General features: G+C 40.1%; 15 protein-coding genes, 7 long non-coding RNA genes and 2 other non-coding genes across 116 annotated transcripts in view; 9 read left to right on the forward strand and 15 right to left on the reverse strand.

Annotated features, from left to right (window-relative positions):
- Positions 1–41,343: 41,343 nt before the first annotated feature.
- Positions 41,344–52,127, reverse strand: LOC137862861 (uncharacterized). Its single transcript, XR_011100559.1, has 2 exons — positions 51,142–52,127; positions 41,344–41,968 (listed from the first exon to the last, which is right to left on the reverse strand). It is a non-coding gene; the product is annotated as an uncharacterized lncRNA (long non-coding RNA).
- Positions 52,128–52,445: 318 nt separating this feature from the next.
- On the forward strand, positions 52,446–60,367 carry LOC137862857 (uncharacterized). The gene is made up of 5 exons (XR_011100558.1): positions 52,446–52,628; positions 53,875–53,942; positions 57,338–57,425; positions 58,515–58,588; positions 59,735–60,367. It is a non-coding gene; the product is annotated as an uncharacterized lncRNA (long non-coding RNA).
- An 18,505-nt stretch (positions 60,368–78,872) lies between these two features.
- On the forward strand, positions 78,873–227,123 carry ABI3BP (ABI family member 3 binding protein). Of its 50 annotated transcripts, none has more exons than XM_068695319.1 (60): positions 78,874–79,069; positions 102,879–103,058; positions 113,742–113,810; positions 116,672–116,804; positions 126,359–126,540; positions 129,449–129,510; positions 134,278–134,329; positions 135,461–135,523; positions 136,006–136,101; positions 139,943–140,020; positions 144,711–144,788; positions 146,158–146,232; positions 148,740–148,805; positions 149,298–149,372; positions 150,598–150,663; positions 151,512–151,586; positions 152,240–152,314; positions 153,206–153,268; positions 153,846–153,911; positions 154,310–154,375; positions 154,778–154,852; positions 159,014–159,079; positions 159,475–159,561; positions 163,259–163,324; positions 163,784–163,846; positions 164,422–164,487; positions 164,863–164,928; positions 166,536–166,610; positions 167,491–167,565; positions 168,130–168,201; positions 169,422–169,487; positions 170,701–170,781; positions 174,640–174,708; positions 177,048–177,095; positions 177,586–177,660; positions 178,522–178,569; positions 179,172–179,246; positions 179,521–179,568; positions 180,428–180,502; positions 181,317–181,391; positions 182,535–182,609; positions 183,266–183,340; positions 185,218–185,292; positions 185,923–185,997; positions 186,476–186,550; positions 188,120–188,194; positions 188,667–188,741; positions 189,759–189,824; positions 190,104–190,178; positions 194,628–194,723; positions 198,279–198,389; positions 200,593–200,676; positions 201,924–201,992; positions 202,371–202,583; positions 205,915–206,026; positions 217,349–217,428; positions 218,995–219,024; positions 220,053–220,214; positions 224,025–224,138; positions 225,722–227,123. In XM_068695319.1, the coding sequence occupies exons 1-60, from the start codon at positions 78,991–78,993 to the stop codon at positions 225,835–225,837; spliced, it is 4,923 nt and encodes a 1,640-aa protein (XP_068551420.1). In that variant the 5' UTR covers positions 78,874–78,990; the 3' UTR covers positions 225,838–227,123. The 50 variants fall into 50 exon arrangements, with proteins under 50 accessions (XP_068551583.1, XP_068551420.1, XP_068551426.1 ...); XM_068695325.1 differs by having other exon boundaries at positions 174,643–174,708; XM_068695328.1 differs by having other exon boundaries at positions 159,487–159,561.
- Positions 227,124–227,978: 855 nt separating this feature from the next.
- TFG (trafficking from ER to golgi regulator) lies at positions 227,979–248,068 on the reverse strand. 3 transcript variants are annotated; one of them, XM_068695775.1, is made up of 9 exons: positions 247,922–248,058; positions 245,896–246,000; positions 242,283–242,491; positions 239,309–239,392; positions 238,248–238,394; positions 237,007–237,174; positions 234,661–234,801; positions 231,174–231,269; positions 227,979–228,784 (listed from the first exon to the last, which is right to left on the reverse strand). In XM_068695775.1, the coding sequence occupies exons 3-9, from the start codon at positions 242,464–242,466 to the stop codon at positions 228,411–228,413; spliced, it is 1,194 nt and encodes a 397-aa protein (XP_068551876.1). In that variant the 5' UTR covers positions 242,467–242,491; positions 245,896–246,000; positions 247,922–248,058; the 3' UTR covers positions 227,979–228,410. The 3 variants fall into 3 exon arrangements, with proteins under 3 accessions (XP_068551876.1, XP_068551868.1, XP_068551872.1); XM_068695767.1 differs by lacking the exon at positions 245,896–246,000 and having other exon boundaries at positions 247,922–248,067; XM_068695771.1 differs by lacking the exons at positions 231,174–231,269; positions 245,896–246,000 and having other exon boundaries at positions 247,922–248,068.
- A 1,229-nt stretch (positions 248,069–249,297) lies between these two features.
- Positions 249,298–277,621, reverse strand: ADGRG7 (adhesion G protein-coupled receptor G7). The gene is made up of 18 exons (XM_068695766.1): positions 277,605–277,621; positions 277,215–277,382; positions 275,751–275,884; positions 272,033–272,140; positions 270,328–270,459; positions 269,350–269,459; positions 264,731–264,886; positions 264,166–264,254; positions 263,289–263,407; positions 263,091–263,204; positions 261,114–261,274; positions 258,934–259,083; positions 257,509–257,621; positions 255,399–255,763; positions 254,144–254,225; positions 252,995–253,156; positions 251,982–252,138; positions 249,298–250,796 (listed from the first exon to the last, which is right to left on the reverse strand). The coding sequence occupies exons 3-18, from the start codon at positions 275,857–275,859 to the stop codon at positions 250,578–250,580; spliced, it is 2,346 nt and encodes a 781-aa protein (XP_068551867.1). The 5' UTR covers positions 275,860–275,884; positions 277,215–277,382; positions 277,605–277,621; the 3' UTR covers positions 249,298–250,577.
- Positions 277,622–279,119: 1,498 nt separating this feature from the next.
- On the reverse strand, positions 279,120–299,395 carry TMEM45A (transmembrane protein 45A). Of its 3 annotated transcripts, none has more exons than XM_068695788.1 (7): positions 299,136–299,395; positions 289,594–289,803; positions 287,021–287,233; positions 286,087–286,271; positions 283,692–283,837; positions 282,152–282,244; positions 279,120–279,334 (listed from the first exon to the last, which is right to left on the reverse strand). In XM_068695788.1, the coding sequence occupies exons 2-7, from the start codon at positions 289,781–289,783 to the stop codon at positions 279,289–279,291; spliced, it is 873 nt and encodes a 290-aa protein (XP_068551889.1). In that variant the 5' UTR covers positions 289,784–289,803; positions 299,136–299,395; the 3' UTR covers positions 279,120–279,288. The 3 variants fall into 3 exon arrangements, with proteins under 3 accessions (XP_068551889.1, XP_068551900.1, XP_068551910.1); XM_068695799.1 differs by lacking the exon at positions 299,136–299,395 and adding an exon at positions 298,890–299,047; XM_068695809.1 differs by having other exon boundaries at positions 279,120–282,244; positions 299,136–299,393.
- A 13,702-nt stretch (positions 299,396–313,097) lies between these two features.
- Positions 313,098–321,708, reverse strand: LNP1 (leukemia NUP98 fusion partner 1). The gene is given in 3 exon segments (XM_068686788.1): positions 313,098–313,301; positions 315,305–315,550; positions 321,473–321,708. Coding segments are annotated over 3 exon segments (600 nt in total). The 5' UTR covers positions 321,623–321,708.
- Positions 321,709–324,894: 3,186 nt separating this feature from the next.
- TOMM70 (translocase of outer mitochondrial membrane 70) lies at positions 324,895–611,501 on the forward strand. 3 transcript variants are annotated; one of them, XM_068695916.1, is made up of 18 exons: positions 324,895–325,216; positions 334,162–334,335; positions 335,625–335,751; positions 338,402–338,511; positions 340,256–340,404; positions 341,349–341,556; positions 342,182–342,316; positions 343,495–343,602; positions 344,292–344,408; positions 346,034–346,131; positions 346,470–346,592; positions 347,067–351,153; positions 353,368–353,575; positions 361,065–361,129; positions 378,075–378,162; positions 512,385–512,434; positions 606,610–606,707; positions 611,427–611,501. In XM_068695916.1, the coding sequence occupies exons 1-12, from the start codon at positions 324,941–324,943 to the stop codon at positions 347,218–347,220; spliced, it is 1,779 nt and encodes a 592-aa protein (XP_068552017.1). In that variant the 5' UTR covers positions 324,895–324,940; the 3' UTR covers positions 347,221–351,153; positions 353,368–353,575; positions 361,065–361,129; positions 378,075–378,162; positions 512,385–512,434; positions 606,610–606,707; positions 611,427–611,501. The 3 variants fall into 3 exon arrangements, with proteins under 3 accessions (XP_068552017.1, XP_068552026.1, XP_068552013.1); XM_068695925.1 differs by lacking the exon at positions 512,385–512,434 and adding an exon at positions 479,434–479,538 and having other exon boundaries at positions 347,067–353,575; XM_068695912.1 differs by having other exon boundaries at positions 347,067–353,575.
- Positions 351,678–360,755, reverse strand: NIT2 (nitrilase family member 2). Of its 3 annotated transcripts, none has more exons than XM_068696007.1 (10): positions 360,627–360,755; positions 359,279–359,397; positions 357,804–357,924; positions 357,593–357,681; positions 356,233–356,326; positions 355,189–355,263; positions 354,645–354,723; positions 353,913–354,011; positions 352,862–352,917; positions 351,678–352,490 (listed from the first exon to the last, which is right to left on the reverse strand). In XM_068696007.1, exons 1-10 carry the CDS (start codon positions 360,652–360,654, stop codon positions 352,402–352,404), a joined length of 849 nt encoding a protein of 282 aa, XP_068552108.1. In that variant the 5' UTR covers positions 360,655–360,755; the 3' UTR covers positions 351,678–352,401. The 3 variants fall into 3 exon arrangements, with proteins under 3 accessions (XP_068552108.1, XP_068552118.1, XP_068552098.1); XM_068696017.1 differs by lacking the exon at positions 360,627–360,755 and adding an exon at positions 360,114–360,578; XM_068695997.1 differs by lacking the exon at positions 360,627–360,755 and adding an exon at positions 359,499–360,043.
- Positions 362,834–394,171, reverse strand: TBC1D23 (TBC1 domain family member 23). 3 transcript variants are annotated; one of them, XM_068695883.1, is made up of 19 exons: positions 394,040–394,171; positions 387,380–387,491; positions 387,043–387,148; positions 384,469–384,673; positions 382,493–382,616; positions 379,996–380,120; positions 379,839–379,882; positions 378,493–378,596; positions 377,819–377,941; positions 376,734–376,826; positions 374,750–374,920; positions 374,485–374,527; positions 373,738–373,847; positions 372,931–373,073; positions 371,696–371,740; positions 368,504–368,592; positions 366,892–367,027; positions 365,547–365,741; positions 362,834–364,583 (listed from the first exon to the last, which is right to left on the reverse strand). In XM_068695883.1, the coding sequence occupies exons 1-19, from the start codon at positions 394,075–394,077 to the stop codon at positions 364,502–364,504; spliced, it is 2,088 nt and encodes a 695-aa protein (XP_068551984.1). In that variant the 5' UTR covers positions 394,078–394,171; the 3' UTR covers positions 362,834–364,501. The 3 variants fall into 3 exon arrangements, with proteins under 3 accessions (XP_068551984.1, XP_068551992.1, XP_068551999.1); XM_068695891.1 differs by lacking the exon at positions 371,696–371,740; XM_068695898.1 differs by lacking the exons at positions 362,834–364,583; positions 366,892–367,027 and having other exon boundaries at positions 365,598–365,741.
- CMSS1 (cms1 ribosomal small subunit homolog) lies at positions 394,076–625,330 on the forward strand. Of its 7 annotated transcripts, XM_068695930.1 has the most exons (11): positions 394,076–394,350; positions 529,981–530,147; positions 606,610–606,707; positions 611,427–611,501; positions 614,116–614,245; positions 617,195–617,254; positions 618,018–618,120; positions 619,541–619,601; positions 620,565–620,652; positions 622,257–622,345; positions 625,059–625,330. In XM_068695930.1, the coding sequence occupies exons 1-11, from the start codon at positions 394,076–394,078 to the stop codon at positions 625,140–625,142; spliced, it is 1,230 nt and encodes a 409-aa protein (XP_068552031.1). In that variant the 3' UTR covers positions 625,143–625,330. The 7 variants fall into 7 exon arrangements, with proteins under 7 accessions (XP_068552031.1, XP_068552058.1, XP_068552049.1 ...); XM_068695957.1 differs by lacking the exon at positions 529,981–530,147 and having other exon boundaries at positions 394,155–394,350; XM_068695948.1 differs by lacking the exons at positions 394,076–394,350; positions 529,981–530,147 and adding an exon at positions 496,145–496,217.
- FILIP1L (filamin A interacting protein 1 like) lies at positions 395,897–477,310 on the reverse strand. Of its 4 annotated transcripts, none has more exons than XM_068695830.1 (6): positions 477,029–477,310; positions 473,705–473,878; positions 466,294–466,472; positions 411,321–414,075; positions 399,525–399,709; positions 395,897–398,030 (listed from the first exon to the last, which is right to left on the reverse strand). In XM_068695830.1, exons 1-6 carry the CDS (start codon positions 477,293–477,295, stop codon positions 398,027–398,029), a joined length of 3,564 nt encoding a protein of 1,187 aa, XP_068551931.1. In that variant the 5' UTR covers positions 477,296–477,310; the 3' UTR covers positions 395,897–398,026. The 4 variants fall into 4 exon arrangements, with proteins under 4 accessions (XP_068551931.1, XP_068551923.1, XP_068551949.1 ...); XM_068695822.1 differs by having other exon boundaries at positions 395,897–398,246; XM_068695840.1 differs by lacking the exons at positions 395,897–398,030; positions 399,525–399,709 and adding an exon at positions 399,843–410,736.
- A 148-nt stretch (positions 625,331–625,478) lies between the features above and the next one.
- On the forward strand, positions 625,479–636,491 carry LOC137863100 (cell cycle control protein 50C-like). The gene is made up of 7 exons (XM_068695982.1): positions 625,479–626,696; positions 627,524–627,634; positions 628,886–628,987; positions 630,386–630,476; positions 632,587–632,724; positions 633,710–633,919; positions 635,083–636,491. Exons 1-7 carry the CDS (start codon positions 626,484–626,486, stop codon positions 635,268–635,270), a joined length of 1,053 nt encoding a protein of 350 aa, XP_068552083.1. The 5' UTR covers positions 625,479–626,483; the 3' UTR covers positions 635,271–636,491.
- A 15,209-nt stretch (positions 636,492–651,700) lies between these two features.
- Positions 651,701–654,600, forward strand: LOC137863117 (uncharacterized). Its single transcript, XR_011100697.1, has 2 exons — positions 651,701–652,287; positions 654,307–654,600. It is a non-coding gene; the product is annotated as an uncharacterized lncRNA (long non-coding RNA).
- On the reverse strand, positions 652,505–695,854 carry DCBLD2 (discoidin, CUB and LCCL domain containing 2). 2 transcript variants are annotated; one of them, XM_068695870.1, is made up of 16 exons: positions 695,419–695,854; positions 678,684–678,911; positions 674,612–674,749; positions 673,293–673,344; positions 671,888–671,960; positions 668,353–668,486; positions 666,747–666,787; positions 665,382–665,597; positions 663,866–663,990; positions 659,919–660,066; positions 659,395–659,568; positions 658,401–658,494; positions 657,995–658,044; positions 656,687–656,824; positions 655,205–655,659; positions 652,505–654,421 (listed from the first exon to the last, which is right to left on the reverse strand). In XM_068695870.1, exons 1-15 carry the CDS (start codon positions 695,537–695,539, stop codon positions 655,217–655,219), a joined length of 2,175 nt encoding a protein of 724 aa, XP_068551971.1. In that variant the 5' UTR covers positions 695,540–695,854; the 3' UTR covers positions 652,505–654,421; positions 655,205–655,216. The 2 variants fall into 2 exon arrangements, with proteins under 2 accessions (XP_068551971.1, XP_068551962.1); XM_068695861.1 differs by having other exon boundaries at positions 652,505–655,659; positions 695,419–695,851.
- Positions 695,855–701,963: 6,109 nt separating this feature from the next.
- On the reverse strand, positions 701,964–706,727 carry LOC137863119 (uncharacterized). Its single transcript, XR_011100698.1, has 2 exons — positions 706,672–706,727; positions 701,964–702,374 (listed from the first exon to the last, which is right to left on the reverse strand). It is a non-coding gene; the product is annotated as an uncharacterized lncRNA (long non-coding RNA).
- A 4,520-nt stretch (positions 706,728–711,247) lies between these two features.
- Positions 711,248–927,661, reverse strand: LOC137863215 (uncharacterized). Of its 10 annotated transcripts, XR_011100758.1 has the most exons (15): positions 927,427–927,574; positions 927,159–927,233; positions 908,870–908,974; positions 895,729–895,841; positions 816,773–816,892; positions 807,075–807,171; positions 792,366–792,433; positions 764,329–764,464; positions 756,974–757,096; positions 743,203–743,256; positions 735,404–735,602; positions 722,651–722,746; positions 722,529–722,568; positions 713,072–713,234; positions 711,248–711,339 (listed from the first exon to the last, which is right to left on the reverse strand). It is a non-coding gene; the product is annotated as an uncharacterized lncRNA (long non-coding RNA). The 10 variants fall into 10 exon arrangements; XR_011100752.1 differs by lacking the exon at positions 735,404–735,602; XR_011100756.1 differs by having other exon boundaries at positions 722,529–722,746.
- On the forward strand, positions 853,877–859,603 carry LOC137863242 (uncharacterized). Of its 3 annotated transcripts, none has more exons than XR_011100767.1 (4): positions 853,877–854,009; positions 854,125–854,354; positions 854,624–854,731; positions 859,344–859,603. It is a non-coding gene; the product is annotated as an uncharacterized lncRNA (long non-coding RNA). The 3 variants fall into 3 exon arrangements; XR_011100769.1 differs by having other exon boundaries at positions 854,125–854,333; XR_011100768.1 differs by having other exon boundaries at positions 854,125–854,313.
- On the forward strand, positions 890,246–977,348 carry COL8A1 (collagen type VIII alpha 1 chain). Of its 2 annotated transcripts, XM_068696052.1 has the most exons (5): positions 890,246–890,373; positions 905,998–906,127; positions 947,395–947,511; positions 972,276–972,591; positions 974,052–977,348. In XM_068696052.1, the coding sequence occupies exons 4-5, from the start codon at positions 972,279–972,281 to the stop codon at positions 975,956–975,958; spliced, it is 2,220 nt and encodes a 739-aa protein (XP_068552153.1). In that variant the 5' UTR covers positions 890,246–890,373; positions 905,998–906,127; positions 947,395–947,511; positions 972,276–972,278; the 3' UTR covers positions 975,959–977,348. The 2 variants fall into 2 exon arrangements, with proteins under 2 accessions (XP_068552153.1, XP_068552155.1); XM_068696054.1 differs by lacking the exon at positions 947,395–947,511.
- Positions 977,349–978,918: 1,570 nt separating this feature from the next.
- ST3GAL6 (ST3 beta-galactoside alpha-2,3-sialyltransferase 6) lies at positions 978,919–1,030,803 on the reverse strand. 11 transcript variants are annotated; one of them, XM_068696146.1, is made up of 12 exons: positions 1,030,569–1,030,803; positions 1,022,565–1,022,731; positions 1,004,716–1,004,815; positions 1,003,965–1,004,030; positions 1,002,665–1,002,742; positions 999,649–999,752; positions 998,277–998,340; positions 991,964–992,059; positions 989,933–990,119; positions 988,649–988,786; positions 984,843–984,995; positions 978,919–983,191 (listed from the first exon to the last, which is right to left on the reverse strand). In XM_068696146.1, the coding sequence occupies exons 3-12, from the start codon at positions 1,004,802–1,004,804 to the stop codon at positions 983,111–983,113; spliced, it is 1,056 nt and encodes a 351-aa protein (XP_068552247.1). In that variant the 5' UTR covers positions 1,004,805–1,004,815; positions 1,022,565–1,022,731; positions 1,030,569–1,030,803; the 3' UTR covers positions 978,919–983,110. The 11 variants fall into 11 exon arrangements, with proteins under 11 accessions (XP_068552247.1, XP_068552238.1, XP_068552213.1 ...); XM_068696137.1 differs by lacking the exon at positions 1,030,569–1,030,803 and having other exon boundaries at positions 1,022,565–1,022,998; XM_068696112.1 differs by lacking the exons at positions 1,022,565–1,022,731; positions 1,030,569–1,030,803 and adding an exon at positions 1,022,321–1,022,519.
- A 24,520-nt stretch (positions 1,030,804–1,055,323) lies between these two features.
- CPOX (coproporphyrinogen oxidase) lies at positions 1,055,324–1,064,042 on the forward strand. Its single transcript, XM_068696098.1, has 7 exons — positions 1,055,324–1,055,792; positions 1,055,915–1,056,061; positions 1,056,457–1,056,567; positions 1,057,459–1,057,600; positions 1,059,564–1,059,782; positions 1,061,554–1,061,658; positions 1,063,494–1,064,042. Exons 1-7 carry the CDS (start codon positions 1,055,339–1,055,341, stop codon positions 1,063,579–1,063,581), a joined length of 1,266 nt encoding a protein of 421 aa, XP_068552199.1. The 5' UTR covers positions 1,055,324–1,055,338; the 3' UTR covers positions 1,063,582–1,064,042.
- LOC137863239 (uncharacterized) overlaps positions 1,062,311–1,065,000 on the reverse strand; it is a 7,111-nt gene continuing 4,421 nt past the window's right edge. For both annotated transcript variants that reach the window (XR_011100766.1, XR_011100765.1), the window contains exon 3: positions 1,062,311–1,062,917. This is a non-coding gene — a long non-coding RNA (uncharacterized lncRNA). The remainder of the gene's footprint in view (positions 1,062,918–1,065,000) is intronic.
- On the reverse strand, positions 1,064,447–1,064,518 carry TRNAD-GUC (transfer RNA aspartic acid (anticodon GUC)). The gene has a single exon. It is a non-coding gene; the product is annotated as a tRNA-Asp (tRNA).
- On the reverse strand, positions 1,064,750–1,064,823 carry TRNAI-AAU (transfer RNA isoleucine (anticodon AAU)). The gene has a single exon. It is a non-coding gene; the product is annotated as a tRNA-Ile (tRNA).

Here is a 1,065,000-nt window from a genome sequence, read left to right on the forward strand (position 1 = left end):
TTTCGCTGAAGGCAATACCTTGACTATGAAAGTAAGCGATGAGCAGAATGACAGCACATTCTACACAGAAATGAGAGCAGCAGTGGATGAAACACCTCAGTTCTTACGCATATTTCTGCAGACCATCCATGAGAAGCTAACAGAGTAATGGGGTGAGACTTCAGTATTGTCAAGGACACAGACCTCTGGACTAAAGGTAATTCATGACTTGCCATGTGAAGGGGAAGCTAAATTTGCACTTGAAAAATGAGACCAGTCGGAGAAAAAAAAATCTCTTTTGGGAAGAGTGATTAGAAAAGGAGAAACTCAGGCAGCATAATTATATAAATCAAGAGAATGAACGTGACATTTCAAGAACACTATACTGACGGTATCAAAGGCAAAAGATAGCACAAGACTGAAACTGCTTTTTGAAGGTTGACTTGGAAACTTTTTGAGGGTTGTTTCAGTAGTATGAAGGTAAGACAGATTGGAATGCGTAGTCAAAACCCATAGCACGGGGTACGTAAGAAAACTGAGGACACATTCCAGCAAAGCAAGTTGAAACTCTTAAATAGTTAATTCATAGAAGGAGGTTACATACTCAGTTTCCTATCCAAATAGACTTCCTGCACATGAAATACAAGCCAGTATTTCTATTTCAGTAAAAAGGCATTTGCTATCTTAAAGAACATTCATCAACTCCGCATATTCTCTAGAAGGCAAACTTTTGATAACCAGACACTGGCAGACCTCAAAAGAACTCAAATTGTTTTCAAGAGAACAAAAAAGAAAAACAAAGAGCTAATTCTTGCTAAAGGAGTGAGGGGAGAGCAGCAGGAAATATTCTGCATGAGCCAGAAGCCAAGAAAGCTGGTGGCCAACATCAGAATCTCAAAACATGGACGGCTATCAAAAATAAGAGTTGTAGATAATGTCCATGAAGAAGAGGGAGTACCGGAACAAAAAATATCCAGGTGTCAAACCTGGTGATGAATACTGGTTTCAGTGATTCAAGTGATTCCATGGTACCTTGTTTGGGTATAAAATGCTACGTATAAAGCTAGCAGAGATCAGACATGAAGTCATTGGGAACTGGATACTCAAGACCGCAAATAATCTTGTCAGTCTGTTCATCACCTTCTTTGACATATACAAGGAAAAAAAAATAAAAGCAGCAACCTTCCCCACAAGTCTGCCTCAAAATGAACTGAATTCTTGGCCAGCTTTTCTGTTCTGAAGGAAATAAGGGCATGGGATATCTTGAGTGTAAATCTCGGAAAGCAGACAGCCATTTTACACTACACAGTCTATTGTTAAAAGACTAATACCAGTGGATCAGACGTTTTCAAAACAAGTTTTATTTTTTTTTTTCTTCTGAGAGGTTTTGAGTTTGACAAAAACAAAATAATAATCACTCTGTCCAACATTTTTTCATCTGGGAAACCCAATTTTCCATCAAAAGTGGTTTAAGATTTTTCTAAAGAAAAAAAAAAAAGGAACAACTCAGCAGCAATAGGAATTTAAGACAATTTTTGCTTTGGTAAAAAACAGAAGACATGCTTCAGTCCAAATGTAATGCTAACTTGACCTTTCTTTCTTTCTTTCTTTCTTTTTTTTTTAATTCAACATCTCACATGAACAATACTGTTTCAGAACAGACATTTAAACCAAAAGTATTAAGAAACACCTACAAAAACAGATGGTAACAGGAACAAATATGCACGGAACACAAGAAATTTGCTTATCCCTATAAAACAATTCACAAAAAAAAGTAATGTGGTAAATGGAGACGTGAAAATCAAGAACAAACCCCACAAGTACTCCAGAAACAGCTGGATTAGGCCTTTAACACATTAAAAAAAAAAAAAAGACTTCATTATCATTATCCTAAACTGAAATTTAGAGGACTAAAACATTATGTAACACAAGCTGCTTATCAAGGCAATAATCTTAAATTTGAAGAAAAGATAAAAAACAAGCCAAGGTTACCATCACCACACACACACACACACAAAAGAACAAAACCAAAAAAACAAGCCAAGGTTGTTTTTACCAAAAGGCAGTAATTGCTTTGTTCTAAAGAGGACCTGACACTCCTCAAGGAGATACAAATACCTCCTTGGGAAGGGATGCTGAAATGAACTACTCAGTCCTAAATAGAAACTCTTAAATTGGGTAAAGTGAATATATATAAAAAAAATAATAAATCTGAAGAAGTATAAGGCTTAACCAATTGATGTTTCTACAACCCCTTTACTCTTCAAAATCAGGATACAGGATAAATATCTTTCACAAATGTTCACAGATTCAATTACATTAAGCCTTGATGGCCTTCCATACATTGTTTAATGCTTCATACTACATGCCAAAGTGTTACACACTGTATTTGTAGAGATTAACTGTGATTTGTCTGGGACAGCACCTAGTTATTCAAGACAGATGGGGAAAAGCAGGAAAAATATAACATATACATCTCACACCAGGCTAGCACCCTACAGAAAGAATGGATTAACAGAAAAAAGTAGTGCCTGTTCTTTTGTTATGCATAAAGTCATTGGGAAGAACATAGTACTGGTCTGTACTGCTGCTGGTTCTGTGATCTCCATACAGGTTTAGTAGCAAGTGCCAGATGCATACTGAAAAGTGTATGTATGTTGATTTAAATTACTTTGCAGTCTTTGAGGTAATGAGTGAGCACCCACTAGACTGGAAAGTAAAATTAAGCGGCAGAGGAAAGGCGACCAAATTGTTATCAACTCACTGTACCACCAACTAACCTCACCACAGAAATAGTTCAGGGGAACTGCCTCCAGGACTAACGTCTTGAATTCCCTCGTGCAAGCTAAGGTTTTTAAGAAGCCTTCAGGATCTCATCTTTGTCTTGCACGGTTATCCAGCGCCTACTGGAGAAATCTGTCACCAAAGCTCGTAACCACAGGGATAAGTCAGTTAAGAAGATTCTGGTGTTTCAATCCACCAGAGGAGTTGCATGCTTGCCTTCCAGTCGTACCACTGCTAATACTCAGAAGCAGCTTTGTTTTTCTTCAGGATCTCTCTGTGTCAGAAATAAAACAAATCTCAGGCTGTAATTAGCCCTCCGTCTGCAAGGCCTTTCGCAGCCCTTACAAACCTAGGGAGATGCTGCCTTCGTGTAACAGCCGTAGTCATTCTGGAGAGAGGTCGTGGCTGTCTCCTGAACTGCTTGCAAGCCCCCTGCCAACAGCAGTTGCCACTGGCTTACTGCAAATCCTTAGATGCACACCACCTTTTAAACAGTTTGTCACCAGCATGCTAAAGAGAAAGGTAAAACAAGCACTCAGCTGGGAGGAAGGTGCCAGCCCTGTCTTAGACTGTGCTGCCATCAGACTTAATCTACCAGTGCTGTATCTGACCGATCGTCAGCTGCCGAAATGGAGCTCCACTGCTGAGTGCACAGGGGCTGCAAAAAGAAGTGACCTCCATCCTGACACACAGTCAGTTCCTCACTACAATCCTATTTCCATTTCTCAGAGTTTCCATTCGCTTGTTTCATGACCTCCAAAACATATGAATACATAATTCAATGGCTACAGTTACAGATAAAACAATTAATTGTTTGTGAGGACAATTGGGTGCTTTATGGAGATAATAAGGACTGATATTAGTCAGAGCTGGCACCACACGGGACTGTTTGGCAACCCATCTGCAACCCATCTGCTATTTCTCACTTCTTCCTCACCAAGTAAAACATTGAGGGGGTTTTGCTGAGATAGTTGGAGCAATGTCCTGGAATACATTACTCTTCCCAGCTTAATAGCTTTTTTACTAGATCAGTTTACAAGTGGATATATATTTTTAAAACTGTCAGCCCTAAAATTACAGCACAGGACCTTGACAGTCAGGCTAGGATGTTTCTAGTTTCTTAAAATCACAAAAGGAAATCTCCAACTGGAACCTATCTAACAAAAGTAAAAGTGGGACCACCTGCCTACTACCTCCAGTAAGAAATGACTAAGAGAAACATGTTCGTCAGCAAACCTCTGAGGCCAAGCAGCCAGACTTTTAAAAATGCACAACCTGGAGCACATCAAGTCTTTGTATGTACAATATGGAAGACAGCTGTCATTCACCTAGCTGTGTATGCATGCTACTACTCAGTCAACATACCTGATATTACAGCTTTCTGGTCAGGAAATGCACCTCTGTTTCATACATAAAAACGGGAGCCTGTTGGACCCAACTATCATTTTTTGAATAAAACCGCAGCAGATCTAATGACTAGTTGTAGAGCACTTTGAAGTAGTCTACAATGCACCAAATGCTGTTTCTTAGAGTAAAAAGCTCTACTTGCTCTCTCTGAAACACACCTGTGATTAAAGGGTTGCTCAGTTATTTTTAACTCTGCACACCTTCAGTTCAGTTCTTTTTATACACAGGTGCCTCTAATTGTTACTGACACAAGACACAGCTCAAACACAGAGCCTGTCAAAAGACTTGGGTCTGATCTGGAACTACACCCTTTGTAAAGCACTCTGTAATTCCTGAGGACGTGAATAATGCCTCCCTTTAAAGCAACCAAAGAGAATATCACAATTCCCATAGACAATAATGATTGAGAAGCCAGTTCCATTGAGCTCCCAAGTTAATTAGGGCTCCATTAAGTCCTTTCCACAGTTATTCTGGAGAATGGGTGCAGAATGCTAAGATGTAAACATCACAGACAAAAGTCACTTGAAGAAGTAAATACTAAGATTTCGTATAGGGTGCTTGCAATAGAGGTTATGTAATCCCTCTCCAACAGCCAGACATCAAGTTAACCCAGCTTTCTTCTATTGGACAAGGAAGGAAATGACTGTGCCTTCTGATTTTGGATAAAGCCATGCTGAACTCGTCTCAAAATTCCCCCGGTGTCTGTAGATTCCAGCATTCTTTCTTTTGGCCTAATCAGCATCATTCCTGTACTCAGCCGTATGTTCACCTATCCAATACCCCTGCAAGGAACTGGAACCAAGGGGTTCATTGGCTCCAGTCCATTCCTGGCCAAATGGAGATATTTCAGATGCTTAAGCATCCTCTTGAGGACATTTTGGTTTGCAAACAGCTTTTCCATCCTTACATTTTTGCTAAGAAAGTAAACAGATGGCCTTTGCAAAGGCTTCCAATAACACAACTCTAATATTAAGTTTTTGTTTCACTCAGCCAGAATCAAGATTTTTCAGCACGGGGACTTGAGTAAAATGCCATCACAGTCAACAGGTCTCAACAGCCAGCTTAGAGAACTGGGGCATTACTCTCCTTATTTAGAGAGTATGCAATGCACTCCGTACTAGGGTACAGAACTGTACGCTCAGTCTTCTGTGCAATTCCAGGTCTGGATGTAATCTTTGAACCTTGTCTGTAATGAAATGAGCATACATTTGACTGACGCAGCTCAATAATTTGTACAGATCCTGGCTCTAGCATCCAGGGGGGATGTGTGTGTGTGCATGTTTTAAGTAAATATTTTGTGTGCATTTATTATTGTTTATTTTTATTTTTTTATTTTTTATTTTTTTTAGCAAGTACCTAGGTGCCAGGACTGCAGAGTAGAACAGCAAATCACAATGGAGATGTGGGTTAAATTATGCTACAGCCTGGGCTAACCACTAAGTGACCTAGTGTGGGCAACAAAGGTCATTTAAAAGAAACATGTGCATCACTGCAACAAGTTCATACTACAACTGCTCTATTTAAAAACAGAGTAGAAAATTTTCTAAAAATGGCTCAGAAATAAAGACACAGCACCTGCTAAACACCAAAAAATTCTCCCAAGATAGAAAACAGCTGAAGCCATTCAATGGCTGGCAGAAAAAGCAATTTCTCAAGAATCACACTAAGATGTTGAAATAAGGTGGCAACAGATTCATAGGATGGCTTGGGTTGGAAGGGACCCCAAAAATCATCTAGTTTCAACCATCTGCCATAGGCAGGGATGCCACCCACGAGATGAAGCTGTTCAGAGCCCCACCCAGCCTGGTGTTGAACACCTCCAGGGATGGGGCATCCACAATCTCTCTGGATAACCTGTTCCAGTGCCTCACCACCCTCTGAGTGAAGAATTTCCTCCTAACATCTAATCTAAACCTCCCCTCTTTTAGTTTAACACCATTCCCCCTTGTTCTGTCATTATCTGATTGAGCAAAGAGTCAATCTCTATCTTTTGTTCAATAAGTCCCCTTTAAATACTGAAGAGCCACAATGCAGACATATTATTTTGAGTTAACGTTAGGTTTTAGTTTAGTAAATTCCTACCTGTTATTATGCAAAATGGAAACCTGGTAACCTGAACAGATATGGCCACATCGCTCAATGAATTTGAAACAAAACTGCAGCATTTACACTCATATCTATTTTTCAGGTATTCTACAGAGACTACTCGCTTGTTCTATCTGCATGTCCTCTGTCTAATAAAAAGCTGAAGCAGCACAAACTCTCAAGTGCAAGTACCCAACGTAAGCATTCCAGCTGTTTTATCATTAGTTACAGTTTCTGACTAGTTTCAGTCTCTTTCCCTTTCTGCTTTTTTTTCAGCCTTTTCTCTTTTTTCCTACCTTCACCAACCCAAAGCATTTGGTCCTCTTCCCTGAAACAGCCACCTAACTATACACAGAATTGAGCCTAGCAAAAAGCAGTTTAAAAAACAAACAACCCCCAGAATCATGTATTCACCAGACTAACAGAGTGTATTTACCTGACTTCAGGCTTGAAATAGTTCTAAAAGCAAGCCTGAAGAGAACTACATCACAGTATTACTCATATACATAAGTATTTCTCAAAGGAAATTTCAAATTAATTTCCTATGTGGCTGTTAGGTTGATTAGTAGAAACATTTTTATTGAAACCATGTTGCCGAGCCCACACTCAACAACATTTTTTTTCTGCTGCTAGAGATAAAAGTCTGATAACTGCTAATATAAATGCTGAAACGAATTTGCTTTTGAGTGTGTCAGCTGGCTTTCTGCACCAAGTTCCAGGCAGGCGATGCTTTTGTAAGAATTGCTTTTTCTGTCAATAGTTATTTCCATATGATTCACTTTAATAAGCAAGAAAACAAACAAACAAACAAAAAATCCCTCTGAGTTAGGCTGACCTAGTTAATACGTTTTGAATGGTTTGGTCTTAGTTCTGTTTAGGCAGAAACATTGTTTTCATTCACGGTCAGCCCTGCATAGTTCATCTAACAACTTGCAACATTCTTGTGCCAAAATCCTACAATTTTTCTGGGAAGACATTGATCCTGGAAGCAGACTTTTCACAAACTTTCTGAGCTTATGTACTATCATAAACTGCCATAAAGTCATTAAGCAGACTTTATGAAGAGACAAAATAATTAACATCAATTTATGTGCATGTACTCTCAAATCCAAACTAGAAATTCTGCTTCAAATAGTTGTCCCAGTCACCAATCAAGGAAAGCAGACAGCCTCTGATCATCTCAATAAAAATACATGCATATTTTCAGCCTGACTGGAGCCATAAAAGATTAAAGACAGCCTGATTATCACAGTTATAGTGAGGCGCTGAAGGAATTACTGTTATTTGAAATGCTGAACCAAACAGCTTCCTCACAGTGTTAACAATGACATCTGAGTTTTCAAACCTCACCACCAATCCTCACAATCCTAGGCCCAAAGTCTGGGTTTGGCAACCTGTTTGAGCTCTTATTTAACAAAATCTTGATCTTAATTAGCCCTACCAGTTGCTTTTCTGGTACAGACATGGTATTAAGACAACATATTAGCTGTCCTTCAGTGAGAATCATACTGTTAGAGTTACCCAGTGCTAAGCTAAGAGTAAAGTATTAGCAAACTCCCCCGTAGGTAGACTAGTAACCGCTGATATCTAAAATAAAAGGTTACATCCTTACCCACAACTGCAGATCTGAATGTTGCATCCTTGGGTTTTTATATTTACTCTTTAAATTCCTGGCCATGCATATCAAAGAAACAACAGAATCAAATCTCAGAAGATAAAACAGATTTAAGGAAGACATAGGTAGATGATTTTGCCTTACATCTACAAAACAAATACACTGCTGAGAGAGAAATTTGAAGTATATAAGGAAGAGAGGTCACGAAGACAACTATTCAACACGATGCTATGCATTTCTTGGTAAGGATTTAATTGCCCTTTGACAGTTCTACAAGGTACATCTGCAATAGGTTTTGCATCTTTCACTGTATTTGAAAGATACAATTGGATGTTAGTCTTGTATCAAGAACTGCTCCCAGCTTCACCCACGGCACACGTATTACGTACCTACAGTTTGAAAATCACTTACCAATCATCACCAACCTAGTGAGCAAAGCAAGACAGGTTTATGCAGAGTTGCCCACAGTCACTTTTGCAACATACGTGTGGCACAGTGGTGGGGATTAGTCCCCGGATAGCCCAAGTCCTGTTACTTGGAAGGAGCACTTAGTTGGCATAATGGTTGACCGAACCAACCTTTACTCCTAGCTATTAGCGTAAAATAAAATACATATACCAAATTACAAGGAGTTGGAATAATATTTGACCAAAAACCAGAAGGCAAAGCTAACCCTTCTACCTCTCAAATACGTTGCACGCACATCTTTCTGTTGGCTTAGATGCAGTGAGAGTTACGGTCCCCAGCTCCTCGTTACCAGACTCCCACTGTTTCCCCATCCTCTCAAATCTGCTGAATGAATGACTTGTCAGATGTCTCCAACTCATTACGGACAAATCAAACTCTCCAGCCAACATAGAAGCAAATGGATTAGCGTATCTGTCCACAGCCTGAAATCCCAAATAGACTCACAGCAGCAGAACAAAATAAAATGTCTGAGGCTGCATTACCCTTGGGCTTCAGGCTCACATGCTAATGGAAGGTCACAAATCCGCTCCTTAACAGCCACAGCTTTCAGCCTAATGCATGAAATCAACTATTCGCATCTGGCAGTGACTGTTAGAACAAACAAAAAAAAAAGAATAATTAAAACATCTTTTAGCTATCTGACTTCAACATGCCTAACGACCTATCAGATCCCTAACCATGTTTATGATGATAGTGCCATTGTTAAAGTCAGCCTTCTTCCACGAGGTAGCTAAAACACAAGTAGAACAGGCTCTCAGAGGAAGTGGCTACTGGTCTTTGAAATTACACTTAAACTTGATAATATGTTCACTCTGGGTCCATAAGTTTCACTGCCTTAAAACAATGATTTACATGCCCAAATTATGATGGCCTCCCAGGCAGTGGGAAAAGCTTAAAGCACTATTAAGACAAATACTTAGTCTTGCAAACATACGATCATCATCATAATGACTTCTAATGCAAGTACTTCCTACCAGCTCTGCTCATTTGGTCACACACAGCCATCTTTCTGTGAGCAACTTGTCATGGTAAATGAACACAAAAGGCTGTGGTAGAGGATAATGAAGGTGAAAGGACAGCACAAGCACAGCAAACAAATTCCCAGTGGGTTCAATAAATCCTGCAGATGTTGGAATCTCCATTACTTCTTCCAAAATTCCTGCCAGCACTGCATTTGTTTGCTTCCTTTCCTTTTGTGCCTGCCATTGAGCACAAAAGTACAGCTGCTCAGAAAAGACAGGGCTTACTTTTCTTTATAGCAGATGGGATGCTCATTTACTTTGTCCAAAACAGTAAGGTTTAGCACAAGACAGTTTTCCAGATACATACATGGCTAAGTTTTCTCTTCCTTCCTCCATTCTTCTGTTGTAACTAAGCTCAATTTTACGTAAACTGTAGGTTGTTAAACCATTTTGGAATAGAGTTCTGCTAGGTCAACTAATTCAAGTTCTGCTTTTAGTTTCTTTATAAACTAGCAAAGTATCGCTACAGAGAAATCCATAGTATTTATATATTTTTTAATACCAATGTTTAGCCCTTAGAGCTATGCTAAATACTTATTTAAAGAGTGTCTAATAGGGTCAGAAAACATAAATACATTGCTCAAAATGTTTCCCCTCAAAAATCTGCAATATCTTTGGCTTGTATATCCAACAAGACCTCCAATTTATTCATTTGAGGTTTGAGTAGAGAGAATCAGATACATCTTCTCTAAATGATCTTCCCATAAACAAACATCAATCCTGTCAGTTGCATTTTGCAACTCACTGTGGAAAGAAGAACCAAAGTGCTTCCGCAAGCAGCCTAGAAATATTTATTAGTTATTAGGCCCAGGATTTACAGCCTCCTATGGGACAGCTAACCATAAACATGTGAGTACTCTTGACTGACTCTTGGAGAGGGCAGTGCTGCATATAAGCACACTGATACAGGACAGGGGTGAGTTAGAGAGACATTGTTAGAAAACAAGTAAGTTACTGCAACGAACGCGTACAATGGGACATTTCAATTATGGTGAATTAGATAGTTAAGTAGATCCTCTCTTGAACAAAATGACTGAATTAATTCATCATTCCTCTACTGGCTTCCAGTTACATAGACTGCAAAGTAACTAAGATATAGGTTACAGACTTATATTGGACAACCACTCCTTACTAATATCTACAAAAAAAAAAAAAATTAATGAAAATCCTAGATAAAGCCACTTTTAAATCCCAGAACCAGTCATGAAATGGAAATACACAGAATAACATTTCTCAGCTGTTTGACAGCTCACTATTACCTGTTGGACCATAAGAAGATAAACAGCACCGTGCCCATCAAGAGTGCTTGCCAAGCTCCCATCATGAATTTACCTCATGCTACTGTTAAGACCGATGAAAGCTTTCATGCACCTGGACCAGAACAGAGAAGCCATCTGAAACCTCCCTCATGGGCTGAGGCAGGCAGAAGTTGGACAGACGCAGGACAGATTGTGCTACAAAAAGCACAAGAGTCAATAGATTCAAAAGATTTAAAAGCTGAGTGTCATTCCTCATTGTGCCTCTTCCTTGCTCGCTGTAAATCAATACAAACTGAAACATGTAAGTATTAGCTGCTCAGGGGTTGCATCATTACCACTATCACATTTGGTGACACCTCCAGAAGCATACCAGCAGCCTGTGTGTTGGAGCACACTGCCTCAGGTATCTACTGCCCCTCTCCAATACTCACATAGCTTGCTAAACTCCACTAAGGGTAATGCAACTGAATCTGAAAACTGATGGTTAAGTACTTATACTTCAGTAATTCTTGAGATTTCATTATTTGCATAAAAACTGGGTAGTTTTCCATTACAACCTCTATTAACTCCCCACTCATACAATGACTGCCATTTTCCTTCTTAGTTCTTCCCTTTCCATTCTTCTTTCCTTTCAGCAGCATGTGTCCTCTGTAACTTTGCAACCCTTTATGGTCCGTCAATAGAGAAGATATTTTCAAGCATATTGTCAAGGGCAGGGGGAAGAGTTTGTGACAGATTGAAACCATCTTTGCAGAATGCAGGGAAAAAAAAAATCATGTTAAATGGACATTGAGAAGCAGTTACTACATTTAATATAAACAGTAGTATTGCTTTCATGCACTTTTTTTTTTTTTTCTTCCAAATACATTAGCTCATATACTGGAATTGACTGAGTTGTTTTATAAGCTCTGTGCTTTTAAGCAATAGGAGTGGGGCCTCGCTGAGTTACTGAAGCTGTCTGGTGTTGTTCTGACAAATAGGGCACATGTCTTTAATTTGCATGCCTTGCTGTTCAGCTGTGCTATAAGTATATAGAAATTTGGTTGCAGAAAGTAGTTTGTGTTCCAGATATTCAGAGCGTCAATTTTTTATTTTCAAAAAAGTGTTGTTTTTCTTCTGCACCCTGCCTTTGCATTTTGCCTCAGTATTCTTGAGGTCAAACAGTGCTGTTCAACTATAAACATTATTGCTTTTTTTCTACTCCATTTTTCTTGTTCTTTCCTGTCATGAGTTTCTTTCTCAACTCACTTAGTTCCAGGTTCAGTGATTCCTCGTTCTTTGCATCCTCCCTTATATCTCACCACTGTTTCCATTTCTCTGCAGCAGCTGTTTGTTCCTCTGATAAAGATGTCTCCTCAGATCCTGTGTCACAGAACCGTGATGCAGAGGCAGCCTCCAAAAGCTCTCTAGGTGGCTGAAATATCTGAAAATCTTTTTTTGTTTGTTGAAGCAAATGCGGATAAAGTTTTTGGAGAGGAACACGAGTTCTTCTGTTTTCACATACAATTTTTAGACCCCAGTTTTGGAGGTCTAAGAATTTTGAGTAGGACTTCAAACGTATATATGATCGTAATATTTTTTATAGAGGTCTGACCAGCGTTCTAAAGCCAACTCGTACTGTATTCCTGATATTTTCAGAAAGCCTTAAAAAGCAAGTACCCCTGCCTGCTTCCTCAAACTCCCGATCACTACAATCACACTTGGAGTAGAAGAGTCTACCGCAGTGCTATTGAAAAGATTTATTTCAAAACAGTATTTTAGTTTGAGCCTTTGTGGTAAGTACATCTTTCCATGGGGGTTGATTCTGAATTTTAGTTTTTGTACTGTCAAACCAAATAGTGCTTTCCAATCAGTTTATTTACAGTTATCATTTTCTCTGTTGTAACAACCTAAGTGTGCTTTGACACATATTAGCTTGGAATCTTATGAGATACACTCAGTTACTTAAAACTGAAAATTGGCTTTGAATGCTGCATATTTTAGTTTTTGGAAAGCTCTTACTTTCTCCTTATTCCCCAAAGGAGATAGCTATTTTATAACAGTACTGTTTGAGATAGGGGTATAAATTCTCTTCTAATTCCTTCTCTCAAAGTAAACTAAGTGACCATGTGGAAAAGCTATTTATGAAATAATTGCATGGCAACTAAAATGTGAGAGAAACTTGTGTGAACTGCCTTACAATACAGTATAAGGATTCAAAGCAAATTTGTATGTATGGATGGATAAAATATTTCAACAGTTTCTAGATCAATACAGTTTAGTTAGTTTCTATCTGACTGCAGTTTCTTTGTGGTTGTAACATTTTGCTTGCATATTTACAAGGATGTTAAAAGATTGAGAAAAAAAGTTTATTTAACCATTAAGTGTTTCTGCAAAGAACAAATTCCATGGTATATCAAACAGTTCTCTGAAGCAAAATCAATCGAGTGTTTTCCTGTCTTTAAGCGAGAGTGTTAAGAGGATCCCAAAAGAAACAAAATTGCAAGTGGGTAATACCAGATGGTATTTCCCATCTTTGCTTAAAATTGCAGGCTAGCTAATTCCAAACTTGAAAAGAATTAAAACAGTTATATTTCATTACCAAAACAAAAACAAAACAAAAAAAGCCACTTTATTAAAGAAAGTGCATACAGTAAAGGCATACTTAATATACAGGCAACACTGAAGCTGGAAGAAAAAAAAAACACACAAACTGATTTCATCATGTTTGTTATTCTCTCTCCTAACCAGAATATTAATATCAAGTATGCGAAGACTAAAAATACCTGAGATAATATTTAGATTTATGTCATTTATATTTAGCTGAGATATTACGTAGCTTCAGCTAAAGAAAACTGGCATAGTCCTAGATAAACTTTCAACTGGATGGTAAACAAAGGATTCTACTGCCTTGGGTGAGTTCGTCTTGGAAGTTTACAGGAAAGCTGAAAATTAAAAAAAATCATGAAAAGCTCAAAACTATTTCTTTCCTAATTATATTTGAAATTTAAATGGTGTCCTGGTGCTAATAGGGTGGTTCACAAAGAAGCAGAAGTTGTCTCCACTAAAGATTTCAAACAATTCTAAACTGATTTAGTATTAACTTGTCTAAATTCTGAGACATATCTGTTAGACTAAACTGGTGATACACATCACTCTGTGTTAGAGTACTAACTTGGAAATTAAAAAAAGATTTGTAAACTTGAAGTCTAGTTACTTGTAACAAAGTCAGCTATCAAGAATACACGGATCAGTGGAAAACAGGAACATAAATAAATACAAAAAGGATCAAGCTGGAGTATATCTTCCAACATCCCTAATAGAACAATGGTAGATGCTAGGAGAGTAAAAGGGAAAGGACCACAAAAATGTGTTGAGGCTTGCACACTCTCCCATAAAGCATCTCCTTTTGCTACTGTCCTTACTCTGGAAGTACTGCTTTGCTCCATTTAGAAGTGCTTCCAAGAAGGCAGATATATATTAGGTAGAGAAGACAAACAGCTGCTGGATCTACTAATGAACAAAGCTGAATTCTTTGTTCTACTCTTGTCATTCTACTAACATCTAAGCAAGTTACCTGCTCTAGAGAAAAGTCATTAAGCCCACAATATAAGCCTAATATAAAAATCATCTCTCTAGGGATAACATCTGTGAAGTAAAGCAGAAGCTGAAGAGATTTTCATTGGATTCTGCCTATTAGGAAAAAGCAATCCTTATGTAAAACAAGGCAATGTTGATTAGATGTATCAAAAAATAGGAAAAATGCTAACAGCAAAAGAGTTGCCAAAAACTGAAAGCCCCAAACCTAAATGTTTCGGTAGCTGTTGTTGTTTTTTAAGTAAATTTGTACAGCATAAGTAGATTTCCAAAGAAAATCATTAACCATAATACACCCTAAATCATAGCTGATACGTTTGTACTTGTATGTCTTCAAAGACTACTGCCCCCACTGATACCAAATATGCTTGTATATTTCATGTGGACTGAGTTTTTAAGTATTTCCATTAACATAGTACAGGAATATTGTACTAACATGTTTGAATCTGGACAAAATAACACTGTAACACCTCTCCTTTACCATATTACCCCAGGTTTCAAGGCCAAGATTGCTTATCCCATTTCAACTAAGAAGAATAAAAGGGAAGAAGCCTGCAAAAAGTTCACGTTCCTCTCTCTAACATCAAGTTGCTAAGTAACTACTAGTATAAGACCTCACTCCTGAAGAACACCTCCTAATTTTTGCCTTTCAGATTTTCATGCAGCATAAAGGGTGAGCACGTATCTGAAGTATAACATCAGCATGCCACAACTGTGGGAAGAACAAAGAACGTATAATTGTTCAGATTTCTTTAGTCATACTTGCCATGACCCCATGAATATTACTTTGGAAACCACAAGAATTTCTCTGTGCTACTGACTGCTTTGCCACCGAGATCCTCTCACTGCTAGTGACAATTTGCCTTTCTCAAGGAAATGTCCTCAGTGGCCTCTACAGGGGGATCAAAGTTCATTAAGCAAGGATCTTACTTCCTAACACTTCTAAGTAAATGTTATTACTCTACTTTCTTAAAGTGACTTTTTTTTTTTTTTGTCTTTGTAGTTACATAGCTTTCCATAAAATACAAATTAGTTTTGTCCTAAGCCACCACAATAGCCTGTTTCCTTTGAGGAAAGATCTAAATAGGTAACAGGAAACAGAGCAGCAGAGCAATCTTCTCACACTGCCCTTTTTGACCTGATGTTCACTCTAGGGCAAGAATGCTCTGTGGGTCAAGCTATTATTTAATCATTCATTTAAAGACTGCTGGATATAGCTGGGGGTAGCTCAGGCCCATGGATTCCTCACTTCTAAAAAACAGATTGACTCTTTAGAAGTTAGGCTTTTTTCAAAAATATATGTATTTTTTTCAAGTGTGATTTCTCAAGTCATGCTTCGGTCTACTCTGAAAATCAGAACGTAACTTGAGAGTGATGAAATGTTTGTTCCCATAAAGTAAATGTTATATGCGTTCTTCTACATAAAGAACATAATAGGACACTTCAGAACATAAACGAAGCACGTATATATATACATACATACACACACACAAACTTTCCTACGTTTGAGGTCTTGAGGTCTTGACTTGTTTCAAATAGTTTACAGTAAGAGTTAACAGAGTTAGATTTATTCTAAGACACGTTTAAGGGAATCTTTGTTGGTGCCACAACATAGAAAGGCAATGATTATAACACTTATTTCCTTGTCTTATCAAATCATTGTCAGTAAAATATAATTCAGCAGTAAAACAACTGAAAAAACAGAAGAGTGAAAACATAAGCATACACGTCAACAGCAACAATACATAGTCTGCATTGTACTAGATCAGCTAAGGTTGATCCCCTGACAGAAATGTCAAATAAAACTACTCCATGTAACAAAGTGGTTGAAAACCAGGATGCAAATAAGAAGGCTTACATGCCATAGAAAATAATACAAGAAAAATGATTCAGTAGCAAGTTACACAGCATTGCCAGAGCACTTTTACAACTGTGACAGTTTCCTCATATTACAAGGTAAAGAACTACAGAACAGCTGGTTTAGTGACATGATGAAAGTCACAGCGAAGTGAGATTGGACCCAACTCTCCCTGCAACCCAGATTTTTATCATCAAATTGGACAAGTAATAATCAAACTTTGCAGTCAAGCATCTGAATAGATCTCAGACACATTGTGGGATAGATATATTCAAGCTACGTATGCCATTTGTCTAGTATTTATCTGTGTGCATCTCTCAAAATTGCTCAGCCTTACAGTTTTCTCAGAATTCTAGTTAAATGTATTTGAGCTATTGCTGAAGAAGTAAAACTTCTTCAACAGAAGTAAAATAAGTTAGAAGTTAATAAGTTAGGTTGTTGAAGAAGTTTTACTTCTTGACTGTTGAAGAAGTAAAACTTCTTCAACAACCTAACTTATTAACAATTTTTAATCTTTTTTTTTTTTGATGGTCTGCAGACATTTAAGGATTCTTTTTACTTTGTCCAAGAGCAGGCATTGTGACAGTACAAAATCAATTCCTTGACTCCATACACAATCAGCATTTATAGACATCTGCAAGCTCCCCATGTTATTTGTGCGCAGTTTCAATTCACAGCTGAGAAACATAACAATCAAACAAAATTAAATAGTACACTCATAACAAAGTCAAAATGTAAATTTCATTAGCTGTTATACTGAAAAATGTATTTAATTCACCACAAATCATCTTTAATTTTCAAATTCATACGTTGCTTGCTCCTACTAGACTAACCATTAACATTTGGGCAATCTAGAAGCAATTTCAAGACCTCCAGTCAAGCTTGTTTTTTGCAGTATTAACACCAAATCTAATTTAAAATTTGCAGTGACACCATGGTATTGTAATAAATTCTTTCTTTAGAAAAAATATATGCATGTGCCAAATTCTCATACTTGGCAGGCAAAGCACAATTATGCAGTATTCTTTCTATTCTGAAGACAGCAAATGACATCCAGTTCTTCACAGTGGAAGAAAGTTACACTAAAGAAAGTTACATTAAGCACAAAGAGACTAACCATAGCTGCTGTGCTATAGTCAGAAGCGTTATTAAGTTTGCATTATAAGAGCATGGGATTTCAAAAAACTGCATAATCAGAGAGTTTCAAACAATACATGCAAAATCAAGGAGTGGTTCTGCTCTTCCGCTGAACCAGACCCCAAACACTCATTGGTTTGCCAGTCAGGAATGTACATAGTAGAAAAAGATACAGAAAAGAAAAAACATGTTCAAGAGTGTAAGTGTTCTTCTACAGCTCAGGTAAAACAGCAATATTAAAAAGCAAAGCAGAAGAGTTTTAATTTTTAAAAGCACAAACATGCTATTGGAAAATGTGGCTGACTCAAAAATTCTGGCTGGAGTTTTCCCTGACTGAAGTGCTAATCTCAGCATGGCAACTTGCATGTGCATTCCTTTTTGTGGGTCAGAATGTAGCATCTTTATTACAATGAGGTAGTGACATAAATTCAGGAAATTCATGACTGTGTACTGGGCATGTCAATATTTTTTGAATAAAATACTGGTACACTAATCCAACTGCATGGAAATACCAAGCTGTTCTTTGAAAATAATTATTGATTTGTGCCTTAAATTCTTTTGGCAGAGACCATACCACATGGGATGCTGAACAGAGTTTCCTGTAGTTTACAGCCTCACAGTGGTAATTATATGAAACTGTCTTTAGACACTGCCAGTGGAGCTTTTAAATGGAATAGGAAGAATTCCTGTAGAACACCAGAAGTCTTTCATCATACCTCTACATTATCCAAATAAAATCACGATTACTTCCATATGATCTTAATTCTCATTACAAAAGTATATTTTAATTGACTTTATGTAGAGTTATAAAAAAGCTGAAAAGACCATTTACCCTCCATAGAAGCTGCTAGAAGAAAACCTGACTTTCATGTAGAATTTAAATATATCTAATGTGAAAATATTTGTGGCATACTAGCATTCATTCGTTGTTTTTAGAATACCTATGATATTCTAAATTTGAATAGAATTAAAATATATCATGTTAATAAATAAAGAATAATATGTTCTTTACTCACCAGATTTTGTGAAGTATATGCTACTGATTTATAAAATTCCAATTAATCTTAACACTGTATAGGTCTAGAGTAAAGAAATATTTAAATATAGCTCAGGCATGTTCAGGACCTGCATGAGACTGAAGTCAGACTCTCTAAACATGGACTACAGCAATGCATTTAACTTCTTAAAGCACATTGTGTCTAGGCATTCACGCAAACAACTTCCCTTCCAGTTAAGATTAGTAGCCTGTATCATACAGTAACAATTTACTTCCAAAGTCCTGTAAAAGATTCTATTGAATCTGTATTCTACAAAATGGATAAATATTTCACAGGCATTCAGTTGGAAAATACAAAAAGTGTACATACAGTGGGAGCGTTCCTTTAAATTGAAACATACATGCATTCAAATTTAAAATATAACCTGAAACACCTAAATAAAAAAATTTTAAAAAGAGGCTTCTTGACTAGGCAATGAGAAAGCAACTCCCCTGTCAGGGGACACATCAACCAGTTTCTCTCTTCCTGATGCTTAGTCACCTCTCCTGGCCGTATTTTATATTCTCCTTCCTCAAACTGTACTCTAACATAACAGTACAGTCATTCTTCCTCTACTCCTATCTCTGTTCTTATTCTCTTTTTATTTTCCTTTCCCCCATGACCTCTCATACAGTGAGCGTGGGTTTTCCAAATCCCCCAGGCTCCACTCCAACCCAAGCTGGAATAATTAAGCAGGAGCTCAGATCCCAAACTAGACCTGGCTTTCATCTGCAAGAAACATCATTTTTACAAAGAACGAAGAAAGCAGCAACTACCTGGATTATGATCAGTTTGGTCATTCAAATAAAGAACAACATTTCAAAGTATGGAAAATTCTAGAAATTGAATATAGCTTTACAGAACAAACGAGATCAAAATTGCCCAAGCACGTTTTAAGTACCCGCGGATACAATTCTTGAAAATATATATATGTTTTCCTCTCAGAATCATAACATCAACAAGGAAACAGTATCTGTAGTTATATTTCATTTATGACAACAAACGAGGCACAGCCTGCCACCTGTTCCCCACACTGTCTGCTGCATTTTTTCTCCCCTTCTTCTGCAAAGGGAAGAGGAGACTAGAAAACACTTCAGTAGTTCTTAAGACAAACAAACAAAAAACACAATCAAAAAAAGTAAAATTACTCACCAAAACACTAAAAATCAACACCATCCCTCCCACAGCCGTGAGGGTTCTCACAACTGCCTCCGTCACAATGTGCATCAACTGCCGCCATTTTGTGGCACCCGTGAGGCGCAGCTTCCCTCTGTCTCGTGCGTACCTGGCCTCTCGTGTTTTTCCATTTACTTATAGTGCCTAAGTAATACCAGAGATGATAGTTGTATTTTTCAAAAGCATCAGGGAAAACCAAAAAAGCCAGGGGCTTGCTTGCACAAAGCAGAATTGGGTATGAGCTTTAGGGCGCACAGTGCTGAAAAATTTTACCCTTCAGCCGGGACCGAGCGGGCAGGGGAAGAGGCGCTCCCTGCGGGTGTGAGGCTGAGGGGAAAACTGCTTGAGAAAAAGGATCGCGAAAACGATGGCAGAGAGAAGAAAACACGTTTCTAAGTCGCTCTTGATCCGCCAGCTCCGTGTTTTTGGAAGCCTAGGAGCCCCGCCTGGCACTCCTGCTCCCCTTGGCAACGTACACAAACGCCCTTCGGCGATCGCTGCTGCTCGGCTGTGAAATGGCGGCCTCTGCTGCCTCCCCGCCTCGAGGCGCTGCTCCCGCCCCAAGTGCGAAGGAAACTGTAAGTTTTGAGTGATTTTTTCTCTTTCTACCGGTAGAGTGTTTGTTTTTTAAAGAAATAGAAGGCAAGCTGTTGCTGTAATTGAAATAATAAAGAAGCACGAAGGTACCTGAAGCCTACCCTTGTGGATGACTTCGTGTATTCTTTAGTTTTTCTGAAAAAAGCAGAGGCAGTATACCTGTTTTGTGCTAAAAATACTATTTAAAATAAGTATAGGTGGCAACTATTGTGTTTTTGGCCAAGGGAAAAACAGTGAAGGAAGAGCAACAGTTTACATTTGCATCAATCTGAGGCTAAAAAAAACTCTCAAAAGCCATGAAATGTTTCAGTTCAAATTTTTAAAGTTCAAAATATGAAGACTGAAGGCTTTTATCCATAGATAGTGCCACTTATAGAATTATCCGGTCTTGTAGCAGTGCTGGAGTGTGGAGATAAAGTAGGAGGACAAATAAATCTGCTTTGTGAATACAAGAAAATAGTTTTCATAAATAATCCAAGAGCTGATGTAGGAGTAGAGTTGTATACCTTAAAATAGAGGTGCCTGGGCTGCCTTTGATTGAAATGATCTTCTCCAACTCAGGAGTGAAAGTTGAGTTATTGTTTACGGCAACTTGCTTTCCCCTGACCCGGATCAGGCCTGCTGAAAATGATGGGAAACAGTTACTGAGGTGTTTGTTAATGTGGATAAAATAATTTGCATGCTATCTAAAGCCTCTCCACATTAGGGATTGAGGTTAGGGGAGAAGAGATGGGAAGATCAATGTTTTGTAATACCATGGAGTTTTGTGGCTTTTTAAATTTGTGATCTTGCAATAAGGATTCCTAATCCTTAACAGAGAAGGCATGGATTTTGTGGAGAGAAGACGGTAAGTTACAGAGCACAGTAAAATGTATTTTTTTTTCTTTAATGGAAATATCAGAAACTGGCAGAAGGCTTAACTCAGAAATGTAGGCTGACTTTCTATAGTTAATTATAAAGAGAATTTGCAGAGAGAAATCGCTTCCTTTTAGTAAATTGCATGGGTTTATACATCGTGCTGTTACCCAAACTTCATAGAATGGTGTTAGGCAACAGCTCTAAAAAGAAGCTAATGTTTGTGCATTTATAGCACAGCTATGGTGGCTTTTCAATGCTACAATTTAGCATGACTTAGTGCATAAGATAAAGAAGATCCCCCAAAGTAACACTGCTGTTAGCGAACTGGATTTGAATCAACTCCGAATGGGAAGTGCCAACTAAAGGTGGTTTCAGGACATGGCTTAATCTGTGGTGTGCTTTCGGAAAGCATTAGGTCCTGAAGTTGACTTTTGTCTTGTAGCCATACTCACTGATTTTGAGAAGAATAATATTTATATATGAAAAAAATTGATTATTTTTCCAGTGTGATGTTGAAACAGCCTTGGTGAGAGTTATTTAAACTTTTTTTTCCTCTTTTCCCAGAATATGTTATGTCACAGCTTTGTGTCACACTTATCAGCAATGGAATAACTGAAGAATAGTTATATGATTTCTGATTGTTAAGTGTTGGTATCAGTGTATTTCAGAATATGTTTTATGAAGGTTGCTTCTTAGATGTGTTCCAGCAAGGAAACTCGTCTGTTTTTTATTTTCCAAACTGTGTTTTCTATGTACTTCAGAATGTATTTTAAGTTGAAAGTCTGAAAAATTACTTTGTTGCTCCAGGGACACAGATCCAGTGTTTCCTGCATTAGTCATAGACAAAGCAATTTCAAAATTGTGGGGGAAGGCATTTATGACTTGTCTGGGGAGCTCCATTTTTGTGCCTGTGTGAGATTTTACTGGATTTACAGAAACTTCATTCAGAGAAATTGGAAGAAAACAGCAGTGGAGGGCTGGCACATGATCCCCAATTGCAGTGGTCTGTAGTTGTCTTGTTAGTAATGTGATGGTTACTGGAAAGTGCTGGACTTTGCCTCTTGAAACTGCACAGCCAGTTAATTAGAGGGAGTGACCAGAGCAGCAGCGGTATGGAACTGCGTGCTCTGAAGAGGCTGCTGTAACACAGATTAATCTGGCTAAAAAATTTATCAGCTGTCACTATATAAGGAACAGTAGAAACTATCTTATTAAATGAGTCGAAAATGGTTTAGATATTCAAGATAGATTTTCTATGGCTGTTTAACTGTGAGCCTTGCTATTCTATGTTTTCTTTGTGTTTTTGATAGAAACTTTTACAAAAGCCTAATTTTCATAGATCCAGCCTTCCTCATGCCAGTTCATGTAACCTGGCTATTGTTTCTGTATTACAAACTAGCTGCTTCAAAGGCACTAATCATAGTAGAGTGCTTTATTTATGCATGTTCCCATACACTTTTTTCTTCATAAGCATAGTGGATACAATACTATTAATATGCAGATTTTTATTTTTTTTATTTTTTTTGCAAGAAGAGTGATTTGTGTGTATGTGTTTTGGGAGTCCTAGCATAGATCATAGTGTATCTTTTGGGTTTTGATTTAACGGGTCACAGAATCACAAAATCTTTCAGGTTGGAAGAGACCTCCGAGACCATCGAGTCCAACTTCTGACCTAATGCTAAGAAGTCCTCCACTAAACCATATCCCCAAGCTCTACATGTAAACGTCTTTTAAAGACCTCCAGGGATGGTGACTCAACCACTTCCCTGGGCAGCCTGTTCCAATGCCTAACAACCCTTTCGGTAAAGAAGTTCTTCCTAATATCCAACTTAAACCTCCCCTGGTGCAACTTTAGCCCATTCCCCCTCGTCCTGTCACCAGGCACGTGGGAGAATAGACAACGTCTAACGTTCCCATTCTGTCTAATGAGAGTGAAATTTATTAATGGTTGCATGTGAGAATGGCAGTATCGGTTTTAGGATGTTATTTCAGGATAGAAGTTTATATTTGGCCTCAAAAATTGGTTGTCTGGGAAAAACTAAAACTAAACAGTAAATACAAAATTTGATCTTGTTATTCTGTCAGGATCGAAGACAGGTGTTTCCTGGGGTAGGAGATGAAAGGAGGATCATAGAAAAGAACAGCAAAAGTATAAAATGGATGTATGACAGAGCTTAAAAGAATTCAAAGGCTTTGGTGTGAAAGGTGAGAGAGAGATGTTGGGTCTAAGAGAGTGCTTTTGCTGTTCTGGCTGGGGAAGGAAATTGAATAAGAGGAATGTACTGTTATTTTGTATATGCCTACAGTTTTTTAAGAAGAACCAAGAGTTTGTATGTTTGCTTTCTGAGGTGGGGGAAATACCAGGGAAACTTGATAAAAATGCTGAGTTTAACATCATGTGCGCTCTTGTCTGTTAGGGTATGCCAACAGTTTATTCAGCTAATCTTATTAATGGGTGGTCTTTGATATACAACATCCCCAAGCTGTTTTGTATCTCCTTCCTTACTGGGTATCCGAGTTGTTATTGCTGAAGCTGAGCATCTCATAATTTTTATTTATTTATTTATTTATTTAGGACTGTATTTCATTTTTCATTTACTCTTGCTTGAAATAAATTTCTTTGTTTTTCCTATGTTTATATGGGATTTTTTTTTGTTTATATGGGATATCTAGGAGTAGCATCTTGCAGATTAGTTTTTGTTGAGCCATTGTAAACCATCGTCTAGGATTGTGTGTTTTTGATAGTTTCCCATGATTTTTATTCTGGTGCAGCATGAATAGCTGAAGGGGTCACTGCCCTGCCTTTTTCTACGAAGTGCTGTTTATGCAGAAAGGTTGACTAAGTGGGGTATGTGCCATGCCTGAACTTCTGCAGTTTAGCTCTAGGTGTATGAAAGTTTTCATTCCTGGCTGCTTATTGGTTTAGGCATTGCTGTATATTCTACTCATCTGTTCATTCATGTCTACATTTGACTCAGTTTCATAAGGGATCTTGTTCTTTTCCAGTGTGCTGTTGACCCCAACAACTGGGTAGGGAATGAAAATGATCCATGTAATTTTCACTTCAGATTATGTATTTGTTTTTAGAATTACACATAGCATATTTGCTAATATTTTTTCCCCCTTTTGGTTCCTCTTTATCCTTTCTGCGACATTCTTGGGAGGTCATTTTTTCATGTGAAAAACATGGAGTTCTTGAGTCAGAGGTGAACTCACTGTTTAACAGCCTCGTGTACCTAATAAAGTTGACAACCCTGATGAAAGTTGTGTGGTACGTACTGTAATTCTGTAAATCAGCTCTTATGTATCTAATACTTAAGTATTTTACATACTTCCTCAAAAGTTAATTAATATGCAAACCTGGACTCATGCAATTAAATCCAGGTTGCTCTTTACTTCCATTAGTTATGTGCATTAGTTTCTGGACAACATTAGTGCAAACGTATTGAGTACAAAGTATGGGATTGAATGTGAGGAAACACACTTCCTTAAAAAAATAAAAAAGGTTTTTTTATACTAAATTTCTCATGAGCACAGACATAGATTATGAACTACTGAAGAAATCATGCTGGATACAGATGTTAATTTGTTTATAGCTTGGTAATCTCTGTAAACAGGCTAAACTCTTAAGCCTCTGCCTTAAAATGTTTTGTGAGAATGTTTAAAACAAACACAATAAATGTATTTTTCTTTGGTATTTTGGGCAGTTGATATATTAAACACATTGATGAAAAAAATGGGTTTTGACAAATTGCTACTGATCAGATCTTTAAAATATTGTGTACTTAATTCTGAGGTCTGTCTGCCATTTCCGTACCAGACTGGTAGAAGTGCTGGTTCAAGTGTTGTGTATGGGTAGCTCTTAGTGTCATAGAGTCCAACTGTTATTAGCATCACTAATTGTAGATAAAAGACTGGGGGGTGTCCAAGCCATTTGCTAAATTCCACCCTACTGCCAGTAAATAGTGATAACTTCATTTTTGTTTCAAAGTGTATTTAATCCGTTTATCAGAAAAAAGATGCAGTGTACTCAGATGCCTTTCCCGTTCCAGAAAGATGACAGTCCAAATACTTCGTTATAGTTAGCACCCGCAAAACCAGGTCAAAAATACAGTATAAACTTGCAGAGGTTTGTTTTCCTACTTATTGGCAAAATGTAACCTAGACCAGCTTTATCATCTATGAGAAATATACTCTTCTGCCAGTGGCTTCCAAGTGACAAATGATAGTTTGGACATGGCTTTATTTGAACAGCTGATTTTGTGTTAATAACACTTACTGCTATAATTTATGCTCTGACATGGTACCACTGCTGCTCCTCAACTCTCTCGCATCTCATTGCAGAATCCTACTAAGTTAGGCTAGAAGTGGCCGTGGTGAAGCTATCTGATTCCATCTTCCGCTCAAAACATTTTTTTCAGCTAGTTCAAGGAACAGTTATTTCTCTGAAGTTAGTTTGTTCAGGATTGTATCTAGTGGCATGATGTGAAAGGTTGTCTGATAGCTGTCTCTACAAAAACACTGAAAAGTTGCTGGGGACAGTTAAGTAATGTTCCAGAAATTGCATTTGTGGAATGGAGCTTGTAAGAACAGAAGACAGACCTTCTAGAAGCCTCCTCAAACCCTACATTGTTCTGTCCTATAGACTAATTTTCTATACAGAGACAAGAATTCAAACTGGGAAGCCCGATGTCCCAGGCCTCTGCCTGTTATCAGCCTTCCCTTACTTCTGACGTTTTAATGGAGCTCAGTAGCTGTACAGTGCCTAATGAGGCAAGAGCAAACAGTTGATGCGAGAGAAAGGAGAAAAGTGGAACAGACATATTACAGTGAGTTTAGTATTTATAAAGAAAAGCTTGAAAAATAATTTTTCTTTCTGAATCTGTGGTTTCTCTCTGCACTGCTTACAAACTCAAACTAATATTTCATCATTTTCACTGTCCTCGAAAGAAACTTCTGTTTGAGGCAGGGGGAGAATGACAGGCATACTTGGGAGAAAAGCGTGGGGCTTTCTTTTGTTTGGGGTAGGAAGAAGTGCGATGTTACTGTCTTTGCAATGAAAATAATGGGAGATGGGTTCTCTTCTGGGCTGTTCCCGTGCTAGACCAAGGAAGAAAATAAGAGTGTCTTCTGTGAGAGATCTCCTGACTTCCAGGTTGTCTGGTTTGCTAGAGAAATGATGGTTCTGATTCTTTTAAATTGATTGAAGGAACTTAGGGCTAATGCCATTGCTCCCAAGCTTCGACTTTCATCTCTTATATCTTATTTATTTATTTTTTATTGATTTATTTTTTCTCTCTCTTTTCCCGCTTCTATAATTTGCTATGAATAGCATCTTGCTTGTAGGACAGGAATAGAGCCGTGAAGTAAAAGTAACCACTCATGGGTCTAGAAGCCCCTGTGCAGAGTGAGTGGATAATTAAAGAAATAGCCATCCTTTTATATGGCTGTTCTGCTTACAGGTTAGTGAAATCTCTGTACTTAAATCTGGCAGTGCATTCACGCTGGCAGTAAGTGAATTGTTTTAATTGTCTCTGGTATGAATTACATGTGAGATGTGTTTAGGGTCTGTGTTGTTTCTAGGGAAGCGAGGTCAGACAGCAGTCACGGTTCAGCTGCATTCTGGGCTGTTTTCACAGTGGACTGTGGGATGTATCTACGATGTCACAGGAGTTTATGATTTAGAAAGAAAAACACAGTATAATTCGTCCTGGGTATGTTATAACTTACATAGATATGCCAGCAGCAATTCAGGAGTGGCACAATTGGTGAGAAATGGGTGTGAAAGCCATTCGGAGAAGCTGGCTGCTGCAGAATAGAGTTCTGTATGTTATTTATAATTTTTCTTTGAGGTGAAAGGTATCTTGCCACAGTTAGTTTTTAGGTGGCAAGTAAAAAAGATAAACTAATTGAAAGTAAGGATATAATTATAACCTTGAAATGTTAATGCACAGTATTAGTATATACAGTGGTAGAATATTCAGCGTTTACATTGGTAGCCTGGTTCTATGTTTGATGAATATGTTCATTACATGAAAATTTCTCAGTTTTAATAAAAAGCCATTGTAAACCTTCATTTTCCTTCTCTCCCTTTATTTCAGGCAACTGTGATGTTCATTAGATACTAATATCTTGATCCATCTTCACATGTGCAATCTTTCTCACTCAGCTTCACTAAGGAAAAAAAGTAACAGTGAATAAAATCCCTACAGCACGGGTTATAATACAAGTGGGTGAAATATGGAAGCTAAAAATAGGAAATATTACTGGAATAGTTTTAATATACATCCTAAATCATAAGTAGTAATGTTGCTGCAAGAGGGAAAATTTCTTGAATTTATGTACTGTGGTTTGAAATAAGAGTATTGATGTTTCAAATACTACTAGACAGAATTAAACCTAAGCTCCGAAAAAAAACAGATTTACATCCAAGATCAATGATATTTCCCATTGTAATTTCTTAAACAGAAATATGGCATGAGCTGTCATTGCCAAGGAGTTGAATATATTTTAAGAAGTTAAGCTGAAATCAATACTGTACTGTAAAAGCAAGATTCCTTTGCAGGTAAAGGAAGCCGAGCACTGGGCCTTCATAAGTAAGGATTACTTTAAGGTTACAGGTCTGCTTCTAAACGTACAGGGTTTACTGATTCTTGTAATTTCTGCAGTTAATTTTTCAGCAAATTTTTCTATATGAAAAATGGTGAAGTCCCTGATACACTGTTTTCCCACTGGGGAGGATGCGAAAGCTGTTTCTATGGATCTTTGTTCTTGGGATTGAGGAACACAGAAGGCTCTAAGGTGATTAAAACTAAATGAAATTTCTGTTTATAGTACAGGTCTCCTGACCCAATGGGAATCTTCTTAAACTGAGTGTTTTGTGCATGTGTACTTGGCTTGAAGCCAAGCAAAACTCATCAAGCCTGATGTGTTCTCCTGACTTCCTCAGGTCCCTGCAAATTACTGTGAAGTGCTTGTCAGTGACAACGTAATAAGCCCGGGGATGTAAATGGTAGAAAGAAATCTTACTATTTGTAAAATGATACGGTTACACGGCATTTAGCATCTCTAACCTTTAAAGAGCTTTTCTGAACATGTGCTTCCTGCTCCAAGGAACTTTATGAAGCAAAATAATTCTCATCACGTTTCAGGCAAATTCATTTTTATTGGTGCAATAGCTCAAGTCATGCTGCACTGTTTCCTTTTTTATTATGGGGTTATGGATAGGGCTGGCCTTTGTGTTTTCATGTTAACAAGAGACACTAGAGACTTAATGCTGTTTGTTAATAGTCAGGTTTGATCTCCTATGAAAGGAGGCTTCTTCTTAGTTGACAGTTTTCACAATTGATTTTGTAGTTGCTATTTACTAGTCATTTTTTGTCTTTGCCGTGTCCATGCTAGTGGCAGTTCACTGCCTTTTGTGTGTGTGCATCACTAACATAACTTGTTTTACACTTTGTTCTTGCTCTCCAACTAACAATTTTTACTTCCTTTACTAGTGAATTAGTAAATTGTCCTCTCTTGTGTAATGCTTGACTATATGCCCTTAAAAATAAAAGATTTGCATTTTATTTTCAAAGATTAGTATTACTTATTCCTATATGGCAGGTTAACCTCAGTATCACAGAAGGAATAAAAGGGAAGTTACCCTAGTTAAATGTATGCAGCCTTTCCTTACCCACTATTTACCAAGGAAGCTTTCTTGAGAAGTGCAGTGGTTAGCAGTGCAGTGGGTAGGGAAGCATCATTGCCCATCAAAGTTTTTGTAATAGATAGAGATGCCTACAGAGAGTTGTACACACAACTGAAGTACCCAGGGACTGAATAGGTAGTGCAGGGCGCTGAGAGGCAGGAGCAGCAGCATCTGGATAGTTAACTGGAGAGCATGCTGGCTTTTCATAGTGGCTCACTGCTCAGCTGCTTCATCTGCGGGATCAAATATATGGCCGTTACCCTGTTTTTCTCCATCCTTAGTTTGCTGGATTGGTTTTGATTCATCTGGGGCAGATAATGTCAATAATGAAGGTACAGTTTCTGAAGGAGGCAGCATGAATGGTGACATGGGAACATTTACATTATAGTTTCTATGTTAACTTTGTTTTGAAACATTGAGTAACTATGTCCCAAAGAGCAGAGTCAATTGCTTTAAGGGATACTTAGTTGTGAGATTAGTTTACGTAACTGGGGTTGACTCAGTGGGCTAGAGTAGACAGATTTTAGGCTTGCAAAAGTCCCTTCTTTTAACCTGTAATATAAATTTTGATATTATCTTAATTAGCATGGGGGAGAACTGAAAAACACCACCAACAACTGAGAAACAACCCCTAGCTATGTTGAATGGTGAAAATAATGAACTTTTCTATTTTTCTATTTCTATATTCTTGCCTTTTCCAATTGCCTTTGTTATGGCTGGTAGTGGTTGCTAATGCTCTCCTGTGTTGATTTTAATCCTTCCCCCTTTTGTAATACATAACGCCTGATGAACTAATTTAGTATTTTTCAGGTAAAGAGTAAGTGCAGACTTTGCCATGTGTAATTTTGGGCATTCTAATGAAATTATTCCTTTATCATCAGCATGAATTCATACCAAATTTTTAATGTCTATCTGTAAACTGTTCTGTTGCCACGCTGTTCTGAATTTTAGCTGAAGCTGTAGGAACTAGCAGTATGGATTTATGTTTGTATACAAAGTTTTATGAAGAGGTGGAATGGTTGGCGTGCCTCTTTGAAGTTAAGCAGCGTAAATCAAAAATTTTTGGTTTCTGTTGTTTATGAATAATGGCTTTATTCTGATTATTTCTGACGAGACATTTTAAGAGATTTTCTTATCCCTGAGGAAATGTGCCTGACATGCAGTTGAAGAGGTTTTTATGGATACAGAGCTTTTATGGTAAGATAAAGTGTTATTTAATCACAGCCACATGGCCTCTTCCATATATACTCTCTTTAAAGGAGAGTGTGTACTCAGGTTGCTGGATGTTGCCATAGTGTAGGATATTACCATCAAGCACATAAAAGAGTGGTGAAGTTATGAGTGCAAAGGGAACTAGACTTTTCATTAAAATATTTTAAATGAATGGCCTTCTAACTCTTACATTCACGTTGTCTGAGAAGATCTACAAACACTTGGACAGAACTACTGGTTGGATCTCAGTTGCTAGTCCTAGCTGCATACGTGTATGTGTATAACCAAGGAAAATCTTGGTTTGTGTAGTATGTGTGCTCCACTCGGAGTGTTGCACTGAAACCTTCCTTCACTTTGGTGATCTGAATCAGCTGACTGCAGGTAATATTATCAATTTGATTGTGGACCAGTTTTAAAAGTTCTAAGAATGACGGAGCACCCACAGCAAACCAGGCTGTGGAACACAGGGTACAGCCTGAATTGCTGGCTTTTCTGTCCGGGGGGGGGATGTTGCTGTGCTTTTTTTTTTCCACATCCCAAGTTAGAATTTGAGCATAGTTATTTCTTGAACAGTCTCACAGCTGCATCTAAACCATACGGAATAAAAAAGGAATTGCCAGTCAAATTTTAGAGTAAAAATTTCCCAATTTACCACCCCAGCTCTCACGGTATATCTTGAAAATTAATTTGGGGATGCTTCTCCAAGAAGGATCAGAATTTGAAGCAAACTCTGAGTTTAGAGGCCTTTTTGAAACTTCAAAAAAACTACAAAGCTTTTGCTTTGAGGGCAGTTAAGCTTTAGCTCTTAACTGCCCTCAGAAGTAGTACCATGCAGTTTTGAAACCAAGCATGCTTGTGTTGTAGAGTGGCACACGGGAGAAGAAGGTGTGGCTTTCAATGCAATACACTTTCAGGCAGCTGCTTGTAATGTTACAGCATGAAATCACAACACAATGTGTTAAATTACTGTGCTTATTCTACAATTATGAGAATTTTATGACTTTTTTTCTTGTCCCCTCTGTAATGGATATAAAGTTATATATTGAACCACTCTATGACACATCCCTGCCTTTATTTACTGCAGTTTCTCTAGCTGCCTTGATCAACAAATAAGGCATCAAAAATGCTAGCAAGGAGCTGCAGGAGAGACCTCACTCTTAGCCTCTGTATTTAGGCACAAACACCTCGGTATGTGAGACTGGCATAGGGTTATTTCACTGGCATAGTTGCCTGCCCCCTTATTCATCAGGAGGAAATTGGAGAGTGCTAGATGTCACTGCAGAGTACGTTTGCTGAAAACTTATCAGTGATGTTTCAGCTTGATGTGTGGTGCGCTTTACTGGATGAAATTTGAGAGATAATCACTTCTGTTTATTAGCAGCAACGTGATAAGGTCAGTGAAGGCAGTAACAAGGGCTTGAAAACAATCACGGTATTGCCAGAATGCCTTTGTCAAGTATCACACGGGACAGTGTTATAATAGATTCCTCTGGAGAGCCGAAGGTGGTTTATAATAGTTCTAAAATGGCTCTAAAATCCGTGAGTGGATCTAGCGGGCCTTGCAGGGAGGTTTTGTAAGGGCAGCGTTACAATATTTTCAGTGCTGTCTAGGACACTTTCTGCATTTGGCATTCTGCTTTGAGGCAGAGCCAGCAGCACTGATTCAACTGATGGAAATCTTTGAAAACTTGAGCCTGGTTTTACTTCTTCTGTCATCTTGCTTCATTAACTGAAGTAATGCAGAAACGACTGTGCACACGCAGCTGTTGCTACACTTAAGATGATGTAACATGCTTTCTTCAGGAGTATTATACAGTGGCAGGGCACAGCAAGATCCCTCTGACCACCTTGAATAGGTTTTCAGTGCCAACAGCACGCTCCCAGGATCCTTAAATAATAAGCAGTGCCTGTAAGGACTTCCAGCAGAGGTGCAAAATACTGCCCTACCTGAATTTTTGCTGTAGTGACATGCTGCTGCACAGTGACAGGGAGGTCAGTTTCTGTTGTTCTGCTGACTGGGTCAAATTTTGAATTAGATTTGCTTTTGTAAAGGTTTTTTTGAAGACTTCTGTCTGTAAAGGTGATAAAGCTACCTTTGTCAGCTACTGGGAGAACTAACCTTGCCCAGTTAACTTGGTAAGGATCATTTTTCCTTTGAAAATATGAAAGAGTAAGAAAAAACTGTAAGGATTAATAACAGGAGAGGTGAGAAACGCCTAAGGGCCATGCTTGCTTCTCTGCTGTTCTAACAACTCTTTCAGCTTAGCCATCGACAAATAATGTGGCTAATTCAGATGAGCAGGATTGTGCCAAAACAGAGAACATCTGTTCTCTGGGCAGTCATTTTTGTACAAATATAGTACAGATGATTAATCTAATGTCTTTGGCGTGTCCCAGTTGTTGATGGGGAAGATAGTAAAAGAGCCAAGCCAGCTGAAGATTCTCCTTCGTGCTTTTGCTGAGCTTTGTCTTCTTTCTGAATTCCTGCACGTTGGCACCCACGTGGTTTCAATGCCCTCTAGCTGAATTTAGCAGCTGCTGGCTCATGTAAGAAGGCATTTGGGCATCAAAAACTTGACAGCATTGGCACCTTTCACCTAAAGATGGTGTGTGATGCTTGGGACAAAATAGAAACCGCAATAAGAAGGTACATAGTTTTTTTGTGTTCCTTCATTGTTTAATAATTGGTAGTTAAGTTTTCTATAAGTGTAAGCTATACCCACATTCGGATTCCCTTTTAACCAAACAAAACAGAGGAAAATCTCTAAAGCAGATTTGAGCAGTGCATTACTGGCATCTGAACAAGATGCTGACAAAGCTGCAACTAAAGAAAGTTCCTTTTGTTAATGACTTGTGTCCGGGGTTTAAAAGTACAAAAGAAAAAAGGAGGAAGAAAAAGGATATGGTGGAAACAGAAATAGCTTTTTCCTCGTTCTGCTAAGAGCTGGTGCCATTGGCTGGATTTAAATGGTAAAGTGGAACTCCCAGAAAAGTTACGCTTCTATGGAGGCCGTGTTATTTTTGTTTGTGATTTTGGGGGTGGTATTTGGAATGCTTCACTCCACCTCAGGAGGCCCTTAACCACTGAGCCATGGCTGTCCTGTAATACCTTTTGCCATAAGATATGAGTAATAGAATTGGGGCACCACTGAGGCAACGAAAATGACAAATATTGACACTGGAAAAAAACCCACGTGGGCATCGTAACATATCCTACGCTTTATAAATTGGAGTTTTTGATGTGCTACTCGCAGTGGAGTGTATGGCACCTCTTTCTATTTTCTAAATTATTTTAAACTATCTTCAAAACCTTTATGCTCAGTTTTAGATAATAACTTAATTCTTCAGTGAAATTACGGTGAGGCAATATACAGTGATTTGGAAATGCTGTAATGCTGTGGGTTAGAGAAAATTTGGTGGCAGAGGGATATGCGTGTAGGGTTGTCTTCTGATGGTTTTGGACACCACCTTTATCTCTGTAGCCACTTTGTTTGAGAGCTGATGGAACAAATGAAGAGGTTATTCCTTTTGTGTTTGGTTTTGCTCGTTTAATTGTAAGGTATGTCTTTGAGTTTTATGTTTAAAACCACATAATCGCTTGATTATAAAAGCAATCCTAAAATAACATAGAGGCCTTATTTCTTTTGGGAGGGACTCAAAGTTCCAAGGCTTGATGGCTGTTTCTTGCTGCTCTAAACTTTGTTCTCTTGACATGCTGAACTGATAGGAAAAAAAAGTCCTGAAGGAATAACTTGCAGCCTTCAAGAAAGATGAGAGATTGGCCCAAAGTGGAATGTCTGGCTTGTGAGCCTTGTAGGCTCTCCAGCTCATGGCAAGCTTCCTTTCCCTCGGCACCTCATGACTTGTTCACTTCTCAGCTGTCTCTGCAGTGGCTAGTTTAATCCACGGATGGGGCTGTCCTGGTTAAGTCCTCTGATATAGCCCAATATGGTGTCAGCAACAGCCAAAACACCTGGATTCCTTAAGAGCTCAATGACTTGCAGTTTTCTACAGTTTATCCTGGGCAATAACAGTTGTTTTTTATGTATTGTGCTTGTGTGCTAGTTTAGTGACAATGATAAAATAGTTTAATCAATAGCTAAGCCATATGCTGAGATTTCTTTCTATTTTAATGAGAGTGAAGGAGATGTGATTAATAAATAAGGGGAGAACATTAACTGGAGAATGTGGAGATTTGTATATAATTAAAAGTTCTAAATTAAAGAGTGGACTAACCTAACCTCAGGTACTGTATTATATCTGGTGAACTTCCATAAACCATAGTGTTTGCTTTACTGTCCCTTGGAGCGTTGAAATCCCATTCAGACTTGCAGTAGCTCTTACCGCATACGTAGCCTTGTGCAAATACCCGTTTATGCCTAAAAGTGCCTACTGAGGGTTTAGTAGTCTTTGTAATGTCTGTTTGCATTAGTTCTGCTCATGATGGGCAGCTTTCCAAAACGGGCAGATAACCACTGTTATTGGTGCCGATATCTTTGTTGGCAGCTTTTGCTAAGAAGTCAAAAGCTGAATTTTTGGGGGCATTGAACTTGGCTCGCCTGGAGAGCAGGAACTGCTGTGAGGAGACGTTCTGGAGGAGCTTGTACTAACGCTGTGTTTGTCCTTCCTGTGTAAGCTTCTCTGCCGTGTTTTCTCATCTGTAGCCTTATGCACATGTATTTTCTCACAGATGTCATATTCAGCAAAACATATTACTGGAAAAAGAAGCAAATCCATGTACTTTCATGGATTCCACCAGGAATCTGAGAGTCCTTCGTAACACAAATTCAACAGACCTTTTAAATGAAGTACATTGCCAAGGATTGAAACAAGGTTTTCTTGATACATCTGTAGTTTAGCTAGTTATTCCACTGTTTATTGTTTTTTTATCTGCTATCAGGTGGATAAAAACCTGCAATTTCTGTGTTCTTATGATAACTTTCAATCTGAATTGGGACAGATGTATACATCGTGATTTATTTGATTTTGGGTGGGAAATTGTGCAAAAAGATTGTTTTGGAAAACCTAGAAGCTCAGTTTTGGCACAGTTTTTTGGTTGTTTTTAAACTGTATCTGTCTGGACTGCTGTCCAAAAGAAAAAAAGAGTTAAAATGCTTCACTGGATCTTCCTGCAGCGTGATGTGACTCAAAAGAGGTATTTCACCTCTCTGATGAGATAGGTGAAACCTTTAATCAAGTAAGTGTAAGGTGTATTGACTTTGTCTATAGACTTAGTTAATTACATGCAGAACATTATATAGGTAGCGGGTATGTTCCTGTGGAGAAAGTGAAATAATCGGTCTGTGTAATAAATGGGTTTAAATTTAGAAGTGAACTGAGTTACCAACATTGGCAGAACATCATGACAAGTGATAGGGGCCATGTTTTTTTTTTTCCTCTTCGATAGGTAATCTGTGTGGCTTTGTGCTGATCAGGGTAGCATCCAGTGCTGCTGAGTAGATGAATCGCAGTTGTGAAACGAGAAGACGTGAGCATTGTTCTCCCCCTGCACCACCCCAGAGCTGGAGGAGGGTGTCACGAGCTGTTCTGGAGTTTGTCAGGCAGACCGATTGGTTTTAGTCATTAGACTAAAACAGCAAGTCATCTTAGCAAGACTAATCATGCCCATTAATAAACATGACTGAGGAGTACATTCATTTTGTAAAGAATTATGAAAGAGAATACATTTAAATGGCTGTGTTAGATTTGGATTGGTTGCAGTCTCTCATTTTGTATCTTGAAAGCTACAGAAGACTATTTGTACCAACCCATCATTTGGAATTCCTGAAAGCATCTTTTTAGATAAAAACGAAATATATATATATATATATTGTTTTTATTTTATTTTTTAACCCATACAGACGTGTGTTACAAGGATGGTGGAAAGAAAGAATGTAGTCTGCGTAAATGTTTGGTTCTGTGAAATTAAGAGTAATACGTTTGAGCATAGCAAATAGGTGAAAACCCTGTTTTTCTTGTTCTTTTTGCTGTCATTTGTTTTTCAGATTTAGTGTCGAATTCTGGAGAAATCTTTAAGGGATACTTTAAGAATGCAACAATCCCTATTAATCTGTGGTACAATTCAGTTCCAAGAAAGAAACCACAACTTCTTTGCTAATGTATTTTTAGAATTAGTGCCAGAGTTTTTGTTGCTAGATCATTTTGTTTGATTAAAGTTCTCTGTTAGAAACGGGGAAGGTTGTTGGCACTAGAGAAACGAGTAGTTGGCATTAGATGTTTGGGAGATTATATGTAAATTTGCAGTTGTATTCAGAGTTTCAGTCTAAAATGAGGATTTTTTTTTTCTCCATAATTTCAAGGCTGGGATGCTGTTATCATAACATATAAAGAAGCTTTTCATCACAAAGATTCAGCTTAGAATCCATTTCCTGTGTGAAAGGTACAGACTCTGTTGCTGTTAGACCAGTGGCAGTAGGAGATAAGGTGCTTCGTTTATAAAACTGATTTCTTTGTGTTGTTGGGCAAATACCTGTTACATGTACTTGTGGTCAAGTGCTCCATGTTTTTGTTGTTGTTTTCTTTGTTCTTGAAGAATACATTTAAATTTGGGAACAAACGATTTTAATATTTATAGGACTCAGGTATATATTTAAAAAAAATCACACTATATTGCAGTGAGTTGAGAGTACAGTATTCAACTATTCCCCTTCCCACACCCCCCCCAAAAAAAAGGATACTGCAGGGTAGAGTAATAATAATCCCCCTTTTTTTTTTTTAATATAAATCAAGAGACCCTGAATTAAAATTCTGTTTTTGAGGAAATCCAAATATTTTAGCGTGAACAGTCACATTTTCTAAGCAGCATTATTCCTTCTTACAGGTCACATCATGCAAAAAGCATGTAATAATAATAATAATAATGGTGATGTCTGTAGTTCTAGACTATGTTAAACTGTTTATTGTTGGTATCTAGTTGTCCCATTCATTGCAACCATTCGTGCATGACAGACTGATGGAAAAGAAAAGTTTGATCACATTTTTCTCAGGGAATTCCCATTGTGTTGATCTTCTCTTTGACTAAGTAAAGTTTTTCTCTTAATATTTTTAAAGAGAAGTGGATGGATGTGTTCTCCTTATGTGATTCAAACAGTACATGCTAATTATTTTGGCATGATGTTGAATTTCACATTTGTATTGTTTATCAGTCAAACTTTTTGGATCATCGTTTTTATTATTGTCTGTTTTTCTTGAGAATTTTTTTTTGTTGTTGGTGGTGTTTTTTTTGTCTTCTCTGAGTCAAGCTTTTCTCCGTCTTCTGTTTTCCTATAGTTACATATTTCAGTTTTAGATTTTCCCTTTTGGACAGTGCTTTCCACCGTGTTAAGGCCATTAGGCATGTTTATAAACATTGTTTGCTACAAAAAAACAATATTATTTAGAAGTTTTAGGGCTTAGATGCTCTGAAATAAGAGTTGGTATTGATTAATGTGCTTAGGTTGAATATATATTGGTACCTCTGATGAGGAAAAAATGCAGTGGATGTTTTTAGCATTTTTTTATGTTTTAGGATGTTTTTAAATATTCTTTTCAGTTAGACTGCTTTGAGGCTAATGACCAAAAGCTCCAGGGCTTTTGCAGTAGTTAAGTATATATATTTCTTTTTTATGGCCTAGGTCTTCAAAAATTCATCTCCTTTTAAAATGTCGTGGCCATAAACCACAGCTAGTTGGACTCTGCCTGACATAGCTTACTCTGTTCTACAGCTTTGGGGTCCTCCGAGAACTCGTCTTTTAGGTCTTTGCTCCTGCTGTCAGCTTGAAAAAGTCTCCAGACTACTCAGTAATGAATGTTTTATTAAAATAGATTTTTTTCACAGTATTTCACTGGTTTCTTGTTTGCATTCATCTCTGAGCTTAGCATCTGGCTGCCAGATGCTCAGAAAGAAATGGGGAGGTGCAGGTTACAGTTTGTTCTGGGTATCAACCACCTTCTACATTAGAAGCAATGTGGTCACTAGGTTGTTAGGATTATTTATATGAGTGTATAAAAACATCACTTTTAGGTGCAAAATTCATCCACAAAGTCACGTACTCAGTTGATCCCTGAGGGTACTTACAAGTGTGTATTGCAAGGATCCACCATGCAGCTTGACCTCTGTTGTAAGAGGGCTCTGAATGTACTGTTACATACTGTCTACATCGCAGGTTTTTTCAGGTGCAAAATTGGTTTAATGATTAGTTCCTAAAAATAATTTTGACATTATTATTTTGCTAAATATTACAGGTGGGGAGAGGTAAAGTATGTTTTTCTTTTTCCTCTTTTTTTTTTTTTATTTTTTTTTTAACTATTTAAAGCAATCCTGTTTAAATAAAAGTAAGCAGAGGTGATTTTCCATTTAAAATCTGTTTACAGTCATACACTGTTGTCATTTCCTGTTCTCCCTTTTTTATTAGATCGCTGTGAGGTCTCCCTCTCTAGTTTGTGAATGGCCCCAGGGTTCTGTAATGTGTTCACTTTTTTTTTTTTTTTTGGAGGGGGGAGTTTTTTTCTTCCGTTGACTCTGCTGTCAGTCTTTTTTTTCTGAGAATGGGTTTCTAATCCATGGTTTTAGAGAGAGTGATCTGGAGTAGTTTCCAGGATCTAAGCAATGGTGTGTTTTGAGGAGGTTTTGAGGAAGCAGAAAGGAGAAAAGCCTTTGAAGTCATTTGAGTATTTCAACTAGCCCTGAGCGTATGCATATATTTTGGGGAGACTTTGGAGGTTGGCAAATGACAAACGAAGGCAGAGTAGTTGCTAGCAGATCCTTGTTTCTGGTTTATTAGCATCTGTTGTTTGAGGCTTACCTGCTCTCTGGCCCTTTGTGTGATCATGTTGGCTAGAAAGGGTTCCCTGGCCTTTCACACTTTCCTAGTTAATGTGCGTACATGTATATTCTGCTTTGGAGTCATCATTTTTCCATAGCCAAAATCTCCCTGCTGTGACCTTTCCCTTATACACCTGAGCACTCTCCCTTTTCAGATGTTACTCCGTTATCTTTTTTGATTGCTTTTTCCTGCCTGCTTGAGATTTAATTTATTTATTTATTTCCCTTAATTTTCAGTTTTGCATCATTAGAGGTCAACCTGCCTGGAGTTGTTTTCCACCTTAGGCAGAATGATTAGCATGATCTTTCTGAGATGGAACATGCCCATAAGGTCGACAGTGTTCTGTGGGATCTTCCAGATATGTAACAAATGCACAGGGTTCCACAGTAAGTAATACCCAATGCCACTACCGTAGTCCTCAGCTGTACTAATTTGGCCTAGAGCACATGTAAAAATCCATGGGCCGTGACTTACATAGCTATGCTATACTACTGTGTGTCTGCCTGCTTTTAAAGCAAACTAATACTGATTAAATCCTGTTGAGCATATTTCCATTTTTAGGGTTGTAATAGGCCTCTGCTTTGGCTACGCAAATGTATTTCCATTTTGTATGTCAGAGGATATGTTGCCAGTTTTATGTTGGCTTTATGGTTTTGTTCTGGCATCAACAGAAACAGATATTCATGATGTGGCAGAAGGCCAGCCACTACAAAATTAACCTGTTAAAGTGCTTTGATCCTGTTTTGGAATTGACAGATGCTTTGTGTAATAAAACAATTTAGTAACCCCAAAGCTGCACTTCCTGTAACACTGAAACACAAGCTGGTAGATGTCAGTAACCTTGCCGTTTTTGTTGCTCAGTAAGAGCAAAAGTTCGTAAGATTGAGCTGTATAGGGAACCTCCATGTATGGTGGGAAAAAATTGGTTAAAAACAGTTTTGGAGGCAATGATCCATGTGTGAGTTTCTTGTAAGAATAGTTATGTCTTGAAATAGGCTATGAAAATGTAAGGTATGAATAGTAAACAATATTTAGCAGTCTTTTTGATACAGAAGTGATTTATCATAGGCAGTTTGATCAATCTGAAGTTATGCAAGTGAAATCTGTTAGTTAATAATTCTGTAACGGTTGCCTATGTGTTTCTCTCTAGAATCACATTCTGTCCGACAGGACATACTGTGTGAGATAGTGGTAGGCAGCTTTGGAGTTTTTGTTCTACTCTTATTTAGATCTCACTGCTCCATAGATGAGCAGCCTTCAACTGCTAACTTCATGAGTGATGAATGAGTTAAAATCCAATTGTAAGGGGAGATATTTTTGCTGAGCTCATAATCTGTCTACTTCAAAATTACTTCCATTTGTGATCCTCTTTAGGCGAGTATTCTTGTCACTAGTCCCAAATAAGGTCTTGCTAATGAATGTAAGAAAGAAATTTTGATGTGTCTTCTGAAATTCTCTTCCACTTCTAACAAGCATGTTGCATTCATAAGCAACAAAGGAGTAATACCGTGCTCCTCTGGTATTGGGACAGTTTATTTTCCTTTTTATGCAATGGTTTGCTTTCCCATTTTGTGATCAAACAATTTACCCTGCTGTGTTTGTGCTCAGCTTCTCTGAAGACCTTCATATGCAAGTATCAACGGGCTCTGTATTCTATTTAAGCCACCATCACTGCTTTCCTGTGAATTTCCCGTAGAAAGTACTGCTTTTATTAAAGCTGCCTTTTACTGCCCCTTCTTTGATATGTAATGCTCTAACCTTTTCTCCAGGCTTTCTCAGGAATATTTGAAATTTTCCCTTTCTATTAAAACTGTGCATTTGTTAAATCTGAAACCTTTTAGGAAAGAATGCCATAGCTGAATTTAACTTCAAAAAGCATGGAAGAATTCAAAATGATGCGTGTGTATATTACACTGAAATATTTAATATTTTTAAGTGCTCTAATGAAAATGACACTGATACCATCAGTATGTCTGCTGCCTGAAATGATAATTTTGTGGTTTTCTAGTTCAGATAAATGATACACACTCAGACTTTCTTTCCAGCTTTCTTTGGATTAGATTACCCCCTCCCCCACCCAAAAGGCAAAAATAAAAATCTGCCTTGTGTAGTTCTACAAGTTAGAAAAAAGCCCCCCTCTTTTGCTTATATTCTCAAGCTTGCATTTTTGTGTCTCACAGTCATACTTCCTTTCTATATGCTGGCTGTGTTTCTTTTCCAATTTTTATTGCAGGCATTTATTTAGGATCTGTTAAAACTGTGACTATATGTACTCTTACCTACTCTTTTTTTTTTCTCTTTTTTTGTTGTTGTTGTTTCGGTTTAACGTGAAAAAAATATAATGATAATAATAATAATACATTTTCAAGAAATGCTAAAGGACAGAGGGAACTCCAAGGTCAAAAAGCAAGGGGGAGGAGGTGGTCTGCTGTGGAGCAGATGTTCCTTGCAGCCGATAGAGGACTCCTGCTGGAGCAGGTGAATCTACCTGAAGAAACTGTTGCCTGTGGAGAGGCTCATCCTGGAGCACTTCTCTTTTCAAGACCCATAGACCGTGGAGACCTCACACTGGAGCAGAGGACAAGTGTGAGAAGGCAGGAGTAGGAGTGAGAAAAAGCTGTGTACAGCCTATGTCTTAAAGTTCCACAAGTTTTTTAAAGAAATGCATTAGGAGAAAAAGGAAACAATTGGTTTGTTCTGTTTCTGCCCTTGGTAGTTTAATTTAACACTTCCTGGCTCTGTGTTTGGACAGACAACAAGTAATTGCTTCCTATTTGTCTTTTCAATTCCATGAGTGATTTATATATCTTTAGCGTATTAATTTTCAGCATCTGTTTTCTCGGCTGAGAAGTCTTGCTTTTTTTAATCATCCCTTCTGTAGAATTTGCTTTGTACCTTAGTCACTGTTGCTTTTTCTTTACCTTTTCAGTTCTGCCATCTCCTTTTTGAGTTGGGGATGTGGAATTGTTATAAATGGCTCAGTCTTCAAAATAGGACTATAATCAAAGTTTACAATTTATTAAAGGAATAGAGATAAGCAAAGAGCGCTGGGTGTGCTGGGAGTCTCTGCTCCACCAAGACGCACACCAGTTACATCAAGCAGCTGATTTTTATGCTCCTAGGCTAATACATATTCATTACTACTTCTAAAACAACCAGGGTTATTATAATTAGTTTCCGGAATCCAAACCCTCCTACTGGAGCATGCGTATCAGTCTCTGGTGGTCCCTCCGGGGGTCTCTCCTGCTGAAGGCTCATAGTCTTCCTCCCTCTTGTCCTTCTCCTTTGTCCAACTTGGCTGTATGTCGGAGACTTGTGCAGCGTCCCCTGCAAGCTTTGTCTTTTAGTTGTTCTTCAGCTTTCCCCATCTCCTTAATCTCCTGGCCAGATATCAGAGACTTGCGTAGTGTCCTATACAATAGTCATAATAGTTAGCAGTTATTCTGAACCCCCCAGATATCAGAGACTTCAAAGAAAAGCCTACAACTGCATTTCCCTTCAAGTTCTCTATTGACAGGAATTGCTAAAACATTCCTTTGCAAGATACAAGAGCTATATACGTTAACCACTCTGTTTTTCTTCGACTTGTGGTTATACAAGGGTCTGTAGGACAGAAGGTCACATTCATCATACTGTGCGGCCCTAACATTGTTCCATATTGACAAGAATCATATGAACACATTGTACACTACCGTCACTGTTGAAGACAGAGAAAAACATCTGAGCTCTCCCATAGGATTGTCTGAGGGCTCCTCAGAGAAGGTAGCGTTCCCGATCCCCTGGCCAGTATCTTCTTCTTGCATCCCCCCAGGGGTAACTGTACCTACTGCTTACCTAAAGTGCCTGTAAAGCAATGCACGGAGCATGGGAAACGAACAGGATGAGCTCGAGATCTGTGTTTGGTTGCAGGGCCATGATCTCATTGCGATCACAGAGATGTGGTGGGACAGCTCGCATGACTGGAATGCAGTCATGGAGGGCTCTGTCCTCTTTAGGAGAGACAGGATATTGAATCGAGGGGGTGGGGTTGTGTTGTCGACGGAAGGAAGACACAGACGCTCAATATGAGTGATCAGTGAACTTTGATTTATTGGATAGCTCAGCCGTTTTTTATATGATTCAATATAATTAGCTCATACATATTGCAAAAGCTAAGCTCACTATTGGTTAGTGCAACTTTCCCTATCTTATCAGCTAGCTCCTCATTCCCTCAACCGTTATCCTGTCTTAGGCATTTTCCCATCCACACACTGACACAATGCCTTTGTCCCTTGACTGGCTTCCCGCCATCTCCCAGACTCATATGAGCTGCGTTCGATACTTTTTTAGCTCGCGACCTCCAAGTAGCTCAACATTCACATGACCTACTTCACTTAACCATTCCTCCACAATTCCCCCGTTTTTATTTTGGGCTACAAACACCTTCTCTGTGAGTTGCTCAAGCTTCTTAGTTAAGCAGCTAAAAATGACCCGTGCAGCAATTAGAATCAATATAATTATGAGCAAAAGGTGAAGTCCCTCTTTGATTAGGTTAAAAACCCATCCTCCCATATTTCCAAAGATAGATTGAAGCCAATCAAACCAATTACTCTGTATTGTGATTTTTTGTGTATGATCCCTTAGCCATTTCAATTGGTCATGAATTGACTGACCATGATCGGAGAGATTAAAGCAACACATTCCTTCTACATCTTCACACCCATGTCCTTGAGCTAGTAGCAAGAAATCAATAGTAGCAAGAAATCCATCTATTTTGTAACACAGCATGGCTTAGACTCTCAATATCTTGTGACATTTCAGAAAGAATTTGTGTTGTTACATTTGATTGTTTAACAGCCCAGTAAGCAAGCTTTGTAATGCTAGTCAAAGTGTGTGTAGTTCCCACACTAGGCGCCAAAGAAGCAAAGAATCTTTTTGCTGGACCCCACAATTCTACATTATCGTTACAGTCAGAACCCAAAGTTTTTAATTCTCGTTTAATTCTTCTGTTCCTTGTCGAGTTTTGCCACGAGTGCAAATCTGGAGCGAAAAGTGTGAGTCGTCCTAGGTAACACGGTCCTCCAAAAGCATTGGCAGGTACAATGGATTTGTGAATTGACTCATTATGATCAAAACATTTTAAACAGTACATTCCCTTAAATTTCTCCAAGTGGCTACTTCAAACAATGACTCCGTACTTGTGAAACATGATTTTCCTTGACCGATTGCAACTCGTCCTGCTAGTTGCTTTCAATCGACTCCCCATTTTCCTAAAAAGCAATGTAATAAATCTAGGGCTACTTCGTCCTTCATTTTCCTATGATTTTTTGCTGGCACTGATTTCCTATGATTTCAGCCTGCACTATGGCAATAAGCGTGCTCTCACTAACACAGTACACAGCACAACCGCACACCCAGAGCACAACCGCACACCCAGAGGCCTCTGGCACATCTCAATCATATCACAATCTCATTCACAAGAATATAATTTAGAATGATAAGCAAACAAATAAGTATTGTCTTTCTTTGTGTTCCTCGTGAAGTGACGTGCAACACTTTGTTTTAAAACCTTACCCTTACACAAATACTTCCAACACAAAATAGCTAGACATTTAAGAATAACATATACAATTATTAACACTCCAGTTAGTATCCCTTTTGCATTGCAAGGTAAACCTTTTATAAAAAGAATGCCAGAGAGAAGCAGCACAGCTGCCGCTGCCTCCATGGTTCCGTCACACAGGCTGCAGGGTCCTAATGTCTGTCCCTCTGTTCTGTGCCGACTCGCCACACGCTGAGGGTCGGCTGCCGTTGTCCACTGAGGCCTCTGGTCTCCCATAGCAACTTGATCTTGGATGTCCCACATTGCACCGTGATTACTTCAATTTTCCGCGTCTCTCCGCAATTCCTTTTTCCGCATCCCTCGCGATTCTGTTTGTTCAAAGATTGTGCCCGGATTGATAAAACAACCCTTTGCTACCCCATATGCTAATAATCCTGGTAACTCCTTTTGCAGTCTATACCCTGCGTGCTCCGCTTTTCTAAAAAGCATTTGAGCAAATCATACGCCGCTTGTCTTTCCATACCTTTAGTTACATCGGTACCGTTGCAGCCTCTGCAAAGACCTCGGCGGCGCTTTCCGGCAGGACCCTCTATAGGTGCTCCCAGGTGCGAGGATTCATCAATTTCTCGTCCTTTTCACCTCCTGAGCTGCATTGCAGGATCGGTTCCCATATTCTGTCCAACCGTGGCTCGCAGGTTCAGACCCAGCCTGTCCCTGTTCGGGCGCCATTTGTTGTCGACGGAAGGAAGACACAGACGCTCAATATGAGTGATCAGTGAACTTCGATTTATTGGATAGCTCAGCCGTTTTTTATATGATTCAATATAATTAACTCATACATATTGCAAAAGCAAAGCTCACTATTGGTTAGTGCAACTTTCCCTATCTTATCAGCTAGCTCCTCATTCCCTCAACCGTTATCCTGTCTTAAGTACGTTCCCATCCACACAATGACACAGTGCCTTTGTCCCTTGACTGGCTTCCCGCCATCTCCCAGACTCATATGAGCTGCGTTCGATACTTTTTTAGCTCGCGACCTCCAAGTAGCTCAACATTCACATGACCTAATTCACTTGACCATTCCTCCACAGGGTTGCCCTTTATGTGAGGGAGCAATCACAATGTACCCAGTTCCAGCTGGGGGAGGGTGATTGACAGGCGGAGAGCTTGCAAGTAACAATTAAGGGGTGGGCTGGTAGGGGAGACACTGTGGTGGGGGTCTACTACAGGTCTCCAGCTGACAGATGTGATCACTGAACCTCTCTCTTTCATCTTTGAAAGGTCCTGGAGAACGGGTGAGGTGCCTGAAGACTGGAGGAAAGCCAGCGTCATGCTGGTCTTCAAAAAAGGTAGGAAGGAGGATCTGGGAAGTGACAGGTAAGTGTTTGGGGCGGGGCGGACCCCCCTCTCGTCCGACGCCGCGGACCCCCCTCTCGTCCGACGCCGCGGACCCCCCTCTCGTCCGACGCCGCGGACCCCCCTCTCGTCCGACGCCGCGGACCCCCCTCTCGTCCGACGCCGCGGACCCCCCTCTCGTCCGACGCCGCGGACCCCCCTCTCGTCCGACGCCGCGGACCCCCCTCTCGTCCGACGCCGCGGACCCCCCTCTCGTCCGACGCCGCGGACCCCCCTCTCGTCCGACGCCGCGGACCCCCCTCTCGTCCGACGCCGCGGACCCCCCTCTCGTCCGACGCCGCGGACCCCCCTCTCGTCCGACGCCGCGGACCCCCCTCTCGTCCGACGCCGCGGACCCCCCTCTCGTCCGACGCCGCGGACCCCCCTCTCGTCCGACGCCGCGGACCCCCCTCTCGTCCGACGCCGCGGACCCCCCTCTCGTCCGACGCCGCGGACCCCCCTCTCGTCCGACGCCGCGGACCCCCCTCTCGTCCGACGCCGCGGACCCCCCTCTCGTCCGACGCCGCGGACCCCCCTCTCGTCCGACGCCGCGGACCCCCCTCTCGTCCGACGCCGCGGACCCCCCTCTCGTCCGACGCCGCGGACCCCCCTCTCGTCCGACGCCGCGGACCCCCCTCTCGTCCGACGCCGCGGACCCCCCTCTCGTCCGACGCCGCGGACCCCCCTCTCGTCCGACGCCGCGGACCCCCCTCTCGTCCGACGCCGCGGACCCCCCTCTCGTCCGACGCCGCGGACCCCCCTCTCGTCCGACGCCGCGGACCCCCCTCTCGTCCGACGCCGCGGACCCCCCTCTCGTCCGACGCCGCGGACCCCCCTCTCGTCCGACGCCGCGGACCCCCCTCTCGTCCGACGCCGCGGACCCCCCTCTCGTCCGACGCCGCGGACCCCCCTCTCGTCCGACGCCGCGGACCCCCCTCTCGTCCGACGCCGCGGACCCCCCTCTCGTCCGACGCCGCGGACCCCCCTCTCGTCCGACGCCGCGGACCCCCCTCTCGTCCGACGCCGCGGACCCCCCTCTCGTCCGACGCCGCGGACCCCCCTCTCGTCCGACGCCGCGGACCCCCCTCTCGTCCGACGCCGCGGACCCCCCTCTCGTCCGACGCCGCGGACCCCCCTCTCGTCCGACGCCGCGGACCCCCCTCTCGTCCGACGCCGCGGACCCCCCTCTCGTCCGACGCCGCGGACCCCCCTCTCGTCCGACGCCGCGGACCCCCCTCTCGTCCGACGCCGCGGACCCCCCTCTCGTCCGACGCCGCGGACCCCCCTCTCGTCCGACGCCGCGGACCCCCCTCTCGTCCGACGCCGCGGACCCCCCTCTCGTCCGACGCCGCGGACCCCCCTCTCGTCCGACGCCGCGCGGACCCCCCTCTCGTCCGACGCCGCGGACCCCCCTCTCGTCCGACGCCGCGGACCCCCCTCTCGTCCGACGCCGCGGACCCCCCTCTCGTCCGACGCCGCGGACCCCCCTCTCGTCCGACGCCGCGGACCCCCCTCTCGTCCGACGCCGCGGACCCCCCTCTCGTCCGACGCCGCGGACCCCCCTCTCGTCCGACGCCGCGGACCCCCCTCTCGTCCGACGCCGCGGACCCCCCTCTCGTCCGACGCCGCGGACCCCCCTCTCGTCCGACGCCGCGGACCCCCTCTCGTCCGACGCCGCGGACCCCCCTCTCGTCCGACGCCGCGGACCCCCCTCTCGTCCGACGCCGCGGACCCCCCTCTCGTCCGACGCCGCGGACCCCCCTCTCGTCCGACGCCGCGGACCCCCCTCTCGTCCGACGCCGCGGACCCCCCTCTCGTCCGACGCCGCGGACCCCCCTCTCGTCCGACGCCGCGGACCCCCCTCTCGTCCGACGCCGCGGACCCCCCTCTCGTCCGACGCCGCGGACCCCCCTCTCGTCCGACGCCGCGGACCCCCCTCTCGTCCGACGCCGCGGACCCCCCTCTCGTCCGACGCCGCGGACCCCCCCTCTCGTCCGACGCCGCGGACCCCCCTCTCGTCCGACGCCGCGGACCCCCCTCTCGTCCGACGCCGCGGACCCCCCTCTCGTCCGACGCCGCGGACCCCCCTCTCGTCCGACGCCGCGGACCCCCCTCTCGTCCGACGCCGCGGACCCCCCTCTCGTCCGACGCCGCGGACCCCCCTCTCGTCCGACGCCGCGGACCCCCCTCTCGTCCGACGCCGCGGACCCCCCTCTCGTCCGACGCCGCGGACCCCCCTCTCGTCCGACGCCGCGGACCCCCCTCTCGTCCGACGCCGCGGACCCCCCTCTCGTCCGACGCCGCGGACCCCCCCTCTCGTCCGACGCCGCGGACCCCCCTCTCGTCCGACGCCGCGGACCCCCCTCTCGTCCGACGCCGCGGACCCCCCTCTCGTCCGACGCCGCGGACCCCCCTCTCGTCCGACGCCGCGGACCCCCCTCTCGTCCGACGCCGCGGACCCCCCTCTCGTCCGACGCCGCGGACCCCCCTCTCGTCCGACGCCGCGGACCCCCCTCTCGTCCGACGCCGCGGACCCCCCTCTCGTCCGACGCCGCGGACCCCCCTCTCGTCCGACGCCGCGGACCCCCCTCTCGTCCGACGCCGCGGACCCCCCTCTCGTCCGACGCCGCGGACCCCCCTCTCGTCCGACGCCGCGGACCCCCCTCTCGTCCGACGCCGCGGACCCCCCTCTCGTCCGACGCCGCGGACCCCCCTCTCGTCCGACGCCGCGGACCCCCCTCTCGTCCGACGCCGCGGACCCCCCTCTCGTCCGACGCCGCGGACCCCCCTCTCGTCCGACGCCGCGGACCCCCCTCTCGTCCGACGCCGCGGACCCCCCTCTCGTCCGACGCCGCGGACCCCCCTCTCGTCCGACGCCGCGGACCCCCCTCTCGTCCGACGCCGCGGACCCCCCTCTCGTCCGACGCCGCGACCCCCTCTCGTCCGACGCCGCGGACCCCCCTCTCGTCCGACGCCGCGGACCCCCCTCTCGTCCGACGCCGCGGACCCCCCTCTCGTCCGACGCCGCGGACCCCCCTCTCGTCCGACGCCGCGGACCCCCCTCTCGTCCGACGCCGCGGACCCCCCTCTCGTCCGACGCCGCGGACCCCCCTCTCGTCCGACGCCGCGGACCCCCCCTCTCGTCCGACGCCGCGGACCCCCCTCTCGTCCGACGCCGCGGACCCCCCTCTCGTCCGACGCCGCGGACCCCCCTCTCGTCCGACGCCGCGGACCCCCCTCTCGTCCGACGCCGCGGACCCCCCTCTCGTCCGACGCCGCGGACCCCCCTCTCGTCCGACGCCGCGGACCCCCCTCTCGTCCGACGCCGCGGACCCCCCTCTCGTCCGACGCCGCGGACCCCCCTCTCGTCCGACGCCGCGGACCCCCCTCTCGTCCGACGCCGCGGACCCCCCTCTCGTCCGACGCCGCGGACCCCCCTCTCGTCCGACGCCGCGGACCCCCCTCTCGTCCGACGCCGCGGACCCCCCTCTCGTCCGACGCCGCGGACCCCCCCTCTCGTCCGACGCCGCGGACCCCCCTCTCGTCCGACGCCGCGGACCCCCCTCTCGTCCGACGCCGCGGACCCCCCTCTCGTCCGACGCCGCGGACCCCCCTCTCGTCCGACGCCGCGGACCCCCCTCTCGTCCGACGCCGCGGACCCCCCTCTCGTCCGACGCCGCGGACCCCCCTCTCGTCCGACGCCGCGGACCCCCCTCTCGTCCGACGCCGCGGACCCCCCTCTCGTCCGACGCCGCGGACCCCCCTCTCGTCCGACGCCGCGGACCCCCCTCTCGTCCGACGCCGCGGACCCCCCCTCTCGTCCGACGCCGCGGACCCCCCTCTCGTCCGACGCCGCGGACCCCCCTCTCGTCCGACGCCGCGGACCCCCCTCTCGTCCGACGCCGCGGACCCCCCTCTCGTCCGACGCCGCGGACCCCCCTCTCGTCCGACGCCGCGGACCCCCCTCTCGTCCGACGCCGCGGACCCCCCTCTCGTCCGACGCCGCGGACCCCCCTCTCGTCCGACGCCGCGGACCCCCCTCTCGTCCGACGCCGCGGACCCCCCTCTCGTCCGACGCCGCGGACCCCCTCTCGTCCGACGCCGCGGACCCCCCTCTCGTCCGACGCCGCGGACCCCCCTCTCGTCCGACGCCGCGGACCCCCCTCTCGTCCGACGCCGCGGACCCCCCTCTCGTCCGACGCCGCGGACCCCCCTCTCGTCCGACGCCGCGGACCCCCCTCTCGTCCGACGCCGCGGACCCCCCCTCTCGTCCGACGCCGCGGACCCCCCTCTCGTCCGACGCCGCGGACCCCCCTCTCGTCCGACGCCGCGGACCCCCCTCTCGTCCGACGCCGCGGACCCCCCTCTCGTCCGACGCCGCGGACCCCCCTCTCGTCCGACGCCGCGGACCCCCCTCTCGTCCGACGCCGCGGACCCCCCTCTCGTCCGACGCCGCGGACCCCCCTCTCGTCCGACGCATCACAAGGTAAAGTAAGTGCTCAAGCTCCCAAACACAAAGCCACTGTAGGACCCATTAATGCTTACCTGCTCGTTTCCAAATTTGAGTCGCTGCCTAATGTCTTCATGGGCAGTAGCATCATCAGGGTTTTCCTTTTTTGAGTAGTCACCCCTGATGTTACCTGTTCATAGAGTTTCCAAAGCTATATCGTAGAAGTCATCAAAACACTTGCTACAATGCTTTTTGTCTCTTTTTTCAAAACTCTGCCGACGCCGCGGACTCTCTGCCGACGCCGCGGACTCTCTCGCCGACGCCGCGGACTCTCTGCCGACGCCGCGGACTCTCTGCCGACGCCGCGGACTCTCTGCCGACGCCGCGGACCTCTCTGCCGACGCCGCGGACTCTCTGCCGACGCCGCGGACTCTCTGCCGACGCCGCGGACTCTCTGCCGACGCCGCGGACCTCTCTGCCGACGCCGCGGACTCTCTGCCGACGCCGCGGACTCCTCTGCCGACGCCGCGGACTCTCTGCGACGCCGCGACTCTCTGCCGACGCCGCGGACTCTCTGCCGACGCCGCGGACTCTCTGCCGACGCATCACAAGGTAAAGCAAGTGCTCTAGCTCCCAAACACCAAGCCACTGTAGGACCTATTAATGCTTACCTGCTCGTTTCCAAATTTGAGTCGCTGCCTAATGTCTTCATGGGGCAGTAGCATCATCAGGGTTTTCCTTTTCTGAGTAGTCACCCCTGATGTTACCTGTTCATAGAGTTTCCAAAGCTATATCGTAGAAGTCATCAAAACACTTGCTACAATGCTTTTTGTCTCTTTTTTCAAAACTCTGCCGACACCGCGGACTCTCTGCCGACACCGCGGACTCTCTGCCGACACCGCGGACTCTCTGCCGACACCGCGGACTCTCTGCCGACACCGCGGACTCTCTGCCGACACCGCGGACTCTCTGCCGACACCGCGGACTCTCTGCCGACACCGCGGACTCTCTGCCGACACCGCGGACTCTCTGCCGACACCGCGGACTCTCTGCCGACACCGCGGACTCTCTGCCGACGCCGCGGACTCTCTGCCGACACCTCACAAGGTAAAGTAAGTGCTCAAGCTCCCAAACACAAAGCCACTGTAGGACCCATGAATGCTTACCTGCTCGTTTCCAAATTTGAGTCGCTGCCGAACCTCTTCATGGGGCAGTAGCATCATCAGGGTTTTCCTTTTCTGAGTAGTCACCCCCGATGTTACCTGTTCATAGAGTCTCCAAAGCTATATCGTAGAAATGGTAGAAAACATGAAGAAAAAGCAGTCTACTCTGAAATACTGAGTCTCTTTCAGCAGAACAGTAGAAAAGCACCTTAAGTAGTCTAAACCTCAAACTCTCCTGGAGTGGCAGTTCTTCCCATCATTCCTCATGCTTATTATATAGCAAAGGTCAAATGATCTCCAGCTGGCAGATTTCACTTCACATGTGTGGAGTCATGAGACCTTGTGGAATAGGCTCATCAACCTGGCTTCTATGTTTTAGGTTCAATTGCTCCTTATCGCTAATAGAAATAAGCTGACTAGCTGCTTAGTGGTTAGAGTTGACCTAATTAATTAATTACGAAAGGCATATAAGGGTCGTATTTCTGCTAGTCATTCTGTGAGGAAAATTAGTACAGAGTCTGTTAAAATAAGATAAATCAATGTAAATAAAAGAAATAAAGAAAAAGAAATGACCTTAAAGGCAAAATTGCTGTCATAGATTTTCATCTGTCTAGTCACGACAGATAAAGAATACAGCAATCAGAAAGACTTTACTTGACATTAATGTTATTTAAATTTGCTTTTCTGAGATCTCTTCTTTATGCCAGACTTTTCGAAATCTAGCGCCATGACCTCCGACTGCAGTATTTACTTAGGCTGCATATAAACTATCACCTATAAATGCCAGGATCTGGATCCTCACTCCCTATTCAGGTCAAGGACCAAGCTGAAAGTTTAGGCTTTAATTTGGTTACATGACTACATTGCTGTAGTCGTGGTTTCCCCCGGCCGGCAGCTAAGCACCACACAGCCGTTCACTCGCCCTCCCCCCTCCTTCTCTGGGATTGTTCAGCCTGGAAAAGAGAAGGCTCAGGGGCAACCTTATCGCTCTCTACAGGTACCTTAAAGGAGGCTGTAGCGAGGTGATGGTTGGTCTGTTTTCCCATGTACCTGGTGACAGGACGAGGAGAAATGGCCTGAAGTTGTGCCAGGGGAGGTTTAGGTTGGATATTAGGAAGAACTTCTTTACCGAAAGGTCTGTTAGGCATTGGAGTGGGCTGCCCAGGGAAGTGGTTGAGCCTCCATCCCTGTGTGTCTTTAAAAGACATTCAGATGTAGAGCTCAGTGATATGGTTTAGTGGGGAACTGGTTAGTGTTAGGTCAGAGGTTGGACTCGATGATCTTGGAGGTCTCTTCCAACCTAGATAATTCTGTTTTTCTGTTGCAGTCTCCCAGCTCAGAGCCAACCACCTGTTAGTCTGGCGCAACGGATTTGTGCATTCCTTGCACTAGCTGTTCCTTCACCTCCTCTTCACGTACAAGGACACGTGTCTCTTTCACGCTCCTTCAGAAGTAAACAAGCCAGGAGAGATTAAAGCCTCTTTCTCCAGGTCAGTAAGATCCCTGCCTTTGGTTTCGTTGAGAATTCAGGCCCTAACAACTCAAGTGTCTTCTGGACGGTCTTTCTTCTGGGTAGGATAATTTCATTTCCCTTTTGAAGACTTACAGGGATGTAGTAACAAAAGCAAAGGCATAAAACGGTACCTGAGGCACAGGCTACTTTTCAGCCTGCAGCAGACTATATGATATCATCTATCATGATATCATATCAGGAAACGTAGAAAACTGCCTGTTGCTTCTCAGGTTTAAAGTTTTCCCTTAAAAGGTGTATGCAAAGGTGTAATCAGCTGTTTGAGTACAATTCTCACATATACATGAACATTTTCCTCTCCCCTTCCCAACTTGGAGTGCAACGGTTTTCACCATACTGGTATAAATTCTGAGTCAACTTAGCTTTATGAGATTTATTTATGGGGTTAATAAAAGGCAAGTAAAGAGTGCTGGGTGCACGGGGAGTCTTCATGCTGAAGGCTCATAGTCTTCCTCCCTCTTGTCCTTTTCCTTTGTCCAACTTGGCTGTATGTCGGAGACTTGTGCAGCGTCCCCTGCAAGCTTTGTCTTTTAGTTGTTCTTCAGCTTTCCCCATCTCCTTAATCTCCTGGCCAGATATCAGAGACTTGCGTAGTGTCCTATACAATAGTCATAATAGTTAGCAGTTATTCTGAACCCCCCAGATATCAGAGACTTCAAGGAAAAGCCTACAACTGCATTTCCCTTCAAGTTCTCTATTGACAGGAATTGCTAAAACATTCCTTTGCAAGATACAAGAACTATATACGGTAACCACTCTGTTTTTCTTCGACTTGTGGTTATACAAGGGTCTGTAGGACAGAAGGTCACATTCATCATACCGTGCAGCCCTAGCATTATTCCATATTGACACGAATCATATGAACACATTTCACAGAATAAGGATGTGAACTGAGAAGAGTTGTGTTGTTATGCGCTGAATTATACGTGATATATTTATGTTATTCTTTCTTTTGTTGTCTGTTTCTTTCCTAATTATTTTGATTACTCAATCAACCATCATTTTTGCTGATTAGCATAGTGAAGTCATCAGAACACTTGCTACAATGCTTTTTGTCTCTTTTTTCAAAACTAATTAGTGTATTTTGAGCTTCAAGCTGAAACACAGGTAGATTCATATGGTAAATTAATGACTTCCTTCCACTGTAAAAATCGCATTGATATTATTTGTTGCCTTATTTATTTATTTATTTATTTTATTTGCAGAAAGATGCTTCTAGTTTCCTTAGTCTCCTTGGAGAGACAGGTATCTGGATATTTAACTTGGAAGAAAGGTGGGCAGACTTTTACAAATAACAGTCCTCTAAATAGCTGAAAGTAGGTTTTGAAGTATTGAATATTTTGGTTTGATATTAATGGTATTCAGTTTCACTTTATGCATTTAAATCTAATCCAGTTAGTATAATTGTCTTAGGTCTTGCATCTTGCATTCTGGTTTAATTCAGCTTTTTTTTTTTTTTCCAGTCATTTAGAAATAGGCAAGACAAAGGTTTAGTAGTAAATATGCTCTTTTGAAAAAAGTTTAAAAGTTCATGTGGGTGGTGGCTTTTTGGGATTGTTATTTTGGCATGCATTGAGGGGGAAGTGGTGTTTGAAGAAGCTGTGAGCCTTTGAACACAGTGTACTATGTCAGTAAGGGTGTGACCTGAGCCACACATTGCACGTGCCCCTGGGAATTGGAGATTTTCCATTTGTAGTAGCAGCCTTGTGCTAGACTGCGTTGTACTGACTGCGAACCAAGGCAAGGCAGGCTGTTGAGTACTGACTGCAGAGTTAGTACAGGTCGTGGCCAGAGGAGATGAGATGATGGGGATGTTGTTCTCAGCTGGGTTTGTGTGATTAAATTCAAGGAAAAACGTGAATGGTGTTTCTCACAATACATTCAAGTTAATTTTGGAAGGGCTGGTGCTTGGTGTTCCTGTGGTTTGGGGAAGAAACGAAGCCCAAAAGTTTGTGCCAAGAGTTTGGTTAGTGTGTGTCAAGCTCAGTGTTTTGTTAGGTTATGTGCCCTCTCCTTGGCTGTCTAGGTAGGTGAGATGCAGGCCACACTTCTGAATTCTTTGAGATGCTTTTCCAGTAACGATGTGGAGACTGACCAGTAACTGCGTTTATTATTTCATGTTGTCAGTGAATGATTCAAGCCACAGCTTGAATAAAGAAATTGCTCAGAATTGGTAATTTCTCCATCACCGCCACCCTGTTCTTTATAACAGAAGGCCAGGACAAGGGTTTATAAAACATTTTTGACCAGGACAGTGTTTAAGAATATAAATTCTGCATTGTCATTAATTGGGTTTCAGCTGTGCCACCAATTCATCACCACTAATTTCTGTCATTGAGCAGGTTAACCCTTTGTCTGTTCTGGCAACTTTGAAGTGGCTTATCTTAAGATAGTTTCAGCTGCTTTGTGAGCAGCAGAGCTTTTATTTCCATAACCTATTACTATATTGCTCCATAAACTGCTTTACAGTTTCAGTTTATTCCTTTGGTTATTAGAATTTTAGTTGTTTTTTGGAGTAGCTTGCATATACTAGGTGCTGAAGGATGGCAATTTCATATTTGGCATGTATACTTTTAGTACCATAACTAGATCTAGTGGGTGGCATTCCTGCCTATGGCAGAGGTGTTGGAGTTAGAGGATCTGTAAGGTTCCTTCCAACCCAAGCCATTCTGTGATTCTGTGATTAATTAATGCAAGTGAACGATCAGAATGTAATATTGTTTATGATTTTTCATTCTCTCAAGACCGACAATTTTATTTTATTGCTCTATGGCTAGAAGGTTTCACTGAAGTTCACAGAAGACTTAAAGAGGCTTTGTCTATCCAAAATTAAGTGCTGGCACAGCTGTCAATTGTTTTTCCTTGTTGTAAGCAGTTTAAACATGTTACTAGCTTTTGTGCATATGAAGGTGTACACATGTACAGAATGCTCTCTAAGTGGGAGTTTGTAGTTGCTTCAAGTCCTGTCTACATGAGAGAAGAACAACAACACGAATGCTGCTCATCCTCACCATCTTTTCTCCTTCTCTGTAGAAAGAAATACCCTTAAATGAAAGTCCTTTTCTTTTTTTTTTTTTTTTTTTTTTAATGTATTGGTTAAAGTCCTAGACAGTATGAAGTCAGACAAAAATGCAAGCTATTTGTATGCATTCTGCTTGCTTTCAGCACTCACTGCCATTTAGCCTGCAGGCGAAAGTCTATTGACAGTTTTTCACCTGTGTTTTTCCTTGAAAAATATACTGGGCAAGATTGGGAGGGAGTCATCTTGTTTCTTTTGGAATTTGGGAACTCTCAGCCACTTCAAATATTTAGGAAGTTTCTGTGTGAAAAGGCTTATGATGTGGAAATACTTACATTATGTGAGGAAATCATTACTGTATTCCCCCAAATAAAATAATTCCAACACAAAGCTTGAAACCAGAAATGGAGATATAGGGATGTTGTGTTAAATGAGGACACCCTCTGTCCTGCCATCTCTTGAAGGAAGTGACTTTAAATGGTGTAAATTTTACCCTGGATCTGGGCCTGACTTCAGGCTTGTTTTCTGTTGCTGAAGGTCTTATTTATTTTAAGGACAGTTGGGTTAGGAAAATTGTTGGACTGCTGAAACCTTGTAGCAATGGAAAAAGTATAAATCATTGAAAAACTGCTCAGCCTAATTCAGCAAAATGTGACATTAACTAGTATTTGTTTGCCAGTAAAACTACGTCCACATTGGGATTTTTTTGAAGTACAACTATGCCAAATATTGTGTGTCTGAGTCTCTGCCACAGTAGAAAAAAAAAAAAAAGATTTTTGTATTTTCTCCTCTAATCGACCTCCTGGAGGAAGACAGAGATTCAGTGAGTATAAAATCCTCAAAGAATCAACTGCAGAAATAGGCAGTGGTGCTTTATGTAGAAAATAAACTATCACTATGGTATCACAAGTGGATCTGGATGAGCTTTGAAGCACCCCCTGCTTACCTCAGGCTGAGTAAACCACCAGGCAGTTGTCCAAGCATAGCAGGCTTGGTAACTCTGCGTAGAATTGAAAGGGGAGAAGTAAATGATGAAATTTTTACTCTGGAAAGTACGCTGTCTGTGCCAAAAGTTTCTTTCCTTCCCCATGTGGAAGTTGTATAGCAATGGAATTATGCTGTCAGTGTTTCAGCCTCTGAACTGTGGGATTACTCTAGCTATTGACTCTTCTTAGTTCAGGGCCGAACCACGCTGTGGGCATTGAAAGGAAATATTAATGGAGATTTGGCTCTCTGCTAACAGCACTGGCATGAAAACCTCTTGGGCACATGGCACTGTGATTTGTAGGTAAATGAGGAAAAACAGCTCAGATCCCATGAAGTGTGTGCAAAGAGAGAATAGCCACACACGGTTGGATATGATTAGCACTAATAATTCCAATGAAATAAACAGAAGAGTTTGAGCAATAATCCTCATAATCAAATTGTTGTTATATATGTGTAGTTTATTACACACAGTTATTGCAGATAAAACTGCTGAGTCCAGCTCTCTCTAGGATACAAATGTCATTACAGCATGAAAACAATACTGATTTGTGCAACTGGTCATACCTCCGTGACTGGCAGAACAAATAAAGTTTTGTTTTGAATTAATGATGAGTTGTGGACTTCTAATGCATTTTTTCTAATATCATGCCATTTTTATTTAGATGAGCAACACTAGCAAGCTTCCCAAAGCAAAATTTCCATTTCCCCCATACGAGGATGTAAAAAGATGGGAATAATTGTGCATTTATTGTAAGTTCTTTCACTTCTGCCATATATCTTGAAAGGGTTGTTAGGCATTGGGATAGGCTGCCCAGGGAAGTGTTTGAGTCATCGTCCCTGGAGGTCTTTAAAAGATGCTTAGATGTAGAGCTGAGTGATATGGTTTAGTGGAGGACTGGTTAGTGTTAGGTCAGAGGTTGGACTCGATGATCTTGGAGGTCTCTTCCAACCTAGATGATTCTGTGATTCTGTAATTATGAAAGATGTGGAATTGCTGTCTTTTTGCAACTTGCAAATCATCATAAATTATAAATCAGCAGATCCCTAACCTAAATTTTGCTGAATTTCTAAGATTCGGAAGAACCAATCCGCTTTTCTATCTGCACTTACCCAAAAGGTAAGTGCAGATTTCTATCTGCACTTACCCAAAAGTTCCCAAGACAGAAACATTTGGCTTAGTGATCACCATTATTTAAGGTCATTATCTTCATCTTTGTTATTTTGCCACTATGTTACTGTTCTCTGGGCAAATCTTTGCGCTGGCTAAAGTCCTGTAGCACATCAAAATTACAGTCTTCCAAAATGCCAGTGAAAATGTGGGCCCTTGTCAAAGATTAATTAATTTTCAGCATTTTCTTGATCAGTTTCTATAAAGAGTGCAGCTCTTTGTAGGCTTGACCAAGAATAAAATTTCTGTTAATATATGTGAAGCTATTTGAACATTATTCAGATTTTTTGAGGTGTTTGTTTCTTCTCCACTGCAACATACATTTTTTCTCTAAGCTTTATGCCTGAGAGTGGATACTATTTTTAGATTACATCTGGGTCTACTGCTTGAGTACCAGGTCTTAATCAACGGGAAGAAGATAAACTTGATGCTAGACTAAACAAGATTTTGGTGACAGGCCAGTCAGATAATAAAGCAATAATGTCAGCAGACAAAAGGAATTTTTTTTTTATCCTCTGCTCTCCTGTCGAGTTTCAGCAGAATTTCAGTTTCTTTAATGAATATCATCGTGATGTTTGAGCTTGGAAGTGTATCGGTGAAGGGTCTGCACTTTTCAAGCAAATCAGGGTGGCCAGGCTTTCCAACTATGTTCTTTTTGTTGCTTCCTTTAGGAAGGCTGTCCCATGTTTTTCCACTGGTTTTCATCTGGTTTGGTTCACCTGCAGAAAGGGAAGAAGCACCAGAGGTATCTGCTTGGTGGTGGTGGCGGCTGGGGGGAAAGGCAGAATCTGTCTCAGTCACAGTGCAGAGGCTTTTTCAACTCAACTTTTAGTTTTTTTTTTTGTCAGAAGAGTTGCTATTCGTTCATTTGAGACAACAACATGAACAAACGCCTTTTTTCCTTGAAATTTAATGAATTTCATTTCTGCTGCCCCTTGCTTAAGTTTGGCAACTGTCTTCTTGCTGCTTTCTGAAGGTGGTGATTCTAAATCTTTTGTATTATGTGGAATTGTGCATGCGTAGGGCACAGGTTAAAGGATTGTGCAAGCATCTTAAAGCCTGATGGTTAGCTGTAAACATGTTCATGAAAAATAGAATTATCAGGAAAACTTCTAGTAAGCTAAAATTCCCTAGCTTTTGCTGTTACAGTGCCAAGTGACTTTAGCCTAAGGCAATAAAAAAATACTTGCAGCTTAATCATCTATGATCAAAACTGAGGCAATGGCATTTATTAGCAGTCTGACAAAATAATTCTCGTTTTGGCCTGGTGAAATTTTCTAATGTAAAACATACCAGAACATCTATTATTGACTTCTTAAACAATTGTTAATACTACGCCTCAAAGAAATGGCATCACACTAGTGTGTCTAGCACAGCGTTTTCCGGGACAGGTTCTCCCTCTGACAACTGGACAAGCAGCAAAACTTCTGATGGCTCTGTAGAGATTTTAGTAAAAATATTTAGGAAACTGCTACATGTCCTATAATGTCTTGAAAGTTGTTAGCATGCATTATTTTTCTTTTCAGCTTGTTTGTAATATATTTATATTGTATATTTATATTTATATTTATAAATATAAAGTATATTTATATAAATATATTTATATTTCAGCTTGTTTGTATATATATATATATATATTTTTTTTTTTTTACTTTAATCAGGGGAAGGTACAGCCTAGCTGTTCATTTTGACATATCTCTACTTATTTAGACAAAGATAGGGTAAGCATCAATATCAAAATCATATTAATTTCATTTTGCATTAATAATTGATGGTTTTAAGATGATGATTGAACTTGTTCTAACAGCCTAGACACAATTATTTTCTTACACTAAATGAGAAAAGGATGTAAGGATATGTAGCTGAAAAATGTCTTTCTGTCTGTCCGCAGCTTATCTCCATTTTCAAGAGAAGGCAACTGTTTCTGGGACCAAACTGTCAGGCTACAGCATACGGATGTATCAAACAAAGCTTCACGTCATCTTTCAAATCCACCCTTTTATTCAAATATTTCTTGAAAATTAACATTAAAAGTAGATAGTGCTTATACCATCATATCAAAAGTGTTTTTTTTTCCAAGCTCTTTTCCAGAGTTTCCTAATTCTCCTGTCATATATAATTTACCGTGTCTTGGAATTTTCAGGATTCCTTGCCACGTGTTGCATTTTCTCACCACAAGTTATTCAACTACGCTATTCAGAGAGCACAAACCATCCTGTATAGTGAATGAGACAGGTTTCTTGGGGGAATTTGGCTTAGTAGTATTTTATCACGATGGATTAAGGGTGCGTGCGACCCTTGCTGTTACTAACGTCTGATTTCTTGACTTTGCAAGCTAATACTAGTTAATTTAGCTTTTTGTGGGATAAAATCCTTGCCTAGTTACCTGTTTGTCTGAGAAACGTATATTCTCTTAGAATCTCCATGATTTCGCTGCTTGCTGGGCTATGTTGGATGTTGTATAAAGACATGATGTAGCTATTATTGGAATCTGGTAAAATATATGGTGTCAACCTAGACGTGAGTCAAGTGCTCATTGCTTGGCTGATTTATTTGATTTGATTTTTCTATTCCCTCCCATTTTTCCCCTGAGAATTATTTCAGGAAAGTACTGGGTGTGTGGGTTTATCACACAAGCCTGCTGACTAAGGTTAGGAAAGCTTGAAAAGCTGAGTTGAGCCTCTCCCTTGGGGATGTGTAAACGTTTTGCCTCACTCATTTTTGATATTGCTAGTCACAAGAATAACATCTTCAAAAGAGGAAGTTCACGGATGATGAACATCAGAATGTTTTGTCTGAAGAGGTAACCATAACATAGGATCTGATATTTCACAATAGACTAGAAAAGATTGAAGGGGGAAGCATAGATTGCTTGGAGCTTCATGTGTCAAATTTTTGTATTTATGTAAAAAAAAAAAATCAAAATTGTGGATTTTTCTGCTTAAATATATGTTCATTTCCTATATTTTTTATGTCTTATGTCAGATGTAATCATGATACTGTGTCTGCTAGTGCAGACACAGTATCTTTTTTTTTTTTTTGTCAAATTGAATCCATGGATATTGTACTGTTTGAGATTTTTTTAACCTCTGTTACCAAGTGTTTAAGATCGATAAAGTACTCCTATTCCCAATGTGGATTTATTCCTGGTTTAAAAGTGAGCCATGTACTTTAAGGAAAAACTAGCATTGTACTTTAAGGAAAAACTAGCATTGAACGGTGAATTTAGTTTACTTGAGGTTTGTTCAAAAGGTAATTTGGCTATTTACTTGTCATGTATGCCATTTTCCACTTGCAGTTTACTAATAAAGTTGTTTCTTGGTCTGCCAATAGGTAAATTTTGTGAAAATAAGCAGATACCAAGGTGAGAAAAGATTATAAATTAATGTCTTTGCAAAACTAAAGCTAAAAACTATGTAAAAATATATTTATACATAGAAATGGTGATGTAATGACATAGAAAGTTTTTTTAACAAATCAGTTATTGTGAAATCTCAGAAGGGGGTGTAGCTGGAAAGTCATGTTAATGACACTTAGTGAGAATTTGGAACTTTTCAGTTAAACATCAGTTTGATATACTTTTAATTCTCAGCCAAATTTATGATTCTATGAATGAGTAAAGTTTGATTTGTTATAGTGGTATGCTTGATAGAGATAGTTGCCTCATTTTACTAGTAGTATGTCTTTCATTACTCTTCTTTTTTTTTTTTTTTTAAGCTTTGTAAACTCATCAGACTTGTATGTATGCTAAGTAGATTAATTTCCACTTGGGCGCAAAGAATGCGAAGAGCATAATCTGTACTAGGTTGGACCAGGGATCCCAACCAGTTTCTTGTCCCTGGTAGTGACTGTGAGAAGCACACTTAATTCAGACTTGTGATATTTTTTTTCTCAGAGGGACTTCCAGACGAAGATGTTGTTTTGTCAAGCACCCTCATCAGTAATCTTTTTTCTTCCTTGAAAATATTCTTTTCTGAAGAAGAGAAGGTAGGATTTTGGAAAAAAGATGGTAAAAGTCAGTCCCTGTTGTCATTTTTCAATCCAACTGTTTGGAAAGAAATGTCAAGAATGCTTACAAGTAGAAGATTTTAGTTAGTCATTTAATCTCACGAATGAAGAAGCAGAGATATTTCAAAGTGATGATCTGTTCTTAAAAGTCGGCATCTCTTCCAGTTGCTGATTCCTATTCTCATGCTTCTTCTGTTTTCCATTCTATATATATGGTTCCAGTGTATTTAAAACATGTGCATTTCTTTTTTCCCATGTGTATCAGTTGTCCACTATGTTAATTCTTACGGGGAAAAATTGCGTCACTGTCTTTTGAATTCAAGTATTGCCTCTGACACTGAACCCTTGACTGTTACCCAGTTTCTCTGTCCTTGCCTGTGCTTTCAAACTTGTTTGGTTTAGAGTCATCTGGAAAAGATACAACTGTTCAGAAAGAGGATTACAAATGCATCTCTTTGATTCTTTTCTCTTAATTATCTCTTCAGGGACCTGTTGTCTTTCACCATGTTTTTTGAGGTTCCTTAACAGATTTAATGGAGGATTTGGTGAAAGACTTCTCAAAATAAACATAAATTAACCACGTTGTTATCTACAAGTCAGCTTCTTCAAAACCTTCCAGAGATCATAGTAATGCCTTGTCTGCTTTCTTACACTTCCTCTTGATTTTTCTATTACAGAATCCAAGCTTTCAGGCCTGTAGTTCCCTGCAGCTTTCCTGAATGCACGTGTTTTTTGTTGGTTATATTTTTATTTATTTAACAGATGTCACATTTTTTATTCAGGTTATCAGATACCAAGCCAATTTTAGCTACAGACAATGATTAATAGTTTAGCCTTTTCATCCTTAAGTCATTTCAGAACTCTTGGGTGAAAATAGTTTGGTTTTGCTGATGTGTTACAGTTCATTTTGTCACCTTTTTTTTTTTTTTTTTAACGAGCATTTAAGAGAAGGACTCCTGTTGGAGAGGCCTCAGTGAAAACTAGTACCAAGAAGTCATTTAGCTTTGCTGCAGATGGATGTATCTTCTTTAAGTGTTCCTTTTTCTGAGTTATCAGTCGGCCCTACATAATCTCTGGCAGGCTTCCTTCTCCTGATGGATTTGAAGAAAGATTTATTATGAGTTCTGCTTCCATGTGTCAGCTGCGTTTCAAACTCTGTCCTACCGTGGTTTTGTTGTTGTTGTTTTTTACAGTTAAATCTTAGATTTTTGTATTTTTTTTAATACTGACATTGATCATTTGGGCACAATGTTAGTGTTACGTAACATTTTCCCTTATTTTCAATAATTTCACTTACTGTGTTGTTTGCAGATGAAGCTTTCTTTTGCCAGGCAGTATGTATGAACCCTGTGCTTTTCAGTATTGTATGCTTAAGTAATTTTCACTTTACATGCAGGTAAGTACTTTTCAGCCTTCAGAAAAGCTGTGGGAGTGTTTAATATAGTATGTTATGGTTGCTGTTACAAGGAAACTGCTCACAAGTAAATTTTAAAATCTGAACCTCCATGCAACCCACATCCAAGAGTCTCATTGCCTTCTCTTGTGGCTTCCCTAACAGTCGTTCCATGAAACAGTCATAGGTATGGTCTAAAAACATAGCTACTGTGTTACATACATTTAGGATATTTGTCCAAACAGAAATAGCTGAAGCCTGATTACTGTTATATTTTCTTCTTAGACAAAGACTAGTTAGGTACTGGTATTTGTGCCAATGTTTTCCCTTGATATTGTTCTTTCTGTAAGTCAAGCAGATGATAGAAATGGCTTTCAATTTCCTGTTCTCCATTGCTTTGAGGATACAGAACTTCTGCATCTTCATCTATAATAGCATTGACGCTTTGTGCCATCTTCTGCATCTGCTGGATTTCTTTCATTCTTTGATGTATAATCTTGTTTGTGACCTTTTTGATTTGAATATGCCACCAGCCCGATTCTTTTAAGGTTCAGGTGAAACCTGCCTCTTATACAAGATTGTTTCATTCCAGAACTGTTCTCAGATTATGTTCCTGGTATTATTATCTCAGACAGATGCTAAAACTCTTCATTTATCTTCATTTTACCAGTCTTGGAAGATCTCTCAAATCACACTGCTGTACATCTGTGTTTTCATATTATGGTGGAGGAGTTAGTTGACATGACACTGAGGAGCTTGCTAAGCTGGGACAGTTCTTTGTGCAATATTAGCAGAGCAGGACTAGTGCAATTTAATATCAGCCTTTGGTACTATTTAGTTGTAGGTAGGGATTTGCTTATACCAACAAAAATGACCAACCATAACTGGTCATATTCACGTATTTAATTTACACCAGCTGTGTAGCAGAACATAACTAAAAGCCTCAAATATTGAAGAATTTCCACAAGAACACTTTCTTCTACTTGCTTTTGGCTTGATACATTCATTATAAATTAAAATCTCAGGTGTTAATGCTTATGATGTGGTTTGTTGTCACTGAGAATGAAAGTAATTCTGAAATGTCATGTGTAGTGGAATTAGAGTACATACATCAATCAATACATATTAAGTAGGTCTTTGAAACAGATTATCTGGCATAATTCATTGTTGACAATTATGAAGCTTGTTTTAACCAAAAAAGGCAGTGGAATCTGCATGTCCTGTACGGGTTATCAAATTGTTTTTGCTGCTAATATAAAACAAATAATCTGAGATCTTGAGAAACTGAAGTTTTGAGTTTTGGTCATAAGTGTTGCTTCTTTTAGTAGCATGTTGCTAGATAAGGAATAATGAGGTTGTGATAGACTTAGTATTTCTGGAATAGTTTAACACAGAAACAGAAGGCTTTATTCTGGTTTCAGAACTTTTAGAATTCTTCAGAGACCTTCAACTCCCAATCTGAATTTGCTGAGGTGTTTGCTGTTCATATCTTTTTCTTTCTTAGAACAGCTGCTAGTCTTTCTGTGCAGTTCCAAGTTTCTGACTGCAAAAGGAGGTGTTGATATTGGAATAGTTGAGTTATTTGGCCTTATAAACTTATGGATTGTTGAGTCTCTCCATAAACTACCCAAGATAGCTACTTCTTTTACAAGCCCTAATGACTTACTATTTCATACTGATTCTTCTAGGTGTGGATTTGAGAGCTACCAAATACCAATTCTAAAATTGAGAAAACCTTGTAAACTTGGAATCATCTCAGTCAATGACAAAACGAGTGTTTTCAAGTGGTTTTCTTAATAGTGACCTTCAGCATAACAGTAGGTACAGTGGGTGTGTGAAAATAAATTGCTCGTTTTCTGTCAAATATTATCCCCTTCTGGCCTGCTTTGCTGTCAGAGTTCGTCAAGATGGTTACAGCTTTTTAATTTATTTATTTTTAATTCTCCTTTCATTTTGATTTCTGTGAGGAGTCTACATAATCATCACGTCTCAATTTTCAATGAAAATTGAAAATTTCCAGTTTTCAGTAAAAAAAAAAAAAAGAAGCAGAAAAAGGCAATTGTTTAGCTCGTATGTGACTTCTTGTCTGGACACCAGCATTGCACTATGTTGTAATGAATGTTTATTATTTTTTTTTAATTGCTTTAACAAAAGCACTTTACAGGGGTCCTGTCCAGTTACTATTTGAATGCCAAATGGTCTTCTGTCTTACTTCTCTTTACACTAAGGAGCAGAATATACCTACAGGTTGATCTAGAAGCTGATGAGGACCCCAGTGCTTCCAGTCTCTTACGTGGTATGCTTGTTCAAGGCATTTGATCCACAAGTGTGACTGTAGCCTGGATCAGAGCAGGCTCAGTGGGGAGTCTTGACAGTGTGTATAACTACTTGATGGGAGGGAATGAAAAAAATGGAGCCAGACTCTTTTCATTAGAGCCTATTGACACAACAAGAGGCAATGGGCACACATTAAAACATGTGAAGTTCCATCTGTACACTAGAACAAACTCTAGTACTGTGAGGGTGATCAAACACCGTAACTGGTTTCCTAGGGAGGTTGTGGAGTCTTCGTCTTTGGAGGTATTCAAAAGCTGTCTGGACACAGTCTTGGGCAAGCTGCTTTAGCTCTTTGAATTTAAGAGTTGGAGAAGATGATCTCAAGAGCTCCCCACCAGCCTCAATGATACCATGACACATGTTTGTAAAAAGAAAACTTGTGTTCTGAAAGTGGGAAGCCTCAAATATTCTGTTTAGTTTTTGCCTTGCATGAAACTGTATAGCTAGCTTGTAAGATGTAATTGCAGTATGCTGTTGTGATGAGCATCTTTCAATTTTGAAGTGATTGTTTAGCAGTGTCCAGATATTTTAATGAAACTCCCAGGAAAGACAAAAGAGCCTATCTTTTGGGACTGTACATTTTTTAGAACTGATATATGGAATATAAAACAGTGAACACCATTGACCTTAAAGTTCAAAATATGTATTGAATTTTGTGGTAAAGCAAGAGCCTTAAAAGCCAAATGCATTGCCAGTGTTCAGAGTCATAGCTGAAACTTGCTTTGGGCTTGCAAATCAATGCCTGAGGCAGGCTGCTGCTGATATATTTTTATTAACTGGTTTTGAATGTCTTAACAAATATTTTTGCATTACGTGTATACCCAATGTTTTATGAGAGTCAGGTATGAAGCTGAGTTGGGAAGGAAGAAAAGAGTTATTTTTACAAAAGCCTTAGTCATTTCAGAGCAAGAACTGTGAGTATCTTGATAGCTGGATGAAGGCAAAGGGAATGAAACATTATGTTCTGAAACAGGGAAATCTTTATTGCAGTTTGTTTGGATCATTTTGACCTTTGGCAACGTGCAAGGTTGATGCTTCAAGATGTTTAGTATGATTATTTTAAGCATTATTTTACAGGAATCTAGCTCTTATACTAAATTTCTTCATCAAAGTGTTAAAAGAGGAATGCAACAAAAATGTCATAACTGGCCAACACTGCTTTTGCCATCATGTCAGTAAGACAGCAAGCATGAAGTAAGTGATGTAAATAGAGCAAGTAGGGGGAATGCTGGTTATCTTACTGTTTTTTTAGATAAGGAAGGAAAAGAGAAGACAAATGAGAAAGAAAGATGAACTTTGCTCACTTAACTAGATGGATAAGAAAATTCCTTTTGTGTTTATTATTTATGAACTGCTCATCATTGTTGATATACTGGTTGGATTTTTGGAGGGGGTTGGTGTGTCATTGTTTGTTTTCTATTTTTAATAGCAAATGTAACAGAAGAAGCTCCTCCCTCAAAATCTACAAGCTGCTCAACAAATACATCCTTAGCTGTGAAAGGTCTTGCTTCCTTTTTGTGGTCCTCCAGCAGAATTGGAGGAGACTGTGGATTGAGGCTTTTAACCAGGTAAACTCTTCACAGGAGAGTTTACTCAATTACGTCAATGTACGTCAATTACTCTGTGTCTACAGTATAATGAGACTCAAAGTAATTAAAAACCTTAAGTCCTGTGTGTGTTTACAATTATCATTTTTAAATGTAACAATTACAGTTGTGCCTTTTGGGGTTTGAGATGTACTCTGAATTCTGACCTGAGGCGACTAAGTTTGTGAACAAAAGCAGGATCAGGTGGTGGCAAATAATGTTGGCACTAAATGCCACTAAATGATAGTGCATTCTTCTCATGGTTTTCCATAGATAGCCCATCTCATAATCGTGAGATTTGCTGAGGAACATGTGAAGATTTATTTTCATCTCCTCTCGACTTTGTAGGCTTTTTAAATGAGATTTTTGATGTAGGTTGTTAGAATCAGGAGCTGCAAGAAACACTGTTCTTCTTATGGGGTTTTAATACTCAGAACTTGTTCTCTGCTCTTGGTTTTCATCCTCAGGATTCTCTGAGATTCTTTCTGATTTCTCTGAATTCAGAAGTAAATTTGACAGTAAGTTTGTAACTGATGGGACCAAAAATAAACATCTGAAGTGTTAATAATGAGTCATCAATCTCCATTAAATGCATTTATTGAGGAACATCTTCCACCATTATTAGTTTTTAAGGCCCACCATGATAGTGCTGATATGAATGATAGATGCTATAATTCAGCCAGGTATTGTATTTATCTTGTCTAATTACTAGAAGGTTAAAATAAAAGCACTTCACCTCCCTTGCATTTATAATCTTTATTGTGGAAGATTGTGATACCAAGATCTCATGGCACTTTTTTCCTGCAATTTTGTGTGTACAGCTTTTAATCCAGCTATACAGTACCCTGCAGAAGAAAACCCTGGGATACATGTCTGGAGTTTTCACTTGTAACTTCACCATAATTGCACCGTATCGGTTAAAGTTGTAAAAGATCAGTGCTGTCTGTCTCCATCTCTGTCTCTTCTCTTTCACACACACACACACCCCTCCCTTACTTGATGATGCGTTGAGTAACAGTTGGCAGCTTTGTTAGTTGTTTTGAAAGCTAGAAAAACCCTTTTTGTACCTTAGAGACTGAATGCTGTTTGGGAAATAAGTGTGCTATGTCATGTTACTGGCTGCTTCCTCACATGCTCTTTTGGAAAATCCCTATAGTCCTCATTCATTTCTTCCCACCAGTCCCTTCCCCCAGCTTCATGTTGCAGAAGATACCTCCAGTTTTCTATTGTCATGCTGCTTGAAGAACTTGTGGCTTTTCACATCCAAAGGTTGTTCCCAAAGGGCCATCTAGAAATTGTTCACCCTGACTCATGTGAAAATGAACTAAAGCTCTTCTGATCAAAAGAGTTTATAACTGTTTTTCTGAGAAAATAGCGTCTGACACTGTAATTTCCACTTGAAAACAGCTAACATCTGTGGAAAGTACATAACCAATGCCTGAGGAATTTCAGCGAACTTAAGTCCATGTCATGTTTGACTTTTCTCAGCTCTTCTATAGAGGAAAGAGGGGGGGGGGGAAACCCACACAAACATCGGACCCAAAACCTGGCTAGTTTTGGTTTCTGCACACAGTGACCATGTCAGAGAGGTTGCCTTCCTCCTATTCTGCTGTTTTTTCACTTTTTTGTGAACACTCGGCACTTGCAGCACATGTTCCCTTGTCACTGATTCACTGTGGTTGAGCCAACATCTTGAATGAAGTGACTGAGTGAAGAATTGACTCAGTAGGTTAACTCCGTGTTTGTACTGGTCCCGATCATTTAGCGATGCCTCTGGCATTTTAGGTTCTCTTCTTAACGTCGTTAACTCTCTTTTTGATAACCTGAAGGCAAATCCTTAGGGCAGGTGACAGATGACCAAACAGTTCACCGTGAGAGGAAAGGCTTGTTACGAGAGCTATGCTTGTGTACAGGTGCAGGAGATCACAACGTTCGTTTCCATCTTGTAAATGATCCCCGTAGTCAAGACCAGGTGGTACATCGCGACAACAGCAAAACTAGTTTGATAACATTAGTCTGCAACTTGTATGTTCCATTCTCGGAGTTCTCTTTGGGGGCTTTTGAGAGCTTTTGATGCCCTTTTATGTTCCATATTTTCCAAACCAAATCTCCTGGTATTACCAGAGTTATTATATAGGTGAATATAAGCTGTTTAGCTGTTCTTATGATGCATCTAAGAGCCAGACACCTCCCACTAGGAATTTGAAGCTATGAGTACTTTCCTGAATGGGCTAGGGAACTCTAAATCCACAGGAAAGCACGAGCACTGCTTTACTTATAAGTGATTTCAATACTTAAGAGTAATGGGGTCCATTCTGTTTGGACAAACCATGATTGCTGTGAATAGTAATTATTTTGCACATGTATGTTTTGTCTTTTTCATCAAAATAAGCTCAGAAAAGAGTATTGTAATTGCTTTCTGCCTTTACAGCCTTACCCAGTGATAGTTGTTTCTTCATAAGTTTTGACAGCTCAGCTTATGTCAGACTCAAAGTAGGAAATGCCTTGTTAAGAATAATAATAATAAACAAAACTCATATGTTTTTTATGTTAACCAGTTCAGCTTTATTCAATATTACATTTCCCATTTGGAGTGGAATGTAATTGGGCATCTACGAAGTCTTCCAAATTTCTCATTTTCTTGCTAGGGGATAACAGTATATGCAGTTGCCCTGTGGCTTTTTACATCTTGGCAAGGAAGATTTGGTTTTCAAGCTATAGGGGTCCTATCCAGAAGACTTGATTTTCCAGTGTTTTTATGTTTTTTAATTTGAGAGCAGCTCAGGGTCCTCTGCAAACATGTCTGTGTTGACAGGTGACAACACAACAAACCATACATGTGCTCAGAGTTCTTGACCTGGTCTGCAGTGGCACCATGAATGGTTTGGAAGCAGTCTCTTTTTCTCTTGAAAAATATCCCTTTGCTTTCTGGCTAACGCCAACTGGCAAAATACTATAACTGAACCAGTAATGTGTTTGTCTTGTGGCTAAACAGGGGAATTTATAGTTGAGGGTCATCTGGCAGTTTGCGCTCAGTTCAGGAATGCTCTTGATCTATATCCCGTCGACCTCTCTCAACCAAAAATAGAAAAACATTGGTTTTGAGAGAAGAAGTTTTGAAATGAGCCTTAGGTTTGGGTGCATGTTTCTATATGTTTACTTCTGTTTAGCATAAAAGAAACACAGATGCTGATTCTCTTTGAAAAATAGTAGTATCAGTTCTTTAAAGAAGCTGGATGCAAAAAGAGATTTTTCAAAATGTGCTGTTGCACCTGGTTGTAATCCAGGTGATGTCCATGTCTCTATAGCAGTTCCCAACTTCTATAGACTGAGAGCTCTTGAAAACTTTCACTTCAGATACCTTATCAATGTTCCTTGATAGTTTTTCAAGATGTTGAGACACAAGCAGGTTCAAGACATCCCTTGTACTGTCTCTTCAGATTTATATGGAAAAGGTATTATGGGCTTTTAAACAAGCAAACAGTTTGGAATGCAGATTCTGTGCAAAGATAGTTCCCAAACACTTGGTCTCCCAAACACTAAGGCTTCTTTTAAGGGAAATTGAGGTAAATTCAGTGTGTTGTTATTCAAAGTGGATGAAGAAAGTGTGATGTTTTATCTTGGTGACTTCACTGATTCTATGAATTGAATTTGGTGCCATTCTTCTTCCTAATGTAGCTTTTCATATTCCATCTGACAATGGCAGCTGTTTTGATGAAGGCACCGAATAACAAAGTGGTAAGTAGTGTTAGACGCTGAATGAATATATGTCACCTTTTCATGTGGAGGAAGGGAGAATTCTGAATTTCCTTATCTGTTCATAGTACTTTAAATTCAGAACTCATGGAAAAGTTCTCCAGAGCAATATTTATTTTTACGCTAGACAGGGCTTGTTTTTTTTTCTTTTTTTTTTTTTTTTCTCCATGTGCATATGCGTTCATACATCATTTGATCGTCCTCAGTGACACTTTGTAGATGTCATACTGATATCATGGGTAACACAGACTGGACTATTTCAGATGCAACTGAACTGGCAGAAGACTCCCCCATCTGCACGTAACCCACCATAGCCAATAGAGCCTGGTTAGTCAAGGGGACCAGGTTAGGACTGGTAATTTCCCTTCTCTTTACATTTTGCAAGGATGTTGAGCTTCATGCACTGGTAGCCAAACTATTTCTTTGGGGCTGCATTGTTTTCTAAAGCTAAGGATAGTACGTGGTATTAAAGGAATCTTCCGACAGAGCTTTGGGAGGTACCTGCTGGAAATGTGCCGTTGCTGCTCATTTTGGAAGTGAAACACAACCCCTTTCCTCTGCAGGTAATGTACTTGGTCATTATGCAGACTATCATGATTTAGAGTTGATGAGACATACAGTTGTAAAATACTCTAAGATTGGTATATAAATCTTTTTTAAGACAGAACACCATCACTTGCAGTTTCTTATTTAATCACAGGTTAAATTTACTTCTAATAAATTGTACGTGCTCTGCTGCTATAGGTTGCATATTTTTCTTCTTTTGTCCCTAGGTAAAAAGGATAATGATGACTACTAAAGGTATGAATATACACATTACAAGTGGTTGTTAGTACTTTTGCTGTATACTTCAGAATAATGTAGTTTGGTTGGTCATTAACTGCTATTTCAGCTTAAAATGAAGCGTACAGTTCAGAGTTTTCTGCATGTTTAAATTCTGCACATAGTAGTGACTAGCAACCACATTTGAAAGTTATTCACAATATTCTGAAATAGATAAACCCGGTGATGTTCATTGTAACCTAATATAGCCAAATTCAGCCAAAAAGTTTCTGGAAGATGTTTTTAGGCCAGAGTGACTCATAAGGAGAGGGAACAATCATGAATTATTTCCCTCCTGTCTTTGCATACATTCATCATCTCTCTCTGCATCCTAGCCAAAGAAATAATTTCCTTATGCCAAGAAAATAAGTGTCCTTCAATAAAACTAAACCTCTTGTTGTCTTTCTCCATCTCACTGTGAGACTTCTTCGCTGTTCTTCATAACCGTTAACAATGTTTTGCTTTTATTACTTGCTCTAGTTATTTCCAGGGTTTTCCCTGGCTTTCTGTCAGGGTGTTGGAATGATTGATGTAGGGAAAGGAAGGGAGAGGGCTGTGTGCTGTGTAAGGCTGCACCTGCTCTCCCTGCAGCAGGCCAGGCTTTGTTCTGAGTTACATTTCTTTTAGCTCCCAAACTGTAGCAAGGCAAAATGTATGTCCACTTTGAGTTGTAGTCTGATGTTTTCTTGCGTGCTGTCATGATGTGAAGTGACAGCCATGGGGAGACTTGGGTTTTCTATTTTAAGTCAACAAACACAGGCAGCAGCCTTGTACACTTCCTTGTATTGCCTTGTTTCAGATACGAGGGATGGCATCTGTTAAAGGAAGAGCAGTTTAGTCTCCATCCCCATTCTGTCCTTAGAGCCTGTGCTGGAAGACATCATGAAACACTGATGGACAATGGAAAAAGGAACCCAACCCGCTAACAGCACAGTCTGTGGGTAGGCAGGAGGAGCTATTGGGTTAGTAGCACCATGCCCAAGCTAGTTAGCCTTTCTGAAAGGCATGGATTATTTTGTGTAGGGCAGCACCATACAAATCAAGCTGCCCAGCTCTCAAAACCCTTGCTTACTTGGGTGCTAACTCTGAAGCTCTGCAGCAGGCTCTGTGAAAGTTTGCTGGCTAAAAACTTAGTGTAAAAAGCTGGCAGGTAGGTATTAGTCCTCCCAAAGTTTTGAACCACAGCCATGTTGACCTTGAAATAAAATGCTGTGTTCCGGTACCGGCTACATCACTCACCTGCTGCTTGCCTTTCTCAACAGATTTTAAGAGCTCCGCGTTGATTAAAGGCTCAACAAGCCTTGGAAGGCTCCCCGCTGGCTAAAAGTTGTCTCGAGGCTGCTCTCTAGCGTCCAAAGGTGGCATCGCTGGTGGAGGAGATGGGAGCACTTCGGGTGAGGGTGGGAATTGGAAAATTCTCTTACGAGCAGCTAAAGAGCAATCCAGTTACAGGCCTAAGGCACAGAAAATGTGTAGATGGGTGGAGCAAGAAGGAAGCATGTTGTGTCTCTTTGAGGTGGTTTAGAGGAGGAAGTTGGAAGGTCTTGACGAGGATGTGACTGAGCGGTGAGGAATGGATACCATTCTTTATGGCAGCATAGTTTGTTGTGTGACAATAATTTGCAATTTGCAATCTGCATCAGAGAGATGTGATATGACACATGGTATTCATACTCCTTTACGAACCCCCTATAGTATAACTTGGCAAACAGCAGAGCAGTCAGTCATTAGTGTTTCATTACTATTTTCAGAGTTGGGTGCTCCTGCTGATCTGTGCTAAAAACAGATATCTCTTCATCACAACAAAATTGCCATTGGCATCAACATTCATGTTCTAAATGTAAAAACAGGCTTTTTTTTTTTTTATCCTATCCTACCCTGCAGTAATAGACTCCAGACTTCACATCTGAATTCACTAATCGAGACTGTGATCTTACGTTATCTTCACGAGTCAGAACATACTCTGTGGAGAGAGATTGAAGGAGACCAGGAGAGGCTGAACTCTGCAGTGGAAGATAGTAATGAAATATTGAGAGGCAGACTCCCTATAGCATGGATGATGAAGCACATCTTCCAAAGCAACCTACCTAAGATAGAGCTGGTGCTTAAAATCTTTGCGCTGATTTTAAGCACGTTAAAAGTCATCTGTTATCCACAGGAATTTAAGCTATCCTAAATTAAGTCTAATCCCAGAAAATTTATGTATGTACATTTTTTGATTCATGCAATTACTGTGTTGAAGGAGCTCATTACTGTCACATTCCTTTCAGTGTTTTGCTCTTTGCTGTTGCCCGTATTTCAGCATAGACAGAGGCGCTTTTTTTCAGACAATGAGAAATATTTAGAGTATGTAAAGGCCTGATGGCAGGAGAGACATAGACAGGACGTGTTTGGAAGGGACACTGCGGAGTAGTGGAGAGGCTGCATTTGTGTTAACTCTCTCAAGTGGCACAGCTGTGTTGGTGGTAGAAGAAATGAAGGGAGCTTTCTTCAGACAGCAGTGTCCGCAGTACTCAACTACACAGTGCTCCAAAGGGCAGGTTAGGTCCTTATAGCTTTTGATATGAGTCTTGTATAAGGTTAGGCAGATTATTTCGGCTAAGATATAATAATGACTGGGAAGCCTTTGGAGGAGGAACCCTTCGTATAAATATTTAAATGTGTTGAGTACTTGTTCAAAGAAGCCAGTTTCTTGGTAGTGTTTTTAAAATATATATTAAATTATGGCACACACAGTGTATTTTGCAGAGTATACATCTGTTTGTTTTAAGTGGTTCATACGGAGTGTGATCAGGTAGTTGGGTAAGTGAGAGGTTGGATGTTTGGCCTCAGAGAGTAGTAGGTAATGGATTTTACTCTACCTGGATGCTGGTAATGAGTACCACAGAGACTTATCTTAGGACCTGCACTTTTGACTTTTTTGTCAGGGACCTGGTTAGGTGAGAGAGTGGATGCTTGGCAAGGTTTAAGGGACACAAAATTGGGGCAACCAGTTAATGGTGTCAAGAGAAGGCCAGAGGAAGCTAGGCAGGCTGGGTGACCAAGGTGGTCGGGGGCTGGAGCAATTGCCCTGGGAAGACAGACCCGGTATTGCTGAACAGCAAGGCTTACTGGGTGGTATTTTAAAAAGTGGCAACACAGTCTGTAACATGAAAGACAACGCAGAAAATTGCAGGTCACTACAGAACTTTGGAATGTTAAGAAATAATTATAAAAGGCAAAACACAGCACAAGGAAAAAACAATGCAGGAATACTGAGATCAGGGTGAAGTTACAAATTTGGGATTATGTTGTTTCTCCATCCTTATACGGTTAGTAATGATAATGAAGTAGCAACTGCAGCAAGTGTACTGTGTTATTCAAGTAATGAAGGGTGCAATAAGATAAGTTAATCAATTAATAGAGAAGTTAAAGAAATGCTTTTGTCACCTCACGCCATGTCATGCAGAGCTGTAGTGAAATGCACAGCCTGCTAGTAAAGATGAGTCACTGGCTGAGATTACAAGTGTCAAATGAGTGAGTGCTGGAACATTTGATAAACTGTATAACAAAGTGTCACAAGAGCCAGCTGTTCTGTCCATCCCTTTTGGGTGATTTTATTCCTTGCAATTTTGTCTCTGATTTTTTTTTTTTTTTTTTTTTGAGATCTGGAGCTCAGTTCGGGATCAGGATACTAAAATGCACTGACACTGTCATTTGTATGATGTTAAATGGGATACATCTTACTTTTGACCAATAGATTAACAAGCTAGCCTGTGTTTTATGGCAGGAGAGTTCAAATATTTGCTCTTCAAAGTAAGAGTTGGGAGGGTGGGAAAGAAGTAATTGCAGCCTCTCAGAAGACGAAAGATTTTCTTATTTTCTTCATCTTCTTTTTTAAGCAACACATCTGAAAGAATGTTCTCTGGCGTCTTTCTTTTCCTGAAGGCCTTTAGAGCAGATCCCGTGACATTTACAAGAAAAGGAGTCCAATAATTGAGTCACATGTAAGAGAATGATAACTTTAATTAGCATCTATATAGCATACTGTATGACCAAAGCATTTCTCAGATAATTGACAGAACTGGTGAAGGTTACAGTCCAAAACAGCATTACTGTGGAAGAAGGCAGATCAAGTGTACCGCCAGCCTTCACTCCTAGAGAACTTAGGATGGTATTATTGTGCTTTACAGAGGGAAGAGAGAATTTTGTTTTTTAAGGTTGTTTTACACACTCTTCCTGTTTTAGATTAGAAAAGTGGAGAGTTGAGTCACCATGGCTTTGGCTTGTCAAAATAATCAGGACCGATAGGTGAAACGGAACTGAGCCCAAATCTCAACAAAAGAATATTTGTATTTGGAAACAAAATGTAAAATCCCAACCCCCCTGCCCCCCTCCTCTTTCTTTTCCTTTCCCTATTTTGTTTTTACTGTACTTGCTGGTCTGGGAGCTATTAAAATAGAACTAGAAAAGCTCTGTTCTGCTCCCAGACTAGCTGTGATACCATCCTGTTGGAATCTGTGTTTCTGAGATCTACCCCAGAGAGACTCAGTGAAAGTTGAGGTAAGCAAGTGAACTTCTCAGTACTTGACTTGCTACTTAAGCATTAATTTGGCACTGAAGAGGGGGAGTCATTAGGGGACCTATGCATTTGCCTTTTCCATTACTTTTCCTGAACAAATTCGATCTGTTTGAGACTTCTCGTAACTGCCCTTACTTCATTTTTCTTGCATTTTATGCTAGGGTATAATAACACAAAACTGTCACCGACTGAACCTTCTGTTTAATCCCCTCCTTTTGATGTGACTGTAGGAGTCAAACAATGGGTAATACAATTCCAGGTTTACATAGATGAGACAAACCTGAGGAACTTCTGGGTTAGATAATTTCTGATGTGAAGCATGACAAATTTTAATTTCTGTGAACTGAAACCAGATGCTGCCTCTGTTTAAATGGAGGTTATGGAGCAGCCCTCCAACAAGAGGAGAAATTGGATATCTGAACAGAACTATGAAAGCATCCAGTGGTGCAGGGTAGTGCTTCAAGTCCCAGGAACTTCTTCACTTCCTATGGTTGTTCTTTGACTGTGGTAGTCAGCATTCAGTGAACTGCAGAGAGATTTAAGAGGAAAGCACGAGTAGGTATGTTTTTTTCCAGTTTTGTGCAACAGAGGTTTCCTAGGAAAGGTCAGTCCTGTACGAAAGAAGTGGACAAAACCCCTGATCCCATGGATGATGCAGATGCAGGGAGCACAATGGGAAAGTGTAAGAGAAATTGTATTACTCATTTTGGACTCTCAGGATAAAATTAAATGGCATTAATTTTACCATTGCATCAGCTTATCAACCTATAACTGCATCTGATGAAATGCATGCTTTGAAGTTTGGGCTGGCCAGAGCTGTTATCTACAGGACTGGTCAGAGGGAAAGGGACCTGGAGTCTGCCAGGCTTTCAAGGGGAAGTTTAAATGTCTGTATGGCACACAAAACAAAGAAGAACTGTTTGGATAACGCATAGAAGGAAGAGGAAAGGTGGAACTGGCAACAGAGAAGCGAGAGGTTATGAAAGCAGGAGTAGGACTATATTTATTTCTGTGAGAGGGAATACAATTTACTTGTTAGGTAGCCAAATAACTGGTATATTTCACTGAGACTTTCCTGAATAGGAAATGACCTTTGTATACTTTGTTGAAAGGTGTTCTGTGAACTGGAAAAGGAGAATGAGTTGCCCGTAAGGCGGTCCACTAGAATCCACATTACAGTGATACAAAGACAGCAGTGTGTGACCAAGAATTAATTTTCCCATTACTTCTCTTAAGAGACTATTCCATCAAATGATTCATTTCTTATTTTTAATTTTGAAGAGGGAAAAACAGCATGTGTTTCATGGAGTATTTTTCAAAATAGTATTTCGTCCAAAAAAAAAAGAAAAGGAAAAAACTGGCATATTTGTTTTGTGTATCCAGCTTTCTGTCATTTGCAACTGCTTGACCATCAGGTGTGGTCAGTGTTTTGGGACATTCCTATCCATCTTCATGGCCTTTTCAGCATCTTTCCATCATCCAAATTGTAGCTGTTGTGTTTATCTGTTCTTAGTGTTCCTGTAGAACAACCCGCTTTCAGGGTCCGAATCTTCCCAAAGATCCTCAAGTTAATTGAGTCTGGAGGTTTTGGTAGGGGTCTGGCTGTTTGCTTACATCTCACTATTCCCACATTGGAATTAGTAAATCAGGAAAAGGTTTTCTTCTGGCGTTGGTGGGGAGGGCAAATGACAGGGGACCAGAGAGGGAGATTGCCATTTATTTTAATAGGTATCATCTCTTTAGTGATATTTTCCCATATTTAGAGACGAAATTCTTCCTTATCCAATTGTAACCTTTTTCTTTTGCTCCACCCTTTCCTTTCCACCCTTTCAATTGTGAGCAGGACACATTTTGTGCTTAGTTGGCTCATTGTGGAGTGAAGCAGATTTTAGTGCAATTAACTAATGGAATTTCTTTTTCATTTACAATTAGGCAGTTGGTGAGAGGGTGGAGCCCCTGGAAAGAGATACGTTGCCTTTTTGTTTTCATTGAGCATTGTGCCCATTGGTTCACCAGACATGTACAAAGAGGAAAATCTAAAACTCTGAACTTGACAAAACCGAATGTAAAAAAATAGCATTTAGGTTTGAAAACACAAATCTTTTACTGCATAAATACGTATTTTGCCTATTTATAATGTTGTTTTAAATGCAACTAGGACTTATTTTATGTGAAAGGAAACCACATCTAGCCCAAATAAATCTTGAGCAAAATCTAAAATCTTGAGATTTCAGAACTGTTGAGTTCAGCATAGCAAGCAGTCTTCTGAGTGCTGGGAATTTTAATTTTGTATGTGAAGTCCAGCTTTCTTGGATAAAACAGTGAAAATACCTCTTGGATCTGTTTGCAGTTAATAGAGGTTTTGATATGCCTGGTTTTACTTGCATGAAATTGAAGTGATCAGACATGAATCTGCTACCCTGTGAGGTGGAAGGACGTTGGAACAAAACCCAGAAGCTTATTGTGGGGGGAGCCTGATAATCTTTTTATTTTTTTAATGCTAATTCTCCTTTTCCAGTGGGAGTGAATGATGTCATCCTGTCTCCTCCCACTGTGTAAACTACGCTTGTGTCAAAGTGTTGCTGCCTCTTGTCACAGAGAGAACAGTTCCCTTAAATGCAGCTGCAGCACTTTTGTGTGATACCTGTCAGAGCCATTCACAGGGCGAGCTTGGGTTTCTAACCATGATGGCAAGATTGGTCTTTCTCCTTTTCTGTGGATATATTGCAGTAAACCTGGGAAATGCTCAGAAATTGCCAAGAGGCAAGTAGCTATGACAACTTTCTGGGGTTTTGTTTGTTTTTCTTCTGTTGTGGGTTTTTTTCTTGGTTTGTTTTTCATGCTTGTTTTTTGCCATGGAAATTTGCTTTCAACATGATAGGCAAGATAAAGATGATCGAAAAGATAAAAGAAGATCAGCCAACAGGGCAAGGTCCAGGTACCAGAGAATAACTTTAAAGCTCTTGAATTAAAGAATCACAAATGTTTCCACTGTGTCTTGTGACTCCAGTGAGAAGTACTGTGAAACAACATAACTCTATGTAATGATTTTATCATGATTTGGACAGTGCTGTGCAGGTCTGCGGTGCAGGATCTTGAAGAAAATGTGACTTAAAAAAGCACTCTCTGTTGCTGGCAGATGATTTCAGTTCTGTCTTGAAATAACTTCTATGCTTTCCATTTATATCCATCATTAGCATTTGAATAGGAATTGTCTTTTATAGGTCAGGTTGCATGCATTTTGAGGGAGAAAAGTATGGTTTATTAAAAGCAATTACTTTTTAAACTGTTCTTTCCACAAGAAGAAGAGAATCCCCTCAGACCTGTGTGAATATTGAACTATTCGTTTCTCCTGGAGTTTGGAAATAGTTCTTTAGCATTGATAGGGATCTTTTATCTTCCTTGTTAACATGCCATTGGCATTTTAGGAGTATTTTATTGCTGCAGGAAGAACACTCCTAGCATGAAATGAAAATAATATTTCTGTATCTAGATTGTAAACCACTTTGCAGTACCTTGGCATTAAAACAGCACTTTCACAACTGTTTCTGTACTGCACGTATTGCTCTTGCTTTGTAGAAGTGCTTGCCTGAGTCCAGTGTGCTTTGTAATGGATTTCACATCTGCAATCTGCTAAAACCAGTAACGCTTAGAAAGGAAGCTGTGATGTAGTTTCTTGTGACAATGTGTATAAAGAAATCAGGACTTTGAGGGCTTCCTATGAGTTTCATAGGTGGGGAACCTAAAAATATTTTGGGGAGGAGAGGTGATTTTCATGCTCCACCTCTTTGCTCCCCCACCCCCACCCTGAAGCTTCTTTAATAGATTTTTTTTTTTTCCTGATGTTCTTTTGAAAGTGTCTTCCTATTTATTTATTTTAAGCTCATCTTCTGAAGTCAATGTGGAATTTTCTGCATGCTGCTAATGTAGTTTGTGAGCAATTGCTGCACATTTGTTGTTCAAGTTGAATAGACCACAAGACAGTTTTATCAAAAAAGCCATCTATAAGTAAACTATTCTAGCAGTTTTCATAGCAGAGGATTATACTGAACAGAGAAAAACCTTGTGTGCGTGGCCTTTTTTAAAGGAAAAATCTTCTCTAGTACTGCTCTTTTTAAATGATTTATCTCAACTTTCTGCTCACTACCAGAGAGTGATGGCTGTACCTTTATTGTGAGTGTGAAGTTCAAAGCTACTGATCTACTGTAGTCAGTGGGAGATGAACTCTGGGATGCTTTTTCTCCTGTCCTAAAATCTCATTGCAGAAGTGAAGTTGCCAAAAGCATAAAGCTGCAGGGGGAAACTTAATTTCTTGTCAGTTAAATTATATTTTTAAGATTCTCCCATTGCACTGTTGAAACATCAGTCTGATTCAATTCTTTGCAGCTGCCTCTCAGGTTGTTATTTACATTGGACTGCACTAAAAGAAAAAAGCTATATTAGTACCTACCTGTTGTCTGTCTGGAAACATTCAAAGAACAGTCTTTTAGTACAGCATTCTCCTGTTTGACAGGGAGCACAGAATGTTCTTCTAAACAAATAATATATTTTGACCTTTATGTGCTTTTAAAATGAGTGATAGTATTCTGTTAAGAGGACTAGTCTGCCCTGCTAAGCAAGCTTAAATTACACTGAGCTCTTCTACTCTCTTCAAGTCACAAACTGCTGAGCTAAGGCTCCAGATTCCCTGCTGCTCTATCTATAGAGACCAGTGGAATCAATTTCATAACTTGAGGGAGAATGATCTAGCCAAATTTGCTTTCTAGTGATGAATGTGTTCATGTGAACAGGTTCTCAATGTAAACCTTTTCTCCTTATTACTTTGGAATCTTTGTGCTCAGGTCTTCCCTACAGGAGCTGAAACACACTGATCTCTGGTCTCATGGACTGAGATTCCCTTGCAGTGATACAGGGTAGAAGGGACGTCTTGCTTCATGCAGCTGCAAAGGAACAGGGCCAGTACACCATTCAGATACCAGTGACTTCCGGATCTACTGGACAGATTGTGTGCAAATACGCTCTTCAGGAGGCTGGAACACACATGGCTCGCTTTACCAGTATATATTTTTTTTTGCTTTCCCCTCCACAAGTGTGTGACTAGAATGGCAGAGAAAGTGTAGTTGTTCTCAAATGTTCTTTATCAATGAATTTTTTCGTTAACTATTTTGACTTCAAAAAAAAGTTCAGGCAGTGTTGTAGGCATAGTATGGGAACACTACATACCTTAGTCAGAATCAGGGAAGTATCAGTTTCATTTTCTCATGGAAACTTTATGCCGTTCCTATGTATATCCTTCATTGCAATAGGTTTGCTAATATAGAAGAAAAGCCTCTACTTATATCTGGTCCTATTACAGTGCCTGTGTACAGGTGAACACCATTTTTTACATTTCACAGATGTAAGTGAAGTCAATTTAATTGCAAAGGGAAGTTTAGTGGTTATTTCATTTTGCTGTGAAGGGGTCTTCTTTTATCAAGTATTGGAGCCACTGTCCCTTCAGCTATGTCCAGCTTCTAGAGTTTTGTGTTTCATCAGAAAGAAGAGGGACTCAGGCATTTTGACTTGATGTTCTGTCTTCCATTGTGCCAGTATGCCATGCCATCCAACATATAAAGCTTCAGTTCAACACTGTCATACATGAAATATTTTAATGATGGAAATGCTTCATAGGAGGAAACAGTGGTGGTGCATAGGTGTAGGAGTTACAATTTGTCATACTTCCTCTAATCTTTATGATTCCATTGAACAGAAATGTTCCATCCTTGATGAAGGTAGCATGGTCTTTCTAGACAGGAATTGAGTACAGAGAAAAAGTCTTGTCTTTAGAGGATGAATTAGTAAGCAGAGCATCCTGAATCTGAGAGGAAGATGAAAAAGCAAAGTCACAGAATCACAAAGGAACAAGTTACAGTACATAATTCACAAGACTGTACTGCTTTGTAAACTGTTTCACTGGCATCTTTCCAGCTGGACCTGATACAGATGCTGTTGAAGGCAACAGTTGTGGACCAAGTTCTCAGTGTTTGGTAAAACAACATTTCATCATTTTGATTTTGCCAGTTGACTTTCCAGTTACAACATAGATGTGCATAGAAATGCACTTTTTCACAATAATCTCTCTTTCAGATAGGTTTTGTATATCTTCATGTGCTGTTTTCCTTTGTTAAAGCTGAAAAGAATTTGAGGCCATTTCCTTATTATAAACTTCCAACTTTATACATTTTCAAAAAAGAAGAGTGATTTTTTTGTTTTGTTTTGTTTTGCATTTATTTTATTGCCATGTTTCTGGCCTCTGTGGTTTACCAACTGTTTGCATTAGTCACTAGGTAGACTGGAATTCAGGCCATCCTTGTTGGACTTTCCAGGAGTCAGGTCTGTCCTGTTCTGCTTTCCAGGAAACACTCAGGAAACCTGAATTCACCTTCCTCTTTGTTGCTGCCTTCTCAGGAGAAAAAGAATACAGACTTGATGTTCCTTGTGGGACTGTGAAAAGACCTGACTTACAGACTGATATAGGGAAAACCAGATCCAAAACTGTCTTGTTTCTGCAGTTGTCAGCTGTGGGGATAAGTGAGGAAAAATAATAGTTTCACTCTATCTAACTTTTTTGTTTGGTAAGTATACAGGAATGTTAGCTGGTGGTTATCTGCAATATTTTCAAAGGTTTGCTTTTATGGTAATTATAACTGACATCCGCTTGAGAGTGAACACTGTATTTACAGTGTCCTTCTGAACTTACCATTGACATTTGTGAAAGGAATGGGGAAATTTTATTCATTGCTAAATTTGTTGGCTGTGCTACGTTATGTAATACTTCTTCCTAACCAGAGGTTAAACGAGGCATGTGTTTTCACTTACTGGTGTCAAGCAGTTAAAACAATGTTGAGTTATTAAAATGTATCCTAGTCACTATACTGAAACAGCCAAGTTAATCATTACGCTTTTTTGTCCCCTGGTCCCCAGCTTAACAGCACCCCTCTGGTAGCTGTAGGCTAGAAAAACAGAGATTGTAACACAGAAAAACATCTCCTGAAATTTGCTTGTTTGAGCAGATAATGAAGCTGTTGTATCAACATATCTCAAAAGGAGTGAAATGACATGTGGTTTGTGTGTTTCTTTGTCCATAGTTTACAAAACATCTTTTTGGGGACTATTTTTCAAAATGCACAGTCCTTTAACCTTTAAAAAACATATTTATTAAGGAGAGCCAGAACTATGGAACTTTTTTTTTTTTTTTAATGTCTGTAAAGATAAATCCAAAATATTGTGATCTTTAGGTGCTTTTAAAATGAGTGGTAGTATTCTGTTAAGAGCTCTAGTCTTCCCTGCTCAGCAAGCTTAAATTGCACTGAGCTCTTTTGCTTTCTTCGAGTCACAAACTGCTGAGCTGAGGCTCCAGAGTCCCTGCTGCTCTATCTATAGAGACCAGTGGAATCAATTTCATACCCTGCAGGGGAATGATCTAGGCAGATTCGCTTTCTAGTGATGAACGTGCTCATGTGAGCAGGTTTGTGTGAAATACTTCTCTTACATTGAATGGCTCATCGTGACAGTGAAGTCCTATTGAGAAGTCCCAAAGGGATTCTTTATGTGGTATAACCGAGCGGTTAGGGATTTCAGTCAGTAAATATATCATGGCAAATTTGGCTCCTCCTTTGCTGAAAATGAAAACAACCCATAGGAATCCTGGCATTTTAGCAAACCATTTAATCAGTTACCTTATCAGACAGACCAGTTGTGTCCCGGGATTGCATGACAATATATCAAAACCTTGTACTGAGTGGCAGGCGTCCAAGTTCAAAGATAATCTGTAATTCCAGATTTCCATTTCTATGCTGGAGCAAGCAGTGGTGTGACAGTGATGCATGCGGGTGGATTCTGCCAGGATTAAATTCCAGAACATGTGAATGTCTCTAAAATGATCTCAGGGCTGGGTAATCTGTCTAATCCTCCACCTCTTCACTTGAATTATCGCATTCCCAAGTATCTCTTTCTAAATATTAATTTTCAGTGTATTTTTCACATACTAATTGGTATCATGTAGCCATTCCAGCAAGTCAAGCTACCTAACTCACTTGAGGGAGGGCTGTAAGTGAAATCCTACTGCCGCTGTTTGGCCAGAGCTCCTGTCTGTGAAGGCAGCAGAGGTGTTTATCGGGCTGCATGCCCAGTGAGCAGTGGTGCTGTGAGTGGTCAGTGGGTCTGCTGCTTCTCTGGAGGGTCTGGGCTTCCCAGGTGTGTGCTGCACATTGCATGTGCAAACAGAAGGCTGGCTGCTCCAGGGGCAGAAAACAGCTAGCAGTAACCTGCTGAAGTCGGAACTGTTCATGCAGCTCCTAGTGGATTTCTTTTCCTTGGGGAGATTCAAGTGCAGACTTGACTGGTGTTGAGCTGAACATGTCTGTGGGTGCGGAATGCTCTCAGCAGCTGCCTTCTGCAGGAGGTGGCTGGGGACTCGCTCGCTGGCAAGGGCTGTGCAGCTGTGTCACGTTAAGATGCATGTGCAGAGGGACAGGTATGGATGTTGTGGAAAGGCAGCAGCCTGAAGTGGGTTGCCATTAGGAAAAGAGTCCAGTCTGTAGTGAAAGGCCTTCGTTCAAATGCTCTTGGTTTGAACCTAGGTTTTCTGCAATATAGGCCCACATGTACGTTATGTGACATTGCTTTATGAAATTGTTATTTGTCTTACTTTGTTTTGAGGATCATGTTCTTAAAAATTACTACTGGCATGAATCACACCTTTGTGTAGGAAGGGATTGGGCCAACTTGCCTGGCACTGCTCTCCCTCAAAAGGTACTGACTGTTTGTCTTCACAGCTTGGCCAAATCAACCCTTGGCCTCCCCACTCAAGCAAGCCAGCATGAGATGTGTCAAGGTGAAGAAAAAGCAGGCCAAGTTTTGAACCATCAAGTGAATTTCAGCCATTGATGAAGTAGTAATTGCATTTTGGCCACCAGAAGTAAAGGTTTTTGCACTCATTGCCTAACCAAAGGCATGTAATCAAAACTTGCTTAGAATAATGAATAAAACATGGATAATACTTGGGCAGTAGCTATTGCAGATGCTAGCTATGCTAAAGGCAGGGAGGTAAGGCATGCATTTTTATTGGAGCGAGTTAGTCTGCCAACCCAGAGGGGAGCATTGGCTGCAGGGGGCTGCTGCACAGAGCTTGGCAGAGAAAATTTAACCTCTGTTTTGTAAATTGCTTCAGAGTTGCTGCTGAAATGCTTCACTGTAATGATTGAATGTTATCCAGATCATTTTCTGGAAGAAAAATAAATGGGGCAAGTGAATCAATTGTTTTTTCTTGACCTTGAACAAATGTGTCAAGGCAGCAGGGTACCACATGACGAAATCTACTTGAATGAAACCCAACATAAAGAATATCTACATGTACAGGTGGGATTTATTTGTGTTGTGCTAACACAATAATTTTCCTGACCGTACCTAATAAGGGATTGTAATTCAGTGCTATCATTCAAGCTGGGGAGTCAATGGCAAAATGGATTCTCAAAGTGGGAAGGAAATTGTAGAGTTATTTCTGCATTTTTGTTTTGCAGAAAGGTTTTGCATTATTCTTCAGACCTGCTTAGGAAAAGCATAACTCAGTAAAGCAGTAAGAGTTTGCGATATTTTTTTTCCTATCAGCAGCAGTTGTGACATTGGTTTATGAATCTATAAATGGCTGCAGAGTGCTTGATATGAGTTTACATAATTAATACTTTGGAAACCCAGCCAATTTTAGAGGACTGGCAGCGTGTGTGGGATAACATCAGTTCTGAACTTACATAGGGAAAATCTTTTTTCCTTTTGTCAGCTCCTTGCCTCTGCTTTTTATTTATTATTCACGTTAATTTTTCTTTCTATGATGTAAAAGTCTGGAAACGTTTTAGAACACACAAAGTTGTGCTTGGTTCAAAAACACAAATACGTAAAACTGAAATGTCCCAGGAGGTTGTTTTCTGACTTTGAAACGATTCCCTCATTACCACACTTCAAGCCTATACATGAGCAAGAAAAACGCAGCCAAAAAAATGCAAGACTTCAGGCCTTATCACTTATCAGTTCTCTTTTTCAATCTCACTGTGTCTGCACAACATGCACAAGCATACGCTGAAAATAAAGGATTGGGTGCAATGGTCTGAAAGACAGTAGGAATTTGAGCTGTGGGATGCCAGTGACAGGAAGAAAATCATATTGTCTGACCTGGATGTTTTGGCCAGGTTCCATTACCGCTGGCTCACACGAACACTGAGGTGGGTGGATTAAGTGGCACTGCACAGTTCTTTATTTATAGCACAGTGTATGCTTGTGCGTGTTGTGGGGTTAGAGAAATGGCTTCATGCAGGTTTGGGAACCAGCAATTCCTTTAGGCTGTCTTCGGTAAATAGGAGGATATTGCATGTTCTGCTGGAATCAGTAGGTCTCCTTCCTTGGTCATAAAGCTTATTAACAGGCACTTGCTGTTGTGAACTTGGCCATGAAATAGCTCCTCACTGGTAGCATTCTGTATTGTTAGCTTCAACAAAGTTACAAACACAAATTTTGCTTCTCTTCAGCATTTCTTCCTGCTTGTTCTTTGAATTCTGGGGAAGGTAAAATCTGGCAACTCTATTAAAAATGTCTTCCTGCTTACATCAGTTACTCAATTCTCCTTAGTACGTGCAGTAGGTGATGAATTTACTGTGATTCATTTGGTAGTGGTAGTAACAATACAGCTTTTAATGTCTCTACATCAACTCTTTACATTAAACATCATAAATGAGGTTACTTTTTTTTCGGATTGAAATGTCAATTATGCAAACTTTTTCACACTAAATAACTTGTTTTAAATTTTGGACAGGTTTTGTGATTTTTTTTTTCTCCAGTGGAAGATTCTTACTTACAACACACCTGCACACAAATAAGCAAGATGCGAAGTTGTGAGGGTAATTTCACGCAAACTATCACACACACAGCGGTGTGCATGCATATGCACGTGTACGTACACATCCCCACACAATTGTGAGAGCTAGTTCACTTTTGGTAAATATATGGCATTAAAAATTGTTTTAATCTTCCAGGCTTTTCCCAATCCTCCTTTACTCCCTAGTTCTAGTTGCATGGTCAAATAGTTGGTAAAAGCATTAGGATATTGTTAATGTACAATCATGAGTTCTTAGAAAGCAAAGTTTCTAAATAACGTATTGGATGTTTATTGTGCTCCCTTTCCAGAAATTTGCAAGGAATGTCAAATGCTACTACTATAGTTACTTGAAGGGGATATAATGTCACTCATAGTATTACAGCTGTGGAAGAATTATAGATTCTCAAGCAACCTACTTCAAAGGAAGTAGATAGATCTGTTAGTTGTACCCTACTTCAGTGTAGAAATCTCAGGCACTGTGAATGTTTTGTTTTTTTTTTTTTTCCCTTTGATCTGGCTTTTCTGCATTTGTTGTTGTCATTTTTAATTATTCTTTGTATTTTTTGAATTTGCTTTTGTAGTGTGTAAAAAAATTGTGAGCTGTCAAACAGAAGTGGCCTGGGAAAGATCATCTCATACTTTAAACTCACATGCTGTGAAGTCATGAAGCAATATGTATGTACTTCATATACTCTTAAATCAGAGAACATTCCTCAGGAATTAATGTAATGTACTGCACACTGGGTTACAAGACCAGTGATGAAAGAAACGTAAATTCCTACATACCATAAATTTGCCACAAACAATTGGATACATTTCTGAGTGAAGTACAAGCAAAAATGCACAGTCAGTCATGCACTAATTGCCTAGCTGATGGTTCTGGGCATATGCATGCATGCCCTTATCCTGCCCCAAAATTAGCATAAACCTTCCTTTTGTGCAGCTCTTAGTGTTTTCTTCAATGCCATTTTTTATACTTTCAATAAAACATCAGGTGGAGAATTAATTAAAAAAAAAAGTGAAAAAATAAGTAAATATGGACATATAAAGATGGGTTAGTAGTAGGGAGTATTCCTCGCTGCTGTCATTGCTCTCTTACATGAAAGGCAGCGTGGTGACAAAGGAGCTGGTGATGAAAGAGGTTTAGGATTTGGAAATACAGTCAAAGAAGGTCAATTCCATATTGTCTAACATATCCTCTGTAGGAAGGAAAATTGGTGAGAGAATAGGTGAAACAGTTTCTTAGTAGCAAAAATAAGGAAAAAAAAATACAGTGTTTTGGATTGGTCATTGTATTTCACCCTTAGTCATGCACATAGTTGGGTTTGGTTTTATTTTTTTTGGTCATAAACTTATTATAAATGTATTTGTTTCCATTTTTCCCTCTAATCCATGGATGTAGAACTACTTAACATTAGTTCATATTTTGGTTTTCTTAAGCCTAGTTAACAATGCCTTTGCTTCACAAGGTGTTCACAGTGCTAAATAAGGTATTTCTGCCAAGTTTTGGAATTTGATATCGCTTCCTAAGATAGTTAAATATTTCTCTCAATAGCGATTTCTATCTCCAGACACAAGGACTTAGTGGAAATCTGTTTCTTCTTTCTGTTGGCATTTACTTGAATTCTTTAAAAGCTTTCCTGTGATATCTGCAAGCTCAGACTGCGTGTCAATATATGTCAAAAGGGGTCACCTGTGATTTTTCTTAATATGTTGCCTGATTTTAAAGTAAGAAGGCAGGTCATCGGTCCTAAGATTCATTTCATCCAGTGGTGCAAGATGAGATACATTTTCCAGCTGGAAAAAACTGTATGAAGTTGGAATCGGTCCTTATAGGACTCAGCTGTATCCAGCTAGTGTCTATGACATGTGTGAGAATGTTCAGTTTGGAGACCAAGAGCAGACGTGAAACCACTTCATTATGACTGCTCTGCTGGAAATACTGAGCAAATTTATTTTATTTTATTGCGTGTTTGTTTGTGTCTATAACTTTCTAAATTGAAAGGGAATAAACAGGTAAAAGCTTTGCTGATAGACTGGAAAGCATGGACAAGACCAAATTACAGCTCTTACAGTATAATAGCATTTCATATTTGGTTACTGGTTTTGGTAACTGATAAAATTTGAGTCTTTTTTCTGAGTTTAGCATGTGACGTACAGCAACACCGGAAATCTTGATGTGTGCTTCGTATATTTAATTGCTTTATCAGCTGCCTGCCTCTGAAAAGTAGGGAACTTGCTCCAAAGTTAAAACACAGAGTAGTGCAAATGTCATTGCCAAGTGCATATCCAAAGCTGCTAATACTTGTACTATTTGAAGTCCTGTGTATCTTGGATGTTGGAGAAGATTTTGAGCAGAGAATTCAGATACTTTGATCATGTGATGGTTGCAATATTGGAAGTAAAAAGCCATCATGACTTCAGAGAACATAGGATACCTTTTTCCATTTTCATCATTTGCTACATATTATTTTAGAGAGGTTTATTTCAGCTATACACAGCATAATGAGGGATTTACAACTTGGAATGAAATCCCATTGGACAGTAGTAAAGTCCGATGCATATTTTGATAAGATTGCATACATTCAAGAATTGTTAAATGTCTCCTGCTGCCATGGATCTAGTCCCTAGATATGCAATTTCAATGTGACAGGTAGATTGCATTTCTCTGCTTCTAGATGTTTCTACTACAAATAGGTTATTACATTTCTTTCTAATGAGGTATTTGCTTCTGTTCAAATAAATCTTATTTTGGATCATTTTTATTCATTCTCCTATGAACCTATGACAAAGACTAGAGACTGGACTGTGTTTTTTGAGAGTTGGGCAAAGGTACGTTTACTGAAATATCAAACCTGGGCAGGGAACAAAATGTTGGAGCTCACAGACGCATCAGGCATGCAGCAGTGTCTGACCAGTTGCACTGCTGTCCTCTAAAGCTGATTGAGGAATGTAACTTGATGGGCACCAGTTTCTGAATGGGTGTCTCAAACTAATTTATCTCCCTTAAGGGAAGTCAATTTGGAAACAGATGGTTATGTGCAACTCATCTTTTATTTGCCAACCCAAGTTCTTTGCCAAGTGTACACAAATCGCAAAACATTCTCCTCCACTGGAATGAATTTAGGAACTGCTGTGGATATCTCTTGAGAACCAGAAAGGCTGTTGACGGGGGGACTTTTGACTTTTAACCACTGGCTGCTATTCTTTGAGCCCAGTTTTCCATCTACCTTATCCTCTGCCCGTCTAGCCTTCATTTCTCCCCTTTGGCTGGAAGGATTCTTGTGGAGATTGTGTCAAAAGCTTTGCCAAGTCAAAGTAAATGACATCCCCTACTTTCCCCTGGTACACAAAGCCAGTAATAGCATAACAGGAGGCGGCAGGATTGGTCAGACAGTCTGGGCATGGTAAATTTGAGCTGGCTGTTTTGAATCTCCTCGTGTTCTTTGTGTGCTGAGGTGTGACCATTTGTTCCATATCCTCCTGGCAATTGAGGTTAGGCTGAACAGTTCATTTCTTCTTGGATGCTCTTTTCTGCCATTCCTCAAGCAATTGCAGTGTAACATTTTTCTCTTCCTGGCAGTTCTTCTCTTATGCTTGTCTATTTATTCAAAATATTGTGTTTTATTGGATTTTCAATATCCACATGTGAGAGAGAGGAAGTAAGATACTGAAATTCAAGCATAGCACTGGGGAGGGCAGCACTTCTTGAGGGTTTATGAAATATACTTAGGGGTACAGGAGAAAAAAGCATAGCCTTTAAGTGGAAAATTACTAGTTCATACAAAGAAATGTGTCTGAAAAGGCCTTCATGAAATCTCTTTGTCCCCCCTGTGCTTATTCCTGAGATTGTTCTAGAGCTTCACAGTGTTTGTTTCTCAACTTTCTTCCTTGCTACAGTTTATGCCAATTACTTCTGTTTTTTACAGGTATGGACCAGAAACTTTTCATACTGCTTTCCCCTGGCTTTTTGTTTGTTTCTTTACATGCTTGTATGTATGCATCATCATTCTATCTACATTCTTTTCCTGTAAGTGAGACAACTCCTATTTGCTCAGGCTTTTTTTTCCTGGGTCACATACTCTAGACTTCTAGTCATTGAATTTGCTTTTTTTCTCTAGATCTTGTCATGTTGATTTGGATTAGAGTGCCCTGTGCAAAAGAAATGGTTCATTTGCACTGGCTAATCAGTGATAAGAGATTGGTTTAGAAGTGAGGATGAGTGCATAAAAGGACTGGATATCAAGTCTTCAGATGGAAAAGGCAACAGTCTTGAAACACACCTAGATTTGTTGATTCTGATACTCATAGGTGAGTTTATGTCTTGAGAGTTGTCAATACATACTGATGTCAAATTCCCTCTTTGTGTATTTTGCAAACATTGCTAGCTGCCTAAACACTAGTTTTGCCTTTAGAAAAATAACTATCTGATGAATGAGAGGAGGTAAAATGAATCTATGAGAAAAAGCTTTGAAACTATCTTTTAAGCTGGTGTGACAGAAAAGTGAGCCAAAGACTTGCTGTTTAAACTGTTTGGAGTGTGCCATGTAAGATAATATTTAACATAGAAGGAGAATTTTGGTATAGGACTACCTATTTTTTTTCTACAAATACGGAAAACATGCAAATATTCATTTAAGACTTCTTTTTTTCTGTATTAAATCCAAGTTGCTGTATTCTAACACAGAGGAAAGGATAATTTCTAACCATCAGTTGTTTCATAGTCCTTTTTAAAATCTGACTCCTGAGCTCCCCAAGTGTTTTAAGAGATCCCCAAATGAGTAGACACACAGCAAATCAACCCAAAAGGTATGTACTGAAAAAAAAAAAAATAATAATAAAAATATGTATTCTGATATAATACAGAGTGATCACACATAAGGAACAGACTTCAAAATGACTGCCGCAGTGTGGGAACCTGCAATCTGAGTACACATCAGTCCATGCAGCAGGTTAGCAGTGTGTTCAGTAATGCACGATGGGTTGCAAAGTATCATCGATCTTCACTCTCCTCTCAGAAGCAAGTGCACTTACAGTCCAGATACTGTTTTCACTAACCCTTTGGATTTTGATTCTTCAAAAATGCATTGACAAGTGTTAAGGGATTGGTAATGGTAAACATTGCCTGCCACTGAATAAGTAATGCCAGCGGCAATGCCAAGCACTGCCCGCTGATGAACAGGTTCTTAAGAAATGTGTTGCACTAAGGTTAACAGTATGAATGACTGTGGACTTCAGTCTGCTTCTAATTTGTGGGCCGGGCGAGACCAACAACATCCGAGTTCCTCACTCTGTAAACTCTTAATGTCTTGTTGAGCAATCCCTCTGGAGTACCTGTTAGACAAAATCCATGTTTTTATTCAGCTGACTGGCTCTAAAATATGACTGCCTCATATGCAGCCATGTCTGAAGACTGCATCTATCTTTTGGTATTTGCATTAGCTCTTGAAGGCTTAAAAAGGAGTTAGACCTAGAACACTTGTGAGGCTTTTCTTCCTCCCAGCAGTCTTCTGCGTTCCTCTGTTGAATATCTTTATGCTGATTCTGTCAGGTTCTTTGGCCAATATGGAGTTTTCTTCGTGGCCCAGCCTGGGTGGAGGTGCCTTGGACATATTTCCATGGACAGGAGGGGAGCCAGGATTGGAGGGACCAGCTCTTTTGGGCAAGATGCAGGCACTGTCTCGTCAGCTCTGTCTAGGTGGAGTTGCATCAGCCCAGAAACAGACATGCCAGGCCAGTCTGGAAAAAAACAACAATAAACATCTAGTTCTGAGAGTAAAGCCAGGGGAACAGAGCTTTGGAGATGATAATTTTATCAGGTCCAAATCAAGCTCTCTCAGCACAAATACATGATCCATAATCCAAATTGAAATAAGGGTTTGAGATTGTTTCATTAAGAAGGAGTTCTTGGTGGTGGTTTTTCATGGACAAATAATGCCCTTTTAAGTTTTGTGTTTTGTATGCAGTTGTTTCAAAAAGTAATGCCTGTTGAAAATAGTTCAACTTGAAGGACTTTCAGGGGGCATTGTCTGCTGAAAATGATAGATAGGTTTTGTTCTGTACTTAACCTTTAGAAATGTTGAATCATCCAATGTTGAATTTTATTGAAGCTAAATGTTTAGCACATGCATGTTTGTTTACCTTTAGACACAAGTTTACAGATTGAGAAATTAAATGAGTGGAATTTCCTAAGAATGAAAAGAAAAATTAGGCAGTATCATGACAAGTCAGAGACAGGTTGTCAGGCCTCTGTCCAAGGAATTTTTCGCAAGTTTAACTCCTATTCCTATTTCCACCAGAGTAGCAGGCTTGGTTATTCTCAAACAACAGTTTTCTTGTTTGTTTTCAATTTTGTTTGCCATATGTTTTTAACAGATCTTGGGAAATGAATGGGCTGCAGAGTGAAAGCTAGAAATGGGGTTTGCATCACTGGAGCAGCATCCCAAATTTAAATCCAGACTCTTCTGAGCTTTGTACCTCAAAAATAAGGATAGTTACTAGATGTAGTTGAATAAAAATAATTTTAAACTAAAATGTGTAACGAGCCTTGTAAACAATATAGTGAAAAGGAACTTCAACAAAGTGCTTGAGTGGTCCAAAAAGAGATGAGAAAAATGGCATTTGTAAAAATGTATATTTAGATGGATAGACCTTGAAATTGCTGATAACTGTACCTTTATGTCTGCTTTGTCTTCACTGATCTTATAGTATTAGTGAGCTACAGTGAATTAACTCAGCTTTGAACTCTAGTCATCACTGGAGAGGAACTGGCAAAGCTTTTAAGAAGTGTATAGCTATGTGATATAAGTGCTGTCACAAGACAGGGTGGAAGGAGTACACTTCAAGAGGACAAATTTGTCAAACTTCCTTCTGCTTCTTGGAGAAGTGTCTCTTCTGTTTGTATCTGTTAAAAGCAGCGTGATTCAGATTGGCATTAGGATAACAAAATATATATTCTAACCGAAGGAAAAAGTTGCAGTAATGATGAAAGACTGTTGTGAGAAAAGGCACTGAAAGGGATAGGGCTGACCCTGGGCCCTCACAGCGCATCTCGTCCTTTGGAAATCTTTGGCACTGACTGAATTACTGCCCTCGGTGACCAGAAGTATTCTGGAATAGGAAGTATTACTCCACTTCTCAGCGTCCCTCTCTGAATGTCAGTCCACATGGCGTGACAATTCTGTTACCTTTAATCACTTTGATAACTTACGTCTGGACACATCTAGAGTGTAATTATAAATTATCGTGTTACATTTTTGAGGAACGTCCTATACAGGGGAAAAAAAACAAGTTTTTTTCTCTACTAGATATTTAAGGTACTTATCCTCCTTTTGTGGCAAGTTTCCATGATGCCAAAATTTCCCTGTGACAGGAAGTAATTTAGGGGGGAAATTACATTTTATGCTGTATTATTTGCTGTGCGCAGGCTGTTGAGAACATTGATCTGCCTAAAAATTTGCTATCTTTCAAATAAAAAGTATTTTTACAGGCATAGACAGGAAGAAACATATTTAAAACTTCCCAAAAGCATCTTTATTAGGAGTTAGGCAAGGAGTGAATTGAACATTTCAACAGATTATTCTTGTATCTCAAGACAACTGATGACAGAACATCCACCTGACAACTCCAGGCTGTTAAATGCAATTTCTGAAAACAAGCAGAAGGACCAAGCGTTTGTATTGTGATTGTACTGGCCGAAAAGACTTCTCTCATCATTGAGGAGCTACAAAATGCGGTATGGAGTATTACATTAGAATAAGCACTTTTTACTTTGAAGCTATCTTGCTACAGCCTGTTCTAGCTCACTTCCCAGAGAAAATTAAAATTCTGTATTTCCTGTTGGCTGACATAAGGTGGCTTCCTCTTCCACATTAAGATCTCCTTTGGAGAAACCCAGCTCCCCCTGTTTACCAGACATTGTGAGTTAAATAGAAGTTTTATCGCCTGCATCATTCTTGGGTGAACTCTTTTTTTTTTCTTTTTTTTTTTTTCCCTTTTAAATTATTGCAAGTTATAGGACAAGTTGTGCTTATATGACAAGACGCTATCGCATCTACTTTCTAGTGGGAGTTTGTACCTTCGCAACTTAACAATGTGCCATTGATGACTAGTTTCTAGTTATCAATAAAATAACTATTAATAGAAAGGCTTAAAATAACAAGCTTTCTTTGTCTGATCTTTCAAGTGTCATAGTCAAAAGAAGAAATACCTATCATTTCTGTATCAAACTGTGTCACTGAAAGTGAAAAAGTGGCGTTTCCAAATGGAATGATGGTTTCTGCTCCTCAGTTGCTGCCTCGAACCAGCTGAATGGCACTGAAATGAACAGAACCATCAAGCTGGCGGAGAGAGAATCTGAGGCTGGGAGTGTTAGGACTTGGATGGGAATTGGACTGCTGGAGCTTTTTTGATTACTCATCCCTACAGATGTTCCAGTAGATCTGCATGTAACGGCCGTAGGTCCGTAGCTAAGGACAGCATTGCTTTTGTTCTGTTTTGTAAACTGTCTGAGCAGAAAGACCCTGTGAGTGTAGGGTGGAAGCTTAGCAGGTAGGCTACTTTTGCAGAGATATGTGCTTGGAAAAGTAGAAGTGCTGTATTTTGACAGCTTCTTTTTCTGAAGTAATGCTTGGCTTGTATATGTAGTGTTCACATAATAACCTTTTTGAAAAGCTCATTTCATTGGGGAATTTCAGTTGCAAACAGCAAAACCATGTATAATGCTTTCAGCTTACCCACTTGTGGTAAGATGTGCTTTCTTACCCCTTTTAAGGGTGCGGTCTGTATGACACCTACATGTATTTTCGTCACTCAGAGGATTTATTCATGTGGGTTCTGCCACTAGGAGCACTGGTATTTTATGTAACCTGTGAGGAGAAAGACAATCTAAGATGGATGATCACAACTACCTGACTGGAGGATACAAAGAAGACCAAGAGAGACTTTCCACAGAAGTGCACAGCAATATGAGAAGAGGCAATGGGCACAAGCAAGAACATGGGAAATTCCAGTTAGATATTGAGAATATATTTTTTAAACCCCAAGGAAGATACATACTGGAACAGGTTGCCCAGAGATGATATGGAAACTGTGTCTTTAGAGGTATTCAAGCCTCAGCTGGACGTGGCCCTGAGCAGCCCAATCTGATGGGGTTTGCATTGAGGAAGGGGAGCAGAAATCCCTTCCACTCGAAATTATTCCCTGGTTTGTGGTTGTGGCCTAGGAGTGTTTCTTGTTTATTCTACTGCATAGAAACAGAACTATTTTTAAATGTTTCCCATTTGAAGCTATATTTGGGTTTGAGCCAAACAACCAATATTTCTCCATGTTTGGGAGCCAAAGTGAAAACAAAAATATAAAATAGCAAAACTTGCAGTGTTAGATTATTAAATTAGATTAAATCTTGGCTGGTGGTACTTATGGCACCAGATTTGGAAAACGAAAGCACTGCTGTGAGCAATTTCGAAGTTGTAAGTGAGGTGGTGGTCACAAATAGATGGTGCTAATGTATTTTCTTAAGGTATGCTTCATTTGTCTAGCGCTCTGGGAGGCAGTGCTGGGTCTTTCATTCATGCCCTCTAAAATCTTTGAAATGGTGAAAACTAAACAGTTTAAATGTAAGGCAAAAGGAATTCTGATGATGAAGCCAAATTAGCTGTAATGAAGTACAGCTGTATTCACCCTTTTGTAGGGCAGAGTTCATGGCTTTTTGCTCATTGGATTAAAATGAAAATCAGGATTGTGTATGTTCGCAAGTGGCCACATACACTTGAAGCACACCACGAAAATCCTAAAGTAAGTGGGAGCGAAGCATCTTCTCCCAGCACTGTTTTTGCTAGTCCATCAGGTGAACAGATAGCTCAAAACGTAAGTTGCCAAGATAAATGTATTTCAAAACAAACAAACAAAAACAAAAGGTTAATACATTTCATTTTTTGTTTCATTCTTGAAGTTCATTGCTGTATCTGCACTTAGGCTTAGGTCTGAAAGTGTCAGTTACCAAATAATGAATTATCAGCCAGCTGTTGATCTGTCTGCTTAAGCAGGCGAGAGAAATAGAATGCACTTCAGCTGAAGATGCTTTCTTTTACAGGGCCAAGCTATAACTTTGGTTTTGGGCAGAAATAGAAAAGAGCCAGTTAATTCAAATTCCAGTCACCTCATCACCCCATTTCTCTCACGTTCCTTGAAACAGATGAAAATCAAATGAGCCAGCTTTGTGCTAGCTGCCTGCCTGTTGTTACCAACAGTATTGCAAGGATGTGGCGGGGCACTGGACACAGATTTTTGAAGGCTAAAGCCTTCTGTGTAACCGAAACAAAATTGTTTCGTTTGTGCTTTTGGGAAGCAAGCTCTCAGATGGTTTTATTTGCTTTTATAGGTTGCAAATACCACTGTCACCATCACTGAATTACTAAACAAGGGTTGTTCTAATGCAACGTGCCCAGTGAAGCAGTTCTGTATTTATCTCATTACTTCTTTACAGTTACTAAATAGCAATGGAATTATATAAGTGTATTTGTAGTAATTCTAGGAATTGTGTGTTTTGCCTTTTCAGACTGCTTTCCAACTATGATCTCTTAGCAGGATGTTAGAACTGAGAAGTCAAATAGTCAAAAGGGCTTTGACTGAACTTTTGCTATGGAAGTGGAAATAGAAAATTGGTGTACTCTGTCTTGTAGCAAAATATGAGCCATCAGGTAGAGCTAGCTGGTAAGCTTAAGAGGTGGTTGGTAGCAGTGCCTCTGAATTCTCCCTTCTCCTCCTGTGTTGCACCATGAATAATTAAAGAGATGAGAAAAAGGAAATACTCCAGATAATCACCAGTGAATCCAAAGCTCATACAAAATATTCAGCTGGATATTTGTTATATGCTATGTTCAGTAGCTGCTTTTGCATTTTAAAGATGTGAATTTCAGTTAGGTCATTTATAGCTATTTTTTTCTAAAGTTTCAATGTTCATTTGCTCTTGGCTCCTGTTGCCTATTCGTGACTGCTTTTTTTTTTTTTTCTTTTTTTTTTTCCTCTTTTCTTTCCTTCCAACTAGTCAAACTAGTGGTGCTCCCAACTGGATTCTTCAGGCCATTTTATAGCCATTTTCTTCTTTAAAAAGAGTTACCAGGGGTTGGTTCCATTACAATGTAGCTGATTTCATCGAGCTGCCTTTAATAGTTGTTCCCCTTGCAGGCGAAGCATCCTTTCCCTGGAGTGATCTCTAACTGCAAGAGGTCTGATGCAGTTAACGTGTGTTTAGTTCAGACGTGTGCTGCGCTGTTTGTCATACTGGTTTTGGCCATCAATTGACTTTTGTTGAAGAAAATACTTGCAGACCAGTGTGGAATTTCTGTTGGCAAGCTAGGAGGGAAAGATTGTATTTCAGAGGTAGCTATAGATCCCAGAATCTTCCATTTAGTGATGGCCTGAAGGTGAAAGAATCACTCCACAAATGCAAATACTTAAGAGCAGAGTTTCAATAATGCATGCCAAAAACTGACACGAGTGAGTATGAGTTAGGAAAATTCAACCTTGCCTTGCTCTGTGCCTGAAAGCGTTCTTTTCTTTTTGTAAGATGCTTTTAAAGTTTTTTTGCACTGGAATTTGAGGGACTCTAGTTTATCACTCTACTCTTCCACTGAGAAGACGGGATGGTGGTGGTGGTGGTGTCCTAAAATCATGACATGGCAAGGGTATTTTCTCAAAATCAAATACATTTGCAAGTTCCTGTGACTTCCCTTGACTATTCCATCATGCTTAATGAATGTTCATCTGTGTGGTGGCCAAGACGGAGATGATATTACTCAGAACGGGAATGCCTGCTCTCTCTGGGACTTGTTTAAAGTACTGTGGGATCAACACAAATGAAACCTGTTTTGCTAATGCACTTCCAAGAGCCGTCCCCGCTCACCAGGCTGATTGCTGTGAAGTCCCTTACGTCTGTGCTGTGTGGGGCTGTCTCTCTCTGGAATAGTCCAGGAGTGTCCGTGCAGCAAGTAGCCTTGAGCTGTGTGCAGACCTCTTGTCTCCACGTGGATTCCTGGTGACCACACGGGTCTGCCTCATAGACCTTCTGGAAATGATCTGGAGGGCTGAGCTGTTGGCAGGCCCAAGGGCTGCCTGGCTTCCTAGAGGGCCAACCCGATGACTGAGTAGCTTGCTGACCATCTCTGGGGAGAGAGGCCATTCCTTACCAGGAGTCTGTGCCAAGCATGGTAGAGCATTGGTGGCTCTGCCGAGACAGACATTGCTTTCTGTGCCTGCTCACTGCCCTCCGTCCCTGTCATTGTTTGGGGTTGGGTTCCTTCTCTGTAGCCTTCTGCTCCTGGGCATCCAAGTGCTACATTTCCTAGCAAACTGTCAGTGATTTCAGTCACGAACCTTTAGTGCTTCAGTGGCCCTAGTGGTAGAAGAGAGTATGGGATTTGGTGGAGTGGACTTTCCTGTCAGGACAACCTGAGAGCTGGTTGCAACCCTGCTGACTGCACCTCACCTGAGAGAACATGACTGCTGCCCATCAACTCATGTAATGTGAGCTCAGGGATCAACAGATTACTGTTACATTATCTCCTGTTTATAGCTGGCTTTGGCCTTGGTTGCAGCACTTCAGTCCGTGCACGTCAGGAACAGGCCCACCTCACCTCCGGTGGTCACTGCTGGAGCTGTCATGGCTCATCCCTGAGTTCTGGTGGTGCCACGACATGTGGAGCTCATGGAGGGAGTGCAGTGCACTCATACGAAGTGAACTGTGTTGCTGCTCTAGCACAGTTACCTTCCATTAAATAGGTGCAGCTAAATAATGTGGAAAGCCATTGGTTTGCCTTGCCCTGTGCTGCTCTTTGGGTCAGGCAGCAAGGGGAGAAGTGGGTCGTTGCAGAGATCCCTCTGCGAGGGGAACTTGTGCTGTGTGGAGGGAAGGAAGTGGTTATGAGGAGCTCACAGAGGGGGCAAGACATGGTTTTCCTCTGGGGCATATGTTAAGGAGAGTACAGAGCTTAGACCATAACTAGCTCTCCAAGGAGAGGGAAAGAAAGTTTCCCAAAATACAGTGAAGACTCTGTGGTGTTTGTTATAATACCGAAAATCAGTGAAAGGATCCTGTGCTTAATAGTGAACCAGAAGGAAAGGACTTCCCCTGTTGAGACAGGGTGCACAGGACAAGAATTTTAGATAAAATCTATTAATTTCAAATAAGACTCCTATTTTCCTTTTTGATTCTGCCTTCTCAATTTTTAAAAGTTTATTATTTCTGTTTACATTGCACTAGAACTGGCTTTGAGCTTAAAAGTTCTGTTGGTTGTTTTGATGTGCTAGGTATAAAGAAAAGGTCTTAAGGTTCCTGCCTTGGAGATGTTGCTCATGGGATCCCATTAGACTTTGTGTTGTTAGAAACTTCACTCAAAATTTTTAGGTTGAAATAAAGCTCCCATGTCACTATAATTGCCAATTTACGAATAAGGCACAGTATCTAACTGGGTCAAAACTAGCTGAATTCAATCTTGAATTAGTATTCGCTCTTCAAATTAGCATAAAATATAACTGTGAGGCATTTATGTATAAATGATGGTGAAAAAAACATCGTGAAATTATTGTATATTTAAAATGAAAATAGATCTTTGTTTTAGTCTGTTTTTGGGTCTGATTAAAAGTTTTAATACAGAAATCTAATTGTTATATTTGAATCAAATACTGTAAGCCTTACTTTTTTCTTAGACATGAATATTTAAAGGAGACCATCTTTCATTTATGCTTTGTTCTCCAAAGTTAGGTATTGTAATTCAGAGTTCAGCAGATTAATAATGTTTAACAAACGTAATTTGCTGTCAGTTGGAGACAGTAATCCTAGACTTGGGTCTAGACTTTACCAAGCACCTTTATGGAGTGTATTAAGAGGGCTTGGAAGCCTGTTGGGATTTCTGCCTGGTTTCTGCTGTGTGCAGCCTTGCTGATGCTGAAAGTTGCACACGCTGGGAGTCTCCCGGAGTGAGAACAGAAGAAGTTCGTATCTCGCCCAGATGAGGAAGCAGCCGTGGCCCTTCCCCCAGGCCGGTGTCATGCTGCTGGAACCGGCAGGGCGCTGAGGTTTCTTCAGCTCCTGCAGTCTTCCAGAATCTGGCAGAGTTGCCTTTGGAAAATTGGGATGGCTTCCTGGCGGAGTGCTTTTACTTGATCAGTCTTCAGATAAAGAAAAGGTCTAATCGGAGGCACATGTTTTCCATCAGTTTTACTTGTGTGCTCCTTTGTCTAAAGGAAAGGGGCATGAAGTGTTTGGCTTCGGTTTTTTCAATCAGTGTGCAGACAACTGCAGGTGCTCATCACTACTACTAAATCATCTTTAGAGAATGGGGACTGTGGCCTCTCAGCATCTCCTGTCATCTTATTTTCTTCAGAAAAAGGGCTGCAGTGTGATTGCAAAGAATCAATATATGCTTGTCTAAAGAAAATTTGAACGTCACTGTACAATTACCTGTGGGGAAAGGAGAAAGAGGAGGGAGGAAAGGGAGGGGGGAGAGAGGAAGAGAAGGAAAAGAGACGGAAAGAAAAGGAATTTGTTTATTGCTCTATTGCTCTACCCTGTTATTTAATGACATGTCTCTCATTGGTTTTCTTTAGGTTTTAGAAGGAAAGGGTGAAAGGGTTTTTTGAAATTGTTTTTTTGTTTGTTTGTTTTCTCCCTGGAAAAGTATTTTCAACCTTCATGGTTGCAGGCAATGCCTGAAAACCTGTCTGGTGTAAAAAAATATATTTCAAGGAAAAATAGTAACCCTAAATGTTCTACTGGATTCTACTGGAGAAGAATCATTAGTTTTTTGTTTGTTTTAGTTTGTTGTGTGTTGTTTTGTTCCTTTTTATTTTTTCTTGAGCACTGTCAGTCAACAGTTCTCAAAATTTGATAAACCTAAAAGTGACAAGGGAGTAATAAAGTTTTAAGTACTAGGGAAGAAAAAGCCAATCCTACCTCACCCAAGAAAAAAGAGGAAGAAACACTTTTGTGCAGTCTATAAAGTTGGTTATTCTGTTGTGAATTCATTCTATGTTGTTACAAGTTAAAGTCTTGTTACTTTCTCCTCTGGAAAGCATAAAATTCAACATTGAAAAAGAAAAACTTCTTGGTAATTTTGCATTGAGTTTTTCTGTTAGTCTAGGTGTCCTGGTGTAATTCCAACTGGAAAATTACATTTCCTGCTGAACACAGCAGAAAATAAATAAATCATAACTGTAACATTTTTATTTGGACATAGTTACTATTCATCCTCTAATTCTGTAATATGGCTAACTTCATGTTAAAACATCATTTTAAATTTCTTCTTAACTAAGAAAAAAATCTCCTGATCGGCAATTTTGTCACCAGTGGGTCTTATAATACTGCTATAACTCCTGTATTTAAAGGAAAAGATACTTGCATTTTTTCATTTACTTCATGTACTCTTCTACAACTGCAATCGTAGATGTGATAGTTAATACTAAACTAATGAGGGGAAGAAATGGACATACTGGAAAACAATTTTACACGATAGTTGATATACACTCAGTTGCCTTGAGACTCTACCTTGCAACTCTTAATTGCAATTAACAAATTGAACTGTCCTACATGTTGTCATATTCCTTTACTGAATACATAGTTACACAATAATACATTTTGATCTTCTCTTATTTTTACTCTTTTCCTAGTGAAAAGACAGAGCCTGAAAGTTCAGATCAATGCAACAGATGACACCGTTTGCATGAAGTATCTTCGACCAAGTCAAAACAGCAAACTTGAAGGTTTTGTCCTGGGTTACGGAAGCAGCTTCTTCTCTAATCAGTACATTCCTTTACCTTCAGAAGGAAACACCTACATAACTGAACTTGGTAAGGCTTTGTATGTAATTTGCTTTGCATGCTGCTGTTGTCATGGTTTAGGAACATAGCGATGAGATCAAGAACCTTTGGGTTTCTTAATTTTTGTTTTTATTGGGGTGCTGCTCAGGGTTTTTTGTGTTTAAGTTTGTTTTGGGAAGAATTTCAGATAACAGTGGAATTAGGAGATCCTTCAAGGAGAACAAACAGCTCTTGTTGTTTGGAACAGCTTGCTATTGATATTTGTTTTAAGGATTTTCACTTATGGGAGTTTTTCATCCTAAGAGATTGTACTGTATTAACCATATTACAGATCATATGGGATAATTTGTCTGAAGTTGCAGCGTAAGCAGTATACAAGGGAGATGTGTGTGTTTTTAACTCAGAACAAGAAGCAATGAAACAGTTCTGAGAACTGTGTGCTTAATTCTCTTTGCTGGGAATGTTTATGATATGATGTGTTTTTTTATGAAATGATGCATTATTTTATAGGGGCATATTCCAATTCTGCATGTTACAGAATAACCTATACCTTCTGTGGCAGAAGCTACAGAAGATTTCACAAGTACTTGTATGGAGGAGATTGAACTGCATGTTATATCCTCTTGCCTGTTATAGGGAAGGAGAAGTAAATTAGGCAGTCCCTTTAACTCTGGGTTGTGTCAGTATGGGCAAAATAGCAAGACAAGAGAACTGGATCAGCTAGAATTGTCTTGTAAATTATTAAAACATTGATTTATCAGGATATGATATCTTAAGAAATCTGTTAAATTTCTGAGGATTTTCTTATTGTTTTTCTTTACACTTTTCTTGTCTGAAATGAATCCTGGTTCTTGTATTACCCTCATCATTGTAATGTCAGTGATCTTAGTGTAAATCTGCACAAGCACAGAAGTAACAGTTGCCTCGTTTTTAATGTGGCGAAGAAGTGTAGGCAGTTCTGGGTGTCTGCTCCAGGCTGAAAACTATAGAATAAAAAAGATTAAATAAGGTGATAGACACAAAGTAATTAAGACACTAGAGACCTTCATAAGATCTCTCTGGCAAAGGCTGACTTGTTCCTTTCTGTGAGTTTGTACTCCTGGGATCTCTCCGTACTTCTATCACCAATTCAGTGTTTGAGTTCATAGCCATCACTTAAACTTTATTTTGAATCAGTTCAGTGGCAAGGATATGCACAATTCTACAGAGAATCCAGTATAAGTAATATCTACGTAGCTATATTGCAGGAGTAGTGGGGATTCATATTTTTCAGGTGCTCTGAGATCCTTGGAAAGAGGAAAAAGCCCTGAACATAGTGTAATGTGTAGATTGTGTGCACTTCTCACCATTTAATAGCAGCTTTAATACCTAATGCTTTGTGAAACCATGTGAAAACAAAGCTGAACATCACCTGAAGCGTAGGTGATCATGGTTTTCTGTAACTCTCGTGCTAATATGTAATGACTGGAACTGTAGACACCTTTCTTTAGTTCTGCAATCAGAGTGGCCAGCTGCATGCATATTCATTAAAGCTTACAGTTAAGCTATCAAAATCCTGAAGTGACAAATGCTGAAGATGAGAAACCCTTTTATACGTATCTCCTGTAATGAAATTAAATGTTTTCTGTAATGTGTCTAGACAGAGAAAGACACAAGTGTTGGGGAATACTCTCCTTTTAATTATTTTAAAGGAGAGTAACTTCAAAATTTTAGCTCGCTCATGCTAAAACAAGTTGTCAATGAGTTTCCTAGTGACAGTGAATGATAATGAATTCTGGATGTCCAATACTACAAATGCAATATGCAACATAATGTTTATATAATTTATAACTAAATACTAGCATTTTCAACTTGAAGAAAATGTCATCATTGAAAGCACAGGACCTAAAAGAAGCTAACAGCAATGTGTATGTACTTCAACTCAAATATATATTTAAGGCAATTAACAATACCTATACTGGAACTATTGCTTTTAGTTAAGAGATTTAGGGTTACATTAGTTGCTTAGTGTATTTGTTCATTGGAGTTTGGAAGCAGAGAGCATAACATTTCCCATTGCATTAATGTTAAACACCACTGTTCTCTTTAAAGAGCAGTGTTGATTACACTTTCTGTGTGTGTACATCAGCTAAAGAAAGAAGCATTAGTTGTGCTTTTGGCTCTGTTTTAGAGTGACATGCCTCAGAGGAGAAAAGACAGTGGTGACTGCTAATACCCCCTACAATTTTAGGGACCAGGTGCTGGCTTAAGCTGGAGCTACTGCAGGATGGTTCATAGTTTTCGCAACAGTGGATTGGTTTTATTCTGGTACCCAGTGAACTCAGCTCAGACTCTGATTTATGTAGATGTTGGAAAATAAAAGGTATTGTAGAGGGGTAATATAAATACTCTCAAGATATTTTCCAAAGGTACAAGTACCCCTTGACCATATTGCTAAGAGTCTTAGGCTACTTTTGTGCTTCTAACAGGTGACGAAATTGGCCTAGTATTCTATGTTCATTCTAAGCAAGCTTTTTGTTGTTGTTTCTTTTTAATTTCACTCCAGAAATACCGTCTATTCCACATTCTGGATATTCTGGTGATTCTGGTGGCACCGTGCACTTTGCGAATGGTCTTTGGTGTTTTCCGTCTTTTTTTCCCCACAATAAAACCAACTAGGAATATAGGAAAGTATTCATGTTCACCCTGATAAATGCCCTCTCGGTCCTCTCTCACTTCAGCTTATCCCATAGAAAGGTTGCAGCTTTTACTGAACAGGATGGAAGGAATGAATCCCAAATGTGAAGAAACATTGTGGACTGTTTAGACCAAGACTAGTACAATTTAAGGCTTCCTTTTCTCCTTTTAGTTTTAGTAGTTATGGAAAGAGGGGACCTTTCCCAATTGATCTAAGGACATTAAAACTGGTCACAACTTGAAATTGGCTTGGCTGCTGAAATGGAAAGATTAGAACTGGGTATTTAAAGGCATCTGGTAGTTAGTAAAAGGTATGTTTTCCCAGTGGTTTAGGGATGATTGCTTTAGAATACAGTTTCCTGAGAGAGTGAATAGATCCAGGACAATGGAATTGCTCTGTCTAGACAGAAGTTAGACAGAAGTGGATCTTGACCTGATAGTATTGAAATTGTCAATTCATTTGAAAACAAATTGTCATTCACGTGAAAATGGTACAGACATGCAGGCAACTCTATAGTCTGCTCAAATATATATATATATATATATATATATATAATTTCATTAATGGAGTAATTAGGCTAATATAAGAAAACATACAGACTTCTCATACAATTCCTGATTCCCTAAAATGCATAATTCCCGTAAAATGTCCTTTTTCCTTGCTAGCAACCATGATAAGTATATGCAGCAGAATGAAGTGCCTTGCAGACATTCCCTTGAGCTAGCTCTGAATGCCTGGCTTTGTTTATGGAGCAGCAAGACCAATATTCTGTTTGGGATAGTTGTCCCTGCTTTGGAATTGGAGTATGGGGTAGGAAGCAACAACGAACTTGATTTTTAATAGGTGACACAGTATACACAGCAATATATTTTTATATAAGGCCCACGACTTCAATGTTTCCTACCCTGTCACTGTTGAATACAAATGAAATATAGTCAGATCTTCTGCTGGCTTATACATCTCTTATGCCCCTTTTAACACTAAACTTGAAGTCGGCAGATTTGAATAATTTATTAAATCACATGTGTCTGTGCCTGTATTTTAGAAGAAATAAGTGAGAATATGACCTTTCCTAGGATGTATAACCAGTAAAGATGTGTATGTTTGTAGAAAGTGTGACATCCACCTACGCTTCATCCACCAAAGTATTCAGCATCGCCCTGCATCAATTCTTCTCTTAAAATAGTTTTTTTTTTTTTTCCTTTTCTTTTACAACTAAAATAATAACTGAGCCAGCAATTGTGTAACAACATCCTTGAAACAGGAACTGCCTGCAGAGGGCATGTAAAAGAGAGAAGAGTTGTGCTGGATTTTCTGAACATGTAATGAGCTCATGCTGGCAATCAGCTCTTGAGCAACTTCGTGCATTGCCGGACAGCTGGATTTGAACCAGAGTGAAGGGTAAATGGCAGTGATGAGGCAGCTTTAAAATTTGGTACAAAGAAGTATCAGGATACAAGATGTCTTTTATTTGGTGCTGGATGTACTTCATGAGCGTATACAATAGTAAGCAACATTATTTTTGGTCAAGGAAAACTGTTCAGACAGTGTCAAAGGATATTGAAATGTAAATTCATCTAGACTACTAAATAAGGTGAATAGACCATCCCAAAGTTCTGAGCTTGATTTAAACTTTCACCTAAATCTTTTCAGTCTGCACGACTCGAAAAGAAAGAATATTTCCTTGAGAAATTTGTGCTAGTTTTATCTAACTTGGTTAGGAAGATTGCAAAGTCAGCCTCCTTGAATGTGTTATCACTGCTGCAGAAACCCCAAAAATTGGGTGGAGACAAATTGGGAGGAAAATTTTGTAAGAATGGACAGCAATTAGCTAACATGCTGAATAAAATGAATTCCTAAAACTGACTGAGAGCTTTGCCATACTTTGTTTGGCCTTTCCTTTACTTGAGCCAGGCTGTGCAGCGAAGAGGAGAATGTGCTGGCAATTCTGCTTTATAATAAGTGTAATAAGTTGTGGGTGAAATTTGCATACAAATAGGGAAGAATTCTAATATCATACAGCATCATCATGTTTTAAGTGTAATTCAGAGATGTGTGCTAGAGCAGTGCTTGGCTAAAAGATCACGCAGTGCGGTTTCTTATACCCAATAATGGTCACACAAATACAGGTGTATTAACCATGTGCCTTTTGAGATGCCAAATAATGTACACATTAATTCAGAAGGAGATGAGCACCTGGACAAACATACTGACTTGTTTTCCTGAATGTCAGTATATTAATTCTAATGATTCAATATTTTATGTTAAAATTTATTCTAAGTTTGTAAGTCAAATCATGCTTACGTTGTTTTGTTTTCAGCTGCATTTCTATGTTGGCAGAACCTTGAAATGAATTCACAGAGTATGCTTGAAATCATCCATGCTTGAACATAAGCAGAATTTGTTAGTGCTTTGCAACGCATGTTAGCTGCCTGCTGCCACTGCTTTCAAAGCATAGCTCACAGCATATGGAATTAAGTGATACTCTGTATTAGTTTGATGTTTTTGTGGCTGCATTTTTGTTACATTCCTCAAGGCTGGTATTCTCCTGAGGCTACTCAGGTGGGTAAAACAAGGTTTTTTGTTTTGACAGGTTTATATATAGCATTAGTATCACAAAATCTTGGTCTTTTTATAAACTTTTTTTTTCTTTTCTTTTTTTTTTTTTCTTTTATAATGTTGCCAAAGTAGTGATTTACTTTTGTGCAGTTTGGCAGTCTCTGAATTGTTTCTCCTGGGGTGAATTGTAGACATACCTGTGCGTACATGTAGTGTGTGTGTGTCTTTCAGGCTGTCTGGATGAAAAAAATACTGAGTCATTGAAGGAGTTCAGAGAAGGGTTTCATCGAATTGGTGATGGTTCACTGAGCTGTAATAGCTGTGGTGTTTAGAAGCTAAAAAAAGATGGGTGAATGCCTCTCTTTTTTTATTTTTTTATTTATTTTTTGAGAGGTGGGAGAAAAATATGTAAGAATATGTACCAAACGCATATGCATGATACTGGTTTTTGATACATACATAGACACCAAACCTAGTTCTTTACAAGTACTAGGCTTTCCTCCTGCTTCAGAAGCCATTTGGTTAGTACATGCCTGCCTGAGTGCAGTGCTTTGCTCCAAACTGGCACTGCGTTATTCATTTGCAAGTATTGACACCTGAAAGGGCAGTGCTGATGACATTTTGAAGCCACCCAACTGAACTGTCAAAAAAAGCAAAGCAAGCCAACAACAACAAAACACTTGCTTGGGGAATTAAGACACTAAGAATTAGGCATGGATTTATTGAATAGCAGTCATCTGGTACTTAAGGTCATTTTCCTGTTAAAGACTTAAGCCTGTCTGTTTGGACTTCACATCTGCAGCTTCAAGAGGTTTAAACAGAACCATTTGTGTGCCACCTGAGAGGAGAGGTTAGCCATGGCATTTGCCAGCCCAACCTTAATAGTTGGGGGGTAGGCAGCAACTGGTTCAAACAAACAGGTTTCTTACTTACATCTTAGGGTACCAGCTCTTCAAGAAGGCCTTAAGCTGCAATGAACCTAAGATTTTTCCATCAAATTTGTGAACGTGTTTCAAACTGAACTTGTTGAAGTTTCCATGGTTCTGTAGAGATCTCTCATTTCAGAGATTCTCGATCCTTACAAGATCATGCATGTACTTGCAATATACTGTGTGTGTATATATATACACATATATGTGTATTTTAAAGAGTGATTCTGTGAGAGCTCAAAATGACACTCAAAATTAATTCTGTTGTAGTTGAGCTTGCTCAGCCCTTTGTGAAAATTGTAACAGTCTCCCAAATGGCCATGATTGCACAGCAGAAAACTTGGTTTAAAGCACAAGGGAAAATAAATAAATAAATATTAATTTTTTAATATTATTCTTTAATATACATTTATAAATATATAATTTTTTGTCACTTATTTCTGGTTTCAGGCCTGAGTACAAAAAATGTCCAGATGTTTGTACGGATCCCAGAAGAACTGTATGTCTCTATAAATATTAATCAATTCACTTTGTTGTAAGTGAAGGGATAGTTACACTTCTAGTTGCACTCTTTCTTTTTTAACTCACTTTTTTGTCCACACAGCTTTGAGCAGTTGTTTTCAGTGCTCATCTCGGTTATATTTATTTTGGGAACAAAAGAAACCCATTTAAAATAATAGACAATTAAAGTACTTATATAGTGTGGGTGTCAAGTGACTTACATGCATAGAATAAGTCAAATTAAGTTAGTTTTTACCAGTCTGGTACAGCCTTTTATGTAGTGCTGCAAGTTGTTTGTTTATTCAGTACTGATTTTCTTTCCCCCCTTACAGAAATTTGGATGTAAGAGAATTCTCAGTGGTTCTGTTTAGTTGGTAGACTCCGGGTGTTGGAACACTGGGCTGTGAAGGAAATTAACTCTCTCATATGCAGATACAGATTTGGCTACGTGTATCTAAACTAGTACACGACTTTTACACAGAGAAACCTCTGTTCTAAAAACTGCAGCTAAAGTATCTTTGATCTCTATGGGCCAAATTCTGCCCATACTCATCTCTCTGCAAGCTCCTATGACTTCTTTTCCAGTGTTGCAGTTGGGTAATAATAGAGCTTGGTTTTAAGTAAGTTACAAGGGTGGAAAGCTCCAACCTCTGATATCAACAGTGAAGGAAAATCTCCTTTCTGAATTCTCCAAACTAAAACCGCTGTCTTAGCATTGTGTTAATCAAAGCATTTATTATTTTAAGCTGCAGGGTGAGGTTATCTGTCTTTCGCTGCCAGAAACATGAACGTATCTGAACTTGTGGCCTCTTACCATGTGTGCCTTTGTCATCCAAACTGCATCAGATGTCTCTCAAATGTGTCAGAGTTTGTGTAAACCTTGGTTTGCTTAATTTCATTATTTCCTATGAAGACTGGTATTTCCACACAATTTCCAAGCTCTTTCACAATTGACACCCAGCTAGCAGTGATTCTGCATCTCTTTGAATGGCTGCAGTGCTTGAAAAGAAATATAAGCTATTCTGGTAAGACTGAATCTGAATCCAAAGACGGAAATTCTCGTCTCTGGAATGGCTCTGTGTTTTTTTGGCTATGCAGTATGATATCTTTTTTTTTTTTTTTTTTTTGAAAAGAAGCAGTCAAACCTTTTATGGGAAGTGGCAGAAAAAAAAATTAAACTGGAGTAAAAACGGAGAGAGGTTTTTTCATTTAGACTTAAGAAATATTTTGCAAAAGTTCTTTCTTCCTGTGAGAAAATGCATAGAGGTTAACTTAAATGTAAATGTTGAAAAGTATGGAAGGTACAATTTGTTTCTGAGATGAACTTCATGACCAAGAAAATGGTTGAACTATTGCTCTCCTGTTGCATGCAACATAATTTCTATTGTACTAGCATGCAGAACATCCAGTCAAACTCAGAGCCCTCTGTATTTTTTTATACAAACATGAGTCCCTTTCTTTAGATATTAGTGATAACTTTACATTCATTGGGAGTACTCAAAACTGTGAAAGCATTGAACAGTCAAATCTTACGATGATTCTCTGGAAAAGGTCTGTAAAACTATTTATAAAGCAAGTAAGTGACTGATGTGGATGCTGTATTGAGCATGTCAGACTTTATTTCCTGCAACCAAACAGTTGTGCAGATCTTGAATAATTTAATGTTAATCTATAGGGGTATATGCTGTGATAAATGGCCAGCACACTTTATTTCTTCTTTTTACAAATGTCGACTCTTTACTGAGACACTGTTTACAGTAGGTGTACAGTCTGAAACAATACATAAAAAAAAGGTTCTAGGAAGAAACATGTCAATAAATAAATGGTTCTAAAGTTGATGCAGAACGTGTCAACGAAGGTTATTGTGTTGTAATTATCTGTCTTTTATTTTTGTTTTGCATCTTTTTAATGTAATCATTGCTTATATTAAAAGTAGAATTCAGTATTTTTTTTCTTTAATTTCAAAAATATATAGGATATGTTGTAGATGTTAAGACAACTCTGTATTATGGTAGTGCTCTTGTAACTACTTGGGACATCTTGCAAGTCTATTCAAACTGCCTTTTATAAAAATGCGTGCACTAAACCAACCAACTCCATGTGCAGTATCAGGCTAATGTGTCTGACAGTAGAAGCAGTGAAAAATTATTATGTATGCAAAGAGAACAGGCACTATTTTAACATCATAAGCAAATATGCTTCTAATTAACAATGGAGAGTGTTTTGTCGTGGATTGCTTTGTAACTAAGCACTTGTAGAAAAGCTGCTTGACAATACCTGACCCAGCAGCCTCACATGTTGAGAGTCCTCCTCACGTGGCAGCATCAGCAGTCACTACAGGGATCAGCTCTTGGGTTGTGCTCTGGCTATGCCTGTATAGAAGAGATGGGAGCAGTAGACTAAAACCTTTCCCCCTCCAGTCATTGCTTTCACTTAGTCTGCAAGTATATCAAAGAGGTAAGATTTGGTACCCTAATAAAATTTCTCAGTTCCACTAGAACAATTTAAAAGTGTTATATGGATATTATTATACCATTCAGTAGGTCAGCAAAACTTCCTCTGGTGTGCTTCATCTCTACTGTTCACGTGCTGGTGTCGTGGTTCCGCTCGAGTGGGTAGCCAAGCTCCACCACAGCCGCTCTCTCACTCCTCTCCTCAAAGAGGAACGGGGAGAAAATAAGATGAAAAGGGTTCAAAGTTTGAGATACGGACAAGCAGATCACGCAGTAATTATTCTAACAGGCAAAACAGACTTGGCATAGGGAGATTGTAAGATTTATTGCTTATTACTAACAAGCTAAAGAAGTGAGAAACAAAGGAAAGAAACCAAAAGCACCTTCCCCCCCCATCCACCCTCTTCCACCTCCTCCTCCCAAGCGGCACAGGGGAATGGGGGTTATGGTCAGTCTACAGTGCTTCTTCTCTGCCACTCCTTCTCGGTCACTCTCGTCCCCTGTGCTGTGGGGTCCCACCCATGGGATGCAGTCCTTGATGAACTGATCCGGCGTGGGCTTCCCACAGGCAGCAGCTCTTCCAGAACTGCTCCAGATATGGGTCCGTACCACGGGGTCCATCCCTCAGGAGAAAACTGCTCCAACCTGGGTCCTCCATGGGCAGCAGCTCCTGCCAGGTCACCTGCTCCTGCGTGGGCTCCTCTCCACGGGCTACAGGTCCGGCCTGGGGCCTGCTCTGGCAGGGGTCTTCCACAGGCGGCAGCCTCCGTCGGTGCAGGGCCACCTGCTCCACCGTGGTCTCCTCCATGGGCTGCAGCATGGAATCCTGCTGCACCATGGTACTCCATGGGCTGCAGGGGGACATCCTGCTTCACCATGGTCCTCACCACAGGCCGCAGGGGACTTCTGCTCTGGCGCCTGGAGCACCTCTCCCCCTCCTTCTGCACTGACCTTGGCGCCTGCAAGGCCATTCCTCACTCCTCTCACTCTCCCAGCTGCTGTGTGGCGCAGCATTTTTTCCCCTGTCTTGAATATGCTCTCACAGAGGCACAAAACAACATCGCTTATTGGCTCAGCTCTGGTCAGCAGTGGGGCCCTTACCAAACATAGGGCAGTTTCTAGATCTTTCTCACAGACACCGCCCCTGCCCCCTGCTACCAAAACCTTGCAACGTAAACCCACTACACCTGGACCTCGTAAGAGAGGAAAGACTGTTAGTAGCCTAATGATGGCAGCTGTCTAAGCAACTCTCTCTTTTTTCCTCTTCATCTGAGCTGTTCTTCTCCTTTGCTTTCTAAATAATGTTTTGGTTGAAGTGTTACATGTATGTCCTGGCAAGTTTGGCTATTTGTTATGTCTCAGTCAAAAAGAATGGTAAAATCTTTACTGCAAGGATATGTTATTCTTTCTAGTGGTTAGAATACTTCTGCATGATTGGTGAATAAACCTTGGAACAAACATGCCTAAAGACCACAAAGACTGGATAATGTGTCAATCCTTTACTGAATATTACATTTTTGTTATGAATTATAGGTTAATCCCTCTCTTAAATAAACAGCAACACCATACTCATTATTTGTTTCTTCATTTACAGATGCAGAGCCCCGGTATTTGGTTTCAGTAAGACCAGCACGTGTTTCAAATAACAAGAAATCTTGCTCAGGTATTTTACTGCATCTCTTTCTTCAAGCAGTTTAAGGAGGACAATATCTTGCTTTTACTGGTTTTCTTTGAAAAGGGATTTGTAACTGTAGGTGTCTGACTGGGATGCATGAACTCCATATGAAGGTGAAATGTAGGACAGTGTTTCCTAGTCAGCAGTTAGTCATGTATGTGGCATTCACATGAAGATTGCTCAAAATCTAAGGATAGTTCTTGTAAAAAGTTCTTATAAATGAGAATTGAAATTCAGAATATTAATTTCTGATGTTTAAAGAGATCTATAAATGCACACAAAAAATAAAAGCTTTGAAATACAATGGTTTGGTGGATTTAAGTTATTCTTCCTAAACTGCCAGTTAAGGATTCCTTTATCCATGGTTATGGTAATGCTCTTTTTTTCTAATTAGAAATGGCGGCCTGTGTGTATGTAAATCAGCACTCCTACAGTGCTTGCTGATACAAAGCAGATAAGGAAAAAGGAATGCTTCTAGCTTAAAATATACGTAACACAGCAGAAATTTGAATTTGCTTCTTGTCTGTTTCAAAGACTTTCTACATGACATTGATCATGCCATTAATATTGTTAAGTTTTAGTTCCTTATATTGGTACAAGGATGTCTCTCAAGATCACTGTCCTGTTGCAAATAATAAGTTGTTAGTATATATGTATGTGTTTAGACTTAGAAATCTTTATAAGAAGTTCATTCAAGTTCCTGGTTGGAATTATTTTCTGCTCACTCACAGCCAAACGTAGAACTGAATACTGGGAAACATTTTGAGAAGTGATTCACCTTTCAGACCCACCATGTTTATATATGGGTGTGTTTGTATATTTAAACACATGAATATATTTAAACATGGATCAAAAATGTGTCCAATTTTATACATATATATGGACATTATTAATTCTAGTATCTATAGTCTACAGAAACTGGTTTGTCAAACAAGACTGATATTTGAGTTTTCAGTCGAGCAGATAAAGGTGTAAGAATAGCCGTTGGCTTAATGGTAACTAAATATTACAGCAGGTCATCTTAGTAGTGAGAGTAGTTAAACTGGACAAATTATTGAGGATGGCAGTAGAATCCGTGTCGCTGCAATTTTAAATTTACATATGAAGACTGTTTACAATTCTGGTTCAAGCTCTGATCAATACAGAGTTGTATGCTTTGTATTCATATAGATCAAAATAGATGATCACATACTTCCTGGTTTTAAAGTACATAAATCATTAGTTTCTAATTGGTCACAAATGGCATAATAAGACAAAATCAAAATCATATGTAGGTCACAAAAAACAACAACAGTATGAGTTCCAGTTACATGAGAGCTTGTGGGGTTTTCTTCTTGTTTGTTTTTAAGTTGCATATTTTCTGTATTTCCTCAGAAAGTGGTCAAAAAGGGATTTCACTGTAGACAGAAGATTTGCCAAATGGTTTGGTAAATGACCAGACTGATTGTTTTAGTTGTTTCTTTAACAATGGAGAAGGAGCCTGGGAACTGGTCTGGAAACCAGGAAAGCTATTTGGATATTTGCCTCCATAGTACATGTATTTTAAAGCATATCATACTTCTCTGTTAGGTAGAGAGTGTTTTATTTCTCTGACAATGTTCATCATCAATGTACAGTAAAAACCCACACAGTTAAGGTGTCTAAACGCACATTGGTTGAAAGTACAGGTCAAACCTGCTTTGGGCTTGCTAAGTGAACAGGTATTAGGGATCAAAAGGCATGAAAAGAAACTTAGATTTGTTTCACAACAGTGCAAAACATAACCCTTAGATTCATGGCTTATAAACTTTTGGTACGCTTGTGGTCACCTGTATATTATGAGGAGGTACAGATCCTTTAGATATTACAAGTATGTAGAGTGATGTAAGGAATCTATGAATTTCTATTTAACTCATCATACAATGAAGGTTCTCATTGGGCTTGTAGCAGTCCACAAACTTCAGGTTCAAAGTTGTTGCTCTAGATCACTTCTTTGTTTCCATCTATTAGCTTTTAAACCTCATTTAAATAGAGTCCTTTTTACACACTTGATGAAAAGTGCTGCAGACAGTATGAATTATTTGTGGACACAACTGCAGTGTTATTAGGAATCCTGCCAAGGCACTATTTCTCTATTACATGGAATGAGAGTAATGTCCTGAACCATGTATGACACCTTCAGTGATGCAGTCCGAGACAGCCACAACTTTAAGCTACATGCAGATTAACTTCATACCAAAAACACCAAAAAAGCTTTCGTAATCTGAAAAATGAGTAATAGAGAAAGCTTATTAAAAGATAAAAGCGTAACAAAATTTTGTAAACCAGTGTCCCTCCTGCCCACCAAATAATAGCAAGATGGGTTCTTTCCTTGCGATTTACCTTGTATCCATAAGTCTAGAAGTAAAATATTACAGTTTCTTCAAAGGTTGAAATACATTCTGTACAACTTCCTGAAAAGTTAGTCTTTCTGTTGCCTTTGGGGCTTGACTGTGTTTCTGATATCTTCTTTTTTTAAGTGGTAACCTAATCTGTGCTCCTGCTGCCTTCTGGTTGTATCCTTCTTTCCTTTCTGCAAACTTCATTCTATATTTTTTTCCTCTGTTCTTGCTCAGTTGGCTTCAGGGAAGGAGCAGTTTCTCTTCCATGTATTTTCCTTTCAGTGAGAAGTAAACAAACAGATCACAGACACTGTCTCTAACCACTGTTTTTAAATCATACATTAGAAGTGCTGGCTGTGATAAAGAGAGCAAGCTGTTGTACCTTTCTCTTTGATTTTTTACTCTATTTACTTGAGTATCTGACTGCAAAAACTTTCCCCTACATACTGCAAGAGAAACTAACTTGTAATTGGAATTGCATGTTTCTAGGTCGGACCAAGACTCAAAAGCCTCTGCAGCTGGTAGTTGGCACTCTCACCCCAACCTCTGTGTTCCTCTCTTGGGGCATCCTAGTGAACCCTCAACATGACTGGACAGCAACAAGTAACTGTGCTAGTGACAGGTAAAATAACAGAAAAGATTTTTTGTGATGATCATTTTTTAATGTAGCATTTCAAGCTTGAAGCTGTGCAGGTTGTTATCTGGTGTGGCTGAAAGAATCTGACAGTGGAAATGAAAACAGTGGAAGCAATAGTTCTGAATAGGAAGTAAATTTTCTCCTTTACTTAATTTCATGATTATTGAGCCTTTACGTGCCTTGATTGGAAATTAGTCAGATACCTACATGCTGAAGTACAAGTCTTGCTGTTTCACCATAGATCCGTTGTTTGTAAACCAGTGGATTTGGATCTACCTTCCTTTGTATTTGAATAAGTTGGAAGAAACTTTGTTGAACTTGATGTATTCCATGCTCTGTCATTTTGGTGTTCCTTTTTGTATTCTTCCCTTTATGACAAAATACTATTTTGGGGGGTCTTTGCTTACCTCCTGTAAAGCTCCATTCAATTCAGCAGTGTTTTGGAAAACAAGAACTTTGTGCACCCATTTTCGAGATGCATCAGTATCTCATTTGAAAGCATCATCTTGCTTTGTTAATGCTAATAATCTTTGTTAATAATTTTTGCATTATTGTGAACAGTTTTTACCTTCAAAAATTTCTATTTAGACAAACTCTATAGCTGTCTAATTTAGACCTTGAATCTGCTTGTTTTGGTGTTGATAATAAAAATCTCCTTGACACCATTAAACTGGATATCAGACTTCGATCATGTGAAAAAAACAAATGTGTAGCTACTATGCCCTTTTCTTACCTCCCCAAAGTTTTGAACTAACCCTTTTCAAGCTTCAAAAAATTCTCCCAAACACCTTTGGATCTTTATCACCAACTGGTATTTCAAAGACTATACACAATACTAATGCTTATTAGGAATTTGTTATGAAATATTAGGAAATGTCTAAGCATGTAACTTAATTGCATTTCTTTCTAGTAGAAATAAAAAGGTTTAGGTTGTTCATAGATTTAATTTTTCCTCTTTTGATCAATAAAGAAGCAAATCATTTCATATTGTTAGAAATGAAAGAAGTGAGCTGATTGTGGAGAAGACTGTGAAGTCTTCTGCCCACACAATGATTTTAGCACTGTTTTTTACCGTGCCACTTATCTTCTGTGTCATCAACAAAGTTACAGCAGCTGTTTAGTGGGAAGTGAGAACCCTTTAGAAGAGACATACATCCTGTACCAACCACTATGCTTTCATCAAGTTTGATTTTTCTCCTCAGTAACTGAATGTTCTTCTTGGACATTCATTGACTCGAAGTTTGAACAAACTGTTTAACACAACGTGTAATGTTCTCCCTTTAGTGCAGTGCTACCAGTGTTTTGCTATGTTTAGAAGATATGTTTGCTACTCTACTGTGTGAGTCTTGCTTTTGCTGTGGCTGTGCAACAGGTCATGGTATGCATCTCCCAAAATTCTCTTTCTTCAGTTAAATATTTAGTCCAGTTAGCTGATTCCTCTTGGATACTTGCTTTTAACGTGCCTTCTTCTTTAATGGAGTGTTGTTGGGCTGAAGTACCACCTATTTACTTCCACTTTGCCCCATAAGAGACCATAAGAGATATATTGTTCATTTTGTTTAAATATCTCAGTGTACTTCAACTCTGTAAAGATGTACAACACCCGTGAATAGCAGTAAAGATAATGGAGAAAAAAAATCACCTATGTAATGCTTGTGTTTTATTTACCTTTAATGAATCTAAATGCTCATGATCTGCCTAAGTGAAGAAAACAGTTCTCCATGTCACCATGGTGTATGTATCTATAATGCCAAGCCAAGATAGGATTCCAGTATACTTACAGACAGTATATAGAAGAAAAAATATGAATTTATTGTAGCAATTTGAACGAGAATTATATATTTATGATAAGAAATATTTAGGAAGTAGCCCATCCTTGGCAAGCTAGCATTGCGTTAAAAGTGCAAGACTGAAAATCAGACAATTGGTTCATCGACATTTGTGTCTACTGCAAGGGCAGTGTACTTCACATACTTGATCCTTCTTCTTCTGGCATGTTCTACTTAGTGATGTGTTGAAATGTTCTGTTAATTATCCTCAAGATAGTTCAGCGATTAACCTCTGCACTTTGACATTGGCAGTATGTGGCAATTATGACCTCCTCACTCAGTTGTGTTCGTTAACATCCCACCAAGTTTTAGGTCTGGAAGTTTGTATGATCTGGAGTCAACTGTTCTCAGCCTCAGATTTTACCATCTCTGGATGGCCTTTAGGCTTTTGTACAAATATTGCATAATATAAGCTAGTTGGCCATGTTACTGACTCAGGAGATGGAAACCATATGGAACAGCATGGGTCTGTCAGCCAAAGTATTCTCTAGTGCAAGTGACTTCAGTGGAATATTCCTTAGAAGATCAGGTTTTGTGAGCAAATGAGTTTTCAATAAGAGGTGCCATGCTGTCAAAGAGCATCGGTATCATATTGCTTCAGTGAAACTATTGCTTGTTTATTGAGAGCACATAGCATTCTTCTTTACCTACAAAGTGCTTTTTAAGAAACTCCAATGAAGAAAAAGTTTTTCCCATGTCATTTGTAATCAAATCATCTTTTGGTTTCTTTCATGTAACTCTCTGGAAGTTAAGGGCATGAGACAATGGAGTGCTACATATTTCCTTGAGATAACCCCAAACCCTTATTCCATGGAGAAGTGAAGATAATCACTGCTCTGTGTTTGGTTGGAATTTCCTCACAAAGTCAAATTTAAAGCCTCCTCGAAATGGTTATCATCTCTGATCAAAAGCACTAGAATGCAAAAAAAAACAAAAACAAAAACAAACGACCAAAAAAAAACCACAACAACAACAACAAAGCAAACAAAAACAACCCCCAAAATCATTTAATTAGTTTTATGTAACTTATAGGAACTGCACAACACCAGAAATGTTTCTCAAACAATGTTAAGGTAGTTTTCTCGGTATACTCTGTTGATTAACACCAGTATGAGGTACTTGGTAAAGGAAGATGGCAAAGCCATGATAATCTGCTGCACAGTCATGCTGAGTGCCTCTTTTTGTATTTCAGAGAGGGGAGAGACTTGCTTCTCCTGCCTTTCAGTGTTCAAGCAACCATTAATGGACAGAGCTGTAATAATAAACATAGGCAGCTATGTTTAGTGGCTGTTTAGATCTAAAAAAAAGGAGTATAGACCACTGTATAGACTTTTCTTGGCCTTCCCTTTGGCTAGAACAACTCCACAGATTCCAAAACAGAGCAAGGGGTTGTAAAAGGCAGCGTCTGAAGTCTGTTATAGGTTTTGTGTGTGTGTGTGTGAAGAGTGTTCCGTGCAAGACAAAAGCAGGGTTTCCAGCTAGAATTATTTGTTTTATTAATAAAATAAATAAATAAAAGCAGGCTTGTTTTTGTGAAATACAAATTTTGAACCGGAAGGTATTTATTTATTTATTTATTTATTTATTTATTGCCATGAAGTATATCTAAGTTAAGAGCTTTGGACGAGTTAATATTCATATTGTTTAAATTTTGTTTGCCTGTAATAGGAATATTCTAATGTCATATTTACAAGTAGTGCAGATCCTGTGCTTTACATGATTTGTCTGATGATTTAGAAAAAGGGGTGGGGGGGAGGAGAAAGAAAAATCCATACTTACTCTTAATACAGTATAGCACAGAGTAGTATTTTTAAAACCTTAAATTCAGAAAGTTATCTGCATGCATCTTCTGTGCATATCTACAAATCTGTGTCACTGCGGGCTGGCAACGTAATCATACTTTGTGTTGCAGATGTCATAGACCATATATTTTAAACTTAGCAGAATTCCTTAAGGAAAACATGCTGCAACAAATTAACTTCTTGAATTTCGGATGCTTTTGAGTTACTGCTGTGAGAGCATATGTTGAAAGCTTATTTAAACATGGAAAGATTTATTGGTTGTCAGCCTCTAATTTTTCAGAACCTCTGACTCTTCAACTCGTTTCCATCGTTTTACTTTTTTTTTTTTTTTTTTAAGCCAGGAAAGTGATCATTAGTGATCATGTACAAGTGAAAACTACATTAGGAAGTGCTTCACAAACTTTGTTGGTAGCCATCAGGGGTGTGATACTTGACATCTTTTCACATACGTCAGCGTCTGTTACTTTGAAGTAAACTTGGAAACAATGCACTAACTTCATTTGCCAATTTGTGAAACAGTGTCTGAGAAACCATAATTCAAACTGTTTCCCTTATTCCTATCTAGCATTAAGTGGGTGCTGTGCTTCTAATGATGTCTTACTATAAACAAATAAATGAATGTGTTAATAGTCTCTTTAAAAGACTGATTACAGAACCACAGAATTACATTCCTATATGCAAGAATGATTTAGGTTTTATAGTGTTTTATCTATGACAACAATCTGAAATGCTCTTATTTCTCCAAGGCATAATTGTTTGTTTAGTGTCATGTCCAAATAAACCCATGATATTTATACAAATTGACCTAACCTGAAAATCCTGTAAAACCATTCACATTATAAGATTTCCAGTATCTAACTTTTTGGGCCCAAATATTTAACAGTGCTAGCATTTTCTGGTAACATGTCTAAAAAGAGATTTGGTTAACAATTGGAAAAATATCACTGAAACTTTTGGCAGTGCTGTTCATACTGCTATATGAAAACAGTCCTTCCTAGAACTTTTGCTTCTTGTAGCAGGAAGCAAGGTTTCCTTAATTCCAAAGGCAAAAACCTTGGGGCTGTTTCTTTGAAGTGTTCATAATCTTTTGATAATCTTGTGTAATAAAAGGGATAGCTCTAGCTGAGAAAGAAAAGGTATCACTGTCTTGTACTGTAGGGTGTTTAAAAAAGGGAAAGAAAAGAAGCAAAAGCAGAACTATATACGTTGAACAGAGAAAGGATAGAAACAGTCATCTGTATCACGCTTAGTCTTGCATAGATTTTTATAGATTATGGATTATAATCATACTCTTTCGGATTCGTTGAAATGATGAGATTATTTTTGCTGCTGTTATTTCTGCCGTTATTTCACACTTTGTGTGTATCACAGGTGGGGTTAAGTGAGGTCAGAATATTGTAAAATACTACTTAGGGCTCTTTTATGTAGAGATTTCAAGAATGCCAACATTAAACATAGTATTGCACAAATGCATATGGAGAGAGACTGTCCTGGTGACTGTGGGCTCTTTATGTCTTTCCCTTGCTTCATTTATTGCAGCAATTAACAATGAACAGAGCAGTACTCCTCACCTGCTCATAATAACTTCTGTTTGAATTGATGGAGTTTTCAGCTGTCTAGTGAAAAAGGAGGAGGTAAAATTTCTCCAAGTCCACACAGTCATTGGGTTGGATGTTCCCTCTAATGAACGAAATAGAGCCCATTAGAAAGAGAGGGAGAGAAAATCCTTTTTATGGAACTTCGTAAAAGAGCTCTAACGTTTTATACAGTCCTAGCTGAAAAAGAAGTGAACCTTGAAATCTTTTGATTAGTATTTATTGTAAGAGGGAATACAAGTTCTGTTCAGCAAATGTTCTGATAAAGTGTACCCTTTTTACATCCCCTGACAAAACAAATAAAGAATCAAAACAAAAAGCAGTTAAATGCTGACAGGTTTTTGCACACAAAGAAAATGTAGCTGAAAATACATTTTCATTGAATGTTAACTGCTCTAGCATGCAGGAAATGAGGCATGCCACCTTTTGCTAAAATGCCAACCTAACATTCACAGGTGTGAATAGCATTCCCAGGGCTGTTTCAGTTATGTTTTATTTGAATAGTGTTTTTCTTTTGTACTAGCTATTAGACTGCATTACACTATGATTTTTTCATATCACAGAGATAATGGGACCATGCTGTGTCTGAGAAGCAGCATCGCACACCTTTCCCCCTTCTGCCTGACTCCATCTCAGCCTGCCATGTATTATTTGGCAGGAGAATCTGTATTTTTTCATATCACAGAGATAATGGGACCATGCTGTGTCTGAGAAGCAGCATCGCACACCTTTCCCCCTTCTACCTGACTCCATCTCAGCCTGCCATGTATTATTTGGCAGGAGAATCTGTATAGAGGTTTCTCTAAACATTTACAGTCAAGGAGAAGCAATCTTACAGCTTCTGATGTGCATCACAGACTAACTGCAAATTTTATGTGCATGTCACTTAAACAAGGGGACAATTGACATTTCTGAAAAATTGACGTTTCTGAATTCCTGCACTACAAATAATTGCGTTTTCCAAAAAGTAAATCTTGTTTTCCATCTTTATGTTTTTAATACTCAAACCGTTGTGACTTGCAAATTGTTAAATTGAACTTTGTTTTGATTGCTTTTTATTGAAATGAATTGAGGAAATTCTATCACTACAGTCAGTGTTTTTAGTTCTCATGGTGGCAAGTTTCCACTGAAATAATTACACCCTTAGTGAAGTTTTTACAGGCTGGGAAATCTTAGGAGTTGAGAGAACATGCCTTATGCACTGTATATTTCTATTTCTAGTGGCACGGTTTGGCAGAACTATGAAAGTTCTTGTATTTTTTATAGTATTGAACTTTACTGAAAGATTTTTTATTTTATTTCTTTTTTACATACTAGTGTTCTGAGTGTTTTAATTCATGTCAGGGAGAAGGAATTTGCAGGTGTGGAAACAGTATTCACAAACAGAACATTTTCTACAGTAGAGGCAAGTGAGAGCAACCACTTAAAAGCCTATTCATTGTGAATAATTTGGAGTGTTTTTTTTTTCCCTCATTTCTGATGCAACTATTAATTTAGACTGTTAATAATTACAGTGAATCCATATGTTTTCTTTCCATCACATAAAATCATTTTATGTCTATCCCATTCAGCTAAAACAGGGAGGAAGAGTTAAGGATGAAGATGAAAGCAAATGAAATTTTTCTCTTCCAGGCAAGCTGAGAAGATGGCTACTTTTATTTGTGTATCGCATTTTGTTTGTAGATCTATACCTATTCTACATCTCTTACAAGAGATTGTATGGGGTCCAGCAAGATGTATTCATGTTTCAGATGGGATTTGTTTATTTCTGTTACTTCCTTTGCAAGAGTGTGACAGATTTCAGTACTTCTGTCGTGTGTTAATATCTATATGATTATGTATGATGGGACGAAGATAAAGGAGGAGAAATTTTGCTTATTTTAACATTGCCAATAATTTCTTATTAAAAACTTTTTGTCGGTCCAAATGACAGTTAGATCTTATATTGCTTGATGTGTGAAATTTGAGAAGATTACAGCCCACAGAAATAATTATGAAGAGTATTAATACCATTATTTGATACTCCAGGAATCAGTCAGGAGAGGATCTACACTAGTGATCATATTCAATTCATTTCCAGGGCTGACTTTACCAGCAGCAAATGTAGCAGAGGAAAATAGTGGTGATCGTTGCTGAAAAACTTGCTAAGCCATACAATGGGGACTGCTGAGGTGGCAAGAAGTGGTGGGATGCCTTGCATGACCAAACAGTTGCAGTGGAGTGATACAGCCTCTTTAGGAAGGACAAGGCTGGGAAGATGAGAAGGTGAAGATGTCCTTCATGTGAGGGGGCAGCTGGAATGTATAGGGATGAGTGATGAGCCAGCTGAGAATTTATGGACAAAGATTAAGGAGCAGACCAATGTGGGTGGCATTGTTGTGGATGTTTGTTAAATGCTGGCTGATCAAGAACAACAAGTGGATGAGGTCTCAGACTGGTTGAAAATAGTAAGTTTCTGAGGAACTGTGTAAAGTACTCTAATGTTAGGAACTTTAATCATTACTGAAAAGCAGACTTTTGGGGGTTAGATTATGGCTTGTCTTGAGTGCTAAGTAGTACAGCTAATGAAGACAGTCTTGTGAACCAACATAAATGTTAGTTGTATAACCTAGCAGAATAACTTTTGGTAGCTCAATTTGGTAGGTAACAATCTCACTCTGTTGTTAATCCAGCCTACAGATTTCTGAGCTGTACATGTAAGTACCAAAAAGAGGAGAACTTGTGGTTTCGGTGCCAAGGGAACAAAAATCATGGTTATGGGATAAAATGTGTAAGCATAATCTACCTTGGTGTGTGAAAATGTTTTCCGTGATAGACCCTTGCCTTGTCATAGGTTGTGTTTTATTAATGAAGTAGGAATTTCCCTGTCCTCAGTAGGGGAATATATACATATAGGTATATAGGGGTGTGTGTATATGTACATGTATGTGCGTGTATATATGTTTTATATATGTCTATACATATGTACTTATTTTCATGTATACTATACTCTGGGAGGGCTCATCTGTAACTTTGGTCAAAGGTGGTCTATGCGTTGACAGTCTTTTATTTTGCCTGTTAAGTGATTTTAATCTGGACCTTGAAACTTGATACCTTTGCAGCGTATTAAAAACCTTTTTGGTTGTTTTCTTAAGGTCCCTTCTTATATCTCGTTATGTTTTCTAAATAATATCTGGATTAAATCTCACAACTCAAATTCCTTTTTCTTTATGTTTCTGAATTATTCTTGGGTTTGTAGCAGGGTTTTTACATAGCATTTCTAGTTTGACCTTAATTTTCTTCTCCTTAATCAATTACTGAAGTGTGGGAAAATACGATTGGATGGAATTCATCCTTTTTCAGCTTATAGCAGTGTAAGATGGATGTGTTTTATTTGTGGTATATGTAACGATTTTCAGTAATACTTGGATTTAAAAAAAATACTAAACATCTCTGACATTTTTTTCAAAAAAAAAAAAAAAAAAAGAACAACAACACAGAAAACCCCACCCCATTTTGGCAGTGATACAGTATGTATATTGAAAAGGAGACTGTAGCCGGCAGTAGAGTTCTTGTGCCATAACTCACCATTTACATTGTGGTGTTTTATACATATACTGGTTAGCATTGCAGTCATAGTTTTTCAGGGTGGTGCTGCTTGATTTAATTGGGCAATTTCTGTAGAAACATTTTTTAATTTCATAATCTGTTAGTATTCATTGCACTATTGATGTAAACTGCAGAAAGTAACGCCTTGTTTTAAATGTGGGCAATACATAATGGGATCACCAAATGTCAAATATAAATGTCAACTATTACTGTTTTTTCCTCTAGAGACTACTTTTGGACTAGTTTTGGGGGGAACACCTTTTCTTGAGCAGATCTAGAAGATTTTAAGAACTAGGTTGAGGCTCCCTGACTAATAGGCTCATGATTCAATTGACTAGGTCTGACTTATGTCAGGATCACAGAAACTGCTTGTAAAATAAACTTGCAGTTTGTGCTCGGAACCACACATGGGTGTTTGTGTCTAATGAGACTCTTCTTTTGCTCTGTCTATAACACTTACGATGTTGGGATCTCTATGAGGATCTCATATGTATGTTTCTTGGAAATGACAGGGGCTGGGAAGGTATGCTGGCTTTTCTTGTATTTGATAACCCTAAGGGGCTAGCCTTAGGGTTATCAAATACAAGAACAATGTCAGAACAAATACAAGAACAAAGAACAAGAACAATGGTCAGTAGAAGTTGTTTTAGCAATTCCTAATAGAAACAATTGCAGTCAGTTTCTTTGTGAAGTAAAAAATGACTTTTTTTTTTTTTATTGAGCAGGTTCTATACTGTTCGCTACAGAGAAAAGGATAAAGACAAGAAATGGGTTTTTCAGCTTTGCCCAGTTACAGAGACGGTAGTGGACAATCTAAAGCCAAACACAGTTTATGAATTTGGAGTTAAAGACAACGTAGAGGATAGTATATGGAGCAAGACTTTCAATCATAAGACAGTTCTGTCTAGTAAGTATTTGGTAATAATTATCCAATAAATAATGCACCTTGATAGCATTTTTCCTCTGTTGTGCTGTTTCCTAAAGTAAGCTACTGATCAGTTTTTCATTGTTTAAATATCATCCCTGCACCCCTAACAAATTATTTTAGGAACTGATGAAAGTAGAAATAATATGTATTTGAAAAAGTGCTACCTATAGTTTTTGAAAGGTGTTCTTACCTAATTATGAATAATAGAGGATCTGCTGCAGGTTGGTAAGACTGTAGCAGTGGTTGGTTTAGACAGATACACAGGAAGTGTTGCCTATGTATTTATACTTCTAGACTGGATCAAGCTTTTTCTTTGGGCCTTGAATAACAAGATCTTCACTAATCTGAGTTGATGGAAAGTATTATCCTTGTTTGAATCTTCTTTTATATCTGCTTATAAGTTCAAGCTTGTTAAAAGCTGTACAGGGCTTCTCCTATCCAGCATGCATCACAACGGGCCCCTTATGACCATACAGAAAAGTTCAAATTGAAGTTAATTTTCAGTCAAGGAATTATATAAATTGTGTTTGTAGGAAACACAGGCTCTGACATATGCCTTTGTTTGGGTTTTCATGGAGACAGGATATGGCATTTCTGGATGTTCACTCAATTACATTTTAAGTTTTTAATGCAAAGTCCCAGGACAGTGCAGGCAAGTTGACATCACATTAACCATGGAAAAACCACATGGTTCAAAGGATCGCTGCAGTCAATAGAGGAATTATGCTGCAGCAAAGTCTTCCGCCTTTTAAAGAAAGGAAGAGAGGAGGTCTGTGACCTTGAGATAGACTTAACAGACGTTGTCTAATCTGATTTATTTTCCTCAGACATTTACATTAAAATAGTTCTGAACATAATGTTTATCAGATGTTGCAAACTCTTACACTCAGTATTTCTAGCTTGACTTGAGACATGAGGAGGGGGATTTCTCATAAGAGAGACTTACTGATTTGAGATTTCCAGCTGAAATTTTATTTAATACTGTTTCAAGTTGCAGGCAAGTTACGCAGCTCAGTATACTGAGGATAAGGGAGGGAAGCCATAGGTTGGTTTGTAACTCTGCAAAAGTCCTCATACTTTACAGTAGATAACTTTGCTGACCTTCAGAATAAATTAGAAAGCTATAACTTTGAAGTACTTGCCCAGTGCCTATAGTCATTTCAGCAGTACAGAATAATGCCATCATTATACCATGAGCTTAAAGTAGAGAATGGTGGTAGTCTTTTCCCGTATCTGAAAGAAAATAAACTCTACTTGACTGCACTAAAGAAGGCTTGCTAAATAACTGCTTTTCCAGCATTTAAAAGCAATTTATTGAGCTAGTCCCAAAATAGATTTGAGCATTTGAGAGAATAAGAGAGAATAGTGGTTAGAGTTTAATACTGTGTTCAAGACTATGATTGAAATATGTCCACTGGCATCACAAAATTTGATTTTTATGTATATTTCTAAATGATATTTTTACGGACACCACATGTTTTGAACATTCTTGAGTTATGGAGACAGATTGAGTTGGGTTGAAAGACGTGTTCTTCTAAGAGTTCCTAAAGTTTTTAGATAGAATTTTTTTTCTAGAAAGTAGACTTGTGCATTCAGTGGGTAGTTCTGCAGCAACTAAAAATGGAGGGCTTGCAATTAATCTGTATGTCTACACTCTGGTCTGCTGATACAGGTACTAACTAGTCTGTTACATATTTGAGGTACCTGATTTCAACAAATACTAATTTCTCATCAGAAAGTTGGCAGCACATTTCAGATTCAAGTCTTTCATACTAGTGCATAGTAGGTAGGTGGAAAAATTTTGAGCAGCAAATAGAGTGAACATTTTTTCTTTATTATCATTTGTCTATGTAGCAGTTTATCAATCAGACAAAATAGCCACTTTTTTTCTCTGTATTATTTAGACTGTCTTGCAGCTACCCAATGTCTTTTCATGTATTAAGGTACATCTCCTTCACCATAAATTTTCTTTCCTCAATAAACAATATATAAATGACTATAAGCCACAGTTATAGATTCACGTTCCTGTATTTGTTGAATCAGCCCAAATTTTTATTATACATTAAACACTTTGGGAGGATTTGGGAGGAGAATCTGTTTTTAATTCATGATTTGAGGAAAACATAAAAAGCATGGCAAATGTTCAATATTTATTTAACCAAAATTTACCAAAAGAGATGAAAGTAGATTATTTCTGACCATCTTAACATAATTTTCTCATGAAATCATTTTGAAATGTTTGTCAGCTTTCCCTTGTCTTCAGGCCAATAGTAGGTCTTGTTCCTGAGAAATGTCAAGCACTTTCAAAGATTTTCCATGATAGTGTGTCAACTGAAATGTTTTTTGATTGATATTTCTCTATAGTTGATTTTTTTTTTTTCTGGTGCTTTTTTGCTCTGGAAATTTTGGCTGGAATTGTGAAGCAATATGATGATATTAACCTTGATTTGTGCTTTTTGTCCTGTTGACTCAAAGGGAGCAGGACAGTGCAAAGGTGGAATATATTGACAAATTTTGCAGTATTCATATTTAAGAATATGAAGAACATAAGAGATGGGGAAAGGGACTGTTTCTCCTCTGTATCTACAGCTCCATCGCAAGAAGCTTCTAATCTATTAGAAGTTATTTCAGCCTTCTTGCCCCTGTGGTAGAGCAAAAACATTGCCTTCCTGTCAAAATGTGAAGTGCAGGCTTTGCACTTGAATTAATTTAAAAAAAAATCTGGAAAAACAGGACTGAACAAAATTGTTACATGCTATGTTTTTGTACATCATAATTAAGTCTTGTTAATTTCTTAGCTGTTGAAAAAGTAGAATAAACTTTACTTGCTTTGCTTGGAGAAAACAAAAGTAATTGTGTGTATTTATTTTTCTTTCTGTCAAATCAGGTAAAAAAGTAAACGGACATCTCCAGAATATGTACAAGTTGGTACCTAATACCCAAACACAGGTATGCAAAAATAGTCCTATTTTTTTAAACCAGATTTGTATTTTGTACAGTCAAATTTTTGCTTCTCTGTTAACGTGAGAAAGAAAATACGACCACAAATCGCCAATACCAAAAATCTGTAAATTTAAGACTAGATAACTATATGAAGAAGTGTTTAAATGTGTGAATTGATTAAATGATGGAGAATGATAGCTCTACTGATCAAACCTACTGATTCTGGTTTAGCAAAGATAAAGCTGATAGTTTCAGTATGTGGATTCTAAACACAAAAATTTGCTTATCCCTTTGTAGTAGTCAGGTTTGTTAGCTTGTGATATTTGTGGTGATTAGAGGATTTTCTGTAGTCAAGATTGCACTTCCATGGAATTCATTTTGTGATAAGGTAATGCTGTTATTTTAGAGAGAGATTTCATACATACTCGGGTCTTCTGTGATCTTTAGTCTACCCACTGAATTCACAAATATTTCTCATGTGAGGCAAGTGTTTACAGAGACAGAGAAAGCTGAAAAGGGCAACGTAGTTTTCATATCAAGATAGGTAAGCAGTTCATTAAATATTTGCGGATCCTCATCTGGGTAGAATTTAACTATTTCATCAAACCATATGGAGATTTTTGTTTTAAAACAAAATAAGTGCTATTCATTTCCTTATTTTTTCTCATTTGGCACTTGCAATAACAGTTACCAAGCCAGCATGGATGGATTTTGTATATTCATAGATTCAGATATAAAGATACTTGTCCCTTTGAGAGGTGAAGCAGTAATCAAGGAATTTTAGACTGAACCTGTTAGTAAGCTAGTTTTAATATGGTGAAAAAAATGAAATTTTATTCAGAGCTCTTGAACATTACCTCTTCTTGTATGAGATTAAGTTGGCTTCTTCACATTTACTTTCCTAATTTTTTTTTTCAAAGGGCAGGGTTCAACAACTAATCTTCAGTTTTGTTTTCCTTATTTATGATTTTTTTTTAAGATAGCATCTATGGGGTGGACTAGGGAATAACTGCCCAAGGAAAGTTTTAGAAGTTATTACTTCAGACGTTTTAAAAGGCTACTTCATGAGTGATTATTATAAAGGAAGAACTCGTTATTCATGATTCTTTTCTGTCTTTGATATTCTGGGTGTTTTGTTAGTAGGAGATTGTCATGTCCGTTTTTTCATTGTTCATTTGTAGTATTGAACAATATTGTAAACTGTCTGTAATTTTAAGACCTGGAAATCCTTCACGAATCAAACCACAGCCCATTACATATCGTTTCTTGTGGGAATAATTAGGTATTCATTTAGGATAGTAATACTTCAATTAGAGCTTTAAATACTGAATTAGAGTAGTATAATGCTTAGGTTGTTGGGGACATGATTGTGCCTCGCATTTAAGAGAAAATATTTTATCTGTGGGTAATATGAAGCCAGTTGAATAGATATTCTAGAAGGTGCTCATCTCACTACATTGCTGATGAAGTCAACTTCACTGTTCTTTCCATTGGTCTCATAAACATTTTTAAAGCCACAGGTGACAGCCTAAGACCAGGTAATACATTCTGGCTACTGCTATGCAATCTATGTTCCTTTATTCCTGTGTGTCAGGACCCTAACCCTGTAAGGGCACTGCTGTGAAAGCAGGGATTCTATTTATGCAAGAGAAGTCCTGAGAAAGTGAGCTAAAACAATTTTCCAAATATTTGTACAGCTTAAGCATGAAAAGAGGACTTGAGCCAACATCAAGTCTTTTTAGTCAGCTTCACAGGGCTTAGCTCAAGAGCATTACTGCTTCATCACCCTCCATAGAAATATCATGAAAACATTCCACAGATTGTTTAAAAAAAAAAAAAAAAAAGAACCTCTTGCCACTCTCACTTCAGTGGTGCAAAAAGTCATAAAACTAAGGCTGGGAAGCTGATAGTGTCCAGCTCTTAAATTTTTGTTATTACTTTAGTTTCCACAGTATTAGGTGGAGTATGTTTCATCTGTGCAAAGCCAAAAAAAGTTGTTTAGGCCAAGCTTTGTTTGTGCCTTGTTTTTTCTCCAAAGACACAACTAAATTGTATGAGCATGGTTCTAATTCTTCACTGTAAGGAGACATTTTTAAGGGCTGTTTATTAAAGCAACATTACCGATCCATCTAGTCATTCTGCCCTTTCAATATCACTCACATTTCAGCTTGTGTTTCTTTTGGCAGGTTCATCCACTAAGTTTGACTAATCTCCTGGGGCTATGTAAGCTACAACTAACAAGAGGGGAAAAAAAGAAGACCTCTAGGGACAGTCATTGTTTTTCCCTTTATAAACAATGAGTGGTGGTAGGGTGGAGGGAATGCAGAGGAAATTTCTTTCGTCTTTTGTCTGAGTAGGTTCCTGTAGTTTCATAATCTCAGGCTAGAAGGTGGAGTCCGCCTTGAGATTTTCAATCGAAAAGCAGGGCTCTCAGCTTCTATCATTTGAAAACGTGTTCTTCCCAAGCTTACCCAAGCCATGTTGACTGTAATGCTTCCTTGGGGAGTCTCTTTTCAGTATATGCTAATTATTTGTTGGCTACTTAAATATAAAAAATACAGAAAGAACGGGTATTCTAGAAGTAATGTGTCCATATAGCATTTGGTCAATGAACTGTAGTCCTTTATGCAATATGCAACAGGTATGCAGTCAGAAGTTAAGATACCTGATTGATGGTATAGCTTACAAAACTAATTTTCCTCTGAAATTAAGCAATACTTTTTGTCATCTTCCTGCATAGAGTTTCCACAATCACTTTAATAACTAATGTTCCTAATACCTATGTGCTTTGTATTCTGTGCCTAGAAAATACAGTTAACAGTGCTATTACTACAGATGATACGTTAATGTTTCTGAAATGTAGTCATAAATTTTACTAGGTACAGAAATACCTGTATTAGGTGCTTTTTAGAGACTAAGAGGACTGACAACATGGGGTTACATTTCAAGTGTAGCACTTGCGTATTGATGCACATAGACAGCATAAGTACAGCAGCCGCAGAACACAGCAGTGATTTGTTCTGAAGTGATAAGCTAAATTCTGAATGTATTTTAATGCATGCTTAGTGTATTTAACATTTTTGTTTTGCTGGCATTACAGTCATCCATTATTAGTCAACAAAGTATGCTCTTGTCAATAAATGTAAGAGTATTTTATTAGTGTGAGGACTAATAATAATTATGATTACAAGTTCCACACTAGAGTTGTGTGAGTGGACTCTTAAGAGTTGTTTATTTGATTACAAGGGCTCCTGGTGAGAAATACAATTAAATAGACTGCTGCTTTGGATATATGCATTTTATTCCACTTGTTAGTTACATGAATAGCAGGGTTACTTCAAAAGCTGATCAGCTGAAACATTTTTTATTTTTATTTTTTTTACTAAAAGGCAAAATGAAAAGGTAGGCTTATTAATAATAAAGGCAGAATAGTGATAGGAAAGGAACATAATTTCATATCCTTTGTCAATGGCAATGATTGACCATATTCATTCCAATACAAACTTGTTACTAGGTAACAGAAAGTAATGGCTTTTGTAGAATAAGCTTTTCCATCCATTTTTCTGGAGAAAAAGCTATCTAATTTATTAAGATCTGTCTTCTTCCAGCTTCCTAGGCTTTTGGTTTGTTCCAACCAGTACTTTTTGAAGATGTAAATATTTAGAAGAGAGCAGAAATAGATAGCCTTAAGTAAATAAATTCATCAGATGCTGAATTTTCATGCAAGCATTTTCACATGAAGTAGACCAGATATCATGAATCGCAAAATTAACTTTAACTGATGCTGACTTTAAGTGGTGTACATTTAACAAAGAGAGATAGTTGTCTGCGTTATTTTCTTTCTTGTAACTCAGGTATAACTGAATAAATAAATAAATAAATAAATAAATAAAAGCAAACCTCCACTTTTAATGTATTTAGCATTCTCCTACTGCTGACATGAGAGTTTTCCTTTTCCCCTCTCCTTACTATATTAAAGGCTTTCAGAAGTTGGTCCTACTAGACGTGTGGTAGGGAATACTGATTTATAATCATATAGAAAAGCTATTATCTTTATTTAAAAAATGTGAGGTTTGTTCATGTACTCCTTCTTTTCATGGTTACCAGAATTCTGGAAAAGATGCACACTTAGGCAAAAGCTAATCTGGGTAAAAGACAAACGAGCAGCAGAAGAGTGCTAGCGTTTAGCGTAACAATTCTGAGAAGAACACGGGTGGCTGGCCAATTAGTCTTTGGAACCACTTTCACTGAATTAAACAACTCTTCAGTTACTCGTACTTTATGCAGACTACGGACCCAAGCATGCTGATAGTTACAAATATACACTTGGTTCTGGAGTAGTTGGTGTTCAAAAAATACTCTTCCTAAGAATATAATTTTATCCTGTAACCACATTTGTAATTGCCTGTATTTCGGATGTTTTGTTTTAGTTAAATGACAGTTTTTCTTAGCTTTCTGGCTTACACTCTAGTGAGTGCTCAAGAGATTCTTAAAAGAAAAAAAGATTGGGGTTTCCTAAGCTGTCAAATACTGTGTTTTTATGAAGCAAAACATCTCAAACTGAAACAAAGGAGATTAAAATGCAATATTACTATGTTAACCCATGGGAACTGAAGCAATAGCGTAACCCTCAGTAACTGGGGCCAGAGCCATATCCAGCATTAGCTTGGGGCAGGCGCGGTTTTGGATTAGAGCCCTCTATTTTTGTTACTAAGAAAGTTCAGTTACTATGATGGCAGTTATCCCAAGACTTTTTTTTTCCCCTTCTTTCAGCTTACGCTACGAGATAATAAGAAGTTGGTCCCTGTCACAATAATCAAACAAGGTAATCTTCTATATCTTTTTAAACTATTTCTTTTGTTCTGCAAGACTGATTTAAAATTAATAGGAGGGAAAAAAGCTTCTGATGTGATGTGAATGCATGAAACTTTCCTTTTAGAATCAGTAGAACCTTAGAAACTATCATGTTCTTTAATTACAACTAATGCCAAGTGATAATGCTTATCACTTGTTAATAAAATGAGTTATTAATTCGCATTATAAGCAGTGCCTTAGTTGATTTCCTGAATGGATACCAGTCAATTTTGACTTCGGCTACTATCCATTTTTTCATGTTTCTACTGAATTGTCCGGGTGTCTTGGTCTTCCAGCTGTGCATGGCTCAATATTTCAGCTTGAAATGCAGTAGTATAGATGAGAATAACATTGCCAAACTTTTGATGTCTGCACTGTGGATGTCTTTAGCTACACCACTGTCTTAACCTTCTGTTCCCTTCCCCAGTCAGTAGAGAGAGACAGCTACAACAGACTTAGATATATTGACCTTGAGAAGTACCTGTTTCTTACCAGTGACTGTAGTAGTGAGAGGTAGTATAGTAGTGTAAGCTTTGAAAATGAACTACTTGAAGACAGTGGTAGAAAATAAGGTGCAGATTAAAACTTGCTAACGGAAATTACAGTGTAAATAATTTTAAGTAACAAAATCAAGCAACTTGTCTTCTGAGGTATTTCACAGTTCGAGAAACAATGGAGGGTGGTGCAAAAGCAAATTAGAGTAATTACTGCTAAATTATGACTGCACTGACATTTACTTCACATCTGTTTTTTCCAGTATGTGTCTTTTCTAAAGACATACGAATGGTAGGGAAATGAGATGTGCCAGAGCTGGCCATTTACATGTATTAACACAAGCATAGAATGATATTTTTCACCAAGGATCTCAAACAGATATGCTAGGGGAAAGGAGAGATGCACAAGTAAGAGGTAATACAGAAGTAACACAATTTGCAGTTTCTTAAACTGAATGCAAACTTAGAAAAGATTACGATGATGTCTTCATCTTTTAGTATTAAATTGAGGAAAGGCTTTCAGTATGCTGAGGCTTGTCTCAGTGGTGGCTTTGTTTACTGTTGCAGGCCTTTTCAAATGATTTTCTGATCTTGTTTTGTCTCCACAGTCATTCAAAATCGGACGCAGCCCAAAACTTCAGATAGTTCTTCTCTGCCTGGAGCAATATTAGGTGAGGAGATTTTTTGTTTCAATAATTCTTTCTCTATGGCTGAAAATTTGAACTGTGTAAATGCTTTCAGTTTTCCTGATCTTGATAGTTATTTCATTAAATGTGTCTTTTGCATGTGAATGTGGAACATATAGGGAATGTCTGTCATATACTGCTTAGAGTAGTGACCTCTGATAACCACATGTTCAGTGTTGTCCTCTTTGGCCCACTAGACAAAATGTCCCGGTATCTGTGGTATTACAGTACTCCAGGGCTGTATGCTTTGGTATTGAATTGTGTGCCATTCTGATGAATAGTGAAATAGTGTTAATACGGTGAGTGATTTAAAAAAAAAAAAAAAAAAATCAGTTAATTCAGTTCCCAGATATTCAGGCTAAACTCCCAGTGGTTCTGTAGTAGTTGGTCACATATTTCAGAGGGCAGACTATATATTTATTGTTCAGCTCAACTGGAATTAACAGCTCACTCACCTTTTTGTGTAGTGCACCTTATTGTTCCGGGTCTCAATGAAACTCAGCAGAAACTCTTTCCTCCCCTGACAATAGATGACATACATCAAGCATCCAGGAAAAAACTGGGTAAGCAGAAATGAACTAAGCTCATATTTGTTTGTGAGAAGCATCTGTAGTACTGGGGGCTGTGAGATTGTATATGCAAGAGAAAAGCCCTTTTTTCCTGTTGTACCTTTAATTTTCTATTTGTTTAATTAATGGTTTCTTTGGAATTCCAAGAGTTTGTAGTAATACACTTATTTTAAAGCAAATGATCAGTTTGTTTTTTTTTTTTTAAAGTATTTCATGGTCATGCAAAAGAATATGTACTAGCTTTGATCCATAGAGAAAGGAAGGAAAAACACAACCGTGTTTGTGGTATTTAGGGTTTTTGTTTTGTTTTACATTGTAACTTTTTTTATATAGGTGTTATCTTTCAGTGTTTGTAAAAACGGGAGTTTGTGTCCACTTGTAAGACCAGATTTTCTGTGAATTTTATTTTATGAGTTCTGATTTGAGTAGATGTGAGTAATTGTTTCATGGAGAGATTCTTATTGATTATCTAAGGAACCTGCTTTGGCAGGGGGGTTGGACCCGATGATCTTTCGAGGTCCCTTCCAACCCCTTCAATTCTGTGATTCTGTGATCTGTAATTAAATCCATGAGAAAAGAGTAGCCACAAATTTCAATACAAATTTCATGCATATCTCATGAGTATTCCTGGAATTTGCTGGTTCCAACTCCATGTGAAAGAGATTTATTGAGGCTTTTGTTTAATTTCAGTAAATTAGCAAATCACCTGTGAATGGCACAATCATGGGAAATACAGCTGTATTTATAACCTTAAAAATGTCCCTGGTCCCTCTTTCCCAGATGGCTTGAGCAGAATTCTGGAACTGATGATTTTTGGCTTGCCTAGGCCTAGTACTTCATCTGAACTCTTTACTATGTGAGATTTTTTTTTTTTTTTTTTTTTTTTTTTTAACTCTGTTGGTCCATTGCTGGCCTTGGCACATTCTCAGAGTGGTTTGCTTTGCAGTGAGAAGAGAGCACTGCTTCTTCCTGTTCAGGTGTTTTGTGCATGCAAGGGTAGAGCTACACAGCAGAGTAACGTTGGAACGTATTTGAGTAAGGATATGTTTGAACTAAGGCTGACTTACTTGGACTTCAGCAAAGCTTTCAGTACTTTTTCTTGTAGTATCTCCCTGGACAAAATGTCCAGTATGCAAGTACATAATAGGATGGGTGAACAATTGGCCAACAGGCCGGGCTTAAAGGGCTTTAGCAAATGGGGTTACATCAGGCTGGCAGCCAGTCATTAGTGAGGTTCTACAGGGCTCCATTTTGGGGCCAGAGCTCTTCAGTGTTTTCATAAATGGCTTGATGCAGAGCTTGAAGGAATGATAAGTAAGTTTGTGTACAGTAATAAATTGGGAGAAGCCATTGACTCTGTCAAGGGCAGAAAGGCCTTGCAGAGAGATCTTGACAAAGTAGAGGGCTGGGCACTGACTGCATGAAGTTTAATATGAGCCGGTGCTGGATTCTGCACCTAGGACAGAGTCGTTCTGAGTATACGTACAGACTGGGAGACAAAAATCTGGAGACAGCTCCACAGGAAGGGATCTGGGATTTCTAGTTAAGAGCAAGCCGAACATGAGCCAACAGCGTGCCCTGGCAGCCAGGAGGGCAAACCCTACCCTGGGGTGCCTCAGGCACTGCCAGTTGAGGGAAGGAACTGTCTCGCTCTGCTCTGCGCTGCCGTGGCCTCACCTTGAGCACTGTGTACAATTTTGGGTGCCACAATATGAGAAGAACATCAAACTATTACAAAGCATCCAAAGGAGGTCTACAGAGACAGTGAAGGGCCTAGAGGGGAAGATGCCTGAGGAGCAGCTGAGACCCCTTGGTTTGTTGAGCGCAGAGCAGGCTGAGGGGAGGCCTCATGGCGGCCTGCAGCTCCCTCACGAGGGGAGTGGAGGGGCAGGCGCTGAGCTCTGCTCTCTGAGGACAGCAACAGGACACCAGCCTGTATGTTAGGAAAAGGTTCTTCACTGAGGGAATGGTTGGAACAGGCTTCCAGGGAAGTGGTCACAACACTGAGCCTGTTGGAGTTGAAGAAGCATTTGGCCAACGCACACAGACACATTGTCTGATTCTTGGGTGTTCCTGGGTGGATCCAGGAGTTGGAATCAATGATCCTTGTCGCTCCTATCCATCTTGGGATATTTTCTGATTCTATGAAAAATTAGTATCTGAATTGACTAAGTATTTATGAACATCTGACAAACACTCCTAGCATCTTCTATGACTACTGAAAATCGAAACGAAGCAGAAAAACTTAATCGCAGTATATATATTACAGAACATTATTATATTTCAGTCATGGTAGTGTCATTTACCATATTGTTAACTTGATAACTAATATTTTCTTTGGAGATTAAGTATAGAAAAAAGGTGTTTGTCTTTGCTAGCTTGGTTTTAATTTAGTTATAGATTAAAGGTTTTAAGGTTTAAAAAGTTAAAGGTATGAGATGTGCAGGTAACAAACAAATGTACCATTTGAAGTCAGTAGACCATATTTTGACAAATCCATTTGTGACAACCCTCACTTCTAGTAAACTGTAATATAAAACGTCCAATATTGGTTTTGGACTAGGAGGTTTTATTGCTTTGGTTCTCTACTGGTAAAATTGTGTCTTTCTGTGGGAAAACATTTTGCTTTCAAATAGGTTGTAAGGTTCAGTAGGGTGCCCAGTAAAAATAGGAGAAAGTGACTATGAGCAAAAGATAAGGTAAAAGAGAAAGGTAACTTCAGTTGTTCAACTTTGTCAGTTGGCTGAGCGTAGAACTCGGACTTCTAAATTTAGATGCTCTAATGCGTCTAAAATAGCTGGTGTGATGCCAGTTTGGAGCCACTCTTTATGTCAGATTGCACAATCATCTTTGTGAAAATAACTGGGGTAAACAAATGATGTTTTGTTTTGTTCCATTTACTATTTGTTCCTTACCAGAGAACATCAAGTGCATGGGTGTACACACAGGGGAATACCGGATTTCAAAGGATTGTAAATCAGGAAAGAATTATTGCTTGAAAAGCAAAAATACTCCCAGAAATAATTTAAATTTGTAAAATAATTGACAAAAAGACATATTGATCAAGCATAAATTTCCTTCACTTATACCTGAGAACAATTTCTACAGCAAAATGCAGTAAGGCTTATTTTGTGTATGAAGTTACGACTAAGTATGATTTTCTGACATATTGCAACTATTCTAATTTTATATTATTTAGAAAAGTCAAAATAACACATTTCAGAATAACATTTTTTAATTCTAAAAATATTTTTATTTACTTAATCAAAAATTTACTATTTTTTAAAAAAGAATAGTAGTCCAGAGGAAAAAAAAACACAACATAGTAAAGAATTTCTTCCTAACATCTAATATAAATCTCTTCTCTTTTACTTTAAGCCATTACTTCTTGTCCTTTCATTATACTCCCTGATAAAGAATTGTGATTCAGCTTTCTTGTAGGACTCCTTTAGGTATTAGAAGATCGAAAATCGGTATTACGTTTTTGAATTTTGAAAGGGATTTTACTGTGAATGCTGAAATGCTAGACAAATGAAAAACACTGAAAACTATTTTGCACTGTGAAAGTAATGACTCATAAAACTTGCTCTAAATGTTATTTTCAAAGCATCCTTTTTTATGAATAAAACAATACCAAAAGTTGCATGCATGTTCAACATCACTAGACAGATGATTGTACTCATTGTGTAGTGGATGTTCATTGATTCCTAAAGCTCTTCAGCCATTCAACCACATTGGTTTTATTTGGCAGACTGAAGTGGGACAGAAACAAATCTGTAGTGGAACAGAACAGATGCAACTTTTTTATAACTCTCTACTATCTTTGTCCCTTTAGCTAAGAATGAAACCCATGTATGGCCTGCTGAATCCAAAACACCAGAAGTTCAAGAAATCTCCCCAGAGTCCCTTCCAGGTAATGAGAATTCTATTTTTAGAAACTCTGTTGAATATCTTTGCCAAAGATACAAACTTAAATTAAATTCATCTTTGTGTTGCTTAATGCAGTTGTTGTATTACTAAATGTAGTAGGTGGAAGAAAGGAGCATAATGAAGCCTAATTAGTAGCTCTGAATGGTACCTAGAATTAGAATGTAGATAAAAATCTAAATGTAATTTTGGAATAAAACTCCGGTTGTTAAGTTTGTAAAAAACAAAACAAAACAAAAACCAAACTGTAATAATAATGAATTAATTAGAATAGAACAATAATAGAAGCAGAGAAGCATATCTTCGTGGGCTGATGGATATCTTGAAATTGTGAAAAATGGCAAAACAGAAGTCATCTTGTGATGCACCTTGATCTTCTGACCTGCAAAATAGAAAGAAAAAGAGGAATGCATGTGTGAGATTAAGATTGAACAGTCACAGTTCACAGACACTACAAAAAATATATATAGGAAATAAGAGATACAAGATGAAGTTATGCAGCAAAAACATGTAATGATCACTAACCATGTTTTAGATGAAGCAAGCCGTTGGTTTTAGTATCCAGAAAATGCTGATTTTTATTTTGCACCCTGTAGATAAATCTATTTGCCAAATTCTGCTTTTCACTATGCCTTCCTTTGGGCCAAACCTTTATATGAATTGCTCTTTTCTGTTCATCCTAAGTATTAAAAGTAAAACAAAAATGTTCCTTCACAGGAATATTTTATCAAAGTAGGCTCTAAATTCTAGAAGCTTAACATATGTTTTAATAAGCAGCTCAACATTAATTGGAAATGTGTGGATAATTAAAAAAAAAAGTTGTGAAGAATATTTTTGTTTGTTTTACAATTTGAGGTCTCTTGTAGGCTTAAATTACAAACTTACTTTACAGGATAATTTACCTTGTTTATATGACCACAGAACAAGCAATTTACAAATATATTTTACAGAACTTCACAATTTTGTGAAAGTGAGAATTGACTGCATAAATTTATGTAATCACTTGTCCTGCAAGAAATCCTAGTCCTCAGGCTTGCATTCTAATCAAAATACACCATTTCTTGTGCTGGAATTTTCTGGTTAGTCAAGTTAACAGTGTGAAATCTGACGCAGGGATTGATACATCAGCCTGGGCGGAGAGAATCAGTCCATTCCATTTGCATTCCTTTGTGTTCTTTAATTAAGTACCTGCTATACAGTAACTCTAATCATAAACTTCGTCATCTCTAGACATAGCACAGAATAATATTTTTTTGAAATTGGATAGTGTGTTTCATTATACGTGGTAGTAATTGGCAACTACTCTTTTTTTTTACTGGCAAATGATAATATAGCTGTTTGTTACATCTAAGCATGTTCATATTGCTATCATGCCATCAGTTATTTATTGAAATACTTGAAATCCTTTTCATCTACTTCATGCTTCCTCTGTGGTTTTGCTTGGATTTCTTTTCCGTTGGTGACCATTCCTTTTATTCATAATTTGCTGATCACAGTACCAATGTCTCATGTTAAAGAAGATTTTTCAGATGTGTCACACTATTTACATTAGAGTATGTATTCATTGCAATTACAGTGTTTCAGTTTAAGAGGGGAAATGGCAGTAGCGGGAAATAGAAACGAGAGTGAGTCCCTTAAAAGAAAACAGAAGTTATCTGAGTTTAATTTCTGTTTAGCTATTGAATAGGCAAAAATAACCTGAATAGTTATGCGTTTGAGACAGACTTGCACAAGCAACTGAAGTGAGAGTTCTGAGCACCAGCCTTTCTCACGGGTTATATTTGAGAAACAGGGTAACATGTAGGCACAATTAATATAGCTTATCAATAAGATCTGTTTCATTATATTTCATTCAGACTTACCAGTTTGAAAATCATACTAGATTGACCTGCAGTAAGACAGTCATTACTTACTGTGAAACGGTTAGGAACTGGCACCAGAAGTGGCAACAGAATACTCATTTAAAAAGAGCTGTGTGCTTTCTGTCATGCAAGAAGGGAAGAAAAGAACTTAGAGTATTTCAGCAAGCAGAATTATCTGAAAAGCCCCATGAGCTGGGCCACTCTTATGTTCCGCTGGGTCTTTGCCAAAGGGTGTGTTTTGTGGTGTGGTGTTGGTCAGCAACTTTTTTTTGATGTATTTGTCAGCCAAGCATCCCACCGTTTTCTTAATTTCAGGCCTCCCCTCCCTTGGCATACACTTCCATGGAAAGACTAGTTAGTAAGCTTTTTCATGCTTCGTTTTTGCCAGGCTTGTTACAATATTTTCCAGTTAAGAATAATATATTCTTAACAGAACAGCGTGAATTCATGCTTTCTTACTTTTTTTTCAGTCATGAAAATTCAGTTGAATCCAATGCGAGCATTTTATTAACTTCACAGGGAAATTGGAACTGACCAACAGTTACAAATAGCACATTTGTCTAGGACATGGAAGAACTACTTTGGAAAAAACATAACAAACAAAACCCAAAACAGCAGGTTATTTATTTATGTAAAGAATTATACCAGAAATATATCAAAGCAGACTTGTCAAATAGAGAACAGACTTGAAGTAAAAACAACCACTTGTGAATCCAAGGTAGAGTTAATGCATAGTAGGGATAGGTAGGGATAATGCATGGTAACTCCTTTGTTGCCATATTTTCCAAGTTCTGTTCTTCCTGTCCTCCTTCTGGATCCTGAAGTCTTCCCCTTGTGCTCACATGGGATACTTGAAGAAGTAGAATTACTGCTTCCATCAGAATATGCAAATGCTGTCTGGGGAGGAAGAGAGGAAAATAAATGAGAGAGCTGAGAGAACTTAAAGAAAAATAAGAAATGCTGCCTAAATGAATGCTTGCTATGTTTCATGGTGTAAGAGTAAACTAGCTTATCATGCTTGTTATATTAATGATTTACTTTGCAGCTACCTCTGAACCAGCCCAGAAGAATATTAAACCTACTTTACCTCATACCCTGTAAAAGCCAGAGGCATTTCTGGGTGAATTCCTCTTTTTCTGTAATTTAACTTTTAAGGTCTAAAGTTTCTGCTTCATGTACCACTTTATATATTAAAAAAAAAAAAAAAAAAAGTCGTCTCTTGCTTCATATCAACCCTACACCATTCTGTGCAAAATAGAGGAGAGCCTGGTTTCTTTTATCCCAATTTTAGACACGGTTTCTCTTGTTCTTCTTGCTCAGCTAACTTAGTGGCCAAGAGTCATGCTTCATATGAGTATAAACCAGCTAGCCTCTGAAAACAAACAAAAAAACAGACAGTGCATAATGAGGCCTAAATGTCTGCATTTGACTTTATGTTTTCTCATGGTTACATTTCAACAGAAAAAAAAAAGTTAGCTTTTGAAGTACTTCTGTGAAATTCGGGTTTGTTTGTTGTTTCCATTATCTTTCTAGGTCTCTCACGGGTGAATTTTCTCCCACAACCTTCATAAAGATAAATTGCTTGAACTTCTCTGTACTGCTAAATCCCCTTTCCAGTGATGACAGTAACAGCACTGTTGACTTAGTAGAAGCTGAATTGGGTCCTGATAAGGCAGCATGTGTGGAGATTGAAGCTTTTGTGGCACTACCCACCCCCCAAAAAAAAAATAAAATGTGGTAGAATGTTTGTAACTTTAGTAGTAACTATCCAGCTATTTGCAAGCTAGAAACCAGTGCGTTTTCTTCAGAAAATGAAATAATAAACTTAGAAATACACTTGAGTAGTTCTTTCTTGAAGCATACTTAGTTGATCAGGGAAGAAGTATGGAGGTGAAAAAGGAAAATATCTCCTCTTTTACTCCATTTCAAAATGAAAGTGTTCTTTTATTAAGCTAAATGAAGACTAAAATTTTTTAAAGGCTAAAATTATGATGCCCACCAATATTAAAGATCTTCTATAAATACCAGTTTGTGCTAAATGCAGTGTAATTCACTCTGTGGAAGGAATTAGTGGTCTTACCCATTCAAGGCTGAGAACTTACCATCCTGTGTTCCATATTAGTACACTTTTTCATTTTATAATCACAGATTTCTGGTTTTGTGTCCTTCACGATTGATTAAATGCTACGGGCCCTCTGACAAGATGAAAAAAGTGATACATACCATAGTAAATAAATGTTATGTGAAACAGGAGGCATATAATTATGCACTAGTGTATTAAAATATGGCTAGCAGTTCAATTTAGGTACAACAAATTGCTGTTTAATTAGCTGCCCATGGTTTACTCAGAAGATGTAGAAAAAAAAATAAAAATCAAAAGCTTATTTTATTGTTATAACTGGCTAAATGGAAGAGCTAGGGTATTACAGGCGAATCTGTGTTCTTTTCCTGATAATTTTTGCATGAGCAGGATTAAAAAATAGCTGGGAATATATTTGTAAATACACTATGTGATGTAATAAGTCTATTACACTTAAAAGGTATGAACAAAACTTGAGAGACCATAGCAGTAGTGCTGTTTGAACTTACAATCTTAGCTTTGTTCTTTTTGACTAATATTTTCCTTTTGCTTATGTAAAATTGCAACAGAATAAATCCAATGCATATGGACTTCACATGATGAAGTTGAGCCACTGCAGAAATTATTCTAATCAGATAGCATAAAATAGCTGTAAGGAAGACAGTGGGCTTTGAGCAGTAGATAAAGAAAAGCTCAGATGGATTCAAAATTAAATAAAGCTTCTTCTTTTCTAGCTCAGGCTGAGAGAAAGCATGGACCTAAGGAATTTAAATCAACGCCTAAACCCGAATTGCAAACTCAAAACATACTGGGTAACTAATTTTGCTGCTTTTTACCTTCTTTGTCCAGTAAATGGTTCTCTTTTTTTTTTTCCCTCTAGCAGAATTTTTCTACTACATCCTCTTTCTATTGAGCTACTCCAAATGAAGTCCTAATTAAAAATGTTTGATTCCCTTTCTGTTTCTAGTAACTCAAAGATGAAATGTAAACCAAAATGCATCTAGCTCTGGCTGAGCTGTGGCTAGTATGTACATCATTATTGCTAGCAGATTTGACTGGTTGATTCAATGTTATTTTTCAAAGTAATGATTTCTGTTTATGTGATTTATAAAACCAACAAAGAAAATTTCCATCAGTAAAATAACCTCAGTGATACAATTGAAATAACAACCTCAATGATTTTCCTCTGATGACAGGTTCGTTTAGGTAGCATCAACAGTAATGCAAAAGGAAAATTTTACTTTGCGTGTGACAGGATGTATTTGTGTTTGTCCTGGAGGCCAAAAAAAAAAGAAGCTTTACAGATTTTTTTTTATATTATTCTTATTATTTTCAGAGTTTTCTTGTAATGAAAGATCTTAACTTCTTATAAGTATTGTAATTAGTTTTGTGATTTGGAACAGCATTTACTTTCTTCTTGCATTCATAGTTCTACGTTCTCCAACGTTGATTTTGTTGTCTTTATTTTAATCCCCAAACTATGCAAAATTATGAACCCAAACTGTTGGTTATTTATATATATATATATTGATTTTGATTTTCTAAAGCACAAATGGTATAAATACAGGATGATGATTCATAAACGAGAAGCCCATGAGCTTTTTCCACCACAGAAATACAAATGTTCCTTGTGAAGAGGACTGCTAATGCTTCTCAGTTAACATCTTTTTACATATTCCTATTGATTCATGCTAATGTCATACTCTCTTTTGTCTCTTAGAGTTGCCAGCAGGTTTCCAGAATTTACTGAAGCTAAAACATCAATCTATTTTTCATGCTAACATTTAATCAGTTTTTAAGCATAATTAATCTTGCTTGTTTTTTTGTTGTTGTTGTTGTGCTTTTTAAGATGAAGATATGAAATGTAATCCGGATGCGTTACTACTTAATTTCGAACTAGGTGACCATAGTTACTGATGGATTTTCATTACTAACTTCCTCTGATTGATGATTCTTAGTGTCGTGTTTGGGGGAGAAAGTGTGATTTCATGCAGATTCCACACACTTTTTAAAGTGACCAAGATGCATGTGCTTGTGTTTTTTTTTTTCTAGGTTGGAACCACTTTTTTGTTGTTTAACATCATTGGTTTCAGGAGTGCTTTATAAGACAAAATATACTTCCATACTGTTCCTTGCAGCATTCTTTATTAAATAAAGCCTTGATTATTTCTTTTATCATAGCTTCTAATGAAATACACCCACTTCCTTCTGGATCCAGAATCTTTGATGCTCCAAAAAGTCCGTTGACACAACTTGGTAATAACTTTGTTTGTAAATTCGAGTAAACTTCCATGGAAAATTACCTGTAATACCTGATATTTGTTGTTGTTGTTTAGCTGATAGGTTTTAAGACTTGAACTGCAATAATATCATTCAGTAAATGTAAATTATGGCAGCAATTAGATTCTTCTTCATGAAATTTGCAAGTTTCTTTTTTCATTCTCAGTGTAGTTTTGTTTTATTGTAGTGACAGGCTGTGGTACTATATAGTACTACGAGAAGATAAACAATAAAAATTAATTGATACAGTCACTTAGTCAGTTGGAGGAGTTGTTACAGCTAGACCAAAGCAAACCAAAGCTATAGGCATGTCAAGGAGAGTTTGGGCAAGGCAGACCTGCCAGGCCTGGGTCCTGAACTATGTACAAAGTTTATGGCCTGCTACCAGCAGTGGCAATACCATATTACAGAGCTATACAGTTGCACCCGTGCCATTACAGATTGTGGTTTTCTTTTCACTAGATAACTGGAGTAATCTTATGTCAGTATGGATAGGTATTTCGTTAAGCCTTAGACAAGAAGTTATTGTGTAGTGCAGATTTATTTAGACAACATACTTTTACCTAATGCACTCTGCCAAATTTTAAAATAATTTCCAGGACTAGCTCTTGTTTCTTGAAGTGCATACATGTATTTGAACCAAGCAGAATATGTGAAAGATCTTCACAATTTGTTACAATTTTTGAGTACTCTTTTCCGGTTGTGTTTGTGGGAATGGGGATACATATTTGTTTTCACTGTAGTGAAATAATTTCGGTTAAATGCTGGTAGAGGTAGCATCGGATAGAAAGTCATTCGGTGTTTTAAGAACATATTTGATGGAAATGTAGCTTAAGACCTGGAAATTACAAGGGATGAGAATTATTTTTTCTTTCTGCTGGGGAATAATGATCTAATTTTATGCTGTTATCAGAGGTAAAGGTAAAGTAATAACAATTGAGGCAACATAAGTGTTTTAGATATTTATTTTGGTGTTGTTTTAATGTATTCCATTTCTGCCAAATAATTCCATATAGCAAAAACTAGGATTTAATTATGTGAGGCTGGACCCTGCCATTGGGTCAACTGGAGCGTCTGTGCTTTCCAGTGAAGTCTGTGCTGAACTCAGATACTGTGTGAAAGTGACTGAGTGGTCACCTATGGGAGATTTCACTGCTCTGGAAAATCACCCTGCATGTTGTGATCACCTCGGGTTATAAAATCAGTGAAGAAAGCAAAATTTATTTCCTGATGTTTAAGTATATGTGACCTGTATTCTGCCCTAGTTCCCCAGAAGGCTTTTTTCTTTATTTTTCTATCTAGACTGTACCAGAGGGAGACATCTCCCTTATTTTATAAACTAAATATACTGACCACACAGAAAGAATTCAAAACTTCCTGAAAAGATAGCTTTGTTAACGTGGCCTTACTGTTCTGTTGCCTTTGGGAGAGCTCTCATAGTTCATACATAATGGATCAAAGGAAGCTTTTGTTGACAAAAGCTGTGAATCATATGGCTTTTGTTTGTATTATTTTCATCTCTATAGAAATCATTATGGTAACCTGGGATCATATTTATTAGTATGACATACTGGATTGAAGGCAAATGGGAAAGCAGATCCAATATATGAAACACAAATGTTCACTTTTTGGATTATATTCATATTGTCTGCACTAAAAATGAGCCCCACACCTTGTTTGAATATTTTTTTGTGATCTCAAAGAAGATGAGTTTTAAAATTCTAACGTAATTGCTTTTCAAAAAGATAAACCTTGTTTTGATAAAGAGCAATTAAACATAGAGATGGAAATTTTCTCTTTCAAATATATTATAATTCAAACAGGCATTAATGAGTACCAATTTGTTTACTGGAAGGAATGGCACTCACTGGCCTGTACACATGGTTGACTTTTAGTAGGATCTGTTTGTTAGAAGCAGAACACTATTGTAAAGCCCACACATTGTGGAAATGTACTCATCTTGGACTTTAGGTAAGAAAACCTAATTCCATCTTGATGGCTTGTGTGCTTTTACAAAAAGAAGCACATTTCAGTTTACCTGTGCTTCTAAGTGAAATAACTTTAAGGGCTTTGTAGTAGTATTCATTACAACATAACAAATGAAAGATGCTGTTCACTCACTTCCGTGATTATTTCACTGACTTCATCTTACCTACTCCTTTCTGCTTTTTCTATTACACCTTCCTTTAAAATAGCTATATATAATGAAATAGTAACCAGTTGGCACACGCTTGAAAGTGTTATATCAAATGTGTTTGGGTTGTGGATGCTGGACAGTGAAGAAAAACCTCTCGAGTAATATAGATTCAGCCTGATTTGATGTATGACAAAGTTTGAATAGGGTAAAAATGTATAGAAAGAAGAAAGATTCAAACCAAACAAAAACTTGATAGTTACAGTTAAGATTAAATTTCATACTACTTTGCAGGGAGACTGTCTACCTGGTTATCTCACTTTTTTTTTTTTTTCATGTTTGCTCTTAGCTACTCAGAGTCCAACCTTGAAATCTGTATTTCTACCTTCAGCAGAAACCAGAAAGATGGAGATAGGTAATCAGTGGATTATTTCCATATTTTTTCAATTATCTTAGCATCACTTAGATCTGCAAATGGTAATTTCAAAATCTGCCTTAGAATCTTGGCTACCAACTCTCAGAGCTGCTTATTCAACATTTTTGTCTGTGTAATCATTTGAAAAACATATTTATTACTGGCTTAAAAAACTGACTGCTTGAAGATACTGTCATATCTTACTGTGTTCTCACTTACTGTAAAGCTCTTATCCTAGAAAATTTAATGAGATAAAATTTTCTTGCTGATAAACATTCTTTTGGGCACGTGGGACTCAAATTACAAGGCCAGAGGACTCATCATCCCTTGTTGTTATGACACGGTTGTCTTGCACCTTACTTCCAGGCAATGTGCCATCTTGCTTAGCTTTGCATTACCATCATCTGGAATTTCACAGCCTTCACAAAGCTATCTTATGCTAACCCATTAAGTCACAGGTCTCAGCATTTTAAGCTCAGATTCTTTTTTCAGCTTTTGATGAAACACAGCCTGTTTCTTCAAGATTCAAAACATCTGGTACCACAGAAGTGCAACCAACCAAGTCTGGTAATGATTTCTCCTAAGATTAATTCTCTTGACTGTTAGGAATTTTCAGAAGAGACATAGTGCTTCTCATTAAACTGTTCAGTTTGACATCATGAAGAATAACTGCAGATATGGTATTGCTATACGAAATTACAGGATTCTAAATGATGTTTTTTTTTTTTAATGAAATACTGAACTACTGGTTTGCTAGGTGTTTTTACTATCTATTTTCATGTTTGGCTACAACATGTAACTTTAAGCTTTGAAACGGTATCAGATTTATGGTAAATGCTAAATTTAAATAGCTCTGTCCACACCAGAGTTTTGTAGGTAGAGTATCGTGACTTGCTGAAGTGCTCAGAGTCCTAAGAGATGAATGGAAACTGCATAGTCCAACACAGTTCGAAAATATCGGACTGCTTTTAGCCTTCCTATGTGAATATAGACGTGGTTACTTTTAAACAGACAGATCTCAAAACCGGTACTATGAAGACAATGCTATTGAAGATTTAAACACTGGCTACTTGATCTTTAGAAAATGTCTCTGATGACTTTACTCTTATTTTACAGATAAGGAGACTTGGGTGTTAAGAACTGGTTATTTATGTGGGGCCACTGACAGTTACCCAAAAGAGAAAAAAAAAGTATACAAAGCCAGTTGGATAGATTTCACTTCATTAGCATGCCAATAGTGAAATGCCAGATGCATATGTTTTTAGAGGAAATCCATTTTTGAAGGAAATCCATTACTAAAGGGAAGATCAATTGGAAGTGTCAGCCACTCAAATCTGACAAAAGACAGTTCATTTGTTTCATTTGGTATCATTCCTGCTTTGTCATACTTTATTTCTCTAGTTTCAGCACCAGGATATCCTCCTGTTTGATCCCTGGAATCCTAGGGAAAAATTCCATACTGTTCCAGTCTGCTGATTTCTATTCATAATTTGTTCCCTTTCTTCTTTGAGCTGCCTTTCTCCTTTTTAATGCAAAAATTCTTGTGTGGTTCTGCTTACAGTTTGGTCATCAGTTGCATTATGCATCTGTGCATAGTATTCTAAATAAATACAATTGTTTTGAACTCATATTTAATTGGTTATGCTACATGTGAGAGTCTTACCTTTCTGGAGGATATCGTATTTAATACTAGCTAGAGATTTCTTCAGCTCAAAAAAAAATGATAATGCTGTTGTAGATGGTTCTTTTAATTTTAAAACAATATGGCATGATTTTTGTTTTTGTTTTCCAGCTTCATACGGTTTTCTTCATGTTACTTCTACTCAAACTTTTACAGCTTCAGAAATACCAGACACTGGTAAATTACAGTAATATTATTTCAGAAACGTAACTTCTTTTTTTTTTTTTTTTTTTTTTGGGGGGGGGGAGGGGTGTGCCAAAAAGTTTGCTATTCCCGTATTTATCATTTCAGACAATTATTCCGTACTGCCTATTGGCTGTTGCCCTATATGGTAATTTTTCAAATCCTATAACAGTGCCATAGCTCCTGGGATCAGGCACACCACAGATGAAAAGCAAGACTGCAACAGATACACAATGCTGCCTGTGTAAGGCAGTATTGATCTGACAGGTTTATCAAGAAAAGATCTAACTTTTGCAAGGCTGCAAAAGTCAAATAAGAGTGATATAGTCAAGTAAGACATACTTTTCCAGTGATAAGATTTTCTTTCTCACTTTCTTTCCTTGACCTAAGTTACTTAATGAAGTGGTACAGACAGACTTTCATCTCCTGAAAATACACTTGTTTTCTTAGATTTTATGAAGAATTCTTACCTTAATGGAAAGATGTGGAAAAGTTGATGATGGAAAATTTTTCATCTGTTGGTTTGTTTTTTTTTTGTTGTTTTTTTTTTTTTCAGATGCTCTTTAAGTCAAATCTACGTGTAACTATATATATGTTAGTTTTCAGTCCCTTTGTAAACATTTTTACAGATGGGAAAGTAAGATAATGTCTTCAGCCAAGTAGGTAGAGAGGGTATTTAAAATACTCAGAAAAAAAACAAAGAATGCTTTGTTATAAAAATAAATCTATCTTGACTTCTACAGAGCAGTGGAAGGTAAATTTTCTCTCCCTTCCCCAAATCTTCCTCCTTAATTTATGTACATGAAGCTGTTTCTCAGGTGTATTTACATTTTCTTCTGCAGCTGGATATACTACTGATTTGGAGATAACCATGCCTGTAGTTACCACAGAACCTCATTTGTTAGAAACAACATTGGGTAAAACTGATAAGTTGCCTTTCTTTAGTTTTAATGATTTACTTTCCATTTCTATCCTTACAGCTGTTTTTGGAACTTTTCCTTGCTTTAGTTGTCACCATCCCAGTAATTCATACCATTTATTGCTGCAATTAACTCGACTCTCATTTGCACTTGTCATTCATTGTGATAGATGGGGGATTGAGGGGCCTTGGAATGGGCTGTCTTTGGTTGGTTTTGGTTTTCTCATTATTGAGGTTCCCAGCTGTGGAGCTGCCGTTCCAAGTTTTATTCCTGTGCTAAGAGCACTTAACAGTGGAAGGTAAAGAGGGGCTTAACATATACTTGTGCAGTATTTCTGTGAAAAGATTGTTTTGACTGGCTTTATGTTAGCTGGCCCACTGTCTGCTTTCTAAATCAAAAGGTGTTTTCTTACTACCTCCAAATCTTAATACGTGTTTTAAGATTTTTAACCAGCAATAAGAATTTTCACTGCTTCCATTTTGACACGCACACCACCAACCAGTTCATGAGACATAGTCTTTCCTAGCTGGCTTGCAGGCAAATTTCCCTCTACTTCCATATTAACAATGCAACTTCTGTCTGCTGAGTCATGTGCTGTCTGTAGTAGCCCTGAAGTAAGTAAGTCTTTTAACAGAAGATTATCTTTTCAGATTTAGGTGAAACGAAGCCTTTTTCTTCAAGATCCATAACATCTGGCATGCCAGAAATGCCACCAGTCTCAGCTGGTAATGATCTCTCTCTTCATTGTAGTTCTCCTGACATCTAGGCAGTCTTCCAAAAGGCACAGTGGCACTTTGTTAAATGGAAAGTTTATTCTGACTTACACTGTTGTAATTGGGGAGTACACACTCTGCTGTGTAACTGGTGGGGAGACAAGGAGGCAGAGGGGGAGAGAGAAAAACCTGTTGTATCTGCTGCAATTTTAGCGAAGTTTGGAGTGGAATGGTGAAGTGATACAAAAGTAAATTTTCTTATAAACATAAGAAAATCTCCTGAAACAAGTAGCAAGATTGTCCTGTGCTGTTTTGTCTTACATTGTTCTGTAAAGGATTGTATATCCAGGCCTGTTCCTTGGAATAGCTCAGTTTCTATGATTCTACATATATTATCATAAGATAATGCCATAAAATGTCACATCTTGCTCTGATGTGACTTTGATGTGATTGAGAATTCTGGGGTGTTGTTTGGACTGCCGTAGCAAGACTGTAGGTATCTCAGGGTCATTTCAATGTCTGTAGGAGACCATTGGTTTCTTTGTTTTTGTTTTGGCCCTTTTTCTGTTAGTGGAAATACCAATTGTCTCAGTGATGTGATCAGTCCCATTTAGAATCAATAATAACGGAGATACTTCACTGTTAAGCTTCTCAACTCCTTCACGTAAATTTTCTGCTTGAGAGGTGTAGTTCACTAAAATGTTAACTGTTTGTGTTATACACGTTAACGCAGCCAGCCTACCTTGCTTTAAGAATGGAATAATACCGTAAAAAGGGCAGGTATTTATGAAAAATAGCTGAGTGTAACGTGCTCTTCGTGTATTTTAAACTCCATGATGGTACTGCTTTGAAAAACACTGTTCCTCTGTAGAATCTGAAGGCAATTTTCTGGTTTGATCTTAGCTACTCAGAGACCAAAGGTGAAACCTTCTCCTCCTTCCATTGCAATCCAAGGGACAGTGGAGGGTAAATACTTTTGTTTGTCTTTCTTTTCCCCTTCCATCACCTGATGTCATTTTCACCTGCTTTGAGCGATACCTGGGTTTGTTAATGTATGTTGGCTTGTGAAAACACTTGCCACGCTAGTTCCATGGTTCTGATGGCTGAACCGCTGCTTTTGCTGTCACCTGCAAATCATTTTTTTTGCAGGGCCATTTGGCAGAGAGAGTCTATCAGACCATGCCTCGCTTGTCTGTGCGTCTGTCTCTACATGTGTTTTTTTCTTCAGAAACTTCTTTCTAGAACAAAACGTTCCAGCATGGCAGAAAGCTAACTCTGCTACTACTGGTGTTGTTGTTGATGTGGTGTAGGTGTCCCAGAGCTTCCTTATGGGGAGCCAGTTAGCCCTTTTTCCTCTCTTGTTTCAGAGACTTGAGCATCTAAGTTCTAGCTGGATGAGTAGGGGTGTTGCCCACTGGCTTAGGGACTAACGTAAGGGAAGACTTGGGGTTTCCAGTTGTCACGGGGAGTGGTGCGGCCTTAGGTAGCCTGTTCTGGCAGGACCGTGTACGTATCTCAAGATCATTTCCATGTCTGACCGTAGCGACCCAGAGACGGGCTCCGGAATCCACCTCGTCTGCTTCACCGGAAACCACGAGGGCTGTGATGGGTAAATAGCCAGCGATTCCCTTCCTCCTTTGGGTACTCGGGCAGTGCTTTTCCCTGCAGAGTTGAGCCTGTTCTGGTGTTGGCAGTCCTGAGCAGTAGGTGCATGTTGCAGCTGGTCCCTTACGGCTCTTGGATAAGAGCTACACATTTAAGCTTTTGGATTCCTTTTGGGGGCTCATCTGCAGTACGGGCCTCCTCCAATTCAAGGTTTCCTCTGTTACCTGGGGCTAGCTCTGCCATTTGAAGGCCAGGAGGATCGTTCCAGGGGAGGGGATGCTGTGATGTGTACGCCTGCCTCGAGCAGGGCTCCATCTCCCTGTTTGTTGCTGCATCTTGATATCGCCTGTGTGATGGCAGTCAACGTGAGGACCTGAAGGTGGTTTTTGTGTTTGATCTTAGCTACCCGGCGACCAAGGCTGAGATCTACCTCTTCTTCCCCCCTGGCGACCCAGCAAACAGTGACGGGTAACTTGTCAAACCCCATCTTCTTCCATTTTCTCCTTTCCCTCTCTCCCATTCACATCCTCTGTTTCAGACCATCCAGCATCATTGTCATCTGCCAAAGAGAGTACAGATATTTGTGGGTGCAGCTTGGCTTGCAGAAGCGCCTGCTGCATTTGTTACACAGTTGTTGCTTGATGACCTGCTTTTTCCATTGTTTGCGAGTGTTGTCTGTGGGGACGAAATGACAGCTTGCCTAGTGGACAACGTGTTACTCCATCTTGCTTTCAGCTGCCATTTCTCCACTGCTTCCATCAGAGGAGGTGTCTTTCTTTCTCAGGCCCATTCAAATGAGACAGCACGCACACCAGCTGGGCAGTGATGGTTCTTGTATCATTTAAATAATGTGGCACATTTTTTTTCCAGCTTCGAATAACCTTCTTCATGTTACTTCCACTTCCCAAATATCTGCATCTGCAAAAATGTCAGAGACAGAGACTGGTAAATTATGTTTGTTTTATTTCCAATCCTTGATCTTTCTTGATATTGAAATAGTACTATTCTGATGTTTATTTCTCCTAGCTTTTTAATATTGCATGCAGTGGTGTTTTATTTGTTCATTAATGCTTCATGTTACATTTAATACTTGCCAGTATCCAGCAGATCTGGCTTCAAGTTAAGTGATGTATGCCTACATCACTATGTTCAAGTAAGTAAAGTATGCTCTAGCCTTTTCAGGATAATAACTGAGGGGTTGGAGAGGAGGGTGGGACAGAATTTAGCAGGTGAGACACAAATGTCCAGCTTGATGAATTTCAGGTTTTCAAGATGATGATTATCCTTTGGGAGGAAGTGTTTTGTCTTTAGCTAGTAGGCATTTCTTAAAGAGATCTTGTAGCTGAATGTTTGTTTCCTATTACAATTTTTTAAACTAGTCTCTGGAAAAGGTAATATTCCAAAGACTGCTGTAGTACAGATTTTTGGCATTAAAGATATTTTTATGGTTGTTTTTTCTAACCATTAATTTTTTCTCCGTCTTTATAGAAAATGTATTTTTTTTAGGCAGAATATGTGCATTTATATTTGAGCATGGGATTTTACCCAGAATCTGGTCATAAAAAAGGTAGAGAGCTTCCATGATATTCTCAGCTGTGTTTCAGTTCGTGCTAGGACAATTTAAACAAGGGGTGTTTTGTTGCATTGTTATATCAACCATTCTCTTTTGGGGGACCAACTTTAAAATATCTCAGTTCTGCAATATAGTGTGCTCAGAAAACAAAGCAAGCATATGCAAAACTGGCTTCTGAATGAAAAATTAGTTGGAGCTATTGTGGCTTACAAAGGACTCCCTGTATTTCCTTTTCTCTTGTGTTTCTCATTACCATACCATACGAGTCTCTATCTTGGGTTTATTTATGTGCTTTCCATTCAGCTGCAATTAAAATTGAATTGTATATATCTTTGTTTTTTTCCCAAGAAACTAAGTCATCAGCAACAGTTATGGGTAGCAATCACATTCATTTGATCTGTTTGGAGTCGTATTTTTGTTGTTGTTGGATTTTGTTTTTTAACGCTTCTGTAGTTCTCTCCATCATACAAAGTCTTTTTCTGGTACTGACCTACTGTCGAATGACTATCAGAGCTTATTATTGTCTCTTGCTGTTCCTTTTTTATTTAGTTAGGTTTTTGTTTGTTTTCCTGGAGCTGCAATTCAGCTCAATTTCCTGGAGCTTCAAAATGGAGAAAGCAAATTCCTAGATTATAGGAGTCCTGTCTAATAGAGAATAATTAAAAGAATTTCACTGTTGTCATAAAATAGTAATTTCTCAGCTGACTTGCAAGCCATCTCTCATTTTGCTTCCATTTGGACTGATACTGCCTGGATGGCTTGTTTTCCTTTACCAGATTCCTTCTAATATTCTGTTGTCTTTGGGGTTGTTAGAACATTTTAGGCCCAGATTTTCATTTCAACTTTTCATGAAACCCGGGCTTTTTCTTGACACTCAAGATTCAATATATCTAAAATGCTTAGCGTTCCATAAATATTATGTGGCATATCTAGTAATTGGTTATTCTGAAATTCATTCAATTGTCTTAGAAGCTGTGGGTTGATTAGTGTACTAGATTTAGTATGGAATACTTCAAGAATTGCAGAGAAAAAAAAAATTACTTCCTAAGAGCATCATTCATGAAGGTTTCAGGACTGCATTTAGCATAATACTGTAGTATGATGTTGTCATCTCTTCTTGATGTGTTTATAAGAGTATGCTTCAATATTTTAAGGGCAATGAGCATTAACCTTACTAAATGGACTTGAGTGTTGTACAATGCTTCTGTGTCAAAGATACACATTGTATGACCTGATTGAAATACCCTTATTTACAGATTTGTTGAACACACAGAAATTACCTGGAAACTGTTGGTGCTCAATGTTTACTAAATAAATAAACACAATAGTAGGAGTCTCAGGAAGGATTTGGTCTTTAATTTTAAGTGCCCAGATTCAAAAAGGCTGGCAGTATAAACTGTAAAATACCTTGAGAAATTAGTAAGCTCAAGTACTGATGATTTTTTATTTGCATAGTTCTAAAACTTAATACATCAGCAGCTTTTTGCATTTGTTGCTATATTAGTTAAATGCAACTTAGTAACGTAGCTACAGGAAAAGTGAATTTATTAGCAATGTATTTGTGAAAGACAGTGTGATCTAAAATCCTAACATGAGGAAATGGTGTATTTCTCTCTTACAGTAACTGTTCAAGCACCCTTCAAACTTGTTATATCTGACAACAGTAAAGTGGAATTGAGTGAATCATTAACATTTTTAGTCATGTGGGGTTTAGCCTATTACATCATACGTACAGTACTCATGTTTTCCCTAGTGTTTTGTTAAACTTCAGTCAATGTTCCTTCAGTTTCTCATCACCAATACATTTGGAAATGTCTGAGCTTTCTTCTGTTATAAAACTCATACTGAACACAAACATGATGCAGCTGTGTTGTTGCTCCATGGGTGGCACTGACAGTTATCCTGCCTCCGCATTAGTGCAGTGTTTTTGTTTCCTTTTCAAGTTGAGAACTGTATGCTTTCCAAGGTCATTTCAGTCACATCATATCTTCATCAGATGGAAAACTTTCAGCAGCTAGTCAGGTGTGGCATTATTGCTCTCTGTGGCGTGTGCTGTCAGAACTACCACAGCATTTTCCGTAGATGTAGAGAATGAGACAATTTGGATTTCTTATTACTTGTCCTTTGACTTTAATAGGTCATGAATGTTGCTAGTATCAAAAGCACCTATTTCTCAGTTTTTCATAAAACGCTGCCCACAGAAGTAGTCAGAACACGTTTCTATCACTGGCTGCATATTTTTTCCAACAGAAACAGTGACCTTACTGATTGGGTAGAAACTGATTTTTTGCATCTGTGTTTTCATTGAAATATAATCACAAAAACTTAGATGTTTTTAAGCCATTTTACACCAAAGGATGATCGTTTTTGGTATTTATATTAAATGAACTTTGTGGCAGCTGGGGGAAATTAAGGTCCCTGGGCTGAATATGAATCTAGCATCAACAGGAAGTATGATACAACCTTTGATAACTCATCTTCTCGACACAGCCTGCCTCAGTGTTTTAAACTTCTCTCATTTGGCGTTAGCTATCCAGAAACCAGCACTAGAGTTCATTCTTTTTTCCTTCATAGCAACCACAAGGGCAGTACTGGCTAAATAGAATAGATTCGGTAATTATTTACATCATTTTGGCATTGCTTTTCAACAGGCAGAGACTTACTTAAGCATATTGGCTGCCAAGTGTCTGCAGCAGGCTTTTTCTTAAAACTTTTATATCAGCTACTTCTACATGTATGTAACTTGTCATACAGTTGCTACAAATACATATATATTTGCCAATAATTTGTTTAGTTTTAAGCTACTGTTCTGATTCCAAAGATTTTAGAGATAAGAAAAAAAGAATTGGTCTGTAGGATGAGATTTTGAATTGTGATCCTGCTTTAGGTTGATACCACATGGTTTTGTTAGGCAGACAACCATTCCCACAGGATTTTTTAAAATGCAGACTATCTGGATTTAATGTGCATCCCACATTGTGTCTGCTTTGGTGTGCAGACAAAATAAAGCTTCTTGTAACGAACCATTAATTTACTCTGTCTCTTTGTCTAAAGAACATCTACAGGCTTTTCACCAAGCCAGTTGTATAGGATTTCCAATCTGTGTGCATGGTGATGTTTCTAATTGTAATTAAGCCCTGATTCATCACGTTACGCCTAATCTTGGATGAGAAGGCATTTGCAACTCCTTATTTAAAAGGCTTATCCTAACTAAAGGTGGGGGGAAAGGGGTTTCCTGTCAGGTGTCGCTATTGGATAGAATTTGAAAATCAGATGCAGAAAGTTGGTCTTGTATTAAATGCTTCAAAATTAGATTTTATGTGTCCAAAAAAAAAAAAAAAGTATATATATATATATATATATACACACAGAGAACAGAGTAAGCTATCACAAATATCACTTTAAAAATGTACATACAAGAAATTTAAAATAAATGTAGCCTTTTTGGCTCTGCTAATAAAGGGAAAAAGATCACCTTATTTAAAAACTAACCTGACTCATTATTTCAAGATTGTTTTCATATTTGATCTTAGCTACCCAGGAGCCAGGCCTGGAATTCACATCTCTTCCCTCCATGGAAGCCACAGAGAGCGTGATGGGTAAATAGCATGTAATTCCATTACCATTTCCCATTCCTTGCCATCACGTGGACCATGCTAAAATTCATTCAAACACATTGCTTTGAAGACTACTTGATAAAAGGCGCTTTTTAAAAAAAATTTATTTCTTCCCATCTCAACCATTTCTTTGTAATCAACTTTATTTCAAAGAATAGGTACTTAAAAATCAGTAAGAATAATTCTACCTAGCATGATATATCAGAATTGACCTTACTTCACCTCATGCCAGCTTCAGTGTTCATGTAGCACCTAATTTCACAGTCATCTCTAAAGCTGCTGCTATCTTGCTTGATCACATCCGTGTTGTCTTGAACTGCTCAACAGCTGCTGTTCAAATACTGTGGCTCTGAGGTCCGTTTTCATTTTAACTCCAGATTTTATTTCAGCTTTTGATGAAAAGCAGCCTGTTTCTTCAAGATCTGAAACATCTGGCATCCAAGAAATGCTGTCAGCTGTACCTGGTAATAGTTGGAAATGTGGTTTTAAATAAAAATTACGACACAGATTTTATCATACTTTTGGCATGTTACTAGTTAACATGAATTAGAATAACTACAGAACTGTAGTTATGTAGTAATTAATTTGTTCTCTCAAATACCAGGCTAATTTAGGAAATTTTTTTATGATACAACAAAATAATAAGCACTCTTTTCTGTCCTTGGTCTACATTCCTAATATATTAAGAAGTCTGTATTGCAGTGCTTGATGTTAATAAGCTTTAGCATGTCTGTGAACTGTTAGCATGAATTAGCATGAACTGTGTGCAGGAGCTACATCAGTTTTGTTAGTGTTCCACAGACAGTAACTTGAGAATCCTTAACTTTAGCAAGGTACTTATCTAACTGGAAGGCCACTTTTCTTTTTTCTTTTCCCCATGACAGTTCTTCCCTCTGTTGACTGAGTCCCGCTGTATTTAGCTTGTAGGAAATTGTTCATGATCCTTTGCTATCCTGACATTCCGTGGAAATAATGCTTATGCAGTTGGTCTTCCTACCTGTTCATCTTTATTCCTTTCACTTTAATAAATTAAAACAGTTTGATCAATCAGATGAATTTGCTTAGACAGTTTAAAAGCTTAATGTTAACATTAGAAATATGAGTCAATATACAAATACCTGTATTGACCTAATACAGATTTTTAAGCCTTAAAATGGAGCATGCACGTTTAGTAAGTTTTGGCCAATGTGACTAGTTCCTTTATTCCAGCATTTTTCGTTCAGTAAAAATAGTATTAAATCTGCAACATATTGGCAGTGCAACATGAAATTAAGCAACAGCCTGATGCTTTACAGATGATGATATTCAGCTGCAAATATAAATGTAAAATAAGTAAAGGTAACCTAAATCATTTTGTGGGATTATCCAGTTTGCATGGAGATGAATGAATATGGAAGGTTTAATATAGCAGGGAATAGATCCTTCAATCCCTTCATTCAAATAACTTCAAAGCAGTTATCTAAGTTAGACATTTTGCTTTGCTGCCAGTAAACAAGACAGGATAGGTCCAAAGCTAATAGGAATTAAAACATGATTATTGCATGCATTGCAATGCATTGCTTGAGTACAACTTCTTAAACAGCTACATAGCACTGTAATTAAACAAAATATTTGTAAAAAATTGCTCCACTTCTATATGGTGTTATCAAACTTTTGGTGTTATTGCTAGACTCCAATAAAATTTAACTTGTTAGATTATTTGCACAATATTCAATAATTAATCTAAAGCATATATAGTTTTCCTGTTCTTCCTTGCCAGCGTTTATTCTATAGGGTTCTTTAACATCTTGTGTGCAGAGATTACATTAAAATTTGTCAATGTGTTGCAGAACAACTGTGAACAAATGCAGTTATATCAATGCTCAAGGTTCTACTTGTTTTACTGTGTCTGTATGAAGACATACTTTGTTTCCTTTCAATAATGACAATTCCATCCAAAGACCATTTCATGTTGTTGCCAGAACTCCCTTGCAGTAAGGAGTGGAGTGAATGTGCATTTGATTGGAAACTTTTAGCAGCTGTCCAGTTGCTTGTAATTGCAAACTAATGGTAAAGCTTGCACACTCCAACTAAACATTCTTAAAATCGAGACATGGAGATGACTTAAGTTTTATGCATTTATTTGTCAGAGATAGTTATCAGTATTTATCACTAACACATCTTCCATACTGAGCAATAACATCTGATCAAATGCCTTAACAGAATCATTCAGCAGTGTTTTCTACGTATTGGCGTAAAGTTCATCTCTTTCATTCGGTATGCTTTGCCTGTAAAGAAAGTTACACTGTGCTCTTTCCAAACCAGATGGTGGATAGGGGCCCAATACTTACAGTGTCTGGGAGAATGGATAGAATCATGTCTGATCTAGCCTGACGTTAATCATTTTAATGACACATGGACATTCCCATGCAAAGATGAGCCCCAGATTTCCAGGAGAGTTGAAAATGTGATTAAGCATGATAATAATGACTGATTAACAGATTTTAGGCATATGTTTGGTTTGAGATGAGAACAGTTAGCATATACAGTTGTTCATATTTGAAGGACTGCCTTGCAGTAACCTGCCTGAGGAATTCTGGTTTGATTCGGTTTTGCATGTTTGTGTGTGTGTTGGAGAGAGAAAAGAGCGAATGGAAGAGTCTTTCAGTTAAAGGAAGATGAGGATTTCTAGACACACAATGAGGACTACCCTAAAATACTTGTTTATATGTTATTTCCCCTGGAGCGGGTGTTTTAGCTGTGATCAGTGATCTTCATGATGCCTCTCAAAAAACCAACTGCTTAGTTAGTTGGTCAATTACTTATTAGTGTTTTTGTTTGTTTGTTTGTTTTTTTCCAGCTAATGTTTGTTTGCCAAGGTTCTTTAAGCCTATTTGGAGTCTTATTACATTTTCTAGGTGTTTTGTTTTAGGCTGGAGGAATCTCATGGAGTTCTTTCAGAACAAGAATTCCATGTTTGAAATTTTCCCTTTGTTAGTCCATCAAATCTTTGCTCTTCCAGTTTTCCTATAACATATTCTTACCAGCGTGTTTGGCAGTTCCAAAACTTTTATTCCATTTTCCAAAGTATCTACTGTTTGACCTGTCTTCTGCTTGTGTTAAGAATTAGCTTTGCACTTTTATCAACTTTCTCTTCTTTTTCTTTTTATTATCAATAACACACTTACATATATATATATATATTTTTTTTTTTATTATTTTTTTTTACCATTATCTTTGCATTTCACTATACTCATTTGCATATCAGTTCATTAACTTCTGGACAGTAGGTGTGACTCTTCTTTTAGCCCGTGCTCATTTAACGGTGTGGATATGACATTCTGTCTGTTTGAAGTATTTCATGTTTCTTCCAGAAAGGAAACCTGATGCTGTAAATTAAGGAGGTGCTATTCTGTTAGAGATTCTTACAGATTTTGATTAAGAAAGCACAAGTAGTTTTTCTTATTGTTCCAGATCTTGATGGAACTCCGTGTTGAAGTTACCTCTGTGTATTTTTCTGCAGAGATGCTATGGTTTCCTTTTCTGCCCAGGCATACGTTCTTTTTTTTCCCCAAAGTTGAGATTTATAAGGATGACAAGGAATGTAGAAGTGAGAGCTAGCTTAGTGATATCCAGATAAAATAAAAGGTGGCATTACCAAAATAAGACAGTATCTTGGATGTAGGCTGAAGTTCTGGCCACACATTAATCTACTAGGTTTCAATTTATAGCTTGAAATTATTACTTCAGTGCTAGAAAATGGATTTTAGAAACTGTCATTTATTACAGTTAAGAAGTAACTGTAGAACATCAAGACAGTCATTATGGTCTACCAGAATTCAGGTTTTCTGTTGTTAATTCGTGTTGCTTAAATTTCTGATCCAGCTCTAATCATCTTGTGTATAAAGAATGCTTCGTTATTGTTTACTTTTCTTCATAGCAGCAGTGTTTATCAGCTCATTGGGGTGGTTTTTTCCTTTTTTTTTTTTTTTTTTTTTCCCTTTTGGTAGTATGCAATGATTAAAGAAAAAAAAAAAGAAAAGTGATTTATTTGGTACAAAAAGTAGACCTTGATAACCACAAATGAAATACTGGTTTATTTGGATGTGATTAAAATTATGCATTCATACATGTAGCAAGAAGGCCTTAACATCTCAAGATAGCTTCTATCTCTGACTTTAGCTTTCACAACATCGGTCCTGGAGTCAACCTCTTTTCCTCCTCTGGAAACCACGAGAACAATGATGGGTAAATAGTTCCATTACAATTTCTGTATTTTGGCAATACTTAAAAATGAAGAGCACAATTTTAAGGTTTAGCAACCCCACCTTTTTTCCTTTTTTTTTTTTTTCTCCTTGCTAGTGGCAATACCAGTGATGTTTTACCCATAATATCAGTGATGCGATCAGTCCCTTTTATAAATGATAACAAGGAGATACTTCATTGTTGAGCTTCTTGATTCCTCCATGTAAATTTTCTGCTCAAGAGGCCCTGTTCACTAAAATGTTAACTGTTTGTGTTATACACGTTAACGCAGCCAGCCTACCTTGCTTTAAGAATGGAATAATACTGTGACAAAAGCAGGTATTTATGTAAAATAGCTGAATGTAACGTGCTCTTTGTGTATTTCCAACTCCATGCGGGTACTGCTTTGAAAAACACTGTTCTTCTGTAGAATCTGAAGGCAATTTTCTGGTTTGATCTTAGCTACTCAGAGACCAAAGGTGAAACCTTCTCCTCCTTCCATTGCAATCCAAGGGACAGTGGAGGGTAAATACTTTTGTTTGTCTTTCTTTTCCCCTTCCATCACCTGATGTCATTTTCACCTGCTTTGAGCGATACCTGGGTTTGTTAATGTATGTTGGCTTGTGAAAACACTTGCCACGCTAGTTCCATGGTTCTGATGGCTGAACTGCTGCTTTTGCTGTCACCTGGGAATCATTTTTTTTGCAGGGCCATTTGGCAGAGGGTCTATCAGACCATGCCTCGCTTGTCTGTGCGTCTGTCTCTACATGTGTTTTTTTCTTCAGAAACTTCTTTCTAGAACAAAACGTTCCAGCATGGCGGAAAGCTAACTCTGCTACTACTGGTGTTGCTGTTGATGTGGTGTAGGTGTCCCAGAGCTTCCTTATGGGGAGCCAGTTAGCCCTTTTTCCTCTCTTGTTTCAGAGACTTGAGCATCTAAGTTCTAGCTGGATGAGTAGGGGTGTTGCCCACTGGCTTAGGGACTAACGTAAGGGAAGACTTGGGGTTTCCAGTTGTCACGGGGAGTGGTGCGGCCTTAGGTAGCCTGTTCTGGCAGGACCGTGTACGTATCTCAAGAACATTTCCATGTCTGACCGTAGCGACCCAGAGACGGGCTCCGGAATCCACCTCGTCTGCTTCACCGGAAACCACGAGGACTGTGATGGGTAAATAGCCAGCGATTCCTTTCCTCCTTTGGGTACTCGGGCAGTGCTTTTCCCTGCAGAGTTGAGCCTGTTCTGGTGTTGGCAGTCCTGAGCAGTAGGTGCATGTTGCAGCTGGTCCCTAATGGCTCTGGAATAAGAGCTACACTGTTAAGTGTCTGCAGTACGGGCCTCCTCCAATTCAAGGTTTCCTCTGTTACCTGGGGCTAGCTCTGATGTTTGAAGGCCAGGAGGATCATTCCAGGGGATGGGATGCTCTGACGTGTTGGCCTGCCTCGAGCAGGGCTCCATCTCCCTGTTTGTTGCTGCATCTTGATATCGCCTGTGTGATGGCAGTCAACGTGAGGACCTGAAGGTGGTTTTTGTGTTTGATCTTAGCTACCCGGCGACCAAGGCTGAAATCTACCTCTTCTTCCCCCCTGGCGACCCAGCAAACAGTGACGGGTAACTAGCAAAACCCCTTCCTTTTCCGTTTTCTCCTTTTCCTCTCTTCATGCCCCCTGCTGCTGGCTTTCCAGGCAGCCGATCTGTTGTCTGTGCATTCATTTATGTTGTCACCACCTGGAAGTGAGTGCTCTGCTGTCATGCTGCTTTTGAGGTCATGCTAGGACTTGAAGCACGCTACCTCTTCTCACCTGGTGGTGAAGCACAGGGTCATCTTTGGGGTTCAGAGCTACCATCAGCCAGTACCTGATGGTGCTGCTGGCCTAACCTGGTAACGATGGTTCTTGCTTGTCTGGAATTGGTGCAGGACGGGTGTTTTTTCCCCAGTGGTGTTGTGATTTTAGATTTCTGGGCCTGTGTTGGGGTGAAGCACCGTTTGGAGATGAAGCTGCTGCACTTGGCTGTGGCACTCAGAGACAACGTGGGAGAAGCTCATGGCGGCAGCTTCTTTTGTATTGGCAGGTGTGCAAGGCCAGGCATGTGGCCTGGCAGTACTGGCAGTTTTTTGACCCATGAGGTCATTAAGCATTGCGTGAGCAGACTGTCAAGCCTACAAACTTGAGGTCAAGTACAAATTAAAAATGTATGAAGCTTGTTAATGTATCCTTCCCTCTAAGATGCAGGTAAATAGTAAGTTCCTGAAGCTCTGGCTGTGGTTCTTGGAGCATTGCTCTGTGTTAGAAGCTAATTGTGAAGTGTGCTGTTATGGCAATGGAGAAATATATATCTATATCTATATGTGTATATATATAGATATATACATATATATATATATAGTGTGTGTGTGCTTACTACTGAGAAACTGATCTGATGGTGTTTCTAGTCTTTCATTTGCTTATCAAAAAGCTATTAAGGGTATTTTGAAATACACCTAGATGAAGTAACCTTGATAAATAAATTCAAAGTGGCTAAAGCTTAATTTATTTTTTTTCTTTAAGCCAATTCGGTACCTTCATGTTTAATTATTATATGCTCAGATAGATGCACACATATATTCTCTGCTGTTCTTTATGCCAGAGTCTTAAATCTTTTTCTTACTGCTTTTTGTTTGTTTTAGTATTTGGTGCTAATTTTTTATTTTTTTGTTTTAACCTTTGTTTGGTACGTCTCCGTGTTTGTGTGTGAATATCACTTATAAGCACGTATTCTAAAAAAATTCAAACTCACAGCATCTTCGAAGAAAACAAAGCACTGAAAACAACTTAGTCTTGTGCAGAAGTATATTAGTTATGTTCTTATGTTCTTGTGTTCATGAATTATTTTTTTCTACCCTTTTTCCTTTTTTTTTTTCTTTTTAGCGCTTTGTGCTTCTAGCCATTGTGTCCGAAATTCTTTTATCTTTTATATTTTCTGGGTTGCTTTCAGTTATGTGGACTATGCTGTCTAATATCATATTAGCTTTGGTTGGCTGCCACTTAGTTTCAGTTGTCACTTTATCCACTAGCTTCAGTTCCTACTCTAAACCAGCACTGCTCCATTTTCAAGGTAAGGTATGCTTATTATGGATGGACATCTGCATTGCAAATTAGGTATAAGAACAGAAAGCTACATATGGAAACAATAATAGTAGATACTGTCAACTGTTTGTTTGTTTGTTTGTTTTATAGCTTTCAATGATATTCAACCTGTTCTTTCAAGCCCTGTGACACCTAGTAAGCCTGAAATAGCAGATACCGAATCAGGTACAATACAACGCCTAGTTCTTTTTAATCAGTAGCTCAGATCAGGCTCTAAAACTCACTGAAATGACTACACTGGTTGTCTTCGCTTTCAGTGTACATTTGGATTAGACCGTAACATCTGGATTTTGAGTTTAAGTTGCTGTTAGTGGTTGACATTATTGCTTTCTCACACTTATGATGTATATGGCAATTCATAGTTACCTGATTCACCTTCAGTATTTTGAAAAATATGCCACATAGATAAATGAGAAAACAGTATTTATTGTCCAATACTACTGATTTAAATAGTGTGATGTATGCTGTAAGCTGCATTCTACTGCTGTAGTCTTGCTAAGAATATTAAGGAGAGTGTTTCCTTTAATTGCACGAAATTGGTCACAGACAAAAGTCACAGTCACAGACACTTGATACTTTCAGACTGAAACAGTAGTTGGATTGTCAGCTTTCTAGTCCAAATTTTATAGTTTAAGTGTCTTGGCTGACTGATCGTTCAACACATCCTCTTCATTACATTCATGCATTTTACACACCATTTTCCTTAAGTAATGGGTCAGAACTCAACATGTGGAAATGCTAAACTTCAAAATCTTACTTGGCAGTGATTGAGATCCAGACCCGTTACAGTAAAGACAGGAAGAAATTAACATCCAAAATTCCTGCACATCACAAATGCAATGATTTAAAGACGCTGAAGCTCTATGCATTTCAAAAGACTGAATTTCTCTCTAATGCATACTAGGTAGATAAACTGGAAAGTGTCCAAGAATTAGTGAGATACTTATGTTGTTCTTGTAAAAACAGATTTGTTTTTGCTTGCGAAGCAAGAGTTTCTTCCATTAGCTCTTTATTGTCTTACAACTGTCACCATTTCTTCCAACAGCAACAATTGAATCCATTCTGGAATCTTTTACACCTAAAACTTATCATCCTTTCCAATGGCCAAGGGTAACATTAGGTAATGTTGTTGTTTTCATGCAGTGAAAAACTGTTTGTTTTGAGCACTTCATCCCATATGAATGTATTTCTTACAGCATATCATTTCACACACATAATCATTGTTCTTTTTACTGGTTATAGTCTTGTTCTGCCATTGTCATTAGACTTCGATTATTCTTGATGCACTTCTGTATGGGAACATAGTTCATAGCAGTTTTGCTGTCCTCGTTGCAATAAAAGTTGCCTCTTAGTAACTTGCATGAAAAACTCCATGATCCTTTCATCATTGTGTTCTGTCTGTCTTTTTCTCTGGTGCACACGCATGTGCTCTCTTCCTCTCTGATATGTAGAGCTTTCATACGGAAAATTATAGTTCTTTTGAAGACATCAGATCTATTTCTGATCAATGCACAGCATTTCAATATCATCTCCATTCCACTCTTCAAACTCTGATTTCATCAGATGGCTTTAATGTTCCACACTGAGTTATCTTTTCTTCACTATAAACTCGTGGCATGTGTTGTGTGTTCTGAGCAACCCTTGTTAAACAAATTTTGATTGCAAACTGAGCTCTTTCTTTCAGCTCCAAAAGAAATCCCACTTACTCCTAAACCGAAACCATCTGCTACCCCAGAAGTACATCGTGTGAAACCTGGTAATTGTGCACACCATTATTTTAAGTTGGTATGCAGAGACGTATGTTCACTAAAAATGTTTTAGCAACACTTTGTGAAATGGATAGGAACTGTGCAATACATGTGAGCATCTCGACTAACTCACAACTTTGTCATCAGTCATGTGATGTTACCTGACAAAGGAAATGAGAGTTAAGCTCATCAGTTTTACACAGTTGGGTGTAGTGAAAAAAAAAACACAAAACAACAACCTTATATTATTCTATTGCTTCATTTGTCAGTCCCAATCTTCCACTTTCATACAGGCATAGCTTGGCAAAGAAGGCATTTTTGCTAGTCACAACACTGATAATTCAGAGTAAGGTACTACTCGTGTGATTGATAAGCCCTCCCTTAAGGAACTCAATGAAAAGGATTTTCATTTCAGTGGAAATAGGAGAGCTGCCTTCAAAGTAGAAGAGTAATCTTTCATACACGAGTGAAAAGTTCATTCTTTGACCATTGGAGCATTATTACCATGTGGTATCTTTTTTCCATTTTTGCTTTTTGATCAAAAAATAGATCTCTGTTGTGTTTTTTTTGTTTGTTTGTTTGGTTGGTTGTTTTTTTTCTTCTGATTTGGGATTAAGGGATATGAGTTTGCCACTTTTAGTGACCCGGGTATTGGACAAGTAAATATTATGATGTGCATTACTAGAGCTTTAAATAATGTTTCTATTCTAATTTCTTATAAACAGGCACGTCAGTAAAAAGCAGGAGTTGCCTTTTATGTCTCATACATGTTTTACAATTGACTGCAACTCTGACTTAAGATATTCAGCAAGATTTTGGCATTCAATAGTTGCCTCCGGCCTATTTTGTGGTATTTGTTATGGAATGTGGTTTTTTCTTCGGTCATAGACCTCATCTGTTCTTTCTTTTTATTCTCCTGTAACTTTAAAGATATCTGTTTGTTGATTGAGCCAAGCAATGGATTAAAAATGTCCTGAAAACATAAATATGGGAAAGAAGCCTCAGAAGCAGATTGTCACACAAAACCTTGAACACTTGAACATATAGTGTGAAGTTTCATAGGAAACAGAACTAAAAGGATGTTATGCGTATGAGTAGGACTCTTGCGTGCTTATTTAGTCTATTTAAAAAAGTAAATAAAAGTCAACTATTGGAATCATAACATTTTTGGTTTACTGCTGATACGTCTACTGATTTGTTCAATTACACCTCAATTTTTGTTTTTTAGCCCCTAAACCACCACTTTTGGAGCCTAAAACTTCTAAGACTGTTGAACAACCAAAAGCTACAAGAGGTAATATGTGTTTCTGTAGCTGTTGGTCACTCTTTGCAGTCCAAGCCACAGTCTGAACTCTCTTACTTCATCTCATAGTTTCTTTTTTTTGTAATCCATTTCTCTTACAGAAGAAAAAAATTAAGAAATAAGCATTCTGAAATAATGTTTTTCTCAATGTAAGAGAAAAAGTTCATTTTTTTCTACATGAAGCAGAATTATCATCCTTTTTGTTGGGAGTTTTGCTAGACCAGCAACACAGTTTACCCCCAAAGAATCATCAGAAACCCATCAGAAATACTACTGAAAGACTAAGCACAAGGTCAGCATTGTAGATGTTAATCCTAGAACTCTCAATGAAAGACTCTTCTGGCACTATGTGGATACGTTAATTTCACTGTTCTTTCAGGAGTCCTTCGTGAATGTCAGCTTGGCTTCAAAAATGTTTCTCAGTCACTTCATGTCTTACTCTAGTCTGTTCTCTCTGTATTGTATGCTTTTCCACTGTGTTTGCTGATATGTAACTTTTGGAAACTTCTTTGAAAGCAGTTTCATTGCACTGCTTTATAAAAATGAAGAAAATCACTTATTATACTACCTGAAACTCAGCTTAAGCTTTATCTGACGTCCAATTAACAATCTTTTAAGCTAATTACACTTTTCAGCAAGTTCAGGGAAAAATAATTTCTAGAACTGATTGCTCTTGTTTTTTTTTTACCACTTAGATGACACTAGTTCTATTTTTCAACAGAATGCAATGAATACAATAATGAAGCAACTCCCTTTTATATTATTGATTCCATGCTTTTCCAGCTCCCTACCAGTAATTTCCTTAGTGTTGAAAACTGAGGACATTTTTGCAGATTTTGTATATGTGGGTGTGGTTTGATGGCTTGAAATTGACCTGCAGTTCAATAGGATAAACAGCGTCATTATTTACCACATAGGTATCTTGCAAAAATATATTTCCTATTAATGAGTACCATTTAATGAGGGGAACATTTTTATGTGATTATAAGATATAATTACATATATTACACTTACTAACTGACTTTTACAATGAAGAACAAACAGTTTTGATGGATAGGGATTTTGAGAAGTCCCGTTAGCAAATTTGATTACCATTTGCTTTTCTTCCAGTAGCCATTTATTGCTTTATTTCAGGCTTGAAGAGTGCGATTCTTATGTGATACAATGGAAAGGATAATCTTATAATCCAGTATATTTCTTTCAGCTCCCAAAGAAGGAAAACTCAAACCTTCTACATCTAAACCTAGACCATCTGCCAGACCCAAAAAGCCACGAACTAAACCTGGTAACTAACTTCCATACCAAACATTTTAAATTCATTCTGTGTGAAGCTCAGCACTTTATCATCAGAAAGATAAGTAGTGAGGAAAGCTATGTTCTTTGAGGAATATTATTTTTGTATTGAACAACAAAAAAAAAAATGAAGCAAAGAAAGTAACCTTTTAACTTTAGATTTGTACCTAAATCAACAAGCTGCATGGCCTGGTGTGGAAACAGGTTGTTTCCCACCTTGATTCAGCACAGGATCCAAAGATGCACATTCTCTTGCTTTGGTGATGTGTATAGCATCTTACCTAGAACTGTAGGATTTGTATCGATTCTGTGATCATTTATACACAGACTTATCAGAAACTGTTGAAAGAAGAATGAGTTCTGGAATTTAGTAAAGGCATATTTTATGATGACAAGTGAAATCATACCTTTATACCAGAGCTGAATTTGGTCTGTGGTATATGTCAGAGAATAAAAGACACCTGGCCTTGCCTGAAGCTGAAAAACATGTCAATAGTTTTGCATGGGTTGTAATGAAGTTTAAAAAGCTTTAAAATGTATAATTGTATGTTGTGAGAATATATTACTTACTCAGGGAAGAGATTTGTCAGTGTTATTTAAATCTTTCCCGATTCCCTGTGAATTAATCCCTGGTATTTTTCTCATAAAAGAAATTACTCTCTTCAGATCAAATAATTCCTTGTAAAGCTTGTTGACTAAATGGTATTTGTGTTTTATAACTGTCTCAAATTAGTATGCATAATTAGTTTTTCATTGTGGCTACAACTACAACTTTTTTAGTGTAGAATGTCAATATTTTAATACAAGAATAATTGCTTTAGTCTCTGCTGTCAATGCCTACATCTCTCTGAATACAGAGATTTCCTTGAAATGACACAGAAAACAACTCCATTTGGAAACCTGTGCATAAATTTGTATAATACTTTTGGGTCATCAAGATCAGCCCTGTGTATTGATGTTTCCACATCAATGAATGGCTGCTTTCAGCTTCTACATAACTACAGAGAAGGCGGCATGATTTTTCATTTGTGTACGTGCCTCTTGTCTGTCTTTTCTCTGTTAGTGGTTTCCTTGCTCAATTCAGATGGAATTCTAAGGAGCACTTTTTAATCACTGGGATTGTTTAGTCTAGAGAAAAGGAAGCTGAGGGGAGACTTCATTGCTCTCTACAACTACCTGAAATGAGATGGTAGCAAGGAGGATGTTGGTCTATTTTCTTAGGTGACAAGTGATATGACACGAGGAAACAGCCTCAGGTTGTGCCAGGGCAGGTTTAAATTTGACATCAGGAAGAACTTAATGGAGGGTGTGATTAGGCATTGGAACAGGCTTCTCAGAGAGGTGGTGGTAGTGTACCCATCCCTGGCAGTATTTAAGAAATGTGTAGAACTGGCACTAAGAGACTTGGTTCAGTGATGTGACTTGATCGGTCAGGTTGAGGGTTGGACTTGGTGATCTTGAAGGCCTTTTCCAACCAAAATGATTCTATGATAATAATAAGCTTATAGTGATCTCAGATGTATTCCAGTGTCACTGTGGGTGTTAAGCATAGATTAGAAATTTGTGTCATGATAGTGGTTGTCACCTTTACTTAACCATTAATCAAAAATAATTAAAAACACATGCCAAATTCATATTTCATCAACTGCCTGCTATTGTTTTGCAAATTTCCTTAGTCTCAATACAGTAGTGAAGTTAGGCTACAGTATTGTTAGATAGACTGATGCATACATGTAGTTGTTCCTTTTAGAATTGTGCATCCCCTACCAGGACTATGAGGGTCCTGGAAAAACTTGAAAACATGCATCCTATGAAGTATAGTCACACCAGAAAACCATGCATTCTCTGTCTCTGAAAAACATGTCTGAAAACTTGGTTCATGTCTGTCTTATTATTTTCAGCCCTTCAAAGTCTCAGGTTAAGTGGTTGATCAGTGCTTAAAACCCAATAACCTGGTAGATCATTTAATAATATTTGGGAGTAATTTCAGAAAGGTCAGAGGAAATGAAAGGCATTTAATTTCCTGCAATCTCATTCCGCTCTCATTGTCAATCTGAGAAACACCATCTCCCAACTCTACTTTTTCATTTTACCTAGAAAAGTCTACATCATTGTATATCTGTTAATGAATTTTTAAAAACTGGGCTGAAGAGAAACTGTCAGAATCTCTTTAGGATGGGGAGAAGGATGGCATTGTTGACTTTTACATTGAAAAAGCAAACAAATGAGAAAGAAAAGCAGGTATGTGATTTAGTATTCATCAGAGAAATATGGTGCAATGAATGTCCAGCACTTGGTTAGTTCTGGAAAAATCTGCATGCAGCTAACTTGTAGGTTAGTATGCTTCATATTGGATTTCCCTTGGATTTAGAGCAAAGAATAGTGCTGTAGCACAGATACATTATGCAGGACCATGCACTGCCAGGTGTAGAAAAATGGTCTCACGTTGTTAACTAGGTAAGGATACGCTGTTGATCTCTGTCATGACAGAGTAGTACTTTCACGTGTGGCAGCTCAGAAAAGAACATGGCAAAGAGTTCGTACTACTGAATTTCTTTTCAATAGCTGTTTCTGTTTATTCTCATTCTTCATCTTTTGACCACACCTAAATGCCAGAGTTCTGGGGTTGAGAGCGAGAACTGATTGCCCTGGCTGAGTTAATATATACATATAAATTTACTTTTTTAAAACTTTTCTGACTTCCTCATGTAAGCTGACAGAACCATGCTGTCACCTGACATGGACTACTTCATGCATTATCAGTTTGAATGATGTGGCTTTTAAAGGAGATTATTTTGATGAGAGATTTACCCACTCAAGTACAATTAGTTTAGAGATCAGAGTCCCAGAGAACATAAGAAAACTTCCTAACTGCTCTGTCAGATTCTTGTAATTAATTTATTTTATTTTTATTTTTTAACTTTCCTGTTCACAGTAAAGCTTCTCCTTCCAAACCTAAAGTCCTTCTGTGTCTAGAACAGCCTGTGACAGTGCTGGTTAATTATAATGCTCTTTCACAGAGTCACAGAATGGCTTAGGCTGGAAGGGACCTCTGGATGCCATCTGGTACAACCCTTCTCGTGCAGGGCCACTTAAAGCAAGTTTCCCACAACCATGTTCAGGTGGACATGAAGTTTTCCAAGGAGGAAGACTCCACAACTTCTCTAAGCAATCTGTATTCTTGCAACAGATAACGCATCTTAGAATATTTCGCTTAAGGTAGTTGCAATAGTATTAAATACATCAATCATTAGCTATAAAAAGTTAAAGCCAGTTAAAAATTAAAGCTAGGAAAGGGAATGAGGGAAAAATTAAAGTTCTGAATGAAATACGTCAGTTCTTTTACTCGGTCTTAAACACAACCTCCTTAAATATAATCCCTTCATCATAAAGTTTTGTAACCTACTGAGATCTTCAGCCTTATTATATGTGACTTTGCAGTTATTTATACCTGGAATCTTTCAGATCTAACTTTTGCATTACTTTCAAAGAAACTCAGTAAAATTAACAGAAAGATTTACCAAAAGAAAAAAGATTTCTATGGAGCTGTTTATTTAAAGGTGTTGACAGCCTTGCAGGGAAAAGAAAAACTTCTCAGGAAAACAGGATGAAGACTCAAGAGTTTCTCTTCCACCAGTGTTCCTATAGCATAAATGCACCTTTTCTTTTCAAAGAGCAGCAGAAGCTACACAGAATAGTTATTTCTTGAATTTTCTTGATCGATATTATTACTTACTCAGTGTTTCCATTTGAGTAGAGAGGAGAAGGTAGATTTTAACTGGGAAGCAAAAGATGAAAAATATGTATAGATGCACCTGTATTTATCTCAAGAAAATGTTCTTTATTCCAGCAGCAGCCATTCCGGTGTCAGTCACTACTAGGAAACCCTACACATATGAACATCCAAAGACTGCAGAGGGTAATGATTACTAGCAATCTTTAGTCATTCTTCTTTTCTATGGTCTAATAACATGTGTGATTGTAAATACTCTTTTCTGTAGGCTACTTGCTTATTCATATGAGGTCTGAACAGCAGAAATGAAAATACACTCTTGGTGCTTTATTATTTCTTCACATTTATAGCATGAAGATACTGTATGTTGAAAGACAGGATATCACTTCAAAGATATCTGATTAAAAACCTTAATTACATGAGAAGAAGAAAGAGTAAGAATTATTGCAGTAATAGATTTCATGAAATACAAAACTAATACACTTAATTTAAAAATCAGACTAAAAATCTACAAACTGTCGAGCAATTCCTGCAGAAAGGTGAGTTCTATATGGCACACAACATTGTGTGATCATTTTTCAAATTTATGGAAAATATTGACTCTTTTTGATTTATCTATATTAATCGATTGGAACTAGTGGTCAAAGTATGTTCAAAACTCTTCTAATGACATTGATTGGCCAAGGTTGACATTGGATAACAGTATTTTCTTAGCATCATTTCTTAGCACTTGTTTATTTTGCTTCAGGCTAAATTTTTAGAAGCTAATATTGCTCCAGAATAGCATCTGACTCTTCGAATATCCCTCTCATTAAAGGCTCTGTCTGCTTGTTTTGCCCATACTTAATACATTTCATGTATTAAACCCATAGCATTGGTTTTCTCTGTGCTTATTCACTGATACTAACTGAAGGTTGTTTCCTAGTCTTCATTTCTTCTTTGGCAAATGTAGATGAGTATCTTTCATGGGACATCATTTACTTTCAGCTAAAATTATGATTTTTTTTTTTTTGCAAACTAAGTTTTTTTTTTTTCCAGTATCCAAACTCACATTCTGTACACGTGAAGCATAAATCTGTTGTTAGATCGAAGCATCTCAGACTAAAGCTGGTAGTGACATTTCTTTTGAAACTGTATACATTCAGGTGTGCTGTTACTGCAGAAAAATCAAAAAGTGAAAGAATTAAAACTTCTTTCCTGAATGAGGGGAGAAGGAAGACACTCACTACTTTCTGATAATTATACTAATATATGTTACTTCAGAAAACGTTTTGTAGAGCTAAAGAAGAATTTAATTTTCTTCTGAATTTCTGAACATTTTTTATTCTTTTTTAAGAACTCACTGATGTTTTGAAGGCAACCTATGAATAGAAATGAGTGTTCTAGAGAGAGAGATTTCTGAATTTGAATTCCAAAGGTAGTTGACAAACCTGAGTAACAGAGAAGTCATTGCAAGGCAAGAATATACTGAGCAGATTAGAAAGATTAGTGACTGGTTTAACCTTTCTATACAGTGTCTGGCTATTGTCAACAGAAAGAAGTTAATGCTGTTTTTTGTTATTGTTGTTGTTTGCAGCAGCATTAGTAATTATTATACTGTGTATGTTAATAGAAGGATAAGAAATACTCTGTTATTCAAAAGAATCAATTGCAAGCAAAGCATTTTTTTATAGTTTTATTTATTATAAGTTCCATTTTTAAAGTAGGTGGAATTACAAGAGAGCTTGGGATATAAGTGAGTATAGCTGATGGATAGGGTTCTAACTTTAAGTGTATATGTCTGTATGTTACTCTAGTTCTTACTGCCTAATGAGAAAGGAGAATTTATCCATTATTTTTGATTTCCTTTAGTGTCAGGAATTTTTTATAGACTGTCAGTTTGTATTTTAGGATTATGTTCTTTTTATTTTTTTTTTCAATTTGACATAGTACGTGAAGAGGAAAATGGTATGGTATATTCTTGTGCCATTGTTTGTTTGTTTGTTTTGTTTCTAATCCAAATTATAGGATTTGGATATGAGGAAAAGCTAAGAGGCTTTTTCAAAATAAGTATTTTTGATATAATTATATGTAACAATAGCAGCCTTTTCATCCTCTGTTTGACTGCTCACCTTAAGAGGAAAAAATCAACTGTTTTGTCGTGGTCAGTATGCCACTTTCAAATAGCAGCAGACTTCAGTATGAGGGATACCTGGATATTCTCATATATCAAGACTCTTGCTGTCTCTGAGATAAACTCATCTAGTCCTTTCTTTGTTGTATGGTTTACTGATTTCTGTTATATTTTTCCTTCCATTATCAGCAAGTTGCTGCAATTATTCCTTTTTCCTATTGAACCTGTATTATTAGAAAGCTTAGTTGTCCACGATTTTAAAACTAAAGTCAATTTCAGGGTAGGCATTATTGTGGGGTAGTACCAGTAGCTGCTTTTGCACTTACCAGTGATTTTACATTTTATTTATTTATATTTATATCTATTTTGAAGTAGGTTCCATACTTACTTTGTCACACTGTTTCTGTTGCAGTCTGGGAACCTATTACACTTAGAGTTGAACCACCAAGGTCAACAGTAGGTAATGATATTTCTTTGGCAAGCTGTTGTTTGCTTTCTTCACTGCAGACAGCACCACTGAAGTTACTCACCTTATGCTTTAGGATTCTTTCATTAAACTTCATTTTTCTTCTAGGTAGTTCTCTTGCTTGGCATCCATGTCAGCTGGGCATATTGCTGTCTTCACAGTTGGAATGTCTGCTTTTTGAGAAAATGAGCCTGGAAGCTCTGAATCACCTTTGTTATAATTATGCTTGTCTGTGCTCATCCCAGTTTTTTATTTAAAAAATAAAATAAAATCTGGGCTTCTGAAATTACCAGATTTCATCTCTCTTGCTTAATCTGTTGAAAACACATGGGTGGTGCTACTTGACTTCCTTTGCTACTTCCTATAAAGAGAATTCTTTTCTCTGTTGCAGGTGTGAGGCTTATGTGTTTGTGTGTTCAACTCTATATCAGATGCTAATTGCTGTGTAAATTAACCAACTTATCACCCACCTTTTCTCTTCCAGCTCCAAAGGAGATTCCACATATTCCTTCTAAACCTAAAACTTCACCCAAACTTCCTATCCCACACGCTAAAGATGGTAAACTGCTTTGTGTGATTATTTCTAATACAGTAGATATTGGACTGAAATATATCTCTGAGCAGCTGCTTACTTATCTGAGCCAGTTACAATATAATGGGGTTCTGTTCTGCTGTATATTCTGTGGTTTCAATTCAATTTTCAGGAGTAGTAAGAGATTTACTAGGTTTTATGATCATATAGAAGAATAAATCTCTGCTGCCTCGTGGCAGCTGGATGAGAATATTGCTAAACTCAAATTGCAGTGGTGGCTAAAACAAGTATCTAGCAATTAAAGTATGTGTTATGGCTGCTTAGGTTTTACACTTCCCACCCACACTGCTTTGCATTGATAGAATAACAATGTGTCTCCCTTTTAAAACACAATTATTTCAGCTCATGACATTATTTTTTATAGCATCAATTTCACATCCTTATGCAATTTAAACATCCTGTTTTATTTAAAAGGTATACCATAGAGTTAAAGCATGTGGTCATGTAACCCAATACACAGCAATGCTGTTTAATAATACAGCATGCAGAAAACAAGCAAGTGGTCTCCAATTCCAGTTGTATATATAAACAGCATTTGAAATACAGTGAAGAGTTTTGTATCTTTAAAAAGCCGTTTTCTTAGTAAGATAACGATTCGTATTTGGAAATCTCATTGCAGCCCATGGGAGAATTAAGCTCACAGTTAAGGATTGTTTCATCTTACACTGCTTTGCCCCTTATTTTCTCAGTAATTTAATTTAATACAACAGCTTTTGTATGAAGCAGTGTATAATTCAAAGCATAGCTACTAGACAAATAATTCTAACTGTAAGTGAAGTTATTCTCCTCGATTCTCAAAACAGCTTTTATGTTTTGTTTTTGATACAGTCCTGGAGTCTATAACACTTAGAACTGCTCGACCAAAACCAACAATAGGTAACAGTTATACCTACAAGGACCATCACATTTGAAATACATGTTGTGGCTACTTAAGTGGTACAATTCTCACCAACGCTGCTTTGCATGGTTAAAACAAATATTCAGTAGACATCTAGCATCACAAGTACATCTTCATTGTACGCCACTGTCATAATTTTTTACTGTTATATTTTGTCCTTCTGAAGTGTTTTTTATGTGTGTGATTTTACACTAACAATTCATATTCATCTCATTTGGTTTTCCTCACGCAAATGTATTCTGTAAAGTGGACGGATGCACCACGATCTTCCTTTGACTGTGTTTCATTGTATTCAGTTTCTGTCACATGCTTCATCTTTTCTGCTAGTCTCCAAATCAGGCATCCATCCTGGCCTTGCTTCGTTTGATTTTGTTACACAGGTTCTCCATCAGCAGTATTTCTTTGTGTACCAGCCATTCATACTTCTTCACTACTCATATAAACAGTTTGTGTTTCCAGAGGGTCCCAAAGGCATGTGTTGTTTTTGTTGTTGTTTTATTTTTGTTGTTTTTTGAATGTTTTGCTTCCTGACTGTCTCAGTTCTTGAAATACTTTTATAGCTGCGTTTCTTTTATTCCAGTTCCAAAAGAAACACACCGTATTCCCTCCAAACCTAGAACATCACCAAGCTCAGAAGTACCACAAACCAAGCCTGGTAAGTACATTGTTTTCATTGTTTTGTATCATCTTCATATGTGTGTCTTACAAATTCTACTAGTGGGAAGCTTGTGAGTGATTATCTTTGCATCACTTGTTGAAGTGGCAGTAATTCTGAGTTGAATAGTACTCTGTGACGTATTGAGTTTTAAGGAGTGGCCATGTCTCACTGGCTGTAGGAGGGGATGGTAAGATCATTGTGGAGATAGTGATTGTAATGTTTTAATTGTTCTTGGTAAAAGTTGTTTTTGTTCTTTATTACACTGATGCAGTTCTGGAACCAATTACGTTTAGGACTGAGAAACCAAAGTCAACAGCAGGTAATTATACTTTCATATTTGTATAGTCAGACTGTCTTTCCTCTTCAACACAAATCATTAAATGCTGACCTGCAAATATTTCATCATTTACATGTAATAATGCATTTAATAATTTAACAGTCAAGATTCTCCACCTCTTCTCACATTTTCTTCAAAACATTTGAGGAGGACCCTTATGCCTTTCAGGTGTTTATGCACATAAGATGGGGTAATTTTCTTTGGTATTTAAAGAGACAGAGGGCAGTTCAGAAAAAAATCCTAACTTAAACATTCTAAGACATACTGTGAAGGTGACTGTGTTCCAGTTAGTCACATGGCTTCGGTGAGCAAAGCTGCATGCTCTAAGTTATCTTTCTCTACTCCCCATCCCTTTCAGTTTTACTAAATTCAGTCCTTTATAGAATTCTGAAAAATATTTCTGTTTCTCTTAAATATCAATTCCACTGTCAGAACAGAATCACTTCAGTGATCTTTGGGACGTATGGATCCTTGAAGCAGATCCACTTGACTAAGGCACTTTTATTGCTTGTATGTGGTACTGAGAATTCTTCCAGTACAACCTCCATTAAAGAGCAGTGGTGTCTTTGTATTTGAAACTAATTTCCTTGTTTTCTTCTTACTTAATTGGTTAAGCCTTTCTTCTAAACAGAAACAATAATTCTGTCACATGCTCTGTTGATGATATGTCACAGAAGAGTATTTTCTCTACAAATTGGTTTTGTTCCAAGAAAACTCATACCCCTTGCATCACTTCCATACAAGCATCTTTGGCTCATATCTTTGCTCTGTTTCTGGTGACTGCAGATGGTAGTGGACACTGAAAATGGTAACACAGTGTAACCCAGTTTCTTTCTTTCAGCTCCTAGAGAGACGCGTCATGGGCCTTCAAAACCTAAAACATCACCCAGTCCCCGTGTTCCTCCAACCAGAGCAAGTAAGCTTCTCAATATTTTGCACTTTAGTGTATGATTTTTTTCAGTTTGAAAATTGCTAAAAATCATAAGTTCTTTGAAAGTACACAAATATTTTATTGAACAGGCTGTGTTTTACTGTCATAATGAAATTTTGCTACATAGCTGTCATGAAACAAGACAGATATTTGTGTTTGTCAATAACTTGTAGAATGGTTGGGGTGTGGGGGTTAAACACTCTAATTTTGGAAGTTAGAAAACTTGTGTCTCAATTTCCACAGCATGTGAAAGAGGTATTTGTATTTTCTAGTTACTCATTTACAAGTGCAAAATTAGGATACTTTCCTGTTCCCAAAACTTCAGTTTGGGAATAGCTCTGTCCATTTGAAAATTAGTTGTAAATTTCCATGTTTCTTCTGCTCTGACTGCTTTGCTGGAAATGTTGTGGTTTTTTTTTGTTGTTTTTTTTTTTTAATGCTCTGTTAATTTAAGCAAGCAGCAGATTTTTGGAATGTGAAACACTGGAGAAGTGCAGCTAAGGGAACTGTTAGAACTATAGCAGTCTGCTCTGTGGAAAGGAAAGATTTGTTGCAGAGAACTGGGCGAAGTGGAGAGTTAATCCAACACTGCACTGTAACAGTCACTTTGTCTGTAATCTCAGCACTAACACTTATTGCATTGGCATTAGGTCTCTTTGTGATTACCTTCAAATGGAAATAATATTTCCTAAAAAAAACCTTTCTTTACAGAAAATGAATATCCTGTTAGGAAAATCAAAAGACCTCTGATTAGTCATCACCCTCATTACAGCATTCAAAACTTAGCTCGTTTTCACAGGTCCAAAAGAAAGTCGACGAGTCACTTTCAAGCCCAGAACATCACCAAGTCCAGATGTGCCATACACAAAACCTGGTAAATACCTTGTTGTTTTGTTGTGCTTGAGTATTTGGGTTTTCTTTTGGGTTGTCTTTTCTTAATTAATAAAGCATTGATTAACATCTCTTCATATTACAAGCGAATAGATTTTGTAATGAACATGAAATACATGTGTAAAGGAAGATGAAGCTGGTTTATATATTTGATTGCTGCTTTTTGGTGGGTTGCATATGCTTTTCTGTCACATGACGGTTGTCACTGATGACTAATTTGCATAGCAGAGTAAACAACATATAAACATTGTAACAATGTTCGTGGAAGAAATTGCATCTCTTCTGTTCAAGTGTGCCCTGGTAATGGAATTAGACCCTTAAAAGTATTACTTGCATGCTAGCAAATTGCCAAACCTCCCTAACTTGTAGTGGTTCTAAAGGCATCAGTTGAAACTTCCTTTAGTTAGTGCATATTCACTAATATTTATTGCAATTTAAAAAGAAATCAGTAAAAGGGGGTATTGTACAGTTTGATGATACTTACCACTAATTCTTTGTACATTCTTGTTTTATGAAGTATTGGTACCTATTATATTTACAGTTGAGCAAACAAAGACAATGTTAGGTAATGATATTACCTTGAGATTATTTTTTTTTTCCCAGCTACTCTGTGGACCAAATATTGTGGATTATTATTCTGCTTTCCACATGATCTGTTCATGGGTTTGATTTGTTTTCTTGTTTACATATTGATCTTAATTCTACTCTGTTCCAGGTACTGAAAGAGTCCTAGCTGTGTTGTTGTCTTCACGGAAAATTTCTGTTTCACTCTTACATGAATCACAATTGTTTTGACTCTTGTAGGAGACAAGCATGCCATGGCTACTGCAGTTGTCAGCTTTGAAATACGGATGGGAACATCTCAGCTGTGATCGTCTGTGTTCTTTCAGATTTTGTTCCTTGACTCCAAATGAGATTTTGCTTACTTGATCGTTTTTCCACTCATTTTAATTTATGTTTTTCTTTTCCTTTTAAACACTTGCATATGTCTGTTTCTCAGTTTTTCAGTCACTCATGCGGAGATTGCAGTTTGTTTTTTCTTGAAGGCACAAGGCGTGCAGTGCCTGTGCAATACCTGACTAATTTCTGAAGAGTATATACCCTTAAAACAAGTCTTTTCTTTCAGCTCCTAAAGAACCACAACATGTACCTTTTAAACCCAAACCAGCTCCCGTTCCAGATGTTCCACACGGCAAGCCTGGTAAATTACCTTGCCTTTTGTAATGCTGTGGTTGATAACTGGGCACCCATTTGTGGTGGAGGTGTGTGGGGGGAGGGGGGAGGCAGGGGGGATGTAGAGTTGTCAGCAGTACATTTGCTATTACCTCTGTACTACTATAGTTTAAGAAACCTATAAGTTAAGAAACTACAGTAATTCAAGATTTTTTTAATATTGTGTTTGTGTTACTGGAAGAATAGTAGGGACCCATATATTTAGATGAATGATATGAAGTTATTAACAACTTGTACCCGAGCAACACACTTTGTTTTTTTGTAGCATCATGTTTTTGAAATTTATCAGAGAACTCTCATATGGTTGTTGAAGTGCTTTTTCCCTTAAATACACATTTTCACCCAAATGAGACTGAGTATTCCCTTCTATTGTATTCCATTTAGGAGAATCCCTGTCATAAATCTGGCTGACCTGTGTAAGATAATCACTGATTTCACTGAAGAGTTGTGTTTTTTTTTTTGTTTTTTTTTTTTTTTTTAAGTATTTAAATGCAAAAACAAACAAACAAAAAAAACTCTTCATAAACATAAATCTCTGAGGTTTTTTTTTAAGGGAGTGGGGAGAGAGGAAGGGAGGAGGATCTCTTCATTCTTCTGAGCATTTATCCAAACTTTTTCCAACAGGAATCTTTCCATCCTTCCATGAACCAGTTACTGCTATGATTCCTCATGTTCCTGAAAGAACAAAGTCAACACCGGGTAATCATTTGCTTCATAAATAATTACTCTCTTTTTCATTCTTGTTAGAGAAGGTGCTCATTACATCATATTAAAAACTAATAATGCAGTTTTGCTCTGATTCTAGATACCAGCTTGCTCTTTGATCTTGATAAGGGAAGTAATGCACAAGCTCATTTACTTTTGAAGGTTCTTTTCCTCATCTTCTAGCCATTCCAATCAGGAGGACATAATTCCTTCAAATGTTATATATTTTCCAGTAAAAGTGAGCTTTATTTAAAGAACAGATAGTGATTCCTGTCATTTCTGCATCTGAGGTATGGATACTGTTATCATAAAATGCTGTTCTGCTTTACTATTCATTGTATATTTTTACGGAAGAATGTATGAACTACAGCATAACATACAGCAAAGCATACAAGTTATGTGACTTCACAAGTCAAACACCACTTCTTAAAACCATTTTCTCTGTTAACTTTTAGTAATACCTACTGGGAAAACTTTTTTAAATATGTGAAACATCAGTCTCAGAATTCTTTCTTCTTAACTTGCCAGATGGGGACTAAATAAGGGTGAATGAATCCATGCAGAATAGGGCAGTAGGGTTAACAATCTTTGCTAATAATTGTTCTCTGTCCCTGGTTTCAGGGGAGACATCCAAGATTTTCTGAGAATTAAGTGGTATCATTAATGAAGTAATAACCACTGTTTAATAATCTTTTATGTATGGTTTTTTCCCTGTGGCAAATAGGACACTAGAAATGCTTTTCATCATGTTCGTATTTTAATATCTATTCTCTGTATGCATTGATACTTAGGTATTTGGTATCTTTACATAACTTTATGAAGTTTATGTGCCTCATCATACACATCTGGGCCTACCTGATGGAATCTTTTACGTGCACAAAATGGTTCTTTAGAACAAGTGGGTGAAGAATGTACAGGCTAAGGTAGATTTTTGAGGACCTTTCACATTGGTGTGGATCACAGACTTGCACGTGTTTGCTGAAAGTGCTAAAATATCTTTTCCAGTACGAAAGTCATGACAGAATTACTAGAATAGAATAAAATAGTTCTTGTTGGAAGAGACCTATTGATTGGTTGATTGATTGATTCCAACTGCCTGATAGCTTCAGGGCTAGCCAAAAGTTAAAACCTATTAAGGATATTATGCAAATGCCTCTTAAAGATGGACGGGCATGAGGTATCAGTCACTTCTCTATGAAGTTGTTACAGCACCTGACTACCCTCTCAGTAAAGAAGCTTTTCTTAATGTCTGGTCTGAACCTCCCTTGATGCAACTTTGAGCCATTCTTACAAGTTCTGTCACTGAATACCAGGGGAAAAATGTACCTCCCTCTCCACTTCCCCTCTTCAGGAAGTTATAGAGATTAATGAAGTACTGAATAGTATGGAAATGACAGGGATAAATAGTTCCCATGTAAAAACAAGGAATTTAATTTATATATCAAGTCTGATATGAAGGGCCCACTGAAAAACAGGTACTGTCTTCAGATTCTCATGTACAGCACAGAAAGGCTACTACTGTCTGTTTTTGTCCCATTACTTTATTGTGTGCTGTTTGTGACTGTATTCTTCACTGCTTCATCCAAAGCTACAAATCTGTGTATAACTGTTGGGAAGTCTGTCTGTGTCAGTGGCCATTTAATTTCTTTTCCTTTCTTTACAGGAATTCCAACTGACTGATTTTTCAGCTTGTCTTAATATAGATTAGATCATACTTCCTTGTGTACTACGATATTCCTTGTGTACTATGGAAACAGTGTTTTTGTTTGTTTTGTTTTGTTTTTAAAGAATATTTCAATTATTGTTATGGGTGCTTTTTTTTTCTTTTTCTTTCTCTCTCTCTTTTTTTTTTTTTTTTTTTTTAATTTCAGCTCCAAGTGAAAAACAATTCATTCATACCAAACCAAAAAAACCTGAAAAACCAAGAGTGCCACACACCAAACCTGGTAATTGAGTCAATCTTGTAATTTTGTGTGTTTCTATTTAATCATTCTTTTCCCCTAGCCTGAGTTTTTCTGCTTTAAACAGAATTATTCATATCTGGTTTTATGGTGAATCAATGGTAAATCAACCTTTAGATCAGTCAATCCAAAATGTCAAAACTACACTGAAAATAATAGTAGCATCTGTAGTATATGTTTTTCCTCCTCCTTATTACATTCAGCAAATGATGACTAATAATTTGAGTGTTGACAATTTTCAGTGGCTTAGATACACTGAGTTCTCTCTTATTGCTGTCTTGTAATCAGAGGGGCTTCTCTATGAGCATGTTTTTTCACCCACAAAATGCAATCTAACTCCTTTGAAATATGTTGTTACACGTAGCAACTGACATGTGTTATACTGAAACAAAAGTACTTTTAAAATAGTTAAGATCTGTGTCTCTTCCCATTTTTGTTATAGAAGTAATGTATAGATGTTAATAGAAGGATACTGATAACTGTCAACAGTTGATTTTTAAGATATTCTGCTACTCTTTAGTTTGGGGCATTTTGAAAGCTTTAGAAATAGTGCAAATACTGCTTTGTTTCTTTACAGTTAAATTTTAAGATTCTCAACATTTTCTCCCTTAACAGCAATACATCAAACAACCCCACAACCACTTATTACAAAATCTTCTACTACCACTGAGCAGTCAAGGGCAACAATGGGTAAATACATTTCCTTAAACTTAAGATGCAGGTCTTTTTAACTGTTTGATGGGGAAGTTTCTAGAGAATATGCTCTGGTGTGTTCTTTTATGCAGTATCAGTCCACTGTCCATCATTCTGCTTACACGCGTGCATGTTTCTTAATACAGAAGAGTCTCAGTTCTATCTTCGAGCTAAGGCAGAAATTGCCTACCGTTCATGTCTAGCAAGAAGACTGTATTTTTCAGTTCTCTAACCAACTTCAGTGGTCTAATTTTTCTTTTAGAGCAAGAGTTCTAGCCACTAACTCACATCATACAGCACAGTATTAGAATACCACTGTGTTTTGGAGAGCCATTTTGTTTCAGGTTCCAGAAACCCATGGAATTGTTATTGTCTTTTTTTCAGGCACTTGAGGCATGCACTTTCTGTGGGCTAAGTATGGCATTGGATTGTGACTCCTGAAAAATACAACAATAATCTTTTTCCTTTCTTTCAGCTCCAAAAGAAACACTGCTCGTTCCTTCCAAACCCAAAACATCTGTTGAGCCAGAAATACCACAGACTAAACCTGGTAATTTAAAGTTTTTAACTTTAAAAGTGTTATTGGAGCACTACCTTAGTTACACTTTTTGCTGTCATTTGGTACTACAGGGATGTGACATGATCGGTATTTAGAGAGAAATTAGTGTAATTGTTCAACTCGGAATACCTCAGTGAATTACATCGAAAAGAATGCTCCAGAATTGGGTCATGTCTATGGGTACACACAAGTTAGGGTGGCTATTTTTTATAAATTTATTTTTTAATTGGTTGAAAGAAGCCATTAAAATATGAGGAACTTGATTAATTTGAGTGAAGATACACTACTGTAACTGGTTTCACTAAGTTCTTTTATTTGGGGCAAATTTATTACACCAGATAAATGTGCAAGTACTTTTGAAACTCAGGCTACAGGATCGTAGTCCAAAATAGTTAGGTGGTAAGAGTACAAGTACCATCTTCTAATCAGTGCAGTAATAATAGTAAATTTATGGATGCATAATTATAATGAAGGATGTATATTATATCAGCTTCACCTGGGGTATGAACTATTTCCATAAAAATTAATACATTGGAAGCTTATAATGGAAAAAAAATAATCTAGGGAAGGTGTGACAACATGATCATAAGAAAGAACAACACTTAACTTTTCTTCATTCCTAATTCCCAGTCCCAAACTGGTGATACTTTATTTTTTAGGCAATTAGGTTTGTGAATAGTTTTATCATTCCCCCTTTTTCCTTAGACTTCTCATGTAGCCAGAAACAATTTAAACAGAGACCCTATTCATTAAAGAATGGTACACGTATTTTATTATGAAAATCAAATGGAACAGTCTAGCCAAAAAAAAAATGTTTTCTAAAGGATTATTTTGGAAGACTCTCTGTAAGTAACCAAGCTAGATTCTAAGTCTCAATTGAATTAGAGCTATTTCCAATCTTGTCATAATTAACAAGTACCACATTTTGGCACCACTACACAGTTCAGTTTAGTAGAAGAATTTTAGAAAACAGAACTTAAGGGGTTATGTTTTTAACGTTTAAAATTTAAATAATTGTAACGACCTATATGCAAAAGAAATTCTACTGTTATCTGGAAAGTTGTTAAAAATAAATGGCACTAATTAGTCATTACCCTTCATCCTAATAAGTAGGTTATTTTCCAGCTTCCATACTTTAACCTTGTTTCTGAAAGAGAAAGAGACACATGTAGCATGCACTTCTGCTTGCCAGTCTTTCCTTTTCATCCAGTAACTTTCTATCTTTGACAAAATGTGGTCAATTTTGAATGAGGGAAGAATGCCTTAAAGATAATTATATTATTACAATCTTTTAGAGAATTTTGAGGGAAATGCACGTTAGCGTCCTCTATTAGGGTGTCTGTTCTGAAGTAGGTGGAGGCCCAGCAGAATATTTGCAATGTCTGTCTGTCAGCATGAAAATACCTCCAGACTACTCAGAACACATGCCTGTCTTAAATCTGTAAAAATTGTCTTAAAAGATGCGTAGGTAGATGTTTATGAAACAAAGGACACAGATACTTAATGAAATCCAACATCATTGATTTCACATCTCACAGAACAATGTTTTATTTCTCATAGCTCCAAGGACAACACACCTGGGATCAATTAACCTCATAACAGTTCATGTTGTTGATGGGTCCAAAATGACTTTGGGTAATGAGAATATTATGACATTTTATTTTTATAACTTCACTTTCTCTGCTTTTGCTATATGGCTAAACTTATCCTTTAATCAACAGAAATACCTTAAATATATCTTTATCTTCTTCATTAGTTAGGCACGTTCCAGGGCATGTACAAAATGTTGCTGGTTTTAATTTTCCAGTCATGTTCCATCCAATTTGTTTGTAATTATTTATAGAAATAAATGCTTCATGTACATGATTGAGGAGTCATATAAAAAGATGTCTTGCTCATCTTTTCTTCTGTTGTCTAGCTTTTTAATTACGTATATCTTCCCAGTCTTGAAGTTCTGGTATAAATCCATGATTTTCAGTCAGGTTTCTATCACTCACCCTTTTTGTTTATGGTCTGCGCTATGTTTGAATTTCCCTTCCACCTGTGGTATCTGATGTTTAAAAGAAAATCATTTGCATTTGATAAGCAATCAAATCTCCTCTTTCAGTTCCCAATGAAACATACCAGATTTCACCCAAACCTAAAACGGCTCTTGTAACTGAAATTCCACGGTTACATACAGGTAATTCTTATAATTTTCTTAGTTTGTTGCATTGAGAGTCTATTTAAACCTCTAACTGAGTATATATAAAGCTCTAATTGAGGTTTAATGGTCTGTTCTTACTACCCTTGAAAGCTTTTAAGCATTATTAGTGTTTTGTGTCTGATCCACAGATCAAAAGCATTGCAAACACAAACATAACTGACTCCCACCTTTTTCTCAGTATTTGTGAAATTTTTACCAAATTTGAATGTCAGAACTTAGTAATATGTTGTTTCCTGCATAAATGTTTTCTCAGAAACTTCAGAGAGGCTAGAGTAACTGATGTTGATAGAATGGTTGTTAGACTCAAGTATCAGGTGGATAGCTGTATTTATGTAAAAGTGTTTGAGTTACTCAGGTCAGTTATTTGGCATAAGTTGACAGTGATGACTACTTAAATTTTCAGGTTTCAGTGTGATTCACACACATACTGTAACAAATAAAATTTCAAAATTGTTTTGCAAGTGAAAGACGACAGTAGGAAAAGGTTGAAGGCTAGTAATTTTAATTTTAACTTTGATAATGACGCTATGCTTCAGCAGCCATGCATAGTGCCTGCATTGTATGCTTCCAGTAGTCTTCTCGGCAATATTTTAATGTTTCATGTTTTTATCTGAATATTTGATTTTGGGGGGTTCAGTTTGGTGTTTTATTTTGAGGTTTTTTGTTTTTTTTGTTTTTTACAGAACCTAATTAAATGTCTTAAGGCCATGGATACCTTGCAGAGCTAACTCTGTATCCATATACAGTTGGGTAACTGGCTGTAAATATTTTATATCTTTTCCTAAACCTAAACATGAATGTAACTGGTCAGACTGCATGATGGAGTCATCTGACCACTAAAGAAACTAGCATTTTCAGCGTGCATTTTGGATCGGAACTCATAGAATTCTCATATGTCCATTTTGCTATATCGCATTGGTGCATGGACCTTTTTTTGTGGCAAATTACACTGCTTATACACATAGCATTTAAACTGAACCTTATTTCTTTTAGTGGCATATAAAACACGTCTCACTTCTGCAAGACCAAAACCATCTGATAAATCACAGACCAGACCTGGTAATAATTGTTTATTCACTTTGGTATGGGAAGGAGGTCCACTATTTATTTCTTTAATGATTTTCACCTGTTCTTAGAGGAATTTTAAGTATTGCTAGAGAAAAAGGGTGTGCTTCTTTCAATTAATCAGTCTTCAGGTAAAGCCTTTTCAATTTAGGAAAAAAAATTGTATGCCACCACAGCAACTCTTGCTTTTTCTTCTGTAATATGGAATTGTTGGCATCACTTAGAAGTCTCATTTTCTTCTCATTAAGCTTTTTCTTTTAAACTTCCTCACAGCTCTTAGTAAAACTACACTAGCACCAGCTAGAACAAAATCACCTGGCTTGCCAAAGTGGATTGTGCCAACAACAGGTAGAGCTGTTTTTTTGTGTGCTTTGTTTGTTTGTTTTTAAGATATTAGCAAAAACACACGAATGTTACTTCCTGAAATGATCTTAAGCCTTGCAAAATATTTAATTACATATGATTATAGAAGCTAATTCTTTAGAGTACTGTATGTAATTGCTGTTACTAGTAATGCTATATTGTTCCTGACTGCTACTGTGAAATGGTACTATATGTGATAAGTGTAGTCTTAGAGGTAAAGTATATAATATGTCTACTGTTTGTTGATGTTTTCCATATGATAGGTCCAGAATAAATAACCAGGCAATAGGCCAGGTGATAATCCAGAATAAATAACCAGAGATGGTTGTATATCTAAATTGAATTAAAAATAGCCTGAACATGATATGCTCTTTTGTATTACATATAGAAGGGATGTCATCATTGGAGATATGTGTTCTTTGACCTTTCATATTCCTTCTGGGAAATGAAATGAGCCCATCTGACTGCAGGACATCAGGAACAGTTATAGTATTAAATGACTTAGGATGGCAGTAATCCTGGCTCAAGAAGTTTTGCTATTCACTAGTGCTGGGCAATCTACTTCACAGAAAGTGACCTTTCTAATGTCCGATCACCAAATGCATGAATACACAATTATGTTAGACAGTATGTGAAGTTTTTCCATTCTACCATATAGCAATGTCTTTGGCAGTGGCATTTTTAGATTAAGAAGGTTTTTTTTTAAAAAAAAAAAAAAACAACACACAAAACATTCTAGGTAAAATAGCAGTATAAACATGATAATAGGTGTTTAAATTGTTTTAAGTATAGTTTATTGTGCTTTATGCTATTTTAGGTGATTGCTAAGTATTATTTTAAGCAATCTTTATTTTAAATGCTCCAGTTGGAGTACCTGCTAGTCATTATTTCCATGTCGTTACAGTAGGGCCAGTTGTCAGCAAGAAGTAGTGTTCCTTTATGGTAGATGATGTCAGAAATCATCACAAGGCTATTTATTATTTTGCTGTGTATGCTAGGTATATTCACAAGCAAATAGGTATCTTCATTTAGAGCTCTTGAAAATTATGCTTTTGCAATATTTTCCATTGCTCAGTTAAGCAAGTCTTTTTTCCTAAGTGAAATAAGTGTCCTGAAGATGTCTGTTACCTAGGTTTTGCATCCTACTGAGTGAGCATTTTCAGTTAAACATGGTGTTCAAACTGCTTAGGAAGAGTTGGTATTTATTGTCTGTTACCTGTTTATTTGTACTACAAGTGCTGCTGGCACTTATTGATAACTTCCTATGAGAGTACATCTTTCTTCTCTGAATGCTAGAGAAATCATCAGTGATTTTTTTTTTTTTTTTACATTTATGGCATGATGAAGAGGACTAGAACTTTTAATGAATTCTTTTCATTCTGTGCTTTATTCCTCCCTTTATGATCAAAAAGTGAAATCCCAAGTCTTCTTGTAGAGTAAGTGCGTCACAATATTGTGGCAAATGTAGTGTCTGAGCATACAAGGATGTCTATGCTCACAAAAAAAAACCATTTTGTACAAGAGAGGGTTCAGGTAATCGATTAAAAGGAAATCTTCTATATTCCTCCTAAGCAATGTGCCATTATGTTTAGCAAACAATCTTGAAGTCTGCAGAAGAGACTTAAAAAAGAGAATTCCACTAACCTGGAACCCTAAATCTTACCAGCTGAGCAAAGGCAAAAAAAGCCTTTTTTTTTTTTTTTTTTTCCTTTTTCAGTAAATGATATCTTAGAGAAATTATCTTTTAAGATATTTGGATAATTTTTGAGGATAGAGAAGTTTATTTCTTCCATTAGGAAAACGATGTTATTTTCTGTGATTAACTGATCAGAATCCTTAACCAAGCTGTAAGGGACAACAAGTTTTCAAGCTTACATTTAAACATTACATCTTTTTTTTTTCTTTCTTTGAAGAAGAGTACATTCGATAGTCTATTGTTTTAAGACCACTTTGGATCTTACTTCCTTGTTGTGCGGGCAATGCTTATTGGATGCACACCAATTCTTCTTCCTGAGTGTACACATTAGCATCAATGCAAAGATGTTCCACTCCATGCAGAGTGTGTTTGGCAGCTGTGGGGCCCTGATGATAAGCTCTGGAATTTGTTCTTCCCAGCAGCAGCACATGGGATTGCGGTTGGTTTCCTGGCAGGCTTTTCAGTCTCCTGGCTAGCTGTATTGTTAGCTGTAATGCCAGGTGGTAAACTTGACTTTGGGAAACGGGCAGAGGTTTCAGCCACTTAACTAACATTCCTTTTAGTTTTCTACCATGTTTCCGGCCACATTCTGTATAATTTATTTTTAATGACATGGCTTTTCATACTTATTTTAGTTCATGTGATATATCTTAAGCATTATTTGGTTTAATCTTAACAATGTAAAAGTTGTTCATAGTCTATTAAACTTCTGGACAACCTTTACCCAAGTTTCAGCAATGTTTCATCTCCCTTGTGAGAGAGTTTGTTTTCACTATAACAGATATCAACTTCATGCTGTGCTTTGTTTGTATTTTTGAAAATGTGAGCATATAGCTACGTTCTAGATGAACTCAAATATTAAAGTATTCCAGTTTGGTTTGTTTTTTTATCAATGGCACCTTTTCCCACTTCTTAAAATGATCCACACTTCTGATAGTATTCCTGCTATTCAAGGTGCAGTGGTTAGCTTTAAGGTGTTCCAGATCCCATTAATATTTCCAGGAAAAAAATGATGAAAGTAAAGAAAACATCAACACACATTTGTCTAACACGTCTATTCTCAGTTCTGTTAAAAGTCTGGATGAATGTGCTGAGTTGAAATGCTTATACGATGCTAGGTAATGTTACTTGCTTAAGGCAAATGCTATGATAAATGCAGCAAGTTGTATGACATTGCAGATACTTTGTGTGGAGATACAGGCGAACTTTTACGTGACTTTGAAGTGCACTGAAACATTAAAGAGGAGATTTTTGTTTTTCCTTTCACTTAATTTGCGCTACTATTTTACTAATGGCAGTAATACCATATAGAATATATACAGCATGTTGTTTGTTGATAGCCAATACAATTCAGAAGAGATTGTAATTCTAAACTATATAGTGAAGAGCAAAATAAAGGCAGGCTTTTCTGTAGACACAGGTGCAAAACTAAGTTAGACATGTAATAGATATCTGGATGATTTTGTGAGATTGAGGCAATGGGATGATGCATATTTATTGTGGGATGAAGTTTAGAAGCTAATATACTTTGACTGTAACCCACGGTGTATACGATTTATTTTTCTTTTTAAAGCTAATGCTGATGTTCTCATGTGTCATCCTTGAACGCTAGTCATGTGAAACATTGATTAGTACTCTGGTGCTTTGTATATCTGAAGACCTAATTAACCAATTTAGTTACCTGAAGACAAATTTCAGTTATAACAAAAATCACATTACATTTAAGAATTTCAGTCACAGGAACCAGGAGACCTTCATCGTATTTACCATGAAAAATTTATGAAAAACTACTTGTTTTATACTGGTGGAATATAGGTGTAGTCTAGTAATAAACTGAGTACCAGATTAGAAACGTGAAATCTTCAGTTGAAATGTTTTGATTATGTTGGAATAGTCTTTCTAAGTTGGTAATTTATATGTGTGTGTGTAGGTATGTGTGTGTATTCTTTTAGTTGATACATTAAATTGCTGGAGGGGGAGTGGTTCTAAGGTCATGAGAAGGGTGAACTTTTCACAAAAATGATGAAATTGTAAAGCGTCTTCTCAGTCTACCATATATAGAGTTTTTATAAAGTAAATATGCTTATTCTGTGTAGGGAAGGCATATTAATTTAACAATTTGGCTGTCCTATAAATGTCAGCATGTGAAACAGTTGTTCTGTACCAGGAGTAGTTGTGTTGATCTTTTTAATGCCATTTACTTCTTTTTTTGTGTTTGTGTGTATGTGTTTATATTACTTTTAAGTGGGACATTCTTCTATATACAAGCTGAATTTTACGCACACTTTTTTTATGCCTCCACTACTGCAAATATGGTATGTGTTTGGTTTAGAATTCCTCTAGTTATTCAATATGGAGGATAATCGAAGATCTTATTTTTCAGGAAGAGGAGAACTTTGCCCGTAACAAAAATCAACAGACATTTTATTCTGTGTACAGAAATACTAAAACGTGCCCTGTATTCATCCTTCCACATATAATTTTGGTTTCTTAGTAGTTATCTCTTAATCTTACCCTCTTTCTAAACAGGCCTTTTACAACAAATATTTAAAATTAAAGTGTAGACTCTCTATGCCAAGACCACTTTCTACATATTCAAATAGGAAGGTAATAGTTATCACTAAAAATACCAGTTTTACACGTCATGTTACCTAGAATTTGGACACATACAATATAGAAGTATTATATAACTTGGTACTGCTCTGTAGGTAATTAATTCATATCCTTTTGTTTCACAGATGATGTTTATACACCTGAGGATATTACTAGACAAATTGGCGTGGATGTAGAAAAACCTTTCGAATATACTGATACCCACGAAAAGCCATTTTCTGGTAAGATGAATAAAAAGGACAATGTACCAATTTTTAATAGTCATGAAAAATTGGAACATCGCCTTTCCTATACACACACATACACACACCAAAAACAAACAAACAAACAACAACAAAAAAAAACACCTCCACTGAAGAAGAGAAAATAATTTTTGGTCATCCTCATTAGTGCATTGTCTCTTGGCTTCAGGATGGTATTAAGAGAGAGAAAAACAAGAATATTTCATGGTCAGTACTTAGTATGTGGCATATGTTTGTGACTAAATATTACCATTGCCAGTGCTCATTGTATCCTTGCGATTAAACAGCCACTCTACTGTAAACACTGATCTTTTTCATATCTGTGGGTTCTAACTAGCAATGGGGAATGCTTAACCAAATTACCTACCCACTTATGAGAACGCTTTTTTGGACCTTAGGATTGTTAGGAAAATTAGAATGCTAGGATTGTTGCAAAACACTGTGTGAGTGAATAAGCTTACAGTTTTTTAACTTAAGTAGACTTTACATGTGATTTTTAACTTTACATGTGCTATAAAAGACTTGTCAGTTTTACTTCTCTTGCAAGTCTTACAATTCCATTTTCAAAATATTCTAAATATTTTTACAGAAAAACAACTTCCCTGAATAATCCTTTAAAAATACACTTCTCATGTTTCACTTTTTTTCTAATCGGCTTCTTGGAAATTTTCTGTTGCAACTGAAGAGTTATACTATAGTATTTTTTTTGTTCCACATCTACACATAACAATACAGACAAGCATGCAAACACACTCGCAGAGAATTTTCTTGGTTTTATTAGCATAACTAGGAATAGACCTTGCTTTTAACTGTGCTTTTTTACTGGCATAAAAACTGACTAAACTCAAAATATTTCTGACTTTGCCCTTGGATTTATTTTTCAGCTGCGTCTGTTGTTTTTGGTTTAGATTTTCCTTTTGAAAATATGTTATTTGGCTTTAAAAAAAAAGATACAGATATACACTTGTTAGTAATTAATAAACTGCTGTTTGCTCCTAATCCCTACTGGATTTCCTTTGCACCTAATTTACCTGCACAAAGACAGCAGCCTTGCTTGACGGCTGAGTTCTGATGTTTTATCTTTTTAAATTTAATTCAATCAGAACGTTGTATTCAGCACAGATTATGTAGCGTGGTATACTCTTAGGAGTAGCTGGATTCAAACTACAAACTGAAAAGAAGCATGGCTCTCTGTTTTGCTTTCTTTGTTTTTTGTTTTTCTGTCATGGCATGTTGAGCAGTGATGTCCACTTAAGTAAATCCAGTCTGTGATTTGCAAACACTGCAATATTATTTTTTTTTTATGCACAGAGATTTTAAAGATGCTTTTACATATGCTTTTACTCATCTTTTGACATTAGATGTTTAAAGTTAAGCTTTTAGAGCTTTGAAGTAAGCCAATACCTTGAATTCTAATCATAATAGACAGTCGGGTATGTTTGTGAAGTTAGCTACTACTGTTCCATAATTTTCTTGTATACTTTTGTGAACTCAGCTATTTCTATGGTGCCTTAATATTTATATGAAAACTCAATTTATTGGGTATAGCTATAAGTTAGCCAATATTTGACCTGGCTTTTATGTATATATATTTTTTTTTTCTTGAAATCTTAATGTGTGTTAACTGACAGACTGACATTTACACCATACATGAGGTATGAAAAAGATGCATTACAGCATGCAGCACTGATGTGTTGTTAGTAGTATGTCCTAAGAGGCTATTCAGCCTCCTTTTTCATGAAGAGTGATAGGGGTGATAAAGTAAAGGAAATACATTCCCTGTCCAAAGAACACCTGAGATGAAATAAGTCCTAATAGTTCACAATGCCACTGTTTTAGCAATAAGCCAGGCTATCAGAAAATCCCTAAATTCTTGTGTATGTCCTAGTTTACAAACTCAGTTAATTACATTTGGTAACATCATAGACTGTCTTCTAAATTACCGTGGAAGTAGAAGGGAATGGTAAGGATTCTCTTTTTTTTTTCCAGAGTGCAGTATAGTAGATTCAACTGTGACACACTGTTTCAGCTTGCATTTAACTACTGTGGTTGTGTTCTTTGGAAGATACAGTAGAAACCACTAACAAGTCAGTGCTTACATATTTTTACCCCATAAATACCTCAGACAATCCCATTTCCTACATACGGGCAGTTGGATATTAATTATGGGTACTACTGTGTAGTAATATCTAGGGTACGATGACATATAAACAAGTAATATATAATTTTTCAAGTCTTTAGGCATATTTTTTCATCTCTGCCTGATGAAGAATGAATATGAAACTTATATATACTGTTTTTGAAACCACTAAATCTTTCTGAATTAGATTTAGCATTGTTAACTGTCTTGGTCTGAGGGATAAGAAAAGGAGAAAAAAAAGGGGAGGGAGGGGGTTGTAAATGATTGCAGAAGTCCGAAAGTAAAAGTGAACCAAGAAAGATGGAGATGTTCATGTTTGTATATTGTAAGTATTTCTAAAAAAGCTTTCCCAAATGAGTCTTTGGATCTGTTCCCATCTCACCCACAATCACTCTATTTATAGGGTAAACTAGGGTCTGATAAATAGGTCCTGGGGAACTCTACATAGCCAGTAACTCAGTATCAGGCAGCTCACAGTTTTGTTGATATTGGCAGCATATTAAGAATTATATTCTGTTAAGGATTTTCTCCTCTTAGGTACAAGAAGTCTTTTGTTACATATACATGTTGCACACATCTAGTTTTTTCCTAAGGAAAAAAGTGCAGTGGTGAATAGTGGAAGAAAAATCTTTTCCTTTAGCCTTTCTTTTACGTGATAAAATCCTTTGTAATAGCCTGGAAGACACAGAAAAATGTTCTGTATCAGTTATCAGACTTAGGTTCTCCTTTCAGAGCTAGCTGTCGAAGGACCCTACCAGATAAATTTAATGCATATTGGCTGGAAATGTGCATTGAAGCAGCCTAGTTGGTTGCTTCAGGAGTTTCTAACACGATAACAGTCTTTTTTTTTCATATCAATCCATGAGCTGACTGTGACTTTCATTGTTTATGTTAAAGTGACATAAGATAACATATCCCTAATAATCATTTCGCTTTTGCTACATCTTATGTTTTAAGCTGAAAGTGACAAGTTTTATCAGTTAGAAAGCACAAATGAATTGGAATTTTGTGAGTAGGATACTGAAGACATTTCCATCTAAACTCAGGTGGTGTTTATTGTGGGAAGAAGTATCCCGTCAGCTGCCAAAAAATAACTGTTAACAGAAGTGAGTAACTACACAGAAAATAAATCTCTGAAGTATTTGTACAAAATCCCAAAGGAGCTACATTTTCTCATTGTAAGCTTGGTTTAAAGTTCCACACCACCACTTCCCAAAGAATTTAAGTCTGAAAATACAACTGTTCTTGGCTCCTTGCTTCACCTCTTTGCTTTTGATTATAAATGAAACATTAAATATTATTTCAGAAGTCAGAATTTAACTTGTAGTAGGTTTTCTGATTTTATGGAATTTGAGGGTAACTAATTAACGACACTGTCCTGTAATGTCATTCAGTAACTGCATCACCAAGACCTCAGCGTCCTCCTATACCTCCTGTCAAGCCTACACCTATGCGAAGAAAACCTCTGCCTCCAAATACTGTGACTGGTAAACCAGGGAGTCCAGGTATCTCAGCCTTTACCCATAAATATTTTATAGTGTGTTAGATACTAAACTGACTGGTTGTGTACAGGAAAATTTTACAGTATAGATTCTCTGTCTTGAATCAAATGTGTTATCTACAGAAACCAGTTTTCTGGAACATGCATGCCTTGTGTCTTTTGTCTTTATACATTGTGTTTTCCTTTTGTTTTCCTGACCTAGTTGTGTAAAAATCATCCATAGCAAGGGAGCTGAAAGCCAAGTAGCGTCATGCAAGTCATCCTTTAAAACATTTCAATGTCTACTAATAGCATTTGCAGTTACTTAATGTATGTGTCAGATGGGAGATATCAAATACTGTGCTTCAGTATGTACCCACAATTGGTAATTAATAAAGGAATTCTGTCCCATGTATGTGTCCCTATACGATAGATATGGCACATCCATTAACCCCTGCTAATAACTTAAGCTAATAGGCAGCCAGAAAACTCACTGGCAGGTAGAGGGATATGAGTTATTACATGTACAATGAGTTTAACTTAATCTATGTGTAACAGTATTCCTGCTTCTCAGTATCAGTGTAAGAGCGCTCAGAATCTTTTACGTTTACTATTTTATTTTAATTTTACCCTGAAGCTAATATTCAGTGTCATCTGTATATTTTGTCTGTGGATTTGAAATTTGAAATTGTGTGTGTTAAGGGGGTTGTGATTTTTTTTCTGAATTTTCTCAAAAGGAGAGACTGCCTTTCTGTTTGGGCCTGCTAGGGAAGTCCCTTTTGTCCTCTCCCTCTTTTGCTCATTTACAAAAAAACTGGTCCATCTCTGCGTCAGCCAACATCCTTGTGAGAAAGTTTACCCCTGTGGCAGGTCTTCCTGTTGGCAATGGTGGAAGGACCTAAATAAATCTTCAGTATTCTGTGCATCAGATTAGAACTACAACCTCAAACATGGATGAAACAAGCTGTATATATTCTCAACAGCAGAGCCAAGATAGAAAAGTTGTGTCTGTACTTCCTGTTGACTGGTGGCGTTTCCTTAGTAATAGCTAAAACAGAGCATAAGACGTTGTCAGTCTTGAGCTATAGCACAAAAAATCTTCACTTCTTGCATTTTCTTTTGCTTGTAATGAGATCTACGCTTATTTTCTTTCTTAAATCTGTAATTCATCTACCAGCATTTTGGAATTCCACCTTTTTTTCCATATGCTAGAGGCCAGGTTATGGAGTAGTCAGCAGTTATCATGCCTTCCTAGACATTCAAGATGGAATAAATCAGTTAGATGATCTGGTCCTTCCTTGTGGGACTGGTAGTAGATTTTCCTTTTAGTTTGTTTCATAATGTTTGTCCTGCTTAGTTTTGAACATCATATGAGTTTCTTCTAGTTCCCAGGAGAAACTGTTCCACAGTATTAGCAGGAAAATTTTGCTTCAGTGTTCTTCTTGGATTTTCCCTTCTATAATGTTGTTCTGTTTCTCTTTCTTATTAACACTGTGATTAATTCCTTGCTTGTATCTTTCTTACTTATCCACTAGTTGAGTGTTATGGGAAGGTTTCTATGCAGACATTAAAAGTCTCCTGAATGGAAAAAAAAGGAAATAGGAGTGTTCCAAACCTTTGTCAGTCTGAACTCTAGTGAGAGTCTTCATAAATTTCTACTTTTATCCCGACTTTCCTTTTTTTTGAACTTGGTTTGTCAACATTCTGCCTTCAGTCACCATGTTCTTCTGTGTCATACATGCGGTGAAGGTGACTACATTATGTAGTTCTTGGCTTTTTGGAGGTGAGATTTTGCAGTCTTACAGTGGTTGTCTGGGAGGTTTCCAGGTTTCTGTTGGTGACTTCAGCTGTTCTGTGGTGTGAAGAAATGTGCTCTTTTATTTGTGAAACAGTTGGTTATTTTGCGTCTATTTACCAGCCAGTGCTTAATAACCAAATCATGTATGTTCTAGCTGACTGAATCTGTCAAAGACAATCTCCAAATAGCAAAGAATTTTCTTACTAGACTTCAGGAATAGGTTCTGTTGGCAATAAAGAAAACACAGAATTTTCCTAAACCCAACTGGGAGCTGTTGAGTAAGTTTTGAGGAGAATGTCATAGTTTAAATGAAATCATGTGCCCGTTTATTTTATGAATCACTCGTCAGAAATCTGAGTTTTTTTTGAGTTTTTGATTTTCTAAATAGTGAATGCCTTGTTGCCATACATTCCTTCTTCTGTCACTATAGCTAAATCTGCTGGACCAACAACACCTGTGAGGACAGGAATTCCATCTAAGACACCAACAGCTTTTGCAACTCCAGAGTATTATGGTGAGCATAATGTAGACAGCTCTGGTTTCTTTTTTGTTTCTTTTTTTCTTTTTTTCTTTTTTTCTTTTTCTTCATTAACATAAAAGTTTCCTTTTTTTTTCCTCTGGCTTCCCTTTCCTAAAATAAATTGATGCACTATAATATAAGAAATACTCTTTCTGGAGTGATTCTGATTTCTGTTTATGCCACTTTGACTTTTGCAACTTGCCTGAATTCACCTGGCTGTCATCTGATACACATCTTTGAAAAATGAGAACATGATGGCTCTTCCATCTTTTGAGAAATCAATACATGCTTAGTAGCCTTTCAGTACTATTCAGGGTCTACTTTAAATCTGTGAAAGGTGTAGATAAGACACTTATTTTCCTGAATGTTTCATTTTGCATAGGACATAAATTTAAATTATTACTTGAATGGTGGCTGACAGTGGTCAAGATGGTTGTGATATACTACTATGTATCTGATCGATATGCAACTATCTAGATAGAAAAAAATACAATAGGATAAACATTATAGATAGTTAATAATTAGACCTTTATTGTGGGGAATTAGACCTAGAGTTGTGGGGAGGGTGTGCTTAGAATTAATTTTTGAGACAAAATATAATCTCATGATACTAGATGTATGAAAAAAATGCTTGTTCTGAATATATCATATGTTCTGTTCATTGATGTCTATTTTAGTATTTGTATCTAAGGGAAGATTCTGTTCAATATACTGGCTATTTACCACAACATTAATGTTAAGAATCCTGAATGCTCTAGCACATTTCTGCTCACAACAATGTTTGTGTACAATTTCTTTCACATTTTGTGGAAGTTTTACACTCTGAAGACAAAATTTGTGATGTCCTTGTCACTATTTTTTGAAAAGTTGTGTCCCAATTTAATAGTACTATACATTCTTTGAATATGAAGTGAGCTCTAATTTAAATGGCCAGTACAGTGCAAAAAGTTGCTTTTAAAAAGGTCCAAAGTACACTTCACATAAATTGCATGAGCTGAATCCAGCAGGAGTTGTGAATTCTGTCATTCTGATTATAACATTCTTTATGCTGTTAGGTAAGTATGGGGTTTACCTAGCAGCCAAAATTGAGTCCTTAAAAGGAAAAAACAGATCTGACATCAAAGGTCTACCATGGAGGAACTTTAGCAGGGATGATTTCAAATGCCAAATGAACTGTGAGATACAGCAGTTCTGAAACTTTATGTTTATTGCAAATTGAATTACAACCGTGTCTCTTACAGTCGATGCAACTGTCTTCAGTTCAAGTCCTACATCAGAAACAGATTCTTCAGGCAAACCAAGGTACCAAGGTAGGATTTTAATAGCTGTGGTGTTTCTTTTGGGGGGAATGCATGGACACTGACCTGTTTTATATCAAAATTATCTTGTTTGGTTATTTGAAGGCCAAAGCTTCATTTGATTCTGTCTATTCCAGTCAGATGAAAGGTGACAACAGAAGGGTGAAGGCAGTGCAGATTCCAGGTCTAACAATACCCCACCCCCAAAAAAGGCAGCTTAGAAAAGGGTATTGAATATATAGTTTTAATTCTTAAACATTTGTGTTTCATTTTGACTTGTACAGATTTTTGCATCAGTCCCTCAACTGAAAGTTGTACGATGGGTGGAATGGCATTGATGTTTTGTTAAAAATATTGTACTGAATAACAGCTCTTTCTTATTGCTCTAAGCCCCTCATGTCAAGTACATGAAGAAAGATGATGATGTGCCTTGCTCTATCACAAGCTCTCTTGAACATTTTCCTCAAGAAGAGGCTAGCATCAAGGAAGAACCTACCCGTCCTCCACAAAATCCTCCAACCAACCTCACAGTGGTGACTGTTGAGGGCTGTCCAACTTTCGTCATATTGGACTGGGAAAAACCAGACAATGACACTGTTACTGGTTGGTTTGATTTCTTTCTTATCTTGTTTCAGAATACAGTATTTCAAGCTTATTTTTACTTTGACAGTGATTTTGTGCCATTTAAAATAATACTTTCATCCCAAAAGTGTCTTACACTTCAGTGCTTTTATTTCATGCCGCTGTGACAGTATTCTTTATTGCATGGCTACTTGCACATAATGCAGACAACTTTCTTGCCATTATGTTTTTGATCAGTGAGCCAGATACAATGAAAGTATCTGTCTGGTAGGTCAGTAGAACTCTGCCAGCATATTACTTGCTGTACCCATTGTAAGACCACAAAGTTCTCTTTGTGTAAAGATTCTGTTCATTTGAGTCTATGCCTATGCCTATGAGTACCTAGGTAGGCATGCAAGAAGACCGCTCATAATTTTTCTGTCTGCTCTGTATCAACACAAACTTACCAGAATTGAATATGAAAATTATGGTTCTTCTGTACTGTCAGGATAATAGCTTCCATTTTTACCACTGTTATAAAAGAGAACTTTGATCTGCAAAATCACTAACTCAATCACTGCTGTGGCCAAACAGATTTGGCTGTGTTGCTTTACAAGTGAGTAGAATAAGTAAGTCTAGGAACTGTGAGGAGGAAGATTTGATCGCTAGCCATTCACTTTAGCGTGTAAGTGGGATATTTACAGAAGTTGCTTTATATGCATGTCATGACAGATTTTACTGCAGAGCTGTAATGGTGACTGTCACATGCTCTCTTCCCCAAAATAGTCTTCCCTTGATTCTCTAGAAATAATTACTAAGCTCAGCCTGGATTCTTTCCTGTTCTTCCCACAATTTTGAAAAATAATAAATGCAGATCCAAAGGCACACTCAGAACAAAAATAAGCCTGTACCACCTTCTTCTGAGAAAGAGGAAGAAAGTTGCCCCTTCTGCTGAATTAAAAGGGAAGAAAAAAAAAAAAAAGACTATAGGCAAGTAAAAAGTAACAATCAGAAAGAAGAATGATTACCTGACTTGTCTTCTGTAATGTGCTGGAAGAAGTGTGAACCGATTTGTAGCGTATTCCTAGCTTTAACATTAGGCTGGGGAGAGGCTCTTTGTGAACATTCTCCTTTCTAGGCAGTTCAGCTATGCCTCTTTTTATCCAGGGAAAACCCTTTTTGTTGCCGTTGTCATTTGGAGGCTTCCTCCACAGACCTGTCCTTAGCTTGATAAGATCAGATAACTTGCTTAGTTTGCTTTTTTTTTTCTTGGAAGTAGACCTGTTTTTCTTGAGTACATTAATGAACCCACTGCAGCACAACCATTTCAACTGCAGAAATAGAAAAAAACATTTACATTATAACTGGAAAAACTGTCAGCATGCATCATGTAATGAGGAAAACAAGGTCTGATTTCCTTCTGATACAGTCTTATTTCTGTTATTTTTCGCTGCTCCTCATAAGACTTGTTCTCTAGACCCTTCACCAGCTTCATTGCCTTTCTCTGGACATGAATACACATAATACAAAATGTTTGAATTCTGTGGCTTAGAAATACTCCCACTGAGTTTTTGTCCTTCATCTTAATGTCTAAAAAATAAGTCCGTTAATGACTCATCTAAGAATGTTTTCTGTAGTCAACAAAAGTCAATGAATCCCATTTTCTCCAAAAGGTGATTACTTCATATTGGCACAAGAATGATATTACTTGTTTAGAAGAACTTAAATCAAGTTTTCTGTCATCTCCTTTATTTTTGTATTTTGAAAAAAATGTTTTTTCAATGTTCTGATTTGGACATCACATCTTTATTTTTAATGTGCAGTTTCAGATAGAACTGTGGATAATTTGTTGAGCCTTATTTAAAAAATACTGCTGTTGACTATTAGTTAATATGTTGCATGAGGGTTTTCATAATATTAGGTATTACTAAAACCAAAATTATACTTTGGTAATGGAAAGATGTGACAAATAATAGCTAAAGTAGTGGTCAAGCTTTCCTCCTTGTTTTCATAAAAGCTGCAAAATGTCAGGGACCAAGAACTTTTTTCTGGTGCCCTGCCCCTCCTGTTGAGTTGTCTCAGAGATGGAGGGCAGTGTATTGTCTAGTCCACTGAGGATCACTGTTAATATACTTTAACGAGCAGATGCTGGATGCACTTCCGTAGTTCATTGTATGTGTGCATGGAAGCACATGCCCCCATGCATTTGTTGTATTATCCTTTATTCTTCAACTTGAATGAGTTAAAAAGTTTAAATCATGTGACTTGGGGCTAGCAGAAGTGCAGATGGATTGAATTCCTGTGAAGTTATCTACTGATTCTCTATCCAGATACTCCTAAGGCAGTGGAAATCCAGCCTCTGTCCTGTCCTTAATAAGCATCATGGCTCTAATGAAGCTTAATTGTGGTGAATAAGGGCTTTTCCTTTTGTGTGTGTGTGTGTGTGTGTGTGTGTAGGAAAGGGTCTTTGTTTCCAAGAAGGAAAAGCGTAGAGAAAACACTGGCTTTTTGACATACTCTTAAACCCATTTTAAAGTTACGTGTTGCTTCATCTATGCTCCAAATATAAGATATGATATAGAAAGACCCTGTGTAGTGGTTGCTTCTGAAACCATTATAGCAAATAATCTAAAATCCACATGTACATATATGTGTGTAATTGCTTGGTCTGAAAGACTGGCATAGAAGCTTGGAGTTGTGACTCATGTCAGAGGATGCATGCTAGAGATGGACTGTATCTTGGATATGGTTATGATTTTTCAAAGGGGCATCTTCTTCCCAAACATCTGGTTCTACTCCCCTGTTTAGAGCATGGCTCACACTCGGTAGTACATACCAGTGAGGTGAAAATAAAGTAGTAAGTCTCTATAAATAATACAAATACAAAAAAAAAAAAAAGTACTTAATTCTAAACTGACAGATTCCCAAGAGCATAAGCAAAATTAGTGAGCAGTTTACTGTGGAAACCTAAGTTTTATTAGGTCTTACTTTAAGTTAATCAGGGTTTAAGCATTTAGAAACTGTACTTTCATCTTTGATGCTTCTTTTTTCAAACTGAGGGATATGTAAACTTACTTGTGTTCAGTATTCTGTCAGTAGAGTACCCTTGGGGAAGGTGAGATTTTGAGTATCCTCTGTCCCATAACTGAATCATGAGAAAGGATGAGAGGCTAGGCACTCAGCAATCTGTAATTGGAACTCTAAGGAGTTTTTCTTACCATTTTAGAATACTAACATCCAGACTTGTTCACATGAAATGTCTGTACAGCCTGTTAGACAGTAGGAGTGGAAATCAGATGGAAAAAAGGGAGAACAATTAAGTTCAAGTGAGAGCTGTTATTTAAACACGTTTCTCTTTACTGTATTTTTCTAGAGTATGAAGTTGTGTCAACTGAAAACGGAGCAAGTGATGGTGAAAAGGAGAAGTCAATTATCACTACAAATCAAACCCATTCTACGGTGGAAAACCTAAAACCTGACACAAGGTAATTAAGTAAAATGATTTTCTAAGTTTCTTCAACTAATTTACTCTGTCAGCTGTCTGCCACTTCAAATGCTAATATATTGAAATATATATGTATACACACACATATATTTAAAAGTAATTACTTCAAATAAATATATATATATATATATATATATATATATATATAATATTTATACATGCACATATACATATGGCAGACCAAATTGCTTTTACTTGTGCTCTGATAGGAGAAAGGCATGCTTTGCTTTTACTTTCTTTTAAGTGAACAGATAAGCTGGATCTGAGGAAACTTTATGAAATTCCAAAGAACACATATGTGGTCTGGACAGACTACAAAAAAAAAAGGAAAAAAATGCCTTTTTTTTTTTGTTTTAATCTCTTGATAAATTTAGCAGATGAAGAAACAAGACAAACATGTGAAATGTTATCCTGATGTGTCAGATAAAGATTTATATGTAGTTGTCTCTCTGTGAGGTTTAAGGATACTCAGCACAGCAGATGCAGGCTCCTTGGCTACGTAGATGTATGCATTCAACTGCTGGAATGCAGGTTAGGCCACTGTATGAAGTCTGACCACTGCATTGCACCATAAAGAGGTGCAATACGGAGGCTTTCTTTCAGTATATAAAAACAGCTGGCAAGTTAAAAATGGGCCAGTGAGTTCCGGTTGATGGCAGGTATCTTGGGCAACTATGCCAGTGTTATAATTCAGTTCAAAAAATCTCATAAAATATATATATGTTCAAATCTCATAAAATATATATATGTTCAAAATATAATTATATATATTTATATTTGTCCAAGATGCCTGCCATCAACCGGGACTCACATATATAAAATATATATATACATATATATATATATATATATGTATATATATATATATTTATATATATAATATATTTATATATATTCTTTATATATATATATATATATATATATATATTCTTTCTTCATGGTAAGATTCAGAGCAGTGGGGGGGGGGGGGGGGGGGAGGAGGCACTGTCCTGTGTTTTGAATTACTTATTGATTGCATCAGAAAGTTAGTGAATGTCAAGTTTCTTTTGCCCTGTAAGACCATTTGGCTTTGGTAACTGGACTTTCCATTTCAGATTGACTGCCCTTTTCTACTACTATCTTTAAATTGGTAACACAACACAAAATTCTTTGTAGAACCCATCATGAATCTTAACTTCTAGGCAGTATGTGGATTAATCTGAGGCATTAGTTCTTAACTTTTACCTAGTTGTGAGCAGCAGCTTCTCAAGGGCGTAATAAGGAACTGTTGCAGAAAGTGGGGGGGAAGGGAAATGGAAAAGAAAGGCTAAGCAAATTGAGACACCCAAAAAGAACTTCTCTAAGAGACTCCAAAACACAAAAGATGGGCTAGGACTGCTGTGTATTGCATAATGGTCATCTCTGTTATCTTCTAAAGGCATATTGCTTGTGAAAGGGTGAACTACAGATGTGTCATGACATGTCAGTTATGATACACTAGCAATACAACTGATGCTGGTGACCAAGCATCAGTCAAGTCAATCTTGTCAATTGAGGAGGCTTAGAAGAGACAGCAAAACAACAGGTTTTTGGAGTAGCAGCTGAAGAAAGGTAGTGGGCACTGTTTTCTTTTCTGTTTCTATTTTTGTTTTAGGATCTGCTTTGAAATGATGCACTTGCATCCCCGAAAACAACTGTGAGTTGTTATTGAGACTGTTTTCCATTACACATTCAAATTGGTTGAATTTGGTGACAGAAATTAGATGGACTGATTAAGAGTAAAAAGCCATAGAAGCAATGTGAAGCCCTGGATGCTGAGAATAATGTCCAGGTGGCTAAAAGAGGAAAGCATTTTTAGACTGCTGCTTTTTAAGAAATGGAGCAAGGTGGAGGCAGGCAGACCCAGAAACCGTTGGAAAGGTCATAAGAAAGACAGGAGTTCTGGGAAGCAGATAAAATAGTTTTTAGTTTTAATTTGTAACATTTCTGTCAGTCTTATGAGAGGACTTCTGGGTTTTGGTGATCAACAGCAGACCAGAGACCATGGACAAAAGATGTCTTTGGAGTGTGAATTTTGTTAAAACAAGCTAGATACGAAATCAGCACTAACTGGTAGATGGTGACTTAGGACATAAAAGGATAAATTTACCTTGGTGGGGTGATGACTGTAATCTCTACTCCCCTAGCACCAGAAAGAAAGGACCCTGAAAGTCTTTCTGGATTCAGGAGGGTATCATCTGAAATTGAAAAGGTTTGATATGAATTGCAATGGTGTCCCTTCGGTCTGAAAGGATTTCAAGGAGGCAAAGTCCTCAGAGAGGCTTTGTTTGATTAAATTCTTATTTCAGAATGTGTTTCCTAATTCTGAGATGTCTTGAAAGCTTTGGCAGAAGCACAAGAAATTGTTACTGTTGCCATTTGAATCTAGGCTTGTTGGCCATTAATTTCAAGGAAAGTAAGAAATGGATTGAAGACAACTGGCATCACGTAGACAGTTCTAGTGTTGCAAGGAAAGACAAATGTCTATAATAAAGATTTCCTAGCTGTCATGAGCTCATTGCTCACTAGATGAAGTAAATGGACTAGTGGATAAAACTGTCTTGAAAATATGAGGAAGAGAGACAATGAAATACATCTGAATAAATCAATTGAGCTCCCCAAATGTCTGAAAATTCATAAAGTAATACATTAAATCTGGGAAGCAGATTTTTCCATAACTAGCCTTAAAGGAAAGAGCTGCAGAAGAGGTAGAGCTGGAAATGAAACTTGGAAGAGAAAAAGAAATCCCTCTTGCAAAGGACCAACATTTACAACACTACCAGAAAGTATATGGAAAGAGATGATCAGTAGCAGAAGGTGGATTAGCTGGGAAAGAACCTCTTGGCCATGAAACAGTTTGGAGAAGCTGACAAGCTGAATTTGAGATGCTAGTTTTCCAACTTTTTTGAAGCCATCAGGGATGCTGTGTGAATCCCATACGCCACTCTAAAGGTTCAATGCCTCCAGAGTTGAAGAAAGTTCAGAATGTATCTAATCCATGTAGATCTAAATGAAGATTTTCAAAAACAATAAACATGATTGTGGATATCATATCTTAGGCTCTATGGGCAAATTTGAATGTGAAAGTTCTACAGCAGCAGAATTACAGTTGAAGCCTGTAATTCTCCAGGTGTTTACTCTTTAGGAGCAGTAGAGAACAAAGATGGTTTGCAGCCCCATTGTCCAAGATCTGTTGTCCTCTTGAGGTAAAATAGGTAGGAAGGGTATTCAGTGCCTGGCCAGAAGCTAAAGAATTAAATGCCCACATCTAACAGATCATACTGCTATACCTCTGGAAAGTTCTGCAGTAAGCTAGATACCCTTCCTCTTTTAGAGAAGGCATATTTTAAAGATGAGGAGCTAATGGCCAGACTTGGAATATTTAAGAAATTTGGACTTTGTTAGGAAGACAGTCTCAATGAGAGACTGAAAGTCTCCCTTGAAAAACTGCATGTGTGACTGCAGCTGTCCAGAAAAAGAATGTGTTGGCTAAAAGAGAAGAGGAGTTCTGATTTGCAGTACTGTTACCAGACATACAACAACTTGTGAAGGTTACTTTTAAACAAAAGTTTTATACATTAGGGCAGTCTGTCTTGTAGTACATGCGTAATACATAGAAAACTTCCATTAATTTTAGCAACATGGAAAGTACTAATCATGATATCCATTATTTGGTTGGTCAGAGTTTTGAAACTGCTGCTGTTCCTGGCACTAATCAGTTACCTGGCTCCAGGTACTCTGGATCTAGATTGTTATTTAGTTTCATCAAATATTTTGCTTCTTATATTAACTTTTACCTGAAATTTCTCAAACCATGTTGTATGGTTACTGTATATAAGCTAGATAACTATATATACTTCTTACAGATAGTTATATCCAATTAGCTGGTGCTCAAAGAGAAAACCTTTATCTTGTTTTACCAATGTCCTCTGCTGAAGTGTTTCTGTTATAGATGTGTTTCTGTGAGCTATTAATCACATATACACTGTTGTTGATTGATAAGTTTGTACTGCAGTTAGCTTTTACTATCCTTCATATTCTTCAGGGATTTCAGAGTAGATTCAGGTCATATTTGAGTCAAACCTCAATTCAATATCACTCTTACTCCAATTTTTCTACAGCTTTTACTATAGTTATTCCCTACTTTTCCTTCTTGTTAAATGAGTGAGATAGACAAATTCCATTCATCCTCCTTTCTTCTAGTTAAGCTGACTTAAGTACTGAGCTACTCAATTTTTACTCTGTCATTCAAGCAGTGAGTGTCTGTGTGCTTATTAATGAACCCTGGACAACCTAATGTAGCTTTTAATTTGGTCCTGTTGTGAAAAGGGGTGACTTCCAGATGACTTCCAGAGGTCCCTTTCAATCTAAATTACTGTATGGTTTTATCTTATGTGGGTAGTTTCCAATCTTGTTAATTTTGCCCACTTTCTTCAATGCAGGCTGATGTATTTTTCTATATTAAAGCAAATATTATTCATTTCTTAGCAAAGAAAAATCAGAGAAAAGTATGAACTGGCAGCTTAATTTTTGTCTTTCATATGGAAAATTCATGTTTTTCATGCTGAGAGCAACTCTCATGGTGTTTTGAGAAATGTATCATCTACTCTATTTGGAAAATGGTCAAAACTAAAACACAAAACTGATTTTTTTGGTCAAAGCAATTATAGTCTCGCTTCCAAGCAGTTGTTTGAGGAGTGAGATTTGTAATATTCTATCTAACCTGTCATACAGGTCTCTTGGTTTTGATTTTTTTTTTTTAATGGGGCTGTCCCCACAGGAATGCCTGTTTTCATTGGCATACCCCAGACTTCATTCTTTGTGCTCTTCATCTATTCTTATCTTTAAACTAAAAACTGCCCTTAAAGAAAGAAAGTGGGTGACTTCTCCTATGCTAATAGTCGTGCAAGATCTGCCATATGTGAATCTGTCAAAGTAAGGTCGTTATTCAGAGTTTTCCACATTTCTCTCCCTGAGATGCTTTCTTGTAATAGAGCTGGAGAAGCCTGATATAGAAAGGGGCTTACTGTGATTTTTGTTTCCTTCATTCTGTCTCCTGTGTAGTAATGATGGTGTTCATCTGCATCTTCTCCTTCATTAAGATTAGTTTCACTGTTCTGTAGCTTTTTTCATGGACCTTTTCTAGCCTAGAATGTTAAATACAGTTGTTTGTTTTGGAGCTGTTTTTGTTGTTGTGTGTGTTTTGTTTTGTGTTTGTTTTTGTTTGTTTTTGTTTTGCATCCAATTCTTCTTTCCCATTTCCAAAAGAATTTTAGTTCTTGTTTTTTTTTTTTCAAAGTTTTAGAGTTTCTGACTTCTTAAAATTGATTTATTTTTCTAAGTCTCCCAATCATCTGATATAGTATCATTTGGTATTTCTGCTGGTTCTTCTGCCAAAATATGTAGTCTCTGTATCCCTGCTCTATCTTGAAATATTTTTTAAATTAGTTGTGTATTTCTTCTTTCTTTGTGGTGGTTTGTTAAAGGGCAGTTAAGTTCATAGAACATACCGCTAGTGTCCAGGAAACTTTGCAACACCATTTTCTATATAAGCCTTCAAAAAAGAGTCTGGGTGTTGTTGAAAACAGTTCTCATGCATGTTTGTTTTGGCAGTAATTGGAAGGTAATAAAGGAAAATATGAAGGCTGCAGTTCTGCTGTATTAGTCAGAGATGTGCCAAATGGCCTCAGGAAATTCAGGTAGTCCTTAAAATAGGGGATGTGTCTGTCGCACTAGTCTACTGGTGAAAAATTTTTAATCCAAAAAAGTATTAAGAACAATCAAAGAGTCTGTGATGCTTGCATTTCACATATATGTAAAGCTTCCTTTTAGGTTCTGATCCTTTGACTACTTAAGTAATTTGGTGATTTCAAATATGCTTTTCACCTTTAAAAAGGTGCTTAAAAGCACATTTGAAGTAGTCTCTTTGGACTTGTGCTTTAGATTGTGACCCAAGGTAGAGTATGTTTCCAGTCATGAGGAATCTTGAGGATTAAAACAGCAGGAAATGCAAAACCAGAATAAAACAAATAATCATTATACTTTTAAACACACACAAAAACATCAAATCAATTAAAACAAACAAAACTGTAAAGTAAAGGTGAGAAGTGTAGGATATATGCACATACCAACCTGTTCTTATGATGTGGTAGGTGGTTTCCTTCAAAAGTTTATTTCATATTTCTTTAAGGTATGAAACAAAAAAGAGAATGGTGTTATAATACACTCAGAGACCATACCAGGTCTTCAAATCTCTACTGAATAATACAGTCATAGGATGGTTTGGGCATCCACACCTTCTCTGGGCAGCCTGTTTCAGTGCCTCACCATAGTAAAGAATTTCCTCCTAACATGTAATTTAAATCTCCCCTCTTTTATTTTAAAGCCGTTACCCCTTGTCTGATCACTACACTCCCTGATAAGAGAGTCCCTTCCCATCTTTCCTGTAGGCCCCCTTTAAATATTGGAAGACCCCTATAAGGTTTCCCCAGAGCTTTCTCTCCTGTAGGCTAAATCACCACAGCTGTAAGCTTTTTATAAATTTATAGGCATTAATTCATATGTACCTGCTCATGTCATTATTGCCATTATCAAGTATTGTGTGGTATTGCAGTTAGTATCCAAATTGTGCTAACCACATAGAAGAGAAAAATCTCCCAATGCAGATAGCTTAGATTTTGGTAACAGCAAGTGTCATGAGATGAGAATTACAGTGAAAGCTTCAACAGTGTTAGGATAGGAATATGAAGATTACAGAAAAATACTGTTTTTTTTGGTACTCTATTACAAGGCTTACAGGATTTTGTAATAAATTGTTGTTGATGCCAGGGTTCACATGTAAGCACTGCTCATTTTTTTTGGCTCTTCTTCCAACCTAATTGGGAGAAGGACTCCTCAAACAAGCTCAGCACTATTTATTTGTTTATTAATAAAATATTTCCTTCTCTTATGCCTAGTTTTGTTTGCTCTGTGTGATCACGCTGTCAAGCATGCTCTGCAGAGAGAAGCTCAATACATTGGGCAGTCCTGCATGATTGTTATTTAGCCACCGGCATCTCCCCACCTATTGACCTGATGTCCTAGGACTGTGCTCAGCTCCTTTAGTCGTCAATATTGTGATGAAAGACTTTCTTCAGCTATTTTCAGTGCTGAAGTCTTCCATCTTCTCCTTTTGCATGACTTGAGAAATGCAGGAACAGTTACCTCTGCCAAAGTTCCATGTGGAATAGTGATTTCCTATGGCGGAAAAATATGCTCTGCATAGTAATTACTGTAAAGTCAAGTCCATTTAATCTGCACAATGACTTCTATTGTCTTTGCAGTATGGGAGGATTTGAGAGGCCTAGTCCTCTCCCAGGTGAATAGGATGGCATTCTTAAGGAGTGTAGAGGTGTGAGAAATGTTAAATTGCTTACTTATATTGGGCAGCAGATCTTTTGGCATCGTGAGTGCACAGATATAAAGATGAAATATAGGCTGCAGTTTCTCATGAATATCAAGTCTACCTATGATGTAGACATGGGATAATCATTATGTAGCTTTCCTATTTCCCCTTATTAACTTTGCCCTACATACTTTCTTGAACCTCTAGGCAATTTTCCCCTCCCTTGTAGCTTGTGTTGGAAGTATGTAAAATTGCAGCAAGTACCCTTATTTTTACACCATTTTACTTCTATGTTCATTGAATCGTAGAACTGTTTTTGTTGGAAGGGACCTTAAAGATCATCCAGTTCCAACCCCCCTGCCATGGGCAGGGACATGTTCCACCAGACCTGGTTGCCCAAATCCTAATTCCAGGGATTGTGCATCCATCCACAGCTTCTCTGGGCAACCTGTTCAAGAGCCTCACCGCCCTCATAGTAAAGAAATTCTTCCTAACATCTATTCTGTATCTCCCCTCTTTAGTTTAAAGCCATTATCCCTTATTCTACACTTCCTGAAGCTTTTCTTCTTCGGCTTTTCAGATCTTCCACCTGACACACAAAATGGAAGACTTCATACAGTTTTCTTTGAAGAGAGACACACCATGGTTTTAAAATTAGTCAGATACATAAAGTCTGTCACACCATGAACACAGTCTAACTTCACCTTTCTCTACCTTTCAGTTTTCAGTCAATTAGTTAAGTTCATCTCATCTTCAAAACTGGTCGTTTCTAGTTTTTGTACTGTTCCAGCCACTGCTACAGTTCCAGGAGCAAGTGTGGCAGAGGAAAAGGAGGCTGTAATGTTTGGGTACCTGTGAAAACACTTATCACAAAACTGGTGATTTGTATGTATTTTAGTTTCAAAACTTGCTCTTTAATATTATGATTAGAAAGCCCTCCTAAGTGATTTTTTTTAAAGTCTATCCATTAAACTGAATGTTGAACATAACTTTATTACTTTCCCCTTTTGCGGTTTTCTTTTTCTGTTTACATGGGCTGAAATCTGAAGATTTTAGTTCTTTACTTAAATTTTGCCATAGCTTTCCCATTGTGGTTTGACCTTTTGCGGAGATCTTAGTGGTCCCTAGACCAGAGTTTGAAAAGCACTGTTTGGAAAATATTTAGACTTCAGTTTTGTTTTGGTCTTTTTATGGAGGTAGAGAATTGATGGGTCCAAGTTCATGGATTCAAATTTTTTGGAACAGGACTGTTTCCAGTGAAGTATGTTGCTTACTGTTACTAACTCCAAGTAGGACATATCAGCTCCTGAGGACAATATATTGGTACAAAAATCAGCAAAATACCTTTTTTTTTTTTTTTTTTTTTCAAAATTCTCCGCCATCTTGTCTAGCTCCTGATTTTCTGGATGATAGAGGAAAATAACTTGCAAAACCCTTAAATATTCAGGTGAAATCCAGATTTGGCATCTACAGATCTTTAATTCAACACTTGTTGCATCATTACTTTCCAAATCCCTCCTACTGCCCAATCCAGTTCCATAAAAGCATGACACCTGCTCAGTTTTTGTCCTTTCCTTGTAGCCAGTGCTGTGGAATTAAAAAATAAAAAAATCCAACTCTACATCAGGAATCCTAGGCAAAAATCTCTCTCTTGATTTCATATGAAGTGGCATAAAGATATGACTATCATCTATAAAATTAGACCATAAGTGCCCATAACAGCAGTAGAACGTACCATACTGAGCTATCAGTGATCAGAGTTCAGTCAGTGACCTAGCTGTGACCCTGCTGTGATGGAAGCGAGAGAACTTGTCTGGAGACTTACATTTGAAGGTATGCATTAAATTGTCCATTGTCCAAAATGCATCTTCTAGCTATTACTTCAGAACACCCAATATATTAGTGAGTCTTCATCATTGATTATTCAGAAGGGATCTCCAATTGCTGTGCTGCAGTTCTTTGAGCAGCCACCTTTCCTACTAGGTGACAATATTTGACCAAAAATGTTGGGTTTTTCCCCTTAAAAAAATAATAAAAGAAAACCCTAGAAATAAAGGCAATTGCTTCTGTAAGCAATTTCTAAGTTTGTCTTAGACATGTTGCGGATGGAAAACAGTTACTTGGTACTGCACAGTTAATCCACTGAGGTTAATTAGTGAGCTGTCAGGTTTTGCAGGAGCCAAGAAGCAATGAGAAGTAATCTAGAGTTTGGATTGAATATTCTGTCTCTCGTACAGATTTGTAAATGGAGTTTACAAATTTCCAACCGTGCAAAGAGAGGTATTTTTTTTCTTAAAAAAAAAAAAGCAAAAAAAAAAAGCTGTTTGGAAACAATCTCAGCAGTACATTAAAATGCTGTGTTACAGCCATGACCATGTTATCACTAATAAGTGATCCTTCGTGAGTCGAGAGCTGAGGGTTTAATTGCCATCTTCAGGGATTCTCATTTTGTTCAGTTTTCAGTCTCTAAGTTAGGGTCCATTTTCCAGCACTACAGTCCTTTTGACTTGTGCCCTCTGTATCTCTAGCTGATGAAAAAATATTGTAGAGCTTTACCATGTGTGCACCCAGAGCATATGACAAATCTTTGTGGCTGGTACGGGTAGGGCAGATTATTGCTTCTGACTGGTTGGGAAAGCATTAAGCGGGTGCTGTTGACTGGGTGTTGACATGCTACTGATGAGGGTGCTTTGGCAGGGAGGGCGTTGCAGCTCCTACAGGTAGGCACAGGTACAGGTGAGAAACTGAGCTGTTGCTGAGCAGTGAGCAATTCCCAGGTGCTGCCAACCTGGAGTCAGGAGAGCAGAAAAGCAGCTTTGCTGAGATGGCGTGTGCTGGGAGGCAGGAAATAAGTGTGTGTTCCTAGCTCTGCTGTTGATGTGAGATTGTAGCCATACTCAGCCTCCGCCCTTGTAACTCTCTTTCCTGCCCCATGGGGCTGTTGTCTTCTGTGCAACATTTGTAAGTTTGCAGCTGTTTTTCAATACCTGTTTACCTACAGCATCTAACCGAACATCCAAGTTTCAGCTGAGCTGCCAAGTTAGAAACAATCTTGTCTTGCCTGTCAACATTAAGCAAGTGTGAGGGGTGGGAGAGCCTTGAGCAGAGGAATTTGGCTTGGATTTTTTTTTCTTCAACCTTACTCAGTTTTCTTAGCACTTAAATGATTCCGAGCAGAGTTGTGAGGAAGAGAGATGATGAGATAACTGCAGCATTGACTGATGTTGTGAGATGATAAGGTGAAAAGATAAGGTGACACTGCACAGTGTCTTTTAATTGCTTCATATATTCAGTGTTAACATACGTTCAAGAAATTGGATCCTTGCCTTGGCTGAGCTTCTGTCCCAGAAGACATGCCTTGCATTTCACCACTGGCTCACTCTGTCACTGTTGGTGGGCCTAGGAGGTGCTGCATTGGAAGTTTGTGTTCTTGTGGCTGAAGAATGTGCAAATAAATAGCAGTGTGCTTTACTCAATCTCTCCTTACAAGCTTGTTTCGAACCTCACCTGAACTGCTCCCTTTGCCAGAACTGAAACTGCATGTGTGAGAGGTGATGGACTTAAATTGGTGGTGCATTAATTCAGACATTAATAGAATCATAGAATCATAGAATATCCTGAGTTGGAAGGGACCCTTAAGGATCATCAAGTCCAACTCTTGACACCGCACATAGTATGTGAGCAAAGAATTTTCAAAAGGGTTGGTAAATTACATGTTCGGAGAGGCCTTGTACAGGTAGGATGAAGAATGTCTCGGTGTTTTCAGAGCAAGAAACAAGGCCTTTTGGCTCTTCTCCAAGAGGAGTAGCACCAAGGTGTGTGTTGGCAGTTTGCTTGCTCTGGACTCCAAAAGAATGCTTGGTTTGCAAAATTTTCTTCTTTTATTTTTTTATTCTCCAGTTATGAATTCCATGTGAAACCTAAAAACCCACTTGGTGAAGGTCCAAGTAGCAATGTCGTGTCTTTCAGTACGGAATCAGGTAAGAACTTCCAAAAGTCTGCTGACTGATTTACAGTGGCTCTTGTATGAGAGTTTGTGGAGCAACTTTAATCCATTTGTCAGGGATATGGGAAAGGCTCTCTTGCTTCGTTTTGTATGTTTGGTCTTGCTCTTGGAGATCTTTTCAATCTCCAGATAGTTTTTGTTTGTTTGTTTGTTTTGTTTTGTTGTTTGTTTGTTTGTTTGTTTTACTACTCAGCCTGTTACATTAATGGCTGGAAGGTCAGCCTGAGATCACAGCTCTATTGTGTGAGGGTATAAGATGGCCAGACTGCAGGAAAAAAAAGCAGGAGCACGGAGAGTCTGGCATTCCCTATGAAGAAATTAGCTTTACCCTTAAAGAAAGCTCATTCATTTAGGATTCTTATTTCTGAACTTTTTATGTCTACCAAATTCATTAATATGTTCTGGATAGGGAACAAAGTTTTTCTGGGGGCTGGTGTGTTTATGAGCACTTTTTCTACCTGTTCAAAAAAACAAATTGTTTATAATAGTGCTGTCTTCAGACTGAAAAGAGGATTGAGAAATAGTAGCTGGAAAAGCTGATGGTCCTGGTATGTCTTCATCCATCCTTCTTACTCTCCTGTGAAACTGTTAAAGACGTATTTACGAGTCTATTTTGACCATTGGTTGGTTCCCAATCTTAAGTGCTAGCTGACCCAAAGGTGAGAATCAGATAATGCCTTTGCTTTCTGTGTTTGAGTTCATAGTGAGGCTAACTGGCTAACTACATTCGACTTAATGACGCTGTACAAACCAGGTATCTTCTTTTGTGTAGAAGTGTTTATTGTTTGATAGCACTTCAGGACCATATTCGACTCCAAATGGGTGTAGCCTGTTTAAAAGGACTTTGTTGATCCGCATTTTGAGCCAGGTGTAATAATATAATAGTCCTGATCACTGCTCAGTCACTGATGGATGGATGAGAGTTTTGGCTGAGCAAGGGATTAGACAGGGAGGAGTTCAGATGAAGCCACACATACTGAAAAACTGTGAATACACTCTTTGTAACCTGGATTGTTAGAACTGAAACAATGTTTATGCCAAGTGCAATTTTCATTAATGACAAGGCTTACATTCTGTCTCCTATTTAGCTTGGCCAAATCAAGCAGTCAGTTTTATTTTTTCTTAATTGCACACATCAATTTGTCACTTTTGGGCTTTCATAACCAAATTTTGTGTAGCAAGCATTACAGAAGTGTCCTTTTTTTCCCCCAAGTTTTTGACAGTGTAATTAAAAATGGTGGGGAGAAAGGCAATAGAATTGAGGTTTACTGGTAACCGGTTTAAACTTGTCTTTACTAGAACCCAGTTTGAATCCAGGGTCCCATAAGAAACATTTTTAAGAGCTCGTTGATGCTGTAATTTCACACCATAACATAAGAAATTACTTTGGTTAATTTGATAGAAAAGTGAACTTTGCTTCCAAAACACTGTGTTTCACCAATTTGCCAGCTATAGGAAATTACTTACCAATGTTTTTCCATTGGAGTTTTGGGAAAGTTAATTTTTTGGTGTCTGATTGAATGTTTGTTTCTTTCCACAGCGGACCCAAGAGTGAGTGAGCCGATTTCAAGTAAGACTATTATGTATATTATAATGTCCTCTGATCAGATTTTTTTTTTTTTTTTTTCAGCAATGAAGTAGCATAATTTTAGTGGTGGGGTTCTGTACTGCACCAGTTAAATGAACTGTGGAATCAAGCAGCCTTTACACATGATTCCGTTCTTTCCACCCATATTTCTTGTAAGGAATTCATGCCAGGCTACTTGTTTACCTGAGCAGAATGCAATCAATGTGATGTGGTTCTCCCATGGCAGCTGGGATGGCTTCAAACCAACGTACACAAATGAGCCAAGGACAGCCTCATATTTTCTGTCTTGTTGTTAAGTCAAAAAAAAGCTCTGCAAAATGAATAAGCTATTTCACACTTTTTAAGTGAGTTAACAGAACACAACTCAAAGGATACTATTTATCTGCCATTGTGTTTCAGGAAAAAAAACAAAAAAACAACTGCTTCGGAAGGCTTGATCCAGCTCTGTTTTAGGCCACTTATAAGGCTCTTGCTGTCTTTGGTAGGAGGTAGACTGAGCTTTTGAAGAACAGCTGAGATCCATTCAAGCAAAGTGGTCTGCTTTTCACATTTGTAGAGGACATCACTTGACAAAAAAAATGAGACACCATTTATTTCCACATAATTCATGACACTTAATGTTTATGTAAGTTTTTAATCACATATGGTTTGCTGCAAGTTGACTGTCCTGTCTTGAATCCACTGAGAAACAGTGACTGTATCACATAACTTTGTAAATGAACATTTTGCCCACGCACATTGTCCCCCTAAAAAAGTTAGTGAGCCTATTTCAAACTGGCTCCACTGACACACAGAGCAGAAGCAGTTCGCTGCATCAATCACATCTACACACTCCAGTGCTTCTTTGAAATACCTTTAATGTTCAAAATGCAGCTGACTGATTCTGAAGTATTGTTATACTTCAATGTGCATTCTGCTCCATGGAGGTTTCTAATTCGATTTATTTGAATGTATTTGTTGTAAATAATTTTCTGTGCATCGTCATACTTCAGCCTCTTCCTTTCTTGCAGTGGGAAAGGATGCTATCTGGACTGAAATCCCATTCAATTCTGACACCTATTCAGAATGCAAAGGGAAACAGTATGTAAAGAGGACTTGGTATAAGAAGTTTGTGGGTGTGCAGCTGTGTAATTCTTTGAGATACAAGATATACCTCAGCGATTCACTTACAGGTAAGAGAGATTCATGTCAGTGTTGTCCACATTTTATACTCCTCAAAAATACCATGGCTGCCAGAACTAAGAAGTTTATTAACAAGGTGGGCTCTGCTGAAGTGTGATCAAGTATGTTTAATCTAGTCACCAGACAGATTAGTCATAAATATCAGTCTGTTTGTGCTCAGTAGTCATTGACATGTTTGCTACTGAATTTTCAGACTCAAGACTTACTTCTGTGTGGTCATCATCTGATCTGCTGGTATCCTGGGGGATCATACAAAAAACTGATAAAGATCAGATGGCTGCCAGTCAATAGTTTATATTGTAAAGGTTCCAAATCTGTATTTAAAACACAGCCTGGGATAGTTCTTAATAGAGGATTAGGACCTAAATTTAGACTAGGATTAATGCTCAGTCATTCCCATCCCATTTGGTAAACATCTGGTTACTTTATTACTGTGGGGTTTATAAATACCTAACTACAACCCTAGTGAACAGGTTTTACTCACCTGCTTTGACATTCTTGTTTCCTTTTCGCATTCCCCATTTCTGTTCATGATCTCGTTTCGCCCTCCTCATATGTTTTATTACTGTTCTGTGTCTTAAGGTTGTTAGAGAATGATGTATTTAAGTCTAGAATCAAGTGACGTGCGCTGTGTCTAAGCTGGGGAAGAAGCCTGTAAAAGTATTGTTTTTCAGTTAATTGATAGTTAAGCAGAACTTTGTATCTCACATGGATTGTAATTGCTATATTTAGAAATATTTTAACTTCTTATAATCCCTCCAAAGTTCCTGGCTTCCTTCAGTATGAGGTCCTTTATCAGAGGTGCACTGACAAGTCCATTACCATGGTGCTAGTGCAGCATCCAGAGCACAGAGGGTGTAATACAGCTGTGTATGGGACATGTCTTTGAGTGAAAGTAAGGCAGTACGTTCATCCCATTGGGTCGAGTTAACTAGGAGAGACTGTGACTGAAAGAATCAGCTTTCATAACCCAAAGCTGCCCCAGCTCAGAGCACAGCACCTCACAGGAGCAGGGCTCAGTGGTCTCTGTGTGTGGTAACACAGAGTGAAAAGAGAAGAGGGGGACTGCAGGACAGCCCGTGCCAACAGAACCGTAAGCTGCTTGGCCTTGCACCCACCACCATTCCCCCATGAGCAAGGCAGGAAAGCCCTATCCTTAATAGCAAGTACAGTACCTCATATATAAATAATGTCTTGGCAATTATGTGAATCAGAAAGACAGTTTTGAACAGAGGTATCATTCATCCAGCTAGTGCTGTACTTAAGCAGCTGTGATCAAATGACAAAAGCTGGCAATGAGGCATAGCGTATCACAAAACTAGCCAGTAGAGGAAATAGCAGTGCTAATCTAGCAGGACTAGACTTCAGCTCTAAATCAAGTGAATTAACACCACAATGAAAGCTACTTCAATCTTAGAGCGAAAGCTTAATATAGCAGGAGCCCATTTTCCTGTTTTTGTTAGATTGTTTTTGTTCTTGCTGGAAGGGTGGTGATTTAACTTGGCTGGGGAAGATCATGGTAGCCACACTGTATTCATTATACTTGCTAAACCTGGTTGTTGCACTTGAATTCTTACAACCAGCGCTGATCAGTTGTCGCAATATTGGAAGGAATTGAAATGTTTATGTAGGAGGAGCGTGGTTCTGTGATTTTTCCCCCCCTTCTTCCTAAGTGAGGCTGTCATGGCACAGGCCTCTAGACTAGAGCGGGAAAATATCCAATCTGAAGCCAAACTCTGTTCTCAAGTGTTTCACTGTCATACCTTGTCTGGTGGAGGCCTGCAGAAGCCTATCTGCTACTGCGAGCCAGCTCGGCAATGGGCCAGTAGCAAAGGGCTACGCTGAGGTCTTAGTTCTACGTTACGCTGAAAATAGCTCCTAAGGTTTTACTATTTAAGCTTGAAATTTGGGTGCAGTGTAGATGTGCTGTTGTATAAGGTAGCCAACTACAAGGTGTCTCTGCACCCTTGCTTTTAGCATGGGTTTATACTTCTATTGCTGCAGAAGTCACAATGTATAAAATAAGAATGGTATCTAATTTTCTTAAGACCATCCATAAGGGAACTCTGAAAACAAACATTTTACTTTTTGCCAGAGTTCCTATTCCCAGAAGAAGTTTGATCTAGTAATTTGCTAGTTAACATGTTGAGTGTGTTCCTTTATTGTGGAAAGAATTGGACAATAAGGATTTACTAGTCACTGAGATTGCTGCTAAGTTCTGTACAGCTATTGTTTGAATTATATGTAGGTTATGCTATGGGCCAGGAGGCTGTGTGTATATCTGAAAGTTACTGTTCCTGCGTTAGCCATAAAAATATCTGTTTTCTTCTGTCTCTGGTGAAGAAAAACTGATGTATAGTACACACGCCAGGATCGTTCTATAAACCAGCATCTACTGCTGACCTCATTTAACAGTCCTCCAGAGCAGTCACAGTAAGCATGCCAGAAAATCAGCCCACCTAAAAAAAAAAAAAAAAAAAAAAAAGCATTTATTGAGCAGAGTTAAAAAAATAAATTCTATGTGTGACCTTCAACAGCCATGGAAAAAAAAAAAAAGAAAACAAGAAAAACAACCATGCAGTTTTGGACAGTCTCAATGATGTTCTTAATTTCAGTTCACAAATTTACCAAGAGGAACTCCCTCTGACCAGTTCTTGTATGGAAAAAAATGTGCCTGCAGCCAAAGCTAGACAGTAATAAATAATTTTCTAAAGCTAAACCAGAGCTGCATGGACAGAGACCGTCAGCGAGGTGAGAATTTTTGGCAAAATATTGATCAGACCACAAACACATGAGAGAGTGGGTTTATTGATAGGCTGCTGTTCTATTAATTGAACTTTAGGGAGTAGTATAAGCTACCTCACCATCTGTCACACAGCCAGATTGGCACAGATTCAGGGCTACAGGAGACCTGACATCTAATGAGTAACTAGACGTTCTGCTTAGCTTATGCCTAAATACTGAGCCATTTTCTAAATAATTCCCACCTGTCCTTGGAACCTCACAACCCAAGGTTGGATGTACTAAGCAGTGTTGTGAAAGGAGGCTAGAAAAAAACAGTGAGTTTATCCGAAAACATTTCCTGCCAGAGCCTGGGAAGAGAAGATGGCATGCTTTTCTCCATCTTTTGAGCTGAATTTTGCTAATGTACTGTTTGCAAATCATATCAGTCAGGAAAAATCACTCTCTGTCAAAACTGCTCCATGTTGAGTCCTCTTATCAAAAGGCGAAGGACAAGCCATAATGTCAGCACACGCTGCATTTTCTCCTCAGTTGCAGTCAAGGGTCCTGTTAAGCAATCCTGCAAGGAAACATACGGGCACGCTTCATGTTCTGGATAAGCAGTTGTTGTACCTCGGTCATACATTTGTTAGTTAAAAGATATCACGTGCACATGTTGGGATGTATTACAAGATGGTCTGTAAAGATATCTTTGAAAATACCGGGGGCTTTCTGACAGGGAACCAAACCTGCCTCCCATTAAAATTGCTAGCAAAACTTACCTCATTTTTGATACAATCAGGATGAGGTTCTGGGTAATAACAGGACTTACATGTGAAAATTAAGGAGGGGAAAAATGCATCCAGGCATAGGTTTTGGCAGAGTGGGGTGCTTTTGTCAACAGCCATGAGTGCTGTACTTGCACTTAGTGCTCAAATTACAGCTACAGATCCTGAGAGGTAAAGAATTGTAGCATTTGCCTTGGCTTCCCCACAGAGCTAAGTGTGCAGACCTCTGGTGGTTTTATCCCTCACTAAACTGGATTTGGATTTTTAACTTTGCTGCTGCTTTTCTTTCAGGAAAATTTTATAACATAGGAGACCAGAGGGGCCATGGAGAAGATCACTGCCAATTTGTGGACTCGTTCTTAGATGGAAGGACAGGACAGCAAGAAGATCTACCAGTCAAAGACGGTAATTCCTTAAGAATGTCTCTGCAGCAAACCTTGGCAATTCCTTTGTTTGTCAGTTTCTTTCTCCTGCCAGTGAATTGAGGGCCCACCACTGGGGTGGGCAATGGAAAGGGACTACCAGCTCTGCAGGCAGAAGGGAGTCAAGAAGATTTTGAAGATGAGCAAATGTCTTATTAAAAGAATGTTGTGGCTCAGGTTCTGTTTGGTAGTAAACAGCCTCTCTCCTGTTTAAACATTCCAACAGATTATTCATATTCACATTTGCTATTACATATTTAAACCCAAGCACAAATTCGAGTTTGCAAAGAGGCATGAACTGTTATGTTCATACTAGCAAGGTTGATGTAAAATGCCATAAATCATCAGCTGAGCACTAAACAGCTCTGTTTAGTGCTAATGAGAAACAAAAAAGTTATTACTGGAAAATATAATTCATGCTGCAGCAATTCTGAATACTCTAACTCAGACTGGGTGCACAGAGTTCCAGTCTGGTCTAAGTGGACAGGGGAGGGGATGTCCTAAATGCAGCCGTGACCTGCCTGGTTCTTTTTTCACATGTTGCTTAAGCACCTCGAGTGTAAGCAACTTGTACTTCTGTCAGCTGAACCTCCGCCTTGCTTGTTTACAGCATCCCTGGTGTGTTTATTCCACTCCCTTACAAGAACATGGGCCATACTGGTGGAAGTGTGCATTCTGAATGTGTAACGGGATATTTTGATGAGAAAAACATCAGAATAGTTTCCAATACAGTGTCACTGTGATGACTCAAACTTCATGGATGTAGTGCTTCATTTATGAAACACCTTACAAAAGTATATAAATGATTTGTGTTAGGTGTGGTAAACTGAAGTAACTAAATCTTTTACAAGTTTTTCAGAAAACAGGTAAATGATCTGAAAAGTATTTTTTTATGATTTTAAAAATGATTTTATAAATAGAAGAAAGCTCTCTACGCCATAAGTTTACAAAACACATAAAGTCAATTTGTTTTAAGCTACTGGATTTAATTGACTGGATGCATGAGATACAATCATTTTTAATTTAAAAAGCAAAACTAAAACAAAAAAACAAAAAAAAACAAACAAAAGCACACACCCAAAACAAACCTGTAGCTTGTATTTCTCGTAAATGAACCAAACAGAGGAAAGAACAGACACTGTCCGTTGCTGCTCACGTCTTCCCTGGTTGTGGCAAGCTGATTCAAACCAGGATTAACTACCTGTATGCTCAACCTGAAAAGCAGGGGGGAATCATGGCTGTTGTGGTGTATTTTTTGCAGAAACGATTATTTTGGGTGTATATTAGCATGTGCCCGCATCTGTGTGCACATTTGCATGTGTTAGCCACTTGCATGCATTCTGATGGTCAGGCTGGGTACAGCGCTAATTGCTTGCTTATTTTTTTAACTTCACATTTATTGTTAGAATGGGAAGTATGTATGTTGTCATACAAAATAGGTTTAAAGCAGAGGTTTGATCTTTCACCTGGGGTATAGGGGAGATTGTGTGAAGCAGCCTTGACTATTTCAATATGAACGTACTCTTTTATGGTTGCGTGCAAACAAAACTCTGTTCTCTGTTTTAGGATTTTTCAGGGCAGTTCGTCAGGAACCTGTCAAATTTGGAAAAATAGGTGGGGAGACTCACATTAACTATGTTCGCTGGTACGAGTGCGGAACATCAATACCCGGGAAATGGTAAACGTGATGTGAACCTGGAGAAAAGACCCAGCACTAGCCATCCCTCCAACTGCCCAACCCAGCTCAAAGATGGAAATGTATGGTATGCCTGTCACTTAAACAAGTTTGCTGACATGTAAGGTTTATGCAAGTCTAATGCCAATACTGCATTAATTGTGTAATAGTGTAGGCTGCTTACTGTAGTTATCCAGTTTTACAAATTTTAGATTTAAAAAAAAAAACAAACAGGTTAGGGACATGGTGTAGGATAATGTGTAGGGAAGCTGGCTCCCTATTCTTGAGGTATGGTTTATATGGTATTTTAAAAGATACAGTGTGTATATTATTTATCACAATGTTGTAATAAATGTTTAAGGCACAGTAACGGTAAAGTTGGTCGTGGAATGCAGTGTGTGTTAGTTTTTAAATATTCACTGGTCCTATTATAATGTAAGTGCCATAAGCTATCTGTCCAGATAAATCTGTAATGTCTCCCCCTTCGTAAATTATAGAAAAGACCCTACAACGTTTAATATCCTGCAACCAGTAAACTTGAAGCGCTTTCTCCTTACATGTACAAACAGTTTATATTCGTGCCTAGACACTGAAGCAGGTTTATAGTATGAGCAGCTTTAAACAATCAGGTTAGTATTTTTTTTCCATATTTTTTTCCATATTTGTTTTCAAATGCAAGCTTCACCTCCAGCAAAACAGTATGATCAGCCTATGACTAAGGAGTTAGAACTGTTACCCAATAACTTGGCAGTGGTTTGCTTTACTCTAATTAAAGCAGACAGGTACATACATACACTGAATAATAATAAAAATAATAATAATAATTAAACTGGGCTCCATTGCCGTGGCTTTTCATGAAAATGTAAGTTTTCAGAGAAACTTCATGGTTCAAAAACCAAGTGTATGTACAATGCAAGGAGGGTTTGGAAAGATAAGTGAAATGGAAAAAAAATAAGCTAGTCATAACAGCATAATCAGGTTTGTTTTATTTAAAAAAATGCTTTAAAACATTGTTGGGGACAAATGGGAAATAGTGTTAACTAAACTGTTAAAAGTGCTTTACAGCAGTTAAAACCTCTCCCAAAGCTATTGTACTGCTTGAACATTTATGACCTAAATAAAGAGATGTAGTTTTTTTTAAGAAGTGTTATTCATTACATTATTAATGTATTGAAAAAAAATATGAACAGGAACACCCAGATATATATAAAGTAGAAATAGTCATTTATAGAAAATGCCTTATAAAGTACATTGCAGGTACACTGTACGCCGAATAAAATATTTTTTAATCAAGTGTTTCTCATTGTTTTACATGAAAACAAGTATTAGTTTCTGTGGCAATTGTTATTATTACAGGAAGCAGTTCATTCTGGAACAGGACCTTGTTAAATAGTTTGATGAGCACCTGAAGTGGTAGGTCTGACAAGCACCAGCAGTAGTTACGTGTTGCAGTTCACTGGATAAATCCATGCCTGATCTGAAAGCAACAGTATTTAAGAATGCTGAAGGTAGGAATGTGTTTTGCTCACTTTATTTCCTAACTTGTCTTTATGGGAGTTCAAGCAGTGTGTTCCAGTTCATTTTTTTGTTCCCTACTCTTGAGTTTTATGTATTCCTAGAATCCATAAGATGGAAAATAGTTCTAAGAGAATGTTTTGCCCATTGCTGTTTGTTGAATTTTTTACAGCTCTTGATCTGCCTTTTCTTGGCATAACATTGAGTCACTAGCACTGTGCTCCCAGGTTTTTCAGGGTGGCAAAGAACTTATGCTAAATTGTTCCTTTTGGAGAGTTCTTCATTTAAAATATGGACTTACCTTAATTTTTCAAGTAATAAACCGGTTCTTCCCCCTGCCCTTGTTAAAGTGAAAGTGGTAAGAGGTTAGTTCTAAGATTTTATATGTTAGTTCTTATTCATTTAGTAAAAGAGTTACTTGGCAATTAATTAATAGTAGTAGCACACAACCTCTGCAAAAGCAATCTAGTCACAACATTTCTCCATTTACTCACCTAAAAATCTCTCTTGACTTACAGACCTGAGCACCACTGATATTTTCCTACGTAAGTGGGCAGGCTAGGTGTGCAGATGTCTTAATGTAGTTTTCTTGTTCTGCATTATCTAAATTTTAAATCAAGACCAGGCAAGTAATAGGTTCAGGGGAGTTTTATTAGCTTTCCATGTGAGCATTACAATTTATAATACATCATATCTAGTTTTACCTCTGGAATGAATCTAATTTAGTACATCATGTCATTAGTAAGAACAAGCCTGATAAGTGGGCTAAACTTCCAACTAGCAATTTAATATCCTTCAAACAAGGCAAGCTAGGATGTCAATCACTTTACAGACAGTTAGGCATTGTTTCCCAAAACCAACCCGGCCCCAACTTAAACTAGGAAGCAGATACAATTTAAAGCAGGAACGATTCGTGTGGTCATTCCCCCGCCCCAGCAGACTCTATAACCGACACTTACGAAGAGCGTTTTGCCCCGTTACAGTTTGGGAACCTCTGCTGAGACCACCGGAGTCTGTGGGGATGGCAGGTGTGGGTGCGAGTCGCCCGCGCCCCACGGCAGCTCTTTACCGGTAGCCGGGCCCAGGCTGGGCATAGCCCTGGGGGCCGAAGGGGGGCCGAGTGCGGGCATAGGGGTTGGTGGGCCCGCTGGGCGGCGGGGTCATGGTGCTGCCGGGCGGCGGGGTGAAGCCGGGGCGCTGGTAGGTGCCGGGCGCTGCCTGGGAGCCCGGGGGACCGCTGTACGGGGCCGGCTGGGAGGCCTGCGTGGTGTAGGGCTGCGGGGGGAAGCTGCCCCCCGGGTACTGCTGTGGCTGCTGCCCCGGCAGCTGCTGCGGCTGCCCGGCAAAGGCGGTGGCTGGGGCTGGGGTTGCCTGCTGGCTGTAGGCCCCCGGGAACTGCTGCGCTGGCTGCGAAGGGGTTTGCTGCTGACTGTAGCCGGCTGGAAAGGTAAGGAGCACAGTGGTGAGGCACAGCAAGGAACCACGGGCGTGTGTAGCCATACATACATCTTTCTTTAAATGACCACGGTGACGGCACAAAATCACGCAGTAAGCACAGAAAAGGCAAACAATAACGAACCCCGAGGGTTCCTGCCTTTCGCACGAAAGCACACGGCCTGGGTTGGGTGCACTACAAACAGCAGAACAGCAACAGCAGAAGGAGCAGTATAAAGTAGTTCTCCCACAGCTGACAAGAACTTAACAAAAGGACGAACAGGATTTTATCATCGCATCACATTAAAAATAAAAAGTCTTCCTTGGCAGGTAAGGCAAAAATTTACCCTTTTTTCCCAACCGAAAAACTAAAACCAAGCTCTTAAGGAAACATTGTTAAGGCTTCGTACTCTTAAATCATATCTTTGGTTAAATCACAGATGTACTCAGATCTTTAAACATAGAGTTAAATATGAAAGTAGTTGTGCAGAAAAGAACACTTCAGTACAAAACTTCCATTTAAACATGTACCAAACTTGATTTCTCTGTACAAAAACAGCTTCCAAAATGATTTTTTTTCTTTTTGAAGACTTTAAAATAACAAAAAGTCCTTTAAGGAAGAAATAGCTACTTTTATCCATCATGAAACACACCTGCAGCTACTTGCAATGAAAACTCTCCATTGACTGGAATCCTGTCAGCATTAAACACCAGATACACAAATTATTAAAAGTTCACAGCCCTAAACAGAAAGAGCAAGGATTGAAGAATGCATTGGAGCAAATTTTGAACTCACCTTGAAACTTGGGGTCAAAATTTACTCATGAGACGAACCTTGGAAGGGTCCGTTTTCACTACTGTGAGTAAATAAGCACATTGTTGCCTAGTAGATCTACTGGACGGAGTGGGAATGGATCCTGCTCTTGGGGGACATGGGTTTGAAAGGAGGTAATACTCACAGGTACAACATCAACAAACAAAACCTGTTTCTGATTTGGCTAATCATGGAATAAGTTAGGGGAAATGTACTGGAGCATGTTGTGAAGAACTAGGAATGCTGAACTCACATCGCACTACAAATTCCACAGGAACTTCTCCAGTACAACTGGGGATTAGATCATGGTAAGATATTACTGGTGAGTAATTTTTTTTTTCTCAAGTTTTTAAGTCTAAACAAAGTCAGATAGACCCTTTCACTTTCTCAAGTCTAATTTCAGCATAAGTAACAAAACTGTTGGAAGTCTGTCACGGTCTTGTAATTACAAAAGTGAGATGTCTGCAGGGAACAAAGTATCACTTAGAGACTCAAATCAGTCAGCTCTTGCACAGAGCCCAGGAACAAGGGATGAGGCACAAACCTTCAGTTCCAAGTTTTCTAGGGTTCTCATCCAAGATAAACATAGGAGTTTTTTCATAAACTCTGCAAATGTTCTCATCTACATCAAAACTGATGCACTTCCACTGTATACATTGTGCAAAAAAAAAGCCTTACAGGCTGTGTTCCGAGTCACTCAACAGTATGGGAGTCTTTTGTTTGTTTTAAACAATCTACATTAAAATAAGGAATGAGAAGTGCTTGTTACCATTTTCTAAAAGTATTAAATTGGAGATTTGTTAAGGAATCCTGCTATTATATATTCATCCCTCTACTTTAGCTGGATTATGATTCCTAGACTATACTATCCATTATTAGATGCCTGCTTCTGCTAAAGTAAATAACTGGAAATTCTGCAGTCGAGTATATTTTGGGTATATGCAAAACCTAGCTTTTCTTATTTGCAGCTAAACCACTAATGCAATAAAATGGTCTCCTGTCAAAAGCAGCAGCACTTCTAGTTGAAGTATCAGTAACATCTACAACTTAAAACCAAAAAAGCCTATCACTTGAAGTTCCTCCAAAATGTAGTAAATCCTTAGCTCTTATAAACACCGTAACAACAGCTATAATTAGTGATCACACCATTAAATTGTATATATCAAGATCGTCCTAAATGCAAGAAATAGGATCCATCTTTATATACCTCCAATACTTAAGTAAGCTACATTGGAATGTTTTAGTTATTTAGTAGAATCCCAGGACTGCAGCCATTAATTAATCCTGAAGACTGCTTATGCTTCAGGTGATTTATTTCACTACTACTTTCAACCAATGCATTCTGCTAATCAATAAGTAAGTCTGTTGGGTCACAGTCAAGTAGGATTGAGATACCCAAGCTCCTACTCTAATAAAAATACACATAGCCACAGTGCTCTCTAACTAATGAGTTTTGATTCATGCCAGTCTTTACCAGAACCACAGGCACTCGGCACCCTGAGCTGCCCCACATATTTAGGAACCAAAGCTCACAGGGTCAGGTGCCGAAGGAGAGCTCGCACAGCCAGGGAGCTGCTTACCTGGGTACTGCATACCGTACTGCTGCTGAGGCTGAGGCTGAGCCTGCGGCTGCTGGGCAGGATAACCGGGCTGTTGGTACTGTTGGTACATCTGGCCTGTGGGGTGAGAACTTGTTTAGTTGAGGCCTAGCACCCGAGCTGTATTACAAACACAAGATGGAAAACATCCCAACGGTTCAAAGTGCAGAAATAAACTCACAACATGTGAATTTTTTTCTTAAAATCTGAAGGCAGCAAAGTTTGAGCATGTGTGTCACCTAATTACCAACTGAAACTAAATTACAGATTTTAGTTTCTGAACCATACCATTCTGTAGACAAAATTAATACTTCAGTTTGATGTGAGGCTTACTATTTCACATCTTCAAGGGGTATCAGCAGCCATACAGTGTTATTAGCACTACACTGGTGTGTAACAGAGCAGGAATCTTTATATGGCTTGATAACTGCTCCAGAACTTACTGCATAAACTGAAGCACTTCAAAAGTTAAGCATGTCTTCAGATTGTCTGTTTATATTAGGTTTTTAAGACTATTTCTGTACCAAAGTAGTGTAAGCGGAGCGGTACATCATTCTGACCACATTTTCTAGACAGGTCATCCATCTCTTAATATCTGACTTGCTGCAAGCCACATTTTCTTAAGAGACCCGGGGGTATACTCCCTAAAACAAAAATAAAACCATACATTCTTAAGATCGGATATTCCAATTCAATGCTAATTTTCCTTAAGTTTACTTTTTCCATTTTCTTGGCAAGTAGAGGCAGAATATTTGTTTAGACAACCTATGGGCCCTGCTTAGGCTTTATGCTTCTGCTGTTTTTCATTTTAATAACATTCACAGTCAAAGAACAAAACTAATTATCTGTCAAGCTAAAGCTTAGCTAAACTGAAGCAAACTTGGAAACTTTACTACTATGAAGTGTTACTGTACCATTATTCATCCTGTAAAGACCAACAGACTGTATAACTGTAAACTGTATCTTCTGAATTGCACCAACACATTTAACAACAGCTCTGCTCCAAGTCCTCCCACATCCCTGGGAGTGCTGCTTTAGCAGAGCTCCGTATTTCCTTTTAACTCTGCCTTATTTGCAGCTGAAGCAATAGCATTTTATATTCCCACTAACCATTCACATTTGTATTTGGTACACAATTATCATGAGATGAAAAGAGTACTGAGCACAAGGGCTGAAGAGAATTTAAGCCTGTTGCCTTGATAGCTAAACAAAAAAAAATCCACAAAAACAATAAAAAAACAGTTTCTAATTTTTAAAGCCAGATGTTAGAAGCTCTGGGAGGCCCAGCAGGAGGCTGCCTGTCTCAGGTAATTGCCTGTAGGCTAACACAGAGACCACACTGGCACCTGGTGGAGACATCAGGTAACACTGCGTTTCAAAGGAAACTCCCTGAGCACTTTATACAACATAGCTTATGAAAAAATTTGGAAGCTGATAATTTGATACATTATCAAATTTTGGTGCGTGACTGCTATTTGCCATATGTATACAGTGGATGGTGTCAACTGCTCCCTAGTACTATCTGTATGATCAAAGCGTAATACGGACCTCCAATCTCTTCCCAAGAACTGAACCAACCTAATTTTATCCAGAGTAAAGCAAATTTAGTAATAAAGTATTTCTCTCACAGAATCACCTAGGTTGGAAGAGACCTCCAAGATCATCGAGTCCAACCTCTGACCCAACACTAGCAAGTCCTCCACTAAAGCACATCACTAAGAAGTTCAACATCTAAACGTCTTTTAAAGACCTCCAGGGATGGTGACTCAACCACTTCTCCGGGCAGCCCATTCCAATGCCTAACAACCCTTTATTACAGTACAATAATAAAAAATTGCATAAACTACAGACTAAAACCTTCATTATTTGCACAGTTATGTTTTTACATGCAGAAAAAAAGGCCTTGGGCAAAGGTATAGCACAGTTTTGTGATTTTTGTTGTTTTTAGAATTATTATACTTACTTTGACACAAATTTAGAAACATTATTAAACCCACTCCGATACATGAACTTTGACGATTTCTTTCCTAAGATGAGTTTTGCTGAAATAAGTACTTTTTTTTAATGTGACCCAGCCACTATGGCGCAGTTTCACTGCTTCTTTCTTCACTAGGAAGTAGTTTTTCCTTCCTTTGTGTTAACAGCGATTCAGGATTCCAACCTACTGCTGCTAGTGCCTTTATGAGTTTCACTTCATTGTTTCAGTTCTAGTTTAACATCAACACTTAAAAAAAAAATCTAACTTATTTCATTAACGATCAGAAGGTGAAACTCATAAAAACAGAAGTTCAGTAACTGAGAAAAAAATATTTTGAATATTAAGTTTTCTGGCTGCTGACAGAAGAACCTGAAGAATCGTTTTCCAAAACAACTTTTAGGAATATCAGACACCAAACAGTTATTGCAGCTCTAAGCCGTGACGATGACTCTCCTTGTCTCATTTGTATCACTCTGAAATTCTAAGGGAACTAAGCATTAAAAGCTGCAAGCAGCAAACCAAGTGTTTTTATACAGTCCACTTCAACCAACAGTTTTCGCGTTTGCTTAAAAACAGACCTAACTACACGTTGCTCAAATCCTCTACTCAGTAACCTTCAGCCAAGGTATTTCAAGTGACTGTGACTCTGATCACCATCACCAATGTCTCTTATATTTGCCTCTGCGTTGTATCAGTAAAGAAAGTAGCAAAGGGAACAACTGTATAATGTACCTCGTACGGAGGTACAGGTACCAAACCAAGTCATTCTACAGACGGTTTTGTCCTGATCTACGCAGGTCTGTGCTCTTAGAAAACTTCAACTGAAAATGATGCCCATATGTAGCAAACATCTGAATAGGTTTATTTCTAGAAGTCAAACAACATATACATGGGCATAGTCCAAAGACTATAAATCAAGCCCCTAAGCTTCACAGGAGAGCCAATTTACACTCAGAAGTTCTGCAGGAAAACTGCAATGCATACATGAGTATTTAAGATTTCACCTGGCTAACAGAGCCATACATACAATAATAATACCATAATGGCTCTGTTTTGTTAGATAGAAATGATCAGTAAACGACATCTTGAACTCATACAAAACAAGCCAGAAAACTGTTGGTTAAGTGAAAGCAACTACAAACATTCCTTGACACAACACACGGAATATGATCTAAGATCTTCTGATAGCTTTATAGTGCAGCATATTATAAGTTTGCTTCACAGGAAAATGAGCATGGATGCAAGTAGAAAATAGTGCCATGAAACTCCTACTCTTTTTACATCACCTACCCTTTTAAATAAAGGTACTGCTCCACCTGCCGTTTATATATTGAATAGCATCTGGGAGAAAAGAATTTCTGCCTGGTGGGACAGATCAACGCGTACTTTGGTATCGATTTCGGGTCTGCTAATTCAAAGTGGTAGCTACTGACTATGCAGATTCAGACATCATGATCTGTGTCTAAAACAACAGAAAAAGGTGCTGCTCACCTTCCACCTGACCCGTCTGTGGCTGTGTTCCGGGGTACGCTGGCTGCTGTGGCTGAACACCAGGGGGGTGGGCAGCAGAAGAGGAGGAAGCGATGCTATCTGGTGTTCCTGATCGCTCTTCTGCAGGGGCACTGGGTGGTCCTAGAGGAGCAAGGGCAAAACACATTAAATGAAATGAACAGGGAGTTTGAAATAAGAAGTCTAATACAAGTCTCTTCACTTGCAAAGTGTTCAGTATTTTTTCCAGTTTTCCATAGATTTACATCTGAGAGTGTCAGGCCTGGCCTAAAACTAATATATTTGCACATCTCATATCTCACTTTAAAATATTTCGGGGGGTTTCCCACCTGCCTAGGTCAATCACTCAAATTTCATGCTTCAGAAGAAGGTGACCCATTTTGGGGATAAAGCCCCCCACAACAAGATGTTTTCCTGCAGCTTCAAGCCTAACCTTGCACACATGCACTGAAGACTTGCTACATTTGGATAAAATACACACCTAATGTACCTATTATTCTTCACCTGGAACAAAGATGCAAAGCTGCAGGAAATTATTCAAATGCAACAGTGTTTTACTATAGCTCATATGGGCCCGGGCAATGAAGGGCTTTACCAACAGTCGCCCAGCATGTGAACAGAAAACCTCTAAGGAATGGTTTAAATGTGCATACCCAGACAGGGTATGGCAGCTTTCAGCCTGATAGCAATAGCCTTCCCTTGATAATTCTGTAACTATTCCAGATACTGAGTAGCACCCAAAGAAAACATGGAGACAGAGATTTCAGTTTTTATTTTAAGTCAATGAGTAGTTTTAAGATAGGCATGTGAAAAGGTATACTAAAATTAAATACAAAATATTTTTCTAGAAACAAGGAGCTTAAACCCCTATCTTTCCAGCTCTTAGCTTTATCAGTATAATGCATGAGACACTACTTTCAAAGTTAAGGAAAAGTATTAGAATTTCTGCAAATTCACTTTCTGTTATTATTATTATTATTATTTATGCAACATAAATATGCATCCACCAAACACTTAATTGCATTTTCATGTTACCCTTACTAGGGAAAAATGAATGAAAGCTGCCCACTTCTGGTTTTGGCTTTAAAGCTACAACTTTGCAGTTATGCACATAGAAACGTGATTTCTCCTATCTTGCTTAAATCGTCTTTTGTGACATTCATTGTGCATTCAAAGCATGTGCAAGTCAGTTCAGTCTATCAAAAGAATTACAGAGACATGGAGACCTTACAATATCACTGATGCTATGATGAATATGATGAAAGCAGTAACTGACAGTGAAGCTTTGTAATAAAAGACAAAAACGCTCCTTCAAAAATTAACTCCAATTTCCAGCTAGTTGTACTTCACAGCCTACTCTAACACTTCATTGTTCATAAACAGTTCATTTTAAGTTTCCACATACCATCAAACCTTTGCCTAGCTTGTGAAATAACCATGCTGTGACATACCCAAAACATTCCATGCAGGACAAGATGACTGAAAACCATATTAAATCATATAAACACCACATAAAACTTGATCTACAATCAAGAGTACACAGCAAACCCTGTTAACAGCAGTTTTGTTTTAGGTAACAAGGCTCTATTAAAATTTGCCGGAATCAAGCAGACTTCGTGAAAAAATACAATCTCTATATTCTTCATCGCACTCCCTATTACATCTTATATTTCTTTTGTAATTTCAGTCATCCTAAGTTGACTGTATTGATTTAAACACAGTTCATACTAAAACGTTTAGCATTCTGCTACAAGTCATACTAGTACTAACAGTCATGCAGTTAGTCCTTCAGGATAAACATAATTCTGACAAGTAGGTTATTCCTTTCTATTAAGAGTAAAAAAAAAAAAAAAGTTGACACTATTTACTTTTGAAATGTACAAGAGAAAAGGCAGGGTTACGAAAAACATTCTGACTGACCCAAAGAGCAGAAACACAAGCCAAGAACCTAAGCTGAACTGCAAGATCAAACCTTAAGGTAGAGGAGTGGGTCCTGCTTTTCATCACTGGTAGATACCATTTAAGTTACTCTATAAGAGTTATTTTAGTAGTAGCTCTAAGTAGTTCAAATAAAAAAAATATATTAAGCTATTTTCTACTAAGCTAGAACACCAAGCTACAACCAACAGCAACATTTAAAGATTTTGTATACAAAACTTAGCAAACACAGTTACAACCCCTTAAGGTATCCCATTTTAGAGTTCTGAAAATAGCCAACACAGAACACAGCTTAATACACCTAAAATACAAGTCCTTTATTGCCACTGATTACTCAAATCTTGATTTGTCAACAGGTTTTGCTTTTGTTTTTGTGAGATGTGTTCTTACCTGACACCTGATCATCTGTCAAGCCAAATGCTGACATGACATTCTTGCTGATTTCATCCTGGTTTTTTAGCGGATCAAATGCAGACATGCTTGCTGCTATAACTTGAGTAGATGGCTTAACATTAGCATCAGCAGCAGCAGGTTTTTCTTCCCTCCCATCTACAGCATCTACAAAGCAAAATGCCCTGTTATTAATTCTTGAGAATTCAAAAAAGAAAAAAAAAAAAATCGTACATACATATTGTACTACATCAACTTTGAAAATGCATAGTTTAAAAAAGAAACTGTTTTAACCATTGAAATGCTTGTGTTGCACTCTATGATCATTACTCTAGCCGCCTTACAAATGGTTTATAACCCAAACCCTCAGTATTCCACTGAAATTAGTAACCGCTTGTATTGTCGGACCAGGGGTTGGATTTCTTGGTTTTGTTTTAATAATAACGCAAGCAGTGTTTGTTTAAAAAAAAAAAAAAAAGAAAAAGAAAATGCTGGAGCTGCTTTCTTTCCTCTTCACTCAAAACACTGCACTTCATGACCTTCTGTCATTATTTTCTGTGTCCAATCTTACCCAAAAATTTGTAGTTAAGCACAGAGGTATACTTTTTACAGTACAATGGCCCTAAGCAAGGAGAACAGTGTCTTAAAATTGGGAAAAAATGAGTTCCTTCCCCATTTCGCCCTCCCCTATACTCCTTTCCCACCCCTACTCTGCACCCTTGTGCTGCTTACCCTGAGACAGCTCTGATGCTGGTCTGAGCTCAAAATGTGTAGATTCAATTTCCTAACCTGGCAAAAGAAGTAAATATAATTTTCGCTGAATTAGCTTTTTACTGTTCTAGTGAATCAAACTTGCTTAGCAACATGACAAGGATAAGCACCAGAGCTAGCCCAAAGTAAGCAGTGGGAGCACTCAGCTGGGAGCAAGATCTTCCCTCACCAGCAACAGACTATTAATTCAGCTCAAAGCCTGACCAAAATATTGTCCAGGCTCACAAGCATTAGTTACAGGTTTTCATATATTGCGACAAAAATCATACTTGTGTTATTTCTAACTTAACTAACTGCTTTACTCCAAATAATCTGAACATGGGTTCTGCCTCTGAAATAACTGAAGCATTAAAAACTGAGCAACAATCAAGAAATGATCACAACCAATACTCAATATTCCATCTTTCACTTGGTTAGACAGCACACGACTCTGCAAATCAAGCCAGACAGTTCTTTGCCAGGCTGCCTACCACTTTCAGGCAGATTAGTGGAAACCCCAGGTTCAGCTGGTGGTTCTAGACAGTCCAGCAAGCGATTGACTTTATTGCGAAGTTCTATCAGCTCTCGACGCAGGTATTTCACCTGATTAGATTCTAGGGGTCTTGGTTGTCCATTAACTGCAAAACAACAATTACATACATTTAAGGCTGTAGTAACATTTTGCTATCTAGTTTCATGCTTTTAGTTTTATTCCCAACTTTTATTTGCTTGTAATATCACCGTCCTTTGTGAAGTCTGGAGTGACACACACTGAGTCAACAGAGACTAAATTCATTCTGGGGCTTACTGTTACTTTAATATCTCATTTCAGCATAACTAACATTACTGAGTACCAGAACTGCAAAGTAATTTTTGCAGAAAGTTTCTCAATTTTTGTTTGCTCAATTTCCATGAATATACCCTGAACAATACAATTTGTACTTGTATTGTGGAAAATTTGGCTGTGGAAATCTGTTCCATTAGACAGTGCCTGTACAACTAAGGCAGCACACACACCGCTCCCACGATTCATCAATAGGTTCAGTCTCTGGATTAAAAGCTGCTTGCTGGTCCTTGGAACTACGTACTAAATTGCCAATAACAGCTTGAAAACAAATAATAATTGTACTCAAAGGGAAAAGGATAAATGTTAAAATCTATTAAGTTAGAAGCAATTAATATTACTTCTTAATAGCGTACTAGCAACACTGCAAGTTTATCACCATTTACAATTTCTCACACACCTGTGAAGAAAACCCCACAAATGCTAGAGTGGAACATAACTCTACAGAAGAGCAATTGACCATATATTCTTGTATGCCAAATAATTTAAGCAATCTTATAAAAAGAAAGACAGTTTCAATTTCCTCTAAGTTCAGATATCAAATGAAACAGCAGGAGAGAAAATAGACTTCATATTAATGTAGTATTTTTAACTTACTGATTTCATTCTTCTAAGGTGACAATTATTAGTACCTTCCAGCCAACTTCACCACCTGAATTGTAAGGTTATTTAAAAAATAAAATAAAATGAAAAATCTTCTATACTTACCAAACAATGTCAGCTTAAGTATCCTACTGCACTGAATTGCAAAGGAAAGATCTGAGCTATCAAAAATTGTTATAAGATCTCCATCTGAAAAGAACACAAAGAACACAAAAAGGTTCCATTAAAGCAAACCTATTAACTACCAGTCTTCACACTAGGGCAGAAAGCATTATTTCATCACTAAAGCATAACACTCTGTACTTGAATCTGAAGCTACTAAAAAAAAGTCACCAATTAACACCATCACAAAAATGGCACCAAAATGGCACTCCTTATATGTATGAGGAGAAAATTGAAGGCACAGCAGTAGAAAACGGAGGTTTTACTCTCTCATCAGTGAGGCTTAGCTCTCTGTTTCCCTATGCTACAATCAATTAGAATCAGTCACTGTTGATTAAAAAGCATCTGCAGTAACTTGGGTAGAATTATTTACAGAATACAGAACACTTCTCGAGAAAAATGAAGACCACAGAAAACATTTCTGTAAAATATTATCGCAACAAATCAGACTTGTGCATAACACAACACAAAAATGTTTATTATTTTAATGCAAGGATCAGCACACAGGGAAATTATGCACATAAGTTAAGACAGAATTATGACTGGCTTCAAAAGATAGCCTTCTGACATTAACCCTCTGAAAGGGAAGTTCCATACAGCTCATCATTCTTTGGTATCTGCATACAGGATGAAACACGATAGCTAAGAATTCACAAAGGCCAGCATGAGAAAGAATGATGCTGCCAGTTAAAATTACACGCTTGTTTCAAGTGGCTCCAGAACTCCACAGTTCATGAACAGTTCCTAAAAAATAACAAGAGCGTTTACTCTGATTTATATGAATTTATTTCTGGCACTTGTTTTTTTTCCTCAGGCACTGGGTTTTACTACATATTCAAGAATCTTCAGCAGGACAAACATGCGTAATAGAACAATTCCCTTAGTTCAGAAGCTTGAAAGATGCCCAATTTGAAAATAAAACACAGCTTTGTAAGGCAGTAACCACATTGAGAGTTCTTTGCCCTGGTCATTAATAAAAGCATCACATTGCCTAAGATAATTTAAGAATATGCTTCCTAAATCTCACAAAGCCAGAGACTGAAGGAGTGGGATTTAAAGTTTCCTGGCCTCTCTAATCAAGTATGCAAGTTTGAAAAAACATAACCTATTATTTAAGGATTATGGAAGTTTGATGAAGATATGACAAAGCCACAATTTTTACACAGATGTTAAGTGGAAAATCCCATATCCAGGCCCGAGTTAAGCCACCAGCTTCACGTTACAGAAACAAGAAACAAAGACAGGAGGGGGTAGATGAAGCATTCTTACAAATACTTAAAGAATGTGCACATGTATTCTGAGAGTACTCAGATCAAGGACATAAAAGTAGGAAATCATTATAGCCACTTTAAAATATCTGCTCAAAAAAGATGAAGACTTCCTCCAGTTTTGGAGGAATAAGTAAAACTGAAATAGATATACAGTCTATATTCCAACCCTTCTAATGACTGAAGCATATTTAAAGAAGAATCTTAACCTAGGTGAAACAAAGTCAAATCAAGAATACCATGATCCTCATATGACAATCAAAGTCAATCCCCAGTTCTGTTAACTTTTTCCCTAATCATTGCAACTTCCTCTGATATTAATATTGTTTATACGTTCTTAATAGTGATCATCATCTAGGATAATAAATTCCATGTCACAGCAGAAAATTAGTACATTCTGAGACAGAGAAAACTAAAATTAAAAGCCTGAACCCTGTAGGCTGTGGAAGACAACCAAAGAATGAAACTGCAATTACAATCTTCATCATACACATTTATCATCTTAAAAAAAAAAAACAACAAGCAAACACAAAAACGGAAACTTATACTTAAAGAACAGATAAGGATGTAAAAAAAAGGGACTGGAAGCTTTAACCAAATGAAAAAGTATTCATCGGTTTTACCTTTTCCAGAAAGGAAAATAAAACTTTCATCTGATAAGAGGAAAAACAAAACCACTGCAAATCCACTGAGCTCTCCCCTGCTGGAGGTCAAGATCTCAAAAAAATAGCTCCTCATTGCATATCAATTTTGATGAGAAGCAGTCTCTCTCAAATCTCTATAAACCTAAAAAACTACCTTGGAGTCATTCAAAGTGAAATCTTCTTGCTTAGACATATGAGCAAAGGTTACTTGACATTTGAGGTACCACAGACAGTGCTGCTAGTGCCACTGAGAAAAATGAACCTGAATGCTTCAGTAATGTAGCACTTGTACTGTACACCAGCATAATTATTGAAGTCTTTGATCTGATTAAGAGGCTTTGGATTCTATTATTCTATCCAGAGTTTGATGGTTATATAATGAATACCATCCCTCTCTCCCAAACTGATTAACTTACACACTGACATTTGAAGAGAAAAACCCCTGAGAACCACAACAATCATTCCAGATGTCTCAAACAATGCATTTTTCATAGCGTGGAAATGAGGAAAAATTACTTTTAATAAATATTTCAGATCAGGTTAAATTTTTTTCCCCATCTTTACTGACAGAGCAGAACAATCAAGAATTACTACCATATAAAATAATTTTAAGTCTTAAAAGAGTTTCTGTTAAATCATACATATTAATTCACTTCTCGCCTTCCAGCCCACTCTACCACTGACAGCATACAAAAAATGGAGTGAATGAGTAGACAGCAGAACAATCTGTAATGCCATCAGCTTCCAGGAACAGGAAAAAGTGAACTTTCAGATAGCTGCTATCTCAGAAACTCTGGAGGAAATAATACGCTAAGACAGCATGCATACTCACAGAAGATAGAGCTTGTACTGATTGAATCAAATCGTTTTGAAAGAAATCATCTGCATTTGCCAACAGCATTTTGGACAATTTTGAAGAGGTAGGTTTTGCAATTTCTGTCCTTAGATAAATCATATCAGAGCAAAAGTAGTAGTTAAACCTCAACAGTAGTAATTAAACCTTACCTTCATCTTTATACTTTATTGTGACTTCATCATTGCTGAGAAGTTTTCCTCTAAAAACTCTTTGCATCATTAGCACTAACTCATCATACGTGATATCCTCATTGTGGATAGGAATTCTCCTAATGTCTTCGCCCAGCTGAGCTTTGATGATCAGCTTCCCGCTTAAGTCCAGCTGCCCATTCATGGTGGCTCCCTTATCACCTACAGACCTGTTAGCAACAAAACATTAAAAACATGTTTTAGAAAACTAAATTGTTAATTATTTTGTGTGTCTAACGAAAGTTCAGGAGCTTTCAATCTTTTGAAAGCAACACAGTTAGGAAGCTCTCTGGAGCACCTCTCAGACACGTTCTAAAATACGCTCGTTTCACAAACAATAAATTAAACCATACTTTAACTGAGCTCATGCACAAAGCAGAACTCTGAAAGATCAGATTCTACATTAACAGTTACCACAGTTCCCAGCATTTGTTCTTTAAAGACTTTTTATAAATCAGATAGCTTGTAAGTGTGTGTGACAAACAGGAATTCCAACCTTGTTTTTTTTTTTGTTTGTTTTGTTTGGTAAGATAATCAGCTGTTAGCTGTAATGAAAAAAAGCTGAAAAGGAACCACTGTCCCAAAAGCAAATCCTCGGGATACATGCATACATCACTCTCAAGGAAAGTGGAGTTGTAGCCAAAGTTCTCAGCCTTACAATATCATATTGGTTACATTACAGCTTTACTACATTTTTGCATCCCATAATTACGATAACACAAAGGGCTTTTTAAGAAAGGACTGCTAGAACAAAGCATCATATTTCAAAGACTATAGGTGGTAGGGTGGTTTTATTAAGAGAATGAAGTTGAATTTAAGAGAACCAGGTTGTGATGCCCATCTGTAAAAAGGGCGGTAAGGAGGACCTGGGGAACTACAAGCCTATCAGCCTGACCTCGGTGCCAGGAAATGTGATGGAACAGGTCATCCTGAACACAGTCATACAGCATATGTGGAACCACTGGGGGATCAGGGCCAGCCAGCACGGCTTCATGAAGGGCAAGTCCTGCCTGACCAACCTCATCTCCTTCTATGACAGGGTGACCCACCTGGAGGATGAGGGAAAGGCCATTGACATAGTCTGCCTAGAGATCAGCAAGGGCTTTGACACAGTCTCCCACCGTATCCTCCTGGAGAAGCTGGCAGCCCACGGCTTGGACAGGTACACGCTTTGCTGGGTTAAAAACTGGCTGGACGACCAGACCCAGAGAGCAAGGGTGAACGGAGTGACATACAGCTGGCCACTGGTCACCTGTGGTGTTCCCCGGGAGGCGGCGCTGGGGCCCATCCACTTTAATATCTTTACTGATGATTTGGATGAGGGGATTGAGTGCACCCTCTGTACATTTGCAGATGACAGTCTGCCAGAGGGCAGGAAGGCCCTGCAGAGGGACCTGGACAGGATGGGTTGATGGGCAGAGGCCAATGGGATGAGGTTCAGCATGGCTGAGTGCCAGGTCCTGCACTTTGCCCACAACAACCCCATGCAGTGCTACAGGCTTGGGGCAGAGTGGGTGGAAAGCTGTGCAGAAGAAAAGGATCTGGGGGTGCTGGTTGACGCTCACCTGAACACGAGCCAGCAATGTGTTCAGGTGGCCAAGAAGGCCAACGGCATCCTGGCTTGTGTCAGGAATAGTGTGGCCAGCAGGATCAGGGAGGTGATCGTCCCCTTTATTCTGTTATGGTGAGGCCACACTTCAAGTGTTGTGTTCAGTTCTGGGCCTCTCACTACAAAAAGGACATCAAGGCCCTGGAGTGTGTCCAGAGAAGGACAACAAAGCTGGTGAAGAGCCTGGAGCACAAGTCCTGTGAAGAACGGCTGAGGGCACTGGGGTTGTTTAGTCTGGAGGAGGCTCAGGGGACACCTCATTGCACTCTGCAACAACCTGAAAGGAAGGTGTGGGGAGCTGGGGGTCAGGCTCTTCTCACAGATAGCTAGTGATAGGACTAGAGGGAATAGCCTCCAGTTGTGCCAGGGAAGGTTCAGGTTGGAAACGAGACATTTCTTCTCAGAAAGAGCAGTCAGGCACTGGGATGGGTCGCCCAGGGAGGTGGTGGCATCACCATCCCCGGGGGTGTTCAAGGAGGGGTTGTCCCTTGTGTTCAGGGATGTGGTTTAGCGGGTGATATTGGTAGTAGGGGGGTGGTTGGACCAGGTGATCTCAGAGGTCTTTTCCAACCTTAATGATTGTACGAATTGTACATCATTTCATATACAAATGAAGATCTGCACATCAGTTTTATTATACACCTGATCAGAACATGTTGATGTTTCCTCTCTAGAAAACAAGGCAGAAAACCTATCAATTTTTTAAATTTTATCCAAGATATTCTAATGAAGAATTGCTCTTTAAAAAAAAAAAACTGATCATTAAACCACACATTAGCTACTCGTTAGGCTCATAGCCACAAAGTTGTTACACAGCATACGTTGCCAGAACAGCTAACTACTTTTTGATGCTTTAAGTGAAGTGGACAACTACTTCAACTTAAAAGGAAGTGCAACAAAGACATCTTGGGTCCTAGAGGTACATTGCATACATGGAAAAATCCATCTTTCATTCTTCATATATAACAGTTTAAAAGTTACCACTTGAATGAGACACCTCTCTTGTTAAAAAGAAAGGGCTTACGTTTATAGATAAAATAGAAACTAGAGAAGTTACAAAGCAGAGGAGTGAAGTATAAACTAGATTGCTAGTCAGATATCCCCATCTCTTCACTGTTTTGGACAAAATCAATACAATAACTCTAGAATGAGGAGAAATTAAAGCAGCAGTTATCTTTACATCTAGGGTACAAATATGGGAGAGGTTAGGAGCACAAAGCCCTACGCATCAAAACTGACATTTTCAAAACTGCATGCTGGCAAGCACGTTGTTCTTTCTCCTGTGTAAGAAGAAGTATCGATAGTGATATGCAAATATTTCTCCCTTAGCTTTGGTCAATTTTTCAAATACTACATTGAAAATTACTGCTCTCCTACCAGACATAAGATACTCAGCTAAAGCCATACCCTCATGTATCTATATATATATATGTAGGCCTACTATTTCAAGGACAATGGTCTGCTTTAAAAAGATGTAGTATGATGCTATCTCTGGATTGCAGCTCAGTTTCTAGTCCCTGGTAATTAAGTTCATGTAAAACAAACACTTCATCCAAATCCCTTCATTTAGCCCAGCTGACATCCCAAAGTAGGAACAAGCAACTACCAAACAAAACTCATTCTCCTAGTGGGACATAACAGGAGGTAGGTGGATACAGATAAATTCAGTCTAACTGCAGAGAAAAGAGACCTGCAATCCACACAGAAAGGCAGCAGATGAAACGCTCTAACGAAATGGTGAAGTTCATAATATTGTTAATGGTTGCTAATCATGTCCCCTGAGTCTTGGCTGCAGGTGCATCAACTCAGTCTAGTCGTTTCAGTTCTATTTTGTTTCAGTAGAAGTTGGTTGTAAAAACATAGTTTTTTTGCAGAAGGTTTTAAAAACATTAAGTACTTAAAAAAATAGCATCCATATACAGATCTTCTTTCACCTCCTTCCCAAAACCATAAATTTATCATTACCTTGTCTGTCTTACTGATGTTGGATTATTGGTTAAACTTCCCACCTCACTTCAGGACAGAGTTAGGATAAGCCGCCATGCACTATCAGTGGCAGAAAACAGGAAGCTGCATCAGAAAGAAAAAGAAATACGTTTATTTACTGTCAGACTTCCTTAGAGCTATCCACTTCAAATTAATCTTTTACACTATAGAATACTTTAACAAACAAACACAACTAAAAAAAGCTACTCTGTTATCCCTAATGTAACAATCATACACTTCTGAGTATTGTGGAGTTTGAGGTTCAGCTAAAATAGATCTTGAACAAAATCTTTAATTTTGTAATATATAAAAAAAAAAAACAGAACTAAACAAACATTCCAATTTCATGTAAGAGTTCCTAACAGTAACATGCTCCTTCCTAGGACAGTGACCTTCCCCAGCTGTCTGAAAGTACTCATTGATACAGCCTCCATCTTGAAACCCCAGGTTAGGTTAAAGAAACTAGACTTGCGTGGATTTAGCATTATAAAAACCTACAACTCCATCTCCTAGTTTAAGGCCGATGCCTCTAGGACATTTAGTAGTGTGTCTTCCAGAGAGCATTAGGACTGACTGCCAGCAGTAATGAGTACGAATGCTTCTTTGCCACAGCGAGAACCACTGAACTGGGCAAGAAGGAAACGCAGTCAGAAAAATACAGCACTTAAAAATATGATCTGCCCTCAATTTAGCTTCAGATTCTGTGTTTTTCTGCTGGAAAGCCTGCAACAAGCTGCCTGAAGTTTATGCAGGCCATGTGTTTCTCACACAGGTGCTTGTTGTCCAGAGCTACAAAACCCTGATTTATCACAGAAAACAACCCGATGTACAACACAACTCCCTCCCAGATGGCGAGTGTACTCTACTCTGTATTTTTGTCCTTCTCTCTCATACACACGTGGAGAATCTCAAACGTTTGTGATTTGACTTTTAGACGATTTGCTGCTAAATAGTAGGGAAAAGGAAGTTCCTCTCACACACACCATTCTGGGCTTCCCAGCTCTCTTCGTTCAACTCAAGATGGAAAAAAGAGAAAGGACAGGCATGAGGAACACAGGACCGAAGCATCATGCAAGCAAGCCCCGGAGAAGGGACAAAGCCTCTCCAGGTCTCACTCGCTCCCAAGAGGAGAGGGTACGGCGCTGTGACACACGGAGCAGGACGAGACTACCTTTGTGTCTCCTGACTCACACTTCAGGAATTGAGTAACCCACAGAGAGGGTGCTGCTCTTCACCTGATCATGCCGCAGCTCCACGTACAGCTTACAAACGAGGGGCAAATCAGTGGCCACATCAGGCATGGAGAAAACCCAGCTAGAAGGGGCTGAACGTGGAGCTCACTCAGCTTGCCTCCCGCCTTGTTTGAACAGGTTATATGGGCACTGGTTATAGCATTACGGTGTAATTTACGTGGAACCTGACGGCGGTAAGAGCAGGCCCTCACTGCTCCTTCAGACACCCATTTTGGCGGACACCCTTGAGCTGCCCCGGCCTCAGAAAGCACCGTTCGTTCCTTTGTGCAGGGAAGCTGGCTCCTCTACCAGTTTTACAGAATTACACCGTCCTAATCACCAACCTCACACCCAGAAACCCGCTGTACGCCTATTAAAGGCCGAGAAAAGGCACCGGGAAGGCATTTAGAGACGCTTTTTTTCGCTCCAGGCCGCGGGAGCGCAGCGCCCTGCCCCTTCCCCAGCGGGCTGAGGCGGCCAGGCGGATCCCCCACGCGAGGCCATTTTCCACAGCCGACACCCCGAGACCACACGAACACGGCTTTTAGCGGATCCCACCGCGGCATTTGCTGTCTCAGAGACGGTGAAGATGAAAATTAGAGCCCAAACCACGCCTTCGGCGCTTCCCTGCCTCAGGAAACCCGCTCCCCCCAGCAGCCACCCCCCTGCCCTCCCCGGCTACCGCAGCTCCCAGCCCTCACCCCCGCTCCCCACCTCTCACAGGGCTCCCCCAGCCGCCTCCCCGTCCCCTCGGCCGCCCCCCGCTCTCTCACCCTTCCGCAGGAGCCCCCCGAGGCTGCCAGGGCCCGGCCGGGGCCACGCCGCCGCCGTACGTGGCAGAGGGAGCGGCGGGGCCGGCGGCAGGGAGGGACCGGGGGGGGAGCGGTGCCGGGCCTGCGCATGGCGCCCGCATGCGCGCTGCGGGCACGGCCGCTGAGGGGAAGGGCTGAGGGGGGCCGGGTGCTGGGCCCTGTGAGGGGTCCCGGTGGGAAAATAGCCTCAGTTTGGGGGTTGGGGTTATAAAAGCAAGGGTTACGAATCTCAGGTTTTTCGGGGGTGTGAAAAGGGTTGTGGGGGGTTTGGTTGTGTGGCATTTTTTCGGTGTTTAGGGGGGTGTAGGGCAAGTCTGGGTGGTGATAAACGGGCTGTGCCCGCAATGAAATCCAAAGGGAGGTGGAAAAAGAAGCAGAATGTGATCGTGGTTTTAATTGCAAATTCTAGATTTTTGGAGGGAGGGTTTTTTGATAACTGTTACAAAATAAAGCCAAAACAACATACCGTATCTTTGCTTTTAAAAACATAGGAAAGACCTGGAAAACAGCATTATTCCATCCCTTACAGACACGAATTCTGCCTGTCCTTTTTTACATCTTTGCACAGGTGATTCAGTCCTTCTCCAAAGCATTTCTTTATCAAACTAACCTTTACAATGCCTTATAAGAAACCTCATGAATGTAAAGCACACGTATCACAGCGAATGCCAAAGTTCGCTGTGTTATTAATATCAATATATTCCACGTGTATAGATAACAGTTGAACTGTTGGTCCCGTAACAGTTAAGCATATAACCCTGGATTAAAAACAAACAAAAAAAAAAAAAACAAAACAAAACAAAAAAACTAGGAAACTTAAAACTTTCCATATTCTTTGATGATGAAAATATCTGCTTTTAGGTCAGACATGCATAGTGCTGGCTGTAACACTGAACATCTGAAGTTAAATCCAGGATGCTTTAATTTGATAAGTTAAAAGTCAACACTTTGCCAATTCAGTGTTAAAAATTCTCTTTGGTTTTTGCTTGTGGGAGGAAAAACACTGTAAACTAGAAAATCCTATCACTCTTTTAGGGAGCCACCCTCTCAGTGTATAGCTGCTTTTTAAAACATGATCAAATATCATCCTTCCTAAACCACACTGTAATTTCTAAAATACTCTTTCTTCAACAAAACTAAAGGAATTGACAAAGGCAGGTGTTGTACATTTGATTTACAAATAAATGATGGATACTGCTTAGGAACATACACAACCTATCCAAAAAAATATTATGAATTACCTTTGTTAGATAAATTTTACTGACCTTCTTTGCCTTCCTGAAGCAGTGGTGACGAACTTCAGCTTTTTATCTGATAGGACCACTCTCTCTGAAGGCTTATTAGTGCCAGAAAATATTTCTTTTCTTCCTCATAGAGAGAGCACACATTTCTAAGATACGGAGAAGTTTTTTCAGGACATCTGAAACACTTCTATCAAGACATTCACAAAATCTTATTTACCATGTCCAGCGTACTTGGGGACACAGTCCCTAAACATTCAGTCATCGCATTTGATCATGCCCACAGGTCTTATTTAGAGCAGCTTGGAAGTTTCCAAAACCACCACACATTTATTTAAAAAAAAAAAAAGTGTGTGTCTGGCAGCATGCTCTTTAAAAATGGGTTATGTAAAATTCAACGTGGTGTTCTTATTTTGTTAAAACCATTGATGGAAAAGCACGTGAGTGTATTTATTCATAGAATGGAATAAAGAAATAATGTTTTTTAAAGTTGCCTGTCTAAATTTCTTGGTCTTTCTTCTCAGACAGGAGAGAATGAGGTGAGTCAGTACTGTTATTCCCATTTGTTAGAGAAGAGCCCATAGAGCTTTGCTCGAGTCCCAAAGCGAGAAGATCTTGCTCCTCTCCCAAACTCTCCATAAAGCCAAGTGACAGAGAGCCAGAGAGACAGGCACAGCCAAAAGCCAGCACAGAGCAGGATGGTAACTGAAGCACTTCGGCCTCCCAAAGGGAACAGTCATCCTGACAGGCTAAAGCCGGGGGTGATGTGAATAGGACCTATGTTATATAGTCATAAAGGATTTCTTTCCCAGCCTGGCTCTTCAAGTATCTAACTTCTCTTTCTTCATGTTGTCATATGAAAACTGAATATTTTGTCTGTCATTTCATCTGAAGAAGTTTTATTTGGGAAAAAAAATATATAAACAAATTCTAAGACATTATCTTCTGTAAAGACAGTCATAAAGTCAACATTTTATGGAGGTAGTACATACAGTTTGTGCCCAGAACCGGTACGAACTGTGTAGCTGATTTACCTTTTGGTTTCTGATTAAAATAAAATTGTTCTTACAAAAGGGATAGGAGAGCTACATAGCATAAGCTAAGAAATCTTGTTCAACAGGCCTGAGAAATGAGAAGGGCATAAACAGAGCAACTTCTGTAGTGTGTAAGGGGCATCAAGAGGATCTAATGCTGCATTGACTCGTAACAATCACACGCATGTGGTCCTGCTTTTGACTCCTGCTGTTCTGGTCTGAAGATCTATACCAAGCCACCTGCAGTTGGAATAGTCTGTCCGTCATTCAGCATACCAGTGAGACATACGTAAAGCAAACTATGAAAAAATACGGGTTTATATTTCATGTATTTACAGGTTTCTAATAGCTATCAGAGAAGGTGGAAAAGGAAATATTTTCTGTCTCAAATGATCTGAAAGTTTCCCGGAAATATTTTACAGGCTGTAATTTTGAAACATGGTAAATTTGTGAATGCAGGTAGACTGATATCTCTGGCATCTTCAAAGCAGAACTCATTTTAGAAACCTTTTTCTTGAAGATTGGTGATCTGAAAGTGTACAGAATACAAATCTGAATTCCCTGTAGAGTAAACAAAAGCACGGTGTTAATGTTTTACTGATAAAACCAGAGGAGATTAGTCAATATTATTTGACCTGAAAAAGTAACTGTACAATAGTTTTCTGTAACCACTAACAATGACATTAATGCCTTGGAAGACAAGAACTACTTTCTTGGAGAAAGTTATTCTATGTAACTATGAAATTGCAGCAATAGTTGCCTCATTTGCACATTGTAATGGGTTATCTCAGAAAGGTGTTACTGCCTTTTGCTGGACAGAATGAACTAGGACCTGCCTGGGTGTGCCTTATGCACTGAACATGGCTGGTGTGCCCTATCAGCACTTTCAGCAGACACACACGGAGGGAAAACCAGACTTGAGAATTTCTATATCAGTTCTAAATTCTCACTTAAAGCATTTCAGGAGAATGCTGAGGGAGAAGGAGAACAGGATGATGCTTTTAAACAGAGAGAACCGTGGTCTAGCTCTGTTCGTGATTTCAGTTTTAAATCACTAAATCCATTAGTAGAGTGATAATCACTTCAGAACTTTTTGCAGGGAGAGTTTGCAGATCTAATCCCCACTGGAGTACAGGGCCACAGTTTTCATTACATCAAGCTGACAGTAAACAGTTTAGGATATGGGGATGAGGGAATTGTCACATATGTCGAATCAGCCATTTCACAGAAAATATTCAGTGATGCGACAAGGAAGTATTCACTACTCCATGTACTTCATAGTTCCTATGCCTTATATGAATATAAAGCCAAGAATCCACCAAGGCCATGTTACTTATGGGGGAAAGCAAGGTAGGTCCTTTCCTGTAGGCTTCCATCCAGAATCACTATGAAAGTTCTCAAGCCATAAAGCTCTACTTACTTCCCAGGGATTCTCTCCCAGGAGATAAAGAAGGTTTTCCTGATGTTCACTCTTAATATCATATACAGTTCGGTGCAAGAGAAGCCAGTCAGGGTGGTCTTTTCAGTGGTGACTTTGAAATAAAGTCCTGCACTGATTTGTATGATGGGAAATGTTTTATGAGTGACAGACCAGAAGGGTAACACACTTTTCTGAGCAAAAATTCTGAACCTACACAACTGCTTTCCAAGAACTTAGCCACTATACCACCATTCATTTGACAAATAAATCGGACATCTTTTTTCCATTATCTCAGTTATTAGTTTCAGAATTGTCAGATACTTCACCTGTGTAGCATTCAAAATGCAAAACACATAGCTGAAAACAAGACTAGTTTCCTCTTGATTTATTAGCATGAAGTAGCCTGTTGTCCAGGTGATTCCAAGCACTACAACTACAGAGATAGTGCTGGTGATCTTTCCCATGAATGAATCCTTCTTATTCCTAGAAATGAAAAAAAAAAAAAAAGAGGGAGAGAGAGGGAGAGAAAGAGGGAGAGAGGGAGAGAGAGAGGGAGAGAATGAAAGAATGAAAGAAAGAAAGAAAGAAAGAGAGAGAGAGAGAGAAAGAGAGAAAGAAAGAAAGGCTTATCTGAATAATCTCTGCATGGATATATCTTTCTTTAACAAAAACATGAGTTTTACCAAGGCAACAGGATACATTAAAAATTAATACGCTAGTTACTATAAACCTTTTAGGATGTTTACAGTTTTGATCCAAATAGTCTCAATTTTCAGTATAAGAATAAGCAGCCATTGAAGTTTGGATATCCAGTTTCTCTCAAGCCATAGAGGAATCAGAGAGAAGGCATTTTGGTTTGCTCCAACCATGAAAATTGTACATAAAGGGAATAAAGTGCAAAGTTTTGTTGAACAGGTCAGTCCTTTGGGATAATGAAAATTAAAGCAATTCTCTTTTAAGTAATACAATGAACACTGTAAAGTCTGTGATGCCTAGCCTGTGACAATACACAGAGAGGTGATTTAAAACCGGGCAGGGAAATCTGTTTCAATGCTGATTAAATTGCACATAACCTTCATTGAACTCGAGTAACACTGAAAAAAAAAAAAAAAAAAAAAAAGTGGTGGTGGCTGGGGGAAAGCCTGTAATGTGTTCATTGCTATGCAAAAGAACATATTGTGACCCATTATGGAATTAATTCTCTGACAGCTTTAAATGCACATTTCTTTAAAACAAAAGATTTTCTCAGAAATCCAAATTTGTGACAAGAAAACCTGAGCTCTTAACAAGAGATCAAGGAATACATCTGAAAGATTTGAGGAGTTCTGTGCCATCTCACCTTGTCAAATCCTTGTTCTCCTTCCATATCACGGAGACAACGATCTTGATGAAGATGATAATGTTAAACAGGAGTATCAGTGCTACCGGCAAAAGGAATGACCACAACATGGGCTTTTTTATGCTGAAATTCTGATCTTGATCCAGGGCTGCAAGCCAGCAACTTTTCATAAAAAGAGAGGCCATTTCAAAAGATATGTTAGACAAATTATTCAGAATACCAAAACAAAACAAAACAGTAAACCTCTTTTTAATCCCAAAAGACCTCTCTCTGAAAGGCAACCAGTCCTGAACAACTGAGGACTTTCAATCATGCTTTTCTTTTCTCTGGGGAGTTCAAAGTGATTTACCAAACAAACTGCATAGGAAAATATTATAAGGTGGAATATAGCTAACCCTATAGCTAACCAAATACATATCTGGCCACCATATACTATTTGATCTCTAGGGTATATACATGTATTATAATAAAGCTAAAGAGTTAAAAGGAAGACATTATGGACAAAAGTTGAAACAAAAACAGTGGAAACTTCAGGAAGATGGGATTACCCTGTAAAATATTTACCTTTTTTTTTTTCACTGAAAAATAATCTCAAGCTAGAAATCAACACTCCCTACATGAGTATCATAAGATCACTGCCATGTGGAAAGGCATTTTTGTTTGCATCCAAAAATTCTGCATCATCCACTGTCACCAGGGTACACTAAGCCCCTATCCAGCTTTGGTGTGCTGGCAAAATTTAAGTGCAGGTACCAAACACATAGAGTAATTAAGGATATAGTTATGTTGGCCAGAAAGATTTCAAATAAATGTGAGGACTAAGCTTAGGTACTGAAATGCAGTTATGAACTTAAGTGAAGGTCCTGAATTTTAGTCAGTATAAGAGCGTCTACAGTTCCCATTTAAAGCCACAGGAGATCTTGCAGTAGCATTCAGGGCAGATATGGGTACAGTACCCTAAGTCCTTAGTGAGGAAAAACTGCAATTCCTTATAGTGAAAGTTGACCTTGAGTGAAGAGTTTTGTTTTCTTTTTAGTACAGGTACTTATATTTACAAAATAATATACCATATAAATTGAGAATAATATTAATATTAAGCCATCACACAAGACATGCAATAACAAGTATTGTAATAATACACAAACTTACAATTCTTCCTGTCGGTAGTTTAAAGCTTTTCCTTCTCTATAAGTAGCTCCAAGTGTTACTGCAACTACTACAGCAGGGATTCCTAATTGATAGGAGAGACATTAGCAATTTATTGTTCAGTTGTATAGGTGCACCCTAACTCCATTCCACATAAACAGCTTCTTGCTCTTGTGTAATTACGTCCGTGACCCCTTTGCTTCATTTCCTGTTTTCCCTGTGCCCTAACTACCTGTTAGAAGAGTTTAAGTAGCACATTTCATGGGAAGGAGCCTCCCACACTGGTTTTTGTCTGGGAAATAAACATGCTGCTCTCTCCCTCCTTCAGCTCTACTGTAAATCTTCCAGATCGCTGTGCTCTCAAAATCTGACAAGCAGTGAGTCAGAATCATGTTCTTTTAGACATGCAGTCACAGGACAGTGAGGAATCTAATGTTGTGTTATCATGCTAATATCTGTGGAGAGCAAAGACATATAGCCAGGCAGCTTTCACTGAACATTTTCTGGCCTGCACGTGCAGTCCAAATTTTAGAAGTTATAAAATAATTGCCTCTGCCTCCACCCAAATGCAAAACATAACTATAAAACAATCTGAATCTAAAGCTGCTTGGTAGGTGCCATCAAAAACACATACCACGCTAGCTGAATACACAATGTGGAAAAGGCAGGAGGCTGAGAATTTACTATACCTAGTGAGCATCTGGCTGCATTCTTCGGTTCTCCAAAAGTCTCCTTTCAAGCTGCAGTGTTGTTACTAATTGCAATAGTATTTTAAGAATGCACTCTCTGCTTATTAATAAATAATCTATAACAACTTATATAAGTCAATCCTTGCTTTTGGATGCATGCAAGGCTCTGGTTGAGGTCCCAAGGAATCTCAGAGATATCTAAATGAAGAACTTGACTCCATATACACAACCACTGTATCTGAAAAAAAAATAATCCTGTAGTTGACAGAAAAAGACTATTGAGTGTCTTGATTACTGTGAAAATTTCTCCTGCATGCACTAGATATATGCTGTGGTTCTGGTGAACAAGCTCTGTTTCAGTGCCATATCAGGACAGTGAAAACAAGCTCAACTTATACCAGTAGTGCAAGGTGCAACAGGAGATTATTCATTAAACCATGTTGCCTAAGCCAGAGAGACATTGATTCTTAGTTGCTCACTACTGATCTGCTATCTTCATACTTCTTCTTGAATGCACTATGTACTGGTAGTGTGGTAAGAGTTGCCACGTATAGGACTTTAAATCTTACCCCATCCAATTGCTGACATGGTTACAATGAAGTTTCCAGGAAGGGGCTTCATGGCTCTAATCAGCAATAAGTACAGTTGTGCACAATTGAGTGCTGTCCACATAAACGTTGCCAACAAAAAATAGTGCAGCAGGACAGCCACAGCCATACACCAGGAGTCTGCAGGAGGATCTACCAGGTCAGATTTGAGCAAGGTGTTATTGGTGGTATAGTAAGTACTGTACTGCTGTTCAGATCCACTGGTATTGCTGCTGTGATTCCTGGCATTTTGGTTTTCAATTCCAGAGATGAAGATGATGTTAAAAGTTAGCATTGAGGAACAGAGACTCACTAACATCCATGTTACAGATGACTTCCGAGTTTTCCTATTGGTAGAAATACATTTAGGAGAAAAAGGTAAAGCAAAATAAGAAAAAATATAAAATACTTCTTTGTTTCTGTTGATGTCAAAAGCAAGCTAGATTGTGCAGTCTTTAATATATATTTATAGAAAAAGCAATAACTTGTTTGCAGAGTTTTACACTGTAGTAACTCTCAGACACCTTACCAAATTCTTCAATTTCATCTGATTTCAACTAGAATGGAGAAGACCCAGCATCTTCTAGGACTGGACTCTTTCCAAAAGAATTTGGGATGCATTTAATTTTTGTCACTCTGCTCTTTTAGGACCATTTTCTTCGGTGTTAAGAGCATAAGACGAGTATTTCTAAGCACTCGTCAAGGTACTAAAGAATAATAATAACTATAATAATAACTACAATATAATAAATAATAATAACTTCCAAATGCTGTCTTGTAAATGCACTTAAAAGATAAAGCCTGGAAGCTTCAAAAATCCTAAAAACATTGACCTTGATGGTCAATTTGAATTTGAATTCTAATGTAGATTTGAATTACTCCAAATCTACATTAGTGCAAGAGAGATGAGATAGTTCTTAATCTACAGCTCTTAATGCCACAGCTCTGTTGGCATGACTTTGCTCCTTGTTCAAGGCAGAATCTCATGACACCATTAATCCCAAGCATGTCCATCTAGGAAGTGTGCTGTGATTGTATTTCAATGAAGTCATTCACAATAAAACAGTAACACAAACAGTGTACATAACCTCTGTTACTATATATTCATGATGCTTTGAAATCCACCGTTTACTACAGCCGTTTTATAAACAGAAGTCTGTAATATAGAAACTCTTAAATAGGCAAAAGAAATCAAAGAAATATTTAAATTGGATAGCAAGAAGAGAACCTGAGGAGTGATATACATGCTTTTACATGAACACTAAAAGTCTGAGAGAAAAGAGAGTGAACTGAAATGATTAGCCTTGAATGAAGACACCAGTGTAACAGGTGTATTGCTAACTGGCTAGAAGAAAGACAGTTCATTAGACATTGTAATACCAGGGCACAGGGCACACAAGAAAGTATAAAGTAGGTCACACTGGTGATGGAAGACTATTACACATTTAGTAAGTATTAAGTGAGCACAGTGAACTAAACACCTCAACGTGTAGCATGGGTCAGTGTAGCAACAGTACAGCTCTGGGCCTGTATTGTCAAATGCCTGACCAAGGCAGTCACACAGACATCAGTGAGGCCAGGGAGATGTAGAACAAAACAGTAACAGCAGAGCATCATTAACACATGGAGACTGGGCAAATGTGTTCCTGGGACATAAACCAGAGATAGATTTTTAGACATAATCATGGGAGCCCATGGTAAAAGGATCAATCCTTGACTTGGTCCTCAGTAGCACGCCATGCTTGCTTTATTATCATAGCTGCTGAGCTGCCCTGTATTGTCACCTGTAGATACCTAGACTGAACATTTTTGTTGGAAAGTCAGAAAGCAAAACATTCACCACAGGTATATTCAACCTGCAGAAGGTGACATCATAACTTCATACACATAGACATCGCATAATTTCACTAATCAGCAAAACACATTTCCCAAGCTACACAACACACAATTAGATTGTTTTTAATACTATCTGCTGATCAATTATATTGAAATATGCTCCAGACTGGCTGCTGCCTCTGTTTCCCCTCAAACTATATACAGAGCAAAATATTGGAACTTAGTACAAAACACAGTTTCACACCTTCTCTCTTACCTCGTGAATATCTGAAATAAAATGGTAATGACCAGACCAGCAATGGACAATCCAACACCAACATATGAGATACACTCCAAAGGCTTTGCATATTTATAATTGATCCGAAAGGCCTAGGAAAAAAATCAAATTGATTATAAGATGAGATGATTTCCTTCCTAAAATTTGTATTTCTATTTGCACGTAGAAATGAAAATGTTTTAGTAAAGCTATGACTGTTGCTAGCTACTGACAAAATTTTCAGATCACACACAATTTTTCCAGACAACAAAACAAGAGAAGCTTGTGCAGAACTACAAAAGGAGACTTAGCAATGCCAATCAAATATTCAGCAAAGTAGCAGATTAAATTATTCCTAGAGAAATACAAGGCTGAAAAGGCTGAAAAGAGTAGCTTTAAGTTTTCATACTGATGTGCATTTCTGAATTTTGACTTCTGGTGATAAGGTCTAAGGTAAGACGTAAGGAATTCCAAATCAAAACCAGTCTTTGTTTGAACAGTGTCCATAAAGCAGCACACAAAATGTAAATGTAGTCAGAGAAACAGAAAATCCCATTAACTTTGCACAAATGGATGGGAATTTTCTCTTAGAATACAGTCATTTTATGCAATACAGACATGCATAACACAAAGGGAAATACAGAAACAAGTAAGTACTACAAATATAGAAATGCTATTCTGTGAAAATGGAGTAAAAAGAAACTCTGAAATCTTAGCACTCCAGAAATCAATGATGTTAGCCATGGAGTGTTTTATTTAGAAAATCTGGCAGAATAATGAATGGCAGAGGCAGTTATTCCTAAATAGTCTTGTAAGTATAAGAGAGCAATATATAAAACTAAATGGCAGTAGGCTTAATATTTACAGAGAAAGTGCTTTTTGTAAGCATGTAAGCAAAGGAAGTAGCTAATGCTGAGTGCTTTAAGTTACTTGCCCAACACAAGTTGGTGCTGCAGCTAACACAGATCCCAAGATGCTTTTTGTGTCAGGGCACTTTAGGGTTTGGCCATACATTCATTTAAAACAGCTGCAACAATTCAGGTGCAGAGCTGCCACAGCAAGAAGAATGCCAGCGCCAGAGCAAAGTCAGGTGGGCTTAGCCCTCAGGCTTTGTGCCAGAGGAAACCAGGATTTGCCCATACCTATGGCCTTCCAGCAGCTTTGGGGAGCATCACATGTCCCCATTAACCAGTTCTGCCATGGATCAGAGACAAATAAGTGGGGGCATCTTCAACTGCTGTGCCTTCTAGCTCAGTACCCTTCTAGCCAGGGCACTGCGCCCAAGCCCTTTTATTGTCATTCTGGTCTTGTAAGTCAGAGAACAAGTGAAAACAAAAGAAAACAAACAAACAAACAAAAAACCACCACCCATAACAAAAAGCACCACACCAGATTCTTCCCATTCACGGAAGAACAACGACCTACCATGAGGACAGCAAAATGAGTAGTGTGGTTGCACTTGCATCTCAAGACTTGGCCTTTTTCTTTTGTACAGCCTGCAGTGTTCCAGTCGTTCACAGCGTAGTCCCAAAAGACGCATGCATAATCATGCAGCAGAAATTTGGATGTGTTGTACTACAAATAGGGATTACAAGGAGAAAAATGGGATAAAGAAACACAAAGAAATATGCACCAGCAAAAAGCATACTGACAAGTATCCTCTGAGAGGGGAGCCGACAGCTACTAAGGGATTTCCAGTAAACTTATGAAGACAATCAGTAGCAGCTAAATTCAGCTTTTTGAACTTATTTTGTATGTTCTTTCTCAGTCAAGAGTGACAAAGAAATGACCGATTTCTATGAATTATTCAGGTAATTACAGTTCAAATACACATCCATGAGACATTAAATAAATACCAAAGGAATTCTGCATAGGCCAAACAAAAGATTTCAGATATTAGTAACATTAAATTACTGCCAGCTGATTAATGATGAATCCACACAATAAAAGGAAGCAAACACTGATAAATTCTGTGTACCACCCCCTACCCTCCTGCACTATGGCTTTGCTCACACAGAAATATGTCAAACTGCGTGCGGTATTTCTCAGACAATATACTTCTGCAGGTTACTGCAGTTAGAATATGAAATGAGAACCTTGAAGTGCAAATAAATATTAAAAGCAATCTTGTTCACAGTCTTGGTAGTTCATTACAGATGAGGAATAAGGGTAGGAGTAAGAAAAAAATAGTTTTCCATTATTACTGTATTTTTAAGTGCTTGTTTCCCAAAGCACTATGGTGGTGATTACTGATCTATCATACTCAAATACTCATGTGCTCAAGCCTAAAAATCTTTGCCATGAGTTAAATATTGTAAGAATCGAAGTATTTTTGTCTTTGTTTTGGAGTAAGCCTGCTAAAAAATGAATAAATATTATGTAAACATTGCTAATTAAGCAAATTGGCTCTCACAAAAGGCATTTCCTGCAAAAATGCAGTAATATCTGGAATTGTTTCTGGGGGGGGGGGGGATCAAAAACCCACAAACACTCTCAACTGCTTATTGCCAGAAATGAAAGTGGTGTGCTAAAAATAAACAAACAACAAAACAAAACAAAATAAAAACACCACTCTCAACTTATATCTCTTTCCCTGAGTATTTAAGAGGTACTAGGACAAGGACAGCCTCTGGTCAAACTGAATGTGGCATTTCTTCTCTGGGTAAAGAACTGGCTGGAGGGCTGCGCTCAGTGGGTAGTGGTTAATGGAGTTAAGTCTAGCTGGTGTCCCTTTACAAGTGGTGGCCTCCAGGGGTCAGTACTGGGGCCTATCGTGTTTAATATCTTTACTGATGACCTGGATGAGGAGATTGAGTGTACCTTCAGTAAATTTGCAGATGACACCAAGCTGGGAGATAGTGTCGATCTGCCTGAGGGTAGAGTGGCCCTTCAGAGGGATCTGGATAGGCTTGGCTGCTGGTCTGAGGCTAAGGGATGAGGTTTAATAAGGCCAAGTGCTGGGTCCTGCGCTTTGGCCACAATAACCTAATGTTGCACTATAGGCTTGGGGTCAAGTGACTAGAAGACTGAAGATAAAGGGACCTGGGAGTGTTGATGGATGCTCAGCTGAACAAAAGGTGGCAGTGTGCCCTGGTGGCCAGCAGGCCAATGGCATCCTGGCCTGTGTTAGAAACAGTGCAACCAGCAGGAGCAGGGTGGTGATCGTCCCCCTGTACTCTGCTCTGGTGAGGGAACTGGGGTTGTTTAGTCTGGAGAAGAGGAGGCTCAAGGGAGACCTCATTGCTCTCTGCAACTTCCTGAAGGGAGGTTGTGATGAGGAGGGGGTCGGCCTCTTCTCTCAGATAACTAATGATAGGACTCGAGAAAATGGCCACAAGTTGTGCCTGGGGAAATTTAGATTAGATTTCAGGAAAAACTATTTCTCTCAAAGAGTGGTCAGGAGCTGGAACAGCCTGCCCAGGGAGGTGGGGGAGTCACCACCCCTGTTCAAGAAGTGCCTGGACAATGTGCTACAAGATAAGATTTAGTAGCTTAGTGGGTAGTATTGGCGATAGGAGGACAGTTGGACTAGATGATCTTGTAGGTCCTTTCCAAACTTGTGTTTCTATGTTTCTATAATTCTATGATTTCTTACAGAAACTTACCTTGGGATTGAAGGCTATTTCAACACCACTGGCTGTTCCACCATCAACGTTGCCAGAGACAATTTGTTTAGAAAAATTACTGTGACTTGAATAAGTCTTTGACTGGAAGAGTTTGTCGTTTTGATAAAGGACAAAGCCAGCTCTTCTGTTTATTGATGAACCTTCGCTAGGCAAACAGAAAAGTAGGTACAGATATCAGAGAAACTGGTGCCTTAGAAGAAGCCTGTCCTATGCTGCTTTACACATCCAGTATTTACAGCATATTTTTATTTAGATAGTTATTTAGAATCCCTTTAAAATGTAGAGAAGAATTTCTTTTTCCCCATGAATTTCAAAAGATTCATCTTCAATTTTTGCTGGGGTGGAGTGTGAAATTTTAATAATAAAATAATTATTTCCCTTCTCCTAATGCCTTTTCTGAAGAAAAATGTTAGCAATGAGGGAAATAATATTCTAAATCCAGATACACACACATATGCCAAATGGCCAGGCTTTTAATAACACCAAAGAAGAAATAGTAACAACAGAGACATTTACAGTTAATAGGAAATTGGGGGATCAAAAGAGATTGGCTGGACTTCTCCCTTCAGACCCAACTTTTGGACTCTATTTCTTTGGTTACACTCTTACACCAAATTAGAGAGATTTCTAAGTGATTTAAATCACTAGTCTTAATTGTTGCTAAAGTGAGGGGAAAAAAAATCCTAGTTTATGCAATTGATTTTATTTTTGATTTTATAATTTTGTTTTCTTCATGAGAGTAATGTAATTTTATACCTACAAAATGTCATGTGTGTATTTAATACTGAATAAATCTTTTTTTTTTTTTTTAAATAAACTGTGCATTCAATCCAGCCCACTTGAAGGAAGTGTTACGATACACAGGCATTATGATAAAGACATTACATGATCACACTGGTTTTCCACAGGCCTGTTACCTGCAACAGTTTTAGTGCTTTTCTAACCCTTATGAGAGGACAGGATTGTTCATTTCCCTGTGGACTGGTATAAGAACAATGTTCAGCAATATGATATTTAAATGCTTTGCAAACTTAATCTTCATTATACTCTTGTGCTATGATGTCTAACGTTACTGTTACTGTACAGAGAGACTTAGGATGAGTCTGCTGGTTTCAGGTACCAAGACTGAAACTTCTGCAGTTTTAGCATGTCATAGAAAAGCACATGATGAAAAGTTCAGCTCCCTGGGGCTGTATTTGCAGCTGTGAATAATCAAACTTCCTGCAAATCATGCACAAGGGACAAAATTGGACATACAGAAGACAAATGACATATAATCAGCAGCCAGGTATCGTGTGCCTGGTAAGAAAGCCAGGATTATATCCTGCTTGGGACTCCAGCTGCTAGGTTAAATTGGCATTAATCCTCACCACCACTCAGGGTAAACTACCCAGCCATCAGCTTCTGCAGCAAAAGAAGCAAAGGAACTATATGCTTTTGAAGTGTACGTAAGGGACAGCTGGAAAAATCCTGTGTGCCATTAAAAATGATTGCAACACATAGATGTAAGAACACATCTGTTCTGGCTGACACTTGACAGTAGTAGTAATTTTAGTTGAAATGGCAGATGTCTTTGGATTTGGGGCAGGATACATAAGTACTAGCCTTTGATCTTGATATATAGAGAGGTATGGTCAAAGATTCATTACATTCTGAATTTTTAAAAAGCAAAAAAAGTTTGGAAAGTACCAAAACATGCAAAGCTTTCTGACCATCACACTTACACATGTATTAATCTATAAATAAGATCACCCAGCTCATTTGACATGTGCATTTTTGTGCCACAATATGGTACCAACATGCATATCAAAAAACTTGTTGCTATAGTAGTTATAAAATCATATTTTTTTTATATTGGTTCAGCTTTTGTTTGTTTGTTTTCCCAAAACAGATTTTTAGGGAATATTCATTCAGAATTTCTCCTGGCACAGTTTTCAGTAAGAGAAAAGAACTTACTGTTACTTGTAATATTGAGCAGTATCTGAACTTCAGTACTGAGTTCATCATTAAGCCCAGTGGCATTTTTCTGTATTTCTAGTTTTGTTGTCTGATAATTTCCCTGTGTTTCATCTGCAAAAATTAACAGTGGGTGCATTAGAATTCATGGCACACACCTGCTTTTGCTGGTAAATCCAACAACACACCCAGGCTTACCTCTCTGTGCCAAAAACAGAATTGCAGAGGAGTTCAACATCAGTGGGACAGACTGGACTGCAATGTTGGTCTGAGTGATGTTGCTCATCAAAGAAAATTCTTCAATCGTTTTTGTGAGGCTGCATTGAAATAATGAGTGGGGAAAAAAAACTTACTACTAGCTGTTACACACAGCTGTAGGTACAGTTTCTGAGCTTCCCCTCTGATTTGATTCTCTGGCACATAAGTGAAGAAGCTACATGTTATCTCTAGCAGCAGGGGAAATTCTACTACTTATGAAGTCAACAGAAATTTTACTTTCTAACATCAAGAGAAGCAGGATTTAGCCATACATGCAGATGGGAGTGGAGCAATGTGAAATCTAGCATGCTGTCAAGTTGCAACAGCTTTTTAGGTAAGTCAGAAATTTCTTCTAACAAATGCAGGGTGCAGCTCCCTCATGCTGATAGCTTCCCCTTTCTACATGCTGGGAATTGCAATAATAATTCAGACTTCTGTGAAATGCAATAAAAAACCTGGAAGTGTTTTTAAAGTGCCAGCATCCCAACCTGCAGGTAAGTCCCTCCTCCTGTAAACCCCTCCCTGTTTACAAACAGTACTATGCTACTTAAACAATTTACCCATACTGTTTAAGCCAATTGATCAAATCAGAATTTAACTCCAGAAGCATAATTCCCTGCCCTCATCCTTTATACAAAGCATAAAGAGTCAGCCAAAATTATTTATGTAGGTATAAATTTACTGAATAAAATTGCACTTTAGAGTTGAACACTAAAATTTTGATGTGTTCATAAACAACTTTCATTCTGAAACACTAAGGAAAATGCTGTTGATTAGATTTAATAAGAAGGGTTACCTTGTAACCCTTTGAGGTTACCTTGATGTAACATTGACAAGATCACTGCTGAATTCCGTTTCCTTGGCATCCAAGAGCTGACTCACTGTAGCCACTACTGTATTAGATGCCTGAGACAATCAGAAAAAAAAAAAAAAAAGGCAATGTTCAAAGATAAATGAAATAAATCATCCTTTGTTCTACATAGTCCATTGACAAAGTAGGAATACAATAGGCATTACTTGAAAGTGCATACAATGGAGTAAACAAAATACAGGATGTCATTTGAGAGAATATAAGCTTGAGCCAAGGGTTTATAAACACTACATTTCTATTAATTTAGACAGTAAAGAATAAGTGACAAACTTAAATGTCAAATGATGCTACTAGATGCTATTAGAATTCCAAATCAGGCCAAGTTTAAAGAGCTGATAAGAAACAAATTTACACTCTGGGAATTTACTCTCACTCAGCAGTGATTCCGCAAGTATTCACTCAAGGCCACTTAAATAACTCAGCATACTGCTAAATCTGCTGGTGGAGAAGGGACAGAATCCATATCCCAAATATTAAGCCATAAGCATCTTATTACAGTCTTAAAACTCACTTGAGGGTCATCTGTAATGTTTGGCTTTTTCAGAATCTGCACTGAGATATTCATGGCAGCTGAGATGTTCTGTGTGGTCAGTTGGTCAGGCACGGCAGTAAGGATTTGAGTGGTCTTTGCAATTTCTAAAACACCGCTGGACTCTGCAGTTTCCACCTAGTAGGAAAATGCCATTCAACAGAAATAAGAAAAGGAAAAAAAGACACCACTTTTATAACATTCTTACATAAAATCATACAGATAGTCGAAGAAGAACCTGACTGCATCTTTCGCCACTCCTTCATGGCAGGTGGGTGTCAACACCAGCAGTAAGACCTCCTGGAGCTTCCGATGTTACAAAATTCTGTAAACCTCTAAATATTCCTCAAATAACCAGAAACTGATTTTTTTGGAAAACCATCACTGGAACTTTAGAAATGTCATCTAGAATAATAGTGCTTCTCAGAACAGTATTCAAAAAACCGCACTGAAAATGTTATCCTCACTTGAGTACATTGTAGTGTCAAATCAGAATAAACAAAAAAATAAAAGAATCAGTGCTGGAAGCACCAAGAATTGTTACAAGCTCTGGATGGGCCTAGTTTGAATCAGTTAGCACTTAATGTGTAGGGCATAAATGTCTATAATATCTTAGGTATAAAACCACACACACACACAAATGTTATCTGTATGTTATATGAAGGTATAGCTAGCTGAAAATATGACTAAGAGGCATGGAAAGCCTGTTTATCATCAGAAGAACTTCCTTCATATGTTATGGACACTGTCTAAACAGTGTATTGAGTCATCCTTCTTCTAATCCATTAAGGCATCCAAATCAAGTTTAATTAAATCATGAATCTTTCAAGTGTTTTTAAAGCTCAGAGTGGTAGGAAATAGAGGGAATGTGTTGCATAGGGAGGAAGGAAGGAATTTTGCATTTATAATTAATTACTGGAGATTTATTATTTGATTTGAAAGTATCTGCATCATGCACATGATGAAGGCCTATTTTCACTATTCTTACTTCTGACTTGTAGCATCATATTGCGTTCAAAGTAAATATTTGTGTTTGTAGGAATGAAAATCCTTTTAAACCTGGTCTATAGATCACTAAGCATGTCTTTGGACTCCTAGAATGCACCTTCAGACCCCGAGCTGCCTGACGTTCACTAGGTGGCAGTACAATACCAAAAATTGTAAGAAAACCCCAAATTACTATTAGCAGCAGGCTAACCTTATGTTGCACCCAAATGCAGACCTGCCTCTTATTAGCATTATAAATAACTGCTAGTAGTATTATATATTATTACAGAGAACAATTGACATTTGAACCATTTGATAAAATTTATATACTGGGAAAATATAATCTTGATCTCAAGGATTAAGGATTCAAGCAACAATATTTGCTCAAGCAACAATTGATCGACTCACTTACAGAATCACAGAATTTCTAGGTTGGAAGAGACCTCAAGATCATCGAGTCCAACCTCTGACCGAACACTAACAGTCCCCACTAAACCATATCCCTAAGCTCTACATTTAAACATCTTTTGAAGACTTCCAGTGATGGTGACTCCACCACTTCCCCACGCAGCCTGTTCCAATGTCTAACAACCCTTTTGGTAAAGAAGTTCTTCCTAAGATCCAACCTAAAACTCCCCTGGCGCAACTTAAGCCCATTCCCCCTCGTCCTGTCACCAGGCACGTGGGAGAACAGGCCAACCCCCACCTTGCTACAGCCTCCTTTGAGGTACCTGTAGAGAGCGATAAGGTCGCCCCTGAGCCTCCTCTTCTCCAGGCTGAACAAGTCCAGCTCCCTCAGCCGCTCCTCGTAGGACTTGTTCTCCAGGCCCCTCACCAGCTTTGTCACCCTTCTCTGGACCCGCTCAAGCACCTCGATGTCCTTCTTGTAGCGAGGGGCCCAAAACTGAACACAGTACTCAAGGTGCGGCCTCACCAGAGCCGAGTACAGGGGGACGATCACCTCCCCAGCCCTGCTGGTCACACTGTTTCTTATACAAGCCAGGATGCTGTTGGCCTTCTTGGCCACCTGAGCACACTGCTGGCTCATATTCAGCCGACTGTCCACCATCACTCCCAGGTCCTTCTCTGCCTGGCAGCTCTCCAACCACTCCTCTCCCAGCCTGTAGCTCTGCTTGGGGTTATTGCGCCCCAGGTGCAGGACCCGGCACTTGGCCTTGTTAAACTTCATGCAGTTGACCTCAGCCCATTGGTGCAGCCTATCCAGATCCTCCTGCAGAGCCTTCCTACCCTCGAGCAGATCAACACACGCACCTAGCTTGGTGCATCTGCAAACTTACTGAGGGTGCACTCAATCCCCTCATCCAGATCACTGATGAAGATATTAAAGAGGACCAGCCCCAGCACCGAGCCCTGGGGGACGCCACTAGTGACTGGCCTCCAGCTGGACTTGACTCCATTCACCACGACTCTTTGGGCCCGGCTATCCAGCCAGTTTCTAACCCAACGAAGCGTGCGCCAGTCCAAGCCAAGAGCAGCCAGTTTCTTGAGGAGAATGCTGTGGGAGACGGTGTCAAAAGCCTTGCTGAAGTCAAGGTAGACCACATCCACAGCCTTTCCCTCGTCCACCCAGCGTGTCACGTTGTCATAGAAGGAGATCAGATTCGTCAAGCAGGACCTGCCTTTCATAAACCCATGCTGACTGGGCCTGATCGCCTGCTTGCCCTGCAAGTGCTGCGTGATGACTCCCAAGAGGATCTGCTCCATGAGCTTCCCTGGTACTGAGGTCAAACTGACAGGCCTGTAGTTTCCCGGGTCTGCCCTCCGGCCCTTCTTGTAGATGGGCGTCACGTTTGCTAGCCGCCAGTCAACTGGGACCTCCCCCGATAGCCAGGACTGCTGATAAATGATGGACAGTGGCTTGGCCAGCTCCTCTGCCATTTCTCTCAGTACCCTTGGGTGGATCCCATCCGGCCCCATCGACTTGTGCACATCCAAGTGCAGTACCAGGTCACCAACCATTTCTTCATGGATAGTGAGGGCCACATTCTGCTCCCCATCCCCTTCCACCAGCTCAGGGTACTGGGTATCCAGAGAACAACCGGTATTGCCACTAAAGACTGAGGCGAAGAAGGCATTGAGCACCTCCGCCTTTTCCTCATCTCTTGTAACTAAGTTTCCCCCCGCATCCAGTAAAGGATGGAGATTCTCCTTAGTCATCCTTTTTGTGTTGATGTATTTATAAAAACATTTTTTGTTATCTTTAACGGCAGTAGCCAGATTGAGCTCCAGATGAGCTTTGGCCTTTCTAATTTTGTCCCTGCACAGCCTCACAACATCCTTATAGTCCTCCCTAGTGGCCTGCCCACTTTTCCAAAGATTATAAACCCTCTTTTTTCTCCTAAGCTCAAGCTACAATTCTCTGTTGAGCCAGGCTGGTCTTCTTCCCCGCCAGCTCGCCTTTGGGCACGTGGGGACAGACCGTTCCTGCGCCATTAAGATTTCCCTCTTGAAGAGCGCCCAGCCTTCCTGGACCCCTCTGCCCTTCAGAACCGCCTCCCAAGGGACTCTACCAACCAGTGTCCTCAGCAGCACAAAGTCAGCCCTCTGGAAGTCCAATACAGCGGTTTTACTGGTCCCCTTCCTGGCCTCGCCAAGAATAGAGAACTCCACAATTTCGTGGTCACTCTGCCCAAGACAGGTCCCGACAATCACATCCTCCACCAGTCCTTCTCTGTTTGTGAAGAGAAGGTCTAGCGGGGCACCACCCCTGGTAGGCTCACTAACCAGGGGTGTGTCAGGAAGCTATCTTCCACGCTCTCCAGAAACCTCCTAGACTGCTTTCTCTGGGCTGTGTTGTGCTTCCAGGATATGAGGATATGTATCTGTTTTTTTCCTTTTTTTTTTTTTTTTTTTTTTCGAGACTAGTGATAAAGAATCGAAGATCAGAAGCAGAAAACAGTTGTGGCTGTCTTTAATGTATGTAATCATGTTCAGTGCTCCATGTTGTTGAGTATGACAGACCTAAGCCTTAAGGCAAGGCTAGGGGGCAAGGGTATATGGCTTTTGTTTGTTTGTTTTTGGTTTTGTTTTAAATCAGGAAGAGTTTGTCATCCATACAAGAAATTTTGTCTTTGAATTATTGAGAGACAAAAATGTTTAGGCTTTGCTCTTAATCCTTTCTAACATCTCAGTGTCATCACCACTGTGCTAACTGTGTGTTTGCTAACCCACAAGTGGCTACTCTCAAAAAGAGTGCCACTCTTGCCACTCTTTTTGAAATCTCATCAATTTTCTCAGCAGTTCAGTATCCTGGGTCAGCATTGCCTCCACTCTCAGGTGTTTGCTGAGAAGTGGGAACCTGAGTGAGGAACTTCCAGGCCAGCCAGGTAATATTAGGTGGGATATGGTGTTCAGGCAAAATCAAGCAAAATAAAATAATCAGCATTATAAAAAATCCATTTGCAAAGCAGGCACATGCCAAGAATTCCCCTGAAAAAAAGGCTTTGGTGATTCATTTATCATTTTGCAAAATTTTAAGAAAGGAAACACAAATACATATTTCCTGCCTCCAATACCTATTGCTTTTTTTTTTTTTTTTTTTATTGTGATGCTGCAGAATCCCAGCCATTCTGTAAACAGCATGTCAAGATTACCTGTGATGCTAGGGAGTCCAGATTTTCATTACAATTCTGCACACTGGGTTCCTCTAAAGTAGGAATTATTCCGTTTCTGGAGCACAACCGAATCGCAATTGAAGAGTTACCTGGTAATATTGTAAAAGCAGAAAGATATGCATTTAGTACACAAGCCCTCAGTCATATGCACATGACCTCATTAGGAAGTAAAACAGCTCAGTGGGTGTGACACCCTAGCCAGTGTTATTTTCTGTTTGCATACAAAAAATAATTGTCTCTCAAGATTAGAAGTGACCATCAATTATTTAACTGGTTTATTACTGGTCATTTTTGAACATGTGTTTTATACTTATAGACACAATTTTGTCTCAGTGGCTGAGATTATGCATACCAAATTTAGATAGGTTTAAACATGCTAGAACTGCAGAAATGTCTCTCAAATTGGAGGTGCAGACATCAGCACTAAACCATCAGAAAGACTTTTTACCATGTCTTATAAAAAGTACTTAATTCATCATGAAAGAACTAAGAAGGGCAGGTGGAACTGCCTTGCAACAGTTACTCTGAAAGGTCGCTGAGAGCTGGTATATGCTGCTGGAGTACTCCTTGCTTTTCATGTCTCTTCTGTGAGAAACCCAAATGCTGTATTTTGTTTTTCTAATTTCAGTGATGTCAACAGTCAGCCACAGTTCATGGAAAGTGTCAATGATAATTGTCCATGATAAAAAGTGATATTTTTTCTGTCAAACACCAGTTCATTAGCGACCTTAACCAACTCTCAGATGAGTTCCAGACAGACACGTATCTGGGATGTGTACATTAAATCGTATGCACTTGAGGTAGGAAGCTGTGTGGACAGATTAGTGCTCCTGCTGCTTGAACTCTGCTGTTCTGGCTTTAAACAGAGAGCTCTCATCTTCTGCTCTAATGATCTAACATCTTTCACAAACCTTATATTTGCCTTTGTGAAGCGGAAGTAAAAGGAAAGAAACATACCATTTGCAGTGTGAGGTTCACATTTTTCGTTGGAGCTGCCATATTTACCCACTATAATCCTTTCAAAAGTAAGATTTTTTATATCACCTTCAGAATTGTTGTATGTGTAAGTACTGGCCTCACAGAAATTAACTGTACAGAAGGGAAAAAATAAAATACATTAGGATCAAAAATTTTTAATACATGGAGAAATTTTCGAAAATAAAATAGTATTAAGAAAATATAAACTCATTGACTCTTTTGTCGTAAAGGAAATAAATATCTGTTAAAGCAGGGGGCAAAACTGAGCATGGAGTTCCCAGTGGAGCCTCACCAGTGCCCAAGATGGGGAGGGTAATGCTGTCCATCAATCTGCATCAATCTGTTTCTCTCTGCCTAGCACAGCTGCTCTGCTTTGCTTACAATGAAGGCGGACTGTTGGCTCATATTGAACTTGGCAGCCACTGTCACTCACAGTTCCTTTTCAGCAGGGCTGCTTCTCAAACAGCAAGTTTCTAGTCTGTTTCAGTGTCCCCAGTGCAGAGATTCACATTTGTCCTTGCAGGCCGCTGTGGCGTTTCCACTGGTCTGATTCTCAGGTTTCCAAGGCTCTTCTGCATTGACACTCTACTGTTAAAGTGTCAACAATACCTCCACTCCACCACGAGTTTAGTGTTGTCCTCAGATTTGCTGAGAGTGCATTCTGTTATCATTCAGATTGTCAGCAAAGACATTGAACGATACTGGCCCTAGTATCAACCAGTGGGTTGCCCTACTTTTACGGTACTCTAATCAAGCCATTGATACCACACTTTGAGTTTGGCAGTTGAGTTAATTTTCAGCCCAGGTAATGGCTGTACACCCTTCCTGTACATCTTTACCTATCAAATGAGAATGCTGAGGGAGACAGTGTCAAAAGCCTGACTAAAATCAGAGTGTATTACAACTTTCACTCCTGTTGACTATATTGGCCAGTTACTTCATACAGAAGGCAGTCAGGTTGCTCAACCTTGATTTGCCATTTGTAAATCCAGACTGCTCCTGATTATTTTCTTGTATTTCACATGCATGGAAATAGGCTCCAAGAGAATGTGGTCCACCGTACTTCTAGGATCTGAGGAAAACCTGACAGGCTTGTGGTTTCCCCACTCCTCCTTCTTGCCTTTCTTAATGGTGGGCATGATGTTGGTGTTTTAGTTTTCTGTGGCCTCCCCTGATCATGATGTTTTTACATAGGTGACAGAGAGCAGTCCCACATTTACATCAGTCAGCTCTTTCACTGCTCCTATATGAATCCTGTCTAGATCCATGCATGTGAATACTTTTGTGGTGATGTTGCAACTGGCAGCAGGAAATGAGGATAGGCATTATCCTGCTGGGTACTGAGTCCCCTTGGCACTGGAAAATCCAGAGAGAGCAATGCTGGCCACTGAGGTCTGAATCCGATTTTGGAGTCATTGTGATGTTCAAACAGAGGAATTCAAACAAAGGCCAAATTGGCTAGAAACAGGCCACAGGCTGTTGAAAACCATAATGTCTTCCCCAGGTATGTTACTCATTCAAAAGAATGACAGAAATGGGTGAAAGTTATGGCCTCTTCTAGGAAGAAGAGCCACGTCTCTTCTTGCACACCCGACCCTGCTGAGCAGGTGGGTCGCGAGCCTCCCAGAACAGAGGGGTTCACAGAAATAACACCAACGGCTTGTGCTGCCTTGCTCGTACTAACCTATATCACAAAGGAGTCCTATCCACTCGTCAGGGCACACACAGGCTCCATCCTGGCAGATTCCCCCATTGTGGCAGAAGCAAGGAGGTACCACGGTTTCTGTAATTTCTGTGTAAATAAATAATCAAGATGTACGTATCCATAAATATGTATGCAAAATATATATGCTTATAAATAATTTGATGAAGGAAATATACAAATATGATGCTGATTTATTTGAAGCTTCAACTAAAAAATATGTTATTCTGTGCCCCACAGTCTTGCCCATGGACTCAATCATTGGTTCCTCCTAACCCCCCAAAACAATGCTGTTAATGCAGGGTCAAAGCTTTCAAAAATTAATCTGCATCCACACAGAAAAGTAGACAGAAACTGCTCTGTGTAGCTGCCAGAAAGTCAGGAGCAATGATTGTATGGGCCTCCAGAATGCAAGAAACTCAAGCTGTTGAACCTGTGAAAAGCCCAAATGGCTCCTTCAGGGTTTCACAGGGAACAAGAGGGCAAAACAGGGCCACAGATTTCCAAGACCCAAACTGGCAGTGAGCAGGTGGATAATCAGACCTCCAAAAATCACACAGAAATATTCTGATTTAAGCCAGAATTTATGGGGTAATACAGATAAAAATCCATGTCCTGGTCTCAGCCATAGCCTCTATTCACATTCCAGGACAGGTGCCAATTTTTATTGTCTCCTGGCAGGAATAGCAGGCTTTGTCTGAAGTAGTCATTGCACAGGCTGATGCAGCTTCGGGAAACAAAAAAACACAATATAAGCAAGAGCAGAGATATTACATTTCTTAGGAATTTCTGACTACACCATGGTGTTGGAAGTGTTTGGCAAGCTCTGAAAATTTCAAGGTTTCTTTAAAAAGAGGCTGGCTCAGGGGTATTCTGCAGCAGAAATTGAAGTACAGAAGGTGCTGGTGGACTTCAAGCTTTGGAATATAGCTCCAAGACCTGGGGGACCCCACTGGGCCAAGGCTTCCTCTCAGTTTATCTCATCCAACCCAACATGGAGGGTGGAATTTGGAATCCCTTCCCACTCAGCTGCACTGGGTGCAATTTATGCTTTGAAATTATACAGAAAACTGAGGTTGAGGCCTGCTATTTGACCTGACATTTTAGAGTCTGTGTTTCGAGGTGCTGGCAAATAAAGTAAAGCCAGAAAATGCAAAAGTAAACAGTGCTGTCAGGAGCACATGTGCTATTGTATATTCCTAATGTTCTCATTGAAGCAAAAAGATTGCTTAACTTCTTGCTCTTTAATGGGATTCATGTAACTGAAAGGTTATTACAGACTATAGGGGATGCGCCACGTGGCTGGGGTAATTCTGTTCTTGGCAAGTGTTGCTTGACTCTTGCTCATGTGGCTGCTATGTAGCAGTCTGTCTCAGCTACGTTTCAGCCAAATGTCTGTGATGCTAGTGGAATAACATCTATGTGCAGCTAGGTAATGTCTTTGCTATCCATCAGCTGTTCAAATCACATTGTTTCTCTGCTGGAATTCTTATGACGAGGAAAGGAAAACTCATGCAGCAACCGAGAGTGGGACCAGGGAGGGGGGGGGGGGGGGGTTGTGGTGGGGTGGGGGACACAACTTCAGCAGCTGCAGACAAAGGCTTGATGTGGGGAAGCTGGGTGAGTGCTTGAACCATTGCTGCCCTGTTGCCCAGCAGTGCTGGCTCATGTGGCAGGCACGTGCATATAGCACATGGGGCAATGTGGCAGAGGAATGACATCAGGAATTGGTTTCCTGCTTTGCCTTGGGAGCCCTTTGGACCTGGGAACCCACAAAATACTCAGGGACCTGCAGCACAGCTCCAGGCCTCCATGGCCGAAGCAGGCATATCACACAGGATCCCCAAAACAGAAGTTGCAGTGGTGCTGCCTTGCAAATGCTGCACATGATCCTTTGATGCCTGCAGAGGAGCACAGAGAGGAGGGAGTGTGACCGGGGCAGCCTTGAGCTGGAAGCGTCAATGCTGGCACTTCTACAACCAGGAATCCTGAATCTGTTGGGATCTAACTCCTGAATCATTGCTTTTGCAAGTGGTAAAACAGAAAAACACAAACATATGAGGCAAAAAGTCCAGCATTGGCCCCTGGAGGTACAAACACATCTTTCTTGAGCAGTTGCCAGCAAGCAGCATCCACCTCACCTCTGTAACAACAGCATGACACTCTTGAGATCTGGTAACGTTACTGCTTTTTCATTGCAGATTTTTTGTTTGTTTGTTTGTTTGTTTTTGTGGGGTGGGTAGGAATCTGTGTCTTTCACAAATATGAATTCCCAGACTTAATAATGCAGTCATGCCTACCCCACACACAGTAAAACTCATCAGCCTCAAATAATTGTGGCATTGGCTTAACATCACAGGGCTCTTCTGTTTTTAAGTTTCGGAAACATCTTCTTTTTATTTGTCCTTGTCTTTTAAGTTTTGCAGAAATTAATTATTTCAAGAATCACATTGATTTTGTATATATTCTTAAATTGAGACTGAGATTCTTGCATAATATAATGTCATCAAGAATTGTGGGTTTTTGTTTGTTTATTTTCTTTTTTTCTTTTCTAAACCAGACATCCTGGGGACTGCTAATGATAATGCAGTTAAGGTTTGGAAAAAACAGAAACACTACAGTTATGCACAACAAACACTGCATCAGATGGGCATTAAGGTATTTCCCATCCTTGAAGTTGCTGCAGTTTCAGTCCTATTCCTAGCAGCTAGTTGCCCTGTAGCTGTGTAAATTGGAGGTACAAGAAGAATTCCCAAGCTGCCGAGAGTTAACTCCAAATCATCTGGGCTTAGGATCATCAAGTCAAACAAAGCCCTAAACATATTCTTATATTCACGAAGGTAAATAATTACTCATTTAAGTTAAGCAATTAATATTTACTTATGTGCCATTTCGTGTGTTCACGTATGTTCCCTCTCTGTAAACATCTGATAGATCTCTTGAAACAAATATAGCCCAGTGTGTCCTAACGTAAACTTTTCCCTGGGCCTCCTGGTCTCCAATAACATCTGTCTTGCTGGGTGAGCAGTGAGGAACGTCTGATTCTTGCAATGAACTTTACATGCATATAGGTCCATGCATGATTTTGCATCATGACCATATACTGAGTATTCTGCTGAGAGGAACCAAGTTTTCTGCTCAAAGTTTGTACAAGAAAGCATCTTAAGAGGTTGCACTGACCTGATTTTCAGATACAGAATATGCAAACCAATTCCTAAATTCCCTCCACAAAACTTTCCATAATGCAAATTGCAGTAAAATCATGGACAGGTGCTATACAGCACCTTTGTGATTATATGTTGTTCTTTTCCCTGTACAGCTAAGTAGTTACGCTTTAAAACATTATTTACAAGCCTAGCTAGAGTTTTATTTTCGACTTTCAAAAAGTAAATGAGATTTCTACCCAAAGAGTGAGAAGCTTTCAAGACATTTCTTCAAAACAATGTTAGCGAATTCATTCACAGTGTAAGTACATTACAAGGGAAATATTCAAGATTGTTTGCCCCACTATTCTGTTTTACAAGAGAAGGCAAAGTTGTAAGTACTTGCTTAAACATCAATGTAAGAAGAAAGGCATTTCCACTTAAAAGTCTGGGACACAGATGAGTCTATCAGTAATCATGTTTAAACACTTTAGGAAAGGCAGAAGAACACAAAGAACTCAGACAGAGCTCAGATAGTGCAGAATTGTATTTCTTACCTGTGTGAAGCTTGATGATAAGCTGCCAAGCACAAAGGGACCAGAGGGTCAGAGTCACCACACAGCAGGCAACTGCAATCAGTATTTTGTCCCAGTGGCGTGAAGGCATGTTGTGGTGTGGACTGTCTGCCTGGCTATAAAATGATATTATACATCTATAACCTTGTAATGGATAAACCATTAACTACTAGCCTACTCCTATAAAATTAACCTTTTCAGTTCCATTTAGGAAAGAAAAAAGAAAAAGAAAAAGAAAAAAAAAAAGTAGATAAATAGCATGCGTTTATTTCCAACATTTTCTACCCTACAAAATATTTCACTTAACAAGACATCAAATATCACATCTTCTGCCTGTCACAAGCGGGCATCCCAGAGCAGACACCCAGCTATGCTTATACTCATATGGGCCAGAGCCCACTCACTGTGTGTGCAGCAGGGCTCGTGACCATGCCAGCAGACCATTCCTCCCTCCAAGCATGGCATCCTAGGCCTCTGATCCCCAAACCAGACCTGCATGCAGCCCAGGCATAGGAGCTGCATCGCCACACAGGACCCATGTCTGCATCTTGCAGGGTACAAGGCCCCGTCAGTCATCACTCATACAGACAGTAACCTCCAACCCCTCCCCATCTGACACGGGGATGCTGTCTACCCTCACATAACCCCAGAGGATGTAAACCCCAGTGTCCCCCATGGGACAGCCTTGCTGAATCCCTCCGTGCATCTCCACTGTGAAATGTGGTCACTCAGCAGGGAATAAAATTCTGCCTTCGAACTTGCTAGACATCTGTCTCCAGAGAGGAACAGGGGCAGAATGGGGAGGGGGGGGGGGGGGGGGGGGGAGAATGGGAAAAAGGCTGAGGTAAAATGTGAAGCAGAAAGAAAAATTTTAACACCAGAACCACCAAAAACAGTATCTTCTGCATGCTAGCATGTCTCTTTCTGACAAACTAAAAACTAAGAGATTGATATCATAGTCAAAAGAGGCAACAAGAGCTATTAAAAATCCTAATTGGAATAAACACTGTCTTTTTGTGTTGTCAGTGATCAGCAGATGAGTCTCTGGTGCATGAGCAGGAACAAAGCCCTGCTTTTACATGGTGTTCTCCATCAGCGACTCTTAGTGAGGAAAGGAGTTTTGTTAGGCTTCTTTAGCTGCTTCATCTCAACTTTAGAAACAGGGTTCAAAAAGGGACTTGTACAGAGCAGAGCAAAGCACAGCCAGACAGGCAGCATCTTCTGGGGGGAAACTGAGTCATGGAACAGTCCAGCAATGCAAAGTTAAGCCATATCCAAGTATAGCACTGAGTCTGAGGGATGACACTGTATTAAAAGCATGCCTAGCTCCTGAATCTGGTGTCCTTTGCTCATAGAAGTGCTGCTGGATGATAGCAGGGGCTTTGTGTGCTTGCAGAGATTTTAAAAGACAAAGTAGGAAAGAAATAAAAATTAAATCCCACTTACTAACACTGCCATTTCTTTCCTGTGGAAATATCATCCCTGCTTCATTCCCTTACAGAGCTGACATCACTGTGTACATCTCTGGACGGGATGTTGTATTTCTGTATATGACACTGATTCTGAAATCTTCAGCAGCAGTCCCAGGTTTGCACATGGAAGATGGTTTCTCAGCTGGGAAATGGGAAATAGGACTGTGAACAAAAAGACTGTGAACTTCTAACTTTACCAGAATAATTTACATAAACCTTAACAAAAAATAATAATGGCGTAAGGAAACAGATGACAAAACCTAAGCAAATCAATAAATACATCCTAAAAGATAGTGCATTTTTATTTATGAAAATAATAAACAATTTTTATATGATAAATCAAATTGAAAGAAAACCTTATTACTTGCAAATCTGTATGTGTTGCAGCTGCACAGAGACAAAACTGTTCTTGAGTGACTAGATACGCTTCTCCTGCTTTTCTCCATTTCTTGTGAGCCTTAATTGGAGCCAGATGTTTCTTATTTCCTTTCTTTTTTTTTTTGTTTTCAAGCCCAAATAAAGTGCAGTGCCAGCAGTAAACACCATCTTTGACATTTTTTTCATGTGTCAACTGCATCTGGCTGAGTCACAGTTACAAACAAGTAAAACTCCAGCAAAGCAGTGCAAGCTTTCTCTTGTGCTGTCATTCATTTGTGGAGCAGGAACTCAGCATGGTTGTTTCTGGGTCTGCCACACAGGAGCCATAAAAGCCCCAGAGTGTGTCTGAGAACTTTGTTCCTCCTAAAGGGTGCTGGAGGCTGCCTGTGATATGGCAGTAGTGTGCCATGAGAGCAGCTCCCCCACCCTTCAGTCCTTGAATGCTAGGAGTGATTTCTAATTGCTTAATTGCTCTCCAGTTGCACGGATCTTCTTTATAAATGCAGTCTGCTTTCCACTTCTTCTTTCTCCTTTTCAGAGAGGCAATGGCTGATAACCACAATGTGTAGACATAACCATTTCTGGTCCAATTTCCTGCCCATATGTTGGCCTCTCAGCCACCATCCCCTGCAGAATATCTTGTCATTAAATGGCATTAGTCCTTACACAAGAGCTTTTTTACCCGAATCAACTTCCTAAATATTCTGTAGTATTTATCATTTTTTTCTAGCTATTTTTTAAAATGTAGTTTCATTCTAAGAAGTGCACCCAGTATCTTATAGAAATCCCTAAATTGCAACAATACAAATAGCAAGGTGATAGAAATTGCTATTCTGAAAAAGTCATCTGAGGACTAGTTATTCCATTTGACAAATACTGGGCTTTTTCCTCCCACATATTTTGGGCAAGCGCATATTTGACCTAGAACAGATTTTAAAGGCCAGTGCCCAGCAGTTTTCCAGTTGACTTTCTCCCTCTTAACAGATGTGCAGTTATTGTGCAGTCCTTGGGAGTCCTTGAAATTCAGCCTTTCTTCTATTATTTCATATGCCAAAGGACTTTCTGGATAAAAAACTGTTCTGTTTTCTTCCAGTGACTTCTGTACTAGTAACTCGCAACCCAGCTGGCATAGCTCAGCTGAGCTGAACCATGTGGGGAGCACATTAAGGGAGCAGGCATAGTAAGGCTTTCTAGTGCCTCAATTTAAAGCATGAATGAATGTGTAGGATTGAAATCCCTCACACTGCCAAATTTACTCTTAGTTCAGCACTGAAGGGACCGTGAGGTACCCAACCATCCCCCCAGGTTGAAACACCTCCCCATTCTGAGCCGAGCTTTATGCAGAGCCAAAGCTACGATGTGCAGAAAACAGAACTGGCATTTCCCAAGGTCCGGTCCAGCTAGTTCAAATGTCTAGGTGGGCTATAAAAGTAACATATCTACCTGCCCCACCCTCCTCCATAAATGATTATGTTTTTCCCTTAAAAACACGACAGACATCTTAGATGAATAAATTGATTTTATTTAAATAAAAATACAGGCATATATTTTCTATTACACACTACCATTTAGTTTTTAAAGGCACCAACATTTAACAATAATTTAAGTTCTCTTGAGAGCAGCTACCTTGATCTGAGTGGCGTTTGTAAACTTGTCAGACTTCCCTCCACTCATTCAACTCCAGCATGGAAGGGGTTGTTTCTGTCCTTGGTGGTACTGAAAACATGAGGCACAGAACAACAGTGTAACACTCACTCTGCATGTCCTCTACATATTAAAAATCAAATCCAAGAGACTGTTCTTTCTTTAAGATTTCAGGACCTGCTTTTATTTGCTTATCTTCAAGTCTAATAGTAGAATGTCACCTTCTCTTACACAATGAGGTTTTGGAAGCAGCATGTCCTATAGTTCTTGGTCACAGACTGCATTCACCTCCTGACTGGGCTTCTTCAGAGGCGTCTTTGCTAGGCATGGTTGCACCACAATTAGCAGATGTGTCTAGTGGGCTTATTTGTCCAGTCCTCTGATCATTTATGGGAGATTCACCATGGGGTGACATAGGGAGATGCAGGGGATAACTCTCAGCAAGATTTACACCCCTACCATTCTAACAGGAACTAAATCTGCCCTCAAAAAAAACCCCTCAACAACATAGTGACAACAGTGGTGTAGTGCAATAAATACCAGATTACAGCCAGGTGTAATGACATGCTGCATTTGGCCAATGCTGCTATTACCAGGCAATCTCCTCAGCAAACTGATGGATCTTCCTTCTATATTGTGCCAATGGAAAATTTTATTTTAATGGAACTGCAGTAATGAAACTCAAGACTTAGATTTGCAGAGGGAAGTAAATATCCATTAATTCAGCATTTGCCATAAGACCAATGCAAAACTGAGACACACACCTACAAAAACGCCATACTGATACCTAGCTTACAAGGATGTCCTGAGACAGACTTCATGAAAGTTTGCCAAAATCTTCAAGATCCTTCAGAGAAAGGTTTTAAAGAAGAGCAAACAAATATTAAGACAAAATGGTGGTATTTGGCTATATATATATACAGTTTTCCAGTTTACATTTTTAAACACAGAGCCATCTATTCTTGCTTTCCAAAGTAGATATAATCTAATTATATCAGTAAGATAGTCTGACACCTACTTACATGTGTCATTTCATGATACTTGGCAAAGATCTAAAATAATTTAAAAAATGACCAACTAAAGTCTTCTAAGAAGACACATTAAAGCTCTACCAGTTTATCATGCTTTCTTCCTGCTTAGATTTTCCCTTTAGTTTAGATATACAGCACCTTAATATTTGTACAGCATTACACGGATTTATCAAGAAAAGCACTGAAAAAACTTGTGTTGTTTCTGCCTATGAGAAGCAAAGTACTTTCTGAAGATCTCCTTCAGAATAAATGACCCTACTTATTTTAAAGAGGCATTGGTATGGCTAAAATTCAGCATTAACAGCACATACAGCTAAGGAAAGCTGTCCTCAGAAAAGAAAAGATAAAAGGGGGAATCCTACAAATGAAGTGAAAATTTACGTTGCCTTGAAGGTGAAATAGCTTTAGAAAAAGCCTTTAGCATTTTTTTTCTGAGTCCTGAGATCCCTTTGAGCTACAAACTATTTTTTTTTTCTATTTTTTTCAAGCAAACAGCTTACTGCAATTAGTAGTTTTATACTACTCATTCTTCTGGTTCACACTGAAAAAAACATAGGTGAACTGGAAACTGGAGGTGCTAGACACAATGATTCTGATTCATCTACCAGAGCCCAGTCCTGCATTCCCGTAAGAGAATATGGAAATGGCAGAATAATAGAAGGAACACTTCTGCAGCACCAAGCCCAGTGTTATTTAAACAGAAGTCATCCTGCACCATCAACTAAGAAAATTGTATTTTATTAGATGCATTCTAAAGGGAAGAAGCTATTTTCCAGAATAACCATCTCACCACATCTGGCCACGCAACATGGCTCATGGCCATCAGCAGACCCTAAAAAATGGAGCATATGCTGCCCAGCTGCTGAGGCCAGGCTTTGCAAGACTTCAGGAGAGCAAGAGCCAGGCGGCAGGAGATCGCCCCATGAGGGCAGTGTGCTTACACACAGCATCATTTTTCTGCCGTCTTCTGCCACGTATCAGTTATTTCGCTTCTGCATTTGTGGAGGTTGGAGCATGTCCCAAGTGAGACTGAGTGCTGGGGAGCGCACCCTGGGCCTGGCTTCAGCTTGTTCAGTGGAAAAAAATAAATACAATAATAATAATAAAAAACACTATTTTTTTTGTCGTTATTGAGAGATTGCTGCGGCCAGCCAGACATGGAGCAACTATGAGGGAAACCTCCGCCCTTCCAGTGCTCACCATGCAGCAGTGTACAGGACCATCTAGGCAAGGGAGGGAATAACTGCAGTGGCTTTTAATTACCGTACACCCCTCTGGTCCTCCTTCAGAAGCTTGGGAGTGAACACACAGCACGCTCTTCAAGGAAATGTTGAAGGTCTTTGCTGTGAGTAGTTCTTTCCATTTAACATAAAGCCACAAGCAAAGACACAAACGTGCTTTACAAGACAGCTGCAAGACTATGATTTTCTGTGTTGTTCTACTCTTTTCCAGGTCTGCAGAGTTGTTTATGCACTGTGTTATTTGCAGTTCAACAAACGCACTTATTTGGACACCCTAATTATGGAAACAACCATTTGTTCAGCAGCAGATGGAAACTATTTTGCTAAGGTTTTAATGAGTCTAACACAGACTTGGTAATGCCAGTTCAAGTTTGTTGAATGTCTGTTTTTCATTGAAGCATGTGATAAGTAAGGTACTAGAGGAACCAACACAAATCAATACCGAGTTTACCTTCTGCAAATAAAGATCTAATTCTGTAGATGTATACTCTACTCAGGGGATGATATTTGCATAGCAAGTAGCAGTAAAGAGTGAATAAGATGGTAAACAAATTGAAAAATGAGGTATCAGTTAGCCTAATGGTAGGGTGGGTAAACTAATCAAGCCATATTCATACTAGATTTCATCTTCTGACTCCTGATCTCTTTCAGATGTTTTCAGTAATCCCATTTCCATGGACTGGGACTGCTTAATCTTTGACCGAACTGCCCTGGAGAGAAAAAAGAAAGAGTTGTCATGCATATTACAAATCAAACCATGACTCTAAGGCTAATCTGGCTATCATTAAAGGGTTAAGAACTGTTTAACTCTTGCATCTCATCAGGGAGTTTGGATGATTGACTTATGAAGGCCTGTAGTGGGCCACTGCTGAAGACATTGTAAAGAAGAGACAAGTGATTTCAAGCAGAATCTGAGCAGAGTTCAGCCACAGGCCTTGACTGTAGAGATCTGCATGTTAGCATGACTGACCACTATACAGCCCAAGCACATACTGCGGCATTAGTATGTGCTGCCTTTAATAATTCCACCTGTATGTACCTTTGGTAGGAGCTTCTTGCTGTAGAATTGTGTGAGATCACATACTTTCTGCTAACATCGTTTTAACGTATAGAAAGTTTAATGTCGTACAGGTACAAGACTGATGGGTTTGTTCACTTGGAAGAGCACCATACAGATGTGAAGCAGCGTCAGGCTGTCCAATTTCCCCATGGATGGGAACTCTGCTCAGAACCCCATGGTCAACTTGGAGGGGGTCAACCAATGCTGCAGCAGGCACAGTTCCCAACATCAGAAGGGGCATAAGATTGCTGTCATCTTTTCTATAGTTTCTACCCTTTACACAACAACCCTGTTATCAGTGTTACCAGTTAACAACCCTGGGTTATCAGTGCCTTTCTTACTAAGATCCCCAAAGAACCAGCACCTTCTTGGTGCACGACAAGATTGCAAGAACTACATGTGACCAGAGAATGATTAAACAGGGCTGTTAAAATGGTAGTGGTAAAATAAGGTGTGAGAATCACGTTTAGGACAATATCAGCAAAGGCATGGTAAGCTCCTGCAGGCAGAAAGTGATCGCACACGGTAACGTCAGGCTCATTTTTCAAACAAAGTTCACACTGCAGTTGGAATTTTGTCAGAATTACCACTGTGTGGCAAGGAAAAGGGCTCTATCTAGAAATTAGGGGATGAAACTAGCTAGTGAAAAACAAAACAAAACAGAACAGAACAAAAAACAGGTCTAATCAAAGGAAAGTACTAACAATGAAATTTATCCAATAATTAAGTCATGAAGCCTGCTGATGAATCCACTTGGAATTAAGAGAGTTGAGCACTGGGAGAGAATAGAGAAAAGGGCTTCCCAACATCTAGCTCATTAAGCAGTTACAAATGTGGAGGACTATCTAAAAGAGCTCATTTTACATAAGAAGCATTACGCTGTTAGAAGTGTACTTGATGAATGTTTTCCTTTCTCTACTGAAGCAATGGGCCATGTTGTCTTCATTGATTAGATGTGGCTATTTTCATTTTACCTTGCAAGACAATGAATTACTTTGTGTGAACCTTTTGATTTGTCAGTGAAGCCTTCAAAAAATAAAGTTCCTGCTAGAGCAAACAGACAGGTCTCCACAGTTTTAGTGTTTCAAGTAACTTACCAGCTGACAATTGTGTAATTTACTGCAAGTATAAGAAAAGCAAAAGCATAATGCCAACAATAGCACATGGTCAGGAACATCATATTGGTATGATCCATTTGATTCCACTCTGGGCTCCCGTTTGGAGGATAAAGAACAAAGCCAATCTGCAATCAAATAAGAGATGTTTAGCAAATGTCATTTGATGTGTATCCTGTGCTGTATCATGTATTATGCTACCCATCACAAGGCAGACATTTCATTTACTTACAGTGCTGACTGATTATTAGAAGCATTTTTACAGTCACACTCAGATGGGATGGATCATTTTACACAGCTTTGTGCAGAAATGCCTTTGAAGACGCAGAGCCAGTTCCAGAGCCCCTCTGCTCTTGCTCAAAGAGTGATCGATTGGCCCAACAAGCCCTACAGCAACCTGAACTACGTGCAATAAGGAAAGGGGCTGATCCTCAGCTACGTGTGATCTCAACTGCAAACTCATCACCACATAGAAAACCTGCCCAACCACTCACACTGACTCGCTTCTTCCCAACAGCATCTGGGAATGTGCTAAACAGTTCAGAAGATGAATAATAAATCAATAAATAAAGGCGAGCCCTAGGTCTGTTTCTGTCCAGGAAAAATATCAGGTTTTGAAATTAGGTAAAAATGCAACTTTCTCACGTAGGACTATAAACTCACGTTAAGTACATAGCTGATTTGCTTAGCCAGAGCTGGGGAGACCTAATTCATATTGCTGCATAAACTAGAGAACTAGTAATCCCATGGCTGGTCAGGCATCTGACCTGACAAGCACCACTCTTCTGTACTGTCTGATACTCTCCAAAGTCACTGCTCAGTGATTTAGCTGAGGATTTTAAAGCTGCGAAGAGGGGGAGAGGAAGAAGGAGGGGAGGAGAGCATTTTGCATTTACATGCAGAGAATTCATTGAATGAAGGTGTTGATGATGCAGAAAGAAAGCTCCTTTACCTTTTACAAATTTGTCATGCTGTAGCCAGTATGTGGTTTTCAGTCACACATATGGTTGAAGTCTAATGTGGGTGTTAAAAAAGCCACACTTAAATCTCCTGTATTTTTAGCTCTTCAGTTTTTACTTTGAAACAAAAAGCACATTGTCTCTGGAGCTAAAGAAATAACTTGTTTTAAAATTAGACTAGACAGACAACAAAGAATAAGTGATTGCATCTAATTCCTCTTTTGTAAGGCTTCTTAAATCAACAACATCAACATAAAAAAGCTTACAAACACGAAAATAAAACACTGAGTGTTGCAGCACCAGGCTCTTGAGTTCACTTATAGAAAAATACTACAGTTTAGGAGGTCTGTCTTCTTGCCAGAGCAAGTATTTAAATGTTTGATTTGGTGCGGAGTGTCCAGTTCTCCTAAGGAACAGCAAACGTTTTTATTCATCATGTCTGGCCAGCATATAAAAAAGGGAAGGCAGTCTAGACTTGCCGGAAAGAAAAATCACTGGAGTGACCTCAGTTCTCTACTATAAGATCAAACACACAGAGTCACCAGCACTCCTATTGCTCTGTTGCAAGGTTGCAGCAATTAATGAGATTCTCTCTAACAGCAAAAGGATGCAAATATCTATTAATCCAGCAGAATCACACAGAAACCAAGGCCTGGCAGCTACCTTCCTGGAGCTACATGTCCAAAATGTACAACTTTAGACTGTTACTTCTCCTGCTCACATGCCAGAACATCGTTAAAATAATAAACTGGATGTTACCCAGTGCCCTAATGAGAACTGGGAGCTTTAATGCCTTTTGAATCTAGGCTGCCACTGTTGAAATGTTTTTAGAAAGTAAAAAGAGGCAACCTGCTCAGCACATGAAAAATAATTTGCACCGTCATTCCTCTTCATGGCAATGTCACTGAGTTGCTTGTCTCTCCTTTCCTGTATTCCCCAGGACATTGACTCCCTGCTCCCACAGTAGCAAACATTGTGGAGTTGTAAAATCACTGCTGTTTGGCTTGCAAATTTTGAACAGGATGTTACAGAGATCAGAGGGAACATTTAATGATTATAGCAAGGGAGAGCTCAACAAAATCACCTTAGTTTCTGTATTGATTTCTAGGGGGTGGTGTCCCTGCCGATGGGAGGGACATTGGAAATAGATGGTCTTAAAGTAAAATTTCCAACCCAAGCCATTCTGTGATTCTACGATTTAAATGAAAGACAGGAGAAGTAAAATTGTCTACCATCTGTAAAATGGAAATAATATGTACTTTTATCTCTTTAAGGGGACATTGAGAGTGTGTTGCTTTCTTTGGTCCTTTGAGGTCTGCATTTAAAAGGCACATTATGTCAACTGTGAAACATCTGCAAAGGAGTAGGCCACTAATACTGGTGAAGGAAGACATTCCTGAGGTAGAACAGTGACCCACCTGCCAGAACCAGCTGCCTTGTAATATGCAGAGGCTTGTTCGAAGCATCTCGAGTACAATACTGCCACGGAAGAAAACTTCCAGAAATATGCAAACAGCAGCTCCAAAGATAGCAAACAGCAGTAACTGATGAACATGAATATCCAGCATGGCTCTCCCATGAAGGTGGTAGCAAAAGAGAAAACCTGGAATAAATTAAGTGAACAGTTTAAGATTTTTTCTTTCCTTGCAAACTCCCTTCATATGCTTTTAGAAAACACCGAACCTTTCCCTTTATGTCACTATCACCTTCTCAGGTAAGCTGAGAGCCATTTTTTAAGACTGATGCCTATGTACTGTATGCTTTCACTTGTGAGCTCAGGACAGGAAGCAAGGAAGCAATATGGGAAGCTAAAGCTCTACCACCTTTTATTTAAAACACACTTTAACAAAGTCTTATTCATCTGTCTCTGCAGTGTAACAAGAGGGTTGCCATGAGATATACTGTGCCTACAGAAAATGCAAATTGAGTGTGTCCATAGTGCAATTCCAACATGTGACAGCTGTGAGGGTAGATGTACGCATGTTGGCTTTCAGCTAACAGTAGCATACCATCTCAGTACATACACTGAAGCACATGCCTGAGCTACTGAGTGCTTACCCAAAATATTCTCATAACACTCCTGTTACTATCTAGCGATTTAGGAAAGCACGGATTCACCTGTGCATTGTGTTACCATGCTCCTGGGCTACAGAGCAGAAAAATCCTTAGCAGTTCAAGGAGGGCCAAGAATGTGTTGTATTTTTTTATTATTTTTTGAAGGTTTCAGAATGTTAAATGCTCATCTCATCATCATAGAGCTCATTCTCTAAAGTTAATTTGAGAATCCCAGCCAAAGGACCGATACATGTGTGCCAGTTTCATAGGTATTTCTACAGGGAGAGGTGAACTTACCTTCAATAAAAACTGCTAACGAAAGCATCATCCTGTCCATGGCCACTGGCAACGCATTAGTACCGTGAGCCACAATGTCGACTAAGCCTGAAATGCCATAGAAGAGATACATAGTGGCGTGCTGCCAGTTCATCAAGTGATCCCAGTGCTTTTCCTCATAATTATACAATTTCAGGTGAGGTCCATCGGGAACAAATTGCTCAGCCACCATTCCTGCACATGAAATGAGAAATACTATTATTTGTCCTGGTGCTTAAGATAAAGACTTCCCAACTCAGCCAATAAAGTTTTTAACATGTTGTCCAAATGCAAATGAAAAAGCACAGAGGCCTCAAAGGTATTTATATTCTATACATTTCTAATAAAACAAGGCAGTGGGTAGAGGAGAGGAGAAAAAGTTTCTTTGCTGAGGGAAAGACCACAGAGTAAGCTCAAGCATGTATTAAGCATCACATAAGCCAGAAAGAAGAAAACCATAGGAAACCAGGCTTCATCTCCTGGTGGGACTATTTGCATCTTGCAGTTTCCAGAAATAAAACCAGAGATGGCTATTTTGTGCTTTCTTTTCTTCCTTTTTTTCTTTTAAACAATTGCCATTGTGGTAGTCCACTGACTACATTTTTCAGCTCTCTCTCCCAGTGGTTCGAACATGCATTCAATTCAGCACATGCTGAAGTCCCCAAAAGAAAGATTTCCCATTTCAGTTCTTTGCAGTATGAAGGATGGCAGAGTTCAAACTCTTAATTCAAAGGAGATCTTTCCTATAAAACCATAAAAGGAAATCTCTCTGCCGTGCAGAGCTGTTAAAGGTCCCACGAGGATGTATACAGAGTTAGTATTTGCATTGCTGCTCCACCGCCTCCCTTACCTTGGCCCCTTGTTGTCTTGCTAACTAACTGCAGTACTCCAGAACAGGGAAAGTTGCTTTTAGATACTTTATAGGAGCAATTAACTTTGTGAAGGGCTTAATATACATTATGCTTTTAAGACATTGGAGTTATTTATGTTGTTTAGTATAGTGTGTGCCAGCATCCCTCTGTATAAGTAGATATACTGCAGAACAAATGCAGCGTTTTTCCTTTTTTTTTTTTTCCTAATACAGAAACAGCAGTTTCTATTCCTTCTGCTGCTTGTAGTGTTTGTCCTTGCCAAGCTTTCTTGTCCACATTTTTGACTGGAATTTAAATTGCTTTACATCAAACTAATAGCTTTTCTTTCCAGGGTGAAAATAAAAACACTGGATTCATGTTTTAGTTGTCTGTCTCTCTCTAGACACTGATTTGTAGGAAAGATGTTCTTATCCACACCTAAAAACAGACATTATTATTCTGGTTTTGATAATTTTTGATGCATGTTATATTGCATCCACAGCATCATGTTGGTGTTTATGTATCCTAAGTGACACAACTCCCAGAGGGGAAGGAAAACCAGGTAGGTGGCTTTGGAACAACGTGTGGGGGTAAAGCCTACCCCTGGATTATACACCTGGGAATTGTGAGCATTTAAAGAGTAGATAGATAAAAAAGGATCTTAATACGGAAAATTATTTTCTTTTTCATCTTGAGGCCCACATGTGTTGAGCTCCCCTGCCTCCTGTTATTTAGTTTGCTTACTCAAAAAAGTAAAGATGGATGTCATGCAGCATGCTGGGATTCAGATAATGAGTGGGCATTTCCATCCAGCTGCATTTCCATCCAGCTGCACAGATCTCTAAATTGTCCTCTTAGTATGCAGGTGGGTTCACCACATCATGAGAAAGAGGACCCCTCTTGCACCAATTCTGCAACAGTAAGACCTGGAGTTTTGTCTTTTCTGTGAATATTTGTCCTTTTGAATGGTGCTAATGAAAAACATATTTTATCCATAGCTTGGTGGAGCCTATCAACATCTGAGAGCTGGCAGGCCACCTGAAACCATTCACAGCAGTGGGTTGGGATGGCTGGATTCAAAAATAGATGAGCAATGCCCCCCCAGTCTGGTGCTAACAGCCTGCACATGAGGGCCTCTTGCCCAAGTAACTTTTCTCCCTCCCTGAAGGAGTGAGCAGCACATGAACATTCAAATGGACCACCTGTGAAGGAGCCAGGAGATTTACAGAAGCTCCGGAAGAGTGCTGTGGATGGAAACCAAGTTACATAAGGGTGTAATTAATAGCAAATGCTGCGCTACTTCTTAGATTCATAGTGTTTAAAGGCCAGGAGTAGTTAAGTAAAGCACCTAGTCTGACCTAAATGTCTACTTAAAGATACCAAATAGCCCCTCACAGTTGTTTTCTTTTTGTTTGTTTGTTTTGTTGAGCAGAACTATGTGAATCAACCTAAAGACCTGTTTCAGAATGGCATCCTCTCTTGAACTGAAGACAACAAAAAAAAAAATCAGGAAACTTAGTAGCTCGTTGCACTGGTTCGTGATGATATCCTTCTTGCACCACTACCTAAAAACAAAACAAACAAACCAAAAAGAAAAAAAAGCAGAACAAGATTCATTTTATCAGAAAGCAAGCTTTGAAAAAAAATGTTAAAAGGCACAGCTCTTTGCATTTTTATTTTCTTCTTTGAGTCCATCTAACTTACCAATCAGAGCAAAGACAGCTTTGATGATTCCCTCAACAAATTCTAGGCGCTGAAATCCTGCCCTGGAACCCAGGTAGCAAGCGCTCTTGTTCTTTCGGCAGACATACTTTAGGGGGTACTTCACTGACCACCACAAGCCAAAAAGAAGGAAAAAGCTTCCAGGGAGGGCATGGCCTTTAAAATTTCCCATGATTTTCTACTGTGCAATAGCTGAAGGTAAGAAAAAAAAAAGAGAGAGAGAGACTGATTATTGAAGTGGTAGGAGAAATCTATGGGTTATCATTTTAAATTATCTTCCTGCTTAGATTGAAAAAGTGTCCCTGGCTGTTCACAGATTCACAGAATAGTTTGGTTGGAAGGGACCTCAAGGTCCATCCAGTTCCAACCCCCCTGCCATGGGCAGGGACACCTCCCACCAGAGCAGGTTGCCCAAAGCTCCATCCAGCCTGGCCTCAAACACTTCCAGGGATGGGGCACCCACAGTTGTTCCAATGCCTTGACACACTCATAGGAAAGAATTTCCTCCTAACTTCTAACGTAAATCTCCCCCCCTTTTAGTTTAAAATGGTTCCCCCTTGTCCTACCACTATCTGCCCATGTCTGTTCAAGACACCCAGCCTATCTCCCAAGTTTCACAATTTTGCAGAACAAAAGTGACCCAGCTGCAAAGCTGCTGACCTGAAATGCAAAGCTGGCATCTGACAAGCAAAGAGAAAAAGGTGTTATAGTGAACAATGACATGCCGTTGAGCTTTCACTAGCAAAACAGAGAACATGAATATTCAAAGTTTGGTTCCTTCCCCTTTGGTCCCTTCACACAGAAGAGCATTACATGTTTCTCTACTCCACAAACAGAAATCAATATAATATCTGATTAAGGATGGATTGTGTACAGATCTGATGGGTAACTAATAAAAAACTATTTTGCATTTCAGTGCGGATGTCTCATGATGATTTGCAAACAAGAAGTGATTCTCAGTATATGATAGGTGAATTATGTACCCACAACTAGCTACATATTTTCCCCATCAAGCACACTGAGTGATAAGGCTATCACTTGGTCAGTGGTGCATAAATGTTTAACAGCAGTGCTGTTAACAGGACCTAGTAACTCATGTCCTCATCCCAACTTCTAGGAGAAGTAACTTAGCTCCATCAGCTTCTTCATTAAAATTCCATCTCTAAGATTAGATTGCAATTTTTCTTTATGCCTGTATAAACTGAGTTGTCAGGCATCACGACACAAAGGCACACAAAATCTTTGCATAGGCAATGTGTAATCAAGAATAATCACTTAATGAGCATTAGCAAACTTCATTTCCTATTATTATTGTCACTAACTTACAAATCTCATCACCACACTACACTGCAGCCATCTAGTTATTAGCAGAATATAGAGATGGAGGCTCTGGTATATTTTTCTTCTTAGTAAGTATTTCCTACAGTCAGCTCTGCATAAGAAGTTTTAAACTGTGGCTTGTGGGCCATGGAGTACTTGCAGATGGTTCATGTAACACTGTCTAGTCACGTAATGTGAGGCCTCTCTTATTTCTGGAGGCTAAACTCCGCTTAAGGCATTATTTTTCTATTTATTATTTTAAGGAAGGGAAACTTTTCCACGTACACAGGTCCTACAGTTGCCGTAAGACTATTACCCAATTGCATGAGAGAGAGAGGTGACCTATATAGACACAAAGGAGAAAAAAAGGCGATGGCCACCTCCATTCTCACTCACAAAATGCCAAATTGAGCTCTAAGCTCCCTGGTGCTGAGCACACTAGCGATGGCAAGTCAGCCTGCTGGGTTTATACCTGTGTGTCTTATTGGGGTGCCTGCAAGTGGGGACAGCCCTGCCTGCTCCCCGGCAGCAGGGTTGGGGTCTCAGTCCCACTCACTGGATCTGGCCTCTGATGTGTCCTGGAGGAGTCACCTCACCTCGGGACATCTCAAAGGCTGTGGTCAACCCGTGTATTGCTGCCAGTGCTTACCACACCACCATTTTCCCTAATGAAGGGTGATACTAGCCAGAGCTCAAGCTTTAGACAGTTGCCTCAATATGGCATTAAACTGTGAAATGTTTCATTTGTTTTGAAAGCCTTAATTTCTGGTTCTCCAAAAGCCTGCTGGCCTGAGTGGCACTGCTGTCGTTTCAGACACGTTATTTCTTTCCTTCTTTGAATTGAAAGAAGAGGAGTGGGGGGTGAAGTGACCTTTCCCCCTTCTGTGTCTGATATCACTGAACATAGCTCATTAAGAAGAGTTTATTCATTAGGTATTTTGTTATTCACAACAGGTGCATAGCACTCCAAATGGAAAAATTTACCCCGTACCACACATCAAAGGGAGATACGGGTTTACAAAGGTAAATTAAATCTATGGAAAGCCTACCTCTAGGACACTACAGCTGCAGTAAGATTCAAATAACCATCTGTTAATGTAATTTGTACTGCACAGTGTATGAAACTTCAAAAGTAAATCCCAATCTGTAGACTCACCCCTGGGTTACTTACAGCTCTGATACTGGAAGATTTTTTGCCCTAAATCTGGATTACCCATCAAGACATTCTGTTCAAAACTATTAAAAATAAGGCAAAGGAAGAACGGAACAAGAAAAAAGGAAGGAAGGAAGGAACAAGCCACTGCTGCATATCCAATACAAACAAGAGAGAACCAGAAATCAATTTTTGCTGTAAGCATTACGATTGAGTATTATTAGTTTGGGGGAGCATATCCTTCAGTTTGAGAGCGTCTGAAGACGCTGGGGTTTATTTGTACAGTTTCTCTAGAAAGACACCCGTCGGTTCTGCCAGCTTCACCTCATGGGGCTTCGTGTGAGGCAGAGGACACTGCAAGGACCAGCAAAGACTGCCTTGGGGACAGACGGCAGGGCCGGGAGAAGCAAGGGGAGGCGTGGGGAGTCCGGGGCAAGATGGCTGCTCCTGGCGGGACTGGAGGGAATTTGGTAACCCCCTGTGCAGCCCAGCTCATTAATCAGTCTGAGGTTTTGTTTTTACACAGCCTTATCCCATAAGTGAAGAAATAAATCACTGGAGGACTGATGTTGGAAGGCATGCAGGTCCCACACCCTCTTCCACCCTCACTGGTTTCAGGGCCAGGGGTGCCAGCAGAGCCACTTCTTTCTAAGAGCCACAGCCACGCTCTCAGCAGCAAACCTCCCTCGCTACCCACCAGCTTCCCTGGAGTGCAACAGGGATAAAGGTAGAGAAGAAGATCCTGAGGCTGTCCCTGTCCTCACCCAGGACTCAGGGGCCCCATGGTCTTGGGGAAAGAGGAGGAAAAGATAACGAGGCATAACGATGGCCATAAAATCAGCTGTCCAGATAGTTTACAAATATTAAGTACTAGGCAACGCTTCTGCAGCTGACTGGAGTAAGGAATGAGAACAATTTACAGCTACTTGTGACCATGAGATGCTTTTTTTCTTCCATATGTGAGCTCAAAGTATCATTTTTCTTGCAGTAATCACAGAAAGCTTTGCATGGCTTAAGCTTTTCCAGAAATTACAAGCTGGGTGGTATTGCAAAAGTATTTTTACACACAGGCTTTGCCAACCAAATATAGGTTGTTGATGGTAGTCCACAAATTCCGTATGTAACAGTAACGCTTTGTGCACCCTGGATGTCCATCCCCTGGCTCAGGCTGCACCTTACTCCTTGGGGTCAGAAGGGAATGTGGGATCAGGAGGGAAGGGAGGGGATGAGCAAATGTAGTCTCCAGCTGAGCTGTCAAGAAAAGGTATGTATTTTCCTGGGTGTTAAAAACTGCCTTTTTAGCCTGTAAATTACCTCACCTAACACTGACAGAAAAATGAAAGGAAGGTGAGAAACAGACTTAAGAAATTGATTCAAGCATCCTCTGACTTTTTGGGGAGGGAACTTTTATAACGTTCACTGTTTTCATTCCCGACCTCTTGAGGCTGCTGATGTGGGGATTGAGGCATGGCTTGTAGGTTGTTTGGAGAAGCTGGCTATCCAGGCAGCTGTTCAATCACTTTATGGAGAACTAGACTGGTGTTCTTTTATCCCCTTCTCCCTTTAAAACAACCTGAGGCAGGATAGCCCATACTGGACCAGGATGCGAGTACCCGGTCAGTCAGAACCAGCGACGCAGCACGGCGCTTCCCTGCCCTGCACATTCTTCTGTCACATCAGCATGCCCTGTAATTTCCTGTGTTTATCACGCCCTGGAGGATGTTGAAGAGGACAGTCAACCAGAAACATTTTTTACCCCCAAATGACACAAGTTATGAGGCCACAAACTCGCTCTTCTGCAGTGCACTAGTTTCTGCTGCAGAACTGTGTGGTAACAGAAGTTAAAACCAAAGATTAAACATTTGCAAAGTTACTCCAATGGTAAAGCAAAGTGTTATTTTTCTCCCATATACTTAGATTAGGAAACAACAATGCGGCATTTATAATGTTTGAGAATAATATTTGAAACAAAATTATTATTTATCCATAATGCCCGGAGTAATCAATCTTTATGTCAGTAAAAATAATGCACACTGATAAGAAAAAGAAATAACACTTTCTAGATGATTTGTGTTCAGTATACAAATCCCAATCACACAGTTTCTACTGAAAACTGAAATGCAGAACAGTCCAATGCATCTGAGGTGAAGAAAATCTTAGACGAGTTTACTGAAATACCAAAGTTTCCTATTTGCACATAAAGATGTATTCACAATCCAAGTGCCTTTTACCCCGCAGCCATTAAATTGCGAACATCACAGAGAGCCACGCTGATCTGAAACACAATGTCATCTGTAATTGCTTTGTTTGCTGAATGCAATACTGGTTTCATGTCAAGACTAAAAGCGTTTCAGCAGCTACAGCCCCATGTTCCCAAATGAGGTCACTGCGTTGGCATCAGGAAGCACTTACATGGCACGTATAGCTACTTCAGAATTAAACTTATACTAAGTATTGAGTACACTAATGAAAGCAGGACTCAGGACTTCTTGAAATGCTAAAAAATCCCTAATATTTTTGGCTTAAGGGTGTGGAAGATAAAGAATTTTAGGTCAAAATATGTCATGAACAGACATCTCTGAAGCCCGCAAGAGAATAATTCACACCTTGATCAAATCTTCAAGCCTAAAGAAGACAGAGATGAAAAACAAAAATCCCAAAGCTTCAATGACCAGAAGTCTATATACTGATCTTAGAAAGGAGGAGCTCTAAGACACACCCTCAGAGTGCTGGGTTTGGGCCCACAACCTGAACAACTCCGTTTCTTTCGTCAGCTGTCAACAGCTCTTCCTTCCAAAACACTTGTCCTTCTTGGCCTCTTGAGAGCTCCTCACAGTGTTTTTTCACCTCTCATGACCCTCCGTTTTTTGGCTTGATTTTCCCTTCCTTTGCACGTCTGCTGACTCTCTTTCTGCTCCCATATTCAAGCGGGCTGTCTCCAGGGGTTATCCAGGGACAATAAACACTCCGTAACAATCTCACCATTGGCTCTTGATATCAGAGCAGCTGCTACTCTCTGAATATGAAATTTTCAGAATCCAGGACTGCCCATTTGAAGCCTTTTATTCAGATCACCACAAGTTCAAATCACACACAGACAAAATTATTTTTTTTTTAATTGCAAGGGACACAATAATATATATATTTTTTTCTAATGAAAGAGGGTCTGTTCCTGTACTGGCCGTATAACCTGCCATTTCCTAGCACTACTTGCAACAAAGGGTAGAGGAGCATGGGTGCATCGCTCAGCTCTTGTGGGTATGAGCTGCTAGCCCCTGCATTGTGTGCTTGACTGCAGCCACTTCCCCACCTGCAGGAGCCCAGCATGGGTGCTGCTTCCTTTGGGATGACCTTCTAGCTGCCCCATGGGCAGAGCTGCGGCCTCCATCCCACAGAGGGTCAGGCAGACTGCTGTCCTCAGAGGGGATGCTGTCAATGCACGGTTCCTCCCGGCACAGCAGACTCGAGCCACCACCAAGGAGAATTACTCCCTGGGTACCCTGCATAAAATAGTTTTGTAGAGTACGGTTTCTCCTTGCAGTTCCAGTTGTGTTTATCTACATGATCTCTGCTTCCTGCTTGACATGCTAGAAGAATATCAGGAGATAAAAAGTCTATTGGATCAGCTGATGATCTAGAGCTCAAAGCCCAGTCCTGGAGAAGAAATGAAATAAAACATGATCTGGTTTCAGTTAGCATCCCTTTGATGGAATTGCTCTTACAGCATCTTAACAATACAGCTGGGGCTTCAGTGGAATGGTCTCAGAAGAACAAGAAGCTGGCGAGACCACCAGATAAATATTTGTAATATATACTAGTGATCACCTGGCCTGTGAAAAATCCTACTTTTGAGACTTACATTGCAGTTTGCAGATTGATAGAAGTTGCTGCAATTATTTATGTTCCCAAATACTTCTTGAAGATAAGAAGATAACCAAAAAAAAAAAAAGGAGGGGAGGGGTGGATATTGAGAAGACGGTGTTTGAGTGGTCCAAAATGGTATTTTCTACCTGCAAGGAAGTTAGGTGTGAAAGAAATAAAGTGAGGAATTCCTTGTAGAAGGACAGATCTTCAGGTATGAAAGACAGGACTTGCTGACCTCAATGTGATTTGTAATTCTTTGGTTGTAAGGGTTGTTCCCTTATGGTAACAACCAGTTACCGTACAGACAAGGCATTAAGGTAACAGTTCATTCTGTAGCACTAGGTGTTGGGGTGACAGAGACCTCTGAATGAGAAAGCAGAATATTACACAGAAGACCCCATTTTAAAGAATCACCTAATACTAATGAAATATGATAAGCAAAAGTATCATGCTGTGCTTTAAATGCCCATAAGCTTTCATCTTAAGGTTAGTATCAAGCTGACAAACACGGGAAGAACCGATGTCAACACACGCAAGAGCATTGCTAAGTCCATCACAGCATTCACAGGAAGGAGTCAGTTTTCATACCAGAGAATTACAGCCCAGCTCAGTCAGCCTCTGTGATGCTCAGCAGAGCTCTGAACCAGGCAACAAGCAGGTGACACCTGTAAGAGGTGAGCTTCTCCTGTCCTCTGCGAGGGAGGATGCCAGAGACCAGCAATGAGTGTGCCCAACATGTTGGCTGTTCATGGAAACTGCTGCCTTTTGCTTCCTCCTGTGAGATCCAGCCTCTTTTTTCTTGAATTCGTGTTTCTGAAGGTATTTGATTAAGGGAATCCTAACCTTCTGCCATCCTGTCTGTCTGTGGAGTACAGTCAGTGAGCGTGAGCCCCCAGGGTTTTAGATGGTAAAGACAAATAAAGTGAATCCAAATACATGTTTAAATCTCATGGATTCGGGTGCTGTAACCAGCAATATTTGAGTGCTGGGGCTTGCAGTGTTATGTTCTGATAAGAAAGGGGAAAAAAGAAGATAAAAGGCTTTCTTGTAGGTAATTTCCATAAAGCCATACACCAGAGCTGAAGGTGGGATTTGGACCTAGAGCTTTGCCTTGACAGACGTGCCTTTGCACCAGGAAATTTTCTCTGCAAGCCATTTCTGTCAAGACCAGGGTGCTCGATGTACTGCTCATCACAACGGCAACTAAATGCACTGCCTCTACTAGTTGAAATAGGCTTTCAACAGCACAAAGATGTGAGGGAAAGAGAAACACTAATGAATAAACGAGTGTTGGCGAGGCAGTCAGTAACACTGATAATAGCTGCGAGAAATGGCTGTCCAAGTTAGCCCAGCTGGAAAAATCAAAATGTCTCAGAGAAACAGGTACAGTTCCTCGTTATGGGATCACCTTGTACTCACTGGATGGGAATCAGTCAGGGCCAACGCAACAGCAGCAGAAAACGGAGTGTCCTCCATAATGCAGGGGTGCAGCAGCTGCAGCCCTTGCTGCCTCTCATCCGACAGCAGTAATGGCACCAGTGGGGACAGTGTTATGGAGCAGGAGCTTTGTGATTCAATTAGACCAGCAGCTCTTATAAAACCACTGGCATTACAGATGCTACGCTCTGTATCTTAGAAATGGCTCCAGTGCAAGGTCACACGGAGAAAGGGTTTTAGGAATTCATTCAGATAGTATTAAAATGTTACAGCAGACACTGGCCTAGGCGTAATTTGATGAGAAGGGACTTGGGGCTCCTTTTTATCATCTGGAGCAAAAAGTGGTGCCAGCACTCAAGCCCTGGCTCACACCACAGAGTAAGTGACACAGGAGCGCCACTATATCATGGCACTCACTTTAAAAACTCAAATTTTTCAAAAAGAAGGTTTAATTACATATAATCCCTGGTTTTAGGAACTTGTCCATCTCACACGGAGGAAGAAAAATCAAAATGACCACTGCTGCCCACCTCAAGTGAGCATGCTTGATCACATCCAAGAAGTGGAGCATAAGCCAACTGACAGGAGCTGTGACACTGAGAAGACTTGATTCATTTCTGTCTTAAGAGTGAAAAACAAAAGACCCGTTTTTGTGCTGCCGGTCTGGCCATTTGCAGCACTGGGTAAGTTGATATTTACAGGCAGATTCAGTGTGCAAGAGTAAACAGAGAGCAGTTTGCCTAAACACAGGCATAATTATTCAAGCCACTCCTCAAGATTCATTTGACTTTTCTGCCCGAGCAGTTATTTCTACCCACACTCTCCACAACTGAGAGAAATCTGTTTGTGTTACCCAGCTCCATTTGCAAAGAGAAAAACACAAGGAAAGTCTAAGTAAGTGGTAAAAAAGCATCTGAGTGAACTTCGGAAAGGTAACAGCAGAGCTAATGATGCATTTTCATGTCAAGTAGATACCAAGTACATTCCTTTTGCAAATGACAAAGTATTTACGGTGACTCATGGAACATCGCATGCCATAATTTACAGAGGTCTACAAAAAGTGCTATAAGGTAAGGCAAACAAAGTCATACACACAGGGGAAATCACAAATCCTAAGCATGTAAGTGCACGGTAATCCTCAGATCATTCATTTTAACAAGGAAAAAAGCATAAATACTTTGTTTTTAAGTACCTCTACGTTTCAGTTCCTAAGCTCTCAAAGTTCAGAAAGCCAAAGTCTCTGAAAGACAATGAAATGCTTGATACTATGTCAAGCATTAAGTGCTATTAGGAGAGCAGAAGATGATTTATAGCTGGAAAACCGAAGCAAAACGGAACATATGCAGAGGCTGTAAAAGTTTTTCCAAGCATTACTCTGGTTTGAAACAGAATAGAGAGACGGTGATAGCCTGATTTTAGAGCTTCTCTCATTCCCCAAGTAGCCACGACCGCATTTAACTTCTGTTGATTTTCCCTGGAAATGCAAGTTTGGATGCACACCTACCTCTGTCTGAAACATCCGAAGAGGAGAGGGGAAAAGAGCCGTGCGAGACACTCCAGCGCATGCCTCGCACCCCTAGCACATAACCCCACATTGCCCAGCGATCCGCGACCACTGCTGCCCCCTCCCCGTGCTGGGGCTGCAGGGCGACCCGGAGAGTCCTGGCTCCGTTCCCAAATCCTCCCCGGGCCCCAGAAGCCCCCTCCCTCCAAGCCCCAGCCCCCTGCCCGGAGCCCCACTGCCCCTTACCTGCGCTGCCCCGCTGCAGCCCCCGGCCCGGGCCGGCCCCGAGGCCCCGGGACCCTCGCCCAGAGACCCCCGGTGGCCCCGCGGGGGCCGGGCGAGCTCCTCCCGGTAGGGCCGGGCCGGGCCGGGGCCCTCCTCTCACCGCTGCGTGCAAGAGAGGCTACCCCCTGCCTTTAATTTTTTGATTGAAAAAAAAAAAAAAAAAAAAATTCCCCGAAGATCACGGTTTTTCTCCAGGAAAATAAGCACCCGGCGCTGCAGTTCCTGTAATTACCCAGGAATGCATGGCAGAGCCCGAAATCCAAAAGAAGAAGGTCCAAAAATAAAATTGAAAGGGTAAAGCCAGGGTTTTATGTGCAAACGTCTTGCCGGAGTAAACGGTGTCATTAACATCGCTGGCTGAGTCGCAGCACGATGAAAAGCATCTTACACTGCACCGCCTCTGTTGCGTTACCCAGCAGAGCACACAAACTCACTCCTCAAATCTTACAAACCCTCCTTCAAGGTTTTTGCCTACAAGTTGCAATGAGCAGGTCTTGTGGCTCTGTTTAAACTACACTGCCAGCTCCCCTGACCCTTTCCACCCATGCTGGCACCGAGCTCTCAGGTTGCAGCACCTGGAAGAGTCAAGCCGAGGTGCCCCCATCCCCACCAGCTAGCCACTGCTGGGAATAAATCCCGACAAACCCCCAAGTCCCCTAAGATCTCTGCCTTGCAGGACCTGAATGCTTTTGCTTGAAGAAATTAGTAGATGAAATTAACTCTGTGTAAAGATTAAAACTTAGATTAAAAGTGCATTCCTGTTTGATGCTTTTCATCTTGGGCTATCTTCTCAACCAACTCTGCCCATGTCCATCTCTTTAGCATTAATTTGCACATTTACTCTCAGATAAATAGTACTACATCAAATACCCTTCAGCATCTGGCAAGCAGATGCCTTTGCAGGTTGGGTGATGTCATGGGTATAGGGAAAAAAATAATATTTTCCAGAAGGACCACCTCTCTACCCAAACAGTGCTCCAAAATCTGGCTTCTGTGGCAGCTGCTCCACTTTCTTGGTCTGAACAACTTAATTTATTTTAGACACCAGAATGCATCTCAGATAATGGCATTAATTTCTATCTAATGGATATCCTTCTGTTACAAAAGAGTTTTCAGTTAGACTAAGCTAAATCAGCGAATGAAACGAAGAATTGTAATTACCTCATCTCTTTATCAGTGGTTTGATGTGTTTGCCTTGGCAGTGGAGCAAAAATCACTTCCTGGGATTCCTCACTTCTATCTGTACTTAAAATGACATAAAAGTGATTCAAAGTAATGATTAGTGTCTCCAATGCCAAAATCTCCAATTAGTATACTGGAAACCCTGCATTTTCAGGAAACCCTGATTCTGTGTGCCTGCGAGGACAACTGCAATTTGCATTAAGGCAATCACGGAGCAGTAAGTAAGCAGAATATCCCACAGTACCGTTAAGGACTACACCAACAACAAAGCATCTTTTGCAATTTTTTTGGCAAATACCAACCAACGAGAGTCCAAAAGGTTAGGAAATTGATTTGCCATACCTGTTTCAAACACGTGATACATGCCTGGCACAAAGGCAGGCAATTGCACCCTGCTCTAGCTAGAAAAATAGAGTACCTGCCTGTCTCTGAAAGGGCTATGTGTGTGTCCCAAACTCTAGCTGATAAAAAGAGACAAGGAACTATATAACACCTGCCTTGATTATTCTGAGAACCAATACAAACAAGGACAAATTTCCCAAGGAAAACTTAAATATGTAACAAAGAAGTAAAATAAGTGAAAAAGACTAGTTCAGATTATAGTCTGTTTTCCTGCCTGTTCAGGATTGCTTTCTACAATGCAATTGTATAAAACAATCAAAATGATTAATAGATTTCTTTTACTAGCTTGTAACTAATAACCTATTGGGTCCGTTCCACTTTTCTTCTTTCTCAACATGTCCATAGGAAAAAGAAAAACCACCTTTTTTTGCTTAACAATGTAGTGCAAGTTTGGCCTGTGCTGGGAGTGATTCTGGATCATCACTCAATACTTGAATTTGAAGGTTTTGATGTGAGCATTGCTTGTTCTCTCTGGTAAAAACAAACAAACAAACAAAAACAAAAAACAAACAAACAAAAAAAAAAAAAAAAAAACAAAAAAACCACCCCCCCCATACACACACACAACCCCAAAAAATAACCAAACAAAACCATGTAGACATGCCATGTATCTATCCTTTCCAACACTGTAAAACCGATTAACTCAGTAAGAACAAGCTATCAAATAACTACAAACAAAAACTATAACTTCTAAAATAGAAAAGCCAGATTTTTTGACCAATACAACCCAGATGCATCCTGTATGTCTGCCCATCTGACAAACTCATTATTTCCATATGCTCTTGACTCCTCCTGCCTTTGCCTGGAAAATTCCTTCATAATTGTGATTCCCTCCTTTCTTGCTAGAGTCAGAGGAAACAGCATCCACAAAAACCATTACTTTAGATAAATATCCATTGGGCTTGAGTACCTAAGATGCTTGGCAATGTAGACTTTTTGTGGCCATTTGGTTGGTTGGTTGCTGCTGATATTGAGCATCCCACTTGAAGAAAGTCACAAACACATTTCTTCAAGGCTAAGCCTAATTGTTGTGGGATGAATTTGCAATTAGTGCTTGAAGCACTTTCCACAGGGGTTACCTCAAAAAAAAAACATTACAAGGTCAAATGTCTGTGGCTCTGAGCCCTACGTTGCATTTAATGCCATGCCCAGTTCTTGCTCGAAGTACAGCACTTTCTGCGAGCAGTGGAAGCTGATCTCATTGCTCTGGCCGCCGCAGGCCATGTCTTTGGCCTTTTCTTTGGCCTTTGCTCTCTTACCAGGCAGCTGCCTTCACGCCAGCCTGCCTCTGGGGTAGGCAGCCTTGCCCTGGCATGGCTACAGAGCACGATCGTGGCTCAGCGTGGCCTGCATGGCCTGTGCACCTCTTAGGCCTGCTCCAGTCCGACCCGGCACATTCATGAGGCTTTTCTGTGTAAAGATGACGCTGCAGACTTCAAGATTTGCTCTTTGTAGGAATCTCTGTAACAGCATATCTAATTCATAGCTGTGAAAACAGCACACAAGTGGAGCTGACACAGATAGAATAATCCGTCTCCAGACAGAGTGCCCCGAAAGTTAAATGAGTAATTCTGGCCTTGAAAAGTTTGTGCAACAGTTGAATAAAGAGCAAATACATACATTGGCTATTCCTTAGGAAAAGCAAACATTGACATTCTGTTTTCATTACAACTTGTAGCAAACAAAATAAATGAAAACTGAATTCCAATACAAAGACCATTTCATAACAGCCCAATTTTTAGAGGCCCGTAAGGGATATTTATCCTATATGGATTTAGAAGATGCAGAAGGTTTAAATCTGTAAAGATTAAAAAGGCTTCTAGGCCTAATTCTGCCATCAGTAAAATATGCAGTTACATTATACACAGCATTTTTTAAAACATTAATTTTAATTGTTATTAATTACACGGATGCTGTTGCTTGAAGGGCTTTTTTAAAAACATGTTGCCTGTAAGACTTTTCTAATAGAAGAAACGTCAGAGAAGAGAACTTTTTCCAAGTTTGTATGCTCTCTTTGCATTAACCAGCAATTTGCCAAACTCACTCCTAGCACATATAAATGTACGCTCCCTTGTGAAAGTCTCTCACGTAGAACATGCAAAACAATTCCTGAGAAAGAGAAAAAAAAAAAAAAAAGAGGAAACGTTATCATACCCCTACATGCATTACCAGAAGAGCTGCAATTACTGCAGGTGCAATACATGAAACAATCTATAATTCATAAGTAACTGGCAATGTTTCAGACTGATCATAGTCCTTTGAACTAATCTAGCAATTTGGCATGGGGAATCTGGGGCAATAAAGCCAGAAATGCCAAGCATGTTAACAGAGTGTTTTCTCCATTTCCGTGTATTGAAAATTCAGAACAGAGAAATCTGGGAAAAGTAGAAGCACCAAAAGAGAGCAAGTCTCAGTATACTTATTATATACGCACTTGAAATGAATATTTACCTTGACACTGTGAGCTATGCAGCTGAGCAAGAGCTCAAACATGTATACACACTATTATCCCTATTTATACTTTGCAGATAAAAAATCTTTGCTTTTTCTCTTGTCACATATCTGCTGAATGAGAGCAAAGATGATTACTAAGGCTGCCAATGCCAACACAGAATTTTGAAAATCAGCTCTAAGAAGTATAATTCTGATAGGAAGTGCAACTGAACTACAATCCTAGTAAGCACAAAATTTGTGCAGGGAACTATCATGGCAATTCCAGTGTCAAAGCTGCAAACATTTTTACTACACTTCAGCTTGCAAAGCAAGTTAATTAGAAAGTAAGAGATTACGCATACTGGTGACATGCACTAACAATGACATGCACTAACCTTGCATTTTTTGGAGGATGATTGTCAGCAAAAGGTTAGTAAAACATCCACGACAGTGTAACTACTAGATACTGTCAGATGGAGGAGATCTCATCTCTTGTACTCACTTAGGGTCAAATACCAGGCAAAGCCAAAGTTTATCAGTTGTTGCAGAAGTTGGGATGTGGAAATGCAAGGCAGAGGATGGTGGGAAAACACGAAACAGCCTGCTCAGCTAAGTAAACTACAGCTATGGAGAATTAGAAACTCCCTGCCTCTGTCAGGTTCCATTGCCATTTCTGGATGAGCTGCCTGTGTGTCTGCATTTGGCTGATAGTTTCTGATTTTGGGGCACCTGGTCAGAGATGTCTAGGTTTCAAAGGTATAGAAGTGACAAGCCCTCAGAACAGCAAATGAAGTCTGCTGAAACAGTTATTTAAAATATAAAGTATTCTGAAAAACTGACAGAGCCAACAGCTTATTCGGAAAGATGTAGAGAATCATAGTAAAAGGTTCTCGGTTTCCCAGAAGCCTTTAATGCATATTGTGATGATAATCATGCTTACAAAATATTCTGATGATGAAGTAAAGCCATTTCAGAAAACCTAATGAAGAAGCTGGTGGTTCTGAATGCTGCTCATTCTTTGGGTTGTATGGTGGTAAGTAGGGCTTGTAGTCACACATGGAAATGCAGTCAAGGAAATGCAGAGACCAGCTCCATTCCCAGACACTGTCCTTCGTTTATGCTAAATGAGGCGCTAGTCCTGTGGGAAAAATGGTATGCAGTCAAATGATTAAATCATGTCACATAATACACGTTGCATGGGGGAAGAGGAGAGGGGGTTGGACTAAGCTTTCAGAGACAGCTGTAATCTGGATTTTTCCAGTTTTTGAGAGTTTGACTTTGTGAACCTAATGGTGTTCCTTTGACATTTTTATGATGCAATTCCATCTTCCTCATTGTTTTGCTAATTTCTGTTCTCTCTGTCTCTCTGACTCATTTGCTCTATTTTGCACGTACGTCGGCTGAGTCAGGATGGAGGGCTAGCCAGGGGAGGATATCTGGGTGAACAACCCTCTGGATGGAGACACGAGGCAGAAACAAGACGAGAAAACTGGCCAATTGTACACTGATATGAAAAGCACCAGCTGTAGCTCAAGCTAAGGAGAGAGAGAGGAAAATGATTTTAAAGGGGAAGGGGGAAAAGTGAGAGGAGTATGGCAGTGGGAGGTTTCTGTGGAGGGAGGACAGGCTGGGATCTATCACCTCACAGATGTTACCTTCTATGACCCAGTCCCCTGGGTTGCTGGCAGGGCTGCAGGCAGCCATCCTCTTGCTGCTGTTAGAAAGCAGCAAAGGGCTGCTGAGGTACCCGGATGCATCCCACAGGGCACCCAGGACAGAACAGTTCTGGTGCCAGAAAGCTGCCCCTGCAAAAGCTTCATCTTAAGCACGCAAAGGAGCAAAAGCTTTCATGATGAAGGAACCCATCCATGTATCACAAAAGTCTCTGTCTGTGTCAAGGTGTGTTTTTCCCTGAAGACAAGTCTTTTCCCTCAGTGACTCTCCGCCCCAACAAGCTCCTTGCTCTTTCTTACACCTGGAAATGGGACCCTTCATTCTCCTGCCTGGCTGTCACACATCAAAGCTTTGTCTTCCCGAAACATGTAATTCTTTTTCTATCAACCCAAAACTCTTCTCACAAACAAGTTCTCTCCCAAGAGACAACTCCAGGCTCTCTCCACCACACGCCTCCCCAGGGATGTCTTAATCACATGGCCCTGCTCAAACCTCCAGGCCCAGCTCCTCGCTCCTGGCCTCAGCGGCCCTGCTTTCCCATGAGCTATGTAGTGGCTGTGGCTTCCCTCTGCTCTCCCTTGCCTTTGCTGTAGTCCACGTGTCGTGTTAGCACTGGTGATGGTGCGGGCCCACCTCCACAGGGCTGGCTCCCACCCGCCAGGTTTCCACAGCATCAAAACATCTGTCTGTCTGCATGTTAGTGTATGTTGGCACAGATGTATTATAAGCACTGGAATGCTTGAATTTTCATTTGAACTCCCAGAGCAATGTCAGAGCACCTGATTATAGGCAGCTAAACATCTTTTCAGGAGAAGAGGGTGGTGGGGAAGCAGAGCAGTGACAGCAAGAAGTCAGTTTGGAGCAAGGAACTTGAGGGAGTGCAGTAAAACTAGCGGAGAGCTTGAAGGAAAAGAATTTGTGGTGAGGAGGGGACACAGGAGAACAGAAACCTACCCTACAGCACATTTTTCAAGAGACATGCAGGGGTACACACCTCTACTGGTCAGTATGTGTCTTTATATATGTATGTATGCCACACACACATGTACATGTATATATAGACAGCATGTGTCAGAATATATGTACCTACATGCACACACACATACATGCATACAGGCACATGAAAATGAAATCACCAAGTAAATTGGAAAGCTGGTGATTGAGGTAAAAGAAAAATTATGATTTCTCATAATGGCTCTCCTGCTGAAGTTCCCAGATTGAACATCCTCTTTCAATTGAAAAAGAAATACAAATGTATTTTCCATCGGCTTTGTTTTATTTTGACTTTCCTGTGGCTTACTTCTTTCTATTTTTTTAAGAAATTAAATTGTTTTACCTCATTTTTCCGAGCAAATATATTTCTTTATCTGACAGAAAATAGGTACCAATCCTAACAACATGTACATTTGTGCTGCATTTTTCAGCCACGAGTAATACCTCTATGATTAGGCATATTCATATGTATATGAAGAATCAAATTCAGTACGGCTTTATGTATCCAGATTTCTCTGGAATAGAGAGAATAGTGAGAGACTGAGGATTGTAATTCACATTATCTTTACAAACCAACGGAGCAGCTTATGACTCCCTCTGTTCCCCATTTGCTGATTTCTGTCTATGTGCTGTACGTGCCCTCAGAGCAAGGCTCACTAACAGGAACATGTCCCTGCACTTCAGCTGTTGCAGGGCACAGCCCAGCAAAGTGTTGTGGACTCTGAACTGGACCAGCTGAAATGCAGGCAATGTGCTATGCTTTGCTATAGACCATTGCAGAGCAGAAGTTACATTTGATGAATGGAGATGTTTTGGAATGTATTTCAAAACTTTCTTATTTTCAGCTATGTTGTATACGAAAAGTGCTGTAATGTTTATTTTTTTCCTGGGTGAGGGAATGGAGTTTTCTTACTAGTTCAGGCTGTGTAAATCTGAGTTTGAAAAGCCAATCTGCATATCTGACAAGTAAAGAAGAGTCATGAAAGTATTCATGGAAACCTGCACAGGTGTGCTAAATAAAACTTAACTGTTCTGGAAGGAAAATGTTCCTTTAAAAAAAAAAAACATTAAGAACAAAGGTTTCAATTAGTCTTTTTAAGTTTACATTTGCAGAATAGAACATGCTATTCATAAGGAAAAAAAATAATAATAATAATAATAAAAAAAAACTACTGTTTTTTCTCAGTGAGAGACTTCTGGCACCGCACACAATTATTCTGCTAGAATAAAGACCTACCTGGCAGAGCCCTAAGGAAAGAGCTTTCCAATAGTGAGGATTAGGGAAGACCTTCCCCAAAGCTTTCATCTATTTAACAGTGAAAATATGGGCAGCAAGACCTGCTGGGAGCAGCAGGTGACATGGACATATTAGCCTAGAGGAGCAGCTCACCAGGTGTAAGCAAGTACCTGAGCAGGGTTTCAGAGAAGTGAGGGACAGACAACCCATCCTGGTTTATGGGTGTGCTGGGAGTTGCTGAAGCTCAGGGCTGCCACACAGGTGGAGAGCAGCTCACCTGGGTGTACAGGAGGATCAGCTCTCTGGGCAAGAGACAGGGGAGCCATCGCTGGTATTGATTGCCCATTGACCCCAAGGAAAGCAGGAGCCACAGGGATCTCTGTCCCTTTGCAGGCTGCTGCTCATCCCTTCCCTCTGGCCTTGCCTTTTGGTGGACATGGTGATGGGGGCACCCAGGGCGATACCAGCAGCTCCCTGAAAGGTAAAGTTGAGGAATGTGGCTGTATCCTGGAAAAGGAGAGCAGATGAAGAAGACAGCTTGGAAAATGCCTGAAGAGAGGAGCTGCCAGCTAGTGATAGAGATTCACAAGGTCTCAGCAACCAGATCAAGATCTTCTTCTGACCATGGGGTAGGTACTTCAATCCCTAATACCAAACTGAACACTGCCATGGGTTTCACTGTGTATTGATTTCCTTCAGGTCAACAAAAGTCATATGTCAACAATACAGGGCAAAATTTGACCATACAATCCTGTGCTCCTTTTTTTTTTTTTTTTTTTTTTTTTTTTTTTTTTTCCTGTTGTCTTCTGCTACCACTGTAATTGATTTTAACCTCAAGCTTGCACTTGGTGTGTACTACTGCACATCTCACATCCTCTCAATCGGTATTGATGGGCTCCCTCTACTGGAAAATGGCTGTGCATGTCATCTAGCCATTTCATGATGATAAGTGAAATCATTTTTAAACAATGCATTTTTTTGGGTAGCAAATAGGTAATTTTTATTTATAATTGTGCATACAATTGTAAACATTTTAACCACTTCCCTAACCCCTGACATGTTTCTATAAGATGCACAGGCAGAAGGAGTTTGTCAGATGGTTTTTATCTTTAAAGTTGGTCTCTGAAATGTGTAAAAAAAAAACACAACACCTAGAGGAACCTTGTAATGGATTACTTCACCAAGTAAAATTTTGTTTTCTTTTTTATTATGTACCTGGAATCAAATCTTGAATGCTTCCCCTCCGTAGTCTTGAAGGAGCCTCTCTTAACCCTTTCATCATGGATGACAGGAGTCTACGACTGACTACACAAGCACCTGGACACAACATGTTGGACAGGTTGGTTTCCTTAGCAGCCCCTTTTGAATATACTGTTAAAAGCAAATGGAAAAGAGTGCAAGCAAACAGGATTTTTAAGTAGCAATGTTTTTTTCCCTGGAATTTTGATACATACTTCCTTAAGAAATTAAGATTCTTAAAATATTTATCGAATCAATGATACCAAGAAAACAAGGATAATATTATTATATGAAATCATGTTATGATAAGAATATATTCAGCAGGGTCTGGACACTTTTATTTATTTATTTATTTATTTCCCCAGGAGCAAGTGGTATGCAGCTCTTTCTCTTTTAGCTTATTTAGTACCAGATCAGCAAATATTGAGATTAAGGTTCTGTGTTTCAAAGTACAACTATCAATAAAGGAAGTAATTTATCTCTATGGAAAGGAGTGAGCCAAACTGATTGAACACTCTTACATTGATTAGCCAGGAATTAGAAGAACTCTGATCCTTTTCTGCAGTTCCAGCTCTGAACTATAGACATGCAAACACCGGGTTGCTCAGAGCTCCTATAGAGCACTGGTGTTACCCTTTTCTGCTAATCCAGTCATAAATTCATTTCAAAAGAATGAAACACTGTCTGGAGCAGCTCCAGTGTGGCCCATGACCTTCACCTGCGGTCTTTTTACCAGTGCAAAGTTCCCTAAAAATATTAATGATTGTACTGAGGAGCCTTCTGCATTCCATAAAGCTTTCGATAATGTGGGATTACTGCAGCAGCTCCAACAAACACAAACCTCTTTCAGTCACCAGGATTCAAGGTTTAGCCAGGGTGTGGAGAAGTTCATATATAAAACCCTTTTATTTTCTATATGGGAAGTTACAGAAAAAAAAAAAAAAAAAAAAAGGCCCTGGGATTTTGTCACAATGCTTCTTTGTGAAAGCTGTGCCTGCAGTGAAGTTTTGTGCTGCTATCAGTCCTCAGGTTTTCGTGGCAAATAACACATGGATCCAAGTCTTCCTCCTTTAAGTGAAGAAAAATTTTCATCAGTCTTAGATGACCTCAAATCAGAATTACTTTTGGTTAGGTAATCAAATTGTCAGGAGAAACCTTAATGTAAATGGAAAATCTCTCATCTCCAGCTGTGGGTAGGCAGAACTTGGCACAACAGAGAGGAAACTCATGAATTGTTTTTCTGTCGTCGTTTTTTGGTTTTTTTTTTTTTTTTTTTTTTTGTATTTTTTTTTCACCTCAAATTCTGGGCTAACCTCTAATTGCCATTGCTATTGTGCCAGTGAAAAAAGCCCAAGGTTAGTTTGTTGTCCACATACCCCCAAGGAGGTTTCACCCTCAATGCAAAGGAGTGCCCTAATTTCTCCTCTCTCCCGGGTATAAATTTGAGCTAGTTGTAGGCAGGCTAACCTAAAATCACTCTAGCTGCCCTTTGACAGCCAAAACTGTATTAAAAAAAAAAAAAAAAAGACTTTGGTGAGCAGACTCAAGCACACCCAGCTTGTGAGACACTTTTAACAAACATTTTGTGCTTATAGGAAGGGCAGATTATCAGCTTAGATCCATTGCACAACAGTGCAGGAAGAACTGTTTTCCAAAGGGTCAAAACCTTACCATTCACCCCGTAAAATGGGATATAGTTGAAGGGAAGCCCTGGCAAGTGGTGTCCACAAATCCCACTCCAGCTTTGGAGAAAAAAAAATAATTTCTTTTTGATACTTTGGGATCAGGAATAGGACTAATTCACTAAGGTTGTAGATTCTGCATCAGGACCCTATGGGCTTTGTGATGAAAATATATGTATGACTGTTTTACAAATTTCAGTATGTTTTCTCTATGCAGCAAAACTATTCTGAGCAGAAATTGCATGAGTTAAAGCATTTTAACAAGCATGTAAGACAGACAATAAAGCATCAAATGTGACAGAATGTAAGTGTTTGATGCTCCCTGTATGCCTTCTTTTGGCTGTTTTCTGTCTGACCTCAGAGACATGACACAGCTGGGAGAAGTTACCTTTGTCTGAAGTACAGTAGAGACAGGACTAGTATTCAGAGGGATCCTACCAATAAGAGGAATGTCATCTGTCCATCTAAAACAGAGTAAATGAAAAATAACCCCTACAAACAATGCTTTATATGATGAGCAAATATATTCTAACATTTGTTTACGCATAATTATCTAAAGCTCTGGCACAGCAGCTGCAGGCAGGGCATTGTCTGTGAAGTCAGTCTGATTTCACTATTCACTTCTCTCTAATCTGAAGGAGTGCGTTTTGGCTGCAATATCCTTCTGGACATAGTTCAAGACCTGCTTTTTTTCAATGATGGCTGTAAAAATTCAAGGTCCCATGATTATGACTTTGGATTATTAGGACTTATGATTATTCTTTGTGAATAGTTTTGTTCAGCAGGTTTGATTATATCTGTGTGTAATTTTAATTATTTACGTGTGCATTTATGAATGCATTTAGAGCTGGGGGTTTTGCTTAGAAAATTCCCACCTAGAAGATCAAGTAACCACACTGGAATTTTTCTTCTTACCTCTCTTAGAAAATACTGTGGTATAACTGGATCTTGCTCTTGAAATGCTTGTACATACCCAAGGCCTGAGTTCCCATAGGAACACTCACTAGTTGTGGTGGGAAGGATCCACATAGGCATGTGTTTTATCAGAGAGTGGTCTCCTACCCCTGAGTCACATCAAGTTTAAAACGTGCTTCATGGGCTTCTGAATCATGTCAGCTTTTGACAGCCAGCCCACAAAGGAAGTGAGCAGACTAGTTCTGCTGCCTGCTAGTTCCCCTCTGTTTTAAAACTATTTTAGGTTTTCAGTGTTAACTGAGGATTTTGGAGAAGACATTTCTGGGTCCTTTTCCTTTGCTGCCTGCTAACTGATCTCCTTCATGTCCAAAGTTTTTATTTTATTCCACCTTGCGGATATCTAACTCTTGGAAAGAGCAGAAAAAACATGTGAGAATGGAAACCCTCCAGAGTATTTCTGAATACTTGTACATCCCTATTCCACTTTCTGTTAAAATAGAAATATCATCCGCCATCCCAGTCAGAGTCCTCTCTGGATGATTACCTTCCTTCCCAAATGGAAGTTTTGGCTGATGGAAGAACTTCATCAAAATCCAATCTAGATTGGGGAGGAGAGGATCTATGCACAGTAACAACATATTTCAGTCAGATTTATTAGTTTATAATAAATGTAATCAGGTAAGAAACAGTTTACATGCATCAGCAAGGGTTCAGTTACTTTCTTATACATTCCCAAAGCCCCAGTTTAAACAAAAACAATCCCCCAATGAAGATAAGTGTTACAAAGTTTTGAGGATGCCCTAAGCTTTTAAATGGTTAAACATACAAAATTAAGGCTCTAAAATAAAATAATAAGAAAATTGTTAATTACAATAAAATCACAGGTAGAACACCCATCAGACTTTGACTCTTGCTCATAAATTTGTCAGTCTTCACTCTTTATTATCAAACCAGGCTTTCTCCATACCGGGCCTGGGGAAATGATTCCCAAAGAGGGCAGGGTTTTTCTCCGCAGGGAGGATTCATATGTTGAAAGCCTGTGTGTGTGTTTGTGTTTATGGGCATGTGAATGTGGTTTTCCTCTGCATAGAAAGAAATCTTGCTTACAGTTGGTGAGATTTACACCTGAGTTTAAGAGATCGTCAGCCAGAGGAAAAAGCTTCCCCAGGCCCTTCTTACCACAGGCAGAGATGACTCCCATTTCTTTGGTTTGGCCCTAGTTCTTGAAAAGACAAAAACTGAAAGGGGTTGAAATCCTTCACCCTGAATCTGTGGCAAGTACCAGCAACCCCTTGAGGAGATCATATAGAAGTGCAAGAGACTAAACATCTTTTTACTGGAGAGCTTCAAGCAAGGGTCACATTTTGATGAGGCAAAACTAGAGATGTAACAAAAATTTAATAGCTTTGAGTCAGGGCTACAAAGTAGTAAATGGAGAGGGGGAAGGACACAAAAGAGGCAAATGATGAGGTTAAGGCTGGCAAAAAGAACTAGTTTTGTGACTGGGAATTGGGACTGTGAACATGGCAGACAGGGATGTCAGAGAAACAAGAGTTGTATTGCACAGTGACAGTGAGAGAAAGCAGAGAGAAGTGAGGCATTGGGAAGGTGTGGAAGAGAGTGTGAGGGCTTCTCTTCCACTACTTCCAAAAATTTGGATTTAGTAGATTGTCAAAGAAAAAATATACCTCTTTCCAAGCCAAATCTAAGTGAATGTCAGGGCCAAGAAGTAGGTGGCAGTTTATGTGTATGTTTTCTTCCCCAAACTTACTAATAAGCCCTTTTTCAATTAGAACAGAAATATAAGGCTTAGAATGACTTTACACAGCTCTGTAATATGTACATGTACACCTCTTAAATGAATACATCCACTACTGTTATGCTGCAATGCTAGGTCTGCTTGAAACCCTCTTAGGGCGTGCTTCACTGCTCCTTCTGAGAGGGGTCACATTCCTAGCAGAAAAAGTAAAGACAGGAAGGTAGCAATGTGGTACTGGTAATGGTAGTGATGCAGTTGAATTTCAGTTCTATTTTACAGGTCAGGGTTTACTCTAGCTAAGAAGCATTTTCTAGACACACACACACAAAACACAATAACAACAACAAAAAAAGAATACTCCCTCTGCTCATCAGGGATTGTTTTAAAATTCATTAGCCTAAGACATTCTAGCTGCCTGTGCATAAATATCATTTCTCAATGTTTGCTTGTGATGGAAACTGTTCGCTGTACTTTGCAGGTACATCTTCTGAACATTCATCTTCTTTCTGTTCTCTCCCTGGCTCTGATTTCTCTCCCATTCTCTTGTGAGACTTGCTCTTTCTCAAATGCAATCTCTCTCTTTCTCTTCTCTCCTTCATGCCTTCAGGTTGCTAAAAGGCAAGAGAAAAATGGCAGGGAATTAGAAGTGACTCCTACATGATCAACAAAATATTGTAGTCATTATATTTCAATAGTAATGTATAACAAAACATTCCATTCACCTGTCTCAGTAAGATCAGCTTTAACATGATGGGCTCAAATTCAAGTGAATACCCTAATGTCAGCAAGGGGCAACATGCTTTTGATGATACTCTGAGATTCCAGTCCAAAATCCATGTTTCTATTCTTTCATATACTCCGTCTTTATGTGTCTGAAGGTTGTCCAGGGCTGGCTGCAGAGACCTCACTGAAAAGTGTTGAAGTGTTTTCAAAGCCACATTTGTTTATTTATTTAGAGGAAACCAATAGACAAGGAAGGAGATAAAGTGGAATTACATTTTCCTCACTTTTCTTTTCTTTTAGCCTGTATAGTCATGTAAAGGATGGTTTGAATTACAACCACAAGGCTCCAAATGCAAAAAAAAAGGGGAATTTTCAGCACTGCATTTGGAGCTTCATGTTTAAGTCCACTCCCAAATTCCCTTTAAGATCTCTAACACTTATCAGTCAGTTCTTCAAGTTTCTGAAGTCCTTTACATCCCACAGGCTTCAGTAGTAACTGAAGGAATAACCAAAATTCGGTCTAATTGAAAGGTAGAGCAAAATATAGCCCAGTACACCTCAATGTGGATTAGAGAAGGGTACCAGAATCCACATTTTTAAATGGAACCAAAGTCGTATTTAGTGCATTATATTCACAAGACCTATTGCACAATTATTACCACTCACAAGCTTTCTAGTGGTAGGCACTTTTGAGAAATGATGAATAAACCATCAACCACTGGTGAGGGTTGGCAAATGAGGCAATGTGAAATTCCAAATGAAATAAATTCTGAGTGGTTCCTAAAAGGGAAAAACAAGATTACTGGATGCACTTAAAATCTTAAAAATTGCATAACAGAGTTGTAATCAGCATGATTCTTCAGATTCTTAGAGAACTGGGTATGCAAGGACTGTAATTGTGGGAGTGATCATGTAATGATGCTATTTATTGAAAAGAGATTTTTTTTTTCTCCCTCATTGCTGCTGCATGGAAGGCCTGCAAAAAAAAAGCTGCAAAGTACTTCTCCATATGAAACTGTCAGTGGAAAACAAACTGAAAAAAGGATACTTCTCCTTGATATTGTTTGTTGATAAAGTCAAGTGTTATTCAAGCACAGCTTTTCAACAGGGTGACTGAATTTGACAGTGTTCTTCTGGTACTTAAAAGGGAGTTAGTGCTCAATACCCTTCCTTCCATTGTATGATACACCAGACAGTATGTATCATAATTATAAACGTGTTAAATTGTCATAGATGGAAGTTTATTATTGGTTACTTCTTCAACACAAACCACGTAGAAAATGCTTATGCCTCAGGGCAGAATGACAGGGAGGAGAGAAGGGTGAAATAGGAAGAGAATCCATGCTGGTTGCATGCCCTTGCAGTGGAAATACAGCAATTCTGCTGCTGCAGATGTGCACTGACACTGAAGAAAGCAGATGGATGGAGTCCCAGGGAGGAAAGAGAAACCTCTCAAACAGTGTCATGTTTGGCAGTCTTACAGATAATACTCCGTATGGTTAAGCCAGGTCAACAGCAGTGAGAAAGAGATCTGGCAATCATGGAAAAATTGAAGCAAACATATTTTTATATTGGCACATTTTGTTGGCACTGCTGTAGAAATGTCTGAAAACATTGCCACAGAGAGCACTGGGTCTCATTTTGGAGATATACACTTTGAAAGAAGTCTAGATGACAACACTACATCCAAAGTGCTTATACTAATGACATTACCACTTTAATCTTGATTCAACTGCAGTAAGGACCACATCATTTAAGGTATTCTAATTCAAGTTTATTTCTGCTTCTCCCCCAGAAAAGCCACAAGAACTATATTGAGGACGTAGCTGGCTTGCTTTTTGTTTTATTTTTGTTTTCTAAAGTCATCTCAAAGCTATTTGTCTTTACCTACCAAAGAAACTGAACGTTTGCTTTTGAAATGCAATTGCTTCTCAAAGGACTCCGCAAATTCCTGGATGGAGTTTGATCTTTTCTCTGTGCATGAACTGTCAGCTGAAGGTGTCCTGCTTGCCTTCTTGTGGCAGTGGCATTTGCAATCCTGGTCTTCTTCGAATTCTCTGGAGCCCTTGAGATGGCCTGAAGATGAGCCTTTGGTAGAGGCATGAAGTCGTGTTGTATGGAGGGAGGAAAGCCTGGCCTGCAAAACAAGAGGTCTTGCTGAGTATTGAATGTCAAAGCAAAGCACACAGGACAGAGTGGTCTCCAAACAATGGTGCTGAATGAAGGACCTTTCCCAGACTCTTCTGTCTTTCCTTTTACATGCAGGAGATTCACACTGCAAAGAAGTTGCTTCCCAGAGGCAGCAGCAAATTTTTTATTTTTTTTATTACTATTTTTGAGTATCTAAGCTTTAGTATCTAAATAAGCATTTCAAATGCAAAGTGTGCTGGGTTCTCTTAGTGCCCACTGACACTACAAGGAACTGAGACACTTCAGAACTTCAAAAACCCATGCCTCCCCTCTGAGGACAGGTTCTAGGCAGGGCTGTCAAACAGCAAAGACCCAGCCTTTTGTGGCCAGATGAGACAGACACTGGGTTTAACCCACAGGTGCACCAGGACTTATCAGATGTTTGAGGTCATTTGGGTGTGAAAGAGACCATTCCTAGCACAACCTTGTCATATTTGCAGCATGGCCTACATGCAGACAAAATGTTCTAGTGTTCAGCTCTGAATTTTCTGCTGGTTTCTTGAGAATTTTAGGGCACCAAGGGACACATTCCTGCTAGCGAAATAGCAGGAAACAGGCTTCCCCAATGACATTTGTAGGGCTAAAGTGGGGAGGGAGTGGAGAGTTGTTTAGTTTCTGTGTGGTTTAATTTTCCCAGGTCTGGCTGGAAGACAAAAAAGAATGATCTGTATGACTGTGTATGAGTGAATGTGTGTAAAGGAGATTAAAATAATGCAGAATGGCTGAAGCTACATGTTCAGGCCCTACATATGACACTGCCTCATGCTAACACCATCCAGGCAACTCAAAATCCAAAATTTTAAATAGCTTTTGCTAGTGGAGACTGGGTGGGTTCTGTGTCCTGCATGTATGAATCTCCTCACCATAACGGGGCTTTTGAAATGTACTAATATAGTTGGTATTAAGGATATTGTTACTGCAAATTTCCCATTTCTTTGTTTTCTCCCTTTTCGTTCCTTCTTTCCCTCTCTCTCTCCCTCTCTCTACCCCCCAGTGGAAAGCTAATCTAACTTGGTATAGGTGGCCACATCTATCTACCACCCTTGGATTTCAAGGGACCTGAAACCTCTCCTGTAAACATTTCCATTTACTCTAGCCCAGGTGATATTATAAATGTATCAGCGCAGTGGGGACCTGTGTAGCCTTTCTCTGAACAGTGAGGCTGTGAACCCATATGGTTGTGACATTAGATCGGTTTGAGGAGAGGTTCTAAATCACTACTAAATCTACACCTGATAGCGTTATGCATCTTCCCGCAAAATACTACCATTTCATATAGGTAGATTTGCCTCCCTCATTACAAGTTCCCACATGTGGCTGTTGGCAGTAACTGAGAATATGTTTTGAGGGGACAGTATATCCTGCTATTCACTAATTTATACTTCCTATTTTCATAGATGTCTGAAACTATACTTTTTTACACGTTTTATACCTGTCAGAAGTACCTAACACCAAAGGGTTTTCAGATCATATGGTACTAGTTCAACTTCATATCCAGATATAAGCTTCCTTTACTAACTAGTATTCTGGACTGCCTCTGAGAGTAATGGTAACGATTTCTGCTATACTATTTTTACTTGGAGGCATACTGTTTCAAACTAATCAATATGGTTGTATTTTCTGTAAGGTCATATTGTATTGTTATTTGAAAAAGCACCAAAGCAATCTCATTGTGCTCGAGGGACAGGAGTGCACATGCCATGTCAGGCTGAGCAAGCTAAATGTCTTCTGTGTCATTTTAATGGTATCAACATACATTGTTTCCTGGAAATATATGTTGTTTCACACTAGGAATCACTGGTATTTGTTCTTAGAGGGTTTAGGAAAAACAGACAAACACCCACACATGAAAACAAACAAACATGAGGACAACTAAAACAGAGGATGGTATTCTACCAATCCTGTTTTGCAATATCTGGAAATGTTTTATATTACTAAGATGTTGCTTTTTAATTTTCTTTTGCAGACAGAGTTACAGTAACTTAGCCCTTAACAAAAAGACTGTAGTTCACATACTGACAGAGGCACAATGGTCCAGAAAAGGGACAGGTCTTTCTCTGAAATGTGTGCCTGTCTCACTGAACTTAGGGTAAAGCTGCACATACATTTTGTGTAATCATATCACAGTGATTGTGCCTCCTCTCACAGTGCACATGCAAGTTATCACATTGCTGTCTTATGAAGACAACCCTACAGAGGACGGGAGCCTTAACACAACTGCTCAAACATGAATATTTCATGGCTTATTAGTAGTACAGTACAGTGGTCTTCTTTTATTTAAGATAAACTCTGTCAAGAACTGAAGGAGTGATAAAATGAAGTTCAGCAATGAAGAGGATCTGACAATGAGTTTAGGTATCTATATGGCTTTCTTTCTGTTTCTTGGAATTAATACTTGCATTTAATATATACAGTTGATGCCAAATGGATTACTTAGTACAACTGTAAATAAGAATAGGCCTGACTGCGTTAATTTATGCTCCCCCTCCTGCAGTCTCAGCAGCTGCTGGCAGCAGAGATTCCCTCTAAATCAGTCCACCCACTGCTGCTGTCTTCCCTTGCCAAAGGACTCTGAGCACAGCTCCAGGGTCTGCTCCTGCCCTTGCCCCAGCAGCTGCCTTGTGCCTGCATCTGGTGCCTCTTCAGCAAGTTCCCCTTGTTCTCTGGCTTCTAGGATCTGCCCTTGAGTAGTTCTTAAACTGGAGGAGAAGTGGGAAGGTAGTTGTGAAACAAGGGAAAAGGCATAGGAAGGAAGAATGATAAATGAAGAATTACAAATGTTCCCCCATATCAAAATAGGGAATTTGTGCTAATATCAAAGAAACCAGGAGCATCAAGAATGTTCTCAATGTTTGTTTCTCACTCCTGTTAGTACTCCCTTTTTCTGTGTGTGCCTTTGTGTAATGCCAGTCATGCTTAGTGTCTCTATTTACACAATTGGCAGCAGATCGCTTGCTAATTACCCATAAAAAACAAATACACAGAAGCAAACTAACAAAAATACCCCAAGAAATCGATGCCAATATCAATTGCCTATCCTCTTTTTCAGCTTCTGTTGGAAATAAGAAACTTGTTTCCATCTTTTGGTAGATACTCAGTCTGATTTTAGTTTAGATTAAATGTCAGTACCTTCAACGGTAGTCAAATGTTCTGCTCTCACCCTTAGTTGTTTCTTATCCGATTTTCTGCTACAAGCAGTAATGTCTACTTCAAAAAGAATATATATGTAATATTGTAAAGCTCTTATTGGTGCTCCTCTGCCACCTTTGCTTCCCCACAACAGAATGTCTGGGAAGTAAGGAACTGGCCTGAGCTGAACTGATGGAGGACAACTAGAAGGTGCATAGGCTTGAAAAAGAGACTCAGTTACTGTACCTAAAGTCTGCAGCGAGCAGCAACTAAACCAAAGGGATTGGAAACAGAGGACTTGGTTCTCCCCGGGCAGTTTTCACATTCACTGTGGGCCCACAGCAGCATATACAACTCTAATGATTTTCAGGAGAGCAGAGTGGAGGTGCACATTTTAACTGAGAAGTCTGGGTTCATCATTTTAGCCTGTCTTGGGAGCCAGGATTTCGGAGGCCAGTTATGTGCTCTGCTAGTGAGCCCCAGTGAAGGATGAATATGGTTTTACATTCCCCTCTGTAAAATAGGAATGATCATAGCAAAAGCATTTTGTGAAGCACATTTAGTAATGTTTGTGAGCTATACTAAGATACTAGGAAGAAAATTTTGAAAATTATTGTCAGTTTTTGTGAAGCAAATTACAGAAGGAGTGCTACAAAGCTTTGTCCGTGTTTCGAGAGGCTCCACAATGACAGGTTGCTGCAGGAGTTTACTGTCACGTTTGAGGTGAGAGCAGTGGCTTGAACGTACTTCTACAGCACAGAAAAAAAAAATAATTACAAAGAAGACCAACATACCAACATAGAGTTGAAAGTGTGTGCTCTGAAATTACAGAATTATGCCAAAACACCCTTTCTGTCATATTGCTAGCATTTTGCTGTGCAATACCAGAGTGCTCCTGATGCAGATGCAGTTCATGTGGGTAGACAAAGTGTGCTGGCAGTGCTGTTTTGGCAGCACAGGTGTATCTGCACAAAATAACTTTTGTGAACGACTGTCAGCCTGAACCTGCTGACTTGATTTTGACCAGGACAGACATTGTAAATGGTTACCTCCATTTATGATGTTGACACAGAAGAAAGGGTACATTGCGATCCCTTGAGAAGGTATAAACTTATAGAAGACACACAGTCTGATGTCAGTTAGTATTCCCCTGATTAATAGCACTATTATGATGAAATGAAGATGTTATTTAACTAACACTGGTAAGTGTTTTGATTGTCACAGTAGTAGTCGTTTGTAATAATTGTCTAAAAAACACATCTAGGTGCAATAGCAAATTGCTGCTCTGAGCAAGGAGCTGCTTTTTCTGAAAGTATTCCTAAGTACTTATTAGTGCCCCTATTTGAGTAATTTCTTGGGTTAAAACAACATGTTTTAGTAGTCTTCACTACCAACTAGTCAGAGATATCTATTTTTAAAGCTTATTACCAAACTTTGTCTCCATATTGTAGGATCTTCAAACTGATCTTCCCTTTTCCTTCCTTCATTCAATTTCTGGCACTGAGAAATAAAGTAGTTGAGATTTGTATCTCTTGTATAATACTACTGAGCCAAGAAAAAAATGTGTGGAGCATTAATGAAAAGGCCAGACACAATTAAGTGTACCGGGTAACTTTAACTGATTGAACATTAATGTTCAAAAGTCACAGTCTCCTCTGTCTCAGCTAACTTAATCCAAGTTCTAGGTGCTGATTCAGGGATGCAACTGTAGTTAGCAAGGTATTCAAATAGCTTTTGAACAAACTGAATGTAAGAACATGCTTCAAACTAAATGTATGTACATGCAAATACACACACGTATGCATCTGTGTATTCAGCAACTTGCTGAATGGGAAGCGATATAAAGTACGTTCTTACACTTCAGTCTGTATTAGGCTTAAAGAAATCATGTAGGCATGGTTCTCTGTGTAATTCTCTGCAAGATAAAATTGAAATATAGTAAAATAAATAGATAAATAAACATTAATAATGTTCTGTTTTCAGGCATTCTGATAGAATCCATTAGCAAAAATCTAGCTCAGAGTCTGCTTTCAGTTTAACTTCATTTTGACAATCAGTTAGACAGTTGTCAGCTGCCTTAAAAAAACTGCCTCTGCATGTGTATCCTCTCCCTTTCCCCAGTGTCCTGTTGGTTTGAGAAAAAAGAACTTTCTTCTCCCTTAAAATTTTACTTCATAATACAATTAGCTTTGTTATGCGTTGCCTCTTCATTTCCAGGGACAGAGATTTTAAACAAGGAGGGACTATATCAACTAGCTTAAATCAGAAGTTACATCTGCAAGCAGCTAAATCCTAGGGAGTAAAACATACAGCTTCCTGGAGAAGGGCTATATAGTTTTACATGTGGAAACAGACTCACTGAAGACAATGTTTGCATGTGTCAGATTTCCAAAATGTTTAGCTTTCTGTCAGGTCAAGCTTAGCAGACAGAACAGCGTAATACACAGTTAAGACTCTAGCAGTTTTTGCAGCCTTTTCCTTCCATTTTTGGTCCCATCTTTCCTTATCTTGGAGTTCACTAGTTTTCTTGCATTTCAAAGGCATCTGAGGCCTCTGATGGGGGAGACAAGTTCAAAAAGCAAGAAACTGCTACCAGTAGGAACTGAACATAGACGGCAAGTTAAATGAGGCATTCTCAACCTCACAGATTTTTAGGGTCATCCCCTGGGATGATGGCACTTAAAATTTATAGATAAACCACACAGAGACATGCAGAGGGAATATTGCACACAGTTCTTACCGGAAGGGAGGCTCTCCGTTCACTAAAGTGTCGTGTTTGACGTTTCTTGTGGCCTCTACCCTCTTTCTCATTCTCATCAATCAAGTTGTGGCCCCAGAAACTGCTCATCCATTTCGCAAAGGAAATATCATCATCCTCTTCATATTCCATGTACAGACACTCCAAATTTGCGTCCGTCTTTCAACCAGACAAGTAAAAGCAATCTCAAATGCCACCACTATGCCAATAGCCTCACACTGTTCTGTCAACAAGAGGAAGAGGAGGTGCAGTTTCAACCACTCTTCTGAACTCCATCCCCCAAAGCCCATCCCACTGCAGCCCTAGGCACTGTCTAAACATCAAGTCTATCCTTTCTCATCTATTTTCAACTTTTAATCTTTCCATTACAGAGATGTCCAATACGACACTGCCGCAGGGGGCCGACGGGAAGGGAAATGTGTTCTCTACTTCATATGCATTGCTGTTGAGTGCACTAGCTGTCAATACCAATGGAGAATTGCCCACGGTAATGTGCCTGGGAGGTGTGTACTCTAACCCAAAGCAGGCTTGTAATTTTGAGAAGCAAAATTGACATATTGACAGTGGTCAGAAACTGGCACATCTGCTTGCAGAGACTTAACTGACTGTGGGAGGCAGGACAAATCACACTCTCTTTCCATGCTGCCCTCCCTCCTGATCTCTGTTGTCTCTACTCTTCCTTCTCGTATTCAGGAAACGTGCTCACCAGGGAGAAGGCCCACCTGAGAAAATTGCTTGTTCTTTTTTGGGTTATGGCATGATGCGTGAACTTGCATCATCTGCTTTTCGTGAAAGCAATTTCATCTGCTGTATCAGAGTTATGGTAGGCCCAGCTTCACTTCAATGCACACAGAGCAGAAATAAGGCTGATCCAGATCCTCCTAAGCAGGCCCTGGGTATAGGCTATATCGGCTGTGTCTAAGCTGTAAAACAGAACAGGGCTGCGGACTCTTTTCTGGCCCTGAAACTAAGTGGCTAGACTGACCACATCCCTTCTATATAGTGTTTGTGCTGTAGGTCTCCTTGAGGTTGTATGTACTTCACTTTGGCTATAATACCATGTTGCATTTTTGTGGCATTTTTAAAAATTTTATATTAAAACACTTGATATAATAGGAGAACTCTGTTGAGACACATAAAACTGTTGTTTGTATGGCATGAAACTGGAAGACGTTACATGCCTTGGGGCATGGAGGAAGAACATGGAGGAGTGCTTTGAGGATGTAGAGCCTGTTGGGATAGCACTGGAAGACTGCACAGGAGGAAAAGACCCAAATCTAACTTCCTACTGGAAGCAGACCTTGGTGTGTGCTGGGTGGCTAGTTCTTCTCCTAATGGCTAGGCTTTGTCTTGGAGATGCTAGTTGGCATCGACGAGACGTATGCCAAAACACTTGCTAGCAATTTAGCAATATGGACAATCGGGTCCAGAATTAAAACTTGTTCCTTGTGCCTAATCCAATTAGCAATATATGGAAGAAGTAACAAAACCTCAGTTTTATTCATGTGGGTGTAGGTGTGAGACTTAAATTCTCCCAGTACTATACTCTCATGTAGGACTCTTAGTTCTGATACACGTGATGGAACTGATTGGTCATGTATACCTACGTGAATTTTACTGTGTCTGGGGCAGATAAGACTGTGAGTAGCATGAGAGCATGGAGCACACGGGTGTACAGACAGCATGTCCTCAGAAGTTGCACATCAGAGCTTGAAGACTCAGCTAAACCTGCAGCAGGAGGTTTACCTGTTATGGTTGAGACACAGATGGACAGGAGTGATAGGAATACCTGCAAAACAGCACAGTAAAAGTACACCTGAAGCAATAAAAAAGCTGTGTGGATGTGAAGGATATGTAGGCTGATTCTCCAGATGGGGAATACTCTAGGCCGTATTCTGAGAGCCTAGATTTATCTGAAGGCCTTAAGACTAGCAATCTGTACAGACAGGGTATGTCTGAAGGCCTATGTTTCATCATAAGTATCACGTGGGTAGAATTTAGGCCATCCCAGTAGGAAGCTATTGGCCTGTAGATATGTCACTTGTATTGCATGCCTTAAGATTCTTCTCTTCTGCCATATGAACTGGCATTCAGAACAGGGGCCGGCAGTGTGCCCAGGCAGCCAAGAAGGCCAACAGCATTCTGACTTGTATCAGAAATAGTGCGGCCAGCAGGACCAGGGAGGTGATCATCCCTTTGCATTCTGCTCTGGTGAGGCTGTGCCTTGAGTACTGCGTTCAGTTTTTGGCCCCTCACTATAAGAAGGACATCGAGGCCCTGGAACATGCCCAGAGAAAGGCTATGAAGTTGGTGAAGGGCCTGGAGCACAAGTCCTATGAGGAACGGCTGAGGGAACTGGGGGTGTTTAGTTTGGAGAAGAGGAGGCTCAGGGGACACCTCATTGCTCTCTGCAACTACCTGAAAGGAAGGTGTGGGGGGCTGGGGGTCTGCCTGTCCTCACAGGTAACTATTGATAGGACTAGAGGGAATGGCCTCAAGTTGTGCCAGAGGAGGTTCAGGTTGGAAACAAGGAGACATTTCTTCTCAGAAAGAGCAGTCAGGCATTGGAATGGGTCACCCAAGGAGGTGGTCGAGTCACCGTCCCTGGGGGTGTTTAAGGAAAGGTTGGACCTGGTGCTTAGGGACATGGTCTAGTGGGTGATATTGCTTGTAGGGGAATGGTTGGACCAGATGATCTTGGAGGGCCTTTCCAACCTTAATGAATCCTAGAATCCTAGAATCCTAGAAAGGATTCTATGAACTGGGAAGTACTTTGGCCATGCTGAGACAGGTGAAAAAGAAAAGTGGGAGAGTCCCACAGTTTTGCCAAAATATGCTTACTCATAGAGTGATAATCCATACATTAAAGGAGATACAGCTCCAGTTGTTTATTACTAGGCACCAACGCATATTGACTCAAGAGTCCAGCAGGGCCGAAGCTCATGAAGGGACAGAACAGCAGGTTAAGTTGGGCAAATTATCAGGGCTCCATAAGAGATGGAAAGAGTGGGAAAAGAAAGAAGCTGCACCCTCTGCAGTTGCACTAGCAAAACCTGTAGCGTATGAAGTGACTGGTGTATGAAGTGACTGGTGTAAGCTGAGTAGAAACGAGGGACAAAGACGGCTGCTCTTTATTGACTGAGTGCTGTGGAGATGGAAATGCGAGTCCCCCCTTCCTGACAGGGATGTTAGGCTGGCATGGCCACGTGTGGGCACACCACACAACTACACTCCCAGTACTGTTCACTTCATGCTTTTCACGACTGACTCTCTCCACAAACTTGACGAAAACCAAACGCAGAGCCCCACCGGGCGGGGAGCGGGCTCCTCCGTGCCGGCAGGCGGCGGTGCGGCGGGGAGCGGCGCGGAAGTGCCGGGTGCCCCGCGCTCTCCCGGCCTGCTCCGGGTGTCCGCTGACCCCGGCCCTCCCGCCGGCCGTGCGAGCGCGTCATGGCCGCCTCGAAGCCCGTGGAGGCGGCGGCCGGCGGCGGCGGCGGCGGCTCGGGGCTGTCCCGCTGGCAGCTGGCGCTGGTGCTGGGGGCGCCCATGCTGCTGGGGGCCGGCGCGCTGTACCTGTGGGGGCGGCGGGCGGCACGCCGCGGAGGCAAGGGGGCGAGCGAGAGGAAGACCCCCGAGGGGCGGGCGAGCCCCGCGCCTGGAGCCTGCGGAGGAGGAGGAGGAGGAGGAGGGGGAGGGCAGCCCGATGGGCCCGGCCACCAGGAGACGGTGAGAAAGGGGATGGGGAATGGGTGGGGGGGGTACACAGGGCCTCGGGAGCCTGCAGGCGCTGCCCCAGCTCGGGGGGCAGTCCTCGTTATCGCGTCCCTTGTCCTGGGTTTGCTGCCAGCAAAAGTGTGCTCGGGCTTGAAAAGTGTCTGAAAGCATCCCGCCGGGAAGCGTGCCTCAACCAGGTGAGTCTGAAACTGAGCATCGTGAGTCAGGGCTCAGCGATGCTGCTGAGAAATGGCCTTCTGTGGAGAAGACGCGGTCAGAGTCCTTTAAAAATAAAACGTCTGCCATGAAAACGCGAAGCCTGTATCGTTAAAGCAGCTGAAGCTTCACAACAGACTTCACCTAAATAGGGACGCTCTCCAGTCTTAGATTTATCCTGCTATAAATGACCTTCCTGAGAACTTCCAGGTGAAGCTGTCTCTACAAAACGTGAAGGGCAACATGGAAACTGAAAGTCCAGATCAGGTCCACGATTCTCTTCTATATCCGTCTGTGGAAAAATACCTCAAACGTGCACTTTCTGCACACCTGCAGCGACTGTCATGTTGTGCTGCTGAGGTGAGCTTACCACTGACAGGCACACGTGAAGTGTTAGGCTTGGCAGACTGGTTGGATGAGGAGCGCAATCGGTGTTATTTTAATTGTGATGAAGTATGTGGGTTTTTTCCCAATGTTTATAGTAGTGTACTGAACCTAGTCTTAAACTTGGCTTACTGGAACCAGCTTTAAGCCATGTTGGCTTTGATAACAAAATCCCATTGAGGTATTCCTGCATTTTATTCTCCCATTCTTTTATGCTGCTTAGACTACCTCCAGCTGTCTGTCAGACAACAGTTTAAACTTTTTGTCTGAAGTAATCAGGATTAAAAAAATAACTGTTTGGGAGATACGGGATGGTAGGTTTTAGCAAGATTAACATTATGCAAGTGAGCGTGCAGGCGGTGGTAGGAACAGGCATGGGAGTGGTGAGGAATGTGGCAACTTCATAGCTACTGAATCACAGATGCCCTCAGGCATTGCTGGAGCTGCAGTGAGCTGCAAAACCTAGGCTGGACCTGGAGGCAGTGATTTGTTGTTAGTTCATGGACAGCAGTTCTGGGCAAGTAGCACAGGGAGGATGAAATCAAACTTTGTTTGCTGTGGTAGATTTGCCTGGTGGCTGAAAACAACATCTGTCACCTTTATGGTGTTGCACTTGCTACACGTGAGCTCTGGGTTGCAGGCTACTCATGCCCTTTATCTAGCTGCAGTGACTTTGCTGTTGCTAGCTCTGGATTTCTTGGATGTATTTCTGGATTGCAGTATTTGCCATTGAGTGGTTTATTGTCATTCTGTAGCTGAACTTGAAGCAAGAAGTAGCTTTTATATAGCACTTGATTTAAAACGTTTTGTGTCTAGTACTTTCAGGTTGCTCCCCAAGATAAATTACTGGTGGACTGAAGAGTAAGTATATGGTTGAATGGTACGATGCAGAATTCCTTGAAAAGTGTTGTTGCATACTGTAGTGATGGAAATTACTTGGCAAAGCAGTCGAAGATGGGATCAGATTTGCCACCACAATTATATGAGACAATAGAGTAACTGGTCTAAGTATGGTTGCTATAGAAGAATTAACGTGGTTGCAGCATTCCTTTACGTGTCTGGGAAGGACTGACTTCCTGTTCCTCATATCCAAAGACGAGATGTTGTGTAGATGTCATGTTTCCATACTTTTTTTTTTGGTAGTTATAGATATTATTGATAAGACCCTTGATTCAAAACACAACCTTTGCAGATGCTTTTCTTGTTGACTACCTTCACTGTATTGCTCTGCCTTTCTACTATGATGAGGTGAATTTTTTAAACTCAGTCAGATTTCAAATGCAAATCTGCGTGGTGGTTAAGAGCCAGTAATTCATTTCACAACTTAAACACAACTGGGAGATCTTCTAGAAAACACAGTAATGGTCAATAATGGATGGGCCACCAGTAGCTGTGTTTATGTGTCAGGCAGCTAGTCTTTTACTTACGTTTTTAACATAGGGTCTAAACGTTACTTCCGAAATTTCTGCACATCTCATTAAATCAGCTCTTGCACGCATTTGAGCTGCTCTATTCACTGTTTCTGAAGACATGATCTGGATTAATTTTTTTTTTCTTTAAAAATTTCCAGGGTCTAAAATCTTCTTTGTTATTTATTCAGGCTTCTTACTATTTTGCATTCAGTTCAAGCTTTTCTTTTAGCTGCTGCAGAGGCCTCACATTTTCCCCCAGGCTGTATCTGCACTAGAGGAGTCTCCTGGCATAGATGTACTGGCTGACTGCGACTGACGTTGTGTTGGCAGAAGCCCTTAGCACAGGTGTTAGGTCACGAAAAGCCAAACTACTCCTGAGATTGCTTCTTTTGTAAGCATAGCTCCTTGACGATATAGTGAACTGGTATTCTTGTACCAATTATGATTAAAAATGTATCTATGGATGTCCTGATAAAGGTCGTGAAGTCATACTGTGTCTGTTCATTACAGAAGTTGTTGTCATTTCTCATTGTTTGGGTGGAATGTGTTTTAGCCACACAGTGACAACAATTGCTTTTTGTTTGCTCTCTAGTTTGCGGTGAATATTGGTATAACTTAAACATGTTGGAGAATTAAACTGCTTTGAATTTATTACAGTAGTTTGTACCCAGTTGATTCGATTGTGTTTTTTACTTTTTCCATGATAATTTAGCAAGTTTATTCCCTCCTTGTATGAGAGGAGCAAACAGTGGTTATCCAGTGAGGTAATGCATTGGATGCTTCTGCGTTGTTTTTTTTTCTTCTTAAGATCATTTCCTTAAGCAAGCCTGTCCTAGTCCAAATCTCCCCCCTTAACTGTTGCATCAAGTTGCTGGGCTAACCCTGTGGCTGTGGCATTCCAGGAAGCATTGAGCTCAGTTGATTCTCTGGCACTGCGTATTGCAGACAAAGCTGGTTTGGTCTGTGGCAGGGCTTTGCTGTTGTGCACTTCCTCGCTCAACATTTTCCTCTGAGCTGGGTATACTCGCTTGAGCGTAGTGGTGGGTGAGCGTGGCCGAACTCACTGGCTTGTGCGATGTCACGTTTTCAGGATCAGCAGCCAGCTGGTGTGGCTTCTTTCCAGCATCTATTTTAATAGCATTTGCTGAATGTTACCTATTTCGGTGCAGAGGTGTTAAATCACTGCGTGAAAGAGTTAGAATTCTTTGTCTACGTGTGTTTATGTTGGAACTTATTCTGAATTAATCCAAGCAAAATACGTAAAACGTCATTTCTGTTGTATTGTGCACCTGTTGCGTAATAAATCTCATCAACCTGCTGTAAATTCTATGTTCCATGTCAGCTGGAGTGGACAGGTGTGGAAAACTCTTAGATATGTGTGTGAAAGTGGTAGAACAATTGCTAGACTCTTGGCAGCCTGTGCAGCTCACTTATTCATGGTAGGCGTGGATGACGCTCGTTTGAAAGGAAGGTGACTGCTGAAGAACACTGACAAATTGTACTGTAAACTTGGGCTTAATTATTTATAACACATCCTTGCTTGCGCTCTGAATTTCTATCTAAAGCTTGTGGAAATAGTTCCTGTCTTAAACCCATTTATACTCAGTTAATGCTTATCTCAGACCTACACTGAAAAGACTTGAGGTGAATGTTAGTCAAAAAAAAAAAAAAAAAAAGGGTTATTCAGTACTAGTGAAAATAACACTTTTTTGATGCCTGATCTTATCAAAAGGGCCTCTTGGTCCTCTCATTTGGAGAGGAAGAAAGTGCTCTAGACCTCTAGGGCGTCTTTGGAAGCTAGCAAATTAATATTGTCGGAAGCGATAGTCCCCCTCCATGTCATCTGTCAGCCAAGGGCTTGTGCAAATCCTTTTCAGTCAAAAGAAAATGCTGGAACTCACTGCTCGTCTTTCTATTGTGAATCGCTGCCGTCGTTGGCTGACAGCAAATTTCTTGTTCTGCTTTAAAAAAAACAATGTCCCTCTAAGACAAAACACCAAACTTCTGCTTTGACCATGCTGGCATTGCTGGAGGTTACTGCTCCTTATTCTTGCAGCTGCCAGCCTGTCCCTGTGAAGTGGCGGCTGTTTGCGTGCAGTTTCTGAACATTTTGTGCAGAGAGCACGTTTGCTGAGGTTAAAGTAATAGCTAACAAATTTTTGCCTGTGCTATCTGGTGTCTAGAAAGTTAGGAATCTGCTCACTTAGTTGCCTAGAAAATTGAGTGCTTCTCAAATATACAAGTGTTCTTTGGCTTAAAGTCTAGGTTTCAAGACTTATTAGTGAACAGCTGGTAAAAGCAGTCTGAAATACTGAGATACTATTTTTTCAGGTAACTTCTGAGTTGCTAACAAATTTTGAAATGTTGTCAAGATTAGAAAAAAGTGCATATCTTCACTGAAAGGAGTCTATTGAGTATTTTGTAGTATAACCATTGTAGAGGCATAAATGGTGACTGTCAGGATAGAGTAAACCATGATGCATGTCAAAAATTGTCCTGCTTTCGGCTGTGATAGAAAATACTTATTATAGTTTTGGTTTGGCTGTGTCAAACATCTGTTTGACGACTGGGTCTAAATATTAAAAAAAGAAAAAGAAAAAATTGAACCGTAGAGAAGTGTTAGCGAAAGTTGCTGAAATTGCTGCCTTTGTTTTGGCATCTGTAAAATAGGCAAGACTCTTGTGATGATAGATAGGTTTTTTTAACACTTGCTGGTTTGCTCTGACCAACCAGTCAGAACAAAGCCGGACTGTTCAGGTTTTACGTAATAAAAACAGTTCCATCTGTAGGAAATGAGCTCTCAACATGAACACGGTTTTAAAGAAAAGTTAAAATAAAATCAAAAATAAAATCCCCCTGTAGGCATTAAAGACATTAAAGATGGAATCAAAGGGTGTTGTGTTTCTTTTTTTTTTTTTTTTTTTTTTTTGCCTCTGCAAATACATAATCAGAACTGGCTGCCATGATATCCCAGACTCCTTTATTGAAGAAAGCATGGAAAACAGACTTCTTTAATAGAAGGCTCTTTCTGCTCTGCTGGCTTCAGGTAGGGGTGGTGTCCTCTGGTTTTGCAGTTTAAATACAGGAGAAGTTCCTGCATTCCCAGCATCTGCAGTGCAAGTGTCAGAATCTCCTTGCTGATACAGTATTTGTGCCCTGAAAGTGTATCTTCTGTCTTTCCATGGGATGTCTGCCATAGAGTGTCACTGTTGTCATTGGTGGGAACGAAATAAAATTCCCTCCTTGTTAAATTAGGATTAGAAGGAAATCTTTCTTGGAGGAACTAAAGCTGCTCTTTGGAGGATAAAGGCTGTTGTAGGTTGTACTTAAATGCAGACAAGTGAACTAGTCTCTAAAACTGTACTGGAATGCCATCATACAGCACAACAACTCTTTGGTGAATGCTCATCAGAATTAATCCAAAGCACAGCAAGACAGAGAATTTCAAGATGCCCTTCCTTTCGTGCTCACGTATTCAGAAAAACCTGTGGCATGTTTCAGTGCTGTATTTATTTATGCTGCCTTGTCAGTCGATTGATTATGAACTTTATTTAATTTTATTGAGCTGGTTTGCTTGTTGCACTGAGCCCTCAGGTTGTCATCTTCTAGTGAAAGGAAGTTCTTTGTCTGCATGGCCCTTCATTTTAGGGACAAATAATGTGCAGTGTGTCACACAGAATGTTCTTGCAGTAACTGCAGTTGTCATGATCAGCTGAGTAGAAGCAGTGAAATTGGAAGATGGAACTGTTGCCTTCAAAAAGAAAAAAGTCCAAAAATATTTTCAGTCTATTGGAAAATAACATCTAGAATTGTTACGTGTGCAGGAAAACTAAGGGAGGTGTTTTTTTCTGTTTACTTCTAGTGAGGTACCATGAACTTTGCTTGCATGATCACTTTCTTATTTGTGCAAGCCTTCAGTGTAGCAATTGAGTAGAAGGACTGAAAGGCTGACAAGCAGCAGCTTAAAAAAGTTGGAAGAAGTTGTTCAGTGTTAAATCTGAGGCTTGACAAGCTTTCAAAAACCGATCATTTGTTAGTAACTTTCATCTTCTTACTTGTGCATATAAAGTGATAATTTGTAATGTCCAAAAAAAAAATAACAGCAACCAAAGCAAATGAAGAGAAGCGTGGCATTTAGGTTTTCAGTGGTTTTTGGGCTTCATCAGGTTATACTGCAGTTAACTGAATATGTAACTTATAAATTATTAAGCTTCTTTGAACAAAGTTAGTTTGCCTTTGAACAAAGGCAAAAATTTGTTCCATGACTTGATCACTGGTATACCAAACCTATAAATGAATCCACTATTTTCTGCTGTTTTTTCTATTGCAAATGAGTGATATAATTGGTGAGAAAATAAATTTCATTAGCATCGTTATTTAAAAAAAAAAAGTTGACATTAAAACTTGGCATTGCGCTTTATAAGCAACTCTGAGATGCAAATACACCATTTTGTTATTTTTAATGCACACTTCATACAGTCTGCATGGGATTTGTTATTCACAGGGATGCGATGCTAAGCAATGTTGTTCATATAAGCCTTTATCAAAGTGGGTTTATTCATGATGCAGAGCTATATTGGCCTTTGCACTTAACACATCAGCCATTCAGAAAAGGTATATTGCATGCATGTAGAGGACTGTAGCAGAGTACTGTGACAAAGATGGCAGAGATAAAACCAATCAAGACTTAGGAGTCTTGTTTAAGGCTGCATAACAAAAAAAAAGAGTTGATTTCCTTCTTATGTTGGCATTGCTTCTGACCGGGACCACAGGTCTGGATGTTACAGCATGGCCCAGGTATCCTGTATGTTTTTCCTTTTGGTACCAAGTGACTTGTAACAGCACTGAACTTTGTAGGATATTTCACAAAGATGTTTCTGTTCTGGTTTGATGTAGAAACGCAGAAGGAAAAATTCAAGCTGACTTTCATGCATTTAATTTTGCCTGTTACATGTATTAGTTAAAAGAGGAGCAAGTGGTGTTGTAGAGGGAGCCAAGTTTATAACATACTTGAAGTAAATGGGAAGTAAAACCTTCCCTTCAGATTTAGGTTGAGTTTTGAAGTAACAATTTATCAAATACACAGTTACTTGGCTCTCCCTAAAAGTTTTTGCTCACTGGTTCTGGTCTGTATCCATGCCATTAAATACCATATACAAAAAGGGGTGAAGCTGATCTTTTTATCAGTTTGAACTTAAATCATTAAAACAAAAATCTCGAGAGCAATGCAGATTATTTTGTTCTGTGAACAATGGAGATGATACAGATGGCTTTGCTATAAGGCCGGTGACTGGTGAGGTCTGACCGAAGAGCTTTGCTGCCAGTAGGGATATTTAAGAAATACTCTCCCTTATATGGTTTCACTGGTAAGCCTCTCTTCAGGAGAATGTGTGTAGGGTAATTGTATTCCATTTGAACGTCTATTTTTATATAGGAACCTAAGTCTGGCACCCATTATCTGATTCTCTCATGCCATGATTGGAAACCAAGCCTTAGAAGAGGGGCCTGTAGAGCTATTTCTAGTCCCCCTCCAGGTTTTGTGTTTTAAAAATGAGTTAGATACTAAAAATGATCAGACTGGCACGTAACAAGCATGCATCAAGGAAAGCAAGTTGTTGAAAAGACGTTTTGAAGTTTGTCTTAAAGTTATTTGGGTATAGATTGTGATGCTGGCAGTGAATGAGAAAGGAGAGGAGACATCAGTGTAGTCAAAGAAGAGATAGAAGTGTTGTCAAAAAAGAGCATTTATGATTGCAACCAAATCACTGAATCATATAGGTTGGAAGAGACCTCCAGGATCACCTAGTCCAACCTCTAACCTAGCAATCCTAGCTGATCTTTTTGTGTGCGTGTGTGTGTGATTCAACAGGTGAGATGTAGTGAACCCTGCAGCTATTGCTCCAGGCATTGCTGCTATCAGTTTTACGCTTTCCTTCCTCAGAGAGGTCAGTAGAACAGCACGTGTGTTCATACTTTTGGTCATTTCAGTCTGGTAGTTCAGCAGGAGCAGCCCCCAAAGTGATGAACACTGAAGCTAGACTGTGAAAGGAAGAGAACTCGAGAAGATGGGTGGTAGGATCTTTAGCAGCTCCATATGTCTTGAATGTGAGTCACAGCCCGTTGATTAAAGAGAGGCTTTTTACATCTGATTCCTCATAAACCACGTTCAATAACTGGTCTGTAAATCTAGGACTTACATGCACATGTGACAATTCTGATTCTTCACGCGTGCAGATGTTCAGCGAGCAGCACAGAACTTAAAGATTCATTTAGCAAGGTCACAGGCCAGTTAGCAGTTTTCCTTCCTCTGCTAAGAATGATAGACCATGATGCTTCAATGCTTTCTATCAGTGGATGGATGAGCAGGATGTGTGAAGCTGTAAGGCAGGTGGCTGTGAAGTTAATTAGCCTCATACACGGAAGGCAAAGCAGCTTGGTTTTTCCCTACAGGTTTTATTCATCTTGCTCAGTAAGTCTGTCCACAAAGAATTTCCCTTATTTAGTTCATATTATCCTGAGTCAACTCTTTACTTACAGGCTGTATGTGTCTCAGTAGGAAACTTTTCCTATTTGAATTGCTTTGAAAGCTTTGTTTACTTCGTGCATTTAGTCTTTGGAGAAATTACTATTTCAATATCAGTGAGAGATCTCATTGGTTCTTCCAATCACCTTTCAGTTTAGATTAAAACCTGTCAAGCTTTCCGAAGAGAAGTTATTGCATTGTTTAATTGTTTAATAATAAATAATTGTCTGGTCTCTTGTACACTTGCAAAAGAAAATATTTTTTTTTCTCAGAAAATAGAAGGGGGGAGATTTTCAGAAGTCTGGTCTACAGCTTACCACTCAGCTCTTTTTTTTATATCTTTGAAGATGAGCCCTTAAGTGCATTGCTTGTGAGCAGTGAAGCTTTTCCCATTTGAACTGATCTATCATTTTCTTTTTCAGAGCCCTCTTGATAGAGCTCAAGCGGCCAAGAACAGAGGAAACAAATTTTTTAAAGCAGGAAAATACGAGCACGCTATTCAGTGCTATACTGAGGCTATCAGCCTGTGCCCTCCTGAGAAAAACCTTGATCTGTCTACCTTCTATCAAAACAGAGCTGCTGCCTATGAACAACTGGTAAGATGTAATCATAAGTTTATTCTAAAAAGTCAAATTTTAAATTACGTATGTTGTCATTTTTGTCTGAAAGATCTCAGATGGTGATATGGGCTGCTTCACAAGATACTACAGCTTGCAGCTATTTTTCAGTAGTTCATCACTCTTTTCCACGTGTAACTAAAGCTATTTTCTGTTAACTGAGTCCATTTTATCTGTCTTACGTAATTCTTAAGTGCCTCTCTCTTGTAAGATAAGGTTTTAATTTCTTATCCTTTGAAACAACTTTCTTGTACACGTTAGTTTAGTTTATCTTTGCAAGAGTGTTGCTTTAACTGTTGAGCAAAAAGCCAAAGGGTTGCTGCTTCAAAAATTAAAAAAAAAAAATCACAGAACTCCTACTAAAGCCTAAGCCCTAAGTTTTGCACATGTGGAAGCAACATTTACTTGGTAGCTGTGCATACATGATGTTAGTTTTAGAAGTCAGCTTGTATTTTTTTGCGTTACTGTATCATTAGTGGTCAATTGCCGCAATACTGGCTTCTGTGGCAAAGTTGGTGAGCTGAATGGAAAAATTGGCTTTGTATAGTCTGAAGTATCAAGTAAGAGACAGATTCAAGAAATTGAGCCTTGAAAAAGAAGGGATAAAACAGTTCTAGTCTAATGAAGTACTGCTTATAACACTAATTCATGCCGTAATTAATGAATGCATAAAAAATGTGGTTCCTCTTTTTCAGTTATTAGAAAAGTCTGTTTCAATCACTATTTTTTCAGATAAATGGATTTTAGTTTTTAATAGCCTTGACCAGTTCTGTTCCTACATGATCATTTGTCATTCCTTTATGGTAACAGTGTAGTGAATTGAAATAGCAATTTTAAGAAGAAAAAAAAAACCCACCACCAAATTAACATTTTCAGCACTTAGATAAACTTGTTTGTTGGTTTTCATTATAATTTCATCTGTCTTCTATTTTTTGTGTACCAGTCTTCCAGTCCCAACATTACCTCCTGCAAATATCTTTGCATCAACTCATTATCTTCTCCCGTATGCTTTGTACAAAAACTGTCTGGTTTCGTTTTTCTGTAGGAATTCCTTTTCTGTTTTGTGGCTCTTCTGGTGCAGGTGGCTTCCAGTGGCGCCTGGCAGTTTCTTACTGAGAAACTTAAAGAAATAGAAGCAAGCAGGTAGAACCAGAGCCCTGGGAACTGCAGCTACTGTTAGGTGGGCATGACCCTGGAGTTGGTAGTGGAAAGCTATTATCACGCAGCTGAGTAGGGCTTCTTTCATCATGTTGTTTTTCCACCCACAGCAAAAATGGACAGAAGTGGCACAAGACTGTACAAAGGCTGTTGAGCTTAATCCTAAATATGTAAAAGCTCTCTTCAGACGTGCAAAGGCTCACGAGAAACTAGACAATAAGAAGGAATGTTTAGAAGGTGAGTGTCTCTTGGCACATCGGAGATGATAAAAATTCTTTAGTTTTTTACTTTTTGTAACTACAGTAATACATAATTATTTGTTAAATACCATTCATAGCTACTGCAAATACATTTTCTTCTATGTAAGAAAAAACCTTTTCTGTTTTTCAAGCTGTCATCAGCTTAGATCTGAAGTAGCTGTTGAGAAATTCTTCTTACTGTAGCCACTTAGTGTTTTCTCTTTCCAGGAAGCTCCTTACATGTTAAAGCAGAATTTATTTAACATGCTGAGTAGATAACCCGGACCACAATCATTCTGATTCCATACAGTACTAAAGATTCTTCTCTATTTGTTTTAGAGAAAAAGTAGTCTGCCAAAATCTAAGGTGTTTTTACAGGTGGAGATGTATGGTCAGGAACAAGAGTGTTACGGTCATTTAATGCATTTGACAGGTGTTAAAGGGAAGGCAGTTCCAGTAGCATTTCTTTCTGATGAATAACAGTTATGAATATTGGAACAGATTAAAACAAAAATCGTTTTTCATATTAACACTATGTATTTGGCAGAACCTACTGTGTCAAATCCCTGTAAATACTATTCTGCTGATGCAAGATTAAAAGGCAAATGAATTTTCAGCAGTGCTAATGCTGATTATCAAATAAGGACAGAAAACAAGGTAGTGTTCTGATGACTGGCAATTTCACTGTTAAAGATCAAATTAGTTTAATTAGGTGTAAAAATACCTAAGAATTAGATCTGCTGAAATAGAAAATAGATTTGATTTTATTTATCTTCTGGCAAGATGCCTTCCTATCCCATTGGACCATCTTAACTAGAAATGTATGTCTTAGGTCATTCAATCTAATCCTTTGAAATCACTCGTGGACTACAGAAGAATCCATAGAATATTTACTGGATCTTCCAAGTGCTTGCTGCAGAACAGCTGCACTTCCAGAGTCCTGTAATAATATCTAAACATTATGAAGTTGAAATAAATGGACAGGGGATAAAAACTTCAGGAGCAATCAAATGTCCATCTGATAGCATGCCAATTTTTAAATGTAACTCCCTTGTGATGTTAAGTGGTGATGCTCATAGCAATTGTTTTCAATTTGTGTTTGACTTTATTTTGTAATATGTTTCATATCTGAAAATTATATGTGCTTTTTTCCTTTCTTCTGGATTGCAGCTGTTTTCTAATAAAATACTGTGTTTATCTGCCAACCATGTGTAGGCAATAAAATCCTTGGAAGTAGGGTATGTCCATGTAATGGAGGAAAAGCAAAACAAAAATTTGCCACCACCACCAGTAAAAACTCCCTCTAGAGATCCATAGCAGCATAATATAGGAAGATGTAGCTGCCTTACCGAAGTCTGGGCACTAGTTTACAGCTGCCTGCAGTGAGTAAAGCATTTCTGGCAGGCACTTAAGGTGGTAGAATATGGTACTGCTGCCATATACTCTTTTATGCTTTTTCTGGCTGTATTGTGTTTTCCAGGGACTCCTATTTTTCTTGACCATGCCAGGGTTATAGGGAGTTGCTATGTGTAGCGATGTATGATAACAGAAACTAGAGCAAAAATCCAGGGTATTGGATGGCGTTTGAATTTCAGGTCCAAACTCTGCTCATCTTCACTTTAATAACCTTACACAATGACTTCATGGGAATAATATTTGAAGCCTTCTCCTAGATTTTGTTTGCTGCTTCTTCATTGATGTGACTGGAGTTTAAATAAAACATGAATAGGAAGAATCAATGGTAATATTGCATTAATTATGCAATAATTAATTGCATGAATTCCCCATCCCTGGAGGTGTTCGAGGCCAGCTTGGGTGGGGCTTTGGGCAACTTGGTATAGTGGGAGGTGTTCTGGCCCATGGTAGAGGGGTTGGAATTAGATGATCTTTAAGGTCCTTTCCAACCCAAACTATTCTATGATTCCATGAATGATAGGCTCCAGAGAAATAAAGATAATGTATAATAAGAGTGAATTTCACATTATGAAACATTATTCAGGGAGCAGTGGATTAAGATTTTCAGATGCTCTGTGTGTTAATGGAAGAGGTATGATATGGATTAGCACTTTAAATGGCCTTGCAAGGTATTTCTTTTAAAGTTGCTTTCCAAAGGTGCAGAGGTAGTTAGAAAAAATAGGGGATCTAATATAGGAAGAGTTCTTAAAAACTGAGAAAGGACTGAGCTGTGATTGAACAGAATGTGAGTTTTAAAAGTAGAAAACTGTGTTGTGACCGATCCCAAGAGACAAGCGGTGTTAGGACTTTTTCTGTGCAGATAATACAAACATAACTACTATCTACTTAATTACTATCAAAGCTTCAAAGAGTTGAAAGTCCCTGCTGGAGGTATGAATTTGTACTATTAATCTAAGTGCATTTGTCTTTAGATGAAGACATGAAGATAAAAAATAAAGGTTAATTTCCTTCATTCATTGTCATGAAGTCATTTTATCACAAGGAGATCATTTTGAATACCAATTCATGTCTTTGAAAACATGGTAAATGCAACAAACAGAAAATTGAAGCTGTTATCGATTACTGGATGTGTGTTAATTTGACAGTAACCCATTGCTATTGTGGCACGCTTTTATGTATTCCAGTGACTATCAGAATTTGCCTTTAATCTGTTATTTAATGGTGTTTCCTAGATGTCACTGCAGTCTGCATTTTAGAAGCCTTCCAAAACCAGCAAAGTATGTTATTAGCTGATAAAGTTCTCAAACTCCTTGGAAAAGAAAAGGCCAAAGAGAAGTACAAGGTAGGGCTTGTGACTCTGCTTAGAAATTCTGATTTCACTGGACTGTTTAAATGTTGATTGTTGGCATTTTGGCAACTGTTGTAAGTCGGTTGCTGTCTTCATCTGCTGAAGTGTAGAAATTGATGTGAATGTTTCTGATTATTATTGTTATTATTATTACAAAACTAGTGTTTTACTTTTGTTGTTTTCCTTTGGGACCTGGTCGAACTTTTTGAAACCTCTGTAGGGAAGAAAAGCCTATTTCTAACCAGTCAGGTTGTTTCCCTTTAATAATCAAATTTATTATGACATTCAGGAGACCCAAAGTTGATGTGTTGCCTTACTTACGGCTTTTCTGGACTAGCAACATAATGGAAGCAGCATGTGTTAGCGCAGCAGTAGTCAAACGTTCATTTGTATATCAGGTGGAGTTCTGTGTGTTGAGATAAGAAGGTTTATAAATGAAAATGTGTAAAAAAAGATTGTTTGTTACAGAATGACTAGCTTAAAGTGAGAAGGCTGATAGGTTATTCTTGGCTATATAAATAGAAATTTCATGCAGGAAAGAACGGGTTGATAGTGGAATTCATGGGTTTTAAAAAGTGGCAAAATAATACTGTTTAAAACCAACCAACCAACCAAACCAAACCAAAACAAAAAAACACAAAAAATGATGCAGGGTGAAGTTTTGTGTTCTTATTTGTGGTCAGGCTTCCTAATTCATCTTCAGAAATACGCCTTTATCTCCTAACTACTACAGATTATTTGTGACAGTCGTTGTCTGTTTCTGTTCCATTTCTGTAATTAGGTGCTCATACTTGTATTTTTCTATTTGGGCACTCAGATTTCTTTGCGTAAATGTTGGGAAACTGCCAGCAGCGAGAGTTGTGGAAGTATAGAGATAGCCAGGAACAGACATTTTAAGTTACTCTGGGTTTACAAAAGGTTGGGACAGGTATTAAAACATGCGTGCTTGTTATTTGTGACTGTGGTTTAAGTACTGAAATGCACAGTTGTTTTGAGAAGCTGATTTTCTTTCCTGTAGAAACTTACATAATTGTGTGGCATTGAGGTAACAAAAAATGAATCATGCTTTTAGTATGGTAAGCACCATAGAATAGGTGTGCTTCATACAGGCAGTATTATGATAGAACTTCATAGTGAAATTGGGAAGAGTGTATTCGAACTTCTTTTGCAGGAAAGATTGAATTGTAATTCTGTTGTGCAAGAAACTTTTTATGGTTGTACAAAGGATTTTACACTTGAAAGTTGTTACTTCTCACGCTTCAAGGAAAATGTTTGGTGTCTGGGCCAAGCTCAGGAGTTAGGATATTGTCTCACTTAGTCTTCATTGCAGTGATAGCAGCTTCTCTTAGGCAAATTGCCATTCTGAATCTAGTTGAATTTAGGCTTATGCTTAAATTACCAGCTTTCATTTTTCACAAGATTTATGTGCACACACACTGGAATGTGTTATGATGTTGTAAGAGTCCTTATTTCTGGCCATACATGTAGAAAGATGCCTTTTTTTCTTTTTTTTACTCTTAAATATATTCACTTGATTTCCGCTTGTGATGCATGTTAAATTTTGATCTGAAGCTTAAATAATCCCTAAATGTCAAAAATACCAAACAATCAATTGAAATAGTGGAAAGTCATAACTTGGTTCTTTCCTGATTATTTTTTTTATAATCATGTTTATCCATTTCCACATTTACTATCTGATTTTACTATCTAATGACTTGAAATTACTTTTCTCTTTCAGAATCGTGAGCCTCTGATGCCCTCACCACAGTTCATTAAATCCTACTTCAGTTCTTTCACAGACGATATCATCTCCCAACCTTTGCTTAAGGGTGAGAAATCAGATGAAGATAAGGATAAGGAAGGAGAGGCTTCCGAAGTAAAAGAAAAGTGAGTATACAGTACAGTTAGGGATTATTTGGTGTTGGAAGTTTTTAGTGGTTTTCACGTTCTGTTCAGTGCAAATTGCTGTTTTACAGTACTTGCCATGAGATATCATGTGGTAATAATGTAAACGTATGATTTACATTATTTTGAATAATAAATAATAAATTTAATGACAAAATCAATAAAGAAAAAATACTTCTTAAAATATTACAGAATAAATAATATATCAGTATTACAAAGGAAACTTTTATTAAGACTGACTGACTGGTTCCAGTCTGTAGGTGGCTTTAATCCACTAAGCAAAGTGAATAAAGTACAAGATTGGACAATAGGCCGAATATTTGCTACAGCACTATGGTAAGGTTTACGAGATGGAAGGATTAGAGAGTGCTGAATGATACTCTTGGCAAAAGGAATGTTTTATGTTGAAGAAGAGCTTCCAAGGAAGAAAGCAAGTTAGTCTTCACCGAATCCAGGACATTTAGCTGAGAACAAGGCAGTACTATCAGCAGTTTTTGATCTGAAATCCTTTCTTCCACATGCAATCTGCACATTGCTTGGTGCAATATTTAATTTTTGTGAACTGGAATACCATCCCACCCCTTTTGTTTTAAAGCGGAGATTATTGCTGTCCTTAATGTGAAAAACATGCAAGGGACATTGAAATCATTGAAAACATCCAAATCATTCAAATGAAACTAAGATCAAGAGGTGAACAACAAAACGAAACATAACACCTTATTTCTTTCCAGTGTTATTTGGGCATGCATGTCTGTTTTTTTTTTCCAGTCGGTGATGGTTCTGTTGAGGAGTATTTGTAACTTTAATTGCAATGCTAGTGTTGTAGCTCAGTATAGCAAAAAGCTAGTGTTGGTTAAGTTTTAAAGAAAAGCCTTAATTGCAAATACAATGTTCAGTGAACACAACTGTTCTTACATCATTTACAGCTCTGGCTATTTGAGAGCAAAACAATATATGGAAGAAGAGAACTATGACAAAATTATCAGTGAGAGCACAAAAGAAATTGAAGCAAAGGGAAAATACATGGCAGAAGCGTTGCTTCTGCGAGCAACTTTCTACTTACTTATTGGCAATGCAAATGCTGCCAAACCAGACCTAGATCAGGTCATCAGCATGGAAGATGCAAATGTGAAGGTAAGAATTTGTCACAGCTGGACTGTAGTGTGGGTTGAGAAAACATGTAAGTTAGATGATAAACTTATGTTTATCGTTATTATGTTTATGTTAAGTTAGATGATAAGTATAATTCAGAGATTTTTTTTTCCAAGTTTTGAGGTACTTTAATGGAAATGGTCTATTTTCTTTTACTGTTTTGTAAAATATTTTTTTTCAAAGGATTGTATATATCAAGCATCTGTGCTAAGCCATAAAAAATGAAAGAACAAAGGAAGTTGAATCAATTAGAGGCTTATGGAATCTGAAAAATCAGTTCATAAATAAGAGGAAAAAACATTAACTGCGCTTGCATATTTAATGGTTGCTAAAATGCTTGTGTATTTGTTTGTGTAGGGAAACTGTCCTCTAAAGAATTTGGGTGGGGGATGAAGATCCGCATAGATGAAAGCATAATTTCAAACATTTGAAATTAGGCAAGGGAGTTGACTGATTTAGACTTCACATGAAATTTATTCATGCTTAGAATATCATATGTCAATAGGGGAAAGTAGTCAAATGAAAAAATTAGTGTAATTATAACAAAGTCCTGAATTGGGAGACATGTTGAAGTGGCTAATACTTCTTTGAACTTGTCTTTTTACAGCTCCGAGCTAATGCTCTGATCAAACGAGGAAGTATGTATATGCAGCAGCAGCAACCCGCACTGTCCACTCAAGACTTTAACATGGCTGCTGATATTGATCCTCAAAATGCAGATGTTTACCACCATCGAGGACAAGTAAGAAACATCAGAGATTTTGTCCCAGTACAAGAAAGTTTCAGTGTATGCTAAAAGAAAAGCGCAGTACATCAGTTTATACTGTTTCTGGCAGAAACAGGGGAAGTCCTCCTTTGGAACTACTGAGGAATAAATACATGGTGAAGTTTTCAGGTTCAGGTCAGGCAGAAGCAGCAAATTTCTGCAGCTATAGGAGACAGTGCAGAGTGACAAAGGTTCAGCCCTCTGTCAACAGGAACTCTTAATTAAAAAGTATTAAGGCTTATATACATTTACAGAGCAGTATCTACATAGGAGAAAACTACGTGACAGAAAATAGAACCATGTGTTCCTGCTAACTCACAATCTGCAGCCTAAACAGGCATCTGTTCAGCTCATCCCTCTCCCACTTGTGATGCTGCTGTGTCCTTTAGTAATTCGTAGGCCTGAAGATGCCTGCTTCCACTGGGCTGTAATATGAAAGGTGCTGGAAGGAAAAGGAGACATTGCCATATGGAGATATGCTAAGTTGTATTTTGTAGGGAAGACTTGCACAGATCAAGTGCCTCTCTCCATGAATTTATTAGATCTCTTCAGTGCTCAGAAATAAGAACAGTGTTACTTATTAATTAAAGGGGATGAAAGTTTTCTGCAGACTGAAAATTAGTATTTTAAAGTAACAGTAAAGTATTTTAAAGTAACAGTAAAGTAAGATGGCAAAGTAAGTTCCATTCTTGTGGAAGAATTAGAGTGTCCTAAAAAACAAAAAACAAACAAAAAAAAAAACCAAAAAAAAAAAAACTGAAATGCCAGTTGGGAGAGCCAGAATGTTTCAACATCCAAGTAGTCCATAGGCATTAACTACAGAAAGGCAAAGTGACTTGAGAAAATACGACATAGTTTTGGAGACTGGACATTAAGCTAAAGCAATAATGGAAACTCAGTATTCTCTAAAATGCAAACATCCTCAATCCCTACATATGGACGCTGCCTTTTTATGTATGAAGCTGAAGTTTTATTAGTAGATCTGTTGTTTTATGGTAGTGATTTTCTTTTTTAGTCGTGGATTTTGTAAGTTTCTAGATACTTCTAAAACTGAATTGTGGACAATATGAGTAACTAATGCTAACCGAATTATCACTTAAGTGTATGAAGCACAGATTAAATGCAGAAATAGGATTTTCTTTCATTCTGGTTAGCTGAAAATCCTGCTTGACCAAATTGAGGAGGCTGTGGAAGACTTTGATGAATGTATCCGATTACGACCCGATTCTGCCTTGGCTCAAGCACAGAAATGTTTTGCACTGGTAGGTAACTTGCTGGCTTTATCTGTGTGCTCTTTGTTTTTAAAGAGATGTTGAAAACATACTTTGTTTCTCTGCTGTCTTCCCATTTCATGGAAGAGTATTGCAACAAACATCTCAATCTCTTCTAATAATAAGGTAGAGAAATAATGCAACAAGAGATGCTTCATTTGGAGCATGGGTTTACTATTATTTTGCAGTGCTCATTATTTAACAGTAGGTCATCTTTCCTGTTACGTGGTAGAGGAACACAAATTTTCACTCTAATTATATGACACAAAGGTTCATTTAAATCAATTTTAATGTTGTGTAAAATATCCATCTTCAAGAAATTGAAAACAAACATATTTCAAACTACTACAGTGGCTCTGCATACAGGAACCTCCTGTGGAAAACTTTGCATGTGGGTAAGGAACTGTTCTAAGCCTGGGATTTCTAGGCTTTTGAAATGGAGGGAGGCTTTTGGCAACTCTCAAGCCTTGTGGCTTCCCGCTCTGTCATCCTTTTTTCTCTGCTAGTCCACTCTACCAAGGACTTAAACACACATTTGGTTCCTAAAACCAGGTCGGGTAGGGTGTCACCTTCTGGAACTTGTAATTATTATGACACATGCTGGGGAAGTGGGTAGGTCTAATGAGCCATATTTTCCTTTTCTTGTTTAATTTTGCTTTTTCTTTTTTTTTCTTGAATAGTATCGCCAAGCCTATACAGGAAATAATCCTTTGCCTGTGCAGGTAGCCATGAAAGGCTTTGAAGATGTCATAAAAAAGTTTCCAAAGTGTGCTGAAGGCTATGCTCTCTATGCTCAGGTACCTGCATTTTACTGTTCCTTAATAAATGTTGCAACATCAGGGAGTGTGTATGCAATTTGGGAGTCAAATCTGTGGAATTAAAGTAGTGGTTTTATTCTGACAAATAACATGCTCTGGTCAAGTTTAGTACGGGTGTTTAAAATACAAATGTAACAGCGAATGCCATTTCTTCTTTAAGAAAATGTGTTGCTGATTCTAGTAGAATTATAGAATTGTTTATGTTGGAGAAGACCTCTAAGATCATCTAGTCCACTGCCAAGCCCACCATTAAACCATGCCACTCAGTTCTACATCTACATGTTTTTTGAAGACCTCCAGGGATGGTTACTCAAGCACTTCCCTGGGCAGCCTGTTCCAATACTTCACAACCCTTTCAGTGAAGAAATTTCTCCTAATATCCAACCTAAGCCTCCCCTGCGCAACTTAAGCTGGATTTAACCCCATTCATCACAACTCTTTGGGCCTGGCCACTCAGCCACTTTTTACCCAATGAAATGTATGCCCGTTCAAGCCATGAGCTGCCAGTTTCTACAGGAGAATGCTTTTGGAAATAGTGTCAAAAGCCTTACTGAAGTCTACATAGACCACATCCACACTTTTCCTCATCCAGTGAGCATATTGCCTTGTTGTAGAAAGAGATCAGGTTCATCAAGCAGGACCTGCCTTTGATAAACCCATGCTGACTGGGCCTGATCGCCTGGTTGCCCTGTAGGTGCTGCGTGATGGCACTTGAGATAATCTGCTCCACGAGCTTCCCTGGCACCAAGGTCAGACTGACAGGCCTGTAGTTTCCCAGATCCTCCATCCCGCACTTCCTGTAGGTGGGCGTCACATTTGCTAGCTGCCAGTTGACTGGGACCTCCCCTGATAGGCAGGACTGCTGATAAATGATGGAAAGTGAGCACTTCTTCCAGCTCCCTCAGTGCACTTGGATAGATCCCATCAGGCCCCCAGAGACTTGCATACATCTTAAGTGTTTTAGCAGGTTGTTAGCCATTTTCGTGCGGATTTTGAGGGCTTCATTTTGCTCCCTGTCTCTATCTACCAGCTCAGGGGAATGGGTGCCTGGAGAATAGCTGATCTTGCTGCTAAAGACTGAGGCAAAGAAGGCATTAAGTACTTCAGCCTTTTCCTCATCTCATGTCACTGTGTTTCCCCCCACATCCAACAAAGGACGGAGATTTTCCATCAGTAGAATCAGATGTTCTGTTTCAAAGTCGGGAAGCAATATGGAATGTTTTCTTTTGATTCCTTTTGATCAGACAAAAAAACTGAAGCAGAAACATTTAAAAAAGAAGTTGAGAGTTGCACTTGGTGTATGTGGTGGGTTTTTATGTATGTGGTGGGTTTTTTTACTTGCAGTATTCTTAACTTGTTACTTGGGGATCTGCTGTTACAGATGGTCCTGTGATCAGTAATTTTTGCACCTAAAACCTAGTGGCTTTCTTCTAAGAAGCCTTGATTTTGAAACTTAAGTGTGGTAACTGGTGTGTCTGGCCTGCTCTCTGGTGAGAGAGCTATATCCGATCTTACATCATCAATATAATTTCAATTAGAATCAACCTACCACAGGGTGCATGTCCTGGTTGCGTATTGATATACAGGTTTCTCTTTTGATGCAGGCACTAACTGATCAACAGCAGTTTGGCAAGGCTGATGAAATGTATGATAAATGCATTGATCTCGAGCCAGACAATGCCACAACATATGTTCATAAAGGGTATGTATTGAGTTCTGGTGAATGAATGCAAACGGAAGGTAGGTGCTTGGAAGTTTACTCAGGAGAAGTAACTTTGCAAAAATAGCTTAGTGCTGCTAAATGCATTTCTACAATTTCTCTTGATGTCTAAACAGTAAATAAGACTGTAGTCTCAGTAAATTTTCATTAGTGTTTGTTCCTAATTGATCATTTGCTTGAAGTGCATCTGACTCTTACCGTAGCCTCATCTTAATGTCTTCCATGTCCTACCCTTTAAACCATTTGGGATCTTTTTGTGCTTACTTGATCTGGGTTTTGGGGAGTATGTGCCTGTTCTAAATTTTCTCTTTCCTTTGCAGTTTACTTCAGCTTCAGTGGAAGCAAGATTTAGACAAAGGTTTAGAACTCATAAGCAAGGCCATTGAAATTGATAACAAATGTGATTTTGCATATGAAACCATGGGAACGATTGAAGTGCAAAGGTAATTGAAGTACGGTGTTAAGAATTCTAAGTTACTTTTGAAATTACAGCAGTCCTTTAGATGTCCCCATGGATCTTAAACCTTTCCTAAGATGATCTCCCTGATGCAGTGGGAGGCCAACTCTTAGCTGTTGTCATGACTGCTGTTCTGTAACTCTTAGGGAAGGGAAAGCCTTCATTTTATCTATGGCATAATTCTGCTTTGTGATTTGGTCACCTTCATACTTACTGGACAACATGCAGATGAGTGTATGTGTGTTTAAATATATCCCTTCTGGATTTAAAATAACTTCATTGAACCTTATTAGGCTCAACGTGTATCTAGTGTAGTCCTTAAACATATCTTAATGGACCATTTGTACTAAGAAAACTGACCTATACACCCAAACCTACTGTTTGGGTTTAAAAAAAGTGCTGCAGAGGTGCAAAGATTGATTTGTTGGTATTAATTGGACGATGTTTTGGTTTATTTCAGGGGTAATCTAGATAAAGCCATTGAAATGTTCAACAAAGCTATCAACCTGGCCAAATCTGAAATGGAGATGGCCCACCTCTACTCACTCTGTGATGCTGCCTATGCCCAGACAGAAGTTGCAAAGAAGTATGGATTGAAACCACCGACACTGTAAAAACAACAAAAAAACATAAAACAAGAGGAGGAAATGACCTTCTAAAGTGAAGTTGCCCACTTCAGCCCTAAAGACGCTGTTGCAAACCATGTTGAATGGTGGAACTTAGTTTTTTCCCGTTCGTGGTGTTGTCATTTGCTACATCCGTTAAATGTTTAGGTGTTGTGGGAGTGGTTGTTCAAGGAAGTATGCAGTGTTGCATCTTGTTCCTTCTGCAGCAAAAAACCTTAAGGTGTGTTAAGGGAAATAATGTTGCAGGGGAACAACTGGAAGATATTTTGGCCATGCAAATAAAAACTTTACATTGGTTCATTTTGGGTGATTACGTTGTGGGCAATTTTTGCTTTACCGAACAATATTACAGCATGTTTGTTTGTTTTTTTTCCCCCTGTTGATTTTAAAGGTAATATTAGTCAGTGCTGTAAAATAGATTTCTCTTTTATATGCAATTAATCCTTGAGGGTTGATTTTAATTTTGCAAAAGGAAAACAAATAATTTACAAACTGTTTAATAATAGGGATTTTTTTTAAAGCCAGTAGCTGTGAAGAGAATCCTGTAAATATATGCAAGCATGCACAATCTTCCCTTAAAGCCCTTCCCACCCTCTGCATAACTACTTAGAAATGGTCCTGTGGCAGCTATTAGGGAATTAATTTGATAGTTCTTATCCTCACCCCAGAAAAAGCCCTAGTGTACTGTGTAGGAGAGCTAGTACTAAGGTTGTTGGGGGAGAGAGGTTAGGTGATGCTGCTTCAGTGTGGATTTTACTGGAAGAAAGGCCATGTTCTCATGCAGCAGTCCTTACTTGAATGTCACGGGAAGTTGTTCTGGAAGGTTCTGAGAGACTTTCAAGAACAGAAAGCACTGCTGGGAGTAGAGCTGCCAAGGTAAGGTCATGCTTGCGTATAATCTTTGTAATCTCTGTCTGTTGCTGAAATGTAACAGTTAATAGACTGTCTAAATTCTCTTCTTCATTCTCTAGACACTTCTGTGTTTTGATCTAGTCCTTGTAATAGCCCTCTGCAGGATTAAGTGAGATAAAGAACAAAGCATAGTCTAAAACTTCAAATAATGGATTAGAATCTTTATTGGTTTCCTTGTTATTCAGGCCTTGGATTGCCCAAGATTACAGATAGTGTAGAAAGGAAGCAACTGGTCTGCAAATAGCACATTGGCAAGTTATTGAATACTGGTATAAACAGTCTAACTAGGAACTTCACAGAGGGCTTCTCTGCTGCTTTGGGTTGATCTTTTTGGTATTGAAGGCAGTCCATTGTGCCTCTCCCTGGACTGATGTGGCTGGATAAACTTCACACAAATTCTTAACTGATGTTGCTTAATTCACCATACACTGATTTGGGCTTCTTCCCATCTTAAAATCATAGATTTCCTTGTGCTGATTTTTCTAATGTTTTTCACCTCCTAAAGAAATGAACCAACCTGTGATCAAACTGTCTTGTTTTCTATTTGTGATGCTACATAGCAGCAGCTTGTATTTTCAGCTTGACCATCATTTCTCCCAGCAAATAAACTGAGAATGAAAATGGTAAGCAGTAGACATGGAGATTGAATCCTTTTATTCTAGCTAGCTTAGTAGGGAGATCTGAAATTGTAGTGTTGGTATAGAGTTGAAGGTACTTGCAGCTGCTAAGGGTATTGCACGTAACGAGTGTCAAATGTCTTCTGGAACTTCCAATCTCTGCATCAGTTACCCGAGAACAAAAATATGCCAGGCTCACTGATGTGTCCTGTTCTCCTGAGCAGTTTTTATTCGCATGGCCTTATCTACATTGGCATTTTCTCCTCTTCACCCTACCTTACCCCATTTCTGCCCCCACCAAATCAATTAAGGGAAAAAAGCATGTGCTGTCAAATACTAGCATTCCAAATCATCACAGACTCTTGCCTGTTCTTGAACTAGTTTGAAACTGCACTGAAAGGATGCATTGTCTGTAATTTTTTGTAAATGATGTATCACCTGTAAACTGAAAAAAAATAAATATTACCTTCAAGTACTTCTCTCTGAGATGTATAAGAACAGGTTTTGATGAAAGTGCTCTCTGTAGCAGTGTTTTCTATACTTATTTGTGATTACTCTGAATCTAGGAAAGAATTAATAATAACTGACTCCCTGCCATCTCTCACTTGAACCTTTAAGAAAAGAGGAGGAGACATGGAAGGAACGAGCCTTATCTCTGATTGCTTCCATCACCTGCAGAGGTATGATCTTGAGAGCTGAAGATTACAAGGGAAAGGAAAGCTGGGAATTTGAGTAGCTGACATCCTGTTATGTGAGTACATGGTTGGATTCTGCTCAGGCTTCCTTTTAGTGAAAGGGAATTTAGTTTTTTTTTAATGGCTGATATAGATGAGGTTCTGTTTTAGACCAGGTGTGCATACGAACCTTGAGAAAAGAGTTACTTTGTTTTAATATGGATTGAGAGCTGAAGTTGAAACAATTATTGCTGCTATTAAAAAAAATCTGGTGAAATCATGTAGGAAGCTTAGTACTGAAGACTTGGATAAACTTGTTGTATCCTAGAGACTGTGGGAAGCTGTTTCTACGCATAGTTGTCATGCGTCTTAATTCTGGTCATTTAAAATTCCTGCTGTTCACGTTCAGACATAGATAAGTTTGCCAAAATGGAGATTAGCAGTTGTGCCTTGGTTTACCAGGATCTAAGTGTAGATTGAAAGTGAAGAAGGGAACTAGCCTACACTAGAGTTGTGCTGTGATTTGTTCTGGAACTGAGAGTGAGCCAGTCAGCTTAAATACTGCTTTGAGCAGGCTTCCCCACTGCAGTGGTAATAACTCTCCTGCTGAATCTAGTTAAAACAGGCATTACTATGTTTTCTACCATTTCTTTAAAATCCATTGAAATCCTTGCAGGCTGAACTTCTGTAGCCGTTACAGGGCTGCTGGTGGTTCGTTTTATATACTTAAAATATTGGTGCATATTTATAATGTGAATACTTAAAGTGCCTGTCTTTTGCCACCATAAGACTGAGTACTGAGTGCTTTAGCTCCTACCTACTTGAGAACCAGTTGTGTACTTTTTTGTTTGTAATTCCCCCAGAATTCTCAGTCCGTTGGTATCACTTCTGAGGGAATCTTACCAGAGACTCCTAAAATAGCCTCCTAAGAAAAGGTGCTCAGAACTTGTCTTGACAGACTGAGTGGGACTGAACCCGTGTCACCTCTAAAGCTTAGTTCACCAAAGTAGTCCACTACCGATTCTCGCCCATTCTCCATTTGGAAAGCCAGGGGAGGATGGTACATGCCCCAGATTTGTTTATGGCAGATTGCAGCTTACACTTCCAAAATCAAGTGGGTAGCCCTTGAGAATCCTGCATTTCTTTAATCCTCCAAAGATAAGCATCTAGTTCCTGTTCTGCTGCATATTAAAATAGTATAGAGGTTGGGGGTGGTAGGGAAGACAGATGCAGTAGTTTAGAAAAAATATGGCTGTATAAGAGTTGCTGTGGTTTAGAAGTTAGATTGCTGTGATGGCCATCATCCATGCTGATTTTTGTGTATGTGGCAGGTACTGATTTAATGCAGGAGACCTAACTCAAATAGCAAATTGTTAATTTTTTATATTTATTTTTCAACAAATAAATCTTCATTTCACCTTGTGCTCTGTGGCGTGCTTTTTAAGAGTTCCAGTACTGTATGTATACCAAAATGCTGTGAAAGCAGAGACACAAAATGCCTGCTGGAATAGATAATGCCACTGAGTGGAATGATGAGACCTTGCTTGTAGGGGATAGACTCCTCTGGGTTTGGCTCAATTTAACCATTAATTTCCCCATAGGTGGCTGGGGCCTCTATAAACCACACACAGCTGATTCATCCCAGAGAACTCAGAGGAAATAAAAAAGGCAAGAGGATAGCTGGGGGAAGAAGAGGATGGCTGAATGTGAAGAAACAGGTACAGTGGTTTGGGGTGAAACTGGCTAGATGGAACAAAAGCCTCTCTCTGATGCTCTGCTTTTCTGTATTCTGAAGTCTCCTTTTGCCTCTGGTGCCATTTTGCTGCTGGAGAACCAAAAGTGCAGAGGTAGGTGCTGCTTTTTGACTCCCAAGAAGGGAAAAACTATCTTTTTACATTAGAAAAGGAAGCACCAAGGTGCTGGCCTTCTAAGAAAAAGTCATTCGTACAAAATTTTAGACTGGTTTTAAGTTTTTTAATTAGTTTGCTGATCAATTCAGCAAGAGCAATGGAGTGAGGCCCATTTCCCATGCAGGTGGTGAAAGTTGGCCCTTGGTAGCAATAATGCTTGTAGAAAGCAGGTGTTGGTTTTGCTGAACATCTGTGAGACTTGGGGCAGAAAGACTTAATTAGTGCAAGAAGTTTTCTAGCCCTTTTGACTGACTTCAGTTAGAAGACAGCCCGACTGTGAAACTAAAGCCAACTCGGACATTGTATTAAGGAAGCAGTAAATAGAGCACAGGTGTGGTGACATGTGAAATGCTTTAATAAAACATTAATCCACATCAATTCAGCAATAAACAGGAATTGTAATAAGAATTTAATATATATCTTCCAGACAGGATGCATGCACCAAAACGTTACAGTTCCTTGTACAGTACTAGTTCTGTTTGGCTGCTTCTTGCATTGTCCTTAAGTAGTACAGAGCAGAATTTGGCATATTTTACTTAGTATGTTAAATTTTAAGCTTGCCTGGTTTGAAGTTGGGCAGCTAAGAAACTTGAGTTGTTGAGGCACATACAGTTAAGACAGACAGACATGGAGGAGTCATACATGTACTTCTAGATTATCTAGTAATCAGTGAGAAGTGCATAATACTAAAATTGACTTGAGATGATTTTCAGAGGGAACGTGGTTCCGACCTCTACATCCTATATATAAGCCCCAGAAAGTTAAAAGTGAAATAAAAAAGTAACTAAAACATTACGACGAATAAAGATTATTGTTAACTGCTTCTGAGTTGAGGTGATTTCACCTCCATCTTCATCCTAGCTGTTAAATACTATAAAATGAAGTATAAGGAGATACAGAAATTGTATCTGAATCAATTTTAGAATTATACCAACAAGTTGTTTTGCTTTTAATTAACTATGACATTTAGCAGTAGCCTGTCAAGCAACCAGTAAGGGAATCCTGACGATGAAAGCAAGTCATTGTGCCACTTGAACTTTTCCCGTTCACCTGGTGTCACTTTTTCATCTCTATGCCGTAGAGATCACAGCGCTTCTGGCTTAATATAGGGATTTGTTGACGGATTTCTGCAAGTTTCTTCAGATCTGGAGGGGGAAGAAAGAGCTATTAAAACAGCAGTTTTAACAGCAGGACTTGTCTCAGACAAGGTAGGAAAAGAGCAACTTTCATGGAGAATGAGTCCATAGGGCACAGCAACTGAGCAGCTGGGGAAGGAAGCCTCAGCTTTGCTCTCTCCTAAGGTAGGTAGCAGCTTCCTCATAAGTAAGGAAACTGGAATATTCTAGTCCTGGTAGTGCTTTGTTTTTGCTGCAGTCTAGCAAAAGTCGAGAAGGGCTGGCAACACTGCATCATCTGTAACTGCAGGAACAAGGCCATGGCCATTAAAAAAAGAAACAGTCTCTCCAGTCTTAGGCCCTGTCCAAGAAAGCAAGCAGGAAAAAACCCAAATGCTTACCTATATCTGTGTATATAACTGTTTCCTCAGCCCCGGCTTTGGCTATGACTTCACCCCTGCAAAATGAAGAACATTTGTTCACAGCATTAACACAGAGGTCTAAGGCATCGGTCCAGTTGCTGCTGTTTGTATAAGAGGGAGTTTCTACCCTTGATGTCTACAGCTGTAGACACAGGGATATCCTAAAAATAGCATCATAATTCTTAACTCTTGCATGATAGAAATAGCTTCCAGGTCTTATATGTGGCACATGTTTTATATGTGACATATACATACCTAACAGAGGAATATTCTTGATCTTTGGAAACTTAAGAGCAACTATGAGAACCAGTACACGTGAACGTGGAATATACCTCAAAGGGAAAGAAGTAGCCTCACTGGGGACAACCATATATAGTTGGTTGTTTAGACTAACACTTTCTCCTCTCAGATCCAACCAGCTTTTAATAGGAGTATACTTACACTCTCCATGAGCTACTGAACATGCTTATCATGTCTTCCACTAGGTGCTCTGCCACTGCTTTCAGCATAAGATGTTAAGAGCACATGACAGAAAGCTTTATTTACTTTGCAATTGTCTAGAAGAGCAGTGTTGGTGGAATGATTTATTTGGACGAAAAATAACTGCCAAAAGACTCGATGTTTTCCCAGTCACCTAGAGGCGCGGAGGGGAAGTAATCGCTGCTAAAGCCAGAAAGTCTCATCTACTTGAAGGTATCCTTCTCATTCTTTCTTACCTCAAAGCGTTCTTTGAGGAAATATAGTTTTGTATAAGCTGTTTAATATGGTTCAGTTCTGCTCAAGGAGTCACCCCAGTACATAATATATAACGCAAGTTGAAAAGGTGAGCAGCTTTACTAGTGCTTAATACTACTACTAAAGTAACTTCTGTGCTTCCAACAAGAATGCATACTGTTAAACAATTTTAAAACTAGCTGGATGGAAAACAATAAAAAAAATGATGATCTGTTGTAAGAGTAGGTGAATATGTGGGGCTGAAGTGAGACCGTCAAGTAAAACATTCAACTACGGTGTTTTTTTCTGAACTCACCATGGATTTACTACAGTGCTGTGTCCCCAGGCAACATAGGATGCTTTTTCATCTCTAGCTGGAGATATAGTAGCTACGTAGACTTGATTATCGACAGCTCTGTATTCACAGAAAGATAGGGCAAGAAAATGAGTAGGTCTTCTTTTTAATACCACCAATTAACTAAGCAGAAGAGTCTGAATTCACTCTGAAGAACAAGCAGTACAGTCTCCTAAAGACTTCTCAAAATTGTAAATGACACAAAAGTTACAGAAAACAAGCCTAGAAAGAGAAGTCTCTACCCAACTGCCCCAGAGTTAGTAGACAGGATGAATTACATGTTCATTCAGTGTGCCGTAAAGTTGATTGAAGCTGACCAAATGAATAAGTAATACTGCATAATCATGAGTCAAAGCATCTATTTCTGTCTGTAATTAAGGCAGTTGTGACATGGTTATTGCTGTCTACTGCCTGTTCTGTGCAGAAGTTTGTGAATGGTGCTCGGAGTTGTGGGGAAAAGGGCCATGTAAGAGCTTAACTGCAGAGGGGCTGGTAGGAGTGAAGGATAAGCAGCTCCTGCCTTTTCTCCTTAACAGCAAAATCATTTTGGTGACCCATGCAAGACCCAAAGAATGGCACAGTTCTGAAAGCAGAGCGGTCCTGCAGCAGAACTTCTGCTGTATGGCGTGATGTAGAATACAAGAACTATTTGGTTCCACATACTAAAATCCCCCTCAGTTACTTTGTTCTTACCGTCCCCTTTGTAGCAATTCCCAGTGAGCCGGTCCTGTTGTCAGATTAAAAGCCCCTGGATATATCAGCAGCTGGCAACCTTTGTTAAAAGAAAATTACAAACCATCATTAAAGGAAAGATGATTTACTCTAGTGACTCTACTTTGAAGCTCATGATACGCTTTTTTTTTTTCCTGACTTCTGTTCTTAATAGAAGGACAAGTAGAGCCCATTCATGTGTGACACCGATGACTATGCCAGCAAAGCCCTATGACACATCACCATGTATGGGGCCATATTACAATTCCATTATGTATTATATCATTATAATATTATTATATCAGTGGATGTGTAGCAGGGAATTACTGTTACTTTACAAATGAGTATCTGTTCTGTTTATGAATAACAAAGTCCGGGCTACAAGGCACATTTTATGTTAATAGGCAAAGATAAGAGTGCCTGATAACACTTACAGAGTGCCCAGTACCATCACCCTGAAGCAGCCCCACAAAATTCAGGCCTTAGGGCTAAGTGTGTTCCACTTCATTAGGTGACTCAGCCTTACCGTTCTGTCCATAGATTTGAGCCAGCTCAGCAAATCTGATGTCATAGCAGATGCCCAGGCCCACTTTACAGTATGCTGTTCTCAAAACACAAGAGACAACAGTCATATTGCTGTCATGAGTACACAAAAGCTATCACAAGACATCCTGCCGGCTGTTAGTTTACATGTCTCAGAGTAACAAGGGGAGCGATATTTAAATGTTTCTTTAAATGTGTATCTGCAGCAAACTCTGTCTGTTGGCCGGGGGAGAATTCATTCTTCGTGATGAGAGGATGACTGTGAGAAGTAGTCTCATCTACCCTTTAAAAACAGCCATTTCCACAACATCACACTATAGCAGGTTTTTGTGTAACATATTCCTCTCTGATTTAGATGCATATTTTTCAGTGATAAAATTACTCACTGTGCTTTGTGGACTAAAGAAATTACAGATACATATTTTCTTGCAGCATTCACATCACAAGGAGGAGAAAGTCACCATGGGAGTTGAGACTCTTAGGAGAGCTCAGTTAACAGGTCGTACTCATTTTTGAAAATAGGGTGGTGGTAGCTGTCTTTTTTTTTAAAAAAAAAATCTGTTTTGGTTGATTCAAGAATACTGGAATGGAATTTGCAGTTATTTGTCTCCATTATTATACCATCTTCATATGAAACAACTGCCAGTGTAGCCATTTGCTACATGGATTGTTTTCCAAGACATGTTTTATAAGCACTGTTTTAAAAACTGCGATTAAAAATACAGTAACTTCTCTTTTACAATTCAATAGGAGCACTGTTTGTTACAGGAAGTGCCATGATGTATGCTTTATCCCTTTCTACTTCTCTGTCCTTTTTCAATCACGTTACCTTTTAAAAAAGTTTCTGAAGTGACCCCCATGCTTGGAACACACCTAAAATACATTTGCCATCATTGTCAAATGCCTAATTTAAACCCGACAGTCTAAAAATCCATTGCTGGGGAGAAATGGTAGGGAAGAGAGCTCCAGAATGTCTGTAGCGTTACTGTGGCAGTGCTCCTAAAGAGAAGGCTTGTCTTATACTCACGGGTATCAAACATGGAGAAACTATTTCCTGGACTCAGTGTTTCAGACTCTTTGAACTGTATCTTCCCAGGAATATCAATGTCAAACAAATGAATCTGTAATTATAAGATTATTAAGAATTATTAATAATTTATCTGCTTGATGCTTGAGACTTTTCCTACTAGTCAGATGTATACTAGTCACGATAATCTGGACTACTCTTTCGTCAGGCTCCCAAATAAACATTGCTTAAGATGAAGAGATCTTCTGAAGACAATTTAAAGCAGTTTTGTTCTTTACAGAAATTTGCACATCTACAGTTATTTGGAGAAAAAATAAAGAAGATGAATACTAGGCATTTTAAACAACACATATAAGCCTTGACCTAAGTGATGCACATATCAAATGTTTACATTGTTTACTAAATAGAATGTCCAGTCCTTGTCCCATGCAGTAATAGTTAGTAAAAATAGCTAAAAATAGGACAATTAATTTGCAGTATGGCTCTACATCTTCTTCAAGAAAAGGATCCGTGTAAAATAACTTATCTATCTTGATTTAATGAATAATTTTGCTAAAGAAAGGGTACATATATAATGTACTCTATGTATATAACATAAATTTGTCATGATCATAAGTGCAATATGGTAAAGCAAGTGGTATTTTCCTCTCCAAGCTTTGAGTTCCATTCCTGCAAAATTTCTCCAGGAAATACCTTCAACAAGTCACGAAGTTCACATGACTTCAAGATGCTTCTGTATTACTGTTAGTTCATATATATGCAGTACAAGCCTGCACTCGTTCTGCAAACAACTCCAGGGCTTATGGGCTGGTGTGGTTATGACAGACTGAAGACAATGCAGTATTTCAGAAAGTGATCTAACAGTGTAGCTAAATGAACAATCAGTTAAAAGGAAAAAAAAAAAAAAAGAATAACTGCATCCCAGATCTATTTTGCACCATCTCATTTGTTCCAAGTAACCTTGCATTCTCTTTTTTGTTTTTCCTTGAAACAAGCAAGCTGTTGTTCACCTAAGTAATGATGCCTGTACACAAAGCCACAGTAGCATGAACTACATAGTTATGAAAACAGGTAGTTTCTCAAGGGACAAGCAATGTGCAGGTGGAAGATGACAGTAAGCACCTACCTACCACAAACAGCACACACAGCTTAACTGTGGAACTTGGACTTCAATTGTCTGCACTGTTACACATATAGCACAAGAAGTACGTAAAGAGCAGTCTTTACGATAACTGAGAGACTAACTCCTTTGGGAACCTGAGGAAAAATCCTGATGGGGCAATACCATTTTTGGGTAGCACTGCTGAACACTAGCCACATATATGAGAAATCTTCTAGTAACAATATTGTACCATCTTACCTTCCTATGCTTTGCCAACATAGCACCATCAGGTCCAAAGACAGTACATGTATTATACAGCTTTCCACCATCCTCTTCGGGAATGGATCCTTTAAAAAGGAGAGAAAAAATATTTACCCCCCTATAGTAAATGGAGTTTTGATTCAGTTGCACAAATAGACATTGCCCATTTTTTTTCCCCTCGATGAGACAGTCACTAGGAATAAACTACCTCCAACAAGATATATGCTGCACTCCTTGGCAACTTCTGAGAGCTTTTGTGTCGATTCTCCAGGAATCTTCTCTGCATATTCTTTAAAGTATTGGGTTCCGTATGGAGAATTAAAACATTCCTAGAATTAGAAAAAAAAAATGAAAAAATGGCTGTAAACTCTGCACTTGACCTTTCAAACCTACAATTTTTTCTTTCATGCTTTCTCCCTAGGCCAGATATGAAAAAATATCTACGCGTCACACAAACTACCATATGCCTATGCAAAGGTGTAGACTGTATGCTTGATGTGTGTTAACTCTTTATGTTGCGTGACTTAAAAAAGAATAATAATAAGGTGGAAGGAAAATAATATTTCATCTCTTAGTATTAGTACAAAATTTACCTTTCCAAACTTGCTGAAAGACCTTGCCCTTGCTTGAGAGGGTTTACTCTACAAGCACTAATTATCATTAGCAAGCAGAATATCTCAACTAAATTGGCCTGGAACACTCAGTTGTTTGTACACATGACAAAAAGTAGCTAATAATAGATAATCTCCATCTAGGAGACCTAGACAGAATAATCAAAGGTCATATTTGCAACACAAGAGCTGTGTTAGCACAGAGAAGGGAAGGTTGCTTAATACTTCACCTAGGACAGTAGGAACAAAAACATTCTTTGTGTAAAACATTCAGACCAAAAGTTCATCCAGAAAAGACCTTTGCACTCCCAAGTCAGATGCTGCAAGGCACAGGCACATGTACCCCCAGAAACAGAGGAAAAAGCTCAAAGCTACAGTGGGAAGGTAACTTGTTGCCAGCATATCACGTTAAAAAAAAATAATTAAAAAATCAGCAAGATAATCTTGGCTGAAGTCTAAAAAGTAAATCAGAAGTGATCAGTAATTTTAAGCGGTGATCATGTTCCCGCACGAGGATATCATGGAAGGGTGTCATGATGCTTTAATCATAATCCAGCCACAAATGACTTGCTGGCAATGTTTGACATCTATTTAGTTTCTCATTGACTGTTTGATCCTGAATAATTATGGCAAAGATAGATGCCTGCTTTCCTATCAACATTTCCTGCTTTGTATCAACATTCTTTAGCTGAAAATCACCTTTTCCTACATTCTGGCACAGAAGGCTTCTGCAAAAATTCAAACCACAGTCCTACTTCAGTTAATTCAGAACAAACCAGTTAGAGCTGCTGGAATTGCCTGGGATTTAAGCCAGCGTGAACTCAAACAGATTCTTGTCCCACTAAAAAACAAACAAACAAACAATTCCCCCCCCTGCCCTCCTTCTTTTACACATTCTGGTAGATGGAACAAGGCACATCAACACATTTTTTCCCCCCAGTTTTGGAGTCTCATACAGCATACAAGCACATCCAGAGAGAAAGAGGAATATATAATGCATGGTTAACACTACAAAGACGTTTCCAAGAGTTTGAGGTGTATGTATTTTAAGTAAATCATGATCTTTACTCACAGGTAGAGCCACGACTTTTGCTCCTTTAGCCGATGCTTCTCTTACCAGTCCACAGGCTCGTTGAATGTTGTCTGATTTAACAGCAGATACATGAAGCTGAATAAGTGCCAGGCGGAAGTCTAATGGCAGAAAAGAAAAAAAAAAATTAGCCAGCGGAATTTCCCCAGGTAATCAAACCTTGAATTCATTAATGAGCATTTAATGAAATAAATCTACTTACATATTAACAATATATACACAAACAACTTCCAACTCGTTTTGCAGTTGGTATGACTCTGGAAAAAGTCTCCTAACACAGGGAAAACATTCAAATGCAGGCTTGTTACCTGGGAACCATACATGGCCATTCCCTGGTTCGGGTCAAGGACCAGGAGTTGACATGCTGGTCTCAGGCTAGCTCCTGCTTAGCCTAGGCAGTACCCAGCTTACGTTCTCACGCAGGAAAGCGGGACCACACATTATCCGGTCCTACTTCTTTCCCAATTTGTTACGTGCTTTGTGAGTGTATCTTTTCATTGCACCCATCGCCCTATGAGTGCTGAATCTCCTAAAATGGCACTAGCAAACTAAAGGCTGCGTAATCCCCAAAGCACACAAATCCGGGAAGTTTGCTTTTATCATTCAAATCACACCAGGCCTGGGAAATGGATGTGAGAAACCATAAAGCCATAAAGATAACATCTTTCCTGGTCACTTTACAATCCAGTTTCTAGCCAAGAGACATCTGCAAGCATCTACCATGCCTAAGCGGGATTTATATTTGCATGTTCTGAATTACGCACACGGGAGAGATCAAATCGTGTGCATTCATTCCCCGTTGTGTATCTCCTCATACCTTGGGCTGTAGGAGAGCACATCCCGACCGGGCAGAGCTCTCTCCTTTTGAACCCAAACGCTCTGCCTTCCTCCACAGGGGTACCTCAGGCTGAAATCACTTTTCAGGGAAGTTCCTGTTACCCAGAACCACAGGGCTCAGGGAAGCAGTGAGCGGCACTGCCACGGTGCTGGGGGAAACGGGAGCTGGTCCAAGGGCAGGCCAGGCTGGGACACGGATAGGCAGGCGGTATCTTCCTTTGTGCTTTGCTTCTCCCCTCAGTAGACAAGTGGTTAATTTTTACACAGTACGCAAATGATTAACTTCTCACACGGCCACTGCGCAGGTAAGAAACTGCTCTAGCGCTCAGCTTGTTGGGAGACACGAGGCTCCCCACCACCGAGAGACACACGGGGAAGCCGCTGCTCTGCCACCACCCTCCGGCCGGGCCCGCAGCCGGCTCCCGGGGCGGCCCTGACGGGGCCCTGAGGGGAGCAACGGCCGCGCCCCGCCCCGCCGCGCGCCGCCACTCACGGGCCATGGCTCCGCGCGCCGGCTGCATCCCCGCGCCTCACGCCCCGCGCTGCGCCTGCGCGCCGCTGCTGGGAGATGTAGGCCAGGCCCCCCCCCCCCCCCGGTGGGCGGGAACGGCTGAAGGGCTCGTGCCCGCCCCTCTGGCGCCCAGGGGCCGTGCTGGCGTACAGGGCGGTGTTGGCCTGAAACGTACCACAAAACGCGTAACCCGCTGTGGTCCCCTCCACACGTCGTGCTGAGGCCGCTTTCAGGAAACACAGGCGGAGAGATAAAGGGTGGGCAGCCCGCAACCGCCACAAAACGCCCCCCCCGTACGTGCTGCGGTTACAAACGCAGCTCCGGCTGCCCCTGTCAAACAAACCCCTCATCCCCAAACTGACAGACCCAAAGGATGGCAGAATTACCATCATTATATTTTTTTTCTTCTTTTTTTTCCAGAACAGCAAACCTTGCAGGGTTCCGTGTGCAGAGAACAGCTGTTTCCTGAGTTCCCAGCGTACAAAGTAAGAATAAGAACAAGCAGTAAAGTGGTAACATCCTTTGAACCAGAAAGGCTCATACTATTTCCCATGGTAATGAGAGGTTCAATGTGTTTTTCTGATTTCAAAACATTAGCAATATCTGAAAGCATTACAATGTACCCAAAAAGAACATGTTAGCAGATTATCACCCCCTCCTTCCCCAAAAGGGGAAACTCTTCAGCCACTGAGTGCCCCCATACTGAAAAAATGTTATTTGACAGTTATTTGACAGATTATTGCTGTCAAATAAGTTTTGAAACTACAACTGAAATGTTCAGTCAAAGATACAAACACTGCTAATACTCATGTGTGAGGCCTAACAGGAACTAAACTGAAAGAGCAGCAATTAATCTTTATATCTCCACATTCTGAGAATACTTCTGGTGGATAATATAAGTTCTGCACAAATTTGCACACAGATCAGAATCTAAAATAACTTGTGAGACAATTAAAACAAAACAAAAACAATCAAAAAATCAGTGAGCATAGAAGCACTGGCCCTGGCTATGAAAAGCAAAGGTATGAGTTTCAAACGGTCAAGAAAGCTTACTCTGAGAAGTGTTCCTTTCCTGCAACAGACCTCAGTTTTAGTCACCAAAGAGAGGTTAAATGAAAGTTAAAAATCAAGCAACATAGCAGCTGTCATTTTATCTTCAATCAACACATTCAACAGTGTAGTCAGCAGCATATACAAAATAAGAGCCTCTAAACCTCTGGCAAGTAATTAAAAAAAAATCCCCAAAGATGAAAGAGACTAGAAGTTGCACACTGATTATTCTGATTTTTATTTTTTTTCTCCCAAAGCTGTCACTCTAGTACTATAATTAGAATTTCTGCTTAGCAATTCAGGTTTTGTAACTAGCACCCTAACTACAGATACAACAAATACACCATGAGACAAAAGTAGTCTCTAAGTTGTGGGTAGACATAAAATGTCATTATGATTGTTCAGTTTGGAACACAAGAAGTCTGTTGTAGCGCAAGAAGTCTGTTGGTAACTTGCAGTTGTAACTTAAAAATTACAAATAATTAACCTCTTATTAGCACAGGTTATACGTTTCTACACAGAAGAGACTTTAAAACTGACTTCCTGTAGCTTTAGTTACTGTAGATCTAAAAGGTCTGTATTTGTTGACCTCAGAGAAGCATACATGTACACATTACTCATTCTTCATATTCAATACCCAAATACACATAATAATTTAACAACTGAATGTACTTTTCAAAAGTAATTAGATTCTTCAAGATACCACTTCAGGTACTTCAGCTATATGTCTTAATTCTCCCCTTATTTTGTTTGCAACTTTTTGCTCTCACTAGCACTCTCTCATGACCTACCAAAATGTGTTGTATCATTTTGTCAACATTTTCATTTGTCAACATAATAGTAAAATATGATGCCGAGATGCCTGGAATTCAGCAGAAGCCTTCTCTATAATTTGACCATTTATTACCTCATTTTGACCTTTCTGTGAATGCTGACCCAAAAGAATCCTATAAAATTAGCCAAAATTCCAATATACTTACATTAATGTGTCACTGACAGCAGCTCCTAATGACCCATAATCAACTTCTTTTACTCCAGATATCAAGTTCTCTTCCATTTACGAAATGCCTTTAGGAAAAACTGTTAAATTGATTCACAGAATTCACACACTATACAATAAAAAAATACTTTGTCAGAAGTTATGTTCAAATTGTACTGGTTTATTTACAACTGTAGTTTATAAACAGTAACACAAACATCTTTACATGAAAAAAATATCATTGCTGAAATAGGCACAGAGTCAGAGACTCTTCAGGATAGTTTCAGAAGGGAGTAGGAAGAAAATGTAATACAACAGCTGCTGGGCAAATCTATAAATATGTGAGTGTTGGCCCAGGTGCAATTTCATGCAAATATCTTCAACAGTTCAAGTTCTATTGGTGTTTACTCAGATACTAAGAAAAAAAAAAAAAGGAAGAAGTTCCAGAATTAAGGTGCCCTAGCTTGATTCCTAGTAAAATAACTTAAAATAACTGGCTTTTATAAAGGTCAGTTTATTTTTTCTCCTGATGATGTACCAATTCACAGGTTCTGACTCCAATACTCAGAAGACTTTACACAACAAATCTAACCCCTAGTGTCTTTATTTCACAGTTTTTGGTAATTTTCACATCTGTCTACAAAGATGCTATGCCTTTGCCATAAGAACCTTCCTGTACTGGGCTTTGTAGCAAGAGAAACCCTTCTTATTAACCATTTTGTATCAAAGAGAAGACTGCAGATACACTATGACACAGTTGCCATCTCTCAAACATTTACTAGCTTTGAAGTTTTTAAAAGAATATAAACAGATGTTGAACCAATGGTGGCAACAGTTCATGAATACATTTATCGCGAGTATGCAGCACTAGAATCTCTTCACTTCATGCGTGTTAATTTTCTTGCCACACCTTCAGTCTTCAAACACACCTTCTATCAGCAGAAGCTTATTTCTGCATGAACTGAAGGCATATAAAAATCTAATTTACATGTTAGATATTTTGCTTCAGAGGAGTCAGATAACTTTTTCAACTGTCATACTCTGCCATGAAGCACTTACTCCAATTTCAACACGTACACTCATCCTCACAAGAGAAACGATCTTAACCTACGAAATGCAAAATTTAGCATAATTTATAAGAAGCACAACCCTGTAGTAAAAGCTTATTGTGTACAGTTCATTTTGGTATTTAAAGATACTCTTATAATCAATTCCAATTATTTAACCTAGTAGTGGATAAGACTTTCAGAAAAGTTAACTTTCCAAATTATTGGCGTTTTGTCCCATTCACTTAACCGTTTTTAACTGGAAGAAAATTCCTAAGATTTTATCTGCTCTGCTTACAAAGCTAAGTTTTTCATAGTCCTTGATACTACCCAGTAGGCAAAAATCAAATTTATAGACTGTAGGCCATGAAGACATTTTACTTTCAAGTATCAGTCATTTAAAGCTGTTTCTGTTTTCAACTGCTGCTCCATATCAGGCAGTTCATTCCTTTAACATGCTTATATGAACCCAGCTGCATCCTCTCTTAAAAAGATGCAGATCACTCGGATTACGGATGCATAAAAAAGAAACAAACTGACCTTTATAATATATGCTTCTTAAAAAAAAAAAATAGAAAGAAAAAAAGAAAAAAATTAAAATCCTGTTAAGAAATTGGTAATAATTTACCCTATCTTAGGCCTGCTACTCAGGCACTCCCACCAGCAAACAGAAAAAAAAACTCTTAAGTTAGTATTCAGTTGGAAAACAGCCAGCCCATGTCCACATACAGTATCTTTGTTGCTTCTTCTTTATAAACTGTTCTCTACAAAGTCTTTAGTTATTAACTCTCCAAGGCATCCAATACTTTCATGATCTGTTGTTTTATGGCTTTGGTAGCATCACCTGCATTTGGAATCAAATACCTTAAGTAGAAAAAAAAAAAAAAAACAGAAAAAGAAAAAAGGCATCATAAACTTGCTACAAAATTTTTGAGCATCAACTCAAATTCTTGCTTTGATTTTTTCCTCTGACACAGTCTAGAGGAAAAGAGGAGGGAAAAACTATTACAATGAAATAACATTTACTTCCTATTTATGCTATGACACATTTTCTGTTTGTGAACTTAGAATTGTTGAGGAGTATTTCACTGGCCCTCCTGGAAAGGAAAAATTCCTCATTAATTGACAATGGAACAGAACAGGCAGTTCAAGATCTCTACAGATAGCACTGTCCGATTTACATATGGCAGTCCTAGGTTTTCATTTTCGTTTTTGTTTTTAATTTCTGTGGACACACCTAGATCATTTAGTTACCGTCCTCTGTTTTGTATTTGCACCACTCAATAAAGCGGTGATGAAGTAATTCAACAAGAAGCAAAGTTCTCCACAACACATTTAATTTACCTGTGTCTGACATAATACCAAACTCATTTTGTCCTAAGTAGCCAACAGAACAACTGGGAAACTCATCTCTCACACTTAATTCTGAAAACAGAGCACTCACTGCGCACAGTTCTCACCATGGAAAAGAATGGGAAAAATGACCTACTGAATGTCAGTGGCTTTGTTACAACAGTGACAAGAAACAAGAGGCTACATGGATGAAAAAAAAATGGATGAAAAGACATTACAAAAAAGAAAACACTTGCACACATCTCATCCCCAACGACTGTCATTGGAGACGCTAGAGTCCTTTTCTGCTGGGTCTCATACCGTTCTTTACTCCACTGGCAGATCTTCTTTCTAGTTCACATCTAAGTACCTGCTCCTAAATAAAAACTATTACTTTTGAACTCAGTTCTGGGAAATACAGCATACATCTGTCTTCCAGTTGACATCATTCTGTATACCATCACTACCAATATCAGTGCTACAGGAATGGCTTACCTTTCAACTGCCAAAATTTCTATGCCTGAAGTATTGCTATTTCCATATTTAAAGGTAATCAGTTCTGGATGTTTCTTCTTGGATGTGATTTTGACTACAGAGTTGAGTGCCTGTCGAGACTGTATGTAAGCCAGACCCTTCCGTGACGGAATCTCCCTCAAACAATACATATGGGTTGCCGTGACTAGGAGATGACTTGAAGGGAAAGAAAAACAGAAATTAGATTTTCTATTTAACTAAGTAACAGCTATTTACAAAGCTAAATTCTACAAACAAATTACATGGAGAGAACTAGATAAAACAGTGTAATACTTATGTAGATTAGGAATGTCTACAAAATACTTCAGATTTTTCTGAAGTATTGAATCACATACATAAACAAGTATGGCAGCCTCAACAGCATACAAAATCAGAGTAAGTAGTTAGTATCATCACCTCAGCACAAAAGCCACCAGTGATCAACGTCAACGATCATAACCACCAGTAACGTGCCAGGCCATGCAGTGCGGGCAAAATGCCTCCAGCTTCTCTCCTCCATGCTTCAATCACACCCCAACCCTACCCCTTCATCTACAGAGCTACTCTGTACAAACACTCTGTATGTGGAGCATCAGATTTAAGCCTCCAGGATGTGCTGGCACTCCATGACTGATTGCCAGTCACTGAACAAGCACTAAATAAAGTTGCTCACTTGCCCACTCAGTTCAAGACCCACTTCGCTGTTCTTCTCAGAAGCAACGCACATGTGGGGAAACACACTACTGGAGTTCAAACTCACTTTGAGAAATTATACGATGACAGATCAGTGATCATAAACCATGTAATTTTATTTTTCCGTTAGATTTATTTTAATAAAATCTAATAACAGACCATGATGAAAAAGAAAGTTCATCCTAATTCTGTGTTATCCAGATTCAACGGGATTTGCACTCTTTGGTGTAGCTAAAATGCAGTAAGCAACATGTTCTGCTCTCGCAGGATTAACAAGGTCACTGAATCCCAGGGGCAAGATGAGCAAGTACTACAAGTCAGAAAGGTAGATAGGAAAAACATGAAGAAATAGGTACTCAGGTCTACCTGGTCTTGAAAAATAAGCCTACATTTACTAAGAATGTTTTTCTTCTTATCTTGTTTTACAAAGTAAACTTTCACACTATGTTTTGTACATAAGTAATACTCTGTAACACTGAAAATATAAGAATGCAAGTATAGTGGTAACATTTTGTTCTAAGTTGTTTCACTATTATATTAGAAATGAAGTTGTATCACAAATAATTGTCCAAGAATATTTTTAAAAATGTATTGAGACAGACATTTTCATTAAGTTTACGAGTAATTCCAGTACCTGGGAAACATATGTCCATTTTCTTTTACTTCATTACAGGGGAAGTTATACTTCACGTCAGGTTTATTTATCCATGTTTGGATGTTGACGACCTCTTTTCGATCATCATCTGACATTGATGAGCTATCAATTTCATCTATTTTGAAGAGGTGGTGGTTAAAAAAAAAAAAAAAAAAGATTTTCACAAAATGTCAGAAGACTTTTCAGCTCAATTAAAATCATAGTAGCTACACTGGTTCAAACAAGGGTCCATCTAGCCCCCAGGTGTCCATAAACAATGGCTCTGAGAGAAACAAGAAAGAGGCACGCGTATTTGATACTTCTCTATTAATTCTCTCTCAGCGAACAAGTATTCTCAGCTCATAGGATTCATTAAGCTGGCTTGCTTTGTCCCTTCAGTAAAGTTTGACAGATCTGTTCTACAGGTACTACAGGTAGCACAGATCTGTTCTACAGGTACTTTTCCAGACTTCCACTGAAGTCATGTACACTTTGCATCTACAATACCATTTTTTTTTTGGCAAAGAGTACCAAAAATGTGCCTATATTCCAGGAGGGCCTTTTCCTATTTGTTTTCAGATTGTGTAATTCATTTGATGACATCTAGTTTCTTGTATGAGAAGAAACAGTTTCATTTTGCTCCTTCCCAATTCTTACCTAAGTCAAACAATGATTGTTTCTGATCAATCTTATTTAAATGACTCCAGATTTTGTAAATCTGATTAATCTTCCTAAGGTATTTCCTTTTAAGGTCAACAATTCCTAATCTAGCTATTTGTTTCTAATATGGAAACTGAGTATGCCTTTTGGTCACAGGATGGCTACTTGTGGGATGATGATGGTTGGGAGTGAGTTAACACTACCAGAATCAAAACAGGACAGCAGTTTGCTGTCCTTGCCATTCTAGCATTTGCACTTTTCTCTCAAAAATCTTTGCGAGAAGTGTGGTGTTTCAGTTTTGCCTGTAATTTTTCAGGCAAAAGTAGATAAAAAATAAAAATTGCACATTTTTTCTGTGGCATTCTGCACGTATATCAAGAGATGAATCAATTCTTAACAGATTCAACGCTAAAAAGTATCACTTTTTAGTATTGGAGAGGTATAATGCTGGAGAGGTGTGCATACATAAGTCCTCTAAAGACTACTTTTTTTTCTGTACAAGGAATTAAGATGGTTATATTAACTGCCAGTACTAGAGATTCAACCTGAAATCTATCAGTCAAATTAGGTCCTTTGCATTCTGCTTACTGTCATGAGCAATAGAGGTACGTTTTTATATTTGCCTCTACAAGACCCGTGTAGAAAAACACCTCTTTTACTATAAAAATACTGAGTGAACATGAAGAATCAACTATATCCATTTGATTCCATTTCTTCCTGTTGGCTGCTTGGTGCCTACTACAAGAACTTTTATTCTTTAGTTTGCTAGTATGTATTTGAAGAGACTACTTCTTCCTTGGTTAGTTCTAGGCATTGCCATTACAAACACAATCAATAGTTAGAAAAATGTCACACATTAAGACAATGATGCAAAACACACTCTTATAATTTAGCCACACATAACAGATTTGTCTATATAAGTCAATCCAGGTAAAAGGAAAATCTACTGTACCAGTATCGTATTCTTCTTCATCTGCAATGCTGAATACTGGTTTCACACCACGGTAAGGTTTTCCTACTCTGTCACTGCTGCTGACATGTCTGTTGGCAATGAAAAGGGTAGGAGAGGACATAGGATGGGAGGGAAGAAGACAAATGATTTTCAAACAGATGGTATGAAGCCTATCATAACACAATAGCAAAACGTAAACAACACCTTGCAACTGAAAAAGATGGGAGAATTTCATAGAGTTGCCTTCAAGGAAGCTAGGACTGACACATCACGCAGTTTGGTTAGTAAAAGCATGTATTCCACAGTTATTTGGCAAGGCTGAGTACTATGATGAAGTAAAAAGAAACACTTGTTTTAAGAACTTCTGATCACCTTCCCAAATTACAAAATACATTAGAGACTGTAAAACTTAACATACTATATGATGTTTCTAACACAAAACTCTGAACTCTGCCTGAAGTATTTTTGAACATGGAAGGTAGACTTACAAAAGAAAATGCCAGATAGGGATAGAGGAAAAATTTAAGACTGTTAATTAACATCTAGAAGTTCATTTTTCTGGTAAATAGGTCACTCCTCGGAAAGATAAAATACCCTAAGCATTTCAAAGTGGGGGCATTATAAACCATCCATTGTAGGGTGAATTCTGACTTCCTGTCCATTTTTTCCACCAGTATAAAACCAATCCTGTAATTTTTGTTCAAGCAATTCCTGCTGCTAATTTCAGCATCACTGGGATTTCTGCATAGATACTGACCTCAAAAATCATTGAAATCTGCATCTACAGATAATGTTAAATGACTCAGGCAAACAGAAATGAATCTTAAATGTTTGACAATAACAGTTGCTAACTCCTAAGATATTTTAAAGCTCTAGCCCAGAGTGCTGTGAAGATAGTCACAGCTGCCATGTTAAAGGTTCTGGCCCTTCAGTACAGAGAAATGCCTGAAAAAAAACAAAACAAAACAAAACAAAAAAACACCAAGAATACCTAAGGGTTCAGAAAGCCTCAAAATGCACATCTTCTGGGGTGGGGAGAATGATGACACCAAACAACAACCCCAAAACCAATTAATGATTTTAGCCTAACTGGCAACATGAAATAGTTCAAACCAAACCCAAAGACCAGTACTCCAAAACATACCTGTCCCTTTCCTCAGTTTCAGTTTTGATAGCCTTCCTCTACTGCAATGTGCATTTATACTTCCTATAAACCACAACCCTGGGTTCATGTTCTGAGTATGTTCTCACACTTGTTTATGTGCCACTGTGGAACTATGTCAGAGATGCAACTTTCTTAGTAGTAATATTAATGAATGCCAGCTCACATGTAGATCTGAATGTATATTTGAAAGTTAAAAAAGCAACCTAAACTTTCTATGGCTAAAATTTACTAATGTAGACAAAACAAGGAAATGTTTAATAGGAAAAGAATGCATTCTACAAAAACAAAAAAAAAACATACAAAAACATGCGAATTAGTGTTTAAGACAATAAGCATCAATGACACTGACAATTCAAGAAGGCAGTGTTTCTTTACGTAGATTTTTGTAAATATGGACTTGTTTTAGGAATACATAACCAATTTAGTAAGAAACACATTTAAATAATGTTGAAATGAATTACATAGGAAGGATTTAAGAAAAGATCTTATTGGTGTTTATAGAACAAAGTTAGTTAAGACAAGAGAAATAAGAAAGCCATTTTATAAAAAACTGGTAACATCTTAAACTAGAAATTAACTTCCCTTAAACCTGTTTGCATGGAAGGCCATCATCACATTGCTACAAATTTAATGCAATTCCCTTTAGTGACAAATCTGCAAAATGAAATATATTGGAGATAAAAGCTAAGTGGATCCTCCTAAATGAATGGGAAAAGGTTTTTCAGAGCTGCAATTTTAAGATAATAGTCTAACAATCAATACTGTGAGTAAAGTCGGTTATTATTGCATCTGCCTACTAAAACAAGCTCTATGAGTGAAAGCAGAAAGCAAAATAACTCACGTATAATCTCAATATACTTCTTGGTTACAAACACCAATTTAAGTGTCTTTTAATTACTGAACAGTCACAAAAAGTGTTTCAGGTTGGAATTTTAGTACTTTCTTAGAGCATTCTAAAAACTGATCAAGAAAATGGGTAGAAAAATCTCCACAATCTTCAGGATTTCTAAATTATAATATGATATTGGGATAGTTCCAATAGATGCTGGTTACCATTACTGTTGGTTTGCCTCAGACAACTCTATTCTGTAATGCTTATGGGTAAATATTATTTCTAAGTATGTACAAACTACTTGAAAGCTGTGGATCAAAATCCTTGAAAACCTCAAAGAGCAGTTTAATTCTCCATTAATTCTTATGGCACTGATCTTCAATACTTTTTGGTTTTTGAGGGTAAAAAGCTGTAACATGATGTTCTTAAAGGATAAGCAAAGTTCCTGAGTAATTATGCATGCATACTGTAGAAGCATGCACAACTGTGGAAGTCCTTCATTAATCAAAAGTAAATTTTATATACCCTCAAAATCGTATTTTTCGTTTTTGAAGTATTTATGAGATAATATATCTGACACAAATGTGAGGGTACTCCACTGTTCTGTGAAATGCTGTTGTTACATCAACAAGATGAGGGCAAGTTGCAAGGCATATTTACTTATCACCTCAGCATCTGTCTTTTCCCAGTAACGAGTACCTCTGTTTCTATCAGCACATTCTATCACTGCATGCTAAGAATCACAGCAATTCCAGATTTACAGATAAGATTTCAGTGTAAGTCTACCCCCTTAAGCTGTGATGACACTTGATACACAATTTGTAACAAGCACTTTTTGTAGCTGCAGTCTCTCTTGTTAAAAACTTAATTTGTTCAGCAATTGTTCCTGTTGTAGTTCACTAATACAAGTCATTTATAAAATATAAATAAGAATGACAAGTGAAAAAAAAAATAGTTCCACAGAAAGCAACTGTAAGGAAGAAACCAGAAGTAACAAAGCAGAAACCAATAGAAGAAAGCTCTGCCAAAGCATTCTTTTCTTCCTCTAGTCTCCTAACTAGTATTTGTAAAAAGCAATAGCTTTAGTAGATATCTGAGCAATTTTGTCAGTGTAACCAATGCTTACAAATATTGCAATGCCATGCTAAATACAACAACGGTGGTTTTAGTCAGACTGCTTAATTCTCAAGCTTACCGCTCCAGGCTTGCTCTGTCTGGCCAGGGAATATTGAAAGGTATTCTATAGGACATTGGGGCAGAGGACAGAACAAAACAATTAAAAAAAAAAAGTTTAAGGGAAAAACCTAGAAAAACAATTGAAATGCTCTATATCGGCAGTGTATCTTTGTCAAGGAGGATGCTTATAAATAAATTAAGGAACGCTTCATGACAGATAGCTGTGAGGTAGAAAAATTTGTAAAAAATTTAAAAACACAGTTTTTAATGCTATGTATGGCTTATCTACACACCCCACTTGAATTCTTCACATGACAAAAGGTCCTACCAAATGCTATTTAAAAATTTTTTGCCTCTAAGCATGAACTAATTAAAATATAACTTTCTAACACACAAGCAACAGTCTGTTCCTTTGATCAGGCATAAGACTACTAAAAAACTGCTATTACTTTGACCCACATTTCAAGTCCTGCTATCAAGCAAACACTACCTCTATAAGATTCTGGAATACCAATGTCTTCGTAACATACAGCTCCAAAGGATGCATTTGAAAGAACTCTAAAGCAGTCTATTCAATTAAAACTTTGACAGATTAAAGCTGTTCTTCTTTAATTTAGTTAAGACAAGCATTTGGAATGAAGATCTTCAACTTTGAAAGTGTCTTTTAACATACTTGACTATTTTCATTACCATCCCTACTTGCAGGAACAAAAATGAGCAAGCCAATTTAGGGTTTAAACATAAGCTTACAAGAACTTGAAACAGAAGATCCTCAAAAAAAAATAATTAACCTCAACTTGACAACGTCGGGCAGTAAAAAAAAATAAAGCAACCAACCAACCAAAAGAAAACAGCAATGAAAACCTGTCCATAATCTTTCTGTCATTCACCCATTCCGTTAGTCAGGACGGGAAGGAACTAAAACATAAGTGAAATCATTTTTGCCTTTTAGACTAAACACAGAAATGACATATAGTAATTTGAACTAACCATGCAGTGACAAATTCTAGGGTAAACATTCAAGAGAAAAGGTTGCTTACATTGGCCTTGCAATTACTAAGGCAGCACAGTAGATTTCCTATATCATGATAAAATTGTGAGGGCAGAGAGGGGTAAGAAGTATGAAAACTGAAACTGGAAGGTAACGTTTTTTTTTTCCTTTTTAATTAGCACAATCTTTACATTTACAAAACAGCCACCTGAAAAAGGTAGTCATTCCTTACTGTTAACTACAGTGAGATATAAATGACCCACCTGTCCACTGGAGTGGATGTATTTTCAATAAAACTAATAACTTTTTCTTTCACGTTCACAGATTTAGTCTTCAAAGCAACCGTCATTTTATTCACCAAGGACTTCACTCCTTTTCCATCACTTGAACCATTAGGAGAATCACCCTGCAAAAATAACTTCTCAGGCTTAATCATTAAAAAAACATGCAATTTCATCACAGCTTCTGATTTTTTTAGAACTGAAAAAGACTACAAAATATTACACGTGCACTTTTTGGTTCTCAACAGAAAATTAATTACAGCATTAAGCATTCTTTTTGAGTTCTATCAAATGATATCAATGGCATGGGTCTGAAATAAATATCTAAAAAAGCAAGCTAACGAATCTCATTAATCATCATACTAGTATGAAAATCTAAGGAGGAAGGATTTATATTCATGCTAAACTGTATCCAAATTAAAAGCCAAGTTCTACAGGCAACATATCAGCTGTAGAAAAGAGCCAATTTTGAGCTTTCCCATGAAACTGTAAGCCAGCTTTACAGTATCTTATTCCCTGAGTAAGAAAGAGCCAATAAGAGTCTGTATTAGTCCATTACTTATACTCTGCTAGTGAATGACTGACTACAGCAAGTTCTTCTCTACAGGCTCTCCCTTTCAAAAACATTTACATTACCTACAACTAGATAGTGAAAAAAAACCACAACTGAGAACAATCAAGACTTGAAGTAATGAACTTTACAGATGAGAAGGAGGAATAAGAAGAAAAAAATTCAGTACACCTGGGTCTCTGATACCACTACACCACTTGAGCTTAAAATTTACTCACATCAACAGAGGAGTTTATGCTACTTCTTGAACCCGAGGTACTAGCAATCCAGTGCCCATATCCACTTTCTGGTCCTTCAACATTGATATCTGCTAAGTGCTGCTGGAGGGCTGTTAAAAGGCCATTAAAAATGTTCAGAACTACACTGGAATTAATCTGTTGACGAAAATACCATGTAACAATTTTTGCTCCACATGATTCAGTAAAACACAAATTCAGATACTGCTATAATCACCCCTGTTTTTTCTTTCAGTAATAAAAATGCATTAACATAAGCTTTATTAAAAAAGAAAATGAACAAACAAAAAGCCCCACCAAACATCCAGACAAAAAATAGTCAACATAGAGCAGCAAACAAAAATAAGCCACTACTTTGATCCTAATGATAGCTGTTTTGACACTGCACTTATTGACTAGTATTGCTTCTATAATCATATTGTGGTATAAACATCTCCACTGTTTGTAGAGCCTCACTGATAGATTCCAGGAACTAGCTGCTTAAGCAACACAAACTGACAATTTAAGAAAATACAATAATTAAGCAGCATCTTCATGTGGATCTGCAATGCACAGAGACTAAACATCAGCAATGAAAACTCAAAGGAAGAGGCAATTTCCCCTGCTTCCTGTACTAAATTTTCACCAGTCAGAATTTTCTAGCCAAAGCCTAATAAAAATACAAACAATATTAAGATACCAAGTTTTCTTAAGACAATATTAATACAAAGGTTGTTAAAATAGGCTTACCCATAAATCCTCCTTTGGCAATGCTTACATACTCTTTATTTTTCTGCAACAGAAAAGACATTTTTGGTTGAAGCAAAAAATCTGTGGATTGAGTCTTGCAAGCACAGTAACGAAACACAGGCATGTTTAAAAAAAAAAAAGACTAAAATTTGAGTGGTATTAAAACAGTTAAGATCTGAAGGGGAAAATATTTTGTCATTTAATATCACTGATACGTACAGACACTTTATTTCAACTATTAATATCAACAGCAATTCAGTTTTACCTGTAAGAAGTGTGCTAGCACCATGTTCATATACATATCTTCTTCTTCCCTGCCACTTCCCATGAAGCAGAGATGTTCCCCACCAGCTATAGAGCCAGACTCAATGGACTGTTTTTGTGCTTCCAATAGTGATTTTACAGACTGTGCAAACTCTGATGGGTTTTGAAGCATCTGTGGAATGCACAAACAAAATCATCTGCTTAACACTAAAGACACAAACTTTGAAAGTGGTTATAATTTGTTGAACACAAAAAATGCAACATCAGCACTTCACAAGACAGACACACACATGTACACACACCAGACAGCTTGTCTCGGACCTCACGTTATATAAAGAACATGAAGAATGGTCCTTTTCTTCCTCACTGCTCTCCCCAGCAAAGAAATACAGCTTACATTTGATAGCTTATTTTTACAGACACCAAATAATGGTGGAAAAAATGTCTTTGCAACTTTAATGTTGCAGTAAGTTGGCAATATGGCAGAGACTGATTTCTGTATTTGCGTATGTCCAAGTATGACAATTCCAAATTTTGTCATTTTGGAACTGGAATTTCTAGTTGCCGGTATGGTTCTACTCTTGTCTCCCTGCAAAGTTTGCTTTAATTGATATTTGGAAAAAAGCTGACAATTAGAAGCACAAGGAAACACCTGGAGTCCTCAGTACTCTCAAAAAGTTAAGGCTGTGGTTTCCTGAAGGCCTATTATGCATGCAAACACAATGAGCTGCTACACAAAAAAAGATGAAGGAACACAGACATTCTAAATACATCTGAAATTTCAGCCTATTCCTTCGGGGAAGGCAATTAATTGAATTAATGAGGAAATGTTGACCTGTAACTGGATTTGAGGGGGGAAAAGTCCCTGTTACCCAGCTTTTACATGGATTAAATTTTGAAATACAGAGTAACAAGCTATCCATCAGTAATTTAGCCTGAATTTTAACTGGAATTTTCCTAGAACCAAATAATGGCGCTTTATTACTTAGGGGCTAAATCTCATTGCATCCTCCACCTAAAACTACCTATAAACAAGACTGAAAACTTGTCAGGATTTTGTTTTTTCTCATATATTAGTAAGTCTTTCTAACTATTAAATAATTTCTAATGATTATTATTACATGTACTTTATTGAATCTGATGTTCATTCAAGTCTAGAAGAAGGATCCCCCCACACATACTGCAGGTTTTTTTCCGAAGTAGTATTTAATCTAGGTTAAAAACTTAAACATTACATAATTATACTTGTGCAAATAACACTGAATAATACAGCATTTTAACTAAAGAGATAAAGGGGCAGGACTGAGCCTATTAACTGAGAAAGTTTAAAAAAAATGAAAAACAACAACAACAAAAAACTTTTATCACATATATACAGAGAAATCATTCCAAGCAGCACCTATAAACTGTTTGAAATTAAATAAAAAAGAGGGTTAATCTCGAATTGAAGATTCTGGTACACCGGTACACAGCTGAAGGATAGGCAACTTGTGAGAAAAATTACTGTAGAAGTATGATTAAATGTTCAATTAGGAATTCATAAATCAAATGGAAACTAGAGCAGAATATTTAATGAAGTAATTAGTCCATAGTACACCTCAGTCCCAAGATCAATGCAATTCCTCTCTCACACTGTACTGCCAAGATTTCCAAGGAGCATCTAAATAGTTTTCAGGATATATGCTCCTTACAACCAGGCCACTATAATGCCAATAAAAGATGATTCCTCCAAGCAATGTCTAGACTTTAGCTTCTATGGGTTTCCAGTTCTAACTGGAGATCAAGAAGTCTGAAATCTCACATTCTAATGTCACAAAGGATTAAAGTTCTCAGTAAAATGACGGTTCCACCAACTGCCTTTAGAAAAGCTAACTTTTGAAGCCTCATCATCACAGTTGTATGGACAAGTCATTTTTTCAAGACTGACATTCCTCTTTCCTTCTACTTAACTCAAAAACCAGTAGAACAATAAAAAGCATACAAACCAAATCAGAGTCTAAATGAAATGCTGTTGATAAGTGCCCAGCATTGTATTGTTCGGCAGGACGACAATCCACTACGAAGAATCTTACTCCTTCCTGAAAAAGAAAGATTTTGCCCCATATTTTAAAATCATGTAATCAGTGATATGAAAGCACATAATTCAACTACATTTGAGTAGTAATTCCAATGGTACAGGAACCCCTCAGAGGGGCTAACAGCTATCAGCAAATCGTATTTTGAGTATTCCATACTACTGTTAGCACGTCACCAACAGTGTTTTAATAATCATTTCCCATTAATACATTAACTTACAAATCAGAAAGTATCACCAGGTGCAGTACATACTGCAATTATTTCACCTCTACTGATAAGAAATAGTGGGTACGAGAGTATGCGTCAACAATACAAGAAGAGACAGCTTTGAAGTCCCAATCTAACAGTCCAATACTACTCAGCACAACACAGAAGATTAGATTTACATCCCACTAATTTAAACAGGGTATAAACTCATGCTTAACTATACTTGGACTAGGTAAAGAAATACACATGAGGAGCTGGAGCCTAGATACTGCTACGGAAACACTGTAATCTAGCTACAGTATTATTCATATATTGGTCTTAAAAACTGTAAATGAAGTCCTTGCATCTAAGCATATTTTCAATGAACTACCACAGAAATAGTTTGAAACCATTTTTCATTTGTTTTTCTAAACTGTTCATTGACAAAAGGTCGATACTTCATAATGGCATTTTTCTCAAAGGTACAGAGAAGTGGGTTTTAAATTTTCCTCTGTAATAGCTACATCTGGAAAGGCATTCAAATCAGTGAGATACTTCTTCAAGCTCCCACCCATAAGGCCTAAATCAGCTGTATTAAGTTCCCTTTTGCTGTAGCTCAAGTTGCTACAGTACAGAGGTACTGCAGTCAACAGATAATTTACCAGAGAGACAACTTCAATACAAGAACACTCTTCCCTGAAATATTTATCTGTGTTGTTGGCACTTAGATGTGTTTTTGATACATGAAGAACTCAGGGATTATTTTCTTTTTCTAGAAGGTTAGAGAAAAGTAATTCATTATACTGACTCCTTGCTGCTGATTTGCTTGAAGAATCTCAGACACAGAAACTGCTAGACAGAGAGCCTGGCTCAAGTCTGTGTCATCATCTTTGAGGCCCAGTAAGCTGCTGCCAAAAAGACTGTGATTGTCCTAATAAGGCAAAAAAAAAAAAAAAAAAAAAAAGTTAAATGAAGCCATTGTCTTTAAACGTGAAGGCATAAAGTAAAAATATATTATCCATGTCAAAAACATTAAGCCTAATACACATGTGTTTTGTCCACAGTCATCAAATCTATTCCATGAATTCACCAAGGATTTCTTACGTAAGGACTGCAAGAACAGGACCTGTGATGATGACAGCTTTACTTCATGTAAGTGACTTTCTGTTTGCTGTTACAAGTACTGTGCGGCCTACTACAGGACAATTGTGTCAGTGTGGCATTTTTACTTTATCAGTTCTTACAAGAATTTGGTTTGAAAAACAACGTCATCAGTCATGAAAAATCAATATTGCAGGGAAGCTTCTTGCTAACAAGTTTCACGGGAGCTTTTAATTCAAAGATCCCAAATGTAAATGTCACAAGAATAATAATATGAAAAAGATGTTTAAAACATCACGATTAAATAGTCACTGAATTTACTGTCAGCAGGGGCTTAAAGTCACTAAAAAGAGGAGAATTTCAAAATTACTTTGTTATTACCTTTCTGAAAGAAGCCGGAGTTTTACTACAGTAATATTGCGCCAAAGAGAAGAGATCCTCTATATCCTCTAGCTCCAGATTGGCTGGTGAAGTTTCTAGGATCTCTGATATACACAAATGACATAAGTGCATCATTATTTCAAACACAGCAAAGAAGTAGTGTATCATATTGTAACTTAATTTTTATCTTTTTTTTTTTTTTTTTAAGTAAAGCTTAACATAATTTGTTTTGTTGACTAAACTTGAATGCCAACTTATTCTCTAGATAGCAGCAGAACATAAAGGAAATAACACTTATGCAACGGAAACCTGTGCTATTTGCCAGAAATTCAAGCCTTTAATGCAGAATTCTTTTTTACCACATTCCTACATCTGCACAATTTTAGCTTTCAGTTGTAATATTAAATCAGCTGCCTTCTGTAAAATGGGCTGACCAAAAGAACCCTCTAAAACAGAGTACTTATCAGTTGCACTGTTGTATGCCCAGGATAGTACAAAGGTGTAGTTCTGGAGTATACAGCAACAAAGCAAGCCCTAAGCAAAATCATTTTTGGCTATCAGTAGTTAGTTTATTAATTATATCATGTCATACCATGTAAAAAACAAAACAAAATACAAGGCAGTGAAACAGCTCACATGAATATTAGTTTAATTTCTATTAAAACAAAATAGGGGGCTTATAAAAAAGACAGAAAGAGACTTTATACAAGGACCTGTAATGACAGGACAAGAGGGTAATGGTTCTTAACTGAAATAGGGTAGATTTACATTGGATCTAAGGAAGAAATTCTACACTATGAGAGTGATGAGGCACTGGAACAGGATGCCAAAGCATGCTCCATCCCTGGAAGTGCTCAAGGTCAGGCTGGGTGGGGCTTTGGTCAACCTGGTTTAGTGGGAGGTGTCCCTGCCCATGGCAGGGGAGTTGTAAATAGGCAATTTTTGAACTCATTTCCAACCAAAACTATCCTATGATTCTATGATCAGAGCAATGAATTAAGCCTCAATCAAGTTCATACAAAGATAATAATTTGGAAAATGTAACAAGTGCAGTATATTTAAAGAAAGATATGAAAGCTACTGCTTTGAGCTTGAAAACATGGTAATTGTTTCAACTGAGTACAAAACTAGGCATGGAAGTGCTAAAAGGAAATACAAGAAAAGAAAAGAGGGCAGATGTGACACAACACAAGAACAACAAAAAAGGAAATAGTAAGGGGACGTTATGACGAGAAAATCACAGTAAATAATTAAATGACAATTCAATTATTCAGTAAGAAGCATAATAAACAATGAGGACTATATTATATGATGAATATTTTACTAGAAGACGTATAAGTACTTACTTATCATTTCTTCTTTGTCTGATTCTTGTGCTAAGATAACGTCTCTGAAAACAGTAAAGTCACAAGGAAAGATTAAGATAGCAAAACCAAAATAAAATACAAGCAGATTAAAACTGTGTCAACAGAGGAAGTCTCAAAGAATGAACAATATACTTACTTTGCATTCACAAGGATGATTAACATTAAGAAGTAGATAAAGAATGGATCTGCTTGTTGTAGATAACCGTCCCATATTGCCTGAGTGACTTCAGCTGAACAGTAATATGAGAAAAGGCTCCCAAGCTAAAAATTTAGAAAATATTGTCAGAAGAAAAAAAAAGCTGTAACAAGGAATAATCTTATCAGAACAGCATTTTTAAGAGATACAAGCTGGCTAAAAGATAATAAAAGCAACAAAAACATGTTAAAATATACATTTGTACCACATATTAAAGGAATGCTCTTCCCTCACAGTATTTAGGGAAACATGCAGTAATGATTCAGGCTTTTCTGTGAATAAATCCTCCTAGTGTAAAAGCAAACTGAGCTGTACCATTGTATGCCCAGCAAATTCAACCAGAAATACAACAATCGGGCTGGAACGTCTCTTAGCTCACAGCCACTCCTCAATACTAATTGTATTATGCCAGATCATGTACAAGACAATAATAGAATACATTTACTCAACTAGATTAGCAAACAAAAGGCTACTGTAAACAGCATTCTCTCATTTTCACAGTAGAACCGAGCTACTTGAATATTGTTGCACATTAATTTGACAATGTGACTTACTTTGTATTACATTATGATTAGTTATGGCTGATTAATTGAACACTTGCAAGCAACGGAAAATTGCCATTACCATTTAACAAACTGTTTACCTGTTCTCATGTTCCCTTTTAAAAATACACCTTCTCTGATAGTGATGTTCAAAGTGGATAAAAGAAAAGCTATGAAGGTCCTTTCATACATCCTGTATAAAAGTTTGAATCGCACCTAATTCAAATGCATACCAGCTATCTTCACTGGGGAGTTACTGAGCTTTCTATTGCATTTAAATTTATATCAACAAAGTTACAGCTTTCAAAAGCTCAGTTAGCTGTTTTAAAACACCATCAGGGAATATTTCAATGCTCTTTGGTATACTTTTGTAATAAAAGGTAAGAAGATTTTTCCAGCTCTGCATCGAACACTACTGAAGACAGTATATCCCTGAACAATGAGACGACAAGTCTCTGAATATTGCTTATGCATTTCTACACATTAGAAGAATTTCTATAAAAAGTAAGTTTGTTTATAGATGAAACAACAATGAATTTTAATGTAATCTTAAAATATAAAGTGAGGTTTCAGATTGGTCTGTAACCTTGTATACCAAAGGGCTTGACATTCAGGTCGGCAACATCAATTTATTTCCCTACCTCCTTTCAGAAGATTTCTTTACCTAATAAATCACTAATCTTTTAATAAAGACTCTAAAATAAGTTTGTATTTACTAAGGAAAAATATATAAAAATAGGCACACTCCATAGGAAAAAAGACCCAATTCCTCTTCTAAAGACTGATGACTGACAAAAGGCAGATTTTGAGAATATGGAAATTCTTCCTGCATTTAAATATTAAAATTGGTAGCAGCCCCCCCAAAAATATTTTTAAACAAAAACAAAAATCAAAACTTGTAGTTCAGCAATTTATTTTAGTCATACATCCTTAACTGATAGCAAACGGAGTTCCAAAAAAAAATAAAAATAAAAAATTTCAAAGCCAGTGAGTAAGAAAGAAGAATCTAGAAGAGATCATGAGGTAATTACAAAGTCTTCCTTACTCGTTTACAATCTTTTCCTTTAAGCCTGTTCTGTAAGTACTGTAACGTGATTTTGTATGGTCTAATCATATACATGATTTTGTATATGTACTAAGTAGTACTGAAACATGAGAATTTTACTAAGTAGTACTGAAACATGAGAATTTGGCTGCTTTATGTTGTAGTCCTGCTACACAAACCTTTTTTTTTTTAAAAAAAAAACAACAACAACAAAAATACCTCCTTGAGGTAAGCATCTTACTAAGCATCTCCTCCTACTCAAGGCAGTTTTGAAATTTAAAGGAGAAGGAAAAGCGAAATTCTTGAAGAGCTGCAAAATATGTATATATTTATATATATATATATATATATATATATATATATTTATATATATATATATAAATGTATATGTATACCTAGTACAGCGCTATACCTAATGCAATGGGCATTCTTAAAACAGTAAGCTGATTTTGAAAGACAAGTTAGGCTGATGTTTCTTCACATCTACAACCATATAACAGCCCACTATAAAAACTAATGTCAAACATCAGCCCACTATAAAAACTAATGTCAAACATTATGGCTGCTTACTATCTTGAGTATGTCAGTTGCATTCCTACTTATTCCAAGCAGTTCCTAACATGAATGGCTCAATTAAAATCTAGTACAATACAAATGTGATATTTACAAGATCTTCTACCTTACATTATAAAACTGAAGACAAGAAAGCCTGCACTATATTTATATAAATGATTTATTTCAATTTATGCAGTTTTAATCTCTTGTACTACTCTTCCCTAAACTGGCAATGTGTACTTCAATTTAAAAGGAATTTATTTTTCATTATGTGTCCCTACTTTCACTTTATTACCCAGTTGAGCGCATATGAGTCTGGTGTCATCTTCTTGGTATCAAGAAAGGAGCAGAGTTCAGGCTCATGGTACTGAAGAAGCAGCCTAAATAGATGGAATGGTCTTCCCTTCAGAAAACAATCCCTGAAAGGCAGCAGTGAAAATAATCATGAAATCCCCCAACAAAATTTCATTTCTCAGACTTAAAGTAGCAATTTTTTATAGTGACAATGTAATTTCCAACATAGTCTTTTTAAATCACAGGGACTAATCTTGAAACCAGCATGCCTCATAACAGAAAAATGAAATGAAAACAAAACACCTACAAACAACAAAACCTCCACAATATTGAAAAGGCAGAAGAAAGAATTAAATACTTCTGTATTACATACTTTATCAAGTCCTAGCAGTATTGAAAAGATCTAAATATCAAAATAAGGCTAGCATAGTATCAATGTTGTTAATTCAATAAGAATTAAAAAACATTTCTGAAGAGGCAAAAGAATTTTAAAAGACGGTCATTTCATATGTGAGTAACAATTAAAGGTCAACTCATCAAGCAGGAAATAAAGGAGTATTTAAAATGAATAAACAGCTGTTTGTAACACATTAAGAACAAATCTCAAGTGCTTAAAAACTTAAGCTTATGTGAAATTTGACACACCAATTTCCAAACACAGTTATCAACCTAACTTTCTTAAACAACGGTAAGCCTATATGGGTGAATGGGAAATATTCACGGCAAATTACGTGGAGATTCTTCTTGAGATTATCACATGAACTCTGACTTCCCATTAAATTAACAGGACAAAAAGGACAAAAAGAAGAATAATGTTCTAGTACTAAATTTAGCATAAGATTCTAGAGTTGCAAATTACTTTTTGTTTGAATGGTTAATATGGTAAATTATTCAGATCCGTCTGTAATTCTTTCCTACCTATTAACATCAGGAAGAGATATATATCCAAAAATAACTTCTGACATTTCTACTGATAGCAGAGCAACACTACTAAGACATTTTCCTCAACTGTTTTGCTCAGTAATTTTTAATTTTTTTTCCTTCTGGTACCTACTATTGTAATCAACTCTTAATAGCATACCCAGTTGGGGGGAAAAAAAAGAAAAAAAAAAAAAAACAACAGTTCACAGTGCACAATAGTTTTTAAATTAGAAAATAACTAACAGTATGAACACAGTTTGAGTCATGTGCCAGGGCTGACAAACATTTCCTGTCACAACACCAAACATGCACATTTCATACTATGCCCAGGTACCCAGTAGCTGGGCCAGAGACTCCACTCCAGTAAATTAGGCTAAAAACTTTAATTACAGACTGTCTGCATATTATTTCACAAAGTCTTAATTGTGAGGTGCACTCTAGCCCCACTAGTGTGTCACAGGGACACTCTGACATAAATGAAGTTTTTACCAAGAATGCCAACAGAACAGCATTAAATGCTCCAATTTCTTTTCATTAAAAAAAATATCTAACATTTCTTAAAAATAATCATTAAGGTGAGTCCACAACTCACTGAAACACATGTATAATACCAACTACTTCCTCTAAAGGGATTTTCAGAAACTTAGCGTTTATGAAGTACTTTGAAGCAACAGGTATAGAAGCATTTTAGATATTAAAAACGCAAAGAATGGAAAAGGAATTAAAAATTGTTTTCACATAATACATAGGTGGGACTGATATTAAACAATTATTTTTGATTTTGTATGAAATGACCGTTCTTCTTTAAGAAGTGTATTAAATCTATATCAATCACACAATAACTCTTGACATCCTAAAACTTCTGAATTATTTGCTGGACTTAAAACCAACAGATTGAAAAATGGTTTGATTTATCATCATATGAAGGAATCTGACAACCTTCCTACAAACAGTGCTTTTATAGTGCTACTCTAGCCTATACTAACCTACACATCCATTCACAAAATACTTTTAATGCCATTAAAAACAGCACACAGGCGGAAGAAGGAGTTTTACCTTGGAATGAATTTATTCATGATAGCATAAAAGCAGTTGTACAAATCACTGCGTGGTAATCGAAGGAGCACCAGAGGTTTGAGGAGATGTATCCAGCCAAGGCAAGAATTGTATTTAACATTGCGTGATTTACAGTAAAAAGTAATAACAGACTCAATATCCAAAAGCAGTACTGACTTCTCGTCTTCTGGCACTGACAACCGGTCTGAAATAAACATAGAAATATAAACCATCTAAAGAGCTTCCCAAAGAAAGTGAATAAGATTAATTCAGAGGACAACTGTACTGATACAGAGTTCCGTGCACTTGGGGAAAAAAAAACACAACAGAACATCAACCAACAAAAAATCCAGCACCATGTATTGAATGTTTATAGAAAGCCATCCCAAAAGGCATCAAAATATGAGTGATTTTTTAACCTCAGTAGATTAAAGCATTTAATATCACAATAAAGCAGGATGAGAGAAGTTTAGATTTTCCAGAATCTACATGAAACAAAGGTAAAATTCTTTTAATTCTTCAACTCCTATTTGATGCGCTCAGCAAGTAACCTGCACACAACTCCACAACAAATTCATCTCAATTTCAACAGAGATCATCCCACAATGCATACCTTTCAATTCCTCATAAGCCCACTGATACGCAAATTCATTAAAATCAGCAGCTTGAAGTTAACAAGGCTTATAGTCTTAAATTTCAGCATTTACATTTGTCACATTTCAATAACTATTTTTAAGTTATTTTCTTAAGACTTTATATTTGGTTTGCTAGTATAAGAAGAAACTATTTGCTTGCTTACAAATAAATTTTAAATTAGATTTAGCACTCAGGCTGATCAGAAGATACACAGTAACTATGAGCATATAATATTTTATATAGTGTAGCACATTGTTTTAAATTCTTACAAATTCTGTAAAGTACTGGAAAGGGTTAAGATGTTCCCTGTTTACTGACAGATTAATTCTAAATCCATGACTTGTATTAAGTTGCATTTGGATGAAAACTTGCACAACAATTTGGTACAGAAGCAGTTCCATAATTGAAGTAGCAAGCCAAACACTTCTTAAATACCATGATTTTTGAGTTGGATACATACACAAAGCTTCAGCTTTCATTACTTACAAAGCATCTTTCTACACAGGCTCTTACTTAAAATGCTGGCAATGCTTCAGAAAAAGTACTGGCATCCACCTCAGTTGAGGCACTGAATCTAATACATTTGAAATATGTCAACACTGTACTGCAAATTACGCTTTCTTTCATATGAAGGAATTGCTTCTGATGATAAATGGATTGTAGCTTACTTGCAGTATAAATATATGTGCATATATTATATGGACTGTAGTGAAACCAGACTTTTGTGTAAGTTCATACAATTTTCAGTTTAATACTAAACACATATATTTAGATTTTTATGAAAAATCAACTATTATATAATTCATAAGTTTATTTAATTTAGAAATGTATGTTCTGATCCAGATTACGTCACTTTTGCTATTGCTAAACTAACATATATTAGAAAAAATATGGCAATAAAGAGGGGAATAAGGAGAAATAATGGTATGGAGAGATTGAAGTGCCTAGCTTTACATGGTACGAATAGTAATTGTCGTTTTACCATTTTTCTGAAGAGATGGTATAATTTGACAAAACGGGAAATCCTTTCTTCTCTTTCCTTTACATGACAGGCAGGGAAGGAAAATAAGTTGTACTAGATTTTAGAGCTAGGCAAAGTACAACTGTATATTCAAAGTGGTATGTTTGTACGTATGCATGCTTGCATGTATGCGTGCAGGAACTTCATTCTCTGCCTTAACTTTCAATTCTGCAACAATAAATTAAAAACATGGCAGATAATAAAATGGAAGATTCTCTAATTGATACCATAGGACAAAGTATCCTTACTAATGAGTCACCACTGCCTCCATCACTTAATCATTGATACTACCACTGTTGCAAGGTATCAGGGATTTGGCCACTTTTATGATAAACTTCCAACCAGATCATGAGGCAGCTCCTTACAGCATGCTGGAGTACTATTTCCAATGTGTTGGCAGTACCCTGCTTTCACAAAATCAACCTTTCATTTCTGCTGAAAATGCTACTAAAAAATCCCTCTTTCTAAAAAATGGCTTATTAAGTCCAAAATGTTCAGTATGTTTCTTTTAGAGGTTATACGCATTTTTGTGCTACACCAGCTTTTCAGATTAAATACTGGACATTGGACAATTAAAAACTTGAAGAATACCATAAAAAGAATCACATGGTTAGAAGACAGACCTTGGAAAAAACATCATTTTTTTTTCAAACTCCTGGAGCTTTCTTTGCATTGGACTCTGTCCATGCAAGCTATCACTTACAAGTTAATACTTTAAAATTCCATGACATCATCCATCTCAGTGTTGGAGTAGATAAGATACTCTTTCCTTATGATTTCTTGCTAATTTTCTGTGCTCTCTCATCTTCCTCCAAACGTAAACATCATTCAGGTTATTTAATTCAAATAACAAAGCCCTAAGACAACTGAGAGTACAGAAGTTTTCACAAAGGTGATCTAAATGTAACGGAACTTACCAATTAGCTCTTGGCAATCCTTATGAATTACACTCTGTTCTGGCAGATCTAAACAGCCGTCCCATGATGCCAGGCTGTCCCCCTTTCCTACAACATTAAGTGCAATCTGAAAACAAAAATAAAAAACACATTTCAGTGTTTTCCTTTATTAGTTACGCAGTTATTGAGCTTACTAAAGAACAAACGCTCTAAAACTTAATCAACATACTTGCATGTTAAAACAATATGATATGAACAAGTCAGCTTTCCCATGGAGATGCCTGATAATTAAATCATTCACCTCAAATCAAACACCACCTCAGGTATTTTCTAGATTTTGATTTAAGCTCATATTTACCTTCCAGACTTTGGCCCTCAGATCATCAGGCAATCGCCTTCCTTGAATGATATTTCTCACAGTTTCAAGATCACAGCCTCCTTCTTCCAGAGCTTCTGCAAGATCTTTTTCCCTACAATAATGATATGTACAGGGTTTATTTAAAAAAATAATTACACAATATTTTTAAATCTTTATCTATTAAATTGATATAGACCAGGGGCTACTATCAGGCAAAAAGACAATTTCCCAGTTACTGGCAAAAAAAATATTATATATATATATATATATATGTATATTTGCAAGATTGTGTTTACTCCTTTATTTTTAAGGCTGCTTGTTCAACTTCTAATTCCATTCAGTTTCCATAGGGGAGAAAATAAGCTCAGCTCAGATTTTTATTTTCATGAAGTGACAATGTTGCAAAAGGCATCATAAAAATGCAAATTTAATGTTAGTTTACAAGGTAAGAGAGAGACAGCAAACTTTCACTCACATACACACAGTGCGCTCAAAGCAAACACTACACATAAATTAGATGGCAAAGGTCTTTTAAATGCATTATTAAGGTACTAATAAACTTAGGAAATGGAAAACTCTTTTCAAAGATTTAGAACATTGAGTTTTGAATTCCACCTTTCCCAGAAATGGGAAAGGACCTTTCAATCAAACTCATGTTTAACTGTACAGTTAATTTTAAGTGTGAATGTGTGCATAAGACTGAAATAAAACATATACAAGCAACAGTGTAAAAAGTAGAGAAATACACAAATTCACAAGACAGTCAAGGAGTAATGATACTTTAGGTGCTGTAGTAAGACAGCAGATGTTACTATGCATTACAGATAAGAAGGTATACATTCAGAAATTGCTACTTTACAATCTGATAGCTTCTGCATACTGTTCCATGCTGTCAGTAATGAGAGAACCACAGCTGTTGATTTGAGGAATTTCAGTATGATGGAGCAGAGCAGTGTCAAAACACCGGGTTCACTGGAAAAATAGCAACGGCAGAGATATATAGGTCCCTTAGGCAGAACTTCTCCCTTACTGTGTATCTTAACTGCTCTCTGTTAGCTCTGACACATGCCTTAAGAATGACGCTGTGTCATACACCTGAGGAATCGAACACACCCAGGAGGTTAAGAGCCACAGCAAAACACAGAACAGGACTGCTTATTCAGGACAGATAGTCAAGTATAAAGACTCATTCCCTGTGAACAACATGTCTTTATACACGTGGCAGAACATTGTGAAGCGTTATCAGTGCAACTCTCCATTACCCCAGGTGCTCTGTACTGCGTAGCCAATTCCAAATACCCACAGAAAAAGCTCAGTCTCCTTCTTTAATTTGCATATAACCACAACAAACTGAGATTCCTTGCTATAAATCTTCTTGAGTTCGGTCTCTTGAAAGCTCAACACACAAAATTCTAATTTTCTAAGTACCACCCTTTTTGATAAGCAGATTAAACCCTCAATCCTAAAAGAACATACGCATATACTTGACAACAACCAACCAGCCAGCATCACTTAAGACTTCTCAAAGTATCTATAAGGTTAAAGAGTAAACAGTTTCCTTCCAGTTATCAGCCAGTTTCTTTTCCAGCACTTTAAACCAGATTTCCAATATACACTGGGGTACAACTAACAGTCCATTTTCTTCAAGTAATTTTTACTAATTCGGTTGAAAGAAAAAAGTTTACAAAAGAAGTTTACAAAAAGACTGACTTGCCTAATTTTCTATTTTAGTTTTCAAAATAAAATCCCAAAGCCAAATTATTATAGAACTATAGAATGCACAGGAAAACAGCCGATTCCCGATACAGAAACCAGGGGTAAAAATACACAAGCACACTTGCACATCCATCTGCCTGATGGTGTATGTAACAATTAGCACTGGAAAAATTAAATAACCAGATCAGTTCATCCTTAATACAAATCAAGGATTTCCAGGACATTTACACAAAAAGACTTAGCATTCTGCAGAACCTGATGAACTCTGGGATGTTCTAACATCAAGATTACCTTCAACACACTATCTGCAAATGCGTGCTTCCTCTAGTTGCTTGATAATACTTTATCATTTGCAAAGTCTTCATAAGTATTGCCATTAGCAATACCCTGTGACTTTACTATTTCATGTTAAAAAGCAAGAAACTCATATGCTCATCTCTCACATTAAGGTGTTTTATTAACATTGAGCTAAATGAAGCAACAGCAGGAAAAAAAAAAAAAAAGTATCATTCTATCATGATTCAATTAGCTATTCTTTTTCGTTGTCAACTCCCAAGACTGTTCAGAGGCTATGAGGAATACTCTTCTAATAAAAATTCTATTCAGGCTATCTGGCAAAGTATTGTGAAAATGATTTTGATACTTTAACACATGTCCACCGGCTGTGTTTTAGCTTATTTCACTCAGTGTTGTGCTATAAATGTTCCAGCAAACTGCTGGCAGTCTGGATCCTTCTCTTTAATGAATACCAGCTACGAAGCTTTCTGTTTACACAGACAAAAACTTCCTACAGTTACTCTGGAAAGAATGTAGTACTTCTCTTTATAGGCAAACTCTCCCCAACCCGAATGTCCTAACTTTATGCTCTACCATGGCTCCACTGCCACGTTCCTAGAAGCTATTCAAGCTTTGGTTAAGATGCGTGCAATCCCAGCCTGCACCTCAGCTGTGGCCTGAAAGATATAATTCTCTCAAGACATGTTACTTCAAATGCTGTAACTCACAATATTGCTAGTAGTATGTCTGGAGTAAATTTCCATACTACAGAAGGATCTCTGAAATTCAAGCCAGTGGTCAGCAACCTTAACAAATATTCAGAAGTGTGTGGGTTTTTTTTTGTTTGTTTGTTTGTTTTTGTTTTTAGTTAAAGCATTTATGATGTGAGAGAGAGAGTCAGAGGCAACAAAAATTGATCAACTGCTAGGTCTTCAGTTTCAGCCTTTTTTTTTTTTTTTTTTAAGTATTGTTTACTTCATTTATATACAACCATGAAGTGCTTGGTAATAACCACTTACAAATACTAATGAAGGGATTAAATAATTGTGGGGGTGTGAATAGCAGGGAAAAGACAGTAGGAATTTCAAGAAACCACAAATACACAGAAAAAAAATACAGTATTAAGAAATCTATAATCATTCAGTAGGTGACAATGCTTGAAATGTGCCTGCTAAAGTCCATTACTTCTATGCTTGGGGTTTACGTGGAAAGGGTTTGGTACTGGGGGGCTGCAGGGGTGGCCTCTGTGAGCAGAGCCCAGCAGCTACCCCACATCAGATCAGAGCCAGCTCCAGCCAGCTCCAAAAGGGACCTGCTGCTGGCCAGAGTGACACTTGTTGGGCCTCTGAGAGAGCACAGTTAAGGAAGGGAAAGAAGGGAAAGAACTGCTGGGCAACAGCAGCTGGGAGAGGGGTGAGAACCCGCCCTGTGGCCCCCCAGGTGAGCGCAGCAGGAAGGCAGGAGGTGCTCCAGGCAGGCAGCAGCAGTTCCCCTGTGACCTGTGGAGAGGCCCCTGGTGGAGCAGGCTGTCCCCCTGTGTTGTCGACGGACCCCTGCAGCCCACAGGTCCCACATGGAGCAGATCTCCACACTGCAGCCCGTGGAGAGGAGCCCACACAGAAGCAGAGGGTCTGGGGGGAGCTGCCACCCGTGGGGGACCCGTGCTGGAGCAGTTTGCTCCTGGGGGATGGACCCTGTGGTACAGAGCTGTGTGGGAGCAGTGCTTGAAGAGCTGCTGCCCTTAGGATCAGTTTGGGAAGGACGGCATCCCATGGGAGGGACCCCGCGTGGAGCAGGAGCAGGGAGTGACCGTGAGGAAGCGGCAGAGATGAAGCATTAGGAAGTGACCACAGCCCGCATTCCCCGTTCCTCTCTGCTGCTTGGGGGAAAAATGTAGGAGAGGGTGAATGGGGAATAAAGTGTTTTTAGTTTGCTTTTAGATTCTCACTGTTCTAACGTGCTGGTCATAGGCAATAAATTATATTAATCTCTCCACATTGAGTCCATTTTGCCTGTGACAGTAATTGGTGAGCCATTTCTCTGTCATTATGTCAACCCCTGAGCCCTTTTCCATCATATTTTCTCCTTCTCTTTGAGGAGAGGGAGTAAGAAAGTGGTTGTGGAAATACAGATCCCTTTGATGTGTTTCTTCCAAGTCAAAACGCATTTTTGGAAGAAAATACTTCAAAAGCTTGTGATGGGCACACTTCTAATAATAATTTATTATTATCACAACACAACGTGTGCTTTCTACATGTACCAAATTCATCACCTAGAATGAACTTATCACACCAGAATAAGATGATAGTCTTTTTTCCATATATGCTGAACATACTACCATGCACCTGCCATTAGAGATATTACTGATGGGACTAAAAGAAGGTTAAAACCGCTTCCCATATACAGACCATTCATTAGATGCCTTGACACTTGAAAATATTCTTTGACTATTCACTCCCACATTCTGCAGGTCACAGGCTCACTGTAGCTGCTAGTGACACACTATCTAGTAGGCCACCGCCGTTTCCAGTGTAAGCAGTAGTATTTAGGCATGCATTTGCTAAACATCGTCACACATCAATCCTGTTTTCCTTAAATCAGAAGCAAGGCTACTATTGGATGAACTTTTACAGAATTTGATTATTTAATTTTTTTTAAGTGATGCCATCTTGCCAGGAGGACCATCATAAACTTCAGTTTCTATAAACCCGTTGTGTCCTAGAATATCAAACACATTCAGCGTGCAAGTTTGCCTGCTATGAATATCAAAAATACACGGAAAGAGAAAGACAGGCACACATATAGCAATGCTGTTGTCACAACTACAGGGACTGACTGCAGATATCAATGTCAGTAGCAAAGTGGATGAATTTATTCTAATGCTTTTTTCCCCCTCAGAAATACATTTCCTATAACCTAGTTACTTTGATTCCTACATTTTGTTTATGGTCCTCTTTACTGGAAAGAAAGCCTCAACAAGAGCTATATTGAATTGAAAGTAATAAAGACTGCTCTCTATTGATAACAGCCTTCCAGCATCAAATACAATACTGCCAGGAATTAACTAAAATTAATTTTGAGAACATGCTAAATAGCTAAAAAGAAGTACTTAACAAGCAAGGTCTGACAGACTTTTCTCATTTTTAAATCAAAACTGTTGCTATCAAACTTCTTGCGCTCACTAATGAAAGCCGACAATGACATCTTTCAATAACTACACAAAAAGGTTTTCTTTCAGTTGCATTGCGTAGTGGCAAATTTCTGGTTTCTGTCCAGGAAAACAAAACAGTCAGTATGAGTGTTTAACTCATCATTAGTTTGTATCCGCCCTCCTCTCCCAAATTACTAAAACCAGTATTGCATGTCAAGGTGACACAGGAAGAAGAAGGGTGTTTTATGCCAATAAACATGTCCAGATTCAAGGTGCTGTCACAGTCTCTGAAGACAGGATTACATCTGCCCTGGAATCCCTCTAAGAAACTGAATATAGGGCAAGGAATCAGAGCTGCCCTTTTGGTCTCAAGAGTTCAGGTGGATATACACATCGTTTTATGTTGCAGTTGTTTTCTTTTTTAACATGAAATGTTAGTGCAGAACACTATATACTTCGATGCTATGATAACATAGCAATTTACATGCAAAAAAAAAAAGCATCAAAATGATTAATGTTATACTTTAAAAAACAATCTCTGTTCCAGTGGCACCCAGCCATACATACACAAGACAGCAGTTTAAATCAATCAATAAAAAATCACTTAAGCTGGCTTTTAAAGAATAAGCAGAAACAAGAAGCCCTGTGAAGTTTCTAAACAAGCAATAAGGAATACAACTGTGCAGTTTATTCAGCAGATACAGCTCCAATAACAAGATTTGTGCTGGCATCCTGAAGTAGCCTTTAAGTGCGAACCGCTGGAACAGTTTCTGTGAGTTCTTAGAACATCTTTTATTTTCCTATTTTTAATGAATGCCTTGGAGTTTGCCTTTATGAGCAGGATCCCCGAGAGCTGCGTTTGCAGAACCAGCACAGACAAAGCGCAGATACCAGCTACATCTGCACGCACATCATCGCGTGGTTTTTCCCCACAGTGAGACAACACAGCACAGAGAAGGCTGTGCATGCTGAGCACAAAACTTTGAATCCTCCACGTAACAGCGCAGAAACAAAAGCATCAGTTTGGACGCAGCCGCAAGCAGCAGGTCCGTAACGAAGCACTGGAGAAGCGCCTATGCGGAGGGGACAAAGAGCAAGGCAGGGACACGGAACCACCGAAGGAACCCGCACGCAATGCAGGAATAATGCAGGAATGCAAGCAGCGGGGACACACAGGAGTGCAGATGCCGGGCTTAAACCGACACTGGGTGAAATGCTGAAACTGGGTCCTGGGCACTCCCCGTCAGCCCACCCTGCGCCCCGGCGGGGCAGGGGCCGGGATCCCCCCACCGGCAGCCCGGCCCGGCCCAGCCCAGCCCAGCCCCGCAGCCCCCTGCCCACGCCCGGGGGGGCCTCCCCCTCGGTCCGACGGCCTCGCTTCCTCTGCGGCCCCGCCAAGCCGGTGGAGCCAGCCGGGCCGAGCCCCCCGGTGCGGGGCAGGGCGGGCGCGGCGCCGTTTGGCCGTGCCCGGAGCGGGCGGAGGGCCGGGAGCTGCTCCCCCCCCCACCCCAACTCACCAGCAGCCCGGCGGCGGCGCCTCTTCCCCTTCCGCCATGGTGCCGTGCCGTGCCGTGCCGTGCCGCCCCGCGCGGCCGTACAGCGCCCGGCTGCCCCTCCCGCTGTCGCCAAGTGAGGCCGCCGGCTGTAAAGCGCGGAAACCGGGCAAAGCTCTTCTCCCCCCCCCGCTAGGGGAGCGGCGCAGGCGCGAGCGCGCTCCCGCGTGGCGGTGCCGCCGTCATCTTCATCACCTTCATCCTCATCATCCTCAGCGCCATGGGGGACGCGCTGGACGAGCCGTGGTGGGAGGCCGGGGCCCGCAGCAGCCCAGGTACGCCGCGGCAGGGTTAGGGCAGCCCCCTGCCCGCGCCCCCCGCCTCGCCCCGCTTTCCCCCTCTCGCTGATTTGTTTTTATTTATGTTTTTATTTTTATGTTCCCGTCCTGTTCCCTGCTTGCTGCCCGCGGGGGTTTGCTGGTGACCTGCCCGAGCTCCGGCCCGTCAGAGCCGGGGCCGTCAGGGGGAGAAACGGCAACGCCAAGCATGAGCATTTGAGAAACTGCAGGAATTCACCCCAAAAAGTGGGTTTAAACGGGCTTACAGCACGCCAGCCTGTGCAGGGAGCTGCTTGCTGCAGGAGCCTCGTGCTGTGGGTTAGCAGGCTAGCAGTGCCCTGCGAATACTTAGCCTCTAAACTGGGTTTTATTCCAAACGGAGCGTGTTTGATATCACTTGACATGTGCTGGTACACGTAAGGGAGGTTAGTTGTGGTTCTGAAAGGCTTTGGAAGTAGTAAACCTGTAGTAGAGCCTGTGGTGGGAAAATACCTGTGGTACTTGAGGAGAGAGCATCACCCACATGCTGGCTGGGGCATCTCCTATTCCCCTTGCCGTGTCATACAGCAAAAGGGCACTCATTTTCTCTAGTGATTTGTCTTTGGAGTATGCTATTTGGGCTGATTTGTCTCTTTTCTTGATGATAAATATCTGTCTCTTACACCTGCCGTCTTAAATCAGTGGATCTTAAGGTGCTTTACAGAAAAGATATACAATACCCAAGTTCACTTTTTTCATTGCATTCATAATGTGGAGATGTACATGTATTGTGGAAATCTAGGTAGGTCTAGGCAACTAAGAATTATTATAAGAATATTAGTAGGAGTTGGGAGATATCTGTAGCTCTGGATAGACTCTAGGTGCTAAACCTTCCAGCGTTTAGATTTCCTAGGTCGCCAACTTCCTGTGAAAAGGTACTTCGAGTATATTTTAAGAGAAATAATGTGTATGTGTATATATATAATAAAGAGGGGTCATAAGCCTCTTGAGGCTCCTGAGCATTCCGTTTTTAGTCTTAGTCTCATGTACGTTCCTGTTCCCATGGTAAATGCTGTAAGGGATTTAGGAGTCTGGAACAGAAAAGCTCCCAAAGAGCCTATCTGATCATTCAGATAACCAGAGGTTAACTTTGTGGTGGCTGGTAAACTGGTATTTTTTATTATTATTTATTGTTGACAGCTTTCTTTTAGAAACTTGATACAAATCAGAAATACTTTTACTCACTTGAATGATGAACTTTTGACATGATGGGTAAAGCATCAGACTTTGAGATGAGACTGTGAATCCCAACTTTTACACGTATATACAACTCCTCAAGACTTTTGCAATTGCATTTTTGAGCCACTAAAATAATTCAGGTGAGGAAACACCTAGAGTTGTCTAAGCCAGCTTTTAGTGGTCTATGTTGTTTACTCCAAGAACATTCTGTGGATGCTTTACTACTTGTGATTGTGGGAGAATGTTGTGCAAACCATGTATATATGTGTACGCTGCCGTCCAGATCCCACCCTGCTGTATTAAGTCGACACAAGTCATCAGCAAATTAAGAAGAACATCTGTTATTTTTATTGTGTTACTGCTCCTCACGTACAACAGATGTAAAATCAAGTGTTCATTTGAACTGCATCTTTTGGACAGGGTTTACAAAGTCCACTGTAAGCAGAAATACAAGAATATAACTTTCCATTAGTGCTTTTGACAGATTTGATCATGTTTATTTCTGTAAAATATGAAATTAGTTTAAAAAAACTCTCCGCCTTTGACCTATTTTAAAAAGTATCTCTGCCACAATGGTAGGTAGAAACAGAAGAATTTGAAATGTATACTTGAAATACTGACCTTTTGCCAAGTCCCTTAAGACTAGCCCTAGAATAAAACCTGACCAATGGAATATTCATCCGAATAACCTATTCCTCATAAGTGTCTTTGATTTTAGTGACTTGTACTTAGAAGATGTTGCTTGAAAGATGAAGTGTATGGAAAGTGTTCAAAGTTGCTTAAAGGGGAGGAAAATATGAGATACATATCCTAGTATATGGATATAAAAGTAATTCCTAATCTGCTTTTGTCCACATCATTAGAAATCATTAGTTTAGAGTCTGTAATAAAAATTGAAGGTAGTTACTCTCACTTTTGAGACATGAATGTTTACCATTACCATGCTGCAGGTAGTTTATGGATGATTGAGTAAAAAACAAAAACAAACAAACAAAAAACCTGAAGGGATTATCCGTCTATTTACCTTGCCACATGACACAAACCAACTTGCCAAATAACTCCTTCAGCAAACCTTTTGCTTTGAGAGATATGGAGAGGGTGGTTAGGGATTATTGTCTGTTTATTAGTTTTGTTTAGTGTTGTGCATGTCCCAGGTCATGTAAATGCAGGGTTTCCTTCACTCACTTTGACCAGTTTATGCCACAACTACATCCATTACTGAATGTTATTTTTGTATTGCGTTCAGAACTGTACGGGAGAGGTTAAGGAATACTCGGGACTTTGTTTAGTCCTGGTGGAGGACGCTAGCTGTTTCCTTTTCTCTCCATGAACAGAAAGAGCCCTCTTCACAGCGCTATAAACGTCCTTGTCTTGCCTGTAACCAGTGTGCCAAATCTCCCAAGTCGTTTGCGGGACAGACGTCTGTTGTCCAGAAGTTCTTCCAGTTACCTCTGTCTCTGACCACTCCTTGTCTTTCATTCTCCCATGTGTTATTGCCTCCCTTAATCCCATAAGAGTATAGTATCCACTTGTCAGGTTTTTTATGTCCTTAAGAGCCTGTGTGGGTTGTATCCCTTTTACGTAGAAATGAATTGTGTCATCCCAAGACAGAGCAAAAGATGGGGAAGCTATTTTATGTCAGCAGTACAAATAGGTGAGAAGTACAGCATGGTGCTATGGATGAGGAACTGACAGCACTTGAGGGGTCCTTCTGTGCTCTAAAGCAAAGGCTGCTATTGCAGGATTTAATTTCTTGTGCCAGAAGTTTTTATTTTCTTTCAGTAGACGGGCAGTAAAGGCTGCCATTGATAAACAGCATCAATTTGTAATGTGGGATTTGCAGCTACTGAGGAGCAGACTGATCATTGTAGCACATTCGGTGAGAGTTTTGTGGGCTTGATTTGGAGCTGAGATCTGTTGGCGGATCTGCGTGTGGGGAGTTTTGTGTCTTTCCTTTGGCTCATCCATGAGTTGCTGTCCCTTCAGACGAATGCTGTTCTCGTGCAGAAGCTCCTTCTCGTATCTCTCTGGTAAGTGTGCCAAGTTGACACCTGCTTTTTCAACACTGTTTTGCTTCTTCACACATACACACACTTGTCCTGCAACTTGCAGAGCACCTAATAGGGTGTTTCTGTGAACTTTATGTGGATCTGAGCATATGTCACGCGTAGCCTCAGAACTTTATCGCTACCTCCAGCTTTAGTGAATTACATTTGAAGGCTTCTCGATGAGTCTTTTTTCAATTTCTGCTCTTTGCCACAAATGGGTCTCGTAGGGCACATGCTGAAATAACTTTTCAGTAGACTGATCTTTTTAAGCCTTCCCTTTCTTAAGTACCCATGGAGAATTTCTTGTGGAGCTGTTGAGGGAGGCATGGGTTTCTGTTGTGGGTTTGTAAAAATAGTCACGCAGGAGTGCTAATGTGGTGTACTGTCTCAGTGGCTAAGTAAAACTTTTAGCTGTGAAATAAAAGGGAGAGAAATTGGATAACTGAATGCATCAAAATCTCTCTTTGCTTCAGCAAAACAGTCCCAATTCTGTCTGTGGTGCTGTGATCACTACCAGCTTTGGCTTTATTTAGGAATTAGGATTTGGCAGTTCTTAAAGAAAGACCTATGTGAAAGGAGCTTTCCCACAAATTATCAGTTGAGCCATTTAGACTGTTGGAATGCACTCTGTTAGGGGAAGAAGAATGAGGGAGACATTAATACCAGGGAAATAAATTAATTTTTATGTTCTAAAACAGTAACTCATGTTAGTTGGTATTACAGAATTCCTTGGGGGAGTTACTTACAATGATAGTATCTTGTTAGTTTTTTACTTTATAAAATGGAACAGTCAGGGATTTTCTTGTTAGAGCAACAATTGCTATTTTACACAGAATTGAAAACGACAAACCTGGAGCCTCTTCTGATGTTTTGATTTTTTTTTTTTTGTTTTATGTGTGTGTGCATTGGCTGAAAGGAAACTTGAGTGATTTTTTAAGTCCTTTAAAGAAGGTATACTTTAAGAAAAAAGGAAAATGCTAACTTATTTCATGGGTGATCTAATCCTACTTGTGCAAAGAATTAGTTGGTTGAAAAAAGCTTCATAAAGTTATGACTGCTGCTATTTATTTCATGTCATTGTGAGCAGTTGTAAGGGAGGGCAAAATTGTGGAAGGCTGCAGAAACAGAATTGCACTTCTTTCAAGTTAAAACGTATTGTTTACACTTGACACAAATTTTGATCAGTTCCAACAAATACAGTTTAAGTGAACTGAAATCTAAATACTGTAGTCCAAACAAAAGGGTAAAAGATAATATTGCTAATACAAACAACATCCACCTCGATTCTTGTATCTGTTTTTGAAAGGTAACATGTGCGTGAATGCAGGTGGGGCTAATCATACTAATTAACTCATCGAGGAGATGATTATTCACCTTCAAGTCATATGTCTAAAGTGATGCCTGGCACAGCAAGGAGCTCTTTATTTCTTGAACTTAAATGCAATTTAAAAGAGTAGATTTTTGTCCATCCCTCCCTTCATTCTGTCTTTACTAGCTAACATAAAATACCCATACTAAAACACTTTTTTAAAACAGCCCCTTCTTCATCCCTGCTTCATTTAGTTTATTGTATACTTGTACAAATATACGGAGACAACATTAATACTGCTATTTATAGAATATGGCAAAACCAAATTTATAATAGAAACTTATTTTCAGCTCATTTGCTTTCCCACTGTGAGGGAGAAATTGCAGAATGACACCAGAAAAACGAGAGCAGAGCTTGGTCCCTGCAGACAAGCTCTCAGCTTTGGTTTGTAAGAATTTGTCTCTCTGTTGGTGTCCTGTGGTTGGTGCCCATTAATGTGCTGACTGTGGATGATTTCCCCCGATGGAAGTAACTGCTATTGAGGTTCAGATTTTCTTTGATCTATGACAGTAAAATGGATTTAAGCGATTATTTACCTTCTCCCTCCACTTTGAAGGCAGGTTTTAGACACAGTCCTTACAATATGTAGCTTTCCAGAACTGCTGTCTTGGAGCGGTTTGTTGAGATGTCCAGTGGGAATTTTGACAGGTAGTTTAGTTGTGCTCGTAGGCTTTGGTTTGGGGATCCGAGTTGGAATTGATTGACGGAATGCATCAGTAATCTTGAAATAAACCAAGAAAATAGTCATGTTAGGGATGAGAGGCTGGCTGTATACTTAGCTCTTCACTGTTCTTTTCCACTTCATGTAAACAAACACTTACACATACCTTTTATAGTTAAACAACAGAGTAAAAGAAGTTCACTGATGATTTAATAAAAAAATAAAATGCAAATGTTGCTCAAATGAGGACAGTGGGAAACAACATAGAAACTTTGGTCAGTTAAGTATGAATGAGAATGAGCTGGACAAAAACAAGTTTTGAGAAACAGCTTCTAGTGGCCAACAATGCCTGTCTGGAATAAATCAATAAATATTTAAATTTATCAGACTTCAAAAGTCTATGATTTGGCTGTAGACAACTGAATTTCTGGAAGCAATAAAGTAGGAGTGGAAAAGCTGATGTGAAATTTTTGTGTGTTCAGTATGGAGGACTTGGGGAAAATTGTGCACATTAAATTGTTAAATTGTTTGGATGGACTGTGACCTGATGTAACTCGGGAGCAATTCACAGGCATAGTTTGGGAGTTAGCCCAGAGGAGGGTTAATTCAGAGTAGGTGGTTTGCAGCTGGTTCACCTGTTCTGGAGCCTCAGGGAGTTTCTTACGGTTTGAGTTGACTGTGTCTGAAGGATGGGCATAGATGCTTTTACCTTACTGTTATGGACATGGCTGTGTTATATTATGTGTTGTTGTTGTTGTGTTTTTTGTTTGTTTGTTTGTTTAAATGATAGTGGTCACTTAACAAAAGAATCTTGGGATAACAAAGTTTCTATGGAAAAAGTAGGAAAGTTGTTATGTTTAAAAAAGTGGCAAATGGATAGAAGGCAAAGTCTACAATCAGTTTCAACAGCTGGTGGTGATAATATTTGAACGTGATAGAAACCCATGGTATTTAACTTTCCCTATATGCAATTTATGAATATGTTAGTACTGAGTTAATGATACTTGCATAGGGTATAAAAGGGAGGGTGTTAGAACAAAGATTATGGTAATTTCTGCTACTGAATAGCAAGGTGATAAACTGTATGCCAATTCAATGTTAACAAGTGCAAAATAATGTATGGGGAAAGCTAGTTTGCATACTAAACTACATATAGTATATTTATTATATGTAAATATATTTATCGTCACTTAGAAAACAGGTCCTGGAGTCACTGTAAATGGTCCTAAGTATTCAGCAACTGGCAGTTGTCAATCAGTTAATATGCACGTTTGGAGTTATTTTGAGAAGCATAGAAGAAAACATAAAAATATAACTTCCTGGTGTGTAAATCTGAATCATACCTATGTGGTTTTGCAGAATTTTGTCTGAACATCTCTCAGAATTGGGTATAACAGAACACAGGGAAAGCTGGCAAAGATGGTCAGTTATGGAATGGCTTCTGCATATGCAGTGACAATATATGCTGATGCTTTTCAGTTTGGAAAATAGGTTGTGGAGACGAAAAGCAAAAAGGAAAAGCTTGCGTTATTCCTAGTCCATTGACGGACTCTTTTTATGATGTACTTGAGAAGGCATACACTGAAGATACCAAAAGACAAGTACAAGATCAGTAAAAGGAAGCGTTCTCCCCTGTTAATGCTCTAACACTCATTGGGACAGGCAGGCAAGGTGATGGTGTAAATTGCTTTGGAGAGATTTCAGCCTGATTCAGGGAGTCCATCAAGGGCTGCTAAACATAAAGGACTGGTGATGGTTTCAGCTGAGGAGGGACCCAAGTTGTAGACTGCTAGAAACTGGGCATGTTACTCTGCTCACCTGTACTTCAGCTTATTTTGTAAACAGCTATAAGATGCATAGATCCTGGGTCTGGCGGTGTGTTGCTCGTTTCATATTTTAATTTTTGGAATTAGAAAGTATCAATTGTAGCTTTTGTTTATACACTGAGAAATGAAGGTGGCCTTGATAATGGAAAGGAAAAAGATGCGTTTTTTCTTTGCTTTGTGGTTCTTGAAAGATTTTACCTCTAGGTGGCAGCAAAGTTTGTGGGTTTTGTGATGCATCACTGTTTTCACTAGAACTGAACTAAAACTTATGATTAAATGCTGAATTAAAAAAAATAGCGTGCATTTTTAAGATAATCTTGGATTTTATCACTCAGATTGTTAGTGCGCAAGGAAAAAAAACTCTAAACCAACAGAACTCATTTTACTTAAATTCTCAAAGAAACTGCAAAGGAAAAAGGGGTGGGTGTTGGAGAGGATAATTGTGTTACTGCTGTATGACTATCCTTGAGCACTGACTTGAGTTTTCCTTCTGGCTATGTGGCATTTTTTGGTAGATGAGGCACAGTATTGAGAATAGAATATTTGGATGTACTATTTCTGGAGGTGCTACTATTTGCTATGAATTTAGAAAATACATAGAATGTGTCTGTCTCAGATTCCTAACCATAAAAAGAATCGAACTACCCATTATTTGCAAAAACATATTGCAATGAATAGATGAAAAGTATTAATATATAGTCTTGCATGCTTGAGTGCGATTGTGTTGCGCTAAGTCAGCGTCAGTGTTGTCTCTTCTGTTTTTTTTTTTTTTTTTTTTTTTTTTGTTTGTTTGTTTTTTTTGAGAAGTGCTCCTTTCTAGAGATTCAATATGGTACAAAGCAGTTGGAGGATTCTACCTGTATTTGGTTGAGTTGTGTTGTTAGTTCTTGAAAAAAGTATTTGTAGGCTGAGATTTTTATAGATCTTGTGCATCTAACTGGTTTCCAGACTCTGAAGTCCTCTGAAAACAGTAGGAAAATGGTGAAAATACCCCTGTGCTCTGGCCTTTGGTTTGTGCCAGTTTCTAGTTCGTTAAAACCATCATTTACAACATGGCCTTCAGAGCAGTCAGATTTCATTTCAACCAGAAGTTTTAGATGATTCAAAGTGATGCTCTGTTTTGCAGTCATCACTGACAGCACCGAATGCATCTAAATTATTACTGCTTAGTGCTCAATGTTGCATGGGAACTGATCACTTTGTCAGGGTTTGCTTATAGTCCTAATACCTAAGTTGGTGCAATTCCTGGCATCTGTGTTGGTTTTTAGGAAGACCTATGTGGCTAAAAAAACTCTGTAAATATTGGTGGTGTTTTCAATTTGATCTTTCACTATTATCTGTTTGTGGGAAGTCTATCCTCAAATCTCTTCAACCCCTTCTACCAATTCACTTCTCCCTTCAAGATGAATGAATGGTTTTCAGTCTACCTGATTCTTTTTTTGCCACCCACTTGTTTCCTGAATTTGCCAGCTCTGTTCATCATTGGTGTTAAGTTAAAGCTCCTTGAGTTCTCATCTGTAAGCCCTTTTTTTGCTGTCTTTCTAAGTGGCAGAAAGATGTTTATCTTTCAAAAACCAAGCTGAACTGCCGTTTGTGCTCTGGAGAGGCCTTTTGAATTCCCATCGGTGCTCTCAACGCACTCCTAGAAACTAAATGTTTCCCAGGAGCTACCTAGCTGGGATTTTAGCAGTTGTGTGGTTTTCCTTTATGTAATGTGTGTAAACAACAGTTAGGTAAGTATAGGCAAATGATAACAACAACAAAAGCGACAAAAAAAAAACATGCTTTTGAAATGAGCAGGTTATGCAGCATGTCTGTCAAAGTAACAGTGTCATATTAGTTTTAGGTGTTAGATTCAGAAAATACCAAAGTTTTTGTCAGTAATATTTAGAGTTGTAGAACTAAGTAGTTACAGCAATGTTCAAAGAATCAATAAAAATTCAATTTCAAAAGGATCTTTTAACTTCTTCAGTTTTAAATTGACTTCCGAAGTAGATTTAATCACTTGGAGTAGGAACTGGCAGGAGAAATGGCAGTGAGAACTTGTATGTAGCGTGTGTGTTTGTTACTCCATGGTGAATGGCATCAGGTACTTCAGAGACTGGGACAAAGGCTTCGTGGGTGACCGCTGTCATATTCCATGCGCAAGACTGAAAATGCCCTTTCTTAATTTCAGGAAGTCAGCTGTAAAGCTCTAAAATAATACCAATATTCTGTACACGCTTTTCCCCAAGGGCTCAGAGGTAGCTTCTCTGTTACTTATGTGGGCCATCAGGTATTCTGCCACAAGGCAGTGCTTGCTGTCTGGGGAGCAGGCTAAGGCAGGTGTGTGCGCGGGCATCAAGGAGGGAAAATTCATGCTCTTTGGGTAGTTCTAATGCCTTTGGTCCTAATCTTATTTTTCTCTAAAAGTGTGATGCATGCTTTGCCTCCTGTTTGAAATTTTTCTGTTTAAATAGAGGCGAACAGTTCTTCTGTAGGCTTTCTTATTTTTCTGGTGTTGTTGTAGAACTTGATCTAGGAGAAATAACTTTAGATTGGGTTCCTTCTCACTCCTTAAATTTCTAGGTTTTTTTGAGTGGTAGAGAGAATCATTTGCAACGTAAGTGAAACTGGCCAGAGGGTGGTGCTGAAGATCCTCTACACAGAAATCCAAATGTGTACAAAGTGCTTGTTGCCAGACTGTAGTTTGTTCCTAGATAACTGAATGTGGTTGGACTGAAAGCCAGGTCTGCAAGTGAGGATGAGTTACGATTAAGTGGCAAAGCTAAATATTCCCTTTGGTGTCCAAACAAGATGGTTTTCAGCTGGGACTGTTCAGTTGCACAGAGCATTTGAGTATTTCCTTGTCTTTCACTAGGATCTGGCATCTGTCTTCTGGGAATCCAGAGGGGAAATTCTCAGTTGCTCTGTGCTTCCTTTTATGCGACCGGTTTGTGTATGTGACTGTATTCAGATGTGTGAGCAGGATAAGTAAACCTTACACTTACTGATCTTGTTAAGGCCTTAGGCAGGGAATTGTCTGGCTTGGGGCACTGCGTTTTCAGAAATGTACACACTGTTATAAATAGCTGTGCAGAGGGAAAATAATTAGTAATCTGTACAGTGGTAGTACTCATCGAGCTATTAGGTGGGAAAACAATTGGGCTTGTTTAATCTGGAGAAAATAAAACTGGAGAAAGATATGTTAACTGTCTTCTAATATGTGAAAGGCCACTGCAGAGAAAATAGTTCTCCAAATCCAGTGTAGGGATAGGAAACAAACTGGATTTCAATTTCATCAAGGGAAATTTAGTTTTGAAATTTGCAAGATTTGTAACGGCAAGAATGTTTCATCCCTGTTACAGATACTTGGGGTAACAGGGAAACTGTTATCATTGCAGTAGTTTTAGAGCAGGGTAAAACAGGGGAACAGTTCTTCAGACCAAATTACAAAAAGAAAAAGGGACCTCAGGATGTTTTTCAGCCTTTCTAAGCTCAGTTTTCTGCCATTTCTACTATTTTTTTTATATCAGTCCTATCACAGAACTCACGATTTCAATATAAACTACTTGACAGAGAAACCTCTATTAAAATCAGAAATAATTTCCATACATTTGACATGATTTGTGCTCATGTGTCCAAATGTGCCACTGCAATGTTATTCAGCTGAACACCAAGTTCAAATCTACTTTAAGGTAGGGAAAGGAAACAGGGTTGTCAGGGTTAGAGGCAGACTCGGCATTCCTAATTACTGAAATTCTGTCACAGGCCTTGCTTTTCTTAGGACATGTCTTCACGGGGAAATATAATCCCTGAACATAAGGTAGGTGAAAGGTTTATCGTTAATAGATAATTGCAGAGGAAGGTGAGTGGTCGAGAGTCAACTCGTGTAGGACAAAGACTGCCCTGGGACTGATCGTTCAGCACTAGAAGGCAGCTTGCTATTCTGAAATGGACAGTGCCTGTTGCTCTTCGCTTTGCCCCTTGAGAACAGAAGGCACCATATTAGGCACTGTCTCCAAGAAGAAATAGCACATGGCCTTTTGGAAGACTGAGCACTCTACAGTATTGATTCTGCCCAGGAGAGGGCAGTGCCGACACAGAGATGTTTCTGCTGGTGCTTAAAAATTAAGTGTATTTGTACAAGACATTATTTTACAAATATGTGTGAGGTCATCAGTTCTCTCTGCTTAGATCTGTGCTGCCATTTGTGGAGTAAGTCTTGACAGTGGGTCGTATTCTGCACAGACTGGGCAGCTAAGGATAGATGTGTTGATGCATTTCTAAGTATCCACCTTTTCAGGATGTGTGAAAATATACTCATACCTACAGACACCTCTGGACGTGAAGGCACACTCATGCTCTGCATGGAGGAGGTAAAAGAGCCCTGTGCTTTTACCATCAGGGCCTTTTTTCTGTCTGGGAGCAGGCTATTTGCACCTGTGGAGGTCCCATTTAAAGGTGTGTTATTCAGAGTCCTACTTTTAAATATAAATATAAAAATTATATAATTGATAAATACATATAATTTATATGTATGACTGTATTAATTACACATATATAAAAATACTCAACTTTTGTCCTTCCTAGGTTGGGGTTTCTGCAGGATAAAAGCATCACCAATAATGGCTTGAGTATGAGACACTCAAGGATAGGAAGTTGGGGATTTTTGTCATGACTGGAAGTGCCTTGCTCTGCCTTCACATGAGTTAATTAGCTTCTTCCCTGTCTTTTTTTTTTTTTTTTTCCTCTCAGCTGTAAAGTGAGTCATTTCTTGTTAAAGCCCCCAAAGGTTTTTAGTGGGACTGTTCTGTTGAGTGCTTGCACATTTGGAGTGCTTTGTGATGCACGGACAGGCCAGATTGCATCTCTTCAGAGCACAGTGGTAGCACCTCAGGAGATGAGACCAGGGCTTTGGCAGCAACTTCATTATAAAGAGCATTTGTCCCTCGTTGCTTGCCCCTTCAGTTGTGCTGATGTAGCTGTTTGTAAAGCTGTGCTGTGAAATTAATCCCGTTTTATCTTTCGGTTTGTTCATTTCCAATCCAAGTTAGTTTCTCAACCTGCTTCGCAGTGCCCCTGAACAGCAGTGACAGCATAACTGAGCGGGCGGTATCCTGTGGTAGGGGTACGAGTGGGGAAGGAGCTGCTTTTGGCTATCCCTGTGTGAAGGCCCCAGGGAGTGGAGAGTTGCTGATGAAAACAGGTCGTTCCTGCTGTACTCAGAATCTGCTTCCCAAGATTATTTTTGCTTAGTATTCTGGGGAGAATCACATGCAATTGGCAGCTCTGATATTTGAGGCCTACTGGATGGCCACAGAAGGATGGAGCCCTGGGTGATGTGTTAGCAGACAGCATTTGGCTACATCTTGGGCCCACTGACTGCAGGTTTGTGAAAAAAAGTCCCTTATTCATAAATTTTTAAGGTCAGTCTTTTCCCTGAGCAATTTCCCACTTACAGTACTCGGTGTTAATTTTAAAATGCCTTTATACACCCACTCGTGCTGAGCCTGAACCGTAAGATCTTTTTCTCTTCTGTTTCTTGGTTACATAATGTTTTGGTAGTCTTTGCTTAAGCCTGGAGATTAGGCAGTTGTCAGTTTTTGTTTTGCATGTCTCAGGATCTGTTTCCTAGGGACAAAGTCCCTAGGAAAATCGTTACTCCATTTCCATCACCTAACCCTGCAGCATCCTTTCAATCTTAATCAGAAAGTATTGTATAATTCTGTTTCTGATTATTTTTCCTCAGTGTGGGAATCATGCCTTTTTAAGCCTTGCGTGAGATGCTTACGTAGAGATCTTTTCCCTTACAGCCTTGCATTCTGTCCCCAGGCACCATATTCGCATTATTTAATATACTTTGAATTGGGAAAAGTTGCTGACTGCTCCTGTAATCTTTGTCAAATTTATTCATTAATGAGCTACTTGAGGGAGTGTTTCTTTTTTTTTTTTTTTTTAAAAAATGCATGAAGTAGTGCCTCTCAGTTGGTGGATGGGCACTCTGCTCTCAATACCATTATTGGTTCTTACTCTATTCTTTTTTTCTTTTTCTCCTTTCCCTTCCCTTCCCTCAAAATTATAAACATTTCAAAGGAAATATTTAATCACATAAACAGAATAACTCAGAAATGCTGAGCAGTGAACTGTAGGTGCTGCCCTTGCTTGTGTTCTCTGGCTTACTGAGCTAAAACTGAAAAGAGCAAGGAAAGTGGGCTGGTAACTGCTGCTATTTCTTTTATTATCTAACTCTCCCTTTCTGTTCCTGGAGACTTTCCCTTCTCCCCTGGATGTCAAGTTGATTTTTAGATTTGAGGAGAGTTGTTTGCTAAGAATTTTGGGAAAGGAAAGGGTTGATACTATGATCTGCTGAAAACTGTTCTTATGCACTATTTCAAGGTTTAATCCCTCTGATCTCTCTCTCTCTCTCTCTCTCTCTCTCTCTATATATTATTTTTGGTGACCATATTTTGCTTTATTATTTATTTGTATCATTATCATAAGTAAGTACCTGTCATATTTCAGGCCTTGGGGCAAATATTGAAACCAAAAGTGTCTCATCCTCCAAGATTAAAACAGCAATACTTACCACCTGGAATGCTTCCCAGTCCTAGAAAAATTGCCTTACTTGGTTGAAATTTAATATGATTATATGATTATGCTTGATGTTTCTGTTCAGAGTGTTTAAATCAATTTACAGACAGATCATTTAATTTCTCTCCTTACTCTGTTGCTTTCTCTTTACCTGCTAAGGAAGTAGGTGAATATTCCCCCTCAGTAAAACAGAAATCATCTGAAATATGGAGTGGTTTTGAACAGCTTGCATTAAATTTTATATACAAGATTTCAGTCCCTAAGCTATGCTTTCCATTGTTATGATGAAATTACAGCTAACTTATTTCTGTTCAAACAGCTGAGTAAATTTCAGCTCTCAACACCATGCAAGCATATATTTTCCCTCCTGTATGTTTTGAAACAGATCTTGGGAATTTGAATAGGATGAACAGGCTTTATTCTGCAAACCTTATTTTCAGGCAAAATAATAATTTCATTTTTCATCTGTTGAAATCAATGACAAAACCTTTGCTGCGAAGTCAGTGAAGGTCTATAAATAGATTGTTTAATTAGCAGGGGAATGTAAGTATCCCTTCATTAAGGTGTGATTTTCTGGAAACATAGCAAGTTCATTTACAGGTAATGGTGATGCTTCTTATTAAGACATTAGCAGAATGTCTTAATAAATATTCAGAGAGTAGCAGAAGAACTGTCTTGTTTAATAATTAACCTGCAAAGTGGTGTGAACTCTGGCCTAGGCTTTGTATTGAAAACATCTTTTAAACTCTGAATGTCCTTATTCATAATAGCTTGGGAATTGTCCAAAGGACTAAGTGTGCTTGTTGGTATTATGTCCTGATTTGTGCTTATCTTTTACAAGGCATTGTAATAGATGGCCAGGTGGTTAATAATCAACACATTTCTGTACACTTGGAACACAGGTATAAAATGCAATATTTTTTTATACACGATTTTAATGTCCAATAGAAGAAAATGCTAATGTTTCTCAGGGACAATTGTTTATTCTTTAATTTCTAGGAAATCTGACGTCTGTTACTCAGGGCCCAGTTACTCAGTATTACTCTTATAGCATGTCCCTTGAGAGATCTTGGGTATGGATCAATAGAACATGCAGTACAGAGACTGCTTTGAATTGACTGCTTTTGCTTTTTAATTTTGGCTGAGCTTTTCAGTTAATAATGTATAAGCTGAATGTAGTAAATTAACTTGTTCATACAACTGGCACACTCTAAAATTATTGTAATCTTGACTTGCCTGAGTGCTGGGTACTGTCTTCATCAGTAACTTTTGCTGAAATTGGTGGGAGCCAACTTGCAATTTGCTTTGCAGGATAAGACCATTCATTTCTTCTGAACCAGCTCTTAATCAGATCTCACTTTTGCAGTCAGTGAAGATAACGTGAGACAAACCAAGCGGGAAGAACATCTTGCGAAGCCCAATAACCTGATACAGCATCTGCTGAAGCTATGCATGACACCGAGCTAGGCCTGTGTGGTTCCACATTGACTTAAAAATTTCCACTGCTCAGCTGTAGTACGCTTGTTGTATCCAATTCTATCACAAAACCTGTAACTTAATTTTTCTTCCCATTGTTGATTTTACTGAAGTGTGTAGGGGTGGTGGGTTTTGATTTTCAGTAGAAGCTGTTCCTTCTAAAGTCAGCTATTACCTACAGCTGTAATCATTTAGATTCTGGTCTGAAAAAAGTCCCTTTCTTACGTTAAAGCATGTACCAAAGTCCTTTGCTGAATCAATTGCTAGGCTTACTGCAGGCTTACTGCTTTTCTTTTACACTACGTAATGTAAACAAGAATAAAGATATGGGTTTAGTGAATAGGGACTTTATGCTTGCATGCAGACTTCCTTGTTGATAAGGAGGTTCGATTTTTATCCTCCCCCAAAGAGCATGAGATACATAGGCATTTAACTTCTTTAGAATAAGAATCTGACTCTCTGATTTGACTTTTTTTTTTTTTTTTTCATAACAGTGTTTGAAAAAAAGAGATATCCGAAAGTGTTTTTCGGATCTTTTGCCTTGATTTACATTCAGTGGGGAAGTTGGTCCAGCAGTAGCAGCACTTTCTGGGTGGTTAGGATTTTGTGCTTGGCCCGTATGTAATCTGAGGGCAGCAATGTTTATGTTTTTGTCCTTTTCCTAGGCCCTAGTACTGTATTCATTACTGAACTATCTTAACCTGTTTTCTCTGTGCTGTATGGTTCTGCAATTTACCGTAGTCCTAGAGGTCTGAGTGTTTGGAGAGAGGATTTAGTACCACTTCTTAATGGTTCTGTCTTCCTCTGCCTATTATACAGGAAAACGTGGCGTGCCATAGTTTGCTAATCTTGTTTCTTCTTCAGTGTACTTGTCTCGTATATAGCATGTTGGACTGATAGTGAGGAGCTAAGATGAAATTTGAGTGTTATGTGTGAGTCCATTCTGAGCTAATTGTTTAGCAATCTAAGTGTTGCTGTTAATTGTTTAACGATGTACCTAGATGATGGTAGTTTTTCTGCTGTATTGGAAAAAAAAAAAAAAAACATGCCTTGTTTGAGTGGTTTTCTGATGTAGGCATCTGAATCCAGTTCACTTATAAGAAAGGTTTACAGGAGGGTATAAGAAGAGTTGTAACCAAACATAGTGTTAAAAAGGTGGGGAGAAAAAGTGGTTGTTGTGGTCTGGAACATATCATTTATGCACCATAAAATCTGCAATAAGATACAATACATATTATTTTGAGTGTGTGTGTGATGTAACGATAATTATCTGAAATGAGAGGGCTAGGAGGAATTGGGAAATAGCAGGGAAGATAATGAATCAAGTCATATCTGAAGTTAGCAGGCAATATTATGGCTTAATTCAAATTCTACCATACATGCAAAAAAAATACAAACACACACAAAACCAAAAAATGTTCTGCAAGCAATGATAAAAATAATCAATTATTTACTGTTTTTGTAATGTTAAAATATTTTACCAAGGCAAGTTGCAGTCAAAAGTAATGTGAGTTATTTTGAAAATGGAAATACATAAAGATGCATTTATACAAGTGCAAGACTAAATATTTTACATAACTGTATTTCAATGAGAAGATATACAGTAAGTGCACACTTGATAACACTAAGCAGGCAAAACTTAACGTTAGTTCCATATACTGTTGTAAAGTTCATGCACAGATCTCTCCCAAAGGAAAGGGGCTGTTCCAAATCATTCTTGCTGGGATGAAAAACGGGATGGGTTGCTGGTAAGGGTGTCAGCATGGATGGGGGAGTCAATTATAGACATTACTTACTGTAATTTGTGATTGCCGTGGGAGAGGAGTGGCTGTTGGTGTGATAGTAATACTGCTGGTGATTTTATTGGTGGGCTTACTGGGTATCCCGTTAGCTAGTGCTGGAGTTCGGTTATCTTGCACCGGGGTACAAGGGCTGACGGGCTTGGAGCTGGTGAGAGCTTGGACGTAAGGACTTCCTAAGTGGATGTGGATTTTGTTATCCTCAGTAGTTATTACACTTGATCCCGTACTGTTAGATCTCTGAAACTGCCATGACGACTGCCTGTCTGGGGATACTCTAAAAACGGCGTGCTTGGCTCCCATTTCCAGAGGCTCTGAGGAGAGCATTTGTTCCTGAGAACTTGAGCCTGGTAAAGCCAAAGGGGACATTGTTCTTTCAGGAGTTAGAGAACCACAGGAATCAGGAGTTTGAGATCTTGCAAAAGCAGACATGGTAATGGGAGAAATGGCTTGCTCTGGGCTCATGTAACCTTCTGCTGCTTTTGATTTTACAGGCGTTAAGGAGGCGTTTTGGATAATGGTTATTCTTTGCTTGGTAGTGCCGCAGTTGGGTATGACGGCCGTGCTTGTGTAGGAGTGAGGACTTTCAGCGGTAGGACTTGTTATTTCGAGTGTGGCCGTGTTCTGCCCGTGGTCTGGAGTTACCTTTATGTGGAGAGGTTGGCCGGGGGTATGGCTTAGCACGAGGTCTCCAGTCTGTGCACAGTTTCCATTTTGCTTTGTGTGGATCTTTCCGTTCTGAGGATGGTTGTCTTTGGACTTCATCCAAGGGATCCACAACTTCTTGTTCACGGCATTCCCAGCGGATGAGTTGCTTTTGAAAGACACTGGTTGTTCTTCCTCATTGTTGTCTTTGTCCTCGTTATCGCTGTCTTCGTACAGCTGTCCATTGATCACCGCTCGCTCTAAAGGCATGAGGGTTTTGTAGTCGGGTGGCTCATTGTCTGCGGGATCTGTCTGGACTTCCTTAGAAAAAAGTTGCAAGTCAGAGATTCTTCTTCCATTGAGACTGGGTCTAGGGGTCTTACTGAAGCGTCTGTACTTCTCTAATTCTTTTGTCAGACTTTCCATTTCTCTTGCCAGCTCCCTATTCTTATTTTCCTGCTGGGTGAGTTTCTTCTGTAAGACTGTATGATCACCTCGGAGGTGACAGATTAGGTCGTCTGTTGCCATGTACTCATGAATTTTCTCTTTCAGTGCATCTACTTCTCTGGAAAGGTGACTTGATTTAGCTTCTTCTTCTCTGAGCTTCTTAAAAAGACGCTGCTCTTGATTGGACTCAGCCTTCTCCGTCAATTTATACCTAGCCACTTCCATTTTGACAGCCTCCAGCTCCTCGGACAGGAGCTTGGCTCTGTCCCGTTCATTGACATACCTTCTTTCTAGCGACTCATATTCATCTTCAGTTTTCATAAGATCATCTTCTACGGCCTTCATTTCTTTCAGCTTTTGCTTAAGCCTCTCAACTTCTTGAGAAAGCTCTTTGATTTTGTTGTTCTCCTGCTGCAAGGAAGTGCTGGATTTAGTAGTCTCCTTAAGCTTATTTTTAAGAAATTCCTTTTCGACAGCTTCCAGTGACTGAAGTCTCTTTCTTAGAATATTTACTTTGGAAGCAAGATCGCTTCCTTTCTCCTCTTCTGCTTTCAGTTTGTTTTTCAAGTCATCTCTTTCTTTTGTTACACTGGATACTTTTTCCTCTGCATCAGATTTTGACTTCATTGCCTTTTTGCTTTCCTCAATGAGTTTTTCTGTAACGGACATCACCTTATTTTGTTCCACCTGAAGCTGAGAAGTTGCAGCTTGCAGCTTCTCTTCTGTTTGCTTTATTTTTTCACCCATAGTTTTTCTTTCATCCACAAGCATCACCGTTAGAGTCTTCAGCTTTGTTAAATCTTCTTTAAGTGTGAACTCAGTTTTTTCTAGCTTGCTTTCGATTGCTTCAAGCTCTCCAACTCTAGCTTTTAAGCCATCCAGCTCAAGGGACAACTGCTTTGTTAACATTTTTTCTCTTTCTAGGTTGCATTTCAGGGAGTAGCATTCCTGTTTGCTTTTGTTGAAAGCATCCTCTAATTTCTCCAGCTCCATTATTCTTTTGTTGAGTTTGTCAACTTCTCCTTTAAGGTTCTTGCTCTGCGTCGCTTCTTTTTCTAACTTTTTATTAAGTTCTCTGCACTGATCTTCCATTTTTATGAGCTCTTCGTCTTTTCCTTCCATCTCCAGCAGTCGCTTCCGTAATTCTTCCACTTCGGACATAAGCGTTGAGTTCCCATACTCTCCCTTATTTATCTTATCCCTTAGGTCTTGCAGTTCATCCTCTGCTTTCCTTAAAGATTTATTGGTCTCCTCCAGCTCATCGATTTGTCGGCTGAGAGCAGTCAGTTTTAGCCGGAGCTGACGATTCTGGCTGTCTTCATTGGTTAGTTTGGCCATCATTGCTTCTTGATCTTGGGAAACCTTACTGCTGTGGGCTTGCAGCTCAGCCTCCAGCCTGCTGGCTCTCTGTTCTTCTTCTTGAACTTTTGCTTCAGCAAGGGCGAGTTTCTCATGTGCTTGGTCGGCAGAAGTGGTTAACTCTTGAATTTTTTGACTTTGTTGATTCAACTGCTCGGTGAGTCTTTGTTGTTCATCTACCACCATTAAAGCAAAGGATTTCAGTTTAGTTAATTCTTCTTTCAGTTTGGCTATTTTCTTGTTGCTTTCCTTCTCTTTTTTCTCCTGATACGCTGTTTCTTGTTCAAGAAGCTTTTTCAATCTGGGGGAAGAAATAATACCATATTTTGTAGCCGTTTTAATAGGCATTTAAAAATGCACTTGAAATATTAAGACATCTGCCAGATGTGCCTGAGCATCCACTTGTACTTGCAACTAGAAGCAGGGCTCTCCTTGTAGTGTCATGGTGAAGTCCCCACAGGCCTTAGCTTTCTACTCAGAAGTTCTTTGGTAATGGACACTTCAGTACGATCATTTACACTTAATAACTTCAGTAGTTACGCATCTTTAATTACGTTTTCAGCTTCTGACAGTTATCAGTGCAACACAACTGTTTGATGTTCTGCACTGGAACAATGCTGATCTTGGCTGTCTGCTGGGGCTAGGTGTGTACAGGCAGGGTTTTTTTTAGAAATGTGATTATCGCAGTGCTTGAGAAATTAAATCAGTGCAGCCCTCAAGGGCAGGTATACTTTTACAGCATTATAAACCTCCTAATACCTTTAAGCTACTTATAAACCATCCTGATCTTTTATGATGTTTTATCATTAAACCTTAGAGATGTTAAAGTATGTGAAGGAAATATACCCACACTAGGCTGTTAGTTGGGCTGACTAATTCCAATTTCCAAACAGTACATCAGAGCAAAAACCAAACATAGTAGGTGAGTCAGTCCTCAGTGGAAATACAGGCTTTATTACCTTGTTAAAAAATAAAAATCAGTCAGTAGATAAGCAGGAATTTACGTTAAGAACTTAAGACCGAACCTTGTTGCCTGTTACATTCAGACATGGTCTTACATCCAAAACTTGCAGATGTGCTGAACTGCAACTCTGTTTTATATGTTTCTTTAAACTTTTCACAATGGTTTTCCAAAACCAGTGTTTACAAGTTTTTAGGTTAGCATTCAGTCTTAACCAAGATGCAGCATGCTTAGTTTGTTAGAGACCTGCAATAAGACTGTGCATTTTTTCATATAACAACCTAAGAAACCTCCAAATACCTCAGATAATTACGTCCTGTTGTAGACTTTGTCAGGGAGATATTTGTGGAACGGGTATGAGGTATGATTAGGTTTGGCCAGCACATCTGCCTCCTTTCAATTAGATTTTTCCCACAGCTGACTTATGAATCACGTTCTGATATTCAAGAATAGTCTTAAAAGCCTAGTCTAAAAGAATATGAGCACTTGTACGTTTTGCTGTTGTTCATATGTATGACACGTATTCCTTTACAGAGTGCTGGTGAGGAAGGAATTGCATATCAGGAGTGTATTTCAACAAAGTGCTGCTTACACACTTGTTAGCTGAGGCCCCTTCTGTCCTGTCCCCGAAAAGCGATAATGACCCTCCAGAAGTAGCTGCTGAAACATCAGGTTCCTGTTCCACAGCTGTCCCTGGTCAGTGCTGTGATGTCCAAACAGTAAGTCTTTACAGCTTTCCACTGACAAGTTCCTGTTGCAGCCATCCTTTTCGTTCAGGAAGAGCTTAGATAATGGCCTCCTTTGCACAGCTCTTTATTAGCTGCTGCCTGACTGGAGGCATGTATTTCTGGGGGCTTAATAGGCTGCCTCAGCAACATCCTCATTGGCAGCATTGAGTTTTTTTTGCCTGGAGAGAGGAAGTCCCTGCCATTGTACAACTGTTCATCAGACTTGTCTGGTTTGATGGGGATACTTGATAGAAATCCCTGGCTATGAAATTTCTTAACACGTTCTCCATCCCCACAGCTCTTATTTTAGTGCAGAAGTTGCATTATACTGAGTGTAATGTGAAAAATATTTTTTCACGTTTCTGTGAAAACTAGGTGGAAGGGGGAGTAACAGTAAACTGAGTTGATTTCAAAGACTTAAAGCAGCCCCGATTTCTTTACAGCAGTAGATTAGTATAATGGGGGAAAATAGACATGAAAAGGTGTAAGTGGAGAGGGAGAGGTTTGTGAAATGAGCTTGGAGGAATGTTGCTGGCTGACAGAACAAGGCGACTGCGCCATCTTCAAAGGCTGCTTTTTACTATGTTGTCAGTGTATACACTTTTGTCATCCTTTTAACGTTAGCTTGTTTGAGTTCTTTTTAAATAAAAAAACTCACAGGACTCTCTCCCCTCCCCACCCTTGTCTCTGAATGCTTTAGTAGTGAAGTTCAATTGATGATTTACCGTTGCCATAGATATAAAACCATAACAGAAGCACAACCAACAATTTCATTTGGAATGAGCTCAGTTTTTGCGTGTGCATGAAGTTAAGACACGTTAATATGGTTAGACTTGAGGTTATTAGCATGTGTTTTATTTTTGCTTCCTTCACTGTCATTTGTTTTTGTTAGGCAAATTTGGCTGAATTTAATTAATTGGTGTATTATTCAGTGCTTCTTTATTAACTAGTTGATATCTCTCTGTCCAAATGATACTAATGCACGAGTGACTGGTGCCCCCTAAATTGCTTTAGAAAGAACACTTTCGACCCAAATAGGAACCAGCAATCCCAATTTACATAGGATGCTGTTTAAAATTTTATGATTGAAATCAGAGACTTGTTTGTAAATAAATCAGTAAAGTCAGATGACAGATGTTTGAAGGAATAATAACAAAAGTCCTTACAATGAACATGACAGGTATGTACAACTTCTGGTTTTTCCTGTCTCTTTTTTTTCTTTTTTTTTTCATTTGTTTGGTCTACAACTCCATTTCCCAAACTATGCGTAGTGCTTGTTGAAGTCTAGATTCAGTAAAGCTCTCGAGGTTCCAGACCAAGCTGAATGCTTGATTGAGGTAGTTTAAGCCAAGTTCTGATCAGCAACCGTGAATTGCCATGGGTATTTGAACAAAAGTGTCTAAATTACTAAATCTGAGCTATTGGTCGTATAAGCTGGTAAGAATTTTCAAGAGATTTTGTTGGGTATTTTTGATTGTTCCAAAAGACTTTAGGGTATGTAGAAATGTTTCTCTTTCATTCAAAACATAAACTGCAATTTTAAAATCCTAGCAGAAATAGAAGGAAATACTTTTAACCCCTTAAATATATAAAAATCACTTCAGTGAAGTTAAATTGTGGAGCAGAACTCAGAAGCTGTTAAAGGATTTTAATGTTTCTTTTTAAAAAAAAAAAAAAGTTGTAATAAACATGGTGTTTTGGTTTGTTGTTTTTTTTTTTTTTTTGGATCATGTGTCATTAAATATGCTTTTGCATTTGTTTTTGATTAATGTGGGGTTGCAGGATGGAGACTGAATACCTGTTTAACTTTCTCCTTATGCAAGGGGAAGCCTAGTTTTTGTTGTCTTGTATTATAAAGTCTGGCCAGGTATATAGCAGAAAAATAAAAGTGAAAGTGTGACCTTAGATTCCATAAGCGAGTTTTTGAAAAAAATAACAACAACAAAACAAACAACTTTTAAGCCACCAGGTCTCTTTGAAGGACATAGGTATGTTGCATCTGAGAGAGTAATTTTGCCAAAAACACACAAGGATCAGAAAAAGTTGACTTCAAAAGTAAATAAAGGAATGGGAACTCCCCTATCCATTAAAATATTTTTAGCATTTACGTTTTCAGCTTTTCATGGTAAAGTAACTTCATTTTAGACAAAGGTAGGTATATCATTGAGGCAAAGTATTCACAGATAATTCCAGGCAGTTGACTTCATAGGACTACAAGAACCCTTTCTGAAACCAGGCCAGCAAAAACAGGCATTGGAAACTGTTTTTATGAACACGAATGCTAGGTAGTTAAACAGAGTCAGGGCAGTGTCTTATTACTCTTTTCTTCAGAGCTTCTGTTATAAATTACTGCTTTATTGTGGCTTACTATCGTACTTGTTTGCAATACCATTTTTTTTTCCTTAAAGAAATATGTCATCATCAGCTCTCATCTGTTCATTGTAACTGCATTTCTCAGCTTGTATGCTATAGCCTCTTGGCCTCAATGCTATGTTTTCAATCGTGTTGTCTTGTTTTCTAGAATTTTTTTAATGCTTATGGTTTCAGCTTCACTATGTTATATTTAGCAATGCACTACTATGTGCTCTTACAAGACACCCAAAACAGCTCATTGTCTTCTTGGTGTCATGTGATATCTTTTTATTTTCAAGTGCAGTTTTCCGCTGTTGCAGGGACCTGTACTACACTGATATTGTTTAATTTGTGTTTTTACGGGACTCTAGGGGAGCTGTTTTTCCTCTGAGTTTCAGGAAAACTAAAGAAAGCGTGGGAAACTGAGATTGCAAAACTCTTGCCTTTTAGCTTGTTCTAGAATGAATCGTTGTTCTTAGAATCATATTTTTTTTAAAGGAATAATGTAATGATAGCTGAGTTCTGTAAGAATTAAGGATACAAGTGGAAGTAGGTTCTGTTTTTTTGTTGTTTGTTTGTTTGGTTTGGTTTTAGATGGACTTCTATCATTTCTTCTGCCAAAGTATTGAGATCTTAGCATATACCTGATCAGTATCAATATCTTGATATGTATGAGGTGATGCTGTAGAAATGACTAAGATTTTGAATGTTTGGGGTGCTTTTTTGTAAGTCTTAAATGCCAATTTTTATCCAGTTTATGTGTTTTTTCCCCGATTAAAGTTGTGGCTTAATAGAGGTTTTACAGGTTATAACATGAGGGAGACTTGCTTCTAAAGTTTTTGGACGTGTACTTGAATCTCCCCCTGTACAATGCAAATAAAAATGCTAAGCTGAAAGCTTTTAAATGTAGATGAAGTCATGCTTCTTCGTCTGAGGCATTCTTCCCAGTTAGCAATAAGCCATCGTCTGGCTTTTATAAGAGAAGAAACATGCTTCATCATTTCTGGTAAATCTTAAAAGTTGGTGTAATTTTTGACACCAATACTGTTAAGTATTTATTTTCAGAAGAAAGCCAGCCTGTCTGTGCCTTCCATAGTTTGTGGCAGTAAAATTTGGGTTTGTTAATCTGAGTTTCTGGTCTTAGGGTATCTATGTGTTTCTTTTCTTCGCCTACAGTTCTACTCACTGAGGTGTAGTTTTTATGAAGACATATGTTATGGCTACTTTTATAGCTCTCTTTATTATCTGTATTGATGCTTCTTTTTTTTCCCCGTCATAAAGAAAGTCAAAATCCTTTGAAATTACAGCAGCAACAGCATACCATAGCTGTTGTGTAATCTGTTGGCTTTATCTGAATCAGTCAGCACTTCCCGACAGAATGCTAGCACTTACTTTAAAATTTGTTTTGCAGTATACTATTTATGTGAAGATATTTTAAATCATTAGTTCATACTAGGATGCAAATCTCTGCAAAGGGTGTCTCAGCTGCAAGAGACTGTGTGTAAGGCAGATGTCCTGATAAGGAAATTTATTTTATTAAATAAGGACTTTTAATGAGGGGGGGTGTGAGTTCTGCTCATTACTCCACAGACTACCACAGAGAGGTAATCGTTGTTTTATCTGATGCTTAAAACGCTGACTTGCTTTACAAAGCTTAATAAAAGTCATATATGATGAATGGTGTTGCCAGTTCTGGGTTAACTTGGGCAAAATTTAAAATGGATAACCAGATGTACTTAGCTGTGATGCTGCATAAATGTAAACAGGATAATATATTCTTTGAAAACCAGATTAATCTGTAACAGTAACATTGACTGTGACCACGATTTCACAACTACTAACTTACTGAAAAATCCTCCTGGTTGAATAGGGATATAGATATTATAAAATCCAGTGTAAATTTGGAGACAGTAAATGGCATCAGAAATGTTTGAAATTTGTATCGGTAAGTTTGAGATCTAAGACTGGATTAACAGCGACATCTGGTTGGAGTAACTTCAATCCAGTACTAAAATTCAGTTTTACTTTATCCCAAAACATCAGTTGATAAACAAACAAAAAAAAATCTGTCTTGAGTTATATTCTTCCCGTATCTAGATATTCTTGGAAATCACCTATCCAAACACCAGTATTGTATAAAAATAGCAATACCTTCTGTGCCAATAACTGTTCAGATTTGCAATGTATGGGTTCTTAATTCTGGCCATTCACTTCTAATCTTGTAATGCCTGCCCTCTGCAGCATCTGAGGTTATCAACAGGGAAGATTCATGACTTGTAGATAGGAGTGAAGACGTTGATATCCTATTAAATTGCTGGCAGGGATTTTTTGTTGTTGTTGTTTGTTTTTTTTCCTTCCTTGACTACCTATTCTGAAAAACAATTGTAATGAGCTCTGTCCTGACAAGACCTCAAGAGCAACAAGCTTTACTTGGAGTTGCCTTAAAAGAAAAACCTCCCAGACTTCAGCAACTGGAAAACACAGCACAATGAGTTGTGAGCTGTATTCTGATGTGTTATGTTTTAGAGATTTACTTCTTTCTTCCTTCCCTCTTTCTATTAACAACTATTTCAGATTATTTCATTATTCTTTGAAGTTAGTATCTATTACTGCTGGCATTTCAATGGCGTGCAAGTGTTAATCGCTTTATGTTCTGAATCTAAATGTGTCAATAACTTAACAGGCTCACATGAATATGACTTGGGTTTCGGTGGTTAATAGTTTGGGATTATTTTCATATTACTGTAGTGCATTCTCTCCTCCCCCCCCCCCAGCAAACTGCCTGTAAAGTCGGAAATAAAGCAAGTGATTTCAGATGCAACACCAGAATTTGGAACCCTTCAAATTTACGTCAGCCAGGAAATTATAGTTTTGCAGATGGAAAGCTTTCAGAAGGAAATGGAAAGATGAACCACAAGAGATGTGGTGTAGGGGTCAAAGCACCAAGACAGAGACAAATCTTTTCAGTTACTAATCCAGGTCCTTTTTTTTCCTTCAGCTTAAACAAGCAAAATCTTGTGCCTGGACTTTAGACTTCTTAAAATAGAAAAGCAGTGTTGACTTGCTGTAATGGATTATTTTGAGAATTAGTATTAATCAAGAGGTTTTAGTGTTATAGTTACTAGTCAAATTTTAAATGGCAATGTCACTGAAAAGACTGCATTTTGAGCAAGTTAAATCAGTAGGAGGGATCCTATGTCTTTATGAACCCGAGCTATGTTTTAAATGTATACTTTAATCATTACTAATAAAACGTTATTGCTTGACCACACATTGTTGAGCTGTTCTTACAATCACCAGTGTTACAAAGCTCGCAGCATTACAGAGGTAAACAGGATAGTGCTTTTCCACCTTTTATTCCCCATGGGCAGGTGTACACCTTTGCATTTTCTGTATGGAGTATCAGTACTGGTAAGTGTTATCCTTGCAGCCCGCTGCTACCATTTATCCAAGACAAATGATAGCAGGAGTTAACTGAGGTCCTGCAAACTGTCTTTTCGAGCCCTGCTTGTCTTTCCCCCATGGGAAGATGGGCAAGATGCATGCTCTTCTTTGTGCCTCAAATTCTGGAAGTTCCTGGTCAGGCTGCTGCTAGCACTGATTACCCCAAGCAAGCAATGTGTGTTTAGTTCATGAGGTAAATGCCACCTGCACGTTGTGTTTACTGTTCATGGAAGTGTTAACAGTTTGGGGGCTGAATTTTTGAGTGTAGTATTTTGTCTACATCATTCAAGCAACTAAAGAGTTTGCAGAAGTTCTGAATCCCTGAATGCCTCAGTTGCTTCAGCTCTCTGTAAGTTTCTAACCTTTTAGTCTTCCTTTTACACTTGTCAGTTGAATACCTCTTTTAGATTAAGAAACAGTCTGAAATTTGTTATCTATAAGAAATTTCAATAGATAATTTCTGCCTGTAATTTGATTTTTTTTTTTTCCCTTGAATGTAACATCATAGAGTGTAGGTTCAAGGTGGACCTCCAGTTTTATCAGTGTTTTTTCCTGGATGCAGTTGGGTAAATGGGTGCTTTTCTGCTGTCTGATTCACCTGGAGCTGTTCTGTTGTCTTGACCAGAACTAGGCATAATTGTGCAAATATCCAATTCTTACAAACTTTTTTTAAACTTCAATTAGTTAATATTTTTGGTATGACAGAAAATGGCACTTAGCCAACAACAACACATCATGTTTCTCAGAGGGGACTAGTTAGTCATACATGTCATTTTCCCATAACATTTACAGGAATTTGATGTTCTCTAAAACAATTTTAACACAGATTTTTATATAGAAGTAAATGTCTAGAGCCGCTTTTTCATCCATGGGCGGAACAGGCACTGTGCCTATCTCTTATGCTGCCATGGCCTTACTTGTATGTTACTGGTCAGCAGCAGTGGCAAAAATTTAGGACTTTCCAAGGGTGCCTTCCAGTTGCCATCAATACCTGGATAAGCTGCTCAGTCATACAGCAGCCACTTGTTTTTAGACAGGTGGAAGTTGGCTCCAAACTGCAGTGTGTTTTTCGTGTGCTCTAATACGTGTGACAAGAATTTTTGTGCTTAAATTGCAATTAAAACATTTTGTTAATATTGTGAGATAAATGTTAAAGGTATCTCAGTACTGAATGGGCTTGTCTGGGAAGGCTTGGAAATTCAGCATCATTTTTAGGAGGGGGGGGGGGGTACTTAAAAACAATTAGACAATAATTCCTTAGGAGTGATGTAGGTGTTGTCTCTCCTGTGCAGGTGGATAAAATGACATGACTTATTGAGGTCATGTTTATATCCATAAAATCTTTATTATCTACATACATCCTAAGACAAGAATAAGCCCTTTTTCGTGTGCTTGCTTCTGAAGTACATCTGTGTATAATAAACCCTGGGTGTATGAGGACTGTGCTGAGGTGGCACCCCTTCTTTTCTTTAGCATAAAACATGAACCTTAATTGTTACTGCAAGTGTAGATTGAGAAATTTAAATTTACCTTGATGCCAAATTCGTGGAGATAATCATTTTCTTGTAGACCTGACAATGAGAGGGTATTTGTATCCCCTAAAATGGACCTTCCCATCACTTCCTCTTGGAGGACTTAAGTGAAAAGGAGCTGGTAGCAGTGCAGCACAGTGCAGTTCGGTGGCTAAAGACAGCTTTGAAGCTACAAGTGATGAAGAATGCTGTCAGTTTCCTAATTTGCAGTATGATTCTTTGATAAATTGTATTAAGACTATTTCCCACATATTATGAATTTTCTGGGTATGATTCTATGTATTGAAGCTCTGTGATTCAAATAATGTCACTGCCCGGGAAATAATTCACTTCCTTGCCATCTGTCCTAATCCTTCTAAGTGTCTTCTACATCTGAGTGTGTTGGGGCTTGAAGCATGGGATGTTTGGAAATTGTGTTATTTCAACAGGACCTCAGCCTGGGAGCACTTGGTGAATCATCTATGTTTGTGCATGTTTGGTTAAAGCATGTTAATCCTTAGCATAGATGCTCTTATTCAGGATTTGTCACCCTTGCTTCTCCTAACTGTTCCTCTTGAAGAGGACATTTTAGACTACAGGATGGGAAACTACAGCTGAGAGCTGCTGCTGCTAGTCTGAGAAATGTTTTCTTCTAGTTCTAAGGTTTACTTCATAGATTTAAATAACAAGGAATTAAAATAGTCTTCACCTGTGATTAAGTAAACATCTTTTACTCTCAGATTGGTTGATTATGATGCATTCAAGTAAGATTGTCCACTCTTCTATGGCCTTGAGAATTCACTGTGTTAAACATCAAACACCCTGCCTACGCGTAAATGAAAGTTAGATCCTTTAGACATGTGTCCAGTCAAAGTGCCAGTAACAGTTTGTGTTTAGAATCAGCTGCTTTTTTTTTTTTGTAGCTACTTGCACGTGTGTTCAGCAGCTGGAGTGACTGTTGCTTGCTTTAGAAAATAAATGTTTCTTCTAGGGAAAAAAAAACACTGAATTGTTAGGATGAAAAAGTGGACTTAGCTAGTTCTAGCTATGCTGTGTGCAATGGTTTCTTGAACTCCTAAATCAGTCTTCCTAAAGCCAAGAGAGATGCTTACTTTTTCCATCTTTAGTTGGTTTCTGTTTTTTTTTTTCTTTTTTCTGTCTTTTAAAAACTGCCATAGAAAAAAAGGCCTTTTTAGGAAAAAGGAGGGTCATGTCTGTGTATTTTTCCCTTGCCCCTTCAAATAAAGGCTCTTCAAGCTGGTAATTCAGCAAAACGATCTCTAGCTCGTTATTGTACCTCAAACAGATGTATATCCAGGAATCATTATGTGGCTGAGGGGCATTTGGCTACATCCCCATTTGATCACTCTTCTTGCCTCTTGGCTGATGATCTGTGATGCTTAGGTTGTATTTTCCTATTTTCAGATGTCACTCAGAAATGAAGGAGCTGTAGCATGCTTTCATGTGCAGTATGTTTCTGATGTAATACGTTTTAGCTTTTATCATTAATTTAAAAAGTGATTTCAGTTGCTGAAAATGTAAGGACACCATTATCTCTAGATAAAATGTGCAAGTTATTTGGTTAACTGTGTTAGCCCAGGTATATGAGAGGATCATATACAGGTTATAAAATGTTAAATTGTTGTCAAATTCTGATTTGTTGTCCCCCCAGTTAATCAAGTCTAAAATAAGAAAATTTTGCCATATACAAGGGTGGCAATAATTATCTAGAGCTTTAATCAGAGAATGGGAACAAAGCAAAGGACAAGCTGACCCTTTTGTAAGTGGCTGCTCTTTTCTATGCTGTGTTGCATTTTCTTTCCTCCTCCTTTTTAGGGGTTAGCAAAATCTGTACGCTTTTAGGTTTTTGTCAGCTGTTGCCTGCTGTTTTCCCAAAAGGGAATCAAGGTGTGCACCAGCTAGCAGAAACCTAAACACTTCCAGCAGTTGCTGTCATCCTTTTTCCCCACGCTGTAGACAATCTATTTTATCTGTCTTGGAATGTCCTATATGGAAGTTATGCTTGATAACTTTGTGGGTTTATAAGCCCCTGTCCAGCTTACCCATATACATGAAAATGAAAGTGCCTATTCATATCTTAGACATGTTTTTAGAAATATTTTAGGAGAAGTTTTAAGCCTGCCAAGGTTCGTGGTGGCCTTTTCATTGAAGCCAATTTCTTATTTAATTTGGGAATGACGTGAACTGCTAGTCAAAAGATGTTCTCTTTATGTGAAGGATTATATGGTACTATTTTGTAAGTTAAGAAAATGTTTCAGTTTTGAGCATTAAGAAATCACCTTTTTTTTGACCTTCCTATATAAAATCATTAATAGCTGTTTGAGGACCTAGTTCTCATAGAGCTACATCCAAATTAATACATTGAACGTTGGATTTCAGATGTTTAAGTTATGGGCTAGCTGCCCCAAATGTTGAGTTGTAGTACCCCCAGGTTCAGGAGACCAAACTTCATAAATAAATGAGGCTTACTTCATTCACTTTCCTCTTCTCTATGAAGGGATCTGAGACAGAATGGCTAAGGTTGAGTAAGTACTTGACTGGGAGGAGTATTTTGTAGTTGAAAACTAAAACAACTGTGGCATTTATCAGTCTGCTTCAAGAAATGTCTGTGTAGCTAAGTAGAATCAAATCATGTTTAGGAATATAGGAGGTGTAGAATTAATTTCAGGTAAGCCTGAAAGTGGTGGTAAAACTTCCAAATTTTCATAATAATTTGACTTAATGACTGAAATTTCTGCAAATTTTACCAAAATATTGATTGAAACAAAAAAAAAAATGTGGTGAAATTCAGTTAGCTTACACTTTCCCTAAGATGTTTTTGTCTATGAGCTAAAAGCAGGTATGTAATTAAAATGTGAATTTCATGAGTAGATTACTATTACTTTCCATTTTTAAACAGCCAATCTTTGTTGTTGTTTGTGTGCATGTGTTTTGCCTTGTAGTAGCAACATACTGGTTAAGGTCAGTATTTTAAATTTTTTCCCATCTCTTATGCACCCACTACAGTAGTTGCCATGCAAACACTATATGAGCTTTGTCTCTCCACTCTCTTACAGTGAATTGGAAAGAAATTGCCTTGAATATAAGGTTTCAGGCAGATCTTTAAAAACAAAAACAAAATCTCCCTGACCTATTGTTTCTTTTAACTTCAATGCAATTGTTGTGTTCCTTCCCAGGCCTTTGGAATTTAGTAAAGGACAATGAAATCTGGTTTGTGCATTGTTTTACATCCCTGAAATGTATGCAAGATTAATCAATCCCTCCACCCCCATTTAAAAAGAAATAATAGTTGTTTTTTTTTAAGGGTCTCAGTTTTGATCAGGTTGTTTTGTGTTTGATATTGTATAGGCATAAATATGAATATTTAATGTTGTCTGACCTGGTGGGTGTGAATGATTCTGGGCAAAACATCTGGTGAGATTAGAAAAGGTTTTCGTTTATAAACTAAAAATGGTCTGTTTATGGAATTATTATGCAAAGATCAAAATGCCTCTGATAGATACTTTTGACTAGGAGAAAAAAAAGTTATTTCATTTCATTTCTTATATCCACGTTTTCAGTCGTGTTCATCAGAGCTTTGTGCCCCCTGCTAGTAGCACTTCTTTCAGGGTTTGCTGAAGTTCAAGCACAAGGTGGTGGTGGGCTCTGGTTGCTCTGCTTGTATGAGCATGCAGCGTGAAGTAAAACAGCATGGGTTCTTCAGTGACTGCTCTCTGGTGGTTATCTACAGGTCCCCTTGCCCAGCTCAAGGCTGAAGTGGATGTTTTACACCACCGTGACGTACATGATGAGCTGTAGCAGAAGGGGTGACTTCTGCAACAGGAAAATGTGTGCGTTTATCATCTTGAATGGCTGAGATTGTAGGACTTTGAGTTGTGTTGAAATGTTGCTAAGCCAGGTCAGTTTGAGCTTTCTCCCGTATCTTATTATTAAAGGAGGACTGGGTGTTGTCTTATCTTGGCTAACCTAGTGTTCATTTATAGCAGGAGCATTCACCTTCTTTATCACCTCATTTCAGTTACCCTGCTGAGCAGGCAGTGCTTTGAAAAGTATTGATTTTGTACTGTTTTTAAACTGGGGGCTACAAAGTGCTGCAGAAAATCTTCAAATACACTTTCCTTGAGTTTCTGAACGCTCGAGGAAAGTGAGCTGTAAATGCCCGAGTGTGCTCCGTTGGTCAAGCTGTGTGAGATTGCTGTTCTCGACCTTCCAGAAACAACATGGTGCCTTGGCCGTGCAACCAAAGCGATTCCTGCCTCACTGACAGGAAACACAGCAAACCTCAAAATCAGCATAACGCACCGAGAGCCATTAGGACTCAGAATGCCCATTACTTCACTTAGAGCACGAGACTGGGCACTATATTTAGAAATTTTGCAGCCCTGTCTCTTACCCTCTTAGAGCTGAGTAATACAGCTTAGTGAATGGGGAACTAACTAAGCTTTCAACCACATCAAAAAAACTCAAGGTAAACCTCATGGATGCCCGGCAAAATCCATTTAAAATGAGGAAGACAGACCTAAGCAATTAAAATAAATGTATTTTTAGTGGTAAGTTACAGTTTCTAAGTTCACATCAATTTGATGACAGGCTGAAGTATTAAAGGGAACTATTAATGAGTCAGAATTAAATTTTATAGGATGGTTTTTAAAGATGTGTCTTTCTACGTTATAACCTCCTTAGTGTTCTCTGGCTTAAATATTTTTACGGGTTATTTTAATTGCTTCTGTAATGAACTGTGTTGAGGTCATACCACACCCAGGATCTGAGAGAAGCTGTTTGCAGGAGAGTTACTGAGGAGTGGTAGCTGCTTGCTTTTCCATGCCAATCTACATCTGATAAAGGATTTTCCCTGAAGAAAAGTGCCAGCTTTTTAAGAACTGCCACACCGTAGAAACTGTTGTTAGGACTAAAATCAGGCTTCCCTCTTTTTTAATATCCCATGCCATTCGCAAAAGTGATAATTCATCACACAAGTGGGTAAATAACAGGAAAGTGCTGTTAGTAAGAAAAAGTGAGCAATGACTTGATTATACTAGTACTAATGGGGAAAATAAAAAAAGTGCAAGTGATACCTGTTGATCTTTTAGATCAATCTAAAAACTTTGCTGTCAGCAGTTACGTGATAGTGGTCAGTGGAAGGAAGGGAAGTGACGGGGAAGGAACAAAGGGCCAATGCAGTCTGATAGGAAGCTGACTTTCATTTCTGGAGGATGTGCTTGTTCTTAAAGTGCTTTCTCTTTACATTGTATGTTGTAAGTAAGGAGAAACTGAAGTGAAGGAATGCAGGTGCTCAAGACTTAATTACATGCCAATTCTTTTCCTTTACTGTCTTCTTTACTGTTAAGTGATGCAAGCTAACATTTTGATTGCTTAAAATTCGGTAGTCTCGATACATACAAAGAAATCTGTGACAAAGCAAAGGTACATAATACCGTGGGGAAATAAAAACAACTGCAAGAAATGTTAATCGTGATACCTGAGTAATTATTTTGGACTTTAACCAGTAGAAACGAGAGCAAAATTGGTCCTGTAGGTATTAAGTGGAGAAACTTTTCCCTTTAGAAGGAAGTCTGTCTTTCTGGAAAACAGCCTATGGGAAATAGATTTCTTCTGTTTATTGATAGATATCATGATTTGTATTAGACTAGCAGTATTCACAGTACAGATGGTAGTTTGGATATTTCTAAAGCAATAAATAATGGTACATGTTGCCCTCCTGTGCTGGATTTAGAAGAGCTGAAATAGTATCTTAGCTATGGGTAGTCTTTTTTCTATTTCTGCTCACTGCTTTTATGACATAAGTTTATTGCACGTGTAATATTTCTGCAAATATTCCTTGTTCATCATATTGTAGTCCTTTGACTTCTGCTTATCGCTCCTCCTCAGACACATTTGAAGGTCTATTTCTTAATTTTGATTTGCAACATATCTTTTCACAATGTAGTTAATGCTTTTACTTTATAACTTAACGATGTGTTTACTAATTACTAAATCCAGTGGAAATAGGATGTATAGGAAACTAAATCATTTGTCTGGGATGAGATGTAGGTTGCAAGAGATGTACATACAGCAGAACAGCAAGCAGAAGACATTGTAAGGGTTTAGGATACTGATCCAGGGTATTGGTTTTCTAATACAAACTTCCATTTGTTCTGGTTTCTGAGATTCTTTTTGTTCTATATGTGCTACACAGTGCCCTCGTGATTCTATAGCCAGGTAGATTAAAGGTATCAACAGAGGTGTAGACTTCGCTTATTACAAGGAAGATTATCTTGGAAGTGTGGATTTGACCTTTATTTAAATGCCAAGGTGATTAATACACAAATATCTGAGTTATCTTTGAAATGAAATGTTTGTGTATGTTTAAGATTTTAGAGCCATGGGGAAAATGACCACTGAATTTTTTTAAGAATTGAAAAATTTCACCAAGTGTTCACATGGTATTTTGATTCTTAGTCTCTAACTCCTTGTATGTTGGACAATACAGCAAAACAAATAGAATCATGAAGGTTGGAAAAGATAGGATTGTATCAGCTTAAATTTTTTCTAAATACATACATGAGCAAGGATTTTGCAGGATTTAAAACATTGGATGAAAGAGAAAAAAATAACCACCTTTCTGCTGTCTGTATGAACACTGAATGCCTACACCTTTCTGCTATCTGTACTAATGCTGAATGCCTATTTAATTTCATATTAAGGAAAATGGAAAAAATACAACAAAGTCTGATTTTTCCTTTTGAGAAGAGTTTGTCTGAGCTTAAAGGGGTTAAGCAGTCGAACTTGTGCAACATTTAAAGTGCACATAAGACTCAGGAGAGCAATGCTTAGTAGCCTGAGTTTGCAAGTAGGACAGTACAATTGACTTAATGGCACTTGTTCCTATAAACAGCGATTTGACAGGGCTTGGTCCTTAATCCAGGGAGAGGACAGTGTAATTTTGTGTGCTAGGCAGATGTGAGCTGTAAACACGCTGAAGTCTGCTCTTTCAAGGTGCTCAGTGCCTCACCAGAGCTGCTTCTCCGTCTCAGTTTCTGGAGCTGCTAACTGCAACACCTTGCAGAGCCAGCCTCAGAGAGAGCAGCAAGCTTTCTGGTTTGTAAAGCCTCTGTCTGTCTGGTAAGCAGTGTTTCAGGTTTTTTCCTGAAAATCTGACAGCTCTGTCCTCTCGCGACTTGACACTTGCACACAAGACACAGAAGAGGGAAGCAGCGTGTAGGAGTTGCAAAGTTTGTTAGTAATTAAACTCTAGTTACAGTTGTTTGTTTCGGACATGGCAAAATCTTACTGCAAAATAACGTCTGTGGCGATTTATACATCGCTCTGTGAGCTGCAGTAAAAGTTGTTCAAAAGTAGCATAAGTGCTTAGAGACATGTGCTCGCACATGTATCCTAATATATAGCATATGCATATAAATGCAGCAGTAGCCCTACCTAATATATTACAATGCAGTTGGACTCCTTCCACAGCTTCAGATGCAGTCATGATTTTATCCAACAATTTGGAAAGTGTGTGTAATTCACAACTACCTCCTTCCTCAGCCTTAAATTCATTCCTCCTCTGTTGGCTCCGCAGGAATTGTTTAAAGCGCAGCTTTTAGCGCTCGAGCTGCTCATCCCGCTTCCGAGTGCCCGGGCATCTTCCAGACCTCCTGGTGCCGTTGCCACCGCTCTCCGCTCCTCACCCCTTTCAATATTTATTTTTTTTTTTCCCCCTCTTTTTCCGAAAGCGACCTTTCCGCCAGAAGCGTCCCGGTAGGATAGAGAAGGCTGGCAGCAGCGCTCTCCTGCCCTCCCGCTCTTACCTGCAGCTCCGGGGCTGGCGGGGGGCTGCGCGCCGCAGCGGGTCCCACGGGCGGCAGCGGTCCCAGGAACAGCAGCGGGTCCCACGGACGGACACGGCAGCGGTCCCAGCGAAGGAACAATGGGAGATGGGCGCCGGGCGAGCCCCAAGCCTATGGAGCATTACGTCATTACCTCGCCATATAAGGAGCTGAGCCTTTCGCTGCCTGGTCGCGGCGTTTCGGTGATGGCCAGCGCTGGGAGAAGCTTATTAATACCTCCTGGCTCCAGCTGACGCTCCGGACAGTGCGAAAGCCTTGAGGCTGCCTACCGGCCCGTGGAAGAATGTGCCCAAGGTCCGAGCTGCCACAGCTCCTTGCTATAGTGTCCGTAATGAAGGCGGCAGGAGTTGTTAGCTGATGAGCTGCAATCTCTTGTGCTCAGCCTGGAGTTTGAGCTAAGAAATTGTCTTCAAGGTCATCTTCTTTAATAAGCCAGCCTCGGGGGGGTTCCTTTTTATGTCTTTTTGCTTGCTTGCTTTTTAACCTGACAAAAAAAGTGAATTTAGCCGAGCTCCTCAGAGGGCGATACGAACTTCAAGCCTTCTTTTTTTTTTTTCCTCCTTCTGTAAAGAGTCGGGGTCCGCAGAGGATAGTATTTTATTTCCTGATGATGTAACTACAAAACAATTCTCTGAGTGATGATGGGAAGGCCAGATGAAATCTAAATTTTTTTTTCTCTTCAATGTTTTCCCTGCAAAACCCTTTCCTTTTCATCTGTTTGTGTTTCAGCTAACACAATTAAGCAGCCCAGCCAACTATTTTTAGCAAGGAGGTCTTAAAGAAATGAGTCGTTTGTTTTAATATTTAGGGAAGAGGCAGGAGGCCAAAAAGAAGGATTTAGGTTGAAGAGCTTAAAATGTATCTGTTGCATTCCCTGTCCTTCAGCGTACACTCTGAATACAACTGCGAACGCAAGGAAGAAATACCTGAAACAGGCATAAAACTTGTTGCTGAAATTCCACTAAGTTAATGAAATAAGCTCCTCTTGTGCTGACGAGTAAATTAGACCATAGAAAAGGGTTTTCCACGCTATTTTGTGCAGCTTTGTTCAAATTAGATGTATCCACAATTCATTTATTTGCAGCGTTTGAGTTTTAGTCTTCAGATAAACTCTAGCATAGCTTATGCTGTTCTACTGCCAGCTTTTAGGATGCTTTAATATATACAGGAACACAACACTAACATAATGAAATTCACTTATTTGGGGGTGTTGTCCATGTGTTTGAAGTCAAATGGTGATTAAAATGTTTGCATTTCATTAAAAAGAAAGACATCTCTTAGCTACCTTGCATATATTTACCCTGAGTGCAGTCTTAAAAAGATATTTATTTTTCAGGTGGAATTTTTCAGCCAGCCCTTTGCACTGCACCTGAGCCAGGGCTTATTCAGAAGTGTGTTACATGTATGTGTGGATGATCCTGCTGTCCCCTTGCACGTCTTTGAGAGAGTTTGGGTTTGTGTGCTTGATCAGAAATCTTCCAAATCTCTTTAAAGGAGAGATACCTGTATATTGACCCCTATGAATTGGTTGCAGAGATAATGAAATGTCTTATCCTGATCTGTCCATTGGCATATTCAAATAAAATATTTCAAGATGAAGTTGATTTTGTATGCAGGTACAGACTCATCTTTTCTGTTGGGACTCTGCAGTTACTTGAAAGAGCAGGACAGCTGCAGGTGCAGGTCCTGGTTTAGAACAGGCTGTGGGAAATGCTGTGTCCTGTTAAAGTTGCAGGGGAGTCAGGTAAGTAGGAGTCTACCATGTGTAACAGAGATCTGTAAAAGGTAGCTAGGAGTTAAATATGTATGCATGCTTTTAAACCTGTGTGTGTCTGTGTATACCCATAAAAATGACTAGAGTGAAAATTACAGTCTTTTTTACTTAGTTCTTTTTTTCTTTCCTTCCTTTTTATTTTTTTTCCTACATTTTTCCCTTCACCCGCACATTCCCTATCTCTTCAGTCTATCTACGTGAAAATTGCCTGCATTTTTGCCGCGCCACATGAAAGAGCTGTTGTAGCCTATGCGCAGCTTTGAAGAAGGAAGGCTTCCCAGAAGCTGGTAAACAAAACGCATCCTTATATTTCAGTTCTGTTTTGGAGTTGCTAGGAACACAGCTCCGATAGTGCCGGTGATAAGTTTATTGACAGTCTGGGGGCAGGCTAGAGCAGGGAATAGGGAATGCAAATCCTACTGTCTGTGTTTACATCTGGGGATAGCCAAAGTATGAACTTGTAGTTTCTTAATTAATTCTCCTCTGTGGTATAGAAGTGCACATCTGTGACCTTCTGCAAAACCGCTTTATCAAAGAGCATCAGCTGAGTGTGTAATGACCTGACTTCCTTCTCTTGTGTTGTCACAACTTGATAAAGGACACAGTACAGTACTATTTCATGCACTATTATGAAACTATATGATTTAAAATTCCAGATTGCTAACATGAAAAGCTTATTTGTGACAGAGGCTGAGAAACTTTTTTTCACTGGTTGTTTTTTATTCAGTGTCTTCCAGTATCACTAGGTAGAGTCCTAGCCCTGGTGAGGTTCACTGGATGCCTTTGGACAGGCAGATATGTCTGTCTCGCTTTGCATTGCTTCCTGAAAACCATCTCAGTTTCCTTAGTTACTAGGAGGATTTGCTCAAAATCAGTGTAAGTACTGTGACAGCAAAAGAAAATGAATCTGTAAAAAGTAAAGACAAAATGAAAACCTTATTTGGTGCATCCCCTGACAATGTGGGGCTGCTCCCTGCAGCCTGACTGCAATAGCTTTGTTCTAGTCTCTGTCTGTCCGAGTGTTATTTTATTTTGTTATTTGTGCATATGTTCTCTTAGGATTTAACTTGAAAAAACAGAAGCTGGAAAGATGGAAGATTAGCAGGCAGGGAAAAGATAGGGAAAATAAGCTAAATGACTTTGAAGTTGTTGCGTAGACCTTATCTTAAACTATCTGAATTCCTCCCATTGCTTCCATCGTTAAACTACTTCTCTTTCCTTTTTCTTCCCATAGAAGTCCGTAGCAGCCGTTCCACTATCCTTAAACCCATAACCTATCTATTGCAGCATTTGACCCCTTCCTTTAGCCATTTTGTATCTAAGATAAATAAAGGAAATTAGAACTTGGGCCTGAGTTCAACAAAGCACTTAAACATAGTCCTGTGTATTTTGTTTGAAAAAAAAAAAAAAAAAAAAGGACTTCAGCATAAGCCTGATTTTAATGATATATTGAAATTCTTGGCTGAATCAGGCTCTTAGTCACGTTTCCTTCATGTAGATATTGCTGAATCTCAGCCTTTGAAATTATCCGTGGGATCAAAATCTTTAGGTTACTTTCATATTCCCAAAATAGACATCTATGGAAGTACAAATACTGTCAGAGCTTCTGTTAGGATTTTGCATTACTTAAAACTATTTGCTTTTTTGGATGGGGTTCTGCTTAAGCTTTGCAAGTGAGAACTTGGAGAACTGAAAAGCACGTGGTATTGACAAGCTGAATCTTAATGGCTTGTATTAATGGTATCTGCTGTTTAATGGTTCTAATAATTCGTAATTTCAAGGATTTTTCTCCAGTGTATACTCAGCCTTGTCTCTGAAGTCTGTGGGAGTTTTGCTGTTAAGTCAGTGTAAGAAGGCTCACTTCTTGAATTATTTCATGGATTGATAGCATCGTTTTAAATTTTTCTGTCCAATCTGTCTTTATTAATTTCCCTGGCATTGTGGTTGACAGTCTCTTAGATTTCATCAATAAAAGTTGTTTTCATGTTTTGTCTCATAATGCACAGATGAATTTCTGAATATTGTGGAGAGAAATATGAAGGCCATTATAGCTAAATGACAGTCTGCAATGCACAGACAACTGATAAATAGCATGCGGAAGGCAAGGGGAAGAAGCAGGGGAAAGTTCTAAAGATAACATTCTTCAGATTCATGTGTCTTTACTATGGACCATGGACGGAAAGAGATTCATATCTTCATTACTGTGTGTTTTTAATTTTTTTTGGCAGCAGGAAGAAATATTTTCCCAAACTCCCCTATTGTTTGCAGATTCCATTATTCTCCCTATTTTGGCAGACACAAACAAAATTCCTAGCCAAATATTAGGGATAATTAGATCCCTTTTTGTTGGGCGCCGCCTTCAGAAGTTGATGACTGCATCTCTTCATATGACTGCTAATGACCTCTCTCCTAAGAGGGACTGGCAAACGTTCTGTATTTGCTTGTGAGATGACCTCTTGTTGTATATGGGACCAGGATAATTTTTTATTAAAAAAGACATCTAGTGTGGAGCAGAGCTTGTCATGAACAAACATTAATAGAGTTTAATTTCTGTGCCTTGTCATATAAACCATATATAGCCAAGTAATCCATTCTACATAATGAGTTGAGATAACAGTTCGTAGTCTATGAAAACTCTGCACAATAGTGTATTTACCAAGCAGCTTGGGCCTGGAGGTTTGTTTTGTAAGTGTTGTTCTGCACTGATGTTTTTTTTGTCTGCAAATAGTTGTACTATTTCTGGAAGCATGACAGCCATTTCAATATTAGTGCAGTAGCTCAAGTGAGTTGCAACCATGTGAAGACTATTGTGCTGATGTACCTTGGAGGGAGCAAAATTCCACATAATATGAACATACTTTAAATGTCTTTCTTGAGACATTGGACCTCAACAAAAAAAATAAATATATATAATAAGTCTATATACTAATTGCCTACTTTTCTTCCTCCATCTCCTTTGAAATGCAGTCAAAGCAAGATTCTTCTTGTAGGACCTTAGGGAAATGGTGACTGAGAAATGTTAAGCTTCAGATCAAGCTCTGCATGAATCTCTGAATTCGGTCACTGTGTTCAAACTGATCAAACCTTACGGAGCAGTTTAGTTCTTGTTTGAATAATAAACACACAGGTTTGAGTGAAGTTGACTCAGCTCTTTCCATAGATGTGACCTGAACATGGTGTCAGTAGAGGATGCTCCATTCAAAGCAAAGAAGTAGATCAAGGTATTACAAGTCCCTTTACTTCTCCATATCACTGAATGTCTCCTCTCTTCTGCTTTTTTCCCTTCCTGTCAATTGTTTTTTCATTTGTTACTGGGTGATGCTGATCCAGCAGTACCTTGTACTGCAAAGCCCAGCAGGGATGGGATGTGAGTGAAGGGATTCAGGATTCTTACGGATTGCAACATCTACAGCAGTCACCTGAGGCTCTGGTCTCAGAAAAGAGAAAGCATGAGCTTTTGAGGGACACACCTAGATGAATGTGGACTCGAATGCAGCTTAGGAACCATCTGTAGTGTACATATCGGAGTTACAAGTTTGTCGTTTTTTTTCTATTTTTAGTGTTTACAAAGTAGAGAGAATTGGGGATCAAAATCTATTTTCTTTCATTTCATTGTTGTAATTCTCTTGATCAGGCTTCTCTTGCCTCTTACAGATTGACCTAGTGGAAAAGTAGATGATACAGAAAGCTTATCTCAAAAATAGTAAGGTAGTAAAAAGGTGGCTATTGGATGCTGAGGAAAGCAAACTTTACAGGGAAAGAAAATGGTTTTTGTTGGGCTGCCTGTGCTAGCTGAGTAAAATAGACATGCTGTTGGGCTCACAGGCCCTTTATTGGGTCTCTAGATGCTGCCATTTATGTTATGAAATTACATAAGAGGCATTTTTCTGCTTTGATAGATTTTTCTTTTTTTAAAATTCGTGCTAAAAATACATTTTAAGATGTTTTCCTTATTCTCTGCAATTTCAGAAGTCGTACACTAGTTCCTGTTTAAAGCATGGGATTTTAAGTTATTGGTGACTTTGATACCTGTTCAAGGAATCTGTACTGAAATAACACAGAGGTAAATGTATCCCATATAGGCCATTCTAGATTGTGGATTCCTCGGGATATAATATAACTTGAAAACCTTTGATCCCTTTGGGATTCAGAATTGCTGAGCTATCTGATAGATTAATAGTTTAGAAATGTGACTGCGTTGTGTAGTTCAATTCTCTAGTCTGGAAAAGTATTTACAGAATTTCTTGATCTCCTAGTGCGTAGTCCCGTGTAGTTCTTTGTGTTAGGATTGCCCACAGCAGGTACCGTTCAAGGAGTCTCTTGGGCTTGGGGAAATGTATTTAGCAGACTCAGACACTCCATAGCTCCTGAGTCTGCAACAAAAATTTCACAAAACCCTTGAGTGAAGAAGGGGAATAAATACAAAAGGGTATTAATTTGGCTTTTTATGGCAGCCTGCATGAGACATGTCAGCATTAAGAACTATTACCTTAGACTCAGCAATGTTAAACTTGTGTCTTTATCTGGGAACATTTTTATTGATCTCATGTCTCTGGATGTTATGTCAGCAGGATGGGCTATTACTAAGAAAGTCTTTCAGGAGATGAAGTAAATGCTTGAATAACCCCCAGATTGCTTCATGCTTGAATATCATACAAGAGCACAATGAAGTGACTTAAGGAAATTCTTTTCCTAGCACCTGAAGCAAAGACAAAAAATCATTTTTATTCCCTAAAATCTCGTGCACTTTAAACAGTCTTTCCTGCAAACTTTTCAGTGTTCCGTTCGCTTATTTTTTTCATTGTTGGTTAGCTTATTTTTAATCTGTTTTTTACAATTATCTATTTTTTTTTAGTTGTGTGTAAGGGTGAAGTTTCTATTTTGTTCCTTTTTATGTTGTTTCCCCTTGATAGCTTAATTGAAAGCATTCTGATAGGACGTTGATTTTGGCTTCTATTTGCTGTAGCCAGTCTCAGAAGCTCATAATGCAAAGATTAACACTCATTAACTGAATCGTAGTTGCAGTTCATAAAAATTTGTGTGTATGCTGTGTTTGTGATCATGATGTGCCTTGTAGGATTGACTAAATGTGGAGACATATTGCTTGCTTTCAGGTGGTGTTGCAATTTCATTTAAAAGAAACCTGAAGTGGCTCCTTTCGCTACCAGATCTAATGGTACATTCAACAATTGTTAATGACTTATAAACAATGTGATGTTACTCAAGAAAAAATGAAACAAGATAACTTCTTAAATGGATGTATAATTTCAAGTTTCTCTCTTCCATATCAGTTTAAAATAGCTTGTTTTTCCTAGCAAGGATGGTATAATGGAACACCAGGAACCTTAGTACTGGTAGGTGATCCTATGAATACAAAGTTTTTTAAGCATGGTAAACTTGTTACTCTTCAGTGTTGTTTGTTTGTTTTTCCCCAAATAAATATATATATGTGTATAGGCAAATCTATATCCATAACTCTAGCCAATAGCAAGGGCAGAAGGAAGATACCAATTCTAGTTACTCTAATATGGTTCTTATGACACCGCTTGCAACCTTCTTGTAGGAATTGATCACATTTATCAGTTCCTTTAACTTTCAAAGCAATACCTACAGACATGTCTGGATTCTGCATGTGATAAACTGAGGCCTAGAATTAGAAGTTGCAAAAGAATATATATTTTCTGAATTCCTAAGTTATGTTGTATTGGTTAAACAAGGCCCAGTTGTGGATGACCTAATAAAACCTCATTAAAGTTGGCTTTTCCTACTCTAAGATGTCTGTGTTTGTGATGCTTGATTTTTTTTTTGTTCTTGTGATGCTTTTTTTTTTTTTTACTGTATTCATCTGTTTTTATTTATTTCAGAATCCCCATAGTAGATGAGCAAACCTATTCTCACATGCAAAAAATCGGTCCTTTTGATATTCCTGCTGAGTAAAGATGAAAATACATGGATCCAACTCTACCAAAATAGGAGGGATTATTTTGCTAGAAGCTGAAAGTGTGTCCAGAGTAACATAAGGCTATACAGAGCTTGACAAGAATAAATACTTTATTTGGGAGTTATAAAACGTCTTTGACATTGGAGCTTGGGAATGTAAGTGGAGCCTTAGCTTGTAGCTATCCATGTATATCTAAATCAGTGCAAGTCATGCCTGAAAGCTGCTGCTATATATAGTTTGCTCAGTGGTCAGGGTGGCGGGTGGTTGGAGTTCTTGGAGCAGTTTTGATGGGATAGGTACCTGTGCAGCAGAAATACTCATACTTCAGAGGCTTGTTGAAACCAGTACTAGTGGTTTTACTTGGGCAGAGCAAAGTCTGAGTGGGAGTGAAATCTGAAATCCCTCCTGACCTTTTGGAAATTGCTCTGAAAAGTTTGCCTGTGTAAACATACACAGAAGACTAGTAGATACTCCTGAGCTTTTATGGATAATAGTTTCAGAGGTTGTTGATCTCTTCAGTGAGTTACTCTTTAGAAATGACTGAAGGCTGTTTATGATGTCTTAGCTTTAAATGCCATATCCGCATGTTTTCCACACGTAGTGATGTTACAGAATTTGGATTGTTTAAACAATCTTTGACCATTGTTTTTGCTTCAGTGTTGCGGGAAATGAGAGTATTTTAGGTATATCTCAAAAGCAGGAAAGCTACCCAATTTTGGTAGTGAATTCCTAGGTTTCAGGGATAGTTAATATCATAAGTAATACAAAAGCAAGATGGAAATCATGTTTGTAGGTCCTTTGGAAACATGATAGTGTATTACAATCTAATATTATAATACAAAAAAAGAACTGCAGGAGAAACGTGTAGGTCCTACTATCCTGTTAATTTTTTTCAACTATTTCACCAGATATCAATGTGATTTTTCTGGTCTCCTCTTGTGCTGTTCTGTGCTCATCTCTGATTTTTTCAGTGCATCCAGAAGCCAAAAGCCATAAAAGAAGCTAACATTTGTCAGGTGGGATTTTGGGTTGCTTGTGTTATGCTGAAGAAAATCAATGAGTAGGTTATTGGAAAGTGTGTGGAGGAATATGTGAAGATGCTGATGTCCAGTGGCGTGACTGGAAGGAATGCTTGAGATGCTTTTAGCATTTGTACTGGAATGAAGGGAGGCTTATGATCACACCTGGGTTCCTTCAGGAATGTCATTGCAAAAGGGAAGAGCTCCAGAATCACAAAGTGGCCCCCAGAGAGTCTCAAATGTATAAGTTTCACTTGGCATAAATCTGTGTTCAGAAAGGATTTTACTGAGGTGACAGTAGAATTTTTCTTTTTATTGTATAATTCTTCTAGTAAATGTTAAAATGTTTTACTTCTGGTGAGCTTTTTTCTTGCTCAAAAAATGCTCCTTCATTGTTGTGAAATGAAGCTGATGCGTATAAAGCCACAGTCCTTTTAAAATTGTGTGCATGTGCACAGTCCTAGGACATCCATTGGCTATTTCTACCTTATGAACAATGAATATACTGTGGGGGTGTTCACTTACAACATCTGAATGTAAATCACGCGTAAAAACACCTTCATAACTCTTTAAGTTATAGATACGTTGATACAAGTTAGATTTCCAGATAAAGCTTCTGTCTTAAAAATTGCACAAATCCTTAATGCGTTCTTTTGACCACTTCCTTTTGTGTGTGTGCATTCTTAAAATTACCTAGAAAATTTATTTTTTGCATTCTTATTCATAAATAGAAGTTGGAAGAGAGTTAATTTTATTCCATTTTTAAGAACCTGTTAACTTCAAAAGAAGAGAGGTTTTTCTTTGTGGCTAATTTTGGAGAAAACTGTAATTCTGGTTTTGGTATCAAAGTCTTTAAGAGGCAGAGAAATCAGAAAGGGAAACAGCTCTCTAGGCATTGAATGGTTCTGACTGAAATGTACCTTGGCTTTTGAAACGTGTGGTTCCTACTGGACATGCTCAAATGTTTCATTATGATGTGGTCACTTCCAGAGTAGCATTACATCACCGTATTTGCAAAGTCACTATGTTACAGTCGTCTTTACATCCAGAAGAGCTCTCAAGTGGGAGATCAAATTGTAAGCATTACATAATCAGAACAAAGTCTTTATTGGTTGATTGTGCCCTTCGGGTGGGATGCTGAATAGCAGTTGCATATGGAAGATGTAATCGTGCAAAATTAACCATTCCCTAACCATCCTACCAACAACTGTGAAGTTTAAATAATTGACTGGAGATAGAATTCACTTGGGAAGGGTGTAACTTTAGAAAATAAGGTTTTAAAATTGGTTAAGGGTTCACCTTCTTTCTGTAAACAAGAGAAAGAGCCAGAAGAGGTTTTACAGATCTGTTTATAGACCAGTTTGCTGAAATTTCATGTAGTGTAATTCCTGTTGTTAATGAATTCAAAGGAGGCAGACCAATTTCCACTCAGTCTGTGGTTTTAATTTATTGCAAAATGATCCACTTAAAAATACTGGAAAGATACTTTTTGGTTATGGAATATTAAATTTGTCTTTCAAAGCTAATTTAAGCTCTTTTTAGAGCTATTCACTTGTTAAGGACCAGATGTACAAAATTACTGTTATGTGTCTGGCAAGTTTAATCAGCCCAGTTTCGAACTGATCTGTGTTTTCTTTTTTTTGTGAAAGGTAGCATACAATTTATAGTTCTCAAGGTATCTGAAAGTGATACTGAAGTTTGGTCTTTTATCGATTGTCCTGGTATTTTGTGTGATCTCAGTCTAAATTTAACGAAGCTTGACTCCATAAACCTTAACTTAAATAAAATAAATGGTAAGTCCCTGCTCTGTGGGAAATGAAACTGCATTAAAAAAAATCACAAAAAGTAATACTTAAAAGACTGAGCTTTAGGTTATGATGATTTACAGGTGATTTTTCCTGTGTTGTCTTAACATACTTTTTTGCATGCCTTAAGGGTATAATTGCACCAAACTTTGAAATTAAGACTGCTAGTCAGCCTTTGGGTATGCGTGCCTTTTACACCACACTGTTCTTTAGTGAGAAGTCCGACTGAATCTAAGGCTATGGATTTTGCTTCTCCTTTTCATCCTGCCCTGTTCCCAGACTGAATTAAGCACCAGTGTGAATCATCCATCAGCGTTGACTTCCCTTTTGAGATATATGGGCTGGAGAGTGGGAACTTGTTGGCAACTTTTTTGTTAATGTGCCTGTTCTGGTGTGTCCTCAGAAACAACTAAATTTGATATGGTCACTTCACAGAATCCCCCAGTTCTTTGTCCAGGTCAATTCCAGATGGTCAATGATCCCATAAAATGTTGAAACAAGATCCTGATTTTGAAAGTGCAGGCTTCAAAATATTAATCTTGGTACTTTCCTTTGTGTTGTGAAGCCCTTTTTGTTCTTCCATCATAGTGATGGAAGTAAGTTGTGGTGGTTTTCTTCAATTTTCACTGCTGAATCAGCAGAAATTGGACAGTTTTTGAGCTGTTATGTTTGTTTGTCAAGCAATATAATATTAGCTTATTAACTTCCAGAGACAATGAGGTTGATATTGGTAAGGGCAATGACTTACAGCACTGAGGATGATTAAGAAGCAAAGAACAACCTTTGACTGTGGGTCTGCTTCTCAATTTCTCTGAGACTTAATGAAAACATTATTCTGCATGGCCTACAGTTAGTTTTGCAGGACATCTTGGAAGTTACCAACATAAAGTCCCAGGATAAAAATTGTGTTTAAAAAGCAAGAAAAATTAATCAAGAGTTTTCAGGTGGAGTTCTCTCAATGGCAAAATGCTATGTAAAAGCAAGCTGTATTGCATCGTTTCTATTCTTAGCACCAACGCACCTTAAATTTTGTAAGGATGTGGGGTTTTTTGTTGTTGTTTTTTGATGTGATTAACAAACTTTTTTTTTTTTTTTTTTTGCATTTTTACTGGTTTTGTTATGTTCTTGAGAATTTAAATGGAGGCAAAAGGTAATTCTTTAGCCTCTGATCATGAAATTTAATTTCGGTAATTTTCTAGCATTAAATATTGTGTGTGTGTTTGTTTTTTTTTCTTTGAAAACTGTCCATCTCTTTACATAGGAGACAAATCATTTTAGCTTAATAATATTTTTTATGTCATGAGAGACTGGGGGGGAGGTGTAACTTATCTGGACACTATCCAAGAAATCTTTCTTTTGTGCTGTGTTTGTCATTGAGCGATTCCTGGAAACGCTTGGTTATTTTTAACCTGTTTTTGAGAGTATTTCTTGATGGACGAACTTCCTGCTACCCCTCTTTAGCATTAGCAAGGTTGAAAGGTAGCTGCTGGCATCCATTTTAGGGCATTGCTTTTTTTTTTTTTTTTTTTTTACTGAGTTACTAGAGTGCTTAAGATAACGTAGCCCCATGGGCGGCTGCTCAGCCAGGTTTGCAGGGTGCCAGAATAACCACCCTCAGGAGAATGGATTCCTTAGCATAGTGGGAATTGAAGTCATCGAGCTGACTTGCTTTTTTGTTGTTTGTGCCTGCTGTGTTTTCCCTCCATTCATCTTTTACTGGATCGCTTTCCTCTTTGAAGAATTATGTGCATGGTTTGATCTATTCATGGTCTTTTTTATTTTGAAGGGAAAAACAAGAGCAAGGATTCTGATGTGTATGTTTTTTGAGGTCCACTGCTCTGAAATTGTGAAGTGTGCACCTAGGCTGACCCCGGGGAAGCAGGAGTTCCAGGGAGAGAGGCTGCAAACCACTGGTAAACTGAGCAATGAGTTTACACGAAAAGAATGTTGGATCACCAGTGTTGATGCTTGGGTAAGCGATTCACAAAAGAGTCCTCCATCTGGAAACTGAAAGGAGAAAAAGTTTATTTAAGGTGGCCTTTTAAAAAAAATAAAATAAAAAATTGCTTCTCCAGTGCATGGCTACAGCTATATATTTTGTAGCATGAGTCATGGATGGCTTTATAGTTACACATCCCCTTGCATAGGAGGAATAAACTTTGGAGAAGAGGAAGTTAAGAGAAAACAGAAGTGTGAATAACTGCTAATGGTGCTCTCTCTGGCTCCATTCAGTCTGCCATTTCATCATACATGAAGGGGGTAATTCAGAGATTCCTTTCTTGGCACATAAGTGGCAACATATGTTTGAAACAGTGAGTGGAAACTGTAGGAAAAAAATGACAGGCATATGGCAATAGGAAGGCTAGGGAAAATTTGTTGCCCTAATGTTAGCCACATAATTGGTACACTTAACTTCTGAGGGACTGATTTATTTAAAGGCAAAAATGCACGCTGCGTTTATACAGGTTTTCTGTATGTAGCTCGTATCTTACAGGTCCTTCATAATGCCTGTCCAGAGAGCTCTCTGAGGGATTGGAAGGTGATGTGCGAGATTCAGAGCGTCTTTGCCAAGGAATAGAGGGGAAATCTGGATGCAAAAACACAACCCTGCCTTCGTTAATATTTTCATTTTAAGAGAGGAAAAATTGAAAACCTCCTATATTTTAATATTGAGCTTGTTTGGGCTTTTTTACCACGTTGAGTTAGCAAGAACGTTTATGTCTTACTGCAACTTAAGATTTACTGCTTAGTGAAAAGCAGAGCACTCCTGGAAACCGGCATCACCCAAAATAGTGTTTCCAGTGTGAAGTACGTGCTGAGGTAACCTGCTAACTTTAGGCAGAGGAGCATTGCTAGCCCGTGCACACATCTGTGCACAATTGTAGGCACACTGCAGCCCCACAGACCGTATGCGATATGTAGGGAGCGTGCAGCACTGCCAGTTAATTTTGTGTGATGAGTTAAATAATCAATTTCAAGTCAGAGTGTTGCTGGGAGGGTCAAGATCAAACCTGGTCCAAAAGGGCTTCTGTTGACATCTAAAATATGTTTAGGAGCATACTTTGGCCTGTGACTGAAAACTTCAATATAGAGAATGTTCTCAAAAAAAAAAAAAAAAGTTTAGGAGGAAAGTGGCTTGTTTTCTTTCTATTGAAAAATGACTGGTCAAACGTGATGAGAATGTCCCTCACCACACTTGATTTCAGACGCACAGCCTCTTTTCTCCTGAAGGTTGGCCCTCAGAAAGCTTTAACTGAGCAACTGCACATAGCCTGAGCGGTCCTGTTATGGCTTGTGCTGCTCAGAGATCTTAATCCTTGTGTAGGAAAGGGTAGTGGACTAAATGGCATTTTGATTTATTCGCTCTTCTTTCTGACCTCTTCTACCTCAGGATTTTATGGTCTAGCGATCTAATTTTGAGATGGTAGGTCCTACATGAGCTTATAAAGAAATGCCCGTCTACAAGTTGGTTGCATTATATGCCAACAAATGTAGCTTGCATTATATGCCAACAAACGTAGCTTATTCTGGGGAGAAGGACAGAGGCTTTACCATTCCTACTTAACCAGGGAAAGGAGGGGAAAGAGTAGTATGCAGTGTTAAACTTTTCAGAACAGATAAAAAGCTAGCTCTAGACTTTTTTCTAAAACTCCATGATTAGTAATCTGTGTTAGCAACTAACACCCTAAAAACGTGAGAAATCTGAGCCGCGCATTTCTTAGTTTCTTTACCAGAGTAAATGACATCACGAATACTGTAGGCAAAAGGAATGAAAACAAAGGTTGTGAAAGAAAACCTCTTTATGTTGTTTTGGTTGTCATCCATTTAAAGAAATGCATCTGGGATCTGTAGGAATCTGTGGAGTTGAGTAGGTTGTAGCGTTTACTTCTTCCTTTTTATGTGTACAGAGAGAGGGGAGCTGTTTTTTTCTTTCTTTTTAGATGTATTCTATTTGATAACTTCTGGATTTCTTATTTTACTTAAGCATGAATGTGTTCGCTTGTCCCTAGTTGTTTTTTGGGTTTGTATGTTTGTTTGTTTCACTAAGTTGACTGTGGTGGAATCACTTAAATGCACACATTTAACCTGTAACTAATTATGTGGACTAGACTGATGAGAGAGGCTCGGGGCCCTGCTCCCAAATTGAGGCAGTTTTGTAGAGTGCATTTAAGGAAATGTGGTCCTTATGGCATTCTGTTTGGGTTTCAGTTTATGAGCAAATATTAAGAAGATAACTGCCTTTTCATGTCATAAACCCATCAGCCACTTTGAGTTCTTCCATGAATCATCTGTCTCACTGGCATAAAATGCTCTCACCACTTGTCTTGGATGAGGTAGAGTTTTTTGCTTCAGTCTGTTTGTTAAAATTTTATCCACTAATATCCACTCTCAGGTGGCAGAAGAGAGTCAACTGATGGTGCTTACATCATGCTATTCCACAACCATGAAGCTGTAGTCACAAGAAGTGACACTTCTACGGTGTGAGAAACTCCACACGATTTGTATGGTACGGCCTTTTTAAGCAAGAGGGTTGCAGCATGTCTGTGTGCCATGGCTGGCAGCAGGCCCACAGAAGACCAAATTTCAAACAGACACGTGCAGGCTGCCTGCTGGGCATGGAGCACAACGTGCACGCACGTGGTGTTATTTCTTGTGTAATGCTAACCTTTTCAGCACAAATGAACTCATCCCTTTTCTTTTTCCCTTTCTTCCCTTGTGTCCAACAGTAACTCTGCTGCTCCCACTTACTTCTATCGCCATACAAAGGGTGTGGGATGAGAGCCAGATGCTGCTGCTTCTCCCTGATTGAAAGCTGAAATCCCCAAAAGGTCTTTTATGCTACTAGGAGACTTGCTTTTTTCTAATAGTGACATATCCTTCTCTAGATCAGCTGATCCTTAGGAACTTGTTCTTCCCATGAGACCTGGCAATCAGTTGCCCTATAAACATTTCCTCTTTTTAATGAGCTATTGGCTGTTTAAAAACCATCTTTGGAGCTTTGAAAAAGCTGCATGCAGGTATGTAGCTCTGAGCTGAAAACATCATTTCAGGTACCAGTGGGCTGCTGCTTATGTTCAAGATCAGCAAATATATCAGTTTCTGAGAAAATTTTGGCCAGGTGTGCTTAGAACTAATGCAAGATCTGTTTGGAGTATTTGAGGCAAGAGTTGGATAGTGTCATGGGAAGGGGCTTAGTTTCAATTGTCTGAATTAAAATGCATCTCGTGCTCCATTTTTGGGAGACTGTTATGTTGTAGACTCAACTACTAGTGCAGACAGAACTGAGTATCTTCTTTCTGTACTGCAAAGGTTTAGTTGTCTTGTTTGGCTTGCCATCAAGGCAGTGGAAGATATTGTTGTCAATCCTAGTCTACTTTTGACTTTTGGGTACTAGTTCTAAAGAGCATTGATCAGAAGTCTGTTTCCTAGAGTTACAGGCCTTGTACCTGCTGATCTGAAACCCCGTTAAATTTGCCACCCAAAATGTGAAATAAAGCAATCCTCACCTCTCTCAGCTTTCTCTACCAGAACTATGTTCTTCATTCACTTGAGGCATTTTTCCACAGGATGCAGGAAGATATCTGAAGATCTAACACTGTAAGGATGACCACCACTAGTCATGGAGGCATGATTCATCGGTGCTGACCCACCTGTTCTGCATCCCACCTGTGCTATGACACAGCAGTGGGTACTAGATATTTTGTAGAGGGCCATAAATTGGCTTTGGAAATCACAGCCATAGGTTCAGCCAGCCTTTCCTAATGTCAAGAAGGTGGGAATTAATGTTTTCTCTGCCAAGACTTTTAACAGGAGTAGGTTTGAACTTCTTTGGGAGGTAGAGCTGTTGAAATTTTTTCGTCCTTTTGTGCAGTGTCACTGGAGTCGTTTTTTCAGAATTTAATATAGGCTGTGTTGGTTTGCTCTACTGGGATGAGTTTCTGCTGTGGGTCTTGGGGATCAGTTTCCTTGTTTACTTCCCCAGCCTACCCAGATTGCTGTTGTTCTTGTAGATTCTTTTCTATGTTGAAATTGTGTCTAGAGGTGATTAAGAATTGCATGCTTTGAAGGGCTCTCTGGGTAAACTAACAGACTACAAATCTAATGCTTTTTAGGTTTTATTGCAAATGATAATTTAAGGTTTATAAATATTGTAAGAAAAGGACGTAACGTGATTAGAGCAGAGATCCTATGTAAATATTTGGGTTTTATTTAAGTCTTAGAATGTCTTCTGATGCTATTTTATACTGTTTCCTTTTGAGCAAACTGTTTGTATGTTTTTAAATGATGTAAAATCCTAGGATATTAGCTAATTAGTGCGGAAAAATTAAAGGGTATTAAAATAGCTTCCATGTAGACTAATGAATGAAATATTTCAACAATGTAAATAGATGACTGTACTTGAAACATAAACTCACCTTTTGAGATTATGGTCTACCAGGTCAGGTTGAGAATTTTTTTTTTTTCCTTTCATGGAATAAACATTGCAAGTTCCTTTCACTTTATTCCCTTTTCCACCCAGAAACCCAAAACATCCTAATTTGATTTTTGCATGTTTGTTTATGGATGTTCAGGGCACCAGCAAGCACAGTCATTACCAGTTCATAGCAACTGTGTAGTAGGAAATAAAAGGATTGCCTAAATAAAGTTTTGTGAAGTTATCTTTCCTAGCATTTTTTGTTAATTGTAGATAGAGATTTTCTGGCCTTTCAGACCATTGCTAAAGAAACTGGGGAAAAAAAAGTGTGTAATGTACTTTTTTTTTGAGAGAAATGCTACACTTAATGCTGCGTGCAACTTGTTTTATGAAGGCTGCAGCTTTTCCTATTTGGCGGTTATCTTTGGAGGTATCTTTGATTGTTTTTATTGCAGTAAGAATTCCTGTTTACCAAACAACCAAACTATAAATATTTCAAGCTGTGTCATTTTGACTCACTTTAGTAACCTGCAGCCATGCTAAATGTCTCGGCACAAAAAAGACAGCTGAGGAGTGTAATCTTTTGTGGGATTTGTTGATACTGTGAAGTAGAAGACAGGCTGTAAGCATAAAGCTTACCAAAATCTAACCTTGTTTGATCTGAAGAGAACAAAAATGGTAAAATGACTTTAACAGATCCATAAATTATATTTTTGATGAGAAGTGAAGCATCAAACTTTCTCATATCCTTTATGAAAGGGACTAGCAGTGTATTCTGCAGGTACCAAAGCTGGTGTAGGAACAAATCCTGGAATGGTGTGCAGCATCACCAAGGCAGCCCTTGTCTCCTGACTCTCACAGTTTCAGTCATAGCTTCCTTGGGGGTGTATTGCCAGTACCATTTACAAGAACAACGGGTAAACTACAAGCTGTCAGGGTCTATGTCTGTGCACCATAAATTGTAATTCTGTGCCAGACCTCATCCCAAGTTTCTGCATTTCAGGATAACTTGAGGCTTTTGGTTGATAAATGTCTTTTACCAATTTCTTTTTCCAAAACCTCATTTTAGATCAGAAGAACCAGTCTGCGACCCATGGGTTGGGTGTGACCTTCCAGAACAGCTCACCAAGCTTTTTTCCTTTTTTTCCCTTTTTTTTAATCTTCCCCTAGGGCTTTTCCATCCTATTAACAAAAGGTATAGTTGGAGGCAACCAGGCCTGTTGTCTCCACTGTCTATAGTGGTAGAGCTGCAGCTGAGCAGATCCTATTTCAAAGAATCAGATATTGTCCATGTGACATATGCACACCTTTTTAGAGCAGAACAAGCACGAATGGTACGTCTCAAAAGACAAGGGCAGCTGTGTGGTAAGGAATCATGCCATATAGTGAACCTACCACTCTGTGCACCTTTCCTCTGCACAACTGGTGAAATGCTGTATCTTGAAAAGTAATGGTATTGTTTGTGAGGTGTCTTGAGTTGGTGAGGTGTCTTGAATTTCTTCAGATGCACAATATAGGAAACCATATACAATGAATAATCATGGTATATGCTAAAAGGCATTTATATAAAATGCCTCAACCTTTTGGTCCTGAATAAAGCTTATAAATAACGATATATGTTGAAATTAGAGCGTACTGCTATGTTAGGACACTTTTTCTAGCATACTATCAGGACTCTTGACAATCACAGAACTGTAGGGGTTGGAAGGGACCTCAAAAGATCATCGGGTCCAACCCCCTGCCAAAGCAGGTTCCTCAGAGCAGGCTGCCCAGGTAGGTGTCCAGACAGGCCTTGAATATCTCCAGAGAAGGAGACTCCACAACCTCCCTGGGCAGCCTGTTCCAACGCTCCTTCACCGTGAAGAAGTTCTTTCGTATGAAGAACTTAACTGACATAAGATGCCCACAGTGACTGACATAAGATGCCCAAAAAAGTGTAGGAACCAAACTGTAGGGTGAGCAGAGGGAGGATAACTTATTCTATAGTAATGTGTTATTTTAATTTCTATTAAGAGATGCATTTGATCTCAGAAAAGTCATTTTCCTTTCTTTTTCCTGCTTGCATCTGAATCCTCAGACATTACAACTGCTAACAATTTGTGTCTTTGTTTTCCATCTAAAGGCTTTGGGTGAAAGTGAGTTTTCAGTTTTGGAGTTACGACGGGTTTATGTTAGTAGAAGCTCTCTTTTCCCATATAACATGAGAGGAGCTGAAGAGCAGTTCCTGAACAGCCTTCGCTAAGCACATGATGCATTGTGAGTGTGATGCATTTGATTATGTCCTCTCTAAATATATAAAACAAGAAATCCTGTTGAGAGAGTGAATGTATAAATGTGTCTATAAATTTTATGGAATATGGAAATTTCAGTTTAAAGATGGAATGTAATAAAGAATATCCGAAGTTCAAAGCTATCAAATAAAATATAACGTATCTTAATGTACATACATGCAAAACATATCTGTGTGTACAAACACACACCTATACAGACCGAAGTTCATCTAATGTAGTAATGTCAAATTCCCAACAAAGCAGTGATGAAAGAGGACCGTTTTAGGTCATGTCAAGACAATGTGCTTTAGTAACTTCAAGATCCCTGGAGAGCTTATTAACCACTAAACAAAATGCCTCAGAAGGTAACTGAGTGAGTGTTTTAAATTATTCACTTTCGTTTGGCTCTTGGCCAGATTCTCCTTGCAACGGGTTATGGCAAACAAGCCCCGTAATTTACACTGACAATGATAATACACAGTTTATTCTGCAAGCTTCTCAATTTAGAGCTTTTACAAAGTAAATATTCAAACAAAGCTCCGTTTTTTCATGCAAGCACATTTTGTAACTCTAAACTTAGTCCAACAGAATTCAGACTTTGGCTGTATTTTTTTCCCTTCTCATGAAATGTGTTTTTCCTTTCCTTTGCTGATAAATAGGAATATCCGACTTGAATAAAGAGAAAAGGCAGCAGTACTCTAAAAGTTTTTTTTTAATTCTCACATTTCTTTTTTAACTCTGTGCATCTAGTACCAATTTCCAAACTGGCTTATCCTCTACTGCCAAACATGTCCTTGTGAGACTTGATGCAACTCCCATACACTGCATATCTGCTAGCCAAGTTCCACTCATTCCAAATGCAGAGAGCAGAACAGAAGTTACTGGTCTGCTATAAAATCTGTATTTTACAGTTATTTCTAGGATTTTACAGCTTTTTTTTTTTCCCCCATCCCCTGAATTTTCTTCAAAAAGGACTTTGTTCCTTAGTTCGTTCCTTCTTAGAACTTAAAGGAGAAGCCTTACTGTGTTAACAGAAATAAAGTGATAGGAAGTCAGAACAGGCTCCAAAAGTAAACCAAAGATTTATTAGATTAAGTCAAAGGAATATAATTTGTTCATATGACTTCACATATATGTGAATTCTTTTCGCCCATGGGTCTTATAGCGCCTCATAGATACTTTGGGTCTAGACATAACGAAGTGTGAACCATGTCATTGATGTTATGATTCAGTAGTAGGTACCTTGGAAGAAGGGCTTTTTTTTCATTTTTAAAACAAAAATGAACAAACAGGACTCTTATCTAGGAATGTCTATGTAAGGAACACTGCACTTGTGAACATGAACCCCCTGGCTGCTGAAATGGGGGAGAGAAGCAAATGCATGGTGTGAGCTGGTGTGGATGGAGTAGGGATAAGACAGGAGAAAGTGGGGCATTGCTTTCTAAATGCCAAGCAGGATTAAATTGAAAGTTAACTGGTGAGCCAACTGAAAAGGTTGGGTAGAAGGCATGCCTAAGGAGGATTGAAGTTGAGAGAAGATGAGAGACACAATAGATGTGAAGTTGTTAAGTTGGGTCAGATTCACTGGTCAATGTTGGTACATAAGAAAGAGGTATAAGGAACTGTGCTCTGGATGATTGTGTTATAAATGTAATCAGCAGCCCAGTGAAGATTTGTCTTTCAAATTTCTTTTGCAAATAAAGGTCACTGAAAGAAATAGTGTTCCTAGCTGAGTTACCCAAAAGTAGCCCCTTTTGGAGCGGAATCTTACTCCACATGAAGACACCTCTCTTCAGTCAGCTGAGTGGACCACCACAACACGATGGCATGGGCAGTGATGGGACCTCAGGTGCTGACATCTGAATGTTGTCACTTACTTATAAATGAAAACATCTAAAGCTGTATCACACCTTTAAGTTCAAACATGAAGTGAAGTTTACGTCTTGTTTCTGAACATTAATTACGACTGCAGTCAAAAGCAGAAAGGGGAACGTTTGTGCTGGGAGGGCAAAATTTCCTCCATGTTAAGTAAGGTTACTAAAATATGAGTTAATATACCTATAAGGTCTGTGTACCTTGTATAAATAGAGAAACAGCAATGTTATCGGAATAGAAAGCGAAGGTTATGGTTCTTTTTGGCCTCAACCAAAAATATGCATTTTGCCAGAATGATTGCAAAAATAATTATTTTTGGAGTTGATAACAGAAGCTAACAAGGAAAAGAGAGAGAATTATTTTAATACTAAGAACTTAAGTACTTCAGGTCAAATGGTTCATACAGAATAAACCTATTCAAAGAAAACAACAATACACTGTGTTTTCATAGGAGTGTTTAGTGCATACTTTATGAAATTCAGTGCATAGTTGTCTGTACTCTCTTATGTCCTGAATACAGTGACAATGAGTAAGATATGACAACAGTAGTGACTCGTGGTGTTGTGCCATTATTCCCTTTAAAACTGAGAAAAGTGAAGTGCTAGTGTTAAATAAGGAAGTATATAATGACTACTGTAATGTGCGTCAAACGATCATCTTTTTTTGATTTCCTGCTGTAATTATAGCAGCTGAATAAACAAGATAACATAAGAAGTTTCTTAAAGAATTAAGGTAGAGATCTGGTAGCTATGAGGGATGTTATGGTATTCACGTGGTTCCGGATTTTTTTCTGTATTCATGCTCCCAGTGTCATCTTGTACTGGCATCCAAGTACTCTGATCTCATTATCAAAGAGATTTCAGTGTCTTAAAAATTTACTATATACAGTTTGCCTTATTGCATTTTTTGGAGTCACTTGAAGAGGGCTTGTAATATCTTCTCTCTAAGCTTTTTTTTTTTTTTTCTTCCCCAAGTATAGTTGAGCATACCTTTAGTATTTTTTCTTTTAAAAGCACAGAGCCTCTCCCTCTCTACTTGGAAGCAGGAATGCTCTGCTTTGTTGGAAATAGTTTTTAAAACCGAACTGTTCCAGTGAGCTCAGCATCTTCATTCATCTCCCTATTGCTTTTAGGAATTGCTGCACGCCTGAATGCATTGGGAAGTCTGGCTGCAGTTGTCTAAGAAGGTGAAAGGTGCATGTCTAATCTCTTTCCAAGCTATGACCCCATATTCCAATACTTATTTCTTGAAAATTTGGCTAAGTATTTAATGTTTTCAGGAGACTTGCATGTGAATTTGTATCATCTCATTCTTTGATTTTATAAAGAAAAGAAGGAAAAAGTGAGGATTGTGGCGTTCCTGCAGCTTTCCCAATCTTCAGACTTTGCAATAGCGAAAGTGACATTCTGATTTTATTTCTTCATTTCAGTGCAGTAAAGATAGGCAGCTGTTTCTGTAAGGTGTGTAAAAACAGCATTATTTGCTGTGGAAAAGACCTGTTTGAATAATGAAACAAAGTAAATTACAGAAATTTGTTTTGTGGCTGAATTATTTTATTTTTTTTTAGTCTCCAGTAATGTGTGAGCTACTCAGCTTTGCACTCTGTTAAGATGATTTTATTTATTTTTTTCTGCAGTGTTCTTTTACTGGGGTCAAACTGGTCTCTTGCTTCATATCCTGGACACTAAGGATATCTGTTTTCAGGAACCCTGCAGGCATTTCATAATCTAGAAGTCTCTGCTTCTTTCTTACATTTCTTTTGAAATAAGCTGATGGATGAGAAAATAAGATGATGAGGGAGAGGCACACAGCCATAAGAAACTCGATTAAAAATTGGCCCTTGTAAACATCTATTTCAAACAATTGCAAGTAACTAGTCAGACCCTTGAGTTTTGTTTTTAAGCACGTCAAAGTGCATGAAAAACACACTCATGCCGGGAAAGGGGTAAATGAACTGTTGTGGGCTCAGTTAGTCTTGCTTCACTTGCAGATACCAGGGTTAGCAGGGGGATAGAAGGGCAAAGCATTACTCAATTTAAGGACTGATGGGGAAGGAGAGCAGACTTTTGGCACGTGTTTTGCTTTCCTCTCAACCGGGTGGAATATTTTGTGTTTGCCTGATATCTATCAGTTCTCTTCTTTACTATAGTTTCTTCTAATTAGTTGGTGAATCAGGTGGATAGGTCTTGAGTTCTGCTTGCATCAATCCTACATTCTCCTATTAACAGCTAGTGCTGTCAACTGTTTCTCTGGCTTCCTAAGGGAGGAGTTGCCCATCAGCTTATAGTTCATTAGCAACTCATACAAAGTCATCTGAAATAGCATTTGGTCCTGGTAAAGTGCTATTAAGTTCATTGCTTTGTGTTGTACACATTAGGTCTAAACCTCTTCCTATTCCCAGTTCAGCTTCTGATAGCTTTGTGGAGTCGTTCTCCTTAAAGTTTCATGTGAAAACCGCCTTCATTTCCCAAACAGTGGAATACATTGCTATCAGTCAGGAGGAAAAAAAAAAAAAAAAAAAAAAAAAAAGTGTGCTAAGGTTGTGGCAAACAAATTAAATGTGTTTTGAGTGCTGTTGTTCACTGAGAAGGATGGAAGTAATTCCATGTTCTCCACTTCAGGGTTCAGTGGGTGACATTGGTGTTAGGGTGATGGTTGGACCAGATGATCTTAAAGGTCTTTTCCAACCTTTATGATTCTATTTCTTGACTATTATCTTTGTTTGTAAAATTTCCCTTTTTAAGCTACCTTTATTTATTTTCCTCTTGTTGTGTGCTTGACTTTGGGGAAAGTATTTGAGTTTCTTTTGGTTTGCTGATAGGCATTTACATTGAATCTGCTGTGTCAATGTTGTTAACTTGTTTCCATGGTGCCTTCAAACAGTTTACTCTTTTAAATGCTCGTTTTAATTAGCTTCCTTCAGTGCTATGTATCTATCCCACCTAAAGCTACATATGGTAGCTGGTTGGGTTATTTTGCTGTTGTTTGTTTTTCCTCCACTGCTCTTAGTTCTAACAGGTTGAATTTGAGAATTTATTCATCCCTGGCTTTTTAATATTTACAGTGAAGGCTAGTTTGTTGCTCTAATAGAAACCAAAAACATAATTTGCTCCTCCTATTATAACTCACCATTAGATGCTTTCCAAAAGTTAGACTATTTAAGTAGCTCTTCTCTGTTGTACTCTAGTGTGATGCTTATGCAGCATGTGAAAATAGCTGCACATTCCCCTTATGTCTCCCTTTCTACCTCTGAGCACGCTGTGGTTAGTGTTGTTATTTTGGGTTGATGGTCATCAGTCTACCATTTATATGATCATCTGTGTTTGTATAGGAAATTCAACTCTCAGAGAGTCTGGATATGCTTTTATAGAGTTAAATAAATTTATCTTATTCCACTCTCTCCTGCTTTACTTTTTCTATTTCAGTTGTACAGCTCCCACATCAGCATAACTAGTTTTCACAGTCTAATTTAAATACTTTATAGTCATATGGTCACATTCCTTGGAATATTTCTTTCTCACTAACTTTGAGAAGCACATTATATTTATGCCCTCATTTGAAGCTAAACATTTGAGTATTTCTCTTTGAATTTTAGACTGCTTGTACTTGTATAAGAGCACTTGGCACCTTTTTTTTTTTCTCGTTTTGCAAACTCTGCTTAGATGAAATGCTGTTTTGTTAGAAAGATCTTTGCTCTTTCTTGATCAACTTCATTACCTTCCTTAGCTGCTTTTTAACCCAAGAACACAGAGTTTTAATGGTCGCATCCCAAATAATGTGATCCTCAACAGTGCATGCCTTTTTACCTGTCAACTTTCTGCTAAGTTTAAACAGTCTTCATCTTCCTTTTAAACTAAAATACCAAAGCCTTTTTTTTTTTTTTTTTCAGGTAAAGTTTGTGCATCCTATAGAGTCTCCATCTACTCCAGAAGTCTTTCCATAGTCTGATAAAACCAAGCCCTTTCTTCCTGCGTCATTTTTTCAACTGATTATTGAAATGCTACTTTACTGCCTGAACCTGTACTTTGGTACTGTTTCAGGGATGCAGCTGTGGAGACAGGCTTGTAGTCAGGTGGCTAAAATGCTAATTTTGTCTCCAAGCACTTTGAAAAATTCTGTATATGTTGTTATTTTTATCCTTCTCATTTTTCTCCAAGACATGCTCTGGATGCCTCCTGGGTGTCATCAAAACAACTATCGTGCATTTAGTAATCAGAATACCCAAGAGTGAGATCGTGTATGTAGTTCTAAGGCTCAGATCTGTACATATGTAAGTGTTAAACTACACGCTTTAATGAAATGCTGGCAGTGAAATCAGAAAATATATGGAATTGGCTTCATTTTAAGATTGGTTACAGACAAGAATTTTAGACCAGAATAATCCTAAAATTTGTTGATGCTTGTAAGCTGATGCAGAAAACACAGCCTGATGAATAATTCATATAAAATATTTTATCCATGCAACAAGTAAAAGCACTGCTGTTTCAAATGCCTTTCTTTCTTTGCACCTGAAGTTAATACAGGACTAAAGAGGAGAGGAATACATAGCAGTCAGGATCTTGAATCTGTAAGATACGTTTATGTAATAAAACTCTATTGTTGCACACCATGCTATTGGATGTGATCTACTGCAAGAAATGGTGGTTTCCAAAGTGGTATTTTAAGTCTCCTTCCCCTTTGGTAAACTGAAGGTTTAGGAAGCTAAATCAGCTCAGTATTTGTGCCCTTCTACAGGTTCAGTAGAGTATATTTTAACCATCTGCTATTTCTAGGCCAGGTCCTTTAGTCAGGGAGATGTAATAAGAAATGATACCAACGGGCTTCACTGTCTTTTCAGGAGAGTTGAGCTGTGTAAGCTCTGGTGTTATTCATTGCTACTTCAGTTGGAGCTACAGTGTTGGCTGTTACGTTGTGCTCAGAGACCATGAGAAGACTGGGTTCTGAACCAACGATGATGTATATAGGGCTGATATTTCAATAAGGGTTGGATGACTAGCAATTAATAACACGGATTTATGGCTGTGGCACTGTATTACAATGGTGAAGCTTTGACAAGCATGTTTACAAGGTTCTTTGAGTCTTAATATAGTGGTTTTCATTAAGTTTATTTATAATCTATGCTTTTTATTGGGCGTACTTAAATCTAGTCTAAGGATTTTGAAGGTTTATAGGAAACTTAAAGTGATATAAAAAGCTAAGTAACTTTATCCAGTGAGTGTGTTTATCCAAATATGTCATCAAACTTCTCAATTTCCTTTTTAGAAGGCCAGTTAGGGACAGACTGACTCATGCTGCTGTCTGACAGAATGCGAAGACATCCAGAGTTTAGCTGGCAAGACTATTGAAAAAAAGGAGAATTTTAGGATTTCAGGGAGTGTGTCTTGCTTCTCAGTCCCCCGGTTGGACGTAAGATAAAATTTTCAAATGAGAAACATGTGAAATCTTGTCTAAACATCTGAATAAACGATGTCCCAATTTCCTGATGACTTAAATGAAATTGGAGGATCTGAACATCCCTTAAAAGTCAGCTTAGCAGTCATAAATATATATGTCAAAATGTGGTTTACCGTGCTAAGAATTTTCTGATAGTCCTAACATTCTTAGCATGCAAATCAAATTAAAGGGACAGGAGGGTGTAAGGTCTCCATTTCTGCTAGGTTTTATTTCCTAGCTACAGGAGCATCTGCTTTTGTTGTTTGTTTTTTTTTCCCCTCCCCAGCTTATGAGGAAGGAGGCTAGCATAATGTGTAAGGAAGTGCAAGTGAGATGGTAATGATAATACTTGACTGAAGTGAAAGGATGGTTCAAGAAAGCCACTGTTTTGTCACTTACACCCTGATAATGTCTGTGGGGAGGGCAGGCATGTCTCTTTGTGTTTCATTGGCTTTACTTGGCGCTGCCTTTTTTTTTTTTTTATCTTAGCTCACACCTGAATTTATAATAAAATAACCTAGGGTTTGATAAATACAGGTGTAAATGGGAGAGAGGTACTAAGAGCATCCAAATGAACTGTCCTACTAATCATGTAAAAAAAAATAAAAAAATCTGTACCTGACTCCTATGTAATTCCGGATAGGATGTGAAAATATTTAACACCTCACAGGATGCGGTATCGTGAGTATCTTTCCTTGTTTTTTCCCAGTGATTTGAAGATAACGTGAATCAAACTGCTGTGGCTAAGGAGTTTTGTAATAAGGTAAAAGAGGCAGGATTTTTAGTGGCTTTTAAAGTGAAGAGCTCTGTTCAAGTTGCAGTTTTTTTTTTTTTATCAGTTCTCAGGATTTCAACCAAAATTTTTAACTTTAAAGATATTGGCAAGCGAATAAATGGAGTTTTGTTATAAAGAGCAGTTTTAGTCATTTTCTTTTGCAGTGCCATAACCTGATGCTGTCTCCACAGAAGCTCCTAGGAGTATCTTGAGCAGAGACTGAGAACAGACGTGTGTGAGGCATATCTAGTCAAGATCATACGCACATTTGAGAATAACCATGTTTCTGCATTCAGTGAGTTTCCCTTCTTCTCCAACACTCTTGGCAAAGGTAGAGTCCAGGAGAAGATAACTGATGTTAGTCCGAATTTGGCAGACACAAACCAGTTAGCTGTCTGGGTATTTCCATTGTGACTGTCCCTTTGGCACTTTTAAACTCCTATTTTGGAGGGAGAATAAAAGTTATCTATGGCAAAATACCTCCTCTTTCATTAGCCTGACATCATAACTGTTCCTTACTTTTCAGGCAGAAAAAGAAGTTGTCAATAATGAAGTGATGCTTTAGGATCCTTTAGTACTGGAGTCTTCTGTTGTCAGTATGTCTGTACATACTCTAGCTTTTACCACTAGTGTTTCCCAGCCCTAACTTATTTGTAGGAGGGTGAAAGGATTGACAAAATCTCTTTGTCTGCTCAGTCTTTGGAATACCTTCAAATCATGCCTCACAGGGGCCTCTGTATCAGTTTTTGTCCCACGGGGTGTGCATGATCTGGACCCCCACTAAAAAGAGGACCAGGCACGTCTCCGTTCAGAATGGTTCTTGTGTAGCAGATCTTGCTGCAAGGCACTCCTACACCCGTCTCAGGGCTTTATGTGCTACAGATCTTTGGTATGTCTGCGTCCATCACCAGAATGGGAACTTCAGGGTTTGTTTTCAGTCTCTGACAAGAATCAGGAAGTCTTTGAAGGGAAGGAAGTCTTCTACCAGGAGGAATCGTATTGTGTTGTGAAAGAGAATGACTTGATGAAATAATAGAAATTTTATTTATGACAGTGCATCTTTTACAGATGGTTCTACAGGGATTGAGGCCTTCCTGTATTTTGGACATTTGAAATGAGAAGCAAAATTGTCCACAGTGTGTGTGGAGAACAGCCCTCTGTGACAGGAATGAGCCTGGTTGATCTGGTTGATTATTTTTCTATCTACTTCCTATTGCTTCCATTTCCTACTGAGAGCCATCCACTCCCTCCCTTCCCTATCCCCCTAGTATAGGCCTCTGAAACAGAAATTTTAAAAAAGGAAGTTCATATGTCCATCCTGGCCTTTTAGTTGATTTTTCTATTTGCACACATTCTGGGGCTTTTTCCTGATCTTCACAGCAGAAGGGTTCAAGTGTTGAACGTGCTTTTTCAATGTATTCATTCTCAGCTTGGTCTTCAAACACCGAGTAGGTTATGTGTTACCTAGTCCAAGTGTGTGTTGTTTTTCGTGCAAGGTTATTTATATATTGGGCATTTGCTGCATGCCCAAGAAACAAACAAACAAAAAAAAGTATGTACTTATGTGAAAAACATAATTTTGCTCTTTATTTTTAACAGTTTTTCTAGTAATCCCTGTTCTCAGCAGATTCAGTGCTACTGATTTTTCTGTTTATTCTGTTTAAAATTACCGTCGTAAGCACAGAGACTGAGGCTGTGACATTTTTCTTAACCTGCTTCAGTCTCCCATGCATACTTCTTTCGTTTGTGTATATCTACGATATTTGTGTGTATCTGTGGATATATCTATGTAAAAATATATATAAATAATGCTCAGTGATTTTGTAGCTGAGTATAGATGCATTGAAGTTCACAGTATGCCATGGGAAACTTGGTTATCAATTTAGATCACAGGTTTTGATAACTGGTGTGTGACCTGCGTTCTCTGTTCTCATGGCCATTTTTCTCTTGCCTGTTCTTAAGATACGAAACTAATTATAGCACATGTACGTCCCTTAAATTTTTCTGTCAGATCTTAACTTCATTGGGACTTTTCCTCCTCCACGCTCAAACAGGAGTATAATTTCTCCCACAGCAATGACTTGTTCTGGAAAATTATGATAGTGTCAAACTTTTCTTCTACCTCAGAATAATTTATAGGTTCTTCTCTCTGTCTGATGTTGTGCTTCCTTTTAAAACGCCGGTTACAAAACCTTGTGCCAATTTCTCCTTCTCCCTCTGCCCCACCCTGCAATGAATCAGAAGTGCGCCGTGTCTTTTTTTGGTCACAGGTCTTGGTGCAGTCAGCTGCTTCTATTGTTGCTTACGATCAGGCTAGTTATGCTGTGCTGTACATGGAGCAATGCACTGCGTCTTATTTGGGAATGGAAATTGGTGAATGGAGTGAGTGCCCGATTACTGACGGTAGCATCTCACCATGACCATGTTTTGCCAGTGCTTCGTCACCCATGCTGGTCACTGCTTCTGTTCCAAACAGAATATATGGAGCTGGTGTTGATTTCTAAGAGCCATAAATATTCTGAGACTTGCCAGCTCGGAAAGGTCATCTTTCCCTTTGAGCTGTGACGCTGTGGTTAGAAGTGCTGACTAGAGCTGCCACCAAGGTGGTTTTCCCTGATCATCCCTCTCAAGGAAATCTCCTCCCTTTTACAGGGAGGGCATACAGTGATGCCCATCATTTTCCACACTGATGAGGGTTTGACTAAGGTTTTTCATTGTGTCCTCCCCTGCCTCAAAGTGTACAGTGGTAGTATTGATTTGTAGTCATGACAGAGAGCCTGAACCAGTGAACACACATCTTATGTGCTCAGAATTTACAGAAACTGAGCACGAGCCTCACTTCATTCTCAGATTCAGTGAGTGTCGGTGGAGTTGCATGAGACATGGGTATTGCCCAAATCCTGCATCTGTTGACTAATTTGCAGTAGGTGGAATAATTTAAAATTGCACCACAGATCCAGAGAATTTCTCAGTTGTATTAACACTGAGTCAAAAGGCCTTTTTCTATTTACATTTATCCTTAGCCTTTGTTTTGAATAAACATAATTTGATCTTAGATAACATTTTTGATTTTTCATCCCTTTGTTAATCTGCACTTGATTCATTTATTTATTCTTTTTCTAAGATAAAGTATTTTGACCTTCGTCATGCACAGCAACTGTTGTATAAATCTCTGAATCCTTGACTTTTGACAAGAGTTTGATTTCCCAACATCTGTTGAAAGTTATGTAGTATAACACTACAGAGTTTTTCCACGTACGAGCATGAGGTAATTAATCTGTGTACATCACTTCCTTGCGTCTTGTCTTCGGGCCTCGGTGGTATTATTAGTGGGACTGTCCCGTTGGGGTGTAGTGCAGAATGAGAACGCTGATGTTTTGTTTGTGGTGGGTCTCCCTTATTCACCTACAGAGCACTAGATACCCATGAAAAAGGTCAAATGTACAGAGATCTGGCATCCATTTCACAACTTGCAAGACATAGTCTCAGGCATATGTAATATATATAAGTCATTGCCAGAAAGCTAAAAGGAAATGATTGCATTTGAGTACAATGCAATCTATAACAATAGTTTAGTGTGCATGAAATTAAAAACTGCTGGTAACATGTCGAGTAAATAAGTTGACAGTGTTTATTTTTACTTCAGCTTTCTGTAAAGATAAGATCCTGCTTCTTGTACTATTTAATTGGTTTCATTAAGAAAAACAGTAAATATTAATTATACCCACTGTTAGAGAATATTGGATTTTTCAGTGCTGGGCACGTCATATATTGTTATTGCAGTGAGTGAGAATGTCAGAATGAAAGCATAGCAATGGTACACTGACAACATCTACTTCACCTTTTAGCTGAGATGATTCTTTCTCTCTTTGATGCATTGTCCCTGTTTTCAAGCATTGCTTACTTGACCTACTGTGTGTAGCAATTAGTTTCATCTGACAGTAAAAAGCAAAACAAAATCCCCTAAGCAGCAAGCATGGCATGGTTAGATGAGACAGACTGGAGTTTTGAGACTTCTGCTGGTCAGGTTCCATTCAGTATGCTTGGTGATTGCTGACTCCTCAGATAGGTATGATAATAACTTTTACCTTAACACTGAAAATGCCCTTCTCTTGATGTCTGATGCAGTGGAGTAGAGTTTGGTTGGCTGGTTTGGTTCTATTTTTTACTTGTTTGGAGCAAAAGGTGTAGATTTCATTTTATAATATGTAGGGATTATCTTATTTTTAAACAATTGTTTTCTTCTTTGTGGACTACATTCTCTATCTGACCTTTGTGAGTATGAATTCAGTTCTAAAACAAGAATTTATGATGACTTTCTTGCGTTTGAGTAAAAAATCATCTCTCTCAGTAGATGATCCATTAACTAAAGATCTTACTAATTGCTGTTATACCAACCTGATAAGTTTCATGCTGATATTTGAATTCCTCTGAGCAAGTTATAGTAACTGCCTTTAAAATCTATTTACTCGTTTATTTACACTGTTCATGCTCATTAGCAAATTGCTATTTTTTCCTGCCCTGTATAACAACAGTCACATATTTAACCAGTATATATTCGTAATGAAGTTTTACCTTTTGTTGTAGTTGAGAATCAACATACTAGCTATAGTACATAGAAGGTTTGAAGACGGGGCACGCAGATACCTTGGGAGATTTCTTCCTTTTCTCCAGTCTAACCATTCAGGTACACTGAGCAGGGAGAGGTTTCTTCCACTCATATCTTCATTTCCTTTCCATATCCGAAAAATGGGGAATGACTGTGCTAACATAACATTTAAAACTCCTTGATATTTGCAGAGGAAAAGGATGATGTAAGTGCTGATCATTTTACTACATTGTTTTTTGTTTGTTTGTGTTGTTTTTTTGTTTGGTTGGTTTGTCTTGTTCTGTGGGGTAAGGAGTAATATGTAAACATACAAGCACTTCCATGCATATGAGATGTTTTCAAACTGGGAGCATACCTATCTGGAAGACCTTCTAGTTTCATTCATACTTTCCAGCATATTTTTTCTTTCCAAGTGTCATCATTGAGCATTGGATTACATTAATTGATTGCAGACATTTAATCTTGGAATAGATCCTTGCTTGTAAACACTGCAGTTCTTTCAATGTTGTTAGCACTGAACATGCAATTGATGTAAAATTAAATGGCAAAAGTGAGGTGTGAGGAAAAGGAGAAATGAAATGACAAGTGGGAAGGACTGAGGAACAAGTCAGGGAGAAAAGAGAACATGGAGCCAAATTTTAGTTCTGTAGCTGTGAGAAAGACAAAGCAAGTATTCTTCCTAGTCCTTAATCCTATCCTGTTTTACCCTGCCTTCCCCGCCTTCCCCCTGTAAAATACAAGAATTTCTAAACAGGCTCAGTGGCTTTTATGTCCTGCCTCTTCAGGTGCATTTCGTGTTTCTAGCCTCTGGAGGTTTATGTTTGTGTGAGCTCTTGTGATGCTAAGTTTGGGTGCTGCTGTTTATTTGGGCTCCAGCGATACAGTAGGATTTCCCTTTATGGAATCTAGTAGACTTAGCTCTAGCACACTACCGTGCATGGCAATTTGTCTTTTCCTGTCTGATCTGCACACATAGAGAGTACAACTCATGCTAAAGTGCAGGAAAGACTTGTGTTAACTGCCCACTGCACATTGGCCTCCTTTTCTCCACAGGACTGTTCTATGCTTGATACGGGTTTGTCACTACACTTTTGAACTATATATGACTTAAGATGAATAAGTGTAATGATAGTGGAATAGCTATATCATTGTTTTGCTGGTAAATGTCTGTTGCTAAGCAAATTAGATATTCAAAATGGCCTTTTTTCCTCTCCCAAATTCGAAGAAATTAATTCCCTATTGAGACGAACCTAGGGAGATCGAGACTTTTCAACTTGGAAGACCCATTATCTAGATTATCTAGATTTTTCAAAACGTGAGTGATCATCTGGTAAATCAGTTTGTCACTAAAGTTTTCATTTAAAAATTCATCAGTTTTATTCTCCCTGAGCGCATACATAAGAAAGAACAAATGCTTTCCCTCCTCCTTATTTGAAAATATATCAATTGATATGCAAGAGCTCATAGTTTCTTTATTCTTACAATCAACAGTAGTTCTCAGTGCTTCAGCATCACTGTCCCATAACATGTAAGTTTTCCATGTTGATCACAAAATCCTTCGTTACTCAGGTACGTTGTTTGGCTTGCATGCATTCTGCGCTCTTCAGAGTTATCTTTAGCATATACTGAAGCCTTGCTCTTTCATAAAGTAAAACACTTTTTTGACTAATTGAATGAAAGGTCAGGATTTTGCATTGAAATTGAAATCTTGTTAGAAATGTTATATACCTTTCCACACTTACAGGAGAGAATACTGTTTCTTGTAAAAAAGGAAAAAAAAAAAAAGAATTCTTTGAAAAATGCTTACAGCTCTTCTGTAACATTTACTTTTAGGTGGAATTGAAGGAAGGGGAAGAAAAAATTCATTGTCATTGCTTTATAGATGACACTTCCCATTTACTCACATAAGCCAAGAGCAAAATATACATCCTGAGAAGATTTACAATTAAACTAAGGTTTTTGAAAGGGAAGAAGAGGTCACTTTGCTTTGTATGGGTGTATATATTCTCAATGTCAAGTCATACAGGCTGATGGAGAAGGAGCTGTGCCTTAACTTGCTGAGCTTTTTTTTTTTTTTTTTTTTTTTTTTTAATGGTATGGCAGGCAATTGCGTGGAGATCTTGATGGCGACATTACTTGGCAAACATTTTGGAATCAGCTCAATATGTGACATCACACCCCCTTAAGGTTTTCCACATGAAATAAGTCCTCCAAAGAAAATACAAAAATTGAGACTTAATCTGAAATCTATTATTACATCCTCTAAGGTCTCATTAGGCACCTCAGTATTATTTTTTTTTGTTTTCATTTTTCCAGGCTGATAGACTAAATGTTGCAGATAATAGTGGTAAATGTTTTATGGTCTTCTTCTAGGGCAATATGAAGGAGGGGCCAGGAATAGAGTTTTAGTCCTGCGTCTACCTTGTTTTAACAAGAAAAAAAAAAAACAAAGATCATGACACTTAGCCTTTCCTTCTGTGCAGCTTTTCAGGCTGTGTGAGCACATGTGTCTGATGTAACCTCTTGCCACATTTAGCAACCGTGGTTGTTTAGCTCTGTCTCTAAGACATGAGTGTCTGCTAGTTTTTGAGGAAAAGACAGCATAGATGAAAACCTGGGTTCATCTCAGGCTTTGGGTGCTGATATAATGATGTCTCACAAAAACAGTTCTTAAAGAGAAACGTGGCTTTTGCACTTTGTGGGGTGGCTGCGTGTGCCTTCCTGTGTGTGCTTGTGCTTGCCTACGTCAGTAGACATGTTTCAGAGAAGCAAAGGATTTTTTTCCCCCAGCCTCTTTGATTGCAATCCATAAATATGGCTGTGTACTCAGTGGGAACCATATGCGCTATCTTTGATAGACCTGAAGGAGAGAGGTGTAGTGGGAAGGGTGTAAGTAGCGAGTGCTGCCAAAATACATGGAACATGATGTTACGCAGGCGAAGCAGAGGAAGAATTATCTATGCATAATGTGAGTTTAGAATAGGCTTGACGTTCTCACACCCAAACATTTCCATCTGGAAGCTGTTCCTCAGCGAAAGGAAACAGAAACAATATTCTCCTATCTTCTGGAGTCGCTAGCCAGGGAATAGGAAACTCTTTGATTCCCACCCCCCCTTATTTTTAATGCAAATTCAACAAAGTCGCAGTTCAACATTTTAAAGACAGTAAATGACATTCAATTTTTATAAATCCTTCTGAGAATTGCTGTTTGAAAATATAAAAAAAGTTCTATTTACGGTTTTTATGCAAGTCCTGGTACAGCAACCTAATTTATGGAAAACTTTGAAAATACCCCTTGCCTTTGCATCTTCTCTCCGTATTTCTGCGATCTGTCCAAACACCTACCTTTCCTCATGACTTTCTTCTGCCATTGTAGGCTGCATACCTGATTTCATATTTTGCTACTCACATGCTGTAGTGCACACTGAACATCTTAATCATGCTGAAAGGCTCACCAGCTTTATGTGGTTGTAATTTTTAACGCATTTGTGCATCTCCTTGTGCTGTAGTGTAACATACCTGTTGCTCTCAAAGAAAGCTGAAGAATCTGCCAACCTGCTGACCTACACCACTGCTAGGAGAAATTAGTCATGGTTTTATAGCTGAACTCTCAAAGTACGACTCGGCAAATATTCCTGATTTTTAGTGGATGCAGAAGGCGGACAGGTCCATAGACATTTTCTCTGATAAATGATAAATTGCAGGTATTTCTTAGTATTATGGCAAGAGGTAACCTTACCTTTCACGTTCCTGTTCCAGTAGGCTTGTAAACTCATCACTTTTTTCCATGAACTCACTGTGCTTTCTCTTCTCTTCCTCTAGTTCATACAGAGTCTGTCTGTGTGATTTTTCTACCATTAGAAGTTGCTCCAGCATTCGTCTGTGGGTTTCTTTCTGTTTCTCTACAACTTTATCAAGCTACAAAAAAAATAGCAAAAAGTCCTGAAGTCTTTTGAAGCTCTTACTTGCTCAGGCTTTCATCAATAAAAGATTTTAAGGGAGGCTTAATAATGTAAAGTGCGTTTAATAACCTGATGATTGCATCCTTTGGTATTTGTTTGGAAAAGGTGATTTAATTCTGTCAATGTGATTCTGACGAATTAGTGAAATTAGTTAAGGTACTGTTCTGCAGGACCCTCAGTCACCTTCTCCTGTCACGAGTGATCCTAAACAACTCCTAATTAGCAGTTGCTGTTCCCAAGCTGTGCTTTTTCTCATTGATCATTCTGGTAGAGAAACAGATGGCTCAGCAGAAGCCTCTGTTTCACATAGAAGTAGCTCTACTTTTGGTTGAACAGAAGGAGCAATCTTATCTGTAGCTCTGTAGGAAATGAGAGTATTGAATGGTCTCTGTAGGGTAGAGAGGTAGATCAGAAAGCAGTTTTCCTCTGGTTTCACAGCAAATGTGTGACAGAACCAAGAATGGAAAACAGTCCTGTCTCCTTTGTTTATAAATTTAACAGTGGGATTGTGTCAAAGAAATGCACATACTTCTTAGAAATAATCGCTTAAGGAAGGGAGTAAGTAAGTAAATAGGGGGCATTTCCTATTTTGTTCCTCGTATTTCAAGCTGTGAATGGGTTTGCCTTGCAGATGGGACCTTTATAGGACACTTTGAACATCAGACTCCTTCCCCATCCCCAAGGATTTCTGCTGAGCATCTAATATTATTATGGAGTGGTATTTTAATTTTAAATAATCTCTTTTAGCTTTGGTAATCATTTTTAGTTTTTCTAAACCATAGAAGTATCAGCATAACTGTTATGCTGTTGAACAAAATGATTTACCCAGAGTGAGAGAAAACTATCATTTTGAGGATTCCATCATAATCTTGAATTCAGTATGTGACAAAGTTATGCAAGCATTCGTGTATGAAACCAGAAGGGGTTTTCCTCCTTAGGCATTACTGATCTAGCTGAACTTTGAGGAGGGATTACTGGAAGCCATCTAAAGACCTGGGAAGAACCTTTATTTGTGAAAATTTTTGTTCACTGCTCATTCCTTTTCCTCTGAGGAGACTGCCTTCCTGATTAGGTCAATAAGGGAATCCTTGTAGCCTTTTTGGAAAAAAGAAATTTTCAGTTCAAAGCCCAGCATTGGCTTCTTTTAACCACAGTCTATTCTAGTAGGTTGAGCTGTTTTGCAGTATTTCACTCTATTAATAGGCAAGAATTCACAAATGGGCAGTGTGGGAAGCAAGACTGGTTCGGGTTCTCCGACATTTCCCCCACAAGGAATTTCAAGTGCCGCAAGACGCGGTGGGGCTTCAGATTCTTAGGGCCACTGCTTATTTTAGGAAATGTAATTCCAAATAGTATGATTAATCATTGTATCTTCATGGTTATCCACAGTTTGGCTGATAAAAGCAATGACAGGGAGGACCAGAATACCTAAACTTGTGTTTCTGTAAGGACTGAGAACATCCTCAACTTCCACAGGGGCTTCTGAGTCCCTGCTTACTTCAGCCTCTTTTTAAGTGTTATATATTCTCTTGTTTTTCCTATTTTATTTTATTTTTTGGTGATGCTGACATGAATAAGGAAATGAGAACTGTTGACAAGACCCTGAAGGTGGTTTGAGTCCAGAGTATTCCATGACTGCTCATTTTGAAAATGGCCTTTTCTTTCTGCGTGTGACGTCGGTCATTGCTGTTGCAACACACCTGAGCTGATTTCACGCATGATCTAAATACGTAAAGAAATCTGTGACTGTCCTTCTCAGCTGTTTCTGGTGGTATTACAGCAGTTTAAGACTTCCCATGCCCCTATCCTGTTCACTGGGAGTTAATGCACTTTTACTCCCGCAAGGTCAATGCTTTCCAGAATCATGAATCTGAAGTAGGACATCTTTAGGGAAAACGTTTCTTATCAAAACCCTTGAATATGCAAGCTTTCTCAGCAAAGAAGTGCCACCTCTTCCAGTATCTTGGCTGTGTTTTCCACGTCACATGTGTTTCTGTGTCTCAAGAGGGGTTGAAAACTGAATTGCCTTAAAAGGCCAAGCTGAAGAAAACTGGCTGGTTTTGACTTCTGCACATTCTTCTTCCACCAGAAGGGAGAATTTCAAATTTTGAAATCTTTTATTCAGCTACTAGTTTACCAGACAGGGAGAGAAAATGTTCACTGTGTTTTATCGACCTTCCTCCCCCTCCGAGATTTCAGAGGGAGGTTTTGGATCAGCTGTTGCACAGATGCACGAAGCACCTTCACCTGAGTTTCTGCTCCTCGTGGTTTTAGTGGCCACACTTCCAGGTGAATGTTTGCTGTCCTCTGAAAGCAACCTGCCGTCTGCTTTTTGAGGATGTTCTGTGGTGGTGCTGTTTGCAGCTGTGGCCTTGTCTTGCTTAAATTGATACGAATGCATGACAATGTTTGCCGGTCTCAGCCCTCAATGTGAGGTCAGGTGAGGGAATAAGGCAAAGGTGTGAAGTTATAATTTATTTTGGTAGGCTGCAAAATTTATTTTTTAGCCTGCATGGGTAGGGTTAAGAAAATGAAGTCACACGTTTATGTAGATGGGACCACTGATTCAAAAGCACATGTGAGAATCTGAGGGGATGTGTAAATTGCTATCACAAGAAAATAAAGTGACATTTCTGGCTAAAAGTTGGTCATAAATCAGATAACTCCTGTTTCCCATCATAAAAAATGCTTGATGGAGATGAGGAATAGTCGAACTAATCAATGCAAACAACATTAACCAAACAGAAAATATTTCTGCTTCTGCGGAGTTGGGTGTGAAGGATGTGGGACCTGCCAGTGTTTTTTTATGGGTTCAGGATATTTAATTTGCTCTAGAGCATTTGTTGAGTGGCTGCAAGAGCTTACTTCAAGCAGTATTAACTAATTTCAAGAAGAATGGTAGGAACTCCAGGCTTTTGTTTTGCAGTGAGCAGTGCCAGTGCCTTTCACTTTGCAGTTGTGCTTTTGGCAGCGATGAGATTAGCAGTTTGGGTTGCAGACTGGTGGTTGGGATGGGTGAGGTGTGTGTTCAAGGCAGGGTGGTGACATGAGTTTGGAAGTGGGTAAAAGAACAGCAGAGTCCTGAGCAGAGTTGCATACATGAAAGGGTGAGAAAGGCAAATACCTAAACTGCTGCATCAAAACCACCTTTCATGTTGCAGTTTGCTTCTGTTGCTCAAATTAGAAAATGCATTTTGGATTTTTGTCAAATTGTTTCTGCTGTGTACAGGCACAGTTGGTGGGGGAGTGTTGCGGCTGGGGACAAAGTGAAGATGAGAGTTTGGGATTACACTCTAGAGAGAAAGGAGGAGAAGCTGGGTCTCTCTCCTAGTAGAGGCCGATATCAGAAAAGAGAGTTGGAGAGACAGCTCACCGTGATTAACACAGACCCTTGAGAACTGGCTGTAAGCCACGTAATGGGTACGGGCATTTGTCCGTGTGATCTTGGTGTGCCATGTTGTGCAACGTGCCTCTCCCTCTCTGGGGGATCAACGAGCAAAGGTTTGGTGCTGAGTTGCTGCGCTTCTGTGTGATGTGCTGGGAAGCTCTGTGGTGTCCTTTTGCGCTAAGGGCATGTCCCTAGGGAGCAAATTTGACTGGCATTTCCCCCATGAGATCGTGTGGCTGACTCCCACATATCCAGCAGAGAAGAGGGAGAAGTCGTGTGAACCCCTGCTAGCACAAGATCCTCTCACGGGAGCGTTCTCCAGCAACCACTTGTTCCTCAAATTACTCTGTCCAAATGCTAAATGTGCACATGCTAAAATGTCCATTTATACATATGCACACACATTTACTCAGCATATACAGTTCTTGGCTAAAACACACCAAGAGGACTAATAAGCAGCAGTATGAATGTCTTCTGTGGAAAACTAGAGTGATAAAATCTTAATTAAGTGATTTGTTGTTTTGTTCTCGCTCACCATATGGGCTTTTTGCTAGAATTAATACTTGAACATACTGTACAATGCAATGGAAAATTGGAGGCATGGTCTTACGTAACTGTGAATAGTTCAGCATGCTAAAAATTCACAGGAATTTAATAGTTTAAAAACATTTTGCCACTGACTTGTGTCTGAAGTCAAAATAAGATGGTGCGTCTCGTATTCATTACGTTGGAACTGAACTTTCTGTCTTTCTCTTTGGACTGTTTTGTGTTTGGCACTTGGCCAGAATAAAATCCAAGCTAGTTACATTTCTTTATCCAAAGTTTAGTGAAATATTACTCCTGTTAATAATATCCTCATGGTCTTTGTGTGTGTATAAATGTATAATCCTGGGTTTATGATTGTGGGTGATTATGGGAGCAGTTCTTCCCTTGTCTTTTTCAGCCCTAAGTGAGCCAAATTTCCATGCAGATGTATCGGTCTCCTTTTCCTGAATGCCATTGATGTTGTCAGCATCTCTTCCTATGACTGTACCCTATTGGTGACCTACCACTGTCTTCGCTTGAAAGTTGTGACCAACACTTGTCAGACATTGTGAGGATGCAGTCAGATATCCTTTGGTAAAAAGATGATGAGAATACTTCATTCCTCAAGCTCCTTGGTGTTAAAAATGGATTCCCTTTTGAATTTTCCTTGACTGATACAGAATATAGGTTTTCCTCTAATTTTGCTGCTTTTAGAGAAGATCTCAAAGTGGTAGGAGATCTTGTTCACCTAATTTCAAGCAGTAAGGTCCCACAGTTTTTATCTCTGACTGTCTAATTGCAGACTGGGGACGGTCATAAACCAGAATTATCTTTCTAATTCCATGAGGGTTTGAAACTTGAGAGAAGACACTGTTAATTCTGCAGTATCTGCCTCTTTGTGCCTCTTTGCTTTCTTCTCTTCCTACATCACCATTCTCTGAGGTGTTTTTTGACATTTTTGTTTCTTTCTTGTTGTTGTTTGAATCTGGGAAAATGGTTCTTTTGCAGGATTTACTATAATGTTGAATACCATTTGCTTTCTATTCCAGAGAAGTGGCAGTTGATCTGAAGCCAGAGTTTTTCATGAATAACTGACTCAATCATCTAAATTTATAAAGCACGCAAAGATGGAAAACCTTTTCAGGCCTTTATATGTCAGGCAGAAGCAAAAACAAAGAAAGTCTTTTTGCCTTTCTCTTATGCCCCTTTAAACATTAAGCAATTTATTGTATCCTGAACTGTGTGGAATATGTAAGCTTATCTGGCACTTGTTAGGTTGTAAAAAGAAATAGCTGTAGAGCACATTTGACTGAGAAACCCTCTGCTTTCAGAAAACCACCTTTCTCATAGATGGGGAAGACATGGTTTTGAACTATCACAATCCACGTAACTTTTGCAAAGGAATTCTGCAGTTTCCTATTTTGTTAGACTTCACCTGTGAATCCTGTTGCTATTGAGTAAAGCTGTCCAGTCACCAAATTTTACCGCTATTTAGTCCTTAACAAATTTGCCAAGAAACTTCATAACGTTTAGGACAAATGAGTGAGTTGTGACAGGATGCTAAAGGGCCAGTAATCTTAGATGCGTTCTGAAATTCACTGTGTCTTCAGTTGAGTTTTGGGAAGATTCTTTATGTTGCAGGCTACAACACTTAACTGCTAAAAGAAAGGGAAACATGCTGTAGCGGCACTGAATCAGTAGCAATTTGGGGGCAAAGACAAAGGTACGTGGTTGTGGTGGCATGGGGAAGATGAAATGGTCCTTTCCCATACTTTGTGACTGCTTCTACTCCTCCCTTGTTTTTTATAAACATCTGAAAAAAAAATCCAAGCAAAAATAAAATGTCTTGTACTTAATTTAGGGGGTTTAAAACTGAAAATGTGAAATACCTGCCAGTTATGGCATCCTTTGTTTTACCAAGATTTTGTATCTGCTAGTGGTCTTTCTGTACTTTCAGTTGCTCATAGGATGTTTACCTTCATCTTTTGGAATTGCCAAATCCAGTGGTGTTAGAAATCCTTTCTCTGCCATTAAGTGCAAGAGGGGAAAAAGCGTGTAGAAACTTATGTAAAGTAACAGACTGAACTTATGTTTTCAAACTCTTTTGGACTTCTCTTCAAATCATTTCCATTTGCGCTCAAAGTTTCTGTGACATAATGCCACAACGTTCTAAAATAAATTAACCTCTACAGTTGAACTTTATCTGTTTCAGATTATAGCCAGAAGAGTTTAACCTCTCAGCCTCTGAAATGAGTGCTGACCTTTGCCTGACAATTTTCTCTGAAGTGAACCCTGTATCCTTAGGTATGATTCTCTTCAGGAACCTTGGAAAACACTTGGTAGAAGACTTTTATTCAGAATTTCTACTTTCTTTTTAGGATGATTATCTGTAGTGAGCAACATATTAAAAAAAAAAAAAAAAAAAGCCTAAATTCAACTGGAGATGCTGGGAATTCTTATTTGGGGAAAAAAAAACAGCATTGATAAGTAGGGCCTATATTATCCAGTGACTTGCATTGCGGGCAGAAATGAAATCCATGTAACGTCCAGAAAGTATGGCTTCTGTTACAGAGAAATTCAAGTACTACCTAGGTATATTGTGAGCATATTAGATTTCTGCTTGGGTGAAATTTCTAATGACAATTCATTACTCAGCCCAATCATGCATACCTGCAATTCCTGTAGAGTTAGTGGGAGCTGGGATGCATAAAGGCAGACGGTGTGACATTACTGCAGCATGTGTCCTTATCAGCCACTGGTGGCATGACCTCCGTGAGGCTAATGAAGAGCTACCAGTCTGTAGGAGTGCTGGATTTGGATAAAGGGCTCTAAGTGTGTGGGGAGAGTGTCAAAACCAGAAGGCTGATTACTGAAGTTTGAGGTAGACATAAACATATCTGTGTTTGTAGCCCTTCGGGTGCAGTATACGGAGGCATCATTAGCTACCTGTTTTTATTAGTGGACCCATTTACACTCATGATAGATTTTAGGTTTAGAGCTTTCTTCCCCTAAGGTCAGTGAGATCTTTGCTGTTGAATTTGTTCAAATTGGTTTGAGGCATTGGAACAGGCTCCCCAGGGGAGTGGTTGAGTCACCATCCCTGGAGGTATTCAAAAGACATGTAGATGCGGTGCTAAGGGACGTGGCTTAGGGGTAGACTTGGCAGTGCTAGGTTAACAGTTGGACTTGATGATCTTGGAGATCTTTTCCAACCTAAATGATTCTATTATTCTATGAATTTAATTATGGTTAAATGTCAGTAGTACAGTTCATACCTCTCCCATAGGCTTTTCATAGATATCTTCTTGCCATTGTGCAGCCTTTGTTTGAATAGCATCTCGCTGGAGGGCCTCTAATACCTTCTTGGGAGTAACAAAACCGTATTGAGCTTCAAGCAAAGCCAAGTCAATTTTTTCAGCCTTAAGTACTCCAATAACTTCATCCTGAGCCTGCAGAAAGACAATATAAGGTTTTATTTTGTTACACTGCATTTGTGTATTTACTGGTTAGTTGGATGCTTTCTACTTTTGATTTTAAGAAAACTAAAAAACTGAAGAATGCTACATATGTAAAGTGCCCCAAAATAGTAACATGAAGACAGGTAAATCATGAGGGAAGCATTGGTCTTTTTCTTTTATGAGTCCTGCAGTGGATTTTCAGAACCCTCACTGATGCTGATGCTTCAGTACCTTGTTAGCAGTGAGACTGAAATGCCATGTGAGGACTAATGTGTTGCATTCACAGTACAAAACTTCTGGGAAAAAAAGTGACTTGTGGCCTTAGAAGATGATTTTTAATTTCTAGTACAAGATGTTAGTGTGGTTCTGGAGGCCTAAAAGTGTTGCATATAATGTATGGTTTGGATGCAAGGGTGGCTTTTGTAGATTAAACCAGCCTGGAGTAGCCTACATCTGTTGTTGCACTGAGCATGTTTGCGTGCTGAGGGCAGGGATGTATATGGTGCAGGGGATGTGACCTTTCACAAAACACATTCCAAAACCATGCAATAATGGCAGTTCTTTAAAACAAGATTAATTGCCTGCAAAGCTGACATTAGGGGTCTGTGTGCATGTGTATGTATGTGTACATGCATGTATTAGATTGTGCCTTCTGTACTTACAGATTTGTAGATGTGCATACCCTCATGTACATGCTCTCAGGTAACAAGCAACCTTGAAAGCATCAAGTTTCTTGCAACTAACTGCTATAATGGCATTCTCAAGTTGTGAACGCATGCTAAAGTACAAGCATTTTAAAAGGTGAGCATTAACAGAAAGTGGTGCCATCTAATATCCAAAAATCATGTCGTTTTAAAAAGTACAACCTAAAAATGTGCACTATATTTTTCCTTTTTTCATGTCACTGCATTTGTTTTCGTAATCTTACATCTGATGGCACCCTGTTACCAAAGAGTGGATATAATATGTTATCAGGTATACTCTCCATATGTTCTTCCTTGTGTGTATTTTAGAACTGGTTGCACAGTCTAGCAGGTGCACATAACTTCTTCCTATTTTATGGCATTGCTCTGTAAATCCATGCTGGAGAAACATACTGTATGTGTTTGCAGGATTAGAAATGGGCTATAGATTCTCTCTGCCCTTTAAAAAACAAACAACAACAACAAAAACACTTCTTTACTATAAAGTTAGGAACTCACAGACGTTAAGTTAGACTGAATATGTGCTGTAAATACTGTGCTATTTGTCTTGAAGTCATGCTTCCAAAAATCATGTTATTTTATGAGAATATCTGCTCATCTCAGTGTTTCCACTGGGGGACAAACTGGCTCAGGTCACCAACTCCCTTAGGGCTGTGCCCAGCTGCTTCTCCTGCATCCCCTGGTGGTGGAGGTTGCCCCCTGCCTCCATTACGCTGACAAGCACATCAGCTCTCTCAAACAGCCATCGCTTGCAACAATCTCGGCTAAAAACAAAACCAAGGACACTTGACTCCTGGAAGGAGATCAGAAAGAGAGGTTTATCAGGAGATGTTAATAATTTTGGTCTGACTGTTGTAAGCAGGAGCACTTCTACATCCTTATTTGTGGCTGTGTTTAAAAAAAAAAATCAATTTCTAATCCATATCATGGCAGAGAAAAACTTGAAGAGTGGTCTTTGTACACCTTAAGTCTGAAATGAGAGGGTAATGGAATCTAACTTTGGAACTTAATTAGAGCGGGATTGTCAGATGATCTGTAGAGATTTGGCTTGACATTCCTGGAGGAGGAAAATGAGGAATTAAAAAATGACTTCCCACTTCTTTAATTTAGGATACTTTCTTTTGAATATCACAATTTAAAATTTTTATGTCAGGCTCATTGTTTTCAAGTTTCTGATTTCATTCTGTTCCAGTTTTAAATCTTAAGAACTGAAGTGTGTCTGTTGATGTGGGTTTTGTATATGTATAAATATACACACACACACACATGCATATATATAAACATGTACGTGTCTTTTTTTTTTTTTGAGTGGAAAAGGGGACTGTTTTGGGTAAGTGTATGACATCTGAATTTAAATGTAAATTTAGAAACAGCAAGTGAGCAGGAGACAAAAATATTACACAAACACATAAATTGCTCCATTCCTATAGTGAAATGCTCTGTAGAAAACCGCACCCTCAGAGATTGGTACAAAATCTATCAAAAACACTCATGATGCATGCGTGCTCTGTTAGGTACTTCTATTGTCATGTGTTATGTAAATCCGTATGCGTATGTTCAGAATGGAATTACCTGGCACCGTCTAGGCAGTAAACTCTGCAAACATGTTAGGCAAGCATTGATGCTGCTTTGGCCAGTTTGCTTGTCTCTCTGCTTGTGAGCAGTTTCAAGTAGCTGTCACTACCTCTGTGCAATCAGTCTGCCACAGAAATACCTCCTCCCTCCTCGCTGGAAATCCGGCTCCCGCTTCCTGAAATTATGTTTGGCCAGGATGGGCATCATTTGCCACTTGGCAGCTGGCTCCTTTTCCAGATAGAAAAAAATCTCTTTCTTCAAAATCCAGTATCTTGTGGGCTGAGTGGCGCCCAATACTTTTTCTGTATATTATGGGAAATAAAATGGATATTTTGATACGCTAACAAAAGCTGTTAGAACACTGTTGAGTGAGCTACTTCTGGTGACCTGACACATACTGACTGATGCTTATGACTTCATCGGAGAAGGAAGATAAGAAATAATTGGGTAACAGACATTTAAAGTCTCTACAGTGTTCTCCGTATAATTTTTGCAATGCAAATATTTTGTAATCAAAATACTTAGAACAAGGCAGCATAATAGGAAAGGTCTGTGAGTTCTCTGCTTTGAGAATTACATGATCCATTGTGAATGATCATGTATGTTTCAGTGTGATAAAGACACGTGAATAAATTTGCATGGAGGGGAGGTGTAAAGATATCTTTTTGTGCTTATAGCTGTTCCTAATGTTCCTACATGCTTGGCAGTTTGTATTTGTCCTCATGCAGCAAATTAGGTAGAATTAGGTAGGGTGTTTCCCTAACAGGAGAGCAGCATACGTTTGCAGTAAAGTGGAGGAAATAAAACAGAAAATATGTCATTAGAACATTTTAACTTGGAAAACAAAGTAAGACAATGTCACCTGTAATTCACCCTCGAGGACACTAAGAAGAAATAGCAAGTCATCACGAGAGAGATCCTCTCTTTTCTTGAAAGAACTTTCTTTTTTCTCAGCCTTAGGGCTTCTTAGGATGGTGCTGGCTTGGGGTGCGTCGTCCTTCTCCTTCAGCTTTCTTTGCACATTTCCTTTCCCACTGTAACCTGTCTCTTCTTTGTGGTGGCCTTTTGGCCTTTGCTGTAACAGCTTTGGTCTGGTTGGACTTTCTGCACTGTTACTTCTGGAACGCATGGTTCCTTTCTCTCTGAAGCTGAAGGAAGATGGGGAAAAAAAAAAAAAAAAGATAAATATTTTACCTATAAGAGAATATGAAACTATTAACCTAATTTATGGTGGGTATTACTCCCCCCAGACTGGTAGCGTTCCCTCCCACACTTGGCTCTTTGTCTTTTGAGAGGAGCTGACAACCTGGCCTGAACCAACAGGACTGGACTGCGATCCTTACTGAATGCGGAGCTGTAGTGGAGCAAGTCTTAACTGGTCCTGTGCACCTAGAAGAATCCCTTGTTTGCAATAACACTTGCAAAGGAATAGTGCTTGCAATAACACTTGCAAAGGCAGCAGCTTCAGCAGCAGTACTGTACACACCACTGCAGACCAAATATCCCATTTAGGAGGGGGAAAATTCTACTTTGGTGCTAAGCTATGAGGGTGTCATACAGGTGTTTGTACCTAGCCAAGGGAGACCCTGCCTAGCTTGGCCCCTTTGAAGTGCCACTGTTAAACAAATACACTGTAATGCCTTTACAGATAAATGACTAACGCTGTACAAATATTGATTAACCTCAGGAACTCTGTTTTGTTTGTCGCCGCTAAGATTAAGGTATGAATGGATTATAGTCCACCTCTGCAGGAAGATTGTGGTGTGGTCATGGATACAGTCTGGCAGGCAAAAGCCCAATCATGTGGTTGAAAGGTGAAATCACACGCATTCCAGATACAAACAAAGCACTTTTTTTTTCATATTTAAGTGTGAGGCTAATTGCTGGAAGTTCTTTTGTGGAAAGCATATTGGGCATTTCTTTGGAAAGAACAAGGAAAGAAAGGCTTGAGCTCAACAGCAGATGTTTGACTTGAATCAGTGATTTTCTCCAGAAAATTGTTGTGACCTGTGGTAGGCAGGAAATGATTGTGCTGCCTTTTGGCCTCCCAAATCCGTGGCCAAGAAAGTTCTTCCAGAGCTCCCCCTTCAGCCAGGTTCTGAAGGTAAATCTTAAACCTGTGACTGCATGCTTTATCCATGGTCATTTTCCGCTGAATGCTATGGTGATTGAGAGTGGGGAAAATATATCAAAAATACTACAAGAAAAGCAAGTGAAATTTCCTATAATGCTGAAGGAAATCTCTTCTAGTCTAATCTGAAGCACTCCTAATAGCTTGTTTTTTGTATGAGAACTTGTTTCTCCCAGTTTCCCAAAACCAAGGCATGGCAGGCTTGTGCTCTGAGTGCTCTGAGATACCTGTTTTGTTTGCTTCAACAACCTTGTGTTAGGATGGGGCTTGTTAGGGTGCATGTAGGAAACTGGGAGCTGTTTATAGCAGTCAGGCAGAGATGGGGCCTGATAGTGCTTAGCTTAAAACGGTGCTCATCCTGTCCTGTTATGATCCTTGGCTCCAGGAAACTACAAAGACTTGCCAGAAAAGTTGATATATTTCCTGAAGGATACACCTGTTCAAGTCTTAATGCTTGCAATCTGCATACATCTATATGACTAGTTCTAACATTTAGTAGTTTGTTGCCATTGTAGAAATGGTCACAGCATCTGTCTCTCAAACTGCAGTTCAGCCAAAACCCCTTGGTATTGATGGCTGACAGACAACACAGGATAACTTTGGAATTATCTCATAAATTACAGAACCTACGCATCTGACATGAAGGAAGAAGTGAAGGTCTTTTCTTTCTTGAAGGTCTTTTCCAACATAAATCATTCTATGACCCGAAGTGGCACTAAGGGTCATCGTTTAGTGATGGCACTTAGTAATTACGTTAGGTTGGACTTTATCATCTTGAAGGTCTTTTCCAACCTGAATGATTCTACAATTTTATCATTTAGTTTACTGTCACTTGTTTCATTGTGGTCTGCTTATTTGGCTTATTCACTTTTTTGCATTTTGCTTGCAGAATATTTCTACTTTGGAACAAAACCATTGGTTTCCTTTCAGCACAAAATGTGAATGGCTGCTTGGCTCTCACTTGTGGGTTTATGGCTAGCAATTGTAAGATCGGATGCAGGAGCTGTGAAAATTAAATAACGTGAAGTCACTTGAGCTTGTCCAGGAACTTGTGCCCTTTGATGCCACAAGTGTAGGGTCCAGTGAAATGCACAAGTAGTCCAAGAAGTTCTTCCATTTTTCCCCTTATGTGCCAGGTGCACAGCAGGCTCAATTGGACATCAAGCTGCTGTCAGGCTTGTGACAAGTGTCAACGTGACATTTCTTGCTGAAGGGAAGTGGAACAGGTGCATAACAAAGAGGTTTGTACCTTTTCAAGTCTTTTTCCAGTTGGCTGCACCTGGAAGCAGGATCCTGAACTTGAAAGGCCACTAGTTTCAGCAGTCTTGACAAGACGGATGCCCGCCCCCTGTTTTTCTCTTACATTACACATGTGCTCAGGGCTTCAAAGCCGCGTGCCATGCACAGTTTTCACAGCTGAGGAGTGCTAGCAGTGATTGTCTTTGAACCTGTGCTGCTGGCTCCTTGATCAGGTAGATCAGTCTTTATTGCCCTGACAAAAGGCACTCAGTGCCTGAGAAGGCCAGCTGGCCTGCCGAGGAGGTCACCCTCCTGTGGAGACAGTGCCTTTGCAAAATATCCAAGTTGATTTTTCTTTTCTTGTAGAGCAGTCATTACCTGCGCTCCACTTGTGTTCTGTTCTGGCCTTTCTGAATGCCGGTGTCTACTATTAAACCTGCTGATGCAAATATTTATCAGATTTAACAGTTAACATGAATGATTTAAGATTGGAGTGGCCTACTAAACGTATGGCTTAAAGCATACTAAGTGTACGCATACTAAGTTTGTGCTTTAAGCGCTTTTTAATTATTATTTGAATGTACCTGACAAAAGAGGCACAAACACCCTGGTATTAGTGGGCTGCCTTATTAGCATGCTAGCTCTCTGTTGATTTATTTAAGCTTTCCTACTGCCTGTACATTGACTGGCATTCTTACTGTCTAAAGCATTATCTTTTTGCATAATGATGTTAGTACTAATGAGGTGGTCACGGGATGTAGCAATAACAGATTTGGAGGAAGGTGGAATATTTCTTATTTGCTCAATTGATTTTAATATCAGTTTGGATTAGTGCCTGATGTAAAAGAGACAAGAAGCCAAATACCCATTCTTTCTGAGTTCTGAATTAGAAGCTGTCGTACATGAAGCTGTCTGCATGTTATCTGATGCTAATGCAATTTTCTGCACATGAAATCTGTAACTTCATATACACTGCATAAACACACACATAGAAGAACCACACAAGGTGAGAATTAGGGCTTTCTTTGAGTAAAGACACAAGAGTAGTCATCTTATCATCGTGCATTAATTTGCATCTTGGTCATGAGCAAAGAAAATCAATTCAGAACAATAGGCTCTTGGTCCTTGTGCTTTATCAATTTAAGCAGTTCTTTTTCTGCTATGCTACTTTCATTTTCCTATAAAAGAAAGGAAGTTAAGTACTTTTCAGTAAGCTGATAAGAAGATGCATTTGCTAAACAGCTTTAATAAATAAATTTACCGGTCAATCTTTTCTGTGTCTTTGTCTAAAGCTTATTTTAGTTTGAGTGAGTGGGAGTATTTTTCATAGTGATTTTGAGTCTGTTTTTCTTTTATTTTTTCTTTTAAATACTGGTGGACATGCTATGCTGTTAACCAAGCTTACGATAAAAAGGGGCTACAGTGATTTGGTACATTGGGCCATCAGTACCACACTAATTCTAGGCCTGGGATACCAAAGCTGTGTTGGTACTGCTCTAAGTGGCATAGCACAGACAACCAGCTTAGATGGAAGGGGTATACAAGAAAGGTAGCTTGCAAAAAAGGGATAAGGAATTGTCCCTGTTTGTAGTAGCAGTTGTGTAGTTCATGAACAGAATTTCTGTGGTTTCTCCTGGAGTATGGACTGTGGCATTTTGTGGCAAACTTCTGTAGAGGAGCTAATTTAAGATCTGTTTCTTTGTACCACCGAGAAGGATGGCAATGTAAGATACCTTTAGAAAGAAGTCAATAACTGCTAAGAACGAAGAAAGCAGATGATAAGATATGGTGGAGCCAGCATGCCTTGCATCTATGATCTGGATCGATTGATACACAGCAGGGCTTGTTGCTGTGTGACCAGAAGAAACAAGGATGCTTATCAGCATTTTTGTATGATGTCTATGATCTATATATGTATATGATGGGGGTATGATCTGGTTGTATCAAAATAAAAGAAGATTGAAAGGGACCACCCCAATCTCAGAGTCACATCTGACATCACAAACAAGCATGCAGTGGATATTTAATTCAGGTGAGTCCCTGGACTGGACCACAGAACTGTGCTTGTACTTTGTGCACCATAGGACACTGGCTGACAAACCAAGCTTTTAGCTGTGTTTTTTGACCTTTACTGCCTGTAAGTGTGCTCATGGAAGCATGAGGTCTGTGTTCTGCAGTACTGTGTTTTGAGTCATGCTACGAGGTGTCTGTTTTACTGAAGATTTTGCAGCAGTATCTTGATTGAAGTTGCAAGATGATGACTCTGAGGCTTGCCAGATTCAGTGCAGCTTGGTAGACTGGTCCCAGTTTTAAAATGGAGCAAGGGTGGCTTACGTTAAAACATGCTGGTACATCAAATTACTGCAGGTAGCATACTCAGCAAAGTTTGTATCTATTCTTAGTGTTCATGTTTTCGTTCTCTTTATAGTTTTTTTCTTGTTCTGTTTTCTAAAGAGCTTTGTGCATATAAAGGAGACATTTTCTTTTCCTTAGCGATGAGCAAGTAATCTGAGGGATCAAAATATACTTTCCTGAAGAGCCAGATGAATAAATGACCAAATGTTTCTATGATGTTAACTTGGTCTCCACCCTCTCAATCATATTCTGAAGGAGATGAAACTGCATTTGTCTCTTTGGCAGCAGTGAACAAGCAGGTGGTTCAGAAATCCCTGCACTTTTGTGGGAAAGACTGAAATATCCTTCAAAGATGACTTCACCACAGACACCGTAGGGTTTTAAGAGGCATCCATTATTTTTCCATCTATTTTTCCCTTTAGTATTTTCTCTTTAGTTAGTGATTGACTTATGAGCTAAGAAAATCCCTCACAGGACCAAATCTTCTCTTAATCCCAGGGTAAGGATCCTGAATGGTTGAGAACTTGATGTTTCTTCCAAAAATCCGTGACTAAGTAAGGAATTATGTCTTTCTGTTTTAAAACATCTCTTAAAGGGATATGACAATGCTTTTGATTTGATGAAATACACAGCCCCCTGCCAGCAGGCTGTCCTTCAGATGGAGTTGAGATGCTATTGCTCAGTATGCCAGTGTAATGGGAGAGCACAAAAACACGTAGTCTCTTCTGGAAAGAGGCATGGAGCCCTCTGTCCATCACTGTGAATGTGCTTTTGGGCAAGAAAAGGGTGTTCTCACCTTAGGTACAGGGTTACAGGGCATTTCTTCCATTCCCATGTAGAACAGCTTCTGTGAAGCATCGTGTTCAACTTGGTGCCTCACATACCTGCCTATGGAGAAATGAATCCACTGTCCCTCTTCTTTTGCTTTCTTCTGTGGTTGTGTACCAGGTAGGCAGTGTGCAGGCACAGGACGGGGATTTTGGCAAGCGTCCACATCCTGTCCTCTGCCAGAGAAAGCAGCAGGTTTGTCTTGTCCTCTTTCTGTAGTCCGGTTTTGGCCTGTGGGCCAGCAGCTGATCCATGCTCAGCAACAGGAAGAGATGAAAACCTTGTCTTATTAATTAGAATCCCAGGATTTGGCCATCTCACGGGATCATTCAGCCTTTTCTTGAACTGATGCCTTCTGACAGAATGTGTTTCTCAGTTGTTAGGACTTTCAACCTTCCCAAGTGGAGAATGCTGTGCTTTGTGGTACTTTGGCACCACTTCCACAAATACAGCCCTTCCTTTTGGGCAGGCTGCTTCAGCATTTTCCTTGAAAACCATTTACAGTGGCCTCTGTCCAGAAGCACGTTCTGTTGTACCACGGCTGATTATCTCATCGGGCTGTGCTCTTATTCACAGTAGACTCTTGTGCTGTTTTGGTACATAGGCTGGGCAATGGATGAGAAGAGACTTCTTTCCCTGAATGAGTACGTCACCCAGAGACTCTGGAATAAGTGTTCCCATCTTGGCATGGAAACTGCAAGATTAAACTGTTTATCTGGGAAAACTGGTGCAGGAGTGCTTACCTGCTTAGCCTGATCCATCCGTTGGCATGCAGTCACAGGGAGTCAAGTGAGAGCAATACAGAACAGAAGTCTGTTTCCCTGTCCTGGGTTCTTTTCAACTCTTGGTCTTTGAAGACCTCATGAGTCCTGCAGGAACAATGCTGTCATTGTTCAGAAGAGGAATTACTTGGATGGGAGGAAAATCTGGACTTGACAGAGGATGTAAACACTCCTAGACAGGAAAACTGCATGGGTGAGAGTTGGGTGTCATTTTTGTGGTGGTCATGGTTTGTGCTCTTCTGCCCATGAGTCAGGTTTCTTGTCCCCTGGAGACAGGCAGCCTGTTCTTAGGCAACGTGATGCCTTTTGAAGCATATTAGAGAATTGTCATGTTACGCTGCTGATGGTGAAGGTGTTGTGAAACTTCCACCATCTGTTGTCTCCTCCTCCCCATTCCCCTGCTGTAGCATTTTGCACATATGTAATGACTGTGGTTAGCGAATATTTTCCAAAGTCCATTTTGTGTAGGAGATCTGTACAGTATTAGTCTTCTTCAGAAGGACTGGAGTTTGGGAAGTTTTTACTGGGTCCTTACGATGAGCCCATCTATGTCAGTTGTCTGTCATTTTAGTATTGGTGTGTGATTTTGTGATTCAGGTCTTCCAGGTCATGTTTACAATGGTGAAAATTCCCAGGGTAACTTGAGCTTCTTGCTGGTTGACACCACGTTGATGGTAGTCTTAGAAAACTACAGTATATGTATCACGTACACATACCCAGTTTATGTACTAAGTAGGTTAGTGGATTTGTTAGAAGTGATTTATCTTCTCAGTGAGGTGCTCCACGTGCCACAAGAGCAGAATGTGAATTTTGGTTTTAGGGGGAGGATGACTGGAGTTGTATGTGCACCCTATCTTGAACATGCTGCTGCAGTGAGACAGCTCTAGGATAATCCCATGCTTTCATGGGTTCAAAAGTTTGAGGAGGAATCATAATTAAAAGTAAAATAGCTGGAATTTCTTTAACTTTCTGCTTCTGGGAATTGAGGGTTGAGGGGATTTTTATGCAATCACACTGAAGTGTTTCTGAAAGATTACCATGGGGGGCTTTTTCTCTGTTTGCTTCGGTTTTATTTTTAATTTTTCTTTGTAAAGTAAAATGTTTAACTCTTTAATTTAGTTACACCCTGAAAATAGAATCTGTATGAAGATTAGTGCAAGAGAGATTTTTGATGCATGTGACAAAATGTTACTATAACATGAGGTTCAAAGTGTTTGACATGGCAAATTGCACAACGCCGTATTATGTTTGTCAATTAAAAACGTGAATCTTGCGAATGTCTGTTTTGACAGTTTTATTAATATAGTACACTGAAATAAAATTCAGCTGTTCCAATTTTAACTAAATGAATTTGCTTTCCAAGCGTAGAATTTCCTCACTTTTTATGAACATAAAAACCAGTTAACATTATTTAATACAGTGATTGTGGCTTAATACTTAATATTCAGCTGCTGTAATTTTGGCTCCAGTGTATAATTATTCTGTAATTACAGCATTAGCCAAAGTGAAAATTGGAAATAGTGCTACATGAAAAGAAAACGTTCCTATCTTAGTTATTTTTTATCTATCTCATCCTTTTTCCTACATATCCTGAAATTAGCTGGACTGTAGTTATTTATACAGCAAGAAATTTCAGCTCCAATTTAGCTTAAGTACTGCAGTATACATAACAAAGTGTATTAAAAAAAAAAAAAAGCGGGGGGTAGAAAGCAAACAAAGAATGAAGAAAGTGAAGAGGTATTAATGGAGCTGTTTTCTATAGATCTGTATCTTAGGTTATCTACATACCCTTAGTGTTAACAGACCTGCTTCCCTCTTCTTTCCCTTTGCTTTTCTCCCAGTTCCCCACCTTCTCTGGGGTGGGCCACCAGAACAACCCCACGTTCCTGCTGCATCCTCTGCCGTTTGCAAATTTGCAGCTTTCCATGCTCCCAGGAGAGCACTGAGGCGAAGGCAGCAGCTGCTGTGGCTGATGCTGAACCCCACATCTCATGTTTTCCGCAGGGGCAGTCTCTTTCTGCAGGCCCCACTTTTCCTGACTTTGCAGAAGTGTCATTCATTGTCTTTCTGCTCTCTGGCTTGATTGGAATTGGTGGTAGTTGAGAAGGGACTCCTGGATAGACCAAGTGCGTGGCCCCATTGCCACAGAGAAACAAGATCTATGGCTCTGGGTTTTGCTGTCCCCATTCCTGCTAGGCGTTTACTAAATGAAATTCTTGCATCTCTGATTTTTGCGATTAACTTCCCCTGCACATAATCACGTGTGTGTGCAAATACGACTTCAGTGGCCAGTACAGTTTCTGTAAGATGGTCCTTCCTTTCTCTGGAAAGAAGTGCTTGTGACAAACCATGTTCTTGTGTGCCCTGAATGTGCTGGTAGTGTGGTGTAAAGACATTTTAAAAGCAGCCTATAATCACAACTCTCCAAACAGAGCCTAATTGAAGAAATACAGTGTAATGGTATAGTGTAATGGTATTATTAGCTATAATAGCTGTGGGCAACAGAGGAGGAATAAACTAATGCTATTTCTTGTATTTCAGTGTATGTCTGTGTGCGTTTGTTTATATACACGTTTAACATTTTAAAGAATTGTGTACTTGGTGCATGTCTGTAATTCTCTCTATGCTTGGTGCTTGTGGCAAACACAGAATAAGCTGTCATTATAAGCAAAAAGCAGTAAACAGAGCTAAAGCACTTCGCACATGTTATCAGCAATAGAAGTAGAAGTTGGCATAAGCAGCAATTATCCAGTGTGTATCATCTAGTGTAAGTTAACTTGTTACTCCTTAGTAACTGGTTCAGGTATCCAAGAGCCTAACTTGGCCTCACGGCCATCTCTGTTTCCATCTTACTCTTTTTTGATCTGCTTGGTATTGCATGGAGCGCCATACATCCCTGAGTCGCTAAGTAGACAGCAAAGACCGCAGCGAGGACTACCCGAATAAAAATATTTACCTTCAAAGTGGGTGTATATTAATTTTCTCCAAGGGTGTTTCTGACAAGCATAGCTTTGTTGAGACAGTTCTTTGTGTGGGAGTGTGCTCCTCAGCGTTGCTTTTCTCTACACATGGAAATAAACCACAGACTTTTAAATATCCTGAGAAAAGTTCCTTCAAAGAAAGATCAAAAGTCTTTACTAATGTCTGAGGAAGCTGCGTGGCTGCCTCTCTTGTGAACTCATGTCTATGGAGAGCTGGGTGAGACGATCAGCATCATTCTTCCCTTGTCTTGATCATTTGCAACCTTCTCTGAGAGCAGAAGGCTTGTTCGGAGAGGGATGAGGCGGGGAGATCTACACATGTGCCCCCTAAACTTACCAAGACATGAATAAAATAACTTTTCAAAAAGGAAACTGTTGTTTTTCCCATTGTATTGTGTGGGATGACCCAGTTCAAACAGTTGTCTTTGGCACAGCATGTTCAAGAGTTCTGTATAAGAATTAAATGATGGACATTTTTAATACAGTTTTATCTGCTTTTGTGGCTGCTGAAATTAAGTGAAATGTCCAGATATGGCTTTCAAGGCTTCACAGAAACTGTGTCTTTGATTATTTTTGCTTTTGTTTTGCGTTCAGTTTGGTTTGTCCAAGATTCTCGTCATCTATTTTTGCATCTAAGCAACACAGAACATGTATTAGCCAAACTCTGAAACTTTGTGAACTTTTCCCTAATCTGGAATTCCCTGCCTCTAGACAGCTTTCAGGAAAACTGATAAATTTTTGTTCTTCCCAAGCCAGAGTTTCTCTCTTTTTTTTTTTTTTTCTTTTTTTTTTCTTCTAAGTGCCTGTTTGCCTTCATGAGCTACATCTTTTCTGCTTCAGACAATGGTTTGTGTGCTGTCTGGTAGTGGAAAGCACTTAACTCAGAGAAGCTGTTCAGAATAGCATTTCACTATTCCAAACAGATTTTACTGCTTTTGTCATGCTGGCACCAAGCATCTATGAACAATACTAGGTAGAATTTCAGGCTTGTATCTAAACCTAGGATTTCCAAGTTGTTGGTTTGGGTTGTGTGGGTTTGCGTGTGTTTATTTTTGTTTGTTTGTTTAACTAAGCTTCTTGATAAGTGCCCTGTCAGTGACTATATTCTGCTGCTATCTAGAAATCAGGCAGTAACCTTTAATTGGTTTATCTGAGAAGTGAAGTCACTCAAGTTTCCTTTGCCTGGATTATAAACTATTCTTTTAGCTGCAGGCTGAATTTTCAATGTATATATACTGAAGTTCAGGTCTTTATCATGTTCTCTGATTTGGTACTTTGCGTTCTTATACTTGGAGAAATACTGAGTTTTTCTTTGTATTCTGCAATACAAAAGCAGTGTGATTCCATTTTTTTTCTTATTAATGACAATGCATGTGACAGCAAGCTAACATTTTTCTGAATGAGATAATTTTTAGCTCTGCAAGCAATCTGCTCTGCCATTTTGCCCTTCCAGCTGCAGCTACAAAACTGCAGCACACTAACGGCAGTGGAAGATTGCTTACACCAGGCCCCGCACCCACATTCTTCATATTTAATATCCAAATGACAAATTTGGATAAATTAGGTAAATATCCTAATTTATCCTTTCCCAGGAGTTTAGTGGAAATGACATCTCTCTCACATCTGCAGTCCTCTCCCTGTAACCTTTCTCTGAAAATCAGAAGTCGTTTCCTCTGGAAGACAGGTTTTAGGTTCTGAGTTCAGGTGGCAGAAGGAGTACTGGTGAATGGCACGCGTTTACTCCTTACCTCGGGGCCTGGAGCACAGGCAGACAGTGCCCCGTATTCCCATCATCCTGTTCCACCACTGCTGCCTGCGTGGTGTCACTGAGATTTGTTAGACATGCTGCTACTAGAAGCATCAGTGTCTCAATGCAGGACAACACTATCCAGGTCTTCACCATTGTAATGCTAAATTGTGCTGTCTTTTACCTGTTGGGGTTTTTTTTGTGGTTTGTTTTTTTTTCACTGCTAAATGCTGTTTCAGTTGATTTAAAAACAATGCTGAAACAATGTAGCCACCAGATAGCATCATGTTTTGTTATTTTCAGCTTACGGAATGGTTTAATACATGAATTTTCAAAAACGTATTGGAGTTGATGTGTCTTGGTTGACTAGCTTAAAATGCATCCCTTTTATCCCATGGAGAAAGTGAACTTTCTGATCACGACTACCTGAGTATTATCGTGACTCTCATTGTGTTGGAGGATCTGGACAACTGTTGCATGATTTTTAGGAGAGCAGCCTAGGGTTGCAGGGTACCGCAGCTCCCAAAAAGTTGTGAAAATGCTTGCATTTAGTGGAAGTAGAAGTAATTTAGTAAGTTTTGAATCAAAATATCTTTTTATAACGGGAATTTTGATTTGTGCTTCTTGTTCTTTTGGATACTTTTGCTTTCTTTGGCTTTTACTGTTCTTTTGTTCTTATTTATTGTGGTCCTACCTGCTGATTTTATGGCAGCAGGTTGTTTTTTTTTTTTAATTATCTGTTGCATCTTCCCCTCTATATAACAGAACACAAAGAAATTTGACCTTCCGGCTAGACTCTCAAGTCAGCTTTGTAGTTGGGTTTTAATTTTTGAAGACTATGTTTCATTGAGTTTGATACTGCCTTAAGTAAGCCAAAGTAAAATAATGACTTTGAGTGATGGCTCATATATATTTTTATATTCTTAATATTGGTGACTACGTGCATTTGCCAGGAAAAAGTGAAAAGCACAGAGTTTGAAAAGTAACTGTACACAGTGAAATTAATTTTTGTATGTGTTCAGATTACAGGTTTTACTAGCCATGACATTCATTATTATTTATTGTAATGGCTCACGGTTTTGGACATTCAGCTCCCATAGGAATATGCCCCACTCTGATGACGCAACCTTGGAAAATGCAATAAAAATGCACTGGAAACCGCAGCTTTCTAATAGGAAGTTTCTTAAAAGTAGTAAAGTTAAATTGCCTCCTCATAGAAAAAAAAGGAAGCGGAATAGAGTTCGGTAAGTGAGGTAGATGTACCTACCTCCTGTGTGTCCCTAACTACTTCTTTCTTTTCCCCCTTCCCCCCTCATTGGAAATTTTGTCTCGAGGCCATCATCTGTGCTTCGGCATGGGGCAGATGGAGAAAACTTATATATTCCTTTCATGGCTACATAAGGACCCCACAATTTTGCTACACGAGCTTTGTACTCCAAAGGAGAATGTTCTTGATTTGTGGCCACAGCTGGGCCTTCCCCCTGGTTTTGATTACACTGGAGCTGAGCCCTCTGGGGAGGGGGAAAGGACAGGGCATGCTTGAGAGATGCTGTAGAGCACATACTGGCCTTTGTTCCTTCCTCTGTTTTTCCATCCGTTCAAATAAAATATGGCTGTGGCCAGTTTCTGGCCCGGTGACCAGTGAGGGATGAGGAAAGGGATTTCTCAGACGTGAAGGGATGTGTGCACGTGGGCATTTTACAAGGTTGTGGTATATTTGGGGGATGAGGGGATTCTGAGGTCTGGGTGCCTTCTCCTGCATGTCCCTGTAAAGGCCATTCAGAAAAGCACCACTGAAAATACCTGGGTATCTTTTTGGAAGTATGGTAATCAAAATCAGCAGAAAAACAAAGTCTTGATATCCATGTCATCTGCTGGGCTGGCGTTCTGTTCCCTTCGTGTTGGTACCAGAGGGGCCTGCAGAAATCTCGCCTACCTGTCTCTGGGGTGACCCCTGACAAACTGGGGTGGAAATGGACGGAGGCAAGGTAGGAAGCAAGGGCTGCAAAGAGGACTTTCTGCTGACGGTGTTCAGCGTTGCAGAGAGACTGGAAGGAAGCTTTCCCTGCACAGTGTGCATCATTAATGGGTTGAGCTACTAGCAAAGTCCCTCTGGAGTCACTTGTTTTGGTCTCGGCAGCAGTCATGTTAAGTTCTTTGTGATATCTTCCTGGCAGCTGAGGACAGGTCTGCAGTTTTTTAGGTGTGTTAAGGAAGGCATGAGCAGGTGACTGTAAATATTTGCATTTACATGCCAGTCTTTCCTAGCGAAGCAATGAGTCACATCCTGCAGGCACAGAGGGCCTCCTAAGAGCTGCTGCTTAGTAAGACAAGACTTCACTGAAATTATTTTATCTGAAGCTAATATTTAGCTCCTGAGAGTGCCATGCCTCTTCTGCACATAAACAGAATATTTGTTATAAGTTATGTCAGCAAATGAATGCCACTTCTGTAAGTACCTATGTACCACATCTGAACATAGCCTCCTTAATCTGTGTTATACAGGAATACATCTGTCTCCTAGACATATATGAAAAAGACACCTCCTAGTTAAACTTCTAACTTCTAAGTTTGCTTGTGAACATTTGCTTAGCACTAAAAAAAGGTAAAATCTAAGCAGCCCTAGTTGATTTCTGAATGAGTTGTAAAGGAGTCATTTAAGCACACAGCAGGTGTGTGCATTGTGATCATCCATGCCCACACATTGATAGTATTTATGTTCTTTCTTTAAGAGGATAATTTTTCTTAGCCCTCTATTCCAAACAGTTCTGTTTGGAGTGAACGAACAAGAATTTAAGAAGTGTTAACAATAGAGTGGATTTACTCTGATTAAAATATTACACTGAACAGCAAGTTGTGCCTGTACATGCAAGTAATTCTGGCTGAAAAATGATCACGGATCCTAAGGCTGCTCTGACACCAAAACGTTGCATTTTCTGCTCAAATAAACCCATGGAGTTGAAATGAAGAAAAGGCTTTTAAATGAAAGGCTAAAGAATCTGTCTTATGTCATTCATACCCAATACCCAACCAGCATCAGAGTGAAAATGGTGATCATGGTGAAATTCTGCAAGCTGCCCTTGTGCAGGTTGGCCTGTTAAAGGCCATGGGGCTGCGTGTTTAGGATTGGATTATGGGGGGGAGAAGGAAGAGGGTGTGTGAAGAAATGCATATATATGGTTAAAAAAAAAAGTAGATTGTGGCTCATAACACTGGTATAACACTGGTGTTAATAATGTCACTAATACCATTTTATCATACGCATTTATCTTTATTTTCTCACCTTACATGAGCTTAGGATAAAGTATGTAGGTTTATCCTCAGAGCCTTTTCATGATGAGATTGTTTTTGTCATAATTTCAGTTTCTTGCAAATCGGGGCTGCAGACGTGAGTCTTGCCCAGCTATGTAAGATTGTTTATTTACTTACTCTCAGAATCTGTATGGCTCCAAGCAAATGCTTCAGTGGTAAATGGCAGTGCTTAAGCATCAGGATTTGTTTCAGGAAATTTAATTAAAGTGGAATAGTTTAAAGTTGCTTTTCTACTAATAAGATGAAAGAAATGACTTTTGCTGTCCATCGAGAGAGTTAAGTAAAATCTTCAGGGTTTGGGGGGGGATAAAATGAAAATAGCTTTTGGGAAATGCGTGTTCTAGTTTTAGTGCTGTCTTATCAGTATTTGAAGAATGATATGTGCATCTTGTTAATGTCTTCTTAGAGCCTAGACACGGTTCCTAAATTCCTCTGAAAAAAAAAATGACAAGAGTGATTACTTCATTCAAAAACCTGGTCATCTTTACCTTACCACATCCGCATTTTGGATTTCAAAATGAAATTGTTGGTAAGAGGCTATTGTAGTGCATTGCATCTGACATTCTTGTGGCGTTCCTCATATATCCATTAAATCTACAGTATCCCATTTGATGTCCTTTATGTTGTGTGATCAACAGGATTTGTCAGAGACGTGGGGTTTTAAGGATCTGGACTAGATATAATTCAATTTAGCAAGTTGAACTTGATCCTAAATGATTACTATTGTTCAGGGCCCGTAAAAATAGTTTGGAGGCTTAGTCAGAACTGCAGTAATAAATGTAGTGTGCAAGCTTTGAAAAAAAATATTAAGAACAGGATCCTGTGAAGTTATACAGGCCACCTGTGCAAGACGTAACCCTGTGGAGATTTAAGGCCGTCTTCCCAAGGGGCTTGTACAATACTTGTCAGAAATGGCTTTGTCGAATTTGTAGCTGCCTTGCGAAGTGTGGTTCCTGGTCATCTGCTCCCCGGCTTGGCAGGTACAACAGAGGCAGCGTTTCGGCTGTCGCCTCATGGCTGGAGCGATGATGCTGGCCAGCCCTGCTCCAGGGGTGTCCCCTGCAGGACGGGCAGCCCCGGCTGGCTCCGAGTTTTCTGCTGTGTGCTGGAGCTCAGAGCATCACTGTACCTGCTGCCCTGGGGGAGCAGGGCTGCCTGGTGGGGAAGCAGAAGGGTGAAGAGGTGGGAGAATCTGTCAGGAGAAGCCCTTGGTAAAAGGCATGTGACAGTTTTGTGAAAGCAGCCACTGATATTGGCATTTCACCTTTGTTTTACAGAAGCTGTGCATGAAGGTATTTTAGGATGAACTGGACAGAGTGTCTGGAAGTCTGTAAATTATGCTGAGCCCTCAGATAAGGCTCCTCTGTACACATATAAATAAATATAGTCATATGAATGCTTACTCCCCTGTGAGGGACAGTTGTGAGGCCCGAGACCATGACACCTTGTAAGAAAGGTTCTTTATCCAAAATCATAGATCTGATTCAAACTAGCACTGGTCAAAACCCAGAGAGCTTTAACAAAGAAATTAAACCAAACCAGAAAGCGTTGTTATGCCTTTGTACAAGCATATTTTGGTGTTATGATTCCCCATTTTCATAAAACGCGAGGTAGCACCAGATTACCTATGCTCTACGTGCTAGGACTGCCAGGCCGCGACTGTTGAAATGGGAAATAAAATGTAGACACAGCACCTGATTTACAACTCAGAAGTCCTGAATGACACACACAAAGTAAATGGAAGTAATTACTCTGTCGTAGCATGATAATCAGGGGACGCTCAGTGATTCGATTTGACACAAATGTCAGTCACAAGATTAAAGCAAAGTCATGTACTTCCTTGCACAGCACACAGATGAACTACATAAGTCAGTGCCACGGGATATCACAAAGGCTGGAGTGTTAGTGGATTCTGTAGGAAAATTCACAGAGAACCAGTTCAGTTGTGATTGCTTAGCAGGATGCTCAGGAGGCAGCTTAAATCACAGGCTAGGAGAAGGATTAGTGATGATGCTCCTGTTGTTCGCCTTGCCCAAGCATTTGCTCTTGGTCCCTGTCTGAAAGGTTTTGAACCTAGTTCATCCTCTTCCTTTTCTTATGCATTTATTCTCTAGTACAGGTGAGTCTCCAGGCTACTCTACCTCCAGTACCTTTTTAAAACTAGGTAGTAAAACACATTTTATTGCAATCTGCTAATTATTTACAGCAGGGAGTGAGGCTAACTTTGCCCGTGCGATACTTTATATATCAGAAGTTACAGCTGTGGCAAGTCATTATTTCCATGAAAAATTGTGATTCATCTTTCCATGAGTCCTCAAGAGATCTCGCAGTGGGAATGAAATTTTAGCTCATGTCACCATTCTGGAAGAAGAAATACTTGAATTACATATGGAGACAGGGCATGATGTTTGTATACATATGGTTTCAGTTGAACAGGGTTGTCTTGAGGAACTTCTATTTGTCTCTGAAGTGTTTTGAGTCAATTTAGCATTTGTTCACTGCTAGCATCAGCATGGCAGCTGTGGAAGAAGAAGGCTAGTTTTGATAAGAAAGGTGTATTTCAGCTTAGCCTTTCAAATACGGCTCAGTCCTAGTCAGGGAAATCAGCTTTTATTGTGACAGAACTCCAGTTATTTGTCCATGATAAGACTGCTGCTGGCGATGCTATTTCTGTCAATGTTTTAACTGATGAATGTATTTCTGCTGTATTATTTTTATCTGTCAGGTAGAAGCCTTGCTTTCTCCTAATAACTTGTAAGAGTAGTCTCTCAGAGATGCTGCTTATGCTGGAAAGGCCTCTTGGGCAAGAGCTACCTACCCCAGCTCTGCCTTGTGCTTTACTGTAGAACCATAAATTGTGGAAAAAGTCACTTGGAGAAGAAGATTTCAGGATCTAGTCCATAATAGATCCAATATATCACAAGTTACTTCACGCTTTGGTTGTGTCCTTGTGTTGAATTTTTTGTTTTTATTTTTCTCCTTGGTTGTCATTTTAATATTCATTATACAAACTCAGCAGGGGAGTTGGAATGGAATTTGGAAATATCTGAAGTCCAAATGTCACAGTTTTATGAAGAGAATAAATATGTTTAATGAACAGCATCTGTATAAACTTGGGGTAACACTGTGCATACTTTGAAGTATTGTATTTCTCATGAAGAGCTGTCTTCTATGAGAATGGCAGTGTGAATGCTGAATCAAAGGACAGTGGTCTAAAAGAGGGCTTTGAAACCCTACCATGATAGGATGCAATACTTGGACCTTCCCCTTAAGAAGTATTTCTCCCCAATAAGAGGTGCAGCATTTCTCCCAAATTGTAGTCTTTCAAGGTTAGGGAGTCAGCATCCTTAAATTTTTTTGCAGCATAAGCCCAGTTGGTGAAGAGTCTTTTTACAGCGTGGAGAGTCATGAGCTTTGTGAAACCGCACAAGTGATGACAGTCAGAGGAGCGCTGTGAGCATGTTTTCAATCGACTTTATCTTCTAGTGTTTCTTCCAGCACACCATGGCTTAGGCAATGCTTGTGGTAAGAGGCAATTAAATTGATGTAAAGACCAGGTTGATTTGACATGTTTTTTAACCAAGTGTTTATTAGTTGAAATAATCTTGGGCGTTTTTTGGCATAATTTATGTTTGAGTCGGAACTTGACTCATTCTCAGAAGCCTGTGTGTATTTGAGCACGTTAAGCTGACATTACCAAGTGGAACTGTGGGAGGCTTTCGGCTTATGTTTATGGAGCATGAGCTGAAGCTCCTACCTTACTGCCTCAAGAGCCACAAAAATGTTAATAGAAATCAGAGATGCAAGAAAAAAATGTATTCCATATAGCCTGTCAACTTGCCAGTGCTGGCTTTTTCCTTGGGTTACTTTCCACTCTTTTGTTCCATCCAGTTTTAGGTATCACAAGGGATGAGACTTCCTCTGCATTACTTTGGAAATTATTTTGCAGCCCTAGTAAGTCTCTGTGAAGCATTTCCTTCAATGCCTCATTTATATTTCCTGGTCCTTAGATTTTCATAACAGACCCTGCACCAAACTGTCAGGGGTTGCCTTCCTGTTAGCTTTGGCAAAATGATTCATGCTTCGTATTTGCTGCTCTCTCTGGTTTTGTTTAACTGAGTGAAACAGTGAAAATTTACGTGCCTCAAATTACAAATCTTTTAAGGCAGGTATTGAGATTCTCTCTGCAGAATGCTGCTGTGAACATTTTAAATCAACCCGCATGATTAAGTGAAGTAGCAGTAGCTGCTAGTATATCTTTTACTGTACTTTCTTTCTTGGGTTTCCTGCACAAAACATCTTTGCTTTGTGTCTCTTACATCTTCCAAGGCCATTTCCTTTATTTCTCTCTCCCTGGCCACTCTCCCCTTTCCTTTAATGCTGAGGTACTTCTGCATAAACCTTACAATAGCCCCATGAAAAGGCCCATTATAACCCACAGATTTTTTTCAGACACTTAAAGTTAGATTAAGATGAAGTCTCTGATTCATTGCTATGTAAAAGCTAAAATTAATCATTTAAACTGCTTGTAAGATTGGACGATTTTTCCCCACTTCATCAAAGTTAATTTGTCCCTGAAGAACGTGTTTTGTGTATCTTAACAGGTAGGTGCCAATGCATGTACAGAACAAAAGACAAAATTGATTTGAGCTGCTGTTGGAGCCTACAGGAGTACGGTAGTTTTTGCAATTGTTTCAAAACCCAAAATGTTTCTGGTCTGTTATTATTGAGTTAGTCTTCTATATTTCATATACATACATAAATATATATATATATATATACACATATATACACACAGTTCATACATATATATGTACATGTATATATGTATTTTCTCTAATCAGTATAGCTCTGAGGAAAAAAAGAGAAAGGGAGTATCAGAAAAACATAAAAAATCAGTATATGTGTTTTCATTTTGTGCTTTTGGAATTTACATATTTTCTTGGTTTCTAAGATTTACTAAGTCTTGTTTGTCCTCTAAAGTGGGATGTATGCTAATAAAAACCACAAGGCATTCGCTTTGTGGGGGGATTCCTACGCTGAAACAACACAGATAAAATTACCAGTGAATGTATAATTCTCAAAAGTTTTTAGGTTTCTGGAGTGAGAAAGGCAGGAAAGTTTTGACCTTTGCATGAGGTATCTGAAATAGTTGCTTCCTAAATTAATTTTTAATACCTGTTCAGAGGTCTGGGCAGGAAGGCGACATCTGACAACAATTTCTGGACAGGAGCTGTTGAAATCTTGTGCTGTCTGAGTCCTGATACTTGCAGGCTCTTCAAGTTTACCTGCGGGCCTTAGTCCTTCACCATCTCATATGCAAAAATAAATCACTCTCAGCTTAGAGGAAAACGGAGTGTGAAAGTCTGAAAATGGACAATTTTGTCCATTTACCTAGAGATAGTATTTTTTGCCTGTTTCTTAGCTGAGCCTTCTCGACTCCTTGTGGCAGAGGTACTGAATGAGGTCAGATGCCAGCAATGCCTGAATACAGGGTTCTTTCTTTTTTTTTTTCTTTTTCTTTCCATAAAACTTATCTCTTTTTTGACAGATTTTTTTTTTTCTGTACATAACAGTATTGACTTAAAATGTATGTAATAAGTAATTTGCAAATCCTTTGTTGGGATTAACAGCTTTGCCTTATCCAAGTCTGTCTGCCTCCTTCTTGTACAAAATAATGTATTTTAGAATCTAAAAAAAAAAAAAAGCCAAAAACAACAACAAAAATACACACCACCTCTATAAATATGTTGCTATGTAATAACTTTGAGCTTAAATGAAATATGCCTTTGCCATCTTGCTAATTGTCCATTGCCCCATAGGCCATTAAGTATAGTATCCTGATACACTGCATGCATCTGGTGGTTTTGTTCATGGCTTTGGAGAAAGAAACACAAAATTCTTTTATCTGAGCTCTGTGACACCAAGCTGGACTTTCAGGCCTTTCCCATTGCATGTCCATAACTGCAGAGTAACCACAGAATCATAGGATTTTATGAAAGACCTACTTTTTGGTAAGAAAAGGAAGGGGACCAGGAATTCTACTGGCGGTGTTAATGCCAATTTGGCATCAACAATTTCTTTAGTTTAGAGTGGCATAACATTTATTGCAGCACATCATAGCACAGTGTTAAGAGGCTGTCATTTGATTCTTGAGCCAGGTGAGGTGGTTGGAAATTGCTTTCTTTCACCTTTGTGTTTTGCTTGGTTTTACTGTAGGCAAAATCAAGTTAATTTCTTCTGTGTTGGCTCACTTCTTATGTCAGCCTTTGCCCTGAGTTATTGTATGCAATAAGGCACAGAGTGGCAGCTGCTTTTTGACAAGCTGCCATTTGGAAAGGAGCACAGAGGGCTGCCCCACGGACCTGCACGCACATGTATTATGCATTGCGTGTGTATACGCCCTAGCTCAGGTGGGGACAGAAGCAGCCAAAGGCGTACTGAGTGTTTTTGCAAGACAGGATCAGTTTTGTGATTTTTTTCCCTTTCTTCCTTTTTTTTTTTTATTGTTATTATTTTTATTTTTCCCCCAAGGTGAGTTTGTAAATGCTTTGTTAGCTCTGGTGTGCACTCTGAAGTGATACAGTATGATAACCATGAGCCGAGATGCTTGCTGCCAAAACCCTCCGAAGTATGACTGGTGCATAGCCTGAGGAGGAACACTGCTCTGTTAAAACTCTGCCAACCCTAATCTTATAACCAAATCATGGCTTAAATTGCAAAAGCTTTACAGTATCCTTGAAACAAGTTGTATACTAGGCACACTGTAAAAAAAACAGGGAGGATGCACACAGCACGGATGAATGCATCCTGATGAAGGGAAGTAAGAAGGTGTGGAAATCGTGGTATCTGAACATCTGTGCAGCATGATCGTGCTCTTTGTTTCTCATCAGTTTCATAACTGAGGCTTTTTAAGGCATTGTCCACACTCCCAGGTGCTGTTCTCTTGCAGCCTCTTCTGGTGCCCGAGGTGGAGAGATTCAGGTGTGGTGCAGAGCCCTTCTCCTGCTCCCCTCCACATCTAGCACTCTCTCAGCACTTCCAGCACCACTGTGCATCAAAAAGCAATGAAGAAACTTTCCCAGGCCCTGGTTTGATGTTTCAGCATGCCTTGTGTGGTCCTGAAGCTTCTCAAATGGGAAACGGTGACCATGGGTGGAGGGAATTTACCCTGAGAGTGAAACTTTTTGCTCAATTCAAGAGTCTTTAACACGCTAACTTTTACACAAGTATAGCTTGTATTCCAGATTGCAGGAGCTTTGTCTGTCCTCCCACAGCCAGTATAACTCTGGCTCTTTCAGTGGAAATACAGGCATGTTTGATGCAGATCAAACTCTTGCTACTGAAAGACTCATTCATGCACAGGGCTTATGTTAGTGATTGTGGGACCACAGCTTCGTGAGTGAATTAAAATGCTTCCTGATGGTCCTCCTGACCTGAGATGACCCATTTTAAAATATCAGGAAGCTTTGTGAGGGTTTTGCCCATGGAAGCTTGTTGAGGCACATTGTAGCTAAGCTCTGCGTAAATTCAGATTACACTTTCCCACTTCGACAAGTTTAGTTCAGCTTTATTGGTCCTGCAGAGCAACTGTACGGTTTTATTTGCTGAGAGCCAGCCAAATGGGTCTCTGTGGGAGAATGCTGATAAACCTTACTATTTTAAGCCTGGCTGTCTCTCTCTGCTCTTTTCCATGCCATGTCTGTCTGTCTGCTGCATAAATGATACCATCTTGCCTCTTCAGATGGGTTTGGGCATGGCCACTGCAAAGGTCCTATCACTTCTCCATTTTGCATCATACAGGTTGTTGATATTCTTTGCCATTTTTCTCACCTGAAAAGCTCAGTTCTTTATTTCCTTCAGTTAAGCACTTGGAGATTGCTCAGTGGAAGGCACTGTATGTGCCCTGAAAAGTCATCGTTCCTGCAGTGCTCCTGTAAGACTGTGATGTCTGTTTTGGTGAGGCAGTGAAGGAGTTAAAGGCTATGGAGTTTCAAAGAAATGCCCAACAGCTGCTGTAAAGTATCCCTACAATCCTAGCTGACTTCATTCTTGTCAGACATCAGTGATAATATCCAAAAACGGGTGCAAGACAGGAAGTGTTTCAGGAAGGTATGTTTCATGCAAAGCCATCAGAAATGTGCTCTCTCAAAGGGCCACTTACCGTAAGATCCATATTAATTCAAATAGCATGGTGAAATTCCAGAATGTGTTTACAGAAACATTATTTCTGTCCAAAAAAACATTGCTTGTTGTTCTAGTGTACAAATGGCAAAAGCAGATGAGTTAACCACTGTAGATATTTAGTGTAATGACGTTACTGCCTGGATGAACCCACTTTTTTAAACATTAAGAGGATTCAGTTACTTGTAATGTTTTTGCTTACAGTTTTGAGGGTGGCTTTGGCTTGAGAAAGGGACCAGGAGAAATATAAATCAATTTATAATATGTTTTCACATTTACTTTAGATTCAGCAGCTGAATTGGTATCTAACAAACTTCTAATTCACTTAAAAGGAGTTACCTAGTAAGCAGAACAAAATTATCAGTTTTTTTTTTTTCCATTGGATTACAAGGAAAATGCTTATCTTCTAAATGTTTAGCATTTAAAATAATTGGATAAATAGAATGGCACTTACCATGTGTAGGAGTTGAGAAGCTAGAAATAGTTTGTTTTTGAGCAGATTTAACATTTCCGACAAATAGTCTACCCAATTACCTGTAAAAGTGTCCTATATGTGCAGGTTCCCATTATTTTCATCTCATTTGAAAATTCACATATGAGAAATGAAACAATTTTTAACCATCAGTAGCACCCACTTAAAAACATGCCAAAGGGGGGAAAAAAAAATGGAAAAAATCCTACCAGTTCAGAGCTCTTATGCTGTTAGGGATATTTCCCTAAAATTCCTTAGTTGTGTCCAGTATTGTCTGTCTTGTAGTATGAATCTGCAATGAAATATAAAAGTCCATTGTAAATTTTTTAACAAGCATGAGTAAATAGACTAGATCCAGTAAGGATATGGACAAAGTTATGGACTGACAATATGCTCTTCTAATTTACTGTTTCGAAGACTAGCACATATCTGTAATAATACTAAACTAAAGCACTGCTATTTTTATTATAGAATCATTTAGGTTGGAAAAGACCTGAGATCATCTAGTCCAACCTTTAAACTCTGATTTTGCTTCATTTAAAGATTTTTTCCTTCTGTACTTTATTCTGTATTCTCTTATAGTTTCAAAAATATTCCTTTACTGTTGCAGGGAAAGAACAAATTTTCTACGTAAAGTTCTAGCAGCCCGAATTTCACATTTGGGGTGTCACTGATTCATGGAGCTAGGTCACTGCTCTTGAAGGCACCCTTGGAAAAGTATATCCCACAGCCAGACAGATATGGGATTGGAAAGAATGCCATGGTATTAATGTTGAATTATATGCTAGTAACTGTTTGTCCTTGTCATGGAGATGTGACCGTGTAACTCAGGCAAGGTACAAGAGGAGATGAAGGCAGACCCCTGGGAGGAAGACCTGAGTGAAATTGAATTTGGCTATCTCATATGCTGAGGAATAGAATGAATATAAACTTCATTTTTATATGGTGATCCGAGGATATAACAGAAGAGAAAAGAAAGGAAAATGGGATTACTTGGATACAGGAAGGCATTTTTTGTTATTTACTGGTAGCAACTCAATATAAGGACAAAACAGTTTCAAAATGGATTGTTTTATATTTGCCCACTGTTTCTGGAAGTTAAGTTATTGCCAAGAGTAAAAACCACATGATATATTTCTACTATTAAACCATCTATTACTGATAGATAATAACAGAGCAGAAGGAGAAGGCACCAGTTAGTCTGCATTAGCTCATGTATTCTGGATAACTCTTTCTTGAACTCTGAGATTTCTCAAACTCTACCGGGCTATGTTGATTTCTCTCTGCCTTCTGATATCCCGTATTGATGTCAGATTATCTCCAGTACTACCATGATATTCTTCCTCATGCTTTTTTGGGATAATCTGCCATTTGATCACTTATCTATTAGTTATTGCAATAAGATAACAAATGCCACGACAGTTATAAGAGCTCTTAACAACAGAAGCATTTCAGAATTTTTAAAATTCTAAATGTCCTGATTTCTTACTTTTTTTTTATATATATTTTTGGTTTGTAACATTACAAAGGCTAGATTTTGCATCTGTAGTGGCATTTATGATTTAAGCTTGTGACTTGAAGCATAAAATTTAGGCTTTAAATTCCGAAACAGCTAACTTCTTGTAATTACTGAACAGTCACCAATGAAGTCACAACTGACAGATTGAAAAACAAAAACAATGCAGAACCCTGTTTTACTAACTGTTGGTTAAAATAACTCTATTAGGAAAGCTTCTGTGAAGTGCTGTATGAATATGCACCTTACAAAGCCATCCAGCAATGTAGGATGTGGGAAAGGATGTCAGACAGAAAGCCTGTCTCCTTGAGTTTTCAAAATGATTAATCACAAAGCATTTAATTAACCTGTTTACATTTAACAACAAAGTTAATTGTGTTATTTAAGGGGCTTTGTTGATTAGTTTGTTTTTCTTTGAAATCTATTGGGTTAGTTTTGACTAACAAGACATATGTATATATAAGGAAATTCTATCCTTCTGCTTTAAAGAAAAAAAAAAATATATATATATATATTATTTTTTTTTCTGCTTGTTGTTATAGCACCATTAGGTATTTTATGGTACATTTTTGTCTTTAGCCAGAGCAAGTGGTTTAAGACAGTACTAGGTGTGAACTAAGGCACTTGTTAAGAGCAATGGCTTGTCCAATATGCTTAATCCCCAAGGAAACAATTGCAGCATCTCAGGGATTTCTCGCTAGAGTTCTGCCCTCCAAGCAGGAAGAAAGGAAACTTTTTACATAGCTTTCACAGATGCTTAGGTTATACAATGATAATATAATACCTCTTGACACATTGTCATGAAGTTTTATTTAATAACCAAATAGCTCTTTACTATTTTGAGTCACTCGTTGAGTACTGGTTTGCAACAAGTTTAATTTTTGGCTTCCTGGTGCTTTTCTGACATCTTGCAGAGAGGTCTGTTCCATGTCCCAACCCTGTCCAAGATGTGGTGAATTTTTCTGCTCAGTTCATAATTCTTACCAGGTCCCTGGCTGTCCCTTTTTGATCTCAGTGTATTTTGGTCTTTTTCCTTCATCTTTAGGCATTTAGCTGAAACGCTTCTGTAGGCATTCATCTCCATATCAAATATATAGAATGATTGACACCTGACTTTGTCATCTGAAAGAAACGAAAAACTAACTTGGGGCTGTCTCCTTCAAGACTCCTTGATGCTCAAGGAACATATAAAAAGGCAATGTCTTACTTCTTAGAAAGCTCTGCTTGAAAATCTGTGAACTCACTATTGAAAAGAGTAGGACTTTTTAATTGATTTTTTTTTTTTAATCATTGGAACTAGGTTTTAATTCAGTTAATGTTTCAGCTTTTGTATTGCTGAGATAATTAAAGCAGGTAATTGAGAGAAGGCCTGGCATAGATGGGTTGGAGGCATCAATTTAATAAATAAAGTTGCATGTGAATGTGGAAATGCTCAAAATGGTCAAAATCTCAACACTGTCCTGTCTCCTGCACACTTGCAATGTCACTTATATATGCATTAGTAAAAAGCTGAAATACTGAAGTATGTAGAGTATATGAAAGTCCTGCTTCCTACTAGTAGCAAAGGTAGGGTGGTGTTTTGAAGTAGCAAGGCTGTATTTAAGATGCTTAGAAGTGCCAACCCTTGAATGAATGGAATAAAATACCTAGGTTGTTCCAGCTTTGTCACCTCTCTCCATGTTTGTAGACTGCGTGTGTGCTCTTTTAGTAATGGTAGCTGTCATACAAGCTACTGTTGACCAGTGTGTCCTTACTTAAATTTTATAATTGCTAAGAAGACCATTTGAACTGCTCCAGTAGCACTTTGGTAGGAGCTGATGTTTGTGCTCTGCACCAACCCACTGCCTTCATTCAGAGAGTGCAGCCTGATGCTTCTGAGCCTAGCAACACTGCCCTGCTTTGATAGTGTGCCTTTCTGATCTAGAAGAGCAGATGGATCCTTCTATTTGTTGGTCTCTTCAAGGGATCTTGAATGCAAACTGCTTGAAAGCCTCTAATTTCTGAAGGAAGTTTAAGGCACTCCTGCTGGGATTTGATTCTGTGTTTGAGTCATTTCAGGCCTGTTTGTTGACCCATTAAAAAACCCCTTGTCACAGCACTGCGATTGCCTTTTGTTATAGTCATTACATTCCCCTGGAGTCTCTGTAGCCATTGTCTGTTTTGTTTCTTTGTTTTTGTTTTTCCTCACTAGGGATAGATTTTTGAGTTGGCAGAAGGTATCAAAATTAATTCCCACCACCAGAAACCACTGTGCATTTGCACGGGGCACGCAATCACTAAGTAAGCCCCACTGTATGCTCCTTTCGGGAAAGTGCAGCCTCCTGGATGTGGCATTTGTAATATTCCCTTGTCCAGTCTGATAGGTAGTGCTTGTCCAGCGTGAGTGGGTTGCACTTGTTCCTCCTCCTTGCCCTTCTAGAGCCTGAGCTGGCAAAATGCACGTGTATGCCACTAAGTGTACATCATGTAAGCAAGCAAATATTACTTCAAAGTTGCAAGAAAAAAATTAAGACTGCGTTTTGTTGAGATGTGAATGTAGAGGGAAGCAGTGCCATGGAGAAAGGAACAGGGAAATGCCTATAAGGACCAGGTGTGGGGCACACAAGAGTGTGGAAAGCTCATTTCACCCTTTTGTATGTGCTTAGAGGCACATGCAGGCCCACTCTCTGGGACAGATAAATTATACATTTGAGGGAATTTGTGGGAGCTCTGGCTTTCTGCACAGTGTATGGGTCATTGGGAACAGACTCATGACTTCCTTGAAGGGGACAAAGGTCAGTTTAAAATTCTTAGCTGTACTATGTAATGCAAATTATTGGCAGGTTTGGAAGATAGCGTTGAAGCCTTTGTTAGGGAAGAACTTTGCTGTTGTTGTTGTTGAAGATAAGGCTTTGGATGTAGGGTGGGAAGAGGACTATTTGCTAGATGTGGCTGAAATAGGTTTGTTTTGAAAGACACCGTTAGATTAGGCTTAACAAATTGTGATCCTGTTTTATATTCTGCAGGGCACCTGAAAATCAAATCTGTGGTTTATCAGAGGGCAGTTTTTCCCCAGAGCACTTAGATACACTATAGAAGTACTGCTACACAATAGAAGACTCCTTAAGCTGTTGGAATGGTATCTCTAAATCTTTTATTTCCTTTCAGATTAAATTAAAAAAGAATGAAACAGACACCCCTCACTCCCCAATCTTGTGAAACTGTCTTTAATGCCTTTGCTGAATGAGGCACAAACATGACGCTTACCAAACTACAGTTTCTGGCACACCCTGTTTATCTACATAGGGACTCTTCTGAGAGATTTTTCAGTTTGTTGCCCACAGAGTCTTTAGCTGACCTTCAAAAACTGATGAGAAAGGGAATAGTTATAAATGAGGTGACTGCCTATTTCAGATTTGAGATTACTAGCGACTTTCTGCATATGACATTGAACAGCTATCAGGGACAAAACGGCAGCTTGGTTTTCTCAACTTAATGTTGACTTTAAATCAAGCAGCTGGGAAAGGGGCATGCCCATTTATGTATGTTGAAAAAACCTTCAAAACATCTTGATTTCAGTTTTAATGAGAGATTGAGTTCTGCAGTCATCGCGCAACAGAGAAGCTTTCCAAAACAGTGTTAGGATGTTGTATTTTCCTTGCTGTTATCTCATATTCCACTAACATTTTGATATATTGTCTTAATATTTGAGCTATAAAGTTGGTAGTATTTTATATACTACTTTTAATATTGAGAAAGGGATGCCATGAATAATCAGCAAGAGCAAAATTACTTTTCAGAACTGAGGTGACATGTGTAGGTATCAGTAGCTACCATGCAGCCACTGTAGTGGGTCAAAGACTAAGGAGAAAAGGAGGAGATAAAATACTTAATATACTGATTGCATTTCTCTTTCCAGACCTTTGTTTTGTGGTGAAAAGTAGACCTGCAACCCTGTGGTTTGAAGTAATGAAACTAAAACCCAATTAACAACTCACAGGTGTGATGCTGAGTTAAAAGTGAGAGGAAAGTGAGAGAGGAGGGAGCGTTCTTTGGGAAGAAAATGGTAAGAAAATAGGCAGCCTATTTAGGAAGACGTAGAAACAAGTGAAGTCATGAGAACCTGAACAAAATCCCATAAGCACTGGGCTTTCCAGTTGTTTAGATGGGCTTCAGCAAACATGTTTGTTGTGGATGCTCTCGAGAAGCCTATGGATTATTTCATTCTACTTTTAAAGTAACCTGTAGAGTTTTTCATTTGCTTCAGAGAGAATGGAAATAACCTGCAGTTCCTTAAAATGACCATTACCTTTTTCAGATGTTTAAGTTGAAATAGCCACATACAGTATATAAAACAATAGTCACGTTTATTAAAGTAGCTGCTATCAATCCAGAGTGAGTAATAATTTAAAAAAGAACATCTGGAACTTTTCCTTTTTTTCTTGCCCCAGTGTTTCCCTGTCTTTCTTGTTTTAGCGGAGTAACTATAATACCTGACTGGGACATGAATCTTTCCTAGCAGTACGCTTTGTACTCACTGTAAATTGATTCATAACTGTATGCTTAAAGGATGTTCAAAAACATTTAGACTAATGTGGAAATTATGTAACTGTGATGAAAACTTCAAAAGAAAGCTTGTGTGGTTTTTTTCTTTTTCTTTGCCTTGTTTGGGAGCATGTTCAGGCTGGTTCTCTATCTGTGTGCTCTTGCATGTCGTTCCTATTTGTACTCTCAATAACTGGTTCATCAGGAACTTTTAACCAAGTACGCAATCTTGCTGTGGGAAGATAACTTTTTTGTTTTGGGATTTTCTTTTTCCTAATTTTCTTGCTCTTCTAGGGTGTGGTTAGAGCTAAATGAAATTTGGGTTGGTCTTTCCTTTTTTGACCCGCCAACGTGTTTGTTCTGTTAGCATTGCTCTGCTCCCCGTAAATCAGACATTCTTCTCGGCTTGCATCAGGTTGCTAATGACATGATTAATGCAGGAAGGGTAGAGGGGGATGACGTAGTGGCTCAGGCAAAGTTTACCTGAGAATTATCTCTAGCTCTCTACTGTTTAGTGTCTGTGTGAGTCATGGCCTGAAGCCCTGCCATTCCCTGTTCTTCAGCTGGGCAAGATCACACTTACCTCATTCTATGTATGCATTTCTCCCTTTTCTGCCAGATCTGATTAGAAGCATTTTGTTTTAAACTCGAGGTTTATGAAACATTAAATGCACTTTTTACAGATAGCTGACCGTAATGTTAAATGAAAAGGACCATTAGATATCCGTAGTCCAAGCAGTTTTAGAAACTTTCTCTGTCCCTAGATGAATTCTGATTTTATCAGTGCTAAGTCTTTTTTCACATTCATGGATTTAGCAGTCGCAGTGTTATGGCATTAGTAAGCTCTGCAGCAGGACCATGAGTTAGATGCTGTCAATAAAGCATCCTGTGTCTTCTCGTGAATATGCACATATGTAAACTTAAAAATAGAAATGGCAAGTTTGTGCTGCTGCCTCCAGCTTTGGGAATTTCATCTAACTTCAGGTACAACTATTCTGGTCACATTCATTCCGGCCCTCCATTCCTTAACAGAGTAGTAGGGAAACTGATCTTACTGATCAAGAAAGCGTGAGCATGTTTTCTGATATACTTCCAAGTCTTTGAAATTCTCTTATTGTAGGATAGGCAACTGAGGGAATCACACTTCTTTTGTATGTGAAGTTCAGTATTTCTACTAATGTGCATGATTTCTTCAACAGTGTTCCTTACACAGTGTCTGCATTAGTCTTCCACTAATTTGATGGAGAGTGTGCTGTCACATGCTCCTAAATCTCTCTTAGGATCAGAATGAAGACAATGTACGTTTTGCAAGAAATGCTGATCATTTTTCAAAATTTCTCTGATGAAGTCTTTGGCATACTTCAGGACTTCAGGTTTCCTCAACTAAAACTGTCTGCTTTTCTGTGTATGCACTGCTCAGTCTGAATTATCCTGTGCAAGAAGTGCTTAACAGTAGAAGGGTATGCTGAAAACAGGCTATCCTTTTCCAGCCAGCACATATCTCTCAACCTGCCAAAGCCTATATCAGGAACATGATGTGTGGGAAAAAGTTTTAAAATGATAGACAGAAAAATGTCTTGTGGGAAACCTAAAATGTCATGAGACTCAGTCTGTTAATAAAGAATGTTTTTACAAGCAGAGCATCATCCCCCTTACTTTTGATATTTTCAAAAATTAAAGCCTGAGAGCATAACATTTGTGTAGAATGTAAACAACCTTGGTACTTAGATAAGTGACATTTCTTGGAAATAACATTCACTTGAGGGATGAAGAATGGTGAAAGTGAACAATTAGTTAAAAAAAAATAAATTATTTCTGTAAGGCATAGCTCTCAACTATTTCTAAGAAAGGCTGTATTGATGCCTGAGATAAAATTTTGTATGTGCTTACTGATACGTTTCACAAACATCTCTTAAAGGAAAAGAAACCCATCTAATAATCTGGTCGCAGAAGGTGCACCAGATGAGTAAATTCTTAACATAAACATTTTACAAATAAAAGCAAAAAAAAAAAAACCAAACCTCAGTTCTCTAACGTAACATGCAGCACACTTTGTGTACATTGTAGTATATGCTAATGGAATTGATTCCCTAGATGCCTGAATAGAGATGACAAACATTCATGCCAAGCTTAAAGTTGTCTGCACTTTGTTTTGCTGATTTTAGAAGAACTGTTTACATGTAAAAGTAGTACAGATTTTATTCAATGAGTCAGTGTTGAAGGAAAAATCAAGCATATTGTTTGACACGTGCCTTTACGTAAGCTGTGTGTCTTGAATCTGTATTTCAGCCTGAGCAGTGAAATGGTATGTCTGGGTTTTGTTTTCTTCTTGCTAGATAGCCAATGCCTTGGCTGTAGAACTGCGTGGTATCTTTTCATCTAAACCCCTCTTCTTTTTGCTCTTTAAACTAGAAAAGGAACCAGACGATGTTTAGAAGTTTGTTTTCAAAATCGAAATATGCTGAATGAAGCAGAAGTGTTGGGGGCAGCGGGGACACGAAACAACTGTCCTTAAGCAACTTCTGTAAAACCCTTACCCTCACTTCTCCCGCAAGTTTACAAGGCAGAACATTGCCTGCCCTCCAGTTAATATAGAGTTTTTCACTGCTTGAAGTAGCAGCCCAGCTGCAGGGAGAGATGTCTGTCCTGCTGCTGGGCTGCGTCCAGCCCCAGGTCAGTGCAAGTTCTGTTTGCGGAAGGGCCCAAAAAGCAGGAAGCAGATGTGAGCACCAGGGCCCTGGCTCAGGTAGCCTAGTAACAAGCGTCCCAAGCCAAAATAACTAAGTCAGTTGAAAGGCCAGGACCTACAGTTCATTGTCTTATTTATTGGATTACCTAAATCAAGATTTACGTAAGGATTTATGTGATTTCACACATGCTTTTCTTTGTTCGGCATTTTTAGTGTCCTGTCCAAATGCAGGCAGCTTGCCTGATAACAGTGCTCATCACCATCATAGCATATTTTTCCAAATTGCCTGAGGTTTATTTCTGTGTGCAACTAGGTAGTTTTCTTCAAATGTTCTGTGTTGTCTTTTTGGTACCTCAGTAATTTTCATCTTACATTTTGCCAGAGATCAATACGTATAAATCGGCCAAGATTAGAGTCCTATGTATTCAGAAAAAGTGCTGTGAAATTTCCAAAGCAATTAAGATTTAGTATTTTATTTTTCTTCTGTGTGGGTTTCTTCCTGTGACCCTTTCCGATGTGTAAGTTACCTTGGTTCAAACACTGGAACAGGCTCCCTGGATAAGCGTTAGAGTCCCTATCCCTGGAGGTATTTAAGAAACATGTGGATGTGGCTCTAAGGGTCATGATTTAGTGATGGGACACCATAGGTCAGATTGATGGTTGTTTTTGATGACCTTGTAGGTCTTTTCCAAAATTGATAGCTCTGTGAGTCATAAACGGGACCACGGGACACCTACAGAAAGCTTCTTAAACTGGGTGTTGGCACCTTGTCTTTGAGGGATAATGCCTAAAAACGCTTCTTTGAATCTGTGTACAGATTTTGCACATTCTTGGTATGCATTCGTCATTTGAGAAATCTCTCATCACAACATACCAGGAGCATATGTGGTGTCTCAGGGCTAAAATTGAACAAGGAATAGAACAAGAGAACTGACGAAAATGATGATCTCAGGGGGGAGGAATGATGCTCAGCGGGTGTGCCGTGTAGGCCTCACGTGCCACACAGAGATGGTTCGTGCTGGTAACTCGGTGGAAGAGCAGTGCAGAGGACCTTACCCTGAGGCTTTCCATCTTGGTTTTGGCCTCTGCCTTGGGATTTCTCAAAATTTTTGAAATTCTGCTGAATTTCAGGTCCAGGTCTTTCTCAGCCTTTGTTGCAGGTTTGCTGGTGGGCCTTCTGTACATTAAAACACCCCTTTGCGGGTTGCTGCTGGGTGTTTGAGCTTTCCTGGTTATTACTCAGCTCCCTCAGAGCCTTTGGGGAACTCAAACAGGAGATAGACAGGATTTCTAAGTGTACTGTTGCTCTTTGGTTTAACAACATAAGAAAAGCACATTGTTTAAACACCTGTGATTTCCTGACTGAAGATCTTTCCCTCTTTCTCGAAGTTTCTTCCTGGGAAATGGTGGAGGTTTCTTGTTTTTAGGTAGGCCCGACTTTCTCTCGTCTCTCAGATAGCTGCTGCTGCCATTTTTCCATTTAGAAGGTGTTTCCAGAGATAATCTTGTAGGCTTCCTGAGTGTAATTCAGACATTCTTAATTTGTACGTGTTATTTTTTGCCATTTGTCTTGCTTTGGAAATTTCCATTTCCCAAATCCCTTTAGGAGAGAGAGGAAAAACTCACTTTGTGAGGGTGATGTGGCAGAGGGGGGTGTGTTTGTGGTTCAGAACTCCATAACAAATATTTTCCATTTCCTACTTTACCAAAATCTCCTTGTAGGTAAATATTGGGATTTGCTGACTGTGTGTCTATTTTAGCATCTTATATAGATTTTTCCTCTTGCAATTATCCTCATAAATGTGTGTGAAAGATGACATGAAGTCACAAATCTTAACGCTACTGACAGTGTTGACATGCTTCAGAGAACAGGGAAGCGCTTTTTCGTAGTTAAATAACACCCTGTAAAAACTGATAAAAAGATTCAGTAATGGGACTGGTACTTCTCTTATTAACTTGTTCTTTGAGGGAAGAAATGCTTTTATCTATCTGTCTGTATGCCAGTCATCCCTTGTGACTTCTGGACCAGTTGAGAAATAGAGATTTTGACGATAATAAGTGTCAATGAAATTAATGGCAATGGCTTTCTAGGTAGAAGAGAGACATCTTAGTGCTCCACAGCACAGAAATCGGCAGCGTGAACTTGTGAGCCTACTGAGCTTTTTTGAGTCCCCGTAGGACACAAGTTTGCAGGAAGCCAAACCACGTTAGTTCCACTGCTCACAGAGCTGCTCACTGTACTGTGCCTTGTTTTTTTTGTTTTGTTTTGTGTTTTCTTTAATCAAATTATGGTTGCCTTTGCTAAAATTTTGTTGTGTTGCTAGCTTTTCTGTGTACGTTATTCTTGCCAAATACTAGAAACCACAAAGGGACTAGTGTAATAAACAAGAACAAATAAGGACAGTGTCTGAAATGCTGTTACTTGCAGATAGTTGACTTAATAACATCTGAAATAAGAATTGTTTCTGTTTTTAGTATTTATTTTAGTCACAGCTTTCTTATACCCCTATGAACTTTTCTCCCGGTGGATTATCAGTAAATACAGGAGGGCTACTGCTCACTTGCAACTATTTAAGAACCACAGGCAAAAAAAGAAAGCAAAAATGAATACTTCAGGTTTGAGAATGAGTTTCTATGTAGTAAGTAATGATTAAAAACCCTAAAATGAGAGCTGCTTTCAATTTTGCTTCTGTTTCTCATGAAGAAAAAAAATAAATAAATACATTGAAATTGTCTTGTTCTGATAGGGAGAAAAAAACCCACAAGTTTCTGATTTTTCATATTTTCCCCTCTCTGATTCCCATTTTTTAAGATGATGAAATTATCATGAAGATGTTTATTTATTTAAAATGACAAATATTGGGCATCCAAAGCTAAGAGAATTAAAGCAATTCAACCTGTTAATGAGGACCAGAGATTGTTCGGACTCCTCCCAAGGATGTATAAGTGCCAGCAGTATGAGATTAGGTTCACTTTAGATTTCTGTAAGATTAGGATCGCTTTAGATTTAAGTCCTCTGTTTAAAAGCTACTGAATTTCTGGTGGTCCAGCCACTTTTTTGAAACTTTGAAAAAAATGACTTACTTAATGTGTTGTGTGCATGATTCTTACTGCAGGATTGCTCAGATTTTTTTTTTTAAGAAATGCATCTCTTTAGACAAAATCCTTTTCTGTTCCCTTGTTCCACTGCTTTAAGACAGGTTTCTCTGTGGTAAAACGGTTTCCTTTATTACTTGTTTGTTTATATTAGTAGTGGTTTCCTTCTTAAGGTTAATTATTGTTTCAAAGAAATTGCAATTTCCTGTTCTAGTGTAGCTTGTTTTCTTTAGATTTGTTCCATGGCTGTCATGATGTCTGTAAAATATTGTTCTGGAATTCTTCATGTTGTAAAGGTGCAGTAATTCTAAGTGATGATTCCTAATCTCTTTTTTTTTTCTCTCTCTCTTTTTGAATTCTAGGTAAGAATAACTTTTGCAGTGATTTTTGCTTTCAGAGAAACTCTCCTTTGGTAAAGTATTAATCTCTTTTTCTATCATCCTTTAATAATGGTATTATTTTTGTTTGTTTTAAAGTGGGGGAAGAACAGAAAAAAATACTTGGCCACGTGCTTTCCCTGCCCTTTTAAATGCTCTGATATGGTTGCTGGAAGAGAATTTAAAAATTTCAAATACATGTTTATGTTTTTACTTAACAGTTTCCTACATACCATGTGACAGTACAAACACACAAGCAAGTTACTGTCACCTGCAGTATTTTTAAGAAGTTGGAAATACGTTTTCCTTTAGTGAAGCAGAGCTTTAGATTTCTATTGAATGCCTGCATTCTCAAAAACCCTGCCCAAGTTTCTTCCTAAGCTTATGTAGTAGCAGTTTCTTTATCTAAACCCCAAAAGAATGTGAAGCTAGATAACAAAGGAAATGTATCAATTAGATAAGTTAAATGCATACTGTAACTTAAATCATGATTCAACAAAGTAATTAACAGAAGTTGCAATAACAGGATTTGAGAATTGTTTTTTTAAAACACAAATACGATATGTTTTTACTGTCTAGTAGTGCCACTAACAGGGGCTGTACTGTATTGGGCTTTTCTCTCCGCAGCCACTACTAACTGTAGATTCAGAAGCTTCCTGTTAAAAAGCTGCAATACCAAGGAAAAAGGTCTTTCATTTAACAGGCCTAGAGACAACTTCTCCTTACAAGAGAATTGGTATATTGTAGAGAGTTATGCAACTATAAATATGACTTCCTGTGCATTAGACATGTTTGCCAGTTGCTGGAAACTTGAAAAAGGAGATCTTGTCTGGTCACAATTCACAATCAACCTATGAAAGCGAGCTGAGAACAGCAGTCCATTTCTTTTATCAGGGACACTGTTGGTTCACAGTATTGCAGTTCTGTTTTTTTGTTCTTTTTCCTCTACGTATACAGTTTTAATTAATCAGTGAGAGGCCCAGGCATGAGGTAATGCTGGAAATGAATGTTTTGAATCCTGTGATTCTTAATAGAGAATTAATGGAAACAGAGGTATTGCTATCTCCTTGGTCAAAACCGTGTGTCATTTGGACAGCATCTAAAGGCAGGCTCTGGGCTGCTGTATGCATAAATTCCTTTGGGTTTAGTGTGTTTTTAGAAGACCAAAACTAAAACAAGAATTTGTGTAATTCATACTGGGAAATAAGGTCTCCTAATCTTTCAAGTTTGCTGGTGCCTGTATTGTCACAATTAAAAGAGAGAAGAGCTCTCTACATTCATCTAGTCTTATCCTTCCTATAAAGTGAGGCCGATATCTCTCACTTATTATTCACACAGATTTTACATGGGTTTCAGCCACTAATAAAGTCAATGCAAGTTGTGTGAATTTTGATTTTCTCAAAGCTTAAATATGCTGTTTCATCGACGTCTACATCAGTGAGTCCCAGCTTCAGCAAAGTAAGTTAAAATTTGACTTGAGAGTTAAAGGGTATGATCCTGCCAAGTGTTCTCTACCCATTGGCCTGACCACGTTCTTCTTCTAAGAGTAACCAGACTTTGAAGAGATTTGAGCCCTTAGATAGTGGTTGTCAGCTTAGGTGGAAGGAAGGAAATGCATGTATACCATCTCCTCCACACATGCTCTTGTGCTCTTGTTCATTTGCTCTTATTCTTTGATTCACTCAGTCTTTTCCTTTCCTGTCAATCTCTTCTGCTGGTTAAAGGTTTATCACATTTGAGGTTTTGAGTCAGAGCAAAGCTTTAAGTACCGATTAAGAACATTCCACGTTTCCCTCTGTCAGCTACACCCATCCATAGGCTCTTCCTGCTCCTGTCAAAAATGCCACGTGGTGTTATGTAATCTGCAAAGGAGCAGAAACACTGACATTGTGGCACCTGCTTTGAGCCATAAAAATGTAGAGGGGGAATTTTGCATCAGTATGTATGTGGCATGCAGAGCGCAAGCCTAGGCCACATGGATGGTCTTGCTGTGCTGCAATTCTCTTCCCTTCCTCTACCTCTTTTTATTTATTTTTGACAGTAGCTTGGAGGCAGGGAGGAGAGTAGAATCAGGTCTGAAGAAACTGTAGGTCTCATTAACTTGAGAGGAGTTTTTGCCCTGCTTTTATAGAGCTGCTACGTCATTCAGTTGAAAAGGAAAGATGTCTATAGTCCTGTGTCTTGTGGACAGGTGGCAACATTGCTTTCTTTCATCTGAGTTCTGTCCTGTGACTTAAAAGATCTGTGTTCCTACAAACAATCTATTTCTTCTGAAGATTTTCATTATCACAAGGCTCATAATCTGGGAATAAAATTGAAGTACGAAGTCCATATTATTTATTTTGAAATAAAAAGTTAACTGCAAATATTCTGCTTTTTTGTTTTGTTTTCAATGTCTTTGATTTTCCTATCCTTTGCAGAGTTTTATTCTTTAAAAATAAAAAAGTAAAAAAGAGTTAAATATAGATGTAGATTACATCACTTGGTCTGTAGTACTTATATTTTCTAGAAAGATACAAGTTTACTGCCAAAATATGACTCAAAAGATCAATAGCAAACAATCTGTACAAGTTTACACAAGAGAACTGAAGTATTTAATTCCGTAAGCATTGTGCTTTAAAAGCACACATTGCAAAAATAGATACTTCTTTGGGAAGGCTGTTTTTTTAATTCTCACTGCTGCTTTCAGAAGTATGTCCAAATAGTTGTTACAGGGATTTTTTTCTCAAGAAATCTGTTGCTGCACACTGAGAATGTAGGGGAATTCAAATGGCTGTGGCTCCAAATGCTCACACTTAAGAGGTCAGTCACAATATTTCCATGCACTAAGACAGTCTTAAGTTTTTTAAAAATCATCATTCTTAATTTACAAGTATTTTTATTGTCACAAAGAATTCAAATGAATGTCTGAAAGATGCATTCCTGCTTAATTATATGCTGATCACGGTGGCTGTGGTCGAGGGAAGTGCATTTTCAGTGCTTTGAAAAACAATGCTTTGCAGTGCACGTGATATTTAATATGCTTTAATTAGTTTAAAATTTTAATGGATTATTTTATCTAAAATCTGTGTAAGAAGTGAATGATGCCCTCTCCATGTCTGTGCCTGGTTAACGTTATACAGAAGAAAATTATTTGGATGGAATAATACTCAACCAACAGACACACCTATGTGTAAAGGTTATGTTATGTAAAGCCCTATTTTGTTGATTGTCAAACATTTTGCTCTTCTGGCATTGTGTTAATAATTCTTTTAATCCTTCATATGTTGGTCCGTTTAGCACCTCAAGTGTCAGAAGGGAAAGGAAAGGAGAGCTCTCTACTCTCCCCCTTCTTTAATCCAAGGCAAAAAAATATGTAAATATATAAACCTCTTAAGCTCCTGGAGGAAAAATGTGCACTTCAGTAAAGGATCCCATCCCTTTGTTCAGCTCATGCTTTTTGTTAAACTCTTTGGCTCTCAGTTTAACATTATCTTCACCGTAAATGATAGTTAAAGTCTCCATGGTATTTCTAGCAGTTCCAGGGGATCCTGACCATCTTCAGATTAACATATCTGATAGCACTGGGGGCTTTTAAGCCTTAAATGTTTGAGCATGTCATAGCTTTTAGGCTTGAGAAGAAGCACAAGTTTTAGAAAACAACTGAGAGGAGAAAAGCAGAAATTGGAGAATTAAAAGCTTGGGGTGGGAAAGTAGGGCAACTTAGGTAGTCAGGGCTTTCAGCTTTGGGCTTTTTGCTGTGTGTTCCTTAAATTTGGCACTCGCCTGTTGAGCTTGCGAGAACAACCTTCATTATTCTTAGCAGTTTACCCACCACAAAGTTTTGTTCTCCTTTTACAGAAGACTTGTCAAAATGCTATGACAACTAGCTGGTTTTAGACAAACAGAACCTGGCTCTGAAAAGACAGTAAGTCTGCAAGTCAAACATGGAGGGCAGCCATTGGCACTGGAAGAAGTAAGAAACCACAGATTGTTTTCTCATTGGATGAAGAGCTTAAAGCAACGTAAAGTTAATTGAAGAATTCCTTGAAAGTGAAGTCAGACTAAAATAAAAGCTTAGGGGTCTATAATTTACTAAATGTGAAAGCTTTGTAAGCAGTAGTGAAGCTAAAAGTTTGAAAAGAACATGTTTTAGTAAACATATCTGGCTTGTGTTACAGACTGTCCTGTTTTAATTATTTGTCCAAATAATGTAGATTTGCAGTAGGATCTCTAATTAGGCACGGTTTGATTTATTGAGCTGGCCCCATATAAACCATGATGTCATGCTGTACTGCTCAAAATTACAGCTCTGCTCTTGCAGTTTCAAGATGATTATTTTTAACTTTGGAATGTTTCAGTTTTGTGCATCTTGGCTTTTGGCATTGTGAACTTAAGATGTTCTCTGCTCCCCTCCTCCTCCCTCCCCCAGATCAAAGCATTTTGCTGCAATGTAACCAGAATGAAAACCATTGAAATGGACTTCTGAACACTCTTCTCTTTAAATGTTGTTGGTAAATAAGAAGAGAGGCAAGAATATTCATGCTTGCTGTCAGGGGGGTTGAGAAATAGGTACAGTCAGGATTGAGCTGTGTTTTGCCAGGTGTCCAGATGTTGATGCCATTCCAGAGCAGAAATGCTTCATTTATGTCTTTAAAAGGTCTTAGTTTTCTTTTGATGCCATAATTGAAGAAAAGAGGGGGAAAAACAAAGGAGGATCTGCACTACCTGTTGCTGCAGGTAGTAATTATTTACCAGGAACAGGAACTCTCACACACATGAAGTTTACTTATATGTGGTACGTTTTCTGCTCGTTTCCCATTTGAATAGGGAAATTTGCCTTTAGTTAAGCCCACGTCTGTTCTGAATACAAAGGGAAGGCTTTTCACAGGAGGATTTCTGCATTTCCATGCAGGGGAGGTCTCACTCTGCAGAAGTGAGCAGCATCCCCTCCTGCCAGCATCCCTGACCTGGTGCTGCAGGCAATACACAGCATGTGGAGGAACAGAGGACTGAAAGTGAGGTCAGGGACTAGTCTACCCTTCCAACCTCTTCTAGCATAGCAAAAAGAGACCAGGGCAAGGGAACTCTTTCTGTAGAGGTGTCATGGGAACTTTTGGCTAGGACAGGGCCTGTCAGCAAACTGGGAAGGCAGCAAGAGTAAAGGCACCACTTGATTAGCCCTAGGGTAACGGGGTGGGAGCTGTATCTGAGAGGCAGTAGCTGTGTCAAAGCTGGCTCCATTTCTTACCAGAGCCATAAGGAGCGTTTCAGAGTGGGAGGGGAAGGTGAAAATGTCTTCCTGTGGATTTTAGACAGGGAGACTTGGTGAGCTGCCCATGGTAATGATCGCAGCGTTTCAGGCCCGTGTAGGTGGAGAACAGTGCGCTTGGAGTCATCATGAAGCTAAACTTCTCAGGAGGAGCCTAGATTACATAACAGCTGACTCAGTTTCTATGCTATAAATTGTGTATATAAACTGGATTGCAGCTTGAAAGACTCATAAACAGCCATGGGATTTCTTAGTTGTTTTTGAAGGGGTACTCCCAAATGAGTATCACATTTTGAGTATCATCAGTTATTGACTAGCATGCTGTTTTTAAATGTGTAAATGCTTTTAGGCCTCCCATAGCTAGAGTTTAGCTGATGAAGGTTGGAGAGAAGGCTGCTTGGAGGGGAAAGGAGTTTATGCTCTCTCCATGCTTGGTGCCCGTGAAAGTAAAGGAGTGGAAAGTATGTGCTAGTTTGCTAACAAATGGTATGTGTAGTGGGAAGATTTGCAGTCTAAGCTCAGTTTAAAAATATATATTCATTTGCCTGTTTTGATCTGGCAAAGTTGCCAGCTGAAAACACTTAACCATTTAGAATAAGATGAAAGCCTTAATCCTCTGAGTATTCAGCTTTCCAGTTTGCAGTCAGTACCAGGGGGTCTGTAATGTCTTAATTGTAACCTAACTTCATGTAGTTTAACATTCAGTGAGCTTCCATGTCTTGGTGATTGTAGCCCTATGAGAAGCTTTTCACAGTGGCTGAACTGTGTGAGAACAGGCAGCTTTTGGGGATGCGCAGACCACCTGTCTTGTTTAGTTCTGATGAAAGGAAGCTAAGCGGTAGATCTAAGATAATTTAAGATGAGCTGCTCATGTTTTGTCTTGCATGAACAACACGTACATGTCTTTTTCCTATCAAGCACAAAATCTGAATATAACCTCTTTTGCTGTGTGGCAATTAGATAGCTGAAGTGGATTTTGCCATGAGATTTCTGTGGACTGACTGGCTCTCATACACTCAGTCTCATACACGGGCATTCACATGGGCTGGTTTTGCCCTCGTTTTCCTTACTGGATCTGCCCACATCCTTGGTACTGAAGCAGAAGGAGACCTTCAGAACTGTATGACTGACAGGAGTTTAATTCTCTTCTTCAGACATTCCTCCACCCCCTCATTCCCACTTTCTCAGCTGCAGTTATTTCTCTTGCCTGGTTTGATCAGAATGAGTGCGCTCAACCAAAAAAGCTGAAGGAGTTCGTCTGTGCTACCCTGTTGTACTTGGATGGAAGATGAATCTGATCACACCAGCAGTTCAGCTAGCTTAAAGAGTGTTCACCTTCCCTGTGGTGGGTGGGAAAGGGGAGACATCAGTGCTATGGAGAAGGTGGCTCTCAGAGGATGTATGGTGGTGCCTGCTCTGCGTCTGGAGGATGGGAAGGCTGGCGCACACAGGCTGGCTGTAACCACAGTTTTGCTTAAGCAAAACTTTGGCTTATTATTGGTTATATCTTGAATTCAGGAGGCAATGCTGAGATGATTCACATCCATTAATTAAACCTCTAACACCATCCTGGGAGGCAAGTTTAGAGAGGAGGAAAGAGAGCTGAGTAGCCTAAAGGTGCAGGGGGAATCTGCTTCAGAGCTGAAATTAAACTTTGGCTGCAGGCATCAAGCCTCTGGAAATTCCTAAACTACTCAAGTTTCATGTCAACACTGTCCAATTACAGCACTGTAATTTAGAGTAATTTATAAATCTGTATCTGTAGTGGATAAGATTTGCATAAACCACATCCATTAACAATAAAAGAACTGCTATTAAATAATTAAGTAATGAGAAAATCACACCATCAGTAACACGATTAAACTGTCTTAGAAGGGCTATCATGCCGTTGTATCTGCCTTCTCCTGAGCACTGAGGAACAGCTGGGTTGTATCAGACTGATGTCCATCTAGCTTTGTGTCTTGTCTACAGCTGTAGCCATTAGCCACGGAAAGATCATAGGAACAGGGCGACATTCTTCTCAAATTCTATTCTGAAATCTATCTCCAGCTTTGAATTTTGGTTTTGATGAAAAATGTGCATGTTAGTAATCCATAGTAAACTGCCTTTTCTAGCGAGCGGTATGACTAAGCACTCCCGAGCCTCCTTCATACATACGCGTTATATTTGCCATCTGCTCGCAGCTTGTTGTGATATGTACTTGCATATGAGGAGTTTCTTTCACAGCAGGATGAGTTCAGCTCTCCACCATAGCCCAGAAAGCTCCAGAAATGTGGTGAAGCCAATTACTTTGTTCTTTTATCCATTTTATAGAAAAATTAGTGGTTATGGGAACGACTAAAAGACCCTTTCCTGCAGCGATTTGAAGAGAAATGAGGAAGGCCCGTATAAAATGTAGAAGAGGTTCCTGTGCCTTGTGTTTTCTCCCCACAGCTCTGGAGCTGCCACTGTGCCAAAGTGAGGCCTGTCATTCCTGCTAGCATCAGGACATGCTGGCAGTGAGTGGCTTTTGCATGGATCAGAGGACATCTGATGCACTTCACTGATCTTTGAGAAAAACCTTTTTTTTGTTTCTGCTTCACAGAAGTGAGTGTTTAAAAAAAAAAAAAAAAGGAAAAAAAAACAGCGTATAGTGGCTTTATTAAAATTGAAAAAAAAGAAAGTGGATAATTAAATTTAAAAAGTCATTTTGTAGGATATTAGTTACGCTTTATTATGCATGGCTGTTTTAAGTAGTTTTAAATGTTGATGGAACAAGGGAAATCAGAAAAACAGATTTCCCCTACTTTTTGTTGTGGGGCACACAGGTTAAACACCCAGCATGTTGTTCTCGGAAGAAACAGTTTTATTTTGCCTAATGTGGACATGCAGTACTAAAGCTTGCTGTTTTTATGACCGAGCGGTACTAAAATGCTGTTTATTGTCAGTCTTTTCACATCTGAATCATGTTATTTAATCCAGATTTTCTTTGAAACTCCTGCCAGACATGCAGTATGGATGAATACTTGGAGAAACCAATGGGTGTTAGGCACTCTGATGCTTTTAATTGTTTAGACTAATCATGAATTTTACACGTGGAAGGGAAATGCTTATTTCCGTTCTCTGTCTGTTTAGATTTACATGTTGAATGAAGGGTACAGCTGATTTAAAAAAAAAAAAAAAAAAAGTGCTGAAAGATAATTATGGGGAATATAGTAGTCTTTTTCTCTGCTTGTGCTATGCTTTTGGGAACAATATGTGTTGAGCTGGAGCTTTTGTAATCAATGACCATATTTCTTTGTTTTGTGTTTTTCTTTCATGCAGAGCCAGGTGAGAAAAAGAGAATAAACAAGAATAAAGCAGTGTCTGTACCCTTCTTTTACTTTTCATAATCCCATTTTCTTAGCTTTTATTGGCATGGTTGCATGGTCTGAAGGATAAGACTCTCAATGAAAAGTGACCCTGTGAAAATATGAATAGTCTCAGGTGATTCCTTTAGTAGACTCTTGAAAACTTGAGTACACCTACCTTATATTAAAGACAAAACTGTGGCTAGTATGTTTCCATGTTTCCCTCTTATTTCCTACACAGTGGCTAATCATATTGCCACTTTTTTTCCACCATATGCTTGTTGTAGCTAGCATAGCTCATTGCCGTAATAAACTGCTGGCAGTAACACTGGCCAGTGTATGCTATAAAAGAGGATTTGCTTTTATCAGTAAATTGTCATGCTTACAGCTTCAGCCTGTATCTGCATTAAAGCTCTTGTTGCCCCTACTGCTGAGTCTTGACACTTGGTATTGAGACGTTGCAGAAGAAGTTAATGCAATCTCTGATGCTGCCTTCTCCATAGAGAGCAATAATATGAATGGAAGAAGCATTTTGCTAGGAAATAGTGGCATTCAATTTCTTTGTATGTTCATCCAAATCTTTCTAACCAGCTCAGGGAGGACCAGAAAAACTTAACTGCTGGGTTCCTTCCAGAAGGAGAGACCTCCTCCTCCTGGAGTTAAACATCAACATCTCTGCATTTGTTGTGCCCAAATCAAACACCAAGGGATTCTCTTTCCATCTATCAAATCAAGAGTTAGTGTGCTCTTGGTCGCATCCTGACCTGATACAGGTTGTGCTTTCCCTTCTGCATCTCTCCCTTTTATGAAGAATGCTTCTTTTCCTTTTATACCTTACTCTATCTACAAAGGTGACTGAAACCTAAAGAAGGGCTTTGGTACCTGGAAATTTGACTTTTAGTTATAGGAATTAAATACAGTTAAAGATGCTGCCTCTTTCCACAAACTTTGTCATGCCTATCGCTTGTGAAATACTTCAACAACTTTTATGTGATCCTTTATGTATGAAGATTTATTGTTCTTGTTTCTAGGCCTAGTCTTTATCATGTATGCCATGAAAACCAAAGAAATTTACCCAAGGAAAGAGGGGTTTCATTTCTGTTAGGACTGTATGTACCTACTCACAATTGCAAAGGTTCTCTGTTTTTGTTGTTGTTTTTTGTTTTGTTTTGTTTTGTTTTGTTTTTGTTTTCAAATCATGGCTAGAACATAGCATATGCTGTAATACTTTCCATTTGTAGAGCCCTCTGTTTGATAATTGCAAGCTGCTCTATAAACATTTTTTGGTTTGACAGTCATTTCTCAGAGTCTGGAGCCTTCTCCATTTTTGGTGGGAATGTGGCTAAGGGATTTGTTCAATATCACCCAGTGGATCATCTGGAGCATAGTAGTAACTTGGAACTGTACATTTTTTGCTTTTGGGGTGCTTTGATTAACACATTTTTTCTCTGTGTTACACAGAATGGCATGATGCAATGTACCTAGGAAATAACTAGAAAAAATCATTCAGCTGAAAGTAAAATGCCCAAAGGGTAACTTGAGAGAGTTTGGAGTAACTAATTACTAATTCCTTATATATTTTTTGCATTACGGTCATTGAGGTTAATAGATGAGCTAGGTTACACTTGCTTGCAATCTTATGAAGAGATTTCCTTTTACACCTTTGAGGCTATATATAGATACTATACTATATGTTGCTTATATCTAAACTTAAGATGATTTCTCAGATTCCAGAATCAAAAATGTAAGGGTAAGAAGTTTTTGATTTGTGTGTTGGTGTTCGTTTTTTTGTTTTTTTTTTCTACCTATCCTCTTCCCTGTGATGCCCCAAACCTTTTCATTTTCAGTGTCAGGCCCTCCTCTGGCCCAGCTGCTTTTCTGCCTCTCTGTGTATGTACAGAGCTTGGGTATTCTAGTGGTTGTGTTGATAGCAGGATATTCCCCTAGACATGAAACATAATTTATTAGGTGGGTGGAAGTATTTAAAATGTTTCCTCACACACAGTCACCTGGGAAATACTACTGAGTGTAAAAATGCGGCTGTTCTGATATTTGCTGAATTTTCTGGTGACTGAGAAGAGCTTGAGGAGAATATTTCTTTCCTGTACCATTTGCATAACCTGTTACTGAATTTAGCATGTAACATTGATTACGCTTTTCAGTTTCTAATAGAGATGTGGCACTTGGCAGGCTTGTAGATGATATATTAAGGTTTCTCCCAGGAGTAAACTACGCATGGTTCCAGTTAATAACACTGGTGTTCAGTAAGGAAGAGAACCGACGTGATAGTGGTTTGGGAGGCAGCTGAGGTAACATCAAGGAACATCTGGTGCAAGTTTCCCCAGCAGCTCAAGTAACTGCACAGATGCTAAGTATTTTTTTCCCATATTCTGCCCAACATGTTTTCATGTTCATCACTAACATGGACACCCCCCGGTATATGGCTTGCATTTGAATCAGAGAAAGTTTGCCTAGCAGGCGGGAAAGAATGATTGGGAAGAATTTGGAAATGCATTACTTTAAAATGCATCAGTCAATATAAGAAGAAATCTCATAGTAATTTCTCTTCTATGTCCTGTAATGGTTGTATGTAAGGGAGTCTGTATGACTGGTCAAGGTAAAATCCTCTGTATTTTAGCTGAGGTTGCAGGCTACTCATCTACAGCCACCTCTGAGCCATCAATCAATATACGTAGAATCTCGTAGATGAAGGGTTGGTTTTTTCACGGACCCTTTTCTACATGGAAATTTGAAGATTATTTTGCATGAAAGAATATTAGTTGGTTGCTGAGATCAGAAGGATAGAAAGAACAAGTGAACTGACTGTCCCGTCCTCCCCTCTTGTAACCAAAACACTATCTTTTACAGGGAATGCAACTTTGTTAAGTTTGTGACAAGAGCTGGGAATGTGATTGCACATTGACTTCCAGTAGCATCTTAGCACAAATATTTTTCAAACCTTATCTTTCATCACACCTGTATGAGTCATATTAACTCACTTCATCATGGCAACAGACCGCGGACAAACACTTTAGGAGTTTCAGAGCAGCTGCTGGGCTCTTCGGGGTGCCGACAGCACAGCCGCAGATCCCAGCCTACGTGGTCAAAGCTACTTCACCCTTGGGTATTCAGTTTCCATCGAGTGCTACGTTGACAGGGAAGGGCAGTGACTCTTTTCAAAGTCTCAGGCTTTTGCTGCATTCTTCATGGCTTAAACTGGCCGTTTGAGTTGGTCGCTGTCTAAGTGAAGTCTGTGAAGAGGCCACTGTGGGCTGCCTTGTGGTTAGAGCAGCAGCGGAGCTCCTTGCCAAATGTTCCATCGACTTCGGTTGGCCTAATGAAAACTGTTGGTGGGACAAGCTAAACAGGGGTGGGATAGGGTGGGATGCCCTCTGGCACAACCAGGACGAATTACTGGAGACCATAATGGTGTTCTCATTTGAGAAATCTCGTTTAGAGTTTTTCCAAGAATGCATAATTTCAAGTTCTCGTTGCCATGTCTCTTGGCAATCCCACCTAACGTTTGGAAGATTGGCATGAATGTCAATTCCTTTAGAGTAGGCTTAGCTTTTGTGAGTCATGAATGTGCCACTTCTTAGTTTAGCAGGTGCTAGGGACACCCATCTGTTTCTGAACAGCATGGGGGTTTCTTGCTAGTGAAGACAGTCTGCTTGGGTTGAGGAGTTTCTGTTCTTTTTATTAAATGACATTTTAGATAAGTCAGGGTACTTCAGAAATGTGCTCAGTTTTGATCTTTCCGTGCAGACTCACCTAACTTTTCCTGTGGCATTAAGTGCAAAATTTCAAGCTCTATGGCATGTGTTTTCCACTTAACATACCTGAGAAATTTAGACTTGTACTTTCCCCATTGCCCCCAAATGGAGCAAGAATAGGGGAGTAAAAAGTCCTTCATCTTTCTGATTACAGTTTGCAAAGTGTTACGCTACCTCTCATGGATGAATGATGTGGTGCTTTTGCTTTCTTTCTACTCTCTTCTGGTTTATGTTTTCCTGCTTTTTGTTTTCTGACTACTAATTGTGATATGTTTTTGAAACTAATATGGGGAGACAGTAATTAAAAGAAAGACTGAACTTTGATAGATGTCAGCTTTCACTTGCCAACAACTTTGGCCACATGACCAACCTTGGGAGGGGAAAGAGGGAGGCATTCCTCCCCCTGATGAATTCTTAATTATGATAGATGAGTTGCTGTATTATTATGAACATAGCCTAATGGCCATACAGCTAAATATTTACTTGATAGTTTATTTAGAACAGCTTGCTTTCTTTTTAAGCTACAGATTTCTTCGTTGTATCTTTCCTTCAACTCCTTGGTCTTCCTAAACTCATAATCTCAGTATCTGTGATGTTAAAGAAACCAGAGTTTGAGGTCAAAATTTCCATTACATAGCCAGCAAGGAATTTCAAGGAACAATGCCAAAATCACTTAAAAAAATAAATTTACAGGAAAGATGACTCATCAATCAACAATTGCAGTTCTAGAAAATAGAATTAGTTGTATATGTTCTGGATACAGAGAGAGACAAAATGCACCCGGCCTGACAGGCAGGGGGTAAATTAGAGTGATTTTTATTTGTTTCTTTGTTTCCAGAGATTTTTACCTTGGCCTGTGCTTCTTTTTCACCCTAGAAGGAGGAGTCCAAGTAGCACACAACCTAATGTTGCAGGAATCATGCTGCCTCAGAGCTATAGCTATCTAGCAAAAAGAAAAAGGGGTTTCGGCTTATTGAGGCTCGCGCTCGTCAACCAGGCAGCAGAAAGACAAGGGGAACAGTCTCCTCTGGTGTTTAACATCTCTTACAACTGTAAGAAATGTGAAGTGAGGCCACCTGAGAGAGCAAAATGCAGCATTTTATGCTTGGTGGAGGTAATAAGCTTCTGCTTTAGAAGGCAGTAACGTCAGTATTAGAAAGAGGTGATAAAGGCTAGTTTCCTTCCTCCTAAAATACTGAGTAAACAGCATGCAGGAGTGAAAGTCCTGTGAAGGAAACCTACTAAGCTGTGGCAGAGTCTCTGGGGAGCCTGGAGCTGGCCTGCTCTTGGTGACAGTTCATGTAATGTCCAGCCACTGGTGGTGAAGGCATGTGTCTGGGGCTTCTTGTCTTCTGCCTCGAGCTGCACAATTTTTCTGCTGGGTTAAGTTTACATGAGGAGGAGGAGTAATGGGCGCTGGGACCTCAAGGGTATGGTGCTGGAGGAGGCTCTGCCACATGCCATAGCGGTTTGGTTTTTTGGTAGCCCTGTTTGCTTATTTGTCTTAACAGGTGGAAGGGAAGGGAAGAGAGGGGAAGAAATGGTGTAACCACTCACTGTACCTCTCACAGATGGTAGACTGGGTGGCTTGTAAGTCTGTGTGCCTCTCCCTGCCACTAGCCATTGTGGTTCTGTCAGGCTTTCCTCCGCATGAGGTGCTTCAGAAGAACAGCTACCAATTAAAGGTGTGACTTCTGACTGCATCACTTTGGCCTTAGAACGAATGCATCTGAGATTGTAATTCTTTGTAAGTAGGAAGCATGTTCTTGTAGTCTCCAAACTAGATGTTGTTTATGCTTGTACATGAGTAACCTTGTAGTACCTGCTTTTTGAAATGGGATGTGGACTGCAAGCAAACCCTGCTTGCCCCTGCCTGCCATGTTTTATTGCATTTCAGCTTGATGCTTCAATATATCATATGTCTGATATGTTATAGCATATTTTATCTCACTTCGTGTACTGAAGCAGATAATGTTTACAAGCACATACACCACTGCTCATCTCTTCTAGAGTCTAAACCTGACGGGGTCACAGGGACATCTTCTTTGTCAGCCTCTTCCCTCAGGGAAGAGGGCCTGCAAGCTGCAGGTAAAAGGTTGGACTTTTCAAACTCAGTAATTTTGAAAATACTTATTAGAAACTGCTGAGACACCTCTGATAGAGGCCCTATCATCTGAATGTTCCCTGGTTCCTACTGTTCCTTCAGCTGCATTGCCAGCATGAGGCCATGCAGTGAAGGGAGCTCAGTGCCATGGCTGGTTCGGGAGCCTGGCCCCTCACCAGGAGAGAGCTCAGCACATTGGGAAGCAGCTCACATTAGCTTAAGGTGAAGTGGGGGCAGCAGCGATGGGGCTGGAGAGACCTTCTGAGGGTTAAATTGAAGTGCTGAAGAAAGTAATACATCCCCTCATCTGCTTCCCTTCTGCTTAGGTTTTGTTCCTTCATAGCTTGGATTTTTATTTATTTATTTATTTTTGAATGTAAGTGCAGAGAATTGGGTCATGGATGACACATGTGAGTGATGTCCACAATACTTCCAGCGTTCAGAGCATAATACAAGACCCATCTCTCAACTTCACCTTGCCCTCAAGGTTGATAATGAAACAAGACCAAAACAGTTTCTCCCCCTCTTCCTCAAGAAGTATTCCCTTTTATCCTTGAAGGTTGGGGAGCCTAGCAACTATCTGTCTGTTTTATTTTCCTTAAGATGCTGTGATACCATGGTGATGAGTTATTAATAAAACTCCAGGCAGATGGAGAGAGCTTTTAACTGAGAAACTTCTTGGGTGTTTTTTTTTTTTCTTCTTTTTTTTTCTTTCCATGCATCCAAGAATAACCATATATGAGCAAATGTCATGATTTGGTCTTTGGGGTAAAGAGTAGCTGAGCATTTAGCATAAAAATACAACTTAATCTGCAAATAAATCAGAGCAGACTTTTTGCTTAAATGTTAAAATACCACTGAAGTTTATGGAAGAGCAAATAATTGTAAAGCACTGCATGCATTATTTTAAATACATGAACGTAATGAATTAGGTCTGAGATTTTTTGGGGGACTGTTGCATTTCTGAGCGTGCTAAGAGCTATTATAAGCGCAGTAACAGAGTTTCCCATACAGCACTGTGCTCTGTTTCAGTGGCACTGACTCAAAACTCTGTAAGTCTTTATACTAATGTGCAGTAATCTCTGTAACAGTGACACTAATCCCTTCTTCTAATGTGGAACTTGAATTTAAAAATCTGTGAAATATAGCTTTAAAGCAGCTTTTGGGACTTATTAATTTGCAAAGCCTCCACCAGTCATCCATACAAATGGGAACGTCTTTCTAAAAACAGAGCAAAGGGGTAGTTAGATTTAGGAAAAACTGTGCAGCTTTGACAGTTATGTCTGTTTTTTGTTTGTTTGTTGTGTTTTTTTTTTCTTTTTTAAAAGTGTGAATGGCATTAATTGCATAACACAAGCATCGACTTTGGTTAACAAATACTGCCAAATTTTTATGTTCTCCTACACAAACGATGCATACTGACTCCATCATCTGATTTTAGTGCACTAGGCTCATCATCAGTCAGTTTGCAGTATGCTTAAGCTACTGCTAAAGGTTTGGGGTGATAATGTCTTACATGGCAGCATTACAAAGCTTCCTGAAGTTCTGATTGATCAGCTGCTCAGATGCCAGTGGAAAAAAAGCAGACATCTCCACAAATGTTGAAAGCTGGACAGAAGATTTCTTTTTAATATTTGACTTATTAATTTCAGATGAAACTGGTAGTTATTAAACTGCTAGGCTCTTAAAAGCCTCCAAATGCTTTGACTTCAGAAAAATTTCTTTCCCTGTTTTGTGGTCTTGACCAGGAATTGAACTGTGGCAGTGAAACTCCCCAGCTGAATGGGTGAGACGTAAGACATAAGACAAACCATGCCATGCATTTGGTATGTCTGTAGCACATCATGCCTTAGGTAATGCTGTGTCCTAATACACTTTGCACGCATTGTACAACACCAAGAGAGATTGTCTTTGCCTAGTACTTTCTTTGAATAAGGTAAAACCCTGGTTAGAAATCTGCAGCTAATGTGTGAGGGTTTGTCCAGGCACCTACCTAATCGGCACAGGGAGAGCATCTAGGTGATATTAGCCTCTTCAGTCCCATTGAAATTCCATGGGATTTAGATGTTTAACTCATGTAGGAAATTCTGAAAGCATTACACGTGATACATAACCTCATTTCCCCCCTTTCCTCTTTACCCTCCAGTATATAGGATAATCCATGTCCTTTCAATGGAATCCAGTTTACTCTGTAATCTAAAAATTGCCTTCAAACTAATAACAAATGATCAAAGCACACTGAAGAACTAAGTGCAAAATTTACATGACCTCCTAACTGAGGTATTTGTAAAATATAGGTGAAGTGTTGAGAACTGCTGTGACATTTTATTCCATACGGGCATGTAAGTGATTTTATAAAGAATTCCAGCAGAGTGAAACAACCACCAGTCTTTCTGCTGTGGGCGTGAGGTACTTAATTTTTTTTTTTTTTCCTGCCAAGAATTCTTCTTCCAAGTGGAAATTATTTTATTTTTTGTCATTTTGGGGTTGCTGGTGGTTGGGGGTTTTTAAACAAATAAACAAAGGAGCAAAACAAGATGTTCCATGTGGAAAATGTGCTATTATTCTCCAAAGAAGCCTTTTTAGTAGAGAAACGTTAGGAAAAGGGACATTCTTGATGAAGCAATGGTCAGGGAAGCTAGAGGAAGAAGTACATTACATTAAAATGTTTTGCTGTCATTGGAGCAATGATTCTCTTCTGCTTGTAAGGTTTTACCAACTAATAGGATAAAATGTTTCTAACTTAACAAACCACCTCTCCTTGGATATCCTTTACCTTTGAGAAAATTTTTGTCTAGGTTTACCTGCAGCTCTGGCCGTGGTGCTTTTGGGTCTGGCAGCATTGTGATAAAGAAATGGCAATGAGCTATTAAAAAAAATGTAATTTTCTTGTCTGTACTTAATGTTGGAGTTCTCGTGCATGTGGGACTGGGCTCTGTCCCTCGTGCATGGCGTTCTGCTGGGACTCCCTTGTATATGTTTTATTACAGAGAGCCACACCGTCATCTTGTTTTACCATAGGGAAAGGGAAAAATGTCTCTCAGCAGCCAACTAAGTGTACTTGTGGTTTTTAGGAATATACAAGAGGGTCTGTTGCTACTGTTTATTATTTCTATTTGTGCAGTGCCAGAGGGACCTCTCTCGTGAGCCGTGATGCTAAACAGGGAACTTTATTCAAACAGGAGAAAGATGATTTCTTCTTGAGAGAGCCTGACTCATACTGCAGTATAAAGCTGTGCAGAAATACCTCACCTAGTTTTGAACGAGCTTCCTGCAACACTGGAAATACAAGTATGCTAGCGCTGTCCTTGGGTATATTGTGCTTGTGTGTTCCGTATGTGTAGATACGCTACAAAATCTCAGGGATTTAGCACTATATTGGGCTTGCAGATACCCTCAGTGAGACAGCAACAGAGTACAGGGAATGAAGTACAGAAGTACTGAAGTACAGAAGCACAGAGTACAGAAGGATGCAGACAGATGGGGAATTTATAGGAGCACCTAGAGGTAAAATAAGCTTTGGTTAGGGTGGGGGCAGTGGTATTTCCTATGGATTTAGGCTTAGGATTTTTCTTCCCTCAAAGTAAATGCTCCTAGGAGGAGCCATACACCTGGCAAAACAGGAAGAGTGATTTGAGGAGGTCAAGCATCACACCCAAGAATCAAAGCTCTGAGCTGACCATGGTGTGGCTGAGGAGTTGTTTCCACACACCTTAACGACGTGAATTTGGTGTACAGGTAGAGGCAGAAACCCTCTGGAAAAACAGCTTGGTGATAAGAGCTGGAATATTTTTTCCTACGACTCATTAGTTCTCCAGTTTACGAATTGCTTCACCATATTTGGGATCCTGGACGCTTATTGCCTGATAAGGAAAAGTTGTTACTATTTATAATTTGGGTTTTATTACTCAGACTGCTGTGATGTCTAAGTGCTTCTGTAAGAAGGAATGTAATATAGAAGATAATGTAAACTCTAAATCTAATGAGGGAATTGCAATAGACAGAGTTGTGTGTGTGCTTTGCAGGCTGTGTTTTGTGCTGTTCATTTTAAATTTCTGTTCAGGTAACCAAAAAAACATCGACTCTGTGGTAGAAAGTCATTTACTAAAGGCATCCTGATGAAAATGCTGATGAAATTTCAATGCTAATGCAAGTGCACAAATGAGCTTTTAAGGTAATCAAGGAAGTAGTGCCTTCATTAATTTGATAGAGATGTTAGGCAACTTTCTTAAAGGTGTCTCGTGCAGTTTGAACTGTACTGGACTAAAGTTCATTGGATATAGGATGGCTTAAGGATTACTAAGTATTAAGTAAGGATTACTTTTGTTTCTTGGCCGTCTCTTCCATCACTTGCTGCAAAGTTTGGAAAAACTACATGACTCCTCTCACAGTGCTGTTGATTTCTTTTACAAAGAGCAGAAGCTGCTCTACCTTCACCTTTTACATTGTACTGGTGGGCAGTGAATTCCAAATGCAAACCTTTATTTAATTTTTGCCAATATGACAAAACGGACATTGCACATAAAAGAAAGAGCCATTGCGTATGGCTCCTGGTACAAAGAGTATTACAGTAACAGAAATGCCCTGGTCATAAATTGATGTGAATGGTAACCATGTGTCTCTGAATGCCTCCTGTTTCTCATTCAAGTTAAATGTTACCCTATCAATACTTGCCAGATCTCTTGCACTCTCATGTCTCTGCAATATTTTTAAGCCTTTTGATGCCTTGCAGTTTTTGAAGTAGTCATATTATTTTTAAGATCCTTAAATTAGGTCATAACAAAAATATTTCTATTTATCTAATCCATTTCCCTATGTTCATGGACCGCTTGGTGTACTGGAGCATGTAATAAAGTAGAGAGACTTAAGTGGCTTACTTCAGGATGAGAGGAAAATGTTTTGAAAATCACAAGTTTCCTTTAAAAAATGAAGCTTTGTCAACTGACTGAGATGTGATAGGAGCGGCTGAGAATGATTAAACTTCCTTGCAGGGGGGAAGATTTGTAGGATACAGAGCTCATGAGTCACTAGTTCAATTTTTTTGACCACAAAAAAAAAAAAAAGAAAAAAAGAAAAAAAAAAAAGACCAGGAAGGAAAAAGAAGCAGTCAGTCATTTCTATAGCTGGTGAGTGCTGTGTGTCTTGGGTGAAGTAAGTGTTGTGGTCCCATTTCAGTTTTCCAGGTGCTTTTGTCCATTTTGGGTTGGAATCCTGTAGGCATTCAGTCGTCACCTTTCATGGAGTGAATGCAGGGATTTTGTACTTAACCAGCCAGACTGTCATCATAAGAGGTATTGGATCTCTTGGCCAAAAGCATGAGCTCACCTCCCTTACTGCTTGCAACTGTCCTCTTGTACATGGTGAGGATCCTGCTCGGGTGAGTGAGAGCAAGCAGTAGCTCCCTCATCGCTTTTTTGGGAGGCTGTAGCTACACTAAGGGCACAGCTCTGTATCCAGGTACAAGCTTTTGAAGGAGTGCTTTGCCCTGGAGTGACTCTCTGCTTAGCATCACCTGTGTATTAGATATTTAGCTAAGAACTTTTGCTCCCAGCTAGATGCTTCTGACTTCTCTTTCAAGTTGGGTTCACTCCAAACAGTGGGTAGATTGGAGCCCACTGTTCCTAAATAAAGATCTTGTTGGGAGGCAGTGAACTGATGAAGCATTTTGTCTGGATCCTGCTTATTTCTGAATAAGCAGTACTTTATCAAACAAAGCCCAACTGTACTGTTAATCTATTAAAAGCACCCACTAGTTTTACCAAGGGGAAGAAAAAAAAAAAGGTCTGCTGGAATCACATAATCTTCTGAAATGTCTCAAAACGATTCAAGCACTGGCAGCCAGCATAAAGCCTCTGCCTGATCCTAATCTCCAGAGTGCAACAGGCATAACTGCCTATTTTCAGCCAATTCTGGGTTCTGCACATCTAAAACTAGAATAAAACAATCATAAAACCATCATAACTCTGCATTGCTTTGCTTTCCAACTCCATCAGTCACAACATCCCTGTCCTCCTGTCTTTTTGTCTTTTTTTTTGTCTTTTTTTTTTTTTTTGACACTTTCAGTTCTTTAGAATGAAATCAGGTATTTCAGCCCTGGTAGGTTTGATTTTGTTTTGTTTTGTTAAGATTGCAACACTTTTCTTGACGGAGAGAACTGACAATATCCTGTTTTTTTTGCAGGCGTTTGACTCCTACCTGTACTGATCTTGTGCTTAAATAAGCAGCTGCTTCAATAACCTCTCTCTTCATATTACTAATTCCCATATACCTGTCAAAATTTGAGAACAGAACTGAATGTGTTCTGGAAGCTTTTGTGGGATTAATCCTGGAGTTGGTGATCTCCATCTCCCATGGGCTATATAGCTCAGTCTTGCCATGCATCTCTGCTCTGTCAACTTTGTTTTTCTGTTTTGTTTTTCTCAACCCTCCAAGTTCCCAACTTTGCCAGTCTTCTCTTGTACTTGTATTTTAATTGCTTGGTGGTGGGTTGTTATTGGTAGCTCTTGTTTGTCCAGTGCTTCTTCTTAGCCTTTAAGTTAGTGAGCTGGCGTCCCTAACACTGCTTGTGAACTATAGGTTTCTTTCCCTATCAGAAAAAGGGATTTTAAATATGAATTGCAGCCTCCATAACTTCCTTATAGAGAACAAGTGAAGGTTACATTAGGTCAGCTTTCATTTACGCCAGGAGCAGAACACGTAGTCCTTTAATTCTTTGTCATTAGAGTTGGCACAGAATAGGTAAAGCTACCTCTTTAATATGTGGGTAGAGAATAAGAAGAGGCAAGTCTACTGACATTTTTTTCATTTTGAATATAGGAAGATGCATTATCCATAGGGAAAAATAGGAAAAGGTGCATGAACACCTTTTCAGCCTGAAGAAGAGAATGCTGTGGGGAGACCTTATTGCAGACTTTCAGTAAGGTAAAGGGGGCTTATGAAATAGACGGAGGGCCACTTTTTACTCTGACAGATAATGATAAGACAAGGGGCAATGGTTTTGAACTAAAAGAAGAGAGATTTAGATTAGTTGTTAGGAAGAAGTTCTTCCCGGTGAGGCCTGGCACAGGCTGCCCAGAAAAGCTGTGGATGCCCCATCCCTGGAGGTGCTCAAGGCCAGGCTGGATGGGGCTTTGGGCAGCCTGAGCTGCTGGGAGGTGTCCCTGCCCATGACAGTGGGGTTGGAACTGGATGGGCTTTAAAGTCCTTTCCAACATGAGCTTTTCTATGATTATTTGAATGCAGGAGAGAAATAAAGGAGTCCTTGAGAATGAGAGAAAGAGAATTTCTAGCTTACATTGCACGGCTCAATAGTACTGGGCATGAAAGCACAGAAAACTTAGAATCAGAAAATTATATAATGGTTTGGGTTGGAAGGGACCTTAACAAAAGAGTCTCCCTGACACATAATCCCTCCCCAGCTTTTCTGCAGGACCCCCTTTAGGTATTAGAAGGCTGCTACAAGATCTCCCTGGAGTCCTCTTCTCCAGGCTGAAAAACTCCAACTCCCTCTGCATATTTTTTTTTTTTTCTGAGTCAGAAAAATCAGTCTTTTGTGGATAGGGTTCCCAAGAGCTGGGTTTGGAGGGAAATGTTGAGACAAAGCAGTCAGCCATCCTATCCACATCTTCTTCTGCATTTGTATGAATTGTTGTCCCTTTTGCTTTCATCTAAAAATGTTTTTGTGCCTTTTTTTTTTTTTATCTCTTTGCCAGCCTTTAATATAAACCCACAGAATCGAAACACTCTAGAATTGGTGCACCATCCACCTGGTTCAAATTAGGCTGTTTGCATCACTTAAATACGTTTTCAAGGCTTTACTATTATAATTACATTTGAGTGCTTATAATTTTTTTCTAATTGGGCATGATAATATTTGAGGCAACATATTGGCTAATTGTTTAAATGTGCATTTAGACAATTGTTAAAATGAATGCTATTTGCATGATGTAACTGTATAAACTACAAATGCACTGTCGTCTGTTCTGTAATTAAGAAACAAATAAAATTACATAAAGTCTATTGCTTAAGACCAAATTGTCAAAAATGACTTCAGGCTTTATGTTAGATCTTTGAGATGCATTGTAGCAGCTCAGGACCAAGTTACCAGGACATTGTGACCCCTTTTACAACTACTGTGAATGTCTGCGTAGGAGTTAAAACATACTCTTTTGGTCTGTTTCATTACAGAGGTAAACTTGAAGGACTGCTCCTAATTTCTGTTGCTGTAACATGACTGCAATATGTAGTCCTCCAAAGGTAGAGCACTGCAGAAGTTCACTGGCACTTTTTCAGCCTCAATAACAGAAAAGTATAGAATGTCTCTCATATGTAATTAAATAGCTCTTTAAAATATTTAGGCTTGGAGTCTGAATCGCTATGCAGACCAAGGTTTTACATTGGAAAATAAGACTCACCAATATGCTTCATATTTGACCGTGGACCACATCATCCGCAGTATAAATTAGCTGTTTTTTAATTCACTTCTGTTCAACATTTTAATTGTATGTTAAAACAGAAATAGCTACAGGCCCAAATAATCCCCCTTGTGGACTGCAGGTTTTTTGTGTTGGTTTGTTTTTTTTTCTTCATTTTTTAGTTGATGGAAACTGCCTAGAGTGTTGGGACAATGGAAGGATGCAAGGCTTCGTCTACAGAAGTCACTGAAGAAATACTTGAGTGTGTCCTCAGGCTGGTTATTGCATTCCCTCCCTTTCTCCCCTGCAGAACACATGGTGCATCTCAGACTGTGCTTTGTCTGAACACGGAATCTGTGGATTTATTCCTTGCGTTCTGGTGCAGGTTTTTGCTTTTTTGCTAAGATGCAAAGGTTGGATAGGAATTGCGTTACACTGGCCGTGAGGGGTGAAATTGAGGCCAGGGTTCAGCTTGCTGTCAGTTTTGTTGCTCTGCCCATTTGGGGTCATGATTCATTGTTCTCAATTTTGTCTTCCAATAACACTGAGGACGTCTATGTAATTGCTTAGGGCATGGGCACAGTGTTTATTGAAATGTCTTTCACGCATAAAAGCCTGTGCAAAGCAACAGAAAGCCTGACCAATTGATTCTTTCTGGGCTTCCATGGCACAAATTACATCCATAACATGTGGTGGTCTTAGCTCTTCAGCTCTCCTGTTTAATTCTAATATTTTTGTCTCCTAAATCTTTGATTGCATTTGATCTCTTTTCAGTCATGAGGTAGGTAAATAGAGATTGGATTTACCCGAATAACAAGCACAGCAAAAGTCAGTACTGGCTGACTGTGCTGTTTTAGTTTGTAGCATAATGGGATGCAAACAGCATGTTATGCACAGGAATAATTTGCCCAGATGCCAAGTTCCATATCCCCAATTCCTATGGTTATTACAGCAGTTGGCCATGGTAACACATTAAGGAGGGGCTTCATACAAAGACAGGTATGTCATGCCCTTGTTGGAGTTGGCATTCTTCCTGAATTTGTTGAAGTAGTTACTGTTGTGGAAAGGTTTGTTCTTGTACTGAAGGTGAAGCTGTGTTTTCTAAGACGAGAAACCCACTGTGTGGCTTTTTGTGCCACCAAATTCCCTGTCTTGGGCATCTCATACTAGAGATGGAGAAAGGCTGACACTGATCTTGGGAGTGACATGCATTGATCCAGAATTTGTGATGGTACTAATTCGATGTTAAATCATAATCCTGTTTTAATGCCTGGGTGGATATCATTTTTACCCTAGAAAAAATAGAGACTGCAGAAACTATGACCTGAGGTCTGATTGGCTCCTGACTGAGAGATGAGAAAATCGGGGAATGATTTTGTAGCTCAAGGTTGCTGCATCCCTTGTTTTTGGCAACTCCAAAACCCTTGACAGCTTCTCCCTTTCCCTCTCCCTCTCCCTTGCAATATCCTTGTCTATGTACAAGTCAGATATGTAAACTTCTGTTTAATGCTTATCCTTGATTTTTGTTGTTAAACTTTGTGGACTGGATTGAAGAGATGCAGTTTCCTGATGCTTCACAATTTGGAGCTTTTTCTACTTTTTTCTATGTTTCTACTCATAGGGATGGAGGGGTCTCATTCATCCCCCCCAGCATGAAGGTCTCCTACTCTTACATTATTTTTTGTTGCAGTGAGAGAGTTACTGTTGCTGGATTAGGATTACCCAACAAGGTTGATAGGTGATGAGCTAATAAACCTGCTCTGTGTCCCAGCTGGGCTGCTCCCATAGTTGACCTTTGCAGAGTTAATGATATTATTGCAGTGTCTCTAGTTTAGACATGTTTGCACACCCATGTTAGTTGCCTACATGCAACAGGAGCTCTGTATTCTCATCCCTTACGCTTGCAACATCTCTAGCTTTTTCCTCCTGTCCAACTTCTCTGATTATATTCGTACGAGGACAGATTTCTGTCATTTTATCCTGCATAGTCTCTAAATATTGACTGCCAGATAAATAGGAAGTGTTTCCTGTGCATTCCTTGGCATATACAGTGATCTTGCCTGTTTTAAGGGATTTTAGACATTGGCAAGGTTAATATTATAAAGACAGTTCCATTATTTCAGCAAGTTCTTCCTGTTAGCATGATTGCTTTTCTGTTCCAGTGGAGAGCAATAGCAAATTTTCCCTTTTTGCTTTCACTGCTCAGCTTGATGCTAATCTGCCAGCATTTCTTCCTCTGATCTCTTATTGTCTGCCCAGCCTCAATCATGCTTCCTTTATTCTGACAGCTGCTCCGGACTCTCCTTCTTTTATGTCCTTCTCATACTTGTTTCTGTGTCATCTTTGTTGCTGCCTTTGATGTTTGGAATGACCTTACCGAGTTCTCTGCTTGAAGGAACTTGCCTTTCCAGTGGCCCAGAAGGCACTGAAGATGCAAACTAAGGAGAGGAGTCATCTGGAACCAAGAGCACATGGGCCTGCTATGACCAAATAATTTTGCTTCTAGATTTTATCCCTTTTCCCCACTGTATGGGACAACATGCAACTTTCTTCAGTCTTCAGTCTAAACCTTGCACTCTACACATGCTTCTGTGATGACAAAAGTGACCAGGTACCAAAATGGAGTGGGGCTTGTCGATTCTTTTGGTATACACAGCTAGTGGATTTCTTTTTTCCAGAAACCTTGAGAAACCTTGTTTTTAAGGACAGGCATACTTGAGCTGCTTTTCTCAGCCTTTGCAAGATGCAAATATTTCATTCCCCAAAATATGAGGTATTAAATTTTAAAATGCAATATTTTTAGACCAATTGTGGTGATTTCATCTTGGAATTATAGGGGTTCCAAGATTATGTTTTGCCCGGTGAGGTTAGGATAAATATTTCTTCATTGTGGTATTTCAAAGAAGTGATAGACAGATTTCTACATGCAATTCAGCAGTTCGTAATGACATTGTATTGAATTTAAAGTATTTGGCCAGGAAATAAGTTTATGAACAAACTGGTGGAGTAACTGTATAGCCAGCTCCTTTGAAGTAGTGCTCAGTCATTTAATTTCACATTAATTTTTAATAATAAATCAAACCTGTTTAGTCTATTAAAATTCCAGTTGGTGTGGATTCTTAGACCTCTGTGGTCTTTCAGTGACACAAGAGATTTTGAGCCATTGAACTGTTTACTTTCTGAACTTTCATTTGCATTGCACTCTCTTCTATTTAATAATTAAATGATCATTTAATACAATTACAGTATGTGAGGTTGGGATTGGAAGCAGTCCTTTTTCGTCTGTTTCTCATCAGCAGCACAGTAATATAGCACTTACGTACATTGAAGTTTCTCAAAAGAAAAGAAATCAGATCTGAATAACCTAAACTATCCAAATTAGTGCACTTTCTCTTGGTGACAAATAGCCCCCTGGAAGGTATCGGTTAATTCAGGCTCAAGTCTTTAAGAGGTAATTTTGACAGGGTTCTGTAAATGTAGAAAGTTAAACAGAGAAACCAGAGAAAGGCTCCTAATGAAATCTTGGCTTTAGTGGTGAAAACGTCTGACTAGTTTTAATAAAAGCTTGATTACGCTGCATTCATGAGGATTTCTGCAAGTCTGCCCTGATGACACATAAACTTTAAATTAGGCATAGTCAATAACAGGCCACCTAATATGGCTTCATATTTTGAGAGGTTTCCCTGTAATTACCCCAGCTAGTTAGTCTGCTTTCTAACCATTTTTGAATCTGTGTGTACTGAAAGAAATTGTCCGACAGAAGATGGTACTTGTATGGCCTGTGATGTTGGGAAGTGAACTGGCAGAGACCTGCCCCCCTCCTCCATCTCCTGATTTAGTGACCTCCCACCAGCGAGGAGACTGCAGCTCTTCTGCCAGCAGCTGGTTTCTAAATTTGGTCTGACAAATAGTATCATAGGGGTTGCAGGTGAGCCTGGGAGATCTGATCAGAACATACTGATTTTACAGCCACCAAAAGGTACAAAAGAGTATAAGGAAAAACAATCAAGTGCTGTCTCTTTATCATTGTATCAAATTTCTTTGCCCGATCCCTAGCGAAAGCCTTTACTGATGGCTTTCAGCTATGTGTCATTATAATACATACAATAAGCATTACATAATGTGAAAAATATGCCACACTGAGCAATGAAACTAGTGTTAGCCAATCCTGTGGCCCACATCAAAATGCTCTCACTAACATTCACTGTAACAACACTTCCTCAGATGCAGCAGGTTACAGCATATCATCAGCTTAAACTTCATACATCTGCCTTAATGGCTTTTGCATATCACTGTTAAAAGCAATGGCTGCATTTTCTGGTGAAAAAAAAATATTTTTTTTTCTCTTTAGATTTTATTTTAGGCATTGTTCAGGCATATCATCTTCCACTGCTGTATTTGCATGTTGGGTGAATCCTTTATGTGTGTGTCCCAGGCAGTAAGGAAAGGGGAGCAAACCAATTAAAAGAAAAAGGACAACACAGTAATGATATAAAAGAAGAATTAACAATAAAAGTGGATAGGGAATTGGTGGCACTCAACTGATTTTCATGATAGGGTCTTGATATAAGTAGTTGAGTAGATTGCAAGTCTCCTTTTAATGGTGCTGTTTTATAGCAAGGAATTTGCAGCGTAAATACATTCACTGGGATGGTATATTTCAGAAGATGTTAGAAGCTTTGAAACAGGTTTTCTCCCTTAATATATATTGATACATCAGTAAATAGTTAGGCTGGAAATAGAGACAGCATTGGAAATCAGACCTGCTGCCCTGAACTGTCAGAGCTTCAGTCTAAGGCAAGTCCTGAGCTCTTGTGCTTACCTGAAACAGGGTTTTTGTGCTCAGCATCTGTCAGAAAACTATTCTTAGATATTTGAGTTCCCCTAACGTTATAAGATTGTATTCTCTAAGGTGTTAACTGCAGAAAACATCCCTTAGCAGTTACATGGCATCTTTAAGTAGGTGTTTTTTCTCTCTAGGATTGCTTGACAGTTAATGCATAGCTGTTACTTGCTCTGTGGCACTGAAATATTGCAGGCTTTTTACAGGTTTAAGCTTTTCACTTGTCATTTTGAACAGTTTTGCAGAATATCGTTTCAGATACAGGTAGGTGGTACATGTGTAGGCTTAGAGACCTTTAGTCAAATACCTTCAGTTAAAAATTAAATTAAAAAAACTAATATATTTCTAAAATGTTGAGTTATTAAAGCCATATGCTTTAAAATATGAACACTAGTTTGGGCCGAATATGACACAGAGTATTTATGTAAGAGATTATTAGCTTTTCGCATTAACAGCTCAGTGAATTCTAGCATGCAAGCGCGGTAAAGGGAAAATGACTGGTGGTTGCGGAAGGAAAAGATTTAGGCTTTGAAAGGCTTGGAGTGAGAGCAGGAAAGGAGGAGAATTGAGGTTGGTTACTTGTAAGCAACAAATCTGACCACTTACTGACCATTTTTGGTAGTGATTGGTTTATTGAAGTATTAGATAACTATCTTGAGAAAGTAAACAGGCTCCATAGAATCATTTATTAAAGATGGGCAAAAGCAAACCTATAGTGACAATCAACATCTGTGTAGCGTTTAGGAGATGAAGAAAAACCTGTAGCCGTGCATGGTGCTTGTATGTAGTGTGGGAATCATAGAACAACCTGAGTTGGAAGGGACCCACAAGGGTCACCAAGTCCAGTGATTTAGGAATGATTAAGGATCTGAAGCAAATTATTCCTAAGCTCAGCATCTGCCGAGTGTGCCAGGTGTTGACCACCTTCTAACCATAAGTGGGTGGCCACCATCCTGCCCAGGACCTGCTCTGCTCCTGCCGAAGAAGGCAGCAGGAAGAAGAGCCCACAGGGCGCAGCGGTGCCTGCTGTAAACATTCCTGTCTGCTTCAGCCTGCCTATTGGTAAGCAGGACAAAACAGAGTCCCGGTTACAATCTTGTTTACCCATTCAACATGTTTAAGATATAAATATTTTTACTCTTTTTTTGGATATTTGTCAACCGCATCTTGGGTTCAGTGGGGGATTTATACTGTAATGCTTGGCAGCGGTTGCATGTTATGAGGATGGTGCCGTGAGAAACAGGATGCCCACATCCTAGCCTGTGCAAACAATCTGTCTACATTTTACTGCCATGCTCAACACTGTGGTATGTAAGTGCTTACCAAGCCCTTGGAGCTGCAGTGGCAAGAGCTGGGGAGGCAAGCAGCATTATCTTTTTAAGGATCAAATTCTGGGGCCTTTTGCTCTGTACCTCAGAAGAATTTTCCCTGATACCAGCAGAAGTTTTGCCTCTTGCCTGGGGTCTGAGGTGAAATTGCTCAACCACCTTTAAAGAGTCTGGCAAAGTGACCTTGTTGAAAATTGCATTAGGTACTGCACTGGGAAGGAGATGCAGTATTAATGTGTGGATCTGGAACTTTCAATCCTAAAATAGAAATAGGATGATGGCTGCATAAGAAACAAGTTATCTATTTTTAAGTGCATTTGTTGGGGACAGGCTGAAGGGCCAGACTAGTTCTGGGTGCTGTTTTGCTAAGCACAGTTCAAATCTGATCAGCACTTCTCCCATAGGGCTTGTGGACAATGTCAATGCAGACAAAAGAATGAGAATGGTGAAGTAAAATCAACTGTGCTACATCTATAAAATCAGATTAGTGCTATGATTTTTGTTGTTTGGGGGAAATAACATCCAAGAAGGGTTGTTTTAATGAAGAGGAGGAAAACCAGAGATCATGAAGGCAAAGCAGAAAATGGCAGAGCATATGGTTAATGAAGCTAAGACTAAGAGACTGAAAAAGGTGCAGGGCTCAGAGGAGGCAGAAAAATGAAGAGTAAGGGTAAAACAAATTAAGAAAAAGGCTTGTACCACATTTGTGTGTTTTGGAGAATGCATTCTGAATGCCGTACATCTGGGAAAGTGTCGGGAGAGGTGGATGGTAAATCTGTCTGAAGGACAAGCAGAACCTACTGGAACTAGTTGTTCCCATTTGATGAAAACTTGAAGTTGGGCATCTCTCTGTAGGCCTTTTTGTCTTTGCTGGATGAAGGTTTCACTTCAGAGGGCAAAAAGGGAAAACATGAGGGTCAGACAAGCAGCACTACACGTGAAGTTTATCCAGTTAAAAGCTGGTTCACCATTTTTCTGTGTGTTCCTGGCTCTGTTGCCTCATATTTAGGATACTTTGTGATCCTTCACTGTACAAGGCAGCTTTGAAGGTGTGCCCACAAATATTTGCAAGGAATATAGAAAGTAGTTGGCAATAATCTGATGGCCAACAATATTTGCAATGCAGGGTGAAGCTCAGGAAGGAATATTTTACCCTTTAGGAAGGCTATTTTACCCTTTTTTTCCTGGTCCTTCTCCCCCACCCCCACAGTCTGTCGTCCAGAATTCAGAAAGCCAAACAAATGAGGTGTTTTAGCTTCTGTTTTTCACACAAGTTATGCATCTCCTGTTAATATAGTGGGGAGGGTCTCTGCACAGCCTGTCTCCCACTCAGCCAGCACTACGTGTCCTTTGGATAATTGCCCCGTAACAGGGCATGTCACCTTTCCCCCAGATGTCTGCGCCAGGCTGTTGCACAAAATGGCGTCTTTCACCCTTCGTCACAGGCGGAGACGTATGTATTGCACTGCCACAGTAAACAGGCGGTAGTTTGTTTTTATAACCTTTTTTATAACCTTTGCCTAGCTACGTGTCAAAACTTAGAGTTTATCTGGGAACTTCATCAGAAGGCTGGGATGTTTTAGGCCGTACAGGCTTAGATAGCACGTCATAAAGTTGGTTGGGAGAGCAGGTCTTACGTGGATAGGAAGATTCACCATGACTGCGGCTTTAACTCACAGATTTCCAGTATGAAACATGTGAACTTACCCTGGAAGCTACCATGAGCTTCCAGACTCTTTTCTTCCCCTTGAAGTCCTGTGACCTCTCAGCCCCAGGGCTCAGCACCCATCCCGTTATGCCCTTTTTCATCCCTGCTTCAGTTTTATCTCTCCTAGCTTTACGCCTACTTCAGTGCAGTTGCCTCCTGCCCCTCAGCATCATGCAGACTCGTAACAGTGGATAACTAAACCTTTGCAGAGAAGCAAAGCATGCACGTTTAAGATACTGCAGTGGCCTTCCTTGTGGGTCCTATGACAAAATGCATTTCTATTTTTGCCTGTATTAGCTCCCCCCACCAGTGGATTTAGTAATGCTTCTTTTCTGTTTTTTTTTTTTTTTCTGCCCTGCGTATTCAAGACTCCTACATTGTGAGAATGCTTCAATTAGGAACATTCAGCCTGCAAAGCTAAACACATAAAATGGATAGCAGTGGGGGAGTTGAGTATTTTGTTTTGGAGTGGGGAATTTGGTTTTACAGGATCTAGGCTTCTGGCCTTGTGCCCATTGCAGAGGGGACTCATTCTTCCTTCATGCATATTCTGTCCAGCAAGTTGATGGTCTGATTTTGATGAAACAGGAATACAGCTAATAACTACAAACCAAGTCATCATTTTCTTGTGTGCGGTGCTATCCCTTAATGAGCTGTCAGAATGCCAGATGTGTTAAGAGGTTAACGGCTTAGAGGTATTCTCCTTGAGGGGAGGAGATGTGATGGAGCCCGGTGCTTTTGCAACCGAAGAAGGAGAGTTTTAGAGCCAGCTGTGGCAGTTTAGCTCTTGCTTGTGCCCAGAAGAGAAAGAAAGGTGATTTTCCAGTTTGTGCTGCCTCTTCCACTTACCCTTTCCGAGCAGCAAATAATCATATCGCCATAGCTAACTGTCAGCCAATTTACCATATTTGGATTCCAGAAATGAAATGCAATGTTTAGTTCAGCTTTGAATGGCAAGCAATTCCTTATGGAGCCTAATTGTTTTGTTTACATGTAGCTAGTTACTTACCATGTGGTAAGAACAATGGACTGACTGGATTGTTTAGCTCGTGATCAGAATGAGATAAAACATGGAAAACAGCGAGGCTGTATGTCTTAAACAGACCACACATCAAATCTCCTCGGCTGGTTGCAGTGTAGAAAGCTTGCTGCATGGTATATTGTTTGTCACATTTGTGTGACTCTGTGGTACAACTCACTTTCTAATCTTCAGCTAAAAGCAGGCGGTATTTCTCGGGCCTTTCTGTCTCCCAGGGACCAGCCCCTTTCTGAGAGTTCTCCAGTCTGTTACCAGACGTGTCAGACCACGTGCAGTGAACTTAAGACCATTGCAGGAGGCTTTGGTCTCATTTTTCCCTACAGCTTAGCCTGGATCTCTGTCATTTTGCAGCAGAAGGCAGCTGCTTGTTTTTTCTCTTCGGTAAGGAGGCATGGAGGTCCTTGGGGCAGCATGAGACGTAATTTCTTGACCAGACATACTTCTTGCATGGGATTAGGGAGCAAAAAGAAGGATGCTCCACTTAAGCCAGATCTCTGCCAGCCAGTCATGCTTGCTACTAAAAGGAGCCCTTTTACAAAGGGTGATCCAACCCCAGGAGAACACTGTGCTTGTTTTCCCCCAGTCTTCCAAACGCAGGCACTGTCCCATCATCCAGCATGACAGGAATACATGACACAACACATGTTTTCCTGCCTAAAACTTAAGATGTCCATTGGCAGGCCTGCTAGACTAGAAGAGACAAAAGAATTTTTTTTGCTCAGGACTGGAGCTCACGCTCTGATGGAGTCCCCTCTGTCTCAGGGGACAGTGGGGCTGGCGCCAGGTTTCCCTGCCTAGCAGAGTGCTGAGGGGACGTTCCAAAGATTTTCATCTGTTTGCTTCTTCATTTCACTGGTTGCTTTTCCCCTCAGAACATCTGAACTAAGTGTCAAAAAGAGGCTTGCTGAGAAAGATGAACAGTTTGTTCCTCAGGTGGTTTCTGTAGGTGGAATCGAATGCTCTCTTACACCTACTTGCACTTAAGGACTAGAGTAGGTGTTTTCTGTTAATATGACTGAAGTTAAGGAAGCTGCAGTCTTGGTAATAGGGGCATAACAGCTGAGCAAGCCTTCTTGCCAACCCTACAAAACAGAGACCAAAATGCTAAAGCCTCTCATTTTGTGAATCTGTGTGCAACTGGGAATGGATGGCCACTGAAAACATACACAAAAAGTTGAAGCTTGGGGGACTGTTTGTACTACTAACAGTGCCTAAATTATCTGTGATTGAATTGTCATCTGACTGGTATAATTGTGTGCTCAAATCCTGGATGCAGTTTACAATTGCCACCTTCACTTGAAGACATGTGAACAGAGGCTGATGGCCTTCAAGGGGGACTATATATCAACAGTTGTTACTCCTTACTCTCTAGGCTTCAGCACAAATATAACACAAGACAAAATTCTTTCCTCTGTGTGTGTTTGTGGCACAGAGAAACCACATCATGCACGTATCTCAATGAGACCATAATGAGAGTGGTATTCTAGACAATACTAAAAGTTATTTTAGTACCTTCTAAAACCTTCAGACTATTGAAAAAAAAACTTATGAAATCTACTGAAGATTTAAACAGTAAAAACCCCTTCCCTTCCACTACTGCCTGAATATAACGTGAGCTGCTTGTAGAGCTGGAGGCCTTTTCAATAAAGACTATTGCTTGTTTTGAGCTTACAAGCATTTACAAGTATGTTATAAATTGAAAGGCTAGCATGTCTGCTCTTGCTTTGTCAATCTTCTCCTTGTGTAACACAGATCCTAGTAGTCATCGCAAAACAGAACAAAACAAAAATTTAGAAATGTCTCCTTGAGAAGAAAGAAAATGCAAGGATCAGTTATATTTCTGACAAGAATTCAGCCTCTGAGTTGGGACTTCCCAAAGACTGACTTAGAAAACTTCTAAATATGACCCTCAGAGGTATTTTTAAGTTGTAGCTGTTCTGCGCTGTCGTACAGACTGATTTCTGTTATGCAGCTTCTAGCCTGAATATCCCACCTATTAAGTTGCCCTCCTTGGACAAACCTCTAGGAACCCCTGTGTTAAATAATCATCCAAGAAAATCTTTATTTTGGAAGACAGACTGAAAAAGATAATCTGTTTTGTCGAGTATTACCACACCTCTCCAAATATACAGTCTCCTCATCTGGATGATCTCATGCATATATCTGTCAGAGTTCTTGCTTTACTTTGAAACAGCAACTGCAGCAAAACAGTAATATATGTAATGTATAAAAAGTTCTTGGGTGAGATCCAGTACAAGCATCTCAGGGTGAAATCATTCTTAATATTATTTAACAGGTACTTGGTGTTTGGTCCAGAGAAACTGGTCACAAGTATGTATTCCTGAAGTGAATGGAACATGTGAGCTTGGATGTTGTGTGAATGTAGGGCAAGGAGATGTGGATCATAATTTGTCTCTCACCAAGAGTTGTCAGTACATTCCTCCTCCATTTTTGGCAGTGGATTGTTGGTACTAATATCTGCTAAACAAGTAGGAACTCTTCAGCGCTCCTTACCAAAGTAACCTCATCCAGATACTCCCTCCCTGCTCTTTGGGAAGAGAGGGAGAAATATTGGAAACCTCTGGCTTAAGGAAAAGCATTTGATACTATAGAAGTGAAGGCCAACTAACCTGCTGAAGCATCACAGGCTGGAAACCTGAATGTTCTGGCAGACATCGTCATTTTGGGAACTGAGCAGGCAGCAGTCTCGCAAAGTTGTCATGGTCTCTCATGTGGTAGGAAGTGGCATTGCTGCCCTGAATACAAACATCCTGAATGAGAAAATGAACAAAGTAAGTAGTGACTCCATAGAAGTAAATACCTTGTTGTAAAGAAGTAAAAAGCAAGGTAGCAAGCAGTATGAGTCCTTTGGGAAAAGGGCGTTGCTGTTTCCAATGAAGGAGATAATGCCTACCTATGATTACATCTAAAACCAAGCAAGCAAACAAACAAACCCAGCAGTTTTACGCAATTAATGTTTTCCAATTTTCAAAACTCTTGTTCTGGAGAGTTTTTGCAAATGGGTGATCCAAACCTGAGGCTGATCAAATATCTGATCTGCCTCCAGTCGCCTTGGAAATGGGGAATGCCTACTGTGAAAACTGTCTGGCCTGGAAGATCTAGGATAGAAGTTCACATGTAAAATAGACATTTCTCCTCATTTTCCTTGCTCAGAGTAGCAATTTGAGAGTCCACAGTGAAGTCCACACACGCAACCATGTACATACTGTAACAAGTACGTAGAGGTAAGTTGCTGTAATGAGAAAAAAGAAACTTGCACGCTCCATAATGGAGAACATGCACCCACATGATATTAGCTCCTTATTTATTCCGGTCAGTATTTGTGGGCTGCAGTAACTATGTTATATGTCTGTTCTTGTTTGCATCCATGGGAGATAATAAGATTGTACAGCAGATATATTGACAGAAGGTGTTTTGTTGTAGTGGTTTTTAAATTCTTTTGCCTTTCTTCTGTTCTCCATGCAGTCCACTTAAATTATCTGTGTGGTTTTATTCTTGTTGTTTGTTTGTTTGTTTTTGTTTTGTTTTGTTTTGGGGGGAGGGGAAGGCACATCTGTAAAGAATCCCTAAAAAATAAGGAGTTCTTTGTTGTATTCCCAGATCAATTTTGTTCCCTCAAAACATCTGCCTGCATCCACCCATACATGTCATCTTATTCTTTGTCCCTAATCTGTCTTTGATATCTCCAGGCATCCAAGAGACTGGCCTTTAATCTTTCTTGAGCTCTTGAGAGTTACTCAACAGTTGTGCAAAGCTTTTTTCTTTCTCCTTCTGTGAAGATAGCACAAAGTTAGGAGTGTGTAACGCGTCAGGCTTTTTGCTTTTGCCAGGGGCTGTGACTTGATGGGTTTGAAGATGGAGAGAGATGTTCCTCGCTGCATTCAGCCTAAGAGTCCTTTGCTCCTTCAGGCCTTTCAGGATTCTTGTTGCCCCACAGGGACTTTCTTCCCCAGCTCTCCTCACCCTCTATTGTATGGTGAGGTAGATGTTGTGAAATATACAGGGCCAAAATGGACAGTAGCCCAGAGAGATAGTAGAAAGAAAAAGGCCTAACACATTGTCTGATTTTCCTGCTTCTTGGTCAGGGGCCATTATGGATCTAACAGCTGATGATAACTGAACAGTTACCCCTCTGTTCCGGTTCTTCACTGATTGTTTCTAGAGAGATTCCAGACTAACCACCTCTGGCTTCGTTTCAAGATCATCATCTCAGCACTTGTGCTTACACAAAGGTAGGGTCCTCAACTTCATTCCGTGGCTTGATGTTCTCTTTCCCTGGAAATTAAGCAGTGTCAAATTGAATGTGTGCATCAGTGCTTTCTTTTCCAAGACGCACGGTTTGGTTTTAAAGAGAAATGCTTGCCACTGGGGCAGACAATGTGCTAGGTTTAAGTTCACTTCAGAAAACTTTTTTCTTGGAGTGGCTCATGTAACTTGTTAACACACAAGAAATTATTAAGCTTTCACTTCCTCCACTCCCATTTCCTGTTTGGATGTTGAAAGGAAGCCTTAATTGCTAATTTGTGATTAGCCAGCAGCCCAGAGTGAACTTAATCCTGTGGGTTTGCACGGTACTTGCCCATGCACATACTGCCTCTCTCCAGAGCAGGCTGCCGGGTCTCACGTTTCACGGTGGGAGCTGTAAACAACCTGCTCTTCTTCCTGTGATTTCACCGCTTGTGTTCTGCTAGCAGAGGTAGTGCCAGCACTGGAAGAGACGTGAAAACATTGGATGCTGCGAGAGAGTCAGGAGTTTCTTCAGTCTTGCTTGCCCAGGAGATGGCACTGTGCAATAGGGGGATTTTTACCTACGGTGGTGGTGGTAGCGTGACAGGATCGTGGTGGCTTGAGGTGTGACAAATGAGTGAGATTCTGGACTCAGTAAGGGCAGAATGACCTCTCTTAGGTCACAGCACTCTTTTCTGTGGAAAATGTATTGTACTCTGTGTGCTGTAGGTAGGTTGGGTTTAAATCTGCTTTGCCACCCCCATGCTAGGGAACTGACCTTCATGTGTACTCTAATGTAATCAGGACCAAAGCTGGGTTGGCAGGTGAAGTTAAATTTGCCACAAGTTAAGCTATAATACCTTTAGAGCAGCTTTACCTCCAAGGTTTTGTGCGTTTTTTTTTGTGTCCTCCCTTGACACTTCCCATCCCTACTGACAGTAGAGCACAAACAAGAAGTATGCACAATGTAGTATTTGCCTGAAAATTACAAGGTTTTTGGGATCCCCTCTAGGATCCTTCTTTCTGTCCTGGGTTTGGTATGCTCCTGTTGGCATACCAATTGGTTTGGTTTAGTGCTGGTAAATAAAACCAAGGGAACTTTTTAAAATAATCTATGGCCCCACCTGCAAATGCCTGAACTACCTTGTGCTGTCAAATGCAGGCCAATGTGGTTGAGATAAATCAAGAAAATCTGGTTTGTCTTCCTTTTTGTAATGTTCATAAGCTTGAGACCATTTCCATTTCTCCCTCCAGTAACAGCCTGAGATTGGGAGCGTGTACAAAACCTGAGGGGGCTTCTGGTCTTGGAAGGGACATGCTGCTTTATAAAATCTAAGGAAAGCTGTTTCACCTTCCAGTTTTAATTCTGAAAAAGGTAAAAAAGGGTAATACTTTCTTACCACACAGAGGTGTTACAAATGTGTTCATAATCTACTTGAAAGCTAGAAATACTATGTGAATGCTAAATATTTTTGTTACTACTAATTGAATCTTAAGTGGCCTATACATCTGCAACAAAGGCTTCTTAGCAAACACATGCCCTTTGAAATAGCCTGACCCCTTCCACTTTTTCAGAGACATTAATAGTTTCCTGGCTCAGCATTTTAGGAAATGTCGTCATAGTCTGGAGGAACCAATAAAAACATAAGTCACCTATTTTGTCTGATCATTTTATGCCAGGATATTTGAGGCTGGAAGCTGTGGAGGGGTAGGAGGGGACTCATTTATGTGGGTGGAAGATGTAAAAGTTTTAATACCGTTTTAGTATAACTTTGCATACTGAGCTTCTAGAGTTGTGTGAGAACTAGTGCTTATGGAGTTCACAGGAAGGGGCTCAAGATAGCTTTAGCAACTAGTTAGCTAGTTTATTCCCTTCCTAAACCATATTGCTTCAGCTCCTGATGAAAGGAATGACATGTGAGCATTTTGCTGGTTTCAGGCTTGCATTGTCCTTTAATAGAGGCAAGAGAGCACTCAAAAAAAAAAAAAAAAAAAAGAGGGAAAAAAAAAGGCAGTGCCTTAAAACAAATGTTGGTTAAAAAAATGATGCAAAAATGACTAGTGGGACAATAGCTTATTGGGTATGGTCAATGCAGCCTGTTTCCCACTAGTAGAAAATTCAATTACTTACATTAAGGGCTTACTATATAAAAATCGCAGTGCAAAGTATTGTAACATGACATTATGAAAAACAAGCCATGATTGTCTGTCACAGGCATGCAGTGACGCTGTGCTCCTTTATGAATGCCAGGGCTTACAATGGGCCGAACCCCACAACCCTTACATGGCTCTGATTCTCTTCTTACTGAGGCAAAGCCTCCAGCAAGTGCCTCGGTGAGTCCTGACCATAACCTCTTGAGAGCAGCCACGCACAGCAGCTTTTCCCCTGCTGTGCTGTCTCCCCCTGCAAGTTTCCAACCACCCCTCAGAGGAGTGATCTGTGTTGTTCCTGACTTGAACTTGGTTTCATGGACCCAGAAAAGATGACCAGTCCCCATTGATACTCCAACTCTTCCCAAGGTATCCTCCAGAGATAACCAAAGTTTTGGGAGACTGCACGCTGTATTTTCTCTTCTGTGTTCCATGGGCATTGGAGACCAGTTTAGTGTTTGTCGGTAATCTAGAGTAACTGAAGGATAACGCTTACTTCATCCTCCGCAGCTATCTTTTTGGAAAAGAGCTGCAGCACTGAGAGAGACAACCACCACTGTTCAAGCTGCACCATGATGTCGTATGCAGACTCTCCCCTCCTTACTCAGCCCCCTGACTAGAAAAAGTAAAGAGAGAGTCTCTTCACCTTGTGCCATAGCCTCAAACAGAGCTGGTGTGCAGGTGTCATTCACTAGGAATTCAAATTGTGTTTAGGCTTCAGTTCATGCACTGCAGACCCACGTTCAAAAATCCTTAAGGATTTCTGAAAGATGCAAAAAGAAGGCATGGTTCCTGAGTTACCTTCAGATCAGAGCCCAGCCTGAAGGGGAGATTGCTACTGATCTACTGCTTTTACGGTTTATGAATCAAACAAGGTGTTACCGCAAGAGCTACATGTATATGGGAGGCCAACACCCCACAATGAAGTCTGATGTTAACTCTCACCAGATGTCTGTCCCATGTGTTTTTTGGAGGCTTTTTTCTTGTCCTCTCAATTTGATGTGCCAAATACTGGGTCTTACTTTTTCTCCCACCCAAGCAGAGTGTGAGTGAATCAGCCCAGTGCTGGAGGTGCTGTAGCCTGCTGCTTTCCACTCACAGTGGCCACTTGGAGATGTTGCGTTTAGATAGCAACAGTAGCTCACACTTTCTGCTTGGCCAGAAGATGGTGATTATCCTTTTCTTCGTCCTATGTGTGTTTTGTCAGGTCAGGCCTAGATTTTTCCCTTCATACTTGGCTGTGCAATACCCCTGTCATATACTGTCATGCACTGGAGCTGTTCCTGTGTGCATGGGAGTCCCCTGGGTGGCAGGATCCCTGAGCACTGCATGACACCAGGGTTGTTGCTCAGCCCTAGAGCACCATGCTCTGTCTCCAGAGCCTTTAAATGTCTTGGGACAGCCAAGCTGAGGCATGTTTCTTTCCCAGAGTAACACCACTGTGTCCTGAAGAATCACAGGCATTGAGCAGGAGGCATAGGTGAAGGGAAGTACAACATTGCTCTTGTTGCTTATCCCAACAACAAATTCAGCGAGAAGTGCCTGTGGCAGGTGTTCCTAACAACTATCCTGGGGCTCCTGAGGTTGCCAGACTCCGTCTCCTATTGCAGCCTGCCATGCTCTGATTTCATCTCAGTTAAGTGGGTGTAGGCCTCAGGGAAGCAGAGAATTTTGGCTTTTTCTCTCATCCCTGCTCCTTGATTGTCAGGGTCTGGGAAAGGAAGAGCTCTGCTCACTTACATAGTTCACTCATTTGCAGCAGGGAGCTTTCTGATTTGTACTGACGTGCAGTTAAACTGCCATGAGCTGTGCAGGTACCTGCGCTTTCAAAATAAATATCTCATTCTTTCATCCAACAGAAGAAATGTGACCTAAACAAGAAATAGATTTGAAACAGCATCTATCATTTTTACTTTCCAACTTGACCTCTGTTCCCCTCAGGGTTGTGCTGATAGCCAGATTTTATTTTATTTTTTTCATGTACTGTAGGTATTTAAGAAATAAATAATTTTTAAAACAACAGTGAAACTCTCCCAAACTAAAATTATTCAATCCCACCCAAAGAGATTAGTGAAACTGAAACTGGAGAGCAGACGAAGGCCAACTATTCCTTACACTGTATTCATATTCTGGTGTGTTAACATACGATTTGGCGATAGCAGCCATGTGAAAATGAATCTGCCCCTTCTGTTAGGCTGAATACCCTGTGGTCTCTGTGTTTACAGCAGATGTGAGGACGAGGCCTTGTCTTCAGATGTGTCTGTGCAAGGCCCAGAACACTTCTGGCTCTACGTAAGTAGTAATAATAATGAGGCCAGAACCTCTCTGCCAGCTAGTGAAATGAAAATGCTGTACTTCACAGCTATGTCATTGGAGAATTATATTTCATTAGAGCTGATATTAAAAACCGTGATGTCAGTTTTGAAATGTGGCTGACTTCAAATTTGCAAAACACATAGGAAATTTTTTCGTAATGTGTTGTCACTTTAGAAGTCTGGCAGTCCTTTAGGTTCGCTCATAAAAGTTTAAGCTCTCAAAAGGGGAAAACCCCACGGCTGTTCTCCCCAAATTTTAAAAGCTTCACTCCTACTGCAAGCACTGTTTTTATAGCGCATGTGCAAGTAATGTTCTGGATGCTTTAAACAGCAGCAGTGGTTAGGACCCTCAAACTGGAGAGCTTGCTTGAGTAGTCACGAGAAATAAGGTATTTTAGGCATTTAAATGACAGCTTTTTAAAAGTTGGTGAGCAGGATAGAGAATAGCGGTCTCAACTGTTACTGGTTATTAAATGCACAAGTCTCTTCTTTTGCCTTTTCTTCCCATTCGGTGGCTTACAGACTTGCTTTTTTGGGAATAACTCTGTGCATAGCAATTACTTTGAGTTGGTTTCAGTGGGTCACGAAGCAGCAGAGCAGTTCCCATGTTAATGTTGTTTTCACAAAATTCTGAAATGCTTGTAACTCAGGCTTGTCTGTCTTAGTCATGGTAAAGACGTGGGGTAATGAGTGTCAGCTTTTCAAAGTTTCTCACTTGTAAGACTTTTTTTAAAGGGAAAAAGTCTATTTAGCTCTTAGCTGCTTGTTAGACAATATTTAAATTGCTAATGCAGTCTGTGAGTAAGCCTACAACTGTTACAGTTAGATTTATTGTGGGAGATGTAAGTAATACGTTATTCTAGGTGGGTTTTTCTGGTTTGGGTTTTTGCTCAGATGTGGAGAACTTGTGAACATGCATACGTTGTAATTTGCCATAATAGAAAAATACATTATGGTTAAACAAGCATATCCAGGTTGTTTGTGGACTGAAGATGTAATGATGGCTGGTTTCCTACAGATCTGTGTCCTTTTCTGCTTGGGTACCGGGAGCTCTGCAATGGCCTAAGCTTCACACCGTGTTCCCTGTCTGAAGCTCCTCCAGGCAAGAGACCAGTCAGCAGCAATGTTGGTGCTGTATCACCAAGCAGGATGTATAACAGCAGAGTTTGCCTATTTTTAATTCCATGCATGCTCTGATCATAATCTTCCTTTGTCTGTACTGACTTTTCACCAGATTTTTAGGAACTTAATATTTTCAGGACTTCTCTCTGCCTTTTGGAATTGGCCAGCAGTGGTAAGGGACAACGTCTGACAGACCGTTGTAAAACATATCACAGAAGGTTTGCTTCCTAAGGAACCAGTCTCAGATCACCCTCATAAGTCCATTCTTACAGGTCTATCCAATTGTGCACAGCATTGCTGACAAATTTGAGCAGTGAATCATAGCAGCATGAAAGCTGTTCAAGCAGACAGTGGTGAAATGCAAGGTAATCCCTGAATGGGCAGATTTAGCTGTTTCATTTTGAATTTGTCAGCTGATTTGTATGAGCAGGTCATTGTCTCCAGGGTGAAGGCAAGCAGTGGGGTGGCTTGTGTAAGGTTAGATCAGCCTGTGGGGTTGGGGTCTAGCTAAGGGTGTTGGTGCTAGGCTTCTCAGTTCCAAGGGGAATGGAAGTGAGACGGGTTGGATTTGGAGAAGTCCTCAAAGTGTGCATCTGCTCAGTTGGATAACTTCGTGCGCTCAGGGACTGTAAAACTAGGGACAAATACCTTGTTTCTCTCTTGCTTTCTCTCAAAATAATAACAAAGGCATTGAAATACTCCCTGGAAGCAGAAAACATTTCAAGCTTTCATGGATATGTGGTCAGCCGGCTCTTGCTTATTCGTTCCCTTTATAAGCAATGCTCTTAATTGGGTGAAGTTGCTACTCCTTGAGGTCAGTGTGTGTATTTACTCGTGCAGTTGCCATGGCACTAGTAAGGCAGATATCTTCAGTAGATGTATTTGCACTCTTTTAAGATGTGGGGTTTTATTTTTAGCGCTATATTTGTAACATGATAATGGTTGTGGTATTCTCCATATCTCACTGAAGCAGCCCTTGTTGATGTTTCTGCATTTGTTTCTCATTTGCCATACAACAGTCTGTTTCAAGTGCCAATGCTTGCATCCATGAGAGGTAGTAGCTCATAGGGCCTTTGTATTTTGGATATTTTATAGGTTAGTAGACACTTATGGTAAGAGACGTTATGTCATGGTTGCAATCTTATATAAACATAAACTGTAGAGCCTAATCTAGCAGCTTTTAGTACAACTCAATAAACTTGGCTGAGCTACCGCTTATCTTCTAAGGAGGTGCCTGCTGCTGATTTAAAGGCTTCAGGTGATGGAGAATCTAACATAGATTAACCATACAAGTATAACTAATAACTCGTTACTGAGCTTTGTCACTGTTTAAAAATGTAGCTTTACTTAAAACAAAGCATAGCAAAGCAACAACAGCAGCAGCAACCACAGCCAAAATCAACCATCTTTTTTTTTTTTTTCCCCAATAGTGAGATTTTTATCATGTTGATAGAAATCAAATATCTCAGTACTTTAGCTTTTACTTTTTGCTATAATAAAATTAACTTTTGGAAAGCCTGAAAGGTTTTCCAATTAAGATTCACGATTTGGAGTTTATTGGAGTTTCTAGAAATGAGTCGTTTGTGGAGTGGCCTGAGACACGCTGACACCGATGCTGAATCTCAGCTTTCCCCAGCTGTGCGTACGCATTACTTTAATGACACCTGTAGCCAGAATCCATGAGAGTCCCACAGTTTTACCACATGATGTTAGTTTGCTCACTGCAGAAGAAACTGTATATTGTAATGAGGTTTTTTGGAAGAAATCCTGAAGGCTGTCACACTGCATATATGCAGGATTCAGGTGTAAGATAGAATTGAAACAGCAAGGATTTTATAGAATTTTTTAAGTAGGGTTTTTATGTTGCTGCTCCATGGTTAGCCCCACCAAGCAAAGCAAACCTGTTGTGCCTTTTTATCTTGCTGTTTGTGTTTATTTTGCCTCTTTATTTATTTACTTATTTTGAGTGGCATCCTCTAAGAGTTGCTGGTGGCTGTCTCTAAAGCCACTGGGAACTTTGGAAATACGTATCAGCTTTGAAGGAAATGATGAAAATGGAAGAGGTCCACAGCTACCAAAACAAGCTTGGCTGTTGCTAAGTCAAAAGAGGCTTGTAGAACAGTTCGTCAAGATTTTAGCAGTGGATATAACAATGCAGAAGCATTATGTGCTGCTGCAAAATGCTGTTGTTGAGAATAACAAAAACACCTTTTTCAGTTTCAGTGGTGACAGACCCAGAGGCTGGGTTAGGGGTAGCAGCAATCAACCCCATCCTTCTTATGGGGTATCTAAAATTTAACATAAAAGGAGGGTTGGAGGGATGCAAAAAACTGCCCCTTCTGTTTACTTTGTATTTTCTCTTTGCTGGAAAATATTTTGTGGCCTCTAAATTAAAAATAGTTAAAAATGGAACTACTTCTCTCAACTGTTTCTTTAACCTTGTTAACCTGAAGTCATCCCTCAGTATTTGTTCAGGCAGACAACTCAGCAATAACCCCTTTACTCTTTGCCAAGTGGAGGCTATTTAAAGAAGAGGGAGCTGGTGTTTTGTGTCACGCCTCTTCACATTGGTATGTTCTCATGGGTTGTTTCTTTTTTTTTTATTAATTTATCATGAGATGGTCAGAAGAGACTGTTTTTCCCTATATAGGTATACAACATCTTCTGAACTCAAGACTGGTTTTCTGCCTGTCAGGATGCTCAAACATTGTTCAGGTTGATAGAAACTTGAGGGAGATTGAGAACCAACCCAAGCTCAGGCATGGCTGAGGCAGGTGGGTTGGCATCCCTTTCTTGGATGAGCCATTTCCCATTGCAGATATAATCTGAAGGCTATTGCTGTTTTGTTCTTAATTTACATGCAGTTTATAAGACAGTTCTTGTATTTGTTTTGACCATGTGTTCTTGGACAATTTTTCAGGATTTGGGGTTTATCGCTGTTGCAAAAGGCTTTCATAACAGTCTTTCTAGTGATGGTTGTCTGTGTTTATTTAATGTTTATTATTTTGAAATTTATATACATCACTGCCATTTCCTGGCAAATTATGAAATGGGCTTTCCAGGAATCAGCGTTGTTGGGGTTTTGGTGGTTTTAGTGGGGTTTTGTTATTTGTCATCTTCTTAAATTTAAATTATTTATTTATTGGTAAAGACAGATTCTTAATCTTTTCTTTTCTTGTGTGTTGTTTAAGTGATAGACCATTATATGAGATGATACAGAAAATCAATAAATTTACACCTTAATTCGTGTCTTCAGGGAGCATGCTATGAACAGACTCTGCTTGGAAAACAATGGGACTGTGCTCTCAGTGAAGAGATAAGTTTCCAATTTAAGAAACAAAGTGAAAAAACTGCAATTTGTCTGAAGGCACTTGAGGCTGCCTCTTTCCTTGCTTCTAGGCAAGCAAGGTAACCCACTGACACGCAGGTAAACAGGCATCAAATAGTATCTGTAGCCCCTGGGACCTAACGCAGGGTAATGCTGTTGCTTATTTGCTTATATAGGATTCTCGGTGTCCCTGGATTTCCAATTCTTGCCCTCTGAGCTATACTTGAAACAAAATGCTTTGCCTAATCCTAATGAAATTGTTGATGACTTTTAGGATTATGGTGTAGCTTTGCTTCTTTTATTTATTTTTTTTTTTTCAGCAGAGCCTATAGTCAATGGTGGAAGTCAGAAGAGCATCGCACTGAAAAATGTTTTGGCTCTTGAACTTTAAAGAAACACTAATGTCAGCTCAGCTGAGCTCTCAGATTCATGTTTGGCAAAAGAAAGATTACATAAGCATAATTTTTTCCCCACAATTTGAAAGAGTTGGTCCCTGTAACTTCATCAGGCTTCTGTGTTCAGTCCTTGGTCAGAAAAGGAAAAGCGCCTTTCATCCAGGGTGCAGTCAGCAAGCCCGGCTTTGCTGGCCCAGAAGGGCCAATGTCTTTCTCCTCTTCTCCCACAGTAATGCCTTGGGTCAGCTGAAACGATCTTGTGCATCAAATCCAGCTCATGAAGTATTGTTTGGGCCAGGCTGAAGGTACGCAGGGTGAACATTTGAAGAATTCCAAAGTTCTAATTTAGTGTTAATAAATTAAGAGTTGGTGACTGCAGAAAAATGCTTACTGCACACCCCTCTAAAAAGAGGGGTATTGGAATTCAGAAAATTCACCTTTGCGTTTAGCTGGAATTTATTTTCATGCTTTCTGTGAGGATTGTTTGGTCTGATCTTGATGCCTCTGTTTGTGTTTCTAATACAAATGCCTTTCATTCTTCCTCTAAATTATACCAAATGCTCAATAGGAAGAGCAGATGTTCGCCAATTATACAGGAAAATAAATTGAAAAGAAAATAAAAGCTGGGAGGGTGTTTTAGATGCCAGGTCACTCTTGCACAGGGAAGGTCTGTTAGGTTATGTGAGAGCAGACAAAGGCAAGTGGCGTGCTGCAGCTCCTCCCTGGCCATCAAAGAGGCCATCAGCCCACCAAAGGCCCAGGTCCATAAAGCTGGAGGATCACAGGGGCACAATGGCAGGCAGGAAGCCAAATTAAGGATGCAAAGGAAGGGACATCTTGTCTGGGCCCTTTCCAAGGCTGTCACAGGAGAGCCTCAGCCCCAGGGTCCAGGTCTGAACCCCATCAAGATGAGTCAATGCCAAAGCACCTTTTGGACTGAGGGGGTTTGCTGCTAAGGTGCATGGGACACATGATGGGATGGAGGGCAAGAGCATTTGGGGACTGCACAGGACTTCTTATGAGATGTTAGGGGAGGTACCAAAGGCAGGTAAAGGGTAAAAGTATCCCAACTGAGAGATGTTAGAGACTGGCAACCATGTATGCTTTTGGGTTCTGTACAGCACTAGTAGCATTAGAACACAGCTCCTGTCTCTTGATGGGCATGCTTGCAACAATTCGTTGCAGAAAATGCAAACATAATGTGTCTATGAATTCCAAAGATTGTTGAAATAACATATGCTGCTTACTTTGCAGCTGCATGCAACCACCTCTTTCCTTGATCATCAACTAGTTCATCTCTTCAGAATTTGCCCAGTGGTAATTTTTATTCACCACTGCTCTTGGAAAAGCATCTGTTAATCATGGTTATTTTCCTTTCAATTTTAAAATCTTGCTAGAGTGGATGACCTCCACTCATTTAGAACTTAAAAACGAAAGTAGCTTCTTTGCCTCCTGTTGCCATTTTTCTTCCTATCTCACCATCCTTTAAAGGAAAATCTTTCAAAACAAGTTTTTAGCTTGACTTTTCCTCCACTTGAAAAATAAAAATTCTGGCTGTTAAATAAGAAGATAGAAGAAGCAGAGTTACATGGAGAAATTACGGCTACTTTGGTTACCAAACCAAAAGGAAAATCTGGACAAGCAGAATAAATTAGTTTGGAATTTGGCCAACCTAACACTGGGTGAGGATGGACAAGTTTGTATCTTCTAAGGAGCCCAGTAAGTGGCTAAGACTTGAGTTTTATGTCTTTGTCAAAAGAAGACACCCTGAAAAACACCATGGAGGAGGGAATATGGAAGAAGGAGGGCTTTCATTGTTACTTTAGTAAACAGAAGTGCTGTTTGTAAAGTACTGAATCTTAGGCATTGGTTTTAATGCCATGCATGACGAATTCGCCCGTGCTCTCTTGCTGAGGTCAGATGAGGTGACTACATACATTATAATAACATTTTTTTTATTTTATTCTTTGAATGGTTTGTGTAAGCTCCTAGATGAGAGTGCTTTAGTGCAGGGCTGTCTGTTTAATAACACCCCATCAGGTGCTGATGTTAAATCTGGCTGCAGCTTTTGAAGGGTTTTGATGATGGATTGCCTGGAATCTGTGAGCTCTGACCTATGTAACAATGTCAGTTTGAAGGCTGTCTTTACAGGCATACTAAAACTATTAGATCTGGTAACTGAAGCAGCATGTGAGATCCCATCATTTCTCTCAGTGCCTATGTGAAGGCCTCCATCTCATCATGCCCTTGTGGCGTTTGTTTTCATTCTAGCAGTGGAAGCTGAATTTGGAACAGTTTTCACTGCAATTGAGAAGTCCCTCAGGAGGGAGCTCTGCAATAGCTTATTTAAGGGGTTAACTCCTTGATAAATTACACAGTCAGCTCTCACTTAGCTCTGCTGGCTACCTGGGTTTTAGATTAGCAAGATTATGTCTTCTCCTAACATCCTCTGCTTCATCACATTGTTGTGAAAGGTATGAATACAGAGTGAAGGCTGAGCTAATGGCAGTGCCCACTGCACTTTAAACATGCACCCGCTTCTTATGGAAATCTAGTCACTATTTATTTTCAAGAAATAATATGGCATGGGTGTGCTTTTGATTAATTTTATGTATGGTTAGTTTGCTTTATGTTTCAATGTTGTCTGGTCATCTTCTCTCAATTTGCCAGCAAAATGAAGAGTTGACTTAAGACAGTTCTGAGCTGAGTCCTGAACTTACGTTTTCATCTTCATCTACCTGAACTCTTTTGCCTTCAGCGTGTTAAAACCTGTAAAATTAGAAACCCAATGGTGGTTTGCGTGTTTGTTTCTAGTGTACACTTGACATTAGCTTTCTTTCCACAAAAGAGAAATGGCTTGACTCTGAAATAAAAGAACCCAGTTTTTAGGGCCAATAATCAAATGTTTTATTTTCTGCTGGAAAAGTCATAGAAAGAAACACCAGATGAAATATTTGCCTCTTTTGGAAGCAAATAAAATTATTTAAAAATTGTAATAGAACTGTATTGATAAATTCTGAAACTAGAGTTATAGGATCATTTGACTTTCTGTTCATATTTTGTGGGTACACTTAAGGCCCTTTGAGGCAAGTACAACCACATGCAGGAACTTACTTAGTTTTGTGTTTTGACTTTGAGTCTTTCAATACATGGAAAGTTACCTGCTCAGCAAGATTGTCACCAGTTGGTGGCTGCAAACAAAATGTGCAGTTCTTAGACTTTATTATCAAATGAACTTTTGTAATTTAGTCTAAATCAGGAGAATGAACCACTCAAATTGATTTTTTGAAAAGTGCTGCATGGAAAGTAGGTAGGTAAGATTTCCTTTAAAGAGTGTTTAGCCCTTGAAAAGTTTTGTGTTTTTTTTTTTTTTCTTTTCTTTTAAATAATTACAACATTAAAGTCTGTTTGCAATCTGAGAAGAAGTTAAAACATAACAGCATTTTACTTCATGTTGCTATATTTTATTTTTAGTTTCACATCTCTTCAATATATTGACCACTTGCTTTTACCACCAGCTCAGCAACATTTGGGTGAAAAGAACTGGCTAAGCTGATTGGAGCAATGCAAGAAAGATTAGTTAATAAAGATCAGATTTGGATGTCAGGGACATCTTATGTTTCTGTGCTCATTTAAAGACAGTAGCATTGTGGAGGTGATGAGAGAAAATATTCATCAAATGTGTCTTTCTTCAGTTCCTTCATCTTTGAGTTTGTAGAAGCCCTCTCAGACTGAGCACAAGTAGTGATGTACATATAAGCAATGACCTTAGAACTGATGTTGCAGTTTCACCAGATTATGGAAGGTCTACTCCCTCTCATGTGAACCAGTTGTTTTTGCTGGCAATTTGAGTGTCTGTTTATTCCTTTCCATGTCTTAGACCTTTCACCTTCCCTGTTCACCTTTATCAACTTACAAAATAGTGGAGCCAGATTGCAGAAGGCATGTGAGCATCACTCAGACATCCTCTACCTTACCCGGATCCACGAGTGCAGCAACCTAGAAAGATGAGTGTTGCCTGACACTGTTTAAATTAGTACGTAGCTTGATGTAAAGATTGTGTCCACAATGACAAAAAAGCATGTTGCATCCTGCTTTATTGAGATTGATGATATGCTCAGCAGAGATTTCTATTCCCAACTTTATCTGGGTGCAGGCTGAAGAAGAAGGAAGCAAACTCTGAGAAGCCCAAAGCATATCTAAGGCACGTGAAAGTCTCTCGGGGGTTGCTTTCCTGATCTCTCTGTTTTGTCTGCAGTTCGTTGAGGCCAGCAGGTTGGCAAGGACTTGTCATAGCACCAGCTGGGCACACACCCAGGCTGTGGGGTGCTGGGGCCGGGGCAGAGGGCTGGGGGTGTCTCAGAGCTGCTGCAGATCTCTGCAGTAATTGTGGTGTTGATGCTCAGAAACATACTGCTCCCCGGTCTGTGGGGTGAAATCACCCCATGGTTCTCCCATCGCATTCCTTTTACATCTCTCAGGATCCACTGACTCAATGTTAAAAAAAGACTTGCAACACATGCATCTATTCAGTCCCACTCTATTTTGTATGTGACTCAATCTGTGGAGTGAAACTCATGGCATGAGTAGGGAAAAGCTACTATCAGAGGCACTTTTTCCTCTTAGACATCGTCTACCATTATTGTAGGCAGCTTATCTCCATTGTGTCTAACTAGCCTTCTGCTTTTCTTTTTTGTGGCTGGGACACAGTTCTTGTTGGTGATCATATACTAGCTGCTTTTATTTCCCTTTACCTGAAGGATGAGAGGCAGCAGGAAGTATTCAGCTATGCTGAGAGAACAATTTCTGGGCTCAAAAAAGAAACTAGAAACCCTTCTAAGAAATGAGTAATTCTGTTTTGTTATCCCTATCCTTGGTGAATGCAGATTACAACTTATCCCCATATGCAGTGCTTCTGCTGCGTTGTTTGGAGCACCAGCTTCAGAGCTGCTGCTTCTCCTCCACTGTTATCTGAAAGCCTGTCCTACACACATGTGAAGTATGTTTACCATCAGTCTTGATAATAGACGCTTTTCTTCTGCTTTCTCCTTGGTGGTAAGCACATGGACTTGTTTTTTTTTAAAGCAGACTTTTAGCTATATAATGTCATCTTCAGGAATGAAGAGGTCCTTGGGTAATGCCTAGGCTAGTCAAACGTTTTCATAGTCAATAAATTACTGCCTGTGCTTAAAGATCAGTCTTTTGTGAGATTAAACCCAGATCTTTTCATATATATATGTATCAGAGACTTGGAGGTGGTTTTTTGGTTCTTACATTTTCTATTCATATAAACTGTCCTTAGAGACTTTTAAAACATCTAACAGTTCTCACTGGGAGCAGAGACACATTCATGTCAGATAAGCTGTGGACTGTGTAGTTCAGTAAGATGCTCATAATTCAGCAGATGTGCAAGCACTTAATTTCTTTCCTTCAGCTGTAGTACTTTTTTTTTTTTGTAAATATTTTTCCTCTTTTTTTCATGCAAAATCAAAGTGGTTATTACTTTTTTTGCTTTTTTTTCATTAAGGTTGCTCAGTACTGGTATTTTCTCTGAAGTTAAGAAATAATATTCAAATTGTATCTGTAGTTCTAAGGCACTGCTTTACATTTTGGAGGGAAGAGTGACTTAGCAGTTCAGAACTGCTAAACTGTAGAATTTGTGACTTAACCTTTTTTTTTTGAGAGGTCTGTTATGTGCCATGTGTTGTATTGATGTTAAAACTTGTTTATAAAGTACCATGAGAGTGGGAGGGTGGAATGCTTTAGAAATCCTAAGGGATGTGAAATTCTAGTTTGGGGCAGATACTTTCAATATTTTTCAACGTCATTGTGAAAATGTAGCAAAATATCTTAATGTATATATTGAGGAAATTCAATGCCAGATTCCTTTTGTGTTTTTAAATGGATTCATTTCTGTAACTGGGATTTAAACTTTGGTCCCTACAAAAGCAATAGGAAGTTTGCCATTTAAAGCAGTGTGACTAAGATTTGGTTCATGGCTTAACACAGGGCTTATGCTTGGGCAGGATTTTTCTCTCAGTCACACTAGTGTAGCTTCAAAATGGTTTGCTGGTGATTCGCAGTAGCCTACAGTATTGGGTTACTATAAATAAAACTTCTCCAAAGAGATTTAGTATTTGTTAAGGAAAGCTTGGGAGGATTGTCTCTGCTCATTCCATGTCTCAGGCTATCACAGTAGAAGAGGAAAGTTGAGGCTCTCCCTAGGCAGCTAGGACAGAGGTACAGAGAACTTCATAGATCAAAACCAGCTTCCTGAGCTTGACCCAGGCATCACCTGAGACTAAATACAGAGTATGTTTCAAATTTGTCTGTTTTCCATTTGCATGGGTCAGTGGTGAAATATTAGTTAAGATGATTCTAGTAAGATAAATCTTTATCTCAGATACTCTTGCAAGTCTGTACTGGCCATTCAAACAGATCTTGTGGCCAGAAGTGCAGGAAGATTCTGGCTTCTGGTAGTGCTGATGTTATAGAAATGGGTCACACTCTCAGTGTGATAGCTAAAGCAAGCAAGTGGTTAATGCTGCAGGCCTTCCAGCTGTTTTGGCATTAATTAAGAGAGTGAGTGGAAATGATCAACATGTTAATTATGCTGTTACATTTTTTTCCAAAAGTAAAACTCCCAAATTACAGTAATTTTGTGAAAGTATTGCAACAATGCTCTTTAATGAGATCTTAACGGCAAGAGGATGAAAATGACTATCTGTAGTGGGAATGCATGACTTACTACCAAACATCAAGAAATATCCATAATAGGAATTTTGTTTTATAGCCTTTCTAATATGAAGCCAACAGATCTAGCAATCCTGTTATGCAACATATTTATGCACTTTGCTAAGTTTTGATCACTAGACTCCCCAAGGAGTTTAGAAGAAAGGAAATAAAAAGCCCCTGACACTCATGTTGCTGACCTCCTTCCAACCTGCTAGCAGCAGCTCTTGTGACATTTTTATTGTTTAGGGAGCAAAGTATGAAACTGTCTGCAAAGGCATGGGATCCCAGCTATTCTGCAAAAGATAAAAGTTTCTGATTGTTTTATAGGATATATATTGCCGGTGCTAGAGGCTGTGAAATTTGCACTTCAGTTTTTGGAATGCCCCTTCAGACATCATCCAGGGAAATGCATTTAAAATGTACTTTACCTAGAATACTAAGCGAATCCCACAAGGCTTTAAATAACCTGTGTTATAACGTCACTGTGGTTACACATGAGAGTAATTAGCAATGCCGTGTTCTATCTCCTACATGACTGGCAGGGCTTCAGAAACACTGCGCTCTGGAAATTCACATTAAATATTTTTCCATGCTTCAGCTGCCTGTAAGTCTTGTTATTCATTTACTTTTAAAACACAAAACAAAAGAAATTATTAGTCACTGGAAGAAAATGTAATTGATCTAACTGCTGTGTCGGTTCAATTTTCAGTTTATTGCTTTTAGCTATAAACGCGCGTTGGCCGTAGAATTCCTTTGTGCTCACAGAAGAATTCCTGTGTACGTCAGAGGCACGGTGAAGACCCCCGGTAGGCTAGCGGAGCTAATGGCATCGAGGTGTGAGGGAGAGATGGGAGCAATCGGGGCTAGCTAAAGGATGGAAAGAGTTGGCAGATTCAGGGTGAGAGGCTCAGAAGAAAATAAGCACCGAATTGGTTTTACCATACACTACAGAGAGTTGCAGGGCGATGAGGTTTTAGGCCTAAGTAGACGGAGCTGCTTACAGCACGTCTTTATGAAGACTCTTCCTTTATTTCCTTGTCTGTAGCATCTGTGCTAAGAGAAGGGCAATTTATTTCTTTTACAGTATCTCTGGTTCATCCTGGAGTCATTTAGTTGGGTGAACCAATTAAACGTCGTGCTGGGGAAGAGTTTGTGAAATATCCCATACTTTGAGCTCATGAAGCTTAAATGAGATGTTTGCTTACCCAACGCTCTTCCTGCTTGCTTGCGTTCATGACCTAAAACACCTGGTGATGCAAGGTCTTGCTATTGTACTAGCTCATTTCTTGGGTGGCTGCTGCTTTCTTAGGAATATAATTTATTGCATTTCTGCTTACTTTTCTGCAGTTCTGTCAATGTAATGTAACACAAACTTCAGCCACAACTAAGAGCTGTGTATTGTCTTGCACGTGATGAGCTTTTGTCCTCTTTGAGTGCAAGATAGAAAAAAAGCAATTTCTCCCCAACTCTTGTTGATGGCTAAGAGCAGTGGTGGGTTTCTACAGCTGTCCCCACAGAGTGGTCAGAGGGTGTTACTGGGAGCCAGCTGTGATGAGCTCCTACTTACATGCTTCCTAGAAATCAGCTCAAGTCAATGTGCAAACTTGGCCATCTTTTTCATTGAAAGGTATCTAAGGAACTAGAGTTCAAAAGTAAGTTAAAGGAGAGTGAAACAGATGTGTTATGAATAAAAGTTGTTATAGGCACGTTTGTGCCTGAATATATGTTTTTTTTCATTTATACTTTGAATAAAACAAATATGAAAACAAGGCATAACCTCATAATAAGCCACCTAATCATACATCATTGGCTTGTATAAGACAAACATCCTTTTAAAAAAATAAAATTAAACTCTTTGCTGCCTTTACTTGTTCTGCATTTGGATTAGTTCTGGATTAAATTCTTCAGATTGAGGGACCGCTTTGCTCTGCATTTCACACAGCGTAACAAAACCAAATCACACAGTACTGGTACTGTATAGATGCTTTGTTTCTAGGTAATGATACTTGTTTCCTTTGACAGTGACTATAGAAAAGTTTAGTCAATCTATTTTCATTCTGTTTTTCAGATGTCTGGTATTTGTAATGAATGCATGATCTGTTAATTCTCCTCATTCCTTCCCCTCCCCAGTGAAACAAAAGTGCAGTTTCTGCTCTAGGATAAACTATTGCTTCCTCGTGGTTCTGTATATCCCCCACGTATCAAAATGGCTGGAGGAATTCTTCAGAGAATCAAAACTAGGATCTCTTGAATTTCCTTTTAAAGAAAAAATGTGTGACTGCTTCCCAGTAGTTTCTTTTACTGGACTGTACAAGAAGAGCACTATTATACATATGTGCTCAGGAGTGTTGTGACTTTAAGTATGAAATATGTTAAATGAATGTCAAGGGGGGACCCTGGAAGAAAAGCTACAGAAGTTTCATCCCTATGCATGGAGAACCCTGCTGGGACTCTTCATCCTTGCCAGTGAATCACCATCCCTTGGGAATTTGTCCCAATGTGCTAGATAGTCTTTGAAATCAGGTAAAAATCAAACAGCTGCAACTCTAAGCTGTATCTGGCAGGGGGAAAGCGTGCTGTCCAGCACAATTGCCTGTTGGCATCTTGTTCTTTTGTACATGTGCATGCAGCCCTTGGAGCTGGAGACACACTGGAGCTAGCCATGCCTACAAGGAGCGGTGCCAGTCAACCTCCCTACTCCGTGTCCTGCATGCTGGCACTGAGTGGATGGTGCTGCCCTCTCCTGCTGCCTCCTCCTTGTCTTGGCCAGCCAGAGCTCCTTTGTGACTTGCTGCTTTGCTGGAGGTTACCTGAGCCTTTCCAATTAACATCACTTCTTTTGTGAATTTTAACTTTTTTAGCATCTTTGTAGCTTTTAATAGGTGTTGCCTGATTGATGGCTCAGTTTCCAGTCTCTGGGTTTGATTTTGTTTTGTTTTTACATAGCTGAGTTATAGCTAGATGTTAGCTATGAGAGCTCCATGTCTTGCTGTGGAGATGCAGCTCCTTGTTTGCTGGGCAAAGAACATAATCTGCTTACATGTGGTGTGTCAGAGTTTGGAGCCCAGGCCCAGTGTGCATTGCCAAGAAAAAATCCAAAGCTTCCTTCTCAGCAGGCCATTTTCTTCCGTTTGACACAGAAGCGGTCAGACTGAGCATCTTCACTCACAAATGAGAATGCAGGATGATGACAGTAGCTGATAGGATCTTTGTTGTGGCAGGGGATTGCTTCACGTCTCTCAGTCTTGAAGAAATCTGTTTCATCGCTGTGGTTTGGCCATTCACAGAAAGTACCTCCGCTTCACAGCGAACCGGGATGACTAACGAGGGATCCCCACTGAGGCCAATTAGAGCCTTGCAAATGGCTCCTTCCTCAGAAGGACTAGAGCAGACGCTGTATTTTCCACCCTGGTGACTCACTGGGTAGTTTGTGAGAGCAGATGTTGTGTTCCCTGTAGGTCATGCCACATATCTGCATCTCCCCGCACTCCTGATCCTTCATACCTACAGCCTGTTTAGGTCCATCTCGTCCTGGGTTTGCACCAGTCGGGCAGGGCCTGGTGGAGCCTGGCCTGGCTGTGTGGGTGAGAGCCCCTCCAGCCCTGCCGCCTTCTGTGTCTCCACTGGCCTGATCCTCTGTGCAGTACATGCCGCTGGGCTATCTGCTGCCCCACAGACACCTTATTCTTGGTGAGCCGTGCTGCCACAGCCTGGATTAAATCCATATTTAAATCCCTATTCTTGGCAAGTCTCGCTCAGTGGCTTCAGGGGACGCTAGGCTGCAAGGTGTGTTTGCTAAGCCCTGGTGGTTCTCCACACATCTCACAGGTAGGTCCCTGGCATGCCAGGGTCACAGGTTTATATCCGGGGCTTCAGAATGTGGCTATTTAATCTGGGTAATTTTTGTTTTGAGCTCAGTTCAGCCCCACATCTAAGAGGAGGTTTGTTTTTCTGAATCTGTGTTGCACTGTCCTAATTTCTGTTCTAATACACATGTGGAAATGCATCATCTCTGCCTCTGTAACTACAGGTTATAGTTCAGTTTCTGAATATTCTGGTGACACCTCTCACATAAATGGGACAGATCTCTGGTAACTTAATTGGGTGTTGGAATTTCTCACAAGAAATTGAATGCAAGACTGCCTGTTCCCTTCAGTTTTGAAGAGGATTAGTTTTTCTGGGGGGCAATATCATCTCCGCTAAAAAAGGAAATCTGAAGAGGTTGAGGCTGACCTGCTATCTCAGTGCAGTGCCCCTGTTACACAGCCATTTTCCCAGATGTAGCATTTCTCCTGGGCTGACTTACTGCCTTGAAAAGCATGTCAAATTCCATGTCATGTCACGAAATGAAGCTGGTTTCCTTCGCTCCCCTCCCCTCTTCTCAGGCGCTAACATCCTTGCCTGAAGATTGTCCATATTGCTGGTAGAAAGTATGCTTTTTCCAACCACCCACAATGAGTTTAAGCTGTAGGAGAACACATTGCTCTGCATTTCTGTGTTAAAAAGGCTCTTCTATACCACTGGCTCCGCTTGGAGGTGGTCCCATTGTGTGTCAGATTGTAATTTGTATGTTGATGTTAGTGTGCTGGAGCTGCTGATATTAGTGTGCTGGAGCTGCTGGTGGGGATTGGGATTCCTTCCTTCCATGAATGCAAGTAACCTCCATTAGCTTCTCTAATGAATATTCCCTGTCCCAAGGTCTGCAGAGCAGCTAACGAGGTCTGCATCTCTGCTAAGTACTGTTGTAAAGGACGTCAGGTGGGATTTGGGTTTTGCTGCAAGAGGACTCTGGCCACTGTGCTGCTGGACTTCTGGAGGCCGCATTTCAGGTGAGGTAGGCAGGGGAAGGACATACTGATGGTAACCATGCAGGTGAACAGTCATTTAGAGGAGAAAGAGAACATCATTCTCCAGTAAATTGAGTCTATTTTCTTTATGTGCAAACACAACAAACTTCCTATCTGTTTGCCCTGAGGTTTTGCTAGGAAAATTGGATAATTATACATCTTAAAGAAACTGATGTGATCCACTTATTCTTTTAATCACATGTCCATAGGGAAGAAGGTCTGATGACACTACTGCTACCTTTTTTTTTTTTTTTTTAAACAACAACAAAGCCAACAACCTGAAATACTTTTTCTTAAGTTTCTAGCACACACAAATCAAACTGTAGTTTGGATTAGCTGTGAACAGTCAGCTTGACCTATAGTGCTGTTGCTGGCTAATATATGCCAGTATCTCTGGTGAAACAAGCTTTAAGTTGCCTTTTTTTATAGCCACCTTCATGGTACCTTTCCTGTGCTTCTCTCCATTACTAAATATGTGTAGTGTCTTTTTTCTTACATTTTTGTGTTTTTTTTTTTAACATCGTCTTAAAAGTGGAGATGAGGAAAGAAGAACCTAAATTTGATCTCTGTCCTGATAATTGTCCTATTTTCTTTCCTCTAATTACATGTATTAGGATCAAACAAACACAGGAGAGCTCTGCTGGGAAAGGTCAGCGTTGGCATCATGCAATGTGCTAAAGCTTGCATAGCAGTGCTGTAAAGTATATCATAGAAAGCACAGAAGAGACTAACTGCTCAGTTTTATATCCAAAAGTGGGGATAACTGGTTCCTTAGTTTCTAGAATTGGCTGTATTCGCTAATGCCTGGTGATTAAATTCAGTAGGGACTAGACGGCAGAGGGGCCTTTGGATCCTTCCCTGAAAACGCAGAATCCTGAGCTATTTTGCATCTGGAAGGAAGAAAGTTCCAAATTTTGAGGTCAACCATATTAACAAACCTCTGCAAATATATTTTTAGTTCACTGAGTGAAAGTCAGATTTGGCTGGTGAGGGCTGGGTTTCCTTCTGCTAAGGGTGTTAGCTGATACTTTATTACAAAATGAAGTGTTTTGTTTCCCATTTTTCTTGCAACTGGCAAAGTGCAAAACTTCCAGTTTGGACTTGGCCTCAGAGAAGACTTCCCCCTGCTTCCCCCTCAAATTCTTGTATGTAGCTTGTCAGTAGCTTTATGGTATTGTGGAAAAGTCAGAGAGATGTCACCCTTCTCAGGAAGAAAATGGGAAAATTGCTAGTTCTTGTATAGACTCAAAGTTGCAGATGTTTGCTATTGTCTTCTGAAGAATGAAATTTAATTGTTATGTGCTACTAAGACTTTAAGATAGTCAAGGGAACATTATCTCACTATAAAAATAATTGAAACCTCCTTTCAGGATAATGCACATGTGGCTAATATAGACACTGGCCACAGAGGTTGCATCTGGGGATTTTAAGATTTACGGTAATTTTTTTGAGTGCCGTGTTGTGTTTTCGTGTCAATGGATATAATTCCATTGACTTCGGTTGAAAATGTTTTTTTTTTCATGTGTGAGATCACAATCCCTAAAACCTAATTGCTCATATTTTTCTTTCATGTTTTATATGCGCCTCTTAGGACATTAGAACAACTTTTTAGTATGCTGAGTTTTCAGAACCTTGCTTTGAGCTGGGTTTATTTCAGTTCTATTTAGGATTATAAAGCCAAGGTGATGGAACAACAGCTCAGCCTTGGGATGCATTGGGACTGGTTGTCTGTTCTCTTGCAAGTCCTAACATGGATACTTATGGATATTTAAGTTCTGTGCTTTTTGCACTTAGAGCTGAGAGGTTCTCAGTGCCCTGGTGGTGTATGTGACACGTGAAAATGTTTGACCTTTAGCTTTTTCATAGAATTTCATTTTTTTATGAATCAAGCGGTCCATGCATCAGAATAACACGCAAATCCCAGTGTAGTGCAGTGTGGCTACATCAAGAACATTTTTTTCCTTATTAGCCAGAGGTGAGACTTTGGCTGCATGAGATGGGACTGATTAAATGTTTCATTCTCATTCTGGGTCCCAAAAGCTATTTCTTTGCGTTACTGAAAACAAAAAGAAGGTTTTTCACCAAGAGCTGATACCTCTTGTGAAAGACTCAGTAGTTGCAAGTCCAGTTTTCCAGATTTGTGGTTGATAAGTGCATTAAAAAGTATGTGCAGCTTTTTGAGTTCTTCTGGTGGAAGATACTAGAAGAAAATGAGTATTGTACTTTTAAGATGATTTCTTTCTTAGTAGTTAATTTATCTCTAAGGGGGAAAAACACAGCAATGTTGAGCTCAAAGTGTTGAGCCTTCAGTCTTCCTCAGCTGCAGATTACTTGGGGAAAAAAAATAGAGGGAGGATAATCTAAACCTCTGTGCCTTCTTAAACCAAGCAGAGGAATAAAAAGTCCAATACAGTATTTTCCCTTGGCATATTCCCTCAGATGTTCTGCTGGTTCAGTATTGTTCTGATTTTACTTCATTTTAAGCCTGACAGGGCAGCCTAAAATACAAGTGGTGATCTAGGGCGAGTTAGCGTGAAATTAGTGGGGTTTTCCAGCAATCAGGATGGCAGAGGCCCAATGCAAAAGCCATATTGTCTCTGATATGTACCATCAGTGTGGTCCATGTGAGCTTATAATGGAGTATGCAAAATAAGGACTGTGTTTGACACCTCCAACTATGGACCCTAATGCTGCAGCTTAGGCAGGTGAGGTGCCTGTTTTAAGGTTCAGAGTACTTGTCCTTGAGGTCATCACAACAGGAAAAAGTCTGGAGAAATTTCCGTATAGGATCGTGGCTTCCTGCAGTGATAGGCACTTCTGTATTGTTGGTGTTTCTGAAACTTTTCATTATCCAGTGAATTTCCCTTGAAAGTCTATGGCAAATTAGAACAGAAGAATAATCTTCAATATTAGAGAATGATTAAAGCTCATGATTCAAATATATTCCAGTAGATTTCTTCCATGTGTCAAGGGGGAAACTCAGGGGTGAGGCTCATCAGCATGTGACCTCAAAGCAGACAAAAGATGAAATATTTCACGGCTCACATGGCTTGTTCTCTGCAAAGCACTTTAGTAGGATGAGAGGGTATTCAGAAGTACTCATCACTAGCTTGATTTTCTTCCCACTGAAGTGGATTGTTTGTTTGGAAGGTTTGGTGGTTGTTGTGTTTTGTTTTGTTTTTCCCTGCTAAATTCTCAGGGAGTGGATCTGAACAACACTAAGTGCTTCTGTAATTCTTATTTTTCTAATGGAGTGGCCATGATTCTTGAAAGGTTGGAGAGCTGTGCCTGTAGCTGTCTACATACGCTTACAAGTGTGCACATGTGCATAAGCTACATGGGTGGATTTTGCTATGACCTGCTCCTGCTGTGTTCCCGTATTGGATCTGAGTATCACTTTAACCCCAGCTTGGTCTGTATGTGTTTTAAATTTCTTTGAATAATAAGTGCATTTAATTCCTGCTAAACATTGTTTACTTCCTGCCTATGAATGGTAAAACCTCAATGTCTGTTTTTCATATATTTCCAGGAACCACATGCAATCCCAATGGTATGCCCTAGGGAACAGCTTATGAGGTCAGCCCTGCTGCTTACTTATCTTGGGATTCAGCCCTTCCGTACTTGTTCTTCAATAGTAAAATTCTTGGTTCAAAGCCACTATTGAAAGATGAAGATAGCATGGGGAACCCATATAGTTCACCTGAAGCTGATGGCATTATGATGTGGGGAAGGCAGTGTTCAAGGGAGGCAGCCGTCCTGCTCTGGGGCATTTGGTAACTTTTTACACACTGCAATAAGGGCGAGGAATTTTGCTCTTTGATGAGGATCAGATGGAATTTCAAACACCTCTGGCAGGTTGCGTATTAACATGTATCTTGGTATCTGGATCAGCAGCATCTTAACACAGCTAAAGGGCAGGACATGCAATCCTTAGAGGAGCGTAACGGCTGAGCAGGTTGCAAGTGAGCAAGGCACTCGGCCACCCTTTAAAATTATTGCTCACATTTACATGCAAAATCTGCCTTGCTTTTTTCTGATAGGCAACTTCTTAAATTCTTTCACATGTGCTGACTTCATTGTTCTCTATTTATTGCACATCTCAACTATGTTTTAAAGGAACTTGAGCTGATGCCAGCAACAACATGTCTGAGCAGCTTTGATGCAACTTAGGTAACTTTAGGCTTGAGGTCATTTGAGAAATGTTGCTTTGGGGACTAGAGTCTTAAATATTATCCCAGCAGGAGTTTCCTTAGACATTGCAAGAGTACTGTACAATTCCCTAGAGCTGAATACAATAGCATTTATGTTATCTGTTTTATAAACTCAGGGATTAAATATAGTGTTTTTTTGGAACCAGTATATTGGGGGTGGGACAGGAGAGTGAACCTGGGATGGAGGTTAAGGTTTTGCAGTCTGTTGGTTTGACATAATACTGAATAATAGACTGCTTAAATTACATTGTCACTAAGAGAATGTGTTCTGACTCCGTTTGCAATTAAAAATAGTAATAGTAATAAAAAATTACTGTCTAAATTTCCAGCTAATCCCCATGTTTGTGCTCCTTTTTTCCTTCTTGAATACTTTTGTTATTGCTATTGGCAGCTTTCGCATACCAGTTGGAAGGAAATAACTGACCTTGTTTTAGCAGTGACACTGTGCGATGTCCTGCCTGGAGATAGCCAAGTCCTTAAGTGCTGGCATATCTGTTAGTTTATTGGCATGCCCAACAAGAACAGTCATCCTCCAATAACTTTGCTTTTAAATGAGGTGGTTGAAAGACTTTTGCTTCTATTCTAGATGAGTGAGTAGGAGCCTTGCTTTGGATAGATGTCATCCACAGCTCCTTCTGTCAAGCCAGCAACAGTGGGTATCTCTCAAAGCCTTTCTGGATGGAGAAGTCAAATGAATTATTTTCCTGTGCCCTCTTGGCTGCACACATTGCTATGCCACACTGCCTCTGGACTTCACCTCGCCCTGGACCTGAGATCTTTGAGCTCATATTTCATTCCTCTCACCCACTGGATATTTGAGAAATTTGACACTGTATTAAGGTTTGATCATCCAAGAATACAGCAGTTCTTCTGAACAGAGCTGGTGTTAGAAACCTGTGGCATCGGCATTTAATACTCTGAGTTCTTTGTGGTTGTTGTGACTGAGGTTCTGATTAGTTAGGCCGTCTGTTGATGCTGTCAGTGTTTTAGAGCATGGAAGATACAGGGGGAAACAATCAGAGGATATGAGGAAAAATGCTTTCTTTTTGGTGGGAAAAATATTTGAAGAGTTGTCACTTTTTTATTTTTCTAGACTTCTGAGGTTCTGCGTTGCTGCAAAAAAAGAAGCCCCAGGAAGTTTGAGCACACTAGTTAATTAAAGAAAAAAAAAAAAAAAGGATTGGAAAGTGTAATGTGCCACAAGAAAGCACTTCAGGGTATGGAAAATATCTAACTTGACATTCCCACAAGATTTTCAGTGTAGTCCAGCGTGCTTGTGGAATGTTTTCATCATCCACGTGTTGCTATCCCTTCAGCTGGTTAGTGGCTGTGGCACAGTGGGATAAGCTGGAGGCTGTGGAGTGTTTGGGCTGACTGTGGTAATGAAAAACATGCCCTGAACACTTCTTTCAAAGTGGCACTGTTGTGTTGTGCTTGGCTGCGGGCAAGTTTGCTCATCAGAGTCAGGTAACGTGTAAATGACATCAACTCCTGAGGTGTTTTTCCCTGAAGGGAATGTCCAAGCCTTTTGGGCAGCCCTAGCGGCGACGGCCCAGCTGCACGTTAGCCCTGGCAAAGCACCACTGGGAGGAGGTTGGCAGGCTGTAGTCAGCATCCTTCTGTGATTTCACTAGGAATGATAAGCTCCCTTCCTCCAAAAAAGTGCAAGCACAATTGACTCGGCTTGTTAAGTCAAATCCATCGCTGTCTGTGCTGATTCATGTTGGGAGCTGACATGAAATATCAGTGAGGGATTAGTATGCGTAGCATTGCTGTTGTTAAAGGCTGTGGTTAAGTGCTTGTGCCGCTTGGTCAGACCACGACATGAAACTGCGGTGAGTGTTGAGTTGCTAATGTCTACTCAGGTTACTCGAGTTGGGTTTGCTTGCAGGCAGAGCAAGGTGGCTGACGGGCAGGCTTGCTTAATACTGGGGGATTTTAGAGCATGGCTGAAGAACAGGCCCTTAACAACACCTCTTCTGTTGCCTCATTGACAGGAGCAGCCATGCGAGGTGTTACTGAGCACAGAGCACTAGCTTGGGTTTAAATGGACGTTTTATAAACATTTTGCTGCTTTTTTCTTCCATGTAGATTCCTGTGTTCTGGTAACCTAACCAAGCTGTCCCTGGCAAAGAGAAGTTGAAGTGTTTTGTTGAGCTTCCCACGAAGGATTCTCACGTAGCTATGCAGGAGTGTGTGAACAGAGGAGTATATTAAGAAAGAAAAAAAAAAAAAAAAGAGAAAGAGCCCTTTCATTTCTCTATGCCAAAGTCAAGCCTTTTAAATTTTCATTAGTACTGGGGAGAAGCATTCTTCCGTCCCCATGCCTCACACGAGGCCCACTTCTCACATCAGGGATTTGGCTTGCTCTTCATTTCCCCTGGAGCACAAGTTCGCTGCCAGTGTCATGACCCAGCCCCACCAGAAGATCTTCACTTGAGCAGTTGGCACATGGCATGCAACAGAGGAGGCACACAGTGGGCATGTTGGCAGTGGCAAGCATGCTCAAAGCCTTGTACAACAGGAAATGGGATGATTCATCCCGAAATCCTAAATAGAGAAATGGCTGTCGACTTGGGGAGTGCAATTGGACGTGAAAAACAAGGCAAAAACATTTAACTGAGGTCTTTGCCAAATTGTTTATTACAAATTTCAGAGATGTAGGAACTGTTGTATTGCGGTCCATCCTGCAGACTTGATACACCAGATCTTTGTCCTTCTTGCAGGTTAGTTGCAGATAAATGCCAGTCATTCAGACTGTACTTAGGTAACCAGATCAAACAGTCTAGGGGATCGTGGCATGAAAGATCTCTTCCTAAAACTTTTTTTCTTTTTTTTTTTTTTTATGCTGGAGTCTTTGCGGAGGGAAACATATATTTGTGTTAGTGCATTGTCATCAAGTATCTGAACTCCCTCTTGCTGTTGCTGGCTCTCAAACAGTTTGTTATTGCCAATTCACTGACCTCTCCTATGCTTGTTGCGCAAGACCAGGTTGAAGGTCTGTCATGTCATCACCTGGGAAACTAGAAAATAAATGGAATAAATCTCATTAAAGTATTTATAGATAGAGATTGAGTCATGGAGGGTTGGAGTACAAAGATATTTTTAGTGCTATCGCTTACATTGATAATAGCTAGATCACTTTTTGGTGATGTTGACATCTTTTATTGCTGGCAAGAGACTGCAAGCTTTTTGTTATTATTATTAAAGTGATATAAGAGTTACGTCAATGTGGGTAATTTCTACTTGTGAAAAACAGTATTCATGGTTTTATTGGGGGGAGTTAAGGGAAGCTGGGTGGGCATGGAAAAGGGGCAGTGGTATTAGGTACCAAGACCTGGTGCGGGAGAGGCATGCAGAAGGTGCTGCACGGAGCCCGCAGCTCTCCTGTCATACTGTCTGTTCAGATTCTTGGAGGGCAAAGGTTCAAGAGAAAGCATGGCAAGACTGTTCTCACTAACCACTGAGACCTTTTGCACAGCACAGCAATGTGTCACAGAATCACTGAAAGGTTTGTGTTGGAAGGGATGTTACAGACCATCCAGTTCCAAGCCCCTGCCATGGGCAGGGACACCTCCCACCAGCCCAGGCTGCCCAAAGCCCCATCCAGCCTGGCCTTGAGCACCTCCAGGGATGGGAGCTTCTCTGGGCAGCCTGTGCCAGGGCCTCACAGCCCTCAGAGTATCTGAGCCTCCCATCCTGTTTTGTGCTGCCTGTGTCCCAAGTGCTGTCAACATTGTTAAATACCTGACTCTCAGAGAAGTGCTGCTGTGGAGGACAACCTGGCACGTGCATGGCCAAGTCTGAGTGAACTCCTGGTGGGACAGATGAGCGCGTGTGCTGTGGTTCTGTCACGACTCCTCCAGCCTGGAAGCTGAAGTTCATACATCCTTTTGTACTCAGGTTACATCCTCAAACAGTAAACTGCTGCTGGAAAATAGACTTCCCTTTCGTTATTGTGCCAGTGGGGAAGTTTTCTGTTATGTGATAAGGTTTGCTCAAGCACTGTCTTTCTGCAGTAGTTTTGCTGGTTGAAAAGGTCACCGCCTGCTTCCCACAAGTGCCTGCAGATTCGCCAGGTCAGTGCCTTGTGTTTCCTCTGTGACTGCCTTGGATTGTCAGGAGCAAGGGTAGGGGTAAACAGCACGAGTCACGGGGCATTGCCAGGTTGGTTCACTGGGGCTGCAAAGGGCAAGGGTGACTAAGGGACAGATCTTGTATGGGGGTGATAATGGGGTCAGTCTGCCCCTTTCCCCCCTTAAACAGCTGCAGGCAGTGCTGGTGATCAAGACATTTTCAGTAGATCTCTTTACTCTCATATGCAGACCTTAAGAAAATAAGCTCCCTGTCCCCAAACACATATGTCAGCTCGGCCTCGGTGCTCCTTCCAGAAGTTATGCATTGCTGTGTTTTGAAAGCATATACATGCAACATGTTTGAAAATAACTAGCTGAGAAACTAACAGGATCTCTTGCCACACCCCATCACTGGCTTTTTTCTTCTTAAATTAGAAAACACAAAATCTGCTTTTATAAAGGTTGCTCTTGTGCTAGCAAGTGTGTTTGTCACCCACCATCTTGCTCCCTCCTTCTTCAGTGCTGGGAAAGATTTCTTAGAGGAAAAAATAGAATAAATCATTCACATAACTATGTCTTCCAATGACTGCCTAGCCAGACAAGTAGTTTTCTGAACAGTGGGGCTGACCATGCCTACTTTCCTATTAATTTGTGTCCAGTGGTTGATTGTGAACCACAGCTGAAACTTTTCCCATGGCTGAGGAATTTGTTGGGATTCTCCATGCTCTCTGGGACCTCACGTGCCAGCCACTCCTTCAGCCAGGAATTACAGAATCGCCTCCCTGATAATTTTCACAAAACTTGTAAGAACTTGCAAGAGGTTGCTTTCTCTGTCCCTTTGTCAAATGTTGTTGTAATATGGCTGTGGGTCTAAACCAAAATTCTGGGATCAGCACACTGACATACACATACAGGCAGACACTGTGGTCATACAAGCCCCGTTTCCCTACAAAGCAAAGCAAAGGGGGAGAGCAGTGGGAACCGTATTGTGCTGACTGCTTTCCTGGGCTCTGTGTGGGACAAGTTTTTGTTGTTGTTGTTGTTTTTATGTGTTTTTGTTTTTTACAATGTCCTGAGAAACAGGATTCTTCCACATGCAAAGCAGGGAGTACTATAGCAGTGACTTCTTCTTCCTGGCCTGTTTGAGCTCCCCTGACTGTGTGCCACTACAGGGCTGCTGGTTGGCTGTTCGTTTTTGTGAGTCTAACATCGCTCAAAATTCACCTTGAGGGGTTCGGAGCCATGGGCACTTGGAGAGTAGTAAGGTGGGGCAAATTCACCTTATTTAGCCACAAGGAGTGCATAACTGAAATACTCTAGCTGCAAGCATAAAGGCTTAGGATTGTAGCTGAACAAAGCCAGGCTGTTCAGATGTACAGTTCCCACTCTTGTGGTAATGCACACCGTGATAACAACAAGCCGTTACATGTCACACTTCCAAGTGTGGGAAAATCATACCTCAGTCGTGCATAATCAGTGTGTGAAAAGTAAGTAGACTTAGAGACACGTACAGTAAATAAGCAGAAAAGCCACACATGGGTTTATTGCTGTTGTACCACATAAGCAAGATTTGCACTCTGTTCCCAGCTTTGCCATCAACTTCATGCAACGTTTGAGGGAAATCATCTCACCATCCTATGCTGTAGCGTGCCTGTTTGCATAGATTAGGGCTGTCCTCTGAAAACTCACTCTACTTTTATATACGTTTTTTTCTGACAAATTTAATAATATTATTATTATTTTATTTATTATTGTAAGTACAGAATCACAGAATCATTTAGGATGGAAAAGACCTCTTAGATAATGAAGTCCAACCATTAACCTAGCACTGCCAAGTCTACCACTGAACCATGTCCCTAAGCACCACATCTACAAGACTTTTGAATACCTCCAGGGATGATGACTCAACCACTTCTCTGGGCAGCCTGTTCCTATGTCTCCCAACCCTTTAAGTGAAGAAACTTTTCCTAATATCCAACCAAAGCCTCCCATGGTGCAACTTGAGGCCATTTCCTCTTGTCCAAAGAGGACAAGAAGGTGCTGGGAGAAGGGCTATAACTTGTAGCTTTACGCTGTAGCTTGAGCATCCTGGGTTTTGTGAGATTTCTCAATCTCAACCTTAAACCCAAAGTTAACTGGCAAGTTTTTAATGCTTTAAATTTGAACTGATGGTATAGATGAGCTAGAATGCCAAACAAACTTTTCAGCCATAGAGGTAAACCTGAGAAAGGAGGCGAGAGGCACGAGTGTTCACCTTGAGCTGGGGTCTGCTTTCCCAGATGATATTCAGGAGTACGGTGTTTCTAAGGAGGGAGGTGTGGGGGGTTGGTGACAAATTACCCTGCTGTTTACCGAAAGGCTAACCATTTGTGCAAGCAGACTTTGAAGAGGCCCATATATTCGTATTAGCAACTGCTCTAGCTGAGAGCAAGTAATAATGGCCTTTCCCACATCTTCAGTTGCTCAGAAGTTCTTGTGAGAAATTACACTTCTGAGGCTGAAAGTTCCCTACATGTAGCAGCATTTATTTATTTTTGGCAGTTCTGAGAATAGAAGGGTTCAGCCACACTTCAATAATGAGAGAAGAATGAAGCGAGATTTTCTTTGTCCCCAGAAATGTTGGTTTTAAACATCCTTTCAGCTGAGTGGATGAAATTTGAAAATCAGGATGTGACAGTAGTGCTCCAGAACCCCCCAGGGGGCTTTGTGTTTGACTTCATGGTTTCATGCAGTTTTTTTTGTGGCTGACATGGAGCCTATGAAGCAGACTTTTCCAGTTCATTTTTCTGAAGCTTACAGCTGAGGAAAGATTTACTACAGGAGCATCTGCAACTAATTTAGCGGAGTAGCACAATGAAGGATATTGCTGCAAATTGGTGCAGAGACCTGGCGAGGTTGGTGGCGAGGTAGTAGAAGAAGGCCTTCTGCATGGCCTCCGAAGTCAGAAGGACTCCCTCGTACTCTTGCTGAACTGAGGGAGCGATGGCATTTCTTAAAGAGTTGCTGTCTAGTCTGAGGTGGGAAATCATTTCTCAGTGATGAGGTGTTTCTCTTTTTCCCCATTTCCTTGACCCCCAGAAAGTTCTTGGGTCAAGGAAGGTTGTTTAGTGGAACTGAGTATTTTGCCAGCTGCACTTGATGCTGGGGTGGCAGCTGAGCCTTCAGCTCCTGCCTTGAGCACCTCGATGTCCAGGTGGACAATTAAAGGACATCTGCCTGGTAAAAGTCTTCTCCAAACTAGCGAGGAGAAAAGAGGGCAGAGAGTAGCAGATGTCTGAGGAGAAGTGTGAAGGTTGCCTTTTGTTTTAATTTAGTTCTTAAGCTCTTTCTAAGAAGAGATCTGGCCACCTTTGCTGCTCTGACCTTTTGTCTTATCTCATTCCCTCCTTTCTGCTGGCTCACGGTGGAGCAGGGGGATTTGACCCCTCTCGCATGACCCCATCTCATTTACAGTTAGTTCCTCACATCTCTGTCTTTCCTTAATTTTGGTCATGTTTAAAAAAATAAAATTCTTTGATGGCACCACATGGGCAGAAAGATGTCTGGAGGATCACATCATTCAGTCTGCACAATGCCTGGACGTAAGCCATTCTTTGAGTTCATTGCTTACATGACCTCTAAATATTTATTTTTGAAATGGGTTTACAAATTGCTATGGTTGATTAAAAGACTCCTGAAAGATGTGTATTCTACCAAACATGTGCTGAATGGTGGTTGGTTTTAACAAAACAAAACAACAGAAAAAGCAAACAACTTGTTTAGTTTTACATGCAGTAACAGTTCTATACAAAACTAAATGTTGTGTTAATCTTTACATCTTGTGACCGGTGTCTGAACAGCCAATACAAATTCAGGATGACAATAACCTTGGCAGCAATTCCAAACTCTTTTTATCAACCTTTCTACCCTAAGAGATGTGACCATAATTCTCTTTTGACGTGCCAATTTTACTGGATTTTTTCGTTTGCTTAGTTTGTAAGATATTCCCCTTGTGCATTTGCTTGGACAAATACTGTGTCCAATGTAATTAAAATCAAATTTTCTCTATTTGTTGTATATTTAAATTGTTCTGTCCTACATATATAGGCAGATTTTGGCTGCTACGCTGTACGCAGGTACGTGAGACGTTAGGCTCTTAACACCACCAATTAATTGCAGATCAGGTAAGGGAGGAAATTTACAGTCATTGCCTTCTGATGAAAGCTTAGTGGTTGTGTCTTAATAGAAATACAGAATGACTCTGAGGGTCAAACCCTCAGAATGTGGGAATCCTACAGGCTTTAGCTAAACTGATCTGTTGTATGTGTTTATGTAGGCCTCCTTTGCTGCAATGATAAACAGCTCTAGTCAAACACCGTCATATGTACTTGCCAGGTAAATATACATGAATAGGTTTACCTTGGGGATAAGGAGATTTGCCTTGTGAAATTTGAGTATGGAAGTGTAATATTTTTCAGCCTTCTACTTGGAAATGTTTATTTTTTTCAAATGCTTTATACCAGGATTAAACCTGGGACTTCATGCTACTAAACTGTCAGCCTGCTTCCAGAGGCACAAAGAGCCCTGTCAAACAGATCTGAGGCAATCACAAATCTAAGACAGTCTTTATCTGCCATGCCCGAAGCTATGTGGTAAATATGGCAATGTAAAAAGCACGACTCTTGGGGAGACAAATGGATTAATCTACTAATCTCACTTTCTAAACAGTACCTAGGAGAACAGATGACTTCCTTTGCCAAAAACGAGCTTTAGAAAATAAAAGTAATGATGTCATCTTGTTTTGATGATGGAAGTGGGTGAGGATAGTGCTATTCAGCCACAGTGTTTCATTATGGTTACTGATCAGAAAAAGTCTTGGGAGCATGCTGCTACACCAACATGCTCCAGATTCAGCTTTCATAGGTGAGGCCGACCGTGTAAAACGAGCCTTGTCTTTGAAGTTAATATTCACTTACCACACAGTGCCTCCTGACACAAAGGCAATAACACCCGTATTATGGGGCATTTCTGTTGCTTTCATCACCACCTACTGCACTCTTACTGGTAGTCAGTCGTTAGTTCTAGAGGTTAATGACACAAATCTAGATTTATTAGGGCTGTAAACCTGTGGGAAATAGTGCGTAGAATAAGTGTATTTTCCAGAATAATGAATAATGCAGTTTCATTAGATGTGACCATGTCGTGTCGATTTCTGCTGTAAAAATGACTGCGTGGTAGCCATTCAGGGTGCTTGACTTACTTTCCTCAACTCGGCTGTAACGTGTCAAATGTAGAACACTTTCTCACTTGCTAGCAAAGTCTTGGTCACTAGTTTGAGATTGTTAGAGACTTTGAAAGGTCTGTAAGTCAGTAAAGATTTTTTTTTTCCTGTTTTGATATTTTTGGGGGTAATTTGCCATCCAGTGGTTTATGACCATGTTATTGGTGTTATCTAGTGTTATTCAGTGCCCCTTACAGACCACTTCTTAAGTTTGAGGTAAAATATTCTTCCTCAACTTGGTTGCCTTTTAGTAGAAATGAGCTCTTTATTCCTGATGCTAAGAACCATGTGGTGTTTGCTGGTTGTAACGCTCAAGGGTGATGATGAAAAAGGACCATGAAGATTACTGAGTCCTAGAACCAAGCCCTTGAAGGATTTCTACAAGGTAGAAGCTAAGGAATTATGTTGTGTGCAGTAATTTTCTTTACAGTGCCCATTGCTGGGCTTTGGGAGGGGTGTTGCTGTGTCTTCCATCAGCTGCATAATCTGGGCATCTTCTTCTGTTGGTCTGATAAAGACAGTCTTGCAGTAACCCATGCTTAAAATCAAATGGATGGGCCAAAAGGGACAGGTTGTTGTCTGAGAAAAAGTAGACAGGTGTCTTGTAACTGGAAACTACAAAAAAGTATTCTTACACCTGGGGATGCAGAGACACAGAGTGGGGTATAAATCCCAGGCAGTTGTTTTGGTAGCATGTAGGAAAAAAAAGAGGGGAGGGATTCTGAATCCTACAAAGCTTTAAGAAACATTTCCTCTTGATACTCGCGCACGTTCTGTGCATTTCCTCGGGCTGAGTTTGAGACAGCTGGTGTTCTTCCAGACACTGAGGAAGCTGGGCGTCAGCACTGTCTGCTTCAGATAAGATTAATAATGTATAGCTTCATGGGGAACAGAGCCTAATCTGCTGGGATGCCATTGCTAGCACTCCCAGTGAGGAGGAGCAGCTGCCTGCTTTGGGCCTCCTGGTAGGAATGAGATGAACCATCTGAGACGGACTCACACTGGCTCCTGTTTGGTTCCACGGGCAAGTTGCTCACACCTTGTAGTTGACTGTGTTGAAAGCAGCAGACAGATCCGCAGACCTCTGATCATGTCCAAATCCTAGCACTGTATGCTTAAAACTCTCTGTGAAAAACGAGCCCATAATTCAACACAGGAGTGCAGCAGAAGGAACTTCGTTTCCTACTTGCATAGCAGAGTACGAGGGTACTGTGGGCTTCCTGAAGGGCATGCTAACAGCAGCCTTGCCTGGCAGACCAGGATAGGGTCTGTTCTTCAAATGAAAATCCTCTACAGTTACTTCTTCTTCCCAGTTTAGATTTGATGGTTAGAAAAAGAGCTGTCTGATCTCTTGAATGCTTTCTGTGTTGAGTACAGGTTGGAGACTTTGGACCTTCTTCTCTTGCACACTGTTTGTTACCATCCTGTTGATGCTGGCTTGTGCAGTGAAGCCATGATCTTCATCTTCACTTTCTAATTACTGCCATGTAGAAAGGTACTGGGACATTAGCAGCTCTTGATATTGCTGAGGAGGTTGGTAAGCAGCCAGCAGCGTTCAGAGCTGTGGAGTGATGAGGCTTTGCAGGCTCAAGCTCTTCAGGGCTCTCTTCAGAGATCCTGGCTAGCATCTGCCCAGGCTTGCCATTCTGAAGTAGCTTTTGGGGTCAGCCCCAGGGAAAGCCTGCTGCGTTCTTTACCTGTGCTCATCCTTGGATGCAGTTAAAAGACAAGATGTGAGTCAAGACCAGAGGATTGGGAGGGAAATTCTAGATCACTTGAGGCTGCACTGTGGGAGTGCTGGTGTTCCTGGTGGGGGATTTCCCATTCCTGGTGCTTAACCTGAGGCAGGAAGATCAATAGCATCTGCTCCTTTCCTTCTGATTTGAACAGTGCGGAGTGGTAGTGCACACAGCAGGTGTTACATGCATCACTGGAGCTCTTCTGAAACCTGAACTAAGCGCTGGGTTGGTTGCTCAGTGTGGAAAAAAATGCCTCAGGCTTGCGAATCTGTGCAGAAACTGCCTCTCCACATCAAAAAGTTAGCTCCTACGTCTCATCCTCTGGCAAAACTTTGATGCTTTCCCCTCTTAGAGGTTTTCAGTCTAAACTCTCTAAGTGTTGCTTTCACAATTGCTGCTAGATGTGAGCAGTTGTTTTCCAGTCTGGAGTAATTTTACATGCAGTTGAGGATGTCACAGCCTTTACACTGTACTGTGATTATTTCCTGCAGCAATTTATTCCTGTAATATTTGTGGCAATTAAAACTGTAAAATAGAGTATCTGTAGTACTGTAAGGCTAGCAGAAAGTAAGGGAAAGTAGTGACTGCTGAAATAGATGCCTTGCCAGGGACAGGAGTTTAGGTCTGTACCTTTTCTGTCGTCAAAGGGAAATCATTACGATTGTATTAAATCAGGTGTTTGCTTTGCTGCTTGTACACAGACATGAGCTACCCTTTTCTTTTCCCTATGCAGAACTCTTGTACCCTTGAAAACCAATCTAAATTGATATTTTGTTTTCTTTTGTTGGTGCTGTTTGTTTGTTTGTTTGTTTTGGCAGCTTTATGAATACACTGGAGTAAGAGAACATGGGAAGGAGCTTTCTGTTTTGCACCCCCAGCCTTTTTTTTTTTACAGGGAAGAGCCGTAATTATGGTGCCTTCTCAAAAGATCTAGGTAACAGAAGTGGGCAGCTGTCAGAGATGGGCTGCGTTTGGCCAAGCAGTTCAGCAATTAGGGGCTCAGCACCCCTCAGCAGAGGTAGGCGCTGCTAGGAGCAGGTCTGTTTCTACCACAGCTCTGTGACTGCCTCGAAGCAGCAAGAGTCACCCCCTCTGCCTTGCCCCCACACAGGGATGAAGGAAGAGTTCCCTGGGCTGCACACCGAGCAGGTGATGCTCACCTGCTCATCAAACCTGCTCCCCATCAAGAAGGGGAAGAGGTTTGTTCCTGTAGAAAATGAGGCATTTTTGTCATGATGGAGGTGGAAAAGTGTAGAGGCTCAGGGCTCTACTGGTGTTGTCTTCATTCCCCTCCTGCCATCGCTTCAGGGCTGTCTCCTGCACTCCTCTTGCATTTAGCTTGATCTCTCTGCTTGGTTGCTGCCTTCACATTTTTCCCTGGTCTTTTTGTAATGTCTGGGTCTTTTTTGTTTTTTAAATCCCTCTTGGATGAAGATGCAGTTTCCACAGCTGCTGCCAGGTTGGGGCAGCACACAGGCACCTCTGCAGGTCACACTGAACTGAGTGTGCGGAGCTCAGCATCTCAGTGCCACCTGGGCAAGTCCTGGACAATTCATTTACCACTCTTATTTCCATACGGTAGCAAACCACTGGTGAATTCAAGACACACAGGAGAATGCAGAGGAAAAAACTACATGCTTTGTGAGTTTAAAGATATAAATCACATCCTCTCTGCTGGGTCTTATGATGTATGAGTACACAACTTACATATTTGGAGTTCTTTGTTTGCTCTGTGTTTCTCAGACTGCACGTGTTTTGTCAGTCCTTAAGCCTTGGCTTACTTAAGCCTGGATCATGCAGATAATGTAGGCACTGCACTGTGTGTTGAGCCCTGAACATCCTGCTTTTCTGTTGTCACTGACAATTTCTGGCTTTCTCCTATAGCAGATGATGTCTAATATTACTGTCCTGGGTCTATGCTGAGCATTTTAACCAAATTTTACTGTGGCTTGTCTTTATTATAGACATCTATTTTAAATTAAAGTGTTTTATCAATGTACAGTCACTCTTTTATTTTGTAATCAAAAAAATCACTGTGCTTTTAATTAATGCAAGGCTTGAAGAGGAATTTGGTTTCTGAGTCTATGTTTGGCATTTTGCAGGCATATCATTTTAGTGTTTTGTGGTTGAAGTGCCTGTTGAAAGCTTCCATAACAAAAATAAAGAAGAAATTAGAGTACCTCTGAGACTTAAAAGGACTGTTAAAGAATTTATTAGAACAATGTTAAAATATGGCCTAAAACAAGTCATGTTAGTCTGCAGGTTGAAATGGGGTACCTGGGAATTCAGACTGTTGCGCTACTCTGATTAATTAAAATGGAGTCAGCTGAAACCTCCATTATAATCAAAATTGTTCCCCGGGGCTTTATTTTCATTACAGTCCTGGTGCAGCCTTCCAGTCCTTCCCATTGCTGAGGTAAGCGATCAGTCAGTCAGAAGAATAAGCAAACAGATAAACTTATCGTGACAATTTTTTTTTCTTGCTGTGCCAGTCTCTGGTAGTATTAATTTCATGTGGACATGCTCTCTGCTGCCAAAGACAAAACAGTGGGATGCAAAATCTCTCTGATTTGAAGGGTATCCTGTTTTCCATGTGGTCAGACTTGGATTATTTCACCATTCCTGTTTTCTGTAACTTTGGCTAAGACGGTGATCTCCCCTCTGCAGATGCACGGCCTATCTCATCTCTGTTGTGCTGAGGGTCGTGTTCCACTACAGCGCGGTTTCCTTATCGGTAATTTTGCAGTAAATCAAGTAGAGAGGAGACTACTTTTCCCAGCAGGGTCTAGAGTGATGGATTCATAGCGTGTGAATTCGTAGAGGATACTGGAGGACATCTGCCTTAGGAGGAGACTGTCTCCAGAGCTGAGACCTTCAGGGCCTAGATAAAGCGCTGCTTCTGTCTCTCCCATACCACATATATTCTGACCCCAGATTTACATCATCTGTCATCATTTTTTCCTTGAGCTGCACACAGTAGTGAAACCCTTTGGATAGGGATAACCTTTATCATGCCTTTGTTTCATGTCAGGGCATTCTCCCAGAAGCCACTGAAAAACAAAGCTATGACAAAGAAGCCTTTGAATGTGGCTATCGACGCAGAGATAGAGTCTGGGGAGTTGTAACTCCAGATTAATAGGGATCCCTCTGAGCCTTGTCTCTCCAATGCAGTGAGCCTCAAGGTTGTTTTTCATCCTAGTGAGCTGAATGCAACTGGTTTGGATTCTCTAAAACATGTTTTTAAAAAATGCTGCTTTTACAAGGTGGTGGTTGTTTTCTTTTTAGCAGAGGGACTTGGTCTTCTGTCTGAAGTATAATAAAATAAACAACTAGTATTTTATTCTACCATAGCACTCTCTGCAGGAATCCCCCAGCACTCTACATGTCATTCAAGCCCCCAAACACCCCATTGAGTTAAGAGGCATTTCTGTATCTTGTTTTTGTGCAGTAAGACAACCTGAGATGGAAGAACTGTTAGTGATTTGCCAAAGACTGAGCAGTCCCTATCAGATCTAGAAATGCTGACTCCAGAGCTCCTCAATGTAACAATGCGCAGACGTGCACCTGACTTCCATCCAAATAAATCCTCTAGGACTCCTTTCTCTCACCACATTTTATGTGTGTACACAAAGTGCAAAGAAAACACAGCATATTTACTAATCTATGTAGTATATCCTCAACAACCGTAAAATGTGAAACTGCTGAGTGCATACTGTAGTTTTGCACTTCTTGCAATAAAAATTCCTTCCGTGTTAACAGCTCTTTTTATTGACACGTTGTGGGGGAATACAATAGAGAAGAAGCCAGCCATGCCTTCTCCAGGGGTCACTCAATACCCTGCATTTCTTGATCAAACTCACATTTTGTCCTTTTGTTTCACTCAGGAGGAGCAAACTGAGTGGGGGATCCGGTACAGATACTTGTGATAGAGCAGAAGGGTTTGAAATGGAGGACTGTCTCTGCTCTGAAAGATGCATGAGATTCATAAGATTCTTTGCCCACGTGAGGGGACTATCTCTAGGAAGAATCAAGAGATCTATAATTAGGCTACAAGTTGTCCTCCTCGGACAGCTGGAGGTCGGATGAAAGTTGGTGTGAGGGGGAGCGAATGCTCTGCCTCTCCCCCTTCAGGAGTCTCAAATTTCCTGTTGCAGAAGGACTGAGAGAGGTCATATCATCTCCCTCTTTCAACGAGTACTTATCTTTATCGAGAAACTCCACCACAGCCTGAGCTGCCTCAGCTCCCAGGTGGGCTGGTTCTGGACGATGCATGGATTTACAATGGGGAGCGCACAGCCTGTGGGCTCGGCTGCGTGAGAAACACTGCAAAGCACACCAATCTTGATGTGTGATTTTAGCCCTTCCTTTTTCTTGCATGCTAGTGAGTTAATCCTATCTTCTTCTCAAGTGGGATTTCCTTTTATTGTCTTCCCACTCTTTTAGGTGGGTGTTGTGTGAGTGGCTGTATGATGCTACGCATCAGTTTATATTGGATGGCATCTCTAACCATGATATTAACAGAATAAATCAGAGTAACAGGAAGGATCCTTGCTGCTCGTTTTCTATTTAAAGCGAGTGCTCTTCAAGACAGAAAAGGCTTGATGTAAAATTCCTGGTTTTGACTATATTTTGCACATGATTTTTAAACCCTCTCTTTAGGAAAAGTACCTAAAACATTTGACATCCATTTGTGGATTATTTTATATTCTTTTCACCCTTTGCTTGTGGTTAAGAAAATTGCATGAGTACTGTGTCTAACACAACTGTGTTGTGAGTACTGATTATTTCATGTTATTTGGGTTCTAGAGGTTGGACGCTGTTGCGCTGTTTAAGTGAATGCCTAAGGAGAAGACTGGCACAATAAAAAGCTGGTTATGAGTGAAAAATGGAAAAGTTCACCTCGAAGGATTTATTTTAACAAGATTATGTTTAGACCAAGTTTTGTTTTATGTAAAATTATGATTTACGGTTTTGCAGCTGTGTGTATGCATTTTCACTCTATGGTGTTTGAGACATAAGAATTCGGTGTTGTTGGATTTCTTTCTCTGGCTTTTTAGCCCTGTTAGTGATCCCTGTAAATTTGCTGAGGTTGAAAGAATTTAGTATTGTGTAATGGAAGATAAGAAATTTGCGTTAGACTCCTATGTAGTACCACTTTCAACTATTTCTTCCTGCATGACTGTGCCGCATTGTGTAGGTGGGATTTTTACTGGGACTTTTTTTAAACTTAGCCATGTTCATCTTAAAATGAAATGTACTGGTACCGTCTAGCATTGCATAAAATCCTCTTCCTTGGCAGGTGTCACAGAGCAGCAGAAAGCCTTGCAAACATTGTTCTTAGGCAGGCTGCTCCAGAAAAGCACAGCCCTGCCATGCTGGTGCTTTCCCAGGCTCCCAGCTCCCGATGAACTCCCTGGAGAGCCCTTTTCTGCTAGCGTGCCGTGTACCTCTGTTACCACTGCAAGAAATGCAGGCCCCACTGGAGCACTCTGATTTCAGTTTAAATCAGTAGCTGTCAGTAAGCTGGGACCAGCTCTATGAAAATGAAAAAATAATCCACGCAGGTGACCAGCTGCACATCCTCTATTTTTAAATACTTTTGGAAACATGTTTTCTAGTATGGATAAACTGCTGCTCTGGATATATACCTGTGCTCTCACACCACTGCACGCTGTTTTGTAACATTGCAGGTAAACTGCTTTCAGTTGCTTAATTTCAGTCTCGTCATCATTCAAAGTAAAATTGTCATAGTTGCTCTCCTTTACACCTAGCCAAACTGGAGGTCCATGTAAAATAACTTCATTTTTCAAAGGAGATGCTTCATCTTAGCCTAACATACTATGTTTTTCTGTTAATGGATAGAAAGTGGGTCTCAACTCCCTGCAACTTCGTTGTTTGTCAGTGCACAGCTGTGTACATGTCTGTATGTGTATTGGTGTGACTGCAGGAGAGACCTGGGCATGACCAGGAGAAACCAGGCTGCATCCGCTGTGTCCTTAACTGCACCGATCTGCCTTTCCGAGGTCAGGTGAGGCCACTCCAGCCTCCCCTTCCCCTCCTGCTTCGATACAGAGACCATGCACCACAGACCTTAGCTAATTCTGAGTCGTCGCACAAGTCAGGGCTAAGGCACTTGCTGACACCACAGGTCCGTGCAGAGCTGTGCCTGTGCCCAGAGGTTCTGGGCGACCAGGTTGGCACCGTGGTCTTCAGAGATTTTTTGTCTGTGCTCATTGTGCTTAGACAAGAATGCAAGGCCTTGTTGTGCTTTGGGTAGAGAGGAATGAATTTGCCTAGGTGAAAAGCAGTATTTTCTAACCCAAAATTTGAAAATCTATGTGGGAGACCTTTCCATTAGTCCCAAGGCCTTATCAGACTGCAGGAAAATGCAAACTGCTGAAGATTTTGCTGACCTCAGAGCAGACAGTTTTCTGCAACAAGGTGTCGCTAGTTTTCTGGTGCGCAGAGAGTAAAAGAATGGCTGAAATTATTTAACTAGCTAGGACACCTAGACTTCCCTCAACACCCTGGCTTGTTTCCCTCAGTCTGGCTGGGCTGAGGGACAGCAAGGAGGGAGGAAAATCCCAGCGCCGTTTGCTGTTTGGTTGCACCAGAGGAAAGCCACCGGGCAGGCACGTAAATGCTGTGCGTGGTAGGAGGCTCGGGCTGCTGGTGGGAATTTCTCGCCCCCCGGCACTGCTTGGATTTACCCTTCTGGCTCGGGCTCTGCTTACACCTGTCGGCTGAGGGTGACAGCACCAGTGCCAGCAGTTTGTGAATGTCCCCTTGGAGCTTTGCCTGGCCAACTGGCAGCATATATTGTGAGCCAGGCCTCTTCCTCCTCCACAACCTTGGGCAGGAGGTCAGTCAGTACCTATAGCCATGCCCTCCCACCTGCATTGTGTAAAGTGGGTTTCAGCTCCCTCTGAGGCCTTCTTTGCTTCCCAGGTGGACAGAAAGGGTTTCAGCCTTTCTTTCCTGCATTAGAGAAGAAAAGAAAATGAAAAAGAAGGGAAAGAGCTTTCTTTTCTTTTTCCTTTTCTTTTTTTCCCCTTCTGCGGTGGTCTGCATTTCAGCAATATGAAGCCAGCTCCTTCTGGTGCTGGACATTTTTAACACAGGGGACAGACAAGGAAGAGGAGGATACCACTAGAGGCAGGATTGGCCCCAGCAGGGAAGAGGTTAGTGGCAGACTGAGGTTTGTCCACATTAGACCATGAGGCTTGTTCACTCCGGTGTGCTTCTCTCCAACATCTTCCCTTAATGCCAGGTTCATATCTGCCCCAATAACAACATTGCCGTTCTCCATTGCTCTCATTCTGCCACCTGTACATAAACAAACCTCCCAATGGTTTGTGGCCCCGCTCCTGTGACAAAGGTGTGATGTCCCTCCTTGCTGTCCTCAAAACCAGCTGCCCCTGTTGCCTCTTGCTATCAGCAGCACTCCTGCCCTCTGCCAGGGGGTTTCTTTGTGAGTGCTGGATTTGTAGGCTACGCTTACACCCATGCTGCTCTTTTTAAGCTCCCAATACCTGTAACATCAGTGGGGAAATAACTTTTCCCCACACACAAACAGAGAACAGGTGCCACAAAGTTTTGCAGAAACTAAGTGGATTCATTAAGCAGATGTAGATAGCTGCATTGTTTTCTCTTTTCTCTCAGTGCTAACTTTATAAAAGGTTGTTGCCAATCTCAGACAGCACTAGTTGCTTTATTGCTGTGAAGCCTTTTGCTTACTGGAGAACCTCATGAATACATTTACAGCACTTCAGTAACCCTCGTGTAAGAGCCTCTTCCCAAAGTTCTTGCAATGGAAACCTGGATGAATGTGAATTTTTGCATGCCACACAGCCCAAGTTGGCTCCACGGCATGTGGCCCTAATTGTTTGCTAAAGAGTTGTAGAACCACTAGAAAGGTTTTCTGAGCAAAGCAGGTGGTGTTTATTACAGCCTCCAAATAAACTTAACACTCAAACTGGGCATAAATTGTCAAATAAAAAATCAGAAGGAGAGGAAGATCAGCCGATCTTACACAGAGCTGAGAGTAAACAGAATCAGACGTTTCTTCAGCAGGTGAGACTTTTGCCACCATCTAATCCTTTACTTTTTCAGCCTGATACAAGAGATACTGTTTAATGAGTGGTTGTGTTAAAGAAAGACCTGAACTAAGTGCAGGAATCCACCCAGTGGCCGTGCCTTAGATGAACTCCCAGTGACTTTGTGACCTCTTTTGCACTTTGCTTACTCTCAGTCTAGAACCCATCGGCCTCTCTTCCAATGTTTCTGCTGAGGCTAGTGCCTGATGTTTCTGATAATGAAGAACTTTTTGGTGCTATCATATTAGCGTTTGGACTTTAGGGCCAAGTAGACCTTTCTACTCCATTTTTTCAGGTTGCCGTTCCTGTGTGTTTGCCTTGGAGGTATATGTGGTGGTGGTGTCTGTGCGTGCACTGGCGCTATATCCATGGCTCCACGGTGTCTTTACATAACAGTCTCCTCACGTTGGACTCCACACTGCTGTATCATGATGTCCGTGACCCCAAAGTGTATTAGGATCTCCTTACAGTCAAGCATGCCCTGCTGTACTCTCTCCAGGTTTTTGTTTTTTTTTTCACTTAAGAGTTGCAAGAGTTGCAAGAGTGTAAAACAGTGCTGAGGAAACCTGTTCAGGCATTTATGCTTTTAAAAGGAGAAGCAAGGCAGGACTAGGTAAAAGTACTCTGTGAAAGAGACTAAATTGAACACGATCTTTAATCTTGTCTATACTCTGGCTAAAGCTGAGCAACTTCTTCAGAATTGTGGAGGAATTTGAGCACAAGTTTGTCTATAAATTCTTTCTTTTTTTAAACCATGCTAGTTGTAAGAAGCCCTGTATTGCAACCCTGAAGCCATGTGTTCTCATATTATACAAAATAAGGTGGATAAAACATCACTCAGCACATCTGACTGCATACTTACATACGTAACCATCATGCACATAGTCACATATATGCTTTTCTGCTACTTTCAGAATGACACAGCCTGCTTTCTTGACTGTGTGCTTTTTAAATTAAACAGGTGAAATCAGACAATGTATATGCTGTTGCACATGCTGATACCTTTTTATTTTCCCATTTCCTTTAGACAGTGATAATGTCTAAATGTCTTTCTTTATCCCCCCCAAAATGTTAATGATGACATACAGAGCCAGTCTAGCAGAAAAAGCATATCTGGAACAAGTCATCATCAGTTGCTTTCTAATTACAATGACAATACAAAAATGAAGCAAGCTTACCTTAGCTCAGAAGGCTATTTTTTGCTGTATCCAGGCAGTTCCCTCTGCTTATTCACTTGAAAAGGGAAAATCCACTTGAATAACGAAAGAAAAAGTCTTTAAATAACCGAAGAGTGAGGGATATAAGGAGTCAGCTGAGCTCCTGATCCACTTGTTCTAGCAAATTGCAAAAACCTAGCTCCAGTAGTAGCTCAGAGCGGCTTTCCTCTCTTCGCCTATTCTGTGGGCTGAGACTCTGCAAGAATAGACCTGAGACGGTGCTGCATGGGAGAGACAGCGGGGGGACCTTGGCACGGAGTTGGACCAAACTCTAAATATAGCCCAACCCACTTTCCGTGTAGTTCTCTTCATACTCTGAAGGCAGATGACCTTGTCAGAAAACTGACCTCACAGCATGTCACCCTCTGCACAGAGAGGATCTAAAGGAGCGGGACTGCAATGTAAGAGGACAGAAAAGCAATCAACCATCTGCTTGCAGCACATGAATGTAGGTATGAGCTCTATTTTTATGGCAGTTGCAACTGATCAAGTCATAATGTGCTTTATTTGATCATTTAGACAAATGTGCTGCATGCCAGTTCACAAAAGACCTTTACAGATGAGAGATTGAATTGTAATTACTAATCTTGAATAGAGAGCATTGACATAGATGAAAAGCCTGTCGCCTTTCCTCCTTTTAAAAACGTTAACTCAGCACACTGTGTAGTATTTCCCCTTTATATTACATTAATCTTCATTCATATGTAAAAGGTTTCTGTCTATAAGAAAATGTGTTTTCTCTCACTCTTACGGTGAGATTTTTAGAAAATGTGATTTAAATCCACAAGCGTATGTTCCAGTAACATATAAATTTGAGACGCTAGGGTGGCTTGAAATTGCAGTGCAAGCTACAATTTCTGGGACCACGCTGCTGAGAATTTTGTAGTGTATGCAGGGGAGGAAGCAAGAGAATAAGAGGCTCAGAAATATAACCCTTGGGCTTTGGATAGGGAACCGCTTTTCAACAGATGGTTTATGATCCAGGGAGTTTGCCACTTTAACTCTATGTGGCAACATGTCAGGGTATTTTGTTCCATAACCTCAAGGAGACTTAATTTGATATGAATCAATCTGAAGCTCTGTCAAATGGACTTGATATTGCTATGTCGTGTGAAGACTTGTGAATAAAACAAGACGATGAATAAATCTCAACGACTTGAAATGCCTTCTTCCACATTTTGTGTTAAGACATAAAAGAGAGTTGGGGTAAAAGCTTTTTTTGCAGTATTGTTCTTTAATGGGATATATTTGTTGTTGTTGACACATAGCTAAGTGTAGGCTACATTTTATGTGTGCATACATTATTTAACATTCAGAGAAAACCTGAGAAAGCGTCAGGTCTGTGATAACATTGTACTATAGATGTGTGTGTCTGCAAAATAAACGAGCCAAAAAGGTGTCAATCATATCAGTGGTTGGTAAAATATCAGCGCCTATCTATGAACAATAATGTAATATGGGCTGTTAAGTTTTTACAATGTGTGCTGTATATTTTTTATGGACGCCCACTGTTTTTGGCAAGTTCCTCTGTGTAATTTTGTCATGATCCATCAACTGCAAGTCCACAGGGTCAGCCAGACTCTGTGTGCTACCTTCACAACAAGAACTACAGCTGTGAAGCCACAGCTGCTTCCCCAGATAGTGAGAGAACAGGAGGAAATGCAAATCTCCAGCAGTACTAAGAAGAGAGACATCACATCTGGGCCATACTACATGTACATTCCTGGGCAAAACTGAATCATAGTCAGATTTAGGCTGGAGCCCACCATTTAAGTAGTTTTATGGAGTTATTCCAAGTTCCTTTTTTTCCCCCGCAATTTACATGTTTCCTTCCAATTAACAAAAATAAACGTTTGTTAGGAGTGAATATTATAACTAATGAATGATGTTGGTTGGATATTGGACTTTAGGACCTGAAAAAGGAGCAAGTCTGCAAGCTGGAGTAGTTTCCATTCATGATAAATCAGTTCTTAGAAAAAGAAGAGGCATTGCAGTGCCCATGGGTCAGAAGAGCACAGGAATTGTAATACCTCACCAGGAGCTGTGACACACACCTCTCTTATACAAATATCTTGCAGAAAGGGTGATTTCTTGCGTACACAAATGATGTGATGGGTGGTTTTGGCGTGGGCATGTTCATTTTCAGGGGGCTTTTATAGAGTACTGTTGTTCAAGTTTACAGGGCTGTAAATGTTCCCTGACCAACCACTGTAATGTGAACTTCCTACAAGTAGGAGAAAAGGATTTAAGAGTGATTGTACTATTTTTTTTCAAGACGAATGAAACAATATTTTGTTTAACAGTGCTATATGCTCTGTTTTGTTTTGTTTTAAGATGGCTTTTGCATGAGTTTCCTAGCCATGCCACAAAGGGGGAAATATAGCATGGAGTCAGGCCCTAGTTTGTGCCTAGCTTTTGCCAGACTCATAGCTTGAGTTTTCTGTATGATGCTGGATGATCTGTCTGCTGCTTTTTAGACAGTTTTTCTCTTTGACTACCCACCCTTCTTTGGTATTATTTCCTCTGGGAAATTCCCCACAGTGGGGAACGATTTGGATCTAACTTTTCCAGATCCCAGGCTGTTTCTTCTCTCAGATGCCTGTTAGGATTGATAGCTACTTCAAGCCAGCTTTTTGGGGTTCTCCCTCATATGATTGTTCATTCTGTAACCATTTCTTGTCAGCTGATTTTTCTTTGATTAAACCCAAATTGCTAATCGCTTATGCTTGTTTAAAGATCACATGGAGCATTTTACAAGCAAGATGTATGAACCGCAATGCCTCAGCCAATTTCCGGGATGGCCAACTGCATTCTTACTTTCAACGTTCCCCTACTTCTCAGAGTTGGATAGTGTCTTCTTACCATCCTAAACTATTGCATTGTGTTTCTAGCATCCTTTGAGTGGTTTCTGAAGTGATTGTAGGGTATGTAATGCCTGGAATCTGTCAAGAAGTGAAGCCCGTTTTACAAGGTCAAGCATTTAATTATTTTATAACATTCATCCAGTACATTTCTAAACAGACCAAATCCATGCTACTTATAAGCAAACTAAATAAAATAATCTCCCGCTTTACCCATCTCTCTAAGAATATGCTTTTAAACTGAATTCAGGGATTTAAAGAGATTACCAGAAGTAAAGGGTGGTTTATGAAAGAGCAAAAGTAAGAGTAATGAGGAGAATACAGCAACTGGGGGATGTCATCTTGAGCCTTTGCTCATGGTGTCATTGCCTTGGAGTACTAGAGCAGACAACAGGAGCGATGTGCGCTCCGTGCTGATGTGTTAGTTATTGTATCTTCAGGCTTTGGGTGCTCTTGTTTGACAGGCCAGTCATGAAGAAATTAAGTTGGATGGCAAGCAATGAGATAGCCTGTCATATTCCTAACACGTCAAACCTTCATGTTTGCCCTTCACCTACTGTGGGTGGTGCTGTTATTTTTGGTGTGAGACAGGGATGGGATACCTTGCGGGTGAAAAAGTTGGTTTTATTAAGTGGAGGGTGGCCTGCTACTTTTATGTCTGCAAAGTCAATTTCTGTGTATTTTTTTTTAATCCATTTCTGCTTATAAGGCAATATATGAACATGTGAAGGTCAAATTATGACTAGGCTGGGCTGTAGCCGTGCAGTTGTGGCTGTACTGCAAGCTAGGCCTAACCTTGGTCCCGTGAGGCTGATTCTTGTGTCCTTACACATACACAACAGGGGATTTCCTCTGGTCTTGTTCTTGGATATGCCCTTTGTTTTGTCTTTCGGTTCACTCCCAAATCAATATATGTCAAAAATGTGTTTGGAAGTACCAATTTTGAATATTAAAGAGGAAGTGTTAAAAATAAGGGAAAAAGGAGAGATGGTTGTTAGAAATGTTCTGTGGGAGACTCCTTGCGTGGCCCAGTCTGGCAGGTAGGTGTATCTGTGCACTAAATGTTTTCTGTCGTATCAGAGCATATTGAAAATTATTTTGAAATGACTCAATTTTTTAAATTATTATTTATTTTTTTCTGAAATGAAGGTATATCCTGAATATCCTGTCACCAGATTTGTCAGGCAGTTTGTTTGTGGTAGATGTGTCTTCTGAACCACCAAGGAAGGAGCTTACACCTGTGTAAGCATATTGTCTTTGTAGTGTATACTGTTGCCATTACTTGTAAACTATTACCTGCACATCCTACAAACAGTTTACAATAATCTCTGCTTCGGCTTGGCTTAGGCAAGATGGGGCTGGGAAGGGTCTTACGCTGTCTGGATGTTCCCTAATGGGACAAAGTGAAGTGCTTTTGAGTCTTCAGTAGGGCTGCCTCTCTTCTTGCTCAGTTGCATATTGTGTGCCCTTCAGGTATGCCTCACAAGTGTAAAATACATGCTGTGAAGTGTCTTGGCAGGTAAAGTCCGCAGTTTAAGGGACACTCGCAGCTATGAGGACTTAGTGTTGTGCTGGAGCAGGTCTGTTTTGGAAGAGGAGCTCATGCAGAGGGAAGGGAAATCAGACCTTGGGATGATGGAGCGCTGGCACCACGTATAGTTATTGCTCAAATTATCTCAGCCCAGACATGGAGGCAGCGTTGATCTCTGTTGCAGTGGGCTGACAGTGAAAGTTGACAAAACGATGGTACTAACTGCTGGTCACCTGCAACAGAGCTTCCTTCAGGTGCACCTTCTTGCCTCCTGGTACTAATAATATAAACCAGTTCATTCACAGTTTTTCCTTTTAGTTACAAAGCATCGTAATAACCAAATATTTTAATGTCTTACAAGTGAAGGGACTTCATTTGATTCATGACCCCAGTGAGAAAACTATGAAAACTTCAGCAGTGTTTTAAAACTGGAGTTTCAAAAACTTAAATGAGGAGAAAAGGAAAGATCTTCATTAATTTTTGAAGAAAAGAGGCTCTTTGCATAGCCATATTGTCATTCTTTCTTGCATCAAAGATCTTCTGATGAGCTATGATTATGTCCTTTGATGTGATTAAATATTCATTTTTCATTACTGTCAGTATACCTGTTCTTTAATTGATTTCTAGGACTACAGCTTGTTTTAATGCAGTGTTCAGAATGATTTAACTCCTTATTCAAGGAGGCAAGGGGGTGATTTTTATTCTTTTTTCATAATCTGTCACCTGGATTTCTCAGTAGTGCCACTGGTGGTGATGCATGCTCATGACTTATGCTCATGATGTATTATTTGTATATATACATGTATATGGAGTATTATTTACCTTTCTGGGGCTGCCAGTGGACCCTTTCCAACTCAGGGAGAGCAACTACTTGAGAAACGAAGGGGATACGGCTCCAGATAACTTTTTTTAATTGGTTTATAACCATTTTATCACACTTCCCAGCAATTTCTGAACTATTGCCATGGCAAGTAGTCAGCAACTGATCTGAAGAACTGTATTAATACTAAAATTTGCATTCTTAGCAGTTCTGTATGGCTTGTCTTGAGGGGTTCTCAGAAAACCTTCATAGTCATCTGGTTTTAAACCATGGACACGGGCTTTGGAGCAATTGTTAGCTTTGTAATAGAAAAATTCAGAGCTGTTCATTGCCTACAGAGGGGGAGCTTAGCGAGGGTTGTCCTGGTAGGCATGAAAGAGATCCTTCTTTGTGTAATACCAGTGCCAGTGACACACAGATAACAATTTTGGACCTGTCCAGGTGATGGTTTAAAACACTCCTTCCCCATTGCTGCTGTGCACGACTGGCTTCTCCCACTGCTATGCACCACCTTTTATTTGCTTCCAAATGCATCTTTTTGTCTCTTCATCCCTCTCTTTTTGTCATTTTCATTGTGCTTGGAATACTTCAAAATATTTGCAAAGTTAGACCTGTTTTCTTACTTGATCAGCGTCCCTGGCAGGCCTGTTTCATCTAAAGGACCTCACCTGTTCCTTTGGATGTTGGTGGGCATCGTGCCTGGAGTGGTACATTTAAATATTGTCATCATCACGTTCAGGCCAGCTAATGTGATCAGCATGACCTTGGGGGAAAAAGGAGGCTTTTCCATTGAAAAAGGAGAAAGCTGGGAGCCAATTTTGCAGACAACTGCTACATTTATAAGAAAATGAGTTGATCTTGCACTGTGTGTGCCTCGTGGGATATGCGAAGGAGATACAAGAAAAATTCAAGCAAATGCATTGACATTAAGATTAATTAATCTGATTCACTGCAAATTTAGGTCAGTTTTAAATGAAAAAATATGAAAATAATAGGAAGGTCTAAACTTCAATTTTATTCTTTTCCTTGAGCTCCCTGTCTGTCCCACTCCATTCTTACTTCCAGAAAAAAAGAATATAAAATGGCAAATAATAACAACAACATATAATTTATAATATACATATAATATAACATATAATAACAGCAACAACAACCAAAAGACTTCAACACACTTGGCACTTGGCACACTCAGAATAAAATATTTTTCAATCTGCTAGATTTAAAGCTGGGAGCCTTGAGAAATATTTTTCCCCAGATTAATGAATACAGATCAGTTTAATCAGCCAATAAATAAAAACATAACCAAGCAGTCTGAAATGATTCCATCATAGCATGCCCACCAAACTGAATGAATTATGCTCACCTACAAAGTGATGACAAGGACATATTTTCCTGCACCATACCTGAACCTAAAAATAGAGCCTAGCAAATACAAAACCTACTTCCACAGCATCCATGGCCTTCTGTTAGAAATTGAAAACACAGGCCCTGTTTAAATTCTGGTTTTAGATATAAGGCAATTTTAGAACAGTCAGAGGAGGATGGAAGTCAGGGGGAAGAAAAGGGAAGAGGAACAAAGTTTGTAAAAAATAAATTATACACAAGCTTTGTTTTCCTGTAAGGATTTCTGGATTAGTACAGATATACAACACTGGTGGGATTGTAATGAAGAATGCAGAAATTTTTGTAACAGTTCAGACCCATGGGCTGTCTTGGCCCAGAGTCTCTCTGATTGTGGGTAGTGCCAGATACTTCAAATAAAAGTCGAAGCAGTCTCCCTCTTGGCTGCATAAGGCAGGTTCCCTCCAAATTCTGTCGCAGAGATTAGTTTAACTGGAAGAAATGAACTTTTCCTGTACTGTCCTGTTTCACCAGGGATCTTCTGGATGCCAAACAAATGTCTGATCTCACTAAGCTTCCAGATTTAAAAAAAAAAAAAATCCCCCAAACTAATAGGAATGATTCCCTCAGGTGTCTTTGAGTACATAAGCAAAAGAATAGTTTTCTGTTGTAAGCTTTCTTTTCAATTATATGTTCATTGTGCCTATATTATGAAAAGTTGCAAGCACCATACCTCATCTTTTCCTCAAAAAACCTTCTGTTCTCTTTATCGTCTCTTCCTATGAAGAAGTTTTGATAGCTTCTGTCATCCTTGCTAACATCCTCTATATTTCTGTGCTAGAATGGCTCAAACCACAAGGCTGATTTTCCAAAAATTATTTTCTGTTCCTTTTCAGTTGTAACTTTTTCTTTATTTGGAGGCATTTTAAGGAGATCTTCCTAGTAAAGTTTTACTTTTTCAGTCAGTTAAGCTCATTCCTTAAAAGAATGAGTGATTTATGTTGTGGTCATTGTAATTCCTGTATTAATCACTTCACTGCAGAGTAGTGGTATTGTAAAGGTCAAAAGTCTCAGTAATGGTGAGGCAGCCTAGCAAGCACAAATTCACACTAGCTAGTATTGACAAAATTGCATTCACATCAAAGTACGTGTCATTACCTCCTGTAGCATAAGGGATTTGTCTGCCTTTAAAATACTGGAATAAATAACAAAGTAAATGTACTTTCTTTGTGCAGATAGTGGTTAATGAAGGTGATGTTTAAAGGGAACCTGTTAAATTATCGAAATATCTGTGTGCCTCGTTACGTGCACGTCTATATACCTGTGTACATGTTTGTGTGTTAATGTGTGCGCATGTATATATTTGGCATGCCTATCAATGTACACAGACTTATAAGTTAGAAACCCTTGCATTGAATCAGTTGAAATAACATGATCAATATCATAAACATGAAGGTCTATTTGTGGAAGGGGAGGCAGGTGTTAAACACGAATGTTTTTTTCCATTTCAGCATGGTTCAAAGTAAAATGAAATATAAATACCTAATGACGGGAAGCCTATTAGTGTGTGCCATAGTGCTGATGCAGTACTGGAGAAAAAGGTGAAGAGCGAGCTCTGGAATTCATATTTATTTATCTATATCAAGACCATTACGTGATCGTTCAGACTTCTCTGATGACCTTGTGGTTCCAGAAGGTCTACCCACCACAGGCAAACAGATGCAGAGGATTGCTGTGCTGAATAACATCGTCCTTTTGGCCCCATGTTCCAGCAGTGCCTGGCTGCTCATGTGCACCACACGAGAGATGAAAGTCAGTGTTGTATTAATCAATTAGGTTCTGCCTTTGTGTCAACTGGTTATTAAAGCAGGCTTTGTCCTCTCTCCTGTTTGGGCATAGAGGAATTTCCTGGGTAGCTTGACACCTCAAAGCAGGGCAGGCAGTGCTGCTCTGATCCAGGCATGTTTGGAATCTGAGTTGGATGCCTCTGTGTTTATTCACATCGAGTTACAATTTATTTTGTGAATAACCCCACTGACTTCAAGGTAACCATTTGCATAGGGAGATACACTGCTTAACGTGAGCAAGGGTGGCAGAGTCTGGCCTGTGGTACTTGGATGCCCACAACAAAACCCTCCTGTCATCACTGGAGCTGACGTGGTGTCAGAAACAATCACAGCTCAAAACTAGCTGATGCCTCAGCCGGGATGTAAATGGCTGTTTCTGGAATAGACAGAAAGTTCTACTGTTGTATGAAGTGAAAATATTCAGGTACTGCAGGAAGATGTGCAAATGAGAATTGCTTTCACAGATGTTTGGGGATGGACACTGGTTGCCCCTTTCATTTCTAGCTGAAAGGGGAGAAGGACGTTGCATCACGAAGTGCAGCCCGTAACTTGGATGGGCAGTGAACAGGTGGTACATTGTTTGCCAGGCTATTTCATATCATGGAAACCAGTTGTCCAGTTTTAGATTGCTATTACCAGCAGTGTATCTTTTAGTTATGAGAAAGAGAAGACGTTATTTAAAACTTAGACTGCCCCTGTTTGCCTTTCAGAGCATGCCAAGTGGTTTTTAAAAAAGGAATGCTTAAAGATCACAGGCATTTTCCATGAACCTACTTAATGCAATTCTTATTTACTTCGAGTGTGAAATAAATATGCTGAGAAAGAGCTGGTTTAGCAATTCAGTTCAGTCAGACATGCACAGATATATTCAGGAATGGGTGTTTGGGGCTCAGGCGAGGCTGAACAAGAGGGACAAAGAAAGTACTAGTAATGATCTCTTGGGGGGTTCTTCATTTTTACTGTGGATACACAGCCTGCTTGGATGTAGTGCATCCAGGACCTCAGATATGTGGATCTGGATGTATAAAAGGTGGTTACTCCTCCAGTGTTTCTTGAGTCAGGACAGAGGGATTATTTACCAAAGTCACCTATGGGCTCTCAAACCCAGAAGCTCCTCTTCCAAAATGCAGCTTAAGAAATGTGCTGGAGGTGGGCCAGTATGAAGGGAACCCAGCCCGTGGTAAAGCAGGGTGATTATACTGGGTCACCCAAACACATTTTATACTTTCAAGAGTATGAAGGATTATGTAATTTTTAAGCTTCCTCTATAGAAGTATTATACCTGAGACTCCTGAATGCCCAAAAGATACAAGTGCTCAGTGACTCTGGAGAGGAATGGCAGTGGGGAAGGAACTGTTGGTTTGGAGAGAGAGACGTGGTTCAGGAGCATCAGACGTCCTTGGGAGGAGAAAGTAAGAACCCAGCTGATTGCCACAGATATTTGATCTGTAACATAAGAAATTTGTTTGTCTCCTAAATCTTCAAGTTTATATCTTCTGTTCACCTGCTGCCTTATGTTAGGCTGTACAGGACCAGATACACTATTTTGTGCATTAACAATAAATTTATAGTAAAGTTGGGGTAGCTCATGGAGCCTAGTGCCATACACTTCTTAGTGTACATATATGTGCCTGAGATTTAGTCCTGCCACCTGCCTTGTTCTCATCCTTTGGGAGGGAATCCCAAAATGACCACACAGTGTCCTCTGCTAAGGCTGACTTACCTGCTTCTTAAGGGGCACCTTGATGTTACAGCTGAGCGGCAGAGACAAGGGCTAAGTGGGACATCCCTTCTCTTCCCCTGCCACCAGCAACCCACTTCCCCTGGGATCACAGATTAAATATAAGAAGGAAATTCTTCATGCAGAGGGTGGTGAGGCCCTGGCACAGGCTGCCCAGAGAAGCTGTGGATGCCCCATCCCTGGAGATGCTCAAGGCCAGGCTGGATGGGGCTTTGGGCAGCCTGGGCTGGTGGAAGGTGTCCCTGCCCATGGCAGGGGCTGGGACAAGGTGATTGATGAGGTCCCTTCCAACCCAAACCATTCTGTGATTCTGTGATCTAGCACTTGGGTAGTCACAGTCCACTCATTTGATGGCTTGATGGCTATGTCTGTGAAAAGAAGAAATCGAATAGGCCAGCTTAGCAGCGCTGTCCACTTAGTGCCTATATTTGTGTGTTTGTACACACATCTGTGCATTTGCCCTGGTCTTGGAAAGCAGAGGCTTTTCTTGGTGCATTCCCATTCAAGATTTCTTAGTATGCATTAAGTTGCAAATAAGTGCTGCCAATTCTTTCATGGCATTTGTTTTGGTCTGAATAAAGTTCGTTAACATGTTTATCTTCATTTAAGAGTTAGTTTTTCTTTCCTGCTGCTGTTTCTAAAGCTATTGCAGTTTGCCAAGAATCTAATCTATATCAAATAAGATTTCATGACAAATGACTTCAAACCTGCTAAAATATTCACTGATTTTCTTCAATTGCTAGCTTTAAGTTCCCCAAATTTTAAAACTTTTAACAGCTGTCACAACCCATTTTTAAGATGCCGACTGTTACATGAGCTCCTCAAAGTGTGAAAAGGGATGGAAGTTGCAAGACAGTGCTTCCCAGGCAGAAGTATGTATGTGCGTTGGTACCGATGTGAATTTTAGAAACCAGGGCCTTATTGCCATATAATGCTTAGTGTTGCATCTGGGGATGCGTAAAGATTCCTCTCTCCCAATCATATTAATTCCCCTATGCTTATATTTTCTTTTTTCAATATGTACATATTTCAGCTGCAATTATTAAATAGCAGTCATACTTGATTTTCTCTCTCTCATGTCTTCTGGCCCTAAATTTACTCTGCTTACTGCTATTGATTGCATAGATATCATGTAATAATCAGAAGTCAGATCTTCCGTACTTTGTATGATGCTTATGGAATTTTACTGTTTCTATTTAGGAAATCAGGGAATTTTTACTGATTCTATTTAAAATAAATAACTTTATCTTTGAACTGACAGCTTAAAAATTGAGCATACAGGAGATTTCAACAATTGTGAAATCCCTGCAAAGTGGAAAAATATTCCAGAGTATTCCAGACACAGAAATTGAATTATTCAGTTGTAATTATTCAGTTAAATAGATGGTAATGCTTCTGGCAATGACCGGGGAAGTAATTTAGTCCCCAAAAGAAAATTCTGTGTTGGAATACAACATCTTTTAAAACCAGAGGCTAATAGAGCACTGGTGAGGGAACTGTCCTTTTGGATAGGATTTTTTTTTTTTTTCCCCAGAAATCTCTCTGTAGATAAAAAGAGATGAGGAAGAGAATGAATGGAGACATTTTAATCTAAATAATTTTCTCTGACAGCATAACCTTTTTTTTTTTTTTTTTTTTTTACTGTTACAGACATTCTGATTAAAGTTTAGAAATGGTGCCATTGCCTAATTATTAATACTGTGAGAGTCACACAGCTAAAATGTGCTTGCAGGAAACATCTGTGTATATTTTTATACAGTACAAGATTATACAAATCTTAGAAGTCTTCCTCTTATAGGTACTTGGTGTCAGTGAGGCATTTGGGGCTTCTAGATGGAGGTTTGAGTGTTTTCTGTGTGTGTGTTGGTGTGGGATTTTTATTCCTCCATCTGCAAGACTCTTGTCCTTGTAGGAAAAAATAACTTATTCCAAAAGAAGTGTCAACAAACTTAGGAGGAATTATATGTTTTCTTCGGTGATCCTATGGTCCACAGAGCCATTAGTCTTTAGGAGCAGAACTGTTTCTTACTTTGGGGTCTAATGATTTGTTGAGATAGGTCTGTAATGCTCTATGATGAATGCAGTGCTATGAATCTAAGATAACATTTTACTTTTTCTGAAATAACACAGAGAGATGTCATGCAACTTGAGGTGTTGTAGTTTATCAGATACATCTTCTTTCAGTGCTCAATTTAGTTCAAGTGGGTTTCTGGAGAGATTAGACATTTCTACCTGTGATGCTGCAGATGGCACCAACCGTGTAGCATTACAGAAAGACATGGAAATACATTGCCTGCCAGAACAGATCCTATGAAGATGAGGGAAAAACTGGGACTTTTCCTAGAGTAAATTTCAAATACCATTTTTTAAATTTTTAAATTATTTAAATTTCTATTACAGCTGTATTTGTTGCTAATCTTGAGATTATACTATTTTGACAAGCTTGTAGTTAAAGATCTTAATCCATATTTTGAATGCAAAGAAAAGATGAATTTGAAAAATGAAAATGCAATGAAAACCCCTTCTTTTTTTCTCATCAGATCCTTCAGATGATGAAACAATTGAGAAACCAAGTGATAAGACAGAAATACATCAAGATCCAGATTCCAAACCTGCTGTGAAAAAGAAAAGAAAACAGGTCTGTAAGTTTAGCAATTATGCAGAGCACTTAAATGATACCGTGTAGGGGAATGTAGTCCCCATTCTTCCACTAAAGGGACAGATTTCTTCACTTTTTGTCTAATCTGTTCATGTAATAAGATTTTTATCATAAATTGGGAGGGGGTTAATTATTTTTGCAGTATTTGAAAGTGGTCTCATTCAAGTATAGTTCAATCATAATTTAGCTCTTGCTTTGTGTGAGTTGATATTGCCAAGCTGGTCACCTGCAAAAGTGACTGTCTAAGGATAAATGCCTGAGTGGTGTTACCACTGTTTTATCCTCTTCCCTGTATACACAAGGTCTTGAAAGCTGTGTTTTAAACATTATATGACATCTTCACCCATGCATGTCCCCTTTGAAATGTCCACATGAGGAAGAATTTAGGTCTACACGGATTGATGTTTCCATAACCTTGCACTGCTAAAAGCTTCCTTTAGAACCATTAAGAACTTTGTTGTTCATCGGTATGTGGAATACACCCAGGAAACAGCAGCAAGGTCATTGGCAGATAGCATCACTTTAGCAGAGCTAGAGCTCAGCTGGTTTTAAGAAGTCTCTTGTCTGAAAATTAGTTTCTTCTGTCTTCCTGGTATCGAACTGGAGAATGGACTGAATGCTTGTCAAGGAGATAAAATGACATTGGTGGCTATCTCTCCTTGAAGTTATGGATATTAATTTAGACCCTAGGTCAGTATTAAATTCACGGTATGATGCCTAGGCAATAGACCAAGTGAAAATCATTTGTAGGTATGTTTTTTTTAGTAACAGAAGTGTAAGCAATACAGTAATTACCGTGCATTTGGGTGTCTTTCCAAGGGGACCAAGGGTGAAGTGAGCCAAATGTCTGAACTGGTTCCATATTTTGATTAGGAAAGAGAGAACTGAGCAATACAGCAGAAAGCTGTATTGCCCTTCTACACACCTTACCTGGGAATCAGATGTGAGGAATTCAACTCAGTGAGAATGCCTATGGAGCCCTTTTTTATCAATACTATCTTCATGTACACATTTAGAACAAAGTTAAGATGGTTTATTTGGAGGAGTTGCTTTGTTCATTCTGTGAGAACACTAGAAAGGATAGCCAACACAGGTTACCCTCCTGAGGTAGACTTGGTCTGCTCACCTGTAGCACAACACCTGCCCCAGCTCTTCTTTTAATATAAAGAATATCAGTCTGTATTTTGGAGCAGGATAAGTTGATCTTCAGTCATGAAACTCCTGGGTGCAAAGGTTTTGTGGGAACTCAGTCATGTGTGTGCTGTTGTCTTTTAGAGCAAAACACTTGCAAAGTTGGATGTACTTACAGAACGCCAGTAGGTTTGTAGTTCTGGTGCATGTGACATAACCTATTCTACTCACTCATCTCTGCCTTATTCATGGGCTGGAAGCTATTCTGCAGTGGACTTGGCATCTTAAAGCCAGTCAGGAGACAGCCAGATAGAATTATGAACATTTATGTTTCCAGTCTGCAGACTGTCCACAGGCTTACAATGAAATGAATGATTTGTCTCCAATCTGAATGGAGCATTGATGTGTTTACTTTGTCACGAACTCCAAAAGTCAGAGTATATGGCTGACCTAGAATGTAAACTTTCACACACACACAAGAATGTTTTCACTTTACGTTTGAATTTCCAGTAACTTGGCAACATGTAAAGAAAAAAAAAAGTTGTGTTAGAAATATAATACAGGAAATATTTTATGTTATGTCCATGATTAACAAACAAGGAATTTATGACATTTTAGTTCATAAATCAGTGGTCTCAGCACAAATTTCCTGTTTTCTGCATTTTAAGAACTTCCATGTAAAAATAGCATAAAAACACAGAGCACAGGGGAGCCATGTCAAAACCCAGCAGGTTGTCTGCTCTGTGTCTTGCATAAGAAAAACATGCAAATGACCTTTTCCTAAGGGTGCCATGCAAAGAGCTATTGCATGAGTAGGTAGGCAACTAACATTTGGTTAAGGGTCAGAAGTTCAGTCTAGATCAGATGCCTAAATATTTTGGATTATAGGTCATCAAAGCCATGTAGATTTACAGCCATTCACCACCATGAAGTTTATTTTTCTCTTATGGCATTATTTTTAATGTCTGAATAAGGTGGACACTTGTTAACAGCATGCCATGCCTAAATATATATACATGCTGCTGTAAAGGAGGTTTTTTTCAATCCTGACATGATTCTCTGAGGAAGCAAGGCATTCCCTACAAGCCCGCTGTGTACTTCTGTTGTCATCAAAAGAAAAGGCTACACACTGCCTTCAAAAAGGAAGCCAAGACATTTGATGATACTTTTAAGCATTTGAATGAAGGGTTACCAGTGAGAAAATATTGTTTCTCTTAGAGAATTCTTTTCACCTCTGCATTTTGTGCTTTTTCACATACATGTAGATACTGTTTGGGAGCGCACAAGGTGTTTTGCAGATGTATATAAAACAGTTCACAATGTTTGTGAAGGAAGAAATGAGCCCAAAGTGAATGAGTGGCATTTTTCTGTATTCTGAAAGGCTCATAAACAGTGGTGACATTTTGTAGGATAAGGAACCATCATATTCTACGGGAAGAATGAGATTCAGATTGGCTCCATTCTGGCTTTTTGATTGCTTGGTAGTGTCTGTTGAGTAAATCAATCCAAAGGCTTGTTCTCTACGTAGAATGTAATGGTAAATATGGAATTTATGGTTAAAACACCTGGCAAGTGGTCTTCAAGTATCTATGGACAGCTGGGATGCATAAGGGTAGAGCAGGACCTGAAGGCAGAGGGTAGCTCTGTTTCTGTCTGAATGTCTGGGAATGCTAACAACAGGGCTAGGAATGAGGAAATGTATGGTGTTGTTCTTATAAGCACTTGAATCTGAGTCAGGACGGAGATTTAAAAAAAATAAACAAAAATAAAAACACAAAACTTATGTTAAACCTGGAATGACTTAGCTGAAGTGAACAGTACTTGCTGTATCTTGATTTTTAGTGAAAATAGTATCTGCTTATTCCTGACAAAATCACAGGGACAGATCTTTACTTGCTGAGGGAAGATACATTTCCAATCACAGCTTCTCATGGCTAGGTATTGATTCAGGCTGCATTAGATTCCAGCCCTAGCTACTGAGTGCTTTGCCTACTCTAGCCAGTCCCCAGACAAATCTGCTCTGGTAGCTCCTAATTATAATGTAAAGCCTCAACCAGTTTCAGACACAATTTTATACATTACTGCTACTTTAGCAACTGCAGTGATTGTACCATGACAGAGAAAATGGGAGTAATCAATAGAGGTCATTTGTTTGTGGGGAACATAGTTGTTCCCTGTTTTCTATAACTACATTATCAAGGCAAGTAGGGAGAAAGGGGGAAGTGAAGACATAACATGAACAATTAAACTCCCCCAAACACCTTTGATAAAGATATGAGAGTGGGCATGGAAAGGTACAAATGTGCTGGCCAGGCTCATTTGGTGCAAGTTGTCATGAAGCGCCCTCCTGTCAGGGTGGCAGTGCAAGAGGTGGTTGGAGGGGCTCAGCTATTCTGAGCATCTGTTAACTTTCCTTTGACCCTGTTGAAGGTACCCTAACAAGGGAATGAAGGAGCAAATCCTCTGGCTTTCAGCCAGGCTCCTTTTCCTGCTGATCCTTTGCCTCCAGGCTCAGGGACTGGTGGTCCATGAGCTATTAATGTACGATGTTGATGAGACTTCTCCACGGCCTCTCACAGGAGCAGATTTTTCCAGGCAAATGCATCCTAGTATCAAGGAGTTTTTTCCTGCAGCTCAGCCCATTTTCCCCTTCCTTCTCTCTGAGTCCTTTATAAACCTGTGTATGCAGAATCATTTGCATTTCCAGGAAGTGGAAGTCCCTAAGAAAGAAAAAGAGAAGAGAATTGCTATGCTTGTAAACCTGTACCTTGCTTCCTCTCTTGGACAGCTTTAGGTGGCTTTCAGACAAATCCTAACCCTGATTTATGTGAACAGGGACTCTGTTACAAATGGACCGGTTCAGCCTGCTCGCTCAGGCACAAATGTGGGTTAAACATCGCAACACATGTGTTGGATGAAGATTATTCTGAAATGCAACATGTATTTTTCTTACACACATTTGACCCTGCCTGCTATGAGAAGACAAAGCACAAATGGGGCAGAACAAATCTGAAACATGTTTTCCTAAATTTTGCATTACAAATGTCAAAGGAAATGCAGAGCATGATTATTGACAATTATTCTCACCCTTTTCTACCATCTTTCACCATCTGGATGCTCACATTAGACCCAGATATTTCAGAGCGCTTTTGGCAAAATTTGGAAAAATGATCGCATGCAATAATAGAGATTAAAAGTATATAGTTGTTGACATGTTTTGTTCATGTTTTCCTCTTTTTTTTATTTTTAATTTATCAAAAACCACTTCTCTTTATTTTATGAAAATGTGACTGCAACCTGTATGATTCAGCTTTCCATTCTTTTATTCCTCTCTTGGTTACAGCAACATAGATCTCAAGTCCAAAATTACTTCAGATATAGGTAACTGTAAGAAATTGATCTCTTCTACAGGTGGGGACATTTGGGTTTGTTTGTTTTCCCTAGCCAGCATTATATTTCCTGTATTTCTTTCTCTCTTGCTTCCCTTTGTTGACTTTGTTTTTTCCAGGTGATCAGATATCTGATACTGAATCTTTTTTTTTTTTTTTTTGAATATGTGCTTTGCAGCCTACAGAGTGTTTTCTTAGTCAGCCCGAAGAAGAACAACAAGAGAGCGCTGTAAAAGCAAAGAAGAGAAAGAAGGTATGAACGTCCTGGGGGTGTGGGTGGTGTTGTATAATTTTGGGACAACCATGTGATGTGAAGCAGCATAACATTGTAGCCTTTTTCAGATAAGAGTAGAAATTCACACTTTTTTGACTTTACTCAAAATACCCGTTCCTCACCTGAACTGAAACCCGCTCAAGGGTTTTTACATCCACATACAGCTTGCAGGTGTGGCACACTGGGAAAATGTAACTATCAAAGAAAGGTGGCATTTCATTCTGCAGAATCTGCCCAGTTTCAGCTGTGTGGCACGACTTCAGCTTCTGTCACATCCTTTGCACCAAGAACTGTCCTCATTCCCTCTTCTCCTCCTAGCATAAGTATATAAATAAATACTCTGGATTGCCCCCCTGGCCATGCTCCATCCTCACCCTCAACAGCACACACACTCTGCAGGCTAGATGGAAATAACATGGCATCAAGCAAGTTAATTGTCATTTGGGACAGCCTGTGTAAATATTTGGCTCCTTCGCAAGGCAGAGAGGTGGCTTTTTTATATTATGTCAGGCCTCTTAATCAGCTGGGGAATGGGAAGAAGGAAGAGTGGGATTTAGCTTTAAATGCAGCTCTGGCAAAGCAACTGCAGAGCTTGATCCACCGCTGCCAGAGTGAAAGCATCCCACCACAAGAGTGGTGAACCAGCCCTAGCAAAGAGACCCCATTCCCTGGCAAACAACAGGCACTCGGTTACACCTTTAGTTTCACTGGCACACTAGGGCAACTGAGTTAACATACACAGCCTGTTAGCAAATTCATCAGGAAATATTTATCAGGCTGATCTATTGTTTCCAAACAAACTGCAGTCTCCAAAAAAATAAGGAAAAAAAAAAAGGAAAAAAAGAAGGAAGGAAAAGAAAAACTTTACTGTTAAGCATCTGGAACAAATTGGAAGAAAAATAATAAAACTTCCTGCGTGAGGAATGTTTCCCCACAGCTCTCCTCGAAGGAAGAGAGTTTGCTCAGGTGTCCTTGCTCATACTCTTATGGACTTTCTTGTTAGTATTAGGCTTCTCCCCTCAAGAGTGCTGTAATTTTCCTGGAGGGATCAAGTGGCCCAGAGAGTGATATAATGGTCCTGAGGAACAGCCGCTTACGCTGAGTTACCAAGTGAAAGGAGTCTGATACTTCTGTGTTATTATCTGCTAAAGAAGAGGTTCCCAAATGCGGGTCACTGAAGAGGCTGGGGCTGAAGAAGAGCATTTCTCCCTAGTGCCCTGCCTTCAGTATTTGTTAGGAATAACAAAGAAAAGGTTTGTTTGTAGGCCTCATGAGAAGGCTGTGCGTACTGCAGGTGGCCTGTGGCCATGCCTGGGAAAGACAATTATTGCAAGGCAGAAAAATACAACAGTGTAAAATGGCGCTGAAGCTTGTGAAGGAATGCCACAGGTTCGGGCACTACAGAAGCCAACCAGCTGCATATCTACTGAAAGTCTTCCAATGACTGGAGGGGGGTTTGGGACATGCCAAAGGTAGGCCAAGAGGAAGGTGTAAGCACTACAGATACCCACCACCCCTCCACAGCTGCCAAAAGTGGTTCTAGGCCCACCTTGTCCCTCCACAGTCTCACTTTCCCTCACAGATACATATCCCGTTGCCATGTCCTAGCCACACTCTTCATCTCTTTTTCACTTCCAGGCTTATACTGCCACACATCCTCATGGCAGCAAGTTAATTTTAGCTTACGCAGCTGAGAAACCTCAAGCTGGCCTTTCACAAATTAATCGTTTCTCAGTGAGAATGGATGAGGCTTCAGATCCGTGCCATTCTCTCCAGACTGCCTCTATCTGTGAAAATCTGCTGTAATCTAAAATGCTGGCAGATCATTCAGGTAACAGGAATATTGAGCTGGTCTACCACCGTGATCCATTTAATTATGTGAAAAAATGCAACAATACTTTCTTTTCAGTGAAAATTCAGAGCTGTTATTTGCTAACATTCCTAAGGCATAAAACTCAATCTCTGTGAATTCATGTTAAGGCTCAAAAAAATGTTTGGTTTAAAAATATATATATAGTCTGGAGGAGCAAAACAGATGCTGAACTCTTTCTGCTAGACTTCTGTTTTTGTGAACTTTTAACTCATTTTCATCATACTTCCCATGATATGATGTGTACTATTAGTCCAGCTTACCACCTTTTCTTCCAAAAAGAGATAGTTGTCCTGTTTTACTCAAATTATAGGTGTTTTACACAATCATTTGATTCCTGTAATTAATGCTTGAGTAATAACGGTAATAAAAAAAAATAATAAATCAAATTTCAAACTGATATTTAAGTGTAACAACAGCAAACCCCACAAAAACAGCTTTCATTTATGGTTTAGATATGGTGGCGTTTTAGGTGAGTGAACAAGATTTTTTTTATCTTCAGGGTCTTGGACCATTGTTGTCGAAGTATCTGGACTTGCTTCTGAAGTCTTCATTCCCACTAAACACAGTTTTGTTCCATTGTAAGAGCTTTTCCTAATTAAGCTCTAATTAATCCAATTACCTTTATGAAATTATGGAGGAACATTTATTTACTATGTTGTTAGCTACTGAAAGAGCAAAAATGGTATCCTACCATACTTAATCCTGTTGCTTGTTTTTTAGAAGAAAATATCTGATGTTCTGGAAAAATCCTCTCCGAAACCTGGTGTCCCTGAGGATCTACAGAATCTGCTTAGTCAACATTTTGGTGCAAGACGTTCAGTGATTGAAATAGAGGAATTAACACTGTCAGGTAATTTATCCTATATTAATAGATAAATAATGTGACACTGGTGAATTCTTTTTCTGTAGAAGAATAGGGATTTTTTTCAGACAGGCCTTAAGAGTTGTACTTTTTATTGAAATATTTTATTATACTGTATATATTTTATACTTTGCTCTTTAGTAAATAAGTTAATTTATTTTGAACAAATACTAGGATTTTTTCGAGTTGCAAAAGTGAAAAGAAAAAAACCACCATTTTTGTTTCTCTTTATTATAAAGAATTAATTTTAGGAGCTCACCTTCCTCATAGAAATTGTATGATTCCTTAGTACGTTCCAAGACACTGACTGAGAAAGAGAGTGAAAATAGTTTTCATTTCTGGGATTATCTGCATCTATCCAGATGCATAATAAGAGGGCTGAGAGGAGTAGACAAAACAGTAACAAAACATGATTCTGACATGGTTATGAAATATTGAACACAATGGATTTTTAGGGAGTGGCATGAAATGAGATGGTAGTTTTGGTCCAAGTTTAAAGCAAACAAGTTTTAACCATGACTATAGCACCCTCTTGGTTTCCTTTATTCTGTCTCCAGTTAAAAGCCAGAGAGAGAAAAGGCAAGGCAGGACAGAGCAGGGTTAGCTTCTCTCTGTCAGCTAGAGGTTGCCTTAGAGGTAAAGGCAACACTGAACTTGTGTGCCTCTCACTCTACAGATGAAGAGGAACTGTCCATTATTTGTTGAGATGGCATATGAAGAACAAACTGCCCCATTAACACATTTGCATGCACCATTGATAGTTCTTGAACTGCAGGTGACCTATGCCCAATCTAGCACCCTTTTAGCCCAGCAGTGCTGTCTGTCTTTTAACATTTAAACTTGTCTTTCTAGATAAATATGCTCCTCCTTATTATCCGTGATTCTAAGTTGACCCTTCTTTATTTCTTTGGGCTATGTTCAGCTTTCTTATTAAATCAAGAAAACCTGGAAAAGTCCCATATAGATTGCTTTGAAAAGCTTGTGTTAAATATTTCTAGACATTCAGAGTTTTTAGCAAATAATAAATTGCTTTGGTTTGTTTCTTATTGAAAGAGGCCTTCAGGCTAATGAAGTGACCCATTTCCACATGGATTGGCTCTTGGGTTGGATGGGGATTTTAATTTTTGTGCTGGGAGTTGGAGGCTTGGAGACCCAAGGAGTTTACTAACTTCTACAGCTGTCAAGTCATTCATGTCAAAGCACTGAGCAAATAAGCAAATATTTGGATCTGTGTGTTCTTGTTAACTGACACAGTGCAGAAGGGCAAGTTTGTAGTCAGCGTGGTCTCTTGCTACAGGTTGGAGCTGTGTGGATTTTTTCCCTCTTTCTGAAACTTTTATTTAAATTTGTTGTTAATACTCAGTTCTGCTGGAGCATTTGTGAAAAGTCAGTGACTGAAGCTTATATGCTTTAGAAACCATCTTTTACATTGTTCAGTCAGTAATGAGACTTAATGTATTCAGAATAGCAAACCAACAGCTAAGATATTTTGCCCATGGGGGAAGAGGACTGTAGCGGATGGTTAGAGCTCTCCTATTACCACCAAATGTTTATGGTACTTTACCAGCTACTGCCCTTTGCCACCAGCATCAAATGCATCTTTTAAACATAATTTTAAAATTAAATCAGCTGCTGATCCTTCATTTGTACACAGTGAGCTCCCTTTGGAGTTCAAGTCCCAGTAAATGTCAATCTCTGGTTTTAATAGAAAGGATTGGGACAAAATAGAAGTATTTAGCAAGACAGCACCCATTAAATGGAAGATGTAGTGGTGGAGAGTGGCTATTCTCAAGAAGCTGCACAGGCAGGACTTCTGGCAGGATCCAGCTATAAACCAAGTTTGTCACACTGCCTGTTGCAGTAGAAACCATGGATTGACAGTGCCAGCATTAGCACAATGTGCCATCCATGTGAACATAAATAACGTGCATAAGGAAACCTCCTTAATTTAGTTCAAATGTATCAGCAAACATCTCATTCCATAGACAGGCACCCTGAGGTGCAGTGCTTCATGTGCAATGACAACAAATATGTGGGTCCCTGAAGACAGAGTTGTTAATGCTCTGAGGGGAGCGTATTGTTCCATCAGGCAATAGAGCCTTAACAACTATGGCAAGTTTTCAGACCATCTAATTTTAATCACAAATTTAAGATCCTAGACTTCTGTGTAGGCACTGAAAAAAAAAGAGAGACCTTCCAAACTACCTAATTTAGGACACTGTCTTTCTTCATTGCCTCTATATGGACCTTAAAGTCAAATGGCGTGTCTGCCACAGTCCTTTTCATATTTACTAGCTAATAAAATGTAGGTAAAAGATAGGCAGCCAATGGGAAATGAAAAAAAAAAAAAAAAAAAAAAAAAGGAAAAAAACAAAAGGTGTCAAAGTGCAGAATAAGGGTTACTATTAGGGCTAGTGTAACTAGGTAGATTATTACCACAATATGAAAGGCCAAAAAGAAAGGCAACTCACTGAGAGGAGAGTGACCAACATCTGTCTCACTTATTGGTAGGTTCTTGCATTTATGCAGTATGAATTGTCTGGGTGATCTACATTTTCCATCTTAGATTGAAGTAACAGTCTAGCAGGTTGACTGTAAGGCTTTTGGCTAAAACCTTTGATTGAGTGTGGTAAAGACTTGTTTTGAAGTATGTGATCACCTTTGGGCAGTCCTGTATTCCGGGTTTTATGGTGGGAGAAAAAAAGAAAGAATTACAATTGGGTAGGGAAATGTTACTCTCACTGACTTACACAATTTAAAGCTTCACGTACACGTGATGTCCTTGTATCTCTTTTTACAAATGGTAATTTATTGATGGTGGATTTTAACATAAATGTGATTTCATCAATATAACTAATGGCTATGCTGCAAACATTTATACTCATTTTGCTGTTAAAAGTACGTCAACAAAAATACTTTCTCCTTTATGTTTTTCAGATTCCTGCTTCTTGCCAGCCAATGATCTCACCCACAGTTTTTCTTCATACCTGAAAGAGAGTAAGTTAAAATGTTGGTCTGGATGAGATGAAAATTGTATGAAAACCATTATGTATGCACTACTATTGCAGTTTTTATCTTCACCCCCAAATAGTTTTTAATTACAAAACATTAATAACTTCCAGGATTATAGGTTTTTGTTGTTGTTCTCATTTATTTGTTTGTTTTGTGACAGGTCTTGTTTTTCTGGCTAATTTTTACAAAACAACTTTTTTTTTTGACCAAAATGTTTTAGAGTTTCTTTTAATTGTTTGGGATTATTTGTCATAAGTAGTATGTGTATGTATACATATGTACGTATATACATATGTACGTATATGTATTACCTTCCAGTAACAATCTTGCCACTGCCTACTGACATGAACCAAAAGTATTTTTATTCTCTTTTATATATTTATATAGAACTTCTGGTCTGGTAAATGTTTGTTTGTTTGTTTTCAACTGGTTTTACCTGATACAAATTACCATATGTGACAAACAAATACAGTGGCCTTGTCACCTTACCACATGTTGATTTTTAATGCTATCTCATTTGTTCAGCTCTATAATATTTCTGTATTGTATTTATTTTGGACATTTTATTTTCCAGTTTCTCAGCCATGACTAAATGTAAAACTGTTGCCAGAGATCCAGACCTCGTAGGAGTCAGCATGTGTGTTCTCGCTGCTGGCTACCATTCATCATGTACTCTTGCAATTTAAAATTGTGGCATGTATTTAAGTAGTACTTTCTGTAAGTGTGTATGTGGGCTTTTTCATTTCAGTCTGTCCTAAGTGGGCAAAACTCCGTAAAAACCACAAGGAGAAGAAGTCAGTGGTGATGCTGGTTATCTGCAGTTCTGCCCTTCGTTCCTTGGAACTCATCAAGTATGTCGATAGCAAATGTTATGTTGAGGTTGGCTGTCAGTCAGAGGTTTTGTCTTGGATCCACAGACATAAAGGCAAAACTGGGACACTGTCCTCTGCTAGCCAACAAATTTACTGACTGAAACTGATGCAATATCCCTTGCTGCTTTAAACTGTGGGAGTGTGGTGTTTGGTTTTAGACTAAAGTAACACTTAGTAGTTCAGTTGCAAGTAAGTGCTATTATTGTTTAAAAAAAAAGGTGTAACCAATTTTGGGGAGACAGTCAACATGTTATATGTGGGAACACAGTAAAGCCATAAAGCCATAAAGCATCGAAATGCACCACTAGAAGTAGTGACTGTAGAGCCATGATGCTGATAGCACCAAAGGCAATGAGGACAAGGCATTCTGGGGCCTCAAGTGATGACATGTGTGTCTGTCCGGAGTGCCTCCATATCTGTGTCTGTGTGTCTCAGCTGTCTCAGGCTGACAAAATGTTGATGATTTTCAGTGTTCCCTGTCTTTCTTTTTCCCTTCTCTCTTCTCCCCTATCTCATTCATGAAGTCTTGATGAATTAATGTATACCTCACAGATTTCATGGTTGTCTTCTGTGTCCTGACCCTGCTTCCTGTGATTTTCTGTCAGTACACAGAGTTGGGAATTTTATGCTACAGATAACAGCATGGACACGGCAGATGTGCCTGTAATGCTTAGCCCCTGCATGCAAATACTACTGTCTGAGCCTTAGGTGTATGTATGCTTGTATATAAACCTTTAGCTTTGCACAAGTGAAAATTGAAAATTTGGCTCGGTCACTGCAGAAAGCATGCAGAGACATTCCATAAGTACTGGATGTGTAGTATCCTGCTTTACTAATACCAAACAGAATTCTTAGTGTATGCTCAAATGGAGTATCAAAACAATAAGTCAGGTTTTCAGACAAATGAGTTTTGGTCAACTGGAATTTGGACAATCCCAACAGTAAAGACTGTGGCAGTATAGGTTTACTCATCTGCTAAGCTGCAGGAAAATTCTGTAAAATCTGCATTTGTACATATACAGCTTTTTCCTTTGGACATGTGCATGTGTTCATTGATGCCTATATGTCAGTAATGGCAAATATTTTAATTAGAATTTGTTGATTAGTCAGTTTTGAACTGTTAGCTGTGAAAGCACAAGCCCTAACTATTCAACAGTATCTGAAAAGCTATCTAAGCAATATTGCCACCTACTGATACCTGCTATTGTGTTTGTCCAGTTGTTGATCACTGCAAGTAGCAGATGAGAACGTACATAGCGTTCAAAGTACAATCATAGGTCATTGGGGAACTGTGTGTCTCAAGTATGTTGAGAAATGCCAGCTAGTTTTATTTTCCTCCTGTGTGGTCTTAATCTCAGCCCTGATGTTAGCATTTCCTTTTGCAATTTTTTATTTCTAGGTCAATGACAGCATTTAAAGGAGACTGCAGGGTTCTGAAACTGTTTGCAAAGCACATAAAGGTAAGAAAGCTGTAAGTGTGTTAGAACAGCTAACTGTCAAACACACAAATAACTTGCTTTATTTCATTTTTTTCCAGCGTCAGCATCTTGAGGGAGTTTAGGGCTAATTCAGATTTGTTCTTTTTCCAAATTCACTGGTGTCATACCATTTTCTTTGTAAAACATTTAACAATAGTGCTTTTCAATATAGTGTTCCTTTCTTCTAGGTGAAGCTTCCTCTTGGAAGGTTTTTGTCACAATTCGAGGAATCTAGCTGAACACAAACTCTGGTGCAATCCTGTGCAGAGTGTAGATGCTTATGCATGTGCTGCATGTTAAAGATGTTCCATGTCCATTTGAATGAGGTGCTCATTCAAATATATTTTGCCTGTATAAACCAAAAGTTTGGTAAACTAAAGGTTTACACACACATTCGTAGAAGCAAACTGTACCAGCACCCACATTGGCATATGCCAGTGAGATGTCTGGATATCCAGTATTTATACTTGCTGGAGAACACAATTTGTGGGAATATGGGAAGTAATGAGTGGAAACATGGCCTTTGATATAAATACTGTCAAACACACAACTTGCTTTATTTCATTTTTTTTCCAGTGTCAGCATCTTGAGGGAGTTTAGAGCTAATTCAGATTTGTTGGTTTTCCAAATATTTCCAGAGAATATACTTAAATACTGAAGAAAATAAACTGTTCTCACCTCCAGAAATAGTTGGTGCAGTTGCAGATTTTCAAAGCTGAACATGACTGACCTTCTAGAGAAGTGTGATGCCCAGCTGGCTGTTCCATTTCTTAAATGCTCTCCCAGAGAGATCATCTTGACAGCCTGAAAGATGAATAGAATTTGTTACTTGATGATATTCTAGAAAGAGATAGTATGTGATCTTGAATTTATTTCCAGCTCTTTGAGAAGAAATTTTGAATAGTCATGGTTTTACAACAGTTTGTCTTTCTCTTTTCAAATTAGATAAAAGAACAGATTAATATGCTGGAGAAAGGTGTGTTCCACATTGGGGTTGGAACTCCTGGGAGGATAAAAGCGCTGGTGGAGCAAGGTAGGAGAACAAGGTTTTTTTATCAATAAGTATCCTATTCTTGGTCTCACAAGAAGTTAGACTTTGTTTTTGAAGAGCTTAGGTTATGTGAGTCTGTGGTACTAAGCTGTGCAGTTTTCTACTGTGTCAGTCAAAATGAGATCAGTATTCTAATAGTTGATTTAATGAACCCTTTAAGCTGGAATAAATCAGTATTATGAGAGAAAAGCAGAGTAGCACCTCCACCCCCGGTCAGTACCCACTTACTCCCCCACCCTTCCTCTTGTGCTAGCTCAACTGTATGTTTGGCAGCTCAGTGAACTGATCCCAATTAAAACAGAACCAGCATGCACACAAAATTGGGTAATGAGCAGGCAGAGGTGGGGGACTTCCTCTTTTGTCAAGAATACTAATTTATGTTGACTTAGAAGTGATTGCAAAACCATGGTGTAAGATTTAAAGCTCCAGGAAACCAAACACTACAAGTAAATCAAAAGGAAATAATAGCAGAAGTCATTGTATCATATGTCACTATGAGCTCAGTGTAAACTTTTCTGTGGGGTGGAGCAAAGATCTGGTTGCCAATTTCATTTCTGATTTGTATGTGATGAAATTAAATATTCTATATAAATATAATTTTCTCTTCCCAAATTTGGAGTAGTTTTACTTGCTTAACAGGCACGATGTATGCAAAGAAAAACAAACACAAAATGGCAAGATAAGGTGATTCTTTCCATTCCTCTTTCTAAGTACTGTCTTGCTTAGTCTGTGGCTTCATCAGGAGTCTATGGTCACTGGTCCCCTGTGGTCAGGGACTGTCTGTAGATTGGGACTCTACTGCTCCTTCCAAAGGAGTACAGGAATAGCATAATTTTTTTGCTTTCTCTGTCTTTCACCAACATTAAATTGTTACTGCTCAGCACATCAGCACATTGCCATCTCAAGTGGTATCAGTTTATGGCAGGGACACAAAGTGTAGTATTATTTTATTCTAAGTTCTAGTCCTTTTTTGACAACTTCGTGTTGCAGTGCCAGGCACCTAAAGAATGAAGAGGAGTGAAAAATGTTATAAAAATTGTGGACATTGTATAGAAGACTAGGGAACTGCTGGAGGAAGTTCAGAAAGGACCTTTATTCTCCAAACAAACAGTGGTTAAAGGAAAAAAAAAAAAAAAAAAAAAAAAAAAAGGTCCTTTCTGAATTGTCCCTCCAGCACCACTGACCTGTCTCATAACTGCTACACGCCATCAGTTCCCATTAATAGGATTTTTCAGGCTAGAGTCCTTGTAACTTACCAGCTCCTCGTCAGCTGTGGAAATTCAACTCCTGTGGTTTCATCAAGAGGAAGCTTGAGGAATTATTTGCTGGCAGGATGTTAGCTCCTGACAAGCCTGGCAACAGTAGTTGTTCTGCTTTTGTGTTTGTCTTCCAAAACGGCATGGGATTATGTGGTTAAGGGAGTTTGCAGTGTCACTGCATTAGTTTTTCAACCAGCAAATGTAGTGCTTAAGTGTTCAAAGATTAGTTTCCTTGGGAACAGACAGCAAAAGATGTAAAACACAAAAATAATTTTGATAAGCACATGCTGTATTATCTTGGTAATAAAATTTCTATTGCTTTTTTAGATGGCCTGTGCTTGAACTCCACAAAATATATGATTCTGGATTGGAACTGGAGAGATCAGAAACTAAGGAGAATGATGGATATCCCTGAGGTATCGTATAAGCACCTGTGTATATTATATTCTCTGTACTCAGTACTTTTGATTCTAGTGCCTAGATCTTGGTTGGTAAGGATTTATTTCTGTAAAGATAACTTCAGAGGTCTAGAAACACAGAGAAGTCAACATTTTACTTGAAAGTCTGTACTCTCTGGTCTCAATGTTACATCTTGCGGAAGTTTTTGTTGATGCTGTTGTTGCAGGTCACAGCTGTGCTGTGAATTTCTCTTGTTTATGCTGGGTAGTTGTTCTGCCTGTTCCTGGAAAAGTTTCTCAGTAAGAGGACTTTGTGCAAAAGTTTCCTCAAAAACTAAGTACAGCTTTGGAGAGGCATTTATTGGTCTCTGTCTGAGAGTAAGATAACTTCTTGTGAGTAAATCTACAGGCAGTTCCCCTATATTTGGAAAAAGGGAGGGTACAAACTATGTAGAGCCATCCATCATCTGTAGATTCCTTTTAATATAGTTCCTCATGCTTTTCAGTTCTATAAGTGAGCTTTCACATTAATTGCTGTGACATGTTTACCGTATGCTGTGGGGAATCAGCTGGTACCTAGCCAGCAGAGTGAAAGAGGCAGATTGCCCTAGTCATCCTTGCTAGGAAGCTGCCATGTTCCTGCACAATGTTTCCATTTTCCTGCACATTTAGAGCAGGTTAATACACATAATCGCAAGGGAAATAGGACTTTCTTACATACAGATATGAAGCTTCACAAGTGAAAGAAATTGTCGGTCATTATTCCATCTTTGCACCTGCATGTATATTTGAATGTGCTGCATTTTACAGTCCCGCATACACAAAGATGCAAGTATCCAATAATCCTGGATACAGTGCCCTGCAAAAACATACATTGCAGAAATGAAGTAGCAAAAAGAACACTTTGTTTATTGAGTCAAGGAGGCTCCCTCTTGTGGTGAATATCTAAGCCTCTTTTGTACATCACTTGCGCTTAACGTGAAAGTTTTTCAAAGACCGGAGAACCGGAATTCATAGGCATGTTAGCACAAAACAGTAGTGCAACGTGTGCTGGTTGCAGTGTAACAGATTTTTGTAAACCAGATCAAGTAAATAAACACACAGTAGAATATAGGTGATCCACCTAAAATATAGATAGATAGATAGATAGATAGATAGATAGATGTTGTTAATAATTGATTTGGGGCTATTGTGAACCTGGACAGTCCTTTTCAGCTCACTGGATGTAGTATTACAGCATTTCAGCATGTCTGCCTGGGAATAGAAGCCCAGATTGTGACTCTGGCTCTATTTTATTAAGGAAAAATAGCTGTCAACATCAAAATTAGAGAAGCCAATGCTCATGCTTAGTTCAAGCTAAAACCAAAGAAGTAAGAATATTGCACCTTCATATATAGTGTTAGTCTAAGGATAGATCTCTATATATCATTACAGAATAGTAAACATGGGATTACAAAAAGTCTTCAAACCTGCATTTGGTTCAGGTAGTAAACTATACAGAAAGGCTTTTGACATGTTGAGCTATGTAAGTGCAGCTATTGCAGCTGTTTATCCTGCTGCAGACAGGCGGTAGATTCCTGAAAGTTATTTGTAAGGAATGTCAGTAATAAAGGATACCCAGATAATGCTTTTGAGGTAAAGCACCTTAGGACTGTAGAAGACAATGGGATGCTTAGCAATTTGCAGACTTGAAATATGGAATACAGTCTTAGGGAGCTAAGGACCTTATTCTCCTGATCCAGTGCTCTTTCAGTTGCCTCAACATCTCATTCATTAATGCTGTTGGATTTTTTTTTTCTTTGTTCCTTTGTCTCTCATTTCATTTATCCTATATGGGGGGTAGAAGGAAGTGAAAAGAAACCTCACAAAGAAACCAAATGTAGAGTGAATGAGTTTATCAGACTGTTTTGGTGAGCTTGAGTTACACTGAAGTGTAGAGGTTTAAATAAAAATTGACTGTATACTTCCCAATCTGACCAAAGGACAAGTTTCCCACTTCCAAAACTTTCTGTATAGAGGTTGATGACAACACAGAGCTGTTTCAACTCTTCAAGTTACTTGTAAGATTTGAATGTGTTTTGTTTTTTTTTTTAAAGCATTTTGCTAAACATTATTTTCTTCCATTTACAAATAAGCATTGAGCAAATTTCAGGTTTCATTAAAGCAGAAGGGTTTGTAAGAAATAGAGAATAGTTAGGCTTTCTGACATCATACATTCCTGTGCACAAAAGGATGTAAACCTGAGAGAAACCTCAGAAAAAAAGTTATTCATAAGTGGGAAGAAGGAACCATAAGGAAACTCTGGACTTACCACAATAGCAGAGAATCTTGTGTTCCTGATGAAGTGTGTCATTAATATTTACCCTCACATGCATTTGACTTATCTTTAGATAAGCAATAAGGTACAACCATGTCAGTTATAAACAAAAGTACTTTTGCATACGGCTCATGTATACCTGACCTTCCTGCTCACTTTCATTCAGGTGTCTCAGCCTCAGGCAACACTGGCTGTTACAGTCCCTTGGACTCGTTGATATTGGCTGATACTCTGGAAAGTCCTATAAAAATTTTGCAGCCCAGGGTAGATCTCTTGCTGCAGCATACTTTATCAACTCTGTATGAATTGCAACCTAATCTGTAGCTGTGTTAGATGGGACTGCAGGAGTCATGGTATTTAGCCAAAGAATGATCAGTAACCTTTGATGCTTTCTTTGATTTTTGTTTTCTTCAGATAAAGAAAGAAACAATTGACCTACTGGAGATGAGTATTATAAAGCTATGCAGAGAAGGGTCTGTGAAGCTGGGACTCTTTTAATGGTTTTACCTACAAGGACGTTGTTTACAGCTGCTTTTTACTTCTGTCTGCAACTGGCAAGTGATTAACAGTGATTGCATTAGGAATATTAACTTTTCTGAGGTCAAACAATACAGAAAGATTGCATGGTGTAACTTTTTCTGATGTTCCTTTTCTTTTAATAATAAAAACAGAAGTTTTATTTGTGATTTTAGTATGACTTATTGCCCAAGCAATGTGATACTGAAATTAGTTTGCCTTCACCTGCAAAATTTACTATTATATGTCACTTTTAAGACTTGGAAGATGAGCAAACTTAGGTGTGAAAGCCTTTGTATGTGTCAGTTATCTCCTTCTGCTGTCCCAAAGGAAACCTTTACTTCTCTCACTGGAGTGGTAAGCTAGTTCTTGCTTTACAGGATCTTCGGAAATGTATGAATGTCAGTAATTTGTCAAAAAAGTATTTTTCTCCCATCTGATTTACAGCTGACCAAATGCTATTTTATGCTATAACATGATACATTATGTTTAAACTTTCAGTATATTAAATTGAGACTTTATTGTGGTTAAACCATTGAGATGTGTGAAGAATGTTCTACTGTTTTTCCAGTTAAAAGGAGATTATCTCTCACTGGGTAATACTTTTATCATTTTGAAAAGTAGGGAATGGGTACACCTTTTTCATAGAAAGACAAGATGAATAGATGTGGACTGATTGTCAACATCTTGGAAGACCATATATCCAAATCAGATTGTTTTAGAATTAATTGTCCTATTGTGATAAAGAACATACAGCATTTTTACAACTTTAAATTGCATCTAGATCAATACCAATGAATGCAGCAGTAGGTTAAGGAAATTGGTTTTCCAAACCAATATTGTCTGTCTACTACGCTCAGCCCCTCCAGTCCTTCCCAGTGGTATCCAATGCAGCTGGAGTAGATCTTTCATTTTATCCCATGCTTGGTAGCTGGTCAGCAAGTGAAGGGTGAAGAAATAATAAATCTGAGATTACACAGAAATTCCAGTAGAGTTGGCAGTATCCTTACAGAAGAATAAGACATAAATGCAACCGAATTTCCTGAACTGTGGGGCAGGAAAAGGCATATATTTAAGCTTTTTCAGGCAGCATGATCTGGACATACTGACCGAAGTACACAAACATCTGATTGGTACAAGCTGATCATGGTGATCCAGACATGAATGTAGAAAAGGAGGAGGAGAGAGATCTAGTTAATAAGTAATTCCTGGCTATAATGCAAGTCTGAACAAACAGCACAGTTTCCCAGCAGTGAAGACAGTATCTCAGCTTAAACACCCTCCAGTACAAGTATATTATTCCTTCCTCTCACTAAGAAGAATATGAAAAACAAGAAGAGTTTTGCTCCACAAGAAGCAGAAGCACGTCCTTCCAGATGTCCAGATAACAGTGCATTCAAACAACAGAGGCTACCGGCGTGGAAGCCCCAGCTTACCATTGCGACTGTGCTCTCCACCTTCTTTCTCACGGGAGCGTTTTGCCTTTCTGTGGGAATCTGCCTCATACTGTCAGCAAACAGCGTCAAAGAAATCCAGGTTTGTTTAGAGTGGGGTGTTAGGTGTTCTATTAAGAAAAAATCAGTCTATGTTTGGGAGAAAAGAGCTTTGAGTTTGTGTTTCTGGATAAAGAATATAGCAATGGCTTCATGCCTTGGACACGTCAAACAGCCAGTATTTCTGTGAAAATCCTCAGATATTTGGTCACCAATGAAAGCCAAGTACTGGGTGGTTAACTGAGAAGTAATATACAAAATATGTGTGGGAACTCCCACCACTGGGTGGTAATATCTGAAATGGTGTTATTATTTTCCCGTTTTTTTTGAGGGAAAATAAACTAACCCCTTTAATAGTGTTTGGCACTAGAAGATAAATATTTGCTGGGGCAAAATCTTAAAATGCAGGAGCCCTGATGTTTAAATGCTGTTTCCTGGAAGCAAAATTGGTTAAACCTGCTGCTGTTAATGGACTGCTGGTTGGAGCTGACTCTCAGCACTACATCCAGGCTGTTCACAGAGAGCGGGCCATAATTCCCATGGGAGTTTGTCAAGCATTACTTGGTTAGCCAGGCCAAGCTGCAGAAGTGCTCATCACTCAGCACTCCTTTGCCGAGGAGCAAATGTGGAGGTTCTGCAACAGTCATCAGAAGGCTCTAAAGCAGCTTTAAACTAGGGATGAAATTTTTGAATGTTCCATTGAGGCCAAGTCTTAATGCTCTATATCTCTGTCAATTTTAACAATGTCTTTGGCAATCCCAAATCACTTAGGAGAGAACTGCTCTGGGAGGTCTTGTAGCTGAAACACTAATCTTTTCCTGCATTCATGTCCTTTATTGTAATCTCCCTGCTTGTTCACTTCTCTGACAGATTAATTATTCAGACAAATGCTCGGATTGTTCAAAACTTCGTGAAAATTCTTTTAATTGGGATATCAAATGCCTCTGTTCTATTGATTTCACACTGAAGGAAGATATGCTGGTAAGTGGATATGAGAAACCAACTCGAGTGGCTTAGCACCTCTGGTTATGCCCCTGCATGATAAAATATGCTAATTTTGCTCTGTAGAGCTCATGACTGAATTTTCTTTTTGCTTTTTATAAATGTGAAATACTCAGAATTTTACACTTTTACATTTGCTATTGATTTTGGCACGTGTTAAAAATACTCAGATCAGGCTGTCTCTGCCCTGGGACGGGAGATCTCTAAGGAGAAAGTAGGGATGGAGGAAATGGTGTTTGACTGTGGAGATTACTTCTCTTTTTGAGTCCATAGCAAACCCTTGATCTTGCCTGAGGTTAGGTGTTACTGCACTGTTAAGCTCTCAGATAACAAAGAAATCTGAAGCTCTGACCACTTGTCACAAGTCAACCATTGCAGTCCTTTTTTCAGGACTTGTGCTGTTAATACCTAAGGTCCTTGAAACAATTCAAGTCTAACAGTGTCATTCTCCACTTTCATTTGGAAGAATTATCTTTCATTTTCTGTCCCAAACTGCTGGTTATGTTGCTGAGGCTGTTAGAATACCCCATATTCTGCCACAGGTGTCTTGCACTTAGAACTGCATAAATGATCCCTTAAAATTACGACAGTATTTATATTATAAAGTCACTTTATGGTTCTTCAGTATCAAAGAGATTGTTAAAGTGCCCTGTGAGTAATGGTTTAGATACAGTAATGTTTGAGATGATAAGTTTGTTTAACTGAATAAAGTTTTTTTAATAGGTTACTAAACCTCTTTGTTCCTTATATTTGCCTGCTTAGTATTCTCATTTTAATTACAGGACTAAATTTTCCAAGGGACTCAGATAACTGAGGAGAGGGAGCCTTAGTTTTCGAAAAAAAATACTGCAGGAATTAAGACTGGTGGCTGCTTTTTTGTTTGGGCATCTTCCTTTTACAGAAAATGGGTGTCTGTCTCCATGAAATTATTCATACTCATTGCTGGTTCATGGCCAGTCATTACCAGCTTGAGTAAAATAACAATCATGCAGTTTCATTTTAGATTTCATTTAGGGTTTTAAAGAATGTTTAATTTTGTGCCAAAATACAAAAACTTTCAGTTGGGGTAAAGGACAGGTTTTAGCCAGTGTCTGCTAAAGTAATTGGTTAGAATGTAAGTATGAATTGAATTCTCTATTTCCCCCTTTTTTTTTTTTTTTTAGTAAGTAACATGATTTCTCTTGTCTGCATGAGCTTACCTTATTGAAAGGATTTATCCTTGAATTCTAGGGTGATGTTTTTATGTACTATGGCCTGCAAAACTTCTATCAAAACCACCGTCGATACGTGATATCAAGAAGTGATGCACAGTTGTTGGGTCGAGAAGTAAATGTAAGTTTTTTCTTTATATTATGAGATCAGTATTTTCACCAGGTGCATCTTTGACCACACAGACAGCTAACTAAGTGTAAATTTCAAGGTGTTTTGAGATGGCTGTAGGGAATAAGAAGGTACAGATTTTCAGTGCTTAGTCTCTGCTTTTATGATTGCTAGGGCAATTATGTGTTATAAGTTAATAACAGTGGAAGGTTGAGTGCATAAATAGAAGATGTCAGTCCAATGTTGTGGTTCGCAAACCTGCACTGTATAGGGCTAATATTAAGAATACACTGTCTTTTAATAAAAATAAAAATAAATTTACAGAAAGTGTTTCCTTCTAGTGGTTTTAGTTCTTTTAGACAGAACTCTTTTAATTTGTGTTTTTATTTTAAACTTAGGAAATTAAGGTGTTCAAAGTCTTTCATTTTGACATTTGGCTTTGGAAGTGGACCAGAAGTAGGGAATGGTACATGGTGAAACAGGTGATCATGTAGATCATGTAGCATTAAGAAATACATAACTTCGATGTTTGAATAGGAGGCTACTCAGCATCACTCACAGCAATGCATGCATAAAGCAGTTGGACACTGCGATCACTACATTAATGTTTTTTTTAACTTGCATATCTATAAATAAAAAGTGGGGGTTTTAGGTTAAAAATAACATTTGTTAACATATATACAGTTCATGCACTGCCCTGTCAGTAGATAAGGTGATTGTCCCATAATAACCTGTTGTTATAAAATGTTTCTTGTAACTCTCCAGACACGTTCCCCATATAACTGCTTCTCCAGGTGTCCAGGCAGCTTGTTTGCATTCAGGTGCAACAGCTTTTGGCTTTTGTGCCAATCAATACACAGCTGATCCGAGCTGTTTGAAAATGTTTCTGTGCTAAGACTTAGAGTTTGTAGTGAATTGGGATAGGTGAGAGGGTGACAAATTCAAAGGTGGGTTTTTGTTTTTCATGCTGTGCTTTCATGCATCAAGGTTTGGCCACGCTGAAGTAATGTGGCTAAATATATCTGCTACTCTACATTCCTGAAGCAATGCAGATCAAAAATAAAAACAAAGAAAAATAAGATATTCCAGGGTAAGTCAGGGCTGCACACTGGAACATACTAAGTTGTAGCTATGTTACAACCGCAGATCACCAAATGAGTTTTGTAGTCTAGAGTTTGCAAGGCTGCAACAGAACTTGGTGAAGGCCTAAAGTTTGTATATTGAGATACAGCATGTGTTCCTCAACTACAGACCTATTCATTTGGATGTCTCTTTAATGTGACCAAAAGGTACTAGAGACTTATTCGGTGGCTTTTCAGAAGAAGTTGTGAGAGGAGGACATTAACACCAGCAAACTGAAACAAAATCCTACAGGTTCTTTGCCTGATTGTTCTGTGACCTTGAATGCAGGTTCAGCAGAGCTACTGTGCGCCCTTCACCACATACAAAAATGGAACACCGATGGCTCCATGCGGTGCTATTGCCAACAGCATGTTCAATGGTAAATACCCTCCGTGTCCATCTTACTAATTTCCACTTAAAACTATGATTTGCTACCTCAATCCAGCTTAGTCCTGGTATTGCAAGATCTCTGTCCTTCTCCTACAAAAGGATTTGTTTGGCATCGCTGCTGTGGTGAGTATGGAGTTCTTCAGTAACTTTCCTCTCATCTTCAAAGTGAGGAAGATTTTTTATTCCTCAGTGTGATTCTGCAACAGGACTCAGGAATTGAGTCTTGGTGAAACAGGGAACAATGATATACATATTAGATTTAGTGTATTTTCTTGCTAAAATATCCATTCTGGTACAATAATCACAGAATCAAGGATTCTGTGAAATAATGGGACAACCCAAATTCTACCTTCCCACAATGGTGTGCTTAAAAAGAGCCAACAAGTTCTTGACACTGGTTTGGACCTTTGGATCTGTATGTTTGCATTTTGTTCTTTGAATGCTGGAAGCATCCATAGTCTTACATGAATTTATTTGATCCTGGGTTTCATCTGTATGGCTATCTGGAGGACATAATCTGCTTCTCAGTACATGAAGGCTAAAATCTAGAAGAGGGCTCCTAGCCATGAACATTGGCAGATTTCAGAATTGATTTCTTTGGAAGGAAAGAAGAAAAGAACTTCTACAGGTTTTGTTCCCCTACCTCCTCCTTTTTCTTCCCCTCTCACTCCTTTTTAACCTGTTTCACCCAGCAGTTTTTGGCAATGCAGCAGTGATATTTAAAGTAACTGAGCCACCCCACCAGAGAGCTTGTGAATGGCAGCTTCTAGACCCATTTGATTTTCACCTGTGCACATACCTGCTCCTCTGGAAATCTGGTCTACTGGACTGGGCTGAGGCCTAGGCCAGCAGAGCTACCTCCATGCAGCCTGTGCTGTTCTGGAGCCCTCGCTAGCAGGACAGAATTCTCCTGCAGAAAATTAGGGATAAAAAATGCTGAAGGTAAATCTTCAAGTCTCTGCCTTTGCATCAGTCCTTAGTGCAAAGTGTGATGAAATGTTCCAGTTGCTGGTGATGTGGGGGAAGCTGATGAAGTCTGAATGCTCACTCACTCTGGTTGCTTATTTCTATCCCTTTGCTGTGAAAGAGGGTGCTTCTGACAGTTTAGCTGTTTATCTGCTAATAATGGAGCAGTTAAGCAGACAGAGCTCAGAGAATTGCAATTCCTGCTAGTAAACCAATGATAAGTAGATGGAGAATGTAGTGGAGCACACAATGATCATTTACACAAGAAGAGTGTATCTGACTGGCTTTAATGAGCCAAGTGAACATAGTTTTAGTAATAGGATTTTTTAAAAGTATGTTTTCATCAATGTTCATGTCATTGTGTTCATAGTGTTTCCTAAAATGCAGCCCATCCGCATCTATACCATCTAACCTCCCCTGCCAGTCATCACATTGGCTGCCTAGGTGTTTACATAGATGTTAATGAAACCTGAAATATGTTTGCCTTATGTTAAACTAATCCAAGTAGGATAATATAATGGAAAAGACAAGTGTTTTTTGTCCAGGATGACAATGCCCAGGATGACAAGGGTAATCACAATTTAACAAAATATTTTCTGATTAAAGGAATGTTTGTGACCAAATTCGTTAATAAGGCCTCTAATTAGCATAAAACTATAGCAATATTTTCTCCAAAGAATCATCAATTCCCTTGACTGTGCTTTCACTTCTACTGTTTGCTGAAAACAAGTTATATATAACAAAACAATCAGTTTAGGACAACTGGTAAAGAAACTCTAGGGAGAGATAGCTAGGAGTGTAACTTCTGTAGCAACCTAGAGAGTTCCAGAAAGGATTTGTGAAGAAGTTAGTCATAGAGTTGATGGACACAAGATAGTCACACATATTTCTACACAGAGACTCAGTCAGATTGTTTGTAGGAGTATGCTCAGTCTTTAAAACTCCAGAAGTTCTAAGGCTCTAGCAGCTTATTTCTACTTATGGAGTATATAATACTCCATACACCACCATGATAAAATCTTTCTAAGGATTTTTTTTCCTATTCACTTGAAAGGTGCATGTCAGTTTTGCTAGTCATATTAGACATCAGAATGACTTCTACTCATATACATTGCCTCTGGTATTCCCTACAGATACTATTGATCTTTTTTACAATTTTAACTCATCTGTTATTCAAGTACCACTGCTGAAGACTGGAAACAGTTGGTGGACAGATAAAAATGTGAAATTTCGCAATCCACAATCACACAATCTCTCTTCTGCATTTGCAGGTAAGAAGGATTCTACTGGCATTCCTTACTTTTCAGTGGCTTCCCTCCCTGTGTGCAGAGCTTTCCCATTCTGAAAGGGGAAATGTCTTTGGAAAAAATACCTGAAGAAGAAGTAGCTTTAGAAAGTGAATGAGAGTAGAAGACGGATTTAGCCAAAATATTGTTTGCTTATTACTAACGACCACAGAAATTGAGAGAAAGTGATTTTGTAAGAAAGTAGCCTGCATCAACACTCTCTTGTGCATTTTTTCTTGCAACATTTGATCTGTCCAGAAAAAGCAAGGATGTAGTCTCTGTATTTTCTGTTGAAAATATCTAGAAAGGAGAATTACATATCCCATTTCTCCTTCTTCATACCTTGGCAATTGTGAGCCAAGTGAGACTGCCATCTTCAGCAGTTACTTCAAACAATTGTTTTCTAGGTCTGTTTCCTCATTAGGATTGATCCATATTGAAGTGGGACTAAAAGCACTATATTTTGGATCAGGGCATTGCTGTGCTGGATGCAATACGCAAGAAACTTTTCTCTGCCTCAGAGTTAATTATCCAAGTAGTTTTCATATGATAGATTCTAAATATCATAGGCTGTGCCATTAAAGTGCAAAAAAGTGCCTTTCTGGTTGTACAGGAATAAACTAATGTATAAAAATGAAGGTGGAGTCCTGAGGGTACATTCCTTGCTGAAGAGATGAGAAGCCAGAAGAAACAGTATCAGTATATTTTGTTTCTGCAATTCACTTTGTTTTTCCTATACTTGTGGCTTCTAATGCATACTGTTAATCTCTGTTCATTCGTGTTTGAGGTGAGTGGAGAACCAAGCATGTGGAGTGTTACCAAGCATATATAATTTTGCAATAACAGACAGAGTCTTGTGTTTGTTCCATCTCTTGTATTCTGTGTTGTTTATGAGTAGGCCCAGAAATTAGTAAACCGACCCCTGTTTATACTGACAGTGTCTTCCCTGTTTTTTTTTCTTTTTCACCAGGGACAGCAAGACCTCCTTACTGGCAGAAACCAGTATATTTGTTAGATGAGGAAAATGAGAGGAACAATGGTTATATAAATGATGACTTCATTATCTGGATGCGAGTGTCAGCTTTTGCTACATTCAAAAATCTTTATCGTCGTATCAGCCGGGAAAGACATTTTGCTGATGGCCTCCCAGCAGGGAATTACACTTTCCGTATCTTGTATAGTATCCTTTCATATAATCCAAGACAATCCTTAACTGTTAAATGGTTGCAATGAGATGGAAGGGGATGGGATTTATATAGTAAAATGGCAAGGAAAAAAAAAACAAAAAATAAAACAAAAAATAAAAACAAAACAAAACAAACAAACAAAAAAAAGCAAAACACCCCAAACCAAGTCACCATGAAGAGATCTAGCTGTTGTAAGGGTGACAAGATGCTGCAAGTAGATTGTCTCTAGCAGGCAGAGTTAAGACATGTTACTCAAATGGCAGCAAAGACCTCTGGATTTGACTTCTGCAAGGCAGAACATGGCAGTACTAGGTTTTATATGAGGGGTAAAACTGATGGATGGGAACCTGAAGAGACAGCTGAAGACATGAATTTAGCTAAAATATTTAATATTGGCCTCCTCAGATGCATAGGCACCCTTACTGGGGTGCAAGAAATCCCAGAGTTATCCCTGCTTTGCAAGCTGTACGGGATGCCTGTGTCAGCAGAGCCCTCTGGCAGATTTGAGCCATGGGCTGATGGGAATTTCTGTGCTGGTGAAAATGCAATCTCACAATGAACAGTGTGATCTTTGCTGACTAAAGCCCTCATTTTGTCAGCAGGAGTTACATCAAGATGGCTATGAATTTTTACCCACTCAGCTAATACAGCTGTGATTTTAAATGTTGTAGCACAGTTGTGTTCTGAAAGGCTCGATGTAGAAAAGGTAAAAACATAAAATATTCTGGGTAGACAATGTTATTAAATAAAGGTGAGCACTTTTCATCAGTAAGAATATGTAGAGTATCATCACAGTAAGCTTCCCCAAAAGGCTCCTTTTCAAGTAAGTTTCTTCTTCTGCTTAAAAATACTATGGGTCCTACCAAGTTAGTTCAGTAGCAGTTACAAAAGTATGAATCTGAAATTTATAATAAAAAAATCCCAGTATTTCCAGAATTACATGGAGACTATCTAAAATAACTGAAAGCTGCTACTGTTTTGTTTCGTGGGTTTTGTTGGTTAAGAATAGCAGAGACTTCACAGGTCATTTAAAGAAATTTTTACAGTAAGTACAGATCTCTAGCTTCTTTACGCGTTGGAAAGGATTTTGAGCACTACATTTTCTTCAGCTGGAGATATGTAAACTTTATGAGTGAAACCTTAACATCCTTGTCAGATTTCCCTGTAACCAAATTCAAGGGGAAGAAGTACGTGATTCTTTCAACCATGGTATGGAGCGGAGGAAGTAACCCGTTCTTGGGAATTGCTTATGTAGTTTGTGGCGCAGCAGCAACCCTGACAGGTTTTATCATAACTGCCATCCACTTAAAGCTCAGAAAAAAGAAAACATACTTTCAGAAGTAATAAGGTTTCCTGGATTTATAAACAATGGCAAAGGTTTGCTGTGAATGAACAGGCAGCACAGGCCTTTCATTCTTTCCCCTAAGCTCTAGATCAGTTTCAGTAACAGGTTTGGTGAATGTAAGCAAACTGAGGGGCAGTGCACTTCCGTCATCCAACACCAAACTTGTATGAGGCTGCATTATTATTAATGCATGTGTGCTCCTACATTTGTTTCCTAGGAAACTGGTAGTGAACTGACTTTCAAACAGGAGATACTGTCGTAGTTTAAAATTCAATGGCAGAGAAACTGTATGGTACTAATTTTTTGGCCAGAACTCTTGAGTCCATTTTCGTTTCTTAGCCTTTGATTGATACAATATTTCTAATGGCTTAATTGGAGCTTGGATTGGTAAAAAAGTGAGATCTTGCTCCAGAAAGCTTGAGCAGGTAGAACTTTATGGTAAAGTCTGTTTGTTGGTTGTATGCGTGGGCTGAATGGCTTGGCTAAGGTTTTATACGGCTTTTTTTTCAGCTATCCTGAAAAAGCCGATAGTTTATTTGCATATCAGTGCGGTATATTCATCACAGTTTAATACTTGATTCATAATTGAATACAGGCCATTTTTAGGAGTATGGAGTGTGTTTAAACCCTCTTGGTTGGTTTTATCTGGGTACCAAGACTAGCTTGCAGAGCTAGACAGAGGGCATTACAATTTAACAGAAAGTTTAATTAAAAGCTCCTTCGATGCTAACGTTTTAGCAGAAACATCTAGATAATGTAATCATTAAGCCACAGACCCAAACCTATCTAACTCACCCTTCTGTGCAGAAGTGCACACTGACTCTCTAAGTGACGTGAAATGTCTGTTCCCCATTCAAGTTCTCATTTCTGTGGTGCAGAGACTCATAGTAAACATAAAACATCAGAAAATCTGACACCTTTATTTTCAGAAAATTATTGTTGCAGCCAATTAATAGACTATTATCAATTTTCATGTTTCATATTTGAAACACCTAGAAGCAGTTTCCAGTCTCTTGCAAAATGTAGGAACAACACTGAAGAATTTGGACCAAGTATACTATGGCATGTATGAATTTTTAAAAATAATTTCTCTGTTTCAGAAGTGGAAATGGAATAAAACGCATGCAATGAATTTCTTTGATAAGTATTCTGTGTGCCTCACTCCTCCTCACACACACACACACACACACACACAAAAAACACTAAAAGAAGAAAGAAAACACATACTAGAGCAAGAGAAGGCAATGTGGCATAGGGAAGCTGTGTGACACTGTCAAGTCTGCCTTTAAAAATGTATCAGGTATTTAAGATCTTACAACCTTTGGCAGATGGCCTCTGATGAATCTATTTGCAGCAACAGAAGGTACTGTTTCCTTTAATCTGTGCTTCATAATTGAGCCATGAGCAGTGGAAAGTGATGCTGCTCAAGTTCATAGCCTCGCCTGTTGGTACAAGTTTGCTCCATCAGTGTGTTGTATTGACATTCTGGGCTAATGCATGTGTCTGCTTCCGCTCTTCCTGGTCAGGGCCAGTCACCTCCATCAGCAAACTGGAAACAGGGTTCCAGTATTTCAAACCATTGCATCTAAATCTGCCAGGGGCTGTGGGTGAAAACTATCCCTCGGTAGACCAGACGAGACAGGGCATGAAGCAGTATATTTAACAATGCTTAAGCTCATTAGTCTAAATCACTTCTAACAATGAGACGTGCTCCTGAACCTTCTAAGTGCTTTTGAAAATTTAATCCCATGCAGCCTTCTGGAAGGCCCTGATGGGAGCTAGTGCCAAAGCTGAACTCAGGATTTCTGGCTCCAAACAGACCACAGGACTCTTTTTTTTTTTTTTTTTTTTTCTTTCCCCCCTTCTCTTTTTTTTTTTTTTCTTTCATTTTTTTTAAATCCTCTGAGAAACTGGTTTGCAGGAAATGATATATCATCTGGGCGTTTAAGTCACAGCACAATTGCCATTGATGTTATTTCTTTGTGGAATATCTGGTAAAAATGTTAGTAAAAGGAGACTGAATAATGAGGTATGTATTTCAGTAAGTCAGTGTCTACAAGAAAAAAATAATATTTAGAAAACACAGCCTAGCAAGCAGCGTTCACAGTATGTCCTTTATCTCTCAGAGGTTTGTGCAAGAACCTGGCTCATCTCTTGAAATGTGCAATGTCTTCAAACTCCTCCACAGGGAAAACCTGTCTTCAAACAAATCTTCCTCTGTCTATTACTCCGGAAGTTATCTAAGTCTTCATTTATGAAAATAAAAGTTCTTTTTCATCTTACCACAACTTTAAACACGTCTTCAATCTTTCTTGTACCCTCTGAACAGCGTCCTTGGAAGCCGCTACTTGAGCTCAGGAAGTTTCTGTTGTTAACTCTGAACAGCTCTGCAGTGTCTGTCTTGTCATTTCGGATAGTGCTGCCTACCCCAGAACAATGGGGATGGCAGTTTTGATGAAGTACTCACAGCAGATGTATTTGGACAGAATCTGCCTTGCTCAAAAGAATGGATGGAAAATAAAGTTTTAGCAACCTCCTTACACTGCTTTTTGTGCCAGTGTTCCAGCTCTGCTGTTGGTCTGCCCCTTGTACCAGCACTTGCCTGAAGGTGCCTTTTCAGGATAATTTTGTAGATGTAATCCTCTACCTGTATGAAATGTTTATTGAAATTGTTTTATGCTGCCTCTGCCTTACTCCTTCTGCAGGGGCTGAAACAGAAGTGAGAGTCCTGGCTGGAGTACTGCCCTAACAACTGGATAGTAAAAGCCATCCTTAGTGCGTTCTCATTGTGGCGTGGGTAAGGGGATAATCCCCTTCTGTCATAAGCAGCTGATAGCGGCAGAAAGCATGATTTCAGACAAAAATCCAATGTGAGTTTGAATTAATTTATTCTGGTTAGTGATTATTAGATCAAATTTGATCAGGGAAAATAGATTTGTAGAGCAGAGATGTTGTAGTTTTGTTGAAGAAGTGTAACTTAGTTTTAAAGTACCTGGAGCATCATAACCATGCTATGCTTTTGGCACAGAGCTACTTTTGCCTTGCACATTTGATTTTACAAATTAATATTATATGCCTTTAGTAAAGGCAAAAAGAAAAAAAAAAGTGCTGATAAAATTCTTCAAAAAGTGACTTTTAATAAGTTTATTTATAAAACATACTTCCACCAATACTAAGTAGGCCTTTTTATATGAGATAATGTACGTAAAGTTGTGGATTTGGTACAAAGATATCCTGGTTTAAGATTGCTGAGTCAACTTAAGAGCAGCACCTGGTAAGTGCAAACAGGTAAGTCCCTTTTTGTTGTTTGGTTTTGTTTTGTTTGTTTGTTTTTGGTCTGTGGTTTGTTGTTGTTGCTGTTATATATATATATATATATACGTATGTATGTATATAATTTGTTATTGTGAAGATGGCAGTTACACATAGGAGAATCTTATCATCTGATGTTCTGTAGTTCAGTTTTAACAGTGGCAAAAAATATCTAGAGGTAAAAGAATCCCACTATTTTGAAAACCTTATATACAATTTAAATCTCATTTCTAAATTACAGAGAGGCATAAGAGAGAGCTGTATTTTAATGTCAAAAACTGTTGTGCTGCTTTTGGTTGCCAGCTCCCTTTAGGGTTGAATTTTAATAGTATATATATCTGTATCTATATGGAGAGACATAAAACTGAAGTAGGAATTATAGGATATTTCAGTAGCCCTTCAGCTTCAGCATTTTCCCAAGTCTTTTTCAGGCTTTACAATTCCACACACACACATCCAGTATCTGTCTGTCTAGATTGTTGTTTTTTGTTTTTTGTTTTTTTTTTCTGTCTAAACATAGAGATTTGCTTATCTCATCTAAAAACTAAGGGATGAGTCCTTCATGTGAAACAGATTAGCATGATCACAGACCTATAGAATCTGGAAAAATTAGTTACATGCTGAATCTGTTTTATATAAACAGCTGTGTTGCATTGTGATATTAATAGTAGTATGTGGATGGAACACTATGTATTTTAATGTTGCATTAAAGTGTTAAAACCCATTTCCTTTTTCTAAGAAATCAGACTCATACCAGAGTAAATTCAAGGAGAACACTTCAGGAAAGGGAGGGCTTGGGAAAATTTCATAATGTTCAGATTTGAGTTTAGATCTGAAATAGGAGAAAGCACTTGCTTCACATTATAAGAAGGCAGTGTCCTCCTTGGTTGAGAGCAGTATGGTGTGAAGTATGGAGAAAGCTGGTTTGAAAAGAAAACTGCTTTCACAAGGAGGAAGAATGGTGGAAGGGGCAAAGTACTTTATTTGCTCTTGGATAGGAGGCAAAGAGATGCCATAGGATTGTGTATCCTGATGTGATCTATAAACCCCATATACCTTTGGGGAGCAGTCAAGTTAAGTAAACAAAACTTACTGGTTTTCAGTGGATGGTACATGCGCTCTGAAGTACAGCACTTAGCTTTTGAGATAAGGTGTTTTGACTCAGTTCTCTCTAATTGCATTATTCCCTACAATTCCAAGAACAATTTTCTTGCGAGCTGGGAGTGCCTTGGGCAGCTGCCTTTGCCTTGGTGGCCTGTTTGCAAGGGAGGGGTTGTTGAGCAGTTTTTGTTTGCTCTCTCCCCAGGCTATGGGAAGCCAAGCAAAGGGAGAGTGGGGCTTGTTTGGCTTTTGCTTACATTTCATGAGCGCATGAGAAATTTTTCTCTCTTTCCCCATATGGCCAGCTAGGAGAGGAAAACAACAATAGGGCTGATTGTGGTCTAGTGCAAGTAGAGGCAATATTAAATGATATCAAAAGGTTATTGCCTTGCGAGTTGCATACCAGTTGAGAAACACCAAAAAGCAAAAGTTGCCAATTGGCCTTTTCTTTTTTCTGGCTCCTGTTAGATGCAGTGGACCTACAGCCTCTACTGAACACACGACACGATTTTGAGTAGAAGTATCTTTGGGAGAGGATTGCAGGTGGCTCTTTCTCTGTTACTGTTAGGTGGGAGGCTGTATAACTGTTAAGTCTCTCTTGGGCTCAGGATTAGACTTTTAGGCACCTACTGCAAGGTTGTGCTTTGGAAATGGCAGCATTTGAAATGGCAGCCAGGTCCAGGACTTGCTGGAAAGGTGACCAAGGTGCCAGAGAGTCTGGGGGCAGGAGCTGGCTGAGCTTCTCAATGAATCATCTTAAACACCTGTCTCCCTCAGTAGCTGCAGGTCCAGGGGAAGTATGGTTCATTTTGGAAACACCTTGCTTTGTTGTTTTATGTTTCCTTCAGAATTAGTAGTTCACAAGAAACTACTTGAAATGTTGTGGTACGGATCAAAAAATAGTCATTTAGTTACACTCCCATGCAATTGCAGCCATTGTATCTGCGTTAAAGTGCCTGAAATGATCCCTTCCAAACTGAAACAACTAAAATACAACTTGTAAAAAAATGTGGTTTTCTACTGTGTCAGATGCAGCTATCCCAAGTTATCTGCCTTTTCACCATCGTGATTCCTGTGCATCATGAGAAAATGCTCCATTAACAGCTCTGCTAACCCAGTCATAACACCGGGAGATTCAGGGTCGAAGATTAGGTTAAAAGTTCGTGAGGTTTGTCGGATTGCTTATATCAATCTCTGGGCTTTAGACAGACTGTATTCTTAGCAACAGTGAACCTGAACGCACTGTAAGAAGAAATGTGTCAAGAAAAATGGGGTGGTTAAAAGGAAAAGGCTGGGAAGTAGCGACTAACCCTGCCCATAACCCCATTTGTCATAACAAGTTAACATTTGGGGGACATGTACAAAGCTGCTGTCACTGCCTCTGAGGTACAACGTGGCAGCTATTATTTTATTTTTATTATTAGACAGTGCAGAGAGAGACTTCACAACAGCTCAGGACAATAATAACATCTGCAGCTCATAACACCCCTCCCCTCGGCGGGTGTGCCGAGGAATCTGTCACAGCGGCAGGGGACAGCAGTGCCGTGTCCCCCAGTGCCAGCGGAAGCTGTGATTTAGCACTTGATGCTGGTGGTGCTTCATCCTGGTGGGTGGCAGAATGTGTCTCAAGTGGTGTAACGAGGGTACATTCCTGCATGGGCTGGCTTTTGCTGGCCTGTGCCATACAAGTGTGGGCCGTCCAAGCGGCGTTTGGGAACCCTCCGGGGCCTTGCGCTGAAATCGGTGTGTGCTCTCAGGACGTCTTCATGGCTCGCCATGCATCAGACCTAGCTGGTGGTCTGAGTTGCATGCAGAGATAAATTACAGAAAGGTAGAGAAGGGAAGGGAGTGTGAAGAGCACCAGGGCAGTGCTATGTGAATTAGCAGCATGCAGTTTATTGTGGAGGCTGATAAAATAATGTACAGTCATAAGAACAGTAGTCCACAGACAAATCAAGTGTGGCATGAATGCTTTTCTTAACTCATTACATTTTGCTGACCCATCTCAGTTCAGATCTTTGCTATTTTATTTACAAATGGAATTTACACAGAAAGTGTCTTTTGGAGTACTGTCAGTTTTGTGAAACTTGATTCAGTTTTTACTGTTTTTTACCATGGTTCTATGTTCAATGTGTTACTTTGACTGCAACACTGTTACTTTAAATTAAAATCTCTAAAGGTAAAGAATAGTGCAAGAATAATCAGTGAGTAATCTGCCAAACATTACAAGAATTAGCCTATAAAGCAGTGAGGTTTCTGTATCTAAGGTCTTTCCTAGTCTTATCTTCTGATGATAATGAGCCAGGGCTGGAGATGAGAATTTAGAACAGACAAGCATCAGCTGTGCTCACGTGTAATTTTGGTGTCAGCCATCTCTGTCCTGACTGCAGACTGCACGAGGTTTTCTTTGCTATGTTTGGTAAGAAAAAAAAAATCCAGTACTTACAGGCAAATTTCCATGTTATAAGATCACAGTTGCTGGGTCTTATGAGATGTAGCAATGATCACAAGGTATTTCGACAAGCTTTCTTCATGCATTTCTCATGTCGTTTCTGGCTTTGCAGTTAATCATAAAAAAAGGCATTGATCCTGTATGAAGTTGATGAGCTAAGAAGTAAAGCTATGGATAAGATTTTATCTTTGCATATTTTTGTTACTGATAAAATGAATTAAATACAAGAATTGCTTAACAGATGTATAAATTGTAATTGTGCCAATGACTTTCAGGCTGTAGCTTGAGGAATTTATCATTCAGATTTCTGAGTTCATAACTTCACCTCAGGCAACCAGCGGAAAGCCAAGTCTTAGCTAAAAAGGTCAAGAGTTGCTTTTCAAAGGGAGGTAAGAAAATTAGGAGACAGTGCACAAGCCTTTTGGGCACTTTCATCATTTTTGGCTTTTTCAGGATTTTGATTGAAATGCAGTGGAATGTCTCACAAAATGTAAGTAAATAGACTACCTTTTAAAATTGGGGGTTGCCCTGAAACTTACCTGTTTTGTCAGGAATTCTTATAAACACTGAAGAGGTGATTGTGAACATGTTGTAGAAAGAAATGAGGTAAAAATATGTCAGGTGTAACTTTAAGTGTTCCTAGCGTTCTGAAGGATTGATTATTTTCAGAAATGCCTTTGATTCAATAATTGCTTGATTAAAAAAATATTCCCTTCCTATGGGGTGGGTATAAATTTAAAGTTTCAGTACCGTACCAAAGTTAATGGAGTTGTCTCTACTGGAACCCAGGCTGTGCTGCTTTTATAAGAAGTGGACCAGTAGCTCGTAAGTGACGAGGCGGCCTGAGCCATGTATTTTTCATGCTGTCTTCACTCTGTCTGGGTCACTTCTGCTTCAGGTAGTTTGTTTGCCTGATGGTGGTACTGAAATAGCACAGTACCAAGAAAGGCAAGTAGTGGTAACCTGTGAAGCTGACGAAGGCTGCGTGTGAGCCCACAGCAGGAGATTTAAGGGCTGGTCAGGGCTGGAGCATTCGGTATGGCTGGGGGGACTTGGACAGTTTTGTGTTTTTACAGAGATGTTCCTGGAGGCTTTCCCTCTGTTGGAAACTAAGGATGCCTTTGTTCTGCATTTACCCTACAGATTTCATAGGTGCTACCACTGTACATAGCACCAACACGTTGGCAAGTTTTCCTCAGCCAAACTTCACTCAGAAGTTACTGTGAGGAGGATACGTGGGGGCTGAGCATGATTCCCCTAGAAATTAATGCAAAGAGGGAAGTCTTTTGTGTTGAAGTACTTGTTCTTCAGACTTTATTGTGCTAAGAGTAAAACCGCTTGCTCTTTTACTAGGAAAAGGTGGCTGTTTGATGCCGGCTTTGTCCAAAACCGCACCATACTGCGGCCGTGCCCGTTGTTAATGGGGCAGAAATGTACCAGTACGGGCAGCAGGGGAGCCCTGCGTTGGGCAGCGGCGGTGCCCGCCCGCCCAACGGCCCCTTGCCCCCGGCCGTCGCTCCCTCGCGCGGCCGCCACCCGTGCAGGCGACCGGGGGGCGGGCTCCTGCGCCGATCGGCCAATAGGAGAGCGGCGGGCGGGAGGAGAGGTGCAGGTTGTAGCCAATAGGGGCTCGAGAAGCTGAGGGCGCGCGGCGGTAACGGTCACTCGTGGAGTGGTGCCTGAGGCGGCAGGGGACCGCCGCCATGTTAGGGGGCGGCTCGGGCAGGCCGGCAGCTGGGCGTTGCGGAGCCGTGAGGGGACCTTGGGCTGCGCCTCGCCTGAGGCAGCGGGTGAGCTCTGCTGGTGCGCCAGCGCTGCGGCGGTGGGTACCAGGCGCCGCGAGCGGTACTGTGCGCAGGTCCAGTGTTGGGTCAACCCTGCTTCGATACGCTGTGTTTGTGAACAGTCACGTGCATTGCGTTGTTGTTTTTTTTTTAAAAAAAAAAATAAAAAATTTTTGTGTGTTTCGGCCTGAAACAGCTGGATCGGACCTAATGTACAAACAGCCACTGTGCTGCAAGCTTAGGGACTCTCAAATCATGAGTGGCAACAGGAGTAACATAAGAATGTCCATTTCTGCAGCAATCTAGTTTAGTACCAGTTCTCAGTGCCAGCCATGTGCTAGGAAGGAGTGAAATGAAAACCTGGTAAACAGATAATGCAATGTGGTAACCGCATCCAAGCGAGCACAACCAACGCACCACATCTAATCTGGTATCTTCTAGGTTGAGATTTGCATCACTAAGTCAACATGTCTGCATCTGTTTTAGCTATTCCAGATGCCTTTATATGGATGAAGCGTATTTGGGCACCGTTTATTGTTCACTAGAAAAGAGCCAGGGAAGTTGTTTTGTTTTGTAAGCCTAAAAAATGTATGCTTCCTTCCAAACTCAGTTCACACATACCATGGGTGAGCCTCACTGGTCAATGAAGTGCCTGAGAGGAAAATGCTAGATTGATCCTGGCATTGGCCAGACATTTGCTCTTTACTATTTTTTTCGTTTTTAGTAGAAAATCCAAGAGGTCTCTGATTCACTTATTTTTAAGGCCTTTTGAATATATCTTTCATCTGAAAATACTTTTATTAATGAAACAACACACTACTAATGTATCTTAATAATGCTAATAAAAGTATAAAATGTTTTTAATAGAAATAATGATGTTCTGAGCTGAACAGTACCTCATTTATTTGATATGAAAACAAAATCAACTGAATTCTGATGGTGGGTAATTATAGCTTTAAATGGGAAAATATTTTTTTTAAGTCTGACTCAGTAGGGATTTTTATAAGCATTCACCATTACATATTTAGATTATAAAATCAGGATCTTATTTTGCTAATCAGCCTCAAAGTAGCTAGTAACAGGATCTGCTTGTTTTGTTTCCATGGTGTTGTCAATGCTATGAAGAAATAAACTTCGAGTTTGTGGCAAAACTGGCTTGCAAACGTATAGGGAAAAAAATGAGTAAGACAGTGGCATTTTTATATAAGTGTTTTATGCAGAAAAAAATGTTGTTTCAGGTGTTCTTTTTCCTCAAGTTCTGTAAAAATAAGGGCTTGTTTTTATTTTTCAGAACTTTGTAGCACAACCTTGAAATAGAACTACTTACAATGTGTACCTACATACTAATATATATGTGTTGACAATAAGTCAACAAGTATTGTAAATACATTCTTCATGCATTTGTTTATAGATGACAGGGTAAAGAAGATTAGCTTTTTAATGTTAAATTTCTATTTGCTTCTATGTGAAGCTTCATGGTGAGAAGGCATGCAAACCATTTCAGCTTCTATGTGATCGAAGTCTGAAGACATGTAAAAAGGAATACCAAGTTAGCATTTTCTTAGCTCTTTGAAGATATTTTGAAATACCTGTGTTTGAATTGCAGATTTTGAAAATAGCTTTTCAATTGCATCTTACAATGTAACACAAAAGGAAAAAAAACAACCTTGTTGAAATAGTGTTAAATTGGACATACAGCTATTTGGAATTCCATGTGTCATTCTGCTGTCTCTGAGAAGTCCCACACCAGAGATCCTGCAGAAAACTGATGTTTCAAAAATAAATCATTTTTCAGAAAAACATCCCAAAAGTGAAATAAATTGGCATTGTTCACACCAGGAAAACAGCTTCCTCATACCCTCCTCTCTTTGTATCAACAAAGTAATTCATCACTAGACAAAGTTTTTAAAGCTGTGGGTTATTTATGAAGGAGGATTCCAATGGTATAGTTGGGCATACTCATTTGAACTGTGATGCACCTATCCTCCAGACTGATAAATCAGAGAAGTCACTGGGGGTGGAGACTTAGCGAAAAACAAGTGTCTCAAATATATATTAAGGAAAAAGATTAGCTATGCTAACATATGTTAGAGTCTCTTGATGTCCAAAGTGCTGTTGGCATTACAGAAAATGAAAAACCAGTGACATCATTTACAGCTGAGGCTAAGGGAGGTTATCTTTGAATTTATGGGAAGGCTGGTATCGTGACCTATGCAAAAAATATTTTTGGAATTATATAATGCTAACTCAGCCATACAAATGCCCTATAAAAAGTCAAATTTGGAAGTAAACACAGGTTTTGATAATACTAACATAGTTGTATTTAGAGTGGTCTTTGAGGTTGACTCACTGGGAACTGATTTTGCAGGCAGCATTATTAGTGTTGAGTATCATGTGGCTATTCATTTCATTACTGTATGCGTTTAAAATCTGATGCAGATGCAAAAATCATTAAAACTTTTGGAATTATGAATAATGGTTTCAGTCTCTCAATGCGGACAAATTTAATATCTGCCACTGTTTTAAGTGGGAATACTGCCAGTGGAGGTGTAGTTTTATGAGAGAAGTTTGGTTTAATAATCAACATTTTTCCTTGCTTTATGGAGGAGACAGTTCTTTGTGTACATGGTTCCATCTTCCTCTCCTGTGTAGAAATATTGCTGGGCAGTGTTGTTTTCGGCATGTGCTTTTTGTGAAGGATTTGTCAGTGTTTGGAAGGCTGCTCTTCACTAGTAATTAATGTATTATTATTACTGGAAGAATCTCTAAAATATTTCTGTTGTGCAATTTACCCACTAGAATTTAGTACTAGAATTTACCCACTGCATACTGTATGTGGTGCATGCTGATTTATATGGTGTTTATTGTACCAGCTACAACTTAGGACAGGATGCCGCGTAATTATTTGAGGATAGTGACATGAGGTCTTTTTTGCATGCTTTCCTGAAGGAAGATGACTTTTCAAGGGTCGTAGCTAAAATGCTGTTACGCGGGCTGAGAGCTGTGAACCTCATTTTGGCTACTTTTGTACATCAGTGAGTTTTTGGACCAGTTTAATGCTTTCTTATTGCATGAAACTGGGGCTGGGAAACCATTTAAAGTTGTGAAACATTTGAGCTTCACTGAGGAATACAAGTTTTTACTTCCAATTGAGCAGTCATCTTGCACAGAAAGAGACACTGGATTAAGTTTCGTTTTAATATAGGTAGTTTAGGGACATCCTCTGGGGTTTCAATTTTTTCCGCCATTTTAGTTTTTGTTTCAAAATTGTTGTCATAAAATCTGAACAAAAAGGCAGAGGCTTGTTTGCAGTATTTTATCTCGGTGTCTGGAGAATGTTCTTTGTTTTGTTCTGCAATTGCAATCCTGAATGAGTCCTGAATGTATTCTGTCATACCTCTTCCATATGTCCAAGTGAGTTTACATTTGTGTGTGTGTTTTACAATGCTGTTATATCTAATACAGAATACTACTTTGTCTTCACAGCTGGAGCTACAAGCAAATCGTGAACCTCAGCAAAGGTCCCTTGACCCAAACATTTTCTCTGCTGTGTCGTGAGAATGAACAGTACGTCAATTAGCAGTTAAAGACAGGTACTGTTCTCATGCCTTTCTGCACTTCTGTTTAAGGTATCGTTATGTGCAAGACTGTAGTGAATGTAAATTATCCGTTTCTGAATGCAAATTCTGAAGCAGCTTTGTGATGGGGTAGAGTTCTCTTGGACTTCCACTTCCCATGAGCTCCCTAAAGAGCAGAAGGGCTTTTCAATTCAAAATCCTGGAGCAACTTAAAAAGGAGAGAATAAAGTGACTAAGGCAAAACACATGAAGACACGATAAATCCTGTATGTTATTGTAGTGTAGGTTTCAGTTCGGTTCAGGCTTCAGCTTGGTTTCAGGCTTGGTTTCCGTAATGCCTGGGTTTGGCACTCTCCAGCCTGTTGGATGCTCTGGTGACCACTTGTGCAAGGTGGTGGTGCCTGTCAGCAACTCGCTGCTCTGTGTGGGCTCTGGCTGAACTGCAGGGCCCCTTTTGGAGCTCCTCTCCTTGTGCCTTGTCCCACCCCACAGCCTGGAGGATGCACACCTCCAGGGAAGGCTTAGTTGCTTCCCCTTTCCAGAGGATACATCCTGATGTGGCGGCATCTTTTTCTAACTTAATAAATAAAGTAGATTCTGTATATTGCAGCCTCCACTGTTACTGCTCAGTTAGCCATACTGTTTATTAGAATGAACTACAGCCAGAACAAGCCTGAGTGAAACTGGTAAAATGTTAAACCAAATGCATGACATTGGTATTTTAATCGAGGCAGAGAAGTGTGAGACAGTCACCATTTGTTAATTTTGGTGTTTTTCTGTAACAGCCTGATTTCTTGTAAGAAAAGGCTTTCCTTACACAGTTACCATTCCAAGTACCTGACTAGCCATGATAGGCACCAAATGATCTTGACAAGATCTTTTCAATCACCAGTGGTAGAATTTGAACTGTAGATAATCATAAAAAAAATTATTTTTTTTTCTGGTCAGTTTCTTTGCAGTGTATTTTATGTGACAGACCAATCTGGTTTTAAAGTAATTCTCAAGTCTTCTGCCTGCACTGAGTTTTCCAGCTAAAAGTGAGGTTCTGCTTTCTCTCTCTGAAGTGTGAAGGAGTATAAAATACTGCTGGCCTTTTTGGTTTGTTTGCACCCTGCTCTTAATTGCTTTACTTATTGCCTCTTAGAGGTATGTGTGAAACTTGTCTGCCTTTTGATCTTAAACAGCTACAAAAGTACTATGTTAAAGGTCTTCATCATTTAAAATTCCCTCTGCTCTGTTTTCTTTGTAGCCGTTCCTCAATTGTTCCTAATCATTGCTATGAAAAACTCTTTCCCTTGTCTCTTTGTTTCACGAAATGCAAAACAGATAGCTTTCTCATGACTTTAGCAGCTAAAGAATGTCATTTAACTGGTGAACAAGGTTGACTCTTTATGCCATCCATGTTGATACTACTCCACAGCCATCAGGACTGCAGGATTTTGCAGTTGTTGACATGTCAGGGAGTGCAACCAGCTTTTCAGTACTATTAATGCAGACTCGGTATGTGCGTTGTGACAGATATATCTTCCACTGCACTTTTTTCCTCTCTCTGCCTCCACCTGCTTTCTTTTCCGAGGAGCTTTGTAAGAAGCCTTGGTGGCTGCATTCTTATGCTTTGCTTGTACTAAAGGAACTACTTGACTTACCACAGTATTTTCAAATCCTTTGTATTGTCCTTTCTTGAACAAGTTGAGACTTTCTGCACTATTCGCTCTGCCTTTTCTTTGCCAAAAGTCAAAGGCCAATTTCAGCCAAACTTGAAAGAGCACTTTTTTTTTGTTTTTCCTTTTTAAAGTGGATGGCCTGGGGATAGAAACCCAAAGGAATGCTTCCTGCTGCACAGCAGCAGTTTATATTGGTACATACTGCAGGCAATGGCTCTTCTACTGATACAATGGAAGAAAATAAAAAAGTTTGTAGAAATGGTAAAAAAACTAATTCACATTGAGTGAGAAGCTGTATAAGGTGAATTCTGAAAGTTGCTTTTTTCCTTAATGTGAAATGAAGTGATTATTGGTACAAAAAAATTCAGCAGCTCATTGGTGGTATTTTTTAGTCCAGCTGAGGACTTTTTGTGAGAGCAAAGGAAACCTATATCCTGATTGTCTGAGTGTGTGTCGCTGTGCTGTTTGGCTGTTCTGTTGACCAGGCTGTGAGGTCAGCACTTCCCTCAGCACTTGGGTGCTTGATGCACTTAAGAGAGGCCACAGCAGCTTCCGGGTGCAGCACCTGGGTCACTGCTAATGATGGAGCCGGTAGCAGCATGTAGTCACATTGCTGGCTGGACGTCCCACTTCCCAGGTGAGACACTAATACTAAGGCTTACAATTACTACAGTCACTTACAACTTGAGCTTTAACTTTGTTACCAAATCCTGCTTACAGCTGCTACCCATATTAGCAATGTGGTCTATTTCAGAGATGGGTAAAGTGACCTGACAAAGCCATTTTTGCAGAAACAAGGTTGCTTTTTAAAATTTATTTAATGCAGAAAAAAATCCACCAGGATTTATGAAGGTTAAGCAGTATAGAACATATCTTTGAATCTACTTTGAGGTGTTTCAAAATTAAACCTTCAGAATGGTTTGCATCAGACCTACTTCAGTGACTTAAGAAATAATTTGACCCAATTGTCCATGCATTTTTATCAACTGTTTTAGATGCATATCAGGTGTTTGATAAACAAAACATTGGTTTTGTTTTCTGCTGTTAAAACTCAATTTATGTATTTATTTTTTTGTTTCAGAAAGAATCGTGTCCTAGGACATGTCCAATGTGGAAGAGCCTCCCTGAGCAGAATGGTCTCTGGCACTCATCTCATTGTCACCAGAAGCTTGCTTTGGAAGAGCTACAACCATGTGAAGCTGCGCCTTGTTCAGGAGCAAGGTAAGTGACCTGCAGGCACTTAAGAAATAACGTAAGATTTTATAATAGGCCATAAATAAACTGTCTGACAAACATGCACTAGTGCAAGCAAGCTGCAAGATTAGAGAATTATTGCTTGAGGAAATCTTTTCTATGTGATCTGTTCACTCTGAATAGAAGCATTGCTGCATTGTATTAGCGTGAAACCTGACTGTAGGTTTCCACTTCAACTTTCTTTGCCAATAGCATCCTGACTGTTATAACCCTGCCTTCCTTAAAGCCACATACAAAGGTAAAAAAGTATAAGGAATTGCACTGTTATTTGATCATAGAGTTGCTTGTGTAGTCATTCTGAATAGTTTCAGCATGCAGACAGAAGTTGCTTCTGCCATTTAAATGTGAATACAGCTAGAAGTCATCCTTCCAATTTCATGTGCAGTAGTCACTACCTGTGAAAACAACGTTTTCTTTCCCTTTTGCAAGGCAGCAGCACCAGCAGTTGGTATAAACATGGCGTGCTGAAAACTAACACTGTTTTCTCAAGTTTTTCGGATGAGAATTTGTGTGGTTTCATAATATTTAATAGCTGTGCATTTCGAAGTTGAACCGTGGTATATTTAGTTGCATTATCAATAACTGTTTTAAGATCTATTTAAGAGAAAGTGTGATGTGACAACTTACCAAGCTGGCCTTCCCAGGGTTGACACTTAAACACACTAAAAATTCCTTATTGCTACTCTCCTCACAGGCCAGCATCACACATTTTGAGTAACGTGTGTTTCTTTCTTTGAGGTTTCACTGCTAGAAGAAAGCTCAAATGTGCAGTAGAGTTACAAGAGTTTCCTCCAGCTTGCAGAGACATTCCCAGTGCAGGAGGAGATGAGTTTACTGCAGGTGTAAGGTATGTTTTGTTCTCAGTATAGAGCAATACAGCACAAATGTGAATACTCAGTGTTATGGCTAATGGACAAATTTCATTTACATTAAAGGTTTTAAGTTTTGGGGAACTTTTTTTCCCTAGAAATAATGCAGTTTGTGTAGTGAACAGAATACTTTGCCTTTTAACTTAAGCACTTCTCCTGAGCTTTTGCTATTACCTCATAGCAAAAACAAAAAAATAAAAGATGAGTATTTCAGGAGTCTTGCATGCACTGTAAGGTATGCAATAGTAGGATGTTTGCTAATTCTGAAACAAACATTTTCAGAAATCTAGATGCATTTCTGCTTCCATTTTTTTTCTGCCTTTACCCAAGCTGTGAAAAACCTTAAACATGAAGTTGAGACAGCACAAACTGTAGTAACAGCATTTATTACAGATAAGTTGTTTTTCCCACAAAATGTATATTTAACAAGGTGCAGAGACATCTAAGGAAATAGCATGCGTTCTGCCTTACACAGTTCCTTGTCCCATTTGAGATCAGGCCTCCTAGAATAGTGGTCAGTGCATGATACAGAGAGGCTTGATATAGTCTGCTGGTAATGGTGCAAGGAGTATTTCAATTTGACAAGCTCAAGACTAAGCCATTTAGGATCCAATTATAACTTTGTACTTGCAAAAAAAAAAAAAATCTTATTTCAGGAACTGTAGTGCAAGAATTAAGGTAAAGAATGGAAAATTTGAAAGCAAAAGAAGGTTTTTTGTCAGTAATTGGAAAATATCTATGGTCTGGCTGACTGCTAGTACAGAGGGGGTGGTCTGCTGAGTGGTGTTGAGGGATTGTCTCTGCCCCTAAGCAGCGGGTTGCACTGGACCAGAGCCTGATCTTCTCTTTGCACTAACCCAGGGCAGCTGCCTACATGGTGTCTCAACTCGTCTTTGGAGGGTAGCACAGACCCAGCATTCTGCCAGCAGCGAACTCCAGGAAGAGCCTGCCTGCAAATACCGCTTGTCCCAGCAGCAGATTTCCGCCATGAGGAGAGCTCTGGTAAGCGTCAGTTTACTGCTTCTAATGGTTGGTGACATGACGAGGATGGATTCCTCTTTGCCTGGTTGCTACCTACACCTACTGCCAGGAAACAGCATAACGTCAGTCCTGGAGGCAGGGAATGGCCCAGATGTAGTATCATAGCTAAAAAATAACCCTTGCATTTCCAAACCAGAGGTTATTGACAGTAGATTGTCAAATACAGACATACTGAGCATGATACGTATGTACAATTTATTTAAAATACTTTTTAACATACATTAAAAAACTCACTATTTATACAGTCTAATTTCTAGCAACATATACAAATACTGAGCAACTACAATACATGCTGAGGTAAGAACATACATTCTGGGAGAATACTCAAGCCAAACAAGATTGAAATACATTTTATATCCATATGTCTTCACATGTAAAAAAGAGACCCATTAAATGTACCTCTGCTTGCATTGCACACAGGAAAATGCTAACCTTAGGTGTGTCATGCAATTACATTTGGGAATCAGTGTTCAACAGTTCATAGCATACATCTTAAACCCAAATGTTCAATATTCAAATGTATCTTAGCCCTAGAAGATAAAATGATCAAAGTTGAAAGCAGGGAGCAAAGCACAAGACCCATTTCTTTCAAAAAAGGAACTTAATTCCATTCTTAAAGCAACCATTCCAGTCAACAGCTTATGCTGCTCAGGAAATGACACTGCATTTGGTTGCTTGAAAGTAACTCCCTGTACAGAAACTCTTTAATTCTAACACCATCTTAGTCTACAGTACACCCACAGTTATACCATATCTGGCCTACAGTAAAAATTAAATGCAGATTTCCAAGAGTGTTAATTTTATTGACTTGAACATATCAATTCATTTTTATGGCAGAATTTTTTTTTCTAAGCCTAAAAGCTTTAAATGTTTCTTGACTTGGCTGGAATAAGTGTGTCACAGCTTGGTGCAAACATAGCTTTCTGCACTTTTCAAATAAACTCAGGTAATTTCAGAGTCATAATTGCTACTGATGAGTAAGAGCACATATTTACCTGTTTAAGCAAAACTAAAAAGATTGCAAACTAGCTTTATCAAGCATAAAATGTTTCAGTAACATCAAAAATGCAACCTATATGCAGGAATTTCCTTTTTCATGACTAGGTCCTGCATACCAACCTTATTTGCCTAATCAGATTTAGGCTTAGACTCCCACATCTAAAAAAATGCATCATTCTCATGATCAAAAAAGAAATGTAGAATTGGGTTTTAAGGTAGCAGAGCATAAAAATTTGGTTTACTGAGTTATATACAGCCTCTGTGCAAAAAAATTTCAAGTGTTAAGTCAGGATCCCATACTGGTAAGAAATACATGGTGGCAGTCGGCTTAAATAGTATTTTAGTTTGGATTTGGATGTTTTCCACCCCATGTAAAGTCCATGGGCAATAAACAAGGCTGACTTGAATTGTATCACAGAAACAAACAGTAACCATTAAAGTCCATAAAACTGGGCTAGTGTGCAGCTAGGGATTTTCACATTTATAAATTAATTCAGCATCCTCCCAACAGTGCTGTTACAATAAAAATTAAAGCTATTTAAGATTTTTTTCTACTACTTGTTTATGTTAAAAAGCTGTGCTTTTTTCTAACAAGATAAGAAGTGATAGCCACGTTGCTTTTATCTTGTGATTACCTAGATAAAACTAGTCTATATTATCTCAAGTAGAAGACTGACTGCAGTAGAGAAAACTGGAACATTCAAAAAGATACAAATTCAATTAAATGCTTCTAAAATTGACACTCTTTGGAACAGTAATTGTTCTCGGCAAAGGTTTTGGAATCTTTTATACTTCTACTAAGAACAATCATAAGAAAAGCCCTATGGCCAAAGTTTTCCAATTGTGCTAAAATGTACCATATGTGCTAAATGCATGTATTAACACAAGCTATGCACCATTAGAGTATTTGTGTGCTTTCTCAAGCACTCACAAAAGTATATACATATTTTTCTTTGTATATGCTCACATCTTAATGTACAGCAACAGATACTGCTTGAGGGTGTGGGAACCTCTCTGAACTCAAGTCACCACGAACACCTGGCAGCTTCCTGTACAAGTTTGAATCAAATGCAGACGCTGGTCAGAGCAGCCTTCACTGAGAAGGGAACACGCAAAAGCAGTTGTCAGGTAAGTTGCTTGTAAAACTTAGACTGTACCTACCTTATCCCTAGAAGGGGTCAAGACTGAGTGGCTTAAGGAGATGAGGCAGAAAAGAAGAGGGATTGTATAGGCAGCGGACTCGAGTTTTAGAAGGCTAACAGCAATGGTGAGAAATATGAGGAACATACAGGTTACAATAAGCAATCCTGTGAACAAAAGCCAAAATAACAATTCACTATCAAGACTAGTTTATGCTGTGAAGTTAATGGGATTTTTGCCATCAGTCCTGATATTATTTTTAGAGTCCAAGGTTGTACATGCATTTTGTAGGATAAAATTTATTTTAGGAGCTATAGTGCTAACATACAGATTTTAGAAAGTTAGGAGTTCTGATTGTGGGCTTTTTTCCCCTCAGAAATAGTAAGAAATAGTACCATTAGCAAGAAATTATTGGCTTTTGTACTTAAAACAGTTGTTTCTCCCAATTTATCATTCACATCTATGAATTACTGAAGCTAATCTTGAAGAATTCTTCTCTCATGTCTGGCAGACAATTGTACAGTAGTTTAAAAAAAAGTCCATGTTTTTTTGCAAGAGACAAGCTGTAATTATATATACAGCTTAAGAAAAGGCAGAATTACTGGTTTCCCAGACTCCAATGCCACATCTTTTGGTTCAACATTGTATTACTTAAGACTAACAATATAAAAACAGTGTGATTAGAAAATGAAACTGTCAGCTGGCTTTTAAAAACAAGCCACAGTTGCCTTCATCCTACCTTACGCATGAGCTAACTTAGTTCTTCCTTACTCCCGGTGGAGTGGGCTGCGCTCTGCGGTACCTGGTACACCAATTCCTCTGCAGCACCTGGCCCCATCTGCCCCTTGGGCGTGTCGTATAGCGCCTGTGCTGATGATGCGCTGTCTGTCCTCGATACGAGTTTATTGTAAGTTCCCACCGGCAGAGGAGCTTGGTTCCCTGCTGCTTTAAAGGTGGAAATGGAAGGAACGCCTAGAGGAGTGCTGGGGTGACTGGACATGTCCATGATTATTGGCGTTGCGTATTCTGGTCCAGTTATAGGTAATGGTTCAGCGTAAGCATGATAGACTTCTTGTACCGGTGAATTGTAAGGGTCCAAATCAGCGTAGCTTGCTTCTTTCCCTTCCTCTGGTTTAAAGGTTGATCTCTGATGAAGTGTGCCGACGATGCCCCCTACCAGTGGCTGAGCATACTCTGTGGTGCAAGCACCAATAAAACAAAACAAAAATACACTTAGAGCAGCAACACATTAATGTCAACAGCATCACAGAAATTACTATCCTAGATCAAGCCAGTGGTCAGTCTGTCTGCCACAACCAGGTGCTTTTGCAAAAAAAAAAAAAAAAAAAAAAAAGTAATCTTCGCACAACAGATAAAGCTGTTGGATAGCTTAAGCTTACAACATCCTGATTTCTCAGGCTTACACTTCTTCCCTGGTGAGCTACAATTTCCCATGTTGTAAATCTGGTCAAAACCAAGTTTTCTGAAACATGCTTCCCTGCAATATTAAAAGTAAATGAAATTATCCTGGCTGGCTTTGGATAAGAAGTGGTCCCTAGGGTGGAGGGTTTGTCCTGTGAGGGGAGAAGCCTGCACGTGGTCAGCTGAGATGGTTTTGTTTGACAGCTAATCTGAATAACAAAAGCTGGAGGTGAGAAAACTGGCTAGCTGTGTTAAAAACAGACGAGCAGCCAAAGAGAGAATTGATTCTGCCTGCTGTGAAGCTGTAATTTCTGCGTGTCTGCATATTTCTGCCCTCACGTAAGCACAGAACCAAAGGCAGTCATCTTCCTCTAATGTCTGGTTCACAAGTAAAGGGCATGTGCTGTTATCAGTAATTCCTCATTTTCCAGATGAAGAGGATGATATAAGTCATTCTCAGCTCAGGAAACCAAATGCCACATCTCCAATTTGTGCATAAAGAAAATGTGGTAATACTATTTTAAATGCACGTCAGTTTGGCTAGAGAGACATTCAAGGACAAGTACAGCAGCTTTCAGCTTCTGCATGAACTTGGGACAGTGTCTATCCACATGCATCACAGCATAATCAGGTAAGAGCTGAAAAGGTCTGCATTTTAAGATACGCATTTACCTACAGAACTACTCATTTCTCATCTTCTCCCCAAAGCAACCAGAAAAGTATTAAACATAGCCAAATTCCTGGCATTTTTTGGCTTTTTCTATATATTGCATAGCCCATAAAACAACAACAAAAGTACCTGCAGATTCTGTCTGTAACACTGCTGGGACTTCTCTTGGTCTTAGCCGACTGATTTCACTGCTGCTGTAGCGTACAGGAGTTTCTTCATGTTCTGCTGATTTGCTAGGGAGAAACTGCTTCATTCCTTTCCACCATCCTTCGCATGGATTTAAAGAAAATGAAAGTAAATCCATACTGTAGTTAAAGCTATTACAATGTTTTACACCATGTCTTTATTCTGCAGTAGTGAGCAAACAAATCAATTACCAGTACTTGCATGATGCTGTGTTAATGGGATACTTTAATGTTTTATGGCAGCCTGAAGACTCTGAGGTGAAACCATCGTTGTCATCGTATCAACCTGTCTGCTCCCACTGCAGTACTTAGCACCTACAGAACTGCTGTATGAGGCAGCCCAGGGGAGGGCACAGACAGAGGTTCTACAGAGAAGTGTAACAGTGGTTTTTTTGATACTGCATTTTACCAAATTTCAATGTCCTTTTTAAAACAGACCCACCTACTGAACATTTAAATAAGTGAGGAGAAAAATAAGTACATCCATCATTAACATTTTGATACAGGATATTATGACACTAACATGCTGAAGCAATGATGCTGCGACCTATCAGAAATTGACATGTAATAAATAAAAATAAGGCCATTAAAAGGTTTCTTGTCTAAAGGATAAAGTTTATACTTAAACTGCCAGAGAACAAAAACACAAATGTGGAAATTTTCAGCTTAGGGTCAGAAAAAGGAAGCACAGTCATACAGACAGTAAAAATCCAACTGCTGCACCAGCTCTTTATGCTGCAGCACCACATGCTGTGCAGTGGAACTGTCTTATGTTAAGTTAATGTGGCACAGGACAGCAAAGACAGAAAAGATACCTAATAGGAAATACAAGTAATCCCACGTGCTAATAGGACACTGAAAAAAGATAAAACTTGACACACCTCATACAACTAGATGAAAGGTTTTTTCCAGGACAGAAGTACCACCGGAAATATGACTAGGAAACGTATAAAAACATTCCTCATAAATGGTTTTTGCCTCTCTCCTTGTAATGAAGAGACTCTACATTTTGTTTACTAAAAAAAAAAAGACTGAAGCTTTAAGCTTGAGCAGGAGGTATTTTCCATTTCTGAATAAAATTCAGAAAACAGAAAAGTTCAGTCTGTTCAGAAAGGAAGCTCGCTGTCCCTTCTGTCTGTGCTAGTCAGCAGTAGAGAAGTTTCTGCTAGTAGAAATTGCCCATTACTGTGATTTGAAAAACACTTCACACCAAGAATGCTAAGTAAATGATGTCATAAAATCAATCTGTTACCTGCACGATCCCAGTAAGGTAGATCATACGTGCCCTCCGTTTTTTTCTTGCTGTGAGAAAAGAAAGTGTTTTATTAGTCTGCTTACCAGAAGATGAATTAATGCTCAGCAACTGTCACCTTAGCTGTAGCTGGCTGTCAAGTTTAAAGTAAAAGCACCAGCCTGCTGCTACTGGAGAAATCAAGGTTCAGTAAAAGCACTTAAAATGAAAATATTTAGAAGTGCTTTTCATTGTGCTAGCTACTCAAATAAACGAACAGTTTCTCAGAAAGAGAATATAGTTCTGAAAAAAGTCCCTTCCAGAAGTGTGCACCAAGTGGTTCCCGTGGCAATACATGCAGACTATGTAATTCCCACACACCAGACTAACGTTCATGTGAAGTACTTTTATTAACCCATTCATTTACCGGTTTCTCCAATGCCACGCACAAACTAAGATAAGAATCAGAGTAGTGAAGACCATCACCAGCACTGGAACCAGAACTGCTGCCAATGCCACATCTGAAAGCCATTAAATTAAGTGGTGTCAGACAAGAGTTTCTCATAAATCAGTTCTTATTTTAAAAACTACTTGGGTAGAGTGTGTCATTGTCATGTATAACATCTAGCCCACTGGATCACCCAGCTAAACTAAGCTACCCCCCGGATGCTCTCACAGTTTAAACAGTAATTAACATCTCTCCTACATGTATGCACAGACAGTATTTTTGAGAGTTTTCTCATCAAGATTAACAGCTTTGACCTAGTTTCAATAAGATTTTCTATTAGAACAATATATTTTGTTGCTAACAAAGAGCCCCGGAGTATGCAACCACTGAAGTTTGAACCTCCTATGAGAAGGAAATACCAGAGTACCTTGGCAGTTAATCACTATTTGTCTATGCTGGCTCTTCACGTGACATTAGACCATCCTGTCCCATTGCTATCCAAAGGACACTCCACCACTGCCTACACTTGCAATCACCTTGCTCTCTGCTGACAATTTTCTTCGATAAACAACAAGGATGCTAGACTGTTTTTGAATTTCATGCCAATGTGACTGTTCCATAAAAGACAAGCTATGACAAAAGTGTTTTGTCCTGAGAAATTACCAGATTAAATAACAAGCAGTTACTTCTAATTCTGAAGGGAAGTACAAGTTGCAACTTCTCCTTTTTAACAAAAAAATTGTTCAGTAATTAAAAGCTGAACTCAGTTTACATGTAATATTTACATTCCTTAGAGTATCGGGTTTGTTTCTGCATACATCTTTAATATACTGGTAAATATTAAAATGAAAAGATTGATAGTGTACTATAGCACGTGAAAATTGTCAAGAAAAGTTAAATTCAGAAAGCACACAATATATAGCAAAGTACTGTCAGCAGTTCCCAAACACTATCGCTGTTTAAGCATGGGTACCTTTGGTTACACTTGGAGTCACCGTGGTGTTTTTTATTTCAGGTGTGAAAGTTGTTTTATCTGTCTGCAGCGATGTCTTCACTGAGTGAATGATATCATCACTGAAGTCATCGTTCTTGTCATTGTTCTGCGGTGGTGGTGGTGGCGGCAGCATGGTGAGTTTAGGAGAGCGGACTTTAAAAGAAAAGTATTTGTAAAAAGAGGGTTTTGAAAGGCTAGTTTCACACATTTCAAGTTTTAAATGTATCAAGAAAATATAAATAATAAGGAAAAAGACATGAAACAGAAACATGGAAAGCAAGTGACTGGTGTCTTTTGAAATACTTTCTAAATCACCTTATTACACCGAAATGAGCTATTTTCCAGGCTAAGTGTAGTAACTTCGGAAGAAATTCAGCAGTAGCAGTTACAGAAGGATTGCTCTGCTCAGTATTGTTTTCTCATTGAAAATATGCCCAAAACATAAACTTTACTGACACCTTTTACCACTTGTCTTGCAAAATTGAAGGGTTTTCAGTTCTTACCTATATTGAACTGACATCCTAGCAATTCTACTTTCATTGCAATTTTCTGGTGCCATTTTAAGGGGTTAATCCTAAAGAATCGTGCAATAATAGGTGGGATGAAATTATTACGAACTTCCTGGTACAATTCAGTGTTCCCTTGAAATATCTGGAAAAGAAGAAAAAAAAGACTATATTATACAAATAAATAGCAACTAAGGAAGTAAAACTGTTTTAGATGTTTCATTTAGCAAAAACAAGCAATGCAGGATCCTGAGAATATTTCAGCCCCAGAACTGTGCTGCTGCCTGCCCTGTCCCATGCAGAAGAAAGAACAGTTGTGTACACACAGACACACACACATACCTGCTACAGCCTTTGCCTTACTTCAAATAAAGGTACTGATGGGACCCAGGTAATGCCTATTGCTAAATAAATCTTGCATTTGTATGGCACTGAAAAATAATTTTAACTCAGTTCTTTCTTGCTGTTGTCATTTATTCTTCAAATAGAGCAAGCAATTATGATACTGTGAAAGCAGGAATTTACCAGTGCCTTCACACTGCATAGTTGTTTAAGCATGGCCTGTCCTATGAATGGCTATGGCATTTCTTAGGAAGAATTAAGAAAGTCCAGTATGTAGTCACACTGTCCTCTAGCGGCTGCTATCTACAAAGCAGAACTCCAACCAAAATACTATGTTAAAATTTATGTTAGGAAAGCAAAATCGTATCTGTCAAAAATCTCATGTGAAGCCATTTGATTATGGGAGAAAAAGAAGCAGAAATTGCCTAAAGAATTAGCTAAAGCTGGTCCTTCACTGCTGGCCTTTGCATATAAAGAACTTCGCCAATTTGACAATGTAAGACTGTTTTGTCTGGTTGAAATTTAAAAACAGTAAGCAGAGAGTCACCGTATGTGTGATGCAGAATAAGCACGCTGACAAGCTTCTAGACTGACAGGTTTTGCACCAAGCTGCTTAACACAATATCTAACAGCCAGACCAATGCCAGCGAACCAGTCCATCGTTTTCTTGGAGGACTGGTTTGAAATCATGTCTTCAAGTCTTGATGCAGATATTGCAAATCATGATGAATGGAATTAAGAAGTGAATTAGACTTTACTAGCACACACCCAAAAAATAAATGTTAAAGAGATGTAGGATTTTTCTGCCCAATCACATTACTATGTAAACATTTAAGTACCTTGCTACTTCTGAACAATTCAGCTTGTTGGTGTTTCATACTTTATTCAAAAAATAGATATTGTAGGGTTAAACAACTGCAATACTCAACTAGTTTGAAAGAAAAGGATTATTCCAGGACACTCGCCATTCAAGAGCCAAAACCAAAAAAAATCTCTTAGTAGTCATTAATGGAGTCAAGCCTCATGACCTACATAACGTGTCTATCCCCACTCTCAAAAGACATGCAAGCCCCATTACTATTACCACTTGAGCGTAAGAATTTTGGTTTGTCCTTACAAAGTAATTGTCAACCTGATTGAAAGCACTGACTGATCAAATAAGTCAATTTAGTTAAAAACAAAAAACAAAAAAAAGAATTGCTCACTTTAAATACAATACTTCATGTAGGTGATGTATTATTTTTTCTTCTACTTTTTCTCAACTAAGTAACCAACGTTTTCATTTTTTTTGTATCGAAGTAACACTACTTTTTACTACTACTGCTTTCATTACAGTCAAGCTTTTTGATGTCAAGTGTTAAGACAGTAAATTAACTTTGCCTGCAGCTCAATATATATTATTTTTCCCCCCATAAAAATTTGCCTCAGCTCAGTACAAACTGAAAGTTTTTTGATGAGCAAATCACTTTCATATTCCATTTGTTATCAGACTCAGCTTACCCCTGTGCTTTTACATCAACGGAACTTGTCATTTCTCCCCACTTCAAGCATTTTCAAACCTCCCTCCCCCTTCTTTAAATAGATAAAAATGATAAGGAAGGCTTTTCTTGAATACTGGTACACCTCTAGAAGACATTTACATAGAGGACTACAGGAAAGCTTTGGAAAAGCTCCTAGTCTCCTAAATAACTTCAGGAATTTAAAACATTTTTCAAAAAACAGGGAATTGCAACACCTGATTTGTCTGGTGTACAGTTGTATAAGGATCAAAAGGGAGACACCTGCATGTGTTTGTGTCCAAAAGCAAAGATATATTGAATGAGATTGTGCCAGAGGAAAAATCTGATATTCTGAAGCCTCAGAAATCAACACCACCAATACTTTTTTTACTTAAATAGTTCCCTTCACAGCTGGCCCTTTGGATATGTACAGTTCTTCACACATGGTAACTAATGATATAACAAGAGCAAAAAAGATCCATCACGTGTAATCTCAAGCTCCAAGAGCAAAAAAGATCCATCACGTGTAATCTCAAGCTCCACATTTTGCTTTACTTCACAAACTTGCAAGGAAAAGAACAAGCTCACTTAACAAGCAATAGCTGTAAATGTTTTCTAGGAAAATAAATTAAACCTAGCTTAAGTCTAGGCAGCTAGCTGAGGTTTTATTTTACAGCCAGAAGAGGGCACTCAAAAAACAGCAAAAGATACTGTATTTGTTTACCTTGAATACTTCATATTAACAGTCTGGTAGCACATGTGTAGGCTCAAGGAGATGGACCAGTCCCAGCAGTAAAGCCACCCCTGCTCAGTTAAGTTTCCCCACTGTGATTGTGTCCAGTATTAAGAAACCTCTCAATTTAACCAACATGGTACTTTTACCTTGCACTTCCTCAGGATGAGGGTTGGAAACACAGCAGGAAAGGTACCATCATCTATTTCAGCACCTGGAATCCCTTCTGGTTCTTCAGGCAGAGGTCTGAAGCTCAGAGTGAGACTCAGGAACTGTTAACGACAGCAGGTGCTGCTGCCTGTCATGAGCCAGAGCACGTGAGGCAGTTTCCTACGCCTGCAGGATGCTCTGGCGGCTGAATCTACACACTGGGGACTGTCCACAGGGAGCAGGAAGGAAAGAATAACTCCTTGAGGACAGCTGCTTATAAGACCTTGGCCATACAACCACAAGAAACAGAATTTGGAGGCAAACCTGAAGTAGACAAGCTCCCTGAGTCAGGGTCGCTTTTAACAAGTGAAACAAGTTGCTACGTCCTACTCTGAAACATTCTTAATCCACAAAACGAGCAGAAAACCCCAGAAAGTACCACTTAAGAATTAACTTTCTTAAGATTGGGTTTTTGTTCTCCTAAAAAGTTACCAGATATCCACATGTACACGATACAACAAGCCTATGGAAGTAAACTGCATCCAAGAATGTTAAGAAAAAGGAAGAAATCCTAGTTCCAGTTAGCATTCCAAATATTCTCTTGTTTAAGAAAATCTGATCTGAACCACTAGGAAGAACAGGTAGCACAATGCTATCTATCTTACTGCTAACATTTTTTCCATTGTGGTATGCGTTTGCCATGCAAACATACCATTTTGTTCTTTTAGGATACCTCCTCTCTGCAATGACTGTTCTGTTACACAACTAAGAAACTTCTTGGTCAAAAAAATCAACAGATTAACAAAAGTGCTATGAAAGAAGGAAAATCATACAATACCTAACATTTATGCTGTAATCTAGAAGATGTTGAGAATTTAAACTCTGATTTGAGGGGAAAACGATACAAACAAACATAAAAAGCAACCTATTTTTCTTAGAAAGGGACACAGTACCAGGCAGCCTACCACTGGCAACAGAAGTTACTTGTACAGAATATTCCCATTCCCAAACAGTCAAAAAATCACCTCTGAATTTCTGAACACTACTTCAAATCCCTACATATCTGCACATTTTCTGATTTCCTTCTGCATGGATGCTATTTATGATTAAAAATTACACTGAAAAAGTTATTTAATATTTCTTCACTGTACCAAAATTGGCCATATTTACAATTGTGAATCTCCACAGAACATACCTAGAAAATGTGTGGTAATTTTTACCTTATCTTTATCCATGCCGGGCTCTCTGTATGCTGTCCATTTTTGTCCATCATCACTGTATAAAATTCTGTAGGCTGACACATAATAGTAGTACTCCGCTAAGGTTGATCCAGTAGTTATAATACCTGTGAAAATAACAGTGCCCAGTTATACAAAGACTGTCACCAGTTTGTAAAAAAAAAAAAAATTAACGTATCAACTTTTTAATCTGGAGTTAGACAGTTATAATCTCTACTGGTCCAGTTACATTTAGAAAAGTTTCTTCAGGGTAACAGGTTCTGAAACTCCTAAAACTTTATAATCATTTTACTTTTAAATTTTAATTCTCATAATATAGCCTTCATAAGCACTTAGTCCCCATTTCTTGGTGAAAATGGCCTGCTTCTGCCTGCAGGTGCCGATAGCACCTCTCTTCCTTGCTTTTGTGCTGCCAACCTAAAATCACCACCAAAAAGAACTGTAGCCCCCTAAAGCAGACACTTCAGAGCTGCAGAAAGACTCACACGGAAAGCAGCTTCGTGGAAGGTTATTATCAGAGGAATTAGAGGAGTAATGTAAAATCTGAACAGTCCCCAACTTGAGTTTGGACTTTAGTCAGATTGCAAGCATGCCCGCTAACAACAGCGATTGCCTCTGAACAATTAAGTCAAAATAGAAAACACTAACATTAGCACAGAAGATACGATAGCTGCACTGTCGTTGGGTTTACTTTCAAGCAGGCTATCCCTGAAGTTAACCCCAAACTGCGAGTGCCTCAGGGCTTCACTACTCAGCGTAGGCCACACTGCCATCAGCAGGAACAGGGAACCACAAGCTTCCCCAGCTCCCAGAACATGAAGCCACCCGGACTGAACTGGATACACAGCATATCCAGCTGTCTCTGCAAACAACCACAGCGACTAGAGCCATGACAGAAGGTCCACCGCAATCCCTGTGAAGGAGCAGAGCCTAACCCAGGCTCTGGCTGCATCACTCTGCGTTGTTTGGTCCGTTTGCTGGGGGACAACACAACAGGCTCTGCTAGGAGGGTCCAGCAACCCTGAGTCGCGGTCCACATTCCCCTTCAGGAAGGGGAGGCTGCCAGCTGTTTTGCTCGGCCTGCTGCTCATCACACAGAGCACAGCAACTGCTCCCATCTCTACTGCTGGATTGACTGTGGCTGTGGAGGGCAGCAGGGAAAACGTAGAAACATCCGTCAGTACACCCACATCAGAGGTACCAGCAGATTGAGTTGACTGGAGATGGATTTGAGCCTCCAAGGAAACAATCAGTAAGGAAGCATCAAGTATACAGTATAAACACAGGAAGCACTTCAACAAATTCTAATGAAAGAGGTGTTTTGTACTATGAAACTCCACTTGTTCAACTCTAGATTTTCTGGTGCATAAGCTAGAATATGGCTGAACTTGTAATTAAACATCTTCTGGATTTTATCCAAGATTAAACACTGGAAAAAAATGATGTTAGTAACCAAACCTCCTGAATGCACCTTAAAAGCCGCATCAAGCTCACTTACCTGTTATTCTCTTTTCCTTATTCAAGTCTATCTGCAACCACTGGTGTTCATCACTGAGAAAAGCAGCCCAAGGAGGCCCATGCCTTTTCAGTCTGGCATTTTCAGGTTTCCAAGTATTCATTTGTCCTGTTTGGTCAGACCACTCGAGAATAGATGACGCCGTGATCTGGGAATCAGGGATTACCCCAGATTCCATCCCAAGTGTCCCATAGCAACCTGAGCACAGGAAAAGGTGAAGATTCAGAGTGAAAATCCAAGTTATGCAATGGTTTTACTTGCTTGGAGTTTAACACTTGCTAGGCATATATTAAACTAACATCTACATTTATTCCGTAACAACACTACCAAAAAAAAACCACAGTCTTTTGTCTTCTTCTATGCTGGAACCAAACTTCTAGTATTTAGTTACTAAATGTTTTGCGCCTGCTCAAGAATAATGTGTATATTCTCTCGATTACCACCCACACAGAGGACTATCAGAGAAGCACTGGAGGGGAGCTGTCGTTTAAAAGTCCATCACATGGTTAGTTCAGGAATGAGAAAGAGACTAGTTGGTTACTCGCTCCTTTTTGTGCCTACATAATTTCTTGGTTTTCAAACCATCTCAATATCACAATGTTAATTGATGACAATAAACCAATGAACGTCAAAATCCATATCACCTTGAGCTCAAACACATCCGTCCTTGAAATTAGTTAATTTTTTTGTCACCATTCCTACTAAGTTTCCTTCCGTGTCATGTTCTTCCAATGGCTAAAAAATTACCTAAATTGCTGGTGAAATTTCTTTGTGGCTAGTCAATATCTATTTGCTCCTGTACTAAAAGAAGAAATAAAGAGCAACTAACAAGTACCTAATACTGCTTTAAGTGGTGTGCTTAAAGCGTAGGAGTTAAGTCACTTTAAACCAGATTATAGTAGAGGAGCAAAACATGAAAAAATCTCTTTTTGCAGATAAGCAAAGCTTACTAAAGAAAGATTTTTACTAGGAAAATATTTTAAAAGACAAATAAGTATAAACTGGCAGGACAACCACCCTGCAGGACGGAGAACGCAGTTCTAGAATGTCTTACACATATATAAGGGGAGCATAAACAGCACAACAAACACATGTGCCTACAAGCAACTGAACAAAACAATCACTGAAGCATGACATACTGCATTCTTCTATTTACACATACAACACTGCATATTTAAATATAGTGACAATTAATCATCAAAACATGCTAGTAAAAGAATTCAAAAGAAACACTACTATACACTACTGAGGAAGACAGTGAAAATACTACGCAGAACAAAATTAAGTAATGGAACACAGAGAACTCATACGAAAGTACTGACATGTAGTAGAAGTGATAATGCTTACCACTTGTCTTAAATGTGAAGAGACTTGTAGATAATGGTCCCCTGCAGAAAACAAAAAGATGTTTTTTGTGTTAAGTAAGGAAAATTGACACAAATTGCCTTCAATTTATTTTTCTTGTCTGACTGCTTGCCACTGAAACCTAGACACAAATGCCTAAACAAGGATTTCATGATGAAAGGAACACTTCTGCCACCTGGTCACAGTGCTTTAAGTACAAACCCCTTTTCAACTGATGCTTCCCTTTTTAATTAACTGTATCATAATAAAAAGAATCAATCTCTGCTGATCACTTCTGTTCCTGGGACTTCTGAGATAAAGTGACGTTATACTCTTTTCTCTTGTGCAGTATTCTTGCAGACATCCATATGCAGCTACAATGGAAACACCAATACATCAAGCGGAAAGCAAGCTCTGCTCTGCAAATTCCTCTGTTCAAAACTGCACTACAGTTCTCACACTTAAATCTTGGAGAAAGGAGAAATGGGAAAAGAAAAATCTTTTCTTTGACCTGCATTCAAACTCAGAAATTTTCATCTTCATCATATTGGTATTTCCCAAACCACCAAAATCACATTACTTACTATTCAGGTTTCATCTCACCATTGCCCAGAGCAAGTCTGCCCACACATGCACATGGACCATTCCTCACAATGACTGAGTTCCCCAGCCTAACCTCCAACCTCAGGACAAACAGTAGCTGCTCTCATTTAATAGAGACAACCAAGGGCAAGTGACCTTTGTCTATTGGATTCCAAACACTAGTAACATGGAAATAAAGCAGTTATTGGATTGTTTTTGCCTCAAGGTTTTGTTAAAAAAAAAAAGTCTGAACCATAATCGTTAAATTACAGAAGGGACTAAAAGGACAGCGATGGAATAAAAAAAAAAAAAAATTTTTCTACCTACTCCCACCTTCTTCCCCTACTCTGCCCCCCCCCAGAAAATCCCCACACACATTATTATGATATGAAGGGAAAAAAGAAGAAAAAAAAGAAGAAAAAAAAGAAGAAAAAAAAGAAGAAAAAAAAGAAGAAAAAAAAGAAGAAAAAAAAGAAGAAAAAAAAAGAAGAAAAAAAAGAAGAAAAAAAAGAAGAAAAAGAAGAAGAAAAAGAAGAAAAAGAAAAAAAAGAAGAAAAAAAAGAAGAAAAAAAAAGAAGAAAAAAAAAGAAGAAAAAAACCGGTACGCTAGCTTGTAAAATTTGAAATTTTAGGAGAAATATATATCCTTAGATATCAAACTTCCCCTTTTTCATACAAGAGAAATTATGGTATCCAATTAACAAAAAAAAAATAGAAATTACAGATTATGAAAAAATAACTGGACAAATTAATATTTTTACACAGCCCATTAGGAATTTATAGCCATGCCATGCATTTTGGAAGATAAAAGCTCCTTGCAGATTTTGTGAAATTAATCTTCATGGTCTAGAGGTTAAAAAAAAATACCTGGGAAAAAAATTGCAGAGTAAAAGAGAATTGTGAGAACTTTACAGAACAGCATCTGCCTGTGGAACATGTAGATCCTGTAACTGAAATTACTCCTGGGATGAGGCAGCACCGAGATCTATGGTGCTAAAGAGAAGGAGGACACAGGAGGTGCACTTACACTTTTGAGGTGACATTGTTAGCCAGGGAGCCTTCGTAGTATGGAATGCCTTTGCTGATTACAACATTAATTTGGCCACCCAGAGTATTTGACACAACGCCTGCATGAACACCCGCCATGCAAAGTGATGATGACTTGAGGAGGGGGAAAAAGAAAAAATTAATACTACGTTGTAAATACATTAAGTAACACAGTGTATTGTAAATGCTATGTTGCCAAGTCACATTTTTTGTTGCTATTATGACATTAAGAAAGTTATTATTTAACTATATCTGTTAGTTAGAAATCATTTATCTTTGTTTTATTGTGGAATTTATAAAAACGTAAAAAACATCTCAGACATTTCAGTGAGTCCTAGCGCAGACATATTTGGAATGCAACTCTTGCAATCAAATATGCTCAAGTAAACAGCAAGGTGAACAACTCTAAGAAAGACAGCAAGACAGATTTTCAGCCTATGATAAATCTTTTATGCTAGACAACAGAAGCTGAATATATAAATTCCAAGAAAACCTTTTAGTATAAACATATTTTGTGTGTTTTCTTCATTTTCTCACAACTAAGGAGTGATGCAGTACAGATTTTGTAACTTTGAGCCAGAGGGTGATATATTTCATCTCGTGATTAAACGTGGTTTAACATCCCAGCAATGTGATCCATAAAAAAACACCATAATATATGAATACATTTTCTTCTGAGGAACCCTATTACTTATGTTGTACAGGTCAGTGGAGATCAATTAATCAAACTGTTTTTGTTGTTGCTCTTCCCTTCGTATTCCAGAGGATGTTAGTCCCACCCTGCTAACAAATACCACAGTTATATTTCCATTTCCATGGCTTGTAGTCCTGACAGCAGGAGTAACCCACTACACCAAGTCATTTAGGCACAGCACAGACTGAGCAGAGCTAGATGCCCGTTTTGCACTGCACAGCAAACCAGCTCAGGACACCTTTTTCATCTGGAAAGCAAGACCTTAAAACCCAAATGGGCTCAAGGCAGAAATGTCCTTGTGCTAAGGAGCAGAAACACAGTCCAGTTCCAAAAAAGGCTTAGCAGCAAGGGCTTTGCACCCACTCAACGGTGTACGCCAAGTTCCTGCAGGATGACTGGCTCTGCACGGTGCAACAGGCACATACAGACTATTCACAGGCTCTGCCGGCCACGTGAAGCACTGAGTATGCGCAGACACGTGGCAACTCTGCAGCCCCTTGCTCACATTCAATGTGACTGGGATCAACCTGAATTTTAGAGTATCAGCGGGGACCAAGTTGCCTGCAGATCACCTGGGTATCTCCATATATACCTTCCAGAACCACATTTAGCTTTTTATTCCTAGTGTGGTATCCCAGCACAGATTTCCCAAGCCGATAAACAACAGATTACGACTGCAGAGTTATATTTACTTTTAACAGTTGCTGTCCTAAAGAAAGTTTACTGCTCATTGCTAGTACTAAATACATTTGCTGCGTTGCTCTGCCAACCATTCCACTGGGCACTACTGAGCCTCGCTGCAATTCTGTTAGGATGAATCAGCAGATCCTTTCCAGAAAAGGGAGACTTCATAGATGATTGTCCTCAACATTTTGTTTTGTTTTGTTTTAAAAAGAACAACTTTTCTACTGTGGCCTTTTGAGAAATAATTGCATGCTGCAATAGGCCAGGAGGCCCCTATATCTCAGGCTCACTGGCAGAAAAACTGCTTACCGAGACATTCGTAGATATAATTCTCTTCAGTATATTCACACATAAAAACTCCAGCCGATTGTGGATCCTTATTCCTCACCCCTCAAATATCCCCAAAGCTCTCTAAATAAATATAATGACGTCTGGCTGGTGAACTCTGCGCCCCTCTCCCTTCCTTCCTATTTTCCTTGAAAGCAGAAGGATGCGATCCTGCAGCAGATGAAAATCTCTTATCCCTGCTCACCAGAAGATGTCAGCAATGAGCGCTGCAAGTCCTCAAGGAGTGTAAGACATTAGGGTCACACCAAAAAAATCAAAGTTTAGGGTATTTTTTAAAGCAGCAAGAAGCTAAGATCATTAGAAAGGTAAGCAAGAGAAATTTCTACCTGAAACTTTATCTAAAGTGGTGGACAACTTGATTTCTTTCCAAACTTGACTTCTAGGTAATTCTCTGCCTTTTATTCAGAATAGAATAATAAAGTACACAAAGTAACAACACAAAGTAACAGGGAATTTATTTCCTGAAATTTCCTTTTTCCTGCATAGCAAACAGCTTTTGCAGATTTTGGAAAAAAAAATTCCAACAGGCTGAACATGTACAGATGGGCAGAGAATCAACTCTGTCTTATTACTAGGTATAAAAATTGCCCTGCAGCTATTTAGTAAGGACTTACTGTGGACCAGAACATCTAACACAGTTATACTGTGGTGATTTTTTTTCTTTTTTAACATATGGGAGGTTATTTATACAGGTAACCTAGGATTTACAGATATTTGAGAAAAGAAAAATCAGGGAGGCATACTTCAGGTTCATATTAAATATTTTAAAAGTGTACAGTTTTTTGTAGCATTCTAAGTAAACTACATTATTAGATGTTTATTTCCCATTTATAGAACCGTTAATTTTATAGTTTTAACTGTTTTGCAAATGTTTTTTACAGCTGCTGAGTGTAAACGGAATTTCAATGTAAACAACTGAAAGCCTCTGTTTAGAGATATATTAATGTCAAAAACAGGAGGACACCATTAAAAAACACACTATTGTTTCTGTCTTTATAAATCTGAACTTCACAACTTGACAAAGCCATCAAAAACAAAACATGAAACATGAAACAGTATTTTGGTTGATCCATCTTTCTCAGCAGGTCTTGCAAAAAATGTTCAAGTCTCTACTGTATTATGGCACTTCTTGGAGATGGCAACATAGAATGGTTTGGGTTAGGAGGGACCTTTTAAGATCATCTAGTCCAAACCCGCCACCTGGAGCACAGGCACCTTATCAAGTTGTCCAAATCCCCGTTCAGTCTGGCCTTGAGCACTTCGAAGAATGGGGCATCCACAACTTCTTTCAGCAACCAGTACCAATGCTTAACCACCCTTGTGGTAAAATACGTATTTCAAATATCCAATCTAGATCTGGTTTCTTTTCTTTCTGGTTTTCTTTTCCATTTGAAGCCACTACTTCCTACCCTACAAACCTGCAAGACTGGTGAAATCTTTCACTGTCTATCTTATGAGCCCTCTCTAAGTATTGAAAGGCTACTAGAAGGCTTCCCCATAGCTGTCTCTTCTTTATGCTAAACAAACCCAGCGCTCCCAGACTCTCTTTATGGGAGAGGTGCTCCAGCCCTCAGATTATTTTTGTGAGCCTCCTCTGGACTCAGTGAAGCACCAGCCATTTAGCAGCAGCATAAAAAGAAACACATAAGTAGCATGTTATTCATTTTAGGAGACACAACTCCCTGAACCCAGACAGCAGAGCTAATGCAGACATCTGTAACAGAGTTTTAATCATACATAACAAATTTTACCAAAATTCATGTGAGCCCACAGTATTAAGTTTACTTACATCTCTGTATCCATGAGGAATAGTGCCTGAAATATCAGCAAAAGGAATCACACACCCAGCTGGACAATACTTACTAGAAGAAAACAAAAAATCAGGCCAAGATATGCATGCGGCTGTAACTTACAATGTTATACAACAGTCACTGCTTTTTATTTACAGTACACTGTGTTATCATTCATTTATCATTACATGAGAATATATCCTAACTGAAAAGATAAGAAATCAGACAAAAATATACTCTGGAAGAGACGTACACAACAGCAGAACAGGCATTTGAAAAAGGTAGTTAAAAACCCATTTCATCTGTAATTCAGTTATAATAACTGAATATAATAAAATTATGTCTTTTTTTTTATCATAAATACTACATGGCTTCTGTAAATTGAAAGTCTTGTAAGTAGCAGTATTTATGAATTATATTTTATAAACTAGAGACCCGCATATCTATTTGTTTTGCATCTTTAAACTGTACATCTGAAAAGTAATGATATTTTGTAATAGCTCCTGGCAACGTTTTGATCATAAAAAAACAGGCCAAATTCAGTTAATACCACTAGCTCATGGAAAAAATGGGAAGACATCTGCACACATTCACATTCTGGTGCCATTTCATACTGAACATACAAAAATCATTAAGTCTTAAAGATTTAACAATGAACTTGGGTAAAATGTCTATTCAACAACAGTTGAAGCAAGTTTGCAGTTACCGTGAAATCAACAGGATATGAAGACAAACACTTACAGGGCAATGCCAGAACCTACAATTCTGGAACTTGGGAAAATGAATGAGGAATGCAAAGGTTGCATTTCAAAAGGTTTGATTGAAAGCTCTTGATTTCAGGGCTTCATTTCTCCAAAAAGTAAGTTTAAATACTTCACTTTGGTCTACAGCTTTAAACACTGTCCTTGCTTTAGACAGAAATGGAGGACAAAACAGGCGAACAATGTATGTTTCCTCCATCAGAAGGAACAGCATTTTGTACCTCTACAGAACCTCATTAATTCACACCAAACTGTGAAATGGCTTTGCAATTATTATTTCTTTTTATCCATTTCAGAGTTCAGTGCTTCTCTGAGAACTTTAATATGAATTTCAGTATTGAGGGGGCGTACACCCTGTAATATACTTTTATAAAAGTGTATTTTTTTAATGGGAATGTGATATTAGCTTATATGTGTTAGTGCAAATTAACGAGGTTCTACTGTATACTGATAAAAAATAGGAAAGAAGAAGAAGAAGGACGAGTGCAAATGTCAATATTATTAAGCTCTAACCCCAATCTCTTTGTTTCTCGAGTCCTCTCGACCTCCAATTTTCAAGTTAGGTTAGGTGTAAGTAACAGTGAACTAGAAACTGACTTCAGTACAGATAAAGGGGCAGAAAAAGAGGTAAAATTAATCTTACTTGAATTCTGGTTCGGAAAAGTGACTTGCATTGTCTAAACAGGTAATTAGGTCTGGAAAGAAAAAAATATTAGGTCAAGAGGATGATAAAGACAATAGGTTTGAGCATGCTTTTCAAAAGGGCACAAAAAACACATTTGAGCCTCTGTGGCTTAACCAAAAGTCTCGAAGGAAAAGAAAGTTCTTATTTAATAATTTTCTTTCAACAGATGTTGTATGACAGTAGAACCTTGATAATTTGTTTGAGTACTGAGAAATACACTGTTAGATAGACATGAAGAGATACACTACAAGCATATGGCAAGTTTTTTGTAGCTTAATTTTAATTTATAGTGATACTTCAGGGAACCTATGAATGAGACACAAACATATGCTCTGTTCACAAAAGGAAACTGAAACAGAGAAAATTAGGTAATAAGCTAGCTAAACAGGCCTGTGTTTTCAGCACTTAACAGTCTTACACTATTAAAACCAGGCAGCACAGGAACATTAGAGTGACACGTTACTGGCATTATGACTGTTGCATCAAATTTTATGTTTGTGTGCTTTGTGTAAGCACATACAATCCAAAATACACAGAAAAGCACCAGAAAACAAAAATAAAATAAAAAAAAAATCACATGAAAACCCTTCATTTGTTCTTTTTAAAATCACATCTAATAAGGATTTTCTCAATCTTTGTGCCTTGCAAAGCAGTTGCTGGCAATCCCTCATCTCCTTGTGGACCACATATGTCACTCACCTTTACAATGAGTGAAAGAAGATGCAAAACAAATACAGTAGCTTCTTTTAAAGGCCAGAAAAACAAAACAAAACAAAAACACGAGGGGAGACAAGAAATGGCAAAAAAATCATTAAAAAAATAGTCAGCAGTCAACGAGGGATTGAAGAGCTGAGAAAGTATAGCAAGCTGTTACTGAAACTAAAATTTTCCATGAGGTGGGTCTGCTTAAAATGTATAGAGTTCGCTAAGAAAAAAAATCAAAGTTATCTGCCATCTGGATTACTACCTGAAAAAATGCATTTCATCTTTTATCCGAAATAGCTCTTTCACTCATAACAAGTAACTATGACTCTTGCTGTATCTGGGGTAAGCTTCAATAAAAAAGAACTTTTTTTTTTTTTTTAAATACCATAGCTTATATAGTAACTCAACAGTTCAATTTCCTGTGCAGTAATATTAGGAAAACTGTATTAGAATTAATCACTTTTAGATGTTAATTTGTGAGAGTGTGAGGAAAAAATTGCATTAGTTATTAGTTTTAACTAGACAACTCTCATTTTGTCAGCACAGAAAAACTAAGAGAATTTTATGAATACCTGATTTGTCAGTGGTTGAATAAGCCGCAAGAAATCCACGCCCGGAAGTGTGTATTCCACTCATGAACTGTACTGTGACTTCATTACTTTTTGAAGTTATTAAGCCATCCATTTGAAAGCTAAAGCCACAGTATTTTCCTAGGAAGAGAAGGAGGTAAGAGACGTGGACTAAAACCAACGCATGTAATTAGAATCTTCATTTCCAGTGTAAGCTCACATTAGTTCTGGTGTATATATTCAAAAACAAAAACACGTAGATAATACAAAGGCACGTAGTCAGTGTCCATTTAAAGCAAAGTATGGGTAATATAAACTTGCAATTGGTTCACCTACCATTTTGCTGCACCTAGAAAATGTAAGAGAGGTACTGGAGCTTTTCAGAAAAGAAAAAAGGTAATACAGCATAGACTTGGTCTGCCTCTGGATCTGGATACTTTTCTTGTAATAGAAAATGACTAGAAATACCGCATTTTAGACTGAGAAGCTGGAGTCAGCAGCTTTGACAATATTTGCCTATAAAGTCCTAGAATTACTACCAAATAACTTGAAATTATCTGGATGAATGGCTATTAAACAGATTCAAATCAGTACGGAATTCTTCCCTACTAACTAGAAACTATAATAAAATACTGAGCAGTTTATTAACCAGGTAAGAAAAAAAAAATCTTCTGTTCTACAAGCACCCTTGGACAATCAATGTTATAAACAGCCTCTGACCGTATATTCTCTGCAGAATACTGAAAGTGGATAACCCCAACAGTAGATAACACCACGTATGTTTCAGTTTACAATTCATTTATTTGTCTTTTTGTAAGTATGTTATCATATTGTAAAAGAGGAAAAAAAAAAAAAAAAAAAAGATAACCTTCTCACCTAAAGGAGAATTACAGTACTAAGGAATTGGGGTTGGAATAACATGGCCCTGTTTCTGACCAAATATAGTTTTCAAAAAGGTATGTCAAATTCCTTTAAAAAGAGAACTGCAATCTCAAACACTTTAAAAATAGAAATGCAAGTTCCTGTCACTCTTCAGAGCTTCCTACATTTTTCTAATTCTGATATTTTTCAAACAAAGGATGTGTTTTTTTTTTTTCTGATGAAAACCAGAAAATAGATCTTACAATACTTCAATGAAACGTATAAAGTGGCATGCAATAAAACCTTACTTCAGTTCACTACTTAAGCTGGTCGTCAACAAAAGTTATGAAAATAAGTTCCCTTTTACCAAGGCTCCCCAGTGGCCCTATATTTTGCCCTAAGCTATGTTTCAGAGATTAATTGCATTCATTACGATGAACTGCATCATTTTTCCAATTAATGCATTTTCTTTTTTTTTTTTTCAGCCTCTGGATCTTGTTACACAGCTGACCAGCACGAGACTCTTCTCAGGACAGACACCATTTAACCTCTTCTTTGGGCAAACACACGCAGCAAGACATGTAAATCTAGCTTGGATAAACGATCCAGTGCTGCTCATACCATGGAGATACAGCCTTTGACAAATTGTAGATGGATGCACCTTATGATTCATTGCAAGACATACTTTTGAGACTATAAATCACTTCCCCAGCTCTTCTCTGGCCTCCTTCCAGATTTTTAGCAGAGTTTTGAAAAAGTTGGTACCAGAAATGGACAAAATGTGACTGCAGTGATGACTGTCAATGGTATGTACAGAAAATGTAGTATCACCAATTTGTCTGTATTTATGCACTGAAGGACCCAAAGCACTTTTGTACAGCAGCATTTCAGCAGGAGGGGAATTCTCACAGTAGTTTACATTCTTTGCTCCTACAGATCTGGCCTTACATAAAATATATTAAATAAATACATCTAAGTATAGATACATACTGGCTGGATTGCAACGAAACTTAATGCAAAACACCTCTAAATCTTACTGAAACTACTGACAAACCTAACACCAAAGATTTCAATCTGTTGACTTACTGATAAATATTCAAAAGGCTTAGAGTGAGAACTAACCATTAAGAGCTTCAGGAGAAACCTTCTCTGCTTATCAATGAACTAACCCAATAACAAGTCAATTTTGAATCTAAATCAGACAACTTTTAAATTATTCTGAGTTAAAATAGGTATCATTGAATTTCAGATTTTATGTAATGCAATTATTTCAATACCGGACTCTATTAGCAGTTCTGAATGCAAGAAAATTAAGAACTTGGATAAACTCAGAAGATTAATTCCTTCCAAATTCAGATCACTGTTTAGTCTCTCCATTGTTTACTGCTTCAAATATGAATATTTAAGAAACTGCACCATCTGTATCTGCCAGTGTTAATATCACTGATTGTTCTATGATTTAATTTATCAGAGGCAGAACAACACACACGTTTGCTCGACATACTGTGTTACTACACCAGCTGGGAACAGCTGAAAGTCAAGAGAAATAAATGAAGTAGAAAATTTACTTGAACCCATTACGTCACTTGTAAAAGTGAATAATAGAGTTATCAGAACTGGACATTCCTTGCCATTTAAGGACTTCGGTGCTTTCTATTTTAGACCAAGTCTGGCTCAACCACTCCAAGCACAGGCTTAGTTTCACACATGCTTACCAAGGTAACAGTTGGAAAAGAGGTTTAACTAAGCTAACATTCCACTAGCCTCTTTATAAAAAGCCTCAGTTGAGTGGGATTAGTATTCGAGTACAAGTAAAACAATCTTGGTGAAGTAAATCTCTCTCTATCTCTCTCCAGATTACTGATTTAGGAAACAAAAGAAAATGACTCTGCATAATAGCAACTAATTTTAGTGAAGGAAAAATGACAATTCATTTTGAGTTTTATGCATAATAATCAGAAGGGTCTTAAAACCTTACATACACCTTGATGTGGATGACAATTTCACACTATTTGAAAATAACTGCCTTATAATAATGAAATTCAATTTGCCCTCTTAAAGAGAAGAAATTAAACTATGGACTCCTTCCTATCAGAAGATATCTGAAAAACATAATTATTGAAGCTTGACATCCTTTATTACCACTGAGATGAATAGATCAGACAAGTTTCCTCAGTATAAAAAGGCAGCCTTTTTTTTTTTTTTTTAAATAAAGTTGCTCATAATTTTGCAACTCCCTCTTCACTGCTTACAAGAACTCAGTGGAGTCTCTGTCCACATTGCAAGCTACTGGGAAATCTCTGAGAAAAAAAGAAAATCACAGAAGAGCCTCTTCCAATAGCCTGAAGAATCAAAGACTATTATAGGATCTGTGTTGCATTTAGCACAGTTGTATGTACAAACAAAATATAGGATGTTCTGCTGTCATTATAATTCATCATTTTTTCAGTATATTTTTAGGTTCTAGGAATTGTAGCAAGACAAAGATATACACACACTTTAATAATGCAGTAAACAAAATGCAATTACTTATGAATAATTAGATTAAGAACACTGGCATTCCAGAAACCTTACCTGCTGAGCAACAATAGTAAGCATCCTTGAAAGGAGCACATCGCCTGAGAAAGGGACTATCAGACTATCAGACTACTGTTTTGTTTGCCACTTTTATTTTTATATAGTTAATAGTTTCATCTGTACTCTCAGCCTGTACAGACTACAAGTCCTTCCTAAGCTGTTGTTTCTAGAGGTACTATTAGTAGTAAAGTTACTAAAACTAGTCCCTGATGTCTGTTTTCCTGCTGTGGTAGGGTATACACAGCACTCCATTATATTTTGCAGAGTTTCCTTGATATGAAGCTCAGGAAAAACACAACTCTGACTACAGAATTCCTGAAATTCCTTCCTTTACCTTATTTAAGATTTCTGTATATAATACACGCTTCCTTCTTTTCATCACTTCTCCTCTGAGTTGAAATCCACACTGTAAAAAGCGCTGTATGCTCATATTCAGGCAAGGTCTCACTCTGACCAACAACCAATTGAATTAGAACAGTTTTCCAGGAGTACAAAAAATAACTTAAATAATACTATAAACCTTACACATACTCTATGCACAGGAAAGAAAAATAAAGAGTTACAAAAGTAGTAAAACTATGTGCCAGGTTTTATAAAAAGACAATAGCTTTTCAATACCAAAAATAAAAGCTATTACCTATCTCTGTCCTGGTGGAGCCAATCCCATTGTGAACTCTCAAGTAACTGGAATGACAAGAATCTGAGTCATCAATATCAAAATCACCAAATTTGAGCTGAACTCGCTGCCCAGGCTTTACACGAATTTCCCATTCACAGACTGTACTGTTGGGAGAGGTCTGTGGGTAGTTTATTGAAGCAAGAGTTCCACTTTCAGGACCCAGAACGGTGTGTCCACATCCATCACCTACAAAAGAACAAAAATTGAGTTAGCTACATTGCATCCAACTTCAAAGCTTCACTGGTGATTTAGTTATCTTCTGCTGTGGCACAAATTTAAAACAAAACAAAAAGCAACAGTGTTTTGTTTATTTTTTTAACGTTACTAATAATGTTGTGAAAAAAAACTCAAAGGTAAGTCATGTACAGATGGAAGAGCAATCGTAACAAAATACCTCTGAACTAACATTGGCTAGGGTTTAACTTCTCATCAGTTGTGACCAGAGGGGTTCTACAACATCCTTGACTAGATAAAAGTTTGTCCACAATGACTTTAAAAATTGTTCTGAAAGTACAGAAAGTGTCCTTGCTATTTTGTGTTCCCTCAACACCTATATACAGTAGAAAACAAATTCCAAAAAGGAGAAAGGAGGTAGAAACCCACTAATAAAATAAAAGCACGTCATTTTTCTGTTGTTACTGTATCCATAACACAACGAGAAAGAATAGAATTGGAAAGACAAGAGACAGCAAATACTCTACTGAAAATAACTGCCAGGTCTGAACATCATCAATCTGCTAGTGCGTTGTTTTCTACTGTAAAACAATTTTAATGCTGTAATTAATTCAACCCACTCCTTGGGGAACATGCTTAATTCTTCTGGGATTTGTATAACAAGTTAATTTCTAACTCCAACATGAGGCCCTCAACTTAACATCAGAATATTAATATTAAACAGCAGTAACAATATTAGAGATGACTTGTACAAATGATGACTTCGTAAAATCAAATGATGAAAAGCAAACATAAATCTATTTACTCAACAGCATAACGTGAACTGACCCCAGTATATAGTACTGGCATAAGAATTTGTAAGTTGTTTTGGAAATAAGAACGTACTTTAAGTAACATTCACCATCACTGGCTCTTTATAAATCACTGTACCATTAGCACCAGAGCCCCAAAAGCCTACTTATTGAATTTGGTCACATGAATGACTAAGCTGGGAACAGCATTATCACTTTCAGGATTCGACACTACAAAGTCCAGAGATCTTTTGAAAGAGATCTGTTAACCCAAAAGCAATCAGGACCTTTCAGGATCCTGAAATGATCAGAAATCATTAAGAGCAGGAATGGAAGCAACAATAGCAGAGACAAAAATCAGACTACACACACTGCTAAAAAGCACTGACCTAAAAATACACTTATTATCCATAGATCCATTTTGCCCCTCAAAATTCCTACGTGACTGCAGTTCCTACCTTCCAATTACAACAGATCGAGCATTATGTCAAGATTTCAACAGTGATCAACATCATTTACATTGCTTAACAGCTAGAAGTGACCAGCAAAAACTGTTTCTTATCACATATTTCTGCTTCCCTACTAAACCTGTAAAGGTAAGCCATGCTATAGGGCCAAAAATTGTACAGATATTTAAGATTTTTAACTGAGTTCGACAATTCTTAACATAAACGGATTTCGTGCATGAACAGAAGTTCAACACACTGAAGTGGCATGGAAGAAAAGCTTCATCAAACAAATCTAATTAATTTGTTTGTAAAAGTACCTGATCCTGATTTTCAGTGACAAAATCTGTTTCTTCACAAACTGAGCACTTTACAGACAGTCATATGTTCCAAAAAGTAAACCGCTGTTGTTATGTAGAGAATTGCAAACAGATGCAAACTTTCTTCCTAGCAGTCTTGAATGAAAAAAGATGCAGCTTCTTTTGGGAAAGATAACTGGGATATCTGCTTCAGTAAAATCAGAAGTTTTATCCGTAAAACTGGTTTTTAGTCATGTTTTAATTTGTCCAACTTTAGCAAGTTGCTCTAAAACACTGTTCCATCCCACAACAAATGCTATTCCCATTTGAGCGATAGCTGATAATTACATTCTACTTAATTTACACTTCCCATTACAAAAACAAACAAAAAGTGTGTATTTTACTTTACTAAACTTTTACTCTAATACATGAATACAAAATTGTTCAATGTTACCAAATCGGGAGCTTAAGTAGTACAATTTGCTTATCATTTTAATACTGGTTTCTTTCCAAAGGCACATTATCAACCTAAAAGTGAGAGATTTATCATTTAAAATTTGTATGCTGTCCGTTTATTAGTTACTAAAACTTTGCTTGTCAAACTCGTCATTATTCACAGTATATTTATCAGTCAAAAAACAAAACAAAACCAAAAAGCATGGACTCTTTTGCTGGTAAACTATTTTTTCACAAGCGAGTACTCACACACATTACACAACAGGTGAAATGTAGTATATTAACAACAATAATACTGACAAATATATACTAGGTCTTCTATTCATGGTGATATTTGTGGCTAGTATTTCAGAACAGACATTTATATTGCAAACATATGAAGTTAATTTTCAATGTTTCAATCAATTGTAGGTTGTATGTTAAATAAAAGCAATGAGACAGTCAACCAGTTCTGTGCTTCTCCTGTTGTCACAGGTGGGAACAACTGTTCACTCATTTACGGATTTAAAATATGCAGATATGCTAATAAAATCACCTTTTGAACATCAGATCATAGTAGCTTTGACCCGTCCAAGCAGATAGATTGCTCTGATCATACTGTAAGGAAAATAAAATGGTCCTGAGATCGACAATACTTGATTATTATTTCTCATTTCAATGGGCCTATTATTGCAATGCAGTAGTGCACATATGCTATTTCTGAAAACCAGGAATTCCAATAACACACATGATTCTTCCCTACACTTTGCTTCTTCAGCCTAGGTTACTGGAAGTCAAAGACAAAGAAGAGCTTGGGTCTTTGACCCAAACTGTATCTAAACTGTGATTTTGTCCAATTAAAAGTAGCAAAGAGCACTTCTAACACTCATTTTCACCGTTCTCTTTGCTAGCTTGCTGTTCAGCTGTCTCAAGCACAGAACAATAGCAGCACTGCATTTGTAACAATGAACAAGGCACGCCTTTCTGATGAGAAAAAAAAAAAAAAAAAAAGCTAAACTCCAAGAACACGATTTGATAGAAAGGTAGATCTGAGATCTTCCTTTTGCTGTAGGCTTTAATGAAAGAAAACATGCAAGGCAAAATTTTCCTGTAATCTACCCACTTTAAAGAACCTGCTGTCAAATTGTGCTGGAAAGGAAAAATACTTGTGCTCAACTGCATCTACAGCATCACCTTATGATGATGCCACTTTTTAAAAATAGCTCGTTCTGGCTGGGTGTTTTAGATCTCATTTTGTTTTGTTTCACTTCAGTTAGTGATAGCAGAAGCACCAGACTTCATGCCTGAAGAAGTTAAAGATTATCACCGTGTGTCTGGCACGCACTTACAGTCTGCCAAGGGCAGAACCATCACTCAGGAGCTATTTGGGAATTTCTAAAAGTCTACTTGCAGTGAAACCCACAGAACAATGAAGCCTCACTTTATTTTATTGGTTCTAAAAGGATAGTTCTTGAGGCTTTCTATATGAATGGTGCTTCATCATTTCTGCTCGAGTTGTATAAACACCACGGATCATCCCCAGAGATGTATACATCTTTTATCAGGGGAACAATCTGCAATACTCAGCAGTTTCCCCAAGAAAAAGAGAAAGCACAATTCTCTGCACAATGTACAGTAGCATTAGCTACTTCATTCATTTGGAAGCCATTAATTAACTACCACAGAATCTTTTGTTTCGGTTAATCTGCGTGTATGAGAGTGGAACATCTGAGTACACATCAGAGACAGATGTCAAGTCCTAAATCAGTTACTCTTGAATGAGATGACAGCTTCTGTTACCAGCTACCAGTACACAGCTGAATGAGTCCTGTGCCTTCTTTCTGCCCTCTCCATCACACAACAGACCCACTGTAGCAGCAGAACTGACCGAGCTCTTCACCAAATCATTTGCACGTACACATTACACCTAACACTTGCTGGAAAGTCTGCACATGTGCAATGAATTTCGTGTGCCCTGAGGACCAGGTTCACAGCAAAGTGAGTAACCCCAGTTCTTCAGCAAGTCTTAAAAACACGGGCGCCTCTTATGAAGCTGGTAGAGGAGAGCAGACTGATGTCATCAGGAGAACCATTCATCTCTTCCAGAGGCGCCTTCGAACGCAGTCTGGATGAATTATCCTGATGGATTACACATGACCCCCAGGCTATAGCATGCTGATGTCTGATGCAATCATGCAGATGATTTAACATAATTTCCCATATCCAAGATCTTTGCATCAGCAAAATACAGAACTTGAACCAACATAAACATGGCAAAATGCAGTGGACAAGAAGACAATGTGAAATTTAATAAAATGAGAGGATACTGCACATGCAGGAGTGGGTGCTAAGTCCTTTAGTAATATCCATTAAACAGATTCGTTGACTTCAACTACTAAGAAAAAGTCAGAACTTTTTCTCCCTGAGATAGGCTGCTGTTTAAGACTGTTGATCTTGTTTCTGCCTTTCAAACATGGTAAAAATTAATCTTTAAAACATGAGAATGCTTTCTGATTCCTTACTTGGAGAAGAGAGAATGATAAAATAAAGAGATCAGACAGTTTAAGATTAAAGTCTATAAAGCATAACTGATGCAGATCAAAACACTGATCTCAATTTTAACACGTGGCACAGCCACTTGAACAGACTCTATTTAACCAGTGGACTTCCTGAGCATGTTTTGCACACATAAACCATGATTTTCTGTAAATTTATGTCTACTTACAGAATGTAATTCTATCTTTCTTAATTAAGCAATGGTAGTACCAAATCTATTAGTCATACAAGCAAAAATACACTTTAAAGCATCCATTTTAGCTCCACATACAGTGGAGCTCTCTCTGATACAGTGCGCTAATCCCTCCCCTTCTGTTTAGCTCCTGTACACTGTATTTCTGTGCTCTTTTTCAGCATCACTAAAAGATGCTGCATCTACCTCTTGTTTTTCTCAGTGCAGACAAGAAAGTTCACACAACCAGCAAAACAGTTCCATGATTAAGAAACACTGAAGAATGAAGGCCATAGAGACCTCAAATTCTAAGTAGCTTTTCAAGGTATTTATAAATGCCTTTATTTCTGTCATCCAAACTCCTTGCTGTTTCCACACACATCCCCAGAATTATGTTCTTCAGGCAGGAACCTGCTCCTCTGTCAGAATTAATGCTCTTAGCAAGCTACCAAGCACACAGTCCACCTTCATCTTTACACTATTTATTTGCCTCAGTACCATACTGTTTGGAGCACTTCATGCCGCTACAGATGTTTCACGACATAAAATTCCCCCACACCTCCACAAGTGGGGCCATAGCTCAGTAACACCTGAAGGTGCTTTAAATTAGCGCAGCTGTGAACAAAAGCAAGCCTTGTCTGTCCCTCGCTTTTGGCCACTTGTTCTCACACCCTTCCTAGTGCTGGAGGTAAACACTTCTGGAGCCATATGGTAAACCAAAACAGGGACTTGAGATAAAAAGAGCTGTTAGGTTTAACCTAGAGCAATCCTGCTGTTTATTTCACAGCACAAATGCAGCAGTGATTCATCTGACAGATGGACGGGACAGTATAAGGGCAGGGAAACACCAGCAACTGCTTTTTTCCCCAGCACTGCCAGCATGTGGTGGCATTTTAAACTCCACTGAGTATCAGCCAGAAATGCAGAAACCATCCCTTCCCGGGAAAGATCGCTCACAAAAGTGGTGCACAGTGGTGTACTGGTTTGAAGGACTGAGCTGGCTGAAGACGAACCAGCACCCCTACCCATTGCCACAGCACAGCATTTCTTTTCAGCGAGGGAAGGAGGGCTGGCTGGGTTACCGTTGTCTCAGCTTCCATTGATTCACTTGCTGTGGGGCAGCCTTAAAATGGTAATGAAATTATGGGCTGAGGTGTAACAAAGAGGGAAACAGGACAGAAGGTAAAGCAGAGTATTTTGCCTTTCAAAATGTTTTCAGCTCAGTTCTGCAGTGAGGTGAAGGAAGATACTTGCTCTTATAGCAAAAGCACAACATTTGAAATGACATTACAAGAAAACTTTACTGCTTTCATTTACAACACTAGCCACATACTGGGCTCGTGATTCTTAGCACTTCGTTATTTTTATCTATACATGGAGCTTTTCAATCACCGTCTCTGGAAATGCAGTCTTAGCTTTCAGTCACTGAGTTTCACACAAAAGCATAACACTTAGCCTTGCTAAATTTAACATCCAAAATATGGTAACATTTTAAAACAAATTATCCTAAATTATTGCCTCCTCAGAGCAGGTGAGACATTTGCTTCCTCTGCTACAACGTACTAACCAAAGCGACTACCTCAAAAGAGCAGAGAAGGAAGATCCACTGTCTAAGATTGTGTGGCAGAGCTTTTCCTTACTGATCTCAGGGAAACGATGTAAGTCTCCATGGACAGTTATGATTTGCTTAAATAGTACCCGAGAAAAAACAGCCTATGAAGGCAGGCTAGCCATGGGGAAATGTGATTTACATGAGCACTCTGTAATAGCTCTTTGTGTTCAATGATGCATGTTGCAGAAGCCCTCCAGACCTACTACCATGCAGAATCAAAGGGACAGTTCATGTGTGTCATCTTTTGTCTGGCGCACGCAGCCCGCCTGCTTCCCAAGATGTATCATTTACTTAGCATCTGCACCAACACGTTCATAAAAATAAGCACCGTTGTGCTTCAGTGCACTAAGTGCAACACAGCAAAGCACAGCTGATGAATGAAATGAAAAAGAACTCAGAGACGGTCACACAAAACCAGACAAGACTAAGCAGTAGACAAGGTCAGAATAGGCTTCAGATCCTTTTAAGCCCTCAAAAGCCTCATCATGCCAGGACCCAATGAAATTTCACGAGCCTTATGTATTTCAACAAAGCAGCAGAAACTTCTCCAATCATACCGGTAACACACACATTAAATTAATACCACAATCATCTTTTCCCCTCTTCTGTTACCAATCCCTACATGAGATCACACAGCCTACACTGCGGGTCCACATTGGCATACACCGTGGTGGCCTTTACAAACAGCTGGTGCTTGCTGTACCCTAGCAGTTTTACACTCTGGATACACCCCTATTTGTCTTTTGCTGAGTAAGGGCAAAGGTATGGGCCAATGGGGGTCTCACAATTGCTGGAGCCTGCACAATGGAGAGGATGGGAGCTAGGGACAGGGAGGAGAGGGTGAGAATCCAGCAGCAACCGGTAAAAATCAATTTTAGCTACCACGGCCCCAGAGAAGATTGCAGCAAGGAAGCTGATGGCTTGGGTACTTGAACAAAGAGTGGAGCATCTAGATGCTTCTTTCAAAAACCAAAAATGAACAAACAAACAAAAACAAAAATCACAAGTTGGAATTATTTGCACCTAGCAGCTGCACCAACTCGCCCCTTAGCTTTGCTTCACATCAGGAAGAAAAGGACGCCTTGTGTTATAGAACTGAAGGCCTAGAAAACAGCTCTTTAAAAATGAAAATATAAAGTAATGAAAATGCTTTATCTACCACTTCCAAATTTGCTCAAGGAAAAGAAAAATCTGATTACCACTGGACTTCATCTGTGTTTAAAAGCATGAAACTTAATGCACCTTTCTTTCCACCCTGGTGATACCATTTTCCAACAACAGCGTACAAATAGCAATTAACAGATAATTTGGTTCAGGGTTTCATAAAACTCACAAAATTAAGTGCCACTGGCTTCCTTCTAACACACAATGTTTTCCCCACACCTTACTCATTTTGGAGCAATGTTAAAATAACCAGATAAAGATTTATCAGGCTACAGTCCTGCTGACAACGTAACAGCTGCCAGCTATGAAAACCATTGTGGAGCTGTTGGCAAATGAAGTGCACAACACGTTTCACACACAGGCTGGATCACTGCAGCCAGTTATTCTTTCAGAGTCACGGCCTCTGAGCTCTGAGAAGTAACCAAGTGAAACTGCACTACTGTCATTCATGTTTCTACTGCTTTCCTAACCCACCTCCTTTCCACTGAAGATACTGAGAATCTTTAACCTGCCCTATTCCTGTGGGTTGTTTATGCAAAATAATAATAATAAATAAACATTTACATGCAGGCAGCTATACAACCCAAATCTAATTAGCATGACACTTTAGTTCCACCTCAGCATAAAACCAACAATGCAAAGATAGGACGTGTAATGAGAACTGTGACAAAACTGCCAGAATAGTTCAGCATTTCTGTCCCCCTCAAATTCAAAAGCTGCAACTGGACATTGCAGCAGCTACTATTGCTACTGCAAGAAACAGAAGTTTAGAGACCTGAAAGGATTCTATCTACGTGGTGAAGCAACATTAAGTAATACAGCAGGTGGCAAGAGGGCCTAGGACTGCCAAATATAAGTCTAGGAAAACCACAAATGTATCACTGAATAAAAGGAAAAAATGACATTTAGGGATAAAAATAATTAACCTCTTGCAAATCTGGAATATTTAAAAACTTTGTTTAAATATCAGACCAAGATCGACAGTGTCTGCACAATATGACTGACAGCATTACTCCGTGAAGCTTTTAAACCAACACCTTTTTTCAATTGTGAGACAAGTTACCTGCTCACCACAATTTACGGAAGCACACCAAGCTTTTCCAGTTCCTTTCTATACCACTAGCAATATTTCTCATAAATACATCAAATAGCTATCTCCCACACCACTTCACGTACAGAACCAAGAAAATCAGCATACCGCTTAGAGAAATGGCTCTAGCAGAGGAACTGCTGTAAGGGAGAAAAGTTATAAAAGAATTCACGTGGCTGCAGGCAGAATACATCCGTTTTCAGCAATGCTAATGACCCAAAGATCAGTAGCTGGCAGGATTGTCATTCTGATGGATACTATTGCAATGATTTTGCTGGATCTGAACTGAATTCTTACATTATAAAGAGTGTAGGAATGTTAAAACACACTTACTGTCAACTTTTACTGAGCAATGAAAAATGTACAAAACAAAGATATCCACAGGACAGAAAAAAAATCTGAAAAGATCTGATTTTGTCTTTTTTTTTCTTTAGTGGCAATTAACAAAGCTGATGTTGTAATGCAGCCTTGCCAATGAAAGACAAACCAGAGTAAAGAAAGCATGAAAGACATATTTCTTAAAAGAAAACAAACAAAACCCTCCAGACTTTACTTGTCAAAAAGAAACACAAAAAGGTATCAAGTTTGAACCTCTCAGACCCTAAGTAATGGGTCCAGGACCATTAAAAAAGGGACCAGGAGGGCCCTTTAAAATATGATTTCTTGTATAACATGGCTCCATACAGTTGTGTTGTCACGATTCTAACAAAATCAAATTTAGGATGCTACATTAAGTTTGACTTTCCTGAAAGCTTTCAGATTTGATTTAAAGGTACCTTGAGAAAGATCATTTTTGACTATTTCTGAAGCTAGAATGCTTTGAACACTTGGGGGGAAAGAAAATCAAACATCTTTCTAACTTACTCTTTAAAAATACAACTACATCACAGCATATGGGTCAATTCCTTATTATCCTATACGAGAATTGCCAAGAATGACACAACCAAGTTCATAAACTTTATTCAACTTGCACAAAAACATTCACTAATGCAACAGCTATGTACACTATCATAGCAATGGTACAGAACTGGAACTTCCCTGATTCTGTCGCCCTTCAAAAAACAAGATGCATGAGATTTCTGTTAACAGAAGTTCATTCAGCTGAAAACTTAAAACGTAGTATTTTCAGTAAATTGCTAAGAACAGAGGTTTATTCTTAAGCAGTCAAATCTGAGAAAATGATGGATATAGGAGTCAAAATGCAGAACACCTATCTTACACACAGACCATTAAACTGGACAAAATATCTTCTTCATGTGAGCAAAAATTAAAAGTGAGCACATGTGACAGGCAGATACTCAGCCCCCATTTTACACATATCCTGTTTCAAGGAATCATTTTTCTTCAAAAGGATTTTTATTAAATATCCTTTTATTTAATATCCTTATTAAAGCAATTACCCGTAGCTGCCAAAAAATACTGTGCTTCTAGTGACTCATGCACTCACTATATTATATACTTTTATTCTAAATGTATGTCAGTTGTTTTGTACCTAGAGAGGTCAACTAAAATCACAGACTCACTGAGAGCTCACAAGGAAATATTTAAGAGTATGAATTGTCACTTACTGTCAAAGATCAGCACTCAGGCACTTGATTTCCAGGGTGCAATTAGTCTCACCAAAGTCTGAGGAGTAACTAATGACTGAGCTTTAGCATCCATCAAATGTTTGCTGGCCTAAGCCTTACAGACTGCAAACTCATGATTAATTAGTTTTATTCCAGTATCTGCACTGAGAAAAGAATCCATCTAACCAAAATAGAACTGACAATTATAAAAGTAGAGATTTTGTGTGAAATGCCAGCAGTAAGCATCCAAATGTCAGGGTCTCCCAGAAGCTCTACCAAGTGCCCATTGATCAATTCCAAGACCCTACATATTTCAAAAGTGAGATACCAGTAGTTAAATAGGTATAAACTAAGTCCACTTTAAATTAATTTCTGAAGAGTTCAGCAATCATAAAGAAATGTTTTCTTTTTACTGCTCTTCCAAAGGCACACCTAGGGAAACTAAGTGTTCAGGCAGGGGAACAGCACAAATGCCCAAAAAGAAACAGCCTAGGTTAAATGTTTCTTCCTCACCTAAGGGCTGGGTTTGTTTTCTTTCTCAAACACTGCACAAAGGATTCTTCAGAGAAAAGCCATTTGCAAAACCAATATAGTTTTGTAGTTCAAATGTCAAATCAATCTCATAAATTAAAGTGTTGCTTTTAACTCAAATTACACAAAAAGCATGCAAATACAAAGCAAAAAAATCTCAAAAAAATATCAGTAGTCCACCTCAAGCCCTTTATCACAAATAATGAAAAGTGTAACACAAAGTTACCAACAATCTTCGCCTTCACAGTTATAACATTAATGAACAGGTTTCACAAACATTAACTCACCACTCTGTAAGAAACAGCACTGAAAATGCCGCAGATTCAATTTAATGCAACCTTTTTAGGTAATGTTACTGCTTCCCCCCCCACCCAGTGTCACTTCTGTAATAAATCTATGTGCTTGGACAATGGTTTGAGGGAAGGAATTACATGTATTAGGAATTGCAGGAGGAGAGGAAAAACCCTTTGACTATAAAACAAATTCACTGAGTACTTCCCCATAGTGTAGTGCACAGCTACTGGGGTGGAGGTGACATGCAAGTGGATTTAAAAACTTTTTGAAGTACATTAAAGAAACCAACATAGAAGCAGTGGCTGATACATTAAGCAGCAATTCCAATGAGTAAAGGATTGCATTAGTATTGATGATTATGAGCTAAACCGAAGGATGCGAGGCAACACTTAACTAGCTGACGACTGAAGCTATACAGAACAGCAGTAATTAGATTAAAAACCTAACATATCATTTCTTGGAGTGAAAAGTATAAGGCAGAACTTCAGAAAAAGAGACAAATTATTTTGCTTATGCAAGTAACATCAGAAAAAGTTTCTCCAAACCTTGAAAGCTGAATATTACCGCCTCCTTTCAGTAGCAGGAAAACAGTTTTCCTAAAGTCTGTACTGCTCTGCCAGAAGAACACTGGCTTAAGATGCACACGGTAACAACATGTAAGCTTCTGAACGAACATGTACAATATTACCTTTTTAACACTAACTCAGAGACTTGATTTTTGAAGTCGTGTATGCACATGCATGCACACACACACGTGTGCATCGTGCTGCTTGAATCCAAAGCAAAATGTGACACGTTCTGGGATCGAGTATGAGAAGTCTAAGAGTGTTTACACAAAATGGTGGTTCCTGCATTCTTTAAAGAGCAGCAGGCAATGCTAGCATGACCTCAGCAGGCCTCTGGAGATGAGCTGGGCTGAACAGAATCAGTACTGCAAGGCAACCTCCCAGGAAGCACGGGGCTGCAGAACACATGTATCTACCTTCTGCCCACCAGACCCACTTAACCACTTCAAATAAGGCTCAGTAACTGGAACAGGAAAAATAACTTTGCTGAGATTCTTGTTTTCAAAAGGAACAACAACAAAAATCACCATATTTAGGTTCATAGTTCCAATACCAGATCACTCCCCCTCAGAAACAGCACTCCTCCACACAATTCTCTAGGGCACTCCTCACCACATCTATCTCCAAGCTACAACGCTGGGAAGAGGAAGAGCATCAGGAAACCTGAACCAGTAGACACATCAGCCAAGCCTGGCAGAACTTTATGGCCTGGTCTTGAAAAATTCTTCTGTATGTCTTGCCACCAGGATGAAGGGGATTTGCCTCAGCACTCCTGCTTACACAGCACCAACCCCTGAATTCTCCAGAGTCAGCATCCTATTGCATCCCCACAGCACTCTGCATTCTTAAGTGAAACTCTCCTATTAACAAGCAGTAAGGAGTTCAATAGAGCACTGCCCTCTCCATCATAAAATACTTACTCTAATGTTAATATGAAGGATAATAAATCTTTCATCCAAAGAGCTGGGGGTCATTTAAATCAAAATAATCCCTTATAGTTTGTCTGTAATCCTCCTCCTCCCCTCCCAGCCAAGGCCTATGGATAGGAAAAGCAAGGAGACAGCACTCAACAAAATACAGCAAGAGGAGAAAGTGGCACTCCTATGAGGGGCAGCACATGACAATTATTGACACGGCAGGCAGTTTTGCAGTAGTGCTTCATACTGACATGCCAGCTTTCTGCAGAAGCAGCAGGAAGAAGACACCAGCAATGAGCTATGCTGGTGGCTGGAGCCGTCCCCAGTCACCTGTTTCAGAAAGAAATCTCTTCCAAGACATGCTTGGCTTGGAGATGCTACAGCCTGTCTCCCTGTCCTCCCATCTTGCCCAGTTAATAGATATGCGTCTACAGCCACCTTCTCTTTGTCTGCTTCCTTCACCCCTAACCAGGCCACCTGCTTTCCAAATTTATTGCTGGAAGACATTATTATATCCTTTCAGGCACGAAGTTCACAATTGGAAGGTTTTCTTAGTCACCAAATGGGACAGATTTATTTCCAACCCTGGGCTGAGCCCAGAAAAAGCCACAGTTATCTACTGCCTGCTGGATGGGCAAGCAGAGGTGAGAGCGGGAGCACTGCAGAGAAGGGGAGGGCAGACAGAGAGGCACCAGCGAGGTATGGGAAACAGCCAGTGGATCCAGGAATACTGCAGTTCAATCACACGGACATGGAAAACTTTCACTAGGCTCAATGCACAGAGTCATTCCTTCTTTCTCTTCATGTTTCAGATCACAGTAACACAGCACTATACACTGCAAAACAATTTCTCTTTGCTACGTTGAAGCAGACAGTTTTCAAGCTAGTGATGAATCACTTTCCTGTAGGAGGCTCCATTATGAAATAACATTCTTACAGGTTGGTAGAGCAAAACATGTGAATCACATTCAGAAACAAGCATACTAAGTTTAGTCTTTCAAAGAAAAACTTGCAAACAAATCTGCTTCAAATCACTTAGCTATCAACTTCAGCATCTAAAGTTTATTTGTAACTTAAGGCTTTATTCCAGTTTTGTATGCAAATCCATATTCGCTAGGAACGCCAGTGGATGACTACCAAACTGTGTGCGTGATAACAAAGTTCATGTGCCCTACAATCTTTGTACCTGCAGAATAACCGAGTCATTACGTAACTTCAATTTGGATGAAAGGCAAGCAGACATTTCTCTCATAGCTGTTTTATGCTTCTGTACACCCACAAAAACCAGTTAAATTTAACTAACGAACAGGCCATGCTGGATTGATGTCAATAGCTGAACATCTGTAAAGAGCGCTAGTTCTCAGAATGCAACCTACAAAGAGCAGGAAGCTTGTATGGTGCCGGCTTGCTTTCATTCACAGCTGAAAAACAACTGAAAATATAAAACATGAAAAACAATAAAATTATACTAGAAAAGAGCTTAAAGCAATTTCTCTGCAACCAGGAGCTAGAGCCACCACAATGTTGTTTCAGAAATCACAAGAGGTCACTTGCACAGCAGGCACCTAGATGGTCCTTAATGCACGAGTGTGTATCACATGCAGTGCGGGGCACTTTTTCCAGTGTTTCCAAATACATTAAAGCTCACACAAAATGCTCTTATTTTCCAAGACAGCGAGACACTGTTCAGAGCCCTGTCCCAAAGAATGCTGGATTACTGGATGATTTTCAGCGTGACAGACTGAAAAAAAAATAAAACCCCACCACTCTAATCCTGCAAGATAACGCAGCAGGCTACTATGTGAAAAGCCTATTCACTGCAAAATTACCTGCACTTTTTCATTCCTAGCTTTGATTCCCTAGCTAGGCTGGAAGGGGAGGAGGAGGAGAACACTTGACCCAACATTCAAAGTAAGTTTCACATCGACCAAAAACATATTTTTACGTCAGCTGATGCTAGTGAGGTGCTCTCCAGAAAAGCATGTCAGAAACCAAGACATTCTGCCTTCAGAGTAAGATCTAAATACCATGCACTATACGAGGCTTAGAGCTGCTGAACAGTGAGAAAGAAAATGAATAGTTGCTTATTAACAGAGGATCAGCCTCCCTGAAGTAATGAGTCAGGCTAGGTTCCTCCATAACATCACTTACTGCATTTTTCTAAAAGAGCTTAAATGCAACTCTCTGGGATTTCCTACACCTTGGGTACTTCCCTTGACAATCAAAATATTCTCTTGGAAGTCCATGCACATATTTAATACAGTAAATTAGATTTATGCAGACCCTTCATGAGAAAGACAGTTTCATTTCCATACGGGACTCCTTCACCAAATTAGAACTATGCCAGCACTTGAAGACACACGATCCTGCTCTGTAATTACCTTCCAGGAGGTTGCAGTGAGGTGGGGATCAGTCTCTTTTCCTAATCACCAAGTGATAAGACAAGAGGAAATGGCCTCAAGTCATGCCAGGGGAGGTTTAGATTGGATATTAGGAGAAATTTCTTTACTGAAAGGGTTGTGAGGCATTTGAACAGGCTGCCCAGGGAAGTGCTTGAGTCCCCATCCCCGGAGGCCTTCAGAAAACATGTAGATGTAGAACTGAGTGGCGTGGTTTAATGGCGAGCTTGGCAGTGCTAGATTAAAGGTTGGGCCAGATGACCTTACAAGTCTTTTCCAACCTGAATGATTCTATGATTCTATGATATGGACTCCTCAACCTCCTCTGAAACTGGCTAAATGAAAATATTTTGACAAGGAAAAAGGTGCTCGCAAGCAGAATTTTCTTAGAAATTCCGACATTTTCTCGTTATGAAAGGCACTGTACTCAACAACAGCAGAGACCCTAACCCTTTGTTATGAAATACGATGAAGCTTGTCAATAAAGAGGTTCCCCTCCCTGTCAAAAGCAAAACTTCTGAGCCAACTGTAAGCATTAACTAGAGGGATGGGACACTGTAAATTTAAATTCAGGTTAGGAGCTCATCAGTCATTTCCCAGAGCACAAAAAGATAACGTGAACACCGTACCTAAATGCCTGCTGTCCATGCAGTCCCACTTCTTGCTGCACGGTATCACTGAGCCAATTCTACTTACTGATCTGTAAGAAAACTATGTCTCACCTCCCACCCCAGTTATTTCAGTTTTCTCCTGGAATAACAAACTCAGTCTGCTCACCAAAAGGTCAGACAAGTGTCAGGTCAGCACAAGTATTTGCAGCACGTGTCCAAGAGCACATGATGCTCCAACAGCACAAACCAACACCTTGCCTTGCAGCTGGACTCACACAGAAAAGGCTAAATGTTCAAACTGCCCAGTTTCCTCTCAAAAACAAATGGATCTTCACTTCCTCCAGCACCAAAACAAAACAAAAGTATGCCAAATGCTTTCTAGTATTAGATTCATATGTGTACAGGCTGAAGTAAGATAAAAAGATAAGACAATGGACCAGTCTGCTCTGCGCACTCTTCTCTAACCATTTCCCATTCAAGGATCTAGTTAAAACATATGATTAACAGTACACAGCACACGTTTCCAATCCCCTTTGTGCCTTTAAATGCAGCACTTGTAACACTCAAAATATATCTCCACCTCTGAGATGTGCAGGGAGAGAAAGTTATGTGAAAACAGAGCTGAGTTTCCAAAATGAAGCCACACCAGTGCAAGAAGCAAGACGGGCTGAAAACCGTAACATTTCTTTTCTCAACTCCCGTATTCACAGAAATTAAAGTTTCAATTTGGCGTCAAAACGCTCATTCCCAGCCCTTTCTCCCCAGCAGCAGATCGGTGACAGTTCCCGTGCCACCTCTGACCTCCTGCCACGCCGTGCCCACCTCCCGCCCTGTGCTGAGCCGATTCCACGCCAGGAGGGAGCCCTCTCCGACCCACCTAACCGCACAAAAAAGCCCAGGCGCAACCCCCCCTACCCCACATTCCTCCCCCTCACCCTGCGCTCCCTCCTGCAGCCCCCTGGGCGCGTACAAGCGGCTTCGCAGCGCCTCCCCGCAGCCTCCCCCGGGGGTGGGCGAAGCCCCGGGGCCCAGCGCCCCGCAGCCGGGGGCAGCCTGCCCCTCACTCACCTTGCTGCGCCCGGGCGCCCGGCAGCGGGACGAGGAGGAGGAGGACGAGGAAGGAGCCGAGGCGGAGCAGCGAGGCCGCCTGCCGGGTCCCCGCGGGGAGCGGCCGCCCCGGGCTCACCATGCCCCCCGCTGCTCCGAGGGCATGGCGGGCAGGGCCGGGCGGGCCGGGCCGGGCCGGGGCCGCGTCTCTGCCCCTGCGCCCCGCGGCCGCCGACGGCCGAGCGAGCGCCGCCGCCGCCCGCCCCCTGCGGCCGGCCCAAGCGCTTCCGGGCTCCCCGCTTCCTGCCGCACGGCCCCCGCGGCGGGCCCCGAGGCTCCGGCCGTGCCCCCGCCCGGCCCCGCCGCAACTTCTCCGAGAGTAGCTCCGGATTAATTTCGTTGCCCCCCCGAAGGAGCGGGGGAAGCTAAAAAGCCGCGGAGCCGCGAGTGTTGCGAGCGGGGGAGGATGAAGTGGTCGCCGCTCCCTGCTCACAAGCACGGTCCCGGCTGCACACAGGCAGGAGATTGGCTGAGGAGCCTCCAGACCTCGCCATGCCCCTGCTCGTCTGTCGCCTGCCTTTAAACGCTTACAGTGAGCGATCGGGGAGGCTTGGTGTAGCAAGCTAAACTCACCCGTGAACTTAAACACTTAAAAATTAATAATAACTTTCAAGTCTTCCCAGGAAGCAAAGTAGCACATTTGGAGGGACTTAAGAGTAGTTGGCACTGGTTGCCCTAGGTAATCATGAAAGCATATTTAAGGCAGAAAAAAAAAATAAAAACACCAAAAAACACCCAAACCACTGGTGGGCTCAGAGGATCACCACTGCACTACCATCGTCCTTAAGCACAGGTACACCTTCACAGCTTTTGAAGACTGGCCCACAGACACCGTGGTCCCTGCTTTCTGCTGCGAAAAGCTTGTTGCAAGCCAATGGTGGTGGCCAGCTCCAGTGGTTCCACTGTAAAAGGTGCCCTAAGAAAGCAAGCATTCTCCCCATCTTCATAAATTATTTTCACCAGTTGCTTTAAGATTTTCATTCCTTGTCAAGGTCCTGAAAATTAAAAGATGTTCAAGGCAATGCTCAGGGTTGTGAAAGGTTTGTTTTGGTTTGGTTTTCCACAGAGAGGCATGCAAGGCGCTATCTAGCCTGCCTTGATTCAATTATTAAGTTCTGTATTTTTCTCCTGTTCATACCTTTATAGCCACACACGAAGAAATACCAATGAAAGCAGTCAATGGGAGAATATCTGAGATGAGGCTGTTTTGAGTCAGCCTGCAGGATGTAATAATCAGCAAGACATCCCGCGACACGTAATGGAAGATGAATTGAAAGTCATTTATATGTTCCTTTGTCTTCCATTCACTAGACACAGAGGTTCATACCACAGGTCACGTGAAGCAGTTATATCACTACAACAACATCCTTTCTGCACTACAGAGACCGCATTCCTAACATCACTAATCATTAGCGGTACTTGTATACTGGAAAAATCACTCCTTGAATAATTTGTGGCTTAATAGTGCCATGCATTAACAGGAGCATCTGAACATCCTACCCATAAATCAATAATGGTCTCTGGTGGACACGATACAGGTTTTCTCCTGTGTTATTTTCTGTTGTAAAGGCTGTGTGGTATTTTCCTAACCTGATTTGACTGTCCTAAAGGTTTTTATTTGTTCCTGTGAAAAGAGTACCTGGATCCTTGACAGGCTTGATTTCTAAAAGGGGTGTGAAAACCTGAAACAGTTTCTAAAGCAGCCAGAGGCTGAATTTGCTTAATCCATCTGAGTAGTCTGTCCTGGAGCCACACTCCCTCACCACAAGTGGTTTGTGTGGAGCCCTAGGATAGGTATTTTGCAAAGGGAACACCATCTTGATGGAAGTGGTAACAAACTATGAAAGAGTATCCACTCTAAAAGCCATAAAGATTTATGGAATCTGCAGAGCCAAAGAATTAGGAATATCGTTCCATTAGCAATGCAAGTGTTTGGATGGCTTGTCTTACTACATACCTTTTATGAAAAAGAAGAAGAATTAGATAAATCCAGATGGTTTCCCTGGCTTTCAGAATCTTCCTTCTTCTAAGAAGACTGCAGCACAAAAAGAGTTTAAATAGACCAGCTGCAGTGTAATTCACATTTCAGTCGTGGGAGCTCCCAGGCATCTCCTCTGGAGGAAACAGAAATGTATATAAAGACTCCATTTCAGTTTGTGACTTAAAACTGTCCCTGTCATCAAATCAAAACAGATACAGAATTAAAATGTTATGGGAAACAAATACAGTGTCGCGCAATATCAATACCATAAGGCAAGTTGCCAGCAAATGTTAAGAAATCAGCACAAATCTTTTTTTTTCCAAGAGGCTACGATAGAAGATCAAACTAACTTCTTAACGCTGAGAGAAAAATGCTTAGCCAACTGAGCATTTCTTTAATGTTTCCTTCCCATTCCAAGTAAGTTCTAGAGGTAAATGAAACTATCATCTCCATCTGGTTCTCTTTTCCCTTGAGAGGCTTCTGATGCACTGTGCTTCTTTCCCACCGTGGCTCTCTAGCTTTTACATTCTTTTATTGTATTTCAAAAGCTGAACTCAGCTGGAGGGCAGGGCTGCTATTCAGAGCAAACCCCACGGTCTGCAGAAACCGACTAACACAAACCTCCTGCAGTCCAACAAGAGCAAGTGCAAGCTCTTGCATCTGGAAAGAAATACCCCATGCAACAATACAGGCTGGGGGTGTTAGGAAGCCAGTTTGCAGAAAAGGACCCATGGGTCCTAGTGGGCAATTTGAATACGAGGCAGCAGCGTGCCCTCGCAGTGAAGAAAGCCAATGGCATCATGAGGTGTTTTAGCAAGAGGTCCAGGGACCAGCAGAGCCAGGGAATCCTTCACCTCTATTCAGCACTTGTAGGACTGTGTCTGAGTACAGTGTCCAGTTACAGGCTACCCCCATACAAGAAAAATGCTGACTTACTGGAGGGAGTCTATTCAGAAGGCCTCTGGCATGGTCAGGGACTGGTCAGAGACCATGGTGCACATCAACAGGCTGAGAGAGATGGACATCTTCAGCTTGGAGAAGAGAAGGCAGGGGGGAGACCTTGTTGCTGTCTACAGCCACCTGGCTGCAGGACAGGATTGGAAGATGGAACTAGCCCGTTCTCAGAGGGGCACAGTGATGGAAACAGACACAAGTTACAGCAAGGTAAATTCCGTATCCAGGGAAAAGGGGAAAAAATACCAATACCATCAGGGTGGCCAAACACTGGAATAGGTTACCCAGAGAAGCTGGAGAATCTCCAGTCTTTGTAAATGTTCAGGGCTCTCCAGGACATGGCCCTGATCAGCCTGATCTGATAGAACTATTTTGAGCACAGGGTTGAAGAAGGAGATAACCACTGAAGGTCCCTTCCAGCCTGAATTATGATAATGTGACTCTAAGGTACCAGATAATATACTATGGATAAGATTCCTGCAGTGACAGGGGATATATTAAATAAACAAGAGATTTTCCAGTTTCTGTAGTTGCTTATCTGTGTTCTCTAATTACACACAGAATCACACAGAATTTCGAGGTTGGAAGAGACCTCCAAGATCATCGAGTCCAACCTCTGACCTAACGCTAACAGTCCCCACTAAACCATATCCCTAAGCTCTACATCTAAACGTCTTTTAAAGACTTCCAGGGATGGTGACTCCACCACTTCCCTGGGCAGCCTGTTCCAGTGCCTAACAACCCTTTCAGTAAAGAAGTTCTTCCTAACATCTAACCTAAAACTCCCCTGGCGCAACTTTAGCCCATTCCCCCTCGTCCTGTCACCAGGCACGGGGGAGAACAGGCCAACCCCACCTCACTACAGCCTCCTTTAAGGTACCTGTAGAGAGCGATAAGGTCGCCCCTGAGCCTCCTCTTCTCCAGGCTGAACAAGCCCAGCTCCTTCAGCCGCTCCTCGTAGAACTTGTTCTCCAGGCCCCTCACCAGCTTCGTCGCCCTTCTCTGGACCTGCTCAAGCACCTCGATGTCCTTCAAAAATAGGCCCAAAACCAGGAGGGGGAGATCTGGGACCGGGGAGGGTCGGGGGGGGGGGGGGGGGGGGGACACGTGACAGGGCCCGGGATCAGGGGGCGCTGAGGGGGCGCTGGGGGAGCGCTTGGGGCCTCCCCCGGAGGCGCCCGCTGCCCTCAGCCCCCCCCAGCCCCGCTCACCTTGAGCCGCGCCCGCCGTCCCCCTTATTGAAATAAGAGTTCATCATGAGCAGGTAAATTCTTCTGCACTTGAAGAAAACAAAGAATGCATTTACAGTAGACAAATTATTGATTTCCTTCACAATATTAACACATTAGATCTTTGATGGCACATCCAACTTCTTATACGTTAATTCTTTAAATCCCCCACATGCACTACATTTGTTCTGTGACAGTGAATACAAAGGCCCACCCACAAAGCTGATACAAGAGCTATATGCGCATCTAAGGGCAACATATCTCCTTTCTGCTGTTAGCAGACACCTGACAAGTTATTACTAGAATAGTATTCACAAGCAATCACTTGTGTGCAAGTTCAGATTCATACTCAGGTTCAGAGTTTCACCCTGGTATCCACTGAATTATTAGTACATTTTACTCTTTTTCCAGAAAGCAAATTCCACTGCTTTTGGTGGAATTGCAGACAAAACAATTACATTATCTGCTTAATAGGCATACAAAATATTATCTTACAGTTGTTAAGATTACAGCTACATTTGCAAGGTAGTCAAATTCATCTGATCCATTTGGAGGTCTTAACACCAGAAAAGCAAGAGACAAATGCCTTACTATTGCACATTAACTTTGTAGAAGTGCTTTTTAAAAAAATAAATATATAAAATATAATGATACATATAAATATAATAATATATAAAATAAATGCTCCTGGACATCACAAACTATCCAACAGGTATACTGACAAAGCAAGCTCCTTTACCACAATACAAGTATGTCTTGGAGACACTCTAAAAAGATCATTTAATATTAAACGAAAACTTTAACCTCCGTGGTCATTATCTTAGTAGCACTATCACCTAAAAGTGGATAGATCCAGTGTCCTCCCAATGCCTGCCTACGAATAACTGGACCCAGCTCAACTGGAGAATTTGACATACGCCATGGAAAAACCTCGCTGTCTCTGAAACTGTCCAAGCTTCATAGTATAAAAGCATTATTCATTGAAATATGGCTTTATAATTTAACAGCTACAACGATATTGGAACAAAACCCCACCCTTTTCTGATTATTTTTAATTGTTAAAGTATTTGAATTAAAACAGTTGCCATGTCATTATTATAATAGTTATTTCTCTCTTTTGCCATAATTCAGCTTTTTGGGAAACACATTTTAATTAAAAATCCAAAGAAAAGCAATGACAAATTGTGAATAACTTTAACCTTTCATGAGTTCTACAGAATTAAAGTATCTCTGGAGCTTCAGTAGTTTACACGATATTTCAAATGTTATTTTATTAACTATAGTTCCTACTAATCTTCAGCCAACCTGGATGGTTGGTGCCTGATCTTGCAAACACTTCCAGAATCCTGCACTACACTCTGTTGCACTAGCTAAATATGTGGTGGTAAAGGACTGCAGGATCTAGGTCTTAGGATCTAGATTTTGTTGCTCTTGGCTATTCATTTTCATCTCATTTGGGGTTTCTACTTTTTGTTATAGCTTTCAGTACAAATCCTTATATTCCTCTCTTTGTTTTCATTTTTTCTTTGTTCCCATTTTAACTGCTTGTTATTGCTGACTTTTTAAGAACAACAACAAAGTCCCAGTTGCAGAATGGATTTGATTTCATCCTTCCAGAAAGGAAAATGGGTATTGATTGTATATTATTCACTTCAATGGATGTAATTAACCTCGTCTCCAGAAACACATTTACAAAACCACCATGATATATTTACCTAAGATTAATTTTTAATTCACTTCAGATAGGAGCTTTACGATTGTATATAAAGCACATTTATTTGACAGTCTAAAGTTACTCAGCTGATGATTGCTTTATGTTTTTAAAAGAAAATAAACCACTTAAAATTTAGTTCTGTGCTATTTTGGTTGGAAACATCTGCTAATTTTACTGGGCCTAGAAGTCATTATAAAAGAAAAATTGGTAACATAAATTCCAAAACCAATTTTCTTTTACATTTTACTGCATTGTGTATGTGAAACAATTCATGGGTGATGGGGGAAAAAAAAAAAAAAGCCCTGTTTTGTTTATTTAAACATGGTATCACATAGAAAAAAAAAATATTAGGGAGGATTTCAGCCTGTCTTCTACCCTTGAACGAATCCATGTTTATTGGATCTATGCCCAGTACTACTACAATCGTTCAAGTAAAAACAGTTAGAAAAATGTTAAAGAGAAATTCTGTCTTGTAATTATGGGCTTTTGGTACTCTTAAGCAAGAGCAGCATTTTCAAGTAGTGAGCCATCTAAATTACCTGAATTAAATGAATCCTATGGCTCTGTGTGAAGTGAGACTATAATTACTATACGATTGTTGGAAATGGCTCAGGATTCAAATTAGGATTAAATAAAAAATAGGATTTATTAAAAGAATATAAAAGAACAGAGGTAAGCAAACAGTGCTGGGTGCACCGGGAGTCTCCACTCCACCAGGACGCACACCAGTTACATCAAGCAGCTGATTTTTATGCTCCTAGACTAATACATATTCATTACTACTTCTAAAAAAAACAGGTTATTATAATTAGCTTCCGGGGTCCAGTCCCTCCTACTGGAGCATGCGCATCGGTCTCCTCTGGGGGTCTCTAGGGGTCTTTCATGCTGAAGGCTCGTAGTCTTCAGCTCCAAGTTTTTTTCTCGTCCTTCCCCTTTGTACTCCTTTGGCACCATACCAAGTTTATAGAACATTTTCTGCAGGTCTTGTCTCCCAGCCATCCTTCAGCTTCTTTTTTCTTCTTCTTAATCTCTTGAACACCTGGCCAGATACCACAGGTTTGCATAGTATCCCATAACAGTCACTAGTTGTTATCAGTTGTTCTGAAACCCCCAGACATCAAAGACTTCATACAAACACAAATAACTTTCTTATTGACACTTCACCAGTAATTAAAACATTCTTCACCAGCCATTCACAGAGACAGTCACATCTATAGCAGTGTTAAGTTAATCTCGAAGAAGACAAAAAAAAGGCTGTAACTGTTAGAAATAGAAGTCCGGAATAACAAAAGCAAACAGGTTCATAAATTTGAGGAGTATTTTCTGAAGACTTGATAAATTGACTAGAATGAGGGGGAGACTGGGACACACTGCATCTGTGGTTCAAGAATTAAATTGCCAGTGCAGGGCCCAGAGGCAGACAGGACTGTTCTTTATGGACATGAATTGTTAAAACATTCCTCACAACGATTAATGTAGCACATAAGCACAGGTAGTAATTTAAGCATAGATTTAGCTTATCTGGGAATGAAGAGTGCTCATTAAATTAAGTCTGTACATATTTTTGCTGAATTGAGATACATGACTCTGCTGCCTCAATTATTTCCACATATTTAATCTCTATTATATAGTTACTCTATCACTCTCCCTATTTTCAATGTTACATTTTAGTCAGGACCATAGCTTTCTTTCTTAGTTTCACTTATTTTATGCAAACCCCAGTTAGAAACAATCTGTCATGCCCTGTGCAACTCCTTTGAATTCTGTGCATCTTATCTATGTTATTCTAGCCCTCTTCTCTGCCTGCATCCTTACACATTCTTGCCTCCGAATTACTTCAGCCATTGTAACAGGTTGAATCATAAGGTGATCTTACATTGATTCCTGCTTCCAACCTCATTGACTGGTGGTAACTATAGAAATATTAGACGTGGCTCCCCAGAAGATGAAGCTCTTTAGTGATACATTTACATGCTTGAGGAGAACAAATCACATTTAAGAAATTAAGAAAATACTAAGAACACCCTTTCTGTCACCTTCATAAAGGTGAAAGCAGTTAGGTGTTGCACATTTCAGGTCTATATACTCAACCTAAAGAAAATACTATGTCTATACATCAAGGTCAGAGAACAACATAATGTTTAGTTTTAATATATTTGTTACTAATGCTGAGGGGAGCCAGAGATGTAAGCACAAACTTGAGATGAAATTACAATGCTAAAATCTGGGACCTGTGAAGACAGTATCTGGAAGCTAAGATGCAAAAGGCTGAATTTCAAGCAAGATTTTCTGTTTCAGAAACAGAGACATTCTTCTGTTTTTGAAGATGAGATTAGTAATCTCTGTAGCAAAGAAAATCAATTTTTCAAGAGATTAAATTATGTATGCTTTTAAAATTGTGCATTAGACCATAAACATATTGGTATCACCTCTGTCTGTTCCAGATTAACAAATTTGGACAGCAGCCTATTTTTTTGTCTGATTGGTTGTAGTCCCACCAAAGCAAACTGATCTGAGTTGCTACCACATCAGTAGTGTGACAAATAAAGGGACTTTTAGTGAAAAGAGAAGAATCAAAATGTGAAAATATACTCTAGAAACAACAGATCAGCAATGAAAACTGATTATATCTTTCGTCTAGATTTAAGTAATGTGCTGCTGTAGACAACCCTAACTGGTGATGATGAAATACAGAGCTACAACTGCAGGCAAATATGACTCAGCCTCAAGAAAATTGGTGTAACGTTTAACATAAATAACAGAGAATTATAAGTTTAAATGGGAGGATGTCTGAAAATATTTAAAGCATCAAAAGAAACATTGTGCTATGCTAATAAAGACATGCATGAAAATGACAGCATATTTAACGAAGAAAGAGGGTTGTTTTATATGAAATCCAAGCTTTATGCACAGGGCTAATGCCTCTCCCTGGAGAATAGCTTTGCCAGTTACTATAAAACCCAGGAAATTTCTCTTGTTTTGTGTTGTTGCCAGCACTTGGATGCTGGCAAGCAATGATTGTGCAAGAGTTTCAAGAATAAAAATCCAAATTAAAAGAGAGAATGAGAGAGAAGATGTTACAAAAGAGTACGGTTTTGGCCATTATGATTGCTGAAAGAATTTTAAAATATGGCCCAAATCAACCTGAAAGAAAGATGAAGCCACAAGATAGAAGAAAGCCACCCACCCCTTTCATTGGCCCCACATCTTTTAAAAATATCACTATGTTTTCTGTCCTAGTGTTATTTTTTAAGTTTATGACTGGCAATACTCACTTCGCCAGACCCCTTCTGTTTTCAGATCTATGAGACAAATCCTGTGCACACTCCTTAATGCACAGTACCCCAGCTTTTCTGCCAACACATGTCCCTACGTGCTTCATGCAAGACTAAAATAAAAATAAGGAAGACTGCAGAAGATTGCAGCATATGACCTAATAGTGTCAATCTCATGCTGAGTGAGATGTGACTTACAAGAATGCTAGCAAGAATTAATTTGGAGAAGGTCATGAAGAACTTTGACAACCGTTACTGGCAGACGAGAAGAAAAAGGTTCACTAAATCATATTTTAGAAGCAAACTTAAAGACAAGGGGATTACCACATTCAATACTGGAAGCTTAAGCAGCAACTGTCAGACTTGCTGAAGGGAGGTACAGCAACACAGATGTGCACCTTTTTCCTTGGAAGCCCTGGACCAAGTGTGTTTGTGCAGTAGTTCTATTAAGTGATAGAGGAGGCAAGGCATCCTAGCCTGCTCTAGGAAAAATGAAAGGTAGGAAATCTTGGTCAAAGAGGTTAAGTACGAGTGTGGTGAGTACAAGAATAAAAGCCTGCAGCCATTTTTGTGTTGAGAAGGAAAATAGCGTCTTACCAGAGAAACTGCAAATATATTCTGAACAGAATGACTCAGTAGAACACTGCAGATCAGGAGGGTCTTTTCCTAATGAAAACGTTTGATGCTTAAAATAAGGCCATTAAGTACATGATTATGCCTGAATATAAGCAGAAATCTCCCATCTTGCAGTCCAATTCTGTCCAAGAGGGTGTCAAAAATGAGGATGGTTTTGGCATCAAGTTCTATCCTGAAATATGAAGGCTGGTGCCCAGAGCCAGTCTCTTAAACAACTTTACAGCAATGGGAGAATGGAAATTGACTAAATGAAACACTTCTTTCACTGAGACCATGAAATCCTCCTACAGTCTCTCATGCAAGTTCTAACAATGAGAGTCAATCAGCAACACTAATATTTTTTTTTGTCACCTCCAGTATCCCTAGGCAGCACTAGGGCCTTCATTTGTATGCCAGTGTGGAGAGAGTTCCCTGGGACTTATTATATGTTTCAGTAACTGATTTACATTCAATCTGCCATAATAAAGGCCAGATGATCACCTCTATTATGCAAATGAATGCATGGAAACAGCAAGGAAGTCAGTAACTTGAAGTGGCAAAAGGAATAAGTGCCATTCTGTTCTTCTTCTCTCTATCCTTTGACCTTTCAATAGCTTTTTTACTTGTAAATTTGTATTCAACGGGAAGGGTATTGCCAACTGGAAAGTGATGAATTAGGTTAGAAATCATTTTATGCCACAACTGACAGTCATCTTACACAAGAAAAGGTACATTGGCAATATAAAGGGTGTTCAATAAATAAAAGCCTTGTTGCCTTTGGCTTTTAGCGCACATAAACTCTCAATAGTTTAAATGAATGGGCTTAAAATGCACTGGTTGTTACACCATAGAAAGACTTATTTTAATGAAATGCAAGTAACATGGATATAGAGAAATGTAAACAATATACGTGTAGTTATCAGAAAAGTAAACAGAAGATGGCCTCCATACATTTATGTCCTTTGTCACTTTATGTTTGTCTTTTCAGAGATATTTTAACACTGAAATAATTTTATATTTTCTTCTGTCTTTTCTTCATAAAATTGTCTTGGCCTTATCTGAAAATGTATTGTGATGGTCACCATCATGTTCAAAAGCAGAAAGTATACCATGCACCTCCAGAATTGAATCCATTCTCTTCAGTTTAACCTAAATAACCAAGTTTCAGGAATTTGTGGGACAAGGACGCTTATAAAGGAAAAGGGTTTTCTAGCTGAAGTAGCTTACATCTGAACACATTCTTCCATTAAAAAAAAAAATCATAATTCTGGCATTTAAATATCCTAACCATTCAGAATGATCTTATAAAACTTTGTTTGAAGGGTGAAAACCGGGAATTAATAGAGATTCACTTGGGAGCTATTCTCTGAGCTTTACAGATGGCAGTAAGACCCCACAGCATTACAAATATTCGTATTTTGCATATACTGAAATAGATTGTTTTACCTGTGTGGGATTCATGTGTAGTTTCTCTATTTTCTTTCTTCTTTTTCCCTAGAATGAAAGAATTTTTTTTTTGAGAGAAAACAGACAACATGGGAATGAACAAATTACCATATTAATAATTTCATAGCTCTGTCTATACAGATTTAATACATTAGTAAATCAAATAAAATAAATAACTCCATTGGATTTTGAGAAGACAGGAAGATAATTTATTCCTAGAGGTGCATACCCAGATTTATTGGAAGAACTATTCACTTCTCACTGTGTATAGAGCTTTGTGAGATTTGTGGTCTCCATTTCAGACCAAAAGAGGGGCTTGTGTGTCTGAAACATTACATTCTGTTGTTACATCCCACTGGCTTGATGAGATGTTGCCTCTCCTGACAGACCTTGCCTGCACACCTACTGAGAACAAACGGTAGATATAGTGACAATAACTCGCAACTGGTTTCACCCAGAAGCCCTCACAGAGAAAACTGCTCTTACAGTCAGCACAAGTTTTGCCTAGTTAGGTTTTGACCCTAGAATTCTAATATAAAGCCTATCCCAAAAGATCTGAATCAAAATATCTAAGTTTAATCAAGATCAGATGTATGTACAAAACAGACTGAGGGACACTATTCGACCTTTTGGTGACTGACCTACTCACAAAAGCAAGGTCTTGTGGGATTCACCTCTTCATGCTCATAGTTTGGGGCAACAAGCCAGTACAACATCTGTTTAGTATTCATTGCAAAGCAAATGTACAATGCTGACACCATTAATCAGCTTGTCCAAGTGAATAAAATGTCAAAAGCTGATGTAAGAAAGCTTGGCTTTAAAAGCAAACATTTCATACAGATCTGCATGGGTCCATCTAATGATGGATAAGTTAACCCTGGAAGATGAAGAATGACTCCAGCCTAATGTTAGAGGTGGAATGTATGTAAATCTAACAATATGCACAAAGATCGTAAAAAAAAATAGAGGTATGGGAACTAGTTCTGCAAAAATCAATCACCTACCATTGGTGCCACAAGTATGTGAGATTAATCAGAACAAATAAAAACATTTTATTTTGAGTCCCACCTGCAGGTTGCAAGCTGTGCCTTAAAAGTAAGGGTTTTTACCTTCACAGAACCGCTAAGTGGTAGCTAGCTTCTCTGCCTGCGCTGAGCCACAGACAGGAGCAATATTTCACGGACAGATAATAGCTAGAATTAATTAGCTAGGTACAAAACAGCGCACCAGTTCTTGAATTCTAGGCTTAAACTATGGGTAAAAGCTGAGGACCAGTCAGGAAAGGGTGCTGTTACTCCCTTCTTTAATGAGGAGTAGAACATCTGTCAGGGAAAGAGGAGGTAGGGAACACACACACACAGAAGACAGAGATGGAAAAAATCTCTGCTAGCCAGCTTAAAAATGCAGGCCCATTCTATTGCTTCATCAGATCTGCTTTTAAAAGTCCAAGGCTTTTAAGCTTCCAAGATTCCCTGTGGGACGTGTTTCTGGACTGTAGTGTATTTTGGTCTCAGTATACTTTTTCCTGATACTTTTTTATTTAACCTGAATTTCTTCCCAATATTACTACCACACCCCTTCATAACAATAAAAATTTACCTCCTTCATAAACTCTGTAAGACTCTACTGCCTTTCCTTCAGGGTCAGATTCTGCTATGTCTTCTCAGAATATTGTGTCTCTTACTATCAACTTGCCCCAGTGGAAAGCATCAGGATTATTCAAGGGTAGGGCTCTAGCCTTGAAGAATAAAGTAGGCATGGCTAAATTAGGCACAACATGTCTTGAAAAAATGAGACAGACTTTTTTTTGTTGTTGTTGGGAAGCCACAAAAATTAATGAATCAGCCTCTTCACAACTAGAAATCAAAGACTTCTTAAGAAGAGTTGCCATCATGTGAACTGGAAAGACTGTATGTGATGTACTGTTCTAACAGAAGAAATATGTATTTGTTGTTGTACTGTATTTCATTTACCTGGGGGAAGGAAAAAGCTTGATAATTTACTCGTTAAGTGTTCCTGAGTAAGTACTGTGTTCTTTGCTCCAACTGGCTAAAGAACAAGAGTGGCATAAAATAATTTGGGGTCCAATGAGTTAAATCATGAGTTAAATCATGAGTTAAATCAGGTCAATATAAATTAAATTTATCTAAATAAACAAAAAAACAGTGTTGGAAAACTAGAGAGGAAGTTTTATAAAGCAAGGAGAACTGTTTGGTGAAGTAGGCTGGACTGAAGAGCCCTAAGTCCTGAATGGTGAGAAAATTTGGGAGAATTTCTAAGTGTGAGTTGCAAAAACCCTTTGTAATTTGAATCCCAAATAAAGGAAAACGCTTCTAGAGAAGGGGTCTGCTGCAAATGGATGAACAGCTACCTGAAAACAAGTGTATTTGGAGTTAAAATAAAAAGCCTATAAAATGGAAAAGGAAATTAACCAAGTAAAATTTCTCTGGTTTGAAGGTCAGGAAATATAGCAATAATGTATAAGTTGCTAAAAAGACCAAAAATAAGTAGCCTTTAATGATAAAAAGGTAGGATCATTGTGCAATCATAACAGATTAACAGATCAGAAAGTAACAGTTATCTACCTAAGGCCACAAAACAAAATGAGTACTTTTTTTTCCACCTTCTACAGCAAACCCTACTTCCGGATTTGATAACACAGAAAGAACATGACAATGCACTTGTAGATTTCAATAGTAAACAATGCTTTAGAACACACTGTAAAGGAAAAAAAACTTATGCAAGGCATAAATGCAATAAAAATAGGACAAAACACAGTCTGAGTTTACAAAAGATGGACTGTAACAGATTCTTCTGGCATTGTTTTTGACAACAATCAACGTTATTTTAGGGAAAGAAAACGTAGTAAATCTGTCGTGACTGCTATAAAGCTTTCTTATACAGTCCATTAGTTAAAATGGAGAAGATGCAAAATACTGTAAGAATCACTTGACTGTGAATACAGATGAGTATGACAGTAACAAGAGGGTTTGGCAAGGACCTGAGTAAGGGAGAGAGAGAACAAAGGTTTATCACTGAGGGTTCAAGGAGGATTATAGGGAGACATCCTCCAGGACTGTTTACAGAATTCAGTATTATAAAATATTCTCACGAATGGCCTTGGCACACAGGCTAGAAACATATTAATGAAATCTGTTGATGACATGGAGGCATTTTCAGTACAGTGGCAAAATATCATATACAGAGAGGGAAAAGAACATCATACAACAAACAGCGATCAATTTTGTAGTCAGGAGTAATAGAAACGTGATGAAAATGCAAAGACTCGCATGACTTTCTGGTTTAAATTGGCAGTTTATCAACTGGAGGTGTCCAGGGACAATGACTGATATGTCAGGTTTATGGCCCAACTGTGAGATGTGACTGACATGAAGCTATGAAAAAGACAAAGATGATCCTCATCTGAAAGGCAAGATATTTTACCAGAAATAAGGGATTATTAACTCCAATTTACATGAAATAATAACACCTCTCCTGGACTGTTGTGTTCTATTTATCATTATTTAAAAATTAATTAGATCTAGATTGTGTGCACAGACATACATGCTCTTGACATACATGCAGGTTGCTGCTAGCTTCACCTTCCCCTCTGTGGGCGGTGAACAGCTTCTGCACAGGTACTGCTTGTGTACTGGTGGAATCCTGTGGCTGCAGTTTCCATATTTCCAAATGGAGGCCAGGCAATGCAAAAGGTAACAAACAAACAGATGTCAAAATTGAAATAGAATGAGAAAGGAATGCTCTCAATCTCTGTTAGCATCCCAAAATATTATTTGGAGTGAGTGTGAATGAGTCTTAGTGAGAACTGCTTGCTGGCAATTGCAATTTGAACTCTATGTTAGAGCTATTTAAAGATGTTGGATTTAAATTGAACATAAAATCTGATCAGCTATTAATTGAAAGCAACTGTTTGGTTGGGCAGTTAAATGCACAAGAAAAAAAAAGAAAATAGTACCTTAAATTACAAATACACCCATTAAAACTGATGAAACTTATTTAATTTTGACTCTTAGCTGTGGTCTCAGTACTTCCCTATACTTCCTATATACTTCCCTGTGTACTGCCTAGCTTCCACGGCCATGTGAGGGAACTCATGGCCATGTGAGATGCTATGGGGGTATGTCTAGGACTATAAAACAGCATATGTATAACTTGTATTTTGTGCATTACCTTAAGGAAAAACTGTACAAAGCACCTCTTTCCCCCCCCCCCCAAGTAAAATGCCATCAGAGCATAGCTGGCTTATTTACAGGATTATGGAATGTGACCTATGTCACCAAATTTTGGTTCTGTTAACTAATATTCGTATCCATGATTAGTCAAAAATCTGTATATTCACACTTAATGTGTATCTAATGTGTATCTAAGAATGCATGAAGATGTTCTGGAATAGTACAAGATATCTCGCAGCTGTTTCATTAATATTTTAAAAATTAAGGGATTCTAAAAAAACATATTGAGCATTAACTCAGTTCAAAGACACTCTTCAGTTTCATAGCCATTATAAACTAATTTTAAGCCTTTTCTATAATGCTTCACATTCAGCTACTGTCACTGACAGTATTTCCACTTACATGGTAGAAGCTGTAAATCCTGGCAACTAGGCAAAGATCAGAGGGTCTTCTCAGCAGAGGGGTCTTCTCAGACCTGTAATGGTAGGGACGGCAGTTTGGGATTGTGAGATGATTATGGCTGGAAGGCAGTTAGAGAATTGCTCTGCAGTGACATGGTTAATCATGCTGTTTCTAAACGAATGTTTTTCCTTTCCAAATTTACCTCCCTCCAGACAATGGGTAGCTCATCCTTCTCATGGCTAATATTAAAAACATAGTTCAGTATGATGATGGTACTTGGATGGCACTGTCAAAGATTCTTTAACACCCATGCAGACCAGAAAGAAATACACTTTATAAGCACCACCACGATCCTTTTTTTTTTTTTTTTTTTTTTTTTTTTTTTTTTTAATAATCCCAGCTATTGCAACTACTATTGGCATTTACACTTTCTGGTGTATCTTCTCATTCTGTAGGCTGTGTTCCCTTAAGGACAGGACTGTCGTTTGCTAGATGTTTGCAAAATGCTCACCACATAGACTTCCCTCAGGGCTTCCCAAATCCTTCTCATACCCTTTCATTTAGTATCTAATAATAAGCAAGAGTCAAGACCACAATTCTTCAGCAAATTCCATTGCTATGGAATCACGATATACACAAGACCCAGATAATATCTCTGTATTTTGTACATAATTTTGTTCCTAGACAACTGCACACAGGGTCAAGTGCCTTGGGAGTTTAGATCATTTTGTTTCCTATGCATTATCTAAGTGAGGAATTGCAAGCAGGCACAGAGTGCCTCCTATGTTATCAGGAAGCATCTGGTAATTTGACCTGTATTTGCTATGAAGTTCTCTGCTCTAAGTTTCAGCTGTAGAAGTCCTGCTTGTTTACAGTATTTGCTATAAGACTTTATTATTAGATCCACTCTTTCAATATGCTACTGAGTTTTTCCTTTTACACATTTTACACATAAGTGTAATCTCCACTCTTACTCTTTCAAAATCTATTTGGTTATCTGGACCATTGCTCTGAAAGCTATTCATGAAATTCTCTCCTTTTTTTTTTTTGCACCAGACTTGACAGTCACCACAAAGAAGGACGATGTACCACAGGACAAAGCCTGGGAGGAAGACTATGAGCCTTCAGCATGGAAGACCCCCAGAGGGACCACCAGGGACTGATACGCATGCGCCAGTGGGAGAGTTCAGAATCCAGGAACCTAATTATAATAACCCTGCCTTTTCTAGAAGTAGAAATGAACATGTATTAGCCTAGGAGCAGAAAAAGCTGCCGCCTGATGTAACGTGTGTGCGTGTTGGAGGAGCCCAGACTCCCCGTGCACCCAGCACTCTTTACTTGCCTTTTATTAACCCCACAAATAAACCTCATAAAGCTAAGTTGACTCAGAATTTACAATAGTATGATGAAAAGTGTTGCACTCAAGTTGGGAAGGGGAGAGGAGAATGTTCATGTATACATGAGAATTGTACTCAAACAGCTGATTACACCTTTGCATACACCTTTTAAGGGAAAACTTTAAACCTAAGAAGCAACAGGCAGTCTTCTACGTTTCCTGATATGATATCATGATAGATGATATAGGTATGATATCAAAGGATGATATCATACCTATAGTCTGCTGCAGGCTGAAAAGTAGCCTGTGCCTCAGGTACCGTTTTATGCCTTTGCTTTTGTTACTACATCCCTGTAAGTCTTCAAAAGGGAAATGAAATTATCCTACCCAGAAGAAACACCGTCCAGAAGACACTTGAGTTGTTAGGGCCTGAATTCTCAACAAAACCAAAGGCAGGGATCTTACTGACCTGGAGAAAGAGGCTTTAATCTCTCCTGGCTTGTTTACTCCTGAAGGAGCGTGAAAGAGACGCGTGTCCTTGTACGTGAAGAGGAGGTGAAGGAACAGCTAGTGCAAGGAATGCACAAATCCGTTGCGCCAGACTAATAGGTGGTTGGCTCTGAGCTGGGAGACTGCAACAGAAAAACAGAATTATCTAGGTTGGAAGAGACCTCCAAGATCATCGAGTCCAACCTCTGACCTAACACTAACCAGTCTCCCACTAAACCATATCACTGAGCTCTACATCTGAATGTCTTTTAAAGACACCCAGGGATAGAGGCTCAACCACATCCCTGAGCAGCCCATTCCAGTGCCTAACAGCCCTTTCAGTAAAGAAGTTCTTCCTAATATCCAACCTAAAACTCCCCTGGCACAACTTCAGGCCGTTTCTCCTCATCCTGTCACCAGGCACATGGGAAAATAGACCAACCCCCTCACTACAGCCTCCTTTGAGGTACCTGTAGAGAGATGACAGGTACCACAACTACAGCAATGTAGTCATGTAACCAAATTAAAGCCTAAACTTTCAGCCCGGTCCTTCACCTGAATAGGGAGTGAGGATCCAGATCCTCGCATTTATAGGTGATAGTTTATATGCAGCCTAAGTAAATACTGCAGTCGGAGGTCATGGCGCTAGATTTTAAAAACTCTGGCATAAAGAAGAAAACTCAGAAAAGGAAATTTAAAAAACATTAATGTCAAGTAAAGTCTTTCTGATTGCTGTATTCTTTATCTGTCGTGACAAGACAGATGAAAATCTATGACGGCAATTTTGCCTTTTAAGTCATTTTCCTTTTCTTTGTTTCTTTTATTTACGCTGATCTATCTTATTTTAACAGACTCTGTACTAATTTTCCTCACAAAATGACTAGTAGAAATATGACCCTTATATGCCTTTTGTAATTAATTAATTAGGTCAACTCTAACCACTAAGCCCCTTGTCAGCTTATTTCTATTAGCGATAAGGAGCAATTGAACCTAAAACATAGAAGCCAGGTTGATGAGCCTATTCCACAAGGTCTCATGACTCCACACATGTGAAGTGAAATCTGCCAGGTGGGGATCATTTGACCTTTCCTATATAATAAGCATGAGGAATGATGGGAAGAACTACCACTCCAGGAGAGTTTGAGATTCAAACTACTTAGGGAGCACTAACTTAGGGTGCTTTTCTACAGTTCTGCTGAAAAAGACTCAGAATTTCAGAGTAGGTTGCTTTTTCTTCATGTTTTCTAAAATTTCTACGATATAGCTTTGGAGACTCTATGAACAGGTAACATCAGGGGTGACTACTCAGAAAAGTAAAAGCCTGATAATGCTACTGCCCCATGAAGTCGCTCAGCAACGACTCAAAATTAGAAACGAGCAGGTAAGCATTAATGGGTCCTACAGTGGCTTGGTGTTTGGGAGATTACTCACTTGCCTTACCTTGTGGGGGTCCCGCGCCGAGTCCCCGGTCCCGCGCCGAGTCCCCGGTCCCGCGCCGAGTCCCCGGTCCCGCGCCGAGTCCCCGGTCCCGCGCCGAGTCCCCGGTCCCGCGCCGAGTCCCCGGTCCCGCGCCGAGTCCCCGGTCCCGCGCCGAGTCCCCGGTCCCGCGCCGAGTCCCCGGTCCCGCGCCGAGTCCCCGGTCCCGCGCCGAGTCCCCGGTCCCGCGCCGAGTCCCCGGTCCCGCGCCGAGTCCCCGGTCCCGCGCCGAGTCCCCGGTCCCGCGCCGAGTCCCCGGTCCCGCGCCGAGTCCCCGGTCCCGCGCCGAGTCCCCGGTCCCGCGCCGAGTCCCCGGTCCCGCGCCGAGTCCCCGGTCCCGCGCCGAGTCCCCGGTCCCGCGCCGAGTCCCCGGTCCCGCGCCGAGTCCCCGGTCCCGCGCCGAGTCCCCGGTCCCGCGCCGAGTCCCCGGTCCCGCGCCGAGTCCCCGGTCCCGCGCCGAGTCCCCGGTCCCGCGCCGAGTCCCCGGTCCCGCGCCGAGTCCCCGGTCCCGCGCCGAGTCCCCGGTCCCGCGCCGAGTCCCCGGTCCCGCGCCGAGTCCCCGGTCCCGCGCCGAGTCCCCGGTCCCGCGCCGAGTCCCCGGTCCCGCGCCGAGTCCCCGGTCCCGCGCCGAGTCCCCGGTCCCGCGCCGAGTCCCCGGTCCCGCGCCGAGTCCCCGGTCCCGCGCCGAGTCCCCGGTCCCGCGCCGAGTCCCCGGTCCCGCGCCGAGTCCCCGGTCCCGCGCCGAGTCCCCGGTCCCGCGCCGAGTCCCCGGTCCCGCGCCGAGTCCCCGGTCCCGCGCCGAGTCCCCGGTCCCGCGCCGAGTCCCCGGTCCCGCGCCGAGTCCCCGGTCCCGCGCCGAGTCCCCGGTCCCGCGCCGAGTCCCCGGTCCCGCGCCGAGTCCCCGGTCCCGCGCCGAGTCCCCGGTCCCGCGCCGAGTCCCCGGTCCCGCGCCGAGTCCCCGGTCCCGCGCCGAGTCCCCGGTCCCGCGCCGAGTCCCCGGTCCCGCGCCGAGTCCCCGGTCCCGCGCCGAGTCCCCGGTCCCGCGCCGAGTCCCCGGTCCCGCGCCGAGTCCCCGGTCCCGCGCCGAGTCCCCGGTCCCGCGCCGAGTCCCCGGTCCCGCGCCGAGTCCCCGGTCCCGCGCCGAGTCCCCGGTCCCGCGCCGAGTCCCCGGTCCCGCGCCGAGTCCCCGGTCCCGCGCCGAGTCCCCGGTCCCGCGCCGAGTCCCCGGTCCCGCGCCGAGTCCCCGGTCCCGCGCCGAGTCCCCGGTCCCGCGCCGAGTCCCCGGTCCCGCGCCGAGTCCCCGGTCCCGCGCCGAGTCCCCGGTCCCGCGCCGAGTCCCCGGTCCCGCGCCGAGTCCCCGGTCCCGCGCCGAGTCCCCGGTCCCGCGCCGAGTCCCCGGTCCCGCGCCGAGTCCCCGGTCCCGCGCCGAGTCCCCGGTCCCGCGCCGAGTCCCCGGTCCCGCGCCGAGTCCCCGGTCCCGCGCCGAGTCCCCGGTCCCGCGCCGAGTCCCCGGTCCCGCGCCGAGTCCCCGGTCCCGCGCCGAGTCCCCGGTCCCGCGCCGAGTCCCCGGTCCCGCGCCGAGTCCCCGGTCCCGCGCCGAGTCCCCGGTCCCGCGCCGAGTCCCCGGTCCCGCGCCGAGTCCCCGGTCCCGCGCCGAGTCCCCGGTCCCGCGCCGAGTCCCCGGTCCCGCGCCGAGTCCCCGGTCCCGCGCCGAGTCCCCGGTCCCGCGCCGAGTCCCCGGTCCCGCGCCGAGTCCCCGGTCCCGCGCCGAGTCCCCGGTCCCGCGCCGAGTCCCCGGTCCCGCGCCGAGTCCCCGGTCCCGCGCCGAGTCCCCGGTCCCGCGCCGAGTCCCCGGTCCCGCGCCGAGTCCCCGGTCCCGCGCCGAGTCCCCGGTCCCGCGCCGAGTCCCCGGTCCCGCGCCGAGTCCCCGGTCCCGCGCCGAGTCCCCGGTCCCGCGCCGAGTCCCCGGTCCCGCGCCGAGTCCCCGGTCCCGCGCCGAGTCCCCGGTCCCGCGCCGAGTCCCCGGTCCCGCGCCGAGTCCCCGGTCCCGCGCCGAGTCCCCGGTCCCGCGCCGAGTCCCCGGTCCCGCGCCGAGTCCCCGGTCCCGCGCCGAGTCCCCGGTCCCGCGCCGAGTCCCCGGTCCCGCGCCGAGTCCCCGGTCCCGCGCCGAGTCCCCGGTCCCGCGCCGAGTCCCCGGTCCCGCGCCGAGTCCCCGGTCCCGCGCCGAGTCCCCGGTCCCGCGCCGAGTCCCCGGTCCCGCGCCGAGTCCCCGGTCCCGCGCCGAGTCCCCGGTCCCGCGCCGAGTCCCCGGTCCCGCGCCGAGTCCCCGGTCCCGCGCCGAGTCCCCGGTCCCGCGCCGAGTCCCCGGTCCCGCGCCGAGTCCCCGGTCCCGCGCCGAGTCCCCGGTCCCGCGCCGAGTCCCCGGTCCCGCGCCGAGTCCCCGGTCCCGCGCCGAGTCCCCGGTCCCGCGCCGAGTCCCCGGTCCCGCGCCGAGTCCCCGGTCCCGCGCCGAGTCCCCGGTCCCGCGCCGAGTCCCCGGTCCCGCGCCGAGTCCCCGGTCCCGCGCCGAGTCCCCGGTCCCGCGCCGAGTCCCCGGTCCCGCGCCGAGTCCCCGGTCCCGCGCCGAGTCCCCGGTCCCGCGCCGAGTCCCCGGTCCCGCGCCGAGTCCCCGGTCCCGCGCCGAGTCCCCGGTCCCGCGCCGAGTCCCCGGTCCCGCGCCGAGTCCCCGGTCCCGCGCCGAGTCCCCGGTCCCGCGCCGAGTCCCCGGTCCCGCGCCGAGTCCCCGGTCCCGCGCCGAGTCCCCGGTCCCGCGCCGAGTCCCCGGTCCCGCGCCGAGTCCCCGGTCCCGCGCCGAGTCCCCGGTCCCGCGCCGAGTCCCCGGTCCCGCGCCGAGTCCCCGGTCCCGCGCCGAGTCCCCGGTCCCGCGCCGAGTCCCCGGTCCCGCGCCGAGTCCCCGGTCCCGCGCCGAGTCCCCGGTCCCGCGCCGAGTCCCCGGTCCCGCGCCGAGTCCCCGGTCCCGCGCCGAGTCCCCGGTCCCGCGCCGAGTCCCCGGTCCCGCGCCGAGTCCCCGGTCCCGCGCCGAGTCCCCGGTCCCGCGCCGAGTCCCCGGTCCCGCGCCGAGTCCCCGGTCCCGCGCCGAGTCCCCGGTCCCGCGCCGAGTCCCCGGTCCCGCGCCGAGTCCCCGGTCCCGCGCCGAGTCCCCGGTCCCCGCGCCGAGTCCCCGGTCCCGCGCCGAGTCCCCGGTCCCGCGCCGAGTCCCCGGTCCCGCGCGCCGAGTCCCCGGTCCCGCGCCGAGTCCCCGGTCCCGCGCCGAGTCCCCGGTCCCGCGCCGAGTCCCCGGTCCCGCGCCGAGTCCCCGGTCCCGCGCCGAGTCCCCGGTCCCGCGCCGAGTCCCCGGTCCCGCGCCGAGTCCCCGGTCCCGCGCCGAGTCCCCGGTCCCGCGCCGAGTCCCCGGTCCCGCGCCGAGTCCCCGGTCCCGCGCCGAGTCCCCGGTCCCGCGCCGAGTCCCCGGTCCCGCGCCGAGTCCCCGGTCCCGCGCCGAGTCCCCGGTCCCGCGCCGAGTCCCCGGTCCCGCGCCGAGTCCCCGGTCCCGCGCCGAGTCCCCGGTCCCGCGCCGAGTCCCCGGTCCCGCGCCGAGTCCCCGGTCCCGCGCCGAGTCCCCGGTCCCGCGCCGAGTCCCCGGTCCCGCGCCGAGTCCCCGGTCCCGCGCCGAGTCCCCGGTCCCGCGCCGAGTCCCCGGTCCCGCGCCGAGTCCCCGGTCCCGCGCCGAGTCCCCGGTCCCGCGCCGAGTCCCCGGTCCCGCGCCGAGTCCCCGGTCCCGCGCCGAGTCCCCGGTCCCGCGCGCGAGTCCCCGGTCCCGCGCCGAGTCCCCGGTCCCGCGCCGAGTCCCCGGTCCCGCGCCGAGTCCCCGGTCCCGCGCCGAGTCCCCGGTCCCGCGCCGAGTCCCCGGTCCCGCGCCGAGTCCCCGGTCCCGCGCCGAGTCCCCGGTCCCGCGCCGAGTCCCCGGTCCCGCGCCGAGTCCCCGGTCCCGCGCCGAGTCCCCGGTCCCGCGCCGAGTCCCCGGTCCCGCGCCGAGTCCCCGGTCCCGCGCCGAGTCCCCGGTCCCGCGCCGAGTCCCCGGTCCCGCGCCGAGTCCCCGGTCCCGCGCCGAGTCCCCGGTCCCGCGCCGAGTCCCCGGTCCCGCGCCGAGTCCCCGGTCCCGCGCCGAGTCCCCGGTCCCGCGCCGAGTCCCCGGTCCCGCGCCGAGTCCCCGGTCCCGCGCCGAGTCCCCGGTCCCGCGCCGAGTCCCCGGTCCCGCGCCGAGTCCCCGGTCCCGCGCCGAGTCCCCGGTCCCGCGCCGAGTCCCCGGTCCCGCGCCGAGTCCCCGGTCCCGCGCCGAGTCCCCGGTCCCGCGCCGAGTCCCCGGTCCCGCGCCGAGTCCCCGGTCCCGCGCCGAGTCCCCGGTCCCGCGCCGAGTCCCCGGTCCCGCGCCGAGTCCCCGGTCCCGCGCCGAGTCCCCGGTCCCGCGCCGAGTCCCCGGTCCCGCGCCGAGTCCCCGGTCCCGCGCCGAGTCCCCGGTCCCGCGCCGAGTCCCCGGTCCCGCGCCGAGTCCCCGGTCCCGCGCCGAGTCCCCGGTCCCGCGCCGAGTCCCCGGTCCCGCGCCGAGTCCCCGGTCCCCGCGCCGAGTCCCCGGTCCCCGCGCCGAGTCCCCGGTCCCGCGCCGAGTCCCCGGTCCCGCGCCGAGTCCCCGGTCCCGCGCCGAGTCCCCGGTCCCGCGCCGAGTCCCCGGTCCCGCGCCGAGTCCCCGGTCCCGCGCCGAGTCCCCGGTCCCGCGCCGAGTCCCCGGTCCCCGCGCCGAGTCCCCGGTCCCGCGCCGAGTCCCCGGTCCCGCGCCGAGTCCCCGGTCCCGCGCCGAGTCCCCGGTCCCGCGCCGAGTCCCCGGTCCCGCGCCGAGTCCCCGATCCCGCGAGTCCCCGGTCCCGCGCCGAGTCCCCGGTCCCGCGCCGAGTCCCCGGTCCCGCGCCGAGTCCCCGGTCCCGCGCCGAGTCCCCGGTCCCGCGCCGAGTCCCCGGTCCCGCGCCGAGTCCCCGGTCCCGCGCCGAGTCCCCGGTCCCGCGCCGAGTCCCCGGTCCCGCGCCGAGTCCCCGGTCCCGCGCCGAGTCCCCGGTCCCGCGCCGAGTCCCCGGTCCCGCGCCGAGTCCCCGGTCCCGCGCCGAGTCCCCGGTCCCGCGCCGAGTCCCCGGTCCCGCGCCGAGTCCCCGGTCCCGCGCCGAGTCCCCGGTCCCGCGCCGAGTCCCCGGTCCCGCGCCGAGTCCCCGGTCCCGCGCCGAGTCCCCGGTCCCGCGCCGAGTCCCCGGTCCCGCGCCGAGTCCCCGGTCCCGCGCCGAGTCCCCGGTCCCGCGCCGAGTCCCCGGTCCCGCGCCGAGTCCCCGGTCCCGCGCCGAGTCCCCGGTCCCGCGCCGAGTCCCCGGTCCCGCGCCGAGTCCCCGGTCCCGCGCCGAGTCCCCGGTCCCGCGCCGAGTCCCCGGTCCCGCGCCGAGTCCCCGGTCCCGCGCCGAGTCCCCGGTCCCGCGCCGAGTCCCCGGTCCCGCGCCGAGTCCCCGGTCCCGCGCCGAGTCCCCGGTCCCGCGCCGAGTCCCCGGTCCCGCGCCGAGTCCCCGGTCCCGCGCCGAGTCCCCGGTCCCGCGCCGAGTCCCCGGTCCCGCGCCGAGTCCCCGGTCCCGCGCCGAGTCCCCGGTCCCGCGCCGAGTCCCCGGTCCCGCGCCGAGTCCCCGGTCCCGCGCCGAGTCCCCGGTCCCGCGCCGAGTCCCCGGTCCCGCGCCGAGTCCCCGGTCCCGCGCCGAGTCCCCGGTCCCGCGCCGAGTCCCCGGTCCCGCGCCGAGTCCCCGGTCCCGCGCCGAGTCCCCGGTCCCGCGCCGAGTCCCCGGTCCCGCGCCGAGTCCCCGGTCCCGCGCCGAGTCCCCGGTCCCGCGCCGAGTCCCCGGTCCCGCGCCGAGTCCCCGGTCCCGCGCCGAGTCCCCGGTCCCGCGCCGAGTCCCCGGTCCCGCGCCGAGTCCCCGGTCCCGCGCCGAGTCCCCGGTCCCGCGCCGAGTCCCCGGTCCCGCGCCGAGTCCCCGGTCCCGCGCCGAGTCCCCGGTCCCGCGCCGAGTCCCCGGTCCCGCGCCGAGTCCCCGGTCCCGCGCCGAGTCCCCGGTCCCGCGCCGAGTCCCCGGTCCCGCGCCGAGTCCCCGGTCCCGCGCCGAGTCCCCGGTCCCGCGCCGAGTCCCCGGTCCCGCGCCGAGTCCCCGGTCCCGCGCCGAGTCCCCGGTCCCGCGCCGAGTCCCCGGTCCCGCGCCGAGTCCCCGGTCCCGCGCCGAGTCCCCGGTCCCGCGCCGAGTCCCCGGTCCCGCGCCGAGTCCCCGGTCCCGCGCCGAGTCCCCGGTCCCGCGCCGAGTCCCCGGTCCCGCGCCGAGTCCCCGGTCCCGCGCCGAGTCCCCGGTCCCGCGCCGAGTCCCCGGTCCCGCGCCGAGTCCCCGGTCCCGCGCCGAGTCCCCGGTCCCGCGCCGAGTCCCCGGTCCCGCGCCGAGTCCCCGGTCCCGCGCCGAGTCCCCGGTCCCGCGCCGAGTCCCCGGTCCCGCGCCGAGTCCCCGGTCCCGCGCCGAGTCCCCGGTCCCGCGCCGAGTCCCCGGTCCCGCGCCGAGTCCCCGGTCCCGCGCCGAGTCCCCGGTCCCGCGCCGAGTCCCCGGTCCCGCGCCGAGTCCCCGGTCCCGCGCCGAGTCCCCGGTCCCGCGCCGAGTCCCCGGTCCCGCGCCGAGTCCCCGGTCCCGCGCCGAGTCCCCGGTCCCGCGCCGAGTCCCCGGTCCCGCGCCGAGTCCCCGGTCCCGCGCCGAGTCCCCGGTCCCGCGCCGAGTCCCCGGTCCCGCGCCGAGTCCCCGGTCCCGCGCCGAGTCCCCGGTCCCGCGCCGAGTCCCCGGTCAGCCGGTACAGAATTAACAGGTTTTGCTTTCATAACTTCAGATTGATCTAACTGTATATTATAAATCATTTTTGTATCTAAAAGACTTCTAAATATTGTGTAATATTCATACCTTACATTTGTGTAGCCTTTTTCATGATATAACTATTCTTACCTGAAACTCACCCATGGATCATCCGTCGATTATAGTCTGAGTTTGAAGACATTTATAACATTTATAACAGCAGAGAGGACTTCCCCCCTCCCTTCTCTGTCATCTTTAGCTCCCCTCCCTTCCCCTATCAAACCTAGTTTAAAGACCTGGTAATCAGGTCAGAGAACTTGCTCCCCAACACACTTGCGCCCCACTTGCCCAGTCCTGGTCCCCAGATTTTTGTGCCAGGAACATGATTCCACAGAGATTCCAGGAATTCTGGAATCCAGAAGATCCCAGATTCTGGAAGCCAGAGATCCCAGATTCCAGGAACATGATTCAAGCCTTTCTGTAGCTTTCAAGATGCTGAAATGGTCCCTGTCTTAAGAAGAACTAGTTCTCCCCCCTGGCACTACGAATCGTTTATTTGTCTTTTATTAACCCCACAAATAAACCTCATAAAGCTAAGTTGACTCAGAATTTACAATAGTATGATGAAAAGTGTTGCACTCAAGTTGGGAAGGGGAGAGGAGAATGTTCGTGTATACATGAGAATTGTACTCAAACAGCTGATTACACCTTTGCATACACCTTTTAAGGGAAAACTTTAAACCTGAGAAGCAACAGGCAGTCTTCTACGTTTCCTGATATGATATCATGATAGATGATATAGGTATGATATCATCCCTTGATATCATACCTATAGTCTGCTGCAGGCTGAAAAGTAGCCTGTGCCTCAGGTACTGTTTTATGCCTTTGCTTTTGTTACTACATCCCTGTAAGTCTTCAAAAGGGAAATGAAATTATCCTACCCAGAAGAAACACCGTCCAGAAGACACTTGAGTTGTTAGGGCCTGAATTCTCAACGAAACCAAAGGCAGGGATCTTACTGACCTGGAGAAAGAGGCTTTAATCTCTCCTGGCTTGTTTACTCCTGAAGGAGCGTGGAAGAGACACGTGTCCTTGTACGTGAAGAGGAGGCATCCCCGGTCCCGCGTCCCACCCCAAACACTGACCTGTCACTTCTCAGATCCTCCTTCCTGCCCTTTTTGAAGACTAGAATGACGCTGGCTTTCCTCCAGTCTTCAGGCACCTCACCCATTCTCCAGGACCTTTCAAAGATGATAGAGAGAGGTTCGGTGATCACATCTGTCAGCTGGAGACCTGTAGTAGACCCCCACCACAGTGCCTCCCATACCAGCCCACCCCTTAATTCTTACCCACACTAAGCATTTCTGGAGCCTGGTGATAAGGGACTCCTGTATTCCACTGAACAAGCACTGGGGCTGTTCAAACATTCCCAGTCCTTGGTGCTCCCACTTTATTAACTTTTCTTCATATTCTGCTTTCTGGAACCAGGCATTGATTTGCATACCTGACCAATCCCCCCCAAAATATTAATGGCTACTTTCTCAGGGCTAAGCAGAATCCTGGAAAAAGCCTTCAGAGTTCCTTGTGTCAGAAAGGACTTTGGGGTACCCATGAGAGAAGTTCTGAGGAACCCCATAACATCTGGCATGTGCCTAGAAAAAGAGTGAGCAGTTTTGCATTTGAGATCCTAATGACTCATGTTCTTTCAAGACACCTAGCTTATCATTTAATCAGTTCAAATATTCGCCTTTAAATTTCTAGAAAATGTTTGTTCAGGAGAAAGCAGGATGTGTTCTGTGTTTATCAGTAACAGGCTGCCTTGTGGAATGTGCATTGCTGTGAGTGAGTATCCTGGAATGAAACGCTGAAACTTTCCTCAAAAGCCTGCTCACTTGCTTTCTTTTTTTTTTTCCTCCACGGGGAGGATACTGACACCATTTGCTTATTGTTCCACACAATTCCTGAGCCCTGTATTGCTGTGAAAAAAATCCTGCATTACAGGAAAAAAAAAAAGTCACTTCACTTAAAGAGGAGGTAGTAACAGGACCAGCACAATTTAAAGAAATACTGCAATATAAAATGGTGGTTGATCACAACACCTGAATCCGTACAATCTGTACTTTTGAGAGTATGGTGTCTGGTTCCTCAGTAAAACTTTAAAAGAAAAGATCAACAGTACTGTAGGAACAGGACCAGATAATGAGCGTACTTATATTTCTGAAAATAATGGTCCTGGTTAGCAGCGTAAAACATTTTTTCTCAATAAACCCAGGACATAAACAGTCACCATAAAGCAGACGTATTCAGCATTTGCTCCAAACAATCTGTTCCCTTACAGAAAAGTAGCCATCACAGAAACTTGTCGGTTCATAGACTGCTTTTAGATAGGACTGATCTTCCCAGCATTTTGGAGGCTGAGACTGCAATCTTGCCGGAAAATAGTCAGGAAGCCACAGAAACAATAAAATTGTTGGAAGGAAACATGTAACTCAGAATGGATGGTAAGTAGAGTTAGTTCCCTGTGACTGCTCCACCTATTTCAGGAGTTGACTCAAATATTTCTCCTGTTTCACAACTTAACTTTTTGCTCTGCTGCTGGCTAGTGGCCAGCATTCCAGTTAGGCACAAGCAGCAGGTCAGTGCCTTTCCATGAACATGAAAGGCACTGCAGAGATAAAATCTTAACGGCATTCTGGCCAAGATCAGGCTGCAACCACCATTTACTCATTTCTTGTCTTTCATGCTGTTGCAGCCGAGTTTGTGCATCTGAGAGATGGGAGATGATAATGTTTGAAGACTGAATGAACTGTTTCATATTGAAAACAACAGGGAAGAAGCTCTGTGAGCAGATGCAGCAAAACTGACAGTGGAAGGACTATATCTTATGCAAAAGGCACCTTAATGCATGAAATTCTTACAATCAAAACCATTTCAATTTTTACAGCACATTTCTTTTTCTAAGCACTAGGAAACTTTGCAATCAATGTATTCAGACAACTGCCACTGGAAGTAAGAAAGCATTATTCTAATATTACAGATGGCAATATTGAGAGAGAGACATTTAAGCTATAGAAAAAAGTGATTGAGTTAGGACTGGATATTCAGAACATAAGGGAGTCAATTCTCCTCCACAGCTTAAAGTCACATTTTCATTGAACTGCGCCATGCAGGTATGAACTGACCACCTCTGTAAAACAAGAAGACAATGTGATCCCTGCCTGACAGATAGGGAACTGAAGTTCAAATGTATTTTGTCACACAGGAAGTTTATAGAAAAGGCAGGAACTGAACCAGATGTTCGAAGATCTGGCTCAGTGCCTTAAGCACAAAATAATGCTTTTACCTCATTAAAGTGCTCTAGACTTAAACTACTCTCTCTCACCTTTTACGATCTGGTGTAGTAAATAGAATAGAGAGATATCAAGAAGTATGCTATTAACCCAACGTCTTCTCTGTGATAAGAGAACATCCTTTGACTGTGGAATGTTATATTGCTTTTACTTAAATTAAAAAAAAAAAAAAAAAGAAAAGAAAAAGAAAAAAAAGAGAGAGAGAGAGAAAGAAAAGTGTCTGTTTCGTGGAGATAATTCCCAGACTTGGATCTGCTTTCCTCCTTTCCCTTTGTAAACTCCTTGTTTCTTTGATATGCCTTTTCCAAAATTACTCAGGGATGACTTGTATGGATGGTACTGGATAAGCTGGATAGCAAAAGCTGCTTTTCATACACTGCAAATATTTGCGAAAACTTGATAGAGAAAATACATCACTCCATTTTGTACAGTTCCCAGCCTGCACAGGGAATAAATATGTTTTAAAGCCATTGTTTCTGTAGAACATGTAAATAAATTTGATTAGAGCAGCTGTACAGAGAAATGCTGTTGTGCTGCCATATCCTCATCCCTCTGGATGCAGCCTGGTCCTAATAATTAGTCTTGGCTCCTGTGGGAACAGAAATGTGCTGACTAAATGATTGTTCCTGTTATCCAGGTTTCCTACTGTGCCACAAGTTTTTTTGCTTTAATTTGATTAACTGCCTTAAAGCTCAGCCATGCGCAAAATGTCATTTTTTTCCTAACAAAATCTGCATTAAGGTAAATACAATTGTTTAATGGTCAATTCAGTGGGGTGAAGTGAACAAAGAGCTGCACAACAGGTTCCCCATGTGAGTGAGTGCCAATTCAAATCTATTTAACTACTGTAAATTGATTTGAAGGCAGCACCAGATGTGCCACTAGATTTCCATTTACTCCTCACAGAAAAGTCAATGAAATGCATGTCATCTGGAAATTGTCCCAGGGAAGCAGATGCGATGTGTTTATAAAGGCTTTGACTAAAGACCAATTCTTGAGGTTGCAGATAGGCGTTCAGGGTGCTCAGCATGTCCCAGGAGACCCCCAGCATAACAGTAGACTACAATGTAAGCAGAATATGCTTTGTGTAATAAAACAGAGACTCAAAAAATCTTCTCAGTAATTCTGTGAATGGAAAACAAATCAGATATTTAAACCATAATAATCCTTTCCTACCTAACCTGGATGAGACTGCTTTGTTTCAATGATCAACATGGTAATTCCGTGTTTCAATTTTGTTTCTTTTTAAAAGTTCATTTCCTGTGGCCATTTTCTAAGATCTCAACACATACAGGAAACCAAACTTACTAACACATCCCAGTTGGAGAGGGTTTCTACTGCTCACAGAAAGGTACTGAAAGGTACAAAAGTTCAAACATACTCAGCTGCAGATGAGCTCACCCTCACCAGTTCTCTGCAGCTGATTATAATAAAAACATCACCTCCCATGTGACCAGCTCTCGCCATTGAAAAGCAATAATGTCATCTCCAGTGGGATCCTGGATGACATACAGCTAGTATTAAAACACAGATATTTCTCCAGATTCCCCTGCAGCCTGTAATTTCCTTTAGTGGAAGGATTGGCTGATCGAGCAGAGTTTAAAGAGGGTAAAGGAATAAACACCCTATTAATATTAAACATCAAAAAAGAATAGATGACCACCTTAGTAACACAGATTGTAGCTTGGCAGTTGGGATGAACACATGGGTTGGCTTTGATAATAAGAGTTGGTTTCCTTATTTATTTATTTGTTATGAAAGTGTATGGCTTTGAATAAGAGAAATTGCTATTATCATTTACTCCTTCAAGCTAAAAATGTTCTCTCATTAGCTTCACTGGGCATTTTAATAAGCCAGCAAAGCATTTAGACAGAAAATGTGTAATACAAGAAATTTGCCTTTCCGTGCAAGATTGTTGTTTCCAAGAAATATCACAGGCTTCTCCTAAATTGTGCTGTGCCTGGTGGCCTCAAGGAAGAGCAGAGGCATTCCTGTGAAAAGAATAAAGGGCAAAATACTTGCTGAGCAACTGTCCTTGCTCATTAAAGATGGGCGATTACTTGCCTAATATTTAATTTGTGGCATTCTTTTCTTCCTTTCTAGTGAAAAAGGACCATTATATTTTGCATGCCTGTCATGAAAGAGGAGATGAAATACTGTTAGTTGCAAACAAAAGGATTCAGATATCCTGAGGAACATCAGATAAGCATTACAATATGCCTCAGAGTTTGTTTGAGACAACGTAGCCATGGGGAGGCTATACAATTTCCAGACGCTCCTCTCAGCTAGACTCCACCACTGAGAAGGGATATGTGTAATAATAAAAATGTAATGTCATTCCTTATGGTTTTAAGAACCTATCTCCCATCTCTCTGAGTAGACAGTATTTACATAAAGCCAATGAAGGAATCTCTTCAGAAATAGCCACCCAAACTAGAGACTCTCTGTAAAGACTGCATGCAATAAACATTGTTTGCAAATATTCATATTGAGTAAGATTCTTTTTTCTACACAGAAAACAGTTCTTCAAATACAGGATACTGTTATTTTGACAGAGCAAGAGGAATTGCTAGCACTGCAGACTAATCAGTGCATTGGAAACTGCTGAGTAGGTATGGCTTTATCTTCACAAAAACCAAACAGACCTAAGAATGTGTATTAGCTGCTGACAGTTTCAATAACTTCCCTGAAGCCATTTATAGCTCTTCCCAGCTCTTTATTATTTCTCTGAGGAGAGATCACTGGCCTAAGTGGGCCTGAGAAGATGCGTAACTTACAGTGTACCATCTATCATGGTTTGTTAGGATTACTCTTAAGAGGCTACAGAAAGTGCAAAGTGGGCCTACACTTGACACAGACCAAAATGTGAGAAGGAGAGATGGGGCATTTGAAAAAAAAAGCCTTTGAGGTACATTAGTGCTGTCCATATCATTGATGTTGAGACAACACTTACCAGGGTTCTTTAGAGAAACACAGGGCTCTGGCAATTAGCCATCACTGGCCACAGCCTAAAAGACCAGCAAGAGAAACCAGGAATTGCCAATGCTCAGACAGGCTGGGCTATACTGTCTGTGCTAATTCCCCATACGTACCTGGAGGGCCTCAGTAATGTGTATCCACTATAAAGTTATGTCCATTACACTTCTTCTCCATGGTAAAATACACGATCAAACTTATTCCTTTATGCAGAAATAAAACCTAACCCTGTTTTAAAATTACACTTGGTATTCATGCCACAAACTACTATAATGTACTACTGCAACAAGGCTGCATGCACTAAATGTTTGCCTTCAAATACTGTGGGTTTGACTTATGTTATTGTTTGCTTTGGATTGCTTTGAATAGCAATAACTTGCCATATAGCACCCTTACAAAGTACATTGGCTCATGTGAAGTTGGTCTTTTTTCCATATTTCATTCTCTAGGAGTGTTCTGACCCACCTAGAACTGAAACCTTATTTATTTGTACATAAGATGACTAATTCCCTAAACTATTCTGCAGTAAATAGTTATGAATTTAGATTCTGTACAGTTCCTAGTTTGCCCATTGGTACTCCATAAGAAAAATAGCTGGCATTTTGGTATGGTTTCCAAAAATGTTTAGCTTTGGTCTAATTTAATGCTCTTCATATCTGAAAACCCTAACTGCCATGAATTATTTTTGTTCTTTCCTGCTTATGAAAGAAAAGAGGCACATAGGCTGAAGAGGAGGAAAGCTAGCCAAAAATATATGTAGGCCCAATGATGTAGACTGGAGCATACAAGTTAAGATCACATATTTCTTAGCAAAAAAATTACCGGCGGGAATTTCTGATTTGTTACACTTCTCTTTTATTTTCTTAAGGAATAACTGATACCCTCTCTCCCCCAAACAAACAAAACTGCCACAGCAAACAACAGCAACAAAACAAACAAAAAACAACTCAGAATCTACAAAAAAATAATCTATGAAAGATCAATTTCATTGCAAGGTGACAGAAGCAATGTTCAGTGCCCATGAAGAAGTTGTTGCATGCAACAAGTTTAAGGGGTCTTATACCTTATCAATCGAAAACAGTATGCCACGTTAGAAGTGACAGAATGACATGGCCCAGCATTAACTAGGACACAGCAGGCAACTCTGAAGTTGAATCCCTCACTAATTAGCCAGATGTATTCACTTACCAGGTAAGAATACAAAAAGGTTGAACTCCTGGTAGACCTTGAAGTCTTGGGAATGGAAATCTTTGGTAAACTGAAGACTTGGAGCACATAACTAAGGTTTTAAAAGGGTGAAGGAAATTAACTTGTGGCTCATAAGAGAAGTACATTGAAGTAGGAGGAATGATGTTACGTCAAAGGTTACAGCTCTACATGGTGGGAGAAACTGATTATAATCTTTATTTGTTATCTCTCATTTTGTTGTCAGACCTGGACTCCCTGTAAGGCTTAACAAAGTTCTGCCTAGCTGCTAAAGCAGTGGTACTCCAGCTTCTAAGCTAGGAAAGCCATTCATAACTACTTCTTGGCTAGAAGGTATTGACTACACTGTTGAATTTCTGGGTATGAGAGAGTGTGAATAGACTTATTCTGACAGCAAGAATGATTTAAAAACAATCATTCCATTAAAGCAGCCTGACTTGGAAAAAGTCACTCACAAAAGCTGAAGTAAGAAGGGTTTAGAGCAATTCACTGTATTTTAAGAAGATGGCAGTAAGCAAGCTCTGCTGGTGAACCTTCTGGCAGATAGGAAGCACCAGCCACCTCCTATGATTATCCTCTCTGAACAGCAGCGTAGAATCTGCAGCTTATCGCCTTGGCAGTATTACTTCTCCCTGCCTGCATCAATCATTTTTGTTTCAGGTAGGATAAAATATCTTCTGGGACAAGGGCCCTGCTGATGCACTTCTGTGATTCCCCTCTTTGCCAGTCCATGAAAAAGCAATGTCAAGCAAAAAGCACTGCTGATAACCCAGCATCTTCATCTGCCCGTCAGTCTCACATTTGCCTTCTGTATTGTCAGTGCTCGTGAGAAATTAATTAGAGGGTCTCCCAGGCAAAAGGTACCCATGGAAGGAAAACAGGCAAAGCGACAGTTTTATCATTAGAGATTTCTGCCAGTGATATGATGTGCTTAAATTTTACTTCACTGAAAAACATCCAGTAACGAGACCAGACGTTCCTCTTGAAAAAGGCAGGGAGGAATATCTCTTTGGCTTTAGCTGTAGGGTCAAGAAAGAAAGAAAATAGAGCACCTCCTGCAATTGAGACAATGGTTAAGCCAGTGCTGCTCTCTACTGGTGAGGAACACACATTGCTCTAGAAGTACACCCGTGCCTGGGGTACATGTACAAGCAATGCTTGAAATGGTTTGTGAGCTATTTTAATAAACCTTAACTTAAATAAAAGAGGTAATGGCTATGAAAATTAATATCTAGTCACTATTAAAATTAAATACTTATCATTTAACTTTTGTGAGTGTCTAAAAATTTGATTCCCTCTTCAGACTTCAGTTGCTTCAAGTAAATTCAGTGGCTTAATATAAACATGCTGCTACTGTTTCACACATAGGAAAATGTTTCCAACTGGTAATAATTTTTCTTCTTCCTTTCTTTCCTTCTTTCAGAAAGTTCATGCATGGATTTCACTGAAATGGGTATCTGAATTGTCTGAATAATAGCTGCAAATTTAAAGGCCATATCAAAGGATGTTTGAAAATGGGCTCCAAGAGTTTACTTTAGGAACTGCAAAAATATTACCTATTTGCCCTTTAAATAAAGCAAACAAAAAAGTGGTGCTGTATTTATAGCATAACACAGGAACTTCCACATATTTGAAGATGAGTATTAATAAATAGCTCATAGTTTCAATTCCTAGAGATTCAGCGTTGCTTAAGCTGAGGAGAAGAAGATAAATATGATAGGAATTTAATCTCGGATAACGTAGTCTCACAAAGACGTGGCTGAATGAGTTGGCAGGCAAAGTTCTGGATGTGGTAATTTTTGCAGGCTGGATCAGGGAAGACTCAGAGGGACTCCTTCTGGAGTCTCCCCATGTTCTTCTCTATCTGGATGATGATGAGAATCCAGAATGGAGTTTGCCAAGAGAGCATGACACTCTCCTTTACTGCAGGGGATTCAGTTTTGACTGGAGTTGGTCAAGGTTTTATCATCTGGCTCAGCTCAAGCATAGTCAGAAGCTTAACACAATACATTGCCTGCCTCACCATACCCACATGATCCATGCCTATGGTAGTTCTCCCAAGCATCTTCAGCAGCTTTCTCTGTGGCTTTTTCTCACACTACTTTCACTTAAAGTCCTACTGTGAAACACAAGCCACCTTAAGTAGAACAGAACAACGAAGCAGTGACGTGTCTATACAAGCAAAGATTCCTTTCTCATGCAAAATCACTGAACATGGAAAAAAAAAAAAAAAAACAACAACTTGCTCATTTTCTTCTGTTCTATACCTCCCCGTTGCTTGAGGGAGTGTCAGTTACAGACGCGACTCTCACATGGTCTATAACTACTCTGGTCTTGTATATTGTTATCAGTGTGCAGGTTATTTTGAAATATCTAAGCCACATCTTGAAGCCTTCCCTTTCTCAGTGCTGGTGTTGGCAGGTTCTGTTCCATCAGGCAGCCTGATGGGAAGCATTTATTTGAGCAGAGAGAGTTGCAAAGGTCTTCTAGGAAAGGCTGACATTGCTTTTTGATAAGCATGGATTGTGTTTGTGTGGTCCTCCCTCTCACTCCACTTGAATAACTGAATGAACAGTGGAGCACCAATTCCAGAGCTGTTTGCTGAGCCCAGCATGGTCACCTGGCTAAGTGCCGCCATGCAGTAAGGTAACAGTGGTACTATATATTCATGCAGAATAACAAACAAGTCTCCAAAAGACATTAGGAAGTGTCCTACAGTGCCTTGTTTAACTGCAAGAGTAAACTGCAGATGAGACAAAATGCCACAGCACACAGAGTGCATTCATCACAAACAGATTGCTCATTGTTTTTACATGAAGTAAGATTTTAAAAGTTTTTATGTTCCCCTCTCTCCTGGAACACTTGGGTCACAAAGCCTGGGACTTTGTACATAGCCAAAGAATTTACAGCTAGAGTCTCAGATGCAGGGGCTTTGGTGGCCCTATTGCCGAATATATCTAATAATTTCTATTATTTTGTGAATGCTGATGTGTGGCTTGGATACAAGTCTAGTACTTTGTTCCACCTTTCATTGTGGCAGCTCTGTTACTTGCCATCCTCAAGAAGGATTCAGTGATTGTGAGTGGAATCACAGCCTTTTCTCTGGTATTTCTGGCAGCGTACCAGGGCCAATGAGAAATCATAAGAGTCCAAGAAACAGTTGCCCTACCAAGATGCAGTATAACTATTTTTTCCTACTTATAGGAGAGCTCCTGAGCTATCCTGCTACCCATAAGCAGCTGTAAATTAGCAGCAGTAAGGGACAGTTTAGCCTCTGGGCAATCCAGAGGATACATGAGAAGACATAAAGTACCTTCACATATCCCTAAGCTGAATTTGCACTGAACAGAATTACACCCTAAGGACAGAAATGGAACTGATGAAAATGTCATCTTTGTTGTGTTTGTTTCCTGAGAAATAATAAAAAAATATCCACTAGAGGTTATCAGAGGAACAATTTTATTTTTAGAATACTCTTGTTCCCATGAAACTCAAGAGAATTTTTATCTTTGATTTGAATGGGAACAAAACATTGCCCTTGAGGAATGACTTCTTACATTACCAAAAGAGAAGTATGATTAGGAAAACCTGGAGTATATTTTCTCCAGTGAAATGCTCTTGAATAAATGTATCTATAGAGAGAAGTGCTTATGTTAATTCTGAGGCATTATTTTTTCATGCTGTTAGTTTTATAGGGTACTGTTTTGGAATTTGTTCCAATGCCTATTAAAATTAATGGGAATCACAAGTTTTCAGTCAGCACTGAATTAGAGGGGTAAGTGCTCTTAGCAGTTTTACAGATGAAAAGAAAGAATACAGTTTTATTCATTTATTCAATGCTTTTGGAATAAATTAAAGTATCTTCTAGAACAAACAAATTTAAGGGAAAGATAAATATCAAAATTCATATCTATACAGCTTAGATCTGGAAAAGCAAAGCATTCCTTATACTGAAGAAGCCCTCATGTTTTTCTTTTCTTTGGCAAACCACAAAACAACGGTTGTCTGTTAGTCCAGGGATTGCTAAAGCACGGACAAGCTACACTGAAACTAAAATCCAGTGCTCAAAACTAAATGCAGCTAAAACTGACAACAGATACTTTTTAAAATACATATGTGTTTCCAAGCAGAAAAAAAAAAGCATTTTTGCCAATGACAGAAAAAAAGAAACATCACTGGAAGATAATTCTCCAGTATTGGCATTTTGCTATCCTGCAAATCTAATTTCAGAGCTTGACATTCTAGCAGTATACTGATGATTAGTTGCCAAATGATTAGTTCTGCGGTAGAAAGAAGTGACTGGTTACAGTTAAAGGTTATTGTTATGTCTGGAATTAAGTTCAATGCTCTGGAGCAGTCAGGTGAAACGTACAGCTACAGTTACGGTTAGGGCTTAGGAAAGGATAAGCTGCAGACATAAATTTACTGCAGGATCTTGTTAATGTGTTAAGTCTAGGATAAGGGCTGGTGATGGCAAGAATTTGTGCCTTCCGGCTAGTTGTGATGGGAAGTGGTTAACAGTAGAGTAACTGTTAAAGGTAGCATAAAAGCTGAATGCATGGTTTGGATTTAGGAAGTCAATCTGTGGAATTGTATGTATCACTGTATCACAGCAGCCTTGCATTCCTTACTTCATCTTGAATTAACACTTCTACTGTTTTTTGTTTGTTTGTTTCTTTTGTAGAAGTGATCTGATGAGGCATCCTAGAGGCAAGAGGAGTGACTAACTATATTGAAGGTGACTGTCATGGTTGTCCCTCCAGAATCCTAACCCTAACCACTAAAGGGAGACCTGCTTTTAATGTGTGGTTGTGCACAGGTGGAATCAGGGCTCAATTGTGAAAGGATGATTGGTTCTGATACGGGAGTTGGTAAGTCTGTAATGAAGTAAATGGTTAAAGAAAGGGAGCAAGAAAGGGAAGGGCAGAGAACTGAGATTACTCATGAAACCTGTCCATCAGAGTAAGGCTTGCAAGCAAGAGTACAGTCTATACGCTGTAGTGCTGAATAGAAGATAGGTAGGCTTATTATTACAATCACATATTAATAAGATACGGGTTGGGCGAAGGGTCAGGTTTTAAGAAAGCAGATGTTTTAAAGACAAATTTATTGCTAAATCCTACCAGCCTTTTGTCTTTCATGTATGGGTGATTTTTCAGAGAAGAAAAATCTGTTGGGGTGGGATAGGGATTGGACTCGGGGATGGACACTGTACTTACACCTTCTGGTTATTTTTGGAAGGGAGTAGGTGTTAATTGGGTGTCTGATGCATGTTTCATTTAAATATTTAGAAATTGAAATGTTTATATTCTTTCTTTTTAGAAATTTGAAATTTATATGTATCTAAACATGACCCAAAACCAATTTTTGAACCAAACACCAAATAAAATACAGATAGCTGTGTCAAAATAACTACTTTGGTTAACCCTCATTTCTAATTTTATTACCAATACCATGTTTTCCAGAATGACTTTTTCTTCCCTACTTTTCAGTTTAGCCACATAGCCTAAAAACTTTGTTCATATTGCTATATTCCTTTGCCATACCTAATTTAACTTTATGCATGCAGGCAGATACAGATACAAGAATTAAAGAGAAAAGTATTCATCCATAATATTAGTGAAAAAGTAAAAACTTCAGCTGTTTTCTGTATCACCATGGCACAATACTGAGTAGCAGATGAAGAATGTTAAATAGGACACTGCATAAGCTTTCACTGTTCACCCCTGGTTCTTTCCTTGTTTTGCAAATGAGTGCAAAGTTTCGACATTCAGAGTTCTCCTTCTGACAAGCTTTATTAATGTTAAATATTCATGTATAAAATCTGTTCAGATCAAACCCTGGAATCATTTTGACTTTGTTCATGACCAATTACAATGCCATATAAATTTCAGATTCTGCCATCTGAGTAGCTTGAATGCAGAGAATGAAGGACAATATCCTGTACTCCTAATTTAATTTTCCCATCAGTGTTTGTTTGAACTCTGTCTGTGGGTCAGGACAATGAATGTCTGTGCAAATACTTTCTGCTTACACCAGCCAGGACTATGTGTGCATAATTCCAGCTAAAATTTCAGCAACAGTTTATAGTCAGTTAAGCTGACTTTTCCCACATAGAAAATAACACTTTCAGATTGAGAACTTAATTAATGGGCTATATGTGTCACTTGTCTGTGGCAGAGCTTTGATTTTATGAAAACTGAGACCCCCTCTGGCTCCAGATCTTGACTGGAGTTCGAGGAATCTTATAACCCTCAGAAAATAAAATTTTATTGAACTTGGAACAGTCCCACAAGCATTGGAGATTTGCTGTGCACACAGAGAAAACAGGAGATAAGTAAATGGCAGAAGAATGCAGTGACTTACTTAACCTGCAGAAATAAGGTAAAACATGTGGAGGAAGACTGTAGCAGGTAGAGGACGCAGTTCCTCTTTGGGTCAGCTGGAAGTGTTTCTCCACTCACTTCTGATTTTTTTCTTTGTGAGTCCAAGTGTCATCAGCCTTGAACTTGGCAGGCACAGGGAAGTGGAAAGAGGTGGAAAGGGTACTTCCATGATTCTCAGCCTGGAAAAACAAACTGGGAATGTCTGCCAAAGAAATCTGGACACTGTGGATTTTCTTGAAAGACACAAACATTGTTATTTCCTCTGGTTTTGTGCGTGGTATCTGAAGGAGATTGAATTGTAAGTGTTCCCATGGTCTTTGCATACACAAAGAGGAATGAGACACTTTCAGACAATGACATTTACTTTAGACCTATGGAACAACAAGCCAAGCAGCTTCCAAGAGGGTGTTTCCTCAGCATGACCCTGAAGGCAGTTTGAGAACAGGCTGGCTGCTCCCTCAGAGCACAGGCAGAGCTCCTGGAAACTTCAAAAGTGCCAACTACCAGCAGCACAGACAAGGCTGTCTGCCTCTGTGGGCAAGATCGTGCAGCAACATTCAGATTTAGCATGGGAATGGCCTCCAAACAGGGACAGTTGGAGTCAGGATTTTCACGTGGATCACTAAGAGAGGCCTATTGGAGAGACAGGCCTATTTGCAAAAGCTGGATGCACAGATTTCAGACAGCTTGAACACTTAAAAGATATTCAGAAACGGGCAGTGGTTCAGGTCCTCAGAAGCACAGTATCAAGTTTTCCTACATTTTTACTACCAGTACTGTGCAGAATAAATGTGAAATAAATTCAGCTAACTTACATTTACGAGAACTATCTCCTTTCCCACAGTGTGTGTCTCATACCAAGACCACTTCGAACACTGACTACTTCATACCTCCACCTGAGTTTTGATCGTCTAGAAGTAGCTTTGGGCCTGATCTGGTCTGTCTGTATTTTACATTGTTTTAGGTTTTCTGTAGGACAGTTAGCTAATTAGGTAAATACTCTATTGATTTAGGTAAATATTCTAATTTAGGTAAATATTCTATTCAGTCTCCTTCTAAATTTGCATAACTCTTTTGGCTCCCTCATAAATTAGACAGAAACAAACAGAAATTTAACAAACATGTTGCAGATCTCCACTTATTCAAACAGTAACATCCAGAGCAACTGGCAAGACTTCTAAAGTTCTCCGGATGTAGGCTTGATGTGGAGATCACGGTGGCTTAAATTTTATCCATTACAGAGCAGAGAATGAAGAAAATGTATCATACTTCTGGGAAAAAAGAGTATATTTAAGCTGACTGGTTGTTGCCCAGCCTACTTCTCCTTCCATTATATAGAAGTTTGTTCATGGCTTAGATCCCATTTCCAAGTAATTCAGATTCCTTCAGCTCATTTCTGCAACGTGTTTACTGCACCTTTCATGATTCCACTCTTCCCACATTGCTGAATGATGGAGCTTTTCATAGTCATGATTTTCTTTAGGATGGAAATTGGGGAGTGATGGAATGAAGAAGGGAAAGGAATTAATACCACCTCAGAAGGAAAAATACGAAATCTGAAGTTGGTTTTGGAAGAGAAAATATAAAAAATCCCACAATCTAAATGTTACATTTTGGCAGTATCAAAACAAAATTATCTTGACTGCAGACTTGAAGGTGTTTGGCTCTGTTTGCCTTCTTAAACTGCTACATATATTTGAAGTTTAAGGAATACTGAATCCTGGAAGACCAAGGTTTCAAATCGCAAGAGGCAGCCTTGAAGCTGTTCTTATTTTGAGCTCTATTTTAGAAAAATAAACAAACAACAACAACAAAATCTCAAGGTCTTAGTTGCCGATACCTTTGACATTCCTATAATCTAAGCTATTCACATGGTAAATGTGCTCCAGAGCTGTAACTCAGAAAATGAGGGCTCCAAGGTGAGTTTTTCACTCCAAAATCCAGGCTCAGCACCGGAGCTAAGAGGTTTATATTGGAAGCGTGTCAGTGTGATGATGGATCCCCCTGGGATACACTAAAATGACAGCCATGATGACATTAGCTCTTCCCACTCATTTCTCCTCTGTCTCTGTTCAGTGACCCTCAGATAAACACCACGAAAGCTAACAACCACATTCCATAAACGTTACTTAAAACACATTTTGGTGACTTCATCTACAAATATTTCCTCCCATTTTTCTTGTTGTTATAATCATTGCATGACTTCAATTGCTTTAAATACTCTCTATCACAATTGTTTTAACCTATCCGTTTTATACCAGCCAACCTCTCTGCTTCTGATTTCTTTTTCCTTTCAAAACAAGGTTATGTAATGGCCTATGATGGATTTTTGTAATTTCAGACAACTCCAGACAACCTATCTAGACTACCATGGATTTCAATCATTTGCAGATACTAACAGGATAATATCTTTAAATGAACCTTTGTTATGATAGTAGTGTGGCAAGCCAAACTGCATAAGTGAAGGGGCTGCAGAGAAATACTTGGGAGGAAAAACTGCATATTGAAGAGTTACCACTGCTCAGTTCTGTATACCAGGATTGAATTCCACATGGAAAAGGACTTGCATTAATACTTTTGAAATTGGAAGTGGATGCTTTATTTCAATTCAATTTGTTACTCAGTATATGTGATCGTCTGGCTGCAAGCTCTGCAAATCTGGCTTTGGCAGTGCCACCATTAAAACACAGCTGGATGGGGAACATTTCTGTCCAGAGGACAGAGAAGAGGCAGCAGCATCTGACATGTCATTTATAACAGCTGTCACCTTTCTAAACTGCTACCAAACTCTCTTTCTACCTTCATAAGTATCTCTGTTTTCTTTTCACTGTTCCAGGCATTTGAAATATGAAGAGCCAGGGCAGTTGGTCTATTTTCCCTTACTCCGTTCACTTTAGCTTCTGTCCTTTCCCTATTACTCTGTGTCTATCAGCACAATCTTTTCTGTACCATATTCCCAGCTACTGAATGCAGAACTTCGTAAGAAATTTTTAAATCAACTGTCATGCTTAAGCTGATTTCCAAATTAAAGAAAACACAAAAATCAGTATCTCAAGAGTTCTGTATCTCTGTGATCTTCAGAAGCATTTCATGACAGTGTCCAAAATATGTAATGCAATTAAGATACTGTGTTCTGGAATTGGCAGAGTTGAGACTGATCCTCTTCAATGCTGTAACTTGATGATAAATATTTCTAATGTTTGTGTTTATTGCCGACTTAGGACTCCCTGGATTTGGAAATGATTTCTATCAGACAGTTAAAAGTCTTAGATTAATCTTCAAGTAATTAAAGCATTAACACTTTTTGACTGAGAAGCGCAAACTTCCCTCACAGTGAGTAAGAATACAGCTCTTGGCTAGTTCTTAAATATATTTTACATTTTCCAAATGAATAAATAGAGACAAAGAAGTTTCACAGCCAGTCAGTAGCTGCAGCGATTACAACTCCCTCACCCCCACTCATGCCCTGCCCTTGAACTGGCAGGACTACAGTCATTTGCTTGTTCTCATTTTGTTCTGAAACAAAATGGAATGAAGAGACCAGCTACGGGGAGAAACAACTTATAGGAACTTCCATGTTTTAATTTACTCCACCAATATTCTGCAAGTAAAATTTTTGAAAGTTTATGTGACCGCATTCTCAAACATAAATGAAATACATAAATTGTGCCCAGAATAAGCTGAGACAAGTACAATGCAACATTTATTTTCCTTAAATAAACAAAGCTTATTTGTTCTCATTTTCTCCTTCATTTTTGTATATGATCGTGTAACTGTGAAAAATTAAATGATGAATGGAAACCTCTCCAGGGTGTTCAGCTGTAATGAATGCAACATATGCTATTTGGTCACGAAAGAAGAAAAAGCTTTCCAGTCATTTGGAAGCTAAACTCAAAAGTGTTTGATACTTGGTAGAGACAAAGGTAGATTTTTAGAGGTAATATTTCTACCCTTTGATTCAAGATAAATTTTCGTTTAATTTCAAAATTTAAACGGAACATAAAAGTCTTTGGAGTACTGCCATCAATGCAGAGGCTATCATTAACTGTATCTCATTAGGGTTAAAGAGAGATTCCCTATAATGCAAGTATTTGGAATAAGATCTTACCACTTTTGTCTGAAGCATAGACCTGTTTACATAAGTGGGTTGATCAGAGACAGTTTCTGGCCAAACAAATGTTCAAGAAGATTAATGACGAACACATGTTCTATTTTGTTATCTAAAACAACACCCAAATTCTTGACTGAAATCTAGGTTATGTGATGACATAGTGTGTTGGTTAGGGGTATTTCCTGTTTTTGGAGTGTTAACCCACTGTGTCCTGTTCTGTTGCTCTTTGGAGAAGCAGCTAGTTATATTTTTGTAGAAGGCTTTCACTTCTTTATTAGTGACAGAGTGAATTTTCCTTTCTGTTTTTGGGCTGAGAAATGTAGGGCTGAGAGGTGGCCCAAATATGTATGCAGAAAACACTTCACCGTGTGCCTTCTTGTGTGCCACAAGAAGGACAACAAACAGCTTACTAGGAGAGGCAGCTCCTCCCTCGTTTTGAGCTATTCTGCAGTTGTTAGGATGCCATTAAAACTTATGGCACAGCACGAGGTTTGTCATTACCCAGATTCACCAGAAAACATGATAAATTGCTGCTGCTTCTCTTTGCTCATGACAGTTACACATGGATCCAGCCTGCTGAACTGGTCAACAGCTTGGAGGCCTTTTTAGACCTCTCAGTCCTAGTGGATAATTAAGTATCATTAATTTTAACAGTCCATGCAATTCAATGGACCTGGCCACATTAATCTATGTATTAGAGGGAAACTCAGGGCATTAAATCTAGAAAACTGAGGAAAGCTGCAGCTAGAACTGGACATTAATATGGAACCAGACAGTAGATACCAGACCTGGGTGTTCTGGTGGATGAGTTGAACATGAACCAGCAACATGGTTTTGCAGCAAGGCAGAGGACAGCCTCTGGGGAGACATTAGGAAGAGCATGGCCTGCAGGACAAGGGAGGTGATTCTTCCCCTGTGTTCAGCCTTGGGGAGGTCACATTTGAAGTGCTGTGTCCAGTGCTGGGTTCCCCAGTACAAGAGAGAGGTGAACACTCTGGAGCCAGTCCAGTGAAGGGCCACAAAGATGACTGATGGACTGGAGCACCTGACAGCAGGAGAGGCTGAGAGCTATGATTCTCTACCCTACCTTATCAATAGGTATGAATGCCCAATTTAGTGGGTGTAAAGAAAATAGAGCCAGACTTTTCTCAGTGGTATCCAGGGGAAGAACAAGAGGCAAGGGGCACAAACTTGGAATACAAGAAATTCAATTTAAACATCAGAAAGAAAGAAAAAAAAAACTTTTTTTTTTTTTTTACTTGAAGGATGATTCAGAACTGAAGTAGGTTGCCCTGACAGGCTTTGTGTCTTCATATTTGGAGATATTCAAAACCCAGCAGATATGGTTCTGAGGAATCTGTTCTTGTTGGACCTGCTTTTGGTAGTGAGGTTGGACTAGATGATCTCCAGAGGTCCTTGTTACCCTAACCATTCTGTGACTCTGTGATTGTAGGCTTAATCATGAAAGTGAGTCTGATACTCTAGGGGTTCAGTGTCCATATCACACCTGCACTCAATAGTCTGTTAATATAATAGTCTGTTAATATAATCTAGTTTAAAATGCATGTCCTAGCTGAGTATTGAAAATCCTGTGCAGGATTGTTTCTTATCACCTTACTTCTGTTTGTGACAGTTTAGGGGTTGCTTAGAGCCTATAGCAACAATGGCAAATACAAAACGTGAAAAGTGGCCTCCAAGCACTTAGCAGAGCCTAGCTTCCTGCTCTGCCAGATGTTGCACTTGTTCTAACCAGGCCTGCATTACTTATTTCAGGCTATAGGCTGTGAACATCAGCATCGCTTTCCATTTTGTGTTGTTTCTCTTTAGCAATGGCAGTGGCATCACCACCAGTGGAGACTGAAGTAATACCAGCCCTCAGCCCACACCAGGGACCTCAGACAAGCCTGCCATGCATCAGCTGGTGAGCAACTCCATCTTACAAAGGAAAAACCTGAAGGCAAAGCATAAACCTATGGGCTCCAACTCCAATTGCAAACGTTTCTAGGGGTGACAGCTGAACTGGGCACTTAACCTCAGCCTCACAGCATACAGTGTAAAAAAGTAAACAGTGTGGTTCAGGATAACTGAGGCTAGTAGCTGCCTAAGCCACTGCAGATAGGCCTGCCTGTCAGAGCAGCATGGCAAATGTGTGGTACAGCAGAAAGAGAACCCAGGACTCCCGGTTGTTGGATCTGATCTTTGCTTGATGTTTTCTCCAACAATACGTCCTGTCCTTGCCAACTTATTCTAAATGATTCATTTTGTTACTGGATAGTCATATTTTGTGGGTAGCCACTAGTCAGTTTGAGTTATTCACTTTTACAAAATACTTCCTCTAAAAGGTACTGTAAACAGAATTAATTTTAAATAGTTTGAGTTGTTTGAAAGCCATGAGCAATGGTTATTAATATTGGCACAGAATAGGTCACATGCTGATGATTCAAGGGATGGAAACTGGAACATTTTGGACAGAACTGATGTTTTTAGATTCACTTGCCTTATATACAGACATTATGGTGGTAGAAGTGTTAATTATACCCAAGACAGCAAACCGGGGAAGTTACAGGTACTAAATACATGTGGACATGTGGTTATATAAATTTTTAGATGAAGAAAATCATATATATTCAAGTAATTTAGTTTCCATTTGTTGGCTACAACATGCAGCTCTATCAAGCATCTATTCTAAAAGAGGAGGGGAAAGGAGTTTGTCACGTTGAAGGCAATGGAAAGTATGCTTGATATAGCATGCACAAATATGGACATGAAACTGGAAGGCTACACTGCTAACAACTCTTACAGATGCAAAGAAGCATGCACCCAGATTCCCGAACAACATACTGTGATGTTTTGACTTGAAAACTCTTGCACTGAAGCTCATTCTTGTGATAAAAAATGGCTGGTCCTCAATCAGCAAGCTCAACAAGCCAAGAAAGCTTTCCACTTGGTGACTGCAGCCTAGTTACCATTAACTCAACAACTGTTCTGCTTCCCTAAAAAACAATAAAAATCTCCAAGGCTTGCCACTGTTTGGAAAGAACCTATAGCTTTTTTGCACATGTCTAGACTGGTTTACTGCTTTTCAGTGCGACTTCTTGTCGTGGTATCACAGCCAGTATGTGCTTTTAGACTGCTGCTGACCAAGGCAGACTCTGAGTAGTCTTCAAAAGCAAAAGAATATGCCAGCAACTGAGTCAGTTTAAACTGCCTGCCAGGAATTTGCTGCATGCCATACAATACAGTTTTGAGTCACCTTCTAAAAACAACTTTGATGAATAAGTTTTTAAAAAGAAAAAAAAGGCTGTAATTCCCATTTGATCTTACGCCAGGACTCTGCCATGCTCCCTTTTTCTCCAAAGTCAAAGCACTTAGCCTGGTCGCAGTATAAATGGCTATTCAAAATGTCATGTTCAATAAGGAGCATGACCAGGGGCTGCATGCTGGGCCTTAATGAAAAAGCAGCCTTTGGTGGAGAGGAGCAGGAGTTAGATGCAACAAGGCACAGGCATTGCATGGGACTGTAAGAAAAAGAGAGTGGCTGCCTGGATGTTTGGAGTCATGATGGTGATACCCACACCTCTCACATCGCAATCTGACTGAGAACAACATGCCTATGGAAAACAACTGTGAGTTCATTAAGAAACAAAAGCTATTGTTGTTTAACTCACCGCTAGGTGTCACGACTTCTTCATTTTTAAGCAGACTGCCGAGTTTTTCTATGCCTAGGGGGAAAAGAAAATTTCAAGGTAAAGGCAGGAAGCCAGTGTATTAGCCAAATACCCAGGCCGGCTCCAATCTAAATTCTTTTCAGTAAAGTCAGGTTGGTAGATAGCACATTCAGAGAAAAATGAGAAATCATTTCCATCCATTTTGCAGATTTCTGCCATCACAGACCATACTGAAACACTGAAAATGTTATGAGTGCAGGTAGCTGTAAAGTTCAGCATGCTTAGTGCACCACGGAGTTCTCCTTATAACTGTTTGCTTTACTCTGTCAGAAATCAGCCCCAAACTCAGTAGACCTACAGATATATTAAAGTGAAAAGACTTTTCCCCACATCAATGAAATGACTTTTCTTTTTCAATGTGTCTCAGAACACCTCATTTTGCTAAAGTCACTCCCTGTTATTACAAAAAATGCTATAATTTCGGTAGCTTTGGATACTGATAAACACAGAGACACAGATCTGTGGATATATTTTAATATATATTCACAGGAAAAGCGAGGATCAGGAAATACTGGTGCAACTTTCCACCCCTCCCTATGCCATGCACTTCTCCTATGCTGTTGTGCTCTCCAGGGAAGTTTCACCACTTCCTGCTTCGTTGGCTTTTCCACTGAGACTGATGCAGTGGAGGTGTTCTGGTTTTATGCTCTCCACTTCACAGAACTGTGAATCTCCTTTCTTGCAAATAGACAGATGGTCGTCAGGATAAGGCTAGAACATACAGAACATACTCGATTTTTAATCCTGTGGGCTGGACACAAACCAGCGAAGGAGTGAGGAGCTCTTTCTCCCTCTCAAGGTTTCCACAGTCCCCTTCTAATTGGGATTAAAAGCTTAGATAGACTTGTCAGGAGAAAACAAGCAAAAGCTTCATGAGAGTGCTCCTCCCTTTGTTTCTGCATATTCTGTGTCACAATTAATGCTGAATGTTCTGTCGCGGACATGAACCCACCAGCCCAGGATGAAGCAGGAGACCTGGAGCACCAGACCAGCTGCTTCTGGGCACTTCTTAGGAACTTGGCAGCAATTTCTTTTTATTTATTTATTTATTTATTTATTTATTTATTTATTTAAGACTAAGACTGAAGTGGCTGCCCTGTATGGGCAGATGTTTTCCTCTGACCCTCTCGCAGAGCACACATTTGCTGTATGATTTACAGCTTGCTCTTTGAGCCAAAGGAAAAATCCAAACATTGCTGGCTGCAGTCAGATTTTGTTTGACCTCTTAAGTAGTTTAACATGGTACTGGCCTTCTTTCCCATTTTAGGTCTTTCCCTTCCAGAACAACAGAATAGACCCAGTGATGCAACTTCTAAACCACCTGCATAATGCCCTAGGCTTGAAGTAGTGGATGTGTGATAATTAGTTGCCTTTAAGATAAGAGCTCTTTTGTTTCCTACTGGGGACATCCTGCAGCAGCACAGGAAAACACAGAAGGGAACCTCATGAGTGACTTTCTCTCTTCTAGGTGCAAACAGTGATTTTATTGCAATGTGCTATGAGTTTCCATCTTCCGATTTTGTAATTTAGGAATCTGAGAATCAGCATTTGCTTAAGAATTTAAGGCTACACAGTTTCCTCCATCCTTCAAAGTAAAGTCATGTCACTGGGTGGTCTTGGCACAGAGCATTCACATGAGGCTAATAAAGGTGATTTTTCTAAGTACAGAACCTGAGATATCTGATTCATATTACAAATATGTAATTAACCTGCTGCATAAATTAAGATTGATTCATACTCCATAATCTGTGTTGAAGCAACTGCGAAAGATTCCAGCCATTTTTAATTTTTGTTTTAAAGGGACACCATTCAACCTTTTACTTTTTTGTCAGAGTCCCTTCTGTATTTAATACTGTTCTGCTAACATTCCCTTTGCTGTTACTGAAAAAAATGTATCTTTATTATTTTCTTTCCATGTATTTACCTTGGGCATTTGTGGGCGGTTAGGGTCTGTCGGCCGGACGATGTGGCGCAGCACGGAAAGGTGGAGCCCCTCCCTTGATGAACAGTAGCGTGTGGTCTGTGATGTCAGTGAGCAGAAGTGACGCTATGGGCCTCACGCCATGTGACTCGACGATAAACGCCGTTTGCCATCCACCACATTGGTGTCTGTGAGCCAAGGGACCGAGCGGCCTGGGGTTGGTCGCCACTGCCCCCTGAAGGCAACAAGCGGTGCCGAAACCCGGGAAAGCTGCATTCGGGTGAACGGCGGCCGGAGCGGCGGGACTAGCCTGAGGAAATCCGGGAGAGACCACCGCCATGTGCGCCCCAGTACGGTGCCGAACTAGAAGACGAAGAGTCGGGTGAAGAAGCCTCCGCGGGAACGGGGAAGAAGTGCTAGGTTTCACTAACACGTGGAAATGCGAGAAAGAGGACGGCTGTGGGGGCGCCCGGGGAGGAGGTAGAAACGCGAGAGAGGGGCAGAGAGCCGATCGGAACGGCCATCCGAAAAAACGCTCCTGTGGGGCAAACGCCTCGCCGAGAAGGCGGCGGGGTGAGCCACGAGGGAGAGAGCGGCCCGCCCGCAGGGGTGGGGGGCAGGGCCAGGACTCGACGGGAGGGTACCGGGACGCGGAGGTGAGCAGTCAGCAGAGCTCCGACTGCGGATCAGATCCTGATTCACATTCGGAGGAGGAGGAGGAAATGGGGACAGATAGCAAAAACATCTCCAACCGAAATAAAGCTGCACCGTGAGGGGGAGAAATTCCTCTCACAGATTGGAGGAAAATTAAGATTGCATGTGCTGTCTGGGCTCTATCGGCCATGCTAACGTTCCCGGTCTGGGTGACAGACGGGGGGCAGAGGGTTCACTCACCAATAAACCCTAACGATGTGCAAGCGATTGTTAAAGCCATTGCGGATAAAGGGCTTCATTCTGCAATTGTCTCCACCCTCATAGATGGTGTTTTCGGGGGAGACGACATGCTCCCGTTTGATATAAAACAAACTTGTTGACTGATCTTTGACGGGGGGGGATGATCGTTTTTAAACAAGAATAGGAGGACAACTGTATGAGACTACTGGCCCAAGTAACTGGGGCGGATCACCCACTGTATGGCTCTAGCCTGCAGCAGCTAATGGGTATGGACCCAACAGTGATCACCCCCCAGGCGCAAGCCCAGGGCCTGTGGGCCCATGAAGTTACGGCAACTCGTGCGGCCAGAGAAGCTCCAAACAGCCAACACTCCAACTTCCAGTGGAAAATGCAGCCTCAAGGAATGATCAACTTGCCTACTATCTGCCAGATCACAGTGGATTGGGCACTGGCACCAGTTCGGCACAGTGCCCCGACCGCGACTCAGAATAAAACTAATGAAAACTGAGTTTCTGTTCACAGGAACAGATCATCGGACACCCCCGTAATCTGTATACCCTGGTAACAAGAAAAGACAATAAGTCAGCAAGCGTCCTGTCTAAGCCTGAGAGTTCCACACTGGCAGAATCCAGACAACAGCAAAGCGGCCTCCGTGGGTGGGGGCTGCGATGCCTTTGTATGATCTTATCTTTGGACCTTGTATACTAAATAAGCTTGTGTTGTTTGTTAAAAGTTGGTTAGAGAAAGTTAACATTATGTTGGTAGAACACCAACAACTACTTTAAGAGTGTATTTACTCAGGGTTACCAGTTACCTCCTAGTTTTCTCCTGGTTACTGTGCCTTATGTTTTTTATTTAAGTTATGATGTCTACGTCTGAAGATTGTTATATTTTAGCTAATTTGGTTGTGCATAGGGAGGGGGGAAATGTGGGTAGTTAGGGTCTGGCGGCCGGAAGATGTCGCCGTGCCATTCCTGAACCAGGTCACCACTGCCCCCTGAAGGCAACAGGCATTTGACAGTATCTTGTGTCTAGTCAGCTTCACTTCTTTTAAAATTGGAAAACGTAATGGCAAAACCATTGAAAAATAACGGAAATTCAACAGCAGGTGCTGTTGAAAATATTTTCCACTAGTTCTTTAAAAAATATTGCATTTCAAATTTACAGAGTCTTTACTTTGCAGCTATAGTTAAGTGATCACCACACTTATCCAATATTCACGTTACCCTGTATTTGTTATTATTTAATTATTGCTTGCTATAGGGAAATGGAATAAAATGCCTCTGTTTCTTTTCTGACCCCTGATTTCTATCTCCTGAAGCACTGACATGAAGCCTTATTTCTCCTAGATCTTAAAAAAAAAATGATATTTCTACAACTGTATGCTCATTCTTTTCCAAAGATATTCTACCCACATCTTCTCTGGTACAGATGGTTTGTTTCCTGGCTTCCAGTAGATTCTTCTTGCCTTGCATAAGAACAAATTAATCAGTAGTATCTTTACCCTATGGGAAGTAATGTCTGTCTGGTGAGAAGATAATCAGAAACATCTTCAGAGATCCAGATGTTTTGCTTTAACCAAAATAATGTTTGGACATCAACTATGAGTAGAAAAGAGATGTGTTTTCTCAAGAATTCCAGGTAAACTAGATGAACTGCTCAGGAGTAAGTGCTGGAGGTATTCTAAGGCTCTAAAATTGGTGCTATCAACACTACAAATTAACTTGATATGCAATACATACATCTTACAAAGAAGAGTTTACAAATTACCCCTGAATTAGATGGTACCAGGAAGCTGGGGTAGGATTTACTGGTGACATCAAATTAAACCCTTGAACAGCAGATCTAGGGGTGGATGAGCCTTGTCAGGACAGAAGCTGTCCTGAACATATGCAGAAACACATGCCTAGTGCTTGGGATGCCTTTCCTAGGCAAGGCTGGAGGATTGAGTGCCTTGATCTGTACTCTTCTTTATTTCTTCTCAAAATCAGGGAGACTGATATCAACTCGTTTGTTTTTTTTTAGTGCTCCTCTATTACTACTCCTGAAAAGGTAAGGAATATTACCTGTAGAAGGGGTACCAGCTCTTACTTGTTTCACAGTAGTGAAGTAAATGTAGCTGTGCTAGGGACTATGAGGTACTTGAACCCTCAGACAAAGTGGAAAATGACACTGATCTCAGACTTGCATGGACCTGTTTGTATCTTATTCTTGTACAACACAACCTGTAAGGTGAACTTAAAGAGGAATAGACAAACACCTGGAGGGTATACAGTGAGGTTGTCTAGAAGCCTTGAAGAGAGGCAACTGCTGATTCAGAATGATGCTTCTGAATCTTTGGAAGCAAGCTTGCTTAAGAGTAGGAGACATAACCAGACAGACCAGCTTGTAGACAAGAATAAAATGAAGGGCAATGAAATGGCACTTTGGACCATACCACTTGAGTGCTTCTCAGTCCTTGGAAAGATACACCTTAAAACAACAGACTGTAAGATCAGGGCAGCTGCGTTATTATCATTTATACAAAGGGATCCAAAGTACTGGGAGATCAAATGATAAAGCATGGAAGATAAGAATATGGCCTTGATAACCAGTGAGTTGAACACCAGTCCCTGAAAGATTTCAAGCAGGCAACTCGGCTGCTCTTCTCTTGCAAGCATTCTTAAGTGCTGAATGGATGCATGTGCATTTCTTGATGGGAGGTGGCTGCAAACTAGGAGATCCCTCTGGCTTGTAAAAGTTTGGCTAACAGTATTCACTTGCTGCTGTGTACTGTTTTTTGGCAGGCGGACCAATATGTGACCCATGCATATGATTAATTATAATGTCTGAAAAAAAAAAATAAAAAAAAACTAGTCTGTCTGCATTGCTAAAAAACTATCCTCTGCATGCATGGAAGAGTCTCTTCTGAAGCAAAAGAATGCGGCTGAAGACTAAAACCATCATAAGGGGTCTCATTCAGGCAGCTAAAATGAAACCACTGAAGTAGTTTCAGTGACCCTAGAAGCAGGCCGTCAGCGCTGTGTCTTGGAGGCCCCACTTAACCCTGGGAAAAGTCACTCCATCATCACAAGCATCTGTTTCAAAAATCTGTGTCATCAAAGAGGCCGCTAAGATGAAATCACAACTAATAGCCAAACACATGCTTCATAAAAGATGCGCTCAAAGAACAGAACCCAAACCAAAAAAAAAAAGTTCTCACTGTTGTTCCATAACATTCTCTAAACAGCAGATGGGAAGCACAGTTGCATGCATTTCTTAATGAATGAAATCCAAACAGCTATCTCCAAGCTTTCTACTGAATGCCACAGGCGGGTCATTCACCAATGATCCTATTTAATTTATCAGTCTTTTTCATTCCAGCCTTGTGTGCCTAAAGCACTAATTTATGACAATGGCCTGATTTTCACGGCAACTGTTCCCATATGCTCCTGCTGGAATTGGAGTTTTCAGAATCTCTAAAGCAAGTCTGCTCTATGGAGCGGCTAAAGATGGCTTTTAGTTGTATAACTTTCAGGCATCTCATATCACAGTCTTTAGGCCAAGTGGAGAAAGTTACAGCAGATCTCAGGCAGTTAGTAAGCCCTGCCAAACCCCAGGGGATGAGTTATTCATCAGATTTTATAAACTCAAAATCGTGTCTTTGCTATCTGGGAGTTGCATAGTCAGTCAGAAAGTTGGTCAGGCGTGAACACTGCAAGCAGCACTGAAAACAAATTCTTTTTAAAAACGGCATGTCTCCAGCCAGCTGGACTAAACATGCCAGGCAGCCCTCATGTGGACTAGTCCAGCTTTCCTGATGACCACAGAAGCTGCTGGTACCAAAGCAGAGCACGATTTGGGCATCACAGAGAAATGACCTCCTGAATGGTACCCTACTGACCACTGCACACACTGTGCAGCTCGGTCTTGATTCATGTTTAGCCCTTCCATGTTAACTAGTCAAACTTGAGTTCTGCTTCATTTTGGAAATGCTTTTCTTGCTTTGATTTGATCTTTTGGTTTTGCAGAGTTGTCTTGGAATGCTGATTGGGAATTCAGGTGTATTTATACTATTTTGTCTTTCTATGGCAAGGAGGCATAAATTCTGACCTGCTTGCCTTGCTCCTTTACCAGGAAATTTTCTTTGCACTTTACTTTTCCTTCTTTTGCCAAGGAGGTCAAGAGAGATGTTCTGGTATCTGCTTTTTGAGAATAGCCAACTGCATCTGATTGGTCTCACTGGGATCGAGCTGTCAAGAAAATGGAGTGGCTGATGGAGATCCATTCAGAAGTAAGGAGTGAAGATGGGGCTTAGTTTGTTTCCAGACTTTTTTGTGGAGCATGTGTTTGCCAACCTGGAACAATTTATGCACACTCCCGTGCAAGGAATAACTACAGCCTGAGGGGAATGACATTTTTTAAATATTATTTTTTATTTATTGGGCCATCTAAGGCATACTCTCAGCAATGTCACTTTGCTGTTGCTGTATGCAAACACCAGCTGGATACAAGCTCCTGTTACTGCTGATTAGCCACTAATTAGATAAGCGTGCTGGCTGGTTTTGCTATCATACTGTTCCATCACACTCAGTAGAGGTGAGGATACACTCTAGTTTTTTTCTAGGCTGAACTCCAGTAGGCCACCAAAATCTAGCACACAGTTGCCCTGCTTTTTGGAACAAGATCAGAAATGTGGCTAGCTCTGCCTCAGGTATTTGACAGAAATCATGTTCTGACCCTTTAGATAACAGTGCAATTCAATATATCAATATATAGTTTTTGATATATTCAATATATGTTTTTTTCAGCCTCAACTTCAAAGTTGCCTCTAGGTATAGACCACATAGGCAGTTGCCTGGGTCAGTGAAGTGTTGGGAGATGACAGGGCAGCCAGGGACCTACTGCTTAGTGTGCCTGTGTTGGTCAAAGAGAAACACATAGCTGCAGCTTATGCTGTGCTTTGTGGCTTCTCCATGTTGAAACTGCCGTCTCTGTGTATTCCTTTCCTATAGTAATAGTGCCAGAGCAGGAAGCTCAATTCCAGCTCCCCTTTCTCTCCAGAGATCAGCCTTGTTTCTATTGACAAATGGTGAGCAGGCATCCTTCCCTAGCCTTTTCCATCAGAGGAGTATTGTTACACAAACAAGCCCTAAGTAGGGCAGCAAACTCAACCATTTTCTTGCCCAGGTACTTGTGGCTTGGGAAGATAAAGAACTTCCCTCAAGACCCTGTGGAATTTAAAACACTTTCAGGAGATGGCAAACCAAGAAAAACATGTCCCATTTGGAAGTGGTGAAGCCAAAAGGAAAGTTCACTCTTTTCACAGAAATACAAGGACTTTACAATTTCCCTCCCCTATTAAAATGAAGTCAAAGAGATATAGTGTCAGTGAAGAAGAGCAGAAGCTCTCATGAATCCACTGGGCTAGCATCTACTGCCAGCAATGATTCAAATCCCAAATATTTCTTTATTTTAAGCAGACTGAGGTTCCTATAATCCCTAACGGTATTATTATGGATAAATGCCTAGTGTTAAAATCCAGAAAACAACAGTATTCAAGAAATGGGATGTACAGGGAGGACTACATGCTTCCATAACAATTTACCTGCACTACTCTCTGATGATTAGGCATCCTTGCTCTAAGTGCCAACTGGGTCATATGAGGCAAACCATCTATTGAGCAGATTTTTCTTGCCCGACATTGGCAGCAAGAATTGAATCTGACATCTCTTACTAGACATCAGTTTCTGGTTCTCTGGCTCTGGCTTACGAATGTGGTCGCCAAGATACTTTGGCATCCTTTTATAAGAAGCATTATTCAGACTTATACTTTATTTGAGCTCCTGTGCTCTTTTTGCCTTGACTGGAATAAAATACAATCCAGAGATGTCACATCTTTGTTTATGACAAGAAAAAATAGCGTCAATGTAAAGAGATAGAAGAGACAGAAGACTTTAAAATATGAGGAGGAAATTTTACAAAATTAAATGGATTAAAATAATCATGGAGATCATTTCATTGGCTAAGTGAACACAAGATTCCTTTCGAAAATGTCACTTTGAAATGAGGTATCTCATGCTCCAGAAAGGGAAGGTTAAATATGATGTTAATAAATTGACATATCCACTTAATAATACCGAAACAGCTTTGCTTTTAAAAGTGTTTGAACTTGTATGGGCAGTCAATGCCATTAAGGGATTGTGTATGCAAATTGAATGATGGAAGTTTAGTGTTCCAGCACAAATTAGTTCCATGCTGATAAAAAAACAAACAAACAAACAAAAAAAACAACGCAGCATCCAGTCTTTAACCTTGGCCTTCAGTGGAAATAATTTTAGGATTCCAGAAAACCTGTCTTTTAAGGAGTCAGGCCACAAGTATGTGCTATTCTCATTCAAAAATCTGACATCTTAGTTGCTCAATATCCCACTAAAAGTATGGCATAGATAAATGACAAATGTCTATTTGTTTTTGTGCTAGGTCTTTTCAAATATCATCAGATACAATCATCAGAAGACAGTTCTTTGAATCCAAGCTGCCCTGCATTTTAGTCAATACATCTTGATTACCATAATCTTTTTGTCTGTCTATTCAAAAATATTTTGAAGGGACGGTCTCTAAAAAGTGAGGAGTTATGGCAAATAGGAGGCCTATGCTGTTGTTCTGCATAGTACACTATAACAGGAAAAAAGAGGAGACACAGGAACATTTCAAAATCTTTCAAAGCATCTGATTATTTCAGATTGGAATATGTGGCATGGAAAGGCAGCAGAATTTTCATGGAACATTTTTAGTATCAAGCTGGATATGTTTCTGTCAGGAATGGCTAAAAGTAGAGTACAGTAGAGAGTGGTTCCTCTTGTCTTCATAAAAGGTAGACTAAGTAACCTTCTGCAGTTCCTCACTTTTTCTATGAGTGTAGGATTGCAATTGTCGTTACAAAGACTGTCCACATATTAAAATGCAATCTTGTGATTTTACTACCGGGTTTGAAAATCATGTCTTATAACTCTAAGAAGTGGAGATCACTCTGTTTCCTAGGTATCTGTATCTATACTTGAGAATCCCTTCACCAGATACTGCATGTTGAAAAGAATGTTGTTACCTTGGACAAAATAAAACATTGACCAGGTGGGTCAGAATACTGCCATTATGCCAAGCATTTTGGGTCAGAATACTGATCAGTACTCAAAACCAAGACTCACCTATTTAATCAGTTTAATTACAGAAGAATTTCATACGCTAATATGTCCAGCATGCCATTAAAGACCAGTCTTTGATAGGACCTAATCATGGAAGATTAGGGGAACATCAGTGAAGTTCACACACCAAGACAAAAATAATGCTCAATAAAAGGTTCCGGTGTAAGATCTATAAATCTTCACCTTGACATACTTCATGTTTACACATGTAAGGAAGAAAAAGGAAGATAAAGCTCTTCACCAATGTTACTGACAAAATGATTATCTGGTCCCATGGTTAATACATGCTCTATTTGTTCTACAGCTTAGACAGAAGAGATTAACGACAAATAAGTTTAGTTCTGCATTTTAAATTTATCATGCCTTCATACAAATCTAGAGAAACCCTGCTGAAGTTAACTGTGTGACAGGATTAAATTTGGTACAAAACCAAGCTTTGGCCCAGCATCGGTACTAAAAATATAGTTGCAGAGGGAAAAATAGGAATGTCTTTAACAACATTTATTAGACAACTAGAGGTCTAAAGAGTGCAGAATGGAAAATGGCAAACATCTTTCATAAAAATAAGAATTGTCCCTCCTTCACAGGCCTGGATAGTTTGCATGTGTGGTACAAAAATGTGTAATGGAAACCTGGGAAACAAAGAAGGCTTTTAGGCTGGGGATTCCAGCTGTTAGCAGACTGCAAAAGAAAACAGACTTTATTCAATGTCTGCAGATGTTTCCAAATTTTCATAGTTCTAAAATTTAAAATTCATTTACCTAATCAATATTAAATATCTAAGGGAAAACGTGTTGCCCGTTGGATAGAGTTTAGGTGGTGAAGAAAACAAAGGACTTAAACATTCTCAAGCAGAAGGAGCTGATGGCTCAGAAGCAGCAGCAGATGAAAACAATGACTGGAGACAGTCCATGCTGGAGTGATAAATGAACATTCATTTCTAAGTTACACTGCTGCAAATCCACTGGCTTTACTGGACTGCAGTGCAGCTCTAACGTAATTTACCTTCTAGGCCTGATCTTGATAAGGACAAGGTCTGTTCATGCCTATGTAGTTACAGTCTTTCAAAATAACACTAAGTCAAAGGAGAATGGGTTTTGGAGCCTTTTGCCTGATATCTTTAAAGCACACAACAATTCTTGCAAGAGGAACTCTAAGAACAGGTACTAGTAGGGTCCATATAGGACTGCACTGCAGGAAAGAATGAGCAAGGAGCAGTGAGAACAGAATTGTATTTCTCTTCTGAGGACTATTTATGTGCTATTTCAAAACCTCATGTAAGTTGTGATTCAGATGCTAAAAGCCTGTCTTTAAGTAAATGATCAAAACCCCCAGACTTCAACTTTTGTGCCCAGGATGCCATCATGTATCTACAGAACTCATAGCTAAAAGAGCACTATCAACAGTGTGTTTTGTAAATTTGGCAACGTATTTATATGTGCAGCCTGAAACTGAAGCATACGGATTTTCTGCTGTCCTCTCAAACAGGCAGTGACTTTGATATTTCACAGCAATAACTTCACATTGCCATATAGAATCAAAAATATCAACTATTCTTTTACCAGCAAAGCACACATGGTAAGTGTCAGGCTTTTTGTATGCCAAGTAGCCATATTTTGGTTGGTGTGCACAACAACATCCTTTTGCCTGTTATCTGACTTCTGCATGCAATCTGTTGCATTGTCTATACTGAGGATTGGTATCACTGTTCCCCAAATGGATTTTGATCCCTGAAGCACTATGGTCCATGGAAACAAATCAGGTAAAATCCCTTCACTACATTATTCCCAAGGGCAGATGAAGCTCCAGTGTTAAAAGGAAATCTCACCTCAACCCTACCATGCTAGGCTGAATCATTGGAGGGAGGATATCCTTTCCTCTCCACACCATCATTTGATAGCATAAGCACTGAGAAGCTGAAAAAGCTGAAGCTGAATGGGAACAGTGGCAGACCCTCTCTGAATTTGGTGAAGGCAGAGAGAAACTGGGAGCCATTGCAGTTTGCGAGTTTTTTAGTTGCTACTATTATGGCAAAGAAGAGGGAAACTTCAGATTCATACACTTCTAATGACTTCTCAGAAGGACCAAGCACTGTATGAGTTAGCGTCTCTGGAGAAGAGCAGCAGTTCAGTTGAATAGCTGTTCTTTGGAAGAACAAATTCATATGAGAAGGAGTCCACAAGTTTCAGTGTGATCCACAAGAGACGGTTCAGTAAAATGAAAAAAGCATACTTGGTCTACTGTTATACGAAGTTTAGTTTACAGATTTCTAGTTTTCTTCATGTGTGTAAGAAAAAAAGGAAAAGCTCAATTTACTCACATTTGCATTCAGGATTCAAATCAATACTATGCTGCGGAAAACCAGATTTTGGTAAAACGTGTTTTTAAGAAAATAATGGACAAAAAATTGACTATACTGTAATGTGTTGCTGAGGACTGGACACGGGGAGGATTAGATAAGGAGAAAGAAATCAGTGTATTTTCTGTTCTACATGGAGAAGCAGATAGTTTTATGTGCCTCATTTTTAATGATGGTGAAAAGTATCTTCCTACCACATCATATGCAAGGTGGAAGTGAAGCAGGTTAAGGTTTATATTAACGCTCTATCCAAGGTCCATTTACAAAATTCCATCTGCTAAGAAGCCTATAAGAAACAGGATTTAGTTTGTTTAACTTTAAATGCTTTCTAAAGACTTCCATACTACACCTGGCCAAGAAACAAAGATTTAGTTTCTTGGGGAAGGATATTTTTGTTTTTCTTTTACTTTGTTTGTACCAAATCTGGTGTGCTCATAAGTGGAGCTTCTGTCACAAAGCCTACTTCTCCCAGTAATGAACATGCAAGCACATAACCAATCTTGTCCCTCAAATCCTTTGTTACTTCACATCAATCCCAGACCTCTTCACACTATCTTGCATGTGTGCATGCATGTGATACTCTCTAAACAAAAGTTACACTCATAACTGAACTCATGAAATCTTTCAATTTTGTAATTTTTTAAACAACAATCAACAAGAAAACAGCAGCAACAACAAGGTCCCTCTCCTGCTCAGATCACAAATGGCTTTGTACTTCATGAGACCTGCAGGTACGTATGCCTGAATAACAACCTCTGTCCTGCTGCCCAAAATATCTGATGTGAATTTTTCTTTCATTTTAATGAGATCCTTATTTATGAAGGTAGCCAGGGACTGAAAATCCTGTTATGGTTAATCTACTTTGCACACTGTACCCTTCCAGATCTTAGAAACATGTTGATTTGTTTCTCACCTCAAATGCCCCTTCTTACATCTCATCTTCCCACACAATCTCTAATTCCTATGCATTTTTTGGTTATTATTTAATATCTTTTTATAGTGTGACTAGCTCAAAACCCTCTGTTCCTCACAAATCTAAATTTTCTTACTGCTTCACTGTCCAGGGTTGGCACAATTATTTCAAATGATCTACTTTTCAGATGATTCCCAGATCATTCCCAGACTGTGAGACAGCCTGTTTATGTGATGGAAAGTACCAGAGGTAACCTTACACCAATATGTTAATTGTTTGCATGAGTGAAACAAAAAATAAAATCAAATCAAAGTGATTTGAATTTAAACTCTGCATTTACCCATGCTTCTGTCTCATTTCCCTTACTCTTTGCAGAGTGCCATCACCATCACTGTTCACCTCTCAAGTTTAGGTTTTCTTTGCTACACAAGCTACCTTACCTTCTTGTAGGCCTCTAGCTTTCTAAGCGAGGAGCTAAGCAGATGTCCGTCTCCTTATCCTTGTGGTCAAAACAGGACAATTGTCAGAAAGGAGCCAGGTGATGACACTGAATGTAGAGCGAACTGCGGGCAAAAAAAAAGAGGGAATGGAATCATGGTGGGAAGCTAAATGATAGCGCATTTATACATTTCGAAGCAAAAAGTCATCATTAGCCAGCAACCAGACATCTAATGGTACTCGTAGCTGCCTGTGTCCTGGTTCCTTTGTTCTATATTGCAACTCATTTGCTCACCCTTTCCTTCTAAGACCAGTAAGAGAGGAACAATTTGTCTACTTGTGAAAAGCACCTTTTTACACTGTTGTGATGTTTTGTCCAGAAAGCTGGGCCCTGCCACTGTTACTGTTCAAGTGAATGGGGAATCTCCCATTACTTTTGACTGAAGCTTTTGTTACTGGGTGTCTGTAGAAAGCGTTTTCCCAGTTTTCCCTTGCAGTCTTGGCATGCACATTTCACTCCTCACTTGGAATTGTTCCTCCTTTATTTGTCTACTTCTATGATTTTCAGGGCTAAATTTAGTTTCCCCTGCTATTTCTTTTCTGTGACTAAAGTGGCTACCAATCTGTCCCCACTTAGTCTCTTACTCGTTGTTTATGGAGATGGTAGGGAGCACCTAGGAAAACATATACTGCATAACTACCACAAAGAATGAGAAAAAGAAAGCTAGACAATGGAAATAGTAGAGATACCCACCCTGCAGTGGAGTAAAAGGAGTATCAGCAGAAGTTCTGTGTTAAAGGTGTGTTTCTGGGAATTTTTAGAACTAAAAATAGAATTGAGAGTACCTGGACTCTTAAAAATCAAATTAGGATATTTCTAGGAGCTTGAACATGAACGCTGCTGACATTCACTTAAACATTTTTTTCTGTGGACTCATCCATCAGAAATCTTTCTTTGGTTTGCATTTTAGCTCTTATTTTCAGCACTCACATCTTTTTAGATCATGCTTTATAAACAATATGCTGAAAAGGCAGAGGAAACAAAGTTGTCTTGTAGGGAGAAAAGAACCATTTCATATCTGACCAAAAGTTATAGTCCAGCTAGCTGCAGCCACAGGGGGCCCTCTGTACTGAACAGCTTCTGTGGGAAGGGGAATTTATGACTGTATCAGCCACAACACCTGAATTTGAACTTTGTTCAGTGAAACACAGAGCGTGTGATTCTGTTCGCTTAAGTAGTATAAATGTAGACTAACACCATCGTAAAAACAAATCTGTACTTTGTAAAGATTCAAAAGGGCTGCATCCATCCAATGTTTGCAAGTTAGGTAATAAGAAAGAGGCAAAGAGAATTGTGCTTGTCCAGGATGGCTTTCTGTCTTTCCACTGACCTTGCTACCAGATTTTACTAAAAGATCAAGCGATAGCCTTTGTGTCTTTTCCAGCTCAGAAGCAATTGTTTTAGAAATTGTTTTCTAAAAGAGAACATTTGGAATCAAAATAATGTTAGGCTTTACATGGTTGAGTGTTTTTACCGCCCACCAAGTTGTTCTGCTTTACTCTATCTAGCCTTTGCTGGTGATACTCTATTACAAAGAAAAAAAAGCGTAAGAGAAAAGACAGTCTAAGGCTACCTGAGAGAATAAACTAAACCATAAAATACCTTGCTAAATGAAAACAGACACATCTATTTGTGGATACATGCTTTCTGGACCACCTTTGACTCTGAAATGTGCTAGTTCTTGAGAACACACAGATCCTTGCACTGAGCGAGAAGAAGAAATTGAATTTGTTCTGCATTGTTATCAGTAAAGGAAATTCTTTACAGCAATACTTGATGAACCGAATTCCAGCTGCTGTGATCCAAAAAAAGAGAAAAAAGCCTCAAAGCAAAAAAAAAACTAATAATAAAAAAGGCAAATCCCAAAACAAAACCAGCACAGGAGTCTATGGAGTCTTTCTTTGGGTCAATTTTGTCATTTTTGCGTTGTCAACTGTGATGGAAGCAGATCATTGAATGTATTTGAACAATGTCAGAGATGTGTGGTGACTGAAATGGTTTTGTACACTTCCCTGACCCAAGTTTTTTGACTGAGAGTTTATGACACAAAAGAAGGCTCCAAAGCAAACCCCTGCTTGCAGCACTGCGAAAGCCTTGCCCTCAGAGGCTGGTAGGAACTGGCACTGCAGACAAACTCTTGCTCAGGTGTTAGGCAGCAGCATTGCACCAATCCCACATCAGCTTTCACAGGAAGATTTTAGTAAAACTGGTTTCAGTGTTCCATTTTAATGTCCCTGAGGCAAGGTCACATTTTTGTCCGAAGCTGTGAGTAGAAAGCAGTGTGTAATTATAACACTTCTGTGGCACAGCGAGGGCTGTCTGGCGATCCCCTTGTTCTTTATAAGCAATAATCACAAGCTGTCCCACAGACTTCAGTAAACACTGTAATATTTCAAAGAAAAATAGAAAATTGGACAATAAATCAATCTGATTTTCTGATTCTCACTAGCTAACAGTAGGGCTGCAATATTTAGGTTCCAGTTACTGCAGAGAAAGGTTCAAATCCTTTCCCTTCCAGGATTAAAAAAAATAATAATCCTTGGTTTTAATATATGGAAATAATTCTCCCAATTTTATTTTTGTTGAGCTTAATTTTAAGAAGTGTGACTCTGGAACGGGACTTAAAGATTAGTCAGTCTGCACTGTGCAGTGTTGGGACAATACGCCTGTATCTGTGAGAGCCGATGACTAGACTTGGGTGTGTCTGAAGCTAGGCTCATAAATCCATAGTTAGACAGTTAAATAAGTGGCCTGATTTTCAAAAATGTTTATGACCCAGCGTCTCCAGCTGACTTCAATAAAACATGCGCATGTCTGTGTGCATGTATGTGTGTGTTCAGTACTTCAAAATCAAGCCACATATTTAGATGCTTAAATCTAGACATCTAAGGCTTGAAAATGTTGCCAATAATAATTCTCCTGGCTTCACCACTGGGAGAGGACACAGAGTGTATTTTAAATACAGGTGCTTCCACAGGAGCCAGGTGAGGAGAGGGACCTGATGTAACTATTGTTTCTTTGGCTCTTTCAAAAACACTCAGGGAAATGTGTTCTTGAAACATCAGTACTGCCCTTCCTACACCTGAGCAAACAGCCCATAGGAAAGCTATCACAGAGATTTCCCTAGCTCCCTGGCTGATCCTTCTGATCAATGTTTAATAAAAGCAACCATAACACATTGTTTTACAAGAATAATATGTAACAACAGAAAACCCTCCCTTCAGCTGGTTTTCTGATAAACACATTTGAAGGAGACTACCCTTAAAAAAAACTCACCTAAAGACATTCATACCTTCTTCTTTAGTTTCAAGTAGAAATAGAGTTTTCCATTTTCAGTCAGATTACATGTTTTAATAAAAATTCACAGGCTGCAATCTATACTGCTGGGGAATGTTTGTCTTTCTAGTTCTTTTGGGAAAGAATTTAGCTTTAGTCCTAATCTTAAAGCTATCCTTGTGCTGACAACACCTAGATTTACTTCGTGGTTTTTACTTAGCAGCAATACCTATCCAAGAAAAATGTACAACCGAATGGAAGAATATATTTGTTTATCAAAGATAAAAAAAGAAAGTGGCTTACTCAGGAATCTTTGCTTACTGGTTCTTTATGTATAAAATGGCCTGCTTATTTCTGTTTGCCACTTGAGTTTAGGGGTAATAGGCAGTGGAGAACAGAAGTTCTTCAGGTTAAAAAAACTGTGGTGTTCAAGCAGAAGACGCTTGCTTGGCAGAATGTGCCAAATATTGATCAGTTCCCCGTCACACTTTTCATGTTTGAAGGCCATTTCAGTGAGGAAAAAAAAATCAGCAGGACCGTATAGAACAGTTTGGCTTGTAGTTACGCTGCAGTTAGAAGTGCAGTTAGAAGTGTTTAGTTTTATGATGAAAAAAAGTCTTCCAAGAAAAATAACAAACATTTCTAATTTTATACTTACAGAATTATTCCATTGGAAAAAATTATGTGAAGCCCAAGCACAGGTATCCAACAACAGCTGGAATCAAGCTTACCACAGAAGGCATTTAAACTAAGAGGCTGGTGTCTGCAAAACTCATGTTTCTTTGATTTCCTCTAGGGAGAATGATGTTGGTGAGATGCAGGCCAGCATTCACCTCACCCCCTGCTTACTCCACTTTACTCTTACAGCCTCTGTCCCGTGCTACATTTTTCTGATTAAATCTACTGACAAAAGAGGTGGATGTATCTGCTGGAGTGTGCAAACACAACTCTCATGGTAAGGCAGGGATGTTGTGGGAGGTAAGGATTCAGCTTTCTGCTGGGCACCCTGTGCTCAGTACAGTCTTTAAGAAACATTCAGAGAATTACTACAGGAAAGATATTACTGTCTCTACTCCTTCCAAAAATGCATACGGGACTTGATATGCAGTGTTAACAGACAATTTGCCCAAGGCAATACGTAACATCAGTGGCAAACTGGATGTTGGATGTGATAACTCCTGCCATCTGGTCTTGTTCTCAAACCGTGGGGCCACACAGCTTCTCCCAGCATAAGCAATACATCTTAAGTGAAAAAGAAAACAATGTGCAAAGCAGCCAGGAAGGTAATGAGTAATATTTGAAAAGCAGTTATGAAAATAATACTTTTTAAATCAAAGTACCCAAATGAGGTCTGAAAGAATAATTATATTTGTGTTCTTAACATTTTCAGTTGTCAGGAGGGCATTTGTCTTCCTCAGCTGTAGCAGCAGGAAGTCTATAAGACCTTCATATTGAGTCAAATAGTTCAAGGGCAGGGCAGCCTGACAGGATCCCTGTAGCAGGGAAAACAGCATCCTTTAGGAGACGCAGAAGCTGATGCTGGAGGGTCGGAGACAGGAAAAAGTGTCTCAGTCTCACCCTGACAGCATAAGATTTGTCACATCCGCACACGGTGGTCCTCTGTTTCACTGTGATGCTAAGGAACATGCTTGTACAGAGCATGGTAATATAGAATACCTCAATCTCTGATTAGTACTAGAGGATGTTTCAGTGCCCATAGCTGCCCTTATGAGTTAAACCTATTAACACGGACATTTCCATTTCTCACCAGGAGGGGCAACAAAGAAATATATGAGAAGTCAAATTGCATTGTAAATGACTTTCACTGTGTGGACATAGGAGAGATTTTTATTACAGCAAAATGATGAAAAAGTTACATGTGCATTTTGTACGTGGAATAAAGCCTGAAGTAAGACCTCTAGAGTTACGAATTTTAATCCTTCAAGACTTACAATTATCTCACTTTACAAATGCGAGTAGTTTCCTGAGAGTCAACCGGATAAATAATAATAATTATTATTATCATTATTATTATTTATTTTTTCAGGATTGGTCCTTGTGCAGTAAGTTCTCTAAGTAAGTGAAGTGAGATTTTAATTGTTGGCCCTATCTAAGCAGCGATGCATACTGATATATAAGCCTGTTGGAGCATGCAGGAGAAAACCATAATGGTGAGTGCAATTTATTATGTAAAATCATAATGAATAACTTGCTGAGAATCAAAATTCTAACTTTTCCTTCCTGAAATTAAGCCTGTAATACATGTTACTCCTATGGATGTAAACTGAATGGAGTTTTTCCTTCAAGAAATACCACTTGTCTAATGAGACCGTTTAGATAAGAGACATTCTTTTTTCTACTACTCCTAGACTCCGGTTTTAGTCAGGTAAGTCAGGAAGTTAATCACATAGCACATCATTAACTTTAACATACTGTCCCAATTTTAGTGGATTAGTTGTCTGGAACTTGAAGAAGCAGCTGCAGGTCTTCTTAAAGAAGAAAAAAAGGAGTCCACCTAGTATTCCAGTAAATAGTACATAACTGGCAAAACATGCAAATGTTTTTCTGAAAAAAACATTGCTTTTTTGTTTGTTTGTAGTGGGTTTTTTTGTTTGTTTGTTTCTGAAAAGAAATAGACGTTTGATAAAGGTTTAAACAGGAAACATGCAGAATTTGATTTCAGCATCTTTTGGAAACAATGCTAGTTGGCTGACATGTGGTGAATGGGAAAATACTTCTGAGTTAGGTGACATCAGATCAGACAAATTCTTCATGCTGTAATAAAAATTCTCTACTGTGGCCAAGTAGCAAGAATGAACTCTTTGAAAAATAATTCATAAATTACACCAACTGTGTAAATTACACCAACTGTGAAATAAATAGAAAACAATGCAGTATCAAATAAATGAATGTACCACTCATGTGAATGTACAAGACCTAGACTCAATGTCTCCTCTCCTGATGTTCCCTTTTCCCTGACAGAACTTAAACACAATATCATCTCTGCTTGAGATAGTTTCTGGATTGCAGATTGCTGGAAAATATGACTATGCTGGCAACTTATTAGTGAGAGCTTGCCCTGTCCTGATGCTCTTAACTAGGCATCTGGTTTTGGTCACTTTTTGGTTGCAGGATCCCGGGCTAGCTAGAGGATGACTCAATCCAATCTGATACAGCCATTCTTCTTTCCGTATACAACTAGTCCCAATATGCAAAATGTCAGTACAGAGGTAATTAAAAAATGACATCCTTCAAGACTGAAAAGAAGTCTGCAGCTGTTCAACTGACAGGGAAAAAAAGGAAGGCAGATTCTTATTAGTAGCAATTATTTTACATGGGAAGCTGTTGTTCTCCTTGTTTTTAAAAGATGCAGTGGGGGCCTCATCTTCTTAGCACCAAGAGGAAGGGATGCGTTGGACGTTGTTGGTAGGAGAAAAGATGTTTGAGAGCTTTAAAGGTCTTTCTCTCTTAACAACCCGCTGGTTGTTATTCCACTGGGACTCTGGCCTCCCCATATTAGTGAAGGTTCAGGCTGTTTTGCAGCCAGGAGAAAAAACCCATGGCACTTTGAAGTAAAATACCTGCCCTTTTGGAAGCAGGACAACAACCTTGGGGGGCCAAATCCTGACTGATTATTTACACAGGAAAACCATGGCACCATAAACAAGACATAAATTGCTGGTACAATAGGTTTGGTGCATTATCTCTAAGTGTGGAGATTTTGAAAGCCTGCAGAGCGACTATTTCATCCTGAAGTAGAATTTAGAAGGGGCTTTCAGCTGTAAAGATGTAACCATGTAGGACTCACTCACAGTGAATAAGGCAAATAGCTACAGCTTGATAATAGGTGCTGCTACACATAAGATGTATTAAAGATAGCAGTTTCTTAAAAAAATCTCTTAGTCTAAAACTCAGTTCCTACTGAAGCCAGTAGTAGAACTGTGGTTGGCTGGAAAGAGAGCGGAGTATATCTCCAAAATCCACCCCAAATAAATAGCCCCTGTCATTTGGTAGTTTTACCTGGTGATGTCGGTGCTCTTGAAGGGCATGGGCTTCCTGCTCTGTGCCGAGTCTCAAAATCTTATCCTAGCTCTACTGCTAGTGTTTGGGGTGTTCTTTTGCAGGCAGTTTACAGTCTGTATCTCAGTACTTTTGTCTGTAAAATAGAGATGAAAGACTTGGTTTGTAAAACATTTAGAGTGCCAAATAAGAACTAGATTTTCTTTACTATAAATAATAATTTTGTGTCCACAGGGATGCCATACTGCTGCAACACAGAGCCTCTTTATTACTAGGATGATACAACACAATTAGTTCTTTCACTATGTTTTTTTATTTTTATTTTTTAAGGATACTTTTGGCAAACTTCTCTGGAGTTAAGCTTTCCATGGCCCCTGCTATACTGATAACACAATACAAAAGCCTGAATAAATAGTTTGCTTTCTACTTACCCCCACCGGTTTGCTAAAAAATACATGGGGTTAGGTGAGAAAAGAAGAGGATAGTCACATTTGTTCTTCTAGAAAGAGATTTTTCTCCCCATGCTACAGCCAGACTTTGTACAACAGGTCATTGCTGGGCAAAAGAGACTATTTTAAACTAATTATCTGAGTTCACAGTGGAAAAGTTTTCAACAGGGAGAAAGCACATTTTGAGAAGGAACGAGCAAGCTCATTTCTAAGGACAGAGAAGAGGCTGACTGGAACAGTGTAGATGGGTTTCTGTTTTATTTTAGGGCCTGATTTCTATATAAGTGTTCGAGGCAAATGTAATGTAGGTGTTTAACACAGCAAAGATCCAGGTACTGCAATAAGCAGTAAATTACTAACGTCACAAATGTTCACCAGACTTTTAAATTCACTGTCTCTGTGTGAAATTCCTGAATTGTTACACAGATTGCTGGTTATCCTTTCTGTTGCACTAGAGATTATGCAGAACTAGGTGGGGCTTCCCAGCTCCAAAGAGTCAAGCTGAATGTCAGTCTGTTCCTTATGAAAGATGTTAGGAAACTGAAGACCCTAGCACTGATCTTACTGGTTTTACCCAAGAAAAGCTCTAACTGGGAATTCAGTGCAGAGATTGAGAGGGGAAAATGGCCTGCTGTATCCCTAGAGCTATGCTGACATTGTTAGACTGTAGTAAAGAAGAATCTTAGTATCTTCCTTGCAGTCTATATTGATATATATTGGGAAACCCTGCTTTGGCAAGATTTTCATCTCTGGGTAATTTTCTTTTTGCCAAAAACTTTCACAAGTAAGAAAAATTAACCCTGTAATAAAATCTAGTGAGCTTTTTTTAGATTATGGTTTCACAAATACACGTCCACTCCCATCTAGTTCAGTAACAAGGATGCCTCTTCCTGCATCACAAAGGTATCAGAGAGGGAAGCTTCTTGTTAAGATCCAGGTAAGGCATCAGCAACTTTTCAGTTGATATTCAAGTATTATGCATTGCAATTACACAGCTGGCAGTATTCAACGGGCACAGAAAAAGGAGAGAGAGAAAAAAAAATGGTTGTTCAGAAAACATCTGAAAGGGGTTTGATATGCTTTTAAAGGTTTTCAGAATCCCCATCTGAAAATTGGGCTCATTTACACTATCTAATGGTGCTCTCCCTTTCCCCCAAACTCGGCAGCAGCAGACATTTTTTCTAAAACCCTTGCTTAGTTCATTTTCTGTTGCAGGCTGGTTTAAAGCTCTGGTACACCTTTACGAAATCCGCCCCTCAGTTTTGGGGCCTTTTAGTTCGTCAGCAGATGCCAGACAAGCAAAAAGGCCGTAACCCTTCTGCCCACTGAGGGGAAGCCATTTTGCTGTCACTCAGCACAGAGGACAAGAAGAGAAGCCAGTGTAAACCTTGCTAGAAAACACACAGCAGGGCAGAGCCCCCAGACAAGCTAAAGGGAAAATTTGTGCTGTTCCAAAGAAGTGTCCAAATACAAAAATTCATTATTCCTCTAACTTTGGTGGGGCATACTGCAATATATTGGAAGCACCAACCAATTCTTAAGTGTTGCTCTACTAATAACTGTGAAATGAAAAAAACAACTGACTCTTTATAAAATGATTAAGGTCATTCTTTGCTGGAGAAGTAGATGCCAAAGAAAAACAGTCAGAAAGGTTGACTTCCAGAAACACGAGCAAAGAGATATCGTATTTAGAAGCTGGTCTCTGTTAAAAAGTTGGAAATAAAAGTACTGTTTTGAACTGAGTACAGCTTTTCCCAAGCTTTTGACAGACGTGACTGGCTTGTTACTGCAGCACAGCTATTATTTAGAGGCTTAATAAAGGCGGTCTTATCCAATAGATCCTACAGTCGGGTTTCACAATAAACAGAAGCAGATATAGACGAGTCTCCAAATGACGGACACTGCGTTCAGTGTATCTCAGGTCAGACTTTGTGTGGTAACAGCCCCCAGGGACTGGGCTGAATATTTATCTGTTTGCAAGACCGTCTGCGTGTCTCACCACAACTGAAGTAGAAATGTAGAGGCATGGCTCTTTTGCCTGTGGATGGATCAGTGCCAGAGACTGATGAATTGTCAGTTAACAAAGAGCCTTGATTTCTCCTGATACAGCGAAGGGAGAGCTTTGCTGGCATGCTGGCCGCCCTGTCCAACAATTCAGATTCTCATCTTCATACCGGTGGGCAAACCTCCCATGCTTCTGTTTTGAGTTTAGAGACCCATCAGACTATTTTGAATTGGTGAACTTTTTCTTCTTGCAATTTAAACACGTTTGTTCGCTTTTCCCTCAAGGGAGCTTCAAAGTGAAGTAGAACATGTTCTTTTCCTAGCTAAACGAAAACACATTGTTGGTAGCACTGAATGAAGAACATACCCAAAAGATAAGCGGGTACAAGTGGTCTTTCTGGGCACAGACAGTCTGGTCACACACGTACAGACATGCACTCAGGCCTCCTCAGAGCTGGACACAGAAGAACTGGAGACTGGCAGGAGGAAAGGGAAAGAGAATTTGGATAGTACTTAAATTGGGGAATTACCATTTCCTTGCCCTGCTCCATCCCCACTTCTAGCATTGAGTTTGGTTCTCTTCTCCCTTTCTCTGCTTGTTTGCTCAACACACTTTTAGTATTATTCATTGTATCCAAGACCATCAGCTGAACTTCTTACGGCTCTTGATATGAGTTAGGAGCTGCATGAAAATCTCCACATATTCCATGCTTCACAGTGCATGTAAGTAGTATCTAATAATATTTTAAACATGTTGAAAGAAAGGCTATGCTGGTGCCAGATCCATGGCTTGGCTGGTTTCAGTGCATATAGAGCATTTCACTACATCTATCCTCTATTTCTGTTTTTCTGAGGAGAAACATGAACCCAGTAATCCTAACAACTTATCTTAAAGGATCACCCCTGACAATCCATAGCACACCTACACCACAGGGTATTCCACAGGGAGGTTGTAATGCTGAAGGAGCCCTGATTGTGACCGAGGATGATAAATTTCTACAGCTGTGCTGTAATATAAATTCAGTAGAGGAAAGAAAAATGCACTTTTGCCCTGATTTTGCAGAAGTACCTCAACACAGAGCAAGGAAACAATAACCTAAATTTTTCTTGGCTCGGGCTTGGAAAGCTCTGCTTAGTTCCACATGCCCAATGGTCAAAAAAGACGGCAAGACTTCAGAGAAGAAAAAAATGGCTACAAAGAGTAATATCCAGAGGAAAAGGAAGGTGATCACACGCAAGCTGCTAGAAGAATAAGATGAACCATAGTTCATGATACAAATTTCAAGTGGATTAAATATTTAAACACCAAGGAGTGGGACAGGTATATTAATATCATATGTAAGACAGACTTAGGAGTAACAGGAAAAAGATAGTAAGAGAAAACTTAGATTGACATTGGGGAAACTTCATAAGGCTGTTCTCTCTGCTGTTTAATAATCAGAGTGCCAAAAGAAATGGTGGAAGCCTTGTCATCTGAGAGACTTAAAACGAGACAAGGAAAAGCACCAGCAGTATGCAGTAGGGAAGATTCTTCCGTTGCTGGGAAGTAGAACGAACCATTCACTAGGATGCCCATCTAGGCTACTTTTACCCATAAAGTGCCAGGAAAAAGTACAGTGAAAGGCAGAGGCTGATGCTTTATTTTCATCAGAAAGACAAAAGTTAGGTCCATTAGCCAGGGCTAGACAGTAGTGACCTCTGTGGTACAATGGTGGTGAAATCAGTCTATGGTAGTTTGGTGAAACACTCCATGTTGTTGCAAAGGATATTCAGAGGGCAAACTTTGCTATTATAATTTTATTGATAGCCTTACAAAATCAGATTTTATACGCCTTTGTACACTAGCACTTTCTTTGCAAACTATTGACAAAAGAGAAAAATATTCTCAGAATTTGAGAATGATTTAGTTTGGAAAGGACCTCTGGAGGTCTTCTAGTCCAAGTCCCCACTAAAAGCAGATCTGTCTTTGAAGTCAGAGCAGGTTGCTCAGGATCATATCCAGCCAAATCTAGAATATTTCCAAGGACAGAGATTTTAATACTTCTTTGGGCATCTTGTTCCAATGTTTGATCTTCACTGAGAATTTTTTTCTGGCATCTAATCAGATTTTCCCTACCTATCTCTATTCTCTTGTGCCATTAAGCTGCCCCTCAAAATAACAACATAATGATAGGAATTATAAAGTAAATTATAAAGTAATTATAAAGTAAAAGTTACAACACAGGAGTGACAGATTAAGAAGGCACACTTTAAAATTAGCAAGTTTTTAGGAGAATTTGCCTTCTCCCAAGGTCTTTTAGCAATGCTAAGCATGGAAACTAGAATTAAACATTTTTCTAGAAAGAAAATCTACTTGCTGGCTGATTATAAGACCTACAACCATTTGTGATACTTTTCTTTTAATGGCTTTTTCTGACACCACGCACACAGGAGTGAAACTGAAAACCCAAAGTAACAAACCAGTGAGCAGACCTCTGAACATTATTCACCTAGCAATGCATACATAAACATTAAGTGAAAAAAAAAAATGTAGAAAAAACGGTGTATTTAACGTTAGTGGGAAGGCAGAACAGTGTGGCGTGGTGACATGCAAGTAATGAGGTATATCAATTTTCAAATTACATCAATTGCAATAATAAAGAAATGAGACAGAAAGTGTACACTTAAGAGTGGTAATGATTATGAAATTTCCTACTGAGACAAGTCCTATTTCTTGGCAGAGTAGCCTCAGTTAAATTGGTCTGTGGACAACCTAAACAACGAGAAGCACCCAGACGAATGTCAATATTTGAAGTGAGGGAGCAACAGGCATTTTGGACAGCAGGCACATTTTCTTTGGATCATCCACCTTTTCAGCTTAATATTGTCCTGGAAGAAATTTCAGCAATGTATGTTTTAAGTGAGTGTGTACGTGTCAGCAAAGGAGCACAGGTCTCTCGGAAGGATCATCCAGCAGTTTAGAACAAGTCCTGTATCTTTTCTACAGTCTGCAAACAGAGACATCCCAAAATACAGGCTCTTCTTTTATTTATTTTTCTATGCTTCTTCTGTGGTTGTCCTGCCACATTTGTATTGAAGTACTGTGTTGATTCTTTCTAAGCTGTCACATTTCTACGTGAGCTGTAATACAAAAGGTTTTGAAAGCCTTGACGTAGCCTTACTCTGGTTAAAAATGCATTTAATTGTAAATTTCCCTCCAGTACCTATGTCTATGCTTCAAATTCTTTCAGGGACACAGCTCATGTATTACCGCTGCCTTTTTCTTCACTTTAGTTTGAAATGAGACAGTCCCAGAGGCTAGGACAGTTAATTGTCTCAGCGGTCTTTACAGGGATGCTCATACCGAACAGCCGCGGGGTGAATATGCAGAGATCATACTGGAAAAGTCTGTCATTTTAATAAAAAAGTGCATTCACATGAATCTCTGTACTGACTTTCCCCAGATTCTGAAAGGAACCAAAAATCAATGCCTTCAGTGATTGAATTCAGTCCCTGTTATTATCAGCCCATGGATTAAACAAAACTTTCACTGCCACTTCACTTCACTCTGCACGTAGTCAAACACGGACATTGTGCTATATAGAACTCCTCATATAACTTTCTGTTGGTTATTATTATCATCTTGTCTGTCAGCTTGAACACCTGCTGTTTGGGGAAACAACTGCCAGTTCTGACATCTGAATGCAATCCGGAAAATTATAACCATGCATCACTCACAACATCCTTTTCAAAGACACAGTCCAAGCATCATAATTTCCTTGGTTAGTCGCCTGTTAGTATCATTTGTACTAAGATTTTGGAGATAAGTAGGAAAAGTTTCCAGATACACAGCCATATATTCTGTCAGATCATAAAGAAAATCATTACAATTAACAGGAAAACAAATTATCACTTTTTGGAGTTCCCATAGGAGTAAAGAAGAAGAACTGACGAAGTCTTGCTTTATAGCAAATTTTGTCCATGTGTTGTTTAGAACAAGGTAGATAAATATCTTGATTGCTTTTGTATACAGCATCAAATTAAAGTCTTCTAAACAACTTTGCTAAAGTTTGCAAACACAAGGAAAAATATTTTTAAAAAAGAACGAAAAATTTCCCAGGTATGTGTGGAAAGAAAAGAACATTTGCAAGGTTTCAGTTTGTTTGTTGTTCTTTTTCAAAGAATTTCACTTTTTTTTTTTTTTTTTTTTTTTTTGAGCTTTCTCGCTTTTGAAGACCACCAGGAGGTCCCACTGGTTTTAATAGCCGTTTTGGTCAATGCCTAAATAAATACACTAGAAAACACTATAGGAGTGTAATCCACGTTGATAACTGGAGCTAGCAGCATGGATTTACTGAGTGGGAATACCAAGAAAGGCTTGGGCACCCCCTTGAAACGTGGCTCGTACTCCTCCATCATAAGCCAGGGCAACAGAGTTGAACAGCTTTCTCTTCCAGCCCAACAGAGCAGAACTTTGTGGATTCTCCAATCTTGCCTGGAAGTCTGCCCTGTGTCATAAAGACTACGTGTCACTACTAATTAAAGAAAGAAAGATAGATTTGTACAAGAGGGATAAGGTTAAGAAGTTCCAACGTTTAGGGTGACAAGACAGAACTCTCTAAATTGTAAACATAAAAGCAAAAAGCTCATGTTCTTAATCCTGCCTGTTCTTATACCACATGTAGGTTTTATTTGACAGAGAAATCACCTGCCTTGGTTGAATTTTAAAGTATTTTCAGGCTAGTTTTAATACCTCATTGTTTTTAATTACACAGAATCACAGAATTTCTAGGTTGGAAGAGACCTCAAGATCATCGAGTCCAACCTCTGACCTAACGCTAACAGTCCCCACTAAACCATATCCCTAAGCTCTACATCTAAACGTCTTTTAAAGACTTCCAGGGATGGTGACTCCACCACTTCCCTGGGCAGCCTGTTCCAGTGCCTAACAACCCTTTCAGTAAAGAAGTTCTTCCTAACATCTAACCTAAAACTCCCCTGGCGCAACTTAAGCCTATTTCCCCTCGTCCTGTCACCAGGCACGTGGGAGAACAGGCCAACCCCCACCTCACTACAGCCTCCTTTAAGGTATCTGTAAAGAGCAATAAGGTCACCCCTGAGCCTCCTTTTCTCCAGGCTAAACAAGCCCAGCTCCTTCAGCCGCTCCTCGTAGGACTTGTTCTCCAGGCCCCTCACCAGCTTCGTCGCCCTTCTCTGGACCCGCTCAAGCACCTCAATGTCCTTCTTGTAGCGAGGGGCCCAAAACTGAACACAGTACTCAAGGTGCGACCTCACCAGAGCCGAGTACAGGGGGACGATCACCTCCCTAGCCCTGCTGGCCACATTGTTTCTTATACAAGCCAGGATGCTGTTGGCCTTCTTGGCCACCTGAGCACACTGTTGGCTCATATTCAGCCGACTATCAACCATCACTCCCAGGTCCTTCTCTGCCTGGCAGCTCTCCAACCACTCATCTCCCAGCCTGTAGCTCTGCTTGGGGTTATTGCACCCCAGGTGCTGGACCCAGCACTTGGCCTTGTTGAACTTCATGCAGTTGACCTCAGCCCATCAGTGCAGCCTATCCAGATCCTCCTGCAGAGCCTTCCTACCCTCAAGCAGATCGACACACGCACCTACCTTGGTGTCATCTGCAATCTTACTGAAGGTGCACTCAATGCCCTCATCCAGATCATTGTGAAGATATTAAAGAGGACCGGCCCCAGCACCGAGCCCTGGGGGACGCCACTAGTGACTGGACTCCAGCTGGACTTGACTCCATTTACCACGACTGTTTGGGCTCCGCACCGGGCCCGGCGGGCACCGACCGCAGCACGGGGCACCGACCCGGGGGTGCTCCGGCCCGGGGGGGCTCCGACCGCGGGGCTCCGTCCCCCCGGCAACGGCCGCTTCCGCCCCGCCCACATTGTTACAGCTCTGCCCAACTTGTTAAATTCTGACTGAACAATACTGCTGTTGCATTTGTCATCTCTTCCATCACAGCAAAGTGAACTTGGATGACTGAAGAGCAGCAAAAAGGCTATGAGTGATTCCATTCATGTGTACCAATGTCACTACTGAATACCTGACTCAGTAAACATTACGACAACTTACACAGCTGAAAATCCTTTCTTTTCACTAGCACCTATAGCACAGCAACACACTAAATGAGGAGTCTGCTCCTCTCCTTCGGTTCTCTTGCTAGTCTATACTAGCTGAACAAATGTCTGAACAAATATCAGAATCTCCTAAGCTTTGGTACAATTGGTCGCCACAAACATAAAATACAAAAATGCACTGTAGATGAAGGTGGGTGAATGAGGTTTGGTTCACTGGGACCCTAGTACGGGGCTGTGTACTCTGATTATATTGGCATTGAGTTAATTCACCTTAAGTGCATGAATAACCTGAATAGAAACTCAACGACCTAACCTAGGTGACTCGTCTTTAATATTGTGCTTCATGGGCAAACTGAACATTGATGTCATGCTCCTGAAATGAATGGCATCAATTATTTGGGGCAGCTGCTGGCCCAGTGATTCAGCTGGATTCAATCAGAAATGTCTGTGAAAATGAAATTCTCAGAAAGCATTTATTTAAAGATAGACATCATTATGTCACCTAGTAAAACCAAAAAGAAAAAATAGCACCCACACATCTCTGCAATAAATAATAGAGCAATCGTCCTTTCAAGCCATCTCATTGTAAGAAAAAACTCCAGCCAGGAAAGGCAGGAAATACTTGACCAAAAAGATGTATCTTGTACTGAAGTCTGTGAGCCTCCCTCCAAGCAGAATCAGTCCAATCGCTCAAACCTTTCAGCTACTCAAGAATAAATATCTAGTCTAAATTATCAAGAGTGAGTAAAGTCAATTTAACATGTACTGTAATAAGTATTAATCACCAACCACTATGAAAAATACAATTCATAAGGTTTTAATTTGATCTGTAATATCTCCCAGCTGCCCATTACATGGAACTCTCTCCAGCATTTCATGGAAGAATGTTTTCTCTTGTCCACATGGAATAAAATTCTCAACAATTAAAAAAAAATAAACCTTTTTCTGAAAATATTCTACCTGAAGGATGTTTCTTTACATAAACCACGGATTTCACAGAAGCCAAGTTCACAGCTTCCCACTTCACTTTAGTAAAAGAAATTTGAAATTTTTACTTTTCACAAAAATAAGGAGGATACAGGTTTATTCTGTTTTTCAAGCACTGCATAAAAATATTCAGAACAGGTTAAATGTTGGTTCTCAAAAAGAAGAGAAACAAGATAATAAAATACCTCAGACTAAACATTTACACACTGTCTGCCTGGGCTGGAGTCTACGGGCATTTGAGTTCTTTGGATTTCTGGTGGAGGCTTAAGCTATAGCAAAGCACTTGGCTGAACTGCCAACAGCACCAGTTTACCCAGGAGGCTGCAGGCATCCTTCCATCATCTCAAGATTCAGATTGTCTGAACAAACAGAAAAAATGTGGAAAAGAAGCTGAAGAATGTCAACGCAGCAGAGAAAGAACGAAGTTGGCCTTTGTGCTAGCTGGACACCAATACAGCATATTTCCCATCACACCTACTGCACAGACCGAGCAACATGCTTTTCCCGTGAAACACATGTTCATCTGCTAAACGATTTGGTCTCAGACATCTGGTTCTGGAGGTTATTACGGCTATCAGAAGGGTCCAATATGTGTCAAAAGGCTAGATTGCTTCCTCACATTTTAGCTGGACCAACTGCAAAGTAATTTTAACAGGATGGAGTATCCATCTGGATTTCAGGCTACAGACTAAGCCAGCTTTTTTTCAGGAGAGCTAAATAAAATCAAGGACTTTAAAAAATTTAAAAAAAAATAAAACTCGGCTGCCTACTGAAAGCTAATCCAGACTTCGCGGGAACATATGCAAAATCGGATTTTGTTGTCCTAAAGCTTGGGGGGCAAGAGGGAGGAGAAACAAAGCTAAAAATTCCTATTTTGTTCTCAGCCCAGGAGTGGCAAAATCAACTTTGCATCAGCGGCAAAGCAATTCCTCTCCTCACTCTTCCTCCCCAGCCAGATCTGGAGGCACTTCTTCCACTTCCAAGGCCAACGCCAGCCCAGGGGACAGGTGGAGGAGAGAGATTCACCCCAGGAGTTGCTTGTATCTCCGAGGAGGCTGCTGACTGGGCCCTGTCAGCAGACGCAAGTGGGGAGTGGAAGCAGGAGGCAGGCAGCCCTGCCCAGCTCTGCCCACCCTTGGGCTTAGTGCCTCCAGCTGCTCCGAGACAATAGTGCTTGGGGTGCAGGTCTGCTTCTGTTGCTGGACCAGACCGCTGCTGAGATGGAGTTACACCTCCAGAGCATCTTATCTCAACCCAAAGTGAAGGTTTTGCTGTATGTGGCACCATCTAGCTGCCACTGACAGCTTCCTTTGCTAATGAGCAAGGTTTCCTGCGTGTCCTTCGGTACAGACCTACTGATCACCGGGGCCCACGAGTTGGGCACTTGTAACAGGGGCTGGCACCACAGGGCTCTGCTCTGGGCTGCTGAGCATTACCTCAAAAACAAGAAGTGGGTAAAGACAAGTTGCCAGGAAAATACTAATAGCGAAGCTGGGTCTATCCAAACATAATTACTGCCTTGCTGAAAATAATTACAAACAACGCTAACTTCCATGAGCCTGTTGGGCAAATGAGAGTTTTGCAGGAGAAACAGAGAGCCTACTTTGCCTAAGAGAAGCTGCAGGGAAATCAGAGGACATATGGATGCGCATACAAGCATGACAGTGTTTACTGAGAGATGCCTTAGCTCTAAAGGCTCAGAGAATAATAGCTGGCAATTAAACTGTGGGTGGTTGGATAACTCATCTTCAATATGGAGTGCAGAGTAACACGGAAAACTATCAACAAGCTGTGTGCCCTGGTGTCTAATAGCAAGTGGTACATCGCCGTGGACTATGATGGGCAATCAGAGCACCCACCTACACAAAGTGCTTCTTGGCTTGAACATGATAGACTTTCATGTGTCCATTTCTTTTCCTGGGTAGCTGGACATTTATCTTGCATAAAATAGCCCTTACTGGTAAAAATAATTATAATCTCCTAATAATGAGTGTAGGGTGAAACAAAAGCCTAGCATTTCACATTTTGGTCAAACTTTCCAGTTATTGTTACTGCACATTGAACATTCTTGACAGTAAGCTGAATGTAGGAGCAAAAGCACCTTCAGCTCCTCATCCTCCCACAGTAACTCCTATTTTTAGCATGAACTTCATGTGTGGCATGTACTGACCAAATCCCTGTTTTGTATTCTTACATTCCTCCCAGATTTTCGCTCACTTATATTATTATTCGTTCTGTCCTCTCCTAACCCATTTTGAACCATTATTGTTTGCCAGTTTATAGCTGCTGTACTTCACCTTGCAATTGGCTGCCTTTCAGTTGCAGCTGATCATTTTACCTTGTTTATCAGTCTCTGAAGCACTATGGAAGAAAGGTGTTAAAAGGAATAAAAATTACTGTTTTTATTTTTGGTGAACAGAACTTTCATGACATTTTAACTAGAATCTCACTATAAAAAAAAATGTGGAAAATGTAAAAGTGTAATTAAGTTCATTCAGCATTTCTCTCTACATTGAAAAGAATGGAAACATTTATCTATGAGAATGTTTGCTGCTTCTGTACATCAGGCCCAGGAGCTGATGAGCAGTTGCATCTAAGAAAGGCGCTGGCTATTAAAAAATAAGTCAGATCTTTAAAATCTGATATCCCTGATGAATTAGCTGCTGGACTTTTGCCTCAACTGTTTGAGTCCTCAGCCACACTAGCAACTCAAATGTATGCAATATAGAGCCACAAAAGAACAATGTTGAAGTCAAAACATCAGAAAAGTAAGTCAAATTCAGCACAGAAAAGCCAAGAAGGTTTGGCAAAAAAGCTTACACTTTTCACATGTCTCTGTTGCTAAAATGTTCATCCTGTGTTCTGCTCCTACTGCTTCCTTTAGATTGCAGCAAAGACTGTTCGCAAGTGGCTTGACAGTATTGCACTAAAAAGAGGTACCTGGAGAAAACTTGGAAAGCACACGAATTAATGAATTGCTTGATAAATGCAAAACTACTGCAACGGGACAGCTGACCTCTTAACATTCAGAACAGGAATTCCCTTTGCACTGCAAACTAAGTATACTTGACGGTTTATACTCCTACCTATTTTGGATCCTATAGGGTGTTAAAAGCAAGGGTATTTTCAGAAGCAAATCATGGTGTGCACCAGCTGTCCAGCTGACACATACCTTTGCAGCCTGTGCTGCCGAATGCTTCTTGACAGTCCCTTCTGGGGACAGGTGGCAGCTGGGTCTTACCTCCTGGAATAGGCAATTGTCTGCTTTTGTTTTCCAGCAGTGTGTTCACCAGCACTGGTGAACCTAGCAGTAGTCACAGGAGAATATTTCAGCATTTTGAAAGCTTGTACTTTGTTAGCTAAGCCTGAGGAAGGTATGTGTAGTCAGCTGGCCTGGACTGATCACCTACCAAAATCCTTACTAGTTATTACATAAGCCTGTGCTCCTTTCAGCTTGAACCTTGCACTCCGTTATGCCTCCAAACCATCAGTTGCAGGCAATCCACTTTGTAATTATCACCTCAGTGGAAGCCTACAGACTATTGTACTGAAGCTGGCTGCCTGCAGCACACAATCAGGGGGCAGTGACAACAAAGTCAGCAATGCAAATGAATACATGTATGTGGTGCTCTAACAGATGCCACCAGCTTCTTAACCTGCAGTTATGCTGCTGTGATTTTGATGCTAACTACATCTTCCTTGCCATCCTCCTTCAAATCAAAACTTCAGAATAAGCTGAAAATTTTGGTTCTGAGGCTATTTTTTTCCTTATAGGTGTCTGGTGTCTTTTGGGAACAGGAATTAGTAGCTTAGTAAACAGTGCTCTTGTGGATTTGGGAAAGAGAATATTTTACAAGCCAATAAGGAAATAACAGCAGCCCCAGTACATTTTACAGGATGTAAAAGTAGAGTTTAAAACAAGCCACATGTGAACTCATAACTTCAGGATCATTACTTTCGGAGATCTGATACCTTTCTGAACCTGTCCAAACTTTTTGGCCTGTAAAGAAGTAGAAGCTGCCTGAGGCTGCCAGCACACTCCCAGCTCAGCAGTTCTGGACACAGACACCTGAACTCAGGGTCCATGTAGACACTGATTTTTCTAGTCTGGAGTATTAGTCTCACTGTACAAATAGCAGCCTCAAACAGTGGTGATGAACAAGCCTCAAGCTTCTTCCTGCCTGGACCATATTACCTCTCATCAAATGTTCCTGAACAGAAAGGGTAGGCTTTTCTTTAAGAGCTAATTCATTCATACAAGCTCCACCATTTTAGTAGGAAAACCCACAGAGTTTTCACCTCTTGGCTGTGACAATCTTGAGCTGCCACTCTCTCTATATTGCTCTGATTTTGTAGGCAGGAAAATCTGAAATTAAAAGACAGTCATGACTGCAACAGGACTTTTATGTGGTCAGCGTGATAGCTTCTGAGACCACTGTCAGTAAGACCACTTTTTATACGTACGCTGATGCCAAGCCACCTCTTCAGCTGGACACATCTGGAACTTAATTTAGCTTTCTTCTTGAACGCCCAGAAACTGACAAAATTTGATTCTTTTGCCTGGTTTTGTAAGGAAATGGGACTTACACAAAAGTTGTATAAGTTGTCTGTAAGTCTATCTGCCCAGCTTAATCACTTGCATTTTGTGATAGATTGCAACCACATTTGAAAGAGAGGTAGATAATGAAGCTCCCACAACTTGTGTCAAACACTGTTGGGTAGAAGAGAGAGTCTAAGAGAATTCAGCAGGACTCAGCCTTTACAAATACAATTTGACTGCAGCAACCTTGCCAAAGAGAACACATACACTCATTGCTAATATGTATGGCCCCAGACTGCTCACAGCACTGCTGTCTCTTTCCAAGGGAAATATCAGAGATAATGTGGGCAGAGCTGAGGTTATTGTCAGGAATTTTACATGTGAAAGAATCCAAAGGCATAGAAACACTGCTCATGAAACAGCTACTAATTATGAGGTCCTTATTAAGAGAGCATCTATATGTGGTCCAGGGTACTTTACTTCTAGCAGTCTTTCCCTTTGCCTGCCACTCTGGTTCTAATTTCAGATAATTAAGTAGAACATCATATCGTTTTGTATCAGAGAAATATACATGGAGTTGTAATTCACATAGGCCTCTGGCAAAACACCTGCAAAAAATTCCCTGATTTTTACTGCTCCTCTTGCAGGTTTTAGTACTTCTGTCTGTTTGTAGAAGAAAGAACATCAGGGCTTTGGTATTATGTAAATATTACTATCTTTTTCAAATTTACATGCATCTTTATGAATGAGACATGAAGCTCTGTCAGCAAAGAAAGTGTAGCCACACACAGGTGACGACACCGCACGACACAGTCCAAAAGGCTGCCTTGCTGTGCCTTTATCAGGCCCTTGCCTATCCTCTGGTCATTTGCAATCTTCAAGCAGCTTTCAAATATCTCAATTGAAAACCAACTTAATGCAAGTTGACATTAAAATTTGCTTCTTTCTCCCTTTTTGTCTTCATGAGAAACACACTTGGCCGATGAAAAAAAAGAATAATATTAACTCCTAGATCCTAGCTTCTTCCTTTTCTTCCTTAAATTGCACCATACTTTGAAGTCATCTCTACAAGGTGCAGGCAAGCAAAAGAACATTTCAAATGAGATAGAAAAAAAGCACCAGTGACACTTTTGTCTGTCAGGCATCTGTTAACTGCATTCATGATCCTAAAGCATCTGTTGTTATGTATACATATATACATATATAGAATCAGAGAATCCTAGAATCATTAAGGTTGGAAAAGCCATCCAAGACCATCCAGTCCAACCATCCCTCTAACACCAATGTCACCCACTAAACCATGTCCCTCAGCACCACGTCCAACCTTTCCTTAAACACCCCCAGGGACCCCTTCAATGCCACCACTTCAATATAAAATAATTGGCCTTAGTGATTTTAAAATGCTGCCAAACATTTCAAACTGTTTTTTGTTTGTTTGGGTTTGTTTTTTTGTAAAGCATTTGGAAGGCAGTGAACAACAGTGGTATGGTACAGCAGAAAAGCCTGCATTTGGGCTTGGTCACCACATAAAAGTCACTTATTTTCTGGACAGCATTGTAGGAACCATCTCCAATCAGAACAAGATCATTTTAAATGTTGTCTATATAGTGGGGATTACGTTCCTAGTTATTGTTCTTAGAAGTGGTGCAAACAGCATCAGCTAAGAAACACTGAGAAACTGGACAATACTTTTACTATGCAGCCAACATGGTTTTGCCATCTTCTAAAATAACATCAGAAGGCAGCCATGTAAGAAGGGTATGAAAACTCTTGCAAGTATTGAGCCTCGCAAATATTGCTGCTTTTTCTGCTTGAAAATCATTTGCCGAGTGGATGCTGTCTTCTTGAATTTATTCATTAATTACTGAGTCTCAGTCTGTCACTTGCTTGCACTGCTGTCTATTGCAAGTATACATTTTAGTACTTTGGACAGCCATTACAGGCATGGGATAAACTAAAAACTCCTAAAATCAGGTTTCAGGCTACACCTTTGAAATTTGCTCCCTTGAATAAATTGTTGATTTTTGTTTTCTTTTCAAATGAAGTTCATATACTAAAATAGCCCTGGTAAGTGAGCCCAAAATGAACTTTTTTTTTTTTTTTTTTTTTTTTTTTTTAATTTTGAAAAGAAAATTGCAATTTTCTTTAAATTTCAGAGACTTTTGGAAAGGTCAGTCTGACTGGTGGTACTTAAGCCTACAGGTTGTGTCTTCTGCTTTCATATCTGTGTGACTGTTTATTACTGTAGATATGCCTGAGAGGTTCCCTGTACTCTGAAGCCCTCTGAAAAACCAGAATACCCAACAGTTGTGCAAGGAGCTGACTTGTCTATCTCCAGTAATGGATATGATCGGTTGGATTCACTGGAGAAATACTAAGCTGGCCATGGAGATTCCCACTTATAATATGAAAGCATATGAAGAAACTGTAATTTATGCCCAGGGAGATTATTTATTCTCTGTATCTGGAGGTATTTAAAGCTGGACCAGATGAAGCCACAGGCAACCTAACATAACTTGAAAACAGGCCCTGCTTTGACTGGGGCTCAGACTGCATGACCTCTAGAGGTCCCTTCTAACCCAAAATTCTTGTATGGTTCTTTGATTTTGCATCTCATTTTTACACACACATACACAAACCTAAAAACTTCAGGGGAGGAGAGAGCCTCTCCGATCAAATACTTCAGGTTATCAAACTGATGTGTAATTTCCCATTTTGTAAGAGAACAGCACATTTACTTTTCTGCTATGTTCATGATAATTTATGTAGAAAAATAGTTAAGATGCATGTATTTGTGTGCATGCACAAAGGAAGTGTACATCAGATCACCTTATTATCCACAACTCACAGAAGCAGCTGTGCTCCACTGAGACAATATGTGAAGAGAAAGACATATTTTGGCTTTTAGGCAGTGCTCAGGGAGAATATTTTGGGCATTACAATTACCGGCTATGGAATTCTTTATGGGAGATCAGACCAAGTCCTAAGCTGATGTAGGTCAAAGGAATATAAAGGCCACTTCTTCAGCAGAGTTTTCTTTCAAAACAAAACAAAACAAAACTGTCCTTTTGCCTCTCTTATATCAATGATGGCCATCTCAGCTATCCACAGGGGGGAAAAAGTACTGCTTAGTAGCACTTCATGTATTTCAAAACACTTGCTAAAAACACTGGTTCTCAAACATAAGCATGCATTTACAGCAAATCATAAACTCTGTCTTCCCCCTCTTTTATAATCTAGATTTTTTTTCTTTGAAAAGTTATTAGCACTTTCCATTGTCATAATATACTTACAATGCTTCACTATTCTTGCTTGTTGACACGTTAAAAAGATACATACACAAGCCAGAACTAATGAAAAATCCACCATAAGTATAAATAGGAATACGGTTTTCAAAAACTTCTTCCATTATTTATAGAAAATAATTCTGCATGCATCTGGTCAGACGAAGACAGCGTTGGTGGTCTTGGACTCCCCATCACCTACCTCAAAGCGCAAATAATAACAAGAGAGACCGATAAGCACCTATTCACAAAGAAATGGCTCAAAACCAAAGAGAGTTGTGGCAGATGGCTTGCACATTTCAGACGAAGCACAATGTGTGATTACAATTTAGAAAGTCCTGCATGGGACTGGATGTGTGCTGATGTGTGCAAAGCGGTGAGAAGAAGGGATTCGGACAAAATCCCATTATCTCCGACTTCCCTGGTGGTGGTAGCATGTGTGTGGTATTCAGTAGAACATCAGCAATCAGTCTGGACCACAAAGCTCTGTGATGCCCTAAAGCAGTGCCTTGCAAATCCCAGGAAGAAGGAGGCTTCTTCGTGCATCCTGCTTGTCACAGGAATCAGTTATTTTTGCCATACCTATGGACGACAGTTATTTTCATTCTAGTTTATTTACTAAGTGGAAATTAGATCTTTTGTTAGACATTACTCAGAGCAACTTTCTAAACTTTTCCAGACAAACTTTCTGCCTGTCTTGATATCTGAACATTTTAGCTTCTGTTTTAGGTTATAAGCATTTCAGTACATTGTTTATAACATCAGTATTATTATTACCACAGGAGTAGTTCTTCTCAAACAGAACAAAAAAAAAGAACTTCTGTTCCAAACTAAAGAATGGGAGGTGATGAATTTGATCCCAAGTCTCTGTATCCTGTGCCTTCTATGCACTATTGTCTTATTACTTTAAGAAGCAAAATGGTTCAACAACATACACACTTACAGTTGCCTCAAACTAGAAGACCTAAAATATTTTTAATGAAGCATTAGCAGAGTTAGAAATTTCAAGCCAGCATTTCTGAAGATAACTTTTACAACTCAGATTAGACTTTCCTCATAAAAACCTAAAGAAGCTTCTTCTCTTCCCTTAGCCTCTTTTTGTTTTTTCCTTTAATCTGCTCTCCCCATATGACTCCTTGTGATCTGTGGCTCAGACCTGTGTAGATCACGGGGTGCATAATACAGGAGAGCCAATATAACGGAAACATGCTAGGATTTCTCCTGTTTTGCATGCTCTACAACAGAGTACGTAAATGTTGAGCTATAGCTTTAGACTGACTTTATGTCCTTCTTCCTTCTGCCAAGTATCTCTCCTGGGAAAGCACATTATATTTCATAAAAATGGTATGTTTTGAGCATCTTACAGTATGCTGGAAGCTGGATGACATGCTCAAAGTGTGCTGACAGTCTGAATGAAGGAGAACAACATGCAGAGAAAACCAGGACAGTCGGGTTGAGAGGGTGGTCCTGAGTGACTGCACCTTTGCAAAGATTTCCTTTTTGCTTTAGAAAAGAAACAGATCTGATTTTTAAAATCCTGATGCAGAATTCATTGACTCATTTCACAAATTAGACTCCACATTTCTGAGTGATTTGGAGCGAATTATTGTAGGCATTGCCATGTTTAGGAAACAGAATGCTTTTATACATCATACCTAGGCAACTGGCATTCACATGTAGAAGCTAGCTGAAGCAGACCTCATACACATTCTTCACGTTTATTCAAATCTGTCAACTGGCAGGAATGCCAGTTCTTGACCGTATCTGAGTTTCACAGCATCATGTGAGCAGAAGACAATGGAGCAGAATATATTGTCCTTACTGTGATTTACAAGGACATTTTACACCATTCCAGTACTAAAGTTGTTGTTGTTTTTTTTTAAGTGATCTCTACCCAGTCTAAGACCAGTCAAATGTACTGCCAACTTCCAATATTAATGAAAATTGAGGCATTCATATTTCTATGTCCTATTTTCTTACTAGATGCAAAATATTGTTTCCTTTGTTTGTTGTCTTCTTATAACTGGGACTGCTTCATTTTATGTATTGCAGCACTGAATGCAAGAAAGACATTAGCCTGGTTTGATGCGTGAGATGGTATGAAAAAAATAACTACAAAAGAAAGACTATTCCTTTTAAAGACCGTATTTGGATTCAGTGATCCAACTGTCCTTCCAGTCTGAGTTAATAATGCACACAAAAAGGTTTAGAATCATGAACAGCTCCTAAGCACATTTTTCTAACTTGTGCTCTGAATCATTCCTGGATGCCAACCAGCACTGAATTTTGCTGCTGCAAGGTGCCTCCTCTTCCTGCAGCCTGCCTGAGTGTGGGAAGACAGGCTGAGGCCAGATCCTCTCTGCCCTCTTGTCTCTGCCTTTAGAGGCTGGAAACGAATTCACCCCACTTCAGCTCTTTGTGGGATGGGAGTGATTTGCCTTCAATCTACAGTCACCCATCCACTGCCAGCTCTCTGATGTGGGAAATTGAGTTTCTTAGCTCAGAGGAGGTGTTAAATGGAGTTCAGTGCTCCTCTCTGTCACAAGGACAGAAAGTACTGTGCCTTTGGGAGGAGGCACTGGGTACACTAATAAGCATTTCAACCAAGTTCAGGGAAAAGGGCGAGAAGGCAACTTGCAAAGGGAAGAGCAAGGGGCAGGTGGAATATTAAACTATACAGCAGAAGTGGCAAGCATACTTTATAAATCATAATCTGAATTGGAAATCAATGAAGTGTGTATCACCTCAGCTAGGTCACCTGTATATTTAAAAGAAGGGCCAAACTCATTTTCTGTGAAGGCCTTGTGTTGAAGCAGTGGTGCTTCTATATAGAATTCCTATGACTATCTGGAAAATTTATTGCATATTTCTTAGGTAAAAAAAAAAAAAAGAGGGGTGGGGGAATGGATACAATAAATTGCCCACCAAGCTGTGTGCACAAAGAAAATATGAAGACTGTTTGAACAGCTGGAATTCAAAACTTACTATATTCCAAGTTATTTATTTTAATAAATGAGCAGCTATAATTAAGTTTAAAATGATCATACAAGCAGGAAGAGAAACAATCCTGTTATTATGGCTTCCAAGAACTTGTACCCTGTGATGGTGTTGGTAGAGGGCCTGTATTACTGGTGGTAACTTTAGCTAGAAATAAAGGCATTTTTAACCACAACCACTTGAAGCACATGAACCGCTGTCCCAGCTAGTGGGGATTAAGTGAGTGGAGGGCTAAGGCTGACACATTTTTGCTTTTATATTTACTGCCTTAATACATTTTTGAAGTACAGCTTCTTCAGTAACAAGAAAAATGACAGTCTCTGTAGTAGCCACAAAAGTGGTTGGGAATCAACCTCATGTAAACACCCACTTGTGTGTATGTGCACATTTTCTTTTCTGTTTGCCGTTGTATTTGTTTATGTGTAGACAATACCTTAAACCTACAGGAGAAAATATACTCTTCAGTCTCTCAGTTATGACAATTGGCTCTGTTATGAACAGTATCCATGTTTTCACTCCCTACCCTAAAGGAGAAAAAACAGGTCACAGGGTAGTGAAACTACTTTTAAAACTTCATGATACCTTTCTAACAGCAGCTGGGAGCCCTGACCCTGCGAGAAGCAGGGAGACGTGTAGATTGCTGTGCCTGCACAGAGCCCCATGGAGGAGGAGGGCAGAAATTCCTTAGGCAGAATCAAGCATAGGGAAAAGAAAAAAGGAAAAAATCTCAGCATCTGCAAGACTTTGGTAGGAGGAATACAGGCATTCACCAGGATTGCTCGAAGTACTTTCGTCAATAAACGTATTTGATCCAATGTAAAGTTGTCTGAGTTCTGGTTCCACTTTGCCAGTGCTGTTGGTATGTGGCAAATACAGGGAAGCTCCCCACTTTTTGAAGAAATCCTCCAGAGGTAATAAACACTTTTATGTGGACCTCATCCAAGAACCGCTGAAGTTAGTGAGGGCAGGATTTCAACATTGAAGTCATTTTTAAAGGCCAGTGAAGTAAAAAGAAAGACTGCCATTGATTTTTATGGGCTTTGAATGCACTTGTTTTTCACCCTTGGGACTTTGAATCAGATCAGAGTTTCGTAAGTCTGATTTGAGCAACGAGATGTTGTCCTTTTAGTAGGTATTTTCCCACACCCAAAACCACTAAAAACCTTCCTATATTTCAGGAAGATTAGCCATGGCTGTTCATGATAGGTCCAGGGCTGTGGAGAAGTTCCAACCAGAAAAAATACATCCAGGAGAGAAAGCTATACATTTTGCAATCGCATTTCATCATTTATGCCGCAACGTGCATTTTTTTTCTAAATAACATTTAATTGGTTTCTTCTGAGGAACTCCCGTTCAAGCCACATTTCCCTAAATAAGTCCAGAAGTTTCTACATCTCACATGAATGACATATCCTGCATCTAGTCTGACTCCAAATAACTCCATTCGAAAACATGTTTGGTCATTTCATTGTGCAAGTAAAATGAAGATAATCAGACTGGAGAAAAAACATACTATTGTTTCCCGGTGCTTCTGTGATTTTTCTTTAAAAAACAAAACTTTGTAAATGAAGCAAAAAAAAACACATCTTGGGGAAGAGATGAAGGACACACACACTTAACAAGGGCTCAGGAAAGCAGTAAGTATTCTGGAAATCTCCATCTTTCCTATCCCTTCCACACATACAGAGTAACCTCCTCAAATGGGACAGCACAAATATATCAAAGATAGCCAGGAAAATATATGCTCAAGGATAGCCAGGGAATGTAGACCAAAATGAAGCAATTTAAGCAACTGCTGTAATGAACCTGCCTCATTACAGCATATAGTACCTGTACAAGCAGGTTTTCAGAACCTGGTGGTAATGCAAAAGAGTTTTCCTGACATGAATTCAGATGGAATTATTTCAAATAAAGCTGGGCAGTATTATTTTTCATTAAGTAGTAGATGTTGTAGAAGAAGTAGAGCTCTGGAAGCAGCAGAAGAGTCCAAACAACTGTGTAAGGATCAACTGAAAGAATTCGGAAGGTTATTACGCAAGGTCTCTTCATATGAAATATTTGACTAAGGAGAGCTACAGTGGTCTGCTTTGACATTTTTACTTCTGATTTTAAAATGTCATTTTTCCAACAGGAAGACCTAGCTTATAAGACAGGAAGGACAAAGCCTGTTAAACAACAACAACAAACTAATCCAAATGTTTTACCTCGGAATACATGAAACATTTGGAGTGAATCCAAAGACACCTATCTGTTGTTTCCATTTTCCCAAGCCCTCCAAACTCAACCAAAATAATTTTTCACCAACTTTTTTCCATTCAGGCACAGAGCTAAAAATCCATTATTCTCCCAAGAGAAGCAGTCAAACCTTACATGACTTATGTGAATTATCTTAAGCAGGTAGAGCTAAAATCTTTACAACTTATCAGGCCAACAGAAACATTCCACAACACTAAATCTTACAGTAAAAATTATCATCTCAATTTTCTACCAGTTGACTTCACAGAGGGTTATGGTTATAGTCTCACTGGCCCAAATCAACAGACAAGAAATCTGAAGTGAGCAGTGGGAGGACAGGAACTGTAGCAACATCCCTGCTATCTCCCAGTAAGTTAGTGGCAGAGCTAGAAAAAGAACTTGGATCTTTTCAGTCACAGTCCAGTGCTCTGTCCTTTGGGTCATAACGCTGTCAGCCATGTCATTACAGAGATTAAGAGCACCACCACAGGACTCTGAGGTATCTTGCTGAACTGTTCTGTACATCAATTACACAAAAAGACCAGAGAGCAGTTAACTACAGAAGTACAACATATGATATATACGATTTTGAGAAATGCTGAAATTAATACAATGACTAAACCTCTCTGATTTTCAGTCACTTAGACCCCAGGGAATGGAGGAAAAAAAAGCCAGTGAATTCTATGCACCTGAAATAGCAGGCCAAAACATGGCCTTCCTAGGTTCTCCCTGCAATCACCTGTGATCCATGCAGTCAGAACAGTTCTTTCAAGGGGAATTAGGATCACTGGTGGTCCAGATCAGTCCGAATACTCACAAGAAGAATTGGTAAAACCAAGGAAGCAGCTAGTTAACTCAGATGATCAAAGATAAGTGGTGAGGATAACACCTGAAAACTTTTACCCAACACCAGTTACCAACTTTTTGTTTGTTTGTTTGTTTTTACTCTTTAATGTTTATGATGTTTACTGACCTCACAGAGGTCAATGCTACAACTGCTAAGTGATGTGCAAATGAACAAGTTCCCAACCCAGTGCAGAGAGAAAATATTGACCTTTTAAAGTGTACTTGTTTCCCCTCTGGTACTCACTGTGTGTATGTATCTATCATGATACAGTCCAGATGCACTTTGAAATCACCAGCTTGCTAATTCAGAGCTTTCTCAGCTTTTGTCCTCAACTGGGACAGGTAGGTCTCCGCTGGTTTTGAGGTCTCTGACACACACCCCAGGAGTCTCTGAAGGGCACATTTTTGCCCCTGTAAGCTAGGACAGAAGGCTGTGATGTGATCTCACAAACGGAAAAGCTCATACACATTCTGATGGAAATGTACCTCAACCAGTACCTAGTAAACTAAAACAACAACCTACAGAAACAGGAAACTAAGGAAGTTCTATGCGTATACTGTCCATTTAACAGTCATTGTTAGGAGGAGACACGCGTGCATCAGCATGAAGAATTTGTACAGCTTGTTGGCAACATGTGGTCAGCACAAAAGCTTGATGGATCCTTGGCAGAAATGAAGTTGGCAGGGCTCTGATACAATGAGCAGAAATCAAACACTGAAATCTGGATATTGAAATATTTGATCAATGACCAGGAAGATCTGCTTGCCACTTAGCTAACAAATGACTCATCATATGACAATCTCAGCTATTTACTTTCTGATTTTGTGATGATTATACATGCAGCAAATTATTATTTGCTGTTCAGTTCCCTCCCTCAGAATACACACAGCAGCAAAAGAACCTAGTGTTACAGGCCAGCAGATGGCACTTAAAACGCTAAACTCAATTGCAATTTGCAGCAATTGAAGTCTGTAAATATAAATCGGTTCTCACCAGCTGAAAGATCTAGTCTCTAAGTTCTTAAAGAGACTATTCATTCAAGTTCCTTGGTTTACTTCTTTCTAATAAAAAGAGCTTTCTCTTTATGGAACTGTGGTAATCCCATCCACTCCTTTTGATTCACCTGTCTTGGTGTGACTCCACAAGTGAGATGCAGCTCATTTTCTCCAGGGAAGAGAGGCGAGAACTTGGTGCAATTGCTATACGAAGGCATAAACTGTCTTTGGACATTGCAGATACTATAATTTGACATGGGTTCAGAAAGAATTAGAAGTTCACAGAAGAGATATCCACTGAGGCTTCCTAAATTCAGCACAGTCTAGCTGAGAACTGGGCTTGGAAACTGATCTGACCATGACGAAAGCTTGTTTGTTTGGTGGACTGTTTCTTCAGCCAGGTCAGCCCCTCGATCTGGTTCATGGTGGTGGAGCTCCACAGACATGTGCTGGAGGCACGCAGAGGCTGGTGTGCATGAGACGAGCCAACAGCTTGGAGGAAGGACGGGACAACTGCTCACACCAGTGCCGCAGCCAAAGCAAAGACAGTGGAACCACAGCTGGGGCTGCTAGTGATTAACACCACTTCTCCTGTGACTTCCAGCCCACACTTTGATCCTTTCCACAGCTCCCAAGGGGACCATGACCTTTGCTTGGAAAAACACTGTTGCGGCACAATGAAGTTGAGAGGGGAAGTCCACTGACCCTATGCAGCTGTAAATCTGAGCTAAATAGTAAGTTATCCTGGATTTATGGCTGCTTGCTGTTCCTGGTGAACAGAGGCAAATGTGACCCATTAACAGCAGATGTATATTTCCTTAAATTAGCCTGCTGGAGTAAAATCCAAATGTAAGTGAAACCAAAAGCAAGGCCTAAGGCTTTAAAAGACTGTGAAAGAGAAGAAGCATATATCATACAAACTCTACTGCAATAAGCCATTTTTTCTTAGGCAGAAACAAGCAAAAAGATTAATAATTTGGCCAGCCAATGCTAGAAATCAAGATGATAATTTTTGCTAACACTTGCTGACACTACATTTACTGATTTTAATTTTTGTTTTGTTTTACTTAATGGCCACAATAATTTCTCCCAAGTGTTTTTCCTGAAGTAAAATAGGGCATAGTCCTTATGGATCACTAATAACCACTAAGTGCAGCCATTACTGTGTAAGCCACCTGAAGGTCCTTGTAGTTTTATTTTTTATTTTTTTGCTATACAATACAAAACACAATAAAAAAGATACCATTTATCCCCCCTCCAAATTAGAACAGACTGAAAATGATACTAAAATATTTCACAGAAAATGCAGCTTTCCAGTTCAGGCTGGAAAAAACAACACTGTCTGATGTGGAGAACATGTCAAATCATAAAAAATAACATAAAATAACATAGAATAGAATAAAATAAAATAATTTTAAATCATAGTATAAATACATCAGCAGATAATTAACATGTCTTGGCTGGAAGATGGGTTGAAGTATAATGTGTCACGTCTGGCTGGCTAGGTTAGTAGCACATCAACCTAACGAAAACTAACCAATCTTCTGAAAGCCCTCTCTGCTGATAAGTGCTCCTTAGAGCATCACTGTCTCTTCCTCCAATGTCTCGGATGTTAGATCATATAGGATTTGGAGGGTCTGAGCCATTTACCAGTGGCTTTCTGAAGACATATTTGCCATTTCTGCTGCCCAACCAGAAAGCAATCTGATACTAGCCTGTTCAATAAATGCACATATTTGGAAAAGGAAATCTTGGCAAGTGGGAAAATATTATGATGCATTCCACTGTTTCATGTTAAGGGGACAGTACCAAATTAAATTAAGCCTTTTGGGGAAAAGTGTATTGGAGGACAAATGAAGCCCAAACCTAGAGAAATATTCTCAGGGAACTAAATATAATTACATTCCTTTCTTTGGAATATGCTTTCTACTCGTTTTGTCAGAATGTTCTGAATCTGGCATACCACAAAGCCCCAGCCTTCATAAAGACTTTCAGACAGACAACATTGCCTAAAGGACCGTACCCTGTGTGGACTGGGATGTGTTCCTTTCTATTTCAACAGAAGAAAACATGTTTGTTTTTTTTCTATTGTTCTGTGTTCTAACTCATTACTGCTGCAAACGCTGAATGTTGCACCAGTGTCTATTTTGAGGTCCAGCTGGATTTACAGCTGATTGCACATCTTGGATTATTGCCTTTTTTTGCCTAGTAAAGATAAAACAATTCCCTAGGATTTGGGGGAAAACCCATGGTACAAATTAAGGGACCACATTTGGCTGACTGAATAGAGTGGCTGGGAGGGACCAGCCTGACCTGATATTCCCTTAAAGACACAAATAGCTCTACCAAGAACAGGTGAGAAAGAAAGCATACGGATGTCATACTATATTTTATACTACCCAAGAACCGTCTCATGAGATGGCCAAAGTGTCTCATTCATATGGATAATTCATTCTATATGAATCACCTGCACTAAAGATAACAAGAGGGACCAAGAACCTGTGTCATGAGTTGCTCCTGAATCCTAGCCAAGAGCAAGAACCAAGAAATGGGGCAATTCAGCATTTGTGGAAGGTTCTGGACTGATAGCCCAGAGGACTGGGCTTTCGTTAACCTTTCATTAGCCACAGTGTGGATGGAGTACAGACCATGACAGTAGTCCGTTCCAGGTTCACCCATTTTTGTTGCTAGCACGCTTCACTCCTCAGAAGGAAAGACTAGCTGCAAGCCGCTAGACAAAGAACTTTCAGCTGGAGCCTGTTCACCTTTGTGAATTACTGGTTATTTTCTGCTCAGATGCAAACTCCTTCTGGAGAGAGAAGAAAGGGCATCTGTTCTTCATGTTTCAGCAACAGGAAAAGAGGATGCATCCACAGTGGGGGAACTAATTGGGAAAATCAAATGCACGAAGGGTTTCAGAAAGCTTTGTTTGTGCCATCTCTCCAATGTACAGTAGTAGTGTGTTAAAAAAAAAATAAAATTACAGTGCATCTAAAAGGTTGATTTACAAGTATTTTTGTCTCTTGCAACTGTGAGTTTTCCCTGCTGGAGAGAGGAGGTATGTGATTTTCTACCACCGCAATGGGAGTTGTTGCCACAGTGTTAATTGCCATGGTTTAAACTGGGTTACAAAAATATTGGACTGGGATGGCAAAGCCAAAAGATCATTGAAGACATGTTTCTTTACCCATGAAGAGAGCTGCATGTTTGAGAGCACTCCTCACTTTACCACTTTCTCAACGTTCCAGTGTTTTATATTATTCTTATTACTGGAGTCAGGATGAGGTTAAAGTTTATTAAATTTGCTACCACTATTTTTTACGATTAGAAAAGAATTGATTAAGAAAAGCAGACTCTGCAGTGCTTCCTGGACTTTTCTACAACTCCTATAGCTAGTGTGTCCTGCTTATGACTGCTTACCATTCACTTATTTCCTATTATTTCTCCTGTGATGTTATTACCTCCCTAATTAACCCTCCACAGAAATATTGGATTTGCTTCACCATTATTCTATTGTTATTAAGAGACTTTTTGACATTTCATGTTATAAGACAGTATTATAACTTAGTTAAAATTTTACAAGTTCAGATGAAATTTTCCATACCTGGTGTTTGCTCCAGGCTGTTGTTTGTCATGCGTTTTTAAATGTCAAGTGTCATGGTTCAGTTGTTTCTGAAAAAAAAAGTTAGGGAAAAATAAATTTTGCCCACATACTAAAAAATGAGACCATTTCTTGTATGCAATTTGTTTCATGCAAGGAGGAAAAAAAAAAAAAAAGCATACATACGAAATTTGGCAGGGGAAGGGGCACCTCTGACAGGCATGTTTTTTGCTGTCTCCATTCCATGAAAGTTTTTGGGTTTTGTTTTTTTAAGCATGCATTTCACACATACTTAGTAACACTCTATTCAATTTCCTAGTAGCTATGATTTCTGGGGGTTCTGGCCCCAGGGAGCATAGTCAGGCTGTTCTCAGCTCCTAATGATTACCAACCAACTATGCTGTCCTGCCACGGCAGGCCAGGCTTACAAGGGTGAGGACGGGCAACTCAAAAGTATTCTATACTATGTATAGAAACTGAAAACACGGAGCTTCTTTCTCTCTCAGTTAAAAACATGACAACCAACAGCATGGAAGAAGAAACCCGCTAAAGCAAATCCAGAAGGGATACATGCTGGACAGTAAGGGAAAGAAAGGAATAATTGAGAGCAGTGAATCTAATGCCAGAATGAAACCAGTACTGGGTGCCTGTGAGAGACTGGACAGACATAGAGCCAACTGGCTACAGGGAGGGTCAGTGGGATCAGGTAAGAAAGAAAAGGGATGCAGCCTTCATGTTTATGTCATGGACTTACTGTTAAACTCAAAACTAGAGAATGTCATGTATGAAAATTGATGTCCAATATTTGTATCACTCGCTCCAGTGCAACAACTTTGCTGATTTCAGCTGGAGTTACTCACACTCTTTGGTAGTGTTATGAAGAGTAAAATTAGATCCTTCAGTTGCACTGGAAAACTTCCTGCTTTCCAAATGCACTGGTAAGAGTGATGGCTTTGCATGTGACCACTACGCATTTGCTTGGTTCTGGAAAGCATCTAGTGTTCTACAAACCTACAACTGTTCTCAAATATCGTGCATATGCAACAAACAATGGGCTTTTTGCAAGAACAGTCTAGCAGGGCAGGAACACATGACCCTGCAGAAACTTTAAATCATGTTCCAAGTGAATCATGATCTGTTTGGTTTGCTACATTTTTCTTTACACTGAATATGCCCCTCATAGCAGATGAAGAAAAGGAGCAAACTGGTTGCTTATTTTATGGGTTGAGCAGTACAGCAATGTTTGATTTAGAAATGTCATGAAAACACTGACTTAGAAACTTTGTTTCATTGTGGATGGCATTAGTCTATTTAATCTTTGATGAGTGTTTGTATTTGCAGTTACATGAATAGTGTATGTATACCTAAGGAAAACAAACAAAACTGCCACATCTGGCCATATTCTTGAGAGTATATATAAAGCACTTGATGCAAAGCAAAGTTCACTTGGGGGTGGAGCACGAGCTGAGGGGCTCAAGGCCTCTGAGCCCTGCCTCACAAGGGCCTCACTTTCTGCTCCCTAAACATGGCTGGCTATCAAGCAGGTCTTGTCCAAGACACTGGAAGTTGAATTAATTGTTGAGCTTAAACGGGCTCTATCAGCCAGTTATCTGTTAACACTGCTTTCCTCACTTGACCACCTGCAGGGGAAAATGTTGACTTCCCACAAAAGGGAGATGATAAGGCCTAGGACTTGCATCCCTCTTCAAGATTTTTAGAAGGAAAGAAAAAAAGTGTTAAGACAATACCAAAAAATCTGCAAACATATGCTTGGCCAACTTCTGATCTCAGCTGAACAGAGGAACTGCTAAAAGAAAGCGAATTGGAAGCAGGAGAGGAAGAGAACAGATGGCAGAAGCAGATGAAACAGAGAACAAATGTGGAGAGTATGATTAACTTCTTTCAGGCAGGACAGACCCACTTATCCTTTACAGAACTGCCAGTAACACAACACACACGTTTTTCCATGTATACAACGTTCTGAGTTGGTACGGAGACATTATGTGATTATGAACGGGAGGGCAAGAGGGGATGAGACAGTCTCTCTGGCCCTGGTTCAGAAAGGGATGTGCTTTGTCTTCTGTGAGCTTAAGAACATGCTGTAACATTTTCCTGAACTGGAGGAGTTTCTATCAAGAGATGCTTCATACTCCAAAAATGTTCAGAAATATTTAGTTAGTAGTCATGAGTACTTTGCACTAGCAACCATATGATATTTTGAAACTTTCTCTGAGTGTTGGTTTATCACTTTCTAATATCAGAACCAAGATTTGTTTATGCTGTTAGAATTCTGTTGAATGGATTTAAACTGGAAAAGCACAGCACAGTAAATATTAGAACTTTTCATTAAAGAAAATATCCAGAAACAACACTACTAGGACCACAAAATCAAGCACTCAGACTTGAGGGAACATCTGAATCAAGTGGTGCTTGATCAACATGAACACAGCCCTGCCACATGCAGGCATTCTGGGGCATCCTTTAATCACAGAGCATCTTTAGATTTCCATGGAAGCACAGACTCAAAAAAATCATAAAATCATTTAGGTTGGAAAAGACCTCTAAGATCATCAAGTCCAACCAGTTCCTGACAGTCAGTTGGAAGGAGACAAGGGTTCTGTGTGGAAGAAAGAATCCTCCCATGGCAATTACTTTCTTTTTGCTTCTTTCAAGAACAGCAGTTTTCAATCTGTCTCTGAAAGGCTTCCGCAAAACAGTTTTCTTCTCACACTTTTGCAGGACTACAAGAATGACTGTCTTCTGAATATAAGAAAATGTACTTACATTGCATGAAAATTATAGCTTATTATTATCACTTGAACTACTGTTTCTATTGCTGCTGCTAAGGTGTACAGAAATGCATTGATCAAAAGCCACACGTGTCTGGAGGTAGACAATCCTCTTAAGGCCTCTATCCTTGAAGTCCAGTCCTTGCTGAAAGAGAGGCAGACAGCAGCCCTCTTTCCAGCAGAATTCCTGTCATCTGCATAGGCCCTCCTTTTCCTTTTCCTTTTCCTTTTCCTTTTCCTTTTCCTTTTCCTTTTCCTTTTCCTTCTTTTCTTTCTTTCTCTTTTTTCTTTTTATTTCTTTTTCTTTTCTCTTTCTTTCTTTTTTCTTTTTCCTTTTTTCTTTTTCTTTTTCTTTTTCTTCTTTCTCTTTTTCTCTCTTTCCTTTTCATTTTCCTTTTCTTCTCTCTTTCTCTTTCTCTTTTTCTTTCTATTTCCTTTTCATTTTCCTTTCCCCTTCTCTTCTTTTTTTTTTCTTTTCCTTTTCCTTTAAGCTGCTTTTCTTTTTTCTTTTTAAGTTGTTATAGTACAACCACCATTTTTCATGTGACTTTCATGTGAAAAAGTTGCCAAATAATGTAATGTTGACAACTTAATAATTTTACATCAGCTAACCAAGGTATTTATGGGGAGGACACATGACTTGGTGCTAGTACACACAAATTCCAGACTATGGCTACAAGTCTGTATTTTCCTGCACTAGCTGCTTGTATCCAGTCATTAATGGCTTCTCTGTGAAATCATGAAAATAAATTTCTGATTGTTTTCTCTTTGTCATCTAGCTTTATCACAAAGCAATAGTAACACCAAGCTTTTGCATAGTGCTTTAGTCAGCAAGCCTTGTGGTCCTTTGGTAAGAGATCTGTGTCATTCACTCTGAGACACAGAGGTACTTGAGGAATGAGGCAGTTGAACAATGAAGACAGCAATTCAGTGTTTTGCCTGATCATAAAGTTACACGGCATGGGTTGAGTTCAGTGGCTGATCTCACAGAGGCCAGGTTAAGTTGGGAGTCATACCAACAGCAGACAAGTCTAACAAAGTAAATGTGACCAGAAGTCACTCTGCATTCAAGGGGCTCTCACAAAGAGAGCCTTTCTTCTTCAAACCTGGAACATGAAAAAGGAATCCTACCTGTAGAGGGAGGGGAGCAAAGTTTTGGACTTCTGTTGAATCAACTCCGCGTTTTTGTTTATTATGCCTTGACCTCAACCAGTACCACCCAATTCTTGAGCTGTTTTCATGTCGTGGGATAGATTCTAGAACTTGTTTGATTGTGACACCACAATGCGGTGGTGTCAGCTGTCACACTGAAAAGACTTTGTGGGCGTGTATTACCTAGCTGTTAGAGTACAGCTTCTCAAAACTGTCATACTTTCTCTTTCAAGACTGAAAGAAATAAAAGACCAACCTTTGGGCTGCAGAACCTGGAAGTTCAGCGTAGCATCTTATGGAGAATAAAATTTGGAAAGTTCAAGAATTCACAGTTTCAACCTAAAACATTAAGTCAATGAGCATCAGGGAGCCTGTTACTGGAGAGAATGCTGCAAAACCATTAACCTGAAATATTTTTGGAGAACTTTCTGTTCAGCACAGTGTCTGCACGAATCTATATTTTGTCTTGAAGGAATGAGTGGAATTATTTGCTTTGTCTGCCTCTCAAGCCTTTTTTGGCCCACTAGAAGAGAGTGCTTGTTGTTGTTTTTTTTTTATATTCTGATCAATAAATGCACAAGCTCCCCATTTCCTTTGCTGTCCATTCATGACCCTCCTTAGCACAGACAAAGGTCATCTCTGGGCACCTGGAAATTAACTATACTAATGGGAAAATGCATTCTGCTTTCTTACATGTTTTCTGAAAACCGTTTTTAGAACACTGACATTGTTAGTCAACTAAGCACTGCATTTTATGAGGAAGACTGTTGGGATCATTTCCAGTACTGTTAAGAGCCATGTTTTCATGGATTTAGTGAGAAAGAAACATCAAAGTATTGGCTAGATTGTTTCATTTTTATTGGAGTTTTGGGGAAAAGTTAAAACCATAGTGCTAGACTTACTGCAGCGCCCAATATCCCTGGATACATCTGATGCAGAAAGGGAAGCAGTGAATGGAAGCACATCAAGCTAACACTTAGAGTGTCCAGAAACTAGAGCCACTTCAGTGCTAAGCCCAGCAAGGATTAGTGATCTTTTTCTCGAATGGGAATGGTATCCAGGAGGCTTTCTACATGTCAGGAGCCATGAGAATTCAGGAACTTTGTATCTATGCTCAATGTATCAGCACCTTCTCTTACTGACTGCCTGAGAGAGGCCTGAAGGTGATGGGGTGGCACTGAAGTGGGAAGAGGAACAGCAGGAGGTTCATCAGCAGGACCCTTCTGTGCCTTTTATGAAACAGCTTAAGAGAAGTTAGTGGCTAAATCCTTCAGTAATAGCATAGATCTAAGACTGACCAGGAACAGAGGCCAGAAGTAACCTTAAGTTGCAACCATTTTAACTAGTTATCTAGTTAGAAAGAAAGTTGATACCACAGGGCTGGAGAGAACTTGACAGGTTTCAGTCCCTGAGACTTGAAGAAAAAATGTAACCAGAAGAGGCTTATCAAGGAGAAACTGTTCCAAGACAACTAGGAAAATAAGGCAGAAATAATACCTTTCTTTTTTTTTTTTCTTAAAGATGGAAGTATGTAAATATTACATTACTATATTTTCACTATTTGCTATCTATTACCCCAATGAGTAAGTTTTTCAAAATATCTAAAGGGCTGATAGATTTTTACTGTTGCCTGTGGGTAATACCTTCCATCTTTCCACATTGATCATGTAATTGTTGTAAACCTGCTGAGGAGTAAAGGCCCAATGCAGAAATCCTCCTGATGCTTGGCATTTCACTTGTGTCTGGACAAAGCAAGTAGGTCGTAGGCCTGGAACACTACAAAATTAGAGGAATGTTGTATGACCCCTTTATCTTCTGCAGTGGTGTTAACAAGCCAAGGTTTAGCAGATTTGCTGCTGCCATCAACAGCATTTATGCAGGTCTTTCTATGCCTCAGTTTCTCCCTGGACAGCTGCCCACCTAACTCTCAAGCTGTGCCCGCTCAGGCAGCGGGCAGCCTTCTCAAGTCCTGCAGGAAGCCAGATCCAGCACCCCTGTGGGCCTCAGCCATCACCACCGTATGGCGCTCGCATACCCACAGCTCCCAAACCCCAGCCCCATCACCTGCACAGTCCACAGTGCTGACTCCCACCCTGAAGCCATGCCCTTCAGAACAAAATTAATTTACTAAGTAAAGGGTCTAACTAGCAAATTTTTCACCACGTCTTCTTACAATGCTTCTTTGACTGCCCTGCTGCAATTATGTGTACCAGAGCCAGACACTCCCCCGGGCAGGAGACCAGAGTAACTCCACCAATTTTACTGCAGCTCCTCCAGATTAACATGAAAGCAGCAGACAGGAGAATGTTGCTCATCACTGTAACTACACAACTTATAGTTTACAACAGTAAAGAAAGGCATATTTTCTTTTTTTTTTTTTTCTTTGCAGAAAGCAGAAATAATGTCAATGTGAATTAAACATTTTTCTGGCCTCATTTGCCATTTTTGCTATGATTTAATTCCAGTTTGATTTCTTGAAGTCTTGCAAACATTATTCTATGCATAGTTTTACTCATCTATACACATCTTTTCTGCATAACCCATTGGACATAAAGGCAACAGGTGAAACACAGGAAAGGGATATCAGTTGCTAATACAAATGGATAGCGTCCTTTCACTGTATTACCTTTCTTTTCTGTCACATAGATGTGCAAGCTCTGTCAACCTTGATTCCCTCATGTCCCCTTTCTGAAGTAAAATCGCACTCAGTTTGGCTCGTACACAGGGCACGGACAGATGAGGTATGTGCAGTGGCTGCCTTTCTGGGTTATACTACTGACCAGAAGGGGTAATGAAATACCAGCTCTAACACCAAATCAATAAATAACAAATGAAGGCATCAACTGTAAAACGCTGACAATGAGTTCTGAGAATAAAGTCTTAACTGCAATGTTTAAGAGTATTACAGATATGAAAAACCCTAAAATGTTCCAACAGTAGTTGAACAAACAGCCCAGTGGTATACACTGGGTATTTAAGAAGAACTGACCTAGCTTTTCTTGCCTTTTCTTCCCAAGAAAGTACTAGCAATGAAACTAGACTTTCAGCTCACAAAGAAGGTAACATTGGATCTCCTTCTAAAAGTAATTCTCAGAGGGATTCTGGTCCTAGCAATGCCTCAGTGCTGGGGCAATCCTATCACACAAAGTATCACCTTTTGCTCATTCAAGACTTGGATAACCAGTAAGAAAAGAAGAAAGCATTCCAGCTGGACCAAGACTGCTAATATCAGACACATCAGTCATTAGGGTGAATACCTGTGACTCCAGAGGCTATCATAAGAGTATTTTTTTCTTTAATTGGTAAGAATAATCCTCTCTCCAAAAGAAGACTTGTAGCCAATACATTTGTAGGGGAGTTTTGCAGGCTTCTCATATGATACAATCCTTGTCACTGATTTTTATGTCAAGGAGAGATGGAAGCAGGGAGAGGAACTCAGACAGGGGAGGAGCTGTAACATGCCCTAGCAGGTGCTGCCTTTCCCCAGTTGATGAAACATAAATGCCGTGAATCACAGTACCATCGTGAAGAGATATGCTGAAGTTTTTTGGACAAAGCAAGCATTAGAAATATGTTGCATTTGTGATCTTTTTATACCATTTTGCCCTTCTACCAATGTTGTAATAATTTAGCTTAAATAACTATTCTTTTTCCATAATGTTTGACATCTGAAAAGAATCATATTCTCCTCTCAAAATTAATCACACTAAGCCAAACTAGCCCTACTCTTTTAAACTTCCCTCCTAAGACAGGTTCCTCACTTCCCATTTGATTTATCAGCCCTCTTCCACACATCTTTCAATATGAATTCATCTTCCTGGAGTGCAGATGGCTTCAGCTCTTCCCTACTTACTCGTGTGGGCTTCCCCTACTGTCAGTGGTGGCAGTGAGGAGCTGGGGTCAATTTATCCTTTCCAAAGGGACAGGAAATAACTGGCATAAAAGATGGGAGGCCTCTGCCTCCCTGAACTGATGACAGAGAGGACCTAGAGAAGCATTTCACACTACACACGTCTGTCTGTCCTGCAGATGGCAACAGTGAGGTGATAGGACTTCCCTGTCACAGGATCTGCTCTACAGGGGAATGTTGTTGCTGCCATGATTTTTAGGCTTCCAGTTTTCAGGACAAGAATTTGCAGCCCCGAGTCACTTTTTAACCCAGTGAATGGTGAAAGTTAGGCATGCAGGAATACAAGTAGAAAAGACAGACTGCCGAGCAAGAGCAGTCTAAGCCAGATAAACAGAAATGATCAAAAGAGAGGATCAGCTACAGTCCAGCCACTTACAAAATGATGTGAGAACAGCAGAAAGCTCATGATTTTAGCTACGTGATCAATCCCTTTTGGCAACCGGAGTTGCTACTATTGTTTTCTTCAGGAAGACAAGATGCTGGACAAAGGCAAGAGCCGGCTTTGTCTCCTGTATCAGCACAAGGAGTGGAACATTGGCACAGAAAGAAGTCCCACCGCTCCAGGAGGTTTAAGCCCTTCTATCCCAAGGCTGCACTCTCACCCCCAAGGATCTAACTGCAATGTGGCAACCGCAATGCTGAATAAAGCCATGCAATCCTGGCAAGGTAAGAAAGTGAGCAAACAGAGAGGACCTGAGTTTTATTTGAATTTTTTTGCTTGTTTGTTTTTGTCTTGCTCCTGAACACAGGCACCCAGATTCCTGGTGTGTTTCAGACTAGGGACCTCAGTGGTTTCCTGGACTTCAGCCCTCCGCTCCTCACTCAGCAAAGGTCTGAGGGATGCACTCAGGCTTCCCTGGATTGTTGGGATTGCAACTTCATTCCTAAATATCTAATAAGGCTGCCAGATTTTTAGAGGCAATGAACACATTTACAGCCTCTGGGGAATTGGGTGGAAATCCCAAGTTGTTCTACACCTCTTAAAAATCAGACCCCTGTTTATTTTGATGCTTATGTACAGATTTAAGTGTTTAACTTCAGGCTGCATACTTGAAAGCTCAGGCTTTAAAAATCCCATTAAATTCCTTTGCTTGGTGTTTTAGGATCACCGATGCTCTGCTGGGCTGCCCACGATGTGCATTTTCCCCCTCCACTGCCAACACGCAGTGGGGTAGCAGCATGGCCTAAGTGCTAGTGGCTGGTGAAAGGCCAGGGGCAGTGGGAGCTCGAGGCAGCAACAGGAACAAGCTAGGAGGAACAACAGGCAACAAGCCTCTCCTGTGATTTGAGGGGGAGAAACAGTCTGTCTGGGGAGCCCTGGTATTTTTCCTTATGGAACATCTTTGTCAAGGAAATACAAACCTCCTGAGATGCAGCTGCAAGCCATGAGCCAGGCACATTGTAATGATCCCCCATAAAATTTGTTTTTTTTGTTTTGTTTTTGTTTTTTTTTTTTTTTACTGGACTGCTTGATCCTGCCTGTGTTGGTTGGTCAAATGAAGAGAACAGACTCAGACCTGGAGAGTGGCTGTGATGGGAGCTTGGAAGACTCTCCACCACCATCACCGCTGCCCTGGCACTGACAGCTGTGCTAAGAGGGGCACGTGCTATCAGCTCACAGCAGCAGGGCCAAAGAATCAGTCTACACAAGCACCACTTCAGTGACTAGAAGAAGAGCTGGGCCACCTGGAACTCGCTAAAAGTGTTGCCTATACTTCAGTTACATAACTGCATCCACTCACCTTGCAGATATTCACAGTGGCAGAAAAAAGGATGCCCACCTTGCTCTGAACACAGAGGGCGTTACTGTTCTCTAGAACACGTTTTGTCAAGAATTGCTTCTGACATTTTAAAGTAATGTTTTTCTTTTTTTTTTCCTTTTTTTTTTTTTTGTTTTTTCTCAGTGAAACATGCTGATCTGATAGTCTTCAGGAGTGAAGCTCTTTATCGAACTCAGAGCATTTGCTGGGACGATATAGCCAGAAGCAACACAATCTTCTCCTATTTTACACTGAACAAAATGAAGAGGCTGCTATACTAACGTAGACTGTACCCAAACACAAAGAAAAATACCATGTTCCCACCACCTAAACCTGCTCCTGGAGCCCTTCAGGGTTCCCTCACTTTTACAACCTGTCCATAAGCAGTTACTTTAACCTCATAAATATCTGATGATATTTATAAACTGATATACAGTATTACAAAAGATAACAACACTTTAAAATTCTGGATGATGCCTTATTGGCTTAGAGCCCCTCACTAGCCATCATGTCATTCCCTTTCAAGTACAACATTCACTACATAATGCTTGCTATTCAGAGCCACAAGTCCCTTCCATTTTCCACATGCCTTCCATCCAGAGCACTTTCTGCATGGAGGAGAACACACAGCCCCAGCCAGCTTGGTACCAGCAATGACAAACTCCTCAGGAATCATGGGCTGTGGTAGTGAATGAATGAATGTGACCTGTAACTTGACCCTGAGCAGACCTTTCAGATATAAAGACCACACATATGATTTAGCTAGCTGGCATCCAGGTAAGATTACAGCTCTGTGGTGGACAAGAGATGTTCAAGCCACTGCCTACAGCTTTAAGGAACAGCAAACCAACTTGTAAGACCACTACACTGCCAAAGTCCCAAATATCCCCTTGCAGAACCCGGTTCATGTAACAGGTTGGTCGGCTGTACTTTAATGAAGTTCTGCCTAGACTTCCTGGCCTAGTGAAATAACATTGCTTAAGCTCTCACAGCACTAGTTCGAAGAAAAAAACCAGACTGGACTATGTTATCATCTGTAATACTATAACACACATTTTTCTCTTTTGGCAGTTTCAGCAGCATTTGAAATTTTGCTGTAAAGTCCAAGGAAATCAGAATATGAGACCTTTGTTGAGAACTTTCCTCCTGACATATATGTTTCTCAAAAAAGTGCTGACTTGGAGCTCAGAGTATTGAGAAAATTGAAAATTACCCAGTGTAAAGGCACTGAGAGTTGTTTTTTTGTATTGGAAACCTGGGCAGGTTCAATGAAATGTCAATGTAACAATGCAATAACTCTTCTGATGAAGCCCTACTGGTAATTGTTGATCTGTACTTCATCAGTGGTTTAAGAGCACCAATCCCCCCCAGGCCTAACTTCTGAGTTGGAAATAACATAAGTTTTTTGGTAAGCAATTTTGTCTCATAAAGGCCAGACATCATCATCTAAATCTTTGTTGTTATTTTGTTCTAGTGAGTTAAGTTTGGAAATTGAGCAATCAAATCACCAGTGCTCATGAGCTGTAATTTTCAGTTTTGTAAGGAAGATACATGAAATGGAAATTGGCAAACTTGTGATTCCATTTCAGGGTGTCTGGTGAAAATATTTTGGATCAGTAACATATCTGAGAGAAGACTGGAGAATTGGCCAGACGTCCTGTATGAAACATGCCAGAAGAGCCAGGGCAGCATCCACTCAATTCAAATGCTTTTGAAGGTTTAGAAAAGTTTAATTACAGTGAACAGTATTCACTGGTTATGATGTATGGCTTATAGAACAGGGTCCTATAGGAAAGCTGAAATCATCCATTAATTGATAGCTCTATCCTGGGGATGTTTCCCCCTTCAACATAAACATTTGTCTTGAGCATTTTTTCAAAATTACAGTAGACTAGAAGCTTGCCAAGTATTTAGTGGTTTTGTGAAGTTGTTTGGTATTCATGTCTACTACAGTTCTACAAAAAAACACTTCTAAGAGCCATTGCTTTTACCATATGGCAATCTAGAGGGGCATGGGATAACAAACTTTAAAGATGTGATAAAGAAAAATGTGATTTGAGCTGCTTTTATAATTATTTAAAAAAAAAAATTAAAAAAAGAAGAAGAAGAAAGAAGAAGAAGCCTTTGCAGAAGCTGCATTCATGTCCTGCCAATGTTTATTACAATGTTTATCATTAGGACAGTGATTTTGCACATGTTCAGTCAATTCCAAAAGACAATGCTGTAATGTTTTCGGCTCTCAGGCTTCCCGCCTTCCTGAGAGTAGATCAGCGGCTGGCGGAAGCTCTCCTCTTCCCCACCCTTGTTTACATCCCCGCCAGCCCCACAGCACGACCAGGACAGCAGAACGCCAGAGCTTCAGGGCTCCTTGGTTCCCCTCCAGTCACGTCTCAAACAGAGACAAGGTCAGGTCAGGCCAGGCCTTTGAGGAGCGTGGGGAGAAGGTGGACAAGAGGCCTGTCCTGCATTTTGCCCTGTGATGTGATCAGGTGTAAACATGTCAATAACCATTTCTCCCTTCTCATTCAGCCACGTAAAGGTTAGGCACATCCTAGTGCACAGTCCCCAGCCCTGAGCTGCACTGACCCACCTTCTCTTTTAACCAAACAGGTGAATTGATTCACCTTACTGACAGACACCTAACTCACTGCTTTTGCTCTGCAACTTGCAAGCTGGTCAGAGCTGTAGTGCTGGTCACAGCTACCATTACATATAAAACAGCAGCCTTGATGCAATGCCAAGGACATGCTCCTCACCAGCTAGTATCTGTGGCTGGCTGGCCGTCACAGGTGTGCTGCACTCCCACACCTGCACACTTTGCTCTAAGAAACAGTTTCCTGCTATCCTGTGATGACTCCTTATTACCTTTTTATTTTATTTTATTAGGTGCCAGAAAGGTACATGGCGACAGGCTCAGCTGGTAGACTCTGGTAAAATAATTTATACCACTTGAGTGTAAAAGTTAAAATTAGAAGCATCAAGGACAAAACTGAATTTGTTTTAGACTGGAGCTGGGCTCTCAAATAAGCTATTCTGTAATCCCAGTTCAGTTTCAAGAATGCCTGCCTGGGAAACCCTTCAGAACATCTGAGGACAGCACATAGTGCATGAAGGAGTTTGCCTGGAAAACATGGGGAAAGTCCCCAGAGACAGTGACATCTTAGGAAGATGTGCCAACCCATAGGAAGCAATACAATTCGGTACTATCAGCACGGTTTTGAATTCCCTCAAGAACTCAAAGGAAGGTTTCTGTTACACAGCTCCCAAGCATCTCACTGGAGACTGTCAAGTGTCTTGACTTAGTATGGTCACAGATGAGCAAACTTGTTTCTTGCTACCTACTTTTCAAAAACCAGGTGCTAAGTTTTCAATGTGCATACACTATAAATGCTGTCATATGGAAAACACCCGTAAGCCTTTCATGCCAGGAATGAAGTGAGAACAGGCTTTGTCTATTTTTATCAAGAAGTGATGATATGTACAAGCAGCTTTTCTTTTCTATTTACAGGCCTGGCCTTTTGTTCTCACAGACTGTTTGGAAGGAATATGGAGAGAGGCCAGACTGCAGGACATACAACATCATTTCCTCCACTGTCTCTACTGTTGAGAGGCAAAGTATCAGCTACTTTCCAAAGAATCACTAACCGAAGAACTGCTAGTTCGCGTTCAGGTCTTAGTCATTTGTCCTTACTTAGCATTTATTTACTCACACATTCAGGCAGGAACGTGGGAGTGGCTGTAGACAACAACCTGTACGTTCACTGTCGGACATTTGGTGTTCAAGCTGGCAGGCAGAAAAAGAAAACCAACACTGACTTCTCTCAGTGCCAGACAACTGCTCGCTGTGTTCCCTCTGTGCCTGACTTCAGCTTTTGATACACCATTGTTCAGCTTCTGCTGTGTCCTCTCCTCCTTAGCTCTGCCTCTCACCTCATTGCAAGAGCTGACATGACACATGGACTTCCAGCTTGCCTTGCAAAATATAAGGGGTCAGTCAAGACCATCTGAGACCTCTGTGCCCAGTTCCTACTCTCTACGAAGAGGCACCACACTACCACTTCTCTCTGACACATGTAGATTAATAATTCAAACAACAATATTTTCCACTTGCTAGGTATTTAGCTCATGCATTTATTTCTCCCTCGTGTTGATTGCTGTTTTTTTCATCTGGCTAACTAGCTACAATGCTATGGTTTCAACCATATGTAATTGCTCTTTCAAAATCCATTTCTGTCTTGGGATCTCAGCAACTTAATTCCCACAGGAATGATACACTGCAGAACTACTGGTGAATCAACTGCTTTAGAGCTAGGCCACAACCAAAGGGTTTTCATTGACACCTAAACATGTTTCATCATTTACTAACAGCCAGCTCTGTGCAGGATCCTAGGAGCCTAGCAGGATCCTGAAGTCTGATGCAGTTCTTTATGCCGGATGCCCAATTCATATTTCATGAGAGATTATTCTTGAAGGCACACAGTCAAACCTAGATTCAGAAATCCTAACACCCTCTTGAGCTTTATTTCCTTCCACAAACAAAAGAAATATTTGCTGTCTGTCAGATGCCCTTATTTGAGAGAACTTTTATTAGTATTTATGTTGGTGCAAGTCCATGTCCTTTACTAGGAATAGGATTAGTTATGCAGCAAGCTTCCCCGCTGGAGGTGTTCCAATATCTGGAGAAATAAGCCTTAGCTATTATAAATGATAGCAGTGACACCAGCTGCATCACATACATGGGATAAAAAGTCCAAAGGATAAAATTTAGAAAGACTACTTCTCCATATCCTGATCATTGCACTTCAGATAACACAGGCTATTAAATTAGATGTAAGGGGATTTAAAGAAGCAATTGCCATCAGCAGGAAGACATGCAAAGCCAAGAGAGTAATCTAATATGGATGCAACCGGACTACCATAAGGTATTTTTAACTCAGGGCTTCATGACAGGCATATAGCTAAGATTTTTCACCTAAAGAACAATGAAACCTCATTTTGCATTTGTAATGACTTGCAAGACTTTGGAATGCAAGCTCCTCTGACAGTTCTCTAAAGATTTACTCATTTTTCGCACATGAATCAGATCTCCTTTAGTTCCTACCTGGTGCTGAGTATTTTCTTCTGTTACTGAAGATGGAGGAAATTCAGGATATTCTTCAAGTCCAAGGGCCATTCAGCACCTCTCAAGAGCAGCACCTCTGTCAACACAAGAACAGTCATAGGTTATCCTTTAGAAAACACATATTCTAGGAAATGTTTGATCAGACAGCTTCTATGCATGCCTAAAATCAGAAACAGATGTATCAGGATCCTTTTACTTATGAATTTTTATCTTTTATGTCTATTAACATCTTAAAGCTTAAGCTCTCCCTAGTCTTGCCACAGAGCCAACTATGTTTTTTTCCTTTCCACAACATCTAATCCAGGGTTCATCTTAAAGTTGTGAATATGTTCATCTCTCCCTGAATTGAACAACAGAGAAGGATCATCATCAATTAGAGGATTCTGTCTACTGTTGCGTTTATTTCTGGATCCGGCACTTCCACATTATAGATGAAGCTTTAAGCAACAACCTTCTTCTGTCAGCACTCTTTAAAATAACTGCAGATGTAGGCTATTTCCCAGAAAAGATACTGACATTTTACGAGTGCACCCTTGTATGTGCATTTGCAGTGCTGCCAATAAAACTCCAACCATTACAGATCTGAAAATGTTTCATGTATTACTGAGAATGACTGCACAAAGAAAGAGGTACATTGGATTTTTTATTCTTTTTAAACACAGATGTTTGCCCTTTTCATGTATTTTCTGCCTTATACACCTCTAATAAAATTTCCTTCCCACTTCTTGTAATACTGCTGACAATAAATCAGTTTCCTAGGCCATGTGGAATGGAGGGGGAATCTGTCATTCTGAATTCTTTGAACATCATTTCATGTTTTCAGATAGCCAGAACCACAAGGAATAAAGTCAGATGATTTGTTACAACTGGATAATACTGATGTACACAAAGGAAGTGTATGTTCAGTCATCATTACTGGAATTGGGCATCTGTATAGATTTCAGAATATGTATTTGGCGGGGGGGGGGGGGGGGGTGATGGGGTTAGGGGGAGGGCTTGTTAGCAGTTCTAAATTACATACACTTGGTAAGTGCAGTTATATCTCAAGTTAGCTAACCGATACTAAGCTTATTAGAACTGGATTTTGGCAGCTGTGTTTTGTTCTTAACAAAATCTCAGCTGTTATATTGTGCTTCTTGTATGACAAAATTAAAAAGCCTATCACAGTTTTGGCTGTGGACTTTTAGCCTATAAGAAAGGGAAAAACTATTCTCTTTCCAAATTTTCCCTCAAACAGAACATTAATTAATGCCTTAGAAGCATGGAAAAATATTTTAAAAGGCAATGTCAGACATTAAAAATGCATGCTACACATACATCACTAATATATGTCTAGGTGCTCACATCTAAAAATAACCCCAAATGCCACCAACCAAAATATAAATGGGGGTTACTAATAAACCTCTCATTGCTCAAATACACTGTAAATAAACCTCTATTCAACAAGGCTGCAATTACAACAGTCTTCTGAAAACTGTCTCCCAAGTTTAACTTGTGCTAGATGTTATTGCCGTACTGTATGATTTACTATTCAGATTCCAGAGGTTTTTTTCATCTTCTCATCCAGCTGGAATGCTTCAAATGACACCCAGCCACTGTACATCACCCCAGATTCTCTATTTTCAGAAGTACATCTGCTGTACAGAGAACCTGAAGGGACACATCCAGCAATGTAGCTATTTCTGTATAAACATGCTTAAGGAGTACTTAATTACTAAGTTTTTTGTTATCAGCATAATATTCACAGGGCTGCCTGAAGCTTCAACTGGAGTAGTCATGCTGGGGCTTCTGCGTGCCTTCATAGAGAAGGAGCTGCAGGTGTGTTCTGGCTCCCAGTCAGAGCCTCACCTGTGGGATGCTGTGTTTGCCAGTCCCGGCTGAGCTCTTCTCTAACGCTCCAGATTCCTTTTTAATGTTATTATTTAAGGGAGAGACAGGATTTTCATATACAGCTTTTTCCCTGTGTCACAAAGGCACTGCTGTATGTCTGTACTTTGGAAGTTATCAGGCAAGCTGTGGGTAGTTAGGGTCTGTCGGCCGGACGATGTGGCGCAGCACGGAAAGGTGGAGCCCCTCCCTTGATGGACAGTAGCGTGTGGTCTGTGATGTCAGCGAGCGGGAGTGACGCTATGGGCCTCGGGTACATGACGCCATGTGACTCGACAATAAACGCCGTTTGCCATCCACCACATTGGTGTCTGTGAGCCGAGGGACCGAGCGGCCTGGGGTTGGTCGACACTGCCCCCTGAAGGCAACAGCAAGTCTTGTCAAGCATGTTGTGTAAGAGCTCCATGAGGTTTATATTTCACACTAACTCTCCCCTGCAACCGTTACCCTATGTTTAGATAGTCCAGTACTGAGCAAAAACAATTGCGATAGTGGCAGTACGGCCTGGCTTGCTATTTCTGTATATGGCAGAGTTCCCTCTCCCACTCTGTTCCCTTCCCATCTGTCCCAGGGGCTGGGACCAGCTCTCTGCTTTCTGCCCTTACAGTCTTACATCACTCAACAAGAGGTGATGGCTGGGCTCGCATGTCTAGACCCTACAGTAAGAGGGCTGATGTTTAAATTGCCTGAGATGGGAGACGCTGAGTCTGCTGATGCACCTGACCTCAGCACAGCTTTGAAGAGCGAGTCCTGATCATCTTCACGAGGACAAAAGGCTAAGAGAAAGGCTGGAAAGCCAAGAGGGTTCAAAATTTTAATGTTGAGCTTTTGGTTTGCATGTGTCAAGTTTGTGCGCTCAAAAAACAGAACTTAGCCAGTGGGCTCAGGTACGGTTGTTTCAGTATACATGTAGAAATGAAGTTTGGTGAATTAATAAGAATCTGAATATTTTGACTCTTCTGAGACAAGATTTGGGACACAAAGCTGTTCACTTCCGTAGGTTAAAATAAAAATCAGCTTACACCTCAGCTTCAGTCCCTTCAGAGTACCAAAACTAGTTTCCATCAAAAACTTAACAAAATTACAACATCAGTGTCCACATGGACACCAGGGAAATAACGAATATTTGGTAACAGCTTTCCTGGCTATTATTCCTCTAGACCACCCCTTGTTTCCCTTCACTTCCCTTTCCTCACCTCAATCAATGACTAACCAACTAGTTATCTGTGATGACTGAATCAAGCTAATTCTTAGATCGTTACAAAAAATGCTTGAAATGAGATTTGTTCCTTCTGCTTCGGTGACTGAAAACTGGGCTTGAAATTTTGGTATATAATTGACCTCAGCAAGGCACAAAACAGATCCTACGCTGATGGGAACAATCCTGGTCTCTTGGGAAAGGAATGTATGAGACCGGAGTGCCCTTTTATCTCATAACTGTATTTTCCTTAGACAGAGTAGGAAAATACTAAATGAAAGAGGTTATGGCATAAATACTGATTCCACAAGGCAAAAATAGAAAAAAAAATTGATAAGAATAAACATAATGAATGAATGTGATGAAAAGTGACTACAGACCAGAAAGAAAGAGATCAAGAAGAAAGACCAGATGAAACCAGTAACTTGAAAAGGATCTAGATGTTATGGAAAACAAATCAGTGAAATATCAAGAGGAAAAATAAGCAAAAAGGAGATGCCTTTGAGAACTGCAGGCTGCAGGAAAGAAAGCTAAGAACAGGATTGTAGGCAGGAGTAAATAACAAAGATTAGAAAACGAAGTATATATTTGAATTGGCACAAACAAGAGAAAATGACTACAAATATGGCAAAAATATTTAATGCCCTGTAAAATAGTTATATGCTTTCTGCATATAACAGACTGGCTGGTATTAAAATATTTTTCTAGCTCCAGACTTCACTTGACATTAAGAATTCTTGGAAACATAGGCTACAGCCCTGCTTTTTCTGCCCCAGGCCTTTTCTGAAGATCTAAGCACGTACATGCTGCTGTTTCTGAGCAACTCATGTGGCTGCCTCACTTTGAAAAGCCCACTAAGCACGTGTCTTTCATATCAACCTAGACTATAGAAAATACTGCATGTATTACTTACTATACATAGTCCTAGATGAGCTGACCAAACACCGAGCGTACCAGCCTGCTACAATTGCTCCAGTAAATTATGGCACTGGTGAATACCTGATGATGAGTTCTCCATATGGAACGTGATCGAAACAAGAACCATGACCCAGGGAATACTCTCCTAGTGGAAACTCTTAGCTATTCCTATGCAGTCAAAAGTATTTTAAGGCCATTCTGTGATTCAATTTCATTATAAATATGCAATGCTTGGAACATATATTTTATCCTCAAAAAAACTCTAAGACCCCTGTTGAAAGTATCCTTCTCATTTAACAGATAAGAAACCAGGTGAAAAAAAACAGTATGTAGCTGAAGTTAGTGAGAAGAATCAATGATAAGGTCAAGGGCAAATATCAAAGTTCCCTTCAGCCTTGACTAAAATATAGTGACTTGGGATTTTTATATGTGCTCCAGTTCTCTGTGTTGGCAGTCCTCTTGAAAAATGTCCTTAGAATACTCTGATAGAAGTCAGGAGTTTTTGGTTTAGTTTTGGGTTTGGTTGTGTTTTATGGCTTTGAATACAATGCCTGTACTCCGAAAGCCTTTTGCTTGCTACTTTGGTACAGTCAGAACCCAGGGTTTGGCATGATGTCTGGTTACATGAGCTCCTCACATAGGAGCACATAGGGAGGGGGAACTTTCCAATCCTTCACTGAAGCATATGATGTCTTACGTTTCCCTGACAGGTAAGCCATGATCCAGTTTTGCCCTGAGTTATATGGCAGCCAGTTTTCTTAGGGAAGGCCTGAAAGATGTGCTCTCACTCACTGTACTTACTCATGGTGAATCATTACGAGAGAGAGCTTGAGGGGTGGTTTGTTTGTGGGTTGTTTTTTGTTGTTGGTTTGCTTTTTGATGTGCACTGCATAATGGAAAAAAAAAAACATAGTCCCCAGAAGTGACATGGATGTAGTTAGCCATGACTTTGTAATGAGGCTTTTACCTCTAACAACAAAAGTTGTGTTAAATTTACGAGAAGAGAATTCACTCATTTGCTAATAAAATGCCACCCAAGACAGCCAGAAAATCCTTGTAATGTTGTTGGCACAGCAGATACAAGGGGCCGCAAAGCAAAGGTCCTTCCTTACCTTTGACACAACAACCAAGAACCATGAGACAGGGTTTTCAAAAGTGATCGGCAACTGACAGTCAATTTTTTCCATGTTGTAGGCACCTAACTTCCAATGGACACAGCCCTTAAGCTAGACACTGAAGGCAGATGGTGTTACTCCTCTGAGCATCCAACCTGAAGTAGTGCATACTGCCCTAAAATCGTCTGTCTGGTTTCTAATCCCCCACCCTCCTTAGCATTATCGTACTACTCAGCATAAGAGTACAGCACCCAAAATCACAAGTATCTGGAGAATCTTAGTCTCAGTGTATTCCTTCTTTCCTACCTATAAATGCTACGTATAAAATAGTTTCTTTTTTGTTCAGTGGATACCCCATGGTCCAGATAACTCTGACTGTGTGTAGAAATGCAAGATGGAACAACAGCAGCTTCCAGGCAGCTTTACTGATATACATTGCTGACCAACAAAATGTAAAGCAAGTCTCTGATCATTTGCCAGGGTCACATCTGGGTGCAGAGAATGCAGTAAGATCACAGAGAGAGATTTTATCTTGTTCCTATTACCTGAATGGATTATGACATATGTTTTACATTGGATAGGCAAATTGACTTATATAAAATAAAAGCTTAAACAACGTTTATTTCTTAAGCCGTGCTTTCCTAAGGTTTGTTCAGATTCAGAGAGGTATGTCTTACTCTCCTTTTCAAGCCTTCCTAGTTGTTGCCTGGGTTTATTAAAATATGTTCCTAGGGGACTGAGGATAGGTTCACTATTTTTAGCTTTTTCTGCCTCTCTCAAACTATCAAGGGATATCACTAAGAGCAAAGAAGCAAGTTAGTTCTGAGACCTCACAGATTAGGAAAAGCAACAATGAGAATACAGCAGTGTTTAAATAGGAAAAAACAGATGAAATCTGATTAGGAAAGGCTCATACGTATGAAATGCCTTTTGGTTACTTGCTCAGCATTATTTCAAAATCATCTAAGGATGTACGGACTCTTCCTAAAGGTAAACATTGCACAGACATGGGAGCATTATTTCTCTTTGTCTGTATGTCAGACAAAGACATGTTTCTGGCCCCAAAGCTGCCAAACTGGCCTAGTGAAAGCTCAGTATACTGCCACTGCTCAGTATACTGCCACTGCCACTTCATGTGGACTCCGTAGCCTCACACCAATTCCAGTCACAAAACACTCCTGTGGCAAAAGCCATTATCGTATTGGGAATGCTGACAATTCCTCTGGTAACCTCAATGGTGAAGCCAGAAAGTCATTCAACATCTTCACCGTTGATTTCTCTCTTAGCAAGTCAGGTTTGGGACACATGGAGTGCTTTATAACGCAGGTTTACCTGTGCAAGCATACACTGTCCACTGCTATAATACAAGCCCCACAAGAAATAAGAACATCTCCTGTAGTTAGTTCTTTGTGACTAACACGTGTTGAGAAGGGGTTGCCTACACCAGTGGAGTAAGGAGGGCTCCATATGCACCCAGGCATCCTTGCATGGAGCCACAACAAGGCTCACAAAACTATTCTTTGCGCTCACGCTTTAGGTTTTGTTTTCCTTTTGGAACTTAACTCATTTTTATTAAGTTGCTCAATAAAATTTAATGGGATTGGAGTTTCAAGCTGTGCTGAAGAGTTTACAATGTACAAAAAACTGGCACCGAGAGTAAAAATGACAAACTCATTAAAGTATTTAGACATTGTACTGGTGTAGCCGCTTTCATTCAAGAATTTCAAAAACACATTCTGATCATTAATCATCACTCCCAGATGCCATGTATAAAAAGTATTATTGAACCAAATACAGATGAGACATAGCAAAGATGCTAATTGACTTGGCTGAGCTCATTTGGGACTTAATCTAAATATTCTGTTCAAATACATGGGTATTGCTGTTGCCTTTAAATGGATCCAGAGGATTGACCACAGCTCTGGAAGAGAATCTAAGCAGCCGGTTCTGGTCGCCACACCTGGCCTGCTCCCAGAATGAACAATGGGAATGGGCATGGTCTGTGCTGAAAAACGGCTTTTGCTGTGTAATTTTATGGATTTGAAGGATCACATTTGCCATGTGCACATGCACATTTTTCTTTGGTTCTTTCCTCTCCATATATCACTCTGGTAGTAACCCCCTAATCCAGATACCTTCAACCTGTTTGCAACCTGACAAAGTTAAAAGCAGTTGACACCTGCCTATGACAACACAACTCAGCCTGGAGCCCCAGTAATGGTGCAGATTAAACCAAAGAGATTCCACCTGCCTCTAAGTCTGGGCTGAGTACTTACTCTAGTACTTAACAACTATCTTTCTGTGTCTGAATCACAGAATCACAGAATGGTTTGGGTTGGAAAGGACTTGAAAGATATCGAATTCCAACCCCCTGCCATGGCAGGGACACCAGCCCAGGCTGCCCAAAATCCCATCCAACCTGGCTGTGAACACCTCCAGGGATGGGGCATCCACAGCTTCTCTGGGCAACATGTGCCAGTATTTCTCTGCCCTCATAAGAAAAAATTTCTTCCTCATACCTAATCTAACTCTTCCCTCTTTTAGTTTAAAGCCATTACCCCTTGTCCTGTCATTACACTCTCTGACAGAGTCCCTCCCTGTCTTTCCTGTAGCCGCCCCCCACCCCCTTTAAGCACTAGAAGGCCGCTGTAAGGTCTCCCTGGAGCCTTCTCTTCTCCAGGCTGAACAACCCCAATTCCTTCAGCCTCTCTTCACAGGAGAGGTGCTCCAGCCCTCTAATCATCCTTGTAGACCTCCTCTAGACTCGCTCCAACAGCTCCACGTCCTTCTTGTGCTGGGGGCCCCAGAGCTGAATGCAGCGCTCCAGATGGGGTCTCACGAGAGCAGAGCAGAGGGGGACAATCACCTCTCTCGCCCTGCTGGCCATGCTGATTCTGGTGCAGCCCAGAGTAAGGTTGGCTTGATGAAGGTTGACATAACACCACTGATGCGAAGTAAAAACTGAAAGCCATTTTGAATACCATGCTTCAGAGCGCTACACTAGAATGAAACAGTGAGTCGCCTGTGATGGGCCATTTGGTCCAGGTTGGAGGAAGGTGGAGGCAGGTCTTTTGGTAGTATAGCTGACATCCCACTTTCTGGATGGTATGTTACTGAGGTTCCTGCAGTTGTCATGCGCTGATCCCTGCTGCTGACAGGGATGCAACAAGCTAGCAGATGACAGGTTAGATCCAGTAATGTGGCTGTAGTGCTTCAGGTCCAAGCAGGTCTTCCTGCACAGACCCACAACAACCCTTCTAGGAAGACTATCCTTTCAGCTCACGCTTTTAGATTTTGTTTACTTTTCTGTACATAAATCATTTTTATTAAGCTGCTTAATGGCCCTCAGTGATGTGGCACCTATACATCCAAATGTTTACTGTCAGACTAGTTCTTGGTAAAGCTGTTATGCTCCAGGCATAGTCCGAGGAGCACTACAGCAGCAGCTAAGCACAGTCTGGCAGGGAAGCACAGACTGCAAGGCAAGCCCACAGGTACCACATTGTCTGGTCACACACTGCTGCAGGTTCTTCCCGTGTCAAAGGTTCCTAGAGCAGGCATACATTCTTCACACAGATGCTGTGTATTTTGATTTCTATCCTGTATAAATGCTCAATATAAAGTCAAGAAACCATGTATGTACATTACCCAAATTCTTACAGAACTTTTCACTCCTTGGAAGAAAATAAAAACAAACAAAAAAAACACCCACTGTTTGAAACCCTGACTTTAAAGTTTTGTTTGTTTGCTTTTTACCTTCTCTCCCCTTTCTTAGTGACTTCTGCTGGAGCGAGGAAAAATAGCTAGTTTTAAGACATCAAGATTTTATGTTAACCTGCCATACAAGGTGTAGAGCATGTAAATGTTGTTCTGCAGGACTCTTTCCGAAGCTGCTAATTGCAATAATGTCACTGTTTAAGATCTGGTTGATGCTTACAGATTGCCCATAGCAAAAATCCATGGGAAACTTGTACAAGAAGAATGGCTGCTGGTACAGCATTGCTCCTTTCAAAACATAAATGGGAGCCAATAGGTTGATGGGATCTGTTCTTGACTTAAGACAAGTTTATTATTCTAAACTGCTTTTGAGAATTTCCCTGGGTTTCAGCTGGTAAAAATAGCAAGCTCTGCAAAGACACAACACAAGAATTACAATAAATATCCTTTTTAAAAATCATTGGTCTTATTGTTCCTTCGCAAGTTTAAAACCTGAAAAGAAATTTGCTTAGGGCCATGGTATCATTCACATTAATATCCAAGGCGTTAACAAAATAACTGTTTGTATGTTCATAAGTAATTTAGCCTGAGTCTCAGAAAGCAACTCCTAACTTCAGAGGGGTTCAGGAAAAAGTGGTTATGAAGTTATTGCCAAATACTCACACGTAACAAATGTCCTTCTGTGTTAGAAATGTATTAAGTAACAAGCAAGACCCTTCTGTTTTGGAAACTTTGAAATTTTCATCTAGATATCAGTTCCTAATAGGTTATTACAGATGATGTTTGGACTCATGACATGTGCTTGTGCCATCAGAAACAGGCCTCTAAAATAAATGCAGTACCTTGAGTTGAACTTCACAGGCAAACTGGGCTCTCTTCAAAGTGCAAAGAAAGTTCTGCTGTTGTTTTCACAGCCTCTCACACCAAACTTCACATGAAATATTGGTGGGTCCACAAGGGTCCTATAGGAGAGAGATTCATAAACCTTAATCATATCATGTACTAATGACTGCTGTGTATGGTAAAGGTGTTAGGTGATGATGATCCTGCAGTGAGATACTCTTCTCCATTACTACAGCTTATTTTGCCAATCAGATAACATCCTCCTAGCTCCTACACCAAAACATACAAGTCCTGTCAAGGCTTTTATGCAGCAGAAGGATTAGGAGTCAAGGGCAGAAAAGCAAATTATAATCTGAAGAAAAATAGGCTTGGGAGAAAGCATAGCTAACGTGCTATGTCATACGCAGAATCCAGCTGTATGACATCTTCCAAATGTGATTGCCATGCCATTTCTGCACACCAAGAAATAATTGCTAAATGGATACAAGGGAGCAAAGAAAGGGCAGATGGATCTACTGCTGTGCAGGTCAGCAACCAAAGAATAAAGCAGCATATTACACATGCAAGAGACATGGATGTAGTTCTTGCTTTTTTTAGCAGGAGGAACAAGGGCAACTCCCTGTTCTGCTTCCCTGACAGCAGTTACTGACTGTTGTTCTCTGTAGATTGTTTTGGTGTCTAGATGAGACACCCAAGAGGAGCTCCAAAGAGATTTTTTCTTTGATATTTCTCTGTCTTCTCATATATTGCACAACTTTGTGACTGATGTAATGGAACAAGCATAGGACAGGCAAATGCTGACAGCTCCACCATGCCATAACGCACAAAGAGTCCACATCTACAAGTAGAGTCAAGTATTGTGGCCCATGACCAGCCAGAAGCCAAACACAAGCGAATGAGAGGTAAGTAGGGTTTTGAATAAGACAAGCACACAACCCTAGTGAGGACAAAGATGGTTACCATACTGCAGGGCTGGGATTAAAACGAGATAGGAAGGCCTGGCTCAAGATTATGGTCACTGAGTAGAACCTATACCAGAGAAATCAAAAGTGTTAAAATTCTTAACATAACATGGGAAGTCAACCCAAACATTTGGAAGGTCTAAAATACTTTTCCATATGAGCTCCTGAAACACCACAAATTGATAGGCAAAACCTCTCACAACTGCCCATGATATCAGTGGTAGATTAAAAGCTTCCTGATAAGCTGGTGATTTAATAGCACTCACAGACCTCTCTGTAATCATTCACCTGGCAAGGCCTTATGTTCACGCAAAAGCAGAGAAGGTTCAGTGTGCTATTATTAAGCAAGAAAACAGAAGAAACCATCAGGATTCAAAGACGGATTTGGCCCTAGGTGTGTATGGCAAACGGCAAGGAGAACAGCAGAAAGAGGAGGCAAGCGGTGTGGCAAAGCACCAGCTTTTAGACTGCGGTTTGCCAGGAGGACAGGCGTGGAGGAACAGGCCAAGTAACTGTTTTTGTTCAAATACGGTCCAATGAACTTAATTTGTGTACATCTTTTATGCATAAGCATGACTGCATCAAATATGTACCCTATCATCACCAGGTTGTTTTTTCCAAATGGAAGTAACATGTAGGAATCTTTTATTGCCTAATTGCTGGAATATAGAAGGGGTATCAACTTTCCTTACAAAAGGAAATGACTTTGTTAACGCTCATTTTCCCTACAAGAAACTAATTGCAAGATGACATGTTTAGCCATTAGTTTAAAGGCCTACAATAAAAAATAAAAAATTAAAAAAAAAGCTATTTTTAATGTGAATTCAGACAGCTAACAGGATAACATATTACAATCTGTACTGAACGTTGTAGAAGAACATAACTTCCTCAAAAACCTTCAAATTATAATCAGAGCAATGCTGTTGACTCCCACCCCCAAAAGAGTTTGCAAATAATAGTGATACCCACAGAGCTAGTAAAAGCTGTTAGCAAAACACACTGAATGTCAGCAAAACACGCTGAATGTCACCTAATTATCAATGCACTAGGAAGAAATAAAATAAGAACATAATAATAGACCACAATTGGCCGGTAGCTTTGCCTGGAATACAAGTGAAAGTCAGCGTGCTACAGTACTAACAACCCGCATTCAGAGTAACATGTCACACATGCAACCCAAAGCAAGCAGTTGGAGCTATGTGCTGGGAATGCAGAAAAAGTCCTTATTCAGCATTCTGTCAGTAGGAGCCTGGACCTGGAAAAGACTGAGACACGATAAAGGACCCTCAGTGTCATTTCTGCTGTCACTTTTTGGAGCAGGAGCTGGGCACTGGTAACACAGAGAAGAGCCACACCTTCAGACAATAATTGGGTTGCTCAGAATATATTGTAATTTATAGGACAGCTTTCTCAGATGTCTACAAAGTTCAGTAAGGACCACTAAGAAGCAGAAAATGCTTTAATTGCTACAGTGGTAGCTCTCATCGCTCCCTTAATGCCAAAGGGTAAGAATAAAGGAAAGGTGGTTGTGACCAATTCTTGTAAAACAAACAGAGTTACTGATAATGTGAAACAATGGAAATGGCCTTCCCTGCTATTTCTTTTCTTTTCTCACAGCTCCTTGAGATGTGGAACCTTCTCAGTTTCCTGTATTGTGCCATGAAAATGGGTTGGGTGGGTTTTTTTTGTTTATTCTGTTTCTATGTTTTCTAGGGAGAACAGGCAGGTGGGTCTTTTAACACAGTATAAATGGATTCCCTTCTACCGTAACATTTACAAAACAGGTGTAATTTCTTTCGGATGTTGAGTCTTCCTCATTTTTTCAGTTAACAAAAGGCAAATCCTGTTATGACTACGTTCTACTTATTCTATGCCCTTGAACTTTCCCCAAGCCTTCCTTTTTGGGGAATTTTTTAAAAGTGTGTGGCAGGTTCCTTAATTCATTTTTAGCTGTAGCACAATATTGTATTTGGCTGAGTGATTAAGACTAACATTTACATGACATTTAGGGTACACTACTTTCTAGACTGTCTGTCATGAGTTGATGGACGGCAAAAAAGCCTGGATGTGAAGTCCTATATGCCCATCTGGAAAAGTGGAGTGGAGACTGCTTGGCTTGAAGGAGGAAAGAATTTAGGGCTTAGAGAGCCCAATGCTCCTGAGTGAGAATTTGAGGGGTAGAGGGGAGGACAGGACACACATCTGAACAGAACTCATGTTATTATGCTATTCCTAGATCCTCTCTCTCTCTCTAGATGAATAAATCATTCTAAAAAACTTCAGGGTATCTTTTAACATTTATAGACTAAAAGGGCACATCTAAGAACTGAGAACTGAGATTTGAAGTTGAGGTTACAGTATTCAAATCTCACCAAAAAGAAATGGGTATTTGGTACCCATTTCCCCTTGCCAATTTCAGTTCTCATTCACTCAGTAATAATACCTGCACACTATGACAAATGAAAGAAAAATGATTCCCCATAAACAAATGCTTTTGGACTCGAATTCTTCACTTTTTTTAAACAACACATTGCATTTGATAGATGCTAGTATTAAGAAAAAAATATAAAAATTTATGTAAATGCCAGATTCTATGTGGACTGTTGCTCATTTGCAATCTAATTTTCCCATAAGAACTTAAGAACTACTCCTGAAATGACCCATAGGAAGCTCTATTCATTTGTCCAAGGATACAGTCTGGCATTCATTTTAGCCAGTTTCAAAGAGAAAAAGAGACAGAAGGAAAAGGGAGGGGGGATGGGCTTGCATTGTATCTATTTTATCATTTTTTACAGACCTGTAACATTCTGCGCTGAATAGATGAATTTGACTTAAAAGCAAAAGCTGCCCTATGATTTCATCCTCTGTGATGAGTTAAATTCCTAGCCCATCTAGCTAACTAGTTAATCCAAAATACAAACAAGCAAGAGAATTGATCTGGAGATAAGCAGGAACACTCCTTGACCCTCTGCTTTTTCTCAGTTGCTCAAGCAGAGCAAGCACAGATTACACAAGGCAGTGTTACAAGATGCGTCTGTGTCATGCTCAGCATTTCAAGACTTGAAACTAGCCATGCTTCATATCAGATGTAGCAAACACAGAAACACAGAAGTAGCAAACAGACTAGTAATAGCTTGTCTTTTCCTCCACTTCCAAAATATCTCCATTCTGCATTTTACCCAGGTACATTCTCATTCAGACGTAAAGTTATGTCTAACCATTGCGTTCAGAAACCTTTCCTGCTTGCCACACTAGAAGATTTTTTTACATTTCTTCAATCTGTTTCGCCCTTTTGCAGAGCATAGGAAAAGATAAATTTCTGACGAATCACACCAAATCACATTATCTTCCAACTTTGCCACTTTATGTCATTCCACTTCTTCCTTTGAAAATGCAAATTATAGACATGGTTTGCATTTACAAACATGTCAGCCCAAACCAACATATACTTTTTCACAACCTCCACCAAATCTTTCCTACATAAGTGTGTGTGTGTGTGTTTGTAATATCACATTTAAAAAACACAGTTGAAAACTCAAAGAGTCAAACACTTAAAAATTGGGATATATCAAAGGCAAATTTCAGTTGGTCTAGCTATGTACATGTGTGGTGACAGCATGCTTAGTTATGTGATCACACCTTTCTTTCTTGGGACCATTACAGACTCTTATCCACATCTCCTCCATCTTCCTGCCTTCTGCTGCCATTCTTCCCAATCAGCTTTCATACCAGCCATGTCTCTTTCCTTCTTTTGGCCTTTTCAGGCTTGTCCTTCACATTGTATCTAGCTAGTCTATCCATATTTCTAGTGTTATTTCAAGCTTTGACCTCAAGTCCCAACTGGACTTTAGAAACAGCTTTTGCCCAGTTCCTTCACCTATTCAACCCCATACCTCCTCCTCCAGTGTTTCTCCTCTGAAAGTCCTTTTTCTGCCCCTGACCTGCAGTAATGGCTCTGTATCTGCCACTTCAAGTTTTCTTTGCTTGGTTACTAATCTGGTTTCAGCATACTATCTCAGCTCCATTTCCAGTTTCTTGCCTAGCCAGAAGTCCAAGCTTCTCTTGCTTTAGTCAAATCTGCCTCATGTCCTTTATTTTCTCTCTGATATACTAGCTTCCATTCCTAATCTCTTTTCCAGCTATTCCCAAATTCCAAATCTCACTTTTGTTCTGATCTATCCACCACATTGGCACTGACCCCACTTTTCCAGAGAGCACTATTCTCTTTGCCACCTAGTCCAGTCTTCTGCAGTCTTGCTGCTCCCAATTCCAGACCCATTTTCCTTTTAGTCCCCGATACCTTCTCGATCATGTCTGTCCTTGTCTGTCAGCACTAGTAGCAAGTTCCTTCCTCAGCTGCACTCTCCAGCTCTGGATACTGTCCGCTCTACACTCTGATGAGACAACTTTCTGGAGATAGGGGTGCTGGTAGCAGCAGAGGGGCAAACAAGAATCCTTGTGCTCACAAAACTGCTACCTGGCCTTTCTCCATGGCCCTGATTCAAGCTCTTGCAGTTGCAGGAGAACAACCTGCTAAATTCTTGGCTGGGACGTGCTCTATGTGGATGCAGGGCTTGGATGTTTATTCTGGGAATTTAGCAATTAAAACCCTAGCAGGTCTCTACAGAGTATATATGAACTGCTTTCTTAACATAATGTATATTGTCCAGTGCAATACAAATCTGTGATCGGCACTTAGGAATGTGAAAAAGAAAAGAAGCACAGGCAGAGCTTTAGCAAATACAGGCACTTTTCATGACAATGGCAAAAGGTAAATCTTTCATATTTCAGCCTTGTACATGGGATGTCTGAGGACCCACAAAGGAAATACTTTAATCCTTTACAAAAGGCCACCATTATTTGTAATCTGGGCACAGTAAGAAACAAAAAGTTATTTTTCTGAGCCTCCTTCTCAAGAGTGGCCAGACCCTACTGGCTCTCGTTTTTACACGAGCACACCCAGTACCTTAGCAGAAAGCAGCCAGCCAGCACAAGGGCTGCCAGCCCAGGCTGCCCAGATGGGACAGAGCAAGAGCAAGGGCACACAGGCAGGGCAGCAGCAGGGCTGGGCGGCTTTGGGAACAGCTGCTGCCACTGCCCCCGGGGCACACAGCTGCTTTGGGTAGCAGGTCCTGTCTCTGCCTCTGGCTCACCAGGTTGTGTTTAAGGGGTGTGAACGCTGGCCTCCACGTGGTCCTGAACCTCTTCCAGACGTAGAGACCTTCCTCACAGGAAATTTAAGTTTTACTGTTCTTTGGCTATGCTTTGTGGGAACGCAGATCTGTGAAATGTGCCGGACTACATGAAGGGGAAATGTTTTCTAAGGACCAGTTTTCTTCCCTGCAGCCATGTGGGAACATGTGAGCCAAGGATGCAGAAAGTGTTAGCAGAGGTGTAAAACAACAATAAAGGTCTTGGCCTTAGAAAAGAAATAAAATACAAGTGCTCTAAATGATCTTTTCATTGTTAATCTGTTTAGAGCTACAAAACAATTTTTGTTGACAAATTTATTTTGTTTTACATTATTTGTCCTAAAAATTGAACCACAGAGCAGGGTTTTCTTTTTCCCCCATATGGAGCATCTTTTTTTTTTTTTTTTTTCCTGGCTAATGCTTTGAAATTTATTTTGGAAGAAGACTGCAATTAGTGAAGGGTGCAAGACTGAGCTATGTGTGTCACTCAGAGCTGCCAGGGAAAAAATACTGAGCCCTGCAGACACAGTGGTATTCTGTTGCCTAGAACATGTGGTGTGTTGCAAGATACAAAGTTTCTGCCCTTGAAGGAATAATGACTCTTTATGTAAAGACTGAAAGAACAATAACTTTTTCTGTAAGGACTGAAAAACTCAGTGTGAGGAAATACCACCTCTGAAAATAATGCACAGCAAGCTTGGCATAAAACGAAGTTTAAAAAACAAATTATTTTTTTTTAATCAGTGATGGATGCAGGCAAAAAAAAAAAGTTCTCTTTACACATGACTCAGAGCCCCATTCTCAGTCTTCCCTTTTCCCTAGACAGATTCTATAGCTATGTAATAGCTTTTACATTTTAGAAGTCTAGTAATTACTTTATATACCTGCTTTGTTGAGCTTTGTATTAACCCCAACCCCTTCTGTGCCAGTGTTCCTTCCATGTTGCATCATAAAATGTAAATTCTCTCTGGAAGTACATTTCTTTTCCATTTTGCACTGCATTACCTACATTTGGAATACCCTCATGATACAAATAACAAGCATACCCACATAGAAGGAAAAACGGTTAAAATTATGTTCAGTAGAATTAAAAGCATTAAAAAATAAAAATAAAAAATGAAATAAACAGGAAATGCCAGAACAAAGAATGCTCAAGTGACATCAGCATGCCCTTTAAAGAGGATACTAATCATTTTGCAAAGCCTCTCAAAACACAAGCTGAGAGCAATGGGAAAGGAACACTTGGAAATCACAGGTTCAAAACAACATGCAAAAGGAAAGCACTGTTTAGATAGACTGTTTGATCCCTAAGGGCTTGTTTCCATCTCATTTCTTCATGTACCTCCTCCTCATAGCTTTTCTCTTATCCTAACACTTCAAATCTTTGCTCCAGAGAATGAAAGACTCTAGAGATTCCTGACAGACTTATGAAAAAAAAGCAACAATGGAGAAAAACAATGCCGTTTTCCTAATCTTCTTCTTGGAAACATCTGTACCATTTAATCTGAAACATTAAAGCAAAAAATACAGGCTACAAGAGACGTGGAAAATATCAGTATAAACAGTTCAAATTTGGCAAAGATAATTCAACAGAAAGTAGAGCCTTATAAAGGGATCTCTTAGGAAACCTTGAATTTAAGTGGGGGGCATTTAACAGCTTTGCATGTAATAAAAGACTATATAAAAGACAATATAATGACTCAGTACATAACAAGCATAAAAGCAATGCAGTTATATGTTTTCTGTGGATGATATGGCCCTTCTAAACTTAAATTATACATAAGTAAGAAATAAAAGACTGTCCAGACTTGGCAAACAAAAGGAAAAGAAAAAAAAAAAAAGATTCCAGTGACAAAGTAAAGACAAATCTAATGAAAACCTCAGAAATCCCATGCTGACCATTACTTTAAAAAACAAACGATTTCAAGGCGTGAGTCAGTTTTTAGTTGCTGGGAGTTATCAGCAGATCAGTGAGAATTCCAATCTAAAAGCAAACAATGTCACAAATCAGCAACGCACCAGCTATATTTATCAGCTCAGAAGCATTTTTTTATTTATTTTTTTGTCATTGAAAACCTACACGTAGGACTCTCTAGTTCAAATGTTATTTCCATCTTAAACAGCTGAGCATGCAACCTGGAGACCCAGCAGATACACAGACACCTAAAAATCTTGACAGGCAAATCACTTAGAAATGCATTAAATTGAATGCTTTTGTAACAAATTCCAGCATCTGTCAGAACTAAACATTTCCTTATCTTTTTGTTTATGCACAAAAGAAGATAAAAATATTTAGAGCAGACAGAAGTATGAGCCTACAACATGTGCTATGGGAGTCCTAAACCTGAACAGCTGAAGGACCATCCCAAAGGGAGCAACCCAAGGAACCCTTCCATCGCACAGCAGACGAAGAGGAAAAACAGATGGGACTTACTCACATAAAGGGAGCATACCAAGTGTCCTGAGAGACACTGGGAACAGTCACACACTTCAGGAAAATCCCTGCGTTATGTTTCAGAAAGTGTATTTTTTATTTCTAAGACAGCCTCTGTTCCAGTGCCCAGCATATAGCCTAAGAAGCAAGATGTAGTCAGGTAATTAGTACTGGGGAATTCAATTTTTGAGGAGATGCTCCATGTTCTTAGGACTGCAGCATCTCCTGCACTTTAGGTGTGGAGAGTGGGTCATCTTGAAAACTTTACTGCTCTGTCTGTAGTTGCGTGTAGGAAGCTATCAAGGAACTTCACACTTGCGGAGTTAGTCAGCAGCAACCAAATGAAGTGGTCTGAGTACCATCTGGATACTGGAAGGGCAAAACTTCATTGACCCGCTCTTCTGAAGAAAACAGTAAAGCTCTAAATGTTACTTCTGAAAATGCAGGTGAGCCACTTTTACCAAGGCACTGGGATTTCTCTCACTACAGGTAAAGCAGGTCAGCCTCACCTGAAGCCAGCCAGAAGCTACAGCCCCAGGTCAAGTAGTGCAGATGCAGAATAACTCTTGTCTGAATTACATGAGCAGCACTTGGCCGACACCAAATGCTAGTCAGCTGCATCTCGTGCAGAGTGAGGTCCCTGAAAAACCACAGCAAGTGACACCAGAGCGTGAGATACATCCAGACGAGTGAACTTGTGATAGTGAATGAAGCTCAACTGAACTCCCTCTCTGCCCTGTGCAAATCTCTACTTGAAGGACTGTCACCTTAGGTCAGAAAAGGAAAAGAAGGGGAAGTTTGCCTTTTCAGTTTAAGGACGATGGAAATCACAACTCCTTCTTACAGCATGTGTCTGCTTCCTGGCTGGAGGAATGAAGCTCCTGGAATCTAAACCAGAGGAAATGCATTTGCCAATATAAGCCCCACAAAAACAGGTAAGTACGGACTCTTAAACTTGCTAGCCCTCGTTTGATGCTATTCTTCAGTATTGCTTAAATTTTGCTGCTCCCATACGCTATTTGGTCAGGAAATTATTTTTTTTTAAAGGAGGGAAAACTCATCTTCCTGCCCAAACTGTGCTTGTCAGTTAATTTGTGCTGGCATCCAGGCATCTGCCTGGCTCTCACAGCTGAGCGCTGAATCTCCCAGAATGTAATTTGTAAGCAGCTCCCCTTATGGATTGGGGAAGAGTCAATGCTCCCATTTATTCAACAAAAGCTGGTCTCTCTGTAAAAGCATGGAAGATCTAATGTTATATACTACCTTCAGCTGGGTTCCTAAAAGTCTGGTTTTGTCATAAGTCTCTGGCAGTGCACCTTGGAAATTCCAAATCAAATTTCCTCTTACTTAATTTATTACAAAAGTAAAAAAATCAAAGCCCTCGCAAAGTCCAATAGAAAGCCTCCTTAATTCTGTTCAAGTGACAGGCTTTTCCCTCACCTTATCTACTGTGTGAAGTTTCTTTTTTATGACATTCTTTTTCATCCTCATGGAAAAAAAAATGCCTTGAAGTTATTACTCCTTTAATCAGAGTACTTGATTTGCAATAAGGTCATATACAGTGTCTTTCTTACAATTCCTGGAGAACCACACGGCTCTGAAGTGGATACTGAAACAGTATTAGTGTCTGTTTTCACTTATCCCATTCTAAAGTTCCTTTCTACTTAAGCTGCGGCTGGCTCGCTTGGCATAAAACGTCTTACTCATGGTGTTCATCAGTGTTTTCAGCCAAATACTGAAAGTGGGGTACAGTAAGCAAGGCTGGCATTCTGTGGAGTACTCTAGGCTGTTGTTTCAACAAAAACAATGAATCCAGCTCCATATGCTTTATATGAGAATCAAGGAACACGTACGTGCAGTTGGACACTTAGGTTTGTGTGGCTCTCCACTGGAAATGTGTTGGATACATGCCTCTAAAATCCTTACAGAAAAGGGGGGGGTTAGAAGAAAAACACAGGTTGTGTGGGGCTGCAGTCTAGGTCATCATATCATTGTGTTAGTTGCAGTTCTTTCGTTACTATCTCATAAAAGTTTCTTCAGGAAGACTACCTAATTTGTTATGTCCATACTTGGCATACTAAATTGAGTGCCATAACGAATACACTCTTAATTTCTGTTTCTTTTCAGACTGTGAACTTAGGACCACTGAACTGCTTCTCCAGATGTGCAGAAGATGAAAAGGAAACTTATAGGCAGAGTAAACTACACAGCAATCTAGATATGAAAGGGTCAAAAAAATCAAAGAGTGTTGAAAGCAATTGCTCTAAATAAATATATGGTCACAGAACACAAAAGCTAGATGTCCACTCTTACAATGGGGTTTTGCAAGAAGGCTCTCCATGCAAGGTGAAATTAACAGTTTATATTCCTATATTCCAACATTTTATTTTTAAATTAAAACCATGCCTTTCTATCCTAAAGCTGATGTTCTTAGTTTCACTTTTTTAAAAAAGCACAAAAGAGATTAGACTAGATGTAATTTGCATTTAGTTTTGCAGACACTTAGATCCTACCAAAAGGTAGGAATATAATAAATAAATAATATTATTGTTATTATTATATAAATAATAATAATATGTCTAGCTTCTTAAGCTGCTCTCAGAGATTTGGGAGAATATTCATTTTTTGCAAATACTAAACACAAACGCACAAAATTTCTTTTATGGTTTACAGGCAACAGAAAACAAAGAAAACAAGACCTGAAGCATTATCAACTTTGTTTCCAAGATTTTGTTCTTAAAAATAATTGAATTACGTTTTTCAAAATATGTTGTCACTTTGAGTTAAAAAACAATATTAAACATGTATTTCAAAATGTTTTAATTACTCTCTTATTTATCCTAGATGACAATCTGATTAATCTGGATGGTCTCAGTTAACATTTTTGGGCCACAGTATTTTTTTAAAGCAATATCCTGAACATTTTTTAAATCCACCTTGAGTTGTGCGTGTGAAAGTGTATGTTCATAACGGCGCGTTCTGCACAGCTGGTGTACAGAGATGAATTACTCTGTGTGAAACCCATGCTGTTCATAGCACAGTTCCTCAGGTTAAGATATACAGAAGAAGTCATTAACAAGACAGCAGTTGCCAATGATTCCCGCACTAGCATAACCCTCTCTACCATTTGCAGGACATCTGGAGCAGCATCTGAATTCAAAAGCATTTAAATATGCTTGTGGAAACAAATGAAAGCTCTGGAGTGTGATTTATTTCTATTTCATTCCAAATTCATACTGCTGAACCTTTTACAGAAAACAAGAGAGCTGAACTGAGAGAAACCTGAAATTACACATGCCTTCTGACCAAACCAGCATTAGGGTGCTATTTGGTCTCCTGGCAGAAGTGGACACGGTCCTGGCCTGAGGATGAGTGCTGCATATTTGTGCCTGCTGAGAAAGGAGCATGTGCATGGCCCAGGACCTCACCAGCAGTATCAGCAGGTGACATCTCCCAACACTTCCCTCAACACTTCTCCCTGCCCACCTGCGGATCACAAAGTTGGGTGGGCTTGCTCTACAGGCAGCCATTGTGGCACTTAAGCAGTGTGGTAAAGTTGTGAACAAAATCACAAAAGCTCTTGGCACAAAGGGCTTCAGAAACGAGGCATGTTTGTAAAGAATAAAGAACACCTCTCATTCTCTGTGTCACCTTAATTGTGTGGCCTGGCTGGGTAAACCTAGGCAGCTAAGAGGTTTCACAGCAGAAGCATTTCCCCTATTCCTGGGTGTAAAATAGGACTTTCTGAACACTGCATCAAGTACTGCAAGCTGGTGCTCTTTAACAAGCTGCATATACATATGAAATCTGTAAATGTCCATTTGCTATTTCACGCAGTGCTAATATTAGGTTTAACCAAGGCAAACTGGAAAATCCATTAAGCAGTATAAAACAGTGAATACAGTTTGAAATAAATCTTCATAAGTCTCCAAAAAAGCACATACAATTATCAGGTTGTAAAAGAGGTTGAAATGCTATAGGTGTTGATATTTCTTCGGAGAGGGTAGGTTTATAGACATGCTTAAATGTGTATTCGCTGGAAGACTCCCCAGAGGAGATAGCGGTAGAACGGAAGATCCCCTTCCTTCCAGTTTTGCTGCTATGCTCATCCATACAATAGTGGTTGATCCCTGGCTTGTAGATGATATGCATACCTTTTCTGTGTGAAAATTAAACATCTGGGAAGAAGAGGAGGCAAGTTCTTTGCCACATAGAAACTGATTTTCCGTGATAAAACTGACAAATACATTAGCTAATCTTCTTGGCAGCTAAATAGAAAGGGATTATATACAGAGAGATCTTTGATGATCAGCTGGTTCAATGACAGGTATGAGATAATTCAGAGATACTATACTGTCACTTAATTTACCTCATCTGGTGAATAAATCTCTACTGCATCCCTCTCTGAGAGTGCTGAAAAGGGATATAAAAGGTGAATTAGGAGTTTCTGCTGTTAGCACATAGCTTTGTGGCCTTATATAGTATTTCTGTAAAGAATATAAATTTTTTATCCTGTGCTCTGACCTCTCCAACTGCAAGTGGCAATATATACTCATATTTCCAAGTAGTTTAATCTGGAAAGTATAATGCAGCACCAATGCCTGTTCTGGCCTTTGATCATCTTCTCTTGAATCCTTGCCAGTGGGCATACATAATGTGAAAACAATCAAACATATGAAAGGAAATAAGGGAAAACATCAGAAAAGCAGAGCGCTTAGCTTTCAGATCTTGGACTTATCATCCGGGCCCTGTTTGAAACCATAAACGACTTGCACTATGATCTTGGACTCTGCACTCTAATTCACTGCATGTCTGAAGATATTTGAAGCCAATAGCCCAGTGTGTATGTTTGTTTGTTTATTTTTAAGGGGATTGACAGCAAAGCAGAGGTTTCAGCCCCACCACAAACCAAAGCATATTAATTTGTATACCCTTTTCTCAGGATTCCCCAACCAGAAATAGAAAGGCTGCAGAAACAACTGCCATCTTCCCCTTTTCTACAAAAGGAGATGCGGGGGTAGAATAATGTGTGCAAGCGTTCAGGTAAGAGAATGGCAGAGCTGACTTTGAATCTGTCTGTTTCTCTGACTGCTCCTATGCCTTTCTACTTCCTCAAAGGTTGCCGCTGGTACACTCAGCACTTTCAGGTCCCCTTTCCACATGCCTAACAGTGGCAGTCCAGGAGCCAGTTTCTGTGTATGAGCTGTCCTACCCGTCTGTAGCTATGCCCATCATGATGGTATTGGGTAGATGTCGATGCCTATACTTGCAGTCACCATTTTTATCACAGTACAAAGGCAACAGCAGTTAAGATACACAATTTGCATGCATACAGTCTATCTGTGATTTCTCCTACAGAATCTGAAGTGAATTTAGGGGATTTGTTTTTGACGGACAGCAGTGCTGCAAAGACCAGACCTGTTTAGGTCGCTCTGTCTTCATCTACAGTGTCTTGACTACTACATGAAGGTTTGTGAAATTAAAGTTTGTCAGCGTGTCCAGCAGGCATCTTACTGATGTCTCTACAGATCACAGACAAGAAAAATATAATGCAACCTTGATAAATTCCTCAGCTATATAACTTTTTTGGCAATTCTCATTTGCAAGTGGAAAAAATCATACCCTAAATCAATATGCTACCACTGCTGATGTTCTCAGCAGGCCACCCAGTGGAAATCAATGAAAACGGTTGAATAGTCAAGCCCATTACTCCACTTTGTTCCTAGTTTATGTGTGAACTGTTCTCACGTACCACCTTCCCTGACCATGTCCCTTCCTCAGGATGACAGCTACAGCATCTCACTTTCCACTGATGGTGAAGGATGATAAGATGTCAATTTTCCAAATGTCTGCAGTAGCTCCTCTGTGTGGTCCTGGGGCATGACAACAAGGAAGCTGATTTGGTAATTTGTCAATTCTGAGGCAAAAGATGGGGCTACACAGAGAACTGATGTTCAGCCTTCTTTTTTGTCGAACAATTTTTCTTCTGACAGAATGGGTCCTTCACCTGTCACTAGTCAATTGAACGATCAGACATACCATGTCCTTCAAGCACCTAGTCATTCCTCATCTACAAGACCTTTTCCCTAAAATTATTTGAATCCATTTGCTATCTTCTCTTCTTGGAAACTCCTCCTCTCTGGACCACCCACTGCCCTTTAGAAAATGGCATTTATCCAATAACATACTGAGAAAACTTTTCAAGTGCTGGCTTTTCTTCATCTATAGCCTCCCAGATCCTGTTCTTCCACCTACTAAAGCCACTGGCAAAACTCCATATGACTTCAATGGAAGCAGAATCAGGTCGATGATGAATAACTGCCCCTCTTCCACTAAAAACCAACATCAAACACTGAGTTGGTAACTGTGTGGGCCGGTTATTTTTCTCTATTGTACTTTTTCTCTATAGGAATACTGCAAAAGTATCGTAACCGTATAATGCTGTACGTGTCTCTAACACTATTTTTTGATTCTTACATGAAGTACTTGGCTTCTTCCATTTTCTCTCTTTTGATTTCAGGTTCACATGCCAACAACCACTTGCAGAAGAAAAAAGGACTGACTCTCCTGGCCAAATGAAAAAGTACATTCCTGATATGGCATCCAGCTGAGAACTTGAATAGGAAGTAATATACCCAACAGGCATCCTGTATCTCCCTCCAACCCATCATCCACCAATTTTCTGTTCTCTCAACACTCTCAGAGACTAAGGATCAGCAGTTCCTTTACAGGGTGAGCTTGCTCCAAGATATTTTATGACCTTAACTGTTTGTTTATACCGATGGTTGCTGAATGCAACCCTACAAAGGCATGGATGGAGAGAGAGGAAAAGGTTTCAATTGAATAATCTGGCCTGAATCTCAGCCTAAAACGTGTGCTGAACTGTTTTATGAATTACAGCTTTGTGAAGTCTCTGCATCCTTTTCTCTTAGTGCGCTGCTTGGTCGCTCTTCTTCACCCAGTTCTGCCTAGTTAATGTCAAGTGCTGCTCTGCCCACCAGAACTTCCCTGCTGTTGGCCTCTCAAGTAACAGCCTTTCCCTGAGATTCCTCTTCCTTGTCCTGCTGCAACAGCAGACATTCCTGATGAGGGCTGAATGCAGCTCTCCTTGCAGGAGCATGTGTTCATGACACGCCTACAGCCTCCAGGAAGACTTGCTGGCCTCTCTGTGCAGTTATACTTATATTTTGCTAGAGCTGGCAAACTTTGCTGGAAAGGGGAATAAAAACAGTCATATAGGCTCAGTGTTGCATACTATCAAAACAGCCATCAAATTAAACTCTAGCAGTGAACGTAAGCCATTATGGCCTGTGCTGTGAGCCTCCACCAAAACACAGAGACTCAGGATCTGGAAGTTCTTCTTGATCTCTCATAGAGCCAGCCAGCAAAATAAAAAAAAAAAAAAAAGGGAAGTTTGAATACTCTCATGAAAGGTTTTGGAATGCCTTTAATCATTGCAAACTGCATTAATTATGGAGACAAAAATCAAGCTGGCTTACCTAAATGTCATTACGGAAAATCTAAAAATATGACGAAAGGTAGGCTGACATTCCTGTCATCTTGCTTAATCACACATAAGTCTTTTATTTACCAATGAATCCCCATGGATGTTTAATGATGTCAAGGGCACATTTTAATGGGAACTAAGATTATCGAGCCAATGCTTGTGAATTTGCAATATTGAGTAATTCTCAGTGTTGTTTTTTATTAGTAATGTCCTGTTACAAAACAGATAGCAGATCAGTCTGTGCTCTACCTATTTTTATCTTAGGCCAAAACTGTTTTAATTTATTCCTTGTCCAAATGAAGTTGACTATTTAGTCAGAAACGATACCATTACCACTCCCTGCACACATCAGCCACATTTAAGTATACTTATATAGAAGAGAATTACTTTTTTATGTTTTCATAAGTTGAAGAGAGTAAGAATACTTGGGTTTTATTGTTTTAATTATTACTTTATTTTATTGTAATTATTATTTTATATGACTTTTATTTTGCAAAATAATCACCCTAGGGGGTAATTTAGATTTTGGCTAAAAAACCTACCTGGGGTTCTAATAAAGTCCAGAACTAAACAACCCCCAAATTTAAAACAACAACTAGACTTCAAGATTTCAAGAAAATTCCAATTCTGACAGCCATTCTGTGTCCTAGGTCTGTTTTGGTGCAATACTCCGTGCAGGCATTAACAGATTTAAAGTTTGTGAACCTAGCGATTTTAAAAATGAGTTCAGTAATGACTCACAAAGAACTCAAAAAAAAAAAAATTGTCTTTTTGATTCAGGTCAGCTTCACAGACAGCTAACTTGGCATCCCTAATAACTAGGCTTACCAAAAAGGCTGTGGGGCTATAACAGCATGGCAGGTCACATCTCTGGTCACAGGCCACCAGAGATGAGGTACTGCACCACAAGATTTGCAAAATGCTAGATGTCTTTGTTAGACCCACAATCTCTGTGAAATGCTGTGCAGGTATCAGCTCTCAGTTTCCTTTCTTCAGAAGCTTTGATAATTCAACCATATATTCTCCTTAGACTGACCACATTCCTATTTTTACTTCTTCAGTGTTAACAGGCAAGATATTTTTTGAAAATCTCATCATAATTCTTATTTGCTTTTTTCCATTTCACCAGTCCCATTCCCCCAGGAGACCCAGAAAGAATCTTACCCTACAGTCATAACAAGAACAAAAATAATTGCACTTTTATCAGGACTTCTTCATAGAGGGAAAAATCCTTGTTCATGGATTCTTTGACATCCAAGCAAAACTTCCAGCTGCCTCAAGCAGCCCAGGACCTCATCTTTGCTTTATGTAGAGCAGACAGGTGTTTGCGAGAGGCTATGAAAAAGACTGTAAGAATGACAGAGAAAGAATAGTTTGATCACTGAGAAAACATGACAGAGCATTAGAAGCCTGAACTGGCTTCCCTCATGACAGAGGGGTATCGACCACACTGTGGGCACTCAAGCAATATCAATAGCAGCGCCAAAGGATATGGGATAATGAGGAACAGGAATATGTGCTTTTCTGTGCTTCAAAATGAGGCAAGAGTTTCCAAAACAAATGTTTCAAAGGCAGAAATGACCATGCAAACCACTGATGTATATCTCAGCAGGCCAAATGATAAATAACTATCTGGGAACTTGCTCTGAGGTGTTTATTTCTCCACAAGCAGTGGACCTTTTTTGCTTTTTAATATCATATTCAAAAACTAAATTCGCATGCTTAAAATTTACTTTAGAATTGGAAAATTACCTAAATACAGCTGATTCCACAATGCTCACTGAGAGTGCATCGCGAACTGTGACAGCAACATCAGCTGAGCATGCTCACAGACTCCACGTGCATCGGGACTGCAAGAGTCATTTTCATTTTAGTCCTCCAAGTCCCTCTGCACATTGTCTTTCCTCCCGAGAGAAAATGGCAGAGATTGCAATTCAAGCAGAAAGGCACAGATCCTGAAGAGTAGTTAGAACAGTGAAATTCCACTGTAGTACCTGCATGTTTCTAAAGCATTTTTTTGTAGGACTGGTATCTATGAACATGGTGATTTTACACAGCCATGGCTACGAAAAGAACTTTTTGCTCACACAAATGTCACTCCATCACATCATTACAAGGGAAAATAAATGGGGTATGTGACTGGCAGGGTAAAGGAAAGAAACAGCTGGATGTCATATAGCGAGCTGTAAAACGTCTGGACCACACTACTGAAGGCATAAAGTCATTTCAACAGGACTACATCCTATCAGCCTCTAAGTCTCTGCCAGACACCACAAAGGAATTAATAACATTATAAAGTAAGATAGCAAAAAACACAAACCACACTCCTTGCAGTGTTTTGATCCTCAAGAACTTAATGACAATTTTTTCTAAAATGGGGTCCCTGTTAGTACGTTAATGTGACTTGAACAGCTTTTATACAGTATGACGATGCAAATAAAACTCAAGAATAGATATTAGCACTCCAGCAAATATGGAAGAAGTATAGATATTAGCTAGTCATGGAATGTGGAGAAGTTGGCTACTCCATTTCAGTACTTCAAAAAGTAACTGCAACACTCCATTAGAGAGGTGTGTGAGAGGAGCATCAGAACTACACAAAGGACTTCAGTTTATTATTGGTGAGTAAGCAGCAGTGGTTTCCAGCATGATTTTATCAGCCTGCACAGAGGAGACCAAATGCTGAATTCTGATGAATTCAGAATGAATTGTGGAATATTTACAACGGACTGTGGATTCAACAAGGCCAGCACTATTCATATGTTCACAGATTACACATACCTTCAACATCATGAAATTGGTTAAGCAAACTAATGTTGACCCATTGCTTAGTCACAGCATTTGAAATAACTAGTGCTTTTCATTTTCATTTCTCCTGCTGTGAAGGTTGTATGAGTCACATGGCTGCACCTTGCTGCCTGAGCAGATAACCCTGTTTTAAACAAACATGTGGACGTGGGCTTCTGAATGTGTCTGGTATGAATTTTGATACACATCTATGTCTACAAATCATGACATTGTTCAGCACTGTCTCCGCAAAATTTCTTGCTTGGTCTGAATAGTGGTGAAAAAGTAACAGACTTAGTAATGAACTTAGTAATAAAATTTCACCACTAAAAGTAATAGTGGTGAAAAAGTAATAGGGGGCATTATCACTTCCATGTAAAATTTTGGATTTTGTTTAAACAAATATTCAAGATACTTTTTGCACACCACCTGCCTACTTCTAGTCCCAATGAACTTTGGTTCCAGTGGAATTAGTACAAATAACCAACTTAGAATTCCACTTTTTAAACACTCTCTAACCTCTCCTATTCAAATTCTACTGTGACGTGCTTTCATCTTTCACAAAATTATAAACCTACACAGACATGCCCCTAAACAGATTTACAAGCAGAGTTTCTAAGTGAAGGATATTGTTTGCCTCTTTACTTAACAGAATTACACTACATGAGCAAAATATATCTTTCATCATCATATGAAATGATGATATGAAACAATGATAGGTATGATGCTACATAATTATATAACACAATGTGATATTATTTTCAATTTAAAAAAAAGTTAGTATTATATGGGATATTTGTATTGGCTTCTTCAAATCAACCCAAAATCAAGGGTTAGCTCTCTGTAATTACTACTGACCACTGTTGGTTGGTGGATCTTCTTTCTTCCACTCAAATTGTAAAAAAGCTAGTGAGTAGGAATGAGTAAATAATTGCTATTCATTTGGTAGAAATAAAAATAAATATTAGACTGAACCAATTTTTCTGTTTTGTTTACTTACTTTTCTGGAAAAAAATCTTTTCCTACACACACAACATTTCATTTGACTACTGACAGGATACTGCATTCTGGGACAGTTGTGCAAAAAGCAAAGGAAGAGCAAATGGGAGAACACGCTCCTTTTTTGTCTCAGTGTCCCAAAGTCTCCTCATGGGGCTTGTCTACATTCCTCAAGTCTAGTCATTCATCTCCACTTATCTCTTCTCGTTGAATGCCAAAATGTAAATTGAGCATTTAATTTGACCTACCAAAAATGTGATGTATTCACATTGGGCAGGAAATAAAACTCCGTTTAGATCTGACTTTTTAAATATTCAGCTATCGAACCAAAAATCAGTCATTAGCACAATCTTCAGTGGAGGAAATCTGGGCTTCGGTTAGTGTTTTTATATATGAGAGAAGACCCAGCTTTGTGAGGATTTACATTGGGAATATATATGTACTACGGATGCATGTGCACTGTATCTGGAGAAGAACAGAATGACCATTTATCTACAAAGAATAACAAAATATTTCACTTTTCAAGAAAAAGACCCTACGAAGTTATACAATCTTAATCTAAGAGGAATGTTTCCCATTCAGACAAGAAAATGCTTTTGGAATGATAAGGACAAAAGTTACTTTCCTGAATGACCAAAGCTGAACTCACAGCTGGACTGATGAAAGTCTTTATTTTCTTTAATTTTAATTTTGTAAGATCACACGTTATAAATCATCATTAATTTGACAGTCTGGCTTTATGTAGGTTTCATTTAGCATGCTGGCATACTGTATTTGACTCAGGAGTTAAAATAAATTATAGCAGGGCTCCAAATTCATACAAGTTTCCCTCATGTTATCAAATCTTCCCATGTTTTTAAAAATCTGCTCACCAGTTTCAAAAGTTCAGTTGACTTGACTTCCCCTATCGCTGTCTCCTTTGGAGTTCACACTCCTGGCATAAGTATTAGCAGGATATGATTTAAAGGTTTCACTCTTATGAACTTACACATTCTTTGGAAGAGGCAAATACCTCTCATATCTTAAGATTAGAGACTAGACGAGAGAGAGAGAAAGAAGTGCTGAAATACGCTATAGCAACAGATGCAAAGTTAAGGCTCAACTTCGCACCTTGGTGTAAGACTCCTTCATTGTACCAATGCACTCTGCACCCTGAAATGCCACCTTTTATCAAAGTTTTGTTATCAAAGTTCCCTTCAATCTTTTGTCAGCATAGAAATGTACTCTAGGTTCTAGATTTTATTCTTTCCCTGTCCTCCAAATTAACTCCAAATTTCTGCCACCACGCAGGGAGCTGCCCAAACCGGCTCTCTGTAAACAACACCACATACACCGTTCTTCTCTCAGCCAAGAATTCAGAAGATGCCTGACTTGATTCCCCTCTAAGCTGTTTGCTTTTTTGCCTAAGAGCTCCTTTTCTCCAGAGAAGACTTTCTTCTGGCACTGCTTTCCAGTCTCCAGCTACAAGCCAATACAGAGCTGAATACTGAGTTCAACTCCCTGTCACCACTGACAGAGAAGTCCAGGAGAGAGTTCTTGCCCGTGCTCAGCCTACTTCCTCCCCTGACATTACCCAGCCTCGGGGCACTTGTCTCCCAGGCACAGGCAGCCTCATGACTCCAGGCTATCTTATCTTGTAGACAGCCAGTAACTTCTTAGGGCTTTTTCATTGGAGTGGCCCTTTTACTGTCTAACATTTGATATGATAACACAACTGAAGGAACAAAAAGACAGAGGATCTTAGCAAAGGAAAGAGGAGATATTATCAATGTGTATAAATACCTGAGGGAAAGGAGCTAAAAAGATGGAGCCATACTTTTCTCAGGGGTTTGCACTAAGAGAGCAAGAGGTGATGGGCACAAACTGACATACGAAAAATTCAGCTTAATGTAAGAAAAATCTTTTTTTACAATGAGAATGGTCAAACACTGGAACAAGTGCCCAGAGAGGTTGTGGGGCTGGAGACCTCTGTAGAGGTCCAACCTCAGCTACTTAGCACAACTCTGTGATTCTGTGACAAAGATGGATAGAAGGGGATGCAGGTGCGGGGAGGGAGAGATCACGAGATCATAGAATCATAGAATATCCCAAGTTGGAAGGGACCCACAAGGATCATCGAGTCCAACTCCTGACACTACACAGGTCTCCCCAAAATATTAGACCACGTGACTAAGTGCACAGTCCAAACGCTTCTTAAACTCCAACAGGCTTGGTGCAGTGACTGCTTCCCAGGGGAGCCTGCTCCAGTGTGTGACCACCCTCTCACACTGATCATCTCAGATGAAATCCAGAATGAGAATGAATGAGAACACAGATTTATATGATGCAGGATAAAAGATTAAAATACACTTTAGGAAGCTGGAGGGAGAAAAAAAGAGGCAATATAGTGGGAAAAAAAAAAATGAGAGAAGCGTAGTGGGGGACTTAGCAGACAAGTCTAGCAACTTAAGGTACCAATGTTTATTGATTTATTTAAACATGGAAGCCAGTGGTCCCTGTGACTGGCATCTCAACCTGGTGGGACTGCAAGGTTTTTTTTGGGCACTCTTCACACTACCAATCAGTGGGTGACAACCTAGACATCAGCTAGATAGACACTAAGCAAAGCAGTGAGCTAATTTATTAGTGTGGAAAGTTTAGAAACATGGAAGAAATGACCAATTCCAGAAAGTAAGGAGAGCTGCATGATCAGAAAAAGACTGCACATGTTCTGTTCCATGTTTCCACCTGCTGTAAGCTGTATTTCCCTTCCCTACTCCTCTTCCCTCCAACTCTGACAAGGTTAACACTGCCACCTTGGTGCTGTCTTGTACGGGCAACAGCCCATCCAGTGGGACAGGAGGGCTCTGATCCTACACAGCTGCTCAGTGCCTGGTAAAGAGGTCCCGTTCTCTCCCTGCCAAGTTCCTTCCCTGAGTATACATTAATCACCTTGCTGTGTAGAAGATTCATCTAAGTTTTCAGGCTCTAGCGGCTCTTAGCTGTCACTGAAAAAGCCCTTCGCCAACTTTTCTTCCCCCCCAGCAGGTTCTGAAATCCCCAGCCTGTGAAAGCTCAGACCAATCCAGGAAAAAGAGGGCATGTAAAGAGATGAGAAACATGTGTTTCCATATGGGAAGGGGGTAATGCAGACTACTAAACTAGTACAGATAGGTCTGAGCTGGCAGCTGTGGTAAAAGCAGTGGGAGGCTTGCCAAGGCATCACAAGGAGCTGACAAGGGAGCAGGAGATCAAAACTCAGATATTAGCCAGTCACTGTTCTTCCAGTTCCAGGTAGGCCTGGATTTTATTTCTCTTTGATGCAGCTAATGTGGATTTTTCTGTCTCGCAGAGGGTATTTGTTTAACTCAAAGAAGAGGCCTATGGGAATGACATCCACACAACCAGCAGGACCAGAATGGCAGGTGGTCACTGGGAAGGGCTGAGAAGTTTGGGAAGACTAAAAGGCAGCACCTGCCTGGGTGAAATACTATTTCTAGCTATTCATTTACATCACTACTGAAACTATTTTTAAGGGCATGTTCATGGCACACATTTTAGTCTTTCAAAAAGTCTGCCTAAGGCATAATTAATAAGGTTCCAAAGAGCTGATATCAATGCAGCCTTCTAAGTGTCCCTTAGAAACAAACATTGTTTTTCTCACTGATCTCTTACCCTGTGAGAGAAGCATACACTACTTTCAGATACATTTAGCTGTTCAGCAATACAGCTCGCCCTTCAGGAGTGCTTACTCAGTGACTGACTAGCATCTGGCATACAACCTTACAGAGAGTGATTTCTACCCAGACAATGGCCCGATAAATCATATACCATGCAGGAGAGTGACACTTAGCACTTGCTTCACAGCATTTTTCATCTCCCAGTACCAGAGAGCTCTTGGACAGAGAGCAATATCACAGCTCCATTTTACTGTGAGGACAAGTGAGGCAGAGATAAGGGGAGCTATTGATGCAACTAAAATCAAAGAGCAAGCCAGAGGCAGAGCAAGCAGTAGGACCCAGATCTCCTAAGTCCCAGGCTGCATCCTCCCACACTTCCTTTGGCAACTTAAATCTGCTAACTTCCCTACATATTTTGCCGAGTACCACTCAGGGTTTGTAAGCTTTTGATGGGTTAATTAGCACTAAAGCATTTTTTCTTCTGTGGTCTAGACATAGAAATATCCAGATTTTGTTTCCCTTGAAAGGCAGCCCATCCTGGAAAATGCACTTGATCACCCATTTCCATGTTTTTCTAAGGCCAGATGGGGCTAAACATGATTTGAAGATTTTTTTTTTCTTTTCCTTTCTTTAATGTTTCTTTTCCTTTCTTTCACTGACTAGCAGCTTGTCTGTTTTCTTTTGAGGATGATGCCAACTGTAAAATAAAAAATGCAATTTCCAAGGTGGGGAAATTAGAGAATGATGGATTTACTGTTGCCAAGAAGAAATAATAATTCCTGGACCTAACAAATAAGCCTGAAAATAAAGAAGGGATTATTAAATGTTATATAATTTCAACAGTTTAAAAGCAGAAAGAACTTTCAAAAGTCTGCCCTCATTTGCTTTTTTTTTCAACATTCTGGAGACTGTGGACCATATTCTTCACTTAGTTGTGGTGCTGTAAATATGTGGTCCTTTCTACTCCACTTGAATTACCCCAAATATCTCTGATGTAGCAAAACAGGATCTCCCTCTCATCCTTCTCTGCTCTTCTCTTCTATGTGTATTATTGCATGCAAATGCTGCGTTACAGGCCTGGGCCTCAGCCAGCCACTATGGAGCTACACTTGAATTTTCCCACCCAGTAGGGGCTTCGTGTCTGCTGTGTTTTGCCTCTGAGCTTAATGGTCCAAGTCCACATACTTCAGAATCTGGTTAAATCCTATTTACTTCTAAATATATATATTTTTTTAATTTTGAAGTGCAAATACAAATTTTCAACAGATTCCTGAAGTACTTTCTCTAATATGCGTACAATAAATACATAACAGTAAGTCTGAAAAAAGGTGTCACTGGCACTCATTTGGGATTAGCTATTCAATTCTTTCCTGGTGTTCCCATTTGAAAAAATGTTCCAAATCTGTACTTATGAACTGCATATGCCATGCCACACAACCTCACATTCTCTTCTTCCTACGTTACAAGTCAGTACCTGCTGGAAAACGCTGAGCCCCATTTCTTTTAGTCACAGACACACTGTCAAATACAGCCTACCCAATCATTTCACCATTACTCAGTAAAGCACTGGCCATCTGAATGTCCAAACTAGCTGACCAAGACATTAGCGTGTAGCAGAGGTGGGGTTTTTTATTTCATAAATCAGCTGTGCACTTGTTGATATAAACTGTGCAAGAGCAACAGTACTGCGTGCTCTGGATTTATTAGTAAGATTTTATCTTTTTATGTCAAACATAGGTTACTGCATCAAATAATGTACTGCCAGAAACAAATTATTTTCATGCACTAAAATATGAATGTACAATATTAGGATTCGTTCCAAATATTAATGCTTTGGGCACTCCGCTCATATTTATTGGACATAAACACTGCATTGTGTTTCTCTTGAAGTCAAGTTTATGAATGCTGACACACAGTAGTGACATTTACATTCTTGAACAGAACTTGCAAAAAAATTGCTTCAAGCAGTAAAGCAAGTGTCAACGTGATAAATGTTTATGAAAACATACTATTTTACCCCTAAAATAGTAGGATAAATGTTCAGAACACTTCTTCCTGATCTACCAAGGCTTAATTCCAGTTCTTTCCTAGTGTTACTGCCACGACTACGCTGGTGTAAAGCTATAGTAATGAAATCTCAAGTCAAGCCAGCAATAGGTTACCAGCAAGGAGAAGGGTGTACTTCTATGGCTCTGCATCCTGATCTCATTTGTAAAGACAACACCCTCCCCTTTTATTCAGATTCGCCTCAAACCAGACTCCTTGTCTGTCCTACGAAAAAAATAGCTAACTAACAACATAAAGGTCAAAGACCAGCTGGAAGTAGCTGATATTTCAGGTAAGGACATTTTTCATGTCTCTGACTGTTGCCAGCATGATCCATATATGAGCCCAAAAAACCTGGATTATAATTTGTTTCTTTAGCTGGCCTGATGTAGATGATTTCACACATCTTTATGTCCTCCACCCTCTTTTTTCTCTCCTACTTTCTATTTTATTTACTGAGATTGCCATTTCTGTAGGCAGGAACAAACATCCTTTAATGTAATGAGCTCCAGCCTCATATGTGAGCTTGGTACAAACCATGTTAAGGCATTATTTATAGATTCACTTCCCTACCCTATTGAAAAGCCACCTGAAGACTTCTCAGAACTGTCAGGGAGCACCAAGGGTGGTGCAGCTCCATAAGGGAAGGGGAGCCAGCAGCTGGGGTGAGAGAGGCAAGCAGCCGCAGTGCCCTCACCAAGAAGGGATGCAGTCCTATGGCATCCCAGGACAGGAGAACAGCCTAGAGCCCAGACAGCCAGACAAGTCCATAGAAATGAAGCTGGTCTGAGGTCAAGCCAGGAAGTCAAGTCTGCAGGTCAGGATGAACAACAGATATGGTGAGGCATGGGTATCAGCTATACAGCTGCAATGAAGCTCAAGCTAGAATCAAGGCAAAAAGCCTCAGCTTAAAAGCAGTTGCGAAGGAAAAGTGGGCAAGACTGTGCCAAGGCTTCCCTCTGACTCATGGCCAGCTGTAGACAGCTGCACTAGCAAAGCTGACCTTGAGTCCAGGCAGCCAAACCTGCAAAAAAGACAAGGACATTTTGTTCAGGGCCCTGACAGTATCTGCTTCTCACCACCCTAAGGAAACTGCTGGTGGCCTGGGAAGAAATGGCATGACCATGTCAGACTGCCAAAGGGAGTGCTGAAGAGTAGGACATCCTACTCCTGCAGAAACTGGGAGAACAACGATTCAGTAGAAGCACATGTTCCCTGGCATATCTCATCTCCTTCATTATCCTCAGAAGCCCATCAACTTTTCAGAGCTTTGGCATAGATAAAATAAGCAGCAGTACATGGTCCTTGATCACTTAAGCATCTTGCTTATATTTAGGACCAAGTCTGAGGAGTTTCTCTTCCTTCACTTGTCCATTCCCAGAGGCCATTCCTAAGGATTCAGATTCCAGAGTCCATCTTCTGGTTCATCTTCCTAGTTTCATTCCTTTAGATCTTCCCTCCTTAATTCTGTCTCCTTGACTAGCTGTGGATAATCCCCTCATCCCATCTCCATGTATGAGTATCATTCACATCTGTCTCCTTGTTCAGCTCCTTGTCTTACTCCCACCACCTGCCCTGAGCCCCACTTCTAGTGTCTCTGTCCCCTTCATCTCCATTGCCGTTGTTCAGCCTTTTTCCCAGCTATGCCAGTTCATGCCTCAAATAACATCTTACTGCCAGATCTGTCTCCTCATTCCCAGGTCCTCTGTTCTTGTTGCCTTCCCCAACAGTGCTAAGTTCTGCCTTCGTGTTTCAGTGACTTGAGTATCTGTCTACTTCCCTATTTCCTCCCTTGCCTGAGTCAAAATCTCAACCAGCTCTATTCTCTCTGCCCTACTTTTCTTCCCATCTTTGCTCTAAATCTTTTCCTCTTGTACCAATGCGGGTTCAATTATTTCTTTTCCTTGCCTTGACCTAAATCAGACACAGCACACATCTGTAGTTGCAAAGAAAGTCTTGCCAACCCCCAAGGTGCAAAATAGCCTGTACTGAGAGAGATTTTGGAAATATTACACTGTTGAATTCAAGCAAGCCTTTTCAAAGCCCATGCAAAACATACTTTCTTGGAGGCTTATAGCTTGACCATATGTGCTCAGTGTTGAGTGGAACAACAGAAGTCCTGCTATCGACATGCAGCTTTTCCTCTCTGTTTTCAGCCTCATCACCCCAGAAAATGCTTCATCTGTGCCCTAAGGCATTTGAGTTCTAGAGCTTTTCAGGGAAAGGTTTGCCACAGCTTTTTAAACATGGTCAGAAGTAACATATTTTCCTCTAGTCTTATTTTTGGAAATAGCTGAACTGAGTTTTCCAAAATAAGCAGCCTCGGGCAGACACCTGACGTGGAAATTTTCAGCCCAAACTGTGTAAATTTGACAAAGTTATAAAACAAGGAAAAGAAATGTCTTATTATGGGGAGAATGGGGGCAGACAGGTACTGCTACCAACTACACCTGTGATAGTGACATGTTACCATTGACATCATTAATATCTATCTTATTACTTACTTACTATCAAGTAATTTCTATGACAATCCCTTAACTTTATAAAATATCAGTCAGAGATGCAAAACATTGAGACTAACACTTTATAGACAACAGGTTAATTTTTCATCAGTTTGGTTTCCTTTTATATATCCACTTCAGTTTGTATCTGCAAAAGCACACAGCATTTCATCAAAATAGTTTGTGCAAAATACTGTAGCACCCCAAAAAATGTTTTCTGAAATAGACACGGTGTGATCAAACAGTAATTCTGCATGAGTTTGGGGCATGATGGATCATATCCAAGCATACAGACTTACAAATTTTCTACATCACACAGCAGAAGAAACTGTTCCTGGTGTGTGAGGATGCATATGCAGTCAGAGAGAGCTCCCTTCCACTTTGAGAGGCAAAGTCAGAAATGGGACAAATTTGGGATAAACCACAGTTGACGGTAAGATGCCTCTGTGCTGCATATAACAATAAATTCCCTATACCACACCATACCACTTTGCACTTTCTGCACTCTCCAAGTTTTCGGTGCTGTGTATGAACAGACACTTACAGTACCAGGTGGATTTATCATAGACAACTCTAGTCACTTACATCACTCAGGCGTCTAGACCTGGCTGATTGTATAGGCTTTCTCTGTAGCCAATGAAACAGACACTTCAGGGAAATTCATCTGATCCCAGCATAGTCATCAAAGGTACGTAGAGTAATTGCTTTCTGAAGCTGCTGATCTTCCTCTGCTGACCACAGGAAAAGCCTATGCAAGGGACTAGACTAATTGTCTGTATTGTATGACAGCTCACAGTAGGTGAAACAAATACTCCCCAGCATGTCAGCATCTACAAATACACACTATAGAAACCTTCTTGATCTATTTTCATTTAAATCCTGTAGCCCCTGATGGTCAGGACACATCCAGCTTTCTAATATATTCTGAAAGATGATCATCAGCCAATGATTTTGTTTTCCAGGAACATCTTTACTGTAGCTTACAGTGGAATCAGGCTAATACCAAGCAGTAAGTGGCAGAAATATTTATTTTGGCTCCTAAATATGAAATTTAGCTCATTCAGCATTCAAAGATGCTGGCAGGAAAAATGGCATAGCAAACGTTTTGATTTTTAGAGAGTGTCTGCACCACCTGACACAATGGAAAATATTAAGGATTTGCCTTGTACCTATGGGTTTAGAACAAGAACACTGTAAAGTTCAGGAATGATCTAACTGAATCTGAGACATGAATGCATGTAGTGCCTTAAAATGACCATAGTTGATACAGAATACTACGGAGTATTATAGTGCCTGTATGTCTGCCAGTGAAATTCTCAAATTCACTGAGGCTTTTGCTGAAGACAAGATTTCATTAAGTATTCCTTTCTTACACCTTATTGAACAAAACCCAGAATAATATAAATACTCCCTAGGAGACAAGCTCCCAGTTTATAGTTGGATAATTGAGGCATAAGGAAAAGACTCTGCCATGATCACACAGCCAGCTGTAAGTATCAGGTGTTCTCAATTTCACTGCTGTGCATCTTGCAGACAGCTCCCTCCCCTTCTCTGCAGTGTTCCTGTCAACATCACTCATATTCTTGGATCAAAATCTCACGGTGTCTTTTTCTCTGTTACCATCGTCCCTCACTGCCCTCTCTACATGGCCCCTTCTAGCCTCAGCCTTTGTCTTTTGGACCATTCCCTGAGCTTTTCTGTAACTTTGTTCCGCCTTTTTTTATGCAGAGGAGGCTTGTGGCAGCTCTGCCCCATCACTGGGCTGAGGAGGAGGAGTGCTCACTTCCCGTAAACTCCAAATTACCATCCAGGGGCTCAGGGTTTATTATTGTATGCAGCCTCACTTACAGAGGCCTTTGGTTCTTTGGCATCCTGAAATGTCATCAGTCTCAACCTCTGCCCTCTTAAACTGTGAAGATCTTGGAGTATTCTATGCCACTGAGGAGCTTCTGGCTACCTTTTAAGACATATAGAACACCTGGCTTACAATAAAGATATTTTTCAAATGTTTACTTTTGAAAAGCATCAAGTTTCCATTGGGTAGCAGACCACATTTGCAAAAGCAGAATACCACTTTTGCACACCATGTTTTTTCCTGCATGCCTATTCTTTTTCCTGTATACATCCATGCAAAATCCAGTTTTCAGTATACATGTTATGCACTGTACCATTATACCATATTATTTCAGGAATACAGACAGACTGTACTAGTTTCGGAAGACAGTCATTACATAATAGGTAATTGCTTACTGGAAGAAAAAAACATTTTCCAATTCCTTGCCTACTCCTGCCTCCTAAGTTTGATCACATAACACTGGACCAGGCTCCAGAAACAGCAGGTATAATACAGAAGCAACTGAGGATCAAATAAGCAGGACTCTGAGACAGCTGAATGGCTTAAAGACCATCTTTAAAGTCGTAAGTTGATAACAGACCGTTTATTTTTTGTCAGATGTTTTCATTAAATAGGAGTTGCAGTGCAAGCTCTGCTGGGCAGTGGGGAGGCAGGAAGCATAGCTTGTGTAACAAGGAGCAGGAGCAGCACATGGTTTGTATTCAGCCCTTTGCCTGACTCAACAGCAGTGTCGAATGGCCCTGCTGGGAGCCACATCCAGAGCTTTTTGGCCCGAAAGAATAGTTAGCAGAGTGCCAAGGTCTGCAAAGGTAAAGTAAGAGGGAACAGAGGGGGCTCTCGGAGACCTGGGAGGCTGCAGAGGAATGTCATGTGCAAGGAGAGGGCAAATGACCCCCTTCCAAAGAACTGTACCAAGTGTTGGGGCTGAGGAGGGTTGAGAGAAGCAATGTAAACAACAGCGGAACTCTTTTGCAGATGGAAAATTAAGCTAATATCTCCCACTTTGGATCAAACCACATCCTATTTTCAGGATCGTTGAGCCTAGCCACATTAGACATGCATCTGGCCTACTGCGCTTTTCCAAGCCCAGCAGTACCATAGCAGACGTACAGTTCAGCTCAAAGAAGCTGCTACATTGCGGTTTTCTAATATTATGGACTAAAAAAAAAGCATCATAGTGTAGCCTACTGTGTCCAGAGAGGACTTAAATGCACAAAATCCCTTTGAGTCTCATACAGGCTTGATCTCTAATCACCTAAACACTTGAAATCCCCTGCTCACCCTGAAACATAGCAGGGAGGCAGATCCCAGACTGACCGATTGCAGTGTGTCAGTGTAGCTCCTTATGCCTTCCCTACTTAGACTTACGCTTGAGAGTAAACATCAGTAACATTTCATACTGCGTTCTTTATTTACTTCTTTTGGCTAAAAGCAAAGAACAAGCTTCTCCTCCGTAACTGATTGGAGCTGCCTGTGAATCCTGAATCCCATTCACTGTGATCTTCACGGCATACAGCTATTGAACCACCGTAACAGCTAGACAGTCAAGCTAGAAAATGAAGGTGGGACTAGATTAACACTCTTCACCTGAGACTTAGGGCAAGACTTTTTTTTTTTTTTGATGGAACTGTTTTTTTCCCAAGAGATAAGTAGCCCTTGCAGCAAGAGCAGGAACCCAGGGATTCAAGAATTTTTCAAGAAGTGAACTTGAGAGAAAGTGAGAGAGACAGATTATGTCTTGAGACTGACAAATCAAAGTCTTCTATATGAAAAATTAGGGAGGGGTATACCTATTAGGATGCCTCAGAAGTAGTCAGAACCAAGGCAGGCTTTTGGAAAAGTGAACTATGAACAGACTTGATGTAATTTTAATACCCTGTTTCTCTAATGTGATGCTTTGGTTCTATTGTTAGAATTAAACAACAGTTTAGCTTAAAAAGACTGGCCACAAGTTTGCTAGTCCAAGAGAACAACAGCAGCTAATAGAAATATGCGAGAACCTGCTAGATGAGCCCAACTGACAATTTTTTTTCTGTGAAAATACTCCAAAAAAGATGAAGGCACAAAGCCTTGTACATGTTGTTGTCTCACAGCAGAAAAGGCCCTGCAAAATCTAAGATTTTTTTTTTTTTTAAATGTGATTGTCCTTACCCTAATATAAATCCCCACGTGTGCAAACTCACGATTAGAAATGTGTACCACTGCAGTCAGCAGTTAGTCATGGATGGCTACAGTTGCAAAATGGACTCTACTGTTTCCATAAAGCTCCTTGCTTCCAGTAATGCATTGTATTGACTTGCAATTGAACAAAATCATTCACAGAGCATGTAAGGTCAGTCTGTGCTCTGCAAATCATACAAGGTATTTACTTTCTTTTATATTGCTGACAGTATCAGAGAAGTTGGACATACTTCTCTGGACAAACTGATGCTCCTAATGTGACTCAGTGACACTTGCTAGGTTTCTGCTATCACTTGGTTTGTTCCTGTGTCGTAAATGGTAAAAATTTACTAAACTGCTCTGATGGTACATGTGACATAATTTCAGTCCTTTCAGAGCTGTGTCATCTCTACAGGATAAAAGAATCAGAAGACAGTAAAAGGTTATTTTTTTTTCCACTATGCCTTTGATAAACACAAGCTAAAGCTCTGTTGAATAAAATGGAGCTGCTGTTTTTGTGTTTCAAAGAAGAATTGCAATTGAAAAGGTTGCTACGGAAATGAAGGAAAGAGGCCAAAAGAAAATTGTGTTTTCTTTTTTCCTTCAAATAGACAAGTTTTGAAGTGGTTATATAATATTTAAGTTACTGAATACTGAATGTTACTCTGTTCAAGAATAAATGATTCACATATGCGGAATGATTCAGCCAAATTTACATTCTGTGAATAAATGTTTATTTATGAAATTATACATGCAGCACAACCAAAATGAAGCAGGGACAGGCTACAACAGCTCTCCTAGGATACATATGATACTGTATCTCTCATGGAGCTACTAAACTGGCACATACATATTCAATAGGTAGCTAAATTCAAAACGCATTTCTCACAACAGTGTTCCTGATTCATCTTTTGCAGGCCATGAGCACACTAGGCTGACCTCCAGAGACGGTATACTAAAAAAGATTTTTGAGACACCGGGGAGATAGCAGAAGGCAGTAAGAAAAATGGGATCCCTGTTGAAGAAAGTCATCTTCTAGCTCAGCAGTAAGCAATCTGTAGAGTCTGAGAGGGCAGTATTCTGCTTCAGAGCAGAATGAAAAGCAATGATTAACAACTTCAATAATGTCGACACGAGCAACCTACACAAAAATTTTCAAAAGCATGGCTTTCTAAACTGCTGGAAAAGTTGAATAAGTTCCTCGGTGTGAAAGTTCCAAAAAGAAATTCTTCAAATTTGGCTTGAATATGTATTTCTTTGAAACTTGAGGACGGAGCCACATATGAAAAATACATGGATTGTACTGAAACTTTCTGCACTTGAACTTTGTGTTACATAATGTGTTAACTTACAACTTACCATAGGGTCTTCCTTAGGCTTCCTCATATAGTCAACAATTACTTGGAAAAGGAAGCAAAGGAGGAGTGTTATATTAAACAACCAAGTGGTATTATCTTTCAGTCACATTTTTTATTTCCATTTTCAGGTAAGAAAGCAGAGACTGACTAAACAATTTGCCCAGAGGTAAGAAAACAGCTGACATATGGGGGTTAAACCTTGCCTACAGCAGAGCTGCATCCTGTTTCAGATGCTGATTCCCTTCTCACCAGATTCTTGTGATTTTCCTGAACTTCAGTTTTCCCACCTGTGAAGAGTTTGTAACAACCAGTCCAAATGGATGCCTGTCATTTGTGGGTTTTATATGGCTGGATGATAACCAAGTGAGAAACAGAAATCAGGAGTCTTTGTTCTAACACTTATGTTTGGTTTTGTAAGCTTCCTAACTAAGTATATCATCAGAGGCACTGAAACTCACAGCTTTCCTAAAGTGTTCGTGAAAGCCTGTCAGAGTTTTAAAGAACCTGTTTGCACAAAAAAAAAAAAAAAAAAAAAAAAATGCACAAAAGCATTTCTCTACAATCTGAAGAATCAGAGCTAAATATTACATGAGGAAGATCAACAGGAAAACACATGAGAGATGGGGAATATATTTTAAAAGTGCTGCTTTTTTCCTTCCCCTTTGCAATTTGCCTTTTATGCCCATCTAAAGTAAGTACAGAGATGCTGCTAAAGCACAGTCCGTGCCTGTTCTAATATTTACCGTCAGTGTTACTTTGTACCTGTCCTGTTGAAAGTTTCCCTGACACATTTTTTTGCATGTCTATAAGCAAGAATGTAGCAATTCAACCTGAAAGCTGTGAAAGTTACAAGCATCTGTGAAAGTTACAAGCATCTGAACGAAAAAAATTGGTAAGTTACAAAAGTAATCAACTTTAACTGGAAATCATCATCACCACCCTTGTTCTCATCATAAAAATCCTGTGGAAACAAGAGTCTATTTAATTCACTGTTACAGAAGTAATTTAGCCATGATCACTTACGATATTCCACAGTATTTTGATTAAAGGATGTTTATAGCGTTCAAGCTGAATGCTTCAATGGTAAAAATTAGCATGGACAAATAAAGTTAATCTCCTTTCTCTCTGGAGCAGTGAGAGGAAGTAAATTATATTTATAAATACCATATTGTAATAATTTTATGCACGATAAACATTTCTATGCAGGGATATGAAAATGTCAACATTGCCAGTGGAAGGACAGTAAGAATTTTCCAAAGTGCTTTTGGAATTTTGCATGTATTTGGTGAGCTTGGCCCATCTGACACTTTGCGAGCTTGTACAGCCTTTGGGTAGATTTCTATACATGTTAAATACTTCAGTTCTATTCCAAACGCTTCAGAGAAACAGGATCAGTTACCTCCAAAGGGTGGAGTTTTCATTCTGTTTCTCTAGACAGCATAAAGCCAACTCATCTATTCCTAAAGATCTGGATTTACAGTCACATTTTTCACCTACAAGTCTTGACCTCTCCAATGGATAAAACATCACAATTGCCATTTTACAGTTAAGCCAACTACAAGGCACAGAGAAGCAACTTCCTCACAATCCTATGGGAAGTCTTACTGATAGTTCCTCAGGAATTCATTTAAGCCTCTATTCTTGGAAGAAATGAATAAGAACATGCATTAACAGTGCAAAGCACTAACAAGACTGCTACCTACAAACGGATTACAGAAAAGATAACCCCAGCAATGTGGAACATTTTGCACAAGCATACCAAAGGAATCAACTAAAGAAAGGTTATGTTAGATGTTGCATTAGGCACACATTAATGTCTGAGTTTGTCATCAAGTTCAAACTCATCAGAAGTCCAAAAAACTGTGTTGTTTTGCCACTGTAATGCCTCAGCCATTTCTGGGAAGTTCAGGTGTTTCTAAGAAGTACAATACAGTGCTTATCAGCCACTGCAAAATTAGTGCAAATTGGGACAACAGTTTGCAACATTCAACTTCTCTCTGTGGGCCTTAGACCTAAACAGTAAAGTAGGACTTTCCTTACTTCTTTTATACGTATGTTTCAGTACTTGTTAAAAATTATGAAAAGTGGATCTCATCTACGTATAAACAACTGCCAAGCAAACAAAATTTGTTTCAGCTTTTATGATAACTAGCAAATAAGAAAACAGATGTGTAATGTATAAATGAGAAACCAGCACAGCCTCACTGTGATTAAGCTAAAAAGGCAACTGAGCACCATGACAACCAAAGACAATGTTCCCATTTCATGGCAGCCCTCTTGATTAGCAAAATAAAAACTGCTTCTGACATAACTGAATCCAACTCATGTTTCATAAAGACAGAAATTTTCAAAACATCTTATCGAAACTTTACTAGATTTAAATCTCACTGCATTTTTGACCCCTGAGCCTGATCAGTACCTCAGAGAAGGGGCGCTGCAGCTCTGCACTGCTGCTCTTTCTGCGACCTTACAGAAAGTCGCCCTTCCCTCGTCTTCCAAGCTGTTCCCAGCAGAAGGCTTTGTAAAACACACGCCTTTCTGCCCACAAGCGCGTCTCAGCTCGGCACCTTCCTCCCCAGGGAAGGTGCCGGACCGGGCGCCTCCGCCTCAGGAGCCCGCGGCGGCGGCCGAGCTCCCCGGGGCCGCTCCAGGGCCGGCTGCCGGAGGGGGCTGGCGCCACCTGGCGGGGCCGAAGGCCGAGCGGGGCCGGCCGGGCCCTGCCGCGGCTCCTCCCGCGCCGCCTGCCTCAGCAGCGGGGCGAGCTGCCGTCTGAGGAGCCTCCCGTCGAAGGAGGGCGAGGAACGAAGGGACCCGGCTCATCTGCGGACCCTCGCAGCTCCTCCGCTTGAGTGCGGGTCGCCTGCAGCCCCCGCGGTCGCCCAAGGAGGGAAGGGGGGATGTGGGGGCCCTTTGTCCACACCCAGCTGCTTACCGGACGTCTGCTGCTGCAGTGTGACACCCGCATCAACGCTTGGCATCCACGCGAAGGTGGCAGGCACCACAGTGCTGTGGAGCACACCTTCTTTCTGGAAGCCACCTCAGCCAGGTGCTGTTAACAAGCTGGCGAGCCTGTCCGCAGTGAACATTATGGGAAAATCAAGCCATCGAGCTTTGCCAAAAAAGTCACAATTTTTTTCATGATGTGTTCCCTGAAACAGGAAGGCTTTGAGGCTGTTAAAGCATCAGAGGCCATGTTTCCATGCTCAGGTGCAGCCCCAGTGTGAACTTCCCCGCCAGAAGCTGCCCAGACAGCAGCACAAGGTTGCACCTCAGCTCGAAGCCCGCAGCCATGCAACAAAATGGCCGCCAGCGCTAACGGCCCACAGCCATGCAACAAAATGGCCGCCAGCGCTAACGGCCCACAGCCATGCAACAAAATGGCCGCCAGCGCTAACGGCCCACAGCCATGCAACAAAATGGCCGCCAGAACTAACGGCCCACAGCCATGCAACAAAATGGCCGCCAGTCCAGGCTGTCAGCAGCCCCTGCGGCTTGGGTGCAACTACCGTCACTGTGTGGATACACCCCAAAAACTCAGTTGTGGTTTTTAAAACATTAGGCAAACACATATTCGGGTTAAAAAATTGAACATTTTTCTCCTGGCCGTTGCAACAGTTACTAGCACTTGGGTGGAGGGAGGGACGAAGAACCACACATGACCAAGTGACAACACTTGTTTACACCACAGGAACTCTGCAGACTTCATTGAATCTACTCAGTTTGCACTTGTAGCAAGAAGAGAGGTCACAAATTTCTAATTCTACAGAAACCTGCAGGTATGTTTGCATGGATTAACGCTTCTTTTTTGTCATTTCTTTCTCTCTCCCTATATTCAACTTGAGCTGGAAGGAGTAATGTTTTAATCTTCTTGAAATGACTTTTCTCATGAAGCAAAAGTTACTGCTTACAGCGGAACATAGTCATATTAGGAAGACAAACTGTCAAGAGAGGTGACCCTCTACAATGCATCCATTCATCAGGATCAACCAAGGAAAGCCTTTCAGCTTACTTCAGCGGAGCAGAGAACCAGGACCTCCACCATTATCCCAGCCAAAAAATGAGAACATTGTAAGGCTAAAGGTCAGCCCTTTGAGGAGTGGGTAAGGAAAGGTTAGAAACAGGTAATACAACTGAGACCCCCTCATTTGTACACCTCCCTTCAGTTTTGCTTTGTTTTTATCCTTTTGGAAAACTGTCAGAAAGCATGCAGAGTTGCTTGTCAGCTTGTTTAAAAACAAACCTGACAAAATATATATATATATATATTTGGTATGAGGGAGAGGAAAAGGAAGACTGGGAAAAGCAGCATACAATCCTGATGTGTTTTGTTTTTTTTTTTTTTAAGGACAATGCATGTTCTTGAGTTAGGCAATGGCTTATGTCCTTGTAGGCTAAAAGAGCTACATGTGCCAGAAGACAACATTCTTTGGGAGAGATGGTGCACAGGACAGCATGGGAACCAGGCTTTGCTTTTTGTGGTGGTTCAGGACACTTCCAGGTTTGTTGCTGGTGGAAATCCTTTCTGTCTTTTTAATGCACAGAAGGCTATCTTTGCTTCATCCTAAGAGGCATTTATAAACTGTAATTTATTACCTGAATGGGATCATCAGTTTAAAGTAAATAAATAATAATTTTTAAAAAGGTCATTTTAAAATGTACAGTAGTCCTTATGTTTACAAAGCATAAGCCCATCTGGACCATAAGATTTCAAAGATTGCATTTCAGAAAACTTATCCTAAAAAGCATGGTGTATAAAAGTTAAGGGGAAGAGAAATGAATTAAGGAGAAGAGCAGGATATTCAGCATTTCTTTACAATTGTACATTTAATTCAAAGTTATAGCTTCAGGCAATTCAGTACCTAGTAAGTATCAAATTTTCCCACTGTGGTGTCAGCTTTGGAGAGAGGAGCTCTCTGCCTGTCTGCCTTGCTATTCCCAGTGACACAGCAGCTTGTAAGATTCCAGGAACTTCTCACTTGCTCTCTGCTTTTTCTTTTTTTTTTTTTTTTGCTTTTTGCTTTTTTTTTTGTTTGTTTCCTGAGTGAATGTGCTCACCAGATGCAATGATAGTTAAATGAAAGCAACAACAACAAAAGACCAAAGAAAAATCTAAATGGATGCAGTATTTCCCAGTGGCTTATTTTCTAGTGGGTTATCCTTGCTGAAATGAGTATGTAACAACCTCTGCTAACCAGTGGAAATTCCAGAGATAAATTCATACCAGAGATACTCAGCTCCATGTAGTTCTGGGCAACTATTGTGCAACAGTTGATCTAAACATTTACTTGAATAAAAAACTACTAAAATTACTTAGTGGATTTTTTCCCCTCATTTTGCTTGTAATTCATGAAATTTCATAGGAACAAATTTGAGTGCAAGAGAATATTTCTGATGGCATGAAGGTTTTGGGGATGTTTTTGAGAAGGTTTGTCTGCAATGGAAATACTTACATACCCATACTGAAAATTCATTGTAAGCTTGAGAATTATCCAGTCAAGACAGAGAACCCGTAACATCTGGCAGTGAACCTTTTAGCGAACTTGAGAAACAAACTTCCACAGCTATCTGAGGAAATGACTTGGACACACCTCATAGGCTGGAAGGTACCCACTTAAACTATTCACCAAACACTTTGAAATACCCTGTTCATCATAAACGGTATGTCTGCATTGAAAAGCTTGAACAATGCTGGGGTTGAATTGTGAAGGATATCTGCCTGGAGGACTTCTGGTAACACAAAAGGTACATGAAGGGAGGATGCAGCTAAAAGATACCCCCAACCTCCCCACTCACTGATAAATCAGAGTAATGCCAGTGTCAGCAGACATGCCCCCCTGAAGAAACCCACAAAGGAGTGGTCAGATCAGTTATGCGACTGGGGACTGAAGACCACTACAGAAACAAAAACTGGACTACAAAAGTGGAACAGGTAGGAACTGTCAAGTGATTTCTGTGAGGTCTGTCCCCATCCAAGGCTCAAAAGTATTTCTGTCCCACTCCTATGTGATGTATTTAACACCAGCTCTGCAGAATTGCCAAGTCATATGATGAAACTACGGAAAACATGAGCTAAGGGAATAAATCTCACATCACTCCAAGCTGCTTTTCAGGCTGTTTCCCTGCTCCCCTCCCCTTTTAGCATGGTTCTTTTCGAACTGGTGTTTCACACTCTAAACCCCGAGGGCATTGATATGCCAGGCAGGAGCTGATATGTTGTGCATCTTTAATAAGCATGCCTCGCAGCCCTGTATTCAAAGGGTGGTGTTTCATTAGCAACGGCTTAAAAATTGATTTAAACATTATGTTCATTGCACACAAACACTCACAAAGCCTTCTGTTCCCATTGAGGCTAAAAAATTCCATTGTATGCGTAATCTTTTATGAGTGCATTCTTTGAATACTTTATTTCTTAGAACTGTAACAGTTCTGTTTATAAAAAGGAATGATACTGATAGCAATGTTAGGAACTTTCAGAAGGGACCACTTAGATCTTTAAATTTCCATATTAGTCCTGTTTCAAGAAAAATACAAAGCAAAACAAAGACCCTCAATTACATAGTTTAAATTCTTTAAGAAACAGCTTCACATGCCAGGCTAAGAGGATAGAAAAACCAATCTTTGCCTCCTTGATCAGATCTTGCAGCCCTCTAAGGACAGTTTCACATTAGAGCTTTTAATTGTGCATAGTTGCAAACCGGTTTACTACTACTGAGTCAGGCTATCGTGTTGGACTGGGGATATTTAGAGAAGACAACAAACTGGGGGGTGAGAAGCCTGAGGAAACACAGGGCCAACTGTTTTTTGAGTTGCATGGGGAATGCGGGAAAAAAATCCATAGATGCTCTGTATGTCAGCCAGGATCTGTGTCCAAGGAGACACAAATGAATGGTGTGCCTGCTATCCTCTTACTGATGCTCAGACACAAGTTACTGCTGCTGAAACAACTGCAGCACAGTACTTCAGGACAGGACCTTAGAGACTACTCTGATCACCTCAATGATGCTCAAAGCCTCTTCCCATTCAATCCCCTCACTTCCAGAAGAGGAGCTGTAGGAGTCTAGCAGGGAAACAGTCAGTCTGATTTACAATTTCTTTTAAGTTAGAAGAAACATTCCTTTTTTTAATTAACATCCTGCCTCTCAACTTAACAAAGAACAATTTTAAATGCATATTGGTTTAACAAGGTAATTACCAACTAATCAACCCTAAGTAAATGTTCCATCAAGGAATTCTTTACAATGCCACATGTTGGAAATGGAGCCATCAGTAGGGCTGTAGATTACACATTTTAGTGGACTTCACTGTACTCTTGAAAATTGTTTTAGTCTTCCACAAATCTGCAGAGAAACGGGGACACGCTGGAGCTCAGAGATATGTTCTGCACTGCTCCTTCTGCAGAGGCAATTATCCAGTGACAAGCAAAGTATCGTATCACTGGACACGTAGTCAACTAATGTCAGAATTCAGTAACTCAATAACCAGGTCAGAGAAACAGATCTGTCATATTTCTTTAGAAAAATCTCTTCTATGCCTCAGTGCAAGTTGTCAGAATTAAGTGCAGATTTAAGAGTTCATTTCCACAGAGGCATTGCACTAGATTAGAAGTAAAGGCATTAAGTTTTCAGTGCCCAAAGCCTCAGTTGTTACAGATCAGCGCTTTCTGGCCCATATTAAGAGACTTCTCTGCTCTACCTGAGCTCCTTGTATGGATTTGTATTTATTTATTTTTAATACTTCCTCCATACTTGCTGAGACACTGTTTCAAAGCAAAACAGCAAAATATGCTGCCACAGTAAACCCTTAGAAAGAGCATGCTGGCCAAAAGAACTCTGAGTGACCTTGCAGTGTAACATTTGAGGAGCCTTGCTAAAGTTGCAGCATAATTAATTCAGGGGCTTTTCAGCTAAAACACAGATCTATAATTCATGGCAAAATTAATATACCTGGTATCATAGGAAAGAAAAGGTCTTTTGATCACTTGATTCCCTTGATCACACCATGATCTTCTGCAGTTTCCTCTTTAATCCCCAGTCCATTTTCTGCTTTTTTCCACATGAAACCAGCCAAAACAACTTTAATTATTGTTACACAGTTAAGTTGTGATATTTTAAGTAAATTGTCTACAGTTAGCCCAATTTGAATACAAGCAGTCATGATACGGTCACTGTTTATATACAAAAGGGAACTGCATTAACAGCAGTTGAATGCCTCTGTTCCCTCTGAATACACATTAAAAACATTCCCCCTCTGAATTAACAGTTGTATGATGCATATGGGTTTCATCTTAGAGGAAACAATTCTAGCTCAAACAGCAAGGGACAACCTTTGTAGTCTAAAGCTGCTTGATCTTTTTGTTGCATTTAGCTGAAAGAATCTCACTTTTACTTTGCTGCTCTTTCTCTTGCCATTTTCTTGGTTCTCCTCTTAGTTTACTTTTGTGGAGGAAATCTCTCCTTACTCCCATCTCCTTTTAAGCTCAGTAACAGCACAGGTTCAGCTCATTTCCCCCTTTTCATTTTGATTATTAGCCTGAATTTGAATGTAGGTATTTGGTTTATCTGCAAAAGTACTTGCCTCTCTTAGTTCACATTAGAACTAGTAGAAAGAGAAATCATACCAGAACATGCAAACAAGTATTTAGGGCATATGAAGTAGCTGTTCAGCCTCTAGGTGAGGTATGGGTAAAGCCTCAACTGCAGTGCATGAATAAGACATTAATATTGCTGGAAATGGTCTGAGAGCAAGAACAAGTGGAAGTCTGCACAGCAAGACCTATGAGGGAAAACTGAGCAAGCTGAAACTGTTTTCTCCACTGAAGAAAACACCAAAAGGGAGGAGGAACAGCAGATTTCCATATGTATAAGACAAGAACAGTTGTAAAGATTTGTTTACTGAATTTTCTGTTCATTGGAAACAGGGCAGGGGAAAGGGAAGGGAAGGGATCTGGTTTAGCCAGTTTTGATTCCTTGAGAACTTCATTGGAATTGAGAATTTCATTCGGAAACCTAATGCATAGGTTCACTGAAGGTGACTATTTCAAACCCCTCGTAATCGCCATGCCAGAACCCTTGTATTTAATGCTCACACCATATATTCTGGCTTCTCTGCAGGCCTCCTCTGCTAGCATTCCAAGGGGTAGCCAGGTTACCCTGCACCATGAGTGACTACTTTAGGACAGTGCTACATCTTGGAAAACAAGGCATATTAACTTGGGCTCACCTCTGCAGCCATGCAAGCACCCAACTTTGAACTGGCTCGAAGAACTAGAAGAAGAAACTCAGTTCTTCCCACAGCATATCATGGAAAGATTTTCTCAGAGTTTTGTTTTCTTTAAGAACTTGCAAGTTACGCAATAAAAAGTAATGCTTAGCACTTGCAGTGGTGTGGCATCTGTTACCTGATGGTTTCAACTGTAAGACATGCCTTGTAGCGTCTGTGTTGGGTGGCATGACTATTTTGGAGCAAAGGGTGACACAAGAGATTCCACAAAGGCCACACTGTGATTCTTCAGCAGAGCTCAGACTAAAACATACAACTCTCAGATCTGCAGAGCAGCTTGCACAGAACCTCAGTTCCTTAAGACTTTTGAAGAGTCTCAGAAGATATCTTGCAACAAAAGGCTCTATGAGAGAAATTACAGTCTTATTTTATTTAGCATCTCTGTTTTTTCAACCATTTGTAATTCAGGCAGCTATCAGCAATGTCTGAAATATCTTTTAGAAAATAAAGAGAAAGTGGTATCAGCAAACAGCTTTTAAAGCAGACAAAAAAAAAAAAAAAAAAAAAAAAAAACAGACATCCTGCCTCCCTTGTAGTGGTAAAGGCTGACCAGATGGTGATCAGGGTGAACAGATCTTTCAAGAAGGTATTCTTTAACTAAGAGCTAATGAGAGGCATGAAGGGGCAGCAGTGAACTGACAAATACCAGCAGGTCGGGGAAGAGAATAAAAAAGAAATAAAAAGCTTATTTTCCACCCAAGTATTATATATTCAAGAGGGTGTAAACTCAATTTAGAAAGTGAAAAGAAATTGGGGGGAGGGGGAAGGTCACACAGAGGACAAAGCTGTATTTTATATTAAATTTACTGAGTTATTTGGAGAACAAAGAGAGTCTATCAAAGCAAAAATGCTGCAGTTTCCCGAAGCACTGTGGAAACTACAAATCTTTGCATAGGAGAAACAGCTAACGCTACCAACATGGTCCGTCAGGGAGAGCAATGCTGACTAACTCTTGCATTTTTACCCCAGATAATTTTGTGCCACCCTTGCACAAGGCATTCCTATGCAGTGAATTTAATCAGCTGAGCTTTACCTACTCTGTTACAGCTATTTCTGCATAACTCCCTCCTGTGGACACTCTATTCTGGAACAATTAGTGAGTAATTATTTCAAAATAAATCAGCTCTATTCCACAGCACAGTGTCCACATGGGGGAGTTACACTGAAGTAAAGCTATTCAGCTGTAGCAGTGCTGCTCAACCTCCCCATGTAAACAAGCCCTGTGACTGATACTAAATTACTTTAATACAGATGTCTCTTGAGATTGAAGTTCTGGAGTCCAAGAGAATCAATCTTCCAAACATAACTGTATGGCTTCAAAAACTGACCCTAGAAGGACCCAGAAACACATTAATTCACTGGCTTTTGCATCATAATTCAAATTCATTTGAAGTTGCGTGAAATGTAATAGAAATAACTCATGTATTAACCACACACACACACTTTGCAATGTCTTGGCTATTCCAAGGTACTAGAAAGCTGAGAGGAGCATCACCACATGCTGCCACTCTGGAGGATTTAATAAGCACTCTCAGTGAGTGACAGGAAGGAAGGCCACCAGAGTACAGGTAAATGCTACAAGAAGAGGAGTTCAAGGTTCAATAGCTGGTACACTGTGCTATGGAAGCGCAGAGGCAATAATTTAATACTATAACATGTTGTAGTCATTCATGTGCCAAAAAATCCTAAGAAAAACCTATGAAGGAAGGAAATATTGATCCTTGTTTCTACATCACTACCCATTCTGTAGGGTGAGGATGGGGAGGAAATAAGACCTCTCTCTCTTAGGGGTTGGCCAAAGGGTAAAAAGCATTTCTTCTCTCCAAATTCAGAAGAGTACGACAGCAGTTTTCCAGTTCTTTTCATGGAAACTTGCCCTACCAGAAAAAGGGCAGAGAGCAGGCTCTTCGACTGTAAGTCCCACGTGCAATAGCAGAGAGAAGAGAGAGTTTTTGTGGAGCTCTTTTCATGTGCTAGGCTCCTCCTAAAGGCATCGTGATTTCAGAAAGAGGAAAGTCTTAATTTTTCCCTCAAAGACAGGTTAGCTTTGCATTTTTCACACGCAAAAATCATGCCAAACTGACAGCTTATGAGGAAAATAAGCTATCCAGAATCTTCTTCAGCTCTCCTCACCCAAGGGGAAAAAAAATAGAATTCAGAGCTATTTTGTCTAAGCACATTCAAATGCAGCGCATTTGCAACTTTCCTACCAGACTTCAATGTGGGTGGTTAGGGTCTGGCGGCCGGACGATGTGGCGCAGCACGGAAAGGTGGAGCGCCTCCCTTGATGGTCAGTAGCGTGTGGTCTGTGATGTCAGTGAGCGGGAGTGACGCTATGGACCTCGGGTACATGACGCCATGTGACTCGACAATAAACGCCGTTTGCCATCCACCACATTGGTGTCTGTGAGCCGAGGGACCGAGCGGCCTGGGGTTGGTCGCCACTGCCCCCTGAAGGCAACACTTCAACTTTCTATCCACACCCACCTCAGCAGTACAACTATGCAAAAAGACTGCAAACTCTCTTTAATACTGGAAAAATTATTTTCTTTCATTCTCACAAGTGATTTGGTTGCTTGCACTGAACCTCACCAAAAGGATTCCTAGCTAAACAGAGAAAATAAAAAGTTTACTCTCTCCACCTAGCCACTATCAGCAGATTTATGGGGAAATCTGAGGCCCTTTGAAATGATATTACAGCAGATATGCTTTAGGGAAGGTAACTAAAGGTGTCTGCAGTTTTCTATCGATAACATATTTTTAAATGATAGCTGCAACAAACTCACACATGCAGTTTAAAATCAGATACAATAATACATCTGACATAGTGTTGTATCGTATAAAGATTTCCTTTGCACAGATCTCTTTCATCAAATTCCTGTAGTTTTTCTTTGGTTTGAAGAAAGGATGCACCTGTATCCCTAGGAACACTGTGACAGTATAATGGATAGTTCATTTGCAGAACCTGCAGTAGTGCTGGCGGTAAGTCTTTCTGTTGTTTGTAATACTGAAAAGATATGTTACGTCTACAGACAATGGGTGAAACGTTCACTAGAGCCAAATGGCTTTGTAACAGATCACCATAAACAGGTTGCGAAATAGAGATTTATATGAACACATTTGGAAAGTGTTCAGGAACTGTATATATGAAGTCAATCCTGATTTATTCAACAAAGCTGTCAAAATTATTTATGCAGTAGAAGATGCATATAAGAATATTTGCCAAGACTTTCATCCCTACATAACACAAATGTATACACGCGTAAGAACACCATACAGAACATGTCTATCTCAGTGGGTGCAGGCTGACCCAACCTCATTCTGCTTGTGTTCTGAACAGAAGCCTGTCCCAGTCCAAAATCCATACAGCCTTCTAGAACAGGGCTGTGTCTACCCTAATTTGGGGGGGGAAGGTTGTGTGTTTTGTCCATTTGTTTGTTTGTTGGCCTCTCAACAATGTACAAATAGTATAAAGCAATTTATCTGAAAAAAAAAAAAAAGTCTTTCTCCCCCCATTTTCTGCATAAACAAATCACTGCAAGCCCACGTTTCTTGTTTATGAATGCATTCACAGAAATACTAAAGCAAAATTTTGTTAGTTCTTATGTCTGCGCATATCTATGACTTTTTCTGGTACTATTTGGTAGACTATTTTGTATATCATCTCCCAGTAGGAATGACCTAATGGCAACAAAGCAAAACATATTACCAGCTGGAATTCTATTCTTATGTGAGATCATCGGCTTTAAAAAATATATATATATATTTTATTCTAAGTACAGAATTCTAGTTTTGGTCAGCACCAGTATTCATTTTGGCAGTATCTAATCTGAAGAGTATCACTGGTGCGTTCTGGGTCAGATGGAAAAGCAGATCAGACAATACACTCCTGACGGGAGTTAAACACATGCTGTCAGCTTCATATAATCAAAGCCCATGCTAACAGAGAATTTTCTGGGCTTCCCAGGGGAGAGGGAATCACTGCTATCACAGTGAACTCTGATGTAAGTCATTTAATGTCCGTCTTTCCCCAAAATTTGTTCATTCATTTTTGGTGTTCTGCTCTTAAGCCAAGAACTAAGCCATCTTAGTCCTTGTTTCAGCACCACCAAGGACTATGGATCCTCAAAGAGCTAGCAGTCAGCACTCTGGATTATGAGGCAACGTTAAATGGCTCCCTTTGGTATCCAAAGCTAGGGATAGCCAGAATTTAAACAATTCTGAAATGTTGGGACTGAAAAATATAACATGTTCATCACTATTAATAATAGCTAAGGAGAAACAGTAGAAAAAAAAAAAAATAGATGAAAGTGCGGCTAGCAGCTTTAACTGCTCGTTTCAAATCATCCAAATATAAATCAAAATATCTCAGAATCACCCAATTCCATCAATAATAAAGCTTTGTGACTTCTGAAAGAAAAGAACTCTAAGGCCACAAGAATAAGTAAACTCGAAGTGTGTTCCAAGCCAACAGATTTCATATCTCTTGACAAATGGCTACACTTTCTATGTTTCCATTATGGTTTTGCATGCATTTCCTTGTATGAATAGAATTGAATATATGAATATGAATAGAATTCCTTCAAACATCATTTCAATTAATATATCCTGCAAGTTAAAAAGAAGAGAAATAAGGCCAGGAGATTTTGGAAACTGGGACTCCTGCAGGCACAAAATACCTGCTACCTTAAATGTGAAGAAACAAAACATAATTGTTCAGTGAATTTCAAAATGACTTGCATTGGCAAATCTTGTATACATCTGTAAAGACAGAAATGAATAAAATTGTCCAGTCCAAAATATGCACTGAAATAACCTCCAGTGCAATTGACCATCTTTAATACACGTGCAGTACTTGCCATTTACCTACACTGTTATTAAGAAATTTAACTCTCCTGACAGTCTTGTGAATATGAAGAAACAGCAGTACAGATGATGGCTTTTTTTTTTTTTTTTTTTTTTACATGTCAAGAGCATGGGCAACATAAAGCAAGGAAGTTGTCCTGACACTCCTCACAGACAGACATTCTTGCCTTTGCCTGTGTTCTCTGCATGAGCAAAGGTGATCTGGTATCTATGAGTTCAGACCTTCTACTAAATAGAAAATGAAGACAGTCTGCATTTCTAAAACATTTAACAGACTAAATTCAAGTCACTTGCAACTGCTGCTGCTTGTAACGTAATGAGGCATTGCAGGTTTGTCACCTGTACAAACAATATTGAGAAAATTGTCCAAGCAGAAGAGAAGCATGTCAGGTGCTGCATGATAACAAAAGACATTTCAGCTTTAACTTTACAACTAAAATGCAACAGGACTTCCAGGCTAACTCACTTTGGATAGACTGTCTCTTTTCCATTTACAGGCTGCAAACTTCTGAGAAGGGTTTGTGGAGTTTTGCAGACCCGTGGCCAAAGGAACTTCTTGGCCCATGCTCAATCACAGAATGGTTTAGGTTGGATGGGTCTTTAAAGATCACCTCATCCAACCCCCCTGCCATGGGCAGGGACACCTTCCACTAGATCATGTTGTTCAAAGATAAGCTGCAAGTTTTTTTGTGCAAATGATTTCTTGGTCTATACCTGCCAGAGATTACTGGTTGTGCCTTAGATACCCAGAGACAAGATCCCCAGCCACCGTCTGCAGTGCAGAGCAGAATAGCACTATTATGGCTTCATTGGCTTAATAATCAGGATTGGATTTAACAACCTTTTAACAAGTAATTTCAAAGACAGAGGTTTGCTTCAATAACATTTTAGAAAACATAATATATTCTATGATATATTTTATTATTATTAAAATGTCCAGAATACAAAGAAATACTACATTATTTTCAGTACGAAGTCTAAGATAAAATACTACCACTGAGAAAGGATAAAACACTACCACTGAGGAAGAATAAAATGTCACTCATCTTTTCTCTACACCTGATGCTGGCTTTTATTCCTTTCAGGCCCTGATACTGCACTTCCCTCTCAGCACCAGGTGCCTAGCGGTCAACCTTGGCACAGCTGCTGGTATGAGCAAATGGTCCTGGGATTGCTTTAGAAGCTTTTGAGGTCGTGACTTTCATGAAACAAGCTAGTAAACAGTAAGAGCTGCTGGGGTTATTGTCATTGGTGAACGTCCCTGGGAAAACAGCACGTTAGAGAAGCACAGAACAATTGAAAGCAATAACTCAAGTTGTCGGGCTTTGTCACCAGCTATCCCAAATTAGCGCGAATCATTCCATTCCCATCTGTCATCATGGCATGTAAGAACTTCCAACACAATCTTTAATTTCTAGGAAAGATCTTTATCCTAATAATTTACAAGTAGGACTTTCTATCAGAGACTCCAGACATCCCTTGCAAAACCGTTCGGTCCTCAGCACAGTGCCCTGAGGCTTTGATTGTCATGATACTCGTTTATAGGTGAATCAGCTGAGACAGAAATGGCCAGATATTCCTGCATCAAGGAAAGACTCCAGTGAGGATTTCGAATTGATCACAAGTGGTAAGATAACAATCCAATCTCAAATTACTGCTTTTTGCAGTAAAGAGCATGAAAAATCTGTGTGTCTACGAAACTATCAGATCAAGAATTTTGTTTTCCAAGAGTTTTCCACAGACCACAGGCTTAGGTTACCTTCATACTTATTCGACTGATCCTATGAGAACTACGTGTTTCATGGCACAGGTTGGATGGGACCCTCGGCAACGTGATCTAGTGGCTGGCGTCCCTGCCTGTGGCAGGGGGGTTGGAAATAGGTGTTCTTTAAGGTCCCTTCCAACCCAAGCCATTCTGTGATTCTGATCTGTGGTGAAGAAGAGCAGAAAGTTGGTTCAAGGGAAGAACAAACCACTGAATGCCCTACCTGCACAGATTTTAGTGACAAGGGTGCTCAAGTCTCTGAAACAGGTATTCTGCATGTAAAAGGACTTCCACCCATATACATTTTTATTATAAGTGCATGCTTTATTGACGTTTACATTATTCTTCAAGAAGAAAAGTTATCTTCATGAGGAAAACGGAACAAGGAGTACAAGGGAATTTCTGAACTGAAACAGAAGCCACATGTAAAACCAAGAAGGAAAACAGATGCCAGATACGGAATTTTCTTCTGAGACCATGAACCCTCCCTGGAATTTGATCCAAGAATCCATATCACCTACATGTCAGTGGGGATCTGCAGATTTGCAGGGATTTCAGTGGGAAGTTACATAAATAAAAGGATCCTCTTGCAGGAACAGGCTGGAGGCTCAAAGAGCTCCCATGATACTCATACATCTAATTAAGAACAGCAGATTGGAAGGGACTCTTGGGTCATTGAGTTCAGTCCCTTGTTTTTGCAGGCAACCAGGCCATTTAATCTTTTTCATATGCCGCTCAGGCTCTGCTTAAAATCAATTAGAGATTTTTTGGTTTGGGGCTTGGGGTTTTTTCTGTGCGCACGCCTTTGCTTCTGGTACTCTTAGTGGAAAGTTGTCTTAGACTCATTTCTTTCAGAATTAGAAATGTTCTAAAAATCAGAATAGCTACACTCACAGATTACACCCATCTGTTCTTTTGTCAGCATTTCCCTTAGCTTAAATAGTACTTCTTTTCTAATGTATTTATAGACTCCATTCATATCCCTCTTTATTTTGCCTGACCACGCTGGCTCAACATTCTTTTTCTCCCTTGTTAGATCTCTTGAGCCGTGGACAATTTAAGCACTTTTTTTTGCACCTGTTTCTAACTGAATTAAGCTTTCTTAAATAACAGGTAATGTGGCTGGACTCAGTGTTCCTGATGAAAACTATCAGCAACAATACTTTCCCAACCAGGTTTTTGTAAATACATTGACTGAAGCAGCTTGATGCATGTAAGCCCATTTCTGTCAGACATGCTAAATGGAAATTTCAGCAAGAGTCCCACTCACTTCAGTGGATGAACTACATCAACTTTTCTTTTTTTTGTTTCCCCAGTGTCCAGACTTCATTCTTCAATAAAAATACAATTTCTCCAACTATTAAAAAAATGGGTAATAACAATAGCTAGCAATATGTATTCACAAATAATTATGAAGCAAAAAATTGTAGTATTTATAATGAGTACTGGTAAGACAGTTTTTAGAGAATGTATGTTAAACTGGCTGACTTGAACATATATTTTAAAATTGAATAAATTGTTTGACCAGCTTTAATAACAATATAAACAAAAGATTTATCAGAAATAAGAATAAAAAATAACTGTAGTTCACATGAAAGAATTCAGATTTATCTACTGCTGGATGCTGTATTTGGCATGAATTCCAAACTTGCAACAGGGTGGAGGATTTGATCAAAAGATCCAGAAAATTTATGTGGGTAGCTGAAGCCAATCTGTTTGGCAAAACACAGATAATGTTACTGTCACATCACTTTGGTATTTTGGAAAACTTGTGATATCAAATAATAAGTTTGTATTCAGTAAACTGGAAGCAACAAGTCATAATAAAAAGGTATTTTCTGTAGCAAGAAATAAGCAGAGATGTAGAATCTGAGGCTGCAAAGAATCTGTTTTAGTACACTCATAGTACAAATTCCAGAATTTATAATTTTGCCTCCATCTGCTACACTGGCCATTCTTTCAAAAGTGACAGGTAACACTTGGTACCAACTTGATACACCTCAAAATGATATAATACCTTTCTGATTCTTCCGAAAAGTATACTCTTTAGCGTATGCCCCTAAACTGAGGCATCTCAAAATAGTAGTAGCACGTGAAAAAGTTGGTGAGCATGCTTCCTACCTTTGTTTAGAAGCAGCTCTGTATTAATCAAACAATTTCCTAGTCAAGAACATTGAAAGGATAATCCAGAATGCTGGTGACTGGATGAGCTGTCCTTTATGGGAATTTTTCAGTCAGCAGCAACCTACAGGGTTAGAACATGGACTTAATCGCTATCTAACAATTTTGACCAATTCATGCTTCCAGTTAATTACCTTAATCATGTTAAATCAGAACTGGTCTTGTATTTACTAGATATACTTGCAAAGAGCTTTGAACACTTTTTAAAGACAGAGTCTTTAAATGAAAGTCTCCCCGTATTTCCTTCTCAGACAGTCAGCCTATCTAATCAATAAACAGGATTAAAAGCTTCATGATTTCTTCTAAAATCAAACTGGTATTTGTGTTGGTGCAATTGCCAATACTAATTAACATTTTTGTCAGCTGTTTGCTGGTAGAATGAGTAGCATTAAACAGAGAACCAAATTATTCTCAGACCAAAAATAATGAACTAGGGTTTCCTTTTTGATGAAAATGATCTCTCGCTGCCAAATGCTTCACGTCTGAAAGAATGACTTAAATCTTGGCTGCATTTAGTAGATAAGTCTTTTCTCATAACCTCTTCACAAAGTATTTTCAATCAGTGCCTTTACTTCAAATGTAACTGTGAGCCCAGACACTTGAAATTGGGTTATGGGCAAACTGGAACAGAACCAGAGCCACAACATCCAAGCTTTGGACTCTCTTAAAGCTCAGTGTGTGGGTGTACATATGCATATGAATTCAGGATTTTGGCTTGGCACCCTCTTCTCTTTTTTTTCTTTTTTTAATATCAGTTGTCTTGCCTGCTTTATTTTAAAGTCACTTTGCTCCTTTTATTTTTGTAGGCACAGTGTAAGCAAAACCGGAAATGAAATACTGTCAGAAATAATGAAGGATGCAATCAAACATTGTCAGGAGAAAAAAAAAAAAGAAGAAACTATGTTTCAATGTGAGATAGCCAGGCTCCTTCCTTTCCTACTTAAAGTATTTGTTAATTGGATAATTCTGTTAATGTCAATTACCAGAAACAGTTGAGTATTGCATGCAATAAAAATATTAGTATAGGGTAAAGCTGACTTCCATGCTAAACAACTGGCAAAACCTATATTCCACAGAAGCAGGTAAAGTAAGATCTGTATAAAATTTAAATGGCATATGGGTTTGTAAGAGTCTTTCAGTAGCTGTCTACTTCATTTAAAAAAAAAAAATCTAAATCCTTTTTTACTTCCTTTCCCACTTATAATCTAAGTATCATGTTAGCTTCAACTTCATAGAGACAGCTAAACAGCTATGCTAGAGTCAGCAACTACAGTCATCATTGCAGTAATAAAAACAATGCCTATTATAGAGGTATCGACCCGAAAGAAAGATTATTACATCTAAGCTCTCACAGTGATCTAATAAGCACTGCTGGATCTGGGCTGTACAAAATACCTGACCTTTGGTTTGTTGAGCGTGATGAAAGTTACAGAACAAGAATCTAAAACAACACGTCTTCAGTTTTCGGCAAACCAAAAGGGATGATATACTAATTTCGTTTTATTTTTGGTCTGGGTCTAATGAAAAGGGTTTTCTGAATAACAATGTTTTTTAAAACATACTTATAGGTTTTTTTTGTTTGTTTGTTTGTTTTGTTTGTTTTGTTTTTTGTTTTGTTTTTTGTATCTGGAACACTTTTTCAAAATGTTCAATTTTTTAGAACTTCAGACAGTTGTTTTTATGTTGCTTTTCCTTGAGGATTTATCTTGACCAGAAAACTTTACCTATCCTAGCATATCTGTACAAAATGTTTTCTTTCAGTTTTGTGCCCAAACTTCTGACCAAGACTCTTGCCCAGTTCTGTTTCTATTTCACTAACTCCTTTCTGTAGGAGAGCAGTGTTGAGGCGTCAACATTTAGTCCAAGAGCCATTCAAGAGCTCCCGAGACAAACAGATTCCACTCTGTTGCTTGGCAAGTCACTTGCCTCTCCCAGCTTCTATCTAATAGCACAAATATTTGCTCTTGCATCACACCCAGGGTTTGAATAGGGACTTTGGGTCTGCAGCACCAGCCTGAGAAGTGCAAAGCTGTCAGAGAAGCTGGATGCCTTAGGCACATTTTGGTCTCTGCTACCAGGGAAAGTGTGTATGGTGGTGGCATGCACCAAAGGAGAAATTTTGAAACACAGCAAGAATTAAGTTCCTGTCTGTCCCATATGCATCTAGAGAAACTACTTCATTTACACCATGCCCTGCAGCAATTTCTTAGAGTGGAATTAAACAGTTAATTGCACGGTATATTGTAACTGTAGCCATCTCACAGAAGAAAAAAAAAAAAAAAAAACATTGCATTACCACATGCCTTTTACTTTCTTGGACAAAACTGTTTTGTCTAACAAGAAGACCCATGTGTATTCCTTTTTGTTTCTTTCAATTAGCTGCTGCTTCTCTCCATGGCTACCAGCTTTTAGCCGAATGCACATCATTCATTCAGCAGACACTGAAGTGAAAAATACCATTTACTCCTGCTGTAACTGACATGATCCAAACTTAGGGCTACGTCTTTTAAAACATTTAATACTCCCCCTGCACCAAAGAGACAACTTATATGCAGGCTCTAAATGTTGCCCAATAAAACTCAAGTGATGTATTGTTTTTTTGTTAGGTAAAATGTTTAAAGGAACTTAACTGCATTCGGAGCACAAAACTCACTGACTTTCTGTGGGATTTAGACAGAAATGTATTTCTGGGGAATTCCACCTAGAATAGTTTTCCGGTGGTGCTACAGAATAATTATGAATCTTTGGGGGAAAAAAATGCAGGCACTCAAGAAAACAAACAAATGAACAAAAGCCCCAGGAGATTTTTAAAGAAAACAAGCTGCTTTTGGAATAGGTATTCTGAAAAATTACTTCTCTGTTTGAAAGCTTTTCAGTAACATATTCAAAACACACGCCTTAAACGTGCCTCCTTCCAGTTCCAAAAGAACAAACGCTTGCATCACAACACCCACCAACATTAGCCCACCAGAGACAGCAGGGATTGCATAGGCTGCAGACATTTCCCCTTCCCGGAGATACGGTTGCACAACTTGGGGAATGAGTGGGGAGAGCATTTCTTCCACTGCCTGCCTTCCCTGGCAGAAAACCCCGATGCCCCACCGCTGCTTCCAGCTGAGGCTGGGTCTCCTGTAGCATCATGCCAGTCTTACAGCTGCTGAAGACTCTCCAGGTAAGATATCTGTATCTGTAATCAGTTTGCAGGTAAGTGACATGCCCTGATCCACTTCATTATCTCTTAAAAAATACCAAAGCCTTAGAAACTAATCCCAATAGCATCACTTGCTATCCATGTCTTGCTGGGTTTTGATGCATCTTGCAAGCATCATTCAGCTGCCTCCAGATTGCTTAACATTTTAATTTCTTCGTTAAAAAGGGAAAAGACATTTATGCCCAAATTAGGGCATTGCTGAATCTAAAGATAACATCTGTGGGAAATTTAAGTGGAAAGTAGCATGTGTCTATCAGAAATCGAATGATTTGTAACAAATTTTGTTGGCAGGAGCTCAGACAGACACACATGTTATACATTTTAATAGAACACTTCTTTAAACATGGAATAAATTACTCTAAGCCACAATGTCTGCACACCACTTCTTAGAAAATGGGATCTCCTTTGTAATCAGCAGGTCTAAGCCCCTTCTCCCCTATTTGCACTACCATTTGCAATCGAGTGTATTGAATGCTTGCATGAGGAAACCATTCTGTGCATGAGGGCTACATTACTCGGTTCCATGCTTTACACTACACACATGCAACAGTCTGACACGGTAAAGTTGCTGCTGAATGAATGTTCGCTTCTGCAGTTTCTCCGAATAGCATGCTCTGACAGAGAGCAGGGCTTGTCCATCTTCCCCTCCACAAGAGGGAAAGGGCCACGAGATGCCATTTCTGCAAAGCTACAGGTCATAAGAAATCTAACCCTAAAAGGCAAAGAGAATCCAAGCAAAGAAACTTGGCTTCCTCTGCTCCCCCCTGGATCTTTCAGAAAACAAAGCTTCCACTCGCGAGTCAGCAACTGACTCGAAGGACAGTTTTGCTCCTACCTTTTAAGATTAACATTGCTGATATGGACACATAGTCCAGTGACACAGAACTTCATCACCAGCCAGTATTTTATTAAGACAAGTCCCTAAATGCTGTCACTCTTTTTCATTTCCACCAGTAGCTAGCAATAAGCTGCTTTTTCTGTCTAACTGGATCTTTCCCCTCACTCTTCATCAACTGAAAAAAAAAAAAAAAAAAAGTGGCTGGGAGGAGGGTGTTTTATTTCATGCTGCAGCAAATCTCTCAAGGAAAAGAGTGTAATTGCTATGCTCTTTGACATTTAGATTACTAAATCTGTCATGATTTTAAAATTCCCAGGGGATGGACTGTTACATGCTACTTTTTTTTTTTTTTTTTTGTGTGTGTGTGTGTGTGTACAAGGCCAAGAAAAAAAGAGGGCTACATTTTGCTGAAGGAATCTAGGCATTATTGTGAAATAAATAAATAAAGATTGGAAAAAATCTCACCTTTGCCACTGCCACATGTCCATTCTGAGGATTCAGCTATTGGGAAAGCTTCTGGAATAAGGAACCTATGCCCACTGAGGGCTTTTGAATTTGACTTTTTTGACAGCTAGCCAAAAGAGCCATCAAAACACTGGGAGGAAAGGTTTATACTACCCTGTGCTGTTTATTGGACCTGCTGCTGTTTCCACATGTGTGAGAGCTATGGGGCCAGCAAGCCCCAGCTAGCACCACCGCCCTCCACCAGCAACCTTGGGGAGCAGCCCTGCTAGTGGGGAGAGGAGAGAGCCCTGCCAGAATTCAGCTGGGAAAAAGTCTGTCATATCACTGAAGTTTTTATATCTGACATTCCCACGTACTGTATGTACGTGGACAACTACACAGAAAAAAAAAATCTAGAGCACCCGTACAAAAATCACGTTTGTAACACGATTTTTAGCCCTAGGAGCTAAATCAATGATATTATATATCATTCAGTGAAAATCTTTTCCCTCTCTCAACAGATACCCTTTCAGTATTTTTATAAAGAAACATTTTTTTGCCTAATGTCCTTGCGTTTGGTCTGTAGCCAGAGGAAAATATTTTGGGAAAGTGCGAGGCCCCTTGGACAAGACAACCCTGGGAAACAGGACTGAAAAAAGAAAAAAGAGGTGTTGTCACTTGTCACTTAGAAAAAAGATTGCTTTCCCTCCCCCTTTTCTTGCACATGGTCATATCTTCAAAATCTGGCTTGGAAGACAACCTCTAATAATGACCTTTTATGTTTATTATCTAAGAATCCATAGGGTTTTCTCTCATGAGAGGAAGCACAGCTTTTGCAGATAATCACCAAGCAATCCAGACTACAACTCAGCTATCACAGACAGTTTAGCACCTACCATGTCACTCCTGTATGCATAATTTGGTATTAACATTGCAGATGTTTTCATTCACAGGGGGTTTACTGTGCATGGGAACAGTCCGCATTAACATCCAGCTATCAAGACAGAAAATGCCCACCGAAACAGACCTCTCCTGCATCCATCACCATATTGCGATTCTGTCTTAACAAGGAAGAAAGTTCTACAATCTGACCAACCCACCTTTTAAAAAAAAATGGCATGCTGCTGAAAAGGATGCAAGCCTAGACTGAATGCAGGCCTTATAACACATCTCTGCCCCAGCACACGTAGCACTGAGCTTCAGCTACAGCCTCGAACAGCGTTAATGCAAACATACCTTGACTGTGCAAAAGACAACAACTTTCAAGAACCATCTAAAGATTCAAGTGCCACTCAGCACTCTCCAGTGTTTTAAAACTCTCCAGTGTTTTATAAACGCTGCCTGGAAAACCCTCTTTGTAAGCTATTTTCGACCAACAAGGGAATAAGTGCAGAAGCTGTATATTTCTTGACTAAAAGGCAGAGCGACTATCCAGTGTTCCTGCAAGACATATAATAATCTTGAAGCTTTCTCTTGGTGGCACTTGTGGCATTCAGACGCAAGGAAAAGGTGATCTTTTCCCTCCAGCCATGTAGAGCAATTTCACAAAATCACAGAATTGTAGGGGTTGGAAAGGACCTCAAGAGATTATCAGGTCCAACCCCCAATGGTACTAATTTTTGGTACTGGGGCTAGGGAAAACGCAGCCCAGCACAGATGAGGGAATCAGACTTGCAGAGATGTAAATAGACAGGAAGAGCACGGCCCATGTCATAACGTCCAAGGTGCGAGGGATTTACAGCACAAGCAAGGACTGCTGAAGACAAGACAGGCTAAGGCAGATGAGCTTCTTGCTTTTTGTCGCCTTTTCCTATACACGTCAAATGAATAAAACAGACCATTTTCAAGCCCCTAAAGGGGATATAAGCCTACATCCTCCCATGGAAGAGGGACTTGCAAGTGCCAAACTACAGCTGGGAAACAAGGGCAGGGAAAGGCTGCCCTGCTATCCCCAGTCCCAGAGCAACTGGGACACGTGGTTCTGTCCACAGCAAGGCTCAGGGAGAAGCCACGGTACACTCAAAGAAGTGTAAAATGCTGTTTATTTTGTAACTGTGCCACAATATTACATCATTCTCCCTTACTAACAATATTATTTTGCCCCTAAATACCATTTCCTTACATGCTCAATTTTGTGGTTCAGACTTAACAGTGAGCATCCACATCTAGGTGTAACTGCACTACAGCTACGACAGAAACTCCACAAATGCCCAAAACAGACAGGATCCCGTGTGGTTTTCTCTCTCATAAATGCTCACTGACTTAACCGTATTTTCAGTGACTTTTTCATTACTGTAACGATTCCATAAACACATTTTTAGGATTTTTGCCAAGCCTTTTCTTACACTAAGTGCTTGCATGTGTGTATTTTTGTGTATGCTTATTTTTATTATAAACCTTCCAGTGTACTATTTCTTCTGACTGCCAATGGTCAGGAATGGCTGTCTTGCACCAAGGTTTTTTGTTTGTTTGTTTTTCTTAGCTTTACAAGCCCTTTCAGTAACATACAAGCTTCTGTTCAGATGAATTGCTTGACTCGGTGCTTGTTCTGTCAGCTAGCACCCTGCCTTAAGGCAGGCTTCCAAACACATCACTGTGCACGAGCACGAGCTTCAGGTTGAAGTCAGATTTTGTCTAGAAGAGAGAAAGCTGAGAGAGGGCATAGTAGAGGTCTATAAAATCACGACCATCACAGGGAAATTAACTGTTCTGCATTGTCTTTTCCACAGAGAAACTACGGAGCATAGTTGGTGTTCAAATTCAAATGCTTTGGGTGGCTCTGACAGCAATCATGAAGAGTTAAAAAGTATTTGGGAAAACCAAAATCAGTTTCAGAAGTAGATGCATGACATGCTAGAAGCTCTCTTGGGTAAACTGAGCTCTGCCGGTCCTAACAGCAGCACTGCAGTATTAGACTCAAGTCTGTAACAGGTGAAAACAGAATTTGACTTTCTATAAAGTTTTGAAGTGGCTAATCAGGTAGGAAGACTGTGCACAGCAAAGGAAAGTATATCAAAGCCATGAGAGCAAGTTGCAGGAAGATAGCAGGACTGTAATAACAGTATTTGGCACCAGTTAAAAACAAGCAGCTCAAAAACATCTTAGTGGCTAATTTACTTCTTGAAATCAGTTGCACGCATCAGATTCTGATGAGCAACCATTTGAGTCCACACCAAAAAGCAGGAAAACCCCCTGATCCCTGATGTTCTGCTCACTGACAGACAGAGCAACTTGTCCAGTAAAATATCTGGCAGGTCTCCACAGCAATTAAAGCTCCTTCAGATACCCATACATGTACAAGCAGATCTGACCCACATCAACAGAGGCAATTTTTAGAGAAGACTTTTTTTTCCAGAGATTGTCAAAGTTAGTTTAGGTTGTACTTCATGGTTATCCAAAAAATAATTCAAAGACAATGAAAAAAAAAAAAAAAAAGAGGTAAATAAGCCTTTGAACATTCATGGCAGTCACTGGTGAGGGATCACTTAAAATCACTGAAAGCAGACTGTGCCATAATGGGAAATGCAACATCTTTTGTGCTTTCAGAAATATTAACATGACAAGGTACCTTTGTGATGCACATAAGAATGAAAACGCAAACAAAAGCACCAGAGGGAAAGATTAAAGGGGGAGATATAAAACGAAACAAATGAGTGGATGGACAAGTGGAATTACTGGCCTTTTTCCTAACATTTATTCTGTTCTCTCTTAACTATGGATTCTTGGCTTAGCACTGCTTCCATTCTTTTATGTACATTTATTCCCCATCTTCTTCTCCCTGTATTTTGACTGAAAATTTCCTCCACTTTGGGAAGAATTGTTTCTGTAGAGAAATTTAACTGCCCTTCTAGCCTCTTATCTAGATCCATGCCTTTCAGCTACGGTCTCCATCACATCATTAATAAGCAAAGCTTGTCGTCCACCTGTTGTTGGTCCTGACAAGCTTACAGCACGCGATGCTCTCCCCTTTGCTTCCCTTCACTCCCTTGCAGAGGCAGCTGCTGGGTGCTGCGGCACAGGCTCAGCCCCACAGAAGCAGAGACACCATCCCTCTGTACAGCACACGCTCCTCCCATAGCCCAGGGGGACTCTGATGAGCTCCTCCAGTGTAGGTGAACAACAACTCCAGTGCCATGGGGAGAAAAGAGAAAACATGCACGGCCCAAAGATTCTGCATTGTTCATTTGGCTGTATTTATGCTAATTTCATCTGATATCCATTTCCTTGTGAGTGGGTACCACCTCTCCCTAAGAACTGGTTATAAGTAAATAGAAAATTTAATTGCAGATATAGTTGATACTTCAAATACACTTCAAAATACCCTAACTTTGAACTGGGACATAGATTCCAGCTCATGTCTAAATTTATTGCATAAATGGAGAACAAATTGTAATTTCTTTCTTTATTTTTTTTTAAATGTTTCCCCTTCTAATGTTTGAATACCTTGGCCACTGGGCAAGACACAGATAAACCACTGTGTAGCTCAACTGAAAAGAAAAATGGTCTAACTTACATTGATCTGCTAGGAGATCTCTACAAGCAATCACAGACACATGCATGTGCACACACATAGAAAATAACCGAGTGGCAGCAACTTATTTATAAAGTCACAGAGTACTGGATGGCATTTCAGAAACAGAGTTATATTTTTTTGTTTTGTTTTTAATTGTTTACTACCTTCTGGTAATGATGCTGTATTCCCACTTTACACCTGTATTCCTCACAATCTGGGTAGATGTCACACATGCAAACCCTAGTTTCACAGTATGCTCCTGATCTAGTGAAAGTAATCACGTTACTTATGAAGGCACAGGACTCACACACTAAGCCTGTTTTCTTCTCTTATGAAAAGCAGCAACACATCATCGTTAGAATCAAACATTATCTAGAAGTCTAGAAATTTTCTTCTGTAACATCTATTCCATTAGTTTACTAGGGATATTAATTGGATTTTAGGGGCTTCGTGTCTATTGAATTGCTCCAAGAAGAGGAAGGAGGCTGAAATGTAGGGGAGAATCATTTAGAAATTGCAGCAATCTTCTTTTTGTTTTCCAGTTTTCTGGGATTGAGCTGATTTCTGTGACACTGAAAGATCATTTTAAGGTATTTCAGAAACACTGGCGCACTTAATATAGTATTTTGGAAATATCTTCCGCATATATTTTCTTTTTTTCAAGCAATACTCTTTGTAACTATCAACAGCTCTACAAATAAGGAGTGAAAGATATATAGACATGAGGGACTGGAAACATCAGCAGAAAATAGCCATGTATTTATTTATTTTTTAAGTGTAATGCTAGCTAGTACTAAGAGGAAATAATCTGAAACATAAGGACTGAATAATATAGGGGAAAACCTGGAAACATTAATCCTGAATGATTCAGAAGTGAAAATAAATACTGAATGTGGCCGGACAGTTTATAGGAATAACTTAGCCTATTTAAGGTCAGAATCAATCACTGAACAGTATTGAGAATTATTTCATTATTTTATGTGACTATATTCCAACTTTATGAACTGCACACAATTTTTTCCACAGTAATAAGGGCCTCAAGTACTTGCTATTCAAAGCATGTGATCCATCATTTAAAGTGTTTGATACCGATTCACACACTGTCTGGATAACTCCCAATGAAACACAGAAGTCTTTAAAGTTGGCTGTACAAATGTTCCAATGTAAACAAACAGACTAGCTGAGATCCTTCCGCAAAATGAAAAAAAAAAAGAAAGAAAGAAAAAAAGCTAATGCTGCTTTTTATTGCTCCAAATTTTGACTTTTTATTTGTTTGCCTCTTCCTCTTTTCAATGCCCTTTTACATAGTTCCGAAGACTGTTAAGTGTTCCCCCTAAATTTTCTCTTTCAACTAGAAAATCCAAACTCTCCAACTTCCTTATAGGTCAGAAGTTACATAGCTGCTCATTCTGCTTGCTCTGTTTCTGAATTCTCCCAGATTACTGCACATCTTTCTAGAATCATGCCTGAAGCAAGTCCTTACTCAGCAGCACTGAGCAAAGTAGGAATATTTTTGCATGTGCAGGAGGACCCCTTCTTGCAGAAATTGCCACGCTATAAAAGCACTGTGCTATGTGAACAAACAAACGTCAACAAACAAACATGAAAAGGATACCTCAAAGGCACCTCAAATATTCAGATGGTGAAAGCCAGAATTTGTTTTTTTTTGGTTTAAAAAAATCTTTTTTTCTCCAAAGATCCATAGTCTATGCCTTTGGTTTATTCAGCCCAAATTTTTAGGAACCAATTGAATGGCAGTTAGTGAATAATTGATCAAAGAAATTCAAGGCACCCATTCCATTACTGCCTCAAGCCTGTACAGGACAAACACATCTGAATATGCATACGTCTAAATACATACACTCACACTTACCACTGCTAAATCAACTAATTACATATAAACACTTTTCAAAAACTTCATTTGTTCTTATAAAAACTCAGTTTCTGTCCTCATGTATTATAAATTATTCTCAATTGTCTTCAGAAATGTGGAAAATATTATGCCATGAAATGTTATTTGGGGGCACTGAGGAAGTTAAATATTTATGCTCAGTAGATATCCTTGATCCTCCTTCCATAGCCAGTGTGTGCAGTGCAGATATTTTACAGTGACACTTAAATATAACTGCTTTCCTATTTTTACTTGGTAACCCATCTGTAGATCATGACTGGCTTCTGACTCTTGTTCTGAAGTAAATAAATTAACAGGCATGCTGAAGGTACCTCCACTGGTCAGTCACACTTGGGATGCACTGTTTCCCCTTCCCCATCCAAAGTCAAGTCAAACAAGAAAATCTCTTGAGGACCCTCCTATTTCCTGCTTCTCACAAGTCTGGAGAAAAATATGGTGAAGTAACATGAGCTCAGAGGTGCTCATGAAGACTTCTGTTTTGACTTACAAGAAGGATTATATGGATATATTGATGTTTGTTGGTGTTTTTTATTATTTTTATTATTTTTTTTTTTTTTTAACAGAATTACCACAGAATCTAAATATTATTCATTGGTTCTGACTGCATTACAGAGAATATATTGATAAGCTCTGCACACTGCCTCTCCAAGATCTGCTTTTCTCTTCTTTATTTTTTTTTTTTAATATTGGAGGTCCATACATTTGTTAGCAAAGTTTAAAAAAACATTATCAAATTCAACCTCCAGTCTAAAATCAGTTGTAAGGACCCTGTCTACAGCAAATGAGCACACGGTGCTCTCTAAAAATACAAATATAAAAAAAATCCAGCATCTCTGAAACACAGCCACATTCAAATCCTCAAGATAATTAAAACATGAAGTGAGCCGTCATCTTGGAAAAGAAGTTATGAAAAGAGTAATTGTATCAGCAAGTTTCTGGAGTGCAATCTGATATTGATTCCGCCTCATCTCTTTCTGTAGACTATTCAACAATCAGAAGCTTTGACCATGTCCATTTGTCTAGTTCTTATGAACTTCACCCTTAAATTTGTTGTTCCAGAATCATAAAGCTAGCCTACAGAGACATGATTGGAAAGGCCTGGTGGAAACTGGGCCTCACTGGGATGAGGTCTTGAACATCATGAAAAACAGAATAAAATATTTTTTTGCTATTATCATACAATGGCGATTGCTGTTACTGTATGACTTAACCACCCGCGTTACAGAGGGATGTAAAATTAAAATGTTTTTACTGTGCAGATGCAGTGAATTTGAGAGCAAGAATCAGAAGAGAAAGTGCAAAACAAAATCTGTAACAATTTTAAAACAACCTTAAACAAATTGTGCAAAGACGAAACTTCCTTCCAAAAATAAAAGTGCTTTACCTAGCTTTCAAGCCAGCTGCAATTTCATCCCAGTTTCACATCTTTATTTACTGTAACTATGGAAATGCCAACAAAAAATCTTTTGCTTCAGACAACCTGACTGCAATTTAAAAAATATTTCCTAACTCTCCAGCATGGAAACAGTATGAATGTATATAAACAGTATGTACATGTATGTGCGTCCAGCAACACAGCCTACCTTTGGAGATGCAAGCACAAGAAATAGCTCAGTAGAAGAGTACTCTGCTGTGTTTTTTTTTTTACTTCCATAAGACTAAGCAAAAAAAAAAAAAAAAGTTAAACTAACATGAATGTGTTCTTAAAGAAAAGTTATAGAGAAAAGAAGCTGAAAGTTCCAAATCATTAACAAAGTACATGTGACAATGTCCTCCTCATCCAAAACCACACATCATAAAAGCCTGAGAAAGGCTGCAGCCATGGTATTTCCTCTGCCACCAGAAAAGCACAGAGAATCCTGTGAGAAAGTCTATTCTCATTGTTCCTGAATCAGATGGTATGAATAAGTATCTCTGACTTCAGTTGGTTACCCAAACCAGAAACTGAACAAGGACTTACCCCCAGAATTCCTCTGGAATGGTCAGATACAATTGATCAGGTAAATAGTGATAGACAATAGCACAAACACACAAATACAAGATAAGTTTGTCAGCATTTTCCACCAAATCCCTCTTCCCTGAAAGGTTCGCTATCCAGAGCTACCTCACCTTTGTAGCAGGCTAAGAACATGCAGATAGGAGTTCCCAAACAGCAGCTGGCTTACAGAACAGCCTACTTCTTTGCATAGTCAATGGTGTATGTCTGATAGTTCATTTCTAAGGATCTCTGGGAAGAACTGCTCTGTAAGTGTTGCTGAGAAGCCCAATGGAGCTACAGGGAGCTGATTCCATTCATTTAAAAACTAATAATAAATATGTAAACGCTTCTTTAATTGGCATGAACTTCATCTGAGTTCTGTGCAACAAAACCATTTTGGCTTAGTGCTTATTCAAATGTTAACAGTAACACACAAACATTAAACTGTTTGAGAAAAAGTAACACTTGGACACTCTTCCCAGTCCAACATAAATAGAAATAAATGCTTTAAGATATGAAGTGCCTGTACATCTGGATGGAGCAGAAAGGCTTTTGCATAACACGCTATGCTTAGAGAAGAAGCTTCAGTAGTTCGGTCTGCCTTTGCTTGCCGCAACTGGGTGAACGACAGATCCTAGCTAGCAGAGCTTTTGTACTTCTGTAAAATAAACAAGACTGAACTGAGCACTCACAGAAACAAAACAATGTCAACTTCTCTATTAATTAAAAAATATATATAATATTGAGCTCTGGCTTGGAAATGGTGCTATAAGCAGTTTGATATACAGTCTAGGAGTTTTCTGATACAAGAAAGCCACATCACTAGCTCAGTGACTTAGAGCAGAGGTCGGTGCATCCTCCCATGGGGGCACGTAGGGTCTGTACTAGCAGTCCTACCCTCCTCCTTGAGCTGTGGAAGCACGCTCCTATTACAAAAGCTGTGACAGTTCTGGATGCTTCATCCCTCTGACACGAATATAACTGGTCTGCATTAGGAGAAGAATTCACTGATTAGTCATGTACAATAAGCTTCTTATTTATAAAAGTTCCTCTTAATTTCCAGGCCAAAGGGAGATCAGAGATGAGGAAAACAAGAAAATGCTTTCTGCAGGTTGGCCGGTGGATTGTCACTAAGGCTATCCAAGACAGACAAATGAAAATTAAATTTACCATCATCATCTTAAATGCAAAAGATTTTGGTTAAGTAGGCAGTGAGCTTACTCTTTTGTCACTGGTTTGTCTAGTGTAACTCACCATGTTACAGTGTGTTAACAAAAGCCTATTAAAGCTTTGAATGCTATTTCAAGAAAAATAGCCAACATTGATCTAACTCTTCCAGTTTTAACAGGAGCAGAGAAACACACTGAGAATTTATCCATTATGCAAAAGGAGACAAGTTAATAAAACTAAGGAGATTATTATGAACTTCAATGAGTTGTCATAACCGAATTCCCACTTTTAGGAAAATGCCTTTGACTGTCCAGAACAGAAATGATTATTTTCTGCTCATTCTTTCATAGCAGTGTTTTGAATGTTCAGAAAAAAACAGCTTTCTACAGAAGAAACACTACACTTTTGCTCTTCTGGGGGGAAAGTACCACTTTGGGAATGCATGCACAAATGCCAACGTGTCATGAAGCACTCATCCTGTATTCCTTTTCTGCTCATGATGAACATGCTGGCAAGCAAGATTCTTACTTGATAATACATTGATACTTTGAAAAAGCTTAGGAACAGTGAAAATTACTTGAGTCTGGTATCTGTCCTCCAATACAGTGAGGAAACCCTTTTCATCTATATCAGAAAATTAATATAGTTGCTGCCCAGTGGCAATGATTTCAGTGGTGTTTCATGAAAGATCTGAGAGACAAGCCAAACAGATCACTCAAATGTCTTCTTAATCATAGTGTTAGTATGAACTCAGAGTACGTACTTCCAGAGTTCATTGCTCTCTTTCAGAAATTCATTAAAGTATTTTGTTTAAAAAAAAAAAAAAAAAAAAAAAAAAGCAAATGGGGTGCCTGTAGCAGTTCATAACTTACATGACTTAAGTTTACAGTTCCTGGTAACAAGTTCACATGATTTAATGGCTACACTAGAAAAAAAGTAGTGGAAACACTGAAGTGAAAACCAAAGATCAATAGATACAAGACTGCTTACAACTTTATCTGTAGTAAAAGTAATAGAATCAATGAAACGCTTGCAGATGGCATCAAGCTGACAGGCTGTCTGCTGTCTTTGCTAGACATGCCATAGGCTGTGCTCTGATATATTACAGCTGAGAAAGAAGCCTTAAAAAAAAAAAAAAAAAAAAAAAAGATGGAAATGCAAGTCCACTGAAATCTGTGTGAGCACCACCAGTCATGGCTGTGCTCCCAGCTCCTGTTTTGCCATGGTACAACAGAGATAATAAGCTGGCCCGCTTCCTTTACACAGTATTCTCTGGTGTTAGGATAAATATTACATCTCCCCCAAATCTGATGCAGTTTGAAGAAAGTGTAAGTTGTTACTATAATGTGTTTTAGGTGTTCCTTACAAACTTTTCCTTTCCAGGACAATTTAGGCCCATTTTAAGTTTCAAAAAAAAAATCTAAGTCATTCGTCTTTTAAAATAATTTTGCCAATGGCCAAACATGCAATTGAGCTACTTTTTCCTCAGCCCTGAAGAAAAAACTATTAAGATGTTTGGGATCAGATTCCTACGGTTTAACGATAGTAATACTAAGCAGTTTGAATGTTATTGAAGATAATTTAATTGTCTCCATAGGACTTCTTTTGTATGGGGATAAAATGTATTAATGACACAATCAAGGTAGCAAAAAATGGTCATTATTTCAAGACTAATTGTGTAGGGACAAAACATCTATGAAATAAGGTATGAGATCTGTGTAGCACCAACATCTTACTCAAATTCTGTTTCACTCCCTTTTTAACCTTGGTGTCACTGGGGCAAATATTTCCTTTGATCAGAAATATATTTTTCCAAGGATGCTATATTTCATTTGAAACAGCACAAATTAGCTTTCTAAAATAAAAACCAATATATAATCTTTTGGCAAAGAGGTTTAAAAGAATACATATTACGGCCAAAACGCGTGCCACTTGGCTTCATTAAATAAACCTTCAGGAAACTTATTTAAAAGAAAAATACTCAAAACCTACACAGAGAATGCATAATACTGCCACCAAGCACATTCTGGTGGAACTGAAGACAAGTCTTATTTAATCCCAAAGCATATGTTAAAAGTTAAGACTTTCGTTTGTAATCTTGGTTACTTTTCAGAAATGCACATACACTCTAGATTTTAAAACAAAGACACTATCAACTTTGATCATCCCCTGGGCCAATGCCCCAGTCTTTTAAATGCAGCTGAAAAACAGCTCATCTGAACTCTTCCACAGTGTGAGAAGCACTACTCAATGTTGTTGTGCTATAGCATAGGATCACAGGATCATTTCATTTGGAAGAGACCTCAGGAGGTCTCCAGCCCAATGCCCTGCCTAAAGAAAGGTCAGCCAAGGTCAGCCGTAAGGTCAGTCCAGGCTGCTCAGGGCTTTATCCAGTTGGCTCTTGAACATCTCCAAGGACAGAGCCTGCACAGCTTCACTGGGCAACCTGCTGTGTCATCTTCCCACCATGAAGAACCCCTCTCCACGCACTCGATAACCCTCCCATGGGTACTGAGCGGCAGCTGTTCGGTCCCCTCAGAGCCCATTGTTGTCCAGGCTGAACAAGTTGTGTTCCTGAAGCCTCTCCTCACAGGGCAAGAGCTCCAGCACCCACAATCACCTCAGTTGTCCTCCTCTAGATTCGCTCCAGTTCCTTCATATCTTTTTTGCACTGGGAGGCTTAAAACTGGACATTGTATTCTAAATGGAGCCTAGTAATCTCTGAGGATAAGAGGATAATCACTTTCCTCGAGCTACTGGCTGTGCTCCTACTCCTACAGCCCAAGACAGCGCTGGCTTTCTTTGCTGCCAGGGCCCACTGCTGGCTGCTGTTCAGTTTGCTGTCTGTCAAGACTTTCCCATATTTTCAGCATAAATGTCCCCCAGTCAGCAAGTTCCCAACTTTCATATGTTCAATCTGGCTTACACTATATCATAGACTAGCTGTTTTTCTAGAAGGTATAAGTTAACATTGCCAAGCATGTCTCTTACAAATAAGGATCTTTATTCTGTTTTGACATGGTAGTCAGCTAGCACATCCCAGTGAAAGAGCCAGAGCTGACACACAGACACAGGAAGACTGAAAATATAGGACACAAACAGTGCAAGCAATGATGGGCTGGATGGAGTGGTCAAATACTAGCAGCTTTGGACCACATTCCCTTTTCACTGGTGGACACAACACTAAACAGAGTCAGCACAGGCAAGATGCATGCAGAATAACATCAGTTGTGGCTACAGTATGTTCTGTATCAAATCTTTCATTTTTTCCCCAATTCTGCCTTTATCACTTTATGTGCTAGACAACAAGCTTTGACATATAGGTGAAAGTATTGGTTGAGGTAGACAGGTACTCCTTCCACACTCACATTTAGTCCTAGGCGTATGCTTACCTAGAGCACAAGATCTGTACTTTCAAAATATATCCTGATTTTGTGTCCTGCATCGGACTGGCATACAGTGGTCTGCAGCCAGACCACCTGTGTAATCCTAATCTATGGATGCAAATGTGACAGTGGACATCAGACATTCTCAGTGACGTGGAGAAAATTAATTGAAAACTGTTCACTCTCTCCCCTTATTCTCCCCTCTAGGTCTGAGTCTTCACTATGGAAAAAGACAATGCTCTATAAAAACTGCAGCACTGTTGCATTTAATTGTCTAAAAGGCAAGTTTGCTGGAAATGCTTTGGACATAACTTACAATGATGAGAAGCATGACAGAAGAATGTTGCCTGAAACCACAGGTTAATAAAGTATACTGCTGTTCAAGTAGAGAAATCATTCATGTCTTTAGTCCTACAGTCAAATAAAATGAAAAGAATACATTTCCATTAGGGTGGTATAGTTTAGCAAAAATTTACGTATAAGCTGGTCAAAATATTTTTTCCATTAACTAATGTCACAAAAATTTTGAAACTTTTTTTTAAATTATAATGTTTTTTAAATTATAGATGAAAGTTGGAAGAGTCAACTTTTACCTCACAAGATTACTGTTACCTGTATTATCCTGCTCTACATTAGGAGGTCTCTCTAATTCTATCTGGTTTGTGTTGAACAAAAATGTTGACATCTTGATCTTGACAGCTCATTTTCTGCCATCACCATGCTATTTAACTGTTTAGAGCTTCTCCTCCTTTAATAATACTGCCAAACAGCAAGTAGCCAGCTACCAGAGCTGTTGGTGTGATGACATACAAAACATGATTTATTCAGAGTCAAACTCTCCATTCATTCAGGTTGATTCTTTTTGCATCCACTGCCAACACATTCAGCCGCATTTATTTTAGCTGAGCTACACTCAAACTGGGAGTAATCACTTAGTTCCTTTATTGGAATATATGTAGGAATTTTGGCATATCTCCTTTTATAAGATTTACAGTAAAATGCTTCTCATTTATACAGCTGTAGTTGTGACCTGTGTTTTAAGGATAGTGCCACCTCTGTTAATAATTCCTCTTTTCCGTGCACTTCGTATGCTGGAACAAATTTAGTTTAATAGAAAACTGACTGAAGAGCAAATATGCATACATGATTGTAGAAATATAGCCATGACAGCTGCCCCGCTAGCAATCTGGGACCTGTTTCATAATTGTAACATGCTACAGGGATGCTGTTGGGTACACCAGTACTCTGTGTAGTAACACTTCTGCCTTCAGACAGCTGCAAAGGCTGCCTGGTAGAATCCTATTGTAGGACAGCAGCCAAATCTGCTAAACAGTAAAAAAGTGCTAGGGCACTCTACCACTCCATGGAAGAGTTCAGAGTTCCCAAATGAATCTTAATATATTTCAGGAGATTTTGTATAGAACCTTATGTAGAGCCACAATAAAAAAAAAAAAAAAAAAAAAAAAAAAAAAAAAAGGTTAGCTGAATTCTGCCAGGTGATTATCTTGCTCTCTGATGCATTGCTGAATCATATTAAATGCAGCAGTTTTTAATTGAGCATGTACGCTTCCCAAAAGAAAAGCATAGTAAAACAATCTCTCCAAGTCTAGTCTACTTTCATGAAGCTGATGCCCTTACTAATAGTCCTATTCTACACTACAAATATAGCCCTACTACAATATAATGCAGATACCTGATACAGATTTTGGATGTGCTAAAAGCACAAGCTGCCCCAAGACCATTACTGGAAACTCAGAGCAAACTCACCTGGATATTTCAGGGTAAGAACGCAGCAAGAGGGCTACAGCATTGCAAGTATTCTTGACAGGATACCTATTTTTAAAAGGTAGATAGGAACTAATAGTTTTAGAAACGTTGGACAGTACTCCTTGTCATAGGAACAAGACTCCATGTGTCCACACTGAATGTACTTTCCAGTCTGGAAGTGTGCCCTGAAATTCAGCTAATCACATGACAACCTACATCAAATTTCCCTCAGCGGTTTTGGTAAAGTTTTCATCTACTAAAAATCTCATTAGGGAAGATAAGCAATGCAGTGACTACACCTAACACGCTAGTCTTATCCAGTAATTTTCCGTATAATTACATCACAGTGGTGCTTAAATAATCATTACTATGGTTTAATACTTCTCATCTATTTTATCTGTTGATAAGTTTATTTAATGTTTGAAAGTGCTTTAAGATTCCCTGAAGGAAAGAACTGAAGAAAAAAAAAAAAAACTTCTTAGTTCTCCTCTTCTGGAAGTATAAAAAGATAAGGTTACCCTTGAATCTGCCGTACAGTAGGACATGTGATCACTGTGCACAACCAGTGGAGAATGGAGGACTTTATACTGAGTTCACTTGAGTATTGACTCACTTCTGAAAAGTGGCACTTAGCACCTGAAGCTTAAATAAATAAATAAAAATCAACCTACAGATAGTCTTTTACATTTAAGCTTTTGTTTCCAATAAAAAAGTAGCTTGATCTTTAGAAGGTACTGAGCTTATAAAAAGCATCCACTGATTTTAAGATGGACCCACAGGAAGGCCAACAATTTTGAGACAGTGAATCATCAGTCTTCAAATAAGGACTTAAGGAATTAAATTAGTCATTAAATAAGAGACCAGATATCTATTTACTCTCTAATTATAGGAATCTAGGTCAAGATTTTCAGAAAGTACAAAGCCAGATGTTAGATGAATAGAATTCCAGTTTATTTGCATCATTTAATCGAACCATCACAAGGTGCCCACGCCTGAACTAATTTCATAAACCTACCGCTATAATTTGTACCATTGCTGACCCTATTCCTATGTTACCATTGCTAGTGTAGCCTCTGAATAAAACCACACTAACCTCTTCAGAGTACTCATCTCTACATAAGAATTGTAAAAATGCATCGAGTACAGCAGAAATAAAATAACATGACTTTTATTGGTAATTAGTTTCAGCAATGTAGAAATTGCCCTAATTAACAGGGACCTGATAGCTGTAAGAAAACAGAGCAATTTAACCAGTCCCATGACTTAACCATTCTGAATCTTAGAGCCTCTATCACCTAGGTTATGCAGGTACTTCTGCCACTGATACGGATACCCAAATTGGTTTCTAAGCCTTTTTGTAAAAGGACAAGGACAAATAGGATTGCATGCATTAAATAAATAAATAAATGTGCTCATTATAATCAAGAGAAAAGGAAAAGAACAGTAAGAAAGTGATTATTTCTCTGAGTCCATCTTAAGAGTTAATATGCATTCCCAACATAAGTATCTTTGGACTTGAGACCTATTTACATTGAGCATCACTTATATATTCAGATATCAAAATAGAGACACAAGAGTCTAACACCTAGAACAAAATCAGGATATTGACAGAAGTTCTACAAGGCTCTCATACCTCTTCACCCAGAGACAAGTCTGGCCCTTCAGTGCAAGAAGTGGTATATAATATATCTGACCCTCCATCACCTTCACTACAACCTTGCTTATCCCAACACTGTAGATTCAAATTCTCATTCATTTTTCTGCCTGGCCCTCCCCAGATTTTTAATCAGGTTGTGCCTCTAGCCTCCCCTTTGATTTCACGCCACTGTCCTCCCCTTCCTTTTCTATCTTTCTGGCTTCCTCCACTCACAAATGTTCCAATATGACACAGGTTTTGCTCGTGTGTTATGATAAATAATACCAATCAAGGACCAGATGCCTCATTCAGGGACTTGTGCAAACACAGGATCAGTGCATTCCAGATGGGTAGAACTGTTTGTTTTACCTCCAGGAGCCAGTGTCTGGACACTGTGCCACCCACTCTTCCGTGCCCTGAAAGCAGTGAATGAGTTAAAATGAACAATGAATAATTTTACACAGAAACCACCAGGAATGTGTATTCCTACTGGTTTGTCTTTTTGGCTACATTTGCCTTTTGAGAATACCAGTTGGGAAAATTGTTTAGAACTCAGACACAGGGAACAATAAAACCGCTAAACTAAACTGCTAGAAAGTCAGTGTGTAGATGGAACACGTTACAGCTGTGTCAAGGAAAAGCTGGGTAGCACAGCACAAGAGAAACTCAGGAGGGTTCCAGAGTTGTGATCGAGTGGACATTTGGAACATAGAGCAAGCTGCTTCTTCATAGCTATTCCTTCTTAGAAAAGGAAACGCACGCCTTTCTGATAATCACTTTGTGTTAGCTCACTGCTGTGAAAATATTTCCAAAAGACTAAGTGAGACCTAGTAGCATTATAACTGTAACCAGAACAATTATACCAGATTTAGAGAAACAAATATAATAGAAAAATCTTCAGTTAACTAAATAATTTAAAAACAAACTAATAAATCCAACACTATTTCTCCTGTAAATGCCATTCAGCTTGCTTTTCCCCCCTCCCTCTGTCCCCAAAGAGCAAAAACCTACTGTATAATGCCTTCTGAAGGCTGTCTGCCTGCTATCCTTACTGCCCACCTACCGTAGGGAGCAGCTCCTCCCACCTGCACATAAAAGCCAAGTGCATGCTACCAGCAGCTGATCAGAGCACTTTCTCAGTCCTCCACTGTTTTGAACCAGTGATCTTCTCTCCTTGGATCTTGTACACTCAAGGTAAGATTACTGCTACTTCAGGTTTCTGTTCTAACCAGCTGTTGCAAGGAAGCCTTAACGTGAACTCTAGCACTGCCTTGCTGGGTGGTGCTGGCAGGGTGTTTTTTGTTTTTTTTTTTTTTTAGATGGAGTGTCATCTGACAGTTAAGTTAGTAACAATCTGTTGTTTTAGCAATGAAATAAAAACAGATCTTGCTGGGAAACATTGTGTGGCTGAGAAATTGTCTTCTTTCCCTTTCTGATATATTTTGAAGAGGTTAGTATATCCAGACCAATTCTAACAGTTTATTATCCCTCTTAATAATCTTCTCAGTCCAAAGCTAGCAAAAAAAGTACACTTTAAAGCTGCCTTTAGTTCAGTTTGAAAAAAAAAAATGCTTAATGCTAACTCATAGTGCTAACTCAAGGAGGAATTTTTTTTAATTATTATTATTACTATTGTAATTTACAAGATAGATGGAGCCAGTCTTGAGACTGAAGTGCATCTTCACAGATTTCACTGCCTTAAAAAAAAAAAAAAAAAAGGCATAATTGAACTTACGCCCTCACAGAAGCACAATAAGAAAGCTGATGGAGTTCACTGTCTGGTACTAAATATGCTTAAAGTACACATTTCACAAGCAAAATCCTGTTTCTTGGAACAATAGACTTTGTATGTCTGTGAAATCTGTAGATCAGCCTGAAGTATGTTTTACCAAGTTTGCCTATATAGGCATTTCTAATGCTACAGGAAGGAGAAGTTAAGTATCTCATGCAGACAGCTGCTGAATAGTTGAAACATTCAAATCTAAGTGCTTTCAAAACTATGTTTGTACTCCCCTCTATTCCTCTATCCATCCTCACAGAGACAAATCTATTAGTGACTAGTACCAGTCTCTTATTTTGTGTGAGTCAAAGCACTTTTAGCACACAGTCACCTGTTTAAAGAAACTCCATCTCCATCACAGAAATCCCAATCCTAGATTGCCTCTTTCCAGTGCTCAGAGATGAGGGAGAGAGCATGAACTACCAAATGCAAGCAGTGAATGCTGACTGTAAATAGTTTGTTTATACTGTAATACATGTTGCAGTTAAAAAGGGATGTTTTCTTATTGAAAGAAAAATAATTCTCTTTCTAAATTGACTCTGTTGCTCTTTCCCCAAATAAGTCTTTTCTAAATAAGAGTTATGTCCACACAACTGTAGCCACATTAGCTGCAACATTTTAAGCTATAACTCTGTAGAGCATCAGCAGAACTCTGCTCAAAATGCCCTTTTCTAGATGCTCTGAGGTTTGCTTGTTTGTTTTCCTGTATTTTATATGTTACTTGTTGTATCTAATGGAGAAAAAGCAAACATTGCCTTCAGCTATTCGCCTGGAAGATTACATAAGTATCTTTAAAAAACAAAAGTAACTCTTCAAAAACAAAGTACAGTACTTTCTATAGTAGGCTTACAGTAAAACTATAATTGCATCCAGGTAATCCATGTAAGTTGCCCATAGAAGAAGTGCGAAAAAACAATAGGGTCTACTCCTATAACAGACATTCTGTCCCTGAGCTACAAAATTTGACTGTTTAGTTAACATCAGACTTTTATAGCAAATCTCCCTTCCCCCTCCAAATCAAAGAACTCCTCTTGTAAAGTACAGATATGTGATTTTAAGGGCAAAGCATACAAAATTTATGTCTAAAATCTGGCAGTAAAGCCTCATTACTGATACAGAATTTTACTCCATCAGATATATCAGTTTCTAACAGTGCAATTTTCAATATGAAAACTTCAAAAAAATGTATTTGCCACAAGAAAATATATATAGCAAAATATCTTTTATTAAAGCCTGCTGTGAAATGTAGCATTTTGGCATTTCAAAAATGGATTGCAGGGCATATTAAGAAAACTCTGTTGAAAGGAATGTGTCTAATTTAGATCAGAATCTCCTCTGAGCAGTTTCTCTTAGGCTGAAGATAATTCAGTTGAGCATCACTCTGCAGCAGGGGATGAAGGGAAACTGCAAGCAGAATGTCTCACAGAGAACTTAAAACGCCTAGAAACGCCTTTATTGACCTACGTGCTGACCTGAAACTCCTTTTTTACAAAACGTACTGATATTAAGATAAAAAATACTATCACTTTAAAATATTGCTATAACCATAATAAAAAAAAAAAAATGGTGAGTCAATAAGAGAAAATCAATGAGAGCAGAAGTAATTTGGATTTTTTGAGGAATAACCGTAATATTTTAGAATAACGAAGTAAAGGTAATGAGATTATATTATTCTTTCATCCATAGACCAGTGAAGTGTTAAGCAGGCATGTTTAGCCGCTTCTCTTCGTGGTTGCACTTGTGGTTTTGTTTAAGGTGTTCATTTAGGGTATAAACGCCCAGTGAAACTACTAGAATAATTGCCACTGATGTTAAAAGTGCTAGACTAGATATGTAGAAAAGGTATAACTGTACTAGGTTCAGGACAAATTTATCACTGACTACTTACTCAGTGGCCTGCCATTACCACTGACTGAGAAACACTGCAGTCTTCATGAATTTATTTTCACCACCTCTTTGTGAGGCAGATATGTGTTTCCTCTGGCCATTCTGATACTAAACACATGGACTGGTTTTGCTTATGGTCACAGTGAAAATTCATTGCAGAACAGAGAGTCAGATTTAGCTCTTCTAAGTTCCAGTCCAGCGCTTTAATCCCAAACTTCATTTCATATTCAGCCTTATAAAATTCATCCCTTCGCAGCTGATCTGTCTTTGTATGACTCCTTAGGGCTGAACAGCAGGGAGAATTTCAGTGTAAATTCTTGAGAGAATCTAATTCACTCTTAACACTTAGGAACTTCCTTTGAAATCATTTAAAAACCCCTAACGGGACTTGAAACTAATTCTTGGAGGGGAAATCAAATAAATAAATAATCAAATGACACCCCTTTCTTACCCTCTGTGGTTAGCTGAGACTAACGCAATCTTGTCAGAATGAGCAAGCACAGATCCACTGCCATGGACCAGAAACAACAGGCAACACCTAACCGTAAGAGCTCAATCTTGGTAACACGAGAGTGGTCTTATGAATACTGCATTATCAAGAAAAATCAATGTGTTGATGCTTGATGCAGAAGATTAGCAAGAATGATAAGGACTAGAAAAAGAATAATTAATGGTTATATGTTCTGCTGCAGGTGGTGATAAGATGATTGTCGTATGTACAAAAGCACACCTCCAAGAGTATTTTCAGCCCAGTTGTTCTATGTCTTCCTATACAACCCAGGGCAGGAAAGATTATATCTTTATCCCTGAAGCTTAAATATACCCTCATATATTGCCTTACTCTTTTGACTTTCCGGTTATCCTACTGCACTAGGTTCCTTCCTTCCACAGGGAGATAACTTTTAATTTTCACTAGCGTCATGTTTGTAAAAAAGCAACGGTTCAATGGAGTTACTGTACCGAGGAACAATAAAGACAAAAACAGAGGTGGTTTGATCCATCTTTGATTAAAACCAACAAATATCCATATTTAACTGAACAGAAGTTACTCTTACGTCTTCACTTACACAAAACCCTAACTAGTATATGTTTCCTTTCTATGGCCTTTCCTTCATAAGAAAGTGAGATCTATTTTTTGTGCTAAGAGAATGCTGCTTCAGCAAAAGTCATGGAGCTGTGTGTTTAAAAAGATAATGATGAGTCCTGGTTCTGAAGCCTTTTGTGGGTCTTGTGCAATAACTGTGCCTATTCTCTGTACACATCAGTAAACAATTGTGCTTGGTCTCCCCATACTCCTGAAATGTTGGATGTGTTTCTGTAATTGTCTTGATGTGTAATGAATTTAATGTCTCATAACTGCACTGCAGGGGATTAATACCACTATGCAGTCTAGGGACATCTTTTGATGATTAAAACTTCTTCATGCAAAGCCACATTTCATACCAAAAGCAAGATGAATACAAGCCTGTTGCTTCTTGAATGGCAGGTGAAATGGTTGAGGGGTGATATGTAATGGAGTGAGTGAGAATCAGTGCCCTCTTTTGGTTAGAAAAAAATATATAAAGGAGCCCTATGAGAGTGTTTATCAGTTCCCTCTGCTGGCTACAAAGCCCACAGCCAGATGAGCAGCTGTGTTTGCGGAGGCGAAGGTCTTAAGTTCTATTCCCAGTGCTGTGTGCAAGCGGTAAACTGATGACTGTGGTGTCTGTGCACGTATGTGGACATCGTTACTCGCGGGGTCGCATTAGCAACTACACTGAGTTCAACATGAGGGCACTCAAAAATAATACGGAGTTCCTGGGAGGTAAGAAACTTTCCACTTAAGATTTCAGAAGCATGCTAGCAGCTACGCCATTCATAATATCACACAGCAAGAGCATCCTTCTGGTATGCATCCTTCTGGTATACACTCATTTGAACACCTTGCTTTTTCTGCCTCTTCAAGAGGAGTTTACCTATGTTCACTATATTTAGTCTAGAGGTGTCTGGCCTGTTATCACAAATGCTCATAGCAATCCCAAATTACAACACTTCTGAAGGTCAGCTTCTGAGAACACCACATTTGCCAAAAAGAAATAAATGGTACCAACAAGACCACCTAAAACAAAACAAAACCAAAAATAACCTAAATAGATCTTTTCCATTCTTTTAAGGAAAGGCCTGTTTAATCTGGTTATGCAACTGGAGAAACAGGTCACGTAATTTATGCAGCTACTCTGAAACAAAGTTGAGATGAAAAAAAAAAAAAAAATATATATATATATATATATATACTGCTAACTTAAGAGATGATTTTTATTTTAAATAAACATCCATAGCACTAACAATGAAGAACTCCTAAGTCAGGTATCCCAGTTCACTTCAACCCCTAGAAATCTATCACAGCAACATATAGGATACACAAAACCTATCCTACTAAAGGCAGAATGAGTCAGAACTGACAGCCTGATGGACTAGAAAACGAAAGTGTATTAAAGTCAGATTTTTTAAACATCTGCAGCAGTTTCCTGATAACTAAAAAAGCAGATACTCTTTCTAGACCAATACTGTATTCTTGTCTCTGAAGGGAAAGAAGTAGGCAGAAGTATACTGTAGACTTGCACGGGGACCTTCAAGCAAAGCATTTGACCATTTAAAGTTCCAGAGAGCAAACCAAGGTTCTAACAAAACCCAGTGTTCAGAGGTGAAGCAACAAGACATACATAATACAGCACAGTCACTGAAATGGAGATGCTTACATTGTCTTCCCTCGTACTCAGTATAATTTTCAAGGGGACAGAACTGATGGTGGCACAGTCCCAGGGACGCTCAAACCAAATACAGTCAACTTACCGCTGAAGAAATCTAGTAGTCAAGTCTGCTTATGCCAGCAAACAACTTACCTCTGTTCTGCCCTTCCATTCTTTCCACCACGTGTAGAGCTCCAGTGAATGCAGAATATCAGAACAAGGATCTTTTATTTGGCTCAGAGACCAGAATTTTTCTTTCAGCTTGCCTTAAAAAAAAAAAAAAAAAAAAGAAAAGAAAGCGTTCAGATTTTTTCCCAGTATTTCTTTGTAAATGAATAAGGTGATCCTAGTCCAACTCTTAGCTGATGGACATTAATATAAAACACACAACTGGGACCCCTGTTGGCAAATCTAAGAAAAAAAGTCAAAAGGTAGTTAATTTAGGTCAAAGTTGAGAAATAAAAGCAGCCTTACAAGGGAAATTTATATTGCCAGTAGTGATATCTGTCACCTGTACTACAGATAAAAAGCAAATAAGCTAAGAGTAGTTAAACAAATACAACCCACAAGCACTAACATGCACACAATACGTATTTTAGAAAATGAAGGAAAAAAGACAACACTCAGTACTTATTTCCTTTCAGTCAGTGGCTTGAATTGAATTTACCATAGTAGCACATCACATTGTTCGCTGCAGAAAAATGCAAAGCTTAGGCCTTTAGGAGTAAGTCTCTTGTGCTTTACTGGTTCCAAAAATGTCAGTGCTTGTCAAAGTGTTTTTGAAATAAAACCAAAACCATGTTAATAAAATGAACTTTCCAAGACAATGCTGGCCAAAACTGATTCTTAGATTTCTTTTCAGTAATAAACTGCCTCTGCGGTTGCTGAGCTGATAGGGAGGAGGATTTAAAGGGCCAAAGCCAAGTTCTGGTCAACTCAAAGAGGACAAAAAAATAAAAAGCTCTCAAACAGAGCACAAGCCCTCCAATGAATGGAAAGATTTTTGCTGAGGGTGGGCAGAGCTTAGCAAAATCCAGCTGTGCTTTCAAAAACATCTGTAATCATTATTAGGCTCCTCTTGAACGTATGTTGAGACTGGAATACTTATTGTGGGTACAATTTGTGATGTGATGCTGTACAAGACTCAGTACTTGTGTAATTCAGAATTCACAAGCTGAAACTCAAATCACAAGACCTATCCTGCCTGCTTATTAAATAGTAGTTCTCTATGTGAATTAACAAGGCAACAACTGGAAAGATTTTCTCCCATCCTATTCTGGCCTTCCTAACGAATAGTTCTAGAAATATGTTCCAATGAAAGATGAAGGTATTCGTGATGACCTGCGTTCCTACTGCTACAGAAGTCGCATGCAAGTCTGGGCAGTGAGATCTCAGCTGTTTTGCTGTACGCACATACAGGTACACATGCTGCAGCAGCTTCTGTCTTCCATAGAAGCATCATGCCGCAGTTGGACACTGTGCCTGTTACAGGAATCCCTGCCCTGCTGTCCTGCAGATCCAACCAGAGCAGCTGACTTCAGGAGGCCTGTGCAGAGCAACAAAAGTTGCCATTGCAGGGGTGATTTCTTAATCCCTGTTCTCAAAACCTCCTACAGACTATTATCTTTTGGTGATCTAAGCAAAAATTATTACATCGGGGAACATGGGAAGCGTTTTAGGGTTTGCTCCCTAAGCTTGTATTACCAGCCACAGCTAAGACCTTTGTACATGCTATCCTGGTAATAAAGAAGACTGTATGTTACCATCCAAGCCCAATTCCTTATCAAAGATTCACCTACAGCACTAAAGTTTTTCATTTTGACCTGCTATAACATTATCAAATGGCTTTTAAGGTTTTGTTTGAAGGAAATCCGTTTTGCTCACCTGTCTTTTGTAGTGTCACCATCACTCACTGCCTTTTGGTTGGTCTGAAGCAACAAGTTGCAAATATTCAGTACCTAAAATCCAAACAACTGACTAGTTTTGGCACACAATTCTTACAGCATCTCTCTGTCCCACAGTCAAGGGCAAGATTACTCTTAAATTCAAACTGCAAGCACAAAAAACTGCCTTTCATTGAGCTCAGTATTCACTTGCAATGAATATTTTTTATTATTCTATTTTCAACATCACATCTGTCACTCGTATGCTGAATGCTCTCAAGAACTCAATACAAAAGGTCTGCGAAACACAAGCAAAACAAATTCAATTTGTGACTGCTCAGGGACATTTTCTATGCTACACTTGCTTTCAACTTTCTAACCGTTCATGTCATGAAAACAAGTATTTCAAAAAACAAATGAACAGAAGTCTATTATATTTTCAATGTTCATCATGCATACTGAGGGCTGGAATTTTAGCACGATAGCCAGTCACAACATCCAGCCTCATCCTTCAAAACAACAGCCACATCAGGACACAGTACCTCAGGCCTCAGCTCAGGGAGCCACAACCCTCCCTCTTGTTTCCTTGCTTCTCCTGCTCTGCCACCAAAGGTGACAGGGAGGAGTATTTTGGCCTGCTAACTCATGAAACAAATTTGAGGCCTTTAGAAGATGTGAAAGGTCATACCTGAGGCCCCAAAGCTGTCACGATGGCAGAGTTTTGTGTCAGCTGACTCAACTTAGTCACACTGTGGTGCAACATTGCTGTACTCCACTTTAAAACAAAAAAAATCTAAACAACTGAAAACAACAACAAAAAAATAGTGTTGTTTAAAATGCTGTAACAGGAGTGGCCAACAAGCACCACGCTGAACCTCCGAGCAGCTGCTCCACACTCCCACAGCAGCGGGGCACCGCCATGGCTCCACACCACTCGGCAGCCATTAACCACCAGTAGTGGTCACCACACAGGCCTGGGGCAGCCCTCCCACACCAGGCCATGATATCGTCGGTGAGGCAGCAAAAGCTCACCCTCCGTGGGCTATGTGAAGGGCCAGGCCACTGGCCCTGCTTTGGGACCCCTTGTCGGTCGGTCGAGACCCCACGCATGGGTTTTGCACCTCCTGCCCCATGTTGTGGCGCTGCAGCTCGAGCTGCCTTCACGTCAGCACCATGTCTGCCCACAGGCGGTCAGGAAAGTGAGTTGGAGCCTGCGCCTCCCATTCCCCAAGGAGAGGCAAGGGCTGAGGAGCACAGAAACTCCCCGCAGCCCAGTCAGCTGAGGAGCATTTATGGAAACAATGCGTTTGAGGTTTCTTGGGTTTCGCAGATACAGCCTGGGGGCTTCACGTCTGCGTGCCAGCCCTCAGTGCCCCTTGGAGAAGGATCTGGGCAGCATTAGCTCGCACAGATGCTGACAGTGCTGGAAGGCCAAAAATAGGGGGGAGAGGGAGGGGTGAAGCTCCTCTGTCAGCTGGAAAGAAAATGTCGCATCCTGTGAGGAGGGGCTGCTCGGAAGGAGGAGGAATGCTGCTCCAGCACACACGGCAGGAGGCACAGGACCTTTCAGATTTCTCCATCTGGAGGCAAAATTGAGGCCACTGTGAACTTAACAGCAAAGATGATTAAAATGTCCATTTTGAATTCAAGGCTCTTTGGTGCTAAAACCAGAAAAAAAAAGCACCTGCCAAAAACATTCCTGCATATGGGTATCTATTGAAAAGATTGGCTACTTTCTTTATAAGTTCAAATTTGAAGACTTCCAAATTCCTAAGAAACCACTAAACACTTTGGTGGGATGTGAGAAAAGAATATCATGTGAGGAAAGAGTATGATAAAACTACTGTATTCAACAGGCAGGGAGTTCAGAAGGCAAACAGCTGAACAGAGCAGCTTCATCATTTATTTCCAATGTATTTTCCCCACCTCATGTTTAGTGTAAAGGCTTTTCAGGGTGAGTCTTTTTCATCTGTTTGTTAACATCCCCTATTATGGTAGAACCCTGACTCACAATTAGGGGTTTCACGCAAAATAAAGAGCAGCAGCTCCTGAACCTGACGAATTGAAAACTTTGCATACAGAAAAGCTGACTCCTAGATTCATGCTCCAGTCTGTTTAACACACTCCTGCTTACATAGATGACTGGTATGCCTGGAAAGATACTATACTACAAATGCTTCACCTCCCTCTCCTGCTGTAGAAGCATCCAAGAACATCACATACAGTAGATTAATGAATTTATCCTTACAAGCACCCTGGCAATGTCACTCTCATTTTAGAGGAAATTGAGGCACTGAGAAATTTGCTGGTGTAACATTTCAAGGGATTGCTGCTGGCCAGATTCTCAAGTGTCTTCCCATCGTGATGGGGGCTATTGGGAGAGCTTGGTTCCCACCAGGGCACCTAAATGAGAACCAGATTTTCAGGAGTGCTCAGCACCCAGTAGCTCTCGCATTGGCTCTTGCGGCCAAATTTTCTGAAAAGTTCCTTTGATCATCTGGCCACGGCCTCAGTGGAAGCAGAGCGCTTTTGAAAAATCTGATCCTGTTTGTGGGTGCTGAGCACTTTTCAAAATTCTTTCTTAAGTGACCAGGCCAAGGATGCAGACTAAAATCTGAACAGACCCCACTTTGCCTAATCCCTGGGCCAGTGATTTAACCACAGGCATATCCTTCCATCCTCAGCAAAGAAAGAATAGACACTAGTTGGGGCAGGAACCAAAATGCCAAACAGCTGCCAGTACTCATGCCTGCCAAGAAAAATGCCCAGATACCTGCGGGCAAACCAGACAGCCACATTTTGGTACCTTCCTGAGAAGGGATTATTTCTAGTAGCAGTGCCAGAGTCTGGCAACCTTGATTATGCTCTTTCCAGATGTACCTATTTTGTTCTGGAAATAAAACTCTTGTGAACATGCCCTCACACAGGCACACCCTCCCCGCTCTTCAGTAAAAACAGCAGCTATCCAAACACTGTACTGTCTCCATTATCCTTAGAGAGCCAGGCATGCTTGGGCAAGACAACAGTATTTTGTGTAATGATTAAGAAGCAGTGGTCGCGTCAGTGAAGATTCTTGTTTTCATTGAATATTTCATTCATTTCTGAACATAAGCAACCACTTAGCTACAGTTGTGCTAGATGCAGAGGAGGAAACACATGCTATTCTTGGCTGGACTATACCTCTGTGGTAAGCAGCAACCTCCTTACAGGAGCCTTTGTAGGCTGCATGATTTAGCTACATAAGAGATTGTCCTAAGCCTCAAGCAAAGGCCTGCCTCTAGACTCTGAGCACCCCAAAAGGGGAGTGCAAAGAAAAAAAAAAAAAAATCAGCTTGGATCCTTTGTCTTATGTTCTGTTCACCTGAGGTCCTTCTGCAAGCCAACGCTCTCCAAAACCATGAACTCAAGGGTGGTTTAGAAATTCTTCTCCAGGCTGACTATATCCACCCAGCTGCCACTCAATTTGCTGCTTTCTGTCACTCAGCATCAGCTTGTTAGGCTGCCTATCACAGGATCCTCCCCCTCTCCCCCTCAGAATTGAGCTTTCCTTAAGCGCTGTCTCATCGCTGGCCTCAGGTTTTGAACCACCTCCCAAATCAGTATCTAACCAGGCTGGTAATAGGAAGATAAGGCACACAGTCACTCATATGTTTTAAGGAAGCAAAGATATCACATGCGGACTGCTGAATGAAAACGTTTACAGAGAAATAGTTTTGTAAAACAGCTCTGACTAAGCTGTTGCTCAGGGTTGAGCTCAAGCTATGTAAGCCAAAAAACGCAGCTGCATCTTTTCTAGCTACAGCTAGGAACAGCTAAGTGTACTGGAAAAACCTTTGAGTGGGAAAAAATATGGATATTCTCCTAATAGAAGACTACATCTAGAAGCAAGTGTGAGCATTTGTTTCCTGTTATATGGGGTCTCACACCTGTAAAAAAGAAAAGAAAGTGATGGCTGTGGTCTGTACTTTAATTGCTAAATGGCAGGGCTTTCACTCAGTTCTGACATCTGTTGCAGTTCTTATTGTAATAACAACTGCAGTCAGAAGCTGGACTTCAGAACAATACCACAGGCAAATTCTACAGCCTCGAATTTACAAACAAAAAAATTAAGACAGAAAGGGATGAGCTCATGCAGCATGTTTATGCAGGCAGTTAATTGCACATGTTTTAATGTAGCTGGTGACCTAGAAAGTTCTAGGGAACGTCAGTGGAAGAACTTGGATTGCAGTTAATAATTCTGTGGGCTCTCAGTATTTGTCAGCAAATTTGAAACAAGGAGTTGTCACTTTTTCTATCTCACAGTCGATTTTTTTTATTATTGGTTTTTAAGGGTTTTGTTTTTAATTCTCTTATCCTGTCCTTGGAAGAAGCCAAGGCATTTTTGAAGATTTCTGAAGGGGGGGGGGGGAGAACTTGGGCCTATTGAGGGCCTAAGTCAAAGAAGTCTGTCAGAAGTCTCTTAGGTGTTTCCTCTGAACTGAAGAGCTAGCAACAGTTCACAAAAAGTCTTAGAGCAGCAAGGTGATCAGGACACAGTCCGCTTGTAAAAGGACTGTGGGACATGGCACTGGAGCTGAGGTACCAGAAAGGGCCCAGGGTAAAGGCTGGCAGGTTTGACAGGCCCAGCATGGCGTGTCTTTGAAGCAGAGCAAGCAGCCATGCCCACGCTGCTGGAAGGGTGCTCACATTAAAGGAGGCCAAGAAAGATTGACTCTGCTACACAATTGGCCTGTACTGGAGCCAAAAACTCGTACTGTGGGGCTGTTGGATTTTCCTTCCAGTTCCAGGCACCCTAGCACTGGTTTTCTACCTGGTCTTAAGCATCGCTTGGGGCTTATGTCTTCTGTATCAGTATAAAGCAGCACACAGACTCAAAACTGAGGTACTCAGCTCCCAGGTAATCGATCTCATTCTGACATTGTTACTCTGGGAAGGTTATGTTCCCCTCTACTTTTGTCTAGAACCTCACTTAGGGAAATGGAACTTACAATTAATACATGTTTCCAAAGAACTGTAGTTTTGAATTTACATATTCCAATAAAAAAGTTTTGCTTTGAAATTCTTGCTGATTTCTTTGGGAAATAATTGGGATCCCTTATTACTTATGACACAGAAGTGGAATATAACTTCACTTTCAGGAGAGGCCAGTCAGCATCTTAAGACATTCTTCTTTTTGTGCCCATGAAAATGGTCACCTGAAACCAGTGCCTGCCGATGCAGGTCTTGGAAGAACTTGGATCTCATCCTTAACCCAGGCAAACATTATAGAAAGTCATACTTCTGTGAACCACGCAGTTCAGCTTCCCTGAATGGAGTTTGCCAACCTTTACAGATTCATCCATGACAAAGCAAAACAACTGCCAAGCCTGACAGAATTTATAGAGCTAAATAAATCACTTTTTAGGCATTTAAATATTGTTGTGAGCGTGAAAAGATGAAAAGTGGTGTATATCATCTCTCCAAAATCAGAAGTAGTTATATTATAAATAAACAGAGTTTGCTTGGTATTAGGGACATAGGAAATTCCATTCAAGAACAGACAAATGGCACATCTTGTCTGGTATCCTGCATCTGGCACAGGCCTGTAGCAGATGCTTAAAATATTTGGCTCCCTTGGTCTGACAGTCTCCCTTGTTCCACCTACCACCAATGTTATAAATCTCACAGTTTTCCTAACCTCTGGTGAGAGTCTTTCCTGCTCGCTTGTATAATACAGGAAGCATGGGCCAGGGGAATATGCATCTGCCCGGTGTGATAGTTATTACAGTGGCTGGTACTCAAATTTGGCTGGGCTGTGTGGTTCTGCCTGTTTCAGAGCATGGGGTATTACTGCCTGTACTGCCCATCCACCCAAACCAAGAAGCATACAGGGAAGGACTATGCCTGGCTCCAGAGAGAAGGGGAAGCAATCCCCTTCTTGCCCTCATCTACACCTGGCCAGCAAGTGTAGTTATCACTAGCCTGTTAATCAGTTGCCCTCTTTCTGTAAAGGCATTGCCACCTAATTACTCCCAGCCATTAATGACATGTATATCCTAGTACAATCTTCTTGACAACTTTTATAATTTAATAAAAAGACCTGAAAAATTAAATGAGTTTGTCTATCCAGCAGTATTTGTTTTTGTTTTGTCTTTATTCCGGTGGTCATCAAAATATGGTTCAGCTACACAGCAGCTCACCTAATGCAGGCTCCCTGTGCCTGGTGCTTCTAGCCATTGTCACTGGTATGTAACTGTACCTAACAGAACTGCTTGTGGATCTTTCCCTTACTAGAAGTGTATTTCTCACAGACTATGTCCCTTTATTTTCTATAACTTTGTTCATAATCAACATTAAATGCAATGGCACAAGCAGTTTGAAACCTCTAAAATGCAGTGGCACAATCAGTTAAAAACCTCTAAAACAACCTGACTTCTAAAAATCCTGACTTTTCCATTTGAAAAGTTAAAGTTTAAAAAAACATTTATGTTAATTACCTTACACCCTCTGTGCTCCCCTGTGAAATATAACGGGGTTTTAAAAAGGCTTAGACAACTTCTGACTATGGGTAACTGCCAGGTAAGGTCCTTTCACATCATCTTACAAAAGCAACAGGGAGAGAGCTGCAGCTACAGAAATTATAGTCTCATACATGTAGCTAAGCTATATGGTTCAAAAAGAAAAAATGAAGAAAAATTTTAAGTGTCCTTGCATTTGAGCATATCTATTATACAGATACCGAGCACTGCTCTTCTTAGGGAATAATTTAAGTCTTTGCATATTAATGAAGGAAAAATTAATCCTGATAGTGGGCCAAAGCTGTCGGATATGGTTTAGATGTCAGCTTTCTCCAAGCTCAGGAATTTTTCTGATTTTGGTTCCATCCTACCAAACTTAATATTCAGTGTCAAAGGTGTAAATCTAGACCAGACCTTTGGTCTAGCAACAACAAATCTGTGTCTATCTCAGTCCTGAACCACAAGCATGCAGATTCAATCTGCCTGAAAGAACTGAACACATTAAAGCTACTACAGTATCGAGCAGAAGTTTGCATCCCTTAACATGCTCCAAGTCAAACATACATTTGGGGTTGACTGGGCCCAATACTAGCAGGAGCTCTGCGACTTTCTGCACTTTTCTGTTGTTGTACAACAAGAGTGACTTCCAGAATATCTGTCTTGTTTCACTCAGGAACAGAAGTAGAGGTTTTTCAAGGCAGACAAATGAGTCAGCCACTTGCTCCAAATAAATGGAAATGGTGTTCCAAGTTTCCTAGACAGCTTTAAAAACGACATAGAGCAATTCAGCTGCTTGATGTATTAGTTATACGCCTATATTTAAGACAACACAAAAGTAAATGCTTCTTATTCCAGATAAAAGTTGCTTTACCCACAGCAGTCCAAAGCCACCTCATTTTGCCTGTCTTCTACTTCCATGCCACTCATCTTGCTTGTGCCATTCTCAGGGGCAAAAAGCAGCACTCTTTATAGGAAAGAAAAGCAGCTGAGGCTCCTAGCTTGCCACAGATACTCTAAATAATACTAAGCACATTGATGTTTGTGATTGCATATGACCATTTATATAACAAAGATGTTAATAATCTGCTTTCTGAGGAGAAATTATGTAAACCTTAATACATCAGTGACAGAAAGGGAAATAATTTTAACTTTGATTGTACAGTAAAACAGAATATCTTTGGACATAAATAATTATAAGGAGATATATAAAACTACAAAAATAATTTCTTTACTTCAAACCTTGCCTTAACAAGAAACATAACTTCTTCCTCCCTCAAGAAAGCTGAATACACTGACTCATGTCTTTGTTTAAGTGTCATGGTAAATTTGTTCTTTTATAACGTGTAGTAGTCTAGCTTTGAACTTTTGATTTTTGGAAAAGGCATAGCGGAAAAATGTTTTCATGGGAGAGGAGTGCACATTCCAGAACTGTCGACTGTTATTCGTTTATGAGGGGGGAGAAAAAAAATCCTACTTAGGTTTTAGTTGATGCAATTTGTTGTCGTCTTTCTTTTCTTTTTTTTTTTTGTGATAAACCAGAGAGTTTACACTCTGCAACAAGAGATACCAGTTTTCAACCTAGTTTTTCCAGCTTTCACTTCAAGTCTTTCAGTAGTTTCTTAGCTTGAAACTGACTGCTGATGAGAGAACAATTAGCATTATAAGGAATAAAAATAGTAATTCTTTACAATATGCAAAGTAGTCCAAAGAAGGGAAACAAAAAAAAAAACCTTACAGCTTACTATGAATTAGAGCTTATACACAGGCATCATGTGGGAATGCAGACAATATTACTCACAAAAATAAAACAAAATGTGAGCCCTTCATGGTGTCTTTGTAACCTGAGCAACAGTTTTAAACACAGTTTTCCTGTGCTGCCTCCTGTTTAACTTTTGATTACTTCAAAAAAATATATTAAAATAGAAAGATAAAATAAACCTTCTGTAGTTTATTTATTCAACTAAAGTAAAAAAATATTTCTCTAATGTTCTGAATATTTTGAAGATTATTAACATACATGCTTTCTTTCCTTCTCTTTCCAGGAAAGGAAGAAAATGCAGATTGTCAGAACCCTTCACATTTAGTACCCACACTATTATGATCTCTTCATTACTGGATGTTGAGTCTGGATATCAGAACTGCTACAGCAAAGTATTCGCCTATTAAGCTGAGGTAATTTTCTTCCTAATGATTTAATTGTTTTTATGCGTTATGAAAGATAACCCTCACTCCCTTGTTCCCTGCCAATAAAAATATTTCTGTGAAGAAGATTCTGCTGTGAAGTATTGCATCAGTTGACTCAAAAAGACCTGACATTTTGCTAACAGGAAGGCAGATTCAGTCTCCATCCATTAATATAAATTTAGCAAGAATGCATTATGAGCACACGGACTTATGTTTAGAAAGCAATTGCAAGTGTGCACTCCTTTCCCTTCATAAATAGAGTATCAGCATGATAGACACAACATCCCAGATTCATGGCCTGTAAAAATACTTCTGTACAACCATGATAGATATGTCAGAGGCTACATTCTTTGGTGCATTGACATTAAGAGCTGAACTCACTGAGGACAAAATACTTAATGAAGAAATCTAGTACTGGAACAATGCAATTAACAAGTCCTTCAGGGTTTTATTTCCTGGGAAAAATTATTGGCTTTGAAAGAATCAATTTGTCAAAAGTTCTAACAGACAGGAGGTAGAACCTACATGAAAATACCAGTCCAAACCATATGGGGAGAGAACTCCATGTCCAAAGCCAGCAAGTGTCAGGGTGCTCTTCGGGGAGAGGGATCATCTGCTTCTCAGGCACTTGCACACTGAGATAAGGCTTTGCAAAGCAGGATGGATGTCCCTATTTTAGGTTATTTTATAAATATTTTCTGCTCAACATGAAAGACAGAATTCATGAGATCTTACCAGTCCCTGGCCAACAATGGCATGTTTTCCTCTGAAGAACAGAACTGTGCACAGTGTGTGGCCAATGTGGTCAGTCAGCAATAGGAACGTGTGGCTTAGGGCACAGACCAGAAGCCATCAGTTGCCAAACCATATGCCAAAAACAGGAGGTAGCTCTGAGGCTGGCCACTGGCTCATAAGGATGCAGTTAGCTTTGGAACTGAAGTACATAGCAAACATTCTCAGAGAGTTTTCTATTCTCATACAGCTTCAGCATTTCCCCTCCTTTCCTGGTACATCAGTATTCAAGATATTGTCAGTGTTCTCTTTGTTGCCCTAGTAGAAATGCACATCTTTCATGATATATTAACATCACTGTTCTTTAACAGTTTTTATTTTGTGGTTTCTTTTTTCCCTTCAATTTAAAAAAATAGAAATGCACACCAATGCAGCTGAATTGTGATGAACTGAATCAGAGAATGCACTCAGTGTAAAGAATTAACTGCTTTCGATGTGATCCATAAGTAAACAGCATATTGTATTATCATCAAAGCAAACAAGAGGAAAAGGGAAAGACACAGATGTAGGTGCATAAGAAGATCAGCTAGAGAATAGAGATTCTTATTAGTATACCTAACAAAGTTGCTTCAGGCTCCACATTTGCTTTCAAAGTAATGAAATTCTATTACAGGGCAGTAACCAACGTGGCACACAATTTTTTTGAGGTCATTTAAAGCCTGCCTGTTAAACAAACATCATTCCGATTTTTTCTTCCAAGGATTCATATTTCCTGTATACTTTCAGCAATTTTTTGTCCTATCTGTCTCCTAAACTGTCATTTTGAACCACTGACAAGTTGTTTGCCGAAAACCAGAACTGTTTTCACTACCTTTCTGTTATTAATATTCTTTAAGCTACTTTTCAGCTTCAATTCAGCTGCAATAGCTTTTCTTTTAGTACAGGTCTACTGTACTTTACCTTGGATCTCAACTGAGCTAGAATACACAGTGTCATGTGAACAGTAAAAAACAATATAGCTTAACTTTCCCAACGTAGGTTGAATCAGGAGGTTTAAGAGTAATCAAAACCATATTTTAGTAGCAAGCAGAGCCAATAGCCACTGAAGCTTTATAAATACATTCATACCCACATTGAGCTTCATTATGAAAAAGAAGCTCTCACACAGGGATACTAAAATATTTGCTGTAGAATATTGAATAATTGGGGAACAAATAAATGGAAGAATATACCAATCTCCATATCCATAGCAACTTGTAAAAGGATCCCAGTAAAACAATATGAATCCTGACTTTTATCAACTTTTTATGACCTTCTTAGCATACATTAGAAAACTTGAAGGGCTTTCTACTGAGCAGAGTTTTTCTTTTGTTGGTGGTGGTATTTTTGTTTTGTTTTTACAGAAGTGCTTATTGCTTATAGTCTTTGGGTGAAACGTGATTTCATACACAAACACATGCAAGTGCATATGTGTTTTTAGTAAAGTCTGGTGATAAACATTTTGGACCAACTTAGTCATCAGTGATGCCAATAGAGAGGTCTGTCAGTTTGACTTTGTCAGCAAGTTATTCCACATTTGTGAATACATCTGTTTAAATGCAATACAACATTTCTTGTAATATTTGTGTGCATATGTCTTTACAGGATTTGTATTTAGAACCAATCTAGATTTAAACTGCTATCACTGACATACGTATCACATTATACGTAACATAATCATATACATCTTTGTATGTGTTTCCATTCTTCAAGTTACTTTTCCCCTCCCCTTTTTGCTATTGGGTTTCTTTTCACTGCTGACTACAAAAACCTATTTATCTATTTATCAATATAAGTGGAACTTATCTGAATGGCAGCCAATGTAGAACAGAGTCAATAGCGATGATTCATGGCATTCTCTTTTTCCCCCCCCCCCCTTTTTTTTTTTTTTTGAAAGTATTCAAAGCCCATACAGACAAGAAATTAATTCCCATCCTGTGAGATGGAAATATTGCTCACCCTTCTGCATTGGAGAGACATGAAATCCAAGTGATTCAGCCAAAGCTAACTGCTTTCCTCATCTCAGGAAGGTGGCACTGTGCAGTTCAGCTGAGTTGTGGCTACCTGAAAAACAGAAGAATTTGGTCACATAAGCCTGAAATCAGGCATTTTTAAATTGTTCTAACCACAGCAGAGGCTTTGCTAAGCTGAATGATTTCACCATGCTGAATTATTTCCCACGTTTCTTTGTTACTCCTGTAAAGTCAAAAAATCTAGGAGCTGCAGAGTCATATGATCCACAGAAGAAAGAATAATGTGGTTTCTAAGAAAAATATTTATTACCAAGCAAGCTATTTTTGTTTATTAACTGACAGCTTCCCATCAGTGTTTGTTGATGTGGTGCTTGAAACAACAACAGCTATATAAAGCCAGGATATTATTTGTTTAGAGACATCCACTTGTGTTCTTCTTAATAGAAATATCAGAACATGACAACGCCAGGCTCACAGACGCTCATCCAGGAATAAACTCCTGAAAACTTATTTTCCTAGAGGATCCGCTAAGCCAGTACAGGCACTGTGTCTCATTGCCAGTCTTCTAACATTAGATTTATAGGATGTTATAATTAACAACAGGTGGGCAGACAGGACTGCATGCATAGCAAGCAAGCTGAAAAGACTCAGGAGCCACTTCTGAATCAAACTTTTGTCTGGATAAATTCAAGTACTGATCTTGGTAGGTTTTGTGGTTGTCTTATTTATTTCTTAATTTAATCCCACCACACACTCCCTTTTCTTTTTTTTTTTTTTTTCTTTTGGTCAGAGATTAGGGACCATCTCTGTATACCCTACATTGCCTTCATGGTTACTTAACTTTTGCACTTTTGCGTTTACCCATCTATAAAGTGCGATGAATTACACTTCTGTATCACAGAACACTTCTTGGAGAAGTGCAGACATGTCCATGCACCAAGTTTTTGAATGATACAGATTTGAGATATTTACATCTCCAGTATTCCAGCTTTCTCACATTCTGTACAAATAGCACAAAGAAAAAGAAAAAGTTCAAGGCATAGATAGCCTCTACATCAGTTTTGAGAGAAGCAGATCTTCATCTTAGGACTGAATGAGAGGGAGGAAAGCATTGAAAAATGGGAATCAGCAAAACAAAAATATATCCTAAATTAGTATTTTCAGAGTTAAACAAGAACTATTCTTCTTATGTAGTTATTTCTGATGTGAGAATACAAATGCAGCAAATTGTGATGGGAAAGGTGATGGCTTTATTACCCAGCCAAAGGAGTACACGTATCCCAGCTCTGCCAATGTACTCATCTGATGTGACCGTGATATTCACAAGTTACTTGTGTGTTGTAACATAATGAAGAATAGTAATTGGGTAATTGTCTGTGTGTCCTCACTGAGGGTAAAAAATACTGTAAATGCATTAACTGGTATGAAGACATAAATAGGAATGTTCAGACCAAAAAAAAAAAATAGTATTCGTACTATAGAAAGAATTTAAGATTTTTGTGGATACATTCCACACTCTGACCAATATAGTTTCCCAAGTTCCTCTGCAAATAGTTCTGATACATGAGATTAATTTCTACTAAAGCCTTTTTAGGGTGTTTCTTTCCCTTTATGCCCCCAATTCCCACACACACTTCAATCATTAAGGTTCATAACTTACTTCTTCTTCATTAGAGAGTAACGACCATCATTCTAGCTTTATGCTACCAGGCTGCCGACATGAACACAGGGTGGTAGAAGTCTGAGTTCTTTACAGTGTAGGGAGTTTAAATTCTCCAAGAACTATTTTCACATTAACTGCAGAAGAATATATTCAACTTTCCTGAGCATATGGGCTCACTGTAGCCGAGGACTGGATATTAGCATCTGGGAGAACCCAGGCTATGCCAGTGCTAGGTAGGTGTGCATACACATACACCTCATAATGGAAAGTGATCAATTTTATGCCCATCCTTTATAATTCTTCAGTCAGACTACTTGTCCCAAATTCTTCAAACATTAAGTTGCATGTTATTCAGCACAGCCCAAACTGGTACCATCATTTTGGATAACACTTAATTTCATTGTGAATCAGAGTCTCAACAGATTTTGTTGAACTGCTTTCTTGCCTAAGCAGTGACTGTTGTAACAGTGAAGTTATCCTGCTCGTTGCAGAGTTTGCACTTGATTAAAATTCACATAGCAATGTTTATCTATAGCTGAGACACAAGTTGCCCAAGGGATAACTTGTTACTCTGGGTAATTAATCAGAGGTGATGGGAAATTTTTCTTAATGTTCTTGATAATCTCCAGGGCATCATCCATGAGTGAAATGTTGGCCTCACTGAAGTGGAAAGCAAGTTTCGTCAGTAGGCAGGATAGGCCAAGATTTTTCTCACAAAGCACTTAACGACCTGGTGTCATCTGGCAAAGTTTCTCTGTGCAGTCCTTTTTCTGACTCGGAGAAATAGCACATTTCTATTAAATATTTCTTATGCATACATACCAAGACCCTTGTTTTAGTAATCAGACATTTTAAGGAGGGTTCTATACATTCTTTAGTAGTTTTTATACATTCTTTTAGTAGTTTTTAAAGGGCTTGAATCTATATCCAAATAAAGTCTTTCAGCTCTGTGAACTTGAGATTACATCCTCAATTAAAAAAAAAAAAAAAGAAAAACTTTTTCTGTATGTGCGAAAGGAAGATAAACAGGACTATAAAAATGTGTGGAGACTCAAGCATATCACTTGAAACAGTCTGAAGACTTCCACTCTGTAGAGTGAAGCTAAGCTCAAAGACAATTATTTCACTTTTTAAACAAAACAAGCCTTCTTTCTCTTCATCAGATGCTGAAATTTATAGATCCAATCACAGGGTTTCTCAAAATAATCACTTAAAAGCAATCTTCATTCAATAATATTTTATTTTAATGGACATAGATTTTTGAATTTCTAAGTGTAGAGACAAAATGAACATATGTTTTTCTTATTGATGTACTGTAGGATAGTTAAAATTTTGCTGGACAGAAGTAGTAGGAATTTTAAAAAGCCTGAAAATATTTCCAGTTCAAAAGTGGAATCCTCCCCAACCCAAAGAACTATTTGAAGCTGTCCTAGACCTTTTTTTTTTTTTTTAAAAAAAAAAAAAAAAAAAAAAACACAAACTGCTCAATGATTTAGACAAATGTTAAGATTGCTGAGTCAGTTTCATTTCAACTGGGCTTATTTCCTCTATTCAGCCCTTTCAGTTGTGATTTATTGATCCTAACTCTGAAAAGTGAATTAGCATCTTCTTTGCACTTTTAATCAACTACTCATAGCCATCCTTGCCCTTAAAACAATATTTTTCCTCAGCTTTATCTATCATAAACAAAAAATATTTTAAGAGATGTAAAACACTCAAAATAATTGAATCAGGAAAAGTTACAGAACATAGGACAGAAGTATGTAGGCTCAGTAAGAGTTTGCCCAATTTTTCATTTACATGTTGCTACAACATGCAAATGTTGTCAAAACAATAACTGCTGAACGCAAACAGGTATTGATGGATGGGTTTACCCAAGCTCAAGAAGGGCTATAACCTTCACGTTCCTTCTCTTGATCGGCCCCTGGCTCAGACTAAATTTGTCTCAATTAAAACCACAATTTGTTAACGTTTAACACTCTGATTTTGAGTGCTTCATGATAGTTTCATTGTAGCAGCAACAAACCAAATACTTACTTTCTTAAAAGACTTGGCAGCATCATGAATTCTAGCACAGGCTTTTCAACAGGTTTATTCCTCATTGTGATAACTAACTCAAGTTCTCCGTAAGAGGCTCACAAAGGGATCAGCACTTTTTTGAGCGTATCAAAAGTATTTGTCTCTCAGCATTAACTGCAGCCTTGGAAGTCTATCGTAAGTCATTGCCATATCTCTGATCCAAAAGAGAGCCCTTCTTTACAGGTAGATTCTTAGATGGATGTGGTTTGTTAACACTGTTACTTTCTTCTAAATGAAAATTAGTGCTGGTATGTTGCTTTCACAACAAGATAACTTACTGAGTATTATAAAATAAGACACTTCTGGAGCAAAAGTTAACACATGGACCAAGAAGGTCCACATTTCAATTGCCGAACTTGGATGCAGAACCTACACCCGCATTATTCAGGCACCTAACTTCCACTGAGCAGCAATCAGGCCACCCACAACCTGTTTAAGTCTGAGTACAAGTTGTTTTCACGTGCCTCAGTTTCCCATTTGTGAAAACACAGTGCCAATGCACCCCTTAACATCAGTTAGAAACGTTAAGGTTGGAAAAGACCTCTAGGATTATTTAGTCCAACCTTTACCATAGTACTGACAAGTCCACCGCTAAGCCATGCTACTAAGTTCTACATCTACATGTTTATTGAAGACGACCACGGATGGGGACTGAACTATTTCCCTGGGCAGCCTGTTCCTATGTCACACAACCCTTTCAGCAGAGACTTCTCCTAATATCCAACCAAAGGATAGGATGGCAAACTGATTACGGTTTATGTGGTAATGACGTGCCAATAATACATGATAATACATGAGTTGTTTTTGAGAAAGACAATAAAACATCAAACAAAATCAAAAGACAAATGGAAACAATATAATCTATGCTGTGTTTGACATATACAAATAAAGGATAGGAAAGACGATGACTCTTTGCGCAAGTAAATTATACTTTGTAAGTGAATGGCACAACATTAAAACCATCAAATTTACAACTCAAAGATATCTTGTGTTACTGTTCCCTTATTAAATGAATGGGAACAGAGTCAGCTGAAGACCTACAGGTGGTGTATGCTTGCCTTTAAACAACCCACACTCACACTACCTCAAATCCACAATACATGTATATAAGAACTCTTACTGTCATTATTTTAGAAAAAATCTGTTGTGGCAAGGGAGAGGAGAAACTCAGCAACATATTGGAGACATTTACATTCTGCAGAAGTAATAGTGAAGTGTCACTTTGTGATCTTCACATTCCACAGTAATCTTGGCTCACCCGTGTGTCAGCCAAATAGTTTGACTTGAACAGAAGCTGAAGTTTTATTCTTTTGAAATACTATACTCTGGTTATGTCTTTATTCCCTCTGTCTTAATTATCTGTTTTCCAATGTATTTCCACAGCACACAACTCACAGAGAAACTGTAAAAAAGACATCACAATCTACAAACAAAACAGTCTTCCTTCATTCAGTGATCCTTCATACTCCAACTTCTTTTAGTTTTCAAATCCTTTTTTTTTTTCTTTATCACAAGCCAATTCGCATTGCTTTGAAAGACTCTACCCTTTTGAAGTTAAAGATGCCCTTTGCATTGGTCTACAGAGCTTGTCAGCAATTTCTAGAAAATTAATAGTTACACTTGATTATGTATTTTGTAATTATTAGGGTTTTTGTTGTTGTTTTGTTTGTTTGTTTATGTGAACTCACCATGTTTAAAGGCCAGGCAACTCAGCAACTCCTTCATGATAAGTGTTGTAATGTGATATTGAGCACCTTGATATATATATATTATTTTGTTGTTGTTGTTGTTGTTGTTAACTTTTTGCTTCTTGAAAAAAGGTATAAATATTTCCATGACATTGGTAAAATATACAGAAAATAATCAATGAGACTGCTTTCTAATGAAGGTAGCTGGACACCATCTCTTGCAACTATGGCTGTATTAGAGTTTCTCGAGAATATATGAGAACTGCACTTCTTTGAACACAGCATGCATTTTTAGACGTGCCATGTTCCCATTTACTTTAAAGTGTTAAAAGTTAGGAAGGGGAAGAAACAAGTCAATCCATTTCCTAACACATGAGGACTGTTTGAACTCAACAGTGCATTACAATCAACCTGGCTTCTGCTGTTGGCAGAGCCCCAACAACAGCTTTCTGGGACATGAAGCAGGGCTATCAGCCCACTGCCAAAGCCTTCAGAGCAGGAACCTGTCCATAGCATTTCTCTCAAGCTCACCAAGGTCTTCGTGTTCAGAACTACTTATTGCAAACAACACAGACCCACCAATCCTCCTCTCTATTTGATGTATCAGAGTATTGGCTTTCAACTGTAGAAAAACAAACAAAACCAACCTGTAGATGATGAGATAAAAAGACCTTGGTAGTTGTCTACTGATGTTCCAGACATTAGACTGGTATTTTCCAAGCTTTGTTCCACGTTTTATTTTAAAATGAAAGCCATAGTTCTCATGGGATCTGAATTTATATAAAATGGACACCATTTATCTTAAAAGACAACTGTGCCAATGCTGCCAACTCTTAAAAAGTTTCTATTTAAATTCTAGATCAAATCAAGCAATGAACAGAGCTGCTCATGTAATTAGTGCTGTAAGCAGAAGTAATTCAGACTCAGAAATTCAGACAGACTTAGGTCCTAAAACCTGCTAGGGTTCTACACTCATTTCCAAATGCTGTTCAATGCAATGCTCCTCGGTCTTCTGTTGGGAGGCAGTGAAACAAGGCCTCTACCTCCCTTCAGCACTTAGTGTGGCGTATAAATACCTCTGAGAATGAGTGGGCACTGCACCCAGGTGCATTTCATCCTGGTAGAACATAGCATTTGAGTCACTAGCCTTTAAAAGTTAAAAAAAAAAAAAAAAAAAGCCTTAATTCCATGAAGCCATCAGCCTCTGTCAAAAAAAATGAACATCACATGAAAGCAAAAGTTCGTATTTTGTGAAGACATTTGGGAAAGGATATTGCTTTAATTGCAATCTCCTTGCACAGCTGAGAAAGGATATGCAACAAGCTCCTGCCTACCACAAGCAACCCCATGGAGAGTTTGTGATGCTAAGCACTTCGTAATGGCAAGGCTTTTGAAGAATTATTATCCCAACTTTACAGGTTTACTTGTAGAGGGTCACTAATAGTAGACCACAAGAAACTGAAGTCTTACTCCGCATGTGCACACTGCAGAAAACAGCTGTAACTGCTCGTACTCCACCAAGCAGACCATAGCTCTGGAAAGGAGACCAGGTTACAGGAAAGGTCAGAATTTGATTAGCCTTGGGACTGATGGATCAAAAATAATTATCTTTTACAAGAAATAATTCCCAGTTTACAATATTTTAGAAATAAGTAGGGAAAAACACAGCTAAAGAGATCTGGATTGTTCTCAAACCCAGACAAGTTAAAGATGGAAAATAATTAGATCATCCAGCCCATTTCCCTGCCAATGCAATATTGTTCCCTAAAGTACATTTCCTAGTGCTTGCCTTTTTTTAAAAAAAAAGAAAAAGTCCCTTGAGAAGGGAGATTCCAACATTTCCTTTGGGCACATCCTGGCACACTGTCAGGAATGTTTTTCCTCCCTCTGTTCACCCAGGCATTTCCTTTTCGTTTCGCCCTACCTATTTCCCTCTTCCACTGAAGGACTCTTCCTCCTTGCTGCCAGGGCCCTTCAGGAATCCGGAGGGGATGCTCTATTGGCAGGAACAGGCATTCCCACAAAAATTACATTCCACAGTATGGAAGCTTATACCATCATGCAGTTTTAGAAGAACATTTCTGTAGCCTACTGTTGTTTAATACTTTTTGCATGCCAGATGGGAAGGAAGCATCTGAAAGGTACCCTAGCACCTTTGTACGTTTTTAACGCAATAATTCTTCACTATGAATTTTGGGGAGAGTGTCTGTTAAACTCTAAGCTTGATTGCCTCAGATAAAGTCAGGAGGACTTCTGGAAAAGAGTCCCACAATGAGCAGTGAGCTCACCATATATCTTGTAACTTGTGATTTGTCCCTCTGAATAAAGTGCCCTGAAGAAAGAGCAGAAAAATACAGAGATGTTCTTAGCCCCACTGGGGACTGAACACAAAATTAACCTTCTGTGCTGTATGAACGTACTCAGGACAGTACGAAATACACATGCAATATTCACATGCAACAATTACGGTCCTGCTGTAGATGCAGCAGCCCATGCAAACTCACTCCAAGCAGTTCTGTTATCGACAGAGTGATTGTGAGAAAAAATTCACTGCCATTCAGCAGGCTGTCTGCAAACTCAGCATCATGAAACCCTTGTGTGTGTTTGTGGAGAGATCCTTCTGCACTTTCCACAAAAGCTGTGGCTCACAAGGAACCACAGGCCAAATACAGCCTGGGTGTTTTCAGACATTTGAAGAATCAGGTCAAGGCAGGAATTTAACTGTGGTTTGCTAAGAGGAAGTGTCTTCTTGTTAACCTTGTCAGATTGAATTATATAGCCTTCTAATGTAAGCAGTCCAAGTCTGCTACCTTGATGAAAGCATTGTACTATAGGTCATGATAAATATCATTCCTGAACTTCAAGTTTAGTTTTGCCTTCAAGAGGCCTAGCCAGAGCACTTAAGAATATTTTCATAGAAGAACAACAAATGTTAAAAATCCTTTTGTTCTTCAAATTTGAGCAGGTGGACTTAGTTGTTGGCCTTGCAAAACAGCTTGCAGGATGGAAGGATTAAGTTTCCATTACATAATTCAAGAGACTGGCTAAGCATAAAACAAAACAATGAAAAAACTGGTTGTAACTCTGTCCATCTCTTTGAAGGGATAGAAATATTCTTGGATGTGTCCTTTGTTTTGACACATTTATACTGATTACAAGTCGAAGGGTGAAGTTGGAACATTACTTCCTCCAAACTCCCTCAGTCCCCATTTGTTCTAGCACTGTCACTGGCAGAATCCTTCTCACAGCAAAGAAGCTTTCTCTTTTAACGTAATTGCTCTTGGAGATGTTCAAGCATCCAGACCACACAGCTGAACATGGCGAGGAGTTGTGAGAAGACCTTGGGACTGCATATCTAAGATTTTCTGAAAGAGACCATAAGCGCTAAAGTAGAATTGATTTGTGCAAGGTCACGCTATCAGAGTGTACCTAATTTCTGGAGGATAAATCCAGATATTCAATGATGCGTTAGCAACACCAGGAGAATCCCTCCTGCCCTAGCCTTGCCCAGATGAGAGCAGCCACCTCTTGGCACCAGTGTCATGCGGGGCTCGTGATGGCAGCACTCTCCCTACGGAGGGGCACTGAAGGCCCATAGGGCACGTCAGGGCTCCATCACTTGGCATTTTCCCATGTAATTGTAGCTTTTCCATGAGCCCTTTCCCACTGAACTGTGGAAAGGCAGAGTCTGGGAAACTTGGAAAACTTGTCCCATTTGCATGGATGAGCAAGCTTCATCCACCCCACAGAGCATTTCTGACAACAAATACGGCACCCTAAGCTAAATTGTAATCTATGCCCTGACAGCCAGACAAGTGAAGAGCAACCACACGCTTCAGCTGAAGGGTATGTTTATGGATAGGGTTGCAGTTTGGGCAAGCCACCTGTTAGAGCTCGAGTTAGCTCAAGGGTAAAGACAGCATAAGAATAAAGCAGGGTCTTTAGGATCTACTCAGTATTCTCTATCAGCAACACCCTATCATAAGTTTAAAATAAAAGTTTCTACTGAATAAACAGTAACAGCAAGTGGCAAATAAAAATAAATCCTCTTCATTAGCGTAATGCATGTAAATTACCTTCCATAATACTTCTTTCTTACCATGTCAAATCCACAATCTGAAAACTTACTAATCAAAGCACAATTCCCCTCAAAATTCAGATGAGTAAAGAAATCTGATTTGAGGGCTTTTTACCCTCTGTAAACCCCAAAATGGCCAGGTATATCAGAACTTGTGCAAAATGCATAAAATTAGAAGGGAGAACAGGTTTTCTTAGGCACTTGCACCACTTCCACTCCCACCCACAAAAAGAAAAAAAAACAAAAAAACTTTTTTCCTACATCTAGACCCTTCTACTCTCATAAATCAAATAATTCATGTATGCAGTCATTTAGGAATTCACCATCAAAAGGGGAAAAAACAAAGCCACACACACACACCAAACAGTGATCAAAGAGTTTGGCAGGTATAAAACATAAATATGGGTGAGTAATATTAAACTGCTTAAAGCTAGCCAGTTCACATCTTAGAACATCCAAGATAGGTGATGCCTGTTCAATGAGCCATCGCATCACCTCTCAGAACAAGGGAGCAACATTTTCTTGTGCCACATTTCCTGTTCTCCTCTCATTGTCCTTCACAAAAGAGGGATGTTTCTTCTTCTAGTCAGAGCAGATAATTCCACAGCCTAAGGTACTGCTTTGATAAATGCAGAGGAAGAAAAAGCTCCCTAAGTCCAAATTCCCATGAATAAACATATCAGGCAACTTACATATACTTTGCAACAGCTTCCAAGCTCATTGATGAGATTGCCTTAAAACAGTCCAGAACAGAGGGTGAGATCGTGTAAGTATAGCAAACTAATTTGGTTTTTAATTTTTTAATGTCTAAAATAACTTCTCTATAATGCAATTATGTTGTTCCTGGAAAAAAACTCACTGCAGAGCCAGATTACAGGCTGTTTCATTCCCTTTCCAGCCAGCACAAGAATCCCTACTTACCAGCCAACACACTTGTAAAGCAAATGCCCTCTAACTCAGTTGCGAGCAACTTCTGGAACTTCATGGCTCTATACTCACACGTGTGCAAGCCACCTTCCTTAATAAGCCTCAGGTTTTGTTTTTTGTGTTTTTGTTTTGTGTTTTAAATTTAACAGAACAATTGAAAACCTCTGTGGCTCAGCAGGTGTTAGCCTTCATCCGCCAACAGAAGCTGGCTTGATATAAACCATTTCCATTTCAGCATCGGTTGCCATTCCATACCATTTATTTCCCAGCTGCTGCCTCATCCCAGCTGTTAGTCACTCCGCACCATGGAAACTGTCTCACTCAAAGTGCAGCACGTGGCAAGCAGGAGAGGCTACGAAAGCTGGTAAAAGCTCCTTGCCACCTGTGCAGCCCAAATTGCTTGCTCAGGTTTTACAATAACACAGCTTTCCCAGCTCTGTAAACAGCAACACAAACCCCCGCCACCCTTTGGGTGTAAAATGATTGATGATGGCACCTAACTGCAAGGGTCAGAGGGCAAGCTTTGATTGCAGAGGTCGTAGCCAAGAGGTTCTTCCATCAAGAAATGCCAATGAATATTTAACTCCCATGCAAAGCAAACACAGTGTTAGTTGCTGATAACACCTGGCCTCCCTGTGTGATCTGATACTTAATCTCTGCCAGTTGCATAACGATTGCTAAAATAAATATGCAGTGCAACTACTGAGTCCTCCGCTCCCACTTCTGCTCCGCCTCTCATTCATGCTTTCAAGAGTTTCTCCAAAAGAAAGAAAGAGGGGCATGGTGGTTCTTTTGACATGTTTTGACTTGAGAACCTCAGTTTTCTATCTTTCATTAATTTACCAGAGCACACGTGATATGTAGATTTAACATAAGTGGTAGTATTTAGCTTAACATGATCAGTCTCTGCAGAAGAAAGTTTCCTAGGACGCTAGCACAGATAATTGCACAATGTTCTGACTCCCTTTGTGTTGTCCACCACGGACACTCCAAGTGCTCCTCAGGAGGACATATCTACCAGGCAGACTGCTTTGTCTTCCCAAAGAAGGCTTTGACATATGAACTACCTAAACTACATAAATAAAACCATTGAAGACCTGAACTCCAAATCTGTTTTCACACTACTGAATAGTCATCTTTCTTTCCTTCCCTTTTTAACCATCTTGCATTTATCATGTAATTTCATGTCAAAATTTTATGGTTGTCATGCATTTTGGAGGTGACGTGTATGGCTTGCTTGTTAGAGCAGCTTCCCACGTCTATGGTGAGGTCTACTGAGTAACACAGATGAAGAGTTTCTTCTAAACAATGTGCAAATTCTTCTATTTAGCCTGCATTTGTTTTATTGGTTTGGTACGGGAACTGAGTTCCTGCTTTTCTTATGAGCATCTCATGGAAAGAGTCCAATGCAGTAAGAAACGCATCAAAAGCGGCAACAAGAAGGCTCTATTATTTAGTAATTTATTTCCCGCAGTTAATTCCTTAGCTGATTTATCTGATTTCTGACTGGTTTCACAGGTCACTGGACTTGCCAACACATTTTTGCTTTAAGTCACTTCCTTGCCAGACCAAAAGGAAAAAAAAAAAAAAAAGACAAGACAATGAAAAAGTCTTCAAAAGGGGAACAAGCCTATCTTCTGGTCTTTCTATGTCCATTGCCAAATACAAGACAGGATAGGAAACAACCGCAAGAGGCAATAAAAGGGCACATGTATTTTTCATAACATACGCACTTATCTGCTATATTCCATGGCAGACAATTCAAAGCATAGAATTTTAGGAAGTACTTCAAAGCCAGTAATACTGGACTCCTCAATCATGGGTCAGCACTTCTTTGTAGTGCACTATATGTATATAATACAGGTAACCTCTGAGCTAAGGATTTATATGCTAAACTAGATCCTCCAGTTCTCCATCAGATGCTTTACAAACCTGTCAACGTTAAAACCCACCTTTGAAAGTGAGGACAATTCTTCCTGCATTTAGAACATAAATAATAACAAAAATACTCTGTTACTAGATAGATTATTTCCTGTAATAAACTTAAGCAGAAATAAAACAGCGTAACTCCCACTATGACAAGTGCTCCTTGATAGAGGGAGGCTTCTTAATGCTGTGCTAAATCCAGATTAGACAACGGTTCTCACTTCCTTTGTTGGGACACCATTCACAGTTTCCCATAGATATGAAACTTGGAAAATTTTAGCATTTATTTATTTCTCCACAGATTTCATTTTGCTTTGCTCATGAAGCAGACTGGTTTATTTTCATCTGTAAGATCTTACATTTATTAAGGGATAAATCTATGGTGAATTTAAATACTAACACAATTAGGGTGTTTACATGGGGTCTTTGCACAATGTTTATGAGATGAAGTAAAACCCAGACGTGTTCTGTTTCTGATTTGTATCACAAAGATTGCAGTGCAGCTAGGAAACATACTTCAGTGAGTCACATCTTGGAAAAGAAAAAAGATAAATGGCTAAAAATGCAATAATGGTAGGTTATCAGGAAATAAACACTGAGCTAGCAGACTTTGTCATTCTGCTTGCAACCACTTCTAGTCCATGTCTAGGATGTGCCTTCAACCACCCAAGTGAAAAATGACAGTTTTTACTCTTGATGACATTACATCCATAACAAAGGCAAAAGATAACTGAATTAATTTTTCTGCTCTCCTGTATTCAGCTGACTAGGTGTATAGGGGCTGAGACTCCAGAAAGACAGGAATGCATCATTTCAGCCTCTGGCTGATCAATAACCCTTCACATTTACTGTCAGATCTCAGAATTCCTTGCAAACATAACGAAAACCTACCACTGATTTAGTCTCTTAAAACAGATAGCATTATGCTACCTTCCCCTGCTATGAAACTGAAGCTGAAAGGGTGTAATTCCCTACATACTGACAGGAGCAAAAGTGGCAAGGATGAGCATTAACAACTCTGTTGGTATCATGATACATCTATGGTGTTTTTATTTGTCCAGAGGTAAGCGTAACATATTCACATATAAACACCAAAGAAGAGAGAAAAGGGTGCAATAAGTCATTAAATGCAATTCATTTGTCAAAATGAAATCCCTTGTTGGGTTCAAAAAATGTTTCCCCTCAGATTCTACCTTTTCACCTCATCCTTATTTTTTTGGCTGGGGTCAGAATGGTGTAGGAAGTCAGTCCAGTGCTTCTGTAAAGCAGAATTGTAGGCTATGTCCTGTGAGCCACTTACTGGCAACGTTTGTCTCTGAATGTCTCCTGTTCTTTTAAACACATTCCCACAGATGGATCCTTACCTGAAGCAACCTTTTAAAATGTAATAAAAGAACAGCTGTTAGCTACATCCATTACATTTTCAAGTTTATTTTTCTACTCAAGGATAATACTGTCATCTCTTCAAAGTTGCTAGGAATTTATTTTGAAGCAGAAGTAAAAGGAAAGATATCCAACAAGTCATCTGATTTATTGCAGTAACCCTCTTTTATATGCAGTGTTAAAGTGATCATGTGCTTGGCTTTAGAAATGTTAAGTATTTCAATTCAGTGGAAAGGTTTAAAGGAATAAGTTATACACATATGCTTTTCCAATTACATCAGTATGTTAAAAGAAGTTGTTTTTTTAAAAAGTGCTAAATCACTGTATAGTATGTGCAAGCTAAACCAAAAGTTTACTTCAGAGAGAATATTGAAAAGATGTATCCTCCAGGCTAGATAGCAAAAGCTTTGGCACTTATGAAATGGATCTGGAATGTTTCTACATGTAGGTGTGATTCAAAACAGTATACACACATTTCCAACAGCAAGATTTGTAATTCCTCACCATCCTACCAAAAATGCTAAAGGAGGCTGATAGTTTGTACACTACCTTGGCTGAGCCTGTGTGTTCACTGGTGCCAGACATCATTCCTAGTGTATTCAGCCTTTTACATGGATTTCAGGACTCCGAAGCCAAGAAGTCCCTAATGCTTTTGTAGAAAATGTTACTCTTGAGGAGTGTTGCATGCAGGACTTACACTTCTTTTTCTTCGTTCTTTTTTAAGATAGAAAGAGTTGTTTATCTCAATATGCTGTTTCCTTGTCTATTCATCTATTCATCTACTCCCCACACCCCAAAATAACTTTTTTGCTTGCTGGACAATTTGAAATTCATCTTGAAAGAAGTCTAGAGTCTAAAGGAGAATTATATCCTTGCACAAGTTCTTGAAAATCAGTGGGTAGAGACACAGCTTGGCATGCCCACAGAGGGAAAGGCAGACAAGATTCATCTGTTAGTCATTCAGTTTGGCCTCCGGAAAGTAAAGAATGTAAATCCAGAAGAAATCAAAATTCATTAGTTTTGCTGCTCACATAGCAACTTGGACAATCCATTTGGGTGATGCAGTAAAGGAACCATTCGGGATCCAGTCCTGCTCCTTCATTACTGAGGCAGGAAGAGAGCCTCAGTGGAAATACACCGAGAAAACACAGTTTAGAAACTCACTCTGACATTCTTCTCTGACACTACATCTACCAAACATCAATTTGCTTGTTGCTTTTTTTGGTGTGTGTGGGTTGTTTGTTTAAGTGTCACAGGACAGTTACATGTTGCAGAATAATGAATTATTCTTTAGCAAACATCTGCTTTCTGGGGCTATCCCTCGAGGAACCAGTTTAAACTAAATGATACCAAAAAGCAACAGTCAATTCATTGCTCAATTTTAGCAAGCAGGCCATTCCAGGGTGACGTGCACAGCAAAATAAATGAGTTGAACTACATCACCGTTATTGCCCTAACTTATTGCGTAAAATCATGCCAGAATTGTCCTGTTGCTGGGCTATAGCAGTTGGGGTGAGATCTAAAGCTAACTGCCATTAGCAAAGCTGACATTTTTTGGTTAGACACCAGACTGAGCTAAGGAGAGGTGGTGAAGTGAATTAGGTACAGACTGGCCTTAAGGAAAGAAGCTGTAGGAATAGCCTAGTTTGGAAACTTCTTTACCGAAAGGGTTGTTAGACATTGGAACAGGCTGCCCAGGGAAGTGGTAGAGTCACCATCCCTGGAAGTCTTTAAAAGACGTTTAGATGTAGAGCTCAGGGATATGGTTTAGTGGGGACTGTTAGTGTTAGGTTAGAGGTTGGACTCGATGATCTTGAGATCTCTTCCAACCTAGATAATTCTGTGATTCTGTGAAAAACAAAGAAACCAGCAAAGAATAGGAGTTCATTTTCCATTTTGAAATTGCCTTTTGCTAGCATCATTGGCTTATGGGCTAGGTTAATGTTTTAGACACAGGTGTTGCCACTCAGTGAGGCAGGCTTAGCAGGGTAGCTGCATGAAACAACAGCTTGCCACAGGACGGGTAGCACTGAGTACAGCGCATTCAATGTACCCACCACTCTTGTTATTATGCTGAGGTAGCTGTGCTTCTGGACAGCTTCCCTTCCTCTGCATCATCTCCATTCAACAACTTGCCTCAGCAGCACATGTGCCTCACTCAGTTGGTTAGGGAGAACAGTAACTATTCAGATCCTCTTAATTACACATGTTCTTCTAGAGTGCACGCGCTAACTTCTGGTCCTTATGATTGCTCATTCATCTTCAGCAAATACTCCACACACAAGGTTCTTGGAATATTTTTCCCTACCCTCACCATAGAACATAAGGAACATATGTTGCCTGAGTACAAGTCAGATGTTAAAACAAACACAGAATTTGAGGAAGGAGAACAGTCTCATATTTTGCCTTTCTAAAGGCAGAATTAGTCCTTCCCATTGCTCATTTGTTTTTCCCCCCTCCTCAAACTCCCATTTAGTAACACAGGATACTCTTAAAGACAACTTAAAGCACCTCAGAATTTGAATGAACCAGATGAGAGCAACCATCCTTCTAGGCTACAGATATCCCACTGAAATGAAAACAGATGCTAATATCACGCCAATGTCCAGCAAGATAAATATGTATTAAATTTACTTGAAGGAAGAGGTAAAGAAATCATTGCTCTTCCGCTCAACAAAGACTTGGCAGGCTGAAAAGCACTATACAGGTAGTAGAAACCTGGAAGTTTGCCACGTGTTTTACTGTATCACTACTGTTAAAATATCAGGTTCTATGATAACGTTTCTTCTTCACTTCCACTCGTACAGTTTAGGGATTAAGCAAAATGAATAACAGAATGCCTTATAAAATAACAGGACATGCTTAGAAACATTGAAGTCCAACATTTTGAAGATCAGTAATTGTCATAGTTTCAGAGTACAGGAAAAAGATGGTACAGAGAGAGCTTCATGCTGCCATAAGCAGTGTTGCCTCATAGTGCAATACATACCTTTCCCTTTAACACAAAGCCAGAGTCCCTTCTGTCTTGCCTTTGGAGTTCAGAATCTCTAAACTACATCCACTGCAAGCATATTTCAGACTCTGTAATTTTCAAATACTTGTACTAAGTCCTCACACTTTTACTGAAGTATGAAAGCCGTCCTCTTGGGGTCTATTTTTCCACTCTGCCTTCAGCCAACAATCCAACTTTCAAAAGGAGTTTTGCCTAAGGTGAACAGTCAGGCACAGACACATTTCACAGTGTCCACAACTGCTGTACCACCTGAGGTTATTTTCAAGAATACAGTCTCAGGCCAGGCAGCCCTATTAAGAGGACACAAAATAGAAGCTGGGGACTATGGCCTTTAAACTCTTTAAAAAATAGAAACATCACAGTTACAAGTGTTTTATTCCTCATCACAGTATTTGCTGTTATTAAACCCAAAGCAGAAAAGGAAGGGGACAGATGCACCACATCAATGCATTTCTAGAGTCCTTGGTACAACATGTCTCTTCTTGCTTTTCATAACCCTTTAAAACATGGGCAACACTCAGTAAATTACTTGACCCATAGGTGCTGACAAAAGGGACCCTCAGAGTAAAAACACAAGCTACTTTTTTTCCCATCCCCAAAATAAACACAGCAAATAAGCATAACAGCAAGCTCTACATCCTCTACAGCTATCTGCTGGTGATCTTTGTGAAGCTGACATGCCATCAAAATTTATAAAGCCATTAATAATTTTCAAAGCTATTCTTTAACCCCCTCAGAAACTATTGCATTTGGGTTACAGTTAGTCCATATCTTTCAGGTTTTTTTCCAGTCTTCCTGAAACATGAGGGTCATTGGCAGATTTACTAAATGAAGTGTAAAAATCTAACATGATCCACTGATTCGGGGAGATGGGGACTTAAGTAACACCATTGCAACATCTCTGCCTCTGTTCTGTTAATGGATACAAGATGACGAAGAATTATATGTATACATGGTATAGAAAACCAGAAAATTGGCAAATGAATTCAGAAATTGTTAAATGCACCTGCAACACACATACACAAAAAAGTAATCCAGAGAACTTTTTAGGGGCCTAGAGATACACAATAAGCAAGGGCAGAGAGTCAACTAATAACATTTTTACTAACAGAAAATAACTTCAGATAATTTTTAAGACATGTTTAAATTCAAGCAAGTATATTTGATTTTTCACCTCCTTTCAGTCATACACATTTAAGTTCCTTGGATCTAGAAAAGTTCATTTCATAGGCACAGAGATACAGTATACACATCCAAGTATTAGAAGAAAAATCTTTCCTCAGAGAGCATTTATTTTTCTTCCAAATTGTGGTATTGAAGAGAATGCTATCGGCACAAATCTTTATAACTCATTATTACTTCTTCCCCCTAAACAATTACATTTTAACAACAATACAAGCCAACTTCAAAAGCCTCAGTATTCCTTCTGCTTCAGAAACTTTTACTCAACGTCTCCTTGAGAGCACTAGGGAAAAAAAAAAAAGTATAAAAAGCATAGCAAGAATCAAAAACACTTACCACTTGGAAGAAGGAGAAGAGAAGCAAAACTGCAGCCAGCTCCAAAACAGTCCCTCTAGGGTTGTATCTGCTTGGCTATACCAATAATGATGAGAAAGCCACAAAAAAAAAAAAAAAATATATATATATATATATATATATATATACACATATATACACATATATAACGGGAGAGAAAAAAAAACTTACTACAGTCTTGCCAGCTCTTCAGTTACATGGTATTTTTCATTAAGAGCTAGATGTCCTCAAGAGACTATATGATTTTTACCATTTTAATTTAGAAATATAGAAGTCCACAATTAGACTTCTTCCACAATGACAAATACGTGCACTACCAAAGAAAGCAGCAAGCAACCACATCTCCTAGATAAAAACATACATTTCTATACAAATGGAAACACACACAAAAAATAAAAAATAAACCTTCTGCTTTCAGCTTCTGAATCATTTGTAACGACAGAGAGATGGCAATAATCAACCATAGAAAAACAGCTGAGGGAAAGGCTAAGTGAGACCAGGTGCACCTTATTTCAGAGGCTTAGGTCTGCAGGGAAGGAGTTAGCAAGTGTTTTGTATCACCACAATACCTTGTTGAGATTTCTAGAATGTGCAAGTTTCTTTCTGCATCTTTGTTTTTTGTGGCTTCTTTTGTTATTACATTCACTATCAAGAACAATTTTGAGTGTTTTTCAGGTGCTTTTTTTCCAAAGGCAAACTTTGGAATCTGAATGAAGTAAGATATTAGTGCTACATATTCCCATCCCCACACTCCTATGCTAAGGATATGTTTGAATTCTGGAAGCTAGTCACACTCATGTGAATTCATTTTTTTCATACTGAAAAGTCATGAACCTCTCTGATGGCTTCAGACATGAAACCTGAAGTCAAGCCTTCCCTTCCATCAAGCATTATTTCTCCCATAATAACTCAAGAGCAAAGTTTGTTGCTCAGTGCCATTCCATGTAATAATTAATCCAGACCTGATCTTATAAACATTGGCCCCTGTACATTCTACCTCAGGTGCTGTTTGGTTTGGGAAGAGCTGATCCCAGTACGTACAGGTATTAGTGATTTGCTTACAGTCTACAGTCTCCTCTGAAGCCAATCAGAATGAAAAATACCTGCAAGACAAACTAGCTTTATCCACGCATAGGTATCACCATTCATAAAGTATTACTATTCGTGTCATCATAGTAAATCAAGTTGTGCCGAGGGAGGTTTAGGTTGGAAATAAGGAGACATTTCTTCTCAGAAAGAGCAGTCAGGCATTGGAACAGGTTGCCCAGGGAGGTGATGGCGTCACCATCCCTGGGGGTTTTCAAGGAAAGGTTGGACCTGGTCCTGAGGGACATGGTCTAGTGGGTGACATTGCTGGTAGGGGGATGGTTGGACCAGGTGATCTTGGAGATCCTTTGCAACCCTAATGGTTCTAGGATTCTATGATGAACATATCTTAGACACTCAGCTTACTTGCATGCATGTAATAGAAACTCTGTAGCTTGGTGTAACATCTAGTCCCCAACCGTAGCACATAAAAAATGATTTTTTAATCCATACATGGCCACAAAATGCTGAGCAGCAATACTTTCTCAAGTCCCTAGAAAGATTCTGATGCTCACAGCTTCTGCAAAGAAGGTTGCTTATTAGATGCCAAGCTTTAAGCACTGACATTTGGAAAATGTTGGCCAAAGCTTCTTGCTTAAGCTCTAGGGATCTTGTTGAAGGAGTTCATAAACATGAAGCAAACAAGCAGTCATTGTGTGGGCTGAAGAACAGCACTGTTTGAGATGCACACAAAAGGAGCATTTTGATTAAAGGATGCGATACCAAGTCAACATTAGCGTGAGGTTGCTGAGAGGAGGCCACCAGATGACTGATAAATGCAAATGCACCCATAGCAGATGTTTCTCATTTCTGTGTGTTATTGCTTAAATATCATGAGTTTTCTTTTGCCCAATACATGGCTTAAAACATCCGAAGTCCTTTACAACATACCTCAGGGCTCAAATAATGCATTGCCTTTTTCCCAACATGATAGGCAGCACTGTAAATAATGAAACAGGACATTTTTAGAAGAGTTGTTAGAAAAGGCCCAGATGCTTTAAATGTACCCTACTAACTTGAAATTTGACCCTTTTCTTTCTCTTCTGTAGCAAATGGTTCTTCCATTCTAATTATTTTAGGCATCATTCTGGCAAAAGCAGAGATTTCCCTTACCCATCATAGCTTTCACCATTTTTTTTAACTTAAGATGGTATTTTTCTGCTGTCTGATCTCCATAACTTATGACCATTTGCCACAATCTTGACAACAGCAATAAAAAAAATGTTTGCAGTTGTTAAACACAAGGTTATGTTTACAGGGGTCTTTAACAATCTTTTCTTTTTTTAGATGCAACTTATTTTTCATTTGAACAATCAGTGATAATTAATAAAACCGATTTCCATTTTTTGTTCTTGCAGTCAGTCATCACACCTTGTGGGCACATTGCTTTAACTGCGTCAAGTTTCCCACGTATCAAGTGACTGGAATATGTATTTTCAAAGGAGGCAGTGATTTAGAATATTTGGCTTCTTAAGTGCCCAAATGGAGACCATGCAGCAAGGCCGGCCCTTCATCAAGTGCTGACTACCCAGCTCTGAGTATAAGATCGCTTCAAAATGTCTCAAACTGAGCATTAGGCTGTTTTCAAAACTTAGGCAAAAGTTGTCATCGTTTCTATCAGATATAATAGTGGAGTTAGTGTTTAAAAAAAAAAAAAAACATTAAGGGAGATAAGACAAATATTCACGGCTTCTAAAAAGCAGGTTGCAACTTTCTGTTTGTGACAGCATCATCGATATTGACTGCTTTGGAAGTTACAGCACTCTAGGATCACTAATAAAATGCTGAAATCATAATCATACAAAATCCTCTTCTTTTTTTTTCTGTTGATTTAAACTGGAGGAAGAGGAATAGAAGAAATCAATAACATATGAGCAAAATTATCTCTAAATGGAGTGTTTAAAAATGTTTCCATCAGGCATCAGCAGACGGGTCTTTACATGAAAGCCAAGTATTAAATGGCATCTATTTTAAGTTTTGCATTCCAAGAGAGAAAACATGAGCCAGATAAGTTAGTCTGTGTTGACATGTAAAGTACATCACTCCCATTAAAAGGGCGGGCAGACGTGGATCTAAATGACCCAAAAGATTCTCTGTGACTCAACTGAATACCAGAGAACAGAAGCGTAAATGAATTCGACCATTGGTAATTCAATTGTAGACATTGCACCTCTGAATCAGCCTGTATGTAAACTTCCACTAGACAAAAAACACCTGGAAAAGCTCAGCTAAGAGGGCTTGATTCTTTGACAGCTTTGGATGACAGCCTGCATAAACAGAGAGACAAGAGAGACATTGTCCTCTCTATTTTTTATTTTTTTTAAACTACAGCATTGTTTTTAAGATCACTTCCAAAAGCCTGAAAGACTGAATTTATAATTACAGAGCCCTTTCTACAGGCACACCACATACTTACATGCATAGTGTTTTCAATATATGCTTGATATTTCCAGCATCCTTCACTCCAAATAGTGCTGTTTTTCTTTCAGAGTTTATACTTCATTTTCCCCTGAAAGCTCTAAAATTAAAAATTTTGCACACCCAAAAACTTCACTCCTCGGCTATTAATCTCATGTATGATATCACTTCCTTTTGTTGTTTATAAGCAAGAAGGTTGTTCAGAAACGTCCCAGATTTGTGTACTCTTAGTGAATTAAAAATAATAATTTAATCTTTATACAAAATAATTAGAAAATGAACATGATGTCAAACTACAACTGGTTTCAGTAGCAATGACAGTAACTGATTAACTTCGGTCTGCTTAACAACGCTGTTTAAATTCTTCCTGCCTCCCCCTAAAGTCAATTATTTTAAAACTCAAGAGATTTCTCTTATGCACATCTGCGAATTCAATGTCAGTTCCAGGCTCACATTTTGGTGGTGAATCAAGCTGGCCTCAAATCACCCAACAAGAGGCCAGCTTTTACCAGACAAACAAATTGAGGTGACTTAATACTAGTGGGGTTTAAGTGACTGATATCTGGCATATTTACTTGCTTTCACCATCCTTTTTCCACCTCTGATGAATCAAACATATTACTACATACTGTTGACAAATTGAAGATGATAGGAGAGAGCAGATGAGATAGACATTAACAATTTTAAACCAAGGGTGCACGGCTTCAGTCCCTAGCACCTGACACCACCAGTTCTTCAAAGGGAAGCCTTCATTTTTTCGAAGATTTAAACCTTAGTTCAGAAGACACTGAACTAAGGTTTAAGACTTTTCTTCTCACTTAAACTCAGTTCATGGGAAGCTAAGCACAGAATAACTATTCCAAATTACTGCAACGTCAACATTAACTATACTTTAGAATTACTTAATGTTATTAGTCAATATATAGCCTCTTCTTATGAATGTTGGTAACTGATGTATATATATATATATGCAATTGTTTACCCACACTTTATATTAAACATAAGGCTTGATTCACCTTTTTAGTACAGATTTGAACAGTACCAAAAAAGCCAATTTTATTTAACGGTCATGTGAGCTAAGCCAAGTTACTACATTAAATATGAATTGATATGAACTGGATTTTTTGCACTGAGTGGGAATGATGTTGGGTGCCAGCATCTCTGAGCAAAGAGACACTTGGATCCACACAGAGTTGAGCAATAACAAGCCTGGAGACCAAAAGCCTGGCACTACAAGTGACTTGCTGGGAAACTTCAGGGAAATGATTCTTTCTATTTTCTTTTGCTTTCCTGTTTTCCTGGTAATAACAAAAATTAGTCAAACTTTCTCTAGAAAGTCTTGTGGCTGTAAGCTACTGGTTCTTTGTATTACTTCAAAATCGAATGTGATAAGCACTTGATTTTGTTGAGAACAGAGACATCATTTCATTTTCTCCAGCTGTGGTTTTTCAGCATGTTCCCATGTCATACAGCTAGTATTCCTTCCAGTGGTTATTTCCACCTTTACACAGCTTTGTTCCAGTGCTGTTGGCTCACAGTTTTTCAGGCCTGATCTTGTGCCTCTTGCTCACAGGGGGCTGTATGCATCAGTCCTTAAGTTCTTTCATGAGAGTCACTGAGACAAATCAATAATCAAAGAATTGCTCAGACTGGGAGATGTGACAGCATCCATGTGTAGGGGACAGAAATGCAGAACATCAGGCAGATCACTAGGCCTGATAGGGATAATCTCCCCCTGTCATTTTGTAATACTTTTTGGGAAGGATGTTCTTCCTACCTTTGGATGTGAGAATTCCTGTCTTTTCCTTGAGAGATTCCAAGTTTTGTCTTCTTGCTCCATTACTCTGTCCCTTTCTTTTCTTTTTCTCTCAGGTGGATGCAGATGTTTTTTTAGCACTCTTCTCTACATTGCTTCTTAGCCAACTGTGTCCTTCAGCTTCTATGATAATTTTTTAACTTAGTAAGTATCCTTATTCACCCTTTATTCTCACCATCCTTCTGGACATAGCTTCACTTCCATTGCATAGGCCACAGAACACTAAATGTGTTCCTGCTTTTACTACACAGCAACCACAATGCCCTTTTCCTTGGCAGTCTGACTGATGACTTCTTGTTGCAACATAACCATATGCTGGAGACAGATGGAAGAACAGACCACATCAAATTACCCTACAGGACAGATATCTTGCATGCTTGCAAATACAGTGTGCACATCCTTTGAGTCTCCTGACCAAATTTCTTGAAGATGTTTTTGAAAAAAGTGCAGTGTCATTGGTAGCAAGAACTAATGCCAAAGCACGTCAGTTCAAATATCTCAGAAGACTAGCAGTAGATGCTAGAAGCTCTAAACCCAATAATTATCATAGCATGAGAAAATCAATAGATCTTCCCAATAGCTTCTTAAGAGTTGTCTGGTTTGTCTCTTCTAGAAGCCCTGTTTACCAGAGGTTTTCAACTTAGTAGGCTGCAGTTCGATGTAAGTCCCAATATGTGCCATGAAAATACAGTGTAAGTAATACAGATAACCTTCTGCTGTAAAGAGAGACTTAGAATACCACAGAATGCTTTCTTGCTCACGAAGAGCACAGTATTTCCTACTGATACAATTTTATGTGGTGAAAAGAAGCCAGAGGACTATTTCAAACTGAATCGCAGCCATTTCTGCTGAGAAAGCCACAGCTGCCTCAGAGCTGTTAACAAAGAGGTCTGCTTTGAAGAGCTGCTGCAAGTTTATTTGCTCTGCAACAGAGTAAACCTTCAGTTCTGATTTTATTATTTTTTTTGAAACATTCTTTCAATAGTTTAGCCTGGGTTTTGCACAACCTTTTCAGAATTAAGCACCCTACCAGACTGCTGCCAACAAAGGTTGCTTAATTCCTCAGTAAAGGGGAAGTCTTGTTATTTAAATAAAGTAGCTACTGTAGTAGATTTGCAGATATGTTAAGAGTATTACAGGATCTAGAGGTAGATTTAGGAAGCAAATAGTATAAAGAAGGAAAAAATTAAACAGTGTACTTATTGAAACTTAAAAGATATTATGACATGTGACATGATTGCATCAGATATGAGCAGGTGGAACTGTGCTACCTGTACATCTAACGTAATGCCTGTCGCAAAGTGACACCCGATGATAGCTACACTTTGCCTTTACAACAGGGTCACCTTCTAAAACCTCACACACACACAGAGCGACATGAGGGGAGGAGTACAGAAGCTACAGGGTCCTTATGTTCCTTTTCGTGCGCTGCAAAACACCACACTATGTTTTCCCAGGCACTAGCAGATTGCCCACAACCTTTTTTCATCAGCATCCGAAGCTGGAGTGGCATATTCTTGTGCCACACATTCAGTGTGATGGGACAGCAGCTCCTGTATGTCCTGAGGAATCCCAGCAGCAAAGGACACAGGTCAGGAGAAGGTCTCCCTTGTGCTCCTGGTTGAAGTGCAGTTTCTAGAGATCTAATCCAGAGCAGGTACTGATTAGTGCACAAAAAACAGTAAAAAAAAAAAAGTCCTAAGGAGCATGATCAGTATGACAAAGATCACCTCCCTGAATAAAATACCTGAAAACTATCACTGGAAATCACCAAAATGCAGTTGTGTATAAGGACTGAGCAGCCATCATAAGTGCCCCTGAATATCCAAGGGCTGCTTACACCTACGTGGTCCTAACCACGTGAGGTCTACATGCAAGGAGTCGCATGACTCCCACCTGAACCTTTCAGCCTGGTAGTTTTGATGGAAGACCATTAAGTTTTGTCAGGGTGTGAGTTACACCATGCCAAAGCAAACAGAGGGTCTTCTGCAGGCAGCAGTGGTAGGAACAGCTCAGCAATGCCTTCTTGTTGGTTTTCTTGTCCATGGTTCAGTGTTATAGCGGATTAGCTGCCTAATGCTGCGGGTAAATGGCTCAGTGTGAATGGTCTGAAACAAGGTGTCAGGCTCTTGTCCAGGCTTTGCATAAATGCCTCACTTGTGTCTGTGGAACCAGTGATATATGCTCTGGAAGCACACCACCAGTCTGAATTTTTCAAACTAGTGAAAGTTCAGCTGTCACACCAGCCTCTCCAAGTACCCTGGGATTTTACTGGAAAAAAATACTTCAACAGAAACATTCACTCAGCGTACTCAAAAACCTGCATGCAAATTCTCTCCCTTTAGAGAATAAGCAGGGATGCTTTAGCAGACTCAGCTGCAAAAATATGATTGGCAGGTGATTAAAATCTTCAATTTTTTGATAAACTTTCAAAAAAAAAAATGTAGATGCTTACAAAAGCATACAAAAACACAGAAGAAGAAAGTGAAACTGTGTAAAATGCATAAGCAAAAACCAGAGCTGGATCTCCTCAGAGCTTGCTTTGGATAAATTATTACTGATCTCTGTTGAAGCCCTTTGATTTGCATGACTTTAAAGAAGAGTCAAGCAAATTATTTACTGCATACAGTGAATGCACAGGAATCCTTTCTCCTCCCCAGATTTTGGGCAGTGTCCTACCACTAGATATGATAAACCATCTAAGCATTGAAAAGTGCTTTTCACCAACCACCAATGCCATTGAATGGTCTGTTTTATGACTTTTGTGTGGGATGACAACTCTGGAAACAAACAATTTTTAGCTCAAGCTGTTATCAATCTGATTTTTTCTACTAGGTATTTACTATGTCAATTATATTCCTTTGGTACCTCAGCTTTCCAGTTATTCGACATTATGGAGAGCTGCCTGAATATAAAATTTTCACAAACTATGCAAGACCTCATAGATACACACATAAATCATTAATCATTGTAGGGGAATTTCTGGCCTGTTTGAAGTCAATGGCAAAACTTCTCTCAACTTCAGCAAAGACTGGATTTCACCTCTCTATTTGTCTAGAAGGTGCCATTGCCTTAACGCCAACTGTCAGCAGGTGTCTTTGCTGGCAGTTCCAAATATCATTTTCCTTATTATCCAATATATTAAAAATGTGTTTTCTGCTGGCTCACACTGACCTTTCAGATCAAGGTGGGGGTTGCGGCATTTACCCAAATGAGATTGCACACTGCTGGAATGAGTTCCCAGCTCCACTCCAGGCTCTCACTCTGTCCCTTAGTGGCTTTGGAGCTAACAGACTCATAAATCAAAGCTTATTTGGAGTTTACATGGCCCAAGACTTGAAAGAAAAGAAAAAACTTAAGATGGGTAGATCTTCCAAAGCACCCTGCCAATTAGAACTATTGTTTATGTCATCGAGCTTCTAATCTGGTGAACTGTCCAATGCTGTGCTGCTTCTAGTACGTTTCCAGGCTGGCGTGTTGAAAATGTGAGCAAATCATCTGGGTATAGAAATACAGAATCACAGAATCACAGAATTTCTAGGTTGGAAGAGACCTCAAGATCATCGAGTCCAACCTCTAACCTAACACTAACAGTCCCCACTAAACCATATCCCTAAGCTAATAACGCTAACATTTTTTTTTCGACTTCTAGTGCAGCTTTCAACCCTAGAACTTTAAATAACTACACATGTTAATTAAGTTCTTCCAGATTCTGTTGTGAGGTAAATAAATGTTATTATCATCATTTTTCAGATAGAAGAACATTAGCACAGAGCTGTTAAAAGGCTTGCCCACTGGCTGATACAATGTCCGTGGGAAGTGGATCCTTCATCTAACAACTATTTTCATGTGTTTTTAAGTTGCCTAAGATTAGCTGACTACGTATCTCTACAAGTTCTCCCCAATTTACTCCTATCTTTCTTTTTTTCAATCTCAGAATAAGATCTACCATATAGGTGATAAACAGATTCTTAAAATCATCCCGTTTCCCATCTACGGATTCTTAAAATCATCCCGTTTCCCATCTTCTGGTAGTGAAATTTGTGCCCACTCAACTAGTGACCTGTGCAATAATTCATATATCTAAGTAATACAGGTTTCATCTTTGGGAAAAAGCAACCTGCAGAGTGGTCTTTCTATTTTTCTCCAAATAAATGTTCATTTTCGAATAGGAGAAGATTCAGTTTCTCTTGTCATTTTTGGGAGTCAAAGCATATCTAATTCTCCTCATCCTTTGTCAGACTCATCTCACTGTATACAGAAATGTTATGCTTCTTTCCCAACTAAAAGATCACCTGGGAATAGTGACATAAAAGTAGGATGTTAATAGATGTGGGATTCTGATACTAGCTTTGATCTCTAACAGTTATATCCATCAGTCACATTTGCAATCTGACCCATCTTACCTCACCAGACCTCATCCTATTCAAGTTAGGTTTTATATTAAAATAACCATATCTTTTGTTTTACTGTTATCATAACCAAATGTTTTAAACTCTCAAGTATCTACTCAAGCAGCCAGCTATCCTGCTAAAATTTGAAATATCTTTTTAATATTTGCCAGACAAAACTTATCCCAGTCAACCTTGTACTGTTATTGGCTAAGAAAGTAAAGGCATTAACCAGCTGCTGTGGAAGATAAGCTGTTTTATATTTTCATTTGCATTCATCAGTTTTTAAGGGAAAAAAGGGATGGTATTTTTCCAGTTTCCCAAAGCCAAAGATTCTGTTTAATTCTGTGCTCCCACACAGGTTTAGACTACCACTTCCGAACATGGTATCAGGGGTCATTCCATACAAAATAAATAATAATTGTTAAGTCCCTAGGAATTGCCTACCTCCCCATGACTTGGATACCAGAGAAGGTATTTGACTGTTAAATTTTCAATAGTTTAAGCCACAGAAAAAGAGGTCAGAGTTATTTTATACAACACGTAACATCTAAATTATATTCTACTATGAATACCACGTAAATTATTTAAAGGTGATGGTAGGTCCATCCTGGAAGTAATAATGGTATAGATGACTTTGACTGTGGTATCATTGAAGAATGGCGGAACCTACCCAGCAAATGGTTTTATAACTGACATAACACACAATTTCAGATGAATTCAGACTAAAATACTAGGGATAAAATAAGGAAGTGTTAACTGTTGATGTTGTTCTCCCGCATGCAAGCACATTTGTTTTTACTACTGACTACAGTGCAAACTCCAGAGCAGAGAAGTTCTATCACCGCGTTTGGGTAGCATCAGTACAAGGGACAGTTTGGGGGTAGCCAGCTCATCCCACTCCGTTAAAATCCTTCTTGCCACCTCCAGAAAAGGCTGACATTAGACTCCATTCTACATTTATGAAAATTTAAAGATAAATGATCTAACATTATTATGAACTGGTTCTTAATTAATCTGAAGTTACACATCCGATTTATACTTGAGAAGATTATTTCCAGTCTGCTGGCCAGGCCATTGCCTGCGTCTTACAATCCATCTTTATTCAGGATCTAAACTTTCAACACTCCTTCGTAGTTTCAGAAGCATTAGGATTATGATTAGAAACATTCTTATTACCAAAATCTTTCCACTCAAATCAGAAGAGATATTTTTCCCTAGCATTAGTACATCTTCGTATCCTCTATAGAATGGTCTCAGGAATCCATCAACGCCTGGACTCCTGCTGCTTTTTAGAGCTGACTTGTTTCCAGAATCTTAGTTATGTTTCCATCCACATGTTCTTTCTGTTCCTACACTGTCTGTAGGAGTTCAGCTAAGTCAAAGTTCTTAGTGTATTTTGCAGTGCTTGTCCTGTCTCTTCTTAAATAAATATTTGTGGAAATTCTTAAATACTTGTTTTAGAGTCATTAGTTAATGTCTTCATCTTTACCAGCCCATTGTATTAGTTAAATATATTCATACTATATATTAAATATGTGGTATTTGAAATGTTTGTTTCATTACTCATGCATGACAGATCCGAGCTCCATTTCTGTCTTGCCATACACTTTGCCTTGTAACTGCTGCGTCTTTAACGCCTTGAACTTGTGCAGTGGTGCAGCTTGGACTCTAGCACAGCCTCACCTGTAAATACCATCTCTATACACACATTACATGATGAAATTTTGGAAGAGAAATCAGAGGCATTGCAGAAACATGGTGTGTACTATAAGTTCTAGTTAGCTAATGACATTGTGAAGATACAAATAATCCTGTGCTTGGAAAAGCGTAGACTGTGCTTTCTGGGGCTAGGGAGGTGAGAGGCAAGAGGATGTGACATCTGGCTAAGATGACAGGACACCTCAAGAGGAACACAGTTTAAGAGATGGGATGTGTCAGTTCCCTCAAACGTGAGCAGTGTTTGTGCTGCTGGTCCTGGATGAGGCCTCATATTCCTGCAGAAAGGAAGGCTGACCTGCTGATGCAGGCAAGGAATGCCTCCTTCTCACGTCCCACGTCTTTTACACTTCTCCAGACCAATTTTGGACGGAGGATTTGGCCTCTCTGTGCTTCAATTACCAGCAAAATGGGAGCAGGGTCTCCTCCCCACCTCACAAGGTACTGTGAAGATAAACATCTGAATATTTAGGTACTACTGTAATGGTGACCAAATTATCCACTGGCATGAGTTTATTCTGTACAATATTAGCATGGAGATGAATTCTCCTGCTTGCCTGTAATGGGAAACTCCTAAAATCTTGCCATAAAAGGAGTGGACAACAAACAGCTGGAATCCCAAGGGGGATGAGGGGAAGGTTGTACTTTGCAGTCCACAGAGGCATTTTACTTACAAGGGTGGCATTTTGAACATATTCTCAGTACTTTTTCCTCAATAAGCCTAAAAGCATTTCACTTTTGATGAAACACAATAATATAACATATGTACTTTTTGATTAATAACAGTAGACTTGATCAATAATAGTTCCTTGTCATTTCCTCATCCCAACCTGAGTGGGAAATACACATCTGCTTGAGAAGTATTTGGTTTGGTTTTAACTTAGTGAAAGAATGATGTCAAATAAAATAAAAATATGCTTTTCTGTAATTGGTATTTTGCTGTCTGTTAACTATGGGGAGTATTTCCGTCAGTTTAATTTAAGACCCTGATTCAGCAAAGGAATTGATCTTGCACGTAACCCAGTTTCCATGAGTACCCCCACTCAGTAACTCTCAAAAATAAATAAGATGCATGTTTAGTTACTTTATCAACTCAGCTCCCTAAAGGGCTGAAAAAAAAAAAAAAAAGCTTTTCCTTTACTTTGTGATGTGAAATTCTGTAACGTTACCATAGAAATTGTTTGGAAAGTTCATCTCCTTTAAGCCTTGCCCATTTGCCAAAGATGGACAACGTCCAACATTCAGTTATTTGGGTATCAGCAATGGAGGACAGAATTTACTTGCTTGCGTGTTTGTTTCTGTCCATACACAGTACTCAGATGACAGCCAAGGCTCTTCTCTGTTCTGATATTTCATAATGATTGGATTTATGATATTTAGGACAACTTTATATTACTCAGAGGTTAGCACAGTACTTACGGCTACAGCTCAGCCTTTTACGGTAAACTACATGAAAAGATGTAGTGTGGTTCAGGTGGTTCAGCCAAAGAAACAAACCAAGCAGCAAGAATTGGCTAGGGCCAACCAGGGCAAGGTAAATGACCTGCTCCTGTGCTAAGTAGAGCATGCTGGTCATTGCACACCGTACTACCAAGTTATGTGTTCTGACTTTTTATTACGTTACATCAAAAATGTACGTTTCACTTCACTTTTCTTTATAACATGAGATTAATCTGATAAAAAATCCAGAATGGATAAAGAATTGGTTTGTTGAGATTGGCAGCAGTAACAAACTGGAAAGTTTACTTTTCTATTTTCTTTTCTTTTTTTAAAAAGGCATGCATAAATAACCTGCCTAAAATTATCCCATGCCCTTTATACCTAACGTTTCCTTTTACAGGTACCTCTCCCAGAAATAGCTAGTCTTGGCTGGCAGTAGCAAATCTTAGCATGTATTAGTTAGAATCAGGAAAAATTTCAAGAAAGAAATTCAGTAGTCTTAACAGAGCTTAGATTTCATCATAAATTTGAAATTCTGTCCAAGTTCATGGTGTAGAAACATACCAGAGAGAAAAACACAGCGATACTTAATTCTGTCCTGGAGGCCTGGCAAAATTTCAGTCTGGACCAATAATATCTCCCCATAATCTCCTTGGCACTTCCAGCCTACGCTGTAATTGCAGTTCAGCGTGCTCCTACAGACCTCTTCTGGGGAGGTGGTTTTGTAGGAATTGCTTTGGCTGAAAACCTGGGAAACTTATCACAGTTACAAACTACTATTAACCAAAAGCACATCTTGTGATATTCCCTGTATCACTACAGAAGTCACCTGCTGTAACCCAGTATCTACATTTACCTCAACGCAAGTGGCTCACAGCCTGCCTGGCAAGCATAAACCAAACCACTCCATTTTCATGGGCTAAATGAAGTGCAACATCTATACCTATTTGCATGCAAGTTGCAATCGCAGACCAATAGCCTGTAAAAGCTTAATCACAAGAATAGTTACTGATATTGGATGATAAGAAATGTGTCCTGTACCTGCAGAACAAGTCTGAAAGACTGCATTAATTAAGAAGGTAGAAAAATTCCTTAGGCAAATTAAAAATGGAGAAAATCGAGACTGTGCTTTCATTGGCTTAAGGTAACACTTTTACAGCTAGATATTCAAAGCATTGTGCTGGTTCCTTATTATTTAGCCATGTATTTCTTTCAGTACAGTCTGTGGAAATTGTCTGGATAAGACCACCCATTTAGTTCTTAAATTTTAATCCTTAATCTTTCGTGTTGATTTTCCATGAATCGCGTGTTCGGTTTCCGTGTTTAAACTCTCCTGCACAGCAGGAGAAGGTGGCACAAAAGCAGCCCGGCCCCGCGCTGGTATGCACCATGAGCAGCTCCTTGTGTTAGCACATGGGGGAAGGACAGATCTGGAGGGCAGCGGGCAGGAACAGGGCCCCCACTTGTAGCTGGAAGAGCAAACAAGCGCCATGAAGCAGAGCTAACACTCACCTACCTCAGTCACTCTTGTGATGAGAAACACAGCCCAGCTCCAGCCCTGCAGAGTAATTAGTTGCACAGAGCTTTCAGCCCATGAACACTGAAGTCACCACAGCAGGGGGAATACAAACCAGCACGTGCATGCTTAAATCCTCACCCTGCCAAAATATTTTACTGGCCTGGGCCTGTGAGCCCAAAGTCTCTGTTGGGGCCCACCTGGAGCACCCTCTGTGCACCCCGGAGAGAAGGTCTTGAGGTCTGTTTGGGCAGCGGGGGCTGCCTGCCTCCTCCTGCACCAGAAGGAGCAGGTCCTTCGCCGATGGGTGCTAAGAGCTCGTGCAGAACCCCAACACCTTGCTGACCACAGCTCTCCACGGGACACCAGGCCAAAAAGAGGGGACGGAGGAAGTGCTGACTTAGGTCCTAGGGAACAGGAGACTTGGTTCCCCCAGTGGTGACTAAATTTCAGACTATATCACCCGATCACATCAGAAGCACTGGTTAAAGTTTCCCCTGAAGTCTAATAGCAAGTGGTAATTACTGAGAACACATCCAATGGGACCGACCCTACCCAACGACCTCCAATACATGCCCCATACCCAGCGTGAGGTAGCCACACGCACTGTGGTAGGAAAAGTAGCGGTAAGAGGAGACCAGAGTGATCCTTTTCCAAGAACAGCACATCCAAGATCTTTCCAGCAGCACAGAAGACAGACAAACCCAACAGGAGTTAGGATGAGAAAAGTGAGTAAGGACAGAGGATGTCATGACATTCCCCCTTTCTGTTTTTATTGTCAGTCACTGGTAGAAATTTGGCACACCGTTGCTGAAGCAATTGTGGCAAACATACACAATATTATTATTTTTTTTGGTGGAAAGACATAAAAATACTTTTACCTCAGTGTTGCTTAAAGTCTTGGTTTTGATTCAAACATCTCAAAATATTCAGAATAATTGCAACATTGTGTGCCGCCAGCATTTGCAGTACGAAACTCTTTGTGTTTTTCTCACATTTTATGTGAAAAAAGAACATTTTGCACCTCAGTAGATGGTTGTGGTTTTGGATCATAATGTGCTAAGGGTTTTGATCTGTACTGATTCCTACCCCTGTGTCTCATTTTTCTCATGGCTTAGAACAAAGTATTAATGTGACTCATCTGTCATAAGTAATTCTCATATCCTCTACTCTGTATTTTGGTGCGTGTCTAGAGGAAAGTTGTGGTTATGTAAAAGTATTTGTGTATTTTGTATAAGGGAGGATGGGAATCACAGGTACTTTAAACAAAAAAATAAGGGCAATGGCAGGAGAAAATTGTGAATTATAAATAAAAGCAACTTCTATGTATTATAATTAAACATAATAGACACTTTAAAACACACTATTTCTATTTACTACTTCCTAGCTTTAAAAATCACAGCTGTCACTCTCTGGAACACTGGAAAAGGAAATAATAAATGGCAAAAAAATATATATGTTTAGAGTTTGTGGACTGGCTTGTCCAAAGCGAGTCCCAGATTTGATACTGAAACATTTACAAGGACACTAATTATGCCTGGAAAGCTGGCATTTGAAATTGCAAATGTCAGTTCCAGGACGTCAACGTTTTCTGGTACTGTTTAGGAAATCCTATGTAGCGTGCTGCTTTCAAAAGACATAATTATCTGTGCACATTCCTGCAACTTTGCTCCAGACCCAGACTTCTACTCCACAGTAGTTCTCTCACAAAAATTTAAAAAATTCAGTAGAAAATAGCCCAAACAATGAATACAGCAGCAATTCTGCTACAGGAGCATTTGCAGCAATTGACCAGATTCCTCTTTTCTCCCCGAGAGCAGACTGAAATACTTTACTAAGTAGATCCAGTTCAATGCAAACCTCATTCCACAAAAGTCATTTGCATTTGGGCTGAATATTGAATCAGAGGGACTCAAGTATATGCTTAAAATAGAATTGATATTTATGTGATTACTTAACTGAACTAGGGGTCATGCTGTTTCTCTGCTAAAACAGAGAATCCAGCTATTTTCTGCCTTTCTGCTGATGCCTTTCTGTACATGAATAGAAATCACAAAATACTGTGTTCCAGACCTGGCAAATACCTGCAGCCAGCAGAATGGGAGAGAGAGGAGAATGCAATGCCACCTCCTATATTTGAAGATTTTGCACACAGAAAATAAATTCTCCCCTCTCCTTTCAGCTATAGATTTGCACTAAATTGTTCCTAACAGCAGAGCAACGAAATGAGACTGTAATCATCAGGAAATCTACTGCTTAAGTTTCTTCTTAGGAATGATTTCTCTCATTCTCTCTTTCATATTCCCTCTCTCCCTTAACTTCTCCAGGAAGCTTTATTGTCTCCAAAGCTAAAAAGACTGCCTTGTGTTGCTGCATGTTCATGTAGCCCTAACCTATGTATCAGGATCTTCAGGTGACTGAATTACACAGGGGAGACAGGAAATGTATCAGTAGGAAACCTTCCATGAGATTTATTTTGGGGGTCAAAAAAAAATCATTGCACCGTAACAGGTTTTCAGGGCTGAAAGAAGTTAAGTGGAAGAATGCACACGCAGTTGTTGGTCTCAGGACACAAAGAGCATGAAAATAATAATACTGGAAGGGCACATAGAGAACATCACAGTTCCTCTCTGAAAAATCATCAGGAGCCAGAATCTGGCCTTTTGTTGGCTACACTGTGCAGCAAAACCCGTCAGCAATGGCCAAGGGGGTCCCTGGAGCAGGCGAGGAAGGCAGGGGCAGCAGTGGTGGTGTGAGAAGGAAAGGTAGGGACTGTCTGGGATGTTACAGGGGCTTTTTGAGGACCAAGAGGACACTGTGTGGACTCTTTTCTTTCCTTCCCCACCTGAAGGCAGCCCAGATCCCCTCCCCTCACTTCTGCTCTCTCCACCATCAGCACCTACACATTTTTCTGTACCTTCTTGATTGCCAACAAGGGGTCAGTCTTGGTTTGAAGGAACAAGAATTAGGATGGGAGCAGGGCAGAAAGCCAGAGAAATCCCGCTGCCGCTGGAGGTAGAAAGGGCAGGAGTGACTGCTGCTGTACTGGGGCCCGCTGGTACAAGCTGGCACCCCTTCACCCGCCCTCTAATCCCACAAAGGCAGTAACAGCAACATGGATGGTACAAGCAGCAAGCAGGAATGAGCTGTGCGGCTGAAACGCCTAATCCCTCTCTCCTCAGGCACAGGCAAAGTAGCTTGCCATCCCCTCCAATCTGGCAGCTCCCCGTTTTGCTAAGTATTCAAAGCTACTTCTGAATCCATGACTTTCCTTCGTCTGTGCAAGAAGCTGAGCCAAAGCCCCAGACCTAAGCACCTGCAAGCTGTGGAGAAGTTTGTCTCCAGCGCTGAACTTTGGAGCCCAGAGCCGTATCTGAAGGTGATGAATGAATGTAGATGTGGTCTGAATTACTGACTCCCAGCTTAAAGGAGAAGGCCTGGTTGGCAGGATAAACAATTAAAAGCTACACTTCATAAAACTATGCTGCAAACGGCGATGGAATTGGCAATTTCTGCTCTGCAGGCTGTAGAGTCCCCTCAGGAAAGATGCCAGATGCACTTTCTTTTATCCAGCTCAATGAATTGAATGAAACCGATTGCAAATAATCCACAGTTCTTGGGAATTATCTCCTATACCTTGATAATGGGGTGTGAAATTGTTTTTCTCTTTGACTATTGAAATCACTCACAGAATCACGGAGTGGTTGAGGTTGGAAGGGACCTCTGGAAATCGTCTAGTCCAATCCCCTCTAGTGCAGACTCTCTGGACAGCCTGTTCCAGTGCTCTGTCACACTCACAGTGAAATCTTTTCTTGTGTTCAGCCAGAACTTCCCATGTTTCAGCCTGTGCCCCTTGCCTCTTGTCCTTTCGCTGGGTACCACTGAAAAAAGCTTCACCTTCTTCCTTTTTGTTTTACTTCTTTCAAGATTTTCCTGTGAAGTCCTTGAGTGTCTGGAAGGACAGATGCCTGCTGAGCTTTTGCTCTCACTTATTTTTACTTCCATGCTCCCTCCATACATATTTTTTGAAAGTAGAACAAAACCATTTAAATGCAAGAGAATCTTGAAGGACTATTATATAATTCCTTCCCCTTTTTCCAGCAACCATCTCAAGCAGAAGACTTTGCTTGTTATGTAAGAACACTGTCAGGTATCTCTCTTAAATCTCAGGGTCAGGGCACTGGGACATCCATCGTGGTGGCTCCCAGAGCAGCAGCACAGCAGGAGAAAATCACCCCGGATTATCTACCAACACAAGGGCAACCACAAGCCAACACTAGGTCTGGCATTGCCGGAGAGCTGAGCTGGTTGGTCACCAAAACAGAGATTCTTCAAAATAATTTGATACTAGAGGCCAGAAAGCTTTGTCACCACTAACGTTACCCTAACTTACAGCAGAGGGCCTGGAGAGCAGCCAGGTACTTCTCATGGGGGCCCTGGACCTCATGAGGAAGGATGGAAAAAGGTGCCCAACTGGGGCCACCCGAAATGGAGGAATGGTTTCCTGAAGCACAAGGACTGGTTGGCAGCAATGTGTTCTGGAGGGAGCTGGGCTGAGATCTCCTTTATGGCAGAAAATGCTCTTCTGTCAACAAGATTCAAGATTTTTTTATTTTTTTTTGTGAAAATGTACTGTTTTGATCAAAACTTAGTTATTCTGTCAGATTTGAAAGAGACCTCACAAAAGCCCAGTTGGTGCACTCAGAGGAACAGATGAGAGCAGGGAGCGGGCACATTTCTAAGGGGCTGGAATAAATCTGAGGTAAAACAGGCAAGCTAACTGCAGGTTTCCCCTGCAAAATCAATACTGCTTTTTGGCTCTCCTCTCTCCCCAGATGCTTTCTCCCTCTAAGGTTATCACAGGTTGGTGGCAGCAGGGCCACCTGGGGCACAGACCCCTGGGGCATACCAGGCCCCGGAGTAGGCACCACATCTGGGCTGCCTTCATCTGCAGAGAGGTTAGAAGCTGCTGTTCTTGAACTTTCCTCTTGGCCTGGCTGATAAAATGCTTCAAGTAAATGGAGAGAGACCTACCTTGAACATCTTGGTGGCAGCTGAGCCCACCAAATCACAGAGTCCTCCCAGTCATGCCTGTGGGATGTGGATCGGGTGAAATGTGCGTCTTGGTAGCGGCAGCCTGACAGTGATTAGCCCATAAAACATACAGATTTTGTAGTTATGTAGGATGCCAGCGCTGCCTGTTGCTCCCCTTGTTGCACCTTCATGAGCACAGCTGTGCTCGGGACTTTGTATGGCGGTTCCAAGCACCTCATATATCAGTCCAAGTTCCTTGGGAACTAATATCTATATGTTGCCCGTTGCAAGGAAGGGTTTGCATGTACATTTTTGAGGGGGCAACGCACTTGGAGAAAGTTGAGAATAAGTAAATGTTTTTCAGCAGTCATTCAAACTGATAATTTTATACCTAGTAATCTGAAAAAAGCTACACAGCATCTCTCCAGAAGGGTGGGAACAAGACTCAAGGAGCTTTTCTTGAAATCCAAACCCAGATTTTGATTTACAGCCTAATTATTACAGGATTGCCAACAAAAATATCAAACATTAGGATTTTTAGTCCCGTGTTCAAATTGCTACATCAGTTTTTGCAAGCACTGAGTAACTAAAGAGGCTACTCAGAGGGAACGAGCTGCCAGGTTGTCACACTTCTGAACAGCAGACCTTGAATAAGAGGTTTGAACATGGAATGAAAAGACTATGCTACGCCACTATGTTTGAAAATCTTGGGCAAATTTCCTTAACATTTCTGAAAGAAAAAAAAAAAAAAAGGCTACTGTGCTCATGAATTTCTTATAAGCTTTCTTTTCCCTCTAGGGACCAACTTAAAATCAACAAAATAACACCGGGCCTTACACAGACAGGAAGTCTAGGTCTCTTACAGTGAAAAAGCAAACAACCTGTCCTTCTTCTGCCCTGTCCTGATATCTAAATGTAAGTATATCCAGCTTTGAAATCCTGAATGAGTTATGCATAATGCCAGAACAAAAGTGCAAAGGCTTAAAACAGAAGTTGTCTTAAAGCAAGCACCAAAAAGGATTTGATAAGTTATTCAAGTGTTTGCTACGCACCAAAGCTTTTGATTTTTGAGTAGAAAAATATATGGTACACATACTTTGGTGATTATCCTCAGCAGCATTTTCTTTCCTAGATTAAAAGAAAATCTACTCTTTCGGACACTCTTCATAGTTTAATGGGAAATGACATGTAACTTGTTTTGTTGTTTTGTTTTTTTCCTTAAAAAAAAAAAAAAAAAAAAAAAAAAAAAAAAACTTTTTAAAATCTATTTTCACAGTCAGGAAAGATTAAGGATGGGTTTCATTAAAAAGGATGACAGAAGACATTTTACCCTGGGAATATAGTGAGCTATGCCGTTGATGTACTTTCGATATCCGAAATACATATGTACACGTGTCTGAATCCATGTGTATGCATATGTGAAGGCAAACAGCAGTAACATTCATTTGGAAATCCATGTTTAATGCAATGTTTAGTTTAGCTCAATAACGGGAAGAATATGTTAAACATCATTTGGAGCCCTAATGGAAAAGTTTCTGACAACTAGACATTAGCTCATAGTATCCACAGTCATCTTATGCTTATGACTATTGTTTGTTATCAAGTGTGACTTTTGGAAGAAAAAATGCATTATTGCTTAACAAGCTACGTTGCAGTAGTGTCCTGCGCTCTGTTTTGGTTTCTAGATGGCTAATTAAAAGAATCCAAATGTTATGAATTAATCATGTAAATTCCTCAGACTTTCTCAACAGCTCTCTGGGAAGATGAGCGCCACGTTCAATCGTGCGCCTCTCCTGCAGAGAAATCCTGCAGAATTTGTCTGAAAGAGAAGCAGCAGAGTCAATACAAGCACGGCTCCACCAGTACACTGCTCCAGACACCGGCCCTGGCAGACACCCTGCCTGGAGAACCCACCGGGCTTCTCTGGGCACCGGGGCGGACTCGCCCATGGCTCGATGCCCGGCAGCTGCCAGCTGTCAGAGCTGGCCTTGAGACCCACTCCCCTGGAGCCCGTCCCTAGACAGGGTGCTATCCCGGGGTAACATAAAAATAAAGGAAAAAAGGGGGGAAAAAAGTAAAAAGAAGAAACCGTAGAGCCCAAGGCCCCAGCCCACAAAACGTTAATAGAGTATAAAATGCATTCCTGCTGGTATTTAAGTTCTCCCAGAGCATCTATAAGAAAGTTTTAGAGCCCAATCCACCTAGCAATAAAACATACATCCAAGAACGGCGGTGGATTTTGGTAACTTCGCTGTGAAGGTTACATAGCAGCTGATTAACACACTCTATGAGAGCACTGCTATTTTTATTAGTAATTTCTTCAAACCTTCTGAGAGAGATTTTCCAGTGTTATACAATAATGTAGATCACTTCAAATAACCTCAAAGTCCTTCACCTACAGCAGGTAAAATAGGAATACAGACCATTAAGCATATACTCCAGACAGTAAAAAGCAACAGTTAAGTGCAAACTAGCACTTGCTACATTTCATGCATGGCAAAATTGCATTGAGAAAAACAAACACTGTACTCAACAATACAGAGATATCGAAGCACAGACAAACAAGAAGAAGGGAAAAAAAAAAAAAAGCTTAAGAAACCGTTGAGAGTTCTGGAAAATGTTATTATTTCCTTTTTTTTCTCTTTTCGTTTTAATCTATTCCAGTGAATAGAGAATAATTTCAGCAAAACATTCAGATCTGGATAGAAATATCCCTCAAATTAAAGGGAAACAAAGCCCAATATCTGCAGCAAGAATACAGAAATTTTTTAGACTTGAGCATCAACTGGCAATTAGACTTGAAAGGCATTTGGGTCCAATAGAAGTCCTGAGCTCCTACCAAAATCAACAGTCTAATTGTCTCAGCTGAAACTGGGGCTTAGTTTTTGGGTTTCCTGTAACTAAATCTTGCCACAAACAGCTCTGCTAAGTTTTTCCTCCAATAAAACAAAATACGGCGAAATTAAGATAAATACAAGAGACAATGAAGATGAGTGTGTAGTTCACGATGTAAGGAAGGGAGCAGATGTTAGAGAAAACTGATGAAGATATCAAAATAGCGTCCGTCAGTTCTAAATGGATGATATGACAGCTCTTTAAAAATAAACAATCAAACATCTGAAAGTAATTGCTAGACTAAGGGATTTAAGTTTATTTTATTTAAGCAATATGGTATTTTAAAAATGTACTCGGATTGTCTAGCTTGCTTCAGATTGCTTTGGTTTTCTACACGGTGTCATGGCAGTCACTACCCACCCAAATGTGGTATTCGAATAATATTTTTAAATTGAAAAAAGACAATTGAAATGAAGAAAGCAAAACTATTCAGGAAGGTTACCAGAATGAGTAGTTTAGTTTAACTTCAGACACTTCATAATCTGATCAGGGAGAAGAATGAAGAAACCTATTATGTTGAATTCATAGGCAATGAGTCAGGTGATCAAGTTATTTATGTGGTCCTAGTGATTTCCCCTCAAAATCAAAGGCAAAATTAGGTTACTGAAAGTAACATTTCAGTTTGTATAAGCTGATATTCTTTTTGTCTATCCTTTATTCCATGGTCTTTTACACTTCTCCGTGTTTAAACCCCATGAACATAGTCTCAGCCCCCAGTTTCCTCCTCATTTTCTTGTGCCCTATGTCCCTCCATTCAATCCCTGTTTATCTACAATATGAATTAGTTTGCCAGTCTTCCTCTTCCCTGTCTGAACTGGGGAGCTGGAAGCCCTAGACGACTTTTAGTGGAATTTAAACCTCATATTATTCATGCGTTTATAGAAATGTTATCTTACATTTCCAGGTCCATTGATTTTTCAAAAGAAATCAGTGGACGAACTCCCTTAGTCTCTTAAAAAGCTAGCTTCAGACTCCTCTCAGCACTTCTGATGGGAGGAAATTAAAGAGGAATTACAGACGAAATAATCCTTTCCAAGCATAGCATATTCAATAGCTTAGAAATTTAGTTCTCTTTTCCTATTGGCAAATGAGGTTTCTTTGACTAATCCAAATATTATTGTGCATAAACCCAAGGGTTGCTTTTGTCTGTGTTTTGACGAAGAGGGGCTTCTTTAGGGCTTTAGTAGTGATAATTGACACATAAAGCTCTGGTACTGAGGAACACTGAGGAATAACAAGATGAACTTGCCTCCACAAATCATACAATTCGGGGCTGCTCTGGGGATACCTCCTGCTTGCTGCCAGCAATGATGAGGACACGTTTACGACCCCAGGCTGTGCAAAGCAGAGTCCTGCAGGACCTGCTGCTCGGTAATTCTCTGCTGCTCAGGCTCCCCAGGCTACCTCGCACATGCACACACACACACAAGCTTGCCTCTGGTCTGCAGGGACAAGCTCACCAGAAGCATTTTGCCTTGTGATGTGCAGGGGCTGCCCCTCTGCAGTGTGAGGAGAAGCAGCTAACTCAAGGTGCGTAGGCTAAAAAAAAAAAGGCAGGTTTTTATCCAGCAAGTCCATGGAAGACTAGCACAACATGCCTGTCTGCTTTGGGAAACAGTTAAGTCTTTTTATGGGCTTTGCATTAAGCATAAATCCTCCTGGCTATGTGCTGAAGGGTACGGTTTGATAACAGAGAGTTCAGTAACAGCAACAGATAGAGCATATAGCTGCAGTCACCACGTTGCAAACGCATTCCACATGTTTTCCCATAGCTTCTCTGTCCAGGGATAAGTAGCAGTAAGCAAACGCCTTCTTTCAAAAGCCCCACTGGCATAACTTCTCAGCGCAATTATTCCCTGCGAAGTCACTGAGTTTCTTTAGGAAACATTAGTGCGTTTTCTATGCAGGAGTCTCTCCAGAAATGTCACATTTTTGACCAGTTTTCTAGACCTAGGGGGCTCAGACACAGGAACTTTGTCTTGTAATGTTCAGAGAATGTTACCGCAGTGCAGAACAGAACTTGAAATACACTCAAAAGGATTACCCAGCTAGCAGTGATAGCCCATGAACCTATCAGGTTAGTAAGTGAACCTTCAGCTAAAATATCTATTACATATTTCAACCTTCTGTTTAGTTTCAAAGGATTTTGATGCAGTTGTTGGGTTTTGCTTGAGTAACAAGGTTAGCTTTATCCTTTCTCAACTGCAATAGGTATGCAAACAGTGTCCAATATTAGAGTTCATAGCAGTCTTCCACAGGATCCTTTTCTGCTTCATCTATCTGAAATTCCCCTGTTCTTATACTCTGCAGCAGCCTAGCTCATGATTTACCAGGGGTGGAGGAATACCAGAGCACAAAGCTGAAATCAGAGACCTTTTACTTGAGAAGCTGACACAATCGTTTACTGAACGCATTTTTGGACCGTTTGCTCTACAGTAGCCTGAGTATTCCTGGCGTAAAGGGGAGACGGCGTAAATGGGGCCAGCTAGGCAGCACCGTGGCATCAGCACACACGCGGGAATGTGAGCCGCACCAGCTGATGGCTGCAGAATACTTGCTTTGTGTGCAGACAGCGTGTTTCATGCTGCTTTGCTCGCCTTGCAGGTATTTCTGAGCAATGCACAGCACGGAGATTTAGTATTTTGAACCTGCAAAGGGGGCTGGAATGTGCTCAGGCTCCCCCTCCTGCCTGGTCCTTGGGAAGCTGTCCCCCGGTACACGATAAACTGGGAAGATGAAGAAAAAGCAGCAGCATGGAGCCTGTGCTGGCAGTGTACATAGAAATTTGAGTTTAGCGGACAAAGTTCACAGTTTGCAGTGAAAGGTCATAAGGATTTCAGGCATTTTTGGTATTTTGTCTCTGCTGTCTGCACAGTATCAAGCAAATAATAAGAAAGAAAGAAAAAAAAAAGATAGACGGCTTCCAATTCTGTATACTTGGCATCTCTGCTTGGCCTGAAAGAAGTCGGAAAGCTCTGTCTTTGGCATCTACAATTATTTTTGAGGACACGCCATCCTAACAAAGCTTTAACACTTACTCAGCCCCAGCTTCCCTGGTATTTTTTCATGTGACATTTGATAATCTAAAAGGCTTACCCAGCTTCAGCTAATCCAAGTGGCTGGCAGCTTTCTTGCTGAAAATGAAATATTGAATTTAGCATGGGGAGGAAGAGTCCTAAAACGTTAACTCTTAGCAGGTGATATTCTTCTTTTTCCATCCAGTGCATGGTCTCAATAAAACGTCAAATGCTTTTCTGAGAAATCTCTTCCAGTCTGTAGCTGAACCAAAGCAGAGTTGGAGCAGTCTAATTTATTATTATTTTGATTACAGTTTTTGCCTGCAGTGAGTTCACTCTCTTCTCTGGACATTATTGTTTTATCTCCCCTAGGAAAGACTTAACTCTGGCCTGTGAAATATGGATGATGACATTTTTATTTCCTGGACTATAGTAAATCTAAATCAAGCGGAGACTGTTTTCCTGGAGATATATAATCTCAGAAATCTAAAGACTTTTATTACCTATGTATTTAGGAAGTAAGTGCAATCACTGCTTTTTGTGAAATTGCTACTTCCACTGTTTCGGGCATGTACTGCTAAGGCACCAAACTAGGAAGAGAAAAAAATCCCATTATTCTTGTCTTTGGGTGCATCTCATGGGCAATGGAATATCCAGAGATCTCTTAGGAGTGTGAAAAGGATTAAACAGTAAAAACGGGACAGTAGGCAATCCAGGTATTGGCTAAATTTCTTGTGACACGTATTCATTTAACCTCCCAAAGGGGATTGTACTTTGTGTTCCTGTCTCTGTAACCCCAGCACATCTCAGGGGTCACGCAGTGGGAGTCTGTGTGTGCATTACAAGTGCCAAAAGCTTGAGCCCAATTCGTGCCTGCAGGTGCTGTGAGGCACCTGGGGGCTCCCTGCTCCTCCTGCTGGTGCAGCCACCAGCATCAGGAAGGAGCTGCTCCCAGTCTCAGATGCCCGGGAGCTCTGTGCACTTTGTCCTCCAAGCTCAGGCAGAAACTGTTCCAGCTGCCATGAAACACAGCCCTTCACATCCTTCCTTAGCATCCTTCAGGAGCTAAAGACAGATGCTCTCTACAGACATTCCTCCTTTAGCTTCCCTCTCCTTTGCACTTCCTCTTCCCCTTCACTTTTTACCTAGAGATGGAATATTTTGCTCTCAGGTTTAGTAATGCTGAACAGAGCAGAATAAATGCCTGAACGTACAGCATAATGCTACCTCCTCATACAGTGGTCAAGTATGAGGTACAAACACCCTACTATGGGTGATTAAACCTAGACAGGAATGAGTATGACCCCCTAAACAGGAAGTATAACTGCATAGGAACTGCAGAGACTCTACAAAACTCATTCTCTTTCTTCCCTAAATATGGAAAGATTGACATCAAAGGGTTGGTGTTCAACACTTTCTGCCAACCAGCAGAAAGGTTTTGATGCACTCAGAGCAGAGCACTTTCCACCACAATCCACTTCTGGGTTAGACAGAAAACAAAGCTCCTTGCCTTCTGATGACAAGAGATTAAAAACATCTGAAAAACTACACAAAAACTAGAAGACAGAAAGACAGAAAGGACTAAAAGGAAAGATATGTCAGTCTCTTTTCTCAGGTGACAGGTGAGAGGATACAAAAGAAACAGCCTCAAATTGCCACAGGGGAGGTTTAGATTGGAAATCAGGAAGAATTTCCTCATGCAGAGGGTGGTCAAGCATTGGAACAGGCTGCCCAGGGAAGTGGTGCAGTGCCCATTGCTGGAGGTTTTAATTAAGAGATGTGGGGACGTGTCACTAAGGGAAATGGTTTAGCGATGGGGCAAGGTAGTGTTAGCTTGATGGCTGGACTTGATGATCTCCAGGGTCTTTTCCAACCTATACGATTCTAAGACTCTATATTTGATAACAGTCAGGTTACATCAGATTTGCCCTGGCCAAAACCAGGAATACGTTCTTTTTAAACAAGCTGTCTGTAGGTGAGCCTAATAACTGGTAGCAGACAGAACCCTCCTCATCCAAAGACACGGGATGAACACTGACAAGATTCTACCTTTGTCACAAAAAAATACCTTTATCATTTATCATGACATGATCGTTCTGATTAGAAGGCAGCAGAACACAGCTGTGCCCCAGCAAACACTACGTGAAGGCACAGCTGTGACACCAGTAGCACCCAAATAAAGAAAAATTATGAGGACGTGCTTTTATTATTTTGCTTTAAAAACAATTTCAAGCAACAGTCAGGGCTGAGCCTGTGCTCCAGTGGATCGCTTACGCCACCAAGGGGCAGCTTCAGTAAGGAGACGTCTGCACTCTCAAAGCTTTGACTTCCCAGGAAAACCCAATGCTCAAAGACTGCTCCAGCAAATACTTGAATTGCCTGTAGTACCTGCCAGTAGCTAAATAGGTATGCATCGATAGGAAGCATTTGATCTTCAGATGCACTGCTGAAACATTTGAGGTACTACAGGCTCGGTTTTACAAATACATTTGTTAACAACCCATTTTTTATCTTGGTTACAAATAAGGATTCATAAACATCTGATCATCTGTTTGATTAATGCCACAAATTACTTAAGGTGACTCTGCCTGGATTTGCATTAGAAAAGATGGGTTTGAAATATCAAGTCCCTTTCATCCAGTACAGACTGCAGCAGGGAATGAGATAAAGCTCCACGCAAGGCTTACAAAGCTAACATCGCTCACACCAGCTGACTGTCCCTGAGCTGCCCGATACCGTGTTTGCTTTGAGCCTAGATGTACACCAGCGTGTGGCTTCGGTGCTAAAGAGAAAAACGTGTTAAATTATAACTGTAGAAACAGTAACTTGTCCTTAGGAATAACAGCATTTCCTTTATACAACTGTGCAAGCGCCAACCTTTCCACTGCTTTCAGAGGCTGTTTTTGACCACCCGTTTTAGCTCTTTTTTCACCCTTTCAGAAGCAGTACCTAGCTGTAAACTCAGAACAAGCCCCAAAAGCAGGGCACAACCTGAGCCTTAATGTGTGCAGCTGGAGGTAGACTCAAGCCTTTCAGGACAAAGAGCGATTGGCACATCTTTACTAAATAAAAACAAATCAAAACCTTACTCTGGTGGTTTTTAAACTAGAGTTAATAGTTACTGTACGGAATCGAGGCATTTTCAGGTGGCCCCAAAACATACAAAACAGTGATCCAACCCGGGATAAATGACAACAGCAAGACAAAGAAATGTGTCCCTTTACTTAAGAAGTACTGTTTCATCTCTTTATGGCATCGCAGACTGCAAAGGCATGTGTTCATGAAAGCTGCTGCAATTAAAGGCATAGAGGGTGTGCTTGTGGTAATGGGGTTAACAACAGTTTATGGATTGCATTTACGCACAGGATTAATGAACACAGAAGCAGCAATAGCATATAGAACCTGTGTAATACAGCCAGCATTTAAGAAAAACTGAGGGTAGCACCTACAGTTTCATACGAACTTCAAATACAGTTCCAATATACATGGATTAAAAAAAAAAAAAAAAGAAAGAAAAAAAAAAAAAGGCAGCTCAGTCCTGAGGTCCCCAGAGTCAAATCCATCTGATTTTGCTTAAGCAAACCAGATGGGGGGAATGTCCTGTTTTAATTTCTCTTTTGGCCTCTGCTACATTGTTTATCTTGAGTGCTCATCTTCTTGACAAATACATTTTGAGGAACTTTATTCTTTTGAGTCTCATACGCCTGAAGAGAACCTGAATAAATGTGTCTGCTCATCAAGAGTGGCTTGTGGTCTCTGTGCGGTTTTATTTAAAGACAGAGGTTCAGAGAGACATGTAAACACTCAGCTGTGGGGACTGGAGACTGAGAAACAATGTAGTACATGGAAGAGGTTACTGCCAGCAAACGTTTCTTCTCTCCATAAATGTGTTAGACACACACAAGCATGAGAACGATAAGAGAAGACTGATTACTTACTATAGCCCTCATTAAAATGCTTTATGTGCTTCTCCTTACAACATCACTTAGAGCTCAGAGCTCCAGACCCATTTTGCAAATGAGGAACAGAAGGCGAATGGCAAAGTGCAGCAATACCCACTCCGCGGTCCCAGAAGTATCTGCAGCGTATTGCAGAGGTATCAAAGTTTAGCTCGAAAGCAGGCAGCACATGTACCACCAGCCAGCCAGGCTGCAGCACCTTGGTGCTCAGCACAGGTTGGTTTGCCAAGTTATTGCTGCTCACAGCTGAACTCCAGATGTGTCCTAAATCAGATGTGTGAGCTGAGGGACCTTAATAAGCTTCACTGGTTGTTGGTCAACTTCTCTTCATTGCTCCTCTTTCCTTCTCCATCACAAACAGCAATGCTTGAGGGCAGGAGGGGGAGAAACTTGTGAGCAAGGGCCGGAGAATGCCAAAAAATATAGGGAGAATTAGCAGGTGATTCACACACACGTGCAGAGAGGGAGCAGGGTATGGTGGAACACGCCTGCCTTTCCTATAACGAAATTAAAAAATTATACTCGTATATCTAAGTCGTCTGTTCCTCAGGAAGAAGCTGCAGCCAGGTATTTTTTAAATCTTAGGGGGCAGCATGTCCTATTAGGAGGCAGAAACAGTATTTCACCTATATCATTTTCAGATCCCTTCCCCTCCTGAGGTATCAGAAAGAAAGACTATCTTGTGAGAACAGTAAACTTTCAGCTTGTGCCTATTTCACCATTTTGATTCAGAGCATCAGCCTCACATGCAGAGATAACAGTTGTGAGAATCTGTGCTATACCTGAAGTTAAAAAAAAAAAAAAAAAAGGTGGTTTCTGGACCTTGACTCTGCCACCTCAGCTCATTTCTAATGTGCGTGCTTTGGCAGCACATAGCTGAGCAAGGCCATAGAGGTGCATTTTAAAACATGGTAACCTTCAAACTTTGTTCTTCTTAAGAATCATCTGCATTTGTATTATAATTACAAGGGAAAAGTATGGCACCACTGCATTTCTTTACAAATCAATGTAATTTAGGAACATTATTTTTAGTCAATGAGGCATCCTCACTGACAAGTCTGAATGATGAGTAAGTTTAAAGTGTCTTTTGTAATGAGTTTGACACATTTAGAAGCCCTGGGTCCTCCCATGCCTTCTTTTTTTTTTTTTTCTTTTCTTTTCTTTTTTTTTTTTTTTTGCACCCATTTTCTTTGACTGGAAAAAGATCAAACATAGTGTTGTGTGTAGCCAGCACACTTTGACATGATCACTTTGGTTAAATTAGAAAAAAGGCTAACATATAACTTGTATAACTTGTCCATGTCATGTTATTTGGCAAAAATAATTATATAATTAAATGGGTCCAAAAATCAAAACCATATGTATCTGCTTGCATTTATACTTTTTTTTCTTTCCATTTACAAAATAATGCTTTTGTTAGAGAAGAAAATTCAATGAGCTTCATATGTACTGATGGAGTTCTGCAACTCAATTATTTCTTCATCACAATGGCAAGAGAAATTCCAGCACAAATAATCTACAAGATTTATAGACCCGATTGCAGTGTTGACACTTGGCCTGCAGAGCTCTCTAGCAGGCCAAAGAGAAGTAGTCTTTTCCGCAGGTATGAAGCGGGCTGGCTGATAGCATCGCCTAAGCCATGGTGAATAATCTGAGCAGAACATTTACAGCCCTACTTCTAGCTAAACTGGAAATCTTTGAAGTATGATGCATCAACTCCGCGGGTGCTTAAAGCAAACTCCTGCAGGAAATGGGATCCATGTACATGTTTTTTTGGGAGTTCTTTGCAAAGCAATAGTCAAGTCTGAACATAAGTATGTGTTTTTAATTTAATTGATAGGTTTACTTTACAGGTTCTTCCCTCCTTCTCCTACTGCCTGTAGAACTGTACATCAACAGACATTCAAAATCTGCTTTCATTTAATTAAATGGGATCGTTGTTGCCAGTCAAAAAAAAGATACCAGATATGTGAAATAATGTCTGTTCTCATGACATCTTCAGCCCAAGTTTCCAGAAAGACTTTGGGAGAGTTTTGAATAGATGAAAAGAATGATAAGAAGAAAAACATTTCCTTCAAAAAAAAAAAAAGAAATTAAAGGAAAGGCTCTCTCCCACTTCTCTTCCAACTCTTCCATCTTTGGAAGCTTTCCTTGTAGTTCAGAGGCGCTAGACAAGTGAAGTTGTTCATCTGCAGTATCCCATTAAGTATCATCACTCGCAAGATGGGATGCAGTAAAACAGACTCAACAACAACCAGTGCTGTCCAGTATGAAACATACGTTTAACCACGGCAATCACTTCCACAGCAGACAACCAGCATGGATAAATTGAGCATATGGAAAAGCCTGGACTCGGTGATATCGGTTATTCTGCTAAATGCAGGAATTACCTCCACTGCAGTCAACATGCTGCCACAGTCAAGGACAGAATCTGGGCCAGCGGTGGTACCTGGTTATCGAGGCACACAACAGTAGGACAGAGTCTGGGTGTTTTTAAGCTAATACAAACCAGAGTGATTCCAATTTTACCGCCTGAAAATGGGAATTTTGTAGATCTAAACTGACATTTGTTCCTTGCCAAAATATTTTGCACTGGCACTTACTGTTGGAAAGGCCAGTTTTTGCCGACTGCCAAGAATTTACTAAAGCTCAGCCAAATTCTTCTGTTCTTAATTGAGCAAAATTCTCATTGTAGTTTTGCTTGATTAAGAAAAACAGGCCATGGTCTAATGCATGACTAACTGCCTAGGTTTATAAGTCTATAAGTTGAGAGCCATATAAAAATATCTAACAACTAGCAAGTTTTATACATGTTCTAGTTCTCATTAAAAAATAATGGGGTCGTCTATACATGTCAACTTGCCCATCTTCACAAGTGACCAGCTCCCCGGCTGCTGAATTTCACAAGCTTCTAATGTTGCTAATTGCCACATGGAAGCGATTAATTGAGTCACTTGAGAAAAATCTGTTCCAGATCATATGGGGTTTTCTTTACAATTGTGCAGGCCTGAATTACTGAACTCTAGGAAATATATATATAATATATAGTATAATTGATGCACAGGAACTGATAAGACACAAGTTTCTTTCTAGCAAGGAAAATTCTTCAACAATATTGCATTAACAATTTTGCATTTCCAAATTAAACATAATTAGGTTTGTCTTTTCTTCTGTAAGTTATCAGCATATTATGAACGCCACACCAGCGTTGTGTGGTTGCAATGTACTGATTTTTGCAAGTGGAAGGAAAGCAGGAATCTCTCCTCTTATTCCGGATCATTTGTCATGTCTTAGTCCTTTGAAGACAAGTTTATTTCAGCCATCACATTTAATCAAGATGAGGAGTTCATTCCAAACTAAAGGCGTAACAGCACGTAATCGTTAACATAATATCAAAAAAGAAAATAATTTTCAACTGACCAGTGTTAAGAGGCTCTGCCTCTTTTGGAAAATAAATACAAGTACAAGACAGGATAAAACAAGGTATAGCTATTAGTCATAGACGAAAGATAAAATAAGAAGGAATTCAGGAAAAGGAGAGGCAGGGGAAGAAGTTAACAGCAGTTCTCAAAGGTGATTTATGAGTTTTGTACAAGCACACATTAGGAGAAAATCAAGTCCAGAGTGTAAATAGGCAAAAGACAAAACTGCCAAAAAATGAGATACACTGCATGTTGGGTTTGGGGCACTTTTGTTTCATTTTGTTTCTTGTGTTTTGTTGTTGCTGTTTTATTTTCATGGTGATTTTGATTACTGGTGCTGCCTTTTGGGGTGAAAAGAAGAAAAAGGAGTTCTGTTCTTTCAACATATATCTTTTTAAACTAATCCTTCCAAATCTGCATTTAAAAGCAACAGCATTGCCTTGTACCAATAATTTATGCTATATTTTAAGAGATGAAAACTCTCCATAATTTTGCCTTCCTTCCTCTCTCTGAGGTGTTACTTTCAAAAGCCCGTGATGAAAAGTGTATCAAAAGAAATAGCTACCCACTGCAAATCTGAATGCCAAGCAATCCCTCACCTTATGGGAGATCTTGGAGGGAGGAGGTTAGGTTGCTCCTCCACTGCAAGCAGAGCTGCAAAATCTCTGGTAGCTCAGCTAACGCCTTCACCTCTGCCCCTCAGCTCTCAGCTTTGCTCCAGGCACTTCTTGGCTGGAAACCAGACCCTGTGCTCCAGGGTCCCACGGGGTAGTGGTGTGACAGGGTTATGCCAGCACAAGCTGCCAACAGATGCAGTAATACCAGCAAAGCTGACTGGGTTTTCTGGTTTGTTTTTTTGGGGGAGAATTTTGAGGTTTGGGGGTGGGGTGTTGGTTTTTTTTCCTGTATTTTTGTTGTTACTGCTTGTTTCATTTGCCTGCAAATGCACACACATGCATGTTCAGGCAGGGGCTGGCCATCCCCATGCACTGCTCAGGTCTGCTGGAATGGCTGCTTCCCAGTGCCTGGATGACCTCTAGCACAACCTGTGAGCCTGGGCCTTTAGGGAGCTCATTCTTGCAGGGTCTGATCAGCCTGTTACTTCATTTGTTTCATTTATTAAGGACTTTGCAACAGTTTTCAGGGAATACAGTTCAGCCCTAAAAGAAAAACATCTCTATAAACAAACTCAGAGCCAATGGGCTATAATCATGTATTCATGCTTCTCTAGTATGGTTAAATAAGTCTTTCACAAAGTATATTAGAAGTATTTCTATTAAGAATACAAGATTTCCACTAACATCTGAAAATCTGTGTACGTTTCTTGACCTAGCACAAAACAAACTTCGAGTAGGTACCGCATCCCACAGCCCAACAAACAAAGCCAACCTCCATGTACTAAGCACTACTGACACTGCTCACAGCCATTCTGTTGTCTGGAGAAACAAAACTGTTTCCTTGCTAGTGAAATACCTGCCTGGTGGATTTATTTGTGAATCGGCTAAGCCATAGCCTGTAGGTAGCCACAAATCTTTCGTTCTGATGCTCAGCAGCAAGAATCTGGTAGAGAAAGTTAGCAGGGGAGAATATGATTTTACTCCAGTGCATTGATTCTTGTGACTCCAGATTTTCTAAAGTCAATCTTTGCTGCCTTAACCACATCACCCTGGGAACAGCTAGCAAATGCCTTAACTGCTCCTTTGAATAGATACAAGAAGAATTAGAGAAATACATATCGGCTTCAAAAAAAACAGAATTTTAAAACAAAAGGAGGACCAGGCAGGGAAAGCAGAGGCCTTAGTTGATTGACAATACAGGATTTAAAATCTTTCAGATCCTAATCCACGAAGGGATGTTTGCATCTGGCTCCATAATGGAGTCCACATGCCTGAATTAGATGCCTGGACTCCGTGCATGTGCGAAAGGGGAGTTAAGTGCCTCAGAGGAGGATTCACAAAAGCCACTGTTTGGGGAGCTGCCTAAACCAGCCAAATAGGAAAAGCTGAAGATCGCAGTTCGTCCTAAATCCTAGCTCTCTCGTGGTTGTAAGAGCCTTCTGCTGAATGAAGCACACAGACACAAGTCCCCCCGTGCTCAGCTCATAGCCCATAATCCTCTTTTGAAGACGGGTGCCAAATTTTTTCTTCAAACCATGAGCAGATAGCAGCAGCTCAAGCAGATGCTTACTCAGGCTGTGGAAGAGGGGTTTCACTCCTTTCTTCAGCTAAGGGCACTGAAGTGCCCATTTCCTATCCCCAGACCCCCAGCAGGAGGTGGGCGGTGAGCTGGCACAGTGAGCAGCAGACCCCAGGGGGACAAAAGCCACAGGAGACTTGTCTCAAAGGACAGGAGGTATTAGTGCGCTCCCTGCACCATGTAAGGCTTGCACGCTGATCAGGGAGTTGAATTTCCATTACAGACTAAAGTCCTTTAACTTCTCCCTTCAGCCCTATTTGTTTGTGTATCCCAACCCCATCTCTGCTTGTAACGGGGCCAGCTGCAGGCTGGTGCCCCCACCAGATCCAGCTGAGTGGCGGGGTAGCAGCAGGCTCTTCAGCCCGCCACCGCTGGTGTAGTCCTCCTTCCTGGCCGTGACATCGGTGAAGTGCGAGGGTTGGTTCCCACTGCAGACGTTTTGTAACAGGCAGCCAGGAGAGCTGAGCACTGACCTGCTTTATGGCCTTCGCTCCTGCTACTCTCACAGTTACTGCTCGTGGATCCAAAGGGCTATGCTGAACATTGTGTGCTGTTTCTCTTGGAGGAGAGTTGTGAGACTTCAGCAAGTGATAGTATTTAGTCTTTCATGCTTGGCTCTGATTTCCACTGGCTCTTGGTTGGTTTATTCCAAGGTGATAGATACAGTAATTTCAGGTCCTTTGAACCGCAGGATGTTGGATTGCATATCAGAAATAAATTCTGCCTCATGGCATCGTAGGGGTCTAATCCAAAGCACTTCAAGTCAAGGAGACACAATGGATTTACTTCTTTGATAAGAGAATCTCCCTGTAACTTGATTTATTTCTTATTTCACTCAAATGTTTAAAAGACTGTATATTTTCCTGGATCCAGGATAAGTGCATTAGGGGCAGGGGGAAGCTCTGCATGTCTGTGAGTGCTTCAGAGACATTATTTTTCCATGCTGTGCTTTTGAGAGATTTTCCAAGCATTTACTATCAGTATTCACTGAATCAAACCTACGCAGAGTTCACAACTCAGGTTTTAAGTTTTTTTGACAGTGTCATGCTCTTCTGATTTCTGCACTTGCAGAGTTTCAGTCTTTGCTTGTCTACTCATTGACTACTCCAGTGAGTGTGCAGCCAAGTAGATTTGAACAAGCATTATTTCATACCTGCTGCACAAGAGGAAAAGGGAGGAGGTCCTTATAGGTAGATTTGTCTGGTGTGACATAGGGATGTATGTGTGCAGTTCAGCCACAGTGGCAGTGCAGAGCAATACGTCAGAGTTTTGGCAGTGCTTGCACGGAAGGAGCCAAATTAGGAAGAGATGTACATTGGTAGATCCACTGTCAACCATCCAGCAACTTCCAGCTTCATGTCAGCCCACAGATATGTCCCACAAAACAAAGGGTCTTTAAAAAAATGAACAGCCCAGTTTTTAAACCACTTTAGCTGAATGAGTGCTTAACTGCGGTTATTGTCATCTTAGTCTTCATCTAGGCAAATAGAATAAAAATAAGAATTACGCATTTAGGGAGTAGGATCACGCGATAGCATCTGTTTGATTTGTGGGAATGGAACAGCGTCAGGTCATGACTAAGATCAGCACGTCCTAACAAATATGACAATATCTGCAGTATTTGACAATAAAATTGGAAAATAACTGTTGCTAAATAATTTTAAAACGTCCTTCACTAATTTCTATCTGGGTGACGTAGTCTAGTATGCTTAACCTTCTAAGGCAAGATAATTTCTTCCATTGTTTGAACAAAGGTAGGAGAAGTATGCAAAGGGCAGGAGTCTTTCAATGGTAATACCCTTCCAATAAAAATTCTCTAAGAGACAGGCAGTTTCTTTTCAAGAAAAATATTTTGCAAGTATTTGTTATTGTTTTCCTGTCTCCCATGGACTGGAACTTTGGGGTTATGAGAAGATGTAAAGTTTGAACACAACAAAGAAAAATAAGGGAGAGAAGAGCTGATATTTCCCTTGACAGGCTCATCAAAGCAGAGTGAAGGGATGTATTCTAAGTGGTAACAATTCACCTCCAAAAGCCTCTTGCTTTTATTTAGAAAGAAAAAAAAATCATGAAACAGCAATTGGATGAGAGCTAGGAAAACGCATTTTGTATACCATCAAAATAGGAAAATGAACAGGCAATGCTACGCTTTGCCATTTTCAGAAAGAGGCCGTCAAGCAAATATGGCAAGAAGGCAGAACTTAAAGGCCACAGGATTGCAACAGGAGTCATAGGGAAAAATAAACTGTTTCAAATGATTCAAGACAAATAATTCAGTCCCTCACAGATTTCTTGTTTTATAGTCCAAGAACTCCAGGACTGTTAAAGTAAGTGCAGGCTGCAAAGGTGAGAGTATGATCACTACAAAGGTGCACATTAAATTAGGTTTCTCTGTAACAAAGGCTCCAATCCAAGAATGATTGTACCCAGAATTGCAGTCTTGGTGAGATTTCATGATTTTGACGCTGTATTAGTGGTTAATGGATCCCATCTGGAACCCACTGGAAAACATACAAACTTAGCCAATATCCAAGAAGAGGAGAGAAACGGGTGGGAATTATACATGTAGGTCTAAACTTCTAAGAAACCCTTGTTTCCTCAGTGATAACAGAGAGTAAGACATACCCCTTCCTGACGAGCTGTCACCCCCACCTGCATCAGGTACCCAACAGGTGCCAGGAGCCCTAAGTGCAGCCTTTTTTCACTGCAGGCAGCACCAGCGACTGGCTACAGCCTGAGGATCAGGAGAAATACAACAGCAGTTTCTGGCCACTTTTCCCCAGTCTCCTCAGGTTTGGTGCCAAGCATGGCTTACCTAGTCTGAAAAGTCTAATATGAACGTATATTACACCTGCAGTCACCTATACTTCTTTAAATAATCTACATCTTTATTAGAGTAACCATTAACTTCCTTGTGACATCTGTAACAATCCACCACTGCAATTGACAAAAGCAGTTTTATAATCAGTATTTTCCTATCTATTGCCACTTTTGAGGAAGTGTGTTTAAGAAAAATATGTACTGTAGCACCTGCCTGTGCATTATTGATGTTAATGAATGGGATTTTTATAAACACATGTAAGTTTTCCTAAACATATTGAGATCTACCAGCTCATGCAAGGTTCCCCTTCTAAGCAGTCTTTCCAGAGTCGCGAGGCAGTCTGCGCTAGCAGTCTGTGTTAGAATAAAACACATATTGCCTGAGTTGATCCTTTCTGCCTCTTTAGGAATCATTGCACCTTCACAAATAACATTTTAATTTGCCTGCTTTTAGTACAATAATGGATCAAATGAGCAACTGAAAGTTCTCTGAGAGTAAAACTGGCAGTTAACCCTTAGAAAATTCCTTGCTGATTAAGTTTGTGTGAAGATGCAGGTTACATGTAATTCAATTTAGTTGCCACAGCTGGGGACAGCCTCCTGCTCCCACCTTTGCCTACCCCCATGCACCAATCAACAGGGCATCTCGCGGGGTCACTTGAAAGCCCACCTGCCAAAGCAAGGCTGGCATCAGAGTGACGAGACAGCTGAGAAGGGAGACTGCCAAACAAAGCCTGTAGCTATCTGCCCACACCGTTTTGCAGCCAGTAACCCCCACAGCCCGCTATCAACACTTCGAGGTTCAGCCAGTCCCAGCACCGCACCAGAAGGGTGACCGGGGCTGATAAGGGGACAGGCAGCGCTGGGCTTTGATTGCTTTGTGCCACTGGGCCTGGTTTCCAGGCCTTTGCAGCCAGCTGCTGCACGGGGAGTTGGCACAGCCTGTCACTGAGGTGTCTCCACCACAGCCGCCTGCCACCAGGACCGCAGGCAAACTGCCCAGAGGAGAGCATTAGGCAGGGGATTCAAGCGCGTGCCACGTGGCGGAGAACAGGAAAATGTATTCACAGGCAGGTATTTGCTAAATCCTACCTACAATTAATTCTAATCCCGTAATTAGAGTTGCATGCTTTTCTGCAAACATGCTCCTAAATCGGTCCTTCCTCCCCACCCCGAGGCTGAGCAGTGCTGCATGCAAGCACATCCGCGCCACAGGGCAAGGCAGGGCCACTTCTGCATGCCCTAAATCAGGAGCTTGGGGCTTTTGTTGCATCAGCAGGGCCAGCAGGGCCCGGTGCCTGGGAGCCAGGGTGGTGGAGGTGCCCATCTCCTCCTGCCCAAAGTCACACAGAGCAGGAGATGGCTGCCTGGCTGCCTCCATGCGGGCTTGCAGCAGACTGGGTGCAGGGAGAAGGCAAAGGATGTGTGTGTTTTCACAGCCATGCACACATAAATATCTGCGTGCAGACAGGTGTTTTCATACGTATGTAGATACAGACACATGCACACAAATATACACTGTTTGAAAGTAAGGAACGGGACAAGCTGAATGGTGCCATTCGCTCCCAGATGGATGGATCACCATCCAGCCCGAGCACATGTACTAGTCAATTTGGAAAAAGATCGGAGCAGAGACAGTTGCTTCATCTTTGGAAACAGATTTATAAACGGATAAATGAAGATATCTCCCCAGGCAGCGCAAGAAGGGCTTGTATAATTACCACTGAAGCCAAAGGCAGTTATAGATTATAATCTGTTTTTACGATTAAGACATTTAGATATTTTCACACTTCTCTAAGAAAGCAACTTGAGGCACCATTTTGAATTAAAAAACAGAAATAGCATCCATGACATACTGAATATTCCCCATCAGCAGCAGGTTTATGCATGTGTGCATTTTCAAATGTTCACTGTGACAATCCTTGACTGTCCTATGACTGTCTTAGATTTACTAAATACCACATGATAATCAGACACAGTTGTTAGACCTTGAGCAAAATGATTTAATTTATTTTTAACATACTGAACAATAGCTGTTCCTCAGCAACTCAAATGGAGCACAGACACTCAACACTACTTTGTTTCCTTGGAGGGGGCAGTGAAAAGGAGGCGGGGGGGTGGGGGGGGGAAATAAACAAACCTGATCTTTGTGGGAGAGTTTCACAAGAGACAAGAATGCAGGGCTGCATTTAACAAATCCCAGTTAGCCGTGATCTTTCCTCCCTGCTGAGCACACAGGCACTTTAGGAAGATAAACTCTTCACCCACTAAGGAAGCAGGCATCACCCCAGTGACACTGCAGACACTGTCAGAAGCCAAATGATGAAGGACAGTCTAAAACTGGCATGGAAGAAACATTTCTTCCCGGCAGCACGACGCAGCCCGCGCACAGGGTTGCTGTCTCCCCCAGCCCTTGTGCTCTCTACCACCGAAAATAAGATTAAATTGGTAGAGCTAGTCTCAATTTGTGTTATGGAACTTTGAGGGGAAATTTGTGCCAAGTTACATTTTGTTGCCCTCACTTCCTGTTTATATGTGGATTGCAACTGAACATACAAAAAGAAAACCTCTAAATTAGAAGTTTAATTAGTTTGATTGCAAATTTGAAAACATCTGTTCAAATGACATAAAACCCTGCTTGGCACAGAAAGGCAGAAGAGTTTTCTTACCTTGAAGTGGTAATGTGTGTATTAAGTGGCACCCTAAGCACTGAGCAAACAAAATTATTTGGCAAGCAGAAGGCTGTCAGTTTCTCCTAGCCCTGAAAATGCGAGTTGCCACTGAAACTCAATTTCTGTGCAGTACAATGCCTCCTCAAATCCATTCGGAAAGTATTCGGCAATACACAAATCTGTCCTTAAGGGAGTTGAGGACTAATGTTGCAGAGATTAATTTTAGTTGAGATTAAGTTTTGAAATCAAGTCTGAAAACTGTGGACAACAATGTGCTAGGAAGATCACTGCTCAAGTCACGTGCACATTGCCGTGGTGCTTCCAGGAAGGAGAAGCCCACGTACTTGACTTTTGACATAAAAAAGCATAAAAGCATTCCCCAGTCATAGTCACACCAGCCACTCACTGGTGCTGAGCAACCACAGGAATTAAAGGCTTTATGGCTGCTCTTTTTTTCTGTGAATTTTGTGAAAAAATTCTTAGAAGAAAGCTAGCTGGGTTAGAATTGGTTTACAGATGGGAAAGAAGATATACCCATTGATTTAATTTAATGCTTTAGAGCGGGTCGGGACATTAAAAGAAAAGTATAGGGATGCATGGGGAGTGCATGTGTTTGCAGGTGTAACACAGAGGTTTAAGGAACAATGTCATATAAACAGTATAGGCTATTTGTTACCAAAGTAACACTAAAAAGGAAAATAGAAAATGGCTATCACCTCTTGCAAGCTCTTTTTTGACTCAGCCTGGGATGCCACATACCTCTGTCTGTGAGCTGGAAGCCAGGGAAATCCCTGCAGAGGGCTGCTGTGCATCTGGACCTGCCAGCACTCTGCCATGCAGCTGTGCTTCTCCTCGCTGGCTGGGCTACGTTGTTTGCTGCTGGCTTGGCACTCTGCTTCCCTGCGTGCCTCTGTGTGACAGGGAGAGACTTCAGTGAGGTTTGTGGGGTTCCAGGTGGGATCGGACACCCCAAGATAAGAGCCATCCCTGGGTACACCACTGTAATACTTGGTAATGCGATCAAGGATATCTAGGATACTCCAAAAGTAGCTATGTTCCTAAGCACTCTTGATCTCAAGCCAAAATCATCTCAGAGAACATAGCTTTTTGGCACCAAACGTTTTTAGTAGCATTCTTCTGGGCACAAACTCTCCAGAGTCACTGGGAGGCTCACTTTGCAAGTTTTCTGGTGCTCCTTTCCATGTGGAAACCCAAGTGCTGGCCTTCCATGCCCTCTGTGCAGCAGGGAGCGAGTCCCACAGCTTTAGGGAGCCCCCATGGAAAGGACCCCAGGGCAGAAGAGTTTGGGTCCCTGAGATTTGCTCACTGCGCCTTGTGCACCTTTGGGAAACACAGCACTTCACAGACTGTGGCAAATTAAGCCAACAGAGCTAGCCCTGGGGCAAGCAGCTTCCAGGTTCTGAGACACTGGTAAGTTCTATTTAACCTGAAAATTGGTTGCAGAGCAGTCGCTTCCCTGTAACAACCGATTAATCAAGGTCTGGCTTCCACCCTTCGCAAGACCACCTATGATTTCAAGTCCCACGCAGACGGGCTTCACTCTTTCCATACATTCTTCACCCAATTAGGCTAAAACAGCCATTATTTCTTCACACTAATTTAAGAATTATGACTGCTGGTACATTTTGTTTTGTCTTCAGTTTCTGCTGACAAACACAAACAGCCAGAGGGAGATCCTTTCTAGTTTTCTCAGGAGAAAAGCTCTACCAAGGAGATTATTGAGAAATGTTCTCACTTGAGCTTTGCCCGTAAAACTGTGTATTTTTTTTTCCAGGGACTCTCTCTCACCCACAGAGAGCGCCACACGTGTTCACACACAAGCAGTTGAACACTGTGGTTTGGAATAATTTTCCTTTGCCCTCAAGTTGCTTGCCCCACCCTAGGTAAAGCAAAATATTTACTGTGTCTTAATCTGAACGATGGCAGCAAAATGACGTGCCACACCACTTCTGCTGGAGCAGGAGAGACCCGTGCTGGGCTGTGCTTGAAGACACAGCAGCTTGTCCTCCCTCTTCTTCAGACATTCAAACAGTTAAGGATTTACCTGCCATAAACACGTAGACACGTTCTCACTGCTTCGTGCCAGAAGCCCAGGAAAATCCTGTTCCAAAGTTAGCTTATCGCTCTGCTGACAGATACCTTTGAAAGCACTTTGGATCACACTACACCAATGCGTTTGGAGGCCATCCCAAAATTGTTGAGATATGGGCGAAGGGTGCAGGAAGTCTTACACTTTGGCTGCATCTTTAGCACGTATTTTTCTCCTCCTTGCTCTGATATTGTCCTTACTCTGTTGTCACTACTATCGGTCTACTTTTGCTATTCATAAGCTCTGACAGACCTGTCCAATGTTTAGGACCTATACACTTCTTTTTAGAAACCAAAACCAAGGTTTCCAGTAGCTTTTAGGCTTTTAAAGATGCTGATAGCTTCCTAGTGAGGTCTTCACACAACTAGAGAGCAGTGCATCCAGGCATTCAGAAACAAACTGCAGGGCAGAAAGAGACCTCCAGTTTCCCTGTCCAAGCACCCAAGGGACTTTGCAGAGAAGCCAAGCAGGATGAGAGACAACGAGCTGTGGCTCTGAAGACATCCCCAGGGATGCTTCGTGCTCCAGGGCTGGCCTGCCTTACCAGGACAGTCCCCAAGAGCTGTAGCCCATTATGGGGAGGCGGCGAGCAACAGCATACAGCTTCACCTCATTCCTCATCAAAGTTAATTTTGCCAGACCCCCTTCTCTGGGCTGCACGGCCAGCACCCAGCATGTCCCCTCCCAGGCACCTGGGGCGGATCCCGAGCCCCAGACAGTGCGCGTGGGGCCACCGGGAGACGCTGACCTCCTCCCACGAAGACGTCGGCCAAGTCCCATCTAGCCCGAGGTCGCTCAGTAAATAAACCCCCACCTTCCACCTCACAGGCACCGGCCCCGGCCAAAGTCAATAGATTAGAAGCAATCTGTCATTTCCAGGCCACACTGTTTTGGTTATGACGAGTGAAAAAAAAAAATTTTTTTAAAAGGAAACGCAGATGCAGTGAGGTCACCTCATTTTCTGGAGCCTTCCTATCTCTCCAAGCTCTTGCCTGATTGCCCTCAAAATTTCCACGCACGCACACAGAAACATCCCCTGTGCCTGTAAAGCTGCAGGTGCGTTGCATTAGGCTTGGCAGGGCCGGGGGCTCGGTGGCAAGCACGGGAGGTTTGGTTTTCTCTCCTCTGTGGGGAGACACCAGTCTCCCCGTAGGAATTTTTTTCAATTACTTCAAATAGCTCCCACTTGCGCACAAAAACCACATCTTGCTATACAAACAAAGAGAAAAATTAAATCTGAAGGAATTTTACCTATTTCCCTCTTCACTTATTCCACTGAAGCAATTTATTTTCTTAAAAAGAAAAAAAGGAAAAAACTGGCCACCAGAACAGCAAAGTAGCAAGGCACTAATTTAATAACCTCATTCTTCAAAGTCCACCCTGCCCCCTCATACTTCTAGGCTTTAACAACAGCCCCAAACTATCCAACACCTTCTGTTGTTTTTCTTCCCAAGGTTTCACCGCATTTCTCTCCCCACACAAGCGGTGCTTTTCCTCCACAACACAGGGAAAGCTCTCCAACAGCTGGGATTTTCCCTGCACATTGAGGCAGGTGTTACCCTACAGGCAGCCGAGGCTTTAGCCAGTGTTTAGGTCTGGTGAAGAAAGGAATATAGAAAAGCTGACAGACGAGACCCCAAAGAGGTCACTTGGGGCTGAAGGGCGCTCAAGCTGTGTGGCAGGGACTCCGCGTACCTCACGCCCATCCCTTCACCACACGGCAAAGCACCGAGCCGGGGGTGAAGACCCACACAGACCTCACTGGAGATGAAGTCCGTGCTGAAATGCTTTGCTGACCGAGGGCGAGCGGCTGCCCTTTGGGGTCTGGGTGCCCCTGTGGGCTCGGCTCCGCGTCCCGTCGCCACACGGCGCTGCTGGGCGGGAAGGGAGCGGCGGGCGGGCCGCCGTGTGGCGCGCGCTCCACCCAGCGGCTGCGGGCAGCACACCGTGGGGTCGGTGCCTGGTCCTGATAGGAAAACATCAACTTTCTGCCGGTTGTTTGAACGACAACAGTGATGTTACAACATCTGTGGGGAGAAAGCCTCTTGAAAAACGCAAATAGGAAAACGGCGGGATCACAGTATCCTGCACGGTTTAAGTTTACCCTCCCTCAATAACAATTACATTCAAATTTCCTTTGAGCTATTAAGAGTTCACAGAACAAAGTGAGGGAGAGATGTTTTAAAAGAAGAACAAGCCTTTCCCTAAATGCTCTGCTAAGGCAAACTACTGGGGAACTCAGAGCAGGAGCAGAACACAAGAACTGAGTGAGATATCACCACCCGGTCCATAACCCTCACAACACCAGAGAGACAAGGCTTCTCTGATGGCCAGTGCCAGCACTCCTGGTACTTGCACCGAGCCCTACAGTGTCAAGCAGGGACAACACCAAACAACCCCTGAGGGCCCGATGCCTGCAGCGCCCCACGAGCTCACCCCCAGTTGCAGCCGCTCGCACGCTCTCCTCACCTGGGCACTCCATGCTTTCCGCCATCCAGGCCCACAGTGCTAGCTTGAGGTGATGAACCAAGCCTAATATAAAACGATTTCCTGCCAACTGTGGGTTTTGCTGTTTTTTTTTTCCACAGGTGATGGCCGTGCTGCTGGTCCCCGTGCAGCTACTGGCGGTGGCTGTCACCATTTACCTACAGCTGGTGAGGTCCACTCAGGGCGGCGCCTACTATGGCATCAAGCAGCTGCCACCCCAGGTGCCCCAGTACCAAGCCCTCGGACAACAAGTACCTCACATGCCGCTGGGCAAAGAAGGCATCCCGATGCAGCACATGGGCAAGGAGGTGCCACACATGCAGTACGGCAAGGAGTATCCCCACCTGCCTCAGTACATGAAGGAGGTGCCACAGGTGCCTCTGCTTGGCAAGGACATGGCTCCCAAGAAAGAAAAAGGTAAGCACTGCATCAGCCCTGCACAGGGACACACATGGCTGCCCATGGCAGTGTTTGCCCATGGGTGAACAGGCTGCTGCTGGCTGGATGTAACGTAGATTTGCTCTTTTGACTCTTGAAGTCATCTTTCTGTAGGTTATCTGTGGGACTAACGCGTTGAACATACAGGGTGTTGCTGCTCAAGTCTGCACAAACAAGCACTTTCAGAGTTCCATAAAAGAAGTTTGGAAAGTACTAGAATATTTAAGAAAGCAACTAAAAATGTCCAGACCTGTAATGTCCAGTGTCATACAATCCTTGTGGACACAGCAAGTGTATCTGCAGCCTCAGCCCAGCTGGTTAATTCTCTGCCTTTCTAAAGGTCCAGAGTAATCACAGCTTCCACTGGCTTCAGTGGGAAATGGAGGATTTCAGGGCCTGTTTTTGGAGTGCCTAAACAAGCACGACTCACTGTAGTAAAACCAACCTGTCTTGTAAGCAAAGGTTTTCTACATACATAAAATGCAAAATGTGCAGAGAGAGAGGGTTTCTGCCTCTCAGAGAACAGTCAATTCCCTTGCCCTGAAACCTCATCTGTCTCCTTCCCCCATATCCCAAAGCTCTCACTTCTTCAATTTTAGAGCAGGAGAGAACCAGAGTTTCCACTACATGCAGAAGTCTGCAGCTTGAAAAGCAACCTGCCCCCAGCACAACCGCTCCCAGGCAGCATCCCCCTCACCTCAACCTGAAATGCCAAATGGTCACACACAAACAAAAACGTGGTTTGGGACCATAAAAGGTTTTTGTGAAGTGTTTAGAGGGAGATCTAATTAGCCATGGCTATGCCAAAAACTTTTGAGAGCTTAGCAATGCCAGGTAAGGCTGTAGGTTTCCAGTAAGATTTTAATGTGAACTAAAGCCTTGTTGAAAAGGCAAGTCATACCAGACTTAAACTTTTTACTGTTTCAACCTTATTTTAATGATGTTAATCAAGGAATTCTTGCTAATGTAAGCCCCTACAACAAGCAGGGCCCCTCCAACAAGTTACTTCACCTCTTAAGGGTGAAGTACTCCTATCGCATGAACACACTGAGCAGCTCCTGCGTTCCTCGTAAACTCATACAGCAATATGGGGCAATAGGCAGATTTCACTGCTTAATATCATATACATGGAAACACTACCAAATGGCTTTTACGTGACAAAAAATAAGCGAAGAGGATGCAAAACAAGTATTTCATATAAACAGAAATAAACACGCAAGTTTGGGGTATGCAAAACAGCAAGAACATCCTCTTAATTACAAACATCAGCCAGTAATTTTCTGGCCAGTTCAATTTTTCCACCTACCACAAAAACAAGAGGTACCATAAGAAGCACATTCAGTTTAAAATTACCTTTGTGTTTTTCAAGAGATGTGATTACATTCACCTTTTTTCTCTATTTCCCCCCCCCTTCCCTATTTCTTTCCTCCCCAACCCAGAAATGCCTGTGCGCAGCTTGAGGGGTGAGCAAGGTCCCCCTGGTGAGCCTGGACCAAGAGGGCCACCAGGGCCACCAGGATTACCAGGTCACGGCGTGCCAGGAGCCAAAGGAAAACCAGGTCCACAAGGATATCCAGGAATTGGGAAGCCGGGTTTGCCAGGGATGCCTGGGAAACCAGGGGTGATGGGGCCACCAGGGCCAAGAGGGGAGATGGGACCGAAGGGAGAGGTCGGGCCCATGGGGATACCGGGGCCACAGGGACCACCGGGACCTCACGGGCTTCCAGGAATAGGGAAAGCGGGTGCTCCAGGGCTGCAGGGACAGCCAGGACCTAAGGGTGAACCTGGGATGAAGGGGCCCCCAGGGGCCCCCGGGATCCCTGGTCCAAAAGGGGAGAAGGGTGTCGGGATCCCAGGTTTGCCAGGACTGAAGGGCCCGCCTGGGCTGCCCGGCCCCCCTGGCCCCGTGGGTCTGCCAGGGGTCGGCAAGCCGGGGATGGTGGGGTTCCCAGGACCGCAGGGTCCCCTGGGCAAGCCTGGCCCACCAGGCGAGCCGGGGCCACAGGGACCCCCGGGGGTCCCTGGGATGCAAGGCCCTCCCGGCGTGCCTGGGGTTGGCAAACCCGGCCAAGACGGCATCCCTGGCCAGCCGGGCTTCCCAGGAGGCAAAGGGGAGCAAGGCTTGCCAGGCTTGCCGGGGCCCCCCGGCCTCCCCGGGGTTGGGAAGCCGGGCTTCCCCGGGCCCAAAGGTGAGCGTGGGGTGGGCGGCCTGCCCGGCCCCCTGGGGCCCAAGGGGGAAAAAGGGCACGTGGGGCCACCCGGCATGGGGGGGCCTCCGGGAGAGCCGGGCCAACCAGGCCTGCCAGGCATCATGGGCCCCCCCGGTGCTGCGGGCTTCCCGGGACCCAAGGGAGAAGGCGGCGCCGTGGGGCCACCGGGACCAGTGGGCCCCAAGGGTGAACCCGGCTTGCAGGGGTTCCCCGGGAAGCCAGGTTTCCCCGGGGAAGTGGGAGCCCCCGGGCTGCGGGGGCTGCCGGGCCCCACGGGGCCCAAGGGGGAAGCCGGGCACAAGGGCTTGCCGGGGCTGCCGGGCGTCCCGGGGCTCGTGGGGCCAAAGGGTGAGCCGGGGCTGCCCGGTGCCCAGGGGCTTCAGGGCCCCTCGGGGATCCCAGGCATTGCAGGGCCCAGTGGCCCCATCGGCCCCCCAGGACTGCCTGGGGCCAAGGGGGAGCCCGGCCAGCCCGGCCCCCCCGGCTTCCCTGGCATGGGCAAACCTGGGGCCGCGGGGCTGCAGGGTCCCCCGGGAAAGCCCGGGGCGCTTGGACCCCCCGGCCAGCCCGGCCTCCAGGGGCCCCCCGGCCCTCCCGGGCCACCTGGCCCCCCAGTGATCATCCCCCCAACTCCACCGGCCGTGGGACAGTACCTGCCCGAGGTGGGGCCGGGGATAGATGGAGTCAAGCCCCCGTACGGCTACGCGGGCAAGAAGGGCAAGGCCGCCGGTGCCGTCTACGAGATGCCCGCGTTCACGGCGGAGCTCCTCACCCCCTTCCCCCGGGTCGGCGTGCCCGTGAAGTTCGACAAACTCCTCTACAACGGCCGGCAGAACTACAACCCCGCCACAGGGATCTTCACCTGCGAGATCCCCGGGATCTACTACTTCGCCTACCATGTTCACTGTAAAGGGGCCAGCGTCTGGGTGGCTTTGTTCAAGAACAACGAGCCGCTGATGTACACCTACGACGAGTACAAGAAGGGCTTCCTGGACCAAGCCTCCGGGAGTGCCGTTGTTCAGCTGATGCACGGAGACAAGGTTTACGTTCAAATGCCATCCGAACAGGCAGCAGGACTCTATGCTGGGCAATACGTGCATTCGTCTTTTTCAGGATATTTATTGTATCCCATGTAAAAACAAAAACCAGACAGTCACACACACACATACAAATCTAAACCTTTCTTCTCCGCTTAAAACTCTTATACCATGAAAGATGCATTTAATGACTGTTTCGGACCATCGTGTACAAAAAAAAAAATACAAAGTTTAACATTATGCACAGCTAGATATAAAAAAAAAAAAAGTGTGGTGAACATATTTAAAGGTGTGTATCAGGTTCATAAACAGTCATTTTGCACCCAAGGGGGACATATAAGCTGTACATTATATATTTCTGTGACGCCATGCTTCATTTCATTCACAATAATGCAATACTAAGGTTCAAATCAGTTTACGTCACTCCTGTTGCATATTTAATTGATGCATTGATCATAGTTATGAGATGAAAAACAGTGACTGAAAACATAGTAGGTCAATCTCAAATTACATGGAAAAATTGAGTGGCTTTTTACTTGTTTGGGGGGGTTTTGGTGGTGGGTTGGTTTTGTTTTGTTTTGTGGGGGTTGCTTTTTTTTTTTTTTTTTGACAGAAGGGCTGCCAGACAGGCAGAGGTTCTTTTAGCTGGAGATCTTTATTTCTCTTCCCATGTAAGATATTCCTGCAGGTATTTGATTTGTTTTCCTAAACAATTTGTTTATTATGGAAAAGGACTAGTGATGGCATAACCATTCCCTGAGAGCTTTCTCCGGGGGTTTCTGGACTCAGAAGGGTGCCTGACTCCAGTGGGCACTGGGTTCACCTCCAAATGCCACAGCACCCAAAAAGCCTCCATCTGCATTTGCACTGTTGAAGCAGATGAGGTAGATCACACAAAATTTGAAGTCTTCCTATGGGCTTTATGCCACATGATTAAGACATCTTGGCTGACATGTGGAAATGCAGCAGGGTGGTATAAATTTGCTCCAATTCCTGTATTCATGCTAAAAACCTGCAGTCTGTCTGGCTTGTAATAAGATACAGGTATTCTGCCACTCAGCCAAAATTAAATCAGTTTACTCTTTGATGACTAGGCAAAGCAGAAGTAGCTCTGCTTGCTAATTAACTAATTCATTGTCTGAGATCAATCAGTAACTTTACCAGCAATACAACATAAAAATTCATCCAACAACTTCACTTTACATAAAAGCTGATTTCCAATCCTTATTTATGTGTTACCAATTGTCTAGGAGAATCTGCAGAGCCCTCAATCTTTTCTGTATGTGGGGAAAAGCAACTTTTATGCAAGAACTGTCTGTTCATCAATGGTGCTAATCTCACCTCAAGAGTATTAATTTAAAAATGACAGTGTCCTTTTCTGTGTTTCCCTGTACAGTGCTGCACATCACACACTTACGTTAGTTGAAAGAGTCAAATACTCCTCACTTCTTCCATGTCTTAGCTAATGCTACTGCTTTTGATTCAAAAATGAACTAGATTTTTCATGCAGAACTAAAATTGGATTTAACTGGCATTACTGTTATTTAAGTGCAGAGTTTAATGCAGTCTAACATTGACTAAGGACTCCAGTGATATAATGTGGTGCTTTATCTCAGAAATTTTATGGAACGTTGGCAGGAACGGACGGACAGCTTACCAGGCATTGGTGACTTGGGTATGTTTCCAGAATATATGAGATATGTCAAAAGCAAATAATTTTGTATTTAAAATTTTTGTACTGATTTGAAAAAAAATATCTTATTAAATATCTTTAAAAAAAATCCTCTCTTCATTAATGAGGGTTATTAGAATGAACATTCAAGCCACAAAATACATGTATCAGACTACAAGGACCCTCTGAAGCCACTGACAACACGATATGAAAAAACAAATCTATATATAATTATGTAGATTTTTCTTTGTTTCCTCCCTGCTGACAAGACTTACCTTAACTCCCTGAGAGGAAGGCATTGTCCTATCGTTGCATTTAGCAGGAGGCAGCAGCTGTGGACCCAGAGGAATCTGGGGTGCAAGAGGCTCCCACGAGGGCAATGGCACATTCCTAGTGCACTACACAGAGCAAGGGTTTGGCAAGGAGCAGGTGTTATGGACTGGGGACAGCAGCGTGTGTAGGAGTGCAGCTGAAAAAGGCACAGGGGGCAGGATGTGGGGAAGCTGAAAATTCAAATAGCTATGAGATGCGTTGTTGGGTGGTTGCACTCAGCCAAAAAGCCAAAGTTGGCTGTGGGCTTCCCAGGCTTCAAGACACCTGTTATAGCCCCAGCTCTTATGATCATTTGAGAACAGCTTCTCCCATTCTGCTGATCTCCTCATGACCCATTTTTTCTCCTGTGGCAAAAAGCTGGTGTGAAAGTGGCAACCAGTTTGTCACTGACTAGCTCAGTGATGATCTGTTGCTCCACTGCAGAGAGTGGATTGCAGCCGATGGTCTCTCCTCAAAGATAGGCATTTCCTCCAAGCTGGTGAACTCCTGAAAGGTCAATATCAAAACGAATGCATTGAATACCCACCACTTGGGGCAGGCAACTGTTTTAAATTGCCCTCAGACTCCCTGAGGCTGCTGGCTAAGCAGGTCCCTGCTCCCCATCATCTCATTTTCACTGCACAGGAGGAAAGAGAAAAGACGACATGAGTGAAGTACTGAAATCAGTGTTGATTCTTCCCATCTAAAGTCCTTCATCACACACATCTTCCTAGTTAAACATCTATCTTAGCATTCCCCTGAAAGAAGGCAGTAAGGCTGTAAAGATTAAAAAGCCACCAAACAATGTCAGGAGGATGCTCGTCTTGACGTTGCCCACAAATACCATGTCCCAGCTGTGATTTTCATGAGTCAAGAGTGATATTTCTACCTGCAGCACAGTTCAGGTACTGCACCTAGGCTCAAAAAAAATCACCCCTGTTTACCCTACTAACCACAGCAGTCCATTTTGAAACTCGATGCCCCATCTGACAATCCCTTATTTACTTTACACAGCACTAATAATGGGCTTGGGCACACACACGGCACGGGCCTTGCAAAAATAAGCTTGAGGGCAGCATCTTTAACACAATTTATTCACAGAAAAATATTTTTTTTCCATTTGTAGCATTCAAAATTTCACTTGAAAAACTCTAAGAATGTCTTCAAAATACAGTTGGCACTTTAAAGGCATATAAAACTTAAGAAAAATGGCAAATAAAATAATTACCTACACCAGAAACCGACGTCGAGCTTTCTAATGTTCTTAAAAATCAGACTCCGCTTAAAAGTTAAGGTGTTGTATTACCTGCCAGGGCACTGTTAAAAAGAGAAACGTGGCGTAGGATACAAGAAATACCATACACTAATTATTAAACACCAACATTGTGATTCTGCATTATTCTCAACACAGAGCCACTGGAACATGGTTTTGTTTTAAGCGCTCTTTTAATCTTTTAAGCACTCTCAAATTCATATTTAGTGCAATAATTTCTCACCTTCCTTCTTACATCATATCTCAGAACTTCCCTTAATTATTACAGTAGAGGAAAAGATACCGACAAAAACAAACAGGCACCCTAAAAGTCTGAGCCAAACAGAACTTTGGCTGATGCAAGTCACCTGGCTGTGTGTATGTGTCTGTGTGTACGTGTTGGTACTTTAGAGCTGGGTCTTTCTGATGGTGGAGCATTTTGTACAGGGGGGCAGATAAAATGCAGGAGCACGTCTGCTGCAAGATGCTGCTGGCTTGAATTTCAGCAGACTGCTGGAGAATGTGAAGGGAGGAAGCAATGGTGAAACCATCTGCAACTGATACAGAAATACACTTCACGTAAGGTACCTGGCACCTACATAGTTATGCTGTTACCAGACATGGAAATAAGGCCTGCAGCACCCTGGGATTTAAACGTGGCAGCTTCACCACTGATGATGTGATCAACGTAATGGGCAGCTAGTACAATAACATTTCAGTGCAGAACCCTTGCCTTTAGGAATGACAAAAACGGGAAAAGAAAATCTTAATATCAACTCACTCTCAGAGAGATTGAAATAGTCGGAGTAAGCATTATTGCTTTTTATTATTATTATTTTTTATTAAAAAAGTCCCAAGCCTTATCTTTAGTATTGCAAGCTACTTTTGAAAACCTGTACCCAGATAAAATAGACACCATGATCTGTAGACATTACTGACGGAGTACACAGCGTTATTCCTGCCTACATCAAGTCCATGTAAAAGCAGTAACTGTTCTCAAGGCAGAACAGCACAAAACAACCTCATGAAGTGAGGCTGACGAAGCAGTGCTGGCATACACAGAACCCTACCAAAACATCTTACAGGGGAAAACCAATGAATCAGGTAGCTCACAGCTTATTATTGAAGATAAGAGCTGGTGGCCAGCAGGCTGTGCTTTCAAAAAACACTGCCCTACGGTTTATCAATAGCGTTAACTCTTGGCTCAGGCCCGAGCAAACAGGCCTGGCTCTAACCTTTACTGAGTCACCCTCCTGTGAGGGCAACCTCAGCCTACACTGACTCAAACTTTCCTGCAGGAGAAAAAGAAGCGGGGAAAAAACATCCACAGGAGTACTGTTTAATTGCCAAAAAGAGAAAGATGTTCAAGTGGGGAGACTTACTAAAAAGAAATAAGCAGGAGCAGCTGATAGGGATATATGCCGGTAGACAGCACACTAATCACATGGAAAACAACAAACACAGCCAGCACCATCACAAGAACCAGACACTGCACCGAGAGGGCAAACGCAACAGCTCTCCTGGACAGAAGTCCTCGCAGTCAGCATGGTGTGGGATGTCAGGTGGACGAGGCCGTACCCTGGTATGCAGTCCACAGCAGCGGGGCACCCCACAACACTTGGGGGAGCCAGGGCTGGCTCTGGGAGCAACCCCAGGTTCCTAGGGGGGATTCACCCACCTCTGCCTGGCTCTGCCCTCGGCACGGTGAGACATCTGCTAGGGGCTTCCATGCAAAGAAAGGTCAGTGTTGTGAGCTTTATGAAAAACCTTGCCTTGGATTTTTGTTTTCCTGGGGAGTTGCTGTTGTCAGTAGTTTAAATCACTGCAGGTCTGGTGCTATACAGTCATGTACAAAACCTACTAACTGAAATAATCATGAGAAATACATTATGGTAGAGCTAAAAATAGTAGTATCACTGCCTTCTGGTGCATAACCCCACCTATTCCTGTTCAGATTTTTAAGCAGAGCCCTTCTCAAATCCTCAGAAATGTGCCTGTTAAAAGGGGACGGGGGAAGGCTATACACAAGAATAACTGAGTAAGACTCCTTCCACCACCTTGTGAAGAAATTCTGGTTTCCCACACTTCTGCCAGGACAGACACCTGCCCCGCTGCCCCCAGCACCTCTGGCATGCCCCTCCCCTCCCTGCACCCAGCTGGACAAGGACTGACCCCACACAGGATCACTTGAGGTGGCTGAACTGCCACACTCATGGCACTGCCTGTACCACAAGGGGGATGCAGATTTTTATGACATCCTCAGTTATTTTGAATGCATCCAATTTGCTTGAAACCAAACAGAAGTCAGGAGTCATTAAGTGAAAATACCATGCAGCAAAAGGCACCTCTTCTTTGGGTGAGGTTTGCCTGCAAGTCATGCTGCACTCAGCAATTCCCAACTGGCAGAACCAAAGGGCTAAAGAAAAAGATGAGAACTACAGGCAGTTTTCAGATACCTATTGCACGCTGCAAGAGAAATGGGAAAAGGATGAGACTGATCTCTGGTCACTCTGACTTTGATTCTGGTCATGCTTACTCTTCTATGTTGCTGTTCAGTACACTTGTAATCCTCAGCTCCTGAAAAAGATGATACTGTGCTCATGATTTTTTTTCTACCAACATTGAAGAGGTGTTTTTTGTTTTGTTTGTTTGTCTGTTTTGTTTGTGTTTTTTTTTGGAAGCAGACTTTTGTGCTTTCTTTAGGTGTGATTGATCAAGATAACCAAAAAATCTTCAAACAAACTTGACGCAATAAAGAAGATAAACATGTATATATATCCTATGAAAGAATTAGAATGGCATTTCACTTTTTCAGTTAATCTTTGATAGTTGTCAAGGTCATTCCCTAACAAATTTAACTAATTCAGCAGGCCTGTCTGAGACAAAAATCAATACAGGAAATGTAACCATCCCATTAAGTACTTTCATAAAATCCCATGTAAATTCCCACCGCTAATTTAGTTCAGCCACTTTCTTTAAATCTAAAAGTAAAAATGGAAAAGATTAGCAGAAGCCAAATGATAATTCAGCTGATGTACATCTTGAACGTTCCCCAGCATGCTCCACTACCAAAAATAAGAACAGTTGTTCACATTGATGCATTTCAAATCTACAGCATGTGAAAAAGGGGATTATGCTAGTCTGGAAAAATTATCTTGATGCTTGACAAGTGAACAGGAAGATACACTCTGCATCTCTGTCCCAGCTCACATTCCTTTTGTGGTTTGCAGGAAGTAACAGACAAGTAATTACGACAAATCTTCAGTCTTCAAACTCCCTTTTTTCTAAGAGAAGTCAAAACTTGTAAAAATTTATTGGAAGCACAGCACAGGGTGTATGTTTTTCCATAAACTGGATACAACACAAGCATTGTCAATACCAACAAATCCACAAATCAGACCAAAGGGTATTCACCTTTGGCACATGCAGACAGCAGTTCAGAGTAGATGACCAATGCAGGCTGTGGCTTCTTCACTGAAGATGATGTTCTCTGCTCAGGAGTAGGACAGGCTTAAGCCTGTGTGCTCTGTATGTTTCCCCTTCTCCCAGACACGGTAATGATTTATAGGCATTGTTTTTAAAGCCACTTTCAGATTACAAGAGATTCAAGACTTTACATCCATTACCTAAACGCTCTTCGCAGTCTCTTGACAGTGTAACCTTTTTGGAGGACAATGTTAGAAAGGAAGATATTCCAGAGAATTAAACAGTTGGAAAAAGTTCTTGCTGATAAATAAGTCATGTGGATCACATTTTTTTTTTCTATATCCCTGATACTTTCAGCTGAAAGTGTCATGTTTTTCCCCAGTATTAAATAACTTCACAGAAATTCAGTTCTCTGCTTGCAACAGTCCATTATCCTCAGGCTTAGAAGAAGCTTCTGCCTTGTGAGGTTTCTGTGCTCCTTTTAAACAGTAAACAGTTATGTTGCACTTAAAAAATAAAAGTGTCATACAAAAAAATAAAATTTTTTTGAATCTTGAAAATAGTGATTGTTCTTCATATTTTCCATCTTTCACGTCAAATTGACCACGAAGTTCTTGTCTATAAGCTTCTTCAAAAATTTCTGCTCAGCACTGATGTCATGGTATTCATTCTAAAGAGATGTGAGGGAATAATAATTAAAAAAATTAAATTCAACTTATTACCAGAAGCACCACTTTGTTGCTCTTTCCTTCTAATTACTTGTGTTGCTTGGAAGATGCTAAGAGCAGGAAGCAGGGAAAAGACTTCTTAGATTGGCTGTAGTACGGTCTCCCAAGAAAACAGGTGAGTGAACCCAGTGCTCAAAACTAGACTAGACTTTCTATTAGGACACAAACCAAACCTGTAGGACAGAAGCCCTTCCTTTACCAACTCTCCCAGCTCCTCCCTGGGCTTATAGGCAACAGCAGTATAACGACATTTTCTGACTGCTTATGTTGTAAATGAGTAATTCTCAAAGCTCAACCCAGGTTCTCAAAGAGCACACGAGACATTTGTAGCTTGAATGTGTCCTGCCAGTCAGCTCTAACAAGCCCAAACCAATCTATTTTCAGTGCTCTCTCATGCAGGGCCCCAGATAATCAAGAGACCACTGAGGTTAGTAGAGGACAGAACAAGGAAATCCAAAACATCCCCTGGGGACTACAGGGAATTCAAAGAACCTCATGCTTCAGGTAAGCTTACTGGACACAGAATCCAAAAAAAAATTAAGATGAATTCAGTGTAAATGCTTCTGTTTCAAGTTCTCAGATTTTAGGGAAGTTATAGATGTCTATTCAACTAGTGATCAACCTTACCCAAGTCTTGAGTATATTGGGAAAAAAAGAAAAAAAAAAAGCAAAGCACCTGCAGAGAAGAACCTGAAAATGACCATGAGTTCAGTGCCAGAAGAAAATTATCTCAGAGCAGAGGGCACATAGGATTCCTCAGAGAGACTTGAGAGGCTCCTATGGACATTGCCCCATACTACATTTTCAAGAAAGGCAGGAGGAAAGAAAATAAGCCCTGGTTGGAACCAACACACCATACTAGGTGTGCATATGGATGAGAAAAATGTTCCCATTGATGTAAAGGGCTGAGACTAAGATGCTCAGAGTACAGAGCTGAAGGTAAGAGCAGAGACATTAAAGAAAATAGAGGCATGGCTGTAGAAAAACACTTCTCTGCAGGAGGAGAAGGCACTCCTGATGTCTGCCAGCCTCCTGTTGCTTCCTTCCCTGGTGAGTTGTGGCTTCCACCTCCTGGAAACACTTCCTTCTCTTCCTATCCCTCTGTAAGAGCTACTTTTCTTTTCTACTTTTCAATTCTGAAATTCAGCTCTTTCCCCAGCTGCAAGTTTATAGATTTTAACTCCTTTACTTCTTTCTTATTAAAGAAATTTGGCAACTAAGACTAGTTTTTCAAGTAGCCACCAAATAAAAAGAACTGAAACAAGAACAGTACCTATTCATGTTCTGACAATGTGCCTCTACAAACAAGAGTTGCGTAGCCTAGGAAGAACATCATTAAAGCAAAACAGAGTACACAAATGATGACGTTACAGAATAAGGTGTAGCTCAAGCGACAAACGTTACCCACATTTTTCAGAAACAAAAGCAGGAGATGTGAGTTTAAACAACATTAACCCATGAGCAGCTGAACCAGCAGAAGATGGGAGGCCTTTCTAACCTGCAATCCACGTTTTTATCTCGCTGCATTGCCTTCCTCACTTAGCAGCAGCGTTTCTCAAAGCATGCCCCTCAGCATGAACAAGTGCACCTTACCTGCATCATCTGAGACATTGTATCGTTGCCATAGTAGTGCAAAGAACTGTTTCTGTCAGTGAAGTCGTACTTGAAGCCTGCCAGGTGAACTTCATGACAAATGTGAAATGCTAGTGTAATGGCAATTAGCCCCGTTGTTGGGTGCTTGGGTTTCTAAAAGAGAACACAAACAACATGCGTGCATAATTAACCGGCAGCTTGACGTGAACAGCAAAGCTAAGAAAAAAGGCAGAAAAAAACAGGGAGCCTAGCTCTTCTACAGACATTTTGTTTTGGGGTTGGATCCCCTCCTGTCTCATAAAGGAGTAAGGTGCTGCCTGCAGCTTTTCTGTGACCAGGATACCTACTGTGTCAGCCTTCCCTCAGATTTTCTGCTTTTCTAGCACGAGCTGAGCCTGTCCTGTAGCTCGTCCCTCAGCAGAGGCACCAGTAAGGTCCTGTCACCCCACCACTCAGCAACCTACTTTCACAAAACCAGTCAGACTTCTATACATTGGAGACAGTTTCTCCTCCATCAAACGTGACAGGGTTATCAGATGTGTTCAGAAAGTTTCTAGATGACTAAGATTCCTGTGAACAGAGTATGACGTCTCAATTTTTTTTTATTTTTTTTTTATCTCCAAACCGAAAATCTGCACTACAGTTGCATTAACTTGGCTACACTTGAATTTTTTCAGCAGGGAAATTCATGAAAAGGCAGCTTTAGATCTTCTTCCCCCACTACTTTCATTAGAAAAAAGGTCACTAGATAAAATTGCTTATGTCTCCCGACAGTAAGAAAGCTCAGAAGTAAATGCAACTTAAAATACCAAGAGCAGGCAATAAACAGGTTTTAATCGTGCAAACTTAAGAGCATCGAACTGAAGATTTGCATTTCTTACAAGACCAGAGAACTCTTTGGAAGCATCATGTACATTTTATGATAACAGACATGGCTCTTTTAGCAGCAGTTAAAATGATCTAAGGAAGTAATTGAGGCAAGGTTTGTGCACAGAGGTCATTTCTTTCATCATATCAACCGGTGAAGCTTAAAGGAAAAATTCCCTATAAATGAGTAAAACTTTCAGGCAGACATGCCAGTCTTGGCTAAAATAACAGTTTTATCAGAGACCAAATGAACTGAACACTTTCAGTAGTTGCAGTCGAACCCTAAAGTGAGCACAAAATCACCTTCTTTTTTGAATTCTTACTCAAGACTCAGATCATTTGCCTCTGAAAACAAAGCAGGCAAAGCAGCAGTGGATAATTCTGCACAGGGAGAAGGCAGAACTCCATGACACAAGAACACATCTTTGTATTATATGATAAAGGAACAAATCACCAGGGAAAACTTACTGTCAACTCTTTAATTAGCTCTCCTAATTAAAATCACACAACTGAATTATCTTTTACGTGATTTTTTTTCTTGTACCTTTATACAACTTTTGGGGTACTCCAAAAATGACACTGACTTAAAACGCACACCACAGCCCAGGGTTCCTGCCAATTAGCAAAACAGCTTTCCACCCTGTGGGCCTAATACCATAATGCCCTAATACCCTAATACCATAGTGGTACACCTGTTGCAACGCCCATATTAAATAGTCCCCCAAAATTATGACAGGCATGGTACCTGTCAGAATTAGTCTTATTTGGAAATCTCAGGAATATCACAGGTTGCGAGCTAGGTCTATTTACCCTTGCCTATCATAAATATAGGGTTCACCTCAAAGGAATATAAGAATTATAATAATAACCCTACTTTTGAAATGCATTTTCATGCTTTAAGCATGCTTTCTTGTCCAACCAAGCCTCAAAGGAAGTTCTTACCAAGCAAACTGATTTTCTGTGGATTCTGCCAAGCAGAACTGCTGTCACTGAAGTGTGCAGATCCTGGCCTGCCCTAGCAATGTCCACAGATCTTGGCCCGCAATTAATTTTGTTCAGCCAGTCATGTTTAGTGGGAACAGGCACGGTGCTGCAATGACTCTAACACTTTTTGACTTTACTGCTGCTGGGGAAGCACATTTCATTTTACAGTTGTTCTTCCCAGCTCTGTTAATACCATCATATTGCTGGCAGAGAAACTGAAATGCTTGCAGGACTAAGCACAAATGCACACACAGGGAATATAATGTTGGCTTAATGGTAAAGGCAGCGACAGTAACAGCTGTCTTTGGCATCTTTTCAGGCAGAGGGGGCTGAAGCATAGGACAGCACAGGCAGCACCAGTTCCTCCCTTTCCCCCAGGGATGTGCTCTAAATACAGAGAGCTCCAGACTGGGCCATGCAACAGACCACCCAACATGAACCCCGACTTAACTGAGCTGCTTCGCATCAGCTGTGCCAGAGCGACTGCAGATGTGTAGGCTCCAAGCCATAGCCCACCTCTGCGTGATGGGAGAAGTGAGGACAAGTACACCTAAGCTCAGCTGTCGCTGCTGTCTGGGATGTGGGGCTGTAAAAACCTGGGAACGAAGCAAGGGACGCGGAAGAAGCTGAAAGGGGTACCTACATCCTACCACAGACATGCTCTGCTCCAGCTCCAAGCAAGGGCACCCAGCAAGCAGAAGAGGAATGAAGAACATACACATTACTCAAAGGGACTGAGCAGCCTGCACCTGCATATCAGCTCCAGGACACCACACACATCTGCTTGGCTCACTGACAGCACCAGCTTCAATTTCACTTCCACTGAGTGAGGAGCAGCACAGGAAGAGACAGAAGAGATTTCTGGAACCATGAAAGTCATGGATATTCTGTGGCCCTTTCAGAGATCAATAAGCTCCCAACTTCTGTGCTGTCCTCTTCTCAGCTGAAGAGCTGAAATGCCATGGAGCCCTGGCAAGCATGCAGCCGAACTGGGAATTTCAGTTTGAGAGTTCATAAGGGAGACAAAGACACTAGTAGACCACTATTTTTTTAGAAAAAATATAATAATCAACAACAACAAAAAACACACATAAGAAAACAAGCAACAAACCACAAAACAACTCCCTCAAACATTAGAAAGATTAAACTGAAAAACAGTTGTGGTAGATACTCCACAGTAGCAGCTTGTAACAAGTTTCCATGTGCATCAGTTGGCTGATCCTGATGAAGCAGCTCCGTGCAGTGACTGTGACCCAAAAGAACTGCATTTGTACAAGCATTTCTGTTAAACAACCCTTGTGCAGTCAGGTGTGACCATGTCAGGTCTCCTACTTGAAGCCTTACCTTTCATCAAAAAAACATTCTTCGGCCAAAAGCTGACAGTTGAAATGTTGTTGTTGTATTTTTTTTTTTTTTTAATATCTAAATTGTTGGTTAACTCATTACTTAGCTTGACATCAAATCAGTAAGTTCAAGAATGCTGTTAAATGCACATCATTAGAGCAGGTCTAGAATATCCTGTTTGCTCCCCACTTCCTACCCACCCCCAGTAGAGTGAAATTGCAGCAGTGCTAAAATTACTGGTTTGTTTGTTAAGAAAAAAAGCCCTACGTTTACTAATTCAAAACTCCTTAATATTTCTAGAGGCTCTTCAGCTCCATTGTATTCCAATGCCTATCTGCTTTTCCCAATTTGTAAGAGGAAATGAGACAACACTTGTAGACAGAAGTAGTTAATACTAATTATTGAACCCATAAATATTTTTGGCGAACAAGACTAGACACTTCCTGAACTCCATTTTCTCTTTTTTTTTTTTTTTTTTTTTTGAACATCACCTAAGCCCAAGCTTATGCAATGAGAACCTGAAAGATGTTCTAACACAGTCCCACTATAATGAAGAAATGATTATTTCTTTGGTGGCATGTAACTAAAAGCTAAAAAAGAAAAAAGCTTACCTCTTTTTTGGGAAACCTTGTTGGAAAATGAAGCCAATCATAAGCCGTTTTTCTGGTGATGCTGGGATCAAGAATCCTGATCTGATTAGATTTGTATATCATGTTCAGAGCTGGTTTCTTCCAAAAGCCTTTAGCACTCTGTAACAGGCAAATAACTACATGTTTTTAACTGCCAGACACAGTTGAATTTGTTTTGGTACTAAATTCTAATTCTAGCCAGAGCAAAATCCAAAAGCAGCACTTTGAGGAAGGGGAAAAGGAACGTTGAACCTCCTAGACAGAATTCAGTAATAGTATGTGCCAAATTGTGCTCCTGCAACAGGACAAACCCCTGCTACAGCAGAGGTTAGGGCTGGTTGGCTGGCAAGCATCTTTGCAGAAAAGTCCCTCGTGGACAACATGCACCAGCACAGTGCCCTGGGGGCAACAAATGCTTATTATGTACTTGGCTAATTTAACAAGAGCATATGGAGCAAGTAGACGAAAATGATCTCTCTCAAGTACTCCGAACTGAGCCTGCCAGTGGTCTCACAAACACCATTTTGGGTTCCTTCCAGCCCCAGCACAAGAGAGAGCATCGAACAGGGGCAAATTCAATAGAAGATCACTAAAATGGGTAGGGGCCAGGGCACATGTTGTGCAAGAAGGGTTTGAGAAGTGTGTTTTTTTCAGCCTACCTTTAAATAACTGATTGGGGATTTAAAAAACAAACAAACAAACAAACAAACAACAACAACAACAACCAGAATCACACTGAGATCCTGGGGTGTGCAATGAAAGGATGAGAAGAAATTCTTTCCTATGAAAGTAGTGCAGCACTGAAACAGTTGTAGAAATATCCCTGGAAATAATTGAAACTTACCTGAACAAGACCCTGAGAAACTGGTATAGCTTTGAACTTGGACCCATTTTCTTTGAGAAGGGGTTTTAGACTTCAGACCTCCAAAGAGAGGTCCCTTAAAAAACTATTTTGTAATTTCACCAAGTGTGCAGGATAAAATAACCTGGGAAATGGCTGGAGCACGTGTGTCAGAATATGAAACAGTGCTAGAACAAGATAAATATATTTCTGAGAAGACAACTGCTTTGGGGCGAACAGCCAAATTGAATGTAGGAGTGAGAAAGAATAGAGGCATACAAGGGAAAGGGAAACTGAACAGACAGAATGGGAGATCCAGCATTCTTCCCAGCCAGGAAGGCTAAGGTTAAAAGCAAAACAGATAACTCTCATAGGAGAGATGTGTGGCAAGCTGAGTGCAGAAGTGCGTAAATATTTAAACTCACAATTTTCTGACCGCCTAGTATCTCCCAAAGCCACTTTAAGTCACGTGGTTTGAAGACGATGATAACAACAGTTGTATTGGGGTCGTAGTGGATCGGATCTGAGAAGATGGATTCTGGGTAAGAAAGGCGGAAAGTTGTCCTTCTCCCAACATCCTCTTCATACCCTATAACAGGGCCATTATTCATTCTGCAGAGGACACAGACACAGAGATTGCAATGACTACCCCACACATCTGTCCTTACTGCGTGTGGTTGGCACACACAGAAGTCTGCAAGGCAGGCAGCACATCCAGGCATGCAAGGGGTTAGGGGCCCAGTGTTCACTTATCACATTACACAGTTGATGAGCAATTATCAGATGCCTCCTGCATCACCTGCTAACCTAGAGGGATCAAGTGCATATGGGAACATGGCCAAGGTGGTTTAGAGTACAACTGCATGATTACTTATAATGTGTCACTTGAGCAGAAACTTTCCAATTTTAAATCAATCACAGCAACTGGAGAAAACCTAAGAGAATATCTTGCTTGAAGAATTACCAGCTGCTCCGTTCACATTACTAGATGACCTGATTCCCACAAAAGACAATTCAAGAGTGTTTTAATACTCTCCACTGTCTACAGCATATGGCAACAGGGATTATGACTGCATATAATGATGTTGATACATATTTATAGCGCTTTTTGTTTTAATAGTTCCTGTACAGCTGCCACTGCTTTGTGTTACAACATATTAGTAAGCAGCAGGCAGGAGATCTCTTCTGGGTAAGGTCTCTTCTGCTCTGAGGTGCCAAAGGAGCTGTGTTTAACTCTCCATCTTGCAGTTTTTGCTTGATGGCTGCGTTGCATATTCTTTGGAGTACTCAGGCATACTTTGGTCTGCTAATGCAACTGAACTGCTCACAATAGGAGGTATGCTGGTTGGGAGCAAATGTTTTAGGCAGGTACACAAAAGAACATTTCAAAGCTTTTATCACAACTGGTTATTAAATACAAAATGCAAAAATCACCTCTGTCTTCATTCGTAGTAAAAAATGTATACTGTATTTCTGAAGCAATTTTGTTTTTAGAACTGACCATTTTTAAATGTGTGACCCAGACATCTGTAAAAATTCCCATTTTAAGGAGAGTAAATAGATCTACAAGGAGCTTTTAAATTGAAGGATTAAATCCAAATACTTGAAATAAGTTAAAAAGATTTCATGGAGCTTCCTTGCATCACTGACAGCAAAGTAACAATGAGGTTGAGACAACATTGAAGCAGAAACTGAAATGGTAAAGGTTTTAATGAAAGAGGGTTCAGGCACACCATCTGACAAAACACCTACTGTCAGAAAGGCCATGTTACTGGTTACTATCTCAGTTTCTGTAGAGAATAAACTGTTTTATTATTATTATGTAGAAAATACTGTTATAATTAGCTAAATAGTCCATTTCAGCTTCCTTGGCATTAGAACATCCACACACACCTGTTCCCCTCTGAGCACTTTTTCAGTTTCCCTGATCCAAATACCCCTCCTCCGGACCCCAGCACCCTCTGGTATGCTTCCACTACAAGCTAACGTGTTTGAGGAAAAGAGACAGACACCAAAATCATGCTCCAGATGACACGTGCCTTGAGATGGACTTCACAGTCTAAGTGTTACTTTTAATCCACTCCAAGCAATGCATGCACTAGCGCAAAGTAAAACAGGCATGGTGTGGAAGGTCAGAGGCAGGGCTGCCCAGGATGCTGGCTCATAGCAATGGGCAAATACAGGACTCTGGACTGTCACATACCTAGACCCATCTCAGATGGCAGCACCTTGCATCCATGAAACAGAATACACAGTGTTCCCTCCTCCCTCGCATCTATCTAATAAAACACTGCCTTTTTTTTTTTTTTTTAAAAAAAAAAAAAAGGATGTAACAGAATAATGGGAACTTTTATGCATTCTTATTTGTATAATAACTGAATTATAAAGCTACTGGCTTACAACGAAAGTTTGTGACTCTCCATATGCAAAGAAAATGAAAAATAAATACCATTTACCTTATTATCACATCATATGAGTCAATTTTTTCCCCTAACGTCTTATTTCGAAGTACTCCTCCGTTACCGACCACAACACACCGTCGACAGGAAACGCTGCAGAACAAACAGGACTTTAATATGCATTACACCCCTTGTTTCAATATTGTAATTAACATACCTGCCTCATGAGCATTTAGCTGATTTATTAACAACCAGTGACGGTATCATTGACACTCCTCGTCCTCACAGGAGTACAGATTCTGTTTTGCACGCTAAATTTTTCACAATTTGGCTATTTTTTTTTTTTTTTTTTAGGAACACAAAAGCCAGGAAGTGGCTGCTCCTGTGCAAAACAGTAACTAAATGTTGGTTTTCTAGCAGCTTGTTGTTTAAAACATGTATAGCTAGTTAGTGATGTGTCTGCCATTCAGTAAATCATCTTCCAAAACACTTCAGATTTTTCCTAGTCTACCAACTGGGATGGTTTTCCCAGATTTGCTCTAACTCAAATTAAGATGCTCCTGCAAAATTGTACAACTTCATAACTTGAGACCTCTAAGAAAAGCGACAGTGGCAAGATTTAGGTTCACAATCTAGTTTACAAACCTCTGAATTGTAAAAATAGCACACAATGGGTCTTTACACAAATATAATGCTGTTGAATTTTCTCCATCTACTTAGGAAGAGCTGTCAAACTTATGTAAGCATGTGCTGAAGTGCACATTGTCATGACCTAAGAAGAAAGATGATAAAAAAAGCTGTGTTTTCATATGACTAAATTCAAATCAGACAGCATCACCAGGTATATAAAACACTGAGGAAAAAAATTAGATCTTATGATACATCCGAAGTAATCCATCCTTTCGAATTTAGCATACATTCACAGCTAAAAAGTGTATGGGAAAAAAAACATTATGTAAACACAGAAGCTAAACTTACGAAACTCTCGTAGTAAAAATTCTCCAAGGAGTTGTCCCAGCTCTTCTATTCATATCTTTTGCTCTCTGCTGCGCATTCCAATGCTAACAGAATGTGTGCTTTGGTTTCAGAAAGGAGACTAGACAGGCTTGGTCTCATTTTTCTCAGGGAGCATTGCCTCTTTACAGAAGTTTTGTGGCCTTGCATGCTATATGTAAACCCACACAGTTCTTCAAACAAGAAAAAGGCTCTGTACCATTTCTTACTGCAAGGGACCACAATACGAAGTCATAAAGAATACTTTAACCACTATTAAATGCCCCTTGTAGCACTTTATGCAGACTAGTTAACATCTTACTCCACAGACAGTCCAACTAATTTTTTCAGTTGAGAAGGATATTACTCAACATCAGTGAACAACAACAATGAACACTGGCATCTCATTGTATGAAGAAGTTTCTACAAAATTGTTAACACAGTTATGCTGCACTGTGTATGAGCTAGGGGAAAAGAAACTGTGACCAAAACCAGTGCTGAAAACCTGAAGCTTATAGAAAAGCTTAAATGAAAATAAATGCCAACTATTAAAATAACCATGTTTCAAAAGAAATGTTGAGATGGCAGCTTTTCACCTGCTGCTCTAAGACCACATCTGCAGAGGGAGTTGCCTTTATTTATTTAAAAGTGTATATATACGCACACTATACATTTCATATATATACATACATACATATGTATGTGTGTGTATATATATATCTTTGACCAGCCTGTTAAGTACCTCTAAATCAATATACACATCCAACAAAATCTAGAACAGCTAAACACATCTCTGAAGGTTGAGTGACATGGAAAAAGCTGGCACGCCTTTCTCTAGTGTTTCCTAAAAATCTTAGAAGATGCCAGGTGTTCACAAAAGAAAAACATTTCTAACTTATGCCACAATTCCATGTGACTTGGTACCTCCAAAAATCAGAGGGGCAAAACCTGCTGCACCATCTTGTCCTCAGTATGCCCATTCCCTCTACCACTACAAAACCATTCCCTCTATTCCTAGATTACTCCAGCCCGTACATTTCCAAATATTTTTTTCAATCTAGCTTTAAGACATCCTGAGAAAGCATACAGATGAACATGCAATGATTGCAGGTGAACTTTTGCAATGCATACAGTGGGAGGACGGGAATAGAAGTTACCCTTCTTCTGAATTACACCTTTTTACTTGCAACTGTACCACAGAGCTCAAAGCAAGACCCTGGGCCATGGAGAAACAGCAGTAGAGAAGGAAACAGGAAGGAAAAAAAAATAAACAGACAAAAAAACATCATCAGGAAGTGATGAAGGCAGAACAAAGGAAAAGTGAGAAAGCACATCACACTTCCCTGTCATTTACAGCACGCCTCTAAATCACTGAGTTTCAGTCATCTGGACCACAGCTGGGTAACTGTGAGGTACAAACCTCATCACCACAACACCAATACTAAACAAGTGATTTCTATTATTCTGATCATGATAAGCAGCCAAGAAGTTACTTGAGGCTACACTGCTAGTTCTGTCCCTTGTAGCTGAATTTTAAGTGATTCCTTAGACTACATATCCTTCCATTTTGGCTGAAGTGATGATTGGAATTGAAGTGACAACTGGAACTCACCATGTCCACCCCTAGCTATTGAAATAACACCTTTGACTCTGGTGTAAAACTGAGAAGTTCTTCAGCTTCTCCCTTTTGCAATTGTGATATGGCAGAACACCCAGGGCAAGGAAGTAAAATTAAATGTGAATTTAGAGCTGGGCAACTGAGGTTCACGCAGCTATAGAAGCTCAGTAGCTGCTCTCAAGTCAAATCCACTCACTCCCTCTTACTGAGAGATGCAGACCAGATCTTGTGCATGGCTTTTTAACAGTGTCTAGTACTACATAAACAGAAAAGCAGACCAGAATTTGAAGCGTGAGAAAGCTTTAAGATTCCAGTAATCTTAATAACGTGTACTGAAAAAATGTTATCAGCTGCCTTCAAATAACCAATAAAGCATCTAACACTAGTATGCGAACTACTGAAATGGGTAGCAAAGTCAACAAGCACATCAAATACTTATGATGAAGTGTACATGTCATTGTACAGTCAGAAACAGACAAACACACTTGAAAGATCAGCTTTTATGCTCTGTCAGGCCCTGAAAGTTAAAGAAGGCCAACTCAAACAGGAAGTTTGGTGTGAATGTGCCATTTCTGAATCATCTTCTCCCCTCAGCACCCTCCCTCCAGTGCTGGAGTCTCCAGTTATGATAACAGGTCTACGTCCACAGTACCATAGATTGCATTGATAAGCACAAAAGGAAATGGTTTATTCTAGAGACTAGATAACACTTGCATGTGTGCATTGGGTGTAACACCAATGCAAACAGAAAACAACTTCACAGGAAACCTGAGTTATGAAATGGAGGTAAAGAATACGTAGCAAGGCTGGATTGCATTCAAAGATACTTAAACTGACCTGTACTTACCACAGAAGTGAGCTACTGATTTTAAGCAAACTGTTATTCCCAGATATTTTACCAGCCCCTTTTTCATGTTAAAAAAAATGCTTCTTTTCTTCACATTGATAAATCAACATGAAAAGAAGTGAATTCAGATGTCCTTAAATGACATCAGGTACGCTATACATGAAATATGATGGGCTGAGATGGCTGGAGGTCCAGTTTGCAATCTCCAGCACAGTATTTAAGAAAGGCAAAAAGATTAAGACCTGGGATATAACAACAGTCATAGGAGTGGTTCAGGTGACTATGAGATTACATTTAGATGTTGGAAATCTACATGGATGCAAAAATCACATGGTAACTGATCTCCAACACCTAAAGGAAATCCCTTAGTCACTCAAACCATTTCCCTATTCATATAGTGTACAAGGGCCTCTTAATTTAAAGGTTAGACATTGGTTTGCATAATTTTGTTTATATGGTGAAATGCTAACAGAAACATTTTCCTAGTCACATAGAAAAAAAAAATTTGTTAAGCTGAAATGTAGCCTTTAAAGGGCAAGAAGATTGCATCATCTGCATTCCTCTGGGGGGGGAAAAAAAAAAGCATCTTGACCTCAGCTGCTTTAGCCCATACCCCCAGTAGCCTGTTGAGGAATGCAAATTATTTCCTTTGAGATTATTTGGTAAAAGGAGGATGCAGAGGTCATATATTGTTGTCTTAGTATTGTGTAAGCATATTCCTAAGAATTTACCACTGATAAGCTTGAAATCCCGAAAGTGCCCACCACTCATAAGGAAATGGGTGGAGCGGGTGTCCGGAGGCTATTCTATGGATATACCCCTAGCCTGGAAAATCCTTCTCCCTACAGGCTATTCCAGAGAAGTCAGTGACACTGTTCCCTTCTGAACAGTTTTGCAAAACAAAACCTTTACAGAGTGAGAATTCAATCTAAACTTTAAAAATTGCACTACTCCGGAAAAAAAAAAAAAGTCTTTTGTATCTCACTGTGTACAGTTTTATCAATATTGCATGGAAATACAGCTCATGTATATGAACTTGATGCTCATATTGCCTACCGTTTGTTAAAATACTTTAAAGTAGGTTTACCTTGCCAACAAAAGTTTACAGGGAAATTCAGTTTGCATTCTGCCAAGGAGGCAGTGGTAGGTGACAGCAATACACAACTGCCTAATAATTCTGTTACTGTATTACTGGAGAATGTCGTTAAGATAAATTCCCCAAATGTTTCATATTTAAAAGCCATTGTATATTGGCTAAAAGTATATTTAAAAGCTCTTCCCCACTACAGTGATTCATGCCCTATTAGTGCTATGCAGAAGAAACAAATAATTAAGAAAGAACAAATTGTATGAAGTCATTGTATGTTCAGTTCATTTACGCTACTGCTTATTAAGTAGTAGTAGTTCTCACTTAGCTTTGGTACTACTTTTATTAAAAGAATCATACTTCCCAGAACCACTAAACATGCTTCTATCTCAAGAGGAGAATCTACATTCAAAGCATCCCTTTACTTTCAAGATACAGAAGAGACGCTTATTAGGATATACTTAGGATATGTTAGGATATATTTAGGATATGCTATGCTGTACTATGAGGTTCTTTACAGACAAAATTATTAGTGAACTTGTCATTTCAGTAAATTTCTAATATAACCTTTGACATTCTCCTTCAAACTCCAGACAAAAGCCTAGCCTTTCTCAACCACTTTTGTGTAAGTTTCCTCAGTTATGCTACTCCTGATAGAGGGTGGGTATTGGGTTGCTTTTTTTTTTTATTATTAATTTTTTCCTTCTCTCCTCCTTCTGAACATCATGGAATTAGATATTAAACACAAGGAAAAGAAGGAGTACCATAGATGAAGAAAGAGAAAACTGAATATTAAAAAAAAAAAAGAGATAATTCTTATGTTTGAAAACCAATTTTGTTCATATTGCACCTAGATTAAAATGTGATCCTTTCATTTGACTTGGAGCAACAATCTTCTGTTTGATCTCGATTTAAAAAAAAAAAAAAAAGGACAGTCAACCTCAGTATTATTTGCATCCTACTTTATTAAGTATTCCGTACATTAACTAGGTTCTCTGCCCATTTGCTTGACTGCAAAGAAATCATTTGCGTCACTTGGTAAACACATGATTTTAGTACCTCTGCCAACCACACTACCCTAAGTCAAAAAACAAAGCAAACAAAAAGGAACTAGAGAAAAACACACATACACAAAAAGACCACCTCTAAAATATCAACAAACAAAAAATCTTGGCAGAAATTGCTTCTAACTAAGATATAAACAAGACGACCTAATGCATGGAAAGCAAGTTATCTATGGCATGCTCCATGCTGAACCAAACCCTGCTTACTCTAGAGCTGCCAGGAAAGATCTTTCCTGGCTGCGTAAGTCTCCCTTGGGAACAGGACACAGTCATTTATGGGAAAAGGAAACTGAACATACATATGAGTAAGTGTGTGCAGCAGGACAAAAGATGCAGTAGGTTGAGGATACACAGGTAAGGTTTCTTTTATCAGTCTACAATCTTCTGAAAATATTTGAGATATGCAGAAATGGTGAAAGTTATCTACTTACACTAGTAATGACTTCAAAAGAGACTGTGTGCAATTTTTAAGGGTGTAGGAAGCTGGGACTGTGTTCAGACAGCACATTCCTAATGCAGTTCGAGAAAAAAAATAGGGATTTTAAGCTCCCTCACAGAAAAATTATTCTTGAATGTTGGTGCTGCAAGTGTTTAAAGCCAAACTTATTTAAACCTTGAAATTAGTTACACAGACACTGTAGGCTTGACCTGCACCTTAGGTACTTGAGTGATTTCAGGATAATGTCACTGACACTGCTTTACAAATAAATCTTGAACATTAAAAATGCAATGAACAATAACTAGAAAATAAGCCATCTCACCTGTCATCTTCATTGGACAGTCCACAGTTTTGCAGTCTTGAAAGAGCTAAACGAAAAAATTGCTCTAGAAAGAAAATATAAAGAAGATTTTAATAAAAACATTCAGTGCTTTCCACTATGAAAGTAAAAGTATGCCACCCTAACTAAAGCCTTTTCAGATAAAATATTTTTTATGCACTACTCAAATGAACTCAAAACTGAGAACACTTGTAGTTTAAAGTCACAGGTCAAACACTGATGCCATGGAAATTCAAATTTATCAGAGCTCCTCTCTTGGAAGCTTTTCCTGCTTCCACACTCACGTGTTGGAAAACAGCATGAGATTTTCCTCAAAAAATAAATTATAGTTACAAGTACATATTGCAAGAGTTTCCAACACCTGCATCCTAATTGGCTTTGGTTTTTTATTTGACCCATCTTCAACAGGAACAGATGCGGCATTGTATCAAGAGAAGGGGCCACCCAGCCAAGGACAGGAACCATATTACGCATCTTGGGAGAAGACATCAAACCAGCCTGTACTCACTGGCAAGTCTGAGCAGAGGTACCTCTCCAGCCCACCCCTGTTGGACACTCACATCTCTCTTACTCAGAGCAGGACTACACAACTCTCATTCCCAAATGCATTTTTCCCTCATCAGTGCCCCAGAGGTGCAGGAAAACACACCATCCTTGTTACGCTGATGGAGGACAAGGTGAGAGGCTAAAGCTCAGATCTGCAGGTATACTACAACAGTGCACTGCTCATCATTAAAATCTCTGGAAGCCACTCAAGAGTTTACAACCCTTTCTAAAAGGAAAACTAAGGCCTAGGCTCTCTGACCCCACCTACTCTACCCGTTACCAACAGACATTAGCAAACACCGTGTGAGTTCAGCAGCCATGAAATGGTGGGACTACCCTCTGCAGTCACAGCAACACCCCCCAGCTAGGGGAGGCAATCCTGTAAATGGGAAATTTTACTGATGTAACCACACCAAGCTGGGGAATATTTGCCTCGGTAAGACGCTGAACCCTGATCAACTTAGGTGTGTTGATTGAAATCCATTGCACTCACTGAACAACGCATGAGCTAAATATCTTTAGTTCTCCAGTCCACATACGAATGAAAGGAAACTGAATAAACTCTACTCTTCTTTCCATCTTTTTGGAACTTCGCTCCCAAGAGAGAGAACTCCCCTCCCCCTGCAGTGGTTCTTTTAAGAGCCAGAAACCGTGAGGAAAGAGGCATGAAATAGAACTATAATCGACTGATAGGTGACCCAAAGGGATTGGCATCAGCGAACAAGAAACATCAGGCCCATAGATTGAGATAGCCTTCCATCACATTTAGGTATTTCTGTTTAAAAACAGGTACCTAGGGAACACATACCTGCTCTCTTTATTCCATAAGGTAGCTCAAACTTATCACTTCCATGGAACTCTGCTGCTCTGATAAAATCGTTGGCACACAGGAATGGGTATATTTTGTCAACACTAATGAAGGAGGAAAAAAAAAAGTTTTTTTTAAACACATCCACATGGTGTATTTGATTAAGACAATAATTCATACAGTCACTTTTAAAAAGACTCTTATCCTACTTAAAAGTGATAATACTTGGCTGTTTCAAAAGAAGGAAACTCTTAATTACAGGGAAAGAAAGCAGGTGACAGGAAAGGAGAAAACATTATAATGGAAAATTCTGGCAGGGAGTGAGATAAGAGGACCTTGCTAGTATAAGTTATGTAGATTCATTAAAATTGCATGCACTGAAAAAGCTCGCATCATAAGAAAGCATATTTGATAGAAAACTTAACCTTGTAAGACAACAGGCAACTTCTGGTTTGAAAAGTAAATAATCACACTGAGGGGAAAAAAAAAAAAAAGGGAATAATAGTGGCAGCTAGGAAAAAAAAAAAATAAATATATATATATATATATATATAAGGCAATTAAATAAGTAGAAATGGGATTTGAAGCAAAGTATTTTAACTGAAAAATTCCATCTCCTGCAGATTTCACCTTATATGAGAAGCGACCCCATTCCAAACAAGTAGCACTTTATGGCTACGTCGATATTAGCAAGTAGTTTGGGGCAACAGGAGTAGAACTATTCAGCAAGAAGGTATGGAGTTCCCACGTCTAGGTTGCACACGTCTCAGGTATTTTTCTTTGGACTAATACTAGTAGGGTCCTACAGACTGAACACCCCCATCAACTGCAGCACATCAGGCGTGCTCCTGCAGTGCATCTTGTGGTGCAGCACTGTCTGAAAGGAGCCCAGTCCAAGTGTGCCACGACTGCTCTGCAATGAGAAGCCCAGCGCATGGAGATCACGAGGAGGTTTGCCTCAAAAGCACATTCCTCCTACAAACTGGAACAGGAGTGTGTCACACCTTATATGCATCAAGATGGAAACAACAGGTCACTTCTTCTAAAAACAGTAGCCACAGCCAAAGGTTATTTCATAGCAGGGAAGGGACTCTATTACCATATCTGTCAAAAATCAAGCCACCTGAAAGAGCAGTCAACCCCAATCCTGTCACATGCTACCATACCCACAGTTTCACCTCATGGTTAGGTCAACTTGCACTCATCGAACTGGCTGACTTTGCAGCAATCCTGCATACTGGGTCTTATAATAAGATGTAAACACAGAAGTATGCAGTCACAGGGAGAAAACCTGGAGTGTTGACCATAAATACCCACAGCCAGCACATGACTTGTTGCTCCATTAAGAATATTAATAGCTGTCAACACACACACAGCCCTCTCACAGTCCTACAAATCAAGTGTCTCATTCTTTAAGTTCCATGTGCTCAGCTGGTACACAAGCCACACACCAAGAACTGGGCTATAGGTTAACTGAGCAAGAACAGCTAACTTTGAGACATCATGCACTAAACTCTCAAATTAACAACTTGCCTCGCTGTTCAGAAGCAGCTGGTAAGCTTAGCCTTAATAAATAATTTACCTATTGCAAAAGGATTCTTAATTCTGGCACTTCTAGCTCTGGTTCATTTCCAATAAATAATTCTGCCAGGTCAGATATCCTTTCAACCTCCGCAGGCTATTACCAAAGTGCACAGACCAGATATTCAGCTCACATAAGCTATCCCAGTAAAGGACCTATGGAAATATCCAGGAGACTCAGTTCTAGCTCTGAACCTACCTTCTTCTTGCTGTACATCTCTGAGTCCATCCCTGCCCCCTTGCTCAGGAAAAAAGCTACCCTGCTGTGCCTGACACCAAAACAGCCTGGGCATTCTGTGGGCATGGGACCTAGGTCCACCTTTCTGAGATGTGCAGCTAACCAAGACGCAAAGGCTCTGGGGAGGAGAAACTTGAGATCCTTGCATGTTCTTTAAAATAACAGCAGCACTGAATCAAAGTCCTGTTTGCTTATACAGGAAAAATACTTTAAAAAAAGTAAAAGCAATAATTTCTTTGCTTCAGCCAGGACTTGATCTAAATATTTTCCCAAGCTTTTCTCAGGGCCATGCTTAATGTTCACTCAGATAAAACAAAGCCAACCATATAGCCTGTCTGCTTCTGCTCCTGCAGCATTACTTTGATCATTCTAAGACATAATTCTAATAACAAAAACTCCCAGGGTTTCTTGACAGACATCTGAGACGAACTTTTGTGACCAGAAACCTCCTATGTTTTGGGTAGAAGCTCTTCCTTTTCAGCTGACTGCTTCGTAACAAAGGAAACTTTCCTTGAGTATCTTAAAGCAGATGACACCAGCATTCAATTCAGTAGCACCTATCCAAGGAACAAACACATAAACAATCCCAAATTTCAATAAAATTTAATTCCACTAAAATTAAGAATCCATTTAAAATGAGGGGGTGTGGATGAGTTTTTGCACATTTCATACTCTTCTCTCTGGAAAAAAACGAAGAGACTTTCAAAATTTATCTGGCCTCTGGCTGCTACAGAAGTGCTTAGCTATCAAAAAAAAAAAAAAAAAATCTTTTAATTCAATGCTCTTAATAGCAGAATAATTGAGTTTCAGTCCTGGACCTGAAGGCTTCTTTTACAAGAAAAGCATGGGAATAAAAAAAAAAAAAAAAAAAAAAAAAAAAAAAAAAGGATGAGGGCTTGTATTTCAATCAAGAAAATAGTTTCACTGTTACTAGCTACAACACATGCAGGATTACTTTTTTATTCAGTACATAAACCAGCACATTGAGCTAGTTGTGTCATATTACTCAGATGCTGAACAATGACAAGCTAAACAACTTGTGTAGCCACAATCAGGAAAAACGACAATGAACACAAACCTAGAAGCTTGTACTTACAGAGATGAATCAAAATGTGAAATAGTCCAGAACATGTAAATAACCAATATTTCTACTTACATCACCACCACCTTTCCTCCCCCTTCTCACAGAATACTCACTCCAGTAAAGATTCAAATGCTGGTTTCAGGAGACATGTGTCTAGCATGTTCCTTCTCTCCACAGCCGTAGGTAGCAGCCTGCAAGAGAATTTCAAAGAAATAGCAAGAACAGGAAGCGGCAGCAGCAACAAGATAAACTTGGACAAGCAAAACAGTAAGTTGATTGAGATAACACCATGGCAAATTTTCATGATTGCTTCTGTTTGCAATATGAAGATGGGTCTTTCTGATTGCAGTATGATTTTTTTTTTAAGGCTTTTATTTTACAGTGCTCCTCCCTCACTAGGCAGCTATTAGAGCAGCCATAACCAGAAGTTCGATCTCAGACCCACCTGCAGAGAAGCAGGACACCTCAGCTGCGTCACCCTTGCAGCCATTCGAGATAGATGCACTAGCACTCCTCAGAGAGGAGAGGGGAGTCTTTTTTGGGAGATGAGAAGAGACTGCACCACAGGGAGTACTTCAAGGAAAATGAGATTATATTGGGAAAAGTGATTCCCCCATAATGAGGCTAGTAAGCCAAGGCTTACACTTCTAAGCACGTTCCTGTCTTGGTGTTTTAGCTCCTTTAAGAACAAATATGAAGCCCAGAAGGGAGGGTAAAGATCAGCATGAGCAAAGCTTGCATCTGGGCTGCATTATGAACAGAAGGATGAAACCACCACATTAGAGCCACAAGCCAAGCAGACCATTAAGGTTAATTGCTTTCAGTACCCTCAAGACGTCACATGAATACTGACACTGAGAAAGCACCCTGTGAAATGGAGCAGCTGGTCAGCTCATTGCTTTCCAGAATCAACCTCACAGACAGCATTTTGCAGGACAGCTTCAGAGAGAATTAAGACCTTCTTTCACATTCCATCATACGCCCTCATTAGTCTCGCAAACTCAATTTAGCACACAAGATCTGCTTGTACGAACATTAGCACATCACATAAGTGAACCACGCCTCTGATTTATTAAAATTAAGTACATAAATTGCCCTCATAGCTCTAATTTTACTCAGATATAACTCCAAATTCCAGGAATTTGGAGGATGTAAACAAACATCCTTCCAGAAATTCATTGCTTTCCACTGATAAGTGGCCATAAATATTAACCAAACACTGGAGATATGACAGACAAATTCCTTTCTACCAGACACGTTACAATTGTGTTCACAACAAACACTCCATGGACACAGCTGTACAATGACCAGCTGAACCAAGACTGTGGATTTTACTCTCACCCACCCACCCACAAAAAAAACATAAATACAGAATAAAGCGAGCACACAAAATCACTCAACTGCTGAACTTACTGGGTAACTCCACTAGCCTCATTGGAAGAAGGAGCCCTCACAGAAGTTTGTCCATAAAAGCTAATCCTGCAAAAAGGGGAAATGGTGTAACACTGAGGTTTGCTATACAAAGAAACCACAACAGAGAACCATTTATATCAACTGTACACTGAAAGCTCAATGGAAGCTCAACTTCTGCAATAAGCACTCTTAATTTTAGGTCCCGAGTCACCTGTCCTGTATACCCTGCAGACAACAGAGGCCTGCTTCCCAGAATTTTGCCTCCGGGACTTAACAAATTTCAGCTTTGCAAGAAGGAGCCCACTCCACCTGCAGATATTCCCATGCAGGAGGCAGGTTTCTGCTATGTCATTTACCAGACACCTAAAGCAACAGCTAGCACTAAACACACAAGGGGGTGGACAACACAGAGACATGACACAGAAGAAGATCTCACTTCTTGCTGGAGCACCTCTTTTGATGGAACTCAGAATGGCTTCCTATCTTTGAGGTCCTGACCTCTCCATAAAAACACGTTCAAATTGGCTTAAAACCAAAACAAGAGGAAGGGTGACGGGACAGAACAATCACGTGCATTCCATAATGGTACACACACACACAAAGAACAAAACAAAAAACCCACAAAGTACATATATCCACAGTAGTAAACCCTTTTATTGATTACTAGTAAACAGCTATTCAGCAACACGTAACTAACACCTACATATTTCATATGGGCATGGAGGTATAAGCAAACAAAGTGTTGCCATACCAGTAGAGGTTATTTCTCCACAAATTTCCGTGCAGTATACCATACATAACAGCAGCAGCCAGGATAAAAAACAGAAGAATTCGTTTCATGACTGGTAGACCTGAAATAAGAAAAAAAGATGAATTTAAATCCAACTTACAATATTAAACTGAACTTCTACAAAAAAATCTACGTTTGGCAACATATGAAAGGAAGTCACCACTATTACAGCCATTCTCCATCACCACAAATCTGACAGGATCGTTCCAGTCTGTTTTCTCACACCAAGTCCCAGTAGCTGGAGTTGAACACCGCTCTGCACCTAACATATGTGCATATTCTGCATAGTAACACAGAAATATGAAAAAGGCTCACTCTATGTTTCCTCTGAAGAGGGTGGAAAAATGCAGACTCTTCCAGACAAGTCAGAGTAGGAGCTCCATTGTGTCCACTGGTAACATAAAGGAACCAGCCTCCTGGGTCACAAGTTAGCCTTTACAGGTACCTGTTCTTCTCTTCCTTCTTACTCCACCCACCATCAGTTTCCATAATTACACAGCTAAACAACCATGCGCGCTTTGCAGGAGGCAGATAGGCTGACGCCAGTGAATCTGCCACAAATCGCTACTGGCTTTTTAAGGACCACTGAATATTGTTAAAGTCTGGGTTTGGTCCTTTAAAGCTGCACTGAAGCTGTCAGCTAACGTCCTTGTGTCAGGACTTGATGAGTGGGCAGGACACAGGCCAGACTTCATTGCTTAATGACAGAAAAATGCTATTTTCATTGCAAAGCAAGGAAGAGAAATCAGGACGCAATATGTGGAAAGCACTTAGGAACTTGCTACATTTTAGAGAAACAGCAGAGAAAGGTGTTTGTTTTGTTTTTTGTTTTGTTTTTCAAATAGAGTTTTCACCTTATTGCACAGACTACTAAAACAAAGCTAAAGAAATACCAGAAGCTCACACTTCTCCACGCTTGACAGGGGAAAAGCAAGTTCTGCATTGCTCACATCTTAACAGACTGAGCTGCCTTTTCAGGATCTATGAATGAACTGTTGTTGTTTAACCCTCTTAAAGTCCAAAATAGACACTCTGGCCACAAATTGCTGTGGAAATTTACACGAGAGCCATACCCCTCTATTATTTTCACCTCTCCCCCTATCATGGTAAGGGTAGACAGGTTCAATACACACAACACATAAACACCTACTTGTACGTATATGTATTTTAAAGTGAGGGTAACAAATAGCTGTTCAACAGAAACAAGCCACATCCACACAAGCGTACTGCTGCTGCATCTTCCAAAAGCAAAGCCTTTGGCTTTACTCTTTTTTGTTGTTGCTGTTAATTCCATGGTGTTTGTGTTTGTTTGTTTGTTTTTTTTTCCCTTTAGAATATTTAGAGTTGCTGTTATTTTAAACCTGCATTAAACAGTGTTAAGGCAGGTTGTATTTCATACCTTCAGTTTTACTAAGTGATTTACAGCTTTATGCTAGTACCATCTCTGCACCATACTCTGTAGTAAAGGTCAGAAGACAACCACAGAGAGAGCTACATTTTGGTATTAACAGTTAAGAAGCAAACTACTGCCGCTCACACAGATTCCAGCCTGAAGAAATACCTAACAGTGAGCCATTTGTCACAATGAGTTGAGTGCAACAAGCCAACCACTTCCTTATTTTATTTATTTATTTCTATATCCTTCACAGAGATTTAATTGTAGGGTCAAGGCTGGGGTTTTATGAAAGCATCTACAAGTAACAAAGCCACGCAATGAGCAAGCTATAATCTATCAATCTTAAAAGTATATCCTCCAGGCTATCCTGCTCTCTTCTGAATGGAGTAACCCACAGGAGGCAGCTATTGCAATTTCAACCTTTTATCGCTCACTGGGAAGTAACACTGCCTTCCTTACAGCTCCAACTCTTCTGACTCTTCTCGATAAGCTGCAGTTTTTTGAAAGTCATTCTCAACTTCTGGAGTAAACCATTACTTTTCACAATAATTTTGTCAAAATCTATGCCTAAAAATACAAGAAAGTTACCAAAAATGAAAATCACCCCTTGGGTTTAGCCAAGTGTCATAACTGGCTCATTTACTTGAAAAAGATACAGTGCTCTTTGTGTTTTGTATTTTTTTCCCTCCATTTCATTGTAGGCATTACCTCCTGCTTTGCAAATGCTTACTAAAATATACCACTAAAGTGGAAATCAACTGTTTACATTTTACCTCCTAATTCAATCATTGCAAACATCAGTTAAATCAACAGCATTTAATGAACCAACTCCTCAGAAAAAGTCATTAAATTAACAATCACCAATTTTGTTGACTTCAATGCCAATTAATAAATCTCCATCAACAGAGAGAGCCTTGCTGAGAAGTCAGACCAAGTTGTGCAACAAAGATAAGGCAAAGCTACACATACAGGGGCATATAAGAACAAAGATATCGCGTAACAGTATTATTCACCAATAGAAAAAAGAAATCTGCTGCTTGCCCTGTATTTACAAAAGTATTGCTAGAGCCTGCAAAAAATTAGCAAAAGCAACATAAATCAACATGGTTCTTCCAATAAGATCATAAGGAATCCATAACAACTTTCAGTATCTTATGTAGGACATTCTGCCTAGAATACTCATGAGAATGTAGCATCATTAAGGGCGTATCTAACTCAGCATTTAGGAAGACAAAATGGTCTTTAATTATACAAGTGTCTTCTCACCATCCCATCCCCCAGTGCCTGGCTTCATTCAGGTCTTTGAAGAGAGAGTTCTGTAATGAAGACAGACTTTTTTTTTCTTTCTTTTTTTTTTTTTTTTTTTAAGTGAACCTGGTTTAGTAAATAGAACCATTGCCTTGTTTACCAAAGAAATTGAGTGTATTTTTAACAGTGACAGCATTTTCCATCTCTCCCTTCCTCTTCTTAAAATCAAAGAGTAAAAAAGTAAAGAAAGTATAGAAAGTAAATTGAAGAAAAACAAACACATTTGATGCAAATAATGCACTAGAAGACTCCCATAATCAGAGATGCAAGAAAATAGGCAACTGGAAAGACACGGTTCAGATGTAAAATGGCACTCTCATTCCGCTTACTTATCACAACACAAGACCCTGCATCTCGATTCAAGCTCACCAACCTAAATGACAGAGCTCATGGTGCCCATAGGTCAAGGTCAATCGGGGTTAACAAAACACAAAGGACAAAGCTGGAACTCAACTATTCAATTCCCTCTGCTTTCTAAAAAGCTTCCAATGGCACGCACAGTGACAGAGGAGTGGAAGCCAGCATGCCAATGCGTGCCGTTCATGATGTTAGCTGGTCAATTTTCTAAAAGTAAGCAACTGGATGCATTAGTCCTTTAAGAAAAAGTGTCACTCATTTCTGAATGGGAACCCAAACTAACACCTGCTGCTTAACTTCCCATCCCAGCCAAGGCGGAACTACGATCACATAATTATGCAAGTCGGGCTGTTACAATAATAAGAGACCTCTAAGATCAGCCTGCACCTCCTCAGGACCGGAGGGCCCTCCCCAGCTCCCACCAACCCACTAGAGAGATGCACTGGGTATATGACACATTAGCTTATAAGCCTGGCGGCTACTTTTTTTCCTTCCCTTGGCAGAGATGGAGAACCAACTCCTTTGCCAGCCACGCATCCTCACTTACACCCGTATTTATTCTGCTACTTCAGTTAAGTGCTGTATCTGATAGAAGCCCATATCTCATAGACTGTACCTTTCAACTTACACGTGCATACAGAATAAAAATAATCATGCAGGCAACTACAGCTGTGGGACTGGACAATCACATGATCACCTTTCTTCATAATGCTTGTAAGCCTTCCTTTTGTTTTCATGCTTAAAATTAGATCGTTAATGATACAGCGCAGGAAGTTTTGCATCTGTCCTACTTACTTGGAAAGCACCCTTGAGGATTAATAAAGTAAACCATTAATATTTAACTAAGAAGTGCTTACTGCTAAATTAAATACTACTCATCTTAAAACAATCCTAGCTCCATACCTGGTCTTGTGACAGTTTAACTTCTTGCTGCTGCAGTTAACTGATGGCATGAAAATTTCAGCTCATTCAGGCCTTAAATTCCTAGCTCTTGCAGTTGTGGGGGAGGAAGGGAAGTGAGTGTTGTGTGGACCTTGAAATTTAAAGGGACGGGGAAAAAAACTACGAAACAAGCTTAAAAAGAAACGTTAGGATTCAAGACGGTCAGCATTTTCTGGGTGTTTTTGTGATCACCAGTGCTGCAAAACTGTTTCATTTTGGTCAAGGTGCATGCCTGGTGGCACAACTATGCAGCAGAGTGACAAGCCAGAGTTCTTGTATCATCATTTTTCTCAAGTTAAGTTGCCAAAACATGGGCATATTACGATACACGTATACGTATTTCTGCTGCCAGATCTATATATTATTCACCATTAACTCTTCCAGTTCTTGCTCTAAACATGTGCAATACAGTTCATTGTTTCTTATTTTTCAGGAAAGAAATGCTGTAACAGACAATACAATAGCTCTGCAGTAGTCTTAAAGGTACTAAAGCTGCTGAATCAGTCTAGTGACTTCCCTTACACTCTTTTTAAAAGAAGTTTTTAATCATTTCTTGTGTTCCCTTTCAATTTTATTGTCTAAAGAAGTCCTCAGAAATATTAAGTTTGAATGAGGAAGGCAGATATATTGGATTATCCCAGCAAAGTGGCCCTGAATTAAAGCTACATTTCTAAGTCTTTATCAAAAGGGATTCAGTGTTGACGTGTTAACTGGAAAATATTTATTTCAAGCCTCCTCCCCACACAAAAATAAAGCAGTTATTCCTGTTCCTGAAGGTCTACACTACCACAACGCCCTAAAACTAAGCTTTTTCTCTGTCAAAATGGCACTGGGGACTTGTACCATGATGTCACACGTAGGATCTTTACCAGCAGTTAAAGACTACTCCTGCACCAGAAGATAAGACATTATCAGGCTCTATCTGCCCTATCATTTGATGGGTCCAAGAGGCAGAGACAGACGCTCCCAGAGACAGGAATATTTCCAAAATTTCCCTAACACGTCCCCTTCCTCCAACAACTGCAGAACACTCGGGAAGTAGCAGCAAGACTGTCTGTCTTTTCTCTGTGTACCCAACTGCAGGCAATGGTGTCCAGTAGATTTAATAGCACAGCAGTGCTAACATTTAGTCGATTCAGTAGTTCAGTAGATTTACTCAACCTTTGTCCTTTATCAGCTACTACTGCCAGAAACATAGCCTCTGCTGACATTAATCTGCTGCGGAGAGGAGCAGACTAGAGCTGTATCCACCTTGGACCTTCTGCATGGCTGCACAGCGCTTTCAGGACAGGCTGGAAGAAGCAACAGATTGTTTTTATGGCTTAAGTGCTTGCCTCCCCCTCTTTCATCACTCCACTAATGGTGAAATGTAAATGTACCGTAAGAGAGAGAAAGAAGTTTATCATTTTGTGGGCAAATGGTGGTTATCTTATTCCATTTTTGCCTTTCAAACGTAGACATCAGTATTTTTGCTCCTCACCAAAGCCGCCTGCCAGCTGAATCAAGCAACAAGGAACAGCAACTTCCGCTGTATTTTTCAGAAAATTACCATTTCAGTTTGCTTCAGTCCAAAATCTTCAAGGAGATTTCTGCATCATTTTTGCTCTTGTAATTCTCCAGTTCTACTTACAAGGTCAAAAACTTTTCCTATGCAAACAGATCCTTCAGCTAAAATGTGCTAATAAAGTCTTCAGGTCCAGTCAACACCTCTTCTGTATTCTCACCCCAGCAATCTGAATTGACCTACATGGGACAGCTGGTGGAAGAGGGAAGTTAGCTCCCTTCCAGGAGGCTGCAGGCAGGTCTAGGAAGGGAAGTTTATGTGCATAACAGGCAACACAGCACCTGTACCACCCAGAACCATTATCTCCAGCCCTGCTCACTCACCTTGTTCCCATTAACACTTTAAATACAGACAAGTTGTTCTGGAGGCTTGTTCTACCTAGACCCAAACCCTCCAACATTTCAGGCAAGATTTGTAAAACATGAGTTTGCAGCCTCTCTCTCGTGTGCATGTAAGAGATAAGCCAGAAAAACATGCTATCAATGCAGAGAGTCTGGGAAAAGCTGCCAGAACAATGCAGGTCCTGACTCACTCGGCCTTAGCACCATGCCCATGGTCTCCTGCTCCTCCCTCCTATTTATCAAGTGCGATACAGCCTGTTCAATGTCACCCCTTGTCCACTCCTCTTACCGCCGCCTGGGCACCCAGCAGCTTTTACACGTGCCCTGCAGTGGGTACAGGAGCAGAAACAATGCACAGGAACAGACCATAGAAAAAAGGAGGTTGTATTCACTCTTCAGACTGTTTCTTGGACAGCAAGAAAACACCTGTACAAGACTATGGTCATTTATTACAAGCTTTTATAAACTTACTAAAACAGCGCTGCAATCCTGTGCTCAGAGGTATCACAGTTATTGAAGCACATTGTTTCATAGAGGTGTCACTTCTGGGTCTATCTACACAGAATTCAGTATCGTTTACACTGACACCAAATACTTTGCTCCACAGATGAAGAACAGCGCTACAGATCATCAGCCAGGGTATCCTGCCAGGAAACCTGGATGTGTGAAATACAACAGAGCACATGCACCAGGTGCCACTGAAACAGCCCTGCAGTAGGAACAGCGTTCAGTAAAAAGGTCTGATGCTGAGTTAATTAGCCCTGCTGAGAGGCAGAACATGTCCTCTCCAGCCTGAGGCTAGAGTAGGGTTGCTATGTCACCCATGAGAGCTGAGCTAACAGTTTGACTCAGATCAACACAGTGCAGTGGGGATCCTTGGCCCCAGCTCGAGGCATTAGCATGCTCTATAGTATGGTATAGGCACAACTTAAACTGAGAGCATTAAGAGGAGATAGCTGGTTTGCCATTTTCAATTATTTTTCCCCTCCAAGAAAACAATATTCCCTAATGTTCCAAAATGGCTTGGAGCTCATTCCACCAAATTATGTACCTTTTGTAGTACAGTTTAACACTGCTAAATTGGGTTTATAAGGCAGCCCTAGGTAGATCCACATCCAACTTGTGTTTTTAGAGGGGAATAAAAATAGTAACTACTGGATTCTTACCAAACTGGTGCTTTCTAAGCATCACAGATTTCCCAGAACATCTACAACCACAATCAAGGCCCCAGTCCCAGCTTCTTGCTGATAGTTATACCTTGAAATGATGACTAGCTGGAAGTAGCCAATTTCCACAAAGGTGCACAGATGTTAGGAACAGACATTTTCATATGCTTTGCCTATCCTGTTCCTCCACAGGCCTCCCTCCAACACACTTTACTTTTTTCTTTTTTCTTTTAAATACATTCCTCCTATGCATTTGAACACAGACCAGCACTTATTCCCACACCCAGCAACAGAGCTGCAGTGCAGTTACTCTGGGTTCTGTCAAAATCTAACTTAGGCATGCAAAGACCAAAGCAGGTATAAGCTAAGCAGATAGTTCTCTTTCCTTGACTCCCAAAGCTTTAATCAACACAAACACTACAAATTCAGCTCAAACTGCATCTAAAAACAAACGAACAACAACAACAAACACACCACCACCAAATTCGGTAAGACAGCCTTAACTGAAAGATTTCCTCCAGACCTGTTGTACTCTCCTGAATTAACATTTAAAGCTTTAGCCAGACTCCTCTTTATATATTACACATTGTAAGTGTCAGCAGGCACCAACACGTGCACAATAGAACAAAATGCACAGAGAATGTGTGCTTTAAGTCCACGCAGGCTCCTCCCACATACTGCGGGGCCAACACTTTACTTTTTTAGCCCATCTTTCCCCTCTCCCTTCAGCTCCTCTTCCAGAAAGACTGGAATATAAACAAGCTTTGCAACATGTTCTGGGGGTCAGAGTTCAAGTCCTTTTCTCATACCTTGACGTGCAAAACTGAGGTTTCTGTCAACTTAAGGCAGCTGCTCTGCCTGAAGAAATAGAGCATCATAGTCTTGGGTTGTTTTGCTTCTCCAGTTTCTCTCAAACAAGAAAGACACATACTACATAATGCTTGAGAAAACGATTAACAAATACACACCCCACTGCAGCATCACTTTGCTCATTCACACCCACTAGTCTTTGTCCATGAATGCCTGCAGAGTCAGAGGCTGGAGGTCAAGCGAACAATCCTTCTTGGGTTTCCCAGATAAAAGACATCAGAAGAGGTGGAAGAAAAAGAGGCTGGAAATAGCCAAATTAGTCACATTTCAAAACAGTTCAGTTACAAAACGTATCAGCTCACCAGATTTTTCCCAGAAACATGGTCAATTTAAACAAAGAAGGTCCAGTCAGAGACTTTTATCTGTATTACATGTGCACATTCACCCATGGCCTTAAGTTCACTTTAAAACAAGGCACACTTTGTCTTCTAATATAACACCTAGGATATCTAAAACATCCAGCTACAGCTGATTTGGAGTTAGTGATTTAACCTCAACTCTCACAAGAATGACTTGGAATTATGCAAATAAATCTACCAGTCAGTTTGGGGAAGTTACGTTATACAGGTTTGTGTGGATTAAATGAGCCAGCAAATAGGTGAACTCATACACTTGTTCTTCGGTGAACATACTCGTACCAGCACACAAAACTGAACAGCTTAATTTTCAATGAAATAACACGCAAAGGATGCCTGTAGTCAGAGCCCTAAGCACGCTACATTCACTAGTTTTTGCTTTGTTGCTTTCAGTCTTGCCCCAACTGCTTTAAAACACACACACACCGCATGCACACCCACTCACCACCACCAAAAACTAGCTGCTTGAGATGGCATTTACCCTTAAAAGCAGATTTGGCAAGTCAATCTTTCATGGTACACATGTGCCAACAGAGAGCTCAGAGATCCTCAGGAATGTAGCAAAACAAGTCAGTGAAAAGTGTAAAGCTAAATTAATTTAGGGGAGGGGGTGGAATGGAGATAAGTGGTGGCACTCACCCCATACTGCTGGCAAGTCTTGGAAGCTGGCAAGGACTCTGCCAGCTTAGAAGTAAGTTGCAGGACACCAACAGTTTCAGCAACTTCTCTGATAACATTAGTGCTCTTAACTCAGCGCCACGACAAATACATTCACATTGCCTCTGGGTCATGAAAGTTAATCACTGTAACAGCTAACTACTATAAGAAAGCTAAATCCAAACAGACATTGCAAAATTAGAAAAGCCCAAGTACTGTATTAAGTTTGTTTTCAAAAGCCTTCACTACACGTAGTTTCATTCTCTTGGCACTAAAGCTCAAAAATATTATTTACAACAACAACCAAAAAACAGGATAAGAAAAGCTCTAATGAGCAACTTCACAGCTGAGAATGCTTTGTGGGTGTAAAGTGTTTTTGAGCTAACAAAGAACTGTTGTACAGGTAGCAGAAGAGCCCCTAAAGGCTTTAGGTGCTTTGTTTCATTTCTTAAATATGTACACAGGAAAAACTACCACATACAATATCCAAACAGTACTTGCCCTGAGGATTTCCAGAGCTAACAGACACCAAACAGTTGAAAGACACAGTACTGAAGAACATGTAACACAGAATGCAGTCCTACATTCTCTGAATGGGAAAAAATGCCAATAAGTTTACATCTCAGAGTAAAATCCATTCACATCTTACTGCATTCTTTACTATTTAAAATAAGTAAATAATTTTTTAAAGTTTCTGTTATTGTTGGGTTTTGTTGTTTTATGTTTTGTATGTTTTGTGTTTTTTTTGTAAGCTAACAAGCTTCCAAAGAAGATGTAGCTCTATCTGAGCTGGAAGCATCATTGTGTATTTCCTGAGACAAAACTGAAATCAAATTCACAGCGAAGAAAACAGGGCAAAGGTGCAGGCTAAAAGACACAAAACCAGAACTGGAATCCTTCACAGCACAACTGTGTTAGTTGTTATACAGGAATTCAGTTCCTTACAGAATAGTTTGCATAAGTTCATTTACATGTTTCTGTCAGAATTACAATGATGCAGAGCTATAAAATGAGACCACAAGAGCCCATACTGCAGTGATAACTTTCAGGGGCATTTGGCCTATACTGAAATTCACTGCCCTGAATTATGCACCTTAGTTTCCCTGGCTATACATAAGGAAAGCTAATTATGTCTGATGGTAATCTTCAACTGCCATCTGTCTGACAGGAAAGCTGCCTAAATTAGTCACTAGGGAATGCTGGGAAAGCTTATATGTTTTTTCTCTGTGCTACACAGAGATTCTTGTCTTCCCATTTCAGGCTTTCAGACCTCAAACCTCACCAAAGGTTAACACCACCCACTTCCCTACTGAAAACTGAGAACTGATGTATCACTGTTTGGGATGTTTGTTTTTGAAGAGAGTCACCCCTAGAGCTGCAGGAAGTCGGAGGTGCATTTCACCCTACCCATCCACTTCTACGTCCTCGCAGCCCTCCCAGAGAAGCTGTCCCACAGCGGCCAAAACACCAATGAGCCCCACCAAGAGCAACAAAGTGTGAGCTGGGGGCCAGTGGGTAGTGCTCCTGGCAGGGACTCGCTGCAGACACACAACCCCATGCTCCATACAGCCCAGTCCTTCAGAGAGCTTCATCTGCTGCAAATCATCCGTTCCTGGCATCACTTTCACTTGTTACGTTCTCAGCCTGGTCTGGCTTGCTGCAGGTGAAGCAGTGTCTATTTTTGCCATTTGATTCTCAGTTTCAATAGTGGTTAAACGGAAGAAAGAAAAAAACAAAAAACAACAAGAATATAAGTTTCCTCGTGAGTCTCCTGTGCTTTTATACACATTAGCTGTTCTCCCCTGCCTGATCTTTGCTAAGCATCGGATATGCCCAGGGTTGTATGTGCAGTGTCTCTTAGTGAAGATAAGCGAGTAACAGGTAAGCCCTGAGACAACAAGCAGCTCGCCTTCCTGAGTCACAGCAGGGTGACAGACTTCTTTTGCAGCACAGATCCGCTCCCCTATAACCCAACTGTCTGCACTGCTGCAGGGATATAATGTGAAGCCTGATGTTTGCTTCAGCATAAAACTGGAAGTTCTCTAGAGCAAGGCACGCTGCAAGCAGGACCCGCTGTGTTGCCCGCTGGCATCTTTTCCTTGCTACCCCGAGCACACCAAATCCAGCCCGGCCTCCAGCACCACCACATCCTATTAGATGGCTATTCAATGCAACGTAGCAGACGATGCAGGGCGTCATTAGAGCATGAAATGCAGTAAAAGGCTCTTTGTTCTGTTATATTGCACATGTTTTGAGCATGAAGTGAAATTTATGCAATCGTACACTGTATGTACAGATGTGCCTGCCCTTTCTTTCCTTCCCCATACAACTCTCGAACCCCTTTGGCTAATTTTAGTCAAATCTGACAGGAGATTAAGAACTTAATGTATTTGAGACCTCTGCAAGTTTTGCAAAAATAAGTAGGCAGCCGGGTAGAAGAAAGAAACCCCATAAGCTCGTCTTTCATTAAACATCAGAAAGTCTACACGCAGAAAGTCATCAGAAACTCAGCTTCATTATTTCTGCTTGTCACATAATTGCATTGCAGAGATACTATAACAGCCTCTGGCCATTAAAAAATTGCTAAAATTTTGAAAAGCCTTGCACAAACATATAAATGTCCGAATTTCCTCAACTGTGTTGCCTGAAGTTAAACCTTTTAAATGTTTAAATATTTAAAATATCCTTTTTAGCCACTTAATAAGTAGCATTAGCTGACTTCAGTCACTCAACTTCAAAAAAAAAAAAAAAATCACTTTGATACTAGCCAGCGTTTGTAAGAAAACCTCCCTGGGAAATCTGAAGAATAAGACTCATGTTCGATTTCTAAATTAGAAATCTTTAAAATAATACAAAACCATCTAAGAACCAATGTCCCTAGTTGAAAACAAACTACAGCATGCCATTAGCTTAGAAGGAATGAAAATAGCTATTTAATTTAAATTGCTCCAATTAAGATGAAGTAACAGTAATTTCTTAATATGTTTTGCAAGAATAAGTCAATCTTAAGAAACTGTACAAATGGTATTTACACTGACCAGTATTTTAACCATTTGGCTAGTCAGAATCCAGTCTATCCTAGCCTGTGCTGCTCAGCTCGTGCTGAGGAGGATACACATGATAACAGCCCTGCTACGTCACACTGATGTCCGTCCAGCCCACTAGTCTGTCTCCAGCAACAATGGGAGATGCTATTTAGGGAGAGCACATAGTGGACACTTTGTGGTTGATTTCCCTTGTACACACACAGCATCAAGAACTGTTCAGTAGAGGAGCTGGAGGATACATCCCTGCCCTCCTGCTTTAGTATTCTTTTATGGACCTGCCAACATCAGTGCTTGGGAATTGGGGCAGGGAAAGGAGAGGATGCTCACCAAAGGAGACTGAAGCAGTACTGCTACATCAGAGCTGCTGAACCATGCGGCACTTCACTACTGACACAGTCCCGAGTCCCTCTGTGAACTGGGGATTAAAATTGCCATGGGCAGTTATAAAATTGGGGGAGGTGGGTGAGAAGGAAAGCCCTTTACAGCCTTCCAGATTCCCAGCTGAGGCAAGTAACTGTCACCCTGTCTCATTAAATATTGCAAAACATTTGGGCAAGCAGAGCTAGCTGTAGTTTTTTTTTTTTTTTTTCCCTTTAACTGTTTCCAGTGGAAAACTGCCTTTTCCCAGCTAACTGAATGAGAAAAGAGTAACTTGCCTATGCACAGGGCATGATCAAGACTAGCTACCACATGCTAGTGAGCCTCGTACACATTCACCAATATGGACAAATCCTAACTTGTTCTGGCGCTTCATCAGTTGGATTTAATATTATGCCTCCATTTAATCTTGTGCAAATTTTATGTTCAAACAAACCCTACAGGGTATCTCCCATCTACGCTACTAACCCTGCTCCTGGTCTCAGCTCTACACATTGATTTCAGACTACCCAAAGCACTGTGAAGATCAAGGTGATAGCGTTTCCAGGGTGCTCAGACATGACATTGGTGGAGGACGTAGACAAGCAGGTTCAAGAACTTCAGAGAAACAGGAAATACCTATTTTGACTGGAAAAAGATGAATAAATTTGTGGTTTCATTCAGCAACAGCAGTTCTTAAGTGGCCAAGCACCTTCCCCTTTTCTCATTGCAGGGAAAAAAAACACAAGTTCTTTCTCTGCAGTGCCCCTTGCTTTGTAATAGGGTGCTTCCCTTTCCCTAAATAGATCATTTCCCCCACACAAGTCACCAACTGCCAGTGCAACACAGAACAGCAAAATGTGAGGGAGCTATTTAAGTTAACACTTATGTTGGAAAAGAGAAAAAGAAGACAATGGTAGAAACACGTCAATTCCTTTCTAACCCTGGAAAAGGGACTCCTCCTCCCCAACCCCACACGATATTCCATGCACACACCTTGTATTCACTGTTAAATGGCCATTAGGTATGCGTATTTCCACTGCCTACCTCTCCTAGCACTCTGGTTAAGGCAGCAACATGCCCCTCATGCCATTCTCATTTCATTTCTGGCCACAGGATCCTGAAAGCAGTAGTGAAAAAAAGAAGCACCATTGTGCTTGGGAAGCTTCAGTATAACAAAGAGCTTTTCTCAGCTCTGATCTTTATTTTAGCATTTCCATCTTGTACTCTCAAGGCAGAGAAACTGTTGTTTTAAAAGTGAGTTGAAGAGCCTGTGGAAATCTAAGACTGTTAGCCACCCACTTCACAAATACAGCTTTCTGCTGGCTTGTGGCCCAAAAGAAAGCAATATTTCTGCTAAGGAAATGGAAATTTGCACTGTGAATCAACAGATGTTAAGGAGAGCTTCGCTGATTAAGTCAGAATTTCACTCCTTTTTGGTCTTAAAAACCAGTCCCTGCATTACTCCATTCCTGCTCTTCCAACAGGAGGGAGGATCAGCTTTGTGGCTTCTCAAGTTTTCCAGCCTTCCCTTCCCAGCCAGGGCAAGTGGGGGCTATTCACGTTTTTGCCTTGCTCCTCCTGGCTCCCCACAGATGCAGGAATGTAAAGAATAGCTCCAGCACAATGCGCTCCAGTTTTACTGCTGCTGCTGGGGCTGGGAGTGGAAGTAACACAAACAGTTACATGCAGACTTTGGGCATTATCCAGAGGACACTTAGAAATACAGCATTGCAACAGAGCAAATGAGAAGGGTCTTCCTGTTGAGACAGCAAGGTTTCAATTTTGCCCTTAAGCATGAATATTGACTTTCTTCTGAACACTGAAGAGCTACCTCACCCTACCAAAATAAACTTTAAAGAGGATGTGATATTTTAAGACAACACATACATCTGCATTACTGCGAGGTGTTTTGACCACTCTGCACCTATATTTATTCAATGAAGTTTTCAAAAGATGCTGATACTTCAAGCAAGACCTGTGTTCCTATTTTTAACAGCACACACTAGCTAGTGTAGTGCTGCCTGTCACTTTTCCGCTTCTTAGTTAGAACTTCTCAGCTTCTGATAGCAACAATTAAAAGACTGAACTGCAAAGTGAAAGCAGATGAATTTCGATACTAAAAGATGATTTTCAGTGGCAACAACAGCTTGCACATCACATTTTCCTTACAACCGGAACATCTATCACGAAAAGCTAAAGGTTTTATGATCATCTGTAGGATAAGAGATGAAGAGTTAGCATTTAAAGAAGTTCACACACCAAAGGAGGAAAAAAAAAAAAAAGAAAGAAAAAAAAGAAAGAAAAAAGAAAAAGTTCTATCGTAATTTCCCCTGGAGACTACAAATAGGTAGAGAATTAGTCATATGTAAGATTACAAAATTGGAAGCAGAAAAAAAGTGGATTAATGGGGAAGTTGAAGGTTGTGTGTTTTTTTCTTTTGTTCTGCTACCAAGCTCTTGCCCTTTTAAGTAAAGAGCAGAAAATAGAAACTCTGAAAAAGACCAAAAACCCCTCTACGCTGTTTCCCCATAAAATGATTTCCCAGTATTCTTTACTAGTTTCTCAGTAAGTCTAGCAAAAATGAACGTAACTCAAATGAATGTCAAATGAGTTTTCCAAGCTTGAAAAATTAAACTTCTCCTAGAAAACATGGTGTATATTTCAACTTGTTTAGTTAAGACTTTGTAAGCATCTGTAAGAAGATATATCTGAAGCAGTATTTCAAGCAAGCTTGAGCCTGTTCCTAAAATGCCCTTAACTACAGAGCTGCAGTAGAATATCTCACCATACACTCACACACAGTATGAACAAACTTTTATACGTAAAATAACCTGAATCTTAAGACACAAAGATGAACAAAACAACATTCTGTGCTACAAGCTGTATTGGGGAAAATAAAGTTTTTCCTTACAGATGCCTTTGAGACAATGGTGGGGTCTGCCTCATGGACACTCAGGGCAGTCTTCAAGTTACATCTTCAAGCAACCCACCTGGCTGTGTCCTCTTCCAGGCCAAAATATTTGAACCTGAACACCCGGCAGCACACAAAGCTACGTGCAAGAAGCAGACAGCCACATCTCAGCCAAGGCAGGCTTGAGAGAGTTCTTATAAACCTGTCTGGGGAAGACAGATCAAACCTTTACTGAGACACACTAACCACGGTATATGCAGAAAAATGAGCCCAGGATAAGAATATTAATAGCACTAAGAAACTATCCAAAAAAAATAATAAAAAAAAATCCCACTCCCTGCCATCTTCCATCCAAAACCAGCCACACAAAGAAGAAAGTGATGAAACAAAATCTTTTAAAACCATCTCTGCCTGTAACTTTTCAGACCTCTGAAAAGAAAGCGGACAAGGAGCACCTCAAGGACTTGCTGATGTGAATGAGATCATTCACTGTGTTCCCTTCTCTGTGAGGCAACACCCATACGTAACTTCTGAAGCCTTTATCTAACAAGATACACATCAAACTCATGTCTCGCCAACCACCTTGTCGAGCCAAACACCATAAGTCACCTATTCCCCTACACCTCTACAACCTAGTACTCGCGCAGCTGAGATCTCTCTGACAGCTTTCAGGCCTCGCTGTCCCGCCTACACACTCCACAGCTGCTCCCACAGGCAATTCCCCACCAGGTAACTGCTTACCTAAAGCAGCTTTCCTCCTGCCTTCAACAGAGGAGTATTTGGGCACTAAGAGTCTCAGGGGATGATTCGTACATCCCATCGGCAGAAGAAATCTCATATGGCCAGGAAGACCCTCAGGGAGACCATGGGACCTACCCACCCTTAATACCGTCGCTTTAATAAAGAGCCGTAAGCTTGAAGAGTGGCTTAACCTGTCTCTGCTTCAGCTCAGCAGACAGACAGACAGACAGACATGCTGAAGACTCAGGTACTGTATCAAGCCAGAAAGAAAGGTCCACAGATGTATTTCACATAGGTGGGAAGAAAAACAAGCGTATCACTGGTGCGATCTTATGTACAGGCAGAAAGATATTTTTCCTTCAAAAATATCACTTCTAGAACCTATTCAGCCGGTAATATTTCCTTGGTCTGAAATGGGTCCATAAGAAGTCCCACTCATACATGTTTCCTCTTTCTTCAAGCCCTCTCTGAACTTAGCTTTTAAAATTTAGGAGTGACAGCTCTAGCACACTGGCATTCTCTGCACTCGAAATTATATGCTTTTCTGCACAATTTGCATGCAGTTTAGCTCTAAGAGAATTGTCAGGTTGCAACAAGTAATCTCATCCCATTACAAAGCTGCCCTTTCTAAATACTTTTGTAGCCATGTTGTATCTACAAATAGCTTGGCATGAAGCCGGTAAAGAAGAGAGGGACAAAACAAACGAAGAAACAGAGTTTCAACTGGGAAACGCCAGCTCTACATCTACATAACACAGACCGGTTCTCACTGCCTTTGCTGAGCTTTGGTTCCAGGAAAAAAGTTCCCATTCCCGTCAGTGGGGATCCTAACTCGAGAAAGGACGGCAGAACAGATCTCCCAGTTTGCAACGAGGACAGAAACACCAACTCCGCTGCGGAATAATAATCCCGAGGCTTTAGCAAGCAGACAGCACAAAACTTGCAGGCTTTGCCCTCCCTCCCTCCCCCCCGCACAGACCGCCGGTACCTACCGGCTTTGCCTAGCAGCGGGCAGCACCTACCTAGCAATCCCTCGTTCCTCCCTCCAGGCCCGCAGCCCTTCCCAGAGCCGCTTTCCTCCTCCCGGTACCCCCGCGGGAGGCGCGCACGTCCCCGCAGCCCCGCAGGATTACCGGCCCGGAGCGGCTCAGCAGCAGCAGCTCCAGCTCCTCTCCCTCCTCGCTCTCCAGCCGGGGGCAGCCTCCCCCGGCTCCCCCCGCCGCTGCCCGTTAGCCGTGCGCTCGGCCACCCGCGAGGGGGGCCCCGGGGCCGGGCCGGGCCGCGCTCCGCCCGCTCCCCCCCCTCCGCAGCGGGGCTGCCCCGGGCCGGCGGCTCCCCCCGCCCCGCCGCCGCCGCAGGGGGGGAGCGCGCAGCAAGCCCCGGGGCGCGCCCCCGAGGCGGAGGCGCGCACCCGCGGGGCCGGCTCTGCTTTCAAGGAGGCTTGGTGGAGGCAGGCTCCGTGTGATGGCTTGAGGGCTCGGGACAGCCGGCTCCGCCTGTGCATGTGTGGGCTCTCGCACTCACTGCTCGCTGCTGCCATCGGCACGTACCTGAAGGAGGCTTTAAAACCGTAAGCGCGCGGCCCCCGTGCACGAGCTTCGCTGGAAGTTTTCCCGAGCAAAATAACGCAGGAGAGGGGCGAGGCGATGCCCCACGTCTTTCTGGTGGGAAAAACTGGGAACGAGCACGGCCTGCGTGCCAAGTCCCCTGCGTTCGGGCAGCAGCCATGAGGTCCTCTCAGCCCGGGCAGCAGATACGCCAGCTATGCTCTATGCAGCAGATGCATTCACTTACCAGTTGTCGACAGGGCGGAGTTTCTAGCTTTGAATCTTCTCACTGATAAAACTGCAGAGATGTAGAAGAGCTTCTGTAGCTTCTTATCAGGGCTATTCAAGCCTTATTTCCGTATGGTTTTGTTTATGTGAGGATGAAGAGGAGAGCTGGGTTCAGCGGAGCCCCATCTGCAAGAGAAAATGTGAAAGGAAGCATGCTGCATACTTTGGCAGATGTTTTTTGGCTCGAGTCAACTGAAACTCCTCCTCAGTTCATATTAAAGCTTTCCCGGGGGAGCAGGGACTTGAGTGAAGGAAAATACCGCGCTGCTCCATCTCCCTGCCGTGTCCTCCCTCACCACTTCCAGCTGGAAGCGCAGTGCCTGCTCCTCCTTCCTGCCCCCAGCCAGCAACTCGTCACCCTCTGGCAGTTAACAGCTGAGAAAAACACATTGGCAGCTTGGGGAAAGAGAGGAGGCAAGGCAACTGGTTAAAAAATTGAACTACATTAAAAAACAAGAAGCCCAGCAAGGTGAAAGCCACGGGTGCGGGACTGTCCCAGTGCAAGCACCTGCCTCCAACGATTCCCCCCAACAAGCCCAGCTGAGAGGCAGCCAACAGGGCAGGATCTGTCCTGGCGAAGAGCAGCTGCCGGAGGCACGGGGAGGCCACACCCTGTGTCACCAGCCCTGGGAAGAGCCATGGGGTTCCTGGAAAACATCCCCTTGCCACAGCATCCAACTGCATGGGGCAGAGCGTTGCTATTGGAGAAAGAAATTAATAGCTCCACCAGTGACAAAGGAGATGCAAAACAAAACAAAACAAAAAAAAAACACCACTTGGTTTAAAATCGGACCCTGCATGCATCAGTGCTGCATTTTGTCCAGTGGCTGTATCATATAAATATTTTAATTGTCCTTTCCTGCTTCCAACATTACAATTCTCCACGTTCCTAATCTGAAGTTTTTCTGTATTGTGTTTAAGGGCGCTTGCAGTACGTGTTAGCACTGGATCAGAACAATGATTCCTTTACTGGAAGCACGGCTTCTGGATGTGTATTTTTAGGTGGCTACCACTGTCACTGCTGTGGTCAGCCTCAAAAAGTACAGGGAACGACTCCACCAGCAGCAATTTTATACAGCCTATATGTACATGTAATAATATCACAGCTTAAAAGCTGGGAAAGTTTGTCTGTTCTTAAGGGACTATCCCAGTCTGTAGCCAACCGTGGTGGTTTTCAGTGTGTTCTGGGCTGGGAACCAAAGTTCAGCCCTTTGTAATTTGTCTTGCCTTGAGCTGAAAATACCTTCATACTTTTGCCCCTTTCTCCCAAGAAGTTCCTCAGGTCTTCACCCTTCACATCCCGGCCTTTACAAAACCAAGCTGCTTCAAAGTACATAGCTAAAATATCTACCTCCCAAAATTAGTTTACTAATGCTGCTATTATCTTTCTCCTACCACCTCTCATCTCTTCTGCCCTTATCCTTCAATTCACCTCAGTATTATAGGCACAGAAACAACTCAAAAAATCATTAGGATTATGCAACAAAGGAGTCACAAGTTAGGAAACAGCAGATTGGTTAAGCGATTCTGCTTCAATCCCCTTGCATTTATGCTTCATGGCAGTCTTTCCTTATGCACGCCCAGTATTACATTGTTTTAGCTTTGCTGTATTTTTGCGAGGCCCCTCCTTTGTTTAGGACACAGGATGGACTTACTCTAGGGATGTGCCAGATTTTTGCAGTACAAGATGCTGGGACAATTCGCTGCGGAGGCGCATAGGAAACCTTGAGGAAACAGATCCTATTCCTGTCTCTGTTCCAGACAGGATGTGTATGCTGCAGCTGCATCTTTTGCGCATGAGTTCATGGGCGTGAGCTAATTTCACACTGCCTAACTTGGGTGTTGATAACAGCATAGCATAGATCCCTGGGCTGGCTGAAAAAACATGGGGGTGAAGAACCTGAACGTGCTGTTAGCGGGGCTGAGCCACTGGCTCGGAGGCCACTTCATGTTGCCGTTGCCTCTGAAGTGAATTAGACACATGCTGTGTTCCTATCATGACTCTCTCTGATGACTTAGAGGAAGTCATTTGACTTTACACCTGGCTGTAAATTATGTGCTTGTCAATTTTCCAGGAGTCTTGCACAATGCATCTAACTCTAGGAAGAGCCAAGCAATCCCATTTGCATCAGAAGTCCACAGGATATGGAGAGCTCTAAGGAGAAGACCTGTTGCTGACAGTTTGATTCCTCTGCATTAAGGTTGTGTGTGTGATAAATAAAAAGAAATGCACATAAGACATCTGAAAACACTTCTATCTGGAAAAAAGAAAAAAAAAAAAGCAAAATCTCGAAATCTATCTGCATTGGTCAAATAACGTAACAATGTAGTTGCTTAATAGTTCTTTCACTTCAGTTGCTTCTGGCAACTGCAACTATCCAAGGTCAGCAACAGAATGAAAGCTGGTGTTTGTCATCTAACTAAAGTCATGGATTCAAATGCCAAGTTGAATGATGAATGTGGTGAAAATAAATAAATAAATAAGTGCATTATTTAGTTCTTAGTCTTTCTCAAAAGGATCTGCACAAACAAGAAGTTAATAACTGATCTGTAAGACTGGCACGTTTATTTGGCAGAAAGTATAAGGATCACTTCTCTGGGATATATTCCATTGCACACAAACAGTATCAGCAATGATTTGACAACAATGGATAGCCTTCGAAATGCTTTGGAAAAGGATGACTAGCAGGAAGTCAAATGAATGCTCCTGCAAGCAAAAACAATGCATGTCACCAAAAAGTCAACAATTTTTTTTGCCATTTCAGTTCAAAATCAACTCTCCTGAGACACAAACCTCTCCCCGAACCAAACAGAAAAGCCATAGAAACCTCTAAATGCAAAGCAATAGCTAAAACAAATCTACATAGAATGGAGTCATATTTAAGGGCTTGAAAACATGTACCTCCTGAGTCACTACTAAACTGAGAAAAAGTTACACCCAGACTCTACCCCAGCTTCTAACGTGAGAAAAACAAAACAAAATAAGAATACAGAAAATTGATGAAAACTTGTTGAACATGGGAAAAACAAAACTGTGGAGAGTACAGAATAAACAGAATGGAAAGTTGCAGCATCATGAAAGTGATTTCCTCCCCTGCAATCTAGAAAGCAAGATGATTTTGGTAATCTGGCTCTGTGTGTGCAATGCTCCACACAGTCTACCACACACTTCTGATCCTAGCGTTAAAATGCAATTAAACTGTCCCCTCTGTTAATGACTTCAAGAGATTAATACATTTCTAGAAATACAAACAATCGCAACATCCCTGCTCCACTCATTTTCTAGCTTTACAGCCCACCTACGGTCTGATACTGATCTCCTTCGCATTGCACCATCATAACAGCCCTGAGCTGAGTCCCATACATGCCCAAATCTGTTACAGAGCTCCAAAATCTGGCTCAGTACAACTCTGTCGTAGAGTTTCTCTCAGTTCCCTCACCCCAAATGCCAGGGGACTGATAACCACTGCACTGACTCCACAAGCTGTGGCAAGCGCTCATCCTCATGCAGCTTCTTTGGTCACTGACTTGTGGCTCTGTGGTATTTCTGCCAGAGACTCTTTGCAAGGAGACAACTTGATAAAGCCTGCCACAGGAGGTCTAAAAAAAAATCTGTGCAGTTTTTGTAGGAATTCCCAACAGAATCCACAGCATTAGCCACGAGTTCACGAGACCTGACCCCCACCTGGTCTGAGGTCATTTTTCAAGGCTTGTTCAACCAAAGACCTGCATTAGGCTGTGACTGTTCTCATGGTCCACAGGAACAGCTTTTTCTGGAAAGTGCACAGAATGTTTTATCCTGGGCTGTGCCATGATCCTGCACTAAATCTAGGAGACAGGATACAAGCAAACAAAACATAAACCAGCAAGAAACATTGTGGAGGCAAGCCAGGTGGGCTGTGGCAGTCTCCCTGTCACCCAGTTCAATGCAATCTGAAGTGCTGAGCACATGAGGAAGCCTGACTGGCCCAGCAAAATGAAGCCCTCAAGGCATAACATTATGCGCAAGAGCATTTGCAAAACTCTTAAAGAACTACATTATCCAATAAGCACTAACCATCCCAGTGCTTCATTGGGTGTGTGCAGAGGAGGGAATAGGTGAAACACCCACTTGAAGAGGAGAAAAACAGGAAGAAGGAGAAAGGGCTTACAAAATTAAGAAGAATGCATCCTGAGCAGCTACTCGTTTTCACCAGGTCAAGAACAACATAAAAAACCAGAGATCTCTCCCCCATTTGTTATCTTGTTTCCATTAAAATACACTGTCACAGAGAACTCAGGGGAAGTTTCACACTTGTCCCCCTCCATCCTTGTTGCCAACATACTAGGATGACTTCACCTCTGCACGTATCCAAGGCTAACCCAAACTGAAGCTTCACAGCACTGAGAGCAGCCCTTCCCTCATGGGCAGAGGACAAGGGCTGATGTTCCCCTCCCTGGCAGGAGGCAGATCTCTCAAGATCCAGCTCTCCCATACATCTGATGGGGACATTGCAGTCACCTTCCCTCCCTCTAACTCGGGGGCACACAGTGGGCTGCTGTTCACGGAGGATGCCAGCCATAGCATCTGGCATGGGTTAAGACCTGGAGAAGGAGAGAAGTGAGGTTGGGCACAGGAGGGAGTACCCAGCCGAGGGGGCAGCAGGGCAGTGGGAGACCCTCATTTGCAGTCTGCTGCTAGGGCACAGCCCTGGTGCCAAACACAGCCGGGCTCTGAGCTCAGAGGGAGTGAGAAGTCCTTGTGCCTGTGCCTCTGGGACCCTACCCACTTGGTCTCATATGCTCGGCTCGCTGATACAAGATGCTTTTGGAAGATGAAATACACGGCCTTTTATGATGGCTCTGTCATTCCTACAGTACCATGCCAGGTTTCATTGTTCCTTGTCTGCTGTTTCAAGAAGAGGACAGCATGTGAGATGCCCTTCCCACTGTAAGCACAGCTTAACGCTCAGTTTCCTTCTTCGTGAGTTTTACCAAGGCCTCCCTGTTTGTTCCTCTGGCTCCTCACTGCACAGCCTATCATTCTGGTCTCCAGATCACCAGGTATCTGTCCTGTGTTGTGCTGGCTTCACCTGTTTAGCCTACTCATTACTGCAAGCACAGAGGCAACTACTGCAGCTCTCAGATATATGATATCCCATCTTCACACTTTCAGCCTTTTTCTTTAACCAGACCAGATTTCTTTACTGGTGTGCAAGAGCTAAAAACCTGGGAACAGGTGCTTGTTTTTCCTCCAAGTACTCTTCAGATTGGGCTTATGCTAGAAAATATGATGTAGCAATTCAGGATAAGAGACAGGGATATAAAAATGATACAAACAGACATAGACCCCAAGAAGAAACAGGTTCAGAAAGCTAGGGAAGCCAAGATAAATCAAGAATGCTATGGCAGAAGCTGCTAGAAGCCTTGTAGTATCTGAACAGCAGCCAAATTTTGATGAGAGAAGGACAGGGGCTGAGAAGGAGAAGAGAGCTTTGCATGTTCCTTATATTAAGAGCTCAAGCTGCACTCAAAGTCTTGGATGTAGGTACAACAACTGGGAAAATTTGAAATGCAGTTCTTCCCATGACTGAATTAGCTCGCAGATTCTGCCAGGTAATGACTATTGCTATGGGCTGAAAGGTCTCCACTTGCAACAGGTCAGGCGACTCCAGTAGTTACCACAGGAAATTGGGCTGGTGGCATGGGAGAGGGAGTTCTGCTTTCATGGCACTTTAGGCTGAAGAGAGCAGCCTTAAGGCAGAAAAGGGCGGGGTGGTGTCCTCAACTCACAAGTATAATAATGGAGAGGACTTTTCTTCTACTGCCCAACTCCTTTTCCAAAAGGGAGCTAGATCTGACCCATGTGAATATGATCAATAGACCAATAACCAAGGCATTTGTAATCTTAATACAATATTCTTATTTCAGCATTTAGCCATTTCATCCAGCCTAGTGGAAAACACCAAATGATCTTTGCAATTTATTTTAAAGTTGTTTGTCTTCTAACTCATCATCATTTAATTCACCATAAAATTCCCCATTGTACATGAACAGGAAGTGCCACTTCCAGCAGCCCACACCACCTGTTCACAGCCTTTGTTTTTTGGGGGATGGTTGTTTTCACTTTGGACATCTCATTGTAACGTGGCCTTTCTTGTCTGCTGCTAAAATATAAAGGTGCAAGAAATGGTCTGTCACTGAAATGTTATTATAGAAACATTACTGGGAATTGTGCCATGGTCAGCTTTAACTTTCCAGACACCACTTGGGAAACAAACGCTTCTATTAATAAACTTGTGCCCAGCTTGTCATATGGCCAATAGCTGACAGATTTCTTCAACTGACAGAAGTCAATGAGACTAAAAGAGACAACCCCAACTTAGTAAGTAATGAATACATTCAAAAAAAAAGCTGGTCATCCAAAATAGCATTGGGCTGATTTCTCAGCAACTGTTTCTATTTACATTAAACAGAAAAACAAGCAGAAATAGGTGAGTAATTAATTTTTCCGACTTCAGAAGGGCAAACTTTGTCAGATTAAGGAAATTTATTAGTGAATTTACCTGGACTGAAGAGCTGAGAGACTTGAAGGCTGGAAAATATCTAATCAAAGGTATAAAAACTATCCAATGTATATATTCCAAGCAAGAGAAAAATCTTCTTGCAAGCACTCTAGGACCAAATAAATGAACAAACAAACAAACAACAACAAAACACTATAGAGATGTTCTTATGAGCCACAAATGGCAAACGGTGCTGGGCAGCAAAGATAGCTGTGGTGTAGAGACTGAGATACATGGGATTAAGGCCAGATTTGTCCAAGTCAGTGGGATGGGACACGTAACAGACTACTGAAATAAACAATAAATAAGTCTTCAGCTGTTCATAGAAAAGGAGAACATGCCACAGGAAATACACTATTTCTCTACTAAAGGTAGAGAAGAACTGATACAATTGTACAAAATTGGTGTTTCCCCCAGGACATAGCATATGATTTGTTCTCACATTCAAGAATAAAACAATTATGAAAAAGATGCAGAGAAGGATTACGTGAAGAATGGAGAGCCTGTCTTGTGATCCTCTCACAGGTGATCCTCTTGTGATCCTCTCCAGCTAAACAATGCTGGCATAAGAACAAAGAGGTACAAACTGGCTGTGAATGTAATGAATTTCTTGCCATAGCACAAACCTGGGAACTTGGTGATACCCTTGCTCTACTTTCTGCTTCTCTGTCTGTGGCACGTTATTGTTTGTCTCTTTGGCCTTTTTCTACAAGCCTGAAGTTTGTTGTAAAATATTGGTAAGGACTCTGTGGCACAAGGTGAATTGGTGGTATATAAATGAAATATTTTATGGAAATTTTTGAACAAAAAAATTGCCATGCAAACCATCACAGCCCTGCCTCAAACCATTTAGGTCCCTAACTACTACATCTCTTCTGGTGCAAAATCTCTCCCTCTGCTGCTCACATCCACTCCCATAAAGAACTCCATTTCATTAGTATCATCCTCAGGTCTAGTAGCCTTCACTTTTGCTAGACAAAACCTCCCCCTTTTCTTAGGAATACACTTGTACCCTCCTTTTTTGGGAGCTCCTTCCCCCTCAAAAGGCATACCTTTAGCTTTTTGTCACTTTGTGGGATAAGGTCTACTTAAGCCTGCCAGCCAGGAATCAGAGCCTGGGGCTAATTTACTTTCTTGCACCTAAAAAAAAAAAAAACAAACAGCTGCCCTTATGGGTACTTAAATGCCCACATGCCTGTTACATGTAGTTGCCTATGGCAGTGGGAGAACCAGTTCTGATGACATCACTGGTCTTTTCAGTCCTGATGAGCAATCATTCCCACAGAGAGACTGGAAATTACAGGAAAATCATAAGGACAATCATGAGCAAGGTTCAGGGAAACCCACTTGCAGAAGAAGTGGTGAAGAAGCTCATCTCATTTCTTGCTGATTGGCATAAACAACTCTGGCACGGGTACCTGTTTCTCTTGGCAGATGGACTCAGGACACTTCTCCTGTCTTTGTCTCCACGTTCTTTTTGTTCATGCTCTGAATCTGTGTTACAAGCAGGAAAATGATGGTGATCCACTTGAAATTAATGAAAACAAAGAGTTTATAGTTGCTGTGTCTTGAATAAAGAGACGACGTCCTCAGTGGTACTTAGCCAAATTGTGCTGTACAAGTAATTCAAACCAGCTTTTACCCAGCTAAGGAGTCTTGCCTGCTCAGTCAGTTCTCACTGTGTAAAGGCTGGAAGCACTGGCAGCAGCTTTTGAGCAGTTTAGACAGTCACTTCCTGCCCTTCCCCCTGCAATGATCTTAGCACAGGCTTGAACTACATTCTACCATGACTAATGACACTGCAGACATATTAACCTTGACCCTTAACTAAATGTGGGCTCCTTCGGCAGTGAAGGTGAATCTGGAACACTCAGAGGCAGGATTCCAGTCGCCATGGCACTGCCAGTTAGGAAAGCACAATGGGATCAGAAGTGAGACCGCTGTTGTTCCATTAACAGTCATCCTCTTGAACTAACCGAGTGAGGTGCAGCCTGCAGCTCTCCTCCTCTGCAGCTGGCTCTGCAGAGAGCCCAGGGTCAGGTTACATCTTCAGCGCCTATTTTAGGAGTCCTCTTGGAACCAGTCTCACTAGTGTACGTTTGTCTACAGCACAATAATGCCACTGAGGTTTCACAGTCTTGTTAGAGAAATCCATCATTTGCTACTTTGCTTTCATTAGCTGGAAGATAGATTTAGAAAGCACATTTATCTAGCTCAGCATGGTATGTAAGGCAAGAGCATGAAAACTTGGGGTGAAACTCTGCCCACAAAATGGGCATCATTTGAAGTCCTGTGAGCTTCACCTCTCTCTTTCTTGCCTTAAAAGCATGGAAGGACTAAGTCAGAAACCCTATAAACACAAACAATGCTGCTTTGGCTTATTTATCTATCTATTTATTTATTTATTTATTGAACTGGCCATTGTTTATAATTACCTGGTTGAGGAGAGGCCGCAGTCTCACACCTTCTTTTAGGCGTCATACAGAAGTGTGACCAGATTAAGTAACTTTCTGCTATGTGACTCTCACCCTTGCACAGCTGATGTTTCCACCTACATTTGTGCTTTTGAGCTGACCGTTGAACTTGATAAGAATATGTGAAGTGTCAGTTAGCCTGGGCAAGAGCACAAGTAAAGCCTAGCTGCCTTTCAGATATTCCTGTAATATAAATATAAATTCCATGTCACTGAAACTACTTTTGTTTAAAGCAATACTACAAAGTGCAGAATCTGTCTCGTTGCCTGTCTTAACAAACATTTTCTACTTTTTTTTCCCCCTCAAGGATTCTCCTTTTTTTCTTTTCTGTTTTAGCAATTGGGAGACTCAGTTTTCCAAATGGCCTATTCATACTTTCTTGTGAACATAACTGAACCAGATCTGACTCTTGTCCCGAAGGTATATAGGAAGTGGGAAAAAATTAATTACAGAATTAAATTACCTGAGACAAACAGCCTCGTTTTGCCAGTTTAGCCAGCTATCCCATGACCTAAAGAAATTTGGGTAACCCAGTATCTGGGATGTCCAAAAGTCTCTGTTCAAATCAACTCTATTGTAGATATATGTAATAGTTTTTCAAAATAATTCTATTTAAATAAATAGTTCTGTTAAGGATTTCCTGATATACTGGTTGGTAGGAGCTACTAGAAGGTAGTTCTGTATCCCAACAGCAAACTAAGACAATCTTGATGGACTGTTGCCTACAAGTTTTGCTTAAACATGTAGTAACAGCTGTATTTATAAATCAGAGGATACTTTATAAAGAAAACAGTTACCTTTAGGTGAAAGAAAGCTTGACCCAGCATCATTAGAAGAGTCCACATCTTGCAGGTGGATATGTTCTTGTAACTCTTCTGATCTTACAGTGTCATGAACATGTGGAACAAACATGAAAATTACCCCAATGCTACTGTGCTCCTGTTGCTGAAAAGCAATCATGAACAATGATTTACAATAGGGAACAATAGAGAAACAACAATAGGGAAATTTGAGAGCAGAATCTGAAACATTAATACTGCAAGTCAAAGGTCTATTTTATAGGAAAGAAGGCTCCTGCAACCCTTCCAGAAGAGGCAAATAGCATGGGATGCCAACAGTTATAGTAATTACATGCACTTAATCTCTTAACAGAAGCAGAGGTGGTCTTTTCAGAAGTAACACCAATGAGTAAAGTCATATTTTCAGGAAAAAAAAAAAAAAAATCACAAGACTTTACTTTTTAAAGTTGCAATTTCTTGCCTTTATTTACTCTTTCCAGCTTTCTTCTCTAATCTGATGTTATTCTTCCAAAAGGGATCAATCTGCTGCTGCATCTGGTTTTGAAGAGACAGCATGTCTGGCAAGTAACACAGCCTGCTTTCTGAACAGGTTTTCTTCCATACAAAATGCCTGCAAAGTAGGTGATTACTAAAACTTTCATACTAACTTAACTATCATTTGTTAGTAGAACTTACCCAATATTTTTAGAGTGCTCTTAAAACATTTCAAGGTGCCTTTAAATGTTAAAAAAAAAAAATCAGCAAAATAAATGCAACTGAGTCTTGTAATATACCACTCTCTGAGTGGAAATGTTTTGCTTTCTACGAACAAAAAAGGACGTTTGTTTCACTCTCCAAAACACATGCAGAGTTGTGCCATGAACCAAGGCACCAAACCGGTGCCACAAAAGTGATGGCATATAGCTTGATTTTTCAGTTCTTTCAGACCAGTAAGGAAATGTAAAAGGAGCCTAGGCCACATCAAGAGACACAAACAGGACAGTTAAAAAAATAATAATTAAAAAATGCCCCAAATACTTTTTTAGACATATTTTCATTAAATATTTTTTTCAACAAATATTACCCATTTTCTGAAAATAAAGTCTAAAGTCTACCTAAGTTCAACGTGCCTGAAAAGCAAGTAGTGTGTCTGAAAAGCATCTTGGTCCAGATCTGCCTTCAGTTTCTGGTGTCTGTGGGTCCTGTGTACAACTCTCAGTTGACTCAGAAACCTGAGCATGGGAACAGAAACATCGAGGCAAGTTGTAGCTATGAAAATGGGGTAGAGGGTCAGCTTTGTTTTAAGCCAGTGCAGCTCTGATGTCACCATGTGACACCAAGAAGTAGAAATTCTGTGAGATTTGCGTCAGATGCATTTGACTCTGTGACCAGTAACTTCTAGCAGCACTCCCTTTGTTGTTCAGTCATCATCACTGTGTTCTACCTTTTTGCTTGCTTTTCCTCATCTACAATTACAGTTGTACATTTTCAGTCAAGGACAAGAAGCACTTGTCCCTCAGAATCCTGCTTGAATTCTTGCTGGTTTACTCATTCAGCTCCTTAGAAGTTCAGAAGATGGACTGTGGGGTGGGCTTCTGGTATCCTGGCCTGCAGGCAGCTCTGCTAAGCAGACTCCCCGCTCCCTCAGAGTCATGTGTCCTCCAGATCTTGGCAGCACTCTTGAGAACAGGACTTCAGGATTTTTTTGATTCCTTGCTCCAATAGCCCAGAAATTAGAGAATCACAGATGCCCCCTCCTCTCCCACCCCTGGGCAGTCCACTACTGCATTGTCTAAAAGGGAGCAAAGAAACCCCAGGTTTTATGGCAAACCTAGGAGATTTCAGAATTAGAAGCCTACAATTTCTTAATCTTCCTTGGTCCTTATTTGTTTAAATTAGCAAGCTAACACTTTTCAGATTTCTATTCCATGGAGGACTTAACCATTATCTTTTATTGTACTTTGGACTGAAAATAAAATTGTTGATTTTCAAAGTCCTCTGCAATGTGAATTTACTGTTCTATCTTCTTTTCTCTGGTTTGAGAAGGTGATATAAGATCTTTGGGAAGATAGATGGATGAATACAGGTCTGAACAATCAGTAATTAGTAACAGTCTGCAGATATTACAGTAGTTAGTTTCAAGAGGAGAGCCTCTGACAGATTAAAAAATATGCATTTCAAAAACATCTCTAACTTTCAGCATGAAAACAGATGACATTTCAAGAAAAAATAATTTAAAAATTAAAATAAAAAGAATACATGCGGAAATTTGCAAAAGCTGGTTTCACCTTACCTCTTTAGCATGTCTTTAGGGATTGATTTGCTGAAAATGTTGAAGATGAAATATTCATCTGTTGAGTTGATTAAATTGAGCAAAAGCAGCTTTCCCTAAGCAACAGGAGGGGGGGGAGAACAAAAATCATACCTTCAACTAAGAAATAACTTAGACTCAAATACAATAAGCTAGAATTCAACAGAGAGCCTGAATCAGATTATTTTATCTACCAGTAATTTTAAAATGAAGTGTATTATCAGTCCTCAGAGGCAATAAAGAGAGAGCCAAGCTGATTTAAATGCTGGGCAAAACAAACATAATCCAGATCTGACCATTCCAATGTTTCTTTGTAGTCTAAAACAATTCTATGCCCACACCTGTGTTTAAATTCTATACTACAAACTTAAAACATTTTTTTTGTCAGAGCAAAAAAAAATGAGGATGAAAGATGTTCCACTTTGCTGTAAGTAAACATGCATTTGATTAGTATATTTTGTAGTCATGCCTGCTAGAAGAGACCAGAAAAATGCAACTGCCACTGTAACAAGAGAAACAAAGAATGATTAGTATCTGATCTGTGGACATTTTTTTCACCATAGTTGATAAAGCATAAAGCAGTTCTGATAGTTATTAGTTTTTAGTTTCAGCTAAACAACCTCCCTCCCCCCCCCCCTTTTTTTTTTCAAAACTGGTACAGGTTTCTTTGCAAGTTTCACCTGTGCAGGATGGTCAGACTGATTTACTGATACTTGGGCTGGTGGATGTTCTTTATCAATTATGGAGAAAAAAAATGCCCATGATATACCATATGTGAAAAAGCTTATCATAATTATAATACAAATTTTCCACTCTTTGTTTATGCATCTGGAGGCTCAGCTGCATCTAGCGGTTTATCTTGCTAGAGCCAAGACTGTATATTTTATCCCTGCAAACAATACGGTCAATTATCAATACCAAAGGTGCCAATAATTTGTCTTGTAAAAAGTGAAAGACTCAAACCTAATTATTACAAATAATAATATATTGGTAGATTTATAAGATAGGTTTGGTAAGTTTATCTATTTGTCCTGTTCTTCAGTTGCTTATAAACAACTCTTGACACTGTAGATTTCCTCATTTGTAATTACTGATTGTAACTTTTTGGGAAAAATTTATAGGGGGATTTGCAGGATCTTGGTTCAAAATTGATTTTGGTTGGCTCATATGATTGTAATTACTGAAACAAACAAACAGAAAGACCAAAAAAAAAAAAAGAAACATGAGTGAGTGAGGCAAGCTCATTATTTGGAGTTTTGTTCAAAAATTGACTGTTTATAATACTGTAATAGTTGCAGGGTCACTTGGCATAACATGAGAAATATTTTGTCATAGGCATGCAAGTATTGGTATGTGTTGGGGTGGAAAGGTGACAAGTAGCAAGAGGCAGCGCAAGTAGCAAGAGTGAAACTGCATCAGGAAATGACATGACTCAGATTTCTAAGAACTGCCACACAATAGTAGAAATCTGATCCTGAAGAAACCTAATAAGCATTTTGTCACCCACAGTCATAATCCTGTTTGCTACTGAGGGAAACAATTTCCTGAGAAGTAAACAGAACAAAATGTCATGCATATAAGTAGCTACAAGTATTGTCAAGTTTGTATTGCTTGACTTAATGACTGTAAAGTTACACTACAATCAAAAATGCTTTTGAAGAAATAAGAGCTATGTGCTCTGTGCCACTTGACCCATTTGGTTTCTGATACAAAGATGACATTCTATAAAGTTTTCACCACAATTTCCATCACATTAGAGACTGTCAGTGTGCTTCTTATTGGAAGCTTTGCACCTTCTCAGAGAAGGAGGAACAGCAATGAACTGAAAAGACGAGTTTGTAGTCTACTTTGTTGGTGAACTGGCTAGCCAGCACAAATTCACAACCCATGTATTTCTGTTTGAACTCAGATCTCCTGGTAACATCCACAGCAGAAGACCAATCGACACTACTAAATGTCCAACGAAGTTTAAAGGAACCAACTGAGGTAAAACTGATGTTAAATTTGAAGCTAAAGTTTATACTACTGAGTATTAGCATTCTCTCTCCACCAATGGATCAGAAGCTCTGAATTTCCACATGATAAGTGGCCACCTTCAAAACCAGTTACAGCTACCCAGAGAAGCCCTAAGCTCTTTCTGACCTGCCTTATCTACTATATCATGCTTTAACTCTGTAATAGAACCACAATGTGCAATCTTGTGACAGAGTTAACTATAATCAAGGAACCACACCCATATACCCACTATTTCCTCTCCTCCCTTCATAATGGCCATTTTTCATTTTAAATCAGATCTCTTGATTAAGGTATATCTGTTATGCCACACATTTCTTGGTAGTTGAAGATGAAAACCAATACAGAAGTCTGGCAGAGGTATTCTAGGCCAGCATTTCCACAAAGGAAGAGTTGTATTCACTCTCTCTGTGGTGTCAGTTTGTTCCTGTGATGTCCATATTTATTCATAAAAGAGCTGTAACCTACTCTTATCCTGAGTGACTTTATTTCCTGGTTGGATACCCTTGTTGGTAGTCCTATTTTCTCTCATAGCCTCTCACCAGGTTCCTTCCTTTCTGTTCTCCTCTAAAGCATGCCCATTGCCATATGTTCATTTTTCTCCTCAGGCACCTTAACCTTCAGTATTCTCTTTTATTCTCCCTATGAAATTAAAAACACATATCCAACAGGCTTCTCTCCCTTCTCAGTCATCTTTTCACCACTGATGTCCCTGATTTCTGTCCAATTCTTTGACTACTTGCAAAGAGATTGCCCTGCTACCAAGATCTGCTGTCCTAAGAAAGCCTCTTTAAAAGCCTGCTCTGTATGGTACTCTCAGTTCTTCATCATAGAATGGTTTGGGTTGGAAAGTACCTCAAAAATCACCCAGTTCCAACCCCCTTGCCATGGGCAGGGACACCTCCCACCAGACCAGGTTGCTCAAAGCCCCATCCAGCCTGGCCTTGAACACTGCCAGGGACGGGGCATCCACAGCTTCTCTGGGCAACCTGGTCCAGGGCCTAACCACCCTCTGAGTAAAGAATTTCTTCCTTATATCTAATCCAAACCCTTTTTCAGTTTAAAGCCACTCCTCCATGTCCTTTCACAAGAGTCCCCCCCCAGCTTTTCTGCAGGCCCGCATTGGGCACTGAAAGGCCACTACAAGGTCTCCTTGGAGCCTTCTCTTCTCCAGTCTGAACAACTCCAGTTCCCTCAGCCTGTCTTCACAGGAGAGGTGCTCCAGCCCTCTGATCATTCTCCTGGCCCTCCCCTGGACCTGCTCTAATAAGTCCATGTTGTTCTTGTGCTGGGGGCCCCAGAGCTGAACGCAGCGCTCCAGGTGGGGTCTCATGAGAGCAGAGCAGAGGGGGAGAATCAGCTCTCTCACCCTGGTGCAGAACCTGGCACTTAGCCTTGTTGAATTTCATGAGGTTTGCACAGGCCCATCCCCCAAGCCTGTCCAGGTCCCTCTAGATGGCATCCTTTCCCTCCATTGTGTTGACCACACCACACAGCTTGGCATCATTGGCTAACTTGCTGATGGTGCACTCAATCCCACTGTCCATGTCACCAACAAACATGTCAAACCACGCCAATCCCAATAACAACCCCTGAGGAACATCACTTGTCACTGATCTCCACTCAAGACACTGAAACATTGAGCAACTCTTTGAGTGCGGCCTTCTAGTCAATTCCTTACCCACCAAGTAGCCTATCCATCAAATCCACATCTCTCCAAATTAGAGACAAGGACATCAAGTGGGAAATCTGGTGCCTCAGGTTTGTACATTTTTTTTGGCTCCAATCTCAGAGCATTGTTGAAGGAAAACAAGGATTTTCAACAAAATTCTTCTATTACAGATTTGTTAACAGCCCCTTCCCCCATGTTTATTTAAAATACCTTTTCTGCTTGAACTTTACAAAGACCTTTGCTGTTTATGTGGTACCAAATCCACAAGAAATTTATATTTTGTCTTTACTTTGGCTAAAAAAAAGATAGCATTACTGGTGTGATGGATACACCTGTCATAATGACAATCACAGGTAGACCTACAGTCTCTGAGCATATAATATTTTTAATAATGCCCTCAAATAGCATATTGTGTAGACACAGGGTCTTTAGCACTGTTTGGCTCTACAAATCAATTCCTATTGCACTGTGCTACTCACTAATGTAGACAGCACTCATCACCTCAAGGCAATATATATATATACCCATACATGCACAAATACCCAAGTGCTGCCTCCACAATTTTTCTTAGCAAAGACAAGGCCCCACTGCCAAAAAGCACTTGGGGTTCTTCCAATCTGTAATTAATCAATGCTCCAAGAAATAGCAATTCATTTAATTACCTCTTACCTGGAAGGTGATTTTCACTGACGCAGTATTTGAAAGTTTTTGACCAGTAAGGCTTGTAAAGACTAGCACTTCTGTGAGTCAGTGAGTTCAAACCTTGGGTCACAGGGCCCCTCTGCAAACACTTCTTGCTGGAAGAAAAAAAAAAAAAAAGAGTCGTATTACTGTATCATGTTCTTGGTTTTCTTACCAGATAAAATTTCCTATTGATTTCATAACCATCTCTTTCCTCTGCTTTGTAGGCTTTGTTTTAAAACTGTGGGGGCGAATGCCCTTTTCTGAGCTACCATACAATTAGACGGCAAAACAAAATTATGTCTTTTACTGTTCAAATATAATTATCACATGCAAGTTTTGGAAATATGGTTAAGCATCAATATAAAGAAATCTGCCACAGTTGTACCATTCTTAGTTTTGTTTTTTGTTTTTTTTTTAATAATTATCTTACTGTTTTTTTTTATTTTTTTGAAGTTTCATGAAGGTTAGTAGTTTTGGGAGATTTCCAAATGGTCCCTTCCTGACACAGGTGTTATTCCTTGAATGTCCTACAACACTACTCAGAACACTTCTAGTCAATGAAACCTAAGAACCCTATGCCATTATATCCACACAATACCCCCAAAGATATTTTGCTATTGTGTAATATTTTGAGATAATATTAAGACATTCTACAGTAGACATTGAGTAAGTCAGAAAGATCCCTAACTCCTGGATCAGTGGCCCAAATACATCTCCTCTAACTGCAGTATTTGAAGTCTCATGAAAAATACCAAACACAGCACCGATCCTTCAAAAATGGAAAACCTTACCTTTACGAAACAAGCAGTTCACAAAGCTGCTGACTGCTTTTGTGCTGTCTTTGAACAATTGTTCCAGTCCATTATTATTCTTTCTGGCATTTTTTCCATTTTGATCATTAGAACTTTACTCATGGCCTGATAAAGAAACAATTCTTATGACAGATACTCATTTCCTTACCTTCAGATTTCAGCAATGATCCTCATGCCGTGTGGAAGAGGACAGCTGGCCAAGGTTTGAGTCTACCAAATCACTTGACTCTGACTTGGCTTTACTGATTTAGTTAACATAGCTACCTGTGTAAACTGACAATCTGAAGCTCATTCAACAATAGATAACAGATTGAATCAGGTTCAGCTATTTACAATACAACTTAGGAAAGAGCCCACAAAAGGTATCTGCACTGATTAAAGTAAACTGAGTCAAACTGATGCAACAGTCTTTATTATCTTCCTCTGTGATTTTCATTCCTACATTGCTTAAGTAGGACCCTGACACAGGATTTCTCCTGGAAAATGCAGATAAAACAATTCTCTCAGAAGACTTTTTTAATTAGTGTGCATGTGGCAATGATCTGGACACGACAAGGTAGAATGAATACACTTAAAGAGCATGAGAATTCTTATATTCCAAGACTAACGCTGCTTGGTAAGGACTGCTTTTGGGTAAATTTATTCATTAGAGTTATGCACTTGCTGTACTGTATCAGCCAGACTGCAGGTAAAAATATTTAATGATGTTTCTTTTGGGTCTTGGCACTTTCTGTTCTGCCTGGGGTTGATAAAAATGAATAATGGCAGAGTTCAAAGGAAAGGAACAACTAAGTGAGTTCAACATGCCTGGGTTAATGTAGTTTTCCAGTCAACAATTCACAGTATTATAACAAATACCTATGGGACAAAAATAATGTGTAGGACATGGTCATACACAGTTTCTCTCTCATACCATACCAGTTCACCTATTGCCCTGTACTGTGCTATGATCACATTTATGTAGTGCATACCAACATACTAGGGTTAGTATACACTAAGTAGAAAACTGATCAGGTAGGAGACTAGAAAGCATGGAATGAATTGAGGTGAGTTGGAAAAAAATGATAGGAAGACACAGAAAAGGAAGAAAAAGAGATGATAAAGAAGACAAAGATGTGCATAAACTGAAGGTGTATTAGAACAGTAAGATTGAACTGAAGAAAAGAAAATGACAAGACACCCCAGAATTTCTCTGATAATAATACTGGCTCCCTGAGTGGATAGAGAAGGAATAAAAATTTAAATGATTACCAGGGAGAGTCAGAAGTGTTAATCCAAGTTACACTCTTAAGCAATTCACTTTTCACTTGCAAAAAGTTTACCCGGGATACAATTTTTTTTTCTACCATCATTAGAAATAATAAGGCTATCTTGATTCCTTCCTTTCATTTGCAGCAAACAGACTATGCCACATGGTCTCAGCAGTCAGTAAGGCCCCTGTGTGACTTCAGATTGCTTATGTGTTCTAACATCTTGTATCAATGAACGGTTCAAGATCAGGATATGCCTAGGAGTGTCCACGTCCTCAGGCTTGGATCTGAATTCTGCTCACCAAAAGGGAGAATTGAGCTCTACATATCTGAAAACTTGCAAACACAACCACAGACTGGTTGTGAAATAGTCACACAAGTCCAAGAGTAAAGCAGCCTCCCCTGTCCCTCCCTTGCATATTTTCCTGACTTATACCAACATATGAGTCAACTGTGAAAACTGGCCAGGAGATCTTGTCTTCTTATCCCTGCCTTGCTGGGGGCCCTGATGGGACCTAGAGAAAGTCATATCACCCCTACTCCAAGTCTTCCTACCCACAGAATTGTAACCTTATTCATCTTCTTAGATGCTTTTCTAATTACCACTTCTTTCATTTTGTCTATAAGGAATCAAAGCAATTTAGACTTTTTAATGTACCCTTCAAAAAAACAAAACAAAACAAAACAAAAAAACAACACAGAAAAACAAATAAAAAACACAACACCCAAACCCCCAAACTAAGGGAAATCTTAACTCATGTTAAGAGAGATATCAGGCCAGTGTAAATTGGGCTGGCTGCCACTTTTAAGCTTATAGAGAAAACTACAGGTAAGTAGAAGAGCCTCACCCCAAGTTCCACCTGGAATTGCTTGGTCTTCATTGCTACTTCATCTGAATGCCAACAGAAGCTCATCACATGCCAATTTCTGGTGTATAAATGTATCATAAGAGTCCTTGGACAACAATAAGAAGTGATAGATGACATAGACATACAAATTTCACTTCAGTCAGGACAAATAATTTAAGGTATATTAGTCTAATTAATCCAATATAATCTGACTTGATTTAATCTGCACACTAGTGGATGGAAATGAAGCACAAATAGAGTCATAATACTCTGTCCCCGCATAAGTAACATTCACATGCTTCTAAATCCCAGTCTTGAATCTTCATGTGGCCACTGTCATGAAAGGTAACAGACCTGGTGCAAGGTCTATGCATGCTAACTGCCAGTTCTCTTCAGTAAGCCCCAGTTGAGAGTAGAGGTTGACAAGAGGTTTTGCATTTCACTGCTAAGGAATGTGTGGCTATTAGGCTACACTGAGGCCACCAAAGAGATTCCAGAATCAGTTCACCCAGTAATGATCTCATTTTTAAAGTCATGAATGTTGTTGCTCACAGAGGAAGGATGAACCATTAAGATAAGATTCAAAAGAAGCTGGTCGCATACTGTAGTTCTTTATGGTCTTCAGTGACATTCACTTTCTTTCTTCCAGTGTCATGAGAATGCCTGAGTCACAGCTGGTATTTTGTGAGCCCTGCTTTGGCATACATATAGTCCCCCGAAAAAAAGTGTGAGTTTCATTAAAGCAGCTTTCATTTGCACAGAACATGTTGCTTAAAGAAGCATCTTACCACCCTCATGCTGTAAAATGCAATCTCCCTATGGCTAGAAAGAAGAATCATTATCATTCCTTGAGGATAGAGCAACATTTTTTTTTCTCATTTTCTTGGGAAGAATTATTAGAAATATATTCTTTCCCTGGTGCTGAAAAGCAATTCAAAAGAACAATAACGCTATGCCATATTGCTAAATCATGCAATGCTGGCATTTCTGAAGGCTGACTCGTGCAATCAGATGACTGCACATGACCTTTAACTCCCTTGATAAAAGTAATCTTTCATCAGCCTGGTTAAAGATCTAAAGCTGAAAAATTTTAATTCCTAGACAGAAAGGCAAATAGAGAAGAACCCCAAATTATTACATACTTTAAACAAATCTTGTGACTTTGGCATCATCTTCAAATGGATGGCTTGGGCAATGCTGCACTTCCTTATCCTTCATTCTGCTTTGCTGATAATCTCTGTGCAGAAGTTAACATTTTACTTAACAGGCAATATAATTTTAAGAGAATTGTGTGAAAAGGTTGTACCTTCCAGCACTTTTGTGTAATACATGGCAGTAGGAGGCTGCAGAGGACACTCAGATCCAGACCTTTTTAATGTTACATGGTGCATAAAAGCCAAGCAGGAAGATAGGCTGAGCCCCCAGAAAGCTCGTTTTTGGACACTCAGCTTGAAACTCATGCTAGCTTTAAAAAGTCCCAAGGGGAAGTAGCTCTCAGCAGTAAAGAACCAAGGCTGCAAGCCCTCAGCATCCTTTAAGACTCAAGATGTGAACAAATTCTAAGGGCTTGTGGTCAGCATTTCCAGTTGGCATTGCTTTTTTAAAGGCATATCATCTGCCAACAGAAAACTAAGCTGTTTTACTAGGGAGTAGCACACTGCAAATCCCCCAGATGTTGAAGGTCACAGCATCAGCAAACCTTCTGAAAATGTTGCTTGTCATGCTTCTCCACATCAGAATGCTATGCAAAGCAGGATTCACCTAGGTTCTCCATAGGGTTCATTGCTCATCGCTTAAGGTTTTACAGTTAGTATGATCTGACTGATATGCCCCAAGAATGTTAATAAAAAAAATAACTGAGTGATCATTTTTTTCTGAACTAAAGCATTCCATGTACTATCATGGCTATTATAATAAAACAACAGTAAACATGAATACCCCCCTCCTCACCCCCTCCCCAGAAAAGCAGTGAGAGTCCTGAACTGTTGATATTTTATTTCATGTCAGCACTAAGCAATGCAAGACTATGCTGAAAGTTTTTAGGAAGGAATGTTCTTTACCAAATCTACACAACATAAAGTAAAAATCATACCATACCATTATAGGGATGCTTCATAAGGGAAACAGGTGGTTAAAACAATTTCCCAAGGGCTATGAAGTACATCAATGAGACTAAAGTTCTGAAATCCTATTCTGTGCCTAATGTGGTTCTATTTTGGCAGAACTCCACCAAAGCCAGCTAGGTCTTCTGCTCGGCTGAAAGACAAGTTTAACACAAACAAATCAGCTCTGTCATCACTCCTTTCCTTCTGTAAGGTTCGCCCCTTTATTTTTTTATTGCAAAAGCAAGTTTGGGCTCCTCTCTCCCTGGATGTTTCCATGCTGAGTCTGAAACCTACTGGGGCCTTTGAATTCAGTTATTGGATTTTATCATTCTTTCCTTCCTTCTTCTCATTTAGGACTCAGCCTATCTCAGATTGTAGTCCAAGGTTTGATTTTCTTCAATTTTTAACTTGGATATATCATGCAGACAATACGCTAGCATTTCTTGTTTGAATACTGGGTACTTTGCTTCTGATTTCAGTGAAGCTAACTGTTTAGGATGCTTAGTGGGTCTATTTTAGCCTGAGATATTCCATGTACTCAATTATTTATGCATTTTAATTGCTCAGATTACAATGCCAATGCCACGCTGTTTGCAGCACAGGCCTAAAGATACAGAATGACTGTCCTCTGTAGTCAATAATCCTTCATAGGTACTCAGCAAACATAAGAATTAAAGAACTGGAGTTTACATGCGGGTATAAATGTCTTGCCAAAGATTCTTTGAAAAGTATACACTTTCAGCAAATGTGTAGAACTTGCCTTCATATACTTTAAGTTTAGCATCCAAGTTTTAAGAATGCAGGTCACAAGTAAAATAACTGCTTTATGGAATTATCTGACTGGGATGTTACTCAGTCATAGAAATTTTTTACACTAACAAAAGGGAAGCCTCAATTTTCTTATTTCTGCCAATGTTACTGCATTGCCACTTCTTAACACACTAAATAGCTACCCTCAGGTATTGTTTTAATCAAAGGTCAAGTTGATCTTCAACAGAAAAATTATGTTATTAGGTATACGGTTAACAAGAAAAATGTATCTTATGGTTGTGCTTGATGAAAGTAACTAGTGTTTTATAACTATAAGGAAGAGTAACTTATGATTGGAAAACAGTGTAATTGTTTTGTTGCAAACAACTTAAAAAGTTGCTTTTAAACAACTTAAATTTATTTAAGTAATGTCTTCAAAGCCAGTGACATCTCCCTGAATACATGTCCATCTTCCTCTGAAAGAAGTGTGTGAGTGGATTTAATGAGATTTATACCCAAAAGCCTACCAGAGCCTGTATCTGTCCATTTCACAGAAGAGATATGCATTGCACATTGGTCCTCCACACAACTGATGTCTGTTACCTTTTGTCTAGTTCCAGTGCTCCTTCAAATCCTTTCACCTTAAAGAATCTGCAAACAAAATCAAGATAACAAGATAAATGCTGTTCTGTGTTAAGGTTTATCAAAATTTGAGTTACAAGTGGAGAACGTGTCCAGCTTTCTGTTTGTAGCTGCAAACGCATACATGATACATGATGTGTCTTCTGACTAATCTAGTGCATATACAACAGCATAAGTGAGTCTTTTAAGCATCCTAAAAATGTCAATCATCCTTAGCAGGCAACACAATACAGGCACAGGTAAGTCCCAGCTGGCAAACGTAAATGTCTCCCAGATCAGGAAAAGCCAAGAAAGATGAGCATGAAAGCAATTTCCCCCTCTCTACCCTTTCCTGCCTCTGCAGAGAAGCACAACTACATCATATGAAGGAGGGAAGTGTTTTTCAGTCACTCCACTCTTGACCAAAAAAAAAAAAAAGACTTTTTCTGTGATGTTTGTGCCTAAAGTTATGGCACCTGCTGGGAGGCAGCAGCAAAGTACAGTACCTTCTATAAAGATTTTTTGGGGATTAGTGCTAAAACTCTGTGGCAATAAAATACTGCCATCAGCTTTAAGTAACTATGTTAGTTTTGTTTGTATTATCATAGCATCAAATGTATTACTAAATAAATCATGGGTATTTCTATGTCTTGCAGAAGTAACAACAGTATTGCCTAGAAGGGATGAGAATATCAGAAACTCCTCTACAAGCCCAAGAAATACAGATATGTGGGACAGAGAGCAGAAAGAGAGGAAGAAGGAAAAAGAGTCAATAAACTTGTCTGATGTAAGAAGAAAATTTCCAGTATCAACTAAGTAAACAGTTTATAATCTGTCCTTTTCTCTAATGGAGAATTTATACCCATGAAAGTATCCCAGTATAACAATATTATGAGAAATGACTACAGATTCACCCTTCAAAGACAAACAGGATTTTCACCTGGACATACAAAGCAAGCATAGATTTCCACATAATCTTCAAAGAAGGTTTCACATATACACAACAAGACTTTACAGTTCTCCAACCCCCTCTCCTTGAAACATTTTATATAGCTGATTTATTTTAGTTGACAACTTCTAATGGTAACTTTAACAAAACCAGCACTCTTTGATTGCTGGCCTTGGTTGTATCAGAGCGAATCAGAAGTAAATGCACCAGGCTCTGTGAGTTTCTCCCAATACACACAGATAAAACAAAAGTAAGAATCTGGGGCCCAGGTTCCAGACTGAGTTGGAAAAGAGATAGTTAACTACTTTCAACTCCATAAAAGAAAAGCTCAATATACTAACAAGATAGTCGCTTTGAACTGTCTCCAGACACTGGACCATGAGTATTTTAGTACTGCAAACTAAATAGAATAGATTGTCTTAAGACATTTATGAGAAATTGCCCTTTCAAAAAAATTTTTTCAAATCAATGATTCATACTGACATGTTATTTTTCTCCTCCAGAAACACAGAAGAGGGGCACTGCTTTTACTGTGAACCTTTTTTTTTTTTTTTCTCTGTTTCTGGCAAGTATCCTAGATTTTGTAATTTAATATTCCTGCCAAAAGCATTGGAGACATTGGAGATGATCCTCAAGGGATTAAGGACAAACTGTGGATTACATTCTTGGCATTAGGCTGAACTAGAAGCTTGCATTTTTCTTGCTGTTACTAAAAATTTGTAAACCAACCATATAAGGCTACAGCAGAATTAAGAATAACTTGATGCTGTTTTACTTTTGCTTCTCAGACTATTAGTCCATTATCAGAATATTAAATTACAAAACTAGATACCTGTATCTAATGCACTCCTGCTCTTACTCTAGAGAACATGTTTAAGTCAAGCGGATGTGTTTATGCTCGTTAACCTTGCATATTAACAAAGTGAGAACAGGTTGTGGTGTGGCTGAGGACATGACTTACTTTTTGCTCCTGTTTCACAAATGTAGGGGGTCAACAACATAAGAACAGCTAAAGTGAATCAATCAAATCTGTAAAAAGCCAAGCTCCTTTCTCTGACAGTGACCAATAATGGGTATTTTGGCAAAGAGTACAACAACATAGGACAGGATCAACTCTTCCTCTAACATACCCTAGTGAGATCTGGTAACTTGCTGTTCAGAGACAGAGAGAGTTGGAGGCTGGTTTCACATCTGTGCATTTAAAAGCCGTTCCATGATTTTATTCAGTTCCTTTACTGAGACCACTTATAGCCTCAGTAACACCCTGAGACCCTCAGTCTCATTGTTCGTTTCCATTGGACTATGGAAAAACAACTTGCTTTTCCTTGATTTACGTCTGCTGCCTGGCAGTTTCAATAGGCACTCTGGCTTCTGGTACTGTAAGAGAACACTCCTTCCCTAACACCTCTCTGGGGCATATGTTGAATACCAGGTCACCAGCAGTAGAACCACTATCTGTCCTACCACCCTCTGGTGGGATTTAGAGGTACAGAAGGAGATACAGAAACAAACCAAAGAACATGTTACATCTTTTGCAGTCACTATAGCCACAAATTACAGGGAAAACTTTCAGAAAAAAAAAAATATATTCAGTCTAACACTTTCTGAACCTAATAAATAATGAATGAAGTACTCAGAGATCTAGTAGATTTCCCTTGTATAATAAGCCCAGTGTTTTATATTTAAAAAAAAGAAACAAAACTGCTCAAGCTAATGAATGACAGATGTTAGACTTTACTTCTCAGTACTTCCAGGATTGCCTGGAAAAATGTTAGCTCAGGCATTTTGCAAGATCCAAAATGTCAGTCAAACATATCAAACTGTTTGAATGCAACCTGTAACTTGTTATCTGAGTTTAGGGATTACTTATCAAAAAATTATATGAGAAAGCAAAATTATATGTTTTAAGCAAAAGTTGAAACATATTAAAATATATCAAAGCATATAACACTGTTGATATGTTTAAAAGCTATTTGTATTTTACAAAAGTGCAATTGAAATAACAGAGCTAAAGAAAGTATGTACAACACCGATTGCATGAAATTAGTAGACTTAAAAATTACAAGAGCTTAAGAACCTTGCCTATTTTCTAGAACCTTTTCTATTTTCTATTACCTAGAGAAATGCCATAGCAGCAGTAAAAAACTCTCTTTTCTGTTATATTGTATGATTCAACTGCTGCTCCACGAGCTCACAAGACCTGATGCACATTTCTAGGATAGGTTAATATTGCTGCAAACTTCTTGTTGTAAATCTAATATCACTTCCTTTAAATCCAGTACCTAAATATAAATTAAGAAATGGATCACAACGATAGCAGGTCACAGTGATACCATGGTGAGGCAAGTGAACGAATATTCAACAAGTGAATTATGCCTATATTCTCTATTTAGTTCAGTAAATAGATGTAGCCTCTTAACTGTTTAAGAAACACACTGTAAAAACACTAAGGATGGATTAAAGGCCACTTTTTAAATGCATTTTGATACCGTGCTACTCAACCTTATAACTTAAGTGACAGTCTATCTTAAGAAGCAGGAAAGGCAGATAGGGCTCTATATCCCATGGACCCTGGTTTTAAAAATAAAAGCCATCCTCTTACAACTTCATTTTATAAACAGGTGAAAACATGAGAACTTTTCCAAGTGCTTCTTATTACAAAATTTAGGGGGAAAAATTCTGTTTCTCAAGAAAGCAGGCACAATGCTTCTGTGACTGGTTGGTATCTCACATTAAAGGAAAACGAGGACATCTGGAAGAGAAAAAAGGTTTAACATTTTTTGGAGAGGAAACTTTGCAGGGGTTTTCCACGAGTAGAAACCGCTCTTCTGCGTAAAAGAAGACTGGGTATGACAACACTAAGTACTGTGTTTTCACACTAAAAAAGGCCTTTGGGGAAAACTGGTGATAAGCATGTGATAGCCTAGCTAGGGACTTTCAAGAATGGGGGAGGGAAGGCATCAGGACAGGGCTCTGGGTTTTATTACATTTAAGAAGGAATTAAACTGAAGAAGTACCCAAAAGGGGAAGATAATACAGTACTGTACCCACTATTGTCTGGGGCACTTTGTTTCACTTAAAAGCTGAAAATACAATGAAATCTCACAGAACTCATGACAAAACATGCTCCGGGAAAAAGGCTGAGTTATATAAATAGACAAGAAAGGAAGTCTGATACTGAGATGGCACAGCTGCCCTACAAAGCCCTACACCTTGTCAGAATTTTTGAGATCTCTTGATTAGAGGTCATGCAGGTCAAGCTGTTGGAAAACAGTAGTACCAGTAAGAGATCAGTTCTGTGGCCTTCAGTATGCTGGCCTGCTCCTCAAATCCATTTTGGTCAGTGCAAGCCACACCGTACCCAGCAGGGCTTACCTGGAGTTCAGCTCACTTAGGAAAACTAACTTTTAAAAAACATTAGTGGTTTCCAGACTGTCACAAGCTGCCCCAAAAAGCTCCTGCTCTGTCTTTGCTGTCTACTCTCACCTCAAAGTACACTACCTATTCATCCATAGTGCAGGCTCCTTCACTTCTCTCCTGTAACTCAGTCCCTAGTATCCCTGCCTATAGACGTGCCTTTGCACTCCCCAGCTTTGTCACTAGCAATATTTTTTGTGCTTCATTAATACTGCCCAGTCCATAGGTATAGACCACTGTAAAATGAAACCTTAAAAAAAATTTGGCAACAAAGGAAGTGAAATGTGTTATTCAGCTGGTGGTGATTCCTCTTTGGTAAGTCTAAAATCAGAGTTTTGTTAAGACACTTATTAATGGGCTTTTTCAAAGCACACTCAAAAACAGACAACAACAAAACTGTTCTTTGTTTCTCAGAGTTCTGAGCCAGTGGGTTAATTTAGAAATTCACTAAATTGATGAAGACCTACAGTGTTTCATTTGAGAAATGCACGCGTTTCACAGGTAAGTAATGTGTTCCCAACAAATACTTTGCATACAGTGACAGTGGTCACCATAAAAAGGACCAGCAGGCTAGGATTCTCTATCCTGGTGAAGAGATACCTTAAGAAGGCCTGATGGCATGGAGAGGAATTTCACTGTCTCTTTAGATATTCAACAGAGAGGAGCCATCAATGAACCTAAGAGAAGTTGGGTTATAAAGACGCCCTACAGTCCTATAGAACTCCTTGACAGATGATTTTTTATTTTCAGAAAATCCTCAAGGAAGGTTGAATGAGGATTTAGAAGAGAGATCTATTGATATAATCAGCAAGCACAGACCACGAAAGACTCTGATGTAAAAATCTTGAAAACCTCAGCAAACTGTACAAAAGGAATGTGAACAATTATGAAAAGTTACTGGTCTAAATACGATTTTGTCCAGTTGATAATAGATGAACCAGAACCTAATTTCATGGCTTTCAGCCTGACACCATGCTTTATACCACAAAAGGTTTTAGACACACAAGATAGGAAGACAGCACTTCAGATCTTTTAACCCAAGCTTCTGAGGTTACCACAGTCACGGAAAGAGATTTTAGCACGTGGGACACACTCTTTCCTCTTGCCTTTCCCTTTTATAATTTCTCCCTAGAAATAGGCAGCAGGCACTCTCCTTCTGACAGCCTTTCAGCACATTCATTCTTCCCCATTCTCCAGACTTGGAGGTTCTCCTTCTAATCATCTATCCTCCTGTGATGTTTGGGGTGGCAAAAGCTCCTAGAGATCTGGCATGTTTGCACCCAAGCTCCTTACAGAAACAAACCACGTGGGAACTTCTGCGGCACTCTGCTTCTGTTATAGCTCTGTTACATTACTGTCTCACTACAAATACTTTAGCAGATGCAGAGATAATTGATTCAACAGTGTGAGGTTTTGCCCACACTCTGGGGACTAAATGATAGTGGGTGAATCATGAACCTGACTGTATCTTTCTGCTGGCTGTTTCTGGGCGTTCTTCAGTGGATGACCTTATCTCTTTTTTTCTAAATGAACAGAAGTTCAGAAGTTTCTCAAGCCACTCACTTTTACCATAAAAAATTAAGGTACCTCCATTATGACTCTGCATGATTCATGCATGCTTTCTGCAAAAGGTTAAGAGTAAATGCGTTCTTGGGAGAAGCAGAAATGTATTATTTCACATGATTAGTGCTCTCTGACACCCTTAAAATCAATGGCCTTACTGAACTCAAGGGGGAAGGGAAGGGAAGGGAAGGGAAGGGAAGGGAAGGGAAGGGAAGGGAAGGGAAGGGAAGGGAAGGGAAGGGAAGGGAAGGGAAGGGAAGGGAAGGGAAGGGAAGGGAAGGGAAGGGAAGGGAAGGGAAGGGAAGGGAAGGGAAGGGAAGGGAAGGGAAGGGAAGGGAAGGGAAGGGAAGGGAAGGGAAGGGAAGGGAAGGGAAGGGAAGGGAAGGGAAGGGAAGGGAAAGGGGAAAGTTAGCATGAATCTACCACACAGACAAATTACTGAGATCATAGATACAGAAGGAAAGGTTATCATCTTTCTTTTACAGGCTTTGTATCACCTACTGTTTCAGCTCAATCCCCACAGTTTTTACTTCTCTTTCTGACGCATACAGAAAAAAATAACTTTATTCAGCTTATTCCGTCATGCAAGACCTTTAAGCTGACCTCTGTTAAACAAGAGTACTTTTTCAATTTTGAAGTTCACATCAGCACTTAGAAGTCACAATAAAAGCTCGGGGTAATACACTAAGCTGGATGAGACTGGCTCCTTTAGCTTTAGAAGCAACAGAAATGACAAACTGAAAGGAATTTTTTCTGTTCTCAAAAAAAAAAAAATCTTCCATTTTTATCATAAGCAACTGCATTAATTCAGTGCTCAAAATAAAGATATCAAACAGCCTCAATGAATACATTATGTCAGTCTCAGTCTGAATCAGACCTGATAATGCTTTGCTATCAGACCATTTAGTGTCTCATGGTCTTTTGTTAATACTCTATTTGTGCATAAATTCTTGTAGAGAAGAAAAACAACACAGCACCTAAATGCATGCAGCAGAAAAACTTCAGAGCTCTTTTTAAAGCACAGGTGTTAAATAAATAAATACATAAATAAATAATAATAAAAAAAAAAATAGCAATAGTCTGTCTCTGGAAAAGAATAAAAATGTAGTTGAGTCCAGTTCTTCAACTCTCCAAGTCTGCAGACTTATAGCCTTCTCTAGAATCGTACTGGTTTGCACCAGTAGAGATTTTGGCTACTCTAAATAGTGTCACTCTCTCTGAAAACAAAACCCCACAAGATCTGCAGTACCACATTACGTTTGTGTATGAAAAGCATCAAAATGGATGACACAATAACTAAATAACACAATATTCACAGTCATCTTGCCATGTAGAATTTCAGTCTTTTAAAGCTGACACAATGACCTCATTGGGAAGTCGATACCTCAGAATTTCACCTATCCCACTATAAAAGGGTAAGGTATATTTCTGCAGATTCAATTTTTAATTAAGCAAATGGAAGAACCAATTTCAGGTTTTCTTTTTGTCTTTGATCCAAGCTCAGAGTGCCTTTTTTTTCTTCCCAGACAATGCTGACTGGACAATGTTATTGCAACAAAAGAAATTCTCACTAGATATGAGGAAAAAAATCTTCCTCATGAGAGAAGTGCAGTGTTGGGGCAAGACCCAGGTATAATGTGGAACCCCCACCTTGGTGGTTTTCCAAATGCAGATGGATAAGGAGGCCCTGAGTAACCTTAACCATCTGGGGAGTCATAAGCCCCTGGAGCTGGACTAAAGACTTCCAGAGGTCCTGTCCAGCCTGAATTACCAGATGTTATCAAAGTTTGTACTCAACCTACAACACAAAAAAGTGAAATTTTTAGTAAAAAAAAAAAAAAAAAAGTGAACAATAGTGGGACTGTTTAACCTAGAAAAGAGGAGATTGAGAGGGGATCTTATCAACCTCTACAAATACCTGAGGGGACAACGTAAATAGCACGGGGACAAACTCTCCCCAGTAGTGGCCAGTGTTAGGACAAGGATAATGGGTATACATTGTACCACAGGAGGTTTCATCGCCATTTAAGGAAGAACTTCTTTGTGGTTTGGGTGACAGCACTGGAACAGGCTGCCCAGAGAAAGTCATGGAGTCTCCTTCTTTGGAGATATTCAAAACCTGTCTGGACGCAATCCTGCGTAACATGCTGTGGGTGACCCTACTTGAGCAGGGGAACTGGACTACATGATCTGTGGAGGTCCCTTCCAATTTCAGCCATTGTGTGATTCTGTGAAATTCTCATCAGTTTGAATGAATTTTACATGTCTTCTGGTATCAGCATTTATTTATTTTTTTTTCCATTATAGTAGCGTCTAAGAATCCCACTAAAAGAGCAGAGCTTTACCACAATAAACAGTGTGGAAGCAGACATAATGAACACTGTTTATCATGAAAATGTTTAAGTAAATACACTGGATGCAATTCAAAATGAAAGTAAGCTATCACAGCCCTCCCTGGATAAAGAACTGTACAAAGAGCTGCTTAGTGCAGCTGAATTAAGCAGGCTTACCACAGTTCGTAACATGGCAGTGCCCTTCTCCTTCAGCTTCAGATCTCTCCTGCAAACAAAGGACACTTCCCTCATTCCTTTTGCCAGTGGTTAAGGTCTCCTGGCTCAACCAGGCACCTCAGAAAGATCCCATCCTGCACAGCTGATGGTAGAGGAGATTGTCCAGCTCTGAGGTCTCCTTCCCTTTTTACTTGCAGAGCTACAGCAGCTTCACAGCAACCTCTGCTGCCAAAGACCAGAATCAGATCAGAAATGATGGAACTGCCTAAGCTGTTATCACTTTACATAGAAGCTTCCCCCCACACACATACACAGTGGAAACAACTAGGTAAGGAAGCACCGATCCATACTAGGGACAAGACTCCCTACCTTCGTCTTGGATAATACTGGTGTAAAACAGTCCTGAAATACCAGCAGCGGCCTGTTTCCAGAACTGTCCCATACCAAGTACAAACCTTGCAGGTTAGGCTTTTGAGGTAATTGTTATTATTCTCAGTGTAACTGTGACACGAATCTTTAACTGATGACAGTTTTAATAAATATCATTACTTATTAAAAAGTAATAAACTTAATTTTAACAATGTTAGTAAATCTGCTGCTTGATTTGAAAGAAAACTCTCATAGCTCAGTTCAGCACAGTACCATCACCCATGGCTGCACTGTCACTTACATGTTTGCTTGAGGAAAAACATAGCTTTACTTGTTTGCTAAAGTTTTTGGTCATTGCAGTAGTCCTTCGTTGTACTGTCTTACAGCAGATACAGCTGACTTCAAGGCAGCTGAGAAAAGAGAAAATCAGTTTAACAGATCTGGTGACAACATCAGTAGTGAGAAAATCAAACTGAACTGTAAACTGGTGGTGCGTAGTACCTTTCAACATCTGAATCAGTGTTGACTCCTTACTACTCTTATTAGTAAAAACGAAAACAAAATACCAAACAGTGCTTCACCTTCAGAGAGAAATAAGAAAGTGTAAGCGTGTGCCTTGTGAAATCTGTGGGAAACTGTCCCATTGCTCTACACTGGCAGTCCCACACACCGGTGCTAAGAGACTCGGCTGTGTGAGCATGAAAACGAGCCGTGTCACACACAGCTGAGCAGCTCCAATGCAGGGCACTTGAAGAAAATGATGCAGCTGCACACCTGCTCCAGCCGTGCCTGAACCTGCTCGGGCCCTGACTCACAAGCTACTCCACAGCCTCGAAGCAGCTGCAGCGATGAAACTAGGTTATTCGATCCTAACTCGCAGGAATGTTTTATGTGAGGAAGGACAACGTGAGGAAGGACGAGAGCTCGCTGCTTTGTACGAACCAAGCTGTAAGGCTTGAATGCGGCGTACTGATGCCACCTCGCCCCTCCTGCGCTGTCTGTACCCTCCTCACCGCCTGATAAGCGCAGTGTGACAAGCGGCGGGCCCTGCCCCGCCCGCCATGCCGCCCCGCCCCGCCAGTGCGCCTCAGGTGCCGGTCATGGCGGCGGCGGCGCAGCTGCTCCGCGGGGCCGCCCGCGCTGCCCGGGCTCCGCCCGCCCTGGCCCGCCGGGCGCTGGGCTCGGCGCCGCCGCCGGGGGTCCCGGCCACCCGGGGCGGGCCGCGTTGGGCGCTGGCGGGGGCGCTGGGCGGGCTGGGCTTGGGGCTGGGGCTGTGGCGGCGGCGAGCAGCCATGGCGGCGGGTGAGGAGGAGGAGGACGAGGAGGAGGAGCGGCTGCGGCGGCGGTTCATGGCGCCGCCCGTCAGCGGGCTGCGGGAGCTGCGGCGGCGGCGGCGGGAGCTGCGGAGCCGCATGGAGCTGCTCATCATGGAGACGCAGGCTGAGGTGTGCCGCGCCCTGGCGGCCGTGGACCCCGGCGCCGCCTTCGCCGTGGACACCTGGGAGAGGAAGGAAGGTGCGGGGGGACGGGAGCAGCCCCCCGGGGGGCGGCCGGGTGTGTGTGTGGGGGGGGGGCTGCGGCCCCGGCGGGGCGCTCCCGGCCCTCGGTGACCGTCGGCGCGGTGCTGGCCTTGGCAGGCGGCGGCGGCATCAGCTGCGTGCTGCAGGACGGAGACGTCTTCGAGAAGGCGGGCGTCAACGTGTCCGTGGTGTTCGGGCAGCTCTCCGAGGAGGCGGCGCGGCAGATGAGGAGCAGGGGCAAGACTCTCAAGGCCTCCGCGGACGGTAAGGGGCCCGAGGTTGCCTCTGCGGGCGGTGGGAAGGCAAAGCTGGGCCCTGGCGTCGATGGCATTCCTGTAGCAAAGGTAGTTCTGAGGCCGGGGTGGTGGAAAGCTGGAGCAGTGCCTTGTGTTTTCAGTCGTCATCATCTAAAGGATGCTCTAATGTTACCTTTTTGTTGCGTTTTTTGGACAAGTGTAGAAAAGGTACTTAGGTGCATAAAAATTGTGGACGAGAAGTAAATTTAATTAATAATTATTGCTACCCAACACAATAGATTGTCTTGTAGTGGACCAATAACTTGGAAACTAAGTATAAATAGTGATGTTCCTTACATTATAATAAATGAAGTTATTTGACAAGCTGAAGACTTCTTTTTTTCTGTGCATCTTTTTACCTAGGAAAACTGCCTTTCTGTGCCATGGGTGTAAGCTCTGTTATCCATCCAAAGAATCCTCACGTTCCAACTATGCACTTCAACTACAGATACTTTGAAATTGAGGAAGCAGATGGTAAGAATTATCAGCCATTGTAACACGTATGATGTGTGACTCTGCATGAGGAAAGTGGGAGTGCATAGCTAGGGTTTGAGGTTAAGAACCAATCCAGTTTTCTTCCCAGGTATGCCAATAACAGGTTGTGTAGTACCACATTTCTTAATCTCTGGGGTTTCAGAGTTATGTTAATGTGCAAGAGGCCATAAATATATGTAAAACATTGAAAGAAGCAACTGTAGAATTTAATAGGAGAAAGGCCTGAAGGACTGATAAGCATTCTGGTCAGGCTATGCAACCGTTGTCTCAGAAGCTGGAAGGACATACTGTCAGAAACATCACTCTCTGTGTTAGTTTTTTACCCCGAGTTTCTGCAACATGCTACTGTCAAAGGCAGGCTTCAAAGCTAGGTGCTTTAGCGCCAAGAGGCCATTTGTACGTCAAAGCTTAGGGAGATTTTTCTTTGGATTATATTGACAGAGTATTAAAGATAATTTCTAACCAATTAGTTACCCTGGAATTATTAATGATGTTTCCTTTCTTTGGCATGCAGTAATGTTTCTAGATACTTGAAGTATCCATGAAGTTTCAGTTTCCTTGTCTTGTATAAGGTGTAACTATGACAATAGGAACTGACAGCTCATTTTGTGAAACTGATACTCCGTGGCATCTGGTAGAGTAACATGTCCAAAATATCCAACAAATAGTTCTCACTGCTGTGAAATTTGTTCCATGTTTTCCTGTTTGTTGAATTACCTTGAACTCAAATTTGTCATGATTGTTTAGGGATACCATTGAATAATGATTTTATTTTGTATTGTTCAAGTAGTTGTTGGTGAACCACTAGCAATGTATTTCTGTTTGACAGTTTTTAAAAAAATAGAAAAAATGTTGTTTGCCCTTCTATAGGCACTAAACAGTGGTGGTTTGGTGGTGGAACTGACCTCACTCCAACTTACTTGAACGAAGAAGATGCTGTACATTTTCACAAGACTCTGAAGGAAGCTTGTGACAAGCATGATCCGAAGCTGTATCCAAAGTACAAGAAATGGTATGTGGGGAGTGATGTGCTTGGATCCCTGTTGTGGGAGCAGAAGATGGTGTTGGAAACTGTCAGTTAAGTGTGTTCTAGGAAAACTATGTTCTGTTCTGCCTTTTGATAAGTATCAGCAGGCCCTAAAGAAAATCAAGAGATGTGTATTGGGATAAAATGTAGTCTAAAGCAGTCTGCTATTTATGGAGGCCCGAGAGATACTGTTTGGCCATTGCTGCAGTTTTGAAAACTCCATTCCAGTTATTCTGCCTTCAACATGTCCTTCATTCCTTTTTTTTTTTTTTTTTTTTTTGGCCAGGTAGGTAAAGAAGCTTCTCTTTTTAATGTAGAAGCTTCATAATTTTGATGGAGCTGCAGTTTTGTTTCAAGTGACACATTCACAGAGTGTTTAACAGCATATTCTCTAAAGATGTGAATTTTGAATGTTCTTGAGCTGAGAGATGCAGTTGATGGGATCCTTTGCTACTCAGTGGGGGCTTGCTGCTTTGTGTCTGATAATCCTATCTGCTACAAGCTATGGTATCCAGAAGGGAGGGTTAGCCTTTTGTAAGCTACCACATTTTGTCTGAGGACAGGAGATAAAGTGGGTGTTGCAGCTTGGGTGTGAGCCTCTTAGTGTAGAGAAGCACGTCTTAAAACCTTAAGACTACAGTCTGGTTCTCTACGGAATCTTTTTGTGTGCTGGTTCAGAGTGCCTGCCTTAATGGTCAGGTTGTGTGCAGGGAAAGTAGGCTAGCAATGCCAGAGGCAGGGGATCAGAGAGACAGACATCTGTTCTTAGTCTGAGGGCAACTAGACTAATTGTACCCTGTAGACAAAGACGCTGTTCCTAATTCCAGCATAAGTGTTTGCTGTGAACAGCAGCTGTGTAGGGGCATGTGGTTCTCAATGATGGAGTAGCGTGAATCTCCTCTGTGTCACCCTTGTTCCACTCCTCTCAAACAGGAAAGCTCTTATGTTTACCATGCTGCCTTCCTGATACAGCTTTAAAACTTTGGTAACAGTGATTGTGGATGGACACATGTATGGCATGCTAGTCTTGAAGGCAGGCATGATCCCCTTGCTGTTGGTGGTTTCTGCTTCCATTTCTACCCCATGTGAAGGCTTGCAGGGCATGGTTGCCCAAGCATGCAACTGTAAGTTGGGTGTGGATACAATGAATCAGGTGATTTATAGTAATTGCATACCTACGCACTCCAGTAAATACAAAATAGATTAATTCCCACCTCATTGTAGGATAAACTGCACTTATTCTTCCATAAACTTGAAAATGAGCTGTGAACAGCCACTGCTAGAATGACTTCATCTTCTACATTTAACCATTACAATGTCTTTTTCCAAAGAACGCTGCCTCACTCTCTTTTTTTTTCCTGTCCTCTTAAGTGACAGCAGCTTTCTTATCCAGTCTTGGGTTTACCAATTCTTTTAGTTCTGATGTAGAAAATATATACATATATATATATTTTTGTTCACAAGAATGGCAAAAAGAGTAAAGAGATCCTCTTTCAAGTTTATTTCACGTCTGCCTGAAAGCTGTGCAAATAATCTGGGATCTGCATGTAACCCTGTGAATGAAACCTAGAAAGAGCTCCGAGGGTGAAGTTTTGACATCAAGTGTCCCTTCTCATAGGTAGAGAACGTGGATTGGATCACTCCATATGGAAACATTCGCCACGGTTTTTGAATGTTCCATGTTCAGTGACTGTCCAGTGATACGTAGCTTTTCAGGGATGATTTAATTGGAGCTTTTACTGTGTTTGAATGCAGGAGTGCGTTCTGTGTGGTGTTGTACAGTCCTGCTCTCAGCAGGCAGTGAAACAGTGGTGCAGCCAGCACTGTAGGAATTGACTTTTTGTTGCTATTTCACCAGTGCCATCCTGTGCCGTGTAGCTGTTCGGAGTAGTGTTTGTTTCTTTTAATATCGTGGGCCATATCATTAATTGTCTGCTGCCCCTTCCAGGTGTGATGACTACTTCTTTATCAAGCACCGTGGTGAGCGAAGAGGGATTGGAGGCATATTCTTCGATGATTTGGACTCTCCTTCCAAGGAGGAAGTTTTTCAGTTTGTGCAGAGCTGTGCCAAAGCCATTGTGCCTTGTTACATTCCCATTGTGAAGAAGCACTGCCATGACGCCTTCACACCAGAGGAGAAGCAATGGCAGCAGCTTCGGAGAGGACGGTGAGTACTGAAGGAGCAAAAGAATACCTGGGAGGTGGATGAGACTGGTGAGAATAAAATGCGCTAGTTCTTCGTGGTTGTGGGGTTTATGTCCTGAAGTTTATTTTACATTCTATCACAGTGTAGGTTAAGTTTGCACAAGTGCTCAAAAGCTTGCCAGAGGGTTGCAACACTTCCGTGTACAGAACTATTTTTGATATCCAGTGCTGGGTTGCCAGGGAGGTTGCAGAAGGTACCAGCACACCCTTGTATGCATCCCCAACCCTCCCATATGCAGCAGCACAAGCAACCGATATAAAATGCTACAGTTTCTCTGACACCTTCAAGGAAAAAAAAGAAAAAGAGAAGCTCTGTACAAGCAGAGGTGCATGTGTCCTGAATCCCGCCTTCTCCTGCATTCCAGTGATATGGGATATAGGACTGCCCTGTCACAAGGAGCATAAGGGTGAAGGAGTCATGCATACTATTCAATAACGAAGCTAAACTCCAGCAAGTCAACAAATATTTGTACCCAAGAGTGTTTTCAGTTTCTTACATATTTATTTGATCTGATATTTTTCTTGGCATTGAAGTAAGTATGCTGCAAACTCTTTGTGAAGGAATAAACATAAACGGAGGTTTTATTTTTCTGGAATGGTCCAAAGTCTTTAATGTAGACACTTGAAGATGCTTATTACTCTGAATGATTGTTAATGCTGCAAAAGCGTAAGTACATTGGTACATACACAGGTCTCTGTCCTGTGATTGTCTAAGCAGGTGGAGAAATGAGAATACACGTGCTCTGTGCAAAAATGAGGAATCTTGCTTTTTTTTTTTCTGCAAATAAACCTGTGAAAGTGGCATGGAGAGGACATAAGCATTCAAGTTTAGATCACTGGCCTGCGGCAGTTAGTCAAATAAGCATACGTGCTTAATAGGCTAGAACTGTTCCTGGGAGTGCTGGACTCTTGGGATCCATTCTGTAGATGGGATTTAGCAAGCCTGGTAATGTTACAAGAAGGAATAGCTTCTTTAAGCTGCAGCTAGGACTGGCTCAGGCTGCCTGTTGCTCTGGACCTGTTGCAGGTTGAACTAGGCAAAGCTCTTGTTTCTGCCAGTAAGAAAGAGCTCCTTCCTTTCTGTTTCTCTGCTAAGTATTAATACCTCCATACTGGTTGTTAATATAAACCCTACAGAATTGTCACTGCTCTGTCTGCATGCCAAGGGCAGAAAAATTTCTGTTCTGGGACTAACAAGTCCCAGCCAGCATTTTGAAGCTGTCTGACTTTGCTGCTTTCCATACCTCCTCAAGAAACAGGAAAATCTTTTTCTGACCGTGCTGCTGATGCATCCTTCAGAAGGACCTGCAGCATGGAGGACAGCATAGAGGAGTTTTTTACATGTATATGGTCGCTTCCAGCTCCTTTAAGGCTCCTCTTGTCTTGATACCACCACATGAAAGGACTAGTGTAACCAAGCTAAACCTGGTGTCGAGCTTGCTAGCAGGGTGGAGTCCTGGGAGAAATAAGGTCGTACAGCACCATGCACGATACTCTCTGCATAGCTTGTCCACTCATCTGTTAGCTAAGGCCTTACTTCCTATGCTTTGTGCAGTAGCAAGGTTTTATTTTCATTTCCATGCAGAAGATGCTAGAGACAGCCCCAAAACAGGGTTCATTTGACACCCAACACAGCAGAAAGGCTGTTTTTGTTTGACATCTGCTAGCTGAAGAAGGCACAAGCAACTTGTGATTATAAATTTGTTTTTCTGTTGTATCTTCACTACCCATAGGTATGTGGAGTTCAACTTGGTTTATGACAGAGGTACAAAGTTTGGCCTCCTAACACCAGGATCAAGGATTGAAAGCATTCTTATGTCTCTGCCACTGACTGCAAGGTAAGGGCATAGCTGTGTATGGAGTTGCAGGTAGGCATTGTTCTCACTGAAATACTTCGAAGGATTAAATCAAAGGTCTGTTGTGATGTCCAGTCTCTTAACAGCGGTTGGTTCACACTAGCCAATTACATACAGATGCTTCTCTGCTCTGCTACACTCACCCATTTTCTGCTAATGTGTGGCCTGGATATCTTCTGACAAAAAAAAAAAAGGTCATTTTAAATGTTTAGTACCCATAGAGGGAATAGGAAAATCTTTCAACAGGTATTTATTTAGTAGCTCTTTGAAACCGTGTGAAATTCTGGCAATACCTTACAAGCCTGTGGCAAGGAGTTCCATGGTTTGTGCACTGTATGAAAAAGAGCTTTGTTTTCTACTTGCACCTGATGGCTTCATTTGACTTCTCAGTGAATAAACAGATTTTCTTCCAAGAAAAAATCTGTTTTTCTTCACAACAGTTCTTATTTCACAGACTTATATTGTTCATTGTCTGTTTTCCAGGCTGACAAGTGTTCCTCTTCTTAGTCTTTGTACAGCAGCTGTTCCACACCTTTCAACGCATTTACCACTTCAGGCTTAAGTTTTCTTTGTCCCTGCTGATCTGGGAATAAGGCTCAGACAACAGAAGCTACATACTTATATTTAAGATGCAGGTGTGCTGCTGACTCATACGGTGGCATAATGTTGTCTTTATTCATTACTCTTTTCATAATCCTAATACGCTATTTGCTGATTTGGAGCAGGCTTTTTCATAGAACTGTTACAATGCCAAGATCTTGTCTGGGCAACAGAAGTTAAATGAGTCTCTCAATGTGTGGGTAACTTTTCCTCTCTGTGCACTACTTTAGATTAATCAACATTGAATTACACCTACCACGTTATTGTTCAGTTGTTTGGCTTAATGTTAGTGTTTTTCAACTACCTTTTTGTTTTAAATTATCTCACTTAATCTCATAGCATCAACTAACTCTGTCATTTACTATTTACTTTTTTTACTTTTTAGGTTGACTTTAGATATGCCGATTGCACAAATCCGTATCATGAAATTAGTGACCTCCTTCCCCTAGCAAAGCTAGCTGTCGCTTGCTACCCTTTAACTGTGAGGGCTGTCCTATTCTCACCCTACTGCCAACACCAGATGTGTCCCCAACCTGCTGTTGTATCACAGTCCTACCTCTTGATTTCATGGCTGCAATGGTCTGATTTTGCTTGTTTTCACCACCATAAATAGCTCACTTCGCAGCATGAAGGGGTCCTTCCTAGAGGGGAAGGAAATGGAAACAGGTTGTACCCATCACTTTATGACTGCTGACACTTTTCTTCCTGCCATGCCTTTTTTAGTTGACTTTTCAATAAAAGGCGGTCTCTCACCACCTTGGTTTTTAAGCCCAGGATTCAGCAACGACTGGTAGTGCTTCCAGTCCAGCTTCTAGAAGAACTTGCCATCATGGACAGCTGAAAACATTGCATCAGGGTCAAGTGAAAGAATGTGAAACTGGCAATTTCCCTCAGGCCTCATGTCCTCACTGTCTTTTGTTGGGGTTTCTTTTTGACCTATTGTCTCATGATACAAGTGTGGCATGAGACTGTTAAACAGTTTGGAGATAAACCTGCATGTAGGAGGCATTTCTCGTTTTTTTGGTTATTTTTTTCCTGTCTTTTCAGAAGATTGGAAAAAAAAGACTAAGCTAACATTTCTGCTGTATCTTTGCATTACCTGTCTTTAATGAACTTAATGATTTATATGTCACGTGATGTGAGACTATCAACTGTGCATGTAGCACCCTCAGAAAAGGCAGCTGGGCAGTCTGAGAGCATTTCCCCTCTCCCTGCAGGTGGGAATACATGCACACCCCTCCGGAGAGCTCAAGGGAAGCAGAAATCCTGGAGGTTCTCCGCAATCCCAAGGACTGGGTGCACTGACGTGGATCGTGAAGAAGATGGATTGCTTATACTGAGCCATTATGAAAGAACAAGAATGCCTGCGAATCAGCTCATTTGAAGTGCTGCTGCATGGCATTTTAGTATACCTATTTATACTCTTAAATGGTGCCTTAATGATGTTGTAGACTTGTTGTAACTTGCAAGTATGTGAACTCATTATTTAAGAGTGATCAGCTGATGTCATCCGCTGTTGATGTTGCCTTGTGAAGGACTGGTGATACCCTCCCAGGGCTAGCCTGCATGCTTAGGAACTTCCTCAACAGATTTGTTTGACTGCAAAATGTTAAACTACTATGAAATGTTCCCCCAGTGGAATGAAAGCATTATGTATGCCTACACGGCACAGCTCACTATAGGATAATATTGGGATGATTCTAGAAATACTTTTTTAAAGGAATAAATTTAAAATAATAAAGAATAATATTTGTTATGATTTTAAACCTGAATGTCTGCCTTCTTCACCTTGTGAAAAAGATGTGTATTTTGACACTGTTTTATTTGTGGGGGGGGGGGGAGCAAGTGTTGTGAGATGTGCCTCTGTGCCTTTGACTTGACTGACCAGTGAAAGAGCGATTCTGGGTTGGGGTCCTGGTTGTGCCTGGTGTGGGGTGAGAGCTGGCTGTCAGCTTTAAGGAGAAGCTGTCCAATGCTTCTCTCCTTAACTCTCAGCAGTGACCAGCTGCAACAGCGCCTCCCCTCTGCCTCTTGTCAGGGTGGGCTGGGACAGGCCAGGAAGCTGCTGAGTGCTGCCCTGGGCTTCCCCTACAATACCCAGGCTGCTCTGATCGCCCTCCCACGGGCACGAACCGTTCTGGGGACACAGAAAGAAAAAGGCGATCGCCGTCTCCCCGTCGGGGAATCGAACCCCGGTCTCCCGCGTGACAGGCGGGGATACTCACCACTATACTAACGAGGAGCGCGTGCAGGACACGCGGCCGGCCCGCGCCTTCTCTGACGTCACCCCCGCGTGACGCCGCGCGATGGCCCCCGCAGCGCCCCGCCCAGAGGCGCTTTGCTGCAGGGCTCCCGCCGCATAACGCGTGCCCCCGCGCTGCGGGGCGACTAACCGGGAGTTAACCGGGAATTCAGCGGCTGGCGAGGCGCGGCAAAAGCCGGGCATTTCCCCCCCCAGGCACCAAAATGGATCTGGCCCGTACGGGGATCGAACCCGCGACCTTGGCGTTATTAGCACCACGCTCTAACCAACTGAGCTAACCGGCCCGCCTCAGCGCCCGCCGCGCCCCGCGCCGCCCCTCAGGCTGCACACCCGCGGGAGCACGGCCGCAGCTGCGGGGCTGCAAGCGGCTAAAAGGAAGGTGTAGGGACCCCGCTTTTGTCTGCAGGGGCCCCTGGCAGCGTCCCAGGCACGGCCGGGCACAGTGCGGGCAGTGCTCCGGG

The sequence above is a fragment of the Anas acuta genome, chromosome 1, assembly GCF_963932015.1.
Source record: "Anas acuta chromosome 1, bAnaAcu1.1, whole genome shotgun sequence".
NCBI classification, from domain to species: Eukaryota; Metazoa; Chordata; class Aves; order Anseriformes; family Anatidae; genus Anas; species Anas acuta.

What these genes read in the sequence shown, in the direction of transcription:
- TOMM70 (XM_068695925.1), top strand. Translation starts at nt 324,941, where the DNA reads ATGGCCGCCTCGAAGCCCGTGGAGGCGGCGGCCGGCGGCGGCGGCGGC. An exon ending in CACAGAAATGTTTTGCACTG is followed by an intron (nt 343,603 to 344,291) that starts GTAGGTAACTTG and finishes TTTCTTGAATAG; the next exon opens with TATCGCCAAGCCTATACAGG. An exon ending in ACAACATATGTTCATAAAGG is followed by an intron (nt 346,132 to 346,469) that starts GTATGTATTGAG and finishes TTTCCTTTGCAG; the next exon opens with TTTACTTCAGCTTCAGTGGA.
- TMEM45A (XM_068695788.1), bottom strand. Translation starts at nt 289,783, where the DNA reads ATGGGAAATTTTAAAGGCCATGCCCTCCCTGGAAGCTTTTTCCTTCTT. An exon ending in GTTAGCAGTTTTTATTGAAG is followed by an intron (nt 286,272 to 287,020) that starts GTAAGTTCACCT and finishes AATTTATTCCAG; the next exon opens with GTTTTCTCTTTTGCTACCAC. An exon ending in GAGTCAGAAGATGAAATCTA is followed by an intron (nt 279,335 to 282,151) that starts GTATGAATATGG and finishes TCATGTTTTCAG; the next exon opens with TACCACCAAGGACAGAAACA.
- LOC137863100 (XM_068695982.1), top strand. Translation starts at nt 626,484, where the DNA reads ATGAAAAACAAGAAGAGTTTTGCTCCACAAGAAGCAGAAGCACGTCCT. An exon ending in ACAGCGTCAAAGAAATCCAG is followed by an intron (nt 626,697 to 627,523) that starts GTTTGTTTAGAG and finishes CTTCTCTGACAG; the next exon opens with ATTAATTATTCAGACAAATG. An exon ending in TGTTGGGTCGAGAAGTAAAT is followed by an intron (nt 628,988 to 630,385) that starts GTAAGTTTTTTC and finishes CCTTGAATGCAG; the next exon opens with GTTCAGCAGAGCTACTGTGC.
- TBC1D23 (XM_068695883.1), bottom strand. Translation starts at nt 394,077, where the DNA reads ATGGCGGAAGGGGAAGAGGCGCCGCCGCCGGGCTGCTG. An exon ending in ACATCCACTCCAGTGGACAG is followed by an intron (nt 371,741 to 372,930) that starts GTGGGTCATTTA and finishes AATGTCCTATAG; the next exon opens with AATACCTTTCAATATTCCCT. An exon ending in TGAAGAAGAATACGATACTG is followed by an intron (nt 367,028 to 368,503) that starts GTACAGTAGATT and finishes TCTTCAAAATAG; the next exon opens with ATGAAATTGATAGCTCATCA.
- ADGRG7 (XM_068695766.1), bottom strand. Translation starts at nt 275,859, where the DNA reads ATGCCTTCACGCCACTGGGACAAAATACTGATTGCAGTTGCCTGCTGT. An exon ending in TTATTTCAGATATTCACGAG is followed by an intron (nt 255,764 to 257,508) that starts GTAAGAGAGAAG and finishes TTCTACCAATAG; the next exon opens with GAAAACTCGGAAGTCATCTG. An exon ending in GAGAACAAGGATTTGACAAG is followed by an intron (nt 252,139 to 252,994) that starts GTGAGATGGCAC and finishes TTTCATTTCTAG; the next exon opens with GAATAAGAAGGATTCATTCA.
- COL8A1 (XM_068696052.1), top strand. Translation starts at nt 972,279, where the DNA reads ATGGCCGTGCTGCTGGTCCCCGTGCAGCTACTGGCGGTGGCTGTCACC. An exon ending in GGCTCCCAAGAAAGAAAAAG is followed by an intron (nt 972,592 to 974,051) that starts GTAAGCACTGCA and finishes TCCCCAACCCAG; the next exon opens with AAATGCCTGTGCGCAGCTTG.
- TFG (XM_068695767.1), bottom strand. Translation starts at nt 248,061, where the DNA reads ATGCGGGCGCCATGCGCAGGCCCGGCACCGCTCCCCCCCCGGTCCCTC. An exon ending in ACTTAAGCTGACATTGTTTG is followed by an intron (nt 238,395 to 239,308) that starts GTAAGTATAGAA and finishes GTTGTTTTGCAG; the next exon opens with TTAATGGACAACCAAGACCC. An exon ending in GACAGATGATCAGGTGTCAG is followed by an intron (nt 234,802 to 237,006) that starts GTAAGAACACAT and finishes TTGCTCCTCTAG; the next exon opens with GACCACCCAGTGCCCCTGCA.
- CMSS1 (XM_068695930.1), top strand. Translation starts at nt 394,076, where the DNA reads ATGGTGCCGTGCCGTGCCGTGCCGTGCCGCCCCGCGCGGCCGTACAGC. An exon ending in TGAAAAAGAAAAGAAAACAG is followed by an intron (nt 606,708 to 611,426) that starts GTCTGTAAGTTT and finishes TGTGCTTTGCAG; the next exon opens with CCTACAGAGTGTTTTCTTAG. An exon ending in TGTTTGCAAAGCACATAAAG is followed by an intron (nt 619,602 to 620,564) that starts GTAAGAAAGCTG and finishes TTTTCAAATTAG; the next exon opens with ATAAAAGAACAGATTAATAT.
- FILIP1L (XM_068695822.1), bottom strand. Translation starts at nt 477,295, where the DNA reads ATGCGTTCCAGAAGTAACAGTGCAGAAAGTCCAACCAGACCAAAGCTG. An exon ending in TCCTCGAGGGTGAATTACAG is followed by an intron (nt 473,879 to 477,028) that starts GTGACATTGTCT and finishes GTCTTTCTGCAG; the next exon opens with GCTCAGGATGAAGTTATTGG. An exon ending in CTTCAAAGTGGAGGGAGAAG is followed by an intron (nt 398,247 to 399,524) that starts GTAAATAATCGC and finishes TTCCCCTAACAG; the next exon opens with AGTGCATTCCAACAGTCTAA.
- CPOX (XM_068696098.1), top strand. Translation starts at nt 1,055,339, where the DNA reads ATGCCGCCCCGCCCCGCCAGTGCGCCTCAGGTGCCGGTCATGGCGGCG. An exon ending in TCTCAAGGCCTCCGCGGACG is followed by an intron (nt 1,056,062 to 1,056,456) that starts GTAAGGGGCCCG and finishes CTTTTTACCTAG; the next exon opens with GAAAACTGCCTTTCTGTGCC. An exon ending in TATCCAAAGTACAAGAAATG is followed by an intron (nt 1,057,601 to 1,059,563) that starts GTATGTGGGGAG and finishes TGCCCCTTCCAG; the next exon opens with GTGTGATGACTACTTCTTTA.
- DCBLD2 (XM_068695870.1), bottom strand. Translation starts at nt 695,539, where the DNA reads ATGGTGAGCCCGGGGCGGCCGCTCCCCGCGGGGACCCGGCAGGCGGCC. An exon ending in TTCAACCACTGACAAATCAG is followed by an intron (nt 673,345 to 674,611) that starts GTATTCATAAAA and finishes TTTTCTTTCCAG; the next exon opens with ACCTAATTACCTGTTTAGAC. An exon ending in TAAGGAAAAGAGAATAACAG is followed by an intron (nt 663,991 to 665,381) that starts GTAAGTGAGCTT and finishes TTATTTTCACAG; the next exon opens with GTATTATAACTACTGGATCA.
- ST3GAL6 (XM_068696112.1), bottom strand. Translation starts at nt 1,022,498, where the DNA reads ATGGCTGCTGCCCGAACGCAGGGGACTTGGCACGCAGGCCGTGCTCGT. An exon ending in GCATTTGAATCTTTACTGGA is followed by an intron (nt 999,753 to 1,002,664) that starts GTGAGTATTCTG and finishes CTCCTTCATTAG; the next exon opens with TGTTGACAAAATATACCCAT. An exon ending in CAAGGTTTCCCAAAAAAGAG is followed by an intron (nt 984,996 to 988,648) that starts GTAAGCTTTTTT and finishes GTTCTCTTTTAG; the next exon opens with AAACCCAAGCACCCAACAAC.
- NIT2 (XM_068695997.1), bottom strand. Translation starts at nt 359,625, where the DNA reads ATGGCCATGTATGGTTCCCAGGTAACAAGCCTGCATTTGAATGTTTTC. An exon ending in CAAAAGTCGTGGCTCTACCT is followed by an intron (nt 357,925 to 359,278) that starts GTGAGTAAAGAT and finishes TTCTAATTCTAG; the next exon opens with GAATGTTTTAATTCTCCATA. An exon ending in GAATTGCTACAAAGGGGACG is followed by an intron (nt 354,012 to 354,644) that starts GTAAGAACAAAG and finishes CTGTGAATACAG; the next exon opens with AGCTGTCGATAATCAAGTCT.
- ABI3BP (XM_068695319.1), top strand. Translation starts at nt 78,991, where the DNA reads ATGATGGCAAGATTGGTCTTTCTCCTTTTCTGTGGATATATTGCAGTA. An exon ending in TGGTAAACCAGGGAGTCCAG is followed by an intron (nt 198,390 to 200,592) that starts GTATCTCAGCCT and finishes CTGTCACTATAG; the next exon opens with CTAAATCTGCTGGACCAACA. An exon ending in AGACAATGACACTGTTACTG is followed by an intron (nt 202,584 to 205,914) that starts GTTGGTTTGATT and finishes GTATTTTTCTAG; the next exon opens with AGTATGAAGTTGTGTCAACT.